The 1,069,437-nt window shown below is 34.9% G+C and overlaps 6 protein-coding genes, 3 long non-coding RNA genes, 1 other non-coding gene and 4 pseudogenes across 36 annotated transcripts; 6 read left to right on the forward strand and 8 right to left on the reverse strand.

The window, feature by feature from the left end:
• Positions 1-44,353: 44,353 nt before the first annotated feature.
• Positions 44,354-560,951, forward strand: Lrrc7 (leucine rich repeat containing 7). Of its 10 annotated transcripts, XM_040288837.2 has the most exons (28): positions 44,355-45,108; positions 140,917-141,014; positions 233,698-233,900; positions 262,965-263,082; positions 288,894-288,972; positions 301,511-301,600; positions 305,104-305,160; positions 371,463-371,526; positions 408,938-409,012; positions 414,655-414,799; positions 420,932-421,004; positions 436,255-436,384; positions 437,393-437,508; positions 441,773-441,842; positions 443,736-443,835; positions 445,691-445,815; positions 448,041-448,289; positions 453,196-453,396; positions 460,775-460,886; positions 461,103-461,283; positions 463,062-464,742; positions 468,587-468,727; positions 477,692-477,811; positions 499,342-499,563; positions 507,321-507,413; positions 525,073-525,147; positions 540,757-540,847; positions 542,936-560,951. In XM_040288837.2, coding segments are annotated over exons 1-28 (4,716 nt in total). In that variant the 5' UTR covers positions 44,355-45,106; the 3' UTR covers positions 542,941-560,951. The 10 variants fall into 10 exon arrangements, with proteins under 10 accessions (XP_021586750.2, XP_040144771.1, XP_021586751.1 ...); XM_021731075.3 differs by lacking the exon at positions 542,936-560,951 and having other exon boundaries at positions 44,354-45,108; positions 525,090-525,147; XM_021731076.3 differs by lacking the exon at positions 542,936-560,951 and having other exon boundaries at positions 540,757-541,871.
• Positions 533,099-534,217, reverse strand: LOC144368086 (transcription factor BTF3-like; annotated as a pseudogene).
• Positions 560,952-561,045: 94 nt separating the features above from the next.
• Positions 561,046-621,624, reverse strand: Lrrc40 (leucine rich repeat containing 40). 6 transcript variants are annotated; one of them, XM_040288846.2, is made up of 16 exons: positions 620,803-620,932; positions 616,158-616,176; positions 615,301-615,482; positions 614,177-614,250; positions 611,069-611,198; positions 607,555-607,678; positions 605,166-605,308; positions 603,323-603,495; positions 599,299-599,386; positions 599,136-599,181; positions 576,630-576,735; positions 571,493-571,600; positions 568,940-569,050; positions 566,849-566,926; positions 564,705-564,890; positions 561,046-562,697 (listed from the first exon to the last, which is right to left on the reverse strand). In XM_040288846.2, the coding sequence occupies exons 2-16, from the start codon at positions 616,165-616,167 to the stop codon at positions 562,592-562,594; spliced, it is 1,665 nt and encodes a 554-aa protein (XP_040144780.1). In that variant the 5' UTR covers positions 616,168-616,176; positions 620,803-620,932; the 3' UTR covers positions 561,046-562,591. The 6 variants fall into 6 exon arrangements, with proteins under 6 accessions (XP_040144780.1, XP_005332407.1, XP_040144781.1 ...); XM_005332350.5 differs by lacking the exon at positions 616,158-616,176 and having other exon boundaries at positions 620,803-621,624; XM_040288847.2 differs by lacking the exon at positions 616,158-616,176 and having other exon boundaries at positions 615,301-615,415; positions 620,803-620,942.
• On the forward strand, positions 621,041-656,502 carry Srsf11 (serine and arginine rich splicing factor 11). Of its 8 annotated transcripts, XM_078026493.1 has the most exons (14): positions 621,111-621,194; positions 625,097-625,210; positions 630,840-631,058; positions 635,984-636,117; positions 639,851-639,960; positions 641,609-641,701; positions 642,503-642,552; positions 644,339-644,466; positions 645,980-646,061; positions 650,031-650,162; positions 651,706-651,795; positions 654,408-654,524; positions 654,882-655,020; positions 655,126-656,502. In XM_078026493.1, exons 3-14 carry the CDS (start codon positions 630,862-630,864, stop codon positions 655,321-655,323), a joined length of 1,470 nt encoding a protein of 489 aa, XP_077882619.1. In that variant the 5' UTR covers positions 621,111-621,194; positions 625,097-625,210; positions 630,840-630,861; the 3' UTR covers positions 655,324-656,502. The 8 variants fall into 8 exon arrangements, with proteins under 8 accessions (XP_013217000.1, XP_013217001.1, XP_077882619.1 ...); XM_013361546.4 differs by lacking the exon at positions 625,097-625,210 and having other exon boundaries at positions 621,041-621,194; XM_013361547.4 differs by lacking the exon at positions 625,097-625,210 and having other exon boundaries at positions 621,088-621,194; positions 630,837-631,058.
• Positions 622,897-622,968, reverse strand: Trnaa-agc (transfer RNA alanine (anticodon AGC)). Its single transcript has one exon. It is a non-coding gene; the product is annotated as a tRNA-Ala (tRNA).
• A 3,154-nt stretch (positions 656,503-659,656) lies between the features above and the next one.
• Positions 659,657-736,961, reverse strand: Ankrd13c (ankyrin repeat domain 13C). 4 transcript variants are annotated; one of them, XM_040288849.2, is made up of 14 exons: positions 735,947-736,961; positions 714,456-714,497; positions 706,041-706,145; positions 705,147-705,232; positions 693,704-693,749; positions 691,057-691,123; positions 689,704-689,848; positions 685,507-685,638; positions 682,314-682,475; positions 677,593-677,672; positions 674,717-674,815; positions 671,768-671,868; positions 670,326-670,359; positions 659,657-662,537 (listed from the first exon to the last, which is right to left on the reverse strand). In XM_040288849.2, exons 1-14 carry the CDS (start codon positions 736,386-736,388, stop codon positions 662,480-662,482), a joined length of 1,599 nt encoding a protein of 532 aa, XP_040144783.1. In that variant the 5' UTR covers positions 736,389-736,961; the 3' UTR covers positions 659,657-662,479. The 4 variants fall into 4 exon arrangements, with proteins under 4 accessions (XP_040144783.1, XP_005332403.1, XP_077882618.1 ...); XM_005332346.5 differs by lacking the exon at positions 670,326-670,359 and having other exon boundaries at positions 735,947-736,953; XM_078026492.1 differs by lacking the exons at positions 670,326-670,359; positions 735,947-736,961 and adding an exon at positions 719,471-719,533.
• Positions 736,962-765,336: 28,375 nt separating this feature from the next.
• On the reverse strand, positions 765,337-766,401 carry LOC101958976 (septin-7 pseudogene; annotated as a pseudogene).
• A 205-nt stretch (positions 766,402-766,606) lies between these two features.
• Positions 766,607-794,698, forward strand: LOC101958695 (oligosaccharyltransferase complex subunit OSTC pseudogene; annotated as a pseudogene).
• An 8,844-nt stretch (positions 794,699-803,542) lies between these two features.
• Positions 803,543-827,795, forward strand: Cth (cystathionine gamma-lyase). Its single transcript, XM_005332343.5, has 12 exons — positions 803,543-803,710; positions 806,954-807,035; positions 808,958-809,053; positions 811,876-811,985; positions 814,551-814,682; positions 817,848-817,905; positions 818,273-818,350; positions 819,834-819,986; positions 821,185-821,306; positions 823,148-823,200; positions 826,801-826,939; positions 827,217-827,795. The coding sequence occupies exons 1-12, from the start codon at positions 803,543-803,545 to the stop codon at positions 827,241-827,243; spliced, it is 1,218 nt and encodes a 405-aa protein (XP_005332400.1). The 3' UTR covers positions 827,244-827,795.
• Positions 803,608-843,021, reverse strand: LOC144368087 (uncharacterized). Of its 2 annotated transcripts, none has more exons than XR_013427859.1 (4): positions 842,879-843,021; positions 822,585-826,533; positions 821,750-821,857; positions 803,608-803,746 (listed from the first exon to the last, which is right to left on the reverse strand). It is a non-coding gene; the product is annotated as an uncharacterized LOC144368087 (long non-coding RNA). The 2 variants fall into 2 exon arrangements; XR_013427860.1 differs by lacking the exon at positions 803,608-803,746 and adding an exon at positions 817,918-818,015.
• On the forward strand, positions 841,508-842,064 carry LOC144368088 (uncharacterized). The gene is made up of 2 exons (XR_013427861.1): positions 841,508-841,845; positions 842,002-842,064. It is a non-coding gene; the product is annotated as an uncharacterized LOC144368088 (long non-coding RNA).
• A 16,738-nt stretch (positions 843,022-859,759) lies between the features above and the next one.
• LOC144367721 (uncharacterized) lies at positions 859,760-931,272 on the reverse strand. 2 transcript variants are annotated; one of them, XR_013427245.1, is made up of 3 exons: positions 930,926-931,272; positions 861,061-861,170; positions 859,760-860,143 (listed from the first exon to the last, which is right to left on the reverse strand). It is a non-coding gene; the product is annotated as an uncharacterized LOC144367721 (long non-coding RNA). The 2 variants fall into 2 exon arrangements; XR_013427246.1 differs by lacking the exon at positions 930,926-931,272 and adding an exon at positions 864,460-864,626.
• Positions 931,273-988,650: 57,378 nt separating this feature from the next.
• Positions 988,651-989,240, forward strand: LOC101970672 (SS18-like protein 2 pseudogene; annotated as a pseudogene).
• Positions 989,241-1,059,226: 69,986 nt separating this feature from the next.
• Positions 1,059,227-1,061,260, reverse strand: LOC101958416 (tripartite motif-containing protein 44). Its single transcript, XM_040288862.2, has one exon. It carries the CDS (start codon positions 1,061,224-1,061,226, stop codon positions 1,060,057-1,060,059), a length of 1,170 nt encoding a protein of 389 aa, XP_040144796.2. The 5' UTR covers positions 1,061,227-1,061,260; the 3' UTR covers positions 1,059,227-1,060,056.
• Positions 1,061,261-1,069,437: the final 8,177 nt, after the last annotated feature.

Here is a 1,069,437-nt window from a genome sequence, read left to right on the forward strand (position 1 = left end):
CAGCAATAATAAAGTCTATTTTATTCTGCTGTCCTTCCTTTCCCTGCTTCCTCTCCCCTCCCCTCCCATCATTTCTCTCTACCCAATCTAATGTGACACACTTTTTTTTCTTTTTCCTCACTTCGTCATACATGTAATCTGTATAACAATGAGGGTCTCCTTCCATCTTCCCCATCTTCCGTGCAATTCCCCTTCTCCCTCCCTTTCCCTCCCACCTCTCTTCCCTATCTAGGGGTAATCTTCTTCTCATGCTCTTCCTCCCTACCCCATTTTGGTCACCCCCCCCCTTATATCAGAGAAGACATTCGGCATTTGGTTTTTAGGGATTGGCTAACTTCAAGGAATTTGTTTCTTATTTATGTAAAAAGTATGTGTTCAATGACCTTGAAGCATGACATCATCAGGGTTCCATCGATTGCTCTTCCATGAGTGAAATAAGATAGCATCAAAGCTACTAGAAAAGGCAAAGGGGAAGTGGTAGGCACCCTTCCCAATGGGGATAGGACTTGAAAATTACTCTTGTCATTTGTGTTTACATTCTATTTGTCCAAAATGTAGTCATGTGACCAGCTTTGCTGCTGGTGGAGATTTGGAAGAATAATGTTTACTAAAATTGTTCTCCACCTAGCTAATATTTTTATCATTTTGGAAGAAGGGAGAGAAATATTCAGGAAGATTGGCAGTCTATAACCACACATCCTAAAAAGAAAATATTTGTAATTCCAATAAACCAAATATGTCAACCTTAACCCATAAAAGCTCCACTGATACATAAACTTCAATTCCATTAGCCTTTAAAGAACCACATTAACCTTGGGCTAGTGGTGAGCCCACTTGTCATTATATCTAGCTTTAGATATTGTATGGGGCACTATCTGACTTGTTGGATTACTGGACTAATAGATGATAGCCTAAGTTCTTTGAATTAAGTAGGTATTCTACATCCAAACAACAAACACTTCATAGGTTACCTGTCAAATTTCAAATTATATTGAATAAAATTTTTATTACTATATTCCCCATCACCTTCCTGGATTTTTATATTACCATTTATAAGGGTCATTTCTATTTCAAATTTGATGGATATGCATAGTATATGAAGCAATCTATATTTATGTTCCCAGGGAAGGCCAGAATTTGACTCAACACATCTAGAAACCGCTGCTGTCAACATGCAGTTGTACACATCATGAATACATTATTGCTGCTGCAGCATCTGCAATGCATTTGGCACAAACTACTGCAGACCTTCAGCAGACTGCAGCAAATGGCAAATATATGCTGCTCTCTGCTCCAAAGGGAGAAGGCATATATTTTGTGAAAGTACAGACTGAATGTGTGTCCACAGCAGCAACACAGAAACCGTGTTTTTTTCAACAATTGTTATTTCCTATAAAAGGAAAGTTGATTTTAATAATTCTCCATATATACTTTTTGTAAGAATGCATTATCTTTTATTATCAATGATCTCAAATTGTAGATTCTGAATGACCTTAAATGTTTATCTGGATTTATTATAATAGTATGTTAGTGATCAAAATCCAAAAGTTGTTATCTAAAATACTACAAATGCAAATCTAAAATAATTTCCAGATTATTAAATGATGTAAAGAATTGGAATTTTCTATTTATTTTCTATGTAATAACAAATAGTCTAATAGTTCAAAAAATAATAGAATGAGTAAAGTCAGCACATGAATAATTGGATAAGTTTTATTATTTTTTAGAAACAAAAGTTTTAAAATTAAAGTTGAACATCATAAAAATTATCATAGTAGAAACACTCCCAATTTAGAGAGTTCCCTAGCCAACTTATTTTGAAAAAATAATTTAAAACTATAATTAAAGTAATCAGAGAGATAAAGCATTGCAATGATAAAAGATAATCCTTTAAAAATAGATCTGAGAAGAATGAGTGCTTAAAATAAAAATGTAACAAACAAAATTAAAATATTTCAAAAAATAAGTGGAAAATACACCATCTAGGAAAAGATTAAAAAGACAAAGATTTTAAATAGGAAGTAAAAGGTAGAAAATTAAATAGTCAATGTAGAAGGTCATATATTTGACTAATAGAAGTTTCCTGGGGAAATTAGGGAAAAAGAAGAAATGTGTTATCAAATACTGAATATTAACTCTAGAAAACATTGAGTTCCTTAATAAGAAAAAAAATTGAAGAAAATCTTAGAAGATGGGAAGATCTCCCATGCTCTTGGATAGGCAAAATTAATGTTATCAAAATAGTCATACTACCAAAATGCTGTACAGATTCAGTGTGATTCCAATTAAAATCCCAATGTCATTCCTTATAGAAATAGAAAAAGCAATCATGAAATTCAATTGGAATAGCCAAAGCAATCCTTAGCAAGAAGAGTGAAGCAGGAAGCTTCACAATACCAGACCACAATACCAGGAAACTTTTAAACTATACTACAAAGCTATAGTAACAAAAGATCGCATGGTATTGGCACCAAAATAGACATGTAGATAGATGGTACAGAATAGAAGACACAGAGACAAACCCACATAAATATAGCTATCTCATGCTTTAAAAAGCGCCAAAAACAGTGGAGAAAAGATTCCCTCTTCAACAAATGGTTCTGGGAGAATTGGAAATCCATATGCAGCAAAATGAAAATAAACCTCTCTCTCTCACCATGCACAAAACTCAAAGTGGATCAAGGACCTAGGAATTAGATAACAGACCTTTGCCTAATAGAGGAAAAGGTAGGTCCAGATCTTTATCAAGTCACATTAGGCCCTAACTTCCTTAACAAGACTCCTAAAGTGCAAGAAATAAAATCAAGAATTAATAAATGGGATGGACTCAAATTAAAAAAGCTTCTTCTCAACAAAAGAAGCAATCAATGAAGTAAACAGAGAGCTTACATTTCAGGAGCAAATTTTTGCTATATGCACGTCAGATAGAGCACTAATCTCCAGGATATATAAAGAACTCAAATAACAGCAAAAAACATCAAACAACCCAATCAATAAGAGGGCTAAGGAGCTGAACAGACTCTTCTCAGAAGGAGATACACACTCAATCAACAAATATTTGAAAAAATGTTCAACATCTCTAGTAATTATAGAAAAGCAAATCAAAACTAAGATTTCATCTCATGTCAGTCAAAATGGCAGCTATCAAGAATACAGACAGCAATATATGTTGGTGAGGATATGGGGAAAAGGCACACTCATATATTGCTAGTGGGACTGCAAATTGGTGCAACAATTCTGGAAAGCAGTATGGAGATTCCTTAGAAAATTTGGAATGAAACTACCATTTGACCTAGCTATTCCACTGCTCAGTCTATACCCAAAGGACTTAAAATCATCATACTATAGTAATGCAGCCACATCAATGTTCATGGTAGCCCAATTCACAATATCCAAACTGTGGAAGCAACTTAGATGCCCTTCAATAGATGATGGATAAAGAAACTGTGGTACATATACATAATGGAGTATTACACAGCATTAAGAGAATAAAATTTTGGCATTTGCAGGTAAATGGATAGAGTTGGAGAATATCATGCTAAGTGAAGTAAGCCAATCCCAAAAAAACAAAGGCCAAATGTTCTCTCTGATAAGTGGATGCTGATCCATAATACGGAGGGGAGAGGCATAGGAAAAATGGAGGAACTTTGGGAAAAGGGGTAGGAAGGAAGGGAGGGTGCATGGGGGCAGAAAAAATGGTGGAATGAAATGGATATCATTACCCTAGGTAAATGTATGACTGCACATATGGTGTGACACTAAATTGTATATAGCCGTAAAAATGTAAAGTTGTGCTGCAACTGTGTATAATGAATCAAAATACATTTTGCTGTCATATACACCTAATTAAAATAAATAAATATTTTTTAAAAAATATTTTACCCAACTTTTCCAAGATGTATGTCTCCATATTGATAAAACTCACCAAAGATTGAGCACACCAAATAAAAATGATATATACTAAGGCAGCATTATAAAATTCAGAACATTGTGGATACCAAGAAGATCAAATAGTCTGAGAGGAAGAAAAAGAAGAAATACCGAGAAATTAAACCTTTCAAGAATAATTCCAGGGCTCACTAACAATCATCAATGTCTTACACATACTAAGAGAGAAGGCATTCCAACTTAAAATGCTCTCAATCCACTGGGTGGGTTACACTTGCATCAGGTAAACACTGATACATGTTATGTACTGCCAAATGCCAATGTCTCGGCTTGGCACAAGATCACGAGCCACCACACAGCTTTGTAGTTCAAACAGCAATTCTTTATTCCCGATCTCACACCAGCCTCCACACAGGCTCAGGGGGAATTTTTTCCATCTCCCGCACAATTCACGTCCTAAAATACTTTCTCTCCATGAGAACTCAGCGGGAACTCAGGCAGCAGGCACGCCCTACTCCCAGCAGCAATAATCTTCAACCTCCAACTTCCCTAAAACTCCTATTGTCTTAAACCAGGCTCGCCCTAAACCCAAGGACTGGGATACTTCCTCAAACCTGCAGGATACACCCTAATCCTGGATCCACCCTGGTCATTGAGCAGGGTCACCTTTCTCAAACACACATGCAAGGTCACAACAAATTTCCAAGGCAAGTCCATTTGACATGGGGTATGCTGGCAAGGATTTCGATGAGTCATTCCTACTTGGCAATGGCCCTCAGCAATGTACCATCAACTTTCTTTGGTGAAGAATAAATGTGCTTCTGCATAAAAAAAGAAGAAGAAAGAAAGAAGGAAGGAAGGAAGGGAGGGAGGGAAGGAGGGAAAGGAGAGAGAGAAAGAGAATCTCTCTAGACAACAATGAAAAGCAAAGTGGATTTCCAAAATGAAGATGAAAGAAGTCCTTGATGACAGCTGTTTACCATATTCTTCAAGTCATTCAAATTGGAGGGGAGAAAGTTGCATGAAGAGATAATGAGGAAGGGGATTGATAAATATAAACATAGAAATGACAGGTCATCTACTGTTTGGCAATACTTGAAAATAAAAGGACAAGGTATCGGGAAGGCTTGTTTGAATGTTTAGAAAAAATAGCAACCAGTACATGTCACATTGAACAAATAAATTGAGATAATTATTAGCTCTATGTAAAATTAAGAGTTCTTTAAGAAAGGAAATATTCAGAGTATACTACTTGCATAATCCTGCTAATGTAAGTACTACTGATTTTCCCAAAATTATGATACAATTAAATGGGGAAGATGAGAAAGTAGTTGTTAGCTCATTAAAACTCTTAACTATTATAACAAAAAAAGTTTAATACATTCTTTCAGAATTAATCAATCAATATTGAGCAAAATATACATACTATTGAGAAGTATGGATATGAATAACAGAAGCAGATGAAAAAAAATTAGAAAGTAGCTGCCTCAGCGGCCTCAAAGAAACATGACTGAAACATGAAAAGCAGGTGCTGAACAGTTATCTTTCAATATTAGGGTAACTATTTTATTATATTGGCTGGATCAGTAATGGGTGAGTAGGAAACAAACTGAGGCCTCTGCTGGTCTGTCAGATATTATCTTCAGTGTTGTTGTTGATGGTGGTGCTGTTGTTGTTGTTGTTTCTTTGTCTCTTGTGGATGAGGGCGCTTTTGTAGGGTTTTCAGAAATCTCATTTGAAGTCTCCCTCATTGGATTTGGTGTACTTTGGGCAGTAATGGCTCTATACTGGCTGCCTGTCCTCTTAGAATGATATCCTTAGTTTCAGAGTCCAATGGTAACACTTTCAGTCTTTCAAACATAGTATTTGAACTTGGCTTCTGGCCATGTTGACACCTTATGGATCCACAGAAGTCATGGGAAAGTCCCACTTTGCTGACCGCCAACTGGAAATGCAGCTTCCCTTCACCCTTAATTCTTCCAGACAGGTCCCTTGAAAATCTAAGATATGTGCAAGTTACCAGAGTGAGCCTGTCAAGACTCGTCTCCAATGTTGAGATGAGAGGGAGGCATCCTTCCTGCACTCTATGGAGATCTCATATAACAAACAACAATATTCTCTTCCTTCTCTGCAGATTCCTGTCTTATTGCCGGATGTGGGTGATCCTTAGAGTTTCATAATTGATGTGTAGTCCCTAGATAACTTCAGGATGAGGCTGATCATCAGAAAGACCAGGTGATTCGAAGGCTGGTGCTTTTGAAACAGATTTTTGTCAACAACAAAAAAACCAAGCCATTTTTAAAATAAACACACAGCCAGATCTATCATGGAGGCAACCTCTGAGTATTCCTTGCACAATGGTTGTTTGTATCAATGCTGTTAAATATAAAGGTGAATTATTTCCCATGGTGCTGTGCAACTTCTCTATGACTATTAGCCCTAGATTACAGAACCACTAAAACCAACATCAATAACTCAATATTTAATCATTTAACAGATATTTACTGAATGCTCTTGAATTTATTAAATACAAGATGCTCTACAATACAAAGAAATAAAACAATGCATGAATTTATGACTATAAATCCTTCCTTCCTTTGTACCAATATTAAGTTCAGAATCCTGAATTAAATAGCTAATGTATCAGAGATCAAATGTATCAAAAATTAAAACCTGCAGAAAATAAAAGGTCTTTACAGAAAAGTTACAAATAAAAATCATAGTAAAATGTTGACCTAACTTTTAAAAGAAATACAACAGATTCTCATATAAAAATAATCAGTCATCTTTTTTTTTAAAATGTCTCAGAATATTATTTTATTAGCAAGGATAAAGAATGGATTAGCAAGTAAAGGTTAGGTATGCAGATCCTCTAACAAGGAGAAAGAGGGTGGCCTAGTCCAGCCAGCTCATTGACTAGACCACCCAGGATGAGCTTCCTGGGTCACCATTGTACAGTCTAGCTCCTTGCATCCCAGAACTATTGCAAAATACTGTTTTAGCAATGTCTTGGTGGAAAATGTCAGCAAGCAGTTCTAATTTTACTGCTAGGAATGCCCTCCTACCAATATACCTTCGCTTATCCTTCTCACATTTTCCTTGCTCCACACTTAACAATGTCTAAATTGGGTACATACAGCCTTCATATAATTTACTTTCTCATTTGTTCTCTTTTTTTCTTCTGTGTTGCTTGAATAAAAAGATTAATTTTAACATCAGAAAGTCATTTGTAGATATTCAACACAATCTTCCATTTATAGTTTCTGTCTTTTCCTAGTTTATTACTTCAAATAATGTAAATAAATATAAGCATCAGCATCTTCCTACAGAGAAAAGTGAGGGACAGTATGTCAGGTCGACCGCCGGCTTTCTTCCAGCTTCTCACTTAACTGCCTCTTAACCTATGAGGCAGATGCTCGGTGCTCTGCCTGTGTTCCTTTGCACCTGGTGCCTGTTTTCTATGTACTGTTTCTGGTGTACCCACAGGTCTTTGCTCACAGGTTGGCCTCTGACTTCTGGAAATGCCACAGTCAAAGAAGGCCATCAATGCCTCCTCCATCCACAAGTCCTAGTTCTACGGTTCAGCCCCTTGCTGTGGTGAACAGGAGGTCAAACTCCTGCTCTCCTGTCCCTGCTAGAATGGTCAACCATGATTCCTACACTTAGAGTTTTCCAGTGAGTTGAACCAAAGTTTCTTTTTGTGGTACTTTGTCCTCTTACTTAGTTTTCTTCCTTTACTGGTCTCACTTCCTAAATTCCCTAGCAGTCTCTATTAGTTTCTTAGGATTGCCATAACAAAGAACTACAAACTGGTTGGCTTAAACAACAGAAATGTCTTACAGTTCTGGAGGCCAGAAGTCCAAGATGGCTACAAGGTTGCTTATTTCTGTTTGCTGTGTGGGAGAGACTCTCTTCCATAATTTCTGCTAGTTTCTTGTACTTTGGTAGCCGTCTTTGATGTTCCTTGACTCTCATTAATATCACTTTGCTCTTGGCCTTTGTATTCTCATGGCATGTTTCCTGTGCTCATATCTGTTTCCAAATTTCTTCTTTATTCATAAAGATACCAGACATTTTGGATCAGAATCAGATAATAAAAGGGATGCATTAGCTTATATAAGTAAAAAATTTAAGATTCTAATCCAATATGGCTTCATTTTCATTAATTACATCTGTAATAACCTTATTTCCAAATAAGGTACTGGGTTATTTCAAAATTGGGGGTGATAAGGGTGAGCACAATTCAATTCATACCAGTTTTTCCTAATAATCCTTGTCCAAAATGACATAAATCCTTGCCTGAAAGTCAGCTTCACCAAGCCCATCTGTCCACTAAATATTTAATTACTGTCTCAGCTACAATGCACGCAGCTATAAAGAAATGATAGTTTAACTTAAACTGGTTTAAATAATAAAAGGAATATATTAGTTTATGTAAATAAAAATTCAAGCCAGTTGTGGTGGTACACACTTGTAATCTCAGCTGCTTGGGAAGATTAGACAGATGGAAAGTTTGAGGCCAGGTTGGGCAATTTAGCAAGACCCGGTCCCGAAATAAAATTAAAAGAGGCAAGGAGTAGCTCAGTGGTAGAACACTCATCTGGCAAGTACAAGGCCCTGGGTTCAGTTCCAAGTATTGAAAAAAAAATTAAAAAGAGATCATATCTCCAACATGAGTTCATTCATGGATTTATGAGTCACTCAACAAGTTTTATGGAGTGCTACGTGCAAAGAAATGTACTCTGCTTTCAAGATATAGCAGCAAGGCAAATATAAACATTCCTGGAACATTCAATTAAGAGAAGACAAAAAAAAGTAAACACAATAAGTTAAATAAGTATGAATTACATGACAAAAAAGGGTCATGCTATGAAGGAATCAGTATAACTTGTATGTGTATGTTTGAGGATGGGAGTAGTTGCTTATAATAGTAGTTTGGTCTTGATAGACCTCACTGTAACATTTGAATAAAGACAGGGACACAATGAGGGAATGATTCATGAGAATATCTGGGGGAAGAGCATTCCAAGAAGAGGCAGTACATAGTGAGAAGAACCAGGATGTAAGTTTGTGTGAAATGCTAAAGAGGAGAAAGGAGGCCTAAGAAGAGTAAGGGAGACAGAAGGTGAAGATAAATGGTAAAAAGAGGAAATGGTGTTCAGAACACAGAAACTCGTAGGCTATAGTAAGAGCTTTGGATTTTACTATGGGCATGGGGAGCTATTGGGTGATCAGAAAGCTCTTAGTGGAAAGATCTTACTCTTCCACAAGTTAGTCTGCTGCTGTGCTGAGAATAGACTGGATGGGAACAAAGATGTTCCCATCTTATACAGATCTTATATTTTTATATTCTTATATTTTTGCTTTGCAAGAAGCCAGGCATGAGATGATGGTGACTTGGACTAGGACACAGTAATATATGTGCACATTGGTCAGATTCTGAAAGTCTTTCAAAGACAGAGGCAGAGGACTTGCTGGGAGAGCGTTATTATTATTTTAAGACTGAATGTCTTCAAAAGAACGCAGCTCATTTTACTTTGACTTCCTCAATTTTAATTATTCATGCAGTATCTGCTTCATCAAACTTATTTTTTATAGTAGAAAAGCAACTATTTAATCTTACTTGATAACATCTAAGAGGCAAAGAGGGCTTTGCAACAGGAAACAGGGTTTCCCTAATTTCCCCAACACAAATGTTGCTGATGGGAACAGCCCAAATCACTGAACTAGCATGGTGAGTACAAAATGTGGGAAGAAGTAAAATAAATACCACTAGCAAATCAAACATAATATCTACTGAAAATTTGAGAATATAGCCTAAGAACTGTTTTCAATATATAGACCCATGGCTTCCTTAGTAAATATAATCAAGTAAGAGGAAACCATCACAATACAATCTGTTAAAATCCTTTAAAATAGAAAAAAAACTATAAATATCACAGTGAATAAGCAAGGTCTATTTACCTAGGTTCATCAATGAGATCTGTGAGTCTCTCTCCAAAGAATTTCCAAAACTCCAATTATAAATGTATTTTGGTTTGCTGGACACAGACTCACATTCTTTCATTGGAAGAATGAAAAAAGAAGACAAAAGTCTTAAGTGATCTAATAATTTGATAGCAATTTTACTATTCATACTTAGATGACTAGTCAATACGTCAGAGAATGCTGATTTGGTAAATCTTCTTTCCTAATTATGCTTTTTTTGTAGTAGTAATCTTTGGTCTTACTAAACATTCAAGTTTGAGTGACCTGAAGTACTGATAGTATCTTTGCTTTAAGATGTTGACCACCATGATTGACAAACCTAGAAAACGATAAGAGCCTATATCATTCAGAATCACAATACACACTTTCAATTTTTGCCTATAAGAGATGTAAGGTATGATACCATTTGACACTGATCACGGGGTCAAGGATAACACTTTTACAAACAAAATAGGTCAGCAAGAGACAAGCATAATAAAAGTTCCAATCAAAGTTTTATGTGACATGTGAGTTTTCAGAAATAAACAACCAAATACCTAGGGAAACTCTATTTTTATGCATAGGGCCGATGAAGAATAGAGATCTGTATAAGAATGCAACTGGACAGAGGATGTGATCTATTGCAAGATTAGAGTGTGGAGTTCATGGTTTGTTCAGGTTCTTCTCTTTGTACAGCATTTCATCCTCTGGGGTATGGAGTATGACCCCTCTTCAATGAAGGTTTTGAACAGAGAAGAGAGAAGACAGACAGTGATCTTTCCAGGTTGAATGGCTTGCTTTGGAGGAGAGTAGTTTTACTTTCTATGACTGTCTTCAAGGGAGAAGGGGCTAGAGACAGGCAGGCAGGGGAAAGACATTTTGCTTCTGAGGCCTCCCAGTCTCCTTTGGTTAAACATACTCAGTGTTCCAAAGCACCATATTTTGGGGCATCATTTTCTGAGCCTGAACAAGACCAAGATCTTAATATCCATCTGTGAACAGCATCATTTGGTTTGACTAAGTCCTACCTTAATTATCTTGTACCTCTTAGAAACCTAAATAATTCAATATACATTTTTCTACTCCAATTTATCAGATGTTTTAAGCCATCTTGAAGACTCTGTTGCCTAAGAGACTACAGTGGTAAGAAATAATAATAACCACCAGCCACAAGAATCACATTAGATGACTCATTTGCTCTCTAACTATGTATCAGGCCTGCTTTTGAGATGTTTAGGTATGTGATTCATTTTATTCTCACCATCATATTATGATCCCCATCTGATAGCTGGACCTGAGGTATAAAAAGGTTAAGAAATTACCCCAAAATTGAAGCTAAATAGTCTTAGAAAGAGATAATAATTCTAACTGCTATGCCAGTGGGAAACTTTCTATTTTACTATTTATTTATTCAACTTGTTTATTCCAGAAGAGTTGTTATTCAAAGAAGTCAATATTGTGGTGTCTCTGATTCCAAATCAGTGTTAAAAAAAAATTACCTAAGCCAGAATGCCAGATCTCCTTTCCAAAATATTTTAATGCCAGTTTTGTTTTGTTGTTGTTGTTGTTGTTTAATGTTTTGTTTTTGTTCTAGGGATTAACTCCAGGAAGGCTTAATCACTGAGCCACATCCACAGCCCTTTTTGTATTTTATCTAGAGACAGAGTTCTCTGACTGCTGGTATTACAGGAGTTTGCCACCATGCCCAGCCTTATTGTGAGCTTTGTATTGTTGACTTGATCAATTTTCCCACATAACGCAGCCACATTACAAAAATTTTTAAAAATTTTAAATAAATCAAATTTGTTGTATAAATAGATACAACTTAATATAGTCAAGTACAGAATGATTAAATCCCAGTGGTAATCAATCTTCTAAACTTCCTGGTTTAACAATAAATAAAATAAATATTTTCTTGTATTAAATTTTATTACCACTTATATTTCAATATGTTGGGAAGAATCTTAGCATATTTGAAAAAGTAGCATTTTATTCTTGGCTTTGAATTTAGTGTTTATATTCATAAAGAGAAAACTGATAAAATATCTGAAAAGGTATTCCTGCAGTTTAATTATGCATTTAGTTAAAACATGGTTATATTTAAAAATATAAAGGCATCTGAATTTATACATTAAAACATTTAATATAGGACTGGGGTTCTAGCTCAGTTGTAGAGCACTTGCTTAGTACATGTGAGGTACTGGGTTTGATCCTTAGTACCATATTAAAAATAAAATAAAGGTATTGGTTCATCTACTATAAAATATTTTAAAAACAATATATATATATATATTCTCATTTACATGTACATACACATCTATTATACATGGTTTACGTATATATACACATAAATACACATCCTATATATACATACAATGCATTATATACACACATATGTGCATCTATACATAGATAGTATATGTGCATATGTGCACAGACACACATGCACACATACGCACACTATTTCAGATAATGTGTTAATATATTATCACAACAAATAGTCTTCCCTATGTCTGCCAAATAACTATAGGCTAAATTTCCACAGGCAAAGTTTAGAGTATTGGCTAAAAATATAAATTGGCTAAAAATATAAATAAAGTAGCTTCATTTATATTCTAAAAATAAATAATATAAAACAAATATATGGTTTGCATCCCAATTATGGTTCCCTGCTTTTAGTTAAGTCAATTTAAAGCAAAAAGTAAGTTTGGCTTCTTGACACAGAGCACAAAAGCACCACAAGTTGCTTTTCTTGTTCTCCTATGTAGCTCTTGTGAATGCAGTTGCTTGTTGTCTGTCATGTATTCAATTTAACCCAAACTTTCTGGTCTCATTTTAGGTCTCAGAACAGGTAAAAAAGACACAGCACAAGATGCTGACTGAATCTCTTGCTTTTCTTTGACAATGGCTTTGATATTTTATAATATTCATTGAGGGTACTAAGTCAAACTTTCAATACTCAGAATAACACTCAAGTTATCTAGTTAGTCTCACGTTAGTTTAGATGCAGTGTTTTGAAGGAAAGAATCCTGAATTTGGAATTAATATCTTGAATAATCATCCTGCTAGTATCTGTGGATGGTGGGTATTTCATTTAATCTCAACTTTGGTTTTCTTTTTTCTATAAAAAAAGGATAATGTTTATCAAATGGTGTTGTTATGAAGTCACCAGTAAGTTAAAAATGTATGATCTTCTTAGTAAATGAATATTGTAAATGAATATAGATTTCTCTTTTAAAAGCTAGATCTGTACCTCTTTAAACTGTCCATCAATGAAACCAAAAGTGTTGTTAATTGATCATTTATTATATGTTTAAAAAAAAGATTCCCTACATCATGGCAGACTGTATTATCAGAGAAAACTTTCCTGCTTAAACATATAAAAATATTTGAAGATGTATAGCAATTTAAAAATAGATCCCCTCAAAGAGATGAAAAACCCCAACCTCAGGTGACAGAAAAGAAGTAACTAAATGCCACTGCAGTAAGGATGTCAGTTGATGTTGAGGGAATTAGGGAGCATCTGTATTTCAGATCCTCAGCTCACTTAGATCCAAGGCCTCATTTCCTGCTTCCTATTATTTTTTGAAATCACAAACTGTAACCCATAGGGACTATGTCTTCCCCAGTGGCTCAGAGTCCATATAAGTAGTGTCACTGGTGACCTCCAAGCCAAACGAAACCAGGTAAGACAGGAGCTTTCATTCTTCTCATTTTAAAGCAGGAATAAGATCTTCCATAGGATCAAGCTTTGAGGTAGAAAAGTTGGTCCCCAATCAGTAAAATTCTTGGGGCTCCAAAATCAAAACCTTGCATTATGTAAAGTTTTAAAATCTAGGAATCATGGGATACTCACTGGGAAGAAAAAACAAACAAACAAACAAAGAACTTTCTGGGGTGGTGGGAGAGGAAAAAAAAACTAATAAATCACTACCAAGTAAGGAAACAATTCATCATGAGGGAAGTTGGCAGAAAATATAAACAAAAGAATTTGCAACTCAAGAACCTGAGATAAGAAAAACCTGCCAAAGACAAAACATTCCTGTTTGTCACTAACTACAGTAACTAAGATTTATTTTGTGCATACTATATCTCCTACTGTTCTACCTGTGCATTACATTCTTTAATTTTCACAAGAAAATATACAACAGAATTCAATTTAAAAGAGAAGACAGGTCTCCAATAGAGAATAATCTTTAAATGAACAGCAACAGTATCAACAGTCAGAAAAATACTGGAATATCTTTCTTAAAATGCTGCAGAACACTTGTCAATCAAAAATTCTAAATCCAAATAAATCATGGATAAGAGTAAACAAACACATTTAGACAAAACCCAAAAGAGTTTTCCATACAAAATCCTTTTAGAAATAGCCACTGAAGTCTATGCTATGGATACATTTAAATTCAGAAGAAAAGAACTGTGATGTAAGAAATAATAATATGCCTAGTAATTGGTATTGGCGAATATAAATAAGCATTGATTGTATAAAACAATAATAATGATGATGACTAATTTGAGGGTATAAAATCAAGTTGGAACTAAAATATTGGACATCAGTATGGAAGATAGGGAGAGGAATTTAAATGTGTTAAGATCTTTGTAGTTTTTGGACGAGGCCAGAAATATGGATTAAGAATCAACTTCATTAAATCAGGTATTCACCAAAAGCATAAATATGCAATACATAAACACCAGAGAGAAGAGAGGAAAATAAAATGGTTATGAACACAACTTGAGTAATTCAATAAAAAGTAAGAAAGGAGAGAGAAAAAGAAGTACAAGAATGGTAAAAAGAAAACAAAAGTCATGTATATCTAAAGAGAACAAAAAAATAAAAGGAAACCAAAGTAAGTGTTCAATGTAAGTCAAAACATATCAGTAATTTCAATAAATATAATTGTAACCAAGTTATTCATCAAAAGAGAATCTCAGACAAGTGCAGTGTAGCACACCTGTAATCCCAGCAGCTTGAGAGGCTGAGGCAGGAGAATGGCAAATTCAAAGCCATCCTCATCAGTTTAGCAAGGTACTGCACAACTTTAGGAGACTCTGTCTCAAAATAAAATATAAAAAGGGCTGGACTCATAAGGCTCAGTGGCTAAGCGCCCCTGGGTTCAATCCTTGGTATATTCCCTCCCCAACCAAAAAGAGCCTCAGACTGCATAAAAATATTAAAATCCAATTTTATGCTATTTAAAATGGACATCTACTACTTTTTCAGATGTACACTAAACATGGAAAGATAGACAAAGGTTGGAAATAAAAGGAGAAAAAAATTATATACCAGTAAAACACAAATAGAAAGATGCTGAGGGTTTGTTAATATCAGATCAAACTAACTTAATGGCAAAACATTATTTGGGACAAAGATGTCTAAATAATGATAGCATTCCTGATGAAGATATTATAATTCTAAATGTATACACATTGAATGACACCCTCAAATACACCAAGTATAAGTTGATAAAAATTACAAAAGCTTATGATTAATTAATATAGTAAATTGTAAGATATATCTCCATAATTGATGGATTGAGCAAACAAAAATTAGTGAGGAAATAGATTTATACTACATAATCATTAAATAAAATATTGAACTCATCAACTAGACAATCCATCTTACAGAACATGCTCAAAATTTGATCACTTACTAAATTACAAAGAAAATTTTAATAAAGTTGAAAAAAATTGTAAATTTTATGACCTCTGGCCATTAAGTTCATGAGTCAATAACAAAACACTCCCCAATTACTATGTGATTTAAAACAAACAAAAAATACTTCTAAAATATGTAATTGAAATATCTCAAAACACAATGCAAATTGTACAACGTTGAGGGTATGCCAGAAAAACACTAAGAATCAAAACTTCTAAGATATCTTTGAGAAATCAATGGCATTAATTTTTTTAAAAATTAAATATGAATGAGCTAAGAGGTTAATTCATAAAGATAGAAAAAGAAAAAAGGAAATAGAAATAATGAGAGAAAGGTAATGAAGATATAAGCAAAAATAGACTTAAAAACAAGAATCATATAATCATCTAAATAAGTGCAGAAAAAGCATTTGACAAAATGTAGCACCCCTTCAAGTTGAAAACACTGGAAAAACTAGGGATAGTAGGAACATACCTCAACATTGTAAAAGTTATATATGCTAAACTCAAGGCCAATATCATTCTAAATGGAGAAAAATTAAAGCATTCCCTCCAAGAACTGGAACAAGACAAGAATTTCCTCTTTCACCACTGTTGTTCAATATGGTCCTTGGAACTTTAGCCAAGAAGAAAGAAATTAAAGGGATATGAGTAGGAGAAGAAGAACTCAAACTATCCCTATTTGCCAATGACATGATTCTATATTTAGAAGATTCAAAAAAATCCATCAGAAAACTTTTAGAACTAATAAATGAATTCAGCAAAGTAGCTGGATATAAAATCAACACCCATAAATCAAATGTATACATCCATGATAAATCCACTGAAAGAGAAATTAGGAAAACTACCCATTTACAATAGCCTCAAACAAAATAAAACACTTTGAATTCAATCTAACAAAAGAGGTAAAAGAGGCCTAAGGTTGTGGGCCAGCCCTAGAGTACTCGCCTAGCATGTGCAAGGGCCTGGGTTCAATCCTCAGCATCACATAAGAATAAATAAAATAGGGATATTGTATTCAAATACAACTAAAAATAAATATTTTAAAAAATAGAGGTGAAAGACCTCTACAATGAAAACTACAGAACACTAAAGAAAGAAATTGAAGAAGACCTTAGAAGATGGAAAGACTTCCCATGCTCTTGGATAGGCAGAATTAATATTGTCAAACTAGCCATACTACCAAAAACATACAGATTAAATGCAATTCCTATTAAAATCCCAAAGTGGGGAAAGAAGGATTAAAATAGAACATAAAATAAAGTTATCAATAGAAGCAAAAGCTGGATCTTTAGAAACACCAATGAAATAAGAAAGTTTATTTAAAAATAAAACATGAGGGTTGTGGAGAGTAAGACAGAATTATTAATATTTGGAATCAACATGTATCTGTAAACTGAGGTCTGATAAATGCTCTAATAATAGTATTACTATAAAAAAATAATATTTTCTAGAATACACCTTCCCCAAACACATACATTGCTTGCTCCCTATCTACATTTGGCCTTTCCTCAAATGTGCCTCTCAGGTGATTGATACAGTTATTTGGGTGGAATTCCAATTCATGTTTCCAATATCAGCACTTGATCACCTTGTATACTTAACTAGTCCTTTGGTTACTTCCTCTATAAAACGTTTCACACATTTTTTTTTGTCAAATCCTTTGTCCTACTGTTTTAATCAGCCTGTGAGCTACTGTTACCAAACGACCTAAGAGGAACAGTTTTAAGAAGGAAAAGTTTATTTGGGGCTTACAGTTTCAGAGGTCTCAGTCCATGGATGGTCGACTCCAATCCTCAGAGCCCAAGGTGAAGCAGAACAATATGGCAGAAGAGTGTGGTGGTGGAAAGCAGGTCTGGACATGGCCACCAAAAGCAGAGAGAAAAGCCTCACCACAGACAAAATATATACCTAAAGCTGACCCCCAATGACCCACCTCCTCTAGCTGCACCCTACCTGCCTATAGTCACCACTCAGTTAATCTCCATCAGGGCATTATTGCACTGATTAGGTTAAAGCTCCCACAACCCAATCATTTTACCTCTAATCCTGCTTGCATTTTCTCACACATGAGCTTTTGGGGAACACCACATATCTAAATCATAACAACTAGTTACTACTCTATTAACAAAAATTTAAGCTAATCTGGCATGAATCCCTCATCTCTTCTCTCCACCAGAAACATTTAGACAATTAGGCACATGCATATTTCCTTCCCACCTGCCTCAGTGGCAGAGGTGATGATCATCCTAGGGTAGACCTTCTTTTGTAACCTTTATCTGACTCACCTTCATGGCCTTTGGGACCTGGCTCCGTTCTCCTTTCTCCTATGTCTTCAACAGTTTCTGTATGTAACCCATTTCCCTCAGGGTGAACTTGTTCATGTCTCACCACTGCTATTGTTTGAATGTGTCCCTCAAAGTTTATGCATTAGAACCATAATCCCCGATACAATAGTGTTGAGAGGTGTGGACTTGTACATGTGATTGGGTCATTCATGCCCTCATGAAGGGACTGTTGCTGTTATCCCATGGATGGGTTTCTGACAAAAGGATGGGAGGGTATTTTCAGCAACCTGCCCCAACTCTTGGCTCCCGTCAAGCACTTTTTCTCTCCCTCTCCCTTTCTCTCCCCCTCACCACCCCCCCCACTTCCTTTGCTTAACCTTTGACATAGGATGACACAGCAAGAAAGCTCTTGTCTAATGTGGAATCCTCTACCTTAAACTTCCCAGTCTCCAGAGTTATAAGAAATGAATCTGTCTTCTTTATAAATTACCCAGGCACTGAATTATTTCACTCATCTCTCAAAGAGCTGATCCTTAGAAATAAGTAGTGGTGCTTACGGCTTCTGTTTTCTTACCTCCCATTTATTTCTCATTCCTCTGTAATCTCCTAAAACAAAAACTTCCTAACATCTCCAGGAAATTTTCCATTGACCATTTAGGGGTGCATCTCAAGTATTCTTCTTTTTGAACTTTTGTCTAGCTTCTTATGTATTTATTCCTTTTCGAAAGTCTCCAGTGTTTCTCCCTAATTTTTTTGAAAGTCTCTTAAAATACTCTTCTTGTTAAATTGTTCCTGTGAATAAGTTTAAGAAGAAAATATGTATGGCAGAGCTCTTTCAGATTCTCACCCCTACATTATTACATTAAGTGTGTAAGAGTGCATTTTTTTCATTTTTGTATTTTTTTTTTTTTTTTTTTTTTGGTACCAGGGATTGAACTCAGGAGCAGTTGGCCACTGAGCCACATTCTCTGCCCTGTTTTATATTTTTTATTTAGAGACAGGGTCTCACTATGTTGCTTAATGCCTCACTTTTGCTTAGTCTGGCTTTGAACTTGTGATCTTCCTGCCTCAGTCTCCACATTCTTTTTGTACCAAGGATTGCGCCCAGGGGCACTTAACCACTGAGCTACATCCCCAGTCCTGCCCCACTTTTTATCAGTGAAGCCTATTTGTTTATGCTCTGCTCTACAATTTTTTTTTCTTGGTAGTTTATTTTCATAGCTTCTGAATTAGTAAGGTTTCTCCAGAAAACACAGTCAAAAGGAGATCAATAGGTATATATTGACAGATAAAGAAATGGAATTCTATCTAGTATAGATTTACAGTGTGAACCAGGAAACTTAACACCAAGGGGTGGCAACAATATGAAAAAAATTCTGAATGCAGTTTCTTCTGCTGAACTCCTTTTGCTTAAGGAGGCAGGTCTTCAAGTTCTATTTCAACTGATTGGATGAGGTCCACCTACAAAAATGGAGGGTAATCTACTCGCGCAAAGTGGACTGATTTAAATGTTAATATTGTCCCCAAACAGTTTCCCACCTCTCTCTCTGTCTTTTCCTATTTAATGTCCTTCATAGGTTATTTTCCCCTGTCAAATCCCATTTCCCACAGGATCCGTTTTTGTTCTAGTGCTTTTTTCTCTATGGTCTTTGAGTACTGTCCTCCAGTCCCACAATCTTTATTGTCATTTATACACTCATGATATAAATCCATCCCACCTGTAATATCACCTTCAAGGTTCTGGTGCATACATTTAAATTCTAGCAGCACCAATTCACCTGATGTCTCATAGAGACGTTCAACAACATCTATGCTAAACTCTACAACCCTTCCTTTTCTCACAATCTCTTCCCCACAATAAATCCTATCTAAATACTCCTAAATCACCCTACTTAATTCCACCATACCACCTAGTTCACTCCTTGGTCTGGGTGGTCTAACCTCAGCATTTTGAATTCTCTTTTGTTGTTGTTGTTGTGCTGGAGATTGAACCCAGGGCCTTATGCATGTGAGGCAAGCACTCTACCAATTGAGCTATATCCCCAGCTCTAGTATTTTAAATTCTTTATCACTTAGCTGAGCACTCAAAACCCTGAGTGATCCAAAATTACCCACATTTTCCTGTGCTTAACATCACCTTTTGAGACCTTGAGTTACCTACGGCTCGTGTCTCTGTGTCTTATTTCAGTGTTCTTTCTTGACCCAGGACACTGTCCCATCCCATGTTTATTCATTAGGCTAACCTTTTTTCAATTCTGGATGTTGTTGCTTAAACCTGCAGACAAAACTAGGTGCCATTCACGCTCCAAATATTCCCTGTGCTATTCAATCAGAGCACTTATGACCCTGGAAGGCAGTTAGTGGTTCAAAAGTCTATTCCCCAGCCTGGAATGATTCTAGAGTAATTATACAACTTTTTAGTCCTTGTACCTAATACAGAGCCAAGAAGAGAAGAAGGATACAAAGTTAAAGAAAAAAAAAAAGCCCTACACTTAATGTATAAATCAAAATTGGCTGACTTTACCATGTTTCTATAGAGGAATAATTCTCAGATTGTTCTGCAGATCTCTGAGAGTCCTTTATAAAAAAAAACCACAAGACAAAAGCCATTTTCATCATAACACCAAGCCATTATTTGCTTTATTTACTACTTTGAAATTTCCATTGATCACGCAAAAACAAGAATCAAGGAATTAGCACCACACTGTACTGTTATAATTCACCACATATTCTCATTCAAAAATAACAACAGAATTTCAATTTCACTTAACTATATTCCTGATTTTAAGAATTGAAGTTTATCTTTAAAAATCTCAACCTTTTTTTTTTAATCACCCTGTGTGACATCATTGGGAATGATTCCAAAACATTTCTACTGCATAGCAGCAACAACAAAAAAGTATTTGTATCAAGAAAAGCACATGTGTCCTTGTTTAAGTTGCAATCTAAAATAACGACTTTGTTTTTTTCCCACAAAACATCATTTTAATGTGAAAGTCTGACAGATATGCAATGATCATTCATACTTGGATATCTGGCACACATTTCTCCAAAAATGAATAAAGTGAACCCAACACCTCAAAGACAATAACTGACAGTATTGTTGCCAATGATAAAATCTGAGCTTTCCAGTGAAAGACTAAAATTTTGGAAAACTTATGTCTGCTATTATTAGCTTGACAGCTTCCTAATACTTAAAGACCTCTCTGATGAGAGCAGTGGCAATATTAATGAATATGATTTTTATTACATAATAAAATATGCCAACATTTGGAGGATGTGCATAAATAAATAAGCCAATGTATTTAGATAAACATGCAGGATGGTACAGACTCATGATGGATAGAAGACCCTTTAAAAATACACAAGAGAGGGGCTGGGCATGTGGCTCAAGCGGTAGTGTGCTTGCCTGGCATGCGTGTGGCCTGGGTTCGATCCTCAGCACCACATACAAACAAAGATGTTGTGTCCGCCAATAACTAAAAAATAAATATTAAAAATTCTCTCTCTATATCTTTTAAAAAAAATACACAAGAGAGCAGTAGATTTGGTTGTAAGTAAATCTGAAAAATTCACTGTGTGGTTTGATTCTATATTGCATATGTCTTTTATAAATCTACTATTTGTCAAGATTTAGTGTAGTGTCAATAATATAGAAAATTATCTGAAGATATTCCTCCTTTTGATATATATATATGTTCTTCATCTATTTTAATCATAGAGCATATAGCACCAATATGGCAGATATAATAACCTAGCTATTTTCCATTACATCAAGAAATTTACAGAAATATAAAAAATGCTTCTCTTCTTACTGAATTTTTAAATTTTAAATAAATATTTTAATAAAAATATTCTATTTATTTTAACATGTAATGGGCTAATTAATGTTATTTGAAAATGAACTAATGTACATTTTTAAAAATTGTTGAGCTTTAATTCCTGTCATGGTTAATATAGAACTACTTTATAAAAGCCCTTTATAGTCCTCAGCAATTTTTAAGATTGTAAAATAGCCCTGAGACCAAAATGTTTGCTAGTTACTGCTTTCATGATATTTACCTCAAGTCACAAATAATGAACATAGAATTATTTTAAAGAATACTTTTGTTTCCTGAGCTTGTGAATCAATTTAAATGTTTATTTACAAATACACTTCGAGTAATTTATTCTGTATTCCTGAATGATCAATTAGACCAACAGTTAGAGAGGGGCATGGAATTTATAAAGACCAACATCCAAATCCCAGCTCCATCTCTTAGACACATGGGGAACAAAGGAGGAGGCAGAACCTGAATGCATTTTAGGAATGTCAGAGTAAATTAATGTTCCCAATTTTTAGTTGCCTACAAGAGGATCTAACTTCCCTGCATCGGTGACATCATTATTTGCTTAACCCAGTGAAATGTAAGCAAAAGTGATAAATGCCAATTCTGAGAGTAGTTTTCATTGACATCATGAAGCTTGGACATGTCCTTTTCCCTCTCCTACGAAGGAACACTCCAAACTCCCACATAGAGCTACTCCTTCAACCTGGACTCTAGACTGAAGAAGATATGGGACAAAGCTGTGTGGACAAGGTGACATGAGTAATACATAAAGCATTGTTTTGTAGGAGAAGTGTAACCGAGCAATATCCGAGCAATATCCTGTCACCAACAGTGTCCACCAAAATATCCACAATTGATATAAAATGATAATCAAGTATTACAATGAATAAAAAATCTTATTATCTTATGTCAATACAGTAAGCTCTTGGTGAATAAGAAATGCAGTTGGCTTTTTTCTTTAGTATCTTCATTCATCTACTTCTTTCTTCCTATCAGAACCTCACTTCTATTTAGTTGTAATAGCCTTTTCCATGCAGCTCATGTGGTTTAGGAGAAAGGTCTCTTGTGTCTGTGACAGTCTTTATTGTTCTAAGAATCCAGTTCCTTCTTTAGAATTGGCCTAAGAATATACAAGTGTCATAATTCAGGCTGCTATAAGCAAGTGTAATAGATTGGATAACTTATAAACCAAAATGTATTTCTCACAGTTCAGAAGGCTGGAAGTCTGAGATTGTACCTCTACATGGTAGAAAGAAGGTGAGAGAGCTCTCTGGAGTTCCTTTTAGAGTGACCAATCTCAGTAATGAGGAGCTTACCCTCATGACCTAATTGTCTTCCAAGGGCACCACCTCCTAATATCATCACTTTGAGGATTAAAATTTTAACATATGATCGAGGGAATCAAAAACATTTGGTCTGTTTCAACGAGTCACCAATTCTGACCAATAAGAACTAGAGAAAAGTTTGGTTGAAACTCCTAGAAAATTGTTCTTAACATTTAAAATAGAATCAAAATGTCTTTCTGTCACATCATATGTCTATATATGAACAAGAGAAAATATACTTGCTATTACAATCTGAGCACTAGAGGTATAGGGGTTATAGAAATGTGTAATCTACATGAGTAGGAATATAGAAAGGACCTGGGTCTTTGACAACACTATAGACATATTGGGTTAATGAAACATCTATCCATCTGGAGTTAATATTATTTGAGCCAATGACTTTTCTTAGTGTTAAACTAATTTGGGTCATATTTTCTGACGTGTATAGGAAAAAATATTCTAAGTACCACAAGACAGTTTTTTTAATCATCAAATTTCCCACTAAGTATAATTTTACAGATTTTTGACCCTTACCTATTGCTTTCTTGCTATAGGGAATAATTTGCAGGGAAACTGATGTTAATGTGATTCCATTTGTCTAGAATGCCCTTCCCACACAATTGGCTGATTGATTCAAGCCTCAGGTAAGGACTTTTAAAACTTTGGCTTATATATTTCATGGCAATAAGAATTTATGGTGCTGCACTAACAGACAAGCTGTTTAACTACAGTTGCTAGTGCTTTAACAAATGCATCTTTATCTTTCCAACACCGATTCAGAACCATATTTGAGAGTAATATTATCCTTCACCAAGTATTACATTAATGGCTATCCAAGCCATTGGATGTTATTCTTTTATTCAAAATAAATACTGTTGATGATTTTATATCATATTCACTGTCTGATCAGAATAAAATATCAACAGGTGAAAATATAAACATAACACACATTTCATTTCTTTTCAACTAGACTCACAAAAACTCTTCAGGAATCAGTGGAATGTTTCTGACATGAGATAAGAGAATGCATAACTAAAGGTGACTTAAAAAGGTTTTCTTTTCCCCCTATGGTAAGTAAGTGAATAGAGGTAGGTGGTCCCAGGATTGTTTAGATGGTCAGTGATTATCTTGGCTCCTTTCCATGGTCTGAGTAGTACTGTCACAGTTCCAGTTTACCCCCTCCATTTATACGACTGTGTCCCTCATGTATTTCTCTTCCCTTTGTATCAGAAAGCAATATATTGTACCAGAAAAATCACAGCAAGCTATTCTCATCCTATGACAAAAACAAACCAAGCATTGGCCAAGTGTTGTGGTATCATTCAGATAGGCTAACCATCCTTTCTTTATTGTACTGATACTCAATAGCTGAATAAAATTGAGGTTTTGTCAATAAGAATTAGGTAATGCCTGAATATGGAAGCCAACATCTGCCCTTACCATCTCCTATATATTTAATCTGCTTCCTATATATTTAATCTCTTCCCTCTAAAATGCAATCCAACATTTACCACCATAGACTGTCAGCAATGTTTTCATTCACAGAAGACAATTATGTTGTCACAGTCAAACAGACAGGAAGGACTGGTATAGATGTCAGTGTCTACACATCAGCCACCCATGTTGGACAGAAAAAGGTTCCTAATCCAATATATTCAACACTTGCTGATTTAATAAATAGCATATAGGTCTTAAAAGATGAGAATGTTAGGGGCTAGGGATATAGCTCAGTTGGTAGAGTGCATGCCTCAAATGCATGGGGCCCTGTGTTCAATCCCCAGCAACACACACACACACACACACACACACACACACATACACACACACACAAGAAAGATTAATGTTTTAGCATAAAATATTTATAATTTCAAAATGAAAGGCAGTTTTAATGAAAAGTAATATAGCTATAAACACATAACATATTGACAGATAGTGGATAGACTTTTATATTTTAATACCTGACTGGACCAGCACTGGCTTCATCCCACCTGTGTGAGTTAAGTATATTTTCTGAAAAAAACATTGAGTTACTAAGGAGTAAAATTTTAAAAAGACACAATAAATTCACTAGAAGAAGTCATCCTTCAATCATTTTAATTTTCACTTCTGGTTACCAATTAGAATCACCCAACTTTGGTCATCCTATCTTTCTAAATAATTTTTTCTTTTAGCTCCTTATCTTATCTTGCTCTTATAAATTAATTTACTTGTATATTTGGTTTGCTGGCACTTGTGGAATATGAATTCCATCGCTCTCCCATTTCACATTACTATTACTCTGGGTTTTTTTCTATAATTAAAAAAAAAATGTTCTAATTAGTTATTCCTCTGGTTTCCAAGCTATTAAAACATGTCCTCTTTAGAGAAAAGAGGAACTTTTATCTTAATTATCCTATTTATTTGATTTACTTTGTGAATTTCTCTTGGTTCTAAAAATGGGCATCTTTGCCACATTTAGTAGAGGATACCTTTCTAAAAGTTTGTTTGTTTTTTTAACTTGTAATGATAGTTTTATAATCAGGCACATCCTTTTTTTTTTATTCACTGTCATGTGGGTATCTCCTTTATAGAACACTTCATAGCACAAGAATGAATAAATCATGGCTTGATGTCTTATCTGTTTTTCCTACTTGCCTGGAACCTGCAGTGAGGCATGATCAGAACATCTCAGTTCATCATCATCTCCCTGTACAAAGAACAGTCTCTTAAAGATTATCAGAGCCCAGTCAGTTTATATTGAAGACATAAGTGAGTTAATTCATAACTCTATTAAGCTTAAATTTTATTCTCCACTAATCAGTTGTTGATTTATACTAAAGTAACAGATACCTATTAAGCAAAGATTGAATGAGCACATGCCACATGCCAGTAGATGGAGAGAGGATACAGCTTGTGATCCTGAGAACCTCATAGGATAGTGAAATTTATTTGATTACATTGGAAAATAAAATTCTAATTTTAAAAACTGGCAAGGAGGGTACCTAGCACGACTAATGATTCGATTGTGCCACTTCTGAAGGAGTTTTCTTTGAATATTTTAAACAAATTTAAACATAATGAAATTGCTTTAAGTCAAAGCTACATAATACTTTCCTGTGAGGATGTCAGACAGGATTAAGAAAGCAGGAGGGAAATGTTTGAAAGAAGAAAGAGTCATACAAAGGGTGATTAGGGCCATTCATGAAGTCAAGTGCTCATGGACTAGAAACTGGACCATCAAAATCACATGTACATGTCAACCATAAAAATAACCATTATAGTTACATAGGTAGTATTTCTTTCTGCTCAAGTAGTGGGACCCATAAGTACTCTTAAGAGATATTTTTAACTTGGAATGTACTATTTTTTTATGTTCTCCAATTATCCTACCCATGCTTCAAGTGCCATCTCTCCTAAGAAGTCTTCAGTTATTTCTCTAGCTAAAAACAATCCTAACTCCACTGCAAAATTGTTCAGAAGAAAAAAGAACAAGTGAATATCAGCACACTTTCTGAACTGTAAATATTTAAACAACAATTAATTCATTCATCCTTTAATTCAACAAATGTTTATGAATCTTCTGCCATTTGCCATCTTTCATCCAGGAAGTGGACATACATTAGTTAAGCAAGAAGAGAAATCTCTTATGAGATTACTTAAAAATAGGAAAAACCTGCCTGTACAGGTGGGGCACACCTGTAATCCCAGCCACTCAGGAGGCTGAGGCAGGAAAATCACAAGTTCAAGGCTTGCCTCAGCAATTTGTAGAGGACTGAAGCAACTTGAAAAGACCCTGTCTCAAATTAAAAATAAAAAAAAAAATCTAGAGATGTATTTCAGTGGTAAATGTCCCTGTGCTCAATCCCCAGCAGCAAAAATAAATAAATGAATAAATAAGAAATAAAGTAAGAATAAAACTACCACCACCACCAAACACACAAAAAGCAAAAGAAACATGAGAAATGTGAACTATGTTCCCAGTTAAGTGCTTTGGAGAGTATATTAAACAGATGAGTATGATATGAAGTTTCTGTGTGTGGTTAAAATTTATATTTGGTGACTGCAATACCTCTCATTGAAAAAGTTATCTTTCATTACCAATTTGTAAGTAAGAAGATGAGATCTGTGGAAACCTGGCAAATCACCAAATCAGTCAGCGGAAAAAGAAAATACAAAATTCCCTGAAAAGAAATTGTGTTTGAACTGTTAGAGGAAGAATAAGGAGCAAGTGATTGAAGGGTCGAAAGTAGAGAATGAGGTCGAGAGACCATGGGAGAGCAGCTGTGTACATCATATACACTTGAGGACTTATTTATCAAACATATCAATCAGATAGTAGCAATTAGTGTTTGTAGTTAATAGTAAGTAAATATTTCCCTATTTGAACCATCAAAGTAACTTTAATGATATTTTCTTAATGGTCTTTATGCTCCTTTTCCTGTCATTCATTGCATTGACTCTTGATAAGGATTAACTATTACTCATTATTTGTACCTTATAACAGTACACTGGATAATTTGCTGCCCTTTTCACGGAATTCATCTTTATTGGTGCTTGCTTTATTGAAAAATGGTCACCAACCTGGCTCTACCTTTACATCAGCCAAAGCAGAATTTGGTAGTTTTATGAGTTTTGCTTAGCCATAATCTGAACACCTGTTAATCAGGGTAGATGCATACTTCTTCACATTTTGTTTGGGCACATCAGTGTTCTATAGAACTTCCCCAGATGATACATGCTCCTTCTGTAAGTCAACAACAACAACAAAAAATTCAACTATTACCATGTGCCATGCATTGTGGGAATGCCCTGGTTAATATGATAGACATTTTCTCTGTCCACATAATGCTCACACTCTAGTAGGGAAGAAAGCATTTCCAGTTGAAATGCTTCCTATGTGAAAGTGATTCTTCTTGCTTCTAGACTAACATTTAAATATGAGGTCATGGTTTAAAAGAAAAACTACTATTTATATGGCAAGTCCACATGAAAAAATTTTATACGTACTACTTTATTTAATATTCATAAATCCAGAGATGTAAGCATCATTTATATTTTACAGATGAAGACACTAAAGCACTTAAAATTTTTTAAAAACCTAGATCTGCCTACCTTCAATACCATATTTTTTATCTCACAGACATTGTGTTCCCAATTGGTTGCTTCTTTAGTTTATCACCTATAGTTTTATAGGCATTAATTAATTTCAGATAGCAAAATGTGACAAGTGTGGGTAAATTTCAGATAGCAAAATATGACAAGTGTGGCTGGGCATACCCATTTCCTCATAATGCCTGAAGACCATAAATTCTGATTACATTCAAGGAACTAGGTGTCATTTGATGTGATATTGAAAATGAGCATGTAAGTGACTGTAGTTAGGGTAATGGAGAGTATAAGCAGGACATGGGACCACTTGAAGAAAAGGCACTGAGTTTTAAGGATAATACTTAATTATTCTAAATAGCTATTATTTCCAGCTGCTTGTATACCCCTTCATAAACATTTGCTCAATTTTAGGAATGAACTAATTTTAAGAGTGTAGTCTAGGATATCATGTTATAAGTTAACAACATCTTTTCTGAAAATTCCAACAGACACAGTTTGCTCCTCTGTCCACTCCAGTAGAGAAACTGCCAAAAACTTCAAAGACATGAATCCATGTCAGTTTTAAGAGAATATTAATGATTTCTCTAACTGGCATTTTGTCCCCAGTACAACAATCATAATCTAGTCTCCACTGATCAGTTTAAGTGTAGGGGTAGGCTATATACTTTGTTTTCTTTGTAACATATAGTCATGTTCTGATGTGAGTATTCTCTACAGGTTCATGTGTGCATATTCTTAGCAGTTTGAAGATATCTGCAGCCTTATGAGTTGCATAAGAAACTGCTGCTTGGCTTATTTGACAGAGGATGAATCTCAACGTAAGTTGGCAAGGATTTAGAAATAGCTCCTTCTTTATGAAAAATTTCCTGACCACTCCTGAACATACCAAATACTTTCTGCCCATCTATTCATTCAGGACTAGTCATATTCTGCCATAAATACCAATTTCTCATATGTATATCCCAAATGTAAATTGGTTACTCTCACAGGCTGATTTTTAAAACTCAGAAGCTGGTATGCATTATTCTGAGCTTTCTTTGCTTGCAATACAAAGTCTAAACACAATCAGCATTTTCTCAATTTAATATCTTTTGCAGAAATTTGAGTCACAGGGAAGAATCACATTTTAAAATTTGACTCTCATAATTTATGTGATTTTCTAACCACAGAAGTCATCTCCTTCTATGGGATCTTTCCTATAATTTTGCATTAAGTTTTACCAGTATCCTAGCCTGAACCTTTTACTTTGATTTTTTTTCAAGTAATTGTCAAGAACTACCATTGCATACTCTATTATGCAGAATAATGTGTCAGTATCACCTTCTACTCTCACTTCTCATACCCTTGCCCATTCCAGTGCTCTGGAAAAAAATAACAATAAATAATTCAGGTACCATAATGATCTCATTCTAGAAAATAATAAAAAAGAGTTAAAAGTACTTTTCATGGTATATCTATTTCATTTGCCTTACTGATTTGAACATAGTTTGAGGTATTACACTATGCTCATCTATGTTATTCCTAATTCTTTACCCTTGATAAATACTGTAGCATGTGCTAATTGGTGGATTATGTTAGAATAGCTCATCTGTGAAAGCAAATTAGTAAAATGAAGATTACCTTTTCTCTGACACTTCAAGAAAGGATTGTATTTTATGTTACTTGATGGAATTTTTCAAAAACATCTATGTGAACTCACTAATCTTCAAGTTCTTGGAAGCCAGAGGCTTGGTTTAATCTCATCTGTGTTATGTTTTGGATGTGAGTTTTCTCCCAGAAACTTCTTTTAATTCAGAAATAGTCAGAGGTGAAATGATTAGATCATGATAGCTATATACTAACCAGTTCATCCTAGTTGGAATGGTCTGACTGGGTGGTGGAGCATGACTGATGGAGGTGGGTTGCTGGGTGCTTGCTGTGGAAGGGTTGCTCTTCCTGTGACCCTTCCCACATTTCTCACTACCTCTCTCTGCTTCCTGACCCTACCAGGAGCTGAGGAGATTTCCTCTTCTGTACCATTCCCCTACCCCCTTGATAAGCCTCAGCTTCAGCCCAGAGCAATGGAGTTGGCCTTCTATGGACTGAGACCTCTGAAACCATAAGCCTTTAATAAAGTTTTCCTCCTCTAAGTTGTTCTTGTCAGGTGTGTTGGGCATAGTGATGCAAAAGCTAACTAAAACAATCTGCATTGTGAAAGGTAATGGGACTTGAGAAATAAGAATTGATGGGAAAGCCAGGCATGGTAACTCAAGTTTATAATCCCAGTGCCTCGAAAGGCTGAGGCAGGAGGATTGCAAGTTCAAAGTCAGCTTCAGCAAGTAAGCAAGACCCTAAGCAACTCAGTGAAACCCTGTCTCTAAATAAACTGAAAAAAATAATAATAATGGATGAGGTTTATTAAAGATAAATTAAAAATAAGCAAACATATACATGTTATGTTATAAGAAAAGTAGGAAAAGGATGGGAAAATGGAAATAGCAAGGGAACACACCCATGCTCTGCCCTTCTTGAAAAGTCATCTATATTGCACTTTGATTTACTTTGCTTGAGAGAGAAGTTATTCAAGTTTGAGGAAAAAAAAAAACCTTTGAGCTTTGGTGATAACATCATAGGGAGGAGGGATTGGAGGTAGAAATAATAGACATCTTCCTGGAAAAAAAGCAAATTCAAAATGAAGTCTTCCTTCTGGAGGCAAAGAATTTCTCAGCATCAGAGTGGGAGAAAGGCACCATTTATTTAAACCACTGAAATTACTGAATATTAACAGCATCATGTGGCAGGATATGTTTTACATTCATGCTGTTCTCACATTCTCAGATGCCAAGCGAGTCAGACAGGGTGTCATAATATTGTAATCTATATTCTTCAGTACACTGAAGTATTTTGTACAAAGTAAGTGTTCACTAAATCGGTTGAACTTAATTTTATACAATTAGCCATATATTCCTAGAAGTAGAATTTGAAAACAGAACTTTTTAAAGTTTAAGTTTTGTAATCATTTTATAGACATCAGCCAACAACCTATAATTTCAAAAAAATGGAGATATTAATAAGCATAGGAGAAAACAATGGTGAAATATAAATAAAAAGTAATTTTTTACTTTAATAATTTTAGCATAGATAATGAATACAAAGACATATGAACATATATTATATGTATACAAGCAGGCAATACAATCTAAAATTAAGGAGCTTTTTAATGTTATAACTCTTCTACTTTTATAAAGTTTTGATTCATTCCCAGGGAAGTGAAATAATCTCCTTAGATTTAATGTTAACATAATCATGGAAATCTTAAATTAACTAGGTGTGTACTTTAGAGAAACAGACTATATCTAGATATATTTGTATATATGATACATAAAAGGTTAAATACCAATGGTAAAATCTTCCTAATCTTTTTATATATGTACTTAATATTATAAAAATACCCTGCTACACTTTAGAAAATAATGTCTGCATCCTGATCCACTTAGAATCTATTTTATATAATGAAAATAAAATAACTTCCACTGGCTTAATACAGAAAACAAATTACATTCATAATGATTTTCATATTACCTATTCACTATCAAGACTACTAGATTCTTATTTATTTTACAATGCCTTGTTGTACAGAGAGAAACTACTGTAGAGAAACAAACATTTTCATTTTTTTATTTGAAATCAAATATCAAGCTTAACACAGAATGACAGACAGTGAACTGTATTTAATTTTCTTTTCTTATGCAGGAGCAAATACACTAATTCAAGTTCAGAGATACTGGTCTACGGCATTTTCAAGCAATGAAACTAAGGAAGAAGTGTTATTGAGTTAAAGATTACACAATGTGAACTGTCAGTGTCTGATGGGAAGAATAAGGTTATCAAAAACCCTTTGGCTATATCTATGTAATGCCAAATTTTTGTTTGAACACTGAAACATTCCTTTAACTCAACTGGGTGAAGGTTAGTTCATTGATGTGGTTTAAATCCTGGAGGATATCGGAGATTCTCAGATCTGTGACCTTTTCTTGGGAGAAATGAGGGGAAAGCTGGGTGTTGTGATAGTGGGGATATGTAATGAATTGAGAAAACTTCAACACCTTTTCCTTATACTCCTAAAGCCTCATGGGATTTAACAAAAAACTGACTTTCTATGGGGAAGATTTTGATATCTATATTGATACCTCACTTTCAGTTGTTGTTTTTTTTGCCACAGAAAACATGTTGGAACAATATAATTTTTTCATTTATAGATAAGAAGAATCCTCTGCATTTCAAACTTTCATTATGATAGACATGGAGATTAAATAAATAAATGTGTTTAGCTCTTCTATTGGGACAAGAATTCTGATACATAATTGGTGAGAATTTGAATTAGTTCAATATTTTGGGAAGGGGAATTACCTTCTAACAAGTTTTTGTAAAAATATAGTATTCATATATATGCAAAAAATCTTAATATTTCTTTGTTTCTGCTTCTTCACTTCTTTGTCTTTGTTTTCATATTTTTGTTATGCTAGTGATTAGACAAGGGTCCCCACAAATGCTCAGCAAGTGCTCTACCACTGAACAATATCCCAACCCCACAAATAATATTTCTAAAACATGTTATAAATGTTTTACATAAGACATTTACATGTACACATTCATGAACAAGAATATGCAAATTTGTTGAAATAATGAAAATTTTAGAATCCACTTATTAGCTGCTAGTAAAAAACAGATTACCTAAATTATGGTACATTCATCCAGTGGGATTCTCTGAAACCTATTAAAAAATGGGATGTCACTATATTAGTATTAAAAGAAAAGGATATGAAAGTTATAAGGAAGTATATATAATAAGAATACATTTTGAGAAGATAAAATTAACAACATATCTGTTTATTGCTATATGCTGAGAAAAATTCACAAGAATACACTGTATTAATAACTGTGGTTATTTGAAGAGAAGGAATTACATAGAGCTTTCATATTTTTACCTTATAAAATTTTGCACTGCTTTGGGTTTTAACAATAAGCATCTCAAATTTCCTTTTATACCATCATCAGTCTAAAAAGAACTAAATTATCTTGCTTTTCTACCTTTTGTTTCTCAAATTTAAACTCTTAATTGCTAGATGAATCTTGGAAACACCTTTCATGATTCAAATTGTTTGTGCATACTGCTAACACAGTCTGAAAGATTTTATTTAAATAATATTATTAATAGTATTGATTAGTGTACCTCATAAGACAAAGCAACACCAATTGTGTTGATCATTTAAATGATGGAGATAACTGGTATTTTTAGAAGATTTTTGCTTTCACTGTTGCTGAAAATATATTAGGGCTATAATGAATAATAATTAAAATATGTCTTTGTTTCACTTAGAAGCTATTAGTAAAGTTGCATACTTAACTTTGTAGCTACATCATGGTGACAAGGCTCATTTCTACTGCCACCTCTTATAGTTTCATGCTCAACAGAAAGGAAATATATAAAATTTTATTAAGGGTAACATGAATATTTGAACATCAAAAAAAGAAATCATCTAAAAAATTACAATGTAAACAGATAAGTTAGTCCACTTTCAAAATATGGCAGGCTTAATATCATAAAAATACTTATAGGATAAAACAACTAGAAATGCTGGTTAAAAATAGCAAACTACTCTTCCCATGCTCTTCCTCCCTACCCCACTATGAGTCACTCCCACCTTATATCAGAGAAAATATTTGGCATTTGTTTTTCTTTGGGGGTGGGGGATTGGCTAACTTCACTTAGCATAAGATTAATTCTAGATAGGGAAGAGGGTTGGGAGGGAAAGGGAGAGGGAAGGGGATTAGTAAGGATGGTGGGATGTGATGGTCATCATTATACAAAGTACACGTATGAAGACTTGAATTGGGTGTCAACATACCTTATATACAAACAGAGATATGAAAAATTGTGGTATATATGTGTATTAAGAATTGCAATGCAAAAAAGTACATGTATAATGGTATTAATTGGCATGAACATATTTTATATACAGAGATAACAAAAATTGTGCTCTATATGTGTAATAAGAATTGTGAAGCATTTCACTGTTGTTGTGTATTAAAAAAATAATAATAAAATTTAAAAATAGCAAACTATGAGTGTGTCTTTTCCCCCACATTCTCACCAACACTTATTGTTGTTTTTGTGCTTAATAGCTGCCACTCTGACTGGAGTGAGATGAAATCTTAGAAAGTTTTGATTTTCATTTCTCTAATTGCTAAAGATGTTGAACATTTTTTCATATATTTGTTGATTGATTGTACATCCTCTTCTGAGAAGTATCTCTTTAGTTCCTTGGCCCATTTATTGATTGGGTTACTTGATTTTGGGTGTTTAGCTTTTTGAGTTCTTTACATATCCTAGAGTATCTATCTGATACTATATACCTAGTGCTCTATCTGATGTGCAAGTGGTAAAGATTTGTTCCTAAGATGGAGGCTATCTATTCACCTCACTGATTGTTTCTTTTGCTGAGAAGAAGCTTTTTAGTTTGAATCCATCTTATTTATTAATTCTGGTGGGACTGAAAAATAGTGCAGTCAATATGGAAAGCAATGGAGATTCCTTAGAAATTGGAATGGAACTACCTTTTGACCCAGCTATCCCACTCCTTGGTGTATACCCAAAGAACTTAAAAACAGCATACTACAGGGACACAACCACATCAATGTTTATTGCAGTACAATTCACAATAGCCAAACTGTGTAATTAACCTAAAAATGTGGCATATATACACAAAGGAATATTAATCAGCAATAAAAGGGAATAAAATCATGGCATTTGCAGATAAATATATGGAGTTGTAGAATATAATGCTGAGTGAAATTAGCCAATCCCAAAAAACAAAATGTTTTCTCTGATATAAGGAGGCTGATTCATAGTGGGGTTGGCAGGGGGAGCATGGGAGGATCAGATAAACTCTAGATAGGGCAAAGGGGTGGGAGGAAAAGGGAGGTAGCATGGGGGTAGGAAAGACGGTTGAATGAGATGGACATCAATACCCTAAGTACATATATGAACACACGAATGATGTGAATATACTTCATATACAATCAGAAATATGAAAAATTGTGCTCTATATATGTAATATAACTATAATGCAGTCTGCTGTCATATATAACAAATTAGAATAAAAATAAATAGCAAACTACCTCTGTTTTTATTGTTTCATGGACAGAAAATTGTTGAGGGAAGGACTCTTTGGAGGCCAAAATTAAGAGAAATTGGGAAACATAAGATAAAGAACATTAAACAACTCAAAGCATTTAAAATTCTCATAAAGGAATTTCTAGTTTCAGTCATCTGGAATGTATCTACTAACAGTCAGCTGGATAGTTCACTAGACCTTCAGCCTAAGAAAGGTGGGAGTTAAATAAAACCTCTACTTAAAGGTGACACCCCTGAAGGGTTTCATTTCCACAACATGGTTATTTTGAAAACACCTACCTACTGAAAAAGAGGGGTTATAAGTTGCATTGTCTGCATCAACTTTGGCTCTGGATGGGGAAGAAAGTCTTTTCTATAAGGATTAATAATCATAGGCATGCCCTTTTCAGCATTTGGAGTTTATTTATGTGATCTGGGAAATAAACAGCTAAAAACTAAAATGATTTAAGTAAGTAGCTCCCTGGAGCTCCTGAAAGAAACAAATACAAATTATTTCTGGAGAGAAACAATCAAGGTTTCACATAATTTCCACAGGTAAAGGTCAATGGAGAATAAACTCACAATACAAAAAAAAAAAAAGAGTACACCATCATGAACAAAATTCAGAAAAAAATAAAATAGCCCCTCAAATTAGACAAGAATATCAGATATTGAAATTGTTACAGCATAGAATATGAAGTAGTGAATTAAAAATATGAACAAGAAACATGATGCTTGCAGAAACTATCAGAACATTTTAATATATAACTAAATAGAACTTCGTGAAATTATAAATGTAATTAGTGTATTAAATACGCAATGATGTGATAAATATATCATAGTTAAGAGAGAATTAGTAAACTGGATGATAAAGACCACAAATTTGCATAGATACAGAAATAGACAAAGAGAAAAATATGGAAGAGATGGTAGCAGATATAGAAGATAAAATAAAGAGACAATATAGAGAATGAGGGGTATTGAAGACAATATATAAAAAGGATGAATACTTTTCAAATCAATTTTAAATCCCTAGTGTCATGAAAAGAAAGAAATAAAATTTAAAAATACAATATTAGGAAATAAAATGAAAGGAAATACCATATCTGAACACATATTATTCAAAGAAGGGGAAAGAAAATGGCTCATCAGTCACCAGAATGGTGGAATGATTGGCTACAAAGAAATGGCAATTATGCTGAGTATAGATATTGCAACTTCAACAATGTACAACAAAACTCTGGGGAAAATATCTTCAAAGCACTGTCAACTATCCATGGTGAATCATACCCCACCTAACTATTAGTCACAAATAATATTAAGAAAGATATATTCATCTAACCTAACATTTTGGACTTTGCATGTTTTTTGGGTGTGTATGGTGGGGGGCAGTAACCAGGAATTGAACTTGGGGCAGTTGACCATGGAGCCATATCCCCAACGCTATTTCATTTTATTTAGAGATAGGGTCTTATTGAGTTGCTTAGTTCCTCACCTTTGCTGAGGCTGGCTTTGAACTCCTGATCCTCCTGTCTCAGCCTCCTGAGCTGCTGGGATTCCAGGTGAGTGCCACCATACCTGACTGGAATTTGTGATTTTTATAGTTGTCTATTATATCAGTTGCAAACTATTGACAAGAAAATGTAACAAGTAAAATATTGTCCTGAATCCAAGTAGTTTTCTAGTTTCATACTACCATACACTGCTTTTCTTGAAGATAGAACTAAATGGTTTTCAAAAAATTGTATAATAATAAGTAGTATAACTTTATTGTTAATAATCAATAGCATCAAGTCTCCATCTTGAACCTTGAGTAGATTGTATGCTAAATACTTCCATCAAAAATATACTGAAATATTCTGCTGGAATATGTATACCAAAAGGCATTTATTTGCCTCTTAATTAGGCATAATACTGAGACCTAACCAAACAATGTTGAGTCCTGACTATATATGATACTTAAATTATCCTATTCCATACTGCTTTTATTAAAAATATATAGTTTAATGGATCATAACGTTTTTGAATTATTATATTTGCCATCACTGCTGGACTATTTTCTCTCTGGCAGATAGATTGACAAGATATGTGCAGAGTGGGGGAAAAAAGAAAAAAATTATAAAATAGTATTGTTAGAGTTATCACACCTTAGTATATTTTGTCAAAATCAAATTATGATTTAATTTACTCATATTTACCTCCATCATTTAGACTTACATAATAAGCAAAATAGGGTCTTTCTATATCTATTTCCCCATCACTAAATGGAAAGGCATTTTTCTCCTAGGAAGTCTCTTTCTGGAACAGAGCATATTCTAGCCATTGTAACTGAAGTCCCAGGAGTTGAGTTATGAGATAAAACAATGATAAGTGGGCTGTTGTAACACCACAGAAAGGCACCACTTTAGCAGTGATTTCAAAAAGTAGAAATATTAGAATTTAATTGTTGCCAATGCTTTCAGTTATGCATTTGGAGGTATGGCAAGCACAAAGGAAAAAAAATAACATAATGATCATAAAAGTAGAGATCTAACCACATTAACAGACTGACAAATTTCTACAGTAACTCTTTTGTAGACCTAAAGACAATTTTATAAGTTGATCCCAATTGTAAAGATGTTTAGGTTTAAGATCATTTATAAAATAATATTTATAATAATGTATTTGTTATTTTTCTACTATTTATGATGTTACCAATATTCGATTTTAGAAAGATCTTCCAAGAAATATCAGAAAAAATATTTTAATGTTTTTGTCATTTTGTGTGATAGATGACACTCCATTCATGAGTATTTTCTTGACCTAACTTCTAAGGAAAAATAATTGGTGCATCCATAGATTATTGGTTTATCACAGAAATGATTTAGTATCCATAATACACAGATTCTTTGATTAAGGGTTTGTGTCATCTAAGGGAAGGTGAATGCTGTATGTGCTCTGAATTGTTTGTACATGTAGTCTGAACTCTGGTTAGGTGTGCACTGTGATTCATGTATTTGTAGACCACTGGATGTTTTCAGTAATTTATAGCTATCATTTAAAAAAGATTTCTAGGAAAAAAATCAACTATATTTCAATATTTCAATAATTAATTATTTCAATAATTCCTAATTCTTCAAGTTAATAATAATGAGCTGTATTAACATTTAAGAACATAAGATAATGCAATTGTGGGAGGGGGTGGGTACTGGGGATTGAACCACTAAGCCACATCCCCTCCACTATTTTGTATTTGATTTAGAGAAAGGGTCTCACTGAATTGCTTAGCACCTCACTTTTGCTGAGGCTGGCTTTGGACTAGTGATCCTCCTGCCTCAGCCTCCCAAACTGCTGGGATTACAGGCATGACACTGTGCCCAGTGGATAATGCAATTTTAGAATTTGAAAAACTTTAGGTTAGTTTCAAAATGTTAATTTTAGAATGAAGAAATGTATTTAAAAATGTTATATGGTTATGAAAATATCTAGAGATGGCAACAATATTCTCAGAAAATATTTACACTGTAATATGTTGATGAACTTATCTACATTGTTTTCCTTAAAAATGTTTTATTCTTCTTGGCTGCCCTTTTTGCTCAGATTTTATCTAAGATCAGATTTCTGTTAGAGGACTAGCATGATAAATGTCGTCTGAAGTTCTTATGAGAGCAAAGTGCCAATTTGATATAGCACTACACAGCACACAGACTTGGGAGTTCACGATCTGTTTTAAAGAGATCTGTGGGGTGAGAAATATTAAGCAAGCAATCTGTACCACACTTAAGAATTAATAATACAAAAAGAAAGGATGGAGAAAAGCCAAAGACATTTTGAAGAACAAGATGAGAGCCCTTGTGCTCCCTACATATCAATATTGATTATAAAGTTACAGTATTTCAGACAGTTTTCAGTTTGGACAGGACAGAGGAACAAATGAAAACAAATTAACAGCTCAAAAATAGACCAACAAACTAATATATTATAGACTATTCTGTAGTACAGTAGCAGCCTTGGGGATGGGGGAATTAAGCCGTACCTCACACCATACAAAGAATCAAAGTCTGGAAGGAACAAAATATACTATTATAAAGTTTTTAGAACAAAACACAAAAAGATATTCAAAACCTTCATGTAATAAAGCTTTCCTGAAAGTAGATAGCACATAATGGAAAGAATTAATAAATTTGACAATATTAAATTAAAGCTTCTTTTCATAAAAATATACACATATTGAGGAAAAAAAACAAAAGATGAGATGTAACTGACAAAACAATTAGAATCCAGAATCAATGAACACATGCACACACATAGAGTGTTGGTCAACTTTGTTGTCACTGTGACCAGAACACCTGACAAGAATAACTTAAAGAAGGAAAAGTTTATCTTTGGTTCACCATTTCCAAGGCTCAATCCATTGTTAGCCAACTCTGTTGCTCTGGGCCTGTGGTGAGGCAGAACATCGCGGCAGAGGAAAGATTCTTGGCAAAAGGCACTGGAGAAGGAGAAGGAGGGAGGGAAGGAGAGAGGAAAGGAGAAAAAGAGAGAAAAGAGCACTGATAAAAAGCCAGAGACAAATATAATACTCAAGTGCATGCCTCCAGTGATCTACTTCCTCCGGCCATGTGCACCTGCCTATAGTTACCACTAGTAGCCCATTCAAACTATTAATCCAGCAAATGAATTAATCTACTGATGAGGATCAGCTTTCTTAATGCAACCATTTCACCTTGGAACATTCCTGCATAGAATATCATGTTTCTAACACACAAGATTTTGGGGGGACACTTCATACAAAATCATATTATATAAACACACATAAACAGACACAGATCAAGAAAAAGCAATTGAAAATGAGTGAAATATACAAATAAACAATTCATATTGGAAATGTAGATGGCAAACCCCACTAGAATGTGCTCAATCTCACAAGTAAGCAGTAAAATATGAATCTAAACTATGATAAAGCACTATTTTATATCCCATAGGCTGGATAACATGAAAATGTCTGATAATACCAAGCATTGCCAGAAGATGGATAAAAAAAAACACTTTTCAAAATTTAAATTTATTCTTAACTAGTATATACAAACATATGGTTATGAAAGTGCATATGATGCTTCAATACATGTATTCATCATGTAATTTTCAAATCAAGGTAAATACATAATCTCCTCAAATATGTATCACCTTCTTTACAATGAAAAATTTCAAAATCTTTGCTTCTAGTTTTTTGGAACACACAGCATATTATCTTATCATTATCTATAGCCACCTTACTGTTCAAGAGCACACCAGAACTCCTTCTGTGTATCTAACTATAGCAATAACCTTTCACCATCCACTTTCCAGACTCTGGTAATCACCATTCTACTCTCAACTTCCATGAGATCAAGCAAAAAACAAACAAACAAACAAAAAATGCTCAGAGATGCTACTATGAATGCAAATTCTTGAAGAACAATTTAATATTGTATATATTATATTTTACAACCCAGAAATCCACTCGTAGGTGGTATATAAACTCAAAAAACTCTTTTATAAATACATAGAGATATAAACAAACATGTTCATAACAACATTACTTATAATAGCAAAAATTATCACAGAATATAAATATCATAAATTCCCACAATTACCTATATGGCAGAGGAAAAAAAATCAGTGAACAAGAAAGTCATATCAAGATGAATCATTCTTAAACACATAATGCTGATTTTTTAAAAATTAAAAACAAGTTATAAAAGGATACATATTATATTATTTATGTAAGGGTTCAGTATGCAAAACAGTACAAAAATATTATTAGTGGCAAAAATGCACAAAATTTATGAATGTACAATTAATAAAATACTCAGGAATGAGGTTGTAAGGCAGAGGAGAGATAGTGGACCTAGACTGGAGGCTCCAATCATATACATAATGCATAATGTTCTCCTTAAGGTAGATGGTGGGTACATCAGTTAACATTGTGTTTTTTTATATACCTAAATTATTCAAATTATTTTTTTAAATAAAAAAACAAAAAACTAAAGGAATTAAAATCTATAATAAAGAAGCACTCTCTTAAGCTAGGACAGATGGTTAATCAGATCAGTTTTCACAGTAAAGGCCATCTAATAAATCTTAATGACCTACTACCATTTCCTATTCAAAACTTCTTCGATGCTTTTCAAATGCTAACAGCACAGCACTCTGCTTGCCTTTATGGTACCCCACTGTTATTGATATTATCATACTAGACTCTATCAGCTCTGAGTTCTTCAGAAATGTATCTCCATGCCTCAAAATTGACCAGTTTACTATTATCCCCATTACTAATATCTTCTGGAGCCAATCTCATTAAGACATTAATTCTTAAAGCTGAGTATTATCCTCTCTGCATATAGTTCTATTTTAATTAAACATTTGCCAAAGAGTACATCTTTTAAGACAAAGGACATTTCATGCATCTAAATAAAAATATTGGGAAAATATTTGGTACCTTTTGTTTAATATCAATTACCATGTATTTTATTTTCAAATAAGCTTAGTCTTGTTTATCCTGTAAACAGAATGTCATTTCAAAGATTTTAATAGCATGGGTCAAGAACTTGATTAACAACTTATAGACTTTGATAGCCTTAATATCTAAACATTTATGGATGCCATCTGATCAGCTAGTCTGTTAAAACTACCTTGATTTTATTTTTAAAGTTGTGGCTGTTGGACTTTTCTGTGAACAACATCAGAGGACATTTAGATTTCATCTTTCTCCAATGCAGTCATCTGCATTGATGTTGGGCAACTTGGAGTTTAAAGACAGTATCTACATTTGCATTTCAATAGTTTCATAATTCCATGAAACCACAGAAATCTCTTCAATATGCTTCATTGTTTAAATAGTGAAGGTGGCAAATTTTCTTCAAGATCCATGAATCTTAGGGAAAACAATTGGGCCATGGCATTCAAAGCCTCTTCTAAAGAGGATGTCTTCTTTTATTGTTTAATACAAAATTCATGTTTCATGTTAAAAAATCTTTTGTCCATTTGAATTTTTATGGCACAATATTGAAATCACTAAATAAGCGAGAAAGGAGGACGTGTGGCTTAAATATATTATAGCAGCACCATCAACTTTCAATTTGGGGTCCCCCAAATACCGCTTTTGTCCTCATTGAAAAGGAAAAAAAAAAACTTGTTTTCACTCAGGGAAACAATTTCACTCAAGACACCGAATGTCACTTCATCAGTAGGTAGGTGGCCTCTTTGCAAGGACCTGCAGTTACCCATAATTGGCTGTGATTTTATATAAAAGAGCTTCTGTGAAATATTTTGGTATGAGAGAATCCTGGAGTTAAAATAAGGAAATTCTGAGTTCAGGAACAGGGCAGCTTTTTGAGATGAGCCTTTATGCCTTCTTTTAAGTGTGGATCTACAGAAAGATGTTTAGGAATGAAATATCATGGATGACAGTATTGTGTAAATTGCATTCAAGAGAATTGGAAGCCTATGAAGGATTGCTTTCATAGGATTCTTGTATCAAATTATTTTTCAGTAGATTTTTCGATGGATATCTAAATTTTTTCATATCATCCCATTTGGCTGAGACATTGAGATGTGGCAAGATGTTCACAAGGACAAAACTGTGTGAAAAATCAGAGCTCAACAAAGGTTAATTTAAAAACAGTTGTTCTTTTGACATGTTTTTCCCCATTTATTTGCCATTTTCAGAAGCTGTTTCATGGTGTTTTGTAGCACTTTAAAAAAAATGATCAGGCTTTACAAAAATATTCTCACTACTTTTCCTTTCTACATGCAAATTATACCAAACACTGGGAAGCCTTCTTTAAAAGTCAGCCCACCTTTCCAGTCAAGATAAAGTGGACAATAATCCTTCCCCTTGGTTCTCTGCAGATTAGGTTTCAGCCTCCCAAGGCTTTTCCTAGACAATCCCCAGGAGTCAGGAAAAAATGATATTTAACCTTGAAGATTTTAGTATTCCAAATCTAATACAAGCAAGTGCTTTTTCTTTTTGGTAAACTGTAAGCTTACATACATCTCAACATGGCATTTAAATGCCACACACAGTCTAACTGTATTAGCGATTAGGGGAGGGAAGGGAAGAGTCTTCCTCTTCTATAATGAAGAAACAAATAAGCAAACAAACCTAGAGGCTATATCCCACAAAAGAATGATTCCAGGACAATAAATCTATGTTAAAAGATTACATCAGATGTGTCTAGAGAATACAAGTCTACATATAGCACTAGCTTCTATATTTTTTTTAACATATTGCTGCTTATGAGAGTTTAAAGGGAAGTGAGAGAGAACAAAGTGTGTGTGTGTGTGTGTGTGTGTGTGTGTGTGTGTGTGTGTGTGTGTGTTCGTTCATTCCTGTGTGTATCAGGGCAGGAGGAGGGGCGGTGACTAGATGAAGGGAAAGTTGGGAAACCCTTCTGTTTTTGCGCACTCCCAGAGCAGCCACCCAGCCCCAGAATGAGAAGGGGACATGAGAGCTGGCACAAGGGTCTCTGCCATGACTGATATGAAGCGACTGGACCCACAAGGAAAGACTTTTCTCCTTGGCAGCCAACAACCTGCAGCAGGCAAGGCGGGCGGGGGAGGAAACCCCGAGGAGGCGCTCCCGGCCGCCTCTTTGCTGAGATAGCAGGAGCAGCAGCCTGCGGAGCCACGAGCGCAGCGTCACTGAGCTGGTGCGGGTGCAGGGGCGCGCAGGCAGGCGCACAGGCAGGGAGCCTCTTCTGCCACCCAGTCGCAGGCGCTGCAGGACAACCGTGCCGCCAGAGCGCCCGGGGCCGTTCCGCAAGCGCGAGAAGCCTGCGGCTGCGCTGCCCAGCGCGGTGCCTCGTGCCACCTGCCTCGCGCGCCGCGGGCGACTGGAGGAACCCAGAGAGCTCGGCCTGCTGTCCCGTTTTCGAAAAGCAGCCTGTGGCGGCGGAACCGGGAGGAGAGCATTTCAATTTTCTACGGGACTGAGATTTTTTTTTCCTCCTCACAATTTGGGGGGGAGTACTAGTAGAGGTCAGAGGGGCAAGAGCGGATCTAGAAAAGCTGCCGAGGGCTGTGAACATGGGCACCCTCTCCTATCATTGGAAAATCTCCTTGACATTTTTCACACTTTGAAGCAGCTGCAGCTGGTGTCGTCGGAAAAGGGGGTGGGAAAAAAAAAGAGAGGGGGCGGGGAGAGCAGGGAGACACTGGCAAGAGCCAAGAGCAGCGCCTCCTCGCCTGCCAATCCTGGCACCTGTGCGCCGAGCCACTGCACCGAGGAGGACCCCACTCCCGGCGAACCCCAGGCTTGAAGCCACGGACTCCCAGCCCTTGCACAGGGGTTTCTCGTCGGCGGGACCTGCAGCCTCCCACTCCGGCCACCGCCGCCGCCTGCGTCCGCCGAAGCACACTGCACCTCTGAGTAGCCCGCTGCGCCCCAGCCCCCGGGGATCCTCGTCCAGCGGAGGCGCCGCGGCGGGCAGCGGGTGTTACAGAGTTGGGTCCCTTTCCTGCTCTTCTCTTCTCCGCCCAGGATTTATTGTCTGTGGAGCTTTCTGGGGGCGGGGAGGGAGCTGCGCCTCCTCCACCACCGCCGCTGCTGCTGCTGCGGTCGCTAGCGCGGCGCGCAGGGCAGGCGGAGGCCAGGGAGTGGACGCGCTCGTGCCTCCCCCGCCGGCGCTCTGGGCTTCCCCTCAGCGGCTCCCCGCGGGAACCTCACCAGCGGTCCACCTGAAGGGCATCAGCATCATGGTCTAACGTGGCACCTGCCTGGAATCCCCTCTTTCTCCTCCTCTTCCTCCTCCTTCTCTCCTCCTCCTCCTCCGAGGACTCTCGCCCCTACTCTACTGCGGACCCTCGAACACTTTAAGGAATAACCCTTAGCAGCTGCACGGCTCACGCTCTCCAGAACCTCATGGGCAGTTTCTCCCGCCGGCGATGTGAGTAGAGCACTCTCGCATGGTAGCCAAGGGGGCTGCGGGTATGTGTGTGTGTGTGCCGGGGGTGGGGGTGGCGGATCGCTGCTTGTGGCCGCACCGACCCTGACCACGCACGGTGTGGGACCCCAGTGACCGGCCGGGGGTGGGCACGTGAGGGCGGGAGTCTTGGGCGCTCGCTGGGAGCTGCTCCTGAGGTGGCTCCGCGGAGGCGGCAGTGCTGTGGTAGGTGCCTGGCATTTGGAAATGGGATGCTAGCTGGGCGAGTGCACCGAACACTGTGTGGCTTGGGCTGGCGAGAGACCCTAAAGGGTTACATACTGCGAAAAGGGAAGGTAAAGAGCAAGTGTTGGGCTCGAGTGCTGGGACCGTTGGTCCAGCTGAGGTTAGGCTTTGCTCCTCTTTATTATCTTGGGTATCTCCAGTCAGCCTTTCCCGGAGGTGTGTGAGGGATCAAGCGTGTGTTTGAAACACACACAAACACACACACACACACACACACACACACACACACACTTGTGGCAGGTCGCACTCGTTCCTTTATCTTGGAGGGTGTTGTATTACTGACTTGATAGCTAATTGTTTGAAAAATGCTTTTAGGAGATCTTTATGTCATTGAGGATTGCAGGGGTGGGGCTTGGTGGGGGGGATAAAGGAGATGAAGGAGCATGAAAGACTGGAGGACTGAAAGAAGTGGGGGAGCAATGGGGTAAAAGCTTTCCTTAGGAGTCAGGGAAAATGATGCCTCCCTCTCCCTATTCCAGACAACTCCTACCCGCACATCTCCTTTGTGTTCCACCGAAGCTGGTGATCCCGCACTATTCCTAATTCATTACTGGGCCCCTTCGCATCCTCCTCTCCCAGTCATTAAGGATGCAGGACGCGTTTCTGATCCTATGTGGAAAGAGGGAGGAAAGCCCATTAGTATTAGGGTAATCATGGCACCCTGGCTCACCGGACCGTGAGACTGGCTACCGGAGGTCTCTAGTCTGTTTTTAGAGTCAAGAACCAGGAGGTGGGTGGGCATGAGATTGTACATATTGCCTTTAAAAATAGTGTGACTTCATAATAACGGAGATGGCTGCAAAATAGCTTCATTACACTACTTCTCTACCATCAGGGCGGAATAAAAGAACCTCCTCAGTCCTCTTCCTCTTTTCCCTCGCTATCTCCTCCCCATCAAGTCACAAAGCAAGCGGGTTGGGCGAGAGGGCTCAGCACGAGGCAGAGAAGGGAAGGGGTCACTTTCACAACTCCTGGGAATCAGCTACAGATAGGAACCATCTGCGACTCCCACGTTCCTTTCGAAGTTCTCCTTCAAAAGGAATTAGAAAAAGCGGGAGGGGGTGGGTGGGAATCAGTGAGACACGGGTTCCGCCACCTGCTCTTTTCCATTACTTTCCCAATACACTTACATCGAATTTACCTGCAGTGGTAATTGGGTCAGCAGGTAAAGATGTGTTACCTGTAAATGTTGAAATATGGCTTTCCCGATGGAAGACAAGCAATTTGTATTTGAGCATATTTTAACCTGGGCAATATTTCCAAGCACAAAAGAGATTTTATAGCGTGGGCGAGCAGAGTGCATTCCACCGAAAGCAGGACACGTGATCCCTCCAACCCGAGAGATACAGTATTAGGAACTCGCTTTTCTTTGTTCCAGGCTGAGCCTATGAAATGCTCAGCATCTCGGTTGCTGAAGTCCTCATATAAAAGAAAAAATAATAATAACAGCAACAGCAACAATAAGTTGACCTTAGGCGAAAATAGAGCGGAAAGGAGTTCAGGTGGATGGTTGCCCGTGAAGGGCTTGGATCCTCTGAAATTTTATTTCTGCCTATCCTTCATCCCCACCCCTGGTCCCAGCCGGCCCCCTCATTCAAAATGAGGCATTCCCTGTGGGAGACGCTGTGGAAAAGTTCTCCAGCCCCTGCACACGTGGGTTCTACAGCGCCTCAGAACCTGCTGCCATTCGCAACAGATTCTGCCACCTCCCCAATCCAAGTGTCACGCCTCAATTCAGGCATCCTTAAGCTGACTTCCCGGACTCTAAGGGAACCACTGGGAGATCTTTTTTGCTAAAGACTGTGGAGCAATCATGTCCATGCTGCTTGGAAACCACTGATCAAACAGGAAAGAATGAGAAAGTAGAGATGCTGAAAAGATTTTATTTTTTCCTTAAAAGTGAAAGAATTGAAGCACACATGCAATGGGGGTGTGTTTAGCAACATCAGCGTTCGGGTTCCCGAGGTGTCTATGGCTTGTGGGATGTCCTGAAAACTGAAAATTTATTAATTTAATGGAGGTAGAACCTGTTCCCCCACCCAGCATTTAACAAGGGTTATGTGACTTAGAAATTTCTTATTTTGACTCCATGCATTATAAGCCATCTTAACGGGCTAAAGTTTTTTTAAAACGTGGGATATTTCTGTCCTGTGCTGCATTGCATCATGCTAATATGTCATGGCTGAAAAAGCGTAGTCAATTTCCATAACATAATGAAGTGAAAGTTCTTTATACATTTTTTTAAAAAATTTGACTGTCCAAGAAAAGATGTGTACTTACCATGGCAACGCTTGCATTCTACATCACTGGTGCCTGCACATATGCAGCTTCAGAATTAGAAACAACTTCATGAAGAAACAAACCTGGTCCAATTACAGTAGCCATGTTTTATTCAGAATTTTATCACAGCTTTGGACTGGAATTTAAATTTTTCTTAATTGAAATCTCATTCCACTTTATTTTTTAAGCCTTTAATTTTCTAATTCACTTATAAAGAACAGAACATACACTTTAAGTATCTTTGTGCATCTGTATTTTTCTTTGCTTTGGATTTTAAAATATTGTGAAGATTATTAATTAGTATTATGAAATTTTATTCCTTAGACTCTACATAGTGTTAATTCCCAAGGTATTTCTTACATTTCTCTTATTTTCTAATAAGTAATACAGGATAAAATTCTAGGTGAAAACCCACTCTTATCAATTATAACTTAAAATGTCTATTTTTAAGAATATGTCTGTTTTTTAAATGTTAGATTTTAATTGATGTATCAAAATTATAACTTTTGATACTGCAATTTTATTTTCTGAATGATTGTGGCCTCAACATAACAATGAATCACACATTCTATGAATTGTAACTTTATTCCATGCCCGTATTAACAAGTCAAAGAGTAACCAACTATTCATAAATCACCATCTGGATTATTTCTGGATTCTTTTGTATTTTCTTCTTCACATAAATTATTTCATAATTTTTTGGAAAATTATTCCTTTTGAAGCTATATGGTGTTCATTGAACACAGCAATCATAATAAGCAACCCATCAATAAAAAACATAGAGTATTTTCTTCTCTTCAGTAATGATGACAGCTTTGTAGAGTATCATCCATATTCTCTTTGGATGAGTCATATAAATTTGCAACATAACTTTGGGAACTATTAATTTTAAACTTGTGACACCGAATAGACATTTAGTTTGTGACAAGTCTTTTGACTATTAAGTAATTCCTATCTCTGGAAAGATGTGTTGGAAATGATTCTAGTGAGAGCATTGAAGTTTTTACTTTCAATATCTTCAATGTAGGGGACACATTAGTCTTCAATAGGAGATTCTAAAGTACCAATATTAAAAAGTGGTATTTTAATATTAAAATAGCAATATCAACCTATAGTGTAATGATTATATTCTATTTTGAGGAAGCACACAAGTAGAAGGAGGTTCATGGATGGAATTCCTAAATGGACTTTTATATAAATGTTTATTATAATAAATATCCATAATCAATGACCCCACATTGACAGATTATCAACCAAAGTGCATTGTTTCCACTAGGGTTCACACTGTGTTGTAAATTCTGTGGATTTTGACAAATGCATGATAACATGTATCCTTCATTTTAATATCATATGTAATAGTTTTACTTCCCTAAAAATATCCATTCATCCTTTCTTGCCTAAAACTCTGGTAAACAACAACTCTTTACTGTCTCCATATGTTTTCCTTTTCCAAAATGTTGCATAGTTGGAATCACACAATATATCACATCTTTGGCTTGGCAATATTTGCACACATCTTAAAACATTGAATTGTGAATTTTTTATAAAAACTCAAAATTAAAAATGATACTACAAATCAATAATATATGGAAGATGGTGACCACAAATCAATGATCTTTCTCCTTCATAAAGTTTTAACCATTTTCTGTAAATAGTTATGAATCATTGGGAATACACACACACACACACACACACACACACACATATATATTGTTTTTTTTAAAGAAATGACTGTAGGGAATTACTCTGAAACAGTTAAAAGAAGGGTAAGAAAATCTTAGTTACTTCCAAAAGTAACATAATCAACCTTTTAAATCTGCACAATAGAGGTTGTAATAATTGCTAGATAATTGTAGCACATATCAAATAATAAGACAGAGTGGGTTGGGTACTTTAGAAGAGTACAGCATAAACTTTTAAATATAAATTAGTTTTTCTACAGTACTATTGTGTATGTGTGTGTATGTGTGCAGTTGTATGTAGTGATGGCATAGTATATATTTTTTAAAATGCCATTTATAATCAAATATATCTATTTTCTCTCTTGAAAGTAAGTAAATATTTTCAGGAATTCCTAAACGTCACTTCACATCATGCTTCTCTTAAAATAAATAGTGCCTGAACTGAACTCATAGTAACAGCTACTAGTTACTGAACATGTTTTATGCATCAAGTGCTTTCCTTCAAAATAATCCTGTAAGAAATATTATTCATAACGTTTCAATTATTAGAAAATATAGGCTTAATGATAGCATAGTTGGAAAGTGATGGCCTAAGACTTAAACCTGGATTTGGCTCTTCAATCTTTACCCCCATACCATGTTCTCTCCTTCAGGGGCATAGATTGAAGTTTGTAAAATAACCAAAATTTGTTGTAAAATAGAACATTTTACTGATGTATAAAGAACAAATAAGATTTTTATATAGCTTTTCAAAATGATCTACAGATTTGGCAATGGTCACTATATTACTTTTTAATATAAGAGATATTTTTACTTGTTTTCCTGGCATAATTATTTCATGACAGAAACATTTACTAGCCTATTAGAATTTGACATAAAAGTACATTAAGACAGTTTTTAATAAAGCACATTTTGAGTCAATAGCTGTCATCTACCCTCTGAAACTGTGATATAGTTGAAAAATAAGTCTCTAGAGAAGTGTCAGATGTGCTATTTAAATTATTAATCATAATAGAAAAATAATGTTTGTCACTCAGACACATGGAAAACTTAATAATATTAAAAGCCCAAAGGATTTTCTATCCACATTTTCATGCATTGCTCCTTGCTTTGTTAAGCTATTTAAAGTCTCTATAAAAATTATAGTTCACTTTAATACATATGCAATATAGATAGTTATCAGACATGAAATATTAAAATTTATGTTAGACATGACATGATCTGTTTAAGTATTTTAATAATAAAGTAGATGTTTACATTGCTTAAAGAATTAATTTACTGATTTCTTAAAGCTAGCATTTCTTCAGTTGTACTAGGGTGTTTCTCTATATCAAGTTCAGTAGGTCAAAAGCATATTTAAAACTAGAAGGGTTACACTATTTCCAAGGTAGTATCATAATAATATTGTAAAATAAGGGAAATGTAGAAGGCATGGTGTGTGTGTGTGAGTGTGCATGTGTGTGTGTGTGTTCATTCAGATGGAGAAAATTAGGTTTTGTGGTGCTCAAGAAGTAGTATGAGAACAAGCAAGAAGCTATAACTTATCATAGAAAACATACTGATAGTATAAGTACTCTCACTTCTTTATGAGATTTTCATAGTAAGAAGAACCTAGTACTGTGAAAAACAGTAAGTCCAACCTAACAGAAGAAATATGGCATAAACAGTTGGAAGACAGTTATTAGATTATTATTATTCACTGAGAAAAAATATAGGATTTTATGCTATTATATTGGAAGAGATAGAGATACTTTTATGTAGTGGTGAAATATTTTATAGAAGTGTGGCTGCATTACTAAGTTAGATCACGGAAGGAAAATCAAGAAATGAACCTTACTAAAATAATGCCTAAGTGTTATAAAGACATTTGTACTAAAAAGGTGAGCAATGTACACGTATATGTCAGCTGAATTTAAAGAATTAATATGATATAGGTGGTGTAACAAATAATTAAAAAGTGCAAAGTAATTAGACTTTTTGAGTAGTCATGGCTTATATGTTCTGCATTCACCATTATAGTTATCACCACCAGTGGTCTCCTAAAAATCATGAAGAATGGATTACATGTTAACAAGAACCCTCATATCATTGTATATTTATTGTCTAGTGGTATTCTGAGTTAATGTAAATTAGGACATGAAAGTTTTCTTCTTTATTTCTAGCGTGATTAATTTCTTAATCACAATTGTAAAAGCTATTGTAATTAAATCAAATACCTAGTTAAACTTTGAGTGATTCTTAAATATTAGCAGTGTCCTTAGGGTAATACCATATTGTCGAACAGGTATAATGTGCATATACACATATAGCTGTAATTGTTTCTATTTTACAACACATACACACAAAGCTGTAATATCATGGTTTTACGTGTTCACAACTTGGGAGCTAGAAAGGACTTGAAAGTGTCTCATTTTCTGAAAAAGCTAAGTTTGATTTACCAATTGAAAATGCAGAACTACTGGTGGGAGAAATCAGCAATGGAACCATATCTCTTAGCTCCCAAACTATGCCAGTAAAATCACACCCTTGGAAATATTGGAGCCCTTTCTCTCTGAGCAAAGAGGAGGAGGGAAATGATCCTTAATCCAATAGATACAGTTAATGTAGCCAGCCAGTATAATGACACCATCTAAAACACATTTCTTATTTACTTAATTTCAGCCTAAATTTTTCCCTGTTTTTGTTTGTCTTTAGTATTTTGGACAATTGCCTTATTGTTCTACTTTGATTTAACTCTTCAGGCAGACTGCAGTGTTATAAATTTAACATCCATTAAGTATTCCATTATCAAAAAGATGCCTTTATTTAAGAAATATGGAATTCATTTTCACTGATATTGAAGTATTCTAAATTTGGATACTAAACCTTTTCTTAATGAGAATTAAAATGTTCTCTTAAATTATTAATTTCTATGATAATTCCAGCTAAATGAATATTAGATGATGGAAAAATGTTTGATTCATTTTAACTAAATGAATTATCTTCTAAATCCACTAATTTCATTAAAGGCCAATCGATGAGTTAAATCTAGACCAGCAATGATTTAAAATGATGTTAGTCCTTTCTATGAAATATTTCATTAAATATGGATTAGGAAAATATTTTAATCAGGAAGATAAAATATGATATAGTCTCTTTTAAACAGACCCATTTCTGTGAATTTTTTTCACTCTCTGTAAAAGGTGTTTTATGTTTGTTTTCTTTTTTTTATGTTTTTGATAGTTTTGGTTCCCCTAAGCTTTGCTTTTCCAGACAAAATAAAACATGTTACTGGAATTCAAAAGTTACATTTCAAAGGGCCCCCTTTTAAACAAAAACTACTTCTTCCAGATATCTGTTTAATTTGTGCTATAGCTTAGCTCTTCTCTGAGAAGTCAAATTTGATATAAACGTTTCTTACTTAATGTTTTCTATAATGCTAAAATTATCACTCCACATATTCTAGAAGCTTTGGTTACTCTGAAACTTAGGGAAAGAAGTTTTTCAACCCACTGACAAAACATTAGCAACAGTTACAAATAATTTTTGAAATTATGAAATTCAGTCTCTTAAAATAGATGCATTTTCATTATAAACAGTGAAATACAGACATATTTACAAAGGTGTTAATTAAACGAACTATACCTGTAGAGTCCCATTTAATAACCCTTTTAAGACAAATTAAAACATCTTAGTACAAATAATGTTTAAAATTGAAGAAACGCCATGATGACTAAACTAGTGCATCACATATCAGCACATTATCCACGCTTTTCATTTGTAGAGTGGTTCTTACTCACGCTGCCTTTCACTGTTCTGTTCTAAGACTCGTGGGTGTGACGGAACGGAACACACTTCTGCATCTGTGATATAATCCCACACACCATTTTACATGACAAAATCTGAATGTCCCAAGACCATGTGTTAACCAGTAAGACATCAACTTCTACCAGCTCAGATTTTGAATCACCCCCAAAATGATACCTGTTTCATCTTTCAGAATATCTTAATTCATGCAGTGGGATATTATTTAGATATATAACATCAGGAAAAGGGGAATTTTATGTTTGTTTGCTTGGTAGTTTTTCTGGCCCTGACATATCTGTTTGTTTCCTGCAGACAAAAAGCATTCCACAGGAACTCAAACATAGTAGATCCCAAATTGGGTTGTAAGCCAAGGGGGTTGGTGCACAGGAGATAAACTTTCCTATTTCGATACAGGAAGAAACTACTAGAACTGATAGATTTTATTTTTCATATAAATCCATAAAACTGATAAGCTTTATTAAAAGTTACTATAGGAATTAATAAAAATCCCATTCCATATTTACATAAGGTACATGATCATTTGTGAAAATATATCAGTTATTTATGAAAACATAGTATATAGGAAGAAAATAGATACTGAGAATACATTTACCTTAAAGTACAACGTGCTGGTGAGTAAAAAGGTTAGAGCAAGTTTTATATTAAAAGTCTTCAAAGGTTGTACTTTTTATTCAATTCCTTAGCTCCAAGAACTTTTTGCTTCTCACCTTAAACATATTCTCTGACATGGATCAAAGACCTTTGTCATCTGTAGCCATCAGCAAGGCATATATCTTCTCTATTGTTTATCGATTAGTGTAAATTTAGCCCCAAAGATATGGGGAACTAGTGACTGCTGACCTAATAATGTCAGTCTCTTCATCTGTTTCCTGTTGCTATAAAAGAATTCCAGAGATGAGATAATTTAGAGAGTAAAGATTTATTCACCTCCTGTTCCTGAAGGTTTGGAGGTCCCAGGTCTAGAGGCCATATCTGGAAGAGGGCCTTCTTGCTGGTAGGGCCCCTGTGGAGCCCTGAAGAGCTGCAAGTAATGAACATGAGGAGACTGATGCATTCAAGAAACAGAGCCAAACTGGATTTTATACCAGTCCTACTCTTAAATTACCTGTGAATCTCTTAATCCATGAATAGGCTCTGTTCTCATAATCTATAACCCAGGGCCTCACACATATTTGGCAAGTACTTTACTACTTTACATCCCCAGCCCTCTAATCATCTCCTAGAGGTCCCACCTGGTACCATCTCTCTACCACCTCTCAGTGAGGATTAAATTTCAACTTGAGTTTTCATTTTCATGAGGATAGCCCCATTAAAATAGATAGCCCCAAACCTCAAGAGTACATCTCTTCTTTGCATGTGTAAAATTGTTCATAACTTGTAGAAAGCAATATGTTATTTATCTTGTTCCTCCTTTTCCTAGAAAAACTTCTTTGAATAATAATATGTGAAAATAGATTTAAAAATACAGAAAAAAGGAACATATATTTGGGTTCTGGGAAAATGAATGCTTTCTAATTCTAAATATTACTTAATGGTTTTAATATAATTGTTTAATATTTATAAAATTATATATTTTCAGTATAAAAATAGAACATTTTAATGAGAGTTAAGAATTATAGTTCCATGAGCCAGCATTATAAAAAGTCATATAATGGCTGTTATAATTTACATCAAAAAAGAAGGCAACAAAAAGCCCTAGGATGTGACTTAAAGAGTTTTGCATACTCCCCTCCTGGGTGAAAGTGAAGTGAGAAATTTATCTGTAAGTTGAATAATGATTACTGTTACCTCATAAAGTCTTTTTAGAGTGATTCATTGAATAAAACACATATTGAGTGGAACATGGAGTCGCACACTTATAATCCCAGAAACTCTGGAGGCTAAGGCAGGAGGATCCCAAGTTCAAGGTCAGCCTCAGCAATTTAGCAAGACCCTATCTCAATAAATAGATGAAAGGGCTAGGGGTGTGGCTCACTGGTTAAGAGGCTTGGGTTCAATGTCTAGTACAAAAAAAGTAATAAACAAATAAAATAAAATTTGAATATGTAATAATTTAATGAAACTTACGAATTGCCTGACAGCATTCTTTATCTCTTTTTAAAAATGATCACACCTTTAAATTGTGTGATTTGTGTGATCACATAAAGATCACTTTAATTTTTTTTCCAGGATGCTTCAATATATGGCCCATTTATTCCTAGAATTGTTATTTAAATAACTGCTTGTTTTAATGGCTGTCCCCTAAGCTAACATGTACATAGGGACTCACTTGAGTTTTCATCTTTTTAAAATTAGCTCACATCCTACTGCAGAAAAAAAATTACATGTTGTGTGAATTAGTGATTGACTAAATCAATGGTTTCACTTGTACTTCTAAATGTTTGTGTGTGAATCTTGCACCCTTTAGTGCATTTCCCCTCAATTTCTTCTTCTTCTCCCATTTTTGAGAATATTATAGAATTTTACTTCCTAGCCCCTTGTTGAAGTTAACTAAGAATTGCCACGTGACTCACTTTGGCTAATGCAATAGAACAAAAAATGAGGTGTATCTCTTCTGTATGTATGCTTCGGGACACTGTTCTCCCTTTTCCTGAGGTAGCAATTGTAGAAGCCTATCACCATGGAGCCTCCATCCACCTGGTCCTGTATAGCTACATAAATCGAGTTTTCCCTGTGCCTATGCATTCAGCACATAGTTTGAACCAGAAATGAGTGTTACCCTGTTAGGATATGGGAGTTATTTCTTACTGGAGAATAATGTAGCCTTTCTTTCCTCTTAATTTGAGATACAAAGTGAAATCGTAGTGAAGGTAGAATCCTGATGTATAGTTTATGGTGTCACGAGTACAGAAATGCTCTATGAGAATGCCTCTAATTTAGTCCTTAATGTAAATGTATTATATTTTCTGATTGATTAGAGTTATAGGAATTAACACAGTAATTATTTAAAATATATAAAGATCAGTTTCTTTGAGAAAATTTTGAGGTTCTCAGTTTGTAATTTTGTGCACAAGTATATTTGATATACCAGAAGTCTAATTGTGCTACAGTTGTTCTTGTACAATTCAGTAATGGTTTCTCTGACTTGTTACAAATCAGAGAAACCAGGGTGACAAATATTCTCTTATTCTGTACACTTTAGGAAAATTTTTATAATAAATAATTGAGCTAGGATTTTGGTTGTGGAAATGGAAACAGATAGATGGAACTGAGATATGCTTTGTAGGATCTATTAGACTTCTCATTCGTGAACTGGTAGCGGAGAGGGTTAGTGAGAAAAAGTGCAATGTCAAGGATTATTCCAAGATTTCTGGCATGAGAAACAGTATACATATAGGTACAGTATGTAGACTAAAGAATCGTGGAGAAGGAACTAATTTATTCCAGTACATTCAGAACATTGATACTAACATGAAGAAAACTGGAGAAGAATCAGGTATTAATTAATAAAAATACATACTTACACCTATATAAAATTACTGGAAATATAGTGAATACTTTTGTGGAGGAAATAACTAAAGCTTCTTCTTAAGAAAAATGTTTTCAAATAAATTATAATTGGATTTTCAATAGAGTGACACACTTTATATTGCTATCTTGGTTTTTTTAAAATTATTTTTTGGCATGAAGGGAAAGCATGAATGCATACCCATTCCCTCTGAATGATAATTTTCTCCCTCCCTCCCTCCCTCCCTCCCTTCCTTCCTTCCTTCCTTCCTTCCTTTCTCTGCCACCCATCCCCACCCAGCCTTTTCTTTTTGGTACTAGGGATTACACCCAGGGCACCTTGCCACTAAACTACATCCCTAGCCCTTTTTGTTTTGAGACAGAGTTTCACAAAATTGCTTAGGGTCTCCCCTAGTTGCTGAGGCTGGCTTTGAACTTAAAGATCCTCTCCCCTCAGCTTCCCAAGCTGCTGGGATTACAGGCCTGGGTCACCACACCCAGCTTCCATCTTTTTCTATTATACTTTGTAGTTTGGAAAGAACAGTTTGCTCCTGATCCTTTTATACTTGTTTTCCTAAGATATGCACAAGACCTTCTGCTCACAGTATATTTTGTATCCATTCAAAGTATATTGGCCAAAGCAAGTCACATCATCAAGTGTGGCTTAATGGTTAAATACCCCATGCTTGCATAAAGGCTCAGTGATGTCATCAGGAACTGTGACTCATTTCAGATCTTCATCTATTTCTCGGGTAGCGGTTTCAGCGTTTATATGTTGATAGATAGTTTTTACATCCTAACATAACTACCTCTAACTAGACTAGCACCAAAGGACATAGCAGTAGTGAACTATGTGTAGTTGTAGAGTTCCCTAGGCCTCCTCCTTGGCTTTTTTTTTTTTTTAATCCTGGCCAATACACAAATTTGTTTAATGCAGTTCTACTTGTGAATATGTAAGGGCTTTTTTTTTTCTTCCACAATTGAGTTGAAATGCATTTTACACATTTCTCAAATAAAATGACTTTTGCTATGTCCTACTATTTCTCTAGGTTGTGGAGCATCTGGAAAATAAGACATTTGTTTTGAAATTAGCTTAATAGCAATTCAGTTTTAATTTGGGGAACAGAAATTCATATCTTTTTGAATATTGACATTTAAATATAAAATAAAATTTTATTATCAAAATCTGGAGGATTTTTAGAGTGATTTAGATTTTAACAAGTGGACGTACCTTGGAATTTTTGAGATACCTATCAATTCAAAAAAGCTTGAAATTCCTTTAAATGTTCAAAGCTTTATTTTTGTTTAGTTCTAGTGCATCTAAAACTTTGGGGTTATAATTGTTATTTATTTTGTGAACTATACATTCAGAAATAAATAAAATTGTTTTGCTTTATTATTACATGGAATCTTTAAAGTCATCGGTATATTAATTAAATTCTTTAGAAGTACATAGATTAGACCATTCATATTTCTACTTCCTTGGTGTTCTTTTGAAACCAATAGGACTCCTACTTTGAAGGATGACACAATAACCTCTGGAATAATGGTTTTCAAATATTATGATTGTGTAATCAAGTGAGAAACTACAAAGGACTAACATATAAAACAAAGATAAGTAAAACTGCTGTGTTTAAAATGACTGTGTTTTATGATCAAGAATTATAATGGCAAAGTATAATTATTTCACAATTTATTACTTTAACAGAAAAATAAATCCAGTTGGGGAAATTATATAAAATAAAGGCATTATTGTTATTTTAACTATGGATTGCCAACAAACTCATGGTTGAGCAAAGTCATTCAAACTGTCTTGTGTGTACAAACACAGTTACTTTGCATTAGCTCTCTCTCTTTTTTTAAATAAAAAGTGATATTATTCACATAGACACTCTCAGAAAGGGTCATTTTATCACATGAAGTATCAGTGCACATGCAAGACCTCTCCAATACAGAAAGTGTTTCTAACTGCCAACTGTCTTTTAATGAATATCTTTATTAACAAAATAAAATATGAAGAAAACAAAACTCCATTGCTCTTTTATCCCATAAGACTAAAATATGTGAAAGTATTTTGAGGGTCTTCTGTTTTTATATGACATGAAATTATTATTTTTTGTTGTCTTATCTGTATTACCCTCTTGACATCGGCTATACTGGTTTTTTGAATTTTCAAATACCTGTCAAAATTATACTTTACTGGTTCTATGGTTTAATTAAATGCAGAATTGAATTGTAGTCAGATCAAAGATATGGGTTTTTAGAACAAAGACTATAGAGTAGAAGAAGGAAAACTGATGGGGGGAATATGGGACGGAAAGAGGAAGTACTGTGAACTGAAGTGGGGCAAATTATATTCCATGCATGTATGTTTATATCAAAAATGAACCCCACTATCGTATTAACTGTAATGTATTAAGACAAAGATAATAAAAACATAAATAAATAAGTTTAATTTTTTTCCATTTCTTTCTAGCTGGGGTGACCATAAAAAAGTTATTTTAACTTTCCATATCATAATTCACTCATATTTGAAGTGAACTTAATAATGGCCATCCCACATACATGCTGTGATGATTAAATAATTTAATAAATAAAAGCAATCTAATATCTTAGTGATACTTTGGACATGCTGTTTGAGTCACATTTCCCTTCCCATCCAAAACAGTTTACTACTTTGCTGCTTCTTTGGAGATAAAGATCAAAATTCATCATTTTTCCCTGCAAGGCCCTCCAGCCAGCTATAACATTCTAGCTTTGCCTCCTACTTGTCCCAAAACACTGGTTTTCTTGAAAAGGCCTTATTTTGTACAACCTCAGGATCTTTACACAGTTTATTCTGGTTAACTGCTTTCTTTACCTGGTAAATTCCTATTTTATCCATTTGAACTCAGTGATAAATTCTGGGAGGAACCTCTGCTATCATTTTCTCTTTTGGCTCTGCACATACAGCAAAATGACACACGAAGATTTCCATATGTGTGAATTGGACTGTGCACTGCTATACTGATCCACAGATGAATCTTTCTGATTATTTAAAATGCTTATCTCAAATATTAAAAAAACTGCTTGAAATGAATTTATATAGAAATGGAATAATAGAAAAAAGGTGTATTTATTGGGAGCGTACTATCATTTTAAAAATTCATCTAGGTATAGTGTACATTTGTTTCATAATCCAATCCTTACAAAATTTTTCAAAAAATATGATTTTTAGGAAAAGAATTAAAATATGCTATCCTTGAATGTCTTTGATCTAAGTCAAGGAGAAAAATGATGCGAGTCAATATATCAACCAAAAATGTACCTTTCTCTTTTGTGGAAAAGCCAGAGCATGATAAGAAAATTTTATTATATCAGGAAAATTCCATGTCATAAAATATTGTAATCTTTTTATTAAGTATATCTTTACCATGAATGTAGATCAGGTTAGATGAAGTTTAAAACACTTCAAAAGATGATATATAGTAGATAGCCAGCACATGGTGTAATATATTTATAAACTGAGTCACTATTATGAAAATAGTTTCCATCACATATGAACGTAATCTATAATGCCGATAGGCATTTGTACCCTAAACTCAAAAATAGAAGCTTTGAAAGAGCCGGCATGTCAAGAATAAGTTGTGGAGTATCGCAGTAAACATTTCTTGGAAGTACAATATGTGATAAAACACTTGCAGCCAGTTAAATGAGGGCCAGTGACCTTGTCAGAATGACACAGCCAGCCACCAGAGAGATCAGAAGGAACTACATAAACTATTATGAAGAAATATATCCTTCTAAGAATTTTAATTAGCAAATGTTCCATTGTTTATCTTAAACATTTTACAAGATAATGCCTTTGGTTCCTTTGTACCACAGATGAATATGAACTACTAAGTATCTTTGCTTACAGAAATCATTCTCAGAATGGAAGGACTATAGATTCTCCCTCAAATCTGTAAATAATGGAGGTTTATGGTAGACTTAAATCTACTATTGTTAAATAGTGGAGGTACTAAGAACTGGTCTGACACTCAGCCAGCTCTTCTATTTCCAGTTACATTAGAGGATAAATCAAAATTCTGTAATAGAATTCATTTAAATTCCTGTCAGTTAAAAATTTTGACATATTTAAAAGGTTTTTCTTTCTCCCTTCTGTATATGTAATAACTTCAATATTACTATAGTTGGTCTTTCTGATTTTAGTTCCCTCATCCATCTGTCAAATTAATGTTAGTGAAATCTTAATTTTCAGAATTAATTTTTCTTTTCAGAAATCTCAAATAGTTCTCTTCATTTATTAAAAAACAATATAAATTTCATATATGATGCTCACAAGCCTTCAAACTCCACTTGTGACTTCTCAAACTCTTCTCTGCTGCTTCCTTAAGCAAATGTTGCATTCCATTAAAACTGAGTTGAGTTCTCCAAAGAGACCATAGATATTCCCCCAAAGAGATGGTATGTGACAGTGGCCAGGACCCTGAGTGTGAAGTCCCTCAGATTTCTATTCTATCTGAGAGCTGGAAGTTTTGAATCCAAAGCTTCCCCCACTCTCCTCTACTCTTTGACTTCCTCTCTCTACAAGAGGAGAGACTGCAGTAATAACTACTGATTGCTTTGTTTGTTTGTTTTGGTACTGAGGAGTTAACGTGGGGGCTCTGGGTTACATCTACTATTCTACATCCCTAATCCCTCCCCCATTGTTTGAGATAGGGTCTTGTTAAATTGCTTAGGGCCTCACTGAGGTTAGTTAGCCTTAACCTTGCAATCCTCCTGCCTCACCCTCCCAGAGTTCCCTGGGATGACAGGTGTGCACTGTCACACCTGCTCTCTAGGATTGTTTTGAAGTCTAAATGGGATAATAAATATATACAGAATAACAGGTAAAGAGCCTAATACTACTAGTTGACCAACTCAAACTGCTTTTTGAGTTTCTGCTACCCCTAAAAGTTATCAGTAAATTCCCTAAGACTACAGTGAAATATATGTCCTATTGATTACAAAACCAAATGTGAAGGGAGACAGCGCGGGATTTGTGGTCAGGAACAAGGCCCTCAGCTTTGTCTGGGACTGGAGCAGGCGCTTGCTCTGTCTGCCTTTCCCCAGCTGTGGACTGTGGACAAGTTGGTCTCTGTAAGCCTTGGGTTTGGGATCTGTAAAATATACAAAGTAATTCTGTTCTGATTGGGCGTTCAGGAAGGAGGTTCAATGAGATAATGCAAACTGTTTATTTAAAATAATTCCAGTAACCCTTGATAAAAGTTATTTGTTTTTCTTGTAAGTGAAAAAAAAATGATTAGTTCCATTGATACTATATAGGTGCTTTTTAATTGAACTATTGATATAAAAAGGGCATTTTTACCTAACTTTATTCTTGACATTTTGGATGTTGTTTAAGGCATAACACTTGTTCTTTATTTATCTAAAATGCAGTCTTTTGTCAATTACTAAACAACAAAATCTAAGCTCCTAAGAAATTTCAATTACTGGTAAGCCTTGGTTTTCTGTTTTCTCAAGTCTGAGAAATCAAATAGAATCCAAGTGACTCTAATAATTCCTAGCATGTTTAGACTCTTTAAATGGTGTCTTTTGTAGAAGGCATCATTTTCTTTGACATAGTTACCTGAAGAAATATACTATACATATTTGCATATCTAGGTGTCTGTTGTCCCCTGGCAGTATTTTTAATTAGTGGTGATATATGGTATAAGATCATAGAGTGTTTTACTGATAAAAAAAAATGTCTACACTTTAAATCTTTCTACTTTGATGATTTTTACATTACTTATTCATTCAAACTTAAATTCTCCTACTTTTTTCCTATTTGTATATGTTTTTCTTAGCCTTTTATGATTGCTAATTCTTAAATAGTTTTCAGATTCCTTTTCCTTCGTTGTATTCTCTTTCGAATTCTGCAGCCATATGCCAAAACCTATGTCCATTTCTATTAGTTTCGATACCTAATGTCCAGCCTTTAAAATTCCAAGAAAAACCTTTTTCTCCACAAGTGTTTGGTTTTCCAACTATTGTGTCAGATAAAGATGTTAAACACTCTATTTTGAAATTCAAGGCTGAGGAAGGACTTTTCTGTTCTCAGCTATGTGCCTCTTCTCCCTTTGCAGTGAAGGGTACTGTCTCCACAGTTGTAAGAGATACAGGGAGAATAGGAAGAAAATGTAATTAACTAGTCTCAATGTAACTAATATGACCATTTGCAAGTTATGCATTCCACAGTTTCTTTAAATAATCTACTAATTATATTCCCCAAACCATAGATAACAAATTTGAATTGTTCAATGTGTTCTGTGTCCCTAACTATATTACAAATTCAAGACAAGTTTTGTGTTCAAGTTTCCTCACTTATAGACTGAAGCTAATAATATCTAACTCATGGAGCGATTGTGAATGTTAAAAAGTGCTTACATAAATAGAAAAAGCAACAAATTCATAGTATGTTGTAGAGTGCTCAATAGATTCCTACTCTTTCTCTTATGTTATTATGGTATATTCCTCCAAGCACTTAAGAGAGTTATTTAGCAACCAGAAGTAGCAAAACCTAATAATATTAACAATAAATATTCCTATTTATTGGCCAGCTGTGATAGACTTTTGTAACCTTTGCATAGCTCCAGGCTAAAGAAGCTGTATTGTATTAAAAAATTATCAGCAACCATGGGAATTGAAAAGCTTTTTAAGAAATCACCTTCATGACAAGAGGTAAGGTAATATATAATAGACTGTAATGTCACATTGAAGATAGCTTTTCATGTCTTTGTGGCCTTTAAGAGATAGTTGTCTATGATAACTAGGAGGTATTGTCAATGCTAACTTGGTACGTCCAACTAATCCTGACAATGCCATTCATGAACTACTTGCATGTTGATATTGAGTGGTTAAACTATTAGATTGTGAGCAGTATTGGCCTCTTCATTAGTCCAGGCTTAAAACCAAATATCAACTCTGGACATAAAAAATACATACAGGATAAGATCTTTATAGAAATATAGGCTAAGTTATATTAATCTTACTGAGATAGAAGGCTTAAAAGAGAATAAATATGACAACATTTTAAAAATAGAAGATTCTACAACATATCATAGAGAGCTATTACTAATGTTATTGTCGCTATCACTGCATTGAGAAATGGAGGTTAGGAACTAAACTATTTTGCTAAAGTATAAGGAACTTAAGTCATACATAAATTGAAGTTTAATTTTCAGTAAATGATTAATTTAAAAAAAATAAAATTTAAAATTTTATCAAAGTAGTAGGATATAATGATTGTTGATTCTGGCTAACTCTGGGTAACATACCAGAAGAAGATGATGTGCCCAGTCAGCGATGGTTCATTGGCTTTATCCCTTCAAACTTTCCGGGGATTTCCTCAAAATGAACAGGCATAAACAAAACCAGTGATAATCAGTGCTGAAGATGAGATGTGCAATTACTATGGTAGAGTGTCCACTTTATATACATTGTAGTTCCATTAGTTCACATCAACATCTAAGGTTATGAGAAAATCTTATATTGGCACCTCATAAAAAGTGTAGAGGATAAGAAGCTATTTGGCACAAGAGGAGTTTCTTCATAGATGTCAAGAGGAAAAATCTCTCTGCCCAGCAAACATAAATCATACATACTTTGAAGCGAGGCCATATGATCCTTAAATAATCTCCCTATGGAAAAGTGTAATGAAAACAATAGCTTCCATGATGGATTTACTCTAAGAGCATTTATAAATCTGATCTTTAGTATTTTGACAACTCCCTGCGATTTCATGGTTTTTTCATAACCCATATCACCAAGATAAATATTTTTATTTTTCTATATTACTTGGAAATTCACCAGAAATCAAATTGGATTCAGGATTGATGATCAGGTGAATAGTTACCTCCCCATTTCTTCATCCAGCTTGAATCAGATGAAGCAAGGACTGGACATTTTTCTCTCTTATTATAAAGGCATTAGCAAGTTTATCACATCAGTCTATGCAATATCTCTTTTAGGCTGTTCTACCATCTCACCTCAGTGGTACATAAACTTTCCCCCCTTCTCTCTAATCTCCTTTTTGCTTTTATTTCCTCTTTTATTTTCTTCTTGTCTTGTAAACACTTATTCAAAACTTCATTGACCTAATCATGCCCCCTATGGGAAAGTACTGTGTCTTGTGCTAGGGGTGGACTTAACTCCTCTCTTCATTTTATCATTTAGTGTCATCTCCAGAGGGAGAAAAGCAGAACTACAGGGTGTCTAGGTTAACTTCTCTACAGTATGGCTCATCTCTCCCCACCCCCACTTCACACCACAATGTCAGCACAGGCCCCCCAGATCTCTTCAGTCTGTAAAAAGGAGCAGATGTTTCAATCTAGTGAAAGTTTTAAATGAAATTAAATCATTACATAAAATCTGCTTATTCAACGAACATAAGAATATCGCCTGAAAGGGAGCAAAAATGAAAAATTCAGAGAGATTGTATTATAATTCAAAGAGATTAGTTTATCTCAAACAAAAGAATGTAAAGAAGAGAGCAAAAATTTTTGTTTCTTTTTTTGTTCAAAAAAAGCTGACGTTTTGGAAACACTTGAGCATTTTCATAACTTGTGAGTTTCAAGTCATTACGTTATAAGTACCAAGCTAGCCAAAGACCATTGTAAATTTCCTGTCTAGATCTAGAGCAAACACTGCTTTATGTACAAGACTAAATTTATGGCAGTTTTTTTCCTTACCAAGACTTTGGCTAAAGTGTAGTAGAGCATTTTAAGAGGCCATGAGGAAATTTAAGAATTTATCTTAGAAATAAAATTGCAAAGTATCTTACTTTTAGATTTAATAAAAGCAGCTAATACTTTCATGTATCAAGTGTACTTGGATAAATGTCTGACATGTACTGAGCTTCACAACATGGGAAGGAGAAAGGAAATTTTGTATTCCCCAATCACAAATAATTGGGGAAGATGAGTGGTTTTCCCAAGGTCTTAAGAGGCAGTGCTAAAAACTAAGCCTGGAGGTTCTGTGATTTAAATGCTACCTTTTGATGCCTCACAGTGATTCCAGCTTTTTCTTTTTTACACAAACATTTTTTAAAAACATAAAATGCAAGTTTATTTCTCAGTAACTATAAGAGTTCAAACATAGCTGATCCTAGACATATATATATATGATTAATTTGTTATTTATCTCCATGCATAGGTTTTTCAAAAAATCAATTTAAAAAAACAAATTTGTTGTTTTATAGTGTGTATCATAAAAGACAGGGTGAATAATGAAGCATAAAAACGAGCATTTGGTAATTTGGATTATTTGGTGATTTGCATTATTTAGAAATTTGATTATTCTTAGTATTTAGTTTATGGATATATAAAGAATCATATTCTATTTTAAGAAAATTAAAATGAAGTAAATTCATGAAACATAATAGAATCTTAGTGGTTTTAATATATGATATTTGGAAAGCTAACACGTTTTATATTATTTTACTTTTGGAATTGATTCACACCTGGTTAATGGAATATTTCAGATTTATCTTAAGCAATACTAGATATTTAATAAAATTTTTTTATTCTTTTAAAATGCACTAATAGTATGAGATGTCCACAAGAGGCTTGCGCATGTGAAATATACTCTAAGATATTTTTCTTCTGAACCATGATATTCACTTTTTAAAATGCCCTTTCTTCATACAACCAAATTGTGACAAAGTCTAAGAAATATTTTAAAGCTTATAAAAACAGCATTTTCACTTCTTTTGCCTCCTCCTTTTATTTATCTTTTAGGTGTACACATTCAAGGTTGAAGTCAGGGACTGGAATGACATTGATGCTTTCTGATTTAAACATTACTTGGTAATCCCAGCATTCAGATCATAGGCCTTGTAGTCACAGGAACCTAACCTTTGAGTTTGAATCCATGTTCTGTTATTTCTCATCTGTGGAAATAGAAATTGGAAATCTCTTATAGCCATGAACTCACCCTAAGTCCCTTAATACAACCTATTCCCAGGCAATATATCCAGTTTCTTTGTCACTTAATAGCTTGGTGGCCTTGGCAAATTTTCTTAAGCTTTTGCAGCTTAATTTTTTCCTTCCAAATTAAGGATAACAATGCTTAATGTTGAGGATTGTGATGACTAAATGAAATAAACTACGAAGCATCCAGTATAGTAAACTTAATTAGTAGGAGCTATAAAAATGTATAGTTCTTTTATCTGTATTACGTTCTCTGAAATTCCTGTACTCTGTAACCATTCAGATTATAGACACATTTCCTTAATATCATGCTGATGATAATAATAGTAATAATAATATCTAAGCTACATAATTATGTGCATAGTTCTTTATCTCCTGGTTGAATAGCTTCCTTGAAATAATTTATTGTAAGTAAAATAAAGAAGAAGTTATACGGCTTTTTATATATACTATCAATTTATTTTCCAAAAGGATTATAATAATTGTGGGTGTTTATAGTTTTATTTGGCACATGCTCCCAGAATGTAAACAATCACATGGATGTCTCATACTTTCTTCAAAGTGCCCCTTCCTGGAAGGCTCTGCTCTAATGCTAACAAGTCTGTTAAAACTCCTAACTATTCTGAAACATTTTTGGAATTACTTTTATATTGTGTTTCTTGGGGCTGCATATTGAGTCCCTTCTTCCTTCCCTACCTATATCGGCCATTGCTAAACTCTATCCATACCGACCCCGGGGCTCACCCCTGCTTTTCTCATCATATAATTAGTGCCCTAGTCCAGATCCTCATCATATTTGACTTGAAATAATCCAATAGCATCTTACCTGGTCTTTCTGCCACCCATATTTCACCTCTCCAGGTAACAATTTTCATGACAACAAGTATCTTTCTAAAACCTGGATCTGGTCAAATCCTGCATTTAATCCATGTATATGCCACTTCTCTTCTTAGTGACTTGAATGCTCATTTGCCTGGCTGAATTTTGCTCCTTGTGGACGAGGCATTAACTAACTACCTACCTTAAAGAATGGGATGGGGTATTTCATCAGTCCTTTTTATTACCAGCATACACAGAAGGTGATAATATCGTATCTAAAGAGTGTTAAAAATGATCATAGTCACTTGTTTTGAATGTCCCAGAGCTACTTTAAATATTTCAGAAAGATTGATTCAATTAAACCTCACAGCTGCCCTTATAAGATAGACATGATCATCCTGTCCACTTTTCAAATGAACAAAGTAAGACACAAGGTTAAGTAATTGGCCAAGGTCTATGGCTACTAACTAATAGGGCTGGGATTTTAAGCCTTGAACATCTGAACCATTTCTGAGCCAACAGCTGCCTGGTGACTCATATATTTTTCATTAGTAATCAGTCTGCTGACACCACTGACTTTCCAATGTTATTTTCCCTACCTTGACTTTCCTCTCTGACCCTGTGATGGAACACTACCCACCATGTAGAAAGTTCAACCTGTAACTTATTTCATAGCACATTAGATAAGGTGCAAAGATGTATCACATCACTCATTTCAGCAATCAATTCTGGCTAATGGCACTTTGATAATATTATTGTGTAATATGGAATCTGAATAGATATCCCATTATTTGCCTCTTTTGAAAATATTTAACTGCAATTAAAGCATATAAGTCTCCACTATATTTTGTTTAACTTCCTCAGCTTTTATACTAAAGGACATATTTTTAAAATCTATATTAAATAAAATATGCATTAAGTAATTGCCTACTTTTAAGCTATTAAATTGTCTCACATAGAGTAGACTGTGTGATTTGATGTGAAAATCTAATTACCTTTTACGTGAACCCTTTATATAATTATCCTTAATCACACACAAATGGACAATGATACTTAAGAATTTACATCTATAGGAGAAGGACTGTCTGGGTACTTTAAAGCACAAGACTTTTTCCATTTTCTGTTCTCAGGGAATCCCTCAATAGTAAAAGCACTTAATTTGTTCCAAGCATTATTCTAACGACTTTATTAAGTTTGCCTCCATTGCTCTTCACAGCAACACCAGTGTTAGTATCATTTATGGATTAAAAGTTAAAAAGGCAGAAAGGTTAGGTGGCATGTTCAAGGCCACACAGCATAGTAAGTGATGAAGCCAGAATAAATACCCTGGAAATCTGGCTCCAGAGTCCTTATTGTTAACCACCAGGCAACAGCTGTCCCATGTAATGTCCTGAGCCTGAATTCTTAAAGTCAAATACTTAACTCTTCATAAATGATAATTGAAGCACAAACTGGTACATAACAAGATGCATTAAATTTTGCAGGGGAACAAACCCAGCTGATGTAACCAATAGTATCCATTGAAGTGTCTTAGAAAGAGCAAGTGTTTTATAACTAAAAGGTAGTTATACATTTTCAGCTTTAATTGGAGCAAATGTTTTTCTTTCATCTTAAGTGAACAGGAAATCATTCATTTGGAAATGTGGTAAATTTGTCACTAGGTATAGCTAAAGACTGGACCATTTATGTACTCATTTGGAAATAAAATTTAACTCTTTAAAATTTTTATTGGTGTATTATAATTATATATAATAGTGGGATTCATTATACCATATTCGTACATGTACATACCATAATTTGCTCAAATCTCTATTTTGAGAATAGGAGTGAATGGCAGATGATTTCAAATGAATTTCCACCAGTCTACCTGCAGATGTATTTTGCTTCATTATGGAGTGAGTGTGCAGTGATAATATGAGCAGTATTCCTTCTTTCCTCTTTTGCTGGTGTAAGGGTTGCACAGTCTGCACATAGCTTGTTGCAGTATTCTGATGTCGGTAACTTGGTATGTTGGTGAGGCAGACAGAGAATGATTAGCTTCAGAAATTAATTTAAATTTCCATTGACTGTCTTATAAAACTGAAAGCCAATAAATATCTCTGTTCTAAATTTCCATTTTCTAATATCTTTTATTACAATAGTGTTTAGGTGAATGATAAAAATAAAAGACTGTTTGTGCTTTTAAGATAGTTCCTTCTGGATTTATTTTCCAATTTTAAAAATAGCTTCTGTGTCTATATTGATTGAGATGCAATGCAGAGAAAACAGTAGAAGACAGAAGTTGGGCAGGTCCAGGTATTAATCTTACCCTATCACTTATTAGGGAAGCTTGGATGGGTCATTTAATCTTGCCGAGTCTCAGGTTTTTTATCCATAGAACAGGAATATCTCCCAGAAAAAAACGTTGCCTGAATTAGAGGCAATATGTGTAAATAACATAATATATTGCCCCAAACAAAGTAAAAAAATCAATAAATCTACTGTTATTTACTATCTTTCCCACCTCTTCTAACCTTTCTTCCCTGCCACCAGATTCCATAAATAAAAATTTTTCCATTAAATGAGAGTGGTCTCACTAGCTATAATTTGAGTAATATATCTTCTAGATTTAATTTGAATTCAAGCATCAAGCACAGTGTGTCCAGCATCTGGGAAAATGTTTGAGTCATAATAAATGTTCAATAAATTGCTGTTGACTGAAAATATTTATTGATTTGAAGTCTTAAAGTGGCTAGGTTTCAGAATGAGTGCAAGAGAAGGTGCGAAGTAAACATATCAAAAACAACCTAGACTGATTTACTTTTTTCTTATAATGCCCTTTTTCCTTAATTCCAAAATAGACTACCAGGATAGTAATTCAAAAAACTAACCTCATGCCATGCAATAGCAGCACTTTCTTGATATTTCTAACCTTTGCAAATACTTTTGTGACCCAATAATCTCATTTAAATCGTGGTCATAGAAAACAGGGAGAAAGAAAATAAAGCAAGAAGGGTTCGACCAATCCCCTCTCCAAATTAATACATAATCAGTAGACAATTTCTAAAATAGATTGTTCCCCACTCCAAATGGAAATTTTATAAGAGACTAATTGATTCCTGAAATGTCATGACACATGACTAAACTGGTCAGGGTCACTCCAAGTGAATTTTGGCGGACTAAATAAAGATACAAACACGGAAAGTACCTTTTCTTTGGGTTCAGTGACTACTGCTCAGTCACAGCTCCCACAAGGGGGCCAAGGCAGGTAAGAAAGAGAAGGAGCTTGCCTACAACCTGGGTTTTATTGGGGAGAAGCCATTCAAATAAGGCAAGAGGTCAAGTTTCAGGGGGGTTGAGTCTAGCTTCCTGATGGCTTGCTGTCCACAGAGCAGATTGACTGACATCTTGGAAGGTCAAGCCCATCTCATGTGCTGATCAAAGGAAAAACAAGCAAAAGGGACACAAAGGTGCCCAGCCCATGACAGAACAGCATCATCTGTCCAGTCCGCATTGTGGGCTCAAAATGCTCACAGCTCACACAGCCCATGGTTGGCTTGCCACACTGAAACAAAATTCTGTTAATGGCTCATCTGAATAAACGTGAAACTATGGTGACTTGTTTGCATGCATGAAAGTTGTGTTTAGTCGGTTACGTGAATTATAGTTTTTCAATGAATCGTGAACTTTTTTTCTCTCTACTGTAGAATGATAGGTTACTAAGCTTCATTTCCCTGTGATCCTGAGACTAAATTTTCAGGAATATAGGCTAAGGTAAAATAACAAAGAATATGTGTTGATCTGGTATAAACAAACTGAAACGTGATGGCATATTTATGGGCTGCTAATCTTTGCAAAGACCTTATGAATTGCAAGTTAGCATACGGTGAGGGCATGAGGGCAAAGTCATGATCATATTCAGCAGTTATGAGATGTTATATCCTCACATTAGAACATTTTTCCTAAGAATTTTTCAAAAGACAGGTTTACATCTTTGAGGACAGGCTATACTTCTCCAGGGAGAAGTCTTATCTCCATCAAAAAAATTGATCTTTCTCCAGCAGACTCTGTGTATAATGATATTTAATGTGGTAGAAAAAATTACCAATAATATACTTCATAATTAGAAAATACCTTCCACCTATATGCATAGCTACCCTGTGAGGAGATGTGATTCCTCCTATATATTAAATGTAGAAAATAGAAGCCCAGAGGAGCAAACCAATGAGTTAAGAGTCAATGAGGAAATGTACCAAGAATTAGGAAATGGCCGAGCTTGAGCTGAAATTAAGTATTTTGCCTTTATTGTATGTACCTTTTAAGTATATCATGAAGTGTGTATGGCAGGATTCTCAGTAAAACATAACCAATATTATATAACAGAATATATATATATATATATATATATATATATATATATATATATATATATATATATATAGAGAGAGAGAGAGAGAGAGAGAGAGAGAGAGAGAGAGAGATTCTATATATATACTTTTCCTCTGAGAAGAGAGTACATATATCTGTGTGTGTGTGTATGTAGGAAAGAGATATTAATGATTTGCAATTTTACATGATTTTGTAGCTTTGGCAAATTTAAAATCTGATGTGTTAGAATAGCAGGCTGGAGACTCAGGGAAGAGTTACAGATTGAATCTTAAAGCATCCTGCTGGCTAAATTTCTCCTTGCTAGAAAGAAGTCAAACTTTTTCTTTTAAGGCATTCAACTGATTGGTTGAGAACCACCCACATAATGGATGGTAATCTGCTTTACTCAAAATCTATTGATTTAAGCATTAATCTTATCCCTTCCCCCCAAAATCCCACATTCTCATTTTAATGTTTGAAAAAAATATATATGTATATATATACATATGTGTGTGTGTGTGTGTGTGTGTGTGTATATATATATATATATATATATATATATATATATATATATATATACTCCTAATGCAGCCAGCTGACACATTTACCATACACATTCCACAGTGTTTCCATTCCAAAATGTACCAAGAGATATTGCATGCAATTAGTTAAATCAAGGATACCATTAGCAAAGACTAGGATCTAACATTCTTCAGATTTCATGTTCCAAGTGTTTCTGTTGAACATTATTAACTCTGTTCCCAATGAAGGTGGTTACTCAGTTTTATGTCCACATGATTCAGACTATTTCAGGTCACCATGGAATTAATGTTCTTACCTGACCTAGCAAGGCAAATGAAGCATAATAATTAACTCAATGTGCCTGAAACTCTAGTCTCTAAAACAAAAAAAAGAAAAAAGAAAAATAGCATAGGGTGCTCATTTCCTACATCCAACCGTGGTATACCATATAGGGATGAAGTAGACTTACCTTAGTTTTACAGTGAAGCATCAAAGGAGAGGTAGATAACAGGCCTAGGAACACGCAATTAGAATTTAGTTGGGGTTTATTCCCATTTCTCTTAGATTACGTATTCTTTTCATTTTACTCATTTTATTGCATGTGGCAAAAATTCTTGTGCACTCACAAAGAAACAGACTGGCAGCTTTCATGGACATTTCTCAATTTGCAGTTCTTTTCTCTGCCCTCCCGGAAAAGTGTGGAAAAAGCACGAATCTGTTTTCAGCTCCAGTGTAAGTTGTGATTGGCCTAACCCAATTCTGACCTTTCCAATCTCTTTGTCAATGATTGGTTTAGACCCAGTTTTGAGACATGATAAGGAGGTCTGTAAAAAGCAAAATTCAATGCAAAGAAAACAATCAAATGCTCCCTTTGATAGAATGGGAAGATGGAAGCTCCCAAGTTTGATGTAACATTTTGAGATAAACTAATTAGATTAAACCTAGAGCCACCCTGGCTTTAGACTTCATCTTAGAACAGGAAAAAAAAACATTATTCTTTATTTCTTATTAATTATTTTATTTTAAAATGTATTTAGATTCATGGAAAAATCACAAAGATAATATAGGGAATTCCCATCCCCACATCTACTTTATTATCTTGCATTGGTCTCATACCATTGTCTTAATTAAGAAACTGGTATTGCATATATTCTTCAATTAAGACTTTCTTAGTTTTTACCTAAAATTGATTTCTAAGTCATTGATATCCATTATTAATTTTAAACATTTATTCTGTGATATTTTATTAGTTTCCCAGGGCTGTCATAACTAGTTCCCACAAGTTGAGTTTCCTCAAATGAGAGAAATTTATTCTCTGAGTGTCTGGAGATTAGACATTTGGAGTCAAGGTGTTAGCAGGTTGATTCATGTTGGTGGCTCTCCAACATGATAGTTCATTTGCTCCATGCCTCTCTCTTAGCTTTTGGTGGCTCAGGCAGTCCTTCACAATCTTTACCTTACTCATGCATCATTCCAGTCTGTAACTCTGTCTTCACATGGCGTTCCCCCTCTAAGTCTCTGTCTCTTCTCTCTTTTTCAGTTCTCTTATGTGGAAACCCATGATTAGATTCAGGACCCTTTCTAACGCCAGTATGATCTCATCTCAAGATCAAAAAATCCTATTTCCAAATAAGATCATATGCAGAGCTATTAGGTGAGGAGTCAGGCATCCTTGGTCACTGTTCAATACAGTACAGATCTATAGCTCAAGTCACAGAATTCAGAGACTGCATCAATAAATTTTTTTTTGCAAAACTGGGCACATTAATAGTAATCATACTTTATAGTGTTTTTATTGCATAAAAAGGTGATTTGTGCATTTACTATAATTCAAATTAATTATGTTTCATTACTAAAAATAGCCTTCTGCTAGTTGTTTTCCACATAACTTCTGCTTGAGTACATCTTAATTTTGAAGACTAATGGGAATATTAACTTTTAAAAATAAAAGTAGAAATTTCTGTTTTATTTCTTGTTTTTTTGGATGCTGGAGGCTGAATGTTTGGAATTCTATAGCTAAAAAAAAATAAATTCTTGTTTTGCTAATAGCTCTTTAATAACTCTTCAAATGTCCTACCTTCTTTTCATTTGAATTTACCATGTGTTTGTTGGAACACCGGTGTGCAGATGACAGGCAGGTGTCACAACCCATTCCCTGTAGCAGCCTTGTTTGTGCTGTTCTGTACTTCAGTTTTTAATACCTTTGTGTTACTAAAAATTAATGAAATTCTTCATCCCCAAACGTTTGGTTAGAAAATTTTCAAAGTGAGTCATATTTTAAATCCATGAACAGTGTAAAACATTCAAATGTCAGTTTTATAAATTACTTTTTTGCCTTTTGAAGCTGTTGAATATTTTAAAAGGTTTCTTCCAGCCCATCTTCACCCCACTTTATACCTGGGGAAATAAACTATATAGTGAATTGTGTATTGGGGACTTTTTAAAAAGGCAAGTCATAACTTTCATGTTGCTGTTTCTGGGACTTAACATACATGGACATATTTTTTTAAAATTCAAAATCTGAACCCTCAAACTCAAAATTTTGAAGTCTACTCATTTAATTTTATTTTGATTTTATTTGTTCTGGTCATTCTATCCCACAGAGGTAAATACCACCATTTTACATTTGGTCTTCAAAACAAAATAATTTCTCATTTTAAATAAGTGTCAATAAGAATAATATGATGTTCTGTGAAGGTCCTTTAAAATAATTTACAGTTTATAATATCCTCAACTAATACTCTCCTTTGGTGAGAGACAGATGAGTTATAGAAGTCCTCTGTTAAGATTCAAAATGTGGAACTAGAAAAACATTAAGTCATTAATGCCTTAACTTGATTTAATGATTTGTTTTATTGGATTAGCTCTAGCAGAGAGCAGGACCCCAAGAGAATAACATGAGTGATAGGTTTTGTTTTGAAGAAGGAGTACAATGTTTTGGCATCACTGTCTATTATTTAATGGGTTTTGCTTTCATTATTTATAAGTAGTTCTAAATATACCAACATATTTTATCAGTCCCCTGGGTTGGCTTGTGTTAGTTCATATCTCATAGTATGTGTCAGGGTGACTTGAAGGAACTTTCTGCCACATTAGCACTTGTAAGATAAGAATATAAACTTAAAAGTAGAGTTTCTCTATTTACTGCTAATGATATTAGACAAAATACAAAAAAATACTTCATGATATATTAAAACATACTAAAACAAGCCATTCAGCAAATGTGTGATAACAATCTGTTTTTCATGCATGAGACCCCATTGAACATGAGAGTGATTGACAGGTTGGCTAGGTAGGCAGGTGCCTTCTCAGTTTAGTGAGGTTGATTTCCCCAACTGAACTGTAAAATTCTGTGGAAAATGTTCAATGTATCCAACAAAGCTGTTAGAAGTTGCTTTGTGCAAAGCATTTGACTACATGCCATAGAGGATGCCAAAATTAATAGATGTTATTCGTTCTTTGGAAGTAGTTAAGTTTATTACAGGGCATATAATAGTAATAATCACAATTGAGGTGATAAGTACTATATAACTGTAGTTTTGATTAGATGGAGACAACTACTAGGTCTGGTACTAGTAGTTGTCTGCATCTAATTTTCTAGGAGCATATTTCCTAGAAAAGGAAGAATTGATTTGGATCTTAAAAGATGAAAGTATTTCAAATCATGCTAAGTCAATCTAAGCCAATCCCAAAAAAACTAAGGTCAAATGTTTTCTCTAATATGTGGATGCTGATTCACAATAAGGGAGTGGAACACTAGAGAAGAATAGAGCTACCTCAGATTAGGTTGAGGGAATTGAAGGGAAGGAAGGGGAGGGAACATGGGGATAGGAAGGATAGTAGAATGAAACAGACATTATTACTTTATGTACATATGTGACTGCATGATCAATGTGATTCTACAACATGTACACTCAGAAAAATGGAAAATTATATCTCATCTATGTATATCAAAGTGCATAAATGCATTCTATTATCATGTATAACTAATTAAAACAATTTTAAAAATTAAAAACAAACAAAACACTGAATGATATTCTCCATATGATACACCCCTGAGGACCTATGTCACTCATGCTAATTTGATTGTACTCTGTCTTTTGCCATTACTATGCAAGATACAAATGAAAAAAAGAAAAAAGAAAAGTATTTCAGTAGATCAAGATGAGGTAAAAATATGGTGTAAAACACACATGCACACACACATCAAGCTGTATTTAATTATTTAGAATGAAATCTATTTTGATGAAAATGTAGGGTTTTAATGAGAATTATGGCCGAAAAACAAATGTGCCACATATAGGGAGTGATTCTAAAGGCCAAGAGTTAGGGAATATTTTCTAAAACATACTTTGCATACAACCAGAGATATGAAAAATTGTGCTGTATATGTGTTATAAGAATTGAAATGCATTCTGCTATCATTTTTTTTAAATCAATAAAAAAGAATAAAGCAATAAGATTTAAAAAATATATATCATTCCAAAATAAAAAAAACCCTTTAAGTCAAACATAAAGTTATGTTATCTTGTTAAGAATTTTATTGCTTTTACAGTGTATAAAATATAATTTCTTTTAAAAAATTTAAAGGGGTCAAGAAGGAGGGGTGAAGGGAGAGCATGGGGAAGTACTGGGGAATGAAATCTACTAAATTATACTATGTCTATATGTGAATATACCACAGTGAATTTATATACACACACACACACAAACACACACTAATGCACGCACACACACATATAGAGAGAGTTATAATGAATTAATTAAAATGACAATCAGATCAGAAAGGGAAAGAGGAGAGGGAAAGGGAAGGTACTGGGGAATGAGATGGATCAAATTATTTTAAGTGTATGTATGAATATGGAACAACAAATTCCACTATTGTATATAATTCTAAAGCACCAATAAAATACTACACACACACACACACACAGAGAGAGAGAGAGAGAGAGAGAGAGAGAGAGAGAGAGAGAGAGATCTCAGTTTCTTATCTGAACCAATTCTCTCATTGATTGATGAAAAATTGTTTACAAAGCAAGTACTGACATATGTAACTAATTAAACTATCAATAACTAATGTCCTTAGCATTCATATATTTAAAATCTAAGATCTTTTCTCCTGACTAAGGAGCTACCTGAAAGTCCATGGTACTAAAATTTGTGGTTTCCTGAGGCATCACCTTGAACAATGCACTTGCACAGCTAGTTCAGAGCTAATTATTTAACTAGACCCTGAGCCTAAAAATAATCAGTTCTTTGATGATCTCATACACATTTTATCTCATAAATGCAACAGTGTTTTAAGTGATTCACACGAAACTTAAGATATATCCTTCTCTAAATTTTAAGCATTTACTTTATGTAAATATGATAAATTTTTAAAATCTCCATCAATCTTCAAAAGATCATTCACTTTCCTTCTCCCAATTAAAAATAATAACAGAAGCTGATTAAAAATTAGTATTGAATTTCAATAAATTGGTATAATATACATTTTTACTGCAACAAAAGTTTTTAAACAGTGTAAGAAATTATATTATAGTGCTCAAGTCTAGCTATTTATATTCAGATCTCCTAAATTTACTAAAGGTTTTAGATAAAGCATCATATTTTATGTGTATAAGTATAATGAAATGTCCATGATCTATAGAGTCCATGGCACTTTGACCCACTGCGTACTGTCTTAAGGTTCTCTCTTGAAGCTATAATATGAGGAAGTAGAATAGGTAGAGGACGAATTTCAACAATACCTAACAAGAGTGTTACTTAGAAATAACAAGCATTCGTTCTATTTGGAATGATTCTTTCTCCTGGAGAGCTAGCTTCCTGAAGAGGAACATATATTTACTCCTCAAAAATAAGTCTTTAGGGTTGGATTTCATTTCACAGGGACATATTTCCTGGTTTTGAAGTTTCCTCTCTTTGAAATGAAATGTCAGCAAATAACTGACTTGAGGGTAGTAATATTTTTTCTTAGGGGAGGAGATAGATTAGGATGAATTTCAACAACATCCGATAGAAGCATGGTATTTGATTAGTACTTTTTTATGATTTTCTTGTATTGTTTGAAAATAGGAGATTTCAAGAAACACACATTTTAAAGAACCTTCTTTTCAATTAAAGTGAGTTTGGTTTCCTTATCGTTCATGCTTGCCATGCACCTACACTTAGGTTGTCAGGGTTGAGCTTTATTGAAGGATTTATCTTGGGCTTTTCCCCCTTGCAATTTTTCATTTTGCAAATCTAAAACTGACATTATGTTGTTGTTCAGAAAATTTCTCAAAAGTATACAAGTGTTGGTGATTATTTGGTATCACAAAACTTCAAAGGACTTATTATTTACCAATTTTTACCAACTGTTTAGCTCCTTTTCCCTTTTATTCATTTCTTTAAGTTTTCAAGACTTATCGAAAGGATTTTGAAGACACCATTTCTTGGCCATCTTCTGCTTTTGACACCACTTCTACTTTAGCCCTTTTAATATTACAAGCCTCCACAGGCTATAGGCATGGCCTTGAGCCCCTAAGACTATGAAATCACCTCTGACTTTTGCAACTCCATTTTCCACCACACTAGCCTATTGGCTGGTTGGGAGGCAGTCATAGTATATGATCATGCTGCCAGCTGGTGCAGGCACAACCTAGCTCAGCTCAGCTCATCATGGTCCCATAATAGCCTAAAATTACTTAATATCACAAGCCAGGCATCTTGGCATCCTCAATTTCTAACATCATTTTTGCAATAAATTCAGTAAATATTTGTTAAGTGCTTAAAATAAGATGAACATTCTACTGGGTGTTGGAGATAAAGAAGTGAGTAAGACACCAAAGAGCTGTACCCTCAGAGATCATCTGTCTTACCAAATATTCTACCTAAGTGGTTTTAAAGTAAGAACAACTATCTCCTGTTAGTTATCCTATATGTTTAACTTTATGTAGCAAAAGGTAATCAAGTTCATGTAATCTAATGTAATGTGATTTTATAAAATTGGTGTTTTTCCATAAGAAAAATGTCCACAAAGTGAGAAATTTAAAGGTTGAGCAAGTGCAGACCAAAAGCATTAGACTTTAGTTTTGATTGGAAAGAATTAGTCCGTAAAAGCAAAGAGGAAGAAGAATAGAGGAGGAACATTGACTTCACAATTTCACCTGATCTAAACTTGCCTTGTTTATTACAAAGTTTTTAGTAACTTGTACATTCAACCAGATAGTATGATATTTTATCTTCTGATTTTTTAAATTAACTCACTTTTATGTGTTCATAAAGGTGATTAATTAGATACAACAACAGTAGGAAATGACTCAGTATGTTAATTTTTATGCTCTTCCAATCTCTACTGGTTAAAGGTTTTGTTACATAAAATCCAAAGAATGAATAAATTTATTAGTCTGTTTTAATTTTTTACATATTTACATAGAGGGAGAAAGTGAAAAAGGCTGAAACTGTAAAGAAGGGGAAAATTAACAGTGATCCTACTACCCAGAAATAAACACTGATAACACTGAAATCTAAAAAATCTTAATATTTGTGTATGCTATTATAATTACCATTTTACAGATGAAGAAATTGATACTTCAATGGATTAAGTAACCTGTACAATAGAACTCAGCTTAAAAATGACAGATGTTTGAACCTGACTCCTTAACTACATGGCCTTGATTTATCTCCTTCCTTCCCCCCCCTCTCTTTCTCCCTATTTCTGCCCCCCACCCCTGCAATGGGGACCCGTACAACAAGGGCACTTTAACACCAAGCTACAGCTGTAGTCCTTTTTATGTTTTATTGTGAGATAACATCTCACTAGGTTGCTAAGGCTGGCCTCCAATTTGTAATGCTCCTGCCTGTGTCTTTCAAGTTGTTGGGATTATAGACATGTGCTATTATTCCTGGCTTCTTTTAATTGATTTAAATAATAATTTTTATAATTATAATTTCTAATGGGTGATACACACACATATCTTCTTTTGGAAATTAAGGTGCTTATTACACATTATACAGTGAGCCAATAAATATTGGACATTCTTGTTTACTATTTACATAGAATAGTGCCTAGAAATGAGATGACAAATACAACTGGCAATTTATGAACTGCATTGCGGAATTATTTTTCACACATACAAGCAGAAAAAAATGTTAAAATGGACCTAAAATATTCCCATCAGCCAGCTTCAGCAATAATCACTCTTCTACTACTCTTTTTTTTAATTTATGCTAATATTCCTTGTTTACTGTAATACTGTTTTTAAAATTTCAATAATTTATCATTTCACCCATTAGTGTTTCAGATAGGACCTGAACTGTGTGATAATTTCTTTTTCCTTTCCTGTGATATCTTTATTGAAGAACTAGGATCATTTTCCCCCCAAATTTTCCAGGGTCTCGCTTTATTCCTTTGTAGTATTGTTTAACTGATTCCTTTACCCTCTTTTGGTTCTATAAACTGATGGGTAGATCTAAAGGCACAATGAGATTCACATTCAGCTTTGTGCAGCAAGAGTATGTTATCAATGGTGCTGTGTGCTATATTAGGAGGTGTATAATTTTAGTTTGTCCCACTTTCAGTGATGATAAGATTGGTCATTGGATTCAGGCAAGTGTCCATTAGCGTTTACCTCCCTCTACTCTCCCTTTCTCTCCCAGTCTGGTTAAATTATCACTCAAAAGTTTCAAAAATATTAATAAAAACATTGAACTAAAAAAAGGTATTAACATGTTTTGAGAATAAAGATACCATGCTATCTTATCTTTTGTTTGGAAATAAATTTAACAAATATTTATTTATATTTACCATAATAAATATTTTGTTTATGCTTGTTCTTTATCTTTTCATCATAAAATTAAATTCTTTTCATCATAAAATTAAATTCTTCCTAAGTGTTTTTAATAGGGACACAATCTTTTTTCTATAATTGACTTAATAACCAAATATAATTTTTAAATATTTTAAATTAATAATTTTTTTGAAATCAAGGACTGTTGACATTTGAGCCTGAGATACTTGACAGATAAAATTTTATTTCTTAAGTATTTGGTGTAGAAAATTATGTTTTTCTTTAGTTTTGTGAGATATTTTTCCTGGGTTTTCTTTTGCCTTTTGCCTCATTTACCTGATTTGGGATTTATGATAGTTTTTAATTATATGAGATAAAATGTGTCAGAACAGTCTATTCTTATAGTTTCGTTCTGTAAAGTTGCTCCCTCAAACACTGAATTTGAGAATACTAAATCATTGCTCTAAAGGGAAATAGAAGGTTAGGTTCTTATAAGCCTCTGGTCACAAAATTCTCATTAACTGATCAATACGTAATCTTGTTTTATGTATTTTTTCTGTTTAAAGGCACTTTAGTCAATATATTTTGTTGGTTCGTTAACACCGAACGCATGGCCAGCAGCCCTGTGACTCGCCTGAACCAAGCTCACCCAACATATTTCCCCATTGGCAACTTGCAGTCTTCTTGGACTCAGGAACACTAGACAGTGCTTCAGCACTACCCATGGGGGCCACTTTACACAGCAAAATCACCAACAAAAGCACAAGTGAAAATATGGCACTGGAGACCACAGAAAGGACATTCCTTTACAGTGTGAGAAATCTTAGCCAGCCTCAGCTGGAAGTGCACGCATGTGTCCACAATGGCCATGCAAATGCTATAGATTTTGCTTAGGGATGCAAAAAATTTTAAGTAGGAAACTTCATAAATTTTTGATCTGTGAGTAATGAGAATAGACTGTCTTTTCTTTTGTGATGTTTCCTTCATTTTTCTTTATCAACCCCATTTGATGTCTTCACATAATTCCTATGTTGCTCTAACGTCATTAACTTATATTAATTAAAAATAAATAACTTTATTTTAGGGAACAGAATTAAATAAAATACAAAAACTAGAATTTTCTGCAATCAAATAATATATTACCATTTTTTCAGAATTTAAGTTTTAAAGCTGCTCATCAAATTTAAAAAATATCACTCTTCTTCCAATCAATATAAATAGTTGTATTTCATATAATTCTATGTTTCATTTTGCTGGAATCAATAACCAAATACCTGTAAAATATTTGAATCTTGGTAGATTAAGTTTTTGTGAAGTTTAGGAATTAGATGCTTGGACATTCTGCTATATGGTTTAATTATTAGAATGTGGGCACAGCCTGGCTTGAACATAAAAACCAGTATAAAATATGCTTAACAGAAAGATGGGGTTTATTCTGCTACTCTTGTAACTGATGTAGAAACTTCCTTTCTACTTAAAGCAATAACCATAATGGTGAAGAAAACTGTCAGGAATATTTGAGTGTTGGTTTAAGGCAGCTTCTTTAAGTTAGTTTGTGTTGTATGCCATATAATGTATAATTTTCCTAAAACATTTCTCATATTTTAACTTAATTTTGTAAGTTAAACATAAACACATAGTGTCTTTTGCAACTTTATATTGAAGATATTATTATCTCTGCAATGCAAATGAGGAGACTAAGGTTCAGATGCTTAAATAACTTAATAAATCAACTAACTTGCCCAAGGTCACATAGCAGATAAGTACTAAAACCAAGGCTTGTCTTTCTACTCCTCACATGATAACTCTAGCTACATTAAACAATGTTTAGTTCTCCAACAGGGCATATTCTTTTTTACCTTTTCACCTTTCCATTTGCTAATTCAGTGAGCATGCTCAATCTTCACTTAATGAACTTCCACTCATGGTCTTAGCCAGCTCAGGCTGTATAGCAGATATACCATAGACTGGGTGGCTTAACCTGCAAGCATTTCTCTGAACTGCTTACAGTTCAGAGAGGCTGGGAACTCTGATCAAGGTACCAGCCAATTTGGTGTCTGTTGAGGATCTATTTCCTGATTTGCAGATTGCCATCTTCTCTTTTTATCCTCATTTATCAGAGGTGAGAAAGAAAGAAAACTCTCTCAGGGCTCATCTTATAAAGACACCAATTCCTTACACAAGGATTTCACACTCATGACCTAATTACCATCATATTGGTCCTTAGGATTTCAATGAATGAATTTTAGGGGGACGCATGTTCACCATAGTACTCTATCTCCAGAGTTCACCTCATGGATCACCTTCTTGTCTGCATGCGGTATCTCTCAAATGCAATTGGTGAAGACCCATTGTATCCTTCTGGTAATTTACCACAGTATGTCATTTTTTATTCTTTTTCTTGTATCTCCAATTGATAAAGTACAGGAGAGTATGCTTTATTCACTGCTGTTTTCTCAGCTCTTACTGTCTGGCATGCAGTGAGAATATTTTATTAGAAATAGTTGATGCTTAAGTGACCATGTATTTCTAAATGTTGGGCAAAACAACATGTTCGTGGATTTGTTAAATGAAAGAACTGTGACAACTTCTGTTAGATTGAATGAAACCATTATTACCAACCAATATTATTCTGAAAATATATCTTAATGTCATTTTGTTACACTTGCAGCATAGATAGCAGAAAAATATATTTACAAGAAGGAGGAATAATGAAAGGCACTTTTTATTAAAGACCTGGAAAATAGGAAAAGAACTAATTAAAAAAGAAACATAAGAATATTCATCTAACACATAATTGTGAGAACACAGTGATTGTCATTCATAAAATCTCCAAAATTTGAAAACATTCATCTACTCAATTTTTACAAATATGTTCACTTTTTATTTTGTATTAATTAAAATATATACATAAATACATCATATACTTACAAAAAATATGTATTGGAAAATTTCAACATGTGCACTTATTAATCACCTTTGTGCATGATAAGTATATGCATGAGGTAGCACAAGACACCAATATAAAAATGAAACTGACAGACACAGATCCTCTTCTCAAACTTTATTGTAAAGACAAGCACCAGGAAGCATAATAATAAACCCCTCCTTATGACAATTTCTAAATCCTATGCCATTGTCAATTTATTTCAATCAATGTTAAATACAATGGAATACAACCCTGAAATATGTGAAAACCATGTATCTCTCTTTTCTAAGCCACCAAAATGGAATGCAAGTCAGCTGGGGAATGTGTTCATTTTTACCTATTAGCACTATAGGCAGATAAAACCCTCATTTGTCCTGGCCTCTGTGGCATGTTGATATCACTGACCAAACACCAATTTGGATTGTGTTCTTTTATGCAGGAAGGAACAGGAGCAATTTAAAAATCACCCTTAGGCGGCTTTTATTGTCTTCATTCATGTTCCCTTTCTTGGCACTGATTACTTATCTTGGCTCTTCTGTCTCCTTGAGGGAGACAGAAATTTAACAACTTGTGTGATCTTATTTGTAAAATTCAACTAATCTACCAATGCAGCAATGTGTGGAATTGCTAATAACACCAGGAAACTCTAATTACTTGACTGACTAGAAGCAATTTGCCATGAATTTGGAGGCTAGATATGGGTTATCTAAAGTCTCCCATTCTGACATGTACATATCTCTACAACCCATCCCTCTGGGCCTGGTGGAACTAGCTGAGGCATATTGAACTTTGTATTGTATTTACAAGAGCCTGGGATAATTTTCCTCTCTTTTTCCCAACTTTGAGCCAAATATGCTTCATATAATAATCATAGTAAATATAAATATGCTCAATTAAACATCCATATGATCACTCTTCCTGCCTTAAAATCATTGTTAAATTTTATAACTATCAACCCCCTTATGCACACTTTGTAGCAAACCTCTTCTCCCTTGCTACTTGCCTCTGGAGGGCTGCAAATTCATTTCTAATTTTCCCTGCTTCCCTTGCAGCTGAGGTCAGCCTTGTGACAACAGTTCTAGTCTGTGACACTTTAGAGGAAGACTGCTGGGGAGTTCTTGGGTGTTTTTCACTTTCCTAGTAAAATAAATGTAGATTGCTGATTGGTTCCTTCTCTTTTCATGTCAAGGGAATGCTTCAGTAGCCATCGTAAGCATAATAACAGAAAATATTGACATTATTGAGCTACCCTCTCAATGCCAATATCTTCCTACTTTCAGAATTCTAATAACATGAGAAATATAAATCTTCTAAAAATTAAACCTCTGCAAGTAGTATTGTTTTAATCAAAATACATTATGGAAACAAGATGAAAGAGTATATACATATTCATGCAATTTTATCTATAAATATATACACATATAATCATTAATGAAGTAAGAAAATCGAGGGAGGGAGGGAGGGTCCAATATTCAATTGTATAAAAATTCAGTTTCTTTTTATTTTGAGGTTGATGAAAATCACTACTTAAACACAACTAGTATAATTGCAAAATACTTTTTAAAGAATACCTTTATTCTGTTCATAACTAACCACGCACTGATTTGAGAAAATCCCCAATGATCAGGAAGCAATCACTTCCTAACATCTTAACATGCCTTACTAAACTCCCCCCACCACAGAACAGACAAGAATCTTACCTCCCCAGGGGCTGGTCAGAGGATGAGACTTAATCACCAATTATGTGTTACCCAGATTCCTATTAATGAAACTCTTAATTGACTTTAATGAAAAAAGACAAGGCAAATTTTAAATATGATTATCACAGGATTCAATAAATATTTTCAAGTTCCACAAAGACAGTGATGTGTTCACATTGACAGATATTACAAAAAAATGTATAATTCTTAATGCCTGCCTTTAATAAGCTTACAATACATATTGCATTTATTTAAAAGAAACTTCTGAGTTGGATTTATAGTGCAACAAATAAAATTTAACATCAATTTTAGATACATGGAAAAATTTTAATTAGTAAAATCCAGATCCTTCGGTTATTATAAACAAATATGCCTAAATTTTGTACTTACATTACAAAATAATCAACAGGCATATTATTCTTGATTAAAATAAAAATCTGAGGTAGTATTAAACTGCTTATAAACATCTAATGGTATTCTCATGATCAAACATACAATAAAACAAAAATACTCCATAAAATGGAATATAAGTCTTATGTGAATTGGCTCTCTCAGTCAGCTCAGCAATTTTTTATTTAAAGTGACCTTTATTATAATATAGAAAGCTTAATGGAAAAAGTCTTTTCAAAGGCTTGATGACTTGGTACATTGTTAAACTCAATGATCAAGGAAAATAATAATCCATAACTCAGAAAGTCCAATTGAAAATAATTTTCCCTTAAAGTATACTTCATTGCTAATGAGTGACCAAGCTCACTTTGGCTTCTACCTTAAAGATAACATGGTCAAAAATGTCAGCTTTGTCAGGACTTCAGAGAAATCAGATGGCCTATATTTCAAACGAAAAAGGATACAGCCAACATGGCAAGGGACAGGCCAGAGAAGTGGCTATGAGAGCAACTTAAGACTCATTCCATGATGAACTATTTCTGTACACCCAAACTTCCATGTTTAGAATATATTGTTGGAAAGTAAGAGAAACATGTGTTCCTGAGGAAATTGTCCCTAATATTAAATGTCTAGACCATATTTAAATGTTGGAAGTCAAGGTTATTGTCTTTTTTTTCCCTTTTTTTTTTTTTTTTTTTTTTTTTAGTTCTGGGGATCAACCCCAGGCCCTCAATCATGCATATGCTCTACTACTGAGCTATACCTGCAGCCCTCATTGTCTTTCAAGAATAACTTAAGTTCTGTGTTGTATCGTGTTTTTCATCTTAAATCTATTTTTTCCAAGAAACATGACTAAAAAAATTCAATTTCTACTCAGTAACATGACTAGAAATTAGTGGTCAGCTTATTTGTTAAAATCTCTCTTTTTAATATACATTTTACTCTCATCTATGATGACCAAATGAAGGTGCTAGTTATGGTGAAATATAAATGGTAGCAGGTAAAGTTTGTTATTTTGAGGTTGATGAAAATCACTACAAGTAGGGAATTCAGCCCCAAAAAAGTCAAATGCAAATGAGTCAGCAGAAGCACTCCAATCAGTTATAGGAGAGGAGGGACCAAGTCTGATTTGCTTGCCATGGTATCACTCTCACCTACTACAATGCCTGACACATGACAGTTTCTCATTTAATAGTTATGGAATCTCCCATTTAAAAACCAGTTCAAAATCACCTTAGGAATGTTATTTATAAGAATAACATTAATAACAAGAATATGGAGCATGTTGCAAAAATATTCGTGAACTGAAGGTTGTTACATACTTAGCATAAAAATAATCAGAACTATTCTGAGACCTTGTGAGAGCTTAAGTCTAGTGGAAGAAATAATTTTGTCTGCAGGCCTTAGCATCATATGGTCATCAGTTAATGCAAGCATGAGCAGCATCTGTTACAGCCCAGTGTAACATCATGCATCTGTTTCACTCTTCTTCCCCCATACTCCTTCTCCAGAAAGGTAATCCCAGACTTGAATAATAACCAGTCCCCTTCATGGGTCCCAGACGTGGTTCTTCCTGCAATAGCAGCTGAGAACTAAAAGGAAATGTAATCCAGAACGTCATACATGATAATAATATTCAGTGGTGGAACATAATCCAGAAGACCCTAATGGGACTCTCTTTTAGATAAAGAATGCAAGATATTGCATGTACAATTATGAAATCTGACTAGGTACACTATGAAGATCCCTACTGTGTTGGTGGTGGTAGTTGGGAGAGTATTCCCTAATTAAACTCCACACATATCTCTGAGCTCTTCCTTTCCCATTACCTTCCATGGCCACTTCTGATATGAGCCATGTGGGTGTCCCTTCCTTGGAGGCTGCTCTGTATTCACAGCCTGTGTCTAGTACATGCAGTTATTGGGACCAGTGGGTTGCTTGAGTACCAAACACGTTTAGGCTCCTAGTTTCTTCGGCCATACAATTTTCTTGAAAACTTAGTAAAATATTGGATTGTTTGGTTTCAGTAAGTTCTGTGTCAGTTTACTCAAAGTTCTTTCTTCTAAATGCTGGTTCTTCTCTACTTAATGGTTGCAATATGGAGGCCATCAGATGTGGTTGGAGAGGCTATGTGTATCCTTAATCAGATCTTTTCTATAAAGGTTAAGTGTTAGTAGACCTTTGCCTCTCAGAGATATTTTGGGGGGTCTTATTGTTATTTGGAGCCTAGAAGTAGTTGTCTTTAATGTTTCTTCAAGGTTTCAAGTTTATAGACTCATCCCTACTATTTCTGCCAGTAAACCTGCCAATTTCTGTTTGAACTTCTTTCTTTCTTATACTATTTGTCAAAAACAACAATAGAATTTGACATACATGGGCTTGTTGCTTCTTTTTCATCAATTCCCCTAGAGTTATAGGCTACCTTCTATGTAATCGCTGGTGATAATTTCAAATAGTTGAAAATGCAGAGTAGTGCATTCCAACCTCTCAGCTCTGTCTTCCTATCATTTATTTGCCACACTCATTAGTAGTAACTTAGTGCCCCATATTTTAGTTTTAGTGCCCAATGTTTTTACTGTGTTGCAGTAGTTTTAAACTTCAGAGTATGAATTCATGTGTCCAGAGAGGTTTAATGCAATAATAAATAGCCTCAACAGTGAGTGGCTTAACAGTAAAAGTTTACTTTTGCTCATGTCACAATCCATTGTAGATCTGTGCTAGGTTGGAGGAGTTGGTTTGTGTGCAACTTCTGCTCTGATTCTTCAAAGACCCATATGCCATTCATCTGTGAATCTACTTCTAGATTAGCTGTTTTCAAACTATGGTCCATGGAATTTTGGGGAGGAGGTAGCTTACAAGGTCAAAAGTATTTTCATAATTACATTTGAACATCATGTGTTTTCTTCTGTATGTGGGTATTTTTTACTAACGGTTCTACTAATGGTTTAAAAATAGTAAAACTACTGTTGTCTTTAGCAGAAATCAAAGCAGTGGTATTGAAGCAAAATAGCATTCAGAACACCACCAGTTTCTCTTAAGTATATCCTTTGTGAAGGGCTAATAATTATTAATTTTAATAGATAAATTTTAATTAATTATTAAAGAGTTCAAACCTCTTTCATGTTCTGCAAGAAAGAAAAATGGGAGCTAGGGATAAAGTACTTCTGCTGCACACCAAAGTACAAAATAGTCAACTCATGGACAAGACTTTGTGCTGTTTATTTTCAAGCTGAACTCTTCCTCTTACTCTCTCCCCTCTAGAACACTATTTTTGCTCAAAAGAACAGACTTTGAACTTAAGGATTTGGCATAAATGCTCCTGACAGCTAACTGAGTGAGAGCCAATTATAGCAAGAACAACTTACTGTATCTGTGGCAAATCGTAAAATTTGAGGTTTCAGGGAACAATTAAAATTTTGGAAAAGCTTATTTGCCACTATGAGCTTGAAAGAGTTTTCTGATGAGATTGTTGTTGATATTGTATAATGAAATAGATCAATATTTGGAAAATATGTAAAACTTGGTAAACGAATACTTTCCAAATGACCACTATATCACATTACAAATAAGTACTGATAAATAGTCCACTCAAAATGTAAGATGAAGACATAGATTTTAATATATCAGAATATGAACAACTTATTGATATGGTTTAAAGTGCAGGTGATAGTAGTTTATCCCTGAAGTAGCACATATCAGCCACACTTTATACTCCAGTAGCAGAGTTTCACTCAGAAAGAAGACGAGAATAGTATGGAATGCTGATAGTCTTTGAAACATAACTGAATCTTAGCCATAAGTCTTCTGTGACTGTAATTGGAAAGTTATAGATAGTATCCCTCCCTTATAGGAAATTGCTCTCATCTTCTCATCTTCTCCTGTTCATTTATTTATGTTAGCCAATCTTGTAAATATGTGTCCTTCTTCTCTGAAATTATCATTTGTTGAAGTCTTAACTATGAATTTGCCTTGAAATGATGCTTTACATGTATAGAGCACAATTTTTCATATCTCTCGTTGCATACAAAGTATATTCACACCAACTCGTGTCTTCATACATGTTCTTTAGATAATAATTCTCATCACATTCCACTATCATTTCTAACCTCATGCCCCCTCCCTTCCCTTCCCATCCCTCTGCTCTATCTAGAGTTTGTCTATTCCTCCCATGGTCCCCCTCCCTATCCCACTATGAGTCAGCCTCCTTATATCAGGGAAAACATTCAGTATTTATTTTTTGGGGGATTGGCTAACTTCACTTAGCATTATCTTTTCCAACACCATCCATTTACCTGCAAATGCTATGATTTTATTCTCTTTTATTCCTGGGTAATATTCCATTGTGTATATATATGCCACATTTTTTAATCCATTCATCTATTGAAGGTCATCTAGGTTGGTCTCACAGTTTAACTATTGTGAATTGTGCTGCTATAAACATTGATTTTCTATTAGATTCTATTAGTATTCATAGATTCTTGGCTCTAACTCAAGTTTGGAAACTTTTGGAATTTAACAAATCTTTAGAATTGAATTCATGTTATGTTCTTGACTCACACATATAGGGGATTTTTTTTCTTGCTAGAAAATTTCCTGGTTGAAATATCTTCGTTGTTTAATAATCACAAGCAGTCTCTTTCTTAGAATAAGGTGTTTATTTTTCTACTCTCAAAGTGATAGCTTGTAGATTGCTTTGTTAGGTTCTAGCATCTTTATTTGTAAAAATAGGTAGCAAGGTTTCCAGTTAGTCTAGCAGCAACTGTTATTTCAAATTCAGTCTCTGAGAGGGGGATATTTACTACCACCCTTCATTTAATTGCTGCCATTCTGTGTGTTGAAGATCTTATTACTGTCCTCTGTTGAAATTGAGATGCTGGTTAATCTGCCTGCTTTCATCTCTTCTTCCATTTGCTTCAGTCCAACTCTTCTTGCACGTTGCTTACTGATGGAAACAGTCGTTCAATGCCACTCCAGTGTCCATGAAATTAAGTAACATTTCTGAGTTGGAATTCGCTTCAAGGCCACTTTTTATGCCTTTGCATTTCTTTCCTTTCTGCCAGGTGCTTCTCCTGACTCTCACTGGACTGCACCCCTCTTCTTCTATCTTGAATTACACTCCTTTGCTTGTCTATTCTTTTTTTTTTTTTTTCCTTCAGTAACCTCCTCCTTACCACAGTCATGCCCTCCTAAATGCTTTTGGTTCTTCAGTGTCCCTCTGGATCAGGACCTATGCATGATGGTTTTCCACATTATTATATATGATCTTTTCCTTCTCTATACCTCAGGTTTTCTAATTTTGTATCTTTCTTAGAACCTCCAGTATATTTTATTTTATCTCATTTCCATTTGTGTACTTGTCCTACCCTGAAATTAGACTAGCAACATCCTTTTAACAAAAAAAATACTGCCTATTCATCTTCTGTCCCAATAATGACAATAACAGTTGTTTGTTATGTATGACCACAGGTCAATATTATATCTTCCTTCTCCATTTACTACTTATCCTATAATAAGTAGAACATTCTATAATATTGAACACCATTTAGAAAGCAAATGGCTTTCTAAGTCATTATTCTTTTGGTATTAGTTTGGGTACAGAAACTTTCTTGTCCATGCATGGTTCACAGTTTCATTATAATTATTCTCCAGATGATCATCTCTACAGGTGGATTGTCAATTAATTCTGTACAATTTCCTACATGTTGGTCTTGTCAGAAAGTTTGTGAAAAGACAAATATTCACCCTTTTCTAAGAACCTGAAGATAATTTAATATTTCAGTCCTGGAATTTCTGATATGGATTGTAGGATGACTCAGAATTATTATTGGACTTTATACATCAGTATCTAAAACTCCTAGGAAGTACTGGTTCTTGTTGAAACCTATGACCTGAGGTAATGCTGAGAATAAAGAGATTCTAGAGAGCTGTATGGAAACTCACCTCTAAGTGCAAGTGGCCAAAAGAAAATTAATGAAATTTTAAAAGGTTCAAGGTCTCAGGGGAAAGAAAACTGCTTTAATAATATGCTTTTCCAAGTTCAGGAGAGATCTTCACAATAATTCTCTATAGCACATCAGAGACTGTACTCCTATTGAATTTAGCAAGTGAAAACTAAAGAAGCTAAATATATCCAAGGATAAGAAATGTGCAGATCTATCCTAGGTAGCTTCTCACTGAGATGTCAGGCCAGTCCTGATCTCTGAGTAGCTCCTGATTCCTGCTTAGCCTCCTCTTGGCAGGAGCCAACTGTCTAATGCTAAGAGTTCCTGGGGCGTCTGTAAATCAGTTTCCAGGTCTGCTGCTACTTGGACCTTTGGGAAGGGAGGAAGAGTTTTAACCTTTACCTCAACTTTTCATTCTATTTGAGGATATGTTAGTTTTCTATACAATTGACAGTGGTCATAAGACATTCCTTCAAGGAAACCCTAGTACAACCACAAAGACATGTTTGTTGAAGTCCCCCAGAAGCACAGTTAAACTAAAACAAAATTCACTCAACTTAAATGAATGCCATTGGGATCATAGATTTTAAATGATGCCACATGACAAAAGACATATTTTCTGCTGTCCACAATGATTTTGAGATGGAGTGATAATTATCATATAATAATCAGAGCTGAGAAATAAACTAACATTTCTGTCTGGATTCTGAGTGTGTCAATTTGATATAAGAAGTTACAGGTTTATATGGCTAGATAGGACATTTAATTTCTCAGTTTACACCAACTACTTGGCAATATTGAAGTATGTCCCAAGAGCTAGGGCTTTATATTTGTGCAACTAAAAATCCTTAGAAGTGCTTTTTCCCCAAGAATGGGAAAATTGTGTTTAAATTTAAACTTCTGCTGTCCCTTAAGAATCAAGACTTAAAAAATTTAAAACTTTGCATCATCATTTAAAGCATACACAAAAACTACTGGTAAAAGTATGTTTTTTGACTGTGTTTTTTAAAAAGTTAAAAATAAAATGAAACTTCTTGAGTTTCTCTCTCCAGTCTCATTTTCTTCTTTTTCTCTATAGAAGCAAAGAATCTACAGTTATCTTATGGAAACACACACACACACACACACTATATATATATATATATATATATAAAATTTTCATCGTCACTGGAGTAACAAAATTAGCCTGTATGACTTTTTCAGCTCTTGTTAATTAAATGTTAGAAAGCAAGTTGTTTAAATTAATAATAGCCAAAATTTAAAAACACTTGTATATTTACCAAAGAAAAACTAAATTTTAAAATAATATTTTATTCAAAATGGAATACTTTTCAAGGTAACTATTCCATGAATCTGGTGTTTCTTATCCCTATGTGTTCTTTTAATTTTACTATGACTAATATATAATAATTTTTATTATTTCAAATGCGATGTGTATAGTATATGTGTATAATATTTATCATACATATCCTTCTACCACTTGCTGTTCCTGTCCAAGGTTTTACTTTTTTAGATTTATCTGTGTTCATACATGAGGTTTCTGACTTCTTTTTTTTAGCTATGAAAGGGAATTCCACTTTAAATAAAACATGATTTTAAAATCTATTTTTCTCTGGTAGATATACAAGTTGCTTTCATTTTTTGCTATCATTAATAATTTAAAATAACCTGCATTCCAATACTTAATCATTAAGCATTCAAAAAATCTTAACATAAAATGTCCTATAGGCTAATTTTCTAACTCTAGTGAGGATGAAATGTTTTTCACATATATTTTGATCTTTCTTTTCTAAAGTAGGTATTTTGATTCTTTTCCTATTTTTTTCATTGAAGTTTTAGTCTTTTATTAATTTTTAAATCTCATGTAATAAAGAAAAAATTCCTCATTAGTCATAAATTTTATTTTTTTCTGTTTAACAATAGATATTTAGTTTTATTAAATATACTGTTATACAACATGCAAAAATTATAGAGCTAAATGAATGATCACAAAGACAATATCCATATAATTCACATGTTGGTCAAGACTAAGCACTTTGTACATACTCTGTTCTCCACTTGTGATGTCACTTCCCCTTCTCTGTCTTTCTTCTCCCTAAAGACATTACCAATTTGAATTTTAATACCATTTTTAGGTTTTACCTGTTTTTTAACATCATGGCAGAGGACATACTTTTCTTTATCTTCCTTTTTTCATTCAGTACTATATTTATGATGTTAAGCTTATCCACAATCTTTTTTCTGTAGATTATATTTTACCTACCTCTACTTGTATAGAAGACCTTGGATTTGATAATGACTTTAAACAACATCTACAGCATGATCCATAAAAGAGATAAATGATAATCTAATCTTCATTAAAATTAAAATATTTTTATTGTTTGAGAGAAACCCACTGTTAAGAGAATGAGAAGACATACCACATCAGTTTGGAGAAAATATTTGAAAAAGACCTAATCTGATAAAGTACTGGTATCAAAAATATGCAAAGAACTTTTCAAGCTCAACAATAATAGAAAAATAATCTAATTTAAAAATGGGCAAAAAATCCACAGATACCTCATCAAATAAGATATACATATGGTAAATAAACATCTGAAAAGATGGTTTACAGCATATGTCAATAGTGAGTTGCAAATTAAAACAACAATGAGATGCCACTACACACTTACTAGAATGGCAAAAATTGAAAACATTGACAACACCAGTGGGGACAAGGATGTGGAGCAACAAGAATACTTCATTCATTGTTGGTGCGACTACAAATGATTCTATGAAAGACTGTGTGGCAAGTGTTACAAAACTAACCATGCACCTATAGCATGATCCAGCAAGTACAATCCTTAGTACTTATGTGTTGAAAACTTATGCCTGCAGAAAAACCTGCATCAGTGTTTACAGCAGCTTTATTTATAAATGCTAAAACTTGGAATGTCCTTCAGTAGGTGAATGCATAAATAAAGCATAGAACATTCAGTCAAAGGAACATTATTTCACAATGAAAGTAAATGAGATACCAAGTCATAAAAACACATGAAGAAAACTTAAATGAGTATTACTAAATGAAAGACGTCAGTGTAAAGAAGTCAGTAATTCCAACTGTCTGACATTTTGGAAAAGGTGAAACTTCAGAAACAATGAAAAGATAAGTAGGTGTGAGGGGTTGGAGGGAGGTAGATAGGAAAAGAACGTTTAAAGCAGTGAAATTACTCTTCATGATGCTATAATGGCAGATCCGTGTTGCTAGATATTTATCAAAACTCATATATTATAAAACAACACAAAGAATAAACCCTAAAGTAAACTATGGAATTTTGAGTGATAATGATGTGTCAATGTATGTTCATCATTTTTAATAAATGTACAGTTCTGACAGGGGATGTGAATGGTTGAGGAAGCTGTAAGTAGGTAGAGATAGGGATAAAAGGTAATTCCATGTATTTTCCATTCTATTTTGTTCTAAACCTGAAACTAGTCTAAAAAAATGAAATTGCTTTAAAAAATCTATTCATTCTTCTCAAAATATTGCAATAGCCAACAATTTTTTAGTTGAATAGAGATCCTGCTTGAAAGTGTAAATAAATAAATAACTGTAAATTATTGTTGACATGTTTATAGTATTCAGTAGTCAAAAAGCATATAATTCATACCTTGGATCTTGTTATCAAATGACATGATGACCTTTTGTATCTTACACCTGAGCATCTTCCTTTGCTACTTCCACATCTCTCAGCTCACTCACTCTGTTACTCATTCTTTAAACACATGGAGACTCTAGTCACGTGGTGAGTCTATATGTTTTCCCTCTACATTCTTTGTGGCATCTGCATTTTGATTTAGTTATAACCTCTTAGTATATCTCTCTGACCACTGTATCTCCAATATATACTCAGTTCCTTTATCTTACTCTTCTCAAACACTGACATGTGTGTTTTCTCTCTCTCTCTTTCTCTCTCTCTCCCCCTCTCCCTCCCCATTTCAACTGTAGATGAAATTAAAGAGCCTATAGATTGATACCATTAGTTAAGAGTCCTACATTTTACTATTAATCTCTTATTCCTATTTTATTCAGTAACAATTTCTTACCTTTTTTTTCAATTCCCCAATACCTTGCTTGACTCCAATGCCTCCAACTCTAAGCAGGCAAGATAGTTTTCTTCTTAAATTGTGGAGAATATAGACATTATCAGATATGAAGTTTATCAATTTCTTGTCACCAAATTTGTACTCATTCTGGCATGTGTACATGTCCTCCTCCTTCCCTCCTATATCCCACTACTTATGAAGGTAACTCACATGCTTGGCACTATCCTGACTTCTGCCTCCACCCACCATTATCCATACTTGCTCCATCTCTAACATCTCTCCCTTTATTTGTTCCTTCCTTCCTCATTCTCACTTCCACAAATTGCTCCCATTAAAAGCAAGCACCTTTCCTCCACTACTTTGGTTCTGTGCCTTACATCTACCATCTGTTTCTCTCCATCTGTCCACTGAAAACCTTTAAAGAATCATCACCATTACTACTGTTGGTTTGTTTTCAGTATTTTGCCATTCCAAACATCAATGATTAGCACATATTTATGTAGGGTTAACCTAAAGGATTGCTATTGGTGGGTTGTGGGATTTCAGTATTTATGAAGTTCATACAATGACAAAAGCCCCAGCTTCACACTTCTTGTTAAATGATACATGACTATACTTGCTACCTTACCGGAGATTGAACTCAGGGACATTCGATGACTGAGCCACATCCCCAGCTCTATTTTGTGTTTTATTTATAGACAGGATCTCTCTCAATGGAGTTACTTAGCACCTCACTTTTGCTAAGACTGGCTTTGAACTCACGATCCTCCTGTCTCAGCTGGATTATAGGCATGCATCACTGTGCCCAGCCTATTCTTATGTTCTTCATAACAACTGATTTGGATTAATCTAAAAGCTAAATACTGCACTGCATGGCTTCAGTATTCTTTAGTGATTACCAATATCAAATGACTTCTCAAATATTATCTGTTCCTTCTTTTATTAGTTGATTAGTTTATGTTAGTTGATTTATTTCTGCTGTTTGACCTGATGCCATATGCTATTCTTTTGCTCCTTGCTTTCTAATTACCTGTAAAATATTTATACTCCTTCAATATAAATTTCTTCACTGATAATGTTCCTTAGAGCTTTGCTGTAGGACGTCACCTCTGGGTTTGATGTTATTGTGATGCTTTGGGGATCAGGGTGCTATTAGATATCACCATGGCCAGGGCCTCAGGATGCGGCCTTCCTGACCTGCTAGTCATACTTCTCCCCCCAAACCTAAAACAGTTCTGCAGGAAAGATGGGGAAAGATGCCATTTTGTTATCAAAGCTGGGCTGGGTGTCAAGAAGCCCTCAATGCAGAGCCTCTTAAAATAGAAAATGGTGAGTAGTTTAGACCTCTGTTGCTACCTTCCCCTGAAGCCTCATCTCTATCTTTGGATCTTATTACACTCTAGCTCTCTGCTTGATAGAGAAACTCAGGCTCGTAATCAGCCTGCTCAGTGTGTTCACAGTCTATTTGCGATTCAGTAGCCAGAGTGTTCATCTTAATCTTCAATCTGATCATGTCTGTCTCCTACTCAAATGACTCCAAAGGCTCCTCCATTGACCCAAGGTTAAAATCCAAAACCCTTATCATGTCTTACAAGACTTTTTGATTGACCTGTTTCTAGTAGAGACTCTTTTTTCTTTCTTAATATTCTTCTTCTCCCTGTACCAGCCAGTTGAACTTTTAGATTATCTAAAAAAGTGTTTCCTCTAACCTTAGAGACTTTGTGCATGGTTCCCTCTGGTGAGAACCCCATATATTTTCTCCCAAGGCAAGTGGCCACTGTTAGGTGTGTCCATGACACCATTGCTCCTGTCCATCGCTCTGGCATCTATAATGTGCCTCCCTGGATACATTTTTGTGGCTCTCATACTAGACTTGGAGTTACGCCATACTGGAACACATTTTTGCTCACAGTACCACAATATCTGCAATGAATTTTATAATCTATAGATTGTTGGATTTATAATTAACTGAGTGTCAAGTATTCTTTTATACTATTTGAAATTTTTATATCACTCATTTTTTAAATTTTCATACTATTGATTGTTTTGTTATAGTTATATAAATCCTACCTTAATGATAGAAATATATATAAATATGTAAATCCTACCTTCTTGCTTTTCAAGAAGATATTTTTACAATATTTTTTCCTTTTATTTCAGTATTTTATGCTACTGTTTTACTTATCTTCATATTTCATTCTTTCCTCAGGGTGTTTCCCACCCCCCTTTGCTTATTTAATATTACTAGCTTATTGAGTGAGTAAGTGCCTCTCTGCCTATCCCAAACAGACCATAGATTTTACCCAAGCAACGACTATTTGTCTTGTTCAGCATCAGAATCTCAGTGACTAGAACAGTCACTCTGTCCATGGGGGTTAATGAATAAATACATAACCCCAAAAGGTATAATTTTGCTAAACAATTCCTAATTGCTATTTTAATTTTCTAGATGCCCTAAAAGTTAAATAGGGAATCTCTATAATTTCCAAATAATTCAAAGTGTTTTTCTCCTTTCTTTTTAAAAACTTTTATATAATTTTAATCCTAATTCAATAAAATCACAAATATGAAGCATTTACAATTTGTGCTTTTGAAAATTTGTTGGAGTTTTTTATGGGAGAGTATCTTATTGATGTTTTTTAATCTTTCCTGATTACTTTATAAAATTTCCATAATAAAACAAGTTTGATAATTATTAAATCTATAATAATATAGTATTCAGATCTCATTTCTTATTTAATTTTTGCTTTCTAGAAAATTTTAAAAATAAATCCAATCTCCCATTACTATTATCTTTGTTTTAATTTAATCACATTACTAACATCTCTATTATATATATCATATATTAAAACCCTGATATTTGTTGCATACAATTTACTTGTTATGGACTGACTATACTTTTGATCAAAATTAGACTACCGAGTCTCTCCATTTTAAATCTATGTGCTTTAAAATATGCTAAGTCCACAATATTTTAATGTTTGACTTCTTTTTTGTTCATATTTGCTGGTATATTTTGTCTCAACTTTATTTTTAATCTTTCTTGTCATGTTTTGTGTGATTCCCTTGTAAATAACTCATAGTTGGACTTTATTTTGTGACCCAGTCTGTGTTAGGGTTTAAGTCATTTATATTAGTGATATAAAAGTGAAAATTAAATAATAATTAACATGTGGGAGGCAATGACTGTGAGCCATGTACCATTCTAAATACTTTTAAATCTATTAAGATTAAATCCTGGGGCTGGGGATGTGGCTCAAGCGGTAGCGCGCTCGCCTGACATGCGTGCGGCCCGGGTTCGATCCTCAGCACCACATACCAACAAAGATGTTGTGTCCGCCAAGAACTAAAAAATAAATATTAAAAAAAATTCTCTCTCTCTCTCTCTTTCTCTCTCTCTCTCCTCTCTCACTCTCTCTTTAAAAAAAAAAGATTAAATCCTTATACTAGTCCAATGAGGTAAATAGTATTCCTATACTCATTTTACAGATAAAGAAATCAACATATGTAAAGACTATAAGTGATTTTCTAAAGTCACAGGGTAAAAAAATGGGAGAGCCACAAAGTATATAAGTAGCCTGACTGCAGAATCTCCTTTAACCAAGTTATAGTGTCATCTAGTTTTATGTTGATTTATAAAACTTTAACTAGCAAATTACATACACATTGTATGGTCTGCAAAATCTTTGAGCTAGTAATTTAAAGACATTGCGTATGTATGTGTGTAGCAAACATATCTATGTATATAAATATATATCATTGCAAATGTATGTATATGTATAAAATATAAACATATGCATATATTTTAAAAATCTGTGCTTCCATGTAGATCAATTGTTCTGTTATAGTTTCCATCTATGTTCTGAATCCTGAAAATACCTCTTAATTCTGGAAGAACCTTGCTATACATACCTAATTTGTATTTCTAGGGAAATTTGTACCTTTTTTTCTGAATGAGTAGTTAAGAGGAGGATTATTCTCATTAACAATTTTATTAGATGATTGTTCCTTTATATCTGTAAAATCCTAATTACCCTTTCTCTGTCAGCTTTCAGCTGCACACCCAAATTCTTGTGACTTCCCTTCTAAGGATATTTGGAAATGGCGCAGTGTAGCCACTGGCATCTAAGCCTCTGAGAACATGGCAAGTTGTGATATTTAAGTTTAAAGATGAGTACAGGAGGCCAGTGTTTCTAACAGTATAGGCAAACTCAGCTCCAGGTTGTAACAAGTATAAGAGAAAAATCTAACAAGAGGAAAATAGGAATGGAAAGCACAGTGCCTGGCATTCAAGTATTACTTTAGGGTTTGCTTTAAGCTTGGTGGATGAGATTAATCTTTAATACTAAAAGACTAAATGGAAAAGAATGATATTGAGATAATCTTAGCACTATCTATTATGGCATTAATTATTCTGCTATCTTGAATCAAAGGGTAAAATGGTCATTCTAAGAATCTAAAATTGATAAATAAGAGATAAAATTTAAAAAGCAGAAATCAGAGTGTAACAGCATAAATGTTATTGGTAAACAGGCAAGGCAAATTTGTAGTTTTGATAAAAAGGTATTTTGACTTAATTTTTCATTACTTTTCCATTCAATATGCTTATTTAATGAAAACTAATTGGAATTTTTTGGTCATATTTTAATATAATCTTTTTTCATATCTCAAGTCTAGATTTTTGAAAAATAATAATTAGAACAATGAAGTAATGTTTGTTCATAGAAAATAACCAAAGGTTGATGGGTGGAGTTATAGCTCAGTGGTAGAGTACTTGCCTAACACATGTGAGAAACAGGGTTTGATTCTCAGCACCACATAAAAATGAATAAAAAAGGCATTGTGTTTATTTTTATATATACAAAAGAAGACAACCAAGTTTGAGAGTATGTACATATAAAATAGTAATATGCATCTAGTACTGAAGAAACTAATGTAATTAAATGTAAATTGCATTAAGGCACATATGATATGTTACCCATATTTATTTTAAAAACAATATGTCAATATTAACCAGATAAATTTTATAGTTAGAAAGTAGAAGGAAGTTGGGCTGGGATTGTGGCTCAGTGGTAGAACACTCACCTAGCATACACAGGGCCCTGGGTTTGATTCTCAGCACCATGTAACAATAAATGAATGGAATAAAGGTATTATGTCCAACTACAACAACAACAACAACATATATTATATGTATGTATGTATATATATATAAAAGTAGAAGGAAGAAAGACTGTGGTTATCTAAGGACCTTTTGCAATCTTTTATCATTTGCTTTCTTCTTGTAATGTTTGGAGTTCCAGTGGAAAGTTATATACAAATATTGATAGCAGATAGATTTATTTTGTTTTGGGCTATAAAAGGAATGCTTTTAATGTTCAACATTAAGCATGACTTTGCTGAAGACATTGGGTAAATAGATACTTTTCCTAGGTTAAATAAATTTTGGTATTCCTAGTTTGTTAACAAATGAAAACCTCAGAGTTGAAATTTATTGAAAATATTTCTGCACATATTGAAGTGGTTATATGGTGTTTCGCTTTTTATATATTCATCAAGGCAATTACAATAATAGTCTAAAGTTAAACCAACCATGCATTCCTGGAATAAACTTATACTGCTTATAAAAGATATAAATATTTATATTTGGCTGGATTTAATTTGCTAATGTTTTATTCATGATTTGCAGCTTTGTCTGTGAATGAAATTAGACTCTCATTTTCTTCTTTCATATTGTCCTTGTCTTGCTCTTTGATGTAAAGGTTACAGAGATTTCCATTAACTGAGGAAACATTCTCCCTTCCCACCCTTCCCCTCTCATTTTCCACTCCCCCCTCCTCTCTCACCTCCTTTCTTCCCAGTTTCTCTCCCTCTCTCACCTTTCTCTAGAATTTTTCATATCACATGGATGGTCTGAAAACTCTAGGCTTATTGAGGGGCTTTTAGTGGTGTGTTTTTGATTGATTTTTTTTTTTTTTACTAGAAGTAGATTTTAAACAACTAAATCTATGTCTTTATTGGTTCTAAATTATTTCAAGTTATCTAATTATTCTTGGGGTCAGATTCAATTGTTTTGTTTTCCATTAAAAAATGCCATTTTATTTAAATTTTCAAATTTAAAACAAAAATATTTTCCATGGTATTGGGACTATTTCTAATTAAAGAACTGAATATTATGGAGTCTGGCAGAAAAGTAGCAATATATGACTGATAAGGGATTTGATTTCTTATCACAGTTCTGTTATTAAATAAATATGGAGCCTTAAGCAACGTGTTTTATCCTATTAATTTTGGAAGATTTTCTAAGTCTTTGTGAAAATTAAAAAAGACGATTTTTAAAATATCAAATATCTCTCAGTATAGTATACAATAAAGTACCTCTCAGACTCATGTTATTAAATACATGTTAGTTTTCTATTTCTTCTCTTTATATGACCATTCATAGGTATCTATTCTGTAAATTATCTTTAATGACTTATTTTCCTTGTAATCTATGTTCTTATAACTAAAAAATATTCTGCCATATGTCTTTTTTCTCATGTGTTTTATAGTTGGGTACATAGAATAAATTTCATATTTTCCTAAATATATATTTTTTTAATTTTAAAATTTTTATTATAAATGACAAAGAAGGAATGTTTTTAATGATAAGCCAAAAGACTCATGGATGAAGCAAGGCTCAATTTCTTAAGTGAAGAAAAAGAAAATACCACCTTGTCAGCTGCAGGGGTACATGCCAGTAATCCCAGCTGCTTGGGAAGCAGAAGCAGGAAGATAACAAGTTCAATGACAGCCTCAGCAACTTAGCAGGACCTTATCTCAAAATAAAAGGGGTTACAGATGTATTTCAGTGGTAAAGCAACCCTGGGTCCAATCAGTATCATGAAAAACAAAGAAAAAACAAAATATCCCCTGGAGAGAATCTCAGTAGCATTTGAGAATAGGAAAGTCAAAGGAAGAGTTTTTAGAGTTTAAGAACATAATCTGAGATTTTTTTGTTTAGGCAGATTTTATAAGGAAAGAAATATTTGGGATTGGTAATCACAATAGAGTTAAGGCTTGAGATGAAATCTATTAATCTCCAAACATAATTTTTTATTGGTTTATAGAATTGTGTTTCTGTTTCAGAAGCAAATATTTTATAGAATGATGGCCAAAGTTTATTTTGCATGTTCTGGATATTAGCATAATGATGGGAAAGTGTGTACTATCTCCACATTGCTAAATTTAGGTACAAGAAAGTAATGTGGCTCCCATTAGTTTTTAACAAAGTATCAAGAAATTACATTCATTTTAGTTCTTAATTTCATTCATTTGAACATTTCTAATCCTAAAACTAAATATGGAGATTTATGGTTTGAGAATAATTGATCCTGATTTGAACTCCTATTTGATGTATTGTGTTCATCAAATAGGATCATTTCAACGTTTATTTGATCCCAGTAAGAATTATAATCAGTTTATAATCTACTTCCAGAAACAAAAATCACTTATAGAGTTATTGGATACTGTTCTTGGTATATAGAAAGCAAGCATATTTGTAAAAAGTGTATTCTCTTAAACACTGATGTTTTAATTTATAACTAATTAATTTAGGAGAACAAAGTATCTTTTGGTTGTTCTCTCTTTTTTCAAAGAATGCTACATTTCTTGAAAGACGTAGATGTTGGGTGGGTTGTACATACCTGTAATCCCAGTGGCTCAGGAGGGTGAGGCAGGAGGATCATGAACTCAAAGCTAGCCTCAGCAACTTAATGAGGCCCTAAACAATTCAGGGAGACCCTGTCTCCAAATAAAATACAAAAAGGGGTGGTAGTGTAGCTCATTGTTTAAGTGTCCCCGAATTTAATCCCCAGTACCAAATAAAGAAGGTAGCTATAATTTTTAGTTAATTAAAATTTGGGGAATGAATCACAAACCAGGTTCTACTATCTTTTCATTTCTAAATGAAAGAGCAAAGATAATTTAGGTTTAAAATGAGATACTAATAGTTTTATCATTCCGTGTTGAGAATTAAATTTGGAAAAGAAAAAGCTAATGAAGATTATTAGTGAAGTAAAATACTAGCATAAGCCATAATATCTAAAAAGTAGTTGTAGGCAATATTTTGCGAGTACATAGCAATAAATAATCATTACTAGAAATCATTCTTTTTCAAAAATAAGAGGCTCATTTTGTAAATGATTCAGGATTTGAAAAAGTTTACAGAGTCAAAAATATTTTTGGTGCAAACAGAAGATTCTTTTACCTGGATAGAAAGCTTGAAATTTATTCCATTATATCTCCCCTATAATGAGTTTTGGTAAACTTTCTTTCACTAGGAATGAATCCACTAACATTGGGATAATACTGTCAAAAGTTGTTAAAGATATCCATATATTTCTTCTAATTCATTATCCATAAAAACTAAAAACCTAGACAGGTTATCTATTTGAAACCTATTTTGTATATAGTATATCTTCAAGGACATCTTTATTATTTTTTCATTAATTTTTAATTAACCTTAAAATACTTTTATATGTGCATGTTGAAACAGATGCAAATATATATGTTGTTAATAATTCACATATGCTCCATAAACGTTTATGTATTGGAAACTTAATTCCCAAGTTCATATGTTAATAGCATTTGAAGGTAAGACCTTTGGGAGGTAATAGGATCAATGAGGTCAGGAGAGTAGGGCCCTCAATTAATGGAATTAATGGCTTTATAATTAAAGGAAAAGAGGAAAAGAGACCCAGGTTAGCATGCTGGTTACATCTCACCAGGGAATACCCCCTGGCCTATTTTGATGCAGTAAGAAGGCCCTCAGGAGATGCTGAGCAGATGCCAATATCATTCTCTTTAATGCCATAGTTGGTAGCATAGTAACATTAAAAGATTTCATGACACTAAATAATTTTAAATGGTTCCTAATATTATTCTTCATGTAGCTGAATATACTTTTGTGGTTTTTGTAATTTTAAAGCCTCCAAATGGAAGCAATGCTAATTTATAGTGCCTGTTATGAGCAAAAGAATTTTGCAAAGTTTAAATATCAAATATTAAACCAAAATTTTATTTTAATAAAATATTATGCTTACACTATTTTTACATAGGAAATGAATCAAATACTAAATGTAGAGTTGCTTTACATCTTAAATTAAATCATCTTACTCATCCAAAATATACAGAATCTTATTTGAAATTGTTTTACTATAAATCAATTATTATATTTAAATACCAAAAAGTTATGATTAATTTACCTCTGAAAGTCTTCCTGGAAAAGCAAAAGATCAGGACAGGAATGTAGGGAAAGGGAAATATAAAAGGATTTTACCTTCAGGGCTGGGGTTGGCTCAGTGATGGAGCCCTGGCCTGGTACACGCAAGGTTCTGTATTTGATCCTTAGCACCACAGAAACATAAATAAATAAAGTAAAGGTATTGTGTCTGACTATAACTAAAAAACATGTTTTAAAAAAGAATGTTATCTTCAAAAAAAAATAAAGACATCTGCTACATTTTTTTTTTTAGGGAGACAAGACAGAATATCTATTCATGAAGATGTTTTCTCTTTTTATTATTTTCATCTCTTATTTTTTTTCTTCCAAAACAAGCACTTTTGTTAATGTCCAATTTCCTCAGAGTAGTCACAATAACTTCAGATTTTCACTGATGACATTATCTAGTTTGAAGGATATGTACATAGATTACAACCTGTACAAAACATTTTCATGTGGAGGTCCAAGACTGAATACTCCATGAGAAATGAAAGTGGTCATTGTATTAGTATGCTGGAGAGATTCAGAATCAAGTATATATAGAGAGAGAGTTGTAAAAGAAGATCTATTGTGGGAATTGGCTGATACTGTTATGGAGGCGAACAAGTCCTATTCAATGCCATTTGTAAACTTTAGAATCAGGAGTGTTGATGGTTGTAATCCATCCATTCTGAGTTTGAAAACCTGAGTACTGTGAGAGCTGATGGTATTCTTATTTCAAGGTCAACAACCTGAGAACCATAGAAGGAGCCACTTGGATAAGTCCCAGAGTTTAAAAGCCTGAGGCTTTGGTGTCCAAAGACAGGAGAAGATGAATGTTCACTTGAAGAAGAAAGAAAGAGAGAGAATTCTTCTCTTTGTGTCTTTTGTTCTTTCTATTCAGGTCCTCAATGGATTAGATGATGCCCACCAGCATTGGGGAGGATGGAGCTTCTTTACTTAGTCTATTGATTCAAGTGCTTCTCTTTAGAAAACACATCCACAGACATACTCATAAATACGGCCTCACCAGCTATCTGGGCATCACACAGCCTATTCAAGTGAACACATAGAATTAACTATCACAATCAGTAATAAGAGTGTTTGCACATATGTACCTCTCCATAGGTTGGTCACAGATGAGCCAGTACCAACACCAGTTGGACCAATAAACTCCTAAAATCCTGGCATATAAAAACAACTAAAATAATTCTCAAGAAAACAGAGTAAGAATAAGGGAAGTTTTTGTAAGTTTTTATTTTTTTAAGTTTTTGTACATTTTATAAAGGTGAGCCAAATTAAAGTTATTATGAAAATTGCAAGTCTGAAAAACACCTCTGAATTCATCAGATATTGGATTCTAGAAAGGATTTAGAAGGGACTTTTTAAACCTGTGCCCATTTTATCAATTGACCTTCTTTTTTAGAGTAACGTGGATATTGAAAAGGATGAATAAATAAATCAACATTTTTACTTACTAGTTTTTCACTGAAGATAACTGTTTTTAAATCTGATCATATAATCAAAGGATTCCTAGACCAAAAGAAGCCATTTAGAAGCTTATTGAAGATAAATCAGAGCTCAAGCCCAGTGAAGAACCTATCTCATTATTGAAATTAGAGAGAATCCTGAATGCAAGCCCTAAGAAAATACAAGGAGGGCCACTTGTCAAAAGTCTTGAGTCTCAGCTGTGAGGATATCTTGACTAGATCTCAGACTTACAGAAAGTGTCTACTGTCAACTTCCCAAAGGAACAGCTGAAAAACTTATTAGTCAAAGAAAGCTAAGTGTATTTAGTGAAGTAACAGAGAAAACCATCTAGTCAGAGTCTTAGTAGTGTAGAATAAGGAGGGTGAGGGAATATTTTAAGAGTTTTGGAGTCTGGGCTCAGTGATTTTAAGGTGGGTTTTGTAAGATAAAAAAACTAGTTGGGTTGGTTCATAGTATACACTATTATAACTTTATAATTGTTGAACACAGCAAGGCAAGTGTCTCCCCCACCCCCCAAAAAGTATTTATTGAAATCTAGAAGTTATTCAGTATCTTTTACAATGTCACCAATGATACTGTATTACAAAAACCTTCCTTTTCTCCACTCTCTTGTCACTCTGATTTACATGTTGAAGGTATATTCAAATGTCTGGTATTCTCTGAATATTCTTTAATTTTCAAAAGCAGGACACAGAAGTTCTGTGTTCCAAGAAGCACCATCCTAAAAATGGGGTTTGTTAAAATTTATTGGTCAGTGAAAGCAAGTGTCTTGAACTAGTTTTTTATAAGTAAGCAAACTTTTGCTACATAAGTTTTTTTCATTTCCTATTAAGTTTGAGTGAAATGTTTAAATTTTATATAATTCACAGTCTCATCTTCTAAAACCAACTATTTCCTAGAGAAATAACATTGATTTTGGTATGAGTGCCCCTAGCATTGTTAATCACAGAGATAAACACTTATATTGCTTTCCATTGTTAGCATTAGTGTTGCATAAATACCTTAGAAAACAAATTGGTAAAACAAGGATTTATTGTAGCCTTAATTTGAATCTAATGATTTTGAAATTATCTGTGCCATTTCTTCCTTCTATTAGCAAGAATTACTATCACATAAATTACATGCTTTTTAGAAGAAAAAAAATATGTCCTGTAAGTTCAGCATAGTGTGAAAGTATTACTTAAAACATTTTATTATTTTGAAAAATTCATATTTTAAATGGCAAGTCTCAGCCTAGATCCAAGAACTGGTGTACTGGATGATGATATGGTGCCATTTGAGGTAGGTCACATTGGATTACTTTTGTTAATGGATGTAATAAAAATGCACTGGCTATTTTTCATGCTTGGTGGTTTAGCAGTCTGCCATGAATAGTTATGCTGTACCAACCTCTTGGGTTAACCGTTTATCTCTTCCTCCACTTAAGAATGAGCCCTTGGAAGTTTTTAAAACTTCCTTTGGGTGTTAATTCTTGAATAATTCTTAAATGGTGAGATTCCAATTCAGTTAAGGATTTGAGAATAATACCATATTAAATTAGACCTCTAGATAAAAAGGCTATATATTTTATTATAATTCCTATATGAGAAAAAGTAAATCTGATTTATAAGGAATACAATGTGTACCTTGGTTCATTATATGTATTAAAAATATCAACAAGCCAAATAACTAAGAGAATTGGTAACGTATATTAACATAATTTGAGCATAACTTTCTCAGTTATGTTTAGAAATAACATATAATAATAAATGGCACAGATTAAATTTGTCATGGGAGGATTCAACGCCTTTTTGCCATTTCCAACTTGAGCACTAATTATTTTATTATTTCAGCTTTTGTACTTTAACTTGCTTATCCGTTAAATAATTAAAACAGGTTTGCTAAAAATTATATAGAATAGGATTATAAATCCCTGTGAAATGCCTCATAAAACAATGATAATTCAGCTATTTTTCTTTTCCTCAATAGATTACATAATTCTTTGTTTATAAACATATACACTATTTTCACTATTTTCTACTATATGAGAGTGAGAACTGAAATTGTCTACGTATTTCTATATCAGCTTCTTACACCTTTTCATGGTTTTAATCCTAATCTTGCTTTAAAATGAATTATTCTACTTGTCATATCTCAATGGAATTCATACACTAATTTTATTTTTTCCATTAATTGAAGAATCACACTCTCTCTTTTCTGTCCCTTAACAATATTTTGGGCAGCTTCCACAACTTTCTGGTCACTTTTTAATATTTAAAATTTCAGTCTAGTTTAAAACTTCAGTCAATATCCCTCTTTCCCTTTTACTAGGACCAGCCAGGCCAACTCAATAGGTAAGGGGAATGATCCACGTTTTGTTCCTCCTCCTATTCTTAAATGACTTCTCCTCCTATGAATTAGGTCATGGAAGACAGATAAAAATGAGCAAGGGCCTCTTAGTGATCTGGCTCCAATCAAAGTACTGGGTTGAGAGTTACTACATCTTATCTTCTTGCAGTACCCTGTAGGGGGAGGGTGTTCATTTGCTGGCTTTCTTTGGGGGCATAGGTGTAATTACTACAGAGGAACCTGAAGGAAGGGTCTTTCACTCCTTTATTCTTTAATAACAGAAATTCCTTTTTAGCCCATTCTTCTCTAGCCTCCCTCAGTTATTTCCCTAAAGGAATAGCCCACATCCACTTGCATTGCAGATCCTGTTTCCCCAGTGTTGAGTAATGTCTCCTATGATTGATTAGTCATAGGAAAATCTTGTTCCTTTCTAAGTCACATGGTGGATACAGCTAAACTACACCAATCCTTCTCTCTGTTTTACCATCACTCTCAAATTCTTTGCTATTATTACTCAAGATGAGAAATTAATGTCAGATTGGTATAAGCAATTGATAGAAATCCTAAGATTATGTAATTATTATGAGGTATCCCTTTACTTTTTTATTTGATTTGAGAGGGAGATAAAGTAACCCCTCTGCTAGACTATGGAGTGTCTTCTCTGATTATATCAAAATCAAATCAGAAATTTAAAAATAACCCAGAAAACCCCTTAGTGTTTTAAAATTAAACAACACATTTTGAAGAAATCTCATGCAAAAATTATAGAATATTCCAAATTGAATAAAAATGAAGATATGTCAAAATCTGTGGGATGCATCTAAAGCAATGCTTAGAATAAAATATCTTATTGTTTCATTGTTTCATATAGGCCACCTTGGAATATATTTTATGTGTAGTTGTGCATGCATGCAGTTTGCATTATGGATAATGTTCTATCCTTTTGGTTTCAATTTTCTTGTAGTTTTAGTTGAAAACTATGTCTCTTGTAAATAGAGAAAAATGGACCTTGCGTTCTTTAACCAAACAAGTTAACTACAGAAGTCTATTAAATATTAAAAGAAGAAATAATATCAATATTAAGCAGACTCTTTAAAAAATACCGAGGACAAAGTACCAACTAATCCTGATACCAAAACCTTATACTGTAAGAAAAGAAAATTAGAGACCAGTGTCTTTCTAGGGAACAGACAGAAAAAAAAAACAACAAAATATTAGCAAATTGAAGATAGCAATATGATTTATAAAGGAAAATATATTATGGATAAGTGAAGTTTATCTGAGGATCAATATTGAAAAATCAGCCAGTTTAATTCACCATATCAGCACAATAAAGGAGAAAAATCATATGATCATTATAATAGAGGCAGAAAAAGCATTTGACAAAATTTAATAAACTTTAAATAAATATCCTTAACAAATCCAGAATACAAAAGTACTTCCTTCAAAAAAGGAATCTGCAAACATCCACAGATAACATTATGCTTAATATGTAATTGAATGCATTCTCCTAATATACGGAATAAGACCAGAATATCTACTTCTGTAATTCCTAAAAGTTTAATATACACAAATTAATTGCATTTCTGTATAATAGCAGCAAACATTTCCAGAGTGAATTTTTTAAAAGTTGCATTTAATATAAAATTAGATGTAAAAGGCGAACCTAGTAAAAGGTGAAACTTCACAACATAGAGGCTCAGTCTTCAGTTCTGGAAAATTGCCTTGTGTTTCCATGGCTCCTCCATTTTTTGTGTTCTTTTAGGAATTTCAGTTTGTGAAGACATTTGACCTAAATTGATAACACTAATTATTAATTTCTCTAATTTTTCAACTTTCTGAAAATTTTCTTTACATTTTTATCATTGTTCACATTTTACATATCAGGCAAATGGGACACAGATAATATAAATAGTTGCCCAGAATCACTGAGCTAATCAGTGTTTGAACTGCTAACAGCAGGCAGCCTGATTCCAGAGCACATAATCTTAGACCCTTCACAATTCTGCCCCTTTTAGAAAACTCTTTTGTAATGAACAATTTAATGGTTAGTGAATACATGTCTTACAAAAAAGAGAAACCACTAGAAGATATTACTACACATTCAGAGTACTACAAGAAAAACAAAGATAATTTTATAGAAACGATACTATAAGAGTTTCTGATTTTGTTTTAGAACTATGATAAATCTTTATATCAAATTGATTTTTTCCAGTGAACGTTTCAAATAAAATTTAATGGAATTTTTTTTCTTGTCCCAAGTTCCAAAATCCTCAAGGTCAGAAGCTATGTTAATATTAAATTTTAGTTCTCAGAGTGGACATTTTATAATAGTTTGTTAGAAATGCCTCATCACTGACCTTCTAAAATGTTCAAAGTCATATTAGCTATATAGATGATTAAAAAGATGTACACAGGGACCAATTGGACAGCATGTATATAATTAGGCTTTTTTAAGCATAAAATATGGATAATACATATCATATGTTTTAAATTTCACTTTGGTAACTATAACAATAATGTAGAATGGCTATTAAAGTGCTAGAGCATCATATATTTATTTTACTTTATTTTTTCATCTGCTAAAAGGTGTTTGAGAAAAGATACGAAGATCTCATGAATATTTTTGCATAGATTTCCACTTATAAGCCATCACTTTACATTTTTCTTCCATCTTTTAAGAGCAAAGCAATAAAATAAGTATAAATAAGCAAACCCATTGATTTCAAAACATTACAATGTATGTGTTGCATACATCACACTTATAATAGCACTAATATAAAAAGGGTGCTAGGCAAAGTTAAATGTTGAGTTCCAGTTTGATTTTTTTTTGAGCATACCACAAATTAGCTATGAAGAGAGAAAAAAAGATGGAAAAATGAGACAGAAAACAAATGAATATATTCTGTAAACAGGTATTCTATTGGCTGTTGATGTCATCTGTTACAAAGAGAAAAACTGCTATAGCTAAAGAAGGAAATATTGACCTTTGGGCCTTCCTATTCAATGCAATTTTGGTGCAGTCCTGGCTCCCCCTTTATCTAGTCTCCAGCTCTGAAAATTCTGTGTTAATTTCCCAACAGTGATGTGAAACCTCGCTACTATAGTGCTCATTAATCATGGCTGCATACATTTGTGGGTGCACTTTTAAATGATTTGACACTTTCTTGGTAAGTCTGAACAGGACTTAGTAATCTCTAATTTTATTTTTGAGAAGAGTCTTGCTAAGTTGCCCATCCTGGCCTCAAATTTACAATCCTCCTGCCTCAGCCTCCTAAGTAGTGTGATGACAGGTATGCACCACCCCACCCAGCTAAGAATCTCTATTCTTAAGTTGCTCCAGTCATTGAAATTGAGAACTGTGGGTGTTACTTTTAGAGGAAGCCAGAATTAAAGTCCACATTTCAGAGCCTGTTTAATCTAAAAATCTGAGGAAGAAGAAAGAAAGGTCATAGTAGATAACAGAATTTTAAAATATATGTACCTCCCAGTAGGGCATTATAAACATAGGTCAAAAGACACCTGTTAAAAATATCAGAAAATCTTACCTTACAAATTTTTCAGTCTTCTACCTATTCCAGGTATTAGAGGGACAGAGTCTAGGAATAAGAGAAAAATTCTACGTCACTGTAGCAGAAGTATTTTGTGGAAATGAGTCTGTACCCAGGTGAACAGCAATTGGGCCAGGAGTCAACCACACACTTTGTCTGAAATCCAGCACTAGGTAAGGGTGAAGGGGATACTTTAGAAAGTAAGAGAGAAATTGTTATCTTGAATAGTCAGTGAAGAAGAAGAACTCTAAAAATGACTTATATGAAAACTCTCAAATATTGGATGAAAAGTTATGGCTGTAAGAATAGAAGTAGAAAGCTCTAGGTTGGGATAGGGTTGAGATGAAAAGACAATAGACTGTTATTTCAGCATTTTATTTTATTTTTTAAAATTTTTTTACTTGTTTTAATTAGTTACACATGACAGTACAATGACAGATTTTATTTTATTTATTTTTCCTGGAATCTATGAGATTTTTTTTTATTAGAAGCTTACATTTTTATTTACTTCTGGAAAAATCTCTGTCAATTCTTCAAATGCTACTTCAAACTTATTATCTCCTTCTCACAATCCGATTATATGTATTCTAGGTGGTGTGATTTTTCAAGACAAACTTTCCTGTTCTTTTCTCTTAAGCCATTTTTATTGAAACTTTCTACTTACGTTTTATTTCATTAACTATATACTCAACTTCTATTTGCTTCTTTTCCAAATTCACCTGACCTAGCTAGTCAGCTAGATGTAATTCAGATATGCACACATAAAATTCAATGCTTCTCTGAATAGATTTCTATAAATACAAATGACATTTCCTTTAATCTGAATTTTTAAAAAAAGTTTACAACACCATCCTTGTTTCAGATTTATTTCAAGGAAATGTAATGATTCAATTAAAAAGAAAATGTATGGGTTAGATATGTTTTCCAACATAGGGCTGGGCCCCCTATGGAAATGGCATGTCTCCAATACCAATCCTGACCCTGCCTTCACCTTGTTCAAAGGCCCAGCCAAGCTGCCTGGAGGTGCCTCCGGTGGGGCAGGAGTGCAGCAGCTGTCCACTAGGCAGAAAGACATGATAATGTTCACTCTTTCCAGCTCCAGGTGTCTTTGACCATGAAAGAAAAACAACCTTTGTGTAAAAAGACAGTATTTAAACACACACACACACACACACACACACAAATTCCTCTTTTTCTGTTTCATTACTAGTTATGTTATATTGTCCAAGCTATTTTACCTCTCTGTGACTCAGTTTACTCATGTGTACAATGGAAATAATAATAGTAACTGCTGTATCTCATAAAATGCCTAAAATGGTACCTAGTATGTGACAAATCCTCCAAAATCGCTAGTGGTAGTTTTTCTTTAATTTTGAAAGAAAAATTATAAGGTTTTCTCTTGGAAGTTAGGAAAAAGATGCATCTTTGCTGAACCAAGATTCTAAGCCGGACTTCAGAGTCATGGAAGAAAGGGAGTGAGTGTTGGAATGGTTGATAGGCCTCAGATTTTAAAGATCTGTGTATGACACATAAAATATGCTTAAGTAACTAGAATATGAGAGGCTATAAAGGTTCTTAAAGAGTTACTGTACATATATAGTCAGATGCATCTTTTATTATTTTTTAGGAAAAAAAATGATGCTAGCTCTATATAAAGGGATTGGAAGGCATTTGTAAGGAAGAGTAGAAGGAATTTAGAAAGCTTTAATAGCCATTCAGGATAGCTATTAACAAGGACACTACTGGTCCATAAACCATCATTGTGCTGCTTGAAAAAGACCCCTTCCTTCACGCAGATGTAGCTACCTGCAAAGGGATGTAGTTTGAAGAAGGGATTCCTAAATCAAGCATTCTTAGGCAGATAACAAACTGCCTCTGCCTTCTGCAGGCAGCCTTAGACTTTGCTGAGAGCTTGACTAAGGCTAGGAAGCATGGCTTAAATAATAAGATAAATTTCAACAGAAAATTCTTCACAGGATAATCCTTGGACTTAATGACGGTCACATGAGGATCAATCTCACTCCTCAAGGAGATTTAACAGATATGAGTAATGACATACAAGTATGAAATGAAAGATTTCAAGATGCACATTTTCTAAAATAAATATTAATTTAATATTTTTCCACCCTGTCTGCTAATGAAACTCAAGGACATAGCATAACAACATTATTTTTATTTTGTGATCTTTTTTTCTTTAAGTAAATTCATTCACGGCAACTTACTATTAATTTTATTTCTTTCCCATAAAAAGAGCAAATTTATATTTTAAAATGCTTTGGAGCATTCTTAAAAAGATTTCTCATATAAAAATAAGCATTTCACATTTGTTAAGAGAGTGATACAATGTTTCATACATCTAGAAAATATTTGTAGGTCTTCTGTGAAAGGTTTAATTTTTTGATACATGTTCCATTAAGATTTTTTATAATCAGAAAATTTTAATTCTTTCTTTTTAAATGCACTCTGAGGGCTTCAAGTTTTCAGATATTCTGGTAGAATTTGGGAGCACACTGCAGCATCATTAGTTTGGCACTGTTGATAGCTTACCTAATTTAATGGGTATATCCCAGCACATTTTTCACTTGATTATAGCTACTCTGATAGGAATGCTATCCTCATATATAAAGTTACAGCAGTAGTGACAAGCATAGATGTCAATTCCAAAATTATGGACTGAGGCCTCCAGCTAAATCATCCCCTGAGACAGCTTGGCATGCCTGGATTCATGAAAATAAGTGATGAATGTCAACTCTTTCTAATTAGGTGACAAACTAGAGGAACCATCTGAATATAACTAACTTTTGGCATAAACTTAGAGATAAAAATAATGGTAACTTTTAAATATTGTATTCATTTTATTCACATACTTTCATATGTGCATACCTATATAAAGAAACAGAATATTTTAAAAAGTTGGCTTTTGAGGCAAGTTTAACCTAATTTTCAATTCAACTTATGATAGCTGATGGCAGGGGGCGAGGGATCTCATTACATTTGAAAGAAAGGCTACCATAACCTAAGAGTTGAGACCAAAATTATGCATCCTTTTTGGACATAATGGAACTTTGAAAATCCAATTTCATCTTCCAATACAAAGATATATTTTATTTGCCTTGCTTTATCTACCAAAGTTAATAAAAAGCATTTGGAGATAAATTAGCTGAATAATTTATTTTAAAGTCAAAAGCATTGCTGGGGGAATTGATGTTAGGAAGATGGCAAAATAGGAAGCCCAAGTCCACAGAAACACAAATTTAGTAATAATGTATGGAACAAAATACCATTATGAGAATTCCAGAATTCAATTAAAAAGTTAGGGCATCCCAGATAAGCACAAAGCAGAAAATACAGGCATTTAAACAGGAAAGAAGAGCCATTTCACATCACTTGCATGAACTCATCTCTCAAGCCAACATATCTCAGCACCAGAAGATATGCACTCTTGTGCATCACTTCTTTGTCAACAGAAAGAGAAAAGTAAAACTCTCATCCAAATTTGCAGTTCTTTGGAAGACTGCCCAAGGGACTGCTTTCTGTCTTGCTTCATTCAAAGTGGTAGAGCTGGCATACTGTGGGTGCCTGGGACTCAAGGAACTGAGAACAAGGAGGTGGGGTGTGTGGCTTGCGATAGCCAGAATGTGTTGACGTGAACAGAAGGTGTACAACTTGAAGCCTTTTCCTCAAGAGGGAGAGAGGGAGAGAAGTGGAGAGGAGATCCTATGTTCCAGTTCTTTGGAGGACTACTCAAGGAACTGGTGTTTGGCTTTCCTGATATAAGGCACTGATTAGGAGTCAGTCTACTTTGTATGCCTACTGACCACTGATCTTTGAATCAAAGGAAAAAAGAGAAGTTTACTGTTGTAGAACCAGAGAATTTTTTGTTCTGCAGGGTCACCACCTGAAGAAATTATGAGTTCCTAAAAAAAATTGGCAAGCTATTCACATTGAGAAAGCACATACCCAAGCCTAGAGAAAATGCATTCCCCCTAAAAAAAAAAAAAAAAAAATCTCAGAATCCCTTAGAATCTCTAGCATATTTGTGAGGGTTAGCTTATTAGGAAGCAGTCTGTAAAGAATGATAGAGGTGACTAGTTTTTCAAATGCATAGATCCGAACACAAAGTTGTGAAGTACATGAAGAAATTTATTAACAGCCCAAAGAGAAGAACAAAATGAATCTCCAGATACTGATCTTTGATAAATGGAGGTATATGAATTACCTGGCAAAGACCCTAAAAGAAACATTATAAAAATGTCCTGTGCATCCAAGAAAATTTTGTATGTACAAGAACATATATAAGCCAAGAGATAGGAGATATAAAAATAACAGAGATTTGAACTGAAGAATAAAATAACTGAGAAATTCAGCAAGGAGGATCAGTAATAAACGTTATTAAACTAAAGAAGAAAATCAGAGAATTCTAAAGACAGGCCATTTCAAAATATACTATCAGTGAGACAAAAAGTAGGTGAAAATTTAATGAAGACTAGAGGATTTATGGAACACCATCAACTGGACAATATATGCATCATGTTCTAGAAGAAAGAGAGAAAGGAACAAAAAGTCAGTTTAAAAAAAATAATGACCTAAAATCCCAAATCTGGGAAGAAAATGGAAATCAGGTTTATTAACTCAGATAATAAGCTCCATATAGGATGAATTCGAAGGGAAATCAGCATTGAGATGCATTATGATACACTTGCCAAAGTTGAAGACAGACTTTTGAAAGAAATAAGAGAATAGACACTTGTCATGTACCAGGAGGCCTCCACAAAATAATCAGTAGATTTCTTAGCAAAAACTTTTTGGACCGTAAGATGATGGAATGTTATATCCAAAGTGCTGCAAAGGGGAAAAAAAGCTGCTAACCAAGCATAATGTAACCAAGAAAAACAACAAATGCTTTAAAAATCAAGTCGAAAAGGAAAACATTCCCAAATGAAAATAAGTTGAGGGAGTTCATCATCACTACACCTGCCTTCTAAGAAATGTTAATAAGATTTTTTCAAATTGAAAAGCTACTGAACAGCATCATAAATAACATACAAGAACTAATAAGTATAACTAAAGATATGGTAATGAACACAAAATATAGCAATCTGTAAATTGTGACATCAAAAGCAAAGTGTGGAGGAGGGATAAGTGTAAAATGTATTACTATACTGTTGAAGTTAAGTTGCTATGAATTTTAAATGGATAGGTATAATTATAAAATATTGTATGTCAGCCCCCATGATGACCATAAAACAATACCTATTGAAGTACACAAAAGAAAATGAGAAGGAATCAAAGCATATTCTTACAAAATAAATATAAATAAAAATATAAAGAAATAAACCACAAAGAAGACAGAAAAGGAAGGAATAAAGGGACTAACATGTTATAAGACAAACATCAGACAATTTAATAAATGACAATATTAATTCCTTTCCTATCAATAATTACTTTACATGTAAATGAATTTAAACCAAAACACCTAGTATCTGAATTTATTTTCTTCAAAAGATAGCACCCCATGACATGTATAAGAGAATCACTTCAAATTGTAGGACACACATAAGCTGAAAGTGAACGGATGGAAAAAGATATTTCATAAAATTGATAACCAAATAAGAGTATGGATGGCCATTCATAGTTTAGACAAAATAGATTTTACTTTAAATTTTTCAAAAGAGACAAATATAAGATAGATACTTTCCCAAGAAGATATAACAATTATAAGTAAATATGCAACTAATATCAGAGGACGTAATTATGCAAACCAATCCTTAACAAAGCTCTGGAGAGAAACATATAGTAATACAATAAATGAAGGAGATCTCAATGTCCAACTCTCAACAATATATAAAGAAAATATATAAAGAAAAACAAAGAAGTTGAACAATGGTATAGATCCAATGGTCCTAACAGATATGTAGAGATCATTACACCCAATAGCAGAATACATATTCTTCTCAAGTGTACAGAGGTCATTCTTTAGGATAGATTGTATGTTTAGTCACTTATGGGTTCTATGTTTTATTACATTGGTCTATATGTCTGCTTTATGCCAGTACTATAATGTTCTATTACTACAGCTTGTGTTTTGTAAAGTAGGAGATGTCCAGTTTTTTCATGAGATTATTTTGGCTATTTTGGGATCTTTTATGTAGAAAACCCTCAGAGTTTCCACACAAGCAAGGAAAACTGTTAGAATTAATAAATGAATTCAGCAAAGTTGCAAGATACAAAATCAACATATGAGTCAGTTGCAACTCTATGCAATGAACAATCAAAAGTAAATTAAGAAAATAATCCATTTACAATTGAATAAAATACTTAGGTGTAATCTTAAGCAAAGATATGTACAATGAAAACTGAAAAACATTTCTGAAAGAATTCAAAGAAAACACAAATAAATAGAAATACTCTTATGTTTATAGACTGGAAGACAATATTGTTAAGATCTATACTAAAAGTTCTAAAAATTCTGTGCAATCTCTACAAAAGTCCCAATGGTATGTATTGGACATACTTTTTTAAAAAATTAGTTCTCATGGTTGTGTTTTTTACACAATAAAAAAGCTTTGTGGAAAAATTATACATATTTTACTAAGATCCTTATATTTGTGTTAGAAATGGTCAAAAGATCAAAATACAAAAAACAACTTCAGAAACAATAATAAAAATGTGAATATTTCAAATTCATGCCATTGGTTTAATGCACTGTTTTTTAATTGCATCTTCTTTTTCATCTTCCAAAATTGGAATTGTAACAACTTATGATAGCTCTCATTGAAGTTGGCAGTCTTATCACACTGATCATGTGCCAAACAGTCTTTAGAGGTATCTCTATATCAATTACCTTATGTGATAATGGTAAGCTGAAGAAGTTACCTTTCTCAGTATAGACAATGTACTTTTTCAATTTAAAAAAATTATTTTTGAACCTTTGCTCAGTTTATGTCTTTTGTGCATTACAGGTTCATTTTTACAAAGATGATAACTCCTCTTGGCCTATAAGGAAAGTCAAACATATTATCCTTCTACAAAAAAAGTGAAGGAAAAGTTAAGACCAGTTAATAGTGAATGTGGCAACTTGCCTGACATATATTCACCATTAATGAATGATAAATTGTTTTAATAACAAATTGGCTATACTTCTCAGAAATAAAATTAATTTTTAAAAATTCATTTTAATGATGAAATATCAAAATCACTCAAACCAGTTGTGTTAGCCAATATTTAAAATAGATTGGCTATGATTTAGGAACCCTGTTGCCATTCATCATAATGGATGTTTTCTTCTAAGATGGTACAGTATTCTATATCTCATAGCTAATTGGTGTCATCTAGCCAGTAAGCAAATTAATCCCTAGAGCAAGTCAGGCACTTCAAGAAAGCTGTGAATTGGTTCAGATTTCTCTGATAAATTACTACTTTACAAATATTTAATGGAGTTAAATAAAGAAATTCATGGATCTTACATGTATGCTTAGATATAGTTACTATCAAGATATTTGTATAGGTAAGGGATTACATTCATGGACAAAGAGAAAATACAATAAATCACCCCAAACTGTTTCAAAAATTAGTCTGTTTTAGTTTTCTGTTCTTATCTCCACTACATCTAGTAACAGAGTGCTGAGGCAACTCAGACTCTACTGCAGGCTCCAACTTCTCACAATGTTCTGCCCAGCTATTTGGCTTTTGTTGCAGTATTGCTGGTCTGTTGAGTTTACCAACTTTACCACCATATCCACGTTAAATATACACACAAAAGGAATATGCAAAATGAGGAGATACAGAGAAGCCAATAGAGACTGTCCCATGGCTTTTGCAGAAAACCCTGGTGATTTTCAGCTTATAGCCTTGACTGGGTTACATTGCTACTCCTAGATTCACAAAAAGTTGTGAGATAGGTGTTTGCCATTTAATCACATTATTCCCTAGAACAAAGTTGAAACTTTTAGTAAAGAAGAGGAAAATGGACACAAGGCAGCTGGCATTGTCTTCAAAAACATTTTGGTGCTTGACTATACAGATTTAATGCAATTCTGAGCAAAATTCCAATGACATTCCTCATAGAAATAGAAAAATCAATCATGAAATTCATCTGGAAAAATAAGAGACCCAGAATAGCTAAAGCAATCCTTATCAGGAGGAGTAAAGCAGGTGGCATCCCTATACCAGACCTTAAACTATATTGCAATGCAATAGTAATAAAAACAGCATGGTATTGACACCAGAACAGTCTGGTAGATCAATGGTACAGAATAGAGGACACAGAGACTAACCTAGAAAACTACAGTTATCTTGTATTTGACAAAGATGCCAAGAACATGAATTGGAGAAAAGATAGTGTCTTCAACAAATGGTGCTGGGAAAACTGGAAATCCATATACAACAAAATGGGATTAAACCCCTCTCTCTCACCATGCATGAAAATCAACTCAAAATGGATCAAGGACTTAGGAATAAAACCAGAGATCCTGAATCTAATAGAAGAAAAAGTAGGCCCTAATCTCCATCATGTGGGGTTAGGCACCAGCTTCCTTAATAAGACTCCTGTGGCACAAGAATTAAAATTAAGAATCAATAAATGGGATGGACTCAAAGTAAAAAGTTTCTTCTATCAAAAGAAACAATCTGTGTGGTGAATAGGAAGCCTACATCTTGGGAGCAAATCTTTACCCCTCACACATCAGATAGAGTACTAATATCTAGAATATATAAAGAACTCAAGAAGCTAAACACCAAAAAAAAAAAAAAAAAACAAATAACCCAATCAATAAATGGGCCAAGGACCTGAACAGACACTTCTCAGAAAATGATATACAGTCAACAAATATATGAAAAATTGTTTATCATCTGTAGCAATTAGAGAAATGTAAATCAAAACTACTCTAAGATTTCATCTCATTCCAGTCAGAATGGCAGCTATTATGCATACAAACAACAATAAGTGTTGGTGAGGATATAAAAAAAAAGGTACAGTCATACACTGCTGGTGGGACTGCAAATTGGTGCAGCCAATATGGAAAGCAGTATGGAGATTTCTTGGAAAATTGAGAATGGAACCACCATTTGACCCAGCTATCCCTTTTTTCGATCTATATCCAAAGGACTTAAAAACAGCATACGATAGGGACAGAGCCACATCAATGTTTATAGCAGCACAATTCACAAATAGCTATCTGGAACCAACCTGGCTGCCCTTAAATAGATGAATGAATTAAAAAATGTGGCATATATACACAATGGAATATTACTCAGCAATAAAAGAGAATAAAATCATGGCATATACAGGTAAATGGAGTTGGAGAAGATAATGCCAAGTGAAGTTAGCCAATCCCCCCAAAAATGAATGCCAATATTTTCCCTGGTATAAGGAGGCTGATTCATAGTGGATAGTTAGAGGAAGCATGGGAGGAGTAGATGAACTCTAGATAGGGTAGAGGGGTTGGAGGGGAAGGAAGGGGGCATGGGATTATTAATGATGGAGGTATGTGAGGATCATTACTATCCAAAGTACAGGTATGAAGACATGAATTGGTGTGAATATACTTTGTATGCAACCAGAGATATGAAAAATTGTGTTCTATATGTGTAATAAAAATTGTAATACATTCTGCTGTCATATATAAATTTAAAAAATAATTTTGGTGCTTGAATAAAAATGTTTTGGCACTTATTTGTATATTACCGGTAATTGACAAAGGAAGGATATTTTCATTCTTCATTTTATAAACTAAAGATAACTTGTGATTGTAACCCACAGAGTGCAAATTATTTGAAATATAATTTGTACCTACTGTTAGTGCTTTCTGTAAGTAAAATCATTAAATCATTAGTGTATGGACCAATATTATAAATAAGAATATCCTGATTTAATGTTAAAGACTTGAAAGCCCCACATGTGCTTTAATTTCACTATCTATTCTTTAATTAGAATAGATATTGAAATTAATGCTTACAATTTACATTGATTTTCAGATCAGGAGCCCTTTGAACAGCCTAAATTCTCGATTATACCTATAGATGTCTTACATGTGAATGAGAATACCTGTTAGTAAGAGAGCATGTAAACCAATATACTACCATGGAGCTTCCTACTTGTAAAAGTAATAATAAGTGATTATTTCATTTAGGTTAGATACATATAGAAAGAGGAGGCAAATGGGCCAGTGAGTGTACTTTTTTAGAGTAGAAAGAAAATCAAGAATTTGAAGCACTCAGTACAAAAATAATAAAAATGAAAATGTCTTTTACTATTCTTATCAAGTTTTGAAATATAATCTATAGACATTACCCCAAGAATTGTTGAAAAATTGATTTCTTAAATTTACAAGATGTTATATTAACACTCAAGTTGACTTACTGGCTTATGTAATAATAATAAGCTAGGTAATAATATGAACAAAATTTTGATGTTTCAAGAAGGGGAACAAGGTCTGATGAGTTATCCCGCAAATAGAAATTGTTAAATGACATTTGCTATATGAGTTTACAGAACAAAGGCAGATGAAGGCTGTTTGAATCAACACAGTTTGTTCAGTTTGCATATGTGGGTGATAACTGTTTCTTCTTGACTAGCATTTATATTTCCAAGTAACTTTATTTCTGAAATACATACAAACTTACACTTAGAAGTTTAACCATCAAGTTTCATGTTATCAAAGTTTTGTCAGCAATTGTTTATTTGACTTCACTAAGTTTTTTTATTATTTAAATTAAATTTATTTTAACCAATATATAAAAACTTAAGAACTGAACATATTAATGGGGTAATATGCTATTTGGATAAATTTATATATTGTATAATGCTTAAATCAGGTTAAACATATCTGTCTCCTCAAATGTTTGTCATTTCTCTATGATGAAAGCATTCAAATTCCTTTCTTCTTTTGAAATTTGTAGTGCATGGTTTGCTACAGTAACCCTACTGTGCAATAGCACACCAGAGTGTCTCACTACTATCTAGCTGTAACATAGTACCATTAATCAACCTTCCCCCATCTTCCCTCCCCACTCCTCTGCCCAGCCTCTGGCAACCACCATTCTGCTCTCAACTTCCATGAAATCAACTTTCTTAGATTCCGCATATGAATGAGATCATGTAGTACTTGTCTTTTTTTGCCTGGATTAATTAATTTAAAAATCTCTGCTTCTATTCATGTTGCCACAAATAATAAGATTGCATCCACTTTTACAGCCAAATAGTGTTCTGTTGTGTTAATGTATCGAATTTGTTTTATCCATATGTTAGTTGATGGACAGGCACTTAGGTTGTTTCCATTTCTTGGCTATTGTGAATAATACTGCAGTGAAAGTTGGGGTGCAGATTTCTGTTTGACGTATTGATTCATTGGCTTTGTTTATGTTCCTGGTAGTGGAATTGCTGGATCTTGTAGTACCTATTTTTAATTTTGAGGGGAATCTTCATAGTTTTTTAAAATAATGGCTCTACTCTACTGATTTATATTCCCACCAACAGAATATAAGTGTTCCCTTTTTGCCACATCCTTGCAGTACTTGTTATCTTTAGTCTTTTTGATAATAGCTATTCTTACTAGGGTGAAGTATCTCATTATAGTTTTGATTTACATTTTCCTGAAGTTAGTTATGTTGAATGATTTTTCATATTCCTTTTTGGCCTTTTTGGCCATTTGTATGCTAAGGCCTGTCTACTTAGGTTTATTGACTATTTTTAAATCAGATTATCATTTAAGTGACTTTGATTGACTTTGAGGCTACACTGGTGATTGTGGCTCAGTTTCTACTCCCAAGGAGTTGGTAGTGGTCTGCTGAATATCAAAGATAATTCATAGTAACCAGGATCTCCAATTCCTGAGGCCAGCATTCACACTGCATTCTAAGTGAAAGATGCTTCCCATGTTGTTATAAAGAGAAGTCTTGGGCTGGAGATGTAGCTCACTTGGTAGAGTGTTTGCTTCACATGCACAAGACCCTGGGTTTAATTCCCAGCACTACACACACACAGAAAAAAAAAGTCTCTGGTTTAACGAAGTTTACATCACAATATTTCCTTTTCAAACATGATTAGAAAATGAGATTTTTCTCAAGGAGAAAAATGTTAACTCATAATGTTTTTAGGACTAAAAATATATAAGTATTATATAAGTAAATAAATTGTAGTTATTAAATAAGTTTTTTCCAATTCAGTTGATTAACAGTATGGATTCTGGAGCCAGGTGGCCTGAATTCAAATTTAGTCTCTGTCACTTTCTTGGTGTGAGTGACTAGAAGGAAGGTACGTCTTCTTTTGTAAAATGCTGACCTCATTAACCTTCACAGGGTTATTGTGAGAAGTTAATGAAATATTTAATTCATGTAATCATACATTTTGAATAAATTTTGGATAATAGCTGATTCACTAAGGCTGGTTTATTGGGACTCATGCTCCATTTTATTGAGTAGTTTTTGATGGACATTTTCAAAACATTTTTATACATTTTCCTTGCTTTTTAAATAAAATAAATTATTTAAAAATTTTATTTTTTTATTTTTAAGTATCCTCATTATAAACCTTAATATTATACTACAGTAAAATTAGCTCACATTTAATTAGAGCTTACTGATCATTAACTATTCTTGTAAGCATTTTGCATGTATAAATTCATAATTCTCATAACAAAGTTTGATATTCTGAGATTTAGAGATTTTGGTTTTGTTTTCTTATTGGCTTCCTTGCATAGTCAGTGGTGATTCAGAATTAGTTTCTCAATAAATGAATAGAATATAAGCAACATTAATACATTTAGTATTTTGCAATTGACACGCCTAAGCTCACAGTACCATTTGACATTAGTATCTCTCAATTTTTTAAGACTTTGTTACTCTCAGTAGAAAGGGCATTTATATTATGACCTAAAGAGTTACCTTGTTCCCACCACAACTGTAGCTATTTGATTTAACTTCTAATTGAATCATTACATGTGATACTTGAAAACATTGTGATCAGCTAATGCAATAATTTTTAAAAAAATCATGTCTGTCAAAAATCTTTTAAGATCAATCTAAAATTTCCAATGTAATAAAGAAACTGAGAGTTAAGATATTATTTTAAAACAGGATTGTATTTAAAAAATCTTGACATAAACCCACACCCGAGTCGGCCTGTCTCACACCTCAATCCAAAGTGACAGACGAAAGCCCAGAAAACAGTACTTCCTCTTGTCAGTAATCAGACCACAAAACCTCATTTAACAAAATAATTAACCTTTAGCACAAAAGCCTAATTGAGACACAATCTGTTTTATGTTTTTGCTACAGCTGTCATTTAAAAAAGTACCATGAATTGGATAGCTTAAACAAAGAAATTTATTTTCTCCCAGTTCTGGTTGCTGGAAGTCCAAGATCAAGGTTCTGTTTGTTTGGTTTCTCCTGAAGCCTCCCTCCTTGGCATGCATGTAGCTTCTCTTTGTGGCCTCATGGGGTCTTTTCTCTGTGTATACATGCCCCCTGATCTGTGTCCAGATTTTCTCTTTATAAATATACTAATCAGATTGGATTACAGCACACCATAACAGCCTTGTTTTTTTATTATTTATTTTTAAAAAATGACAGTGGAATGCATTACAATTCTTATTACACATATATACCATGATTTTTCATATCTCTGTATATCAGCCTTGTTTTTTTATATATGTAATTTTTTCTTTATTTTAAAATTTTAATTTATTATACATGACAGAAGAATTCATTACAATTCATATTAGACATATAGAACACAATTCTTCATATCTCTGGTTGTACACAAAGTAGAGTCGCACCATTCTGGACTTCATACACGTACATAGGGTAATGATGCCTTGTTTTTATTGTGTATTTAAAAGTCCTACCTCAAAACATTTCATTCCAAAGTCACATTCTGAAGTGCTAGGGGTCAAGGCTCCCATATTGGAATGTAGGGAGGGCACAATTTACCTTATAGCCCAATCTAGATTGGATCACTTTTCTTTAAAGCTCCTGATTACTAGATATGAGACTTTAGTTAAAATGAACCAAATAAGTAGTAAGAGGAACTGTCATGTTTAGTAATAGGTAATGATTTTCTGATCAAGAACCTGCTTATTATTTTAACAAACGTAGAAAGCAACTTATTTAAGTATAAGATTTTAAAAAATCTTTGTTTAGTGATGAGAGATATTTTAGATTAGGCCACTAAACTGATATGTAATTTCTTATTTATTTGTCTGTTTATATAACTTTATACTTTACAAATGCCTATTTACATAATGATGACAGTGTAGTAGCAGATGTGATTCTAGGCCAAAGGCTAATAAATCATACATTTCCCATTCAATGCTAGCAAAGTAAGTTCTGGTTGATTATATTTAGAGTCTTCTAAGTAAAATAATATTGCTAAAAATATGATAAAAGAAAGTATACACAAGAAACAAGGGTTGTTTTATTCATGATCATTTTTGTCTTCTGACTTTTCTATTGGAATTAAGCAGGATTTTAAAGGAAAATAATGTTTTCTGTTTTTCTTCTATATTTTCAGATAGACTCTTGTTGGAAGCATTCATGATATATATTGTTTTAGAAATTCGGTTATCAGTTTTCTTTGGTGCATATTGCAGTGTTTATTATTATAGCGCCACCAGGCAAATATTCCTCAATTCATTTTGTGAAATATCTGATTGAGTCATAAATGTTCAATTATATGCACTTATATGTACAACTGGGCTTTTGTTCATTCAGTATCCACTCAGCTGCTATTTTCAGAAGGATTAATGTGCCAGAAATAGTGCTAAGCACTACCCCTTGTTGTTTTATTATTTTTTACATAATTTCCCTAAGCAAACTCCAATTTATCTTGTCCACATTGGGCAGTAATTCCAGTTTTAACGAGTAGTTTTTCCCCAAGATTATGTTAATTTCATGGTCCTCAAAAATTGGGATTTCACAGACCAATGATATGCCTTTTAAACTAAGATATACTTTTATTAAAGCAGTAATAATAAATTTACTATCTATTATCAAAACCATTTTATGAGAAGGAACATCTTAATAGCAAAAAAGATGCCTTAATGAAACACATGGTAAGTTGCTTATTATTCTCATTTCCCAAGTGAAAATTTTGTAATCAAACTTTGGGAGTCACTTATCTATAAAACAGAAAAGGGAAAGAGAAACCATAAATAATGAGAATACCAATTTGAAATCCATATATAGAATAGCTCCTTTCTTCTAAACATGTCAATACTTTTGTAATTAAAATCTCAGAATAGATTGTTGTGAATATTTGAAAGAATGACATTTAGTTCATTTAATAAATATAGATAAGTAGAAAAAAATCTTTTAAAAAATTGTCAGATCATCTACTCATGGCTTTAATATTCCAACAAGGCTCTTCAAGTCATTTAACAAAATGTATAACATAAACATTTCCCTAAACATTAAAAAGTAGACTCTCAAAAGGGTTGTTCTGTTGCACAGAAACTTCAGATCCTAAAGGTTGATCAATGTTGATAAATGCCTATGATTTTAATGATAGTAGAGTTATTCAGTTATACTGACAAGCACCAAAAATTACTACATGATCCTTTTCTATGTCTTAATTATTTTAAAAAGTAGATGAAAGAGGGAAGGAAAAGAAGAGAAGGAAAAAGAAAGGAAAAGACAAGATTTTAATATTCAACTAGAAGCAAAATCACAATGATTCATTATGTGTAGAAACCCACAGTCAGTTATAAACCCCAAACTTGATCCTTCAGCATGTGTGTGTGTGTGTGTACATGTGTGTGTGTGTGCACCCGCGTGCACATGTGCACTGGGGTGAACACACACCCATGTGTGCTTCTGGTTACTGACCTAAATTCACACTGACCTAATTTCCTCACGAGCGTTTCTTTATTACTAATGGTGATAAATATTCTTGAGATATGATTACTCTATGATTAATCTGAAAGACTGAAAGCATAATAATATTTAAAGTATAATGACTAATCCAGAATATTGTAATTATATGAGACAACAATTTACTGGAAGCTTAATAGAACTGTCTTATGAATAGATGATTTTATGTAAAGAATTACCAGTGCTTCTAGATATTTCTTATGCAAAGGATTCTTTCAGGATGACATAAGTAATCATATAAAGACTATTAGAGGGTTATCTATGTTGTTCAATTTGAAAGTACTGTGAAGACCCCCCAAAGGCCTTTATCTAAGTGCTGTGGTTCTGACCACCACGAGTAAAATGTGTGCTATGTTTTCCTTCTGATGTATCTTGTATGTATAAAATATTGTAAGGGACAACATTGAATTAATTCACCAGAAATGTTATTATCTTACCTAAGTCTGCAGAGAATGTTGACAGGATAAAGGACGTGATGAAAATTAACAGAAGGAGACTGGAGGGCTCATGTAGACAGATTTTCTTCCTATTTAAAAAGTTTGTCTTTTAAATAGTCATGCTGAAATAATCAGGTTTGCCATGTTATCTTTCAGACTGTTACTTTTCAGGGCCTTCACCAGAGTCACAGGCTTATTTATCTCCTTGCTTCCTCATAGAACATTTCTGCCAAGTGAAATAAATTATTTTGATTTATTAATATTAGAGAATTACAGAAATCTCTTACTTTAAAATCTATATGCTTCTTTATTGATTCTTCCCAATGTTGCCTCATGGCAGCTATTTTTCAACTCATCACTATTATACTAATGGTATGGGCACTTAATGGCTTTTACTTGAGCCTCAAGTACTAATATAAATGCTTAGCAATATTATTCTAATATAATACAAAAAAGTCAGGGCTAATAGAGGTCTTATAGTGTAGATATTTTAGAATCAGTAAAATGTGAATCCTGTCTTCTCTGCTTCCTCTCTATGCCATTCCAGGCAACTCATGTGTTTAGCATTTCTAAGGCTAGTTTATGATATTTTTAAAATAATGGCAGTATCTTAAATAATTTCTATTAGCTTCTGTTGCTTTCTTCCAAAATATATTATCATGAATTTGTTTAAAAATATGTGGTTTTTATTATTGTCAGCATGAAACACTAAATGCTCTAAATATCCTAAATACCCTACTGTCTCATGAAAACAACTTAAAAATGGATAAAATATAAATTAAATTTCTTTAAATGTGTTACTACACTGGCTAGAAAATGAAAAAGTAGCCAAAACTTAAATCAGCATAAACCCCCTAGAAGGTGGATAAGAATTGAAGATAGAGTTTATCCTAAGGGTATTTGATAAATCCTTGGGACTGGTAACTCATATTTTAGTGACTGCAAGTCATCCCTCAGTCAGGAAATGAAGATTAGACATTCTTTGAAGCAAAATACAACCCAATGAGGGCCTCAAAGAATCCTTAAAAATAAACATCCAAGAAGATCTTATATTAAAACCACAAAATACACAAAGAAGCCAGAAATCATAAGAAACCTATTGCTGTATATCAGAGTCAGCAGAAAAGAGAATCTGAAGAATCATATCACAAATTTTTTAGATACTGGAATTTTCTAAAATGCATATGTTTCAAGAAATATGGACGGAAATGTGAGAGAAAAGGACAGGATTCTATAAAACTAATAAGGTTGATTTGCCAAAAGAGGATAGACAGAATTAAAGAAGCCAACCAGGCATGATGTCACATCTGGAATTACAAGAGCAGGGCTAGGGAACTTTGACCCTGCATGTTAAAGGGAACCTAGAAAAGGAGAGTTCACAGTACACTGAGAGAGTTATCTCTGCAGTATAGAAAAGGAGCCATCAGTGTTGGAAATAGCACATTCAACTAGCTATGGGGTACAACCATTCACATTTAATTCTCCATCTACCAAAGGCAACTTTCAATAAGAGATGTGACATGTGGACATTTTTAGATGAACAACAATTGAGATGGTTTAAAAATTGCCTGAAATTTAAATTGCCTTTAAAGAAAAAATTAAAGGGTGATGTTCAAAATTAAGGTAAGTGATCAAAAATAGAAGATACAATAAAAAACATTAAGCAAATATTAAATATATGGATATATCAAGACACAAAAATCATTACTTATGAAGTACAAACCATAAAAATTAGAATGAAAAAGGAAAAAAAATTATACTTCCGAAGAAGAAAGGTAAAAGAGAAAATCTATGAAAGTAGAAAGCATAAAATAAGATAGTAGACATAAATCCAAACTATTATTAATAAACCTGACAAAGGAAATTACATTCTGCTTAAATCTGAGTGTTTTATTTAAATGCTGGATTTAAAATATCCATCAATACTTTCTTTCCAAGAGAAGTAGCTCAAATACGAGAAACATAGTAACCATGCCAAAGTATGGAAAATTGTATTGTAGGCAATTCTAGAGATACTGAAATTGTATCATAGACATAATTTAAAGCAAACAGTAAGAAAACTTTTATTTATTAAGACATTAGAACTTATATATGTTAAACAATAAAGTATCAAATTATATAAAACAAAGCATGACAGAACCATAGGAAAAATGGACAAATTCACCATTGTATTGGTGAAAGTATTCGAATTTCTTTCTCTACTTAATGGAAGCAAAATCAGCAATACTTGGACTAATATACATTGTTTTTAAAGCACATGTGGAGTTTTACAGTCAGTAAACAAGGAATTCTCCAAAAACGAAGATGAAACTGATGTGGGGATGTAGCTCAGTTGGTGGGGTGCTTGCCTCACATGCACAAGGCCCTGGGTTCGATCCCCAGCACCACAAAAAGAAAAAAGTAAGTTAATAATGACTGGGGTAAGAAAAATAGAGCTTGTCAAGGAAGACCAAGATGGAGTGGGATTGGGAGAGCTGCTGTTAGTGTCGGATCAATTGTAGTTGTCAGGAAAGGTGTGATTAAAAGAGAAACCCTGAATGAAGACCCCAACCTGGTGTACGAATTCCAGAAAGAGGTCACTACCAGAGAAAAAGTCTGCATCTGGAGTACTTGTGTTTGTTCAAGTTCAACCAATAGAACATGCACAGTGTGTGAACACATATGACAGGTGAAAGAAGGATATGGGGGGAGGTTGCAGGCACACACTCAGGGTTCCATTGACCACTTTAACCACCTTAAGGACTTTGGTCTTCTCTCTGAGTAACATGAGAAGTCCTCAGAGTGCTAGGAGCAGTATAGTGACACAGTATGACTCACAGTGTGAAAGAACCCTCTGACTGCTGAATTGAAAATAGACATAGGGAGGAGAACTGTATCAGACAGGCTGTCCATGTGCTGTAGCATTCCTTTAATGGATAATGTATTTACATACCCTCCAATTAAGCCAAAAGAAATTAATCAAACGGAAAGGAAAGCAATCTCCTGTGGCCATGTTAGGGGAAGGAACTGGAATGAAATGCCAGGTGCAGATTTTTAAATTGGCGTGCATCTGGTGAAGTGTTATTTTCTAGTGGCCTGACAAATTTTTAGGAAAAGCAAAAAGATGTTTTTAATGTTCCTTGAACTAGTGTACAATTATTTAATATCCTTCTGAGCAGTCCAGGCTGTTAGGATACTCATTCCATTTCAAATAGGAACTTGATTGAGTTTTTCCCAGAAACTGATCTTCTACGTACCTGAGTCATTTTGATTCTTCTTTCTCTACTAAAAGTTTCACCTTCTCATCTTAGTATAAAATACTAAGAGTTGTGCTTTAAAAAAAATCATAGACATTATGATTGTGTTCATGGTGTCTTCTTTTTTCTCATCAATGAGTCACAGCCATCAGAGAGTATTCACTTGACTAATTCTAACAGTTCATTTATTTTTAAAAAATGCTATATATTGCTCTGAGCGGTCAGCATCATATGTAACCATTCTAGAGAATTTACGAGAACCTTGTGCCAGCACTCAAAAAGCTCTTAGTGTAGTCAGTGACTGAGAACCACTGCCTTGTGGGCCAAAAGACAGCTCAGAGATACTTCATGTATGGGATATAAAAGGAGAGCAGGATGCAGGCAGAATTCCAGGGAAGCATTTGTTTGCATCTCAGAATTATGAACTAGGAAGCCATCATATTCTACCTTATAATATAAATTTAGATATTTATGCATATTTTGAAAAGGTTGACATTTTTTTCTTATTCACCAACTTTGCCTATTTCCCTTTGAGAAAGGAATTCATGCTTTTCTTACAAAATCATTACATTCCTTTCACATACATTTTTTCTCTGTGTTAAATAGAGACTCTACATGATAGTAGTTTCTTCTCAGAGACATAAGACCCAGGTGAAGTTGGAATTATATGGACATAATTAGAACAGCTGTGCTTAGGTGGGAAGGTCAGCAAGGATCAGAAAATCTGAGCTCAAGTCTGGCTTTGCTATGGACTTTAACTTCTTCCCAAGAGAAGAAGTGCACAGGGTCTTTATTTTTTCCATCTACAACTACAAATTGTAGTTGTAGATGGAAAGAATGCCTTTATTTCATTTGTTTATTCATTTTTCTTATATGGTGCTGAGGATCAAATCTAGTGCCTCACGTATGCTAGGCAAGCACTCTACCACTGAGCCCCAGCCCCAGCCCCAGCATAGGGTCTTTATGAGAATAAATAATATATCTAAAGATGTTTTATAACTGTAGACACATTAGCATTCATAAGGCATACATGTATTTCTAACACCATTAATTCAATAATTTGCTCAATCATTTAAAATAAGCAAGTAATCTTCTTCAGTGTTCAAGGAACTATGTTATGTTCTATACAATAATACTACTTGGGCAATAATACCCCAATCTAGTGTAAGATGTGTGTAGGTCCCTGTAATAGGATAGAGACTTACAGGAAGTTGGGAAATTGGGATGAAATTGTAGAAGGCTTTTCAAAGGGAGCTAGGATTCATGATCTGAGGGCCACAGTTTTCTCATTTCATAAGTATCAAACAATGAAAAGAATGATGACCAGATTATATTAATTTCTACATGGAAGGTGATCATATTGTGTTTCTATATCTTACCTTATTCCAATACCAATTTTTTAAATAAATGGCTTTAACATGTCATTAAATTTTCAAAATGGTGAATAGTTTGTATACAGTCTTTAGAAATATTATTATAGAGTAGCGTTAATCTTCTTAACATAAAATACTTTATACTTTTATGAAAACATGTAATTTTCTATATTTTAATATCAGTTTTATTTTATGTAACTAAGTTGACTCAGTACTGGGTCTTCTCATATTTTTTAATTTTTTGGTACCAGGCATTGAATCCAGGGACATATGACCACAGAGCCACATCCCCAGCCTTATTTTGTATTTTCTTTAGAGACAGAGTCTCACTAAGTTTCTTAATGCCCTGCTTTTTCTGAGGCTGGCTCTGAACTTTTGATTTTCCTACCTCAGCCTCCTGAGCCTCTGGGGTTACAGATATGCACCGCTGTGTCCAAGAAGTTCTGACTATTTTTTAATTGTTTTTCCTCATTGTCAGCTCCATTCTTGTTCTTGGAAGTAAAATAAATACTTGAGTGTTTTGGATGTAATGAGTTATATCTTATTTTGCTTCATTATATTTTTGCCATTCTTTGAAAAGCTCATTCATTTTTATAGACAAATATTTCTATGAATCTATTCAGTTAATTTATATAGTTTTAAGAAATTTATTTTCTAAATATCTGAGTTTAGTGAACTAATTGGTTTGTTTTTGTTGTTGTTTTGTGATGTAGGTAGTGAACATATTATGGAATCTTGCAAGTAAGCCAGTTGTTTCTTAAGTATCTTCACTAAGGGAAGTATACTCCTCCTTTTTCTTACCAGATCTGCTAATATGATTCCTTCATAAAGGTAGCAGATTTCTAGAGTGCTATTACTGTGCAATAAGTAAAATCATCCCAAAATCTTTCTTTAAAAAAATAGGAGTAAGGAAAATCAATGTAAGGCCAGATCTTGTGAATAGTGTTCTTTCTGAGTTAGTGAGGAGCTTTACTTTTTCCACATTGCTATACACATTAATTTCATAAGTTTTTTCCTGAAACCATTGTTTACTACAATATCTAAAAAGGAAACTATATAGCTTCCACATTCCTGTTTTGATTTGTCATTTACAAATGGTAGAAGCAATATTTTTGAGTTCATGTGATACCCATCTATTTTGAATTGTTTCTCTGAAAATAATAAAATGGACAAATGTAACATTGTGCTTGCTCTTTTCCAAAATTTGTGACATGGCAATGTAAAAACAAGTTTCTCCTCTCTAAACTACTGCTGACCCTTGTTCCATTGGTAAATGATTGTTACCTTTCACCTCAGACATCCTGATTTGTTTCCAACTCTGACAGCACTTCACCTATCTCCCTGTTCTGTAGGGCATTTCACGCTTTCTAAGCAGGTTAGTGTGGTGCGAGAGTGTGGTTTCTTTTCTCAATAATCTTGCTGTTTAACTTCAGTTTGTCCTTATTAAGGATCAACTCAACATATTTGGCTGAGATAATTGGGTATTGATTATTTTTGCTCTGTCATTTGCAGTTCAAATTGGATCCTTATGAACACTTGAGACTCTTCTCAGTGACTGTTTGTATGCTTAATATGCATGCTTTCAGCACAGCCCTGGTCTGAGGTTTGGCCCACTGTGTTTCAGGCTCAACTTTCCTTAAAGAATCCCATTAGCTCACTGATACAATAAAGCATTTTTCGCTGCTTCTTCAACTCTTTCCTCCTTTTTCTTGAGTTCAAAGCCAAATGAGGGATTCTGGAACTCTGGGGATGTGACTTGATTTCAGTGCTTTGTGAGAATGGATGTTCATAGCATGCTGCCCTTTAATTTTTCTCCTTGTCTGGGCAAGACACAACAGATCACTGTTATTGTTCAAATAATCATTAAGCAATCTTATGCTTCCTTTTTTTAATATGGATGCTTAGGTTCATATTTAATGCCTTTTAAAATTTTATTCTAGCTTTTATTTCTGTTGAGTTTTAAGATCTACATAAGCAAATGTTTTTATATATATCTATATACACACATATATGTATATTTATATATACATATATATATATTCTTTTTTTCACCAGTTATATGCTTGGTAGGGGCTTCTACACATGCTGTGCTCTCTAATGCTGTAGTCACAGTGCTTGTTGAAAATTGAAGTAAATTGAGATTCAGTAAGGCTGTAAAAACTCTAAGTTTCAGTTTCTTAGTCATTCTAACCACATTTCACATGCCCAATAGCTGCATATGGCTAGCATGGGTATTGAACAGCACAGATACTAAACATTTCATCATCACAGAAAACTCTGTTGCCTTTCCTACATAATAGTTAATAACTCTAGAGTCAGATATATTGGATTTAAATCCTGACTTGTACACACTCCCTATATGATCCCAAGCAAATCACCTACCATCTCTGAGACTTGGATTAATTAGAGATAAAATTATGATGACATAGAAAATCATGGGCTGGGGTTGTGGCTCAGCGGTAGGGTGCTTGCCTCGCACGTGCGAGGCCCTGGATTCGATCCTTGGCACCACATAAAAATAAATAAATAAAATAAAAGGCATTGTGTACAACTACAACTAAAAAATAAATAGTTGAAAAAAAAAGAAAATGTATTACATAAAGAACCTAACATGGAATGAAAGGTGTTTTTTAAAACTTCTTCCTAATAGTTTTATTTTCTTAACCCCACTCCCTCATCCTCCATTGAATTAGTCATTCCCTATTTTCCTCTTTCATCTGGTATAAATCCCTTTCAAACAGATCTTTATTCACCAGCCACAAACCCATCCCAATCCACCATTCCAGATCAATCCTAACTTGCTTTCTGATCTGTCAGAATCTGTTAATCATTTCACTATTGATATTATCAGCCTTGTAAATGAACAGTCTCTAGGTTTCTCTGGTTGACCACCAGGCAACCTGTCAAGGCTTTGATTGTATCTTTTTCATTCCTCCTTTCATTTTTTTTATGTGCCTGTTGTAACTGCAGACCCTCTCCAGGCTCTTACTCCACCTCTGTATCAGTGGAGAACTTTATCATCTCAGTGAATCTGTTGAACTTGCCTCCTCTACATATCTAAGTGTGTATTTTCTATTTTCAAGGGATCCTAAATGCCAGTGTCTGGACAAGTATAAGACCAGATACTTTAAGAGGACCTGATTAATGTAAAAAAAAAAATACATCAATCAAGTCTTGGCTTTAGCTGACCGAATTAAAATCTTTAGTTCTGGGAATGGGGCATTGGGATTTGCTTAAAGCTTCTCGGGTGATTGTGAGACTTAAACTAAATTGGGGTAACACTATCTAGAGGGTTATGGACACCTTGTTCATAACCTCTGAATGTTATTTCATGCTGTTATTTAGTCTCAGTGGTGGACATGTAGGCTGTACTTTTCAGAGCTCCTCAATAAATTGTCAGAGCATTTGTCTTGCCTGTGGTCATCACACTTAATCTCTCCTTGCTGGAACTATTAACACACCCCCACTGGTGGCTTGCCAAGCTAGAGAGCAGCAGAACAGCTCCTTTGCATTGTCCTGGCTGTGCTCCAGATTTCATTCATGGTCATCTTGGTTGACCATTTAATGCTAACCATAGATCATGTATGATACTGGTCGAAGAGTTCAGGCAGCCAGGAGGGCAATCTCAAGAAAATGGAAGTCACATAGTTATATAGCAGTTTGCAGAAAAAAAGGTGTGTGTGTGTGTGTGTGTGTGTGTGTGTGTGTGTGTGTGTGTGTGTTGGTTACTGGGTATTGAATCTAGGAGTTCTTTACCATTAAGCTATAACCTAGGTCTTTTTATTTTTTGAGACAGGATCTTGCTATTCCTGAGGGTATCACTAAATTGTGAGGCTGGCCTTGAATTTGCAATCCTCCTGAGTTGCTGAGATTACAGATGTCCAACACCATGCCAGCTTTGTCAAACTTTTAAATGGATTCATTCCCTGTCCAGTGGGAACAGCATTTAGCATTCTAAAGAACAAAAGGATTTTTAATGTTTTATAATTTTTTCATCTACTAGTATGTAATATACATAAAAGGGAATTTCTTCACCCCACTTATCTTTTTGACAGTTCTTGAAAGCTCAAAATGTCATTGATAGACATGAACAAATCAGTGGTAATAACAGAACAATTAAAACTCAATATGTAATCAGTGGATTAACATATAAGCAAGTAGGGGCATAGTATTAATTTTATATACTACATCTTATATGAAAAGCACTTATATATAATATGTATTAAATATTAATGTGCTTAAGAATTTTATATAATGAAATATAAATTACAAAATAGAATCTCAAGAATTCAGTCTCCTAATGAAACTATAATATATACCCATGGATTCATGGAAATAATGGAATAAAAAGCAGTTAGAAAATAAAAATCAGAAAAGATAGGTTAAGTCTTAGTTGAGCTTCTCACATCCTGTGTGTGGCAATGAGTGTCACTGAGCATTTCTGAGCTCTATTTTCTCTATCTTTAAGAATACTGTTCAAAGTATTAAATAAAATAAATTGTAAATGTTAACATATTATAAATATTTTCATTTTTCTTATAAAGGTGAGATGTCACTATAAATTTTGAAATATATTCTAAAAGTTTTGAGAATGATAGGATATGTAGCACTTTAGTTAATCTATAGGAATAAAAGCCCACTTTTTGTCCATCTAAATATTTTTATCAGTAATCCCTTAAGTCTTACAGATAAAAATGAAACACTATTTTTTCATCTCTGAAAACTGGCAATTCATATACATGGATGTTTCATGTTTCTGTACAATACCTAGAACATTTGTTAGTTTTTTTTAACACACTGGACATGTAAAATGTTACTACATTATTTCATAATTACTTTTGTTGAATCTGACTAATCACAGCTACATGAGCTCTTGTATTATGACTGCCACAATGCAAGGCATTTTACTTGTGCAAATACATCTACTCCTCACACCTACAAGGCTGCTAAAGTTATCCTCAATTTACTGATGAGAAAATAAAAGCACAAAGTATGTAAGTTTTCTTAAAATCATCCTTTAAGAGGCAGAGTGGAAGTTGAGCCTGGGGATTCCAGAGGTAAGCTCTTCACATTTCCTCCATGCTGCATTGCTAACCTGGAATAATCTCCAGGATATCCACTTGTGGGTGTTTCCAGCAGGCCTCCTCTGGGCACTGATCCCTGGGAGGCTGAGTGGGGAATTTTGGATGTTAACAGGAACCATGTAGGTGAAAATCTCCCAGTCTTTGGGAATACTTTCTAATCTCAGCCATAGCTACATGGTAATAAAATCAGTTTTGTTTTCACATATTAGATAGTCAGAGATATAAAATAAAAAATAATAGCCCTATCAAGAGAACGGTTTACATATATTTCCAAGTGGGTAAGTTGTCTCTCCCTACCAGAGTATAATCATGGCAAATAAATTCATGTTTAAAATTACACCACAATTTTATGTAGACATTTGCATGTGAAGGTTATATATGATGTATTTTACAATTTTGAGGTTGGAAATACTAGTGAATAATTACAAGTTCGCTTAAATTGTTATTAGATCATCATGGAAATTCATGTATTTGCTGAAACATATAATCAAAATTGTTCACTGAATTAATTCAAGAGTCAGAAACTAGAAAATTTGAGATAATTTAGTTGGCATAACTAATCTTCATGATGAAACTGCAGAGGAGATAAGTAGATATATCCATACTTACATACACATATATATATATACATGTGTACATATGTACATACATACATACATAAGGAATTTGTGTCTTCAAATTCTCACTTGGTTTCCTGTTTTTGTATTATCCTAATCTCAAGGGAAATAACTCTTTTTCTCACTTGAAATGAGCTTCAAGGGAAACTAATATTCAAGGTATTATATATTATAGTTTCTTATACTTTACAAAGTCATAGGCATATTAGCATGCACAAACACAGCAGCACAGTGGATTGATTTCATTTCTTTTATTTTGAAGAGTGTTTTTAAGTGCCAATTATAGCTTCCCCAAAATACAGTGTTATGTTACGATTCTAATACAAAAGGCTATTTCATATTTCACACTATTTTAAATATCACTTTTATAATATCATCATTTCCTAATTTCCACTCTGAACATCAGAAACAAAGTCTTCTGTACAAGTACCCCTAGGAGACCCTCTATCATAATATGCATAATAACCATAGTTTTGCAATGGCATACATTCTATGAAACAGGATAGTTATCAAAACACATGATATCCTGATTTAGAATAATTATATAGATATTAAGAAGCCATAATTATATTTTCAAAATGTAAATAAATACCTTGAAATTTTTTTATGGATGTTAAAATCCTGAGTATAGAGGTATTTTATGTTTTATAAATAAATGGAGGGCACATTAAAGGTGCAAAACTATAAACTTTATTGAAAACAGAAAATGCTAACCACAAAGTGCGTGCTCTTAAAGATGCTCACCACAGTTGCATTCGATAAATTTGTCCTTTTTGATCCTCAGCACCATGCTAAGAACTGAGAAGTATAGTTTATCCATTTTTCATCTTTAAGAAGTCAATTATTATAATTAGAAATCTCTTCAGTTTCATTTATTAGCATGGAAAGAAAGCAACAATTCTTCTCTTGAAAATTGGTGTTTGAAAAGTCAGTGAAATATATTCTCTTTCTAAAAGATAACCTTACTTATAAATATGTTTACTTCAACTATTTACTTATTTGTTAATAGGTTATCTTACGTTGGGTTGGGCTGCTATAACAAATTTTCATAGATCATGTGGCATAAATAATAGACATGTTTTTACGAGCAGTTTTGAGGCTGGGGATGTCATAATTAAAGAGTGTGTAGACGTATTTTCTTATGAAGGTCCTCATTTAGGCTGGTAGATGATGGCATCCTTCTTGCCATGTCTTCCTGTGGTAGAAACAGCTTATGCCCTAGTTTTTATCTCTTATCTTATGTGGACCTAATCCCATCATGAGCAGCTACCCTCATGACCTCCTCTAATCTGATTACCTTCCAAAAGGCCCACCTCCAAATACCATGGGAGTTGGGGCTTCAATAAATCCACAAACATTCTGTCCATAACAGTCTCTAATTGGAAAACATGCATGAGTTTTGTCCACATGGTGTTTTTAATTTTTTTTTTAATTGAAATACCTGGAAAACTCGTGTACTCTCCATTAGTTCCTCTCATTTCCTACCATCATATTATTTGTCAGATACTCTTAGTGATGTTATCAAGTTTCTGTAAGTACTTGAATTTGTGACTGTTTATACCATTTAAATTGCCAGGATTTATCTAGATTTTGCTATTAAAATACACTTTGAATTTTCTCTTACAGGATGGAGAATCTAATAAGGGGAAGAAATCCCCCACAATATCAGAGAAGTCCTTGTAAAGAGGTTCGTGCAGCACTTCGGAAGAGGCCTGAAGAGGAGTGTAAGTATGTTTAATAGGATTAACTGTGTTCTAGATAGATCTTGGTGAGTAGAACAGTGAAATTAAAGGTTTACCTTTAAATGTTTAGACAAGTAGGAGAGGTATTCAATAAATATTTGTTGAATGGAGTTGCTTTTTAAAAACAAATAGCCATGTCCTACCTGAACACAAGCATTGAGATCTTTTTCTGTTTGTTTTTTTCTTGAATATGTCTCTGTACTTTAAGATACTCGACTGATCTTTGGATTCCCTGTTCAGATGAAAGTAGAAAAGGCTACACAATCTACCAAATCTTTCTTAGACACACATATCATGCATATTAATGGTTTTAAGAAACTTAGAAATAAGGAAACTTTTAGAATGTGCTTAAAATAAACATTTTCCAGTGTCCATTTGACCACAGTTTTTGAAACTGAAAACTCTGAAAACCATTGTATTACTAAAGAATAAATACCCAAGGGTAAACACAAATCCCTCTGTCAAATGGAAACATTTGATTTAATCAAATTTAAGAAAAAAAACTTTAAATGACAAAAAAATTATCTGCACTTTGCCTTAATACAGGAACTTGCATTTCTTAAGGATAATGATGATTTAGTAGGTTCACTGAAGTATACAGTATAATAAACTTTTAAGATTAAATTGGGATTTTAAATTAGTTTAAAGTACACTACTGTGGGCAAAGACTGAATATATTAAAGTTGAGCATACACTTCTCAAGGATGTATTTTTTTGTTTGTTTTGTTTTATTAGAAAGTCAATAAATAACCTTATTGAGGTGACATCTATGTCATTCAATGTAGCATTGATTTTCTTTTAATTTGCAGATTTATATCTTTTACACTATACATGATGTCCAATTAAAATTAAAATTTGAAAGTGAGGGTAGAGTTCGTGGCATTTGTAACATGAAAATTCTTGTACCAAAGTATTACTTCTTTTTATTGGAGGTATTCAATAAGCAAATGCCATAAATCATAGGAAAACTTTGGAGTGTCTTCTTAGTCCCTGGTATAGTTCTACAAACTTCATTTTAAAAACTTAGAAGGAATTTTTGTGGATATCCCTAAAATTCTCATTGTGTTGATTCTCATAGTGTTGTTATTTAAAATGAACATAGTGATGTTTCAGGGATCTTATAGTAAGTTATGGAGGCAAATAGTTGGCCAACTGTGGGTTTTCATGAAATCCAACATGATATCTATTTCTGTAAATAAAATTTTATTGAAACACTGCCATCATCTACTTACTTAGGCATATATAGAATATTTTCACACTACAAAGAAAAATTTGAGTAGTTGTAACCAAGACCATTTGGTCCACAACCAAAAATGATTATCTGGTTCTTTATAGAAGACTGTTGAACCCTGGTTTTAAAAATAGTTTTTTTGAATTGTGGTATCCAGAATAGCAGCAGTTGCATCATCTGGGGGACTCAATATGCATATTCAATAGAAATGTATATTCTAGGGTTGCAACCCATACCTACTGAATGAAAAACTCTTAAGAGCAGGGCTTAGTAATCTGTGGAAGAAGTCCTGTGGCAGATCATGATGCAAACTCAAATTTAAAAACTGCAAGCCTAAGTAAAGTGATTCTAATGTAAGGAACATACATGAAGTTACCTACTATGTAATTAAAAAGGTAAGTAGTCTGTTGCCTATGTTATAAATTTTCAATGGAAATGAAAAATCTGTACAATTTTATTCTCTTCAGAGATATCATCATCCCTTGATAGTGTTGTTAGTATTATGAGTAGTATTTCTTGTTCTTTCATAGAGCATATTAATTCCTGAAGGAAAAAGCCACCATCTTTTTTGTAATAGAAGTAGCAAATCATGGTAGTTGAGACTATTACCTTTACAGACACACAAAAGTATTTATTCACTAGTGTGACACTTAATATAACCATCTTCTGGACCCTGAATATTATGTTTTTAAATCTAAGACTTTTAAATCAGTTCACTTATCTAAAAAAATAAGCATAATGATGGAGACTACCTTATAGAATTGTTTTGAGAATTAATAAATTCTACCTTATAGGCTTGTTTTGAGATAGTTGTGTTAAGTACTGGATACAGAACCTGAGACATAACAAGTTTTATTTTTTTTTCCTTCTCTGTCTCTCTTTGCTTGTTATTATTATCTTTCATCAAACTAATCTTTCCATTAAGGATTATAGGGCATGATTTTGATAGAGAAATATAAATCCACAAAAAATTGTCACCCTATTTATTTTTTAAAAAGTATGACAAGGTACAGGTTGTAAACAAATGCCATAAATCCAGCTTTCTTGCGGCTGTGTTAGATTGTAATCAATATTTGGTGGTAATTTATCTAACACATGATGGAGTTATTTCCCTGTGATTCTACAGATTCAATGTAGGATTTTACACAAGGCTTTTAGTTTAACTCCCAAGGAAAACCACTGCCTTGGAAAATTATAGAAAGTCAAATGGCAGTGACTTCCTTTTGCTAAGAATCTAAAGAGTTTGTGGAACTGTGATCAGTTTATAGGATTCCTGAGATTGAAGGGAGCCCTTTCTCATTTAGAGAGGTTTCATGCAGGAAGGTTTTTCTAAAGAGCATAGTTCATACTGTTTTCTTTTTATTTTGAACTCATTCACAATATTTTTAATCTTAAAATAAACATTTTATTTTCTAAGATTAGCTATATCAACAGCAAATATAGCTCTTAGATGTTTATTTAATGTTAATTTCATCCAGTTATGGTGTATCTGGCATAGCCAAGTAAACTTCCAGTAAAAATAAATCAATTCTTGTGGAAAAAAAAAACTGAATTTTAAGCATGCTTGAGTTATTTCCTATTAAAAAACAAAATAAAAAAAATTTCCCTCAACCTTATTCAGCTAAAGTCATACATTATTGTTCTATTCCCAGGCAAATCTCCCAAAAGAGCTGTCTATACACGCTCCATTTACTTAGTTTCCACTCATTCCATCAAACAGGTCCAATCTGGCTCCTACTCTGTCACTCTACTGAAACAGCTTTCATTCAGATCACCAATAATCTCTTTATGTTGCTGTAATGGTTTTCTATTATTATGTAACAAATTACATTAAGCTTTAGTGGATTTAAAAAAACAACAACAACATTTATTATCTCACAGTTTCTTTGGGTTAGGAGTCCAGGCACAGATCTCTGCTTCAGGATCTTACCAGGTTGGAGTCTCATCAGAAGCTCAGTTGGGAAAGAATCCATTTCTAATTGCACTCAAGCTGTTAGCAGAGTGTATTTCTTGGTAGTTGGATGACTAACTCTCCCCTCCTTATGCTGTAAGGTTGCTGTAAGTTCTAGAGACCTTCCATAGTTCCTTGTTGATGGACATTCTAAATATGGCTGCTTTCTCTCTCTTCCACTCCCCCTTCCCTTCCTCCTTCCTTCTCTCTCTCTCTCTCTCTCTCTCTCTCTCTCTCTCTCTCTCTCTCTCTCTCTCTCTCTCTCTCTGTTCTTGGGAAGAAATTCTTGACCTTCTTTTAAGTGCTTTTACCTGATTCATCCAGAACCACTCAAGATAACCTCAATTCTGATGAATTAAAAATCAACTGATTTGGGACCACAGTTACACCATTGCCTTTACCATATCGCCATTTCTGTTGGCTAGTAAAAAGTCCCAGTTTCTGTCTACATACAAGGAGCAGGGATTCTACATGGCTAAAACAAGGTGGAATGATGATCATGAGGCCATCTTGGCATTCTGCTTACCATTTTCTGAATTCTTCAAGCAGGAATTATACTTTTGATACATTCCTCCTTAAAAGTGACATGGTGTGAATGTTTCTACCCCTCCAAAATACATATGTTGAGGCCTAATTACCAAAGTGATGTTATTTATTAGGAGTGGGACTTGGAGATATAAGTAGATCATTAGGGCAGCCCTTTCATGAGTAAAATTGGCATCCTTACAAAAGCAGCCCCAGAGAGCTTCCTCATACCTTCCACCATTTGCATAAACACCTACAAGTCACCACCTATGAACCATGAATTGGCCTTTACCAAGACACCAAATCAGACACAACCTTGATCTTGGACTTTCCAGCTTTTAGAAGGTGAGAAATAAATTCTCATCGTGTGTAAGCTACCTGGTTCATAGTGTTTTGTCATAGCAACCTGAATAAACTGAGACAGAGCTCCTCTAAGGCCTTGGCTACCATAACACAGTGCTCTCCTAGTTTTCCTCTGATCTCTCTGGTAACTCTTTTCCATACTAAACCTATTCTTTTTAATTATTACATATTAGAATTTCTAAAGGCAAGTTGAAGTATTCTTCTTTTCAAATATACTGCCTCCACGACAACCTCATAACACTTGTCAGTTCTTCCTGTAATTAGAGGACTCACAGAATGATCTCTCCACCCTAGACCTCTCTCTATTCAGTCAGATGTGTACTTAACACATCCTCTTGGACATTCCAGAGTGCCTCTAATTGAACAAATCCTAAAAAAAAAATCCATGATATCATCCTTAAAACCCTAAGTTCTTCCAGTATTTTTTTGTATAAATGTCAGGTGCTAGGTTTAGGTACTAATCACATAGGTTTAAAGTATATAAATCTAGGAATCATCTTTCATCCTCATCTTCTCACTTTTCCTCTTCACTCTAATTTCAAGGCCTCTCAGTTTTACCTCCTCAGTATACTTTGAATCTGTTTACAAATGAACTCTGCAAAGATTCTAAGGTTCTACCAAATACTCTCATAAGAAACATTCCTGAATACAGTGATAGTAGATTTTCATCTTAAAATGGCCCCCATGGCTTTCCATTTGTCACTCAAAAAGACAAAAAAGCTTTTCTGCAATTCATAAGGCCTTGCAGAGTCCTGCAACTACTGGCCCTGGTTCAAATTCATCTCACACTTAATTCCTTCTCCTTCTTCTCCAATCCCACTGGCCAGATTATTTTAGTCCTTGAACATAATCAGTGATAGAAGAGAATTTTTTCAACTGGTGTAGACTCAGAGAACAACAACAGAAAATTATCCTGGAAAAGAAGAGGATGCCTTTGGAAAAAAATAAATGTGAAATATTCAAATTCTCTAGAGAATTGAAAAATTTCAGTGATCACAGGAAGATAAGTGTTCTGTGAAGTAACTTCAAAATAAGCAATATGGGGAAAACAGCAACTTTTTTAAAGGAAAAGGAAAAACTAAAAGGAATATCAATGAGGAAAGAAATTATATTTTAATTATACTTTCATGTTTCATGAAACATGAAAAGCAGAATTAAAATTTTCATGGGAGTCAAACAATAAGAATTAACATTGTGATAATATCAGGAATTTGAAAAGGAAATATTGGAACTATTTCATGAATACAGAGGAAAGATGAACAACAATAATGAAGGGAATGACATGTATGGAAAAATAGAGGTGGAAATCCAACCTAAGATTTTAGGTTTTCCTAAGAAAGAAATTAAAACAACTCAAAAAAAAATATTACTAAAGACTTCCTTAAATTTACTTTCTAAGTTATTAAAACATCTGCCTACATCTAAAAATGTCTGATTCTGTACCATACTAAATCAGCTCCATGAGATCCATACCCAGGTACACCCAAACATTTTAAAGTCACACTGCCAGTTCTTCAGGAAGTAAAAGCACTGTCATATTCACCTTAATGAAGTAATTAATTAGTTAAGAAATAATTAATTAATTTCAAAGATGAAAATATTCCACAAGAATCTGCTAGCCAAAGGAAGAAGGAAAGAGAAAAGGAAAGAAGAGAGGAGGAAGGGAGAGATGGAAGGTCAATCAAAGTGCAGATTCTGGAACAGATGGCAAATACTCACCTTTCCCTGCTGCTCTACTCTAAATGGAACTAAATACCCTGGAAATTATTCAACAGACCATGGTAAAAAGGACTTTGAAAGCTTGAAAGAGGAAAGCAGACTGGCCAAGACTTGTGGACTTGAAGAAAAGAGTACAATGGTTTTCTTTTTTTCTTTAAAATATATATTTATATATATTTCCCTGGACTGGGTACCAGAGGGACCTGCAACCTGGCATTTGTGAATAGGCATAAAGAGGAGAATTTGTGTAAAGTAAGAGAAGTCTGCTGACTCAGCCCAAAGGCATAGATCAGGGGAAGAACAGATCCCGAATGGAGAGACCCAGCCTCTTTTCTGTAATCCTGGTTGGCAGACAGTTGGATTCACCTGTAGCAGCAGAGCAGAAAGTTCCAAGGACATGTCAGCCTTGTTGTCCCTGGAAGACAGACCTTCCAATGTTACTGGTGGCAGCAGGGAAGCCTTGCATCTACTGACCTACCACCCAATCGCATAAGAAGATCCAGGTCCTGTGGCTTCTGTGCCTTCACTGAAGATTTCTCAGTAACATCTAGGAGCCCAGGAAAACACTTTCAGCCTTGGCTAATGACACCAGTAAGATTTGAGCAGAACTCGCCACAGGGCTAGAAGAAAGAAGATTGGCAGGGGATTAAGTGTAAGGGATCGCAAAACTGTCATTGGAACTAAAAGCCCCCAATATAGTCTAGGACCAATAAGCTAAATCACAACAGGGTAAATGCCTGCTAAGATTTCAATAGAAGATTTCAGTAGGATATAATCACAAGCAAAACTATAATCTGAGAAAAGACAATCACCTGACCCCAGTGTGGAGATGAATTGAATGTTGGAACTATCTGACAAGGAAATTGAAGCAATCATCATAAAAATACTTCAACAGACAATTATATAATCTCTTAAATCAAGTGAAAAAAATATCAAAAAAAGATACTGTATAAAGAACTAAATGAAATCTTCAGTAGTTTGATTTGCATTTCTCTAACTGCTAGAGATGTTGAACATTTATTCATATATTTTTTGACCATTCATATTTCTTCTATTGTGAAGCACCTATTCAGCTTCTTAGCCCATTTATTAATTGGGTTATTTGGGGGTTTTGTTGCAATTTTTGAGTTCTTTATATATCCTGGAGATTAATGCTCTATCTGAGGAGCAGGTGGTAAAGATTTTCTCCTATTCTGTGGACTCTCTCTTCACATTATTAGTTGTTTCCTTTGTTGTGAAGAAGCTTTTTAGTTTGATTCCATCTTATTTATCGATTCTTGATTTTATTTTTTATACTGTAAGAGTCTTGTTAAGAAAGTTAATTCCTAAGTAAACATGGTGAAAATTTGGGCCTACTTTTTCTTCTTTTGGGTACAGGGTCTCTGTTCTAGTGCCTAAGTCTTTGATCCACTTTGAGTTGAGTTTACGGCAGGATGAGAGATAGTGGTTTAATTTCATTTTCCTACATATGGATTTCCAGTTTTCCCATCACCATTTGTTGGAAAGGCTATCTTTTCTCAACGTATGTTTTTGGGGCCTTTGTCTAGTGTAAGATAATTGTATTTATGTGGGTTTTTCTCTGTTTCTTCTATTCTATACCATTTGTCTACATGTTTGTTTTGATGCCAATACATATTGTTTTTGTTATTATGGCTCTTTAATATAGTTTAAGTTCTGGTATTGTGATGCCTCCTGCTTCACTCTTCTAGCAAAGGATTGCTTTGGCTATTCTGGTTCTCTTATTTTTCCAAATGAATTTCATGACTGCTTTTTCTAGTTCCATGAAGAGCGTCATTGGAATTTTTCATAGGAATTGCATTTAATCTATACAATGTTTTTGGCAGTATGGCCATTTTAACAATATTAATACTGCATCTAATAGCATGGGAGAGCTTTCCATCTTTAAAGGTTCTCTTTAATTTCTTTATTTAGTGTTCTGTAGTTTTCATGGTAGAAATCTTTTATCTCTTTTGTTACATATTATAAAAAATACAAGCAATGATAAAATGTTGGCAAGGATGTGGGGGAAAAGGTGCACTCATAGATTGCCTGTGGGATTGTAAACTGTGCAACCACTACAAAAAACAGTATGGAGATTCCTCAGGAAACTTGGAATGGAGCCACTATTTGACCCAGCTATCCCACTCCTCAGTTTATACCCAAAGGATTTAAAATCAGCATGCTACAGTGATGCAGCCCCATCAATGATTATAGCAGTTCAACTTACAATGGCTAAACTATGGAACCAACCTAGGTGTCCTTCAACAGATGAATTGATGTAGAAAATGTGGTATCTCTACACAATGGAATATTACTCAGCCTTAAAGAATAATGAAATAATGGCATTTGCCAGTAAATGGTTGGAGCTGGAGAATATTATGCTAAGCGAAATAGGCCAATCCCAAAAAACCAAAAGCAGAATGTTTTCTCTGATATGTGAATGTTAATTCACAATGGCACAGGGTGCTAAGGAAGCTAGAGAAGAATAGAAGTACTTTGAATTTGGCAGAGGGGAGTGAAGAGAGGAAAGTAGGTAGGGGGATAGGAAAGATAGTAGAATGAATGGGATATTATTACCCTGTTACAGTGGCCCAGTACCACTGTAATACATGACTACATGAATGGTGTAATTCTATATCATGTACAACCAGAAGAATAAAAATTTATACTCCATTTATGTATGATGTGTCAAAATGCTGTCATGTATAACTGTCATGTGTAGCTTATTAGAATACTTTTAAAAAAAAATAACCAAATGAAAATTATATAATTGAAAAAAAACAATTATAAAATAAATATCTTGTTCAATGGACTCAATTGTAGAGTAAAAATGACAGGATAAAATAAGCAAATATAAAAATAGATTAACAGAACTCACTTTATCTGAAAAACAAAGCAAATATAGACTAAATAAAAATGAACACAGCCTCAAGAATTTGTGGAAAAATAACAAAATATTATTTATTTCATCAGAACTACAAGAGAAGAGGAAGAATCAGAGACTGAAAAAAATTTGAAAAAATGTTTACAAATCTTCTCAAATTAGCAAAAGACATAAATATAGATATTCAATAAGGCAGGTGATCTCCAAAGATGGTAACTCCACCAAAAATATTCCCACAAAGACATAATTAAACTTCTGAGAACGCTAATTTAAATAACAGTGGATTTTTAAAAAATCTGAAACACAGAGGATAAAAAAATTTAAATACCTTTAAAGTATTACAAGAAACATCAGCTCTTAATCCTATATCCAACTAACTCATCCTTCCACAATGAAAGAAAAATAAAGTCAGACTCAGAAGAAGGAAAGAAGAGCAATAGAATAGATAAAAGTAGAAGATGGTAGAATGAGAGGGACATCATTACCTAGGTACATGTAAGATTGCACATATGGTGCAATGCTATATTGTGTACAACCAGAGAAATGAAAAGTCGTGCTGAAATTGTGTACAATGAATCAAAATGCATTCTTCTGTCATATATAATTATAATTAATTAATTAATTTTTAAAAAGAAATAAGTGTGACAGACTCTACCTAATTTTTCATGGTTGGAGCAAAAAATAGTAATACTATTGGATGTAATACATGCTCTAAGTGGAGGAAATAATTAAGACAATTATGATGAACAAGTAGGAAGGGTAATGGATCTTAAAATAAGTAAGGTTTCTCTACTTTATCTGAAGTGATACAATACTGATACCAGGCTACTGTGATAAGTCACATATGAAAAATAGAACAATCAATAAGTAGACTAGTCAAGATAATCTACTCCAAAACATTATTCTACAACATGTATACTCCGAAAAATGAGCAATTATATCCCATCTATGTATGATATATCAAAGTGCATAAATGCATTCTACTGTCATGTATAACTAATTAAAACAAATTTAAAAAGTAATAAAACATTTTAAAAAATATAAATAAATCAAAATTGCACTATAGAAATTCTAGTAACCTAAATGGAGACAAAAAAAAAAAAAGACAAGACACAAAAGAATGAAAACTTGATGGAACAAATAGAAAATAAATAATAAAATATCAGACTTAAGTACTAACACTTCAATAATTACATTAAGTGTAAATGGTTAAATATCAGTTAAAGGCTAGTCAGATTGGGTTAACAAATAAGATTCTGTTTATAAAGTTCTGTTTATAAAAGATGCCCTTTTGATGCAAAGACACAGAAAGGTTAAGCATCAAATGACAGGGAAAGATATACTGTGCTAACGTTATTTTAATGAAAGCTAGAGTGACTATATGAATATCAGGAAAAAGTAAGTTTAAAGCAAAACAGATTACAAAGAATAAATAATATAATTTCAGAATGACAAAGGAAATAGCTCATCATGAGAATATATGCCCTCAATTTTGTGAATTTTTACTTGAGTAGATTTTCTTTCATTGATTTTGCTCCACGTTTTTTTCACTTAATTAATTTTTACTGAGTTCAATTTATTTTTCAATAGACATTCTTAGTGATGTAATTGTAGTTGTGCATGGATTAGAAAAAGTCTAAACCTATGCTCATATGGAAAAACTATTTGTGAAAATACAATTTTTCCTCAGAATTAACTTACTTCAGTATTACGGAAACTAAAAATACACAAAGTCTGTCCATTATGCTTCTTAACAAAAATTTATTGAAGTTTTTATTTCTTATAAAATTTAAGTTCCTAATAGCATAATTCCAGCCTCATGCCAGGTATTATACTTTTCCTTAATGTAATATATTTAACATTGTTAAGAGATAGCAACTATTTTTTTAGATAACTGAATGTTGCCTTTTTAAATGTCAAAATATACTAATATTAATCAGTTTGTTAAAGATCATTATGATCAGTCATGTTACCACCTTCAGATAAGAAGCCACTGAACATGATTTAAACTGTTCTTGATGGCTGGAGGATGGTTTTATAAACTTTCAATATCTTAATGTGATAATAGAATTGTCTGTGTGCGCTTCCCTCTAATTCTAGTTGCCTATTGCTATTGTGGCTGAGACCATTCTTGCTTTTTTTAAAAATAACTTTTTGTTCTATTTATTTTTCTGTGGTGCTGAGGATGGAACCCAGTGCTGCATGTGTGCTAGGCAAGTGCTCTACCGCTGAGCCACAACTCCAGCCCCGATTCCTGCTTTTTAATAATCCCTTCTTTTGACTCTGTTTTTCATTTTAGTTTGTCCTTCGAACAGATGAGAACTTTGATACACAATCCTTATTAAGAATTACACATTAAATAAGTATCCATGAATCAGTGATTGAAAATCAATCAATCCTCAGATGCTTTATGGAAACCAGAGTAAAATCAGGAGGAAATGTTAATGCAATGTAAGCAGGAGGTCCATTAGTCAAATGGATCCTGGAGCTATCCTTCTTCTGGTTGACTTCATCTCAAGTCTCTGCTGGATACCTGGATTCCTGCATTACCAGGACCTTATTTTTAGTCTATGTCCCAATGACACCTATGATGTTGATGACATTGTGCTACTATGGTCCAAGGACTAGGCAGTGGTGGGTAGAAAAAGACCATATACCTGCCTAGAAAATCTGATGGGTCACATAACTGGAAGTTCAGAAATAAGGTAGGCTTAGGAGTTCACTATTCTCTGTGTGTGAACTTTATCCTCAGGCTGATAACATGGTACTCTGCAGTACCTCAGACATGAACACCACAATGTGTAAAGGAAGAAATTCTGTCTCCTCCTGGGCTTCTCTTTATGCTAAAAAATCTCCCAGGAAGTGTCTGGAAAATATTCCCTTCCCCATTATTTTATTGGTTTAAATGGTTACATGCACATTCCAGTACTAATGCTTTCACCAGTAAAATGCTGTGTACTCATTAGCTTACCCAGTAGTACTGGACTGCCTTCAAAAGCTGATCTTATATTAAAGGTAATTTCAAATTACATATTTTCCATTTGGCTTAGCAAGAATAATGGAATAGCTAAGTTTAACCAACACTATATCACATGCTATTGCTTGTACTATGTATTCATCTCTGCATACTCAATTATCCCAAAACATCTTAGGGTTTTGCATGGGGATAAGGGAAGAGGAAAGAGCTACTTTATTCCTACTGTTCTGTGCTATTTGCCTATATTATTTGGTGTCCTCTCCAGGGTTTGTCTTCTGCTAAATTATCATTTTTTAAAACATAAAATACCATACATACAAAGAAATGCATGTAACACACATGATTATAAGATTATAAATTTGTATTTATGTGCTGTGATCTCAGAGACGTGAAACTGAAGATTTCTAGCCAATTTTGCTTATCTCTTTTGTCAAGTGTATCCTTTCCAGATAAGCCTATATATTATTCACATCTTAGGTTCTTCTTTAAGATGACATTTTCTTAAGTTCTACAGCAAAGTTAAAAGAAACTCATTAGAAACAAGCAGTCAATGATTTCTTATTTTCTCACAAAATCTTATTAAATATTTTGGTTCCTATTAATATTTTAAATTATACAGTCTTATAACAACCAATTAAAAATAGAAGTTGTATTCATTTGAATTTTTATCTGCACACTCACAATTAATACATTTAATTGTCTACTTAGTATATCCTAAAATAAAAATAAGATTCAAGGGAGATTAGATCAAATTAGATTCAGAGTGTGAATATTCTAGAACCTTAAGAAAATTGAAAGCAAGCTAGTTGAAACCTTGCATCAAGTTGAAGTCTTTTAAATATGTTTCAATGGTCCTACCATTTAAGGTAATAATAAAAATTCAAGCAAATAATTGACCCAAAGTATATATTTTTTTCCCTTTTCAATGTTTTATTCACTCAAATTACTCAATACAATTTCACTCTATAGTTTCTTAATCAAGAAAATGACAATCCTTAATTCTGGGCACTGAAATAGACATAATCAATCCACAGCAAATAATTCTAGATTAATTCTAACCACTGCAAACACACTTACGCATGACAGGCTCATGACAGACATAAGGCAATATGATCATCTCAAATACTCTGATAGGAACTTGAAAATCCCAGCAACTTGGCTGACATTCTTGAGTTAAAATCGTTTCTAATTATCGAGTGCTAAAGAATTTTTTAAAAGTTTTCTCTGCTTAACTAACAAAGGTACAGAGAACTCAACTCATGGTTCTGCCATTCAAGTGCCATTGGTATCAGTGATGTAACTAACTTATAAAGTCTGATCCAAAGTATATCTTAAGATCTTAGCTTTGGTCCAATGTCCTTAGTTATTTTTGCAGCAAACTCCTCTTAAGATGTGACATGAGGTGCAATCAGCATTTATTCTCCTGTCACTTCTGGCCCTCCTAGTCATTCATTTGTGTAGTAGGTGGAGCTCTCACGGGACTTTTAAAATGCAAATACCTCTGGGGAGTAACTCCAGCCAAGTCATAAAATTCTTCAACATGAACATCTTTTCAGATCAGTGGCCTCAACAGCTGGAAGATATCAAAGAGCAAGAGATCGTTGGATGTCTGGAAAGAGTAGGGAAAAGCCAAAAAAACTGATAGAGTTGTGAGAGATTTGAAAAGCAAATTTCATTGACTCTACATTTTTGCCAAAGGCAGATTTTGCTATTCAGTGAAAGACTTTTTCAAATAAAATTTCAGACCTTTTTCACATCCTGCTTCTCATTTTAGTCTTGCCTTGTTCTTCTTTATGTCTTCTTTATGAAAGCATCCCTGATGTTCCTTCTCCTTAGTAGAGGATAGAATCTCCCTCCTGTCTGTTCCTGAATCACTTTGGACAGGACAGGTGGTTAATGTAGTACTTTCTGGAGTGTATTTCATCCTGTTATTTGCATGTCTATTTCCCCCTCCATCAGATTGTAAATTGCCCAAGAGGAGGCAAACACATTTTATTCATGTATCATTAGCAATAAGCATAATATTTGCTATATGATCATTATTCTTATAAAAGTTTACCCCACCCCCCCAAAAAAAGAAAAAGAAAAGAAATTCTAAAAGATAAGACTTAATTCATGAAACTTTAATTATAGTTGAAAGGATACTTGGAAATTAAAGTTACCCAAAAGATAATTTCCATATTTCAGAATAATTCTGGAACCAATTGAGATATTGGCTGAATGTCGGGCAGTTAGGGGGCAACCATTGTTTTATTATTTATAAAGATTAGATTGGAGGACATAGTTGAGATGTTTAGCAACAAAAAATTTCTTCATAATATACTCCAAAAATAGTTATTTTTATCTACCAAATATGGCAGCGCAGTAAACCCATAGGTCTCTTGTGAGGAATTCCCTTTGCAAAACCAACAACATTGAGGAACAAAATTATGTAGTGTGTCTTTTCTGAAGCAGCTGAATCCCCAAGAAGGATGGAGAAAAAGACTGGGATATACAGGCCTAATATTCATTCAAAAGTTATCCATCAAGAAAATCACTACACTTCCTAGGAAGAGATAGAAATGAGATAAAAAGGCTCATATCAGAAATGTGTCAGTCAACTTTCTATTATTAGAACAAATGCATGAGATAAATTAAATTATAAAGAGTTGTTTGGGCTAACAGTTTTAGAAGTTTCAGTCCATGACCAATTGACTCCATTTCTTTGGGCCTGTGGAGAGAAAAGCACATCATGATAGAAGCATATGGCAAATCAATACTGTTCACTTCATGGATAAGAAGTGAAAAATAGGAAGAGGAAGAGAATGAAGCCCCACAATTCTCTTTGAAAACATGTCACCAGTGACCTAGAGCCTCCCAGTGGGCCTCATCTCTTAAAATCCCTACTACCTCCCAAGGGTATCACTTTGGGGAATAAGTCTTTGATACATGGGCCTAGGGACACTTAACTTCTAAAGTCTATCCAAGTGTCAGGGAAATAAACCCCTGCACAAAAGAAATAGGTGAATGCATAAAAAATATTCTATTTCCAATGTTCTCTATAAGTTTTGTGTCTTAAGCCATTGAGCCCTTAGGCAACCAGCGGGGCACTTATTAGTGTAGACCCTTCCCAAATATCAATTCCTACTTTTTGGTGGGTCCTTCTGGGATCATTTGGGACAGAAAGGAACAGGGGTATATACTTAACTTTAAGACCACTCTGAATCAAAGTCTTGACACTTCATTTCATGATCTATTCTCTCAAATTAGGTCCTATGTGCCTCTCCCTGTTCTGGGTGCTTATGATATGGTGTGATGGTTAATTTTATGCATCAACTTGACTGGGCCACAGGATGTTCAGATAGCTAATTAAACATAATTTCTCTATGTGTCTATGAGGATGTTTCCAGAAGATATTAGCATTTGAATTGGTAGAAAAGCAAAGCAGATGGCCCACCCCAATATGGGTGGGCACCATCCAATCCTTGGGGGCTTGAAAAGAACAAAAATGTTCAATTCAGAAGCTTTCAGAGGAAAGCTGAATTGACTCTCTGCAGATAGCTTGAACTGGGTTGTCAGTCTTCTCCTGCCCTTGGTGCTCTTGATTCTCAGACCTGTAAATGTGAATTGCAATCCTGACTCTCCTGTCCTCAAACTACACCACTGCCTTTCCAGAGTCTCCAGTTCGCAGAGAGCAGGTCTTGGAACTTTTTAACCTCCATAATTGTGTGAAACAATTTATTTTATCTATCTACTTATTTATTTATTTTTTAGTTGTAGTTGGACAAAATACCTTTATTTTATTTATTTATTTTTATGTGGTTTTGAGGATTGAACCCAAGGCTTCGCATGTGATAAGCAAGCCCTCTACCGCTGAGCCACAATCACAGCCCCTGTGAAATAATTTCATATAATAAATCTCTCTCTCTTTCTCTCTTTCCCTCTCCCTCCCTCCCTCCCTCCCTCCCTCTTTCTCTCTCTCTCTCTCTCTCTCTCTCTCTCTCTCTCTCTCTCTCTCTCTCTCTCTCTCTCGTGTGTGTGTGTGTGTGTGTGTGTGTGTGTGTGTGTGTGTGTGTTGAGCAAATTAACACAAGGGTACTTAGTCACTAAGCCACATCCCCAGCCCTTTTTCATTTTCATTTTGAAACAGGGTCTCGCTAACTTAGGTCTTGATAAGTTGCTGAGGCTGGCTTTGAGCTTGTGATCTTCCTGCCTTAGCCTCCCTAGCTACTTGTGTTTACAGGACTGCACCACCACCCCAGTGGAATGAGCAAAAATTTTAAGTGCTAGAATTGTAGAAACTTCCTTGTAATGTAACTATGTTCTAGTTGGGGAAAAGCAGACATTAAACAAAATAATTAAGTTATGATACATTCCATATCCCATTATGATCCGTGAGAAAATAGTTCATGCTATAGAAAATTTGTAACAAAGTTTAAGAATTTAAAAGTTAGTGTAACAAAGCAGGGAGAAGAGGACAGGCTTGGTACAGAAGAAGACATATGGACAAGGGGGTAAAGGAGCTAACTGCATCAGTCTACTAATCATCTAGAATCCATGACATATGCATTTAAATTCAACTGGGAGAACTCTGCCATCCATCCAAAGGTTAATTCTGGCATAATGCATTTATGATGTTTGGAAGAATAGTCACCAAAAATTCCGTTTCCTCTTTCACAGAAGTATTAAAACACTTTTTGTTTTTTTTCACAAAGTTAAGAAACTTGACATACTGCGCACCCAGGTTGTCTGAGGTTGTTTGAAGTACCATTCTTTCCCATATTGTATTTTCACATCTTTAAAATGTGAGTGTGAGTTTGCCCAGAAATTCTGGTAAGCAGATATCTGGCCCTGAGACCCTGCTGTGTTGCCAAGGGCATGGCTGTGGAACTGGATAGGCCTCTGCAATGTCTGTCATCCTTGTCTGTTTCATCTGGAGAACTGACCTCAGCATGTCCCTGACCTAAAACAGCTGTCTTTACTTCAGAAACATGTAGGGGCCTTATGAGAATGAGTGTCTGCTCTTTCAAGAGACCTCTTTCCTCAGTAAAGTGGAATTTCTTCCTGCTACATCTTTTGCACAGAAATGAAATAAGCATATAGCACTTAATCTCTCTTTATTGTTCTGCTGCTTTTAGGGTAGGGTTGCCATTTAAAATACAAGATGCTTGGTTAAAATTACAATTTAGATAGGCCACAAATAATTTTAATATAATATATCCCATGAAATATTTAGTGTACATTTATGCTAAAAAAATACTCATTGCTTATCTGAAAACCTCAAATTTTCCTGGGTGTCCATATTAGGGTTCTCAAGAGAAAAAGAACCAATATGATCTGTGTATATATAAAGAGAGATTTATTTGAGGGACTTGGCTTGTATGCAGGCTAGATTGTCAGACTGAAGATCTAGGAAGGAGCCTGTGTTGTAGTTCAAGTCCAAAGGGTGTCTGCTACCAGAATTCCTTCTTTCTAGGGAGAGCTCAGTCTTTTTCTGTTAATTCCTTCTGCTGACTAAGCCCACCCACATTCATGGAGGACAATCTGTTTTATTCAAAGTTCACAAATATAGAAGTTAATCTAATCCAAAAGCACCTCAACGAAATATCCAGAATAAAGGTTGACAAAATATCTGGGCACTGTGACCCAGCCCACATGCCACATAAAATTAATCATCACAGGTGACTTTTATTTTTATTTCCTAAATCTGACCACCCTATTTCAGGAATTAGGAACTGACTATAATTTAAATTGTTCCCAACAGTTGATCTCCTTCTTTCTTTAACAATGTTAAACTGGTATTACTTACTAGTATTTTGTTTTTAGTTGTCCACTACATTTTTTAGCATCATTTCCCTAAATTTTTTCTGAGGAGGTCCAAAATGAGAGATACAAAAATCAATATTCCTAGTCTTCTGAAAGCTTCCCCTGTTAGAACAAATCAAAACCATCACCCTTCATGGATTGTATAATACCATTCAGAAGGAAGTTTCCCAGGCAGTCAGCATTAAGCCCAAACCTGGATTTGAGCTCTTATTGTTCTTCCTGCCTTCCCTTATTAGATGCCTCCCCTACTATGTCTTGTCTTGCTGGATCTTCTCTAATTCCACAAATTTCTAGAATGTTCCCTTAGAGCAAGGCAATACCTGTACCTAAAAGAATAAATTTACTACTTTGAAATTCACCTAAGAATGCTTTCAATATTTTTGTTGCTATTTCTTCTTCCTTTTATTATGTCCAAATTTTCTGGGCACATAGTCTATTGTCCTTGTTTTTCAAGCCCTAGATCTGCAGGTGCTGGACTTTGTATTTTTAAAAGGCTATACTCTCATTGGGTTCCCCGATCCTAACCCTTTGGGTTCATTCCCAACACTCTGGATTATTCTGAAATTCTGTATCTCAACCTCAGTTAGGTTTCTTTCATCTCTGCATTTTCTTCTTTTCCATGTTCCTTTTTAAAACAGGTCTGATCCTCATCTATCCATTTATTTTTGTGTCTGTTTTTCCTATGTTTCAAGATACTATTCCCTATTTCATAGCTATCTAATCTATGCCATAATATCTTGATGTTTCTCCCAAGGAAATCTCTTTCCCTCCAAAGTAAGCAGATAAATTTGCTTTTCTTTTCTTTTTTTAATTTTGCACTGCTTCTGTTCCAAGAATAAAATCAAAGCATGCCTCATTTCACACCACTCCAGTTCCTTCTGGATATCCTGCGGTAGCTCCGTTCTTAAAAGTCAAGTGCTCCCTATACAGGCTTTAGTGTTCCTCTTCCTAACCCTTAGGTATGCAATTATTTTCATAAGTTATTTTCTTTTTCAATTCAGTCTAGTAGACGGCAGATTCTTTTCATAGTAATGGCTCAGCATTACTTTTCATATGTTTATTAATCAAGTTCACCATTTTTCTGTGGGAAAATCCACAGCGAAAATTCTCTAAATCTTAGGCCATGAAGAATGCTGCATGATTTTACAGTCCAGAGCTCAACACTGACCAGCATCTGCTAAGGCCAGCATGGGTAGTATACTGAGAATAAAACTGTCCTTTCCGCACACACACAAAAAATAATCATTTGCTGATTGAAATACTGTTATGAAACTGTTATGAAATACAAGAAACTCCAAAGTCAGAATCCTGCATGGCCTTCTTTCTAAAGTTAAAAACTCACGTGTCCTGGTCCCATCAAAAACTTTTCAGGTATCCATTGAGTCACCAAAATCTACTTTTTGCTACTTGTGTTTATTATTTTTTAAAAAAAATTAATAAAAACCAGTGGAAAATATGGCTTAAGTACATGGCTACAATGATCTTCCAAAGAATTAGAAAATCTAGCCTTAGTCAGTGGGGTCTACTCCTATAAAATTGAGACCTTGGTGAACAAAATCAAATGTCACCAGGTAGGTTTCTCAAGGGAAGGGACGGAGCTTCATCTATGCTCACTTCTTCAGAACCTGCCATTCAAATAACTCCTCCCATATCTGTGGAAAAGAGAGAATTGGAGCAAAAGTAAATGCCTCCTCATGAAAACTTAGAAGTCAGTAGGAAAGATGTTCTCCAACAACATTCTCATGGCAATTATAACTACCTCTAGGCTGTGGCAGAAGTTCCTGTGGACTGACTTCCATGAAGTGACTGCAAGTAATACTTGGGATACCTGTTCCACGATGAAAGGCCAACCCAGATATAAAACTCACATACATTTGATACACCATAACTCCATGAATATTGTCCTATTCTAGCTTAATTTACTCTTTAACCCTGGGTACATTTTTATGCCAATATCAATCTTCCAGTACCTAAAAAAAATGACATCTTTCCAAAATACTTGATCCAGGATGTCTTCCAAATCAAGCTCCAGCAAGAAAAGACTCATCCAAAGCTATGATTCACTAAATGAACAAGCCTCCTATAACTGGATAATCCCATGTAACTCTGCTTTTATTATTTCTGCTTCCTATAAGCACCCAGAAAACTGAACAAAATTTCTACTACCCTTTTTTATCTCTACAACTAGACTCATTATATTTGACTTTTATTGTAAACAGCCCTTAATTGAGATGATGAATAACCATATTTCATGGCACAATAGAGATACACCTATATTTTCATCTCCCTCTGTGGATTTAAAAGGGGGATAATTTTCCCCTGCTCTGATGTTATGGGCCCACCAGTAATAGACATCACAGTGATTGCTTTAATTCACAAAACATAGTCTTGATTTTATAATTAGACTATCTCATTTCAAATTATTCACCAATGATTCAGTTCTTTTTTTCAAAGTCTTTTTCAAAGACTTTCTATCCTTCACTCCATATCCCACCTGCAATGGTTTCCTGGTCAGACTGCACTAGGTGTGGTCAGCATCTTTACACTCCCACTCCATGCACCTTCCCTCTGTCTTCCCAGCTAATGTTGCAGAGCCCCGCCTATTGAAGAAGGAGCTAAAGAAACCTAGAGGAGTCAGAGAAGCGCTTAACTTGGCTGGATTTTGCCCTCTGAGAGATAATTCAAGGCAATTTTTGTTAGCTTCTGTCATGGTTTTTCTTAGAACAGTCCCTTCACTAGCAGAAATTTTCTCTTGACTTCTGTAGATACATCTCTTTTCTGGATGCCCTTGTACCTTCTTTGGCAGTATCTAGGAATTCAGCATTTGCCTCCAGGTTCCTGAACATGAGGTTCACTTGCCCTCCAACTGGCTTCACTGAAAAGGACCAAAGTTTACCTCCCAAGAATTTTCTCTTTTGTGTGGGCTACTTCTGATAGACAAGAACGCTCACACTTACAAAAACCAGGCATGCAGACAGATTCAGATGCATGCAGGTAGCCTCCTCTAACTTGCTGAACATACTGCATTAGCCCTCTAAGCATTGAAAAGCACCAGTTTTCTGTGATTTCAACAGCAGGTAATAGATTTCAAGGTCTATGAGGAATCCCATGAAGCCTCCTTCCCCAAGGATGAAGAGATAAGAGAGAGGCATCATTGATCATGTCTGGGTGGAAAGGGTACTCATGCTATGGTAAAGCTTCTACAAAGAAATCCCTCCATACTACTTGGCTCCCTTTGAAATTTCTCATCTTAGAAGATCCAACGGGTGCAGGATCTGAATTCAACTACATCATAAGACAGTCTGGAGTAGTTCAGAACATAGATCTTAGAGCCAAGTTGTCTGCAACTGCATGACAGCTTTACTACTTACTAGCTGTGAGACTCAGGCAAGTTGCTTAATCTCCCTGTGTCTCAGTCTACTCATTGGATAGAATCATAAGGATTAAATGAGTAAATACATGTAAATCATTCAAAACAATTCCTGGCATACAGGAAATCTATGTTTGAAGTATTATTCCTTTGTAAATTCTTTATATATTGATCTCACTTTGGAAAATCACATCTATGGTATCTTGCTGCCTTTTCTGAAACTTGTACTTGGATATCCTCCTATGTTGTGAGTTCATCCAGATCTTATGACCTAGCAGAACCCACATATTCATGCCCATTCCCCACAGCACCGGACTGGAAGCAAGAGCAATCCAGCAAGGCCATAAAACACATCCACAAGGTTGGCTTCACTACTTCACAACATGGCAAGGCAAGGACGTTAAAATTAGAACATAGGGGCTTACCAACATGTCTAGCTACCACACTCAAGTCAAGGGTAGAAAGAAATAAAAGAGGAAAAGAGGGGCAGGAACCTGAGAAATTCCAGGGAACTCAGTTGAAATTCATGGTTATTCCTTCTCACATAACACCATTACTCTTACTCAGTTTTAAAGATTTGAAATCAGTGTCTCTCCATTTTGAGTTTTATGTCTCAGCAAAGAGACAATTTGATCAGCCTAAGAGTGGAGTCATGTTGCCCTGTATATCAGCGAATCAAGATGCATGTCAAACAATTCCCTAGGAGTTGTAACTTGGGGCCTATGACTATTGTGTCCTTTTGTGGCATGCTTTCTGTTGTTTATCTCTGGCATCCTTGAATTTGCTGCATCCCTAGCTGCAAAACCATAGTGATTTGCAGTAGGCTCAAAATGTTTTTTACTAGTTCTAGATAAAACTGTACTTGTGGTTTAAAACAATGGATGAAAAGTATGGTACATACCAAGCTTCAAGAAACTTCTCTAAATTGTCAAATCAGATTCTGCATACGTGGAACTAAGAAGTGCATTTGAAGATTAATGTATTAGTTAGTAGATCAATGCATTTCAAATATTTCAAGTCTATCAAAGGGAATAAATGTAACCTCACCCCTTCCCAGAGCAGAAATATTGCTAACCGAATGGTTATCTCACTAATACTAAGCCCAGAGCCTGGCACATGGAAATGCTTGGTAAATACTTGTTCATTTACATAATTGATTAATTAACAAACAGAAGACATCTCTCTTTAAAAATATGCATACTTCCATTTTTTTGTTCTAGGTCCCATAGTAAATGGAAAGGAAAGCTATTAAATTGATAGCATTTTAAAGCTAATTATATATTTATGAATTCATGTCCCTTGGCATTTACTGATGGACCATTAACAATTAAAATTCTAATCCACATGAAGCTGTTTTTTAAATCTAGAATATGTAAGTGTCCTATGAATTAAAAGTCTTGAAAACAAGAAATGCATTCTGGCCTATTTAGCAGATTCTCTGGCTTTTATTAAATTAACTTAACTATTTAATCAGAGCATGGTGGTAGAAAGAGTTGATTTAGTTTCAAATTACTACACAGAAAATATTTGTACTTAGGGACTTCAAAATGGTATATCCAGTATTGTACAGGCCAAAACAAAGATTCCATTGTAATGTTTTACCTGTTTGAACTGATTTTTGTATCCATACAGTTTAAAGCTCAGAGAGTCTTTGCATTAATAATTTCTAAATTATATTTATAAATACTTCTAAATTATATTTATAAATTCATTTACATATTTTCAAAAACTAGGCATTCTGTTTTGTTCTGTTGTGAACATAAACATCTTGGAGTCAAGAACAGAGCCGTATACTTCCCTTTAAATTTAAGAAGCAAAAGTGTATGTGATGTTTTGAGCCATTTGGCTTTATGTCCAAAGAGTAAATAATGTTACCTATCTGCTCAAGGGTCATGACGCTCTATGTTTAATCAGGAACATATTTTCACCTGTTACATTTGATGTGTCACATGCCTATCAGTTTACTGTCAATCAAGAAAGAACTCATCAGAAAGTGCATCAGTTCTCACTGCTCTCTTTTGGAGCCAAGCACTGCAGATGACAGTAAACATGACAGGTTTTGTGATCAGCAACATTTTTCTGGCACCTTGTTATTAATAATACTTTGGCTAGAGAGTATTTCCAGGGATAATCCATGGTGGAACAATCATTCCTGCATCATTGGCCATAAAATTATTTTAAAGCTTTTTCTAAGGCTTTCTCTCTCTCCCTCTCCCTCTCCCTCTCCCTCCCTCCCTCCCTCCCTCCCTCCCTCTCTCTTTTTTTTTTTTCTTTTGGCCACATTTTTAACTAAGCCTGTATAAAATTAATTGAGAAGGAGAAAGAAACATTAAAGCTGACTCTTTAATTCTTAACACAGAGGCTATTTACTAACATTTAGGAACCACAATGTGATGAAGAATACAGTAAAGAATGAATATGCCAAAGATGTAAGCCTAAAAGAAAAATATGAAGGACAGAAAAGTGATTTTTGATTGAATATACAATAATGCTTGGGACTTTGTCACTGAGATGACATATGATATGTGAAATGCAGACAGCATCCTAGGCATAGTATTATATATATATTTAATAGCCATGATCACTGTGTGTTTAAAAGAAATCAATAGCAGTCAGGACAGGGTGAGTGGTTTTATGACTAGTCATTATCCAGATGTGTTTTCCTCTCTTAGTATCAATGCAATGTTTATTACTTAGGCATAATTTATATTTTTAGTGTTACTTATCATCTATGCCATCATTAAGCAAAGTTCATGAAGTGGCTTGTTCCCTGATTCCCTGACCTATCTGCCTAGAGTTCATTGGTTAATTAATTACTCATTGTCTTTTAGTTCTTATAAGATCCTAAAACACTCAAGAAAAAGCAGTAAAAATTTTATATTGATTTTTACATCAAAACACATTTCACTTTTACCTTGCCCTTTTTTATTTTATCTTGAAAAACCTTACCAAAATAAATTTCTCCTGAAACTTTAAAAAAAATTTTAACTGTTTAAACACTTATACTTTTATTTAATTGTTTAATGCTTCAAGACAAAGACAAATCCTGTTTTACTTTCTTTCATACAATAGGTACTGTATTTTTATATTGAAATTTAAAAATCTTGGCATATTAGATAATATGTTAGACTTTCTAGATTTTATTTCTTCTCCTATCAAAATTTTATTTCCTATATCTTTATTCCAAATTATAGGAATTGAGGAAAGCTTTTTTCTAAAAAAAATATTTTAACCCCATACTATTATTATTTAGTTTGTTCAAGAACAGCATAACTCTAGAGCCCTTTATGATTTACAGCTAGGTACTTGTCTTCATATCGATTCTGAAACACAGATTTCTGATCTATAAGAATTCTTCAACAGATTATATAATGTTGCTTCCAATACACAAACTTCTGCAATTATATGTTTGCATGTGTGTAATGTATAGCGTATATATGATATACACATTTATTTATTAACTTCATTTTGACCTTTGTTCTTTCTTTAACATAAGATACCTATTAGTAAAAGACTCAAAGTAAAATTATGGGTAGAGAATTATAAATTAAACTTAATTTTTATTTTATGTAAGTTTTTTTACATCTTTTCAGAACTCAAGGAAAACCAGAAGGATTAGTCAATGCCCTTGTTTATAGGTAGTCTAGGTTACAAGGAATAGAAACTACCAGGTTAAATACCTTTGAGAATGTTGTACTAGAATTGATGTTCCCTTATAATACATAGGAAACATGTAATCTGTATTTTCTCCTCATTGTTTCTCTTCGAGGAATCAAAAAGATATGTTCATGTATGTTAATTCATAAGAAGCATATTAATTTTATAATAAAGTCCTTTACTTTACTTTTTATGATTATATTTTTTATTTAAACCTAGTTTATAACTACCTTTTATTATGTTCCCTCAAAATCTTCTTTGAAGAGATAAAGAAAAGGAAATTATGTTATAAAATATAAATAAAGAAAAAGAAATTATATTCTACAATGATAATAAAATAAATTACCTATTTTTACATACATTTATATTCTTTTCATTATCTCAGTAAGCTGTTACTGAGCACTTACTATGTGCACATTTTTTATTAGCATTCCATGTAGACTAAATATCTATTGACCTTGAGGACAAATCCATCCAGTTGGGGTGAAAAACAAGTTTTTATTCTTTTAAAATCAATCAGTGAATGCTTTTCTTCCAATATAGGAATATCTATAGTAGTTAAGACTTTATTTATACTTGATTATTTAAAAAACTTTCATAAATAAAAAACTATTTACTTTTAATTGGCAAATGAGAGAGAATATGTTTTGGTAAGCCTTTGAAACCATTTTGTGATTTATAGAATTACTAAATTAAATTACTAAATTATACCATTTGAGCCTCCATTTTCTCATTTACAAAATGGAAATTATACTACTATTTACTGTAACTTCTTTTGAGAGTGGGTACTAGGGATTGAACCAAGGGGTGCTTAAACACTGAGAAACATTTCCAGTCCTTTTTATTTTTCATTTTGATACAGGATCTTGCAAAGTTGCTTAGAGTCTTCCTCAGTTGCTGAGGCTGACTTTGAACTTAACAATCCTCCTGCCTCAGCCACCTGAGATGCTGGGATAACAGGTATACACCACCATGCCCAGCTATTTACTGAAACTTTTGCCATGAGATTTTAATGTTTCAGAATAGCTGTTGTGCATAGAAAAGACCTTATGACTATTGTGAATTTTCAATTGATTTTCATTTTATGAAAATTGAAATTTTTGGTCACGTACTTTTCCCTCAGTACATGAGAAATGCATGTACGGAAATACCTTATTAATTTTTGCAATTGATATGTGTTAATCATTTTTAAGTAAAAAATTTAAAAAGTTAAGTCAAATGTGTAACATCATTCTAATTTTTAAAATATTTTTTCTTAAAATTGAACATAGAAAATTATTCAGTTTATAAATCTGTTAAGTTTAATCACTTCAAACTTTATTATTTATAGTTTTTGTTACATTTTAAAAATATCTTCATTTTCTTTTAAAATATAGTTTTTATTTTCTTAATTTAGTATATTAAATCCTGATGTAGCAAGAAAAAACTCCCCAAATATAATCAATTGTATGTAGGTATAAATGTAGTAAATGTCAAAATCTCTTAAACACTACACTATTATTGTTAACCAACTAAAATAAAAATTCTGCTGCACAATTCAACTAAAAATTACAATTCAGTACTTTCTTTCTCATTTCATTCAGAAATCTCCCCTCATGACCAACGTGTCCTATGTATAGATAGAGAATGATGCTGTTGTGTCCTCAGTTACTCCCAGTGTTCCATTATTCTGGCCTCAGAATCTCACTGTCATTCACATCTAGCCCTCTGCTCCAGAAATTATATTTACATTCATGCAGGCTTTTACCTTGGGCTTTTTAGGAACCAAATCATGCTGCTTTCTCACATAAAACTAATTGCTAACCATAAGCAACCTGCAAGTCATTTTCCACATATGGCTTTAAGCAACATTTCATTTGTCCCTTAATGTACTTGTTCACTAATTTTTCTTAAAGATGCAAGACTAATCTCACTAGCCAGATTATAGAAGGATTTGAAAGTCAGGCAGAGGACTTTAGATTTAATGATGTAGGAAATAGGAAATAATTGAATTTTCTGAGGCAGGAAATAGGAAAACAGCATGGTGTCGTTATTATAGGAAAGAGTATAGGATTTTTTTGTCAGACCATCCTGGATTGGAATCCTGCCACCACCAAATGTGGCCTTATGATTCTCATCCATTGATGACGATCACACTGCCCACTTCATGGGAAATCTCATTCATTCATTGGTTCCACAAGAATCAGGTTCCTGCTGTGTATTAGTTATTGCTGAACAAAACAAACTCAGTTCTGGATCTCATTATTCTCACGGTCTAAGGACATATTCAGAAATTAGGCAAGAAAAGAAGCAAATTAATCGAGAACCATTGTGGTAAGGGCTCAGAAGGAAAGGAATAAGCAATAGAGAGTGATGGTGTGTAACTTAAACTGAGTGGTCAGGGAATTCACTGTCTAAAATAGTGACAATTAACAAGGAATAAATGAGAGAAAGAATTTATAGTTGAGGATTCTCCCGTGTTCCTTGGCCTTTAGGATTTCAATGACCATGGCGTCCACCTATGGAATCCTAGACACTGTTTCAGCCTGCATTCAGCGCAGCCTGGAAGGACAGAGACAGAAGAGTCAATGCCCCCAGGGACAGCCTTCAGTCATTGTCAGAGAGGAACAGGAGAATAAACAGCACACCTTCCTTGCCCCTCTGGTGGGTCACTCTGAGGCATAGTCCACACTGTTTCCTAGAGTCCCCTGAGTTCCCCAGAGGGATGTTTTTGTTTCATTATATTCCGATTGCTGACTTCTTTTCCTTCTCCATTTCTTTACTTTTCTATTGGTGTTTGTGAGTCCCTTTCACAGAAATTATATAATTTCTTTTTTTTAAATTTTTTAAATTTTTTTATTGGTTGTTCACAACATTACAAAGCTCTTGACATATCATATTTCATACATTAGATTGTAGTGGGTTATGAACTCCCAATTTTACCCCAAATGCAGATTGCAGAATCACATCTGTTACACATCCACATTTTTACATAATGCCCCATTAGTAATTGTTGTATTCTGCTACCTTTCCTATCCCCTACTATCCCCCTTCCCCTTCCCTCACATCTTCTCTCTCCACCTCATCTACTATAATTTATTTCTCTCCTTGTTTATTTTCCCATTCCCCTCACAACCTCTTATATGTAATTTTGTATAGCAATGAGGGTCTCCCTTCATTTCCATGCAATTTCCCTTTTCTCTCCCTTTCCCTCCCATCTCATGTCTCTGTTTAATGTTAATCTTTTCTTTCTGCTCTTCCTCCATGCTCTGTTCTTAGTTGCTCTCATTATATCAAAGAAGACATTTGGTATTTGTTTTTTAGGGATTGGCTAACTTCACTAAGCGTAATCTGCTCTAGTGCCATACATTTCCCTGCAAATTCCATGATTTTGTCATTTTTTTAGTGCTGATAATACTCCATGGTGTATAAATGCCACATTTTTTTTTATCCATTCATCTATTGAAGGGCATCTGGGTTGGTTCCACAGTCTAGCTATTTTGAATTGTGCTGCTATGAACATCGATGTGGCAGTATCCCTGTAGCATGCTCTTTTAAGGTCTTCAGGGAATAGTCGGAGAAGGGCAATAGCAGGGTCAAATAGTGGTTCCATTCCCAGCTTTCCCAGGAATCTCCATACTGCTTTCCAAATTGGCCGCACCAATTTGTAGTCCCACCAGCAATGTACAAGTGTACCCTTTCTCCACATCCTCGCCAGCACTTGTTGTTGTTTGACTTCATAGTGGCTGCCAATCTTACTGGAGTGAGATGGTATCTTAGGGTGGTTTTGATTTGCATTTCTCTGACTGCTAGAGATGGTGAGCATTTAGAAATTATATAATTTCTAAACATGGTCTCAGAGTCTGCTTCTGGGGAAAACCAATCTGAGAAATATACCACCCTAATTACATAGGATAATGTCAAGAATAAAAATACACACTCAGAAAATGCTAGTTGTTCTTTTCCTCACACTTGTCCACCTCCCACGGCACCTGCACCTTGCTAGTCAAATATGTATGATAGAAATGTTTTAGAAAGTCCTACCTAGACTACGTTATGGTCTTGGGGGGTAGATATGTTAGTCATAGAGACCTAGGGAAAAAAGAACTATTGCTGTACAACGGATGACATTCAATAAAGATCCAGACAGATCAAAGTAAGATGCTGGTGGAATTCAGTTATAAAATGGTCAGTTTGTGACTCTTTCGTATCCCTCACTACACATTTTAGACTCTTCTGGACCATACAGTTCTAGGAAGTGGTATAAGAGGGAACTGATGCAATAAAAAGATATCCCTGGTTAAGAGAAATTTCACACATGATTAGATCAATAAAGTAGGCAGAGATATCAGCAAAGTGTTCTCTGAATTTAGGAATTGTCCTCTTATCTGTCACGCCATGTAGCAAGCAGTAGGTACCAGCTGGCAATGTGGAACGGCCCCTGATCTTCACCAGCACCCTCAGAGCCACTATTTATACACATAATGCATAACATTAAATAAAAATGCGCTTTTGATGTAAGTGCAGTTTTAGGTCAAGTATTCCTGTCCTCTCTTAGAACTCATTACCCACCTCTAAGCTAGCATTTAACAGAAAATCTAGTCTCTCTTGGCGCTTGGAAATTTTAAAAATTGATCATCTAGCAGAGCCTACAAGGTCTTTCTCTCTGATCTCTTCTTGGGCCAGCCTCCTTCCTAATCATTAGGTTTAGGCATGTTGACTATCATTTAATTCCTCACAATATGCTATACTATTTTTATTTCTTTTTTATTCTAATTAGTTGTTATACATGACAAAGAATGCATTTTGACACATTGTACACAAATGGAGCATAAATTCTCATTCCCCTGGCTCTACATAGTGCTGAGTCACACCAGTAATGTAATCATACATGTATATAGGTAATAATGTCTGTCTCATTCTACTGTCCTTCCCATCCCTACCATCCCATCCCTCTCCTCACTCCCCTTGTCACAATCCAAAGTTTCTTCATTCTTCCTACCCACCCACCCTGACTGTGGATCAGCATATACTTATCAGAGGAAACATTTGGCCCTTGGGTTTTGGGGATTGGCTTATTTCACTTAGCATGATATGTGGTAGTTCCATCCATTTACCTGAAAATGCCATAATTTCATACTTCTTTAAGGCTGAGTAATATTCCATTGTATATATGAACTATATTTTCTTTATCCATTCATTTGTTGAAGGACACCTAGGTTGGTTTCATATTTTAGCTAGTGTGAATTGAGCTGCTATAAACATTGATGTGGCTGCATCATTGTAGGATGATGATTTAAGTTCTTTGGGTATAAAATGAGGAGTAGGATAGCTGGGTCAAATGGTGGTTCCATTCAAAGTTTTCTGAGGAATCTCCATACTACTTTCCAGAGTGGTTGCACCAATTTGCATTCCCGCCAGCAAAGTATGAGTGTACCCGCACCCCCCCATCTTTGCCAACACTTATTATTAGTTATATTCTTGATAATTGCCATCCTAACTGGAGTGAGATGTTTTGAATGTTGCTCCCTCCCCACAAAAGAATTCTTATCAGATGGCTAGGTATCTGCTGAAATGTCACCTTCACAATGAGATTTTCCCTGACTACTGTCTCTGAAAAGATGTATCAACTTTTGCTTCAATAATGCTACGTAACAATAAAACAAATTCCAGTGGTATGCAATAATGCATATTTGTTTAGAACAAATGTTGTGGTTTGGTTGAGAGTCTGCTGATCTATACAGGGTACTAGACTGGGGACTCTGCTAGATTCATTTAGGCTTGTTCACATCTGGATGTCACTTGGAAGCCAACTCATCTAAGGAGCCTCTACTGATAAGACTTGCTAGCTCCATAGGTCTCTTTGTCTTCTTCTTGAACTAGTGGGCTAAACCTCAACATATTCATTTCATACCCCTTAATATGGTAGAGGTGTAATACATAGGCCTTTTGAGACTCAAAATGGCCTACCATTACTTCCACCTATTCTATTTGCCAAAGTAGTAACAACATTAAGCCCAACATTGTACTATGTTCCTTGCATGGAAATATGGTGGGAGGGCAGAAATGAATATTTCTAAAAAATAATCCTCTCTTACAATTTGCTTCCTCTGTAATTCCAGTGCAGAAAACTCAGTTTCTTTCCCTAAAAGCAATTTTGCTTCCTATAATCATTTGTTTAGAATCTGTTTGGCTCATGACAATTTTGTTAAACCAGAAGGAATAGACTATGCTTCGGTAACACATTAAACCCTAAATTTGGGCCAGAAAACCTTATTTCTCCCTCATGTCACAGTTCAATTCAGATTAAAAGAACTTCCTCCACTGAAGTTATGTCATCTAGGTCTTTTCAGTCTACCAAAGAAAGAGAAGACAAAAAGATCTGAGATGAGTTTTCCAGGTTCAGCCTTAGAAAATGGTCTCTATTACATTCACCCACCATTGGCTAAACATTCAATCATTTGGCCCTAGTATAGCTGTAATGGGAGATGGGGGTGCAGAGAAATTCAGTCATATATATATATACAAGACTGCCAAGATTATAAGGTCTTTGTTGCAATCACCATAGTGCCCGACAAATGGAAATTCTTCATTTGTTGAATGAATGAATGACATCTGACTCCACAGCCAGTTTTCTCATCTATGAGAAGATGCTGATCTAACAGAATCTTTATGAAGAATAGAGGAGTAATCTGTATGATAGGAAATCATTTTATAGAAAAGATATACTGTCTAGGGGCCTCTTAGATTATTCATTTCTATTTCAAAAATGTATAAGAAATACTGTTATTGCATATGTGTTATAGTTCATAATAATAATGAGGAAAAAATTGGTGATTCATGCAACTATGCATGGATTTATGAAGCAAGACTTCTAAGTTTCATTTCTTAAGATAGTGATAGGGACAAACTAGAAAAAGTCAAAACAAGAGACCTGAAACGGAGAAAAGCCAAGGGGTAGCCCCATCTGGCCCAGTCTTCCCTGCAGCGTTAGGGCTCCCTGCTCTTGCCCTCAGCACTCTGGCCAAGCAGCTCTATAGTGGTCTATTCCTTCCCCTTTCCTGTATAGTTTCAGGGACTTAGAAAGGAGAGTGTATATGAAGGCAAAGATGAAAGCCTGACAGAGATTTTGTCGACAGCTTTTGCCAGGTATTTTCTCATTTTTAACTGAGTTTAAGACAAAACTATCTCCATGGAAGAAACTTATGGAATCTTAGCTTAATGACTGAAATTTAACTAAAATTTAATAACAAGTGTAAAATGATTGGGGCACCCATGGCACTGATGTCACTGAATTAGAAGCTTCCCTGAACCTCCAGATTGTGCTAGATGCCCTTCTTTTTAGATCCCACAATACAAAATGAATACCTGCTTCAGTCTTATCAGATTAATTTAAATCTGTTCTGGATCACTGCCTGCCCCTCAATGATAAACCCTTCTGTGGGGCATGTTTATATTGGTTCCCAGAGCCCACATGGACTGGAACCCAGAAGGCCTTGGTCTAATATTGGGAATTCTGTTTCCCCTCTAGTTTCTGGAAAAATTTCATGTCTGTCTTTAAAGATGTTCTGCTTCAAGGACCTCTGTTGCACCCAGATTTCATGAGTCCAGTGTTGAGTGCATGGGCTCCTGCTCGGAAAAGCCCTCCAACTCTCAGTATTATAAGTTGAACACCAGCAAGATATGACAAGTGCTAATGAATTTCTAAAGATACTGAAAACCTGCAAAATATAGTAGATTCTCAATTGTTGAGAATGGATGTAATATATTCTTCCTAAATTAACAAACTGACTATGGCTATTTAATTTTTTCCAAGCCTCTAATTCAATCTAAATATTTTCTCTATCATAATTCTTGCTTTTGATAATTCTTATCAAATTTATTTGATATGCCATGCCTGTACTTCATTAGCTCTTAGGATATCACTGGCTTCAATAGTCAGTGACTATTAGTAATCATGTCACAGAAGCACTAAGAGAACCTTAACCATGAGACTAAGTTCAAGTTCTTAGCCAAGTCAGTATCTGTTTCAAAGCATTCTTGACATTTTCAGTCCCCTGAATTTTTCATTTATGCAGCATTGGAAAACCTAAACCTAAAATTTCTATGTTATTAAGTATAGCCACCATTACCCCTCTCCACTTGAAAGGTGAATTTTAATGAATGTTTAAACATTTGCATTAAATAATTGTATTTAAATATAATTGAAATGTGTAGCTAGAATCATAATGCTTGACACCCAAATCTGTCCTATTTACTGTGCAATCATACCTTGAGTGCCGTAGTGACATGTGTTAAATATTGCCGTCTACAGAGCCACACACGGTGATTAGAAGCATAACTGAACAAGGTCCCTTGCCCCTGGGAAACCATGTTTTAAGTAGGAGCTTATACCCAACGGTCTTTTAACATGTTACTTTCTCGACTTCTGAGTAGCTTGTCCGGGAAGTAGGTCAAACAGGGGGCAAGTGCAGCTTGGGTCACAGAAAGATACAGAAAATGCAGAGGGCAACAATAAGGAAAGTGTGCTGCTGAGATTTAGAATCACCCCCCCCCAGTGTGCAGGGGGTGGGTTTCTTTCCTGTCGTCATTTACATATGGCTGAGGCCAGGTTTTATTTGTAGAATGTTGAGTAAAAAACTGGAAAGCAGAAATGACACAAAATGGGAGTTATAGCCTAAAGCAAGAAACCTTTTAAAAGGCTTTCAAACAATACTTCCCTAAATAAGCTCTCTCCCTAACTCTTTTAAAACAGACTTCCACCTGGAGACCCAGGCACTTAGCCAAGTGTGCCCTGGACCAACCTGGACAGAGAGAGCACTTTAAATAAAACCACTAAAGAATCAACCAAATGAAAAACACCCCACTTTAATGTTTAAATTTTCAGGCATTTTATTTGATTTAGAGGAAGGGAACCATTCAGGATGCTGTGCTGGCCTCTGTCCTAACCAAAAATGTTTTCTATTTTTTTTTTTTTTAACTTTAACGTTAATCACGTTAGCCATTGCCAAGCCCAATCCCAGTGATCTGCAGGACACAAAGCAAACCTACTCATCCTTAACATAATATAATATCAGCATCTACTGTTCTAAATTCAGATGTGTGTTCATTTCAATATATTAAATGGTGATTCTGCCTGAATGTACAGGGGCAATATTTATTTTCAACAAAATGGCAACAAGACTATAAGAAACAAGAATGTGAGAATTTATTTTAACCATATCACTTTCTTGGGTACTGGAATAATGTGTAGATTTAGTGGTACTTGTTATAATAAAACAAAGTAATAACAAATAATCTTTCTCCTAAAGAGGAAGTTTAGCTTGTGAGAACTTATTTCATGTAGCTGGTGTGGTGGTAAGTGCTTGTAATCATAGCTCTTAAGGGCCTGAGACAAGAGGATGCCAATTCGAGGCTAGCCTATGCAATAGAGCAAGATCCTTTCTCTAAATGAAAAACAAAAAGCACTTTGTATGTATTCAGTGGTACAGTGCTTTCCTAGCTTGCTTAAGGACCTAGAATCCCCTGTAATGCAAAAAAAAAAAAAAAAAAAACCACTTAATGTTCATTATTTAAAAAAAACTATGAAAGACTTAAATTCTACTATTAACTTCCATTTTACAAAAAAGGAAATTAAAATAGCTTATTGCTATTTTTGAATTTGTAGAACTAAGCTCTGTTAAATGGTATGTAATCAAACTGTAGAGTGACCGTTTCATTAATTTCAGCTATGTTCCTGATCATTATGGCTAACTCTTTGTTATTTAAATTGTACACAGTTAGACTCTGCATGGGATCTGACATGAAACTGATCAAAAGGCTTTTGAATAATGGGGAATAAACAGAATGGTTAAACATTATTTCAGCCTCTTACCCCAAAGAAGGATCACCAGCACAAGTAATAATAATAGCTGACTGCTTATTGTGTCTCAGATATTGTTGTTAGAGTTTGCTTGTAATGTTGCTAATTTCTGGAACTTTTCCTGGCTCCTATTATCAGCTCCAATGCTAAGCTCAGGCAACAAACATCCTCAAACCAAATATTTCCTTTTAGAATTTACAGAAAGAAGAATATGCAAAGTAATGTGTTACGTGGAAGGGCCACAGCCTTCCACCAGTTCACCTTGTTTCTTGACTCTATTAGATTCTGTCACTGTTACCAAATACCTCAGATAATCAATTGTTGGGGAGGAAAGGTTTATTTTGGCTCATAATTTCAGAAGTTTCAGTCCACAGTTGCTTTCTCTGTTGTCCTTGGGCCTATGGCAAAGCAGAGAAGGTCATGATGAGCTCATATGTGTGGTGGGAAGCTACTTACCCTCATAGCTCCTAGGAAGCAAAGAGGGAGGGAGGGAGGGAGGGAGGGAGAGAGAGAGAGAGAGAGAGAGAGAGAGAGAGAGAGAGAGAAAGAGAGAAGGTGGGACTCCAATATCCCCTTCAGGGGCACACCCCCCAATAACCCAACTTCTTTCCTACAGGCCCCCCTGCCTAACGGTTCCACTACCTCCCAATAGTGCCCTGGGCTAGACACCAAGCCTTTAACACACTTAACCTTTGGAGGACATTTCAGATCCAAACTGTAACACTGACCTGCCCTGTCCCCATCAGAAGATTTTCCTTCTGGCTCTCTGGACACACTCAGCTGTGTTGAATCTCTGCTGCTACACCAACAGAACAGACACACTGAGGAACTGTCCCAGTAAAACCTCTCCCTCTAAAAGGAATTCTCTTAACAATAGAATTTTCCCTATCTTAATACACAAGTGAATTAATGCAAAAAAAAAAAAACCAGTCTGCAATAGATTATGCTGAATTTTATAGACATACAAAGATAAATCATGGAAAAAAGCAGTCTGTAAGCTACAGTTTAGTTGTTTGATGTGAAGAAACACAAGTAACTATTATCTGTGATAAAGTGTTATGAGAGAGAAAGCGTAATGGAAATTGAAAAGAGAGAGCTTACATGCATTTGAGAAGAATCTAGAAAGGCTTCCTGGAAAAGGAAATTTTTATCTGGACTTTGAAGGAGTGGTAAGGCAAGACTTGTGGATATCAGTTGAAGGGCAGTCCTAGTGGATGGAGTGGTGTGAGCCACAAAGATTAAGTGAGGAGGAACACAACCAGGGTGTTAGCCTGCTGGCCCATAGTGTATAGAAAAACTGCCCAGTGTAAAGATGGAGCCAGAGAATTAGTTTGTAATTTGAGTGACATGATAAGGAATGTAGATTTTTTTTCTTGTGTAAACAGCATCAAGACTAAAAGGACTTTAAGTCCCATTAAAACCTTAATTTTTCTCTTTTATTGTGGTTGTTAGTTACTTAAATTCATTTTTTAACTGATACGTTCTCTCTCCCTTTAATAATGTATTTGTAATAAGAAAATTACTTCAGACTAATCATAGCATTTGCCAAGCTTTATTTATTCTAAGATTGTGCATTTCAAACAAATAAATAATTGCATCAATTAAATAACATAACCTTCTACATTTTAACTGCAATTTATATGTTGCCACTATAGTTTTTATTTTCTAAAATGTCCTTTGGGATTCTCCTTTCAAGAAAGGCTTTTTATTATCACAGTTCTGCCAGATGCAAATGACTTTATTAAAGCAGATCTTGAATATTTCGTCTTTTTACTCCCCTTTATAATGTTTTTTTATTTCTTATATTTGAAGTGCTGAGGTCTGAACCCAGGAACTTGTACGTGCTAGGCAAGTACTCTACCAATGAACTGAACACCTAACCCAGTTTTAAATTTTTTCTGATTGAAACATTGCACTAAATAATGAGCATAATAAATCTTCCTTGATAACTCCTGAAGCGCCCTAGGCCCAGCCTGACTCTGTACATGAACTAGGAACCTCTATGCTCTTCTGTAGGTTCCCCACACTTCCAACTTACACATTTAATAATCATATAGTGTTTTGGATTTATAGAGATGTAAAGACTTTACATTGAGTATTTAAATGCATATTTTTAAGGTGTATTTTTTTCTTTATTTCCCATAACAACCATGGGGTAGTAAATATGTTCAATTTCAATATAAAATTAATATGTCTAGGGGCTGGGGTTGTGGCTCAGTGGTAGAGCACTCACCTAACACGTGTGAGGCCCAGAGTTCTATCCTCAGCACCACATAAAAAATAAATAAATAGATAGGTAGGTAAATAAATAAATAAAGGTTTTGTGTCCAAATACAACTAAAAAATAAAAAAAATATAAAAATGTGTCTATTTACATTAATCTCGTGGAAATCACTTTTATAAAATAAATGTGATTATCACCAATGCCTATGGGTATTTTGGGTTCAGGGTTTTGTTCGTTTGTTTAACATATTTTTATTGAGACATAATTGTTATATGTCTTCTTAGGGCACATTATGGCAACTCAATACCATGTGTAATAATAAAATTAGGGTAATAAGCATTTTCATCTCCAAACATTGTTTTTATGTTCTGGGGATGTCATATGCAAGTCATTTTTAACTATATCAGAGATTATTTAATAGTTCCCCTACTGTGCTATGGAAAACAGAACCAATTCCTCCTGTGTTTTGGTGCCCTTTATTGAACTTCCCTTCATTCACCCACCCCCTTGCCCTTTCTAGTCTGTAGTGGCCTCTATCCCATTCCATTCTTTTATGAGATTAACTTCTTAGTTTCCACAAATTGGTAAGAATGTGTGGTGTTTATCTTTCTGGGTCGGGCTTATTTTTCTTAACATAACGTCCTTCAGTTCCATCCATGTTGCTGCAAGTGACAGGACTTCATTCTTTATGGCTGATTAATATTCCATTGTGCATATATACCACATTTTCCTTATCATTCACCCACTGATGGGCATCTAGGTCGATTCATTATTTTAGCTCACACTCTGAGTGGTGCTGCAATAAACATGGGAGGGCAAGTATCTTTTTGGTATAAGGATTTCATCTCTTTGGGACAGATACTCTGTAATCACTGGATCGTACATTTGTTCTATTTTTAGTTTTTGAGGACTCCCTATACTGTTTCCCACAAAGGCTCTGCTAGTTTACATTCCCACTGACAGAGTAAGAGTTTGTCTTCTTCTGAATCCTTGCCAGCATTTATTTTTTTCCTTTTAATGATATTCATACTAGCTGAGGTGACATATCTTGTTGTGGTTATGATTTGCAGTTCCCTGCTGATTAGTGAGATTAGCACTATTTTCATATGCTTGTTGGTCACTTGTATGTCTTTTTTGAGAAATGTCTATTCAGTTATTTCAATTAGAATACATCAAATACATTGAACTATGACCACGTGCTTAAGCAATAACTGACAGTGTCGGAGCGGTTTGCTTTAATAATCTTTGGGAATTACCAAATCGGCATGCAAGGTACTATATTGAGAATACAAAACGATTCAAGTGGGATCATTAGAGGAGAAGGTAACGCTGACTTGTAAGAATCTAAACTATGAAATAATTTCAAAGAAATTATGTTATAATTTTCAAAATGACGAAAGTTTATTTCACATTTAATATTTAGTTTTGGGGAAGGAAACTGGCAAGAAGGCATATCACCAGCCTAAGCATTTTCCTTGTGGGTATTCAAGTGTTGCTTTAAGAAAGAAAGTTAGATAACAGTATCATTCTCTTCTTACACACTGGAGTTATACACCCACAGCTCAAATGTTTAAAGTGGTAGTGTTTGTAGAATTACTCTGATAGGTTGTATAACCTGCTAAACTAGAAAAACACATCATTAAGCTTTTCACATTCCATTCTGCTTATTATGTTCATTTAGATGCATTTGCTAATAATTTATAAGTGCAGTTTATTAAAATTTTTTAAATTTTCTTTTTTTTTTTTAAAGGAGCCCGCTACATGAAAAAAATGCAAGTCAAAGTGGTCACAACCTAGAAGTCTGCAGAGACAGGAATAACTAGCAAGTAGATACTATGTTATTTTATTATGTTAAGTATATAGAGAATTTAGTAGTATTCTGGGGATTTTACTCTATAATGACCAATCTTATAATTTAAAATTTATACTTAGCAGTATTTGTGTTAATTTATATCACATCACAAAAATAATTAGGAAAAATGCTGGTAATTCTGGATTTTAGGAAACTCATTTTCTGTCAGTAATATTGAAATTATTTTTTGGTCATAAATATGAGTTTAAATATTGTATCCTCTCTCAGGTTTTATTTTTAGAGCCCTGGTTCAACACTTTTTCTTTCATAAAAAGAGTAAATGAATCTACCCATCTTATGACATATTTAACCACCATGTTAATGTGTTAATTCTTCTCACAAACCATAATAAAAATTATTTTATAATCATGCTTTGAAGAAACAGAGTGAAACTACATTAGCTTTTGAAGGTTATGTTTCAGTGTTTTGAGGTGATATTAAATGAAATCCATTCACAAAGGAAATTTCCATTTATCAACACACCCTGACATTTTCAAAAAATAAAATTGGAGTTTAATAATAAAACCATGCAAGATTCCAATGAATGGATTAAAAATGGACTTAAGAATGTGGGAAGGGTGGATAAGATTGTTTGAATGGCAAGAAGAATCTTTGAAAATCTCATTGCTCCATATTAAAGGGATCTGAGTTGATTCTTTCTCCTCAACTGTATCAGGAAGATTGTAATCAAATGAGAAAATGCTCAAGATAAAAGGACTTTAGAAAGTATTTACATAAAACATTTCAAATATTTCACCCAAGAAACTAAGTTTGCAATTAGAAACTGATTTTGCATGCTAAAATTATATTCACATACCTATATTCAAACATGCAAATATATTTGCACTTTCTTCAGAATAAAACTTAATGCAGTTAGTTCTTAATTTAACAAGTCTCTTCCCAGTAGTAATCATGATTATATTTGCAAACAAAAGTGTATGAGTTCATATTAGTATTCACAACAAAAATAATTTGGAAATTGTTCATAAATATTTTTATATTTAAAATCTTTTGGTCATAGATATTTTTGCTATAGCAATCGGAAAATATGTAAAATTGTGTTTCAATTGCTTAACAGTACTGCTTTCTAAACAATTACATCAGCCAACAGAACTAACTTTCTTTTTAATGTCTTTTGAAGGCTTTATGAATGAGAAGTCATGGTTGATAAATACCTCATATATAAACTGTATCAAATATTTATACAACTGGAAGCACACATTTTATATACACAATACTGTGAAATAACTAACTCATTAGATATGAAAAATACTTTTATAATGTAAAATATTAGTCAGTGCATTTGGCTTATAAATGTAGACTTTAACCTTGGATTATAGTAAGGCAATACCTGGTTACATTATGAGGGAGTGGAAAGAAAGTACATCCAAAATTCAAAGACTTTTCAGACAGTTTAGTTGGGCTATTTTTATATTGAAGGAGAGAAAATTGTGAAAACATGTTTAGAGATACCTTGGTTATCATTGACATCAGTTTTACCCAGGAGGAAATCAAGATGTCCATTATTTAGAGGGAATTTAGGAACTTTCCAGCAGAATTGTAAAAAAGGAAAAATATATCTCCTAGCAGTATGAGATTAGACTGTTGGGAGGGAATATGATAGTGAAAGACTAGGATTTTCATACTTGCTGTAATGCAGGTGGGAAATTTTAGAAGTTCAAATTAAAATGGTGGCAGTAGAGATAGAGAAGACCTTGATTTGAAAGAAATATCTTCTTTACCAGATTCCTTTGGGACTTAATTTGGATGGGTAAATAGTGATTCCAATATTTTAGATCTGAGACCTTAAAATAAGAGCACTTCGCTTCCAGTAGAGGATGTTAAAATGGTAACTTAGGAAGGTTAAATGCACATGCATTTAGCCTAGCAAAAAGAAGGATGATTATGGGATGGTACAGAAAAAAACAAAACTGGAGCTCTAGTAGTGGGAGACATAGGGCTGATGTATCTGGATACAAATGATGGTTGAAGCTACCAGGATTTAATCAAGGAAATCACCTAAACAAAGTGAATGGCGACTATTACCTCAGGTAGAATTCTGAGGTTCATCAATATTCAATCATCAAAGGTCTATTTGAAGGAAGAGGAATCAACCATAGAAACTGAGCAGTAGTCCAGAATAATAGGAAAATTGGCTTCCAATCTTTCTTTAGTTGTTACAAGAAATCAAAGAAGCAGTAAGATTCTAGAGGTCAACAGTGTTAGTGCTGAAAATTTCAGCAAGGGTTGGGAAGGAAAATATTTTCTGAGAAAGAAAATATCTTTTGAACATTGCAGTTGGTAACTGGGACCCCAATGGAGTCACCCAACTTTGAATGCTAGATGATTTTATAAGTCCTTTTCAATATAGTGCCTTCATTTGTTATCTCCTTTCGACATCAATTCTAATGATAGAGTTGTATTTTTCAGATTTATCTATGGATAGTTTTATTTTTAATCATATTTACTTATCCTCAGAATATCCTTATTTTAAATACTATAAGATTTTCCATAATTTGAACAGCTAATTCAGTCTGATATTTGAATTAAGGAAATCTAATTGTTGGCTATTCTTTGCAAATATACATGACCTATTATTCCATTTATTAATCTCATAAGTGATTTCCCATGTTAGATTGACAAATATACTAGGGCCTCACAAACAATAATTTCAAGCATTGCTTGGCACATAATAGAGATACTTGTAAGCAATGATTAGGTGAAAGAATGAGTCAGTATATTCTTCCACTTGGATTATTCCTACATTTTTTAAGCACTATTACATTGTCTTTGCTGAAGTACAGAATTATTTGACTGTTTTGAATCCTTAAATAAATATCTCTAAGAGGAAAATGAGATTATTAAACACTTTTATGTGAGACATTGCATGTGATTCTCATTAGCCCTATTTTTATCTTTCCCTAGCACTGTAGACTTAATTTTCATAGTTTTTAATCAGGGCATAATTGACACCAAATCATTTTAGACTTTTACCAAGGGATTACTCTTAAATATTTGCATTGCTTTTTTTCTTTTTTTGTCCACAATAAAAATAGATTCATTATTTTATTTTAGGTTACATAAACTGTGCTCACTGTAAAAATATCAAACAGTACAGAGATATATGATAAATAACATAAAAATCAATTGAAAAGCCACCCAAATGATAACCACAATTAATATTTACATTACTTAGGGACTGTCATTATGAAATATCCCTTTGTATCTATATTAATGCTTTTTTGCATTAAAATCTCCTCTCTGGTTTTAGGACAAATATTACCTGCTTTCTTTCCATTGATATTTTCATAATTTTTGTTTTTTGCATCCTCCTTTAACTTTTTTCTTCTTATAATTAGTCTCTTAAAAATATCACATAGTAGACTTTAAAATAATTTAGCTTGATAATATTGTTCTTTACTTGAAATATATAGTCCATTTTCATATATAGTTAATTGCTGATATAGTTGGGTTTATGGCTGATTATTTTTTCTTTAACCCGTCTGCCTGTATTCCTTTTTGTATCTTTTATGCTTCCTGATAGATTTGGATTAATTAGGTACTTTTTGTTTTCTTTTTTTCCTCTATTAACTTACTAGATACATACTCTTTTACTGTTCTTGGAGTGCCTTAGAAATTTTAACACTCATCCTTGACTTATTAGAATCTGACCTAAACAGTTACTTTTAGCAATTCTCTGATATTGCTAGAACCTTGGGAAACTTTAGATCTTTCGATTGCTATTATTATTGTGATATATTTTTTCTAGAGATATCTTAAGCCTTGCTCAATACATTTCTGTGATTATTTTTATAGTCTATATTCCTTTAAATTTACCTGCATATTTATCTTTTCCATTATCCTTTGTTTCTTCCTGCATATCTGTTAATTATATTTATTTCTGAGACTATTTTGTTTTCTAAAAATTTTTTATTTGTTTTTTTTAGTTATACATGGCAGTAAAAAATATTTTGACATAATATGCATATATGGAATATAACTTCCTATTCTTGTGATTGTGCATAATGTGGAGTTATATGAGTCGTGAATTCATATATGAGCATAGGAAAGTTATGTCCAGTTCATTCTGCTGTCTTTTCTATTCCCACCCCCCTCCCTTCCCTTCAGTTCCCTTTGCCTAATCCAATGAATTTTTATTCTTCCCTCACCCACCCCTTATTGTGTGTTAGCATCTGCATATTGGAGAAAACATTCATTCAGCCCTTGGGTTTTGAAATTGGCTTATTTCACTTAGCATGATAGTCTCCAGTTCCATCCATTTACTAGCAAATGCCATAATTTCATTTTTCTTCAGGACTGAGTAATGTTGTGTATATATACCACATGTTCTTTATCCATTCATCTGTGAGAATATATATTTTTTTTTGTCTAAAGAAAATGTCTTTAGTATTTCTTTTGGTGCCCGTGTGCCAAATGTAAATTTTCTGTTTTCTCTCCGAAAATGTTTTATCATCTTTTGTAAACTTCATTTTTACTTTTTATAGAATTTGAGCACTTTTCTTTTTCTGTGCTAAGGATCAAACACAAAGCCTCGCTCAGGTTAGCAAGCATCCTACCACTGAGCCACACTCCAGCCCCCAGAATGTCACTTTTTTGGGGGGAGGAATATACTCAGAAGTGGAAATGCTGACATTCAATCATCCTATTTTTAGTTTTTGGTAACCTCCATACTGTTTTTTTTCTTTCTTTGGTAACTATGTTTATTATCTTGATTATGGAAATTGTTTTACAGGTGCATTTATATGTCAGATGACTGCATTTGCACCATTTTACATTGCCACCAATGGTACACAGGACTTCCAGTTTTTCCAGTGTTCTCACCAACACTTGTAATTCTCTGGTTTGGGATTATATTTTTGTTGTTATTATTGTTTTTTTTGTAGTAGCCATCCCAATAAATACAATACACTATTCTTGAATGACACACATTGTACAAAATTTTATTTCCCCCAGGTGATAATGTCTAGGCAAATGAAGTAGCAAAGGTATTCGATAAACCTTTCAAGCACTGAGATTTTGTAGAGCTTGGGTACCCAAGCTAGCCTCTGGTTGTTTCCTGCTGCTGAACTGTAGCATTCAAGGACTTTCAGTGAAAATTCAAAGAGAATCCCCTGTGACTCTCTGTTCATAAGGCAGAGCATTCTGCACTACTTTTCAGATATGTTAGCAAAAATTCTAGTTTTCTGTGTCATGAAGCAGCAAAGTACAGCCAAAGGCTCAAAGTGAGACCAGCTGTGGGTGGAGGTTTCTTGGTTCTCCAGTTTTCTCCCCAGGCTCATGAGACTACCTAAAGCTCTTCTTAGTTATCTTTTTTCTCATTGTGGCCTTCCAGAAGACTGAACTAAATTCCCTCAGATTCTATTTTCTTATGTATAATTAGCAAATGTCTCCAGAAAAGGGAGATGTCTTCTAGCTCACCTCTTTCGCTCTCCCCACTCCAGAAACTTGACCCAACTAGCCCTGTAACTTCCTTGATTCTCTGATGCATTAAAGTAGAACAATGTTTAAATTTATCCAGTTATTCAGTGGCCCTTCGAAGAAGCATGAGTGCTACAGAAACTACTTTTTCATGTATTGTTTTTGTAATTACATAATGGCAAAATTTCTGAGTATGTATACAAGAATACATGTGTCTTATTAAATGTGCTGTTTTTATTGAGGCTATTTTTGCTTTTGTTTCTTTAATCCATTCTCCTACTCCTTCCCTGCCAATGGTCACTCTAATTTATATGTGTAAATTTATTTAAATTTAATTTAAATTTAAATTATCGTCTTTATTTTTCTACTTAATAAATCATAAAAATCAACATTGGAAAATATTTGGGCAATAAATTATGAAGTTAAACACATACTTAACTATACAGCTCTGCAATCCCATTCCTAGATAATTTACCCAAAGCACATGAGAGCATAGGTCTACCACAAAGACCTGGACACAAATTTTAGAGTAGCTTTATTCCTAATCACCAAAACCTGGAAATAACCAATATATATATTAACAAGTGAATGGATAAACAAACTACGTACATCCATATTTAGAACACTGTTCAGTAATAAAAAGAACTAACTTCTGGCACATATTTAAAAAAGGATAAATAGACAAATCTTGAAAGTATTACATCAAGTAAAAGAATCCAGATTCAAAAATCCATATACTGAGCTGGGGATGTGGCTCAAGTGGTAATGTGCTTGCCTGGAATGTGTGGGACGCTGGGTTTGATCCTCAGTACCACATAAAAAATAAAAAATAAAGATGTTGTGTCCACCAAAAACTAAAAAATAAATATTAAAAAAAATCTCTCTCTCTCTCTCTCTCTCTCTCTCTCTCTCTCTCTCTCTCTCTCTCTCTCTCTTTCTTCTCTCTCTCTCTTTTAAAAAAAGCCATATACTGAATTTACATTATATTCTGTAACATATAAAAACACAGGTACTAGCTGGGCATGGTGGTACATGCTATAATCCCAGCAGCTCAGGAGGCTGAGGCAGGAGGATTACAAATTCAAAGCCAATCTCAGCAACAGCATGGTGCTAAGTAACTCAGTGAGACCCTGTCTTTAAAATAAAATATGCAAATAGGGCTGGGAATGTGGCTCATTGGTTGAGTGCCCCTGAGTTTAATCCCTGGTACCTGCTCCCCCCAAAAAAACTTAGTTATTGAAATCAGATTAGAAGTTAACACGGTCTGTCTTAGAGGAAAATGATTGACCACAAGAAAGTATAAGGAGTCTTTTTAAGATAATCATAATATTCTGTATCTTGAATGAGGTAGTCAATATCCAATTATATAAGTTTCTAAAAAATCATCTAACTATAAACCTAAAAAAACACTCATTAAAAATATAGAAAAAATACCAGTATAAAAACTGATCAAGAACTCAGGGAAACCTTTTTCTTTCAGCTAGTACAAACTGATGTGTTCTTTCTTTACTTGTTTTGTTTTTAATCTAAGAATTTACATTCATGGCAAAAACTGGGCAGAAAATAGAGAATGACTACCTGATGTCACATGTGAGCTTCCTAACTATGAACAACCCACACAACAGTATTACATTTGTGGCAATGATGAACCCCCCTTGACACATGATGAACCTTCCTTGACACATGATTATCACCCACAGTCCATAGTTTACATTGGAATTTGCTCTTGCTGTTGTATATTCCATGGGTCTTGATAGTATGTGATGATATGCCCACTACTGCAGTTATATGCAGAATAGTTTCACTGATGCTGCATAAGTAACCACTTATCTCTCCCTGTCTTCATAGTTTTGCCTTTTCCAAAATGTCATATAGTTGATACTTCACAATACATAGCCTCTTTGGATTGGCTTCTTTCATTTAGTAATAATTTCATGCCATGTATTTATTACTCATTTCATTTTTAGAACTAAATAATATGCCATTGCATGAATGTGCCATAGTCTAATTAGTCATTTTTAAATTTTTTTTCTAGTTGTAGATGGACACAATATCTTTGTTTATTTTTATATGGTGCTGAGGATTGAACCCAGTGCCTCACACATGCAAGGCAGGCGCTCTACCACTAGCTGCAGCCCCAGCCCCTATTTAGTCATTCTTAATGTAATCTTTTTAATGGCTGCATTAGACTCTATATCTGGATAACCTTTATTAAAGAATACACTACTTAAGGACAATTTACTGTTACTATATTTTGCCATCTAAAACAATGTTATATGAGCTAACTTGAATATATATCTTTATTTTCTGTTGTTTCCAAAAGGATATAAACCCAGATGGAGACAGGTACATTTAAAAAAAAATGTTTTATTGTGCTAAAATATACACAAAATAAAATACACCATTTTAAACGTTTTTAAGGGTGTAGTTCAGTGACATGAAGTATATTTGCATTGTTGCTAAAAGATCATTTTTTAATGTTAATGTAAAGTAGCTTGTGTAGTTTAAAAATCTAAATCTTCTAAATGATATCAACTGACAAGAGAGTGTTCCAGCCCTATCCTCAACAGTCTCCCTCTTGAGGGAGATGTGTTATATTATGAGTTCCCCTGATAAAGCTTTCTAGAAACAATTTTCACATGTGTAATAATATATACACATACATATACTTTTCTCCTTTTCCATAGAAATCATAGCATATTTAGACATTGTTTAACCCCTAACTTTTCTACTTAATACAATACATTGAACCTTCCTTCATAACTATTCATGAAGTACTACTTATTTTATAAAATTCTACCGCTCCTTGGTAATATATTGTGTGGATTTATATTGCTTCCAGCCTTTGGCTAACACAAATGGTACTGCTCTAAATGACCATATACGAGATTGTTTTGCATCTATACATGTGTACCACAGGAGAAATGGAATTGCCATGTACAATGGTAAACCATTTTGTAATTTGGGTAAATTTTACAAAATTGCCCTGTGTAGAGCTTTTTATGTTTTTACCATTATCCATAATGTGGCAAAAGTGACTTTCTAAACTTAATGCATGCATGTTGCACTTAAAAGTGTTGTTTCATTTTTCCACAGTATTGTGTATTACTATCCTTTCCCCACACTGAAACCCTGAAGTAGTTTTCTCATTTTTCTCACTTGCTGGATATAAAATAGTAGCACATGATTACTTCAAGTTACATTTTCCCAACTATGAGAGAAATGCAGCGTTGTTTCTTTCATTCAAATAAGTGTGTGTGTGTGTGTGTGTATACACACACATATATATTTACACACACACATATATATGATATGTTCTTTTGCAAGATTTGCATTTGTATCTTTTACCTGTTGTGTTGACTTTTCTTATTACCTTGTAACTACTCTTTGGATATGATATAGACCAGCTTATTTCTTTCAAAAGGATTACAAATGTTTTCTTCAACTAAAATTTGATTTTGTTTATGTTAGTTTTTGCCAGTTTATATGAGGCAAAATAAATCTTTTGTTTTCATAGCAGAATTAACTCTTTCATTTTTGCTCTAATCCTCCCATGTGTAATTTAAATACATATTTAATTACCTGAATATACTTGGGTTGTTTTATGAATTATAATGAAAATAGGTTCTATCATCCTAAATTACTTAATTATTTTCATCTTAATTCACCTATGATTATAGAAAAGTAGCTTTTTAAATTAAGGAACATTTTATCTTTAATATGGAATGCAAAGATGACTTCATACTTTTATATACAATTTTTCTGAAAATGTTATTTCTTACATGGGAGATGTCAATAAACACAGTACAACTTCATTTGCTATTTAGCAGATTAAATATGAAAGTAACTGTAAATGCCAAAAATAACAGAGGAATGCAGTTGAATTTTATCTTTCTGAAACTAATTAGTTATTGGAGATCCTCTGAGTTATTTGTTACTTTCATCCATGTATTACTGAAAAGTTTCCACAAATTATTGGGAGGAATATTCAGAAATTAAACCTTCAGTTTTTATTATTATTAAGCTCATTATTTTTATTGGGTTTTTTTGCCTTTATACATGTACTTTGTTGTCTTTTTTTCCTTACAATTCTTAATACACATACATACCACAATTTTTATATCTCTGTTTGTATATAAAGTATGTTGACACCCAATTCAAGTCTTCATACATGTACTTTGTTTAATGATGTCCTCTACCACGCGGCCTGCGCAGTAGTTTCATTAATGAGGTTCTAGGCATAAAGTTAGTTAGAAGAGATCGAAATAAAAACACAAGACTCAATTACCTTATTTCTATTGCTAGGTCCGAGACGGCTCCCCTCTGGTTCCCTCCTCCAACCGCCCAGCAGGGCAGCAGGAATTACTCAGGGCTAGCAGGAGAGAGAGAGCGAGCACGCCGGGGATCAGCCTTTTATTGGGGAACAAGAGATTCAGGGGAGAATTCCATCCAATGAAGGTTGAGGGGGGGCTGCACTTCAAGGTCAGGGTCAGTGATTGGGTCCCCGGGGTCAGTGGTCAGGCACACCCCGACACGGATGGGCTCTCTCATCAGGAAAGGGCATTCGACTTTTGCCAAAGTGCCTCAGACCCTTAACGGGAGGCACCTGATCACGTGTTAGAATGGCTTCCCACAATGTCCATCACTTTCCACCATCCTTGCTAATCCCCTACCCCCTCCCTTTCCCTCCCACCCCTCTTCCCTATCTAGAATTCATCTATTCCTCCCATGCTCTCCCTCCCTTCCCAACTATGAGTCAACCTCCTTAAAGAGAAAACATTCAGCATTTGTTTTTTGGGGGGATTGGCTGACTTCACTTAGCATTATCTTTGGACTCATATTATTTTTAGAGAACCTTATTCTTTATAAGCTACAGCATTAGAAAATACCTTAGGTTATTCAGGCTTCTATAACATAATGGCTTTAAGTAATAGAAGTGACTAAGCAATAGAGTTTTATTTCTTATAGTTCTGGAGGTTGAGAGGTCTAAGAGCATGATAAACCAGCAGATTGATCATCTACTGAGGACCCCCTTCCTGGTAGTGGATATTTTCTCACTGCAGTTTCACATGGTGTAGAGGTGAGGGCATCTCTGAGGTCCCTTTAATAAGGGCACAAATTCCATTTGTGAGGGCTCTGCCCTCATAACTTAATCACCTCCCCAAGATACCACCTCCTGAAACCTCACCTTGAGATCAGGATTTTGACATGTAAATTTGGAGGGGAATTTGTCCTTTGCAGATAGACATTAAAAGTAGAAAGATATGTGACATGGAAGCCATAGGGCCTAGTGATTTGAAATGCCTGTTCTGAAGTTGGATTATCTAGTTTAAAATACAATGCCACTTATGACTGTTTCAAATTAAACATGTTACTCAACCTTTCATTGCTTCTGTTTCCTCATCTGTAAAGATGAGGAGAACACAGGTTGAATAGCACACATCTGAAATGAGTACCCCACAACTAAAATGAATACCACACATGTGAAATTTTTGGAGCCAAATATGTTTCTTTCAAATGTTGGGTTTTTTTTCATATTTCGAAATATTTGCTTATACCAAGTGAGATACCTTGTGTGTGGGACATACATTTATATACATAATATATAATATGAATATGACAATATTCATAATAATATAAATGAATATAAAATTAATCATATTCATTTATGATTCATTTATGTCTTATACATATACCTTGAAGTTAATTTAAAACAATAATTTTAGTGCACCTTGTGTTTTGACTGCAACATAATGCATGAGGTCATTTGGAATTTTCCACTTTGGAAGCCATGTCCATACTAAAAAATTTTGAATTTCAGGGGTTTTTTTCAGATTATGTATGTTTACTCTGTAATTTTATTTATTTCATAAACTGTCTAATTTGTGGCAATAATGCATCAAACGAAAATGACAAAACCAAAGTCTTCATAGATGAGGTATTTTGAGCAATATGAAATTTGAAAGTCATAGCAGTCTCTGAAATGGATTGAAATAAGCAGAAACACATATTGTATCAACTAGGACACTAAACAATATTTATAAAACTATAAATGCTCCTCAACTTATCATATAAACCAATAAACCCAAAGTAACTTGAAATATATATGTTTAAAAGCATTTAGTACACCTGATCTACCAAACATCATAGCTTAGCAACAGAGCAGATGGTTGGAGAATTGGTGGTTTATCCTATGGTCTTATGACTAACTGAAAAGTACAGTTGGCTCCTGCTGTCCAGCATCACGAACTGTATCATACTGCATATCTCAAGTCCAGGGAATGATACAAATTCAAAATTTAAAGAATGGTTTCCACTAATTGTATATCACTTTTACACCGTTACAGAGTTGAAAAATGGTGAGTCAAACCACTGTAAGTTAGGGATCATCAATGTTTGAGAATCAAGAAACATAAATTAAAATGGTCAAATATATTTTAAAAGAAAGTATATTGAGAACATAAATTATAAACCTATTATAACCGATTTTTTTGAAAAATGTTCTCATGCATAGTTTGTAAAGGAAAATAAAGAATTGTAAAATTATACAAAAGGCTAATTTATGCTTTTTTATTCTAGTATTTCTATTTTTCAACCCATGTTCATTGAGCATTTACCATATGCCAGACACCTTTCTGAGTTCTGGGGAGGTAACAGAAAATAAAAGAGATGAAATCCAAATTGTTATGAAAACTTGTGTGTTGTATAAGGGAATGACAGTTTAGGGCTGTAATTTTGAAAGACAAATTCTAAAAACCATGTAAGAAATAGTTTGAAATAGGGAAAAATGGGAAATAGAAAAATCATTCAGGTGGCTGGTCTTCTTTTAGGATGATAAGCCACAGGCACTTATACTTAAGGTGGCAGAGAAACCTACAAGAATTTTTTTTTTTTGTGATTACTAAATTTTTGTGGAAAAATATCACATCTCTGTATTATGGCAACTTGCTGCTTTAAAATAAATCCTCTTGAACTGTTACTACAAATCATTATCTATGTATTTCTTTAGATTATGTGTTTAGTTTTCTTAAAAATGTGTTAAACTTATACTGTATTAAAAACATAAGTACTTGTGTTTGACAGAGAAAAATTTAAAATAATATAATTCATGAGCAATGATTTAAAATTGAATACCAGTTCTGATAAGACTGGAGGTGTCATTATATGGGCATAAATTCAAAGTCCAAAGAATTAAACTGATGACGAGATTGTCAAGATTCTTCAGATTCTTTGGAGGTACCCAAATGTCAGTGTACAACTTAGGTGCTTAAATGTTATGAATGCTGTGAGTGAGAGAGGAAATAAAGGTTTAGAAATCAGAAGTGAGATACCAAGCAGCCAGTGCAGAAGAGGAAAGCAAGGAGGCTGACTCTCAAGGCCTCCGTGAGCAAAGAGTGTGACCACCAGCAGCTGTACACTATAGGATCCTGGCCAGACCTACTTTGCTGTGGGGAAGTCTTCAGGAGCCAACAATCTGACTCCTGCTCCCTGAGATGCTCCTATGCCAAGCAAACAAGTTCTTCATGCTACTATATCTTTATGATTGTACTTCTCAGTTATCTGTGCTGGACAAAGAACCTGACCCTACCCTATGATCCAGAGGGCACTTTTCTTAACTGAAATTCAGAAACTGCATTTTGTTTAACTATAGCAGGAACCACAAAACTAGAGAGGGAAGGAAGGGCTGAGGACAGAAGAATTGACATTTACTTAATTACTTCTACGTCGTCCAAGTCCATTTATTTATATGCATGTTTTCTTACTACACTCTCATGATATCTCTGTAAGAAAGACAAGAAACTAAGTTGCAGAGAGGTTAGTCGGGGGCTTTTCCATGGTGACCACAGTTTCCAGAGGGGAAATCAGTGTTACCATCTATTTCTATAAGACTGGAGAAACCACTTTGTTTCTACTGTATTGCCAGGGGGAAAAAGTTTGCTTGAGAGAAATTGAATGGAGAGAACATCATCAAATTTTATCACTGTAATAAAATCCTACAGAGTCGTAAGTTTATGAGATAGGAATAAAAAACTTAGTACGCCAACAATGAAATGACGACAATAGCAGCATTGATGCCCTTGAACGTGGCACATCTGGCTATAGTGTTAGGGGTATGTTGGTGGGGACCACAGTGGGAAGTAGGAAGACTCACTAGCAGTGTATCCAGGGTACAGCTCCATTGGATTCCTGAATGTACTACAGAGATCTATGATGAAGATGTGGATTCATGAATTTTATGATGAAAATGGGAACTAAAGCCAAGGGTATAAGTGAAATTACCCAAGAAGAAGTACAAAAACAAGGTAAGAAGAGAATTGAGAGTAAAACTTAGGTTAAAATTTAAAAAATAGAGTTTAGAGAAGTAGTTAGAGGACAAAGCAAAACTGAGTCCACAGAAACAAAAAAAAACGGAACGGAACGGGTACTAATCATTTATGGAATCTAGTAATTATCATATTTGGGGAAACCATGGAAGAATGTCATTACCTTGTAGGTTAAGGAAGCAAGTGGTTTTTGTGCTAGGTTCTTTGGAAACAGTCTCTGAAGTGAAGATTTGTATGTAGGAGGATCATTGAGTAGCACTGGGTAGAGAGAAAAACTGAGTAGGCAGCAGAGAAGACTCAGTAGAGCTTGAGCATAACACTGGAGCTGGGGAAGCCTTTGAGAATGTGCCAAGACGAGGCAGGGCAGCTGGGCCTCTTCATCGGCATGTCAGTCACTGTAGGGTATATCCTGAGTCAGGTAAGTCCTTCCTTAGAGGGCAGTACCCAGAGAGGGGTGCAGCAGGGAGCCATTAGTGGGTAGCCTGCCAACAGCTTCAGGGAAAATGAATCATTCCATTCTGCAAGGGGATCCAGCCAGGCTGGTGAGTACCACACAGTATCCTGAGAGCATGGGAAAAATGAATGTGAAAGCCAGGCAACTATTTTATATACTTTGCTGGAAGGGAGTTTTATTTAGCATTGCAGTCACTCATCCACTCTTCCAATCTCTTCCCCACTACCATCTTGCCAGCCCAACTGCTTGACTGACATTTTCTTTTTAGATACTTCTTTACTTATTTATCCTTCCCTTTAGTAGCTGTCTTTTCTTTCATTGCTCTCCCTGAATTGTCACTCTTAGTTTATGTGTACCTAAGGAACTGTGTAAAGTCGAGGTGGGTTCCTCAGGCCAGCTCTGTTAACAAGCGTTTTCAGAAGGAAGCCTTCCTGTGAAAACTTGAAATTTAAGAACCTAGAAATTACAAGCCAAGATTTGCTGCATCACTTCAAGCCTCTGAAAGCATTGAAGAATCTTTTTTTTTTTATATATTTTATGCAGGGTTTTATAATTCCTTAGAAGATGTTATTAAGTGAACAGGCTGTAATTATAAATATGAAATCTTAACCATGTTCTCACATTCAAGAATATAGGAAAAGGTTAAATAAAAGCTATTGATCATTTTGGCAATTATTAATTTATGGCAGCTGTGAGAGTGGGATGCTTTAAAAATATAGTTCCCAGGAGAGGTTCCACTTACATCATCTTGTCAACCATTTCTGTCACCCTGCATTTTTATGTTCCCTATAGTTTCTTAATACAATACCACCTATCTCTGTCAGTCACCTGGGATGTGTATTAACTGGCAGTTTTTTTACCTTTTTCATAACATATAGGACCATGGCTTTATTTCTCTTTTAAAATTATCAATACAATAGTTTAATATTAAAGATATATTGGTGATAGGCTCTTTCAAAACCATGAAATTCTATAATAAATCCACATTTAATCAAAAACAAACCCTAGTCCCCCCCCAAAAAAAAAAATCCAAAAGCATGTAACAGCTTTATTGAAATCTAAGTAGAAATTGTTTGAAAAAGGCAGATTTGTTCTTGTGCTCTTGCTTTGAAAATACCATATAAACACCAAAAAAAGAAAAAGAAAAGAAAAAAAAAGTCATTCCCATCTGTCAGATTGCCTGGAGAATGCATTTAACAAGGAATGAAGTTACATTAAAGGCCATAAAATATGCAACAAGGGAAGAAAGAATAAAGCCATCCTGCAGTTCATTGACTTCACCTACTGTGCTGGAATTCCTGTGAACAAGACAGATTGGGTAGTTATTGTTACATCAAAATATCTGCCACCATAGAGAGTAAGAATGGGAAAAGAATACTGGACTACATATTCCAGCTCCTTCCATGATCATTAACCAAGGAAATGTGAAAATTAATCACATTTCCTTTCATTTTAAAGGAGCATGTCCACTTTTCCCAACAGGAAAAAAAAAACAAAAACTTTTTTAAAGTCAAGGGACCTGCAAGTCCATTAATATTATTAACAATTTGGCAGTGAAAGAAGAGAACCTTGACTTAAAATTTTGCAGCATTGCTCAAAGGAAAAGGAACAAATTGCTTAAGGGAGTGTTTATACACTGGATAATGGCAATTGTATAAACTCACTATTGTTTTATCAAAATGTCAAATCCACACAAAAAAAAATAAAGCTCATTTAAAGGACGCTAACAGAAAATAAGCTGCTCTTAGCCCTTGGTTAAAAAAAAAAAAAAAGACATATTTAGACACTCCTTTCAAAGGCAGCTGGCAGCTTTTTGCTTGAATTGTACTTTTGAAAGGTGTTCACTTTGCTATCAAATAACAAATTGGAAAAACATTATCTGGCACAAAATGTTCAATGTTAAACTTATTCAAAGTGGTCTCCATCTGTGAATGTTAGCAAATCTATCCAAGAATTCTCTATTGATGCATTTTGAAGACAGGAGAATAACATCAGATGTTTTGAGCAGTTCATAAGCACTTAGGGACTAGGAACAACACTACGAAACGATCTTGCTTATTACTGGGAAAAGGTAATTTGGTATTTCTAAGTATAACATGAAAATGTCCTCTCTACTAACCTTAAGTTTTCTGAGGTTAAAGGAGAATAATAGCATATTTATTGCTAACTATTAGAAACACTAGACAAATTAATTGCTTGATTTCTTTTATCCCAACTGTGGAACGATTGTTTGAACCATTTAACGCCTAGAAAATATAATAAACTAGAAAAATAATCTTTCAATTAAAATTGTTTTATGAGTTGCAAAACTAATTTCAATTTAATGATAATAACAATCAGATAATTTTTAAAATACTGACTTTCTTTTGAAAGGTCTAGAGCATAACAACCAAAAAAAAAAAAAAACCAAACAAACAAACAAAATAGTTAAGTAGTTTTTTTAAAGAAACCAAACATTTAACACTATAGTAAATAAACAGATTTTTAATTTTTTTTTACATTTTTAAAAAATTAGGCCAACAAATGTAGATAGCTAATTATCCTAAGGAAGATAGATGCATATAAGTATGTCTAAAATATGACTCACTGAGAAATCCTGAAAGGTTTGACAATTTAGTAAAAAGTACTTCTGAAAGCATAGAAATAAAGAATGTAGATATCTTGCCCAAATTTAGGAACAGCAACAATTTTAAGATCTATATGTGAATATTTTGTTGTGAAGGAATGAAATGAACAGTTTCATATCGATAGAGACCATAATCTAGAAAAAAAATTAGATTTAAGTGAATATATTAATGGAATTACTTCCTGAATAAAAGATAGAGAAATTTCAGTGCCCAATAATATTTAATATATATTTACAATATTTTAATATATATTTACAATATTTTACAATATATATTTATATTATTTTAACTATAACTTCTGAAAAATGAGTGAAAGTTGGCCCATCTCCTTTTTATAAACAAAAACATGTTAGTTTTCTTGAACAAAAATTTAGATGTGAGTGAAGACTGAATTGCAATCAGCATGCTCCTTTGAGATGTATGTTTGCTAAAATATACTTCTACAGAATAAACCACTTTAAGAGCTTAGATATAAAACATTTTTATGGTTAATCGACATCCCACACATTCCTGAAAAAGTGGAAATTAGTGGCTGAGGAATTTCACAGTCAAATGTGAAAGGGATAACTAACTCCTAGGAGATTCCAGTGTATGAAGAAATCCAGGTTTGTTTTATAGAAAAGATAATTTAATGAATGACACGTGGAACCTGTGTTTTCTTATCTATTTAAGATGGTATACTATTAGATAATCATAAAAGTGTGTACTGATGTGTTCTATTATGGGGATGTCTTTTTAAAAAAGTGATTTGACTTGGGTCATGTGGTTACTTAAAGGAAAATGGGGGCTAGAATTCAGGTCTTCTGACTCTTAATCCAAAACACTTTAATAGAATTCTGGCAGGATTCCTGATGATACTTGATGTTCCCTGTTAGACATGCAATTAAGCTTATAATTGGTCCTTGTTCCACTTCTCTGTGAACATAACTTTCTTCAGATTCTATGAAATGGCACATTATTCACTCAGGGAAAGAGAGTGTAAAATTAAGTCAGTGAAGTAATTTTATTTAAGTTATCCAGAAAACAAGAATAATAACATGACTTGATTATTTCTTATTTTCAGCTCATGTTTCCTTGTTTGCATTAATTGAGTACCTGATTCATCTTTGTTAGGTACAAGTGACTCCCAATTTATTTTTTATGTTATTCTTGAAGAATCAGAAAATTTTCTGTAAATTGGCACCTCCAATGACTGAAATGCCATCATACGGTGCGTGTCCATGGTCATAGAAAATGTTAATGTATCTATAAGCCATTAAGAAAAACTCCTATTAAAATTTTAGGTACCTCTATCTAACTTATGCACATGTACACAAATGAGAAGAGATGATTCTAAATATACAATTTATTCAGCATTTTAGATTTTAATAATGTATGGCAATAAATTTTTCTCATTAAATATAATCAGTTTTGAATTTAAAAATAGTAATGTGAGTTTGACTTAAATATTATCTCTGATGAATGAGAGCCAAATGAACCAGAGTAGAATTAATATAATCAATATAACCAATGTGAATATTTTTAAAGCTTTACTTTATAATTTACTTTTTAAATTTTAATTTTAAACATCTTTATTCTGTATATTTAAGGTATATAATATAATGCTATAATATATATTATATAAAATGTTATATATATATGTGTATGTATATACATATATATGTGTATATACATACACACACACATATATATATATAATAGAATTGTTATTAAGTAAAACAAATTAACATATTCATCATCTCACATAGCTACCCATTATTCTTCCCTATGGGAAAAAAGCTGTAATATCTTCATTTAACAAAATTCCTAAAAACAATGTATTGTTATTAACTATAATACTCATAGGTTAGATTTTTAAATTTGTTTATTCTACGTATCTGCTTTCCAGTGTCCTTTGACCTACCTCTTTCCATTCCCCACCCTTTCACCCCTGGTTTTAACCAGTTTTCTTTACTATGTCCATGTATTTGAGTTCTTACATTCCATATATAAATGAGATTATGTGATACTCTTCCTTCTTTTTCTGGTTTATTTTAGTTATCATATGCCTTCCAGGTCCACCCATGTTGTGGCAAAGGGCAGAATCTCATTCTTTTATAGGGCTAGATAATATCTGTGTGAAAACTCAATATATATGGATTAAAACAATATGTATGAATTGGAATATATGAATGAACACAATATGCATGAATTGAAAACACAATAACATATAGATTTTACTTACAGATAATCTCTGTAAATATGAAAGCCAAATGAACCAGAGTAGGATTAATATAGCTAATATAAATATCTTTTTTAAAAGTTTGCTTTATAATGAATTTATATATATATATATATAAACATATGTGTGTGTGTATATATATATGTAAAATCTATGTAAAAATACATCTTTATATACCCATAGATATACTATGCAATGCATATCTACATACATATGTCACAATTTATTTATCTGTCAATGGACACTTGTGGTGTTTCCATATATTGACTAACATAGTGCTACAGTGAACATAGGGGTGTAGACATCTCTTCAACATACAGATTTCAATTTCTTTGGACACAGACCCAGATTATTAGGACATATCATATTTTCAATTTCTTTCACTACCTTTGTACTGTTTTCCATTATGATTGTGCCAATCCACATTCTAACCAATAGTGTATTAGGGCTCCGCTTTTCTCCATTCCCTTGCCAACATTTGTCATACTTTGGGGTTTTGAAGGTAGCCATCCAATAGACATTTGAGATGATATCTAACAGTGGTTTTGATTGGCATTTCCCAGATGATTACTGATGTCAAGCACCTTTTCCTCTACCTGTTGGCCATTTTTAATCTTCTTTCAAGAAATGCTCATTCAGGTCCTTTGCCCATTTTTAGTTATATTATCTGTTTTTCTGTTCTTTAGTTGTAAAAGTTTTTATAAATTTTTAGTTAGCTCATTATCACATTCAGTTTGCAATTAATTTGTTCCACATCATAGGCTGCCTTTTCATTCTGTTGATTATTTCCTTATCTGTGTGAAAGTTTTCCTTGTGATATAGGATTATTTATTTATTTTTGTTTTTATAACTAGAGTTTTTGGTGTGATATCCAAAAAATCATTACCACAGCCAGTGTGAGGTAGGCTTTCCCCTACATTCTCTTCTAGGCAGTTCATGATTTTATGTCCTTAGCTATTTTACCCATTTTGAATTGATCTTTGTTCATGGTATAAAAAAAGGGTCCAATTTCATTGTTTTGCATGTGGAAACCCAGTTTTCCAGATTTTATTTATTGAAGAGACTATCCAATCCCTGTAGGGTCTTCTTGGTATTCTTGTTGAAGACTCTTTGACCATACATGATTGAATTTTCTTCTAGAATCTTCTTTTTTTAATTTATTTTTTACATACATGACAATAGTGGAATGCATTACACTCATTATTACCCATTTACAGCACAAGTTTTCATAACTCTTTATATAAAGTATGTTCACACCAAATTATGCCATTGTACATGTACTCTTTTTTGTATTACAATTCTTAATACACATATATACCTCAATTTTTCATATCTCTGTATGTAAGGTATGTTGACACCAATTTCAAATCTTCATACATATATTTTGTATAATGATGACCATCACATTCCTCCATCCTTGCTATTCCCCTTTCCCTCCAACCCCACTTCCCCATCTAGAAATAATCTTCCTCCCATGCTCTCCCTCCCTACCCCACTCTGAGTCACCCGCCTTATATCAGCGAAAACATTCAGCATTTGTTTTTTGGGGGATTGTTAACTTCACTTAGAATAATCTTCTTCCATTGGTCTCTGTGTCTGTTTTCATTCAAGAACCACATTGTTTTAGCACTTTGTGATATGATTTTAAATAGGTAATTGTGATGTTTATAATTTTGTTTTAATTTTCAGTATTGTTTTGAGAATTTGGTTTTTATTTGGTTCCTTATTTGGTTTTTGTTTTTTTCTTATTTTATATGAATTTTATTATTATTTTTATTTCTGTAAAGAATGTCACTGGCATTTGATAGAGATTGTTTTAAACCTGATGTTGCTTTGGATAGTATGGACATCTTAACAATATTCTTCCTGTCTATTAACATAGAATACCTTGTATATATCTTCAATTTCATTCATCAGTGGTTTATTTTATTCAGTGTACAAATCTTCTACCTCTTTGAGTTTATTCATAGGTGTATCCTTTCTTTTGATGATATTGTGAGATTGTTTCCTTGGTTTCTTTTTTAGCTAAGTTATTAATTGTGTATAGAAATGCTACTACTGATTTTTGTATGTTGCTTTTATATCCTGTGATGTAATTGAATTTTTTAATTATTTCTAAGAGTTCTTTTGTGGAATCATTGGGGTTTCTACATATAGAATCATATCATTTGCAAATTCAGTTAGTTTTAGTTATTCCTTTCTGATTTGCAAACATCATATTTCTTTTTCTTGTCTGATGACTCTATCTGGTACTTCCGATATGATGATACCAGAAGTAGCATCCTTGTACCAGATCTTTACTGGAAAGACTTTGATTATGGCATTTGTTGGTGTTACTTTTACTAGGTTGAGGAACTTTTCTTCTATACCTGAATTGTGAAGAGTTTTTATAAGGAAATGATACTGAATTTGGTCAAATTCTTTTTTTTAATTAATTGAGTTGGGTGTTTGTATGATTTTCATTTTTCATTGATTGATTTGATTATGTTAAAACAATATGTTAAAACAGTCTTGCACATCAAAGATAATTTTCACTTGATCATTGTGTAGGATCAATTTCATGGGTTATTGAATTTGGTGTACTAATATTTTATAGAGGATTTTTTTGCATCAGTGTTCTTCAGAGACTCTAGCCTGAAGTTTCCTTTTCTATAAACTCCAGCTTAGATATCAAGGTGATATACTTTAGAAGTATTCCTTCCAGCTTTGTTTTTTTAGAAGAGTTTAAGATAATAATTCTTCTTTGAGTATTTGGTTGAATTCATCTGTGAAGTTTTCTGATGAAGTTTTCTTTGCTAGGATCTATTCAAGCTTTCTTTTTCTTCCCAATTCAATCTTAATAGGTAATTTTTCTAACAATGTATCCACTTCCCCTAGGTTATCCAATTAGTTGGCATGTAATAGTTCATAATAGCCCTTCATGATCATTTCTATTTCTGAGGTATCTGTTGTAATTTAGTCACTTTATCTTTGATTTTATATGAGTCTAGCTGGGGTCAATTTTGTTTATTTTTTTCATGGAATCAACTCTTGGTTTTTTTGATTTTTTTCCTAAGGTTTTTCTGTTTTCTATTTGATTTATTTCTGTTCTGATCTTTATTATTCCCTTAGTCCTGCTAACTTTGATTTTAGTCTGTTTTTTTTCTAACTCCTTGGCTCTTTGTTTGGGATCATTATTCTTTATTTAGAATTGGCATTTATTGCTATAAATTTTCATCTTAGAACTTTTTCCCTATGTTTAGTAAGTTTTGATTTATTGCATTTACGTTGTCATTTATTTCAAGATCTTTTTAAATTTAGCTTTTGATTTCTTCTTTCATCCTTTGGTTGTTCAGGAACATTGTTTAATTTCTACATATGTGTGAATTTTCCAACATTCCTCCTCTTTTATATTTTTGGTTTTATACTTCAGTAGTAAGAAACAGTGCTAGCTATGATTTTATTATTCTTGAATTTGTTGAGACTTGTTCCATGACCCATGGAGAATGTTTGGCATGCACTAATAAATGTATATATTCTCTGATATTGGATATAAAGTTCTGTATGTCTGTTAGGTTCGTTTGGTCTAAAATGCTGTTCAAGTGCAGTATTACTGATATTCTGTTTTATTGTATTGTCAATTGTTGCAAGTAGGGTAGGTAGTGAAGTCTGCTGGTATTACTGGATGCTATCTATGCTTTCTTCATGTCAACTAATGTTTTTTTTTTTTAGAGAGAGAGAGGAGAGAGAGAGAGAGAGAGAGAGAGAGAGAGAATTTTTTAATATTTATTTATTTTAGTTATTGGCGGACATAACATCTTTGTATGTGGTGCTGAGGATCAAACCCCGGCCGCACACATGCCAGGCGAGCGTGCTACCACTTGAGCCACATCCCCAGCCCCATGTCAATTAATGTTTGTTTTATGCATTTAGGAACTATCATGTTGGATATATGTATATAACTGTTATATCTTCTTGATGGGGTGACCTCTTCATCATTGAATAATGACTATCTTTGTCTCATGCAAGTTTCTGACTTGATGTCTATTCCATGTGATATGAGCATAGCCACCCCAGCCACCCTTTGGATTCTTTGCATGGAACAACTTCTTCCTTTCCTTTACTTTCAGCCCATGTACATCCATAAAGCTACAGTGAAGTTCTTATACTCAACATATAGTCAGATTTTGTTATTATCAATTCAATTTCTTTTTACTGTAAAGTCTAATCCATTCATATTGGGGCTATTATTGATGACAAGGAACTTACTGCTACCCTTTGTTTTTTGTTTTCTCATTGATGGGTTGTTCATTTGTTCCTTTCTTCCTATTTTATTGTTTACCTCTGTGGCTTGATGGGTTTTCTATAGTACTAAGCTGTAATTTCTTTATTTTCTCATTTGTGTATCTACTATAAATTTTTTAACTTCGTGGTAACTGTGGAAAATGAGAATTATTAGAGTTATCATAGTTATCTTAATTATTATAGTTATTTTAGACTATAACAACCTAACTTTGGTCTCATAAAAGTGCTTATAGCACTTTTTCTGAGTCTATTGAGATGATCATATGATTCTTATCTTTAAGTCTATTGATGTGATTAATTGATTTTCGTACGTTGAACCAAACTTGCATCTCTGGGATGAATCCCACTTGATCGTGGTGCATGATCTTTTTGATATGTTTTTACATTTGATTTGTCAGAATTTTATTGAGAATTTTTACATCTATGTTCATTAGAGATATTGGTCTGAGTTTTCTTTTCTCTTTTCTTTTTTTTTTTGATGTGTCTTTACCTGGTTTTGGAATCAGGCTGATATTGGCCTTATAGAATGAGTTTGGAAGTGCTGCCTCTTTTTCTATTTCCTGAAATAAATTGAAGATCTCGGCTGAGTAACCATCCAGTCCTGAGCTTTTATTGTTGGTAGACTTCTGATGGAGTCTTCTATTTTGTCACTTGAAATTGATCTGTTTAAATTGTGTATATCATCGTGATTCAATTTGGGCAAATTATGTGACTCTAGAAATTTGTTGATGCCTTTGATATTTTCTATTTTATTGAAGTACAGTTTTCAAAATAATTTGAATTATCTTCTATATTTTTGTAGTGTCTGTTGTGATATTTCCTTTTTCATCCCATATGTTAGTAATTTGAGTTTTCTCTCTTTTTCTCTTTGTTAGCCTAGGTGCCCTTTAATATATAAATGGGTAAAAATGGCATATATTCACAATGGAATATTACTCAGCAATAAAAGAGAATAAAATAATGGCATTTGCAGATAAATGGATAGTTAGAGAAGATAATGATAAGTGAAGTTAGCCAATCCCCCAAAACCAAATTCCAATTGTTTTCCCTGATATAAGGAGGCTGATTCATAGTGGGGTATGGAGGTGGAGCATAGGAGGCATAGACGAACTCTAGATAGGGCTGAGGGGTGGGAGGGGAAGGGAGGGAAGCGTGGGATTAGAAATGATGGTGAAATGTGGTGGACATTATTATCCAAAGTACAAGTATGAAGTCACAAATTGGTGTGAATATACTTTGTATACAGTCAGAGATATGAAATTTTGTGCTCTGTATGTGTAATAAGAATTGTAATGCATTCTGCTGTCATATATAAATTTAAAAATAATTTTTAAAATGTGCTTATAGCACTTAACCTCCTCTCTGAAATTTGCACTTTTGTTACCATACTACACATCTTTTTTATTATATTTTCCTTAAAAATTTGTAGCTATAATTATTTTTGAACATTTTATTTTAAATCTTTGTACTAGAAATTTGAAAGATTTACATACCACCTTTACAATAATGGAATATTTAAAATTCAACTGTGAATTTACCTCTTTGAGTGAATTTTGGATTTTTATATTTTCATGTTGTCATTATAGTAATAATAATTCTTTCATTCTCTATTGAAGTACCCCCTAAGAATTTCCTCTAAAGCTTAACTAGTGGTTATAGATCTCCTCAGTTTTATTTGTCTATAAAAGACCAGTTCTTCTAAATTTCTGAAGGATTGCTGGATATAGTATTCTTAACTTGAAGGGTTTTTTTCTTTCAGAATTTTGAATATGTTGTCCCATTTTTTCCTATATTGAGAAATTTGCTAATAGTCTAGTGGAGATTCCCTCATATGTGACTTGACAGTTTTCTTTTGATACTTCTAGAATTCTTTCTTTGACTTTTTACAGTTTGATTATAATGTACCTCAGAGAAGACCTCTTTGGTTGAATCAATTTGATAAAATTTGATCTTCCCAGATCTGGATATCCCTCTCTCTCCCAGAACTTGGGACATTTCAGCAATGATTTTTGTTAAATAAGCTTTCTGTAGCTTTTCTTTATCTCTTCTCCCTCTGAAACTTCCTTAATGTGAAAAAGTTCACTTTTTGATGTTTCACATCCTATAGACTTTCTTCACTTATTTTCATTCTCTTTTTCTACCCCCTCCTCCATTATGTTATCTCAAAGTTTTCAAGTTCAGAAATCCTTTCTTCTGGTTAAGAGTGGTGTTTTGTTTTGTTGGTGGTGTGGTGGTGGTGGTGGTAGTGGTACCAAGGATTGAATCCAGGGGCACTCTACTGCCAAACTATATTTTCTTCATTTCTTTTTAAAATTTTTATTTATTTATTTATTTTGGTTTTTTGAGACAGGCTCTCACTAAGTTGCCAAGGCAGGCATCAAACTTGTGATACTCCTGCCTCAGCCTAGCAAGTCACTGGAAATACAGAGACATGTGTCACCATTCTTGGTTCTTGCTGAATTTTCTTAAGATCATTATTTTGAATAGGTATTATTTGGGTAATTAATAGAGAATTTACTGTATTCCTTGTATGTGGCCATATATTTTTCTGTTCCTGTGTTGATATTTGCATATCTGGTACAACAATTGAGTTGCCTTTTTCAAGTTTATACAATAGTTTTTATAGGGAAATATTTTAATCTTCATATGAGTCTGAGGGCATCACTTGGATAGGGTACATTGGCTTGGGGACAAGTGTGTATGAAAATGTGGTCTCCATGCAACTTCCTTGGCTTGAATTCTTATCAGTAATGCCTATATTTCTTTAATGGCTTAGGCTATAATAATTTTTGGAGGTGCAGGTGGCAAGGTAGATTGTTAGAGTTTTAATGAAAAGACTCCACCAGTTCTCATTTTTCCTACAGTGATGAGATTTAGCTGAGAGGATCTATACTGGTGTTAGATCTGACCCAGATTATAGGCAGCTACAAAAGTATTGTATTCTAGTTGTTTAAGTTGGTCTTTTCACTGACCTGACCAAAAGACCTGATAAGAACAATTTTGGAGGAGGAGAAGTTTATTTGGTGGTTCACAGAAGGCCGACTCCTTTGCTCTAGGCTGAAGATGTAGCAGAACATCATGGTAGAAGAGTGTGGCAAAGGAAAACAGCTCAGGAAATAATACCAGGAAGCAGAGAAAGAGCTCCACTCACCAAGAAAAAAAAAATATATACCCCAAAGGCATGTCCCAGTGATCCATCTCCTCCAGCCACAACCCATCTGCCTATAGTTACCACCCAGTTAGTCCCTATCAGGGAATTAATGCACTGATTAAATTAAGATTCTCAGAACTTAATCATTTCATCTTCAATTTTTTTTCTTTGTTTCTCTCTTTCTTTCTCTCTCTTTCTCTCTTTCCTTCCTTCCCTCCCTCCTTCCTTCCTTCCTTCCTTCTGATGTGCATACAAAGCAAGCACTCTATCAACTGAGCTGTATCCCCAACCCACCTCCAACTTTTCTTGCATTGTCTCACACTTGAGTTTTGAGGGGACACCTAATCTCTAAACCATAGCAGTAGGGTACAGGTGCTTAGAGTGACTTTGAATTACCCTGGGTCCTGTGGTGTGAGTGTGGGTTTATCCTCTTAGTTATGGGTAAAAGTGAGCTGAGAACTGTGACTCTGAAATATGTCCTTATAGCTTTGGCCAAGGGAGTTCATGTAATTTTGAACCTGGGACTCAGGATGCAGCACTGACATGGTTCTAGGGGTGAAGAGATGTTTCAGAGCCTCAGGCTCTGAAAATCAGGACAAAACTACAATTTCAGTTTCAGAACCAAGAATACACAGTGGTAATTTGGGTACCAGGAGAGGAGAAACAATGTAGTAGTAGCTCTGAACCCTATAGCAATAGGAATCAACAATCAATAGGGTCTATGAGACTGGAAGCACTGACAACCAGGACCCAGCAAATGGGAGTACAGCTGTGGCTTGAGCTCTAGGGTGCAAGAAGTAGTGCAACATTGGTTTCACTAACAGAGAGATAATACCTTGCAACCGCTCTGGCTCCATGGAGAGCTGATCCAGATACAGAGAGGGAAAAGCTGTTTCCCCAGTGTGCCAGGCACTATGTGTGCTTGAGCATCTGGATCACAGCAGAACCTAGGCACCAAAGATTTTTCCCTGGAATTGTGTTACTGGATTGGTTGATGCCAAGAGGGTGTGTTTGTTTCACCTCAGGTTTGGATTTCCTACTGGGCAATACTTCTTGCTCCTTGGGGACAGTGTATACACTTGGTCTTGGACACCAGCGTCATGGCCATTCCATTGATCTTTAGACTCCAAGTAGCTGGGAGGAGAGCACAGCAGCAGCCTTACCAGGATGGGGAAGAGGAAGTGCATCCAAGGAAGTTTGTTCCAAGAGCATAGGAAACTGTAGTGGCTCAGTCAGGGAATGGTGCACTATCATGTGTGAGGTATGACACAATCATGGTGGCTACTGACCCTTGGAGAAGGATCCACTTTAATTGTGGCTCCAACTTCAAGATGTCACAGAGTAGTAGCAGCTTGAATCCTTGGGGAGGGACACAATGTGGATTCTTTTTCTAGAATAATGCAATCACGTGAACTCTAGGCTACTTTCTAACTTAGGTTCAGGGCCTGTGAGGACTGCAGGATTCTGTAGCAGCAAATACCACAGGTGTCCATGGTAAGAAGTACTGGTTCTGAGCTGGTCCCAACTGGGGATATGGGTGGTACAGGCAGAGTACTCCTTCCCTTCTCAGGTAGCCAGCCTGAAAGTCTGTGTTACACAGTGTTTCCACAGCTCCCTTGCTTACTCCTGGGTTCTCCTTTAGACATTCTAGTAGAAATTTTGTTAGTTTTGGTTCCTTTTGCTTATATCTTGATAACAAAAGTGTTAGGCACATCTAGCAGGATATCTTTGCTGACATTCTGAACATCTTACAATTGTTCATCTACAACATATTTTTAATGCCAATCCCGAATGACTTTTTTATACACATTTAATTCTGGATAAATTTTTAAGGTAGAAATAAATGTTCAAGTAATATTTATAAATAACAGTTTTGAACTCTTCCTCTTTCTTTGCATCTTATTCCTATTAGTAATTTGATATACTTGAAAGTTTCATTCCAATATGAATTATACTGTGGAAAAATTATAATTTTTTAAAGTTCTGTGGATAAACCGTCACATTTATCTAATGGCAACATATAAAGAAACATCATGACAGCAATAAATTTTTTTCTAAATTTTCAGAAATTTCCATATCTATAAGAAATTTTAAAAATAGAGAAGGGAGTGGTCACGTATCTCTTCCCTAAGATTCATCTGTTGTGAACAGTTACCACGTTAGCTTTCTCTCACTAAACTCTAGGCAGTAAATTCTGAAATATTTAAAGTATTTCACTCTATAACCCCTAAAATAAGAACAGTACTGTTTGTCTGTAACCATACCACCAAATTAGCCCTAAGAAAGAAAATTTACATTACTTCCATATCATTCAATAGGTAGTCCATGTTTAAGTTTCCCCAATGGTCCACCAAATGCATTTTATTTATTTCTTATTTTTTGAAAAGCTGATTTTCACAAATACTTCATCACTGTGAATTCCCTCTCAAAGTAACAAAACATCTGAGATGTGGAAATTTTTATCTGGAGAGCTCCAGAAATTTTGGATTATTTTAATACAAATTTCTATTCTTGCGATAAGAAAGGAATGTGTGCAGTGCATAAAGACAAATTTTATAGCGAAACTGACATCTGGATCTGGATTCATTTATAACCTTGGTACCTAGTTTTCCCATCTCTATTTAAGGTACAAAGGTATTGCTCTTTTTCTTGTAAAGTTCACACTAAGCCCTCATCTTATTAATACAGCCTTTGTAATTGTTATCGCTGTCATTGTTATCTTTACTTTGCCTTTGATAGTATCAGTCTTTGAATTTAAGGCAATAAAGATATATATAAAGGTTCCTAAGAAAATATGCATTTTTTGTTCGATAGGGAAGTTAAAGGTGACCTCTGTATATTGGCCCCTACGTTGTTTTTCACAGCACACTGGGTCTTCTAGCTTGAAGCTTGTAAATGCCAGACTCAAATTCTTACACATCCAATTGCTTTAAATTTAACACTTACACATATATTTTAGCCTTGTGCAGCCTTCTTACTTCACATGCTCCACAAAACTTTACCCAACATCTGATAGCCAGCCATAAGCCATAAGGCAACAAACAAACAAATAAACAAACAAAAACCCAAAGGGCTGTTACTCTTGGGAACTTTTTAATCCTGGAGGCCCCCCCTCCCCCCCAGCCCCCCTCCCCCCCACCCAGCTCCCCCTCCCCCCCACACACACATACACACACATACACACACATACACACACCTTGCTGAGGGGGCTGAGAAACATCACTTGGACATATAAGCCTCCTCTCCAATTGCCCTCACCCAGATTTCCTTTCCCTAGTCCCTTCCTGGGTGAGTGATATAGTCCCATGCCTCTCTCCCTAGAAGGTTCCCAGAACTGTTGCAAACCTGTCCAAGTGCCACCTCATACACCATGTCAGGCAACACTGCCACCTTGTGGTCATGGCTTTTCCTTAGTTAGCCCCCAAATTCTGAATTATAGATTTATATGGAAATTTGGGGTTAAAGACTTAAGAAGTTGAAAATGTTTTAATAAATATTAAGCCTAGAATTTTACTATTTTGCTTTTTTAAAAGAAGATAGAAGGGGAAGGGGGACTTTGTTCTATATTTACTTCACAACCTCACAGTAGGGGATTTGATTGTTAGCTTTAGTTTTTTACATGCCCAGCAGAATGTCTCTTTGGAAAAAACTGCCTTATTTCATTTCAGAGGGTGACATATCATGTTTGGGATTACTGGGAACTATTTCGGAAACCAGATGAGAACCAAACTGCTTAAGGAGGGCCATCCATATCTCAATGAGACCACAGAAAAAAAGAAAATGTTATGAATTTGAATAAAGAATGATTCATGATTAAGTGCTGTTTAGAAGGGAAGATTACTATTTTATTAGCAGCTAACCAGGATGATAGTGCTAGTAAATGATCCCTGATTTTCTTTATTTTTCTTTTTTTTTTGTAATGGGGGTTAAATACCCCAGCAGCACTCCCCCCACCCTTTTTAAATTTATTCTAATCAGTTATACATGACAGCAGAATTCATATGTACAATTCAATTCATTGTACATAAATGGAACACAATTTTCCACTTCTCTGGTTATATATGAAGTAGGATCACACCATTCGTACAATCATGCATGTACCTAGGGTAATGATGTCTGTCTCATTCCACCATCTTTCCTACCCCATGTCCCCTCAGCTCCACTCTCTGCCCTTTGCCCAATCTGAAGTTCCTCCACTGATCCTATGTCCTAGCCACTGATTATGGATTAGCATCTATTTATCAGAGAAAACATTTGGCCTTTGGTTTTTTGGAATTGTCTTATTTGCTTAGCATGATATTCTCCAACTCCATCCATTTACCTGAACATGCCATAATTTTATTCTCTTTTAATGCTGAGTAATATTCCATTGTGTATAGATACCACAGTGTCTTTATCCATTCATGTACTGAAGGGCATCTAGGTTGGTCCCACAGTTTGGCTATTGTGAATTGTGCTGCTATAAACATTGATGTGGCTGCGTCACTATACTGTGCTATTTTTAAGTCCTTTGGGTATAGACCAAGGAATGGGATATCTGGGTCAAATGGTGGTTCTGTTCCAAGTTTTTTTAAGGAATCTCCATAATTCTTCCCAGATTGGTTGCACCAATTTGCAGTCCCACCAGCAATGCATGCGTGTGCCTTCCCCCACATCCTCACCAACACTTATTGTTGCTTGTATTTTTGACAACTGCCATTCTGACTGGAGTGAAATGAAATCTTAGAATCGTTTTGATTTGCATTTTTCTACTTACTAGAGATGTTGAACATTTTTTCATATATTTGTTGATCACTTGTATATCTTCTTCTGAGAAGTGACTGTTTAGTTCCTTAGCCCATTTATTGATTGAGTTGTTTGATTTTGGGGTGTGTGTGTGTGTGTGTGTGTGTGTGTGTGTGTGTGTTTTGGAGTTCTTTATATATCCTGGAGATTAGTGCTCTATGTGATGTGGGTGTGGTAAAAATTACTCCCCTTCTGTATTCTCTCTCTTGACATCACTGATTTCTTTGCTGAGAAGAAGCTTTTAGTTTGAATCCATACCATTTATTGATTCTTGATTTTATTTCTGTGCTTTAGGAATTTTTTTTAAGGAATTCAGGGTCTAATCTGACATGATGAAGATTTGGACCTATATTTTCTTCTATTAGGTGTAGGGAGCACTCCCCACCACTGTTTTTGAGATAAGGTTTCATTAAGTTGCCAAGGCTGGCCTTGAACTTGCAATCCTCCTGCCTTAGCTCCTAAAATTTATGAGATTACAAGCATAATCCACGACTAATCTAATTTCTTAAACTATGAGTTTGCCTCTCATTTTTTTCTGCTTTACCTGTTCTAGACCTGGTACTAATCTGCATTTGAGTATTTTATAGGATCTCTGATAATGATAAAAAGCCATTTAATTTTTTTTCTGTAAGCTTTTTTCTTATATTGTTTTTGTCTTATAAAATTGAAACCAGGAACTCATTTTCAAAATTGTATATATGTGTCCTTTTATGACACAAAATGTTGCTTGGAATGATTAAATATTACTGCTCCGAGACAGAGATGGGGAAGCTACTTTTATTCAAAAAGGAAAACAAAACAAAACAAAAAAACGCTGATGGGTTTGTTAGTTGTAAAGGCAAGTTCCCTGGGGGGTAATTTACGTGAGAGAAATAAGATACAGAAGAAGCTAAACTGCTTTAGGTAATAAACTATCAGGAATTACAAATTTGAGTCTTGGCAGCTTGAGAAGACAAAGACATAAGTGGACCCTGGAGACTCAGAAAAAATGTAGATAGGCAGGAAGAAGTTCTCGAAGGACCTTAATAGCTTGGAAACAAAGAGAACCTAGAAAAAAGATGGCCAGGTGAGAAATCCCTTAGAGAGGAAAATCAGACTGTAATTATGCCCAAAATAGCAGTTTTTAGGTTACTGGGTACAATACAAAATTCCTATATTGAACAATAAAAAGGGTTTGGGAGACTTGACTAAAAGCATGATAGCAGTAGCTGGTCACCATGGTAACCAGAGGTGAAATGATGCTGATGGGAAAGAACACAGTTAAGATTAGGTTGGGCTTATGTATAAAGGCCATACAGAAAGAAAATCAAGTTGCTCTTTCCTCTATATTCTTTTCTGACTTGGAAAGATAGAGAGATAGACACTAGGGCTAGGGAATATTGCAATATAGCTTTTGCTGGTCTTGTTGAGGGCTGGCAGAAGACAGACTAAGATAAGAGTAAACAAAATAAATAAGTCAGTATTAGTCATAGAAGGGGACAGCCATGGGGCTTTCAGCAGGTCTACTGTAAACCCAGGAGTATAGAGGAAATGCTTCCCACCACCAAAGATTAGAATGGCCGGGGGCCATTTTTCTACTACCAAGCCAGTTTAGCAGCCACGGGACGATTTAAACCATACAGTTTCAGAATGGATACATCAACAAAGAGTACAAAATCATAGTGGAATTGGGGAACACATTTTTAGAAAGTTAATTTATTTTGACTTTATGTTCACTTTTTTCGATTGTTCCAAATAGTATTTACATTTATATTACCAAAGAAGAAATGGGCTATCCGCTGCTTTCATTTCATGAAAAGATAGCTACTGAAGGCACAAAATTATATTTTGCCAAAAACAAGTTTAAATCATGTCTAACAGTAACTATAAATCTGAATTTTCAAGATGTCAACCCCTAGAGAAGACACTGACTGCTGATTTCTGCTATTAAACAAAGAGTTATCATTAGGCGAACTGAGTTTACATGACAAGTTTACAGAAAAAGAAAGACCCTTAACATATGTGAGTCAGAATGTGGTTTTATAACTACCCAGTGTTTACAGAGTTAAGCAGCATCAGAAAGAGACCTCTGATTCAAAGAGCAATCAAATGAGGAAAATAAACAGGAGATGAGAGGTGAGAAAATCTTCGGTATGGCTAATCCATCTATGGTGCCTACACAGATCAAGGATCGTTACATCAGTCGGCTAAGGATCCTGCTATGGCTTGAGTGTGGTTTGTGACAGTGCTGAGTAATGGTGGGGTCATTAAGAGATGAATTAGATCCTTAAGAAGAATTAACGCCTTTCTCTCTTGGAAGGGAACATTGACTATAGCGGTACTAGATTAGTTACTGAGACAGTAGATTGTTTTCAAGAGAATTCATCTTTTTCAGCTCACCCTCTTACTTCCTCTTTTACCATGTGACCTCTCTTTCACACATGGTTGCTTGCTGTTTGGCTTTTACTCCACATATGGAGCAGCATGAGGTTTTCATCAGAAACCAAACAGATGCCAGGGTAGGCTCTTGGATTTCTAGAATCATGTGCTAAAATAAGCTTCTTTTCTTTATGAATTATCCAATCTCAGGTATTCTGTTATAGTAACAGAAAAACAGACTAAAAGAGCTGTTGTTACAAAAGACCATAGACTAGGTGGCTTAATCAACAGAAATTTATGTTCTAATAGTTCTGGAGGCTAATAGTTCAATATCAAAGTACCTTGGTTTCTCCTTAGGGCTCTTTCTATAACTAGTAGACAACTTCTTTCTCACCATGTTCTTTTCTGTATGTGTACACACCTGGTGTCCTTTCTCCTTCTTATAAGGACACCGATCCTCTCTAATTGGGGCCCCACACTTGTGGCCTCATTACTCTGAATCACCTCTATAAAGCCCCTGTATTCTTTTTTTTTTTTTCTATTTTTTTTTTTTAGAGAGGAAGGAGAGAGGGAGAGAGAGAGAGAGAGAGAGAGAGAGAGAGAGAGAGAGAGAGAGAGAGAGAATTTTTAATATTTATTTTTTAGTTCTCGGCGGACACAACATCTTTGTTGGTATGTGGTGCTGAGGATCGAACCCGGGCCGCACACATGCCAGGCGAGCGCGCTACCGCTTGAGCCACATCCCCAGCCCCAAGCCCCTGTATTCAAACATGATCATATTGGGAGGACGTGACTCAGTCCAAAACAGTGGCCAATACCCAAATCAGGGCAGACTAGTTGTATTCATTAATAAATTTACACAAGAAATATATATTAAATATCTAATATGTGCCAGACATCACAGTAGGCACTGGAGAAGCTTCAGTGACAAAAGGCAGACCTAGATGTCCTTGTACAGGTTAATGAGGAAGGAAGTCACTTAAACAATACTACCTTAGAAAGTGGTGAGTTCACTGAGCTATGGAGAAACACGTAGCAGAGGCTCTCAATCTAGTCTTTCCAGATAAAACACCAAATTCCCAGGGATGTTTGGATTTCAAATAATCAACAGATAATTATTTAATAGAGACTTATTCCCACTCTTGCATGAGGACCTATTTTGACTACTCATCGTCTATCTGAAATTTAAAATTTGCTGGGCATTCTGGGGTTTTGTGTGAGTTTTTGTGTTGTTTGGTTGGTTTCAGAATCTGGTTACTCTAAATCAAATCCACAAGAATGAGGAAAGCCTCACAGAGGAGTTAATGTGTAACCTAAGGCCTGAAGGAGTAAGGACAGGAAACATATAGGAAATCAAGAGAAAATTTTAAAAGAATCATGAACAAAGAGAGGCTGGAGACTTCCATGAAGGTAGGGACCACCAAATGCAGTGTAGATGGGAACCAGTGGTGAGAAGCAGACATTTGACAATGAATGGCCAGGGACATGCAGAGCCCCAACATGCATGAGGGTGAGATGGAAGAAATCACCAGCTCCTATTCTTAAATCTCCTATACCTGCAAGGGATCAGTATGGGGGCAAGCTAACAGAGATTTATCAACCCTACCCACGTCTCACACACTGTAACCCTAATTTAGACATTTGTTTACTTGAGTTTTTATCAAGATCACCTTTCTCTACCTCCTTTCTGTTCAAACTTCTTTAGGAGCATCCTCATTGATTTCCCAAACTTCTTCAAACTGTTCTGCACAAAGCAGGAAGGTACAAATGCAAATCTGATCATCTCCTCCGCACCTCCACTTAGACTCCTCAGGAAATTTCGTGATGAACTTTCATCTAGTTTAAGCCAATATAAATTATTCAGAAAGCAGTACTACTAATAATAAAGCCAATGGAGTTTTGAACATAATTTTCAAAGAGCAAGATATTTAAAAGCTATACATGTTTATGCAAATTATACAACATAAAACTCAGAAAACTGCCTAAAATCCTTACAAATTTTAAATTGAATGAAGCAGAACTATGTATATGAAACAGTTTGAATCTTAAGTATTACTTTTGGTAAATATCTGAACAATTACAGTAAAATAAAAATTTTCTATAAAAAAACTAACCATCAAATAATGAAGGCATTGATTTGCATCAAAATTAGGATTAGAATGAAGGTTTCCTAATGTCTTAATATGGTATGCTTATAACTATATTGCTTTATGAAGTTATATATAGCTAACATAGAATATTTTCAGTGAAGATTTCCAAACCAGTTTAGTTTTAGTTTTAGAGGCAGAATTTTTTGTATGAACCAAAATAATTTTATATAATCTTATATAATTTATTTTGAGTTTGTTAAATGTCTTCAGACATTTGTTAAATGTCTTCATGGTCATCAGAAGATATTTATATATGTGTGTGCATGTGTATAAATATTGTGAGATATCTCAGCAACCAATTTTGAATAATTTGGGGGAAATTAAACTAATTTATTTAACAATGTTTAACACATTCTGTACTAGCATGGTCAACCATTGTCAGATTAAAGCAAGAAAAATAGAATGACTGTTATTTCACATAGATATAGCATAGATTTTCATTCTTTTAAGACTTCCTGACTCAATAAATACTCTTGTCAAGTATTTTGTTAATTATACTGTACAAATGACAAAGAATGTTTTAAATGTTTCTGTTCATTTTTCTGAAACAGGAAAGCATTTGAGAGCCATAGATAGTGGTATAAGAAGGCATTTTATTGCTAAAGAAAGTTAGTGACTGGTCATACTTTTTATAACTTGCCAAGATGTTGTTTAGAACATAAATGTTACCATGGAAGACATTTTCTGGAAAAGATGATTCATCATTTATATATCACCCATATGTAATGCCTAGTAGTGCATGAAATATTTGGACTTTTCTTTCTGATGAAACATTTCAGAAATAGTAGAATCATTGACTTGCTGGAGAAGGGTACTGTCAAAGTAAGGAATTCTAGAACTTTCTGTTTTGGTAAGGCATGAACAGATTGGCTCCAATCAATCCTCAGAACTTTGACAATTTACCACCATGAATGCTAGAAAGTGCTCTGAGAGTGAAAGAAGAGAATAACTTACATCCTGAGGAAGTTGGAAAAGATTTGCAGAGGGAGTGACATGTGAGCTGTCTTGAAGATGGATGATTAAGATGTCTCCAATTTCAGAAACAAGTGAAGATCATTCCTGGCAGAGAAGGACATTTGCAAAAGTGTGGAAGGATATGAAGACATTGTGGCTGTATGTTAGTGGGAAGAAGGTGACAGCATTTGTGGGGTAGGCTATGAGGACAACAATTAGTTATTTAAGAAACCAAGCAAGAGGCAACATTTCAGCATTGTTAAAAGGAGAAGGAGCCACCTTTAAAAACCCGAAATGCTTAATGTAAGAAGGTATAGAGATTAAATTAAATAGTGTATTTACTTATATCAAAATATCCTTCCCTTCCCCTGCCTGCTTCGATATCACATGCTCTTAACTTGAACACACACGTTACACACACGCTTGCACACAAACACATGCATGTATAATGCATATAAACTGATGTAATGATTTCTACTATTCTTAAACACTAAGCAGATGGTTCAGGAGAATGATAAAATTATTTTGCTTTTCTCCTTCAGATTAGAATTGGCTCTCGGTTCAGAGCCAGTCTAGGAAGATAGTTGTTGCCCCTAATGAGAAACCAGGTGCATTTTGTCTCCACTGATGTTCATTTTTGTACCTCATTTGTTTTCCATATATCTTGAAAATGAGAAATAGAAAGAAGATTTGTTCTGACAGCATTCATATGTTAATCTCACTGTAATTGCTAGAGGTGGTTTGAGTTTTAACCAGGTTCATGCTCAAAAGTAAAACGTTGAATTTATATTGCTAAAAGAATGATTTGTCTGTGACATCCTGTGTCAATAAGAAACATAAATATTCTTGAGATAAGGCTTAGTGCAAAATTTCAAGGTCACTCAAGGAAAATGCTACCAAAAGACATTTTCACTTGAAAAGAGTACATTAGAGACAATGGAGAACAAAATCTTACAGATCTTTTTCTCCCCATTTATTCATGCTATTATAAATACATGTCCCTGAAAACATACAACCAAATGAGAAATTACATAACAAATGTACATCCTCCTCATACAAAGATGTAACAGTTACTTAATTATTTCATGGTTCTCTTATAATAAACCCATTAACTACAAAACCATGGCCAATAAAATCATTGTCTGATTTTTCATATACTATCCTGAAATAATACCCAGAAATAAGCTTAATTACCAACATGAGATTGTTATAACAGAGAAATGAGAACACTATGAGACTGGCAGACCTCATCTAGGAAGGGATAAGGGAATTCCCAGAAATATGTTTCATGGTAGTGACTGGTAAAAATTAAAGTGCTTCTTATTTGTAATCCACTGAGCTTAAACCATTCAATAAACCGATTTTATAAGTATAAATTGAAGAAGGAACTAATAAAGATTTAAAACAGTTTAATTGCACTTTGCTTCATCAAACTGACAAAGATTAAAAATGATAATACCTGCTGACAATGTTATGGAGAAACGGGTTTACATATATGACACCTTGGGGACTATCAGTTGGTAAAAATAATTGGGTAATTCTGCAATATTTATCAAGAGTAAAATGTTCAAATCCTTTTTACTTCATAAATGCACAAAGATTTTGTATTTGAGATTGTTTATCAAGGAATTAATTAAAGTTTGGAGGAAAATATAAATTAGATAAACTCCTAGGATAGGAATGATTGGTCAAAGACATGTCAAATCAGAAATATGTTTCAAGGAATGTTTAACGATATGAGAGAAAGTTCATAGGATAATGCTAAATGAAAAAGCATGACACAGAACAATGTATTTCATCTCAGTAATACATGTGGGGGGTGTGTGTGTGTGTGTGCGTGTGTGTGTGTGTGGCGTTTAGACTGCAACCTCAAGTAAAAGATAGGAAATATTCTATGAAGAGCTTTATTTATGGATGTTTAGGAGTATAATGAATTTTATTTCTTATTTATACTTTTCTGTATTTTCCAAATTCTTAATAGTAAGTATATATTACTTCTCTATTCTGAACAAAATAGCAAATGGATTTTTAAATAGAAAAATTATGATTAAGCAGAATTATGTGTCCAAAATGTCTTAATAGTTCTTTTCTCATTACTTCTATTTCTTGTCTCTGTGAGAGTGATAATGTTCATTTGTAAATCTTACCAGATACAGTTCACATGATCTTGTGGTTAATAGTGCAGTTTCTAAGGTAATATAATTTCTATTTTTATCCTTTCTCAAAAATTCTTCATTCTGTTTATTTCTACTGTCAGTTTAGGATGTCCATACTAACTCTCTTTTTCCTTCTTCTAAACCAGATATTCCCATTTATTTCCATATGATCAGGTTTATTATATCAAATTTCAAGACAATTGTGAAATTTTTGTTTAATATTTTAATTAACTTTTTTACATTCAAGTAGTTTATTATAGTCACTTCGTGGCTGCTTAAGGACACTGGGATTTATTTCTTTTCCTGAATGTGTATTTCCAAGAATGAGTGGACAGTCTATCAGTTTTCTTCTTTGTCGTACATGTTATTCAAAGTATCTGGTTTACATTCTTGCTGGGCATGTTTTATTTACATTTGAAATGTTTTTAAACCATCTTCAATAGCTTGGTGAATTTAAGGCCAAACAACATTTCTGTTGTTCATGTATTTATTTATTCATTAATCAGTACACATAGTAATGTCACTGAGAACATCTCATATGGCTGCCATGCAATCTGTCTTGTTAGGAGCACAAATAAATGATAGTGTCCATAGTCTAAGGAGGAGCTCATGTTACCTTAAGAAATTGACAAGGAAATATCTACAATAAGCTGGTGCCAGAGCTGGGCTCTAGGTTCTATGATGTCAGAGACAAGACTCCTCATCTTCTATTGGAAGCTGAAGAAGAGGGTTCTGTTGGTTTTCTAGGGATGCCTTAATAAAATATCAGAATCTGGGTGCCTTAAGCAACAGAAATTCTTTATCTCAGTTCTGGAGGTCTGGGGTCTAAAATCTAGGTGTTATCTCTTGGTTCTTTTGAGGGCTGTGAGGGAAGGATCTGCTTCAGACCTAGGTAGCTTGTAGACAGCTGCCTTCTCCCTGTGTCTCCCCACACCATCCTCTCTGGGTATGCATCTGTTTGTTTGTTTGTTTGTTTGTTTTTACACCTGGCATTCTTTTTATAAGGATACTAGTGTTATTGGAGTAGCATCTTATCCTACGTCAGCATGATCTCCATCTTAACTAATTACATCTACAATAACCCTGTAACAGAGGTTGGAACTTCAACACATGAATTTTGGAAGCACTATCCCATCCATGACATGGATAGACAGGAGGACATTTTTGTATAAGGCTAATCCTTGATAAGGAAGAGAAATTCAGGAGAAATGAGCAGTCAGGAGAGTTCAGGAGAAGATACAGGAAATATAAAAATGCAAAGGCAAGAGAAGTGGAGTGCTTGAGTGTGCGTGGTCCAGGAGAGACTGAAGGCTCAGCCCAGGCCTGTATTCCTTCTCAGAAGTGCTGGATGGATAGAGAAGGCAGCACAAGTCTAGTAAAGAATTTTATACAGATTCAGATTTGAATTCTAGAAATGCTTCCTCTGATGACAGGGTGATTTTCATGAAGCACGTTTTCTTCTACCAGCAGGACCCTGTTACTTGAGCATGCTCTTTTCATTCTAAGAACTCACCTACCTTTTTTTTTTTTTTTTTTTGAGTCTTTTCCAATGCTTTTTGAAAAACTGTGTCCCCAATTTTATTCTCCTAATTATCTTAAATTGTGTTGTTTTTATTGTCTTCCAAATAATTTAATTCAGTGACAAGTTCATTTCAGTAAAAAAATGAACAAACTCCAATAGTGGCATTTGTTACTTACAAAATGAACTGGGATATGTATTTAAATATTCATAATATTGTAAATTACTGTTTGAAATTATATTTTTGATCCCATATCATAGCATTAACAACAAAAAAAGAACTCTGAATCCTAACAAAATCATTTAGTTTTAAAATGCACCTGGGATTCTGGCATTTAAGCTTTTGTGAACCTAGCCTTTAACAATTGTTAAATCTGTACGTGTATTCTCACATGCCTTAACTTCTTTTGCAGAAAGCTTCTTAAATTAATTCTTACTTTAGCTCTTCTTTCAGCCTGAGGGTGACTTCAAGCAGACTTGTATGTTTCATGACTCTTAAAATCTTTCCAATTATAAAGTAACTGCCTGGATTTATACCCAAAGCAACTTAGTTGATTAAAAGATTATCACTACAAACCCTGTTTATTTTGTTGAATCTCAAATTGGCACATTTGCTCTATCCTGAAGGCACAAGTGCAACTGTCATCAGCATTAATTAAAATATTAATAAACACAGACAATATCAGAAGTTTCCTGTAGTTATGATTGAAGAACGAGCGTATAGCAGCACGAGATGGTATTTAAAATGCTTTTTTAAAGTTGTTTACATCAGATTGAAAAAATTAGGCCTTTCATCTTGTCTAGTGAAGGGCACCATATTGACATTGTGTCACAGCACTAAAGACAAGGAATTGCTGAGATGAGATGGTTCATCATGTGGAAAATGCTGTCTTACTCATGCCTAATAAAGCTCCCTCTCAAATCTTTCATAAAAATTACTATTAACCTTCCGTATACCCAAGTTTTCATTAAAGTTTTTAATTAAAATGTATTTAAATATAACTGTACACATTTCTGACTTCTCAATAGATCCTACTGAATTATTGGTCTTTTCTTGATAATGCACTCATATTAAGAACATAAGTCAACATTTGTACTACAGTATAAAAATTACTCAAGAGATATTAAGGCATAAGAGCATCCTCTGAGAAATTAATTCAAGAATCAAACAAGTGATTAGACTGAGGTTTCTCTCAAAAATTTTATCAATTACACAGCCTCTATCTGACCATTCTGCTTCATTTTTTTATTCTGTGTCTCTATAAAAGTAAGTGTTCGAATATTATTCCAGAAATATTACTTTGGATTATCACCTTAGAAAATTAGATCTTTGAATCTATCCTTAGTGCTTAGAAATTTGTTTCTTCATATTGCTTTTGGCTGAGGTTTACAACTTGCTTGGAAGCCAAGTCTTCCAAGAATCGTAAAAAAGCAAGTTATTATTGAATTAGAACTTTGCTTTGAACATTGGCTAGTTTTAATCTCATATTGAAATTTGCTTTGTACTGTCCTTACAGCCCTATTTGCATATTTAGACAAATAAGTAGACAAATAACTCCAAGATAGTAATTCCATGACTTTGTGGAGGGATGACAAAACTACTCAAATTCAGAATAAGCATCCCTAATCCAAAAATCTGAAATCTGAAATGCTCTGAAATTCAAAACGTTTTGAATACAGTTATGATGTGACAAGTGGAGAATTTCACACCTGACCTCACATGATGGATTGCAATAAAAAGCAAAGATTGTAACTGTGTACTAGAAATAAGGTATGAAATTAGCTACAGGCTTTGTGTATAAGGTGTATATAAAAAAGAAGAATTTCATATTTAGACTTTGGTCCCATAAAACACTTTTTGTTCCGATCATTTTATCCCAAATGACCTATAGTATTATTTACCTAATATGGTGCACTAAGAGATTTTTAGTAAACTTTTTTATACCATAACTTCATACAAATCTCCTCTCAAGGGATTGTTTTCATATTGATTATGTTAAAGTTCTTTAGAATAGTTACTTTTAAGATGACAATAACAATAGTGAAGCAGGAAAGAAACGTTATTTATTTATAGTCTGGAACAATTAGAGAAGAATTTTTTAAAATAATTTAAATTACAATAAATGCTACAAACTCAATCCCTGGATTTTGTTTGAAAGCCCATTCTAAGAGTAGAAGGCAATGACCAAATAAATTAAAGAATAAACCAGAATATTCTATTTATCATGTAGGTAGTTCTTACTTACAGACTTCTATAACATCAGCTACTGTGTTGTTTTAAAACATATCAGCAAATTATAGTAAACAGCAAATAAAATCATGCAGCATGGTTTAAAAAAACATAATGATTTTTACTATACCCCAGTAGGACTGGTAGAGATGAGCAAAATGGCTAAAGGCTATTCAGTGTTGGGAGTGCTGGAAACTAGAGCATAGAATTGGAAAAGTACATCTGTGGAAGTACTGGGTAAAAAAAAAAAATGAAAAGTTAAGTTGAAGGGAACTTGAATGTTAAAGAATCTTGTAAACTAGGCTTCCCTAAAATGTGTGGTTTGGAATACCACTTCCTAAATACAGTGATAAACTTCAAATCTTTTTGATTTAAAATATTTTTTTCTTTTGGTTGGTGGTAGTGGTGCTTGGGGGTGGAACCCAGGGCCTCATGTATGCCAGGCATATGCTTTAGCACTGAGCTACATCCCCCTAGCCCAAATATTTTTAATTTTTAAAAATATGTTTCGGATATGCTGAAAGATAAGCATAGTATTTTTTTAAACAAAAAGACCTCTGCCTTTGCCCATTTGTACAGCTATAACAAAATGCCATAGATTGTGTAATTTATAAACAATAGAAGCAATAGAAATCTTTTAGACCTGAAGAATAGACCTGTATTTTAGGAGGTTAATCAATATGTTAATTAATATATAAAACCAAACATATTAATCTTTAAATATTTGATTTTTACTTTATTTAAGTATTGTGAATGTATGTGTCAATATATAAAATGGTAAAATACTAATATTTTATAAAAATCATCATAATTTACATAATATTATATTCAGTATTTATTTTCCTTACCCTGCTATAAATTCACAAAAGTGAGGCACTCTTTTGCTCATTGGTAAGCGCTTTTTCTTTTTGGTGTTTCCAGCATATATGCCAGAATCTAGCACATAGTAAACATTTAATAAGTAATTGATGAATAGATAACTCCTAGATAGAAAATTAAGAGAATTAAAGCACAGTTAACCAAAATAAGAAGGAAAGATTGTGCCTGGTACAGAGTAGAAACCAAGTAAATATTTCCAGCTTCCACTTTAGGTAAATTGGAAATATTTAAATTTGGCAACATAAAAATGAAATTAGAAATAACAGTTTAGGGGTTGGGGTTGTGGCTCAGCGGTAGAGAGCTCACCTAGTGTGTGTGAGGCCCTGGGTTCGATCTTCAGCATCACATACATAAATAAATAAATTAATTCAATAAAGGTATTGTGTCCAACTACACCTAAAAAATAAATATTTTAAAAAATAATGGTTTATATTAGAAACTATTTATGGAAAAAGACTCTTTGAGAACAAATAGATGAAAATTCCTGAGAAGACTATGTAAGAGAGTCCAGGATTGATGTTCTTAACATCAAGAAACTCCTTTAAAGCAGCACTTAAAAATAAATATTCAGTAGGCGCCCTCTGGATACCAAGCACTCAGCTTTCCTTCTTGATTTCTTGTTTTGATTGCTGATATGATAATATCAGCATTACAGACCACAAGGAGGTTTGCTCCATAACAGTCCCTGATTCTGAGGAAGACAAGCTGGTTTAATTTTATTGATAGGCAAATCAGATCACATCCAGCAAGTATAGGCTCTCAGGTATAATGATGATAAGATGAAAACAAACCCATGAAACCTGACTAGTTTTGAGATGGCATCATTTCAATAGTCAGACAAACAAAACAAAACTCAAAAAACAAGCAAGCCTCCAATGTTCCACTCGGGGTCCAGAACCCATCATGTGTGATGTCTTGATAGGGGCTTTCAGAGATATACTTGAAGTTAGGTAATGTTTTTAATGAGGTGTCTTAAAGTAGGACATGTAGAGAGAGCTTGGCAGACTTCCATATCCCTGTGGCACACTTAGTGAGGCAAAAGGTTTCTCAATGAATAAATTAGAAACATTTGTCTTTTGAAAAATGCAAGGCTGCACCAGCTAATGAGGACAGCTAAAATATTTGTCACAAGGAATCTTGGAAAGACTGAACTTTCCCTTGCCCCTTTATCTTTCCAGGTATGGAATATTAGGCAAAGATAACAGACAGACTTGGGTTTCAAATTTTAGAGAATGAAAATGTATTGAAAGTCAGCTGTTTTGATACATATATTTTTATTGTTTTGAGTCAGCTCCCGACTCAAATTCTCAAGTGACTGAAATTCTCTTTGGTTTAAATTATCAACAGGGAAGGATTTGAAGAATATAGCAAGAGGAGTCTTCCTGCTACTTCACTTAGATTAGGCCCCCCTGGCAAGCCCTGCTATTCAAATGCATTTGACTCCATGAAGGAGTATTGAAAGGGAACTGTTTATTATAGACTGTGGTTGTGAACAAAGAAAATCCCCTTTAGGAATTCAATTGGGATTGAAAAACAATATGATTCAAGATAAAAGGGAATCCATACAGTGTCATGAGAATTCAGAAAAAGATGCTGTTACCTTTGATTTCAGGGAATATACTAGAATCGCCTCAACAAAAAGAAATGAATACCAATTTTCCTCATTTTTTCTTATTTGTTTGTTTGTTTGTTTGTTTATTTATATCCAGGGATTGAACCCAGGGGTGCATAACCACTGAGTCTTAACCCTAACCTTTTTTAAAAAATATTTTTAGTTGTAGATGGGCACAATACCTTTATTTTATCTATTTATTTTTTTGTGGTGCTGAGGATCGAACCCAGTGCCTCACACATGCCAGGCAAGTGCTCTACCACTGAGCCCCAGCCCACCCTAGCCCTTTTATTTATTTATCTATCTATCTATCTATCTATCTATTTATTCATTTATTTTGAGACACTGTTTCACTAAATTGGTAAGGGCCTTACTAAATTGCTGAGACTTCCCTTGAACTTGCAATCCTCCTGCCTTAGCCTCCAAAGTCACTGGATCAGAGGCCTGTGCAACTGCAACCAGCTCACTGTTTTCAATCTCTTTAAACACTGAGAATCTAAGAATCTTCTTTTAGTTGTGTGCAGACACATAGTAACACTGGAAATCAGATTGCTCCTGAGACAAAGTCTGAACACGGTATGAAACTGTCTATGATGTACACCGGGCAATGGAGAAACAAACCTGTGTTCCTGTGTGTCATATATAAACATATCTGTGCTTTCCTCTGCATTGTACTAGAGTCAGTTCCTAAATCATTTTCTCCATTCTACCTCACTGTATTGTTACCTCTGTATACCCCCCAAAATTCTTTAAAACTGATTGCTGAATAAAAGAACAATTTACTTCCCTTCCTGCTACTTCCTCATTCTGCTTTGCACCTTTATTCTTTGTATAAGTCACCTGTCAAATGTGTGCTTGTGAGTGCACTTCTGGGTGAGATAGAACTGCTGATAAATTCACATCTTTTTAAGTGCTCAAATGCTGAGCTATACACACTGCTCTCAGGATGATGTAGAGTCTGCTAGTGAAAACACACAGTGATTTGGCGGGTAAGAAGATGCGAGATTCAAGCCTGATTCTACTAATTATTCTGTAGAGCCTTATGCACATCAAAAGTCACTAATTCTTGGTTATCACTAAAATGTGAAAAATAATATATGAACTGATTATTTCTCATGAAATAAAAACTAAGATAATAGATTATAAATTTGTTTGGAATTTTGCAAGGACTGTATGAATAAAAGTAATTAGAATGTTCTTGAGTTCTCATATCCATTTACTTATATAACTAATATTTTCAAGTGTCTTGAAATACTAGACAAGTCACCAAAAACGAACATGCTGAATAAGCTATATATGAAATATATATATATATATATATAATATTCACCTAGTGAATAATATTGGTTTCAAGTAAACAATTAAAATCAAATGAACCACATATATAGTTGTATAACATGTTGGGTAGAAGGTAGGGAGAAGCTGTTCTTCCTACTTAATATAAATTAAAATAAAAAAGCAAATGGAAATGTACCCTTATGTCCACTGCAGAGGTAGGCATAATTCTGAAGGGCCTGTTAGAAGATAGATTATGTAATTTAGGAATGCAAAAGAAGACAGAGATGCAAAGAATATGAAAATAGAAGTTCAGAGGATTAGATAAAAAGGGAATGAAGGGAAGGGAGGGTGGATAGGAAAGACAGTGGAAAGAATCTGACATAACTTTCCTGTGTACAAGAGTGAATCCCACTATCATGTACATCCACAAGACTGGGGCCCTAATTAGAATAAGATATAGTCCATGCATTTATAATTTTATCAAAATGGACTCTACTGTCCTGTATAACTAAAAAGAACCAATAATTTAAAAATTCAAACAAACAAATAAAAAGGGAGAAGAGTGGTACCTGACCAGGGGCAGGGCAAGGTGCTGGGTAAGAGTGTGGAAGGCAGGAGTCAGACAATAGGGCCATCACACCCTTGGTAGGCCATAATAAATAATTTGGACTTTGCCTTGAGATCAGAGAGGAGTTATTGAAGTGTTTGGAGCAAGAGGGTTACACAATTATATTTGTGTTTTTGAAAGATCTCTGCACTATAGAAAGAGGACAATAGAAAGGTAGTCACAGATATATTCGCAAAATATGTTCAGTTTGAACTAGGTACATGGGCATTTGAAATGAGGAAAAATGGACTTGATTCATGAAATGTTCAAGTTGGTTAATAATCAGGACTTTGTGATTGTTAAATGCCAGAAGTGAGGAAACTGGAAAAGTCAAATATAATGCCCCATTTTCTGTCTTGAGAAGCTAGGTGAATATACAGCCATTTGCTGAGGTCGGAAGCACAGCAGGGGGAAGTTTGGGTAGAACAGTAATTGCTTACACTTAGTCAGTGCTTAAACCTTAAGCTATAATTCTGAATTCTCTGTATCTAATCTATTATTTTGTCAATGAAGAAGCCGATACAAGTAAAATGATGTGCCCAGGTTCCCTCGGCCAATGAGTTTGCGGCAGAATCCAAGCTCTTGACACTAATTGTGTGCTAGCCACCCCGTAAGAGCATCACTTCAAAATTGAGCATGTTATGTTTGCAATGTTCTTAAAACATAAAGCTGAAATGATGAGGGAAATAAATCTTGAGTTACAGACAAAATTTTATAGCCGTCCACTTACCACTTGACTTATGTTATATTAAATGAAGGGAGAGTTGGGAAAGGTGAACACGATTGTAAAAGTAAAGAAGGTACAATTAGAAGGGCAATGGGCAGAAGGGAAGCCAACACTATAAATCTCTGACTTGAGAAAGTGACACCTCCTAAAGATTGGAATGGAGGATCCAAAGTGGGAATATTGACTCTAGAAGGGTATGATGTTGCAGGAGACCAAGGGATAGAGGAGTTTCCAAAAGAAAGTTGTAGGTCCCTGCCCAGAACAGAACACTTACTAATAGGTCAACCAAGATGGGAGTAAAAAAATGAGAGAGATTAAAAGGAAACTTGCCTTTAAACGTGGAAGTTGCTCTCCTACTTTCCTGATTTATCTATTCTTACAATCAAGACCCCACTAAACTAAAAGGAATTTAAAAATACACATATGTACACTCTTAAATATAGAAATAGAAAGCACCAGCAGAAGAGAGACTTCAACCTATTTTTGGAAGATGGGGAAAGATGTATTTTATGTACATCCACAATGCAAAGTACATGATTAACCACATTATGAAGTATTCACAAAGGGAGAGGGATTGATTTGCCTCACCCACCTCCTTAGAATACTGGAGACACCAGATAGCAGGCAAGAAACTAAAGAGACTTTGTGTTGAAAATTGGAAATTCACTAAAAAAATCTCTATATAAAGTAACATAGCTCCAGACAGAAAACCAAACTATTCTTCTCCAGAATATTCTTTGGCTTGCAGACTTATCATCTTGTAGTGTAACCCGTCATGCATATAAAGCTTCCAATTAACTTTATAGAGCATCACAGTTTAATACTAGAGGAGAGCAGGGGGAATCATCAGATACTTGTGTAAGACCTCTGTGATGAGAGATGAGACCCAAAGAAACAACCAGAAACTGGAACTCAGAACAATTCAGAGAGAAGGAGGGAAAGGAAAAAAAAAAGAAGAAGAAAAAAAAAGTCCATAGTTAGTGTCTTCTGGAAGAAATGAAGAAGATGTGGCCCCTAAAACACAAATAGACAACTATGAAAAAAAAGGAACATTCAAGAAAATAGGGGGAATAGGGTTAGAAATGATGGTGGAATGTGATGGACACTATTATTCAAAGTACTTGTATGAAGACACAAACTGATGTGAATATACTTTGTATACAACCAGAGATATGAAAAATTGTGCTCTACATGTATAATAAGAATCGTAATGCATTCCTCTGTCATATATAACTAAAAAATAATAAAAAAAGAAACAACATATGACTCTTGCCAAGTAAAATATGCTTTTGGATAAAAGGTAAATTAGTATATATGAATTTAGAAGATAAAATTGAGAAAATTTCCCAGAAAGTACAATAAAAAGACAAAGACATGGAAATTATGAGAAAAACAAATTTTAGGCTGAGTCTAATAGTTCTCTCATTTAACTAATAGCAATTATAGAAGAGAATTTTTGATAAACAGTAAGAAATTATGAATTAAATAATAACAGAACAAATGTGAATTAAATAATTATTAATTAAATAATAACACAATTGCAGTAAGTGCTTTCGGTGTGAAAGAGCCTTTTAAGTAATGAGGACAATAGATTTAAAAAACAAAAACAAGAAAACCACGCCAAACCTCCTTGTCAGAAATTCTCAACACTGAGGATGGAATAAAATTCCAAAAATTCCTGGTAGAAGGGAAATTGGGTGTGAAACAGGATTTTGAATCAAATGGAACTGAGTTTTCTTAGAAGCTAGAAAACATAATAAAAATTGCCTTCAAATTAGTGAAGAAGTATTTCCGACCCAAAAGTCTATATCCAGCTAACCTTTCAATCATTCTCTGATAAAATAAAGCTATTTTCAATGGAGCAAGGCCTCAAAAATGTGCCTACTATAAATCCTTTCTCAGCAAGTAAATGGATGTTGTATTCTGCCAAACTGAAGGAATAAATCTGAGAAGAAAAAGATACGAATCCAGAAAATAGAAGGCAGAACACAGGGAAAAAGTGCAAGATTCAAGGAATGATAATGAAGAGAATGTTTGGGTGACAGCTGTATATATAGTCTGGAAAAGCAACCACTCCAGACAGGAGTAGGAAGACTTGGGGTTCCCAAAGGATTGGTAGGAGTTGGGGATGGTTATTACATGTGTTTGGCTGTATCGCGGGGAGAGACTCAGGAAACTGAATTAGAAAAATGTACATAGAAGAACCAAGCAAGAAAACAATAAAGCACTTTTTAAACTCTAAGGAATGAAAAAGATACCCAAGAAATATAATGTGGTCTAATTACACTGGTATATAACTAAGTAGGTACTATTAATTTAAAACATAATTGTTATACATGTATTTTGCTTGGGTAGAAAGAAGTATATCAGAATTTACTTGAAGAAAGGTAGAATCTCCCTACCTTGTGATATGAGAAACCTGTAATTTAAAAATCAAGAATTAGCACTTACAGTCAAGTTATTTAGAAATTTATAGGGGGTGGGAGCCCTAAAACATTGAAAGTTATTTTGTGTGGATAGAGAACATAAATTGGGAATGAATGGAATTTTAATGGAGACATATTTTGTGCATGAGATGACAAAGTCATCAATGAATGAAAAGGAGTGTTCAAGAAATTGATAAATAAATGGTATATGAAAGAGTAGACAGATGTTACTATAAAGAAGCTGTCAAAGGAACGGGTTTTACAGGATGAGAGAAGACCAATAGTTTTTAGAGGGCAGGGTGGAGAGTAATCCATCCTTCTAACTCAGCAGTGGATTAGTGTGTGGCGTGATAAAATCATCATGCTCTACTTTTAAAGGCTGTAAGATTGAATGTTGACCCTAGGGAAAACCAAGTTATAGTTGAGTCAACAAGGAGAGGGAGGGGAAGTATTCCTTGAGAGGGTTGAGGCTCAGTGAAGATGTAGCTGATGATGTAAAGGAAACTCTGAGTTCAGAGGAAAGAGACAGAAGAGTTGGGATAGGGGGAATAGTTCAGCACATTGTGGGGAGAGAAGATGACTATAAGAGCTTACATTCTGGGACGAAAGTGAAAGTAGGCTAAGTGAATTAAGTTTCAAAAGGTTTGGTGGACCCTGGGCATTGACCCAATGGTTCAGGGGCAGGTCTGGGTACTCTTTATTCCACTTGGTTTGTGTTTTAAAAAATATACAGCGACAGCAACAAATAAATCTCGAGAAAAGTTTGTTATTTGCATGTACAATTATGCCAAAATGAAACCTGTTATTCTGTATAATTAAAATACACTGAAGAAAAAAAAAGCCAATGGTGCAGCACAAAAGATGGAATGAGGCTTTGAACAACAAAAAGCATGAATGGTTGATTTGTCAGTCAGCTCTAAGTCACATAGGTAGACAAGGTGTGCTCCCTGGGTCTGTTCTAGGGCATCACTGCTGGGGACAGAGAGAATGGCTAGCACTCACTCAAATTGAAAAAAATTAAAAACCTAGGAATCTTCTAAAATAGATTCCTCTGCTCCACTTCTCCCTGCCTCTACCACCCTTCTATTCCACCACAAGTCTGTGGGTTTGATTTCTTAATTACCTTCCCAAAAATCACTTCTCCTCATTCTCATAACTAAAATCGTCTAATCTATCATCACTTACCTTTACAAAATAAAAACTCCAAAATACATCTACTAGGTATCTAACAGATCTCATATAATTATTAAGGCACCATTAGGATGTCTTATATGTGCTAGACTCCAAGTAGGGACATGAAGGCATCAAACAAGGCCAGATAAAATAATAATTACAAAATCTTGTGATTTAGACTCTTAAAATATAAACTATATTTTCATGGGATTCCCCTCCCAATGCCAGATAAAATAATAATTACAAAATCTTGTGATTTAGACTCTTAAAATATAAACTATATTTTCATGGGATTCCCCTCCCCCCAAATGCCCACTGCTTTTCTTTTTTCTTTTTCCTTATTTTGGTCTAACTTCCATTGTTTGAAAGAAAACATTTGACCCTTGACTTCTTGGGTCTGGCTTATTTCATTTAGCATGTCCTATATAAACTGCAAAGTATTATACAATTACAAGCTATGTATCAACAAATGCCATAATTGTATTCTTCTTTGTGGATAAGTAGAACTCCATTGTGTGTATATATCACATTTTCGTAATTCTTTCATCTGTTTACAGGTACTTGGGCTGGTCCTATAACTTGGCTATTGTGAATTTCCCTGCTATAACCATCAATGTGGCTGTACCCCTATCATGTGTTGATTTTAGATCTTTTGAATATATACCAAGAAGTGGGACAGCTGGGTAGAATGGTGGTTTCAATCCTAGTTTTTTTGAGGAATCTCTATAATGCTTTCCAGAGTGGTGGTACAACTTTACAGTGCCATCAACACTGTATGAGTAGACCTTTTTCTCCCATGTCTTTGCCAACGTTTAGTATTTGTATTCCTGATATTTGCAGTTTTTACTGGTGTGAGATGAAAGCTCAATATAGTTTTGATTTGGATTTCCCTGATAGCTAGAGATATGGAACATTTTTTAATATATTTATTTGGTCATTTTTATGTCTTCTTTTGAAAACTGTTTGCTTAGTTGTTTTGTCCATTTATTAATTGGGTTATTTGGTTTTTGGTGTTTTGTATTTTGATATATTCTGGATAACTAGTCCCCTATCTGAGCAGTGGTTGGCAAAGATCTTCTAGTCTGTAGTCTCTTTCTTCATGCTCTTAATGGTTTTCTTTGCTGAGCAGAAACTTTTACATTTGATGCTGTCCTACTTATTGATTCTTATGCTTTAGGAGAAATCAGTGGAGCAGAGAAAGGGAATTGAGAAAGAGGGAGGAGGGATAGAGAATCAATCTGACCAAAGTTTTCTATGCACATATATGAATACACCATATTAAATTTCACCTTCATGTATATCCATAATGAACTAATTTTTAAAAAAAATATAAATAAATAAAAGAAAGATCAGTAGAGTAGAGGAAAGGGAAGGGGAGAGGGAGAAAAGGAGGGAAAGAGGAAATACTGGGGAGTAAAACAGCAAATTATATTCTGTGTTTATATGATTATGTCAAAATGAACCTCAGGATTATATATAATTATTACAAACTAATTTAAAAAATAAAAATGTAAAGTACATATAAAATTAACAATAAAAATATAAAATATTAAAAGTGTAAAATCTCGAAGTGTAGGAGTTTCAGGCAAATTAATGAAAAATTCATCTTTTATATGTTTTTAGTAAACTTTCTATAATCACCATGTGTAAACAGCCATCTATAAGTGCTCACCCATAAACCTGTTCCCACATTATCTTTTCACTAATGTCAGAAGTTAAAGAGGAATAAGGATGACTTTGAACTGAATCTTCTATAGCTTTTAAGTATACTCTACCTGGTTGCCTCAAAATTTGACTTTAGCTAAGCAATTTCAAAAGCAAAATGCTATATAGTTTTTATTTCATATTTATAAGATCTCACTAATTTCTAGTTCAGCGTTAAATTTATTTTCTAATTAAAAATAAATTTGTATTCTAATTAAAAATAAATTTACAAATTGAATGCAAATTTCAGATTAATGTTCATTCAATGCTGATTCTATAGTTGGCCAAGTGCTGTGTACTGTGAATTGAAAAATAAGTAAGACAAGATCTCCTTAAAGACACCATCTACTCCATGGAGAAACGGCATGCACAGTCAGGAGCTATGTGCCTATTCTTCCTGGGGACACAATCACAGAGATCACGATCTTTGAGTTAGAATGAGAAGTCTCAAGAAAATTATCAGTAGCTGATGTGATCCTGAGAGTCCCAGATACATTAATTTATTCACCAGCACATTCATTTGTTTATTCTACAGTCCTTAGTGAATGTCAACTATATGTCAGGCACTGTGACAAACACAAAGATGAACCGAACAGTCCCAGCCCTTAAGAGCTTAAAGTCTAGAAGAAAATGACCTGAAAAGCAATAGAGTAAATATTGAAGGATCCATGACACAAGTCTGTGCCAAATTCATGGCATTTGGCCATGGTAATCTAGAGGAATAGGAAAAGGACATGCCCAAGATGTCACATGAATGTGTACCACGATTGCAGGCTCTTTTCTCCCACTCAAATCACAGGATTCCTAAAGACAGGCTAACATTCTGAAGTAAATAAGGAGTTCCATGTCTAATCTGTAATCTAATTGATCACATACTGCACAAAAACAAACTGTTCAACTCATCACGTATTTCCAATGTCTAGTTTATTCAGTAAAAACCTGTTCACAGATGGAATAAATCTGTGGATCAAAAAAGAAGACCCTGGGTGAAACTTGAATGTTTTTGTAGAAATGAGAGAAGTGTCTTTTCCAATTTCAGAGATTTCTTTTCTCATTTTTTTTTGTAGTAAATTGCATGTGCATGTCCTATATAAAATGTAAAGTATAATTACAAAATACGTGCCCAAAAGAGTCCTAAATAAGCTCTAAGAAAGCCCTTGAAAAGCAGTTGATTAAGCAGTTTGTTTATTTTTTCTGTTTCTTTCTAGTGCAGTGCCTGGAGATGACCACCAAACGGAAAATCATCGGCCGTCTGGTGCCGTGCCGATGTTTCCGAGGTGAAGAAGAAATCATCTCAGTTTTAGATTACTCCCACTGCAGCCTTCAGCAGGTGCCAAAGGAGGTCTTTAACTTTGAGCGGACATTAGAGGAGCTTTATCTAGATGCCAATCAAATTGAAGAGCTACCCAAGGTAATTTTTGACAACATAAAACATAGATTGTAAATGAGAATTTCATAATTTTGAAGGATTTAGCATAATGACAGTGTTAACTGTAGCGTTCTGTCTGGGTAATTAACAAATGTTGGGGACTGATTTAATTTCCCCCCATATTCTTGTTACATTTTAATACCACTCTGTGTAATTTCAGGTGATGAATTAATAATAAACTGAACTACACAAAAGTCATCATTTTATGGGTCACACCTTCTTATTTCAAAGTGCTCTTTAAAATACAGATCAAAGGGTTGAGATCAACGGCTTGTTTAGAAAAGAAACTACATATTCTATTCTAGAACTGAAAATTGGTATGTTTACATTAAAGCAATGTTGTTTTAAAACCTTGAGCTATATTTTTAAGTCTGAGAAAGGTTTCTCTTTCTCTCTCTTCCCCACCACTCCCCATACACACACACACACACACACACACACACAGAGCACTGTCATGAACAAATGTGTTTTTGTTTCTGGATTTTAAATATTTGATTTTTAAAAATAACACTGAATTTATGTAGCATATAGCTGGTAAAAATAGTTGCTAAAAATTTTGGCTATCAAACTTTGCCTACATACACACCTCCATTATGACACAGTGCTATGTGAAGAAAACCAGGCCTCCCATTACCCTATTCTCTCCATAATGGAGAATAAGAAATTAACTAAGAGCAACCAAAGCCACAGCAGAGAGGTAAAATGGGTGGATCCTAACAACTGCCTAAATAAATCACTTAGATTAAGTAGCCAACATGGCATTTACCTGTGAAGGACTTATGCAGCAGACAGGACAAAAAATGCCATGTTACATTTCTATTGCTTATGCTTTAAAAAAAACACACACACACATGAAGTAATTTAATAATCAGATTTTTTTTTCACCTGAGAAACTCAAATTTCATTCATTATCAAAATCTGAGAGTTCGGGGCTGGGGCTGGGGCTTTGTGGTAGAGCATTTGCCTAGCACAAATGAGGCAGTGGATTCAATCCTCAGCACCACATTAAAAAAAAAAAAAAGTGAACTAATAAAATAAAGTTTAAAAAAAAACCCTGAAAATTCAATGTGCTGATCAAGACAAATGATGAGTAATTGTTTTCAATTATAATTATGAATTATGTTGTTTACATAATGCTTTAAAATTAGGTATTATTTAATGTGTACTTCAAAAATAATATCTCTCACTTTTGACAACCTAAGTTTATAGTGTCATCTTGGATCTTTCCAAGTTTATAGTGTCAAGCCTAAAAGAGCTGTCAGCCACACAGATTAATTCACCAGGATTGCATGTCAAGTAGAGGCTGGTCTGAAATGGGCTGTCTCTTCCAGTAGAATAGGGAGTCCTGGGGTGGGGAAAATCAACTCACTAAACCTCATCTCCCTGTGCACACTCACACATGGTGACCTTCACATAATGGATTCACAATCAATGCATTTTCACTGAATGGTAGAACAATGCGGAGAACTTTCTTTATAGAGTACTGTAGGACTTGATTAGCAAAATCATATAAGTTTTAACAAATCACACATGTAGTCTTTTGTTCTAATTTAGAAAAATAAGAGCACATATTTTTTTTTAGGTCAGACCAATCTAGGATTGCCCAATAAAGCAGAGATTATCCAGTTATATTTGAATTTTGGATTAAAAATAGGTAATTTTATACCTCACTTATGTCTCATATATTGCATGGGATAAATTTATAGAAAAAATAATTTATTTATATGAAATTCAGATTTAAGGAGGTATCCTGTATTTTTATTTGCTAAATCTGGCAACCCTAGGGCAATCTTGATTTATCTTAAAATCTTTGACTAGATCCATGAAACAGGTTTTGTAAGGTAAATAATAAAGCATGGTTAATTAATCAGGCAATTATTTGCTTAATATCTACTCTATTACATATACTTGAAGCATTGGGGAGTGGCGATTCTAAATTTCAATCCCTGCTCCTGAGGATTAAACAACCTAATTACAGAGAAGAACTGAAGCATTAAATTCACGTGCTCAGTAATGTATAATCAAAGTGAAAGCTAAATACTGAGGTAGAGCTTATGTAGGGAAGAGTTCCATTCTTGGAGAGGTAAGGGAAGAACTTGACCAAAACCACACATACAAAAATTAAGATGATGAGTGTATGTTGATGAGTGATGAGCATTTGGAGAGAGAAGAGGGAGGACTCAGACAGCCAAAGGTCTTCAGAGGCACACAGCATTGTTTTTCTTAATGCATTAATAAAATAATGCCATCGGAGAGTCTTGCACATCATGTAGCTCACTAGGAGTAAGTAGGCTTGGAAGATAAATCTTAAGATATTTTGTCTGTTTGGTTGGTTAAAACAATGAAATAGCAATAAATAAAAATAATGTAGCTACAAGAATAGTTATATATATTTCCCAAAATATTAGAATTAAGGAGAAATTATTAATTCTCCTATACTTGGTGTGCTTTTTATATTTCTCACATAATCTCTTAAGGTTTCTGTTAGATCCTAAATTCATCTCTGTTGCTTTCATAAAAAGTCCTATAAATTAGATTCTTCGACAGCATCTGATATATTGAGGTATAATCATAATTATACATGGATATATTTATGCATTATTAGAAATATAGGAAATTAAAGAACAAAAACAAAAGAAATGATGCATCAGTTAAACCTCTTTAAATGTTCCAAGTAATAGAAAACTCAATCCAAACTGACTTTGGAAAGAAATAGGTTTGATTAGCTCACATAAATAGAAGGTCCATCTTAGGACAGGATCCAGAATTGATTTGTTTCTGTTCACCCTCCTATGAGATTACCTTTCCTCGGAAGGTGGCTTCTCTCTTGTCAGAATAGTTGCACCAGTTCTTGAGTTCCCTCTTTCAGGGCCCAGAAAGAGAAATATCTGGTTCTGAAATTCTCTGAGAGGGACAAGAAAGTATCTCCCCCAAAATTCCTCAACTAACTTGCCCTTGGATTTCATTGGCCCCAGTGGTATTACAAGTTTACTGCTGGTCAGTTCCTTTGCCATTTGATGACAGACTGCACTGGGATGTCAAGAAAAGTTGGCATTGCCCACATTGGATTGGATAAGGATGGCTACCTCTGTGGAGGTGTGTGACTCCAGGCAGCAACACAATAGGGAGGACTGCTGGGGAGAGTGCCACAGTACACACCACCAACAAACCAGTAGAATGATGGTTTTAGGAGGAAAAGGTACTCTTACTTGGTGGCTATGCAGAGAGCACTAAAGACTCTTGGAAGAGTGTTGAGCTCTTTGAGAATTTAAGTCCTCAAATTTGGATTGACTTTGTATTTCTGTGTGCCATCTTCTTTTATTGCATTCTATTTATTCCTCTGATCTTTTCTATTTATTTCTCTGATCACCATTGTGATTTCATGTTTGTTGAGTAATAAAGTTGTGATAATATAGTATGGTAAAGGTTGCCTTTTATAAATGTTTTTATCCTTTACTTTCTGATACTTTATAGAGAAAATATTCTATCTAGTCATGTATCTGTAATATAAGCTGTTATACAACAGAGAGAGAACAAAAAGTCAAGGTTAAAGGCATTAGCAAAGATATATCAAGAGTATGTCAGAATAGATACAAAAATAGCTTTGAAAGAACAGGAAGTATTTTGATTAGGAATAGTTCTATCTGTTGCTTAATTTTGTCTAATAAAAAGTAAAAATGCAAAATTGCATGCCTTTCCCTCAGAGGCAGACACCTACACACTTTTTAATTTAATATTGCTTTGCTTGTTATTTTGAATCAGGAGCTTAAAATTATAGACAGTGCAATAGACTGCAACTCATGTGTATTACATTGGAAGTGGTGTGGGCAACAAATATGAGAAAAGAAATATGGAGAAATTTTTTGAAATTGACAAACTTTTTAAAAGAGAATATGAATAATATTGGAATATATATATATATATGTATATATATCCAAAATTATATTATGTGGGGAGAGAACTTGGTAAATTAAGTCAATTTCACCATATCTAAAAGAAAATGGACCTAAATTTGAAGCACCATACTTCCTAAGTTTTCTCCATTAGAACATATACAATTGATCCCAGAAATATCTTAGAGATTTATTAGAGTTTTGAACCCAGATAAACCTGGGATTGGATTTTATCATTGCCATTGGTTGGGAAGGTTTTTATTTTCTAAAAGCCTCAGTTTCTTCCTTAGCAAAATTGGAAAAATAGGATTATCTCTTGTGGAATGACAGATGAAAGAAATGAAAGAAGGAAGGAGGAAAGGAAGGAAGGGATGGGATGAAAAGAAAGAAAAATATAGGTAAAAGACAGCCAAAAAGAAGGGAATAAAGATTGGTGAATAATAGACATGTACATAGGTGAAAGAATAAGGCAGGACGAGTGGAAAATAAAAAGGAAGAAAAGAGGGAGGGAGGGAAGGACTGGAATTTCTCTCCAGGGATGAGATAATACATGTGGAATACCAGGAAATAGAAAGTTTTTCAATAACTGGTATTTATTATTCTCCTATCACAGGAAAAATAAGATCTCCATGGTCATTACCCTCAGTCAAGCAAAAGTTATATTTTGTAACATCTCAGGATAGTTCTAGGTATTGACTATCCAACAAAACATGTGGTGTGACCTCATCTTTCTACAAAAACTCCAAAGACCGATTCTAGGAAAACAATTCCATAGGTGATGGTTGTGTATTTGTTTTGTAACCCAAAACAACTATGTAGCATATCTGTGATGACACTACAGCTTCCTCATAGGATTTCCCTGACTCACAGTATCACAATATTGCATCATGATTGAGCAAATGCAACCTCAAAGATTATCTAATTCAGCCCTCAATTATTACTAATAGGTAAGTCAAGACTGTAAAAGTTAAATGACTCCCCTTGGCATATCAAAGTCCCATCAAAAAATTCTCACCAAAAGTCTTTGTATTAGTTAGGAGAGGAGAGGTTATGTCATAGTAACAACAAATCAAAATTTTGGTGGATAACTTAACAGTCTTGCTTTGTGTTGGCAGGGACCACTGCTCTTTAGGATCCCATAGTTAAAAACTAGTTGAATTTTCAACCCCGTGCAAAAATGCTGACTTATTATCTGTTTTTCAAGTCATGGAACCTCTTCAAAAATATTTATTTGAATGGAAGAAATCATTAATTTAAGGGTAGACAGTTGTATCGTTGGGAAGTTGTTGTGTTTAGAAAGTTCTGCAGTATATCTGTGATGTTTTCTTCTCTCCATCCATTTATCCATCCATCCAACACTTAGCTAGTAGCTCAGGTAGATGCAAAGATCATTTAAGGCATGCCTTCCCTGCACAAGGAAATATGTGTCCAGAAGCAGTAACTTGATTCTTCAAGGGCATAAAAGGAATTCCTGACTTTGCCGTGCGTTTCTTGTTTCCAAGACAAATTTTCAAGTTTCTTGGACCATTTTTTAAGACCATGCTTTATAGACTCTTAATCATCTTGATTTTTTTTCCTCTGGACATAATTCTAGTTCTGCCTGTTTTTAGATACTGATTTATTGAATAAAAAACTGAAACAATGTACCCAAATCTCAATGAACAAGATGTAGTATAATTCAGAAGAAAGGTCAGAGTTAGACACAGATGTTTAAGGTTCATTCTCCTAGACTTGACAGTGAAAACCAGAGGACAAAACACAATCAAGAGAAAGGAAGAGCAATTTTCAGAGAAACAAATATTAAACATTAAAAGCAAAGGGGTAGTACAAACATACCACTGGCCCTTGCCTAAGAATTACTTGTAGTTCCCTTGAAGTCATAGCAACTCTGTACATAGAGGTAAAGTTTGGAAATGTTATTATGCTGATGCAGCCAAAGAATACATAGGTAAGAGGAATGTAGCATCTAAATTGATTTGGATCTGTTTCTATGGCTTATAAAAACCTGTTTGCTCAATGAACATTAGAAAAGGAGATAGCAAATTACTATGTTGTGCTTTCAAAATTAATTCTGCATATTTCCTACCTTCCCAGATATTTGAGATTTAAGGTCTTGACCATTGCACATTTAAGCTTCAGATCAACTGTTTTCTATATCAGAGGGGGTAAGGTTTCACTTCTGTCAGAGTGCTATGAAAACCTTCAGAATGCGCACATAACTAGTGAGACATAGGGAAGTCACACAGATATTTTAAAATAATTAGCAGGAGAATCAAACAAATATTAATTTGAATATTAAGCTCTGTATCTCTTAAAAACTGCTAATTTTCTCTCCAGGCACATTGATGGTATCTTTAAAATGCTTTACCCAGCGTTACCGAAATCAGTTAATCCCAAGTGTCTGAATTTCAAAATCCAGAAAAATGTGGAAGATGTCACTTTCCTTCTTTTACTAAGGAAATATTTTTCAGCTCTCGTGTGTGATTTTCATTATTTTAGTTTAAAAACAATACTTCAACTGTCCGGTATGGAAAACACTCACAAGCACAAAATAAATTATATCCTTTCACAAGAAAAGAGGCAGTAAACTTACTGGTTTTTTTTAAACAGGAGTTTTAATGAGATATAATTTACATACCATCAAATACATCTTTAAAAAGTTCGGTGATTCTATTATATTCATTGAACTACACAATCGTCATCACTGTGTAATTCTAGAATATTTTTATCATCCCCTCAAAAACCCCAATTACCTCTTAGCAGTCACTTCATGCTCCTGCTTCTCTTAGCCTTTGCCAACTTCTTCCCCCAGGAATTTACATATTTTTAGGCATTTTATATAAACAGAATCATAAAGTCTGGGGTTTTTTGTGAGTGCTTCTTCACTGATTATCTTTTCAAAGTTCTATATTGTATCAGGACTTTATTACTTTTGATTGCCAAATAATAATCATTTATGTGGACATAACATATAGCCACTTTTTTAAATAAAATATATACTTTTTGAAATGCATAAAGATTACAAAATTTTACTTCTTTCCTAACACACATGTGCAACTTTTTTCATAATACTGCCTATCACTTTAGGACTACGTAGCTATAATACACAAAGTTGAGCTCCAGAATCCAATTTACTGCAGCATTTTGCTTTAATTAAGGAATTGTTGAAATTCAATTTCATAAGTATATAGGAAAAAATGAAAGTAAAATTTTAACACCATTAGCAACATTGAATTAACATTCAATATAGAATATTGTCAGTAAAGTGAGATGCAAGAAAAAAATAAGCCTTCATATCTACAGTTGCTTCTGTTAAGAAGAAAAGAGACTCTGGGAAGCCAGGTCCAGGGAGGGTTGCTGGCAAAGAGTTGCATGAGGCTTGTAGCTCCCTGTTGGTCACTGTGTGCAGCTGTGTAGCTGAAGCACTGATCATCCAACACTCAGAAGTCAGGGATTTATCCTAAAGGGATGTTTTAAACTGGTGAAAATTTTGTCATGGCCCGATTGTAGTCACTGACCCAGGAAATGAAAGAAATCACTAACTCTTCAGAAAATAAATGAACAAGAGTGAATCTGAATTATGGCAGCAGGCAATGGGTGAAATACAGCTCCCAGGTAATGACCAACAAGTAGTTGTGACAGCTGGGTTGGAGTTGTTCAGGCTGAGCCTTATGCTCAGGTCAACCAAGGTTTCTTCTTAGAGACTGTCAGTGGTTTTTCTACTGCGGGGCTTGCTTACCCTACAGCTAGTTCCTTCATATGTCTGCTTAGACACCACCTGAGAATATTTTCCCTTTTATTTTACACAAAAATAACAATACCCACCACCACCATGGATTTGCTTCCAACAAAGTTTCAGACTTGGGTGTCCCTAGGAGATGCCTAGTATAATTAGACTGTGTTAACCTGTGTTAAGACACTGCCAAAACACTTTGCATTAATATAAAACATTAGCATAAGAAGCTTCCTCTCATGTGCTGTTATTTTACCAAGAGTCAGATCTTTGACAGGGATTAGAAGTGAGGAAGTAAAGGAAAAGTTGGACTGTATCTACATTCACATAAATCACAAAAAAGATAACTTTCATTGAAAACAATTTTTCTAAAAAAATTTGCTGCCTATCCTGAGCAATGGGAAAAGAAAGGATAGTTTTTGTGGCTCTTTCATAGTCCAGGACTTTATATCATACACTCTTCCCATTTTCTTCTTTCTCTCAGATTCCATGTACCTTATTCATATAAAAAGAAAGAACATTCTAGGAAAATGTGCCACATGATATTTTCTCAAATACAGAAATGTGCTCTCTGACACTAGAGGCAATCAAAGGAAGAGTGTCATGAAATGTATGGGAGTGGAGGGGGAAATAGTCCCCTAAAATTCTTCCACATTGAATGTTCTATGATTCCTTGGTTTTAGCTTCTTTTAAAAATCCAAGAGGAAAAAAAAAAAAAGAACAATAGAAGGAAATGCTGTGACAAGCACCACAGTGACAATAATTACTGGTTACAGAAGTACTATAGTACGATGTAAAGATTTCTATAAGAAAGGACCTCAGCTTAACAAAACAGTCTGCCACTAATTAGTCATGTGGCTCTGGACAGGTCTTCTCCTTGAAGCCTTAGCTCTATCATCAGCAGAAGATGTTAATAAATTTGTTCCTGCCTCTCCTTGGATTGTGGTGAGAGCTAAATGATATACTGAATGATATACAATGGGGAACACTTTAAAAGTCCTAGACTGCTGCTCAGAATTTGTAGCACGGTGACAATTTGAACCCTACACTGTGGCTGTTGTGAGGATGGCAACCTCCATAGCCCCCCACTTACCTGTGACATTTGTTCAGATTCAAATTTCATCTGTAGCCACAAATAATACTCAGTGAGAGAGGCCCTAAGAGGAAGATCAAGGTTCTCATGGGATTAGGGGAATAGTTGTTAGAGAAGCAAACAAAGAAACAAACAAAAGAAGAGGAGTCCACCAATATTCTACATATCACATATATTCTCTTTTTTTGTTTGTTTGTTTTGGTTCTTCTTTTCATTTAGTAATATTTGCTGCTTAAGTTATTTGCCTAAGTCCATCTTTTGATTATATCTTTAAATGAGTTTATTTGAAATTAAAGACACTGGTTTATTTTATGAGAAATCTAATGAGATCAAAGGATTCACGGAAGAAAGTTCGGGGGTGACTAATTTTGAGATGCTAATTCATAGTTATGATTTTAGTTCATCAAAACTTGAATGATCATTGATCATTTTATTTTTTCCTACCACTGAAAGGAAATCTTTTGGAAGTGAAAAAAGCTACTCATATCCCTATAGTTGCTGATTAAACAATTGTCATGATTGAGAAATACAAAATAGATTGCTCTATTAAATATGACCTAAATTTACAAATGTAGAGCATAAAAAAACTGCTACTTGATCAATAAAGTTGCCTCATTGTATAATTTCATGTTAACAATTATTCTTTTAAGTATCTGGCTTCCATTAACATGGAATGGTTCACAACTTTGGCATTTAGCTCCAATTTAGCTCCACATATGATCTCTGGAGGCCTCTCCTTAGATCCTGGGTTTAAATAAAAGTGAAAAATGACCTTTTTCAATTCTTTCAAATCTAGGGGACATTATTCTGTCTTCCAGTGCTCAAAGTGTAGAATTCATCTGATTATGTGCAACCACATCCAGAATAAAACTGTTTCAGATATATGTGTAAGTGATACATTAATAATAAAAATTTGACTTTGTTTTTAATTCCTTCCCTGGAGCATCATTTTCCAGTACGTTCTTTTAAGGTAATTATTTTGGCTTTTAAATGAACAGGAATTTTTTCAATAAACATATATTGTAAAAGGACTCTCTTGAGTCCTATGGAAGAATGATATGAAGGACAGATTAGCAAAAACATTGTTTTATGTGGAAAGTGTTGGGTTTTTTAAATTCAGATTTCTGAATTTAAAAATCTCATTGAAATCTGATTAACACAACCTACTAGCTGATTTTTATTACCTTTTTTTAATGGTAGAAGATTCCCCAGACATTGGATGCAATATATCAGTTGATTTGTTCATTCATTCAGCAAACATTTCTTGGATTCTGGTTATATGTAAACAGCACTCTAGGTGCCAGCAACACATTATTGAGCAAGACCAGCATGTTCCTATTCTTATAGAATCTACTTAACTTCAAAAGAAGAATGCAAATAAATAGTTTCAAAGGAAAATTTTAGGTAATATCAAATGCTATTTGATGAAAATAGAGGAATTGCTGGGAGGCTTCTTTAGGCTGAAAGAACAGTAAATGTGTCTCTAAGGAGAGACTTTATGCTGTGTCCTGAATTACAGGATGGGGTAACCCATGCAAGAACTAAGAAAGACCATTCTAGGCAGAGGGGACTGTCTATATAGGAATGAGTGTGGCTCACACAAAGAAATGAAAGGAAGCAAGCATGTATAGAGTAAGGAGTGGTGGTATTTGACAGCAGGAGAGGTCGATGGGAGAGGTAGTGGGCCATCATATGAGTTCAGCTGAGCTACAGAAAGTCTTAAAATGTTCTTCTAAGTGGCATTGAAGAACTCAGGCAAAACAATAATATGAAATTATTTTTTTAATTTATTTTTTATTCTACCTTGTTATATATGACAGCAGAATGCATTACAATTCATATTACACATATAGAGTACACTTTTTCATATCTCTGGTTGTATAAAAAGTATATTCACACCATCTGTGTCTTCCTACATGTACTTAGGGTAATGATGTCCATCTCATTCTACTGTCTTTTCTACGCCCCTACCCCTTTCTTTCCCCTCCAACCCCTCTGCTCTATTAGAGTTTATCTAATCCTCCCATGCTCTCCCTTCCAACCCCACTATGAATCAGCCTCATTATATCAGAGAAAACATTTGGCATTTGGTTTTTTGGGATTGGCTAACTTCACTTAGCATTATATTCTCCAACTCCATCCATTTACCTGAAAATGCCATGATCTTATTCTCTTTTATTTAATATTCCATTGTGTATATATGCCACATTTTCTTTATACATTCCTCTATGGAAAGGCATCTAGGTTGGTTCCACAGTTTAGCTCTTGTGAATTGTGCTTCTATAAATATTGATGTGGCTCTGTTCCAATAGTATGCTGTTTTAAAGTCCTTTGGGTATAAACCAAGGAGTAGGATAGCTGGGTCAAATGATGATTCTATTCCCAGTTTTCCAAGGACTCTCCATACTGCTTTCCATAATGGCTGCACCAATTTGCAGTCCCACCAACAATGTGAGTGTGATTTTTTTCCCCACATCTTTGCCAAAACTTTTTGTTGTTTGTATTCTTAATAGCTGTCATTCTGACTGGAATGACATAAAATCTTAGAGTAGTTTTGACTTGCATTTCTCTAAGTGCTAGAGATCAATAATTGTTTCACATATTTGTTTCACATATTTGTTGATTGTATATTCTCTTCTGAGAAGTGTCTGTTCAGTTCCTTGTCCCATTTATTAATTGGGTTATTGAGGTTTTTTGTTTGTTTGTTTGTTTGTTTGTTTGGTGTTTAGCCTTTTGCATTCTTAGAAATAGAAAATGCAGTCATGAAATTCATCTGGAAAAATAAAAGGCCCAGAATAACTAAAGCAATCCTTAGCAAGAAGAGTAAAGCAGGTGGCATCACTATACCAGAACTTAAACTATACCAAAGAGCAATAGTAACAAAAATAGCATGGTATTAGAACCAAAATCGACTGGTAGACCAATGGTACACATGGAATAGAGGACACAGAGGCTAACCCACATAATTACAGTTATCTTATATTAGACAAAGCTGCCAAAATGTACATTGGGGGAAAGGTAGCCTCTTCAGCAAATGGTGTTATGGAAACTGGAAATCTATATGCAACAAAATGAAATTAAACCCCTCTCTCACCATGCACAAAACTCAACTAGAAGTGGATCAAGTACCTAGGAATTAAACCATAGACCCTGTGTCTAATAGAAGAAAAAGTAGACCCAAATCTTCATCATGTCAGATTAGCCATGTTTTTACTTTATCTTCTGGAAAGTAACATTTGAATAGACTTGTGGAAAAACAGAATCAAGGATAAGATTTTCATCCTTGAGAACTGGGAGAATTATACTATTAAATATTGAAAGGGACTGTTGTGTAAAGAAATATAACAAATTCTATTTTAGATGCAAAATATGAGATAATCAATCCAGCATTTTCACGAAGTTTGCAAACCACAGTGAGAAATCTAGGTCTGAACATCACTGTGTGGAGAATAGCAATACAAATCTAATCCATTCAGAGATCAGAAACATGTAGCCAGTCCTTGTTTTGTTACAGGTCATGCACCTTCCGTGAAACAGGCAGTGCAGAGATCCTGTTCTTCCAGTTCCTGTGATCAGGCCAGAAAGGTTTCAGATATGTAACTCAGGAAAACAGGCATGACTTTGTTAAAAGGGATAGGAAAGGGGAAAGGGGGATACTCTCAAGGGAGAGAGTGGGTCCTCTCAGAGAGAAAGACAGCATGTCCTTCCTCCCTCCTGTTTTATTGGGAGTCCCAGGGAAGTTTCCAGAGAGCACCACCCAGGGCTAACTCTTGACTTTGACTAACAGTAAAGGAACTGCATGAGCCACCTCTGAGAAAGGATGGTGTGCTGCTCACAGAATTAGAGATTTTAAAGAAATTGAGTCCCCTCTGCGTTTTCCTCAATTTCTTATCCCCTTAATTTATTATCCTTTGAATAGCCTCTGCCAAGTTTCCTTTGTGAGGGTCTTGATGTTTGGGCTGTCAGGATGGTGGGGGTTGTGACATGGTTTTCAGTGAAAAGGGAGGGTTCTGGAGACTTGGTTACAAGAGATAAAATTTTAAGGCCAGGGAAGATTTTGACACAGACGCCCACATCAGCCAGTGCGTGTCTGTCAGATAAGGCTCCCTGTGGTTTTAATAGCTCTTCATTGTTTTTTTCTCTCACTCATTTATTAACAGTTTGACCATACAAAATCTTTTGAAATGAGTTAGTAGCCAATTTATAAAGTTTTATCTTTTGCAGGTTTCATGATTTCCCTTATAAAAACTTAAAAGATCTAGTGAGAAACATATTTCCAATTGTTAACAACATTAGCTATAACAGCAATGCTGGGCTTTTAGATGAAGCAAATCCATTTTGTCACTTATCTGACCTAGGCCAGCTCCCATGTTGAAATTGCCTGCTTAGATCCTGTAGAAAATTGAATTTTACAATCTAATATGGATACATGTTAATTTTTCATTAAAAATTGAGCATCTTCTATGTGCAGGGTAGTTTGCTAGTCAATGGGGAAAATAGCAATTGAACAGATGGGAGTACTCTTTAGCATGAAGAAACAGATGGTTGCAATCAAGTATGTTGTCTGTTATGATGGATGGAGAAACAATGGTGTTTTGGAAACACTCAATGGAGCATCCTTCTTGAGGAATGTCATTGAAACTAAAACTTAACAAGGATTAAGAGTTCACCACAAGAGGAAGGAGCAGAATTTCTAGGGTATGAGTGAACCATATTTAAGGAACTGAAAAATCTTCATTATTACTTAAATATATAATGCAAGCAAGAGAATGGGAGAAATGAGGCTGGAGGAGTTATGAGGATTTTGCTAAACTAGGGAGTTTGAACTTTATCCCCAATCTTTGCTAAAAGGGAGTTTGAATTTTATCCCCAAATCTGTAGAAGTCCATTTAAAGCTTTATCTGGGTAACATTAATATCAAATATGTATTTTTAAAAGATAGTTCTAGTTGCACTAAGAATAGATTGTGAACAGGGAAACCCAAAGGCAGAGAGAACAGGTACACTGTGCTTGAGGGAATCTGTGAGAGCTAATGACAACCTGGCCCAGAGTAATGACCTTGAAGATGAAACAAGGACACAGATTGGAGAGGTGTTTGGGAAACAAAATTTATTGAATTTTGTTATCTGTTTGATGTCTTGATGTCAGGCTAAGGAACAAAATAGGGCCCAGATGATTCCCAAGTTTCTTCAAGAGGATGTGAAAGTAAGTTAAAAGGAGGAAGACATAAATCCAGGTGTGCATCACATTGAGGGAGCAATCTCCCCAGAAAGGAGTTGGCTATACAGGACACAGGAGTAAGTTTCTCTAGAATAAACTGTATACTTAGCAATTTATTTGATATGCTTTAGATTTGGAAATAGAATTGACAGGCATTTGACAGAGCTATTTGAGCACTTGGGGAAAATTAAAGTAAATATATAGAAAACTACATTAAAAATGAAAGTAGCTCAGTGGCAGAGTGCTTGCCTGGCATGTGTGAGGCCTTGGGTTCGACCCCAGAATCACACACACACACACAAAAAAACAAAACAAAACAAAACAAAACTTTCATGAATGAAAACAAGATCCACATTATACATTATTAGTGATTGACTGCAGTTTAACCAAAAAAATTGTAAGTATATGGGGAAGATGAGGAGAAAGAGTGATGATGGTTGGATGGTGATCCAATTTTTCAGTTTTCATGATATGAAATAAATAAACAATGTCTGAAATTGACTTAAAAACTATAACTTCACATACATTCTTTGGAAATAAAGAAGAAATTATAAGAAGTGACAACTAAAATAGTTGAAAAAAAGTACTGCTGGAAGAGGGATTATATGAGACAAATATGAAGATAAAATATTGACATAATGCTTTATAAAAATAAATAAATAATAATATATAAATGAAAATAAAAAAGAGAATTGGACTAGAAAAGAAAAATACCTAAGATTAACCCTTTGGTAGATCTGAACAAATCTGACCATATTATGACACTTCCTTGGAAAATGACCCATGAGATACTGATCAAAGTAAATGTTCAATGCTCAAGAAAAACATAAATGATCATTTAAGCAAATTAAATGACATAAAAAGTCAAAATGTATCTTCATCAAGGTGTGTCAATTTCTGCTTCTTGATTTTTTTTTTTGCTGTTTCTTGGACTAGTTTTCTGATAATTACATGTTCTAATGTTGTTCATTTTGGGACTCAGTTCTTTGTATGTGGCTTGTCAGCTTGTTAGACTCTAGTGAAATGATTCTCTATCAATTCCCTAAAGGCTGATTTCATTCTAGAAGTAATTCCAAATTGCTGCCTGAAGTAGGTCCCAATCTTGATCAAAGAGTCAGGCCATTCTCTGCTTTTTTACTGAAACATAACATCATTTCACAATGCTTATGAGTCTGACCTTGCATAGAACTCATCAATTGTCCTAGGTAAAATTCATCATGTGAACATTTGCTTCCAAAATTTAGTAGAGCTGTAAGAGGCCATAAGTCAGGATCTACTAGGAGAAGTATGTGCTGTATGTTTTTAAAATGTCCATTAACTTCAAAATTTCTCAAAAAGAAACATGAATATGTTGTGGAACCAAATGCAAAATTTATCTGAATTGTGAAGATTCAAAAAATGTTCAATCTATTCTATTTTTAGAAGTACTGTGGTAGAAACTTTTATGAGGTCTTGGACTAGACTTCAGAGGTAGTAGTTGCTCAGGTGTGAAGAAATTATGGAAAGAAAAAAAGCAAAAGATATGAATATATAAACTGACATTTCTTGCTTACAAGAAATTTTATTACAAGTATTATTTAATTTCAAAGTTCAGCTCCAAATTTCCAAAAAAGCCTTTAATTATAGAGACAGAGAGCTGCTGGAAGCTAAATGTTTGGTGTCTGGAAAGTGCTGAAGCCTTGGATTCAGGCAGTCTTGAACTTAAATTCCAGCTTGGAAAAGGTTCCAGCATCAGGCTCTGCCCTGGGTAAAATGGAGAAGACAGCTTCTACCTTGCAGTGTTGTTTCACCCGCCTATACTTTTTGTCTACTGACGACCTTGTGGCAGTTCTTACTGTTTGAAATTAAATAACATGATGTTTGTGAGGATGGGGCAAAATGTAAACCTTTAACCAATGGCAGTGATTATCATGAGCTGCAACATCACAAAGAGCACCGAAAAGTTGTCCTTTTCTCTATAAATTGAGAAGTGAGAGTCCCAAATTCCAGAAAGTTAATTATCTTTATTTCTGCATTAACAGTGCTACCTAATGAGAGAAAGTCTTTTGCATGCACTTATTCTTCCAAAATTTATGTGAAAATTAAATTTTAATAAATTCCTAGAGATATTTATCCTTTCTATGCAAAGAGGCAATTTCTTGTCTCCATAATGAAACTCAAAACAGCACTGAGTCAAGTCTTGACCAGTCAGATATTAGAGGAAACACCTTTATTCTCCCTTTAGAATGATTGTACTGCTTCTTGTGTTTCTGGTAACAAAGTGGCTTTGTATTTGAGTTTTCATTTGGGGATATGTGCATGATATTTGTGGCTCAGAGCATGAAGTTTTCTGTTTTCCTCAAATTTTTAAATAGTTGAACTAAAGATTTTTTCTCCCTTCTTTAGAGATGGCAATACAGGCTTTTGTTTTTTTAATTTTTAATTTTTTAATTTTTTATTTTTATTTTATTTTTTATTGGTTGTCCAGAACATCACATAGCTCTTGGCATATCATATTTCATACTTTAGATTCAAGTGGGTTATGAACTCCCATTTTTACCCCATATACAGATTGCAGAATCACATCGGTTACACATCCACATTTTTACATAATGCCATATTAGTAACTGTTGTATTCTGCTGCCTTTCCTATCCTCTACCTCCCCCCTCCCCTCCCCTCCCATCTTCTCTCCCTATCCTATCTGCTGTAATTTCTCTCCCTTTTTTTTCCTTTCCCCTCACAAGCTCTTATATGTAATTTTGTATAACAATGAGGGTCTCCTTCCATTTAGTTACATAGAATTTCATTCCCCTACTTTCAATGGAGTCTTTTTTGTGTTTCAGTGGTCTCTAACAGGAACATAGCTTCTTTTTTGTTGTTGCAATTAAACTCATCAACATTAATAATGGCTGCTTCTGTCATCACCAGTGAAGCACTGCCTACAGAGAAATTCTGTCTCTGAGATGTGGAGCAGGGCTGAGGCCAACAGGGCCCAGGCCTGGAGAACCATGATAGACAGAAGTCAGAACTCTATTTAGAAAAAATTATTCATAGAAATGGAGAGAGAGAAGTTCTTAGGAGGGAGTGATAGCATTGTCCATGGAATAGGAAGGTCAAGTAAGACAAGAACTGGTAGGTCAGGCACTAAAGTTTCATCGGAAGACAGTGGAAAGCTCTTGATCTTCCAGGTTTTCTCTGGGTCAACCCATTCAGCCATTCTCATGCCCTCAGCAGTACACCGAAGACTCAAATCTCACATGCCAGCTCCACTCTCTCTCTCTCTCTCATCTTCTCCATGCTTTGAATATACTTGAATTTTCAGTCAACAAGTGTAATGTCCCCTTTGACTCCTGTCTTCAATCCTATTTTCCTGTACTCAGCTGGTAACTATCTCTTCAATCTTATGAGCAGGACCCTCATCTTTTACTCTTCCTGCTTGTTCACTTTTCACAGCAACTTCTTAGTCTCACCTCTCCACTCTCCCTTGAGATTTCATCAGTTTTCCTCATTATCTCTTGGAAGATCAATGGAACAGTCTCATTGACAGTTTTTAAAGCAGACTTTCTCCTTGTTTTATTCTTCACATAGCCAACAATGATACAATGCCAATGTAAATATGACCAGGCAACTGTCTAAGCCTGAAATGTTGCTGAAACATAGAACTCCTTCTTGCCTCCGGGCTCCTGCTGTTCCCTCTGCTGTATGCCATTTTGTAATTCATCTCAACTGTCCCTTCCTCCCTTAGCCTTCATACTTCACTCATCAGCACAGTTATTTAACTCTCCTTGTGCCGCTATATGACTATGTGTACAATTCTGCCATTGTACTTACCAAACCTATGGCAATTTTTCACTTAATACATATTTATTGGGTGCTTCTTCTATTCCAGGGAAACAAAGATGAAGAAGAAAAACATCTATGCCATGTGTCTTCCTCCCCTAGTAGAACATGGGAGTGGGTCTATTTATACTTTGTTTCATCAGGAACTTACACAGACTAAAGTTATGTTATCACTACATATTTGTTGCTTAAATATTAGAATATGATTTTTGTCAAAGTGGATTATAGACATATATACACTAGAATATATGAAAACACAGTGAGGTACAACTAACCCTGCTTTGCAGGGAAGGCTGTCTAGCAGAAGTGCATTGCCAGATAGAAAACTAGAACACAAACTAATTGGATTTTTAAGTGAGAAATTGACCTTTAGGGGAAAAAAATGGAATTTTATCGATAACATAGTTAAGGATGGAGTCAAATTTCAAATCTAAATTTGTGTGATTCCAAAGCTTACATCTATCCCTTATTTCCACCAATGGAGAAGAGACTGGTTACAACACTAGCATCTTCTCCCTGCTTCATGAACATTCACAGGGCTAGTCAGCAAAGTTGGACCTTTAGTTACTAACAACTGATTAGGTCCCAGAAAGATCTTTTTAAAAGCAAAGTCAGCTTGCACTAAAATGAAAGTCGAGAGCAAATGCCATTCAGCCCAGTTGTTCACACACCAAGCACACTGATGACTCCTTATAGATTTTAAAGCCAATATTTTATTAAATGTCGAATAACCACAAATTTTGCCAATTAGTAGTTAGTAAAAATGTAACCAAAAGAAAAATCCCTAAGTCATACCTGTACATGCACATGTACACATATCTCTTAAATTTAATAGATATATCAGAAATCCACCCAAATTGCCTAGAAACAATGAAGGTGGATCAAAATTTAGAACAACTAAAGGTGTGCATTTTCATTTAGCTTTTCCTTTTTGCTGTTTCTTTCTGAATGTAATTATTATCTTGCTACTATCAAATAATAAAATATATGGAAAATAAACAATATTTTTATTTTAAATTTTTAAATGCAAATGATTTCTGAATAGTAAACGAATGACAATGTATTATATGGTACATTTTCAAACTCATGTCTTTATTCCAATAAACCAGATATAGTGCTTTTCTTCTAAGACAATGAGAAATGCTTAAAAAAAAAAAAACACTTGTTTTTCCAAAAGGGAAAATATGATTCAACTACATCTTTGTACAAATTGTTGCTGAAAAGATCTATATTTCTAAAACAATAACAGGGATATTTACTGTGTTCTATGATAAAATGCCCATGTATTTATCATACTTGCCATCTTTCTATAAGAAATCAAAGAATTCTTCTCTGCATCACATTCAGGATTGCTAAAAGGCACAAAGAAGAACCATAATTTTTCCCTTTTCCTATAGCTGAGCCTTCTTTGATGCTACCAGCACTTGTCCAGCCCTACACCTGCCACACCAGCCTTACACCACCACTCTTACTAAGACTCTAACGTCTTGTCTGACCACAAAATCCTAACTTGCTGACTGTCCATATACTACTGGCACCCATCCTTAATTTGTCCTAACTGTATCTCCCTCGTCACACCTACTGTTAATGTCTTACCTAACACATTTATTATTTTTCATCTCTTTTTCTCCCCCAATCTCCCACCTGCCTATTTTGGTCACAGGTGCCAATTGTTTCTCAAAAACAAAAATATGAACAAGTTCTTTCCTTGCATTTGAGTATTTAAGGGATGGATGTTAATGTGAAAGACTGGTGTAAAATAGCTTGGGAAGGCACACAAATCCATACATTGGAATTTTCTAGATTAAGGGCAAAGTCTAGGGATGTTCCTTTTGGTATAAAATGTACTTTTTAAATTACTTTCTCTGTTATAGTATGTATTCTATTTACAATCTATAAAACTGTTATTTTTTTTCCTGCATTTATAACCACTAGTTGACTATATACTCCAGGAATGGAATTTTTAAAATTTCATCTTTAAGTCCTGTCATTGTGCCTTCCCCTGAGGATATATGTTCAAGAGGTACTGAGCAGAAGCAGTTTAAGAGAAAGGGAAATGGGAAGGAAAGAAGAGAGTAAGAAAGAAAAGAAAGAAGGAGGAAGGAGATAGGCTAAGAGAGAAGGAGAGAGGAAAGGAAGATGGCAATATATTATACGCTACATTTTCAAACCAATAGCTGTTATTCCAATAAATCAGATATATTCTTTTCCTTCTAAGACAATGAGAAATGCTTTTAAAAAAGAAAGAAAAAAAAAGAAGGAAGAAAATAAAGAAATTAGAAGTTCACAGTTTCAATAAGTACATGTATAAAACCATTTTTTACTTCAATATTTCCAGGAGTTGGCTCTTTTTTAAAGAGAGCTATTAAGGTTTGTTAACTAAAGAATTTTAAAACATTTTATTGTAATGTGCACAAAAAATCTTTTTCTTTGAGACAGCTTTCAATGAACTTGGAAATGCTATCGCCTGAACATTTTAAAAGAGAACTGCTCAGAAAACCAGCCATTCAGTGATGCCAACTCATTAGACAATTAGTTCTTTTCCCTGGTAAAATCCACATGAGCCAACATATGGCATCAACAATTATTGAATATTTATGATTTTATGTGAACCATTTCAGGAAAAGATTTCATCTTTTGAAAATTCAGACAGGGCTGAGGATGGTGCTCAGGGGTCGAGAGCTTGCCTCGTATGCTGGAGGCCCTGGATTTCATTCCCAGCACCACAAAATGATAATGATGATGATAATGATGATAAAAATTTACAAATAAATTCTATGTTTGTACTTGAAATTGAAAAATAAACAGTTTATTCACCATCACCCCCGGAACTGCACTTTCCCATAGAGCCACTCATATTCATGACATTTATAGTGTCCTTAATTTCCCAAGCCTGAGTGTAAAGATAATAATAAAATGCTAAACCAAATTATAGTAGTTTGCATTTCTATAGCCTTGTGGGTTTAGCAAAGTGCTCTAACATATACTCACATTTACTCTCTTTTTAAGTCCTAGCTGTCAATAGTCACTGACTTGGAATCTTCTTCCCTAACCCTCCTAAGATGCTATGATGGCTTGCTGCTTCTCCCTGTCTTGGCCACTGTCTCCTCCCAACTGTTATCACTTATCTCTTTCCTTTATCAAAAAAAACCAGATCTGATACTGAAGAAATGTGAAAATATGGAAGTGGCTTTGTACCCAGACAGATTTGAATTTGAATGTTGGCTCTGGCCCTTGCTGGTTCTATCACCTTATAAATGCTGAGTTTTCAAAATAGGAATAATAATGCTTTCTTCGAAATGTTGTAAGAATTAGAGATGGAATATTGTACAGTGTAGTTTAATGACCAGCCCTATGTAATAGACACTCAAGAAATTGTTGCTACCTTGCTATTTTGGCATTCCCTTGCACAGCAACATCCATGGAAGAGCATCTGTTTACCAAGAAGGTACAAGGTGCTGAATGTCTAAGCTTGGAGAAGAGGTAGACAGGGTGTGGGATAGGATGGGGAGGAAAAGAGCCAGAGCTGGAGACCTGACACTGGCAAAGGCACAGCAGAGCAGAGCAGGTGTGGAAACCTTACAGATATGGTCTTGCAGGATGGCGGGAGGTAGGGAGGATGTTTGAGGAAGGGTCAGTTGCAAGAGGAAATGCAATGAAGAAATTGGAAAGGTAAAGGGCCTTGAAAGCCAAACTAAGGAATTTTTTTTTCTGAAGAGAACAGAGAGCTGTTGAATAATTATGAGCAGAGAATGGACCTAAGTACATTTTCTTTTCTAGAAGTTTATGTCGTGACCTCTGATCTCAAGAATTGTTAACCTTGTCCACAGATCCCCAAGTCTGGGTTTCATTGAGGTGATTTACAAGCTCCCTAAAATTACATGCAAATATGTATATGTGCTTTGTGTGTGTAAACATGTGTGTGTGTGTGTGTGTGTCTTCCTACACATTTTTCTGGAGAGAATAGTTGTAAGATTTACCAGAAAAATTATTTTAATTGACCACCAAATATTTCCTTCAGGATAAACCCAGTCGATTATGACTTTTCACATTCTGAATAACATCTTTTCATTCTCATCACAGGTTTAGAATATAGCTACTTGCATATTTTTGTCATTTCTAATTGAAAGGTCTCTATGCTTTTCCTCCTCCAGTAGCTTCCCCTCCTCCAGTAGCTTCCCCTCCTCCTCTTCCTGCTTTCTGTTCAGGGAACTACCCCTCTCTCAGAAGCTGGTTGAATTCTTCCTTCTTGAACATTTTCTCATATTTCTTCCCTATTCTTCTCCAGCACAAACACAGGCCACAGTCACAGCAATCTGGTGACCCAGCTAGAATAGGAGAGAATAGACGAACAGACCAGTGGGCTAGAAATAGAAGATCCAGAAACTGACCCACATTTATGTGGAAATCAGACATACAACAAACTTGCTTTGCAAATCAGTGGGAAAATGATGGATTGTTTTAAAAGGGTGCTGGAACAACTGGTCATCTGTAAGGAGGGAAAAGAATGGATTACTTCAAATCATTCACAAAAATGAATTCCAGATGGGTCAAATTAAAGCAATGAAGCTTTTAGAAGAAAAGAAGTTGGATATCTGGGCAAATTAAAACTGAAAGATAAATTTGACTATCATAAAAGTCACCATCAAAAGATACCGTAAAAAATTTGAAAAACTAGCCATATATTGAAAGAACTTTCAAAGAATTAGTATCCAGACTATGTGATGAACTCTCAAATTAATGAAACAAGGAAGGATGATCAACTTTATTAGTAATTGGGCAAAATGTGTTACATTTTATATACCACAGAGAGATTAGAAAAAATATGAAATAATATTTGAATATCAAATTTTAAAAATGCTATGGAGAGATAGAATTCTCATCCTTATGGGTGAAAATTTAAACAATTATGGACACTTGAGAAAGCAATTTTCATTACTTGATGAATTTGAACATGTATCTAACTACTCAGGGAAGCTTTTGGATGTGTGCACTAGCAACTGTATGTAAAACTATTCCAGGCAGCAAGTCAGAGAAAAAACTGGAAACAACCCCCAAAATACCTATGAACACTACAGTGTGTAAAGAAGTTGTGTTATAAGATGAATAAAGTAGTAAAAAGTGTTATAAGATAAATAAAGTAGTAAAAAGTGAATGAATGTTATTTACATCAATGTGGAATAATACAATTGAATAAATTGTATAATAAATCACATACAATTGAATAAAAAAGAAAAGTTGTAGAAGAGAGCATATATCATCATTCCATCCATACAAAGATAAATCCAAACAAATCTGGGAAGTCTATATTTTGGGGATTACTAGACCTCTGGTAAAAGTATGGAGAAAAGTGAGGGGATATGTAAAATAAAAATTCAAAATACTCAAAATTGGATTGCCTCTCCATGGGATGACAAAAAGGAGACAGAGAGGTATTAATAGGAGAATCATATGAATGGATAAATAGGAGTCTTTGTTTTATTAACAGGATTTTAAGAGAATATTCTTGTTATATACACTCTTGTGTATGCACATTTCACTAGAAAAACGTAAAAAAGGCCAAAACAATCATAAGATATAAACAATGACCCAAAAGGATTTCATTCCTGTCCTTGGACCAAGAACGTTCTTGGCTTGCTTCAGTTTTTCTGCAGCTGTTTCAGTCCCCCTGCCCCTCCTCTTCACAAACTGTTACGATGGGCTCTTTTATGACCTCCTCCTTTCTGATTCTTTAGCCTTATTCTGTTGGCCATCTTCTGCCTTCGTCAGCTGAATGCTTACTTCATTCATTTTCAGCTTCTTATCTTTTCTAATATAAGTATTGCAGGCTACAGGTTTGTCATCAGTTATTCTTCCTATATTCTGTCAATTTTAATATTAATATTCACTATTTATTTGTACTTTGTAATTTTCTTTGTCATTTATTCTTTGGTGTATGAATTGTTAAATTTTAGTTTTTAAATATTTGTCAATATATTAAATGCTTAAAAGTTAACTTCTGCATAAAAATATATGATTCAGTTGCATTTTTGACCAATATGTGTTCTTTTTTTAAATGGTTTTATTCCTTTTTTATGGATCTGTATTTATTTATTTGTTTATATGTGGTACTGAGAATCGAAATCAGGGCCTCACACATGCTAGGCAAGCCCTCTTCCACTGAGCCACAGCCTCAACCCCCAATGTATGTTCTTTTTGATATTAAGCCTGTGAAGTTTATTGAGACTTCTTTACATCTAGTACACAGTCAACTGCAAATTTTCCATTTTTAAAAAAGTATTCTATAGCAGCTGAGTCACTGTTCTATATGAGTGTATTAGAATAATCTCATTAAGTTTTGATGTGCCACTGAAAATAGCATATAGCTTGATTATTTTTAGTTTTAATCCACTTTGCTGAAAGCCTATTAATTAACTGGAGAGATTAACCCATACTTACTGATGGCAATTATTGATATATTTGTATTAATTTATCTCACTATTATTTTTCATTTTTATCCATTTCTTTCTGAGTCTTACATTTTTCTATTATATTTATTAAAAATCTTTTTTTCTCCTTATCTCATTCCATTTATCTTGCCTCTTCCAACAAGGAAATCATAACTTTATTTCTATTTTTTTTAGTTGTCATTCTATGAATTTTAACATACTCTTTGTTTGGGGTTTTTTGTTTGTTTGTTTGTTTTGGTACTAGGGATTGAACTCAGGAGCACTTGGCCACTGAGCCACGTCCCCAGCTCTGTTTTGTATTTTATTTAAAGACAGGGTTTCACTGAGTTGCTTAATGCCTCACTTTTGCTGAGGCTGGCTTTGAACTCTCAATCCTACTGCTCAGCTTTTAGAGTCTTTGGGATTACAGGCATGCACCATTGTGCAGGCTTTAACATACTTCTTTAACTTGATTCACATATATGAGTGAATAAATACCCTCCTCCCCCAAAATAGGAAAAATCAGAGAAATGTTTTTAATCTAATTATCTTTCTTCTGAAAAATGTATATTTGTGTTTCAGAATTTTAGTTCTACATTGAATTTTTTTAATCCAATAATTAGCTATTTTATTGTTGTCTTATATAGCCAATATTTGTTTAGATTTAACCACACGTTTTCCTTTTTTCATGTTTTTAAATTTTATTGACATTTATTCTGTCAGACCTTTCATCTGGGATCATTTCCTTCTCACTAAAAGGCATCTTTTGGCAGCTTTAGTACAAGTTTCATGGTGGTAAACTCAGTTTGTCTTTCTGAAATGTTGATTTTTGCTCTTTTTATTAAAAAAAAAAGATACCTGTAAATATAAGATTCTTGACTCTCAGTAATTTAGAGATAGCATCTAATGAATTTCTGCTTTAATTGGTGTTGAGAAATAAGCTCTGAGTTTTAAAAATTTTTCTAAATCTATTTTTTAATTGACACATAATATTTGTAATGTGTATGGGGTATTATAAGATTATTCAATTAGAATATATAATGATCAAATCAGGGTAATTAGCATTTTCATCTCCTTTAACATTATCATTATTATGTGTTGGGAAGCTTTGAATTCTTCTTTTCTACTTATTTTGAAATATGTCACTAATTGACTATAATTACCTATTGTGCTATATAGAACACTGAATTTTTCATTTTATGCTCTATAATTTTAATATCTGTTTTGTTTATAGGCCTGATTCTTTGTCTTCCTGTAACATCTCACTCAATGCAATTATTTCATTATACATTTAACAATTTTTTAATGATCTTATGTTTATTGGAACTTTGGGAAATAAAGGCTTAAATTGAAAATTCATACCTTGAGAGGAGATTTATGTTTGTTTCTATATGGCATGTGGAGGCATACTAATATATAACAGATATTCAGTAAATATATTTTAAATGCATGTAGATGTTGTAGGCTCAGCACATTCGCTCTAAGATCTAAGTCTCCTCATGCTATTTAGTAAATATCTGAAACAAGTTTGTGTTACATATTCTTTGAATTGGAATTGTCTTCATATACACCAAGTATAAAATTGTCTCCTCTTTATCCTTCACCTGGCTAACTTAACATTGACTTGGGAGATCTCTGTTTTTTATTGCTTTTCGGGGAATACTTCCGAAAGTCAGCTCAAGTACCATCATTAACACAAATTGTGCTGATAGCCTACCTGTGTGATTCCATTTACTCCAGTGTAGTTTTTCACAGTGTATTTAGATTTATGTCTGAATATGAAAGCAGAAAGAACCTGGGCTCAGCTGCTTGGTCTTAATTACTTTTGTTCCTTGCACTTTGCCTAATTTCTAAATGGTTTTTTATGAATCAATGAATGAATAAATAAATGAGTGAATGAATGAATGAAATAATACCTTTTAGAATATAAATTTTCAGCCCCCAATATTTTTATTTTCAACTTTGGGGATTTTCTCTTTTGTCTTAGTTATCACACACATAAACACACACACACACACACACACACACACACACACACACAAATCTGTTTGTGCCTCAGGTCTAAATGTCTAACTCAGAATCAGCAATTTAAACTGATAGCTTCTCAAACCAATGTCTTCGATTAAATTGTTTCCTTTAGTCAAAGAGAAAGAGCACGTTAACATTTAAATGTTTTAAGACTCAAAATACTTTTATTGTTTTTAAAATGTGAGATATCACTAGCAAAGGAAAACCATTATCATTAGTTGCTCAATTAGCTATTAATTATATTTGTTATATTCTACTATACTGAAGAATGGCAGCTATTTCAGAATCATTCTTCATTTGCATTCAAAGCTTGAATATTGAAAAAGCCATTAAATTAGCATCTTAATTTCTTTACCAGTTTGTTGACACCATGACTCATATTAAGAATTTCACTCATATTAAGAAGCTTTATGAAACGTGGACTCTGCTGAGATTGTTTACCTCTCTGAAGCTTCCCATTCAAGGAAACTGTCTGTGTCAGCTAGAATTTAGCACTTTTCTCATTTTCCCTTCAGTTATCTGTGCATACTCTCAAAAACATTTATTCAGCACATACTTTCTGGGCTAGTCACCTTGGTATACGGAAGGGAAGTAGGTGTATACCAAGATGAATCAGGCATGACCCTCCTGCCTCAAAAACTTCTTTATCAAGTAAGAAGTAGAAGTAGATTACTATAAAGGTGTCCCACTGTATCTGTGGATATAAATGTCATTAATTTCTAACAATTATCAAGTTTTACTATGGGCCAACCACGGTATTACATATTACATTTCATCATATCTAAGTCTATTGATTATAGGATGCATCATTTTTATGGTAATATGCATCATTTTTTTTCTTAAGAAAGAAAAAGGTACTCCTTAAAAATAACTTACTTTTAATCATAAAAATCATTCCAAATATCAGAGATGTTAGGATGGGGAAATACAGGACTTAGAATTTATTAAAATATATTAATTCATTTAATCTTCTCAATAACTCTTCATGTTAAGTAATTTATTATTCCCATTGTATAAGCAAGGAAAATGGTGGTTTCAGAAATGTTATGTAACTTGCACAGGATTTCACAGATAATAAACAGATAAGCCAAAACTGAAAACATACTGATGAGATACCAGATGTGATCCTTTTTAACTTCTATACCAAATATGTCTTGGATTCTTTCTGTTATAACATGTTCAGGAATTTCCACATCATTTGTTCCTGATGTGACTCGTCATTTAAAATTAAAGATCCCTGGGACTTCTGCTAATCTTTAAGAGCATTTGAGAATTTAGTTGTGATAATGGAACAATTTTAAAAACAAGCTATGTTTTGGAAAGCATTAAACTAAAGAAAAGACTAAACATTGCTTAAAATGGTTAGCATACTCAGACTAAAGAATGGTTAGTACATCTCACTAAATCAGTGATGAGGTAATTAATTTTTTAAGTGCATGAATATATAACTAACCATATTACAGGTAGGTGAAGACGTAACAATTCTAACAAAATGGTAAAGACTGTAACTAAATTTGAATTAACTTTTACTATGTATGTAGATGTCTCTTTTCCTATTTCTTTAGAAGGAAAATTAGTACTTAGTGGAAACTGTCCATCAAAGTACCCATTAAAATTTTCTTTTTGAGGTTTTATAAAAAGAATCAACAACATTTCTTTCTTTACAAGATATTGAAAATTAATTCTAACTTTACATGAAATGTTGCAGATAATCTCTGTAAAGAGCCGAAAATGAAACTTCATATTTCATCTTTTGTAACAAGTACAATCTACTTTTGAAAAAACTAATGAGTTAAAAAATAGCAACCATGTGCTACATTATTTTTCCCCATAAATAATGAATTACATGTAGGAGCAAGTGGTAGTTAAATATACTGTGGGCCAATTGCATAGTCATGGATACCAAAGACGTCATCTGTGGAAACGCAGCAAAACAGAAGTGTCGAACAAAAAAGATCTCCTTAAGATAATTCTTCCAGAAATGAATAAAAATTCTGTCCCAGCTGTTCATATCTTGTAGTCATCAAAATGAGTTGGACAAAGCTAAAAAACTGAATTTATTATTTTCAAAAATATAGTACCATAAATACCTACATTAAAATATTCAGATCACCAGTGTACTTGATAAAATTGCCAACATTTTTCTACCTCCTTCCCAGACCTGCTATATTAGTACCTATTTGAGCAGAGCCTGAGAATCCACATTTTAAACAAGCACTTCCATCTACTAGTGATTATAGCTGAATTTGAAAACCATTTCTTTAGCACCTGGCTCTTCCCCACCTACTACTTTGGTCTGATACAAAATATGAACTAACCACCAGTGGTTTTTTCTTTTCACAGAATATCAGAAGTTAAATGTTTCATTTACTAGGTATTTATGAAGCAGTGTAGGGGGATACCAAAGACATATAAATAACTGTTCAACCTGATGAAATGGAAGTAATGCTTTATGAAATGTAACATGATTGCACAAAAAGAGAATTGAGGTAATCCTCGTAGCTGCAGGAATAGAAATAGATGCCAGAAGTTATTTCCAAAGAAAAGAAATAAGTAGGATTCAGCAGCAAATTGAATGTAAATGGCAAACAGAAGGGGAAAGAATAGAATACTTGGGGTTTTGCATCTGGATAGCAGAAAATAACGAGGCACGAACACAGACACAGAACATGAAACCACTGTGAAAACAAGAACAAGAGAAAGTGAAGTTTTTATAGCTGGCTTTCTTTCTACTGCATTGATAAAAATCATGCCTTGAATTTTGCTACTAAGTTTATGTATGATGGACTTGACCAAATTGTGATCTAATAAATGATTATTTTCTATTTCAGCAATTGTTCAACTGTCAAGCTCTACGAAAACTAAGTATTCCTGATAATGACCTTTCAAGTCTGCCAACCTCAATTGCTAGTTTAGTTAATCTTAAAGAACTCGACATCAGTAAAAATGGTAAGATTCTCATCTCCAAATATCTTGATTTTTATTGAAAATGTGATTTTTGTTGTAAATAATACAAAATAACTTTTTCTTTGGTTTTGTTAAAACTATAAGTTAATTTTTTTGAAAAATTAAATTTTAAATTATAATGCAAAGACAGAGAGCCTCTCTCTTGTTTTACCAATGTGTCTGAATTACTCAGACCTTTTCCCTCTGAATTCAGACATGTGATGTCTCATTGAGAATATTCTTCTGCCACTTTACTACTTCTTCCCTTCATTCTCAGAATATTTCCAATAGTTTTCAAATATTACCTACTTAAAAAAGCCTACTTTCTACCCTACATGAAATCATACTCTCAGTTTCTCTTACTGGGCCCCTATCTTTAATCTCCTCACAATATTGTATAATTGGCTCATTTACTATGCTAATTGTCTATCACCTTCTGACCTCGACTGTAAACTTCATCATGTAGTGGGAGGTACTTTTCTCTTTTGTTGTACAACATGTAGCACAAACAGAGATGTTCCCAGTAAATAACCAGGGCTTAATAGTATTTGTTGTATATTTGACCAAACTTGTATACCTGGTGTTTTTGATGATAATGATGCTCATGTTGATATTCATGTTAATGATATTTACTGTATTCATGGAAGGGAAGTTTGATCTTCAGAAAGCCTTCTGCAACTTTATTAATTTATCATTTATCTCCAAATGACTTCAGCTCTCCTTTTTATGAGAATAAAGCAATGATCAGTCACAGGGGTTATATCTAGGCATTATGAAGATATGAAATATGACCTGTTCAGCGCTAACTTTGCCAGTGAAACTTTGTGCTTGTGTGCACTTGAACAAGTAGTGCTGAGGGTATTTCAGTCAGTATGCTTGGTGCCAAGGGCTAGGCATGAACAAAACAGGTCGCTGCCCTCAGGAAGCTTATGTTCTAGTAAGAGACTTAGACATTGAACAAGTGATTATGGATTATTAAATAAGCAGGTGTGTGTAAAGATATATTTAATGTAAGGACATGAATATGAAAAGGATGTAATATATTCCATGTGGTTAAGGATGGTTCCATATCACTATAACCAAGCTCAGACAGCATCAACAATAGTTAGGAAAAACTGACTTGATAGTCTAGGTAAATTAGAATCTGTTTTGTTAAAAAGACCACCAGAAAAAAAAAATTTCCTAGTCACATGAAATATGATATCCCTGAGGAATCTGATGCTGTACAGAGCTCCATGATAGTATCGCAGTGGCCTTGTCCCTCTTTATTCTGCCAGGAGCACTCCTCCAAAGATATCTGCATTGCACATTCTTCTAACATTGTCAGGCTTTTGCTTAAATGTACTCTCCATGGTCAAGCCTTCCCTGACCAACCTGTTTAAAGTAAGATGCAGCTGTTATTATCCACTAAAAGCACACCCATCCCCCTTCATTGGTTATATTTATTTTTCCCACCTGAGAAACTGATGCCTCGTGTATTTAAAATATTTGCATATCGTGTGGACTCACCTTAGTAGAATTAAAAATTCAGTGATAATCCAATTCTTGCTATGTATTCCACTATATTCCCAGTGCCTAAAAGAGTATGTAACACATGTAGGAGCTCAGTAAATTTGTATTGAAAGAATTAATGAAGGAATGGTTGAGAATCATCAAGAAGTTTTCACTGTCATTTGTGAGGGGGGAGAGATCAGATTGACACACGTAAGTAATCAGTGATATCATACAATGCTATCCAAAGAAGTACTTAATCACATAGCACAAATTGCAATTATACATTCTTAGAGAATGAAATATTAATTAAAACTGCTAGAAAAGAATTCAAGTATAAGATATAGCTTATAGATTTCCCTGCAACAGGATTGCATCTAAATAGAAAATATCATTTTGTGTGAAAGTGGTAATAAGAGTATAAACAAAGGATACAAATATCTTTCTACACCAACTGAACTCACCACTTAGAGATTTTTTTTCAGGAAGATAATCATAGGACTATATGCATGTATATAGAGAGAACAGCAATTAGACTTTCACCAATTGAAAGATGACCTCACATCTACTATTATTCTGTGTGTGTGTGTGTGTGTGTGTGTGTGTGTAGTGTTGGGATCAAACCCAGTGCCTCATATGTAAGAGGCAAGCACTCTGCTGCTGAGCTATAACCCTAGCTCCTACTATTATTCTTTTAAGAATAGATATATTTGTCTCTTCTTTTAAGAATAGATTTACTTTACTTAGATTTAAGAATAGTTCACATATGTGTATGGACTGGTATTTCTGCACTTTCATGACAATTGCTACTACCTATAAATTTATATATATTCATACTTAAAGTCCACTTCCAGATTATGATTTCTAAAAAATATCATATGGCCAAATACCACATCCCTCAGTCTTAACGCAGAATTAGCCAGATTATTCAAGCAAATAAAAAGCTATCTGATTTTTAAAAAGAATGAGAAAAATATGTCACCAAAGATAAACATAATACTCTTGAGAAATTGGCATTTTTTATTTTTTAATTTGTTTTCATTAGTTATACATGACAGTAGAATGCATTTTGACATATCATACATAAATGGAATATAACTTCTTATTTTGGGGTTGTACATGATGTAGTTACACATGTAATCATCATGTGCACATAGAGTGATGATTTCCAATACATTCTACTATCATTCCTACCCCCAGACCTCCTCCCCTTCTTTCCCTCCCCTCTGTATAACCAAAGTACCTCTGTTTGTCCTTCTTACCTTAGTGTTAATTAGCATCCACATATCAGAGAAAACATTTGGCCTTTGGTTCTTTGAATTGGCTTATTTCACTCAGCACAATATTCTCCATTTCTATCCATTTACTAGCAAATGACATAATTTCATTCTTCTTTAAGGCCAAGTAATATTCCATTGTGTTTATATACCACATTTTCTTAATCCACTCATGAAGGCCACCTAGGTTGGTTCCAAAGCCTGACTATTGTGAATTGAGCTGCTATAAATTTTGATGTAGCTGTGTCACTATGCCGATTTCTAGACCATTGGGTATAAATCAAGGAGTGGGATGACTGAATAAAATGAGGTTCAATTCCAGGTTTTCTGAGGAAATCTCCATACTGCTTTACATAGTGGTTGCACCAATTTGCAGTCCCAAGAGCAATGTATGAGTGTACCTTTTCCCCCAAAGCCTTACCAACATTTATTTTTGCTCATATTTATGGTTGCCATTCTGATTGCAGTAAGATAAAATCTCAGTGCAGTTTTGATTTGCATTTCTCTAATTGCTAGAGATGTTGAACATTTTTTATATTTGTTGATTTTGATTATATTTTTCTTTTGTGAGGTGTTTGTTCAGTTACTTGGCCCATTTCTTGATTGTGTTATTTGTTTTTTGGTATTAATTTTTTTCAGTCCTTTATATATCCTGGAGATTAATCCTCTGTCTGAGATGTATGTGGTAAAGATATTCTTCATTCTGTAGGCTCTCTCTTCTCATTATTGATTGTTTCTTTTGCTGTGAAAAAGCTGTTTAGTTTGATTCTATCCCATTGATTCTTTTTTTTAAAATAGTGCTGGGGATTGAACCCAGAGGTTTATGCATTTGAGGCAAGCACTCTACCAACTGAGCTATATCCCCAACCCCAATTTATTGATTCTTGATTTTGCATCTTGCACTTTAGAAGTCTTATTAAGGAGGGGCTGGGGATGTGGCTCGATCGGTAATGCGCTCACCTGGCATGCGTGCTGGTTCGATCCTCAGCACCACATACAAACAAAGATGTTGTGTCTGCCAATAACTAAAAAATAAATATTAAAAAATCTCTCTCTCTCTCTCTCTCTCTCTCTCTCTCTCTCTCTCTCTCTCTCTCTCTCTCTCTCTCTCTCTTTAAAAAAAAAAAGTCTTATTAAGGAAATCAATTCCTAAGCCAGACATGGTGGAAATTTGGGCCTCCTTTTTCTTCTATTAGGAGTAGGTTCTCTGTTCTAGTGTCTAAGTCCTTGATTCACTTTGAGTTGATTTTTAGGTAGTGTGAGAGAGAGGGGTTTAATTTCATTTTGCTACATATGAATTTTCAGTTTTCCTAGCACCATTTGTTAAAGAGGCTATGTTTTCTCCAATGGATGTTTTGGGGGTCTTTGTTCAGTATGAGAAAACTTATTTATGTGGGTTTGTCTCTGTGTCTTCAATTCTGTACCACTGGTCTACATATCTGTTTTGGTACCAATACCATGCCATTTTTTGTTATTATTACTGTTTACTATAGTTTAAGTTCTGGTATTGTGATGCCTCCCACTTCAATTTTCTTGCTAAAAATTGGTTTGAATATTCTGGGTCTCTTATTTTTCCAAATGAATTTCATGATTGCTTCTATTTCTATGAAGAATGTCATTGGAATTTTAATAGGAATTGCATTAAATCTATATAATGCTTTTGGTAGTATGGCCATTTTGAGAATGTTAATCCTGCCTATCCAGGAGCATTGGAGATCTTTCCATCTTTAAAAGTCTTCTTTAATTTCTTTCTTTAGTGTTCTGTAGTTTTTATTGTAGAGGGTTTTTGTTAAATTTGATTCCCCCCATTGTTTTTGAGGCTATTGTGAACAGGGTAGTTTTTCTCTTTCAGTAGAATCATCATTGATGTATAGAAACACATTTGATTTATGGGTGTTAATTTTATAGCCTGCTACTTTGCTGAATTCATTTATTCTAGAATTTTTCTAATGGAATTTTTTTGATCTTCTAAATATAGAATCATGTCCTCTGCCAATAGTGATAGTTTGAGTTCTTCTTTTCCTATTTGTATCTCTTTAATTTCTTTCTTCTGTCTAATTACACTGGCTAGAGTTTCAAGGACATTATTGAATAAAATTGGTGAAAGAAGGCAGCCTTGTGTTGTTCCAGGTTTTAGAGGAAATGATTTCAATTTTCCTCCATTTAGAATGATGTTGCCCTTGGGTTTAGCATAGATAGCCTTTGCAATGTTGAGGGATGTTCCTACTATCCCTAGTTTTACTAGTTTCTGAACATAAAGGGGTACTGTGTTTTGTCAAATGCTTTCTCTGCATCTGTTAAGATGATCATATGATTCTTGTCTTAAAACCTACTGATGTGATGCATTTTGTTTATTGATTTCTGTAAATTCAACCCACCTTGCATCCTGGGAAGAACCCCACTTTATCGTATGTTTTTCATATGTTTCTACATGTGATTTTCCATAATTTTATCCAGAATTTTTACATCTGTGTTCATCAGGGATATTGGTCTGAAGTTGTATTTCCTTGATGTTTCTTTGTTTGGTTTTGGTATCAGGGTGATACTAGCTTCATAGAAAGAGTTTGGGAGAACTCCCTCCTTTCCATTTCATGGTAAAATTTGAGAAGTACTATTGTTAATTCTTCTTTGAAGTTCTTGTAGAACTTGGCTGAAAATTCATCTGATCCTGGGCTTTTCTTTGTTGGTAGGTTTTTGATAGTATCCTCTATTTCATTATTTGAGATTGATCTGTTTAAATTGATTATGTCCTCCTGATTCCATTTGGATAGTTCATATGTCTCTAGAAATTTGTCAGTGTCTTCAATATTTTCTGTTTTATTGGAGTATAAATTTTCTAAATAATTTCTGATTATCTTCTTATTTCAGTAGTATCTATCTTGATATTTCTGTTTTTATCACAAATTTTAGTAATTTGAATTTTTTATCTCCTTGTCTTTGTTAACATGGCTAAGGGTTTATCACTTTAATTTATTTTTTCAAAGAACCAACTTTTTGTTTGGTTATTTTTTAAAATTTCTTTGCTTCAATTTCATTGATTTTAGCTCTGATTTTAATTATTACCTCTCTTCTACTGCTTTTGGTTGTTGATTTTTTTCTAGGACTTTTGTTTGTCTTTTTCCAGGACTTTGAGATATAATTTTAGGTCATTATTTGTTGACTTTCTATTCTTTTAATTAATGAGCTCAATGCAGTGAACTTTCCTCTTAGCACTGCCTTCATAGTGTCCCAGAGATCTTGATATATTGTATCCCTATTCTCATTTACCTCTAAGTATTTTTTGATTTTATCCCTGATTTCTTGTACTATCCATTCATCATTCAATAGTGTATTATTTAGTCTCCAGGTGTTAGAGTAGCTTCTACTTTTTATTCTATCATTGATTTCTAATTACATTCTTTTATGATCTGATAGAGTGCAGCGTATTATCTATAATTTTTTGTATTTGCTAAGAGTTGCTTTGTGGCATAATATATAGTCTATTTTAGAGAAGGATCCATGTGCTGTTTAGAAAAAAGTGTATTCATTCATTGATGGATGAAATATTTTATATATGTCTGTTAAGTCTAAATTATTTATTGTATTATTTAGTTCTATAGTTTCTTTGTTTAGTTTCTGTTTAGAGGATCTATACAGTAGTGAGAGAGGTGTGTTAAAGTCACCTAGTATTATTGTGTTTTGGTCTATTTGAGTCCTGAAATTGAGAAGAGTTTGTCTGATGTATATAGGTGCCTCATTTGGGGGAGCATAAATATTTATGATTGTTACATCTTGCTGATATATAATTCCCTTAAGCAGTATGAAATATCCTTCATTGACCCTTCTCATTAACTTAGGCTTGAAGGCCACTTTATCTGTTATGAGGATAGAATTGCCTTCTTGTTTACATGATCCAAGTGAGTCATATGCTTTTTCCCATCCTTTTGTCTTCAGTCAATGGATGTCTTTGCCTATGAGGTGAGTCTCTTGGAGACAGCATATTGCTGGGTATTGTTTTTTAATCCAATCTGACAGTCTGTGTCTTTTGATTGATGAGTTTAGACCATTAACATTCAAGGTTATTATTGAGATATGATTTGTATTCCCAGTCATTTTGGTTTATTTTGAGTTTTTAATTTGTATTACTTTCTCCTTTGATTGACTATTCCTTTAGTGTAGTTCCTCCCTTTGCTGGTTTCTACGTTTTTTCTTTTCATCTGCATGTAATATTTTGTTCAGAATATTCTGTAATACAGGCTTTCTAGTTGCAAATTATTTTAACTTTTTAAAATAATTTGCCTAGCATATAAGGTTTTTATTTCATCTTCAAATCTGACGCTTAATTCTGCTGGATATAGAATTCTTGGTTGGCATCCATTTTCATTAAAAGCTTGGTAGATGTTATACCAGAACCTCTTAGCTTTGAGGGTCTAGTTTGAGAAATCAGCAAAGATCCATATTGGTTTCCCCCTATATGTAATCTGATATTTTTCTCTTGAATCCTTTAAAATTCTATATTTATTTGGTATGCTAGGCATTTTCATTATAGTGTGATTTGATATGAGTCTGTTGTAATTTTGTGCACTTGGGGTCCTGTAAGCCTCTTGTATTTGATTTTCCATTTCATTTTTTAGATTAGGGAGATTTTCTGATACTATTTCATTGAAAAGATTATGCATTCCTTTGGTTCGTATCTCCACACCTTCATCTATCCTGATAAATCTTAAATTTGATCTTTTCATGTTATCTCATAATTCCTGGAAGTTCTGTTCATGGTTTCTTAACATCTTCTCTCTGTGGCCAACTCTATTTTCAAGATTATATATTTTGTCTTCGTTGCCTGAGGTTCTGTCTTCCAAGTGGTCTAGTTTGTTGGTGATGCTTTTCATTGAATTTTTAATTTGGTTTATTGTCTTCTTCATTTCGAGGATTTCTGTTTGATTTTTTTTTAGAATCTTTATCTCTTTATTGAATTCATCTTTTACTATTTACATTTGCTCTTTTACATTATCCTTTTTTATTTTTTAGTTGTAGAAGGACACAATACCTTTGTTTTATTTTTGTGTGGTGCTGAGCTGAGGATCTAATCCAGTGCCTTCTACCTGCAAGGCAAGCACTCTACCACTGAGCTACAACCCCAGACCCATCATCCTTTACTTTGTAGATCAGTTTAACTATATACATTCTAAACTCCTTCTCTGTCATTTCTTCCACTGTGATGTGCTGGATTCTATTATTGGAGTATCTTGATTTGCTTGGGGTTATTTGTTCCCTTGATTTTTCATGTTGTTTGTATGTCTACCCATGTAACAATATGGATCTGAAGCAGTAGAGTTTCTATACCCTTGGACTCATAGTGTTCCTGAAGGTTTCCAGTACCTTACTGTTTAGTGGGAGATGAATAATAACAACAATCAATGCAAACGATTTATAACATTAAACCAAATAGTTTCTGCTGTGACACTTACAATGTTAATTATCACAATAAACAGAAATGGTACGATCAGTTACTCTAATCAAAACAGCAAGTTTGTCAAATGGCTTACAATTTCAAATGGTGGACAGGGTGAGAACAAAAGTGATATAGGAGAGAAGACAGAAGTAAAATATTAAAGGAAGAGTGAAAGAAAGAACCGTAGAGGTTGACTATTAGCAGAAGAAAAGAGAGAATCAAGGGAAACACGTAGGAGAAAAATAGTCACAAAGTAAATATTTTTGAAAAATTAAAAATAAAATACAAAGCAAAACTAAAATATACCAATCAAACATCCTAGTTCACAAAAAAACAAAAACAACTAATCCACATAAAATAACTGGCTTCAAAAATGCTAGATGAGAAAGAAAACTATGAAACTGTATAAATGTCCATGTGCCATCAAAATCACAATTCAACAGAGAAAAATAATTTAAAAAAGAAAAGAAAAAAAATCTTGATGAAAAGTTAAAGAATTCTTTCTGTTGGAGTTCAAAAGATTCAGCTTCTCTTCTCAGCAGTTGTAGGTAGAGTCTTCTGGAGTGTGATGTTCCACTCCCTGGCTTGCTGGAGTGAGAGAGGTAACCTGATTAAGGACTTAGTCTTAGGTGAGCTCCAGGCTCTTCTCTGAATTGCCAGTTGGTCTGGAGATTTTAAATCAGTGCATCTCCAGGGCCCAGTATTCGTTGGTCCACACTGGAACCCCAGGGATCTCCCCTGGGTTCCACCTGTATAGGGGAATTGTATTGGTAGGGGAGCCAATTCTTAGTCCCCTATGTCACCTGCAGAACTCACATTTTCTGGTCTCTGCTTCAGTCTCCAAACAATCTCTCCCACCCCTTCCCTTCTGAGTTCCCAAGCAGATGTGTCTCTCCCAGCAGGTCCTTCAAGCAGTCAGATGAGAGGGGGAGAAGTCAAGCTAAGTGAGTTTCCTCAACCAGTTGTCCCCTATGTAAACCTCTCTCCACGTTTGATTTTTCTTCTGGTCACTTAAGCACACTCTGTGTGGTACAGAGTGTGTTTCCTGGGCCTATATCTCGAGCCATACTCAGGTCTGCCAGGAATTGGCTTTCTCAGCTGCAGACCCCTGGGCTTCAGCTGCTAAATGTTTCCTTCCTTGGTCCTGGGAACACCACCTGGAGAGATGGTGGCCTCTTCCCTGCACACAGATATTGTGTAGCCTGTCTCAGGTTTGTTGGGTAATGTCCTTGGACTCTAAATGCTCTGGACCCAGACACATCTCCCCAAAGTGCAGGTTTCTTTACTTCCCTTTTCCCTCCATTATGCTCATGGAGGGACCTCTCTGGCTGGAGATTCAGGCCCAGCTGTGGCAGTAGCTGTGCCACTGGTGATTTTTTTTTCCTTATTTTATTATATCCAACCTCCTGTGTCTCCAGGCTGCTTAGAATGTCCAGTTTCAAGCTCCAGTAAAGTCCCCTCCCTTTTTGTTTTGTTCACTCATCTTGAGGAGAAGCTGCCTGTCTACTCTCTCAGTTTTATGCCGTGGAGCAGCCTCTATTCCTCCATCTTGGATCTCCTGAAATGTGGCATTTTTTGAGAGCATATAATATTTCTTGATGGCCCTTTTATAGCAAAAAAAAATTTTTTTTTTATTTCCAGCAAGCGAACTGAACATTATACTTCTCTACCTACAAAGTAGTCTATGAGCATCCTTAGAAGTCCTTGAAACTATCATTTAGTGGCTTTTAGCTTTGCTTATAGTTAACTATGTGCTGGGAATCAAAAACTCAGGCCAGAGATGGTGAACCATCTGCAGCACTGATACCATACTGAAGGCTTGATGAGTATGATGATTTATCAAGCATTGCTGGAAATTACACATATGGTACAAAACTTTTCATATCAGCCCTTTCAGAAAATCATAACAAAAAAAGCTGTTGCTGAATTCTGTGGGAGACCCAGACAGTAACTTAAGGAGCATTATATCTCCTTTGGAAGTCTGTCAAGTGAAGGAAGAACAGAGCAGGAAATAAAGGCAGCATCAGCATCACCATTGACAAGGTTGCAAAAACCCTGGTGGGAAAGAGGCAGAGGCAAGAGAAATCAGCAGTACTGGTATTTAATGACAGGACGTAGGATGTTTGAGATGGAAGCTCACACATGTATTATCAAACCAAGTACAAATTTGCCTGAAATGTGCTTGAATTAGATGAGTGACCCCTTAATAAATTAATTCACTCAGAGGCTGAGGTTAAATCTGATCTTGGTTTTCCACTTGGCTTCCAATCTTTACTTTTCACATCCAATTCTTCTGCCTGTCATCCTGATTCACTATTTTTCTCTCAAAAATACTAGTTTGTATTAAAATCTTTATGTAAGTGGGCAATTGTGTGCAGAAAGCTATCTGCACAATTTTTCTGAATAGCTTCTATCTACCTCTGTAACCATATCTCCAACTTGCCCTCTCCTTTCCATTTCAGCCTCAGGCAATGCCAAATGGTCATTCCCAAAGACCTCAGTTCACTCCTGTGACACAGGATCTGTACTGTTTCCTCTGCCCAGAATACTCCTTCCTCCCCAGTGTTATATCCCATCATTCAGAGACCTCTCTGCCTTTAAAAAAAAACTTTAGATGTCAATTATTCCGAGAAACTTTCCTGACCCTGTACATAAAGAAATACATTGTTCTTTCCCCCTGTGATATCTTTTTACTTTCTGTGTGCTTTTGTTTTAAACTTATTTCACTTCTTAATTTAGTTTCTATGCATCTTATGAATACACAACCAGTGTAACTCCATATCATGCACAACCACAAAAATGGGAAGATATACTGCATGTATGTATGATGTGTCAAAATACATTGTACTGTCATGTATAACTAAAATAAGAAATAAAAAATATAAAAACTTAAAATCAGAGACTCTCTTATTCATTTCTCTGTTCAGAGCAGTATCACAATATACAGTGCACAAGATAGGTGCACAATAACTGTTTGGCCAGTAAGTAGCATTGTATGGAAGCATTCTTTTTAAAAATTATGGTTTTTATGTTATATTACATTAGAGACTCCCACATAACATAGGGTCACATCTAGAACACTGGGAATCTATACTCAGTTGTAGAAAAGACAGAAATAAAACTACAGTAAGTAATGAGTCACCACTAAAATCTGCTCTACCTGCCATGTTGTAATATGTTAAATATCCTTGTTCTTTGGCATAATGACTACTTCATGTCTAGCTTTGGCTTGATCCATTAAGCTTTTGACTATATGGCCTAGTACATGCTGGGCATAGCTATATATATTCCACAAACACACTGAACATAGTGTATTTTAAACCAAACTTACCACCCACTCAAATTCTCTTTTCCTACATTTTCCAGTTCACTTTTAATGTGACTGTGGCCCACACAGGCACTCAATGCAAAAATCCATTCTCCTCTCCAACTTCTATATCCATTCTGTCACCAACTCCTGCCAAATTGGCCACCTGAATATATAGCACATGGCAAGTCCGCTCTCCTCTTACTATCCCTATTGCTACAGTCTTAATTTAGTTACCATTGGGTTTCCAAGACTAATTAAATTGACTCCTAATTGATTGCCTTATCTCCAGCATTGCCACCACCATCTTCAAACTCATCCTCTACAAGAAAGTTTTAGTACTCTTTGTAAGTTGCTAAGACATTGCTTTCCAATTTAGATACTTCAGAAGATCTAGGGCAGAATGTAGACTCCCTAACACAGAATTGAGAATCCCCACACTCCCAGGGCTTTCATTCCAAATGTCCATCCCACCAAGGATGAGCTGTTCTTTTGAAATTCATTGTCTGGACACAGAAAAGCTTCTTCAAATATTTCACTGTTTCAGTGCTTCTTTTACTATATTTGTATTATTTCCTCTGCCTAATTCACCTTTCACACCTCTTTTACCCTGTTTCAATCTTAGTCTATTCAATATTCAATTCAAGGGTCATTATTCCTATGAGGTCTCTGAACTCCTAAATTAAGCCAAGGGTCCAGCCTCTTTACTTTGTATATTCATTCTCACATATATTTTATTAAAAACACTTGATACTTAGATATATTAAAATATTTATATGGTTATAATTTTTAAACACTCAAATATTTTAAGCATGAAGAAACTAAGAGAGACACCAATGTTAATGTGACTGTGGCCCACATGTGCCTAACATGGAGATTAAAAATGTAAACATTTATTATAGATATCATACCCCTTTCTAAAATAGAAAAAAAATTACAGAGACATGTAAATGCTTATCCTCATCCCTTCCCACTTTCTTTCTCTCAGAATTAATGTACTTAAAGTTTGAGTGAAGTACTAACATATTGTGTAGATTATCTACAAATTTTTCATTCCATATCGTGTTTCTGAAATTCATCTTTGGTAATTGATGTGATCTGATCTACTTGCACCCACAAAAGTACCACAGTTCCCACCCCATAAGATGGACCTACAAGGTAATTTGATAATTTAGATTTCCCTAGTTACTAAGTTGGCATTTTAAGCTTTTTTTTTTTTTTAAATTGGCCAGTCTAGTGATCTCTACAGGTTATCTTTTTTGTTTCATATTTTTATTTTGGATTGTTTGTTTTTTAGGTTCTTTGTGATTTGAAAGATTTATATACTGTTAACACAAGTTCTTTGTTGGTTATATGTGCTACAAATATCATCTCCCAATTTTTTGAGATGTCATTTGTCATAAAATAATTCCAAATTTAATGTAATAAAATTTATCATTCGAACCTTTATAGTCTATATTTTATAACACATTGAAGTAATTCTTCCTTGCTTTAATATCACAAGATACTTTTCTATAGTTTCTTCTCAAACTAATGGATTGTTTCTTTACATTTAGACATTTAATTCATTTACACTTCATTTTGTGTTATTTATAATTAAAAATTCTTTTTTTCTCTTCGCTTTTTGTATTAATAGATGATTACTTGTGCCAGCAACATTTACAAAGTCCCTTTGCTTACTGATTTAGAGTTTGTTTCATTTTTATACCTAATTAGGTATAAAAAATCTTTCCCCAAATCTCTTCTGTTCCATCAACATATTAGCCTATTCCTGTGCTATTGCCACATTGTTCCAATCACTGTAATTTAATATTAAGTTATAATATCTGAACTTACAAGTTCTGTTTTTACTCTTTTTTTAAATTTTCAAATGTTTTTTTTTTTTTTTTGTTATTCTTGGGTCTGAATTCTCCCATAGGAATTTTAGTTTCAACTTTTCAAGCTATGCAATCTAGTGGGAATTTTATAAAATTGTCTTAGATTTAAAGATTAATTGGAATGAGCTTATAGCTTTCTGATGTGAATATTATAATCCATGAACATGCTATTTCTCTTTATATAGGTCTTATTTTTGTTTCAATGGAGTATTGTGATTTTTTTCAAGAAGATATTACATGTATTTTGTTAATATTTATTTCCAAATATTTTAGGTCATTACTTTTATAAGTTGTATCCCTTTTTTAAAAAATACTTTTTTTCTAATTTTGGTTGATACGCTTTAGAAACTACTAATTTTGACATCTTTATCTTACATTCAACTAGCTGCTGAATATAGTTTTAATATAGACCTAGCAGATTTTTAAATTTTTTATATGTATATCATGTCATCTATATGTAAAAAATTGTATTTCACTATAAGTTGTTATTTCTTTATATCTTCTTGTGTCACTTTTTCATAAATTATAACTTAACTAGGAGATAATCCATTTTATCACCCAGATTTTCTCTTATACTTTTTATAAATCTACACCATATCTGTGACTGTTCTCCTTCTTTGCCTTCCTGTTTTAGTCAGCTTCTTCATCACTGTGACCAAAAGACCTGACAAGAACACTGTAGAGGAGAAAAAAAAATTCTTTGGGGTTTCAATCAATAAATGTCCTGAAACTCCATTGCTATAGGTCCAAGGTGAGGCAGAACATCATGGTGGAAAGGTGTGGCAGAGACATGTGACATGTGTCAGAGACAGCTCAGAACATGTGATCAGGGAGTAGAGAGAGCTTCCCTCATCAGAAGCAAAATATATACTTCAATGGCATGTCCTCAGTGACCTACCCCTCCAGTCACACCCGATTTACCTACAGTTATCACCCAGTTAATTCATATCAGTAGAGGAATGCACTGATTAGTTTCATAACCCAATTATTCCAGCTGTAAATTTCTTGCATTTTCTCACACATGAGCTTTGGGGGAATACCTCATATCTAAACCATTACACTAACATTGTTTGTTTCATATTTTATTATATTAACTTTGCCATATTTTTTTCTAGTTTTTAAATCTTTCAAATAATACTCTTTTGGCTCATTAGTCTTTTATTTTCCAAGTTTATCATTTTTTACTTCCAACAGCAGTTATTTTTGCTATTCCCCTTCATCTACTATCTTACTACTTGTTCAATTGATTTTAGTTTTCTAACACATTTGGGGCTTTTTTTAACAATAATAATATTTTTATTGAAATATACTACCAACTATATGGTCCAGGAAATATTGATTTAGTATTTTTCTTCACCTTTCACATTATGACAAAGTAAATTGTTGGTTTTTAAAATTTTTTTACTTATAATAAAAATACATGTTTTCTATCATTGGGTATAGATAGGATAGAGACCTACTAATATTATATCTTATTTTCTATTTTAAGTTTCTCAAGATAAATACCATATGCTCATAATTTTTATGTACTTGTAATTTGAAAGGATGGGGAGAAGGTGATCAGTGGATACTAATTACAGTTAGATAGGCACAAGAAGATCTAGTGTGTACAGTAGAATGACCATCGATGACAAACTGGTGTATATTTCAAAAGTTAGAAAAAAAGATTTTAAATGTTTTTATCATGAAGAAATAATAAATGTTTGAGATTGGTGTGTTGAACCTAATATAAACATTATACAATGTATAGGTATATTGAAGATTATGTTTATGTTACCCCAGAAATATGTACCATCTTTATCTGAATTTAAAATTTTTAATTTTTTTACATCATTCTGGACACAAATCATAGCAAAATATGTCATATAGCAGTATCTTTTTTAAATGAATAGAATCAATACAATTTAACTTTTCCATATTTATTTGGGTTCATTATAAGTTGTGATATTAACCTTTTTTTTTCTTTTTTATGTGCAAGGGCTTGCCTCTACACAAAATAGAAGTGGTAAATTTACAGTTAAATCTTAAATTTTAAGTTTTAAAAAAAATAACCCAATACTTGGAACATTTACCTTCTTGGAATATTTAAAATACTAAATTAGTGGAAAGAAAATGAATTAAAAAGTGAGGTTCAACTTTTTGTGCTCAATAATGATCCTATTCTTTCCTCTTAAAAATAAATATACTAACCTGAACTTCCCTAAAGACGTTCAGTCAATTTTACTGAGATTTGGTTCTATGTTTATCTAACTAGAGATAAATAAATATCCGTGCTGCATATAAATCACTCTTCCCTTCTTAATTCTTTTTGTTCCCTTATAATATGCAGTAATGCAAGGGTAATAGCATGACTTTCCATTCCAATGAATTTTTTATCTGTTATGCAATAGAAAAATTGAAATCGTATGTGCATCAAAGATGAATACATTTCATGATATTGTGATCTCTGAATAAAAAGTCTATGCCTGTTTGTAGAGCTGATACATGGTCATAATGGAATAAATTATTTTATATGGTAAAGCAAGATAATGAATGATAAGGCTTAATTAGGCAGTGATTCCATTTCAAGTTTGATTGTTGATTTATCATAGCTTCATAGAGACCATGACACTATAACTTAAGTACTTTAATGAAAATGAATTAATTTGAAAGCTCTTCCTAATTCTGCAGCAATTACTTGATTCTTCTCTCATCTTCTAAAACTTATTTTGATACATGAATGCATTTGAACAGCATCACAGTGGGCAAAATCACTATTGTTAGTTTTAATGAAAAGCAATTAGAGTTGAAGGCATTATTATGTTTTATTGCCTTGCTAATTATTCTATCCCTTTCCCCAAATGCTTCCAAAAAAATGAAGATAAATCATATCCTCTATTTGCAAGGAAGAGAGGGGCTTTTTCTCTTTCAAATACATTTGATAAATCAGAAATGTGCCACAAGTTAAATGATAAACATCTTTAAACATTTGAGTATATTAAGAGAAGAATAGAGATTCTGCTATTGTATATGTTTATATTGTTAGGGGACTCTATTTTAGGATGCCTTGTATGGGTTGCTGGGGAAATGTTTACCATGCATTTGTTCTCATGTGCCATGGATGTGCTCTTTGGTGTTCGACAAAACATTACACCATTTACTTAGAGTAAAGCTTATTATTTTGCCCCACGAAATGCCTCACTTTCAACACACTGTCAGTGTGTTATTTATCTGGAAATCACTACCATTTCCTTCACTTTAAGAATACTTTCCCTTTCAACAGAATCTACTTCTGCCCATGATTATAGTATTAAAATAAACTGGGGATTGACTCTCTGTTTCAATTAAAGAACTTCATGACAACAAAAACCAGGTCTCTCTCCTGCTACCTTATCAGCCTGATGCCAGGACCTTTTAACTCATCTAATACCTTCATCAGGAAATGAAACCAACGAATCATGTTTTACATGTGTGGCCAGCACTTACTCCATGGGAGACAAGTTGCAGTCCAATCCTGTGATTAAATAAAGGAAGAAAGGAACTGCCCTGTCCTCTCCCACCTCTGAAGTCTACCTCAGGCTCTTTGTCACCTCGACTGATCAATTTCCCGGGGTCACAGCAGACCCTTTTCTGAACTAAGTGATTTCTGTGTTTTCTGTGTCCCAGTACAGTCTAAAACCATTATAAGAGAACAAAATTGAATTGGTAATGAGACATTGGGTCTTCCCTGCACCATTCCTTGCTTCTTCCCATCTTAAACACTTTACAAAGAAGAACTGAACCTTACCTTCTACGTTCTCAGTAGCCTCTATCAGAATGCAGGTGTAGTGAATGCTCAATAAAGTAGTCAATTGGTAATGAAGGAAAGAATTCATTGGTCAAATGTGAAGCAATATTAAATAGTCCATTTCACATAATAGTGATTCAAAATGTTTGTTGTTGAAGCAGACAGAGAAGAAGAAAGAGAGAATAAAGTGTCACTTTAATTAACTCATTTAGACTAAGTCAAATTCACTCCTGTGTGAACTCACTTTTGGTCAAGATCATAAACACTTCTCAAATTTTTCCCCAGATATGTTCCTAAGACAGAGTCAGTTATGTGGCTGTCTCTAAAAAAATTATTGATGATTTGCCAGCAGTTGATTTTTTGATATATAATGCCACTAAAATAAGCAGAGTCTATCAGGAAATCTTTTTTCTTGCTGAGATTGCTACTGAGTTCCTGGCTCCCTTCCCTTGAGTGGACAGAAGTAAATCAAACCACTTTTCTTGTTTTCTCCATTTTTTTCTTTTTCAGAGCTGAATGACATAGTGTCTCTCCCAAAGTCATGTACGTAATAATTATATGATTTTTCATTCCTACTATATAGTAAATTGCCCCTCTGAATCTCCTTCCTGTGAGTACTTCTTAGCTAACTTACTATTGCATCATTTGTCAAGTATCTTTGGTAAAGAGGAGTTTATAAACAAAGTAATTTAAAAATAAAATCACATTTATCCTTTTATATTCAAACTTTTGATTTTGTTTAATCATTCTGAACAGAAATTATAGCAAAATATTTTATATAGCATTATCTTCTTTAAATGAATGTAATCAATACAAGTTAACATTTCCATATTTATTTGGGTTCATCATAGTTCATGATATTGACCTTTTTTGTTGTTCTTTTTGTATGTGCAAGAGCTTGCCTCTGCACAAAAAAGGAATAGTAGATGTGAAGAGTTCTGGTATCAACTTTGTTGTTTTTCCTATCACCTCCTCTATGAGACCATCTGTTTTAATTTCTTCATGTTGACACCTTATTTTGAGTAGACTCTTTATTTGCTCCTTCTAATAACTAATGGTTGAATTGTATATAAAGAACACAAAAACTATGACTAAAACTCAAGTGCTTCTTGTCATTATAGCAGATTCAGAAATAAATATGTTTATTTCCTGAACATAACACTCAAAAGTTCCAGGAAGTTGATGCTATATTAAATTTGACCAAGAAAATTAGAGAACAAATGCAGCTTATAAGGTCTCTTTAAAGATGCTACATGGTCAGTCCCGAAATGCATTAAACTCTTGAGTTCCAGAAAATTGAGGTTATTTTAATTTGACCTAAGAGTAAGTATGGAACAAATGTAATATAGATTGTTCTGCTTTAGTGCTGCATTGCCATCTTTGAGTAGCTAAAAATTATATTCCACAGTGATTTATTTTAAATCTTAGATTTGATGGACATAGCTTAGCATAGGCAAAAATATGAAAGTATTTCAAACAAATTTGTTCTGATTTCAAATCTTTTCTAGCCTCTAAGCCTCAGTTTATTTATTATTTAAATGAGGATAATAAACCACCCCACAAAATTCTAGTAAGAATGAAATACACTACTTACAACATTTTCCCAATAAACTTCATTTTTTCTGCTTCTAAATCTAATCCAATTCATTAGATATACAAATAACCTGCCTGCCTTCTCAAATTGAAAAACACCATTACAAAAGTTGATATCACAATTAAAATATCAAATGAAAAATTTCCAATCCTATAAATGTTTTCCTTACTTTATTTTATATAAGATATATTACATTAGGGGGGTTTTGTTTTGTTTTGTCTTGTTTGTACCAGGGATTGAACCCAGGGGCCCTCAACCACTAACTTTACATGGTTCAAATTTGGTTGTTAATCATCAGATTAATTCCTGTGGACCCCCTTGATATCTTTGCTGCTCTTTCATGTCAACAGACATTGCTCTAAGTGACATCGACTCTCTACTTGTTGCCAAGTGGAGCTGAAGAGTCAACTGCAGTAATTGGTATTCCACTGAATTCATGATCACAAATCTGAGGTGCAGCCTTAATGACACCCAATAATCATTTTGTATTCCTTCTCCCTCATGACTTCTCTGTCTCAGACTTCCATACATCCATCCTCTCTCATCTTTACGGCTATTTCCATAGCCTCTCACTATCGTATCTACTCAACTACTAGCATCTGTACCCATCTTCCTGATTTCTGCCTGTTGGTGCAGGTGAATTATTCCTGTTTCCCTTTAAAGCCAATCTCTCCAAATAACAATGTTTTATTCCTGCCTAAGTATATAACTCCAGCAATTCTCCCCAACCTTGTTTTACATTATGTATATTTTTCTCTCTACTTGATTTTTCTGATCAGCATGCATGTATGCTGCTATTTCTTTCACCCTAAGAAAGCAAAAACAGCAAACAAACAAACAAAAACACTCTTGGCTGCTCTTGCCCTGACAGTCTCCCATGCCCTTGCAGCAAAGGCAGTAGTGTTTTCTGTATACTCTATTTGCAATTATTCTCCTCCCATCCTCTCAAACTTAGAATTACTCCAATTTTAAAGCCTAATTAATCCATCAAAAACCATCCAAAGTCACAATGACCTGATTACTAAGTCCAGTGGTAACTATGGAGTATCCTCTCATGTGACTTGTCAGCATCATTTGAAATTGTTGATTAGTTTTCCCCACTTCAATCATTTTCTTTATTTGAATTCTATTACTCAGTATTCTCTTATTTTACCTTGCATCTCATGGATTGCTCTTGTCCAGTCTTTTTTGTTTATCCCTCCTCTTGTTCCCATCCTCATTGTGCAACGCCTCATGGTTCAATGCTTGGTTTTCCTCTCTTCACCTTGTACACTCACATCATGCTGCTGATAATTTTGTCTCATGGTTTAAATACTAGGAATCTCCAAAGTCTTAATTTATAGCCTACACCTCTCTCTTAAATGCTAAGTTTATATCCAAATATCTACCTAAATTATCTTATTAGAAGTCTCACAGAAAAACTGAATTCTCTCTTCTCTCCAAAATCTAGTCCACATATCATTTTTCCCATTTAAGTTAAAGGCAAAACTCCATCATGTAAGTTGCTCAGGACAAAAAAAAAAAATTGGAGTCATCCTTGATTCCTGTTTTTCTTATATCTCATGTTCATTTCATGAGAAAAACCTATTGGTCTTGTATTCAAACTATATCCAGATTCTAGGCAGCAGTTCGTGGCTCAGCACAGAGCACTTGCCTAGCATGTGTGAGGCACTGGGTACGATCCTTAGCACCACATAAAAATAAATAAAAGCATTGTGTTGCTGTACAACTAAAATAATATTCATTTAAAAACTATATCCATATTCCATTCCCTTTTTACTCTCTTCTCTTCTGCAACTTAGATAAAAACCACCATCAACTCTAATGTCAAGTCTAACAATTTTAATAGGAGTAGCATAATGGAGTAAAAGGAATTAAAGATATGGTAGTAAAATGGGTTAAATTCTACTAAAGCCCATTTTCATGTATAAACACCAATTTGATATTTAAATAATTACAGAATTTAAATAGAAATTTAAATAATTAATTGTTCTGAACATTTGGTTCAACTGTTGTAGAATTAAAATGTTATTTCCTAATATGTCTTCTTTACACAATTATTAGAAGAATTAGATGATTTTGTCCAGTGGCATAGGAAAGTATAAATAATCTTACCTATTATTTATTGAGCATTTACCAGATAGGATACTAAATGCTTTACATTCATATCAACAGATCCTCAGAGCAACCCTTTGAATTAAATGAGAAGTAAGTGAATTATACTCAGATACTGTAGTGTCTGCTCAAGAAAGTATGGATAATAAGTGACAAGCCTGGGATTCAGTCATCCCTTTCCAACCTGTATTTTTAACTACTAGCTATAGTACTTTTCCGTGTTTGGGCTAAACGATAAGGTAAAGACATGCTCTAAGATATTTCTTGAACTTCAGGCACCATGTAGTACAAATGGTCAACTGCCCCTGGAAACCTGTTTTTCCAAATGTGTTTCCACTTTCATAAGCAAATTCAGACAGTTATGAAAACCTCAGCAAAAATACTTCCGGGCATAAACTCCATCTGCTCCACAGATAAAGCTCATAGCATATTCTTTCTCTCTTGCCGCATCATTTTATCTGAATCTAATAATTATCTTGTTTATTGCTTAGCTTTTTATCTCTGTTTCATCAGTTCAATGTAGGACTCTCCCCACACTGGGTATATTTCCTGCCAACATATCTAAATGCATTGGTAGCTCTACACTTACATATTATTGGGGAAGTCTCCAGGAGTTTTCTGGCCTGAGTTCATCTGGACTGCTTGCTCTCCAGGACTGCTGCAGTCAGTTGCCTTAAGCTATTTCACTGTCATTCTGGGGATTCCCTTTATCTTACTTGTCAGTGGGACACTGGGTTCCTAGTTACCATGTTTCTTGCTTTACAGCATCATTTTGGTGTCAAATAACTCTATGAAACTTCTTTAAAAGTGGTGTATACAAAAAAAAATTATTGAAAATGTGGACATCTAACATTTGACAAGAGGTAAAGATACTGTATTTTTAAATCTAGAAATTTATTACATTTCACCAGACAGCTTACTTTCACCTTTATTAAGTTTGAAGATTTGTTGTCTTTTCTATCTAGTATATCTGAGTGCTTTGGTGTGTGTGTGTGTGTGTGTGTGTGTGTGTGTGTGTGTGTGTGTGTGTGTGTGCGCTTTATATACCCTCTAACCCACATGTGTAGGAAGAGCAACGCCACTTCTTGAAGTTTCACCATGTTCTCGGGGATTGTCATTCATTTGGCAGGGCTCCCAACTTGTAGCACTCCCTCAGGGTCTCCAAAATAGCCAGGGTTGGCACCCAGAAGATTTTTCAATTTATATGAACTTATTCTGAAAGTACAGAAAAAAAATGTGCATGTGTGTGCTTATTTTTAATGTACTCTGGAGATTCTATAACAAAATATTACAAACCATGTGACATATAAACAAGATCAAGGCTCTGGCAGAATCTGTCTTCTGGGAGTTCATTCTTGTGGGCAACATGTGGTGTGAATCACCAGTGCCCTTAAAGAGAAGGCAGAAAGTTCCTCGTCCTTCTCACTGTGTCCCTACACGGTAGAAGGGTCAGAGCTCTCTGGAGCCTTTTCTCTGAGACACTAATCCCGTTCATCAGAGCTCAACCTCTGTGACTCAAAAACCCCACCTTTAGCACCGTGGGTCACAATTTCAACACATGAATTTGGGGGGAGCAGAAGTATCCAGACCATAGTGGACACAATCTGATATCTTTCCAACCAGTGAATATATATTCTTTAAAATTCATTTTATGCCAAGAATGTGGTGGCACATGCCTGTAATCTCAGCAGCTCCAGAAGCTAACACAGGAGGATCATGAGTTCAAAGCCAGGCTCAGCAAAAGTGAGGCACTAAGCAATTCAGTGAGTCCTTGTCTCTAAATAAAATACAAAATAAGCCTGGGGATGAGGCTCAGTGGTCAAGTGCCACTGAGTTCAATCCCTGGTACCCCCGCCAAATTTGTTTTATGTGATGCATGATTTTACAGGAATTTATTATCTTTATAATTTAGTAGGAAGCCTGATATGTCTCTCAAAACGAGTTTAAAACATTTTTGGCAATGTCCTTCTTTTAAAGTTGGCATTTGACTTTGTTTAATCAGAGCTTACAACTCACTCTTATTAGTTACTTTTTTAAATTAATTAATATTTTCTTTTTATTCTAATGCATTACAATTCATATTACACATATAGAGCACAATTTTTCATATCTCTGGTTGTATATAAAGTATATTCACACTATGCATGTCTTCATACTTGTACTCAGAGTAATGATATCCATCTCATTCCACCATCTTTTTTACCCCTTCCCTTCCCACCCTTTTGCCCTATTAGTTACTTTTTAAAAAAATTTTAAACTCTGCTTTTTTTTGAGTTTACAATACAGTCTGAATAACTGTAGTCAGCACAGTACACATTAGATGTCTTGAACTTACTCATAACTGAAAGCTTTTATCCTTTGACCAATATCTTTTTCATCCCCCTCACCCAGAGCCTGATAACCACCATTCTACTTTCTGTTTCTATGAGTTCAACTTTTCAAGATTTCCCCTATATAAGATATGGTGTAATGATTGTCTTTCTGTGTCCAAGTTATTTCACTTAGAATAATGTCCTCCACCTTGTTGCAAATGGCAAGATTTCTTTTTTTTAAGATCAAATAATGTTTTCTTGCATATGTATATATCAATATCACAATTTATTTATCCATTCATCCAATGAGCACCTATGTTATTTCCATACCTTGAGGTTTTGTGAATAATGCTGCAATGAATAGAAGAGTGCTGAAATAGCCAAGAGTCCAGGTGCCTCTTCAAGGTCATGGTTTCATTTTCTTTGGATACATACTGCAAATCCAGTAGCTTTACAGGTGTGGCACAAAGATGGCACGTGTTTTATAATGATATATTTTAATACATACACACACATGCACATGCACATACACATAATTTTTTCCACATTTTTATTGGTACATTATACATAATGGTGGTATTTATTGTTACATACTCATACATACACACAATATTAACAATATAATTTGGTCAGTATCCCTCCTCAGTATTTTCCTTTTACTTCCCCTCCTCCCTCGCTCTGGTCCCTTTCTCCTGTTGTTCTTCTCGGTCTTCTATCTTCTATTTTCATGAAATCCCCCACACTTTTCCATTTTCCCTTCTAGCTCTCAAATATAAGAGAAAATATACAACCCTTGACCTACTAAATTTGACTTATTTTGCTTAACATAATATTTGCAATTTCCATTAATTATCCTGAAAATGAAACAATTTTATTTTTCTTTATGCCTGGGTAAAACTCCATTGTATACACATGCACTTTTGATGCATAAAACACACATTTGTACACTAAAAGAGTGCTTTTAAGGTGAAGCAGGAGGCATCACAATACCAGACCTTAATTATACAGCAGAGCCATAGTAACAAAAATGGCATGGTATTGGTACCAAAACAAAACAGAGACCAATGGCAGAGAATAGAAGACACAGAAGACTCAGAGTTTACAACAGAGACCACAAAGCCCCAAATCCTTCTCTCTGAACTCTGAACCGAAAAAGTTTGCCAACCCATGATCTAGAGCTCCCAAAGGGCCATAATAATACTTGGTTGTCATTTTAATGTCCACTTCATGAAGGAAGCTTTAAGGGTTGCAGTATCCGAAAAAAAGGAGAATCAAATTTTCTTATTAAATCATACACACTGGAGTTCCCAAATCTTCTTGAGTTCTTAATTGGAAGCCAATATATTTCGGCAATAATTTAAGGCCAGTATAATTTCTTATGAAATTTCACATAACAAGAAACGGGTTGAGAACATCCCATCTCCTTCTTTAAACCTTTTCTTTACAATGAATAAATTACTTGTCTTAGATTTGGCTATCCTCCTGCTGCTTCGCTGGGCCTCAAGGTTATGTGGACATGGTGATCTAGATTCACAATATCTAGACAGGTGGAATCTTTTCTTTCTTGTGTATCCATTAGCAAAATGTTCTACTATATATTGCCACATGATATTCCTTATCCTTCTGCAAAACACGAAGTACCAAGCAAGGCTATTCTTTATGGAAACTTTTATGTCCTTAAAGATAATTCCAAAAACTGAGAGAAAGTAGTGATGCAGGCATATAGGAACAATTTTATAGAGTTGTTTTTCCTCCTAATTTTTGCAGGAACTACTACATTTGATTCATTTGTATCAATGGATGGAAATGTCCCTGCATCTTTTAGTCCTTCGATTTTCACACTATGGAATAGATTTGTGACTTACTGATTTTTAGTTTTGTAGGAGAAACTGTGTTTTTCTATCATATATCTAGTGACAAATGAGCATTTCTCCAAGGGTAGCTACCTCAAATATTACAGGGAAGACCCAAGGAAGGACAGCTGTCTTTTCACACTTTGAGGCAGAGCCAGAGCAATGCTCTATGCAACAAACACACACACACACACACACACAAGCACACACACAATTTTATGCAATTTATTAGAGCCCTATATTAGTTTGGGAATGTGTATTATTTTTGTGATGTGTCTTTAACTACTCTTCACATGTATGTGTCCATTCTTCCCAATTTATAAAATGATTCCTGGAAAGAAAGATTTTATCTTCAATTTTGTTTAATATTTATTGATTTTTCTCTTTCCCTATTAGGGCATTGTACTAGCTAAATAATTTAAAGTATTTTTATTTTATTTCTTTAGGTTAATAAAGAGCCAAGATCTATCTCTTGTCAAATATAATCATCCTCACTTTTACCAACTATTGCTATAACAAAGTATTATTTGATATTAAACCTTGTTGAATTATAATTACCAACTATTGCTATAACAAAGTATTATTTGAGATTCAACCTTTGTTACAAAAATATATGTTTACATGTGCATGCCATGTGACATTATCAGGCTATCATTCCTACTAAATTTTTATCCAAAATGGCATTTAGACTGTATGTTGACTTATAGTTTTAATTAGTTAACATTGGGACTATACTTTGCTGGAACATTCTCATGTACTTTTGGGTTTGTTTGTTTGTTTTCACCTTTCAGGTGTACAAGAATTCCCAGAAAATATAAAGTGCTGTAAGTGTTTAACAATTATTGAAGCCAGTGTCAATCCCATTTCTAAGTGAGTATAAATTATTTAATTTCATTTGCATTTATGTTCTTCTTGGATGATAATATACTAAAATAATGAAATTTATAATAATAACCGAATAATTGAATCATAAATGTAGCTTTGATATAGCCTTTAATAAAATGATGGGAAACACATAACCAAGTCAGAATAGTTCTACAAAAGATGATTTAAAACATTGCTGAATAGGAATGGTGCCAACTGGCACAGGATATCATTGTTTTGAAGCAAACTGTGTCATCATTTTTCCGGAGCTCTCAAACTACATTCCATGGATGATCGTCAAAACTAATAAACACTTATTAGTTCTTTTCATAGTAGGAAATTAGTATTAAGGATCTTATGGAAATTCAAGAGAGTTCAAGACTTTAAAATATTGATAAATAGATTAAGAAATCTGTACAGATAAAAAAATTAAATATGGCTATAAATTGGAAGTATTTGTATATGAGGGATTACAGAAATGGCAAAGAGAACAACCTATGAAGATAGCAGAATAGAAGGTACAAGTGATAAGGATGTTAGGATCAGAGAAGAAGGGTTTTGTGACTTAAGATCTACTAAGGAATTCTATGGAAAAATAAGATTTTGAGATGACCATGACTTGAGAGTGTGATGTAGTGATAGAGGTCTATGGGATCCAGTAAAGAAATTGTGATGGGAATGGCTTGGATAAGTCATGAGACTGAATGGAAAAGCATGAGGTGGAAATAGAACCTAGAAGGCTATTCACAGTTGTAGTACTGTTTGGGATAGATTAAAACAAATCTGTGGTATTGGGATGCAGGTAATAAACTTTCCAAGAAAGAAGGTGTTAATTATACCAAACTGACTTTGGGATTTGAGCAAAATCTCTCAGCTCTTTGTCTTCATTAAGCTGGGGAGGCTGGGAAAAAGCTCACTGGGAAGGCATTTAATGAACGGGGGTATTGTCTATAAGAAGACAAAGAAGTTAATCAAAAAGAAAGAAGCAGAAGAGAAATTTCATACCAGCGTGGTTGAGGAGAGGGACCTGTCATTTCCTATGGATCATGGTGTAAGACTGCACATGAGACCAGGGATGAGGCAGAAGTTTAGAAGGAGGTCTTTATGCAAGTGGTTTATGAAATAATTTGAGTCCCTTTGTAGAAAGTGTGGAACATCAAACAATAAAATGTGTTTGAACGTTATAGTGTTTCTATCTCAAAAATAGAATATGGAGAGAGAAAACCCAAAACAAAACCCAAAATTCTTTGAGCAAATATGATTTTTTCCAACATGTCCACAAAAATAGATGTCACTACAAACACCTTAACCTGAGTCACATGATCCAGCAGAGATGACAGATTGTTTTGTTTTGATTTTTTTCCTAATTCTTTAGTTCTGATAGTTTCTATAATTTAGGAACTATCGTAGTTCTTTGGTGGTAGAAGCCAGGTGATAAATTGTATCTTTTTTTAAAAAAAAAATACTCTTTTTTTTAAAGATGTTGATGGACCTTTATTTTATTTATTTATTTATTTATATGTGGTGCTGAGAATTGAACCCAGTGGCTCGCACATGCTAGGCAAGTGCTCTGCCACTGAGCCACAGCCCCAGACCCTAAATTATATCTTTACAAAGTTTAAAGACGGTAGTTTTATGGAATGTTTCTGAATTACATTCACATATTGAACTTTTAAAAGATGAAAGACACAACCTGTTTCATTTTTAAAAAGAAGTTTAACGCTCTAAACATTAAGCAGTTTGGGAATTCATAAAATATGACTCGAGAAAAGTAAACTTAAGCAGTATATTAATTCTCAAAATCAAGTTTTTAAAGATATAAGATGCATAAGTAGGTTCATCCACTTTTGGTGTATGAGTCAATGAATTTTAATAAATGTACATAGTCACGTAGCCGTCACCAGAACTAGATACAGATGATTTTCAACATCCCAAAAAGTTCCCTAAACCCAATCATACCCTGTAATCTGATTAATATCCCCATAGTTTTACCTTTCCAAAATGTCGTATAAATGATATATATCAGATACTTTGGTGTCTTATTTCTTTTACTTAATATATGATTAGGAGATTTGACTATAGTGTTTCAATATCAATACTTAATTCCTCTTTATTGGTAGGTAGTATTTCATTGTATGGATAGAACATGATTTGTGTATCTATCTGTTGTCAGCCATCTAGGTTGTTTCCACTTTTGGACTACTATGAATACTGCTTATATAAATTAAGTACAGGTGTATGTATGAGTGAGTTTTCTTTTGTATTACATAAATATCTGGGTAATATAGTAACTGTGTGTTTAACCTTATGAGAAAACTTCAAAATTGCTTTCCCAAAGAGCTATTAAATTGAGCATTCCCAACAGCAATGTATTAGAGTTTCAGTTATTGTTTGTCTGTGTCCCCATTTGGTGCTATAAGTTTTAATTTTTTTAATTTTAGCCAAACTAGTTAATGTGTTATCTCATTACGGTTTTAATTTACATTTTTAAGGCATAATTAGTATCTTGCCTTGTACTTATTTTAAAAATATATTGCTTCTCTTTTAATGATTCCAAATTTTTGTTGACACATTTTTATTACTGAATTAAAAAATTGATAACATATTTTAAATACAAGGCCTTTAGCAGATAAGATATCTGTTAGTGAATATTTGCTCCAATTCTATATCTTATCTCTTTGTCTTCTGAATAGTGTCCTTTAAAGAGAAGTTTTGATTTTGATGAAATCCTATTTAATAATATTTTATGATCTGTGCTCTGTTTTCCTAAGAGCTCTTTGCTAAATTCATAGTTATAAAAATTTTGCCTGCACTTTCTTCTGGAACTTTTTATAGCTTAGGTTTTAGATTTTACATTTAAGTCTGTGTTCATTTAAAGTTGACTTTTGGAGATATGTGAGGTTTAAGCGCTGTGGTTCACTTCTTTGCACATAGATACCTAGTTGTTCAATACCATTTGTTGGAAACATTATCTTTTCATTATAGAATTACCCTAAGTACCTTTATTGAAAATCAATTGATACATGTTTTGGCCCATAGCTGTATTTTCTACTATGTTACATTAATCTATATACTTGTTCTTACCCTACTTCAATGCTGTCTTAGCTTTATAGTAAATCCCAAAATCAGGGAATAAGAATCCTTCTTTTACCTTTATTCTTCTTCATCAAAATTGTTTGGACTATTTTATGACCATCACTCTATACAAATTTTGCAATGAGCTTGCCAATTTCTTCAGAGATATAAAATCCTGCTGGCATTTTTATAGTCATTGCCTTGAACCTGTAGCTTAATTTGACTCACATTGGTGTCTTTAAAATATTTAGCATTATCTCTGAGCATAGTATAACTACATACTTTTGGAGGGGGGGTAATTCTTTTTTCAAGGCTTTATGGGTTTCAATATATAAATATTGCACCTTTTATTTATTTTCCTGAACATTTCATGTCATTTGTGCTATTGTAGATTATTTTATTTATAACTCCAATTGTTTATTACTATTATGTATAAATAATTGATTTATATATATCCACCTCATATCCTTCAACTTTAGTCCTAGTGGATTGTTTCTGCAGATTTGAGGGAGATTTTCTATGTAAGCAATAATGTCATCTGTGAATAAAATAGTTTTATTTTATTATTTTTCATCTATCTGTATGCCATTTATTTTTCTTGCCTTATTATCTTGGCTAGGTCCTCCTTTACACATTGAATACAAGAAGTGAGAACAGAAATCACTGATTTGCTTTCAGTCTTAGTGAGGTAGACTTTCGCTATTATGTGTTATTTATTACCTTTTGGCATTTACCAGTCTGTGACCACTACTTGGTTTTAAAGCCACTCCACATTATTAGGAATTAGTAACAGCAGAACCCCATTCCAAGTAGCAAAATCGGTGTTCATTTCCTAATGCTATGTAAGAAATCACCACAAATTTAGCAGCTTAAAACAACATGTACTCATTATCTCTCAATTTCAGTGGTTCGAGTGGTTCAGGAATCTAGGCATGGGTTCCCTGCTTCATGATTTCACCAGACTGTAATCAAGGTATGAGTTGAGCTGTATTCTCAACAAGAGACTTGCTGGAGAACAATGCAAGTCAGAATCCAACTTACTTTGTTGACAAGTTCATTTCCCCATTTTTATAAAGCTGTACATCCTAGCTTTACCCTAGTTGTCAGCTAGAGGCTACTCTTGGGACCTGAAGGCTGTATATAGTTCCCTGCCACATAATCCTTTCCACAGGCAGCTCACAGCAGGAAGTTTGCTTCTTTAAGGACAACAATTGAGTAAGAGTGAGTGTTCTGGTAAGATTGAGTCTTCTAATATAACATAGTCATGGTAGTGTACAATTTGCCACATTCTGTTGATTAGTAGCAAATCATAGGTCCTACCAACAATCAAATGGGTATGCTTCAAAGGCATGAACATCAGGAGGTGAGGATCAAGGGGGCCACCAGAGAAAGTATTCATCACACCTTTTATATCTGTTTTGCTGACAGTTTTTTTTTATCATCAATGGTTGCTGAATATTTTCAGTCACCTTTTTGACATCTATTGACATAATCATATGGTTTTTCTCCACTTGTCTGATCATAAGATGATTGGCATTGATTTTTTTTTTTTTACATCAACCTGACTTTACATTGCAGGGATACACTCCACTTGGTCAAGAAGTATTATTCATTTTTCTGTATCAATTGCTGTAATATTTGTTGATGGTCTTTCCGTCTATATTCATGAGGCATATTCTTCTGAAGTTCCTTTTCTTGTAATTTCTTTGCCTGGTTTTGCCTATCAGGGTAAAACTTCATAAAATGAATTGGAAAATGTTCTGTTCTATTTTCCATAAGAAATTGTATAGAATTCGGTATTTTTCCTTATTAAATATTGGCAGATTTTGTCAGTGCAGCCATTCAGGCCTGCAGTTTTCATTATAAGAATGTTTTTTATTGCAAATTGAATTTTTATAATAACTGTATGGTACTTCAGACTACCTGTTTCTTTTTAAGTGACCTTTACTACTTTGTGTTTTGAGAGAAATTGCATACTTCATGTAAGTTTAAAAAAAAATTGTCATATTATTTTTCTCCCTGAAGAAGAATTTTATTTTATTTATTTTTATTTATATATGATAGTGGAATGCATTACAATTCTTATTACACATATAGAGCACAATTTTTCATATCTCTGATTATATACAAAGTATATTCACACCAATTTGTCTCTTCATACCTGTACTTTGGATAATAATGATCATCACATTCCACTATCATTTCTAACCCCATGCCCCCTACTTTCCCCTCCAACCTCTCTGCCCTATCTAGAGTTCTTCATTGTCATTATTTTTCGTAACATTTTTTTATTGGGCCTTTGATATCTGTGAATTATCTAGTGATTCCCTTTCATTCCTGGTAGTATGTCTTCTTTCAAGTTTTGTTTGCTCACACTGACTAGAGATTTATCAATTGTACTGATCTATTTTAAAAAGTATATTTGGTTCTATTGAAATTTATGTATTGTTTTTCTGTTATTTCCTTTGCCCTAAAATATTTATGAAGTAGCAACTCATGGAAATTCTGGAATATAAAAACTATAGGTCTGAGTGTAACTATTTCAGTTTTAATTTTAGATGTAAACCTCTTAAGTCACTGGAGAATATCATCACAATTAAAACTTAAAGTAACTATTAAATAAGAAAAGCAAAGGCTGTTATTAATGGGAACCTACAGTATCTCGGGTTCTTATACACAATAATTTCTTTTAATTTTTGCAATAGCTACATTATATAGATAAATATTATTACTAACTTTTTACTGAAGGGAATGCATGAAGCTAGTATTTAAATTCCTAGTTTCTCCTCAATATATTCTACCATATCTGAACATTTTTATTTGGTATAAATTTAAAGGTGTACTTAGAAATTTTGAAATATTCATGATGTTCAACAAGGAGGAAATTATTATAAATTTGGTACATCTGCTGGGAGAATATGAAGGTTATATGTAGGAGAGCATTTTTCACTACCCACCCACATCAACTCCCTTCACTCTTCTTGAACAACTATAATACTAACTTCTTAGCTTTCAACAGCATCCTAGTTTGAGTTATGAATTATGTAGTCCCTGTTTAGACAGTGAAATTAAAAGATGAATTATAAATAAAAATAATGATATACGTTTGCAGTAATGTTAAAACACTAAGAAATTTGAAATACATGAAATGGTAATCATGGTCATGAGAAGGTGGTGGATATGAGTAATATTTGGTTTTCTGAATGTTCTATTCATTTTATAATTTTAAGCCTGGAATGAAAATATTTAGAGTAAAATGACTTTCTATTTAGAGTAGAAACTTTAACATTGGTTTCTTAATCCCAATATATTAAAAAAAATCAATTTCATGTGGCTTAACTATTGTATTAGACATCAGACACCTGAAATGTTTTCACTTCTAAAGAAAATGCAACAGGAAGATATAAATGTTGAAACAAGGGTGTCTGCAGCCAATATTAATGTGCTTATCTCAGTAATGAAAATAAGCACTTATAAACATTTTTAAAATAGCTGGGTTAGGTGATGATCATCTGTAATCCCAGCTACTCTACTCTGGAGGCTGAGGCAGGAGGATGGCAAGTTGGAGGCCAGGCTGGACAATTTAATGAGAGCCTGACTCAAAATTGAAACAACTGGGCATGTAGCGCACAGGTAGAGCACTTGCCTAACATGAAAAAGGCTCTGGATTTCACTAAAAAAGGAAAAAAGGGGGGGGCATTAAAAGAGTACTCTAGTTAATATGAAAAGATTAGAATAAAAACAATGCTAAGGAAAAGTAGTATAATTCTCTTATTTCCTGATTCTTACTGTGGGACAGGTAACCATTTAATTATTGGAGAAAATCTGAAGAATGGATATTATCATTTCACAAATAAAGAAACTAAGCTTTACAAAGTTAAGTAATATGCAAAAGTCACATATATAATAATTGAAAGAACTGTAATTCAAACCAGGTCTTGGAGCATTAACTGCTTAACTGCTAAACTGTATGAGTATCTATTTCTCCTTTCTTTTTTATAGATTGAATATATTATTTTAAGTTTAGGGAATTAATAACAATAAAGTGTTTACTTAGTAGAGAAAATTATCAATTTATGAAATACATTCTTTGGAATTTTTAACAAATCAGTCAAATGTTGAAAACCATCAAATCATTTTGGGGTAGTAAAATCATTTCATTATTGACAGCTCCTTACTTAGTATAAAATATTGTATTTCCTTTATAGTCTGGAAGAGATTAAAGGGGATAAAGGGAAACATGACTGCCATCTTTATCAAGTGTACCTAGCTTGCTAGGAAATACCTTCTTCCTCATAATTCCCCAGACATTCCTCTGAAAAAGATGATATTGTTAAGTGGGGCCCCTGTCCCAATTAGACACTACAAAATTGTAGCATAAAGTTAATAAAGAAAGTTGAATATCTGCTTAAGCAAACTTATTAACTCTATTTATCAATAATATTTAATCTATTTTTATTGCCAATTATTTTCCAAATACAACATTAGATGTTTAGAACATTCTTTATCTTTAAATAATGTATAATTTATCCTTCCTAGAAATGGAAAATTCCCAATACTAGCATAAAGCATCATTGGTATAAGCCCTGTACTACATCTGTAGACAGAATTCTCCTATAAGTAAAAAAAGCATTAATTTTGAATCTCAGCACAGAGTAACCATCAAAATGAATTAAATTTAAAAAATACAGATGCTACTAAATAAGGCAATATGTGTGTACGTATATCCTTAAGTTTACATTTTTAAAGAAGGAAAGTTCAATATAGAATATCAGCACATATGTACTATAACCAGGCTGAAAAAAACATTATTTTGTATTCTGGTGTTTCATGTAATTTATTTTTGGTAGTCTAATTTTGCAGTTTTAACCTGAAAAACTTGTGGTCAATTTTTAAGCTCTAAAAGAATGTTTTGTATAAAAATCCAGATTTTTTTTGAGGCATTAAACATTGTCAAAGTAACAGCATTAAAGAAATAGATTTTGATCAAATAAATGATACAATACCATTTTGTGCATATATAGAAAGAATAGTGGATTGAGAAAAGCCAGGTAGTTCTGTCTCTATAACTATAAAATTAGTATTTTTAAATCGTTTTTACTAATTAGTAGTGACATTTTTAAAGTCAATTTTCAGATTAATATTTTTCACTTTCTACTTTTACATATATTTCATTGAACTGTTTTTGAAAAGTCATAAGTAAGTCCTTTCTCTGAATGACTCTAGGAAATAAGATAATTGGATAGTAAATGTCAATTAAAATCTGTGTTAGCTGTCTCAGCGACTCAGGAGACTGAAGCAGAAGGATTAAGACTAGCCTCAGCTAGTTGGTAGAGCTCTAAGCAATTTAATGAGACCCTGTCTCAAAATAAAAAATAAAAAGGACTGGGGATGTGGTTCAGTGGTTAAGCACCCATGGGTTCAATCCCCAGTACCAAAAAAAAAAAAGATCTGTGCCATTATCATAAAAACTATCATACTATTAGAGCTCTGGTATTATTGCAACAAAGGAAAACACAGAGAAAAATAATTATTTACCACAGATTCTTTTTTCGTGCCATAGGATCAAATTCAGAACTTTGAGTTGAGAATTCAAGGTCCTCTAAATCCTATCCCCTATCCATGATCTCAAAACTTAACCCCCACCCCCAATACTGTCATGAACAAAGTGTTCAATTTAGAACTCATCTTTCTGTCACCCATCTCAAATATCTTCTTACCTCTGCATTATAACACCCCCACACACACTTTTCCTCTGCCTCCTGTTTCTTTCTCTTATGCTTTCATGAATCCTTTCTCTCTCGAAGAGCAAATTTATGGAAACATTCTCTATGAAGCCATATTTAAATAAGACAACTTCAATATACAAAACAGAATAAGACGTTTGCAGCAAAAATAACCAATATAACATTGGTGTCCTGAAAATGTATTAGTAATTGTTAAAAGAGAGGATAAGAATATTAGTTATGTTTAATATGTATTCCCTGAAGCAGATGTATAGAAATGAATGCAGGCTGTATAAACAGGAGGCAGTATATTCAGGAGATGACCTTTGGAATTGCCTGTTGAGGGTGTCATTAGTCTGTTTACTAGTGTAGGTCCCTGAGTTTTGATCTCTTGGAACAGTGCAAATCTCCCATGGAGTTGTCAAACACAGGGAGTGGGGGAGCCCAGTTATTATTGCTTTAATCAGTAGCTGCTATCTGCTTCTGAGGGGTTTTGATTCTCTGGGATTGTGAATGAGCAGAGCAGATTCCAATAGCTGAAGACCAGCAGGGGACAAGGGGCTAGTAGTCAGTGTGCGCTACAGTGAAAAGCCTGGGAGAGTGGGTGGGGCACCAGTAGAAAAAAAAATGGACAAAACAAATAAACATGTTTTTCACAGAAAACATAAATTGCTCGTAAAATAGTGAGACAAGATGTGGTGAATTAATCAGGGAAATAGTTATTGTTTTACATTTACAAAATTGACAAAGGAAAGGGTTAAGAAGGACATGGGGAGGAGAAGTTCTTGTTCAATAATGGTTGTGTTAGAAATAGATGAAACTGCTTTGAAAAAAATCTGGCTATCTATAATGAGATTAAATATTTTCTGTGACCCAGTGATGTCACTCTTGGGGATGTAACGTGGATAAACCTCTTCTAAAGGTACACTAGAATATATGTTCAACAGTATTCACAGAAGTTAGTGTTTGTAATCACAAAGCAAAATTAGAAACAAGTGTAATGTTCATTAGAAGGAGAGAATAGTAAATAAATTGTGGCATATAAATATAATGGCATAGTATGCTATGATGGCCATTTACATTAAAATGGATGAATTTGAAAAAAAAACTAATGCTGATTTTAAATGTCTCTAGAAATGTACACAGTATGACTTGATTTATGTAATGTGAAGGAAAAAACATGCAAAACCACACAATGTTTCTTTTTTACATAATAAAATAGTTGTATAGTAAAGTTCTTAAAAAGCAAAATAATTAACATCATTTGGGAATTTGTGGAGCAAATCAGAAGATGTAATCAAGGAGTAGTACTCAGAGGGTATCCCCCCCACACACACACTTCTTTTATTGGTGCATTATAGTTGCACATACAGATGTGATTTGTTGTTATATATTAATACATACACAAAATATAGCAATATAATTTGGACCATATCACCCCTAGAGCTGTCCGCCTCCCTCTGTACCTCTCACCCTGGATTTCTTTTCTCTACTGATCTCTCTTTGATTTTCATGAGATTCACCTTTCTATTCCTTTTCCTCTCTAGCTTTCACATGTGAGAGAAAACACAACTCTTGACCTTCTGAATTTGACATATTTCATTTAACATGATGATCTCTAGTTTCATTAATTTTCTTGCAAATTACATAATGTTTTTTTAATGGCTAAATGAAATTCCATTCTGTATATATACCACATTTTTGTTAACCATTTATCCACTGATGAACATCGTAGCTACTTCCATAGTTTGGCTATTGTGAAATATGCTGCTATAAACAATGAGTGTGCCTATATCACTGATATCTTTAATTCTTTAGTTCTTCAGAATAAATGCCAGGGAGTGGTATAGCTGGGTCATATGTTACTGCCATGCTTAGCCTTTTGAGGAGCTTCTATATTGATTTTCATAGTGGTTGTACTAATTTAGTCCCATCTACAGTGTAAAAGTATTCTTTTTCTCCACATCCTCTCCAGCATTTATGGTTATTTGTATTCTTGATGACTGACATTCTGACTTGAATGAGAAGAAATCTCAGGGTAGTTTCGATTTGCATTTCCCTAATTGCTAATAATGTTGAACATTTTTTTCATGTATTTGTTGGCCATTTTTAGTTCTTCTTTAAGAAGTACCTGTTTAATTCATTTGTCCACTCATTAATTTGGTTATTTGATTTTGGTGTGTTAAGTTTTTTGAGTCTTTTTTTTTTTTTGGTATTGGGATATTAATCCTCTGTCAGAAGAGTAGCTAGCAAAGATTTTCTCCCATTCTGTAGGTTCTCTCTTCACATTCCTAATTGTCACCTTTTCTTGCAGAAGCTTTTTAATTTGATGCCATCCCATTTATTCACTCTTTGTATTATTTCCTGAGCTTTAAGGGTCTTATTGAGGAAGTCATTGCCTGCTCCTTTTGTGCTGCAGTGTTGAAACCCAGAGTATCTCTATTTTTCATTCTAATATATACATGCATATGTTCAGTTATGTATAGAAAATGTTTCATAACAAAGATTGAGCCGAAGAAGGGAAATCATGAAATGAAACTCAGATACAATGTCCCAGGAGTAGGAGAATCAGGAAAACTGTTGTGCTAGGAAGCAAATAAGGCGAGAGCAGTCAACGATGGCAACTATTGCTAGGCTGTGTGGGGTACAGAACAAAATGAAGCTAATGGAATTGGGACTTAAGAGGTCATTGGAGCCTTTGATGAGGGACAGGTTTAGTAATAGAGTTGGGGTACATGCCAAGAAACAATGATTTGAGGAGTAGTAAAAAGCAATGAACACCAGCAGCTCTTTAAACAATTTTGGAAGAAAATCTAAGGAAGGAGATAGGTAATAATTTGAGCAGAAGGCAAATTTGAATGCTATTTAGATGTATTTTATGAAAGAACATAATCTGGACTAAACTGCAGATATATATTAAAATTGCTTAAATAGAAATTTACTTACAGGAAACTATTCAATATTGTTCCAAAAAAAAACAAATTCTGGAGAGTCTTTAATCTTTTCTAGTGAAGAAGATATAATGTTTTAAATAATTACCTCATTTTGTTTCTAAAATTTCCCCCAAAAAATATTTTATTAATTTCGAATGCCTCTTATACCCTCTGTGGTTCTTGTTTAATTGCCTTTCAATGTTCTTTCTCCTTTTTAACAAACACGAATTAGATTAAACTGAATCATAATATGTAAGCACGTTGGGCCTACATTAAAGAAATTGTTAGTAAAGCTGTTGGCTTATTCCTTCTTTTTTCAGACAGGGTAACTTTCTTCATCTTGGTAACAAATTTTAGACAAATTTTGATGATTAAATGAAATCATCAAATATATTCCATATTCTTGCCTGACTATATACATGAATGTTCTATTGAGAAAGTAATGCTAATCTTAAAATTGAAAAGAAAACATGACATACAATTTGAGAGTTCCATAAAAATATATATATATGTCTTGACTGGCATGCATGAAGTTAGGCCAGCTGTAGGAGATGCTGTCACTAACTTTAGCAGTGACATAAATCTCAGTATAGGAGAGCAGCATGGAAGTGGGTGAATGCCATTTATTTTAATAACAGACAAAATTTTCAAGCTGTAACAACATGCTCAATAAATTCTTCCATTACTGTGATACCAAAGGAGAGTTGGAAAATGTATTATATATCTATTTTTTCTTTTCAAAGATATATATTTTTGCTCTGTTTCTATAGCAACACTGATGCAGTGACTAAAACTTTAACTCCCTTTTAGACTCCCTGATGGCTTCACTCAGCTTCTAAACCTGACCCAGCTCTACCTGAATGACGCCTTTCTTGAGTTTCTTCCAGCCAATTTTGGAAGGTAAGACTAAGAAATATGAATTATGCAATTTTATTTCATATTCAGTAAGTGCTTTGTGAGCTCCAGCAGATGAGGTTTCAAAAGTGACAGTTGTGATTAAAGATAGAGCTCATTATTATACAATAAATAAGACTTAATTAATGAAACTTTCTGAAAAAATAAAATTAGGTCTTCACATAGCATTAATAATCAAATAAATTCTAGATACATTAGGGAGTTAAAAATAAAGTCAGAAATTATCTGGGAAAAACAATGCAGATGAATATTTATCACTCTTGAGTTATGAAATACTTTTATAGGTACAGAAGTAAAGGAAAATATCATAAGTGGGATAGATAGATTTGACCAATTACTTTTAAAATAAAATAAACCAGAAAGCCAAAATTTAAGGAGAATAATGAAGTAGGAAAGTATTTTCATTATATATTTTTAAAATTATTTATTCCTTAATATATAAATAATTCTTACAAGTGAATATGAAGAGAAAGTTCTTGAGGGAAAATGGATAATTGCCAGGCACAAGCCATTTATAATAAACATACAAATGACAATTGAACATATGAAAAATGCTTATTTTCACAATTAATAAATATAATACAAATTAAAATGAACCTAAAAGGTCTTTGTGTCCTAGTATATTGCAAAAACTTTCTTGAGTATGAGGAGAGAAATAACCTCACGCTTTGCTCATGGAACTGGGAGACTGTTATACTTCATGTGGGGCAGCAGGCTTTAAAAGCGTTGAAAATATTTACAACAATTGCCTTTGTAATTCATTTCTAGAAGTCTCTTATACCACCATCAGATATCACACTAGGATTTACAGACAAGTATATTTATCATTACTGACAAAATGAAAACAGGGGATCACACATCTGTCTGAGATTGGCTAGATATATTATAGTTTATCCCAATGATAATACTATGTAACAATTAGTAATCTCACTTTAGGAAAACATTTTTCAAAAATCCTTACAATAAATCTAGGAGTGTATTATAACAAAAATATATAAACTAATTTTCTACTGTGAATATGCATGAAATAAGGGGCTGGTTACTCTGAAGTGCAAATTTGGGTAACTTAAATTTTCATTTACATATTTTTAAAAATATTTTCCAGGTGCTCTGCAATGAATTTTTATGTAAAAGATATATCTTAAGAGTCAAAACATTTTAATTTCACTGTCAACTGAATTTTTCCAAATAATTACCTTTGAAATTGTTCAAACAATAGGTCAAGCATAATTGAATATGTTGACAGAAGCAGGTTGTTGGCCTTAAGATCTCAGTGTAATGATGAAGTCACTCAACCTGCAGCCTCCGTTCACATACAGAGAGCACAGGAGCGATTCCCAGACTCCTTCACTTTTGTGAATCACAATATTACAACAGCTGCAAGCACCATGTACTTGGGCAGGGTTTAAAACTCACAGATTTTTTTAAAAAGCATTTGCCTGGCTTCTAAGTGTGAATTGGAACATCACCATCTATCCATATAAACTAGAATTGCCTTTCTGGTACTGATCACAACACTACAATATGCTTTTGAATTCCCAAATCATAAAATATTTAATTATCACCCTAAGACAATTTTTCTCTGGAATATTTGTCAGCTCTCTTTTGTCCTAAAGTGAGGACAAGATATAGGTGAACAGAAAATACAATACTCATACCCAAACTAGAATTAGGATTTAAGTTTTGGATAAATTGTGTGTCAGAATATACTATTTCATTATTATAATCTAAAGTTTTTAAAAATCATCTGAGTATGGGGCTGGAGTTGTGGCTAAGTGGTAGAGCACTTGTCTAGCATATGTAAGGCACTGGGTTCAAGCCTCAGCACCACAAATAAATAAATGAATAAAATAAAAGTCCATCAACATCTAAAAAAATTAAAAATAAATAAAATTATCTGAGTAGTTTAACAAAAGGAAGCTTAAGTTCCCTTTTAAAACCTAATATTCTGCACTCCTAAAAGCCAAAATTAGTCCCATAATATCATCATACTAGTGTAATTGTCTAAAAGATTTGAAGTACATAAATGTGTAAGAAACATTTTTATTGGTGATATACCCATTATCTGACAAACTGCATTACTGTATTCCATTTTGAGATTGATTTGTGCAATTAAAATTAAATTAGAAACTTAATAGGAGGCAAGACAAACAGGGAAAGGAAAAGAGACCTAGAGGACTACCTAAAAGCATAATAAATACAGGTTGATATCTGTGAAATAGTTCAAATAATGAAATATTCCTAGAGTAGAAAGAATTAAGAGAATTCAATTAATACCTGTTTCAAAGTAACCCCATCGAGTACCCTTTAAGCTCAATATGGACATGAATAGTAATAGTGTGTTCCAGACTGCAGACCTTAACAAGCAAGATGCATTCCTAATCACAACCATCACCCCAGCAACAGGAGCTATGAACACCTCTCAGCCTCTTCACATGATTTCTCCAACCCCAGCATTGTCTTAGGGGTTGACAACACAGATTTTGAAATGAATCCCCCTCTGGAAATGTTAAAACGTGTACCTTAGCATCAGTAAAATATGGTATGCTATAGCATTTTCTCATCTTTCCATTGTGTAATTAATGAAATATGCAATTATTAATATTTTTAAAACCTCTACTAGGAATTATGCTTCGCATGTATTATATCATTTAATGTTTTAAACCCCATGAATTTGGGCTGGGGATGTGGCTCAAGCGGTAGTGCGCTTGCCTGGCATGCATGCGGCCCGGGTTCGATCCTCAGCACCACATACAAAGATGTTGTGTCCGCCAAAAACTAAAAAAAAATAAATAAATATTTAAAAATTCTCTCTCTCTCTCTCTCTCTCTCTGTCTCTCTCTGTGTCTCTCTCTCTCTCTCTCTCTCTCTCTCTCTCTCTCTCTCTCTCTCTCTCTCAAATAAATAAATAAATAAATAAACCCCATGAATTTGATACTATTATCACACTGAACTCAGAAGGCGTTAATTAATTTGCAATGTCACAGAGGCGGAATATGAAACACTGTAACTTTGCTCAGATCTGTTTTACTGTAAAATCCAAGTTGTTGGTTTGTTTGTTTTGTTTTGTTTTGTTTTTGCTTATTATTTCTGATCTATGTCATTTTCTTTTCAAGTCCATTTATGGTCTCTTGGGGAAATGAATTGTATTCCAGTGAATACAGCACCTAGTATTTAGTATGTATTCAAATCTCTCTTCAATGCATGAGATTAAATATAACACTCAGTATGTTTTTATAAAACATTAGAAATTTAGAACACTGGGATTCAAAGATATCTTTGAAATATCTTTACTTTTAGAAAAGTGATTTGACATTGACCACTGTTGATGTGATCTTATTCATCATCAATTTGCATATCTCTTCAAAATCTGGAACCATAGTAAAAAATATTTCAACATAGCTATTTGCAAAATAATAATAATAATTGATGTTCCATTATAGTAACTTTTTATTCTAAAAGAGTAAAAATGTATTTTTTTTCTATAGGCTTGTCAAATTGCGAATCTTGGAGCTAAGAGAAAATCACTTGAAAACTCTACCAAAGTAAGTTATTGTGTATTTTCTAAATTTTGAATTGTGATTTGGGGCTACAAGGGAAAATAGCTACTTGATTTTATTTAGGTTGTTTTACCATTATTCTACAAATTCTTCCTTGTCTGCTTTTTTCTTCCTTTCCTTGGTAAGAAGGAGAAAGTATGAATATTTTTATTCTTCCTGTATAGTACTACTATATAGATTTGTATTAAATTAGAATGTATAGTGTCTTATAAAATGGTATCATTACAAGTAAAGATGGGAAGAGTCCATTTAAGGTTCTCATGGCAAAAAAAAAAAACACTAGCCAAAAAATTATTGCACTAAAACCTATGAAACTGTCATTTTTATATCTGAAAAATGACAGTTTCACAGGGTTTAATTTAAAAGAATGCTTACTTCTGCAAGTTAATTTATGAGTTGTGATATTTTTCAGTTTTTAAATCAAGACTATGCCAGAAATTTTTAGAAAAAAAGTTGAAAAATTCTTAAGAAATCTAAAGTGTTTTAGCAAAAATGAAAAAGTTATATATTCTTGAAATTTTTTCCTTTTTACTAGTGTATTTAAAATTTGTTTTATGTAACTATACAGGATATTAAAGTGAGAACTAGTATCCAGTATCTAACACAGTGTTTGATTTAATAAAATGCATTGTTTTACCTTGCTCTCCTTTATTCATGTCTAACAATAGAATTTTGTGTTGTCATAATTATTTTTGAAAATCAAAAATTATTTATGATAAATAAATATGACATATGTTATGATTAAAATAGGTACTATATTGCTATTATTACCTTCTTTTAGAATTACAGAAAAATCTTAAGAATAGTGATAGATTTTCTTTTCAACGGAACTTAGACACATTCCTCTGCTGAACCAAAACTTAATCTTATTTTTTCCCCTAAGCAAACTATACTGAATTTCATTGTTTCTAAAAATCAATATTTCAATAACGCATCTTCAAGTTCAAAGCATGATATGATTTATGAAAATTTAGTTCTTGCAAAATAGTCACTTAATTATGATAACTTTTGAAAATGATATGGAATTCATTTAAATATATATGTAGAGGATGCATCTGTGCATTCCTCCATAAGAAGAAGGCACAGAGAGGAGGAAACTGCTCTGTATCTCAATATCTGGCACTTTTGAGTAATACAATTTTCTAAGGCAGAGCATCATGCCTGGGTCTAACTCAAGACACTTTACCCAGGTTGGAAGATATGTTAGTTTTGCATTATTGTGACAGATGCCTGAGATAAACAACCTAAATGGAGGAAATTTAAAGTGGAAACATGGCTGAGTGGAAGCTAAACCAAAATGAAGGAACATTTGTTCTTTTCAACTAAATGTATACATTTAGTTGAAGGATAAAATACTGAGTATGGAGGAGAGTCTACATTGCTCTCAAGAAAAGGCCTTGATTTCAAATATAAAATAAACCAGGCATAAGTTGTAAGATATTTTTAATATTTTTAAAAATATCCTTCATTGGTCTTTGTGTAAGAATATCTCAGGGTCAAGGAATCTGGGAGAGGCTGGATATAGGTAATACTGTCTCACAATCTTACAGTCCAGCTGTGATTCTGCCATCTAATTTGCTTCAAATCTCACTCAAGCATTGTTTGGCACATGTGTTTTTCAGTTATCATAGGGTAGAGGCTTTAGTTCTGGGCTCTGCCCATGGACTTTTCTATAGGGCTATTCTCAGTTTGGGATCTTGTTTCTCCCAGAGCAGATGACAACAGAAAGAGATCCAAGACAGAGCCTTGGTCCTTTTACAGTCTGATCTCAGAAGTGACTTCTGCCATATGTTGTTTGTCCAGAGATTAGATCTGGCATAGTGTGCATAATTGCATGAATGTGAATTCCTGGAGGTGGGATTGGTTGGGGCCATTGTAGAAGTTCCTACCATGTCTGGTGCTTATGTCTCTGGTCTGGAAATTCAATTTGGGCAGTACACCAGATATATCAGATACACAAAGAGGGCTCACAAGTCAAGTTTGTGATGAATTTTCATCTTAGCACAGTATTTCCGCTTTACCAGAAATCTTCAGTTGTGCTGTTGTTCCTCCTGAAAAAAACAAACAAACAAAAAAATTTGTTCCCATTATAAAGCCTTTACAATGGTTGCTTCTCTATCTAGAGTTCTCTTCATGGTAGGTCTTCCTTAGGATTCATGTTTTTCTTTAGAGGTTGCCTCCTCAGAGGCCTTTCCCAATCATGTCATATAAAATTGTGTCCTCAGTCTTTATACCATTTCACTATTCCTTTTGATTTTCTTCACAATATTTATTATTCTCTGAATTATGCTGACTCTTTGTTTATTTGGAGATTACCTCCTCAGAAAACTATCAGCTCCATTAAAAAGAGACTTATTTTCTGTGTTGTCACTGCTGATTCTGCAGTGCTGGGAACATTGTAGGCACTCAGTAAACTGAGCAAAATGCTGATGAATTGATTTACAATGAAAATGTTCGTGTGACCTGGATAGTTTGTGTCACTTGATTATTTTACCCTTTGGAAAATTGTATGGGAAACGGAATATATCAAATAAATCTTTGGTGAATATAATGAAATCAGGTAAGGACAAGTGATTGGAGGGTCTCAATGGTCCATAGCTGACATTTGAATTTTAAATCACCTAATCCTCCTCCTCCTCCTTTTCCTCCTCTTCCTCCTCCTTTTCCTCCTCCTCCTCCTTCCCCATGTCCTCCTCCTCCTCCTCCTCCTCCTCCTTCTTCTTCTTTCTCTCTCTCTCTCTCTCTCTCTCTCTCTCTCTCTCTCTCTCTCTCTCTCTCTCTTTCTCTTCCAATTTAGACAATATTTAATTCATGATAAGGGAAGAAAATAACTTGAAATTAATAAAACAATATTTATAATGTTAAAGGAAATCCAAAAGCATTGTAACATATTTACTTGCTTATTTATTAGAATGAGACACATTAAGTCAAGAGTGAAAAGCTAATGATTTTTAACAATAAATTTCCACAAAATTAACAAAAAAGCATATAAATGGTTAGTAATGGTGGTAGAGTTATCTTTAAATAAAACCATTCCACATTTGTGAGAAGAATTTTTCTATTATCTTGAAGTTCAAATAGGGCTATAACTATTTATTAAGGCTATAACTAACTTTGTTTCAACTCACACTAACATGTATTATGTAAATGCACATGTTAGAGTTGTGAAAATATGAAGTCATATGAAGAAAGAGATACAAAGATTAGGTTAATATTATTGTTCATATTTTCCCACCTGTAATGTACCAAGGAGTGAAGCATATTTCAGTCTGCCATTATAAAACACTAAGAGGAATGTTTAAAATATTCTCCAGAAAGGTTACTTGGCCCATATCAGTAAATGGAGTAAAGCCCGATGAACATATCTAAAATGGAAAAAAAAATTCAATGACTTTGATGGATAAGAAACATTTGTGGTTATAGAAAAGACAATACAAAGTGGAGAGAGAAGTCAGAGGCAATGGCAACCTCTTTAGGGTCAAGGACCATTATGAGAATCTAAAATAAAGCTATAGACTCTGAAAAAATGTTAATTTTGAAATTCCATTCTCTTTCCAATATTTTCATGGTCCATTGTTAACTTTCATATTTATATCTTCACGTAGAAGTAAAACATTTGCATTTTTTATAAAAGGGATCATTTTAACATTCTATTACTAATATAGTTACTCAAGAAGAGAAGATTTTGTTGAGCAAATTTTCCTTTGGGTTGTTAATAGGATTATATTTTATTATTGTCTATTGAAATCTTGAACTTTCCTTAGTAATAAATAATTTAAAGAAAATTTGAAGAAATTGTCTTTTGAGTTGTTAATAGGACTAAATTTTATTATCAATGAAGTTCTGGCGTTTCCTTAGTAAAAAATCACTATGGAATAATTTAAGGGACATTTTCCCAAGTACAATCATAAATGATACTTTGAAACTACTAAACAATGTAGATATCTACTAAATGATGTGTTTTTTATTTATATGATTTCATTTCTTGGGCATCGTTTCTTTTATTAAGTGACATTCCCCCTGAAAATAGATTCAGAAACTTTCCAGTTTGTGAACACCTAGGAATCCTTGGCCAGCTGACAGAACTTTGGTGGGTCTGAGGATTAGACAGAGGCAATGTCTTACTGTTAACTTCCTGATTTGAATGGTTGTATTTTGGATGCATAGGAGAATGTGTTTATTTTTAGGAAACACACATTGCGATATTGGAAAATGATGTGGTACCAGCTTAATGATTTATTCTCAAAGTCATTCTTCAAAGAATAACTTCTATAATATTTTGAACTTTTGTGTAATTTTATAATTTCTAACAAAATTTTTTATCTATTATTAGTTATCATTATCAATATAATTAAGTAAAGTTCATAAATTAATATGGATTATGAACTGGACAGATATGACTCATTTTCTGCTCTCACTTCAGTGTCGTAGGAATGAATTTATCTTATTTGGCATTATAGTACTATTTTTAGTTATTTCAATGAAATACATCAATAGATTCCTTACTGCTATTGTAACAAAAATTTCATTGTCAAGCATAGCTCACTGAATGACTTTTCAATGTTGCTATTCCCTCTGATTTTATAATTCTGTATTGTAACTGTAATGTATAATATGTGTTTTTATAATAATATTACCTTGTGCTTTTACCAATGTGTATCAAGTTACAGGTCATGGTATTTTTGCTGAACTGATAGCACTATCCCATTCTGGGATGTGTTTATCAAACTGACAATACAACAACCTAACTAATCAAGGGTGACCATATTAGTACTCTCTGGATTTATAGAATTGTACATGGAATTAGTTATTTTCACCATACCTTCTAACTTGATGCTTTATTTTCATTTCAAGGAAATGAGCAATATTATGACATCTGCATTTAAAAGTATAATGCTTTATAATGATGTAATTATTAGAATCTCTTCTAAACTATCAAATTATACTTTCCATAGAGTCACAAAAGGAAAGATTATGAGCTGTCTTTCCTGTGAGCTAATTATACTTCTTTTTAACCTTCTACTTTCATCATAAAATTGAGAACATTATGGTTAGCCCAGATACAAGTCCAGTGAGGGGCGGAGGGCACAAAAGCCAAATAACACTGTGATAACAAATCGCTCTTTTCAGAGTCTTTAATCAATAGCTTCTTTGATCCCGGATGATTACATTTACCAAAAGATGAAAACTGCTGCCTGTTGTAATAGTGAGGTTGAAAGCTACGGCTTCTGTTTCATGAGATCTCAAGGCTTTGGCTCTCAAAGAACAATTAGCCTGTACTCTTGGTCCTTTCTCATCAGAGAAGAGCCATAATGTCCTTGAGCCGGTATATGATTTTCTGCCAAACCTGGATTTGTACTCAGGCCCTTGTGACTGACTTTTTGAGCTATTTACCTTCTCTGAACCCCCGTGATCTTATTTTAAGTGTACTGTGTGTCATTAACTGTTTGAAGTTGCAAAATATATTTTGGGTAATAGTTGATGAAAATATCTTGTTATCATTTAGAGCCAGGAAAAATTTTAAACAAAATAGCTATATACTGGCACTTTGAAAATTTGTGTGTGTTCAAAAACTGGCATGAATTGTATATTTTTATTTTACTTCTTAAAAGTATCTTTATCATAAGCAGGGTGGTAATTTTTTAGGATTTTTTTCCTAATAAAAATCTTAATAGTATATGACACTGTTTTCTTATTTTTCTAGTAGTATTTAATGAGAATCACACAGATAATTGTCTCTAATCCTCAATAAAGTATATAAAAAGTTTAACTATATTTAATAATTAAATCTTAAAGATTTGTGCTTTCATTTTACAATTGGTAATTCCTTTGGGTAAGTTGAACCTAGATAGTACAGACATTGTAAAACTGAACAGCAACATTCAAGCAGCATCAGGAAGGGCCTATAACCAATATTTGTGTCTTCATGTACTTTTACAAACTTATTCATTACATATTTTCACATTCAAACAACCTAAGGTGAATGATTGCCCCTTTATAACCTCTGTATAAACTCACCATCTTTACTAAAGGCTCATTTTGAACATCATACGAATGCTGACTTTTGTCTCATTGTCTCAGGCCAGAAAAATATACAAAGTACCTAGTTCACAGATCTGCTCCTGAAGTCTCAGGTGCTACCTCTGTGCTGATGAATTGCCAACACTTACATCCAGCCTGAGCTTTCAACCCCAATTCCATTTCCACATTCCAATAGCCAAGTCTCAATTGGAACATGCACCATTTGTCAAAACCTAAATCCTCCTTGTCCCTGTCCTCTGCCCACCACCCCACTACAAAACAAAGCCAAACCTCTGGGACTCTTCCTACATTTATCCCAATGACAGCATCATTCAGCTTACCACAGAAATAAGAGATAGCAATCCATTTTTTCTTTCCTACTACCAGCTAGTCTCTCACCCTTAAGTCAAATCTGAGTTCTCTTTCCTTCTCACTGGTATCACCCTACTTGAGTTTCCTATTAATACTTGTCTTTGCCTTGGACAATTCTTCCTCCCTCTGGCCTCTCATTAGAATCCATCCTCCTTTTTGCTGTCAGAGCTCCCTTACTAAAACATACCATGAAACAGGTCAATTTAAAATTCATAATGACTGCTCAAGGTATTCAAAAAACTGACACATGAAGACCCATCTTTGGTTCGAAGTCAACAATTCTTGCTTTATTATCTTTCAATATTTTCACCATCCCACAGGGTCTCTGCCACATCCAGTACACAATGCAGCTTTGTATCTCTCAGCATCTTTCTCAGGAACTTCCCTTTATTGTCTGAAAAACCCTAAATCATCCTATGATTTTCCCATCACTTTTGTCATGAAATTAACCACAAGTTCTATATTTTGGTTGGTAGTTTGGAAATTATGCTAGAATTTGTTCAGGGCAAAGTTTCCACTGAAATTTTTATCTGATTATAGTCTTATTCAGAAATCTAATAAGCTTAATTCTGTGATTTTTTTGTCTTGAATATATTATCTAAGGCTCTAATTCCATCATCCAACTGCCAAGTTAGCAATTGCTGCATGATGTACCCTCCCTTCCTAGTTACAGATTTTGAGTCTCCCATCTGAGTTACAGGCTCAGCAACAGTGGACACTCCCTAGGTATCAGTGTATTGATTTTCACTTGGGCCCTTCTGTAATTAGAAGCAGGAAAAAAAAAACCTGAATTTAGCAAACATATGTTATTATAGCATTTTTTGAGATTTCCCTACCACCCAAGCTTTGATTTTTATTTTTAAAAAGCACTCTTCATGAATATACAACAAACAACTACCTATCATTGGTATTTGGTTCAATAAGAAATGCTGAAAGAGGTGAAATGTATCCAACTCTACATAGATTTTCCACTTCTTTTCTCCGTTTTCCTCTCTACTCAAGTCAGGGTTATTTCAGGTCCTTCAGTATGCAAAACACATCTTTAAAAAGCTTGATTTTCTGCTGAACAGATGCAAGGGGAATATTTCTAAATTGCTATAGTTCTTCACAGTTTCTGTGACATTTAAGATCCAATGCCTGAGCAATATTTAAAATAAAAATTCACCTAAGATATTAATTTCATGATTTTAATTTCTTTGTATGCATATTTTATATTTCCTTTTGTTAACATGAGATTTTAACTTATTCTTTTATGGCTTTTCAACACTGTGATTTCTTACCTGTCAAATCACTTCTCCACTATGTTTAGTTTTACATCATTTATACTCAAAAGGACCCAGAACCTTCACCTAACTACATTGTAATTCTATTACTTTCTCTTTAAATTTAAACTTTATTCATAAATTTAATAGGACTTCTCTTCATATTTACTACATAATAGTGATCTTTCCTAGTTATAAAATAAATGCTCTATAATTTTATGAGAAAAATTAGAAATAAAATTAATCCGATTTAAAGGCTATGACTGTTATCAAGCATTAGCTGTTTAACGTTCAATCTGAAAAGATGGCATAGAATATATTATGCTATGTGGGTTGGTTAAAAAGTAAGAATTGCACTCTCCATTGAGGAAATGTTCATGGGGATTTTAGATAAATGAATTATTTTGTGTTTTACTTACATTAAAATGTTATTGAGGCTATTTATTGACTCCTCCAGCTATAATGAAACATTTCTAAATTAAACATATCTCTAAAAGCAAAAATTTCATTTTGCTTAAATGTTTCATGCAATTTCCAAAAGAAAACCAAATAGCATTTCTCATATTACAGATAATCATAAAAGGACATCTCTTACATTATTACATTCATTTAAATGGATAAAGATTTTAAATATACAAAATCATTTTATAAAATGTCTGATACCCAAAAGGTCTATTTAAGAGAGAATATAAAATGAAAAATCTCTAATTTTCCATTGCTCATACAATAACATCTAAAACAGTAAACCCGACATTCAAGACCCTTATAATTTGACTCTTTGCCTTCCCTCCTGCCATTTCCCACTGAATTTTCTGAAAATGTTTTTTTTTTAATTTTTGTACCTCTTTACACACACTAAAAATATCTTTCTTCATAAAATGAACAGTTCAATTAAAAATAGGCTTAATTGATCATGTGCGTTACACACTATTCTAGGTGCTAGAGAATATAGCAGTGGATCATGTAGATATACTCTCTATTCTTCAATGACTTCCAAAAACAAAGGAAGGATACAGACAATATAACATAGACAGATAAGCAAGTGATTTAAGTAACTGCTATAAAGTGAGCAGGATAATATACAGAGTTTGGGTTTTTGAGGGCTGAGGAGGAGATTGGTGGATGTTTTTGCTTCTGATTTGACTAGGCTGGTCAGGGAAGACATGCATGAAGAGATAGAGCTTGAATCTAGACTTAAAAATGATAAAGATGAAGTTCTAGAGAAAGAACAAAATCAACAACCAAAAAGAATTTCTGGAGTCAAGCACTTATGATGCTTTAGACGACACGAGCTAGATGTATCTTCAGAAAAACTAAAGTAGTTGGTATATGGTGAGCATAGGATGAAAGAATATAAGATGAGGTAGGAGAGGCAAGAGGAGCAATTATAAAGTACCTGGTGAGCCACATCTGAAAATGGGGATTGCATTCTGACTGCAATGGGAAGCCACTAAGGCCTTCAGCAAGGAAGAACTATGATTTGATCTAAACAGTACAAAAAATCAGGATAGCTGCTCTCAGGAGAAGGGACTTTTAGGTGAGCAAAATTGAAAGAGAGACACCAATTAGGAGATGATTGCAACTTAAGATTAAAATGATGGTCACTTTGTCTAGTGTTGGAGTTGTGGAGATAGTAAGAGAGAAGATTTGAGAGCAAGCCATTTTGGAGTTGGAGCCTTGCCAATGGACATCATTCTGATGGAAGAAAAAAGAATAATAGGAATCTTGGAGCATTCCCAAATATTGAGTTTGACTAATTAGATGGATGGTGACACAATTTCCTAATGTAGAGAAAATTTGAAGAGGAGCAGATGGAGGGGAATCAGAAATTTGAGGTGAGATTGGCAATGGAAAGTCTGAGATGCCTATTAAACAATCAAGTGTAGGCAGTTGAACACATAAATTATCTGCTCAGGAGGATGGGAAAATAAATGTAAAACTCATCAAGGTATAGATGATATTTAAAATTATGATACACACACTGAATTTACCAAGAGAGAGAGTACAAATAGAAAAAAGAGGAGGACCTAGAATTAAGCCTAGACCACTTTAATACTTACAGTTTAAGTATAGAAGACGATTCTATAATAGATCTTGAGAGTGAGCAATCAGAGACTTAACCAAAAAAAAAAAAAAAAGACAAATGGAAGTAGTGCCACACAGGTCTAGAAAAAAAATGCAAGATAAAGGAGTCAGTTGTACCAAATTTACTGAAAAGTCAAGTAAGATGAGCAAAGAAAAGTGAGTTTTGATACTAACAAGATATAGATCATCTATTAGAGCTTGATAACAGCTATTTCAGTAGTGCATTATGTGTAGACTCATTTCGCTGGCTGGGGAGAGAATATGGATTAGCAAAAGGAAACAAGCACAGACAATTTCCTCAAGTTTAGCTGTAGAATGCAATGGTGAAAAGGTGTCAGCAACTGGACAGAGACAGTGTTGTAGAAATAATTTTCAAAGATGGATTATAGTAAAGCATACTTGGCATGCTAATAGGTATGACCCTATAGAAAGAGGAATTAATGATTCAGGAGAGAAGGAAAATAATTACAAGAATAAATGCTTGATGAGGTGAGGGAATGGAACGTAGAGCGCAAGTGGAGGAAGAGGCCAGGTATCCTCAAACAGAAATATTGGCATCCTGGGAGTGGAAAGATAAAGATATTCTTAACTAATTGCCCAGATTTTTCTACAAAGCCTGAAAAAGAGTCATTGCCTGCCAGTGAATAGAAATATTAGAAATTTAAAGACTGTGAGAGAAAGTATGAAGCAAGCTCTCTTCTAAGTGGAGAATGTGAAGCTACTAGGATGGTATTACAAAACCATCAGGCAGTGTTGACTGTCCACTTGAGATTGAAGGTTACTGAAGGAAATCCAGTCAGGAGAGTTTGGCAGTCTTCAAGAAAGTCAGATATTTTACAAATGTAGAAGCAACCTGCTGTGTTTTGCCAGATGAGCCAGAGATGGGAGCAAGGGTTAATCAAACAGGTTGTTTGCAGGACAGTGATTGGGATTCAGGACTACAAAAACTAAGATGGGAGACAGAGGAATCTGAGGATATGGAAGCATCAAAAAGAAATGCTTTGTTTGCCCTTCTCTCTCTTTCGATCTACCCTGAATCTTTAAAGTGCAATTCAAATGTCACTCTCTATATAATATGAAGTGCTTTCCTGACACTTCAGGCACAGTTAATTATTATTTACTCTTTGTCCCATAACGTCTTGCACATTTTTCTATGAAAGCATTTATCGCCCTATGAATTTGTGGTCTATGCGTGTATCCCCAAAAAGACAGTAAACTTTTAAAGGGAAAAACTCTTATTCATTTATCTTCATATTGGTAGCAAAGTGAGGCCCAAGGAGGGTGCTCTAAGAACTCTTGCTAAATGAAGTTAGGCAGTGTTCTGTGAAAGAAATACTTCAGTGCCTAGAACAATGCCACACACTTGATGGACACCTGGTAAATACTTGCTGGATATCATAAGAAGTTAAGTTCTGTGATATGTTTCACTAAATAATCTGTCCACTATGGCTGGCTATTGATTATTGACAAATTAACACATCAAGCTCAGTGTACGTCGTTTATCTGTCTTCCCATTTCACTTGCAGACCTTCAGCCATCCACAAGCCTTGGAGAGACTACACTACACATTCAAATTGTTACTGGTTTCTTTTGTTTACAAAAGATGTTGGCAATGCAATCGTGTGGCTTAAACTAGCCTTCTACATGGGCTTTGCTTATTAAAGTTAGTTAATTGATTATATAATCAATTTTAATTTAAAAAATGAATATCAACCCTGGATATGTTCTTAGATTATGTTTCCTTATAAAAAAAAAATCTATTATAGTTTATTTTAGATAGAATGAATTTCCATAACATTATGTAAAATGAAAATGTGTTCTAAAGAAGGAAATGATAAAGAAGGCACACTGCATTGTGAAGCAATATGGCCTCTTCTAAATTGCCAAATGTTATTGCTTGGGAAGCAAACCATTTAGAGCATTCTGTATCAGAATATCCATAATGCAACTGCAACTTGCTATTGACATCTTTTACCAAAGTTTCTAAAGCAGTTTAAATGCATACTTCTTGGAAATGTTTACAGAATCTTCAAGTTATCCCTAATACCCAAATGTAACTATCCCCCTGAAAAGACAGATATGGTAGAAAGGAACAAACAATTAATAATGATAAACACTTTACTCCACTGTTGTATAATACAAGAAGCCATTATTTGATTTATAATATAAAATTGTAAAATAAGCCATAATTTAATGAAATTTCACTGCTTTACTAGTAAGACATTAAACACCTTTAGTTTCTTTACTTTTTGGATATAATTCTGCCAGAAAAAAAAAATTGCATTTAAAAAAAGTTGGGGGTGGGGGGCTGGGATAGTGGCTCAGTGATAGAGTGCTTGCCTAGGATGTGTGAGGCACTAGGTTCAATTCTCAGCACTGCATATAAATAAATAAAATAAAGGTCCATTGACAACTAAAAAATATATATATATATTTAAAAAAATGTTTGGGGGCTGTCATAGAAGAAACAGTTTTTATGATTTTTGATTGGTACTTTTTAGTCATATCCCCCATTCCCTTCCCTCTGTTCTAGTGATTTGGGGCACTGTTTGCTTATATATTTTGTAACTGGTGTCTTGTGCTTATACATAATGGTGAGATTCACTGAGATACATTAATATGTGTCCACGGGGAAAATTAGGTCAGATTCATTCCACTCTTCTTCCCTTATCCTGGGCCTAATCTCTCACTCTTAACCCCCTTTCTTTTATTCCACTGATCTTGAAGAAACATGGTGAAAAAGAATAATCTAAGATAAAGGTAGAACTGAAATCATGCAAACTCTGGGAAAACATGAATGGAAAATATGAACTTAATTGTTTATAGTAGTGCATAGCTATTTACTTGTATAATAGCAATGAGAAACCCAAAATTCTTCCTAGTCGTGGTAAAAATTTAGTAATGTTATAGTATTTTTAATTTTTAATCAAACATGATGAGTAACATTCAAGATGCAAAATTTACCTCCTAAAATCTAGTAGACATTCCATTCATAAGATTTTGGATAGGTGATATAAAATCCCATTAAATTCAGATTATGGCCCAGTGCAGTGGCACACTCTTAAAATTCTAGCAGCTCAGGAGGCTGAGACAGGAGGATGGTGAGTTCAAAGCCAGCCTCAGCAAAGTGAGTCACTGAGCAACTCAGTGAGACACTGTCTCTAAATAAAATACAAAATAGGGCTCGAGGTGTGGCTCAGTGGTTGAATGCCCCTGAGTTCAATCCCCAGTCCAAAAAAAAAATTGCAGATTATGTTTATTATTCCCATTCTTACCCCCAAAAAAACAAATACTAAATATCAAATCAGCGTAGTTCTGCCTTAAATTTGTTTTGTTTTTAAGTTGAGATGCTCGTATATGATTGAAACAAGGATAACTAACCTCCCTAAATTTTCTCCTATTGTTTTCTGTTACATTTTTCCTTTTGTAACTTCAAACAGAAATGCACGCTGATTTTTCCCTCTGGTATTACTGAACAGGATGATGAAACAGGAATATGAATTTTTTTGGTGTATCACAAACTATTTTTAAACCAATTTTCTAGAAGTGACTTGATGCAATAGGAATCTAGATATCTTTATAATTTTATTTTATTTTTTTTTATTGATTGTTCAAAACATTACAGAGCTCAAGACATATCATCTTTCATACATTCGACTCAATTGGGTTTTGAACTCCCCAAATACATAATACAGACTCACTTCTGTTACATACTCACATTTTTACATAATGGCATATTAGTGACTGTTGTATTCTGCTACCTTTCCTATCCCCTACTATCCCCCATCTTTATAATTTTATACAAAATGAAGTTATTACTTGAAAGCTATATAATAAAAAATAAGTTTTGCTTTGGGGAAAAAAACAGCTGTTAGATGCACTGCTCCAACAGCTTAATAGCAAAATAAAAAAAAAAGTAGTCTACTAAGATCTAATAAAAGTTTCCAAAATATACTAGCATTTTAGAAAATCACAAATTGTACCATTAACAAAATAAAATCTAGATTCTTTTTCTTCAGCTCAACATGCAGGTCCTTGCCTATAGCAGAAACATCGTGGCTCAGTGGAGGGGGTATGGGTTTTCATTGGAGTGAACATGATTTTAAGTCTCCTTCATCTCTTATTACACTCATGCCTCAGAGCAAGTCATTAGTCTTGCTAAACTTCATTTAATGTAATATTTATATATTACATCCAATAGTGCCTTGTGCATGGTTGATGCGTGATAGATGGGATTGTTATGTTTGTCCCAAAAGGGGAAGAAAAGATGACAAGAGAAACTTTTCAGAGGGAGTTAAATACTATAATAGTTCTCATTCAACACAAACAAGTTCAGAGACAAGTGCCACCCAGGTTTACCACTATAACCATGCTAGATGTCTCTGTTGATGTTCTCTTCTCTCTTTTCTCTCTCATCCTTTGAGTTGGAAGTTTTGGTAGGGCCTCAGGGTTCAAAGTTTACCAATTCTGTCCTGCTTTGCCTGCCTTACTTCAAATGGCAATTACACAGTAGAATCCATGTAACAACTGCCTCAGAGGCCAGAGCTCTGATGGTAGAATCACCCTTCTTGCCCACAACCACAAATCATACACATTTGCACTAAATGTTCACAGCACAAGTATCATTTTGAATTTATAAGTTATCTGACTCTAGTTCTCAAGGAATTGTTTGTTAAGTCCTAATTATCTTAGTAGCCTACTCAATGCCTAGCATATCTCTAGAAACAGCAAAGTTCATTATATGATAGCATGAGTCAATTTAAAGGTAGATATAACTATCATAAATATATATATATATGTGTGTGTGTGTGTGTGTGTATGTATATATATATACACACACACACCCTATATGTGTAAGTATATAAAACAAATATTGACAGATTTGAAACGAGAAATTGACAACAATCAAATAATGTATAATGTTTACTCAGTCCCAAGTAACTATTGAAAAAAAAATGAGTTCCATTCTTTAAAAACAGAAGTAAGCTCCATTGCTCGCCCAACATCCAAAATATTTGCCTGTTGATCCAAAACCAAATCCACTGCTTTATATACAACCCATGCACTAAAAAAAAGTATTTGAATGGAAAGTTTTTAATATTTCCAGCAGCTAAAATGAAAACACATGTAAAGACTTGTTAGTTTGTGACAATTAGCATGTGCACTGTGTGATTTCTGATGTTTATTCAATAGTGCATCACCTACCTATATAGTAGATTATCATATATGCAATGTCAAAACTGTAATTATATTCAGTTATGATCCTTAACTCCAATATGCTATTGATAAATAGCTAATTTGAATATTTTATCTTCCCTTGTCAATTAGTAAAGGTCTTTATTACAAGTTGAGCCAAGAATTTTTATTCTCTTTTATTTTGTTCTTGTGGAAATTAGGGTTAATAGGCTCTGATGTTTCTTAAGTTTCTTTCTTTGGACAAGTGTAAATTAATCACTTTGGGGGAAGTTTTCTTAGCTAAATGATAAAAATTTAAAAGTCAACCTTTCTCTAAATGCAATGCTTTTGTTAAGAGATAACAAAATGATGCCAGGCGTGGTGGCACACATCTATAATCCCAGAGGCTCAGGAGGCTGAGACAGGAGGATGGTGAGTTCAAAGCCAGCCTCAGCAAAAGTGAGGCACTAAGCAATTCAGTGAAACCTTGTCTCTAATAAAAAATAGGGAAGGGGATGTGGGTCAATGGCCAAGTGCCCCTGAGGTTAATTCCCAGAACACCCCCATCAAAAAAAAAAAAAAAAAAAGGACCTAAAAGAGCTAACAAAGTTGAGAATGGATTTAGGAAATCAAAATAGTAGAACAAAGTTTCTTTAAACTGACAAATAAAAATAGTTCATTTAGACCCATTTTAAAACCAACAAAATACTTTTCTGGAGAACCTACTCAATTTATATTTCAGTAATATCTGTAAATATTTTGAGAAATTATATTAATCTTCCTTTATTAATAAGTTAAATTGAACTAATTTATACTGATTATATTCATTTCTAGTATAGCCAACCAGTGAGCTCAATTCTGTAGTTTCCAGTAGTTTCCACAAGCAACAAAATTTAACTGACCATTCTACTTCTCTTTTATTTTTCTTTCTTTATGCATATAGAGATTTAAGGTTTTTCTTTTTTTCTCCTTTTTTAATTGTTTTTTAAACTTTAGAAAATATACTAGGTGAAGTACATTATTTGTTGTTGGATTTTATTTGGCAAAAGTCAGCTTTCATATTGTTGTATGGGTTATTTTTATTCCACATTGGCTATAGAATCTCTTTATGTCATCATTTTATAGTTTTCTACTTGCCAGACATTGAAATAAAGTACTTTGTGTTTTTTAAATCAAACTTTAATTCCCATGGTATCACTATATTGTAGGTACCATTATCAGTTCCCATTTTATAAGGATGGAAATAGGACTTCAGCAGGTTGAGAAACTTGCCCAGTATCTCTTTTTATTTGCAATGCTAAGCATTGAACCCAAGCCTTCACACAACTAGGCAAGCACTGTAGCTACATCCCCAGCCCCAATATTACACAATTCTTAAAACTAGATTAGGGATTTAAAGACAGATCTGTCTGGCTTATAATCTGAGTATTAATAACTGACAATAATATTTATATTCTTTGTTAACCATATAATCATACTATGACCTCTTAGCAAATCTGAGCCCTGGTATACAACTAAAATAAATAAGGATTAATTTGTAAGACGGTTGAAAATAAAATAAATAGATGAATATCAATAGTTTTTTCCATTCTAGAAAAATAATCACTGATAAAAGAACCTAATATAAATATTTTATTCCATTAGAGTGACAAACACTAAGTAATATTTAGAAATATATTTAAGAAGGAGGACAAAATGCTTATTAACAACTATTAATTCTTGATGAAGGATATAAAATAAAGTCTGGAAAAAATGAAAAGACATCATCTTATATAAAATTTAGTGTTCTAAAAGTGTTTTCTTTTTCCTTTTTACTCATTAAGGAATTTCATTTAACTTATTCATTTAACTCAACTCCCCTTAGGATTCCAAAGGCTTTTCATTGGGTAAAATAATCTTAATTATAATATGGCAGAAAAAAATGAATGTTCAATACAGACAAGAATTTATAACTGAAACTATTAATGACAGAAAACTTGCCTTGTCAATTATCAGAACATATAAGTCTGTGTTTTTATTAAATAAATATTGCCATAAAATAAAAACTGCGTGAAACAAAATTAAAATTCAAATGTGGATCTTAGCATTCAGAAAAATTTAAAATGAGATTGACATTTTTAAATCAGTGATAAAAGGTGAATTATTTAACAAATGAATTTGTACAATTCGTGATCCATTTAAATAAAATGGAATGAGATGGGCGTATGCCATATACAAAAGCAATTATCAAGTGTATAACTTATAACAAGGTTTACTGTAGTATTGTTTGGAGTGATTGGTGGGGAAAGACTTAGAAAAATACATTAATAGAATGAAGGCTGTATAAATAATGGTACAGAGATATAAGAAAACTATATAATCATTTCTACAAGTTATTTTCAAAGGAGAGAAAACAGACTCAAAAAAGGTGTGTATTGTAATTTAATTTTGTAAAACAAATAATTCCACAACTTCCTGTATTTGTGTGTATTTGTATGTGATTATAAAGCCATCCAAAAATATGGTAGGATATTTACTCGGTATGTATTAGAGTCACATGGGGCTGAGGTCAGGGAGAGAAACATGTTAATGATTAGAGGGGAAGGAGGAAGAGACACACAAAAGTCCCTAAAATTTTTAAAAATTATAACAATACTATAAAGGCATATATGACGAGTCACATTTATAGATTTATAAAAACTATATGTTAATGTTATATATACACAGAGCTTTTTTTTGCAGGGGAGGGGCTGCCGGGGATTGGACTCAGGGGCACTCCACCAATGAGCCACATCCCTAGCCCTATTTTGTATTTTATTAGAGACAGAGTCTCACTGAGTTGCTTATTGCCTCAATAAATTGCTGAGGCTGGCCTTGAACTCAGGATCATCTTGCCTCAGCCTCCTAAGCCGCTTGGATTACAGGCATGAGCTATCATGCCTGGACATTACACAGAGCATTTTTAAATAGAAAAGTTAAAAAGAACTTCTTTTTAATTACTTCAATTGCTGTCAACAATTTATGAATTTTTGCATTATAATCCACTGTTGAATACCCATCTTCAAATAGTGTTGACATTTTTTCTGGATAATATCCATAGATGATGCCTTTAGATAAATTCAGTAAATGGCATTCTTAATGTTCACTGGGCACAAGTTACTATGACCTTGTGTCAACATGTCAATTTAGAAAATTGAGAGTGTCGGTTAGCATCTGTCTGTAGTAACTGGAGAACTGCAGAAACTTTTTAATGGACTTTGACTCCTAAAATGTAACAGGTTCAATCTACATTTTGAATTCTGAAGGACATGACAAGCAATTCAACAGGTTCAATTTGTGGAAATCACATGAAAAAAGGAGGAACATAGCAAACAGTTCTGATAAAAGCTGACTAAAGTATATCCAAAGAGAACATTAAGAACAAAGATATCTGCTAGGGAATGAAATGTTAAACTAGTGCCATAGAACTAAAACAGGCTGGATGCAGCTGTCAATAAAAACTTCTAGCAAGTACAACTATGACAGAAGAGCTAATAGAGAGGCTAAATTCTAGGCCAGAGGCCCTTGGCTTTATTTGGGTGGTGGAACTAAAAATCATGGGTGCTCTTGCAGCCAGAGACAAGTGCATATGTCATACCTAACCTCGATAAATTGTTTGCTACAGTCTACCTTTCTGGTACCTTTTGAAAGTTTTCTGAAAAGCATGGCAGTTTTATCAGGACAAATTCCTTGTAGTTGAACCTTCTCTGGTGAAATAATATTTCACTGTGAAATAGGTGTGTATGTCCATGGCAGGGCAATCTTCAGTATGTCTGTACACAAAGGACACTTTCTACTATGGATATTCATTATTCAGCATGATGCCTTTCAGAATTAACCACAAAAGTATACTTGGTAAAGAAGTGTGATTGTCATCCTTCTCATCTATGGCATAGGGAACCAAAGCAGTACTGGAAAAAAAATTGTGACAAACCATATATCTTTTCACTAGACATTCAATTCTAGGTTGGACATGGAAAAATAATAGTATGTTCTTATTTATCTGGAGAAAAGCAGTGGGTGAGACTCCAAAAGAATCAAACTTCTTTCACTAGAAGTGAAATTATTAGCCAGGTATGGTGGCACACACCTGTAATCCCAGCCACTCAGGAGGCTGAAGCAGGAGGACTGTAAGCTGAAAGCCAGCCTCAGCAATTTAGTGAAGCCACAAGCAGCTCAGAGAGACCTTGTCTCTAAATAAAATACAAAAACAAAAAAGAGCTGGTACTGTTGCTCAATGGTTAAATTTCCCTGAGTTCAATCCCAGGTACCCCCCCCCAAAAAAGTGAAATTTTTATAAAAGAAAATTAGAAATTGATCAGTATTTTTTGAGATCATTATATTTTTGAGGGGTGTAGTAGAATTCAGATTTTCTGATTTCTGCCTGGAAATAATTAGAAGTGCTACAGCCTACTGGTAGTTAACTAATTTGTCATGTCACCTTTAATGACCAATAAACAATAGAAATGTCCAAATTCGCAGAAAATCTGAATCATAAGAATTGAGTCTACCTGCCCTGAGTAGCAGCAGATGTTTAGAAGACCAAGAAAATGTCAACTGAAGATATTAGCAGTTGAAAAATTTTCACCTGGAGAAGAGTGTTGTAACCATCCTTTAGAGTTGTGGACCAGACCTTGTCTGTTCTTAGAAAGAGTCCATCCAGAGGCGAGGTATTCTCTCTGTATTTCAATGCACCACAGGTACCTTAAAGTCAACAGTTCCAGCATTGAACTCATCGTTTACGTCACTATCTGTACTTCTTCCAGTTTTCCCAAGCTCAGCTAATAGAAACAGCATTTTCTAGATCCTGTGAATCATCTTAGGCCTATTTCTTCCTCCCACATCCAATCAGTCAACAAGTTCTGTCAAATCTGTCTAATTTGCTTATTCATTTCCTTCTGTCTGGAACTCTCTGCCTCCGGACGTTGGCTCCTTTTTTTTTTTTTATCATCCAAATCTCAAATCAAATGTCACCACAAAAGTTCTCTGATGGCCCTCCAATATAAGTAGCAACTCCTACCCCAGAAACATTCCAAAGACCCTATTTTAATGTCTGTGTAGCACTGATTACTACCACAAATTCTCTCATTTGTTCTTGTCTCTCCCCTTTCTAAATGTCTCTTTGAGAAAAAGGAATCTTGCCCATCTTGTTCATCACTATACCCTCACTGCCTAATACACAGCCCAATGCATAGCATACATGAATATGAATGTACCTTTTAAATTCATTGTTATACCATTCACTCAACAAATGCTTATTAGCCACCTCGGTGCCATGAGTTGTAATGATGTGAAAAAAAAATCCTTTCTTTGTCTTCATTAAACTGATATTTAATCAGAGAGACAGCCATTCATCGAATAATTACATAAATAAATGTCAAATTACAACTATGAGTAATCTCTCTCACATCTGTTTTTTTCTTTTATCTCCATTATAATTGCTTCAGTTCAGATTATCACTATCTCCTGCCTCAGCTATTAAAATCACCGATTTCTCTGTCTCCACACTTGCCACCCTCATTTTGTTTTTCTAAAGGTAAAATATAAATCCTATGTCACTTTCTACCATATAGTCCTTAGTCATTTCAATAACACTCAAGAAAAAAATCTCTACACCCCTTAACACAATGGCTGTTCATGACCTGCCTCTCATCTGTCTCTCTTTGCTCTTCTTACCCTCTATGCTCCAGTCCTCTTAAATTATACTCACAGGCCTGGGCTTGTGTATGTGTATTTCCTTCTGCCTGTTACATATTTCCCTGATCTTTGATTAACTTATTTGCTTACCCCCCCCCCTTATTGACTCAGAGGAGATAAGCTCCTGCAGAAGGCTCCTGTGAGCCCAGACAGGATCTGCTGTCCCTCTTCCATACTCTTAACAACAACAACAAAAAAGCTATCTCATTGTGCTATAATTAGTCACATGCTCGTTTCCCTTGCAGACCTATGAGTTCCTTCATGGAAAAATATCTTTCACATTTGCATCTGCATTGACTAGAGTAGTAGCAAGTTTATGGAGAAAAAAATGGAATAGAGTTGGATAGATAAATAAATGAATTTTCTTGACAAAATTAAAATAAAAGTTTACAATGATATTCATCAATACAGTTTCAAACATATACTACTGAAAATGTGTATAAAAAGCATACTGATGGGGCTGTGGTTGTAGCTCAGTGGTAGAGTGCTTTCCTAGCATGTGTGAGGTCCTGAGTTCAATTCTTAGCACCACATAAAAATAAATAAACAAAATAAAGGTATTGTGTCCATCTACAACAACAAAAAAAAAATTAAAGAAAAAAAGCCTATTGGCCAGGTCATGATAAAGCTAGTGAAGCATATTTGGAATCTTCCAAACACTGCAGTAGTCAATGCTAAAAAATCGGATCACTAAATATATTGTTTGCTGATGTTAAGAAAAGAACAAGAAATATCCATAGTCCTGTGTATGAAGTATCAAAAATTAAGCAACATAGCAATTACATCGTCAGATAACAAAACAATTTGAAATACTCCTACCACTGATAAAATGCTGCTTAACACAGAGGATGTTTTCACATCCTCTGGACTTGAGTGAGCAACTTTGAAACTGAAGAAGAAAAAGTGTGATTATGATCTTTTTGTCACTGGATGCAAGAAATTACTGGTAGATAGAGGCAATATCACATTGAAGATGAAAGAAACTTGAATATCTATACTAATAACTTAAACAATTGTACAGGCTAGGTCTTTCTATGGTAACAGGAATATATGGCAACCATTGCCATCCTAGCAAAGTTGACAGTTATTTCTAAGGAAGAGGAATGTAAGGGCAGAAAAATAAATTGGCTCTCGAAAAATCTCAACATCCCTTTCCAATCAGAAAGTTTTTTCGTGCCACTAACCATCAGGAACAGATTGAGTATATTACAAAAGTATGAAAATAAGGTGGCTGTAATTACTTCACCTGAGCACCTCCTAATAAAAGGAAACGACTTCCACCCCACCCTCCACAAACTACAGGAAAGCCCTTCCCTCTGAAAGGAGTAACTGAACACCATTGCCGGTATTTACCAACCAGCTATGATCCGGATGGCAGCTTCAGCTGACCATTTGCATCCGTGTATTCAATATTCAGCAAGTATTCATTAAATATCTACTAGTTTCAGACACTAGGCAACACAAGACACAATTGTTGGGACAAGGACAAATAACTGAGGCTATTCAATAGAAAGGAGCCAAAGGCAACATTTAGGAGTCAATATCAATAGACATCAGATCCCTACAGTCAAAGAACTGAGGCCCTTAAGAACACTGAAGTAAGTGAACCATTGAAGGAAATTCCTTATATAGAGATGACAAAGCAGGACAGAGCAACTGAACAAAATACCAGTTCCCTCAGGAGTAAGTGGGCAGTCAGCCTGTGACCAGGATGACTTCAGATTCACCAGTAGTAATGGGTGACTATAGAACTTCTAGATGTTACCACCAAATGGAAAAGAGCATTCTGTGGTAGAAGGAAAGTTTGAAATCCAAGAGCTGTGTCAGAAGGTACCCCATCTAATTTTCAATAGTGGATCGATTTGCAATTAGCAAGATGGCACATTGTCAGATGCCAAAAGAATGAAACTGAAGATACATTAAACAAGATGTTTTAGCGTTAGGTGCATTATTATTTTTAATTCTAAAATGTTGTAATGAAAGGTCCAAGAGGAAAAGTTAGCTAATGACAAAGAGTGGTTGTGTTTGTCTAATTTTTAGTCACTAGGTCTGAAAAGAAGAAGAGAATTGATGGCAGGAGAAGAGAAAAAGTGGAATCATCTCCCTGCTTTCTGTGTTCCAAGTCTAATGGGTTCTTTGTGGGAGCTGTAGTTTTACAAGGAGATAAGGCTGCTATGCCAGGGATGAGAAAGCTATAAGGTCTGCAAGTGGAACATAAAACTGGAGAGTAAGTGACAACCCCAAAATGGGCGACCTACAACAGCAGGTTTAAATATAGAAAACTATATCCTTCTATTTTGCCAGAATGAACATACAAAATTTTCAGAGTTTAGGATCTGATAGTACCTAGACTAAGACATGGACCTTATGATTCCAAGGGTTTGTATCTCTTTCTATTTGTAGAGCTTCTTACTATAATCATGCCCTAAGAGAATACATGTATAATCACATGTCCCAGAAAATGAAAACATCAGAAAATTCTATAAAATCATATCAGTAACTAGGGCTCATAATGATGTTGTTCAAAACAAAGTTTCTTTTCAATTAGTTTCAAAATTAATTTGTTAGCATGGAGCATCAATTCTATATTAGTGTTCCTTTGGTAATTATTGCTTACCGTCAAGTTTCCATTAAGTTCCCCTGTTTGAAATAATGAATATGTACCGCTATTGATTATGGCTTGTGATTTCATGAGTTATTCTTAGAGTAATATATTTAGCATTGTATTTTTTGTTTTCCCAACATTTCTTAATCAACTAAACTTCAAAAAGTATATATATATATATATAAGTTCATAATAGGAACAGTATGTTACATTTTTCAGACTCCTTGGAACACTGATATAAATAACCAAATACCAAAGACTTGAGTACAGAGAACTTTACAACAAAATATTTCTTGTAATTCTGGTTAGGTTTTTATTGCAAGTTCCTTACACTTTAGTCTCCTCTCTCTTTTATTATTCTTTCTACCTTGAACATACTGTGAAACTTCTACCAACATAGATGTTTAGGCACTTTATCATTTTTAGCTTTTATAGCTTGTTCTTCTCAGTTTTCACTCTGGGGATGGAATCAGAAACATAGACACATAAGTCACAATCACAATATAGTTTTCTGAGAAGAATGGATATAAAATCAGAAAATCAAACTGATTCCCTCAGAGGGTAACAAGAAAGACCAAATGACATATACACATGAAATACCTAGCACAGAGCCATGCCAAAGGAATTTGGCTTTGAAAGATCCAAAAACATTAAGCTACAGAATGAAAAAAAAATCAGATAAAGGAATAATTATGAAGCACATCTGATGAAGATGGAATCTAGAAGTCTAAAGACAGAGTAATGGATTTATAACCATTTCAATCGCCATGAAATCGTGAGAATCACTTTAAACCAATGGCAGTTGAATGAAGAAGACACAAGATATACTTAGGAGATAGAGTCAAATACTTCAGTGAATGACTGAATTGGAACCGGAAAAGACTGCAGAAAAAGGAAAATCAAGGATGACTCATGGATTGCTGGGTTGCAAGACTTGGCACTTGGTGCTTGAGTGAATTACTATGCTATAAAGAGATACAGAGAAAGGTGTGAGAAAAGTGGGAAGGACGGGAAGATGCTTAGGAGAAATAATGTGGTTAGATGCCAACTAGTTAAGTCTGAGTGAAATACCTGAATGAAAAGGTCTAAGAGATATACAGGTCCAGAGACCAGAGAGGTCTAGAATTAGGTGCATTATTAAGGCCAGGGCAATGGATGACAAATTCAGAATTTCTAGTTCTAAAAGAATAATTATATTTATTGAAGTTAGCCCAACATGGTACAATTTATTATGAGTCCATTAAAATGATTTTTAGTAATAGAAAAAATACTCAAAGAATCAAATCAAATCAAATAAACAGAATGCAAAATTGTTTGTACAATAAAATCTCAATTGTGTAAACAAAATAGGCCTCAAAATCTGGAAAGAAAATTATTAAACTGTTAAACACTCGTGTTAGAGTTTAAAATTTATGGTGATTTCCTCCTCTTTTTATTTGGCTTTACTTTACAGGCTTTCTATGTGCATTACTCAAAAAGAAATCAGTTTGGTAAGGATGGTTTCTTGGAAATGAAATTATTTTAATTGAATGGAAAGAACTAGGTAGAAAGCAGTCAGGTGAGGACAGTCGTATTAGAGGCACACAGGTAAGGAACGTAATGTCTGCAAGGAACTGTGACTAGTTAAGAATTGTTGTCATATATAGCATGAGTCAGAGAATGGTCAGAGAGGTAGCTGGCAAGGAAGACATGGTTGCTCCATAGAAGTCTGTTGTATTAAGATTGTCCCTCATATTCTGGGAAGCTAGTGAATAAATACACAATAGGTGTTCTCTAACAAATGAATGGACAAAGAAAGTGAAAAAATGTGGTGTATATATACAATGAAGTATTACTCAGTCATAAAGAAGAATGATTTGTGGTATTTTCTGGTAAATGGATGGAACTGGAGACTATCATGCTAACTGAAATGAGTCAGTCACAAAAAACCAAAAGTTTAATGTTTCCTCTGTCATGAAGATAATCCAAAATAAGAGGGGTTGGAGAAAGAGAGAAAAGGGAAAAAGGGAGAGGGAAATTCATCAAAATAGAGGAAATATCAGTAGCATAGATAAAAAGGATTGAAGAGGGGGGACAGAAAAGGGGAAGAATAGTGGAAGTTTCAAATGCACATATATGGATATAGCACAGTGAATCCCAACATCAAGTACATCCACAAGACACTAATTTCAAAAGAAAACTATAAATTTTCAGAAATATCAGTAGAGTAGTTGGAGGGGAGTAGGGGAAGGGAGTAAGCTTGGGGACTGAATTTAAAGCAAATGATATTCCATGCTCTTGTGATTATGTCAAAATGTATCCTAATGTTATACATAATTAAAAAGAATCAATAAAAATAAAGAAACACACAGGCAATGTTTTCTTTTGTTGGGGTTGCTATAATGAAGTGCCATAGACTGGCTTCCTTAAACAATAGAATTTTATTTTCTTATAATGCTGAAGTCTAAAAATCCAAGATCAAGGTACCAGCAGAGCGGGTTTCTTCTGAAGCCCTCTTCTGGGTTTGTAAGTGGCTGTCTTTTCCCTATGTCTTTACATGACCTTCCCTTTGTGCATCTATATTCTAATTTCCCCTTTTGATAAGTATACAAAACATATTGCATTAAGGTCTGCCCTGGTGACCTTATTTCAAGATAATGACTTCTTTGAAAATGAAATATTCAAATAGAGTCACATTTTGAGCTACTGGAGATTAAGGCTTCAATGTATCAATTTTGAAGGGACACAACTCAGTTAACAATAGGGAATTATGTGGTTACATTTCCTTTGATAATCCTATAGAGTATGAATTTGAGGAATAAGAGACAGATTAACAGATTATTATAATAATACAGGTAAAAATTGGGTTATTGTATAAAACAATGTTACCAGAAATGGAAACAAAGGAACCTATTACTGACACATTTAGCAAATGAAATTGGCATAAGCATAAGGCTACTTAGATGTTAAAAAGGAAAGTGAGGTGTCTAAGTCTCCAGATTTCTAGTTTGGATGACACAGTGGGTGGTGAGACCATAAATCAATATTTGAAAAATAATAACTTGAAATAAGGAACTGGTTTTGAGGCAAAATGATGAATTCAATTTGAGAAAATCCAATTAAAATTACCTAGAATGCAGTTAGATACAGGAATCTAAACTTCGAAGAGAGATGATAGTCATGGAAGTTTAGGTTCAGCCTTATTAGTGTGTATGCCTTTTGAAACTATAGGGTAGATGCTCGTGTACTGAGTAATGAGAGTAAAAGACATGGAAGGCTGGGCAAAGAAGGAACCTCTGAAGGAGTCAATATTGTATGAAGCAAAGCAAGAGAGTAACTTGTCCCAGAAACTAAAGAGAGTAAAAGATGTAGGGAAAGATCAATAATGAAATAGAGCCAAGAGATCACAAAGATAATGACTGAGAATTGTAAGTTGGATTTGGAATTTGAAGAAATTTTTAGACATTAATACTCATCCTTGAGCTTTTATGCGCTTGGCGATGTGTGAAGTGTGTCATGTATTTATTTCATTGTGAGCATCAGTAACATAGACGGAGGAAAGTATCATTGTTTCATTTTGTCCTTTAGGAAGACTATTGTTCAAGATAGTCAAATACCTGGCCCAAGTTCAGATGGAGAACATCAGACATGGAAATCAGTCCTAGAATTCTTTCTGTGTCACCAAAGAAACTGAGATATGAGAAGGGGATTGGACATCAGAAAGTAGTGGGCTGATCAGTAAATGGTTAGTGAGGAAGTAAGGGTGCCCTTTTCAGAAGAAGAGAAAGGAAGACAGAGACCAACTCATCTAGTTCCCTTTCATTTCCCCCATTGTTTTGTACATTGCCTGTACATAGTAAATGCTAAAAATTTTTTAGTTCAATGAACAATATATAAATGTTAACTTGTGCTCACTATTAGGTATGTATATAAGAAGTGGAAGAGGAGGTAGTAGAGGTGTAGATTCCCCTTAGTCGCAGATAGAGAAGATGAGGCTGAAGGAAGAAGCTTCCTAGAAGAGGTTGATAGAGCCTGGGATCAGGTACACAAGTAGGAACTACCTTGAATAAAGGAAGAAACACTTCTTTTAGGTTGGAAAAAAAGAATGAGGTATAGAAATAGATGTGTACACTTAGTGAGTTATTGCATTACCTAACAATCCTTCTCATATTAAAGTCCTTCAGGAAGGAACATTTTGCCATCCCCACATTTACTTGAAAGTTTTATTAAGTTTATACATGAAATTCCCTATACATAGATTACCCTCTTTTCATTATATAGTAATTTCTTATAAATTACTATAGTAATTTATATAATACTATAAATTAATATCTAAATGACAGGTTACCTTGGAATAATTTCTTGAATTCACCAGGTTCTATGACTCCCATCTATTTACACCTCTTATTTATACTCACTCCCTGTTTTAAAGAGAATTGGAGGTCATCAATAAACATACTCCCATTTATTTATTAGACTCCTTTGAAATTTCGTAGCACATCAACAAAATATTTCTAAATGTTATAATATTTTAGAGAAAAAGGCGTTTCCAATGTTGGTTAGCTTGCACACAATTGTATTTGCTTAGTTCAGCTTTTTATATCTAAAATATTTAAGTTTTCTTACTGGTTAGCTAAGACTACTCTGGTATTTGATTGCATTTTTAATAAAAGGATATTGTTAATTCATTGAGTATCAATAATCTCATACTTCAAATGCTGCATAAATTGGAAATTTATTTGTATACAATATATTTAAAGAACAAAATGTCGCTTGCCTATGAAGATTTACCTAATGATCACCTTGATGTTTAAAGAAAATGTTTTTTACTTGTGCCCTATCTTCAAAGTCAAATTATTCTGTAATACTTTAAAGCTTTCAGCTGGTGTTGAATTTTTGCTGGTTCAATAGTGGGATGAGAATATTGACTGCTATATTACTTTTCTGTCAGATAATTTTGTTCTTGAATAATCTATATGACCTATGAGAAGGGCAAATAATAAGGCAGAGAGATGTGAGACAAAACACTAAAATGTTATTGTTTTGAGTTTGGCAGCTATCTAATTGTATATTTCAAAATTATCCAAGGAAAATGCACAAAATACATAATTATGTACAATTTGAGCTTGGGCTTGAGCTATGTAGTTTTAGTCTGTCTCATTTATAAAATGTAGTCAGGTTATTTAAAATATAAAAAGTTAATATCCTTAGTAATATTTTGTACATATTATTATTTTTCATAAATCATCAAAATAAGAATGTTAACATAATAAAAATACATTGGGAGAGTTAAAATAATCATGTGAAATAGTTATCTCATTTAAATGACTTTTAAGTGTTTATTTAATATTATGTCCAAAAATAAATAAATAAATCAAACTTTGATCAAAGTCTAGGATACAAAGTATCTTCACAAAGATTCTGTTTATGTATTGCCTCAATTAAACAATCAGATAGGTAATTTTGTTCAGTCTATATGCAATCCCAGTGTATTTATTGTATATGTAGAGTTTTTCAACTTCTAGAGCACTGACCCAGTTCTTATAATGTAATTATTTATCATGTGATTTGGAAGACTATACTTCTTGCCTTTTAATGTGAAAATGATTTAAGATTAATATACACGAATCTCAGTTGTATGCAAAAATACTGTAATGAAATATTATATTTTCACTTTTTAATCGAAAATCATCTTAAACAGAACAAAGAGAAATTTCTAAAGCAACCAAGGTATTCAATCATCATTTACTATTATATATAGCCATAATTGCATTTATCTGAATAATCATAATTTGCTTTGTGTTTTGGTATTTGAGCATATTCACTTTTTAAATTATTATTCATCAGTAAAACTGTGGCACTTAATTTGAATAAAATGTACATCAAAAATTGTGAACAAAATATGTATGTCATTCATTGAAACATATGATTGGTGGCTTTTCTGGGAGTAAAATGGAGAGAAAATTAGAGATTAGAGGAATAGTATGATTAATTGATTCAGAGTGACTCCTGCTGAAAAATGATGTTCAATAAGAATCTGTCATAATTTGTGATCGTTTGTCACAATACAGTACGTCAAATATAATGGATTCAGAAGCACAAGCAGTAAAAGTGACTGTATAAAATGTGAGGCTTTTTAAATGAAAAAGATGGTTTCCAAACTGATTGGGTTCTAAATAGCCATGGTATATTAATCTGAAGTATTGTGAGTATTTCCAGGGATGGTAAATGTTAGTAAAATATTTAATATATACACTTATTAGTTGTACTCAAACCTTTTTTTTTTTTTTTGATACCAGAAATTGAACCCAGGGGTACTTAACCACTGAGCCACATCTCCAACCCTTTTTATTTTTATTTTTTGAGACAAGGTCTTACAAAGTGGCTTTGTGCCTTACTAAGTTTCTGAAGCTGACTTTGAATTTACAATCCTCCTACCTCAGCCTCCTGAGCCACTAGAATCAGAGGTATATAGCACCACAGTGGGCCTAAAAATTTTTAAAGATCAAATTATAGTGGCTGGTGTTGTGGCTCAAGCGGTAGAGTGCTCATCTTGCACATGTGAGGCATGGGGTTCAATCCTCAGCACCACATAAAAATAAAATAAAGATATTGTATCCACCTAAAAATAAAAAGAAAAATCAGATTATACACATTTTTATTAAAGCATGAAGAAGCCCAGCAAAAGTTGCTGCTTAAATGTTCAATGGGAAATAAATGGGAAGCATGTTTCTTTTTACAACCCAAAACATTTTTCCAGTCAAAATTCATTTCAGGTGGTAAAATGTATCCTTCTATATTATGTTCACTTACATATATTTTCCTCACTGGTATCTTTCAGTGATGTTTTCTTACATAAGAGGTTTTTTTTTTAACAGTGTAAGAGATTAAACTCTTGATAGGAATATCACAGAATTTTCCAAGAAAACTATAGGGGAAATTCATACATTTTGTCACGTCCAGAGAGCAAAAGTTTACCATTTAAACCCATGGTAAAATATCAGTGAGTCAGGTCTATTCCAATTCTGCATTAAACATTATGCATCAATAATGCTTGTAATTGTAAAATGAAGTTCATTTAAATGAGTAGAAATATTTTTGGAAGATTAAGCAAGTTATTTTCAGGAGAATGGCTGAAAAACTTGATGAACATCAATGAAAGTTTTGCTTGCTCCTTTATGGAAGTACGCATATTTTATTGTCATCTGGCCCGATTCTACTCTGAGTTTGATTTTCCATTTCTATTTTATCTCATATTTTTCCTAATCCTAGAACTGTACCATTTTACAAAAATCTTGTTTAAAACCTATTTGTGTGGAATTGCATTAAAGCCAAGTAAACTTTCTACCTCCCTATACTGTAAACCAATTGGTAATTATTTTTAGTCACCTTCTGCGTTAGGAGTTCCATCTTTTGGGCATTGAAATTGATTTTTCTCATCTTAGCATCTGAAGATCCAGAGTGTGCCCCTTGCCCAATCGCCTGAGACTATACAGTGACACCTACAACAGAGGATGTGGAGGCAGCAGCTTTTCGGGCACCAGAAATGGCAGCATCAGGAGCATCAGCACGAATAGACTTTGTAGAGGTAGTTCTCCCAAACTACACGGTGAAACCAAACATTTTTGGTGCGCCACCTGCTGGTGGGGCTGCCGTTTAACTGCCTGGTGTATACAAAATGTTTGGTCTTTGTTAAAATTGAACAATGACATTCCTGACTAGGATAGAGAGATCTGATTTTTTTTTTTCTCACATGTGTTCAGTTGCCATAACTTTCAATGAACATGAACTTTTATTAGGCTCAGGAAAACATTAAGACCCATGTTTTATCAAATTTATTTTACTATTTGTTATGCAAAATTGCTGTTGCATATAATTTTGTACAAATATTTTTAAACTTAGATTACAATAAGCCATCATTATTCAATAACAAAAGATAATTTCTCTAGTCCATGAAATTCTTTTGATACTGAATATATTTGTCCAGTTTTTCTCCATGAGGAAGTTCTATTGTGAACTTATTCTGTAAAATGAAAGATTATTCCCAGATGGCCCCAAGTCAAAATATGAAATGCTGGTGATTGATTTATTTTTATATAATCCTTTATATAATTTAATGTTAAATGGTTATTTTACCACTGTAAAAATATTTTTAGTTAATTTACCACATTGGCTTTATTTGTACAGTTCATTGACTTTCATTTGCATGCAAAATGAGTCTGAAAAGATGCTTTTGCAAAATGAATAACAATCAACATAATGGGTACATTTACTTTGAACATTTTAAACATATGACTAAGAAGCAGGATAATATTTCTTACAAACGTTAAACAGTTCAATGCCTTGAAGCATCATCGTCTTGCCTAATGCAGTGCAGCATAACCCTCTTTCACCCTGTTCTATTCTGGAACTAAGCAAAATATTTTTTTAAATTATGATAATTTTATTGGAGATATTTCTTGATTCAATACAATTTGAGGGATCTTCTTATAAAACCAACATGAACAGAATACCATTGAGAGTAATAGCTTGTCCTGTATTTTTAAAATATTTCAAAAAATATTTTACAGTTATTTCTTTTACTTTCTAGGAAAAAATAAAGTATGACACTTTATACAAAACCTATGCTATGGAACCAAAGTGTATTGTGCTGATTATTTCTATTCTGCCTTATATATATTTTAATTATGTGAAACATATAAAATATGAGGTAATTTCCTAGAATGCAAATAGCACTTTGTATGAAACACGTATGAAAGTCCATGTTGATATTTTTGTTAAAATTATGTAAATGCTGATTTTTCCAGAATTTCTTGTGAAGATCTGTGTAAAAATGTATAAATCTACTTAATTGTGTTTTGATAACACTGTTTTAGCCATATTTAGCACATGCTGACTTCTATCATCTTTACACATATTGCGTATCTCTCAAACAGTATTCTGAAAGATATATTGCTATTCTAAGAACACAAAATATAAGTCTCTGATATTCCTTTAAAATAAATTTTATTATCATAGTGCAGTTAGTTTATTATAATAGTGCAGTTAAAAAAATAAAACAATATTTAAACAATGTGTTCTTAAGAAATCTCAGTGTCCTTCAAATACCACCAATACCTAACTTTCAAAAATTTAGTTTGGATAGTTTTGAAACATTTGACCTGAAAATAGCTTTAAAGGTGAAAGAAATATTGCTGTTCTGCCTCTAAGATGTTCCAAGTAAAAAACTGAACTTTTCATTGTTAAAGCTTAAAAAATCTTATAAAGTTGCAATTAAAGTTTGCAGTAGTGTATAGACTGTTGGATAATTATTTTGCTGGCATAACCTCAGTGCAGTAAGCCACGTTACCTTCTGGTCTTATGAGAATGTATGATAATCAAAAGTTTGAAAGCATGTATGTGTAAGATAAAAGAAACTTTTCTTAATGAAAATAAATTAACAAGTAATGCAAATAACTGTTGTCAAAGCTGAAATGGTTTAAAATTGCATCCACAGAAGTGATTATGCAAAGAAATTGTTAAAATATCACCGAACGTAATACTTGATTCATATTTGCCTACTGTTCATACCATATGTCACTGTTAATGTGCCAACAAGCATAAATGATTTTAAATTCATTTGTTTACATTAATCTAATCTTTCATTCATAGAGAAGTTTCATGTGCTAACAACAAATTGTTAAATGTGTTTATTTTATAACGTTACATTTTTAACTTCTAGATTAGTTTTTAATCAACTAGGTAAAATGGTAAGAGGATGAAAGATATTTATATGCATTTGTTGTTATTGAACAAGTAATTTTTACTGAACTAGTTTTTAGAAATATATTCTATTAATTCATGAGTATTGGGATAGCCATATTAAACCAGAATTTGGCTAAATATACTTAATAAGGAAAAATAACAACAAAAATATACCCTTAAGAGGAAGGCAATAAAATATGCAGTTATCTGTTCTCTAGGATACCAAGTACAAAAAGCCCTTTCCCCTCTCATAAAATCAAACCAGCTCCTGGACACTTGGGACATGATGTGAACAACACGGAATTGCCCTTCAACACCTTATTGACATATTGTGAACAGAAGTCCATTTTATGTCTCTTAGAAGTGCCTCAAAGAATAGAATAGAAGACAGATTCCCTTGTTTCTCAATAGCTACGGTTCCTAGAAGTTTGTTAAGAATTTCTTACTTATGAGGCTGGGATTGTGGCTCAGTGGTAGAGCACTTGCCTAGCACATATGAGGCACTGAGTTCAACCCTTAGCACCACATAAAAATAAATAAATATAGACAGGTAGATAGATAGATATAGATATATAATAAACAAATAAAGTTATTTAAAAAGTTTTAAAAAAGAATTTCTTACATATTTTCTCCCATCAAACTTGCATATCAAACTTTCCCAATTAAGGTGTCTGCCACTTCACATTTATTTTAAATCAAGTCAACTCTGCCGCAGCAAAACTATCAAATCTAAACATTGCCTCTAAAATTATGATTAATCTACAAATTTTAGTAAAAAATAATAATAAAAGAAGCCATATTCAGTGTAGTCTATTTTATTTTATTTTATATCACTTGTTTCTGCCACTAGCAATCAATACAAGTTGGATAAAGACTGATAGGTTTTTGGTATAAAAATGAAATAATACTAAAAGTGATGGCCTCTGGATGCTCAGTTAGGTATAGTAAAAATAAAAGGTTTGAAACAGAAGGGATTGGAACAGCTTGAGGGTTTGGAAACTACATAGTTTCTCAAGTTCTCCTTGAGATAAAACTCTTCTGTCAAACCAGTAATCCCCCTCCATATAAGCCATTTATTTTGATTTCAGCTGCATTTAACACAACTGTGTGTGGACACAACATCTGAAATTCAAATTCTTCTGCTCAGGCAAATTTTGGAGAGAATGCAAACATATTCAAACAAGTTAAATAAACTCTTCTTAGACCTGATTCTGTGTTAAGCAGGGTGATTAATCCTGGAGACACCAAATGCAAGGAGCCCCTGCTGTTTAGGTAGCTCAGAGTCTGGTGAGGAATACAGACAATTGCATCAGCATAGGCTGGACAGCCTGGTGCACAGGACTACAGAAATACCACAGATGCACAGAAATAGCACATAGAAGTACTTACTTCTCAGATAAGACCATAAAGTCCAGGTGAGAACTACAAAAGAGGTGAAGTCTAAAGGGTCTTTCAAATAATAAACTGGAATTTAAAAATGTACAGGAGAACAAGTGTTGTCATAGAGGGTACGTGTTTTGAGGATAAAATAGTAGGCATGAGGAGGGATTAGCCATGACAGAGAGGAGAGGTCAAGAGGGATTCATATGCATGGTTGAACTTTATTTTGTGGACAGTAGTGCATTTTTAATGAAAGAATTTTCAGAGAAGAACAAGTCAGATCTGTGAGTGATGGAATAAAAATTGCTAAGAATTCATAAGAACTCTCTGTGCTAAGAAAGCAAAGAACAAAGCCAATCTTAATTTCTTTTGTTAAGAAAAAAACGATTTATTGAAATGTAAAACATATAACCCAAAACATACCCATTTTAATTGTACAATTCAATATATTTTGGTAAATTTATAGAATTGTACAGTTATCACCACAATCCAATTTGGGACATTTTCATTAGCCTCCTTCCAAATTCCTCCTGCTCATTCAGAGTCAATTTCCATGCCTATCATCTCTACTACCCCAGCCCCAGGCAACCCCTAATCTGTTTTCTGTCTCTTTAAACTTGTCTTTTCGGCACATTTCATATAAATGGAATTGCATGTACTTTTTGGTATCTGGCTTCTTTCACTTAGCATAATGTTGTAGAGGTTTCTGCCAGATTGTTATTAGATGAACAAAACAGAAGTGTTTCACTCCCAAAAGACACCATGAACATGGAGAAAAGAAAATATGTGATAAGGATGTCATGTGAGCCTTCCAGAGAAGCAGAGGATACAAGGTATGGAGGGACCAAGTTAGGAAAGATGGCAGCGAAGAGAGTTGAGTTGGAGTAGAAGAACCAGCCCAGTGGGCTTCCTGAGGAAACTGGAAATGAGAGAACATGCATATCAGGGGCACGTACTGTGAACTCTAACCAGCACTGAGGAAAGAGGTAATGGAGGATAGAAGATGGGGTAATGACAGGTATGAGGAGAGTTCTTGGGATAGGAGAGTAAGCTTTCCCTAGGAATATTGGTGTGCTATAGGGTATGGGGGGAAATATCAATAAGTGCTAAAACCAAGAACCCCTAAATGTGGAAAAAAAATCTTAGAGGAAAATTGCCCATTAGGGTCTATGGTTCTTTAAATATCCTTTACAACAATAATATAGGAGCAGCTGCCTGAAAAATAGTTACTTTAATCTCGCCAAACAAGGGAGAATTTTGTGACAACAGGGATGAAGTAAAGTACATAGAGTTGCAGAAACATTTTTGGCAGTGAAATCCAAGGGGTTTCATCAGAGTGTAGTTCATCTTGGCATTTATAGGGCAAAGGTTGGTAAAATCAAACTTCTTCCAGGTTATTCCTTAAATCAGTGCTCATTCTGCACTTTTATGATTTGATTTGAAAAGGATTTCCTGGACAATAGACATAGCCATGTTCGAATGTAACTAATAACAAATTGTGAAGCCAAATCAAAGCATCTTGCATTAATATCTGTTTGTAATTGACCATAAATCTGCTTCCCTTTATTAGTTTGACTAAGGTCCAATCCATATGTCAATCTATCAAGGCTTCTCTGGTTCCCCGACCCTAGTCACTCTACTACATATGAATATTGGACTTTGGATGTAATGTTACTAAAAGGTCACTATGTCATGGGTCTGCTTCCTTGAGTTCTTGGAAGGCAGAATTGTCTTATTCATCATCCTACAGTGGCTAGAAAAGTGCCTGGTCCAAAAGTTACATTTGTTAAATGGATAGAGCAGATGTAATAATCAGAGGAAATACTATTCCTGCTGAGTATTTTAGTACTATTACATGTAATAAAAAACAACACAACTGAAATGTCTAAAGGTATTCTCTGTACCTATTCATAAAATTGCAAAACTGTCACAAGACTCATTTTCCTCAAAACTCACAGGGATCATGGCATGGTGGCATGCATCTGTAGTTCCAGCACTCTGGAAGGCTGAGGCAGGAGTAGCTTGAGCCCAGCAGTTCCATACCGGCCTGTGTAACACATAAAGACCCCAGCTACAAACAAAACAAAAACTGCCAATGAGACCAACACTTTGTGTGCTAATTTCAATTGGGCAACTACAGTTTAAGTAGCCTTTATTTGAAAAGTTTAGGAGAAGAATTTAAGATTTTGAAGTTTTGTGGATTTTGGAGTATTTTTAAATACATAATGAGATATCTTGAGGATGGAGCTGAAGATAATTTTAATCAGTATTTTTATTGGCCCTGAGTTTTGACCAAGACCTGCACATGAGGTCAGATGTGGAAATTTTTACTTTTATATGATATAAGTGTTCCAAAAATTTTGGATTCTAGAGCAATTTGGATTTGGAATTTGGGGTTTTTGAAATAGGAATGTTCAACCTGAAAAAGATTTCTGAGTTTGAAACTGTTAGCATCATCATACAATACACACACACACACACACATATATGTATATATGCTTGTATGTGTGTGTGTTTCCATTTGAATTATTATGACACCAAAAACTTAGGCAAAAAAAAGCAAAAATAAACAGATGGGACATATCTAAGTGAAAAGATTCCATATAGCAAAGAAAACATTAACAAAATGAAAAGACAATTTTTATATTGTGAGAAAATATTTGCCATCTGTTAAGTCTGAGAAGGGTCAATATGCAAAACACATAAAGAAATTAAAAAACTCAATAGCGAATCAACCCAATGTGAAAGATAAGCAAAAGACCTTATAGGCATTTTTCCAAGGAATACATATAATAGTCAATAGGTATATGAAAGTTTTCAATATCACTAATCATTAAGCGAATACAGATCGAAACCACAATGAGATAGCATCTCATACCTGTTAGGACACAATTATCAGAACAAAAACAGATAAAAAGTATTGAGGATGGTATTTAGAAAATATAAATTTGTGGCAATGTTAATGGATAAAGCCATTAGGGAAAATAATATGGAGATTTCTCAAAACATTAATAATAAAACTACTGGGGCTAGGGTTGTAGCTCAATGGTAAAGTACTTGCCTTGCATGGGAGAGGCATTGGGTTCGATCCTTAGCACCATGTAAAAATAAATAAATAAAGGTATCATGTTCCTCTACAACTAAAAAATAATTTTAAAAAATAAATAAATAATGAAACTACTATTGATCCAGTAGTTCCTTTTCAGAATATATACAGTAACCAAAATATAAAAGCAAACTTGTAGTCAACTGATAAAGAAATTATGAGATATATATACATACACACACATGCATACACATATATATGCACATATACATGCATATATCTCACTTACATATAATGGAATAATATTTGAACTTAAAGAAGGAGTCCTGTCATTTGCGACAGCTTGAAATGCATGGATTATATTTTGTTAAGTGAATTAAATCAGACACAAAATGAAAAATGCTGCATGATCTCAAAGAAGGTCAATTATATAGAAACAGAGAGTAAGGTGGCATTAGCAGGGGCTAGGGGATGGTGCATAAGGAATAATGTAGGTCAGAGTGTACAAACTCATGTTTATAAGATGGATATTTTCTAAAAACCTAAATAGGATGGTGACTATATTAATAATGTATGGTATTCTAAAATATTCTAAGAAAGTCAACCTGAATTATTATCACCATAGGAATAAAAATGTGAAATATGATATATCAAGAACTATGTAATGTTTTGAACAACCAACAATAAAAAAAAAGAACGTATCTGTATGAGGTGATAGATTAGTTAATTAGCTTCATTATGGTAACCTTTGCACAATGTGTGCATGTATCAAAACACCAAGTTGTACATATTGAGTATATACAACTTTTTCTTGTCAAATATACCTCAATAAAGTTGAAAATTTTTTAAATGTAAAGTAAAAGAGGACATGAATAACAAGGACAGGGTGTTCAAGGCAAGAGTCAAAAACTCAAATGACAGAATTTAAATGTGGGTGCAACATCTCACAAATAAAGCAAACCATGAATTTAAGCTCTTCAAATCCCTAATGTACTGTGGTAGGCCTGAAGGTGTACAAAGCTGTATGCATTGCAACTCTAACTTGGCTTTGACCTCTCACTAAACCATGACTGAAACAAAATTTACTTGGACTTTAAATAGTCTCTTATTCTTTAACAATGAAGGGAACTAATGTTTATTTGGTGGGTGCCAGGCTCTGTACACACATGCATTATTTCATAAAACCTTGTAGCTACTGTGTAAAGTACATATTGTCACATTTGAGAAAAACTGAGTCTCAGAGAAATTAAATGATTTACCCAAGATCGCTCTAGTAGAAAGCAGCAGAAACTGTGCTCAACCCACTTTTCTCTCCAATACTGCATAATATATCAACTCAATTGCTTTTTCTAACAATTATAGTTTTGCCTAAGTTCCGTTTAAGAAATTTCTAATTACTTCTGATGATATCAGTCATTTGATTTACCCTGAAGTCACTTGATTAGAAATAAGACTGTATTAATGATCCTTAAAGATTATAGATATTTATCACTCATGACAAGATTTGCTTATTCTCTTAAGGTGTTTTTTAATACTTAAAGTACTGGAGATTGAAGTGGAGCAAACTATGTTATGTGCATTTATAGATATATCAAAAATTAATCCCATTATGTATAACTATAGTGCCCTACTAAATATTTATAAAATACATCATGGTATGTATTGGGTTTTGGAATCACAGATTAACCAGTCAATCCTCATAATGAAAATTGAGAAGGTCACTGAGTTTCATAATTATGAGCATCAATTATTTGCAATAATATAATGCTGCCTTGATTTACGATTCACTGTCTTTCCAGTTTTATTTTCCAACCTCTTAAAATCAAAGTGATTTCCTTGTATTTTTTAAGATTTGAACTTGAAAAAATAACAATACTTCATTCAGCTAATATGCATTAAACACTTTGAAGCCCAGCAAAGAATGCTTTCAAAAGTGTTTTGGAGTTTTTTGATCTTCATATTAAACTGATAAGGAAGCTATAAACATATTTCCTATTAAGCAAATAAGAACTTTAATATTATTCATTAAAATAAAAATCATATCCTTAGTGCATGGGCAGTGCATTTATTTTTACATAAGCTTATGCTATTATTGATGTATATTAATCCTATATTTTTTTCTTGAGGACATGTTTCAAATTGTAATTCTCAATATAAGTAGATGCTTTGCAGAAGGATTTCATACCAACTAGTAAAATTTTTAAATATAAATTATTTTACTTAGTAATTTTGCATAAATATTGTTAAGCAGATTAGGATACTTCTATACAGTAACTATTAAAGTACTTTCAGTATTCGTTGAGATAAGTAGATAAGCTACATAGCTTCTAATATCAAGGCATTTGGTATTCTAAGAGATTTTTAAATTTACTTTTTAATACAAAATTCTCATTCTTGAAGTACAAACATTCTTTTCAGTCCTTTCAATGAGCTCTTGCTTTCATAGAAGAGAGAGTCTAGGCCAAGGGAAGTCATGTGCAAAAGCAGAGAGATGAATGAGAAATTGATGAATTATGCAAAATACCAAGAGGATCGTTTGTGTGGAATGTACTGGCTAGTGAATGTCAAGAAATGAAGTTTGGGAAGTATAATAGAACCTATTCAAGTATGATTTTATATGCCAGTAGAATAGGTCAATAAGCAGAAATAAAACCTTGTACAGTGGTGGGTGCACACCTGTAATCCCAGCTTCTCTGGAGGATCACTTGAGAAAGGAAGTTTAAGTCCAGCTTGGGTAACATAATTTTTAAAAAAAATTAAAAATAAATAGAAATAAGCTTCATTAAGTTGATTTTGCAAAAGTTATTCCCTGTTCAGTCTTACTTCTAAAGGTAATAGAGTTGCTGTTATTGAGTTCTGAATTCTTTATATACATTAACTCATATAGTCCTCACAGTAGACATTTATACTATTTGAAGTAGATATTTATATTATTATCCCTGTTTTATAAACGAAGAAACTAAAACAAGAAATAACTTGGACAAGGTCAGAAAGCTGTTAAGATTTGAACCCAAACAGCCTCACTCTGAAGCCTTATTCTTGATTGCAGTAGTACAGCTAAAGAAAGCCCATTCCAGCTAAATTAAAGTTTTAAGGATATTTGATGATATAGTTAGAGGTTTGCATGTAAATTTAATAAATCAGCCACAGGACAAATACGCCATGGTTCCTGAAATAGGCAGAGGTATGGAAGTAAACAACAGAACTCTGGTTACCAGGGAAAGATGCAGAGTATAAAGAGTATAAAGTTAGTTATGTAAAGTAATTAAGTTCCAAGGTCTGCCATACACCATAATTTTATATATATATATATATATATAATTATTTTTGTAGTTGTATATGAATAGCATGCCTTTATTTTATTTGTTTATTTTTTATATAGTGTTAAGGATTGAACCCAGTGCCTCACGCATGCTAGGCAAACATTGCGTTGAGCTACAGCCCCAGTCCCATAATTTATGTAATTTATAATAAAACATAGCATATTTAAGTTAATGGGATAGCTGTCATATTGAGTATTCTTACAATAAATAAATACACAAAAATACCTCCAAAGGGACACAAGAAAATTTTGGAGGTGATAGATGTTTTCTTTTAACATGTTTTTTAAATTTTTTCTTTTTAAATATATAGGAAAGTAGAGTATATTTTGACATATCATACATACATGGAGTACAAGTTATTCTAATTAGGATCTCAGTCTTGTGGATGTACATGATGTGGAGTTTCACTGCTGGTGTATTCATATATGAACATAGGAAATTTGTTTCCAATTCATTCTACCATTTTCCCTGTTCCTGTTCCTGCTCCCTTCCCTTCATTCTCCTTTGTCTGGTCCAATAAACTTCTATTCTTCCCTCCCACCAATGTTTATTGTATGTGAGCATCCACATATCAGAATGTTCTGCTTTTCGTCTGGGGGGATTAGCTTATTTTACTTAGCATTATAGTCACCAGTTCCATCCATTTACTAGCAAATGCTACAATTTCATCCTTTTGTATGGCTAAGAAATATTCCATTGTATATATGTACCACATTTTCTTAATCCATTTATCTTCTAAAGGCATCTAGGTTCCATAGATTAGCTGTTGTGAATTGAGTGCCAAAAACATTGATGTGGCTGCGTCAGTGTAGTATGCTGATTTCAAATCCTTGGGGTATATACCAAGGATTAGGATAACTGGGTCAAATGGTAGTTACACTCCAGGTTGCCTGAGGAGTCTCCATACTGCTTTCCACAGTGGTTGCACCAATTTGCAGTCCCACCAGCAATGTGTGATTGAATCTTTCCCCCAACATCCTCGCCAACATTATCGTTACTTGTATTCTTGATAATTGCCATTCTGACTAGAGGTGAAATCTTGGTATGGTTTTAATTTGTTTTTTCCTAATTGCTAGAGCTGTTGAACTTTTTTTATATATATTTATTGACCATTTGTATTTCTTCTTCTGTGAAGTGCCTGTTCATTTCCTTTACCCACTTATTGATTGGGTTATTTGTTTTTGTTTTTGTTTTTGGTTTTGGTTTTGGTTTTGGTTTTTTGAGTTCTTTGTATATCCTGGAGATTAATGCTCTGAGGTATAGGTGGTAAAGATTTTCTCCCATTATGTGGGCTCTCTCTTCACCTTCTTGTTTCCTTTGCTGTGTAGAAGCTTTTTAGTTTGATACCATTCCACTTATTGATTCCTGATTTTACTTCTTACGCTTCAGTAGTCTTATTGAGGAAGTTGGTTCCTTAGCCACCATGATGGAAAGTTAGGTCTACACTTTTCTTCTAGTAGGCACAGGGTCTCTGGTCTAATGCCTAGGTCATTGATCCACTTTGCCTTGAGTTTTGTGCAGGGTGAGAGATAGGGGATCAATTTCATTCTGCTACATATGAATTCCCAGTTTTACCAGCACTCTTTGCTGAAGAGGCTACCTTTTCTCCAATGTATGTTTATGGTGCTTTTGTCTACTATGAGATAACTGTATTTATGTGGGTTTGTATCTGTGTCTTCTATTCTGTTCCACTGATCTTCATGTATGTTTTAGTACCAATATCATGCCGTTTTGTTACTATTTCTGTCTAGTATAATCTAAGGTCTGGTATTGTGATGCCTCCTGCTTCACATTTCTTACTAAGGATTGCCTTGGCTATTCTGGGCCTCTTGTTTTTCCAAATGAATTTCATGACTACTTTTTTTATTTCTATAAAGAACATAGTTGGAATTTTAATGGGAATTGCATTAAATTTGTAGAGTGCTTTTGGTAGTATGACCATTTTGACAATTAATTTTGCCTATCCAAAAACATGGGAGATATTTCTATCTTCTAAAATTTTCTTCAATTTTTTTCTCTAGTGTTCTGTAGTTTTCATTGTGGAGGTCTTTTGCCTCTTTGTTTAGATTGATTCCCAAGTATTTTTTGAGGCCATTGAGAATGGGATGGTGGATATGTTTATTACATAAGTGAATACATATGAGCAATCTCAGCAAATTATATACAGTATTTTATACAGTTTTGGTTACACTAGTTAATCCTAAATAAATCTGAAAAAGTATATAATTTATTAAGTTTTGAAACATATGCACACAGTGAAAGCACCACAATCAAAATAATGAACTAATCCATCATCCCCAAAGTGTCCTACTAACATTGGTCACCACATCACCTCTACAGACACAAACCATTCTATTTTCTGTGACTATAGGTCAGTTTGAATTTGTTAGAATTTAATGTAAGTATAATCATACATTATATCTTCTATTATGTCTGCTTTCATTCATTAGGCAAAATTATTTTGAGATTTATCCGTGCTATAATGTTAACTGATTTTTTTATTGAATATTATTCCATTGTATAAATATACCAAGGTTGTTTACTCTTTCACCTTTTGATGGATATTTGGGTTACATTCTTCCAGGGTTAAGCTTTTATAAATAGACTGCTATAAAAATTGTACTTCTAGTTCTTTGTATGAATGTTGAGGGAAAGATATCAGGCATAAGCAACATGTATGTTTTCATTTGTATAGAGTCTAACATGAGGAAAAATTATCCTATGCTACCAGAATTTATGACAACAACTATCCTCTGGGATGCAGTGTAGTGACTAGACAGTGCCAGAGGGGGTTGCTTTGGGACTCTGACAATATTTTGTTTCTGGATCTTGATGTTGAGTACATAGATAACCATAGATTGATAATATATGAAAATTCAATAAGCATTATTTTTCTGATTTATATTCTCTTATTGTTATCTTATACACTGATTAAAAATTAAAAGGGTGGCTAATGAACCGGTTGGGATTCATCTAGATGGTTTCCTATACATGGTCTGCCTGGCATGTGGCTTCCTGTTTCATGGCCCTACTTCCTTTCGGTTACCTCTTTCCATAGTAGCCTCACTCTTTTGATATTGTTACCTTTCTACTCTTTACAGCAATTGCCTGTTTTGCCATATGTAGTTCTTATTACCATGACAATATAAACATTCTGAAAAAAATATATTATCTACTCTATGCCCACTCTGTGACAATGCTTGGTACATAGTACATATTCAATGGATTCCTGTTTGATTGATATGAAACCTTCTTGATGTTTGCTTACACATGTGATCCAAGGTAACCCCCAGGATCTTTCATAATTTTATTTCAATTAAAGCCTTTTGTTCTTCTGTTGTCTATAAACTATTGATTAGGTTGTGTGATATTTGAATTTTTTTTCTTCCTATAATTTTTTAGCTTTTTTTTTAGTATTCACTTTTCAAAATAATAATAGCATATTATTGAGTATTTGCTATGTGCTCTATTTAAGATGCACAGCCCCAAAATGCCCTCATTCTTTTTACAAACAGGGAAGTTTAAGTACAGAGATGTTGAGTATCTTGCCCGAGATCATGTGGCTAGTAAGTGACAGAACTCAAGTGTGATCCCAGACAGTCTGACTCCAGAATGCATGCTTATATCCAGTAGCCTTCTGTGTTTTTACATGTTATATTTGTTGTCCTGTTTCCTCCCTTCCTTTGGAACTGTGATAAATTGTTAGCTTTTCAGAGTGGCTTTCTTTGAACATTTTATATAAAATAGCAGCCCTCTCCATAGTCTCTATCATTCTCATCCTTTATTTTCTAGCAGCTACCACCATTTTATATATTGAATTTACCAGGTTTTCTCCTTCTTATACATCCTTCCCCACTAGAATGGTGGCAGAAACTATTTATTTTACTTTTGTCTGTCTTCCTATTTCTTATAATAAGACCTAGTATATGGTCAATTTTTAATAAATATTTGTTAAACGAATGAATGAATGCTTCACAGAATCAACACATACACTATGGCATGTGATACCACAATGATGGCAAAGGACTTAAAATCTTTAAATTCCTTTTAGCAGAATCATTTTCTGCATAAAATAGAGACCAAAAAGAGCCAGACCTAGTGGCTCATAATCTATAATCCCAGTTAGGCTCAAGTGGGAGGATCACAATTTTGGTCAGCCTCAGCAAATTAGCGAGGTCCTCAGCAACTGAGTGAGCCCCTGTCTCAAAATAAAAATATAAAAAGTACTGGGGATGTAGCTCAGTGGTAAAACAATGCTAGGTTCAACCTTCAGTACCAAAAATAAACAAATAAACAATAGAGACCAAAAAGAAGTCTATTAGGCAGAAGCATGAATACCAATGCACATTCCATGTAGCACAACTGAACCTGCCCTGATCATTTTAACTCAAGAGCATTTCTGAACATTCCTTGAAGGTTCGGTATGATATGGATTTTAATTCTGGAGGAAATTTACTCTGACAAAGGGGAGCCTAAAGAGCATTCTTATATTTCTGGCATTGTATAACTTTCCTTTTAGAAACCTCTGTATGGCTGCTTCGTGGAGAGTAGATATAAAGGGCACAATGGAATATAAGGTAACCCATTAGCAAAGCCATGGCAGTCGTACGTGGGAGCAATAACTGAAGTTCTGAAGTAGAGCTGTGAAGATGCTCTAAGATATGAGTTTCAGGGAGAGAAGCATTCATAGGGCTTCATCATGGAGAAAGGAATAACTCACAGGTTTCTGTTTTAAGCAATATCAGCAGCAGAGGAAGGAAATAGAGAAGGTCATGGAAGATGACTAATTTTGTTTTCAACATGATAAATTGGAAGTACATGTGGCGGATTTAAGGACAGCTATTTTATAAATAATAAGAAATTTAGACCTGAAACTTGAAAGACCATCTGTGGCTGCAGAGTCATCCAATACATGAAGTTGCATAGGATGTTTATGTCAAACATTATTCCAGTATCAGTGAGTTCAAGATAATCACCCAGCGTCCAATCCTGTATGATTTAAGTTGAGAAAGACTAATGAGAGGACACTGATGAATAAAAGAATTGACTGCAAGACAACCAGTAACAGAAACCAAGCAAAGGCAGCTTAAAAAGCATAGTGTTGTGGAATACCGTTGTTGCCTCCACCAAACACCAATGCCTCAGTTAGCACTGGAACCCTGCCAGCACTGGTCATCAGTGAAAAAAAGATCTGTTCTTGGACCAGACACCAGCAGTCTCTTGCTGTCACTACTGCTGCTACTGTTGCTTGAGCCATGATCAATTCCACATGGACAGTAGCTGCTGGGCAGGGCATCCTTAAAGAGTAAGGAGCATCTTTCTGCTGGTATAACGGGGTACCAATTCAAAGACTCCAGAGAGGCTTGAAAGTCAAGTATCTCTGCTTTTTAAAAGGTAGAAGTTAATACTCACCAGGGAAAGGCCACTAGATACACCTATTCACTCATATCAGGTATATTAATCACTATTGCCAGAGGGATTGTGTGCCATGGAGAACTATGGAACATCTCAATAAGAGGGGGTTAGGAGATATTTTCATAAATGATTTGGGGGAAAGAGTTCAGAAAAGGAATTATCTATTTACGATTGGGATTCTCTGAAATTATTGCATTTTTTTCTATTGGATATATCTGTATTTTTATCTATATGATAAAAGGAATAGAAAGGAACTGAAGCTATCATTAGAAATGAAGCAGTATCTCTCAGAGGCATAAACTCTGTTTTTATGTCTGTTCAGGTATATTTTATGCAGTTGTCTTATTTTTTTTGTTTATTTCTTTAGTTTTGTTTTTGTTTTCATTGTGGTCACAAAGAATCCTCAACCAGAGTTCTGTTTCATGGAATTGCTTGTGACCAGCAGGGAAACACCATAGTCTAGGTAGTAGCACCCAGCTGTCAGCTATCAGGGCTGCTTTTACCTTTCTTGGGAGGAAAGCTGTGCCTCCTACCAAGCCTCAAAAGTCACTGTGTCCTCATGGGGCTCTTCTGCCTTCACCAGCAAAAAGATCCTCACCAGATGCTGGAACCTTGATCTTAAACTTCCTGCTTCCAGAAATGTGGGATATAAATTTCTTTTTTGTTTATGCTACCCAATCCCTGGTAGTCTGTTATAGAAGAACAGACTAAGACAGTTATGTTCCAATAAAATGTTATTTATGAACACTTAACTTAAATCTGATATCATTTTCATATATCATAAAATGGTACTCTTCTTTTGATATTTTCCTCACTATTTAAAAATGTCAAAACCATTCCTAACTTGAAGGCTGAGTGAAAAAAGACAGTGGGCCACATTCAGCCTATGAGCTATCAGATACAGACCCCTGCTTTAGTAAGAAACATTATTGATATGAATCTGTCACTCACCTGACTGGGATGGACAAAGGAGAACTGATGGTTTGGGTTGATGCAGAACATATCATGTGGCCTTAAAAATTATCATAATCATGCTTCCCTTTAGTTTAGAGTCCTATATTAAAACTCAGAGTCTATGTCTATTTTAACAGCTTTTAAATTAGGAAATAGTGACAGACTTCACCTACTACTTCATTTTTCTGCATTAATGTTCTAAGGTAAGATATATATATATATTTCTTTTCTTTCTTTCTTTCTTTTTTTTTTTTTGTTGTTGTTGGTTCTGGGGATTAAACCCAGGGCCTCACCCATAATAGGGAAGTGCTTTACCACTGAACTACATCCGCATTACATAGATTTTTTTTTTCAGGTGAAACTAAACTTTTATTTTTCTTTGCTAATACAAATTCTATTTTGAATTTAAATATAATAGCTGATTACATATTATTATGTTTATGACATGGATAAATACATATAAATGTGCACACATAGACATAAGCATGTTTTGCTTGTTGAATATATTCTTTTTGTCCACATATGCATATATATGTGTATTGATTTTGCCATATAACTTAGATTTTATATATATTAAAAAGTAAATCTTTCTGGGTACAATGACACATGCCTGTAATCCCAGCAGTTCAGGAGGCTGAGACAGGAGGATCATGAGTTCAAAGCCAGCCTCAGCAAAAAGTGAGGTGCTGAGCAACTCAGTGAGACCTTGACCCCAATAAAATACAAAAAAAAAAAAATAGGACTGGGGATGTGGCTTCAGTGATCAGGTACCCCTGAGTTCAATCCCCTAGTGTCAAGAAAAAAAAGTAAATCTTTATGAGTATATATCCTTCCTAAGCTATATCTTTATTTTTTATTTTATTTTTGATGTTTTTATTAATGCATTATAGTTATGTATAATATTGGGGGTCATCCTGACATAATCACACATAAATGGAATATAATTTGCTGTACTTACATCCCATTATTTCCTCTCTCCTTCTTCTCTTCTCTTTCCCTGTTCCCATTTCTCTACTGCTTTTCCTTTTATTTATTTGTACTTCTTAAAATTAGTGATTGATTTTATATATATATATGAAGTCTCTGTGGTATACTCATATATGTACCTAGCATAATTTAATCAATTTGATCTCACTATTTCTTCCTTTTCCCTTTCCTCTTTCCTCCGTACTGTCCCCTTCCTGTATTCCACAGATCTCCCTTCTATTTTCATGGAATCACACCCCCCTCATTTTTCCCCCTCATTTTGGTCTAGCTTCGATATATGAGAGAAAATATTTAACCCTGGATTTTCTGAGTCTGGCTTATTTCATGTAGCATTATGTTCCTCAGTTCCATTTGTTTATCAGCATATACCATAGTTTCATTCATCATGGTTGAAATAAATTCCATTGTATATATGTACCTCATTGTCTTAATCTGTTTATCTGTTGATAGGTACCTGTGCAGGTTCCAATACTTGGTCATTGTGAATTGCACTGCTATAAACATTGATGTGCCTGTATCATTATATTTTTCTTCTTTTAGTTCTTTGGGATAAAAACCAAGGAGTGGTATAGCCAGGTTATATGGTTGTTCCATTTCTAGCTTTTTGGGGAATCACCATACTGACTTCCAAAGTGTTTGTACTAACTTGGAGTCCCATGTATAATGTACAAGTGTACTTTTCCCCCCATGTCCTGGCCAGTATTTTTCATTATTTGTATTCTTGATGATTGTCATTCTAACTGGAATGAGATGAAATCTCATTGCTAGGATAGCTGAACTTTTTTGGGTAGTGGTAAGTGTCAGGGATTGAACTCAGTGGCACTCGACCACTGACCTATATCGCCAGCCCTTTTTGTACTTAAAGACAGTCTCACTGAGTTGCTTAGCGGCTTACTTTTTGCTAAGGCTGGATTTGAACTCCTGATTCTCCTGTCTTAGCTTCCTGAGCCACTGGAATTACAGGCATGTGACACTGCGCCCAGCTGAACTTTCTTTTTTTATATATTTGTTGGTCATTTGTAAAGAACCATTTAGGTTTTTTAATATTTCTTTTTTTTCTTTTTTTTTCTCTTTGGTCCTTTTATTAATTGGGTTACTTGGATTTTTGCTGTTAAGTCTTTTGAGTTCATATATATATTCTGGATATTATTCCCCTTTCAAAAGGAGCAGCTGGCAAAGATATTCTCCCTATATGTAAGCTCTCTCTTCACAATTACTTCCTTTGCTGTGCAGAAGCTTTGTAATTTCATACCATCGCCGTTTTTGATTCTTGATTTTATTTCTTGCACTTTTCTTGTTAAGGAAGTTGGTGTCTGAGTACATATGATGGAGTATTAAAATGTTATTTTTTCTAGAAGTTGCAAAGTTTCTGTCTAATTTCTAGGTGTTTGATCCACTTTGAGTTAACTTTTGTGCAGGGTGAGATATAGGGATATAGTTTCATTCCTCTATATATGGATAACCAGTTTTATAGGCAGAACCTGTTAAAAAGACTATTCTTTTTCCTGTCAAGTATCAGATAACTATATCTATGTGATTTTGTCTCTGTGTCTTCTATTCTATTGGTCTTCATATCTGTTTTGATGACAAGACCATGCTATTTTGTTTGTAAATGTCATTATCTATTGGTCAACTTCACATGAGAACCTTCATTGGTTGCATACAAACCAAGAGCCTTGGTTTTGTTTTCTTTATTTTCTGGAAGGAGAGGGGTGCTCCAGGAATTGAAGTTGGGGTCTTGACCACTGAGCCACATGCCAGCCTTATTTTATATTTTATTTAGAGACAGGGTCTCATTGAGTTGCTTAGTGACTCACCATTGCTGAGGCTGACATTGAACTTGTCTGTCTCCGCCTCCAGAGCTGCTGGGATTACAGGCGTGTGCCACTGTACCCAGCTTCTTTTGGTTTTGAAATATAAAAATTGACTTTTTTGATAATATATAATATTCTTCCAAGAAACCAACTCATAATCAATATTTTCTTCAACAAATCCTCATAAAAATGCAATTATTCTCCATTTTTATTTTTCAATCTAAGAAGATCTCTGAAATGTATTTAATAGAGCTATATTTAATTTCTGGACCTCCAAAACTAAATTTACCAGAGAATGGCCCCCATAGGAGAGAAGCTCATTTAGGATTGTGTAAGTGGCTCAATAAGGCTGTAGATCTTACTATGTATAGGGGTTTTATAGGCAATAAAACCAGAAAAGTAAGTTGTCCTCAAATTATAAGGTACTTTGGAGGCAGTGTTGAGAAACTTGGACCTTTTCCTGAAAAAACTTGATATCTGAGCCCAGAAATGACATGATCAAATGATTTGGAGGATTACCTGATAAAAATGATATACAGATTGCAAAGAGCTGAAAGCAGAGGCAGGAAGATGAGTGATGAGACTACTAAAAATGCCTGGGTTATCACAGTCCAGGAGGTAAGAAGGGTTAAACAGATGGAATTTAAAGTGAGCACACATTCAAGAGATACAAGGAAGGTAGGATAAATAGCAGTTTGTAACTGACTTATTGAGAGTATGATAGAGCAAACAAATGTTTAGAATTGCTTCTAGGTTTTCTATTATTTGAGGTGCTAGGAGAATTTTGTCAATGTTCATCAAAATAGAGACAGAGAAGAGGAAAGTTATTTTTCCTACCATTGCTGCATTTTGATACTCAGCCCTTCTTTGCTGAGAAGGGAATTGGGCTTTGTCTTCTAATTTGGCCCCATAGGTGATCTCCATCCCCCAGAGCAAGACTCTGCTCACAGTGTGGAGGTTCAGTTTGGTTTGACTCTGGAAACATGAGCTATTGTAGCATGACAGGGGAATAATTTTCAAAACCATCTTTCTCCAAGAGTGAATTGCTCTTGAGAAAGAATGCTTTATCTCTTTCATGGCATTATTGTTAAGAAAACAGAATTCCTCTAATACTCTCCATGTTGCATTGAATTTTACTGAAAAAATATTCTGCTACTTCTAGAATGTACCAGATATTTTAACATCGAGGTGAGATGCTAATGTTAATATCATTTTCTTTGCTTGCAATTTCCTTTCTTCTTTCTGCATCTGATAAACTCTTTATGTCTTAAACCCTAATTCTAATATCTTCTACAAAGTCTTTTCTAGGTCAGACTCTGAATTACAAGTCCTCATAGATCTCTGGCTTCTAGTGGGTTGGATAAATCCCAATCCAACAAATTAATATATTAATTGCATAACTATTTAATTTCTAAATTCCCTAATAGAATTCAGGCTCCATCAAGGCAAAGGCTGTGCCCTTTTGTTAATCCTTGAGTTGCCATCCCACTCAAAATAAATCCTCATAGTAATCATTGTTTTTATTAATGGGAAGCTTTTATAAAGATTCTGCTAGATTGTGAGGTGCCAGCAGACCATGACCATATCTTAGTTCCAATCCTTAGCCTAGTTCCGAGCATCTAATGTGTGCTCAAATGATGTTTGTTAGATAAATGAAAAACTAGTTATTTGGCCAATGAATTTAAAAGGCTTAATTTATGAGAATTTATGAAGTGAAATATCGGTGTAATGAAAAATAAAACAGTCCAGATGATCGACTTGTTTTGTCCATGGTGATAATGATTTCAGGAGTCAGACCTTGGGCAATTGGCCAAGCGTTTTGTCATATTGAAAAAGTTAATTTTTCCTCAATTAAATTCTGTTTTGCAGGAACATATTTTTTCTTAAAAAGCCATGGCTGATCTTATGACTATCTTAAAGCAAGATTTACTTTTCATAAATATAATTACCTATAAGAAATAATGCAATTGACTTCATTGTCTTTTCCAGTTGTATGACTAAATTGAGTTTTCATTATAAGCACATTTCACAATGGTCTCATTTCAAGTGGCTTTCTAACCCATTGTTATTTTTATTGTACAGACCATTATTTCTAATGGCTATCCTATTACACTCTATTTCACAACTTCTAAGTTTTGATTGTTATAATCATTTTAGTGTGATATTTTTTGCTACATTATATTCATAGGAAAAAATTAGTCCTGATTAAGGCAATTTGAAAATTTTTCTAATTAAAATTTATATAAATTGTCTAATATGTGTATAATTGTCTAAAATTTGTGTAATTGTCTAAAATTTGTGTAAGTTTGTATAAATTGCCATTATAAATTATCTTATGCTGCTTAAAGCACACATCATTACAATTATTAGATAAAATCTAATTCCAATGTATCAATAGATACTATTAACAAGCATACCAGTAATAAAAGTTTTAACACTCAAAGGGCAAAGGAAGACTCTAAGGGATATCTTCCTTGACATAAGACTAATGGTGTTGAGCTGAAAATACTAATTGCATCTGATACAAATTTCATTTTAAGGAAAAACAACTTAGAGAAAAATAATTGAAATAATTTTCTTTGAAGATATAACAAATAGAAAACAGTATGGATCAAAAATTATTAACATCATTATTTCTGAAACTATGAAGTAATAAAAAGCAAAAGAAAGCAGCCATGTGTATAAACATGACTTTTGAAAAACAGAAAGATACAATGTTAGGAAAAAAACCACAAAAATCCACAGAATACTTTATGAAAGTGAGATTATCAAAATAAGAAACTAGGAAAGTCAAATGTGGGAAGGAAAAGCAAACATCACTCTGAATTCTAAATGATTTGTGGAAAAGCTTTTTATTTTTTAACCTAACTTTAACTTCAACATGAAAAATATAAATTCATTGCTATATATTTTCTAGTTATTTTTAAATTATTTCATATACTGTTTTCCATGATCTCCAAAACATTTTTGTACTTCAGTAGTAAGTTATTTATTTATTTGTTAATTTAGTTAAACTCTCCCTATGTATTTGATTTTTATATTATCAATTTTTTTCTAATCAACAATAAAAATGTTTAAATTATTTATTGTTTAATATGTACTAAAATTCAAAATATAAAGGAGGGTTTTGCTTGTTTTTAATGTGTGTTATATCACCTTTAAGGACCTCTGTTCAGTGAACTGTTTTGTTTTAGCTCTGTCTCCAACAATGTGACACTCTTACAGGTACTAATTGCAAATGTATCAGGAGACATGTTTTTTTTTATTATTATTGAGAGAATACTTCATTAGTTTTTGTAATTAAACCCACGTAGATAAGACCTTACATATTTAATACAGTGTGTTACCCCTGTACAAACGGAAAAAAAATAAGTTTAATGTTTCTAGACCAATATGGCTATTAATATCTGTACAATGCCAACTCAACACGGTAAACTGGGATACTTTTCCAAAGTTGACAGCACAGCTAAAGTTTCCACACACACACACACACACATTTATTTATTTATTTTTATAAAAAGACCAGTATGTTCTGCATCAGCAGCAGCAACAGCGTTTCAAGGTTCTGCAGTCATCTGAACAGAATCATAGATACACCCAGCACACTCCATTTAAAAAGGGTGGGGAAGGAGACATGTTTTTGACTATAAATAACATAATTCTGAGCCATAGTAGGTATTAGCAGGTTATAATAATACGGATATTTTTTACCACAACAAAGTTTCAAGGAAAACAATACCAAAGTCAGTTCAGTAGCTTAATCATTTAATGATTTAAGTTGAAATTTAAGCTGAAAACCTTGGGCTTTTTCTATTTCTGTACCACTATCCCCAGAACATTAGCTGTCATCCTTGGACTTGTTACCTTGTGGTTGCAGTGTCTGCCACAACTCCAGACATCATGTTCTCATCCATACACCAAAAAAAAAAAAAAAAAAAAAAAAAACGGAAGAAAGGGGAAGAGCGGGGGGAATATTTTTTTTTTTTATGTTTCTGAAATCAGGGAGAGAAGATCTTTCTCAGACTCTCCCCCAGAAGATTCCTCTTCCTGTCACAGTGCCCAGAACTGAGTCACGTGTGCATTTCCCAGTTACAAAGGCTATCTGGCCAGTGAAGATCTGGCATTTCCAGTCCGAGGCAAATAGGTTCTGTTGGCAGGGAAGGGGGAAAGACCACCATGCCTCCCTTGGAACATTATTTCCAAAGGCCTTTATCCTCTCAAGTTCAAATTCTCTGAGATGTTAATCACAGATTTTGTCTATATTATTCATTATAATTATGGTATCATCAGTGTAAGGTCAAATCTATAAAAGAGTACACTAATATTAATATTCAGAATATTCAATATAACAAGTTTTACATTTCTCTATGGTGTACAGTCAGGAAACAATAATCCTAATACACCCATTTGTGTGGGTGTGCATGCATGCACATACACATGTGTGTATTAAAGGAGTCCCTTCGGAAAGGAATTTCTTGTTGTTCTTGTTATCCCTTTCCCTGTTATCTATCAAGTCCTAAAAGAGACACAAATTCTGCTTAAGTATTTTTTTCAGTAGCTTTCAAAATCTTTTCATGGGCCTATAATGTAGATTGCCGTATGTTCTAGTCACAATGAGCATATTCATAGTTGATTATGTTTCTCATAACCTTTTGATTGGACTGCTACAGAGAGCAAGTTAGGCACTCTATTTCCTGCAGTGTAGACCTCCACAGAGATAATTGCCAAATTTCCTGATTACATGCCATCTTTTCCCCCACAAAGAGCTCTACAGTCCTTTCAGATATCATTACATCTTTAGTGTATTTTCATGAATTAATAATTTTTGGTCAGTGGTAAAATTCAAGCACAGAATAAATGAATAATTAGTTCTGTTTATAAACCCAAGAAGACTTTAGAGACAGTATCGGCAATTTAATTAGATGCTTTATTAAAAGAAGTAGTGCAGAATTTGTCATATAAAGCGTTGCTGTTTTTAAAGTACAATTTGACAATTTAATCTTTCTATTTTATTCAACAAGTATACCTTACCAAATAAATTGGAAGTATTCTTGAGTGGTCACTTGTGAGTTTCTTTTTACAGAAATCTCTTTTTTCCTCATATTGTGCATTAAACTTGATATGTGAAATTAAAGGAAAGAAAACTTTTCCAATAAGACATCACAAAATTAGTCTAAACTTTCAAAATAATGAATATTTAAATGAAAAAAAAAGCTAAGGAAATGTTCAAAATATGTGACAACTTGATGCAAATTTTGTATTTCAAATATTTGTTCAAATAATTTAAATACTCCACAGAGGAATATCTTAAGAGATAAGGATTAACAAACTTGTCTGAAAAATTAGTTCTTCACAATATTCTTCAATAAAATAGTTAGTGTTTTAATTTGTCACATATCTTCTGGGAGGATACCAGAAGCTCATATGTTTTTCTCAGGGGAAAGTTGAATTAAAATAATGACGAATACATAAAAATCATAATTGTGACATTTCTTCAAGATGTAGTAATAATCAGGAGAAAAAATTTACATAAAACATTTGATTAAGAAAATTACATTTTATTCACTATCAAAAACTAAATTTAGGGGCTGGGGTTGTAGTTCAGTGGTTGAGTACTTACCTAGAACATTTGAGGCCCTGGGTTCAATCCTCAGCACCATATAAAGATAAATAAATAAGATAAAGGTATTGTGTCCATCTACAACTAAAAAATATTTTTTAAAAACTAAATTTATTTTTATTCATGATTTGTTATAGTATATTACATGTCTTCATAATAAGGTATGCCAATAGTTGCATCTTTGAAGTATGTCAATTCCTGGGCTTTCTACTCATTAGCACCTATGCTGTTAAAAATAATACTTAAAATATGGGGTTTATTTAAAGAGACAAATTATTAACAAGGGGAGAAAATTGGCAGGCCTAAATTACAAAATACAGATGTCCACTACACATGGTACAGACTAAGCAAAGTGTAAAAAAAAAAAAAAAAAAATTCTTTTCCTAGGTTTCACTAAAAGAGAAATTTAAAAGTTTTCCTGTCCTTGTGCCATGAACATCCCTTAATTGGAGAAAGTGTCTGAGCATATTTGAAAGACAAGTTAAAAGCAGAAATGCATAAGCCTATGCCAAAAATTTACAGAATCCTGCAAGTCAGCAAACCCAAGTTACTGCACTGGGAATTTAATAGTCCTGACGACCGTATGTGGCTTCAGAGGTAATTGTACATTTGAATAGATAAAACCTCTGAATCTGATATAAAGAAAATCATAGATTGTACAATTTTATGAAAGTGACAGATGCATCAAGATATACTGCATTATTTTCCATCACCCAGAATGTTTGCAATTGGATAAATGCTATAAAGAAATAACATGATAAGTACTTAATTTTAATAAATACAACCAGAATGACTGCATTGAAAGCAAGTATCTCTGGATGCTAGTAACATGTACTCTAATAAATGGAAGACTTCAAACAATAATAATAAATATTCTTAGTCCTTAATTTATTTGTCATATATTTGATCACGGGTTTGAAAACTTCAATATTCTTAGTGGCGGGGCTTATAGCCTACACCTATACATCATCCAGATATAAGATTTCAAAAACTGGTGTAGATTAGGGGTTGGGACACTACAGCTTCTCATCAAAATCTGTATGCCCATTTTTATAAATTAAGCTTTATTGGAATACAGTCATGTCATTTGTTAACATATCATCTTTTGCACTAGTATGGCACAATTGAGCAGCCTCAATGGACTGTGGAGTCTGAACCATTTCTTACCTGGCCTTTTACAGAAAATATTTCCTAACTTCTAACATAGACAATAGTGTATCATAGAACACATACTTTTCATTAAAATATTTGTTTAAATAACAGCCAACATAAACAAAGCAGGCCAGATTCAGATGCCTGCTCATTGATGGAAAAGAGATGAAAATCCTGGGTTAGCCCTGTCACTGATTTTTTATATGACATTGAATAAGTCACCAATTCTCCAGTAAGAAGTGATTATTTCCCTTTACTAAGGTCGAAGTGCATAAACCAAATGACAAAACCACATGGCCTTTCAGGGAACCAAAGCCCAAACCAATCATGAATGTAAGAACCTGAAGTGAACATTGGGAGCTCAGGTGCAGAGCTGAACAAGTCAGAATGTTGAGCAGACAAACCAGGATAACCTAATCAAAGTTGAATATCCAAAATAGCATACTTACATATACATGGGCGTGTGTTTTCAGGGAGCATATAGGTCTCTAATCTCCTGGACTGAGATGGACAAGAATGCAGTTTCATCATGTGACCCAAATACCTACAAAAACTTCTAACAAAGCATGTTCTTACTCTAAGAAATGTCCTGCAGGAAAGAAAACAAAATGTTCTTTCATCACAAAAACACCAGATAGCCTAAGCTCTGTTAGAGTATCACAATAAACATTTGTAGATTTTATTTGAAAAGATTTATTTATTTTATTCATTTGAAAAGATTTATTTGTAGATTTTATCTGAAAAGTCCTGCCAATAAGACATCTAACTTTATTTTTACAACAAGCTTTGCTGGCCATCTAAGATTTTTTAAAACTCATGCAACACGTATGAATCCTTGGGAAAACTTTAGGAAACAGTAACCTAGACAATTTCTGAATTAGATCTCTGACAGATTTCCCAAAATATTTTAACAGCTAACTTTTATAGAGCACTTACCATGTGCTCACTTACCTCAAATTTTCCTCATTGGAATAACTCTATGACATAGGGATTCTTATTATCATACTCATTACAGCTGGGGAAACCAGGGCAAAGATATTATTTAGCTTATTCAAAGTCAAATAGGTGGTAAATTGTGGAATTAGGATTTTGGACCCACATTCTTGATTGGATTCAGGAATATCAGATTCTGGATAGTCTGAATCCAGAATGCTTGGACTTAGCTACTTTTCACATACAATTGTGTTGCTGTATTTCAGATATCCAGAGAAGTGAAAAAAATTTGCTTAATGATTTCACTCAATATACCTGTTGAGCTGAAATTTTTCAAACCTATTATTGGAAATAAATACAAATTTTAGGTATCCAGGGACTGATGAACTTCAGTTTTATCTGCCATTATCTATCATTCATATTCTACCATAAGTTCACTGATGTATGTTCATTACAGTACTTGTTAAAACAGGCTATCAGGACATCTCTTTAACAAATGCTAATTAATTTTAGATGCTCAATAGAAATTGAGTAGTTCATCTTTGTAAATATTTCTGGAATTTAAACTTCTCACTCGTAAAGCATCACTGATTTGTACCTGTTTGAATACCTTCATTTAGCAGACTTGATTTAGGAGGCATTTGTGCTATAAAAAAAAATTGGCAAGTTACTTGCTCTTGTGGAGTTTAAATTTAGCAGATGGAGGAAAACAATTAGTGAACAAGTAAATAAAAAATAAAAAACAATTTCCAGTGGTAAGTGTTAAGAGAAAATAAAACCAGGTAATATATAAAAAGTGAATGAAGGGAGGATGCATCATTTAGAATGGTGGGAGAATGATTAATCTGAGGAGGATTAATGAGCTGAGATAAGGAAAGGAACTGGCTATGGATTTACAGGAATAACATCACAGGCCAGAGAAACAGTAATTATTAAAGCAACAATCAGTAATTTTACACATTTCCAAAATCATTACATGTATAACTACATATTGTTAAATATTATATATTATTACATATAGTCATATAATTACATATATTCATTATCCATCATTCAGTACTATCACATGGTTGGTAAATATCATTTAACATAATATGTGTCACTGGAACTTCTTAAGGCTTTTCAGAAGACTAGAATTGGAACCAGAATATGATCCTGGTTTATCACTTCTTGGTATTTGTGCTAAACAACTAAAATTAGCATACTTTAATCACACATGCATACCATACCCATGTTTACAGCATCACAATTCACAACAATCATATTATGGGACGAGCCTACATGTCCATGAATGAATGAATGTCCAAAGAAAATTTGGGAAAATGGGTGGATCTTGAGGGCCTTATGTTAAGTAAAATAAGCCGGACTTAGAGAGTCAAGGTTCCTATGCTTTTCCTCATACATGGAAGCTAGAGAGGGAAAAGGAAAAGAAAGATCATCAGCTCATAGAAATTGAAGGGATGTCAGTAAAATAGAGAAAAGGGCCCAGGGAGAAGTAGGAATGGAGAGAAAGAGGAAATACTGGGGGATAATTCTAATTATATCATGTGCATGAACAAATATGTAACCAGAAAATCCCACCATTATATATTAATATAATACACCAATTATAATGGAAGAAAAAAAAGGACTTCTCCCTTAAGATAATTAAATGACCATATAAATGAATCTAAATAATCAACAAGGTAATTAATACAGACAGATAAAAATCAAATTGTCAACAGTAGTAATGGAGAATATGCCTTGAACTTGTGACCAAGTTCTAATATTTGCTCCCTGACCTATAATGGCACTCATGTCTTCAAAGTCAAGCATTTGTGAAGTGAAATCAGGCCAAGTGGGCTTCCCATGAGGACAGAGAGAAAGGTTCCAGATCTGCATGTGCTTACTTTAAATGAAAAAGGAGTAGAGCTGAGTGTGATCTATGAATGAAGTAGGCTGGCTTGACCAGCTTATGGACATGCCTTGTGGGAACTCAATGACTTAGGAGAGTACCGAGGTAGAAAAATGGAGATAAGATGCTCGCTCTCCACAAATGCATAATGGGAGCGGACATTACACAGTGTCTGGAGGCATTTGTTGTTACAGCTGTGGGGTGCCACTAATATCTAGAGAGTAGAGGACCTACATGCTGCTGTACACCCTACAATGCAAAAGATAGTCCTCTACAACAGACCCTTACCTAAGTGTCAATCATGCCAAGGTTGAGAAGCACTACATTTCAGAAGTTTCCTTTCTAGCCTTAAATGTTGGACATTACAAACACAAATGGGAATTTTTAGTTTTTTTTCTCTTTGAACCAAAATCTTTCCCTTCCTTTGAAGATATCTACATTACATATATTATTACCTTAAATTGCAGTATCAGAAAAAAATATTATATATCAACTGCACATATACTCTTTTTGTATTTTCATTATTTCTTTGCAAGTGCACAAATATATGATTCTCCAAAACCCAGCAAAAATGTTACCTCTTCTTGAAATTTTTCCTAATAACTGAATTGTGAGTTGTTTCCTCTTCTGAGTTCCTATGGCAATATATACATACTCTTATCCTAACACTTATCACCCCATGAAGTAATTGTTCATTTAAAGGTAATGCCCATTTAGAAAATAAGCCCTTTACAGTAGAGGTTGTGTATGATGTGCTGAACATCCTACAGCATATATGGCACCCCCCTATAGCAAAGAATTAGCTAGCTCAAAATGTCAATAATGCCAATATTGAAAAACTCTGCATCTCAGAAATCTTTGTTACTCCAGTGCCCACACACTGCCTGCCATAAAGAAACACAAACTAGGTAAATGAATGAATACTAACAAAGAACAGTACTAACATAAAATACCATGGTTCTATTTTATTCTCCCTGACATTCTCACTTGTTTGTATTCTTATAAAATTATACACTTATTGCCTAAGTCCATCTAAAAGGAAAATTCAGGGACAATCTGACAGGATGATTATAGTTAGTAACTAGCACATGAACAAGAGAACCAACAGGCTATGGACTATCTAAGATCTAAAAATCTTGTGTGTAAGTGAAAACAGTTTTAAAAATGCAAAATATAGAAATATTATTGAATGGAATACTTTTAAAAACAAATAAGAATCTAATAATCTTAAAGATATAATTAATGGTTTTGGAAAGACAACTTCAGAAATGGGAGAATATGGTATTGGAGATTTAGCTTAGTAACAGGATGCTTGCGTAGCATGGGCGAGGTCTTGGGTTTAATTCTCAGCACCAGAAGAAAAAAAAAAAACAAGAGTATAGAATATAATGATAGAATGAAACTTGTAATAGCAATTAAAACTTGATGTAAGTGAGGATTATACAAGCAAAATGAAATAAATATAAAATAGAATAAAAGATATTTTAATATAATAATTTAAGCTTCAAGAAACAATTGAGAAAACTTCATGGGAAATCTGCCACTACACTCTCCTTCTGCCCTGGGGCCCCGGAACAAGCAAATTGTAAAGATGGTAAGAATCTGTGTCATAGATTTAAAATATAGTTTCCATGGATGATGTTTTGAACCAAATTTTTCAAAGACAATAGCCCAACACAAGGATAAGAAAATAAAAAGGCTTACAGGTAGCATAGAGGCTACCTCTTCTCCCTGTAGAAGAAATCAAATTTAAACTATACCAATAGAAGCCTAATAAATAATTGTTTCTTTAATACACTGTCTTCATCAGACCACATTTAGAGAGGAATTTTCAATTTGAGTGATACCTGGCCCTCAGAGATAGGAAATGTTTCAGGCTTTTGGTTCACACAGTCTGTCTCAACCAATTCTGTTATTATAGTACAAAAGCAGCCATAGATTCTATGTTAACAAATAGAGATGGCTATGTTCCAATAAAGCTTTATTTATAAAAACAGAAGTGACATATTTGGGTCTGGTCCTGTTTTGGAAAATAAATATTGACAAATTTTAGTTGGGGTCTGGAAATTTCTATCATACAAGAGATAATTTAAGACATCAATAATATTTATACTAGGAAAAAAAACAAATTCTATAACTAATAAAATTTGCTTCAAGACACTCAGGTACAAGATACCACTCTTTTTTTTATTTGTTCTAATTAGTTGTACATGACAGTAGAGTGCCTTTTGACACCTTGTACACAAATGGAGCACAATTTCTCATCCCTCTGGCTGTACATGGTGCAGAGTCACTCCAGTAATGTAATCATACATGTGTATAGGGTAATAATGTCTACTTCATTCTACCATCCTTCCCAACCCCATATCCCCACCCCTTCCCTCAATCCCCTCTACACAATCCAAAGTTCCTTCATTCTTCTCTATCCCCCACCCCCACTATGGATCAGCATCTACTTATCAGAGAAAACATTCAGCCTTTGGTTTTTTGGGATTGATTTATTTCACTTAGCATGATGTTCTCTAGTTCCATCCATTTCAAATGCCATAATTTCACTTTTATTTAAGGCTAAGTAATATTCTATTGTGTATATATACCACATTTTCTTTATCCATTCATCTGTTGTAGGGCATCTAGATTGGTTCCATAGTTTAGCTATTGTAAATTGAGCTGCTCTAAACATTGATGTGGCTGTGTCACTGTAGTATGCTGATTTTAAGTCCTTTGCGTATAAACTGAGGAACCATTCCTTTCTTAACTTAATAAAATTAATTTTGTCTTGGTCTTCAATCACAAAGGCTGGTAACAAAAATCTATTCTCAGCTTGATATTATGTTCTCCTTGGACAACAAGATTAAATTCAGAAAATTGTGGAAGGGCTTGTCTTTAGATCATTGGTGTTCTCACTAGAATACTTGTTGCCTAAGAATACTTGGGTAAGTCAAACAAAGTGACTTTACTGCTCCTGTGACAATTTGTCACTCACATGCCAATGTGACCCCTTGAACACCGTGGCTCCCAAGATTTTGGTGCCCATTGTTTTTGTTTGTTGCGCATATATTTCCAGAGAAAAGTTTGAGAGAATCTGCCACTCCACAGTATTCCCAGAATCAGAAAAAAAATCTAAGGATCTCTTCATGAGACCCAGGTGTCACATAATCCCATTAATCAGAAGCACCTGTTCATTGGTGTTGATTTGGTAAGAGGTGAAGCAGATGCTTAACTTACAAAGTAGGGCAAGATTTCACAGCCTTCTTTGTACTGCTGGTGGTCCCACCAAGCCCTTCTAGGCATCCCAAAACATATTTTAAGGTCTGGATGGAGAAAAGAGGCATGTATTTATGAAAAACCAACATTTCAAGAAAATGTGTGGTGAATTCCAAGTAAATCATGGAAAAGAAAGAAAACTGTGAGATTAAAAAAAAGACCACAGATAAGAAGGGTCACCTTTTTATTTCTCAAAACTTTATTTTCATTCAAGACTTTTACCCTTCCCCCTTCACTGTTCCATAATAAGTGTTTCATATTATATTAAATATAATATTTAAAATATAATTCATTGCATCCAACCAGTCTCCACATTAAATGTATTCCATTCCAATATTCCCATACTGCTACTCAATCTAGAAACTATCTTTAATATCTTCCTCTTTTTTTTTGTACCAGAGTTTGAATGCAAGGGTGCTCAATCACTGAACCATATCCCCAACCCTTTTTTAAATTTTATTTATTTAAAGACAGGGTCTCGCTTAGTTGCTGAGGCTGACTTTGAACTTGTAATCCTCCTTCCTCAGCAACCCAAGTCTCTGGAATTACAGGCATGTGCCACTGCACCTGGCTCTTCCTCTTTTTAATGTCCTACATTTAGTCATCATAATGACTCAAGTCATGTCTTTCTCCAAAGTATCTCTCATATCTGTTAGCATGTTAACCATTTTTACATTGCCTATTTCCCGTTTCAGTTTTCTCCCACATGAACTTATATGGCCTCATTGCTCATACATCCTCTGACATTTCCCACATCATTCCAAGATGCCAAAGTGAGCTTTCTGAAACACAAATAGGATACCTCTTCCCTACCTGAATATTAAAGGCTTTTATTTCCTTCAAAGTAAAACTCAAACTCTTTGGCTTGACATATAAAATGACCTCATGATCTGGCCTTTGCTGACATCTCTTTTTTTATTTCTTACTACTTTCTGATTATTTCTTGCTGATTTTTATTTCTTATTATATTTACCAGCCCATAGTTTTTTTGGATGGGCCATCATCTCTTTCAAGTCCTTCAATGATATTTTACCCTGAAATGACCATGTCTCCTGACTCCCGTGGAACTTGATCAACTACTCCAATATGAAGCCTCATTAAAGCCTACTATTTCCTTCTCCCATAAGGCAGAAAATGTACCTCTCCTAGTGTTCCTAGCAACCTAAGAGCCTTATTAGCCTCTTCATAATAGGAACAATGCCTTAGACATTGCAAAGTAATTTAAAAATCATCATATTTATACTATCAAATATGTAATATTGAGAGATTAATAGGTAAAGGCATGTGAAATAGAAAAAAAATAGTAAAAGATTTACACTTGGAAAACTGATCTCAAAATCTATACTAATCTCCATGTTCAGTCAGGTGGTCAGTTCTCTCATCCATCAGAAACTTGTCATTTTTTGTTACTTCATCCACTTCCAAGTGTTTTCATTATTTGGCTTCAAAGACTTCACACTCTTCTAATACTTGTTCTATGACCCCAGTTTCTTCTCAGTCTTCTTTGTTGACAAATCCTCGTGTCCTCTTAAACCTATCATCTTCCCATCTACACTCATTACCTTGGTGATCTCATATTTTCAAGACTTTATATTGCCATCCATGTGCTACCAAGATCAATTTATCTATCTCTTCTGGACTCCTCCCTGAACTGCAGACTTGTTTGACATCTCTAACTGACTGCACAACAGAAATTTCTAATTTAAATTTTCAAAACTGAACCTCCAACCTCAAGTAGTCACAACCTGAGTTCACCTGATCTCCATCAGTCAATTGCATCTCCATTCTTACAGTTGTTCAACCATGACATGCTTTTAATCACCTTGACCCTTCTTTATGTCAATTCACATGGTCAATCCATCAGCAACATGGCTCCAATCTTACCCATATCCAGAATCCAACCACTTCTCAGCATGTCCACTGCGACCACCCTGGCTCAACTCACCATCACCTTTCAGTTGGCTTACTACATTAACCTCTTATTTGATTCTGTTTCTACTTTGGTTTTCCTCAGTCTATTTACAAGCCTGCAATTACAAATATCCTTTTAAAACAAATCACTTCTTTCATCCAAACCTTTGAGTGACTCTCCATCTTATTCAGAATCAAAGCCAAATCTCAGGAATGAACTTCAAAACTGCATGATCTAAATAGAAGTGTTACATGCTAATGATTTTTCAAAATGTTTTCACATTTAAAATGTGATTAATTTTCTCTATTATAAATGTCTACAGTACAAAAATAAAAGCAAATATTTCAAGTTTTTAAAAAACTGCATAATCCAACTCCCCAGTACATCATCTCCTTATTCTCCCTTGCCTACTCTTGTTCAGTCAAACTGGTCTCTAGGATACCTTCTAGAAAGCAGCATGTCTCTGCTTTAGAATTTTCCTATTAGCATGCTTCTTCATTTCCTTTAAGCCTTGACTCAAATTTCATCATCTTGATAAAGCCTTACCTGATTACCCTATTAAAAATAAAATCCCATATGAATTCTCCCTATTCATATCTTCCACTTGTTTTTTTTAAAGTACTTATAACCACCTAATGTAATATTATAGTTTACTTAATTATTTTGTTTACTGACATTCTTCTCCTACCAGATATAAAGTCCTTAGGGCAGGAATTTTTACCCATTTGTTCACTGCTATACCCCAGTTGGACATAATCTCCAAGTAAGAGTTGCCAAGTGAAGAAACAAGTCACACATATTTAGCACTTCTGAGTGCCTGACAGTGATTGGATTGCAGTAGTATTTCACTTAATGTTCATCCACTTTAAAAACTAAGAAATTAAAATTTCGAGTATTTGATTCTATGCTGCTTCATGCGTTTCTGTATAGGTAGGACTTATGACAGCTTTCTGGGTGCTTGAGGAGATAAAATCTTTCAGGAAAATGCCCTCTTTTTTATGTTGTATTTTTACTTGAGATTGGTTTGAGAAATGAAGAATGAATATGGAGGAGTATGCCAAGGATCCCAACCTTTGACACAAACTCTTGCCCAACGTTTTATAATTATTCAGAGCTGTTGCAGCATGAAGTCAATATTTTTAGGAGCCAACACATACAATTTGTCTGCAATGGAAACTCACTTAAAAGAATTGAAAGTGACAAGACTGATGATAAAATTGTGTCACATTGTAGAGTTTGTTTTATGATGCTTTGCTAAGATTGAGTTCATCCATTAGTTCTTCAAATTTTGGTGATTCTTAAAAAAACATAGACATTGGGTCCCCACCATATACTTCCTGCTGGCATAGATATTTAACAAACTTCCCAGGCTTTTATTAAGTGTCATCCCTGCACTTAAATCATACAGTGGGCATTTGGGAACTAATGCTGTAGATCGTGATAAACTGCTAAAAGTTTTCAGCTGGAATTTTGCATACATTCTGTATATTTGCAACTTATATCTGGTTGAAGAATACTGCATTTTTATGTACTATACAACTAGGTAAATCTGACAAAAGAATGGCTGGAATGTTTTTCAGAATAATGTGTCATATGCTGCCTCACAACAGTATTTTTCTCTATCTGTTATAGGTCAATGCACAAACTGGCCCAGTTGGAAAGACTTGACTTGGGCAATAATGAATTCAGTGAGCTGGTAAGCAAATGCATTTTCTAAACTTGATAAATACACTCCAGGAGATTATTTCTTTTTCACTGTCTTTGTAACCCCAGGTATTAAAACATTGAGTGCACATTTGCATTTGCTAAATTTATAAAATAAAATATGAGAGTTAAAGTGATTGTATAGTAAGCCACAAGTAACTATATATTAGGTTACACCAAAATATTATTGGGGTTGAAACAGAAGCATATTATTAGTTTTGAACAACAACTGGGTGGCAGGCACCAGTTTAAGTGTTTTACATATATTACCCCATTTAATCCTGATTTGACATGTTGCCATTTTTAACTTTATGGAAATGAGCTCAAGATGGTCACTGACATATATAGCTATTATATGGCTGAACAGAGATTAAATTGAGACTTGATCATACCTGAAGTTCAAACCTGAAACATTTTTTTCCCTTAGAGGTTGCTTGGTAGCATGACATGAGAAATGGAAGTCACCAAGGACATGGTATTTCCAATTGCACTGAAATGTCTTAAAACCTCACCGCCAGCAAGATTGCTTACTCCTTTCAAGCTTCATTTTCTTTAAAATATATGTGCAGTTCAATATCTCAAGTACAAATTAGAAGAAAGCACAAATAGTTCTTTGTAATTCTTCCTCTTGAATATTTTCAAATCTCAAAAATTAAAATTATCTAAAATGTATCTGTTGTTTTTAGTCATATATGATAATGGGGTGTATTTTGAGTATTATACATACATGGGGTACAACCCATTAAAGTTTTGATCTTGAACATGATATGGAGTTACACTGGTTGTGTATTCATATATACGCATAGGAAAGTTATATCCAGTTCATTCTACTGTCTTTCCTATACACATTGCCCCTCCCTTCCCTTTCATCTCCCTAATCCAATGAACTTCTATACTTCCCCTTCTTACCCTCCCTTGTTATGGGTTAGCATCTGCATATCAGAGAGAACATTTGACCCTTGATTTGGGGAGGACTGACTTATTTCACTTAGTATGATAGTCTCTAGTTCCATCCATTTACTAGCAAATGCCATAATTTCATCCTTCTTTATGGCTGAATAATATACCATTGTGTATATATACCACATTTGCTTTATCCATTCATCTGTTGGAGGCTACCTACATTGATTCCAAATCCTGGCTACTGTGAATAGAGCTGCTATAAACATTGATGTGGCTGCATCACTGTGTTATGCTGATTTTAAGTCCTTCGGGTATAAGCGAGGAGTAGGATAACTGGATCAAATGGTGGTTCCATTCCAAGTTTTCTGAGGCATCTCCATACTGCTTTCCACAGTGGTTGCACCAATTTACAGTCTCACTAGCAGTGTATGAGTGAACCTCTTTCCCCACATCCTCGCCAACATTTATTATTAAGTAATAATTGCCATTAATAATTATTAAGTAGGGCAGGGGATGTGGCTCAAGCGGTAGCGTGCTTGCCTGGCATGCGTGCGGCCTGAGTTCGATCCTCAGCACCACATACAAATAAAAGATGTTATGTCTGCCGAAAACTAAGAAAAATAAATATTAAAAAAATTCTCTCTCTCTCACTCTCTCTTTAAAAAAATAATTATTATTAAGTAATAATTATTATTGATAATTGCCATTCTGACTCTAATTGCTAGTGATATTGAACATTTTTTCACATATTTGTTGACCCATCATATTTCTTCTTCTGTGAAATGCCTGTTCAGTTCCTTTGCCCATTGGTTGATTGGGTTATTTGATGTGTTTTTGTTTTTTGTGTTTTTTTTTTTTTTTGGTGTTAAGCTTTTTGAGTGGAACATCACATTTCTAATATAATTCACTCTCTTAATAATCATATGTGTGGAACTGGCCATTGTTTCTCTGATGATAACAACCTGTAATGAGAAAATAAGAGATTTTTTTTTTCTTGCAAGAAACAGTGTCATGCAAAGAAGGGCTCAGATTCCATTCTAAAGTTAGATGTGAACAACTCAAGAGACTATCAACAGGTGATTCATTGAATATGACCTGGAAAAGAGACAACGTGGAGAAAAGATGACTACAACTTAAAAACTTTGAGAGCCATTGAGAATGGAAGTTAATTGAGAAAGAATATAAATATTCTAAGTAAGGTTTAAAGTAAAAAGATCTACTTATGGATACTTTTGTTATAACAAAAACCTATAATAACAGGAATTATCTTATGTTTCTAACAACAGTGATTACCACAAGATAGTAGATAAAGTTCTAGGAACATAACAGCTACTTAAAGATATTTTTTGATTAACTCTTTATTGGATTGTTTTACTCGATATGAAATTAATAAATGTCCATTTAAGAAAATTTAGAAAGTTAAAATTGTAAAAACAATAGTAAAAGTCAGCCATGATCCCATACCCATATATAACCATTATAAATATTTTTTTGGTATATTTTCTCCCTGCCCCTATTTCTTATCATGAAGTCAAATGAGTATTATTTGGGGTCAGGTCAAATGTGAGACTCTTTATTGGCTGTCAGGGGCCAAAAGCCTTGTGGTAGGTATAGTTTCCAATAGATGTATGCAATGAATTAAAAGTCCACTATTGATCCTGAACTGGTAGAGGAAATAATGGAGACTTTACAAGCAAATCGCTATGAGTGAAAAACATACAAGAAATTGGAACAAATTGACAGCAGAGCATGGGAGACAAAGGGATCAGTGTTACCCAGAGATGAAGCAAGGCCACTCTGACCATCCTTCTAATACAGCTCCAGCCCCCAGCTCCCATCTCCCAGCCTCCTGACCTGCCTCTCCCCTCCCTCCCTGCACTGTAAAGGCAAGGGTTAATATGTAAAAAAAAAAATGTCATTTTGAGCCATCAACAACTCTGCTAAGGGAATCTTCATCAAGAGTCAGTCGTAAGAAGCAAAGTAAGCTTCTCTGCAAGCCAGAAAGACAGAAGAGGAGACTAATAGCAGATTGGGATGTGACCTGCACATGTTTTAGAGTCATTCAAGCAGTCAAGTGGGCAAGAGTGTAGTGGGCAATGGGCCACAAGAAAGGGAGAGAGGGATTACAGTGATCACTAGAGAAGCATCTCCCCTTATTTGGGAATGTTCCTTGTCTCCACTCCTCTACCCCTTACCAAGGGACTCCTGAAACAGAATTGATTGAGAAGGATCCTAGGAAAGTCCTGATCTCCTGATCCTGTGCTATTCAAGCAGGAAGAAGGTCAGACGAATATGATTTGAAATTTCACTATCAATATGGCATAACTTCTACTGGTTATCTGTGTCTACATAGATATTTCTGAGTACCAAATTGCAATCATAGCGTGCATTGTTATTGAACTCAGATAGATTCCCTACAGGCACTCCAATTCACAAGCTTTCTTTGTAGCTAAATTAGGAAGACTGTCAAACAATAGCTACAAAATAGTGAATTAAAAATCTGAATTTAAGAGAAAAAAAATCAGAATCTTGATATTTTATTATATCACATTTTATGCATACAAAATAATATGCATAACAAATGTTTAAGTTACAGAGCATAATAAAATGAACCCTGTGAAGCCACCACCCTATTCATATGAATCAGAATATTGCCCATCCTGTGCAGCCAACTCTATGCTTTTCCCCAGGCCCATCATTCTGTTTTTATCCCAAGAGGTAATTACAATTTCAAATTTCTAAAAATATTCTCTTGCTTTATCTCCAGTGGTAACTATAGTCCTGAATTTTGTGTAACATTCTCTTGCTACATTTACCCCTTTGTTTGTATTCCTAAGTGTTATACTATTGTACTTTTCTTTTTCCTGTTTCTATAAATGTGACCATACCACAACTATTTACCCCTCCTTGTCTTCCTGGAAAGTCCCTTTGTCTACTTGTTATTACAGTGTTGTTATGTGTACTGTCATGAGAATTAATCTAAAGCACAGGTTTAGAAGTGGCATTTCTTCATTATTAGTTATCAATATATTCATCTTTAAAAATAATGCTTTTGTGTTTTTTTTTTCAAAATAGTTGCACTCATTTACCAGGGACATGGAAGAATTATCATACATCATACACTTGATATTATTGGGCTCTTTATTTTTGTCAATGTAACGGCTGCAAAATGGCATCTCCTTCTGGGCTTCATTTGCATATCCCCAATTTCTAATGAGACATGATTTTTCTGTCTGTTATTGGCAGTTTGTGTAGCCTCTTCCATCAAATGCCTGTATATGTAGTTTTGCCCATTTTTCTTTTAAAAATATTTTTATTAGTTATTGATGGACCTTTATTAATTTATTTGTTTGTTTGTGGTGCTGAGAATCGAACCCAGGGCCTCACACATGCTAGGCAAGCACTCTACCACTGAGCCCCAGCCCCAGCCCCTTTGCCCACTTTTCTATTGGTTATCTTTCTTTCTTTCTTTTTTTTTTTTTTTGGCTGATAGAGACTTTATACTCTCATAAAAGAGCATGTATTCCACCCATATTATAGATACTAATCCTTTATTGGTTAAAAGTACTATAGATATCTCATCTCAGCCTCTGGAGGGTCTTTTTGATTTCTACATCCTCTATTTTCATGAACAGGAGTCATTGATTACAACACAATGAAGTGTACAATTTGTGTGTGTCTATCATATTTTGTGTCTTGCTTAAGAAATGATTTTCCCCCAAAATCAGAAATATTTTTGTGTGTTTTTTTGTAATAAAAATTTTGAAGATTTCATTTTTTACAGCAAGTATTTTTCCATGTGGGTTTAAATTTTACATTCTGCCTCCTATTTTTGCTAAACAAATTCTGTTTTCCAAGTGACATTTATTAAATAGTTCTTTCTTTCCACATAAATATGGCTGTCACCTCTTAATAAAATATGACTTTTTTTGTCTTCATTAGTCAGTTTACTTACTGTCTGAGTACCAAAACCATAAATTAGTACAAAAAATCCATTTTGTTATCTGATAATACAAGTTTTAGAAGTGGCATTTCTAAATGAACCTTCATATGAGTTTTAGAATTAGTCTTAAGTCTCTCAAAAAGAAAGATAAAATGTTAGCATTTGACTATAATGCAAATTTTTATTGGATTGACAATAGAAAACTGAAATTTTATGGTGCTGAATCTTTTCATGCATCAACATGATATATATCAATTTATTGGTCCATTGTTATATCTTTTTGCTAAGTTTTATGACTTTCTTCAAAAAGATGTCTTGTATATTTTTAGTTTATGGCTTACCTTTTGTTGTAGTTATAAATGTACTTTTTCAAAAACTAGCTTCCAACTATTTGTTGCAAGTACACAGCAATCCATTTGATTTTTGGTTTTTGATATGAATCTAGCCTTTGGCAAAACTCACTTAATAATATGAATAATTTTATTCATATTATTAAGTGAAATTCTTAGGAATTTCTATGTAGCTAATCCAATGGTCTATGAAAAATCACCATTTGCTTTCTTGCTCCTCAATTTTTAAACCCTTTCTCTGTATTTTATTAAGATAACACTTTCTCTTATTTTTACTTATTTATTTTTTAAGAACAATTTTTCTGTTGCAATCAGTTAATGGCATGGATTTCATAGAAAGGATTTCTGATGTTAAACTACTTTTCCATTTCTAAAATAAATAGAAAATTATCTTTATAGGACCACAATCATGACCTTCTATCTAAACTTTCATCTGAGCTGGTAATAAGTTTTCTGAGACTTGATAATTTATAAGCCATGAAAATCTGTTTCTTTAACTCTGGGGTCTGGAAGCCCAAGGTGCAGATGTGGCATCTGAGAGGCTCATCTCCCTCCTTCTTTGTTTCTGTGTCTTGACTGATGGAAGGCAGAGGGGCAAGGGAGGCAAACTCCCTCCCCAACCTTTTTTATAAGGTTATTAATCTACCCAGAAGAGCAGAGTCCTTGTGGCTTAATCACTTCCCCAAGAGCACACTTTAATACCACCACAATGAAAATTAAATTTTAACATGAATTTTGGAGACAATACTTAGTAAAACCCTCTCATAAATTGTTCAGTTCAACCCTGCTTGGGATTTTTTTAAAGATTTGTGCCCATGAATGAAATTCGTGTACATTATTCTTGCACACTTTATCTCTAGCTTCTTCTTAGTCACCAATTTTGGGAAATTATCAGATTTTATCTGTTCAAATAATTGCGTTTTATGTTTGTTCTCACCACTGCTGGAATTCGAATTAACTATGAGTATCATGTCATAAGCATTTAAGAAACACTAGCTACCTTTGTTCATTATTTTATACATTTTTCATGAAAGTATGATCAGCTAATGAGTGATTTTTAAATATTTATTTCATTTCCTTAAAGAGAATCTTTCTGCCTCTCTGCATAAAATTATCCAGTAGTCATTATCCAGAATTTGAGAATACACAGGTAAGATCATCGTGAGAGTAATTTCAACATTTCTGAACTATTTATTATGCCATTTACTAATACATCTAAATTATAGGTCACTGAAGTTCAGATTAAAGAACAAAGCATGATTTTTAAAAACAAAGTGCCTAAGTGATAGCAGCAAAAATATGTCAAGAAAGTGAAAAATATTCTATGTGTAAAAAGGAAAACAGCAGTTCATAACCCACTTGAATCTAATGTATGAAATATGATATGTCAAGAGCTTTGTAATGTTTTGAACATCCAATTAAAAAAATAAAATAAAATAAAATAATAAAAAGGAAAACAGCATTCAATTTTTTAAACACAATGCAGAGATCGACTAGACTTATAAATGCAGAGAATTCATCAGGAAATGAATAGCATAATTTTAACTCACTTTCAAGACAGTGTGACAGGCAGCCTTTAAAAACATTTTATAAATTCAGTCATCCATGGATACTTTAGAAGATTTGTATTTTATATAACTTCTTTATAAAAAAAGCTTTAAAATATTCTAGAATCAATCACCATTTAAATATTTAATAAGGCTACAGATTACAATAGGAAGAATTTTTAGTCTCAATATTCAGCTAGGATTTGTTTTTTTTTTAACATTTATTCTTTAGTTGTAGTTGGACACAATATCTTTATTTATTTATTTTTATGTGGTGTTGGGGATCGAACCCAGGGTCTCGCCTGTACTAGGCGAGCGCTCTACCACTGAGCCACAACCCCAGCCCAGAATTTGGTTTCCAAAATGTTTTTTCTCACTTGGTTTTATAAAGACAAGTGAAAATTTCAAAGAAATAAATTAAACAGTAATTCTTTAATTTTTATTATTAGTTGTTCAAAACATTACATAGTTCTTGACATATCATATTTCATACATTTGATTCAAGTGGGTTATGAACTCCCATTTTTACCCCGTATACAGATTGCAGAATCACATCCGTTACACATCCACGTTTTTACATACTGCCATACTAGTGTCTGTTGTATTCTGTTGCCTTTCCTATCCTCTACTATCCCCCCTCCCCTCCCCTCCCATCTTCTCTCTCTACCCCATCTACTGTAATTCATTTCTCTCCCTTGTTTTTTTTTCCCTTTCCCCTCACTTCCTCTTATATGCAATTTTGTATAACAATCTTGAAATGGAGATACTCCAAATGATCTAACTGAAAAGAAATGACAGTGGTTATATAGATAATCTGTTCAGGCTCCATAAGGAAAAGAAATGTGTTTTCATAGAAATTTAACATACTTGACTACTTATGCTAGAGTTTTAACTTGTAATTGAAATTGATTAGCATTAAATTAACCTAACTTTATTAAAAGCATAGCAGTGAATTATCTCACCTACCTAGTTTGCCCCAGGTGTGCTCATCTTAACTAACTAAGATGCAAATATGGATGAGGCAAGCATTATTTGCATATCTAGTAGTTTCCTTTATTAGTAATTAGTAATAGTTTTGGAAAACCTGCTCCCCAAATTTTTTCAATTATTCTTCAATTAAAGTTTATTTTTAAAAAAACACATAAAATAGAATTTGCCATTATATAACTGGTTACTCTATTTTCAAGGAAAATATTTGAAACAACCTAATTTACTAACTCCTTTATTTTCCTGAATTTGTAAAACAACCAAGGCCACAGATTGTATATATGTCTCAGACATTTTCAGAAATTTTTACTTCAGTGAACTTTTCCATCACCATGATCAAAATGCACAGCAAGAACAACTTAAAAGACGAAAAGTTTATTTGGAACTCATAGTGTCAGAGGTCTCAGTCCATAGACAGCTGACTCCATTGCTCTGGGCCCAAATGAGACAACATAACATGAGGAGAGGACCCAGGGAAGGAAAACTGCTCCACTCTGCTCATTGAAGGGTCAGAAAGCAGAAAGAGAGGAAGGAGGAAAAACCACAGGAGAGATTCACTCTTCCAGGGCATGCCCCCAGTGACCTACTTCCTTCAGCCACACTCCACATGCCTGCAGTTACTCTCCAGATATTCCATTTGAACTCAGATGGGCTGATTAGGTTACAACTCTCATAATCTAATCATTTTACTTCTTACTACTCCTGCATTAATGTGAGCTTTAAAGGGATGCTCGTGTTCAAACCATACCAGTTATTAATATATCAAGAGAAACTTGAGAACTGAAACTTATTTCTAAAGTTATTGCAGATGCATCGATTTCTGGATTAGTCAGGGGTCTGTCAAAGGATAGAAACTATATGAATTGCTTCCCAAAGAAAGTTTATTTTAAAGAATGATTCATGGTGTACCAAAGAACGGAAAGGACAAAAAAAGAGAGATAACAAAATATCACAGAGGTAATAGCTCTGTGAAGCAGCTAATGCCTCTAGGGTGGGAACGAAGGAAGAAGGTGATTAAAGAATTATGAGAACATGAAACTGGGGCTGTCACGAGGAGCGTCCACCAGCTGTGCTCCTATCCCAGAGAGGGCATGAGGAGGCTAATTCTAGATGTGTAGAAAACTACGGACTGGAAACAACTGCTGTTGCTGATGTTCAGTGTCACTACAGGGTGAAGACGTGTGGCCTGTGAGATGCTAAGAGGATCAGAAAGTGAATAGAAAGAGAAAGTCCTTCCTCTCTCCAGTCTCCAGTCTCTCTCTAATATGTCCTATTGTCAGAGCCCAACATGGAGACACCTGTTAAAAAAGAAATGTGTTTCACCCCAGAATTACAACATACAGTGTTGAAGAGTGAACTTACATCTGAAAGGCAACAGTTTAATAACCAGAAAATGAGTATTGTATCCTAAAAATAATAGATAAATGTTTATTTTCCTGATTCAATTTTGGCATTATTTTCTCCATAAAAATTTCTATGCACCTAGTAAAATCCCAGCTCCTGATAGGCTCTTGGTAAATGTTTTTGAGAAAATAAATGAATGAATCATTTTATTTTAAAAGGGAACAGTTCAGTCAGTTTTAATCATCAAAATCATGCCATTATAAGTAGAATTTTTTAATTCAAACTAAATGGTAATAGAGTAAAGGAAAATACTTTATCTGAAAAGCAATCATTCCACAATAAGTTGTCTTTTGAGGAATCAATCTCATTTCACTTTGAGATATACTTCCAAATTGGTTTCTTGATGAATCTTTGAAATGCAAAAATTGGAATTGTGACCAATACAATCATCACACATACATACATAAATTTATATCCCCATAACTCTGGAATTTGAAAAGAATCCTTGATGAATCATTCAATTAAAACACATTTTCTGGCTGAAAACAATTGCAGAGATATTTCTTTCAGAGGAGGACCAAATGGAGGTCACCACTTGCTCCAAAGCAGCGCCTGTTGACCTAGGAATTTAACAAGTCCCTGCTGTCACACAAGGAAAAAACTGCATCTTCTTGTTTTCCAACTTTCCCTTTCCTACCAATAAAATAAATTATCTTTACATCTATTTTCCAAAGAAGTAATTTTTCCCTCATTGCAATACCATACCTTATTTCAATACCATGACTGGTCACTATGAAGGAAATTAATTAGCTCCATTTATGTTTCTGCAAATGGATTTTTCTGAGAATGATATATTATCTCTATATATTCGAGGTCTCTAGTGTGCCCATCAACAGTTTATGCAATCGTGGAATAAACCCAAAAGAACATTCTTCTATTATGAATAACAGCTGTGAATTACTAAAAAAAAAACTAATAACAAAATTGTATTTAAAGTAAATCAGATTCAAACTTAAATCTCCCTCATTTATATGCTAAAATGTAGTATGGATGTGTTATCTAAAATTAATAGCAAAAGCTACTTGATTTCAGATTTCACAATAAACTAAAACTAAAAGAAAGCAAAACTGCTAAAGAGAAATAGCAAAATAAAAGGTAATGGGGAGTGGGTTTAATTAGTTAGGATGGGCAGGGAAGCCTCCTTTAAAAGTGACATTTTAATAAAAACCTAGATTAGATGAGGAAGTGACATGTAGATGTGCAGGTAGAAGATTATTCTCTGCAGAAGGAAAAGCAAGCACATCTCCAGAGAGGGAGCAGCAGGAAGACTCGAAGGCACAGTAGACTAAGGGAGAGGACAGTAAATGAGTTAATTTGTGGACAGGAAGACTCTGTAAGATATTTTAAGGATTTAAGCTTCTTGAGTAAAATTGGAAGCTCTTTGGAAGGTTTTAAATAAGTAGATCCTTGATCTGACTTTCATTACATATGTCATATTATGACACATAGGTGAGGTCATGTCACATTCAATAATTACATTATATTACCGGGATCATTTTGACTGCTGGGTTGAAAGTAAATAGAAAAAGGTTTCAGGGAAGAAGGGTGTCAAGTTGGAGTCAGGGAAGCCAGTAGGAAGGTATTGCAATAATCTAGGCAAAAACAGTAGTGTCTTGGGGAGGAGTAGGAATCATAGAGAGGATAAGGAGCTGATTTCTTGGTAAATTTTAAAGATATAGCCAGAAGATCCAGTGAGATCTGAACTTTATAAATATAAAGTATACCCTCTTTCAGAAAGCAATCAGAACTATTATTTGGGAATACAAAATTAGGAATAAAAGTGAGTGTTCATTCAGAATGAAAAAAGAAACTCAAAAAAAAGAACAAAAACAAAATATAATTTCAAAAGATGACAAGTGACACAACCATCACAAAATCCAGGCACTTAACATGATAGTACACGTATAATGCTTTCTCCTACATTTTGGTTTCATATTCTTTGACAACCTTTGCACATGACAAATATTTTGTAATATAATTTTCTGTAGAAATAAAAACAATCCAGTCTGTCCTCCAACATCATCTTCGTTATTCATAGTTTGGAAATTCAGCTGTATGATTTTTCACTGATACACCTTGTAAAATTTTAGGATTGCTGTCAGATTTGGGGTAACCTCCATATGTTTCATGCCTTGTTTCTCCTCCATCTATATACATCTGGTGTCAGGAACCAGACTTGAACATGTCCTCTGTCCCCACACCTTCATGCAATAGTCAGCTAGGCTCACTACTGTAGCAATAGGAGTCTTTCCAGAAACCACTTCTAAGTCAAATAACTAGCACCAAGTTAAATATGTGCAAAAATTATTTACAAACCACATAAATATATTCCACCAAATCTGTTTTAAAGGTCTTTCCATGCAACTTCCTTTCAGCCAGTACCCCAAAGTGCCTGTGGCCATTTTATCACATGCGACGTTAGAGAAATTGCAACAAGAGGGAGTCAGGATGGAAATTATAATTAAACTTCTTACTTTTATGCAGCATTTCAGGCCTAAACATATTCCTGTTACTTTCCAATTACTGAATTGTCACAAATTACCATGAATTTAGTGAATTAAAAGCAATACAGAATTACTATCTTAGCATTCTAGAAGTCCTAAAATCAAGGTGTCATTAGGGCTTTACTCCTTCCACAGGATGTGAGGGAAAACCCATTTCCTCTCTTTGCCAAGCTTCTGGGGCAACCTGTGTTCCTTAGCTCGTGGTCCCTCCTTGCATCACTTTTTCTCTGCCGCTGTCATCACATCTTTCCTACCTTTGCTGACCCTCCTGTCTCTAATAAGCACCTTTGTGATTAAATTGGGTCCCTTCATATAATACAAGATAATTTCTCCATCTCAATATCCTTAAAATAATTGCAACCTGTCATACTTATTTTCTGTGTAAGATAATATATTCATATGTTCTGGGGATTAAAATATGGGCATCTTTGGTAAGCCATTATTCAGTCTTCAATAATGCCTGAGAGAATTGAAACCCTAAGTCCATACAAAACCTTTCCCACAACTGTATATAACAACGTTATTGAAAACAGGCAAACAGTGGAAACGATCCAAATGTCCACAGATGGATAAATGGATGAACATAATGTGATGTGACATCAGTAAAATGGGATAGTGTTCAGCAACAAAAATGAAGGACTGGCATGAGCTGCAACATGCACAAACCCTGAAAGCATTATCCTAACTGAAAGAAGCCAGAAACAGAAGGCCATGTATTATATGATACAGAAGGCCATTTATCCAAAAATCCAGAGGTGGACAAATCCACAGTGACAGGACAAAGATTGGTGCTTGCTGCGAGATGAAGGGAGAAGAGGACAGGGAAAAGGAGTATGGATTTTGTGGAAAATGAAAGTATAGTGGAATTAGATACTGGTAATGATTGATAACTATGTGGACAGCTAAAAACAGAGTTACGTTATGTAAGGATGAAGTTTATGGTATGTGAATTATATTTTAATTTTTTAAATCTTAAAATCTTACAGAAGTGTGCCAAGTAACATGCTGGTCAACAACAGACAATATATATGTTAGTGTTCCCATAAGATTATAATAGAGCTAAAAAATTTCCACTACCTAGTATTTTTACTGTACCTTTTCTGTGTTTGGATACAGATATACTTACTGTTGTGTCACAACTGCCTACTGTGTTCAATATAATAACACACTGCATAGATGCATATCTTAGGAGCAATGAATCATATAACCTAAGTGTGTACTCAGCATCCCATTTATTTTAGTGTAAGTACATGCTATGATATTCACACGATCACCAGTGACTTGCCTCAAAACATACCTCTTTTGTTAAGAAATGCGTGATTGCACTTACTTTTGTAAATTTTACAAAAACATATGGCCATTTGAATGCTTTGCCAGGCTACCTCCCAGAATTTGCAAAGCTGTTCATGTAAATAAGGAGCCTTAAATCTTAAGCTTCAGGAATTTCAAGGTAAACCTGCTTCTAGGTAGAAGCAACAGGATTTGTGGGCAGATGGGATATCAGAAATGAAAAGGAGAGTAGTTAAGGATGACTTCAAGAATTGACACCCATGCAATCAAAAGATAAAATTTCTAGTTCTAATAAACTGTAACAGATTAACTTTGTTCCATGTTTATGTTTGTTATCATGATAAAAGAAAAACACACACATAGCATGAGATCTACCCTATTTCCATATGTACATTACAGAATTGTTAAGAAGAAGCACAACATTTTTCAGTAGATCTCTAGAATTTTTCATCTTACATGATTGAAACTTAATATTCATTGAACAGCGACTCCCCACTTTCCTTTCCCCCAGACCCTGGAATCAACACTCCATTTTCTCCTACTATAGATTTCACTCCTTTAGATACATCTTATAAGTGGAAACGTGCAGTATTCACTTTTCCATGAATGATTTTCTTCACTTACTAAAATGTCCCTGGGGATCACTCATGTTTTTTTGCATATGATAATATTTCCTTCCTTCTTAAGGACAATTAATATTCACTATAGGTATAAACCACTCATTTGTTGATCCATTCATCTGTCAATGAACATGTAGGATGTTTATCCTTTCATCCAACAATTCACATTTAGGTTGCTTCCACGTTTTAGCTATTGTGAATAATGCTACAGCCAACATGAAAGGACAAATATATTTTTGAGATCCTAATTTCAGTTATTTTGGAAAAATACTCAAAGTACAATGTATGAATCATGTGATAGTTTTATTTTTAGTTTCTGTGAAATTTTCATACTGTTTTCTATAGAAGCTGTACTATTTTACACTCACCAACAATGCACAGTAGTTCTGATTTCTCCTCATCCTCATCAAAACTTGTTTTGTTTGATAATGGCTGTTCTAAGAGTTGAGAGAATACAGCTCATTGTGATTTTGATTTGAATTTCCCTGATTATTAATGATATTAAGCATCTTTTCATATATTTGTTGGCCACTTCTATGTTTTCTTTGGAAAATTGTTCAAGTCCTTTACCTATTTTTTTAAATAAGAAAAAGGTTTTGAATAATATTAATAGCTAAATAAAGTTTAACATAAAAGTTGAAAAAATGAAAGATGAATCATTCACCTTCACAGAAGAATTTTAAATGTTTCTAAAGTTCTGAAAAAGATATAATAACACATTAATATTTGTTACATCCAATTATGTTGGTAATAGTAGGTTTTTGTTTGAAGCATTTTTATTTATTCATTATAATAACAAATAATAATGGTACATATCTATAGGCTACAATGTGTTATTTTCATATAGTATAAATTATAGAGTGATTAAATCAAACTAATTTACATACTCATAACTTCACATGCTTATTCTTTGTTTTGGTGAGAACATTTAAAATTATACTCTTAGCAGTTTTCAAAAATACAATGCATTATTATCAACTTTGTTACCAGGCTACACAAGAAATCACCAGAACTTATTCCTCCCATCTAATTGAAATGCTGTACTCATGAACCAGCATCTTCCCATTCCTATGCCTTGCCACCTGCAGTCCCTAATAATTACCATTCTAATCTCTGTGTCTGTGTTGGACTTTTTAAGATTCCTCATATAAGTGTAAGTGCCTTTGAGGTATTTTTTAGTGTCTTTTTTGTTTCAACTTAAAGCACTCCCTTCAGCATGTCTTGTAAAGCCTATCTAGTAGGGTTAACTCCCCCAGCTGAGCCACTCAAGCAGTTCTATTTCCTTTAGTGGATTTTCCCCTTCCCTGAACATATACACAGGGTGCTATCTATTGGCTATGGTTAATGAGGAGGTGTCTATATAAAAAAGCACATGTCATTTGAAGTCTTCAGAAAAGTGGGTGACAATACAGGGCCCTTCTTTAAATAACAAATCTGTAATTCACAGTTGTCTATCCATGATTGGATAATGACTGATGTGCCCCACTGTATTATGAATTCCTCTGGTTGAGTTTCATAATCTACACAGATCTCCTCAACCCACCATTCCCTTGATCCAATGGGCCTAAAGTTATACTGGCCAAAACAAGTTGTGGATGAAGAATTCCTGGTGAAGTCAAGTATGTCTGTATTGATTGTGCTGACCTGAAGTTAGCTGGAACACCACCTTCTTCCTTATCTGACCCTACCATTCATGTTAGAAGCTAGTGAGAGCAGATCTTTAATGAGCAGTCTCATTTAGTGAGAGATCTCTATGTACTTAGCCCTGAATGTCTAGTAATCCTTCAGTTGCTCTTTCTGGACAAACTATACTCTATTTGCTCCCAGTCTCTTCTGTTCCAAGTGTGGAAATTCTCTTTGTTTAAATTTTCAAAGTGATTATATTGCTCTTTAGTTACAAAGTAGTTGTCGCACAGAAAAATAAACAGGAAACAGATCATGTGCATGTACAAATACATAATATTTAATCCCACCATTATGTATAATGCTCCAATAAAAAATGTGAAAAAAATATTACAAGAGAAAATTTCCCCTACTAGTCTCCCAGAACCAGTCCCCAGAGGTAAGCACGATTTAATGTCTATCATGTCACTTATTTTTCTATGCATTACAAATGTGCACATGCATTGCATTATTTTGCACATAAGGATATATATAAACAATGTAGATTTTTTTATACTTTAAAAAATATATGTATGGTTTTCTACTGTAGCCATTCCCTTGTTTATTTGGTCTATAACCTACCTATTGGTTGACATCTATGTTGTTCCCGATATTTTGGAGTTTTAATAATGCAGTGATCAACCTATTTTTAACATATAGGTGCAAATGTTTGCAACTAATGGACTCAGAGTAGACTTAGTTGATTATTGGATATGACATATACGTATTTTATTTTATTAGATACTGTGAATTTTTCCTCCCCAAAATAGTACTAATCTTCACAAACTTTTGGAGCTCATTAGAGAAACTAAGCAATTCTGATTTCCCAGAGGGACCCCTCTTGGTTTGCTCTAAGTCACAGGTGACTAACACTGAACTTTTTTAAAAAATCTAATTAAATGTACTTTGTTTCTTCTGCAAAATTCTCAAAGTTTATGACTTCTTTTGATTTTATCCTTTCCTGTTCACTAGAAGCAACAATTTTCCCTTTCATTAATTTTGTTCTGGTTTTGTTTTGTCATTTCAGTAGAATTTTGGGAGAGATGGAAAATAAACTCCTTTGACATCTGAGTTAATTTGCTGTTTATTCATTCACTGTACATTCACCCTATGTTTATGCAGAATTGAAGATACAAAGATTAATTAAACACCAATTTGGCTTTTAGAAATTTCTAATAAGAGAAATTTCTAATGCAAATGAGATTGCCACAATTAACAGACAGGTAGGAAGGCAGGTAGATAATAGAATAGGAGTACTGAAGTATGGTATTTGAGGGGAAACAGGATCAGCCTAAAGAAAAATAAATAGGAGAGAGAGATCAGCTCATGCAGCTTACAAAAAATGAAAGAGAAGAATAGGCGTGGAGAACCTGAGGTGACTAAATAGGCTACAGAACAGATCATTTCATAGAATAAAGGCAGGCAAAATTAGACAAAGAAAGTTAAGTTAGGGTACCAGAGCCTTTGAACACCATGCTAAGGATTTAGTATCCACCCCATGTATGACTGACAGTCTCAAAAGTCACAAATAATCTAGTGAATCATACATTTTAGATTTTGCTCTGATATGAAGGATAAATGAGTCACTTGATAACTTTTGTTTTTTTAATTTAATATCTTTATTGATAACTTATTAAGTGTCTGAAACTGTGATAGGAGATAAACTAAAAAGAGTGATAATTGAAAATTTTTTATACTAATTAAGGAAAATACAGCTAGAACTAAGGTAGAAATGGAGAAAAGGAAGTAGAAAAGTATAAATAAGGGGAATTAGATAAAAGGGAGAGAATTGGATATGTTGTTTTTTTTGTTTCTAATTCAGATTATTTGGTATTGTTGTGATTGAAATAAGATTATATATTTATATATAGCAATAACAAAATGATTTTATATATAATTTTTATGTGTGTGTGTGTATATACATACACACACACACACACACTGAATAATTGAACCAAAATACTGTTATTATGTAAGTTCCACAAGATCAGGGAATCTGTTCCCCTTATTCTACAGTGTATCCCAGAACTCAGAACATTGCTAAACCTATGGTAGGTTTTCAGGAAATATTTTTTTCTTCTCTGAATATATTTATTACATGTATTAAACCTATGAATTTATAATAAGAGTGGATTAGAGATCATGATTTTTCTTCATGTAAACTCTAGAAGCCCTCTTCAATAGCCTCATTGTTGAATTTGTATAACCGCTTCTTCAACTCTAAAAAATAAAAAACTTCTTCCTAAGATTTATAGCTCGCAGAAGATTACAGCAATCAGTCATCGTATCTTAAATGTTCAGTTGATTTTGCAGGGTGGTTGCAATTTTTTCCATTCCAGGTGCACATTTTTATATTATGTTAATAAGATAGAAACCCAAATTTAAGAAAATATTTACAGTTAATGTAGAGACAACAAAAAAGAAGCGTGCATTTGCAGTAAGGTTCCCAAGGGACTAGAATAGCATTACTCATGTTCAGACACCTCCAGCATCTTCACAGCATGGCCTCTGATTGTCAATAGTGATGATTTTCTCATATGCTTAAATGATGTCAACAGAGCAGAGAAAACTCCAGTGGTGCATAGTCCTCCTGCATGATACCCGAGGCCTCTTTTTGTGAACAAAAACAGTCTGGATCATTCAACAGAAAATTTTTGAAATCTTTCCATTTGCCAGGATTTTTCTGCAATATAAGTGACTTATAAAGAAGTATGAAGTATGCCCCTGCCTTCAAAAAATGTATGTTTGTTAAAGAGACAAGCCACAAAATGTAGTATGAAGTGTCAAATGAGTTGTTTAAGGAATAATTGCTATGTTGAAGTGTAGTACCCATTTGCCCCATTTACTTACCTAAAGGTTTCCCTGAACCCATGACCATAAGGAAAATCATCTTTCTCATTCTCTCCACTGAGCAGAATTTAATTGCCTGCTGTCCTCCACATGTGCAGAATATCTTCTTGCTTCTGTAACCCCCTCTTATACTAATTCTTCCTTCCAGTAAGCTCCTGTTTTCACTCACCCTCAACTTTGTACCATAATTTGTATATCTTTCCCTTTCCTCAAGACCAGCACAAATGCAGCACTTTCTCAAAAATTCTTGATTTTATTAACTAGAAACAATCTCTTCCCATACTCTAAACTCCTCTATTTAGAGATCTTAGCATATGCATTACTTTTTTGCTTTATGTCATAGTTGTCCTAGTAGGGGCATGATCACAGCACACGCCCTTCCCTCTCCTTCCACTACTGATAAGGTGAATATTTTATCTATAGGGATCCTAAGCCATAGGAACCCAGTGAGGCTAACTTGTGATTTTAGTTCATCTAGTAGTATTGACTCTTTCCTTCTAGCTCCATCCCTGAAACCATTTCACCAACCTATTCCATTTTTTAACATGAAATAATTATAACATATTTAATTTGTATTGTATCAACTAAGATGTGAGCTCCTTGAGGTCAGGAAATCTGTGCATTAAGTAATCCTATGACTAAGCAATGTCTGTTAAAGAGATATCCTCAGATTACCATCCATACTTGTATTTATTTTCTGGACTACTATTTTTGAAATCCTGATTCAGTAGGTTCTGTATGGAGCCTGGGAACCTGCATTTAGCCAAACTCCCCAGGTGATTTTTATCCATGGTAAATTGAAAATGCTAGCCAGTTAATAAATATTTATCAAATAAATGCTTTATTTGTTCTCTTAAACTATAAGCACCATACGGGAAGGCATATGACAACATAATCTTCATGTTTCCTCCTTTGTGTATATTTATGGCCTAGTCATATGAATACAGTAGTTTCTCAAACACTGTAGAATTGGTGCATGTTAATGGCATGATTTATGACCAAGGTAATAAGGAAAGCTTTTCCCAAGGCATAGAATTTTCTGGACCTTGAAAAATGAGCTGGAGTTGGATGGAAGTTGGGCATTATAGTCAGAGAGTGACATTATCAAAGAAAAAGAGTTGAGGAAATACAAGCATCTCAGAGTTGATGGTTTGATTAGTTCAATAAGAGCCAAAAGTTCTGTGGCAGAGGAATGAGAGATGAGGCTGCCTCCCCATTGTATAAAATAAATGTTTGCTATCAGAACTCTAATTTTCATTTTAATTTAATAAGAGGAAAAATAAGTGGTTTTGATATGACTAATGATCAACAAGGGATTCGTGGTACTGCCTTGGCTAGCATCCACCTCCATGGCACATGTAGAAAGACAAGATTTAGTACAGAATTAACCTGCCCAAGCATCTGTTCAGAACTCCATATGAAAAAGAAAAAAATAGACCAAAGCATATGCTACAAATTGAAGTCTGGACAATTTTTTTTCATATCATGTTGGTAAGAATTCACATTTTTAGCCAAAACTCTTATTGGCTTGCTCATGTGAACTTGAATATGAAATAAGTAAAATAATAATTTTTTTTAAAGTTAATTTTTAAAAGCTTTCTGTTTACACATAAATAAAAGATTAAATTCTTCAAAAATAATAAGTTATATTCATAATAAAGTATATTCCTTTGGTCTCATGACAAAGCCAGCATTAGCTTATATATCTCTAATTAATTCATGCATATATTTACTCACTCACCAGCCAGATAAATAGTTATTGGCAAAATGTTTATGGCAAATCTTTACATACATGATACAAACTAAAGAAATATTCTTACATGGAAAAGGGGTTGATATGAAAATTAACATCAACAAGTTATCACTCATTCTGTCATTTCATAGCCCTTGGAATGAAAATAGTTACATGACCATGCTTGCTCTCTTGTGTTGCCCACACTGAGCATAGTGCTTCATATATAATGAGCGCTCAATAGGTATTCGTTGAATAAATATATTTGTTGATCACTATTTCAGGTTCTCAGGATGCAAAAGTAAAGTGGTAGCAGAAATAACTCTTCCTTCACTGACTCACCATCTTGTGAGGGAGACAAAAAATTAACTAGTGCACTCAGAAATGTAGAATTTCAGTCATTACAGGTGTTAAAAAACTTCTGGTGGAGTCTGGCATAGCATCCAAGATTCTCCTGAAGAAGTGATGTTGCAATCTAAAGGATGAAGAGACATTAACCAGGCAGAGAGAAGGAGGAAGAGTTCAGCAGGCAGGAGAGGAGGCAGGAGGAGCATCAGGAGTACACAGTGGCTGCATATATTAATGAAGAACTATGTAGGCAGGGTGAGCATCTGGGAAATCAGTTTTAGAGAGTTCCAGGGCTAAAATATTAGTCGATATTGTTTAGTTAAGGAATATCTCATTTGAAATTGATGAAAAAGAAATTGGTTTGATATAACTGGTATGTTTGCAATTGACATTTTGGTTTCAGTTACAACTTTAAAACTCATTGCTCATCTGTAATATGAGAAAAATTTGCCTGATAAAATGTCAGATCTTTTTCAGTGACAAGCAAAACAATTGAGCATGTAATTTCAAATTATCTAACCTTGATCCCTGTGCCAATAAATATTATAATTTTACTAACTTACACAGCATCAATTAGCCCTCAAATGGAGGTTAATAAAAGAATCAACACAGTATCATTCGAATAATTTGGGTGTGCTGATGTAGAACTATATTGACAAATTAATATACCCTGGCAAACAGTTCAATCAATTATTATGGAAAACTAATAAATAAATAAATAAATATATATATATATAATTGGTGTAGATCACATGATAAAATTCATACAGTGAAAAAGAAAGCTGAGGCTTTTAAAGAGCAATTATGAAATGCGGAAACAATAGCATGTTTAAAACATAACCAAAGAAACAATTGGCTTTCACAGAGTACTGGGTCAGGTAGACTAATATTATTGCCCTTAATTCTTTTACTTTTTCCTTTGGCATGTGTACTGTTCTAATTTTTACAATATTTAGCTCGGGCATATGTATATATACACACTAACTACTAACCTATATATACACGTTGTCTGATATCATATTATAATGATCTTTAGTTTTTCTGCTCCCATGTGCATATATTACCCACAAGACAGTGCTAGGAATGAGGTTGGTGCTTGCCAAATATTTGTTAAATTTTCAGAAGTGGCTAATTAGAATATTTCCAATAAATATTATAAATTTAAATACTAATAATGAGAAATATCATAAGTTCTTAGGTTTAGTTTATCATTATTATTATTTGAATAATCAGGTTTAGGGATAGATGGTACAGAATGCTATAAATTTTCTCTTACCAGCTTATTTTGTTTATGAATGATATGGAAAGCAAAACAATAAATATTCAGCAATACTCACACTAGTTGTATTCTAATCTGCTCTTTGACAAAAAATGCATACAATGACAGAAACAATTACAATACACAGTGAAAATAGAAGATGTTTTCAAAAGTAATGAAACTCACTGTAATATACTCAGGAATAACAGAATATGACAAATACGAAAACTTAATAACTCAAGTTCCACTTCACCCATAAAACTCTGCATTTAAAAATATTTACATTCCTCAAAATACAATTTGCAGCCCATTATGTATAATGTGCACCATCTTATTGATCTACCTTGCATTGCTAGGCAGGGAGGTTAAGGAGGGGAAGGAGAAATATTTCTCTTTCTCTAATGGGGAAAATAAAGCACAATTGATGACACTAATCTTTTTATTTTTCATTTAACAAATATATGAAGCATTCACTGTGTATCCACTAGGCAAAATAGAGAGCTAGTCTTGACTCAGTTTTAACATTTCCAATCTACCAAAAATTGAAGACAGGATTCCTTTGGAACCCAAATATGAATAGGTTTTTATCATGACTTTGTTCTTGCCTGCCTCTGATGGTTATTTCTGCCATGAAACACATAGCCAAATGGCTTTTACCTGGAAAAATTAACAATTTTAACATAGGTTCATACTTTCATTCAATAGGTTTAAGATACTGACAGTAGATTTTTTTGCCTTCTCAGTTACTGACTTTCAGGCAGAAAAGATAATGTATGCATACTGGTTTCTCAATGGATGAAATGCTTACTAATTAGCAGATTGACAACATAATTTCTCTGTTATTTTTCTGTTTAGGTAATTGGACATTATACAGTTTAATAGAGAATAAATTACCTTATATATCACATATTGATTACTGACTTTAAAATAATCCAAATTTTGAATACAGTTGAACTCACTCAGACCAGCAACAGTCTTGTATGATTCAGAAGGTATGCCAGTTTTGCAGTACATCTTTATGACCTTCAAGGACCATTGCCAATATTTTTTGCAGCAGGCACACTGCTAAATGCCAGGGATTCAGAGAAGCAGGTTTTTCTCCAGAAGCTCACAATAGTGAGTGTACAACTAACAGCTAAAAGAGATTCAAGGTTATTGGTTTGCCAATAAAAATAATAACTTTGATTTGTTTTTCTCTCCGTGAAATCTCTAAATTGGAAAAGATATTTATCTGATCAAGAAGAAACAAAACAGCTTCAGATGTTTGCAGAGGTTAACTCATGGGAATGTGTAACAAAATGTGGTGCATATAAAAGTTTATGTTTATATTTTTAACATTGCAAATGTTAAGAGAGAGGAAATAGGTAACCCATGGAAACTGTATCATTTACCTTAATTATAGTTTACATAAATGAACAAGCAATATATCATTTAAGACTCTAGAATAAAAAGTTCCATTGACAACTACAAATTTTCTATCTTGAAGATACTTTCAATCATAACATTTTTTAGTCAATTGGGTTTTAGTGTACATTTTGCATTTACACATTTAAAATTGTTTTTTTCCAACTTTTTTACTCTCGACTCTTTATTGTCTGACTTCAATAACTAAGTACTAAATATGAATTATTTAGCTATATTTTAGGAATCCCAGCTACAATATGGAGGTCATAAAGATTTAACAAGAGCAGTTGTCAGTGCCGCATCAAAGCCAGTTGAAAAGTGAATGGGAGATGAGCAAACAGAGGCAAATTATTTCTGCAGTGTTTCTGTGAAGAAGAACATTTAATAAATGGGGAAATAGTTGTAAAGGGATGTATAGTCGACAAAAATATTATTTCCTTTTATGTTGTGACAAGCTGAGGCAATTTGTATGCTGCTGGAGATGAACAGTGGTGACAGAGATTGAGAGTGTGTGGAAAGGAAGTAACTCCAAGCCTTAAGACCCTCTAAACAAGAAATCTAGAGCTCAAATGGACAGGAAAGGAACATAAAATTGAGGAGGGCCAGAAATTGTGAAAGATAAGCACAATAGTGTTTGGAAAACTCATAAATAGATCATACTAACTGGCACTGGGGAGCATGCCTGTAACACAGCAGTAGTTCCATGGCTGAGGCAGGAAGATTGCAAGTTTAAAGCCTGCCTCAGCAAAATAGCAAAGCCCTGAGCAATGTAGAGAGACCCTGTCTCAAATTTTTAAAAAAATTAAAAATGGACTGGGAATTTGGATCAGAGATCAAGTGCCCCGGGTTCAATCCCTGATACAAATGTGTGTGTGTGTGTGTGTGTGTGTGTGTGTGTGTGTGTGATGTTATATATAAGTTGGGGACATATCACAATGTCCCAAACTTAACTTGAACTAAGCCACATCCCAATGTGCCATATTATACCTGAGGAAGTATGATTAAGGGAAAGTCTATGGAGCAAAGGACAACAATCTTTAAAATAGATTCCTTTACAATTTTTTCTAACCATGTATGTGGGGAGTCTGGAGCTCAAGCTTCATTACCTTTGGAGTAAATCTACTTTTGACTGTCTATTTCAGCGAATGACAGGGTAGGTTATGAGCCGGAGTAAAAGGAGGATACTCTTGACAAGGCTGAAGAACTATGAAGTAATCTCTAGAGAGTAAAAAGGCAATTTCTTGAGGAAAAAAATAAAGTTGCATGCAGTATTTAGTTCTCACTTAAGGCATTTGTCATGAATTTGAAGTGAGACCAGTCAGCCAACTTGCAATTTTCATCAACAAATCTTGGGGCACTTGCAGAAAAGACAGCAAGTTGCCTTCAACCAATGTTAAGTTCAGCTGACAGTGATAAAAGAGTCTGTTAAATTGTGTGTGTGTGTGTGTGTGTGTGTGTGTGTGTGTGCGCGCGCACGCATAAGAAACTATTCATAATACTAAACTCTTTATAATGAATCTCAGTTTAGGAAGCAAGCAAAGATAGGTGAATAAAGACATGCTAGATTCAGCATATCGGTGATGTGTCATCTCTTATAATTCTTAAAAGAGTTCTAGGATACTGGAATAAATCAATCAAAACTATAGGAGGTGGTGATCAGTCGGGGGCATATTTTTTTATTTTTTAATTTGTTCTAATTAGTTATACATGACAGTAAAATGAATTTTGACACATTGTACACAAATGGAGCACAACTTCTCCCTCCTCTGGCTGAATATGGTACAGAGTCACACAGGTAGTGAACTCATACACATATATAGGGTAATAAAGTTATCTTATTCCACCATCCTTCTCATCCCTGCACCCCCTCCACTCCCCTCACTCCCCTCTGCACAATCCAAAGTTCCTTTATTTTCCCCCCACCCCATTATGGATTAATATCCTCTTATCAGAGAAAACATTTGGCCTTTGGTTTTTTGGGTTTGGCTTATTTCGCTTAGCATGATATTTTTCCAGCTCCGTCCATTTACTGCAAATTCCATATTTTTATTCTTCTTTAAGGCTGAATAATATTCCATTGTATATATGTACCATATCTTCTTTATATATTCATCTTTTGAAAGGCATCTAGGTTGGCTCCATAGTTTACCTATTGTGAATTGAGCTACTATAAATATTGATATCATATAGGGGCATATTTGAAAATGAGGTTTCAAAAGTGATACTGATCATTTTGACTACAAAGTTCAAGTGTTATCTTTTGAGTGAGTTGCTGAAAAGACTGATTATGAACATATATTGTTCATAATCAGTCTTTTTTTTCAACTAAATTTTTTTCAATTTAGATGGAAGTTTTGTAGCATTAGCAAGCATGAGTTACTGTGGAAGGAATTGGAAACACAGAGGTGTATGAGATCCAGTTTTCCACTTCCAGAAGTTCAATTTAATGTGCAGTTAGCTACAGTAGGGACACCAACACAGAAGGAAGGTACCTAACTGGATCAGGGCTTAGGTGAATGGGCTTAGTGAGTGACATTGGGGAAACTGGATTGCAAGATGTAGCACGTGAAGCCTTGAAAAACTGCAAAGGGTTGAGTTTTCCTTGGGCTAATGAATATAGTGAAGAAAGAGGCCATAAAGTAAGCAAAGGTCACAAGAGAGTCATTTTATATAAGTAAAGGGAATTTGGATTTTGCATTCTCTGGGAAATCGAAAGACAATTTTTCAAGCAAGAGTGATCTTACTGGTCTTCTGGCTGCAGTGTAGATGGAGGATGGAGAAAGGAAATGGCTGCAATCCCCCCCCCCTTTTTTTTTAAGAAAATAAGACCAGGGCTGGGGTTGTGGCTCAGTGGTAGAGCGCATACTTACCATGTGTAAGGCACTGGGTTCGATCCTCAGCACCACATAAATAAATAAATAAATAAACAAAATAAAGTTATCATATCCATCTACAACTAAAAAAAAAAAAATTTAAAGAAGAAAATAAGACCAGTTAGAATTATGAGATGGGAATGCATTTGTTACACAGTTATCATTCTTAAAATTTAGATTCAGACAAGTTCACCCAAAGTTTGAAATCTAAGTCAAGGGCAGTACATTCATTCAAGTGGCGATCACGAAACCAGAATTACTGTCTTTGTCCCATTATCAACATTTTATAGGACCCAGCCCAGAAAACATGGATGACCAGACGTCACTCCCAGAGGATTTATCTATTTTGTTTACAACTGTTCCTCCAGTCTAGTGCCTGATAAGCACTCAATATAAACACTACTTGAACAAAATTGCTGAAGGAATTAAATTCAGTCTTTAGAATCTGATCACTTGCTATGAAGGCCTGTCATTCTATGGCCCCTTGCCTAAGAAAAATCATACTATATGTGGATCACTGACCATTTTTCTCCCAGAATATCCCTATTCTTTTGTGCTTTACTCATCATGTCTGACAAAACTTTAATATCAGGGTCTTGCTTTTCTCATGTATTTAGCTGTATGACTATGGACACATTTTTTTCAGCCAAAATCTCTGTGACATGGGGATAAAGCAAACACTCATGGAGCACTGAGCAGTGTTATGGTTTAGATATGATTTGAGTGTGTCCCCCAAAGGTTCATAGGTTGGAAGCTTGGTCCCCAATGTGGCAGTGTTGAGAGATGGTGGAACCTGTGAGAGGTGGGGCCTCGTGGGAGACAATGATGTCATTAGGGATATCACCTTCGGAAGAGAATGAGGGAATTCTCAGGACCAAAGTAGGTCTTGCAAGAATGCATTGTTATAAGGGAAGAGGCCCTGGATCCTTCCTTCAATACCCTTTTTTTCTGCAGCTGGTTTCCTTTCTGCTTCTCTGCCATACTGTGACACAGCCAGAGAGACTCTGCCAGGTTGCCAGCACCATGCTGCTTGAACCCTCCAGCCACCAGAATCATGGGCCAAATAAACCTATTTACTTTACAAAGTACCTAGCCTCAGGTATTTTTTAAAACAGAAATGGACTCGTTCAAGCAATAATACTTGGAACCACGCACTGTTATAAGAACTCTAAATATTTTAACAGAGTTAATTCTCATCATCCCACCACATAGGTAATGCTACTGTCATCCACCTATGACAGAGGATGAACCTGAGCCAAGATTTTACCACAAGTAAGTAACAAAGCCTGGATCTGAACCTAGTCTCTGAAACCATGATCTTAAACATTATGCCCACTGCCAGTCCAATGATGTCACCTCCCTCACTAGCTAGTTATAAAGAATCCATGACAATAATCTACATAAAACTAGATAGAAAAGTGCCTTACCGTGGTAAGTGCTCAATAGAAGCTAGCTCTTGTCATTGCTATTATTTTACTATAGGAAATTAGATTATTCCATTTGGAACATAGCTAATGGAGAAAACGTCCTTGTTCATAGGGGTGCTTATTTGTATCTACCTTCCTGTGACTTCCTTGATTATTTCCAGTTCTGAACTTGGGATGAAGACAGGACAAAACCAATGCCTCTTTCTTACAACCGTAAGATGTCCAGAGACAAGTGTCTTTGGCATCTACTCTTCCATCCTCCAATCTAGACTTTCTGAGTCACTTCAGCATTTCTCCAGTGGCATGATGTCCACGTCATCTGAGTAGATCTGCTTTGTGGAGGACACCTGTACACCTGGGAACAAGACACTGTATTCCATACATGGGCTGATGGCCACCTACAGAACAGGACACTGAGAGGGAAAAAAAAAAAGTTTAGGATAGCTATTGCTCAGTCTGAACGCTATTCCCAGAGACCATTATAGGGTCTTCCTTGTATAGAGGAGGTGATATTAACTTATAAACAAATGAATTAACTTATAAACAAATGAATTAATTAATACTGACCTTACTTTTTACTTAAATTCCCAATTTTGTTCACATGTACTTTATTTATTTATTTATTCATTATTCATTTATTTGGGGGTACTGTGGATTGAACCCAGGGCCACTATACCGCTGAACTATATCCCCAGCCCTTTATATTTTTTTATTTTGCGATTAGTTCTTACAAAGTTGCTGAGGCTGGCCTTGAACTTGCCATCCTCTTATCTCAGCCTCTCAAGTCACTGGGATTACAGGAATATGTTACCATACCTGACTTACGTACTTCTCTTTTGGATTCTATTCTTCTATGGTTCATTTGGGGATATATGGCAGGTCTTACATTAGCCTTTCTTAAACTTCATTTTTTAAGAGCTAACCAGTCTTTTTGGATAATTTTGTGTATTAATTTTGTCATTGTATATGTTGTCTCTCCTTTTCCACATTATATCATCAAATCATAGATTTTTTTTCCTTCTATTTCATCAATATACTCATCTGAGTATTTAAGGGGAATATATTATGCCCAAATTTATATTAAAATAGTCATAAGAGCTTGTGACTGAAAGTGTTTTAATTATAAGTCAATTACATTTTCTCAGCAGTGAATTTCATTATTAATTGTTACTATGAATATCTATTTATCTGTTCAACAATGACTGAAATATAAAGCATCTTTTTCCAAAATACTGCCTAAAAGGGACAAATTTTAAAAAATAAAATAAAATTTTAAATTTTATGAACATTTAGTAAGATCAACTTCTGAATAAAACTGAGAAACATAAAACTAATGTGAGCTGGAAATAGGCCCAGACCCTGAGGAACTAACCTTTTCATCTCCAAAGAAATTAACTAAAGAAGTTAAACAATCTCAAGGCTTGTAATACATTACAATTGAGAGAATGATAAGTAGGCTTTTCATCAAGAGCTGAATTTTTTAGTCATCCTATTTTGTGTATTAGAAAAAATATCAACCATGGACTCTGAAATTCATGAATAAAAGATTTCCCAGTTGTGAGCGCTAAAGGGCTAGTAATAAACCCAGGGTATTATTAAATAAGAGACTTAAATAAGAAGGGAAGAAAATTTCTTAAACCTAGTTCATGCTTCCTCAGTGAATTGCAAGCCCTAAATGTTATTCAACAAAGTTGGAAAAAAGCAAAAAGAAATTTAAAATAATTCCTTTAGGTATCAATGATATCAATACTTAGAAAAAATGAAATAACCGGGCCATCTTAATGAAATATCATAATTAAGTCACTTCACTAAAAAATATATTTGTTAAATTTGCATTGGCTATTTCACATATGTTAATTTGAGAAAATGCTTTCAAATTCATTTATCTGAATTTCAAATCAGGTTTCTTTCTTCCAAAATTCTGTTTCCTTTGCATAGTCTCTGAAATAATAAATTTTTGTTATTACAGTATCTACCACATAATCTCATACAATTTTAAGATACCAAGAGTTCCCTTCTTATTTCACTGATTTTACTTTGAAAAACTTACATTAATAGCAGATGTTATGTTTTTCATAATTAGAATTTCTTTTAACCTCATTAGGAGAAATGATGTTATAGGATATAAACACTTGTGATCAAACTATATTATCCAAATTAGTGGAATAAAAGTAATACATATAGTCAAATTAGCAGAAAAGCCTAAAATTGCATATCGGTAACAATACTTATTGAAATGGTACAATCATGAAAAATATTTTATATTTGTATTAATATTAATGAAACCATTTTATTAATTCATTTTGACTGATCATAATAAAATCACTTTTCTCTTATACTATAGTTTAGAATGTGGCCAACTTTTTAATTATTATTCTTCAGTGAACATTTTTTCTATATTAAGATTTTTCAATATTTCAGAACTTTTTGGTAGCAAAAAGTTGGTAGTTGCTTAGAAGCAGATATGAACGTTTTCAAGGCATGAGATTCACATTCGAAAACATTCTCCAAGAAAACTGCACCAATTTATAACTCCCCAAACAGTTTATGATAATCTTTATCTGATCTCACCATATCCAGCATTGAATATACCAAGTCACTCTTGGGTTAAATCACCCTTTTTTAATAGAAATGATTGACTTTGTGATGAAATTAAGTAGCAAGAAAAAGGGTAATTTATGTGTTATGTTAGACCTAAGCCATTTAGTTGAGTTCCAAGATCCACTTTAAAATTGTCTATTGATCATGAAATTATATCCTACTCATGTTGTAGTATTTGTTTTCTTTTTAGCAAGACTGTCTATTGATCTGCTAACTATGTTTTGTCTCTTTTAGTATTAGGAAGTTTCTGTAATTTCCTCTGTAGTACATTTTATTATAATATCTGGTACTACAAAAATCTTTTATTTAGAAATCCAACCTATGCCTTACTCTCTTTCTTGGGCATTTGTGATCACTGGCTCCCTTCATTAATTTGGAGTTTCAGTTTTAAGCTCCAGTGTGATGTCATCTGTAGAACCAGAAGACCTGAGTAACAATCCCAGCTGCGGTTATGCAACCATCATCAAGTCGTTCTCATTTTCCTCAGGAAATGATTATCAGATTCTTCATGTAAAAAGTAGAGCTATTGCTCCCTTATGGAATGAGATATTTTGAAATAAAGGAGGAATGTAGGTTAACATCAATTATTCCTTTCCAGCTAGTCATAGATACCTTGGATCTCCAGTGGAAGCCAGTGGTAAAATTTTCAGAAGTATGATTGGGCAGCTTTGTCTACCACTCTGCCCCACGCATGCGAAAGAGTAAGTTATGCAGTGTATAAGGGGTTGTTCAAATCCTTGGAGGCCGTGCAAGACCTTATGTTCCTACAGCACCTCTCCTGCCCTCATACCAAGACTTCATACTTGGGACCTAGCCCATATTCCTCAGGGTTACAACTTGGATGTTGCAATTTCCTGGAATTACCATAGAAATCCTAAACCCCTAAATTCTGACCATTTATTCTAATTTCTTATCTTGTCAGTTTTCTTTTTCATCCCTCTCTGACCTACCTAAAGGAAATCTGAAGTCTTTTGTTTATTTTCTCTAAACTCTAAGTCTCCTTATGCCTCAAGAAGAAAGTCCTAATAACTATCATTGATAGAATTCTTTTGATTGCCCTTGTTTCCCCTCAAACCATTCCAATATATACCTTTTCCCCCACTATTCTATCACACAAACCTTTTCTCCCCTCTTGATCAATGGGTTACCTTGATCCCTACTGCAGCACTAAAATTTAAGAACTTCAGATATGCTTTCCCTCAACTTCTAACCCTCCCTCCGCCACACACGCCAACCTACAGCCATGCCACTTCTGTGTTCTGTGCTATTGCTTCTATTTAAAGTAGTCCCCTTCTTGAACTATCAAACCTTTTCCCCTCTTGGAATTTACTTTATTACTTTCATTCTCTTTTATCTGTCATTCATAGGTGCCCTCTCTCCCTATCTACCTCTATCTCTATCTCTATCTTTCTCCTTTCTTTCTACCAGCCTTCTTTACCCTTGACCTCTCAGGTTCTTTGTAGACCCTCAACTTTTCTTTTCTCATCCAAACTTTAAAAAGAAGAAAAATTTTAAAAAAATTAATAAATGGGCTGACATCTAACTAAAAAGCTTCTTCACAGCAAAGAAAATACTCAAGAGCGTGAAGAGAGATCCTACAAAATGGGTGAAAATTTTTGCCACCTGCACCTCAGATAGGGCATTATTTTTCAGGATATACAAAGAAGTCAAACAACTTAACACCAATAAAACAAATAACCTAATCAATTAATGGGCAAAGGAAGTAAACAGACACTTTTCAAAAAAGAAATACAAATGGTCAACAAATATATGGAAAAAAAGTTCGTCGTATTTTGCAATTAGAGAAATGCAAATTAAAACTACACTAAGACTCCATTTCACTCCAGTCAGAATGGCAATTAACAAGAATACAAGTAACATAAATATTGATAAGGATGTGAAGAAAAGGAAATATTCATACATTGTTATTGGGACTACAAATTGGTACAACCACTGTGGAAAACAATATGGAGATTTCTCAAAAACTCAGGAATGGAATCACCATTTGACCCAGTTACCCACTTTTTGGAATATATCCAAAGAAATCAGCACATTACAGTGATGCAGCCACATCAGTGTTTATACAGCACAATTCACAATAGCTAAACTATGGAGCCAACATAGGTGCCCTTAGATAAAGAAATAGATAAAGAAAGTGTGGTATATACATAGAAAATGGAGCACTACTCTGGCATAAAGAATGACTTTGTGATATTTTTTGGTAAATGGATAGATCTGGAGACTATCATGCTAAATGAAATAAGCCAATCCCCAAAAAACAAAGGTCAAATATTCTCTCTAGTAAGTGGATGCTAACACACAACAAACAGAGAGGAGGATAACAATAGATAGTCATTGGATTAAACAAAGGGGAAGGAAGGGGGATTAGGAAAAGGAAAGATACTAGAATGAATCAGACATAACTTTCTTATGCTCATATATGAATACATCACAGTGAATCTCACCATTGTGCACATCCAAAAAACTGGGGTCCTAATTAGAATAAGATGTACCTCCATACTTATATAATTATATCAAAATGGATCCTATTGCCATGTATAACTAAAAAGAACCACAATTTTTTTAAAAAAATCACACAGTAAAAAAATAGAATATTCTACCTGTATTATTCCCATTTATTTTCATCTTATTTATCTTAAACACTCTGTAACATAGTTAGCACTTGAAATGACTATTACCAAGACTACCAATGGCCTGCCTGCTGTTTCCAAAACAGCAATCTTATTTTGACCATACTTTCCTATCCCACGAATGATACTTTTGTTCAATTCCTTATTCCTCATATAGCTCTAGTCAGTGGACTCCAGTAACCCCAAACTCTCCTGAACTCCATTTCTTCTTGGCTTCTCCAAATAGGTTACTCCTTTTATCAGCATTCAGGGCTTAGTGTTAGCCAAAGCACCTTCCTCTGTTAACTGTACTTCTGCCTCCCTTCACATTCCCCATCTGCATGGCTTTAGACTTCCACAAAATACCTAGTCTTATCTCCAACAAAACCAATTCCCTGAGCTTCAGATTTAATAACCAGCTGATTCCTGGACATCTCCACCTATGTATCATGATCAAGGGCTGGGATTGTGGCTCAATAATAGAACACTTGCCTAGCACGTGTGAGGCTCTGGGTTCAATCCTCAGCACCACATAAAAATAAATAAATAAAATAAAGGTATTGTGTCCAACTACAACTAAAAAATAAATATTAAGAAAAGTTAATCTGATCAAAACTGAGTTAAGTCTCTGTCATGTATCCGCTTTTGCCTGGATGTTCTGAAGAGACATGCATGACTCCCTCACCTCACCCTGCATCCAGTCACCAAGTTCTACCATTTTTATATTCTAAATGATTCTTTTTTTTTCGTTCTTTAAAAATCTTTAATAAATATGGAAATTGAGAGGAGAATTTAAAAACTTTATAACATTTAGAGATTTGATAGTAATTTTATATCTGTTGAATACAATAATTTAAAATGAGAGGCCTTATGCTTTGTATACTTTTAAGGGTTTTTTCCTAATATTAAATCATTTCGTTAAGTTTTAAAGCAGTTTTAGGTTTACGGGTAAATTATGAAGTAGTATAGAGAATTTCCATATACCCCCACCCAGTTTCCCTTATTATTAACATTTTATATTACCACAGTACATTTGTTATAATTAATGAACCAATATTGATACATTATTATTAATGGAGTCCATCCTTTATCCCGATTTTGTGTTTAGTCAGATTTTTGTCTCTGTGACCGAAATACATGACAAGAACAACTTAGAGTAGGAGAAGTTTGGGGGCTCACAGATTCCAAGGTTTTGTCCATGGTCTGCAGACTCCATTGCTTTGGTCCTGAGGTGGGGGCAGAACATCATGGCAGAAGGGCCTGCAGGAGGAAAGGTGCTCAGTTCATGGCAGCCAGGAAGCAAAGCAGGGGGAGCAGCCAGGGGGATCCGATATAATCCCCTAGGGCACACTCCCAGCAATCCACCTCCTAGCCACACTCCACCTACCGACAGTTACCAACCAGTACAGTTCATCTTTCAAATTATTAATCCATGAGATGGATTAATCCATATTAGGTGACTGCCCTCATAATCTAACCACTCCACCCCTGACCATTCCTGCATGGACACAGGAGTTTTTGTGGGACACCTCTTATCCAAACCATAGCAGATATCCTTAGTGTTTATCCAATGCCATCCTTCTGTTCCAGAATCCCATTCAGAACTTCATATCACGTTAGTTTTCATGCCTTAGGCTCCTCTTGGCAGTGGTGGTTTCTCAGGCTGTCCTCATTTTTGAAGGTCTTGACAGTGTTGAGGATTCCTTAATCCAACTTCTCTCTATTCCTTAATATCTCTTTCATTACCAATCTTAATCTGTTTTCATGTCTAAATTTTTTTCTTTTTTGTATCAATTTAGAGTTTTATTTATATTAGATATCTATAAATAAAAATACCACTCTATCAAAATCACTTCCTATTAAAATTTTTCTAGTGATTCTCCTTCCCCCAAGCAATAAACTCCTATCTTCTTTTTAAAAAAAAACGAGATCTTTGTAAATCCTTGTTTTCCTTTGCTGCCTCACTTCATACTACTCACTCTGACTCAAAGTTACGTAAATCAAACTGCCTATCCTTCTATTCACACATCATGTTATTTCTCACCACTGTGCTTCTGACTAAAATGTGCTTCCTTTCCTCCCTTCTTTACTGGCCAACTCCTCATCTCAGCTCTGTGAATTCTCCCTCAGAGAATTCCTGAAGCAGATAGATTCCCTTCCTTTATGTTCCCATAATATGATATATTTACTCTTTGAGTGTTTGCTTTATAACTAGAATGTGCGTTTCTTAAAGTCAGAGGCTACTCTATACATATGACTCTAGTGTAATGCCTAGCACTTAGAAGATGTTTAATAAGTACTTAGTTAAGGGATGGATCGATTATAAAAGTGCTACACATATCATTCCCTTTTTTGTATAGTATCATTGTGTGGCAGAGATAGTAGTGTTCTCCAAACATTCCATAAACTCTTCCTATACTCTTTAACCTTCCTTGCCCTTAGACTGGGGCCATGAAAGTATTTCTAGACAATGGGATATAAGTATACATGATCTATGGCAAACCCAGTCCAATATCTTTAAAAGCAGTGATAAGTTTTCTTCACTCTCTCTCTCCCTGCTTTGGCTCTTTGGGAAGTCTTGAGATGGTGGTTGGTGGTATCATAAGTATGTGAGGAATAAACCCATGCTGAACATGTAGTAGAAGTAGAAAGTAAGCCTGTTGTATTAAGTCACTGAGATTTCATGATGTATTTATTAAGGATTTATTCAGCATTATCTTGTCTACCCCAAATAATGCTTATTATTACAAATTTTTGCATTAACCTCTGTCTTATTGTATACAGGTAAGAATGTTGAACCTTATCCAGTAAGAACTTTCTCTTCATCTTAAATCTGTGTAATGCCTAGGCTTAGGAAAAACTGAGACACATAACTCATGTTTTCTAGAGTTGCCTATCTGTTGCTAGCCAGCCCTCTGCCTCAAAGCCTTTGCATGTCAAAAGCTCCTAAAGTGATTTATGTGTTCCATCCTTGCCCAGCCTAACATATAGGTGGGGTAGTTCATTGGCTGCTACTTATAAGTGAAAGTAGGAATATCTTCTTACACAAAAAATATTCACTATACTTACTGACATAAATCTGATTCTACAGTAGAATGCCATGTCTCTAAATTTATACTTTTATCCCTATTATGAAGGAAACTTTTCCCAGGAATCTACCATATTCCATTGTAATCCCAAACTAAAGGGATCAGAGACTACCTTCAAAATGGATCTGAAGCCCTTCTAGTAGTCAAGGGTGTGTGTGTGTAACCTTCACTGAACTACAATTTCCAATTGATAAAATTCTATGCTTTTCCATGAATATTCCATAAAATGCACTGACTTCCTACTTAGGTTCCAAATTGTATTGAACCATATTTATATTATATCCTTTCAATAAGCAATAATTATTTCAGATAAAAGAAACAGAAAACCTAGTTTCAAGTTTGACTTAGTTCAAAGATAATAGGGTGTCACCAAGGATCCACCTTTTAGCTCTAGTTTCTTTGAAAAGACTCCATCCTTAGGTAGGTTCTCCCATTACCTCATAGCTAGAGCTGCACCTTTCCAGTTCAAATCTAGCAGGGAAGAGAGTCTTTCCTTGAGAAGTCCCAAAGGTTCATTGCCTTCTGTGGTTTTGAATGGGTCAAATTCCATCTCTGAATCAGTCCTTAGGGTCAGGGAAATACAGTACACTAACTAGTTCAGGCCTTCGTCATCCCATAGAGTAGTAAAAAAGAATCTACTTCAAAGGAGGTGTATAATCTAAGAGTGGAAAAGGTGATGATTTCTGGGAAAAAGTTCAGTAAAGGCCACACCCAGAGGAGAAATGATGCTGGCAGCAATAGCAGCTGCTCTCCTTCTATATAGTCTACAGTCCAGGAGGCAGAATTTAGAGAGAGCTTCTCACTAGGGAATGTGTGTCTATGCACTGTGTGTTACAGCTTGATCATATTCTCATTCCTTCTCTGTACTTCTCTAAGGTGTTCTTTCACCCACTGCCTTGAGTTTTAGTTCTCTAGAATCATTTGTCTAAATATGCTTCATTTAGACAAAGAGATCGAGATGGAGTCAAAATGGCAATAATTAGAATACAGACAACAATATTGTGTTGGTGAAGATATGGGGGGAAAGGCACACTCATACATTGCTGGTGGGACTGAAAATTGGTGCAGCTAATCTGGAAAGCAGTATGGACATTCCTTAGAAAACTTGGAATGGAACTACCATCTGACCCAGCTATCCCACTCCTTGATCTATACCCAAAGAACTTAAAATCAGCATACCACAGCCATGCAGCCACATCAGTGTTTATAGGAGCTCAATTCACAAAACCTAAACTGTGGAAACAACCTAGATGCGCTTCAATAGATGAATGGATAAAGAAACTGTGGGATATATACACAGTGGAATATTACTCAGCATTAAAAGAGAATAAAATTATGGTATCTACAGGTAAATGGATGGAGTTGGAGAATATCATGCTAAGTGAAGTAAGCCAATCCCAAAAAATCAAAGACTGAATGTTCTCTCTGATAAGTGGCTGCTGATCCATAATGGGGGGGACATGGGAAAAATGGAGGAACTTTGATGGGGCAAAGTGAAAGGGGATGGGGAGGGGCATGGGGGCAGAAAGGTGGTGGAATGAGATGGACATCATTACCCTAGGTACTTGTATGACAGCACATATGGTGCAACGCTACATCATGTACAACCATAGAAATGCAAAGTTGTGCTGCAATTATGTGCAATGAATCAAAATGCATTCTGCTGTCATATATACCTAATTAAAATAAATTTTAAAAAGAAACTTATCAAGTGATTAGAGTATAATTGATGACACAAACAATAATAGGAAGATATTATGGAAATAGACTAATGTGTCGGAATAATAGATTTTAATTTTCATTAGTGTTATTCTTACCTTAAGAACTGTCAGTTTTGTTAGAGATCTATTAAACTTAGAGATTCTGAGAGGATTAACACAGATTCCTAACTAAAAACTCAAGATCCAAGGAACAGTATTTAATATATATGACAAGAAAAGACTCATTTTGTTTTCTTCCTTTCTCTCTGCCTCTCTCCCAGCCTGAAGTTCTGGATCAAATACAAAATTTAAGGGAGTTATGGATGGATAATAATGCATTACAAGTACTACCTGGGGTATGTAAGTTTTATTATGCCATGTTGTTTAACATTTATGTTACACATTTGTTGCATTTGATAGTAACCAATCCTAAATCTTAAGTCTCAGTGTTTACATTTCAAAATAAAATAACACTTGCTAGAAGTATTCAGTCATCAAGTGTTTTCACTGATTTGTCCTCCAGTGTTTCAAATGTCTCTGTGAGTGTTACAGGTATGCAAAATGTATTAAAATTTTTTTCTTGGGTATTTTTCATCTCTTTTCATAGTCACTATTTTTTAAAAGCTGAGCATTCATCATTATTTTTGAAAAGAGGAATACTATATATAATACCACATTTTATTTTACAAAATTAGCCTATTCTTACAGGTAATTAGAGAATGGTTTCTGTTCGTATTGTTAGAGCTTTTCACAGATGAAAATCTCTTTCTTAATTCAGGCAACGTCCAAGAGATCCCACTTAAACTTTTGAAAATGGCAACAATCATATGGCATTAAAAACAAAAGTTGAACAGTCATTTTTTTTCCCCTTGATTAAAGGGCAGTCCCATGGGACTTCCTAAGTATTAGGCTTACCTCTCAACTAGTGGAGTGTGACTTTTCTTGCTTTCTCAATTTAGTGAAAGAATAGCTTTCCAAAGAACACTTCCCCTCACCACCCACAGCACGTGCACTTGAATAAGTATATGCACACATGCACACACGAGCAGAGCAAGCACAAGTCCCCTGTGGTTGACCAACCCTGAACACCTAGCACTGGACTGAGAACCAGAGCAGCTGGGTGTGTAATAATTCTTCAGTCAACACAAAATAGATGTGTGTTCCAAAAGCCAATTTTGCTCCTTTTTGTGTGTATATTGACAAAAATTTTTAAATTAATTTTACATGCAACAAGAACAAGAAGCTTATTCTCTGTTTAAATAAGCATGAGACCACAGAAAGAAAAACATTTGGAAAGAGTAGAGAAAATGTTTTCTTCCCCTAGCAAAAGTATATACGTCTATCAACATGGCCAGAAAACAGAAAATCCACAGTTTTTTCTTTCCATAATTTTAGTTACCCACAGTCAACTGCAGTTCAAAAAAATAAAACCAGAAGTAAGCAATACATAAGTTTTAACTAACTTTTATTATAATATATTGTTTTAATTGTTCTATTTTATCATTAGTTGTCATCACTTACTTTACTGTTTATTTTTAATTATTTATTCATCATCATTATCATTATTGTTTATGTTTATTCATTTGTTATATACTTATTATTTATTTATTCATTGTTTAATCTCTTACTGTTCCCAATTGATAAACTAAATTTTACCATAGTATTTTACATAAATTTTACCATATATTCATGGGCAAAACAGTATATTTAGGTTTCAATCACTGAATGTCTTGGAATTTATCCCCCACAAATAAGAAGGGACTGCTATGTATGTGCAAATCCTGGAGAAATATGGGTAAGACGCTACTAATTTCCTGTGCAGAGGTTGAGGAAACAATGCATGTCTAGTTGGAAGTTCACACCCACTTCTCCAACATGTTTATTCAAAAACACATAGCATGTGCCATGAGCTAGACATTTTCATGATATTTTACAAATATGGATTCATTGAATCCTCCTAACAACCTGGTAATGTAGATTCTTACCATCTTTATTTTATAAATAAGGAAACTGAAATACAGGAAGGGCAAGTAACTAGCTCAATATCATTCGACCAGTAAATGATGGACTTGTGACTCAACCCAGCTCAAGAGGCTTCTGCTCTATATGGAACCAATAGAAGTTACAAATGAGAATTAAACTCATCATACTTATCATGATGAATAGTTTCCAAAACCCAGCTGTGCAAATCAACTCGCACCCCAAATTCCCTAATGTATTATTTAAATGGAAAGGCAACGATGAGATCTATAAAACATAGAATACTACCTAACATGTCTTTTTTCAGTTTTTCATATGGTCTGCTAGCTTTAAGTAGATTCCTTGCTTTACTTATTATGCTTGAATTTGACCTTTTGTTTTACCTTCTATGGGAATATCCCATACCTCCCTACCATAAATAGCCATCGCTTTCCAAATGTTGGTACTTGAAAAAGACTGTTTCTCTATTACCTGCAAGCACTTGACTTTGAAAAGCAGAACGCAGCCTGCAACTTATATTTACATAACAGAATGATTAATTATAAATATTTAGTATCATGGACGCGAAAAAGTACATTCACTTTTTGCTTAATTCATAATGCCTTGAGTTAATACATATTTGGAAGTATGGACTTATTTATTTGTCTATTTATTTATTTATCATCATTGTTATTTATCTTACTGTTTATTTATTATTTATTTATTTATTGTTTGATTATTCATTTTTAATCTCTTACTGTTTATAATTGATAAACTAAATTTTATCAAAGCTATGTATTTATGGACAAAACAGTATATGTAGGTTTCGATCATAACTCTGGTCTCAGGCACCCACAGTTATGATTTTTCTACTCAGTTTTTCATAAATCAAAGAGGCAACTAGATAATACTCAAATTTTTTTCTTCTATGTGGCAATATCTTATGACCATCATTTTAAGGTTAATTAACCAAAATATGACTAAACAATGTATTGAATCTATATTTATTTTCAAACTCTAGTATCTTCTTCAACCTATGGTTTCCACTCTTTCCCTTTTCTGTCCAGTGCTCGCCTACAAACCCTTCGACACCCAAAGACATACGATCAACACCCTCAAGGACTCTGAGACATTATTCTCAAAGCCCTTTTCACCAGGCTTTAAATGCTTTTGTAAGGTCTTTGAAAGTGCAGGTTGAGAAAGACTCAGAAGTAAACACCAAAGCATTCCTTTTCTTCCAAAAAGAATGTTCAGAAAGTACACTGAAAAAAAAATATTGACTTGTGCTTGAGATAATGAGATAGCAATGAAAGAAACTTCAAGGATGAAAGAAATGTTTTTATGATAAAGGAACAAAAAAGGAAAAACACACATACGCATACAACATCCTTTTATTGCTTAATAAAAGGCAAGAGTGGGTTAAGGGAACATAATGATTTCTTGGGGTGCAAAATCATTTGTGACAGTTTTTTTCTAAGTGACGTATTTCTCAGTCATGGAAAAAACTCAACCCTTTGGTCTGACTCTCTAAGTACTCTCTTTCCATGACCACTTAGGGAGATGAGGAAGGGGACTGGAGATATGTATTGGGTTAATTAGGGACATGGTAGTCAGGAACTGCTGGTGTAATGGAGTGGTCTTTGCAGTTTGTAAGCTGATAAAGTGACAAAAGTAGGCTGATTGTGATTCAGTAGGTATGGAGTGGGCACAAGATTGTACTTTTTTGACAAGATCCCAAGTGAGGTCAGTGCTGCTGGTCTGCAATACACAATTTGACTCACAAGAATATTAATTAGTAAGACAATAAAAATGTATTTAAAATATATATATATGTAAAATATTTAGTACAGTGTCAGACGTGTGCTTGTGTGTACATATGTTTGCTTATCTATACTCTGTCAAATAAGTAGAGATGATATAGTAAAGTGTATGTGGGTAGATCACATAGATGAACTATTATGCTTCTGAAATGTGTAGGACACTTATTTGCAAAATATACCCTAAAGTAAAGAAAAATAAAGACTTTCATCCTGCTCTCACTCCTATAGTCCATGTCTGAGCTAAGTGATTATGCTTTGTTCATTGTCCATGGTATGAGTGATTTCTTCCATCCCCAGCAATCAGTTAGCAACCCAGTCATTCCACTTCTAAATTTTACTTGAGCCCATCCTTCTTCATCCTCACTCCTATTTCCTTAAGAACTAAACTACTAAACAACTAAGCTGCTTTTATACAGTAGTCTTTCCATATCTGCTGGAGATTGGTTCCAGGATAGCCCTTACCCTGGGATACCTAAATCCACAAATGTTCAAATCTCTTATATAAAATAGTATAATATTTTCATATTACCTATTCCTTTCATATAGTTTAAACCATCTAAATTATTTTTAATGCCTGATGCAATACAAATGCTAGGTAAATACTGTACTGTTTAAAGACTAATGACAAGGAAAAACCCAGTACATCTGTAGTACAGATGCAATGTTTCTGAATATTTTGACTCATGGCTGCTTGTGGATATTGTAGGCTGACAGCATAGTACTTCCAATGGCTCCTAACTACAGTCACATATGTGCCTTTGTGAAGGTTTCCTGAAGTTATTTTTTTCAAGCATTAATCCAATGATGTAGTTCCTCATCTCACAAGTTTTTGAATAGCTTTCCTGCCTGTAAGACAGAGTTCTCATCCCCACATGACATGCAATGTCTTTTACCAGCTGGCTCCCTCTATAAGCCCAACTTTATCACAAATTCCAGTCACTTTGAATTTCTCACTCTTTCTCAAGCAGGCAATGCTTTCTCACACTTCTCTGTGCATGTACATGCTGTTCTCTCTCCTAGGATTCTTCTTTCTTGACAAGCAGTGTCTGCCAGACAATTTGCAACCCTTCCCCTGTTCTTTTGTAGCATTCTCTACGTGCTTTGTATTGTATCTATCACAGGGTATTATATTTATGAATTTATCCAAATGTTTCTTTCACTACTATGAACTCCTCAAGGATGGAGAATTTGTCTTCATCCTGACAAGTTTGTCCCCATACCTAACTGTCTGACTCATGATTTTCTCCGGTGTAAAGCATAGGTTCATAGTAGATCCTCAAAAGCAACTGCCAAATCAACAAAATATTGAATCTGATTAGTAGAATAAAGTCAAAAATCACAATTTTAAATATCCCTCATGCATTTTAAATTTTAAGGATCATTATATCAACACCATTTCAGTGGCAACATTAGTTATATTGTTCAGAAATAAGTTTGAGATTATTGCTGTTTTAACAATTGCATTGATGTATATTATGTGTTTTAACTGTTTCATTGAGATATAATTCCATATCTTACACAATTTAGTTGTTTTTAGCATGCTCACATGATTATCAAACATCAGCACATTGAATTTTAGAATATTTTCATCACTCCTGAAAGAAACTGATTCCATCAGAAGTCATTCCCATACCACCTCCACCCAATCCCTAATAACCCTACTCCACTTTCTGTCTCTTGTTTGTTGTAATTATTTAATATAAATGGAATCGTTATAATATGTGTTCTCTGTGATAGGTACCTTTTGAGGTTCAACCACTCTGTAGCATGTATCAATACTTCACTTATTGTTAGTGCCAAAAAAATTCCATTTTATGGATAAACCACATTTTGTTTATCCATTCATCATTTCATGTACAATTTGATTGTCACTCCTTTAGGCCATTGTGCCTAATGCATCCGTGAGCATTTTTGTAAGGTTTTGTATGTACATTCATGTTTTTGTTCTCAGGTATATATGTAGAGATTGTGGGTCATATGAAAATTCAATGTTTAACATTTTGAGAAACTGTCAAACTGTTTTTTCCAAGTGGATACAACATTTTCCATTCCTATTTAAAATGTATGGGGGTTGATTACAATATTTCTGTATCTTTGCCAACACCTATTATTGTTGTGGTTGATTTTAAAATTAGTTTTGCCAGAGTATGGTTTTGACAATTTTAAAATGTTTTGTGAAAGTTTCTCAACTAACCCTGAGTTTATGCAATGTCATCAAGTCTATAGGGAAGTTAAAGATGTTGGTATACCTGGATATGTCAAAAAACAGAATAGAAACCGTTGACATGGATATTTCTGGATGTGAAGCCCTTGAGGACCTCTTATTATCATCGAATATGTTGCAACAGTTACCTGACTCAATAGGTGAGAATATAATATTTTCTCATGAATATTTATGTCAAATGTACACTTTTCTTTTTTTGACAGTACAGTTTGTTTACTGATGTAGGCAATATACTGTTAGCCTGATATTAATAAATTAACAAATTCACCATACAGGAGTATAAAATAGCATTTTACAAATATCTCAGAATGTGAACTCTAGTTGTCCAATTCAAGGAGTCTTTCCTATTTAAAAATGAACCTACAGAATTGGCATGCTTCAAAACTTGGAAAATCTCCTAAGCTGTAAAATTTTATAAGAAGTAAATATTATAAATTTAGAGTAATTTGATAATTATGGATAATTATCCTTATATCACTATAGTTTTACAGTAGCTTCTATACACAGGGTGTGGCTATGTTATACTTTTATGCCTTTGGAACACTGTTGTAATATAGAAATAGCAAAAATATATAGATATAAAATGTTTTCTTGTTCTAAAAAAGGGTACAGTGTCTTTAGTATATTGTTAAGGTTATTAGGGGCAGATGGTTTGTCCATAAGAATATAGAAACACTCAATCCTTTTTTGTTTATAAATTTTTGTGTGGGTAGAGTTATGAAAGACTAATTTGAATAATGAGTAAACCTTTTGTATAAATATCTTGCAGTTGTTATTTATGAGAATGAGGGAGGTAACCATCAAATTACTTAATTCTGGATCTAACTTCTTTGGAATAGATGTGTCATATGTGCTGGAATTTAATAATGCTTCTAAAAGTAGTCCCAGCTTAAGTAGGGACTTGAAGGCATTTCCCCACATTTTTCTTCAGCATCTTATTACTAATTTCATTCGCACCTTTCCTTCAGGCTGATGGAAACATTTGTTATAGCACAATCCTAGTCTAGCTTTTCCTTTTATTCTTTCTATATTTGCTGACTTTTTGATTTACATATCACATATTTTAAAACAGTGTTTCTCCAACTTGTCTGATCATTAAAAAGTTAACTGAGGGGTTCATTAAACCCTTTCCCATTTCCATTTCCAGTCTCTCCAGCTTTAAAATTCTGGTTCAGAAAGTCTGTCATAGGCCGTCTGATCTATGTTTTTATTAAAGATCCTGGATGAAACTTGTGATCAGATATGTCTCGGAAATACTGGTTTTTGTTGTTACAGTTAGGAGGTATAATGGTTGAGAAGAGCAACCTTTGGTCAAGATGACTGAATGACATGGAGTATCACTTTAAACCCCTGCTATACTATCACTATTCTGCCCCACTTCAAATACATAGGAACTTATTTTTGCTCTTTACTGCCTCTTAAGTGCTGAGAATTGTGCTGATATAAGGTATGTCTTTCTTAAATAATTAGTAAAGAAAAGAACTGATCCATGCTAAAGAAGAACAAATGCCTGCCCAAGCCTGATATAAAAAAAAAAAAAAATGCAGGGCTGGGGATGTGGCTCAAGCGGTAGCACGCTCCCCTGGCATGCATGCGGCCCCGGTTAGATCCTCAGCACCACATACAAACAAAGATGTTGTGTCTGCCAAAAACTAAAAAATAAATATTAAAAAATTCCCTCTCTCTCTCTCTCTCTCTCTCTCTCTCTCTCTCTCTTAAAAAAAAATGCAGTGATGACCCAAGGAAATAGATGGGTTAATCTCAATGTATCTACTTAAATAGAAATGGAATCTATAACTTCTTAACCAGCAGAGGAGGGACAAAGGGAGAAAAGAAATATTCACACAGAAAAAGAAAGAAGAATAACTTTTTTAAAAATCATGGAAAACATAAAATTGAAATCAGATTTTTTTATCTTAAACCTCAACAAATATAATGAATTAAGCTTGTTTTAAAAATCAATATTTCATACAATATGTATTTCAGTTCAACTATATTCTGATTATGAGAACCATCTAAAACAAAACACACAAAATTTGATTTTAAGACAGTGGTAGAAAATGAAACATTATTAACATGATATGATTATTTGCTCCCTTTAAGAAAGCAGACTAGGAATCCGGCTTTCTGAGCTGAGAAAAGCAGCTTGTATGAGTAATGAAGAATATTTGGCTAGACACTGGGCTGGGATAAAGCAGATGAAGGCAGGCACGTGGTATGACAGTTGACGCCTTCAGTTCATATCTGAATGGGTCTTGTGATTCCATTACAGAAACTTGCCCCTCAAACTGTCTTTGGACCCTATTGAAACTGCAGGGGAAGTTGTACTTGAACATCTGCAGCATTGCCACAGTACCTGATTATAGATGTAGAAAGGCTGATTTTCCTCAGAGAATTCCCTTCTTAGCCAAGAGAAATATCTGGACGGGACACTGAGTGTTCTGTTCTGTGGCTCTAGAATAATTCATAGATGCAAATTGCATCTTGTCTTGCTTATTTGGGTAGAAATCATCTACTGAACTACCAACATTTAAAAGAATAAAAGATAAGAATTTTCATAATATAAAGAAATAACACAGAAAATAAAATCTTTCCTTCTAGCAGGCCTGTGTCCTTCTGCAGCTGTGGGATGTTTGAATAGAATGACAGACAACAAGCCCAGTATGCTTAATCCCCTTTCTTGTACTGGATCCAGGGAAAATGAAGAGTACTTTTTTCCTCTTCTAGGTAGAGAGTTTCAATAATCAGCTTCTTTGGATAATAGAGAAACTGAATAAAGGAGAACATAATTTTTCACTTTTCAAAATAATTTATCTTAGTCACTTAGCAATTAAGGCTTTGTAACTCAGATTATCTGGTTCAAATTCTAGTATTTCTTCCTCACTAGCTGTGCGACCTTAGACAAGTTACATAATTTCTCTGTGTGTCAGTTTCATAATCTATTAAGTGAGAGTAGTGGTACAACTTGAATAATGATATTATTTTGAGGAAAGAATTAATTAATATATGTAAGTTTGGTCAGAACAGTCCTTGTCATAGTAAGTACCTATCAATTTCAGCTACTATAATAACATAATAATTATTATCATCTTAGATTTTAAGAGTGCATAAATATTTGCTTTCAACTTTCTATAACGTGTATAAATGCCAAGTGAATATAAACTGTTTTAATAACAAATCATATAAAGGTTGAATACATCAATACTATTTATATATTTATATATAAGAGTAGCTAAAATTGCAGTGATAGTCCACCTTTTCATCCAGAAGTTCATAACTGGAATATAAGATAAAGGGATAATTGAGGGAGGTTTCAAGTACAGAGAGGAATAGGATAAAATAACTTTAATTCGCATGGAGTAGAAGAAAGTACAAGAAGATATAATATGAAAGTGAAATACAATACACTGACAAGTTATATGGCACCTATGTATGATATATCAAAATGCATAAATGCATTCTACTGTCATGTATAATTAATTAAAACAAATTTTAAAATCAAAAAAAAAAAAAAAGAAAATGAAATACAGGAATAATCTGGCAGAAAAATACATGAGCAATGAGTGAGACTGGTGCCCATGATCAGATTCCCAGGGAAGTTCTAGAATCAGTCCAACAGTGTGTCCCTGTGGATGGCCCAGGAGTGTTAAAGCCACATCACAAATAAGAGAGGTTCCTATAAATCTAGAGAGGTGGAACTAAGCGGGGAGGTCCAACTTGCTTCAAATTGTAAATCTGCAGAAGCTTCTGGTCAGAGCCCTTACTCCAATCTTCAGAAAAATCGGTTGCACCAACATTTGGCCTTAGTCCCTGACCTGCCTCAGAGTTTGTCACCATGACTCTAGATCAGTTGGCTGCGGGATCTTCTTAAAGAGCTTAGTGACCTAATTATGTGGCCTTTGTTTGGCCTTATATAACCCATCCCGTAGCCTCTGATGACCCATCCAGTGATGTCAAGACTGTGGCCCTCCTCTAGCATCACTCATAGGCAGGAGCAATAATCTATCTGATCAGGGTTACCAACTCATAAAAATTTAACTGTAATTCATAGTCCCATGTTTACTTTCCACAACTGATAAAAGAGCTCAGGTGTTCTCTTATATTTACAAAGTTGGTATTTTATCATATGCACTAGGAGAAGCTGAATGATTCAATCACCTTTTGAACATAAATGAATACAGCAGTGGGGTGTTCAAACTTCAGAGATAAATTACCACCATATGAATTGTCCTCTTTCCCAGGTGCAGTTGCTTTCGAGTTGATGTTATTAAGCTCCAAATTCTGTGGATATTTTCTCACAGTAGACTGATAGTGGTAACATTTCTCTCTCTCCAGGGAGAGAAAGTCTCTGCTTCTGAAGAAAATGTAATTTAGTATACTGAAATTTAAAGTGAAACACAGCTTTATTTCAGTTATATGACTTACTCTTGCCTTTAAAGAATCCTCAAAAAACTTGAGAGGGGATAGATATGACCTAAAAGCATGTTCACAAACTATAGTTCTTCAAGATATTCTATATGTGGGCTGGAGAAATAGCTCAGTTGGTAGAGTACTTGCCTTGCATGTACAAAGGCTCTGGGTTCAATCCCCAGCAACACCAAAAAAAAAAAAAAAAAAAAAACATATTCTAACCACACACATACACACACACACACACACACACTCTACAATAACTTTGGAAAGTCATGTTGTTGAATGAGCATATCAAGAGCTCTTTTCCTCCTTAAACAAAGCCATATGATTTTGTTTAATTTAGCATTTCTCAAAATATATTTGACCATGGAACTTAATGTAGTTCAGAACAAAGTATCTTCCGGACACAGTAATCTATTGTATATAGGTGTAGCTCCAATTTAAAACAAAACCTGGGGCTGGGGATGTGGCTCAAGCGGTAGCGCGCTTGCCTAGCATGCATGCAACCTGGGTTCAATCCTCAGCACCACATATAAACAAAGATGTTGTGTCTGCCGAAAACTAAAAAAATAAATAAATATTTTAAAAATTCTCTCTCTCTCTCTCACTCTCTCTCTCTCTCTTTTAAAAAAAACAGAGTTGGAGAATATCATGCTAAGCAAAATAAGCCAATCTCAAAAACCCAGGGCCGAATGTTTTCTCTGATAAGTGGATGCTAATCCATAATGCAGGGGAGGGGCATGGAATGAATAGAGGAACTTTTGATGGGGCAAAGAGGAAGGAGGGGGAGGAGGCATGAAGGTAGGAAAGATGGTGGAGACATGGACATCATTACCCTCGATACATGTATGATTACACAAATGGTGTGACTTTTTTCAGAGAAGTGAAAAATTCTGCTGCCTTTATGTACAATGAATCAAAGAGCTTTCTGCTGTCATGTATAACTGATTAGAACTAATTTTAAAAAGCACTTATAAAAGTATATTTAAAAGTATATTTAAAAGTATATTTGAAATTGAGATGTGTGTAAAATTATAAATTAGGATATAATATTTTAAATATTAAACCAAAAATTAAAATGATATTAAATAGATTTCTAGTTGTTTTATTATTATTATGTAACTTAATTTAACAAAACAGGATTAGAAATGTGGCATTATTATCTATGTTTATTCTTGTTTTGTGCATGATTATATGTAGACTAAGACATTATTAAACTCAGCAAGTCTGGAGACCTTAAATCAGAGAGTGAAAGATAAATAGTTGTAACTTCAGTTCCTGGCTGGTTCTGTTGGCATATTAAAATAATGAGATTTGAGTTTAAAAATGCTCCAAGTCCAGGATTTATGATATCAAGCAGAATATGAAGTCATATGGTATCATTTTCCAAGTCCTTCATTGTGAGCACTGCATTGCAGTGCCTTAGTATGCATTCATGGGTTATTAGGCTTTATTCAGACGTGTGTTCAATCTGCATCATAACATGGATGTTAGTTATTAGTATTTATTAGTAAATTAAATATTAAATAATAGCAGGCTTGAAACATTTCAACTTATCCATTTGATGAAGAATAGGATGGGGAAATGTAGTAGTGGTATCTGTATCAATACAATGTATATAGAGCTTTCGGTTTTGTTTACTGCATCAATGTTCTTGAACTCCTATAAGTGAATTTTTCAAAAGACATTCAAAAGTATACAACAAACAAATACTGTATCAATTTATGGTTTTATAGAAGCAGAATGCAGCCAGTTAGCATGCCAATCATTTATCACAAGTGATTCCTTTGATTTCTTTTATGTGACATTTCCTGTCATAAATACGCTGATGTATTAATAAACCTTATTCTCTGTTTTAGGACTGTTGAAAAAACTGACTACTCTAAAAGTAGATGACAATCAACTTACAATGCTGCCCAATACAATCGGAAAGTAAGTGCCAATGTTTCATACCAGTCAGCCTGTCTAAAGCCAGAAATGAAAGGATATATTGACTTTTCTGCTACAAACATTTTCTACTATAGATACCAATAATCTTATTCCTATTTCAATTTCTTCTGGATTAATTTTATTTAATATATATATATCTTAATTTAATTTTATATTTGAACATTGCATTGGCATTCATCTATGTAATATCATGAGAAACGTTCAGCCATAAATCTTTCACAGCAAAACAATTAACCAGACCTTCAATTATACTCTTAATGGTATTTTCCAGCTAGAATTTATTTGCTATTTTCAAATGACTAGCAGTTGTAAACTCACTTGGGTATTTCTTGCAAAATTAGATCAATTTTTCTAAGGTGCTACAGTATATATATGTTGCCATTATACTGTTTTTAATATTTGATATGTATCAAAGCATATAGTGTTTTTATAAGCAAAAAGAGAAGCATCTGCTTAGCTAACAATTTTTAAAACTTCAAGATGAAAATCCAACATTGTCTTTTAAGGATAAAATGTGGTCCATTTATTTTATAGAAATTCATTTCTAACTTTCTATTGCTGTTAACATTTGGTTCACAATTCTTTAAGAAATATTTATGCTCAATGCTTCACTGAAATGCTTTTCTCTGTGAAATGAGGAATCTCAGGAGAAGAAGCTTTTATCCTGAGATTACTAAGGCAATGTTATCAGGATCTTGTCCCATATCTCATTGTGAAGAATTATATAAATTCTTTATTAAACAAATTTGAATATACTAGGCAAGAAAAAGCCTCACTTTTTAAAAACAGCTTTTTTGTATATGATTGATAGCCAACTGTAAATATTCAATTCTCTAATTTGACAAGTTTTGACATAGTTATAAAATCTTAGATCCATCCCTACCATAACCAAAGATAGCAAGAATGTCCCTCACCGCTCCCCTCCCCTGTTCCTAGCAAGGGCACTGGAAACCATGGATCTGAAAAACTTCACTTTTAAAAAGTAGAATAGTTTAGCAAAATTCAAATTCAAATGTTCAGACTTTGGAAAGTAGAAAAAGTCTCAACCATTCCTGATATTGTAATACCACACCATACAATATGATTCTGTCTATAGTTTTTCTTTCATTTTTTCTAGTGCAAAGAAAACATTATTTATGGGGGAGGGGAGGTACTCAAAGGTAATTATCCTTATAAGACTGATGTTTTTCAAAAATTCTTCCTAATTATACTCTCTTAGATACTACTCTTTCATCATTGAGTCAATGCTCAGTGGAAACTGAATTCAACCTCATCTATTCCTGCTAAGGTCATGATGGATGTTTTGCCATTTGTGTTCACATTTCTTACATAGACCAAGTACCACAATGAAGAGGTTTATAACCTAAAAATCAGCAAAGAAAAGTTGTTTTTTCGGTAGGAAGTGGAACCTTGACTGGGTCTTCCTAAGAACTAACTTTTGTCAAGAGATGTTCAGCCAGACTGTGGCCCTCTTTACAACCTCCCAGAGACAAACAGCTTTTTCTGGAGTCCCACAGGTCTTAGCCCATGACTGACATTGTAGATATGTCTTTTGAGCTCCTATCACACATGAGTATGAATTCCTGCCTCTGCCCTTCACCGGCTACACCTCATGCCAGACTAGTTTTGGGAACAGGCAATCTACAGCTCTGTCTCTTTCCTGCAGCCACATAGGTTGCCATAGCCTGGCTCTGCACACACTCTAAGCCAGTCTTATGTCACCACTAATATCTTGTCTTTGACCCTTGCAGTCCTCTTGGTAGTTGACTTAGAAACTTGGAGAAAGCTGAATTGTTCAACTAGTCATTTGATATAAGCTTTAATACCACTAAGTTCAAAAGGAACAGATTTAGAGACCTCACTTGGCTGTCAGCAGCTTTCAATTACTTGAACACAAGGCAATTCAGAAAATCAGGGTGAGTGGCTGGAAATTAGAGCATCTATCTGTGCTGAGAAGGCAGAACAGTGAACCTTCATATTGAAAGCAACTCGTTCTAATTAAACTCTCAAATGTCACAAAGCAAAAAAAAAAAAAACAAAACAAAACATACTTATGTTGGATAAAAGAAGCAATATTTAAAAGAGCTGGAATCTGTCCAGCATTGAAAGACCAAAAGAACTTAATGGAGTTTCATAGGGGTTGAGGGAGGCATAGTGCTTTGCTAGACCTAATCAATATTAGACAGCCTCTTAATGGAACTTTCATGAAAGCCACTGAAACACTGGTTGCATAGACATAAGGATCCACTTGAAGTCCATGGGTACTAGTGGTTGAGTAAAATCCCTGTCCTTCCGACTGCCAGTTTCAGGCATCACCCGCAACAGGATTGACAATAGGGAAACTAACATAATGAGAGATGTGGAAATCTAATTCCCAGTAGAAAAGGGGAGGATACCTATGGTGTACATCTTGAAGAAATAGTTTCTGAAAAGCACCTAAAGTGGAGATATAACTAGAGGATCGAGAAATCCGAGCCCATGGGCCCAGGCCTTCTAAGATGCAGTCCAAAACCAGTTCTAGAACTTGCTGATACACTATGCTTTCCTCACTGGAGGCCCCAGGAACCCAGAAAGTCACCACCATCTGCCACCACCCATTGAAGTGTTCTTATTCTTTACCCCTATGGTAGTTTCAGAATATGGTAATACTTCAGTTCCTATACTATTTGCCTTCACAGAACACAAACATATAGGTTCTGTTGTTTAGGTCTTTAATGATTACTGGAGAAACATAACTAGACTATAACCAAAAATAATAATGTTTTGAAATTAAGAATTTTTATTATAAAATATATAAGCACCATTTGCATAGACCTGGTAATAGTAGTAGCATGACATCTACCATTCACTAATCCCATCCCTCCCATTCACTAGGGTTCAGCCACACTGGCCCTTCTGCACCTTCAAGAAGCCAGACTCCTTCCTGCCTCATGGCTTTCTTTTTGTCATTACCTCTATCTGAATATTTTTTCCCTGCTCTTCATAAAGCTGACTGCTTCACAACTTCTACTCTAAACTTCAGTGAACATTAGCTGTCTTCTTTGAAAGGCAGATTCTAGTCCAGTAGGTCTGAGATCAGAGAGCTTGAAGTTGTGTATATGTCAAAGATGTCTCAGTGATGTTGATGCTTCAGGTTCAGGGACAACACTTTGACTAGGAAGACTCTAGTTTCCCGTAATGTCCACTACCACATTTTCTCTGTCCCTGTGCCTGTTTTGTTTACTTTGGGCACTTTTCCCAATTTATAACTGCTTATTTTAAAGATCATATTATTCTGCCTGACAAATGCAATTAAGATAGCTTATGTATCCCAGATCCAAAATTGTGTAGGTTTCTAAAAATATGAACATTAGACCCCAGTTCACTTTGGGTTTCAATTTCTATATTCTTCTGTGTTAATCAGTGTTGTTCCGTAGTACTCTAAGAATATCAAGCAGTAAGGATGACTTTAATGGACAACATTTTTATTTAGAACTCTTATGCTTCTACCTTTCACTAAATGCCTTGTTCAGAATGGAAATGGGAAAATTATGCAAATAAATATGGATACTGTTATTCCCATATTTAGTTTTATTTTCCTAAAGATTGATAATTTTTTTTAAAGTATAAATGTGAGTCAGTTACAGTGACACAAGCCTGTAATTCTAGCTGCTTAGGAGGCGGAGGTAGGAAGATTGCAAGTTCAAGGCCAGCCTTGGCAACTTAGTGAGACCTGTTCAAAATAAAAGGGAACAGGAATATAGCTCAGTGGTGAAGTGCCCTTTGGTTCAAGTCCCAATACCAATAAATAAATAACAAAGTTAGGAAAAGATTTATCAAAGATAACTGGTACTATTTAATTCAAACATTGATTACTAATTTAGAGGAATAAACAATCTCATCATAAAAGTTCATTTTTAAAGAGATTTTTAATACCATTATATGGAGAAATTTGCAGAAGAATGGAGGAATAAAAAAACAGTATTAAATCAAAGCAATGGTAGGTATAAGGGGAATAAAATAATGTCACTCTTCTCGTTAAATTTTTTGTTTGTGAAAATACAGTCACTTTGCATTCTGTTACTTACATTAACATGTAATGGATTTATTATTTAAGAAGAAATTAATACATAACTATTTTTAATTCCTATTTTAATTTAGAATATAAGAAACTCAATAGATACAACCTATAAAAACAAAAATTCCTTGGGGTTATCTATGATTATTTTTAAGAGTGTGAAAGGGTCATAAAACCGAAAGTTTGAGCATTTTCATTCTATACACAACACAGTTTGGATAGTAAAGTGGTAATGGTCACTGTCTAACTTATGTTCTCACTTGAGTAGTCATCTACACAGAAATGTTTTAGATTTGCATGTATGGGAAAAAATACACTATTTTTCTAAAGTTTTATGATGTGCCTTAATAAACAATCTGTACTTTATTTAAAAGTGGTAATACAGTGACTTTGTTCACCTTAGGAAATTCAGAATTGCTAGATCAGAGGTTTCATTCAAAGGTTAGAGATGAAATTTGATTATTTACATAAATGTTCTGTAAATGGTCAAGTAATCTATATTTTATTATGAAACATTTCACCTACAACTCTTGGCACGGAAACCCTAGAAACAATATGACCAGCTGCCGTGACCAAATATATTCATCTTCTGTACATGGAGTAGTTCAATATTTTAGACTTACATTTGATCATTTTTAATAGTACAACTATAAGCTGCCAGATTTCATTTTTCAACGTTTTTCACGGTTGAAATTGATCCCATGACTTTTGTGCCAAATGATTTATAAAAACCAGTTATTTTTGTTGTTGAACCTTAGTATATGCCTAGAAATTTCAACAGCACTGAGAATTGAATGTCAAATAAGAATAATAATAAACAACGTTTTATGCTCACAGTGCTCCAGATGCCATGTTTGGTGATTTACAGGTGCTGTTTTTAATTCAAGACCCCCATTAACACAATTGGTATCAACAGATACAGACACTGAGGCTGATGGAAGCTACCAGATTTCAATGTTGTGTCTCTCAAGTGTATGTGATAGCCAAGTCACACCTTCTGTAAATGACTCCCCATGTTTGGTGAATTTATGGGCTCTGGGGGTGCTCCAGGGTTTGTCACACTCAAAGAAACATACACAGAGTCTGTTCTTTCTTAGTTGTATAATCTTGGATAAAAGCAATAAAAACTCAGAACTCAAAATGGGTATTTTTATAAAGTCATTCTTTCACAGAGTTTGGCCACAGAGGCTGCTGGACTAGGCATCAGGACATTTAAGGACCTATGCAAACAGAAAAAAAGTTCTATCTTCAGTTTGGGCTCTCAGGTGTGAAGGGATTTAGATCATTAATAGCCATTACATTAAAAAAAAGTTTCATAGACAAATAACCTTGGGATATTCTGTATCCAAGTTAGAGCAACATTGCTAACTTGGGGTTTTCTTTTCCAGTCGTTGTTTCAGTCTCTGGTTTACCTTTGTATCATCATCTAACTTTTTGATTATTTTGCATGTCATGCCAATTACAGCTGGTAGCATTCCTTGAACAGTTCTCATCTCCTGCATGGCCCCTGGGCTTCTTGGCACAGAGGAATGTTTATAAGCCCTGAAACTTGACTCAGGTTTCAGTCCTGGCTTCTCTACCCATTAGAGAATTCACTGTTGGCAAGTCACCCCCACATCAAAGAGCCACAGTTTCCTTATTTATAAAATGGAAATAATAATGTTTCTCAGAGGTTACCATGAGACTTAGTGCTAGAGAGCCTTCAATAAATTTTAACAATTGTTATTGATAGTAATAACCAAACAGATAATTATATATAAATATCGTAGCTCACATTCATCATGGGAGGTTGTTAATAAAGTATGAGTGAAATGTCTAGTTCTTTAAAAGAAAAACATTCTGTACTTATTTGCAAATGTGATAATGATAGTGTGCTAGTCTGGGATATTATAACAAAATACAGTAGATTGGATAACTTGAAAAACAGAAATTTGTTTCTCAGTGTAGGGGAGCCCAAGGTACCAGTAAAGTGAGTGGCCGTCTGAGCCTCTCTGGACTTGTATTAGCTGCTATGCTCCTATATGCTCACATGACCTTTTTGTACATGGAGAAAAAGAAGAACAAGCTCTCTGGTGTCTCTTCCCATCATGAGGCCCCTACTCTCATGACTTTAATACCAATTACTTCTCAAAGGGTTCCATTTGCAAATACCATAAAATTGGGGATCAAAACTTTAATATATGAATTTTGGAAGGAAACATTCAGTCCATAACATACATATTTTAAACCTATAATATCTACTCTCAGGAAATGAGGTGTTTGAAATTGCTTCCTGCTTTTTGGCAGAATCCTCAAGAATAAACTGTTAGAAGCATGAAACAGTCATGCATCATTTTTTGCTGGAGATACTTTCTGAGAAATGCATCATTAGGCAATTTTGTCATTGTGCAAACTTTATAGCATGTACTTATACAAACAGAAGATGTATGAAGCTGCTGCTGGCATAATATGCCCCACTATTTTATAGTAAACTTATTTTATATAAAGAGAAGTACTCTAAAACAATGAGAAAAATCATAATATAGTAAATACATAAATCAGTAACATAGGTTATTATCATTACCAAATATTATATACTTTGCATAATTGTATTGTTATACTTTCTTGTGTGTTTTGGGGATGGGGGGGGTGGATACTAGAGATTGAACACAGAGGTGCTTTACCACTGAAGTACATCCCCAGTTCTTTTTATTTTTATTTTTTATTTTAAGGCAGGGTCTCACCAACTTACTCAGGGCCTCACTAAGTTGCTGAGGCTGGCTGGAACTTTTGATCCTTCTGTCTCAGCCTCATGAGCCTCTGATATTACAGGTGTGCACCACTGAACCTGGCTATGTGCTATACTTTTACACTACTGGCAGCCTGGTAGCTTTGTTTACACCAGCATCCCATAAACACTGGAGTTATGCATTGAGCTACCACATTACAATGTCGTTAGGCAAGAGGAACTTTTTGGTTTCATTATACTATTATGGAAACACTGTCCTATATACCCTCCATTATTACCAAACTGTAGTTATGTGGTATGCTTGACTTTGTAAAGTCAGAGGACTTAGTGAGAGAAATTTAAAACACAAGCAATAAATTTTAATGTATTTCCCAAACTGAATAGAAGTATCCTCACTTACAAAGTCACTGAGAAAAGGCCCCTCTCTCGCCAAAATGAACAAATAGAATTTCATTGATAATTATAAGATTTCAACTGAAGTACAAAACCAGTAATGACAAAAGAAAATGTTCTCCACTGACCACTCCCTCACTCCTTGCCCCAACATTTTAGAGTTATGGCTATTTATGAGTGATGTCCAAACTACAATTATGGCTACTTATGAGAAACATATATTAATGTTTCTACAGTTTGGGTTGATTAAGAAACTTTTTAATGTACTAACTTGAAACAAAGAATTTTTTAAAAAATCATCTGGCAATGAGTGAAGCTATTTTCTACTCATAGGTAAAGTTTTATCCACTAAAAATCTGTTTTAAATAGTATTCTGATTTCACTGACACTTTGCTCCTATAATCTAAAATAAACTTTTGCAAATTTTCTTTTCATTCAATCCAGTTAACTTTCTAAAAAGTTCAAATGAAAGCAGAGTTTTCTAGTTGTTCAGGATGGATGAGGAAATTGGGTCTAATGAAATGTATATTGTTTATATATACTTTTTTATGAGAGTAACTGCTCAAAATCAGCAAACATTTCAGAAGTTGAATGTCTACATTATTATATTTTTTACAGATTCTGATTTTATGGAATTCAACTTAGGCTGAGAGTTTGTACTAAAACTGAGTGAGTTTTGCTAAATGGACAGTATGGAAAAGAATTAGTCTGATTAAAATTCATTAATTTTCTCTCATTGTTTATAAGCAGCCCAAGCACCTCATCTAATGTTAATAAGAAAAATTAGGATGGACTCTAGCTCTTAGTTCTGAGTCTAAACTAAATGAAATTGATTTATGACCCCTGAAAGTAAGAATAATGGCAAAAGTTAGCTAGCATTCACTCTGTGCTCATCCTAAGTGATTTACATATATTAATCCCTTCATATATTTTTAGGTCTTTTAACACAAGGTTAAGTGCTGTTTTCACTCTCTTTATCCAGTGATAAAACTGAAGTATAAAGTAATTAATTAACTTAACTAGAATCTTCCCAATAATACATTTTAGAATCTAAACTCTTATCCTAGCCTCCAGTGTATGTGGTGCCTTTGTCAAAGACAGATGACTGTATCTACCTATCTTGATCTGTATCTCTCTTTGCCTTACATTCTATTTCACTGTTCTGGTTGTCATTGTCTGTTTTTACACCAGTCCCATGATGTTTTTGTTACTCTATGATTTAAAATCAGGTATTATGATGCCTCTAGAATTGCTCTGTTTGCTAAAATTGTTTGGGGTATTCTGGTTCCCTGCGAATTTGGGGACTGTTTTTCTAGTTCAGGGACGAATGTCCTTGAAATCTTGATGGGGACTGCATTGAATCTGTAGAACACTGAAGGAAAAAACTGAAGATGATGCTAGAAGATTGGAAAGACCTCCCATGTTCCTGTAGGTAGAGGCAAAATATTAATCTTTCTTCAGTTTTCTATAATTTTCATTGTAAGAGGTCTTTCCTCTCCTTGGATAGATTTATTCATTGGTTTTTGTTGTTGTTATTGTTGAGGCTATTGTAAATGGAACTGTTTTCCTGATTTTCTTCTTTAGCAGATCAGTGCATAGAAAAGTTATTGATTTTTCTATGTTAACATTTGCTGAATTTGCATATTAGCCATAGAAAACTTCTGGGTGATTTTTTTGGATCTTCTAAGTATAGAATAATATCTACAAACAATGATAATTTGACTTCTTCCTTTATTATTTGTATCTGTTTTATTTCCTTTTCTCGCCTGATTTTTCTGGTTAAAATTTCAAGTATTATATTGAACCATAGTGATGAGAGTGGACATCCTTGTCTTGTTCCTAATTTTACAGGAGATGCTTCCAGTTTTTCCCCATTCACTATGGTGTTGGCTTTATATTTGTCAATATGTAACCTTTATGATGTTGAGATAATTTTCTTTTTTTTCATTAATGGGTGCTGGATTTTTTTAAAGTTTTTTTCTCTATGATAATATGATTTTTGTTTTTAATTCTAGTTATATGATGAATTACACTTGTTGATTTGCATATATTGAATCATCTCTAACCCTAAAACTAACTTTATTATGATGTATAATCTTATTAATGTGTTCTTGAATACAGTTTGTTAATATTTTTAAGGATTTTTGCATCTATGTTCATTGAGGATAATGGTCTGTTAGGAAACACCACTTTAAAGTGCTTTATACTTCCTTTGGACTTATTTTTACTTTCAATGTGTACTAGTCAAGATATAAAGCTTCTAAAATAATCTTTGGTTTCTTTTTACTTCATTATTATAAATGACAATATTAATCTGCATAAATGTGTTAGCTGTTTTCATACAAGATCCTGTATTAAAACACCTTTAATTATTTTTAGGAAGATAGCTATTAATGAACTCAGCTGAAATCATAGGTCATGAGTATGAATCTTTGGTATTTGAGAGATCATTGATAAATGTGTATTTTGCACATACTAGTTCTTCTTTGTAACCCAATGTTTTAGGCTCTAAAACTCATTGTATGATAAATGTGTTGTCTTTTTAATACAGAAAGTCCTTTCTTTGTATACTAGTATGAAACTATGTTGGAATAAAAATTTTTTCCTACAGTACTGTCAACACACAACACAGAACACTTCTGGTCACTGAACTATATGGGGTTTTCCTTGCATCAAGTAATTTCCCAATTTCCTGTGGACAACAACTGAATGTCTACAGTTTAACTCAATTCTATTCACATGTTTGAAGTTAGAATCAGAACCCACAGGGTAAAGTTTAGGTTCTTCAAGACTGCCTCCCACTTAGACATCAGTCACAAGTCCAGATCTGGGGGATTTCTGATTGATCATCTATAAATTGGGGGTTCCTATGACTCCCTCTTCAGGTCCAATCTTTAGGTTTAATGGCTCACAGAAATCAGGGAAACAAGGTAACCAGTGTATGATAAAGGATAATGCAAAGAGTAGAGATAAGAAAACACATGCAAAGGTACATGGGAAAAGAACATGGAACTTCTGTGTACTCTTCAAGAGCACCACCTTCCTGGAACCCCCTACCTCATGCAATCAGCAACTCACAAGTTCTCTGAACCTCCGTCTTTTGGGGTCCTTATAGAAGCTTTATATATGAGTGTGGTGATTATACATCACTGACCTTTCGTGATCAGCTCAACCTCAGCCTCTCTCCTCTTCCCAGTTGTCAGGGTGTGGGACTGACACTTCAAACTTCTAATGACATGATTGGTTTCCTTGGCAAGCAGCTCCCATCCTGAAGCTCTGTAAGAGCCCCTAATCTCAAGTCATCTCATTAGTATACAGAAAAGCACTTATTACTTTGAAGATTCCAAGGATTTTAAGAGGTCTGTACCAAGAACATATTGAATATCAAATACATATTCCTTATAAATAAATAAATCACAATAAGTTGAGGCATTGAGGTGATCATAAAAATTATTGTGTAATCTGCTGTGCAAAATGGTTTTAACCAATGTGAAAAATTATGATCATTTTCACAAAAAGTCTTTAAACCTTTTATCATACCCTTACACGCTCATACTGTCCATTATAAATATAGGGGATTTGAAAAATAATAAAACTAATATTTGTTCAGTATACTATATTTTTAAATACTAGGAACACTGAGATGTAATATTTGTTTTGTTTTGTAAAACACCAAATTTAGCTTGAGCATCACCTGCCTTCTTTCCATAATATAAGTTATGATACAAGGTGAACATCAGTGGATTGTTATAGTCCTTTTCAAGTTTGGATAAGTTTTTTTTGTTTGTTTGTTTGTTTTTGGTACTGGGGATTGAACCCAGGGACACTTAACTACTGAGCCATATTGTCAGCTTTTTTTTTTTTTTTGTATTTTATTTAGAGACACAGTCTCACTGAGTTGCTTAGGGCTTTGCTAAATTGCTGAGACTGGCTTTGAACTTATGATCCTCCTGAGTCAGCCTCTCGAGTCGCTGGGATTATAGGCCTCTGTCACCTCACCTGGCAGCTTCCAGATTTTTATGCTTTGTGCTTCCAGTGTTGTGAAATGTCTGTGAGAGTCCCTTCTGCATGATATGTACTGCTAGGTCACTTACTCTGAAACCTCTTCTTCTTACAACCACTTTCCTCACTCATGTGGGTAAGCGTGCCTTCGCTAAGTTCCCCTGGCAGCTTATCTGGGATTCCCTAACAGGAGCAGTGTCAACAGCCCCACAGTCACCTGTGGCTTCTCTAACACCATTTATACTCTGTTGAAATCCTGCTAAGTTTATTTGCACAGTGTGGTGAAAATTTCTGCCATGCCACACACATATTACTTGCTGTTACTTCCTACCACGAGGCTCAAATATTTTTATTTTTATGTTTCATATCATATTTCATCCAGAACTCAGGCAATGAAATTGTATAATCGCCAGTTGTGGCATGAATGGCCTATACCAAAGTCTGTGTAAGATAATGGGCTTTAAAAGTTTAAATAACTGCATGGTCCATTGGCTGGATTAGTGAAGTTGTCCTTTGTGATAAGTAGAAAATTTTCATATTTTCACATAAATCTCCAAGAGAATTAGAGCAACCAAGAGCTGTATCCAACAGTAACAGTGTTTTAACAGTTAAATTATTTTGCCTATACTATCTGTCTACTGCTGGAAGACAGACAACATATTTTGCTGTTGATATGTGAGCCTAATAACAGATACATGATTTGCTGTCTGTGAACATAGTAACAGATGTGCATGGCCCATCACAACTTTGAAGACAGTGATGTAACTGTTCGTTGATCATGATGTTCATCTATTATTCACATTTACATTGTGATTTGTGAACCGAAGAAAGCTTGATACTTTATAGAGTCACTACATTTAAAATACCAAGTAACTGAAATTTAAACCATGTCATTGGGGAACAAGTGTTTTTTTAATGAACTATGACAACTGAAACTCCTGCATACTGTCACTGAGCAAAATTGAGGACTGCCTTACTGTGGCTTAAGACCAATTTCAAAATATGTTTGTATAAAAGAAAGAAAACACAAGAATCCTCATTTTGTTATTTTTAAAATATCTTGTTTGAATTCACCCTTTGAATGTACAATTGAAATTTTTATTATAAAAATGCCCCGTCACTTTCATCACCACTTGCTGAATACAGGAGTCCAAGCTATTCATAGAAACCCCTTCTATGTAATTTTACAAGAATTATTAAGTGCATTAGATGTATAAGACATGATGTTAGGGTTTTTAATAAATAGATATTCTCTTACTGAGTTTTCCACATATGTTGATTCCTGCCCCCACAAATACACATACACACAGAGTCAAACAGCATGCCCACCTGGCACCTCAGGAACATGACCACCCCCTATGGGGTGGGGTGTCTCAGTGGATTTAAAAACAAGTTTGATTGGGTTCACTAATAATAAAAGAAAAAAATTACTTTGGTTTTTTTTTGACTAATACTATGCTATGTGCTTTATTGATAATATTTCATGAACTATTCAAAGCAACTACACGAGGCAGGAATTATTAGTATCCACATTGCAAATATGAAGAGAAACTGAGACTTAAAAGTTATATGACTTATCTATGTATAAGGAAAAAATTTCACTTGAGCTATTAGTCAAAGTTGAATGCCACCTTTTGCCATAGCTGGTTCTAACCAGTTGAATTTCAAATGATCATGAACTTTGAGTGACCCTGGACAGAGTCAGACTGAACCTAAATGTATTGGATGTTTTCTTGACCCACAGACAGTAGGTCTCTATTTGCCTAACATACACAGTCCTGTGAGTCCATTTCATACTTTTCATAATGCAAGTTTTCCATCCTTGGTGAACATAATCATGCTGTCACCCAATCAGACTCTCACAAACCCCTACTTTTTTACTGACTTTCCTCCTCAGAGCACCACTTACTGGATTTTCTTCCCTATGTGTACCTTTACCTGGCAGGTAAATAAAAGCAGCTTTGTTTTCTGAGCTATAGTGGTCTTTCTTTTATTTGTTGACACCCAGTATCATACATCCAGTAATTGACAGGGCTAGGGCCTAAATCCACCGGACTCACTTCAGCTCCTATGCTTGATTTTCATGTTAATTTCTTAAATAAATGATGAGAGCAAACTGTATTCAAGTTAGCTATTTCCAATATATAAAAAAGAAAGCTGATTCTATAACCTTACTCAAACTGACTTCATTTTTCCCTTTACAATGGCAGGTTCCTCCTCCTGGGGATTCCTCCCTGCTACAATAATGGCAAAAGTATGAATGCTAATACCAATGTAATAATATTAACAACACCAATGGCAATTTAAATATAGCTAGTGATTTTTCTCTTCCAAGATCTCTTTGTTTCCCACATGTTGCTAAAATACAGTGAAGTTTTTTTTTGTTTCCTTGTAATAACATCACTCCTATGATTCCATTTACTTATTTATTTATTTATTCTAATCAGTTATTCATGACAGCAGAATGCTCTTTGATTCATTGTACACAAACAGAGCACAATTTTTCACTTCTCTGGTTGTACACAAAGTAGGGTCACATCATTCATGCAATCATATATGTACCTAGGGTAATGATGTCCATCTCATCTTTCCTATTCTCATGCCCCCTCTCCTCCTCTCCCTTCCCTTTGACCAATCAAAAGTTTCTCCACTCACCAGTGCCCCCCACCCCAGTATGAATTAGCATCCACTTATCAGAGAGAACATTCGGCCTTTAGTTTTTGGGGATTGACTTACTTTGCTTAGCATGATATTCTCTAATTCCATCCATTTATCAGCAAATACCATAATTTTATTCTCTTTTATTGCTGAGTAATATTCCATTGTGTATATATATGCCACAGTTTCTTTCTTTGCCTAACATACACAGTCTTGTGAATCCATTCATCTATTGAAAGGCATCTAGGTTGCTTCCACAGTTTGGCTACTGTGAATTGTGCTGCTGTAAACATTGTTGTGGCTGCATCACTGTAGTATGCTACTTATAAGTCCTTTGGGTTATAGACCAAGGAGTCGGATAGCTGGGTCAGATGGTGATTTTGTTCCAAATTTTCCAAGGAATCTCCACATTGCTTTCCAGATTGGTTACACCAGTTTGCAGTCCCACCAGCAATGTATGAGTGTGCCTTTTCCCCCACATCCTAATCAAAACTATTCTAAGATTTTATTTCACTCCTATGATTCCTTTCTGTGGCTCTAGGATACAGCATTTAAGTATAGAGTGGTAGGGATTGTGGCAAACAGGAGACCCACCAAAGGACTGTGCCCATTTGAAGACAGTAGTTATAATTCTATATCCATTGCTTCTCAGGGAAGAATATAGGCCCAGTATTACCAAATTTGCAAGGAGCACCAAAAATCTGGATCAATAGTGTATATTTACTACTTTTTAATAATTCTAGGCAAAGCAAACAAAGCATGTCTACAGGCAGGGTAATGTAGCAGAGCCATGTTATCTGATTTCAGTCCCAGATTTGCCAATTTGTATGGCTTTTAGAAAGTTTCTTAGCCTATTTAAGCCTCAATTTTCTTATTTATAAAATGAGCTTTAAAATAGAGGGGTTCCCCCCCCCCAAAAAAGAGAGAGATTAGTAGGTCTTTCTATCTCTAAAATGCTTGATAAAATACAATCACATTAGTGTTTTTGTTTTTACTGCTTTTCCCCATTCATCCTCTCTTCATTGGACCTCCCACCACACTCTTCTACCTACTCAGTGCTGTTTCAGGGACTCATTCCAAGATACACATTCTGAACTTCTGGCTAAAAATGACACCTAAGTTATAAACAAACACAAAAATAAAAATTCTTCCATAATTTCCAATGGCTCAGCTGAATGACAAATTCAGAAGTGGAAAAAATTAACCTTATTTATTTTACCAAATCAAAACACTCATTTAATGATATAGAACCATTCAACTAAACTGATTAAAATTAATGAATTGATGTAATATTTTGTAATCCTTGATGAACTACTTTTGTTTGGTGATTGGATATGTGGTTTTGCAAAAAAAAAATTTGCCGGAATGACTAACTACTGTGTTCAACTTTTCAGTTTATCTTTACTAGAAGAATTCGACTGTAGCTGTAATGAACTGGAGTCTCTACCATCTACTATTGGCTACCTTCACAGTCTCCGAACATTAGCAGTTGATGAAAATTTCCTTCCAGAATTACCCAGAGAAGTGGGTTTTCCATAAATTAATTTTTAATGAATATGTTTTTAAATGAAATATTTACAAATGAAATAGCAGAGTAGGTTCATGAGTTGAGCAAATGTGTATAGGAATTATCTATGTAATCATTCTGTTTTAAATGACAAATATTCTTACATTTAAACCAGAAAAATGCATTTGACTTAAATATCGCTTACAAAGAATAAAATAATTATAATAAACATTATATGATAATTATAATAAATATTAAAATAAGTATAATAAATATAAGTTAATGCAAGGAATACAATTTTAAACAATTTATGTATTTTGCTTTTAAGAACAATAGAAGTAACATTTTTGGATAATGACATTTCCATTTCTAAAGTAAAAGGGTTTTCATTGCTATAAATATTTGTAAGGTTTCCAATTACATACTAATATCATGTTAACGTCCAGATTCACAAAGAGATTCTGTTAATTATTAACCTCTAAACAGACTTTCATTTACTAATGTCAAAAAAGAATGTGAAGCATATTTTCAATTTAACATTTTATACTAAATAGTTCCATATGATGGAAAATAATCACTATATCATTATTTTAAAGCCAAAAGTTATGAATAAAAGTGATAAATAACATTGTAATGTGAAATAAAATTAGCTTTGCCAAAGAACTGTCAATAATATTTCATTTTTTGAATATGTATGCTCTGCTATTAAAAACATAGAGATTATTACTTACTTAGAAAAAACAATCTGATTCATAAAAACAATAGTGTTGACAGATATTTTAATAGTAAGATTTTTAATAAAATGCTTCCTTGTTAATATTTAAAATAATGAGGTATATATTGCCTTAATATCTAAATATGTATATAAATATTTTTAAAAGATTATAAAAAGGATAGTACACATATTAAGAGAAAGTTTAAAGTGAGAGAAATCAATGAGTTAATTGGTTTAGTAAATTAGAAAAATTAATATAACAACAGCTCTACATTGTTACTCTTCACCTATTTTCTTTTGTTACCAATAGATTGGAAGCTGTAAGAATGTCACAGTTATGTCTCTACGCTCCAATAAGCTGGAATTTCTTCCTGAAGAAATTGGACAGATGCAGAAACTGAGAGTTTTAAATTTGAGTGATAACAGGTATTTAACCATCACATACTAGTTATTTACTAAAAGCAAATTGTAGGTTTTTTTGTCTATAATTTGGAAAGCATTTTCTGTATCTTGTGAGGTATATGGAATGCAAATATGTGTGCTTTGTGTAGACAATAGCAGGACTAAATTATTTTTAAAACAACTATTTCTAAGTTTTGTTATATGATTATATCAGAATCACATATTATATGTTAAAATTACATAAAACCTATACACCAAGTGTAACCAAAAGCAGAAAGCATAGTAATACAAAAAACATGAAAAAATAATTGTAATAAATAACTGCAAATCCATTTTTTAAATATATGCATATAGCTGGCTGCAGTAGTGCAGGCCTGTAATCCCAGCAGCTTGAGAGAGTGAGACAGGAGGATCATGAGTTCAAAGCGAGACTCAGCAAAAGCCAGAGGTTAAGCAACTCAGTGAGACTCTGTCTCTAAATAAAATACAAAATAGGGCTGAGGATATTGCTCAGTGTACAAGTGCCCCTGAATTCAATCATCCCTGGTTCCATAAAATATATGCATATATTTGTTCCATAAAATTGTTCCATAAAATATATGCATATATATATATGCCGCAGCCCAGCTGGCTGGGCAAAATAACAACTTGTATAGATTGATACAGCAGGAGTGGGAGCCATTTATTGTAGTACAGGAGGCTTTTATATATACATTCCACACAGCTTATCTTACTTAACATAAACTAGATACAGCAGTCAACCAATAAGGAATCTCCACACTTAATGGCTCGCTGGCGTTACTTCACAAACCACTCCCTCTGCAAAATGCCAGGCGCCATCTTGACTTGTTTACAGACTCTAACATATATATATATATATATATATATATATATATATATATCTCCAATACATTGGGCAATGTGTATATTTCACCTCTACCAAAGTGCTGGTAAAAACATTGCTTGTAAACTCATACTCCAAAGGCATAAGGTTTGTACATTATAGTTAGGAAATCCAAATGACCACTCAGTCATGTTCAAAACAGAATGAACAACAAAAAAAAAAAGGATAAGCCTCTTCTTGTGACAACAATATTATGTTGATGGATGGGTAAGAAGAAAAACTGAAGCTACGGTTCCTCTTTGTTCCTACCTTCTCTGTGAAAACAATTACATTCCAATAGGAAAGGATAAAGGTAGATATTAACCAGAAATAACTATTAAATTGATAAAGTGATTAGGAATAGGATAAATACTCTATATTCTCAGTAAATTCAATCAGACAATGATGGTACAAGGAACTAAGAGAGTGAAACTGTCCAAGGTGAGCCTTTGTGAAATCATGAGGAAAATTTATGAAAGTTTCAGGATAAGCATTAAAGTTATTTTTTTTTCTTTTTACTTTGCTTAAGAAAAAAGTAATGTGAATTTTCAAAATTTATTCTCTTAATAACTAAACAATATTCCCAACTAAGAGAATAAAACATTTTACTTTAAAAGATTTGGAATTTTATTTATAAATTAAGCTAAGAAGAGGCACCAAAGCTTTGTGCATCTAAAGGAAGTAATATCCTTAAAATGCTATTTCCTCTCTGAGTTACCAGACTGGAAATGAAGAGAATGCCTTAAATGTTGTGTCTGAATTTCTGCAAGACACTTATTGAAACCTCTAATTGCATTCTAATGAATTAGATTAGGAAATACGGACATGAAAATATCATAGGAAGGTAGATTCCTATTAGATTCAATTATAGTCCCCACCAGAAGCATTATTGTCAATCGGGAGAGAGGGTTATTGTGCTGAGTTTTAGAAGTCTCTCCTAAATTTTTGCTCTGCTCAATTTTTTTCATTAATACTCTGTATGATTATATAACAAATCTGCTTACCAAATATCACAAATGCCCACAACCAGAAGGATTATTAATGGATATAGCAGACTCAAGTGCCTAGTATGAACCAGATATACTGCTAGTTACTAGGGCAAAACAGGAATAGACTGAGGAGCTTACAACATCAGGAATTAAAATACTTCATCAAGCCAAAAATAGTTGATTAATGTATCCCCTAGTACAAAAAATGGAACATAAAATGGAGCCAAATTAATACTTTCAATTAATGAGTCAATTAATGAATCAGAGGAAAAATCAATATTCAGTCAAAGCTGAGGCCAAAGTTCAACATCACCATCAGAGAATGAACTGCTTGGAGAGAAGCTTAAGTAAGAAATGTTATCCAAAAGTAATGATGACTGCAGTTCTGTATTTACAATATAACAGATTTTTTAAAGTTTGACATTTTAATTAGGAACAGTGATTCTTCCACCCTGTCAACTACAAACTTGCTCCTTGGTCAAAGTACTGCATATTTATCATACAAAATTAGAGGCTCACCTTCTACAGAAGCCTCTGAAATAGCAAGGAAAAATGAGGTTCCCTTGTTCATCTCTAACAGTTTTTTTTTCATATTCTACATTTATCACTGGATTCAGGATGATTTATCATGTATATTGTTGTACAGGATGTACATGTTGGACATGTTTTCCCCTCATGTAATTTGGATGCAGGAGAATTGACATCCACTTTAAATTTATCCTCATATTATGTGAAAAAACATTCTCTTTATAAGAGTTACTTCACAATTTCTGCTGTGAGTGAACTTAAATAACTACAAATTAGAAACAGCTTTCATGGGTAATTTGGTTGAAAGTTAAAGTTGTAATTCTATGAGAAAAAAAAATGTGATACAATTTAATATCTACTGTCTCTTCAAATTTATTAAATTATTTGAAAGTACTTAATTGCTTTTGCAATACAATTAACTCTTTAATTACTGTAAATTTTCCTCTTCCCTTATTGAAATACGTTTATCAATTTGTTGATAGAATTTCAATGTTAAAGACTTAAGGAAATTTTCTTTCCAAGTTAAGCATTTTCTAACATGTTCCTCTATGATCCAAAGTGATAACGCAGTAAATCTCATTGGCATGCTACTTAGTACCACTCACTTTGCTGACTAGCAATGACAATAACCTTTGTAATCACATTGTGTTGACCATGTACATGCACAATTTCAAGGATTTAAGGCAGTATATTGAAGTAGGCATTTAGCCTTCCAAAGGCTGAAGCCAAAGTTAAATATGTAGCATTCACTAAATATAAAAGCTGAAGCCAAACTTCACACAAAGTTAAATATATAATTTTGATTTAATATCAAGGCTGAGGCCAAACTTTACGAGTCTCAAAAAATGTGATTTTTTAAAGATTCCTTCTTTGTGCATTATAGTTATAGACAATATTGGGGTTCATTTTGACATAATCATATAAGCATAGAATATAAATTTGCTCCACTTCAGATTCCTTTTTTGAATATCTTCTATACAATACACCAGGAGTAGAAGAACAAAAGGACACATTCCCTGGAGGTCAGCATAACTTTGGGAGCTGTAAACTTATTTAGTAGTAAGATGGACAGGTCCCCTGGCCCTCACAGAATCTATGGTTTTGTGGGGAAAACCGTAAACAATAAATAAATAATTACAAAAATCAAATTTAATTAAATACTTCAGTGTGTTCTATGAAGGAAAATGCCTAGTGCTGGAAAACTGGATTAAGAAAAGTAGTTTAAATGAAGAGTCAAGGAAAAAACTCTTTGAAAAAATGACATTTAAACTGAGAACTAGAAGACTTGTGGGATTTAATCACATGAAGTATGGTAGAATTGTATGGTAGATGAAGTATTGGTCAAATCTTATTTTTTTTTTGGTTGAACCTTATAATAGGCTGATAGAGGGCCAGTGTGCTGATGCAACTATCAGGAAATGAGCAGCTGGAACAACTACTGGAGGGATGATGGATCCCAGATTGTTTAAGTCTGACAGTGCATGTCAACAATTTTTTAATTTTATCTTGATACAATGGGAAGCTTTTGCAGGGTTAAAAATACATTCACTTTTAGAGGATTATTGAGACTGCTCAGTGGAATGGTGAAAGGATTGAAGGAAAAAATGGAATCAACCACATTATAATATTTTATTTATTTACTTGTTCATTCTTTTTAGACATACATGTCAACAGAGTGTGTTTTGACAGTGGAGTGTATTACACATACATGGAGTATAACTTATCCTAACTAGGATCCCATTCCTGTGTTTGAACATGATATGGAGTTACACATAGGAAAATGATGTCTAATTCATTCTACTGTCACAATATAGTATGTGAAAAAATTCTTCTTAGATATGACTCATCCATCTTCACCTATGCTATTAGAATTTTCTTATTTTTACAGATTGAAGAATTTACCATTCTCATTTACCAAACTTAAAGAGCTTGCAGCTTTGTGGCTTTCTGACAATCAGGTAAAAACTTTTATTACCTGATTTATTTTATTTGTGAACATGAATTACAATTGAAACTTTGAATTACTCTTTCCCACTGATATCTTTGACCGTTAATACAAAATATTCTTTATCCCCTGAAAAGATTTTTCTAAAGGTAGCAGTACAAACATTGCCATAGACTATACTACCATCTCTATATTTTAAATACTTATGTTTAATATCTACTTCATTGTCAGAGATCTAAACATAAAAAGATCATTTTTATAGCTTCTTAACTCCTGGTGGTACACATATGTCCTTAGAGAATGTATTTTAATTATATCTCTGTGCATAAAGAATAAGAAACCATTACCACAATCCCCACAAGAGGGATTTCTTATCTTCTATGTTCTCTTTTCTTCTTATGCTTTTAATTATAATCAATTTAATTTTAAAACTTTATTCAAGAAACTTGCTAGTATCTTTCAGCAACTATTGTCAGTATTTTCTGTGAAAATGTTTTATTATTAATTTTTATATTCATGAAAATAGATTATAATTGAATCAGTAATTGAGTATTATGAATAATTTTATTAATTGGAAAATACCAAGAAACAACTGGAGACAACTGATTTGCCAACTAAAGAAATAATATTGACATAGTTTATCCCTCTTTTTCTTTGTGTTTCTACAATTTTGAAACAGTCATGCCCAAATACAAATGATTAAATGAAAGCAAGCCATCTTGTATTTAATTTATCAATTTTTTTCCTGAGCATAAAAGAATATCTACTGACAAATGGATGTTCATAATCCTAGATATTACATGAAAAATTAAAAATATCTTCTACAAAATGTAAAATGTAAATGTAAGAATAATGTTTGCATTTCTACAGTCACTACAGCACTTGTTTTCATCGATTGAGTAAAAAATTAGATTGTCTTTCAAATTCAGGTCTTATCAATAAACTATAGATTTTTTTACATGGTCAATATAACATAAATAAATCCTCTCTGGAGTCAATATGAACTATGCTAATGAAACAGTCTATTTTGCAGTCTCATATTGCAAATAAACATCACTTAATATCATGATTTATTATTGTTGTGTGAGAAGGAACAAAACAGTGACTGCATCATTTAACTTTTATTTTGAACACTGATTTAATGTATTGCCGACAGTTTCATGAGAAAAGCTGGTATATCAGATCCCCTTTATGCTTCACTCCTATTAATAATTATCACAGGATAAGCAGATTTTCAATATATTAATAATATGAACATTTTCAATATATTTCTGATACATAATATGTGAGATCTGAAAGCCATTCATAAATAGTTATTTTTAAAATAAAATTAATGATAGAAAACAAACTGTGACCATAAATATATCTTGATACATCAGACACATGTATAGTTGCTTATTTATGTGTGGACCTTTTCTTTTGGGTTGCAAAAGTATTTCTTAATGCTTAATAAATGAATGTTTATGTTTTAATCTAACTAAATGCATAGATGATCTTGCATAGGATGAACTTTATAGCAAATTCCATTTCTTTCCAGGGCAACTGTCTATGAAAATGAATAGGCATGTAGGACTACACTAAAAACTTACTAAAGTTGAAACAGTTTAACACATTTTGGTCTCATCAGCATTAAAACTGACATTTCTTAGCTGAATAGGTTTTGGTAAGTTTTATAAAAATGTATACTACTGAAGAAGAAAACTTCATTACAAAAATGTTAGAATTTGAAAATATTTCTCGGCAATAGTCTTATTTATGGTATACTTTATTTCCATTTTTCACTCACTTTTCTTTCAATTTTCATTCATCTTAGTGAGGCCAGACTATTGACCATTATCTTATATAAAATAAATATTATTCAGATTTTCAACGTTTTTCATCTAATTTATGTGTTTTCTGCTTCCAGTCCAAAGCTCTTATCCCTTTACAAACGGAAGCCCATCCAGAAACAAAGCAAAGAGTATTGACTAACTATATGTTTCCCCAGCAACCTCGTGGTGATGAAGGTAAAAATTGTCCATAGAAATGTGTTCTACATTTATAATGATGGATTAAAAAGACTATTTTCATTCTGATCTCTGGCCAGGAGGATTAGCATATGAGCAAGCTAATAAAGATAATTATAAAAGGCAAATATATCATTTGGAAGTTTAAGCATGAGTCTCTACACTATAGTATTTTAAGATTCCAAATACTAAACTCTTCCTCTTTATATCTTACATGAAAATAATGTTGGCATGTAGACACCACTTCTCTTGGCAACAAGACACAGGGCTAGTTAACCAAAGTGGTATCCAACAATTGCAATGAGCTGAGAGCTATCAGAACCTAAGGAAAGTTCAAAGGGCTGATTCATTTCCAGTGTTCACTTACTGCATGAACACAGTTTAAACATTTACTTCAGTGATCTTAAGCACCCAGAATGTCATGTTATTAGTTAACCATGGAGAGAAAACTGAAAAATAATGATCATTGTTTTTCTTTTTCCAGTTTAGTTTTCCCCCAAAAAAGTCAGTAATTATGAAATACCATTTTTAAAAAACTTAAATCTTTCTCAATAATTAAATTTCACATTTTTCATAAAAATTCTTAAATTTTTACTATTTGAAATCTAGCACATGCTGGTATGAACATTTTCTATAGTCATAGAGTAACAGTGATTCTTGTAGGAGTAAACCCTCTTTACTTTAGCCATGGATTCAATCCACTCAATCCACCTGAAAGAGAACAACATGTAAAATAAACCGTTTGCTCATGTATTTCTTATTTTGAGAGAAAATTATCACAAAAGGCTTTAGTGTTTTGACTTTCAAATCTAAGTGAATTTGCCTCCTTGGTTTATTATTTTGGGTTCTATTATTTTTGTTTCTTTTGAGGAAAGAAAGTTGCTAATTGTAAAGTTTTCTTGAAATTCAATCAAGTGACCTTTTGGTTTGTCAGACAGCAGAGTAATAAATGAATCTTTAGAATCTCTTACAACAAAAAAATACAAGATAAAAGCTATCCTTTGGTAAAGAATGTAGCCTAAGCTGAGTAATTTAATTGAATTTTCTTGTGAAGAAATATTACTATTAGCCAATATTCTGATGTGAATTAAAGATTTATAAACCATGTTTCCTGTAAATTTGAGACATTTTAAACTAACTGAAACCTTAGTGTTAAAGACTAAATTTTCTACTTGTTCTCTACCTCAAAAACATTGGCCCTTCCCAAACACACCAAAGAACAAAGTTGCAATCATGGGCACTGTATTGCAAAATCGTTCTTATGTTGAATCTTTCATTGAAAAATAACATCCTGATGAGCGTTTAGTGGGTGTGGATAGGAGCTGTGTAATCACATCTATATGGAATAAAATCCTGAGTTCATCACAGAGAAGCTGCATGACTTAAAGCAAGCATCTTAAAACTCAAGTGTAGTTTCATCATTAAGAGAATAAGAATGTATTAGAACTACTGTTACACTCCTGTGAGGATAAAAGAGATTGTGTAGAGTGTTTTATCCAGGACTCTGTCTTATTATCTTATTACTGCTGTCCTCTGGGGAGTCCATTCTCTATATTAGACAACTTCCCAATGTCCTTGAGTAATTAATGTATACTTAAGTAATCAATCTATACTTGAGTTAGATGTTAAAAGACCATGTGACAAATATCAAGGAAATTTTACTCCTTTTTTCTCTTTCTTTCCTCCTGTCTTTTCCCTTCCTCAAATTCCTTCTCTCTCTAGCTTTCTTCTTTCCTGTAATTATTTTTGCATTCATTTGTAGTTGTCACCCGTTTTTTTTTTGCATAGTAATTAAACTCTATTAATAGCACTCTATTTTGAAAAAACGCAATAATACTTTGGAATCTAACTGTAGATTTCCAGTCAGACAGTGACAGCTTTAACCCTACACTGTGGGAAGAGCAGAGACAACAACGCATGACCGTTGCCTTTGAATTTGAAGAAAAGAAAGAAGACGATGAAAACGCTGGGAAAGTTAAGGTGAACCTTTTAGCTTTTGTTTCTCTCTTCTCCATCTTTCAGTTTTTCCATTGTGATTATTAAGATAGACTGTAGGATAAATTGAGTGACCTCTGCTGGAAGGTCAGATGCATCTTCAAGTCCCATGGCGGTCCCTTTCATTAGAGCAGCCTGATAGTTTGGAAGCACTAATGTGCTTCAGAAGAAGACTGATGTCCTAGTTCTGACTGAGGAAGTTTGATACGCCACCCAAGCCATCTTACAGAACAGTAAGGCAGGAGAGATTCAAGCTGAAAGTTTTTAAAAAAAGAAGTCCAAGTGATGGACTTCCACTAAGCACTCTTATTTCTTCTGACACACTGCAATGATTTTCTTTTCATCACTGAGCAAGGCATTGTGCAGACTATATGAGCATAAAATTCACATTTATGAAAGGACTACTTGATTAGCATGCTACAGGGACATTAAATCTCCTAAAGTTTCTGTCCCAGGTATGTTTGAGAAAAATTTGTCAATTTTATTTAAGTTTTAAATTAACATTTTAATTTAACATTTTAAATTAAATGTTAAATTAATTAAATTTAACATTTTAAAGGAGATGAGTATCTAATGACAAGTGATGTTTCTATGGAAAATAACTTCAAAAATTTTTTCCTACTTCAAAGCATATTTTTTAAAAAATCCATATTGGGACTAATCTAAATCATGTAATGTGGTTGAATTTTAAAATCTGTGTTTTTCCATTATTTAGAATTTTAACCAGAGCTGTGAAGATATTGGTGTTATGCTTTGGGATCTCCAAAATGATGAGCTAAATAAATATCTTTTCTTTACAAAGTAAAATAAATAAATAAGACTTTAAATGTCATCAGAATTTATTTATATTTTATTAACACCTGATTTTCATGTTATTCTCATGGCAACATCTTGAATCTCTCATTAATTTTTAAATATTATTTAAATATTTTTCCATCATGAATACTAACAGCTCTCATTCTTAGTGTCTAATTACCTAAGTAATTGTATATGCATCCTATTAATAAATCCAAATTGTGTGACGTGTTTTCTGTCCACTCCTTCCCATATTTTCTAAGCATTATTTATTTAGCTATTATTTATAGAACCTTATAAGAATTACAAAAGTAACTAAGTGTTTACCAACAAGGCATACCTATAGTATTATGGAGAAACCAAGATGGATTTCCAATCCAAAATGATATTTTTTGTTAAAGATTTGTGTTTTAAAAAATGTTTCTTTCTGGGTGGTTGGTTAGTACCATCTAACAACCAATGAAACATTTTTTTTAACTTGTAAATTCCTAGAAAAAAATATGCTAACATAAAAAACAAGAAACCAACCAAACTCTGGAACATTCAGTTCCTCTTTTAAGGATTTCATGTTAAATCTAGAACTAATGGATGATGCATTCTATATTGGACCCCTTATTCATGTTTGTATTTCATTGAATTGTCAAAAACTACATGCTTCTTCTTAAAACTCTATATCCAGAGGATTCAAGGAAAAAAAAGTGCATTTAATATACTCTGGTATATGTCTCAATGAAAACATAAAATATAGTAAATGCAAGCAATTATTTAGAAGCCCTGTTTGTGTGTTACCTGATTAGATTTGTTTATAATCAGAGTAGGTTCATTATACTTTAGAATGGTTTATCCTTATGTTTATTTACGTATGATTGATTCATATTTTGGTAAAACAATGTTTTCCCAAAATCTCTAACTACTTGACTTTGACTAATTTGAATATCTCCAATGCCACCGGCTATTGGACAAATTAGAGCACAAACAAACTTCTAAATAAATCATCATGGAAATATGATGAATGGATATATTTAAATCTGACACTAAATTAATTACACTTTTCTGGTTCATTACATGTATACTAAATTTAGCACCATTTTACCTTTAATTTTCTTGAAATGTGAAAAGGAACCATTGACCTATGCCATCAACTTAAAAATGGACTAGAGTATAATGCCCTACTTGGAGTGTATATAGTGTAGTATGAATGCTTTATTGTGTGAAGAAACGGTGACCATGTAGCTTCATATGATCCTGGTACTGTTTTATTTCATGAATTTAAAACTCATTTTAATGATAGTCATTTTAAATGCATTACCCAGAGTTAAATTTAAAAAAAAAATCAAAAGTAGAAAATGATAAAGTAAAAGTATTGCTACAGTGCTCCTCTTTCTCCCAGAAAATGGAGATTCCTTCTCCCACAGGATCTCTCCTGCCAAGCCCCCTGGGAAAGGGGCCAGCGTGGGATTACTCTCCAACCTGCCAGACTGTCTGGCGATTGCTGCACACCATGGGCCAGGTGTGATCAGCAGATCCAAGATATGCCCGTCCCCCAGAATGACCCACAGCTGGCATGGGGTTGTATAAGTGGCCTCCAGCAGGAAAGGAGCATGTGTACTCCATTGCCAGTTGCAGCACAATCTACCACTCTTCCCTCTCTAAGTGGCAGACAGGTAGGCCTAGGTTTTTGGGATAGGAGAATTCCCCCATGTAGAGGCAACCTTGGAACAGTGGTTTATGGGGTATGTTCTGCATGATTTTGGGAAAAGAAATGTTGATCACATAGGACTTTCAAATTGCCAATGTTTGATCCCTATTTAAGTGTTTGCTTATTGACATTGGCATTGGGGTGGGAAGAGGACTGAGTCAGAGGGGAGGGAACACCAACATGAGGTGCCTATTGGTGGGGTATCTGGCATGGTTTTGAGTTGGGTGTTCATTTTTATTTACAATTTTTATTTTAAAAGACTCTTTAAAGTGTGGGAATACCAATAGTTGGGCGGAATGTTGATAACACTATCAATGCAATATAAATTGTCCTCCCTACATATGCGCATTTTTATAATGTCAATTCTAGGGAAAGTTAAATAGCCAAAACTTGATTCCTAAAATAGCAGGAGTGTAAACTGAGATTTGCTGAGAGTGTACTTTAAGCACAAAGATAGACATTTGTTGAAAAGCATCAATTTCCTATAATTTTGAAGACTCAGATGATATGAATTCCTGTAAGAGAAGACTGGGTGATGGGATGTGGCATATATTAGTGGGATGGGTATATAAGAGATTAATGGGCAGAAAACATGTCTTAATGAGATATGAAAGAACACTGCATTTCCCATCCACATGTAATGGACTAGATTCTTATTCTGTGTCTTATATTCTTTCTACAATATAAGACAAGCTAAGAATGCATTTTCCTGACTAAAATGGTATGTTTCCTTTCTTTGTAAAATATTCTGATTAATTCCTAGAATAAGATGATATTTATATTAGTGATCAAAGCACTATTGTTTCTCTTACTGGAATTTACAATCTCAAATCAAATTATAATTTGATCATTATATGAAATATATTATATTATCTAAGTATAATATAATATATGAGAAACAGTTCTTTATAAATTCAGTGTCCAAGTTATTAATTATTTCTTCATTGCTATATTTTTGAGGTCTCCAACATCTTGCAGCTGCTATTTGCATTTACTGCACTTTATTTAGATTTGAGAAGCACAGAATGCTGTGAAACATTTCTATTTTCCAAAATGAAAATAAAATAATATTTTAGTAAAAATATTGCATTTAATAGAATGTATATTTTACATGAGCAAATACTTTATAGTGAGTGATAAATTTAATATTTTATAAGATACAATTAATAGATTTTCCCACCTATCTATATAAGAAATAAAATTATTTCTTTTTCATGCTTTATTAGAATAAGGAAATATTTCTAGCCTATATATTTAGAAATATACAGAAACTGCTTTTTTGGTGGGGGAGGAGTACCAGGGATTGAACTCAGAGGCACTTGATCACTGAGCCACATCCCCAGCCCTATTTTGTGTTTTATTTAAAGACAGTGTCTCACTGAGTTGCTTATCGACTTGCTAAATTGCTGAGACTGGCTTTGAACTCACAATCCTCCTGCCTCTACCTCCCAAGCCTCTGGGATTACAGGTGTGCGCCACCACACTCAGCCCAGAAATTGCTTTTATATTTGAGAATTACTGAACTACTAATATGGCCATGTTTATTCACTTCTGAAGTACCGCATGCAGTTGGAAAGTGAAAAAGCAAAGCAGTCCATAACAAAGCATAAATAAGTTTGTAGAGCTTGAAAATGGAATAGAATTATAAAATATAGGTTCATTTTTAAGAGAAATTAGGAAGTAGTTACTTAGCCTCCATTTAAAAAAAAAGAAATTATCTTGTTATTTAATTCAGTAAAATTCACTGTTTAGACTTATAGTATTTCTTATACAAGGTTATACAATTATATGCTGCACCTATTCTCATGAATATCTCTGGTCAGCATAAAGAGTGCATTAGAAAAACTGAGTTTGACTATAACCTTTGACAGGTTACTTATATTGTCCAAGCCCCAGCTTTCTTCCTATATAGTGGGAACAGCTGCACTAATAAATTTCAAAATTTAAATGAGATAAAATTATTAATGATTCATTCTATAACTGATAAATAAGAATTTATTATTTAAGATATAAATAATTCAGAATTATACCTATAGAATTAACTATGAATACTATTTTGTATTATATCAATAATTAATTAGAAATTAAATATCCCTATAAAACATTTAGCCTAGTGACAGGCACATGACAGATGCCGAATAAATGGTAACTGTTGCTACATGCAATATAAAAAAAGATTGAGACATTTACATTTATTATGGTTATATATGTAGTATAGAATCTAGATTACTAAAGGAATCATATTTTTAAAATACTTAGTAGTATCTGTTATTAGAAATAATGTTTAATCTCTGCAAAACTTATACACTTCCAAGGAATTGCCATATTTATCTCATTTTAGCTCTAAGTTAACCCAAATATGTGGAAAAGCTATTATCATCCCCAATTCACATGATTTGAGAAACAAAATGATTAGCAGCTGATAGCTAATTGGTATTAAATGTGTGGCTTAAGTTATGCCTTCTGACTCTAGGTCCAGTAAGTTCTGCTAGTAAACAGGCAAGAAATTTATTTTCTAGGAAAAACAAATCCAAGTTTTATGAGACTTCATCCATAACTTGAGAACAGGCTTCTTTAAGGAAAAAAAAAAGTATTTAAAATGACCATGCAAATACATAAATAGGGCCACTTGCAAAGTTTCAGAAGAGACATCTAAAAGTGATTGGCCCCAGAGCTTAAGCTTCATTAACTTCATGGTAAATCTGTTTTTATATTCAAATATTTTCATGGAAATAAAATGCCCATCCATATTCAGGTGATCTGACCAAACTATCACATTAACTTGCTTATAAATTAACCAAAAATTATTAGCAGCATGGCCCTTAGTACATAGTCATCTAATTGTGTCATGTGGGACATAGCATGTATAAAAACTAAATTACATTATTCAATGAAGTATTTAATTCAATTAAGGAAGAACATCCCACATTTCTTTTACCTTTGATTCAATTTATGTGTAATTTTAGTGTTGAGAATTTTTTTAAGTTGCATAGAATTTTAATTTAATGCCCTACTTTAGAATATTTTTCATTCATATACCACTGGTTATTAAAAATAAAAAGATATTCTTAATTGGCATGATAGTCATACCATTCTACAATTTACTTTTCTTTTAGAAAATGTAGTTTTTTGACTTTTAGCCCTTTGATGTCTAGTACTTTTAAACAAGTTCAACAATGTAATTTAAAAATTAGATTTAATTCATAATTCACATTCCTTATACTAATCCAAACAGCAGATCCATGAATGCATGCATTCCAATGCACTTTGTCTAGCATGAATATCATTGTTTTTGTGTTTTTTTTAAGAATGCATTACAAATTAATTACCCCAGGGTGTATTAATATTATATTCTAACAACTTATAGTTTTTTTCTCTAAAGTTTAACTTTGTCTTGCGTTATTATGACTGTATTTCTATATATTATTAATTTCATTCTTATTTATTTGGGAGTGTACAAGATTAAACTACACTTAAACACTCCAGCAAAATTAACTGATTTTTCATCTGCTTTCCTAAAATGTATTGGACAAGTAATTTCATATTTTTAACATTGAAAGGCATGTCAGCAATCATCTAATGAATTCCAATCCCAGCATTTGATTAGGAAAATGAGCCACAAGGAAGACAAAATACTATGAAGAATAACACAGTTGGTGGATTCGCTAAAACTGCAGATGAGCAAAAGTGTTTGAATTCCTATTCATAATCCTCAGATCTGTGCCACCATCATAGCTCCTACATTCCATGGGTGACTTGGGTGAGGGGGCTCTCCCTCCTTCTCCTTTTCCTTCTATGTCCCACTCTGTCCTCTGCCTTCAGCTTCTCTTCCACCTCCTCTCCTCCCACCCCAACCCTCACACAGGCACTTTCCACAGACACATAACTCACCACGATCACATAAACCATTTCATTTTGCAAAGTTGATTCTACTCAGATTCTAAAGGCATGATTGTTGAATAAGCCAGGCCAAGTAAATCTCCCTGGTGTTTCTTCTCCACTCCCTCTCAATGAAAAATAGAAAACTTCCATTTATTCTATTTTTAAATACCTTATAATAAGTACTCTTATTGTAGGATATGAAATAATTTATCATTAAGAATAGTCATTAATTTGTGTTCCTGAAGGTCAGGTTGATACCCAAAATGTATTAAAAATGGAAATAAATATACAGATAAACATAAGTCAGAATTTACATACTTACTTAAAATAATTTAGAAAATAGTCTTAAGTTTTTAATTTCTCTTCATTGTAAGAAGCATGTTACTTTTTTGTTGTTGTTAAAAACTAAATTTGAAAGCCAAAGCATGTTTTCCTTAAGGATTAACAAGAATTACTATCCTACCTTTTGATGTAACATGCTAATTATATATTTGGGCGAATGCATATCTGGCCAGAAGATATTGTCAGCTCCCCATTTTTGGACACACAACTCTACTTGTAAATCTTTTGGGGTCTCTTTCCATTGCCTGCATTGATACTCCAAAGATGTCACTTAATGTAATTATTATTATTTATAGATAATTAATATAGAGAACAGTCTCTAAAGTATGATAGTAGCTGGTAATAACTTGATTAAATTTTTTCAGAGATTACCAAGCACTTAACTGCTATCCTAGTCATGTAGGTAGGTCTAAAGATAGGATATGATCCAAAAACTGTTTATCATCTAGAAGGGTAAGAAGGAGTGGGGAAGTCCCATGAGATTGAATGTGAGAAGAACACTATATGTTCTATGCTGGAGCATTTTCTCAAGCAGCTCAACACTCACTGTATTGCATTTGGTTATACTACTGCACATAAAATGGAGTAGCTTTGTGAGCATGCTTGCTGAAATTATTTTTGTTAAATTTCTTTTTATAAACTTCTAGGTTGAAATAAACCTAAAACGATATCCAACTCCTTACCCAGAGGATTTAAAGAATATGGTAAAATCTGTTCAAAATCTGGTGGGTAAGCCAAGCCATGGAGTACGTGTTGAGAATTCAAATCCAACTGCTAACACGGAGCAAACTGTGAAAGAAAAATTTGAACACAAGTGGCCGGTAGCCCCAAAGGAGATTACAGTGGAGGTATTTGAAGGTTATTGGTAATTGCCAGTGTGGTTTGAAATTTTTTGAATTCTAAGTAATTTGGTTTCTTTTTTAAACGGAATAGATAGATCTTCCTTGATAAGTTCAATAAGTGCATTTTTTCCCAAAAATACAATGTTTATTCTTTTAAATTATGAGGGTTGTAATTAATAAATCACAGATAAATGATGCCCTCATGCCCTAATATCATTACTACAACTCCAAATATTCCAATACACAGAATGAACAGTTTGCCACCCAGTATAGCCTAGCCAAGGAATGCATTATATCATTGATGTTATTTTGGCTACCCCAATCTTATATAGTCATTAGGAAAAACTAACTGAAGATTTTTCATTCAGTAAATCTTAATAAAATTCCTAATACATTTTAGAGCAAATGTTTTAAAATATTTTTGGTTTGGGTTACAACCTTTTCAGAAAACATTGCTATTAACAACAAAAAGGGGAGATAAGTGAAACCTAGGCTTATGGAATCTGGCCATGTGAAGCTTAATTCCTATATTTTCGAATGAGTTGGAAATTCATCCTTATTGATTTTTGTGGTCTGAAAAGAATTCAACTACATTTATATCACTTCTACTATCTCATCAACTCTTCAGCTAATTTAGTTTTTCATCTTTTTATCTTCATTAGACACATAATTAGAATGATAAGTCTGGAAATTCATATTCTCAAAAATCTAGATTGATGAAACTCTTTTACAAATCTGCATTTCAAAGCATCAATTTATTGCATTTATTAAACACCAACTGCATATGTAGCACTGTGCTAATCACTGAGAGAAAAAAAAAGAAATGTAAAATGTGCCCATAGTTCCCAAACAATTAAGTCCAGCTAGATAAACTTAACACACATAAATGATAAGAGAACATATTATATAAAGTATGATCACATGATTGGTTGTATGGTGGAGAATATAATGCTCTAAGTTAGGGCTGAATGCATATTAAAGATTGGGTTTTACAGTGAAAAAGAGAGGTAAAGGGAAGATATTGAGCAAAAATAACTATAATATGCACATCTGACAGCAGAGGTAACAGTCTTCCTTGGAAGAGGGGAATATAGCTGGAAATCTAAAGGAGAAAATGTCTTAAGTATTTGTTTGCATTGATTTTTTCTTATAAGTATCATTGTATTTTCTTTTTTCCAAAATATTACACGTTATAGCAAAGCAAGAGACTTTTCTTTCACCTCTAAGATATTACAATATATAATGTGAAGAAGTCAATATTTAGCAAGTGCACATTAAATATGCACATGTATGTTGTGTATTTAAATCTTATGTAGTCACAGCCTAATATCAAGGTAACTATGTAGTCATGAAACCTGTAAACTGAGTAAATTTACAACAACAATAAGAAGCTCCTAAAATTGCTTGATTTGGGATTAACGTGATACAGAGAAGAGATAATTCCAAAATTAAATGTTTCCTCTCCAAACTCACTTCCATTCCTGTATTCTCGATCTTTATCTCAGCTGGCACCATTATCTATGAGTTCTTTGAAGTTAGAAATTTGAGAAGTGTCCTGATTTCTTTTTCCTTCTTTGTCTCCACTCCTTGTCCCAAATAATTTGCCAAAGCCTATACATTTCACCTGAATAGATCCCTTTAAGTCCTCACCTCTGTTCTGCAGTCTGGTAATTTATAACCTATTTACAAAACCATCAGTTTCTTGGATTACCTTGTTCCCACCTCCTCGTTGCCTTGCCAGTGGTCTTTCAAAAGAAAAAAGAGTAAAGAGTAGAGGTAGGCAGAACCAGAAGCAAACACAGAAAGAAATAGACAAGGTATATTGATAACAAATGCAGTTGAGTAGAGGGACAAATAAATCAATATTTATTCCTCTTTTTTATTTGGCAACTCTATGCCAAGAGTTTTAACATGTGTTATGCTAGACAAAGAGCCAGGAGAGCCTAAAGAATAAGGAGAGCAGGTAGACATATAGGTTGCCTGTCCTCCCAGTTATTCTTTACAAAATGCCTCTGGAGATTGCATTTAAATTCTCCCCAGCTCTCTATATGGCTAGCCCTCCTCTACTTTCAAGTTTCAGCTTAAAGTTCCCCTGAACAGGAAGCCTTCCCTGATAACCCTGGTCAGTTAGACTCTCTGATTTTCCTCTATCACATTACCCTATTTATTTGCATTAAACAGAATGAAATGTTTATGATTATTTTGCTTATTGAATTCAGACTGAATTTCATGAGGACAGGGACCACGTCTGTCTTGTGCATCTACTATACAGAAGATCCTTGACTTGTGATGGTTCAACTTAGGATCTTTCAACTGCATGATGGTGCAAAAGCAATATGCATTCAGCAGAAACCAAACTTTGAATTTTTACTTTTCATTTTTACCTGTGCTAGCATTGTGTGCTATGATATTCTCTTGTAACACTGAGAAGCAGCAGCAAGACACAGCTTTCAGTCAGCCACAAGATTGTAAGTGTAAAAACTTACACTCTACAGGGTACTGTGTTGTTAAGCTATCATGTTTGGCAGGTCAGTTTTAAATGCACTGTGACTTAATGATATTTTCAACTTATTGGGATACAAACCCAGCATTCGTTGAGGAGTATGTAAATTTCCAGTATCTAGCACAGTAGTGCCTAGTACAGTATAGGAACACAATAAATTAATGATTGGTATTGTCATATACTATCACAAATTTGTTAACATGTCTGTCTGTCCAACCACTTTGAGTTAGTTACTAATGTCAAAGACAGTTTCTGATGTTTTTCCTGAATTAATTATTTGTTGATTGTTGGCTGCCTTACCTATTCATCATCTGTGTGTTAAGTACACTGTTGGTATATGAATGTCCATAGCATTTCAGTAATCTTGTTACAGAGACCCTAAACCAAAAAAAAAAAAAAAACCACATAGTGGCTGGGGTTGTGGCTTAGTGGTGGAGTGCTTGCCTAGCATGTGGGAGGCACTGAGTTCAATCCTCAGCCAAAAATAAATAAATAAACACATAATGGTTCCACTTAAGTAGTTATACAACTTAATGGATACTTATGCCTTCCTTAGTAGTGGAAAATTGAAAAATAATGTACATAAACTGAGTAAAAAGATATTTTTATCTCACTCTTAGGTAGGCAAAACCAAAATGTTATTGAAATGCATGCACCCATTAGACATTACCTACTTTCTCAAACATGGGAAATAGATTGGACACCATGACTAATTTCTGTTTCACAATGATTTGCAAGCAGCACATACATTTTGATCACCGAACCCATCCAAAATCCATCTTCACAAGGATTGTCATCAAAGAGACTGTGCAATCTCATGTTGAAACTGAGAGCTGCTTGAGCTGGCAGTTTGCACTGTGTGACTGATGTCAAATATTGCTTTGTTTCCCTCAGACATCTAATATAATCCACGATATCCCAGTTAATTAGCAGTGGCACCCTTGGATGCCTCAGAACACAGTTTGGAAACCAAAGAGTAGGGACTTTTAAGTCTAGCAGACATGAATTGAAATCCTGGATTGACCTTGCTACTGATTATATGACCTTGACAAGTCAAATCATTAAAAACTTCCTGAGCCTTGGTTTCTTCATCTTTAAAAAATACAGATAATAAAATCACCCTTTTAGATATTTTGCAGAGATGAAATCAGATGATACTATGCATTTATGCACAACTCCAAGCATAGTTCTTGACACAGAGAAAGGCTACAGTAAATGATAATTCCCATTCCTCAAGAGAATAATGTGCCAATCTTTGCCCCATATGCTGTTAATCCTCTGCAGGTCCCTACCTGACACCTGTTCACCAAGTCTACCATAATCAAATATGTTCTGAAATTTTCCCTTTGTTAGGACACTCAGTCCAATTTTCTTCTATAGAGCAACCTTATCTTTCTCCCAAAAGTAGAAAATAGTCAACTACCCTTGAAATTTTTCTTAAATTGCCTTTATTAATACTATACCTGGACTCTCAAAAGCTCAGAAAGGAACTTTTTTCCCTTTGATATCTGCCTTCAACCATTTTCTCTATGGCAGTAATAGACAAAATTTGAACAGTGGATAGGCAGTGCAATAAAAAATGAAATTTTACCTTTTCATTCCTCTCCATTTCTATCTTCTCACCAGAAGGAAATATGGTTCAATGTCCTTATAATGAAACTCCTGATAAATCTGACTGCTTACCAATAACTTCCAAGTAACCCCAAAACATCATTCAGCTTCTCCAAAAAGCACTTGATTTCCCTAGCCTCTATAAAAGAATTTCAAGAGGCAAATGCAAAGACTCATTCCTTTTATTGGACAGTTAACTTTGGTCTCTAAAACCCATTTGATAAATGAGCTTTTCTTAGGATAGACAATATGGTGAACACAATATCCTATAGAACACCATGAAGTTGGACAGATCCAGTTTAAATCCTGGCTTTATCACTTCTTAATGTTGCAACTTGGAATTATAACTCTACCTTTCTGTGCCTGCATTTGCTTTTCTGTAAAACAAAGATAATGAAAAATATTTTTAAATAACACATAATTAAAAACAAGGTTGTCTTTTAAAGAAATTGAGAGATAAATTTTATACTTATATAATTATATCTATAATACAAATATAAAAGCACAGTTGCAGATATATAATCTATGCTCCATCACTAATGGAACATCACTGTCATCATCATCATCATCATCACCACCACCACCACCACCACACCCACTTTGTTCATACAAATAAGAACATTTTCCTGGATTAGCAACTTTTATCAATCTTGCTTCAGCAGTGTCATCCTCTCACATGGAGAGTCAGAAAACTCTAAAGAAGAGATGCAAGTTCACCACTAGTTGATAATCATACTATTTTCCTGGCCACTAAGATTCATCTTGCTTCACAGCAGAAATTCTTGAGCAGGGTCAGAAAAGTATACCTGAGTCAGACCATACCTACCATGCAGAATTCTGGTCATGATTTTGGGATACAAGTTTGAAAGTTTATCTATACAAACAAGATGAGTTGAGTATTGAATGTATAGGACATAAGAATGAGAAAGTTAAACCCTTAGTTATGCTAATGTTTTGTGCTTATACAACTATTTGGTATGCTTTTTGTGTCTTTATTTTATTTATTTACATATTTTTGATTGAAACAAAATTCCTATGCTTGTATTAGGTATCATAAAAATATTTACTTTTTAAGTCATTATTTCACTCAAATAAGTTACCTTTACATTCATAAACTTGTTATTTCTAGATAGAAATCAGCACCAGTTCCTAATATCTAGTACCTTCATATTGCTGATGAATTGAATAAGGTCCAGAGAAGTACACTAACTTGCCCTAGATAACCTGATTAATAAATGGTAAAATAGGAATAAGATGGAAATATGACACCTTGTACCTGAAATTTTTTGACAAATCAACATATTTTTATGCCTTTCATGGTGCTGTTTCTCAGGCACCTTCTTCTTATAAATTGCTCTGTAGGTATATAAAGATGTTTATTCTTTATTGTGACACCTTCAAACTTTATCAAAAAGACTGGACTGACTCTAGGAAATGTTAGTTGTTTTGTTTACATGTCAGTAAAATCCCTGTAATAGAGTGCTTCCCTCTGTGGTTTGATTAGGCTAATAAAAGCAGGGTATAAAAGAAAAAAAATATTTTATGCTGATTTTATGAGATTATTTTCAAAATCCATAAAAATATAGGTTTCTCTCTTAAGCCCCAGTATTTTCATCAACCCCACTCTATTTTCTATCTCTCTTCTAATTTGACTCTTCTTTTTAAGTCTTTAATGTTCCCGTGCCAGGAGGTAACACTGTAGGGGAAGATCTCTGGCCTGGAAGCCAGAGGAATCATGCTCCAATGCTGGGTCTTTGTCTATTGTATGTGTAGGCCTGAGTTTGTTCTCAGAATCTGCTACAAGACAATGAAAGGGTAACTAAATGGTCTTTCTGTCTTCTATTGCAATATTCCTTTTTAAAAATTAACACGTTAGATATACCCTGTTTTTTTACAGGCAAATATTTCCATACAAACAAATAAACAAAATTTAAATGACAGAACTTAAGCATTAAAGAAATGGATTTGTATTGCTGCAAAACCCAAAGACCTAAGCCTGTCTCTGTGGAGTCCTTGGCAATAGATGAAAGTCATAATAAGAGTCTCTGGCTGTTCATTAAAACAACCAATTATTTATTGGAAAGATTTTTTTAATTTCTAATATTTTTGTCCTCAAATATATTCTTACTCTGATTAAATAAAATGTTTCTAAGGTTGTAAATGTTCCAAAATAATAAGATATTAAGAATATGAAACAACCAAAAAATTTTGAACTTGAATTAACATTAATTTTAAGCAAAGTATACATAAAGATAGCTGCCATGCATAGATTTTTATCAGTACTTATTTATGGTATTTTCACATCTAGAAGAAAGTAAGCATTTGGCATTCTGCCTTGCCTAATGCTTTCACTACCTGGTTAAGTGGGAATAAAAATTTGAATTACTGGCTGGGGTTGTGGCTCCATGGTAGAGCGCTTGCCTCACATGTGTAAAGCACTCAGTTCAATCCACAGCACCACATAAAAACAAATAAATTAAATAAAGGTATTATGTCCATCTTTCCATCTACAACTAAAAAATATTTTTTAAAGTCTGAATTACTGAAGTTTAAAATTTGTGAAGTTTTTTACGTGTTCATTTGTCATTACAAAATTATGTTCTTGTCCATTGAACTGCATTACACTCAATTAATGGATATAGAATGAAGAGTTAGCAGACCACATTGGTCACCAGAAAACTAGAAAACTTAGAAAGAAGGCATAGCAGGACAAGAGCAGTGGAGGAGATACTCACCCAAGAAACAGTAGCAATTAAGAGGGAGAGTGGCAGAAAAAGTAGGTTATATAGGACCCTAGGGCACATTCATATGGCAAGGGATGACCAAAAAAAATCCTGTTGGTCAATGATATCCCTTTCCCTTAGAACTCTTAGAGCATTCATCTGTTAGATGTCTTACATGTGTATATATCATATATATGTATGGATCTTACTACTCATGTAGACCTTAAAATTCAGTACAGTGTTAAAATGAGTTGTATCTCATCTCCCCAGGTAGATTGCAAACTCTCAGAGGGCCACATTTTGTCTTTCTTTGGAAACTCTACAGTTCTTTGCACAGTGCCAGCCATAAAAACAGCAGTCAAACTGACGAATAAAAGAGTACTCAACTCAGAGATACATAATGGTTCATTTTTTCCCAATGCCCCATAGTCAATTAAATTCTAGAGTCACATTTTTTTTTTATCTGAGCCAAATAAAGCTATTGCCATCTTGGTTAACCATTGTTTCAATGTTTACTTTCCTTGTCCTGTATTATTATATCTCTCAGGATTCTTTTGTTCATCCAGCTAATGAAATGAGGATTGGGGAGCTTCACCCTTCATTAGCTGAGACCCCTCTGTACCCACCCAAACTTGTTCTGCTAGGGAAGGACAAAAAAGGTAACATCATGAAGCTGATGTGGAAAATATGCGACAAATGCATGTGCATGATGAATCACCAGTTGTACATTGTGATATGCCATAGTCTATTAAAATTACTTTATAAATACATGTTCTAACATTAATCAGTATAGAATTTGTTTTTCCTACTTACTTTTCTGTGTTTGTGTTTGTCAATGTTCGTAGCATTATAACATGTTTCCCTTTAAATTTCAGAATCAACTGATGAGTCTGAAGTTGACAAAACTCACTGTCTGAATAACAGTGTTTCCTCAGGCACTTACTCAGACTACTCGCCTTCCCAGGCTTCCTCAGGATCCTCTAACACCCGGGTTAAAGTGGGGTCCTTGCAGACAACAGCTAAAGATGCAGTTCATAATTCTTTGTGGGGTAACAGGTGTGTTGAGAATTCCCACTTTTCTGTTCCCAATCGCTTATTTCCAGCAACTTTTTTTTTTAAATGGAATCTTCATAATTTTGGAATTGTATTCAACACATGAGTGGTATAGAAGACAGAATGGGGCAGGTAAGCAAATGTAGTTCACCTGGGATCTTCCAAGAGCAAATGAATCCATCTTACAGGGTGAGACTGCTGATTAAGTGGGTGAGGGTAGGAGATTAACATGATGACATGGTAGAACTAGAAAACTTAATAGTCAAAAATTGTGTTTGGCCAACACATGTTTATGAAGCATGTGGACAATTCGCCATCCAAAATGATGTTATGCGCTAAGATAAGATGCATGTGAAGCACTATGTGCCTGGCACAGAGTAAATATTTCATCAGTTTCCATCGTTGACATCATCATCACCGTCACCATCATCATTTATCATCACCTGAAGTTAGGATGCGTGTAAAAGTACTTAAGCTCTGCAAAATGACTCCCACTCTTTATTACTCCCATTTTATAGATGAAAGAAACAAAGCCACACTGCATAATAAAATGACTCAGTGAAGTAGTATTTGCCTTCTAATTGCTCAGTTTTATAATTTATGGCTACAGTTTTATACTAAAAGTAACAAAAGTTGTCATATGATCTAGGTAGTCAAAACCTTTACTCCTATTTTACTGCTAATGTGCTCCCTCTTCTCAATGCCTTCTTTAGTAATTCATCAATGATTATTTCTCTTCATCAATGACCATGATTAAAAAATCTTAACTCTAAGTGTTTATGTGAGCTTATATTAATCAAAGTAGTTTTAGAACATGCTTTCTAAATGCAAATTTTTTCCAGTTAAGAGAAGCCCACAAAATCTTTTCCTTTATTAATAAAATATGCATTATTTAGCCAAGCCCAGCAACAGCAAGGTGCTAAGCAACTCAGTGAGACTCTAAATAAAATACAAAATAGGGCAGGGGATGTGGCTCAGTGTTCAAGTGGTCACGTGCCCCTCAGTTCAATCCCCAGTAAAATATTGATTTTATATATAATTCGATATTATTGGTGTGCAAATGGTTTTAAATAAAGTCAGAAAGAGGAACATATACTAAAGATATACTAGAGACACTCACTGTTATAAATTTGCCAGTGACACAAAGTCATACTTCACATTCTAAAAAGAGATACCTGAATGTGCTTGATACTTCAACAATAGTATTAGCATCTTCAAGACCTGGCCTTATTTGAAGACATTTTGAATCCATCAGTTATATCAATAATTGTTAAGAAAAGTATTCTCAACCAATATATTAGAAATGGACTGAATCAGAATTTCCAGGAATAAATACTGGGGATCAGATGATTATATTTATCAATCAGGTTTGAGGGCCATCACTGAAGACAATCATGCCATCCATTCATTCCTTCAACAAATACATGTTTAACGCCTACTATGTGCCAAGCCCTTTTCTTAGCCTGAAGAGAAAAAGATCTCTGCCCTCATGAGTTTGCATTCTAGCAGAGAACATGAGATGATATACAATAAATTTCAAAGGTAAGTAAATTTTAAAATGTAGTGGAAGGTAATTATTACTAGAAAGAAGTGAAAGAAGAGGGTAAAGGAGTGGATTTCGGAGACACAGAGGACATGAAATAATACTATCTTAATCCTAAATCAGATCAGGATGAATGATCAGCTCAACAGACATGGTGGCCCACTTTCAGTGCTTGTTCATCTTAACAGAAACCAACTCTTCCTTTTTTTCATATTTCTTCTTCCCTTTGTGTTTACAGGATTGCGCAATCTTTCCCACAGCCTCTGGATGCAAAGCCATTGCTCAGCCAGCGAGAGGCTGTTCCCCCAGGGAACCTACCACAGAGACCCGACCGCCTGCCAATGAGCGATGCTTTCACTGACAACTGGACTGATGGATCCCATTACGACAACACAGGGTTTGTTTCTGAGGAAACCGCAGCTGAGAATGCCAACAATAATCCTCTCTTGAGTTCCAAGTCTAGAAGCACATCTTCTCACGGACGCAGGCCTTTAATCAGGCAGGATAGGATTGTTGGTGTTCCCCTGGAACTTGAGCAGTCTACACACAGACACACGCCAGAAACAGAAGTGCCTCCTACCAATCCTTGGCAGAATTGGACCAGAACCCCTAGTCCATTTGAAGACAGGACCGCTTTTCCTTCCAAATTAGAGACAACCCCCACTACCAGCCCTTTGCCTGAAAGGAAAGACCATCTGAAAGAATCTACTGAAATACCCAGTCCTTTTTCTCCAGGAGTACCATGGGAGTATCATGATTCCAACCCCAACAGGAGTCTTGGTAATGTCTTTTCTCAAATCCACTGCCGCCCAGATTCTTCTAAAGGTGTTATTTCAATTAGCAAAAGCACAGAGAGGCTTTCCCCCCTAATGAAAGATATAAAGTCCAATAAATTCAAAAAGTCACAAAGTATCGATGAGATTGACATTGGCACATACAAGGTTTATAACATACCATTAGAAAACTATGCTTCTGGAAGTGATCACTTAGGAAGCCACGAACGACCCGATAAACTGTTGGGACCAGAGCATGGCATGTCCAGTATGTCTCGAAGCCAGTCGGTCCCAATGCTGGATGACGAGATGCTCACCTATGGAAGCAGTAAAGGGCCACAACAGCAAAAAGCTTCTATGACAAAAAAAGTCTACCAGTTTGACCAAAGCTTCAATCCTCAAGGAGCAGTGGAAGTCAAAGCGGACAAGAGGATACCACCCCCTTTTCAGCACAATTCGGAGTACGTGCCACCGTCCACCAAAAACATGGCCAAGGATTTGGTTAGTCCTAGAGCTTACCGAGGATACCCACCCATGGAGCAAATGTTCTCCTTTTCTCAGCCGTCCGTTAATGAGGATGCTGTGGTGAATGCCCAGTTTGCAAGCCAAGGAGCCAGGGCAGGCTTCTTGAGGAGAGCTGACTCCCTGGCAAGCTCCACAGAAATGGCCATGTTTAGAAGGGTCAGTGAACCTCACGAGCTGCCACCAAGTGATAGGTATGGCAGGCCTCCTTACAGGGGAGGGCTAGATCGCCAAAGCAGCGTGACAGTGACTGAGTCCCAGTTCCTGAAGAGGAATGGCAGGTATGAAGACGAACATCCTTCCTATCAAGAAGTGAAAGCTCAGGCGGGAAGTTTTCCAGTTAAAAACCTAACCCAGAGGAGGCCATTGTCTGCGAGAAGCTACAGTACAGAGAGTTACGGGGCCTCCCAAACCAGGCCAGTTTCAGCTAGGCCAACTATGGCAGCTCTTTTGGAAAAAATACCGTCTGACTATAACTTGGGTAACTATGGTGACAAGCCATCAGATAACAGTGATATAAAGACGAGGCCCACCCCTGTGAAGGGAGAGGAGAGCTGTGGTAAAATGCCTGCAGACTGGAGACAACAGCTGCTTAGACATATAGAAGCTAGAAGGTTAGACAGGGTATGTTTGGCATTTCTCTGTAAGAATATCCCCCCTGCCTTTAGTTTTACTTTTTTTTTTTTCTTTTTTGGCATTTCTAAGCACATGTAGTGAAGCATGAAATACATGAATGGAGAGATGATCAGCACTTATTTGTCTTTCTATTGTGGGGGGAAATGATCCTAATAGTTTTTCATGGGTATTGCTTAATGCTTTCTGAGAGTCCATAACCTGCAAGTGAATTATTTATCAAATCTAGCCTAACTATTGTTAGTAAGAAAGAATTTGACTCTATCATATGGGATGGTGTTTCCAATTGTTTTCTAGCCATTAAGGCAAGGCAAAAATGCCTCTCCTAGGACACAAAACTGCTCTCTGGTGACCTAAAGAGTATGGTTTTTATTGAATCTATAAAAAGTGAGTATTTCACCCTTTTCTTCACAGACTCACTTATGTTAAACTCGGGCATAATCTGTTTATAAAATTTGCACATAGTTACTGCTATGGGACTACTAAACTTATTACTTCTAATGAGCAATAATCTTCCCAGCAAGAAAAAGAAAAAAAGAAAATAAGCAGAGATTAAATGCCCTCCTACACACTATTTTATTTAATAAAAATTCTGCCATTTAGAATATTGGTTTTTATACAGAAGAAAATATATAAATTCCAATTTTACTACTGACAACAAAAACAGATGATGTCTTTATATAAAGACTATAGACATACAAATTAGTATGTATATTGCAAAAAAAGAAAGAAAATCAATGCTAATTCAGTTAAAAATTGAGTCAGAATAGTATGGAATGCACAGCCCAGTGATTGGGAGAGTTTAAAAAAAAGTTATAAAGCCTTTAATTGTTTTGTTGTTGTTGTTGCCTGTTCAAATCTAAGAGAAATCTGGTACTTCACTTTCTAAAACTATTATCAACCTACTGTCATCATTCAGTAGGCCTCGTGGCTTTGGTGTAGAAGGCTTTGTGTGCTCTGCAGTGACACTAGAACATTGAAGATTTGTGTGTGTGTGTGAAATTGGGGCCTTTTGTTCTCATTTTCTAAGTTCAAATGCTCTATGTAAACTGGGGATCTGGGTAACAAGATGCTATTGGAATGTTTCACTTAGTAGTTTTATTATTTTAGTTTGTGTCCTGCAAAAAACACAGGTCACTGCATTTATTATGTATTTCTTTAGTAATAAATTTTATGTTTTCAGGTTTATTCCTTTTAAATAATTACACTATTGTAGGTCGTGTCTACATGACAAGAAAACAATTTTTTAGAGGAAGAGTAAACTAATAAATGTGGGCATGGGTATTAGTTTCTCAGTGTGGAAATTGGTTCTACCTTGCAAAATATTTCATCAGAATGTCTGTTTCAAATAGGTTGCTCAGTCCCATTGAAGGGAGCCTCATCAAAGCCGCATGACTGGCTGTCAGTGGGAGACACCTGGTCGGTTGTCACCATGCCTTACCTCAAGTTATGCCCTCCATGTAGACAGATAACTTGGAGGGCGAAAATATTTGGGGCCAAATAATACAGTACAGTTTGGGAACTCTGGCCTCGTGTAGACACGACCATACGTAACAGGGTAAGATGAACTAGTCAAGAAAGGTTATTAGAAGATTTGTGCAGCATATGTACAATGACTGGTAATTTGAGGCAGCAGAAGAGTGAGTGGAAAGAAAGCATGAAAACAAAAAGATAAATTTCTAAGCATTTGGTACCATCAGGTTTTTTGTTTACTGTTATCCCAGATACATGGTTTCTCTCCTTTGATTCAATAACCAAAAACTAGATGGCTCCTCTAGATGGAGCAAGAACATGGGGGGACCCTGGGTGTACAGGAATGAGGAGGGGGATCGAATCAGGTAACTAAAAGTGTATCCATGTGTACTTTCTCTATTTTCTCTTATCACAATGACACCTCCCTTTTTAATTAGTCTCCATATACCCTCTGTTTGTTTGTAATTCCTTGGACCTATCTTTCCCAGAGCAACTTCAACATATATTCAGTAGTTTCTCATTTAATTCCAAGAAGTTAATTTCCTTAGGATATTGCTTTAAGTCTTCAGATCCTAGAAGCTCTTCCTTTTTTGTTTTCTCCAAGTAGCGTTTCTTTCCCCCTTTCAATTGAGCTTCTGAGCAGTTCAGGTTATGAATTACTTAAAACTCCCTAGCTACTCAACAAGATGAACTCAGGCACCAAAGCACGGACTTACTGCATAAAACTGGTTTTGACACAGCTGTGCTGCTTAATATTCTGCCCAGAGTCTGACTGCACCAGACATGATATGCTTCTTTCCCAGTGAAACTTAGTTGAAACATTTGAATCCCTGAAACTAAATAGCTACGCTAGAAACTATAAGATATTTGTGAGTCCGCATACATGACAACTGCCTAGAGGCTGGGTATGGAATAAGGTTAATAGTCCAAATAATATTGGCAAAAGATCTCAGTGCTGACCTTAGAGATGCAGCTCCAAGTGCTACCCTAGATAAAAGATGCTTACGTTCCCCTTCACTTTAACCACAAAGCTCGCACTTCTACTGCAGATTTCCACTGTGACAGAAAATTTAAAGCATGAACCCATATGTCCTACTCTTCTACAGGAGCTGAAAGAGCACTAGACTGAGTGATCTAAACTCTAAGGAATCATCCAAGTGCCAGATCAAAATGTTTAGTGTCTTTTTCACTTTGAGTGTGGTGACTGTGAAAAATCTCTGTATGAAATAATCATGAATTCATAACAAGTATGTGTAGACAAGCACCTCATCAGGAGTATAAGAATCTTTCAGTATAGCTCAATGAAATGTTGATGCTAATAATCATTACTTTGCAAATAATGCTCTCAGAATAGAATAGCTACCTGCTCATAATGCTCAATAATTTTCAGTTAAGAAAAATTGTTACTCAGTTAACTTCTATGGATAATTTTTTTTCCAAAATAAGAGAATTAAAGAAACCAAATGCTGTCAATTATTAGATTTCTGTTTTAGGCTATAGATTTGATAACAAGGCATCTAAAATGTTTTAATTTTTCGAGGAAGTTCTATAGAAAAAAATTATTAATTATTTAGAATAATTTTAGATGCATCTGTTGAAGAGTAGCTAAGATGTAAATAAGTATTTAGATTCATTTGACAAGTAACATTAATCACACATTATAATTACTTCAATATAATTATGCAATTATCTTGTTTAAAAGGTAATTATTTAGAAAAATACAATATATGGTTCTACATCCAACTTATTTGATTGGTATAAATGAATTAATAAGTGGATTCAATCAAGTCAATAGTCAGAATTAATGATTTTTTTGGACCAGATGTTTTTTCTGAGTTGCTATATTTTGTCTATAGACTTGAACAATAATGAAGAAAGATCTTGGCTTTAACATTGCAATGCTTTAGTTTAAGGCAGATTTAGGAGATAATATTTGTCTTTCATATGTGATGATCTCACAATGTGAAAGAGACCATGAGATTTGTAGCCAATAAAATGTGGTTACTATCCGTTTGAATTTTCAAAATTAATGCACTACCACAGGATGGACAATATTTATCCAAAGTCACTACTATCATGGTATCTAAGAGACAGATTTTATGCCTTTGAGTTAGCAGCAAGTGCAAGGCAGAATGTATCTTCTTTGCTTTTTGTCCTTTCTGTAGTTTTGGATGGTACTCATTATGTGCATAACTAACACTGTTGACTGTATGCTTTTTGTCTGATCAAGTGCATGTTTTTAAAAGAAAGTTACTGTTTGCCCGCTTAAAGTTAAATGTTATAAATTTAAACATGTTCATGTAATAATCAGTTTGTTGAGCATGTGTTCACATCCTGTCACATGATTATTTCCTCTACTCAGAATGCTGCTTACAAACACAACACAGTTAACCTTGGCATGCTGCCCTATGGAGGTATTTCAGCAATGCATGCAGGCAGAAGCATGACTTTAAACTTGCAGACTAAGTCTAAATTTGATCATCAAGAACTACCTCTTCAGAAAGTAAGTATGGACTGCCCTACATGTGTCAGCATACCAAAGCCAATTAATATTGTTTGTTCACTTAATGTATTTAGGCTGTACATACAACCCTGTTCATTAGACTCTTGTGAGTCCAAAAAGCACAAGGGTAAATAATGTAGAGCCTAAATTCTCAACTGCTAAATGTATATTTGTAGCTAGACTGATTATTGGGTTCCTGCTTTTGGGATTGAGCTTTGCTTTTTGGATTGAGCAGGTACATGGCTTTTTGTGTTGCTTTAAGGCTCATTTTTTCCTTATTCCTCATTTTTTTCTATTCTTCTTTGTTTTTCTTTTTTTGTATTTATATATTTATTTTTAATTTTTTAAATATATCCTTACCTTCTCTTGATGATGCATTCTGAGAACAGAACTGGAAATTATTATTGGATTTCAGGTGATTTCTTTGGAAAAGTTGTATACCCCAAAATTAAAATGGAAATTAAGTGCTTGATGCTTCTAAACACTTTTTCAGCCCATTTTTTGGGAAATACAACACAGAAATAAAAGAAGAAAAGCAAGTTTGGGGCTAAATTAGCAATCAGTGCCCTTCCTAGGTTAATGGAAAAGTATCAAGTTCACCCCTTTTTAAATGGAAAGGCAAGCACATTTGAAAGTAATGTGCTATTAAGAGAAAACATTTTCGTTGCCAAAGAAACATTTCTGCAAAATTGAGAATGTCCATTTTACCTATTTAAATTGATTAATGTTTTATCTCTTACATTTCAATGCAACTGAGTCATTTTCATAAAATACATCATTATAGCTATATATTAATATAGTAATTAACCTAGTAAGTTTTTGTGGGAAAAAAATAAGTACAAAATAGGGATAACGGAGTGATAGCAGATTCCAAACATATTTCTTTCCTAATAAAATTAATGAAAATTTGGAACAAATTTTTTTCTCAGAAAAATGAGGGTCATATGTTCTCAAATTCATGTTTCAATGTCAAATTAGTCTTTAATAAAATTCCCTAACTCTTGATGGTTTGATTCCCACTGTGAATGGAGTAACAAAATCAAAAGGACACTTATATCCATAGCTTTTTCTTCACTCAACATCTTTTGGAGAAAAACACCCTAACTACATTGAGAACTTTTGAATATCAGTTTTCCAGACCTCAGTCTCCGGTAGCACATCCAGTGGTGTGCTGATAACTTTCTCTTGAGGGAGCAATGTTCTGATTTGTGATGTTTGCTAATGTCCACAATATAAATACTCCTAGTATGACCAATTTCAAAGTACCACCTTAATGTCACTGAACCCCAAAATGGGGTACATATGGCTGGCTCTCACAAACCAGCACAAGTTGGCTCCAGCACACCATCAACATGGCCATCTTCAGTTGAGTTCCCACTTTAATGAACCCTGTTCCTCGTGTCCTCTCAGATATCCACAGCAACCATCATCTTTCCTAACCAAACCAATTTTAAAAAGGCCTTCAAACTTTTCTGCACTAAGGAATAGATATCACAACTTACATGGCCAACTTTCCTACGGGGACTGGGGATTAAATAGAAAGCAAATCTTTAAACTAAAATAATGAAATTTCAAAATCCATTGAGCTTATTAAAGAGATCTCACTATGAAGAAAGCTATTATCTGAACCATCTGAAATTATGCTAAATGGAAGCTCCCTAATTTTGCCTAATTTGGAGCCCTATTTACTTTCCAGATATGAACTAGTTACATCTATGTTGCTGTATTAACTTTATGATATGGCTTGGAGTACCCTAGAGAATGGGTTCATTATCACTATAGCTCTAAAATATTCTATAACAGAAATAATACAGAATGGCATTTAGGAACTGTTTAAAATCATCCTTACTTGGGTATAGAGATAACCTACAGGAATTCTCTATGTAAACCACATTAAATTGCAATTCAGAACAATTCAAATATTGAAACACTTTAGAATAAATTACTATTTAATACTTTATTTCCTGAACACAAAAAAAAAGTTAATGAGAAAGAAGAAGAGGAAGAGATGGTAGGGGATGAAAAAGGAAAGAAGGGAAAGTACTTCATTACTCCAAAAAGATTTTATGATTCAAAAATTATCAGTGTAAGGCCTTTAAGCTTTAAGCACTTAGGCATCTTCTCACCCCATCACCAATGTAGGAACCTTATGAGGCCTGGGTGTTTATGAGTGTCTCAAATTGCTCCCAGACTCTGTTTCCTCCCATGAATTCCCATCTAAGTATCTGTCTGTTCACCTCTGCCCAGTTATTTCTTCTTTGCAGAGCTTTCATTTGAAATTTGTTTGGTTTGTTTTGGCAAACCTTTAGTGTCAACCTTCCTTAAAAATACATTCTCTCAGATTATCCATCCCTGGCTATGCTGGCCATTGCTAACTGGTCCCATGATGGATGCACCATTTTCCTGAATCTTTCTTGGCAGGAGAGGAGGCTGACAAGAATAATTTTCCTTTGATTTATAAATGCATAAAAATTTACTATAACAAAATTTTGTCTTGCTACTTAATATAATAAAAATTAGTGTCTTGGGCATTTAAGATTGCTTTTCAGCCCCTATATGCTCATTAGCCATAAGAATTGCACTAACGTGTAGTGCAACATCTATTTATAAATATGTCCAGTAAATAAAATTGACAAAACTGTTCATTCCTTGGTTGGGAAATTCTGGGCCAGTCTCTATTATTCATAAAATTTCTGAATGATAACCCTGACTGACTTCAGTTAGATATTGTAGCAAATTACTCTAATATGTCCTAGAAAGAATTAATGAAGTTTCCTAACTAATCTAAGTTCACATTTGCCACTATTAAAAGTTAGTATAGGAAATGGAGGTGCAATGTACACTAATATGGGTCGTGCCCTGCTAAGGGAACACAGGGCTGTCTCTTGCAACCAGGAGGAAAGAGCACCTGTCTGAATTTCTTCTACTGCACAGACACTGTCCTTAAATTGTGCTAAACTAATTAAGGATAGAACTATTTCCGAATGAAGATCAAATAATTCTGACACTTGATGAAGCACTTACATAGAAAATATTTATGAGATGGAAAGGAAAGACACTCCCAGATTTTGCTATATATTTTGACTCTTTCTAAAATTTTCATACTTATTACTTGCCAGGTCAAGTATTGTACATTTTTCATAGGCCTCAAGTATTGTATATTTTTATAGTATAGGCCTCCTATACTATAAGCAGTAAATTACATCTTCTGTAACATTTTCATGGAATCATTTAAAATATTTTTAGAATGTCAACAAATACAGCAAAATCCATTTACTGAATTAATTTCCTTTAATATTTTCAGTTGTTGATATATATGACCATTCTCAAGAATATTTAATAGTACTTATGAACATTTGACAAATAAATCAGCTACTTTAAATTATAAAATAATCAGTATTTTTATTTGTTCATTCATTCATTCATTCATTCGTTTCTTTCTTCATTTATCATTTATTTACTGCCTTTCCAAAAAGCACTTAAGGCAACTTTCTATGATGTGATTAATGTTTCCATGTGCTTCTTTGGATGTGTTCTATTGTAATTGAGCTCAGTTACTGTCTTGAAATTTTATGTCATCAGAGACAAAGACAACATTGTAAAAAAAATGTCAGTTCAATCTACCATTTTTATTATCTAGATTCATGCTAGAATAAATAAATATTTCCATTGGGAGAAAACTAAAGATTAGGAATTACTGGGCATCTGCTGCTTATCAAGTGGCATGAGGTATTTTAAATATGTTATTTTTTTCTCATGACTCAATAAAAACCCTCACAGGACATAAATATCTCCATACATGAGGAAACTGAGGATCTTATCACAAAATATCTCAGCTGCATTTTTATTGTTTCACTGTTGAAGTCTTTGTACCTAGCATCATAATAGACAGAATTTAAATCTGGTCCTGACTGGTACCCAGATTCAAGCTCTTTCTACAATACGATGATTCTTTCTCAAATGTTTGGAAAACCTGACATTTTCATAGAACATGAGTCATAATAGTTGATAAACCTCCTTTGTATGCATTATTATCTCACATCATCTTCAATAAAATCTAGAGAAGTAAGTATTATAGAATGTAAAAAGAATATACAAGTAGAATATTTTAACTAGTGACCTTAGTCATTACCCATGTGCCACAAGTATATGCTGTCTTAGTTGACTGCGCCTAATGAATGCTAGTAGTTACCAATGCTTTTCAGACCCTCTTGCATTTCCTGAGCATTCAGTGTCACCAAGAAATATTCTTGGTAGCAGCGAAAGGCTAAAGATTATGGACTCAAGAAAATCACACGTTAATCATGTAGGCTACTGTAGCCCCAGAGACAATCAGCTGGGGAAGAAATCATTTGCCTTTCCTAATTCCCTGTTTGCTAGGTATCTGGCCGCCAATGTAAACAGTATGATCTCTTCTCCATCAAAGAAATAGATAATTTTATCTTATTTTTAATTCCTATTATCAGAACAGACCATAGAATCTACTACTTCTTGACTTATAGAATGAGGCACTAATAATATAAATGAATTATAATTTCAGGGAAGGGGAGGCTGAAGTCATGGAAATGTATGTATTAAATATTTCTTTTATTGAATTTTGCCTGGGAGAAAATGGCCCCATCTGTTTTATTAATTGATAAATTAATTGATACTTCTCTTGCCAGCTTTTGCGTTAGAGAAATCTAGAGAGCAATGTTTGCACCTAAACTATTTTTAAATTCTAATGTCCTTTCTTACTGGATCTATGCAAATGACTTAGGATCAGATAGTACCAACATTTGGTATGCATTTATTCACCCTAATGCCAAGGGTTACTTATCTAATGCCATTTTTTTCCCACTGCTGAAAGCAAAGCAAGATTTATGCTGCACCTGGGGCAAGTCAGCCCTATATTCTCGATTGATTGTGTTGCATTTATTATTGGCTACCTATCCCTCAAGAAAGATTCTCTTACCTTTCTAATTATGAAAAAAGCCTTCAGCCTGTAAATCCACATAAATCCGCATAGACAGCAGCTAAAATTAACAAAATAATGTTAGTACTTATACAGATGCTTCATTGCCATTATAATGAAGTGCTGGTTTAAAAATCACTTGGGCATTGCATTACCACCTTCAGATTAAACCCTATAAAATCATAATCATTTAGAAACTAGTTCAGCATATATTTGCCTTTGTAAGACCTATTTTGTCAAAAGGCATGCTGAAGAAAAAATATATGTGTGTGTATACACACACACACACACACACACACACACATATAATTTCACTTGAAGTACTTTGGAGCAAATTGTTTTTAACACATTTTTTTTTAATCTGTGATAATGCCTTTGTGAACTGTGTGCCAATTCCTAAACAAAATAGATCCTTGGGACATATCCTCTGGATATGTCCTTTGCAAAGTGCCAAATTCTAACATAACGCTCATAAAATTTTTAGCAAAATGCCAATAAGTATAATTTCACAAGAATATTGTGCACCCATCTATTAGCAGACAAGAGCAAAGGCGCTGGATCAGCTAAGCTGACCTAATCACAGATGTAAATGCTATTCATATATATCCTTACACACCTATACCTACAGACAGACATGCATTTGTCCGACATATACATGCTTTAAATATACTCACATATGTACATATAAACACATATTCATGCATATTTTTTTCAGCAAAATTAGAAATCACTTCTTTTTATAGATACTTGTGGTCATTTATAATAATCAAAGTCATAAAAGTTAAATCTAGAAATGTCCGCACTAAACTTGGGGCTAATATCTGTCCAGCAAGACTTCCATAGAACATTATTGTACTTCTTACTACAAACAAAATTTTTGCTTTTTCACTAAATCATACTAGCCTATTATTTATTGCTATTTTTTTAAAATTTCTTTTAGTTGGAGATGGACATCATATCCCTTTATTTTACTCATTTTTTTATAAAGTGGTGCTGAGGATCGAACCCAGTGCCTCACACATGCTAGGCAAGCACTGAGCCACAACCGCAGCCCCTTCTCTATTTTGAAATATTAAAAACATACAGAATTTAGAAACTTAGGAAATTGTGCATTGTGATGAGTTTCCATGTCTTTTATCTCTATTTGGTTATATATGATGAGAGAAATAAGAGTCATCTTCACTCTTTAAAGTATTTAAAGAAAATACCAAAAATGTCATATGAGAAATGAATAGCTAAACCTCAGTCTGATTATTTTCTTTGGAATAATAATTTTCAACAGTGATAGCATCTATTTTTTTTCTACATTTCAGTTGTTCCTTTTCATTTTTATAGAATTTTAACAGTTCAGTAACTAAATTTATATACAATAGGTGCTCCTTTAGAAAAGAATGTGAATGTGCTATATAATTCACTTTTCAGTCCCTACCGCCACCACCCAACATCAATAAATTGTTTTTATGATCTTTGTATTTCTGTATACTTAAATCACAACTAGGATATCTCATTTAAGAAAACAAAAATGGCAGATAATTCTTGAAATTAATCATGGAAATTGCTTTCAGGAGATTCTTTTAATTTTGCTATCTAGTCAAAGGATCATTTTATGTGTCTGCATGTTTATGTTCCTTCTGTCCCCTGTAATATAGGAGAATTGGTGTGATTGTTAATTGTCCTTTTTAAAAAGAGAGACTAATTTTTCCTCTAGTGAGAAGCCTAGACCATGATGATGTTAGGATTTTGATAAAATGGATTTAGTCATTTTATTCAATGCCAAAAAGAATGTTGTGATTCTCAATTGCTCTCTGACGGTGACTAAGTGTCATGCCTGGGCCAGTGAATCAAATGTAGTAGAGGAAACAGATGAAGATGGGAATGATACAGAGAGCAAAAAAGGAAACCTGTATTGAATTCTGGCCTTTTCTCAAAAACCTGTACTGCAGAGATCTGGTCCAGAGGAACATGCTTATTATGCCCTGTCACTAGCAAAGAACGCAACCCAGAAAAGACATGGGACCTAAAGAATAATAAATAAAATACTAGTCAGTACTGCTTAACCTGCATAACTATGTTTGCATAATTTAGTATTTTGATTTTCCATATTTAATATTCAGAAAATATGAGTATGGGCATACATAAACAAATTTACCTAGAGAAGATAAATATTAGAAAACTCATGCTTGAAAAAGACAGGCAAGCACTGGATAGCTGTCTGGTTATTTTCAGGTAATGTATTCTTTGTGTTATGTACATTTGATTTTTCAAACACAAATAAATTTATCCCTAACTAACAACTCAAGACCTTAAATTCAGAAACATTTTTCTTTCTTCACACTTTCTAATTAGCTTGTGAAAAAAAAGAGTTTACATGGCCAAAGCAAAAGAAGACAATTGAGTTGTCTCTTTACTTTTCATTATATTCAATTGAGTCTCACAATAAAATCCCATTTAAAATATTTCCAAGCAATGCTTTCTAAAAAGTGCATGTGGTCAGAATACAGATAGGTTAGTTACATAATTGTGTTCTAAAGGAGGACAAATGAAGACCATTCTGTATAAAAAGATGAAGCCTGGCAAGCAGTCCATGGTGGCATATTATAAAGAAAATGACCCAGTCTCCTTTCAGGGTGTTGGAGGACAAGTCCTCAGACAAAATACACTGTACATACAATTTTTTTTTTGGACTAGGAATTGAACGCAGGGACACTTTACCACTGAGTTATATCTCCAGCCCTTTTTATTTTTTATTTTGAGACAGGGTCTTACTAAGTTACTCAGGTTCATCACAAAGTTGCTGAGGTTGTCCTTGAACTTGCAACCCTCCTGCCTCAGCTTTCCAAGTGACTGGGATTATAGGTGTGCACCATAGCCCTGGTCCATACATACATTCTTCAACCAGGCTTTATTAGTAGGGATCCTTCAGCACATGTACAAAGAATAGCATACCATGTCAGTCTCATAAGTATTCCCTAGGCAACCAAACAGTTCTTTTGTATCCTAAAGGTTAGGGGAGGAAAAGACCTTATCCCTCCCCCCAAACAATATTATACACACACACATACAAACTTTGTATATGTCACCGTGTATCTTTCCAATAGAGGCTATCTTTCTCGTGGTATGTGATGACTAGCTATTACTCAGACTAGAATATTGAGTTCTCTCAAAATTTCTAGTATTAGTAACAATAAAGATAGGTATATTATTATTTGTTAAAAGTAATAAGCCAGAAATCAGTTTAAAAAGTAAAAATGTTATGAAGCTTAAATTATAACATGATTTATCTAAATAAATAAATTTGGTATCATAAACAATCAGGATTTATTTATACTGAGATTCTAATAACATAATATTTTTGATGTTGTTTTAGCCTTTCCCTCAATCTACCTACTAATAATGGCTTAGTACCATAAATCTTGTGCTATGCCAGTGTTAATACTATTTTGTATTAGTAAAATGCATATTCTCCCAAAAATTATTACAGCCTTATAAAAATTATTTTAGGTTATGGTTTGGAATATTGGAAGTTCCATACTATGGATTATATGGTTTCTATTTATATTCTAAATGGTAAGATCATATTAAAGAGACAAATTCAGCAAGCTTTAAAGGTTGTGGTTTTTAACAATGGATTAATTTTATTCTGATTATTTTTTATTTAGGTACTGTAAATAATCTAAACTTTTCTTTAAAATTCAGTAAATAGCTCTAAGATTGTTATTTTACTTGTATTTCCAAAAAGCTGTTGGTTTAGAATTCTTACTCAGTAAATAGTATATAATAATATTTCAGTAAATAGCTCTAAGATTGTTATTTTATTTGTATTTCCAAAAAGCTGTTGGTTTAGAATTCTTACTCAGTAAATAGTATATAATAATATTTCCAGTTAGGATATATGTTTTTTTTACAATCAAACAAAATTAATTTTACCATAATTATTAGGGACTCTTTTCAGAAAACTATGGTAAACTTCTATTACATCACTAAAGAATGCCATACCATTTTCGCAATAGACCCCGTCCCAGCAAAGCAACATTTTAGACAATGGACAAGAGGATGTATCTCCTAGTGGCCAATGGAATCCTTATCCACTTGGGAGGCGGGATGTACCTCCGGACACCATTACTAAAAAGGTAACCAATTTCAAATTGATGACACAAATCATGAACCTTGCACATCCATTGTAATCTGTAATCCATATCTTGTGTCTTAACATCATTTCTAACTTTGTGATAACTTTAGGCTAAATATTATTCTACTACAGGGAGTCTGGTTAACCATAAGTGCACTGAAATAAAATAATGAACACTGCCAAGTGTTCAGAGTTGGTAATGAATGTTTATAAAAATACTGTCACTACTCGACAGATACTACCACTCCTAAGAGTAGGCTGACACTCTTTTAGTGCAAGTACAGAAAAATGTGTAACGTAGACTTCTGTCTCTTAGCTTCAGCAGTGTGTTGTAGCCAATTTGCATAGAATGAAATTTGATCAGAAAAAAAAATTGATTCATTTCTAAAGTCATAACAATTCACTCAATAAACATTTGTTGAGCAAGAATAGGACCACTAATATATGCTAAACACTTGCTGGATGCTAGAGAAACAAAAATGAATAGGATATAGTTTCTTACCTCAAGAAACTTAATCTAATGAAGTATATCAAGTGATAAGTAGGTACTTATAATACCACATAATAGGTCATCATAACAGGAGTGGGGAGAAAGCCATAACCCAGTGGGAGATATTTTCAATGTATGTGAGAGACAAGGGATTTGCATTCCATAATGTATTTTTTAAAACTCTGATTGAGCAATAAAAAGACATATAACACATTTTAGTTGGTAAAATACAACGCAAACCAATAAACATTGAAACAAAACTGATCCCTTTTATCAATCCAGGAAATGCACAAGAGATGCCATTTCATATTAACTAGGCTTGCAATAACTAAGAAATCTGAAAAACACTTGTTGTTTGCAAACATATGAGTAAAGAAAACTCTTACATTTCTTGTGGAAATATAAAGTACAATCACTTTGGTAACAAATTACATTGTGAAGCTGAACATGCACATTCCCTGCATTTAAGCAATTCTCAAAACGTATTGAACTAGAAAAAACTCTCATACATGTCATTCAAGGGCAAACTCAAATGTGTATCAGCAGTAAACTATGCAAATAAATTGTATTATTCACATAAAGAAATATTTCACAGCAATAAAAATTAGTAAACTATTATTACAATAATGTATATAGACTTTACAAGCTAATTCTAATGGAAAAAAATGTTTTGGAAGATGTCAGATACCAAGAATATCATATTTATAAGTCTCAGAAACAAATAAAACTAAAAAGCACTGTTTAGTCATAAGTGCATGAGTCATCAAATTATTTTTATAAGGATGTGGTAAATATAATATTTAGAATTATGCTTAACTCTAAAGGAAGGTATGGGATAAGTTCAGGGAAGATGCTGATACTGTTGTTGGTACTCTTCTGCTTCTTCAGTCCAATAGTGGTTCTTACATTCTAATTTTTAAGCTTAGGAGTGTTCATTTTATAAATGTATTTCATAACTTACATACGCATTACGTGATTGTATATATTATTTGTAACATAGGCGATTTTTTTTCTTGAGGACTATTTCAATAACTTTTAAAGATATATTAAGTATCATTCTACTTTATCCAAAGTAGTTGGTAATGCCATTGATTAGCAGGCACTATGCATGTTATTCATTTGCCTTCTGGATAATAAGCAGCATTGCAGGTAAATAGAGTAGGATGTGATAAGTGCTGTGAAGAGAGGATACAGGAAAGGGCTCCTGCTTAGGGAGGGCACAAAAGGAAAGTGAAAACAGAAGACTGATGTCAAATAAGTCTGGAAAAAGCAAAAGCCAGATTATATTGGGCTTTCTCTCATAGATAATGGCAAGGGGAATATCAAAGTGTTCTTAACAGGAAAAGAACATGATCAAATTTTCATTTAAAGAACATTTTGATAGCTTTTCAGAGACTGACGTGGAGAGGAAGAAAACTGGAAGGAATAGAATCAACTAAGAAATTTCTCTAGAAATCCAGAGGAGAATAGATGGAAACAATGGGTTAATGGAGAAAATGAATCGATCCAGTACAGTCTTAAAGGGTGGTGCCAAAAGCATCTGGTGATTGACTGGACACAGGGAACAGAGATAGATAAAATCTCTGAAGCTGATATTCAGGTTTCTAATTTGGTCAAGTTAGTGATGATGTTCCATTCACTAAGGTGGGAGATACAGAAAGAGTATAGGTGGAAGTATGAGCAAGGGAGGGAAACTTAGATTGAAATATGTTGATCTGAACTATCTTTAGGGCATTCAACTGGGAATGCAAAGTGGATATGTGACTATATTTATCTAAAGTTCAACAATCTTAGCTGAAGATTCACATTTAAGAATCACCAAAATATGTCATAATTCAGCCATGAGTGAGACAGAAGGATGATGTATAACTTCACAGGGCACAAGTAATTAAGAGATGAATAATAGAGAGAAAGAAAAATCAACAATTTTATCCAGTATAATGATTTCTACTACAAGTTATAGAAAATTCAAGGAAAATGGCCTTGAACTTGAAGGAAATATTAGTTACATACAAAGTAGTGAAGATCCAAGATAAGCCTCAAATTAAATCTTTCATTCTGTATTATTAAAGACTTAGGGTGTTTTCCCTGGTTTCCACTCAGCCATTTACACTCTTTAGTCTAAAACTGGTTCCTCTCTTCATGGTAAGGTGATTTCCAATGACAATTGGTCATAGAAGCTGCTTCTTTCAAATCCTTGAGAGAGAAACAAGCTTTCAGTTACTGTCTCTTATAAACAAAACCATTCTTCTTCAAATCTCTCCTCTTCACACTTCTCACTGATCCAAAATAGTCAAGGCCTTCCCATACAAGCAAGAGGAATGGAACTCTGTGTTTGGCTTTGATTAATCAGTTGGAGTAGAATAGATGGGGTTCTCAGCTCCAATGACCACTAAAAAAAAGTATGCAAGGAAGAATAAGGAAAAGTGGAGCCTAATGGGGGAAACATGTTTTAAGGAGAGAGTAGTCAATAGTGCCAAGAAACACCAAGCAAGATAAATATGCCTAAAGGCTCCTTGAATTTAGAAATGTAGAAAACTCAAGAAAGAAGTTTCCATTTGAAAGGAAGGAGTGTGTTGCAGTGGGATTTAGAAGGACTAAAAAGGAACTCAGAATGAATATTTATGATGGCAGACATATGAATGTATTTAAAGACTGACAATAAGAAGCTAGTCTTGAAGGGGAAGTTGGAAAAATCAGACAGGAAAGGAAGGAAATCAGCTTTTTTATGAGGCAAGCAGGAAAAAGGTACATGGTCAGATATTGAGGGGGTATTCATCAGAGTCAACATTCTGTTGCCTGAACAAAGGAAGGAGTCATATTCACTTACATCTTTGCAGAGGAGAGCTATCATTTTGCTTTATAAGGAAAAGTGGTATTCATTTGTCACTCTGAATGGAACCAACAGGTATTTGCATTATCCATCCATCCATCCATTTTATATGAAGTCTGCTTTCAAAGTCCATACTAATGTTTAATCATATCATCATTGCAAATCATAATCATTTGTTTGCCTCAGTATTTGCTTTAAAAACCCTTTGTAATCCTGTGATTGATTAAACATCTGTGAGCTCATCACCTTATTAATGGATGAAATAATTGTTTATCTAGAAACTGTACTATACTTTATCCTTCTTGTCAAATGTTAAATAATGTAATATGTCTTTAATATTTTTATCACATCTTTAATGCACAAAGTTATTTGTATCTTCCTGCTTTCATGATAAATGCTTCTGATTATCCCATATTATTACAATTCTGCCAAAAATAGGAGGTCTTAGAATTCTTCAATAGATAGGTCTACCAATTACCTTACCTTATTTAAAATTCTTTAAATATTCATTTTTACTTTTGTGTTATGTATTAGTTAAATATGTTAATAGTCATGAGTCTTAACCTAAAGAAATGAAGATGGTAACATTAGCCTAGGTTGTCAAATTTTCTCAAATAAGTGTAATGTTGCATTAGTATTCATTTGGTTTATATTTTACTGTAATATAATTAATATATATAGTAAATGTTTTTAAAAGTTAAATATTACTTTTGCAATTGTCAAGAAGTGAGTAGTCATTGGACCAGACTATTCACTTGAGAATAAAAAGCTAGAAATTGAACTATATGTAAATAGGGAATCAAAGGAGAATGAGTGATGAAAATTCTTAGGCATTCCAGTCTATTTCTCAAAGCCTCTGCAGAAGACTTAAAACAAAAATCTCATCTTTGTGTGTAAGTCATCAGAAATTTGATAGAAAATCAGTTTTATAAAAAGACCTTGATTGAACTATAGCTCTCTGCTGTGGCTATCATAACTCCTTAGTAACTAATGTTGATAACACTCATGGCCATTCCTAGCAGTACTCCAAACACTCTAAAGGAAAAAATGAGGGCACCCTCCACAATGTAGATCCCAAGATTCAGACACATAAAATAACTAGGCAAAAACGCTCATCTCTCAGCAAGAATTTCACTCCTGTATTTACTCTCACTGTCTTGTGTACCTGAGAGTAGCTGAGCAATGTACAAAAGGTTTTATTTAAGTCATGTCTTGTGTTTTTAATGGTATAATAGCAAGTGACCATTTGTAAATTCCCTCTTGTATGTCAGTTACCAAAAAATCTCAACTTCTGATGTCCATCAACTTAAAAAGAAGAATATGTCAGCCTTATGTAACACTCCCCCCAACCCACCAAATTCCAGGAAGTACTACTACAGGAGCACTTTAAGAAAAGCTATGAAAAACTTTTGCAATGGCTGCAGGTAATCGCAGTTTCAGGAGAAGCACTTGAATTTTAGAATCCTAACTGTCACTTCTGTCCTTCCTCCAGTGTGTTGGATTATGCTGCAGTCACTATGGTAATACTAGGTACTATATATTAAATCTTTGTATCAAGCATTGTGCTAAACACTTTAATTTATTTCCTAATCTAATCCTCTCAACAACCCTATGAGATAAGCATTACTGTTTTATGTATTTTATAAATTAAGTCACATAAACTCTATGACTACATATTACTCTCATATATTAACAGAAAATAATATGATGGCCACAGAGTAAAAGAACAATACAAAATATATGTTATTTTAAAATCAAATATTATACTCGCATTTGATTGAATTCTCCATAGGCATGACAAAACTTTTTGCCCTAATTCTAAATGACACATTCTTTTAAAGTATTAGGAGTCTTACACAGGTTGAATACCCCTGCAGAGATTTAAAGTTGAAGGATACTACCTGTAAGGATATAATAAAATGTTGAGGCAGGAAAACTCAGCAGTAAAAAGGTTAAAATGACATATTTAAACAAATGAAACTTCAAATACTTCCCTTCTGAAACAGGTAGCCATGACACTTTGAAGCCTAGTGATGTGGAATCTAAAAATTCTTCAATATGTAAGACAAGACACTTAAAGGTCTCTTTTAGTGTTGGTGAGTCTTCTCTCCTTGATTGTCCTTTCCCAAGTGTTCTAGGTTAAGTGCATAACAGCTTGACAGTTGGGGAAGTACAAATGAATACCAAGGGTATCAGAATGCACACAGATGAAGAGAAAGGTATAAAAATTTTGCTAATTTAGTCTGAACTCACAAAATTACCCCTCATGATGAAGTTGCTGTGATTTTCTCAACCTCAATGTCAGTTCAGCCCATTAAGGGCTTTGGAATGACTAGGGTTGTCATCTTTGAGACATGCCCAGGAATTTAAAGAATTTATCAGGAGCAACTAGAAGAAATGATATGGGGTGTGTGTGTGTGTGTGTGTGTGTGTGTGTGTGTGTGTGTGTGTTTTCATGTTTTTAATATACTTCCCTTCCACCACCCAACCCCCAAAGCTATTATTGTTGTTCCTTTTCTGAAGCTATATAAAGTATTTTGAAAAGATTTTTCATTAAATTTCATTAATAATATTCATTCTCTATTTTAATTTTGGCATTTGTCAGAGTTTTAAATATAATATATTTAAATGTTTCTATATAAATGTAGAAGAGTAAGATCTAAAATATCTTTTGAAAATCATAAACTGCTTTGCTATTGTACATCTGGCCAAACTATCATTTTAAAACAATTGGATCAGCTAGGCACAGTGGCACACACCTGTAATTTCAGCAACTTGGGAGGGTGAGGCAGGAGGATCACAAGTTGAGGCCAGTCTAGGCAACTTAGTGAAACCCTGTCTCAAAATAAAAATAAAAAGGGGCTGAGGGTATAGTTCAGTGGTAGAACACCCTGGGTTGAAGCCTCAGTACCACAAAAAATAAAAATAAATAAAGCAACTGGATCAAATTTCTACTGAGATTGGTTTTTCATTGATTTTTTTTATGTAATAGAAATCAGTCTACTGTAGAACTTTTCAGAGGATCAGAAAAGAACTGATGTCATTTTTAAATAAGTAGATATTTAAAAGTACAATATAAGAAAAATCACATTAACCTATACATTTAGGAATTTAAATAACAACATTTTATTATTTCATAATATGTAATCATTAAATTAGTGTTATTAAAGAATAACTTTCTTAAAACTTGTTTCCACCAAAAATAAATACTGTTATCAGTTAATTGTATATGTGGAACTGGAATAAAAGTAACAATAATTCTTGGTTTTTACAATTTAACTGAGACCCAGCCCAGAGCTCTGGAGATCACTTATGCTAAGGAGTGAGGAGGAGCTTAGCTTATTCATAGACAAATAGAGGAAAATCTGGTATATATAAGAAACAGATGAGAACTCAATTATTGGAGACAGTAGGAGTAATATAAAGTAGATCTTAAGGCTCTCAGAAAGCAAGTAAAGATATGGAAGAGGCCAATATGAAAATCAACCAGGTCAACCTTGTATATAAAAGACAAAAGAAATGGAAACGTTTCTTTTTTAAAGTATTTTATTATTTTTTTAGGTGGACACAATATCTTTATTTCATTTTTTTAAATGTGGTGCTAGAATCGAACCCAGTGCCTCACGCATGCTAGGCAAGCGAGCTACCACTTGAGCCACATCCCCAGCCCCAGAAATGGAAATGTTTCTTATCTCCATCAACATCAAAATAAAAAATATCTGTTCATAGATGGAGCAAAATTGAAATTGAAAAATGATTCTAAAATCTGACTGTCAATGCTATAACTAAGCATTCCTTTTATAGAAGCAAATATGTCAGATAGGGTAGGTGTTTGCTTATGTTTAATATTCCCCCCCCCCCCAAAAAATACATTGTTAACAGTGAAGAACTTCCCAGGAGTAAATCTTTATTCTTCTCCATCAGGCCACAAACAAATGAAAAGGATCTTCTCTGTCACTATGAATAATGCCAGCCTCAATCCTGGCTTTCTCGTTTTCTTTCTCAAATCTCATTTTTCTCCAGCAAATATTTCACTAATCATAATAAATTTTATTTCTTGGTTACTACGCAGTACAGCAAAACAGATCCAAATTCCTTAAACCTTAAACCAAATTGTGATTCCTTACTTAGAGTCATTTTAAACTCTTAAGCATTTTTCTAAGCTTTAGGAAAAGAGATCTTTGAGTTGGTAGGTTGAGATTATCCTTGCTTACCCCATACTCTTCCCCTCATTCTACTTGCAAGGTGTCACCTAGGATTTGGTCCTGAGCACTATAAAGACTGCACAGATACCCATGATTATAACATTCTATTATAGGACCGTTGAGGAAAGGTGGCTTCAACAAGATACAGTGATCAGATGTTTTTGTTGTCAGTGAGCTCTGCAAAACAAGAAATGAGTCAGTGAAAGGGAAAGTTGATGAAATCATACAATTGCAGATTTTTTAAAAATTAAGAATATTCAGCCCAATCATTGAGCCACTGAAGAAATATTCTTATACAAATATTTGCAGTTTTTCCTCTTGACCAAAACCTGCTTTTGTACGGGGACATAGAAGAAAAGTGGAACACTGAGAATGTGTCAAATGTGTCAAATGTATCCAAATACAAAGGAATTTTTTCATCCCTAATGAGACTCTGAATGTTCTTCTCTACTACTTTCTTTGGAGTTTTTGGTCTCTAGAAATAACCTAGAACTGACTGTGCTACTAGTAAGTACTCCATTTCATCCTCTTATTGAAAAGAACCTTTTAAAGGATATTTCCAGTAATACCAGTTGCCTGGCAGACTTTCAGATCCACTCTCAACAAACTCTTCAGACTAGGAGAGTTAAGAGTAGCAGCGATTGGTAAGTGCAAATTATCTTATGTGACTTTTGTGATTAGAGATCAGTTATTGTTAGGTACATGAAACAATTAAAACATTGTTAGAGGAATCTCAAAGAGGAAGTTCTTTGGGATTTCTTTTTTTGTTTTTTTATTTTTATGTGGTGTTGAGGATCCAACTCAGTGCCTCGAATGTGCTAGGCTAGCGCTCTACCACTGGGCCACAATCACAACCCCTCTCAAAGACTTCTGATACTTTTATTATCGATAAATTAGTGACATATTAAGAGACCCACTAATTTCCCCACCTAATAAATCTGTGTCTCTATACCTACCAAACTTGCCTCAGCATGATTTTTATGGTAGTATTATTAATTACTCCTCTGGAACACTATAAAAGACCTTGTGGAGGTTTTACAAATTTTAATATGCAGAACAACCCAAAGAACAATTACAAAAACATCCAAAGTCTCAAATCAAGTTACACTCATTTTACGTAATCAGTAAGAGAACTCTTAATCAGATAAACTAAATAGACTCTTTTAAACTATAACTTAATTGATTGGATAATCATGTTATCTTTTCAGAAAATCAGCACAGTCATGCATTTTTCTGTATTAGAGGAAGAAAAATGAATATATCCAATTAAATTCACTTTTCTCCATAACTGCAAATCATTAATAAAAGATAGAGGGGGCATATATAGAGAGACTTGCTTGTTAAACAAGAATTATTTGCCAAAGCAATATTATATGGCTTTCCCAGAACTGGGAAGAAAAAAAAAAGAGAGAACATGGCCTGGAGAAAGTCAAAAATTCTCTGAATATAAGACCCTTGGGAGCAGCTCCATAACTTATTAATAGCTGAATCAGGAAGAAGGGTTTGAAGAAATCAATGAAATAATTTTCTCTATTTAATGATCCATTTCAAATATATATTTTGTTAATCTGAAAAGTTAAGATGATGTATTTCTAATCAATTCATTTTAGTATTATCTAATTCATAGCTATATGAAGACTTTCTGTTATGTAATTAGATTTATTCTCAAAAGTAATATGGATAGGAGGTTGTGGAAATGTGAATGGAAAATTCTCTTAAAACAAAAGTGACAGCTAAGTAAAACATTGCTTAGTTTCACAGTCACTGCTGTATTCGATTTTTCTTACTTGATGCAGCTTTATTCTTTAACTCACAAAGTGCATCCCTTTATCTCCTAATACCAGAGAAACAATGCAGCTGTCTCTAGTGTTGAAGGACATCACTGTCACAAAATCAGGGATTGTTCTCATCCAGACTGACTCTAAATTATTCCTTTAATAAAAGTGAAAGCCAAAAAAATGTCTATCAAATAGCTATTAAGTCCGAGGTAGAAAATAAACTTGTCACAGATTAAAGCAATAGAAAGAGTGGTAGTTACTTAGTCCATCAGTATTTGACATAGGTGTTCCTTTAAATAAATGACTATTCTTCTTCAGAAAATTAAGATAACTCAATAACATTTATATTGTCTTTGTTTTGAAAGAAATTTGAAAGAAAAAACAAATTTAATCCAAAGCCATAAAAATATCCATGATTGAAGATGTAATTTGAAGACCTAGATAATATGACGACTAGTGGATGATCAAGGATTGTTGCCCAGCAAATATCCTCAAGTCGCTAAGATTGCAGTTCTTACCACTTAAGTCTTTTTCTGATTTGCTCCACTAAATGGAGATTTATAAGGTTTCTATGGTTCTTAGAAATCTTAAGAGTGAAAGCAATTACTGGCAAATATTTCTTTACCGTTAAAATCTTCCTCTTCCTCTTACTGTATTTTGGGAGTGTTTTCCACTGTCCTCACAAAGCACTGCAGGTTGAAATTTGTAGGCTTAGATCTAATTACCATCATCCTGCAGTCATGGACGCTTCATTGTTTCTTCATTTCAGTTAATATCTTCTACTTCCATAACTGTTTTGTAGGTTGGGATTTAAACATAGATGAGATTCAATAAGTTAGAGAAGACTGCTGTCACGGCAGTCAGCTGCCATCCTAAGGCACACATCCTGACATGAAAAAGCCCTGTTGCCCCACATTTTATCTGTATTTAGTATCTAACTCTAAAAGGTCAAGATCAGCAAATATTTCAAATGCGCCAAAAGAGTGCAGTGCAGAGCTGCAGAGCTCCCTTCAGTGTATTTATTCAATTTTGCCTTCTAACACCTAAATGGAAGGACATAGATTTTGGCATCAAACTGGCCTAGCTAAACACAAATTTTAAAAGAAGAAGAAAAAAATCTCCTTAATACTACAGTTGTCATAATAATAATTTATAAAACTCTACAGTACATTGTAGATGGTTCACTAAGGTGCTTAACATAGAAATTCTCATGTCATCTTCACAATCTCAAGGGGCATAGAATTGAGGAACACAGAATCAGAACCCAGCATGTCTGAGTTAACAGCCTGCTCTTAAACACTATATTGTAGTAATAGTATATTGTATCCATTCGCTCCACCCAACATCAATTTTTAAAAAATCGAACTATTGTACATGATAGCATAGCTTTATTGTGATATTAAATAATCTTCAATGACCCATGTAGGCACAACTTGTTATTGTTTTTTCTCTTCCAAGTTCAGAAGAGAGGAGAAAAACCTAGTACCAGTCATATATTTAGAAAGATTTTTTTTAAAAAGAGAGAGATAGACAGAGACAGAGAGAGAATTTTTTAAATATTTATTTTTTAGTTTTCGGCGGACACAACATCTTTGTATGTGGTGCTGAGGATCGAATCCTGGGTCGCACGCATGCCAGGCGAGCGTGCTACCACTTGAGCCACATCCCCAGCCCCTAGAAAGAATTTTTGAGTCTTCTTCCTCTTGCTTTTCTTGTCCTTACACAAATCAGAACATTTAGAGATTCTGAAATACATCAATTTCCCAAATGTGAATTTTTTTAATCTTTACAAGTTCTTTAACTACCTTTATGACTCTCAGAATGAATAGAATCAGCTGCACGAAGAATGGTAAACAGTACCCAGAGATCTTTCCATCATATTGAATTTAGTTCAATTTGTTAGTATGCACTCTGAATAAATTTGCACATCAAAATTCTTCATTATATCATCTATGATTCCTGTTACTCCTCCTGTTTGAAACTCTCTTCAAAAATTACCTGAGGGGCTGGTGCTATGACTCAGCAGTAGTGCACTCGCCTGGCATGTGTGAGGCACTGGGTTCAGTTCTCAGCACTACATATAAATAAATAAAGCTCTGTCAACAACTGAAAAAAAAAGAATTTTAATTACCTGAGAAATTTTGAGTCCTGTCACCCAAAATATCACTTGTAGAATTGATAAAACTTCACTGAGAATTAAGATAAATCCAGAAACATGATAATTAGACTAATATGTAAAAACTAAAGTATGCACTAATTTGCAATAAAAAATTATCTCACCTTTTTCTTACCAAGATCTTGCCCTTTTTTTGCCTTTTAAGCAAAGTTCAGGAGAAAATGTCAACTTTAACTTTTATTTAACTAGCAAACATATTAATCTTTTTCCCATCTAGGAGGAAAGGACGATAATCCTTGCATACCTCATAGAGTAGTTCTGCAAATTAACTAAGACCATGATGTAAAATACTTAACACAGTGCCTATCATATACATGTTAAATTAATGGTAACTATTTACAATATTTATATTTGGATAAAATTTGTGTTAATTGTGAAAAAGCTAACTTTCTTTTTTAATTTAAATTAAATATATTTTAACTGATTAATGAAATTATACATATCAGTAGAGTACCATGTGATCTTTCAATATATGCATACATTGTGTAATGTTTTACTCTGGTTGAATATATCTGTCTCCCCAAACATATTTCACTTCTTTAAAATCCTTTCTTCTAGCTTTTGAAATGTGCAATTCATTATTATTATCTATAGTCATGCAATTGTGCACTAGTACACTGAAATGTTTACTCCTACCTCACTATAACTTAGCACCTTTTGGTTAGCTGCCCCTCCCCTCTAATTTACATTTAGCTTTGTCTTTTGAATAGGTTGTTAGTGAGACCAAGGTCATGATTTAGCATCTTTTGAATTAGTAATCCTGGATGCAGAATAGTTTCTTCATCTGGAGAGTTATCATGAAAACTTATAGGGAAAACCATGAAGATGAATCACAACAACCTAGAATATCAGCCATAATCCTAGTGAAGAGTAAGTAAATTCAGGGATTGATGGATTTTCAGAAGTTAGAACGTGCAGAAGTTTGTTGACAAATCTTTAACTGCAGAAACATGGGTACTTGCGTGAGATTTGCTGATTGGTTGATTCTCAGGAGCAGTTTCTAAAGCAAATTGTAAGTGATTGATTATATTAGGTTTAAAACTGATTTTTTTTCCGCTAGTTGTTTGTTTCTATGCTCAAAGAAAAATCATACCTTTACTCAGCAGATAACTTTTTATTCTCATTGCATTATTATTTGCTACATGCCAAGCAATACCTAATAGGCTCAATATATCATAATATCTGTAGTCCTCACAATATTCTATTAGGCCCTTATTATTATTATCTACAGTTTTCATGTGATAAGCTTAATAACTTTGCTTAGGATTGCATAACTAAAAAATAACTGAGCAAGGAATGAATCACAGGTTCATCCAACTCCAAATATTGTGGCTATCTATACTGCTTGTATTATTCTTTTAAAACTAACTTCTGGCATTTCTATAACTACCTTCATTTCTATAATTTTGCTATTTCAAGAATGCTATTTAAATGAAATCGCATAATACATAACTTTTAGGTTATATTGAAAGTTTTTATGTGAATTTAAATTCCTAGAACTTCTTAAGTTCCTGGGGCGGGGGGTGCCCTGGAACACAGTTAGTGGATCATATGGTACTTGTATGTTAGTTTTGGGGGAATTATTAAACACTTTTACAGAGTGACTCCACCATTCAACATTTCCACTAGCAAATGTGGAAGTGATCCAGTTTCTCCCCAACATCTCCAGCATTTGGTGTTATCACTGTTTTGCTTCAGTCTTTCTAATAAATGTGTAGTAACATCTCACCACTATTTTAAATTAAATTTCCATTATAGCTAATGATGTTGAGCACCTTTTAATATGCTAATTTGTCTCTGTCTATATATTCTCTTTAATGAAATAGCTCTTTATATGTTCTGCCCGTGTTCTAAGTATATTGTTTACCTTTTTATTGTTGGGTTTAAGAGTTTGTTATATATTCTAAATACTATCCTTTGTCATATGTGTTGTTTGCAGATATTTTCAGCACTTCGGTGGCTTGTCTTTTCAATTTCTTAACATTTAAGTCTGTGTTTTATTTGAGTTAATTTTTATATGTGGTATGAGAAAGACATGGGCTCATTTATTTTGACTATGGATGTCCAACTGGACCAGTATCCTTTGTTGTAAATAGTCTTTCCTCCTTTCCTCTGTTTGAATTGCTTTTGCAACTTTATAATCATTTGGACACATTGTTTGGGTCTATTTGTGGATTTTCTATTTGATTCCATTGGTTTATGTGATGCTTCTTATGCAAATACCACAGTCTTGATTATTATTGGAACTACAATAAACTTGAAATCACATTGATTCTTCCCACTTTACACTTCTTTTTCAAAATTGTTTGATCATTCTCCTTTCATGTCTTTCTAAATGTCAGAATAAAATGTGTTTCATAGGAATTCACTAAACCAGTATATCAATTTGGAGAAAAACTTTTCAAGTCTTTGAATCTCTAAATATGGTATACTCTCCATTTATTAAAAGCTTCTTGATTGTCTTCATCAGCATTGTATATTTGCAGCCTGTAAGTCCTATACAAGTTTTGCCTAATATTTATTCCTAAGTACTTTACATTTTTGAGTGATTGTACATGGTATTACATTTTAAATTTCGGTCTCCATTTATTCATTGCTAGCATGCATTAATCCACTTGACTTTTGAATGTTTATCTGTGTCCTGCAACCTTGCTAATCTCACTTGTAAAATTCTAGATTTTTTGTTAATTCTTTTAAATTTTTTTTCTGTAGAAAAGCATGTCATCTACAAATAAGGATGGTTTATTTTTTCTTTTTCAAACTGTATTGCCTTTTTTTTCTTTTGTCTTATTTCAGACAAACTTCTAGCATTAAATAAGAACTTGTGCATTGAGTAAGAATGGTGAGAGTAGACATTTATACCTTTTTCCTGATCTTAGTTCTAAAGTGCTTAGTTTTTCACCATTAAGTATGTTAGCTGCAAGTTTTTGTAGATGTATTTGTTAAATACAGGAATCTCCCCTTGATTCAGGAGTAGTTTCTGATCCAGTCTGCCAACATCTATCTCTTGCTTTGTATATCTGACCCTTTAAATTTAAAGGAAGAATTGATACATTAAGATTTAGTTCCTCTTTCTCTGAGTGTTTTTAACCATAAATGAATGTTGAATCTTTCCAACATTTTTTTTCTGTTTCCATTAATGTGATTTTTCTTTTATAGCCCATTAGTATAGTACATTACATTGATTAATCTTCAAGCTCTCTATCACTTGAATAAACATTACTTGGTCATGATGTATAATTCTTTTTATATATTGCTGAATTCTGTTTACCAATATTTTGTTAACATTTTCTTGAATCTATATTTATGAGTAATACCGGTCTCTGATTTTCTTTTCTTCCCTCCCTCCCTTCCTTCTGCTTTTCCTTCACCTCCTCCTTCTCCCTCTTTTGTTCTTCTGGGTTATACTACTTTCATAAAAATAAAATTGGAATAGATTCTCTCCTCTTCTGTTTTCTTGAAGAGAGTGTGTAGAATTGGTATTTTTAGTTAAATGTTTGATATAATTCTCCAGTGAAATGATCTAGTCTCAGAGACTTCTTTTCTGGGAATTTTTAAATTACAAATTTCATTTCTTGGTAATTTTAGGATTATTTATTTTATATTGGGTGAGTTGTAGTAGTTTGTGTTTTTCAAGGAAGTAGCTCATTTCATATGAATTGTCAAGTGTATGTGCGTACAGTTGTTTGTAGTTGTATCTTATTATAATGTCTTTGTTGGCTACAGTAATGTTCCCTGCTCCATTTTTTATTTTGGTACTTGGTCTTTTTTTTTTTTTGTATGTTGTACTTTTATTTGTATAGCATTCAGTGTATTACTTTATTTCCCTAAAGATTTCCTCTTGGAACTATGGATTATTTACAAGTGTGTGGTTTAGTTTCCAAGTGTTTGGAGAGTTTTCTTTTATCTTTCTGTTACTGACTTATAGCTTTATTTCATTGTGCTTGGGGAACACATTTTGTATGATTTCTGAATTATATTAAATTTGTTGTGATTCAGGATATGGTCTAACTTTATAAACATGTATGGAAACTTGAGGAAAATATGCTCTATAAGTAATAATTGGATATGGTTGGCTGATGATATTGTTGAATTCTTCTGTTATTATATTCTTGATGAATTTTAGTTTAGCTTTCAATCACTTGTTCAGAGAAGGGTATTGAATTTTTAACTCTAATTTGGATTCATCTTTCCATTCAATAAATTTTGCTCCATGTATTTATAGCTTTATTGTTTCGTGGATACAATTTAGAATTACTATGCCTTCTTGATGAACTGACCCTTTATTCGTGACATAAAATTCTTCTCTGACTCTGGTGATATATTTTTGTTCTGAAATTTACTTTATATGGTACCACTATAGTAACTTCTTTTTTCCATTTATTAATATTTGCATAACATAATCTCTTGGATCCTTTTTACTTTCTGCCTATCTCATTATATGTGAACTGACTCCTTGAAGTCCACATATGGATGCAATGTTTAATCCAGTATGCCCACATCTATCTCTAGTTTGTATATCTGACCCTTTAAATTTAAAGGAAGAATTGATTCCTTAAAGTTGAAGTCTCAATTTAATTTTTTATTTCTGGTTCTGCTTGTTTTGGTTTTCTGTTTCTTTTTCCTACTACTTGTGAGTTATTTGAACATTTTTTTAATTCCATTTTTATTTATCTATAGTATCCTTAGTATATCTCTTTATATACCTTTTGTAGTGATTGCTTCTGGTGAAATATACATATATAAAACTTTCAAAAATCTACTAGTGTCATTCACCAGTTCAAGTGAAATACAGAAATCCAGCTTTCTTCTATGTCTTTTCATCCTGTTCACCATATAATAGAATTACTTTAAATATTTCTTCTATATACATACAGAGCTACATCAGGTAATACCAGAATTAGTGCCATATTTTTTACTTCAGTCATGAAGCATAATGTTGAACATTCAAGAAGGGAAGGAAAGCTCAATGTGTCTGCCCATATATTTGCTTACCATGTTCTTCCTTCCTAATGTCACTAAATTTCTCCTCTTACTATTTCCTCTCATTTGGACGTTATATTAGGAGAGTTCTGGTAGCAATAAATTGTCCTTGTTGTCCTTCATTCGTGAAAGTCTTGATTTCTCTTCCACTGTTGAAGAATATTACCACAGTTACAGGATCTGGGGCTAACAGATTTTTCCTTCTAACACTTGAAAATCATTATGCCACTTTCTTCTGTCATCCATGTTTTTGATGAGATTATCCACTATTGTTCATAAGGTTTTTCCTCTCTAGCTATGTTGTCATTTCTCCCTGGTTGCTTTAAGTATATTTTTACTTGTATTTAGTTTTTAGAATTTTAATTATGATTCGTCTATGCTTGGATTCTTTGGGTTTATCCTATGGGAGTTGCTGCTTCTTGAAATTTCCATTTGTTTCTACTTTAAGTCTTCTATTTCTTTGCTGAGACTTACATTTTTTTCCTGATGAATTCTACTTTTCCATTTGTTTATATGTCAGTGTATTTAGACATTGAAACCTTTTCTTGATGACTTCCTTAAAATCAGATACTTGCAACATCTTTGTCCTCTCCATGTTGGCAATGACTGATTATCTTTTTTTTTTTTTCATTTGGTTTGAGATCTTCCTGACTCTTGGTGTGTTCAGTCATTTTCAACTGAAACCTGGACATTTTCACATTATGTTATTTCAGCCTCCTGTTTTAGCTGGTTTTCTCTGATACTATTTCAGCTGAGGAAGGGTAGGGTGCTGACTTGTTATTGAGTGGAGATGGAAGTCTGGTTTTCCCACTCAGCCTTCGTTGACACCTGAGGCAAAAGCTCCTCAGTATTGATAAGTGGGGATTGGTTTCAATTGCCCACATAATTTCCACTGATACATTATCACTGGGTAATGTTGAATGTCCTGACTTGTTATTAGGCCTTTTCTCACACTACTCACTGAGAATTCACAAGCTGCCTTATTGCTTTGGGGTGAGCATGGAAGTCCAAGTACCTCTTGTGGTCTCCACTGACACCATTGGAGGAGAGGCTTTTACTAGTCACTGGGGATGAATGCTGTGGCACCTTGTTCAGATTTCCCTAATACCACTTTGGTGGGGATTTTGGTTTGCTTTGTTGCACTCTAATGAGGGTAGAATTTGAGGCTACCCACTTGGCCTTTGCTGACATTGTTGAAGTTGGGCTGTAGTTTTTTTCTATGGTGTTGAGCAACAATATAGAAGGTAGTATCTAAAGCATCTGTTAGGCTACCTCTTTCCTGATCCTTTGGCTAGAGAGAGCAGGTTTGTGCTTGTTTGGTTGGTTGATTGGTTACCCACTTCTTCTGTATATATAACCCAAGGAGACACCATCATATTGTACTTGGTCCCTAGGTCCCTTGCTGGCTTCCTTCTTCCATTTTCCAGTCTTTTTATGTGTGTCTATATATAATGTTTAAGTATCTTTGTTAGATATAACACAGCAAACAGGGAGGAAATGCATCTGTTCTATCCACATGGAAGCAGAAGTCCTACTGACTTGCTTTAAAACTTAGCCTGCATTTTAAAAATAAAAGGGAAGGTATACTGTAGAATACTTGGTATGAATAAAGAGTGATGACTGGGTTTTTGTTTGTTTGTTTGGTTGGTTGGTTGGTTGGTTTGGTTGGTTTTTGTTTTTGCTTTACAAAATGACTTAGACTGACTTGTTTAAATGAGTCTGATTCCTTGAAATTAGTTACTTAGTTATGTTTTGGAGATGATTCTAGTTTGTTGACCTTGCTTCTAAATATTCCTGGGACTCTTTTGGAGTCAATTTTGGAAACTGAATCATGTTCTTTTGAACATTCTCAGTGACATATATTGTCACCCTTGGAGGCTGTTTAATTTTCGGAAGCAAGCTCTCGTGGTTCCGGAGCCAAGATGGGTAGTAAAACAAATGACCAAATTGGGTAATATGCTACACTTCTTAGTCTAACACTCTTCCAAAAGAACAGTGTGAACCAAGGCATTTTTATGGTGACAGAGTCAATGCTTTCATATCATAAAAAAACCTCCCAAACACTTATTTTCCATAATAAGCCTTATTAACTTATGTCAGATGAATTTCACATGAAGTTGATTGAATTTGATACCACCTGGTATCAAATCAACATTTCTTAAGTTTTGAAATAAATCCTTCTTTGGGTCTAATGGATACTGGAGTTTTTCCCTGTAAACTTTGATAGTTTGTTTTGAGGACAACTTGAAAATACCTCACTGTATCACTGTTCTCCTCAAATACATGTTATCTTGTCCAATCCACCCTGGAAAATCCCAAACAAATGCCAAATCTTCTTTTTTCCCTGTTATAATTCAAAATGTATAGCACAGTCTTTACAGAAACCCTTGTGTTCCAATTCCTCTTTGGGGTGAGTCAGTATTCACCCTCTGCTTGAACAAATCCAGCCTCTGACATTTTCTGTTTTCATTAGTCCCTTGTACTTCATTGTAAATGTCCTTTTTACCTTTCTTAAGTCTTTGTGCAAAAAAAAAAAAAAAATCCTCTTCTTTGCAACCTCTCTGTTCCCTAATTGATCCCCCTAGATATTTATGTCCTTTATGTTTGTTCGACTATACAAATTTTAGTACTAATTCTTTGCTTGGTAGAGCAATAATTCCTCATCCCCATTTTTACAGTCTATAGCCCAGAAGAGTGAAAGAAATTCTGTTGCAAAAAAAAAAAAAATCACTTAACAGTATGTTCCTTTCATACTTCTTGTTTTGCCAAGCCATCTGAGAACATTTGCTTTGTTACTTCACAGGACCAGAAAGATCACTAAATACAAAAGCACAATCCTATCTGATGAACTGTACAGCTTGAAATCACATGCACAGCATCCAAAAGAGCTAATAGACCTAATTCACCTCCTTTGGCAAATTCAAGAGCTGCTGAAAAAGTTGTATATATTCTCCCTCCACAACTAGAACTTGTTTCCTTTCATGGTTCCTTTTGAGTTCACAGTTCAACTATGAGGTGAGGGTGCCAACTTGGAGGGAAAGGGTTGCAGTATGACAGTGTTTAAGAGTATAACTCTCATAGTCATACAGCCTTCACATGCTGGTCCTTCCAGTTTACTAGTTGTATAATTACTTGGATAAGTTTTTTAACCTCTCCTGACCTTGGTTTCCTTCTCAGTATAAATGAATAATAATTCCTTTGTAATGCTGTTGTGAATATTACAAGAGGTAATATATTTAAGATATTTTAGCACACTGTTTTGTACCAAGTGTTTGGATGCAAGCTATTATTTATTAAATGCAGTTACTGTGCCAGTCATTAAAAACACTAAATATGATATGATATTTTTCCTTCATTCAAAATTTGCATTGTCCTGAGTTCACATCAGAAGAAAAACAAACAGAAAAATAGTGTGTATTGCAGTTCTGTAATATGAAAAATTAGATTTTCATCCTTGAGTAGACCATTACCAGATTAATCAGAAAAGTAGCAGTCAAGTAGTCATTATTGATTTTCTTGTTTGGATTATTTGTCAAGGAACCAAAGCTATGTTCTTGTTTCCTTCTAAGTTTGTCATGGTGCAAAAATCTTTGCTTATCAATGTGATCACTTTAAGTCTCATTTCTAGTCCTCCTTCCATCCAGTGATTCAAGTACTGACTGAGACCCATGAATTATACCAGTGGGGGTGAGAAGTAGGTGTCAATCACAGACTGCTCAGTACCCAGTCAGCCTCAGTGAACAGCCTCCACTCCCAACTCCTCTAACTGCAGATTATTTTTTTAACTATATAACTGTGAGTTCATTCAGAACAAAGCAGATCAAAATCTGATACTGGGTTTGACATGGGTACCTGTCCTACCGAACGAGAGAACATTGTAATAAGGAAAAACTTGACCAGAAAATTGTTTGCCCTGAAAAGTCTGCAACATGTCCTTTCATGAAAGTTTCTGAGAATTGAGAAATAGACATTTGTCTTTTATGAGGTTATCTGAATTGTATTTATGTGGTTATTGTGCTTTAATCACTGCATAAGTGTGTCAGACCATGTTGGACTGAAAATTGTTTTCACATTGTTCTCGAATAGACTAAAATTCTTTTTTGCAACTTTTCCTCCAGTTTCTCATGACTGAAATATCTTAATGTCTCTGCATGTAGAAATTATAATACCAAGACAGCTGTTGTACATCTAAAATATAACCAACTATGTGTTTATTTTGCTCTATGTACTGTCAAATAATGATTTTGAATATTTTTTTGAAATGACTTCTTGAACTTCCTTCTTTAAACAATTTTCCATTCTCACTGTAATGTCTTCACTTTTTTATGTTAATCGTTAAGAACTTAAAAATAGTAAAAGAAATGTATAGAGTTCATTTTGAAGACTGTTCCAGATCTTGTGCCTCCACAGTCTACAAACACAGGAATTTAGCACATGATTAATTTTAATGTAGCATAGAGATTCCAAAAACTAAACTCTTCATTTAACAATGTAGAAAAATTAATGCCATTGGTTATTCTTACCTAAACAAGCTCGTTATGCACCTGTGTCATAAAACTTAACAATTCAATTCTTTTGCATCAGAATCAGGAAACAGGAAAAGGATGAAATTTGTAAACATAATGATACAAATGGAATCGTTTGTATGATCAATCATTTGACACAAATGGAATTTGTATCATTTTCCTCCTGATGTCATGTATTGGACATTTACGTTATTTTTTAAGTCAAATAGCCAACATAGAGCTCTGCTTTATGTTTAGTGACTTCTTTTACTACTTGAGATTTTTCAGACTGAATTTTGTTCCCTTACAAAAGGGGTTAAAATGATCTTTGGCAAACCACCAGATGACTACAAATACATTTAACTCGACCTTGCTCCAATATTAACATTTTCACAAACCACAGTAGACAGACCCTTGCTGTTTCTTCATTATCCTTTCCAGCTGTGGCTGAAAGCCCAAATGATTCCACTTTACCCGAGAGGTATTCTGAACGTGTTTCCTACTTTAATCACATCCTTTCAGCACCAGGAGGCTTTGCCTGACAGATTATCTTCTCCACAGGCAGGCAGCCACATCCAGACTTTGATGGGGTCCCAAAGCCTGCAGCATCGCAGCCGGGAGCAGCAGCCATATGAAGGAAATATAAACAAAGTGACCATCCAGCAATTTCAGTCACCATTGCCTATTCAGATCCCCTCTTCACAGGCCACTCGGGGACCTCAGCCTGGACGGTGCTTAATTCAAACTAAAGGGCAAAGGAGTATGGATGGCTATCCAGAGCAGGTGAGAAGAATTGTTTTTTTCCTTTTCTTTTTAAATTATTGTTGAATTTTCAGGGAAATATGAAAAGTCCATGGTTTGCTTGCCCTTATTAATGTGGTTCAGGATACATAACGTCATCATCTTGAATGGGATGGAATACTCTTTGTAGGCATTTTATTGATTTTCAGTGGTTAAGTACTGTAACACATAGGAATTTATGGTTAGTAAAATGCCCTTTCAACATCACATAGGAAAAAGAATGGGTAAAAATTGTTTTATCTTGTCTCACACCCAATTCCAGTTTAGCTCTACAGCTTTGGAATATTATAGAGAACCTTAGTGGATGAGGTGTGTAGACCAAGGCCTCTGGGGTAATAGTGTAAAATGTTAGTTATTATTAGTTATTTGTTAGTTATTAATCCTCCTCGTTTGTAGGTAAACACTTTCTAGAAGTTCAGGTTGTTGAACAGCATAGAGATAAAGCTTTGCTATAAGAACATTATAAAGAATATCTAGAAGAGAAATACTGCTGAAATGCTCCAAAAACTACTGATCAATGCCATGGAGCAAAAACTTTGCGGCTCTTCTGACCTATCTAAAATTGGGATATGCTTTTCCCATAGTAGAATCTGCTTTTCTTCCTCAGCACCAGAAAACATAATCTTATCTATTGAATTATATTAAGCTTAGAAAGAAAGACATTAAGACCTTAAGACTCTCTTAAAATTAATTTCTCTTATTTCATTTTTCACATAATTAGGCAAAGCTCCCATTGACTGTACTAACCCCTTAATATGGTTTTAAAAGGTTTATTCCTCACTCAAACTTTACATTTCACCCCACCATCTTTTCTAAACCTATCAGTCAAGATTACCTTCATTTCCAGTTTTTTCTTTATATTAAGGGCTACTTATCATTTGGATCCCACTTTCTTTAAACATTGCCTCTATTTCTTAATACTGAAACATGTATTATCGTTCTCAGAATCACAGACTTTTTTTTTTCCAAGATAATTATCTTCCTCTCCTTTCTTGAGCTAAGTCAAGAGCTGGATTTCACATATAATAGCCACATAGATGTTTATCATCAGCTAATGATGTGAGGTTTTTAATTCTCCAGAGATTCTAAAAATTTAATTTTTAGCATCTATGCTTTACCAAAGGCATCCTTTGGAACCATGCTTTACCAAAGGCATCCTAGAAAGTTAAAAAAAAATCATATCTATTATCCCATAAATATTATAACCTCAACCCAGTTCTCTGATTTAGTTACTTTTTTATTTTTGGTAGTTGTATATGGACAGCATGCCTTAATTTTGTTTATTTTTATTTTTTTATACCTTTGTTTTATTGATATGTGGTGCTGAGGATTGAACCCAGTGCCCTGCACGTGCTAGGCAAGCACTCTACCGCTGAGCCCCAGCCCCAGCCCCTATTTTGTTTATTTTTATAAGGTGCATTGCCTCACACATTGCCTCCTGCTCTGTGTGACCTGTAATTGTGTACATGCAACTGTGTACAACTTAGAAAATCCATTTATAGAATTTATGGTATTGAGGTGCAAATTATTTGTGTCAAACTGAATTATGAATCTAGAGCTGCAATGTTTTTTGTTTTCTTTTGTGTGTGTGTGTGGTATTACTGTGATAACTGGAGAATAAAAATCTATGGGAAATCTTTACAAATAGCAATACTTTACAATGGGCAATATGAGATATGGAGATTCATTTGAAGTCATTTGAGGAAATAACATATTAAAATCATTTAATACACATTTTCTAACTATCTTAATTAAGTTAATGTATTATATTTCATTTAAAATCTGTATTTTATTAGTGTGTATTAATTGTGAATATTAATGGAGTTCCATGTAATGTTTCAAGGCATGCATAGAGTGATGATCAAGCAGAGCCTCTCTTTGTTTCCTCACCCCACTCCAGCTTCTCAACTCCTAGTAATCAATTTCTATATTCAAATCAGCTTTTTTTTTTACTTCCACATATTAGTGCATGCAGTACTTGTTTTTCTGTGGCTGGCTTATTTTACTTAACACAGTGTCCTCCATTTCCATCCATTTTGCTGCAAATCACAGGGTTTCATTTTTCTTTAGGACTGAATAATATTCCATGTGTATACAAACCACTTCTCTTTACCCATTTATCTGCTGATGGGCACCTAGGTTGATTCCTTAACTATTGTGAGTAGTTCTGCAATAAACATGGGAGTGCAGGTTTCTCTTCGATATGCTCATTTCATTTCCTTTGAATTTATACCCCAAAGTGGGACAGCTGTATTATGTGGTAGATGTATTTTAGTTTTTAAGGAACCTCCATACTGTTCTCCATATATTATACTAAAAGACATATCCACCCTACATTATAGGGCAGTTCTTTTCCCTCCACATCCTAACATTTGTTATTATTTTTTTAATAACAGTCATTCTAACCAGGATGAGATGACAACTCACTGTAGTTTTGAAAAAACCCTGTAATTTAATAAAAGAAATCTTTCCAAGTTTTTCTTTTTATATCACTTAAAATGATGTGAACTATCAAATACCTGTCCCTGCCCTTGTTCCTACCAGACCCACTTCTTTCCAGAGTTCTCCATACCATTAATGATTCTTCTATTGACCATTTTGCTATGACCCAAAATCCTTGATTCCCCTTTCTTATGACCCACGTCCATTTCAAAGCAATTCCATCCAAATGTATCCTGAATCCACCCTTCTCATCACCTGTACCACCACCTCAGTTGGCTATTACCTAACCTCTAACTACTGCCAAAACCTCCTAATTGCTTTCTTTTCTTCCAGTTTACTACTCTTTTATTTATTCTCCACTGTCAGTTATTTTTTCAAAATATGAACCATATCATATCACTCTTCTGCTTAAAACCCTCCACTGGATTCCCAAATTTCTGAATAAATTTCAAATCCTTATATTACAGTGTCCCTACAGATCTGACCTCTGCCTACCCCTTCCTTGGGTCTTTCCTTAGCTGTTCTCTGTCCTACCGATCTTATTTTTTAACAGCTTTATTGATAGAATTTACATACCCTAAAGTTCACCTGTTCAATATATACCAGTAATTTAATTTTTGTCTTATTTATGCAGTTTGGCAACCATCATTGCAAACTAATTTTATAATGTTATCAGCGTTCTAAAAAGGATCCTTGCACTCACTAGCACTTTCAATATTCCTTCCCTCTAGCCTAGCCATCCACTCATCTACTTTGTCTCTGAATAGAATTGTCCCATTCTGGACAATTAATATAAATGAGATCATGCAATATGTGGTTTTTTTTTGTGTGTGTGTGTGACTTGTTTGTTTCTCTCACTGCACATGATGTACTCATTGTAGCTTGTATCAATCCTTCATTGCTTACCATGGCCAAATAATATTCCATTGTATAGATATACCATATTTTGCTTATATATTTATCAGTTGATGGACATTTGGGTTGTTTCTATTTTTCACTTTTTATGAATAATGCTGCTATGATCATTCATGTACAGATTTGTATGTTCTCATGTTTCTTGGATAGATAAATATGAGTGAAATTTCCAGGTCATATGGAAATTATATTTATCATTCTGAGGAACAGCTAAATTTCTAAAGTAGCTACAACATACATTGCCAGTAGCGATAAATGACTGTTCCAGTTTCTCTACATGCCTACCAATACTTGAGACTTTTATTATAGGCATCCTATGAAATAGTATCTCATTGTGATTTTGATTTACATTTCCATGATGACTAGAATTTCACACAGTGTAAAATATTTAGGTTCGAGTTGTTTTACTTCCCAAGAACATTTTAAAACAAGTGTATTGTTTCTTTAAAAAAAAGTAATAGGAAAGAAAGTTCTTCTTTGATATTTGCAACTAAGCAAGGCTCTCCTATATATTTTTTTAACCACCTGAGACATTTGATTGCAAGGACTCAACTCAATAAGACTTATGCCAAAAGAGAATGTTTTGACTCATGCAAATTGAAACTGCAAGGATAGGCAGGTCTCAGAGAAGATAATACAGGCTCACTGGAACTCTGGACTTCTGTTTCCATGGGTTGGTTCCTGTGTCAAAAAGACTTTCTCCTCATGCTTGAAAGATAGCTGTAAGAGTTTCAAATCTCTTACAAAAACTAGCAAGTTTCAAAACTAGCAAGAAATAGCAAGATTTCTTTCCTGGAAATCTTAATAGGCTTCTCATTCCTCCTTTGTGATTGGGTTACTTGCCCATCCTGTAAACAATCACATTTTTTACTTTGTTTTAGGTCTAGATAACATGACTCATCCAAAGCATACAGGCTGAGAATATGGGAGTGAATGGTTCTTCAAACAGATTAAGGTAGACCAATGAATGGATCTTAGTTAGCAAAAACAAGTACACAGTAAAAGTTTATAATACATACAGCTGAGAAAGAGAATGGCCACTAGGAAATCAATTTATCATAGTATCACCAGATATTTTTCTGTAATATTTCCCTAATCCTGAATTATACCTCCCAAAACACATGCATGTGTTTGTGCGTTTGCTCGCGTGCGAGCGTGCGCACGCACGCGCGCGCGCGCACACACACACACACACACACACAGACACACATTTCCTTTATTCTTGCTGTGAGGTTTTAGATCATCGTGGGACCAAGTCAGAGCACTGGTTTCTACATAGATTATGACCTCACCAGGCCTTACTATGACACAATAATCCATTTTATCATGAAGGTCTCCATAAAATAAGACCCAGTATTTTAATTAAAGTAAGATTAACACAGACCAGAAGTTTCAAGTGAAAGGAAGTAATAGAAAGAAATGCTAAAGGAAGAAAATGCACCCTTGATTGCTTAACCAAAAATTTCATTCTCTGTTGTCAGAAGAAAATTGAAATATTGATTGTCACTAAATAAGCTATTTATTAAACTCCTAGACTTGACCTTTTGCTAGAATGTTCCTGTCCTCTTTGCAAATCCTCTTTGATTTCAGACTGCTTCTTGGCTGGGAGGTATTCTCTCTCTTAACATTTTATGGCCTCTCTGGGCCTTGGCAGACAGGTGGAACTCCTTATATGTGAGATGAATACTCTTCCTGACATGCTTTATGAGACCCAGTAGTCACAGCACAACCTATTAGCCATACCTTAGCATGCCCAAGAGTAGTCTAGCTTCAGATAAGAATTTATGTTTGTCATATTTATAAAACCACAGTGTCATCTTTATTATTTCTATTATTAAAAAATATATTGAGACAGTTCTTCAAATACTTGGCACATATGAAATTTGTTTTCCTCAGATTTTTAGTGCCTTCAAGATTTACAATAATATAAAATAGATATAGTCACAAAAAAATGACTGGAAAAAACTCTCAGCAATTTCTGTGTAAATGAAATCTGTTGCATTTGTTTCTTTTCGGGTTTTAGAGTGGCCTGGGGAAAGCAAGGAGAACATATACCTTCCCATGTTGTGCAACATGAGATTTTCACATGAGAAAGATATAAACCAAATTTTAAATAATTTAATTAGAAATACATAGATGGGCAGACACAAAATAAAAATGTTTTAAGCATATTGGTTGCTTTCTTCTCATTTTCCAATTAACAAACAATAAGAAGAAAGGTAAACTAATATATTGAATGAAGCTAAAATATGTCAGCTAAATCAAGCTATTATATGTTCATAAGCATAGACTGTGAGCCATATAAACATAACCTATTATAAATTGTCGTTGCTACTATTCTATGATTAATAGTTTTAACAAATCTAGTACAATTGAAAGAAAAGTTGTAATTAACTGTATCTTTACACAGAAAAGATGAGCCATTGAGAGGCTGAGGCAGCATCATTGCAAGTTCAAGGACAGCCTGGGCAACTTAAGGAGACGATGTTTCAAAATTAAAAAAAAAAAATGTACTCAGGATGTAGCTCAGTAGTACAGCACTTCTAGATTCAATCCTCAGTGCTGTAAAAAAAAAAAAAAAAAAAAAAAGATACGAAAGATTACTTTTAGTAATCGCTTTTACCCATACTTTAGAAATTTCACTAATGACTATGACTCTACCATAAAAAATCACATTGGTATAAATGACTTTTTGCTTTTGCGTTGCAAGTGAACTATGTAATAAACATTATATTTACTATTATGAACTATGACAATGAATTACAGATGGTCACATTAAGGAGACAAGCCAAATGAATCTAGTTTCCAGTGACTCATGATATGTGCTAATTAAGTCAGGAATAGGATTTATGTTTACCTTGAAGTGCCTAAGAGGTAGGGATTAAAAGATACCTTGAAAATAAAAACACAGAATGTTTTGGGCATTTGCATTAAACTAATTACTAGGCTAAGCAAGAATGTCAGGAGAAAACATTAAGCTTCTTAAGAAAGCAAATATTTCCAATCATCTTTAAGAATGTTTCCAGTATATGTTTATATAAATACAAAATATATGCTAATGTGTTTCTTTTTATTTTTTCTTAATTATTAATCCTTTGCCTGCAAACCTCTGTAACACTTGATTCACCTTATTCCAGTACTTATTCTGTACTTAAAATGTATAAAAGTTTTTTTTTTCTTTATGTAACCAAGCCTCTTGGTCCCAAGGCTTTCAATCATCTGGGATCATTCTGTCCCACTTTATATGCAGAGCTAGCATTTTTACCACAGCTCACATATGTTCCCAGTTCAGGATCACCAGGAATTCTCTAGGTTATCCCTGGCGCTGATTGCCTTTCTACTGAATTCTTGATCTGGTCTGTATTGACTTTAATGATTGATAACATTTTTACTATAGCCTTACTCCAAGGCAATTCTACTCCTAATGCCATTATTCCCCTTGGTACTATAAAACACAAGGCTCCAGTGTTTAACAGGCTTGTACAGATGATTTGGGGTGTGGGGCAGGTGAATAACATAACACAGAATGTTAGAATACTTGCCCTCAGAGTCCTGAACACCTATTTTAACATTCCCTGTCATAATCAATATCTCCATATTCTTTCTCAAAAAGATATTTATTTTTTAGTTTTAGGTGGACACAACATCTTTATTTTATTTTTTATGTGGTGCTAAGGATGTAACCCAGTGCCCCACGCATGCTAGGCAAGCACTGTACCACTTCAGCCACAACCCAGCCCAATATCTCCATATTCTTGACCTCTTTCTTTGACTTCTTCACAATGTCTACTTTCTTCCAAGGTTCTTAACTCCTACTCCAGAAGCTGCTGCCGAGTCTGAAACTATTTACTGAGCACCTCATTCCTCCCATTTCACCTTCACTCCAGCTATGGCCTGTTTCTCTAAAACCCTAATATTCCTGAATAATATAATAATCTATTAAGGAGAAGAACTATACTACCTTACTAGAAAGCAGGAGTACCTTATCCTCACTCTGCATTTGAGAGCTTTCTTCCAATTATCCCTGCCATTCATTCTAATTAACTAAATACATGTGCATTTATGATAGGTTGCTAAAATAATGCATGATCTCTTAAATGTTTATAAGACTTTTGATTTTTAAAACCTATTAATCAAAATTCATTTATACAGATGGTAATAAATAAGTGCATAAAGATGTCTACTTACCTAGCTAATTTTAAGTTATTTTCATCATAACTGTTATATAAACACCCAACAAATTTTTTCAGTTTACACAGGTCAATATAGATGATCCTAAGAACTTGGTGCAATATGAATATTTTCTACTTGGATGAAGTTATTTGAAAACGTTTAGCTTTGATAACTATTTGATTACTCTTTTTTAACCTTTTTTTACATAGTTTTGTGTGAGAATAGAAAAGAATCCTGGCCTTGGATTTAGTATCAGTGGTGGAATTAGTGGACAAGGAAATCCATTCAAACCTTCTGACAAGGTAAGAATGAATTTTTCTGAAAAAATACAAGTATATACTTAGAAAAATTACATAATTATAAGTTTATAAGATTATTGTACAAAATATGTTCTTCTGATTCTATGATAAATGAAACTGCTATATAGATGGGAAGGAAAATTGCTTTCCATGTATAAAGGAAAGAAGTTCATATTAAGAAGATTAAATTTCTTATTGACAATTTTAATTTAAGAATACTGTCCTCTACTGTGATAATGAAGGTTGGAAAAAGATTTTAAGTGTTTTTACTGTGCTTTAATAAGCTAGCTGCAAAGTCAGAAAGTTTTTCAGTACATGGAAAAAAAGAATCCATTCTAATACTTGACAAATAAAAAGGATAAGAAAAATACATATTTAAGCTTTCTATTTGAAAGGAGAGGGATTTTGGTGTTTGTTGGCTTTTCCTTCATATTGTATTATTTATGGAAATAAAAGCTATGTAGGTAATTCCTAAAAATTTGTTTCCAAATGTTAGCTTGTAAATCACTTTATTATTTAGGAAAATGCTTTCTCACAGTAACAGGATGATTACATAATGATTCAGTGCCAGGCCAAGCTGACTGACATCTCTTCAGCTCTTCAGGCTTGTAAAGAATTTCATTAGTAAAATTGTAGAACTGAAAAACACGGAAAATAACATTTTAAATGAGAAAACTAGAATTAGCATTCACAGAAGCGCCGGATACTCCACTCACTCTTAACCCTGCTTGTCACCCATGGGAGAAAGGCACACTCCTACCCAGCTCTAATCTCAACCATTGCCTAGACATCCAACATGCTCCCCACACCCACTGTGGCCTGTGTAATCCCAGTGTAGACTTTCTGACTCCTAAATTAAAAGTGTTTACCCTGAGCTATATAACCTGCCATCCATGTTTAGTACTCTTGGCTCTGAATTGATTAGTGATTATAATTTGATGATAATTAAGATGATGTGACTTTTGACCCCATCAAATTTAACCACATTAAGTGACATCATAAAACTTTAAGATGATAAAGTAAGCTAGAAATTACATTTGAACATATTTCTACAGGCTCTTAACTTACCTGTGAGTTACCTGGTCCAGCCTCTTTCAACTCACCATTACTATAAAAGCAATTCACAGATCAATTTCTGATCATGAAACCTGATTCTAAAAACAAAAACAAAAACAAAGAAAACCTCTTAGATGCCTCCATTCCAGAGATATCTGAAGCCTGAAACAGGACCTTTAATCCATATTTTCCCAGACATCTTATTTCTTATACTCTTCCTGCCTTTCTTCCTTCCCTGCCCGGAGAGGAAGGACAGACGAACTTAGACCAAAAGGAGTATTTGATTCCACTATTATATGTATTAGGAGGAAGGGACTAGAAAAAAAAATTCCAGTGACCTTTGGAGATGGACATGCCTTTGGCCACCAATTAGAGCAACAATTCACATTTAAGGATATGTATGAGGCAGCCCTATGTAATTAGGAGAACATCTACTACATCTGCTACACATTTATGTCCACTTTGAACTATGTGGAGGATAACCATTGGTTTAGTATAATTAAAATATTCAGTGGTTTAGTTGTACAATTTAATTGTAGTAAGTTATTAGTAAATCTTAAGACAAAAAGCATGAGTTTGAAATTGTCAGAAACATATGATGATATGCTTAAAAACCCCAAATCATTATGTCTTATTCATCTTAATTTTTCTTTTCGTCTATGATTTTACATCCCTTCCATAAATTCTTTCAATGAAAAGTTAACAAACTGATCATTCTTAAGATAGTTAAAATTAAAGGACATACTTTCCTCTTCTTTCTCACCAGGAATAACTCTTTTCACTGTATGTTTAGAAATACAGAATAATATTTTAAAGTTAAGAATGAACATATTACTTAATAATAAAATGTCAGAATACTGTTGCAATTCTTCTGTTTTCAACAGAGCGGGACTAGATCTGAGATGTTCAAATCATTGCCTATAATTCTTCCACTGTGAAGAATACAAACACTTTATAACTATTCATTTTATTTCTCATTTCTAACTTTTTTTTTTGTACTGGAGATTGAACACAGGGGTGCTCAACCATTGAACTGCATAGCCAGTCCTTTTTCTTTTTTATGTCTTATTTTCTTTTTTATTTTGAGTCCTTTTTTTGCTAAGTTTCTCAGGGTGGCCTGGAATTTGTAGTCCTTCTTCTTCAGTCTCCCTATTCCCTGAGATTACAGGCACTTGTCACTGGGCCTAGCTGTCATTGGTAACTTGTATGATTCTAGTGAGACTGAACTTTGTCTGTGATCTTATAATTTGCTCTTCTGTTTAAATATAACAGAAAGCTTGAATTGTATAATGTTTCCATTGAAAGATTTCCACTCAAAAGCATTTTTATTTGGCTGGCTGATTACACTCTAAAACACTTTATAATCTGAAAAGTGAATCTCTATTGTTGCAAAATTGAGAGTCTAGAATTTCCAAAACTACACAAATCTCATTACTGCTCAATTCATTGGCCAAACATATGGTAGATAGCTGGTTAACAAAGTGCAGAGGCTATAAAGACATTGGCTCTGAAAATGTATGCAAGAATTTAGTTTATTCATAAGGAAATGGATTAATCTCTTGGAAAATCCAGTTGCATTTCTTTAGTTCCAGTGCCCCATTCTTATTGTGGTTACATAAAATTTAGAGTTAAATCCAGAGCCTATATCTACCCCCAAAATACCAACCAGTAAAAAAATAAATAAATGAGCTAAAACATTCCTCTCTCCAATATTGAAAACAGATTTTTTTTTTTCATTAGTTGTCCAATTTACAGCACGAGGTGAGAAGAAACAAATTATACAGATGTCTAACTTCAGTAGCTACTACCTGAGTCTGAGTAGAAGCTCTATAAGGAACCTAGTTACACAAAAGTTTAAGCTGCAATATGGCACATACTCTTCCAATAAACAAATAGTAGATTAGCAATTCTCAGAAGCTCAGAAGTATTATTTACTTAATGTTCATGAGTGTTTAAATGCTTTACCTCTCAAAATTTTAAATATCGAAGAACATCTGAATATCTTAGAGGCATTGAGGGCTTTCTATAATAAAGTTATCAATAAAAAATTTATTTTGTTCTCTTCGTTATTGCTGATGGGAACCACTGTTTCATCCACATACCAAGGATCAGTGTGAAACAGCATCCAGACTGATCACATCCACACAGGGAAAACTTGAATGGTCATCCCACGAGGCTGAAAGGAGACTAGGTCAAAAGTGAGCTTTGTCTGGGCTAAGTGGTGCATGCCTATAACCCAAGTGGCTCAGTAGGCTGAGGCAGATTTCAAGTTCAAAGCCACCCTCAGCAACTTAGCAAAACCCTGTCTCAAATAAAACATAAAAAGGGCTGGGGATGCAGTTAAGCACCCCTAGGTTCAATCCCTAGTACCAAAAAAAAAAAAACAAAAAACAAAAACAGTGAGCTCTTTTGTTCATTCTAGAAGAAGTTCTAATCTAAATTCTGGGTTACTATAAGATTAATGCAAAACAAAAACAAAACAAACGAACCAAAAAATCCACTTGAGATAGCCAAAAAATTAACTGAGGCTTTAGGAAGGATTCAGGATTAAACCACATATGCCACACTATTTTTTACCAGACTTCAAGAATAGAGAACAGCATCTGGTAGCAAACTTAACTCCCTTCTAAGACCAAAGGCAGTCCTAACCAAATATGGTCTCCCTGGGTTCAAAGAATAGAGTACAATTAGCCCTGCCATTGATACAGTCAGAACAATATTTAGTAGTTGAAAAAAAAACCACTTTACTCATCATGGAGTTCATTATTTTGGAGCCCATCTACCATTGTAAACTGCTTTCACATACTAGGAAGAGAAAGTAGTAGAGCAATGGAAATGGCCATGGGTGATGCATCCCTTCCTCTCCCCATGTCATGGGTAGAAGCCAAAGTCTGGTTTATTACAGTACAGAAACATTGCTATTAGGGTAGCAAGATGTGACTGAGAGATGAAAGAGTTTGATTCAACAAATCTGATAACAAAGCAATAAAAATAATAACCTTTTATTACCTATAATGTGCTGGGCACTGTATTAGGCTCCTTATATGCATAAACTTATGTAATCTTCATAACAACTTCTGTTAGTTGAGTAGTAGTAGTATTCTTTATTTTACTGAGTTCCCAGAGGGGTTAATTAACTTGTCCAAGGTCATTTAGCTGCTCTGCGGCAGACAAGATTTGAAACCAAATTGATCTGACTCCAAATCCTTTTCTCTTAATAAGCACTATAAAACATGCCTCTATCTGCAAATGCCACTTAGCAGAGGAGCCACATGACAAATTTATACCCTGTAGAGTTGAAACTAATATGATATTCTAATATTGAAAGTATTACAGAGCCCTCTAATTAGTCATAGTCTACATATTTGCTTCAACAAGTCCTTGGAAGTCAGCATGTATTCTCTATTGAACCTAGATAATTAGGAGCATACTGTACAGGGTGGATTGCTAAGCAATTATATAACTTGTAGACTAAGGTATCCTTGCAGTGGTGATTCTGCCAGTAGAGAAAGCTACAATATTCTTTATATTTAAACATTCATAACATAATAATTCATGGCTATAAAATTCAAGGGATTTACCAGTATAATTTCCACAGGATGTTATTAGAAAGAAGAAACTAGATTAATAGTTGACTGGTACCATGCTTTTGGTAGTATTTCATAAAGTAACCCAGGCCTCTTTGAATGGAAGGACTTGTAATGATGTATCAAGACTCATTGTTCAGGGACTAATATCCTTTCTTGCTCCATTTGAGCAAAGAAGGAGTAAGTACCTGAATTTTAAAGTCATTAAAGAAGATTCACAGCCCCTTTTTCTTATGTACTATAACAGTATTTCACTAAATAGCCCCATAAATAATTATCTAGACATAGGATCACAGTGAACATTGTATTATGGGTCTGGCCTGCCCTCAAAGGACTGGAAAACAGGACATAAACATGCCAGAGCTTTGGAGAAAAAGAGTTACTTCTTCTCCTCAGCCTATCATAAACACCTAAGCTCAGGAGGTGTCAGAGAACTCACCCATGTTTCTACCAGCTTGGGCAATCTGAATGTAGTCATAGAAGTGATAGGAGGAAAAATTCATGTTCTTAAAATGCTTTAATTTGGTACAGGCAAAATTTTAATCCATAGGAAGAATACTGGAAGCATGAAAATATAAAATGTAATGACCAATAGATTCCAAATAAATGGTCTAGAATTTTATAATTCTTATAACTTAATTACATCAATTTTAAATTATCACCTCCAGATCTCCAAGCATCTGCATCAAGATTTTAATTTCTTTAACTCCACCCTTGGGGAAAAAAAGGAACTTTCCTTTGGTGTGGATATGAGTATTATATCAAATAGAATTTTTTATATGATTAATATTAAGAAGAGAAGGATAATCTGACATGCAGAATAAAAGCATTTATTTGAAACCTTTACTCAGAGATCTCAATACTCAGAGATATATATGGCATTGGCAAGTTCGGAAATGTACAAGAATAGCTTTCCAGTTTTGCTCAGCCTCATGGCATTGAGTGATTCATAAACAAAGGGCTACAAAAGCTCTTGACTTAGGAAAAAGGTACATGCTATATGTCTATCTGTCAGATTTTCTTCACAGATATTAAAAAACAAGGATAGCAAACACATTTGTCTAGAACTCTTCATTGCCTGTGATTTTAGTTACCAAATTGATATTAAACTATAAAAAGCACATTTCCTTCATTTTATACAACTGGTAGGCAAATATGACTTGTTTTCTATATTTCTAAATTTGTATTATAAGTAACATAATTTATAAATTTTCCATCCTTATTTCTGCTTTGAGTGATTATGCAATGCAATGTAATTTGTAGAACCTATGAATTATGTGAAAATACCATTCAGGAATAAGAGCATATTGTTGATAGACTATATTTTGGACTAAGTTTGAGAAGCAGTTGAAATAGATCTGATGATTTAAATAAACCTGGACTTATTAAGAGTCAATTTTAAGTATAAATTATGTTCTGGTACAACAGATTATTTCAGCTGCCTCTTAGTCATACTGCAGTTTGAGATTTAGAGAGCCACTTGGTTTTTTAAGGACATTATAAGTGAGATAGCAAGGCTTTTTAAATAAAAATATTGGAAGAAAGATCCTAAATCTATTTATAAATGTAGTCTTTATGATTTTCTACTAGAATAAATGTAGTCTATAATCTTCTATTAATAGAATTCCCTCAGCCATAACAATTATAGAATTTTTGAAAAGCACAGTAGACTAGCTGCAATGGTACACACCTATAATCCCAGAAGCTCAGGAGGCTGAGGCAGGAAGATCACAAGCTCAAAGCCAGCCTCAGCAACTTAGCAAGGTCCTAAGCAGCTTAGCCAAACCCTATCTCATAATCAAAATAAAAATGGCTTTGGATGTGGCTCAGTGGTTAATCTCCCCTGGGTTCAATCCCAGGTACCAAAAAAAATTTTTTAAATAAAGGCATAGTAAAATGCTTTAGCCGATTAGAAAATGTCAGTGACTAGATATTATAATATAAAGAAGACATGGATTTCAGCTTTAAAATCTAATAATCAAATATCTTTCTACATAGACATAATTCTTTAGGAAAATATCACCAAAGCATACATGTGAAAAAATAAGGTAATTAAAAAGTACCCATTTAAATAAGAACTTTGATTGTGACTTTTAAATTCAACAATACACTTAGAAAATCATAAAAATTGAGAATTTTATCACTGTGTGATATAGCCTAACAACGAGTAAAATCTCTCTTTTTTTTCAATAAAATTAAAGCCCAAATCACACAGCTAGCTATAGTAGTTGTTAGAGTTATATATTATTTATATTCTGTCTGCTGTTTCACATTAGCTATTTAGCCTGGAATCTGATAAGCAAAGGGAAAAATGGAACAGGAAAGGATTTAGAGACTTTATTTTTAAATTTGTTTCTATTCTTCGGAAAATGTCAAGCATTTCCAATCAAAATATGAAAGCTCTTAACATTAGTGCAAAAGTAATATGTAATTACTGAAAAGAATTGACAGGTCCACCAATGGAAATTAATTACTGAGAGTCAATTAGGTTATTGAGAAGGGTGTGTCAGATCTTTCACATTCCTTTTACAAAGTTACTGCATGTTTAAAAGTGGTATTCCAAGGACTTTTGTCTACTTTCTTGTTTGAATAGGTTATAAACAACTAGAATTCCTGGAAATATTATAAAGCCAAAATTGCTAGAAATAAATAAATAAAAAGTAGTATATGTCAGGTCTCTGTCTATAGTATCATCATTTAACAATGTTTTTTTTCAAAAAACATTTAGACACATATATATGTATATATATAAGCAAAGAAAATTATATATATAATATATATAATATCATAAAATTTTCTGAAAATCTACTCCCATAATTGTTCTAGGCTGGAAGTGGAGGGCATTTCATCTCCTGATCCCAGCTTCCAAATAATCACTAACAAGCAAAATAAAAAAACAAGAAGATATTATGGAACTGTAATTGTGATAGTTTGTATTTATCTTAAGTCACTTTTCCTAGATGATGAGCCTGAGATTGGGATTTTGTGCAAGTTCTTTTTTTTAATTGAAGATTTATTTTCAGATGAAAGCTATAAGAGCAGGGTTAGAGACTAAGCAAATACATATATTAACAGAAGCCTGATTCTACATCAATGGTACCTACAGGGTTGTCTCACCCTAAGAAGAGAAATCGTCTTTAATACTCTAGTATCAGCCAGTCCTTGGCTGTAGGCCTCCCCAAAGAGGCGGTAACTTGCCAAGCATTTCCCAGGAAAGGAGGCTGCAGGCTGAGAGGATTTCAAGGAAAATGTCCAATCCTGAGCAGCACCTGCAGCTTGAGGACACAAGTCTGATACAGGAAATCTGGCAGATCACCAAGAGTGTCCATTACTGCATTATGAAAATGGGTTTCTTTCATGTTTCAAACTAAAAGTGCTTTAGTACCAGAGATTCTGATGTACTCCAATCCATAAGAATTACTGTTCCAAAGTGCAGTGCTTTCAACCATGGCATCAGAAGAATTTCCAGCAGCTGAAACTTGAGTACAGATTCTGAAATTGGCTATGTCAGATTTTTTGCAGTGAGACTGATTTAAATATGCTTTAAAACCCTATGATTATTCTAATTCAATGTTTTTCTTAGGAAAAAAACTGCATTCTACAAATAAAGCACTAGTTCATTTAAGAATAAGTAATTATAATTGAGTCAAATCTGTATTTCTTTGTAGTTAAAGAAAGTGATTTGTAAAACTAGGTATTGATCAGAAGGATCAAGGAAATTTGGAGTGAATGTCTTAAGATGTAAAAATAGAGTCAGACAACAAGAGACAGATATTAAGGAAAGGGAATCTATGACAAATAAAAAAAGAAACCCAGGTAACTACGCATCACTTTTATTGTGCCATTTTTCCTCTTTGGGTTTGTGAAGAAATTGTGAGAACTCAATGAATTTATTCTTATATCCTATAAATTCAAAATTACACTGTCCCTAAAGATTCTTTGGATGAGTCGGGGAAAGCCACAAACAGATGAGAATAGATATCCAGGAAAGGCTGACAATGAGTTAGCCTAAAGTCCCAGAACTAAGCTAGAAAGTTAGATTAATAGGTCACAATTTAGAGTGAGTTATTTTTAAATTTCATATACATATATAAATTTTATATTTATGTATATAAATATAAAATACATAAATATAAAATTTATATTTATAAAATATTAAATTCAAAATTAAATTAAGCAGTTATAATGGTTTAGGATTACTATATAAGGTATCAAATTATATATGTGCATATATTTAGTTGCCTATTATATTTACAATGTAATTAATATAGTCTTTTTTAAAATTTATCTATTTATTCTAATATGTTATACATTACAGCAGAATGCATTTCAATTGATAGTGCACATACAGAGCACAATTTTTCATGTCTCTGGTTGTGCATAGAGTAGAGTCACAGCATTTGTGAACTAGTTCTATTTTCTTAAGCATAATAGATGACAAACTGTTTCCTATATTTGAAACCTTGTTGATTAAACCTCATTATCCTGCACAAACCATATTCCCATAATAAAGGATTATATTTTAACACCCAGGGACATTCATTAGTAGGAAGTAAGCAACCTTTTTTAGTATTGAACTTAAACATCAAAGTGATTAAAGAAAATTCACATCCTACTTTTTGTTTATTTGCCTCTTTGTTTACTGAAGTGTCTGTTTATGTATAGAGGGAAATCATACGTTCCCTCTGTTCCCTACTTCAAGAATGTTTCCACCTTGACTTAGAATGACTAATTTAGAGGAATACCTAGACTTGGGAAATTTTACTTGTTCCTTTACTGTAAGAAAGACTGATATGTTTGGTTTTGTATGAATTGCACACACCAGTTGGGGTAGATTCAGTTCCCTGAAGGTGTCCACCTCTGAACCATAATAAGTAGTCAAAGAACAAAGAGTGAATCAAGAACTAATTGTACTTAAGATCCTTCTGCTGGTCCTTCCTTCTGGTGTGAGCTGCTTCCCTTTCGTTCATCATCCTAGGCAGCCTCAGATCTTTTACCCTGCACAACACAACTATCCTCCATAAATATATTCTCAGTCCCAGATGCATAAACTACAATAACCTTTTTTATTTAACCTATACATTTCAAAAATTTATACAAGTATCAATTGGAAATATTGTACTATAACATTTCAAATAATATAGAAATATAAAGACTAAAAGTGGAAAATGAACTTACTTTTTCACTCTACTCCACACTGCCAATGTATAGCCACTTTCAATCAACATGTCAGGAATTCATGACTCTACTGTCTTCTGGTCATTTGCTCTAGACATTTTGGCCTTCTGATTTCACTGCCACATCTAAGAAATACCTCTAGCACAGTCTGACTATACAACAAAGTGTTAGTTATTAAGAAAAACATTATTAAACCTTTAAGAATCATAGTTTGATTGAAGATAGCTTACAACAAGACACTCTCACTTCAAAAACCTTATTTGAGCTTACGTCACAAAAAAAAAGTTTAACTGAATTCATCAATTTGCAATTCATGATTTTGAAATACAAAGACAGTGTCAAAAAATTACACAATTGAAAGGACTTTGAGGGAGCCTGCAGGGATGATAATCAGAAACCTGAATACCAATACTATTTTAGGAATAGCTACGAAGGAGAATACAGAACCACCTAGAGTAACCTCCTCCTGTTTTTAATAGTTTCTACTATTTTATGCTTTTTGCAATGCTGTGAAGGAAAGCCATTAGGGGATCTAGAAGAATGGGTAAACTGTATGAAGCTCAGCAATCCAAATATCTACCACCAGTTGAGGTCTCATATTTAAAAACAAGCTTTAAAAGACTTATAAAATAAATGAAAAAAGTCTTTCTTTTTCTTTATAAATTCAGAAATCTGGAATGATAATAAGTGGGAGAATATGATCATTGACTTTTAAAAGAAAATATGACAAGTAAAAGAAAATTATTTTTAAGCTCAAAATTTTCATCAAGAAATAAGCAGGATGAAAATGTCCTTTGAATCATAATAGATAGACATCCAGAGATGTTTAATTGCTAGAGAATCATGAGAATACTGGAGCAATTAATGAAATGTAAAATATAATTATAACATAACCAAAACCAAACACAATTTTAGTTATTACATTCCAGTTTCAAGAAAAGAACTGTCCATAATGACCAGTATCAAACTATTAAAAAAATTATAATGCTCAATCTATCATTTCTAAAAGGAATCTCATAGAAAAGGCAATGAGTTGCTTATGTTTTAGATACTGTAAATAAGTCAAAAGAACTATATTTTATGTACATATAAAATACTAAACAAACTTTTAGAATGATCTAAAAAATCAAACAATATGTGTTTCTTCTGCTAGGATATTATGTTTTATAATATTGCCACTAAAATATTTGTAATCTCATAGTCAATTTCTCTGGGTTTCACTAGTCTCCTGATTGCTCCAATGCATTAATAATTTTTAACAAGTACAAGCAAGTGGTTTCTATTTTATTGTTTACTCTATTAAAAAGTAGTGAAATTGATTTTGAAATTCCTTTAAACATCTGCACAAGATTTTTACAAAACCTCTAGATGACTTTAATCAGTTATAGAATTTTAATTTACATCTAACTCTAATTTCCTAGGTTTCTAAAGCAATTCTCCTTTTTGTCCTTCTCATGGGTTTTCCATTTCATTGTTTTGGAGTTAAAGCTCAGTCATACCTTGAAGCACCATGTTCAGCTGTTAGTGACTCTCTTTCTTTCTCTTTTCTTCCTTTCCTGACTTTCCCCAAAGAACATGGGATAAATCTCATCTCTTGTTACATAGAAATTTCTCAGTTGCTAAGGTAGCAAATTGTTCAAAACCTAAAATGTACACATAGCAATTAACCTTAAAATATTTCATTATCATACTTCTGATTCATAAAGAAAAACACTATTGATATTACCTTGTCTTTTATAATATTGATAATACCTTGTCATCTTCGAATAATTGTAGAGACTAAGTAAACACAGTCTATTATGTATGTTTAATGTTGCTTCTTCAAGACACAATAGAGCTACATATTAATGTTGCCCACTTAAGGAAAAGAAAACTAATATTTGCTACTATGGGAGAAAAACAGTAGTCCCTTAAAAGCTGTTAAATCTATGGCTCTGTTTGCTATTTTCTTGAGTTAGTTTTTCCTCTAGAAACTCTCATTGAACTTTCCATAATTACAAGACATCATGAAATTCTATATTCTAGTATATTTAATGTGTTCTGAATTATAATTGTAATAGTGTATAATTTTTACTTGAGGTATGGCCTACCTAGAAGCCAATTTCTTAGCATCAGCTAGAGCTAAGATTTTTTTTCTAGAATTTTAAAGAAAATCATGTTTCACAAATTGAAGTTGCAGTTCCCTTAAGACAAGTTCTATTTTGGAGTCTACACTTAGAAGAGCTGAGACTGTCATAGTCATTCACCTTCATCATTAAAAAAAAAAAAAAAACACACAAAAAGCTCTTTTCTCCTCTAAAGTTAGAATGTTAAGTACTGGTCTTGTAGTCTAACTTTCTGAATCCTTGGTTTATGTCTGGAGGTGTAGAAGGTAGGTAACTAGTAAGATAAGGTCAGATCTGAACACTGTGAGAAATCTCCTAAATTCATCCCTTCTCAAAAGTACTTGTGAAAAGCAAAACTTTCTATACAGCCATGAGGGGTACTTTTGGACGTCTCATCTATGACATAGGTAAAGACTGGTTTTTAAGTGGGGCAGAATATGAGATGGCAACAGGTCATGCCCATATGGCGCATCAAGGTCTGTGTCTCACACACATCCAGATGTTGATGTCTGAGGAAAGCATAGATGTCCCTTCTTTTGAAAGGACTTTAAAGCATCTATGATGTTGCTCTGTCATGAGATAATCTCCAGAGGTGGTACTTAGGGAAGCTACTGGGCTGAAGCCATTAAGAAACCTGAAAGTTATTAATGAGAGGAGAGAAAAACACTCAAATATAAGCCATAAACTATGAACTAGGGTACATACTAGCACCCACTACTATAAGGAGCTGATGCTTCTCTGTTGGAGTTAACAGTTATTAAGAACTACTAGAAAACCCTGCAGATAGGACCCATAGACACTACTGAGTAAATGATAATTGGAGCCATTATCACTGTGAGCCACCACAAGAAATACTACAAATGAGGAGGGAGGGGCTTTCCAATCCTCTTCCTGTCTCCTTCCAAAATAAGAGATGTTAATCCCCTTACCTACTGGGAATTCTAGAGAAATATGACAAATGACAAGTGTTGGTCTTTCAATAAATTCTAGAAGTGTAATTTTCTAGTATAGTTGAAGACAGTTGCATAAAAGAACTGGGATTATAGTTCAGCTTTCATACTTTTAATAATTATAGTAACATTTGAACTCTATACTGAATACCATCTACTGTTCTAAGTAGACTGCATGTATTCACTCACTTAATGCAACTATTATGTACCATTATTTTATCTGTTTTACTAATGAAAAGTTATGTATACAAACTTTAACTTGCTCAAGTTCATCTATTTGTAAATATTAAACTCAGTTAACTCTGGAGCTTAACTACTAATTGCTTGCACAATAGAGTAGACAGAAAAAAAAAATGAGCTTGTGAGTATGTTATATTACATAGGAAGGGTGACATGAGGAGACTATCCTGGATTATCCAGATGCCTCCAGTATAATCACATGGGTCCTTAAAAGGAGACTTTTTTCCAGATGCAGATGGAAAGAGATATGACAACGGAAAAATGGTCAGAGAGATACACAATTTCTGCCTTAGAAAATAGAAGAAGGGGACTAGGAGCCAAGGAATGTGAACATTCCCAGAAGATAAGGAAGGCTGGGAAATGGATTTTTTCCCAGGAGATTTCAAAAAAGAATGCAGCCTTGCCAATATTTTTGTTGAGACCCATTGAGAACTGTTTTGGAAGTCTAGCCAACAGAACTCTAAGATGATACATTTTTGATGTTTTAAGCCACTAAGTTCGTGATAATTTGTTCCAGCAGCAATAGAAAACTAATATTTATTGCCTCATTGAAAAAATATACTTACTGACGTTTTACTTTTACTAAGGTTTTTCTCTGCCTTGGGCAAGATGATTTTACTATAATTTTAGATAATAGATTATTTCAGTAGTTTTGCATATATTACTTGATAGTTTGACCTACATTTAGCACTCTACCAAAGTTTACAAGAAGCTGAACATATTCTAGATGTTGCTAACAGAAAGTTGATAAGATGCAACTCTTTGGACCTTTGATGCATATAAGATGCTTCCTATTATTTAGAAAATTAGGAGACTGATTTTCACCAAACAGTAGAAAGTTATTGTTCTAATTTTCAGAATACAGAGTCTGATGAGTCCCCACAAAATTCTGTCACTGATGCCAAAGTTTTCTTTGAAGTCTCAGAATGAAATGAGTTGTTGAAAGGGTGACACATTATCACAATGAGCTTTTTCAAAGCAAAGTCAAAGTTTTCATATTTCTCATCAATATTCATCATACCAGAGACTGCAAAATGGGCTCAGATTAATTGGTCTCTTTCATTTATATACCTGAATACAATGAAACATTAGTGCACTGGCCTTTGGATGCAGTCTTTTGGGAAACATTCCACCTCCACAATAAGGAATGCCACAGACCATTATCAAATGTAGCACTCAGTGCTGTTTCCTCTAACATGGCAATATGCTGGCAGAAAGGATATATATATATATATATAGAAAAAGCTATACCAATGGGCAGAAGCAGTTTCCTAGTTGATGAAATTTATTGATCGAAAAGAAATAATAAAGTTTTAGAAAAAAGTACAGGCTTTTGGAAGACTCAGGCTATCATAAAAGTAAACTTCAAGGCCAGTCATCAGAACAGCAGTTGAATATCACAAAACCATGTGATGGGTGAAATTAAACCTGCTGCAGACACCACATTCGTAACCTCTACACATTCAGCTTGTAGAGTGTTGCTAGTTGCTCTCAGCATTGCAAATGTGATGGCCATAATTCAGCTCCTATGGTCAGGATTCATACAAACCTTATTAAACTGTTCCTGTGCACTGAGCTGAAGAAAAGCCATCAGAATTAATCAAGTAGCACAGACTTTGACTGCAAGGATCAAATAAGGTCAAAACAGCTTCTCCCCCAGTATCAAGAGATGTGGTGTCTCATTTTTGGCAATAGTATCATTCTGCTAATGGTACAGAGACCCCAACAGTAAAAAATGGAATCTCTGGGGAACTGATTATATCTACAGTCTCCTGGATTAATGGAGTGTGGTAGCTGTGTGCCCAATGTGGCAAAAGACCTAGTAGGGTTTTATTTGTTGTCACAACCAGTGCCATGCAGTGGTGGCTTAAACATTGTTCTTTATTAGCGATCCTTTTTCAAACAACTGGTTTTCTCTTTTCTTCTAAATTGACCATTTTACAACTAAATTGGCCAAAGATCACTCTTAATAATGCCACCATTAACCTAAAGTTTCATTTGTTTTTACGGTGTCCTTAACACACTATAAGTAATACATAATCATTGAAAAAATAAAATCAATGTCCTATTACCAGTATAATCACTGTTAATGCTTAGGAATTATCTTTCCAGATATTTTCCTACACAAATATTAACAGATTTCATATTAACAGATTTCAGCAAAAATGGTGTCATACCACACAGCCTTATATAAGCCACCTGTTCACCAAGCATTCACCTATTTCTCTATCAGCCATGTGGACTTCATTCTGTTTTACAGATTTACCATAATTGCTTTAATCAATTCCCTGTTTTTAGACATTTAGCTATAGTTTATAATTTTTGTTATTACAATGATACTATAGTGAACATATTAGTACAGGTATGTTGCATATTTTTTCAGTTATTTTCTTAAGATAAGTTCTAGAAATCTAATTAATTGATTAAAACTTATGAAGTTTTTTTAGTGATTTGGGTGCCTGTAATTTCCTCCTTAAAGAAGAAGGAAAATTTTAAGTTAGAAAGCAAAAAATCATTCAAAGACTTTAAGCTAATTAGTTTTTAAAGATCTGAAATACTATATTAAAACATGAATAATAGTGGTTTAATTTGGGTTTGTTAAATCATTTACACACACACACGTGAATGCACACATAACATGCAAACACACATGCATACACACAGAGTTTTGTGTTTCAGTGAGGTCATTAAATTTATAAACCAGCAAATGACATGATTTTCTAAATAAAAGGCAAAGATGTCGAAATTTTATCTTCTGTTTTTGTTAATAATTCTTAGGAATTTTTAAAAATTAATAATAGTTGGATTGAGATCTGATTCACATACCATAAAATTCACCCTTTTAAAGTATGTGGTTAAGTAGTTTTGTATATATGAAGAGTTGTACAACCTTCATCACTAATTTCAGATTATTTTTATGACTTTCAAAAAGAAACTCTGGGTTGGGATTTAGCTTAGTTGAAGAATATTTGCCTAGCCTGCATGGGTAGGACCTGGGTAGGATCCCCAATATTGCAAAGGAAGGAAAAAAGAAAACTCTGTATGTATTAACAGTTGCTCCCCACCAACCACTCCCCAGCCCCTGGCAAACACTAATCTACTTTCTGTTTCTATGCATTTACCTATTCTTTTTGTTGTTCTTCTTCTTCATTTTAAGCTATATATGACAGTAGAGTGCATTTTTATACACTATACATACATGAAGTGTAACTTACTCTAATTAGGATTATTTATATTCTGTGGTTGTACATGTTGTGGAGTTTCTGGTGATGTATTCATATATGAACGTAGGAATGCCCAGTTCATTCTACTGTCTTTCATTAGCCTATTCTTGCCATTTTATTTAGCATATTTTTTTTGCATGGATTAGTACTTCATTCCATTTTATCACCAAACAATATCCCCGTGTATGGATATACCACTTTATGTATTCATCAGTTTATTCTTTGTCAGTTAAAATCTTGTCGTCATCATCATGCTTATAACCCTTTGGTAACTCTTGTAACTGATAAAAACGACTATGTAAGGTCATTTTGATCTGGTCCTGACCTACCTTTGGGCCTGATTTTCTGCCACATTTCTAACCCCATCCACCCCACTCTTCCACCACCAATCCAGGCATCACTACTTATATTTACTCACTTCTCTGTGTGCTATGGCCTCTATCTGCCATATCCTTCCCATCTTCATCTGTGTGTCTGCCTTCTACTTCTCCTTTATGATCTAGCTGTCAGATATCCATCTCCTTTTCTGGGAAGCCCCTACACACCAGGTACAAGCTGGGTACAACATCTCTTATACCTCCATCCTAACACTTATCACACTATTTAGTAATTGTTAGTTTTCTTGACTTCTCTTCCACTAGATTGTGAGCTCACTGAAGTACAGAAATTATATTCTATATATCTCCGTATCATTAGCAATCAAAGCTCATAAGTGTTTGCTTTATGTCCATGATAAATAAAATTAACTTGACTTTTTATAAACTGATCAATTTGAGGATCTTATAACTATGTAGATAAAAAATTTATTTAGAATGTATGTTGGATTTTTTTATGCTTAATTCTTGTGTATATTCTATGTGAAAATTCTCAGTAAAATAGACAGTAATTAACTCATTAAAATAAACGAATATGTATCTACAGTTCTAGTAGGGCCTTTAAAGTAAATATTGAATTTAAAACCTATCAAGTGGGTAACATTTTTAATATAGAATGACTTGACACAAATTCAGAATTTATTTAAAAATTGTTCAATAACATTTCAAATGATTTAAGAAAGAATTTTTATGAATACATCATGAGATAAATGTATATAATTGTACTTTGAAAACAAGATGAGTTTTTTCTGCTTTTGTTTTTGTAAGTTGACATGTAACTTTTCTTAAAATTGGCTTGGAGAGTTACTTAAAGTAATACAATAATCTTTAAAGCTTGCATGTATAAACTGTTTTTTAAATCTGTTTTATCTGTTTTCTATATGAAAATGTGTTCAAATGGGCCTAGTTGGTAATGGAATCCTAACCTATGTTACTTCTGACTTATAGGGTATCTTTGTTACTAGGGTTCAGCCTGATGGGCCAGCCTCCAACCTTTTACAGCCTGGTGATAAGATTCTTCAGGTAAGACAGATAAAAGCAATGCATGCAAATGCTGACACTGAAACAAACATGTAACCATGTTATTAAGTTAAATGACTTGAATTAAATGATTGAAAATAAATCCTCACATTTTAAAAATTTTCCTTTATTATTTTGAAGTTGAGAAACAAGTCAAAAACAATTTGATCTGATAGAATCCTATGTCCCTAGCATCTAACATATTATATGGCACATAGTAGTGTTTTGCCTATTTTAATTGAGTTGAATGGAATTACATGATAATATAAGAAGATTTTATATGTGTGTGCATACAGGTACACACATATGAACCTATGCATAGTTATTAAGTATAAGTGAGAGTGATTGAGTGCCCATTTAGGGTATCCATGTGACTTTAGATAAGGGAGAAAGGCAGGTCCATATTTAATTTCTCAACAGGATGCTTATTACTCGTTGAATACTGTGGAACACATGATTGTGTTTGTCTATTCCCCTGCACAGGTGAACATGAAATTAGCTAGAGATAAGGCAACTTTTTAAAATATACTGTCCAATGGAAAGACTTTGTTTAACTTAAATCGCTGCATTTCAGTTAAGGGTCACTCCAGTAATCAGTTAATAAATGCTCAACATAACACTATCCATTTTGCTTTCATTGTCCTCCTCTCTGAATTCATTTACCATGTAAGAGGTGCTTAATCATTTCCTACGTTAAAGGGAAAGACTATTAAGTATTGTCAGTGTATTTATGATTCGTGTTTTGAGTCCCAAAATTTCCCACTGTATAAACAAATGCAACTACCTGAAATTGCTGTTTAGCAATTTTTTAAAAATTGAAATGATTCAGCATAATATATTGAAGGTTTAGATAAACTGAGAAGACAGGCCATGTAGGAAAGGAATTTTCATCAGTTCAAAACACAAAAGAATGTAAGACACCCCCTCAAAACAACTCTAAAGAGATTTTCTTTCTCCTATTTAAGAAAATCCTTAAAAAGTAGAAATCATATGTAGCCCAATACATGTATAACAAGATTTCTTTAAAATTTTATCCTCAAAATATTTTTTCATTTATTTTTTATTTGTTCTTTCCAGATATACATGACAGTAAAATGTGTTTTGATATATTATACATACATCAAATATAATTTATTCTCATTTGGATCCCATTCTTTTGGTTGTACATGATATGAAGTTTCACTGGTCATGTATGAACATAGGAAAGTTACATCGGATTCATTCTGCTGTTTTTCATATTCCCATCCCTCCTCCCTTCCCTTCATTCCTCTTTGTCTAATCCAATAAACTTCTATTCTCCCCACACACAACCCTGACTTATTGAGTGTTAGCATCCACTTATCAGAGACAACATCAGTCTTTGGTTTTTTGGGACTGCTTATTTCACTTAGCATGATAGTCTCCAGTTCCATCCATTTACTAGCAAATATCATAAAGTCATTCTTCTTTATGGCTGAGTAATATCCCATTGTGTATACATGCCACATTTTCTTTATCCATTCATCTGTTGAAGGGCACCTAGTTTGATTCCATTGCTTTGCTATTGTGAATTGAGCTGATCTAAACTTTGATGTTGTTGTGTCACTGTAGTATGCTGATTTGAACACTTTGAGAAGAGTAGGATAACTGGTCAAATCGTGGTTCGGTTCCATTCCAAGTTTTCTGAGGTGCTTTCCAGAGTAGTTGCACCAATTTGCAGTCTCACCAGCAATGTATGAGTGTACTTTTCATCCATATGCTCTCTAACATTTATTGTTACTTGTATTTTTGATAATTGCCATTCTGACTGGAGTGAGATGGAATCTCAGTGTGGTCTTAATTTGCATTTCTCTAATTGCTAGTGATGTTGAATATTTTTTCATACACACATATAAATTCTTCATATATTACCATATAATTCCATTTCATATTGACCAATGAACTAATAAGATCATGACCAGCTACTCAAACTTTCAAAACTAATAGTTCTTTGAAAAGACAAAGGGCTGTCCCAAGCTGAGGCAATATTGCTATGAAGCACTGATCAGCCTGGCTGGGTTCAATCCAGGCAGACAGAAGATGGCAGTTTATCTTTTGATAATTGAAACAAAGGGCTAGGGCTGTAGCTCAGTGGTAGAGCACTTGTCTTGTACATGGGAGGCCCTGGGTTGGATTCCCAGCACCACATAAAAACAAATAAAAATAAAGATATTGTGTCCATCTACAAATATATATATATATATATATATGAAAAATGTTGAAACAAAAAAAGATAGAAAATAATCTAAAGCCTTTTTTCACCACTTTAACATAAAGATCTCTGGTTTTGATAGCCTAACTAGTCTTGCAATCCTAATTATTTTACATTCTATCTATGGGCCTCAGATTTGTTATGTGAAAAATAAACTATAGTTTGTAATATATCTGAGGTCCCTCTCAGTTCAGAAACTCACTCGTTTGATAATTTTATAAACTGTTGTGAAAGGCAGCCAAGAGTGACCTAACAACATGACTCCCTAACACTTCGTAAATGCTCATTAGCAAAGGAAATGGCAAGGGGTTTTCTCTACTGAATTTCAAAGCAACTCAGATCTCTGACCTGTCAGAATGAGGATGTTGGACTGAGAAGCATCCTACATACAATCTAAGACACGTTATGGAGTTTTCTTCACCCATGACAGACACAGCAAAAGATTTTTCTCTTATACTTAGGTTCAGAAAAGAAATATAAACATAAGCATCATAACAAAATTATATTCTGCAAGTGGGAAAATAAATGTCTACTTGGAGAGTATTAGAATACTCTTCTCTGGTCGTAAAATTCTAGAAGGCTTGCTTCTACGTGGGGACAAGAGGGTTCAGTATTTCTAATCTCTCAGAGGCACAGAGAAACAGCAAAGTGCACCAAGGAATGGATTCCTAAAGCAAGAAGCAGAAAGGAATGATCAGCTCAATTAGTTAAAAGCCAAGAACACCGTGAAACAGCTGCACCTGGATGCCCCCTTTCTCCAAAATGACAATCGATGATGTAACATTTGAATCTTGCTATAAAATTCATTTATATCTGGTAGAATAAAATCAAAGTCTGTTTTCAAGAAAAGGAAAAAAATCCACATAGACCTTAATCAAATAAATTACTGTATTTACAGTTTCATTCATACTATTTTAACACCAAAAATAGCCAATTATGCTCTACGAAAGAAATAAGAACAACTAATTCTGAACTGGAATTGTTGCCTGTATCGGAGCCCAGGGCACAAGCTAAATTTTTGACTCCATAATACTATTGGCTCTTAGTTTGAAGAATGATGGGGAGGGTTGAGGCTGGGGCTCAGTGGTAGTGCACATGCCTGGCTTGTGTGAAGCACTGGGTTTGATTCTCAGCACCGCATAAAAATAAAGGTCTATCAACAACTAAAAATATATTTTTAAAAAAAGAATAATAGGAGAAAATGGGTTATGAGTTAAAAGAGTTATCTGTTACTTACGAGATTAGTATTATGTGTTGTCACTAGAGCCAATTTATTTATAAAGCTGAGTGACAATGAAAACCCTGAAAAAGCAAGATGAAAGGAAGTAAAACAAAGATGGAGAGCCCAAAGGGATGACAGTTACTGTGTCTGGTATAACCCAATAGCAAAGAACAAAAGAGACATAAGATAATAAAAGAGGTACCTTTCCCAAATCCCAAACCCCAAATTTATTAAATAATACTTTTTTCATTCTTTTTACTCACCCCTCTTACTCTGCTATGATATTATTAGCATGTTATTTGAATTATATGATGTGTTCATTAAGTGATGATGTTAATTAAAACATATTCACATGATTTTCCTGTCATTTTACGATTCATTTTCCCAGCAAAGACACCCTATAATTAATGAGTTTATTCAAGTGATTTACAGTGCTACTTGGCTTTAAGACAGTGTGGCATGTGGGAAGAATGCAGAGATAAGAGAACTGACCCTTCACAACCTCCCCTTCTGTAAAGCTGAGTTGTATGACTGAGAGAAAGAAAGGAAAAAGAAGAGCACATGGATCACAAAAGAATGTTATTCGATTGAACCATGTGAATTTGCCAATATGCAAACATTATTGAAATGGCCATTTTGTTACTTTAACATCATAGTCTCTTCTAATGTTTTTTTCCAGTTAAAAATTTCAGTCTATTTCATTCAAATTAAACTTATATCTTAAAATACACCTCAATATAGGAGATTTATTAATTGTTATTACTCTGTGGAAATGATTAATATATTATACTTGATTGTCAATAATGTGATTCATAGTGATATACCTGATATACCTAAAGATCACTTGTAAGTATGTCATGTTCTATTATTAAAGGTAGCTGCCCCTATCCCTTTTAATGACCAGCTCTCTGCCCCAAACACATGCCTAACTTTGGTAGAAGAAGAGAAATGAAATAATTTATAGAGAATTAGCTAATGACATCTATATTTTACCAATTACAAAAACAGATTTCTTCCAATATGAGCCATAAAAATATGCTCCCAATTGAAAATAATTTTATAGTCTCTTCTACATTATCATTTTAAGGGTTTGGGAATCAGTAAGCAAAATATCTGCCTGATCTGTGACTATATTTCTAACATACCAAAAATGAAATAATCAATGTGTTAACAATTCAGACAAACCAGGTATCCCTCCCCCACCCCCACCTGCCCTGTCTTAAATACCTAGGCCTTACAATTCTTAAAGACAATTCATCTGGGCATGGTGACACATGCCTGTAATGCCAGCAGCTCAGGAGGCTGAGGCAGGAGGATCACAAGTTCAAAGCCAGCTTCTGAAATTAACAAGGTCCTAAGCAACTTAGCAAGACCATGTCCCAAAGTAAAAATACACAAATAAATAAAAAGTGCTGGGGATGTGGCACAGTGGTTAAGTCCCTCTGGGTTCAATTTCTGGTACAAAAAAAAAGTTTAAAAAAACAATAAATAAATAAATCAACAAATAAACTTATGAACAAATACTTAGACTTTTGACTTTTAGAGTTATAATTATTGTGCTTTTTACTGGTTTCTAAAATTATTTGTTAGTGATTTTTTTTTTCAACTCAGAGTGCCATATCTTGTTCAAAATCTTGGAGCTTGATGCCCAAGAGGCTGATTGTATCACTGCTCTCTTCCATAATCTCAGAGAATCCCACTGTATATCCTGATAAGTGTTTTATAAAGGAATCCCATTAGAGGACTTATAAAAGATAAGAGGGAAGTCATGTACCCTCAAAGGAGCTCCTCTCTAAGGGCACAAGACATATGTATGCAGATCTATTAGAAAAACAGTGAAGTATTTGATTTTGTGATATAACTAATAAACGTGAAGTATTAAGAAAATGAAATGATTAATATAGGAAGGTATTTCTTAGGATGCAAAAGGCAGCCACTCAAAACCAAAATAAAAGCCAAGATGGTTGGCCTGCTCAATTCACCTCACCCATTGAGCCAGTTGGTGAGTGGGAGGCGGAACACAAATCACAGAGCTCCCTGGTATGGAGGGAACAGAGAAAAACAAGTTTCTGCCTCTGGGCTTAACAAAGGAATGAGCTGGAGGAAGCCTGAAGGCCAGACTGGCCCTGGGCACTCAGGAGAGGGTAAAAGACTCACTCCAGAAAGAGTATGGAGCACAGAAGAGAGAATACCAGGCAGAAAGACCCCACGGTCACAGGTTAGAGTCGTGAAGAAAGGAAGCCTTGGAACTTAAGAATGTTTCTCATGGAGTTGGAGAATTCAAACAGGGAGGAGTTGGAGTGAGGGCGGTGATGGGGGTAGAGGAGATGGCAAGATACAGCTGCCAGCCTCAGAATATGAGAAGTAAGTTCAGACTGAAGTCTAAATGAAATGTCTGTGGATGGCCAGGTCTGTTGCACACAGTTACATCTGAATATAGCCACTGAATCAAACAAACTTTCCTTGTCTGAATGAAAGGTCTATGGCTCTGTGTCTGTTAATAAGCAGAAGGTGTGATCAGGCACTGACAGCATTCTTTTAGGCAAAGTTCATTCATTCAATAGCCCCATCTGTGAAAAACAAACATGTAAACTGGACATCAAATTGCTTCTGAGGACCCCTAGTTATTGTGACTCAGCCCGTGGCTTTCTCCCATAGTGTCAGTGTTCATAGTTATCACCATGACTCTCCAAGAAAGGGTTAGAGTATATCCATTTTTCTGAATTTTAAAAAATTACTCCAAAAAAAACCCTGCAAGAATAGAGAGAAATATTTTTTATGGTTAAAATGAAGTGTTGTGCCCTTAAAGAAATAAACTGAGAGTATTTAAGAATCCCCCTAAAGGTTTTCCAACAATACTAAATAAGTTAGGTATTTCTATAGTTTATTTGGTGGTTGAAAATCAAAATTCCGGTGTTCTTGGGGAAAAGGGATAATAGTCATGTAACTCGGAGTGTTCAGAAAAATTATTGTATATGATGATATAATACTTGGGAGAATAAGATTTCTTTTAAAAAATTACAGTTTTGAGCCAGGTGCCGTGGTACATACCTATAATCCCAGTGGCTGGGGAGGCTGAGGCACAAGTTCAAAGACAGCCTCAACAGACTCAAGATGCTAGGCAACTTATGAGATCCTGTCTCTAAATAAAATACATAATAGGGCTGGGGATGTGGCACAGTGGCCAAGTGCCCCTGAGTTCAATCCCCAGTACCCCTAAAAAGTTAAAATTAAAATTGAAAAATACAGGTTGATTATAAGACAACTAAAAATAGGTGGCACATGCCAATAATCCCAGTGGCTCCAGAGACTAAATCAGGAGATCATGAGTTCAAAGACAGCCTCAGCAAAAGCAAGGTGATAAGCAATTCAGTGAGATCCTATCTCTAAATAAAATACAAAATAGGGCTGGGGATGTGGCTTAGTGGTCAAGTGCCCCTGAGTTCAATCCCCTATACTCAAAAAAGAAAAAAAAAAACAGGTTTTTAAAAAAATGTGTGATAAACTCTGTATATACATACCAGAGTTTCACTATGTATTATTATTATTTGTTTAGTTTTGTTCATAATATTTAAAGTTGTACCACAGATATCTATTTCAAAAATTGAGAAAATACTTTTTGAAAATAAAAAAAAATAGTATTTTAAGTATTAAGTAAAATTTGAAAACAAATAAAGACAAGTCAAGCCCATTAGGCTGTTCTAACCTCCATAGCTGGCTAATGTGAAATATAATGATAATTAAGAATCCTTACTCTGCCATCTAACTCAAACAACCTTGCAAGGTGTCTGTTGTTGACAGATGTTAAATAACTTATTGAGCTCATTCCATTATACCATACTGATTCTCTAGAGCAAATTTTACTGATTGATTTGTTTATTTGCTTATTTGGAAAATATCCATCAAATACCCACTCTGTAAAAAATATTGTGCCAAGTGGTATAAACAACACAACAGAGAAGGTAACTATATTGCTGCTTTTACACGGTCTAATCTAGGAAGCTGATGCACCCAAATTATGTAGAGCAGAAAATGGAGGAAGACAAGAAAGAGTCAAATGTTAAACATTTAATAAAATGAACCCAGCCCAATTGGTCCTGTTTTATTTTATTTCACTTTTTTGCACTGCTGGGGGTTAAACCCAGAGTCTCACATATGCTAGGCAGATGCTATAACATTGAGCTATATCACAGGTTCCTAGTTGCCTTTTAAGAGCAAGCTATCCAGCAAAACAGAAACCAGCCTGACTCCAAAGAGCACCCTGAAAGTGAGGGGTTGATTTTCAGGTTATTCTTTTCATGGTAAAAGGAAGAGAGTGTAGCTTCTTGGAAATTGCCTTGTAAATCAAAGTAGGAAATTAATTTGCCAGAGACACATGTGACTTCTTTGACAAGAAAACAGGCATTCTCAGATCAGAGCAGATAAGTAAGTTTCATCAGAAACACTATTTATTAGCAGTTCTTCACCCAAGTTTCTACACAAATAATTCCCAGAGTCTTCAGTTAAGTCTACTCTACTTTTTTTTTTCCTGAACTTTATTAACCTTTGTTTCAAACTTTATTCCCAATCTTCTTCAGCTTAATTAGCTTCAAAAATAAATTGTGTACAAGCAAAAATTGAAAAGAGCTTCAGTGTCCAAGGGGCTTGCTCTTAAAAACAGTAGAGATCTAGACTTTTATCAGATGCATAAACAAAACAATTTTAAAAAGCAGTCATAATATAAAATAGCAGTAACTTCTTCAAGTTTATTGTCTTCAGAAGTTGATCAGTTCAGTTTGCCTCATTCTTAGAAGGCTCATCACAATTCTCCATAAGATCTGGAACTTTGCCAGGCACTGTGGCACACGCCTATAATCCCAGCGACTGGGGAGGGTGAGGCAGGAGGATCGAGAGTTCAAAGCCAGCCTCAGCACAAGTGAGGTGCTAAGCAATTCAGTGAGACCCTGTCCTCTAACTAAAATACAAAATATGGCTTGGGATGTGGCCCAATGGCTGAATGCTCCTGAATGCAATCCCTGGTATATCCCCATCCCCCAAAAAAGTTCCCAAGTCCCTAAAAAAATTTTTCAAAAAAAATGAAATTTTTTTCATCATCATCATCTTCTCCAGTAACAAGTGGTGCTTTTCCATCCACAGATTCTTGGGCAGAGCTTCAGCCAATCTCCTTAAACTAGTCAGACTGTCTGCACCAAGCTGGTTTAAGATGCTGGGTAGCATTTCTGTCAGTTGCTTTGTCTCAGCATGTCCTGTAATAGTGAAAGTGTTTGCTGCCAGAGATACCTTGACTTTAAGGTTGTTAAAGTGGATCACTGTTCCTTGGTTTGTAAACATTTTCACCTCTTCAACACCAGAGATATTGTTTATCCCTAACTTCTTTAAGGAGAACTAAAGAATGACCCATCACATTCTTTCTGTGAGAAGTTTCTTTCCCACCAATATGCACTTGTGCCTGCAGTTTGGCGAGTTTTTCTTGGTTTATGATAGTTTCTTTCATCTTGTCAGAGCAGAAATGGACTGCACCGGGGACTAGGATTGGCGCTCAAGGGGTCTCAGGCAGACCAGTTTGGTGTATACCAAGTCTACTCTATCTTGCCATGTCTCTTTTAAGCCTGAATTCAGATATTCAAGCTGTAGTACATGTGTCCACTTTGTTATGTTTTGTAAAAATTTGTTTTTCTACCAAAAAAAAATCAAGACTTCAAATTTTCTCACATTTACAAAGAGTAATGTAAATTTTTTATGAGAACTATCTGAGAAGTAAAAATCTATAGTTCAGATTTTTGATAGAAAGTTTTATAAATGACTTGGCATAGAGTCAACGTGTATTGATTATGCAGTATGTTCTATCTTAAATATATTCCAATATTTAATGAGAGTATTCATTCTATCACCTGAAAATTCTAAAATGGGAATTAACTCCAGGTTGTCATGAGAAGCACAGTTATAAATATCTAAGATTCCTACTGTGTCTCATAATAGCTGGCTGTCAAGATTGAATAGCATGAAGTCTTACCCTTATAGCTATAGTTCAATAGCTTTATTTTTTAGTTTTCCCTCATCCCAAGAACTGCAAGCATTCAAAGTATATATGTAATATACAAAATATATGTGTACTGGTCCTTTAAATGTCTGTCCTTTGAGGATGAGTTTAAATCAATCAAAAATCCCATGCCCCGGTCTCTAATCTGATTTTCCTTTTGTAGTCTAAAATGATTTGTCTTGTCCTTGCTGTTGGATAATCCCATCAGAATGGGGGCGAGTCTTTTCCAAGCCTAGTTTTTAAATTTAGATCTTTGGCTTTGGCTAAGAATATAACAGAATTCCTGTGAGAATTACAGCCTCATCTGGAAAGTTTCTGCAGTATAACCATCCATAATTTATCCATTTAACAAAACATTTACCAGAAGGAAATTGGAGATAAATCCAGAAAGGAACAAGAGGAAGAAATCCAGAAACTAAGTGTGTTTTACAGTAAATTGACAAGCTATAATTGTGAAGCTGGAATTGCAAATAATGTTTTCCATTAACCCTCAGATTTTTTACATCTAAATCATGAAAAAGGGAAAGTAGAAATATTTTGTGGCACAGAAGATGTCAAATAGATGTGAAATAGGAGGGATATCTTTTGGAAGCAAAGTAAAGATTACAATAAAATGTTCCTTTATACTTTCAAATCATCTAAGGCTAGAAAACCCATTAATTACACATTCTTGAAACATAACGTTTTCAGAATATCTTTTCATTTCCTAGATTGTTTTCTCATTAACTTCATTGAAACTTAATAAGCCAGTCATTTGTTTCTCATTTTTCACGAGAATGCAATTTCCTCAAGATTGCACACATTTTATTTGAATCTGATAGTGTGCTTATATAAAGCATATATGTATCCAAATGAGGCAACATTTTAAATTTTCATTAAGCTAGAATTTATTCTTCATATTATCTTTTGCATTTAAATTGTGCATATATTCAAAATTCTATATGTGTAAATATATCATATGCATTTATTTTTCAAAGCATCATTGAATTTATACTCTGCAATTGATATTGTATAGTACTAGCCTTTATTTCCTCAGCCTCTTCTATTCATACACACAAACCATCCACAAAAAAAATTCCTCTAGTTAAAAGATTGAGATTCATGCCAGTTCCATGGCACATATCTATAATTCCAGCTACTCAGGAGGCTAAAGCAAGAGGATTTCAAGTTCAAGATCAACCTGAGCAACTTAATGAGACGTAGTGTCAAAATAAAATAATTTTAAAAACTGGGATGTACCTCAATGGTAGGTCATCCTGGGTTCAATCCACAGAAATGAAAAAAATATTTTTTTCTTAATTTTATTTGGAAAATCCCTACAAATACAGTAACATGATTCTTTGATTCCTGTCTGAACTATTCAAGACATAAACCAGATAGCCATTTTCATAGTAACAAATATAAGTTCTTTTTGCTTTTTTGTCCTACAGATGAAAGAAGAAGATTCTCTAGAGCTAAGGTTCTGTCATCTCTTCCACTCAAACCCTTTTTCCAGGCTCTTCTGTCATTGCTGTCCCTGGTAACAGGCATAACACAATGCCGCTTATCAAGAAATAGTTAAATTACTACTAAAAAGTGAATTTATTGGCTGGGGTTGGTATTGGCTTAGTGGTAGAGTGTTTGCCCAGCATGTGCAGTGGGTTTGATCCTCAGCACCACGTGTAAATAAATGAATAAAATAAAGGTCCATCAACAACTAAAAAAAAAAAAGCATTAAAAAACAGTGAATTTATTTAACAAATCTACAATAAGAATTGCAATCTTGCAACATCCAAAGAAACAAATTGTACCAAGATCCAGAGAGTTGACAACTGTGTCATAATTCCCACCTAGCCACCTGCTGTTATCTTGAATGTTTCCTGTGATCACTCTGATCCTAACATTTGCATCTATCAAAAAATTAGGGTTTTATCTAAGCAAAAAAAAAAAGAAAGAAAAATATAGTTCTTCTGATATTTTTAACTTCTGTTCTTATGGCTTAATGAAAGTCTTATTTTTTTAAACTCTAGGTAGTGTTAGTGTAGTAACATTAATAGTATTAGCTTTTCTTGATTGCTTATCATGTGCCAGGCCCCATCCTAAGCGCTTGACATATATTAACTCGTTTGATCTTTTGTAAACTTTCTAAACTAAAACTCAGAGTCTTTCTGGTATTTTGGAGCCATTCCCAGACAGTCCCTGGTTGTATTCTTTTAAACAGGCCTCTTGAGGTTCACCAACCCTCTAATTTTAAATCAAAACATGTCTGGGGACTGGAATTACAGAGAGCACCCTAGTGTTCGTTTGACTGGGGATCTAATTCACCAACATGCTTCTTGCCTTCTGGGTGGTCGGCTCTATTTATGTGTTTTGGGGGCTCTGACTCTAGTTTGTATGTAGTAAGTGCAAAAGCCAAAAGCTGGTGTTTTCAAGCTGTTCTCAGAGCTAATTTATGAAGGGATCTGTTGTCCCTGAGTCAGCCTGGATTGTGGTTCTCAACATCGTAAAGTTTGGTTTATCAGAACCAGAGCCGGAGTTGAGCCCAGAATTAATTCAGCTTTTCTCTGCTTATTTGTCTGTGCTGTGAAAAATTGTGCTAACTGGTGGCACTAGAAAATGTTTGGTTCTCTTGGATTTTCTATTCCTCTATGAGCATCCTACTTGGTCCCTCTTCAGGATGACCCTTCCCAGGTCTCCTCATGCTTGGGTCTCTTAGGAACTCAGGGTTTCCTGGCCTCTGGGCTCAGTGTGTGGATATCATGAGGGTTTTCTCTGCTCTTTAATTTGTTTCTCAGGCTAAAGCCAGCTTCTGCCACCCTCTGATAGGAAGTAACAGGCCCTGTCCCCTTTTCTACCTCACTTCAAGCAGATTTACATAGATATCCCCAAAATTAGCAGCAAACACTGTCTTCTATTTCTGCTCTACATTTCCAAAACTTGAACTCCATCCTGTTCCTGCAGTTGGATTTTTCTGGTAAATCTCAGTGTTCCATGTGGGATCAGCCTGCTATAAAACCTCACCTCTGGTGTTACTGGGACCACTCTGACCTGCTTCCTGGACTCCACTCTCCTGTTTCCAAATGGATGATCAGTAGTTCCCTTGTCTCTATTGCCAGAAAACTCCACTTGTCCTCTTATCCTCGTTTCTCCAAGGTTTCTATTTTCAGTTACTAGCATCACAGTTTGATTCTTAATTGTTTCTTACACCCTTGTCTAATCAGGAGCAAAATTGTAGATTCTTCTTATTAGAAGTTTTCTTCTTTCTCATCTGTTCTCTCACAAGTTTTTTGGCATTGCCCCAGCAGACATTCAGACTTGGTTCTTGACGTTCAGAAAAGAAAGCTCCCATATGGCCACCACAACCCAATTAAGCCAGAGATGAAACTACAAGGAGAGATTCAGCATTTTCTGTAGCTTTCAATTCAGGGCTAAAGGTTATCTCTATCAGTCTTTTTGAAATAAGTGAAATTACACCTGATAAGAATCAGTATGAGGATAGTAGCTTTGCAACCACAATAAAGCACAGAATTCCAGGAGAAGATGGAGCCACAATGCTGAAGGAGGAAATGTTGAACATTTTATCATGGCAAGTGAATTGTCAGTTCAGATCACATGAAATGACCATGCTCTGATTATTTTGGTGAATGATTGGGAGAAATAATAAGAAGGAATAAAAATTAGAGCATAAAAGTATGAAGTCCTAACCCACTCCCTGAGCTATGTGGCTTCAGACAAGTGGCTTAGTGTCTACGGTAGTCCTTTTATTTAAAAAGGCATCTTGTATATTATTTTCATTTGTGCCTATGGCTTGCTTCCCCTGCTGGACAGCCACCCTTTACCTAGGAACCTCCATGTTCATCTGTTCCTGAGTTTCTGCCCAGAGTCTACTGTAATATCTTGGACAGTCAGCACACAACAGACACTTTTTGTTGAAAAAATAATCATACTCAAAGTGGACCAAATTTCTTTGAAGATCTTTCAATAAAGGAATAGTTCAAAATTAGATGGGCATGGTGGCACACACCTGTAATCCCAGGGGCTTGAGAGGTTGAGACAGGAGAATCACGAGTTCAAGGCCAGCCTCAGCAATGGTGAGGTGCTAAGCAACTCAGTGAGACCCTGTCTCTAAATTAAAAAAAAAAAAATAGAGCTGGGATATGACTCAGTGGTCAAGTGCCCCTGGGTTCACTCCCCCATACTAAAAAAAGAATGGTTCACAATTAATAACTATGATTAATTGGCTAAGTTTTGCACCACTCATGCCCTTAATGCTAATACTATTGTCTATTTTTAGCATTGATATTATATCAGGTCTAAGACTGAGGCAAATACCATGGCTTCCAAATCCTAGCAAATTCCTTATCTCTGAAACTCTGAAATATTTAAATTTCAAGCAATTCTCTGAAAACTCTCAGTGGGCTTTTAATTCATTGCTGGGGCTGCAGGTAGAGGAATCAGAGCCTTCACAAGTGTATTATTAAGTTTTAACATACAAGAACTTCATTAGTAAAGTTAAAGTTTAATTTCACAATTAAGTATACATTTGGGGAAAATTAAAGACACTAAGTTAGTGTACCCGTTACAACTATACTTTAGTCTGATTTTTTTTCAAAATGAACAAACTATATTATATATAACTATAATGCTTTAATAAAAATTAGTTTAATATATATGTGTATATATTTCATGCAAGTTTGCTATTTTTCTGATGTCAGAAACAGGATAAGAGTAGAAAGAAGAATGTACCATTAGCTCTGTTTTCTATTCACTGTTACCATCTAACCACAAATAATATGAAATGAAACTTCATTCTGATTTTTATATAATTTAAATCAAGAAATTTGAACTGTGTAACATACCCCAAATTCTACTCAGTTACTATCTCATGCCACTGGAAACAGCTAATGCCCACTTCATTAACATTTTCATTAAATTATTAAACAATGCCTAGGGTTTTGCTAATGCAAAACAATTTATGCTATATGGATTTCCAAGGGTTTACATTTTGTTTCCTAGTATTTTCCTTACTGTTTAGACATAATGTAGTTTAAAACATGCAAATTTTAGAACCTTCTTTATCACATCATTGTCTAGTCAATTTTAAAAACTACTGAAAAAGTATTATGTATCAGATGATTTTCCTCTAAATTATGAAGACTATACAGTTTGCTGGAGATGTAATGCTATTTGAAATTTTAAAAACTAAAGGCAGGGGCTGGGGATGTGACTCAAGCGGTAGTGTGTTCTCCTGGCATTTGCGGGGCTCTGGGTTCGATCCTCAGCACCACATAAAAATTTTAAAAAGTAAAGATGTTATATCCACCGAAAACTAAAAAAGAAATATTAAAAAATTATCTCTCTCTCTCAAAAAAAACTAAACTAAAGGCAGTGAAACATTTAAGTGATTGGTTATTTGTAATACTAATCATGTTTTAAAAAGCATAAAAAGAGTAAGTAAAATAACAAAGGCACCATATGCCTAAAATAAGTGTCAGTCCACTGAAGATTGAAAAAGTCAACCAATAGGCAATGGCCATGTGGATACTCCCAATCCATCTCAACTAGGATACTCTGTAAACAATTCTAGAACAACAGCCAGACTGAACTACTGTACCACAAACCTGTTTTTCACTAATATATCTTCCTTCCTTCCTTCCTTCCTTCCATCCTTCCTTCCTTCCTTCCTTCCTTTCTTACCAGGGATTGAACTCAGGGGCATTTAACCACTGAGCCACATCCCATGCCCATTTTTTTGTATTTTATTTAGAGACAGGGTTTCACTGAGTTGCTTAGCACCTCACTTTTGCTGAGGCTGGATTTGAACTCGTGATCCTACTGTCTCAGCCTCCCAAACCACTGGGATTACAGATGTGCACCACCACACTGGACAGCAACGTATCTTTATGATCAACACAGTGGCAAAAACATACTAGATTGGATAAATACTAGTGGAATTAATAAATTGGATTAAGTCTGGATAAATTGGATAAAGTTACTTCCATAGATGCTATTTCACTGTGAATTTTAAAACTGGTATCTTTTTGTTGCTCAGTGCTCCCTTGGATCATATGATTAGAAACAATGATACAATGATAAGCAAGTATTTTGCATTGATTGTCTTGTTTTATTTTGCATTTGCAGGCAAATGGACACAGTTTTGTACATATGGAACATGAAAAGGCTGTATTACTACTGAAGAGTTTCCAGAACACAGTAGACCTAGTTATTCAACGTGAGCTTACTGTCTAAATATTTTCTATAAATAGTGAAGATATGTCTAGCCAGACCTAATGTTCAAAAAGAAATTTATACATAGAAACAAATTTTGCCAATTGCTGGACCAATGGCAAACATTAGTGCCAAATGTATAATACTATATGTTAGCACTGATCATCCTTAAAAATGTTAACTCTACAAATATGATGTTCATGTGGTTATGTATTAGTTCTAACTGTCAGCCTCTGGCTGTGCATTGGTGCAGTTTTGTTTTTCTTTTTGTTTTTTTTAATCAAATAAGTTTCTTCTCAAAGTGGATTTCATATAATTTCAGAGCACGGAAGCACACACAGCTCTTTATGAATTCTGCTCTCCATCAGAAACACTGCCTCAAAGTTGTATATGCCTTTATATAGAAAATACGAACATAAAGAATTATAATTCCCATAAAATATTTCTAGCACAAGGTATATGTTGGCATATATACAAAAAGAATATAGAGAAAAACAATATTTTCATAAACTAAACATCTCGGATTGAGAAAGAAATATATCTTAAAATAAGACTTTACTATATTGAATCTTTTTCAATAAAAATTCATGATAATGCCTTATGAAAGTAACTGTACATATGGTATAAAGTGTTTATATTTGGTTCCATATTCATTTACTAAATTCTCATAACACAGAGTGAAATATTTCATAAATTCTCCATTTATCACTGGGACCTGAATAAAAATAGGAAAAACTAATTTGTTCAATGCCTTTAGATAACGACAATAAATGCAGAGTTAAAAAACAAACTAAAGGTCATTGTAGATAAGTCTTTTTCACCAAAAATTTAAGCAGTGAATGATGGGTGGCAGGAAAAGTATTGATTTCTTTCTTTCCAGTTTATGTTGATTATAAACTGTAGCCCCTGTGATTTCTTTACTTGTAAATGTGGAATTTATTTGTGTGCTGCTTTATTTTAATTTGCTACTTTTAAATCATTTAAAATGAGTTTGGGGAATTGATAAAATTTATCATTAAGAAAGACTTGTTAGAGGGGGGCTGGGGATGTGGCTCAAGTGGTAGCGCGCTCGCCTAGCATGCGTGCGGCCCGGGTTCGATCCCCAGCAGCACCACATACCAACAATGATGTTGTGTCCGCCGAGAATTAAGAAAAAATAAATAAATGTTAAAATTCAAAAAAAAAAAAAAAAAAAAAAAAAAAAAAAAAAAAAAAAAAAAAAAAAGACTTGTTAGAAAGTTAATGTTGGGTGATTTTAAAACTTTGGCATTAAATATGAAACTTCAAATATAATTTCTCAGAGCTGTAGTCTACCTGTATTAATTTTAATGCTGTTTTGTGGACAGAAATAGATAAAATACTTTTTTCCCCAAAGAATGTATTAAGGTATATTAAATTATGAATATGCTCTCTAGAGAGTGATATAAGCATAGTTAATATAGAATTATTTACTTTTACATTGGAACTGTTTTCCTCTATAAGATCAAAAGTCATCTTATAATCCTTTATAATATTTATTTTTGTTAATTATTAATTTGATTAAAATATGAATTTGAAAATTTAGAATAATTTCCAAGAATTGGTTATATGTGTTCTCTCTCATATTTCTACATAGCTCTTTATAGATATATAATGAATTTACTTCATATGCTATCGATTCAAGTATTCTATTGGGATTTTACAATAGAATCACATATTGATGTCATGAGAGCTCTGAGAATAATATTTGTAAGTTAACTGTTTTATGGGGACACTGAAAATATTGTATTTTTGTAGGGTCTATTAAAATGAGTGTCACTTATTAGAAGTGCAGTGGTATTTTTTGGCGTAGAACTTGTCACTTGATGGCAAATGATAGTTAATTTTATAGATGGTGCACTAATTTTGATGTTGCTTTATGTCAGGTGACATGATTCCAAAATTTTATAGGGTTTGACAATTAGCTGATTCAATGATTGGCTTATTTGGTATATTTCCCAGAAGTAACTTTGAATGCATTTTAAAATATTGAGTTTTCGATGAGAAAATTCTTTCAGAGCCTGATTCTATTTGTTAAAACTCATGCCACAACCACTGTATCCAAATACTGTAGGATGATCATCATTCGTCAAGATCAAGATCCCCCTCTGGCCACCCCAGGATCACTTACAGGAAAACAAACTCAGGAGTGTAGTTTTGTGTCAAGGAAACATCTCAAATTGTTCCAACAGTGCTGTTTAATCTTTAGTGGGAGAGGCAGGAGGAGAGCCCAGTGTGGGACTTCCCCAAGTCTTTTTCTTACATTAGGTTTCAACATCAATCCCAAGGCATCAGGAGATACTTCTGAGACACTCAGCTGAGAGGATCAAGATCCTAGTAAACACCTGTGCCACTCCTGATGTGACAACATTATCTTAGGCCAATGCTTTAATACTTCCTGTTCCACAGTTCAGAAATGAGGAAAAGAGAAAAGGGACCCCCTGACCAACTGGAAAAGAAATCTGATGCCAGAACACCTCATTGTCAGTTGTACTACCATGCTGCATGCAGAGAACAGGCAGGTAATAATGAAAAGGGGATTTTTTTTTAGTTGACTGAATAATCACATAAGGAAAAAAACATCCAATTAATCAATTGATAGGGAACCAAAACCAATAAGTCATTGATTTTTAAGTATCAACTTCTTTTTAATAACTGGCTTGCTGCCTGAAACTTAGAATCTAATTTGGGTTAACAACAATAAAAGTCAAGGGTGTGCCTTTAAAAAAAGAAAAATCAACAACAAAAAGGAGTGGAATTCATAATGGCCCTTCTTGATTTTTTTTTTACTGATGTTTTTTTGCTGAGGAAGCTGTTTCTATGTGACAGATCAGTAAGATGTAATGGAGGGAACTGAAAAAGATTAGAGGTGGAAAGAACAAATGGTGAAAATTATTAGCAGAATTGTCACAGAGTTTGCAAGACAAAAGGCATTGGTAGATGATTTTTAAAATAGTACGTTGTCATAAAAGCTTTCTTAGGATAATTCCAGCCCTCTAGATAACACAAGTTGCCTAAACACACAATTTCAAAATGGTTAGTGTATTATGACAAAGAATACCCAAAGTCAGTATGACACACAAGTATTTGCATTGTGCTAATTTGTTGCTATTTGAAGCCCATGGAAAATATGTATCCCAGTGACTTGGAAATGTAATATATAGAGATCAAACTATCTGTATTGTTTCTGCACCTTACCTTGGATTACCACCATCAAGATGGAAAACAGCTTTGAAGAGGGGGTGACAAGCTAATATTGATCTGTTTTTAATCTTAAAGGTGATTGTACACATATTACTACTATAATTGTTTATTTTAAGATAGGACTAAAATACCTTTTATTGTGTGAGGTAAAGTAAGAAAAGATTCAGAGACAAGAAAATGTTGAATTTAGATTTATGTATTCAAACATTACATGAAAAATATCTGAATTTGCCATAATGTTTGGATAAAAAAAAAACAGAAAAACTTTACTTTTAATCATAAAATTTATTTAATATCTCTACCACGATTTAGATCTTTGAAAAATGCAGTGTACTTACCAATTTGTCTTTCCAGTGACTTTTAATGATATCCTTGATCAATTTCTGCTCCTGGTTGGCACACAAATCAAGAATACCTATTCTGATAAATATACTCTTATCAAGAGACAAGGATACAATATTACCAGATAAAAATCCACATTGTTATAAAAAGTTGTCAGTTCAGTCAGACAACACATTTGACCAAATAGCAGGTTAATTGAAATGCTAGATGAGCAAAAAGTAAAAAGTTGTGCAGATAGTGAAATCCAATAAGTTAAAAGGGTGGGTCTTTATCTAGCATAGGAAAAGCAGGGCTGAGTTCCCAGTAGAGTGTCTCTCACAGAAATGCTGACTTTCTGAGCTTAATAAAATGTTCAAAAACTTGAGTTAGTGATGTGCCCTCTCTTATGATTGTAGCTACCTGATCAACTGGGAACTGGGGAGAAAGTTCCAGACTCAAGATCACACATACATAAACTTTTTTCCATTAGTAACACAAGTACTTCCGATGAATAAAAGCATCTCGCTTTGGCTCAGAAGTTTTCCCCATCACCCAACAAGACTATAACCCAAAAATTCATTATAGAAAGAAAATAGAATGTGGAACCAGGCATGGTGGCATAGGCCTATAATCTCAGTGACTCAGGAGGCTGAAGCAGGAGAATTGCAAATTCAAGTTCAGCCTAAGGAACTTAGCAAAACCCTGTCTCAAAATAAAAAAATAAAAAGGTCTGGAGATGTAGCTCAGTGGTAGAATGCCCCTGGGTTCAATCCCTAGTACCTCAAAGAAAAAAAAAAGTAGAATGTGGCTGTGGAAAAATGGATGTATACTATGGAAATCATGTGGGTTAATATTATAGGAGACCCAGCTCTCCCATGCATCCTTTTAAACTCCATTTTGACCTGAACTACTCAGAGTGGGTATTTTCCAAGACACCCCACTGTACAAAACTAAGGCAGGTGCAATCGAGTTTTCCAGTTATATCCTGAAACATCTAGGGGCATTTCTGTTTCTAGATGCAAAACTGACCTCTCTTCATTGCTGCTGTTGCCACTGTAGATCCATCCCTCCAACCCCATGCTGCTCAAAGGAAGTGGTGTGCTGTTCTCTTGCTGAAGCAAGCATAAGTGGCCCCTGTAGAGCTCCAGCTGTTCAGAGACCCTTGAGCATCAGCTGACAGCTTCAGCTCCCAGTTTGGAAGGAATTGTCTTAGGTGATCATGGAACCTGGAGAAGTGACAGTAACCAAGGCCCAAAGGTGGGGCACTTACTGAGTCACTGACAACCACATTGCAAAGCTTACAGGCAAGGGTGAGGGTGGGCACTGCCTTAATAGAACTGTTCCCATTTTTATTATTTAGTTTTTCATTTATCTTTTTTTAAATGTTGGAGTTTGCCATATTAAGAGACTTTCTCTGAGCTTTCTAAAATAAAATTCATAAACTTATTCTATGTTGAGAGCCCCAGAAGGTCTGTCCTGTGACCACTGCCTTCAAGCAGGCACTCAGGGAGCAAGAGACCAGAAATGAACTACTCAGAAACAGTAAGTGAACAACATTCATTTAGCTGGCGGCTTGTCATTGCCCCAGGCCTCTCTCCTCACCTTTCACTCCATCTGCAGAGAATGGTTTGGAAAGTTTCCTGTAAGGGTTGAGAGTACAAGAAATTCTACTCAGAAAATTCAGAAAGTTCTGATACAATGAGGGGCAGAGGTTCACTCCAAGTTTTTATTAAACATCCTGCAGTGAAAACAGAGGACTGTTGAATTCCCCCGGCTTTTAACAGTGTGATTATCTTAAACTGCCCTGGTAGAAGCCAAAATAAGGAGAAATAACTGAGAGAAGGAAAATCACTTACTTGTTCCAACTTGAGAGGTATTTCTTCAGTTGGCCAGGTTTCCTGGGTTACATTCTGTGCAGGACTCCAGCTTGCGGTCTGTGTAACAACATAGTGACAAGCAAGGTAAGAAATTGGCCTGGATAGCAGGCATGCACAGGGGTTAAAGGTGTCTACAGCTGCATCGATTTCTCCCCAAGCTGTCTGCAAAATGTTCCCTTTTTTGGCCTAATTTTGTTCACAGCAGCAACCGAAAGTCTAGAAGGTTGTAAACCTGAACAGCATTTATATAGAAAGTATTAAAATCCCTTGATTCCTATTAGTATAGCATTAGAACCAGGCCTGACCCAAAGAAAAGTCATGAGTCAAGTTTTCAAAAGTGAATTTATTTTTTTAATTCAAAAGTGAGATTTTTTAAAGCAGGCACAATTTCCATTTCTCCTTAAAAAAAAAAAAGAAAAAAAGAAAAGAAGAAGAAGAAGAAGAAGAAGGCAGCTGTTTTTATTCTTTAAGGTTAATCTAATTTTTGATGGGTGTTGGGATTGGTGCTAAGAAGAAAACTTAAGTGACTCTTCCAAAATTTCCCTAGCTTTAAAAGTATTTTTCATTAGTGTTGTACAAGAGTGTTGCTTGTGATGATTTTTTTTCCTCCCTTAAAGTTAAAAGATGAGTTAGCCTAACAGATAGCCAGGCATCTCTACACCTAGAGTTAAGTATCTGGTACAGGGACTTTTATTTTCATCAGCAACTTGTGTATTTTCTCCATGGGAAAACATTTTAGTGTAACTGAATCTCAGAAGCTTGAGGTGTGTCTTTCATAAATTGGAAACATTTGGAGACTTCATAGACGCAGATAACAAAAACATTAAATGCAATGATTATCAATATTATAAGTATCTGTTGAGCATCAACTACCTATCAGGCACCACAAGGAAGATCATGTAGTCTCCTCATCCCAGGAACCTCACAAAATTCCAGACAGTACGTGACAATGCAGTGAGATCCTTTGTCCTTTGCCCTTAACTCATCTGTTGGCAAAGGAATTGGCACCTGTATCTAGTCAAATCTGAACGCAGTTGCTCCATGTGTAGCTGCCAGTAGGGCTCCCTACTGTGTCCTACTGCCTCTGGGAAGCCACCGTGAATGTTTGCAGGACTTAGGGAAACTGCATAGATGGGATGTGGCCAGTGTGAATACCTTGTTGGACAAGGTAAATAGAAACCAGAATCCCTTTAGCATCTTGAAGAGAGGCCATAATTTTGTCAGTTTGTAAGCCCTAAAGAGGAAAGGGAACACAATGAGGAATGGTGCTCCTCAAACTGGCCCAGCGCCAATTGGGTCTGTGTGCCCTTTACATGATGGGAGGAGATGTGAGTCAATGCTTGGACAGACTGAGGTGTTGACTGAAAACATTCTTATATGTGCAATGCCTCTTGTGACCACTGCTTCCTGTAGGCAGACTCTCAACACAGTGGTCTAATGTTAGCATGAGCAGCTCAAGAATGCAGTGGGTTGAACCTTCATTCAGCTGGCTGCCTTTGAACTTAGGAGTTCACTTGGAGTTGTGAAAGAAAAATAAGGATAGAGTAGTTTGGAAGAAGGAATCCCCATCCCCTTTTAGCTCTAAAATTTAACTGCTGCCTCATGCTGCCTGACATAGAAAAGAAAATTCTCATTGCAAGATTTCTACCCAATCCCATGAAAATACTATTTGTATGAGGTTGGATCACACCTATCCATGTATCATAGATACCTATTCTTCCAAGAAAAGTTTGATCCTAGAATCTGAGTTATTTTTCCCTCATGCTATGTGTACTTAGTGTTTTAGACACAGAGATCCTTCCCCTTCCCTGTGCTTTTGCAGCTTCTGTCCCCACAAGTTTCTCTACAGGAAAGCTTCCTGTCCTCGTTCCCTTTCTAATTTATCAAAGTCATATGCAGACTTCAGATCCAGCTTCAACAGCACTCCAAACATTAAGCCTTCCCTAGTCTTACTGGAAAGAATTATGCATTATGATACTTTGTTTATTTTGTAGTATCTTCACATTCTGCCTGAAATGACAGCTATTTTGGTATTTGTTTTTTCTCTCCTGTCAACTGTAACCTCCTTGAGAGAGGATCAGACAATGTTTAACAGAGGCCTTCTGGGGAGAACTTTAGGAGGACACCTTTGCTTCTGCTAACCCTACATCCTAATGCTTGTCTTAGTGTCAGAAACAGTAGATGCTCAATATATATTTGTGCACTGTTTAAATGGATGACAGGCCTCACCCATAAATGCATTTAATAAATATTGAATTAAACAGGAAACTGATGTTCAATTTTCATCACCTTAAACCATGAACCTTGTATCTTCTCAGTTCATTCACCATTCCTAGTTTTGAAAACAAAAACAAACAAACAAAAAAAAAACTCTTTTAACCTGATCTTCCTTCTCTCCTTGGCATTTCTTCTAAAAACTCTTAGGTCTTTTGTGATATATCAGAAATTATTTTTAATTTCCCTCTTATGTGTTCTAAGCACCTAACCCTGTCTAAAACATTTAAGAAGTGGCTTGTGTTCACTAAATTGGAGCATATCGTATCTATTCTTTGAATTTGTTTCATTTCTCTTCTGGGAAGAATTCATGCATATAGTTGTCAGAAATATCTTAGAGGATGAATGCATGAGGCTGAACTCAGAAGGCCATGATTTTGGCATTTTAGAGATAATCAAACCCAGTTCCCTCATTTTACCAAGAGTCCCCAAGGCCCTGAAGACTATTAAACTAAGGAGGTTAAGTCTGGTTTTGCACCCTTTTTAACCATTCTTTGTACATTGCCACTGGTATATTACTTTGACTAAGCGATTTTCACAAGTTGGAGGTGGGGAGAAGAGTATATGGAGTTGTGAAAGAAAAATAGGGGTAGGGTAGTTTGGAAGAAGGAATCCCTATTCCCTTTTAGCTCTGAAATTTAACTGCTTCCTCATGCTGCCTGTTACAGAGTAAAGAAGAGTAAAAAATTGTCTCTGCATAGGCCTTTGGCCACAGCTGAGCATGACAGTGTCTACACCCTGCATTTTAGCATCATTTCATGGATGGATCCCACCTCCTGTATCCCTATAGTGAAAATGTGATAAGTTCCAGGTAAATTTCTCAGGCGACTGCAAAAACTACAGAATTGCTGTGATTAGACCTGGGGGTTGCAGACTGGGTGGATCCATCCTAGTGGTAGAGCATTGCTTGGCATGCCTGAGGCCCTGGGTTGAATCCCCAGCACCATTCCACCTTCCCCTCAAATTGGTATGATTGACTATTCAGATAGACCATACACACACACACACCCCCCAAAAAAAACAAGATCATATTGATTAAACCATCTCCCCCCAATTTTTATAAGGATCATAATTTGGCCTGTTGATCACAAAGGAGAATGAGAACATGTTTAAGTTGTCATGAACAGTGGCTTTGTTAGATTTTTTCCTTCACAGGACAAAAAGTGGAATTCAGCCCCTTAAAAGAAAAATTGTGTCTTAGTACAATGAGCCCCAAGTTGGTGAGTTCCTAACTCCTAACCATGGTCACTTTATTGCTCATAAAAACCTGATTTCCTTGCAAACAAAACATTGCTGTCTTAGCTTCTTTCAAAAATATGTCCCATGTTTTTCTCTTTGTGCTTCATAGTAAATTGATTCCAGAACTGAGTATTCCCATACATCAAATCTTTGTTGTCTATTATTTTGCTTATAGAACTAATACTAATTACTGTCATCCTGCCTCTGCTTTTCACGTGCCTTTTTATAAGGAGAACTTGCTAGCTCTCTGTTTTGGCTAATTATCTTCTTTTCATGAAATTTTTGGATTTAGAAAGATCTAGAGGTCATAAGTCTCTCTTAGAGGAAACTTCCATCATTGTCTTCTTTGACAGTCTGCTGCCTCAGACTATCCAAGGTCTTACTGTTTGGTCTGATAGGCCAGTGTCAGTATATTTGCATGAGAAAGGAATGCCAAGTCTGCTTGAACAAAAATGATATGAAAAATGAAATGGAAAAATGAAATATTAATTGAAAGAATGATGCTATCTTAGGATAGTAACGGGGAAAGAGTAGTAGAGAAGAGTAAGAGTACTTTAGTATTTTAAGTAAAAGAATTTTTGAATAGTAACTAAGAGTAAGAGCAGATGAGGACTGGGTAGGGGAAATTAAATTATTACAGGAGCAAGAATGAGCAAAGGCAAAGAGAGATAGAAGATTGGTAAAGAAGAATGAAAGAAACAGAATGAAAGAAATCAGATTCCAGCATCTCCTTTGGTCTCTTGACATTGGTACCCCTACTTCATACATCCCTGGATTCCCTTCCTCTCTCTCACCCTCTCCTTTCTTCTGGCTGAAAGAGTGATGCTTCAGCTCTTCCAGGTGTCAATTCAACACAAAAAAATAATTCATCTATTATAAATATATTTAGTTTAATTGCTATGCATTTCTAGGAGCTGTTTTTGCAATGTATTGGTAACTTTTCTAGTCATGCATCTTCTCAGAACAAGTAAAATCACTACAACTTATCTCATTAAAAGTTGTCAGAGTTGAGCTGGGGATATAGCTCAGTTGGTAGAGTGCCTGTCTCACATGCACAAGGCCCTGGGTTCAATCCCCAGCACCAAAAAAAAAAAAAAAAAAAAAAAGGAAACAAAGTCTAATATCAGACAATATTGATATATGTAAAATTTTGTGGAGAAATGAAATATATTATTGTCTTGTCCTAAGACTGACTGAAAAGGATCTTGAGAGGTTCTGACTCCTTTGTCTCCCTCCCTTCAGGAAAGAGTTAATGCTATTTATATAAATTCCTCCAGGGGCTACAAAGTCTGATAAAATTGATAAAGCAACAAATCATGTATTTCAATCCAATAAAACCCTCAGTTTAAATTACTGAGTTCAAACCTTCATAAACTACACCCACATACATATAATCAGACACATCCACATACTTTTTAAGGAACTTATCTCTGCAGTGAAAAAGATCCACCACTAGATGGCGGCATTATATGTTGATTTTATTACCTGCGCCTTGGCATTTCAACTCCCTTGTAGATGGTTGGACTAATGCAAACACCCCTTTTCATACTCTTTTGAGAGAATTAATTTGAAACTATACTGTAAACATGAGAAAAATAAAAGAGCTTTGAGTTTATTTTAAGTGGTTTCAGTGATATTTGACTAAATCGCTATAGTGGCATCAAACACCCAGGACATCAACTCTGTTCTCTCTCTAAGCTTTAGATGAGTGTGTGTTTTAAGGTTTCATGTTTCTTAATGGTTCAATTTAATTATCACATTCATACATTTAATAGGTCTCCAACTTGCTTTTGCTTCTCCAAGTCTTTGTGTTGATTGCCCATTATTTAATCCACACTTCCTACAGGTATGCTAAGTCCAAATATGTGGGAATATATTTGCTATAAATTGCTTAAAATTTAAATGAGCCCTACAAAAACTAAACATCAAGAACTAAGCTTACCTAGAATAACCTTTATATAATTCTAAAACTAATCCATCTGAATATGTGTGTATCTGTTTAGCTTTATTTTCAGCAGGCATCTGGTGGTAACGAGGCATCTGCTATAAACTGATAATTTTTCATTATATCTATCTGCACAAGGAATGAGAATAATATTATAATCAGATTTTAAAATTATGAACTGAATAAGCAATGTATTTCAAAAAGTATCTCAAGGCAAAAACCAGATTCCAGGGATAGCTTACAGTATCCCCAAGCCGCTCTTCTTTTGGCTACATTGACTGGATGTCACAGGCACAGAGCCTTGGCAGCCTGGGTGACACATATCCTCAGGCTATTTTGGTTCTTAGGTATTTGGAATTTCAGGGCCTCTGATGGCTGGATCATTGTTAAAGAAGCTAAATGCTTCTGCTTACTTCTTCTAAGCTAATTATATCTTCACTCTTCCAGTTCACTAGCACCCGTGGCTGGGCTTCTCCTCTGTTAATCCCATCAAAACCCTACTTATTTGTGCATATATAGTATTTTTCTGCCAACCACTTAATATTTTTTTTCTTCCAACTGAAAACAAAAGCAGAAGGAATACAAGATGTTCCTCCCTGAAGTTTTATGTAAAATTCAATACCCGGGCATTTTCCTCCAAAGGAAATTGTTTCTTCTAGCCACATGATCACCAGCTCAGCTACTAGGCTCTTTCTTAGCAAATTGGACTCAACTTTCTCAGGTGAGTGGTGTTTATAACTTTGTTACCTTGAACCAACCACCTTGGGATATGCTTCCTCTCTTTTCAGAATCTCCTGAACAAATTTAACTTATACACAATATTGCTGCAGATCTTAGAGCAATTATAGCAGGTGTCTGTCATGGGTCTGTTCTTTTGAACACAGCATTTGGCATTTTTTATTTGTTTTATTTTCTATTTCATTGTCAGGCTTCCATAAGCTTTTGATAGATTTAGTCAGAGAACTAAATATGAGAATGAAAATTAGGAAGAATTTTACTGAGAATGATGAGAAAACTCCTTGTAAAGTTTCTAGGTACTCCAATAGTTCTTTGTGCTTTTCTGCTGGTATTATACTACCTCTATATTTTTGGTATCAGATATTACCTACAGTATTTTTTCCCCTTGGTCATATATGGTTAGTTTTTTGTGCCTGGGAGCAGTGCTTCCTACCCAATGGCTAGCATAGTTCCCTCTTGTGCTGATAATGATCCCCTTGGAGCCTGAGAGCTTATGACTTATTGCTTTCACTTTCCTACACATCTGTGCTCCATAATGCTGCACAAACATTGTCATTTCTCTTTGTTCCATGATGTGAAGAGGTCAGAAGCTTTGCTTTTAGGCAGAACAAACAGGAACATCGCTGAGGTTGGGTTAGGTAGGGCCTTCAGCAGCTGTGGTGAAGCTATCAAATACATTAAACCCTTTAAAACCTTTCCTGTCCCAAGGTGCTGACTGTCCAGTTGTGTCACTTCCCTTAGGGATAAGTGAATGATCGCCATAAGCAAGACTTAACTTTATTGGTGTTCAATAAGCCAGAATTCCCTAAAAGAAAGATGTTAGGTTGTGGGCAAGTCTCATTCTCCAAACTGGATTTCTCCTGTGTTATCATTATGTAAACTGTTTCTAACTTGTAACACATTTCTTTACTGGCTGTTCTTTGGTTTATTTCAAACCAGCTATCTCTGATAGCAAATTTGGAACATAATTCTTCAGCCAAACTTTTGGGATCATTTGCCTTGGCAATATTTTTGTACTTGATAGGATTTCAAGGTCTCCTTATGATCAAAGCATATTTCTCTAGGAGGCCAGCACTCTGGTATATTCTTTATAAACCCACAGACACAGTTAATGACATTGCAGATCTATGTGGTCATTTCCCAGAGGAGTTCAAACTTGAGAAAATCTCTCTCTCCTCCCCCTGATTCTCTTTGTACACACACACACACACAAACACATACCTCTCTCTCTCTCTCAATATCAAATCTCTCCCCTTTTCTCATTTCTGCATATTTCCTAAAAATCATAGTTGCTATCTATGTAACCTAGGGCTCTAGATCATAAGAAACTACTCAAAGGTAAGGGACTATTTCTTTTTTCCCTTTTTTACTTTCCATGAATATTCCCAACATGCTCACCTACACCTTATATTATTTGTGTTTTGAAAATTCCCCAGACCTGCTGGTGTGAACAGATGTAGCTTAGGGAGGTGGCATTTCTGGGGATTGAACCCAGGGCCTTGGGCATGCTTAGCCTGCAGGTGCTCTGCCACTGAGCACCCACAGGTCCTAGAGAGGTGTTTAAATGGTTCTCAGCTAAGGCAGACTCTGGACCATCTTAGGTTTGTCTTTAGTATTTATTCTCCTTAAAAAAAAAAATCAGTGATTTTAAAAGCATATATTTTTCTTGCTGTCCAGTTTAATCAACAAATGTTAATGAGAAAAGGATTATGTTCAAAGTCAACTATGAGAACAATAAACTATAAATACCAATAAACCATTATCTCTTCTTCAAGATACACAGTCTAGTGGTAAGACAGACATATGAAAAGTCTAATAAATATAAGAAGAAAATAGGGAGCACAGAACAATGTATTGTCATTTTCTCTCACAGTCTAATAAAATGGCAAATGTTTCTGTTTGGCTTTACTGTGGATAAGAAACATTTTTCTGTTCCCAGGTTTTGTCTATGTACACACACACACACACACACACACACACAATTTTTTTCCTCAAACAGGACAAGTCTCAGATGACAGTGGAGACATAAAGAACTGCAGTCTCATCTGGAATAAATCCTACAGGGGAGGAGTAGTCATAGACCAGCAAAGCTTTAGCTTTCCACTTGCCTTTGACTTTGTCCATCCAGTGGGATGCCCTGTAGGGGTCAAAGTCAGAGGACGTGCAGGAATCACCGGCAGCTCCTCTTCCCTGGAGTAAGGACACTGAAGACCCAGTATGTAACTCAAGGTTTGATAACAAAGGCTAATGTTCAGATGGCAGGGATTAATTTGAGAAAAGGAAAGAATAGAAGTTAACCTTTGGTGTCTCTTGATGTCTTTGCTTTAAAAGAATCATTTGTGTGTTAAACACCAAATTAAAATTGTATGGACTTTTGATAGACTTGCATATCATAAACACTTATCATGTACCTAAATATAAAAAAAATAACACTTCTTACTGTTAGCAAACACATGAGGTGGAGACTTTGTATTAAAGTACAGAATGGGAACTATAGAAACTTGAACAACACCTAAGATAAAATTTTCTAGTGAATAAAGTACAGAGCACCTGGAACAAGGTAGACACAGATCACGTCTGATGCCTGTCACTTAGGTGAATGGCTGAAATGGCCACATGGCCCACTACACCAGATCTTCTTGGTAACTCTGTGTATGTGATATAGCAGAGAATCACTTCAATGACCTCAGAGAAAAAGCATAATTCAAATTATTTTAAAAAATTGAAGCAGCAGAATTTTAATTCTTAGTAACTTATAGGGTTTGTAGAATGAATAGATGTGCTAAAATTATTAAATACTTTCCCTGGAGAAGTTCAAGTTTGTCCAAGGTATTATCTGTTAGTGAGAGGATCAGTGGACAGCCACAACAAAAACTGCTCAGTCTTTAATTCAGTCCTGATCGGCTAGGCTTCCTCCAGGTATCAGCTGGCTGATTTTAGACCATAGGGAGCTGGGCAGTGTTGCATCCCAACAACTAGGGAGGCTAAAGCAGGAGGATCACAAGTTTAAGGCCAGCCTGAGCAACGTAATAAGGCCCAAAGCAATCTAGCGAGACCCTATCTTGAAGTAAAAAAAGGACTGGGGGTCAGCTCAGTGGTAGAATACCCCGGGTTCAATCCCCTGTACTACAAAAACAAAGAGACCATATAGATATGAAAAGCAGACATCTCTCTATCCTATCACAAATTCAAAAGAATAGCCACTTATGAAGAACCCCTTGTGTTTCACTATCCTATCTCAGGAAGAGATCTGTTTACCTGTCCTTTATAAAAAAAACAAGGCTTCATGTAGCAATCAAGATTGGTCTTGCATCAGGTTATTTCTACCTGCCCAAAAAAAAAAAAAAAAAAAAAATCCACAAGTTTGGAAGTCTCCAATCCTGAAAATTATTGGAATATTGATATAAGAAATTTGCTTAGCATACGCAAGACCACTATGCAACACTGCCCAGCTCCCATCTGTTTAGAGTCCTACACATATTATCAAGTTTGCCTCCAAACTATAAGTGTTAGAAAATTCAGACACTTTATTGGATTTCAGAATTCTGTTAAGTACTCTTGGAAGGAAAGAAACTAATGGGCTTTTGACATTTCAAGAAGTCACTGTTGAGATTATTAAAGGCTTCAGTAAGGAACTCTAACAAATAGATCAGGAAGTCATTAGTAAGAAAACATTTCTAGTGAAATCTGCCCAGTGTATTTCTTGCAGAAAAGCCTACTTTACTCAAACCATTTGCCATTAGATGTACCCTAAAGATAATTACCCAATACTGGTTTGTCTCCTGCTTCCTGAACTCCTGAGCACCGTAGTAAGGCCCTAAGCAATGCAGCCCTATCCATTGTCCAGGTGAGTGTTATGTTTCTAGTTTTTTAAAATTTTTCCTTCATGTTTGAGGGAAGAGGAAGACTTCAGGTAAAGGGTGTCACTAATACTAGCTCTCAAGGAAGGGTCAAGTCATCCATCGACAGTGTGACCTTTCCTTGTCTCCTCAGAAAAAACTACATTTCAATGTAGGCTATGTCTAAAGCAATAGGAATAAGGCATTAAATAAAGAATTTTAGCAGATAGCCTTTTGGAAGTTTGGTGGAAGAGGGTGCAGTCTCCTCGGAGCCTCAGCAAATACAACATGCAAGTAGTTCTAGGATAAGGCTAAAACTCTAAATCCCTGTAAAGATTTTCCTGGACAGTCTGGTTTGATCAGTTTACCATGAGGTCCAGAATGACAAAGAGGGAACAAAGGGAGGACTCCTATCAAGTGAAATAATCATTCCTTAAAAAGAAATTAAGTTCTTGGTTACTTATGACAGTTGCCTTGTTGGGGAGGGGAGCTATATATTTGTAAATTATATATTTTTGTTGTTGTACTTTGTTTCTGAGTACTTGGAATTATGCTTCAGCAATAAAATATTAGGTGTGCAATAATCTTGTCAGCTAGTGTGTGCTAGGATTAGAGTTGTTACAGAAGGCTGCTTTTGTTTATCAAGTCTTCCCAAAGGACATATATGATCATACACTTAATTTAACATTTGGGCTTAAGAGCTTAACCTTATCAGGGATGGAACTGTATTTTACAAAGTTCCCTTTATAGGCAACATGAATATTCCTTTCTCCTGGCATTCCGTACATCTGCTCCTAGGAACAGCAACCAGCCAAGTCATTTTGTCCATTTTTGTTGAACTGGATACATGAGGAACACCCTGTTTCTTTAAATCCCAAATGCTCAATTGTAGAAACCAACTCCCTATCAATTTTTTCCACGTTTAATCCTTCATGTCCCATCATATATTCATTTTCCTGCATTGGTTCCCATGGCAACAAGTCTGTTGGCAAAGAAAGTGTGACTCTGCTTTTCGCCTTCTGCACAATGCAAAATCCTTCTCAGGCAACTGTCGGTAATCAGGCAGGAGACTACAGTTCCCTTGCTAATGCCAAAAATCTCCTCCCCTCCTGTGTGCATTTCCCATCCTATCCCTAAACCAGGCTCACTGGCCCAGAAGAAAAGATAGCATACACAAGCATTGCCCAGAATTCCTTCAACTACTGATACAAATATTCAGATCTCCCATTGAACCACAGATGCGAGGATTTAACCTTTTTATTCAGATGGCTTTCTTCTCCAAAAGTGTCAGTGATTAATGCATAATTAATGACAAACCACTGGGGTCAACATGGAAAAGCAAGTTTCACTCATTTTTCTATAAGAATATCCTCAATATGCATCTGACATATAGCCCAGGGAATAAGTTATATCCTGAACTGAGCCTTGAATCAGTATCAAATGACAGGACAGTGGGGACATTTAAGTATTTTCTCCTAGGATTAGTTAAATGGCACCAGATGGGAGATCAAGAAATTATTCCAGAGTCTTGAGCTACTGGAGAGAGAAATAACAAAGATGTAGGTAAGGAAAGAGGACACTGTAACTGGTGGCTTCATGTGAGCAAGGGAGCTTCAGTTGGGATAATTCAGTGTTCAAGTATGAAAAAGGTAAGAAACTTAAGGAAATGGAGGATGGAGATAGAGAAGAGAATGGGAGCCTGAAAAGAATAATAACTTCATTCAGACTTTGGCTCAACTCCATCTATAAAATATTTTTGCTAGTAATGTTTCTCTTAATAGATTATGTTTTAAACTTTAGAATTCCATCATTGCTTGGCACTAGTAACCCCAAACTCCTATGTCCTCAACATTTACAAAAAAACAGGAAGTTTGTCAGAAATTGAATAAGATTTATTTAAATGTGTGTATAGATTTTTTTTCCCTAAAGTTGATCAATTCAGGGGAATGAAAATATATGTTAGAAATAAAAAAATGTAGTTATCTCAGTTATAGTTATGGAAATTAGCAATGTAAATGATCCCCTTTTGCCGAGTCTTATAAAATGTGATACTTAAGCACAGTGAGTTTTAAAGTTAGCTGCATATATTGTACAAAGCTATTTTTGGCTCTTTATAGGTTATTTTCCTACATTAAGAAAAGTTTTCTTATAATAAAAACTTGTTGTGACTCAGGTTTTGTGTCTATGCATAGACACGTATACATAGGAGGGTTTTTCTTTGCTCATTTGTTTTGCACAGCTGAAGTAATGAGGTTAAATAATGCCTAAGTATGCAGGTCAGTTGACCTTTAAGAGAGCCGGATTAAGGAAAGCATTTGACAAATGGACAAAAAAAATCACATTGTATTTCCTGTATCTCTCTATCCCTCTTGCACTGTCCTAGCTCTCTACTGAAGAATCTCTCATTTAGTCAGGAAATCCAAGATGAAACTCTCAGGCAGAAAGAATATAAAGCAGTTCCCATACTTGCTAGAAAAGTTAATTTATTTTCAGAATGTACTATTGAAATAAGTTATTTTCAATACTGGTCTTTCCACCCAAGAAGACTCTTACTGGTCTTGAATGTGGGAAAGGCATCTGATTCAGGTCAGAAACAATGTTTTCTGTTGTTTTGCTCGTAAGAATTTAGTTTTAGCTTTGATGACACCTAGTGTCAATGGAATGCAATAAATCTTTAATACTTCTGCTCGATGATGATTAGGCATTTCTCTTTAACAGTTTTCCTCCTGTAAAATGCAAAGCCTTATTATTTTGTTTGGAATGAAGAGAAAGATAATTGAGAGATCAACCTCATATATTTTGATTGAGGAACCAATAAAGTTTCTCTTTGTATACATTGTATAGAAGGGACTAAAGGAAGCTTAGGGATGGTAACATTGTCTACATGAGGAGGAGGAATTTTTTCCCCAAGTTCAATATAGAAAATCAGAGGTAAATCTACAGAATTCTGCTCAAAGATTATCACAAATGATCTTGTAAAAGTTTACTGCAAGATTACTGTAGATTATTGCGTATATAGTGTTATTTTTTCCATTTTACCACCACCCAAGGGCACCCCTCACCGAACTGGATATATGTAAATCATAATATGAACCATGGTCTCATTCTATTCAGAGAAGAAATATTAAATTAACAGAAGTGATTCTGAAGGATAACAGTGGTAAGTTTTCAAATGATTTGTTAATAAGTAAAAAAGGTACTCTATATATTGTTTTGAGGTTAAGTATAAAATTCTTTATTTTTTGAACTATAATTAATTTCTTTTGACCTCTGTTATTTTGGGGCATAATGCTTTTATTATTCTATAAAGTTCTAATTTCAGTTATATAAATTAATATTTTCATATGTGCCAAATACAAACACAAATTTTTCATTTGAGGTCATATTAATCAGTTAGTGAAATATTTCACTCTCTTGTAAGTTTAAGAAAAATTCCTAGGCAGTGATTCAACTTTGAGTCATTATTTTAGTAAAATGAAGACAGTCTCTAGAGTCATATTCTTTTATAATATCTGACTTCACTACCATATGTGCAGCACAACAGTGACATCTTAAGGCCAAGTAACCAGAGTTCCTTTAGTCAGAGAAAGAACTTGAATTGGGATCTGATTTCAAAGAAATTCCATTATGTTAACAAGTAGTTTTCAAGTTTACAATATGCAATTAGTAGATAAAGTGCTTCTTATGACTTCTTTTGCAGTCTTTGTGAACATTTTAATGTGCATTAGTAAACGCTGACATTTTACATAGACATACTGTATATTAATGCATGCATTTCACTGCATCATTTACTGATACTCCCCTTGTAAAGCTTTTATGGAAGAACCAACAGGCCACAGCAGTATAGCAAAAGAGGCTTAATCTTTATAAATTGGGGCCTTTTCTGTCTCTTTGCTAGCCTAGGTGGCTGTATACAAATTCGGGTGGGAGGGGGCAGGAAACACCTCTTAACATTTAAGATTTTCTACTTGGGTATATGCTAGTCAACTCCAAACAAATTGCTTACTTTAATAAAGAAAGTTTTAACATTTTATAAAAAAAATCAAATCATGACATGTTTAATTGAAATGGCTGTATTGTAATTAATATTTTGAGATAATTGTGATTTTGAGCTTAAAATTATATATAAAAATTGTCATTTTTGTATGTGTTAAAAGGACTATTGTATCATGATTAACAGTACTTTTTAGTTGGACAACATTGATGTAAATAAAACTGAATGAGAACATATTTACTACTTTATTAACATAGATTGTGAATGTACTTAATGGTTTTTTTTTGCAGTATGAGACCATAACAACCTTGAAAACCGCTTCATTTTCCGTGCAAAGAAGTCCTATGAATCTATATTTTAAATTTACTGAATCAGTGAAATGACTTTGTAGGTTAATTTGCAAATGCAAGCTGTATTCTCCAGTTTTACTTTATGTATTGACACTAATTGGTAAAGGTGTACAATGTGATTAGAATGCATTTTGAAGATGCTTTCTGTACAGATATAAAATACAGGGACTAAAATAATGCTGTGCAGTGTATAGCAGAGCCATTTTTCGGCTTTGGTGTACTCAACTTTTTCAGTATTTAAAAAAAGTGTTTTGAATAACATAAAAGTCTCTTTATTGTATAAATAATAAAATGTCACCTTATTGTAAAGTGTCTTTTGTTTACTATCAAAGCAGACTTCTTAGCGACAGAGTTGTGACATGAAAAGGGCATGTTTTAAAAGAAACAAAAACAAACACTGTAATCAATATTTGAAAAATGTAATTTTTATTATGAACATGTATTTATCTTTATTAGCAATGATTTTTCATTATGTAAGCATGCCTCAATCATCTAAAAGTTACCTATCTACATATCTATAGATAAACATGCTATTGAATTGGATACTTAATAGAATTATATGGTGTCACAATGACTGATCAACTTAATTCTGATAATTTTGGTGTAAACAAAAATGTTTATTTTTAATTTTTATTAAATTGAGTTTATCTATATCAAATTCCCTTTTAGAAAATGACTGTGACTGTAAATTTAATCTTATCAAGACAAAGTAAATTTTAAAATTAAAGTGCTGAAAATAAAAAGATGCACAAGTCAGATTAAAACATACCCAAGTATATTAAGTATTCAAATACCTGCTAAATAAGTGTTTAAAACAAAGTTCATTCCTTTTTTCTTCCCTCCTGCCCTTCTTTCTTTTTGTGTATGTCTGGTACTGTGGCTTGATCCCAGGACCTCACACATGCTAGACAAGCACTGAGCTACATCCTCAGCGCCCTTTATTACATTTTGGAAACAGGGTCTCACTACGTTGCTGAGGCTGGCCTTGAACTGGTGATCCTCTTGTCTCAGACTCCTGCATAGCTGAGATTACAGGCATGTGTTACTATACCACATTAGCTTTAAGATTTCTATATGGTATATGTTGTTTTCTGTTGCTGCTACCAATAGAATTAATAAAATCTTCATTTTTTTACCCCCTTAAGGGACAAAAGGTGATTAAATGCTTACACTCCCCAGGGGGAAAATATACAGATCCAATCTTTAATTCTCCTAAATCTAAAAGTACTAGGTTATCATACGAAAACAATACTAAGGCATCACTTTTAAAAATGCCAAATTTTAAAGTCAAAATTGTGAAAGTAGTTATAATACACTTTCATTATTTTCTCCAATAATCATATCTTGAGTGTTATTTTTGAGAAATTAACAAATCTGATAAAATGATTTCATAAAATAGGAGGAAAAGATAATGAAGTCTTTTTTTTAACTCACAAAAAAGTATTAAATAAATTTCATTTTGGTTTTACATCTAATAAAAAAGTAGAAATTAAATACTCATATTCAAGTCAACTGGTTATATTGTATGGATTACAAAAAGAAATGAGGAAAAAAGAAACCCAATTCTACAAAAATGCTTTGTTATTATAAAAATATTAAATCATCTTACATAAAAATTCACTTTCAAAGAAAGTGCTTACAAATTTTAAGGGAATGAATGTGGGATAAATGTAGGATAAATCCTGTGGAAAACATTCAGACAAAATGTATGAACACTCCATAAGTGTATGTGGTTAATATCGTTATAAATGTATACAACACTTTAGAAAAAATGTTGAATAGTTATCAATGGAAAATATTTATTGGCAGTGATAATAGCCCAGGCCAATTATACCAATGGCTAGGTGGTAACTGAGAAACTAGAAGATCAGTTATAGCAATCACCTTTAGGATGATACTAAAACAAAATGTAATATTCTTCTAAGATTTAACATGATGACTGGGATCATTTAAGTAGGAATCCGGTCCCTCAAATACTCCAATATAGCAGCTGTTCCTTTCATTAATATAGTGGCTCGAGGAACACGGAATGGATTTCCATCTAGTAGTAAAGTTCTAAAAAAGAGAGATTGAGAATTTCAACATTTTCTATTATTGAGATGTTTTAATGGAAATAAATTTTTATTTGCAATTCTATAAATAAAATGTGTATTTTTCATATTTGTCCCTTTTCAAAACTGAACATTTAAATAGTTGGAATTACAACTAAAATAATAACCCAAACAATACAAGTTGAACAACTATTATGTAAAAGATAATATACATTCCTTGTATATAAGATCAATATTTTTAGGATATGAACATTCATTTAACAGATAAGGAAACACAAATTTACAGAGGCAAGAGAGACTTGAGACTGAATTAGATTTAGACAAGTATTAGGATGAGCAAACTGTCAAATACCCTTGCCAAGGACTATAATGTAATCAATGTATTATGTCCTCCTCGCCCTGTAAAACATTAACATATATCTGACCTCTCCCACCCTTGAGCAGGCATACATTTATGTGTGGAAATAAGGCTCAATATAGATTAAAGGGCTTGTTCTTCCGTTTCTTTACATAATTAATAAAATATCCTTAATTAGAAGAGACGTAATTTGTAATTCTTTAGAATTCATGTAAATAAAAGTCAAGACAGTTTATCTAAATTATATCTCAAAATATTTATGTTTTTTTAAAAGATATATTTGAATTTATAGAAAAAGGAGTTGATTATAGTTGAACCTCATTACTCACAGATTTCATATTTGCCAATCTGCCTACTCATTAAAATTTGTTTTTAACCCCCAAATCAATATGTCTGACACTTCCAAGATTATTCATGGAGCAGGAGAAAATTTGAGTCACCAGACTGGTATGACCCCATTGAAGTCATACAAGGTGAAGTTCTGCCTTCTTGTTTCAGCTCTTACACTGTAAACAAATGTCATTTCTGTGGTCCATTTGGTGCCACATTTTTCAAATTTTTGTACTTTTTTGTTGGTGATTCCACTGTTAAAAATGGCTCCCAAGTATAGTGCTGAAGTGCTGTCTGATTTTCTTTAAGCACAAATGTGCCTTCGGAGAAAACACAATTGTGGAGTAAGCTATAGTCAGGCATAATTTATAATGCTGTGGGCCATGAATTCAAAGCTAATGAATCAATACACTGAAACACACACAAACCAAGGTTATGTACTGATGGATGTATGAAAATATTATGACCAGACTTTTGCAAGTCTTACACTGTATTTCCCCTAGAAACAATAGTTCAATATTCACTAATTCAGTTCATAGTAACTTTATAGAACACGACTACAGCAAATAATGAGAATCAACTATACTCATCTCCTATAACTTACTACTATGAGGAACCAGAGCAGACGCCAGTACTGCCCCAGTGAAGTGAAATATACCAATTACCATGCAGTTTTTACTAATTAAAATATTTCTAACATATTCTGCTTAATTAATTGGCTTTTTATTAACATCTCAAATTCCTTTTATATACATGTAACCCGCGATATGTTCTAAGTTCGGGAATATCTCTTTCCTAAAGAAAGATAAATTAGAATAGAGAGAGTAATTCTGCTTGGAGAATATGGATAGTATTCAATAGATGAGAACTGGCATGGTGGTGCATGCCTGTAATCCCATCATCTCAGAATTTTGAGGCTAGAGGATCCTGAGTTCAAAGTTAGCCTCTGCAACTTAGCAAGGCTCTAAGCAACTTAGCCAGACCCTGTCTCAAAATAAAATATACAAAGGGATGTGGCAGACGTTAGGCACCCCAGGTTTAATTTCTGGTACCCTCCCCCCCAAAAAAAAACTCCCAAAGAAATAGATGAGAAAAATACTACTAGATACAAATAGCATGTTTATACATATATAAGAAAACATACATATAAAAACAAGAAAAATATTTGATAAATTTCAAAAACAGAATTGGGATTCTGAGTCTTGTTAATTATTATTTTTAACAGGACATTGTTACTTCACTTCCTAAAACATTATCTGAACAACAACAAATCACTTCAACAAATAAATTGAATAAATGGAAAAATTCAATAGAACAGTGTACCTTAAGTTCACACAATTACCAAGCTCTGGTGGAATTTGTAGAAGGTCATTATTCTGAAGGTCCAATGTGCTAAGATTTTCCATCATCTTCATTTTCAGAGCATCCAAAGATCCAACCTGATTGTTACTAATCAGAATTGTTTCAAGCGTTGAGATATGATAGAGAACTTCAGGTAGCATTTTGAATCTATTAATAAACATGAACAGAACACCTAAATATACTAGAATCAGAGGCCAAAATCCTTAAAATAGATGATCTTAAGTTTTATACCAGGAAATAATATTTCCATTAGTGTATTTTACAATATATTTGGTTGTGTCCTAAATTAAAACTTTCCAGAAAATAAAGAAAATGGACTAACTCCGGAAACCTTGAAATACATATTAATTGGACAGACTATATTGATTGTATAAAATCAAACAAAACTTCAGAATAAATTCTTTTATGTCTTTCTGTTCATTCAGGGGAAAAGGAAATCTTCCTCAGATTTTCTATTTAATATATTCATGCAGGTATTTGTCCTTAGTTCATATTAACTTATGAGTTGCTGCCAATATATTATGAAAAATTTGAGATTTATATTTTGCTTTGACTGAAGCTTCCACAATGAATACATTACAGATTCTTAAAAAAGATGACAAATTAGCATAGATACTGACATCCTTATCTATGCCAATCCTGAGAATGCCACAAAAACAGAAAGGCTAATAGTTCTCAGAGTAATTACTCACAATTAACAAAATCATGGAGGTCCCCTTTAGGGATACAGGCAGTCCCAGTTTCAGTATGAGGTAAACTGTAACCTGAACTAGCTAAGAAAAGGAAGGGCTGATAGAGAACTTTTTATCTGTGCTTTTTTCATTTCACCATACTGTCCTTCCTTCCTTCCTTCGTTGTTTGGGTACAAAAGAAGTGATAGTGATGGGGAAACTCAAGAAAACTCTGGAGTCCCACTGTCACTAAGAGTCAATAACCAAGACTACAATTCAACTGAAAGCTCAAGAGACAGCTCAACAGATACAGCTCAATCTAGAAGTAAAAATTAGGTGAGATCTGAGCTGTGCATATATTTTTAAATAATGACAATAATGGTATACACTATATATGACAAAACACAAATAGTGAAAGAATAAAAATTAAAATAAGTATATCTTTTAACATTACTATGCATTACCTTCTTCATCTATACATAAGGAAAAATAATAGTACTAAAATATGTAAGTTTGTTCTAAGGATGAAATAAATATATTTGAAAACCTTAGATTATCTGGGTTACAATAAATCTTTTAGTAGTTTTATTAAATTGCGGTTAGAATCAATTTTTATCATATTAAACAATATGCCACAGGTGCTAACAGCCCCACTTTTGGAGCAAAACCACCCAGACTAAAATCCCAGCTTTATAACTTGATTTTTGTACAGAGGGTTAATTCATGTATTTAGCACAGCACCAGCAGATAAATTGCTCCTAATAAATATTAGTTATTCCGAATTATCTGCAGAATCATGATAGTATTTGTAGAAAAAAAAAATCTGTTTCACTTAGCTTAAAAAGCTCTTACGGGACTAGTTATTGTTCAAATGCCCAACTTTGTCTGTCTGTGCTATACCACTAGCTCCTCAATTTACAGAGCAAGGCATATTGAATTTTTTGAAGTTTCTCAAACATACCATGTTTATATATGTTTGGGCCTACTACATGCTATTTGCTCTAACTAGGATCTTCTCCCCAAGTGCCTGGCAAATGTCTATTTAAGCCTCGGTTTTCAATGCTACCTCTTCTACCTTCAGTGAATCTCAGTGGACCTTTTCCTATGCACTGTGTTTCCATTATTGCAATTACGATTATTCACCATAAATTATTTATTACAATTATTTATTTGTATATTTGTCTTTCTACTAAGCTACAGGTTTCTACAAATTGTAAAATGGAACAAAAAATCTGCTAGACATCAATTGTGAGAATTCTAAGAAAGCAACATTGCTCTCAATTCTAAATAAAACAAAATGAAATAAAACCTGGATATTGAAATAAAGTAAAAATATGGGTTGTTTTTGTTATTTCATTTTTAAATTGTTTTCTCTAGTAAGAAAGATCAATATATTTTCCATTGAATGGCTGTTAGAATTATCTGTTCTCTTACCTATTAAAGGAAAGATTGATCGTTTGTAGTCTTATCAACAATTTCATTTCTTCAGGCAAAGAAGTTAAAAAATTGTTCCTAAATTAGAAATCAAAATAGATTAAAATAAAAATTTTTATGAGTTTAATTTATAATTAAAATTTTGAGCAGAAAAGAGTACACATATCAGTTTGTCAGTCCTAATCTGATCTCATTAATGCTGAATTCTGAGAATTCTGAGTCAACTGGTTCAAGCATTTGGTTAGTGTATCCAATCTAAATAATACCAATATGCAACCTAATGATAATGAAAACAACTTTTTAATAATACTCAACAAGATAAACATTGTAAACTAATCTCTTAACTCTATCAAATTGAGTTCAGCAATACTTGTCATGGTCTAGTCATGTTTATAATTCCGCATAAAACAAATATTCTCTCAGTGTTAATATGAATATGTATATCTTGTAAACAGACATGACATTTTACTCCAAGAAGAACTGAAACATTACAAGAAAAAATAAAACATGTTAAAGAGATTTTATAGGTTTGGAAACCTGGATCTTTCTACTCGAGGTATTAAGTTCATTTCTATTCTAAGTATAAAATTTCAATTTGTACAGTGAATATTTTGATTTTTAGGTGTTGTAATGAAACATGGCAATAAACAGAATCTTATTCATTATGGAAGGATCTGAGAACAATGCTAGAAGATTAACAAGAAGGCAGAGACAGAATAACTACTAATAGAAAACATTCGTTAGAGAATATTTCCCAACTAGGTGCCTATTAAAACCAAGTAATTTTCTCTAACCTACTTCTTTAGGTTTAATAGTCAAGACTTTATATTCCATAAATGTACAATTATGTTAAAATGAACCCCTAATATTATATGTAACTAAAAGAAACTAATAAAAAGTCAAGCCAAATGTGTAATAAGAATCTTACTTTCTGTGGTACAACCTATGTCCTTTTTTTCTTTATATTTTTCTCCAACTATATTCTATATTAAGTTGTGTTGAATAACCCATCGCTGATTACTATCCTTTTCCTAGACAATGTTATAGTTATTGCTATCAGACATGAAAGTCAAATTTGGTCACTTAATTAGAAATTCCAGGTACAGATACAGACAGGCCCATTTATACAAACAGAAGATTGAGCCAAAAATAGACAGATAGCAGCAATGAAGAGATGGATTCATTTCCTCAGCTGCATTATTACTGAACTAAAATATGATTTTTATAGTTTTCCTATTATAATTGTTATCCCCATATAGAAGCAGTTCCACATCTAATTGGAACAGAATGTTAGTACATTTACTTGAATTACATAAGTAAAAATACATCTGTACAAGAACAAAGCCTAAAAAAGATATATAACTTGTTGTTATTTGAAAACTGAGCAAAGCAGGAATAGTTAGTCTTTAAATAAATGATAGCACATCTAGAAATAATATAAAGGCATGGAAAAGTCTAAGCAAAAAGATATAGATTACCAAAAAAAAAAAAATTAGATTCTAAGCAAATAACTAACTATTGAGACATCTAATGGTATCCTTAAAGAACTGTCATACTTTTGATCTCCATCACTTCAAGTTGGACACACTTAAATGTCCTATTACTTCCATAAAGCCTAAAGCAGTTTCTTTTTGTTGTCAAGTATTTTCTTTTTTTTAAACTTTATTTAACAAACTATTGTGAAACCAAGTAGTTTCCTTAAAGAGAAGCTTTGCAAACTGCTGTGCCAGCACAGGGTTGTGCCAACTTTATGCTATCTACTTGCAGGAAATAAACAATACAAAGGAAATATTTTCCATATTACAAATATTTTGTGTTATTTGTAATTTTGCTTAGGTAGGAGTCTAAAGAATGTGCTATTATTTTTAACATTTTAAATAATTTTGTTTTATCACAACTTATAAAGTGCTTACGAATGCTAACTGATTAAAATGTTTCTTTAATACTTAATTTTAGATTTCCATTAGAGTATTGCTAATAAAGACCAGTTTCCATACTTACCTATGAAAACATGACATAAAAGGCAAGTTAGGCAAAACTTAGAGACAAGTTATAATTTTGAAAAAGTCAAACAACAATAGCAATAAATACCTTAGATCTAAAAATGTCAATTTCTGAAGCATACATAACTCCAAGGATATAAAGGAAAACTTATTAAAACTGAGATTGACATCAGAAACCATTTCCTTCAGTTCTATAATCCTGAAACAAAAATAGTTGTTAAAAAATGTTAGCATTGAATTCACTCTTAGGACTTCAAAACAAAGCAGAACATAACAGAAAAAAATCCTATATTATTTCTAATTATGACTTTCTATATTTTATTTTTTCACAAAAAAATTAGTTTAAGTTATGTAGCTAATAAAAATTTAAAAAATTAGATAGCTATTACTATCCTTTGTCTAAGAATTTCTATTTGATCCTAAGTCTATGTTGAAGTTTAATTTTAAAATATACTCACTTCAGCATTTAAAACAAGTGTGGTACAAATGGGAAAAAGCAGGTCTAGGAAATTTTTATACTTATTCTGTTAATGACCTGAATCCATGAAATAAATTGTTGAACATATATATTTTATTTTTTGAGGTACTTGGAGTTAAATTCAAGGTCTCATACATGCTGAGTGACTTCTCTCCTACTGGGCTATTTTCTCAGTCTATCTCAAAATATTTTAAAAATATCATGATATTAACTTTTTTATAGTATCCATTATTTAAATTGTCATTAATTTAATGACGATTATAGGAAAATGAAATGAATTTGTAGGTTTGGCAAGTAACACCACTAAGCAGCTTAGGTTAAAGACTTAAAGAGGAAATATTAAGCATTTCTAAGTAAGTATAAGCAAGCTTAATAGTTTTAATTACACCATGATTGCTAAGAAACAAAAATTAAACTGTAACAAATCATTTTTAGTCTATCACATTAGCAAAGAAGAATAATAAATGTGAAATGCTGTGCAGATGATGGAATATAAGAGTTTTGATGTATAACTGACAAAACATTTTCAAAAAAGTTATTAGATATATACATTATAGGTCAGATTCTTTGACTTGGTATTTTTTCTGGAAATTTGGCCTAAAGAAAAAATGATTTATTGCTGTAATTAACCATATGCTATATAGGTAAATTAGATTTTTAAAGGGTTGTTTACAACATAGGTAAACAAATATGCATGTATAATTACAGATGGGAACTACATGAAATAAAGTATCTTTAAGTCAACAGAACGTATCAGTGATAGGACTATAACTGATATGTCCCTTCATTTGGTCCAAAAATCTTATGAATATAATTTGTTTTTATAGTCAGAAAATATGGTAAAATGTATGAATTATAAATTAAAAATGTAAGAAAGAGAGGAATTGGTTTAGAAATTCTCTAAAACAAAGTATGTTTTTATTATCTTTCTTCTTTGACTTTCTAAGTTGCTAAAAAAGTGGCACAATAGCTGTGGGAACACAATAACATGTTTTGCACAAGAACCAAATTTGTGGAATAAAATGAGAAAGTAATAAGTTAATGTCTTAAATTTATCTTTCTTCCCAATTTACTTGTTTGATCCTAGTCCCCCCAAAACAAACTTATCATATCTGCAAACAAATCTAAATGTTCAACTATCCTATCAAATATCCTCTCAGGCCTTTAAACAAGGAAAAACCAGAAGATGGGCCAGATCTCCCTTTGCAATAAATGTTCTTAAAGTTGTCACCCTTGAGGACCTGTATTTCTTGAACTATGTATTGTAAACAGAATCAATTTTATGCTTTGACTTCCTTTTTAAAAATTTTAAACATGAAAAAATTTGGGGACAGTCGGACAAAAGCCATTCTATTTTCTCAATATATTGTCCTCATCATTTTTCCCCCCTTTTAATATGTAAGTGCTTACAAGGCCAGGTTAAACATGATATCTGGATTTTTTTCTTTAATTTAATTTTTATAAACAAATATTATTATTATTCCCACTTCATAGGTGAGAAAACTAAGAGTAGCTATGTGACTTGATCAAAACCACACTTAGAAGATCTAGGATACAGAATAAACAATGACTCTGTTGCTCAAGTTCCTTATTACTATATTCAGTCTCACTAGATTATTTGTCAATTTTTTCTGAGTATATTGTTTCCTGCTAGGTAACAAACATTTTAAAAAATTCAACAATATACTAATTTCCTTTCATATCCCAAGATGTACTAAATATTTAGTACAAACTATAAGGCTAAATAGTACAAACCATAAGGCAACTGAGTTCTAATAATTGTAAGTGAAGAACTCTTTCAGAGAATAAATTATTAACAGGGTTCAATTTTGCTTTTTTTTTAATCACTAGGAAATTTCAGTGGCTTGGCAATTCATTAAGGTCCAAAATGAAATTTTTATAAATCCACACAAACCTGGCATTCTGTCGTCTCTTAACAATTTTCCTCTAATATTTCATTATATAGGAAAATTAATAACTTTCACACCTACTTTCCAAGTTTACAATGTAAAGGAAAGAGAAACAAAGTTTTAAAAATCCTCTTTACCTCCCAGAACAACTAAAAGTATCATAAACATTTTGCTATTTTCCTCTAATATTAGTATAATATTTTCCTCTAATGAGTCATGACTTAATAGAAACTGCATCATGAATAGTTCTTACCTTTTTGGAATTTCACATAGTTGATTCTTACTGAAGTTAACAGAAGTGATGATGTTGTTTTTTACTGCATCAAACACTTCATCAGGAATGAAAGGCGCTTGCTTATCACTAAATGAAAAATGGTATAAAAATGAAATATTCTTAGCAAGTCAGAAATATATAATTGTTATTCTTCATTTTTAAAGGTTTTCAAATATTTTATAAAAATTTCCAAGGTAAGCTGGGTATGGTGGCACACACCTATAACCCTAGTGGCTCAGGAGGCTTAGGCAGGAGGACTGCAAGTTCAAAGCCAGCCTCAGCAACAGTGGCATTAAAGCAACTCAGTGAGACCCTGTCTCTAAATAAAATACAAAAAATAAGGCTGGGGATATGACTCAGTGGTCGAGATCCCCTGAGTTCAATCTCTGGTACCCCCCGCCCCTGGCAAAAAAAATTTCCAAGGTAGTGATTATGAAGTTTTGTAAAGAATGGCAAAAAAATTTACCAGCTCACTGTTTAGAATTGAGACAGTGAACTGTGTTACAACACATTGTGCCACACTTTCTGTACACTCGCATACTAAAATATGAACAAAAACAAAGAAATACTTTCAGAGTCTAGGAAAACTAGAAACCATATAGCAAATGGACATGTTTACCTCTGACTAAGAAATCCATAATTTTAAAAGTTAGTTGTTGCCCCTTTTCTTAAAAAACTTGTATGAGGGGGTTATCTGCCAACTTTCTTTGGGTACTACAAAATATCACTTTTAAAAGTTCAACATTATACTAAATTAGTTTCAGGTCAATCACCTAGACAAATTTCTCTCTCCTGGTATGTGACTAGGTAGATAGAATACTGGACTGAGACAAACTATTCCCGATTCTACCAATAATGAGTTTGCAATTTACCTTCCCTGAAGCTTAGTACTTTAAAATCAGAATCTGACGAGCTAGTTATTATTATTTTTTTAACCACTATTAATGCTTAACACAATGTCATTCACTTCAAGGAAACTTACATGGAATGACAAATGAATGACTGACTATAAGGACTATAAGGACAAGAGAATGTATTACATGGAACTGAGTAAGAAAGCCATCATATTACAGATAGGAAAAATGACAAACAAAATTCCAGTTATTATGCCTCCCACTTCTGCTTTAGTGCTCCATTTTCTGTTGTACAGATATAGCATTTTCATCTTTTTAATTATAAATGCTCGAATCATAGATAAATGATTTATGCCAATCAAAGTTGAAAGAGTCACACTATTTTTAGAATTTAGTTGAATGCATTTATACTTGCTTGGATATTTTTTAGTTGTCAGTGGATCTTTCACTTTATTTATTTATTTATTTACTTATTTGCAGTGCTGAGGATCAAACCCAGGGCCTCACACATGCCAGGCAAGTGCTCTACCATTGAGCCACAACTCCAGCCCCCCATTATTTTATATTTTAAAAAGAATACTTGATTTAAATTAAAGTACTGAGAAAAACAAGTTACAATAAAAAGTTATAATCCAAGCAACCTAAGACATACCTGTTTTTTCATGCTTTTGTAGTATCTATGCCCTTAAAAAGTAGAAAAGGTTATCCTACTTATTCTAAATACTACCTTATAAATCATAAAGTACACAACATAGAATTTGGTACTTAATAGATTTCAAGAACATGTACTGAAGAGATTACATTATGTGGAAGATATGCTAAGGTACAATGCTATATAAAAGGAATACAAATGTAGATATAGAGGAATACTGCCTATGTTAGTATGACAAAAGAAACTTGGCTTAGAGCAGTTAATTTCTACATACATCAAAGAGTGGCAAACAAGACATGAGAACAAGTGAATGAAAAACAATGGGAAATGGAGACTGTATCCTGAATCCTGAGAATAATGCTTTTATTAACACATTAAGGATAAGTGGCCAGACGCTGATGATGGTTGTATTCTTTTTTTTTTTTTTTAATTGTACTGGGAATTAAGTAAGAGGCACTCAACCACTGAGTCACATCCCCAGCCCTATTTTGTATTTTTTATTTAGAGACAGGGTCTCACTGAGTTGATTGGAGCCTCACTTTCGCTGAAGCTGGCTTTGAACTTGGCAATCCTCCTGCCTCAGCCCCTTGAGCCGCTGGGATTACCTGCATGAGCCACTGTGCCCAGCCCAGTTGTGTTGATTCTTGAATAAATCTAGTGACCTATCTGACTTGAGTCTGTATTCTTTTGTTTTCCTTGCAGTACCCATACCTGAACCAATCACCAGAAACTCTTGACTGTATTTCTTATTTTTATAAGGTATCATCTTTCCCTAAATTAATATACTTCCATTAAATTTTTAGGTTTTTAATCTCAATTTATATACTAACATTGTAATGGCTTCAGTTTTAATATATCTGCTATAGGAGCATCTTGTAACTATGTCATGTTATTAACTAATATTTGGTTAAATTAATCTCTCAAGCTTTGCCTGTTTTTCAGGTTCTTCATTAACTAAATGATAAATATCTCTTATTTAACTAACACAGATTTACCCTTCAATACCCTCTGGATCAATACTTTCTGATATTGATTACTGATTCAAAGAACTTTATTACCAATAATAAGTCTCTTTTATATCATTTTACATTTAATATTATTTTTATAATTATATCTTAATTATTTTATATTCAATATTAAAATATTATTAATATAGCTTAAGTATAATAAACACAAATCACTTAAAGGATGGGCAGTTAAGTTCATTATACTTTCAATGTGCATTTATTTCATCACTCTTTTTGCAGTTGCAAAATTATTCTGGGTACTCTGATCAATTTTTATTCACCAATTGTTCCTTTTCTGAAGATTCTGTCTTGAAAGTTTTCTGTGTGTTTTGTAATGTCTTTTAAAAATGAATTAAACCAAAATCTCCACCAAATGACTGCTAGAGCTAATAAACAAATTTGGTAAAGTAGCATATTACAAAGTAAACATACCAAAATCAATAGCTTTCCTATAATACCAACAATGAATCTGCCGAGAAAGAAATCAGAAAAACAATTCACTCATAATAGCATCAAAATAATAAATAAAGAAAGAAAACATCTAGAAATAAATCTAACCAAGAAGGCAAAAGAGCTCCACAATGGAAACTACAGAACACTGAAGAAAGAAATTGAAGACCCCAGAAGATGGAAAGACCTCCCATATTCATGACTGGCAGAATTAATGTTCTTAAAATGTACATATTACCAAAAGATGTATATAGATTCAATGCAGTCCCCATCGAAATATCAATGACTTTCTTCACAAAACTAGAAAAAAGTCCTAAAATTCATTTGGAAGAATAAAACACCAACCAAAGCAATTTTAAGCCAAAAAATCAATGCTATAAGCATCACAACATCTGACTTCAAATTATATTAGAGAGTCATAATAATAAAAACTGCATGGAACTGGCATAAAAACAAGACACACAGACCAATGATACAGAATAGAATACACAGAGACAAATCCACATGTCAGCAAACATCTGATCCTTGACAAAGGTGCCAAAAAGATATATTGGAGAAAAGACAGCCTTTTTAACAAATGATGCTGGGAAAACTGGTTTTTCACACGTGGAAGAATGAAACTATACCCTTATTTCTCATCCTGCACAAAGATAAACTCAAAATGAATCAAAGAGCTAGGAATTACACCAGAAACTATGCAACTCCTAAAAGAAAATGTAGGGTCAACACTACAGCACATAGGCACAAGTAACAACTTTCTTAACAGGACCTCTAAAGCTCAGGAAATAATGCCAAGAGTTAATAAATGTGATGTCACCAAATTAAAAAGCTTCTGAACAACAAAGAAAAATATTAGGAATATGAAGAGGGAACTTACAGAATAGGAGAAAATCTTTGCTACTACTTCTGTTGTTGTTGTTGTTTCGGTAGTAGGGATTGAACTCGGGGGCACTTGACCACTGAGCCACATCCCCTCCCCTACTTTGTATTTAGAGACAGGGTCTTACTGAGCTGCTTAGTGCCTCGAATTTGTTGAGGCTGGCTTTGAACTTACAATCCTCCTACTTCAGCCTCCCCAGCCACTGGGATTACAGGTGTGTACCACCGCACCTGTTAGCTATTCTTCTGACAAAGAATTAATATCTAGAATATATAGAGAACTCAAAAAACTTAACACCAAAATCAAATAACCCAATTAATAAATAGGCAAACTAATTAAATACGCATAAAAATGGCCAACAGAGAGATGGAAAAAATGTCTAACGTCATTAGCAATTAGGGAAATGCAAATCAAAACTATAGTGAGATTTCATCTCACAACAGCCAGAATGGTAGTCATCAAGAATACAAATAATAGGGGCTGGGGCTGCAGCTCAGTGGTAGTGAACTTGCCTTGCACTGGGAGGCACCACATAAAAATAAAAAGATATTGTGTCCATATACAACTAAAAAAATATTTTTTAAAAAGAATACAAATAAATACTAGACAGAATGTGAAGAAAAAGGGACATTTCTACACTGTTGGTGGCATTGTAAATTAATGCAACTACTATGGAAATCAGTATGGAAGCTCCTTAAAAGACTAGGCATGGAAGCATCATAAGATTCAGCTATACCACTCCTTGATATTTATCTTAAAAGAATTAAAGTACTATAGTGACACATGAATGCCCATGTTTATAACAGCACAATTCGTAATAGCCAAATTATGGAAAAAGCCTAGGTATCCATCAATGAATGAATGGATAAAGAAAATGTGGTTTATTTACACAATGGAATTTTTTTCAGCCATAAAGAAAAATAAAGTTATGTCATTTGTAGGAAAATATATGGAACTAGAGAACATTATGTTAAGTGAAATAAGCCAAACTCAGCTGGTCAAGGGTCATGTTTTCTCTTGTATGTAGAAGCTAGAGAGGACAAAGGAAAAGAAAGAGAGGGTGGGAATTTCATGAAAATCAAAGGGAGATCAGTAAAGGAAAGGAGGTGGGGAGGGAGGGAGGAAGGGAGAAGTGTTGGGGAGCGACACTGGCCAAATAATTCTGATATATTATGTGCATGTATGAATATGCAACAAGGAATCCCTCTGTTATATACAGTTATAATGCATGAATTTAAAAAAATTAGAAAAAGGGAAAAAATGAATTACATACCTATAGTCTAATATTTTTAATGCGACGATAGCATGCATATTAACTCTGGATTCACTTGGCAGTGTCATGGCAGTCTCAGTAACAGAGTCTTGACTAGGCCCATCATCTGGCAAAAGAAAAGGCATATAAAACCAATATTTATATTACAGTCATTTTCAAAAATCTTAATAATATATAGAAATAGTATGCATGACTTCTAGATATTATTAGAGTGCATTTAGTCACATGCTTCATTCCCATTAACTCAAATCTCCATCAAGAACATACTAGTTAAAATACATAAAAGTACATAAAATACATAAGAATATACCTAGCTTCAGTTTAGAATACAATAAAGCTAATTATTCTTAATCACTTAAAATCCAACAAATTCTGTAGTCAAACTCTTGGATATTTTATCAGTTAAAATCTTAAAATATAATACTTTATTTGCAATACATATTTTCCTAACATATATGTCTGATCACATATTCACACATCATCAACCACTTCACGAAATTCCAGAGACTGTTTTAACACTGTCATCATATGGTATTTAAAAAAAAAAAAAAAAAAAAAACCAATATCATTTAAAAGAAATGACTTTGTGGGTTTTTTGATTGTTTGGGATTCTTTTGTTTTGCAAAAGAACAATCTAGAATGAAGTGAATTAAAGTACTTATTTTTAACAATGTGAAAAAAAACGAAATAGTCCCAGAATTCATTAATGTTAAGCATAAGACAATCCAAAGGAAAACTTGAGAATTTTAATCTCACTGATATTGCTTTAGCCCAGTAGGCATTCAATAAACATTTGTTGAATATTACTAAGTGTGTTTCTCTCACACTGAGTTTATCAGTTATTCATTAATAAAAAACAATTAAAATATATGTACACTTTTTGTGAATTAAAAAAAATCCAGGTATAGTAGTGCATACCTGTTATACCAATGACCTTGGAAGGCTGAGGCAAAAAGATTACAAGTTCAAAGCTAGCCTTAGAAACTTAGCTTCAGTCCTAATCAACTTAGTGAGACTGTCTCAAAATAAAATAAAAAAGACCGGGAATGTGGCTCAGTAGAAGGACCTGGGTATTGATATTTATCTGAAAGAATTAAAGTCAATCCCCTGGGTTCAATCCCTAGTACCAAAATAACAATACTAGTACTAGTAGTAGTAATAAACAAATACCCGCTTTGAAAAAAAAAAATTTATCACGCAAATACAACATGAACAAATGGCAGAATATCAAACAGAAATAAAAGACATGAACGTAAATATAAGTATCAAGTGAGTACTTTCGTATTTAGAAATTTCCCAGAAGTATGGTTATATTACTATATAATACTTTTCCAAAATTACATAAGCAGAGAGGCAATGATAAAGTAGTGGCAAAACTCAGCATTATTATTATTTTTTTTTCTAAAGAGAGAGAGAGAGAGAGAGAGAAAGAGAGAGAGAATTTTTAATATTTATTTTTTAGTTCTCAGCGGACACAACATCTTTGTTGGTATGTGGTGCTGAGGATCGAACCCGGGTCGCACGCATGCCAGGCGAGCGCGCTACCACTTGAGCCACATCCCCAGCCCTCAGCATTATTTTTTAAAATATATTTTTTTAGTTGTCTATGGACATGATACTTTTATTTATTTATTTTTATGTGGTGCTGGGGATTGAACCCAGTGCCTCATGTATACTAGGCAAGTACATACATATTTTAAAAATAGGGACTGCAGTTCTGGCTCTGGTAAAGCAAACACTTTAGGCAAGTGTTTTACCAGAGCCAGAACCCCAGTGCCTATTTTTAAAATATGTATGTACATTACCATGATTATATATTATGATATTCTTGATTTCTAAAGAGGTGCTTTTAATAATCACCATCATAAAGAACTAAAGAGAATGGCTATTGTATATGGAAAGGAGATTGGTGAAAAGGTAAATTTACTTTCTTTATATATGCTCATATATTGGTTAATTTTTTTTCACATGTACATTTACTACCTTTAAAAAAATTTTTTTTTAGTTGTTGATGAACCTTTATTTCATTTATTTGTTTTTACATGTGGTACTGAGAATTGAACCCAGTACCTCACACATACTAGGCAAGCACTCTACCACTGAGCCACAAGCCCAGTCCATTTACTGCCTTTAATTTTAAAAACCCTAAATAATAATTTTAAAAACTTCAAATTTAAAAAGCCCACTAAATGCCAAATAGAATGAATAAAAATACAATCACATTGAAGTATATGATCATAAAATTTCAGAACAATGGCAACAAAGAAAAGATCCTACAAGTTTTCCAGGGAGAAAAAAAAAACAATTGTTCAACTGACCGATAGGAACACAGCCAAATAAGAAGATAATCACATACAGAAAAAAAGAGAGAAATTATTTTAAGAAATTCTTAAATTTATTTATTTGGTGATTTAGGAGGGCATGGTGGGTGACTTAGCTGAATGAGCAACACCCAATCAAGACATCTTCAGAGCTTCAATTTACCCCTTAAAAGCAAACATTCTTCAGCCTTGCCAGTAGCTTTGCAAGGGATCAGAAAACCTGACAGATCCCACCATCTCTGGGAAATAGAAGCAAAGGGTTGTACTTCACTTGCTTATTTATTTCTTCCTTCTGTAGCATTATCTAGCACATCTTAATTGGTAGATACTACTATGGAAAGCATTAAGACAGAAGATAAACTGTGTAGTGGACAAAATATATAGAAAAATCACAAAATGGCATGGGTGAATACAATGTCAGAAGTATGCTGAAGGGTTATTTTTGTGGAAGTAGTGTGTTGTGGAGTGATTGATAGGAAGTCTTATATAATTTGAGTGCCAGGTAAACCCTCCAGGAGGATAGTCATCTCAGTAGGGAATCAAAATCTCAGATTCTTTTCAATAATAGGATTTAAAGAATTAACCTTTTTAATGTCTCCATTTCAATTTTAGATTGTTTTAAAGTTTAGCTTTATTATTCTCTATTCAAATGAAAAGAACTAAATGAATGTTTATTTTCTGAGGCAGGAAGGCTAGGGGTTGGGAAGGAGGAACAAACCTCAGGGAAACTAGTAATTATACTAGGCAAGCCTCTAGACTATAACCTCCATGGACAGATTGGATGGCTACAGAAAAGAAAAACAGGCCGAATTCTCAGGGAACATGTGCAGCTAGCTTGCCCAGAGTGCATCCAAGAGGGGCTGAGGAATGAAATGTCATAAGAGTGAGCACCAGAATAGCAATATCAGCCTGCAAAATTTCAGGCTCCACCCAAAGGTACTGAATTAAAAAATGTAAGCCTGAGGGTTCAAAATCTGTGTTTTACCAGACCCACCAGGTGATTCCAATGGACACTTAAGTTTGAAAACCCATCTTAACCTATTTCTTTAGTCAACTTTAGAAACTACATTCACTTAACAACTCACTTTTACCACACAAAAGGTGAACATAAATCAATAATGCATACCTAACAACAATCCTGATTTGAACTCTAATTAGAACATATATTTATTTACCGCAGAAACTGTTACTATGCTCTCTGCTGTGGCAGTCATTGTATTAGGGGTTGGGAATGTAAAAATAAAGGCATTGCCTGGTAGACCATGGCCAGATCTGCTGTATATAGTCTACCACCCTAAGCCAAATAGCTGGATGGTAATTGCTCGCACTTTAGTACTATAAAATTGCAAAGAAATTGAAAATGATGCCAAACTATAATTTTTATCAAAGTTATGGAATGTTTTCTATGGCTTTATTAATAAATTGCTACAAACTTACTGGTTTTTGTTTGGTTTTGCTGTACTAGTTATCAAACTCAGGGATTCACGCATTCTAGACAAGGATTTATTACTTATTAACATTCTCAGCCCAAGGTAGTGGTTTAAAACACACAAACTTATGATCTTGTAGTTTTCTAGTTCAGAAACATGGATTTCAATGGGCTAAAATCAAGGTTTTGGTAGGTCTGTATTACTTTTCCTCAGGAAGAATCTGTTTCCACTCCTTTCCAACTTCTAGAAGCCACACATATTCCTTTCTTCCTCTCTCTTTAAAACCAAGAACAGTATATTCTTCTTGTATCCTATAGCTGAACTTGTCCTTTGAATTCCACACCAATTTTTAAGAATCCTTATGACTATACTTGGGTCAACCCCTTTCATTCATGAAAATATTCTTATTTTAAAGTTAACCAATTGGGAATCTTAACTGCTCTCTTCCATGTATGATAACACATTCCTAGGTTGCAGGGATTAGAATAGATAAGATTGAGAGGTTAACATTCTGTCTACCACCTGTAGCATAGAAAGATGATCCAGGTAACATAGTAAGAAATTAAACTTAGAACACAGAATCAGAAGATAGAGCTTGAGCAAAGGCAGTTTTTATAATCAAATAATGTAATTAAGCTTGTGTATTAGGATGACATAATTGGAGTAACCATCTGTCTTAGTCCACTTATAGTACTATAATAAAATATTATACACTGGGTAATTTATAAACAGTAAAGATTTATTTCTGACAGTTCTGAAGGCTGAGAAGTCCAAGATTACATTTAGTGTCTGGTGAAGGCTTTGTCTCATCTCTTCACAAGGCAGAGGGATGAGAGAATGCTCCCCCTTCAACCTTGAACTCCTTTATAACAGTGCCAATCCCATGAGGGTAGGGCCATGATGGCTCAATCACCTCCTAAGGTCCACAACTTTTAATACTGTAGTATTGGGGATTAAGTTAACCAAAGCAGCACCCATTTGGGACCTTTAGCAACTTGGTAGAATCTCACAATGGTCAGACAGTATCACAGCCACAAATAGAACACATCTCTCACATAAACTGGACAAACTTTAGAAACTACACTCACTTAAGAACTCTAGCTGAAAATGACTTCATAAGGTTCTTTGTTTAAAAATATATCCTATGAGCCTTTAACTAACTAGTACAAGATCTGAAAATGAGATTGTTAAAAACTCAGTCCCTAGGAAGATATTTTATAAACAATGAAAACAAAATTTTATAGCCCATTTGATATTTACCCAGGCTATTGATTTTTACCTGGAGAACAATTAACAAGTAAACAGAGGTCAGATTTATCTGAAATTCTGTTTAAAAAAGCCACCTCAAAGTAAAAATTTCACACATGCCACCTCATGAAATTCTGATCCTTAAAAACCAATCATTCAAGAAGGTATTATATTCATTTTATAGATAGAGATCTGTGGGTTAAATTAACAAAACATCAGTTAAAATCTACACATAATAATAAAAATGGCCTTCTGTGAAGAATGGCTTAAGTCCTTTGGATTTAGCAAAAGATTAATTTTTTTAAAGGGGGGGAGAGAAAATTTTAATATTTATTATTTATTTATTTATTTTTAGTTTTTGGCGGACATAACATCTTTGTTTGTATGTGATGCTGAGGATCGAACCTGGGCCACACGCATGCCAGGCGAGCACGCTACCGCTTGAGCCACATCCGCAGCCCAGCAAAAGATTAATTTTTAAGAGTATAATTCCAATTTTAGAGTTATATTTGTAGGGAAACAAGGACTTGAAATTAACTCTTTGCTGAGAAGGATAAAAACAGTCATTGCAAAAAGTATATGTAAATCCTACATGAATTACTGGGCTTCTGCTAGACACTGAGGAGAATATAAATTAATTACCAACAAAACCAAATATATTTTCAGAGAATAAAATTTCTCTTTCATATAGTGAAGTCTGAGGAATCTGTAGAATGCTACTATACTTGAAGCTTCACAGACAAGTACCTTTTAGTAACTTCCAAAATTCTAAGATTACTTTAAATGGAACTGATGAACCCAGCCTAATTCCACCTTAAGATTGGGAACCATCTCGTCACAAAGTCATGAAAAGTCAATTTCTGTTTTACTATAAATTACTGTGATTTCTAAACTTGTTTGGAATTCCTGCCCATGCCTTGAACTCACCTATGCCTGGTTTTCCCTGACCAAATGACAACCCTCTCTAAAACCTTAGTGGTGCCTCATAAATTCTGGCTCCCCTTGACCAGATAACAACCCTCTCTAAAACCTCAGTGGCGCTTCATAAATTCTGATGTTGAGATCTAAATTTATTCCTTACCTTGAAATGTTAAGCCATGTAGATCTTTAACCTACTATCTACCTTTGTATTATGCTTGTCAAAATCCTGTTATCTGTAAATTCTCAAGACAACCCCCTTTGCAACTTTTTGTGCTATAAAACTGCTCCTAGAGAGCTGGGGTCCTGTTCTCTAGCCCAGGATTTTTGGGAGAGACAGTCCTGGCTAGAATTACAAGCTTGCTTTAATTTGATTTAAAATTGGAGTTGGTGGTCTTTTGAGTCATGGTTTAACAATAACTTCATAGTTCTGGATTGTTCTATATCCTCAAAGTAAAGAATTTCCACTATTAAGTCCCCTCATTTCAGCCCAAAGTTTCTACCTCATTCAACCCCCAAATCCCTCAAATGGAATTACTAATACTGTCTTCAATTTTCACCAATTCAATTTCTACTTCTAAAACTGAGAATAATTAAGGAGCAAAGGAGAAAAGCTAAGCTAAAAGATGGGGGTGTGGGAGTAAAAATGAAGAGGTTCAGCCTTTTTCTCAAAGCACTCCAGGAAATTTAGATGCAATTAAATCTAATTTTACTTTGTTATTTAAAAGGTTTGGAACCTATTATCCCCAAATTCTGAATCAATTGGGTTAACATCTGGCCTGGGCTCTCTATTTTTTATAATTTCCATAGGTGATTCATATGTGCCTCTAGAGAGATGTAAGTTTCCTGTCACTGCAACTAAATACCTGAGACCAATAACTTGTAAGGAGGAAAGGTTTATTTTGACTCAAGATTTCAGTCCACAATTGCTTGACCCTCTTTGGGTCTGTGGTGATATAGGACATTACTGCAAGAGTATGTGTCAGAGAAAGCCTAGTCATCTCATGAAGGCGAGGAAGTAAAGAGAGAGAAGAGGGGGATTGAGATCCCAATATCCCCTTCTAATGCATTCCTCAAAAGGCATAATTTCTTCCAGCCAATGTCTACCTCTTGAAGTTTTCACCACCTTCCAATAGCACCAGAGGCTGGTGATTGCCTTTAACATATAGTTGATGGGAAATATTTCAGATCCACACTAAATATCTTTTTACTAAGAAAATGATTATTGCTTTTAAAAAATAAAGTTATGTTTTGATAAGAAATCAATTTTGGCACTTGTATATATATAAAGTTAAAGTCTTATTTAAAATAAACATTTCAACTCTCACTATTTGACAGTCTCTTTAATTCATACATAAATATTTGTTCTTCATATATTATAATTAAAAAATCCTACTGAACATATCTTTTCAAAAACTCAAGTTAACTATCCTGAAGTCCAAAATAATAATGCCATGTTTTAAGTATGTATTCCTATAAAAACACAAAGAAAAATCAAAGAGATTAGAATGGAGCCCTGGAAACTACAAATGGATTCCCAGGAGTTATTAAGATGTGATTGGACAACTAGGGAAAGAAGAAGAGTGGTAAAATGTCAATAAAATGGCCAGTCAGAGGCAATAAGAGCAAAAACCTGAAAGGTTATAAAGTAAATAACTTTCAGGCTTTGAATATTTGTACATTTTTTTTCTATTTTTTAAAGCAGTTTTACTAGTTTTTTTTCCTACTTCTGAATGTTTTAAGGAAATAATGTTATACTTTCCATGATATGAAATTTGGTTGGTTTTACTTTCATGTATTGCCTTTTTAAAATAAAATTTTCCCTATACCAAATTAAAAAAAAAATTACAGAGGAGAAAGTAAAAGGAACAAACAAAATAACACAAAGGACTAAAAGATGAAAAGGCCATGAAAAACTGAAGTGAACATAAAGTCCTGTAAAAGATTCTACTGGGCTATGGTTTGGACCTGGAATAACCCCCTAAAACCTCATGTTAAAGATTCAGTATCCAATGCAATAATATCCAGAGGTAGGGCTTCGGGTGGCTTCAGGGTATCAGGGTAGTGATTGGATCATGAGGACTCTGAACACATCAGTGGATTAATCCATTTAATAAACTGATAATCTGAATGTACTCCAGAGAGAAACTGTAGGCTGGTGAGGTATGATTAGAGGAAATGGGTCACTGGGACCATGCCCCTGGGGATATATCTTTTCCCTGACCCATTCTCCCCATCTTCCTAGCTGCCATAAACCTAGCAGTTTTCCTCTGCCACATTCTTCTGAAGCCAGAATTAGACAGGCAGTCAGCATAGTTAGATAAATCAAGTCAGGGCAGATCAAGGAGGCCACTTTTGAGTGAGACCTGGGAAGTTGGAGACTGTCAAATGAGAGATTGAAGTGTTAATTCCTTCAGAGCCCTTTCTCCGCTATTATCAAGAAGCTCCCCCTGCTCCAACCTGTTGCTATGGTCACCTGTCCCAGGAATTGCCCCTCCCCACAGGGAGCTATAAAGTTGTTAATTAATGTGTCCTTGGCAGCTCCATTGTGTCCTTCCCCCTTCAACCCACCTGTTTCCCACCTCAAGGCCATCCCACTGAGCATTTCCTAGGCCTAGTCAGGTAGGCGGGAAGGAGAAAGATAAGGGGAAAGAGAGTAGGAAAACAAAGAAAGCCTAGGACGTATAAAAATGGCAGAATACCTTGCTTTTGGGGATACTAGAATACCAGCTATGGCCCCTTCTCCCTCCAGGGAGAAGTCTATGTTACCCCTTTTTAAATAAACCCTGTTTTATATGCTTGCCTCAGTGTGCTTCTCTAACGTTCAAATTTCAACAACAGTAGCACTTATGCCATGTTTCTGCCTTGGAGCCAGCCAATCACAGTGTGTTATTAGTTTTCCAAAATACCTGATAAGAACAACTTAGAGGGATTGGGGATATAGCTCAGTTGGTAGAGTGTTTGCCTTGCATGTACCAGAGCCCTGGGTTCAATCCCAAGCAACACACACACACACACACACACACACACACACACACACACCACCTAGAATAGAAAAAGTTCATTTTCACTCATGGTTTCAGAGGATTCAGTCCATTGTAGGCAGGCTCCATTGCTGGGCCTGAGGTAAAGAAGAATATCATGGACAAAGGCACAGTGGAGGAGATCAGGAGGCAGAAAGAGAAAAGCAGAAAGGATCATAGGGAAAATGAAGCCTTCTAGAGCTTGCCCCAGTAACCCCTCCCCCAGCCACACCCCAGTTGCTCAGTTACCACCTGGTTAGCCCATTCTATCTAGGATAGACTAATTAGATTATAGCTCTCACAATCCAATCATTTCTGAATATTGTAAGAGCTTTTGGGGAACACCTCATACTCAAGCCCTAACATGTGGACAGAAAACTCTGAAACCATAAGCCAAAATAAATCTTTCCTTCTCTAAGTCATTTTTCTCAGTTATTTGTCATAGCAACTTAAAACAGACTAACACATACTGACATTTGACCAATAGGCTTTAAATTATTGCTGACTGTGGAAGATTGCTAGTTTCCTCCAATTTTTGTTGTTCTGTATAGAATCCAGATAGAAAATGCATTTCCCAGGGATCAACTTACGTCAAGACAACATAAGGAGTTCTGCTAACCTGCTCCTCAGAAAAACTGGTGTAAATATAAAATAGCAACAAAAATAACCACATAAAGCCTCTGGAAATGATCCTAAGAGTAAACATCAAAAACAAAAACAAAACAAAAACAAAACCAAAAAAACCTCTGTTCAATAAAACCTATTAAGATTCAGTGAGATGATTTTGTGTGATATTTGAACCAAGAATGTTTTCTACCTCCCCTCTCTCAGTCTATAGAGGCAGAAACAAAGTGCCAGATGGTAGTAGCTAAGAACAAAAGACTCCCTTTAACCCTAGCTTCCAGCCAGAGAGGTTTCTATCTGTAAACAACACTAAGATTTCTTATCCTGCCCTGCCCCCCCCTCCTGCAGCCAAGGTTAAAATCAAGTTGAAAAGGGTCCAAAAAGTGAGGGCTCCCTTCTTCCACTCAACTCCTACTCATTGATATGAAGGCTCTAACTTAGGTTTGGTACATTAAAAATAATGGGGCACCAACTGTCCTTCCTCTGGCATGGGAGCTGATAGTTCAAAGCAGAGAGAAGCAAATCAACCATAGGCAAACGGAGATGACATCTGGTTACAGCCACTCACTCTACTGAGTGCTCAGCTCCTAGAGATATCTTTTACAGAAATATTGCACTGGTCCCCCTACCCAGTTCCAGGGAATTTGCCTGGGGGAGAAAGGGCCATAAGGCAGATAGCTCCTAATCTCTTCCCCAGGGTACAGACTTCTGGAACAAGCATGAGGGCTCTCAAAAACAATAGAGTATGCAGGTGCACTGGCACAAGCCTGTCCCAAACACTTGGGAGGCTGGGGCAGGATGATCAAAGTTCAAGACCAGGCTGGGGATGTAGCTCAATGGTAGAGAACCCCTGGATTCAAGCCCCAGTATTACAAAACAAACAAACAATGGAAGGTTTTTTGTTTGTTTGTTTGTAAGAAGGAAAAAAGATGTATGCACCTACTAAAGCTATAACCTAGAATGTGGGTGAATTAGCTCACAACAGAGAACCAAGTAATAAGGTAACTATAGGAAAATGGAGTGGCTATGTCATACTGTATTGCTAAACTATGATGTTTGGTAGATGTATGAAATTCATTTTCAACTTATACTATTTTTAGTATACAATGGCTTTATCAAGAAGTAAACCCATCATAAATTCTTGAGTATCTGTACAAGTATTACACAAAATAGACTTTAACAAAACACATTATAACAAAAATTAAACAAACTATCAATAAACAAATGAGTCAGAAAGACATTAAAAGAGAATTCAGAAAAGCTGACAAATAGAAATAACACAATATATTAAAACTTAAGAGTTTCAACTAAAGCCATGCTTAGAGGGAAATTTATAGCTGTAAATGCCTAGATTAAGAATGAAGAAAAATTTCAAATTAATAACCTAACTTCCTAGTTGAAGAAACTGGAAAAAGGAGAGCATACTAAATAATTAGAGTAGACATTAAAGAAACAAAGAACAAAAAAATAATAAGAGAAATCAATGAAATTGATATCTGGTTCTTTTGAAAAATTTAACAAAATTGACACTGTTGCTTTACAAAAAGGATAAATTATGAATAATTGTAAGCAACAAATCAGGTGACCTAGATAAAATGGATAAACTTCTGGAAAAATTAGAACTGCTTCAATAAGAAATAATCTGTATATAACAAGCAGAGATTGAATTAGTACTCAAAAAAACTACCTACAAAGAAAATTCTAGGCTTAGTGGTTTCACTACTAAATTCTACCAAATATACAAACAAATATTTAAAGAATTAATACCAACACTTTTCTAATAACAAAAGAAGAGGGAATATGTCCTATTTTATAAGGACAATATTACCCTGATACCTAAACCAGACAAAAATTTCTCAAGAAAAGATTAAAAACTCTTAATGCACACGGACATAAAAATCCTTAACAATATTTTAGCACACTAAATCCAGCAACATATAAAAAGGATTATGTACCACAACGAAGTGGGATTTATTCTATGAATGCAAAATTCACTTGCCTTTCCAAAATCAATTAATACTAACAGAATTCAAAGAAACTCTCATGATCATCTCAATAGATGCAATAAAACATTTGACAAAACCCTTTATTTCATAAAGAAAACACTCAAAAAATGAGAACTAGAATGGAACTTCCTCAACATGATAAAGGGCATCTACAAAAAGCTTAGACTTAACAAGATACTTCATATTAAAGTACATGGAATGCATGATCTATGAAGAACTGGTCTTCAACATTTTGACACTGAATTTGCTGGCACCTTTATATTTTTTACTGTATTCAAACAGTAAATAATATATTTCTATTATTTGTAAATTACCCAGTCTAAGAAACTTTATTATTGTAGCTTGAACCAAGTAAGATGACTTATATCCAGGCTGGGGATGTGAGAGGATGTGGCTCACCAGTAGAGTGCTTGCCTAGCATACACAAGGCCCTGAGTTTATAAGAGGGTCCATTTTACCTCTTAAATATAGCCCTCTTTGTTCTGAGGTTTATTTTTTTTCTTTATTTTTTTAAAAATTTGAAATCTTGCAGACTGTGTTTCCTGCATGATTTATTACATTAGAACTCAATCACCTTGGGTTGGGGATGTGGTAGCACGCTTACCTAGCATGTGTGAGGCACTGGGTGCGATTCTCAGCACCACATAAAAATGAAATAAAGATATTGTGTCCATCTAAAACTAAAAAATATTAAAAAAAAGAACTCAATCACCTTAAGATATATAGAACCCCACCCCCACGTCAACTATTTCAAAACTAAATGATGCACTTATAAATATCTCCGACGTGAAGAAAGAAAGCACAAGAAAAGTAAATAAAAAGTGCTTTGAACTAAATGATAATAAAAGCTTAAAATAGAAGACCAAGCCCAGATGGCCCACACTAGCCCACATTGGACCCAGGCTCATAGTAGGCCCGGGTCCACTGCTCCAACGCAGGGCAGACCCCCACTAGAGACTTACTCTGGCACAGGACCACAGCCTTCAGACCAGTGGACTACTGCGGGAGCCACGACCCAGCCCAGACTGCCCACACCAGCTGGCAAAGGACCCAGGCTGTGAGCCTCCTCCAACCAGCACACTTCCCCCAAGAGTCAGGCCCCGCCCAGATCTGTCCACAAAAACTTGCGCAGGACCCAGGTCCAGGGTAGATATGAGTTTGCATACCCCCGCTAGTTGGGAGCCTAAGCCTAACCCACTTCTATCTTGGGACACTGCAGTCATTGCCATAGCCTTCCCCACACAGCAGCCCCTAACTTTTTGACGACATGGCCTAGAAGCAGCTGTATCTCAGAGCAGACATCCCAATGGGAGTATGAGGCCCACTCTTGCAGCTCCATCTCTGAAAGGCATTGCTTCCACCTTGGGGCACCTTAACTATTATCTCGAATTACCTCTGCTATTGCCGCCCACCAATCTTAGATATAGTAGCATACACTGAGGGACACTGGCAGGGTCTGAAAGCCCAATATCAAGGTGAGGTACAGACAATCTGCACGGATACTACAAGAATACAGGGAAGAAACTGTAATATCTCAGATCTACACTGCAAGAAAGGAAGACACATAAACAACATGAAAAAACAAGGGAGGAAAGTACCCCAAACAAACCAGGATACTGTAACAACAGAACCTGTGGGAGACCAACCTCGCACTTGACTGAGTTAATTCCCCTGCCAGGCAATGTGGCATCAGGCATCCATGCTGCTAGACTACCCCACTCTTCTAGGGTTTGAGTGACTGTGTCTTTCTGCCCAGAATGTCTTGCCCCATGGGTAAAGCTATGCTCACTTGTTCCTTTGTAATATAATCCCTTGTCCCGTTTAGGATAAAATGTTCCATGGAAGTGCCTTATGTATGTCCCCTTCCTAGATGTCAGTCAACCTGCTGACAGTGGATATCATAAAGATAGACTCAATCCCCTGAAACCTGAACCCTTGACTCATTTGAATAGCTTCTCTTCCTGTGGACCCTTAAGGTCAGAGGAGCCATCATAGCGACCCCAAAGAAAAAGGTGTTTGTGTCTCTTGTGTGGTTATTTTGTGCAGCCCAGTGAGCCCAGTTTACCTAGAGTGACCCCTGAGCCTTTTAGTTGTGAGAACAGAAACCTGGCAAGAACCCATGGACAACAAAGTTGATGAAATGTCAGGAGGAGTTCATAAGGTTCATAATTACAAAGATCTGTGAATTAAAGAATGACCTAAATGAGCAAATATAGGCAAAAATTGATCACGCCAACAAAGAGATAAGAGAGCAAATATAGGTAGCAAAAGATTACTTCATTAGAGAGTTACAGACTCTGAAAAAAAAAGTCAGAAATCCTTGAAATGAAGGATACAATAAATCAAATAAAAAACTCATTAGAAAGCATAACCAACAGACTAGATCACTTGGAAGAAAGAATGTCAGATAATGAAGACAAAGTATACAATCCGGAAAATAAAGTTGATCACACAGTGAAGATAGTAAGAAACCATGAACACAACATTCGAGAGTTATGGAACAGCATCAAAAGACCAAATCTAAGAGTTATTGGAATAGAGGAAGGCACAGAGTTTCAAACGAAAGGAATGTACAATCTCTTCAATGAGACAGTATCAGAAAATTTCCCAAGCATGAAGAATAAATTGGAAAACCAAATATATGAGGCTTACAGGACACCAAATGTAAAAAATTACAACAGATCTACACCAAGGCACATTATAATGAAAATGCCTAGCATACAGAATAAGGATAGAATCTTAAAAGTTGCAAGAGAGAGAGGAATCAGATCACATATAGGGGGAGACTAATTCATATCTCAGCAGATTCTTCAACCCAGACCCTTGTTGAGAGCCACAGCCAAAGGGGCCCCAGCAAACTTCCAGCTGCCAGCTGATGATTGGCTCACAGTGGCCCCAACAACATCTAGCTGATTGGCTCCTCTGCGATGATGTTCATTGGGCTGTTTCCCTGCCCTTTTAGACCACGGAGCTGCTCATTGGGGGACTTTTTTGGCTCTGCCCACGCGACCCAGCCAATTGTCCTCAAGAGCAGGAAGATATTGGGAGGTGGTGAGGCTTGTGTGGGGAGAGGCTTGTGGGAAGCCGGTGGTGGCAGTTGGGCTCTGAGGGTTTTTTCCTGAGGAGCTGTTTTGTTTGGCGTTTGTAGTTCTAAAAATAAAGTTAGTTTCTTTTGACAAGTGGCTCCTGAATTGTGCTCAGCCAGACTGCAGCAGACCCTCAAAGCTAGGAGATGATGGAACAACATATTCCAAGCTCTGAAAGAAAATGGATGCCAACCAAGAATCTTATATCCAGCAAAACTAAGTTTTAGATTTATGATGAAATAAAAACCTTCCATGATAAACAAAAGTTAAAAGAATTTACAACTAGAAAACCTGTACTACAGAACATCCTCAGCAAAATATTCCAAAAAGAGGAAATGAAAAACAATGGTGAAAATCAGCAGAGAGGTATTATACTAAAGGAAAATCTAATCAGAGGAGAAACCAAGTCAGTCACATTAAACCAAAAAAAAAAAAAAAAATGGCTGGGAATACAAATTATCTCTCAATAATAACCCCGAATGTTAATGGCCTAAACTTAACAATCAACAGGCATAGACTAGCAGATTGGATTAAAAAAAGAAAGAAAAAAGAACCAAACTACATACTCATAGAAAAAAACATGCACAGACTGAAGGTGAAGGGTTGGGAAAAATCATACCACTCACATGGACTGTGAAAACAAGCCAGGGATTTCTATCCTCATATCAAATAAAGCACACTATAAAGTCAATCAAAAAGGATAAAGGACACTACATACTGCTCAAGGGAACTATACACCTATAAGACTTAACAATTATAAATATATATATGCCCCAAACAATGGAGCATCTACGTTCATCAAACAAATTCTTCTCAAATTCAAGAGTCAAACAGACCACAACACAATAATTTTTGGTGTCTTTAACACCCCTCTTTCATCACTAAATAGATCTTCCATACAAAAGCTGAACAAAGAAACTATAGAACTCAATAATACAATCAATAACTTAGACTTAACTGACATATATAGAATTTTTCATCCTTCAACAAGAGAATACACTTTCTTCTCAGTAGCACAAGGATCCTTCTCTAAAACAGACCATATACTATGCCACAAAGCAACTCTTAGCAGATATAAAAAAGTAGAGATACGGGGCTGGGGATGTGGCTCAAGCGGTAGCACGCTTGCCCGGCATGCGTGTGGCCCGGATTCTATCCTCAGCACCGCATACCAACAAAGATGTTGTGTCTGCCGAGAACTAAAAAAATAAATATTAAAAAAAAATTCTCTCTATCTCTCTCTTTCCTCTCTCACTCTCTCTTTAAAAAAAAAAAAGTAGAGATACTACCCTGCATTCTTTCAAATCATAATGGAATAAAATTAGAAATCAATGATAAAATAAGAAATAAAATCCACTCCAACACCTGGAGACTAAATAATATGCTACTGCATGAACAATGGGTTACAAAAGACATCAAGGAGGAGATTAAAAAGTTTTTAGAGGTGAATGAGAACATAGATACAACATATCAAAATCTCTGGGACACTATGAAAGCAGTTCTAAGAGGAAAGTTCATTGCATGGAGTTCATTCCTTCAAAGAATAAAAGGTTAACAATAAATGACTCAACATTACATCTCAAAGCCCCAGAAAAAGACGAACAAATCAACACCAAAAGCAGAAGACAGGAAATAATTAAAATCAGAGCAGAAATCAATGAAATTGAAACAACAACAACAACAAAATTGAAAAAATTGACAGAAAAAAAGTTGGTTCTTTTGAAAAATAAATGAAATTGACAGACCCTTAGCCATGCTAACGAAGAGAAGGCGAGAAAACTCAAATTACTAACATAAATGATGAAAAGGAAATGTCATGACAGACACTACAGAAGATAATCAGAAATTATTTTGAAAACTTGTACTCCAATAAAATAGAAAATATCGAAGGCATCGTCAAATTTCTAGAGTAATAATTTGCTCAAATTGAATCAGGAGATACACAATTTAAACAGATCAATTTCAAGTGACGAAATAGAAGACGCCATCAAAAGTCTACCAACCAAGAAAAGCCCAGGAACAGATGGATACATAGCCGAGTTCTACAACACATTTAAAGAACTAATACCAATACTCTTCAAATTATTTTAGGAAATAGAAAAAGAGGCAGCACTTCCAAACTCATTCTTTGAGCTCAATATCACCTTGATTCCAAAACCAGGCAAAGACGCATCAAAAAAAAGGAAAACTTCAGACCAATTTCTCTAATGAATATAGATGCAAAAATTCTCAATAAAATTCTGGCAAATCGAATACAAAAACATATCAAAAAGACCATGCATCACAATCAAGTGGGATTCATCCCAGGGATGCAAGGTTGGTTCAACATACAGAAATCAATAAACATAATTCATCACATCAATAGACTTAAAAATAAGAATCATGTGATCATCTCAATAGACGCAGAAAAAGCATTTGACAAAATACAGCACCCCTTTATGTTCAAAACAGTAGAAAAATCAGGGATAAGAGGAACATATCTCAACATCATAAAGGCTACCTATGCTAAGCCCCAGGCCAACATCATTCTAAATGGAGAAAAATTGAAGGCATTCCCTCTAAGAATTGGCACAAGACAGGGATGCCCTCTTTCACCATTTCTATTTAACATAGTTCTTGAAACTCTGACCAGAGCAATTAGACAGATGAAAGAAATTATGAATATAGATGCAAAAATTTTCAATAAAATTCTGGCAAGGACATAGGAAAAGAAGAACTAAAATTGGCACTATTTGCTGATGATATAATTCTATACCAGAAGACCCTAAAAGTTCCACCAGGAAAATTTTAGAAATAGTAAATGAACTCAGCAAAGTAGGAGGATATAAAATCAACACCCACAAATCAAAGGCATTTCTGTAGATCAGTGACAAATTCTCATGGAAATAAGAAAACCTACCCCATTAACAATAGCCTCAAAAAAAAAAAAATTGGGAATCAATGAAAGAGGTGAAAGATCTTTATAATGAAATTACGGAACCCTAAAGAAAGAAATAAAAGGAGATCTTAGAAGATGGAAAGATCTGCCTTGCTCTTGGATAGGCAGAATTAATATTAGCAAAATGACCAGTAGAGCACTCACCTAGCATGTGTGAGGCCCTGGGTTCAAACCCCAGAACCACATAAAAATAAATAAAGATAAAGGTATTATGTTCAACTACAACTAAAAAATAAATATTAAAAAAAAATGACCATACTTCCAAAAGTACGATACAGATTCAATGCAATTCTAATCAAAATCCCAATGACATTCCTCATAGAAATAGAAAAAGCAATCATGAAATTCATCTGGAAATATAGGAGATCTAGAATAGCTTAAGAAATACTAATCCTTAGGAAGAAGAGTGGAGCAAGTGGCATCACTGTATACAGAGCTTAAACTATATACTACAGAGCAATAGTAACAAAAACAGCATGGTATTGGCACCAAAACAGACTGGTAGACTAATGGTACAGAAGAGAAGACACAGAGACTAACCCACAAAATTACAGTTATCTTATATTAGACAAAGGTGCCAAAAACATACATTGGAGAAAAGACAGCCTCTTCAATCAATGGTGCTGGGAAAACTGGAAATCCATATGCAACCAAATGAAATTAAACCTCCTATTTCTCACTATGCACAAAACTCAACTCAAAATGGATCAAGGACTTAGGAATAAAACCAGAGACCTTGCATCTAATAGAAGAAAAAGTAGGCCCTAATCTCCATCATGTGGGATTAGGCCTCAACGTCCTTAATAAGACTTCTTTGGTGTAAGAATTAAAACCAAGCATCAATAAATAGGATGGATTCAAACTAAAAAGTTTCTTCTTAGCGAAAGAAACAATCTGTGAGGTGAATAGAGAGTCTACATCTTGGGAGAAAACTTTTACTCCTCAACATCAGATAGAACACTAACCTCTATGGTATATAAAGACTCAGAAAGTTAAACACCAAAAAAAAAACAACCCAATCAATAAATGGGCTAAGGACATGAACAGATACTCCTCAAATAATGATATATAATCAATCAACAAATATATGAAAAAATGTTCATCACTGCTAGCAATCAGAGAAATACAAATCAAAACCACTCTTAAGATTTCACCTCACTCCAGTCATAATGGCAGCTATTATAAAGACAAACAACAATAAGCTTTGGCAAGGATGTGGGGGAAAAGGTACACTCATATACTGCTGGTGGGACTGCAAACTAGTGCAGCCAATATGGAAAGCAGTATGGAGATTTCTTTAAAAATTGGGAATGGAACCACCATTTGACCCAGCTATCCCACTCCTTGGTGTATACCCAAAGGACTTAAAAACAGCATACTATAGGGACACTGTCACATCAATGTTTATAGCAGCACAATTCACAATAGCTAAACTGTGGAACCTAGATGCCCTTCAGTAGATAAAATGATTAAAAAAAAAAGTGGCACATATACACAATAGAATATTGTTCAGCAATAAAAGAGAAAAAATCATGGCATTTGCAGGTAAATGGATGGAGTTAGAGAAGATAATAATAAGTAAAGTTAGCCAATCCCAAATAACTAAATGCCAAATGTTTTCTTTGATATGAAGCTGATTCATAGTGGGATAAGAAGGAGGAGCATGGGAGGAAAAGGTGAACTCTAGATAGGGCAGAGGTGAATGGAGGGGGCATGGGGTTAGAAATGATGGTGGAACATGATGATCATTATTATCCAAAGTACACATATGAAGACATAAATTGGTGTGAATATACTTTGTATACAACCACAGATATGAAAAATTGTGCTCTATATGTGTAATGAGAATTGTAATGCATTCCACTGTCATATATCAATAATAAAAAAATTATAGAAAAAAAAGCTTAAAATATCAGGATCTCTGGGATGAAACGGTACTCAGATAAACATTTATAACTTAAAGTACTTGTATCATAAAGAGGCTAGAATAGGGCTAGGGTTGTGGCTCAGCAGTAGAGTGCTCCCCTAGCACATGCGAGGCCCTGGGTTTGACCCTGAGCACAACATAAAAAAAAATAAATAAAATAAAGGTATTGTGTCCAACTACAACTGAAAAAAAATTTTTTTAAAAAGCTAGAATAACAATGAAATTATTTTCAAATAAAGTAGTAGTAAGGAAAAAGTAAGAGTAGGAAAAGAAATATATATAATAGAGATAGTACAGCTAAAATTTAATAAAATCAAAGAAGTCTAATAAAAAAAAAAAAGCAAGAACACAAATGGAAATGGAAAGGAAGCTATCAAAATAACCCTAAAGATGCTACAAATATATTAAGGTAATATTACAATTATATGCCAACATGTGAGAGCTTATATAATATAGTCTGTATTAGAGAAAGATAAGTGTGTTGCTGATAAGAAAGTGTATTCAGTCATTGATAGATGAAACATTCTATGTCTGTTAAGTCTAAATTATTGATTATAGTATTTCATTCTAATGTTTCTTCATTTAGGTTTTTTGGTTTTTTTGTTTTGTTTTTTTGTGGTGCTGGGGATTGAACCCAGGGCCTTGTGTTCATGAGGCAAGCACTCTACCAACTGAGCTATATCCCCAACTCTCTGTTTAGTTTTTGTCTGGAGGATCCATTCAGCAGTGAGAGAGGTGTGTTAAAGTAAAGTCACCCAGTATTATTGTGTTGGGGTCTATTTGATTCTTGAAGTTGAGGAGGGTTTGTCTGATGTATGTAGATGTTCCATTGTTTGAGGAATAGATATTTATGATTGTTATGTCATGTTGATGTACAATTCTCTTAAGCAAATGTGCAATGTTGCTCTGATGCTTTTTTTTTTTTTTTTTGATAAGGCTGAGGATTGAACCCAGGGCCTTAAGCATGCCAGGTAAACACATTATATCCCCAGCCCTATTATTAAAGGGACAAGTTCTTCTCTCCCCTCTTCTCCCCTTCTCTAACAAGATTAGGGAGACAGTGTTATCTTTTCTTCCCCAACACACCCACCACAGGAAGGAGATATCTGCCAGAGGATCTAAGAAGTGAATTTCAACATACCTACAGGGCACACCTGGAATCATAGGATTTAAATAGCTTCTTTAAAAGCCTTGTTTTCCCTGATGGGCAGAATCACAGCCTCAGGGACAGGAGTCCCCTGTGTTTCTCCTTTGCTAGCAAAGCAATAAAACTTCTTTTCCTTTTTTTCAAAACCATGTCCTCTATATTAAATTGGCATTAATTAGCACTGGGGAAACAGGATAAGCTTTTGGTTACAGGTTCAATCCCAGCACAAAAAAAAAAAAAAAAAGAGAGAGAATTTATTTCCAACTTCAAAATTTTTGTTGCCATTTTCTTTTTTCCCAGTTCTTCCTACCTTTCAGATAAATACATTAACAAAATTTTCCATCACCAATTTCTTTTGTGATGTTTCTAGAGAAAATAAAATTGCATGCATGGATTTCCTTACTGACCTTTGGATAAAGGTTACTAAGCAGAAAGGTTGATACACAAATGTAATCTACATTAGATTCACCCAGACTTTTTGTATCCATAAAAATTTGATTATTTTGACATGACCTCTAACTGATCATATGTCAGAATAATCCATATTTTCTGGAGGAAAAAGCCTATCTAGAGAAGAAAGGAAATGGTTTCATTGATAGGCAATAAGATTTTTAGAAAATTATTTTAATACTTTATCTGACAATGAAGGTACAAAATAGAAATCATTGCCAGGTGTGGTGGCACAAGCCTGTAAATCCAAGTAGCTCAGAGGCCGAGGCAGGAGGATTGGAAGTTTAAAAGCCAGCCGCAACAATTTACCAAGGCCCTAAGCAATTTAGTAAGACCCTGTCTCAAAATAAATCAATTAAAAAAGGGCTGGGGATGTGGCTCAGTGGCTAAGCACCCCTGAGTTCAATCCCTGGTACAAAAAAAAAAAAATTTTGCTGAAGAATGAACTTACTCATTTAACATAGGTTAACTGAGAACACAGAACCATGCAAGACTATGCATAAAAAACAGAGCTGTAAACTAAATTAATAGCTATTTCACTTGGCCACTAAGTTTTGGAGAAACTGTTGTTACACAGCAATACACTAGTACAACTAATTATGTTCTTTTTTGGGGAGTTGGTGGGTACCAGGGATTGAATTTAGGGACACTCGATCATTGAGTTATATCCGCAGCCCTATTTTGTAATTTTTTTAAGAGACAGGGTCTGACTGAGTTGCTTAGTGCCTCGATAAATTGCTGAGGCTGGCTTAGAACTCTTGATCCTCCTGCCTCAGCCTCCCAAGCCACTGGGATTACAGACATGTGCCACTGTGCCCAACCCTAATTTTGTTCTTTTTGCTATGATGACAGATATGAAGTAAAAAACTGGGATATATCACATTTTTAGTGAAATACTAAAAATTTAATAGATTACTAAAAATAAATTTACAGTACTATTTTAATTTTTGATGCATGTTCATATGACACCATACCTAATAATATTTTTTCTTCATTTTGGTCAGAATTTAGCAAAACTGCATGGATAGTAGGTACTCAACCACCTATTAAAGTATTTACAAGTTAGTGGAACCTATGTGTTATATCCTAAAAGTAAAGTCATACTCATTTCTCAAAGTTAAAGCACTAGGTACTTACTGAAGATTTGTTATGATATATTATAATTGATAGATTTTAAGTTAAAGAGATTAAAGATTGAACATTACTGTTACGAGTTTCAGTTTTTATAATCTTAGCATTATTATGGCTATGTGGATACAGAACAGAGCCACAACTTCCAGGAACTATTCCTTCTAAATACTCATATTGAGTACATTGAAATTTATGTACCAATACTTTACCACCTTTCATATAATTCTCTAAAGAATAGAAGAAAATAGAAAAAGTACCTTTGATCTTACTCCGTAGATATTTTAGAACTTCTTGAGTTCCTTTCTGAAAGGGCAGAGAAAAAAACATGCATTCACCAAGAATACTTTGCAGTTTTACAGATCAACATATATACATTTACAATTCAATTGAAAGATAAAGAGCTGAATTTTAAATAGTTACATTTATAATTTCTCTCCGAATGGTTCTCAAAGGATTTCCTTCTAGTGCCAGGAATTTCAAATGTAGGTTTCCCAATGAACAGGGCAGGCTACAAAAGATTAAATTGATTTCAGAGAAAATGTTAAATATAAATCTAGACCAACCAAATAGTTAACTATAAATTAACAGCATATGACAAACAATATAATATAATAGTCTCAAAAAATGCCTACATAGGCCTAAAATGTTTTCCCTCAGATAAATGGTAAACATAAAAGAAAAACCAGACATATCTTCAAAGTTGTCATGATAAAATTGCTAAAAAAGAATGTTAGATACAAAATATTTGCTAACTTATATCTAGTGCTAAAAAGAAAATGTTAAAAATATATATTTTAATGAATCAGCAATTCAATCAGTCTCATTAATAATGTTTTAATTTTGTGCTTCAATGAAGCAAATAAAATTATTTCTAAATGAAAAAAAATGACAAATAAAAAGAACAAAATACATACCCAATTAGGTTTTCATTCAATAAGGACAGTCATTTTTATCTTTGGTACATAAAAAAGATAACCCATTTATACACATATACACTCTCAATAAAATTTATTGTTTCTACAAAATACCTCGAATTGGCAGGCATAGTGACAAAGTTCTTGCTCTGAAGTTCTCAATTGAACAAAGGAAAAAAACACATATAAAAGTGCACAAAATATAACAAATAATACATATGTTATATTGCTGGTGAGAATACATGTAATATAACTACTTTAAAAATGGTGTCTTTTAAAATTGAAGATATATCCACCATACAAGTAAGCAATTCTACTCCCTACATTTACCAAGCCCCCCAAATAAAAATAATAATGTCCACACAAAATCTTACACACGAATGTTCACAATAGCAAAAAAATTGAAGAACACCCAAATGTTCATCAACTAACTAGTAGAGATGACTAAATTGTGATATATCTACATAAAAGAATATTCAGCAAAAATGAATGAACTATATGAACACAACTACATGAGTGAATCACAAAAACTTTATGCTACATGAAAGAAGCCAAACACAAAAACTGTATACTGCATAAAGCCATTTATATGATTTTCTACAAAAGGCAAAGAGAGTACATAGTAGTTACTAGTTAGCAGTATGGAAACAGAATTGATGGCAAAAGGCGGAAAATTCTTGGGAAGACAAAAGTTTTCTAATATGACTGTGACAATGGTTACACAACTGTACACATTTGCCAAAAGTCATCAAATTATATGCTTTTATTATATGTAAGTCACATATCAAAAAATAACATTATATAAATAAATATATAATAAGAAAAACACTAAATAAGTAAAGTTGCTATGAAAATAGAAACAAGGATAAAGGAGTAGAAGGGAGTAACAACACCTGGATTTGGGCTTAAAATAAATGGGATTCCCTTAGGCATTAAGGCAGGAAAAGGGCATTTTAGGATAAAGAAACAAAAGGAAGGGGTCGTGGATGTATTGTTTGATATAGTCAGAAAGCAGGATACCTAGAACAGCGAAAGAAAGAAGCAACCAAAAGTAGTTTCAGCTTCAGACACCCTTGATTGTTTTACCAGAAATTTTGGACTTTCTCTTTCAATTACTGGTTTGAAGACAAGATGTACCAAAATCTTCCCAGGAATTATTTTTTAAACAAAATAAAACAAAACAAACCGTAGGGTGTCATTGTAAGAGATTCTAATTCATTGGTACCTCAAAATCTGTATTATTTTTCCCCTTAATGCCTTTTAAATGATTCAAATACTCAGTCGTATTTGAGAAAACAGTGCTATGGCAATGGAAAACTATCAAAGCTTCTCAAGAAGATGAATGATTAGATATTTTTATTTTATAGAAACTATTCTAGTAACAGTGTTAGGAACCAGTATTTTAGTTAGAAGGAAATTTGAAGGGGTGGAAAATGACAAGAATTATTAGTATCTCAGAACTATATGCTTTGAGGGAAGGAAAAAAAACTCTAAAAATATACTAAAATATGATTATGTTGTAGGCCCTTTATCTCCAGAGCTCTAGAGAAAGAGGAAAATATGTGAATATATTTTCTGATATCAGAAAAATTGAAATACATTTTCTGACATTAAAAATATTTGTACCAACCATTTAGTTTTTGTTAAACATCTGCTTCCTACTGCTCTTATGCAGTAGACTAAATAAAACCACCAAGGAGAAAATTTTACATGTTAATATTTGTAAGAAGCAATAGATTCTTTTATTCATGACTGGAAAGATAAACACTTTTATAGATATTCAGGTCACTGCTTAATTCTATCATATATGTATGAAAAGGTGATCATTATCCAAAAGTTCAAATCAATGGTCTAAATATGCCATAAGTACATTGTGAAAGAAATGTTACTTTTAAAAATATTTATTAAAATATACACATAAAAGAAAATCTGCCTTGCCTAATTTTTTCTTCTTTTGTGAATAGTACTCCATATTTCTGGCATTCAAACTTAAAACAGTTGATATATGATCTGAGTCTGTATACATAAAATAATTCCAATTCTAAATATGATGTTTTATGACATTTTATGATTCTTTGCTCACTACTCTGCTTCTCTCCATGTCCAACATAATCAGTCAGCTGCTAAATACAATTTATTCTAATTCACCACACATATGCCTTTTTCTTTTCATTCCCATTGCTTTCAAAATTTAGTTCCTCATTACATAAATCTATACAACTCTCAATACAAGCCATTGACTAAAATGTGTTCCTTAGTGATAATTACTAAACTAACAGCTTTTAGATTTCCTACCTATAAAACCACTCCTATTCAATGTATTATTGTTATTTGCTGAGAGCCATTGCCAAGTAGGAATGACACATAGCATGACCCAGGTCATTTGCAGTGACACTGCATGTAAGGTGACCTTGCTCAAGGACCAGGGCGGATCTGGGTTTAGGGCAGATCAGGGTTTATGGTGCTCCTTGGGTTCAGGGCGGTTCCAGATTTAAGGTGTATCCGGGTGCCTGGAGGCACCAGCTCCTGGAGTTCCCCTTGAGTTCTCGTGGGATTCAGAGCCCAATGGAGAGTGTGGATTTTGCCCAGAACCTGTGTGTAGAGTGCTGGTGACAGTTCGAGAATAAAGAGTTGCTGTTTGAATCTACAAGGTGTGAGTGGCTCATGATTTTGTGCCCAGCCAGACTGCGGCAGTTATTGTTTTAATATTATACTCAAATTAGCCTTGTACATAGTCTTTCTATAGCACTTAAAATGAAAACTGTTTCTTCAAAGGTCTCTTCCATGTGGCTCAACTTAGTTTTCAAGCTCAAAATTTTTACAAGTTCCCTATGTGCACCTTATTTAGAATTCCCAAAGTTTTGTTTGTGCTGTTTCCTCTTGCCAAATGTATCATCCTCATTACCTTACACTTGAACCTGAAACTTCTATTGTATAAAGACCCGGTATAACTAAGATGAGGTGGAATTCTGAAAGTGAGTATGTTCTTACATTTTGTGTTCTAGGCAATTAACTTCCTCTTAGTGAACTGTAAATCCTTTAACCCCCCAAAGTGCTTTATATTCCTCTAATGGCTTTACATTCATTTAACAGATCCAAGAAACATTTATAAAGCACCTTCTATATGCCAAAGGCACTGATCTAAGAGTTGGACATAGTACAGTGAAAAAAAACATAAAAATCCAGCCTGGGAGCTGTGTTGGCCAAATAATATTGTTATATTATGTGCTTGTATGAATACATAACAAGTCCCGCCATTATGTACAACAAAAAAATGTGGACCAAAAATCCAGTTTCCTTAGATTTTAGTTCTAGTGAATTACAGTAACTTGTTTCTACTTCTATAAATATATCAAGCCAGCTGCCAAGGACGAAATCTAGTTAATCTTTCTTTGTAGATAATATCTGCTCAATAAATATTTAGTGAATTCAAGATTTACAAAAGGATCTCATGTATTTATAAATATTTTAATTAATAAATTATGACTAAATACAAATATAACTTCTATTAATTTGATCTATTAACTTACCTACTAATGTCATTGTTGCTTAAGTCAAGCCTTTCCAAAGACTGTAGTAGTGTAATTTCATCTGGAACAGATTTTAACTTGTTATCCCTCAGGTCTAGCACGAGGATGGAATTCAGATGCTTAAGATGTTCTGCTCCTAACATTTCAATTTGGTTTTCACCTACATGCAATTCCTAAAAAAACAAAGATCAGCCATACACGTTCCTTATTCAATTTTATATTAGATAATGAAAATAAAATTGTGGGTACTCTTAATTTGAAATCATGGAAATATACATTAGAAAAAATACAACTTTCTTATTACTAAGGTACATTTTTAATTACATTTAAGCTATCTTACATATAAAGAAAAAAGGCAAAGAAGAATATCTTCAAAAAGGTTCTGGCAATAGAAAAATAATCAAAGATGAATCCTGCAGAAACATCAAGTTTACAAAACCAAAGTAGAGAAATGATTTACTAGCTACATTTATAATATTAATAAAAGCATAAGTCTAAAAAGCATGATGAAAAATTAGTTTCAAAACAAATCAGTACCAATCAAAAAATTTATATTTTAGTGAGTTCATGTAATGTTACCATTAATGATAATTATACACATTGGTATCCCATTAACAGAATTTATAATTATCAGTTGGAAAATTAGCTAATTTAATTAAATGAAAACTTTTCCATTATCATTTTTTTAGATCACTATTATCTTTCTATTTAGAAACTCTTTTAACACTAAAAGTAGATATAAAGAAAAGTAAATCATGACAAATTTTAAACAGAATTAAAATGCTGTATTCTTTCTTTTTCTTTTTTTGGTACTGGGGATTGAACTCAGGAGCACTCAACCACTGAGCCGCATCCCCAGTCCTAGTTTGCATTCTATTTAGAGACAGGGTCCTCACCGAGTTGCTCATTGTCTCACTTTTGCTGAGCCTGGCTTTGAACTTGCAATCTTCCTGCTAAGATGCCGGATTACAGGCATGTGCCACTGCGCCTGGCTATAATGCTATATTCTTTTTTTTTAATAATATTTTTTAATTGTAGATGGACACAATATATTTATATATTTATTTTTATGTGGTGCTGAGGATCAAACCCTTGCTTCATGCATGCAAGGCAAATGCTCTACTACTGAGCCACAACCCCAGCCCAACTCATTATTCTTTTTTTTTTTGTGGTGCTGGGAATTGAAACCAGGGCCTTGTGCATGCGAGGCAAGCACTCTACCAACTGAGCTATATGTATCCCCAGCCTTCTAATGCTATACTTTTTTTTTTAATATTTAATTTTTAGTTGTGGTTGGACACAATACCTTTTTTTTTTTATTATTTATTTTTATGTGGTGCTGAGGATTGACCAGGGCCTTGCACATACTAGGCAAGCACTCTACCACTGAGCCACAACCCCAGCCCTCAGTGTTATATTCTTAAAGCCAAAATAAAGTAATTTTAAACAGATTGCATAAATGTGAGAGAAGCCAACTTATAGCATTAAGTAAATATTTCGTACTAGTATTTCAGGTCTCCCATAGGATAGTTCCAACATACCATGTTACCCTCATTATATAGTATTTCTCCAGTTATGAACTACTAATCAGGTGAAAGGACCAAATACCTATTTTTAAAAATTATTTTGTTTTAAAAATCTGTTACTAACAGTATCATTAAAGTTAGTAGTCACATTAAAATTCTAAAAAATACACACACACACACACACACACACACACACACACACACACACCATTACTTATAACACACATGACCAAAAGATTAGGTCCTTTAAAAAAAATTCATTTTCATAAGCAACTTTTAGAAAATATACAGTTACTTAGTAATATACTAAATAGTACCTTCAATAGTCTACATGAAGGAAATTCTGGTAGAAAACGCAATTTATTCCTCCGTAAATAAAGCAATTCTAGCGATTCCATGCCAGCCAATTCAGGAGGTATAGTTTCCAAGAGATTTGAATTACAATCCAAATGCTTTAATCCTGCAATATATATTCAGTGAAAATAAAATGTTTAAAAAGAAAAAAAATTGGTGTATGATTATATAGAATTTCAAAGAATGGGTAATAAATCTCTGCAAGTACTTATGAACATATGCTAATGTATACTGGGGCAATAATCAAGAATACTCAAATATTCTTGAACTAAATAAATGTAAACTAAGTTTCTCTTTACATTTAATTAAAATTAAGACCTAATGATGTTAAAATTAGTATTTAATAATAATGCTTGTTATCTTTGTAGTGCAGTTAAAAAACAAGTTCTCCAGTACTCTATTGATTTAAAATATATAAATCATATACAATTATTATTGCATATATTATATACTCTTAAAAAGAAAAGGCTATAATTAAAGACATTTAACATATATGCACATTGACTGAATGAATGGACATCAAGTAACTGGCTAATAGTGTCTTAGAGTTACTGGGATTTTAGGTAAGTAGATTTTCTGCTAAAAAGACTTGGATTTTTATGTACTCCTTTCCATTCTTCCATTCATCCCTACTGCTTGCTACTCCTTCCCACTCCCATCTTCTTTTCTATTTTTTTAAAAATTATATGCTTCTCCTAACACCTCTGCTAACATTTCTGACAAGAATATTTACTACAGCTCAAAAGAATATCTTTTTTAAAAAAATATTTTTCTTTAGTTGTACATAGACACAATTACTTTGTTTAACTTATTTATTTTTATCTGCTGAAGATCGAACCCAGTGCCACACTCATGCTAGGGGAGCACTCTACCACTGAGTAACAACCACAGTCCATCAAAAGAATATCTTTACTTGCAGGATCTCTCTTTCAGCTCCTGGATCCTCCTTTCTTAAAGGCAATCAGAAAAACAAAATTGGAAAAGAAGTAAAGGTTTTCTTTTCTTAAGATTCAATAGGCATGGGCTGGAGTTGTAGTTCAGTGGTAGAGCGTTTGCTAGCATGCATGAGGCACTGGATTCAATCCTCAGCACCACATAAAAAATAAATAAATAAAAGATATTGTGTTCATCTATAACTAAAAAAATTTAAAAAAAAAAGATTCAATAGGCATACTCCATATTAGATTCTTCCACTTACTAGGGTCAACATCTATTCTCCTACCTCTCCAACAGACTGCAGTATGCATTCACAACTTATTTTCCTGCAGTTTGAGCCTGTTGGTTTTTAAATAATTCAAGGCTATATCGATATGTTGCCTTAGATTGCATATTTTCAAGTATATGAAGATGCTAACTGGTTTCAAAAGCAAATGAAACAGTACTACTTTCAACTAATAAAATTTATATATTATTTAACTAGAATAGTGAGAAAAGAATGTTGCTGTCTGATCCACTCAAATACAATAAATTTTTAAAATAAAAATTTGTTTTAAAGAATAATTTTTAGAAATGTTTGCATCTAGGAGCACTAACTGAAAGAATACAAGCAGTGGGGATAAAGCAAGAGGATTTCAGACCTGCTTTTAAAATTTACAACATAATTTCTTCATCAAGGTTTATCAATCTTTAAACTGTAAAAAAAAAAAATTACCTGATTTAACTTACAGAACTGTAAATTAAATTATGTGATGTCAAAATAATTTGAACAAAAGCATTGTAAAATTTCATGACACCATACAAATGAAGATATTATTCTTAGAATCCATTTATTTATAGTTAAATAACAATTAAATGTCCTATAAATATACAGGGTATATATTTATATAACTATATAGCTATATTAACTAACTATATATTTATATCTAGTTATAACTATATATTATTTATGTAGTTACATATATATAGTTATATATAACTATATATAATATATGTAATATATAATATACATATATTATATAACTATATATAATATATTATATATAGTTATATATAACTATATATAATATATTATATATAGTTATATATAACTATAAACTGCATAAAGACTATAATTATAATTAAAACTATATGAAGAGATAGCATAGCTGAACAAATGAAGAGATAGCATAGCTGAAAATCTTCATCAATTTCTCAATTACTTTTTAATATGCCTAAATATCTTTTGATGTTAATTCTTTAGAAATTTGTCAGATAATAATGGTCTGGAGAAAATGTGACTAAGTATTGCTTGCATTTACTATCATAAAATTATTATTTACTTCTCTATAATTATGTTACAAATTATTTTTCCAAAGGCAAGTTACATCAACTTCAAACTTATGTAGTTTTTTAAATATTTTAAAAATGATTTACTTTTCATTTTGCTTATTTCCGCTGGCAAACTCTTCAGTTGGTTACTGGAAAGATTGAGTCGTATCAGACTAGACAGAGAAGAAAAACTAACAGGAACAGTTGAAAGACGATTGCTTGAAAGATCCTTTAAAAGAAAGAATGAATGAATAAGTGAGAAAACAGGAGAGTATATAAATAGCCCTAAATGGAGTTTCAGAAATTGGGGGAAATGCAAGAAAAAAGACTACTTTAGAGGTGACTGATTTTGTAACTTTAACACAATTTCCCAGATTATCATTCACTTCAATGTTTTCAAATATCTATAGACCCACAATGTATTCATCAAGATAGCAGATAGAAATTAGAATGAATTCTTTTTTCTTTCTTCTTTCCACATATTTTTATTAGTGTATTATAGTTGTACATAATTATGGAATTTGTTGTTATATATTTACACGTGCACAAAATAAAACAATGTAATTTGGTGAATATCTATCCCTAGCACTTTTCCCTAGAATAAATTCTTACTTTAAAAATATTTTACATAAAGGTTACTATTAAAACTAAGGCACAGTATATCATGTTATGTTTGCAATGCATAAATATATTTTGTCCTTCTATTGAATGAATTAGGTACATTATTGGTAACCCATAATAACAAATGAAAGACATCTTTGCAAGATAGAAAAGTTCCTGAAAGAAAGAAAAACAAAGTGGAAAAAGTGGTCATTTCAATTTCTGACAAAAAATATATTCTCTTGGTTCTGCTGACTTTGGAAGTTTACATTGGCCAAGATTAGAAGTCTTTTACTTTTGATGCATTCGAGCTAGCTTAATTTATCTCTATACTTCAATGTTTCTTTAAATTTTGAAGTTTCTCTTTTTTCTTTAAATGAGAGAACTATTTTTTAAAAAATCCTTTAAAAAACAATGTTATAAATCAGTAGTTCTTGTAACACTTGAATTAAGTGTAAAATGTTCCATTTTCTATCAGCAAAATGTTAAGTAGGGTCAATTGTAAGAATGAAAAGAAAAAAATGACTTAAAATAGCTATGAAGATTTTCAATAAGTCAAATATTAAACAACTGTATTCTGTAACTGAATAAATTGAGATAGAAAACAGTAAAAAGCTGAATCAGCTCATTTTTACAAAAATTTACTAATATAACACTATAATAATCTACAACATATAACCATATATTCTACAACTCTAATTCTCAAATAAAAATCAAGGAATTGCTTGATAATAAATAAATATTATATATTATTGAAAGTTTCAGAAATTAAATGGAATGGGATTAGTATTAGAACCTGGAACAAAAAGATAAGAGTAGTTAAAAAAAAAAAAAAACTAGAGAAATAATGAATTAAAATCTATAGTTAGAATTATGCCAATATGAATTTCTGAGTTTTTACAAATGTTTTATAAGTATACAAATGTTAACATTAGGAAAAGCTGGGTAAAAGGCATATATTTACAACTATAATAAATCTAACACTTTTCTAAAATGAAAAATTTTAAAAATAATTGCTAACAAATTAATTCAGAAATTCTCAAAACATTTTTGGGGGGGAGTACCAGGGATTGAAATCAGGCGCACTTGACCACTGAGCCACATCCCCAGCCCTATTTTATATTTTATTTAGAGACAAGGTCTCACGAGTTGCTTAGCACCTCGATACTGCTGATGCTGGCTTTGAACTCACAATCCTCCTGCCTCAGCCTCCCTAGCCAATGGGATTACAGGTGTGTGCCACCAAGCCCAATGATTCTCAAAGCATTTTAAAAAACCCCAATCATTCTAATAAAAATCCTTCTAAATTCTAAATGGAATTACTAATAAAATTAAGTATTTAATTACTGTAGCAAGATATAAAACATAAGTATGGCCATATATAAACTAATCCATATTTATGCCAAGTTATTCCTTTCCTTCTAAATTCTACAACGTATTACTGATAAAATATTAAATTATTATAGTTGGTAAAGGTATAAAACATAAGTATACTATACATACACTAATCCATATTTATGCCAGTATTACTTCAACAAATATTTATTTAGTGCCATTGGGCTAAGCAGTTTTTATAAAGTTAAATTAGTAATTTAAATGGTCACAGGTATTTCTCATTTTAATCTGTTTTAATATGTTGTTTTACGTATTTATGATTTATTTGACACTAAATCCTTAAGAACACAATTATCAAAGGAAAATTTCATTATGCAAATGACTGAAAACCCATAAAGTAGAACTGGGAAACTTCATTTATTATAAAGTTTCTTGCCAGCTTTTAACTCTAATGTATGTTTTTTAAATATCAACTACTTTTAATATTTATAAAATTTAAAAAAATTTATAAGAAAATCTGATAGTTTCCTTCTTTCATTCATTTTATCTACATATGCCTTTTTATTCTGTAACCTAATTTCCAATCTGACCAGACTGAACAACAACAAAACGTTGAAAGAGTAGCTTGGACATGTATATATTTTTTTTCAAACACTAGAGCAATTGAGGAGATTATCAAGGAGGTGGTACTTACAGAATAAATAAAAGTAAAAGGATTAATTTTTACTTTAGTGAGAAAGTTTAAGGTTAACATGACACAAATGAACTGTTGAAAACATGTAAAAGGGAAAAGAACCAAAATGCAATATGAAATAACTAATTAGAATACATAATATATATGAGAACCTCTCATTTGATGTGACTAAATTCTTTAAGATGGAATACTTCACAGTAGAGTCTTATTCCTTTGGTGGTAAACTGCAGAAAAAGGGATGCACTTTCACAGTTTGTTAATGTATTAAGGGATAGAACTATTTAGCTTGCCATATGTAAAACACGAAGCAAAGATCTTATTGTTTTTATTATTAATAATATGATTAAAATACTATTTATTTTGCTTTATCATTATCTCTATTAAGGATATGTAAAACATAAAATAAAAGTTTTAGTAGGAAATATGGCCATTTTGGAAAATAGAGAAGAAAAAGGCATGTTTGAAGGGATTATCTAGATACTCACAGGGCTGGGCCACAGGTAATGTAAAGAACAAAAACAGTATGGGGGGGTTTGAGGTTGTGGCTTAGTGGTACAGCACTAGCCTAGTACGTGTGAGGCACTGGTTTCGATCCTCAGCACCATATAAAAGTAAATAAATAAAGGTATTGTGTCCATCTACAATAAAAATACATTAAAGCAACAACAAAAAAAGCAGTATAGGGATAGAAGAAAATTGATATATGCTAAAGACAACTTCCTTCTAAGCTATAAAAGTCTCTGAATAGTCACCTTCTTTGCTTTTTTCCAAACTCTAGTCCTGAGTTATAACTTGAAGTTGATTTAATAACATAGGAAAAACAAGTTTACAATTATTGATTTAGCAATTTAATTGAAATACAAAATTTCTGATAATCTAATCATAAAATCAACCATCCAGGTCCCACAATTTCAATCATATCACATTTCTCAGTCTGATGAAAAAATCCCACCAGCCACAATAGTACAAAATTAGAAAATCACAACTTACTAAATCTTCTAAATTGGAAAGTTGTTCAAATCCCTCTGGTATGTAAGTTAGTTCATTATGCTGGAGGTACAGGCCTTTCAGGTTTTTTAGATTTGTAATTTCTTCAGGGAGCATTTTCAGTTTGTTATGGCTATTGATTGATAAATAAATGCTGAATAATTTAGTAAACAACGCAATAGATATTTATCAAAGACATTCTTGCTAATCAACTACGTGAACCTGTTAGAAAAATAAGATATGGTTATTAATTTTAAGTACTTATCAAAATTCACTTTCCAAAAATATATACTCATTAAAATAACAGTAATCTAAAGTAACCAAATTAGAATCTTAAAGAAATAAAGTTTCTAAATAAACATATAATCAGTGAACTTCTAATTTCTTGCTTATAATCAACTTAATTTTACATGTATCATGAAAGGACTTATTGTACTCTTAATTGCCTAGCGTGTGTGAGGCACTAGGTTATTGTACTCTTACTTTTGTACTTATTGTAACTTTTTATACTGTATCTGACTTGTGTACATTTACCCACACCCTACAGAAGAGTTATATTTTATATGGAGGTAAGGTTGTAAACATAGCATTCAAGACAAAAATATCTAGTTCTGTTTGAGGGCCTGACATGTCAATTCCAGTCTGAACTTTTCAGTTGTACCCTTCTCTAGAGACACTCAGTTTACTGATTTAGGAGAAGTCCCACATCACTGAGGATGATATGCTCCCTGGTTATTAAGAGAGAAATGAAGAGATTCCCAAATTTATCACAACTTCATTATTCACTTATGAATTCTACTCTACTATCATGACATAGTTACTTCATGCACTAAAAGGGGGAAATAGAAATATGAGGGGCTGTATAATAACCCTAAATTACATTAAAAAAAAAAAAAACTAACTACAACAAAAAAGCCAAAACAAGCCATTCGTTCTTGTTTTCTAAAATAAGAACGAGTAAGACTATTAAAAGTTGGTTATTATTCTAGGTTATGTAGCTGAAGTCTGGGTATATTTGATAAAGATTGAGATGGGAAAAGATATAATTCTAGCTATATATTTCCTCCATCTTGAAATTCATATGCTTAACGTTTTAGAATCTAAAGCTGACCGTCCCCCCCCCATGCTTAATACTCCTCACTCTTGTCCTTGCAGGCTCTGTCTATACTTTTGACTTATAAGAGGAAGATCCTCTGATGCATATCTAAACAATTAGCACCTTTTCAAGTGTAGATAGTGTTTTGTTGTTGTTGTTGTTGTTGCTGATAGACCTTTATTTGTTTATATGTGGTGCTGAGAATCGAACCCAGTGCCTCACACATGCCAGGCAAGTGGTTACCACTGATCCACAGCCCATCAGGTGTAGATAGTTTTTCTGATTTATGGTAATTTCAAGTTTTTCACTGAATGAGGACTGTTATTTTAGGGACTGTTTTTCTCAAACCAGTTACCTTACCACTAGAAAACAGAACTGACTATACTGTGTTAAATAGATCTATAACCATATCTGTTTTATAACCAGTTTCTTTTCCTAAATGAAATCTCCCCTAAGTTCTTTCTCTTAATCTATGTGTATATAACATAGACAGGGCAAAGATATTCTTTCTTATAAATCTGGGTGTTAATTGGGAGGGAGCATTTAGAGCCTCAGCCACCTAGCATCCTATCTGCCAATGACAGTACCAGAAATATGCATGGAACACAAGGGGTCCTTGGAAAAGTTTAAAAATTTCTAATATTAAAAACCCTGAGGGCTGGGGATTTAGCTTAGTGGTAGAGAACTTGCCTAGCATGTGTGAGGCATGTGCGAGTTTGATCTCAGGCACCACACACACAAAAAAACAACCACAAAATTCTTCAGCATTAATAAAGGAATTGATTAATAACTCTTCTTTATTGTCTAGATACTTTCTAGAATATAGAGGTAATTTGTTGGAGGACGTGTATGAATTACGGGCTTGTTTGAGCCATAACAAGGCAGGGAGGTTGCTTTCCTTGGAACTCCTAAGTGAAATTCCCTATTAGATAATTCCAGATTATGCTGATACCCTGCCTTAGCTAATAGCCCTAGGTTCAAAAGCAGCTGCCCCTGAGGTACAGGAGGTGGGCCTAACCTACTAACATCCAGAGGAATTGTTTCTACTATCTTCTTTCTGTTTCCTCAGGAAGTTCTTTACTCGGAATCCCACTGGTGTTCCCATTCATTTAAATGACTTCATTTTGGGGAGTTAGACCCAGTCTCCATCAAAGTTGGTCCCAATTGAATTCTGCTCTTTTACTTATTTTCACGTTTTGTCTTATTTCTTAAATTACTCATACCTTTAATATTTCTAATTTGACTCACTGCCCTAACTTGGGGAAACTGAGTAAACTTCATATGGGTCATGATAGTAATTTAAAACTTGATATGACCTGAATCTTTCTATATTATCTCATAAACATAAAACAAACACTTTTTTTTTTTTGGTAATGGGGACTGAATCCAGGGCTTTGTCCATCCTAGGTAAGCAGTCAAAAACATTTATTTTAAATCAACTGGCCTTAAATTCATAAAACCAGAAAACATGTAGGGAATTCTAAAACCAAACACAAAGACAAATGCTCTGCTGAGAGTAGAGGGGCCAGTCTATAGTCCTAGCTACATGGGGTTAAGTCAGGAGAATTGCTTGAGCATAGCTGTTCAGGGACCACCTGGGAAATGTAGCAAAACCCATCTTTTTAAAAAGGACAACTAATTAAGAATTAAAAGTTAAGGGCTGGGTCTGTGGCTCAGAGGCAGAGCGCTTGACTAGCATGCATGAGGCACTTGGTTCGATCCTCAGCACCACAAAATAAAATAAAGGCATTGTGTCCACCTATAAATAAAAAATAAATATTAAAAAAAGAAATTAAAATTCTTATTCAACTATTTTCTAAGATAACACCAAGTTTTTTTTGGTTTTTTGGTGCTGGGTACTGAACCCAGGGCCTCATGGATGTTACCCACAGGTTCTACCTCAGAGCTATGCCCCAGCCTCATGATATTTTCTAATGTTAGAAAATAATTTTAAAGAATACTAAATCTATACCATTATAATTGCAACATTAGAAATAAATAAGCTTAAATTTTACCTGACATTAAGCTTCTGAAGATTTTCAAGTTCTCTTAGAGCAGAAGGAAGTGATGTTAGCTGATTATCATGTATCTAAAATTATTAAAAGGAAATCAGTATTCTTATAATTAACAACACATGATCTTGGTTTTATACAAAATTATTCACTGATAATCCCTGTTCTTCTAATTCAATGACATGACACCTATTTGTAATTTGTTCTGAGTATAGAAGAGGAAAAGAGGTTTAAAACTGACCCAACTACTGCTTAGAAATCATGAAGTAATAAGTTATTGATTTTAAATATTACCAAAATAAAACAAAAAAGCTTCACCTCATCGAGTGGAGTTTTAATGTCATGTACAGGTGAAGATATTATTTACGTCAACATATACAAAAATTTCATAAGAGAGAGAAGAACTTTTCTCATGTTCTCACAGAAACATACTGTTTTTAAGGGAGAAAGTATCTTGGAGTAGGCCAATTCAATCATTTCACAAATAAACACACACACAAAAAAAACTTCTCTAGAAATTTCACTATTTTCATTCAATCTTTTTCACACATGAATTAGAGGATTTTTGATGTTGCTATGTAAACCAGAAGTTTATATACTCTGAAATAACTATTAATGCTCCAATTTACCATGACATAGTGACTAGAGACTAAAAACTGAATGCCTTAATAAAAATCACAAAAATTTGAGTTTAATAGTTTAAGTCAGTGAGATTGAAAGTGAATTACAAAAAAACCCTTAAATACTACACTTGTTTTAATGTCTAGAGTAATAGTGATGATAAAACATAGCAATAAGAAAAAAGATGAGTAGAAGCAACAATTAAATACTGATGTACGTGTTAACACAGAGAATTCTAATAATTAAAAATAGTAGTATCTTTTCTCATTGATACATATGGAAACTAAAGCACAAATAGGAAACCTCAAAGTCACTGGCTGTTAACTTGGAAAGTCAGAATTAAAAACTGATGTTTTACTCCCTTAACCATTATGCAGTGCATGACATAATAATATTATTTTCCCTTTGACTGTATCAACTTAACATGAAGAGTTTTCTGCTTATCAAAGCCTAACTTTAGCTTTGGAGTCTCTTCAACCAACAACACATAATTATATTCAACTTACATCAAGAACAGTCAGTGCAGGTAAGAGTCTAAGGTCATCTGTCAGTGACTGAAGTTTATTGTTTGATATGATTAGTTTGGTCAAATCTGTCTGTTCCCACCATCGTTCAGCAGAACTGAAGGAAAGATTCTGATTAGCTTCTTCAGGGATATCCACGTTTATTCTCCAAACACACTGAGGCACTATTTCCACCACCACCATAAAAAAAAAAGATATTAGATATTAAATTTTGGTAATAACCATTCAATTTATCCACTAAAAAACAATTTCAGAAACAAATATTTTCCAATAAGTCAAATAGCAATAAATTACAGCTACACCAAAAGCTGATTTCATTCAAAAACAGACTAGTATGTACTTTATACATTAGATCTCACTTTTAATTTTATTCATTTACACACTAGGTATACTCTGTATAACACTTTTTGACAAATATATAAAATATACTCTACTATCATGCTAACAAAGTTACAGAAAAGGCTTGGAAATCAGCATTTGTATTTACAAATTATTAATTGTATTTATAATATCAAAACTTTTGTAACAGAAGTGTATACTGAGTTTCAGAAAGGTCTAGTAGTACTTGTAGTAATAAATAATAGCTAACGAAAATATCAGGCAATCTTCTAACAAACCAATGCATTTAAACCTTGTAACAGGGTTGGGGGTGTAGTTTACTGGTAAGGCATTACCTGTCATCACACATAAATTAACTATCGAGTTCCTTGTCTCATAATCCAAACTCCCTTGGATTTCAGTAAAAAAATTGAATGTTCTCTTTCAACTTCTGAGGCATTTTTTCTTGTTTTCATTAAGAAATGTATAAGATTTGCTTTTTTTGTTGACAGCATACTCACCTGGAAGCATTTTTTTCCCCTGAAATGAAAATGGTCAGTTTTTATTAGTTATTTAGAATATCCCAATGAGTTACATTACGCAAGCAGTAGCTAAAACTCAGATTCAGTCTAAATAGTAATGCAGAGCATGGTTTATAAGAATTTAAGATGGTTACTGAAAGCCTAAAGAAATGGTTTATTTTATACTTTTTATCTGTTCTAACTGTATACTTAATAAAATAAATCATTATTACCCTAAAACAGTATGGTTTTTGAAGCTTAGGATCACTAGACCTAGTTACTTAATTGTACAAGTGAAAACTAATCCTCTGTTCTCTTCAAGGTAAGGAAGAAAAGCCTTACAACAATATTTCCCTTTCAAATAATATGGTTTCCAAAGTAAATTGCTTTGTTTAATAAATTATCTGCCTACCAATTTTCCTTTCAGTTCAAGTAGTTTCCATTAGAATTTGCACATTCTTTTTTCTCAAACTGTGGCACATTTTCATTTTCCTTAGTGTTAGATGAAACACTTAAAAACATTTCTACACTATTGTTCTGCCATGATTATGCAACCAGAAAGCAACAATCCATATTTTCTTTATCACTCTGTCCTCATTTTATCTAGCTCAGTGAAAAAAAGAGCTGCACTATTTACATTGAAACAAAGAGATGATATATTCTGCTGCTGTTCATAAAAACAGCTGTCACCAGGGATATTTTTACTGTTTCTGTAGTTCACCCTTTGTAGAATGTCTCATAATTTAAGTCATATCTGTATCTAGCTTTTTTAGATTGCCTTTTCTCCTCTTATATCTCCCCCTAAGAAATATGGTTCTCGAGATCCTCTGATAACTTGATAGCTCATTTCTTTTTATTGTCAAATAATATTCCATCATATGGATGTACCATTTTGTTTATACACTCACCTTCTGAAAGATATTTCGGTTGCTTCAATTTGGAGCAATTAAGAATAAATCAGCTATAAGTATTCATGTTCAGGGGATGTAAGTGTTCAACTCAATTTACGTAAAAACTTAGAAGCATGATCACTGGATCATATAAGACTATGTTTAGCCTTATAAGAAATTGTCGAACTGTCTTCCAAAGTGACACTACCATTTATCTTTCCACAAGCAAATGAATGAAAGCTCCTTTTGCTCCATACCAGCATTTGGTATTATCAGGTTTTTGGATTTTAGTCATGTTACTAGATGTGTTATGTTATATGCTGTTTCCTAGTGATGAATAAAGTTGAATATATATTTATAAGCACATCTGCCATATATATATCTTCTTTGGTTAGGGGTCTTTTCAGAACTTTGGCCCATTTTTAAACTGGGTTGTTACTTTTCTTCATGTGGAACATATTTGTCTTCTTATGTCACTTGTTTCTGCTACCTAATTGATGGGTCCATGAGTAAGTAATATAAAAGTAGCCAATAGCCTGTTGGTTATGGTTTTTAGAGTGTTCTGGAAAGAAGTTTCAGTAACGTTTTTTGACATAACCAAAACAATTGTAGATGGTGATTTTTTTTTCCAATAAACTTTTCCCTTGATCCAGTCTGTACACTGCTATACTTTTAATAAATATTTTTAAAAGTCTTCTCATGCTGGGCCTGGTGGCACACACCTATAATCCCAGCAGCTGCAGAGGCTGAGGCAGAAGGATTGCAAGTTTGAAGCTAGCCTCAGCAATTTATCTAGATGTCTCAAAATAAAAAATACAGGGGCTGGGGCTCAGCAGTAGCATACTTGCCTGGCATGTGTGAAGTACTGGGTTCAATTCTCAGCACCACATAAATAAAATAAAGGTCTATCAATAACTAAAAAAAAAAAAAAAGGAGAAGGGGTTGATGGTATGCCTTAGTGGTTAAGCACCCCTAAATTCTCATTGGCAGTACAAAAAAAAGTCTTCTCGTTATCTTTATTTGTGCCTCCAAATATTATTACTTTGAATTATGAATTATATTCAAAAGATATTTTGAAACATGTCTTCTTTCAGATTGCTTTCCACATATATACAAGATATTTCATATAACATGTGAAAGTGTTATGTATGATATGTGAAGGTATACAAATATGCATTTAAATAGTATGTTACTTATCAACTATTTATGTTTCTTCCAGATATTGTGCTAGGTACTAAATAAATGAAATAAAAATTAATGATACCTTCACATAATTCCTTTTCTCATAAGCCTTTTCACATAAGCTTCATTATTATTTATTGGGGGAAGGTAGGTAAGGAATAAATGTGTACAGCACAAGGGATTTTTGTGGCAGTGAAACTATTCCTCATGACAGTATAATGGTAAACACATGATATGAACTTGTCAAAACCCATAAAATGATACAACACTAACAATGAATCCTAATGTAAATAAATAAACTTCAGTTAATAATAGTGTTGTTATTATTGGCTCATCAATTATTAAAAATGTACCTGATGTAATGCAAGATGTTATTAAAAGAGAAAAATGTAAGTGGTGAGGGGGAGGAGGTAAATGAGAACACAATGTACAATATGCTCAATTTTCTATAAACCTAAAATAGTTATCAAAGAATGTACAAGTGTAACTGGGGAAAAGGCAACACTTTGTTATTATTGTTGTTAAAGAACAATAATAACAAAGTGTTATCTCTTTTCAGCAAAAGAGATAGGAAACCACAAAGTAGACGGTTGGGGACAAGATTATGAAAATCTTTTGAATGTTATGCTAAGAACATTATATTGCATCTTGTGAGCTATGAAATGTTATTAAAATGTTTTGTGAGATATGGTAAAATCTGTGTTGGGAAGGTAACTCTTGTAATGACACTAAGAGAGTGAGGTTTAAAGTGAGAAACCCAGGATAACAGGCCATACCATAACAGAAATGCTCAATTTTATTTTATGTAGCAGGCATTTTACCTATGTTACTTATATAAACCTTAGTAAGTCTTATTATTTAATTATAAGTGAAAAACTAAGGAACATCTCCATGTTATATGAGCTAAGAAATGGAGAAAATGAGGGTTATCCCCAAAAGGAATACAAATAGTACAGAATGATAGTGATTTGAATATCAAAGTTTAGAGTGATAAGACATGAAACTGAAGTCTAAAGCCAGTTAGGGAAAGATCTTCTATATTATGGTAACAGAAATCCCTTTTTCATACATAAGCTACAAATACCACAAGCCTTTCCTATTTATACCTTCTTCATCCTATGAAATATTATATATTCACTCACTGAACACAACAGTTACTGTGTCAGGTTCAGTACAACTTAAACAGTCCTGATCCATATCGGCATGAACCTAAGAGTCCAAATTTTCTACCTAAAAGTTTAACACACTAAATCACATGGATCTAGTCAATAAACACATTCCAAAACATCACTTAGCACTGGAGAATATTCACTCATTTACTTATCGTGGCCACAAATAGATCCTACAATACAGCAAACACTATTTTGGGAGCTAGGGATACAACAATGAACAAAAGAAAGCTACCTGACCTTGAGGAAGTAACAGTCTAACTAATGGGCAAGGTAAGCAATAATTAAATTATATAAGTCCTTATAGTGATTCTATTTAAAAAATTAAACAGGTGAGACAACAGTGTGTTACCAGTGGTAATTATGATGGTTTGGAAGGGCCTCTTGGAATTGAGCTCTGAGCAAAAACCCTAAAGGAAGCAAGAGAGTCAAAAAAGAAAATGTTCGACTTTGGAAAAAGCAAATATATATGGGAAAAGGAGGCAAGGGAGGGAGAGGGACAGTGACTGGGTTGGGTGGGGAGAAAAAAGCTTATCTGTAGTTTCAAAGTGTTTATGCCCCATCTATAAAAATTCTTATAAATAAAGCAAGGATTTTATGCCATATACCCTTTCATTTATTCAGTAAAGTATTTGTTTGCCTGGTTTACATTATTCACGGCACAATAAGTTAATATTCATTAGAAGGAAAATGGAAGGTTTTAATTGCAGTGTAAAAAGCTGAATGTAAGTAGAGGAAAACATTACAGGAAGAATGCTTTATTTCTCCACTTCTCCCTCATTGCTCCCTTACCCCCACGCACAGGCCACTCCAAAAGCATCTGGCCTTTCATTGTTTTACCCAGATTACTGTTTCTTTGTCTTTATCAGGTTTTTCAGAGTGGCCTCAAATTCATGGACTTTGTGTGGCGTTTATTCCAATCCTCAATTTAGAAAACCTGCTCATCATTCCTGGTCATTAGGACTCTACCCAAGTTCATAAAGAAGAGGTCTCGCATTCACTCAAGGCTCACAAAGGAGTAGATAAAATACAGAATTTTAGCGTCGGTAATTTTCCTTAGAGAACAAATTGAGAAAAAGAAAGTAAGAGTCAAAGAAAATGTTTTCCCAATATCTGATAGGTAGTTTACTCTACCATTACGTTGCCTATTCCTTTTTATGCGGGAGTCCCTGAAAGCGTCCGCTTTAAATTTTGTCCATAGTCCCAGAAGGGTACCTCCAACAGATGCTGGAGCCAGAGAAGTAAGGAAACTGGGAGGCCACGTCAGTCGAAATGTTAAGAGTGCCTGGATTACCGCACAGGGATCCTGGCTAAGAGGCAAAGCCAAGCTCGAGGAAAGGAGGTTGCCTTGAGCTAGGGCTTTCTGCCTGCACGGCACAAACTGGTAGCACCTTTGAGTCTTACCTTCACTGAGGTTCCTACCCGACAAGTTTAACTGTCCGCTCCTCCTCGCCGCCTTTAACAGCCCCTGGGGCACAGAAGTAGTGCAGTCTCTCCCCTCAGCTCTGAAACCCGCTCGCGGATCCCGCCCGGGTACCCGTTGCAGGCGCGACATGTTCAAATCCTGGATCTGCAAGCGGCAGCCCCACCCATGACGCTTAAATGTGGCGCCGCCACACCACCCCGCCCCTTCCGTAAACGCGCGCTCTGTGCGCGGAGTTCGTGGCTTCGCGCTGGGCCTTTCGCTCCGTGCGGCGCGGCGCAGATGTCGTCACCGCCAGCTCCCGGGGCTGGAGGACAGAGCAGCCCCTTCAGTTGCCGGTGCCGGCCTAGCGTCCTGGAATTACTTCGCTCTAGTAAGTGCGTTCAGCGGGCTTAAGAGGGGCTTTCGGGTTTATTGTTTGCTCCGGTTACTGCGACTCCAGCCTTCTGTATGCTTCCACCGTGGCGAGGGGGTTGGGAAAGGATAACCCTCTCTTCTCCCCTCTTCTAGTCTGAACGTGGGCCTTAACTAAAACTTGAGACCTGGGCGCGGTCTGCAGCCTCTCTGGACCCCAGCCTGTCTGTCGCTGGGGGTAGTGGCACCAGACCTCCGTCGTAAGGAGTAAAAGAGAATTCCTGGTCTTGGAGCCTGTACTCTTGATTCCTGGAGTTAGTGCATCACTCCCGTTGTTGTGTTGAAACAGCCCAACGTTGGAGGGAATGTGAAATCAAAGGATTGGCAACCTAGAAAAAGAGAGTAAAAAAAGTTTAAAATGTAAAAAATGTCCTGCCTACCAGACAATTGTAGGAGACAAGTGGACGGTAAAGGAGACAAGTGTGGTACAAGCTTTAGTGAATCACAAACAGCCCTGACTTTGAAGCCCCGGAAGTGAAAGTTCCAATCCCACCTGCTTACTGTTGCTGGCCAGCGAGCCCAGGATCCCTCTGGATGGCCGGATGTGTCCCCCACATAAGAAATAGACAAAAGATGGAAAAGGGAAGAATGAACGTTAGGCAGTTTGATCAAACCCGGGAGAAGCAGCAAGATTCCTTCTCTCCCTTCATCCCATAAAAGCAGTTATAATTTATAGGAACAAATGCAGCTGATACCTAGATGTAGAATTAATTGGCCGGAAGAGGAGGCAAAGGGGACAAGAGGCATCAAGTAAACAAGCAGATTTAGTGTTAGACCTGAGTGGGCAATCTTCTTTCCTGCTCGCCATCATCTTTAGAGTCTGTATGTGGGACTGGTGTGTGTGTGTTGGGGACGAGGGCGGGGATATCTCAGCCCTTTAGCTTCCTTTCTCAGTAGGAAGGATTTTGTTCCCATCAATGTCAAGTTCAGTCAGTTTCATTTCATACCGTGTAACTAAAGCAGTTTTACTCGACAGCTTTTGAAAGTCATTCTTTTCATTACTTTAGGAATAACAATTTCTAACTTATAAGCTTTTGGAAATAATTTGATGAAAGCAATAGTTTAAATCCCTTGGTTGAGGGAAGGGACTTGGGTTCAGAATAAAATATAGAAAGTTTGTCCAGTAAATCCGTGTTTCCTGGAAAGTTAGTTTATGTCTGAAAGGTACAGTTCATTAAGTCATTCAACAAGTGTTTATTAAGAACTCACCCTGTATAGTACTCTTCTGGGTGCTAGACTTTTTCTTCTCCAGAGTGATTTTGTCTTAAAAGCAGATATTCTCCTAACCTCCAGGGAATCTACTGTGGATCTGAAGTGTTAATTGAACAGTAAAATGACGTCTCTTGACAAAATATGCATTATGCAGTTTTACCTGAATCCAGGTTCATGTCCTTTTTGCATGTAAGATTTGGTTTTAAACACCCTATTTATTTTTTTCTTCCTATTCAGTATAGTGACCAGTTTTACAGATAAAGAAATAGAGGCTAAATGAAGTTAGGAATCTTGCCTAAGATCATAAATTTCTATAAGGAGCGTGGCCAGGCAGTTAAACCTGGATCTTTCTCCAACCATGAGTTGCCTAGTGGCTTTTCATAATTTCCAATTTGCTTTTATTATGGAATCATTTTAAGGAATACTTCAGTTGTATTTTGTTGTTGTTTTTGCGGTGCTGGGGATTGAACCCAGAGCCTTGTGCGTGCTAGGCAAGTGCTCTACCACTGAGCTACATCCCTAACCAACTTCAATTGCTTTAAAACAAATTTGAGAACAAACTTTTTTCTGTTTTCTAGGAGGTAACGCTCTACCTTAAGATAATAAATTGCTGCAAAATTTTGTAGTACCTATTCCTCTACCTACAACAGATTCTTGCTTAGTTTTGCTCTTAAATATAGCTAGGTGTACTTGTTTGATTCATTGTGATTCTACTGGAATCTACTGAATTCTAATCATTATTGATGTTTAATGACATCATGTTGAAACATTGTTTCATTTTGAATAAAAGAGGCATATCCTATTTAATGACAAAATAATTCTGAAAAACTCAAGTGGCCATATACTTGTAAACGTCAACAGATGTAACTGACATACATAAAAATTTTACTAGCATATAGCTGTAATAAAAATGGAGATTGAGGAAGTAAAAATTATTACCTCATGCAATTGGGAAAATTATATGTCTGTCTCAAATTGATGGATACTGAAAGCTAATCCACTTGGATTAAATTTCTTCTTCTTTTTTTTAAAGTCTTTCTTTTATTTATTTTTATGTGGTGCTAAGGATTGAACCCAGTGCCTCGCACATGCTAGGCAAGCACTCTACCACTGAGCCACAACCCCAGCCCCTGGATTAAACTTCTTTATGAAAGTAGTTACGATATTATATGGTTATATTAGTGGGAATTAGGTCTTTATATTAGTTGTATTACTTAAAAGTGCATTAAAAACAAAAGTTCTAACCGTTTTCAACACAGGTATGAAAGTGAAATTGTTAGCTTTTTAAAAAATGGTACATTATTAAAATAATATGAAAAGGTTATCTCCTGAGTCAGACTGGCTACTGTTGTACACCTACTTTAGTAGCAGAATTATCTAGCTACAATTTATTATGTTCATTTTATTTAAGTACTGAAAGTTTTACTTTTTAAGCTTCTTTGCTAACTGAAAACAGAAACTAAAAACCAAAAATGTTAAGCACAACAATCATATGACCCAAAGAACTCTATTCTGTTTTGTAATGAAAAATAAGACTTTATCAAATTAAGATATAGTAGCTATCTTACATTAAAATTTAATAAGGTATTTTCAGATGTGGTTGTATTGGGGAAAATTATATGTCTATCTCAAATTGATGTAAAACATTGCTATGTATTAGATTTATTTTTTCAAAGTTGAAAGGTACAATTGATAAGATGGATTTACTGAAACAAATCTAAAATTTCTACTAAGGGAAGATGAGGTTAAATTGTGTAGGTTTTCTAAGCACAATTGTTTAAAAACTATAATCAAGAGCAAAGCAAGTCTGCTTTGCAAACATTTCTCTGAAGTTTCTTTTCATGTAAAATAACAGATTTTGCCTGTTTGAAGCAGTATTACATTTATCTTTCAAAATATTAGCTATGAGAACTTGTTATCTTATGTAAAAGTTATTGAGAAAACATTTTAGTTCATGTTACAGATACCAATTTGTAATTTCATATTTGTTTTTCCTTTAGGTGTTTAAGTTCCAACTTTGGAAAATAGTGAAAAAAAAGTTTCTTTGAAGGCATTACATATTTTTCATTTTTATTAGTAGTTTTTCAAATGTGACTTTGAATTGAATTCTATTATTATTAAGAAGTGAGTGAGATAATTATTTTTCTTAGTGGAGAAAGTGCATTTTCTTTATGATTATACAATTATGTATTCTTTGTATTTTCCCACTGCTTTTCTTCATGCTTTTGAATCATGAAGCAAGTTTCCTGCTCTAAGAGATTTAATATTTGATTCTAATATTTGATCTTAGATTCCTCTCTACTTTTGATATAAAAGAATTCTAGTTTACTGCTTTAGGAAAATAAAAAGCCTTTTATAACATGTTAGTGTTTTGGAGACACTAGTAAAATAGATGTATCCTAAATACTTTTAGTTTTTGTTATTGTTGTTTATTTTCTTTCTACTGAAGAAAAATGAAAAAGATGGTGGATAAACCATTCTTGCAAATGCCAGTTAAGATAAGTTGCTATGGTGTTGAGATTTGTTTACTAGTTATTGTAAAAGTCATCTGAAAATGGTTCTTATTATTCCTTGTAATTATTTTTTTTTTTAAAGAGAGTGAGAGAGGAGAGAGAGAGAGAGAATTTTTTTTTTTTATTTATTTTTCAGTTCTCGGCGGACACAACATCTTTGTTGGTATGTGGTACTGAGGATCGAACCCGGGCCGCACGCATGCCAGGCGAGCGCGCTACCGCTTGAGCCACATCCCCAGCCCAATTCCTTGTAATTATTATTTTTAACCTTTGATAGCTATTACAGTATTCCTACTCTTTTTTTTAAGATTAATATGTTGCACAACTTTAAAAATTGGTTTTAATATTATGATGGGTATTACAAATGAGGGAGCTTTGAATTAGTAAAGTAATTCAGAGGTAAAATTTGGACACCACAACCTTATAGATCATCCTCACAGTACTGTTCTATTTTTGTATTAGCATATACAAAATCTATTTTATTTTTTTTCCTGAGGTGCTAAGGATCAAACATAGGGCCTCCCACTTGCTTAACAAGCACTCTACTACCACTTAGTTATATCGCTAGTCTGAAATCTACTGTTTTAAAGTTTAGCTATCAGTCCCTGGAAACAATTTTATTCAAGTTTAATTCAGTTTGCCACTTATGTACTTTTAAATGAGAGTAAAAATTTATAAGTGGTAAATATTGTTCCACATGAGCAAAGCTCCCCTATATTTCTAATAAGACTTCATAATATGGTCTTTGAGGCTTCATCCTTATTCTTATCTTGTTATGGTTTGGATATGAACTGTTCCCCTAAAGCTCCTATATTAACACAAGCATATTCACAAGTGAAATATTAGAATGTGCAATTTGTGAACCAGTGTTTCTTCACCATGCCCTTCAGCCATGCTGTTCTGCCACTTTTGGGGCCCAGAGAAATGGACTTGGCCAACCACAGACTAACCCTATGGAACTTTGAGACAAAAGAAACTTTCCTTCCTCTAAGTTGTTCTTGCCGGGTATTTTGGTCACAGTGATGAAAAAGCTAATACATACTTAATGTCTACTATGCAGATATATGAGCCCAACCTTGCTGTTTATCATTCTAGAAATACTTATTTTTTGCTTAACACAAAGCATATTTATCATTAGTATGGTTATGTCTATATTCCTGTCGTAAGGTGCTGACCTTTTTGCTTTTCTTTTTAAACTCATTGCCTAGAAATGTTACCTCTCCACCATCTCTTCTGTCTCTCAAAATAATTGCTTAATAAATGTCTCCAAGTGGTTTAGACTTCAACATGAGCTAACTGTGGCTTGAAATTAACAGCAGTTCATAGTTTCAAGGGAATGGGATGGCTACTGGGTGAAAAGCCTAATTGCCTTTAAAAATTACTTATGCTTTATCATTTATTTTTTAGTTCAGATTATTTCAGGTACTTAGTAATATTTTGCTTTGTTGGTAGTTTTTAATTCGTACTTTGGTCATTTGCATGTCTGTTCTGATCCATGCCACAGTACATTTAATATTATTCAAGGAAATGTGCAGGTGTTTGTATTGTTTGGAAGTATGAATATTACTGTTACTCAAAAAATGTGGAAAAGTTAAGTGAAGCCTTCCTAAAAAGAATTTTCTGTAGAAACGTTTGCAATTTATTAAGAAAGGGAAGATTTTGTTTAGCCATCATCTGCCTATGCATGCAATTGGTAATGTGCTGCTTTGGAGTCAAAATGATTATGAAAATGTGAAACCTATATATATTGTTGTCATGTTTGTGTTGCAACAGCCACTTAAGGGAGAGAGTGCATTATTACAATTCACATCTTTGCTATCACTTAGCATCTTATATAGTATTTTCATATCAATTTAATTTTGATAGTAATGCTGTTTAATAAGTGTTGCTGTTGGGTATTACTGTTGTATTTATCCGCTGAAAAGTTGAAGAAATTGTAGAGTTTGAAATTGACTTTCCTGTAAGTTTATGTTACATGCCTGTGTGCTGGGCATTCTGCTTCATCCCTATAGCATTTATAATCTTAAAGCCAAACTTAAAGCTATATGTATCATTGGTCTCTATTTTTTATATAAAGGTAAGGGAGATCATGTGGTTAATTAGTAGTAGTACTTATTATGATAGTTCAGAACATGGATAGGGAGTGGAATGGGAATTGGGTGGGTAAAATAGAGGACTGCTTTTTTTTAACCTTCATATAGTTTACATTTTTAATATTTGACACATTACTTTACAATTTTTAACATGTTTTGTTAAAATATGAAATCTAAAGTAAGAAACTACGCTTTGTAAATTGGTTCTTCCTATTCATATTTTTCATGTGAATTATGAAGTTAGAATAGCCCAAGGTACTAGCTTAAAAAAAGAATGATGGTATAAAATGGAGCCCATTTGAAGACAGCCATTCATTTTTCAAAATAAGAAGTTTTAGTTGGATAATTGAGAACTCAAAACTAATCTTTATTCCGTCCCATTTCACAAGTTTAATTTTTTTCTAGAGTTATTATGATAAGCAGTAGTAGGAAACAACACAGAATAGTGGAAATAATAGGCTTTGAAGTGAGATACCTGGTTGGTTGTTTGGTTTTTAAATACCTGCCTGCCCCTTTGTTACTTGTTTTATATATTAAGCCAGTTGCTTATTCCCATAACTCAGATAAGGAAATGGAAGTACAAAGTAATGAGCCAGAAGTCACAGTTATTTTAATTGGTAGTGGAAACCCATTAGTTTGACCCTAGGGCCTGTGTTAGTAATCACTCTGGCACCTTTTAAGTGTTATAAGGATTAAAGGCCATTTAAAAAGCATTCAGTCTTATTACTAAGTTGAGTACACTTTCATTTTTTTTCAGTTTTGTAAGTGTTTAAAATTAATTTTCTTTCATGAAGAGAATGTTAATTTTACAGCATAGAAAAAAGAAGTTAAAGGTCAAATGATGCAAATGTCTAATTCCTTGATTAAGAAAAGCTAATATGAAAAAGCTAGAAACTATTTAACAATACATATAATTCTATTGAATGCCCCCCAGTGGATTTTTTTTGATTGTGAAACATTCCCTCAAATAGCCTTTGCTCAATTGAAATTCCAAAAGAATCTTATATAACTTAAAAATTGTACTGAGTAATCAGTGTTCCCAGCTAAATGTTTCTGTTGACTCTATTCAATCCAAAAAGGAAAACTAATCTGTACAGAAAAATCAACTGTGATTTTTTTCCCCCAAGCTCTAATTATAGCTGAGAATACTGTGCATAAGAATGTTGGAAATGGTGTCTTTTTAAAAGAAAAAAATTTTTTTCAGTTGTAGATGGACTCGATACATTTATCTTATTTATTTATTTATTTATTTGTTTATTTATGCAATTCTGAGAATGGAACCCAGTGCCTCACATATATTAGGCAAGCCCTCCACCACTGAGCCTCAACCCCAGCCCCTGGAAGCAGTATCTTAATGGTTAGACGACTACTACTTTTTTCCTCTGTTAATCATGAAAACAAGGCTGTGACAAATTACCACATACAGATTTTTGCTTATAATTTTCAAGGTGTTCTATCATTTTTTAAACATATAGACAGAATCACTGCTATTGGAAGACAGTATAAACAATGTAAAAGGTGTATTTGGAAATGAACTTAGGTAGGCTTTTTGTTGTGTATTTGTCCATGTCCATCTGCCCACCTGTTAGTCTCCTAGTACTAACTTATTAGCTTCTCCATTTAGTTGGAGAAAGAAGAAAAAGAAACATGGAATTTACAATTTTTATTTTAAAACAAGTAATGTTTATAGAATTACCTAAATTTATAGAATTAGAACTAGAACAGAAATATAATTGTGTAATTTATAAGTTAGGGATAGAATATAAAGTAGATCTACAGATGAGTTTTTCAGATTCACAAATTTATAGAAGTAGTAATTTATTTCCAGGGTTTTCCTATTGATCTGAATAGTTATAGGGGAAAACAAATTTATATCCCTCACTTTGAGATTTTTTTACCTCAACTAAATTTCCCCTTAAAGCTCACAGTTATTATTTTTGTCTTCATTCACCCAGCCTTTTCTGCATGCACATCCTATATATACCTTAGTAATGAGCTACCTGCCTGACAAGACTGAGCACATTATTTGAAGCACTTGTAAAGTTTTTAGCACATGATTGTGTTCAGTAAGTTTTTTATCACATGCTGTCTTTGGTCCAGTATAATGTTGTTGGTCCCTAGGCACCAAGGTGCGCGCCTGTAGTTCCAATTACTTGGAAGGCTGAGGCAGAAGTATCAGTTGAGCCCAGGGGTTTGGTGCCAGCCTAGGCAACATATCAAGACCTGTCACTTTGATAAGGAGGGTGATGAACAGGGAGATCAGGAACACTAAAGTTAATATTTGCCTTCCCTGTTCTCAAAAAGTATTTGTTAAGGGGAAGACAACTAATTTTGATAAAAAGGCCTTTTGCTTGTGCAAGATTTGCAGAATTGTGTGGATAGGCACGATATCACCATCTTTTCCATTAGTGTAAACAAAAGTTAGTAACAAAAAAAACAAGTGACCTGCATTATGTAACTGGGAAAATGGTATCCATCAAGTAGAGTGATTGTATATAGATGTATTACATGAAGAACTTAGATCTAAATGCACAAGATCTTTCACAAGCTTGAGACTGGAAAGAACTAAAACTGTTCTTTGTAGTATTAGTACCATAAGAGGATTGGTATTATTTTGAAGATTTGCCTAAGCATTCATTATTCTCTGGTATTCTTAGGCATCTTTTTGGCATTCTATCAATCAGTTTAAATTTTCTTATCAATGTAGTAGTGTAGTGGTGGTTCCCTACCTACAAGCAGTATTGTGGAGAACTTTTTAAGTCATATTTCAAAAGCTTATCAGAAAACACGTACTTTTCCATAGTATGACTTTGGGGTGGGGGACATTTTGATTAGAAATAGCATTAACTGTTAATAAAAATTATAACATTTGACATTCAAATGTAACTAGAAGTTTTCCCTAATCTACTCCCAAAGATGAGTTAAGTGATCCTGCCTTGTGCATACTTATTTCACTATGACAAGATCTTTTTGTAATTCTCCCTTTGAAATATAAAGTGGAAAGCAGTGGTCGACAGAGCAATGATATTTGAAAGTTTCAAACTTTTAATTTATTTCCTCTTATCTGGAATACTCTTCCCCAGAAATTCAAATGGCTAGATACCAGTGATTCAAAGTAGTTGTTTATTAAATCCTACAAGGATCTTTAAAATTATTATTCAGTTGATCATATGTTTAATATTACAGAAATTTGTAGTAAATATTCCAGGAAATTTGAAAGTGGTGAGAGGAAAAACTTGGTAGCTAGGATGGAAATATTAGTAACTCAAAAAATTTGTAGATGATAGCCTATAAAAAAAGAAATATCGTGGGCGCTGTTGAATAACAATAGTTGATAAAACGCAGTTTTTTGGAAGTAAGTGAATGCTTTCGAAGAAGAAGGGGGGAAAAAAGCCTTCTGAAAAACAAGGAGCTAAAGAGGGAATACGCTCTCCGTCAGACCGCGCTCCCTCTTGCGTTTCTCCAGCGGCGGGCAGGGCCTGCTGCGTCTGCGCGGGGAGGAGCTGACGATGACGCACCCGTGCGCCGCACAGCATTGTGGGGAGCTGGGGTCCGCGAGGGTGGTGGTTGGAGGCGAGGTGGGGGCGGTCGTTTGTTTTCTCGTGGTCTCGAACTCGCGCGCTCTCTTCCCCTCCTCCCGGCGTGCAGCGGGGAGGAGAAACGGCGGCGGCGGCGGCAGCAACAGCAGTGGCTGTAGCATCGGATACCCCTCTTTCCTTTCTCGTGAACCGGTTCCTCTTCCCTTTCCCTCTCACTGTTTGTTGTGTGTTTGATGTGTTAAAGCAGGAGCGAGAACTCGAGCAGCGCCATGAGCAACACTACCGTCGTCCCCAGCACTGCGGGCCCGGGCCCCAGCGGCGGGCCGGGTGGCGGAGGTGGCGGCGGAGGCGGTGGCACCGAGGTAATCCAGGTGACTAATGTCTCCCCGAGCGCTAGCTCTGAGCAGATGCGGACTCTCTTCGGTTTCCTAGGCAAGATCGACGAACTGCGCCTCTTCCCGCCGGAGTGAGTATCGTCCACCATCACCGTTTTTGCTAACGCCGCCCCATCCTGGGCCTAAGCAACACCATTTCCGTAGGCCCTGTGGCTGTTTTCCCTGCCAGGCTACGTTAGTTGGTGGCGGTGGTTGCATTTATAGACGAAAAGATGCGTTTTAGGCCTACAAAAAAATGTAGAGAGCAGAGAAGACTTTTAGTGATTAGGAGACACTGGCTTTTAATTTTAGGATTTTTTTTTTCTTTTCTCTTAAATTGTGCCAACGTGGTCGTTTGCTTTGGGATAAAGCAAGACAATCTGTCTTTTGTCATTTCGCGTATAGGTTAAATTCATTTTTTTAAAAAGGCAAGGTGTGTTTTTTTTTCTCTGCAGTCTTTGGAATAAAAGTAACAAAACTATTCAGGCTAGCTTTAATTTAGTGTTAAAATTTGTAGGCCGCTATTTATTGCTAAGTATTGCTTTTAAGTGATTCTGACCCAGGGAATATGACAGGACAGATGATTAATTCAGTGAGCCTGAATACTTGATTTATATATGTATCTACACATATACACACACACACACACACAATGGATTATGAAGAGTCCTAGTGTTTTTCTTTTTTTAATGTACAGATTTTAGATGTTTCTCATTTGTCTTGAGAAGGAATTTTATAGAATGTCGGCATTTTGATTTAGAGTGTAATGACTTCTTTTTTGTCCTTTTTAAAAGTTATGAAGAAAAAGTATTGTAGCAAACACTTGAAAAACAATTGTGTGCTCTTTGTAAATGCTTATTAGATGAAAGTGAAAAATGTTATTGGGAGTTTTATGATGTCACTTAAATTCTAAACCGAAATTGAGATCCTCAAGAAATCTCTTGTGGTTGGTGTAATAAATCATTGATTTTTATACACTTCTGCTCAATATAATAATAAAATCAAATCATAATGAAGTATTTAAGTATTATCACATTTCGTGACTTTCTGTTTTCCAAAGACTGTTCAAATTGGTGTGTTCTTGATTTTTAAGTAAAATATACATGTGGAGAAAGGATTCAGTTATTGCCTCAGATGTGCTGTGGAGTTTTGGACACACATGTTATTTTGAACAGAAACTTCTTTTGTAATAGACAAATTCATAACATGAGCTGTAGAAAGGGATGTTTTGCTGATACTCAGCTTTTTCATAATGTATCATTAAGTTGTTTGTAACATTAATAGTAAAATGACAAGAAATAAGTGCTATGTTTGAATATTTTATTACTGGGGTAATAAAATAATTTGAGATGCTCAGTTTGCTACATAATTCCTTCCACTTCCACAAGTTACTAAGAATTTCATATAATTGCTAACTTTAAAGTGCTTTTTTGTTCTCTGAGGATACACCCTTATGGTGCATTTATAAAAAGTAAAAGAAGTTTTGAGCATTTTACTGGTTCATTTTTACTTAATGAGTGGGCAGTATCTTAGAGGAAACCATGATGGACAAGAATCTGCCTTTTTCCTTTGTAATCCGGTGAATGGTTAGCTGCTGGGCAATTGTTCATCCAGTCGTGTGACCTGGGGTGCTGTCCATTTGGAGGATTCTTTTCCCTGTATTAGAAGATAAATGTTGATACAATAATGCTCTTTGGCTCTCTACTTTATGTTCCCACATACAATCATTTTCTTCTGAAAATATAGTGACTGTTATATAACTTAGTGGGCCTCTAGATTTGAGCAATCCTATTGATGGTTAATTTTTATCTATTTAATGTTGAGTTTTATTTGTTCCTTTATTACTTTTTCTCAATAGCTAGTCTGATCTGAAAAGTTGGTAATACTTGATGATTTATCAGTAGTTTGCCAGGATTAATGTGCTTTAGGCTCCTAGTGGTACAGATTGGCTCATCACTCCATAAATATTTTCTTAACACGGAAAAAGATTGAATGGCTCTAATGTGAATACGTCTTCACCTGTTTTTGTGTGTTTGTTTGTGTGTGTCATTTGGATATATTTGTTTTTAATTTTCCCCAAGAAGGCGTTCATATCTGCCAAGAATTCTTTTCTTGACATAAGCGCTTCCATTTGTTTCTCAATAGTCACTTTAATCAGAGAAGCTTTCCTTGACCACTGTATCTAAAAATATGGCTGCTCTGTATCTTCTCTGTACTACTTAGCACTGCTTGGGTTTTTTTCTGTTGCCCCTGTCACCAATTGACAGGTAAGTTCGGCCTTCTCCCTGTCATTAGAATGAGGTTCTTGAGTTCATCAACATTATCTGCAAAGCATTTTTTAAGTACATATACCATATACACTTAGTGAAATGCTTCAGTTTTAAATGTCTATTTTGGGGAAATTTTTCTGGGATTATATCATGTATTTGATAGATTACTGGAGAAGGTGTCCAGCTTGGTTTTGCTATTGGATTTGTCTGTTATTTCAATTCCTTAAAGCCAAAAACTACTGGCCTGTGATTTTACATAGAAAAATGTTGTCTATCTTCACAGGACAGGAAAACAGCCCTGCAACTATTTGAAAGCATCTATCATTGTCTCCTACATTTGTTTTCTTAAACTGTCATGTTGACTAGTTATTGAAACATATTGGAAATTCATTGTTTGTCTACTGTAAGATGCTTTCAGAATTTTTCTTACCTTATTCATTACAAACCCAGAAGGTGTATTTGACCTTATTTTCAAATAGTGAACTGAAATTCTCATAGGTTGTTTTGTCTGCCCAAGCTATCAGTGTCAGAACTAGCATTTGAACTCTTTTAATATGTGACTTTTCCACTACCATTGGATCAGGGATTTGTTGGTTTAGTGAAGCAATTTGTGAGTTGTGGTATTATTTAAGTAGATACTAAATGTTTAGTTTTAGTGGGATTTCACAGTGGAGAATACAACTGGAGTGCTTATTAGTTAATGATCCTAGTGAAGCATGTCAGTTATACAGTAACATCCACTGTAGCACTGAATATATTTTAAAAGAATTCGAATTTGAACAAATGTTTTTAATGCAACAATTTGCTGTGTATTTCTTTATATATTATAGGTCAGTAGAATTAAGTTTTAGGTGAATGTCATCTTTCTTACATATGCTTCTTTGGGGGGGGCTTTGGAGATACTTTGCTCTATAAGCTCAAAATTCTACAATCAGAAATGGTTGGCACAGTGTTAAGGTAAGAGTTTAAAGCCTGGGATTGGTGGCCTAAACCAGAGGTTCTCCAACTTAAGTGGCTGTGAATATGTACTTGGGATTTGTTAAGAATCAGGACTCTTATAAAAGGAATTCACTAATTCAGTAAGCTTTAGATGAATATCAGGATTTTGAATTTTATGTATGCATCCTAGAAGATTATGAAATGGCCCTCAGAGGACACTTTAGAATAACTTGAGGGCTGGGAATGTAGCTCAATGGGAGAGTACCTTGCCTGGTACTCATGAAGCCCTGGGCTGGATCCCAAGCACCCGTAATCAATACTATCAGCTTTTAAGGTGGAAGACAAAAACATCATACAAGATTTTTCCAAACAGTCTTCTCATTTGTCCCTGTGTTATCTAGACTTGCACAAAATTCCAGAGTACAAAAGATTGCCCAGTAAATGGAAATAAACTGAACAAATAGGCAGTTCTGAAGAAACTATTCATTACATGTTCTTTAACAGTGTTATTTTTTTATCATTGTATTTGTTTTTTCTTTTAATCAGGTAACAATAGTGGTAAAGAATTGGTAGAGAGTGCTTGCTGTGTGCATGTGCACATATGCTAGACGAGCACTCTACTGCTGTCTACTGCTTATACATCCAGCCCTTTTTTTTTTTTTTACTTTGGGACAGAGTCTCATTAAGTTGCCCACGCTAGCCTCAAACTCATGATCCTCCTGAGTCCATGGGATTACAGGTGTGTGCCAGCCACCTCACCAAGTTTGTTTGGTTTTTTGTTTGTTTGTTTGTTTGTTTTGAGATTTAAGGAAATGACTGCTGGGTAAGAAAAACCTTATTTCAGACATCAAGTAAGAGTTCAGTGCTTTTTCCTCTAGAAATCTTCATTTAATTAAAGGAGAATTGAGAACCTGGATTTTTTTTCCCCCCACAGATGCTTTTAATGTGTTAACAAGGACAATTTGATTGTTACTGCCTTTGGGCATTGGTTTTTAAATAACTTGATGTAGGATTGAAAACCCTGCCTTTTTTTTAATCTTTTCCTTTTACAGGGAATGTTATGACGGAAATTGGAACCCTTTTTTTTTTTTAAGCCTACTCTTGCATTGGCCACTTTTTTTTCTTTTATCTGAGGAAGCAGCTTGCTGAGGAAAGAAGCTTTTCACCTGGTGAAGTAATACAGGGGTGAACAGGTGCCTAAAACTTTAAGCACCCCTTGTGTGCTTAAAATTTTTCTTTGAAAGTGCTCCAACCTAAAAAAGACCCAGTTGTTGAAAGTGCCTAGGAGTCATAGCTATCGGTCAAAAACATCAATTTATGGAAGCAGTTCATTATGCAGGTCAAGAAAACTCAGATATACCTCTTAATGATAGTCTTTTATTTTTGAAGTGGAGAAATTAGCAGAAAGAAAGGTTTCTAAACCAAAACTAAACAAATAGTTGGTATGAGAGCTGGTATGTGGACCATTGTAGAGCATTTGCCTAGTCCTTGGTTCAGTCCTCAGCACCACAACATTGATATTATGAAAAGCATGTTGATATTTTTATGATCTCACTTTGAGATTAAGAAAACTCTTTCTAACCTGATACATTGTTGATTTAAATAGGGATTAATAAGTATTTATCTACAGTGCAACTTTCTACATTAGTGTACAATACATTGTTTTTCTTTTGGATTGGTTAAAAGAAATGTATGTGCAATTACATGGTTTTTTCTGATTATTTTACTTGGGGTATAGGCATTGGTTTGCAAACAACCTTTGTGTCTATGCTGATAATCTTTTTGTTTGTTTTTTGTTTATTTTTTAGTGATTCACCTTTGCCAGTCTCATCTCGTGTCTGCTTTGTTAAGTTCCATGATCCAGACTCAGCAGTTGTGGCACAGCATCTGACAAATACTGTATTCGTTGACAGAGCTTTGATAGTCGTACCATATGCAGAAGGTTTGTGCTTTGTTTTAACTACCTGTGTGGGCATCCTAAGATGACCATCTACCTCAGTATAGTTGTAGAATGAGCACTAGTAGCATGTTACAATCTAAGCAATTAACATTTTGAAACCCTTGTTATACTGCAGTACATAATTCTTACTTGCAGTTTTTTAATTCTAATTATTAGAAATCAGATATTTTTAAAAGAATCTTATCTTTTGCTTTCACATTCATTGAAATCACTCCTAATTGTAACTCTCTGAGATACATCTACTTGGTTAATGTTAGATTTTATGAAAAAGTCCCAAAGGTAAATGGCTAACTCCATGTACACTTTAAAAAAAGAAAGAAAAAGTCCTTCAAGTGCATGTTGTTTTTGTTTTAAATAAGTGACTAGGTTAGTCTTATTTCCTTGAACTGATAACTTGTGCAAAAACAAACCAAAAAAAAAAAAAAATCCCACGTTGAATTCCAGTATACCAAGGGTTTTAATGATACTGGTTTTTGTGAAAGTTCAAGATTTCCTATAGCTTAGGTGCCAGATGGGCACTGGGTATTTTGTTTTTATGCCAGATTTTCTTGTTCATTCTTGTTATATTTTCTAGAATATCTCTAAATAATAAATTCTTCTCTCTGTTATTTGTGTGTGTGATTTTTGTAGTGGAGAAGGCAAATGCAAAACCCTTCCAGATGACTGAAAAACAGTGGGTCCTCTGCAGCTACAGGGGATTCTAGACATTAACTAAAGGCCAGCAAGCACTCAAGTCCCCCAAGTGTTTTCCTGGTGTAATCATTTGTTAACTACATTTTCTCTCTTTTTACATTTTAGGCTGTTAATTTGACAGAAAAATATGAGCAGGTTTTTTGGATCTAAAAAAGCCACTGTGACAAGACAACACTATTTTAATGCCATTTTGTAAAAATTTCTAAGGCATATTTTATAATTAGTTTGTTCCCAGTGTACTGCTACTTGATTTGCTTTTTGGTAACTATAAATTTTGATCAAAGAAATCACATGATAAAATTAATGGATTTTAAGTTAATAATTTAATTTACTGACCAGGATTTACTTGCTTTCCCCTTTGTTTAATAAACTGGTCAGTGGAAGCAGAATCTTGTTATTGTTGATTTTAGATGCTATTGGATCTTTGAATACAAATGTGAACATTTACACCATACCTTGTAAAAGTTGTGAAATGTCTAAATTTGGAGAAATTGCCTCTGGTTTTCTAAAGAAATTAAGTTATATTCAGAGATGGGTTAAGGCATGCTATTTAATAAGTACATTTATCTCCATAATATTAAATTGTATGGGCTCAATTTTAAGGTTCTTAAAAATAGATAATTTTTGAGTTAGTATGTTTTGGTTAAGCATTTCTTTTATGTCACTTGTGCCTATTATAGGATAAGACTAAATCACCAACAGAAAATTGTTACAGAGTTTACAATTCAGGATGAGTAGAATATATATAGGTCTTGAAAACAAGGGTCAAACCATGTGAGTAATATGCAAAATGTTTGAGTTAGCCATTAAATTTAAAGAATGCTTATTGGCAAAGTGTTACAGTTCCCAATCCTGGAACATAATACAGTATATCATATAACTGACTTTCATAAATATTTTTAGGTCCCAGTAATTTTTTAGATCTGGTTTTGAAAGTGAGGTTGGGGAATACATAAGAGAATTACAGAAGTATTTAGTTCTGAAATCTATTTTTGCTATATTTAATTATGGTATGATATGCTGTATTCATGTTATCTCCACTAAGTAATTTGATGTATTCAATTCCTTTGTCACCATTCACTCTGGTTTTAGCTCTTACACTTTGGTGTTGGCTCTTGGTCAGTTGTTTTAGAACAATAGACAAAAAGTCTACGGTAAGGAACAGTCTTAATTGATAAAACATATAGCCAGTTTGGAAGGAACTCTTTAAAGTAATGGATATGGGGGTTATTTAGGTTCCTTTGGTTAATGTTTGTTTCTTTTGTCTGTTTCTTTTTCTTTCATTTCTACACATTCATGCAGTATTTCATGGTTCTATCAAAGCAGCAGTAAAAAAAATACTCTTGACGCATGAAAATTAACTGGTGAGGGGCCTCATTGCTATTTTTAAATTGTAGTTTTATTTTTAAATAGTTTTTTTTTTCTTAATCAGAGGATCAGATGCATGACTTTTTTTTTTTTTAATGGATGCAGATCTTCTATCAGGTGTCTCACAATAAATTCAAGAGGATTTTAGTTGGCCAGAAATGTTGCAAATGCACTAATTTGACTAAGATGTTGATACTTAATATATCCTCTTGAGACATAATTTTGCATGCAAAATTATCCCTTAATCTTTGTAGGTTTGTTAATATTAATGCATAAATGCCCTATATCTAAATGATCTTCTCCCCCTTCCCCTCCATAACTCTTGGTATCTAAATTGATGACAGCTCTGACACAAGCAAGATAACAGTGCTGTGTAGTATACATTTGTTTATATTATCGGCACTTCTCAGTATAGGTGGAAGGAACCATTACCTTTATTTAACAGTGGTTTTTCTTTTTTGTTGTTGTGTTTTACAGTTCTTTTCCCTGGTTCAGCCTGAACTATATACCAGGCCCTGCTGAAAATACCACCCAACAGTTTTCTTCTGCAGCTTATCCAGTTTCTCTTAAGTGCCCTGTACATATTGTATGTTTTATGATGAGATGCAGTTTCTTAATATGTATTACAGAAATACTACTGGTATTTGCAAATATGTAGTTTAATTGTATTATTGAACTCTCATTTTGGGGGCTTGGGCACATTAACAGATTAATCCATCTGTATAGGGCTTTTGCTGTTGGATAGAATTTAAATTGTCTACATAAATATTTGTCTTAGGACCCTTAGATTTCATCTGAATACACAGATTAGGCTTTAAAAACAGACACACATGTCATTTGGGGCATAAGAAGTTTGGCTCAGTTAGCTTTTGAACTGACACTCAGTAGCATTTTTTTGGTATGGTTAGCATGGCACATATTGGAACATAAAGCATTTTACTGTACAGGTAAGGAATGTGCCATGTTGTTTTACCTATTCTCTCTCACTACCACCCCCCAACCCCCCCCACACACACACATTCCGTGTGTATTCAGAAACATCCATATTCATTTTCATGAGTCAGCAAAAGCCCTACGCTTGATTCCAACAGAATATTTCCTTTACATACTTTTCTTCTCTTAATTTTTACAAAATTTGTATGGTAGGTGTAAAAAAAATCATAGTAACTGTACCATATTATTAACCCCTAAATCAAACTTTTTTTGTCTTGTGTATCTTGATTTTTCTGTGTGCTTTATAGTGAAGCAGCCGACACGAGTCGTTGTTCATAAAACAGCTTTTGAAAGTTGAGAGCACACCCCTGGAGAACCGACTGTGCTTGCTTACGTTTGGTTCATGACTTAAAAATCGAGTACAGGTGATGAAATCTTGGCAGTGTTAACAAAAAAGTAGTGTGTATTGTGCTATTTTTTTTTTACTCTAGAAACTTAACCATTTGTAGACAAAAGGAAACAAATTTTCACACATTGAAGTTTCATTCTGACATAAAATTAATGATAAATAATCATATAGAGATCAAGCTTTATATTTTAGCGAACAATAAGTACTTTCAACAAACTCAGGTGGTGTATCAGGGAGACATTTTCTGGGTGTTTTTGTGTGTTTTCTGTTTTACAAAAAAATGTGTTCTCATGCAAGGATATTTCTCTGCAGGAGTTATTCCTGATGAGACTAAGGCTTTGTCTCTGTTGGCACCAGCAAATGCAGTGGCAGGTCTTCTGCCTGGTGGTGGACTTCTGCCTACACCTAACCCACTTACCCAGGTACTTGATCTCTTGAATTCTGAAAAGATGGAAAGAAACCCAGAACTGTGGATAAAATATATTTTACTTTTTAAGTGCTCTCAGTATTCTAGCACATAGAGCAATATCATTTAAAGGATTGTAGTATAATCAAATACACAGAGACATTCTCCAAAAGAACATCCTAAAAATTATAAAATATGTTTTATACGTATCTCAAAACAACCTATTAGTAATTGTGGCAGGGATGGGGTGATCTTCCTCAGTATTAACACTTGAGAACATGCCATTACAAATTTGTTCATTTGATCCAGGAAGGAAAATAAAGCTGAAGTTCAAATTGCTTAAATGAAGCTTTCAATTGCCCTTTGATTTTTTTTTTTTTTTTTTTTTTTTTTTTTTTTTTTTTTTTTTTTTTTGCTGTTATTGTGGGGTTGGGATTAAGAAGGTGGCTTGAAAATGAAATTGAAATCTGGATTGGGATGTTTGCTTTGAGGAAAGTAACGTTGATTAGAATAATGATTCTAACTGGTAATGCTTTAAGAAACATATTAAGAACTAACAGGCACTCTGAATTTATTTTACTTTTTGTAGTGCTGGAAATTGAATTCAGAACTTCATGCATAATGGGGAAATGCTCTACCACTGAGCTGCATCCCCAGCCAGAAAGGCATTGAAATGTCTATATTTTAACTACTCCAAGAGATTATACAGGGCTTTTAAAAATAATAGTGAATGATGTGCCTCAACTAGAAATTTATAAAAATATCCTATCATGTCATCTTTCCTGTATAAATAATTGGTTCTGTTAACTGTAGAATATGGGATCATGGAAAAGATCAGTATCTCCTGGATTTTAGATATAAATTTGATTAGTACTTAGCTTCTTGGCTTTGGTTTTGCAGTTTTGTTTGTTTGTCTTGCCTATGGGACGATAAATGGGTAATTTCTTTGTCTTTTGGTGTATAAAATTTTATGTAATAATTATTAGTATTAACAAAGCATTTCACCTGTACTTAGTAAATACTTAAATTACAGAGTTGGATGATTTGTATTGACCAGATAGTATATGAAACTAGATGAACTTTAAGCACAGTTCTTGTGGAGAAAGACTGCTTCTAAAGTTTCAGAATTTTACAAGATTTTTGTCCGTTTAAATTACGGGCTAATTGGAATTAGGCAGGAAATAGAACCACATAGTAATTTGAACAGGGAAAATTTAATATAAAATAATAATAACTATTAGGGAAGCAGTAGGGGAAATCTAATGACAGGAATCATAGTATGAGAAACACTGCTGAGGCAGAAAGAATACAAGGAAGAAGCATATTTAGACCACAGGACTTAGACTCCTGTACAGATTTAGATGTCTGAAAGGGTAGTGATTTTCCTGGATTCCCGTAGAACAAACCAGGAAGCTATTCAAGGAGACGGCACTAAACTATATGGGAGGTAAAGGCCACTGAGTATCCCACATGACACTGTACGAATAATCAGACACAAGAATTACTTCCTCAGTATCCTTCCAGCATTCTTAATAGGGCAGTCAGTCATTCAAGGAGAAATGAGTGGTGTCTCAAGTAGCACAAAATACAGCACTTAAAGTAAGTGCTAACCATTGGTATAAGGAACAAAAAAGCCTTAATGAACAAAACTTGAATATTTACAGATTGGCGCCGTTCCATTGGCTGCTTTGGGAGCTCCTACTCTTGATCCTGCCCTTGCTGCACTTGGGCTTCCTGGAGCAAACTTGAACTCTCAGGTACAACTTCTTATTCTATTTTTTGGCCTACTTTTCTAAAAAGTTTGTTTTATTAACTGTTCATTTGCATTTCACAAGCAGGGGTTTAAAGTAGAAAATAGATGTGTAGGTAGTTAACACAAAAATCAGTATGTCATGCAGTCAGTAACTGGGACATGCTTTTTTTTGGTACCAGGATTTGAACTCAGGGACACTGAACCATTGAGCCACAACCCCAGCTCTATTTTGTATTTGAACTCATGATCCTCCTCTCAGCCTCCCAAGCCTCTGGGATTACAGGTGTGCGCCACCACGCCCAGCTGATTGGGACATACTTTCATAAGTTATTTTCCTCTTGCAAATTTTTGGGTTTTGTTTCGGTTTGATGTGTTTTATTTTTTCATTGAAATTTAGCTTTTTTTAAAAAAAATTCTTGTTTTGTAGCAATCTTTTAAAACTAAGAAGTTGGAGTTTTATTACGTGTATATTTAAAATGTTCATTTCCCTCTTAAAACAATCAAGAAGTAGTTCTGTAAAATCTAAATTGTTAGCTTTCACTCTTCATATAACTTGTTAAAGCTGTTCTATTCAGTACAGTAGCCATTAAAAAATACACTGCCACCTGTCTTTATTTTTTTAATGTGGATTATAAAAAAATTAATGTGTAGCTTGTGTTTTATTCTGTTTGTTAGCATCATGCATAGAGCATGTTACTTTTTATGGGTTTGACAGAATTGCCCCAGTGCATTTCAGTGTACTGAGAAAATAAATAGCATCATTATTTGTTGCATGTATTCTTTACTAATTTTTTGTTTTTTGCAGTCTCTTGCCGCAGATCAGTTGCTGAAGCTTATGAGCACTGTTGATCCCAAGTAAGGGTTTTGTTTGTTTCCATTGATGATAGTGTGTGTGAATGTCTAGTGTATCATTATTTTTGATAGTACATGTTCTTAAGGCATATGTTACATATTGTTTTCTAGAAATGAAGGAAATCTAGAAGTAAACCCACATATTAAGGGTCTTATTTTAGTGTAATGTCTGTCTTTCATAATAAATGTAAATGGCTTATACTAGGATAATAACATAAAAAAGTATCCTAGAGTCAAACACCGTGGTGCACATCTGTAATCCCAGCCACTCAGGAAGATAAGGCAGAAGGAACGTTTGAGGCCAGCCTCAGCAACTTAACCAGACCCTGCATCAAAAAGGATCAGGGCCATAGCTCAGTGGTAAAGTGCTGCTAAGTTTAATCCCCAGTAATCCTTCCACCTCCCCCTACTTAAAGTACGTGAGTCCCTTCATGGCACTTATGCTGTGGTCGGGAGGAAGGGCATTGATATTTTATTATAATAAAGCATGTGCATTCAACTAGGGAAAGGACAGAGATGTTTAGTTTAGGGAACTTACTATAAAGGGAAAACTTAGTTTGAAGATCAAAGGCTATCCCTGCGGATAGTAGGACTTAAAGAAGCAAAGCTGAAGGGAAAACTATCCCAAAGCAAAGTCATGCAAGTTGCATAATCAATAGCTCACACATTCTTTGGGGATTTTGATAAATGCTGTTCAAGCTATATAAATGAAATTGTTTCTTCCTAATTTGGTAAAACTCATTACCAGTAAGTGGAAGAATATGGTGGAAGGGAAGACAGAATCTTAGTGAGTGACCTTTTTTCAGATAGTTAAAATTCAAACGGGGCCAGATGCAGTGGCAAACTCATGTATCTCAGCGGCTTAGGAGGCTGAGGCAGGAGGAACATGAGTTCAAAGCCAACCTCAGCAACACAGCAAGGCCCTAAGTAACTCAGTGAGACCCTTACTGTAAATAAACTATGGAAAAGGGCTGAGGATGTGGTTAAGTGCCCCTGGGCTCAATCCCCCGAACCACTGCCCCCCTCCCAATTCAAACATGTACCCACCATCCAACTTAAAATGTCACCAATACATTGAAGTTCTTTCTGTATCTATTTTATATGACATTTCCCACCATTTCCTCAAATCTACTGTATTAATTTGGTGTCTGTAATTTTTTTTAACATATATGAACCACTAAGGACCATCTTTAGATCTTTAGCCTTCCCTTGATTTTTTTTTTTTGGTGTGTGTGTGTAACTGGAAATTGACAGGGGCTCTCAATAACTGAGTTACATAACCAGCCCTTGTTAAATTTTATTTTGAGACAGGCTCTCACTGAGTTAACAGAGGCTGGTTTTGAATTTGTGATGTGTCTTACCCTCCTAAGCCACTGGGATTATAGGCATGCACCGCTGCACTTGGCTCCATTCAGAATGTCATGTGTAACTTTGATGGGCCATTGTCCATTGCCTCAGTTTCTCCCCATTTGTAAACTTAAAAAAGTTAAAGCCCAACAAAGAGATTGTAGAATTCTTTTAAAAAGTTTTTGATGTTCAGCAAGAATAAAAAGGTATTTTACTATTCCAGAATTCCAGATCTGTATGAATCATTAAAATAGAGATGTCTATTATAAATATTCAAAACCGTGCTGCTATATATCATTTATTAAGGTTATGGAATCCCCCCACCCTTTATTTCAAGGAATAGTTTACTGAAATTATGTTACATGAAACTAAAGTATACTACTTATAAGTGTAGGGTTGAATTTTAAAATATTTCTATCCTTGGTTCTTCTTTGTGTTTTAGGTTGAATCATGTAGCTGCTGGTCTGGTTTCACCAAATCTGAAATCAGATACCTCTAGTAAAGAAATAGAGGAAGCTATGAAAAGAGTACGTGAAGCACAGTCCTTGATTTCTGCTGCTATAGAACCAGGTAAAATATTTTTATGCAATTTTTTTGGAAATTAAACTAATATTCTTGACAAATGATGATGGCCTGCATGTAAAAATGTGTTGAATAATACTCTAGTTTGTTTTTGTTTTTGTGTTTTTTTGATGTTTGCAAATTCTGATAAATAAAAGATCATGTAATGGAGTGCCACCCAGGCATATTTGGAAATATCTGGAGAAATTTCTGGTTGTCACACTGGTACCCAGCTGCATTTAGTAAGTAGAGATTGAAATGTCGCTAGACCTACTACAGTAAACAGGAGTCCCACATACTACAACAATGAACCATTCCAAAATGTCAGCAGTGCCTAGGATTAAGTAATACCTGGTATGATATTTTGGTTGTTATTAATCATTTTTATTTGTCTAGGTTGGTATAGCCTAATCAGAAGAGCCCATGAAATGCTTCTATCTTTGTTTGAAGAAAAATCATTTGTCTTATTCTTTATAGATTCTTTTTTTTTAGTTCTGAATGGACCTCTATTTTATTTATTTATATGTAGTACTGAGAATCGAACACAGTGCCTCACACATGCTAGGCAAATGATCTGCCATTGAGCCACAGCCCAGGCTTCTAGATTATCTTTTAATCAATTAAATTTTCAGTAAGTAGCCAAGGCCACAAGGAAAGCAGTAGAAGCTTTGGATACACAGATGGTTTTGTGTAACTCAGAACATTTGGCACTTGTCCTCTAAACTGCTTTTAGTTGAAAACTCATGAGTAAAAAATAAAAAAAAAAAATATTTTTTTCTAAGATTTTTGGGAATTTATTGATTGGATCCTGTTAATTGAGGGTCCTAAATGTGAAAGAGGAACTTATTGTCACTTTAATGATAATCCACATATGAAAACTTCAATGCTTTTATTTTGCTCTTTAAAGTAAGCTAGGCAAAATGGCACACACCTTTAATCTGGTGACTCAGAAGGATCACAATTTCAAGGCCAGCTTAGCAAGACCCTGTTTCAGAGTTTAAAGAATAAAAGGAGTGGGGATGTGGCTCACTGGTAGAGTGCTCCTGGGTTCCGTACTCAGTTTTGCCCCCCAGAAAAGAAAAACACATGAAAATTAAAGCAAACATTAATCTGACTGATTATAGCTGTATTTATGAAGAAATCTCAAAAAGGAAAAAAGGACTCAAACCTTCTAAAGAACAAATCAGAAATCGCCTATGAATGTGAAAGATAACCCTTTTTATTGATTTGTAGAAAATACCTTCACAGCCTTTTAATTGTGGCAAGTAAGATAGTAAAGGGAACTGTTAGCTGAGAATCAGAAATCTAATAATAAAGATCCATCGAAAGCCTAAATTATTTGTGTCACTTCCGCAAGCTTCAGCAGTGGATTATGAAATGATCACTTGTGACATAAGTATATACGTAAAATTAAAGTAATAAGAAAATTCTTTGAATAACTCTTGAATGGGAGTAATTTTTCTGTTAGATTATTTCTAAATATTGGTTCCTTTTTTTTTTTTTTAATTTAAAAAAAATCCAGATAAGAAAGAAGAAAAAAGAAGGCATTCAAGATCAAGATCACGTTCTAGGAGGAGGAGGACTCCCTCATCTTCTAGACACAGGTTAGATTGCTTTTTGAAGTCAGTTATATCTTTTACAGAGATAGTTTCTGTATTTCTGAATTTGATGTTTGCGGACTAGTTCCTGGTTAAAGTATATTTTGGTAACCATTGCTGTTAACAGTATATGAATGAGTTCTCACACATAAAGTGAGGAAAGATATGAATTAAATCTATGGCTCATACTATTAAACTCAAAAATCTGTGGGTGGTCTTATGAATTACTGGATAAACCAGTTGATAGTATCATTCTCTCACTTATCTAGAGTAATACTAAATTTGTTCTTTTTTCCATATGACTTCCCTCTATAAGTATATTAGGTCTCTACAGTCCAGTTTTCAGAATCCTTTACACTTATAAACAACTGGAGACAGTGGTTTTGTTTTTACTGCTTTGCAAATCTGTAATGTTTACCTTAAAAGAAGACAATTAATAAGTGCCAAAATTTGACAGGTGATAGTTTCTATAAAGGTAATTGCCATATGGAACTGAAACCCATAATAATGAACTTTTTATAAAATTCTTTTAACTTAATAGTTATCTCTCAGACTTTGAATAGAACTTTTTCGCAAGCTTAATCTTTACAAGAAGGCAAAGGCAGCTAATTCAACTCAGTCATACAAGTCCTTCTTGATACACCATTGTACTTTAATCAGCATCAGTAGTGATTATGCATACTTTAAATATTACTCAAGAATTAATACTACTACTGCTTTAGCAGTAAAGAACTAGATGTAATAAAATTAATAATTTTTACTGTTTCATCAAATCATTCTTATTAGAAGCAGCATTATCTTTCTTTTACGTTTATACAGAAGTGCCAATGATTGGTACAGTACATTTGCCATTACTTTGATTTGTGACAAGAAAATGCCAGTACCTTTCCTTATGCTGTTGCATCATTAGTGCAAATATCAAGACAATGAAAAAATTTACTACTATTTTGAAAATAATTTTGACTATGTGGACCCCAAAAAAAGGGTTTCATAAATTATGCTTTCTGAAACATTGCATTTGATGACTTACCACCAACCATTTCAGCCATTCTTTATTTTACCTAAACTCCCTGTTCAAGTTACCTTAATTATATTCTAGTCTAAGCCCTGGCAGGGTAGTACTTAAAATTGTGATATTCAAAATAAATAAAAAATAATAAAATTGTGATATTCCAATTGTTGATTATTTCAGCTAATTTTCAGATTTAGTACCACTTGGTTCTTCTTCTGAAACCCAGTTCATACCATGTCTATATTTAGTATCTTCATGGATTATTTTAGAAGTGTTCTGTGTGATGTCTTCTATTCCCTGTCACCCAACTTCTCCCTGACCATCTCATTCTTAGAGATGGTAATGAGAAACTTCCACTGCATTAATGATAAAGAAGACCACAGAATAGCTTTCAGTTTATTTCCGAGTCAGTGTGACATATCTTTCCACACATTGTCATTTTCTACTTCAGAACAGTTATGAAACTACTTGCCTTACCAATGTTTTCTTTATGCCTTCATGTGTTGGCTCATCATGTTCCTTCTTCTCTAATAATACTGTTTCTTATATCTTCACTTCCCTTTGAGGAACTACTTCTTTCTGAAAGATATGGCTTAAATTCTACTGTTTATGTGAAGTGTTAGTACTACTCAACTATCTTAAATCTTCCAAGACAATGCTCTCTCATAGTCTGATCTCTAATACAATATATCTTTTACTGGGATTGCCATAATTTTTTTTCTAAATCATATTCTTAAAATTGAGAGTCTATATCTTTTCCTTCTCCTTTCTCATTCTTTCTCAGTTAAGAACTCTAGCAGCTTTATTCCTATGTACTAAATACTATGACTCTCAAATTTTAATAATGATGTACTTTTGCTACTGAAAAACAGTATTGAAACATTTCTCTGAATTCAGCTGCTTATAATATAACATAATTATTGTGAGTACAGTATCTTAGTCTTTTTTGTTTTTGTTTTGTTTCATTTTGTTTCTTGAGACAGAGTGTTACTTGTGCCCAGGCTGGCTTCAGACTCCGGGGATCAAGTGATCCTCCTGATGCCTGGACTCTAGGTGTGTGCCACCATGCCTAATATATCTTAAGAATTTTAATTATTGTGACTTTCAGTAAGCCTCTTTGTTTACACATTTGGTATACTTATCTCTAAATTTCCTGATAACTTAAATAAGTACAGTAAAAGTGTCTCTTGCAATATGTTGGCCTTGAAAAGTAATTGTTTTAGGCTCTAGTGATTTGATAGATTGTTGCAGTACCTCTGTTTCTTAGATTTTTCAAAATTTATTAAATCTATGTTTAGAAAGTTGAAAAAATGCTCTTGTAGTATTCAGTATTGCTTTCTGTGTACATTATAGGTAGGAAAAAAGGCATAACTTGGTTATTAAAAATGTTTTACACATTTTCTTAAAGCTAGAATGTTAAGATGAGATGTACTTAATTCTAACAACATTGATTTTTTGTTTTCCAGAATTTTTAAATCTTTTTAGAATAAAATGGTAATTCTGATGTTTCATAAGCTAACTATTTCCCTCACAGTTGTTCTTAATACCTTAAGTCAGTTACTGTAGTAGTTGACTAGGGGTACGCTAGTGAATAAATGTGACATATTTCCCCTGTTCTTCTGGAGGTTACAGAAAAGTAGATAAACATTTAAAAATTTCTTGGGATATGGAGGTATTATTATAAGAGATTCAAGGATGGCTGCAAATAAGTGTTACAAATAGAAGTTAATTGTGAGTTTAATAAGGTGGTACTAATGTTTTTTTCTTAATATTTTGTTTTACTTGTAGTTGGACAAAATACCTTTATTTTACTTTTATGTGGTGCTGAAGATCGAACCTAGTGCCCTGCATGTGCTAGGCAAGCACTCTACCACTGAATCACAACCCCAGCTCCACCTAATGGGTTTTAAGGCAGTTTGTTCAGGGAATTAATTAAAATCAAAGCTATATTAATACATCAGTAAAGGAAAATCAACTATTCTCTGAAGTAGCTGCTATTTTATTTCTTTGACTCTTGAAGAACCAGTTATCAAGGAGGTTAGATAGTACTCTTAAGAGGTGTGGCAAAGACTTTGAATACTGACCCTTTGTATTTCTAAAATATGTTTCACAGAAAGCTTGGTTGCTAAATGTTAAATGATCAAGACTAAACAAAGGACTACAACTTCTTTTTAATTATTCTTAACATAGAGGTATTAACATAGTAGTAAAGAATTGGTGACAACATCTGAAGATTAAATAAGCTTAAAGAGAATATGCTGGAAGAAAAGCCAAGGGGCATACAGAAACATTGGTCAAATGATAGCAAAGAGAAGATCATGTGGAGACCGTGATATGTTGAGGGGGGAAAAAAGAGCAAAAGATACAGTTAGTGAGTTGAATATGTAAGGCCTAGATTGCGTAAGAGTTTTTTTAAATTGTGAATTAAAGAATTGAAATATATTTCAGAAATGACTGCAACCCACTAAGTAGTCTTCATTTATAAAAAGGGATTATAATGGTACATACTTTATACAGTTACTATGAAGCCTATTTCTAAATCATATAGAAAGCCTAATATAAGTATTTGATAATAGATAAATATTGTTTTATCTGGAATTTTGGAGGAAAAATTAAAATGCCATGTACTTGTTTAAAATAATGTCAGAGAATTTGTTTTTCCTTCATTCTCTAGTAGTGCTTCTAACCTTTGAGTTGTAGGTACAGTGGGAATAGGAAGACTGGTCTGAAATGTTGAGCAGAACATTGAAAGATGGGGAATTGAAGTGTTAAAAGGTATCCAAGATGTTTATAGGTTGAATAATGACAGCAACTGGTAAGGGAAGATTATCCCCACTTAATTCACAGTCCATATGTCTGAGGCTGATTGAAGTATTAAGTATTAAGTATTCACTATTAATTCACAATTAAGTATTCACTAGTCTTTTTACAATATACATGTATTGCTTCTATTACATTATTAGGCGATCAAGAAGCAGGTCAAGGAGGCGATCACATTCTAAGTCAAGGAGTAGACGACGATCCAAAAGTCCAAGACGGAGAAGATCTCATTCCAGAGAAAGAGGTAGAAGGTCAAGAAGCACATCAAAAACCAGGTATTACTGATTATTAACATTGGGTAAAAATGCATGTTTTTGCGTTCCTAGGACTCCAAGTACTGTGCTACTTGGAACAAAAAGAGGCAAGGGTACAGGTAGATAGAGCTACACAGGGGAAGAATATACTGGAGACTTGAGGAGGCTAACATTTATTTTCTTGTCTCCCATAAACTAGAACTTCAGCCCATAGGTGTGAATGCCTCTAAAATTTCTTTTTTCTTTTCTCTTTTTTTTCCCTAGGTAAAATTTCTTAGCAGTAAAAATTCTTAGCTGTCCCTTTTACTTCATTTTCTTCTTTCCACTACTGCAAAAGATTTAGTGTTGCCTGCCATTCCTTGTGGTATGCCAAAGATTAAGATAGACAGTTATGCTTCATTTCTCTTTATATGTCTCATTATTCAGTGACTTAGAAACATGTATTATGGATCAATATGTGCCAGACATTGAACTGTACTACAAAAAGTCTCTTATCCCATGATTTGAGACCAGTACAGAGTTAAACTAAAGATTCATAAGGAAAAGAAAGAACATCTTAGTGTTCATTTCCATTTACATATACTTTCAAGAACTAAGCTTTCATAAAGATCTGAACCTTTTTAAAAAATTAGCCTGTCTAGTTTTGAGTTACACATAACCATATTGATTTTCATTCTATAGTGGCATGAGAGCTTTATCATTTGAAAAGTATATCGATTTTCATTGTTTTTTCCCTTGGTTATTTATCTTTGGTAAGCATATAACTTGACAGTGGGAATAGAGGAGATAGGAATACTGGGTATTCAACTCATAATGGGATTATGTCGCTAAATGGATTATATGTTAATCTAGTCAAATAAGACTGCATATTGGAACAATTATCTTACGCAGAATTGGGCATTTTTTCCTCAAGAGTTTTCTGTGTATTAGAGTAATAATTGGAGAAAGACTGTGATGGTTGCCATGTACATTGGAAGAAGATTGAGAAGTGACTAGAATATTACATTCTGAAACATTTAACTTGACTTTGTTAGGACCGCGGCATCAGATTGAAGCCAGCTTTAGCAATTTATTGACCAACTTAATGAGAGCCTGTCTTAAGAAGGGATAGGGCTGGGGTTATAGCTCTGTGGTAAAGCCCCCCCTTGGGTTCAATACCTAGTTGACCACCTCACCCATACACAAAAGGTACTAACCATGCAAAACATGACTGTAATTTGAAATATGTAATTTGAAATAGAGGTACATGATCAATTTGTGGAAAGCATACCCTGAAACATTTTAGGAAATTAATAATTGTCACTTAAGAATTAGGTGATAGCCAGTTGGATGAAAAGAAGATCAATGCTAGAGCAAGATAACCAGAGAAGGAATGGGATGAAATAGAGAATATATAGTGAAAAGATTATCATACAACAGCAAACGGGGGATACTTTGATCCCTAATAGTTGAGGATAGGATGTTTTTAAGAATGTAGTTAGATTTGATTGTACTTTTGTTTTCATTTGTAATACTGTATATATTGGAGTCTTAATTATACATTCTTATTATGTTTATTTATTAGAGATAAAAAAAAGGAAGACAAAGAAAAGAAACGTTCCAAAACACCACCAAAAAGTTACAGCACAGCCAGACGTTCGAGAAGTGCAAGCAGGTAAGGTGGCATCCTGAATTCTTTGCATATTTTTACTTTAAGGTTATCAGAAGGCTGTGAATGTAAAATATGCTTCAGAACATTAATACTCCAGTGTTACAAAAGGAACACTTTACCAAAATTCAATGTTTTTAAAGGCAATTTGTGAAGAACAATCTGAAGTTTATCATCTTGTAGCATAAAGTGTATTTAAAAATAATGTGGAATTTAGCCATGTCAGTGCCTGTCTTTTTTTTTTTTTTTAAGGTCTAGATGAACACAATACTTTTGTTTAATTCATTTTTATATAGCACTGAGGATCGAACCCAGTGCCTCACACATACCAAGCAAGCGCTTCACCTCTGAGCTACAACCCCAGCCCCAGTGTTTCTATTTTAATGTGAAATTTTAATCCCTAAAGCGTATCAAATTGTTACATTAAATTAGTTTTATTAAGAGTTACATTTGCTGTATCCACATATTAGTACTCAAGAATATTTCCTTTTTATATTGTGGCATTGATAAATTAAGGGAAGACAGTGGAAGTTCTGATTTGTATCATTTTTAGATTTTAAAAGTCTATTTTTTAAATTGTCATAATGAAAATTAAAAGTGTCACAAACTTTTCCCCACATAAAATGTATTTCATGCTTAACTTGGATTTTTGTGATCTTAATAAGGACTGGCCATACTTAATATTGTTTCTTTCAGATATTATTTATGCTTTACTTCAGTGTTTGATACCTTATGTCATATTCTTAAAAACTCAAAAGTGGATGAAAGACTTAAAGAGCCAGAGCCAAAACTGTAAAACTTAAAACAGAAGTAAATTTCAATGACCTTGATTGACAGTGGTTTTCTACATGAAGACACCAAGGGAACAAGCACAATAGAAGAAAAATTACAAAAGAAAAACACCAGAATCGCAAATTTTAAACTCTCAAGGAAGTTAAAGTCTGCTCATGGAGTGCAAGAAAATATTTTTAATGTATAGACCTGATAAGGAATTTATATCTAGAACATATAAAAAATTCTTAGAGCTTAGCAATAGAAAGGCAGATAACCCAAGTAAAAACTAGTCAAAGGATCTATGTAGGTGCTTCTCCAAAGAAGTATGCAAATATAGTTCATAAGTACATGAATAATCTTAAACATTTTAGCCACCAAGGAAAGGAAGTCAGTCACAATGAAATACTATTTCACACCCACAAGGATTGTTGTGATCAAAAAGATAAATCAATGTTAGTGAGGAATTAGAAAAAATTGGCAATAGCTCTGGGGAAAACAGGCTGGCACTTTCTTAAAAAGTTAGAACAGAGGTTTTTAACCCTGCAGTTTTACTACTACAGATTTTTTTTTAAAAATGCACTCATGTAAATGCTTGTAAAAAAAAAAATTTATAGCATTATTCATGATAGCCAAAAAGTCAGTGCAGATGTCCACTAACAAACAAGTAGATAAACAGATGTTCTAATACAGTAGATTATTTGGCATTAAATAAAAATAATATGGATGAACATTGAAAACAGGCCAGAAGCCAGTCATAGAAGTCATGTGAATGGTTCTATTTATATGAAAAGTCTAAACTAGGCAGATATTAGAGATCAAAACTTGGTAAAGGGAATGGGATTTCTGTGGATCTGAATGAGAATGTTCTTGCAAAGTACGCTTACAGAAGAAAGAAAAGGAAACAAGGTTTAAGTACCAAAAGGAATACAATATCATCAAGTCTGAGGGACAGGTGGCAAAAAGCCATAGGAGATGGGAAGTATAGCATATGTTTTCTTGCCTTAAAAACCAAAGAGGGACTGGAGCTGTAGCTCAGAAGCAGAACTTGTACTTAGCATACACAAGGCCCTGGGTTCAGTCCTCAGCACCAAAAATAATAGAAAATTAATTAAAAAAAAAAAAAGACTTTTACCTATTGGTTATATACCTTATCTCTTGAGTAGACCATTCTAAGTTAAAATTGTTTTGTTTTTATTAAATACTTACTTTGCAGCAATACCTCAATATATTGAGGGGCACAAAAATACAAAACATTTCTTCCACATAAAGAATTTGTAGTATCAATTACACAGAAGAGTAGCAAGAAGTGTAACATTCATATTCTTGACAAACTTAGTAAATATTCGATGAATAAATGTTGATTGCTTTGCACATGGTCATCTTTCACCCAATAACTTAAGAATTCAGGAGCTTTTTTTTAAAGCCACAATAAAAAGTAGGTGAAAACCGTCCTAAAAATAATTGTTTAAAGCAGAGTTGGTGGGGCAGATTTTGCTGGGATGTAGGGAGTCTATATAACTAATACTTGGCAACTCTACTTTTCTGGATTTCATCTAATGATTTAGAAGCTTAATTTTTGTGTATTAATGACTGCCTTCCCAAAACATTATTGAATTATCCTAAATCTGTTCTAGCCACCAAAGATTTGAATCTAAAACTGAATTTCCTCCATAATAGGTTGAATTTTTCTTGCTTGCATTAGAACTTTTGTTAATTAGTTCTTTCTCAAACCTAAGAGTGTTTCTGCTCAAAACAGTTTTGTGAAACAGGTCTTACATTATTAGAATCATGTTATAGAAGTTCCCAGTGGAGCTAATTAGATCGCACTGTATTTTAAAGTCTAGTTTGCACGTTTGTGTTTCTAGAGAGAGACGACGAAGAAGAAGCAGGAGTGGAACAAGATCTCCTAAAAAGCCTAGGTCTCCTAAAAGAAAATTATCTCGCTCACCATCCCCTAGGAGGTAAAAATGTTAATTGTTTTGATCTGGCCTTTATGATTTTCAGAAGTTCTAAAGATTTTTAAATTGTCTTTGTTTTTTATAACCTATGTATTTTTTTCCTTTTGGGGTATTGAAAGTGTTTGAGAAGGTATCTTATATTCTCTTTATATTCTTGAGTCTTAATCAGATCTTCCCATCTTCTTGCCTGTGGTATCTGTGTACAAATTGATGACTTTATTGTCCAGTTTTGAAATTGGATCTTCGCTGTCCTCTTTTTATCTTGTGGAATTAAAACTTATTGCTCATATTCAAGGGTGAAACTTCTTGTGAGGTTCCTTTAAAGGATCTTTTTTGAGCACATTTTAACTGTCATTTTAGACATAAAAAGGAGAAGAAGAAAGATAAAGACAAAGAAAGAAGCAGAGATGAACGGGAGCGATCAACAAGCAAAAAGAAAAAGAGTAAAGATAAGGAGAAGGACCGGGAAAGAAAATCAGAGAGTGATAAAGATGTAAAAGTATGTATACAAACTGATTTAGTTTGGAATTTGGAGTGGTGTTTATGCTTTCAAGAAATTCTTTTTCTTTGAAGAAACTTACTTTTATTATTCTCCTTGGCAAAGCAGGTTACACGGGATTACGATGAAGAGGAACAGGGGTATGACAGCGAGAAAGAGAAAAAAGAGGAGAAGAAACCAACAGAAACAGGTTCCCCTAAAACAAAAGAATGTTCTGTAGAAAAAGGAACCGGTGATTCACTAAGAGAATCCAAAGTGAATGGGGACGATCATCATGAAGAAGACATGGATATGAGTGACTGAGTACTGCCTCTGTGGGAGTCCAACTGTATACATGCATCAGTGTCATTCCTTTGTGTGATTTATTAATGCTGTATTTGTTCATCTCAATCCTAGATGTATACAGCTGAGTTATAAATGGTTATAAAGCTCCTGATATTGATATTAGTTATTTACATCAAAAAGCTTTTAGAAAATGGTACTTGGGTAACCAGCTCTTGTCGTGGTGAAATCTGATTGAGTAACCAAGCAGTTTTACTATTCTGGTGCTGCTTCATAACAAAAGTGAAAAGCTGCATGCATCTACAGCAGGCATGGATTGTTTATGTTGTATGATCTCCTTTATTACGTAAGTTCACTTATAGTATTTCTAGAATTTGATTCATTGCCGTAATAGAGCCATGTAGGGAATGCACTGATTGCATGTTATTGTGGCAAGAATATCCTAAATGTCATTAAAATCCTCCAACATGATGGATCTACTTATGGTCTTGTTTGTTGACATGACAAATTAACATTCTTAGAGTTACATCTGGAAATGAGCATTTGAAATAGATAATCCTATAAGCCTTGTGGCTCAATTTTTGTGGCTTTTGTTTAACTTTTGAAAGGTTATATATGCACTAACCTTTTTTGATGGCTAATTAGGCTTTAATTACAGAAACAACATTTCAAATAAAACTGTCTTTGGCGGTGAGTAAATAGCAACATTTTGAAGTAGAGTTGTGTACTTTTTCATGGGTATTTGGGAATTTTTTTCCTAACGTAATTTATTCCATATCTACATCAGTGAAAGTTATCCGCCTATCCTGAGTCCATCTGTAAAAGAAAGTTGTATCTTGTCCTGATTTTCAATTTTTCTTTTTGTTTTAAGCTCACTTATGGAAAAAGGGGTAGTGCATTTTAAATTGACCTTCGATGCTTTTAAAATAAGATAGATCTACTTGATAATGTACTTTTATTTGATCTCAAGTTGTACAAAACCAAGAAATTTTGTGTTACTATTACTATAGTAGTAATCTTAATGCACACAGTGATTCCATGTTATATGCAAAGTAGTTAGGCAACTGTTTTCTTAGTTACAGGAGTTTCAGGCTTCACTTTTGTGCAGTAAAAACAAAAGTAGGCTACAGTCTGTGCCATGTTGATGTACAGTTTCTGAAATTGTTTTACAAGACTTTGATAATAAAACCCTTAAACTTATGTTCATGTTCCTGTAAAACTGTATTTGTATTTATTTACATTATTGAATGTAAGACATTTACCTCATTCATTTTACCAATTCTTTCTCTTTCTATCCACATTTAAATACAGTAACAAAATGAAATCCATCACCTTATGCTGGTATTTGCCATCAGAATTGTCAAATAATTGAATTTCTATCTAAAACAGTCTTGATATAACTTTCTCATATTTTGGATATGGGAATGGGGTTGGATTACACCATGAACTTTAGGATAAACAAATGATCCACTTATAATCTAGTAAATTTATATTTTCAGTGAAATAATGTTTGCCTTTTCTGAAATAATATAGAAACTGTCAATGATATGTATGCTGTACAGTACTAAATAGTATATTTATTCGTTTATGAAATTAGGAGTGTTTGGCTAGGATTAAAGAAAGTTGAGACTTGGAGTTGTAGTTTTATCCAAGTTTTCAGTAAAATTGATTTTTTAAAAAAAACTGTTCTAAAAGTTGAAATGCCATATAGAAAAGCAGCATTTTTATAGTTTGTAGTAACTTTTTAAGATTTTATCAGAAATTTGTTTATGGCAAGTATAAGAAATTAGTACTAGAAATGGTCCAAATAATCACTGATTTTTTTTTTTTTTAGTGCAAATGACATTTTAAATTTAGAAAAAATGTCTAGTAAAGGTTGACCCATGTGATGTGACCATTTTTTATAAGTCAAAAAAACTATACTGGCAGTTTTATGGGGTAAAAAATATTCAAAATCTGTCTCCCCCAATTGTACTCTCTGGATGCAAATATATTCTTTTCTAAAGGGATTTAAAAATGGGGATTTTAAAATAGTGCCACTGACTTAAGATGCTGCAGTGAAGGAAGTTATATTTAGGATATTTTTCAGTAAACATATTCTGCACAAAGGTAGTGTTATACTGGGACACATCATTTTAACAGATGAGGTAACCAGTTGAAATAAAGTGAACACTGCCTCCACACCAAGTTTTGTTCTGTATTTGGTAGTAAAATGATCTAAAAATAAAAGTGGTTTTGTTAGAAAAAAAATGTGTTCTTATTTATTTGCTTAAATTCTGTAGGTAATTAGAGTAGTGTCTGTAGGAGGAGACTTGAAAAGATTAACAGTCTAGTCAAGGGTTTTCCTTATGTGGCCAGCCTGGAGAGAACTGTTGACCTGTGCACATTAGTTGGTTGGGGGGGAATTGTATCGATAATCAATATCAATCAACAGTAGATGCTGTTTATGGTTTTTGAAAAACTATTAATTTAGGCCAGGCACAGTGTAATCTCAGGAGGACCACAGATTCAAGGCCAGCCTGGGCAAATTAGACCCTATCTTAAGTCTATTAAAAATAAAGGGGACTCAGGATGTAGCTCAGGGTAGTTCATTCCCCAGTACTAAAAATGTTATTTAGGTGGTAACGTTAAAGCAAAAACACTAACAGAGGGGACATATATATGTATTGAGCAAGCTGTGTTACCCTTCTATATTTCCATTATGATGTTAACCATTAAAGATAGAAATGTAAACAGTAAAGGAAAAAGCCAGTACTGTAACAGTAAAAACTAATTTTTAACCTTGGAGCTGCGTCTTACAACTCAGGTTCGCACAGTATTATCAGTAAATCTAGTACTGAATTGGGTAACAGATAAAGATCCATACTGTTTGAAGATTGATGCTCTGGTTTTTTAAACTAGAATTGAGGTTTCTGTCTTTGGTCTCAAAAACTTAAGCATCTCATCCTTAGTTCTAAATCAAGTCCATATTTTGGGTTATAGTTGAATGTGGGTGTAATGGAATTGCTATTGCTACTGGAACTTTGTTTTATAAACATCCAGAATTCATTCATTCATTCATTCATTACTAAGAAGAGTGTTAGCATAGCAGAAGTAATATTTTCCTAAATGTTGTTCTTCATACTGATTAATTTTGTATCTGATAAGTGGATTTAGACATTATTAGCAAAGTAATTTAGTCCCTGTGGGAATATTATTAATATTCTCATTGTATAGTATTAGATATTTAGCATTTACAGAACTGAAAATTTGTAAAGGACTTCTTTTGGTTTGTGTTTTGCAGTACTGAGGATCAAACCCAAGACCTCCGGCATGTTAGGCAAGTACTATATCACTAACTACGTCCCCTGCCACTGACAGAACATTTTTCAATGACTATTTAATAAAGTCTTTATTAAAAAAAATACTGACATCATTTTCAAAATCTGAAGCTCATTGCTGTAGTGCACTATCACTAAAATTGGTATGATGCTTCTTGTAAAAGCTAGCTAGAAGCTGGAGCACATACCTGTAATCCCAGCAATTAAGGAGGCTGAGACAAGAGAATGCAGTTTGAGGCCAGTCTCAGCAACAGCAAGATCCTGTCTCAGAGGACAGGATTTAGTCAATGGTAAAGTGCCCCTGGGTTCAGTTCCCAGTACCTAAAAAAAAAGCTAAAGTGATTGGTACATAAGAAATTGAAGGTCTAGGATCACGGAATGTTTCAAGTGTTTACTGTTAAGTTATTCTAAACTATACTCGATTAGAATTTAATGTTCAATTATTTTAAACTGTAGTCAAAGAAGCAAAACTAGTTTTTTGTTATTTTGTGTTTTAACAGGGATGGACCTTGATTGTGTGAGACGATTAAGCAGTCTCAGTAAGGCTTTTGTCTTTGCACCTGATGCTGCAGTTTAAAGTCCACAGGCAGCTGGAAAGTGAAGATTTGTGATTGTAAGAATAAGTTGGAGCTAACCACAAGCACAAACTAAAACCTACAAGGATGGACTGAAACTAGTTAAGTCTTGTTACTTTGTCCTGCAGAAGGCTAGAATTCTTCACCGTAGAGGTCATAAGCACATACAACTGGTTCAAAATTCTGAAGAGCTGAAGTAGAATCCATGAGGAGCAGATCAACCACAATATGTATGAAAATATAGCAACTTTGGTAAGGATGTATTTTGTTCATTTTAGAAAACAGCAAAGGCATACTGTATCCACTATTAATCAGAGATATTTCACCCTAAGCATAGGCTATTTTAAAGACTAGTATACAAGCAAGCCTTTGAATTTACCTGAAAATTCTTTCTCCCAAGTTTTTACAAGCACATTGCTTGCCAAAAAAAAAAAAAAAATGAGGAAAAGGAAGCATCCCTTAATTGTTTACAGACAATATTTATTCCAACCCTTTCATGGCCTCAAAAATGAAACAGTATATTCAGGATATTCATCTGATCTGATACTTAATGAAAACTGGAGAGCTAAACATCATTATTCACCTTCCGCCAAGATGTGAATAATGAGCTGTATGTGCATAACAATGTGAAAACCCACTAATAAGTGTAAATGAAGCTTAATACCAATCTGAGCAAAAGGAAACTGGTTTTTCAGCTTCTGTCAGCTGAGAGACATGTCAATTTCCAAAGCATCATTATGTACTTAAAACCCACAACAATCAGGGAAATCAGCTTTATGTTTCCCTTTTATGAATTTTGAGAATTCTACAAAGGGCATATTGTCTCATTAGAATAATTTTTTAAGGAAATTCTAAATACCACTTAGTGGCAGCAGTATCAGCCATGTCTAAATGTTTATTTGACTGTTTTATGCCCCCAACTCAGTTTATCTAAGTTTTTAAAATCACAAGCAGAAGACAATTTTATAAACCCACATTATAAAATCTTGATTTTTGTGTGAAATTATCAAAATATATGGTGCTGTGATCTATTTTAAAATAGCATACAGCTTCATTCATTAACTGCATTAAGGAGTACATTTTGAAAATCTAATATTGTGAAAAGTTTATTTGCATTATTCTTTTTTCCACCATCATAATAGATATTGACATTTGTTTGTTCTTCACGATCAGAAGACATTTTGGAATGGACAACTTGTTTCTACTATTTCTTAAAGAAAAAGTATTAAATACAAAATCCAAGTGCAAAAGTTTTCAGTAGTCTTCCCACCTCCAGTGTACCCCAGCATAACTGTCACAGCTGTTAGGAAATTGATAAATCCCAAGCTGCAATTTACCATGTCATTTACCATGTCTTTTCTCCTCTCCAATTAGTCTGCACTTATGCAAAAATCTGCAGTATATTCCTGAAAGTATACCAGATTCCTACAAAGTGAGGGAGCCTAAGAGCAACAGTAGTCACTGCCATTTAGAGTCTTAAACCCCATAATAACCAAAGACGGGATATTTCAATCACTTGGTGTACAGCCATTCCCTAAATGTAAGTGATCAACTTCTTTTCAGCAAAGCTAGCTCTCCGGTTACCAATTCTTTTCTCAAAATTCAACAGACCCACATACGATAGTGTTTAGGTCTTTGAATTTTTAACTATGAATGTTTTTCTGCATTATAAAATGTATTTATTAAAAGGTCAATTGGTATGTATGGAAGATGCAATTTTAAAGATGTTTATCATAAAAAATTTTCTTATGGTTGATAACTTTGGATTTTTAGATCAATCATCTCTTCAATAAAGGTCTCTAAACTCATTTCAAATTACCTAAAATTCTGGAAGAAGTTTTAACTACTGGACACTAAAAAACTTGACAGATGCATTCTTGACAAATTCATCAGGACAAACTTTTTTTTAAAAATTAGCTAAGCTCTTTAATACAACATGATACTTTATGACTGTTATACATTAGTCTCCCTAATTTATTTTCATTTTTGGACCTTCAAACCATCTTGGAATAAATACAAGAAATCTTAAGTCAAAAAATGAGTAATGCATGATTTTAACATTTTGGAGATAATTAAAATCAAATATTTTCCTGTGATCAAAAAAAAATAAACAATAGGTATTGTCAATCTTCCATATGCTTCTGGACTTTAGCTTGTAACAAATATATTCTGTTAGCATATAAAATGTTTTTACCTTACTTTGAAAGCATTATATATGTAGGGCTGTCCAAAATATGTGGGTCGTCTTTTAAAATTGACACCAATGATCCACATTCCACTAAAAACAAACAAAATCATCAGACTTATATGTACTTATTAGGAAGCAAGTTTAAAAATTTGGAATTTGTTTAAAGTGCTGAGATTTAGAAGAGGACTATCTATAAGCATGCTAACCGTACCTTATCATGAACATAACAAGGACTCTTAAACTTAAGTTTGGGGGGAAAAAAATAGAAGTTCTATGAAAAGAAGATTAGTAACAAACATTTTCCATTGAAGAAAGAATTCAGGTAAAAACAAATAGCACCACAATGAATTGCACTAAGGTGCTAAAGGAGGTACCATATTCCCTGCAGAGTGAACGCTCCCTCTGAAATGTATTGCAACATATAAATGCAATTGTTTTGTTTAATGGTTACCATTTGGTTCATTCATCTACAGAAAATTGCATTCCTTCTAGTTCATTATACTGAACAAACATTCAATTTACTGAACTATACATAATGTTACATAGTTTACATTTTATGAAAACAAAGCTTGAAGGAATATTTATAAATGTCACCTTGAATATAAGATGACAAGTTTTAAAGGGCTTCAACATCTCTTAAGACATTTAATTTATGTTAATGGTCCAGGAGTGTTTTAGATATAGATATATAGATATATTTATATGCATATATATTTCAACAAGTGTAAAAAGTTTTAAAAACAAATCACAGCACTCATAGCTGCTTTACATACGAAGGTCTTAGGGTTAAGGTGTCAAACTATTACACTTATAATAAGTATATTTTTAAAAAGACTGAAAATGGCACATCAGGAAACTTGCTAAAATTCATATTAGAGGCCCATTTCTTTATCATTACTGATGTGTCAATTCAATGTGTAATTCCCTTTTCTTTGTCCCTTCATTTGTCCCTTCTATTTGGATTGACCTCTGGGGTATCTCATTGTTTTTCCTTGGTTAGATGGCATATTTTCCATGTCAGTTAAAGGTCAGGAAAGCGGCTTGGATCTTCCTTGTAGTCATCAGGTATAGTAAAGATGGAGCCATCAAATTCATCATATCGAAACTCTTGAAAAGTCACAGTGGCTGTGATCGTGGGAAACACAGGTATATCTGTGGAGAGAATAATCAATGATGACAAGTCTATACTTTATAAATTGGACAAACCTAAATATATGTCTAATTCTGAGCATGTGTGTTTGGGGGAATGGTTGGGATAATAATGATGAAGAGAACGACACTGAGATTTGAGAATTTTAAGATCCCATTTCTTCCCAATCTTAAGAACATAATGCCAGACTCCACAAATCTTTTCTTGAGGTAGAGAAATACCTTTCTACTTTGTGCATTCTGACATCTTTTCTTCAGATATAGAACATTTGTTATGTTCACTTCTTGAGCTTATTTATTTTCATTCTTACTAACTTAAGTGAAATACATTATTCACTTTTTGTTTTAACATACTGAGAACAAACATTCTATCACTTAAATATGTGAGCAAAATGTTTCATCAAAGCTGGAGTAATAACATACCACACAGCCTGACTTATAAATACAATATATTTCTGGCTGAAATTAACAGTGAAATCTAACATTAATAATGGGCAAACACAAGCTTACTTAGGGAGACCCTATCTATCCCAAAGGGTTGGAATTATAGCTCAATAGTAGAGCACCAATGAATTCAATCCTTTGTAACAAAAATAATAATTTAAAATTTTAAAAATATGGACAAGTACATTGTTAACGTCTATAATCCCAGTTACTGGGAAGGTTGGAGCAGGAGGATTACAAGTTTGAGGCCAGCATTGGCTATTAGGGAGACCGTATCCCAAAATTTACATTTCCCAAAATTTACAAAGGGTTGGAGTTATAGCTCAATGGTAGAGCACCAATGAATTCAATCCCTGGTAGCAAAAATAATAATTTAAAATTTTTTAAATATGGACAAATACACTAACTGACTTCTTAGTTTTATTCCTAATTACCAGAAACAGTAAAAATCATTAAAAAATGGGTTTTGATTCTGACAAATCATTTTACTATGAACTTAAAGAGATTTCATCTGTAATACCTGAAACTCCCTTAAAATTCTGAAATAAGTCTATACATGCTAATTCAAGCATCTGGTTAAAGACACATGAGTTAAAAAAAAAAAGTTTTCCTCTGGTACTTGGATTGGTACCAATGAGCTACATCTTCAACCCTTTTTATTTTTTATTTTGAGACAGGTCTCACTAAGCTACCCAGTTTGGGCCTCAAATTTGTATTCTCCTGCCTCACTCTCAACTCACTCAGATTACAGGTGTGCACCACAACACCTGGCAAAAGACATATAATAAATTAACTTCTACTGATATAAACCTAGTATTTTTTCTTTGCAGAAATATTCTCATGTTAAAAAAAAACTTGGACAAATAAAAATCAGTATGAGAAGAACTACGAATTTCCAGTTATTTCTGGGGAAAAAATTACTTGTGCCTACCATGTACAGATGCTGTTTTAATACATGGATCAACAAACTGAAGCTCAATGCCTGGGTTATTTTTGTAAGGTTTGTGAGCTTAATAGGATTCACATTGTTAAATTATGGGGGGGGGGAATATTCCTTGAACTGAAAATTACATGAAAGTCAAATTCAATGTTCACAAATACTGGGACACAATAGACAAATTCATTTACATATTGTCTCCAGCTGCTTTCTTTCTCTTTAACAAAAGACTTAAGTATGTGACAGAAGCCATATGGGCAGCAAAGCCAAAGTATTTATCATCTTTCAAACAAAGTATTGCTGACCCCCCTTCTCCCCCTGCCCTCCCTGGTTCCAGGCATTGGATATATATCAGTAAACAAGAAACAAAAGCCATGCATTATGGAAATTATACTCTGGTTGGAATAATCAAATAGGTAAAAATTAAGTGTGATAATTATCTACTGAAAATATTAAGCCTGGTGGGAGAACAGTGTCCCAGTGTAAGAATGGTTGTATAAGGTGATCAAAGGAAAACCTCAGTGAAAGGATCTTTCAGCAAAAAACAGATCAGAACAAACCATGCAGTTGCCAAGAGGATGAAAATTCCAAACAGAAGGAACAATAAGTTTTTAAAAAGCCCTAAAAGAAAAGTGTGTGGTTCTGGGAACAGCAGAGGTGGCTGATGTAGTTGCAGCCAACTGAATGAGGGTAGGGGAGAAATAAGTAGTCAAATTAGATGAGGTTTGCCAGACCAAGTTAAAGCCTTTGCTTTTACTCTGGATGAAATAAAAAGCAAATGGAGATTATGACCAGACTAGTAGTGTACAGTACGTTTTAGTAGATATGGTGAGAATATAAAGTGACAGGAGTAAAAGGAGAGATAGCCAGAGAGACAGGAAGAAATCCAAGATAGTACTCTACCCAAGAAGTAAGAGGAAATTTGAATCACTCTCTCAGTCATTTACTGAGACACTAATTCCAAAAAAGTCAAATCTAAGAACAGATTTAGATAAAAACTAAATTTAACAATGTGAATATCAATAATAAACAGAGAGTAGAAGAGATAAATCTGCAATGAAGTAAGGAAGTGACCTTCTTTTTAAGATCATTACAGGTTTATATGCAACTGTAACTAATAATACAGAAAGACCCCAAGTACCCTTAATCCAAAGGTAACATCTAACAAAAATACATTATGAAAAACTGGACACTGACAGGCAATACAGTAAAAGATGTTTAATATTTCCATCACCACATATTGGTCTCAAGTTAGATGTTTTTATGTTTCCTTTTTATAATCACATTCACTTTCCTCATGCCCCATGCTTTCCTTAATCCCTGACAACCACTAAACTTAATTTCTTCTTTTTTGGTACCTAGGATTGAACGCAGGGGCGCTCAACAACTGAGGCACATCCCCAGTCCTTTTTAATATTTTACTTAGAGACAGGGTCTCATTGAGTTGCTTAGCACCTCGCCATTGCTGAGGCTGGCTTTGAACTCGTGATCCTTCCTGCCTCAGCCTCCCGAGAAGCTGGGATTACAGGTGTGAGCCACTGCACAGTTTAAATTCCTCATTTCAATAAGATTTTTCACTTCAAACACTTTTTAAATAAATGGGATTATACAGTATAAGACCTATTGAGTTGTTTCATGTATTAACAGTACATTCTTTTTCTTTCTGAATAGTATTCCTTGGTATAATGAGCCATAGACATTTATAATTTTAATTTTTGGCTATTACAGATATAGCTGACATGAAATAAACATTTATGTACAGGTTTTTGTGTGAACATAATCACTTTTCTGGTAAATGTGTAAGAGTAAAACTGCTTGATTATTGTATACAGTAGTTGCAAGAGTTTTTACGAAACAGACAAAATATTTTTCAGAGTGGCTATACATACCATTTTTACATTATCATCAGTAATGTAAGAGTGACCCTGTTTCTCCACACCCTGACTCACAATGTCTGGTGTTGTTATAGTATCTTATTTTAGCCATTCTCTTAGCTGTAAGTGATATATTACCCCAGTTTTAAAATGCATATCCCAAAGACTAATGATAACCAATATTTTTCATGTGCTTATCCTCTATGTATCTTCTTTGGTAAACTGTTTCTTCTCTTCATGTCTTTTGCCCTTTTCTAATTGGCTTGTTTTGTTACTGATGAGTTTTCAGAGTTCTTGACATTCTAGATATTAATGTTTTAAAAATATTTTCTCCCACTCTGTAACCTGTTTTCTTCCTCCTACACTTTTCTGGGGAAAAAATTAACTTTTGGTAAAGTCTGATTCATTGATTATTCCTTTTATGAATCATGCTTTTAAAAAAATTAATAACTCTGCCTAAATACAGATTCCTAATAATGTGTTGTTTATTTCCTAGAAGTTTTACGTTTTTTATAGCTACAATTATTTTAGGACCAATTATCCATTTCAACTTTTGCCTAAAACAAAAGACTTAGTCACAGGTTCTTTTTTGGGGAGGGGGGGGGTTGGATATCCAGTTACTCTCCAGCATTATTTGTAGTTATTTGTAGGAAAGACTAGCTTTCCTCCTTTGAACTGCTTTTCAAAATCAGTTGGCTACATTTTATAAGGATTCCTTATTCTGCTATGTTGATCTATATGCATATCCCTCAGCTGACTTCATATGTATTGATCAACATAGTATGGTTTTGAACTATCCGTATGGTTTTGAACTATCCTCTCAGAAAAGATACTGAGTCACAGCTCTCAGTAACTCACAATGTGATATTGTTTGGAGATAAGGATCTTTGCAGAGGTAACTGTCTTAAGACTCATTAGGATGGCTTCTAATCCTTACAAAAAAGGGGAAATTAGAAAACATGCAGAGAACACTAAGTGAACATGAAGGCAGAAAATGGAATGCTTCCAAAGGACAGGGAAAACCATCATAAGACTGGGAAGAGGAGGTATGGAATAGAAACTTCATCATAGCCTTCAGAAGGAACCAACCTTGTTGACACCATGATCTTAGATTTTTAGCATCCAGAAAACTGTACAACACCAAAATTATTTTTGTTGAAGGCAGTTTGTGGTGGTTTGTTATGGCAGTCTTAGTAAAATTAATACAGCTATTCTAGTTCAAAGCTCTGACTTTCCATGTAAACTTTAGAAATAAGCTTGCTTATATTATTTCCTGTTTTTAAGTGATTATAATTGGTATTTAACTTATAATTTTGAGGTCTGTATGTTTGTTAATATGTAGAAATATGATTGACATTTTATGTTTAACCTGTATCCTATAACCCCAATAAACTTACAGCTGCTGGGTTTTTTATAGAATCTTTATAAGTTGTTCTACCTATAGAATCATGTAATTTGTTATTAGGGAAAGTTTTATTTCTTATTTTCTACTGTAAATGCCTTTTATTTACTTTCTTTCCCTAATACAATTATTTGCTTTTTATTTCTTCAAGGTCTGTAGTGCTATACCATTTCATTCCTTTTGTGAGGAATTTGGTTTTTCTTTTTTTTTTCTTTTTTCTTTTTTTTTTTAAAGAGAGAGAGAGCAAATTTTAATATTTATTTTTCAGTTATTGGCAGACACAACATCTTTGTTTGTATGTGGTGCTGAGGATCGAACCCAGGCCGCACGCATGCTAGGCGAGCGCGCTACCACTTGAGCCACATCCCCAGCCCAGGAATTTGGTTTTTCTTATCAGTCTTTCTATAAGTCTATCAATTATTTGTTTTCAAATAATGAGCACTTTGCTTCACTAATTTTTCTGTTTTCTCTGATTTCTACTCTTTATTATTTCCTTCCTCTGCTTGCTTTGGATTTATTTTGCTCTTTTCTTTTAAGTTATTGAAATAGACAAATAATTTTCAGTCTTCCTTTCCCCCCACCCCTGCTTTTGGGTACTGGGATTGAACCCTGGGACGCTCTACCATTGAGCTACATTCCCAGCCCTTTTTATTTTTTATTTTGAGACAGGGTCTCACTAAGTTCTTTAGGGTATCCCTATGTTGCTGATGCTGGCTTTGAACATAAAAAGATCCTCCTAACTCAGCCTCCCAAACTGCTGGGATTGCAAGTGCATGCCACTGCATCCGCCTCCTCTTTCTTCTTCTTCTTCTTTTTTTTTTGCTTGTTTTAAATTTTCTTTGCTTGAGCCTCCTCTTTCTTAATATGTGGATTTAGTGCTCTAACATTTCCCCCTCAGCACTGCTTTATCTATGTTCCACAATTTTACCACATTTAATTTCATTTTCATTCAAGCTCAATGCACTGTTATATTTCCCCTGAAATTTTTCCTTTAACATATAGATTACTTAAAAGACCATTTTTGAGTTTCCAACTGTTTGGAGATTCTCCTTTTTTCTGTTATTAGTTTCAAGGTCAATTCCATTATGTTCAGAATGGACTATGTATGACTCTTCTTTCATATTTTTTACTCAGGTTTCCTTTATGCATCACATAGCCTACCCTAGTATATGCTCCATGAGCACTTCAAACTAATATGAATTCTGGTGATGTTAACTGGAATGTTCCATAAATGTCTTCCTCCTGGGATGATCCTTTTATCACTATATAATGTCCTTCTCTGTGTCTGGTAATTTCCTTTGCTTTGAAATCTACTCTATTTAATTTTAATATAACCAGCTCTGATTTCCTTTGAATAGTGTTTGCATGATACATCTTTTCCCATCCTTTCACTTTTAAGCTTCCTTTAACATTACATTTTAAGTCTCTTGAAGATAGTCTTAATAGGTCTTAATTTTTGTTTTGTTTTTAGAGACAGAGTCTCACTTCATTGCCCGGGTGGGCCTTAAACTCCTGGGCTCAAGTCATCCTTCTCCTTCAGCTTCCTAAGAAGCTAGGATTACAAGCACAATGCCACTGTCCATTGCTCTGGATTCTTGGGATCTTTTATTCCCTTATTTTTTCTGGTGGTGCAGAGATTTATGCATGTTAGGCAAGCACTCTATCACTTAACTATACCCCCAAGTCCCTGGGTCATGTTTTTTGGGGGGTGGTACTAAGGATTGAACTCATGGGCACTCAAATCACTGAGCCATATCCCCAGCCCTATTTTGTATTTTATTTATAGACAAGGTCCCACTGAGTTGCTAGGCGCCTAGTCACTGCTGAGGCTGGCTTTGAACTTTCAATCTTCCTGTCTTGGCCTCCTGAGCCGCTGGGCATAGGTCACGTCCTACTTTAATGTGCATTCTTTTTTTTTTTTTTAATAGTTTCATTGATTTTTTTAAAACACTTATTTTATTTATTTGTATGTGGTGCTGAGAATCGAACCCAGGGTCTTGCACATGCAAGGCGAGTGCTCTACCACTGAGCCACAACCTCAGCCCCATCAAGTCCTACATTAGCAATTACTGTCTTTTAAATTCTCCTTAGACCACTTATTTTTAATAGTATATTAATATGTTCAGACTTAAGTTTGTCATTTTATTTTGTTTTCTGTTTATTCTGGTTTGTTTGTTTCTTTTTCTTGCCTTCCTTAAGGTACTTGACAATTATCTCTAGTGTTTTTCAGTTTCTCTCTTCATAAACCATCTTTAGTGATTGCTCTCGATTTGTATTACACACATTTAATTTATCATAGTTTCCTAGTGTCATCATTTTACCCCTTTCAAGTGAAGTAGAGAATCCTTTCCTCATTTATGTTCCTTTACCTTCTTCCATTTAGAATTTAATTGTAAATAGGAAGTAATAATACAGAGATAAAAGTAGACATCCAAACAGCTTAGCTATGGAAAGTAAGAATTAAAGCAAGAGCTGAGTAAAGTGAAGTTACAAAAAACTTTTTTAAGTTGGGTGGTTGAACTTTATAAGATTGAAAGAATTGACAGGAAAAAAGAAGTAAAAAACTAACAGGAAAAAGATGGTAGAAAGCAGGCTATGAGGTAAAGCAGAAATATGAACAACAGCACACTAAAAAAACTGGAAGAACAGATACATAGCACAAATGAAAAGATTATTTAAACTATGAAGAAGAACATCATTTTCACTGAGATAGATAGGAAAGATGGAGGAAAAGACAGGGGGACTGAGAACAGTAAGGAGAGGTCTCTTCTTATAGTCTTTTTTTCTAAAACAGGAAATAAGTCTTCTGTTTGGAATTATAAAAAGTAAGAGGGGGAAAATGAAGATTTGATTAAAAAAAAAAAGTTCAAATTTAGCCCTAAAGCAAAACAAAAAAAACAGCAAATATAAGAAAAGATCACTCATAACCAATATATAAAGTTTTGACTAATTTTGAAAACAACAATTTTAAAATTTTCTCACAATTGTAGTTTTTATCCTAAAAATAGAGCCAGAAATGGGGTTAAACAAGGAATGGGGTTAAACAAGGCTGGTTCAAGAGAAGGTCAAACAAACAAAATAAATAAATCCCTATAACTTTTTTAAAGTATAACAGCAAAAGATTATATATATACCTTGTTAAGACTGTGGATCTATGACAGACAATGCCTGAAAAAAAGTATTGCAAAGTTTTTTCCTTCTCATACAATCAAAGTCATTATTTTGCATAAAAATCTACATTGCATTATCAAGTTTGATTTAGGTTTGGAACTTATAATTAAATGTGAATGCAGGAATAGCTTCTTGGAATTTCCTTTTATTTAACCCCTGTCCTTTGTCCTTGTTTGTCACTGTTAATAGAGAGGAATCCTTTCTGGCCATGGAAAAGAGAAATGGAGTTTCAAGCTTCTGTAGAAATGCTCAGCCATCCCTTATTCAAAACTAGAAAATATAGCCTTTAGCTTTAGCTTTCAAAATCTTATCACTGATTCCTCCAAATCAGATACTGGGTTGCCAGTGCTTTTTTAATGCAAAGGACAACTGGCATAGCATTGTGAAAATCATTTTAAATTTAATTTTAATCCAAAAATATGGCTTATGTCTAAGTCTGGAAAGTTGAAATGGATAGATTTAATTTTTAGCAATGAAAACATTATCTCTGAGAGTAAAGCATTTTGAGTAATTATTATGGGATTTTTGAAAACATGGAATGAATGGGGTTGTGGCTCAGTGGTAGAGTGCCTAGCACATACGTGAGGCACTGGGCTCAATCCTCAGCATCACATAAAAAAATAGATAAAGGTATTGTGTCTATTTACAATCAAAAATTTAAAAAAAAAAACATGGAATGAAACAAGATCAAATATATCTGAGAAATTAAATAAAGACCCCATTTACTATCTAATTTTTCTCTCCCACTACAAGATATGCAAGGACAAGAACTTTTGCTTTCTCCTATCCCTGAAAGAGTATCTGTCACATAGCAAAGATTCATTAAATATTGGGTGGCTGGCTAGATGACTGGATGGCATTAAAGACTCTACCTGAAGCTTAATGTTACTTCTAGGCTTAAATTCCTAAAATGATTTAAAATGGTCTTTGTTCCATTTTCTAAGTTAGAAAAATAAAAAATGTTTAAAAAAAATGTTTCCTTTTTCTAAAGATCATTGCTTAAGATACAATTAACTTTAAACATTAGGATTGAAAAATAAAATGTGTGATTCCTTCTTTTTTGAATGATTGCTCTCTCCAAAAACATTGTTAATAAGCAAAACCTTAAGAAGTATGATGAAAATTTGGACTAACCTTCAGTCTCTCTATTTCACATTATTACTCTATATCATTAGTTATTCACTTCTTGTATGAAACATCTCTTATATTTCATTTGAATCACATAGAATTAGAACTCCCATAAGGCACTTTATATGCATGATTAATAGATTAATGTATCTAAGAAAAACTATAAAAATGTAAGCAACTAATAAATGTGCTTTCTTTTAAAACATACTTCTTATTAAATTTAAATAACTCCATATTTCAAATAGACACTAAAATTACATCCAAATTTTTTTCTTACCTAATTTTACAGGAAAGCCTGGAGGAAGCTTCATCTGAACAAATTCTCTAAGCTTGTTAAAGTGCTTGAAGGGAGCTATTACTTCTAAAACATTCAATAATCTGAAAAATAGAAGAAGAAAAAATATTTCATTGTTCAAAATATTATTTATGTTGCTCTTTTGTTGCATTTAACTACATACTTCAAACTAAGTAATACTGACTTTCAGATCTTAGGAATGAGGAAATCACACACTTTCTGCATCCTGGATTTTTAATTTTCTTTTTACTGTGCAAATTTTAAGACTTTTGTTTCTCCAGCCATAGTTTTCATACTTGTTTGATATTAGGTCCTTATTTAAATGGATTACAGACTTATTGTTTCCCTGTTGAAGTCTACAGAATTACCGACTTCTTTAATAAGTGTCTGTCAATTATGTGTGGATGGCTCTTGTGTGCTTACTATTCTTTCAGTTCTTGCCTATTTGATAAATAGTGTTTTTGTCTTTAAAGGGAAATTTCACTCATATGTTTCAGATTATCTATCTTTTCCCTCTGACTTACAATTTCACACCTCTTAGAATTCTGTATCTCACTACTCACTATATTACAATTTCTCCTTTCATTTTCTGGTTAAATGGATTTCTTTCTGGTATTTTGGGGGGTGGGGCAGGGCAGTACTGGGGATAAAATTCATTCTACTTTTGAGTACATGCCCAATCCTTTCTTTCTTCCTTTTTTTTTTTTTTTTTTTTGTTGTTGTTTTTGCTGGAGATTGAATCCAGGGCCTTGTGCGTGTGAGGCAAGCACTCTACCAACTGAATCATCTCCCCAGCCCGCTTTTTTTTATTTTATTTTGAGACAGGGTCTCACTGGCCTCGAACTTGTGATCCTCCTGCCTCAGACTCCCAAGTCACTGGGATTATAGGCATGTGCCACTCTGCCCATCTTGGGATTTCATTTTCAAGTTGTAGTATTTTTCTTTCAACAAAGGCCTATAGCTGCTATACTCCTTAAATTTTTTTGTGTCCGAGAATATCTTCAATTGCATTGTATATAAGTGACAGCTAGACATACTATCAGATTACACTATGCTTTTTTTAATAAATGACAAAAATTTGGGGGTGGAGAGATAAGACCAGGCTGACTTTACCCATTTTCTGTCTTGAGCCTCTCAATTACTTTATTAACAATTGAAGTTCAATAGTTTAATCGGATAATTTTTGTTATTGATGATTCATATATTACAGATTCAGTTCTTTGTTACAGAGAAATATTCTTCTATAATATTTTGAATATTATTTCAGCTACATTTTGAAGATTTTCTATTTAAAGGGAACACCAATGATTCTTATGTTGAATCATCTTTGTCCTCCATATCTACTGTTTTCTTTAACTCCTTTCGTGTGTTCTTACATTCATTGTAACCTCTCAAAATTTCAGTCACCTCTACTCTTTTATTGTTGTTTCTAATGTGTTTATTGGTAATAGTGTTGTTTCATGCTCAATCAATATCTCTTTAGCTTTACAATCTCCTTTTCATTTCATTCTATTCTTTCACCTCATCTTAGAGTGGTCTAGTATGTTGATTTAATGTCTTTTATATGTTTTTCCATAGTATTTACAGAAAATTTTCTTTGGTCCCTTTACCTGTGTTTAATTTCGGAATGATTTTGTTGTATGGCTTTTGAAAGTAGTATTCCTATTTTACTTTTTTTCAGGAATAGTGGTTATAACTGACATATCTTATCTCAGTAAGAAACCCAATTTCTTCACAAAACATTTCTGAAATTTGGATAGTTTCTAAAATTGATGTCATCAGAAAATTAGCTACACTTTCTTCTTCAATAGTTCATAGACTATAAAACTGATATATCATGGAGTCACTGGGTCCTAGATATAATGTATTATGGCCAACTTGTACATGTGGTTAATTCCTTCTCACATTTTTCTAAAGTTTACATATAGGACAAAAATCAGGGAGTATGCTCTATATACAGACTGTTGAAAAATATGGGTCCTACTAAGTTCTCAAAGAAAAAAATTTTTCATATATTAAGCCAGGTTTTTTGTTTTGTTTTTTGCTTTTTGATGTGTTGGATCAGACTGGAAGACAAGAAACGAGGAAGAAAAATAGCCATTCCACTTACTAAAGCTTAAAGTAACAATTCCGTCAAGAGTGGGCTGTAGGGCTTGGGGTTATGGCTCAGTGGTAGCACACTTTCCTGGTATGTGTGAGGCACTGGGTTCGATTCTCAGCACCACATATAAATAAATAAAGGTCTATCAATAACTTTAAAAATTTTTTTTTTAAAAATGGACCTGTAACTACTCACATCCCATTTCTCCAAATTAGATTTTTTTTTTTAAGAAGCATCTGGTGAGTACAGATTTAAGGATATATTCAAACAAAATGAAATATTTATAATAGTGACAAACTTAAAACAAAATGTCTACACAAAGGAAAATGATAAAAATAAATGGCAGTAAAACAATACTATGAAAATACTAAGAAAGAAGGAAAAAGAATAAGACGACAAAAATGTGATTAAGAACCCAATGCACTCACTTTAAAAGAAATAAAGGAACTCATAGAACAAAATAGTGGACAATTTCCCATTTTAATAAAAAAAACGCAAAACATAAGTCTGAACAAAAAAACACTAGTTATTAACTATAAATATGGTAAAAGAATTACCATTTTTTGGTCTATAAACATATCCTTTTAAACTTATTCATGTATTACTTTAATAACTTTTTTAAACTATTCAATAATTTGTCTGGAGAAAATAATAAAAATATTAATACTTTGTCACCAAAAAATTTCTAAAGGTTTACACATATCAAAGCAATGGCTATTTGCTTTTACATTTCAAAGACCTCAAACTCAACAATCAAATGCAAATATTATTACAGCCTTTAGGGTTTAACAGCTCTCTTTATAAACATGTATAATTAATAACAAACTTACGACTCAATCCCTAAGGGAAATTCCTGGCTCATGGCTATGGTGGCTTTAAAGGTTTTCTTACTCTCTTTGCACACCAGCTCTCTACCCAGATGCGGAGCTCTAAAATAGGAGGTTACAGGGAGAGAAAAAGAAAATATTAGGAAACTTATTCCAAATGTTTGGAATTCACTATTAATTCAATTTTTCTTACTGTCTACAGAAATAATATAATGCTAAAAGAGAATAAGATGTATAAGAAATGGGATAAGGGTAACAAAAAGAAAACAGCAAAGACTAAAAGTTCAGAAAAAACTAGACCTCAATTGCAAATTGAATATAACTGAAAAAACTAGACCTCAATTGCAAATTGAATATAACTGAATTTTAATAATCACTATTTTATGGAAGACAACCGCTAGAAAAACAATTTTTAAAAGTATTATTGCATAACTTTAAAATCCCTTACTCAATTCAGTTTACTGTCTACTACAGTCTCAGCCTTTATGAATAAGAAGTCTTAAGAAGAATAAAGAATGTAACAGAAGTGAGTCTGTATTATGTATTTGGGGAGTTCAAAACCCAATTGAGTCGAATGTATGAAAGATGATATGTCTTGAGCTCTGTAATGTTTTGAACAACCAATTAAAAAAAAAAAAAAAGAAGAAGAATAAAGAATCTATAGTTGGGCTGGGGATGTGGCTCAAGCGGTAGCGCGCTCGCCTGGCATTCGTGCAGCACGGGTTCGATCCTCAGCACTACATACCAACAAAAATGTTGTGTCCGCCGAGAACTAAAAAATAAATATTAAAAAAATTCTCTCTCTCCTCTCTCACTCTAAAAAAAAAAAAAAAGAAGAAGAATCTATAGTAAACACTGTCAAAAGACAAAAGTATACCAACTTTAGTTTAAAGATCTAATTTGCCTCCTTGGACCCCACATGCAAGCATGAGCACTCCAATGAGCCTAAAATAGAATTTGGAAGACCACTACCCACCCACTCTAATCCCAAGAAGATACAGATGCTGGCTGCTGGCCCCAGTATATCTGGACTCTTTTTGATGTGATAAGGAGGCTCCAGGAACTCCAAAGGAGGCAAAATCTGTGAAACTCCTTTTAGCCGCAGATTCAGAAACTACTGCCTTTTGTCCTAATGCACCCCTTCCTGTGGAACACAGACTAACAATCTATGTAGGTATATTTCACACCTTTTGTCTCACTAAACTATACTTGCCTCCTCTCAAATTCTGTTAATTTTTAGGAGTTTCAAAATTGGAACTTTTGAAACAAGTTTCTTCCATCTCCCTTCAAAACTGGCTTTGAATAAAATTATTTTCCCACCAATTGGACCAAATATTCATGGAACAGAGAGTATTTCGCCTAACATCTTCCTCCACTGGTGGAATCTTGTGCAGTTTGGTAACAAGCTGAGCAGAGTTTGGTTTTATAGACACAAATGTGCAAAAGAAAGCAAGACAAAAGGTAGATTGATAGTTTCAAAGCTATCTTCCTTACAGGGTTTAAACAGCGGGGACTTTCCTATTTTACATTAACTCAGGTTGCGGGGACTTTCCTATTTTACATTAACTCAGGTTGCCTGGAATTTCCTCAGTTATTTTTTCAAAGTTCAGTTTGATTAGGTGACATATACTTTTGAGTTTGTGTGATCTTCTGGAGCCTACTGTGAGAGGCTAGTTCAAACTAATGGCTCCTCATAAAATATGTTAAACACTATAGACTATTCAGACAGAAACATTATGGAGAAGATAGGAAGCCTTTTAATAAGAATGTCAAAATGATGATGGCTTGTAAGCATGGAGGTAGGTGACACTTTCTTTATCCATTCATCACTCTTTCAATACATAAATACATACTGAATACAAGTTAGGTTAACTAATATACTAAGTACTAGTAATATAATAGAAAACAAAGTTTTTTTGTTTTGTTTTGGGTTTTTTGGCAGTACTGGGGAGTTAATCCAGGGGTGCTCTATCTACCACAGTGCTACATACTCAGTCCTTTTTATTTTCATTTTTATTTATTTATTTTAGGGGAAATATCACACACAGACATACATACATATATATTTTTTTTTAAGGGATTAAATCCAGGGTGCTTAACCACATGCTCAGTCCTTTATATTTATTTTTAATTTTGAGACAAGATTTCAGTAGGTTGCTCACAGTCTCGCTAAATTGCTGAGGCTGGCTTCGAACCTTCCATCCTCATGCCTCAGCTTCCCTAGCCATTGGGATTAAAGCAGTGCATCATCACACCCCACTTTCAGTTTTCATTTGGAGACAGGGTCTTACTAAGTTGCCCAGGTGGGTCTTGACTCACCTATGAATTGCCTCAATCTATGAATTGCTGGGATTGCAGGCATGCACTACTCTTGCCTCAATCTATGAATTGCTGGGATTGCAGGCATGCACTACAATACCCAGCAGTAAAGGTCTAGTATAAGTTGAAGCAAAAAGGTAATAACAGAAGATAAGTTTGGAAAGGCAAACAGGACACAAATAATGAATTATACACCATGCTAAAGAATCAGGGCAATGACTAAACACAAAAGTTCATCATACAAAGGAAAATTTCAAATAAGAAACAACATTGTGCAGTTCCCTATATATATTTCCTTAAAACAAATACTACAGTTTTTTTGGGGGTGGGTGGGCAGTGGGGGATGCATAAATTGGCAGGAGGAATGTAGAAAGAAGGCTCTACAATCTAGAGTATACATGGTTCAGTATATTCTTCCTCATGATTTTCTAAGTTAAACACTGCTTCAAACAATATATTAATAATTATCTCTCTAAAATAAATTTTTATACCTAGTCACACATTCTGTTTTTACAAATTATTCTTTCTAAAAACCAAAGAAAACATAAAAATCCACCTACTTTCCATTTTCAGCAGATATATATTCTTCCCATGTAATAGTGTTCTGAGGAGGAGGGGTAAGGGACTGTCTTCGAACAGGCTGCCAAAATATAAAAGAGAAATAAAGAGAAGGGGAGGAAGCTGGGTGAAAAAAGAAAAATGTTAAATGTTTAAAATATAAAATTAAAACATATAGTAAACTGGGTGCTAGGGTTAGAGAGCACCTGTTAGCATACCAGAGGCCCTGGATTCTATCCCAGCACTGGAATAAAACACACACACACACACACACACACACACACAGAGTATTATTTAAAATCACCAATCTCCTTAATTTCTTCAATATAATACTTAAAGAGGTTCCTTCCAAGACCAAGTCAGTACCCTGGTGATTCAAGGTCTAATAGAAATATTACTAATATTTTTCTAATGAATACTAGTATCAAAGTAATAATACCATTCACTCAACGATTCAATCATCTAAAATGTTTCTGTGGCTCAGTGGTAGAACACAAGTTTAATTTATTTAAACATCAATTTCCCTTCAGGGCACAGTGGCACATGCCTGTAAAATCTCAGCAATTCAGGAGGCTGAGACAGGAAGATAATGCCTAGCCTCAGCAACTAAGAAAGATCTTGCATCTTTGGGAATGTACTTCTGTGGTAAAGTGTGCTAAGGTTCAATAACCAACACACACACACAAAAAAAAAACTGGAAAACAAATAATCCAATTAGAAAATGGGCAAAAGAAAGGAACACTTTGTCACTGAAAAAACATATACGGTGGAAAATAAGCACATCAAAAGAAGAATATTCAATATCCCTAGGCATTAGGAAAATACAATTACAATCACAATGAGGTAGCACTGTACACTGTCAGAATGGGTGATACCAAAAAAATATATATATACATACACACACACACACACACACACACACACACACACATACACAAAGCAAGCAAGGATCTGGAAATACTGGATGATTCATAAACTGCTGATGAAAACAGACCAGAAAACATTTTGGCAGTTTTCTTATAAAACTAAATTACCATATGACACAGCAACTTCACTCTTAGGCATTTACCCCAAAGAAATAGAGAATTATATTCACACAAAAACCTACACGTAAAATCAGCATACTACAGTAATGCAGCCACATCAATATTTACGGCAGCTCAATTCACAGTAGTTATGGAACCAATTAAGTGCCCTTCAACAGAAAAATGGATAAAGAAAATATGGTATATACACCTTGCACTATTACTCAGTCAAAAAGAAGAATGAAATTATAGTATTTGCCATAAAGGATAAATCTGGAGACAATAATGCTAAGTGAAAAAAAGTTAATCCCGAAGAACCAAAGGCTGACTGTTCTCTCTGATAAGTGGATGCTAACATACAATAAAGGGTGGGAGAAGGGAAGAATGGAAGTTCACTGGATTAGACAAAGGGAATGAAGAGAAGGGAGGAGGGATGGAAATATGAAAGACAGTAGAATGAATTGGACATAACTTTCCCATGTTCATATATAAATACACAACTAGTTTATTTATATCATGTATATCATGTATTTATATCATGTACAACCACAAGAATGGGAAATTACACTTCACATATGTATAGTTATGTCAAAATACATTTTACTGTCATGTATAACTAAAAAAAACAACAAATGAAAAATGAAAAAAACTACATGTGAATATTTATAGCAGCTTAATTCATAATAGCCAAAAAATTGAAAACAGCCCAGATATTCAACAGCTGAATGGTTAAATAAACTGTGGTACTCATTGCTGAGTACCATCCTAGTCAAAAACTCACCAAATGTTTCATCTTTTGTAGAAATTGACAGATTGAATTTAAATATGCATAAAGAACTACAACTGGGCACTGGTAGCACAGGCCTATAATCTCAGTGACTTTGGAAGGCTGAGACAGAAAATTCCAGGTTAGCACCTGCAACTCAGTGAGACTGTGTCTCAAAATAAAATTTAAGAAGGGCTGGGGATGTAGCTCTGAAGTAGAACAAGTACCATGCTACTCAGCAATGACAACAACAAACTATTGATACAACTTGGATAAATTACCAGGGAATTATATTAAGTGGAAGGCAAAGGCAATTTCAAAAGGTTACCTATTAGGATATGATTCCATTTACAGAACATCCTTAAATTAACAACCTTAAAAAAAGGAGGAACAGATTAGTGGTTGACAGGAGTAAGGGACAGTGAGAGGAAAAGTGAGCAGGAGGTATGACTATAAAAAGAGGAATATGAGGGATCCTGTAGTAATAGAAATATTCTATGTCTTGACTATGAATTCCAACATCCTGGTTGAAATCTTATACTACTATTTTGCTAGATGTTACCATTAGAGGAAACTGGGTGGAGCATACACAAATCTCTATATTACTTCTTATACTTATATGTACAATTATCTTAAAATACAAAGCTTGGTTACTAGGCCACAAAACTGACCAAATTTTATTGCTCTATTATGTATATGTATAAATATGTAAGGATTTCCACTTTCATGAATAATTATAACACACCAATAAAAACAAAAATAATGTAATCTAAACAAAAACCAAACACAAAGCAAAAGCTTGGGACTGGGCATGTAATGGCACAGACTTGCCTGGCATGCATAAGGCCCTAGGTTAGCACTAGGACCACCAAAAACAATAACAACAACAAAAAAAAGTACAATGTTTAATTTTTTAAAAATTAAAAAAATCCAAACAAGCTTTTGTGTAGCAATTGATTTATCTATAGATTCAACACTAACCTAGCCAAAAGCTCACCAAATGTTTCATCTTTTGTAGAAATTGACAGACTGAATTTAAATGCGCATAAAGCACTACAGCTGGGCACTAGTAGCACAGGCCTTTAATCTCAGTGACTTTGGAAGGCTGAGACAGAAATTTCCAGGTTAGCACCTGCAACTCAGTGAGACTGTGTCTCAAAATAAAATTTAAAAAGGACTGGGGATGTAGCTATGAAGTAGAACAATTCTGATTTAATCCCTGTACTACACAAGCACACACCAAAAAAAAAAAAAAAAACCCAAAAAGTTCATGGTGCTATGGAACTGTTTAATTTCTGATTAGCAGTTTGAAATTTAGTTGATACAAATCATAATAAGGGCTGGGCATGCAGGGGTAAAGGTAAAGCATTTAGGCTTAGGCGAAACATGTGCCCAGTGATTCAATCCACAGCACTGCTACACAAATAAATAAATAAGCATAAATGAGACCATCAGAAACAACTGGTAAATGACCTATTAATTGCGCTTCCGTAATAATCTTGTTGCATATAATCATCCCAAAATGGTTTGTTGCCAATATTAAACAAAAGTAGCAATAATTACAACAAAATTTATTTATTAGAAGAACTCCTCATGAAATTTAAGCCACAAATTTGAAGAGTCATGGTCTTTTCTGTCTGGTCAACAATGGGAGAGGGTGGTAGCTTTGTCAAAGACTATTCCCTCTATTTATCTTTATTTCTATCTCCTGAGCATATATGCATTGCCTACTAATCAAGAGATCAATAAATGAATGAAAAGAGGCTCTAATTCAAGGCAAGAAGAAAAATGAGGAGCAAAAGCAGGATCTGGCAGGAAGGAGAAAGATTCACACTAAACTGGCATCATCACAACTTTAACTTAAACACTCTATATATAGAACTCAAACTAAAGTTGACTCACTCACTACATGAACCTACTAAACATTAAAATATTTTCCTGGCATATACATACAGTATTAGCTGGAACTTGGCATACTATTCTGGAAAATTTGTCCATCTGTAACAATACCATAGGAGAAGAACTAAATATTCAAGGAATTCAAGTCTTCTTGTAATATCTTTTAATCCTCTTATGAGTGTGACTCCATTTACACTACAACCTAACATTCATGCATAGAAATGTTAACACAACACATACAACCTTGAAACTATTGTTTCATAAAGTAATAATGTCTTATCATGTATGATGAGGTCTGACTTTTTTCTATCACTTCTTAGTCACTGATTTTTAAAAAAAGTCAGAATGGTCCACTAAATAAATATCATAACATTAGTAAAGGAGTCCCTATCCTGCAGTTTTAAGAACAGTACTATTTAAATGTAATTAAATATTAATACTTGGGGAATCTTGAGTGTCTCTAAGAATTTTTTTGTAATATTCTATAATTACTTGTAAATCTAATATTTTCAAAATAAAAAAATTTCAGAATCCATCCAATTCTTCTTATTAGGCTATAAGATGATCAGTTACTATATTTCATGTATCTTTTTATTTCCTAATTTTCCCTCCCCTTTCTTTACCGTCACATGACTGTATATACATGCTTTCAATAAACAGATGCTGAATAAAATTTGTGAGATAGTATAGGCTACTGATGACTTCATAAAGTGGATGGCAGATTTGGGTGAATCAGAAGACTATATGTAAGGGAAAATGGAATAAAATTTAACACTGAGTTTAATGCTTACAAAATGATTTTATCTTCTTATTAAAGAATCAAGGACCAAGTACAGACTCAGGAAAACACCAAAGGTCACCTTCTTTCCTTTTCTTTTTCATGCTAATAACATAAAAAAATGAAGACTCACAAAAAAATAAAAGGTAATACATAATGAACAAAACCTGTGAGTATATTTACGTAAATGCAAGGAATGAAGTCTATCCCCTCTCTCCTTAGAAAACTACAAATTAGAAGTAGTAAAAATTATACCTCAAAATTCTGTTCCATTATGTTTCCACCTTTGCTCAAACTCTCCATGATGGCCTTATTTCGAAGGATATCCTCTTCACTGAGATGTTCTCTTCTTTTCCTTGATTCTAAAACAAGTCCATTCACCAGATAAAAGTCTGCCAAAAAGTTTCCTACTCTTTCCTAAAACAAAATCAAATATTCCAAAATAATAAAACTTAAAATAAATTTGTCTTATATTCAAAGTTTCACATATTATACATATTTTTCCATATGTACAATTTGTAGGTGAAAATGAATATTCCTTTAGTATAAATTATACTATTAAATTAAAAATGTTTTAAATTATGCATTTCTATTTTATAAAGGAAAATTTTAAATGTACAAAGATATGTAGTACTTAATCTGCAAATGAGTTAAATCTAAACAAAAATATCACATAATATTTCTTTATAATCTACTCCCAAGTAGCACAAAGCTATATGAAAAACTATCAAGCCAACAATTAAATATCATAAGTAACAAGGAGGGGTCAGGGATAATACTGTTCCCATTTTATAGATAGAAAAAAAAGTGGAATTAAAATAAATAGTTTAATTCACATAGGAATCTAGTACAATTAGAATTAATGATCTATTCAAATTTTCTATTGTCTAACAGAATCAAACGTCATGTTATAGCAGCTGACTGCTTTCAAAAAATAACAGAATAGCTTTGTTTATAAATATAATGTTTAAATTATAACCGGGGATAGGGAAACTCAAGTGACATTAAAGACAAGTAAGGAAGGGTTATTTCAATGAAGCCTTCCTAATCCTTTTAATATTAACTTCACCTTTTTTATTAACCTTTAATATTAACCTTTTTTCAAACCAGAGTTAGTTAGAGCTTGAAATAGCTTATTTTGGGAAGAAAAAAAAAAACCAATAACTTATTAAAAACAAGCTTCCCATTTCTACCTACATGCAAATCAAATAATCTTCACCTTGCTGTTGTTTTCTGATTTCCAAAGCTATGTGCTTAAGTGTTGTTTCCAGGTCTACCTTGCTTCAATGGCTCCTTACCAGCCATTATAAAGCAAAGCACTTTTCACCAGTTTCTACCTACAAAATGGGAACCATAAGGATTACTGACTCCCTCCTTACCTGTCAAAGATTAAAGAAGATCACCTAGACGCTGTTCAAGAGCTTTGAGCTGCTTAGCAGTAATACTAGATGAATAGCAGTTTCAATTTTTATCTTCTCTTGAAGTGATCCATCTAATTCTGTCCAGAAGAACAGAGTATAAATAAGACTTCAAACCAACAAATGGATTGCAATGTAGGATCTCACAGCCTGGAATCCTATATTGCCATTTGTTGCCAAATAGAAAGGAAATTGATGAGCCTAAAGCTCAGTTAGAATTATATCTGTGATTGGGTAGTAATTACCTAGTGTTTTTTTTTAAATATATTTTTAGTTGTAGATATACACAATACCTTTATTATATTTGTTTATTTTTATGTGGTACTGGGAATCAAACACAGTGCCTCATGCATGCTAGGCAAGCGCTCTACCACTGAGCCACAACCCCAGCCCTAATTACCTGTTTTTGAAGCCATATAAAAGTATTTATTTATTAAATGTAAATTATATCAATAAAAATTTTAATGTAGCCATTTCATATCTGTTGCCCATAACTGACAATGCAAAGTTCATGTAAAAGAATAGTGACACATCATTCATAACAGCAGAAAACTGGATGGAAATACATGTCCAAAAATATAACTGGATAAACAAGTCACATTATATCCATATTATAAATACTATGCAGTTGCTAAAAAGAATGAAGTAGTACTACCTGTAAAAATAAGGCTTTTCTCACATTCTAAAGAGTGAAAAAATCCAGTTGCAAAACTAAATAAATATTAATGACACTTTATATGAAACCTAACATCTAAATAAAAGGCTACATACTACTATGGGTACATATTAATGTGTGAAAACAAAAAAAGGTTAGGGTATATACAGATAACCTTCAGTAAAAGGTTTAGGGATTATGGGGAGTCGTCAAGGGAGAATTTTCAACTATATGCCAAGTTGTATGGTGGTTAATTTTATGATAATTTGGCTAGGGTAAGGTGCCCAGGTGCCAGCCAGTCAAAATATTATGAAAGTATTTTATAGGTGTAATTAACACTAAATAACTGAAGGTCTTAAGGGCAAAGACAGAGGTTTCCAGAAGAAAATGCAATTCTGCTATAAAATTGAAACTTAGAAACTTTGAGTTTTCAGTCTTAGATTTTTGACTCAACTACAACATCAACTCTTACCTTAATTTCTAGCCTGCTGGACTGCTGCTGTACACATTTCAGACTGGCTGCCAGCTTCCACAATCAAATGATCCAATTCCTTAAAATAAATCAATTTTTTCCTCTTTCTCTCTTCCTTCTCTCTCTCTTTCTGTTCCTCCTCTCTATTCCTGCCTTCTACCCTTTCTATCTACTGCTAATTTTGCTTCTCAAAAAATCCTAACTAATACAGGTTATTTTTATGTTTCTCCAATGTAAACACATTCATTTCTACTATAATAAAAAAAATATAATTTTTAGAAAACAATTAATCTTGGTCTTCTCCTGTTGTAGTTATTATCCTTGAATAAAAATTTATAAATATATTTCATAATATATTTTTGAACAGTTTTATATAACCTCTTGCTGACATATGCAATGAAAATTATGGAAAGAAATTTACAATTCACTGATGTAAAAACTTCTACTAAGATTTAATTTAGTGGCAATGTTGTAGAAACATAATTTACTCTGAGTTTAGAAAGAATTTGTTTTTGAAAAACAAATACTGAATAAATGATTTAGAAGTCTAAAAGTGCAGAGCTAAACAGATTCAGAAAAAATGAACTCTAGTGTATCCCTACTGTGGCCTCTCTATGGAATAAGAATTTGAAATAAAATGGAATTTTGTAAAAACTAAGCAGTTATCAACAAGAATTCTCCTTAACATAGAATTCAAATGAGTTAAACTTTCTCTCTTGGCTTCTCCAAGAATACATTCCAACTCCAAAATCCCAACATTTTAATTACCTGTCTGAATTCAAAGAAGAGAGAATAAAATACTTGAAGACAATTCAGTAAGCTACTTCTTTCTGCACTGTGATCACAATTTTGGCAACATCAAATACCAACTTTTAAAGTTTAAAAATCTAGATTTGCACATACTGTTTTATCTTCCCGAAAAAGCCATCCAGTTTGGGCACGAGTGAAAGAAATTGATTTGGTTGATAAAGTTGCAGAGTAAATATCGCTGCTCATTAAAATGTCAACCTCTTCTTCTGTTTCCATCTCTGATTCCTAGGGTATTGGTAAAAATTAAATATAAGAATCTAAGTTTATCTAAAGGTTATTAGTGGTACATATGAAAATATCAACACTTACAATGTTACAGATGATAAGGATAGCTTCTAAAAAATATAAAGTTAATATTATTCTAAAAACAATTAGATGTTCAAATTTCATATAAATCTTATCTAAGAAGAATTATGAATTTTTAAAAGATATTCTCATGAAATACATATTCTTACATTGTTAGAGATATGAAATAGAAACAATACAATATTACCCATTTCAGAACTATCTAGATCTGTAGGACAATTTTAAAAGATTACCTTAAGAATTAAAAGACATGAGATAAAATAAAATGCACATATAAAAGATTTCCTTGAAATATAGATGAACCTAGCTTTGGTCAAATATTGTTAATTTGAAAAGTTATCACTGTTATCTGAGTCTTTTAAAAAGTTCTAAGAGAAAGGAAAAGAAAAAAAAAATCTTTTTTCTACTTCTCTCTTTTTGGGCCGCAATATTAGGAATTAAACCCAGGGTTGCTCTGCCACTGAGCTACGCCCCCAGACTTTAACTTATCTTTTCAGAATTAAATCCATATATAATAACACAGCAGTATGTTTTAGACAGCTTTTTTATTACTGTGACCTATTTATTTTTTTTATTTTGAGACAGGCTCTCACTAAGATTACTAAGGCTGGTCTCAAACTTAAGATCTTCCTGACTCAGGCTCCAAAGTCTTTGGGATTACAGGTATATTCCACCATACCCAGCTTTTTCTGTATTTCTTACAGAAAAGAAAGGAATCCATTAATATCAGTCCATGATTTCTAAACTTAAAAAGCGGCCCTTCTTCAGGTTTTATTCTCCATATATTCTCTAGTGCTGGTATTATAAATTAAGCAACAATTATATTTTAGATTAAGAAAGAAATCAAAGAAAGCTTTGTGCCTTTATACTTGGTTCAGGAACAGAAGAATAAGTGATCAAGTACAGAAGAGTAAGAGTGAATATAAGATGAGATTCTATTTCCTAACAGGCCAAGAGACACTTTTAACATTAGGTAAAAACTAGGGTGGCATTTAGGGAATGAGAACTGTCCACAGGGTTAACAATGGCTCTTAGAAGTTCTATTTCTCAACCACCTAATTTTTACATAGATAAGATCCCTTTCTGAATTTTTGAGTCTACAGAACTAAGACAATATCATTTTCTCCAACCTTACAGATAATGGAGCAAAAATCTTGATATCATATCACTAAGTATAACAGCTAAAAGCATATTGCTGGGTAACACAAACTGTTTCTGAACAGTTTTCTAAAGAAAAGCTTTGGATAAAATACATTGAAAAGAACTGTCAAACCATTATACTTCAAATAGATTACTAATTAAATAGAATTTTATATATCAGCTTGGCAACTAACACTACAAAGCACATTGTTATATACAAATTTTACTGTATTTTCAAGTAAACCTTTGGAACAGAATTCTTCTATAAATCAGAGATATCCTAACTACATCATTGAAAAATACCTCCTTTATGGGGCTGGGGTTGTGGCTCAGTGGTAAAATGCCTGCCTAGCACGTGTGAGGCACAGGGTTCGATTCTCCGCACCGCATATAAACAAATAAACTAAAAGTCCATTGACAACTAAAAAAAAAAAAAAAATTAAAAAAAGAAAAATACCTGCTTTTAACTACATTCCTTCAAAATTAATGACGAATTATTATTTATGTATGCACATTAGCATAAACAGAGAGTACAGTACTCCCTCAGCAGCCACAAGGAATTCAATACAGGACCCAGTTTGTATAAAAACAGCATAATTGCATATAATCTATGCATATCCTCCCATCTTTATGTGTTAACACCTGAAACAAATGCAATGTAAATATTTGTTTTGCCATATTGTTTAGGGAATAATGACAAGAAAATAAAGTCTGTACATCAATATCTAAAAGATAAGCAGAGAAAAAGAAGTGGGTAAAGAAAAAATCAGGAAAAATTGGAAAATAGCAACAAGTGGCCAAGAAAATCCAAAGAAAACAAAAATTCCAAAAACCAAAAGCAAATACTTCCAAGAAATTTAATAAAGAGAGAGTTCTAACAAGTACAATGGTTTTAGCAACAGGCTCAAGATGCACATTCTTTAAAATCCCAAGCCTATTTCCTTTTCCAAATGTTCCAGTCCTATCAATGATTCTGCTATCATCCATTCTTCAAGCCAGCTTCACTACACTCAGCCATGTTTCCTCTTATTAATTTACTACACTTGTTATTAGAAATTTCTACAATGGCCATATTAAAAATAGATGTCATAATTTAACTATTCATTGGGCTGGGGATGTGGCTCAAGTGGTAGTGCGCTCGCCTGGCATGCGTGCGGCCCAGGTTCGATCCTCAGCACCACAAACAAACAAAGATGTTGTGTCCACGGAAAACTAAAAAATAAATATTAAAGAAAAAAAAAATTTAACTATTCACTATACTATACTAGTATCTCATCACCTCTCCAATGAATAACTCTAAAATATTCACAAATAATTTCCCTGCCTTTTCCAATTCATCTTGCATGTTAGTTGTGTTAATTTTTTGAGCTCTCATTTAAATGCCATAAGCCTTAATTTTCTTACCTGTAAAATGGAGATACTAACTTATTTGGCAGGTTATGTAAGAAGTTTATGAGGAAAACTGTTAAACATTTGTAATCCTTGAACACTGTCAATTAGCACTTAATATATGGTAGTAATTGATATACACTATTAATGATAATACTATTCATAGCAATGTCTAGCCTTTTATTAGGTCCTTCATAAATATTTGAGGAAGATGAAAAGTAAAATACCCAAGAACAATGCACATGAATTACTTTTTGATTAAAATACCTTAAGAATCTGTGACATTCTCTTGTCAATTGCAGCAGACCCTAAATTATCTGTCTTTTTAAGGCCTTTTTCATTTCATAGGAGAAACCTTCCCTGAAAACAATCTTTCTGTTTCTCTGACTTTACTCATTCTATTTCTCCTATAAGAAATACCCTTTTTTCTTCTCCTTTCATTCTAAATCTTGATTGCATAATGTCAGTTGGGAACCTATTTATTTCAGTAGTACACATACCCCAAAGTAATTAAGATCTTGTAAGTAGATACAGCAATATGAAGGTCTAAACTATGAGATACTGAAGAATGAGCCACAAATGAAAAAATAAGACAAAATAAAAACACCAGTGATGCCCTCCCAACCACCCCTCAAAAAAACAATGTTGACTTAAAATCAATGACCTAGATCCTGGAAAAGCTTTTTTAGAACATAGAAGGAAAAGGGAATAAAAAATAAAGATGATGCATATCGTTTGTAAACATTGGTTGTGAAGCAATACCAACATAAAAAGATGATATACCAGAGGGTATGATAATGCTCAAGGGGAATAGAGAAAGAAAAGGTTAGCCAAAGAATGCAGAAACACCAAGAGAGGGTCCATACTAAGGAGATAAAGAAACTCAGAAACATTAGAAGAAATCAAAGTGATACATAGTAAAACAGCAAAAAGCCAGGCATGGTAGCACATGCCTATAATCCCAGCAGCTTGAGAGGCTGAGGCAGGAGGATGGAGAGTTCAAGCCAAGCTCTGCAAAAGTGAGGCACTAAGCAACTCAGTGAGTCCCTGTCTCCATAAAATACAAAATGGGGTTGGGGGATGTGGCTCAGTGTCAAGGACCCCTGAGATCAATACCCTATACCCCTACCTATACCACAAAAAAAAAAAAAAAAAAAAAGGGAAAAAAAACAGCAGAGGTTCAACAAATGAAAACTACAAATAAGAACTAGAAGAAATCGAAATTCATTGATTGAGGAGATAATCAGTGAATTCTGAGCAAAGAGACTTAATGGATTGGTCAAAATGTAGACCAGATTGTGGGGAGGAAAAAAAAAGGCTAGTTGTAAGGAAATGGAACTTTTGAGAATAAAACAACTCAATTATATCTTATACTTTTAAAGCATTTACAATGGACACTTGGCTAAATACATTTTTTTAACCATTTAGAAAAATATTGATGAGACAACAGCTCACCTCATGGTGTATTCGCTGATAAACTTTCTGTTCATTGTCTAATACAACAAAAGATTCAGAGGGTGCCGCATCCCCATTGAAAATGAAGCTTAAATCCCCTCGTTGGCACTTCATGTCAGTAAAATCTATGAGAGTTGTATCAAGCCTGTGAAAGATACAGGTAGGTGAGAAACTGACAAATAAAACTTCATTAATAATTACACAAGTTTTATGTCTTCTAAACTCAAACTAAGATTCTAATATATTTCAATCTAAACCTATAAGCAAGTTAAATGTAAAATATTTTAGTTTTAAAAACCATTTAAATACATATTCCATTTTATCTACATTTTACTTTTCTGAATACATACTTCATTAACTCATCAAGAAAAAAAGTGTTTCCCTACTACTGAAATATTTTCCTTTGTTTTCTACCATTTCCTTTGTTACAGCTCCTCAAAAAGTTACTTCCACAGGGAAAAACAGTAAAGGAAAAGAGACCAAACATTCTTTAATCCCTTTAAAATGTTACTATCTCAGCGGCGTATTTAAGATGGGTAGAGCAAAATATATGGACTACATTCCTAGATTTAGAAGGACCCTTTTGATCTACACCCATTTTATGCTTAATCATCTGATACTAAACCTTACTTCATCCTTCAACTTTGATCAATCCTTTAACCTACTATAAATCTCTTAACCTACTACCAGATTCAGACTATCAATCTCTTTCCCAGACCACATCTCCACAGCCTGAAAAATATATGGATTGGGCTGAGGATGTGGCTCAAGTGGTAGCGTGCTCGCTTGGCATGCGCAGGGTGCTGGGTTCGATCCTCAGCACCACATAAAAAATAAAATAAAGATGTTGTGTTCACCAAAAACTAAAAAATAAATATTAAAAAATTCTCTCTCTCTCTGTTTAAAAAGAAAAGTATACGGATCAACAAAACAAAAACTTGACATCTCTGAGCTTTCTCATCTAGAAAGAAGTTTATATGAAATGATTCCTTCAAAGTATTTAGTCTAGGTATAGACCCCTAAAACACCCAAATTAATAATCTGGAGATCTGTAGATAAACAAAATTTTATTATTTATATATATATGTGTGTGTGTGTGTGTGTGCTGGATTCATGTTTGTCTACTGGATAGTTTGTTGTTGAATAAAACTAGTTGCTAAAGCAACTATCTTGATTAAAGTCAAGATTTTTGTCTGTAATAGGTCTCAAATGAATAAAATTAATTAAACATATTATAGCATCTTATTTATTTTTAAGTTATTAAGCACATGTAAGCTAGGATTACACGAGGAAAAGTTTCCTCCAAATCTCAATTTTCTTTTACTCAAGGAAAAAAAAATCATATCACCTTACCTGATATTAATACCTTGTTTATATATTTTACATGCGTCAGAAGGCAGAATTCGGGAAAGTAAAGGCACTATATTTAAAAAAACAAAAGGAAAAAAGTAAATTCTGAGACATTTATAAACTTTACAATTAAAAGAAGACTAATATAAACATTTCACTAATTCACCAAATTATAATCATTTCCTTTAAAATGGCATTTTCCGATTAATAATGAATGTAATACACAAAGCATCAAGTGGCTACTACTTAATTGTAATTTCTGTATTATTTACTGTGTCCTTACCTCTCCCACAAACATACAAGAATAGCAGAGTCCATATAAGGTAACTCTTAAATACATACTGAATGGTATTATAGATGAGTAAACAATACACTATGGTAACTAAACCACCCAAATAGTTAAAACAAAGGGATCTGGATCCTAAATGATCTTTTAAATATAACTTGTAAATATAGCAGAAAAGTGATGTGTATAGACACATCATGGAAGCAAGATAGCTGAATATAAGTTTGAATCCCAAACATGTGCCTTGGTTATTTATTCACTGTACAAAATTCGACTATAAAGTGGAATTCATAGTATTTACCTATAGCTTTCTATACTACAATATTGTTTTCTATAACTCATATTTTATCACAAGCTATTCTGACTTTTTTATTATTTACTGGCTATTTGGGGGGAAATAAAAGCTATTATCCTACTTAAATCTGCATCACAGGCTATAAAAAACTACTATGTCAAAATGATGAAAGAAAATGTGAAGCACAAAATTCTTGAAATTCAAACAATAACACATGTATATGCACATATAAGTTTATGTATACTTGTATGTGTTTATAAGCAATAGGTAGTTACTATTATCTACATGTTTAAAAGAAGAAGAAATTGAAGCTCAGGAAACACATATGATATCATGCCAAGCTAAATACTTAGAAAACAGTACTGACTCCAGTTCAAACCTCAGGCTGGAATAGTTCATTTGTCTTCAAACTTGAGATTAAATCCTGGACTAGTTTCTCCAAAAAGTGAATGTAAATAACAAGAGAAAAAGTAAGTATGCTCTACTGTCTCAAAATTAAATTTACCCAGATCTCAATACTGCTTAGCTCTCCCTATTTCTGGTTTCCCTTATACATACATACACCCATACACACACACACACACACACACACACACACACACACACACACACACGGTTTTGATAAAGGGAAGAAACATTCTCAAAGTCTAAAAAAGGCTTAAACATCAAATCTAATAACAGATTACCCCCTGGTTTTTTTTAATGTAAAGCTAAATAGATACCAAAGGGTTAAGTTTTTAGAATTACATATGATATCTTAATTATCAGATACAGTTTTGACGTTCAACAACTAAAATCCTTTTTCTTTAGTGTTGTCTTCTTTTTTTGTTGGTACTGAGAATTGAACACAGGGTGCCCTACCACTGATATACACCCCCAGGTCTTGCTGGTTGCTTAAGGCCTCACTAAATTATTGAGGCTGGTTACAAACTTGCAATCCTCCTGTCTTAGTCACCTGAGGAGCTGAGCCACCACACCCAACTTAAAATCCTTTTCAGCAATGAAACAGATGTGCTGACTTTCATATGTCAAAATCAAGTTCTCAAAGATGATATACTTTTTACAAGTACCTCAGTGGTTATGTCATAAATTTGACTATGCAAAATTTATAATATATTTTAATAACTAAATAAAAATATAAAGCAGGGGTGATTACATGTATTTATATTTCAATTTTTAACAATTTTGTTCAGCAACTGACAATTTTAGAATTCAAACAACTAACATCATGAAGATAATCAGTCAAGGAGCCAACATATTCAAGAGACAACTCAGTTTAGGATCACTGGCAAGACTTGAATCTCTACAGATGAGAAAATTCAGTCTAACTTGGAGATCTTCAAATTTATGGCTGTATTTACTTTTTCATGAACAGGACACAGTAGCATACACTATAAACTCAGATACTCTTAACAGGAGGATTCCAAGTTTGAGGCTAACCTTTGCAACTTAACAAGATTCTATCTCAAATAAAAAGTAATAAATGGGCTGAAGTGTAGCTCTGTAATAAAGTGTCACTGGATTGAATCCCCAGTATTGTAAAAATAATAATAAAAATAAATATACATATACACAGACATTATATAACATACAAAATTATATAAAATGGAATATACCTCATATATTTGTCACTATATGGTTTATTTCTATGATTATTTGGGAGATAAGTATCACTGAGCATTCAAATAATTTTACAATATAAAAGTTAATTCAGATGCTTTTAAAAATATAATAAGCTTATTAAATCCAAATCTTCATGGACTACATTTTTTAAAATTCCTTGCATTAAATTAAAATTCTTTACATTAAATTACTCAAATTTTTAACCCTATCTTTTATTTTAAAAAAATGTTTAAGTAAAATTTCAACCTTAAAAACAATTATGAAAGCTGCTGATCACATTGGTTTAATTATTGCCACAGAGCTTTTAATTATTATTTTCAATGTCATGAAAAATAATTTCCATCAGAACAAGTATCAAAATTGTTGTGATAACATTTCTATAATAATTTTTTTCACTTGTATCTCTGCACAAATAAATATTGTACAATAAAGCAACATACTCTTACCCCAGCTTTGAAAATCCCAGTGAAGTTCTAGATAAAAGTCACCTAGCTGCAAAATGAAATATGAATAATTAACAAATGTACTGTAGTTAACAGTTCTTATACCTGCTTAATATTTTGCTTTAATCTATGACCATTATAAATCTATTTGAATAGAAAATAATAAAAAATCAATTTAAAAAGTTTAAGAACAAAAAAATCAAAACATGATTATTACTTAAAGCATAATAGCACCCATTACTCAATTACAAAGGAAAATGTATACTACTATACATAAGAATATGTTATCACATTTAAATTTGTATGATTATATACTTATCAGCACAACCAAAATAATAATAGGCATTATCATTAAAATAACTAACTTTATTTTTTTTAATTTTCTAGAAACAGCTTTATTGAAAGATAATTGATAAACAAAGAACTGTTCATACTTAATGTGTATAGTTTTCTGAGTTTGGAGATATGCTAAAACCCATTATACCATTATCAAAATAAAAGTAACAAATATATCTATCTTCAGGGAATAAAAACCCTTAACATGAACAAGTTCTACCCCCTTCCTAAATTTTTAAGTGCACATTTTAAACTGTACATTGTATAGCAGAAAAATATTTTGTTATATATCTATGTCATATTTTCTTTATCCATTTGTGTAGCAATGAAGACTGGGTTGCTTCTACATCTTAGCCATTATAAATAATCCTTTGTATAATTTAAAAGGAATCAACATTAAATATTAGATTCTGTTCTTGAGTCTAAAATTTGGATTCACTCACTGGCTTTTCCTTGGTTTGTAGTCAGTTGTCAGTGTCTATATTATGTCACATATCCTGTACCTAGCACAGTATCTGGAACATGACAGACACTCAATGCATATTGAAGGAATGAAGGTAAAAATTGACAAGTAATTTTCAGATCAATTTTCAGGCTTGGAGAAAATTTGAGCAGGCGTCAACCATCCATTCCCATCACTATCTCTTACATTACCTTATAATTGCTTTATAGCACTTTCCCCTATCTAAAATTATTTCATCTGTTTGCTTATTTTTTTTTTTGTCTGTGCTTTTGTTTTTTAAAAATACGGTATTGGAGGAAAAGGACCAAATCAGGGTTTTTTTTTAAATTGTGATATTTCCCAATGCTTAGAACAATGTCCAGCATCTAGTAATAACTCAATAAGGATTTGTTAAATGAATCCTTTTCCTGGTCCCAGAAGCCTGGAGAGAGCAATCCATAGGAAGCAGCTTAGAAGTGAAGAGCTCAGCTTCTTCTGATCCCTCCTTTTCTCTCCATCGCCTTCCCTGACTGGATCCTGGAGTGCTTCACATGATCTGTCCTTGAATGTCCAGTTTTCCCATCTCAGCAGCTGGTGCTGGTCCCCAGTGTCCTTGCTCTCTGGCTTCCACCTCTGTTCCCGATGATGTGGCTGGGAATTGTTGCCTTTGACATGCTGCCACCTCTGCTCCCATTGGCACTGTTGTGGCAGTGGTTCCCTGCCCCGTCCTGTGCTGCTGCTTTGAGCTGTCAGTCCTTTCCCACACCACACAGCTTGCACACATGGAAATGGAGCCCTGACACACCCATGTGGGGCACAGCCTCTGGGTTGAATAGTTTACCTCCGACCTGCCTCTGACATGCTCCCTAGCTCATTCCTCATCTTCCTGCCATCTGTCTCCTTGTCCTGTTTTCCCACTTAAGCTCCTACAAAGGCCTCCAGTTTTGACCTTTGGCTTCTCTCCTGGACCATAGTTGATCGTCTCTCTCTGGCTGCAATATGATCAGCTGGCCTAGGCTAAGTGGCCTAGGCCTTCCAGCCTGCACCACTGTTTTACCCCTCCAGTGGGTAGTTGTGTGTGCCAGCCCCTCCTCACCACCTCTTCTCTAGGCTTTTCTTTTAATTCTCTTGGTCACTATAGTGCTTGTCCTTTCCTCCCTATTTCATGCTGATTTTGTGATGTCACTGTTACCCCTTGATTTCTGGGGACAGCACCAGATTGGATGTGGGAAATAGCTTTAAGCTGTTTCTTATGCAATGATCATCATGATATATGTCATTTATCATGCACTTTCCATGCACCAAGCACAGTGAAAAACACTTCATGTGATCTTGTCTGATGATCTTTAAACTTCTTTTAAGCTATGTATCAGTGAACTGACTCCAAGTTCATACCACTAGAAATTGGCAGTTAGAATTTAAGTGTGGGCCTGTCTGACCCCAGCCCTCATGGAATCACTACACTGCACTGTCTTTCTATACCATGCCTTTGTTTCTACACCTTTTTGGCAGCCCTTGTACTTTCCTTGGAGTCTGAGGTTCTTGAATTCAAATCTCTACTCTGGAACCCTGACTATATAATCTTGGATGAATTACTTCTTTCCTAGTCCAAGATGTGACATGGGATAGTTAAGGTTGAGATTGTCCTTTTTACCTAGCTGAATCTTAGCTCTGTCGAGACACAGTCTCTCCTCCGTAGTTCATAAGGGTGATAACAACCATGACCTTGGTAGGCTACTATGCCAATCTCTATCTCTGTTCCTCCTCCTCCTCTCCTCTAGCTACTATATTGAGTACTTGCTATGCATTTCTCACTGTGCCTGGCAACTTTACATACATTACTTTTATTTAATTTTTACAACCTTATTATATAGATATTATATAGATTAACTTTTACAACCTTATTATATAGAAAAACTAAATTGTTGAAGTTCATCAGCTGACAAGTGGCCTCCTTAGGATTTGAATACACATCTTCCTAATTCTGAAGCCTGCTCTCCTCCCCCTGACATGTTTTAATTTACTTAGTGGGCTGACAGAATTGCTTCCACCCCACTCTTTGCTATAATTGATTTCCCATGAGCACACTATCAGTACAATAGAAAGGCAACTTGCAATGTAGTTAAGAATTTAAGAGAAATTTAAATTATAATGATCTTTAAAAATTTGAAGACCGTACTGGTCAAGCTTTGGGAAGGCTGTGGTGCAGGCAAGATGTGTTTTATGTTACTGTGCATAAGGTCAGACACCAAAAGGGGTAGGAAGAAGGAAACTGTTTTCTGGATTTCTGTGTAACTCCCAGGCTAAGTGCACTACTCCATTATAGATATGGCACAGTGCTCTCTCTTCTGATTGCTCTACACACAGCAGCTTCACGTTGCACTATGTAAAGGTGAGACATTATTCTAGGTGAATCACACTGAATATTCAAATCTCTATTAAATCATTTTAGAGTATAGGAAGTGATGACCGAGCTGACATTTGTGAAACCTCGAGAGTCATCTAAAATGATGTTGGGGGTAAGAAAGGTACTGTGACATTGCATGTAAGTTTTTTGCAGCTCTAAACAAGGACCTGTGTGTGCTGCCATGTATCGCAGAGGACTAGGCCCAGGTGCTCACATATGCCTCTGGAATACCTGCTTCCTCTACAAGAGGATTGAAGTATTTTTTGTTAGTTTGTTTGTGTTGGTGTTTTTGTTTTGTTTCTTTGTTCCTTTTTTGTAATTTTTATTGTTGGTTGTTCAAAACATTACATAGTTCTTGATATATTATATTTCACACTTTGATTCAAGTGGGTTATGAACTCCCATTTTTACCCCGTATACAGATTGCAGAATCATATCGTTACACATCCATTGATTTACATATTGCCATACTAGTGTCTGTTGTATTCTGCTGCCTTTCCTATCCGATACTATTCCCCCCTCCCCTCCCCTCCCCTCTCCTCTCCTCCTCTCCCCTCCCCTCCCCTCCTCTCTTCTCTCTCTACCCCCTCTACTGTACTTCATTTCTCCCCCTTGTATTTTTTTTCCCTTTCCCCTCACTTCCTCTTCTATGTAATTTTGTATACCCCTGAGGGTCTCCTTCCATTTCCATGCAATTTCCCTTCTCTCTCCCTTTCCCTCCCACCTCTCATCCCTGTTTAATGTTAATCTTCTTCTCATGCTCTTCGTCCCTACTCTGTTCTTAGTTACTCTCCTTATATCAAAGAAGACATTTGGCATTTGATTTTTAGGGATTGGCTAGCTTCACGTAGCATAATCTGCTCTAATACCATCCACTTCCCTGCAAATTCTATGATTTTGTCATTTCTTAATGCAGAGTAATACTCCATTGTGTATAAATGCCACATTGTTTTTATCCATTTGTCTATTGAAGGGCATCGATGTTGGTTCCACACTCTTGCTATTGTGAATTGTGCTGCTATGAACATCGATGTAACGGTGTCCCTGTAGTATGCTCTTTTTAGGCCTTTAGGGAACAGACCGAGAAGGGGAATAGCTGGGTCAAATGGTGGTTCCATTCCCAGCTTTGTAAGAAATCTCCATACTGCTTTCCAAACTGGCCGAACAAATTTGCAGTCCCACCAGCAATGTACAAGTGTACCCCTTTCCCCACATCTCACCAGCACTTCTTGTTGTTGGACTTCCTAATGGCTGCCAATCTTACTGGAGTGAGATGGTATCTTAGGGTGGTTTTGATTTGCATTTCTCTGACTGCTAGCGATGTTGAGCATTTTTTCATGTACTTATTGATTGATTGTATGTCCTCCTCTGAGAAGTGTCTGTTCAGGTCCTTGGCCCATTTGTTGATTGGGTTATTTGTTGTCTTTTTGTCTAATTTTTTTGAGTTCCTTATATACTCTGGATATTAGGGCTCTATCTGAAGTGTGAGGAGTAAAGATTTGTTCCCAGGATGTAGGCTCCCTATTTACCTCTTATTGTTTCTTTTGCTGAGAAAAAACTTTTCAGTTTGAGTAAGTCCCATTTGTTGATTCTAGTTATTAACTCTTGTGCTATGGGTGTACTATGGAGGAATTTGGAGCCCGACCCCACAATATGTAGATCATAGCCAACTTTTTCTTCTATCAGACGCCATGTCTCTGATTTCATATCAAGCTCCTTGATCCATTTTGAGTTAACTTTTGTGCATAGTGAGAGAAAGGGATTCCATTTCATTTTGTTGCATATGGATTTCCAGTTTTCCCAGCACCATTTGTTGAAGATGCTATCCTTCCTCCATTGCATACTTTTAGACCCTTTATCAAATATAAGACAGTTGTAGTTTTGTGGATTGGTTTCTGTGTCCTCTATTCTATACCATTGGTCCACCTGCCTGTTTTGGTACCCGTACCATGCTGTTTTTGTTATTATTGCTCTGTAGTATAGTTTCAAGTCTGGTATCGCTATACCACCTGATTCACACTTCCTACTTAGCATTGTTTTTGCTATTCTGGGTCTTTTATTTTTCCATATGAATTTCATGATTGCTTTCTCTATTTCCACAAGAAATGCCATTGGAATTTTGATTGGCATTGCATTAAACCTATAGAGAACTTTTGGTAATATCGCCATTTTGATGATGTTAGTTCTGCCTATCTATGAACAGGGTATATTTTTCCATCTTCTAAGATCTTCTTCTATTTCTCTCTTTAGGGTTCTGTAGTTTTCATTGAATAAGTCTTTCACCTCTTTTGTTAGGTTGGTTCCCAAGTATTTTATTTTTTTTTTTGAGGATATTGTGAATGGAGTGGTTGTCCTCATTTCCATTTCAGAGGATTTGTCGCTGATATACAGGAATGCCTTTGATTTATGGGTGTTGATTTTATATCCTGCCACTTTGCTGAATTCATTTATTAGCTCTAATAGTTTCTTTGTAGATGCTTTTGGGTCTGCGAGGTATAGGATCATGTCATCTGCAAATAGTGATAATTTAAGTTCTTCTTTTCCTATTTTTATGCCTTTGATTTCTTTCATCTAATTGCTCTGGCCAGTGTTTCGAGAACTATGTTGAACAGAAGTGGTGAGAGAGGGTATCCCTGTCTTGTTCCAGATTTTAGAGGAAATGCCTTCAATTTTTCTCCATTCAGAATGATGCTAGCCTGAGGCTTACCATAGATTGCTTTTACAATGTTGAGGTATGTTCCTGTTATCCCTAGTTTTCTAGAGTTTTGAACATAAAGGGATGCTTTACTTTGTCGAATGCTTTTTCCGCATCTATCGAGATGATCATTTGGTTCTTATTTTGAAGTCTATTGATGTGGTGAATAACATTTATTGATTTCCATATATTGATCCAGCCTTGCATCCCAGGGATGAATCCTACTTGATCATGGTGCACAATTTTTTGATATGTTTTTGAATCCGATTCGCCAGAATTTTATTGAGGATTTTTGCATCTAGGTTCATTAGAGATATAGGTCAGTAGTTTTCTTTCTTTAAGTGTCTTTGTCTGGTTTAGGAATCAACGTGATGTTGGCCTCGTAGAATGAATTTGGAAGTTCTCCCTCTTTTTCTATTTCCTGAAATAGCTTGAAAAGTATTGGTATTAGTTCCTCTTTAAAGGTTTTGTAAAACTCTGCTGTATACTCATCCGGTCCTGGGCTTTTCTTAGTTGGTAGTCTTTTGATGGTTTCTTCTATTTCCTCAATTGATATTGGTCTGTTTAGGTTGTCTATATCCTCCTGACTCAATCTGGGCAGATCATATGACTTAAGAAATTTATCGATGCCTTCACTAAATTCTATTTTATTGGAGTATAAGGATTCAAAATAATTTCTGATTATCTTCTGTATTTCTGAAGTGTCTGTTGTGATATTGCCTTTTTCATCCCGTATGTTAGTAATATGAGTTCTCTCTTTTTCTCTTCGTTAGCATGGCTAAGGGTCTGTCGATTTTATTTATTTTTTCAAAGAACCAACTTTTAGTTTTGTCAATTTTTTCAATTGTTTCTTTTGTTTCGATTTCATTAACTACAGCTCTGATTTTAATTATTTCTTGCCTTCTACTTCTTTTGCTGTTGTTTAGCTCTTCTTTTTCTAGGATTTTGAGATGAAATATCAGATCATTTATTTGTTGGTTTTTTTCTTTTTTTAAGGAATGAACTCCAAGCAATGAATTTTCCTCTTAGAACTGCTTTCAATGTGTCCCATAGGTTCTGATATGTTGTGTCTGTGTTTTCATTTAACTCTAAGAATTTTTTAATTTCCTCCTTAATGTCTTCTATAACCCATTGATCATTCAGTAACCTATTGTTCATTCTCCAAGTGATGCATGATTTTTCCTTCTTTCTTTTATCGTTGATTTTCAGTTTCATTCCATTATGATCAGATAAGATGCATGGTATTATCTCTACTCCTTTATATTGTCTAAGAGTTGCCCTGTGACATAATATATGATCTATTTTTGAGAAGGATCCATGTGCTGCTGAGAAAAAAGTGTAAGTGCTTGATGTTGGGTGGTATATTCTATATATGTCAATTAAGTCTAGGTTATTAATTATTTTATTGAGTTCTATAGTTTCCTTATTCAACTTTTGTTTGGAAGATCTGTCCAGTGGTGAGGGAGGTGTGTTGAAGTCTCCCATAATCATTGTATGGTGGTCTATTAGACTCTTGAACTTGAGAAGAGTTTGCTTGATGAACATAGCTGCACCATTGTTTAGGGCATATATATTTATGATTGTTATGTCTTGTTGGTGTATGGTTCCCTTGAGCAGTATGTAGTGTCCCTCTATATCCCTTTTGATTAACTTTGGCTTGAAATCTATTTTATTTGATATGAGTATGGACACTCCTGCTTGTTTCCGAAGTCCATATGAGTGATATGATTTTTCCCAACCTTTCACCTTCAGTCTATGTATGTCTTTTCCTATCAAATGCGTCTCCTGTAGGCAGTATATTGTTGGGTCTTGTTTTGTGATCCATTCTACTAGCCTGTGTCTCTTAATTGGTGAGTTTAAGCCATTAATATTTAGGGTTATTATTGAGATATGGGTTGTTCTTCCAGCCATATTTGTTTATTTATGTTACTAAACATGGTTTGTTTTCCTCTTTGATTATTTTCCCCCCTTTACTGTCCTACCTCCCACTGTTGGTTTTCATTGTTATTTTCCATTTCCTCTTCCTGTAATGTTTTGCCGAGGATGTTTTAAAGAGATGGTTTTCTAGCTGCAAATTCTTTTAATTTTTTTTTTTAATTTTTTTTAAGAGAGAGGGAGAGAGAGAGAGAGAAGAGAGAGAGAGAGAGAGAGAGAGAGAGAGAGAGAGAGAGAGAGAGAGAACCCCAATATTTTATTTTTTAGTTATCGGAGGACACAACATCTTTCTTTGTATGTGGTGCTGAGGATCGAACCCGGGCCGCACGCATGCCAGGCGAGCGCGCTACCACCTGAGCCACAGTCCCAGCCCTCTTTTAATTTTTGTTTATCGTGGAAAGTTTTAATTTCATCTTCCATCCTGAAGCTTAATTTCGCTGGATACACGATTCTTGGTTGGAACCCATTTTCTTTCAGTGTTTGAAATATGTTATTCCAGGATCTTCTAGCTTTCAGAGTCTGTGTTGAAAGATCAGCTGTTATTCTGATTGGTTTACCCCTAAATGTAATCTGCTTCCTTTCTCTTGTAGCTTTTAAAATTCTCTCCTTATTCTGTATGTTGGGCATCTTCATTATAATGTGTCTAGGTGTGGATCTCTTATGATTTTGCACATTCGGCGTCCTGTAGGCTTCTTAGGATTTGAGATTCTGTCTCATTCTTCAAGTCTGGGGAAGTTTTCTCGTATTATTTCACTGAATAGACTGTTTATTCCTTTGGTATGGAGCTCTGTGCCTTCCTGTATCCCAATGACTCTTAAATTTGGTCTTTTGATATTGTCCCATAATTCTTGGATGTTCTGCTCATGGTTTCTTAGCAGACTTGTTGAGCTGTCTATGTTCTTTTCCAGTTGAAATACTTTGTCTTCATTGTCTGATGTTCTCTCTTCTAAGTGATCTACTCTGCTAGTAGTATTCTCAATTGAGTTTTTAAGTTGGTTTATTGCTTCCTGCATTTCTAGGATTTCTGTTTGTTTTTTATAACCTCTATCTCCCTGTATAGTTGATCTTTTGCTTCTTGGATTTGTTTATGTAATTCATTGTCAAAGTGATCTTTCATTGTCTGATTTTGCTGTATAATGTCTTCCTTGAGACTCCAGATCATCTGAAGCATGTATATCCTGAATTCTTTATCTGACATTCCATCTGCTGCAGCTATTACCTCTTCTAAAGTTGAGATGACCTGCATTGCTTGTGGTCCTTTCTTTCCCTGTCTTTTCATATTGCTCGCATTTCTTTCTGCTTGGTGAAACTGTTGTGTTATTGAATTTTCCCCCTATATATTTATATTGCTCTTTTATAGTTGAAAAGTCTCCCTTGCAGGGGCGGGCGGCGGCTGTGCTCCTCTTCCAATTGGGGTGATCTGTCTACAATGCTGACGGGCCGCTGGGCCTGTTCTGCTGGTCAGTCGCAGGTCTGCCTACCTTGCAGGCACGGGTGGCGGCTCTGCTCTGCCCCTACTCCAATTGGGGTGACGTGACTACCACGCTGGCGGGTCGCTGGCCCTGTTCTGGGTGTGGGCAGTGGCTCTGCTATGCCCCTACTCCAATTGGGGTGACATGTCTACCATGCCGGCAGGCCACTGGACCTGTTCCGCCGGTAGGTCGCAGGTCTGCATACCTTGCGGGCGCGGGCTGCGGCTCTGCTCTGCCCCTACTCCAATTGGGGTGACGTGACTACCACGCCGGCGGGTCGCTGGGACTCAAAATAACTAACTTTAAAAGTAACTATCAAAATGATTATGTGTACTGTCTCATGATGGTCTAAAATAATGTCCATTACAACTGAAAAGATTTTTATATGAAGTGATAGATTTAGTAAATATGAAAATGTTAATCATATGAGACCTGTGGAGAAAACTTTTATTTTTCAAACTAAAAGCTAGACGGCAAAGAGACTATAATTATTAAGGAAACTATTAAAATCAAATATTCTCTAAAAATTTAAACAGTATGAATATAAGTAAAGTAGTGCAAATATAGCAACACTGGCAAGTTAGACCTCCGTATTTCAAACAATGAAAGAAGTTTATCTAATATTAGATATTATTGCAACCTAAATACATTTTTCCTGACTCTTTCTATAACTCTTCAGATCTCAAAAAAAAAAAGAAAAAAATTAGCATCGCGTAAGAGAAGATAAGCCATTATCACATCATCATCAAAACATAATTATTACTTAAAGCATAATAGCACACATTATCTTTCCCCCACAGTTCTGTCAGACATCAAAAATACAAAGGAACTTCTCAGACTATACCCAAAAGACCTAAAAACAGCATACTACAGGGACACAGCCACATCAATGTTTATAGCAGCACAATTCACAATAGGTAGACTGTGGAACCAACCTAAATGCCCTTCAATGGATGAATGGATAAAAAAAAAAAATGTGGCATTTATACACAATGGAATATTACTCAGCACTAAAAAATAAGAAGATCATGGCATCTGCAGGGCAATGGATGGCATTAGAGCAGATTATGCTAAGTGAAGTTAGCCAATCCCTAAAAAACAAATGCCGAATGTCTTCTCTGATATGGGGGGGGGGGGTGACTCAAAATGGAGTAGGGAGGAAGAGCATGAGAAGACTACCACCAAATAGGAAAGAGACATGGGAAGGAAAGGGAGGGAGAAGGGGAATTGCACTAAAGATGGAAGGAGACTCTCATCGTTATACAGAATACATGTATGATGATATGAGGGGGAAAAAAAAGAAGTGTGTCACATTAGATTGGGTAGAGAGAAGTGATGGAAGGGGAGGGGAGGGGAAAGGACAGCAGAATAAAATAGACATTACTCTTGCTATATATATATATATATATATATATATATATATATATATATGACTGTATGACCAATATGATTCTGCAACCTGTACACTCAGAAAAATGAGAAATTATACCCCATATGATTCAAATGTATGCTATGTCAAGATCATTGTACTGTCATGTGTAACTAATTAAAACAAGTTAAAAAAATAGAAAGGAAGAAGCGCTGAGGTTGTAACTTAAGAGGTTGAGCACTTGCCTCATATGCGTGAGGCACTGAGTTTGATCCTCAACACTACATAAAATGAATAAATAAAACAAAGATATTTTTTAAAAAATACAAAGGAAGAGAACAAAAACAGAAAACAAATTTCTCTCGTCTGTGCCAGCACAATCAACTCTAACCACTCTGAGACAGGATGGACAAAATTTTATTGTTACATAAATAAAACACAAACTGCTCCTTTTAGCAGCATCATATTCAGCTATTATAGAATCTTCTAATCCAAAGCACAAAGGAAAATTATTGTCATTAATTATGATGCATCTCCTTTTGGCTTACTTATCTAATTTACTAAAAAGTAATAAATCTTTATTTTCTTAATTCAAAGAAAGTAGGTGCTTCTTAGATTACACTTATAATCACAATATTTTGTTATTCCAATTACTGCTTAATTTGAACATGCTTCTTACCCTTTATTAATCTTTAACCAGTAGTAAAAATTTAGAATTTATTAAAAATGCTTAAAAATCACACTCTCAATTACTCTTTAGGTGCAAAATCCGCAAAGAAATATAGCTTACCTCTTTCAGGGCTTTTAATAATCGAGGTCGTTTTTCTTCAACACTTTCCCTGGATTGCTGCTTAAGCTTTCTTAAAAGAGCTGTAACTAAAGTTGAAATGGGGAAAAAAAAATTAAAGTAATTTTTGCCAGGCTACAAAATACAACTGGCTTATTTTACATACTGATTTTTCTAACCAGTTTAGAGTGAAGAGAAACTCTATGGGCTCCTGGGTTTCTTACCCACTGTGAGGTTTTTTGTGACTTTCAAGGATTCTTTTATTCAGAATAACAACACTGGGGATTGAACCAACAGGCACTCTAACACTGAAATATATGCCCAGATGTTTTTATTTTATTTTTGAGACAGGGTCTCACTAAGTTCCCCAGGTTGGCCTCGAACTTGTGACCCTCCAGTCTCAGTCTCCCAAACTCCTGGTATTACAGGTGGGTGCCACCAGGCCCATCTATAAACCGATATACTTTTAAATATGGTTCCTCAATTCTTTGTGTATAGTTTTTTTTTAGAGAAAGAGAGCGGGAGGAGAGGGGGAGAGAGAGAGAGAGAGAGAGAGAGAGAGAGAGAGAGAGAGAGAGAGAGAGAGAGAGAGAATTTTTTTAATATTTATTTTTTAGTTTTCGGCAGACACAACATCTTTGTTTGTATGTGGTGCTGAGGATCGAACCCGGGCCGCACACATGCCAGGCGAGCGCGCTACCACTTGAGCCACATCCCCAGCCCTTTGTATAGTTTTCAATGTTCAAGTTCCTAAGTCATGAATAATTCACATATAATGTTACAGATTTAACTTCAAGGTTTGTAGTATGGAAAAATAACACTAAATGAAAAATATCTCAAATTCGTCACTTTGTATTTTTGGAATATTTATCAACAACAGTAATTCATATTGCTTACTCATCTGTCTATCTCCATAGCTGATGGCTTCTGCCAGAGGGCTCCATCCCTGAGCATTTTTCACCTTTACTGGAGCATTGTGAGCCAAAAGTAAATGGGCACATTCTGCAATAAAAGAATGGTAATAATCAAACATCATGTAATTTTAAAGATAAATAAAAAATAAGTCAAATCAATACGAATAAATCTGTAAAATACTATACTTTATAAAATTAAATAATTTTTAAAAATCCTATGTATCTAAATCAGATAATTTCAAATCTCCAGATTCAAAAGCACCATTCTACTACCTAAAAATAAATTGGATTGCTCTACAAAGCAAGTATTATGTTTCCTAATAATTTTTTCCCGGAGTATTTTGAGAATGTTTCCATCCTCTAAAATATAAACTACAAACCTCAAGAATAAAGTACAAAAGTACAACCAAGTATCTACTACTGTATAAGACCAAAGAGAGGATTTGTACATCTATAATGTCAAATGCAAAGCTCGTTATTTCAAGGGGGGAAAAAAAGCTCTCTTGAAAAAAATGTAATCAGTAACATTTCCATAAAGCCTTATTTTTCAAGTTTTATAAATATTTTAGTTTGGAAAAAAACACCCGAAAAAGGGCAAAATGTTACATGATCATAAGGACAAATGTGGAAAGTTCTCTAAGTAATCAAAAGAAGTCTAAGCATAGATCTTTACAAAAGCTGGAAAAAAATTAAAAATTAAAGTGTATTAACAGGCAAAAAAAAAAAAAAAACATTTAAAACTGAGACTCATAGTAAATTTAGGTAGTATAGCCATACTCATTCATTGAATCAAGTGCCTACTATATGGCCATCTTTAATTACAAGGTTCTAGATATAAACAATGAAGAAGGAAAACAAGGTTTTGCTATCAGAAAGCTTATATCCTATGTCAGAAAATAAGTAAATTTAAGAAGAAAAAGAAAAAGAATATAAGATAAAAAATGCTTCAAAGGAAATAAAAACATTATGATAGTGTGGTATAGGAGGGCAAAAGGTGAATTTCAGAAGAATGGCACTCCATTAGCACTATTCCTAGTAATAGAAATAACACCTATACTAACAAGAAACTTCATTAGAATAAAATAAAATAAATACAGAACTTTCAGAGGTGTTTTTTAAGTAAAATATACATATAAGAATGTTTACTTGTTTATTTTAATATTTATAGTAGTAAATATACTGAAAACAAAAATTTCCATTGTGGGATAATAATAAACCTATGTTGCAGTTATAATACTAGAGTAATATGCAGTAATTTTTAAAGAATCAAGTCATATCAAAAGAACAGAGGAGACTGCTTGAATGGTGAGTTACTGGTCAAATTTGAGAAACTGAGAACCAAAAACAATACTAACTACTAACTATTTAGAGTACATTGAAAGAAAAATAAACTGACAAAAAAAATAAAAGGTGATGAATTTTTCTTTACACAATAATGTAATGCCAGCTTAATAAATGGTAAAAGTGGAAAATTAATATATTAGAGCACCCAGTATAATAACTAATTTAGAAAAGAATCTCAATGAATTCTAAAGCAACTAAGTAAGAAATTATGTGCTGCAAAATAAGATATTCACATGGTATTAAAGTATCACCCCAAGACTATTTAATAATTACAATAAGAAAAATGCTCTTTTCTAGTGGATGTATCTAGAGATCTCTATGAAACAAGTGGGCAAATTTAGTAGCATTAATAGTGAGAATAATCTAACACTATGTGTGTCCTAATGTGACACAATATAAAGTGGATTACATACCTGTGAAGTATTCTTTGCAGAAACATTTAATCTACACATGCCCCCAAAAGCTAATTTTCAATTTATAGAAAAGGCAGACACAAGTTAAATAACACTACAAGATAATCAGACAAATTCAAGATTAAGAACACTCTACAAGTCTACTGTATAAGACTTTTCAAAATGTTAGTCACAAAAGGGAGAAAAACAATGAATGATAGCAATGAATGAGCCTCAGTGGGTCTTATTTCAATATAAAACATCTATAAAAGTCGTTCTGGTAACAACTGGAGAAATTTGAATACATATTGGCTATGAGATATTATAACAATATTATTAATTTTCTTCCATGTAATAGTAATAACATGATTATGAAAAGAATGTCCTTATTCCATATGCTAACATATGTAGGGATAAAATGAGATGATATCCACACTTAATTTTCAAACAGATAAATAATATATGAAACCCAAAGAAAGATACATCAAATATGATATAATATTGATGATTACTGAGACAATTAAAGAGTATTTCACTATTCATTGTGATAATCTTTCAATTTTTTGCATTTAAGATTTTTCATAATAAAATGTTGAAAGAGAAAAATGACATAAAAAATGGTTTTTAAAAAATCAAAAAGAAATGAATTAAAACTATCCCAACAGAATTAAAGGATTTTTACAATGTATTACTAAATGATACAACTTACCTACTAAATATAAGGGCATTTTATAATCCCATTTTACTAAAATAAACAAAAATTACACACCTTGTGTGTTCAAACACGTATGCATTAACCACATACAACAGTAAGCATGGCCAACAACAACAAAAAAAAGTGAAAGAATATATAACAAGTTTTAACATGGGTTATCATTTTAATTGGGAGAAGGGTAGGTTAGTGAGGAAAAAGAATGATGAAGAGTCAAACTAAAAAGAATTTTAAAAAATAAAAATAAAAGGGCCCCCCCACAACAGACCTACTACTGGGTTTTATTTAGTCATGTGTATATGTATTATAGAAAAAGATAAGGTTCATGTATTTATGACATATCAAAATACAATCTATTGTCATATATATCTAAAAATATCAAAAAAAGACAAGGGACTGCAAACATGGAAGATATCCATGGATTTGTAGGGACAGCTCATAACAGAACTGAGTAAAAAAAAAATTACAATAAGTTTCTAATGTAGTGATTCTTTCTCAGTGAATGTAAACTAAACCCCTTTGTTATAAATAAGGAGTGTAGGGTGTGAAGGATACCCTCAGGCCATAAATGTTAATTACCCTGGAAAAAGAAGATGCTCTTATATAATTTTGTACTGTATTATTTCAATTATTTCAATATGTGTGTTAATAACCAAACAATTATTAGCAAAATATTTTTAATTTAAAAATATTAAAAAGCAGGTTACACAACAATAATTAAAGCAACCTCCCAGTTGTATAAACAAAGGTATAGGATTAGTGTAAGATTTATATATTATGCTAGACATGTCAACTATGTTTTCTAATATGCCACAGAACCTGTAGAAGCAGTGCCCTCCACTCACCAGCCATAAACAATTGAGGGGCAACTAATGAAATCAGATAATCATAGATATGCCAATTACCTATAAAATATTCTTACAGATTTTTTTTAAAAAATTGGATAAAACAGGTAGTTAGCAACTAACTGGGCTTAAGAAATGCATACTGCCAGAAAGAATCCAGGATTTGAGGAATATAGACAAACTGAAATTACTAATGATAGAAATCACACAGAAACAAGCAAGAGCTATAAGGATGATAAAATATACAAAGAATAGATAGATGGAATAGAATAGTTGGAAACATAACAGAAGATCTAGAGAGATCCTCATGAAAGTGAGAAGCTATTCTACTTCTAGACATTTAAAAAAAATTAAAACTATACAAAAGTCTGAGAATGAATTAAAAGTTGAAGCAATGGGTTTAAAGAAACATTTTCTAATGTTTCTAACCCAATGGATGAGAATTTAAGATTTGTTTTTGATTTCATCTCCTAAAGATTTCTGAAATCCTCCATAATAAAATATGATGTTGGGGCTAGGGTTGTGGCTCAGGGAGCGCTTGCCTTGAACATGTGAGGCACTGGGTTCAATCCTCAGCACCACATGAAAATAAATAAACAATAAAGATACTGTGTCCATCTACAACTAAAAAAAAAAAAAAAATTTAATGTGTGATTTTTTCATTTCCGCCCAAATCCATAGCTCAAAAACCTCCCAGGCAATATAGCCAACTTTAGTCAATGGACCTAGAAATTTGATTCTAACCAAAAGGATAAGAATTAAAGACTGGTTTTCAATTTTTATCTCCTAAAGATTTCTGAAATCTTCCTTAATTAAATATGTTCTTTATTTCCACTCAAATTCATAATTTAGAAACCTCCCAGACAACACAGCCAACTTTAAAGACCCAGAAATTTTAAAAAATCAGACTTCCATGGTGAAAAAATAAGGTTATTCAGTATATCAAAGTGAACAAGAAAAGGGGAGTACATAAAAATGTAAAAACCCTAATGTATCTCTCTCTCCTTTCCTCAATCAACAAATAATTATCTAAATGGTTGGGGGGCTATATTTACAAATAAGTATATAAACAAAAAGTGATATCTCAAAAGGAGAAGATAAAAGAATAAGAGTGTTAAAAAAAATAAGAGTGTCATAAACTAAAAATGGTATACTATAAAAGAACTAAGAAAGTAGATATTTTAGCCTCTATTACACACTCCAATCTCATTCTTGTAGAACCCAATATCCAAAACATAAAAAGGCAATAAAGATAAAGACACAAAGGGAAGGAGGGGTGGCTGGGGGGGCAGGAAGGGGTTGGGGCTCAGTGGTAGCACACTTTCCTGGCATGTGTGAGGTACTAGGTTCGGTTCTCAGTACCGCATATAAATAAATAAAATAAAAGTCTATCAACAACTAAAAAAAAAAGCACAAAGGGGCACACAACTGAAAAAATGTAAATGGATCTGTATATTATTTGTGGTGCCTACCCTACATGAAAAAGACTCAGAAAGAATAAATACTAACATTATTTGTACAACCTGAATCATCTAACCAAGTGCTTCCTAAAATACATCCCATAGAATGTTAGTCTTCTCCAGATGCTGAAAAAGAACAAACATGAAATAACTAGGAAACAATGACTAGTATAACTAATACTTGCTCCAACTTGGAACTTCACAATGACTATTGACCTATTAGCATATCAAAATTATAACAAGTTCTACCATAAAGAAAACTTAACTTTTAACTCTTTTTTTTTTTTTTTTTTTGGTACTAGGGATTGAACCCAGAGGCACTTAACCACTGAGCCACATCTCCAACCCTTTTTATTATCATTTTTTTTAAAATAAGAGTCTTGATCCTCCTGCCTCAGCCTCCCAACCCACTGGATTTATAGGCATGCACCCCCATATCCAGCAAAAAATGCTAAACTTTTATTAGCCTGATATTTTTCAAATCAAGCTGACCTGGAAACTCTTTTCCTCTAATTGCCTAGTAATATCCCAAGAAACTAACGTTTAATGAAATGCATTGTAGAGAAGGTTAACATACATATACACCTATGATAAAGCATAACAGTACATACATCTAAAAGTAGAAAAACTATACCAGGGATGGTAGATAAGTTTCATTTCACATTCTAAAACAGCATCTGAACTGGCAAGCTGCATGCAAGCCAACCCAAAGCTAAATTCTAATATTGACATAGACTATATACTTTTTTTTTAAAGAGAGAGAGAGAGCGGGGGGGGGGAGAATTTTTTAATGTTTATTTTTTAGTTTTCGGTGGACACAACATCTTTATTTTATTTTTATGTGATGCTGAGGATCGAACCCAGTGCCCGGCACATGCCAGGCAAGCGCATTACCGCTTGAGCCACATCCCCAGCCCAACTATATACTTTTTCAGCGGTTCTGAGTGAAACAAGGGCAATGCAGTATACCATAAATAAAGGTTCAACATTCCAAGCTGAAATCAAAATTCTACTACTTTATTCTATACAAGTTGCTTAATTTCTTAGGGCTAATATTTGTCCCCTGGAAAATAAGGCAACATGGGATATGGTTGTGTAAGGGTTGTTAATATGTACAAAGTACTAGAAAAAAGTATCTGGCATATTATAAATAACAAATATACTTTAGTTATTTTCTTAAGTTTTGATCCAATGTTCTTCCAAAAAAAAGTATAAGTTTTCTTTTCTTTTTTTAGAATTTAACCTTTTTTTTTTTTTTCTTAAATGTGCTGCTGAGGATCAAACCCAGTGTGAGGCAAGTTCTCTACTATAGAGCTACAACCCCAGCCTACCATAAGTTTTTAATTGATCAAATTTAGTCAACTACATCTGATGTATTTTCAGCAAGGTAGCTATATTAAAGATGTCTATCATGGCCTGCTTTGCCCATTTTCCTATTAAACACACTATCCTGATTTCCTCTCCTACCCCATCTCTCACTCCAAGTGAGCCTACCCAAAGCTAAATTCACAGAATATCTATCTCAAAGCCAGATAATTCATGAGTTTGCCAGCATCAATTTCTTAATAGCTTGGCTTGAGATGAACTCGACCAGCAAATTCTTTGCTCAAAAATTTGGAAACCTAAGAAACCTAACAAGTTGGTGGTAAATATTGAACCTAAAAAGTCATTAAAACTTAGGATCCAGGGTCTGGGGATGTGGCTTAAGCGGTAGCACGCTTGCCTGGCATGCTTTCGGCCCGGGTTCGATCCTCAGCACCACATACAAACAAAGATGTTGTGTCCGCCGAAAACTAAAAAAAAATAAATATTAAAATTCTCTCTCTCTCTCTCTTAAAAAAAAAAAAAAAACTTAGGATCCAAGGAAAGAAAGATATAAGATATGTAAAGACAGCAGATATACCATGAGAGACAGATGATAAATAGGGAAATGAGCAGATAGGAGAATGGCTGATCCCCAAAACATCTTGGTTCTTTATCTTGCTGAGACCTGGATGGTCCCCATTTCTTGAGTTTCTATAATATATAGCATCTTATTATTATCTCTTTACTGAGAAGTTATAACTGAATCTGTAACTCATAAAAAAAGTCATATTGAAGTTAAATATTTAAATCACCAATTAATATAGAATTAAAATCAAAATTAAATAATCCTACAGATCTTATGATTCACTTAAACATGTGATGAGCTTAAAAACCAAACTAACAACAACAACAACAAAAAAACCAAACTAACAGACTGAGGATATAGCTAGTGGTAAAGCACTTGCCAAGAATCATGCATAAGATGGCCCTGGGTTCAATCCCCAGTGTGTGTGTGTGTGTGTGTGTGTGTGTGTGTGTGTGTGTGTGTGTCTCACAAACACACACACACACACACACAAACACACACACAAACTAACAAAAGAACTTTAATTTTCAATTTAAAAAAAACAGGTTCTAATAACAACCCTTAGGTCAGTAGGCATTGGTCAAATGTTTATACAGTTACATTACACCATATGACAATAAGAGATATTCATAACGATACTTCTAAATAATTAAAAGGAAAAATGTTAAAAGAAATTCATTAGTCGGTTTAAAAATACAGAAAAAAATTTCCCCTAGTACTGGGGATTGAACCCAGGAGCACTCTACCAATAAGCTACACCCCAGTCCCTGTTTAAAAATTTTAGATAGGGTCTTGCTAAGCTGCCTAGGCGAGCCTGAAACTAAAGATCCTCATGCCTCAGACTCACAAATTGCTGGGGTTATACCATGTCCCACCATGCCCAGATGCAAGAGTGTATTTTTAATAATATTTTCATCAAATATTTAAAGTTTTTAAATCTAGCATTCAGAAAATTGCCAATCGGCTATTTAGAATCCTCACTTTCCAAAATAACTGGGAATCCAGGTAATGGAAATGGCATTGCGTATAGGAATAATATACAGAAGTAGATTTTTTAAGTCATCTGCCTACAAAGTATTTTTTTAACTAAAAAACAAACATGTCTCAAGTTTTTACAATTATCTAACATAAAGAAGAATCAACTTCTAGAGTTTAGATATATAAAATATTTCATATTAATGTTTTTATAATATATTAATTTTTATTATCTTAAATATGAATTTTCAAAATATTTACTATTACATTTAATATTTCATATTATATAAATTAATACTTATACTAATTATAAATTACTATTAGTTTTTACTTAGTACTTTTATTAGGTATTTTAAGACATTAAAAGTTTTACAATATTTAATAAACCTTAATATTTGGAAATAGGAGTCTTCTAAAATTATAAATACCTGCTTGATAAAGTAACTCAGGGAAAGAAAGTTTTATTTGTTTTTTTGTTTTTTTTCAGAGTTGAGGATTTAACCTGGGGTTTTGCACATGCTAAGCAAGCACTCTGTCACTGAGCCACATCCCCAGCAGAAAGAAAGATTTAAGTGACATGAAGGTTAGTACAAGACTTCTCTTTTTAAAAAGGACTATAAAAAGTGGAAAAAAAATATTAACTTTAATATGTTAAATCCTAAGCTCAAATACAAGAAAATCAAGTTAATTTTTTAAAAACTCAAGTGACAAAACTGAAAATTTTAAACTGCCTTCACAAGTGAAGAAAGTTAAACATAAAAAGAAAAATATTTACTAACCTTTATTTCCTAACATCACAGCAAGATGTAAAGGAGTGTTTCCTAAAATTAAAAAATAAATAAATAAATTAGAAGGTGTAACAACATAAGAAATTTCAATTAAAGTGATTTCAGCATCTTCAGAACAAAAATAAACCATCTGCAAAATACTGCTTAAATGGCACATTCAAAGTCAGAGAATGCCATAGTTTCTAAGCACCCTGCTCTACCTCGCCAAAAGGGGTACCTTTGAAATCTTTCAATCTTTCCAAATAGATGTCAGATTCTTTTTGCTGCTAATTTATCATGCTTTCTTTATTCTTTGGAAACAATTTAAATATCTACTCATTCTTGGGGATAGAAATCTTCAGACACAAACCCAGTCCTCAAATTGTTCAGAACACTACTATTAAGAAACTAATATGGTAATAAATAATAGCTATTATTTACCAGAATAGATGGAGGTATAGCATGACAAAGGAACGTAGGACAGAGCTCCTAACTTTCCCTATGCAGAACACTAAATATAGAAGGATGGACCACACTAAAATAAGTCTTAAAGAATGAATTAGAATGTGTAGGTGAGCAAAAGTAACATTAACTAGCATTACAGTCTAAAACAAAATAATAATCTCCAAATCACAAACAAATGCAAGAACAGTTTTAAGAACAGTAAACAATGAAATTAGATGAGCAAAAGACAAAGCCTTGAAAGCTATGCTATACCCTATAGTTGGTATTATAAAATGACTGATTTAATTTTAAAATGATATGCCAAACAACACTACATAAAAAGCTCTTGATTTTATAAAAGAAAACAAACCAATAGTAATAACTGAAAATAAAATTATTGAATTAAATTTATGTATATGAATTTTCAGATATTAGCAATTTTATAGAAGTCATATCATCAAGAATTCTGCCCAATAAAATAAGCTAAACATTTAAAGGGACCATACACAGGATGAAATAGACAATTACTTTTTCTAGGTAACATGCATGTGATTGATTGACACCAATATCTTAGCTTGATTAAACTTACCAAAATGATTAACACACACACCTTAGCTCCATAAAGGTAGAATGAAATGGGAACTGTTGGCAGAGTCAACAAGATACCATTTCAAGTGAAATTTAGAAAACAACACAAATGAATTTACTAAATTTAAATTCTAAGTTTTTTTATATAAACAAACATGGAAATTACATGAATTACAGTAAATCTCTTAATCTTAATTCTTAGGAATAAACAAATTAAAATTAGATTCAGGAATATAATTCACTTCATGTTTTTTAGATATAAATTCAAATGTCCATTAGTGACTAGGCAAAAGATATCTTCTGCTTTTTCAGGATTTGACTCCCAAGCCAAGTATTCACACCTCAGAATTCTTCCTAGCCGAGATATGAAAACCACCATAACACATACTGTTAATAATCATACATTGAAAAATGTTTCCAGAAAGGAAGTTTTATTCATGATTTTACTTACGCAATGAGTCTTAATAGTTGCTTAATTATTTGTGTAAGCTGCATTTAAAAAAAAAAATTGGTCCTCACAAATTTTAGGCTCTTCTAGTGAGCTTTGGGTATCTCCTCAAAATAACATGTCATAATGTTAACAAAATTTACATGAGTAAGAATAAATGTTCAGAACATTGAGTAAGAGTAAAAAGGACAAGGCAAATAAAAAAGTATTCCTGGATTTACAAAAGTACTGTTGATTACTAGCTTAATATAGAATATTCAATAAAGAAAAGACTCATTGCAGATACTTTTTTTTAAAGAGAGAGAGAGAGAGAAAGAGAGAAAGAAAGAGAGAGAGAGAGAGAGAGAGAGAGAGAGAGAGAGAGAGAGAGAGAGAGAATTTTTTAATATTTATTTTTTAGTTTTTGGCGGACACAACATCTTTGTTTGAATGTTGTGCTGAGGATCAAACCTGGGCACCACGCATGCCAGGCAAGCACGCTACAGCTTGAGCCACATCCCCAGCCCAAATTGCAGATACTTTTAAAAACAAAGTTAGCAAAACTGATTTCCTTGTCTTCCATGTTGATACCAAATATGTATCTCCTCAAAAAACTAAAGAAACTCCATATCTATAATTTTTTAAATCTCCTCCCCAAGAAAATTATAAGGTTAGGAACTTTTGATGGGAATTTTTTGTATCAGGAACTCAGTAAAGCACAATTTTTCTACTACTAACATGTTCCATTCAATGAAAATGCTTATGAACAATTTTAAATATAGTCATCCATTCATAATAGATCGGAGTTCATCTGTGGGTCAGCTTAATAACTATTATTTGCCTTCAGGGCCTTCAGCATAATGCACAATAAGAAAAATAATCAACATGAGTATCAATTTCCCATGTGAGTCATCTTGAATAAGTTCCTCTTCCTCCTTTTCAAAATATTGAACTTCCTAAATTTGCATTTACATCTGTGACTATCTACCAAGAATAAAAAATAATCATAAAAAATAAACAATACTGTCGATTTAGTGCCAGAAACAAAAGCTTGCCAACTATGCCAAAAAATCAAAGCCTTTACATAGAATCATTCATTATTTCAACAACATATTAGGCATTGTTATTCACAGTTACAATTAATGGAGTCCTTCTGGGGCTGTTTCTTTTATTGTTTCTTCCTGATTCTCTTGCATATTGTCCAGTTTCTTCATAATGCTGGTCATCTTTAATTATATGCTATATATGGTACTGAATTAACTCTGTTAAAAATCTTGAAGCCTAAGAAACAAATCCTTCAGAGAATTTCATTTGCTTCTGACATGAGTCTAAGTGTACTGGAATTTAGGATCACCTAGTCCAGGAACTGACATATTTTTCTGGGCCTCAGAAATGACTCAAGGCTATAATTTAGTCTGCACCAGAACTTACATATTTTCAGTTCACATTTATTCCTAAGGTGCAGTTCTTTAAGTTCCATATGCTCTTTAAGTTCTCAAGCCAAAGAACAGTATCTTTATGAGATATCCCTTATCTGGTAAGCCCTAACCTCCATTTTTGTGTCCTCTTAACTTGGCAAGGCTGTCAAAAGTGCAGTTCAGCCTCTTAACCACATCTTTTGGATTGCAAAGGACACTAAAGCAAAATAACCTAAAATGCTAGGCTCACATTCTTGGGTTCTCATTTTCTGCCAGCTGTTGGCCCTGTTTCTACCTTGTCAGCTCTCCATGACCTTCAAGTACAATATTTAATTCCTATTTGCTTCTAAAGAGGACGGGTACCAATTATCTAGCCTAACATTACTAGAAACAGAAATCTGTTTTGGTTTGTAATATTTTTGCTTCTGGTCTTTAATACTGTTAAAAGATAATAATTTATAAGCATTAATGATTATGCCTTCAATCAAATTATAATTACTCTCTTAGCAACTTTTTAAGTCATTTTTGCCTCAAATTCAATGTTATCAGAAATTAATACTTTTCTTTACCAGAATAAAATTTTCATTTTTTTTTATCAATCCCCTTCAGGTAAGTCTGTGAAAGTACTTTACCTCCCTTTTCCCAATAGTGTTGTACTTATTATTTTCTGGTCCCATACATTTTATTTCTGTACTTCTCTCTGTTAGTGTCAAATTGCATACTCAAATACATGAACCAGAGGGGGTATATGAATCAAATCAAAATAGTCCAGTAAGTGGCCAGAAAATTGTTTCAGGGAATGGCACAACACCCACCTGGATTAAGATGACTTTCTGCATCTCCCCCACCTCCATTTATTTGCAGGTAAAAACTGGGAGGGCACTTAAGCTAGAGGGAAAAACTCTCTTGCCATTACAATCGGGGTATACTGATATTTGGGTATGGGGCTGCATATACTCTACCCCACAGGATCAGTGTATTTTAAACAGGAGCAAGAAATTATTTTCTAAATCTTTCTCCTATTTCTGCCAGCATTCTCAGTAGTATCTTTAGAAATAATGTCTTTTCTCTTATAATGAATTTTTTTGTTTAATATTTATTTTTTAGTTGTAGTTGGACACAATACCTTGATTTTATTGATTTATATGTGGTGCTGAGGATCGAACCCAGGGCCCCACATGTGCCACGCAAGGACTATACCACTGAGCCACAACTCCAGCCCTAATGAATATTTTTTTTCTGAGTGGTTCCTGAGTGGACATTTATTTATTTTCTGTTCAACCATCCTGGAATGCAGATTCATCCTAGACTAGTAAGGGAAAAAGACAAGTAGATTTCCCCCAGTTTCCTCTCAACTGATTCAAGAAAATGAACAGCAGAAACACCCTCTGTACTCTAAATTTGATATCAATAGTACTTTCCTCTGAGGCTTTAATACTCTTTACAAAACAAACAGCTGAGACAAGGAGAACTTGCTGCACAGAAATCAAAGAAAAGAGAATGATACAAAACTTATATTCTAAAAACTACAATACACTGTTGAAAGAAATTAAATAATACCTAAATATAAGGAAAAACATCCAAGTTCAGAATAAGATTAAATATCGTTAATGACAACGCTATCCAAAGAGGTCTAGAAAGTTAAAGGAATCTCCGTGAAAATCCCCATACCTTTTTTTATAGAAATTGACATAATGATCCTAAATTTGTATGATAATTCAAGGAACCCAGAATATCCAAAATGATCTTGAAAAAGAACAAAGTTGGAAGATTTGCCTTTTACATTTCAAAACCTGTACAAAACCATAATAATCAATATAGTACACACTGGCATTAAGGAGATATACGTATTAATGAATCAATCACATTACACACAAAGTTAATTGAAAAGTTATAAAACCAAATATAAGCTCAGAAAAGAAGGAAGTAAATCTTTGTGAGCCTGATTTCTCAGCTACTACACCAAAAGCACAACAATAAAAGAAAAATACACTTCATCATACTTAAAATGTTTTATGCTGCAAAGAACGCCATGAAGAAGGTGGAAAGACAATCAATAGACTGGAAGAAAATATTCCGAAATCATCAATTTGATAAGGGTACCCAGGATATATAAAGAACTCTTATAGGCCAGATGGGGTGGTGCTTGCCTGTAATCCCAGCTGCTTGGAAGGATGAGGCAGGAGGATCACAGGTTCAAGCCAGCCTCAGCAACTTAGCAAGGTCCACAGCAACTCTAAGTAAAATACAAAAAAGGGCTGGTGATATGTCTCAATGTCTGAGTGACCCTGGGTCAATCCCCAGTACCAAAAAAAAAAAAAAAAACCCTTAGAAGTCAAGGGTGAAAAAGTCAGCCCAAATTAAATATGGGAAATTATCTGGATAGCTATTTCTCTGAAGAACAAATACAAATTAGCTAATAAACACATGAAAATAAGTACAAGCCATCAACCATTAGGAAAATACTCATCAAAACCACTAAGAACGCTTCTCAATAGTAACAAGTTGCCAATAAGTATGTGGAAAAATGCTCAATATCTTTAGCCATCAGGGAAATCCAGAACAAAACTACATTGAGATTCCATCTCAACCAAGTCATTAAGGCCATTATCAAAAAGCAAAAATAACAAATGCTGTGAGAATGTGGAAAAACTGGAACTCTTATACACTGCTGGTTGAAATGTAAACTAATACAACCACTATGTTAAACAGTTTGGAGGTTCCTTAAAAAACTAGAAATAAAACTACTATATGATCCAGCTATACTACTCCTAACCCTAACCCTAACCCAAAGAAAATGAAATCATCATATAAAATAAATACCTGCATGTCTTTACTGTGATAATAATCACAATAATCAAGTTATGAAATCAGCTGAGATGCCTATCAAGAGATGAATTGATAGGCTGGGATTATGGCTCAGCGGTAGAGCGCTTGCCTAGGTCACCTGAGACCCAGGTTCGATTCTCAGCACCACATAAAAATAAAAAGGCATTGTGTTGTGTCCATCTACAAAAAAGATACATTTTCTCTCCCTCTCTCTCTTAAAAAAAGAGAGAGAGATGAATCGATAATAAAATGACATATATGGATAATGGGATATTATTTAGTTGTAAAGAATGAAAGCATGTTGGGGCTGGGGATGTGGCTCAAGCGGTAGCGTGCTCGCCTGGCATGCGTGCAGCCCGGGTTAGATCCTCAGCACCACATACAAAGAAAGATGTTGTGTCCGCCGAAAACTAAAAAAATAAAAAAATAAATAAAAATTCTCTCTCTCTCAAAAAAGAATGAAAGCATGTGATTTGTAGGAAAACACATGAAACTGGAGGTCATCATGTTAAGCAAACCAACCAGACACAAAAAGACAAGTATAGCATGTTTTATCTCATCGGTGGAAACTAAAATAAATAAGTAAATAAATAAATAAATAGCCTAAAGTAGAAGAAGGACTGACTATAAGGGAAGGGAGAGGGGATCAGAGGGAGAATGTAGGAGGAAGAGTGGATATGATTAAAGCATGTTGTATGCATGAATGGAATATCACAATGAAACTATTAATATTTAGATTTTTTTTAAAGAGAGAGAGAGAGAATTTTAATATTTATTTTTTAGTTTTCGGCGGACACAACATCTTTGTTTGTATGTGGTGCTGAGGATCGAACCCGGGCTGCACGCAGGCCAGGCGAGCTCGCTACCATTTGAGCCACATCCACAGCCCCTAATATTTAGAATTTTAAAAAACCATAAGACACTACTTTTTTACTATGACAGCTATAATCAATCAAAAGGCTGGTAAAGGGAAGAATTTGGATCTCATACATTTCTACGGGGAAAGTAAAAAAGGACAGCCACTTTGGAAGACAGTTTGCAATTCCTCAAAAGGTCAAACATGGATTTACCATGTGACCCAGCAGTATGTATATGTCCAAGAGAACAAAAATATGTATGCACAAAATCTTGGGTACAGGTGTTTATAGCAGCATTATTCTTAATAGCCAAAGGGTAGGAAAAAATGTCCATTTACTCATGGATATATAAATAAAAAGGAGTATATTCATTCCAAGGAATATTATGTAGCAATAAAAAGAAAAATTAATGACACATGCTCTATGGATAAACCTTGACAATACCGTGCTTAAGTAAAAGATGCCAGTTAACAAAGTCTGCATATCATGGAATTCTATTTATACGGCATGTCCAGAATAGGCAAATCTATAAAGCAGTTTAGTGGCTATATAGGGCTGAAAAATGTGCATAATTGGGGATTGCTAGCTAAAGGTTAGAGTTTCTTTAGGGGATGATGAAAATGTTTCCAAATTGATTATGGTTACAGTTACAAAACTATGAATATACTAAAAACAACTGAATACTTTAAATGGGTCAATTTTATGGTATATGAATTATATCTCAATAAAGCTGCTTAAAAATAAATTAAAAATAAGGAAAGTAGAGAGTAAGTGAGGTTGTTAGAACTGCATGCAGTAAAAATTTAGGGTCCTGACAATTTGAAAAGCAACCATACTTTAGAAAGGCCCCCCCCCACTTTTTATTTTTTTGGTACTAGGGGTTGATCTCAGAGGTACTCAGTCACTGAGTCACATCCCCAGCCCTATTTTGTATTTTATTTAGAAACAGGATCTCACTGCTTAGCACCTTGCCATTCCTGAGGCTGGCTTTGAACTTGTGATCCTCCTGTCTAACTTTCGTAGTCGCTGGGATTACAAGTGTGCGCCACTGCACCCAGCTAGAAAGGCCTTTTAACTAGCCCTCTTATTTTGCCTTAATGGTCATCACCCAGGTTAGTGCAGCTTTGGACTCAAGTAAGCTTTTCTGGCCACTTTTTTCTTTGGTATGTTAGTTTCTCTATTTGAAAATAAGGTACCAGAGATAGCTTTAGTGGGTACTAAGGATACCAATAAATAAAAGCAAAAAGAAGTAGCTTGTATTCAGACAAATATTTGTTCCTGTCATGTATTTTCCATGTTAGGAACTTTCTCATCCTCTCAAGGTCAGCAATAATATACATAAAGCTTTATTGGAACATATCCACGTTCTAATCACTTATGAATTGTTCATGGCTGCTCACAGGAAACCATATGACCTAAAAATATTTACTGTTTTGTCCTTTAGTTAAATGTTTCCAGACCCTGTTCTAATCAGGAGGATTTCACTTCTTAGTCTTGCTTCCATGACACAACACCTATCACTCATCAGTTTGTTTGTATAGTTTGTATATATAACCACATTACATTGCTATTAAGAAAAAGTTATCACATAATCTAGTACCTGATTCTACAGTCATTATTTTACAATGCAGAATCAGGACAGGGGTTCTTAAAGGGTCCTGTTATTTCTCTTCCATCTTACCCAGAAGTAACATCCATTCATTGTCACTCAATAAATACTGCCTGAGCATTATATGTACTAAGCATAGTGTCAGACACTGGAAATTCAACCATTAAACTCATATTCAAAAAGGAGAAAAATTATGAGACAAAATAGAGTATAATAAGCATTAAGAAAACTAACAAAAGGTTAAAGCTAAACATTAAAGGCAGACATACTTTTTGATATTTTAGTCTGGGGAAAAAAATCTTTCTCAAGAGATGCTTTAAATAAAATCTCAAGAGATGCTTTAAATAAAAGATGAAGAAAAGCTAAGAGCAGGCATGGGGGCACATACTGCAATCCCAGCTACTCAGGAGGATGAGGGGGGAGGATATCAAGTTTGAGGCCTGCCTGGACAACAAGCTTCTTTTGGTTTTTTGGTTTTTATTTTTTGTTCGGTGATGGTGCTGGGGTTGAACCCAAGGCCTTGTGCACGAAAGGCAAGCACTCTACCAACTGAGCTATATCCCCAGCAGACATTTATCATAAAACCTATCACAAAATAAAATAAAAAGGCTGAGGGAGGGTGTAGTTCAGTGATAGAATGCTTGCCTAGCATGTGTGAGATCCTAGGTGTGATCCCTAACTCAGAAAGGAAAGCAACAGGAGCTAAGAAATCACAGAATGAGAAGAAAAGTACTGCAGACAGGCCAGAAATAACCTTGCATTCAAAGAAATCAAAGAAAGAGAGTATGGTCAGAACACAGAAAAAAGGAAGAAATTTGTACAAAATCAAATTGTAGAAGCAAGGTCCTCATAATGTAGGGTTCTTTATAGCAAGAAACATCAACTTAACTTTTTAAGTGAATATAGTATTAAGAAACCTTGGGCAGGGAAGTGTCATGATGCAAATTTTACATTTTACGATTACTCCTGTAGGGCTGGGGATACATAGCTAATTCAGTTGGTAGAGTGCTTGCCTTACATGCACAAGATCCTGGGTTCAATCCCCAGCACCACTAAAAAAAAAAAAAGATTACTCCTGTAACCACAGAGAATGGATAGGAGAGAGACATAAGGCATAAGTCTAATGCATTCCTGGAAAAAGATAATAAAAATTGGTTGGTCCCAAAGTGGTAGCAGTTAAGACACAGGCATACTGATTCAAAATTATGTGCCAATTAGATGTGTATAAAGACAAGAAATTAGAATGAATACCAATGACTGAGGCTTGAATAATGGATAGCTACTGATATAATTTAGAAGACTGGGTGGCCGTGTAGAAGGGAAGAGGACAGGATAACTCCATTTTGGACAAGTTAATTTTAAATATCTCAAGTAGATAGATATGAATACAAAATCTGGAACTCAAAGGAAAAGTCTAGGCTGGAGATAATAAATTTGGCAGTAAATGAAGAGAAATATTTAAAGTCAAATATAAACTTTTGAATATCTCTTTTTGCTCTAAAAGTATAAGAGGTAATAATAGTTATCTTTCTTCACTTCTCTACATTCAGAGGAAAAATGAAATATCATGCTTTATATGGTAAATGAATAGAAGGAACTGTAATAATTACTCCAGCCAAGAAGAGAAAGTGAATGGACATACACAGGGATGGAAGAGAAAAAAGCATCCATTGGAAGTCTTAGAACATACCTTCCCCAAGCACCATTCCTTTGCCCATATGGGAAACTACTGTATCTTTTTAGAGGTCTATAACATGTGAGTGTAATCTGTAATTTAAAAAATTAAATTAAAGGACAGCCTACCAGAATCTAGAAAGAGCACCAAGAAATTCAGATGTTCATTCTCCTAGATTATTACTTTGTTTTCTTAAACCCTCTAGAAAAATACGGGGGGGGAGGGGGGAGGCAAAAGCAACAGTACCAATTGAAGTTGTGAATGAAACTTTTTACAAGTCCAAATTATGAATCACATTATCAAGAGTTAAAAACCAGAAAAGACTTTAGAGTCCAACAATATAATACTTCTCACTTTACAAATAAGATTATCAGCAGAAATATCTACTATATAGATGACAAATACCATGCTGTCAATATTTTAAATGATAAAATAATAATCATTATTAACATTTTCATCACCTAAACTGAACTTATTATCAAACATGTCAGGAAACAGCTCATATGTTTAAGTTATGCCAGACATGGTGGCACATGCCTATTAACTCCAGTGACCTGGGAAACTAATGCAAGAGGATCTCAAGTTCAAGGCTGGCCTAGGCAATTCAGCAAGACCCTGTCTCAAAATTTTTAAAAAAGGTGGTGGTGATCGGGGGCGGGGGGTGTTGGTCAGTGGTAGAGCACTTCGAGGTTCAACCTACAATACTACAAAAAAAGAAAAAGAAAAATTAAAGTCATTAACCTCTATCTGCTATCCTCCTTGGCTTTCTGTCCTCAACCTAAGGCTCAAGCTAATTTTCAGTTTTCTACATCTTTGGCCTGCTGTTTTAGCTAATGTGTTATAAAAGAGATACTAAAAACATATTTACTATTAACTTTTCATAATTTTTAAATCTGGAAGAAAATGGTTTATTTCAAACTTGGTAAATAAATTAAATTTTATTTTATCAAATAAGTGAAAAGAATTTCAGTAACATTAAAACCACTTTAGTTTTAAAATATGCAAATAACCAACTGAATAACTAGAATTTTTTTTCTTTTTTTAAAGAGAGAGTGAGAGAGGAGGGAGGGAGGGAGGGAGGGAGGGAGGGAGAGGGAGAGAGAGAGAGAGAGAGAGAGAGAGAGAGAGAATTTTTAATATATATTTTTTAGTTCTCGGCAGACACAACATCTTTGTATGTGGTGCTGAGGATTGAACCCGGGCCGCACGCATACCAGGCGAGCGCACTACGGCTTGAGCCACACCCCAAGCCCCCTGAATAACTAGAATTTAACAGGCATATACTAAATGTGCCAGGCCCTATGCTATATACTTCAAACATCTTCATCTCATTTAATTCATTCAAAAACCCTCTGAGAAAAATATTATTCGTATTTCACAGGTAAGAATAATAGAGTTAATGCATTATTTCCCGAAATTGCCTATCTAAAAACTGAAGAGGTCATGACTTTAAAAATCTGTATACTTTTTAATATACTAACAGTTTTCAAGCTTTGGCCTCAGGACTCCTTTATAATTCCTAAGAATTATTAAAGATCCCAAAAACTTATCTATGAATATATCTATTTATATTTATCACAATAGAAATTAAAATTTTAAACTTTTACTTAAATGCTACAATAAAACCTTATGAATTAATATAAAATTGTTTTCTCATCATAGTTAGAATAGCTATTATCAAAAAGACAAAAAAAAAATGCTGGCAAATTGCAGAAAGGGGATTTCTTATACACTGTTGCTAGAAATGTACATCACTACAGCCATTATGGAAAACAGTATGAAGTTTCCTCAAAAAAATCTTAAACAGAAATACCATATAACCCAGCAATATCACTACCTGGTACATATCCAAAGGCAATGAAATCACTTATCCAAGTGATATCTGCATACCCATGCTTATTACAGAGTTCTTTATAACAGTGAAGATATGAATTCAAATAAGATGTTCATTGACAGATGGATTTCTAAAAACTGGTATATATTCACAGTGTAGTATTATTTGGCCATTTAAAAGGATGAAATCTTGTCATTTGCTATAAAATGGACAGAACTAGAGGACATTATGTTAAAGGAAATAAGACAACAGGAAGACAATGCTACATGCTTTCATTCATTTGTGGGAGTTAAAAAAGTTGTTTATGTAGAAACAGAGACCATTAGAGAGGCCACCAGAATCTAAAAGAGGAAAGGGAAGGTTAGAGAATGGATAATGGGTACCAAAACATAGCTGGGTACCAGAGAAGTAGTTTTGATGGTATATGCCACAATAATGCAATTTCAGTCCATGAGATTAGTTACACATTTCAAAGTAACTAAAAGGAAGAGTTTGAGGTTTCCCAATATGTGACACTGACAATATTTAATTAGTTACACATTTCAAAGTAACTAAAGGGGAAGAGTTTGAGGGTTCCCAGTATGTGACAATGACCATATTTGAGAATACAGACATTCTTTCCCTGATGTAATCATTATAATGGTACACATATATCAAATTTTACAATAATGTGCCCTCCAAATATAGACAAATGCTATATGTCAAAGGAAAAGAAAAAACTATTTCTAAACAGGAATAGGGCCTCAAAAAATTAACTGCAGGGGCTGGGTTGTGGCTCAGTGGTACAGCGCTCACCTAGCACATGAGAGGCACTGTGTTCAATCCTCAGCACCCCATAAAAATAAAAATTATTTTAAAAATAAAATTAACTGTATTGTTCAAAACAAATGTCTGACAAAAACAGTACTATTTTAAATTCTTTAAAAATATAAATATATTTCTTTAATGTCTGACTTAATGGAAACTAACTAGATTTTTTAAAAATCTAATTCTGCATTTATTCAAGTATTAAATGCTTTTTTCCATAGCATGAGCAAGATCCTGAGTTTGATCCCCAGCACCATCAAAAACAGAACAGAACAGAACAGAACAAAACAACGCTATTTTGGTTAGAAGTATAAGAGACTCACAGTTGAAAAAACTAACAGTATTTTAATAGCCTTTTCAAAGTTCAGGGTATTCTTTCACACTATACAAAAGTAGTATTAAGTAGTCACTTCTTAAGGTAGTTGCAATATGAAATCTAAAATCATATCAATTAGTTGTCTGTACTATATTAACACTGAAATACTCTGGTCTCTTGCACTTTGAGGGAATCTTTTATGACAAATGATTTTATAACATCATGCACTAAGTTACATTGGAGAAATATTGGTTGATGAAGTTATGCAGATGTTCTAAATATTGACACATTTTGCTATATTGTATTTTAAAATTTATATTTAATATTACTTTCAATCTGACAAAAACAGTCTTTTTACATATTGGGAACCTGTCAAGCTTACAGTGACAGAGATAAGTTCTCTAAATTCTAATTTTCATTTGAAAATTTCATTTTTTTCCCTTAAAGTCATAAGCTTACTTCATTCATTTTCCAGATAACATCTGCCAAATCTCAATTGCAATAATCAGTTTGTCTGTAAGTCATTTTTCAAGTAAAAATGGCATTTCATGAAAAAATGGCTAATTCAGCTTACAACTCAGTTTTACAAGTGTTTTTCCCTTACTTGCCCTTCAGTATACAGAAAACATCCTTCACAATCCCTATTATGTTACCAAGAATGCTAAAAAGGATGTACTCAATGATACTTTTGCTTTTGTACCATCAGTGAATATATCAACACAAAGAGACAAGCAATAACTTGGCATCATTATAAAGTTTTGATTTTGTATAGTCCCTAATACAGAGCAAGAAATTACAAGTAACCAACCTAGCTTCAGGTTTTACAAATCTCACCCAAACAAACATAACAGAGAATTTCTGTATTAATTTCTAATTAATTGTTCAAATCTAACCCAAACAAACATAACAGAGAATTTCTGTATTAATTCTTTTTTTTTTTAAGAGAGAGTGAGAGAGGAGAGAGAGAGAGAGAGAGAATTTTTAATATTTATTTTTTTAGTTCTCGGCGGACACAACATCTTTGTTGGTATGTGGTGCTGAGGATCGAACCCGGGCCGCACGCATGCCAGGCGAGCGCGCTACCGCTTGAGCCACATCCCCAGCCCCTCTGTATTAATTCTTAAAAATGGCATACTAAAACTAAAACTAACACATAATATTATATCCAATCTGTCATTAACTCCTACCAGCTCTAATTTCTTATCACTTCCACAATTACCCCCACTTAACTACAATAGTTTGTTACTGATCCTTGCTCTTCCCACCCCCTCATTCTGCTTCATAAAGCAGATAGTGAGCCTTTGAGCCTTTTAAAATGAGATTGTTACTCCGTAGCTCAAAACATCTAACTGCATCCAGTGGTGCCAGTATAAAAGCAAATCCTTAATAATTGTCTACAAAAAGCCTACATGCTTACACCCCCAGCAACCTAACTCCTATTCATCCCTTTTTGCTCACTTTGTTCCAAACACACTGGCTGACTTATTCCTTGAAACTGACCTTTACAATCACTATTTTCTACTTGAAACTGCTATGCCAGATAATGTTTCCTAATTTTCTTTAGGTAACTGCTTAAAATTCTTATTGGTATCTTCCCTAAACGTAACCTCAATGAAATAATTACTACGTCCCTTTTGCCTGTATTGCCAGCATTCTCTGCTCTCCTCACTCTAATTTTACTCTGTAATACCTCTTATTAACAGTTATACCATATGTGTACTGGTTTGTTCATTCTCCAGCTCTCCCATTAGAATGAAGATCTATAGAAGCAGCTGACAAACACTATTTATCACATACTAGGAGCCCACTATATATCTGCTGAATGAATGAACGAACGAATGAATGAACCAACAAAAGAAAGAAAAACAATTCAAAACAAAAAGGGCAGTGTCAGAAACTGTTTTCACTCTACAAAACATACTTTGCCCTAGGACAACACAGGTCTCCTCCTGATTATGAAAACAACCAAAGGATATATATGCATAAAAGAGAAACACACAGTACAGACAGCTTTATAGAATAATTCAGTACTAAGAAAAATAAAGCCTGCTTTAACTGCTTGCCAGATATCTGCAGCCAAGAAACCAAATGTACTAAACTGAGCTACACCAATAGTAGACTAAAGGTGACGTATAAGTGAGTCAGACAATGGTAACCCTTTAACAGATAGACAGGCAGTATGAATTCAAGCATCAGATTAAAACTTCAATTGAAAGCCTATCTAAATCTTAAAAACAAAAGTTCCTTGTGTTGTAGGGTAATTATAACCAAAGGTAAAAGTAAGACACTAATATCAGTTCTCATTACTATCGTATGAGCCTTCAGATTTAAAATATTTTCAAGTCCATTCTTCCACTGGAGATTTTAATGCCCTTAGAGGGAGATGATATTATACTTACTTTTTTCCAGAGGTTAACTAATAAATAAATAGCACAATGTTGTAAAAACCAGTTTGTAGAGAAACGGGGATCTGATTCCAAATGGAAATGACAGTCTAGTTTTGCAGATCATCTTTAGGATTTCAACAAGAATAACAGGCTCTAGAACAGGTAGAATTCAGTTAAATCACAAGAGTAAACCCTTACATACCCTGATAACTAATACCATCTATAATCTTCAAACAATTAGAAAAAAAAGACTTTTTCCCCTTTTTTTAGCCCCCATTTTACATATTTCAATTTTGTTCTAAAATGGGTTTCTCATTTCTCCCTCAAGGAAATGTTTGCCAAGCCCCCACCCAATTCTCTAGGAATTGTATTTGTTTTCTAGACTCCAAGCATCCTAACAAACAGTAAACTCTTAATTAAAGTAGAGTTCTGTGACTTAAGATGGCATTGACTTGGGGGCAGCCATACTACCTAGAACTCAATTCTCCAATGAGTTCCCCAAAATTCTCTTGTGTCATTGAGTATGCCCAAGACCTAACATTGCCAATAAATGCCGATTTCCACTGAATATTTTTGCCAAAACTGGAAGGTTACAACTCTTATTAGGACAAGAAAGGGGAAAAGAGGATCATCTCTCCCTTTGTGGAGATAGCTCTGCAGATGTGGTCACACCACAATATTGTAAAGTGGTGGGTCAAGTTTACAGCGTCACTGGTAATACCATCAGGAAACAGAACCACTTAAGACAAGAATAGTCCTATTTTGTTGGAGATGCACATGAGATAAAGGAGAATGGTCATGTTCATCTAGTTATGAAGAACAACTGAATCAAATTTTATTTACAACCAAGTCACCCTCAAACCCAGTGAAGATAAGTAATACAATTGAATGGATTTTCTTGGGATTTAAACATCACATTTTTATAAAGAAAAACAAGGTCTATATTTAAAAAAATAAAGTTTTGAAAGACTACAAAACATGAAGAGAACAAATATAGAACTACTAATATTCTTTTAAATATATGCCATCACTTTAATCCTATCCTGGCTAAAACTGTTTACCAGTAACTTAGTTCAGGATTTGTCATGTTTATTTACAGATGCCACTTCTCAAGAGACCTTTCATGATTATACATTATTCTTTTCACCCATCATGAAGATTTTATTGGCAAAAACAATGCAGAAAATATAATATCAAAAGGAAGATAAGGAATGTATACAGAATAAATCAAAATAAACATTTTACACGGTCACCAGATTCTTCCTCAATTCTCAAATGCATATTTTTAATCTTTCAGAAATTGAAATTTTCAAATCCCTGTCTAAAGAAATCTGCCTGCTGCCAGGCAAAGATGTTTTTAACCATTTCACTGTCACTTCACTGAGTAAGGAACAGAAATTCAAGTGAAATTTGAAATTCCTAATCATTGTGTTTTTTTAATAGCTTCAAGATATTACAACTAAGTAAAAATGAAAATTAACTATTTAGAGAAGATGGCTTGTTACATGCCACATAATGTAATTAAAGGCAGGTGAAATTGCCAAATCTCTCAAAATAGATCAGAAATGGTTTCCTTCTTAGAAAGGCTGATTTGAGCAATTCATATACCCAGGACTTTCTCATCACTGGCAACTGAATGATTCTGAAGCTTCTGACTAGAATCCAACAGAATCCGCTTAACTTCTCAAGGATATTTAACTCAGAGGAAAAAATCAAAATTAAAAGTTCAACAAACAGGGAGTCTTCTGTATGTTTCATATCATTCTCAATTTAAAGGTAGTAAATAAGTAAAATCATTATTGTTTAAAATAAAAATAAACGGCCTGTTCCTATAATACTGTGCCAAACTACCAAGGGCAAAAGTGACTCAGAAAAATCCTAACACTCAATGTGAAAAAAGGCTTAGATATAATCTTTAATTTTATACTAAAGAAAAATGTGGCATATAACTAAAGATATAATAAAGATACAACATTTAAATTTTATGTATTTTTAATGTAGTATCTTTTCCCCACTCCCCCCTCAAAAAAAATCAAATAAATCATAAGTCACAATCTTTTGGCATATCTAAACACAATATATACATGATGCTACAGTCATGGTATTTAACTTATATTTCAAAACACATGTTTGAGTCCCGAATATAGTATTTCTGAAAATAACTGATGGTTCAGAAAATACAACTCCTATTCAACCAACACTTTATCACAGATGAAAAAACAACATACAAAAAAAGTTTATCTTGGGCTGGGGATGTGGCTCAAACAGTAGCGCGCTCGCCTGGCATGCGTGTGGCCTGGGTTCGATCCTCAGCACCACATACAAACAAAGATGTTGTGTCCGCCGAAAACTAACTAAATAAATAAATATTTTAAAAAAAAAGTTTATCTGATCAGAGGTCAGTAAAACTGAAAATGGCTAAAAAATAGAATTCAACAAGCTCTCTAATAAAGGAACCGATTAAAACTAACAACACATAATTTAATAAATGTAAAGTCCTGCATTGAGGGTAAAAAAAAAATAAATTCAAGAAGCAATATTACAACAAAAAAAGGAATAGCTCACTTGAGAAAAAGCAATATTAAAAATTATCATACTTGAGGGCTGGGGCTGGGGCTCAGCGGTAGCACACTTGCCTGGCATGTGTGAGGCACTGGGTTAGATTCTCAGCACCACATAAAAATAAATAAAGGTCTATCAACAACTAAAAAAAATATATTTAAAAAAATTATCATACTCTAGCCAGGCGCAGCGGTGCACACCTGTAATCTTAGCAGCTCTGGAGGCTGAGGCAGGAGGATCCTGAGTTCAAAGCCAGCTTCAGCAATGGCAAGGTGCTAAGCAGCAGCTCAGTGAGACCCTGTCTCTAAATAAGATACAAAAGAGGGCTGGGGATGTGGCTCAGTGATTGAATGCCCCTGAGTTCAATCCCCCGTACCAGAAAAAAAAAAATCATACTCTTAAACTGCATAAATAAGTGTGTCTTGCTTTGGAACAATAAATATAGTCTCCTTGTTTCCTTTGGTTAGGGGCCCACTATAGCTCTAGCACTAAGGTTTCTTCCAGGCACCATCTAGAAAGGGAAGAATTAATAAATTTGAGTTTTACTAAAGGAGAATGAGTAAGACTTTCTTTTACTTAGCACACATATATCATATACTGTGCTTCAGGGACCACTTTAAAGACTTTATAGATTAAGTCACATGAGGAATGAATGCACAAATTAGGAATGTTTATCTGAAAAAAAGGATATATGATAGCTCCTGTCAAGTATCTATGGGTCTATCACGTGGATAGATGAAGTAGCCCACTTATTTTTACCATTCTGTGAACAAGAAATAACAAGAGATTTGAGTTCTACAGAAAAACCCTGAGAGCAAAACCTGTCTGTGAAGTTTAATTTTAAGTGCTAAGTGGGAAAACATATATTAAAGAACTTTGTCTGCTATGAAACAAAACGTACACATTATTAGAATTAACTTCCTTGTAAAAGAGTAGATCTCAATCAAGAGAAATATTTACAAAGAAACTAATCATGGGCTTAGGAGTATCAATTATTGTTAATTTGAAACTGCAATTCATACTAAGTATGTGACTTTATTAAGTCTCCTTGTCTCTCTGGCTTCACTTTTCTCACCTTTAAAATGAGGAGAAAAGTATCCCCTTCTCAAGGCTGTTGTGAGGATTAAATGTGACATTGTATGTAAACATTTAGCATGGTGCTGACACAATAAATTGCATATGTAATAGTGATCATCATCATCGTCATCATGAATATCTTCAGAGAATATAAACTATATGATACATGGTATAATTGGATGGCCCTGCTATGCACCTGCCTGAGTATATCTTTCTGCAATGTACCTATCATGTTACAGCAATCCAAATATAATATGGAATTTGATTGGGTAATTTAAAAGATATTTTTCTCTTATAATTTGAAAGGAAAAAACATCCTTAAAATCTAAATAAAGAATTCTGATTAGTAAAATATCAAGAATACAAGTAATAATGCAATAATATAACAGGGAAATTATGAAATTACAAGAAAAATTTAAAAGACTAAAGCAGCAGCAGCACATTAAATAGAAGCTACTCTTCCCAGAAATTAAAAGAAATATATATGGGCGAGGAGGCCCAATTACACTTTTCACAAGTACATGAACAACTAGTTACATTCATCAGAAATATCAAAATAAAGGTAGTTTCATTTAAAAAGTGAATTTCAGTAGAGTAAGAACAAGAGTTTAAGGATACACAGAATACTAATTACTTTGAATGGAATTTGAGCTTTAACAAATGTACTCCTAAATGTTGGATTAAACAATACGAAAGCCCAACTACCTAGCAATTAGGTAAATTCAGAACCTTCTAATATTCATAATCCATGTCTTCTTGTAAATGGAGTTAACTCAATAGGAACCTCTAATCTGCTTTCAGAGATATTTCAAGATAGTAAAATTTTAAAGGCAGTGACCCAAATCTGAAAAACTTCCTAATGAATGACTAATAAATTAAAAGTACAACTCTTTCCCAAAATGTTAGAATATAATTCTTTCCAGCAAACATTATGCTTATTATAGTACTAACATGATGAAATAAATAAAATGTAGAAATAAAAAACTAGGGTAGCTTTAAGGTACTTTTGGGGGAAATCTGACTTCTCATAAATGATAGATAGTGAAATTACAATTACAATGCAAGTTCCAAAAACAAATGTTGTTAGAGAGCTATAAAATCAATAGGAAACTTATTTCCTTTTTTAATTTGAATTTTTGTCTTAATTTTAAGTAAGGAGCCCAGAATCCAGTGGAATTAAGGGAGCTTATTTCACAGTTAGATAATTCATTAATGTAATTTTGTGTCATTTTTAGCACAGAGCTGAGTGTATTCTAACAAAATGTATACAATAATTGTCATGTTAAAAGCAGAACTATCAACAATATTTACTAACTGCTCAATTTAAAATGACATTTATTAAAAATTAAAACAGTATGAGCATTCACATTATTGCTTTTGCTGATGCACAAGGCCCTGGGTTCAAATCCTCTACCAAGAAAATAAACAAATTTACTGATGCTCAAATATCAATTCAATCACGTTACTCTTTAGAGAAACAAAAATTTCATCTGACAAAATAAGGCAAAAGGTAGAAAGACAGTTCTTCAATAACAAATATACTATTCCTGCCTGCACAGTGGCACCCGCCTGTAATCCCAAAGGCTCCAGAGGCTGAGGCAGGAGGATCACGAGTTCAAACCCAGTCTCAATAAAAGCAAGGTGCTAAGCAATTTAGTGAGACCCTGTCTCTAAATAAAATACAAAATGGAACTGGAGATGTGGCTCAATGGTCGAGTGGCCCTGAGTTCAATCCCCGGAAACCACTCCCTCCCGACGAAAACACACACACACACACATACACACACACACACACACACACACACACACACACACAATTACTTTCTCATATAGGCTATGATGAAATTACTATGAATATTATTCCCAGTCACAGTCAAATGAGACGTTGCTAATAGCAATTATATACATAAAACTGACAATAGAAAACTACTGAGAAATCACTTTAATTGTTCTAGGGGGAAAAAAGGCAACAAATTTCTAATGTGTGACGTTCAGAAAAAATCGTCCTAAGTTTCTTGAGAGCAAACCAAAACCAAAACTAAAAAAGAAAACACCAGACTGCCCAATGACAGTTGAAATTACAAAATCACAACCAGATGCAGTCAAGTTGGGATCTGAATCTGAGTATGAAAAAAGGTGGGCAATTTATATGTCCAAAATTAAACCTTGCGGGGATGGGGGCTGGAGTTGTAACTCAGGGGTAGAGTGCTTGCCTCATACGTGTGAGACATTGAGTTCGATTCCCAGCACCACATCTAAATAAGCAAGTAAAATAAAGGTCCATCAACAACTAAAAAAAATTAAATTAAACCTTGGGTTGGAAAGGACAGAAAGCAAAAAAAAAAAAAACAATTTCATAAACAAAGAAAGGAGGCCAGGTTAGATAAGGAGAAACCTAAGGATCAGTTTATGCCTGTCTCAAATATATACAAAACAACTTCTCACGATAAACTCCAAAGTGGGCAAGGAAACATTCTTTTTGCACCCATAGGAACCAACCTCCTTACCACTAGTATGCTAAATCATGAATCCGACATGATTTACTGGTATTTGGCCCCTGCACGATAGGTACAGGAAAGAAGGGTCGGCTGGAAGGGAGCCTAGAATTCCAGAGACCTGGGGACCAGAGACCCAACGCGGAAAGAAAGGTGGAGAGGGGCTAGCACTTCTCACCGTGATTATCTTTCTGCCCGATATTGTGTGTTCGGATGAGAGAGGAGAGTCTCCTCACATCCCCCTTGAAGACGCACTCGTGCACCGGATAGTGCGCTGGGCAGCTGCTTCCATCCGCGACGACTGCAATAGGATTGGTGGCGGCTACGAGAGCCGGGGACTGAGAAATGGTAGTCACGGAATTGTGCAGCGGCAGGACCGGGGCACCAGGGGGATTGGAGGAAGCCGGAGCTGCCTTCAACTGCAGCCGGTGGTGATGGTTACTGAAGATCTTATGACAGGCTTTGCCGCCCTTGCCGCTGCTGCCAGTGCCAATCCTGCCTCCGGTAAAGGTGCCGCCGAGAGCAGCTGCCGCTTCCTCATCTCCGGGCTCCAGCAGGTCCCCCTCTTCTTTGCTGGGCTTGTGGTCCCTCCGCAATGAACGGATCTTCTCCCCGGTCATCACCGCCGCCAGGGGCAGGGAGTAGATCCGGCAGGCTCACCGCGGGCGACGGAGCGGGCGCTGCGGCGGCACGAGGTGATTAGAGCGGCGGCCAGGAGCGTCCAGCGCAGCATGAACTCCCAGAGCACCTTCGAGCCCGGGGCAAACGCATCTCCTGGAAGAAAAGCCGGCTCTCGCCTAGGCACCAAGAGACGCACGCAAGCTCGCTAAAGGGAGCCACAACTCTGGTGCCCACGACACCAGGATTCCAGTCCCCGCCGCCGCAGCTGCAGCAGCCACCGCAGCCGCCGCCACTGCCTCACACCAAAAACCAGGGCACCGCCATCTTCCCTTTGCTTGTCTCGCGAGAACTCCCCCGGGAACGAAAGGGAGGAAACACCGCGATAAGTGTGCTGCCCCCGCGCGCTCTCTCTCTCTCCCTCTCTCTTTCTCTCTCTCTCGCACCTCCGGAGTCCCAGTCTCTCTCGCCCGCAGCGTGCCGCCGCCCTCAGCTGGAGTCTGGAGCTGGAAGACACAAACTTAGCCGTCCTACTGGCCGCGCTTCTTGTGGGCGGTCTGAAACCTTAGCCAGCATTGGAGGTGTTTGCTGCACGTTATACACAATGATTAAACCCTCAGACCTCTGAGCCTCCCTCAGAGTGCAGAATGACGCCATTGCACACAGGATGTGATGTCACTGAGATGCCACAGGACATCCATTCAATAAACAAGTACTAAGCACCTACATGATGCCATGCGCGAGCTAATAGATTTATAAAACGCCTCCCCAAACTACAAAAAGCACTTAGAGGAGGAAAGACAGTTAAATATAATGTTTAATAGTGCAACGAATGAAGCAGGTGTGGGGAACTGGGTTACACCAAAAAGGAGAGGGCAGATTTTAGTATTGGGATGTCACAAAAGTCATCTTAGATGAACTTAAGGAGAGGCCTCTCAAATATTTGTTAGATGAATTAATTTGGGGCAAATACCGGAGTTACTGTAGTGGATGCTCATAAATGTCAAATAATTGTGCAAGTAGAATATCATAGGATTAGTTCATGTCCAATCTCAATATTGTCAAATTCTAAAGAAAGGTAAATCTAACAACCATAAATCTTTGACAAAGTCACCCAAACTGGTGGAGGGTGGGGTTTACAGAAACATTCTAAAGATCTTTACCCATTTCTCTTTCCAAAGTCCTATTTACTTTTTGACAGCTGTGTCTCTCAAATCTCTTCTTTCTTTATTCCTACCCCTATCATCTCCTTCTCTGGGAAAACAAACAGGGCTGCTGAATGTAGCTCAGTAGTACAGCAGTGCTTTGCTAGTATGCGTGAGGATATGGGTTCATTCCGAAGGGGAGAGAGTTGCAAAAACTTGTGGGTCTCTTCATCCTTCCCTGTAACTCAGGTTTTCACCTTTAGTCTGTTTCTGCTTCCAAATATTTTCAAATCAGTCTTTCTCCCTTTCTTTCTGTCTCTCCCACACACTTTTTTTTTTTTTTTTTTGGTGTGTATGTTGTGGGGGAGCCACTTTCGTTCAAATATTACCCATTCAGACCTCAAAGGAGCCTCCTTAGAGAGCAAGAGAGACTGATAATATACATACAATAATATTTAGTGCTTTCACAATAGCCAATATTTATTTTTAACTCTAATCCAGGCAATACACTTGATATTTATATACTGTTATGTCCTTGTGATAAGCATGATCATCTTCTCTTGGAAAAAAACTTGCTCAATACCTAAATGCTAGAATGTGGCACAATTTTAGGACTAAAGAGATAAGAAAGGCTACTCCATGTAGGCCTTTGTATGTTGCCTTGAAAGTTTAGATTTTAAGCTGAGCATAGTGGCTCTCATACTTGTAATCCAATAGGCCCAGGACCCTGAGGTAGGAGGATCACAAGTTCAAAGCCAGCCTCAGCAATTTAGCAAGACTGTAAGCAACCTTGCCAGATCCTGTCTCAAAATTAAAAAATAAAAAGGGCTCAGTGGCTTAGTGTTTAAATGCTCTTGGGTTCAATTCCTGGTACAAAAAAAAAATTATATTTTATCCTTTAAAAAAATGGATAGTCTTTTAGAAATTTTAAACAGAGAAAGAGCAAGAGGAGATTTGTTTTTAGAAAAGTCACTCATACTTAAGAAAAGTATATATAAAGAATAGATTGCAAGCTGGGGATATAGCTCAGTTGTAGAGCACTTGCCTCACATGCACAAGGCCATGGATTCAATCCCCAGCACCCCCCAAAAAAAATTGCAAGGGGCTACACTAAAGACAAGGAAACTAACAAGCTATGCATGAACCTAACAGTAGTAATAATAAGTGTTAATATATGCATGTAGGGGCTGGGGATGTGGCTCGCCTGGCATGTGTGTGGCCCGGGGTTCGATCTAAGCACCACATACAAACAAAGATGTTGTGTCCACTGATAACTAAAAAATAAATATTAAAGTTCATTCTCTCTCTCTCTCTCTCTCTCTCTCTCTCTCTCTCTCTCTCTCTTTAAAAAAACTCATTACTTTTAAAAATATATATATGCATGCAGAAGTTTGGTAGAATATTATATATCACATGTAGTAAACAATGGTTATCTCCTGGAGATGGGACTGCTAAATCATATTCCCTGGATTGAATTCCTTTGTACAAAGGAAAAGTATTACTTTATATTAATAGGAAAAATAAATTAATTTTTAAAAGAAGTGTGCAGTTGCTGAGTGTGGTGGCTCATGCCAGTAATCCCAGTGACTTGGAAGGCTGAGGCAGGAGGATCTCAAGTTCAAAGACAGCTTCAGCAATTTAGTGAGGCCCTAAGCAACTCAGTGAGACCCTGTCTCTAAATAAAATACAAAACAGGGCTGGGAATATGGCTCAGTGGTTGAGTGCCCCTGAGTTTAATCCCAGTAACCCCCCCCCAAAAAAATAGTGTTCAATAATTCAGGTGAGAGAGGATGAGTGCATGAAACAAAATAATAAGAATGAGGCTGCAGAAGTTTTAAGAGTTAAAAAAATTTTTTTTTCAATCTTGGCATACTGAGTCAAAATTCTTACTGCTTATCCAAAGGAAATTAGATGGTATACATCTTGGAAATTCAGCAATGAATCTTAGGAGATAGAGAACTGAGTTCAGACCAAATACAGGAGTTACCAATATACAGTAATTGATGCCCCAGGGTGGCTGAGTTCCCTGAAGGAGAGAGTGTATAGTGAAAAATTAAGAGGAACCAATATAGGAAAAAAAAAACTTAAAAATACAAACACTTAAAGGATCTGCATACAAACAGTGCTACCTCTTGTTATCAAAACCTACTATTATAAAAAAACCCAGAATATTCTACCATTTATCTGTGAAGCATCTTACCACTGGATTCACAATTTAAAAGTACTTTATTAATGGCTGCCATCCCTGGATGAATGTGAAAACTCCTAACTATCCACCCAGTGAAACCAAACACTTTAGACATAAAAAGTGTTCAGCTCTTACATTTAAGGGCTCATTATATAATAGTGAAAAAGTGACATAGAAATATAAAATTACATTATGAAAAATATATTATTGAGATTATATGAGATCCCAATAGAAACTGGGTACAGTGGTCCATGCCTATAAACCCAGCAATTTGGAAGACTCAGACAGGAAGATCATGAGTTTAAAGACAGCCTCAGCAAAATCAAGGTGCTAGGCAACTCAGCAAGACCCTGTCTCTAAATAAAATACAAAATAGGGCTGGGGATGTGCCTCAGTGGTCAAGTACCCCTGAGTACAATCCCCAGAAATCCCTCCCCCAAAAATCCCCAATAGGATATGGAATAGTTATTAATTCTATCTGGAAGCAATATAAATCAGATGATCAGGAAATCTTTCTGAAGGCAGCAATGTCTGAATTGGATTTTAAACAATATGTATGAATTGGGCAAGGCAAAAAAAAAAAAACTATTTGATTTAATCCTTGCTATGAGTTACCCACTAACCCTATATTACAGAGTAGGAAAATAAGGTACAAGAAGGGATCACTCAGCTAATGAGTATAGTTAACGAGAATGGAATGTATAAATATAGCATAATATTTGAGAATCATTGGAGCAAATTAGATGACAGCAAAAACAGTGGTAAATGAGAATAGAAAGGAAAGTTGGGGTAAGATCACAAAGAGCAATGTAGGAAACTTCAGCTATCTATACTAAGTAAATGGAGAGTTTATAAAGATTTTCAAACACAGTAAAGACAGTATCACATTTAATCGCCATAATGTGCAATCAACCCTTCTTGTACCCATATTCCATAGGTTTTGTCAAACTTTCTAATTTCACCTCCTACTACAATTTCAAATTCACTCTTCAATCAACCAAAGTAATCTTCTAACTTCCTTAACCTCTCACGTCTCCATACTTCTACATGTTATTCTATATGTCCAGAATTCAGTTCCATTTTACACAACTAGGTAACTCCTTCAGTCTGTCAAAAATTAGTTCAAATGTTCTACTTTTCTCTCGAGGGTTTTTGTTTTGTGTTTTTACCCAACATAGAAGTCAGGCCCAGGAATTTACTTTGAACTAAACTACTAAATAAAATTTAGCATGTGCTTTTATTTTGAACATAGGCCACAAACCTCAACAGTATAAGCATTAGCAATATCTGTGACTTTGTAACCAAAAGAAACCACCTAAATCTTCATACTCCATTATACTTGGAATATCAAAATATCACTTATAATTATTAATTTCTAAAATTATGTTATTACCCTGTTAGATCTTCTTTTTTAATGAAATAATAAAGATGTAAATATATTGAATCAAAAGCTTAATACTTGATAGCAATTTCAATACACTAAATTTCCTTGGTAATCCCAAGATTATGCATTCAGAAATACTATTCTGTAAATAGATCGCTAGAGTTCACCACACCACCAAAGAGGTCCATGGCACAAAATCAAAAGTTGGAAGCCCTTCTTAGAGGTCTTTCTGCCCTTCCCTCCTTTTCTTCTATCCAATAATCCAAAATTCTAAATTAGGTATTCCCTCCTTTTTCCTTCTTTTTTTTTTTTAACTTTTGATTTCCCATTATAACTTCTATATGCGTCCTTGGTACCTTTGACTGCCTCCTCAACTAGTCCTTTGAGGTCTCTGGGTACTGAAGGATTTATCACTGCAATATGCACAGTGTCTTACAGATACTGAATGCTTGCTATTAACAATAAACAGTTGTTGCATTAACCAATCAATTAAAACATAAATGCGAAAGTATCTACAACCTACCAAGACATCTATAAACTCAGTGATGAGATACTAAATAAATAATCCCAATCTTAAATTGACAATTGCTTTCCTGGATTCTTATGCAAAGCTCAAGAGTGGGTATAATATTTAGGATCAATTATAAATTTTTCATTCATAATTAAAAGCAAATTCAACTGAAACTGGCTTAAAGGGATGTATTCACATAATAGAGAAGTGCGGAGACGAGTCTTCCAAGAGCAGTCTGCCACCTCCAAATCCCACATCAGTTTCTTGATCACTCAGGCACTCTGTGTTTGGAGCGCCCTCCTCAGGCCAGTTTCCCTCGAGGACCCAAGATGGCAGCCAGCGGTAACAGGGACCCTTCCTCCTGCAGGGTCCTGAAGTCCGCGACCACAGAAATTTTACAGTCGCGACAACCTTGTCCACTTGTGGCATCCTACGGAACGATGATTGGCTCAGGTTTAGGATACGTAAACAAATCCCTGAGGAAGAGATGATGACCCTGATTCGGTTTGGCCAATCAGAACTCAACTCTGAGAAAGAGGTGGGGCCAAACCCTAACCGCTGAACTATTTCATTACAGTGTTTTCAGTGGGATGGATGCTAGGAAGACAAAGGCAAGAACAGTCTGTATACAAAAGTATTGCTGTCGTGGCCCGTTAGAAATAAGTCACAGGATCAGTCTTGAAGCAGGACATGGGTCTTTATTCTCCATGTGACAGAAGGGCACCAATCAAGTTGCCTCTGCAACCTTCCACCAGGATTGAGGATAAGGACAGGCTTATAAAGCTACCCCCAAAAAAAAAGGAGGAGGAGGAGGGAAGGGGAGGGGGCAGAAGAGGAGAAGGAGGGGGAGGGGAAGGGGGAGGAGATGAGGAGGAGGGGGAGGGGAGGGGGAGGAGAGGAGGGGAGGAGGAGGAGGAAGGGGGGAGGAGGAGGAAGGGGGAGGAGGAGGAAGGGGGAGGAGGAGGAAGGGGGAGGAGAAGGAGAAGAAGGAAAGAAAGAGGAGGAGGAGGAGGAACTGATACCTCCAATTACCTTTGATGAGTTCTGCTTCCTCAAATATTGAAGTATAATATCAGAGAAGCACAAGGCAAGCTTAGAAAGCAAGAAATTTTTTATTCAAAGAATAGTAATACAGACTTCTCCTGGGAGAAAGAAGGGAACCCAAAGTCACATACATAGGATGAGGAAGTCCTGTCCCTTTTATACACCTAAATTTTCTTTGCTCTCCTGCACCCTTCTCCCTTATCTTGTTCCTTTCCCCCCATCCTTCATGCATGATTAGGAGATGCCCTTGAGGTGACTACAAGGTGAGCAGGTGGGCTGGAAGGGCCAAGGTGGAGTGCTGGGCAGGAAGGGAGCTGCAGCCCAGGAGGCATTAATTATCAGCTTCCTGTCTGCTCAGGAGTTGTTTCATTAACAACCTTTCGGGAGGGTTAGTATAGGCAGGTAATCTTGGTCATCAAAGGGCTGGGAGACATGACCATTCCAATCTCCCAGTGGTGGTCTCCAACTTCCTGGACCAGAATCTGCCTTCATTTTCTCAATCCAGTCTGATCACCTATCTACACTAACTGCCTGTCTTTAATTCTTACTTCATCAACCCCACCCCCTTCTAATTTTAGGGACTCCTTTCCACTGTAAGGAAATGGGACAACAGCTCTGGCTGCTTCAAACTGACAGAGGTGGTGGGGCAAGCAGTTTGAAGTTCCCTTTTAGAAATCAGGTTGGTAGAAGGGTTTTCAGTAAAAGTCTGGTTGAGAAGCGATAGGCTAGAGGATCATATGAGAGATGGGAAGTCTATAAGAGAAACAAGAAATTATGATACTGAAATAAGATTAATACAACAATAAATGCTGAAGCATATGAACACACTGATGAGTATGATGATGACCACAGATTTAACAATGTTTTCCAACAGGAGGTAACCAAAGAACCAAAAACTAAGAATTTGTCCCCATGACAAGGTTGGCAAGGACATGGCCTCTATCTTGGAATGCAAATCTTTAAGGATGTTAGTCACATTGCCACAAACAGGGATATAAACACAGCATTCAAGTGCCACCTTGGGCTGCAGTGAGGCCATCTAAAGGCATCCTGATTTGTAAGATGCCTTCCTCATGAGTGTTACTTCTGTGTTAAGGAGAAATAGTTTCCTCAATGTCACGGAGGGCAGTTTGAGTACAATTGTTTAGGGTCTTCATGTGCCACATTACATTTTCTAAACCAATTTGTGGAATAAAAAACAAGCTAGATGATAATACCAACAAAAAACAGTTTGTCCCCATCTATGTTTGAGATTGGGGAGATTTGCTGGCTGTTCTTTACTTGGGGTCCATCTGCCTTGCATCCATGTGTACTCGGTAGTACATCTTCCTATCCAACCTGGGGGAAGCCAGGGCCATAAGTTAATTTCCTACATCCATTGAGTCCCATTGGGTGTTGGCCAGCTAATTTCAGGTGTAGAGATCTAATTAGTCCCTAACCAATCACTGGCCTATAAAATCACAATTGTTGGCATAGTGAGTCTTGGGTCCATCCTAATTCTCGAGTAACATTAGGCCATTTGAAATATGGTATGGTTACGTTGTTCCTAATAGATTGGGGCTTTTTGGTTTAGATGCCCAATGGTGGGTATAAGGAACAAATCTTCATCCTAAATCTGATAGTAACCATCCTTATACCTTTGACATGTTGGTGGTGATAGTGGAAAGCAAGAAGTGAATGGGCCTATATGTGGCTTAACAGTTGTAGAGGTCTGAAGGTTGGTCTGCTTTAAAGTGAAAGTTTTCCTATGATCTGGTTGTGATAAAGTTTCAGTTATAGGCCATAATTTAACACCGTAATGAATAGCAGTCTGAAAAGAGCGTTTCTCCTCCTTTTGTTCTAACATTAAGAACTGTAAATTTATCCAGTCACTTCCCTGTAAGGGGGATACCCACCAAGGTAGCCCAGAAATGCTGGAAAGGGGTAATAGTACACATATGCAACAGTTATCTTTTTGTAACCTAGTGGCATACTGTTGGCTCAATTTCAGTGGATCTGTCTACAATAATAAAGAAAGAGAGGAAAAAATGTTTATATATCACCATTGTCTCTGTGGAAGAGATATTTCAGGTTTTCTATTGGAGTGCAGGAGTATTGTTCCTCAATTCCTGGGGAGGAGAAATTTATTTGGAATTGATTCAGGATGGCAGGTTTTAACCTAAGAGTGGTGGATCCAGTTTTCCTGTCCCAGCACTTTCACTGCAGAGGGGGTAGATAAGATTACAGGAAAATGTCCTTTACAAATATGGTATAAATTTAATCATAACTAGGTCCCCAGGCTCATAAAAAGGTGGAGCAGTGATTGGCTCAGATATGGGATATGTACACATTTCAGCTTGAAACTTGGCCAGTGAATATGAGCCACTAAATCTGCAGTTTCCTGACCTTTAAGAATATAATTCTTTGGGAATGGTTTCCTATATAAGAGCTCTAATGGGCTAAGCCCTAGTGTTTTGGGGTTGTTCTTGACTCTGAGTAGGATCAGGAGAAGCACCTTAAGCCATGGGCAGTGGACTTCTTTTTTTTTTTTTTTAATTCATTATTTTTTTTATTGTTGGTCGTTCAAAACATTACATAGTTCTTAATATATCATATTTCACAGTTTGATTCAAGCGGGTTATGAACTCCCAACTTTACCCCGTATACAGATTGCTGTATCACATCAGTTACCCTTCCATTGATTTACATATTGCCGTTCTAGTGTCTGATGTATTCTGCTGCCTATCCTATTCTCTACTATCCCCCCTCCCCTCCCCTCCCCTCCCCTCCCCTCCACTTTTCTTTCTCTACCCCCTCTACTGTAAATCATTTCTTCCACTTGTATTATCTTGTTTTACCCCTCCTTTCCTCTTATATGTAATTTTGTATAACCCTGAGGATCACCTTCCATTTCCATGCGATTTCCCTTCTCACTCCCTTTCCCTCCCACCTCTCATCCCTGTTTAATGTTAATCTTCTTCTCGAACTCTTCGTCCCTACCCTGTCCTTGGTTACTCCCCTTATATCAAAGGAGTCATTTGGCATTTGTTTTTTAAAGATTAGCTAGCTTCACTTAGCATAATCTGCTCTAATGCCATCCATTTCCCTCCAAATTCTATGATTTTGTCATTTCTTAATGCAGAGTAATACTCCATTGTGTATAAATGCCACATTTTTTTTATCCATTCATCTATTGAAGGGCATCTAGGTTGGTTCCACAATCTTGCTATCGTGAATTGTGCTGCTATGAACATCGATGTAGCAGTGTCCCTGTAGCATGCTCTTATTAGGTCTTTAGGGAATAAACCGAGAAGGGGAATAGCTGGGTCAAATGGTGGTTCCATTCCCAGCTTTGCAAGAAATCTCCATACTGCTTTCCAAATTGGCTGCACTAATTTGCAGTCCCACCAACAATGAACAAGTGTACCCTTTTCCCTGCATCCTCTCCAGCACTTGTTGTTTTTGGACTTCATGATGGCTGCCAATCTTACTGGAGTGAGATGGTATCTTAGGGTGGTTTTGATTTGCATTTCTCTGACTGCTAGCGATGGTGAGCATTTTTTTTCATGTACTTATTGATTGATTGTATGTCCTCCTCTGAGAAGTGTCTGTTCAGGTCCTTGGCCCATTTATTGATTGGGTTATTTGTTATCTTATTGTCTAATTTTTTGAGTTCTTTGTATACTCTGGATATTAGGGCTCTATCTGAAGTGTGTGGAGTAAAGATTTGTTCCCAGGATGTAAGCTCCCTGTTTATCTCTCTTATTGTTTCTTTTGCTGAGAAAAAACTTTTTAGTTTGAGTAAGTCCCATTTGTTGATTCTAGTTGTTAACTCTTGTGCTATGGGTGTCCTATTGAGGAAGGTAGTGGACTTCTTGAGTGAGTCTTCTCAATGCCTCTTTACGATATCATAAGATTTTTCTACCCTTCCTGAAGACTGGAGTCCGTGGTGGTATTTTGTGCCTAGGACTTTGGATATTCCCTAGTGACAGCTGCCTTGAAAACTGCTCCATTGTCACTCGGGAGGATGTGAGACATTCCAAATAGGGGAATTATTTCATGTAATAAGTCTTTGACTACTTCTGATTGGGAGGGATAGGTCTCAGTCCACTCAATAAAGGTTTCTACCGGGGCTGGGGATGTGGCTCAAGCGGTAGCGCGCTCGCCTAGCGTGCATGTGGCCCGGGTTCGATCCTCAGCACCACATACAAACGAAGATGTTGTGTCCGCCCAGAACTAAGAAAAAATAAATAAATATTAAAATTCTCTCTCTCTCTATCCCCCTCTTTATTTCACTCTCTCTTTAAAAAAAATAAAAATAAAAATAAAGGTTTCTACCATAACCAATGAATATCACAACTACCACTCTTATGCATATGAATCAAATCAAATTGCCAGTCCTCCCCAAAAAACTGTCCTGTCTTTTGTAAACCTGGGGGCTTTTTGGCAGAGTTAAGCAAGTTATTTCTCTGACATGTCTTACAAGCTTTGACAATTTGGTGGATTGTGTTAGATATGGAAAATGACAAACCCCAAAATAATGTGGCCTGGGAAGAGGGATTGAGGAAGGATATACTGATAACATTGATCCATTCCCAATACATTCTTCTCCATTGATGAAACAAACCGTGGGGAGGAGATATCTATCAAGAATGACAGTGTCCGGGAGGAGGCCAAAACATTGATTCTTTCCCCAAAATAAACCCTTCCCAGATACTGATTGCTGACTCCAGATTCTTCATCTGGTCTAGTAAAAACAAATCTCAAATTCCTTTTTCTCAAATTCAACCCAGGGCCTTGTGCATGCGAGGCAAGCACTCTACCAACTGAGCTATACCCTCAGCCCCAAATCCCAAATTCCTGAGTGCCCAAACTGACACACTCTGTAATTAAGTCACCCCTCAGTGTAACCTATATAAGCACAGACTCCTGCTATGGCCAGTGGTTCATTTTCCACCAGGAAAATTGGGTCCATCGAGGTGTAATTCTATTGCTGAATAAAGGCTCTGAGGACTTGTGAAGTTTGTACCCTGCTCTGTCCTTTTGTGCTAACAGATTGTCTTTGAAATGTTTCTTCCCTCAAATATCTCTTGAGTTTATTTTAGAGTGTTTTTTCTCCTAAATGGAAAGATTGGTATGGGGTGTGTAATATCTTCCATTGCAAGAGTTAGCAGGTAAGTAGAGTTTGTTATCTTCATCTGAATCCACCCAGAATGTAAGAGAATACCTCCTCTAGATAAGGCCTGGTGTGTCTCCTTCTGGGTGTATTTAGGTCTTATCTCTGGGGGAGGGCCTGTCCATACTCACAGGGTTAAGTTGTTGTTTGCTGCAAAGGCCACTCAGAAACCTCTTTGGCATGTTACTCTGATCCTCTATTGCCTTCTGCTATGTCATCTATTCCCTTTTGCTGCCCCTAACAGTAGATTACTGCTACCTCTTTGGGGAAATAAACAGCTTCTAACAGTTTTTTTTTTAGATTTGCTCATAGATATTTATGGACATTCTCCCTGTTGTTTGAAATCCTCTCTCTTTCCAAATCTCTGTATGTGCATGCAGGATTAGGTAAGAATTTAGAGTCAGTGTAAATGTTAATTCTCTATTGTTTCCCTAGCTCCAGTGCTCTCATTAGGGCTATCAATTCTACAAGCTGTGTGCTTGCACCAGAGGACAAAGATTGTCCCTCTAAGGTATCAAGTAAAGTGACCACAGCTTATCCAGCCTTGTGTTCTCCTTGTTCCATAAAGAAACTCCCTTCTGTGAAGATGGTGAGGTCTGGATTAGACATTGGAAGGCTCTGAAATTCTCCTCAAACTAAGAAATTTCCAGCTAGGTCTTGTGGGCAGTCACGTTCAGGATTCCCCTCCAACATTTCTAGGAGGAAAAGTAGCTGTGTTTAAATTAGAGCAAGTCCTTACTTGAGTTACAGGTCCTTCTAGAAGTAAAGTCTGGTATTTTAGAAGGTGACTGTCAGAGAGTCATAGTCCCCCTTTTGTATTTAAAATCCCCTAGAGATCACTGCGGGTGCAGACAATAAGATCTCTTCCCATGGGTGATTTTGACTGTCTCAGGGACCAGCAGGGACTACTGCTTCAACCTCCTGCAAACAGTGGGGCCAGCCTTGAGACACTGTCAAGCTCCTTACTGAGAGTGGGTCCACTCTTGTGTGTGATCACTCCCAGGGCTATTCCCTGTCAAGATCCTACTGGCTGTTGAGTGGGTCCACTCTTTTGTGTGATCACTCCCAGGGCTATTCCTGGTTAAATTTTTATTCAATAGGTTAACTGAGGGTTAACCTATTGAACAACAGGTTGAATTTTTGTTCAATAGGTTAACTGAGGGCAAGGGCTTGAAGTAAGTTCCCTTTTAATGCCTTAAAGGCTTTAATATTTTCTGGTTCCCATATCAGGGCAGTTGTTTCTTGGTGTAGAGTTTATTGAATGAGGCTCTAAAGAGGCTTAACTCATTCCGCATACCCAGGAATTCAAAGCCTGCAGTTTCCAGTTATCCCTAAGAAGCCTCTAAGTTGCCTTACTGTCAGCGGTAGAGGATATAGTCTTTCCTGTCCTAGCTTGTGGGTTCCTTGAGACAGCTCTAATCCTAAATATTGAAGCTGTTGTTGGCATAACTGAGCTTTCTTCTTTGAGATGTTATATCCAGTTTAAGAAGTTTAGGAGTTCTGTGGTGGCCTTTTGACATTCTTCCTGGGTGGTGGCACATGAAAGAATGTCATATACTGGAGAATAATTACAGATGTTTTATCTCCGAATTCTGCTAAGTCCTTAGCTAAGATTTGTCTGAACAAGTGAGGGCTATCTCTAAATCCTTGAGGCAACACTCTCCAGGTTAATTGAAATCCACTATCTGGTTGCTCAAAGGCAAATAGATATTGTGATTGAGAGTCTAGAGGTGTACAGAAAAAGACATATTTTAAATCTAACATGGTAAACCAAGCAGCAGCAGCTGGAATCGCAGATAACAGAGTATATGGATTAGGAACTACAAGGTGGAAGTAAATAGCTACTTCATTAATTATTTAAAGATTCTGGACTAGTTGCCATTCCCCATTTGGCTTTTGAACTTCTAAAATGGGTGTATTGCCTGGGCTGTTACAGGACACTAAATGTTTCTGCCGTTTGAGGTTCTGAATGAATTTTTTTTAAAAATATTTTTAGTTGTAGATGGACACAATACCGTTATTTTTATTTATTTATTTATTTATTTTTTAGTTTTTGTTTCTTTGTTTTGTTTTGTTTTTTATGTGGTACTGGGGATCGAACCCAGGGCCTCATGCATGCTAAGCAAGCACTCTACCACTGAGTCACAACCCTACCCTCCACCCCCCAAATGATCTTTAATAAGCCTTTATTGCCTCTGGACATAGGGGGTATTATCTCTTATGTGAAAAGAGAGAGGGATCCTTTAAGATTATTTAAATTGGGACTGTACTTTTCACCCATCCAATTTTCCCTTCAGTGGCTCATACTTTAGGGTTTATATCACATTCTAATAGAGGTCGACAGTGGGTCCTAGTGGTCCCAACTTCCTCGTGATGGAAGCCTGAAGTTTTGAAAGTAAATTTCTCCCCATAAAAGGGGTAGGGCACTCTAGGGTCATCGGAAATGTATGAGAAAACATCATCCCATCCCACTCACAACTCAGTGGGGGAGTAAACTTTCCGGTAATAGGCCATCCAGATACCCCTTGCACCATTATAGTATTAAAGGAAAGAGGTCTAAGATAAGAGGTAAGTACAGAAAAACTGGCGCCAGTGACTAAGAGAAGCTGACCTCTTGTCTCCCTATGGAGAAGCATATCCTGGACTCATGCATGGTGACAGGAGTTATGTGAGCCAGTAAAATCAACCCTGGGCCCCATCAGGCCTATGTGGAGGAATCTGGCCTATGCACTTGAGGACAGTCACTACTCCACTGATTGCCTTGACATTTAGGGCAGGGCCCCAGAGGTGGCTATTTGGCTTGTGGGCATTCCTGTTTGAAAAGTCTCTCTCTTTTCCACAATGGAAACAAGTCCCTTTGTGGCTCAAGGCACATTTCATTTCCTCTTTTCTCACCTAGGAAGCTTACTCCTTTTAGGACCAAAGCCAGCACATTAGTCTTTTTTCTGTCTTTATTCTTTCTTTCCTTCTTTTCTTCTTGGTCTCTATTATAAAAAATGGAAGTTGAAAGCCAGAGGATATCATCTAAGGATTGATCAGGGCCATATGCCAATGTTTGCAATTTCCAATGACTATCGGGTGCTGACTGAATGTTAAATTTCTTCTTTAAAATAGGAAGCCTGGGGCTGGGGATGTGGCTCAAGCAGTAGCATGCTCACCCGGCATGCGTGCGGCCCAGGTTCGATCCTCAGCACCACACACAAACAAAGATGTTGTGTCCGCTGAAAACTAAAAAAATAAATATTAAATAAAAATTCTCTCTCTCTCTCTCATAAAAAAAAAAAAATAGGAAGCCTGCTGTGGATTCAGGATCCACGGTGGTGTGTTTTCTCATTGCCTCCCTGAATTTCTCCTTGACATTAGTAGGACATTCCCAAAGACCTTGTATAATCTGAGATACCTTGGAATAGTTAATGGGCTTTTGCTTGATTCTCTTGAAGGCCTCAAGGATTAACATCTGGAATTGTCTAATTTTCAAGGCATCTTGCTCATCATTCAGATCTCAGTCAAGATTGTTTCTGAGAACTGCCTGTCCTCCAGATAGATAATCAGGTTTGCTTCTAGTTTGGGCTCCTGGGCCATGTGCAAATTGTTCAGCTGCTTTTAGGGTGGCCTCCTCATTAAAGGTTAAAGTTTGTTTAAATAATAGCATAATATCTTTCCAGGTGAGGTCAAACACCTGGCATGAGTTCTGAAATACCTCAATATATTTATCTGCATCCTCTGAAAATCTCCCCAAATCAACCTTTATCTATTTTAAGTCTTGGAGGGAGAAAGAGTTATGTACTTTAACTGGTCCAAATTCTCCCCATGGCATCTCCTGGAGGGATAGTATATTTGATCTCTCTTTGGGGACAGATGAAGGAGGGCCAAGGTTTGAAGAACAGGAGGGCTGCTGATGAACAGTAGCAGGGGATGGAGGTGGGGGCGGGGCTTGAAATCCTTTCTCTCAGTAGGTGATTCCTTAAGGTCTTCATCTTTTGTGGTAGTGACTACAGTTGATTCTAATTTACATTGTTGGCATATTTTGGGTTTCTCTATTAGGCAAAGAAAGCCTGAACATAGGAAACTTCAGTCCATTTTCTTTCCCTTTTGCAAAATCTATCAAGCTGTAAAATGGTATTATTTCCCTCTGGTGGCCAGGATTGTCCATCAGGAAGTTTGTATTGAGGTCAGGCCTGGCAGCAGAAAAACATTAGGCACTTTTTCTTGAGTGTCTGTGGGCCAAACTGATTTCAGTTTTTCAGTATGCAAGCTACTGGTGAACCAAGCAATACTGTGGGGAGTGAAGCTCCCATCTGAGTGAGGACAAACATAAACAAAAACAGAACTCAGGTGCACACACCAGAGAAAACTGTTCATGTTACCAGGGATGTCACCTAATTTTAGCTTCAATATGGTCCAGAAAACCTGCATCTCTCCACCCAATTTTGCCCAATTTATTTCTGGTTTCCATTGGCAAAGTGTTAGGAGTCCCAGTTTACCCTGTGTTAGAAACCCAGGAGAATTCAGATTTAAGAATGTTACTCATCTTTTCCCATCACTTTAAATTCCTAATTATGAAAAACCCATGATGAAAGAAAAAAAAATTACACATTTCTTTGCTTATATCTCTGCCCTGTGGACTAAAGATATCTCTGGAGGGTAAGGGGACATCTAGTGGTTCTAAGGCACATAATGCTCTTTTCCCAAAGGGGTTCTTGAAAGGGATTCACACACACACACACACACACAAAAAAAAAAAAAAAAAAAAAAAAACCTCCCTCTGTCATAAGAAAGCAGGGAGTTGAAATTCCAAACCTCAGTTCTTGTGTTTTGCCAAAAGAAGATTTAAAGTCAGACACCAAAATTCATGCAAGCAAACTTATTAGAAGTAAAAATTTGTTGAGAGTCACAGTTTAGTCAGAATGAGGCCTGTCATTTTGCTAGAGGGAATGGTTGAAAGGTGACCCTACTCAGGGGAATAGGGCGGCTCCAGGATGAGGGCGGATCCTGGCGCCTGCTACTCTGGAGTTCCCACTGAGATCTAAACAATTTAAAAGAAAAGTGGACCCCATGATGAAACAGGTGAAAACATAGCATCTACTTGAAAATTACATCTTTAAGGATTTTAGTTACATTGTCAGACTGGTCAGGAATGTAAATACAACATTTAGTCTGGAAAATGGCACAAATGCCACCCTGAGCTATAGTGAAAACAACCAAAGGCATCAGTTTTCTAATGGGTAATATGAATTGTAATGCATTCTGCTGTCATATAGAACAAATTAGAATAAAAAATTTAAAAAGGAAGAAGAAAGAAAAATAACCCTTTCAGCATCGTAGAGAGTTTTGGGGTATAATTTGTTAGTGCTTCCATGTGTCAAATTCTGTTCTATAGACTAATCGGAGGAATAAATATCAGAGTTATACAATCACACCAGTGAAAAACAGATTTAGGAAAATTCTTAGGTCTCAAATTGACTTAGAACAAACTTGTGACTCTGACAGTGTCTTTTGTTATACTTATTAGACATTAATGCATAAGAACAATTTTTTAATCACCTTCCAGTTTTACTTACTTTTAGGAGACTAAAACAAATTTACATGTTAAGTTACATTTTAAAAAAGTCTCTCTCTTTTTTTCTGTTTTTTTTTTTTTTTTTAATGTCCAATTGTGGGTGTGTTTTGGTTATATTTTCCTGCCAGGTGTTTAAGACCAATTTGGTCAAAAATTGATTTTTCTGATTTGCTGTTAAGTGTCAGCTGAGATGTGTCAGGAATTATTCTTAGGAACTTATGAGAAGCCTTCTGGCTCTTTAAGCTTTCCTCTACCAGTTGTGCCTTCTGCCAGGATGGTCAAGGCCTTGCCAACCATATGTGGCTTCCCTTGGAAGCATTAGAGACATATCCTTTTCCAAAGACCCTCCTTTTTGCAGAATGTGAACAAGTTGACCTCCTGCTTTCCAGGGTCTCCACGATACCCCTGATTGAGAGGTCAGGGAACTCCCCAGACTTGCAGGACATTTAGAGAAGTTCTATTATTCCCCAAGTCCCAGCTGACCTTAGAGGGCAACAGTCAAAATATTGGCTGAGTTTTCCTCGGCCCTTTTACTTCCTTCACTTTGGTCTCCAAGTTTAGATTTTAAGCATCCAGCAGGCCAGTTCCACCATTCTTGAAATGGGAGTGACATGCTAGTATCAGTACTAGAAGTCAGCTTGTTATTCTATCTTTCCTGTAGGGGATAACTAATTGTCTTAAATTAACTCAGATTGTTCTGTTAAAAGTAGTACTTGTGTGAAATACTAACAGGCAATAGTTGTAAATTTTTACAAGTAAAAGACAAAATGAAGTCAACAAAAGTAATAACATATTCAGACTGTATAATAACTTTGAACTAAGAAACATAATCTCTCTAATAGCACTAAGGTATATGTGATATCTAATTAGCCCCTAAAAGACCCATTAATTTGTGAGCTCAATTAATTGTAAAATTCTTTACAGGTTTTGTTTTTTTGAAAACTCTCTTACAATTTTAAATACCTTTTATAATTTACCAAAATTATCATGTAATTTTGGATTATGACCCTTTTTAATTTTAGGATTATAGTTAACTTTACAACAAAAATTTATCCTTTGAACACAACTTTAAGTGATCTTAAGTCTCTCTACTTTGAAATTATCTTAACATGGAATAAGGTGAGAGGCAGAGTCCTAATTTTCATGAGGCAGGGCTCTTGGAAAATCTTTGGTAAATTGTTCTATTTCTGAAACTGATCCCTGCCTCTTTCTTAAACATCATTTTACAAAGTTTACACATATTGTTTCCTGAAACTATATGAGTGTTAGCTAGCATAATATAGCATTACATCTGAAAATGAATCAAACAAAAGTTAAGGGAGCTTTTAACACTCTCTTTGTGGAAAAAGTGGCAAATTGCTTTCATGTTTTACAATATTATATTAACCTTTAAACAGATCAGGCTCTCATTATCTTTTAAAAATACGTTTAACTTTTTAAACCACAGGGTAAAAAGTAACATGAAATTTTACATATCTCTTATTGATAACAGGTCCAGTAACAGAAGATTCAATGATATAAATTAATCCCCAATTAAATTCGTTATTTTTAAACGTCTAAAATTACCATTACTGACAACTCTAGTTTGGAGAACACCCGCTTGATAAAATGCTCTTTTAAACCTCATACTTTAAAGACTTGTGTACCTGGAAGATAAAAATGTATTTACGGGCTGGGAATGTGGCTCAAGCGGTAGCACGCTCGCCTGGCATGCGGCCTGGGTTTGATCCTCAGCACCACATACAAACAAAGATGTTGTGTCCACCAATAACTAAAAAATAAATATTAAAAAAAATTCTCAAAAAAAATAATAAAAATATATTTAGTATTTAAATAAGTCAGTAATTGCATCATAATTACATTGATGTTTATATTAACTGAGTTTAGCATTTAAAGGAAAATTTGGATGCTGTAATGTAGTGCAATACTCTAGAATAATAATTGTTGTTCAACCAGAGTTGTACAAACCCTAATTTCTTAAGACCATTTACAAGAAGAAAAAATGTAACAGACACAAGAGATTATCTTTGATAGATAAGAGCAAGTGTGTATCTTAAGAAATCCTTGTTATGTTAACACATTACATTAAAATATGGCTTATAGCAGTACATTAATATTTGACCTTGGGGGAAAAGCTTGAATAGCTTTAACTGATTGTGCTACTTACATAGAACCAAATTAGTTACACACAAACTTTTTGAAATTTACCCTTCACTTACATATACGCTCTTGATCATTTACTCAGACCCTCTTATTCTCTTACCTAGATGTATTACCACCCAAAGACTTTTTTACCCAGATATATTTTCTTTATCCTTTCACTAAATATATTTTCATACCTAAAACCTTCTCATGTCTCTTTCCTAGCTGTTGATCTCTCTCTTTCATTTTTTTTTTAATTTACTCAAAATCCACCCATATGACATTTCCTGCTTAGGACTCTATAAAGGAGAATGTCTCTTTCTTTTTCTAGTGTGTTTGTGAGTTAACCCTTAAATAGCTGGCCACTGAATAAAATCAGCAGGAAGGAAAACAAAGGGCAATAAACTTCAGTTAGACAAAACAAGACTGATTCAGGAGAGATGAGTTCATCATTTTAAAAAAACAATTTGAGATCAGAAAAAGATAAAAAATTTTAAAATGACACAGCCTTAACTACACATAGAGCAACTTTATCAGGCCAGTGTGCACTTTTGGATCAGATTACAGTCAGCCCAGATCCATTTTTCTTTCCTGTGCATTTCTGGAGAGAAGAGAAAAGCTTTTAGGGAGGAATCATTGAAAGAGCAGAATCCCAAAGTATGAGAACAGAGAAAACAGTCTTGTATATTCCATAACAGCTTGGATTTAAAGCAACACTTCTTTTCTCCAGTCTCAAATCAGTTTGGCCACTTGTTTATGTAGCTTCCATTCCGGATCAGGATATCAAACAGGCAGCTAAAGAGCAAAAAAAGCTGCCATTTTGATCATAAGAATCAAAAAGCTATGTATAGAGCACTTTTGACCATTATTTTCCTAGTCCCCTGGAAATATATATATATATATATATATAATTTTTTTTTGTTTCCTCTTCCATGAGTGATAAAGTCAGACTCTGTAAATATCTCAGGTGTCCGTGATGTCCAAAAAAGAGATGGATGTATGAAGACATCTCTCTCACATGCGCCATTCTAAACCCAGAACCAGGAGGCATCCTTGTCTTGGTTCCTGAGAACTTGGTGTGGCATGCCTCTCCAAATTCCGCAACTCGTGGCTTATGTACTGAACCCACTGTCACTCAAGCTTGTAATCTAATTTAAGAAACATCTTTAATAATTTGGGGAAGTAACCCTTAATCCTTTTACATAGCATTTTAAAAGTAGCTTAAGCTGGATGTTGAAAAGTGGAGGGGCGAGGCTGGTGATGTGGCTCAAGCGGTAGCGCACTAGCCTGGCATGCGTGCGGCCGGGTTCGATCCTGCGCAGAAACAAAGTTTTATTTTAAAAAGGCCGACAGTGACCCGTGTGCATCCCGCTAGCAAGCCGGTCCACACACATGTGTGTGTCTACCGGAACCGGCCCCCCCCACCTCCCCCGGAAATTCCCTCCTACTCTCCTTCCCCAACCAATGGGAACTCTCCGGGAGTCCCATAGCAGGCTAGGTGAACAGCAGGAGTCCAATTTCCATATGAATGTAAATCTTAACATAATCATATCATCTCAATGGCTAGCTGGCAGTCACCTAAAACAAAGGTGCCATGTATCATAATACTTTTGCTGTGGCTCCTAGCAGATCCTCCTTCTGTACTCTTTGCCAATCAGATGTTCAACTCCTTCTTCATGTCAGGCAGTGGAGTTTTTTAACTTAGTTGGTCCTCTCCAGAACTGTCATGGTGGCCATCCTACTTAGGAGGGCTTCATTTATAAGTCAGTCCCATGTTAATGTGGGCACTGGGGTCAACAGCTGCTCAGAAGTTACCTTAGTGTACTTGAGCAACTAAAGGAACCTTCCTTCCCAGTAAATGGAGACACCTTTAGCCATAATTCCTAGCTTCATGTCAATATCAATGAACCCCATCAAGAGTTAGTCCCATCAATCATTTTCACTTGACATATTTCTCAGTTCGCTCCTTTTGCTTCTGTTTATTTTCTACAAATTAACTACCACCCTTTGCTTTCTTGTCTACTTCGGAAGTAGTTTAAAGAAGGAACCTAGAGTAATTTAAAGAACACTGGTGACCTTGCCTGCATTTTACTGATCATTGCTAGCTACTATCTAACACCTCTTGTAGCTTAAAGAAAACATATTAAGCACATCTAAGCACAGAAACAGTAATGGGGAGAGTCTAAACAGACTAGTGAAGCCCTACTATATGAACAACAGGAACCTAGACATTTTCTTACTAATCATCCCATGTTCTTCTCTATGCCCTAGAGTCTGAACCACTAGTGTCTAGTTGGTGAGGGAGAGGGAGCATCCACAAGGGAATGGATGTGGGGGAGTGTTGCACAGCCCACATGGAGGTGTCATTGGCTCTTTCCCTCAGTTCTGGTTACTGAATAATTACCCTAGAACCCCTTACGGAGGTTAGTAGCAGGATCCAGAGAAGGAAAAGTTGGGGCTCACCTTAGAGTAGCCCAGGCAAGAACTCCCTAGTTTTTCCAACTCATTTATCCACCTCCACACATCCAAGGTAGACTGAGACTAGGAACGCTGTATACTTACCCCAGTTGCTCTTCAGGCCTGGACAGAAAAGTAGGAAGCAGCTTTTACAGGACCCAATATGTCCTTCTGCATAGAACAGATGATTGGGAATTTCCTTGGCTGAAAACCCTTTCACCTGTGTCTTACAGAATGGCCGCTGCATTAACCACATTTATGTAGCAGATGGGTACCCATTATTGCCCTCCAGAGTGAAAGAAACAGAAAGATGCACCTCAAAGTGTGTGTAAAGGTATAGTAGAGCTTATCCCATTGTAGACCTTGTGGAACCTCCAAATATGATACCAGGGGTTAACTTTGACAAGTTCTACTTCCTTGAATATTGAAGTATAACATCAGAGAAGCACCAAGGCAAGCTTAGAAAACAAGAAATTTTATTCAAAGAATAGTAATACAGACTTCTCCTGGAAGAAAGAAGGGGACCCAAAATCACATCCATGGGATGAGGAAGTCCTGTCCCTTTTATACACCTAAATTTCCTTTGCTCTCCTGCACCCTTCTTCCTTAACTTGTTCTTTTCCCCCCATATTGCATACATGACTGTGAGATGCCCTTGAGGTGGCCACAAGGTAAGCAAGTGGGCTGGAAGGGCCAAGGTGGAGTGCTGGGCAGGAAGGGAGCAGCAGCCCCAGGAGTTGCTCCATTAACATCCTTTTGGCAGGGGTAGTATAGGCAGGTAATTTTGGTCATCAAAGGGCACTGGAGACATGACCATTCCAATCTCCCAGGGGTGGTCTCCAACTTCCTGGACCCGAATCAGCCTTCATTTTCTCAGTCGGGTCTGTTCACCTGACTACACTGACTGCCTGTCTTTAATTCTTGCTTCAGAACCATAATCATAAGATACATTTCATAAAAGTGGAAATTTACCAGGTTGCATTAAAACAGTCATATTCTCAGAAATCACATTCTCAGTAAAAAGGAAGAAGAGATATGTCTTTATATGTGGACACTGTCCAACCAGGAACTTGTGGTCAGGAGGCAAGGAGGTTGATATGGTCACCATATAGGAGTGGGGACCAATTTCACATAAGGTCAAGTATCTGAACAAAATGGGGTCAGTCTGGTCAGGAGTTTTAAAATCACCCCATAACATTATACCCAGGCACTTCATAGTGGGATTTTACTCAGAAACACAAAAAGAACTTGCTAGTTATTGCAGTGTTTGGGGTAAAGACAATAAAAAATATGATTATCAATTGCTTCTATATGTAATGAGTGAATAACTAAATGGGTAAGCATTTATTTCTGATTTATATGTTAACAACATAGAATTCAATCCAACAACTTAAGTATACAATTCAACTCATGAATTTACTAGATAAGACTCCGTGGCTGTACAGATTACCACTCCTTAAATTTCCTCCTGGTGTTGTTTAAATCCAAATTATACTCAACTTGTGTTGGAAAGCACAACTACCCTCTGATAAGTAACTGTCTTTTTTAAAATTTTCTAAAATTTAGGTTATTTCCTTTTTTGAATTGGTGCATTATAGTTGTACATAATGGTGGTTGTTACATATTTGTACATGTACACAGTGTTACAATATAATTTGACCAATAACATTCCCTTATATTGCCCCAGTTTTCCATCTCTTCTCCCTCTCTGTGATACTTTTCTTCTACTCTACTGATCTTCCTTCATGCTGCATATTAGGCAAACACTCTACAACTGAGCTACACCTCCAGCCCTTCCCTTTGATTTTTATGAGTTCCCCCACCTCCCAACTTTCTTTACCTTTTTCCTCTCAAGCTTCCATATATGAGAGAAAATATATGATCCTTAACATTCAGCGTCTGGTTTATTTAACTTAACACAATGATTTCAAGTTCCTTCCAAGTTTTACATTGATTTTTATGTACATATGTGCACACATGTTTTATTTGTGTGCTGTGTCTACATGTGTACTCTTGTCTATCACATGGTTGTAAAATTGATATGAGTGCTCATGAATACATTTTTAAAAATTGGATCACTTGACACAAAATGATTAGAGATAAAAAATAAAGATGTCTTTTTATTGATTGATTGATTTTTTAAAAAAATAAATGACAGGAGACTGCATTACAATTCTTATTATACATATACAGCACGATTTTTCATATTTATAGTTGTATATAAAGTATGTTGACACCAATTCGTGTCTTCATACACTTACTTTGGATAATGATATCTATCACATTCCACCATCCTTGCTAACCCCCTCCCCCTCTCTTTCCTTCCCACCCCTATCTATCCTCCCATGCTCCCCCTCCTGACCCCACTATGAATCAGTCTCCTTATATCAGAGAAAACATTCGGCATTTGTTCTTTTGGGATTGGCTAACTTCACTTAGCATTATCTTCTCCAACGCCATCCATTTACCTGCAAATTCCATGATTTTATTCTCTTTTATCGATGAGTAAAATTTCATTGTGTATATATGCCACATTTTTAAAAAATTCATTCATCTACTGAAGGACCTCTAGGTTGCTCCACAGTTTAGCTATTGTGAGTTGTGCTGCTATAAACATTGATATGGCTGTGTTTCTGTAGTATATGAAGATGTCTTTAAAATCACTAACCTATATATTTTCCCCCCTTAGGTGATCAGCCAATGTTTTACATGTAATGTCCTCTGCTTCTTATAGGATTTTTCTTCAACAGAAAAGATGGCTTAAAATGTTAACCAGACTTGGTTTTCGTGGGTAACCTAAGTTTAAAATGTGCAAGTCAGATTTAATATAAATGGGATAAATATTGATAAATGTGTTTCAATAAATTGTCAAGTCACTGGGAAGATAGTTTGAGATTATTTTATTTCTGGTCTTCACTAAAAGCAAGATGATTAAGGGTTGAAATTCTACTTTCATGTATTATTCTACATGCAAGGAAAAAAAAACAAGCTAGTTTCAGTTAAAAAAAAAAAAACTAAAGAAAACCTAGTATTTCATCTTCTTAAATTGGAAAAATTTGCCTAAATGGAAAAATTTCATATGGGTGTTATTTGTGTAAATTAAATAAAAAAGAGGTCAACAGCTAGGAAAGAGACATGAGAAAGTTTTAGGTATGAAAATATATTTAGTAAAAGGATAAAGAAAATATTTCTGGATAAAAAGTCTTTGGGTGGTAAAGTTGTAATACATCTAGTTAAGAGATAAGAGGGTCTGAGTCAAGGATCAAGAGCATATATATATAAGTGAAGGGTAAATTTCAAAAAGTTTATGTGTAACTAATTTGGTCCTAGTAGCACAATCAGTTAAAGCCATTCAACCTTTTCCCCCTAAGGTCAAATATTAATGTACTGCTATAAGCCATATTTTAATGTAATGTGTTAATATAACAAGGATTTCTTAAGATACACACTTGCTCTTATCAAAGATAATCTCTTGTGTCTGTTACATTTTTTCTTTGTAGTAACTGGTCTTAAGAAATTAGGGTTTGCAGACTTCAAATTATACTACAGAGCAATAGTAACAAAAACAGCGTGGTACTGGTACCAGAACAGGCGGGTGGACCAATGGTACAGAATAGAGGACACAGTAACCAATCCACAAAACTACAACTATCTTATATTTGATAAAGGAGCTAAAAGCATGCAATGGAGGAAGGATAGCATCTTCAACAAATGGTGCTGCGAAAACTGGAAATCCATTTGCATCAAAATGAAACTGAATCCCTTTCTCTCACCATGCACAAAAGTTAACTCAAAATGGATCAAGGAGCTTGATATTAAATCAGAGACACGGCGTCTGATAGAAGAAAAAGTTGGCTATGATCTATGTACTGTGGGGTCGGGTTCCAAATTCCTCAATAGGACACCCATAGCACAAGAGTTAACAACTAGAATCAACAAATGGGACTTACTCAAACTAAAAAGTTTTTTCTCAGCAAAAGAAACAATAAGAGAGATAAACAGGGAGCCTACATCCTGGGAACAAATCTTTACTCCACACACTTCAGATAGAGCCCTAATATCCAGAGTATACAAAGAACTCAAAAAATTAGACAATAAGATAACAAATAACCCAATCAACAAATGGGCCAAGGACCTGAACAGACACTTCTCAGAGGAGGACATACAATCAATCAATAAGTACATGAAAAAATGCTCACCATCTCTAGCAGTCAGAGAAATGCAAATCAAAACCACCCTAAGATACCATCTCACTCCAGTAAGATTGGCAGCCATCATGAAGTCCAACAACAACAAGTGCTGGAGAGGATGCAAGGAAAAGGGTACACTTATTCATTGTTGGTGGGACTGCAAATTGGTGCAGCCAATTTGGAAAGCAGTATGGAGATTTCTTGCAAAGCTGGGAATGGAACCACCATTTGACCCAGCTATTCCCCTTCTCGGTCTATTCCCTAAAGACCTAATAAGAGCATGCTACAGGGACACTGCTACATCGATGTTCATAGCAGCACAATTCACGATAGCAAGATTGTGGAACCAACCTAGATGCCCTTCAATAGATGAATGGATTAAAAAATGTGGCATTTATACACAATGGAGTATTACTCTGCATTAAGAAATGACAAAATCATAGAATTTGGAGGGAAATGGATGGCATTAGAGCAGATTATGCTAAGTGAAGCTAGCCAATCCTTAAAAAACAAATGCCAAATGACTTCTTTGATATAAGGGTAGTAACTAAGACAGAGTAGGGAGGAAGAGCAGGAGAAGAAGATTAACATTAAACAGGGATGAGAGGTGGGAGGGAAAGGGAGAGAGAAGGGAAATTGCAGGGAAAGGGAAGGTGATCCACAGGGTTATATAAAATTACATACAAGAGGAAGTGAGGGGTAAGGGAAAAATAATACAAGTGGAATAAATGTTTTACAGTAGAGGTGGTCGAGAGAGAAGAGGGGAGGGGAGGGGAGGGGAGGGGGGATAGTAGAGGACAGGATAGAGAGCAGAATTCATCAGACACTAGAATGGCAATGTGTAAATCAATGGAAATGTAACTGATGTAACTGATGTGATTCAGCAATCTGTATACGGGGTAAAAAATGGAAGTTCATAACCCTTTTGAATCAAATTGTGAAATGATATATCAAGAAAGATGTAATGTTTTGAACAACCAACAATAAAAAAAAAGAAAAAAGAAATTAGGGTTTGTACAACTCTGGTTGAACAACAACTATTATTATTTTTTTTATTGTTGGTGGTTCAAAACATTACATAGTTCTTAATACATCATATTTCACAGTTTGATTCAAGCGGGTTATGAACTCCCAACTTTACCCCGTATACAGATTGCTGTATCCCATCAGTTACCCTTCCATTAATTGACATATTGCCTTTCTAGCAACAACTATTATTTTAGAATATTGCACTACATTACAGCATCCAAAGTTTTCTTTAAATGCTAAACTTGGTTAATATAAAACATCAATGTAATTATGATGCAATTACTGACTTATTTAAATACTGAATATATTTTTTTTCTTCCAGGTACACAGTCTTTAAAGTATGAGGTTTAAAAGAGCATTTTATCAAGCGGGTGTTCTCCAAACTAGAGTTGTCAGTAATGGTAACTTTAGACGTTTAAAAATAACAAATTTGGGATTCCACCTCTTGGGTCCCCTCCTTCCTCCAGGGAGAAGTCTTTTATTTTCTGCTGTCCTTTAATAAAGCTTCTACTTTCCACTCTAAAAAAAAAAAAAATAACAAATTTAATTGGGGATTAATTTATATCATTGAATCTTCTGTTACTGGACCTGATATCAATAAGAGATATGTAAAATTTCATGTTACTTTTTACCCTGTGGTTTAAAAAGTTAAACATATTTTTAAAAGATAATGAGAGCCTGATCTGTTTAAAGGTTAATATTGTGAAACATGAAAGCAATTTGCCACTTTTTCCACAAAGAGAGCTTAAAAGCTCCCTTAACTTTTGTTTGATTCATTTTCAGATGTAATGCTATATTATGCTAGCTAATACTCATATAGCCTCAGGAAACAATATGTGTAAACTTTGTAAAATGATATTTAAGAAAGAGGCAGGGATCATCTTGAGAAATAGAACAATTTACCAAAGATTTTCCAAGAGCCCCGCCTCATGTTAATTAGGACTCTGCCTCTCATCTTATTCCATATTAAAATAATTTCAAAGTAGATAGACTTTAGCTCATTTAAAGTTGAGTTCAAAGGATACATTTTTGTTGTAAAGTAAACTGTGATCCCCAAATAAATTAAGGACATAATACAAAATTACATATGATTTTGGTAAATTATAAAAGGTATTTAAGATAGTAAGAGAGTTTTTTGTTGTTGTTGCTGTTTTTTTACATGATAATATTGTTTATTTTGTGAATTTTTTACAATACATCAAAAAGTACAGAAATGCATTATATGGATACAGCTAGATGCAGAATGGTGACTTTTTTTTTTCTTTAAGAGGCCATGATGCCCATTTCTAATAAAATAAAGAGACTGCATATAGGTAGAAACAAGTTGGTCATTAGCTTCACAATTTGCCTAGAAATGATCTATAAATGCATTTCCCCCTGCTACTTACCATGAAATATTAAAAGGGAGTTAAAGGAAAGTTTCCTTGTTGATCCTACCATATGAAAGACACTATATTCTATTTTTAGCAGAGCAAATATATGGAAAATAACTAAATTAAATGTTATTACAAAAATGAAGCAGTAATGAGATTCTGGCTAAAGAGGGCACTAAATGAAAATAATACATATTTGAAGAATCCAGAACAAATAAAAAAGAGGGTGTTATAAAAAAGCTCTAGGTGCACTGTAAGCATATAGAGTTTTTTTTCCCATGTGTATTTTTAAACAATGAAAGTGTCAAAAAATCGGGTCAACTGTGTTAGACTAAATTACATTATTGTATAGGCTGCACTGAATGGAATCTTTATAATTATCATAGAGAAGCATAGTTAGCATCATATTATGTCAATTTATCCTCCATGAAAACCTTCCAGAGTCCTTTTATTCTGGAATATCCTGTAAACAATCAAACTATCAGAATATGATTGTACAACAGTAAAATGTTCTCTTGCATTAAATTGAAGACATCTTTTTAATAAAATTTTTTTTAAATGTAGAAAGGTACTTAAGGCTGTTACTTTTTAAGTATACAACATCCTAGACAATTCAAGGCATCTTAATCTCCATCAAGAACAACAATAAAACAAATTTTTGTCATGCTGTTAAATCCATCATTATGGATAAAACTGGTGCAAATTGGTTAAACAGATCCAACAAACACTGATGTCCAAGCTGGCATGTTGGCAACTAATAGGTAACTGGTGGTCAATAGAGAATTTCCTCCTCCCCCTCCTCCTCCCCCCCTCCTCCTCCCCCCCCCTCCTCCTCCTCTTCCTTTCCCCAAGGTCTTCCAAGAATTCTGTTGTCTAAAATACGTTGTTGAGCTTCCCAGTTTTCTTTGTCCTCCTCAAACTGATGACATTTTTCTTCTAATTCCTTATGCTGGGCTTCTAAATTCTTTTTCATTTGCTCATGGCATCGCTGCAGCTCAGCTTCAGAGTCCTTCAATTTTTTTTTAACTTTTTCTTTGACCTTCATTTCAAACACCTGCTCCATCTTCATTTCCATCTTCTTCATCTTGGCTACATGCGCTCTCCTTTCTTCTTCCATTTGTGCCAGAGGGCTCTTTGTAAGCTGCCCTTTATTCTTATTGTTATGAACTCCATTGTAAGTCACAGCTGCTAGTTTTCTGCTTCTGTAGTTCTCATACTGTACATTATTAGTAACATCTTTCAAGTCCTGCATGTGTGTTCTTATCAACATATTTCTTAGAATTATAAAATCACAATGTTCACCATTTTTAAGGTCAGCCACACCCTGACCCTTGCCATTAACTTCAATGATAGTATTACTACCTACCACAGCAAGAGGTAAATGGTCCTTTATCTTTTTAACCAGCTTATTTTCTTCTTCATTTTCTGTTTCTGGAAATTCATATATTTTAATTTTATGTTCTTGAATTTCTTTCATTATCTGTTTTTGAAACTGTTGGCATTCCTCCAGTGTGAGTGTGTCTGCATTGGCAATAAGTGGGATGATATTCACTTTTTCATGCAAATGCTTCATAAACTCAATGTCCAATGGTTTAAGTCCATGTCCTGAAGGAGCAACGAAGTATAAACAACACTGCACTCTGTTATCAGGCATCTGACATCTGTTCACTCGAGATTCTGCATTTAGGTAATCCTCAAATTTACTATCAATGTAGTCAATAACGGGCTGCCAGCAATTACGATTATACACTGCATCTCCAAATCCTAGGGTATCAACTATTGTGAGCAGCAACTGAACACCACCTTCTTTGATTGGATTGTTCCTCCTGCACAGTCTTTTTTATTCTATGGGAAGGATCTGGATACTCTGGAGAGTACTCTGTGAGGAATAATGAGTTGATTCATGTTGATTTTCCCAGTCCAGATTCACCTACTACCATAAGTGTGAATTCAAACCCTCTCTTCACTGATTTTCTATAAACTTGATTTGGGAGATTGGCAAATCCCACGTAGCCTTAGGGTTTTTTGGATGAGCTTACTCCATGGATGTGGATAGTCGGGTCTCTTTATCTTCTTCAACAGTGCCTCTAAGGCTTACTGCATTACGATTTTCTGTGAAAATTTGGAGAGGAGTGGTCAGTGGGGTACAAGGGTGGGGTCTTGCTCAGATTCTGTAAGAGAGTTTTTTAAAAAAATAAAACTTGTAAAGAATTTCACAATTAATTGAGTTCACAAATTAATGGGTCTTTTAGGGGCTAATTAGATATCACATATACCTTAGTGCTATTAGAGATTATGTTTCTTGGTTCAAAGTTATTATACAGTCTGAATATGTTATTACTCTTGTTGACTTCATTTTGTCTTTTCCTTATAAAAATTTACAACTGTTGCCTGTTAGTATTTCACACAAGTACTACTTTTAACAGAACAACCTGATTTAATTTAAGACAATTAGTTATATCCTACAGGAAAGATAGAATAACAAGCTGACTTCTAGTACTGATAGTAGCATATCACTCCCATTTCAAGAATGGTGGAACTGGCCTGCTGGATGCTTAAAATCCAAACTTGGAGACCAAAGTGAAGGAAGTAAAAGGGCCGAGGAAAACTCAGCCAATATTTTGACTGTTGCCCTCTAAGGTCAGCTGGAACTTGGGGAATAATGGAACTTCTCTAAATGTCCTGCAAGTCTGGGGAGTTCCCTGACCTCTCAATCAGGGAACTGGTCATGAAGGTAAACACAACATTTAGTCTGGAAAATGGCTCAATTGCCACCCTGATCTATAGTGAAAACATGATTGGAGACCCTGGAAAGCAGGAGGTCAACCTGTTCACATTCTGTAAAAAGGAGGGTCATTGGAAAAGGATATGACCTTCCAAGGGAAGCCACATATGGTTGGCAAGGCCTTGACTTGGTAGAGGAAAGCTTAAGGAGCTAGAAGGCTTCTCACAAGTTCCTAAGAATAATTCCGGACACATCTCAGCTGACACTTAACAGCAAATCAAAAGATCAATTTTTGACCAAATTGGTCTTAAACACCTGACAGGAAAATATAACCAAAACACAGCCACAAAGAGAGAGAATTTTTAAAAATGTAACTTAACATGTAAATTTGTTTTAGTCTCCCAAAAGTAAGTAAAACTGGAAGGTGATTAAAAAATTGTTCTTATGCATTAATGTCTAAGAAGTATAACAAAAGACACTGTCAGAGTCACAAGTTTGTTCTGAGTCAATTTGAGACCTAAGAATTTTCCTAAATCTGTTTTTCACTGGTTTGATTGTATAACTCTGATATTTATTCCTCCGATTAGTCTATAGAACAGAATTTGACACATGGAAGCACTAACAAATTACACCCCAAAACTCTCTACGATGCTGAAAGGGTTATTTTTCTTTCTTCTTCCTTTTTAAATTTTTTATTCTAATTTGTTCTATATGACAGCAGAATGCATTACAATTCATATTACCCATTAGAAAACTGATGCCTTTGGTTGTTTTCACTATAGCTCAGGGTGGCATTTGTGCCATTTTCCAGACTAAATGTTGTGTTTACATTCCTGACCAGTCTGACAATGTAACTAAAATCTTTAAAGATGTAATTTTCAAGTAGATGCTATGTTTTCACCTGTTTCATCATGGGGTCCACTTTTCTTTTTAAATTGTATATATATATATATATATATATATATATATATATATATATATATATAATATTTTTAGTTGCAGGTGAACACACACTATCTTTATTTATTTTTATGTGGTGTTGAGGATTGAACACAGCAATTGAACTCATGCATGCAAGGCAAGCACTTTACCACTGAGCTACAGTCTCAGCCCCATGGGGTCCACTTTGGAGATCATGGTTTTCTGACATTTTCTGGTGGAAGAAACTGCTGATATCTATAGTCATTATCATACCATTGGTGAATTTTGATCTTGCTATGTTTATTGTTGTATCAGTCTTTCTCCAATACTTATGTCTTCTTGGTTTGTTCATATGACATCTGCCTCCCAGATGGCTTTACAATCTGTTTCTACTAAGCCAGAGAATTACCATGGCCCCTTGGGTAGATCTTACTCATAGTCTGAAGCATTTCACTGACAAATTGGAGCAAACATTGGAAATACCTCCTCTATAGTTCTATGCCCCTAATCAGCAGGAAATAGCTATTGATTTGATTTCATCCTTCATCTTTGGATGATTCAGGGTCTCCAGTCTTGGGGTGGGGGGAATGTTAGTAGCAGTGAAATGCAGGAAAGGTCACAAGTGTTCTTTAAATTACTTTAGGATTCTTCTTTAAATTTCTTCTATAGTAAACAAGAAAGCAAAGTTTGGTAGTTAATTTGTAGAAAATAAACAGAAGAAAAAGGAGCTAATTGGGAAATATGTAAAAAATAAAGAATCAATGGGCTAACCTTGATAAGGTCCATTGATGTTGACATGAAGTTAAGAATTATGGCTAAAGGTGTCTCCTTTATGTGGGAAGGAAGATTCCTTTAGTAGCTTGGGTGCACTAAGGTAACTTCTGACCAGCTATTAACCGCAGTGCCCACATTAACATGGACTTTTAGATGAAGCCCCCTAAATAGGATGGCCACCATGAGTTCTGGAGAGGACCAACTAAGGTGAAAAACTCCTCTGCCTGACATGAAGGAATAGTTGAACACCTGATTGGCAAAGAGTACAGAGGTACTCCAGTTCTCCTATTAAACATTAACCAGTAATAAAGTTGAGGAGGGTCAGCATTGTCTTCTTTGTCAGTCTTTGCCTAAAGATGACCCACACTCTTTCCTCAGAGTGCTTTTTTCTTAAGCCTCACTTTTCATTAAGTTAATTTTCACTTCTAATAAACTTCTCTTGCATGACTTTTTGTGAGTGACTTTAAATCTTCTTTTGTTAAAACACAAGAACCTAGGTTTGGAGTTTCAGCTTCCTGCCTTTCTGTGATAGCAGTACTGCACAAAACAATAAAATCTCACTGGTTTTATTTCATAAATGCATCAGAACTGTAATTAAGTTTGGTGGTTACTAATTTGACTCAATTCTCTTTGTAGCACATACTGTCTGTCTTTAATATGACTATAAGTGCAAGTTTAGTCTACACTTTTTTTTTCTCCTTCTCTTAAGGTTTACATTTGTACTTTGACAATCATCCTAGACCAAGAATATTATTTTGTACACTCTATGAGCCAGGCCTAGGATAATTGTTTGGTTAGATAGGCAAAACAGATTCCTAATGAGGTAATCCTCTTAAAAATCTCCTGACAACCCTCACAACAATTCCCAGACATACGAGTTTACAAACCACATAAAGCAACACTTCATAGGTTTTATTTCCATCTCTCTACATCTCATTTTTTTTATCTTTCCACTAAATCTGTATACATATTTTTTTTCAGAGGCAATGCTGGGCTCTTGCCTTTTACTATTTCTGTCCACTGTTATCAGTGATTTAGTCTTATTTCTCTTAAGGAATCAGAAAAAAAAATCTGAGAAGCAGGAGTTGTCAAGGAAACCAAAGCCAATAGCTCTGGAAGTTCCTGAAGGAAGCCATTTCTCTGAGACAGATAAAACACACAGTCTGATTTGAGAGGATAGCAAGAAAAGATGCCAGAAGATTCCAGGTCAATGAGATGAAAAGGAAAAGATAAAATGCAGTATTTATAAGTGAAACTATTTTTAGATCACTAACAAAGGCTTGGAGCAAGAGATTTAAAACAAGAATAAATTTCTTTTGCTTTCCAGAAAATGAACAGATAAGGAACAACAATTTGGTATATAAAAAATTAGAAGGTATAAATAAATAAGGGTCAGGACATGTGCTTATTGGCTCTTTGGCTCTGTTTTTCAAAATTTATTTTTAATTTTAATTTGTTATATATGACAGCAGAATGCATTACAATTCATACAACACACATAGAGCCCAGTTTTTCATATCTGTGGTTGTACACAAAGTAGAGTCACACCATTCATGTCTTCATACATGTACTTAGGGTAATGATGTCCACCTCATTCCAGTGTCTTTCCTACCCCCATTCCCCTTCCCTTTCCCTCTCTCCCCTTTGCCCTATCTAGAGTTCATCAAATCCTCCCACTCACCTCCCCAACCCCATTATGAATCAGCATTCTTAAATCAGAGAAAAAAATTCAGCATTTGGTTTTTGGGGATTGGTTAACTTCATTTAGTATTATATTCTCTAACTCTATCCATTTACCTGCAAATGCCATGATTTTATTCTCTTTTAACGTTTAATAATATTCCATTGTGTATATATCCCACGTTTTCTTTATGTGTTCATCTACCAGGGGCATCTAGGTTGCTTCCATATTTTAGCTATAGTGAATTGTGCTGCTTTAAACATTAATATGGTTGTGTCCCTGTAGTATGCTGTTTTAAAGTCCTTTGGATATAGACGGAGGAGTGGAATAGTTGGGTCAAATGATGGTTACATTCCCAGTTTTCCAAGGATTTTCCATACTGCTTTTATAACGGCTGCACCAATTTGCAGACCCACCAGCAATGTATGAGTGTGCCTTTTCCCCCACAACCTTGCCAACACTTACTGTTGTTTGTGTTCTTAATAGCTGCCATTCTGAATGGAGTGAGATGATATCTTAGAGTAGTTTTGATTTGCATTTCTCTAATTACTAGAGATGTTGAACATTTTTTCATATATTTGTTGATTGATTAGATATCATCTTCTGAGAATTGTCTGTTGAGTTCCTTGGCCCATTTATTGATTGAGTTATTTGGGGTTTTTTTGGTGTTAATATTTTTTAATTCTTTATATATCCTAGAGATTAGTGCTGTATCTGATGTGTGTGTGGTAAATATTTGCTCCCTAAATGTAAGCTCTCTATTCACCTCACTGATTGTTTCTTTTGCTGAGAAGAATCTAAACTAGGGATAACAGGAATCTATCTCAACATTGTAAAAGCTATCTATGTTAAGCTCCAGGCCAACATCATTCTAAATGGATAAAAGTTGAAAGCATTTCCTCTAAAATTGGAACAAGACAGGGACACCCTCTTTCACCACTTTTATTTAACATAGTTCTTGAAATACTGGCAGAGCAATTAGACAGATTAAAGAAATTAAAGGGATACTGATAGGAAAAAAAGAACTCAAGTTAGCGCTATTTGCTGATGAAATGATTCTATACCTAGAAGACCCACAAAATTCCACCGGAAAACTTCTAGAGCTAGTAAATGAATTCAGCAAAGTAGCAGGATATAAAATCACCATCCATAAATCAAAGGCATTTCTGTATTTCAGTGACAAATCCTCTGAAAGGGAAATGAGGAAAACTACCCCATTTACAGTAGCCTCAAAAAAAAAAATACTTGGGAATCAACAAAAGAAGTGAAAGATCTCTACAACAAAAACTACAGAATGCTAAAGAAAGAAATTAAAGAAGACCTTAGAAGATGTTCTTGGCGAGGCAGAATTAATATTGTCAAAATGACCATACTACCAAAAGTACTATACAGATTTAATGCAATTCCAGTCAAAATCCCAATGACATTCCGCATAGAAATAGAAAAAGCAGTCATGAAATTCATCTGGAAAAATAAGAGACCCAGCATAGCTAAAGCAATCCTTAGCAAGAAGAGTGAACAGATGGCATCACTAGACCAGACCTTAAACTATGCTACAGAGCAATAGTAAAAAAAATAGCATAGTATTAGCACCAAATAGACTTGTAAACCATTGGTACAGAACAGAAGACACAGAGACTAACTCACACAATTATTTAATATTATATTAAATAATGGTGCCAAAAACATATACTGGAGAAAAGATAGCTTCTTAAGAAATGGTGCTGGGAAAACTGGAAATCATATGCAACAAAATGAAATTAAAACCCTATCTCTCACCACGCATAAAACTCAACTCAAAGTGGATCAAGGACCTTGGAATTAAATCAGAGACACTGAGCCTAATAGAAGAAAAAGTAGGCCCAAATCTTCATCATGTCCGATTAGCTCCCGACTTCTTTAAGAAGACTCCTATAGCTCAAGAATTAAAACCAAGAATCAATAAATGGGATGGATTCAAACTAAAAAACTTCTTCTCAGCCAAAGAAACAATCAGTGAGGTGAATAGAGAGCCTACATTTTGGATCTGTTTTATTAAATTAGTTTATTGCCCAGAATCTATCTAATTACATTCTGCTATTGAGTAGGTTAAATATTCTTTAAGAATACCCAACTCATCATGTCCAAAGTGAAACTCATCTTCATTAGCAATTTCATTGACCAAAACTATACTTCACTTTCACTGTCCCAAATTCTTTCCTTTCCCTCAACCCCACATTCGACCAGATACCAAGTCCTGACCTTTCTACCTCCCATACAGCTCTAAAATGAAATAATTTTTATGTTTTTCCCATTGGCCATTCTTGGGTTCAGACTACTATTGTTTGAAACTTCTTGCAAAGTGTCTCTGGCTTTTATTCCTAACTGTGCCTAAATACACAGAACCATGTATCTACTCACTCCTGGCTTTGCCAGAGTTTGTCAAACAAAATTACAGGACACCCAGTAAAAACTGAATTTCAGATAATCAATAAACATTTTTTATTATAAGCACATCTCAAATATTGCATGAATTTTTGCTATATTTGCAAGTTACGTGACCTCAACATTTCATATTTTTCTAAGCTTCTTCAAAGAACCATTTCATAACACATATGTTTTCTGAGTAACCATTTTGCAATTAAAAATTTTTTATTGGGGACATTTCAGTTATACAATTTAGCATTCATTCTAAAGGGGTTTTTTTGTTGTCTATCTGAATTTCAAATTTAATTAGTATCTTATATTTAATCTGATAAGCTTCCTCACCTCTCAACCATTTGTTTTGTCATTTAGAATTACATATGTAGAGTACTAAGCCAAACATGTAGAAATAAATATACTAAACTCAAGATACTGGTTTCAATAAAATATGAAGTAGAAAAATACTATCATTTAGGGATACATAAAAAAATTCAACCATATGCATGTTTGTATCATATATAGATTTATTTATTTTTTTGTCTGGGGTTTTTTCCTTTTTTCAAAGAGTCCTTACAGTTTATTTCTTAAGCTCAGTATTATGTATACAGACTTTTTTGATATTACTATACTTTTTGTATGTCAAAATATTTATAATAAATATATTTTTTTTAAAAATTAAATAGCTTTCTAAGTAAAACCCAAAGAACCTAACATGGATTACAAACACCTTCAAGGTTTCACTGACCCTGCTTACCTCTCTAATCTTGCCATTTTGAGTTTATACATTATGGTCTGGTCATACTGAGTCAGCATTTTTCCTCAAAAAGCTTCTTAAGACTTTGCCCATGTCACTTCCTCTCTTCTGAAATCAGTTCTGCCCTCTTCTTCTTGTCATTGAGAGAAGTTTTAGAAAACCTCTCTGGAATCTTATTGATGTCTAGATTAAATTCCTTTGTGTTCTTCCAGAACATTCATCACTTTCACCATCATTTTAAACTCAGTTGCATATTGTAATCTTAACTTAATTCTTTGTATCTTGCATTACAAGATAAACTCCCAAGCTTAGAGACTGTATCTTATTTATTTTAATAAACTTGGACCCTGCCCAATGTCTTGCACTAATGAGCCTTAATAAATATATACTGTAGGGTTTAATTAACTAATGATGGGCTGGCTTATTTGACATTCTTGAGGCAGGCTGCAAATTACTTCTAATGTGAACCCTGTTTTATAATCAGTATTTAGATAAAACTATAAAGTCTTACCATCTCATAGTGTGTTAGAAATCATAACTTGGAATACAGTTCTTATCTGTCATTCATATTACAAGTTTATTTTCAACATCATCTATTATCTAAACCATGTCTTCCTTTTGTTATTTCCAATTAGCACATCATAAATCTTCATCAGCTTATATAAACATTCTGAAGATATATGGTAAATTTCTAAAAATTTCTTTTTATACTCATATATTCAAACATAATAAATACATAGGTATTATATATTGATACTACTTGCATTTGTGAAATCTAATAAAAATTTCATTAATATCTATATATTCTTCTTAGCTTTTTCCCTTCATTTCCCTTGGAGTCCATATGCTGTTAACTGATGATTATAATTTACTAACACTCCTAACCCTGTATGTAAAATCCAACAATTCATTTTACTTTAATAAAACAATACAACTTTACTTTATTATGGGTTTACTGTCTCCTATTTATCAGTTTTCTGAAAATCATTATTAAATTAACCAATGCTCTTCCTTCAAGAATAACTAATTTTAAGATATTCTTTGAGTCCTTGCCTTTCAGCATTTCCTCATTCTCCTTTGTATAAAAGAAGGTGGCAACTTGGAAAGAGTTGAGTCTAGAGCAATTGGCACAGGGAAAACAGGTTAATGAAACAGAGATTTGCTTCTTTGCTCTAACTGTACTCTGTTCACTTTCACTTCTCAAACTTACTAATTGCAACTCTCAATTGATTCCAAGTCTCACAGTTTACATTTACAGCTTCCAAATAATATCATCTGGGTAATTTTGAGGTAATATCAAGGAAAGAAAAATAATCAAGTGATTATTTAAATATTGAAGACCTCCTATTGCTAAAATCTAAACCTAATGTGGTCCCTTGACTGTTATGAAATGTGGCACAAGGAATACAAAAAGTTATTGTCTGGCAAATACTGGTTGACAGGCAAAATCTTATATGATGGCATTTATTACAATGGATTCTTCATGGTCCATGAGCTCACACGGTCCTCAGTTTGTAACAAGTAAATAAATCTAATTTTCTCAGCACACTAACAATGGTTATATTTTTCAGGGTAGACTTGAGATAGGCAAGGATAAAAGACTAACATATCAGAATTCCAACCTAAAATTAATGGTTGAGTGGACTAGAATTACTCATCAGTACATCCCTGTAGACCAACTAAATACAAAGCCAAGCTAGCAGAAGGCAGCTTAGTGAGCATGCAGTGAGAATAAGAAGAGTCAGTTATTTGATTCTAATGTTTAATGACATGGTGCCTTGAGAGTCTGACATGCCCTGTTCCACAGGAGCAAAATTTCTGTCTATGAGGCAGATGGAGATTCCGAGACTAGGGGAGCACCAGACCCCTCCTCACCAACATCCTGTGGGGATGGTTAGCGCTAACTCAGACCTCTGCGACTTCTTTTTTTTGCATTCCTGGATGAACAACATATTTATCTGCTCTCCACTTTGTTCTTCAGATATATTAGGCATTGAGCATGATTGCTGCCAAGTTTGCCCAAGCAAGCCATTACATGTCCTGAAATGAGTTTGTACATCTCTGCTCTATGTGATCATTTCAAATTTTATTTTTCAAGTAACTCTGTTGATTTTTGTTATATTTTGGAAAGGCATCTTACTGTGGTACCTAAAAACTGAAATACATAAAATTAAAAGCAAAATATTTTTAATATTTTATGTCAGGAAATAGGAATTGGGATAGATGTTAACACATATAATCTATGAATTCAAGTATTTATTATTCATTTCAAAACTACTCTTTATGAATACACATGTCTACACACACACACACACACACACACACACACAATTTCTGACAATTACTCTTAGTTCTTAGAGAGTTGTTAAATAACCATAGATAGCAGAAGCAGAAAGTAAAGAAAGGGAAGGAATAGGAAAGGAGAAGAAACTTGATCATGTCGATTAATTTTAAACAAAACATATTACAGCATGCAGTCAGCTTTGTTTTGTTGAATCAGTCTCCAATTTTTAAATCTCATCATTTTTTTAAGCTTCATACTGTAGGCACTTTCTACTATTTTGTGTTCCTAAATTTTTATAAAGCCCTAGATACTGTATATGGTTTTTTTATAGTCTATTATTTATTGTACAAAGATTTTTTTCATTTTGAATATAGTTTGAATTTAATGCTATGACTATCAATCATGTATTGTTTTTGCTGTACCTATAAATCCTCTTTATTTTTATTTTTTGTGGTGCTAGGGATTGAACCTAGGGCCTTTTGCATGTGAGGCAAGCACTCTACTAACTGAGCTAAATCCCCAGCCCCCTATATATTTTTAAATGTCTAACTGACATTACTTCAGTACTCCTTATTTTCTAAGATTCTTCACAGAAGCATTTTTATCAAGAACATAGGCTTTCTGAATGACCATTTTGGATTGAGACTTTTGCTTGGAAATATTTCAAATACAATTACAATAGTCTTTTTAATCACTTGAATACATTATTCCTTAAGCACTTGGAATAACAAATTATATTTCTTACATTATTAACAAGACATTTAAAAATGTACAGCAATCATTAGAGTGAAATTATTTGCCATTAACTTATAGTAATTCTAATTTATTATGCCTTGTGGCTATTGAAAGAAACAAAGATTTATAGGCATGAACATGGTTAGCCAGTCACAAAATCAATCAATGGCACTATGTTTGGAGCACTTCAAAGGAGGAACTGATTTTATTATTTTAGATATTGAAAAATTGCAAGATTGACATTTAGAATAACAGCCATACATCAATTACATGCTATATAACAACTATCATTCCATTCTCTTCACCTATAATGAATCTCTGATAGAATTTCTCAAACCATCTGTGGTAAAAGACCAATTTTGTTCTATTTTCAATCTGTTGCAAATTTCTGGGAAAATGAAAATTTTGTGTGTCATATAAAATTGTATAGGTTGAATAACATTATTCTGTTGAATTTCTATGAAAGCTTCTAAGTGCTTAACCTTTATTTCTGACCAGAAATAAATAAGCACTAATAAGTACTCATAAGTACTGATATACAGACCACACTTTGAGTAGCACTGTCCTAAAAATGAGAATTACTATTTCCACTTTTTGTTGGGAAACAAAACAAAACAAAACAAAATAAAATTGAGACTTGGATCAATAAAGTAACTTGCTTGGATTCATTCAGATAGTCAATAATAAGACCAAATTTCTATACAGGATTAATTCCAAATTGTGAAATTTTAAATAAGTATGATATAATATTCATTTTGATTTAAATAATATTCTAAAATTGTACTGTCCAATGTAGAAGCGACTAGCAACATTTTGCTATTTAAATTTATATTAATTTAAATCATATAAGATTAATTTTATTTAGTCAGCTCTTTAGTTGTACAGTGACATTTCAAGTATTGAAAGTCACATGTGGCTAGTAGCTACCATATTGAAGAGGACAGATAAAGAACATGTGCATCTTCACACAAAGTGCCACTGAACTGTGCTGCTCCAAAATATCAATAATTCCTCTTAGAAGTCATTTATAAGTTAATATTAAACACTTTCAGGTCAACTGCCTAGCACTCAATGACACTCCTCCTTAAGAAACTGCCCTCTTGTCTCAGTGCCACAAAACAAGGCAAATTTTCCTTCTCTGACTGCTCCCACCTTATGAGCCATTGCTGATTGGACCAGCTGTGAACAACTCACTAAAGCCAAGCCAGATAAAGGTTCACACTAATCTTAAAGTGACTTATATGGGTGAAAAAAAATCAATACTCATAGTTTGCTAATCCAAATTATTTTCCAAGAGAAAAAGAAATACTAATTAAAGCCTGTAAAGAGAAATTTGACCTAGACTCCAACTAAACACCCAGCTCCATTTTAAACAACTATAGTCAAGAGGCAAGTCTGAGTTATAACAATGTGGCAGCTAGTAGCACTCTGTGGGCTGGAGAAGGGTTTTTGCCAAGGAAGAAGGCACAGTTGTAAATTTTATATCTCTAGCTTACATTGGGTGTGCACTTACTGGCTACTAAAATGTTTAAAGGTATTTGGCATGCATGATTCCATCCAAAGGTCCAAATAACCTTTTGAATGTATCAATTTTACAAATGAGCTAATTAAGGCAAATGAGACCTACATAGTGTTAGGACATAGTTAAAAGCCTTGGCGGTTGCTCGAACATTCTGCTACAGGAATAGTAGTCTACAACACAATAAAGTATTGAGTGGAAAAAATCAACAGGAATTTATAGCCTCACAAACAACTACTATTTTTCATTTTTGTATTAAAAATGATGAAGCAGTAATGACAGTATAGCACTTTTGCCAACCCTTGAAAGTCATGTTGACCCTAGTTGCCCAGATTTTTTCCCCTAATGTTATTTTAAGGAAAAAAAATCATAGATGGTGACTGAGTCTAAGTCTCAGACGAGAAAAAAATTATATCTATATATGTTTACCTATTTATCTACTTGTTATTAGAAAGGACAGATCATTTTAAGAATGTATATTACAGTGTTTAAGGAACAAAGGAATCATCTTAAAGGGATTTCCAACACACTAAGTTGTTTCAATTTCATTATTATTGTTAATATATAAAACCCACAAATTCGGTAACAACACCGAAACAAAAAAGGAAGTTCAATATACTATGTGCAAAACGTTACTTTGAATATAAAAGGATGGGCTGGGGATGTGGCTCAAGCGGTAGCGTGCTCACCTGGCATGCGTGCGGCCCAGGTTCGATCCTCAGCACCACATACCAACAGAGATGTTGTGTCTGCCGAGAACTAAAAAATAAATATTAAAAATTCTCTCTCTCTCTCTCTCTCTCTCTATCCTCTCTCACTCTCTCTTTAAAAAAAATATATAAAAGGATGAATATGACAGAACATATTTGATTAGTTTTAATATACATTGAAGACATTAATATACAGGTATATTCTCTTTATTCTATTAATATATATGTCTGTTTATAAAATACAGATATGATATTTTTTCTATATGTATAAGCAATTGTCATGATTCAGATATGAGGTGTTACCCCAAAGCTCCTGTGTTAATGCAGGAACATTCAGAGGTAAAGTGATTAGATTATGAAAGCTGTAACCTACTCAGTCCATCTTCGTTTAAATGGATTGACTTGACTGGTAACTCTAGGCAGGTGTTGGGGTAAGGGCCTGGAGGAGGTGTGTTATTAGGGGTGTGTACTAGAAGGGTTCACCTTCCCTGTGGTCCCTTCTTCCTTTCACTCTGCTTCCTGACCCTGTCATGACTTGAGCAGCTTTACACCACAGGGCTCTTCCCCATGACGTCCTGCCTCACCTTGGGCTCAGAGCAATGGAGTTGGCCATCTGTGGACTAAGACCTCTGAAACTGTGAACCCCAAATAAATTTTTCCTTAAGTTTTTCTTGTCAGGTATCTTGGTCACAGCAATGAAAAGCTAACCAAAACTGCAATATGTTGCATATATAGAGTACTATAAATGAGCCAAATGCTCCCAGAAAAAGTTGATACTAAGACTGAATCAAATGGGTGATTGGCTGGACACACACATCTGTAATCCCAGCGGCTCAGGAGGCTGAGACAGGAAGTTCAAAGCCAGCCTCAGCAGCATCGAGGTGCTAAGCAGCTCAATGAGACCCTGACTCTAAATAAAATACAAAACAGGACTGGGATGTGGTTGAGTGCCCCTGAGTTCAATTCCCAGTACACCCCCCCACACACCAAAATGGGCTGATCAACCCCATGTGTAATATATGATAACCGAGCACAAAGTAGATCCAATAATTGATCAGCGCTAGTGGCCATAAATAAAACAATCAATTTAAAGAAGATTTATCTATGTGTTCTAAAATAGTTAAATAATGGACTATTCCAAATGTAAGAATTTACTAAAAATTGATCTCTCGTCTTCTCATAGATAAAAACATTTAGAACACCTTTAAATGGCCCTCATCAATTAATTAAAAATGAGATTCTGATATGACTTAAAAGATTTCCAAAATCCATGTCAGAACAGATCCAATATATCACAATGGCCTCATCTCAAAGAACTAGGTGGTTTTATGGTTATGAACAGGGACATGGGCGACAGTATTATCAGGACAAGAATAATTTGCTTCTAGCAAGTTATTTGATATTTCTGCAACTGAGTTTCCTTACCTATAAAATGAGAGTTATGATAGTTTCCATCACATGGTTATTGTTTTGGTTTGGGTTTAAAACAAAAGCAATATCTTACCTACTGTTGCCAGAATGTAATCATTGGATGGCAAACCACCAGTCCTAAAATAGTGCCAAGTATAAACTGGAGGGTAAATATATTTTTTAAGCTGTTGATATGCCCTTCCGTGGATTATCCTTTCAGGGAGGTCTTTCTCCATCTTGCATTATCTTTCTAAGGAATCAGCTCTTCCTACCCTCCTAACCCTCCCTATTTTCCATCTTCTTTTCCTCCAAAATAAAAGCATACTGAGGGACCTTGGAGTACTTAACAGTAATTCTTTATTGTACTTTATAATAATTCTTTATTGCTGTTAACCTTATCCTAAACACAGTGGTTTATAATTGCAGAAAACAAAATGACAGTAACTACTGAAAGAAATGAAACAGAAAGACTGGATAGTAGCAATCCTTGGCATACATCATAGAACCCTAAAAAATAGATATGGAACCTTCCTTAATAAGATAATCTTTTTGTTCCTTTTAAAATGCGTATTACTTATTTAGTTCTTGACAACTTTGTGCCCACTGGACTTGAATTGTGGATTCTGTGCTAACTACACATACAAGTTTTAACTAGGAGTAAAACCTCCTGTCATTTTTCATTGCCTGCCAATGATTTGTCTTTTATCCCACTGATACCTTTGAGAATGTTGGATGTTGCCAGGATCTGCCTCCTAAAATACTTGCTCCCAAGATGTAGGCTCTCTATTTACCTCACTGATTGTTTCTTTTTCGAGAAGAAACTTTTTAGTTTGAGTCCATCCCATTTATATATTCTTGGTTTTAATTCTTGTGCTATAGGAGTTTTATTAAGGAACTTGGGGCCTAATCCCACATGATGGAGATTAGGGCCTAATCTCTAGGGTATATAAAGAACTCAAAAAGCTAAGCACACACACACACACACACACAAAAACAACAACAACAACAACAACAAAAAAAAAAACCCAATCAATAAATGGGCCAAGGACCTGAACAGACACTTCTCAGAAGAGGATATATACTCAATTAACAAATATATGAAAAAATGTTCATCATCTCTAGCAATTAGAAAAATGCAAATCAAAACTACTCTAAGATATCATCTCACTCCAGTCAGAATGGCAGCTATTATGTAGACAAACAACAATAAGTGTTGCAAGGATGTGGGGGAAAAGGTACTCTCATACACTGCTGGTAGGACCGCAAATTGGTACAGCCAATATGGAAAGCAGTATGGAGATTCTTTGGAAAACTAGGAATGAAACCACCATTTGACCCAGCTATCCCTCTCCTGGGTCTATCCCCAAAGGCTTTAAAAACAGCATACTATAGGGACACAGCCACATCAATGTTTATAGCAGCATAATTCCCAATAGCTAAACCATGGAGCCAACCTAGATGCCCTTCAGTAGATGAATGGATGAAAAAATGTGGCATATATACACAATGGAATATTACTCAGCAATAAAAGAGAATAAAATCATGACATTTGCAGGTAAATGGACGGCATTGGAGAAGATAATGTAAGTGAAGTTGGCCAATCCCCAAAAATCAAACGTCAAATGTTTTCTCTGATATAAGATGACTGACTCATAGTGTGGAAGAGAGGAGGAGCATGGGAGAAATAGATGAACTCTAGATAGAGCAGAGGAGTGGGAGGGGAAGAGACAGGGCAGGGGGTTAGCAATGATGGGGGAATGTGATGGACCTCATTATCCAAAGTACATGTATGAAGAGATGAATTGGTGTGAACATACTTTATATGCAAACAGAGATATGAAAGGTTGTGCTCTATATGTGTAACAAGAATTGTAATGCATTCTGCTGTCATGTATTTAAAAAATAAAATCAATTTAAAAAAATACTTATTCCCCTCAACTAGGTTTTTTAAGGTAGAACTTTCATGTAAGATCAAAATCTCATTTTCCTTTTGTTTCTGCAGCCTGCCTTCATCCAAGTCTTAGTTATGAACATTTTTATTCCTATGTCTTTTATAGGTCTTGTGAGTTATTCCTGTTTTCTAGTAGCATTTATTGAGGTCTCACCATGGACTTTGCATATTTCTTCCTTACAACAACTCTATGAGTTAGACAACATGATTAGCCGCATTTCCAGTTGAGTTTGGCTCCATAAAATTAAAAAATCATTTAAAGGTCAAAATGATATAAATAGTAGAACCAGAGTTGGAACCAGATAGTCTGGGTTCAGAGCATGTGCTTATCATTGTTTCCACACCACAAGATACAGTTTGCTCTGCTATAGCATGTGTTTATCTAACACTAGTTAGTGAATACACATTGGCATAGGAATCCTATAAGTATAATTTGAAAGTTGGGTTAGTCTATAGGAAATTCTTCATAGACAGGGCAAGTGGATGCAGTGAAAGAAATAAACTACGAAAGGAAGACAAAAACATATCCCTAGCTTGGTTGCTACACAGGCAGGAACTCTTTCAGTTATGTTTGGAGAAATGTAAAAATGAGCATGGGCGTGGTTCCATAGCTCCTTTCCAGAGATATGCATGCCCAGCCTTGCTGTGCTCTCAGCTAGCAGAGCTCAATATCTTCTCTGTCCACATTTACAGAAACCCTATAGCTCAGAGTTCTTCCATCTACATTGTTGTCACATCTGCATGCCAGCATTTCACTCTGCTTTTTTGCATTTTTACTATCTTTTTTTTGGCAAATTATGTGTATTTATTTATTTTTTTTATTGTTGGTTGTTCAAAACATTACATAGTTCTTGATTTATCATATTTCACACTTTGATTCACTATCTTCTAAATCAGTATTCAGACATATTAAGCTACCTTTCTGGACTTTCTAAAATTCCTCTAGAGGTATCAATTATTATTTTTTTATAGCACTTTGACCATAGATTCACATGGGTTTGAGTGGTCTGAACCATCCCCCACTTTTTTTCAGTAAACTGGGGATTGAACCCAGGGTCCTCTGCATGCTAGGCAAGCACTCTATCACTCAGCTATGCCCTAGTCTATTTTGTTACTCTGTGATTTGTAAATAGTGAGGGTTTTCACAGGCATATGTTATGCATGAGGTTATAGTATCAAACAAAACATCTTGAATTAATTATCAACACAAAGTTATTATTATCCTAACCTTAGCATTTTCATCATTATAGACAAACATTTTTTTATGGCCAAGGCATTAGACTAATTAGAATAAAAACTAATACAAAAGTTAATGCCCCCCCCCAAGTTTTTTTTTTCGCCAATGTACATATTTTATCTTTCCTAAGAAAGATAAAATATGTACATTGAAAAGACAAATACCATTGTTCATTAAAGATAGTCAAAGTGAAAGCTATGAAAATTTCATGGTACATTTATGATACTGTAGAAAGGATGTTAATCATATAATTAGACAATTTGCATTTGAATAGACTCTATCCCTTGACCCTGAGGAAATGCCTATACTTCATGAATTCTAGTTTTCTTGGTTTTAAAATAGAAAGAACTATACCTATCTTACAAGACTGTATAAGAATCAAATGAAAACTGTCAAAGTGGCAGACACTGAATTTATTAACTTCTTTCTTTCCTTTAAGTAGTGCATAAACATCATTCAGGTGTCTCAGCATTTGTTTCTAATAGCTAGAAATAAATCAAGTGGTCCCTTATTTTGTAGTAATTAAAAAAATATTTTTAAAACCTCTGCCTCCAAAGGTCAACAATGAAGTCACTGGAGGTAAGGTAGAGTTTCTCATCACTGAGAAGTCAAAATTGTGTCCTCCAGATTTAGTTTCATTCTTGTTTTTTTTTTATAGCAACTTTATAAAGATATAATTCACATACTATATAATTCATCAAATTTCACTGTATATCCAACCTCCTTTTTTACATTCACAGAACTGTAAAACACCACAATGAATCAGAACATTTTTTGTGACACCCCAAAAGAAACTGCACCCATTTCCCTCCTAAAAAAGAAGCTAGAAAACTGGGAAGAACCCCTGAAAGTCTTACCATTCCTTCAGCTTCTTCAAGAAAGAAGTTAATAAATTCAGCAGTCCAAGGTTCTGCTACTTTTTGAAAGTGTGGCTCTGTTGTTTCAGAATGATTTGGATAGCTAGGTAGGGAACAGATGGAAACAAATCGATGGTCTTGTACCACCCACCAATGTGCTGGAGGTGACGAGAAGGGCAAATATGGAGCAGGTTCTGGAGCTCTGTTTCTATTGTAGAGAGAGGCCAATGATCAGTGACTCAATGTGCAACCAGAAAGGAATGTGGTGAATAGCTACCCCATCGAAAAATGAAATTGGCTGACTCCTAACCCAAACAAGTAGGAACCAACACTAAGCAACTAGCCCCTCATCACATAGCTTTGGGCTCCCACCCTGGACACTCTGATTTTCTATACCCTCTTTAGTGTCCTAATTTATATGTTCCTCTTTTTTATGCTAAAATCCCTGCATTAGTTGTCTGCTGAAGTGTTATAAAATAATAAACATGCATATCTCACAGTTTCTGTGGGTCAGGAATTTGGGAACAGTTTAGCTGGGTGACTGTGGTTCAGGGTTTTCATGTCCTAACAGTCAAGTTGTTGGCTGGGGTTGCAACCATCTGAATGCTTGACTGGGCTGAAGGATTTTTTGCCAGAGTGGCTCATTCCATGTCTGGGAAATTAGTGCTAATTGTTGGCTGTAGGCTTCAGTTCCTTATAGACTTCTACAAAGGACTCAGGAGTATCCTCACAATGTGGCAGCTGGCTTCTCCTGGAGTGACAGAATCAAGAAAGAGAACAAGGAAAAAAGGGGGCTTCCTCTTTGAGAATGAAATAGGTCATATCTCTGGTGGCCCAGTCTCCAAAGTCACACACCCTCATCCTATTCATTAGAAAGCACTAAATCTTCTGGGTTCAGAGGTGCAAGCCTGTAATCTCAACTACCTGGAAATCTGAGGCAGGAGAATCACAAGTTTGAGGTTAGCCTGGGCAATTTAGCCAGACTCTCTCAAAATAAAGGGCAGGGGATATATCTCAGTGATAGAGCTCTACCTCAGTGATAGCTTCACCACTGAGCTATATCCCAGTACACAAAGACAGAAGGGAAAAAAAAAAAAAGGGCACTGATCCATTCCACACTAAAAGAGATGGGAATTAGGCTACAAATCTTGAAGAGAGAAATATGAAATAATTTTAAAATGTATTTTAAACTATTGTTCTCTTGCTTCTTCTCACCTACTTTCTTTTGATGTCTTCATTGAAGACAGAAAGAAGATGGAAAATGTTTACTTTCTACATATATATATATATATATATACTTCAGATAAGAATGTTTTCTTTCAGGTTTTTTATTTTTTCTATAGATTTTGGAGGCAAATCAATTATTGTGGGTCTGGACACACTTATTTACTTATTGGTCGTATAAATTCAAGCAAGCTATTTAGCTGCCCTGAACCTCAGCTACCCTGTCTATAAAATGGGATAATGGTAATACTAGAGGGTTAGTGAAAGCATAATATAATGCCATATACATAAAAAGTGTTCAAAAATTGAAAGTATAACACAAGGACTAGGGATGTAGTTCAGTGGATGAAAGAGTGCTTGCCTAGTATATGCAAGGGTCTGGGATCAATCCCCAGCACTGCAAAGGAGGGACATGAGGAGAAGCAGAGGGAGAGAAAATTCTACATAAATAGCTAGGTTGTAAAAATTGTTGGTGCTACTATCAGCACCTGAAAGTATCATGTATACATTTATTAGTATAGAACATCAGGCCATTTTTTCCAAATCGACATAAAATTTTTTCAAGTTGGGCTGGGGTTGTGGCTCAGCGGTAGAGCACTCACCTCACACACGTGAGACCCTGGGTTTGATCCTCAGCACCACATAAAAATAAATAAACAAAATAAAGATATTGTGTCCATGTATAACTAAAAAAATTCAAAAAAAATTTTTCAAATAAATTAGCATTCGTCTATACTAATTCATTTGAAAGGAATGAGTTCTGCAATGAACTAAATTATTCCTCCACTAAAAAATGTGAAATGCGCATTGTATTTTTACCCTAGAAAATGTTGAGAAAAAATAAGTTTAACTTTTTGTCATTCACACATAGTATCTTTCATTTGAAGTGAATGAACCAGAAACAGCCAGTTTGAATAAATGGATGATTTTGAATAAATTTCCTTCTAACTGGTGACTTTATCTTTAGACTAAAATTAATGAACACTTGGAATTGTTTATGAACTCAAAACTTAGTATGCTTTAATTTTATAGCTTGAAAAAAATTCTTTTTCTTTCTTTCTTTCCCTCCCTTCCTTCCTTCCTTCCTTCCTTCCTTCCTTCCTTCCTTCCTTCCTTCCTTCCTTCCTTCTTTCTTTCTTTCTTTCTTTCTTTCTTTCTTTCTTTCTTTTTTTCTTTCTATACTGGGGATTGAATCCAGGGGAACTTTACCACTGTGCTACATTCCCCAGTCTTTTTTTTTTAACTTTATATTTTTCAGATTGAGACAGGATTGCCAAGCATGCTTCTAAGACTGAGGCTTAGAAGCTGAGGCTGAACTGGAACTCGCAATTCTTCTGCCTCAGCTTCCCAAGTCACTGGGTTTAAAGGCTTGTGCTGCCATGGCTTGTGAGAGACAAAATTCTTAAGAAATAGACTTAAAGATGACATTATCCTTGAAAATTATTGCATCAGTTAGTACAATCACTTTGGAAAGCAGTGAGGGGATTGTTCAAAAGACCAGGAATGAAACCACCATAAGACTCACCTATTCTATTCCTTGGTATTTATTCAAAAGAATTAAAATCAGCATACTATGTGACACAGCCTCATCAGTGTTTGCACAGTAGCCAAATTATGGAACCAGCTTGGTGCCCATCAATAGATGCACGGATAAAGAAAACGTGGTGTACATACACAATGGAGTTTTACTCAGACACAAAGGAGAATGAAATGATGGCATTTACTGGTAAATGGATGGAAATAGAGAACATCATGCTAAGTTAAATAAGCCAGACTCAGAAAGTCAAGGATGGAATGTTTTCTCTCATACGCAGAAGCTAGAGCAAAATAAGGAAAAATTTGGAGGGAATTCCATGAAAATAATAGGGAGATCAGCAGAGTAGAGAAAGGGAATAGAGAGGGAGGGAAGAGGGACAGGAAAAAAGGAGGAACTATGGAGTGAAACTGGCCAAGTTATGCTATGTACATATATAAATATACCAGTGAATTTCACCCTTATGTATATATCTACAATGAATAATTTTAAATTTTTACAATTTTAAAAGAGGATAAATAGTAGGAAGACAGTAGAGTAAAGGGAACAGGGGAAAGGAGGTGGGAAGGGAAAGAGGAAACCCTTGGGAATGAAATGGAGCAAATTATGTTTCATGCATGCATGATTAGGTTAAAATGAACTCCACTAGTGTGTATAACTATAGTGCACTAATGAAAACATCAAAAAAGAAAAACATTCATCAAAAACATTTAAAAATATACAATATAACATTGTATAAATGCAATTGTGTGAAAATATTTGGTCATTTTTTTTTTGATACTAGGGATTGAACATTTTACCACTGAGTCACATGGCCAACCCTTTATATTTTGAGATAGTGCCTCACTAAGTTGCTTAGGGCCTTGCTAAATTGATGAGGCTGGCCTAAGCATTATGATCCTCCTATCTCAGCCCGGGATTACAGGTGTATGATGCCATGCCCAGCCTGGTCAGCCTTTTAAAAAAATTTACTTTTGGTTGGCTTCTCCCCTTTTTTTCTGTCTCTTTTTTTTGTGATGCTTGGAATTGAACCCAGGGCCTTGTGAATGGGGAGAAAACACCCTATCAACTGAGCTATATCTCCAACTACTCCTCTTTCTCTTAATGTATATCAGCAGTAGTTGTCTTTCCTACCAATCTATTATAATAGTAATAATAATATTAATAACAACAACAAATTAATAAATAACCTATATTGAGACTCATATGTGCTGACACCATTTACTTTATGGATATTAACTCCTTCATTTATCCCAACAATCCCATGAAGTCCACATCCCCATTTTACAGATAAGAAAATTAAGATACAAGTTAAGTAACTTATCTAAAGTAACCTAGTAGATCATGTTTGGATCTATTAAGTTTGACTCTAAATTAAGATCCTCTTATTTTATTATGACTATCTTGATTTTTCTCCAGAATGCTGATTCTATTTATCAGATATACATATACATACAAAGATTTTATGTCTATTTTTATGAATATGGGATATTACTTTTATTATACATACATGTACCTTTAGTTGCTTTTCTCATACAACAATACTTTCAAGAAATTTTAAAAGGGGCTGGGGATGTGGCTCAAGCGGTAGCGCGCTCGCCTGGCATGCGTGCGGCCCGGGTTCAATCCTCAGCACCACATACCAACAAAGATGTTGTGTCCGCCGAGAACTAAAAAATAAATATTAAAAATTCTCTAAAAAAAAAAAAAGAAAGAAAAAAGAAATTTTAAAAGTCCATTGTTATACCTCTAATCCTCTAATCCATTCATTTTCTTGATCACAATATTCCATTCTTTAGACATATCTTTTTTTTCTTTCTCTTTAAATGTATATATTTCTTATTTTTTTAATTGACAATAGAATGTATTTTTGACATATTGTGCACAAATGAAGCATAGCTCCTCATTCCTCTGGCTGTACATGGTACAGAGTCACTCCAGTAGTGTAATCATATATGTATATAGGGTAATTATTCTGTTTCATTCTACCATCTTTCAAATCCCCATAGCTCCACTCACTCCTCTCTACATAAACCAAAGTCCCTTCATTCTTCCCTAACCCCTGCCCCACTGTGGATAAGCATTCACTTATCAGAGAAAACATTTGGCTTTTGTTTTTTTGGGATTGGTTTATTTCACTTAGCATGATATTCTCTAGTTTCATCCATTTACCTGCAAATGCCTTAATTTCACTCTTCTTTAAGGCTGAGTAATTTTCCATTGTGAATCTATACCACATTTTCTTTATTCATTCATCTGTTGAAGGGCATCTAGGTTGGTTTCATAGTTTAGCTATTGTGAATTGAGCTGCTATAAACATTGATGTGGCTGTGTCTCTAGTAGTATGCTGATTTTAAGTCCTTTGGGTTAAACCTAACAGTGGGATAGCTGGGTCAAATTGTGGTTTCATTCCAAGTTTTCTGGGACTCTCCATAGTGCTTTCCAGAGTGGTTGCACCAATTTTCAGTCCCACAAGCAATGTATGAGTCTGCCTTTTTCTCCACATCCTCACCAACACTTATTATTGCTTGTATTCTTAATAATTGCCATTCTGACTGGAGTGAGAAAAATCTTAGAGTAGTTTTGATTTACATTTCTCTAATTGCTAGAGATGATGAACATTTTTTCATGTTTGTTTATCTATTGTGCTTCTTCTGCAAAGTGTCTGTTCAGAATCTTAGCCCATTTATTGATTGCATTATTTGTTTTTGTGGAGTTAAGTTTTTTTGCTTTGTATATTCTGAAGATTAGTACTCTATCTGAGGTGCGTGTGGTAAAGATTTTTTCCCATTCTGTAGACTCTCTTATCATGTTATTGATTGTTCCCTTTGTGAGAAGAAGCTTTTCCCATTTATTGATGCTTGATTTTACTTCTTGCATTTTAGGAGTCTTGTTAAGGAAGTCAGGTCCTAAGCCGATGTGATGAAGATTTGGACCTCCTTTTTCTTCTATTAGGCACAGGGTCTCTGTTCCAGTATCTAAATTCGTTCCACTTTGAGTTGATTTTTGTGCAGGGTGAGAGATAGAGATTTAATCTCATTTTGCTACATATGGATTTCCAGTTTTCCCAGAACCATTTGTTGAATAGGCTATCTTTTCTCTAATGTATGCTTTTGGTACCTTTGTCTAGGATGAGATAACTGTATTTATATGAGTTTGTCTCTGTGTCTTCTAATTTGTACCATGGGTCTACATAGCCCACCCAGCAGTTGTTCTTTTTTCTGGCCTATGGAGTCTCAGATGTGCATGTAAATCTTAGTTTTCAGTCCTTTGGCTCATAAGGGAATGATTAATGCAGATTTCTAGAGCTCTTCCTCTGGATAACTTCTTTGTTGCTACAATTCTGATTCAGCTTTCTGATCACTGTCTTCTCAGCTAAATGATACCAACTTCTTTGCTTAGAATTCCTCTTCTTGCACTCTTCTCTGGAAAGCTCCTCCAGAGAGCCAGGCTAACAGTAAAGCCTTACTTTTTCCCCCCCTCTTTCTCCCTTCTTTCTCTAAAGTGTCATAGCTCTGCTTTGTCTGTTGTCTGAAAATAGTTCTGTCCAGTTTTCTACTTGTTTATGTAGGAGAGAAGGTAAGGTACCATTTACTCTGTCACTACTAGAAGTTCTCTTCTTTGAAAATGTATTTCCAATTTAATAGCATAAACTTTTTTCAAGTCCTTTTGGAAGTATGTGGAAGCATGTTAGAAAAAAAAATGATGTCAGTTCTTAGTGGGTCTCCTTTGTGTATTTCCTCCTGAGGAGCAGAGTTACTTTCTCTAGAACAAAGTTTTCAAGAGAACGTTCTTTGATGATGGAAATACTAATTCTCTGGGTTGTCTGAAACAGCAGCCATTGCCCACATGTGGCTCTTGAGCTGTGAAATATAGCTAATGCAGCTGAGGAATTGGATTTTAAATTTTACTCCATAATAATTAATTTAAATGTAAACAACCCATATATCAATAGTGTCTATCCATCACAAGGATAGAAAATTATTTTAATGTTTCATAATGGCAACAATCAAAAATACAAGTAACAATGAATCTTGGTGAGGATGGGTAGGAAAAGCTACACTCATTCATTTCTGGTGGGACTGCAAATTGGTGCCAACACTCTGGAAATCACTATGGAGATTCCTCAGAAAACTTGGGAGTGGAAACAGTGTTTGACCCAGCTATCCCACTCCATGGTATGTATCCAAAGGACTGGAAATCAACATAGCTACAGTAACACAACCACATCAATGTTCATAGCAGTTCAATTCACAGTAGCTAAGCTATGGAACTAACCTAGGTGCTCTTCAACAAATGAATGGATCAAGAAAATGTGGTATATAAACAATATTACTCAGCCAGAAAAAAGAATGAAATTATGGTATTTGCCAGAAAATGGATGGATCTAGAGACTATTATGCAAAGCAAAATAAGCCAATTCCCCAAACTCAAATGTCAAATGTTCTTTCTGATATATGGGTACTATCACACAATAAGGATGGGTGGGGGGACATTAGAAGTTCAGTTGATTAGACAAAGGGGAATGAAGGCAAGGGAGGGGGACAGGAACAGGAAAGACCGTGGAATGATTCTGACATAACTTTCCTATGTACATATATGAATATGCCACAGTGAATCTCTACATCATCTACAACCACAAGACTGGGATCCTAATTAGAATAAGATGTACTTATATATTTGTATAAATAAGCCAAATTATACTCTATTGTCATGTATAACTATAGAGAACAAAAAAAGAAAAAAGAAAAAAATTATTTTTATGTTTCAGAGCCAGGTTGTTACCCCAAGGCTCTCTGTTATCTGCTGTAGCTGAATATGTCCTTTGGTTTTCTAGTTCTGAACTTTTCTCTAAACCTTTTAAATAAAATACTGTCCCTTTTCTTCTATATCTATTAAAATACTAACTAATCCTGAAACCAAGGATTTGTGACTTTCTTTCCCTTTTTTTTTTAATGGTACTGGGAATTAAACCTAGGGTTATTTTACCACTAAGTTAACCCCAATCTTTTTAGTGTTTTATTTTGAGACAGGGTATTGCTAAGTTGCTGTTGTTGGCTTGGAACTTGTGATCCTCCTGCCTCAGATTCCTGAGTCACTGGGATTATAGGTGTGCACCACTGCACACCTCTCAGGATTTGACTCATATATTGAAATGACTGCTCAGTCCAATGAATTGAGGATGGACTGACTGTAGTGGGTGGGGGTGAAGGGAGGCCTGTTGGCTGTTCCAGTAATGACCTGGGAGAAACAGTGGATATACTTTTCTCTCTGCAGGTTTAAATGAAGGCACCAAGCACATCAATTAGGTAATCAGACAATGAATAAGAATTCTTTTTAAAAGGTCTCTGTGTGATAAAGTTTTCTAATTTTCCACTCTTCTATAAGCTCCTTAAGTTTGGAAACTAGGTTTGTCTTTTTTTTTTTTTTTCTGAGATGTTGTTCATGCTGACCTTGAATTCTTGGGCTCAAAATCCTGCCTCAGCTTCCTGAGTAGCCAGGAGGACAGATATGCCACCCTACCTCCAAGGGTCTTGTCTTTTTTATAGGTTTGTATCTATAGATGTACCCAACACCTAGAATAGTGTCTGGAATAAAATTAGTATTCAATAAATACACTTGCAATGAATGATTGAGTAATTTTATCCACCCTAATGCTAGTCACCCTAATTTTGTGACTCAAAATTTGATTAAGGTTTTGTTCATAAGTGAATGTTTGGTAAAAGACAAGGAAATGGACATAGAATTTCTGCTTATGAATGAAATATCTCAAGGAATGTATCTAGTCCAAAAAAAGGTTAAAGAGGTTTTTTACTAAATAAGTAATTATAAGTGGGGGAATGTGATTTCAGACTGGTTATAATAAAAATTATTCTACTAAGAACTGAACAATGTTCAGATATATAAAGTGATCCAATGATCTTTAAAATTGAAAAATTAGTTTTATTGATAATTAAATAAGGTATTCATATGTTATATTCAATTCATTCTACTGTCTTTCCTATTCCCAACCCCTCCTCTTCCCTTCATTTTCCCTTTGTCTAATCCAATTAATCCAATGCACTTCTATTCTTCCATTTCACACCCCCACCTCATCTTATGGTGTGTTAGCATACACTTATCAGAGAGAACATCTGGCCTTTGGTTTGAGGAATTGTCTTATTTCACTTAAGCATGACAGTCTCCAAATCCATCCATTTACTGGCAGGTGTCATAAAGTCATTCTTTTTTATGGCTGAGTAATATTTCATCATATATATGAAACATTTTCTTGATCCATTTATTTGTTGAATGGCACCTAGGTTAGTACCATAGCTTATCTACTGTGAATTGAGCTTCTATGAACACTGATGTGGTTGTGTCACTGTAGTGTGCTGATTTCAAGTCCTTTGGATATATACCAAGGAGTGGGATAGCTGGGTCAAACACTATTTCCATTCCAAGTTTTCTGAGGAATCTCCATAGTGCTTTCTAGAGTGGTTACACCAATCTGCAGTCCCACCAGCAATGTATGAATGTACCTTTTTTTCCCATATCCCCACCAACATTACTTATTACTTGTATTCTTGATAATTACAATTCTGACTGGAGTGAGATGAAATTTCAGTGTAGTTTAATTTTCCTTTCTCTAGTTGCTAGAGAAGTTGAATATTTTTTCAGATATTTGTTGACCATTCATATTTCTTCTGCTGTGAAATGCCTGTTCATTTTCTTTGCCCATTTATTGATTGGATTATTGGTGCTTTTTTTTTGTGTGTGTGTGTGTATGTGTGTGTGTGTATTAAGTCTTTTTGAGCTCTTTAAATATTCTGGACAGAGTTGATGGGGAGGGCGGGCCTGTTTTATGGGTGGCTCATGGGGCTGCAGGCCTGAGAGCTGCCCCGGCCGCCACCAACCTGGAGACTTTCTACTGGGTCTGTTCTTAGTGCTTGAATGTCCCAACCTGAAGCTGAAGAAGCCGCCCTGGGTGCACATGCCGTCAGCCATGACGGTGTACGCTCTGGTGGTGGTGTCTTATTTCCTCATCACCGGGGGAATACTTTATGATGTTATTGTTGAACCTCCGAGTGTTGGCTCTATGACTGATGAACATGGGCATCAGAGGCCAGTAGCTTTCTTGGCCTACAGAGTAAATGGACAATATATCATGGAAGGACTTGCACCCAGCTTCCTGTTTACAATGGGGGGGGCGGTTTAGATTTCATAATCCTGGACCGATCCAATGCACCAAATATTCCAAAACTCAATAGATTTCTTCTTCTATTCATTGGATTCGTCTGTGTCATACTGAGCTTTTTCATGGCTAGAGTATTCATGAGAATGAAACTGCCGGGCTATCTGATGGGTTAGAGTGCCTTTTGAGAAGAAATCAGTGGATTCTGGATTTGCTCATGTTGATGAAGTTTTAAAGGCTGTACCTGGGGCTGGGGATGTGGCTCAAGCGGTAGCGCGTTTGCCTCGCATGCGTGCGGCCTGGGTTCCATCCTCACCACCACATACCAACAAAGATGTTGTGTCCGCCGAGAACTGAAAAATAAATATTAAAAAAATTCTCTCTCTCTCTCTCTCTCTCTCTCTCTCTCTCTCTCTCTTTAAAAAAAAGAAAAAAGGCTGTACCAGTCTTCTACTATGAAATGTGGAAAAGAATAAAAAGCAGCAGTAGAAGAAGTATCAAGTGAAAACATAGGAAGTAAATGAAAGCTTGGACTAGAATTTCTTGGTATCAGAGACAAGTTTATCACAGTATTTTTTTTCCTACTGACCTGTCCAACGATGTTAAGTGTCATTTTCTTAGTTTTTCATTTCCTAAATATACTGTTCTTCTAAAATTATAATATTGAATAAAATGATTATTTTTTACAAACCCCTTTAACATTTTTTGGAGATATTTCTGATTTTCAGAAATTAATGTGAAATCAGGAAGCAAGATCTCTGAGAACTCTTGAGAACTGAGAACTCTGGACTGCTGATCCGCTTCACTGATGGTGCTTTGCCTTTAAACAGTGTGTGTGATGGTACGTTATTTCACATATGTATGCAAGACTGTTTCCTGAACAGTAAGATGTATGAAAGGAGCAGAAATAAATAATTTTTCTAATTAACACCCTTTAAAAAAATATTCTGGACATTAATGCTCTATCAGGTGTAAGTGGTAAAGATTTTCTCCCTTCTGAAAGATATATCTTCAAGCTCCTTATTGTTTCTTTTGCTGTGAAGAAGCTTTTTAGTTTGAATCCATCCCATTCATTGATTCTTGATTTTCCTTCTTGCACTTTAGAAGTCTTGTTGAGGAAGTCAGTCACTAAGCTGACATGATGGAAAGTTAGGCCTACATTTCCTTCTAGTAGGTGCGGGGTCTCTGATCTAATGCGTAGGTCCTTGATCCAACTTTGAGTTGGAGTTTGAGGAGGGTGAGAGATAACATATGGATTTCCAGTTTTCCCAGCACTATTTGTTGAAGAGGCTATCTTTTCTCCAAAGTATGTTTATGTGCCTTTGTCTAGTATGAGTTAACTGTATTTATGTGGGTTTGTGTCTGTGTCTTCTATTCTGTTCCATTGGTCTTCATGTCTGTTTTGGTGCCAATACCATGCTCTTTTTGTTGCTATAGCTCTGTAGTATAGTTTAAGGTCTGGTATTGTGTTGTCTACTGCTTTGCTTTTCTCTTAGCTTGACTTTTCTACTTTCCTATTTTCCCCTGATTCTCAAAGAGTATTCCTATATTTTCATATTCATTTCTTCCTGTGGTCAGATTTATGGTTAAGAAAAATAACAACCAGCGGCTTCAAAGGATCTATAGATATATTAAGAGATTTGCTATAATCGTCTCATTTATAATTCATTGAAGAATAAGATTTTCTTATTTTAAAAATGTTAGTTTTATTTAAAGACAGAAATTCAGTTAATGATATGGCAATACTGATGTTTCTATTTATTTTTCAGAGTTTTTGAGGAAAAAGACTAAGTCTTCATACTCTCTTGATTGCATAACATTTGTTCAGTCAGTTAGCAGATAATTATTGAGCATTTTCTATATGTCAGATTAAAAATGAGGTGTTAATAACACTAAGATAAAATTTTGCTTCCTTCTGCCAGGAACACATAACTTAGCAAAAGACATTTAAAAAAGGAATTTAACACAGTAAAAGTGATGAAGCCCATATCTGTGGGAGGGAAACCAGCTATTGGGATAGTGGTTTTAGATCAATTTTGCCAGAAAAGTAGGACTTAAGTTGAAGTGTAGAGATCCAGATAAATGGCTCATCCAGAGGAAAGGAGAAAGGGATTCCAAGATGACAATATGTATGAAGAATAATCATCATGAAAGGGTATTGGTATAGTCACATGCCAATGAACAGAGCATGATGTGACTGGAGAAGGGTAGGGAAGGGCATGATCATGGAGGGTTTTGGGTTTTAGGCAAAAGAATTGTGAACTTCACCTTAGGCAAATTCCTGAAGAGTTTTAAACCAGAATGAATCACAATTAGTTTGTACTTTATTCAAAGTGATTTCTGGTAGCAGAATCGTGGCAATGAAGAACTAGAGAAGACTAAAGAACTTGAGCCAAGGAAAACCATTATGCTTGCAAAAAAATTGAAATAGAGGAATTATTTGTGGATGAATGAATGCTGAAGAATTATGTTTAATGATGTTGGCAATCTTTTTTTTTTTTTTTTAAACCGGGGAATGAACCTAGGGTTGGTTAATCTCTGAGCCACATCCCCAGTACTTTTTATTTTGAGACAGGGTCTTGCTAAGTTGCTTAGGGTCTCACTAAGTTGTTGAGGATGGCTTTGAGCTTGTGATCCTCTTGTCTCAGCCTCCTGAGTCTCTGAGGGCAGCTCCCTTCATTCCTTCTGTCATGCTTCTCAACTAGGGTTGACTCTACAGTTGGAAATATGTGGAGATGTGTCACTAGCCACTAGGGAGGCCAGATAGTTCCAAAGCATGGGACATCACACCTCAAAAATATTTTCTTTATGATGTAAGAGTGTTGGCCAGACCAGAACTTTTCAATGCCTGCATTACTTACTCATTAGTAGATGAGCAAGGTTTCTGCTCATCTGGTTAGTTAAAGCAAACATCATCTCATATCTTATCTCTGTGCCAGTTTATGAGTATAAAAAAACTCAGTTTATGAGTAGTCCAAAAATGTTGTCTATTTTCTCCATTAAATTTCATTGCTTCTGTGTAGTGTACTGTTCAGAAACTGAAAATATCAGCATCTTGAGGCAAAATATCAAAAGTGGACCTCTGCCCTAAGTGCTTCCCACTAAGTCTATTGACTCCATACCCTTTACCTGACCTGCTATAAACTTTCTAAAGACTATTTTTGAGAACTGACAAGTATGATTGCTTTGCACAATTTCTAGGAGAGGAAACTGAGACTTACAGAGGTCAGGTAAATTACCCTCCCAAGGTTACAGATAGCAGATGCTATAGATGAATTTCAAACCCAAACATTCTGACTCCAAAACTCAGCTGCTTAACTGTTACACAAAAAATTCCTAAGTCAGTACTTTGTTGTTTTCAAGTTATATTTGGCTTCTTTTACATCATTGTGGAATACATTCCAATTATTTGGGGATTACTTTTTTTGGGGGGCAGGTATCAGAGGCGCTTAACCTCTGAGTCACATCTCCAGCCCTATTTTGTATTTTATTTAGAGACAGGGTCTCGCTGAGTTGCTTAGTGCCTCGCTTTTACTGAGGCTGGCTTTGAATTCATGGTCCTCCTGCCTCAGCCTCCTGAGCCATTGGGATTATAGGTGTGCACCACTGCACCTGGCCTTGGGGATTACTTTTTTTATCCCAAATGTCTGAAAGTCTGTGTTCAATCCTAACCTAGGTATTCTACTCTATATGTTATAATGAACATTGTTGCTGAAAGCTCTGTCTTTGTCCCTGATGCCAACTCAATAATGAGAACATGATTTTGAGAAAAAGGAAAAAGAAGGTTTATTGCTTTGCTAGCAAAAGAGAAACACAGGAGACTCCTGTCCCAAAGGCTGTAATTCTTCCCTTCAGCGGGAACAGGGGGCTTTTAAAGGGGTGATTCAAAAGCTACATTCCACATGTTCTCTGTTGGAGTTGTAATTTACTTGTTAGTTTGGGAGACAATTATTTCTGAGATCTTCTGGTACCATCTTCAAAAGTCTGGATTACTTCATTCCTATAGTGGGTTAGTGAAGGCATTCTTGTACCCACTGTCTGACAGGGTCACAGAGCGGGGGATGCTGTGGCAGGGCCACACCATCTGGAAACTGAAACCATGGGGAATGTTAAAGTGTTTTGTTTATGATACTCATGATATGAATAACAGGGCATATGTCAATCAATAATAAAAGTACATATTGCCTGAGATTGCAAGAGAATTCCCAGAATGAGACTAGAATACAATTAAGACATGCCCCAAGATGAAGAATAATCATCACGAAAGGGTATGGATACAAACAATAGTGCTATTCCTCAAGAAATTCATTCGAAAAAGATCACAAATCGAGGTTCCTGAGAAAAGCTTAGCAATGTACACTAAGCTCCCCCTCTCCATTCTAAAGCCACAACCTGTGCAACATACATTCCTGGCCACTAACAGACCCTCCTTTGCCTTACACAGGAATTCATATTGAGAATGGGAAACACATAGTTAATGACAAATGGGTAGAGGTGCAAAGTCTGCTCTTTGGTTAAAGATTACAAAGACATAAGAATTGGTGTGCTTTGACCAAGGATAAAGGCAACTCTTCAAGAAAGCAGTTAAATAGGTCATGTGAAAAAAAGGAAATTACCTTGGAAATTAAAAACAAAATAATGTAAAATTAATATAGATATATTTTAGGGGCACTTCAGAGTAGTAGGCTTTTAAGTAATCGACTTTCAGTACTTTAAGTGTGTTTTACTGGGATTTTAGTTTAGAAGTAAAAAATCTTACCAATAATCATATGCATGCTTTAAAGTTAAAGGTTAATGAAATAATAATAGGTGTGCTTTAAAGTTAAAAAGTTAAAAATAGGTCAGGAAACATGTAGTTAGAGTTACGTAGCCTAGCACCTAGTGATTCAGGTAAAAACGTAAAAGCTTAATCATGATTGGCAAAGGTTACAGGAAAATGTTTTAAACAATGTAGTCAAATCTTAGGTAATCAATACGTGTCAGAAAAGACTGTAACTCTTGAAAATTATGTAAATCAAAGAAGTTTTGGGCTTGGAGGCTATTCATTAACTACGGAGGAAAAAACACCTGTAAAAAAGGTATTAAAAATAAAGGCCCCTCTATGGGCAGCAGATTTTTCTGGAAGCTGCTCTTAACTTGCAACCTGTCTTCTACTGTCTTCTTCTTTTGCTGAAGCCACTCCTCCTCCAGGGCCCCTGGATCCCAGCTAGGGCTGGACCCTGGCAGTGGGTATGTGTATTCAGGTATAGATAAATTTGCTTAAATGGGGAAGAAAGGTAATCTTGTTTCCCCTGAGATTAGGCAGGAGCAAGGATAGAGGAAGAGAAAGAAACATGTCCATTTAAAAAATAAATTGTAGTGGCAGAAAAGCAAGGGCTATATTTAAGCATAAAGTGGACCAATTTTTCAACATCACTTATCTTTTTTGCGTCTATTATTAAAATAAAGCAAGTGTGCTAGTTTGCTTTCTGGTCTTTCAAAATGAAATTTAATAGTTTGATTAAAATAATTCTTGGGGCTGGAGTTGTGGCTCAGTGGTAGAGCACTCCCCTAGCACAGCAAGGCACTGGATTCAATCCTCAACACCACATAAAAATAAATAAATAAATAAAATGAAGGTATTGTGTCCAACTACAACTAAAAAAAATTTTTTTAAATTATTGAACTTTTATTCTCAATGGATACCATTTACAATTATGTTCTATCAAAATCATATTCAGTTTGTTTTTGTTGTTATTTTAAAAAACAGTTTACACTGGTGGGAGGGAAAGGGAGGGGGCAGGGGATTATCAAGGATGGTGGAATGTGATAGACATCGTTATACAAAGTACATGTATGAAGACTTGAATTGGGTGTCAACATACTTTATATACAAACAGAGATATAAAAAATTGTGGTATATATGTGTATTAAGAATTGTAATGCAAAACAAAAACAAAGTATATGTATAAAGGCATAAATTGGTGTGAACATACTATATATACAGAGATATGAAAAATTGTGCTCTATATGTGTAATACGAATTATAATGCATTCCACTGCTGTCGTGTATTAAAAAAATAAAATCAATAAAAGATAAAAAAATAGTGTTGTGATATGTCTAAGATCTGCTGTAGTATGGAATGTGTTTATCCATCTAAATAAGTATTCTGGGAACCTTTTAGTTTAAAGTAGCTCCTTAAATATGTGGTTTGAATCATGTTGCTTCATCCTTGCCCTTTTAGCATATTAATGTCTAATTCAAATAAAACATGATGCAATCTCCAAAAAAAGAAAAATAGTTTACACTGACAACTAAAGGTGAAAGTGATAAGAGCTCTTTGGATGTCTCAGCCCATGTAGCAATCTAAAAATCCCCAAATGAAGAACTTGTATTGCAATGTCATCTTCTTCTTCCTCCTTCCCAAAATTCTCTTCATCATTCTCATCAATTTCAGTGGCAAAAGCCTAAGGAAGAGCAAAATATTTGTCCTTTGAGCTAAAACAAAACAGATCAAATGGCTATATTTATGTTTGATAACACTAATGATAAGCCGGGTGCAGTGTGCACACCTGAATCCCAGAAGCTCAGGAGGCTGAGGCAGGGGGATTACAAGTTTGAGGCCAACCTCAGCAACTTAGCAAGGCCCTAAGCAACTTAGTAAAATCTTGTCTGAAAATAAAAATTAAAACGGGCTGAGGATGTGGCTCAGTGGCTAAGCACCTCTGGATTCAATCCTTGGTACCAAAAACCAAAACAATCCAATAATAATAATGATGATATTATTATATGAATATTATAATACTCATATAATAATATCATCATTATTATATTATATCAACTATAATATTATATGAACATCTCTCCCAGGCCCATACTTTGCCGTTGTTGCCATTCAGTATCTTTATCCATAGCCTGATTTTAATGGGAGCAATAGAAGTCTCTGTGCACATACACAAAAAGTATGATGCTATTTTCATAGAGCTTAAGATGATTTTATTATAAAGGTAATAATGTGCTCTTTTAATAAAAGGATTACACAGTAAAAAAATTCTGTTTTAAAAATGAGAAGTCCTCCATTTAATGTGAAATATCTGCCTTTGAGAGGAATTAATTCTCAAGAGGAATTAATAGTTTTTCAGTGTTATGATAATATTGTTATGTGTTTTTCAAGCTAAATTTACATGAAAAAGCAGTACACAGCCCAAACTATATAACATTTGCTGTATTTAAAGGGGTTATCATTTGAAAAGTTTTTCCTAAATAAATTGCTTAATTGCTTAAACTTTTTTACAAAACATTTTTACAATTTTATTTTTTTAAATAAAGTTACAATAGAGAAAAAGTACTATCTAAAGAAAAATAAATAAATAAAAAGAGGTTGGAGTGTGACTCCATTTAAAAACAAACCAAAAACCAAAAAACCAAAACACAAATACAACAACAGTTACACTAAATAAAGTTACACTAAATAAAGTTACACTAAATAAAATAAATAAAGTTACACTAAATAAAATGTCCACATTTGTGCAACTTAGGGAGGTAAAACTGGGATTGTTTTAGACCCTCCTGTAACATATCATATCATATAAAATATATCCAAAAATAGTTATATATAACTTTTGAAATACATTGCAGTTGGTAACATTATATTTTTAAAAGAAAAATATTAATTAAATATGTATCACTATCCATTAGTATTTTGGAGTCCGTTTAATTTTCCCCCAATCTTAAAAATTGAGGTAGTCCTCAAAAGTCATACACCCTTAGTTCTGCCCCTCTAATGATTAATGGGTAATTGTCCCTGAAGCTAATTTGAAAAGCAAGTTGACTCATTCCTGCTCTTCACATCTTTCTTTCAAACTGTAAATTTTTAATAGTTGTTTATTCTTTATTCTTTTCTTTCTTAATTAGTCTGATAAAGTTTCAGTTCTTCAGCTAATAATTTGCGGGAACATAAATATTCCTAAATTCACTAGTCGCAGAAAAAAAGTTGCAATAGAAGTAGATCGAGACTGTATTGTTTGGAGAAATGAGGAAATTTTTGTATGTTTTTAAGGACTGATCTTGGTGAGAGTCTGGCTCTGGATGCAGGTGAGCAGTAAATTCTGACACCAGATTGCTTCCTTTTTTTTTTTTCTACTAGGGTGTGGCTGTTAACTTGTGTAACAAGGAAAGCATTTTGTGTAAAGATTTGAGGTGTTAGTGCATTTCTCAGAAAGCTATATTATCTTTTTCATCAGTGGGAGTTTCTCTGAGCCTTTCAACAGAAAATAATGATGTTTGAAAAGCTCAAGGTTGAGTAAATTTGAGAGGGCTGTCAGAGTTCCATTTAATCACCCTCATTACAGTAATTTCCCTACTACCTAAATATTTGACCCTCCTGTTTTAGTCACGGTAAGCTGGGAGTCTTAAGAATGAGAATGAGAATGAGAATGAGATTCTTGAATGAGAATCCAAGTTGCAAATGTGACGACCTGGGTCATTGTTTTCTTAACTAATCTTCACGTTATCACTTGGGTCTTTCGACACTATCCTCAGGACAAAGGGTGGGGGTGTCAGGGGCACAGGGTTTAGCAAGAGTAGGCTATTTGTGTGACCTGTTTACAGGTTACTAGGTTTCAACACCAAGTTAGTCTTTCTTCGTGTCTTGGGCAAAACTCCGGCCCGAGGTCACACAAACTGCGGGTGGCTCCCAGGAGACAGCATGGCAGCTTCCCCAGCGCCGGCATTCAGGAATGTCACCTGCAGCCTGCAGGACCCAACACCGCGTGCTCCCACAGACTCGCTACACCTCACTTTTTGCAGCCGGAGGGCAGTGGAGGAGACGCTCTAGGCGACGCCTCTGCTTCCAGCCAATGAGGAGCAGGGATTGCGTCGGGGCTTACGCTCATTAGTCGGTGCTGGCTCCGCCCTTAGGTGATCGCGTACTAATAAAGTCTCCCGTCCAGGCAGAGCTCGGCTATTGTGCACCGGGGTTTGGCTCAGCCAGCGTGCTTTAGCTCTTGGTCGCTTTTACTTCTTCTGTTTCTCTCCCGTCCCAACGTTCAGTTTCCTAGTCAAATATTTCTCACTGCCCCCACGCTCTCTCCTTTGCAGTTCAGCATGCAGAAAAAAGACGCCTCCTCACTCGGTTTCCTACCTAGCTTCCAGCATTTCGCCACGCAGGCCATCCATGCCGGACAGGAACCGGAGCAATGGAATTTCCAGGATGTGGTGCCTCCCATCTCACTCTCCACTACGTTCAAGCAGAAGGCACCCGGCCAGCACTCGGTGAGCTGGGCTTGTCTGGGGGCGGTACAGGCAGAGCTGGGCGGCAAAAAAGAAAAAAAAAAAAAAAAGAAAAGAAAAAAGAGACCGATTATAAATTAAAAGTGTTTCTATTCTGCAATCCTTGCAGTAAGCTTTGTGTTAGTTGGTCCAGTGATCACAATTCTTTTGATAAGCAGGACTGGAAGGAGCAGTTTGTCCAACTTGCCATGTAGGTTTGGATAGAAATTCTTGTAATTTTGGCAAATTTTCATTTCGAATATGAGGTTTGAGTAAACTTCAGCAGCAAAAATTTTAAAGACACGGTAAGAAGTCAGCTTTAAAAATTTAAGGATCTGGCCAGACCCGAGGCATAGAGGCAGGAGGATGGCAAGTTAGAGGCTAGCTCCAGCAAGTTAGCAAGACTCTGTCTCAAAAAAAAACAATATAAAGGGCTGGGGATGTAGCTCAGTGGCAGGGCACCTCTGGGGTCAATTCCCAGTTCTGCCAAAAAAAAAAAAAAAAAAAAAATTAAGGGGGTCTAAGAAATCATGTAGAATTAAGAATACTCCTAGAAGCTGTATTCAGCTAATAGTTATTATGTACTATGTGCCAAATTCATACTTATATTATGTGTATTACATATAGTGAAATTTCTAATCCTAACAACAACCCCAGTCCAAATTAATTCCCATTTTTCTGAGATTTAGGGATGATGAGCAATGAGCACAAACTCATAAGTGGTAGAGCTGGGATTCTGAGTTGCTCTGGAATCCCTCTTAGGTGCTGGGCTACCTGTGCTATTCTCTAACAATACTAGTAACAATTTACTTAATTGCATCATTTAAACAGTATGGCTTAGTGATTAAGAGCACAAGTCATATAGTCAAAGGACATAGGTTTGTATTCTGACATCACTTCTTCTGAGCTGGGTAACCTTGATCAAGGAAGTTATTTAACCTATTCACTCAGACTGATCCTGTATAAATGGAGATAATAATAGTACCTACACATAAATTGTTAATGTTTGTGAAGCTGTGTACTACACAATAATTACTCAGTAGTAGTATTTTGGTTCACATATTTGCATTTACATTTTTTTTTTCAATCACAACAACCAGGTCAGAGGGCTGGATGGACATTGTATACATTTTATAGGAAAGGAACTAACACAAACTCATACATAAATGGCTTATAAACCTGTTAGAGAGCACCCTTTCCTAATTGCATAGCTTATTTACTTTTAGTGACATACTAGATTTAGTGTCTTGTGGTATTTAGAAGTTGCTGAAGTTCAGAAGAAATTAATACACTTTGAAGGTCCCAAGCCTGGATTATACTTTGAAAACCATTTTCATGTATTACATTAGTCAAGAAAAGGTCTTAAAGAGTTGCTTTGTGAGATAGAGTACTAAAGGCACTTAAAATGGTTTAGGATACTAAAAACAATTATATATTGATCAAAATGTGTATACAACTTCTCTTCCTAAATGTGGTTTGTTCCTTGTATAGGTTTACCAAATGAGTGACTGCTCAAGCTTTGGAACCTAGTATAAAAGCTAATCATTCAGATATATTAATAATTAAATATTCTTAGAAAACAAAGAGGGATGGTTAAATCCCTAAGATTGCTTCATATCTTTAAAACAGGTAAGAGCACTAAAGGGAATTTGAAGAGCAGAATGAGAAGCATCTGATTCTTTAGTTACATTTGAAAAGCCATTAAATAGGTGAGGCTGTTTGCCCCTAGAATACGCCTCTTTCCCCTTACAAAGGTAAATATTTGAAAATTAATGAAAGTGTGGGGATCTTTTTTTTTTTTTTTTTTTTTTCCTGTCTGATAGGTACAGCTTCAGGTAATGGGAGAGATGTGATGACATCTTGGAGCCCTACAAAATATATATCTGTTTGGTTTATCAAAAACAAGAAAACAGGGGCTGGGGATATAGCTCAGTTGGTAGAGTGCTTGCCTTGCATGCACAAGGCCCTGGGTTCAATCCCCAGCACCATATACAAACAAACTTAAAGAAAAAAAACACAAGAAAAAAAAAAACAGTAAAACTTTAAAAAATGGTTATTGCTAATACGAGAACTCCAAAATCAGAAACAAAGGTGTGAAGAGTGGTAGTTTTTTGTTATGTGTTTTCTGAACTGGGTGAAAAAAAGAAAAAAACATAGGTTTCTTAATTAAATTCTATGTTCAAATTTTAGGTTTGAATTCTGGTTTTGATGCTCCTGAGTTCTTATAATATTTGATTTCACTTTCCTCAAAGTAAGTCCTGAGGATTAAATAAAATGACTGGATGAAGATGAATTCTGTGGTACCATATGTGTAAAAGGAGTATTATGCAAATTTTTAACAATGTATTATGTGGAGGTGCTTTGCTAACTCCTATTTTTGGAGTTATTCTTGTAGAGTCGAGATCTGAACTCTGAGCACTTATAGGATCTGTTTATACTTCTTGTTTAATGATAACTTGAACTTGTTTCAGATTTATCTATCTACCTATCTATCTATCTATCTATCTATCTTGTTATTTATTGTCATACTAGGAATTAAACCCAGGGCCCCTCACATGCTAGGCAAATGCTCTACCACTGAGCTACATCCCCAGCTCTTTTTATTTTATTTTGAGACAGGGACTTGCTAAGTTCTTCAGGCTGGCCTCAAAATTGTGATCCTCTGCCTCAGCCTCCTTAGTAGCTGGGATTATAGGCATGTACCACTGTGCCTGGTTCATTGCTTATTTCTTAGGTAATGTAATACAGTTTAGAATTAGGTTTACTTTGTTAACTCATGGAATTCTTTTTCTTCATGTCTTCAGATTAATGCATAAGGTGAGTCGAACATAATAATATTAGTAATATTACAAACTGCCCCCCCCATTTCCACTTACCATGGTTAACATGTGCAAGGAAATATGCAGTGGACACATATCTCATTTTAGTCTCATAGCAATTTTATGCACTAAGTATCCCATGCCCTTCCCCCATTTAGACTGAATCTTGGAAATGTTATTTACTTACTGACAGACACCCAGCTAATGAGTGGCAGATGCCTAATTCTAACCTAGTCTGATCATCTTTAGATCTTCATACCCATCATGCCATGACACTGTTATACTTCTGTCCAATGTCAAGACATATCATAACTAAATAATAGAAAGTCATAATGGTAGGGTGAACCCATGGTTGTGGAGCTATCTCCATTAGACCCCAATAATAAACTTAAAGCTCTTTGAATTAATTCCTATTTCTTTTCTTCAGGGTTTTGAATACAGCCGTTCTGGAAATCCCACAAGGAATTGCTTGGAAAAAGCAGTGGCAGCCCTGGATGGGGCCAAGTACAGTAAGTGACTTGCATTTCACAGCAGTCTAGAATCCTTTAAAAATGTGTCAGAAAAATCACAGAGACACAGAATGTAGAACTGGAAGGAAACAAAGATTTGCATGTTCAAAACTCTTGTCAGAGACATTGAATTTTTTGTCTGCGTGTCTCAGTTGATCTAATATGCATATGTATAACCATTGGGTAGTAATAAATATGTAAAGAAGCAAAATGCCAGCAGTTATTGGTTAGTATTCATGTGAACAACATTCTTCATCTGAAGAGTCAGTATACATAGATAAAAATTAAATATAACTCTACCTATGAAAAGAGAAACTTTCTTATATTTTGGTTCATTCATCTGACAACTTGTGTCTGAGAGTAGCACCAAGGTTCATTTGCAATGGTCAATAACTTTTGATATTATGCTCTCAGAGACTTGGAATTCCCTCCCTGAGATTTTTTTTTTTTTCCCCATGAGGGGAGTGGATTACTCTTAAATTATCTTTGTAGTTTTCATATAAATTATAATTAAAAAAGAACAGAATAGCAAATAGAAAATATGTGTCTTATGTATTTCTCATCATTAAATTTATCATACACAGCTATGTGAGTTTTATTAAAATATTTTCTGAATTGCATATTCATAAATTAATGAATGAACTGGGCTTGGTGGTGCATATGTGTAATCCCAGTGGCTCGAGAGTCTGAGGCAGGAAGATCATGAGTTCAAAACCAGCTTCAGCAAAACTAAGGTGCTAAGCAACAAAAAAGGGCTGGGGATATGGTTCAGTGGTTGAGTACCCCTGAGTTCAAACCCTTGTACTCCCCCCCGAAAAAAAAATCTAAAACACTATTTAATTGACTATAAGCCTTCTTTTCTTTTTCTTTTTTTCTTTTTGGCACCAGGGATTAAACCCAGAGGCTCTTAAACACTGAGCAACATCCCTAGCACTTTTAAAATATTATATTTGGAGACAGGGTCTTGCCAACTTGCTGAAGTTAGCTTTGAACTTGAGATCCTCCTGCCTCAATCCTCTTGCCTCAGCCTCCTGAGCTGCTGGGATTATACTCATGTATCCACTGCACTCGGCCATCTCAGATTTCTGTAAGAAATTATTTCCTTCAAGGCTGGGCACAGTGGCACACCCCTGTAATCCCAGTGGCTCAGGAAGCTGGGGCAGGAGGATTGCAAGTTCAAAGGGTCTCTACAAAAGCAAGGTTTTACAAAGTGAGACCTTGCCTCTAAATAAAATACAAAATAGGGCTGGGGATATGGCTCTGTGGTCGAGTGCCCCTGAGTTCAATCCCTGCTACAAAAAAAAAAAAAAAAGAATTATTTTCTTCAAATGCTTCTTAGAAATGTTTTAATTAATATAGAATTGATGTAAGACAAAAGTATCTCACCATATATATATTATATATATATACACAATATATAATTGATATATTATTATAAATATATAAATTCCAAGTGCTTCTAAATATTTGAATGTGACTCCTATAATATTATTACCATATTACCTATAATATATCTATATATAATTTATGTATAAGTTGAATATAATTTATCCATTTGTATATAGATATGTGTAATTTAAATTTTATTATTATTTTTTGCAGTTGTAGATAGACAGAATGCCTTTATTTTATTTGTTTATTTTTATATGGTGCTGAGGATTGAACCCATGCTAGACAAGAACTCTGCACCTGAACTACAGCCCCAGCCCAATATATATGTAATTTTAAAGATATTTTGTTCTTGAAATAGGAAGGGGGATTTGTTATGGCATTAATCAGGGGACCTCTGGTGATTCAACAGTGGTGGCTGGCCTTCTATCAGAAGAAAAAGGGACATAGAATAATGCAAGTAAATACTGTAGATTTTTTTTTTAACCTGTAGTCTGCGTTGTCAGCTTACACAAACTTGATTTTTATTTAAGGTTTGGCCTTTGCTTCGGGTTTAGCAGCCACTATGACTATTACTCATCTTTTAAAAGCAGGAGACCAAATTATTTGCATGGATGATGTGTATGGAGGTAGGTAATCCATCTCATATAGTGTCAGCTAATAATGACATTATTTATTAATATAACAATATAATTTATTAAAATATGTGATATAATAATATAAGAGAGATTGTCTAATAAAAGTTATACTGAAGCTGCTATAATGAGGATGTATGATTTCATCAACATTCAGACATATTCTGTTTTAGATATAATAGTTTTTTTCCCCACTTTTTTATTGGTGCATTATAGTGATACATATTGATATGATTTGTTGTTACATTTTTACATTGTTGTAAAAATGCTGTTATATTGTTATAATACACAATATAACAATAGAATTTGGCCAGTATCACTCCCCCAGCGTTTCTCCCTTCCTTCCCCACCTCCTACCCCCTCATCCCTTTTCTCTGATGATCTATCTCCCTTTGATTTTTAGGAGGTCCACCTCCACCTTCCTTTTCGCTTTTTCTCTTTCATTTTTGCACATGAGAGAAAACATATAACCCTTGGCTTCTGAGTTTGACTTGTTTCGCTTAACATGATGACCTGTAGTTCCATCCATATTCCTGCAAATGCCATAATTTTATTTTTTATTGATGGTTTAAGAAAACTCATTGTGTATGTACATATATTTTCTTTATCTATTCATTTGTTGATGAGCACCAAGCTGGCTCCATAACTTGGCTATTGTGAGTTGCACTGTTATAAACATTGATGTGGCTGTATCATGTTGATATGCTGATTTTAGTTCTTTTGGGTAAATACCAAGGAGTGGGATCACTGGGTCATATGGTGGTTGCATGTCTTGAGGAACTTCCATACTGATTTCTATAGTGGTTATTCTAATTTATAGTCCCACCAACAGCATGAAAGTGTTCCTTTTTCTTCACATCCTCTCCAGCATTTTTTATTATTTACATTCTTGATGACTGCCATCCTGACTGGTGTGAGATGAAATCTTAGTGTAGTTTTGATTTGCATTTCCTTAATTGCTAATGATGTTGAAGATTTTTTCATGTATTTGTTGGCCATTTGTATTTCTTCTTTTGAAGTGTCTTTTAAATTATTTGTACATTTATTAATCAGGTTATTTGATTTTTTTTTGTTGTTGTAAAGGTTTTCTAATTTTTTATATATTCTAGATATTAATCCTCTTGCAGAAAAATAGCTAGCAGAGATTTTCTCTCATTCTGTGTGTTCTCTCTTCATATTCCTAATTGTTTCCTTTGCTGTGCAGAAGATACAGTTTCTAGAGAGAATGTTCTAGCATTATTTAATTTTTTTTTTTACCTGCAATGAAAGTGAACTATAACCCAGGTCATTTCAAAGAGTTCAACTCTACCCACCCTCTTCCCCTTTTATTTTCTTTTGGCTTTAGGGAATCTTTTGAAAAATTTGTTGAAAGATAGGGACCTCTTTTTTTTTTTTTTTTTTTTTAATGTCTTTAAAACTACACCCAGTGTTTAGCATTTTACCTTTGCAGGGGGCGGGGGTGGGGGGGTGGGGTGGGGGGTGGGGGTGAGGGTGTCTCACAGATTAGGACACCTTGAAGCCCATGCTTAGAATGGGCCAATTCCCAAGGGCTTACATGTTGACTATTCAAATGATGCTGGGTGGGAGGAGAAGACAGTTTTGTTCTTACATTTAAGCAAGACTGATTTTCTTTCTTTCTTTCTTCCTTCCTTCCTTCCTTCTTTCTTTCTTTCGATTGAACGCAGGGTCTTGTACATGTGAGTCAAGCACTCTACCAACTGAGCTATATACTCAGCCCTCAAGACTGATTTCTGTGTTAAAAACAGTAGCAAAGAATTTTATAAATGTGCAAACAATTCCAAATGCTTCTAAATATTTGAAGATGTCTTCTGGAATATGATTATCATTATCTCTATCTCCTAGCTGAACTAAAAATTTAAGTTTTTAAAGTAAGGGACTTTGAAGTAAGGGACTTGCCCTGAGTAATCATTTTATCTTTCAGAAATTTGCATAGTGCTTTGTATTTTAATTTGGGTCCTTATAATAGTATATTGAACTGATATTTCTTTGGTTACTATTATAGTGCATTACAAACAGGTAATAAAGTATAGTGCATGGCAAACAGGTACAAAATCCTTAAATTTTTAATAATTTTTTACATTCTCTTTCAGATTTCTAGGGTCATAACACAAAAATGCAGTTTATCATTGATTTTTTTTTTGGTTGACTATTAATAATAGCACATTTTCTTTAAATTTTGCATATGTAAAAAAATCAAACCCAGAACAGTGTTTATAAAATAAATTATTCTAAGCTGAATGATTTTTCTTATACTACAAAAAGCTAGTAGTTTGTCTTAAATTTTTAAAAAATTTATCTGTTAAATGTTAAAGCTTTTAGAATCACATAACAAAAACATTGGGAAAGTATAAAGAATAGTAACTAGTTACTTCCTATTACTAAAGTGTAACCAGATTGAAAATGTATTTTGAACATTTTATTGACCTTGGTTCATTTCTTTTAGATTTGAGTACTAAGAAGAAATTGTACAAAATATATTGATGGATATTGATGGTTCAGGGGTAAAATCACTTAATGTTTGAAGAGTAGAGATTGGATATTTTGAGGAACGTTTTCTGCTTCATGCCCTTTGTTATAGGTATCAAGTATATTTTATCTGACTCTGGAACCTCCAAAGTCCAAACTTAATATTCGGTGCTATATTGGATAGCCAAAATGCTTACCTAACATATCTTTTAGTTGCATTTTTGTTGGTGATTAAAGGATCTTTAAATTTTTCAAGTGATTATACCTGTAAGAAATGAAATTCCTTTATATAATGCTCTTTCAATTTTTCTGATTCTCTCCTGCCTCAGGTACAAACAGGTACTTCAGGCAGGTGGCTCCTAAATTTGGATTAAAGCTTTCTTTTGTTGATTGTTCCAAAACCAAATTGCTAGAGGCAGCAATTACACCAGAAACCAAGGTAATTTAGCTAGTTTTCAGTTTTTAAATTTTTTTTTTTTTAATTGTCAATGGACCTTTATTTTGCTTATTTATATGTGGTACTGAGAATGGAACCCAGTGCTTCACACATGCTAGGCAAGTGCTCTACCACTGAGCTACAACCTCTGCCCATAGTTTTCAGTTTTGTCTGCTTTCTCTGTGATGTCCTGTTTTCATCATTTCAGTTTATTAGAGAATATAATTTAAATCTGAATTAAAAGTTTTTTCAAACTAGGTCCTTTATTTCAAAATTTTTTCTTTGAAAGTAAAACTAGTATATTTGTATGGTGAATTAAAAATTTTATTAGAAGGGGGCTGGGGATATAACTCAACTGGTAGAGTGCTTGCCTCACATGTACAAGGCCCTGGGTTCATTCCCCAGGACCACAAAAAAAAAAAAAAAAAAAAAAAATATATATATATATATATATATATATATATATATATATATATTGACAAAATCAGCATAGACTGGCATCTCCCAGGCACTATAGCATAATGATTAGGAATTCATACACAAATTCTAGAGTGGAATTCTAATTCTGATTCTCTATCATAATTGGTATATTATTTAGGAAGATTATTTATCAAAATCTCTTTCTTCATTTGAAAAATGAAGATAATTGTATCTGCTTTATAGCAAGGTAGTTGTGAAAATTAAATGAGATAATGCAATGCTTGGTATAGTACCTGGATATGTGGTAATTACTAAAGTTTTTCTTTGTATGAGCTGGGGAAGTAACACAGTGATAGAAGCCTAGCATGTATGAGGCCCTGAGTTCCATTTTCAGCACTGCAAAAATAAAAATAAAAAAAATGCAAACCCATGCAGTTCTTAAGCTAGTATTGGTAACAAGTATTCAGAGAGATTGGATTATAAGAAAAGGAGCTTGTCAAACCACAAACCTTTAAGCACAGTGATTTTTCAGGGCTCTAAAGGATACTTTCTGCAAATAATAGAAGTAGAGAATGGATCACAAGCAATCTTTAGCCTCCATCCTGGGAAGCTTGTGTGCTACCGGAAGGTGTTTTGTGCCTGAATGAATGGCAGATGTGATATTCTTTCTTGGGACCTCATTTATATTCTGTGTGAATAAAAGAAGGACCAGTGTCCTTTATTTATAAGTCAGTCTTTTCTAGCATTTTACTAAGGATTAAAAGGTTAGAATTGGACCCAAGATTATGTGGCAGTTGATGATAAAAAATGAAAATCTTTTTCATACAAATAATTTCTTTATCATTTAGCTTAGGAGTTTATCTTGGTAATCAAGGCTTTTTTTTTTTTTAAAGGAACTTTTTTTTTTATCTTGTTGGAGAGAAAAGACACTTATTTAAATAGCTGGTGGAGTCTAAGAGAGGAAAGCAAATTATGAGTTATTCAGTTTCGTTTACTATATATAAATAAAGGTTTTTTACTGACTTGAATTAATATGTTTTCCCTTCTGAAATATCAGACTTGTCATTTGAAGTAGAATTTTAAAGTCCATATAAAACCTACTTTATATATTTATTTACTTAGTTTTCATTTTTTAGTTTTGTTTTTTAATTATCTGTAGGAATAAAAAATTCTTACCCAGAAACCATTTTTATAGGTATTTAAATAAATGAAGATTTTTTTAATAGAATATGCATTAATTTACCTTACATTTTCTGTAGTGGAGTTTCAGAGTAGAAAATCTATTTAACCAGACCTCTACCCTATTGAACTATCAAATGTCTATAATGTGCCTGAATTATGGTAGGTTTTAGGATACCCAGATAAATGTATTGCCTCCTTCTTAAGTGAGCTGTGACCGGATTATCTGTTGTTCCTGTCACTTTTGTCCTTTAGTCTAAAGCCCATGCTGTTCCTCCAGTCTTAGGCACTTATTTTGTATAGTTTCTAGTGTGTATGGCATTATTTAAGTATTAGGGATATTTTTGGCATTGTAGGCATAATTCTTGTTAATGAAAATTCTAGGATTTATATATATATTTTTTTTACTTTTGCACTAGTAGGAATTGAACCCATGGCCTTGAGCATGTTAGGCAAGCACTGAGCTATATCCCCAGCCTTTTTTAAATTTTATTTTGGGATAAGGTCTTTCTGTGTTGGCCAGGTTGGTCTCGAACTTGAGATCTTCCTGCCTCAGTCTTCTAAGTACTTGGGATTACAGGCCACTATGCTTGGCTCTAGAATGTATTCTTACTGAATCTGTTATTTGTCATTGAGAACCAAATTTCTAGACACTCAACTATGTCTTTGGAATAATCCTACTTCTTATGGAAAATGATTATCATAATTAACTTTAGTGCTTTTTTCTGCTTAGATATATATTATCTCATTTGATCTTTTCACAAATTCTATATAAGATTAAGGTACAGGGTAAGTTTACTTAGCTCTGGCCTTTCAAGAATTGTAGGAGAAGCTGATTCAGATTTGAGCCTTCCAACTTCATTGTCCATGTGTTTCCATTATCTAATATAGACTCCTCAATTGTTATATGAGATGTATGTTTGGGTAGTATATTTTTACAAACTATTGTTATTTACCAAATTATTTTAGATGGTTTGGATTGAAACTCCCACAAACCCTAACTTGAAGCTGATTGACATTGAAGCCTGCGCACATACTGTCCATAAGTATGGAAACATTATTTTGGTTGTGGATAACACTTTCATGTCGGCATATTTCCAGGTAAATGAAAGTCAGTGTTTTGGGCCTGATGAGCAGATCACACTGATATCTGTAGTTAGCAAAGGAAGGGAGAGTTGGCATTAAAATCATTATTAAATTTATGAAATCTAATTGCAATTGTTGATTAGGCAAAGAATTAAATTTGGATCTTTTCTACCATTAGTTAATATCATTTCAAACTTTGTATTATACCTGTGTTTTTAAAGAATTATCTCAATTAGAGCTTTCTGAGTCTCTTAGGATGGGTAAACTCTTTGTTTTTTGCAATGTTGGGGAATGAACCAGGGCCTCCTACATGGTAGGCAATAGCTCTATCACTGAGCTATGTTCCCAACTCAGGATGTGTAAATAAAAAGAAAAGCTATACTCAATGACTTCTCAGTATGTCACATTTCTCCCTCTTCTTTCTTTCTTGTGTTTCTTCCCTCAGCATCATATAGACTATGCCTAGACCTGTGTATCTTTAATTTACTTGTGTTAGAAATTTCTACTTCATCTGTTTTACATTTTACGTTTTATAGTGTTCCTGTCTTAGTCTATTTGGGCTGTTATAACAAAATACTGTACTGGATGACCTATAAACAGAAATTTATTTATCATAGTTCTGGAGGCCAGGAAGTCCAAGAGCAAGGCACCAGCACATTCAGTGTGTGGTGAGGGCCCACTTTCTTCTGTATCCCCACAGGGTAAAAGAACCCAGGTGGCTCTCTGGGGCCTACCTCATGAAGACACTAATTCCGTTCATAAATGGTGTGGCTTTAGAACGAATCACCTTCCAAAGCCCCCTTCCCCATCACATTGGTGATTAGGTTTCAACATCATACTTTTGTGGGGTCACAAACATTCAGACCATAGCAGCTCCTTTTAAATTATCTTTTTTTCCTGCTAATCCCTTTTCATTTATCTTTCTCTCAGTACAATCCTTCATACATCCTCCATTCCTTTCCCTTTTTTCTGTCCTCCTTCTGCCCAGGTTCTTTCTTTTCTATTTTGTTATTTTTAATGGATCATCTTGGGGTCTCTCTGCTGACAACTTGCCTGCCTTCTCCCCGTGTGTTCTCCTTCCCTTTCCTGTGAGTACCTATTTTCTGTCCTTGTAAAGAGTGACGTTTTCCTTGTTCTCTTCCAGCTTGTGCCTTATGGTACTTAGACAGCTGTTTATAAGTTTCCAGTGTTAATGACATTTCCCACTGATTCTTTTGGTCCCCACAATTGACTTGGACTGCTACCTCCATGTGACTGGCTAGCTGCCTAAGCAATTTGCATAAACCTGTTCTTCATTGTATTTTATATATATATATATGTATGTATATTTAGTTGTAGTTGGACACAATATCTTTATTTTATTTATGTATTTTTATGTAGTGCTGAGGATTGAACCCAGCACCTTGCACGTGCTAGGAGAGTACTCTTCTGCTGAGCCACAACTCCAGCCCCAATTCATTGTTTTATTTGAAGTCGCTACCATGTTTTATTTTTCTTTCCTGAAACATATATTTGGCTGCATTGCATTCAGATAGATTCATGGGTCTTCTACCTTTGGTTCCTAATAAATCTCTTGGCATCATCTGTCACAAGTGATTTTCAGTCTTGCATTAGTTTATCCCAACACATGTGCCTTCTACATTAGACAAGTTAATACACTCTGGGATTATTTTAGCTAAGTCACAGCATGTCCTGTGTATTCTCAAAGAAATTGCATGAATTTTTTAGCCTGACCCTGCCCAAGTTACTCATGAGACCTAGCCCTCTTTCTCCTATGACTAATCACCAAAATAAGTCCAATTTTTCTACCTTTCTGAAGGCCACATCACATTCTTCATGCTAAGGATTGGCCTTTGCTTCATTGCACTTTGGATTCATTGTAGAATTTTTCAGAAATTGCACCATCCTGAGGTAGCCACACACACTGGTTCCAAAAAGCAAATCTCTTTTTGAAAAGGTCCTCTTCCTGTCTTACCTTCACAAAAACTGAATATGTTCCTTTCTTCTTTGCTTTTTGTCTTTTGGATACTCTAAGTTTCAAATAAAGCAAAATGAACGTATCGATATGAAGTTTCAGAATAGCACCTCTGGAGTGAGTCCTGGCTCTATTATCTTATCTGAATGATCAATCTTTTTTTCTTAGTCCCTTTTCCTCATAAGTTCAATGAAAACCATAAAGATACTGATTTTATTAAGTTAGGTAAAGTATTTTGTAGAATATTTCACTGGGTTATATAAAGTATTTATCTTGTGACATTGATATTAGGCATTTGTTTTTATTTTTTTCTTCTTTGTTGGCCATAATGATCATAGAATGTTAGAACTGGAAGACAACTTAACATCATCTCTGATCTCTTTGCTCTACAGATGAGCAAACTCAAGTACAGAATGCTTTGAATGATACCCTGCATTCTTTTTTTGAATCACTTTAAATGAAAACATCCCACATCTACCCATAATGAAACCTCCCAAACATTAAACAACTCTAATGAGGTCAAAACACATTCATACTCTTTTATGTTAAAGAAAATGTACATGGAAAGATGTTGATAATGCATTATTTATTAGTAAGTCAAAAATAATTTTAATGATAAAAAAATGCATTTTAAGATTACCTGATTAATTTGCATCTGGATTAGCCAAAAGAAAATTCAAACAAATTTCTTTATAAAGTGACTTTCTCTTTGGTAAAACTGCTATAATAAAAGAATAATTAGGAGTCAAGATCATGACAAAGCAAGTGTCAATAACCTCAGCATATCTCATAAGGTTATAATGGTTAAAAATCTAACTAGATTAGTTTATATTTACTTGACATAAACATATTTTATGTGTTTGTCAATGTCTCTACTATAAGTGATAAATTTAAGGGTCAGTCAGCAACTGCTATGAAGAAACAGGCTGACCTGGGTCTATCTGCTATTAGCAGGAAACTTGTGCCTTCAGGTTCCATTTTATGTGTATTTGGTGTGAATGAGTCAAAGGCAAAATAATAGCATAGATCCTGGAAATTTTAAGGTGTACATATTTTTGCAAAGTTAGTATTGATTAGAATTCTCATTCTGGGATTAACAATTGTAATATAGAAAATATATTCAAATAATTGTAAATAGACAATATATTCAAATGGTTTCTCATTTAAAATAAAAATTTAAAAACCCAAACTTCTGTTTCTTTCAGCGGCCTTTGGCTCTGGGAGCTGATATTTGTATGTATTCTGCAACAAAATACATGAATGGTAAGATAAGCATTTCACATTTGCTTGTTTATTTTCATTAGCAAATGAAAATAGCATAGGGCTGTTGGTCTCTGTTTTTTTCCACTCTATGTAGGCTTTATCTGTGACTTCTGTAGAAAGAAAAAAAAAAAGTGTTGCTTGGATATAGGATTTATACAGACAAAATTATGTTTGTGATTCATGAGGAAAGGATTAAGATTTACTATATAAGATTATGCTTTTATCCTGTTTGCAGCTTGAAAAGAAATACTTTGTTTTTATTTTAAAGGACAAAACCTTGAGAGTTTTTTCGAGGGAAGGTTACATTTTGGAAATTATAAAAAAAATAGACATAAATTTTTATATAAAAGTTTTGGTTTTGTTTTAGGCCACAGTGATGTTGTAATGGGCATAGTGTCTGTTAATTCTGAAGACATCCATGATAGACTTCGTTTCTTGCAAAATGGTAAGTGTTAAAAAGCCTAAGCTGGGTACAGTAGTGCATGCCTGTAATTCCTGAGACTTGGGAGGCTGAGGCAGGAGGATCGTGAGTTCAAACCCAGCCTCAGCAACTTAACAAGGCTGGAAGCAACTCAGTGAGACCCTGTCTCTAATAAAGTACAAAAAAGGGTTGGGGATATGGCTTGAGGTTGAGCATCCCTGGTTTTTTTTTTTTTTTTTTTGATACCAAAAAAAAAAAAGAAAACCTGGATTTTCTTGTAAGCTATCAGTGACTACATTTGATGTATGTTTACATTTCCATGAAATATTGTGAAACATTTAGAAAGAAAAATTCTGATTGTTACAGGAAAGAAGAAAAAAATGGGTTTATAAAAATACTATAATTATAGCATACTATGTATAGTATGTATAACATGATACAGAAAATGAATTTTGTTATTTTCATATCCATGTTAATTTTAATCATAATTTGTTAAAGCCCAAGTAAATTTTAGTTTCAAGAGTTAATGGATTTTGGGCTGGGGATGTGGCTCAAGCGGTAGCGCGCTTGCCTGGCATGTGTGCGGCCCAGGTTCGATCCTCAGCACCACATACCAACAAAGATGTTGTGTCCGCCGAGAACTAAAAAATAAATATTAACATTCTCTCTCTCTCTCTCTCTCTCTCTCTCTCTTTAAAAAAAAAAAAAAAGAGTTAATGGATTTTATTTTCTTAAACAAAGCAAAACAAAATATTTGAAATGTTGGCTTTTATGTTCTATGCCTTTTATATATATGGAATGAATGGTTAATTTTAAATAGTATTCATGTATACGCTCACATTTTTCAATAGAAAGGTCTAAACCCCAATTCCTGTTGAATAGTATTTAGTTATCTCAAGTATGAATGAGGTTTAACCATGTTAGTTTGAGAGATACAGACATAATTAAGAATAAAAATGCCCTTTTAAGAAATAGGCAAAAGGGGCACTGAAGAGAGAAGCCAAGATATTACTTGATAAATGGCCATTTATTTGTAAAATGTAGGAATGAGGTGTGTAATCTGTAGACATGTGATATTATAGGCTGTTTTACATGAAGCCTAAAGAGGATATTGGTAGAATGTTCAGTAAAAATTACAATTGAACTATTTTTTCTATATGTTGTAATAATCTTTCAAAGCAATGTAAGGGTAAACAATGTATAGTAAGTATGTCATGTCATTAAAATCACAGGAATTTTTCTTTATATTTTAAAAAGTTTATATTATTGTGGTTTTACTTAATTTATAGGACATTTATTTCCCCTCTCATTATAAAGCACCTTTCCCTAAGTATATTTTATGTTTCATTGTCATGATTCTCAATTTAACATTGTAGTTTTCTGCCTAAAAACACAAACATTGAACTTCATAGCTAACTTCTCAGATTCACTATAATGAAAAGTAGGAAAAGAGAATTTTCTGGGCCGTACCCTACTTTCATGCTAATCCAAGATGTGTTCATTTTAGCTCTTGGAGCTGTTCCATCTCCTATGGACTGTTACCTCTGCATTCGAGGCCTGAAGACTCTACAAATCCGAATGGAGAAGCATTTCAAAAATGGAATGGCTGTTGCCCAATTCCTAGAATCTAATCCCCTAATAGAAAAAGTTATTTATCCTGGTATGTGAATCTGGTTCCTAAGCAGATATGTTTATGCCAGAACTAGTATCCTGTTTATGTAATAATTGTTTGTAAGTTAGTGCATGTGTATATTTTTATGTTGTTTGTTTATTATTGAGTGCTGCTGTGTCAGGCTCTGTGGTGGGTCTGATAGGGAATAGACAGACTTGACGTCTGGCCATGAGTTACCTATACTCTAGTGATGCTTGGGCATTAAGAAATTAGTCTTACAGACTAGATGGTTCTGCTATGGTCTTTAGCTTTTAGGGCTTGTGTGTAACTATTCCAAGATCACAATATTGTACTTTTTTCATTGATTTATTCATAAACTTGACAGTATAGTCTTTAGCACTAGCTCAGCTTAGCTTTCATCTGATAGAGGTTTGTTCCATTCAGTCTTGATGCTTATGCACCACAATTCCCCTGAGATTTTCTTACTTCTTTTTCTGAATTCTTTCACCCTTTCTAGAAAAGCTCATGTAGAATTGTCACAATGTCATCTTTGAATTTATTTTACCAGATTTTAAACTATGCTATTGTTAAATAAATAGTTTTTGTAAGATATTTTTGAGGCATCTAGCAATGTAGTCATGGGTATACAGGACAATTCAGATTTTGTCCCCAAGGACAGATAATCCAAGGTAGAAATATATATGTGAGATTAAATGTCCCCTCTGTACTTTTGTAAAGAGCTGTTGACTGTGTACATCTTGAATTCAGAGAGGGAGAAGAATTTTGCCCTGAAAAATGGGTAGCATTTACTAAAAGGGCTTGGACAAGGTATTTCAGATTCAGTTGACAAATTATTTTAAATTACCAACCATGATCCACAATTTGTGCTAAGAAATGGGATCCAATTATTAAAAAAGAAATGGATTTGCCTTCATGGAGCTAATCTGGTGGATAAGACAGATATTAATCAAGAAATTACAGAAGGATATAATTAAATAGGGAAGTCCAGTTTAAAGTGATAGGAGTGCTGGTGTAGAGAGGGCTGGTGTGACTAGAGCATGGATAGGGCAGAAAGATGTATGTCAGTGCAAAGCTGGAAAGGTGGATGTGGGCCAGAACAGTAGTCAGATGTGAATATGGCATTAATGCTTACTTGCAGATTACTAAATTGTCAGTGAAAAATTTTTTCCCTTTGAAATTATGTTTGACTCTAAAATAAGACTTTTATCATACCTTGTGATTACAGGTTTGCCCTCCCACCCACAGCATGAGTTGGCAAAGCGCCAATGCACAGGTTGCTCAGGGATGATCACCTTTTTTATTAAGGGCACTCTTCAACATGCTGAGACTTTCCTTAAGAACCTAAAGGTAAAGTTTCAAAGTAGGTTTTTAAATGGGGAGGTAAAATCTCCTTACAGTAGGTCTTTATCTTTTACTTTAGGTTTTGAAGCTGTAGGTCACACCCACAAGCCTCTTTATCACAAAATGCATAGGGTTGAAAATGATGTAGACAATCTAGTTCATAGCATCTGGATATATTCATTTCCTTGACTCTGCACACCCTGTCATTAATTCTAGAGGGATAGAGTATTCCTATGCATTGGTTTACAAATGTATTTAAAGGTGAACCCTTCTTCAAATGAAATACTCTGTGACAATTGCACAAAGGCTGTTATGAAGTCCCCCTTACAAATGGCCTGCACCTCCCAGGCTGGGGGGAAGAGGATGCCTAAGGTGAGGGAAGAGAAGGATTTTGTCTAACTTTCACAAAGGCAGGAGTCTCTCAGGAGCCATGAATGCACTGTGCTTACCTTGACCTCATGGAATAATGGACTTTGATGGTTTAATGCCACAGAGTTATTGAGCAGATTGTAGCCAGATTAATCAAAGCTCTGCAGATGTCTCAAATCTGTCCATCTCTAAAATTAGAAGATAATTTGAATTTAATAGTTAAGAAAGTAAAAATATTTGTAAAATGAAGCCAGGTTTATTGATTCTCACTTTGGTACCAGTTGTTCAGGAGGCTGAAGTGGGAGAATCATTGGAGCTCACAAGTTTGAGACTAGCCTGGGCAATGTACCAAAAACTCCATCTCCAAAAAAGGAAAAAAATTGTAAAACTCTATGAAACTTTGACACTTAGTTCATTTTGTGTTGCTAAAACAAAATACTTGAAGCTGGATATAAAGAAAAGAGGTTAATTTAGTTAATAGTCATGAAGGCTGAAAGTACAAATCAGATGGCCCCATGGATTTGGCCTCGGGTGAGGGCTTAGTGGCAGATAATATTGTGTGTGGGAGTGAGAGATCACATTGCCAGGTGGGAAGCAAAAAGTCATTCAGGGATCAGGCTTGCTCCTTTTTAAAAAAAAAAAAATAAATAAATAAAAATATTTTTATTTATTTTTTATGTGGTGCTGAAGATCCAACCCAGGGCCTGGTGTATGCTAGGCAAGCTCTCCTGCACCACTACCACCACCACCACCACCACCACCACCACCACCACCACCACCACCACCACCACCACCACCACCACCACCGAGCCATGCCCCAGCCCCCAGGCTTGCTCTTAAAGTAATTTGCTCTTACATGAACCAACTCAGACAACTATCTGAGTTAGCAGTGCCCTCAGTGACCTCATACCTTACCTCTTAAAGGTCCCACTGACACGCTGAGGACCATGCTTCCAATGAATTAAACTCTGGGGAAAAAAACCACACCAGGGACCAAGCCTCCAATATATATAAACCTTTGGGAACAAACCATGCACAAACATAAATATGAGTTTTTCCCCTACTCCAATAGGGAGTTAAATGAATATATTCATTTAATAAGTGATACATATTAACAAGTGTGCATACCTTGGCAGGCTTTTAGAGATTTTTATTTAAAGGGTAGTCTCAGAGCTGGATCCAAATGTAATCATTCTGAAGTTTTAGAGCTCATGTTAAATTAATATAATATAGGAAATTCACTTTAGTCAGCTTTTAATGTCTTAGAATTTAAATATAATATATCTAATTTGTGAAGTCATTGTTATAGACTTTATTTTCATTTATTTCTCTAAGTTTCTTACCCAATATGTATTTTATTCATAATCACTGCCATTCCCCATCCTCTTTATACTAGGTCCATTTCATTAAAAACGTTAACTATTAGATTTTAGTATTTTTATTTTGAAAGATCTAAATATATATTTGTTTTTTTAAAGTTATTTACTCTGGCTGAAAGCTTGGGAGGATACGAAAGTCTTGTTGAGCTTCCGTAAGTATATTTTTTATTTTTCTCAGTAACTAATTTAATTTTAGTGTTTGACACTTGGTTTACCTATGTTGCCCAGGCTGATCTTAAACTTCTGAACTCAAGTGATCCTCCCATCTCAGTCTGGGATTATAGGCATGTGCCACTGAGATCAGCTCTCAGTATTTAAAATTTAAATCAGCTTTCATGGTTGTCTGGAAATGGAGTTTGACAAAATCAGGGATAAAATTAAAGATATTTAATAGTAAGAATTGTATAGCACTCACCAATCAGAATGAACTGTACCTTGGTCAGGATGCAAAATCTCATGATAGGCAACTTATCAGTGAGCTATGTATGTCCTCCCAAATATTGCTTCCTTCACTGTTTTTCCTGAAGGAGATTCCAACAGTCATTTTATCCAAGGATTGTTGATCTCTAAGGGAGAGCCACCTGTTTTAACCCCACCTGCCTTGGAAGGGAGTTTGGGAACTTTGCCCTGGAAAAGCTGTTATCAAGGCTCCTTGGGAGATAAAATGTGTTTCTGTTGAAACTCCTCCACACCCTTGTTTGTCAGAGAAGAGCCCTGCTAGATATTGCCAAATCTGTTTCTTTTCTTCTCTCTGTAGGGTAAACCTTTAATGGTTCCATGTAGTCTGTAGGATATATATAAATTCTGACCTGATAGTCCAGGTCTGTCACCATCTGAGCAAATAAAAAAAAAAAATCATCTATTTTTATCAAAGTACCTGAGGAAATTAGAGTAGGAAGTAGATTAAGACATTGCAGTGCAACAGCTTAGGAAACAAAGACCCACTAAGTTTAGCTAATTTCCTCAAATGTCACATAGGAATATGTTGACAACTTCACTCTTGAGGCTTTGCATCAAAAATAGTGAAGGGAAGTAGAAGGAGTCTACATCTGGATTTAAGATTTGTTTTCACCAGGTACTTAACCATTAAGCGTCTTCTTTTTTTTTTTTTTTTTTTTTCATCTGTGAAATAATTAAAATACTTAAGTAAGGGGTTAATAATTAAAGCATTGATTCTTATTTATTGATTACCTGTCCCAGCAAGCATTTCTAAGCTATATTTTACCTTTATTATATATTGCTGTGACCTTATGTTGTAATTATTACAAGGGTAAGTCAAATTACCAAGCAATTTTCAGCTGTTCTCAATGCACGTGGTTGGTTTTTGTGTTTTAATATTTATACACATTTGTGGGATAACTGTGCCTGGAAGCATTATGTACTTATATATATTGAGAAATGTCAGGGATTACCAACATTTAGACATATTTCCTGCCTTCTTGTGGTAGTTCACTGTTGGAGGAATAGTTAAAAAAAAATCTCAAAATTAAAAAATGAAAATGCTCAAATAACGATTTGAAATAATTCAGTTAACCCAACTTTAAGAAGATGCCTGCTAGAAAGTCTGGATGCACAAGAGGGCACACTCCACACATAAAATTAGTGTATTTTTCACAGTAATAAAATGTGTATTACTTTAAGGCTCCCTTCTTAAAAATAGATGTTTCCTGATTTATTTAGGGATTCGGTTTAAAGTTGCTTGGCCCACAGACACTGCAGCTTAGGCCACAACTGCATGCCAGTGGACAAGTGAATTTAGGTCAGGGCTTGTCTGTTCTACCAACCCATTCTGTGCCTCCCCACACTGCTGAGACTAGAGCAGCATTGCAATCAGGAATTCAGGAAGAGGAGCCACAGTGTGCTGGGTTGGTCTCCCAGCCTAGCAACACTTTTTTTTTTTTTTTTAAATATATTTTTTTAAAGAGAGAGTGAGGGGGAAAGAGAGAGAGAGAGAGAATTTTTTAATATTTATTTTTTAGTTTTCGGCGGACACAACATCTTTGTTTGTATGTGGTGCTGAGGATTGAACCCAGGCCGCACGCATGCCAGGCGAGCGCACTACCACTTGAGCCACATCCCCAGCCCCCCCCTTTTTTTTTTAAATTTATCCTAGCAACACTATTAACTGTGGGGCCTTAGAAAAGTTATGCTTCCTCTCTAAATCTCAATTTCCTAGTTCCTAGGGTTGCTATGAGAACATAGGGGGGAAAAAATCCCTAAGCTAGTTGTCTTAGTTCATATAAGTACCCAATAAACATTAATGATTAATGAGTTCTTTTTATTAGGCATCTACTACATTCCAGGTACTTATAGATATTCTGTCACTTATTGTCTGAGATAGAGCTTTAAAATAGGTGTTATATTCAGGTTTTATCCATTTTTTTTAAACAAAAAATGACTTACCATGCATACCCACCTCATGGTAAACACACAGTAGGTGCTACTATTATTATTTCAGATAAAGAAATAAGTGGTGAATACAGGTAACTTTTACAGGGTCAAGCCAGTGTATGGAGAGGATAATATTCATACCCATGTTTACTGGTCTCTGTGACCTAAGTTCTTATTTCCATACCTGCATTTCCTTCTAAGGAATTAAGAACCTGCCAGGGCAGAACATTTTAAGGATGATGCTTGTGTGTACAAAGCTTGTTAGAGTGAACTTCATTTACTCACAAGTATTTGTTTCCATGGGTCTGAACTGAGATAGGAGAAAGCAACCTACACACAGATTTTGCTGGTGGTGTTTAAGCAAGGGAAGAGTATCAGTGGCAACATTTGTACTGGGGCCAAATAAGACTCTAAGTCTCTCCTCTCCTCCATGGTACCTAATCCACAAGGATTTCTCCCTCCTGAACTCCAGCAATCCTTTTGTCTATACTTGTTTGGTGTTCTTGGTAGGTTATTTTGTTTTGTGAATTATCATAGTCTTTATCTCTTGCTTTATTATTTCAGATAAAGAAAATAACTCATTGTTCTTGGTTTTCAATTCTTCCTACAGTGCTTGACACATAATAGATGCTTTATTGTACCCATATTGATAATGATGATGAGTTTCTAGTTAGTTTAAATATTCTTCAGGTCCTCTATGTCCTGGGTTGCCTGTTGGAATTCCTGATGCTCAATGATTGCCTTTCCCTGATCTGTGTCAGAAGGGCCAGTTCCAGATTGATCCATTGATTGATCTGGAGGAATTAATTCTTGTAGGCTCTTGGTCCAGGTGGCCTCTTAAAAGTAGCAGGTTGGATATGGGGTATGGGACTAGTGGTCAAAACCTCATTCAGGCAGTGTTCAAATCTGCATGCTGTAGGCTAGCATCTCCCTCCTGCATGGGTGTGCTTAACTAGTACTTCTTTCAGCGTCTATTTTGCCTGTAGCTTACCAATGGTATAAGTAGGATTTAGAAATCTCGATTTTCACTTGATAATTTTTCTTCTTTTCCTCCTCCTCTTCTTCCCCTTCCTCCTCCTCCTCCTTTTCTTTGCCTGTGGAAAGTTATGAGGGTATAAAAAATATGATGTTTGGAGCAGAAAAAAAAATTGAAGGTAATTGCAATATATAAGACAGAAACATGGGTACTCTCACTTCTCCCGGGTGCACTATGCCAGGAGTTCTGAGTCTTTTTTCCACCTTCCTTTTAAAATAAAATTCTTGCTTGCTTGTTTTAAAAGAAAGAGAAAAAAAAAAAGACAGAAATGTACTTCCACTGATACAATATAGTGATCAAAAATTTTTCTCATGTCTTCTTCCAGGGCAATCATGACCCATGCATCAGTGCCTAAGAGTGACAGGGATATCCTTGGAATTAGTGACACACTGATTCGACTCTCTGTGGGCTTAGAGGATGAAAAAGACCTGCTAGAAGATCTAGATCAAGCTTTGAAGGCAGCAGTAAGTTTTACTAGAAAGAGAGAGAGAGAGAGTCTGTGTGTGTGTGTGTGTGTTTGTGTGTGTTTGTTTAATCTTGGAGCAGTGGTCACTGTCTTTACCAAGAATGGGTTCACAGAATTCTAAATATTTTCTCTTCCTATAATACACAGGGTGGATAAATGTGGGGAAAACTCAAAGTGCCGATTTAAAGGGTGATAGTATTCAGAAGAGATTTCTCATGGAGAAGTCTTTGCTATAGGTTTAATAATGTATTTTTCTTGTGCACTGTTTAATATAGCACCCTTCAAGTGGAAATTGCGACTAACATTCCAGAACTACATTTAGAAGCTGCTTGCTGAGAAGATCAAATCCTTTGAGTAATTGAACAGACCATTAATGTGCCTTTGCAGAACGTTTAAATGAAAATTTAAGGTACTGGATGATCTTTCACTGTAACCTTTTAGGGAATCTTCCTTGTTAAAAGCAGTTTTCTATACATCTTACTGTAACTAACAGGTCAATTCTGTTCATATTTTGTTAATATTGCTATACATATGCCTCTGAAGGAAGTGAGATTTGTGGGGCTTTGGGGGATCATGTTCTTCTTTTCATAGCCTAAGATTTATTTTGATCATGTTTACAATATAATGGTAATTCACTTTTGATGTTTTATGAAGAAATTATTAAATGAATGTTCTTAAATCGAGCAAGATTTTTTTTTGCATATTGTTGAAAAGAGCATTCTAAGCAATGGTTTACATTTAATTGCCATAGCCAAAAATTAAATACTTGAAAAGTCTACTGTGAAATCTATTGATTTAAGGTTGTACTTATTACTCTTTATTTTTTTAAAAATAAATCTAATTATCAAATCCCATTGTGATATTCCTGTGTTGTGTGATATCAATCTGTATTCCAGGGTCATTTTAATCCTTAATGACTGCTCTTAAAGGAACTCTTACATTAATTTTTATAAACTTAATAGAATAAATATCATTTATTCTGTAATAATTAAATTCTGTACATAAAAGTGGCAGCTTAAAGGCCACTGTTATACTTTTTTATATTTTAATATGAAATAGTAAATTTATTGAACCAAAGAAATGTATGTTTTAAAACAATATCTTACAATTAAGTGCAGAGTCAACAAGTTATTGTCAATAGGCCACAAGTCAAACAATTAGATTAAATTTTTAAAAATTGTTTTTATGCTGAAGGCTTTCATTTCTCTCACCATTTGTTTCAGTTGGAGAAAGGGTATCATAGAACCTGATGAATAGTAATAATGCTGGGTAGGAGGAGAATACATAAGAACACACATTCTCCCGTATTGTCGACAGACATTCTGAATTACTGTGTTTATACAGCTTGGAAATTCTGTCTTTAAAGGCAGCAGGAATTTGAGGCAGATCATATCTTACTGTGGTTTCTGGCTCACCTGATTCCTGCCACCTTAGGAGTAAGGACTGTGGAAATAAACAAAGACCTCCCAATGAGAAAAACCAAAGGCATTTTTCTTCAGAGCTTGTAATAAACAGGAAGTCTGTCATGTCACTTGTGTTTTGGTAGAAACTCAAAGGCAGGCAGAAGTGTGAAGGTGCAAAAGAGGAAAGCTTGGCAGTGCAAAAGAGGCAGTGCTTCAGGTGTGTGCTGCTAGGAGTGGAAGCTGGAGGGGGCTAACTAGAAGCAAGCATCACTGTGATTAGCTAGGGGTGCATTTTTAACTTTCTCTCGTTGATCTTAAACTGGACATAGGGACAACCATTAGAGAAACTATCAATTATCAGTTAAGTCCTGGACATTTGGGTCTGTTAATTCAATTATTACTTAGCCTACTGGATTATAGCTAGAGATAGCAATCCGGTTTACCCCAGACTGACTTTCTGGATTGTTTATTGTAGATAATGTGTTAATGTGTTTGATTCCCTGGGCAGGTGGGCCACAGTTCCATTTGACACATATGGTTTAGCCATTGTCTGCATATTCAGTGTCTCAGGGGTCCTGGGAGTACCGAGTAACTACTACTGTGTTAGGGGTTTTCTAGGGTAACAGAACCAACAGCGGGTGGGGTGTGTCTCATGGGATCCTGAGGGCTGGAAAATCTGGATCCCATGAGTGAGAGAGTGAGATTAATACCACACCAAGCCTGTGGGTACTATCAAAAGTAGGCACACAGCATCATGTAAAGTAAAACAAGCTTATTTATTTTTCTTGTATCTGAGAGCTTATTCATAACTGACTTCCAGCTACTTTCAATTTACACGATAAAAGAAACAATTTACAATGTACAATGCCCTGGGTTCAATCATTTTTATTAACCAAGTGATATGGCACAATCACAGAAGCACACAGAACCTTTTCTCTGAAGAAGATAAATTATACTTATCCCTTCTTATTCAGTGGTATAAACTTAATTGAATAAATATCACAGTGTCCTTCGACAGTGTCCTTCAACATTTTTTTTTTCAGTGAATTCTGTTATGGGTAGGGTGGATAAAATGACCCATTATTTTAGAATTTTGTGCTAAAGACTACTTGCAGATGTTAGGGGTAAATAAGAAAGTAACAATGAGATCTGAGTTTTTTTTTTTTTTTTTAATTAGGACATCCCTTTTAAAATATTTTTTTAGTTGTCAATGGACCTTTATTTTACTTAGTTATATGTGGTGCTGAGAATCGAACCCAGTGCTTCACACATGCCAGGCAAGCATTCTACCACTGAGCTACACCCCCAGCCCACAGGACATTGGTTTTTGACTAATCTTAAATGACCTGATTCATCTGAGTAGACAGGAAACAGCATAAAACTACAAATTTATTTTGCACAAGATGAAATCTCCAATATTTTTTTGAAGTGAAAATTATATCATCACTTAATTACTCAGGGGCACCTGAAGACATTTTCAGAGAAAAAAATAAAGTTTACAATACATTTTAGAAAAACACAAAAGAGCCAGTGTGGTGGTGCATACCTGTAATTCCAGCAATTTGAGAGACTAGGGTAGAAGGATCACAAGTTCAAAGCCAGCCAAGGCAATTTAGGGGGACTGTCTCAAAATAAAAAACAAAATAAAAAGGGCTGGGATATAGCTCAGAGGTAAAGTACTTCCAGGTTCAATTCTTAGTACCAAAATAAAATAAGAAAGAAAGAAAAACACAGAAGAAAATACAAATAATAAATCTCTCAGGATGACAATATGGAAAGAAATAGCAAAGGGTGGTTAATATGATTAAACCGAAAGTTATCAAGTACAAACAAAAAATTATTATTTAACACAAGGAAAGTTCCCCTAGGAATTATTCACAGGCAAGTAATAAAAAAGAATAAATTTCCACAAAAAGGGAACCCTGGTTTCATTTGCTTTATGATGCAACTACAAACTTACTAAGAAAGATAGATATTAAAAATAAATTGCTTTTGAGAAATTGAGGATTATTTGAAGAAAAGTTTGTTGTGTTTTTTTCTTCTTAAATAAACAAAATAAAATCAAATTCGATGTCGACTTATTTCTCACTAAATTTTATATTTGTTCCAGTGAGCACTATCAGATTTTGTGGACATTCCTGGTCTTTTGACCTCTAACAACATTTGTAGTGTCTCTCTGGGGATTAGAGACTTAACTATTTTTATATTACTTTTTGTCTCAGCTTTTTCAATTAGAAAAATAAATCAGACCTGATTTTTTTTTTTGCATTTATTAGCTCAATTGTTTTCACGCCTACCACTGAATAAGAAGGGATAAGTATAATTAATCTTCTTCAGAGAAAAGGTTCAGTGTGCTTCTGTGATTGTGCCATATACTTGGTTAATTAAAATGAATGAACCCAGGGGCATTGTACCACTGAGCTACATCCCTGCCCTTTATATATATATATGTAATTTTTTTTTACATGTTTTTGAAATAGGGTCTCTCTAAATTGCTGAGGCTAGCCATGATCTTGCATCTTCCTGCTTCAGCCTCCAGATTATAGGCATAGGATTCAGCTGGGATCACAGGCATACACCATTACACAGGGCAAATCATGTATTTTATTCAAATGCTTTATTTTATTTTGAGTAGAAGAGTAAAGCAAAGTATTAGCCTTGGCCTACTCCTCCTCCAGGCACTCTCTGAAATAAATGCCCTGCAGATTTGGAAACAAAAGGGCTGCCTTTATAGTTCGGTATTATTCAATCATTAGTTATGAACTGAAGATGGGAAGGGACAGGGAAGTGGAGATGGGAGGGATGGGTAACTTCTGTGGAGTAGCTCTAGTCAGCTGAGGGCAAATCTTTGGGAAAGGGAAGCAGGTCCCCTGATCTGGCAGAGGTCCCAATTAGCATGCTAAGGGCCTCATCCATTTATATCCAGCAATTGCCAAGCTAGCCTAAAAAAATAATGATGGCTGTAATGTTGTAGTTATTGATCTGTAATGAAATTCCCTTCCTTCCTTCCTCTCTCTTTTCTTTCCTTAATACTATTTTTCTTTATTGCAAAAGTGACTTTTTTTTTCCCCTAGAGAATTTAGGGAGTTAGAGGGAAAAGAAGGTCTTTTTACAGGCTTCCATTATATAAAAGTAGAAATCAGACGGAGTTCAAAGCCCAGCTCAGGAGCTTAGCAGCCTTTGACCTTGGTTTCAGTAGCTTAAACTAAGCTTCAATATCCTGCCTCAGGTAAAATGAGGGTGCGAATAATATTTGCTTCATAAAGTTGGTGCTCAGTAGTGTTATCTGTCCCTATGGCTTAGCAATAACCATTGTCAACATTTGTTCATGTGCCTTCTAGTCCTTTCTCTAAATTATGTAGATGAATATTGAAATCATGGCAAATAAAGCTGTTCATCCCACTCTTGTGGTTTAGATTTAGAACACTGCTGTTGTTGGTAACAGACTGGTTATTGATTAATTACCCTGATGGGAGAGAAGGTGGTTCTCCTTTTAGCTTAGCTGTAACCAACTGGTATAAGGGTTTTTTTTTTTCAATTTGAATTTTTGGATTAAAAAAATTAATAAAGGAATTGCCCAGTCCATATGTGTAGTATCACAAGCAATAATGAAGCATTTTAAAAAGGTAAGACTACTTTGAAAGTTTACTTAACTCCAAATAGCAGTAACGATCATTATAACATTATGAAAATATTTGAAATTGTGTTGTTACAAAAGGGGAATTGCTGTTCAGATTTTTTTTCTTTTCATCTTGATGTATTTTTTAACTTGGATTTTTTTTTTTTTTTGTGATACTGAGGATTGAATCCAGGGGTGCTTAACAACTGAGCTGTATCTCCAGCCTTTATTTTAAAAAATATTTTATTTAGAGACAGGGTCTCATTGAGTTGCTAAGTGCCTTGCTAAGTTTCTGAGGCTGAGTTTTGAACTCTGGATCTTCCTGCCTCAACCTGCCGAGCTACTGGGATTACAGGTATTTGCCACCCTGCTAGCCTGGAATATTTTTCAAAAAACAAAATTATTGCCAGGTATTCTCTTGTGTTTTTGATTCTCAAAACCCAAATAGCCTTTGTGAAAGGTAAAACAACTGAAGTTGAGAAGAGTATTTTTTTTTTTTTTTTAGTTTTTAAAGTGAGGTTTAATATATTTATAGTGAGGTTCTTCAGTGTACAGCTTAAAGGATGTTGATACATGTGTATACATGGACTCACCATCCTGATATACAACATCTCAGTGCCCAGAAGACCCAGCCCCTCAGGTACATCCCGACTGTCTGTTACCAACAACAGCAGTGTTCTAAATCTAAACCACAAGAGTGGGATGTTTTGCTCACAAATTCTGAGGGCTGTTCTCAGCTTCCAGAAGCCTCCATGTTCCTTGGCTCCTGCCTCCTTCATCCATCTTTAAGCCCAATGACTTGAGTTTTTCTCAAAATTTGTATTTCTCTTCCTCCTTTGTCTTTCAGACCCCAACGGGAAACATTTTCCAGTTTTAAGGATTCATATGCCCACTTGGATAATCAAAAATTACTTTCAGTCTCAAGATCCTTCACCTTAATTACATCTGCAAAGTGCCTTTTGCCATGTAATATAATGTATTCATAGGTTCTGAGGATTAGGCTGTGGATATATTTGGGTGGGGTCACTATTCAGCCTTGTTGGACCTGTTTTAGTCAGTTTTATCATCAATGTGACTAAAAAATCTGACAAGAACAATTTTAGAGGAAAACAAATTTATTTGGGGCTCATGTTTTCAGAGGTCTCAGTCCACAGATGGCCAACTCCATAGCTCTAGGAGAGTGAGGCAGAACATCATAATGAAACGGCATGGCAGAGGAAGACAGCTCAGGTCATGACAATCAGGAAGCAGAGAGGGAGCTCTGCCTACCAGGGGCAAAAAAGAAACCCCAAAGCCATGCTCCCAATGTCCTACTTCCTCCAGCCACACCCTAGCTGCTTATGGTTCCACTCAATTAATCTATATCCCTGAATTAATCCACTGATTACATTCGGGTTTTTATAATCTAGTCATTTCACGTCTGAAAATTCTTGCATGGTTTCACAGATGAGGTTTTGGAGGACACATAATATCTAAACCATAAAGGTACTTCCCAGTTTTAGCATGTTATTATTTTATGAGAACTAATGTTGAACAAAAGTAAGACAGTGGAAATTCAGAGAGGCATTGACTTGTTTTCTATGCTTGGAAAACAAGTTTTACATTAGCCCATGCCTATAGGAAAAAAATTCTTTGAGCAAAAGGGTGGGTCATGATGTAAAACAGCCCCCACTGTTTCTACATACTTGAAGATCTCCCTCTCTCTGAAAGTATTCTACAAATCTAGATATAGCTGGGAGAGGGTAGGGGTGGCTGGTTCAGTGCTAGATCTGCAGGTTCTTCTGGAGGGGTTCACAACCTGTCTGGTCTTTTCTCCAAATTGCAGAATCAAGCTGATTATGTTTTAGATGGATTACCCCTCACCATAGTTGAGGTAATGACCTACAACTGTTTCCTCTAGGGAACTGGAGTAATGTATTTTTCCTATTTCTATGTTTTCCAAAAGTCTTATTGTATCCATCTTACTAATTTACTTATTGGTAAATCTTTCAGCATATCTTCTCTATTCCCCAGAGCAGAAAATCACAATGCAAAGGATACAGATGTTGTTAGGAGGTTGATCACTAGGGACTTTTGGCAATTAATATATCACAGTAGCCAAGAATGTTGTCTTGGGTGTTCCCTGCACCACGCACACCTTCCATTTGAATCTTTCAGGTGCTGTCTCTGGCCAAGGTAGAGTTTCTTCAGATACACTGAGGAGCAGTAATTATAGACCTTTCCAACAGAGACAGACTTAGAAGATAATTTACTAACAGGAGACTAGTATATGATTAATATGTAATTTAAGTTTGGTTAGTGAAAATATTTGTATTCAGAATCATCAAAATGACTCAAGTACAAGTCTTCCTACCTTCACTTCATCAGTGGAGAAAACCACTACTATGAAAAAAGACCACTAAGTATGTCTTGTTTTATAAACTTCAATCAATTGTGAATCCATTTTGCATTACTTTAAATAAACATTTAAGCTAACAAAACATACATGATTGGTTAAGTTCGTCACTTCTGCTTTCAAATGACGCCCTGGTTACTTTCAGATGGAACTAGCAGCTTTCAGTTTTTATTTTTTATCCCCCAGGAAAACTCATACAGTATATTTTTCAGTGCTTTGTTGGTGTCATTGTTGGCCTCTCTTCCTTCCAGTTCCTTTGACAGCTTCTTGCCTGATGTTTTTCAGCCTGTGCTCTTCTAAGCTTTATAGAAATACATAAATTTTGCTGTTTGATTTACTTGACTTCATTCACCAACATCATCTAAAATGCTATGATTAATGCTGAGACCACATCCACATTAAAAAAAAAAAAAAAAGCCAAAGGGGTGAATTTTATGTCAAATGCAGTAAATAAAACAGAAGAGATTTATAATATGTAAAATTGTGAATTTATGAGTTAGTGTGTTGGGGCACCTATGCTGATGTTTATTAATATTTCTGTTGTTGAAGATGAGCTTTCCTCCCTCAGAGTACAAATTCTTCTTTCGTTGATTAGACTCCAAGGGAAGAGATCATCTGCTGTTTATGACATGAATGTCTGCTGCCACTCCAAGGAAAGTCATATGTGCCTTTATATTATTTCCATTTGCTTTTAACAGGATGCACTTTATAATCAAGATTCTCACATAACAGATGGCACATTATAATCAAAAGGGATTCTTGAAATTTATATTTTAACATTTGTTCTTTTAAGACACTTCACACTGAAGAAATGTACTATTGCCTTAAAGAAAATGTGGATTATATTTTGTTTCACAGCCAAAAATTAATGATATGAGAACCAAGTGGTGGTTTGTTACACAATAGTATGGTTGTAGCATAGTTGAGTTTGCATAGATCAGTATTTTTTTGGGGGGGGGGTACCAGGGATTGAACTCAGGGGCACTCAATCACTGAGCCACATCCCCAGGCTTATTTTGTATTTTATTTAGAGACATGGTCTGAGTTGCTTAGTGCCTCATCATTGCTGAGGCTGGCTTTGAACTCACAATCCTCCTGCCTCAGCCTCCCTAGCCACTGGGATTACAGGCTTGTGCCACCCTGCCTGGCACAGATCAGTATTTTATGAGTTCATTTATGCTATGTGATAAAACATCAGGATTGACTTGCTCCTATGAGTTCCTTATATGAGAGTCCTATTTTAGTGATCTGAGAATGAGGGCTGCCTATTAATTTAAGTTATATTTACGTGAGCTCTTAGATCACCATGCGTATGTGCTTACACCAAAGATGTAGCTCTTTGGAAAGACTTCAATTGAAGATATTCCTCTTCCTGCCTCATAGGCTGAATCAAGAAGTTGTTTCTGGTACTAGAAATGATTTTTCTCTCTGGTCCATACCCAGCCGACTCAAGGGCTGAAGGGGATTGTAAGATCTGTGAAAAGTTTGTGTGTGATATTCTGCAATTTGGAGAGAATTACTTTTAATAGAGAAGTGCTTTGAAGCTGTGGAGTGAAATATACAGCATCATGAAGCACCCATATGAAAGGGTTCTTTTCTTCAAGATGTCTGGGCCCACAGAGGCGATGTTCACCTCTGATCATTGGTCTCTCTTCTCCTTGGAAACAAATTGTGAGATTCTGTGGCATGTTCAACACACATCTCTTTCCTAGGCTGCCAGAGTTCATGGAATTATAAACATCTGCTTTTACCTACACCTAACTGTTCTTTTGTGTCTTCATTCAGACATAAGATCTGCAAAAATGAAAAACTTTTTAGAAAACCAGCACAGTTCTATCTATCCCCTGAGAGCACTGAGGGGCAAATTGAATTTAGGATACTGACATGAAGCATGTGATTGCTGAAAAAACGAGGAGAATGAGCAGAAAGCAGGGGGTAGATGCTCTCCTCGACTTGGTAAGAATCAGCAAATGAAGGAGCCTTACAATTTGGGGGTTTTTGGGATGCAAAATTTGACCCTTGGAAGTTAAAGGTTCTAGGGGGATGCAGGGACATAAATAAAAGTCTTAAAGAGACAAAAAAGTCCTGGCTTAAATTTGGACTATATCTTATTTGAAAACAATACCTGATCTTCTGATGGGAAGAAATTGGTTTAAAAAATGACAACTCCATTAAGGAACATATTCCTAACTACCTTGCTGCCGGAAAGGCAATCTGAATGTCACAGGCTTGGAACCAGTCATGTCTATAACACGCTTGGATCCAGTCACTGATACGGTGATTGAAGTTTGGGTTCTGGGCACCAGTTTAAAGTTTTATCAGTCTACTTTTCCCAGTTCCTCTGGTCCATTCTGCCATCTCTCCTTTCTACTTTCTTCTGCAAATTATTTGTTATACCAGATATTGACCTTCAACTAGAAAGCATTTTATTGTTTTCAGATTGTTTTAGAGCTATTATTTTTTTTTAAAAAAAATTTACAATCAAATATTTATTGTTATACAATTATTTTTTAATCTAAAAATACCCCCTCTTTTAGAATTTTTCCTTAGGTAAATGAAATTATTTTATCTTTAAAATGTTGAGATTGACATTCTTTCTTCTGTCATTCCCTCAAAATGTTTCTACTATCCCTTTCTCAATCTCCTCCTGTTTTTGGTTTTCTCTGGTTTCCAATTAACATTTAAAAGTACATTTAAATGAACACTAACCAAAGGGTCCAAGGTTAAGGAACACATGAGAAAAGAAGGAGGAGAGTGAAGACAAGAAGGGAAAGGAGAACAGGGGGTGTTGCAGTTCTAAGCTCATTTCTACAGGTGTCTGTCACTTTGGGATCTCAACTTAAATTACATGGCATTTACTAAGGGGACTAAATCATGGAAAAACAAGGATTCTAACGTCTTTGAATCACAGAACATTGCTGTAATCTGTACATTAAAAAGACATATTGGGCTGGGGATGTTGCTCAAGTGTTAGCGCTCGCCTGGCATGCGTGCGGCCCAGGTTCAATCCTCAGCACCACATACCAACAAAGATGTTGTGTCTGCCGAGAACTAAAAAAAAATAAATATTAAAATTCTCTCTCTCTCTCTCTCTCTCTCTCTCTCTCTCTCTCTCTTTAAAAAAAATAAATAAACATATATGACTTAAAAAAAAAGACATATTATTCTTGCCTCTATAATGAGACAATATACTTTTCTTTTTAATTTTCTGTTATTGATTAGTATTCTGGTACCTGCTTGGTGCTCAATATATAGTGTGTGTCCCCCAATATAACATTACCCAAATCAAGACAGTTTTGAAACTAAAATGAATGCTATTGATAACTATGCAAATTGAAACATTGAGTCCTTTTATTTATATTTGCTAAATGGAAATATTAAACAGGCTTTCTTAACTTTTATACCTTTTCTAATCTCAGAAATCTTCCTACTGATGCATGAACTCATTTTCTTTTTAAAATTTATTTTTTTTGGTACTGAGATTGTGCTTTCTAAAACCACATTAAATGTCTCATAATTTATTCTCTTCCAATTCCTCTAATTAGTTTAATAATAGATTTAGGTGATGTTTCTACCTGCCCAAACTCTTGACGATGGACTTTTTCAAAAAGATATTTTAGCCAAGATATTTCTAATTAGACTCAAATTCCTGATATTGGCTTTTAAGTCATCAGTCTGTGTTATCAATAGGTTTAAAAATTGAGCTAGGAGAAAATAGTTCCTGATTATTGATGTCTGTTTGTATTCTGGGTACCTTCCTCCACATCTCTATCACAAAATAGTGCACTCTTTTTCAAAATCTGTTTTGTGAAATATTAGGTCTTTGGGTGTATTATTTAATATTATGTGGGAAAAAAAAGCTTTTCTGGATGAAGTTCATTTGATAAACTATGTTAAACAACTGTTAAACTATGGTCTCTTTACTGTAGCAATTCTCCATCTTTAATAAACAAGTGTACACAATTGCTGTGAGAAGTTTATGGTAAGCATTTTCAAACAATGGAACTTATTCCCTATCTTCTTTTTTAACTTCCTTTATCATAAAGCCAAAAGAGTAACAACCATTCTTAATTTTGTTTTTATCCCAATTGTCTAAATAATAAACTGTGAAAAAATATGAATTAGTGTTATATATTTCCTTTCAGGATGGAAATAGGCTTCATTACATGAGAATTCTACAAAACAAGCTGAATACCCAGATTGCAGCCACATAGCAGGTGGCTTTCAAGACTTTGGTGTCTCCAACTAACGACTTAATAAAGATAATACAATTAGTTGTTGAGAGTAAATAAGCCCAGATTTTGTAACAAGAATTATTTAGCTCACATACTTACATGTAACAGATGCCAATCATTTGAAAAGATTCATAGTGATTTCAGAAATAACTCCCAATTTTCCTAAGTCTCATAACACCATACCTATTGTAACACTGAATTATTTTCCAATTTGCTCCTATCTTTATTTAGTTCTGTATATCCCACAGAATATTATCTATCACCTTCCTCTTTTAGGGCTCAAGACCAATATTAAATTCTGCAGTAATTCAAAAGGACCATCCTTAAATATCAAACCCTTCTTAAATATTCTTTTAGAAAGGGGTATGCTTCCTTCTAACATGGCTGCTTACTACTTATTTGCATTAATATATGAAAATGTCTCACTGATGCACTGTGTTAATGAAGGTATGTTTTTAATATGCTTTGGTAGAATTCTGCTTGGACTCTGAATTGAATATAGACCCTCCTGCCCCTACACAGATGTCTGAGATTTTAAATATCCCTTGTTAGGAAGGGATTCTTTAGTGCTATCATTAAATTGATTTAATAAATCTGTAATGAAATATTCAGAAATGCTGTGCCTGTATTAAGCACAGAAAGACTAAAGATAAATGACACATTTTGGGTCTAATGTTGTGAAACTATATGTATGTGTTGCCTTTGTTTTACGGATAGAGTTGCCAGATCACTTAAGAAAAAAGAAAAAAGGTCAAGTTTATATACTAAATTAGAAAGTACATGGTGGAGACTTTAATCTTACAACTCTATGTTATAGTTTAAATTTTACATTAGATGATTTCTCATAGTGTTAAAATTATATCAATAGAAAATAGTATACTAAGAAGGGATAGCCATAGAATTGAGGAGGAAGATGCGGGAGAAAGGTGAGAGACTGGGGAACAACGAAAAACAATATATTAAGAAAAAGCACATTTATCTGAGCAGCATTTATTCCCAGTGTACATCAATTTTAAGTGTTAAATTAATCACTTAAAAACCGTGAACTGGAGGGCTGGGGACATAGCTCAGTTGGTAGTGTGCTTGCCTTGCATGCACAAGGCCCTGGGTTCAATCCCCAGCACCACACACATACACACAAAATAATAATAATAAAAACTGGGTGTTGGGCAATCCCCTTGACAGATATGGAAGCCTACTCTTTGAAGATTAGATAAGTTGCCCAAGGCCATATGCCTTGTAAGTGGAAAGGCCTCCAGAACTGGCTCTATGGCAGCCTTGTTCCATACTCCCCCCAGGCCATTGTCTTTAGCTATTTGTGAAGATATTGTTTCACAGAACATGTGTAACCATGTGACACAAGAAAGTCCAAGCAGAAGGACTTCTAGGGTCCATCAGAAGTACACTTGAAGGACTTAAACACATCTGGGAGTAGAGGAAGGATGACAGGGAGAAAGACTCACTGAGGTGAGAATTGAATGGTGAGATTTCCCAGTGAACCCAGTGATGCGTGCAGAGCTGGGGAACATGCAAAGGCAGCTCACTAGGCGAGGCTTAATGTTCTGTAATCTGTGTATTACTCAGAGTTTGGTTGGCAAAGTTGGAGCTCAGAGTATGTGTGGGAGCAAGAGAAAAAGTAAACTGGTACATCTAAGCTGCCTGAATCCTGACAGGCTGATCTTGAGGAAATATCATATCAGGGTAGGAATTTATGTGTTTAGAACTGCATGTCTTCCTAGGCTCTCTTGGAAACTCTCCATTTTTACATTTTCTGTTGTCAGATTTTATTAATTTGTCACATTTTTAGAGATTTGTAAATAAACCTTTTTGTACCTCACTTTTAAAATTGTTAGCTGAAGCATCTTGAATATAATTATCAGTAATGTTTTGAAACATGATTTTTCTTTGGGTTGGACATATTTCTTTTAAATTAAATTTACTTGTTGAATAAGCAGTATGTGCACACGGTAGAACATTCATCAGGTAACAATGAAAATGCTACTGAAAGTAATTCTTCCTAGCTACACAGTCTCCCAAAGAAGGCCATAGCCATTATTAACAAATTCTTGAGTATCTTTCAGAGATGATGTTATTGTACCCATTAAGTGTGTGTGTGTGTGTGTGTGTGTGTGTGTGTGTGTGTGTGTGAGAGAGAGAGAGAGAGAGAGAGAGAGAGAGAGAGAGAGAGAGAGAGAGAGAGAGATCTTTATTTTAAAAAACTGAATTATAGGGAGGCTGAGGCAGGAGGATCTTAAGTTCAAAGCCAGCCTCAGCAACTTAGCAAGGCTCTAAGCAACTTAGCAAGACCCTGTCTCTAAATAAAAAATTTAAAAAGGGCTAAGGATGTGGTTCAGTGGTTAAGCACCTCTGGGTTCAATCCCTGACACCAATAAAACAAAAAACTAAATTATAACTCAAAGTCCTAGGCAACAAAGATGGCTGGTGGTCTCTTAAAATTCTTTTTTCCCATTTCTTCTGTGTTAGCTAGAATCCTGATTTTTGATAGCTACACGATTGCCTATATAATAGACAATATTTCCAGCTTCCCTTAAAACTCGATGTGATCAAGGGATGAAGTTCTGGTCAATGAATATGAGTGACAGTGATGTGCAGCCTCTAGTTCCTACCCTGGTAAGGCAGATGCTCTCTCCCTCTTTGCCTTCCCTTTCCAGTCCTTTTGACTGAAACGAGTGAGCCTTCCTAGTTGATGTTGCAAAGAAAGAGTCAGAGGCTGGGTATTTCATACTTGAAGTCCCTGTAATAACTCTAGGTTACTTATTTCTGGGCTACTATGTGAGGAAAACAAATTAATATTAACCTTGTTAAGGTTTTGTTATATAACAGAACTGGTAGCCTAACAGTAATATAACAATCTCTATGCACTGCTTTTTTCCACTTAGTATAAAGTAGAGATTTCATTACATACAAAATTGTCAAGTGCTTTATAGAATTTAATTTTATGGTATATCATAATTGTTTGTCTAGTTGGAGAACTTTTAGGTTATTGCTAAACTTTGTTTAGAGTGTTGTAATTTATATCTTGTTCCAAACATTTTGCATAAGTGTAGAAATATTTGTAGCATATATTTTTAGAGGTAGAATTTATGGGATATTTTTAAGTTTGAGAGATAGTGTTTAATTATCTTCTTTGGATGTTGTTAATTTGTACTCCCACCAGCAAGAAATGAAAGAGATTTTTTTCCTCAACGCTTGCCAGCACAGTGAATTATTAAGTTTTTTGATCTTTGCCTGGTAGGTGAAAAAAATATATGTATATTATGCTCTTCATTTGCATTTAGTACAAATATATATATATATATATATATATATATATATATATATTTTTTTTTTTTTTTAAAGAGAGAGTGAGAAGGAGGGAGAGAGAGAATTTTAATATTTATTTTTCAGTATTTGGCTGACAACATCTTTGTATGTGGTGCTGAGGATCGAACCCGGCCGCACGCATGCCAGGTGAGCGCGCTACCACTTGAGCCACATCCCCAGCCCACAAATATATATTTCAGGGTCATTTATATTTCCTTTTCTACCAACATTCTGCCTTTTCTTGCCCAATTTGCTAATGGCTACAAAATGGCTTGGCAAAAGTTTTCTATTCTTCTTCTATATTTAGACTTGACAGTAAAAAGAAGTATAGATTTATAGATTCAGATAATTTTTTCCAGTATTGGGGAGCTATATCCCTAGTCCTTTTTATTTTGAGATAGGGGCTCATTAAGTTGGCCAGGCTGGCCTTGCACTTGTTATCCTCCTCCCTAGTAGCCAGAATTACAGGTGTGCAATTAAGCTCAGGTAGAAAGAAGTAATTTTTTTTTTTTTGGTGGGGGTGGGAGGAGTACCAGGGATTGAACCCAGGGTGCTTAATCACTAAGCCACATCTCCAGCCCTTTTTTAAAATTTTATTTTTTTTTAAATTTTGAGACAGGGTCTCACTGTTGTGCTGTTGAGGTTTTTAGCCCAGAGATAAATACCTCAACATGATGAAAATTTGGAATTTCATTATGGAAGTTATAGATATTTGTCTTCTTAAAAGGTAGATCTGGCAATTTCCCTCTGAGTATCTATTTGAGCTACTGACTCTTAAGCCAGATGAAGAAGGAATGAATAGGATTCATTAGTCTTCCATTTCATTGCCCAAAGCTCATTGACAAGAAATACACACATAACATCTCTAGGGCAGAGTAAATTAAACTCAGTTTTTGAGCCAAGGATAAGGTAGAGAATATAATTCACATCTCAGTAAATTGAATTAACCAGCTGGACCTACCTGCCACATGCTTCCTCAATCAGATCTGTATAATGTATCTAGTTACCCTGAGGGAAGGAGCAAGAATTCTGTTCAATGATTCACCATTTGCACCAACATTAGTATACCCAGATACACCCTGTGCCTTTGGATTGGGTAACCAAGGGCACTGATTACATTGGAAGTTTTTGCATGAAACAAAGTTCCTTGTCAGTTACTGGTAAGGTTTTTCAAAAGGCAGAAAATAATACATTCTCTTTTTTCCTTCCTTTCATCCTTCGTTCCTTCCTTCCTTCATTCCTTTTTTTGAGGTACTGGGGATTGAACCAAGGATGACCCACAACTACAACTGACCTACATCCCCAGCCTGTTTTCTTTTTAAATTTTGAGATAATATCCAAGTTTCCCAGACTGGATTTGAACTTGTGATCCTCCTGCCTCTGTCTCATGAGTTACTGGCATTATAGGCATATACCACTGTGCCAGGCTTAGTATATCCTTCTCAGAGGAATGCTTCTTGATTTGAACACAAACAATGGCTGCTTACATAAATGCTAAATTTATTGAAATAGCTTGTGAAAGAAAACAGGCAAATATTAAAAATAATGATATAGTTAACATTTTACCTGTATGGGGCTAAGGCCTTTTTTTTAAAAAATTTATTCACTCAATAAATATTTATTAGATTCTTACTCTATACAAGGCATTATTCCAGTTGCTATAAATAAAACAGAAAGTAAAACAAACAAAATTCCTTATCTGTATAAACTTAGCAGGAGTAGAATGGGGTCATGTGGAAACCATGGGATGTTCCCTCAGCCTTCCTGCTAAGAGAGCATAATCGAGCCCCTGTTTCTTGTTCCTGTCGTCCTTCCCTGCTGCAGTCTAGCTGGGCACAAAATAACCGAGCCACCACAAAGCCTTGTAGATTCAAACAGCAACTCTTTATTCTTGAACTCTCACTGACACTCTACACGCACGTTCTGGGAAAATTACACTCCCTTCATCCGGCTCTGCGTACCAATTCTCTCAGAACCCCGTGAGAACTCAACGGGGAACTTCAAGAGCGGGTGCCTGAGGCAGCAGGATACGCCCTAATCCTGGATCCGCCCTATTCCCAGCAGGATCCACCCTAAACCTGGAGCCACCCTAATCCAGCAGGATCCACCCTAAACCCTGAGCAGGGTCATCTTTCAACCAAAAATGCCATGCATCATTCCTACTTGGCTATGGCTCTCAGCACTTCCCTTTTTCTTTTTCCTCAAATATTTGTACAATCCTTACTATCACCAGGATCTCTGAGAGTAAGGCTACTGTAATATGCAAGTAATTCCTGCATTATAGAAATGCCTTAATTTGAGGATGAAGACAGTTAAATGAATAATTCTAGTACCCAATATTTAGATCCACATCACAGATGGGAATGATATAATACAAAAGCCCTCAAGAGGAAGTGATTAATTATGTTTGAGAGATTTAGGGAATAATACTAAACAGAATTTTGAACAGTTTGGAAAATTTGTAGGGAGAAAAGGAAAGATTGAATGTTACTTTCTCAAAAAGAAAACTCCCTTTTTTTTTTTTTTGGTACTGGGGATTGAACCCAGGAGCACTCAACACCTGAGCCACATCCCCAGCCCTATTTTGTATTTTATTTAGAGACAGGGTCTCACTGAGGTTGCTTAGCACCTCACTGTTGCTGAGGCTGACTTTTGTAAGGGTCCGGCGAAAAGTCGGAGGAAGAGACCACCAAGAGACTGACTCATGCAATTGCAGAAGGGGATTTATTGAGGATCCAATTCAGCACGCTGAGGCTCTAGGCTCACTCAATAAGCTAGAGCAGCCCAGAGCCCAGAGCAGAGGCTAAGCAGTGCTTAAGTACACTTTTTGGGGAGGGCGGGGGGGCTTTGCATACATCAGAACAAATCAGCATGAGGCGAGAGAAAATTGAACAACAACTCTCATACATGATTAGCACATTCATTGGCGGGAACAGGTCGGGTGGGGGTGATTGGTCACTCCTAAGCGGGTACACATTCAAACTGATTGGTTTGGGCCCTGTATGCTTACGTGACAAACTGCACAGGGCCCTAGGCTAAATGGCCAGTAGGGCCGCTGTCTTAACTGTCTCAGGAATTTCAGGTTCTGGGTGTAGCAGAGGAACTTAACAATACTTGGTCTTTCACTTTTTAATTCAGGCTTTGCAGCTTAGAAACTTTACAATGCCAGGTCTTTCACTTTTTAATTCAGGCTTTGCAGCTTAGAAACTTTACCCTTTCACTTTGAACTCTGGATTCTCCTGCCTCAGCCTCCTGAGTCACTGGTGTTATAGGTGTGTGCCACCACACCCAGCTTCAAAAAGAAAACTTCAAGCTCAGAAGTTTAAGACACAGTGATTGGACATCTCTATGTGCCAGAATCTATGTTGAAGTAGAGACTTAAAAACAAATTATGATTTAATGAAGAATTTATTTTTTTCCATGCCAAGGATTGAACCCAGAGGCATTTAACCACTGAGCCACATCCTCAGCCCTTTTTTAAATTTTTATTTTGAGACAGGGTCTTGCTAAGTTTCTTAGGGTGTTGCTAAGTTTCTGAGGGCTGGCTTTGAACTTAAGATCCTCCTGCCTTAGCCTTCCAAGCTGCTGGGATTATAAACGTGTGACACTGCACCTGGCTAAATGAAGAAATTAAAAAAAATTTTTTGTGTATGATAGTGCTATTATGATGTTTCTAAAAAGTGAGTCCGTAGAGATCCATTGTGTGTGTGTGTGTGTGTGTGTGTGTGTGTGTGTGTGTGTGTGTGTGTAGTGCTGGGGTCTATCTAATCCAGGACTTTACACATGCTAGGCAAGTACTCTACCACTGAGCTATATCCACAGACCCTAAATATATGAAGATACATTTGTATGAGAGTTAAGATTTAAAAGAAAATATAGGTGGAGGGAAGAAGGCGGTGAGAAGTAGATGGCCAAATTGGCCATAAGCTGATGCTTGTTGAAGTTGGGTGGAGTACCAGGGACTCTTTTCCATAATAAACAGTGAAAACAATATCAAACTTGTTTCCTGTATTTGAGAACCTCATAGTCTCTTGGGAAATATTTTTAGCACTTTAGACCCAGTTCATAATTCACTATGAAAGGATGCATAACATTACAGAATCAAAGAATACTTCTTCAAAATAAATATTAACCCTAGCTGCTTCTACTATGTAGGGGGTGTGATGTAATCCACGTCAATGAGAAAATTGTTTCTATACAGCTCTCTTACCCTGGGGAGGAGAGGAGAAAATTTACATTCAGACAAGTTTACTCCTGTTTATCAGAATATATGGACAAGTCGTTGGATATATAAAGGGAATACCAGAGGCATACTTTGGAATGCCAGTATTCAGAAGGAGGAAGGGAGGGAGAAATGGCATTAGAGAGACAGAGGAGCATTGAGTGATTGTTGAGAGCCACAGTTTAGTCAGAATGACGCCTGGCATTTTTGCCAGAGGGAATGGTTGAAAGGTGACCCTGCTCTAGGATTGGGGGCTCCAGAATTAGGGTGGATCCTGCTGGGAACAGGGCGGATCCTGCTGCCTCGGGCGCCCACTACTTTGGAGTTCCTGTTGAGTTCTCCAGGGGTTCTGAGAGAATTGGCACGCGGAGCCTGGTGGAGGTGGTGTGTTCCTGGGAAGTGTATGTAGAGGGCCGGTGAGAGTTCGGGAATAAAGGTTGCTGTTTGAACCTACAAGGCTTTGTGGCAGCTTGGTTATTTTGTGCCCAGACAGACTGCCGCAAGTGATATTATGGATACTTCTATAAAGTTGGTGACAATAATATTGAAATGTTTGCGTGTGTTACTATTATGTACCCTCATCCATTGCCTCCAAACATGCACAAATGGCTGCCACATAAATTGGCTTCTTTGCTTTTTCTTTTCCTTTTTTCCTTTTTGCAGAAAACAAAGAAATATGCTTGATGCTCACATGATAAAACAACACAGTCATAGGAGGTAAGATTGAAGGACTCTTTGTAAGGGGGGTCCGGTGGAGCGTCGGAGGGAGAGACCACACAAGAGACTTACTCCATGCAAATGGCAAAAGGGGATTTATTGGGGATCCATTCCAGCGTGCTGGGGCTCCGTGCTCACTCAAGAAGGGAGAGCAGCCTGGAGGCCAGAGCAAAGGTCAAGCAGAGCTTAAGTACACTTTTTGGAGAGGGCGGTGGGCTTTGCATACATCAGAACAAATCATCATGAGGCGCGGGAAAATTGAACAACAACTCTGAGACGTGATTGGCACATTCATTGGCGGGAACAGGTCGGGCGGGGGTGATTGGTCATTTGTCAGCGGGTTACACATTCAAACTGATTGGTTCGGGCCCTGTGACAACTGCACAGGGCCCTAGGCTAAATGGCCAGTAGGGCGTTGTTTTAACTATCTCAGGAATCTGGGTATAACTGAGGAACTTAATAATACCTAATCTTTTACATTCAAGCTTTCCAGCTTAGAAACTTTACCCTTTCATCTTGGAGCAAGAACTCAGGAGCATTAGTGACGTGAGAGAATTAACCCAAGAAATGCACAGAAATCCTGGAAGGAAGAGGTCCAGGCTGGATATGCAGGCGTGTGGTTAAAATTGGAATTGGCTGGGTCAGAAAAGGATAATGAAACTAATATATTTAAATCACCAATGCTTCATTGGAAATAGTTTTATCTTGTGCTTTATTCTGTAAAGTGATGAGTAAAGATCTGGGGCAAATCCAGGTCCCAAATGACCATAAGAAGAAGAAGAACTTCAGAAAGGGGTATGGATATTTCTGACAGGAAGATAGAAAATGCTTAAGAGTAGGTGATGAAAGAGGGAACTTCTTGAAAGTAGGATACACCTTGCAGCCTTGGCCTTCATTTTATCTTATTAGAAAAACACAAACTATTGACTCTGAGTGCCTAGCAAGGACCTCTGCAGAAAATTGCAGTTACCATCTAGTCGAGATATTTACTTTCAATGCCTGTTTGCTTTGAAGTCTGCTTTAGGTAAAATGAAATCAATATGAAATCCCTCCAGGAATTTTGACCCTTATCCAACTACTTCAATGTTTAAAATTGTGTAATTTAGCTTTGTGCATCTGTGTTTATTGAACTGGTTCTTAGGCCAAAATTGTGGAGGTCGATAAAATTTCTGAATATATTCAACTCAGCAATCTTATCATTAAAGAAAAAAAAATTTTATAGACCCAAATTTGGCAGCCACATGAGGGTTTGAATGAAATTAGTACATCATAGTAAATAGGCCTGAGCTATTGAGTGAGGTGAAAAGTCAGCTTCTATCCAAGTGATTTTTATCAGATCTGGTGTACCCAAGAGCTACCACCTGACCCCCTAACATATATCATATCCAAGTATTAAACTTTGTTTCTCTGAAAGTAATGTCAAAAATACGGATTCTAAAAATTAGAGCTGTCTCCTGTCTTGTGACATTTACTGTTCTGAATAATAGCAGCAAGTACTCAAGAAAAAGGTCATGTCAGCAGAGGCCACATGGGGACTTGGGTGAGGCTGAATGGTATTTGCAGCACCCTTTTAAATGTAGCAATGATTTAGGGTGACTTTGATATGTTTTAAATTGTATTTAATCCATGTGGGACTATCTCTTTCAGTATTATGTTTGAATAAAATTGATTGTTGCAAAGGATCAGAGCACTATAACCCCTGGTCCACAGTCTTTGTGAATATGGTTACATTTTTAAAAGCATGTTTTTAATGTTTTAGAAATCCATACTAAGATTTTTACCGATAAATTTATGTAGCATATATGATTTTATCAGAACACAGCTGTATACTGTACTTTGGATCTTATACATCCCTCACCAAAGGCCCCTGTTTTAAAAGCTTGACCCCAGGGTGGTGCTATTGGGAGAGGGTGGAACCTTTAAGAGGTGGGGCCTAGTGGGAGATGCCTAGGTCATTGTAGCCATTCCCTTGAATGGGATTGTGGGACTCTGGTCCCTTCCTCTCCCTCTTTTTGCTTCTTGACCATGAGGTAAGTAGTTTTGCTTCTCCACACATTCCTGCTATGATGTGCTGCCTTACCATAGGCCAAAGCAATGGTCCAACTGATCATAGAGAGAAACCTCCAAAACTGTGAGCCAAAATAAAATTTTTGTCTTTATAAGTTGATTGTCTCAGATATTTTGTCACAGTAACAAAAAACTAACACCATACTTGATTGTTTATGTTTTATCTATACACAAGTTTTGTGTTATAATAACAGAATTCAGTAATCATGACAGATTCCAAATTGCCTGTGCCTGGAAGCCCTAAAATAGTTAGTATTTTGTTGTTGGTAAGTTTGCCCATATGTGGGTAAGGTCCTGACTGGATTCACTTACATGTTCAAGGAACAAGTTTCATATATGTTCCAGAAAATATGAGATATTCTTTGGTGTCATCTTAATGTTACATTGTCACTCTGACTTGTACTTACAACAATATGTATATTGCTACATACTGATTTCCAACACTCACTCAGCTCTCTGATCTGTCCTACAGGTATCATAATAGCAGAATGCATCTTAAGGGTAGAGTATAAAAGTATATTATAATAAAAAAAATTGCTAGATAGCTGGGAAGCCTTCATAATATGTTAGTATATTGTCACAGCTGCAAATTATTTGGCTAGACTGCATTAACTATTATATATATATATATATATATATATATATATATATAAATATAATCTTGCTTATTTATTTGACTTTTCCTTCTCATTCATTCTCTCTTTATCTTGTAATTGTAAGGGTCCCGCGAAAGGTCAGAGGAAGAGACCACAAGAGACCAGCTTCATGCAATGAGCAGGAGGGAGTTTATTGAAGAGGATCCTAATTCAGAGCGCTGAGGCCCAAGGCTCACTCAGGAAGGGAGAGCAGCCCAGAGCCCAGAGCAGAGATCAAGCAGAGCTTAAGTACACTTTTTGGGGAGGGCGGGGGTGAGGGGGGTAGTGGGGTGGGGCTTTGCATACATCAGAACAAATCATCATGAGGCACGGGAAAATTGAACAACAACTCTGAGGCATGATTAGCACATTCATTGGTGGCAACAGGTCAGGCGGGGGTGATTGGTCACTCCTAAGCGGGTACACATTTAAACTGATTGGTTTGGGCCCTGTGACAAACTGCACAGGGCCCTAGGCTAAATGGCCAGTAGGGCGTTGTCTTAACTATCTCAGGAATTTCAGGTTCTGGGTGTAGCAGAGGAACTTTGCGATGCCCGGGTCTTTTACATTTTAATTTTGCAGTTTAGAATCAGCTTAGAAATTTTACCCTTACAGTAATAGTGCCTTGATTTACTTTGGGAAACATTTTTATAAATGCATATTGATGCACGTGAAATAGTTGAATTTTGTCATGTTTTCAGACTAGAACTAATAGGATTTGCTGATGAATTAGATAGGGTTGGAGGAAAAGAGAGGGTGAAGAAAGATTCTGAAGAGTTTGGTTTAATCAGCTGAAAAAAGTTTCTAACATCATTTAACACAATACATATTTGTTGTTATTCATTATCTTCTGGAATTGTGACTTGTGTTTTGAAATCCAGAGCTTTCTCTTTATTCCTAGCAATTATAAACATACCTAGAGTATAAGATACTTTCAATAGGTAATCTGTTTAATGAATAAATGTGTGAGTATTTCTGTGGCAAAGATTTCACTGATTTAGAATTAAATATAATTAAAGAAAATGTATTATATAAAGTCAATTTTGATATTTTTGCAACTACCTTCAAAAACCAATTTGCCAACTTCAATTCTATTAACCATATTAGAATGTCAGGACTGCAAATGAACAAAGACTGTGTTAGGCTTAATATTGACCTCCTCCCAAATATATACATATTCTAATGCCTGAAAAATCTGACTAAGGAAAACAAATTTGAGGGGCTGGGGATATAGCTCAGTTGGTAGAGTGCTTGCTTCACATGCACAAGGCCGTGGGTTCAATCCCCAGCACCACAAAAACAAACAAACAAATAAAAAAATTGAAGTTGTGATTAGGGTTATGGACCTTGAGATAGAGAGACGTGGTGTTCAGAGAGGGAGGTGACAACAGAAGACCAAAAGGTAAAAAAGATAAGATTTGCTGGCTTTGAATATAGAAAATGTGGTCCATAAGCCAAGGAACGCAGGAGGCATCTAGACAGCAAATGAGGCAAGGAAACAGATTCTCCTCTAGAGTGTCCACAGAGATTGCAATACCTTCATTTTAGTCTAGTGAGACCATATTAGATTTCTATAGTACTAAAAGATAATGTCTTGATCAGTTTTGTCATAAGAAAATACCTAAACCTGGTAACTTATAAAGTATAGAAGTTTCTGTGGCTCATGATTCTGATGGCTGGAGGGTCCAAATTACAGGGTACTGACATCCTAGCTAGGCCCCTGGTCTGCAAGATGGAACAGAAGCAGAAAAGTGAATGACCTTACACAGAAGGGGTTAGCATGTAAAGTGACCTTGCTTTATAACAACCTGCTCTAGTGAGAATTCACTCCTGCAAGGCCAGCATTAATCCATTCATGAGGGTGGTGCCACTGTGACTTAATTACCTTCCAGTAGATCTCACACCTTAAAGGTTTCACCTCTTCAGTATTGCCACACTGGGCACCAAGCCTCCAGAACATGAACTTTTGGGGGAACAAACCATAGCAGATAATAAATTTGTGTTGTTTAAGTTTTTTAAACTAAAGCACTAAAGCCCTAATAGTTTTTTCAGCAGTGATGCAAAAGGGATATGAGCAACACTTTGACAGGCAGATGAGGGTTTGTGGGAATGGTGATATACCTGATAAAAAGGTAAGTGTTATGGGGCTGGGGATGTGGCTCAAGCGGTAGCATGGTCGCCTGGCATGTGTGCGGCCCGGGTTCGATCCTCAACACCACATACCAACAAAGATGTTGTGTCCGCCGAGAACTAAAAAATAAATATTAAAAATTCTCTCTCTCTATCTCTCTCTCTCCTCTCTCACTCTCTCTTTAAAAAAAAAAAAGGTAAGTTATGATTTAGATATGAGGTGTCCTCTAAAACCTCCTGTGGGAGACAATGCAAGGATTTTTCAGAGGTGAATCAATTTGATTTTTATCAGTTGTAACACAATCAGCGAATCAATCCACTGATAATGATTAATGGGAGGTAATTGTATGCAGATAGGTGTGGCAGGAAGAGGTGGGTCACTGGGGCATTCCTTTGGGGTTTATATTTTGTCCTTGTTGCCTTGCCCTGAGCTGCTTTCCTCCCTTCTGTCATGAAGTGGGCTCACAGCAGTGGAATCGGCCACCTATGACTGAGACCCCTGAAACCCTGAGCATCAAATAAACTTTTCCTCCTCTAAAATTTCTCTTGTCAGGGCTTTTGGTCACAGTGGTGAAAAATTTGACTGAAACAATAAGAGTGAGCAAAAACGGAGACAAGACAGGCCAGTCATGGTGGTGTATGCCTGTAATCTCAGCAGCTAGGGAGGCTGAGGCAGGGGGATCAGAAGTTCAAAGCCAGCCTCAGCAACAGTGAGGTGCTAAGCAACTCAGTGAGAGCCTGTCTCTAAATAAAATACAAAGTAGGGCTGGGGATGTGGCTCAGTGGTAGAGTGCCCCTGAGTTCAATTCCTGGTACACCTCCTGCCCAAAGGAGACAGACAGAAATTAAGGGCAAATAGGTAAGGGCCACATGTAGAGCACATAGAATATTAGTAACAACTGTGGAATGGCAGTTGAAGGCCTCAGAGTGAAGATCTTGAATGCCAGGCTAAGTGTTACAGTTTATGCAATGAAGAAGTTTTACTCATTAAAGATTTTAGAGTTGGAGAACAATAATAAGACTGGAGAAAATTTTAATATTAACTAGAAAATGGTGTTTAAGAGGACTGGAAGGGTCCTGGGTGCAAGAGCTTCTGATCTTGTGGAGCTAGGCATACTAACTTCTTGGTACATGATTTAATCAGCTTTTTCACTACTATGACAAAAGATCTGACAAAAGCAAGGCAACCAGGAAGCAGAGAGAGCTTTGCTCACCAAAGACAAAATAAAAACTCCAAAAAGCAGTGACCCATCTCTTCCAGCCACTCTCCACATGACTACAGTTACTGCCCAGTGCATCCGTATCAGTGGATTAATACAGGATTGGGTTACAGCTCTCATAACCCACTCATTTCACATCTAAACTTTCTTGCATTTTCTCACACATGAGCTTTAGGGGGACACCTAATATCTAAACCATAAGAGGATGTACATGAGTTTTTGCTCACCTTCCTGTAAGCTTCTGGGGGTTCCATTGTCCAGAAGCTCTCCTAATTCTATCCTTTTAGCCTCTTTATAGAGAGACTTCATTGCATAACTTCATTGCTTGACTGAAGCATGGACAACCATGTAGGAATGTGAGTGGACAAGAAGAGTATGATCTAATGATAGTAGCCAGACTGAGCAGGGAAAATCCAGCAAAGCCTGTCTGTTCAGATTCTTCTTGGCTTCTCTGTGTAGCATTCTTTCTTCTGGGTATAGGGCAGGATTCCTTCTGAAATGAGGGTCTTATGATCAGACAAGGTAGCTGAAGAATTTCTTTATGGCCAATTCTAAGACAGAAAGGTAGGGAAAAATTAGAGGTTCTATCCCCCACTTTAATTAAGGAAGAGCAATTCTTGTTTCTATGGCCTGCCCTGGGGAAGGTTTTCATATATATATATATTTTTTTTTCATTTACTGAAAAAATCATGTATATATTCACTGGAAAAAATCATATGTATATATGATTTTTTCCAGTGAATATATACATGAATATATACACACACATATATATATATGGGGGGATGCAGCTATGATGATATATATATATATAGCTGCTTTTCCCCCAAACTCTCCCAGCTCAAATGTTACCTGTAAGTACTAATATTAAACCTTCTCAATACTTTTCTCCCCCTCTCCTATCCTTCCTTCTTCCTTTCCTTCTCTCTCTCCTTCTCTCCCTTACTTCCTCTATGTTCCTTTTTCTTTTATCAACATTTATTGAATACTTTTGTGACTTGTTACCTGAAACTGAAGTAGGCTCTAGCAGAGGGGTACCATACTTTTGTAAGGGTCTGGCGAAGTGTCGGAGAAAGAGACCACCAAGAGATCACTCATGCAATTGGCAGAAGGGGATTTATTGATTCAGCATGTTAAGGCTCCATGCCCACTCAGGAAAGGAGAGCAGCCCAGAGCCCCGGGCAGGGGTTGAGCAGTGCTTAAGTATACTTTTTGGGGAGGGCGAGGGCTTTGCATACATCACAGTTTCTTTTAACAAATCACCATACACTGCGGGAAAATCAAACAATAATTCTTAGACTTGATTAGTACATTCATTGGCGGGAACAGGCTGGGCAGGGGTGATTGGTCACTTCTAAGCGGGATACACATTCAAACTGATTGGTTTGGGCCTTGAATGCCTACCTGCCGGGCTACACAGGGTCCTAAGTTATTAAACAACCAAATGGCCAGTAGGGCATTGTCTTAACTGCCTCAGGAATTTAACCCAGGCTTTGCAGTTTAGAAGCAGGTTTACAATGCCTGGTCCTTTACATTTTAACTCAGGCTTTGCAGCTTAGAAACTTTACCCTTTCACTTTATATTAGCAGGGAAGTCATCTCCACTCTGATCCATTTGCCTTACAGAGGTAGGTGGAGGAAAGATGGTGGCCCACTGGTAAGAAGAGCATAATGTATGAATGAGCGTTGGGACATGAAAGAGGGGGACTTAGGGGAAAACTTCGGAGGCCCTGAAACAGAGGATGACTTACAACCACTGAGCAGGGGTGCTAGAGAGAGAAAGCCAACAGGAGGTTATAGCCCAAGTTGGTAATTTCAAGCTGAGGGAATATTTTTTAAAAATAAATAAGACTAATATTCAATTTTAAATCATTAATGTTGCATTGGTATAAAGAGCCTCCAGTAAATCTTCTATATAAGAAATGCCTTTTTTTTTCCTGGTACTGGGATTGAACCCAGGGTCACTCTATCACTGACTATATTCCCAGCCTTTTAAATTTTTCATTTTGGGGCTGGGGATGTGGCTCAAGCGGTAGTGCACTTGCCTGGCATGCGTGTGGCCTGGGTTCGATCCTCAGCACCACATATAAACAAAGATGTTGTGTCTGCTGAAAACTAAAAAATGGGTCTTAAAAAATTCTCTCCCCCCCCCTCTCTCTTTAAAAAAATTTTTTTTTTCATTTTGTAACAGGGTCCCTTAAAGTATCTGAGGCTAATCTTGACCTTGCCATCCTCCTACCTCTAGAGTCACTGGGAATACAGGTGTGCATCACAGTATCAGGCTTAGAAATGCTTTCAAGAAGAAATCAAGGACAAGTGGCTGAATTCCACCTGTGGGTTAGTGTGGGAGCAGAAAGAAAGGAAGAATCTTAGAAGGTGGATTGAGATTTTCTTGGCATTAGAAACTGGAAAGACAAGTGACTGTGAGAATGGTAAGTCTTGGGAAACACAGAGATCCTAGGAAAGACATGGCAAAGAGATTGAATTGTCATCAGTGTTAGAATAAAACAAAAAACAAACAAACAAACAAACAAAAAACAGGGATACCATCGGAGAGAATATAGTTGTCTTAGTACTACCTTAAGGCGGATTACTTCATCTTTTGATTTACTTCATGTTCTGGGAAGTATCAAGTGTCACAACCCAGACACCTGGGAAAAGGAAGTCTCTAGAGAGGGGTGGGCAGTGTTAGATTACAGGAGAAAAGAAGGAAAAGTGCAGAGGTTTTATAGGCAGGACAGGAGTCCACGGGCCACAGGTTACTCCTTGTGTCACACTGACATGCCAAGGAATTGAGTGTAATATCTGATTTCCTGCAGGAAATTTAACATTTCTACTTATAAAATTCTTTGTTTTATATATTAATTTGCTTTTAAATAAAATAAAATGTATGATATACCTTCAAGGATGATGATGATGATGATGATGATGATGATGATGATGATGATGATGATATTTATTTTTTGTGGTGCTGGGGATTGAACCCAGGTCTTTGTAAATGCTAAGCACTATACCACTGAGCCAGATCCTCAGCCCAGGACTTTAATTCTTGATGAACTACTTTAATATATAAACTAGGTAATTTATCTCTGTGTACCTGGATTTAAGCTAGTTCTTGAGTTTAAACTATAGAAGGTGAATAAAATTATCTGGAAATTCTGAGCCCATTCCCTGGGTGATCTTGCCAGTAAGAAATAGAGTTCACTAACAATCAAATAAGATTCTAATTATCAGTAGGTTGCAGTTAATTGACAAGTACATTTTGACCAAGGAATAGTATGGGGAGTTAGTTTCTATCAAAATAATTTTCATGTAGTCATTCTCTAATCCCTATGCTCTTCTGGTATTAAATCCCAGAATTCTAAAAATCAATATCAAGGGTCCAGATGTATTTATAATAATTTATATTTCAAATAAGCAGGAACAGTGTGCCAGGAACATGGCTCCTAATGATATTAGACAAGTTGATTGAGATACTAAAGGAGGGACACTAGAGGTAATTGACTATAAAGCTTCAGTTGCCTAATCTTTGGAGCTAGATCAGTACACCTGGTTTGAATGTAGACCACAGATTGGTGCCTTCTCCTGCTTTGTAATATTTGTTGATTTGAATCATAGTATAAGAGCTCAGGGAAAATGGCCCTATTAGTAGAGCCTCCAGACAGAATTAGGTTATGTCTCTATTTAGAACAATAGTTCTAAATATCTTTTAAGTTTACAGAACATTGCTGAATGCTGGAGTTTTTGTGACATATGTTATAGAATTAATTTTCCTCTCTTTGCAATTTATTATTCTTCCTTTTTAATTGTTTTAATTCTGCATCACTATTTGATGAAAAATATTTATTTCCCTTATCTGGCTAGGTACATTCAAGAGGCAAAGTACTTTGTGTCTCAACAAATAACTGATGATGTTTTGGTTTCAGTTTGGGATTAACCTGTGCCTTCTTTATTCTTGTGAATTGGATATTGCCTACGTCATTTTCATGATATAATAGGTCTATTTAGCCCAAAGTTTTGGCAGATAGATATTGTTCTAATACAGAGATTTTTTTCAGTTGTAGTTAAAGTGGGGCTTAAATATTAAACAAAACAACATATCTAAGGCTTTATGCTCCTTTGGTGTGTACTGGCACTTTTTTTGGGGGGGGGTACTGGGGATTGAACCCAGGGGCACTTAACCACTGAGCCATATCCTCAGCCCTTTCTTTAATATTTTATTTAGAGACAGGGTCTCACCAAGTTACTTAAGGCCTCCCTAAATTGCTGAGGCTGACTTTGAACTCATGATCCTACTGCCTCAGCTTCGAGAGCGGCTGGGATTACAGGCGTGTGCCACCATGCTGGGCTGTACTGGCACTTTTTTTTTTCTGGCACGTTTATAATCACTTATTTACTGGGTATTCATTGTCCAAATCATATGTATTAATTCTAGACACTTGGAATGATAAATAAAATGCTATTTCTCATCTTCAAAAGATTTCATTATATCATAAAAGAGAAAAGAAAGTTAGCCAATTAGTGTGATATAAAGGATGGTAAATAAGTCACAGGGGTTCATGGGAGAGTAAGTTCCTTCTTGGCTTGAGTCAGGAAGGTTGTGAGGTCCCTATCAGAGTTGGAGAGCTTGAGTACCTCACCTCCATAGGGGTACCCCACTTTTGGCCAGATGCTCTCATCTAGGGCAGGGCCGGCTCAATTGTACTCTGCAGTCTTGGCTTGGGATGAAGTAACTGTGGCTTTATAAAAACAGCAGTTTTGAGCTGAGAAAATGGACTAATAAAAAATATCCTCTCATTTAGTGGTATGCTGCAGTCTGACTGGCTGGGCAAAATAGCTGGGGAGTGACGAGGAACTTGTGTAGATTGATACAGCAGGAGTGGGAGCCGTTTCTTGTAGGAACAGGAGGGGTATATATACATTCCACACAGCTTATCTTAATTAACATAAACTAGATACAGCAGTCAACCAATAAGGAATCTCCACACTTATTGGCTCGCTGGCATTACTTCACAAACCACTCCCTCTGGCAAAATGCCAGGCGCCATCCAGACTTGTTTACAGACCCTAACAGTGGTATATTTATGATAGGGGAGATTATAACTTCAAGTACAGAAGAAAGGTTATTGAAATGTTGGAAATTTTGAAAATGCTCTAAAAACAGAAAGTTTGTTGAGTAAGGAAAAATTATTTTTTTATTTTGTAAAAAAATAAGAGACCAAGTTGCAGGGAAGTAGGATTAGCTACATCTGGTTTATAGAAACAGCACTGCAGTCAAATTTCCAGTTGAAATACATCACAGCCTCCAGTGCAAAAAGGGACCTTTTCTAGCATTTATATGAGAGACTTTAAGAGGTTTTCTGATTAAATTAGCAAATTTCGAGGGCCCACATGTTAATTAGGACAGAAATCTTAGATGAATTAAATTAGCACAAAGAGGAATTTGTTATAATAAAAATGAAATGTGTAATAGAATCCATGAATAGAAAAGCAGGTGCTTTTCAGGAATAAGTCAAAGGAGGAGCTTAAGTATTCCAAATTATCTTGTCATTTCTCATCTTTGCTCACCTCCATATATCTATCTTATTTTCCTTTCTCTCTTTCTAGGTCCTTTGTCTTTGGTTCTCTAATCTAAATAACAATAAATATTTCCCCTTTTCCCCAACATGTCCTAAGATTTTCTTATTACTGCTTCAGCCACTGGAGAGAAATTAGTTTTTATTCTCAGCTTCTGTTCCTCAAATTACAGGAAAAGGATGAATTGGTTCGGCTGGAGTCAGGTACCCACCTTTGTGTAAATGACCAGAGCTAAAGGGAAATGCAATGGTGGGCCAGTAATGTTCAATTGACTATTGGATAGGAGGGGGAGAGGGATGCCAATCTCTTGTACTGGTGGAGCTCTGTGGTGTAAATACTCTCACCATGACTAATTTGCAGTTTAGAAGGTGATACCCCCGCTTGTGGTGTTGGAAGAGGAACTAACAATCAGCTTTCATCAGATAATATAAAGCAGCACCCAGAATGGCTGTTCCCATAGCAACCATGTGGATGAGAGAACATTTCTTATGAAAACAGGTGACGATGGTCAAACAAATCAGTGCATCTAACTCAGCCTACATTATACAATAAATACTGCCTTCCCCCTGAAAGGGTAAAGTTTCTAAGCTGGAAAGCTTGAATGTAAAAGATTAGGTATTAAGTTCCTCTGTTACACCCAGAACCTGGAATTCCTGAGATAGTTAAAACAACGCCCTACTGGCCATTTAGCCTAGGGCCCTGTGCAGTTTGTCACAGGGCCCGAACTAATCAGTTTGAATGTGTAACCCGCTTACGAATGACCAATCACCCCTGCCCGAGCTGTTCCCGCCAATGAATTTGCCAATCACATCTCAGAGTTGTTGTTCAATTTCCCCGCGCCTCATGATGATTTGTTCTGATGTATGCAAAGCCCACCGCCCTCTCCAAAAAGTGTACTTAAGCTCTGCTTGACCTTTGCTCTGGGCTCTGGGCTGCTCTCCCTCCTTGAGTGAGCACAGAGTCCCAGCGCGCTGGAATGGATCCCCAATAAATCCCCTTTTGCCAATTGCATGGAGTAAGTCTCTTGTGTGGTCTCTCCCTCCGATGATCCGCTGGACTCCCCTTACACCCCCCACTAAACACATGCGCCTTTATACTCAATTTTTTAAAGGTAAAGAATTAGCAAAATGAAATAAAATCAGAGAGTTTATGGCAAGACAGTCATATCTGCATAAAATGTGGGAAAATTTCCTGTTTTCTTAGATATAAAATTCAAAGCAAACATGTCAAACTGAAGACAAAAACTTAGATATGTTGATATAAATATTTTAACTATTTAAAAAAAACTTTTTATTTTGAAATAATTAAAGACTCAAGGGAAGTTGCAAAATAATTTAGTTTCACAAACCTTTCTTCTCCCAGCTTTCACAATGCTATGGTTTGAATGCTCCAGTCCGCTCCAAAACTAATATTGAAACTTGATCCCCAACGCAATAGTATTAAGGAGAATGACCTTTAGGAGGTGATTGAATCATGAAGGCATAGCCCCTAATGAATGGGATTAGGTGCCTTTGTAAAAGGGCTCAAGGTTGAAGGGAGAGTTCTCTTGCCTTTCTGTCTTCTGCCATGTGAGGACAGTAAGATGACTGGAAGTAGAGAGAGCAGCCATTACCAGACATCAAACTTATTGATGCCTTTTGGACTTCCCAGGCTTCAGAGCTGTGAAAAATAAATTTTTATTCTTTATAAATTATCCAGTTTATAGTATTTTGTTACCCATAGGACTATAATACGTGTTAACATCTTATCAGGTAGCACAGTATTAAAACCAGAAAATCGACATTGTAGTATATTATTGTTGATTAGATTACAACTTTATATAGCAATAACCAATTTTAACCTTCATTTTTTTCTGTGTGCATATGTGCACCTGTGTGTGTGAGCTCTTTGGAATTTATTCCCATGTACAGATTCATGTAACCAGTACCACAAACAAGATACAGAAAATTCCATCACTGTAGAAGAACTCCACCATGCTGCTTCCTTGTGTTAACTCTCCTCATCTATATTCGTGTCCCTTAGCAACCACTGATCTGTTTCTCATCATTATAGTTTTGTTATGTTTAGAATATTGTGTAAATGGAGTCATAAAGAATTTATTTTTTCCATTCAGAATAATGCCCTTGAGGATTTTTTAGATTGCTATATGAGTCAGTAGTTCATTCTTTCTAATTGTTGAGAAGTACTCCATTATATGGGTGTGTCAGTTTGTTTAACCATTCACCCTTTGAAGGGTATTTAGGTTGCCAGCATTTTCTATTACAGATAAAGGTTTTTGAACATTCATACATTGTTTTTATTATGTAAACATAAATTTTCAACTCTAACTTTAGTTTTAAGATCCAGATTATTGGGTTGGGATTGTGGCTCAGCGATAAAGTGCTTGCCTAGCAAGTACGGGGCCCTGGGTTCAACCCTCAGCACCACATAAAAAACTAACTAACTAACTAACTAACTAACTAACTAACTAACTAAATAAATAAATAAATAAAGGTGTTGTGTACAATTACAACTAAAAAATAAATATTAAAAAAAATCCAGGGCTGGGGATGTGGCTCAAGCGGTAGCGCGCTCACCTGGCATGTGTGCAGCCCGGGTTCCATCCTCAGCACCACATACAAACAAGTATGTTGTGTCCGCCGAAAGCTAAAAAATAGATATTGAAGTTCTCTCTCTCTCTCTCTCTCTAAACAAAACAAAAAACAAAAAAATCCAGATTATTATAAATTCATTCCTTTCAAAATTTTCTTACAAAACTTCTAACACCAAATGTGTGTGTGTGTGTGTGTGTGTGTGTGTGTGTGTGTGTTTATTCACAACAACCAATTCTCCAACTCTCTGGACACCTGTTGGGTATCTAACAATTCAATTTTGACACAATCTACATGGAATTAGCATCAAATCCCACAAATTTAAGGCTCAGTCCCACCATATTGGCCCCACACAAGAGGCCAAACACAAGTCCAGAGCTATTCATACTCTTGACTGATGTTGGAGCTTCCAATGATTCCCTCCTAAGGTTTGCTAATCTTCTAGAATGGATCACAAAATTCAAAAGACATCTTTTGTCTTAACACTGAATATACCTAACCTACTGAATATTATATTCCAGCCTAGCCCACATTAAACACACTCAGGATCCTTACATTAGCCTACAGTTGGGCAAAATCATCTAACATCAAACCTATTTTATAATCAAGTGTTGAATGTCTCATGTAATTCATTGAACATTGTTTTTGAGGATGAAAAACTGAATTATCGTATGGGTGTGCTTTTAGAACACTGTAATATCAAAGAGTCATCTACCATCATAAATCAGGCCCGTCTGCATAGACACAATTGATTAAAACAATGACTTTTGGCAATGAGCTCAATCTCCTGTCTTTCTCCCCTCTCTGCATGAGGAGAGAAGTGGATGAATTTTCCAAGCTTCTAATCAAGGTTTTATCTTTCTGTCAACCAGCTCCCATCCTGAAGCTATTTAGGGCCTGCCAAGAGTTGCCTCATTAGAACACAAGATGCTCCCATCATCCTTACCACTCATGAAATTCTAGGGTTTTAGGAGCTCTGAGCCAGAAATCAGGACAAAGCCCAATTATGTTTCTATGGTACCACAGTACTGCACAGATTCTATTTTTTGAAGTGTCAAATACTTTTGACAGAATTGCAGTTGGTACCTTGAATCATTGCATCTATATAATCTACTAAAGAATATATTACTGGATGTGTGAGGCACTGTTCTGTATGATTTAGGCTGTTTTAGTCAATACTGTGTACTTTATGCCTCATCTTTTATCAATGATAAAAGTGATAAAAAAAGAGGCTCCTGGTGACATTTCAATTTCCTTAAAATCTATGAGAAGTAAATTGAAATAGTGCCTGCACAAGGTCTTTCATAAGCGGATAACTGATTTTCAAATTCCTGTAGGGATGCTGGTATAAACCTGCACCATTTGAAGGTGATAGAAATTATTGATATATTTCATGTAGACAGTATCACATCCTTAGGTTACATTGAGATGGGAAACTGCCCAAGCACAAGGAGTTCTTTACCTTATTCTAAACCAATCCTCACACAGGTAACAGTAGGAATAAATGGCTCAATTCTGAAGATTGCAAGAGAGTAAATAAATTGAATAGAGGAGGGGCAGTTTTCAGAGGTTAACCAGTTAATTCTCAGATTTTCATACCAACAAAACACATTATCTGAATTTATTATATTGGTTGCACTGAAGTTGGCTTTAATGTCATTTGATCACTGACCTCGGAATGTGAGATGGTTTGGAGGAAGAAAATGGATTTGTCTTTCCCTCTGTTTCATTGGCTGAGTTTCAAATCAGAGAGGCCATGACCGGGAGGGTTCCCGCTATTGTCAAATTAGGAATGGATGAAAAATTCTTCATACAGACATTTCCAAAATAAAATATTTTTACAATTACCAAATAAAAACTTCATAAATAATAAAACTATCTTCGGTACTATTACAGAAAACTTATTAATGCATTGCAGTTTAAAGTAATGTTTCACAAGGAGGCAAACCTAGCATAAATCTCAGCCATGCCACTTGTGAGCTGTTTGACTTTAGCCAAGGGGGCTTTTCTTCTTTGTGTTTTTGATTTTTTTGTCTTTGGTAAATGGTGATTATCATATTGACTATGTAAACTTGTGGAAAATAAAGTATGAAAGTTTGTATAAAACGCTTGGCAACATCTGAAATAAACACTCCCAAACAGAACTTATTGTTCACAAAAATATGTCCCCCATTGTGACTCATGTAGTGTTCAGTTCAACCACCTCTGGAATAGTACAGAAATTACCCAGAAAGAATGTCAACTGAGTTGATAGATAATCCTGGATTTAGTTTGGTAAGTTTACCTCAGGTTATTTCAAACAACAAAAAGGACAGACGTTTTGGTTAAACTGTTGGAAACAGGAGGAGAAAGTTAAGAAGGAAAATAAAAGACGTTGGTTCATCCAGATCCACTTAGGTATAAACCAGTTAAGTAGAGGGAGAGGCAGAAACAGCACCTGTATTGTCCATCTCTTCAGGTAAACATTCATACAGTATTGGCTACGTGTCCTCTTAAGTAAGATCTTGGTTTTCTTGCACATTTAGCCATCTTTGGTTGGCTAAAGATTCTGAAGGGCTCAGTGTTCTATTTTTTACACTTTATCCAAAGCAAAGTATTAGTCTTTACTTTGAGTGTTAAATGTCAATAGAGAGTGTTGCCTATGACTTTCTGAAAAAAAATTTAAAAGCCAGGTTTCAGGAATGTATATCCATTGGTTTACATTTTGAACAAGAAGCCCAAATCCGCAGTTTATCCTGTTCCCCCCTGATAGAAAGTTAGCTTTTTGTGTCAGCTGTTTTCAGGCTGTGGCTGTCTGCTTTTTTTTGCATGTGGCCCAGTCCAAATAAGTTTTTTTTTTTTCTTCTCTCCTTTTTTCCCCCCTGAGCTCCAAAAGGAATATTTGTTGTTGAAGAGTTCTTTTGACCTGATCGATGACAGCAGTCCTAATTCCAAGTTTCAATGAATAATTTACTCTTTGGATATTTACTCCAAGATTTTGGCTGTTTTGATATTAGCTTTTCTGACCCACGTAGGAGTTCCATGAAGCTGTTCTTCCCACTATCTCTGCTTTTGAGATAGCACCGCTTACCCAACTCTAGGGCCTGGTCAACTGTGGGACGTCATGTAAGCAAAAGACAGTTTTCCCTGTCACTCAGGGACCAAAGTCCACCCCTGCCCCCATGGGAACAGTGCCTTAGTTCCCTCCAAGCAGCAGGATTCAGGGAAATGAAATGATATTTAAATCTGCCTGTTTAAGCCTCTTAGCAAGACATGATTGAAACCAAATAAGGAGTTTTATTTTATACAGTTTTACTCTTTGTGGGTTCATACCAGACAAACTGTTGGGAAGAACTTGATAAAGGGACGCTTTACATAAATAGAAGCAGAGTCCCAATCACTCACATTCGTCATTCTCTTCTTTCCCCAGCTCCGTTCTGGTTCTTCTCTCACGTTGTCAGGCTGCCTGGAAGACAGCACAGAACGGCAGAACTCTGGGCTGTGTTCCAGCGCAAGGGACTTTCCTGGGTCATTTTCACACATTTTTATATACTGAAAGCAGGGATTTTTTTTTTTTTTTTTTTGGCTAAGCAAGAAGACTGGTAACTGTCTTATCTTCTTTTATTATCCCTTCAGACAGCCTCAGAATTTTTCATCTGACAAAACATTGATGGAGTCGTTGATAATATATTCTCTTCAAAGTTAGATATCTGGTCAGTTTTTTTTTTTTTTAAATGATGTATCCTTTGACATGCCAAAAATTATTCCTTCAAAATTCCTCATTTTCTATACATTTTCCTAAAAATAGCTAGGATCCACAAGTCCAATATTGAATAACTTGTTGAAGTCCAAAGGAAGAGCATCTGTATTTTACCATATGAATCTGCCAGCAAGTGATGATTAATACATTTGGAATGATAATTAGTATGCCTGACCTTTCAGTGCTATTGAAATTTTGAAGAACTGTAGCAACTCTGTGAGTGTTTTACACTGTTTCATATTATAAAAATACATGTCACTTAAGATACAAATTAGTATTATAAGGTATTAAGGATAGAAACTTCGGATAACACTCATATATTTTTAAAGAGCCTTTTATCACATTTTAGAAAATAGGAAGCAATCAAATAACCTGTTGCTTGTGCAAGATCTGAGTGTTTCTGGTTATTTTATCATTCCAGTAAGCTTGTCTGCTCTTACTCAGTTCCATCCTATATTAACTAGTATTTTTTTGTAATATACTTCAAAAGTAATCGGATTACATTTCTCCTAAGAAAAAAGAATGAACATTGAAGGATGAAATGGTTAGGACCTCTACTGCTTTTCCAATGGAAATCTAACTTGTTTGGGATTACTGGGGTGAAGCTAATCCACTTTATCCTTTCTTGGATTCAGATATAAATGCTGGATTGGTAAGAAATACAAACTTAAGCAAAGACAGCAAGCCATTCTCCAGCTAGAGGATGGTGGAAGGTGGAACTTAGGGTGAATGTAACCAGATAACACAACATGGGGTTAGTTGTCCTGGGCAGAAGTGAAGGCCAGAGCAGCAGACAAGGCAAACTTTGGGGAAATGGAAGGCAAGGTTATAGAAAGGGGCTACTTATATGAAATGCAGTCTGAAAGACAGTGAAGACCATAGGTGCAAGTTCTGGCAGAAATGTGCTCTAAGTACAGATAGACTAGGGAATGACCAACATGGCGATGATGGATGAGGAAGGACATAAATGGACATAAACATAAGTTTGACCTGACAGAATGAAGAACTCAACTGTCCTTTGGCTTCTTTTTTTCTTTTCACTCCCCATATCCAGTTCCTCAGTAAAAACCTTCAAAACATGTCCTTAGTCTATTTACATCTCTCCATTGCTGCAGCTGTCACACTGGTCACACTAGTCCTTTCTCCTCCTAACAGCTGGTAGAGTCTTAGAAATGTCAGATAACGTCATTCATCTGCTTAAAACTCTCTGAAGTTTTCTCATGGTACTTAGGAATAAAATCCAAACTCACAACTTTGGCTTCATGGCCTTAATGATTTGTTGTCACTTGGGTACTTCTCCAACTCCTTCCCCTCTCACTCACTGCGCTCTAGCTGAGATGGAATTGTTTTTATTCAATATACATGCCAAACTCATTCCTGCCTTGGGCAGTTTCTCTTTGCTGTGCTTTTCCCAGAACCTCTTCTCCGGTTCCCCCATGGTTGGTTCCTTCTTGGCATTAGATCTGGGCAACTCCTCAGTGTTCCGGAAGGTAGTGCCTTCTCTGTTGGCTGCTTCTGAGAAGCTGAGGAGCGTATCCAAGTAAAAGATAGGATCATCTCCTGAAATTGATGTACTAATAATAGCCTTTGTTGTGTGCTGGGAATCACTCTTCAGGGTTTTCATTTTCTGGCTTTAATTGTTCCGCTCATGTCTCCATTTATCACTGGAAGCCCTTTATTTTGACCCCAATATTTGCCCCAATAGCCAATGTGAGAAATATGATTGTGACATAGAAATAATGCTGGACTCCTATAAATGCCAATCATGATGCCTGAGTCTATGAGAATTTATGTAGTATTTGATTAGTCATGATTTTCTATTTTATAAGCACTGTACTAAACCCATTGTCTCTACTGTCTTAATTGATTCTCACACCCCTATGAGAATAAAGTATTATTATTATCCTCATTTTACAAAAGAGAAAACACTAAGCTCACACACTAGAAATTTGAACTCTAGAACAGTGCTGTCCAAAAGAAACTTTCAGACTATTTTAAGGTCTTTTACAAATCAAACCAAGGACAAATTTGTTCCATCTATAAAGAGGTGTTTGAATTTCTGAAGTTAGCAATTCCATCCATGTCTCTGAATGGATATGGTTTTTCCAAGTCAGGATCAGTTGCATACTACCTTTTGGCTACAAACACCTATGGTTGGGGCTGGGGATGTGGCTCAAGCGGTAGTGCGCTCACCTGGCATGCGCAGGGCGCTGGGTTCAATCCTCAGCACCACATAAAAATAAAATAAAGATGTGTGTCCACCGAAAACTAAAAAAATAAATATTAAAAAATTATTTCTCTCTGTCTCTCTAAAAAAAAAAAAACAACCAAAAAACAAAAAACAAAAACCACCACCACCACCACCACCAACAAAACCCTATGGTTGTAGGTAGAAAACCCTTTCTATTAATAACTTAATTTGAAGAAATTCTCATGATAGGTCAGACTGCCCCAGCATCCCTATCAGGCTATGGGAATCAAGTGCATCTTTATCCATAAGATAGAAGACCATTCAGACTTGTTGGTACATACAAAAATGATGATAAAATAATTTTCGGTAACTAGTGATTAACTAGATAAACCAGGCAAACTGGCTTGGTGTACCTTGCTTTGTGTTCTGTAACTGAATACCACAGATTGGGTAGTTTTATGTGGCTCATATTTTTGAAGGTTGGGAAGCCCAAGGGCATAGCACTGGCATCTGGTGAGGGCTTTCTTCCTGCATCACAGCACGGCTGATAGCATCTCATGGTGAGTCAGAGCAAGCTTGCTAGCTTTCTAGACTCTTCCTTTTCTTATAAAATCACTAACACAAGCGTGGGGGTCCCACCCTCATGATCTCATCTAATCCTTTTTCCTCTCAAAGGCCCCATCTCCAAACACCATTAACAAATGAACTTTGGAATTAAATTTCCAACACATGAATTCTGGGTGGCACACCAAGTGATAGTAGTTTATACACCCTTCCCAGATTAACACACTATCAGTTTCATTAGTTAAACCTGACTAAGTAGGTCCCTACAGCTTTTCATGAATGACTGGAACTTAAAAGTGTGATATAAAAAATATTCTCCTTTGACATTGTAGCTTCTCCTTTCTTCCTAATGTCAAATTTACTACTCTTTCCATTCTCACTTAAATATACACTATTTCCTTCTTCTAACCTTTACTAAAGTTTTATTTTATATTAAGGTCAAATAATTGAAAACATCTTGAAGAACCTGCTTTCTCAGCACTTTTATCTAAGTGGAAATTAATAAATTACACTAATGATATGGAATTATAAAAATATGAAAAGAGAAAATGAGTCCCAGTATCTTCCTATCACTTTAATTAGACAGTCATGTATTCTTCCCAACTTGCCATGCTCATGATCCACATGGAAGATACAAGGCAATGGGAAAATATTTTGTCGCTAGAATTTGTGGTATACTCTTTTTCCTGGAACCTGAATCTGCTACCCAGGATTATCTTTCCAAAATTGCTTGAGAAGAAGCATAGTCTTCTCACACATTCATGGGCCATAGTGGTTTCTTGAGTCTGCATTAGTTGGGCAATCAAGAACCATGCAGTCCAGGATTTGGAATAAATAAAGTGCATTACTTTTTTTAATATCTTGTTTTCTCCTTACTTAAAGTGATAAAAATAACCCTAATTCTTTCATTCAGTATATACTGTATACCTATTTCTATATGCCATATATTTTACTGTGTGCTATTGAAATTATGTGCCACAACTCTTCTCTTTAAAAAGGGTACAATTAATCTAAAGTAGTGTGGTAAGTGCCATGAGAAAGGTATGTGGAGCACAAGGAAAGGTCCTTGATTCAGTTAGGAACAGAAGGACTTTTGGTAAGGCTTTGTTGAGGTGATAAAAAGTGAACTGATTCTTCAAGGATGAGTAAAAGTTAGACACACAGGAAAATTTTGAAGACAAATCTGGAGGAAATATCTGCAAAGAAGAAAAAAAATCCCTGATGATCAATAAAATATTGATTTTAATAATTGGTGGTAATAAAATTTCCTTAAAACTCAAAGAATCATTATTATTACTCTCTGTTGGACACTTGAAATATTGATTTTCAAGAAACAAACTTAATTTTTTACTTCATTTTATCAGGTCTGTTGCAAGGGGAAAAATATCATTAAAGCAATAGGGTTGGCTACTTTTATTAGACACTAGAATAAAAGAATTGTGTTGGATTTTTGTTGGATTTTGAAGTTAGTATCAGACTTCCCACTGGGCAAAGTAAAAATAGATGCAACTTATGACAGAGCAGTGAATAATCACAAGCTATTATTCAACTCTTTACTAATAAAGCCATACAAATTGAATGAGTCATGAAAATATAATCATCTGTCTTGCAGTGTCTTGAGGAGGTTCCACAGGAAGCCAAGGCACTTGCTCTATTAATGGTCTATCCCAAAGGAAAGAGATGAGTAGTGATTATAAACAGAGCAGAAAGTGCCACCTAGTGGTCTTTAAGGGAAAATTCAAAGTATCTTTGGTAAAGTGAAGAGTTGGAATATTTTGTTGTTTTCTAAGGTTTTATGCCACACTTAATTTTTTTGAGCTGCAAAGTATTCACATAGTGACTATCACAACACAGTGTAATTTCAGACTGTACTTTTCAGGTTCATGCAGGCGGAGACACACTCAAATGACTTGAGATGATGAGAACTAGTGGAAAGGATTCATATCTAAGAAAGGAGATACCAGAAATTGAAGTATGGCCAAAGAGCCAGGCCTTATTGATAACTGGAAAAATTTCTTCTTGTTCAAAATTCTGGTGTGTCTAGTGATCTAAGGTCATTTTGTTCGTTGTGTTAGAGGCCTGGGTCCTTGTGTCCAGCCGTCCACCATTATCACAGCATTAGCAGTTGGCTATCTACAGTCAGGGCAAGAGGCCCAAGATTTATTCCCTGGAGAAATTAAACAGTCCTGTAAAAAAGATCTCCCTGTGTAATATACTCACTACCGTCAAGGCAACCTAAAGGTAAAAACTGCCAGGTTTTGCCCTACCTATGTGTTTTCAAGCTTTTGGAGAGGTTTATTAAAACTGATTTTTCCATCTCACACTCAGTGTTTCTTATGCATTAAACCTGGGCAAATGAGGGCAGAAAGTTTGCATTTCTAAAAAGTTGCCAAACGACACTGGAGATGCTAGTTGGGGAAATCAATACTTGAGAAACTCAATCAGCCTTTAAGGGTTTCTTTCTTAAACAGGAACAGGCAAGAAAGGATTACTATATGCTTGGGGATCTGAGTCCTTCAAAAGAGGAAAGAAGGGCTGGGTATGTGGCTCAAGTGGTAGCGCGCTCACCTGGCATGCAAGCAGCCCGGATTCGATCCTCAGCATCACATACAAACAAAGATGTTGTGTCCACTGAAAACTAAAAAATAAATAATAAAATTCTCTCTCTCTCTCTCTTAAAAAAAAAACAACAAAAGAGGAAAGAAAATAAAGGAAAGATATATTGCAGGAAAGAGAAGGGAATTAAAAAGAGGTCTTAAAATATTTCACTCATTCATTCATACATATAACAAATACGTGTCAAGAGGAAAAATATGTGCAAGAAGTTGTTCTAGGAGACACTAGAATACGGCGGTGATGAGTCTTCAGAAGTTTAAGGGAAAATGACTTTCCACTAATTAATCTACACTCAGTTTGCCCGAGAAGGAAAGGGGTAGGTCAAATATATCTTTAGGTGGCAAAAGTGTGTCTTTCTCTCATGACTCTAGTGTTTAATGAAGATTCATGAGAATTTATACCAGAGAAATGAAGAAGTAGATGAATAGACAAACGGACCCAGAAGGACAGTCTGAGAAAGTCCTTAGGGTACTTCTCACACAGTAAGTCTGAGAAACAGCCTGGCTTACAGCAGGAAGACAGATGACTCCAGGAGGGAGGTCTCTGGAAAAACAGGCTTCTCTGAGCATCTGGTCCTAGTATTCTGTGAAAAAAGTATTATAAAAAATACACTGTATGAAGAAAAGAAAAGCAATGATAAACTCCAGGAAATCTGGGCAGGAAAGGAAATATAATCATTGTAAAGTTTTTGGCTCCACAAATTCCTGAAAATGTAAACAGAAATTAAAGATTTTAACAAAACCTTATTAGAACAGTGTTGGGAGGAAAATGGAAAATAGGTGAAAGATGGTGAAAGATATCTAAATATCCATGCACTGTACTAGAAAATAAATAAAATTTAAAATAGCTCTATAAAACATAGCAGCCTAGAAATATCCCTTCAAGGGTTGATGAGAACTACAAAGATACATAAGGAAATCAACAAGTGTTTCCCTGTAGAGAGTGAGACAGACAGTTGGGGAGAGATTAGACAGAAGACAATTGCTTTTCTTTATGAACCTTTGATGTCATTTATTTTAACACCGTATTTATATATTACTTTGGCAAAAACAATTTGTTTTAGAAAAAAAGCATTTGTAGGTGGAATTAATAAATTTTACTTTAGGATTCTTTTTGTATTAAGAAAATCTGCCTTCCTTTTTATCTCTGTTAATGGAAAGTGGAGAGTTCTTTTGTTCAGAAAAGGAGATCGACGTTTATGAATTTAGTGTAATTATCTTTTCTTTAATCAGAGTGGACTTAAGAAAAATAAGGTCAGGAAAAAAAATACTGAGGCCTATTATAACCTTGCTATAATATGCCTGCCTCCCCATAGTCTAGAATTTGATGCTACATGGCCTCGCTAAGGCTTTGCCTAACTTTTAAAAATTCAACAAATACTTATTACTTGCTATCATAAAGCTAATCAAATTTATTATTAAAATGTTATTCTAGGGCCTGGGGTTGTGGCTTAATGGTAGAGTGCTCACCTAGCATGTGCAAGGCACTGGGTTCGATCCTCAGCACCACATAAAAATAAATAAAATAAAGGTATTATGGGCTGGGGATGTGGCTCAAGCGGTAGTGCACTCTCCTGGCATGCGTGTGGCCCGGGTTCGATCCTTAGCACCACATACCAACAAAGATGTTGTGTCCGCCGAGAACTAAAAAATAAATATTAAAAAATTCTCTCTCTTTCTCTCTCTCATTCTCTCTTAAAAAAAAACTTTTTTAAAAATAAAGGTATTATGTCCAACTACAACTAAAAAATTACTTTAAAAAAAGTGTTATTCTATCTATGTTCTCAGTTGGGACATGGGATCCCGAGGAGCTGATGTCCTTGGGATGGAATCATTTCAGTGTCTTTGAGCAAGAGAAGGCTGGTTTCTTAGGAGGGAACTGCTGTATTCCTGGCAAGGAAAGCACAGAGGTGTAGGCATTTAAGTTCTTAGATTCAGCTGAATCCACTCACATTTTTCATTACAGTTCTGAAAGGCAGTGGTTTCAACCTAGATTTCAGTTCTGCGACTCAAAGGATGTCAATGGAACTAAACATCCCAAATGTGTATCTACTTAGTGAACTGCTTGGAAAAAGGCATATTAACTAGGTCCTCAAGGAAAGCAGCTTACTGAGCCACAGAACGAGAACATTTTCAAATACAACATTTGCTTTTCCCTGTAGAATTGTTCTTTGAGAAGCAGTTGGCAGTCAGTGTTATGTCCCTTATAACTGTAAAGACCACCTGTTCCTTGGTCTGCTTAGATTTGGCCCAAATTAAGCATCTTTTCTTCTGGGAGATCATTATCATTTCTTCCTTCTTGTCCTAATTTTATCTAGTATCTGCCTCTATTATTGCAGGTAATACCAATTGCAGGCATAAATTCATTAAAACGAGATTATAAATTTTTTTTTTAATGATATAGGGAATGGCATAGCATTATGGCTAAGCATGAGACCTCTAGACACAGATGCTTGGTTTTTTATTGCCTGGCTCTTCTACTTGCTAGCCATGCAAACTGTGGGCAAGTAGTACTGTTGAGGGCCTATATTTCCTTATCTGTAAATAATGAAAATAATGCTAGCTCCCTATAATGTTTGTCGTGAGGATTAAATGTATGAATAGATTTACAATACTTAATAAATGTTAGCCATTATTATTTGCATAAGTCTACAATCAAATAATTTAAATGTTGTATATTTGAAAAGTCAATCTCACTGTAGAATATTTGTGGAGGTAACAATTTTAGGGTCGGTTTGCATTTATAATACGACTTCTGCAAACAGTGGTATTTCATTTTCTGAAAATCCTGGAATATCTGGTAAAATGAGTTGCAAGTCACTTTTAAAGTTCTTCACATCTGGATAATATCTCTTTTATTATAAACATCTAACCAATTATACATAGTAAAATACTTTTCCTGGCATCAAAATTAGCAACTATTTTTTCTCTACTTCCTAAGAATAGCTTAGTTGAGAATTTTAACTTCATTATCTAGCCAATTTATTGAAATGATGGTTTTGCCCTGCTTTCCTCCATTTTATTCCTTAGTTGTTTGAACTGATATTTTTTTTTCTGTTTATTGTTAGATGTTTTGCTTTTTAAAATTTATGTAGGCAGTTCATCATTTCATAGGGTTTGGTTCTAACTATCCAATCAGTATGCATCTTGCCAGGCTCTAGAGATAGTAAGATAAATAAGACTCTGTTACCAAGATGCTCTTAGCATATATATTAGAAATATTTCATATTGGAGTATGAAACATGGCATAAGCCCAATAGTGTAAGGCATAAGAACATTTATCAAAGCTAAAGATTGCCGTTAAGTCTTTGTGCCTTTGTAAAATAAGAAAAATAACAGTACCAAAATCAATAGAATTGCTTTAAGGTGGTGTTTACCAATCTTGGTTGATAATGAAAACCACAGGAAGCATGTAAGAAATGCAGATTCCTATGCATCTCCCTGGCACAGTGCATCAGGATCCTGATTCAGTAGATTAGGGGAAGGGCCTGAGATTCTATGTTTTCAATGAGCACTGTGGGGGATTTTTAAAATCATCCAATGTTTCGGAAACCTTGTTCTAAGGCAGTAGTTCTCCAAGTTATTTCTTGGGTTTCATTCTAACAACTGAATCAAAAACTCGGGGTATAGCAATCTGTAATTTTAAAAACTCTCCAGGTGATTTCAATGTGCACTATTGCTTAAGAACCATAGCTAGATGTCTTAAATTAGATAATCTGTTTGGTTTAAGTTAGGTAAGTTTAGTTGGTACCTATCCAAGGTGATTCTATGATTATTAATAACACAGAGAAGGATCAAGTCAGCCTATCACCTTCTAAAATAATGAGTACATAAGTTTTCTAGTTTTCAGGCATTTGTACATTTGTTTTCAGTGTTGCTTTACAAGTGCACCAGGGAAGAAATTTGGCTAAAATTAACTAAGAGCTTAGGTTTGAGATTTCCATAAAAATTCCTTGTAGACGAGGTCTGCGACAGATAATATGGCAGATTTATTTATTCTTTTTTTGATTAGTCAAACACATACTTAATGGGCGCTAAAGTATACATGAGCACATTTGAGAAGTAGTTTCTATCATGATGAGGTGAGAAACATGTATGTGATGTCTGACCTGGGCTAAATAGTTTAGTTTTTTATTTTTTTTTCCTGCTCTACAACAAAAAATAGACATCAAACTCTGTTGATTCTACCTCAGTAACATTTTCCTTCCATTTCTCTTCACCTGCATCAGGCCCTTGTCTCTCAGCCTCTTCAGACCTTCCTGCTGTAAGAGTTTTCCTTCCTTCACAGCTGTTATGTGTTTATAATAGAAAGATACTGTCCAGCTGTCTTAGCACTCACTCAGGACCGATCTTCTAAAAGGTAAATCTTACCATGTCACTTCCCTTTATATAGTCCTCAAGGGCTTCTCATTATGATAAAGTATAAACTTCATTATTTTCTCTGTATAATCTCAGTCCTTTGTCACAGTCTCTTGTCAGGCTGTAGGCCTGGTCTCGCTTGGGCTGGTGGGCCAGTTAAATATGTAGTCGCCAGAGGCCATGACAGTGAGATCATAGGCCTTCTATAACAAGGGATGTATAAACTGGAGGGTAGTGTATGACAAAGAGAATATAGAAACCAGGGACAGTTTGAATAAGCACTGCTAGGAAATATATTTTGATATGAGGTGATTATTCCATTTTTAACATAGTCTTTACTGGGATAGTGAGAGCAGAAGTAACCCCAATGGTTTTGGGGGATGAAGACTGGCAGGAAATAGTGACAGATTTGAGGCAAGGAGAAGGTTGGGTTCAGGGCAGGATGCCAGGTTTGGGACATCTGGGTTCATGTGCAAGAAAACTGGGCCCTGAACCAGAAGGAAAATCTGCTCCTCGGTTAAGCAAGTTAGGTAGGGCTCAGCCATCTGGGCAAACTATAGAATGCAAAAGTAATCCCAGAGCAGACACTATTGGATTGCACCTTATGGTTCTCCTATTTTGACCCCAAAGGACGAACACATGGAAAAGCTAGGCTGTGTGTTATAAGATGGAATGAAATTATATGTTTCAAGTAAATAATACAGATAATGTCATTAAATAAGAAGGGATCATCAAGTATAGATTGCTAAAGACTATCTTACGTGGGTGATGGTTTTGTTGAAAAAGCTATGTAAGAATGTAAGAGACTTGAGAAACAAATAGTATTTATATAATGTAATGTATAGTAGAGTTATAGCTAAAATATATTGAATGCTTATTATGTGCAAGTCATTAGTGAAACATGATGTTGAAGCCAGAATGAGATAGGCAGTCAGTATAGACAGGTAAATCGAGTCAGGTGGGATCAAGGAGGTCAATTTTGAGTGAGTCTGGAAGTTGGAGACTGTCCCCTGAGGGACTGAAATGTTAACTTCTTCAGAGCCCTTCCTCCACCCTCATCAAGAACTTGCTCCAGCTCCAACCTGTTGCTAAGGTCACCTGTCCCAGGAATTGCCCATCTCTACAGGGAACTATAGAGTTGTTATCAATGTGTCCAGGGCTGCAACATCCTGCCCTTCCCCCTTCAGCCCACCTGTTTCCCAGCTTTTGGCCATCTCACCAAGCATTCCTGGGCCTAGTCACTTAAGCAGGAAAGACATAAGGGGGAAAAGGCAGGAGAACAAAGGAAGCCTAGGACATATAAAAAGGGCAGAACAACAATAATAAATAAATAAATAAATAAATAAAGGGCAGAACACCTCACTTTTGGGGTACCGGGATACCAGCTATGGCCCCCTTCTCCCTCGTGGGAGAAATCTATGTTACCCCTTTTTAAATAAACCCTGCTTTATATGCTTGCCTCGGCATGCTTCTCTAATGGTTCAAATTTCAACATGGTAACTGGCGGTATCAACGTTTCTTAATTTTCACAATGGCCTGTATTTTACAGGAATTTTGAGGAAACTGAGGGTCAGGAAGATTAAGTTACTGGCTAAAGCTCACAAACCTTCTGAGTAGTAAAATAGGGTGATGTTGGTAAAGATGGCGCCCGGAGTGCTTCTCTTCCGGGAGCTCAGATCCATGATGCACTGAAAGGTTTGCGGACCATCATATCCAATCCCTGTGAATGGCTCGAACTTTAAATGGCACACCTCTAATCCCTGAAGTGTCACAAACTCAACTCTAGGCCACTGAAGAAGTAACAGCCCACTCGCCTTGCTCCTCCTTATCCTGTGTTAAGCCCATAAATATCAATACCCTGTTCCTGTTCGTTCTCTTACTCTTACTCTCTCTTACTCTCCCCCCTCTCCCCCTCTCACCCCTCTCCCCCCTCTCCCCTCTCTCCCCTCTCCCCTCTCACCCTCCCCCCTCTCCCTCCTCTCCCCTCACTCCCCTCTCCCCCCTTCCCCCTCTCCCCCCTCTCCCCTCACTCCCCTCTCCCCCCTTCCCCCTCTCCCCTTTCCCCTCGCCCCTCTCCTCCTCCCCTCCCCCCTCTCCCCCTTCTCTCCCCTCTCCCCCTCCCCTTCTCTCCCCTCTCCCCTCTCTCCCCTCTCTCCCCTCCTCTCCTCCTCCCTCTCCCCGTCCTCCCTCTCTCTCCCCCCTCCTCCCCCTCTCTCCCCCCTCTCCTCTCTCTCTCCCCCCTCTCCTCTCTCTCTCCCCCCCTCTCCTCTCTCTCTCCCCCCTCTCCTCTCTCTCTCTCTCTCCCCTCTCCTCTCTCTCTCTCTCTCCCCCCTCTCCTCTCTCTCTCCCCCCTCTCCTCTCTCTCTCTCTCTCCCCTCTCCTCTCTCTCTCTCCCCCCTCTCCTCTCTCTCTCCCCCTCTCCCTCTCTCTCTCCTCTCCTCTCTCTCTCTCTCTCCCCCCTCTCCTCTCTCTCTCTCTCTCCCCCCCTCCTCTCTCTCTCCCCCCTCTCCTCTCTCTCTCCCCCTCTCCCCTCTCTCTCCCCCTCTCCCCTCTCTCTCCCCCTCTCCCCCTCTCTCTCCTCTCTCTCCTCTCTCTCTCTCTCCCCTCTCTCCCCTCTCTCTCCCTCTCTCTCCTCCCTTCTCTTCTGTGACTGGCCACTAGGTCCTGCTAATAAAATCTCAAACAGGTAAACGGTTGTTTTGGCTTGTTGAGTTTACGGAGCTTTTCCATCATCCTTTATAGGTTCAATCTAATATTAGAGTGGCAATAGAAACAGCTTTCATGAAAGTAACAAGGTGCTCGATCTTCATGAATTGCATATAATCTCACAATTTTGGATGGAAAAGTGATTGATGGGATGTGGCTCAAGCGGTAATGCTCTTGCCTGGCATGCGTGAGGCGCTGGGTTCAATCCTCAGCACCACATAAAAATAAAATAAAGATGTTGTGTCCACCGAAAACTGAAAAATAAGTATTAAAAAATTCTCTCTCAAAAAAAAAGTGATTGAAATAAATATAGCAGTTGTGTAATTCTTCCTACTTAAAAGGAATGCCTTTGAGTGGCACATTAGAGATTGAAACACAGCCTGGTTAGATGCTCATTCCCTTAATCCTTCCTAGAAATTTGGAGGATGTCCATGAAGCCAGAATTAGACAGGCAGTCAGTGTAGATAGGTAAATTGAGTCAGGTTGGATCTAGGAAACCAATTTTGAGTGAGTCTGGGAAGTTGGAGAAAGTCCCCAGAGGGAACTTGTCAAAAACCCTCTCCCTCCCCCAATCTGTTGCCAAGATAAACTCTGCCTGGAATATCCCCTCCCTATAGGGAGCTATAAGGTTGTTAGCTGTCCTTGGCTACTCCATCCTGCCCTTCCCCCTTCAGCCCACCTGTTTCCCCGCTTTTGGCCCTCCCATCGAGCATTCCTGGGCCTAGTCATGTAGGGTAAGATATGCAGGAAGGAGAAATGTTAGGGGGAAAAGGCAGGAGAAAAAGCCTCCTTTTTTGGGATACCAGGATACCAGCTAAGGCCCCCTTCTCCCTCCAGGTAGAAGTCTATGTTACCCTTTTTAAATAAACCCTGCTTTATATGCTTGCCTCTGCAGGCTTCTCTAATGTTCAAACTTCAACATGTGGGGAAGCAGGACTTATCACATCATATTAACTCATTAGAAAATGGAATGTGGAAAATGGGCTTTCCCTGGTATCTTGAAGACTGGGAATGAAGAAATATCTGTCACTCCAAATTGAACACCATTTTCTTTTATACCTTTTTTTCCACATTACTAATATTAGTATGATTAATGTATATGTTATGAGTTAATTAACCTGATTAAAATCCTTGCTACATTGTGTACATTAATCATAGGAATCTTTTAGTTAGTGGAATAGTGAAGATTTATTTCTAATTCAAGCACAGAACTTTCTGTTTTTTCCATAACCCAGTAACTTTTTTGGAACTCCACAATGACACTGGATCTTTGAATTTTTTTTTTATCTGTATGAAACAAATGAAAAGATTTTGGGATGGAACAGAATTATTAAACAATATTTAAAAATAGAGATGTTCATACATCTTGAGTGCCAGGAAGAGCCTTCTATAGAAATGATATTTTTTTTCAGTATTTAGTAATGAAAGTTATTAATGCATTAATGGTAAGACATTTCTGGTTTTCCGTGGATGTTTTCTAGTTGTGCACAAATGTTGGCAACTTAGTACTAAGTTTTGACAATTGTTTAAGTATGTAATGTTAAATTTACGTTTAAAAAAGCTGGTAAACTGGGTGTTTATCATTTGCTTAAAAAAAAGAAAATAAATGTGAATGTGTTCCGTGCACTTTTTTACTGAAAAAAACAAAAACAGAGATAAGTATCTAAAATTCACTGTAGTTTGATTTTTTTCTTATCACCACATCTTCTTTTGTGACCCCAATTAATACAGTGATTGACTTTCATTCTGTGAGTACGCTTGTCCTCCTCTATGACTTACCCATTTGTGTGTATTTGAATAATGTTGTGGTGGCACCCCCTATTCCACGGAAAATCTTGACAGAGCTTGTCTGGAAATCTTCACCATAATTGATTCTAGGAAAAGAGTCTCTACAAAAGAGTTCAATGTAGTAAACTTACTATTTTCCTGTTGCCCTATTTTTTACTTGGCCACTGGCCTGGAATAAATCACTCCAGGTGCTGAATGCCTTTTTACTTGTTTTTCACAAACATTTATCGAGCATAGTAGTTTGTAAAGGTGTGTTTGCAAATGCAAAATGTGGTAACAGAAAGACAAATTCTTTAACAAGACCTCTGCTCTTGAGTTGGAGCTTCACAGAGATGTCTACATCTCTAAGATGAGAAGTTACCAATTGGGCTCCATGGTAACAGCTGGCACGGGGAGGAAAAAAAGGGGAGAAGAAGGTCTCCCCTTCTCAGGTGTTGCCCTTGAAGCGTTAATTTGCCCAAAGCAGTGAAAGAAAAAGCTGCTCTTATGTGATCTTCTTCAGATTGTGAACTTCTGAGTCCCTCCCCTTACATGCTCCGTATTGAGTTCTGAAATTACCTGAACTCGGGTTCAGGGGATAAATTGATTACAGTGAAAGCTGTGCCCTCTGAACCTGGCTGCAGCCAAATAAAACTATTTCTTGCTATCTTCGGTGCCCTGCCTTGTCTGTCTCCTACAGTAATGTTTTTTTTTGGGGGGGTGGGGGTGGGGGGGAGAGGGTTGACACTATTGTTTTTCAAAGTAGAATTTCCAGAAAGGTTCTATGGGTGAAAGCATGCCTCAAGCTGTTTTTGATTCTTCCTCTTGCTGTGCTTGTTGCTGTGAACTTTGGATTATGTCTGTCTTCTAGAAGACTATTTACTACGTCTATCCACTAGGACTTAGCAACTCTGTAGGTTTTACTTTAGAATCCAGCACTCAATGTTTATTTTTCTAATAATGGCCGTATTCTCCCAGGAATCAAGATTCAAAATTTTTGGACCTATAACTCTTTTTCTCCTACATGTAATCCTTAGAACTCCCCAAATTTATCTCTGTAATGTTTTGTACATTTTTTCCCCACTGCCATGGTCCCATTTTTGATTTTATTAGTCATTTCTATTATATTTTCAATTCATCTACTCTTCTCTTGATCCTATCCTTTCCTGTTGGGTTAATTTTCCTAAGTAAAGGCATGTTTTCTGTTTGCTCGAAAGCCCTGTGCTGGATATTTTCCTGTTTCCCTTTCAGGTCTGCTCTCTGTCTTTCTCTGATCTGTTCTGTGCCTGGGGAGGAGACTCTGATTTAATTTCATCCTTCACTTTCTTACCTTCGGACTCCTGGCCTTTTGGCTTCCAGCTGGCTACAGCCAGTCGAGGGCGCTAGTGGGACATTGGAAGGGGTAAGTAGAGAGGGATTGAATACGCATTCCCTTGGTTCTCTCCCGGCTCGGCTATGGGCTGGCTGTGCTCCTCTACAAAAGGCGTTACTTCAGGTCAGGTTCCACTTTCCTGCAGCTCTAGCTTCCCTCTGAAGGTTCCAGTGGTGTCTCCTCCCTTCTCCTACTTCAAGACTTGAGGTGGTATCCCTACCTAGTGTTGCTGGGGCAGGACGTGGCTCAGCACCCCTGGCTGGTGTCTTTCACTCTGCCCACGCTTTGTAAGTAGTCTTTTTACCAGTCTATTCGTCCCATTTGAATGTGCTCTTTGCTTAGACCCTGGTTGGCATAAACCTTCAATACCTTTCCATTACCTACTAAAATGAGTATTGACTCCACAGCCCCCAGTTGAACACTACATTTCAAGCTATTTTTCGACTTCATACTTACATTGACCCTTTTGCTCCAGTCATATTGCTCTATTCATAATTCTTTGAATAGAAATGAAAGTATACATTGTGCTTCCCTTGCTTTGGAATATCCTATCGCTCTAATGTCATCTGTCAAAGTCTTGACATTTTTTTTTTCACATTTAATTTCAGATTGTGCCCCTCTTTCATGACACTTATTGAGCTCCCAGTCAAATATGTTATCCTTCTTTAACGATTCATCTTTCAGTTAACAATTCTACATTCCCTTGTCTTATTAATGTACTTGCTGTGTCTTCTATAATATAAGGTCTTTGGTTTCAGGGGCTGTTACATCTGATGTACTTACTGCACGGTCAGTGTTGAATAAGCATGTAGTAAGTCTGAGCAAATCACAGTGGCTAAAATAAAAGATTCAGATTATATTAATGTAGGGTCAATGGTTGAAATCAGATAGATTATTTCAAAATTTCAGGCATTATATTATGGTAATGATTGACATGGAGGTAAATGATAAAGAAAAACCAGAAGTATCTTATTCATCATTCATTTCTTTAAATAATATTTGTGAAATGTCTACTGTATATCATGTATTTTCCTACACATTTCAAAGTACCTCCATTTGATGTTCAGCAACATAGTATTAGTTAATTTTTAAAATTAGTAGAATAATAGAGAAATTAGAATTTATGATCAGTTATTCAACTGGAAAAGTTTTAGATTTTTGGGGGGTGATTTTCAAATAAGTGTGACTTAATTCTAACAGTTACAGGATTTAATAATTTTCTCATTATGCATAGTATGCCACCAATTCCAGCATAGCTGAGGATTTTCCTTTATCCTTAGACATATGTCATAATTTATAAGAAGACCATTTAGACTTAATTTTGCTTGGACACGGGCTGGGGATGTGGCTCAAATGGTAGCGCGCTCGCCTGGCACACGCGGGGCGCTGGGTTCCATCCTCAGCACCACATAAAAATAAAATAAAGATGTTGTGTCCACCGAAAAACTGAAAAATAAATATTAAAAAATTAAAAAAAAATTTTGCTTGGACACTTCATAAAGGCAGAGGACTCAACTGTTAGATAAAAAATGCCACAGGGAATATAAATGATGGCATTTTAATTTGCCATCATTCGTACATTATAAATTGTGAATTCTTTTGTTTATCTGCTTGTTAAACAAAAACTTACTCATGGGGCATGGAGGTTCTTTTCCAGTGAACAAGAGGATAAAATTAGTTGATTAAAACTTTCTTTTTAGATAATTTTTCTTCTGTTATATAATTTTTCAAAAGTATTTTTTTCAGTGTCGTCCTTCTGTGAGAATACCCTTCCCTTACCCACTTTCAAAAAAAGGCAAATCAGAAAAGGTTAGACTGAATAGAACTGCTGTAAAAATAAACAAAACAAAACAAAACAAAACAAAAAAACTTTATTGCAGGGGAAGTTAATTTCATGATCTTCTGTGGCATGAATAGATTGTCTCTATTGAATGTTAGTTTATGGAATTATAAACACTATTATTATTATCATTATTTTAAATGATCATACAACATGGAAGTAATCAAGGAGTAAAAAGTTGAAGGGGATATAAAGTATTACAGATGAATATTCCAGATGAATCTCTAAGATTCTTAATCTTTCCACCAGGACTTAGAAAATTCAGAACAAATAAAACTTGAAATCAAAAATCAACAAACAAAAACTCAGAGAAGCTTCTTCAAGCATTTTTTCTTATGTAAAGGAGAACAGAAGTTCAGTACTTGCTTTTAGTCCTTCTGGTTTCCTATAAAGGATGTTAATGAGAGCTCCTGACCTGTGAGTCCTGGGGAGGAAGAAGGACCCTGAGTTCCAGAGGACAGAGAAGTGGTTGATCTTAGCCTTGGATGTTGGGTGCCTCAACCAATTACTTGGCTTAAAACGGTAACAAGGCTAATGTCTGCCTGCTTCTGTCGGAATCTTTCTTCATGGGATTCCTTCTGTGTTTGTGTTAAGAGTACGTCTTGGGGCTGGGGATGTGGCTCAACTGGTAGCGCGCTCGCCTGGCATGCGTGCGGCCCTGGTGCGATCCTCAGCACCACATACAAACAAAGATGTTGTGTCCACCGAAAACTAAAATAAATAAATATTAAAAAATTCTCTCTAAAAAAAAAAGGAGTACATCTTTTAATTTGAGAAGTAGGTTTAAATATAGATGAATTTGATAAGTAAAATTAAGACAGTAGAACTTCACCATCATTGAATCAGAATGTTTTATTTCATTTTTAATTTTTATTTCTTTTTCTAACAAAATTTGATAATTTGATTTACCCTCATTGTTTGTATATCTGATAGCAGGAATGAAGTGGGACTTAGTTATGTGACAAGAAGAAGCTTAATTATACAGTCAGTTTTTTTTTTTTTGTCTTTAGGACAGACAAGCTCAAGTTGATTGTTCTCACAAAACTATCATTCTTTTTACTTGAAAGAAAACAGTGTCTACATGTAAGTTTACCATATTGTGCTGTGCACAGAGTATTGAATAGAGTATTGAAATGCTGTTATAGATGAAGAATTTGGAGGTTTTGTTTTTTTCTTTTTTCTTCTTTTTTTTTTTTTTGGTTCCGGGGATTAAACCCAGGGTTGCTTAATCATTGAGCCATATCACCAGCCACTCATCTTTTTTTCAATATATTTTATTTAGAGACAGGGTCTTGCTGAGTGCTTACGGTCTCATTAAGTTGCTGAGGCTGACTTTGACCTTGCTATCCTTCTGTCTCAGCCTTCCAAGCCACTGGGATTACAAGTGTGGGCCATTGCACCTGGAAAATTTGGAGCTTTTGATATTCAATAAAAACTATTTGATTTCTAGGGGGCACTTTTTAAAAATCAGGTGTCTTACTGATACTGCTGGTAGAGAGAAGGTGGTGGAAACCTACCTACAACATGGAATGATTTGACAATGTACCTAAATACCGTGTGAGAAATTTATAAAATTTGGAGGAGGGGACATCCAACAGGGATGTTATCTGGCTTTCAGGTTTGATTCTTTAATTCCACCTTTATGTCATGGATCCCCAGGCTCCTCATATTGCATTCCTCGTGGTGATAGTCATCTTTTCAATGTGTGCAACCTGAATAATGAAAGCTGAAATAATGAATCCTGATGCTGAAATCTCTGTTGTGTCCTTACAAAAAAATAGAAGGAATTAAATTCCAAGAGCAAAAAAATGGTCCATACTAGTCCCTAGAGTCCCAGATTAGGAAGGAAAGTTCTCATAAATTCTAATTCCCTTAAACTGCCTCAAAGATTTGTCTCCGTGATTTGTTTTAATATCCTTTAAAACCAAAATAAAATAGTCACAGAGAGAAGGAAGAGAGGCTCTCCAAGGAGCAATGGAGAAATATATAACTGTTGCAACAATTTTAAAACCCTTTGAAATCTTCACAATAGTTGCTAAAGTGTTGAGTCACTCATTCACAATGAAATTCCTTTGCCATAAATCTTGTGAGATAAAGCAAAAAGACTAAAAATGAATTTTAAAGCTGGTTATACAGGATGAAAGTGGTGTCTATTTTGTAATATACCAAGTGCAAAAGCCAGCCTGAGAAAATATTGTGAATTCAGATAAAATGTCCAATTTGTGGGCTGGGGATGTGGCTCAGGTGGTAGCGCGCTCGCCTGGCATGCATGCGGGCTGGGTTCTATCCTCAGCACCACATACCAACAAGGATGTTGTGTCTGCCGAGAACTAAAAAATAAATATTGAAAATTCTCTCTCTCTCTCTCTCTCTCTCTCTCTCTCTCTCCCCTCTCTCACTCTCTCTTAAAAAAAAATAAAATGTCAAATTTGTTCTAGGCAATATGGTATGTATTCAGGGGACATAAACTAATGACTTTTTTTTTTTGGTCCTCAAAGAGATTTCAGTTCAGTGATGACAATGGAAGTGGGGTGGGGTGATGGTCATGGTGGAAGAGGGTAGACATCTATTTGTCAGATGGTGAGTCCAGTATGTAGTAGTTAAATTAAATCCAGTATGTGAAAAAAAAGTGCCCATCAATTTTTTCATTCATTCATTCGTGTTAACTGAGTACTTACTGTATGTAGCAGTAGATTGGAGGGGCGGGTGGAGAGTTCTGAAACAGAACCCCTCTTGAAATTAAAAAACTCCAAATTATTTAACCTGAGGGACACCCTCTAGCCCTTACAGGTGCCAGGGAACCTCAGAGCGTGACATATTTTGGATTAGCACAGCCTAACTAATTGACACCTGTGTATATCCTATCCTTTGTCCTACTGGGCCTCCTCTCCGATGATAAAAGCTTTCTGTGTCCCTTAGGCCCAAGGAAGATGGAAATTTGAGAAAAGGAAAGGATATCCTCTATCTTTCTCAGAGCTAGCTTTGAGTAAAACCTGTTTTTGCTCACCAACTTACCTCCTGAGTTTTAATGGAGCCAGACAAGTGATAAAGTCTTTCCTTCCTTGTCATAGTGTCACTTGTCCACCTTCCCCTGGAGGGCTCTGTGGAGAAGAAAGAAACAAGAACACCCCTGAGGACTGTAGGGGCTGAGGTTTGAACAAGTGTGAAGGGAAATATTGGCAGCCACGAGAAACAAGCCTGGGATGACTGGAGGGGTCAGAGCATAGAGACTGTTGGACAGATGGACATGGGACTTCAGGTCCTGTGGCAGGTTGATCCTGTGACACATAGACACCTATGTTCCCCTTCTTCCACACACCTGTCCCATTTACCCATGATGTTCTCTGTGTGCTACCAAATGTCATGCCTCCAGACTCCATTCTTCCCTGAAAACACACATACACATGAAGATTATTGCCTTTTTTTCTTTCTTTTTTAAAATTTCTTTCTTACATACATGACAATAGTGGAGTGCATTACATTCATAGTTATCCATTCACAGCACATTTTTTTTGTAACTCTGTAACAAAGTATATTCATACCAAATTGTGCCATTATACATGAGCTCGAATTTTTTTTCATACAATTCTTAATACACCTTTATACTTTTTTTTTTCTTAAGGAGAGAGAGAGAGAGAGAGATTGAGAGAGAGAGAGAGAGAGAGAGAGAGAGAGAGAGAGAGAGAGAGAGAGAGATTTTTTTCTTTTTTGTAGATAGACTCAACACAATGCCTTTTTATTTTTTTTTTTTTATGTGGTGCTGAGGATCGGAACCAGGTCCTGCTCGTGCTAGATGAACGCTCTTCCGCTGAGCCACAATCCCAGCCCACCTTTATAACATTTTAATGAATGAAAGTCCCTATCCTGGGTATAAAAGAGAGGATTTGGAAGCCAACTAAGTTGGGAGATGATTAAAGTCTCCTTTTTTGGCATAGGAGGTGATATTATTGGAGACCAAGGCCAAAGAGTGAGAGAAGCCACTGCTGTTGCTCTGTCTAGGAGTTAAGGACTAGGCACACCCTGATGACAGGAATTCAGATGGTTGACTCACAAGTTACTTAGAAACCAATAAAAGTCCAAATTACCACAAAAGTGCTCACGTATCTGTAGATGCAGTAAACTTGAACTTTGGTATCTTTATAGGAATGACTTAAATAATCTATTAGATTCCTTTAGCTACGTTAAAATTTTATATAAGCAATAAAAAGAAGGTTTGATCCATTGAAATAACTTTAGGTGAATGTGCTTATTTGGAAGCCAGTTCTGTGAAGAAATTCTTAGGAAATAAAGAATGAGGTATTATTCAAATCTTTCCTTCCCATGGGAAGGAAATATCTGATAAATTGAGCCTTTCAGAAGCTGAATCAGAATAGCACAGGGAAGAGAAAGTAGGACATCAATTGGTTAAGCCAGAGCAGGAAAAGGGGAGTCAGATCCCAATTCAAGTCCAAGGTTCTGGTTCCTCTTTTGTAGGAGAGCTCCCAGCCTCTCAATGGGTAAGGGGATTAGATTAGAGTTATGGAAACCTGTCTTGATAAACCTGCAAAATATTAAAGTAGAACTTTCAGATTCTGGACAATCTAGGGCTTTGTTTTGGATTTCTATGTTGAGCTCAATGATTGCTTTACTGATAAAGTTCTGATAAAATTACTACAAGATGAAATCAGAGTCTGAGAAGGCAGACCACTTTTGCTTGGAAGGTCCTAAAATAGTTGATTGTGATGAGCGTGGTATTGATTGAAAGAAAGGAAAAAAGTTACAGGTGAACTGTAACGAGAACGATTACTAAATAAGTATAAGAGTGGCTCATTTTTGTTGTTTATAACTTTAATCTACTGATAGCATCTGGGAATGAAGAGTTACTCTATGAAGGTTCAGAATTCACATTAACATTAGATTTTTGTCCTTTTTTTCATTGCAATGTAATAATTGTAGATATTTGTAGGGTACAGTGTGATAATTTGATACTCATGTACAACGTGTAAAGATCAAATCAGGGAAAAACATTTCCATCTTGTAAAAAATTTACCATTACATTTTTGTGTTGGGAAGTTTCCAATTCGGTATCAGATTTTGATTTTTTCTACTGGGCATTTGTAGAAAATAGTTTTATGTATTGTGCATTACTTTCTTTACTGGAGAAACTATGGATGTGATATTAATTATTTTTTTTTTTTAATTTTTCAGTACTGGTGCTTGAACCCAGGTCCTCATGCCTATGAGGCAAGGACTCTACCACTGAATTGTATTATATCCCCAGCCATTGTGATGATAATTTTAAAGAAAGTGAAGGAAGGAGAAAAGTAGAAAAAGGAAAAAGTTGGACAATGTTGAAGTTGAACCCAATTGTAATTTTTGTCTTATCTTTCATACATTTCTAGAAAGAAGCTGACTGACCTACTGAATGCATGCAGCGATTAAGAAGCAAAATTTTCTAATGAATTTGAACACATTGTTTTTTTTTATTTTATTTTTTAATATTTATTTTTCAGTTATCGGTGGACACAACATCTTTGCTTGTATGTGGTGCTGAGGATGGAACCCCGGCCGCACGCATGCCAGGCGAGCGCGCTACCGCTTGAGCCATATCCCCAGCCCAAATTTGGACACATTGTAATGGATGTGTCAGGGCCCCAGGCCCACTGGGTAGGAGATTCAGTAATTATTCTAGAAAGTTCTTACTGACAATGTTTATAAATAACTAGTTTTCCAGTGACTTTCATTTTTCCTTTTAAATATTTGCTTAGCTTATAACTTAAAGAATACAATAAATAATAATAAAGTATTATAGCACTTTCCACATGTTTGGGTTCTAAGCATCTCAGTGATCTTTCCAGGTCCTGCATTAGAGAGGGCCTAACAAAGGCCACAAGGGGTCAAGGGGGCGGGTTGGTGGGGCATATACGGGACAATAGAGAAGACAATAAAGTGATATAATGATGTGGTTTAAAGGCACTTGGAAAATTTCGCAATACTTATACAAAAGGGTTTATTTTTCTCTTTCTTTGGAAGGAGAACATATTTATATATATAGTTTCTAACCACTGAAGTCTGCTTTATGTGAAAACAGCTTCAGATCTGAGAAGGGCCAAGGAGAGTAAGCTTATTTTTTTCCTTACATTTTTGCATTCTATATTTTTTTTCTTTTTATTTCTCCTGTGAGTGGGGTGGAAAGGAGGGGATGCACTAGCTTGCATGTTAACTTGAGGGCACATCTTCACATGTATTTAAATCTTATTTGTATGTACTTTGGCTTATATTGCTCACTTCTTAAATGTCTGAAGCTATGTTTGTGATTAAGGTCGGGTAACAGTCCAGAGAGAAGTGATATCTATTAGTCATTCCTAGGGGCCTTGGTAAAAGAAACTGCATTTTCTTGCCTATAGTTATGGAAGATAAGGAATTGTTTTTATAGTTGCAGGCTGAATTTTTCAGTTAAAGACTCAATGGATTGTAGCAAAAAGGGGTAGGTTTTGTTAATTTTTAAAAATTTCTCAACAAGTGCTGGCAAGTGTGGAGTGGAAAGCATAAATTTTCAATTTTATACTATAAGGTCTTGTATTTATCATTAACATTCTCTTTTCTTGGCTCCACTCTTTACTTTGTATTAACAGCCCTGGCTCTGAGGTAGTTCATTTCTTGATTGACATTCGGGATGTCAAAGTTTATCATACCAGGTCTCTATCAGCAGCATACTAGCAACTACATCAGTTCTGTGACCAGTAGAGCCCTTTAATAGACATTTGCAACATAATGCAGTCTTATCAATTTGACCAGAAGAGTTAGAATATTCTATCAAAGTTGTGAAACATGAATCTGGCAAAAACAAACTGTATATTTTCTTGAGGGCTGGAGAAAGGAGATTTGGGAAGAGAGTTAATTAAATGAAGTTCTCTGAGGACCCCTGGGTGCTCTCTATAGGAGTAGGGATAGAATTTCATAAAAGTATGAACATCATCCGTCACCTGTCTAGAACCACACAAAGAAGCCTTATCACAGTATCTGGAGTCCCCATAACAAGGGCAGAGGGTCTAATGGAGCTCTGATGACCCTGGAGTGACATGGAAGAGCTTCTAATTTTCCCCGTGTTTTTGATGATGGCACAGCTTTTATGAGGTGGTTGGGGGAGAGAGATGGAGAATGTCTCCTGAGATCATATCTTCACTAGATGGCAGCAGAGCATCAGGCCCAAGATTGAAAGAAGGAATAACTAACTGCCTGCCTTTCACTCCCAAGTTCACACTTTCCACCAGTGCTCCTTTCCTTGACCCTTCTTCAGGAACTTAAATGCTATCCCGAGAGAAAGGCAGCAAATGACCATCTTAGTCTTATTTCTGTTGCTATAAGAGAATGCCCAAGACTGGGTAATTTATAAAGAAAAGAGGTTTATTTTGGCTCACTCTTCTGGAGACTGGGAAGTCCAAGATTAGATGGCCACTTCTGATGAAGGATTCATATTGTTTCAACTCATGGCAGAAAGAGAAAGAACAAGTTGGAGCCTGTGAAAGAGGCAATATATGGGAGGTAGCCTTGCTGTATTACAACCCTCTCTTGAAGAAACTAACCCAGTCCTGTGAGAAAGGTTTTAGTCTACTTATGAGGCCCCTGCCCCCAAGGACCCAAACACCTCGCCCTAAGCTCCAACTTCCAACCCTGTTTCCTTGAAAAATTAAGTTTCCTTCATGTGAACTTTTTGGGGACATACTTGAACAATTGCATTGACAGTTTAATCTGGGACGAATGAGTTTACTCTTCAAGTTGTAAAATAAATACAGCCTGCAGTACCATCTACTCTTAGAATTGCGAAAGGCCTAATCTCTTTTTTTTTTTTAAATTTTAATATTTATTTTTCAGTTTTCAGTGGACACAACATCTTTGTTGGTATGTGGTGCTGAGGATCAAACCCAGGCCGCACGCATGCCAGGCCAGCGCACTACCGCTTGAGCCACATCCCCAGCCCAAGGCCTAATCTCTTAATACGTTTGGTCCACATCACTCATGGCAGTTATATAGTTTCTGTTCTTAAAACTATTTTAGAAATTGATTTTAGTCATGGTTATAGCCTTGGATGGATATTCTGAAATGGCTCTGAATTTTCTAGGATTTTTCCATTGAACATGATTAGATTGATGGGCAGCCATAACTTCATTTCCATTTGTAAGGAGGACACTTGTTGTCTGTGGCATGCAGTGGCAAAATGGTTACTTAATTTGGTCACTTGTGGACACCTGATATTTACTGCCTAAGCATACAAGGCAAAGTTTCCTTTTTGAGTAGGTATTGACAGATTCAGGTCTTTTTTATTTATTTATTACATATATGACAATGGTGGAATGCATTACACTCATTATTACCCATTTACAGCACAAGTTTTTGTAATCCTGTATATAAAGTATGTTCACACCAAATTATGCCATTAAACATGTACTCTTTTTTTTTGCATTACAATTATTAATATACATATATACCACAATTTTTCATATCTCTATATGTATATAAGATTCAGTTCTTTTATTCAGAATTTAGGTGGGATATATAAAATCCCGATCTCAAAATAAATAAATAAATAAATAATTCTGAGATCCTGGTTTGCTTATTCTCTAAGTTCTCCAGCTTATTTAGAAGCAGCCAACTCACCACTTTATTATCCTTATATTAGGGTGAGCTTTAGCTTGTTCTTGACTAAGGGGGTTCCTTAAATGTTGAAACCATGGGAGTTCTATGTGGACTGGGATGATTTGGTTACTACTTATATTCACTGAAGTGTTCCATGACTACATTTACTTAATTTCTGAAATCAGTGCCTTCAAGAACTTGGAAAATGCAGGGATTGTGATTTCCAACACACCTATACTTAGTTCACCTCTTTGGCCTGTTCAGAAAACAGCCAGAGCTTGAAGAATAAAAACAGATTATTGCAAATTTAGTGTGATAACAACTCCAGTTATAGACATTTTTCATGGTGAGAGTATGTTGCTGCAGAGAGAACATCTTCTGGTCCTTGTCATGTGATGACTGATCTAGTGAATACTTTTTCTCTATACTGGTTTTTTTTTTTTTTTTTGGTGGTGCTGGAGATTGAACCCAGGGCCTTGTGAATGTAAGGCAAGCACTCTACCAACTGAGCTTTCTCCCCAACCCTTCTCTATACTTATTAATAAAGATAATCAAAACCAATTTGCTTTGAGTTAGCACCTTTAATATCCTACCTCAACTGCTTTAATCAATTCTCTAGTTTTTATTTTAATCAATATTTGAATCAAAAAACCTGTTTCTGTGAAGAGATAGATGGTAAAATTTTGCCTCTATTGACCTCATACAGGTCTCCTTGTTATCTTCCTCTTCCTCTCACCTCCTTTTTTTTCTTCTTCCGAATCTATTTAGCTCTGTAAAACCCATTCTTAGCTCCCAGGTTATTAAAAAACAGGTTTCCAGACAGATTTTATCAACCCTTCTAGCTGACAAGTAAGGGAAGCAGCTAACATAATCTTCAATTTAAGGATAACTGTGATCTTTTGGAGGGTTAGCTTGCCTGAGGTCACACAGATAGTCAATGTATTAACTTAGGTTTTTAAATTTCCTGTAAGACTCCTCCAAACCTTTCACTCTTTCCATTACTCTGATTCTGTCTCCAACTTTCTCCTTTATGCTGATGGTTTTATGTTATTTTCACAAATGAGGAGTGATCCTAGGTAACAATATAACTTGTTGGCCAATTACTGTTAGAATATATCGCCATCGATTTCACTAAAATTAAAATCATTCCATCTGACTTGACATTTCCCATTATTTTATTAACAAATTTAACAAAATTTTATTGAAAATCTACCAGGTCTCAGCACTGTATTAGGATCTGGAGTTGTTTATAGAACCGATTTGTTCTGGGAGCTACAGAGATGACTATCCTGCAGAGAAAATAGACTTTAAACAAATAATTGAATGATGGAAGGCAGAAAAGTTGTGATAATTGCTTCAAGGGAGAAGTTAGGTTGCTATGGATTATGAATGTTTCTCCTAAGGTACCAGTCAATTTACACAGTCAGTGGTGGGTAATTAGGTGGAGGGTATAAACATGGAGATGAGAAGAGAGGTTGGATTAAGGAAGAGTTTTGGCCATGTGATTTACTGAATTATCTTCCCAATATCTATTCCACCCAGAAGTTCTCAGGTTTTTATTAGTCAAGGCTCATAAATTTAAAAAGGATAATTTAATATAATGATTGAAGCCTTTGCTAGGTGATTTTCTAACATACATGAAAGAGCTCATTAGGGGACAAAATTTACCAAATGTACCAGTTTCCAGAGCTCCTCCCAGAGATTTTGGTTAAGAAAGGGCCCAAGAAGGTGTGTTTCTGTTGAGCTTTTCATATAATTTTGAGTAGGCAATCATTGATCTACATTTATATAAATAACTGCTCAAGAAGGCAAAGTTGTCTTTGTTTCTCAGTCTCCCAAGACGGAATGTAATAGCTACCCTGTTCTTATGGACGGTAGACCCACTTCCTTAACAAGGAATCTTGGTCTTCATTCTTATATTATCAGCTATTATGCACCATGTGCCTCCTGTCCCTTATTCTGACCTTCCAAGGTATGCCTGGGTTTTCTTGTTGTATTTTCTTGCCTTGATTTGTGTTGTTTTTCCTTTCTAGTCATGAGTCCTGTTGAATGCTGGTTCCATCAGGATTATTACCAGAGCAGTGATAGGACAAAGCTGAATTTATTCTTATAAATCACTGCCTTGATGATGTCCTAGCATCTCAAAGGGAGTAACACAAAGTCAGGATATGTTTGGGCATTTTGAAGTCCAGGTTAATCCTACTCTTTCAATAGGAGGGCTTGATTAGAATTGGGCTAGGATATGGTATAATAGTTTAATGTTGGTAGATTTTTGAAGTGATGGGTTCAAAGAGTCTGAAGATGTATTTACTTATTTTTATTGAAGAGTTGATGGTCTTACATGAAATTCTTGGAATGAACAGAAAAGTCATTTTGAACGTCTATCTTCCTGAGCAAGAATTTTCAAGAATAGTAAAGTTATATTAATGTCAGCAGTGGAATAGTGAAGTCATGTGAAGGTAGATGATAAGTTGTGTGGGTGAAGATGGTTTTGGCTCTTACTTTTTTGAATAAATATGATTTAACTTGATATATTCTGTAATTTAACTAGACTATATTAGTTATTCTGTGTCCTTTTCCACTTAAACCATTTAATCTATAGTCTTAAGAAGCTGTTACTATTTTCTCCATCTCTACTTCATGAGAGTCATTATATATATAGTGGAGATATCACTCAGTGGTGGGGTGTTCACTTAGCAAAATTAGGCACAAAGCCCTGGGTTTGATCCCTAATATATATATATATATATATATTTTTTTTAAATATATATTTATATATATATTTTAACATATTTTAAGATTCTTTTTTCTTAATATGAGAATCATACTAATATCCATTGGAATGAGAAATTTGCAAAATGCAGCCCACATTCCATAACTGATTCCTTCATTTAACAAATAGTGGTTACTGTGCATTTGCTAGATTTTATTCTATGTTAACTAGGCAGATATAGTTTCTGTTATCATTAGCATCTGAATTTATTGCATTGTCCACAGTTAACTGTGCACATTTTCTATATCATGGTGTTTAGGTAAGCAAAGTGCTCTGATTTATTCATGGGCATCATTATTTTTTCACATATTGGAGGCATTCATATACTATGTTTTATCCCTAATGGAGGAGGCTGACTCCTGGAAATTCCTGTATCTACCACACAGGCCTGTGACATAGACATCACTAATCATATGTAACAGGGTGAGACTTTAATGTGAAAATGAGAGAGGTGGATAGGGGTTTAGCTCAGAGCTTGTCTTATTTTCTGGTGTTATTGACATTTTTTTTAAAGAATTTTTTAATATTTTATTTTTCAGTTTTCAGCAGACACAACATCTTTATTTTATTTTTATTTGGTGCAGAGGATCGAACCCAGTGCCTCGAGCATGCCAGATGAGCGAGTTATCCCTTGAGCCACATCCTCAGCCCGTGTTATTGACATTTTGACTTTCTTTGCTGGCCAGAGAAACAGAGAATCACAGAATGTGTGGTTTAAATGACATAAATCTCTTGTCTCATAGAGGCCGGATATTGTTTTCTCTGAGGGCTGTAGGAGATAGATCAAGCCAAAAACATGGCCACCTTCCCTCTGGTAATTTACATCATTTCATCTAAATGTGTATCTCTTTGTTCAAATTTCCCCTGTGGATACCAGTTATATTACATTAGAGCCCAGTTCCTCCTCATAACCTTGCTTTAACTTTATTACCTCTGTCAAGATTCTATATCTAAAGAATTCTGAGATACAGGGGAATTTAATATATGAATTTTGGTGGAACACAATTCAATCCATGACAAGCCCCTTCTGGCCTTCCCCATGACAGAAGAGGAATAATCAACTCTAACTCCCTCTAGCATTCTCCTCTCACCTACAGTGGGCACCGAGAAGTTCACATGAAAGTTGTTGCCTAGGGCTACAGTGTCACTCAAAGGCAGACCTAATCATAGGACTGGAGAATGCTCCCCCTCCACCCAAACCTAATCACCATATCAGGAGAACTCCTATGCAATAACTGTGACTAAAAGAACCACACATCTCAAACCTCATCTAAGAAGTCTCTAGAGGAACCCAAAGACAAAAGAGGAAAAAAAACCCAAGTATACCAGAATTTTTTTTTTTAGCTTTTGGAACCTATAGCTATAGCAAGTAATCAACACAGTGTAATCTTTAGCTAGACAAACATAACACTAAAGGTGTATTTATGCTGGTTCCTTTCACCTAGTACATTATATCCATCTTTCAACAAAAAATGCAAGTCATACTAAAAAATGTGGTTTGAAGAGACAGAGCAAGCATCAGAACCAGACTTATATGTTGCAGTGGTTTGAGAATTATCAGAGCAGGAATTTAAAATGACCATGATTCATATGTTAAGGATACTAATGGAAAAACTGGACAAAATGCAAGAACAGATGGGTAATACAAGCAGAGAAATAGACACTCAAGAAAAAAAATCAAAAGGAAATGCTGAAAATGAAAAACCATTGTAATAAAAAGGAAGAACATCTTCAATGGGCTCATGGATAGATGAGACATGGCCAAAGAATTAGTGACTCTGAGGAAATGTCAATAGTAACGTCCAAAACTGAAATGCAAAGAGAAAAAAATGAATGAAAGATAGAAAATAATTCAAGCATGAGGAACAAATACATAAAGTATAAAATACCCATAATGCAAACAACAAGCATATTTTGGAGACATGGCATGTTCTGTTCCAGACCTTTACAGTAAATGAATGTTACAATAAAGTAAGTCACGCAAAGTTTTTGGTTTCTCAGTGCATAAGGCTATATTACCCTATAGTCTAGTAAGTGTGCAATAGCATTATGTCTAAAAAAGCAACATGCATATCTTAATCAAAAATACTTCATTGCCAAAAAAAAATTTACTAACAATCATCTGAGACATTAGTGAGTTGTAATCCTTTTGCTGGTAGAGGGTCTGGCCTCGATGTTGATGGCTGCTGATGGATCATGGTGGTGGTTTCTGAAAGTTGGAATGACTGTGGCAACTTATCAAAATAAGACAACAGTGAAGTTTGCCACATCAACTCACTCTTCCTTTCATGAAAGATTTCTTTGTAGCATGTGGTGCCATTTGATAGCATTTTGGAAGAAGCAGAACATCTGTCAAAATTAGAGTGAATCCTCTCAACCCCTGCTGCTTTATCACCTAAGTTTATATAATATAATGTGTCTTTTGTTGTCATTTTGTCAATGTCCACACATCTTAACCACGAGTAGATTCCATCTCAAGAAACCACTTTCTTTGTTCACCTATAAGGGGCAGCTCCTTGGCCTCATCATGAAATGGCAGTAGTTCAGTCATATCTTCAGACTCTACTCCAATTGTAGTTTTCTTGCCATTGCCACCACACCTGTAGTTACTTCCTCTGATGAAGTCCTGGAGTTACCAAAATCATCCTTGAGGGACTGAATCAACTTCTTCCAAATTTTTGATGGTGTTAGATATTTCGAGCTCCTCACATGGATCATGAATGCCATATAGAATGGTAAGTCTTTCCAGAAGGAAAATATATATCTTACATATCATACATACATGGAACATAACTTCCTGTTCTTGTGGTTGTACATGATGTGAAGTTATGCTGGTCATGTACTCATGTATGAACATAGGAAAGTTATATCCAATTCATTCCACTGTCTTTCCCACTTCCACCCCCTTGTCTTCCCCCCACTTACTCCTGTCCAATCTGGTGAACCTCCACTCCTTCCTCTACCCATCCTTGTCTATTGTGAGTCAGCATCCACATATCAGAGAGAACACTTGGCCTTTGTTTTTTTTTTTTTTTTTGGCGGGGGGGTTGGCTTATTTCACTTAGCATGTTAGCCTCCAGTTCCATCCATTTTCCAACAAATGCTATAATTTCATTTTTCTTTATAGCTGAGTAATATTGCACTGTGTATATGTACCACATTTTCTTTATCCATTCATCTATTGAAGGTCATCCAGGTTGGTTCCATAGTTTAGCCATTATAAATTGAGCTGCTATGAGCATTGATGTGGCTTTGTCAGTATAGTATCCTTTGAGTATAAACCAAGAATGGGATGAGTGGGTCAAATGGTGGTTCCATTCAAAGTTTTCCTAGGAATCTCCATACTGCTTGCCATAGTAGTTGCATCAATTTGCAGTCCCACTGGCAATTTATAAGTGTACCCTTTCCCCACATCCTCTCCAATGTTTATTGTTACTTGTATTCTTGATAATTGCCATTCTGACTAGAATGAGATGAAATTGCGTTTCTCTAACTGCTAGTGATATTGAACATTTTAAAAATATATTTGTTGACCATTCATATTTCTTCTTCTGTGAAGTCTGTTCAGTTCCTTAGCCCATTTATTGATTGTTTTTTTTTCTGTTACTGAGTTTTTGGAAATTAATGCTCCGTCTGAGGTACAGATGGCAAAGATTTTCTTCCATTCTGTAGGCTTCCTCTTCATGTTATTGTTGTTTCCTTTACTCTGAAGAAGCTTTTTAATTTGATCCCATTTAATAATTCTTGATTTTACTTCATATGCTTTCAAATCTTGTTGAGGAAATTGGTTCCTGAACTGATATGAGGGAGAGTTGGTCTCCTTTTTCTTCTGGTAGGTACAGGGTCTGTGGTCTAATGTCTAGGTCCTTGATCCACTTGGAGTTGAGTTTTATGCAGGGTGAGAGATAGGGGTCTAATTTCATTTTGCTTTTCTTTTTTAAATTTTTTTTTTACCATACGATTTATTTTTATTTATTTTTTTAGTCACACATGACAGCAGAATGTATTTTGACATATAATACATATATATTTTTTAAGGCTTGAAAGTCAAGATTATTCCTTGATTCGTGGGCTAAAGAATGGATGCTTTGTTAGCAGGCATGAAAACAACATTAATATTGATCAGAGCACTTGAGGGGCCAGGTATATGAGCAGTAATATTTTGAAGGATTTTTTTTCTTCTGAGCAGTAGCTATCAAGAGTGGGATTAAAATATTTAGTAAATTATGTTGTTAGCAGGTATACTGTCATCCAGACTTTGTTCTTCCATTTACAGAGCACAGGCAGAGTAGATTTAGTATTATTTTTAAGGCCCTAGAATTTTTGAAATGTTAAAAGAGCATTGGCTTCAACTTAAAGTCACCAGTTGCATTAGTTTCTCAAGAAAATTAGTCATGTTCTTTGAAGAACATCCCAGATTGATGTGAAATCTCTAGCTATGAAAGTCCTAGATGAGACTTCTAATATAAGGCTATTTCATCTGAAGTGAAAATTCATTATTTAGAGTAGCCACCTTGTTCGATTATCTTAGCTAGATCTTCTGGATAACTTGCTGCATTTTCTATGTCAGCATTTGCTGCTTTACCTTGTACTTTTATGTTATGTTGATGGTTTCTTTCCTTAATCCTCATGAACTGACATTTGCTTTTTACTTTCCTTCTGCACTTTATCACCTTTCTCAGACTTCCTAGAGTTTGATTGAGGGCCCTGCTCTGGATTAGGTTTTGGTTTAAAGGAATGCTTTGGCTGGTCTGACACATCCAGACCTTTGAAGCTTTCTCCATATCACCAATAAGGCTTTTTTTTATTATTTGTATGTCCCCTGGAATAGCACTTATAATTTCCTTTAAGAACTTTTCCTTTGCATTTACAACTTGGTGTTTGATGCAAGAGGCCCAGATTGTAGCCGACCTCAGCTTTCAGCATGCTTTTCCCACTAACTCTTTCATTTCCAGTTTTTGGTTCAAAGTGAGAGATACGTGATTCTCCTTTTCACTTGCACATTTTGGGGGTCATTAAGGGGTTATTCATTGCCTAATTTGAATATTGTTGTTTCTCAGGGAATAGAGAGACCAAAGAAAGGGATAAAGATCAGGTAATGGCAGGACAATGGAGGAGTCAGAATGCACACAATATTTATTGATTCAGTTTGGCAACCTCTATGGGAATGGTGGTGTCCCTCAAATTATGACAAATAATCACAATAAATAAATACAAAATCACTGATCACAGATCACCGTAACAGACAGAAAAATAATTAAATGGTTGAAATATTGTAATAATTGCCAATATGTGACACAAATACAATAAGTGAGCACCTGCTGGTGGAAAAATGGCACTGGTAGACTTGTTCAATGCATGATTGCCCCAAACTTTTAATTTGTAAAAAAACATATTGACTGCAAAGTGCAATAAGACAAAGTGCAAAAAGCACGAGGCATGTCTGTATCAGAAGAGGGAAGAAAGATGCAGAAGAAATATTTGAAACAATAATGACTGGGAATTTTCCAAAATTAGTGATAGACATTTAACCTTAGATCCAGGAAGCTCAGAGAACACAAAACAGAATAAATCCCTAAAACTGAGGCATGTAAAATTCAAACTGCAAAAAGTCAAATACAGAAAAAGTCTTGCAATAAATCAGGGGAAAAAATTCCTATCTTACCTCTAGACGAACAAGGATAAGGATTACTTTGGACTGTTCTTCAGATAATGTGCAAACAAGAAAACAGCTAAGCGAAATATTTAAAGTTTTGTAAGAATGAAATAAAACCCAAACCCACCAACTTAGGATGTTGTACACAATGAAACTATCCTTCAAAAATGATGAAGAAATAAAAGACAAACTGAGGAAATTTGCTGCCAGTAGATCTGTTTTGTAAGAAAGGCTAAAAGACATTTTTTTTTTTCAGAAAGGAGAAAAATTATATAGGTCAGAAACTTTGATCTAATAAATAAAGAAGAGGCATTAGAGAAGAAATAAATGAAGGTGAAATAAAATTTTTATTTATATTATTCTGATTTGATCTAATGGATAACATTTTGTTTAAAATGGCAATAAAATGTGTTCAGTGATTATAGCTTATGAATAAGTAAGATGAATGACAACAATGTAAAGAACAGCAATAAAGAATTAGGAATAATGTTAAAAGTTATTTATGTTATTTGGAAAAGGATTTATTTTAGTCATAAATGTATATTGGGAACTTAATATATATAATTATATATATTTATATATATTAACTTAATATATATTAAAAATAAAAACCACATAGTCGGTGTGCTAAGAGGAAAGATGGAACCACATAAAATGCTCAGTTAAAACCAGACAAGACAGTAAGAGTTGAAGACAAAAACGAATAAAACAAAGAAAAAACAATAACAACAACCACACAAAAAACAAAACCACTCAGGAGCATGATAGAAAATAGTGTGACATTTTGTCTACAAGACAGCCCAGCTATAAGTTGTATACAAGAAACCTACATTAAATATAAAGGCACAGATAGATTAAAAGTAAAGGGGTGGAGAAAAATAAACTCTACTAACATGAATCAAAATGTTATCTGTAGGTAGAGCAGCCCCCTTGTGGTCCTGAGGGTGACGGCCACTTTCTAAGGTTGGTAGGAGTTGGAGTCCTGGATGACTTCTTTATGACTATAGTTCTGGGTTTTAGGTCTACAGATTTCTTATTATGTTATAAAAATAATCCTTTATGTGGGTAAACCATAAGCAATGTCTAGTGGAAAGTATAATAAACATTATAAACAATTCTCTTATAGAAATTTTACATAATTTGTTTAGTTCTCATAATGATATTTTTAACCTGAGGAAATCCAGAATCAGAAATAAGTAATTAACCTAAAGTTTTGCAGCTAGTATGCTGTATAGAGGGATTTAGTTATGAAACCTGGCCTTTGACCCCCTCCCTCCCCCACTCCCCCAATATATTCATCATTATTACAATGGGGTTAGCATTATTTTTTTTTGTTTCATCAACATGTTTTCACTAGAAGTGCTTCACCAATTGAGAATAATCTTTTTCTTTAAAATATATTGTTTTAGTTGTAATTGGACACAATATCTTTATTTTATATTTATGTGGTGCTGAAGATTAAACCCAGGACCTTGCACATACTAGGCAAGCATTCTACTGCTGAGCCACAACTCCAGCCCCAAGAATAATCTTAACATAATATTCAGCAAATGATAATATTTTCCCAGCAGCTTGGGAGACTGAGGCAGGAGGGTTGAAAGTTCAAATTCAGCTTTAGCAACTTGACAAGGCCCTGAGTAACCTAATGAGATCCGGTCTCAAAATAAAATATAAAGAAAGGCAGTGGATGTGGCTTCATAGGTAAGTGCCCTTAGGTTCAAACCCTGGCACCAAAACCAAAAAAACCCAAGAATATTTGTTTTTACTTATAATTGGTATTTTTTTTAAAGTAAGAGAACACACAATTGTTTTCCCCAAAAGCTGGAGTCAAGAATAAGGCAAGGTATATTGACTTGACCTTTTTACATAGTTTTCTGTGTAGAACTTTAGTTCAAATCAAATTATAAAGCAAGGAAAATAAAATTCTGGCTTAAAAAAATCTTTTCTTTCTTTCCTTTGTAAAACTGGTTACCAAGATGTTATGATGCTAAGCATAAGAAATGCACAATTGGGAAAAAGAGTTGGGGAGATTAGATTAGACAGGAGGGATGTGCACTTACTCAAGGAGAAACATCTTGAAGGCTAATAAAGAAGAAAGATATCAAGGCTATATTTATGCACTGTGTCGGGGAGGATAAATCTAAAGGGTTTTCAACTATGAAGATATCTTGTACAAGTTTCTGGAAAGTTTTATACACAGCATAATGCTCTTTTGCCAACCATCTCAGTTTTAAACTCTGAAAATCATGTTGGAGTTGAGGGAAATACCTGTTTCTGCTTCATTTCCACTTTACTTGTCAGCTTACTCTGTTATTTGCAGCACTATCTCTGAAATAAAAGGCTTTAAGAGAGGCTAAACTCAGTTTTCTTTTTCCTCTCCAAATAGAAAATGTTGGCAATCAGAATTCAAAAGCCCCAAACAAAATGTTATAATTGGTCTATGTGAATATTGTTTCGAGAGAGCTCCTTTATAAAGTTGATGCCCATAGTAAAGAACTTAAAACTGCAGTCATTCTTCTGATAAATTGTTCTCACTGGAATACTGTAACACAATTTCTTGTCAGTCAGCACCACATAAAAAAATAAAAGGCATTGTGTTGAGTCCATCTACACCTAAAACAAATATTATAAAAAAGGATAATCAGAGTGCATCAATTCAACAAGCAATTGATTGAGCATAAATAAGGGCCTGGCCTCTATGAGACTAAGAAAATTTTATTAGTCACAGTTCCAAACCTCAAAGAGCATCAAAGTCCATTGGAAAGGTCAGAGAGAGGTGACAGATTAGAGAATAAAAAAGGTGTTATTGGTTTGGTGGTGAAAGCTGTAGAGGTCTTTTGGGTTTATCAGTGGGGAGGTATCAATTAATGTTGAAGGCCCTGAGACCTGTGTGTGCAATCCGGGATAAATCTTAAGGTAATAAATATTGAAGCAGAGTTTTGTATACAAGGCTGGTGTTGATAAAAATTTGTGTTGGGCAATTTTCTTCTTTGTCTTCCAACATAACCTGTGCCTGGAATTGATGACTAATTTCTATTGGGTGCCCTTGATATCATGTAACTTTCTCCATGGTCACCTTGAGTTCTTTTGGATAGCTAAATAAGCAAGCTTTTTAGCATGCCTTAATTTTAGTAGAATCTTTTTTTTTTTAGTAGATTTTAATGGAATCTTTTTTTTTTTAATCTAACTTTTGGAATTTCTGCTTTTGATTATTTTAAAAACTGCTTAAACTTTTCTGGAAGAAAAAGCTGTATGTAAGATTGCAGACTTATCTAGCTTTCAATTTCATTTAACATTCTTGCTTTGAAAATACTTTGGGACAAAAATTGACCCCTTAAGGTAAAATTTTGAAAAGAATGCAGAGAGATTCAGAAAATACACATTATCTTAAAGTTCTCTAGGATCTGAATAATATGATACAGGTTTTAATTTTACATGTGAAATTTGGACTCTTTAAAGTCAAATCTCTTTAATTTTCTTGCTTATATAGGAGAAATTCATATCAAGTTGAAATTCCAATTCCCCTGTGTCTTCAAGGTAATGATGGTCAGAGGAGGGTAGGGTAAAGTGGAAAGTTTCCATTATTTATATGATTTCCAGTTGTTTAGCTAGAGGTGGTTAAAAAAAATCCCTTTGCTGTGGAAATAATGTCAGGTGGACTGCATCATGATTGCAAATCTTCCTGTAGTTCTGTGAGTCCATAAATAACAAGAGTGGATTATTCAGGAGACTCTAGCCAAGAATATAAAAGAAGACTTGGTTTTTCCTTCTTAAAAATGATAAATCACAGTAAACACATTCTTAAAATTATATTGATTTAGGAATGTACTTCTGGTGAGAACCTATTTTAGGTCACAAACAGTGCACAAAGAGAAAGAAGAAAGCTTGCCTTGCTTTTCATAAAAAAGTTTATTTTATATCCCCATTTTTTTTCTCCTGGCGAAGATTAAATCTTAGTCATTTCAGTCATTTCGTGAGTATTTACCTTTCTGTATGTTTCCCTCAGTTGTGTCTAAGTTCCAGAAAGCTTATGGGGCATATAACAAGGAGCAGCCCATATCTTTCTTGCAAGACATACTGAAATGCAAAAGATCATGTATGATTTCTCCAATGATCATTGGCTCTTAGAGAAGTTTGCCTGATAGCAAAATCCCTTGGATCACCAAGAAAGAGTTTGAAATCTATTGGTTTGTCCATTTCCACTTCAAATATAGTTTGAACTTTTAAGTCTAGGGATATGGTAAATCACAATATTGATAATGCAATGACTAGTATGTGGATATTTATGTGACAAATATAACTGGAGTAGTAGGTGATATTGATTTAACAAGCCATTTCTGTCCAGAACTTGCCCCTGCCCGGGCTCACCCCTCAGCACTCTTTTCATACCTGCTACATTCTATGGATATTGCCTAATGGCCATTCTCATTAATTAAAGATAAGGTTTAAGAATATTTATTAGGATGAATATTATCTGTTTTGAAATACTTTAATGTTAATTATTGAGACCAAATAACAGGAAGGGTGGTTGTATTACATCTTCATTGTGCTAAAGTGGATTTCTTTGTTTAACTTCAGTTTTCACATATTTGGAGGACTGTTTCTAGAATAAACACATGAGCCAAATAAATGAAAAGCAGAGGGAAAAAATGTAGTCAATTTTAAATGGAAAATTAGCTGAACTTTTTTATTTCTGTGGGGATGCTTCATCTCATGAAGATAAATTCAGACTAATAAATCTGGGGAAAATTCTTCTTCATAAAAGGAGATTTTTCTAATTCCTCTTTGATTCTTGTTAAAAAAGAATGGTCTTTGATATCTGTAGTCTTATTGCTGAAGATGGAACAAATTCAAGCATGCTGGTTATAATTTTAATCATAAAACTAATAGCCATTCCATTTAAACTACTTATCATCTGAGTGATAAAGACTGTATTTTAAAAATAATTAAAAGACTGTGGGGTTCTTTTGTCTATTACTATAAATGGTATCTCTAGGGAAATTCACTAATAGATATACTTTATAGCTTTGTTCCCAGCCTAGCAGGACATAGGCTGGGTGTTCAATGGTACCTGATAAATCATAAGTCCCATTTGCTTCAGCAATACTATAAAGGAAGAACTTAGACAAGCTATCCTAGCCCCTACCACATGAAGTGCTGGTGGTATAGCCTTTCATAGACTCTAGTAGCATATATAGGATGGATTTTCTTTGCTGCATATAGTTTTGCAAAGTACGCTCCTAATTGACTGAAGATGTCACGTGGATTCTGTGCAAGGATTTATGTAGTCTTCAGAGTGCTTTTGTCTTTATTACAAAAGAGCTGGATACTTTGGCTTCAATTGAGCAATACTGTGGTCATAAGTCTGGAGGCCTCTTGGGAAAGCAGCCTGTACCCATCCTATTATAACTCCTCTAAGGAACCAGCCTGAGTGATTTTATCTGCTTATATCACTCCATATGCCTCTGAGGAGATCCTTTAGGATCCTTGCCAAAGGACCAGTAGTTTATTGAGTTTCATTGTAATAACAACAATCAATTTACTCTATTGATTCAGAGACAGGATAATTTTTGCAGTTACTCATTTATGGCCTTTTATTTCTCAATTTTGAGCCTTTCCCTTTCTCCCTTTTAAGCGAATGCCAGATTTTCTTGCTTTGTTGTCTTAGAGCAAAGTACATGGGAAGGCGAAGCGGGGAACATAAATAACCTTTGGCTTTTGTTCAAAGGTTTTAATTTATTGAAAAGAATTGGTTTGAGGGTAGAAGCAAGTGGGTATGAGGGCATCAGGGAGCAAAGAATTTTCCTCCAGACCAGGAGTTTATCTGGGCTTGTAGGAGAAGAGCCCTAGACCCCTGTGCAGCATCCAGAGGGAAATGATTGCAAAGCGTAAGTAGGGAAATGGTCCAGCTTCAGCCAAGATTCCTATGCTCACAGTGAGTGATGAATGTAGCAAGCTGATAGACTTCAAGAGTTGGCTCTGAGCTTGAATCATGAGGAAGGCAGCGGCTATTATGATGATCTGGGACCTGACAACCTGAATCAGCTTTCAGTTCACAAAATAAGTCTTCTGAATAGTAGTGTGTGATGTTGGATGGGAAACAGAGCCCTGTCAATAACTAGGATGGTATTCCTTATAGCCCAGTAGCTAGGAAGTTCAGAAGTGAAATTAATTTTGGAGAAATTAAGTACACTTGATTGTGAATAAAAAATCTACTTGATAAAATTGCTTATTGATTGATGAGGGAATTTTACCAAAATGATTAGGATGATTGTCAGTTAGCAGGTATTTTTATTCATTCACTCATTCATGTATTGATTCAACAAACATTAACTGAGTTTCTGTTATGTGACAAACTGTTCAAGGATCTAGCAATTTAGCAGTGAACAGGACTTTTCCTTGGTAAAGAATAGAGATATTATAATGCATAAATAATTTTAAGTGTGAGAGACTTAAAAATTACAGTCACAACTCAAGAATAAAGAAATGGAACTTTACTTTCTTATATGTGAACTTAACTTTGTGTCTGGAATCTCCTTTTCTGCAGATGGAGGGAAATTTTCAGTCTTGTCACTTGCAAGTAACTCAATCACTCCTAGTATAAAATAGAGAATTTTGGCTAATTATTTAATTAGTACAAGAATTTATATCAGATTAAAGTTTACATTTATGTCAAGATGGTTTTCTTCTCATAAGAACTTTTCTCTTTATTTCCCAGGGATGGCACCTGCTTTCATCAGAAACTTTCATGCAAGTGACATCATAGCACCAATGAAAGATGCCTGGTCCACATGCTGTCCCTTATCCTGGAAGACCTCCCCTGAGATGTCTTCCTTGGTCTTAGCTTTTCAGCCCACTGCAATTTCTGATGATGTAATGTGTTCCAGCTACTAGTGGTGTATAACATGCCACCTTAAATTTAGTAAAATGGCACTTTATTATTCACATTGATTTCATGGATTAAGAATTTGGACAGGGTACAACAGGGATGATATCACTATTTCATGATGTATAGGACCTCTGAGAAGATACTTTGTTAAGTAGTAACTTGAAAGCTAGGGTCTGAAGTCACAGAAAGTCTTTCTCATTCTCTTTCATGGTGAAATGATTTACCTCAATGAAGTGATTTATCTTAGCTGAACACTTTTGTTTCTTCTTGTGGGACTACTTGATTCTCATCACAGCATGGTGACTAGTGCACACATTTTGCTTTCTACATAATTGTAGGTGACAATATTTTATGACTCTATCTAATAAGGACTCTCCTAGGACTAATAAGTGAGTTTAACAAGATAGCATGATGCAAGATAAACATAGAAATCAATTATATTTCTATATACTAACACTGAGCACATGGACACCAAAATTACCATCTATAATAATACCAAAAATTAAATAATAATGAGTAAACCTAACAGACATGTACAGGAATTATATGCTAAAAGTTATACAATGCTAATGAAAGAAATAAAAGTGTACCTAAAATATGGAGACACATATTATGTTCATGGATTGGAAGACTCAACATAGTAAGAATGTCATTTTTTTCCCCAAATTGATATAGGTGTTTAACACAATACCTGTCAACATCCCAGCAAAAATTTTTAGATATAGACAATGTTATTTTAAGATTTATGTAAAAGGCAAATGAATAGCTAAAAAGAATTTTGATAAAGAATACAGTGAGAGGAATTGGTTCATCAAATTTCAAGACCATATAGGTAAGGTAATCGAGAATGTGTGATATTGGGAGAAGGACAGACATGTATATCAATGCAACAGAAAAGGAACCCAGAAATATATCCAATTAATTTTTGACAAAGGTTATAGCTAGACGACAGGAACTTAATAAAGGCTGTGGTGATGGCAATGTAGATGGGATATGTATTATGTAGACTATATTGATGCCAATATGCTGATTATGATACTGAGCTACAGTTGTGCAAGTTATTATGATTGAAGAAACTAGGTAGAGGCACCCTTCTGTATTATTTCTTACAATTGCATGTAAATGTGTATTTATGTAAAAATAAAAAAGTTTAATTAAAAAATCAGCTACAATTTCTTATCATCAAAGTTCTATTTCCCTGGAACCACAGCCTACACAAAAAATAGTATTGGTTGGGGTTCAATAAAAGAAGTAAAGTCATCATCTATAAATTTTATAGTATAAAGGGTTTGTTATAGGAATCCTATAATGTACAAGGTTATTTAATATATATATATAATATTGTATAAAACACTTTAGAAGATCCTTACACAATTATGGGAAGTGTTGGGGAAATAAAATTCCAGGATGTGGAGTTGCTGGGTCAGAAAACAAGTTACTAATCAATCTTTCAGAAGCAGTGCCGATTATACACAAGTTTTATTTTGCAGATGAAGAAGAACTATCAAGAGGGAATTCTTGGAGAAGTCTAGGAAAAGCTCCTTCCTTCTTGTAGCTATCCCCATGTTTCAATTGGATATTAAGTGTCTGGAGTTAGCCTTGCAGCTGCTAGTGGTCATTATGTTTAGTTGGGGAAAAGAGCTGGACATGGAATAAAGGACAGAAAGGACTTACTGGTATCCACTGGGCACCTCCATCTCTCCCCATCTGATTTTCAAAAGACTTTTCAAATATAATAGTCACTGCTTCATTTTCAACTCTCAAATCTCATGCAAGTTCCTCTTTTGGTCAATTCTGACTCAGAACCCTGTAGAACAGGAGATTCTGGGAAACACAATTTCTGGCTTCAAGTATTAATAATAATAACAGCTAAGATTTGTTTACAGATTTCTTACATTGTGCTAGGCCCTGTTTCATGTGTGCTAATTGCATTATTATATTTATCTTTAAAATCCCTGGTAGGCACTATATTTCTTCCTATTTTTCATATAAGAAAATAGAATGAAATATAGAATGGCTAAATAAGGAAAGGCACAGGGCTTATGTGCAGTCAGGTGCAAAACCCAAATTGTCTAGAACCAGAGTTTGTTTTTATCTCTTTCTGATAATGCTTACCTAACATTTTCTGAGGCCCGACATAATCTCTGTCCATTTTGTTGAGAAGTTGTTTAAAATCGATTTCAATTACATGAAATAACTTTGAATCTTTCCAGCAAGCTTCCCCCAGCCCAGTCACCCTTTTAGCCAATCTTATTTGAGGTGGCTGGGTTTCTGTTAATTGAAATCTGGAAAGCATTAAGTATTAGCAAAAAGGCTTTCTTGTGCTTTGACTCTGTGTGTGTTTTATCAAGCAAAGGAAAAGCTGTGTCCCTGGGCTGAGGAAATCTCAATGGTGGCAACTAGCATTGGATATTCACTTTTGTGTACAAGTTTATGAAGATGATTACACATTCTCTAGTGCCCCTATGTTGTTGGGAAGAAAGGCAATGTGGAAAGTAGTCTCCATTAGATATGGAAGGATTGTTGGTAGGGAGGGAGAAGGCTAACTGATAAATAGATAACAAGGTCTGACGTCCCAGTTTTCTGGTTTGAATAGAATCTGTGTGTCTGAGTTGGTGGGAAGTTGTGGGAAAAAACCCAGCTGCTTTTGTACCTACTTTCCTAGTTAGGAGAGCTCTGTTTGAGAGATCAAAATGCTCATGGTTTAATAGATTAATTTTTTAATGCAATGTTACTTAAAACAAAATTTCTCCCCGACTTTTGTCCACCCTTTCTGTCTTCAGAGGTCTTTCAATTTTCATTCAGTTAATTTCTTATTGAGATTTTAAAATATTTTTTATTGGAAAATAATTTACAGACAGAAAATTGCATATATCAATTGTAAATTACTATAACCATTATGGAATTCAACATGGAAGTTCCTCAAAAGACTAGGCATGAAACCATGTATGACCTAGCTAAACCACTCCTCAGTAGTTATCCTAAAGAATTAAAGTAAGCATACTATAGCAATATAGACATATACATGTTTATAGCAGCACAATTCACACAATAGCCAAACTATGGAACCAGCCTATGTGTCCATCAACAGATGCATGGATTACGAAAATGTGGTTTATATAACCAACTGAATTTTATTCAACCATGAAGAAGAAGGAAATTATGTCATTTGTAGAAAAATGAGTGGAATTTGAGAACACTATTAAGTGAAACAAATCAAACTCAGAAATTCAAGGGTAATATGTCTTTTCTCATATGCAGAAGTTACAGAGGAAAAAGGAAAAGAAAGGTCTGTGTGTGGAAATCCTGTGAAAATTAAAGAGAAATCAGTAGAGTAGAGGTAAGGGATCAGGGGGAGGGAGGAGGAAAAGGGAAGGGGAAATACTGATGAATGATATTGATCAAGTCATGTAGTTTGTGTGCTTACATGAATATGTAACAATGAATCCTACCAAAATGTAATTATAATGTACCAATAAAAATATGGAAACAAACAAATTGTACATGCCATAAGTGAAGCATAAATAATCAGTGAGTTTTCAGAGATTAAACACACTCATAAGTTAGCATTTAGATCAAGGAATAGACTTCTAGTATGTGTAAAGTCTTTTTTTGTTTCTTCTTAGTTATTATCCAAGAAGTCTGTATTAGATTTTATCAATATCAATTAGTTTCTCATTTTTTCAGCTTTATCTGAAAGTAAGCTTATATTATGTTCTTTGAGTTTGGATTCTCTTGCTCAATACTATACTTGTAACTTTTATTCCTATTGTTGTGTGTGATCATGGATTGCTTATTCTTCCTTTATGTAAATATATCACAGTTTATTCATTCTCCCATTCTTTTTTCAAAAAAATATTTATTTTTTTTTAGTGGTAGTTGGACAAAATACCTTTATTTTACTTATTTATTTTTATGTGGTGCCGAGGATTGAACCCAGGGCCTTGCAAGTGCTAGGCGAGTGCTCTACCCCTCATTCTGGCATTTGAATTGTTTCCAATGTTTGGCTATCATGAACAATGCTACTATGAACATCTTTTTGTAAATAAAGCTTGATTTTATTTTTGCTATATAATCAGAATTGTAATTGTTGAGTCATAGGACTTGCATATGCTCAACTTTTTAAGTGCCACCAAATATTTTTCCAATGTGGTTGTACCACTTATATGACTGTTAAGAGTGTGTAAGAGCTCCAATCACTCCACATCCTTTCCAATACTTGATATTTTAGCTCAAGGGGATCTTGAAGGAAAGCCGGGAAATGAATTACAAACAAATATTATCCAGTTGCTATATAAACCAGAGGCTTTACCCAGCAGTTTTGGCCAAGGTTTGTTCCACTCTTGCTCTTTCATCTGTTCTTTTTTTTTTTTTGATGAATAGTTTTTGTCTGCCTTTGAAGAAATGGCAAAAAAGTTTGGGTCTGCATTGTGTTTAGAAAATTTTTAAACAAAAGACAAGATGTGTAAATCTCTACCATTGTATGTGTAAGAGTCACCTGGACCTTTTCTTAATATATAGGGCCAACTTTTAATTCAAGTGTCCTGAATCAGGATGTCTGAGGAAGGAATCCAGCCATCTGTATTTTCAAATCAATTGTAGGGTGATTCTAATGCACACCAAAGTTTGACAACCAATGAATGAGGCCACTGACTACTCAACAAAAATTGGGCTAAATGCCTTTGTTTTATTTAGATAAATAATTTAGTCTTCTTATTTAGACTTGGATTTTTCCCAAGGAAATAACAGGGCTGGTAATGTTGAGAACAGAAAAACATCATCAAGCACCCTTGTCATTGTTTGGATATGAGGTGTTCCCCATGAATGGAGCAGTGCTCTTCCACCATGTCCACCATGTCTTTCTGCCATGATGTTCTGTCTCACTTTGGGCCTAGAGCAATGGAGTTGACCCACCATAAATTAAACCTCTGAAACTGTGAGCTAAAATAAACTTTTCCTCTTCTAAGTTGTTCTTTTCAGATATTTTAGTCACAGTGATGAAAAGCTAATACACATGTGATTAGTCTACACTGAATAGAAATGAGAAATCTCTCCTAGCTCATAGTGAGGCCTCTCTGTTCTATTTGATCCCGTATCTTTCATGGAACTTCTCAGTTGACTGGTACACCTTTTTTGAACCCCTTTGTATTTTAATGCTCCACTCAATCTGTTCACCTTCTTTTTCTTGGAATAATTTTATATAGAACAACTTGGAACTTAAGTAATTTCTTCAAGAAACTTAAAGTCTCCCTGACTGGCTCCTCTAAGAACTCTCTCTTCCCATCACCTCTGTCCCTCCTTCCTCCTTTTTCACCATCATCTTTCCTTCAGCTCCCGTGACATTTCTGCCTTCATGTGCCACCTCCCTCACCAGCCTGTGCATCCTTCACAGACTTCTTGCTTCATACTCTTTTATCACTTGAACTTCAGGTTCCTGACTCCTTCCAAACTCTTAAGGGACTCAGGGATCCCCCAAAGCAACATGAGGCTGAAAAGAAAAGAAGAAAAAAAAGAGAAAAAAATATACTTGGAAATAGACTGAATATTATATCCACTTAGATGGGCTTTGGGGACATCCAAATTGCTTTCCTGAAGCCTCCTCAATAACTCACCTAAAGTGTGTCCATAACCTTCATAATATTATAAGATTAAAGCAAATGGGAGAATCTTAAAAACTTCTCCCCAGCTAAAAAGCCTTGGCACTTAATAAATAGGTAACCTCAACTTATTCTATTTTTGTCTGAAGCACAATTCAGATAAAATATGAAGTAATGATAAGTGAGTGTTTTATATTATGGTGTTGCCTGAGTCATGACAGATGGAAGCTATAAGAGCTTTGCTCTCGGGTCTGTCTACAGGCTTATGTGTGTATGTTGTACAAGTTTGATTCATACAATATCACCAAATTACTTATAAAATTCTTTGAAGGAGTTTTATTCAAGTTGGCTTAGAGATAATGAATGCTATATGTAGTTTGCATAAGTTAAATATAATATTCTTACAATTCCCAAAAAATGTAGAAACGAATCTAGATGCTTTTATTTATTTATTTATTTTTTAGAGAGAGAAAGAGAGAGAGAGAGAATTTTTAAAAAATATTTATTTATTTATTTTTAGTTTTTGGTGGACACAACATCTTTGTTTGTATGTGGCGCTGAGGATCGAACCCAGGCCGCACGCATGCCAGGCAAGCGTGCTACCGCTTGAGCCACATCCCCAGCCCAATCCAGATGCTTTTAAAGTTTATGTGACTTGGACAAATCTTTGGTAAATAACATTATAATGTTATTAGTTATTAGTTTAATAAAAAATACCTTCTTCTACATTATCAACATTAAACATGAGCATACAGTTTTATTCTACTTGGATTCATTAGTTGGAAAAAATAATATTTTATCTATTGGATTTCTAAGAGTATAAATTCAATCTAAAAACAAATGTGTAAGTAAAAATGAAATGTTCGATATCTACTATTTCATGCTGAGCATAGCAGTAAAACAAAAAAAACATATAGTTAACTTTTTGCACATGCTGTGAAAATAGCTAAGAGGGAAATAACTTGAGATAATGGTTAGCTTTGCTTTATGCCAAAGTATGCCTGTCTGAAAACAAAGTTTGTAAAATCTTACAGTTATGTAAGTTAAATTAATTAATAAATATTCATTAAATATCTGAGTTTTCCTAAATAAGATAAACCACTGTTTCACTTCACTAGTTTCCCAGGTTCCACTGACTTTTTCACTTCTTTACTTGATCTGGCTGTCTGCTGAACAAAAGAATCACTTAATTCTGCAAGCTCCATTCATGGTAAATGAAGGTCAGTGTGTACGATTTCTTACTTTTTTTGGGGGGGGGCAGGGGGTGGCTGGTACTGAGGATTGAACTCAGATGCACTCGACCACTGAGCCACATCTCCAGCCCTATTTTGTATTTCATTTAGAGACAGGGTCTCACTGAGTTGCTAGCACTTTGCTGTTACTAAGGCTGGCTTTGAACTCCCAATCCTCCCGCCTAAGCCTCCCAAGACACTGGGATTACAGGTGTGCACCACCATGCCTGGCTCATTTCTTACTTTTTTTAAACTTATTTTATCATAAGTTTTCTGTTTAGGGTATTTTTAGTTACACAAGTACCACTGTGTTACAATTGCCAATAGTGTTCAGTACCATAAAATGCTATGCAGTTTTGTAGCCTCAGAGCAACAGACTCTACCATATAGCCTACATGTGCAGTAGGCTGGACCATCTGGGTTTATGTAAGTACACTCTGATATTTGCCCAATGACAGAATTGCCTGGATGCATTTTCTCAGAATGTATTCCCATTAAGCAACATGAGTGTATGACATTCCATTCAAAGCCTTGGTAATATGACCAGTGTTTCTAATTATGTCCCGTGAAAAGTAGAAGAGATTTTTCTCAAATTTATGCAAATAACTCTATTGCCATGAAAATAAGACTCCCCTGTAAGAGTTTCTGAATTCTGAAGGAATCCGGGAGAAAATACAAAAGTTTTTGGTTCTGGTAAAAATTTAAACATTCAAGTTTTTTGAGTTACAGATAGCTTAAGAGAAAAGGGAAAAGGATTCTTGAAACTCAGAAAAGAGAAAAATAATCAGCAGTGTTCCAAAACAGAACCCACAATCATCAAAAAGAGCTGTTACTTGACTGATCCCTGTGTCTTCTATCATAACAAAGTAAATGAAGCTGAAGACCTCTAGACCAAGATCTTTGATCTTGATTCCTTCTACTTTTCTTTGGGCTGTATGTTCAGCTATCTGAAGAACTGCTTGAAGATGATGGTATATCATGTACCTTTTTTCTCTTGCTTTTGCTTTCATCTTCAGTATCTGAAGACCAGCATTCCATTTCTACCAGCTGGGTCCAGACCTTTGGGCTCACATTTCCTGCTGATCTTGAAGAACCTGTAGACGTTCTTGGAAGTTATTCTGGTTGAGTTACTGAGTGAGTGCTGAGTAAAGGTGAAGGCCTAGGATGTGACTGTGCACTACTTTAAGACTTTATAAACACCATATGCTGAAGCTGCACTAAAAATTTTTATTCCTTCAATAATAAATTAAATTTAGCTTACTATACTTTTGTACTTTATAAACTTTTGACTCTTTTATAATAACACAGCTTAAAGCATAAACATACTGTACAGCTGAACAAAAATATTTTCTTTCTTTTTATTCATATGCTATAAGCTCTTTTTTCTATTTTTATACTATTGTTTTGTTTTACTTTTTAAAAATCTTTTTTTTTTTTGTTAAAAATCAAGACCAAATCCACTCACTAGCCTACACCTATGCAAGATCAAGATCAACAATTTCTGTGTTGTACATCTCCATGTCTTGTCCCACTGCAAGGTGTTTAGGTGCAATAATAGGCATGGTGTTGTCATCTCTGTGACAACAATGTCTTCTTCTGGAATAGCTCCCTAGAGAACTTCCTGGGGCTGTTTGTCAGTTAACTTTTTTTTTTTTTTAAATAAGTAGGAGTAAGTATAAAATAAAGGAAAAAAAGAGAGAGAGAAAGGGAGAGAGATAAATATATAAACCAGTAATGCAGTCATTTACTATAGTCTTATGTACTATAGATAACTCTATGTGCTATACTTTTATACAACTGGCAGGACAGTAGATTCATTTACATTTAACATCATCACCTGGATGTGTGATGATGTTAAAATAGCCAACATGTCTCTAAGGGTTAGAATTTTTCCAACTCCTTTATGATGTGGGACCTCAATTGTATATGTGGTCCACTGTATTTTGTAATTGTATATGAATGTAGTTATGTGGCACATGACTATGTTTGAGAATGTGCATAGAATCTGATTTAAGAAGCTATGGTTGACTTTGTAGATCCAATGTTTACAAAGCATGGCTTGATACTTGGCTTATAAACTTCTCTGCTTTACAAGTAAATAAGGAAGCTCATTTCCTGGCAGGTCCAGGAATCTCAGGATATCTTGTAGACCTTGAGGAGAGAATTCACCCAAATCTATAGGTACTAAGGGTGAAGTGTAGTGATGAGTTCTTGTCTTGGCTCTGTGGCCTTTAAAGGCTCTTAAAAGTCTAATCTGAGATTTTTATTTTAAAGGTTTAGCAAAGCAACCTTAAAAAGGCTTATATGGCCAATTAACATTATTACTGCACTTAGGTAAAGGCTGAATGTAATGAACTCAGATTATTTGGTTAAGGATAACTATAACCTTGCATTCATTATTTTTTACTACAAAAGGATTGGTGAGATTGTAGATAGAAAGTTTGTTTCAGTGGAAAACAATAGTGTACTCTTGTGGGTTCTCAGTTTTGGTTTCTTCCAATACCTGGGTTAGCTCTCCAAACTTTTTATGCTCCCAATTTTTCTCTCATCCTATAATCTGGCATCATTAAGAATAAGAGTTATACTTTCCCAAAACTTTGCATTCTGAAGCTGGGCCAATTGATAATAAGCTTCAAAGAAATCACTATGATAGATCATGTATGGGCAGATGTTGTGTCAGGTGCCGTGTAGGCTACTTAGCAAACTCATGGAAATAGTGCATCACCAATACGTTCAAACTGCAAACCAGGAAATCGGCCAGATTGCCACTTCCATGCTCAAGGCCAGCGCCTACAAATCTCAAGTTGCTGACCTCTGGGTCCAGAAACTGGGTTTCCAACCACTAATCTTTTCTTTTCATAAACATTGCCCTCATTAAATGCTTGCCTGCCTGTTGTTCAGCAAATATTCTCTATTGACAAGTTTCAACATGCTTCAGTTGATATGTAATAAGCAACAGGCAACCAAACAAGAAAATGAACACATATTATTCAGAGAAAAGAAGAATGTCTCTTCTTTCTTTGAGCAAGAGGGGGGACTGACAAAGATTCTCTTTTTCATCAAACTGTCATCAGGCTCCACAGCACTGGCTTTTCAAGTAGGTCCTGACTTTTGGGCTTCCATGTTTGTCTTTACATTGTCCAATTTAACTGTCTGTTTAGCCAGAATCTTCCATCTTTGATATGGGAACACCTGCATATACGATTGGTTTCCTCATCCACCACCATCCTCCAGGTGATGTCTGACTGCCATTGCCTATCTTCAAAAGAGTTTTGACAGATAAATTTAGCCCAAGTTACCCCATGGCTCCTAATGTTTTCTCTGTAGTAATCTTCCATCAACTGACTCCCTCACCCAAGTTGTTCCTTGACTATAATTTCCTTGTTGATTTTGTAGTTGAGCCCAATCTTCCCAATCTTTCTCATATACTGCAAAACCTTGTTGCAGTGGCCCCTACACTTACTGTGATGGTCCCAAGTAAAGTCTACCTTTCCACGGTTTAACAAGTGTCAAGAATAATTTTTTATTTAACAGTACTATTTTGGTATCTAAGGGTACAATGAGACAGGATCTCTTTCATCACGGGGCTTATACTCTCATGGGTAAAGTAATTTATGGGTAAATGATAAGACAGGCATGCACAAAATGGCGGAGAGATTCTGGGGCATTAGTATTCAGAAGACTCCTAAAGGAGAGGTGCACACAGGAGGAGTCTTGAAGGATGAATAGGGTGAGTCAGCTGAGGATATATGGTAAATGAAACTGCATCAACAAGACATCGAGGTGTAAAACTGATGGTATTTGACCTTCAGTCATAGTTCTTCCCCAAATTTGGCTTATTTCCTTTTCCCAACCTCTTACTTCAAAGCCAGAGGAGACCATAATAGGAATGGTGAACTGTTCCCTTTCCTAAAATCCCAGGAGGAGCAAGCATATATACACAGTTTCCAAGTCAATGTCCTTCTAGGATGAGGTTTCAATGCAGGGAATCTACTAAAGCTAAGAAGTCAGTAACTCCGACTCATGTTTCTCTGATCTGCTTTCTTTCTGATTAGAAACTTTTGTTACATAGCCTCAACTCCAGGCAGTATCAGAACTACTGTGAAGCTTTAGACCTTTGGATCATCTCAATGATATTTAAAAACAAAGCTCCTTTTCTTGGAGTCTTAGGAGGTAGAAAATTTGAAGAATTTTTTTATAGTTTCTAATGGAGAAAATTACTATAGTTCTTTCTTGAATTCCAAGGAGATGTCCTTTCAAAGAAATACTAATATTATCTCTATTAAGTACTAATATTAAGGACTGCAGTCATCCATGGACACTACAATTTTTTCTTTTTTCTTTTGGAAACAGGTAGCCATTCTTTCAATAATATCTAATGCAGTGAGCTGATTGAGTGGCAACCTAGAAAGTTGGTCTCTTTTGCTGTGCCTCTTTACTTTGTTAAGCATTAAAGATACAAAAATACGTTGTAGGCTTTGTCAGGTCTCTGCTGAAGGCAAGATGCCCGTGTAATAGTTGTCTCCTTTCAAATTCTTGGTGGGGAGTGGACAGTGGGCTGGAGGATTTATATGATATCATTTAGAGTCCTTTGCACCGGGTGGATTCTCAACAAATGTTTATTAAATGATAAAAATGAAAGAAACTCTTTCAAGTAGGTGTGTGTGTGTGTGTGTGTGTGTGTGTGTGTGTGTGTGTGTGTGTATCTGATAATTTTTTAACTGGTCTTTCTGTTTCTGCCTTTGACCTCCTACAATTTATTCTTAACAAGCAGCCAGAGTGATCCTGTCAAGACAGAATTCAGATCATCTGAACATGTCTTTCCTTGGTTTAAATCCTTCTTGGCTTCCCATCTCACTCAAAGACAAACTCCTTTAACCATAAGGTGCTGCACCATCTAGCCTTTGTGACTTCTCTGATTTTATATCACATGTCCTTTGCTTAAGTCACTCCTTTCCTTTTGCATAATCTTTCTTGTTGTTTTTAATAAATGCCTGACAGAGTTCTTCTCCAGGGCTCTTGCTGGTTCATCTGTTTGGTATGTCCATCCCTTTCAATATATGAAGATTCCTTCTTTCTGTCCAGTCTTTGTTGAAAGCTGGCCTCCTCAGTGAGGCCTTCCCTGACCATCCCAGCTGCCTCTCTCCCAGCCCCACCCCTTCCCTATTCCTCTTACCAGCATGTAGCCTATTCATTTGGGTTAATCCTATTAATTGTCAGCTCTTCCCTAACACCTGTACCACTGCAAAAGAAGACAAATTACATAAACACAGTGGCATATTTTATTCACCATTTTTTTCTCCTTTGCTGGGAACATGCTTAGTATATAGTAGGACCTCAAGGGACCTGGACATGGACAAACCAGGAGTCTAGGGACCCTGATTCTGTTGGAAGGATATAAAATTAAAGAAGACAAATTGAATTATGAACCTATGGGTTCTTAAAAAGACACAATCGATTTTAATTTCTGAAATGTGGTATATAAGCCAACAAACTGTGGCGCTGTGTTGAAAGAGAGAGCTCACTACTTCTGAGAAGGATGGGTTTGATATTGTAATTAAGGCTAGCAAAAAGTCAGAAAAGGGAGCGAAAGGCACATGTTCAGCTTAACTATGGAAAGTGAAATTTGTTCTTAAAAGTTTTACTTGCTTTGAAATAAATGAAAACCTACGCATGTTTTAATTTAAGGTCTCATAAGTATAGTATGTGTTGGCAGTACTATGGGCTGATTTGAAGATTAAGTCAAGCTGACCTAATTCTGTTCAGACATCTTCACCCTGCACTCCTGCCCCACCCTCCTTTCTGCAAGAGCCACTCATGTAGAAGCTGACACCACTACCTATGTGTGCCCTGACCACAATGCTTGCAGATGCTAGCCTGTTAGTCTTTACAGCAGGTGCTAGTCCTAAGAACTTGGTGACAGTGTGCTTGTCCCTCCTGCCCCCTCTTTTTCCCTGTGTGGTTTTGGGGGTCTTGAAACGTGCTCTCCACCTGCGATAGCCATGGCTAAGCCTGCCCCTAATGCACAGCCTAGATTCTGGCTTATAATAAACAATACTCAAAGGGAAGTGCTGCTTTTCTCTCTGTGCTGAACAGCCTTCAGGTTTCTGAGAATAAATCTGCTTTTGGCTTTGTCCTTGTTGTGTCTGAGTGGTCAGTCCTGCCTGTGCTCAGTTTCCTTTCAGTATGCATAATATGTCATCCTGAAAGGATCAAGTTTGACAACCAAAGATGTGGATCAAATTTAAATTGAGTGTTTCTCAGCATAAAGGTTTTAAATATAGCAAAAAGTTTTTCATAAGTTGGATGTAGTCAAAGGAGTGGACTACTGGATCAAAGGATCTTAGTTTGAATTCTGACTTCCTGTCTGCCCATAAGCAAGTTATTTTATCTCTCTGAGCCTCAGCTTTTTCACGGCAATAAGATGATGACAATGAGGATTTTAATGATTAGGAGGATTATGCACATAGTGGGTACTCAACAAACAATAGCTATTACTAATATTGTTTTCTAATCTCCATGAGTTCTTTCCACACTGAAATTCTATATGTTTTTCCCTCTCAGAATATTTTCACCTCCTTCTCTCTTAAATTCTCTCTTACATAGACCATGTTTTATGATTACAAACGAGGAAGAGCTCTAAGTAGAAGTTAGATGTATGACTAGTTATGTCAGCAACAAATGCTTGGCATTCATTCTACTCAAACTAACATTTGAAATACATTCTCTAGGATTTACATAGGCAAGCATAAGAGATGTCTTTAAAAAAACCAACTCGATTAACCAACAACTAACTCATTCTGTGAGCTTGAAAAATGCATTTCTTCTCCAGTCATCATATTCTTATGATGGAATACATATAATATTGAGGCAAGTACACACTGAATCTACAAACAAACAAACAAAAAACCAATCAAACATTCCCAAGGCCTCAGTAAAATTCCTTTGCAGCTTAGATGCATGAATATCTAGTCTCAAAATTTGTTAATTTCATCATTTTATAATTCAGATATCTGGACAATGTTTGTTCAAAAGATTAAAACACTTAAAATCTTTTGTATGTTTCTTTTTCTACCTTTACCAGTTTTCACTGATCTTGGTCTATTAGGCTGCCTGTGTTAATCTGTAGATATATAACGAAGTAAAAAACTTAAGAATATTGTTCTTATTCATTAATAACTTTTTTATATCATAGATTTTATTTTATTTTTTAAGTTTTTAATTTTAAAAAAAGGTTTAAATTTTTTTATTTGTTCTTTTTAGTTATACATGACAGTAGTATACCATGGATTTTAGCTCATGCTACTCTGGGAATTTAAAAAAAATTCATAATATATGAATCACAATATATTAACAACATGAATAAAAATGTCCACAAGATATTAACGGTAGGTTCTTCACAATAAACCCACATTTGATGCCTTTATTCCTTCAAGAAATAGTAATGGAAAATTTACTACGTGCTGAGCACTGTTATAGGGGCTGAAATTCACTGTGAATAAGACTAAGTTCTATATTACATGCTTAAAAAATTATTCTACAAGTTTGAAGTTTTACATCTGTAAGGAGATGTAGAAGATGTAATGAAATGCACCAATTTCGTAACCAAATACATGTAGGCCAGAGAAAGCTTCAGTAACTTCCCTCAAGGTCGCCTGATTAATGTACGAACAGGAACTAGGATTTGTTTGCTAGTTCCTACTATAGTCATCAGTCCTTACTATAAATATTGAAGAAGATTACTCAACATCTTTGTCTATGTATCCTGGGATCTTTTGCCTTTCCTAGGGCATAACAAAAGGGCAAATTTCAGATGTTTATGTGTAGGGCAGCTTCACAAATTATCATTAGTTTTGTTCCACTTTTTATCCATCTGTCCTTAAATCTGTTTACTCAGTGTAGGCCAATTATCACAATAAAAAACACTTTGTGGATGAAGCCTGTGATGTGAAGAGCCATGCTGAGTCATACTGACTGGCTGCTAATAGGTCTTTAACACTGAGCTTAACTTATTACAGGATTCAGCCAGCCACCTCTTGTGAAATTGGTTACTTTTGAGACTTAGTAATTTATGTCACCATTAAACTCTCAGACTGTGAGATAGGCTTTCAGCCTGCAGAATGAGGCCATTTCAAGGTTAAGTTGATAAGGAGGTGGCTTTTAAGTCAAGGGAACTGGACTATCCTTCTGGAAAATGAATGTGAAAGAGAACTCTGGGAAACTTAATTTTAAATAATCTAACACATTAGTAATTAGATCTGGTACATTTTTTTTTCAGCCCTGCAAAAAACTGAGAAATGAATTTGGAAAAAGGAAGAAAACTGAATGACATGGCGCTTTAGCACTCCATTATAGAAAGCAAGTGAAAGCCAAGACATGGATATTTCACCATTTAATATAAGTTCATCGGTAAATATAAGGTGCTATAAAATTGATGTTTATGGACCTGAAGGTAGCCAATGTTTGTCTTGATTTTATTCAAGTTCATAAACTGAATCAAATGAGAGAAAGTTTTGCCTAGCACTGATCCCCAGATTTTCATTTTTTTTTTTCCTGACCTGGACCACTCTTTGTTGTACCCAAAGACCATATGCCGATGAAACTTCAGTGTAATGAGAGAACAAATCTAACCCCTGGAAGTTGCTTTTCAATGCTATATTAGAGAATGGACTTCCCTGGACTTTATTATCTTTTTCTTTAGGAGCAGGCACAGAAATCTCTTTCTGTGACTTTCTGGTTCAAAGCAGCTAACGGAGTGTATCAGTCAAAAGGCAAGTGTTTAGCCCTTGACCTTTAATGATGCAGAAAAGTACATTGGAGTTATTTGATATTGATTTTTAAGAATTTATTTTTCTTTCCTTAATTTAGTTTAGGAACAGTAAAATAAGAATGACTAGCACATAGCTATTTGGAAGACAGTTTACCCTTAACTGACCTCCCTCTTCAGGGCCACATTTCAGAGATGATGCTCATACTAGTACTCCAGAGACATCATGTTTATTTCCTTGTAGAGATTAAGAAGCAAAAAGATAATCACTATTGGAATGATGCCAAATAACACAGAAGCCTTCTTAGAATGATTTAGCATTTCTAAATGGTTTAATGTATCTTCACGAGGTTCCTTTTTTTTTAAATTGGATGAATTTTCTTTTGTGTGAATTTATCTAGTAATTTTTTTTTTTTGTTATCTTTCCATGTCTCTTTCTGTAAGCACTTGCAGTGGGAAAGGCTGGCTGTGGGACAGTAGATCATTCCATACAGACCCAAGTGGAGAAGCAGTCTATGTGAGCAGGGTTTCAAATTTGGTTTCATTTGTTGTATATATTTGGGCAAGTTACTTAACTTTTCTAAGCCTCATTTTTCCTCAGTTGTCTAATGGAAATGATAGTAAGTACTTTCCAGGGTTGTTCTGAGAATAACTTGTGATGGTAAATATAAAGTGCTCAGAATAATTTCTGGCAATAGCAAATCATAAATTAGCTAGATTTGTCCTTAAGGAAATTAAGTTTTGTCATAGTATTCCAGTTACTTTTGGTGACTAGTATGGGTCAAGCACTGTAGTTGGCTTCAGGATATGGTAGTGAAAAATATGGAAATAGAGCTCTTGGACTAGATGACCACAATGTGGAAGAATGAAGGAAGGGAGCTAAGAGTGGGGCTCTGAGTTTGAAAATTCCTGGGTGACTCACTCTCTTCTTATTCCAAGAAGAGCCCAGTGAATATGACTTTTATTTATCTCTTGGGTGATGTAATTATGTATGTTCAGGCTAAGATCGGTCTTGACCCATCCTTTCAATAGAATTATTATTGGACTTCCATGATACTTTGCAATCTAACTCATTGCCATAGAATTTCTATTTCCACTTGCATAAATGATACATCCATGCTTATTTGCCATTTGTAGGAAATCATTTTGTGGAAAGTTGTCACTGTTGTGATAATTTTCTTTGATGCCTAATGGAAACTTGAAATACAGAATAAAACTCATTTACAGAATGATGTTCACAAATTTAAATGATAATTGACAAGACTATGGTATTTATTTATGTATAAAACTAGACAAATCCATGACACCGAATTCTTGTCTTGAAGGTTTGACCTCATAGCCGAATCTGTGGTGGTGTGTTTTCTACTTTGATTTCCTTTTGATTCTACTGGCTACATTCCTGAGTCTCACATAGCTATTCTCTTGGGTTATTTTACTTATATATCTATCGCTATTCATAGGTTGCCAGCAACTGAGGTTATCTTACTTGCTTACTTGCTTCATTTATTTTCAACTGCTCCTCAAATTTTCCAGGAAAATAGAAGATAATTTTCTACTCCTTCTTAGATGCCTCTCCAATAAATGCAAAGACTCCTTACTATTGCCTAAGATTTTTCAAAATGTCAATAGATATTCCATAGGCATACTGCTTATTACAACAATTGTGTTATATTTGTACTATAGTTGCTTGGAACTTTTTTCTTTATTTTATTTTATTTTATCTTATCACTTGACTTTGAGCTTTCTAAGGTCAGGGATTGTGTTTAGTTCATTTTTATATCTCCTGTAATACTCGGCTCAGTGGCTGGATAATCAAGAGAACTTCAAAAAACCCCTGCTGAATTGGCAAATACTAACTTGACAGGCAGGGACCACAAGAGGAACTGGGATGTCATTGTTTGGCTAAAATACTAAACTAATAATTGTGAGATAAGCCAATCTAAAATGAATCTCATAGGACATGTACAAATTATTCAATAGTACTCAAGTTTGTCAAATACCACGTTGGGTTCCTTTAACCTAATAGAGTCTGATGTATGGCAAGGCCTCATCTGTTCAATGGGCTGCTCATCTAGAGACGATGTGAAGCAGAGTAGGTAGAGTCCAACTGGGTAAAGCCAGAAGGACTGGCACAGGTGGCACACCTGGTGGGGCAAATTTTACAGTAGATGGTAGTTTTTATCAAGAGTACTAATAGCAGGGGCTGGGGATGTGGCTCAAGCGGTAGCGTGCTGGCATGGCATGCGCGGGGCGCTGGGTTCGATCTCAGCATCACAAAAAAAATAAATAAATAAAGATGTTGGGTCCACCAAAAACTAAAAAATAAATATTAAAAAATTCTCTCTCTCTCTCTCTCTTAAAAAAAAAAGAGTACTAATAGCAAAGAAGTGATGTCCAGCACAAGCAGAGGCAATAAAGTTAACAGTGTCCTTCTTGAGCTAAGACCTATGCAGTGACCAAAGGTTTGATGACTTAACCTCTGTCTTTAACATCCCTGACTTTACCATCTTCAGTCTATTTGTTTGGCTTTTGCTTATTCTCTGGCTTTGTTTTAGTTGATAAAGCAATCTTGACTTGGATTCTGTGTTGGACAGAAAGTCCTGACTTTCACGCTCTCTCTTTTTTTAACTTGTTCTAATTCTGTATTGGACAGAAAGTCCTGACTTTCTCTCTCTTTTTAAACTTGTTCTAATTAGTTACACATGATAGTAGTATGAATTTTGATATATTATACATATATAAAGTATAACTTCTCATTCTTCTGGTTGTACATGATGTAGAATTACATTGGTCATGTAATCATATATGGGCACAGGATAGTAACGTCTGATTTATTCTACTATCTTCCTATTCCCTTTCCCCATTCCCTTCCCTTCCCTTCATTCCCCTTTGTTTAATCTAAAGTATTTCTATTCTTCCCTAATGCCCACTCCCTTATTGTGAATTAGCATACACATATTAGAAAAAAAAATTAGCCTTTGGTTTTTTTGGTATTGGCTTATTTTACTTAGCATGATATTCTCCAGTTCCATCCATTTACTGGCAAATGCCATAATTTTGTTCTTCTTTATAGATGAGTATACACACACACACACACACACACACACACATACACCACATTTTCTTTATCCATTCATTTATTGAAGGGCATCTAGGTTGGTTCCATAGTTTAGCTATTGTGAATTGAGCAGCTATAACCATTGATGTGGCTACATCACTGTAGTATGCTGATTTTAAGTCTTTTGTGTATAAATCTAGGAATGAGATGACTGGGTCAAATGATGGTTCCATTCTAAATTTTCTGAGGAAACGCCCTCCTGCTTTCTATAGTATATCATGAATAGAATTAATATTTCACTTTATTTTTTTAACTAACCACTTTTAAACTTTAAAAGTTAGCATACACACATAGTGAGGCAATCTTATCCTAGATTCACATCCTCATCTACTCTCTTTTCTCCTATTCTTTCCATCTCTTCCATCTTCCTTGTTCCTCCTCTATAGGTAACCCCTCTACCTTCCTTCCCCTCCCTCCCTCCCTTCCTCCCTTCTCCCTTCCTTCCTTCCTTTCTTCTTTCCTTCCTTCCTTCCTTTTTTTGGTGTCTCCTTCTAGGATCATCCCAGCCTGGCCTCATGGATGGATGATGCTCCAGCTGAGACATGTGAGGGAAGCTGTCTGTATTCTAGCTTTACCTTCAAATCACCCCTTGTTAAGAATTTCCTAGAAACAAGCTACCCTCTGTGCCCTGACAGAATGCCTCACCCACAGATTTCACAAACATAGAGAAATGGGTATCTTACACCTCTGATATGAGAGGGGTTTGTTTTATTGCAATAGTAATTGAATAGTAAATTTTAATATCTAATAAAGATATATCCTGATCATTCTTTTTTTTCCAGAAAATTTCTGACTTGCTATAACATTTTTATATATGTTTTAAAACATATTGTAGTCTCCCAAATCCCTTTTACCAACACAACACAACCACCAATACCCTACATACACATACATCACAAATACATATATATGTATATATATGTCACACATATGTGTGTGTGTGTGTGTATGTATATAAATGTACAGATATATGCATAAAATGCACATGCATACATATCTTGTTTTTGAACAGAAAATCTCAACATCAAAATCTTTAATTTTTAATGATTTAAATTTTAATGATTTAAAAATTTAAATTTTTAATTTTAATTTCCTAATGAAATTACACGCACAGATACACATATGGGTAGGGGTATTTATATATATTTATAATTTCTTAGGTTGACTTAAAATTATAGAATATTATGATGAGATTTGTTGTTCAAAAATGGGATATATATTCCTGTTTATTAAATATTTTAAAGTATTCCTTAGTACTAGGGGTATAGTTCAGTGGTAAAAACATGGTCTTAGCATACATGAGGCCCTGTAATGGATCCCTGGAACCAAATCCAACCAACAAACCAATCAAACAAACTAAAGAAGACTTAGTTAAAAATGCAAGTCAAAAAACCACTATTGAGAATGATATGGACATAACTCAAAAGAAAAAAAACCCACACAAATAAAAAACACTAAAAATAGATTTTCCATATATCTAGTTATTCCACTTCTGTGTAAATATCCCAAGGACATGAAATCAGCATACTGAAGAGATTTCTGCACACCAATGTTTATTGTGACATTATTCACAATACCTAAGATATGAAAACAGCCTAGGTACCCATCAACAGGGGAATGAATAAAGAAAATGTGGTGTAATATATATACACACAATGTGCTACTATTCAGCCATAAAGAAGAATGAAATCCTGTCATTTGCAATGTAACTGGAGGATATTATATTATATTATATGGAATAAACTGGACATAGAAAGACAAAAAGCATGTGTTCTTTATTAAACATTGAAACTAAAAAAAAAAAAAAAAGAGGAAATGACCTGAATGTAGAATAATGATTAATAAAGGTTGGAAAGGAGGATGTCCATGAGAGGGAACAACAGATTGGATCAGTACACTCCGTAAATATGTTAAAATACACACTGAGCCCAATTAAAATGTATAATTTATACATGTTAATAAAAATAAAATAATTATTAGAAAGTTTGCTTAGCAAAAATTTAAATTTTTCTTTTTCTTTTTTTGGAACTGGAGGGATTGAACACAGGGGCATTTAATGTCTAAACTACATCCCCATCCCTTTTTATTTTTTATTTTGAGACAAGGTCTCTTTAAGTTGCCGAGGCTGCCTTTGAACTTGCAATCCTCCTGCGTCAGCCTCCTGAACCACTGGGATTTCAGTCATGTTCCACTGTGCCTGTCTAATTTTTTCAAGTGTACAAATCCTCCAAAATATCTATTAAAGACATTCTTAAGCATTTGATCCTTTTTTTAAAAATAAACAAACAAACTTTTACTTTTTTCAAAGCAGTTTTAGATTCACAGCATAATTGTGTGGAAGGTACAGAACTTTCCCCTCATCCCTTGACTCTGCACATGCTTTGTCTCCCCCATATTAACTTTTCCCCAAGAGTGGTATGCGGTTACACTTCATGAATCTACACAGACACATCCTTATCACCCAGACTCCCTAGTAACTTTCGGGTTCATTTTGGGTGTTTTATGTTCTGTGGGCTTGAACAAATGTATGATGGTGGTGTTTTCATTTCAGTTTTTTCATCATTATTGTGAATTGAATATTTACTTCTATTGTATTTAGAATTAGTAGTCTCTTACATATTATAAAATATTGATCTTTATGCTATTGTTGTAGCATCTTTGTGAATTTTCTCACTAATTTTAATATTTTTTAGTTGAGTTTTTTGAGGTTTTTCAGGAATAAAATTATACTCTGAAGAAAATAGCAGTTTAGCTAATTCTTTTCCCCTTTTTTACAGCTGTTATTTCTCCTTGTACATTGTCCAGTGAATCTAGGTTCAATATTTAATTATAGATACAGTAGGGAATATTCTTATTTTATTCATTACTTTAATATGAAATCATTAAAGCTTCATCTTTAACTGTGATACTGACTTGATTTGAACTAAATATAATATGTGTGTGCTTGTTGGTTTCTCTCAATCTATCTAAAAAATGTTAAAATATGCTAGTTTCTTTTTTAATACTCAAAAATATGCTGACATTTTAAAAAATTTTTTTGAAATCTACATAAGTGGTTACATAATTTTTCTCATTAGATCTATTAATATCGTAAATTATATTAAAGGCTTTTTATATTCCTCCATTTATTTATCAATTTAATACATATTTACCTAAACTGCAAGGCACTGCTACTTTTGAAGGTATTGGGGATACTGAGGCATTTCAGTATCCTGAAGAGATCCTGTCTCAAAAAAAAAAAAAAGCATGTTAAAGAAGGCAATAACAGAGAACTTCCAAGAAGAGCTTGGAAAAAGTTAATCTGCTTTAGAAATTCCAAGAATTTGGGATTGCTATGACTTCTTACGAAAGAAATTTTACCTGGAATACATCTCAATTTTAGGACTTGATACAAAAATATACTTTAATATGAAACATTAGTCTTCCCTAGGGGGCTTTTTAAAATGCCATCTAAGACCAGACTTGGAGATGCTTTGAAGTCATGTGACTCTGAAGAGTTAACGTGGAAGAAAGAAGGCATTTACTATTTGCTCCTTGATACATGAACAGGTCATTAATTTTTTTCCTTTATTATGGCAATTCCTGGTCACAAATCTATATACAAACTACTTAGAAAAGATGAGACAAAATGTTTTTAAATGCACATACAATGATAGAAACAATCAGTTACAATAAAATAACAAATAGTGAACAAGGCTCTTAATCTGATAAAATAAGTCCAAAAGTCATAATTGAATCAATGATCTGAGCTTTATTTGTCAGAAGGTCACAGAGAACAAGGAAGAAAGCATGATGATAAGCAGGAGGCAAAGGGGGAGAGATATGGAAGAAGGCTTGAGGTATCTTTGATAATCATATGCTTTTAATAGTAACAGTAAAAATGTTCATTTACATAGTGAGCTTCTTTTTCTCTTTCAGAGGTCAAGGTTTTCTAACCAATGATAAGCAGGATGCTTACCTTTCTTTTCTTCCTTGTGACTTCTATTGAATACTCCTCTAGCACATGGACCTATCCCATCATTCCTGACGTTGATTTAGGCTTTGCATTTGCACCACCACTGATTTGCACTCCATTTGGTATATATGTGCCTCATGTCAATGAGAAACCAGAGATGAGCAGAGAAATATTACTCTTTATGCATCTGCGAGTCAAGCAAATTGATTTGTGCAGATACTTATCTATTCTCTTCTGAGGGATTAGTGAAGTTCCAAAAAGAAACTATACTATAGAAGCAAAATTGCTAAATTCCTGGACAATTGGAGTTATTCCTGGAGTATTAAAAGGCACCTAAAATCTTAGACCCTTCAAAAGGAGATCGTATAAGCAGTTTCCTACTTGAAATTAGATTTCTTCCTTTTGTCTGGGTGGGGTGAGGGGAGAGGAGCTAGTTCAATTCGATCGAAAATTCACACATTCTCTTGAGAATAACTGTATTTTAATGGGAATGTTATGCTCAGTTCCCCATGTGGCATTCCTATGTGTACTACACAATCTCGAATAAGAATATGCATCTTCAGTGTGATTCTTCTGCTCTCAGACTTCTGTGAGTGAGAGACGGTTGGAAGTAGTAGGAAAAATGGCCATGGAACCTCCTGTTTGAAGCATACTTTTCAATATTCTCACCAGGGAAGACTTTGAGAAACTTCTGCAGGGTTTAATTAGAAATTTATTAGAAAAAGTACATCTTCAAAGCTCAGAACACTAAAATTTTCAGGATCAGACCAGAAACATCAATACTGAGAAAGGAATTATATTGCCGTTTGGTAAGGACCTTGCCATGCTCTGGGAGTAGGTGAGCCTTATTTTTGTAAAGGTGCCTGGAACTTCTTTCCTGCCTCTGCCTGAAAAGCCAACCAGAATCTTGAATGATTCTGAACTTTCATGACAGTTACTTAGGCAACAATAACAACAGAACCCACCCACCCATAGCAGAATAAAGAAATATTTAGGGCCCCCCAGTAATTTCTTTGATAGTAACCAGGGGCACCGCTAATTTACTGTTTCTTGTCAATGGATAGTCATCAAACTTTATCTCAGACTACCATAAGTGGTTTCTGTTTTTCTAAAGAAATGTTTTTATAAGAAATTATATTTAAGCAAAATAAATCAGAAGAAGAACAGAGTTATAAAGCTTGGTGCTTCACATTGCCTTGATCATAAATCAATAAATTCCCTCCCAAAGTAGAGTTGGAATGAAATGGAAGAAAACACACCAATCATTTGATCTAACAATATAATTTTATTTATGAGGAAATTTGAAGGTAAGAAGGATAAAAGACTTAAGAGTTTTTATTTCCTTAGCACAACCGTATCTATAGGTTTTTGTGTTTTTTAGCACCACTTTAAAAATCAAAGTGTAGTAACTCTTAAGAGATCACTCAAACAAGGTGATGCCAAAACAGAGTTATGAAAGAGTAAAACTGAAAGAGAAGCATTTAGCACAAACACAGGTACCAAACATACAATTTCTTCTCCGATTCTGGAAATTTTGACCCATAAGTGGTAATTTTTTTTTAAATTAAAAAAATATTTTTAGTTGTAGATGGACACAATACCTTTACTTTGTTTATTTAATTTTTTTCATATAGTGCTGGGGATGGAACCCAGTGCCTCATGCATGCTAGGCAAGCACTCTACCGCTGAGCTACAACCTCAGCCCAGTGGTCACATTTTAATGGTCCTTCCTTAGAGGGTGATGAGGAGTGTTGTATAGGGTGGTGATACTGTGGGCGTGACAGCCTATAAACCAAACTGGTCTTTCCCACAGGAGTTCTCCCTTTGCACAGGGACATGTTTTTTTTTTTTTAATTTACATTTGAATTCTGTATACTTACTGAAGTTGGAGGACAGTTGTAAACCTGAGAAATTCTGTTAGAGCCAAAGTGATAAGGATCCTGATACTAAGCCAAGTACTTGGTAATCAGGATCCATTGCCCTCCAACATTCAAGTTTATTTGCATTCTGCTAATTTAATTTTGAGATTTGAAATACATTTTAGATAGGATTGAAACATGTAACTATGAGGCAAGAAAAGTGTAGAAGACCTACCTTTTGAAGGGGCCCTTTCTTGAGGGTGTTAACCTCAGGTTTCCCTCCTGTAGCTCCTGAATCCTGTTTTCTGTAACTTTGATGACCTTTGACATTCCAGGCAGTACTAGTCAGGATTCGTGTTCTGAAAAATCTTCTCATCGCTTAAACTGTAGGACTCCATGCAGAAAACTGAATTATGACCAGTAAGCTGTTGTACTTGCTGGTAGCCCTTGCTTCAGGTGGTAACATTGAAGAAGAGACACCACATAGGCCAGAGAATCTGTGAGCTTGGCAGTGATTACTGCCCACCTCTCAAGGGATATGGATGGTAAAATTGACATATTAAGGCAGCAAACATAACCTAACTGCTGGATCATCTTCCAATCTCCAGCTCCCCAAACAGTACACCTGATTATATTAGATTTGTTCTGGAATATTGTGTTCTTGTTTTAAACCGAAGAACTCATCAGCTAATTATTGTGTTCAAAATTTATGTTCTCTATGTGCCACAAAGTATGCTAAAAATCACTGAATGTAATGGAACAAAAATTAAAATAAAATCAAAAACTTAATTTTCAGGATATGTAGCCACTGTCTTACAAATGAGGACGAATTAATTAAGCATAAATGGTAACATTCTTGCTATGTGCCAGACACTGTTCTACATTGTGGGAGATGTATCTGCGGACAAGACAAATCTCTTAGCAGGAACATAACAATTGAGAAACCAGGTAGACATGAACAAGAAAATCATGAAACAGCATCATGAAGGCTATCAGAGGAAAAAGCAAAGGGAGTCTTGAAGGCTCATAGAAAGGATACCCAGTGCCAATGTTGGGGGTGAGGGCAGACTTTTTGGAGCAAGTAATGCAAGGTAAATTTTGAATAGGTTATTATCTATGACTTGAAAGTGGAGAGTTTTCCTTGCAACTAAATTTGAGCAGATGATCATAGGCAGCATTTATTTTTCAATTTGAAGTTTGGCTCTCCCTATCTCCTGAAGTAATTTGCTAAACATCTCTTCAGAAATATGTAATAACTCCAGTACTCCAATACTTCGCTATTTTTGTCTATCAAAATAGTCCAAAATATGAAACAATTTACAGTTTTGAACATCTTTATGAAAGCGTTAATTATAATGAATAAGGGAAACAGCAAATATTTAGCAGTAGGAGATACATTAATTAAGTTTTATTATTTCTAGACTGTTACTAGACATGTTGGTTATGAAAACTTCATGAAGAGGTTTTTCCTGCATATCATCAGAAGTAGAAATGGAGAAAAGGAAACCACAAAAAGGCGGAAAAGGAAAGACAAAGAGACTTAGGGAAGAACAAATTTTCTAAGCCACAATCAAACTGGGATTGCTCTGAACATTGAAGCTTTCTGTTTAATATTAAATAGTAGTTTTCAAAAATTATTTTTGGAAGAGGAAATGTATTTAATGAAAATAAGATATTACTTGGGCTCCCAATATATAAATCTCACAAATTATACTATATACAAAAAGTATTTTATTAATAAGAATTAATTTGACAAAAATCAAATTATTGACTCTTGGAATAAGCCAGTTAATGAGAACAACTAGAGAGCATTGATGGACTCAAATAACTTGAAACTGAATTTTATGGGTTATAGTTTCCATCTACTCTTATCCTTATCATCTGTTGGTTTTTCAGTTTGTTTTGACTGAGTACTATGAAGGAACCTTTTTTTTTCCTTTCCTAAATTAGAAATTTATGGTTATACAAAGTAGTTGAGTTCATCCGGACATACTCAAACATGTATAGAAATTGATTTTGGTTCATGATACCCCTTATCCTCCTCTCCCTTTTCCTTCCACCCCCATTTCTTCCTCTACTAGACTTCCTTTTACTCATCTATTAATTTTTGTCTGATTGGTTCCTTATGTAATCTGATCTTTCCTTCTCCTTTCCTTTATTTTACTCTAGCTTCTGCCTAAAAGAGAAAACATTCGTAGTTTGACTAATTTCACTTTAGCATGATATTCTCCATTTCCATCCATTTATCGACAAATACCATAATTTCATTCTTTTTTATGGCTGAGTAGAGCTCTATTGCACAATTTTGTTAATCCATAATCTAATGATGGGCATCTGGGCTGTGAAGCAACTCTATTATACTATTGAACAGTAGTGACAGGTTTGTAGAGCTTTCTAAGAGAAAACATATGCAATTCATAAAAAGAACAGTATAAAAGTTAATCAAGGACAAATTTCAAAGAAGGCTAAATAGTCCATAACGTTGGTGAGACTATCTGTATTATCATTATTACACAAAGGCAGGTTAGCTTGGCAGTTCTTATAAAATTGCATTTGCCAATATATTTGAAATTTGCTGAATCACACATTTGAGTAGGCCTTTAAAAACATATGCATATATTGTCCATATAATTGAAATCTAGGGAAATACACATACACACAAACACACACACATAGGTGTATATATATATATATATATATATATATATATATATATATATATATTTCTTAAAAGTCAAAATAGTTATATATAATACCTGATTCAAACTTTTATTTCTATAGGAATATAGGATGTGTTTGGCTTTTTCAGGAGTGATATTTATTATTTTGAAAGATGTGGATGAGTGTTAGGGGTTGAATTTGGAATATCACTAAATGGCTCAATGTATTGAAGGCTTGTTCCTCAATACAACAGTGTTCAGAGGTGGGGCCTTCAGGAGGTGATTGGGCTATAGACTCTAATCTCATGAGTGGATCAATCCATTGATTGATTCATGATTTGCTGGTATTACTGGGAGGTGGTGAAGCTGTAGAAGGTGGGGTCTAGTTGGTAGAAGTAGATGTTATAGTTAGCTTTTAATCACTGTGAAAAACCATACCTGACAAGAAAAATTTAGAGGAGAAAAAGTTTATTTTGAGTTCACAGGATTAGAAGTTTCAGTCCATGTTTGGCTGGTTCCAATTACTTTGGGCCTGAGATGAGGCAGAGCATCATGGCCTAAAGTCACAGTGGAGGAGGGCTACTCAGCTCATGGCAGCTGGGAAACAGAAAGACAGAGATGGGAAGAGGCTACAGGAAAGATGAACCCTTTTAGGGCATGCCACCAGTGATCCACCTCCTCCAGCCACACCCCAATGGCCTACAGTTACCACCCAGCTAGTCTGTTCAAACTAGGACAGATTGATCAGGTTGTAGCTCTCATATCCAATCATTTCACCTCTGAACATACCTGCATTAACACAGGGGATACCCCATATCCAGACTATAATAGTATGTTACTGGGTATGTGCCCTGGCAGAGTATACCTTGTTCCTGGACCCAGACTCTTATATTCTCACCCCCGACCTTTCCCTACTACTGTGAGGTGTGCAGCTCTGTCCCATGCACTGAGTCCTCCATGATGCTCTGCCTTGCCACAGGCCCACAGCAATGGGCCAGCCTGTCATGGGCCAAAACCTGGGAAACTGTGAGTCAAATATTTTTTCCTTTAAATTGTTTTGCCAGGTATTTTGTCACGGAGGTAAAAAGCTGACTAACACAATAAGTTATTCTGGATTCTGAAACTTTGAGGGAAAGTTTGAAAGAAGGGTATTCTAAAAAAAAATTGCAGTATTATTAGCCATTATGCTTGTTCCATGGATTTCTGTCCATGATACTTATAATAAATGTCAAATGAGAAAATAAATGCTTATATCAGAGAAAACATTCGGCATTTGGTTTTTTGGGATTGGCTAACTTCACTCAGCATTATCTTCTCTAATTCCATCCATTTTACTTGAAAATTCCATGATTTTATTCTATTTTATTGCTAAGTAATGTGATGGACAGTATTATCCAAAGTACATGTATGAAGACACGAATTGGTGTGAATATACTTTGTATACAACCAGAGATATGAAAAATTGTGTTCTCTATGTGTAATAAGATTTGTAATGCATTCTGCTGTCTTATATAAATAAAAAATTAATAATAATAAAAAGAAAACAAATGCTATAGGGATTCAGAGAGAGAGCAAAGTGATCTTGGGGAGAAGGGACACATAGATTTCAAAGAGTAGAAAGTACTAGAGTTGGGCTATAAAGATGAAGAAGAAAGGATTGTGAAGTGACCCTACACTGGAGGATGGTATATGAAAAGAAGGTCTAGGGTGGAGCAATTGAATAGGACTTACCTTCCTATAATAAACAACTACAGAACTGGACAGAATATATATAGCAATTGTTTTTAGGCATGGAACAACCTGCAGAGCAGGGTAGGCATCCTTGAAAATGGGAAAACATATGAAGGGGATCTTGACATTTATCCAGGTTTTCTGCCTTTCTAAATTGTGGCAAAAAGAAGTGGATCCTAAAAGCAATAATCTTACTGGACAGAGAAAACAGAAATCAGAGTTTGGAAATGCTGATGTGATTGAAATTTGTGGAGAATCCTAGAGGAAGGTCCTCTGTGTGGAGAACAGCTCTAGGAATCTTCTCAAGGGTCCCTTGACATTTGTCTGAATGCTAAGTTGCCCTCTCATAGAGTGGCTCATGAAGGTCTACAAAGAGAAACTACAGGTTTTTGTCTTGTTTTTATTTTAGGTCACAATTTCCTGTTCTTTGCATTTTAATGATATTTTGGTGGTGCTGGATGTTGAAAATGTTATTGCTATGGTCTGAATGAGCAACCTCTAGATTCTGGAAATTGAACAGTTCTGAAAGACATTGGTTTTCTAGCTAACCAGAACACCCCAAACATTTCAGTTGAAACTCCAGAAGTTCACACTTTGGAAGTATATTTATTCCAACACTATAAAAAGGGCTACTTTAGATCTGATATAAATGTAGCTCAAAACAAAGCTTCAACATGTTCAATTTGACTTGTCAGTAAATTAACTGCTTCCCAAAACCAGTCCAACACCCCATTAAAGTAAGAAAATACGACCTAGTTGCTCAGCAACATAACAGTTGTAGTCTGTTTAGGCTGCTATAATACAATATTGCAAACTGGGTGGTTTATAATAACAGAAGCTTGTTTCTCACAGTTTTGAAGGCTGAGAAGTCCAAGATCAAGGCACCAGTAGATCTGATGTCTAGTAAGGGGCTTGTTCCTGGTTCATAGAATAGTTTCTTCTATCTGTGCCCTCACATGGTACAAAGGACTAGCTAGTTCTATGTGGTCTTTTCTCTAAGGGCACTGATCTTAATCATGAGCACTTCACTTTTATGGTCTAATCACCTACCAATAGATCCACCTCCTACTACCATCCCCTTGGAAGCTATGATTTTTTTTTTGGGGGGGGGAACAAACATTCAGACCATAGCAATAACATTTGCAATGTTCAGCATTCATCAAAAGATCATTAATATTGCAACGAAGCGAGAAAACATGACCTACAATAAATAGAAAAATCAGTCAATAAAAACATAAAAAAGAGAAGATGGAATTATTAGATTAGGATTTAAAAACAGTTTGTATATGCATATATGTTAGAAACTCCTTGTATATAGTTATACATGAACATGACTAGAGGAGAAAGATGCAAAAAAGAACAAAATGATACTCACAGAACTAAAAATATAAAACCCCAAATGAAAAATTCTCTGGATGAACTTGACAGCTGCATAAAAACTACAGAAGAAATGATAAATGATCTTAAAATTATAACAATGGAAACTATCAAAGATGAAGGATGAAATGAACAAACAAAAAGACTGAAATAATATGGAAAAAAAAAGCCTTAGTGACCTGTGCACAGGGCAATTTTGACACATGTGCAACTTTGTCTGCCATATGAGCTTACCCTCAGCAGGGCCCTTACTTGGCTCAGAGTTCTGCTGTTTTTGAGTAAGGGTTTCTCGTTTTTGTTTTGCACTGGGCTCTGCAAATTATATCTGGTTCTGACTAGAGGAGAAAATATTAACAGTCTAACACTCACGTTATTGGAGTCATAGGAATGACAGGGTCATAATACAAAAAAATGTCTGGAGAAATAGTGGTACTAATTTCAAATTTCACAATATAGCCTGCTGGCCTGAGAAGCCAATTGGAACTAAATCATTAAAAAAAACTAAAGAAATCCATGCTAAATATAATAACAATCAAATTGCTGAAAATCAGTGATAAATAGAAAATTTAAAGCAGTCAGAGAAAATTAACACCGGGAACAAAGAAGACTCACCACAGATTTCTTATCAGAAATTATGCAAGTCAGAGAAATATTAAAGAAATATCTTTAGTGTTGGGAAAAAACATAAAACTATCAACTCAACATTTATATCCAGCAAAAACTTTTTTTCAAAAATAAACTAAAAAGAAAAAAAACCACATTCAGACATAAGTTCTTAGTAAGTTTGCCCACAATTTAGACTTAAACTACAAGATATACTAATATATGTATTAAACATATATGTGTGTATTAAACATAACATTTTCTATCTATTTACCTACCTACCTACCTATCTATCTTTCAAGACCTGAGCCCAGGGCATCCAATTCTTCTCTTCCCCTGCTTCACTCTTCTTAGACACTCCTATGGTGTCATCTCTTATGGCAGGAAAATTAATATGTTGAGCTTTTTTTGATCTACGTGTATTTTTGGTAGACTTTTGGGAAACTGACTGATCATCCATTAGTACTGTTTCTCCAGAGAATCTTGATCAATACAGGTGATATTTTCAGAAATCTATTACTTGTTTCAGAAAAGTGGCTCTGTGATCAATAAAACTGATGCGAAGAGGCATGGAAAGAGTTTGAACAAAATGAGTTCATTAAATTTGAAAGTGAAAAAAGTAATATTTTAAATGCAACCATATTAATTTACATGGTATATTATTAAAATAACATTTAAAAAATTATATAACTAAATCAAATACTTGTATTTGGGTTTAATATTTATATTCTTAGTATGCAGACACTCAGTCACACTCTTATTCCATTCCATACATTTATTGTGTATGCATTCTCATTTGAATATTGAAAGTTCACCTTATATACCTGAGTTGTCTTATGTTTATCACTGAGACTGACTTCAAAACTATTCCACTAATATTTTGGCATAAACTCAGCCCATTCTCACCTACAGCCGATCTTGGGAGTCCCTCCTTAAAGCCACTAAGCCCAGCTCTCCAAATTCTCTCCCTTTCCTTCTTTCACTCCTTAGACACTGTTAAGGCTTTGTCAAAGTGGTGTTATCCCTTAAGTTAGGAACTCTAATGTTTGGCTTTGCTCAACCTACATGTGTTTCTGTGGACCCTAGGAAGCCAACAGTTGACAGCACATGTTTACCTTTCATAATACTTAGCTGAAGCATCCTTCGTGACCCCGAAATGTACCTTCAATTCCTTGTCCACGTACAGTGTAAGCTGCTCCCCTGGGCCCCCATACCTCCCACACTCTACCAGGAGGCCTCCCTGCTGTTCATACTGTTTGTCTTTCCTCTTTGACAGGGAGACCCTATTGCCCAAAGCTTGGTCCTTGTCCCCATGCCGATCCAATAATGAGGACATGATTTTGAGAAGAAGGAAAAAGGTTTATTGCTTTACTAGCAAAGGAGAAACACAGGGGACTCCTGTCCCAAAGGTAGGGGACTTCTGCCCATCAGCAGGAACAGGAGACTTCCACTTGCCACCTGATGTATCCTTCATAAGTTTCCCACACTGGCCCTTCATATCTAGGCCTCTGAATCACAAACAGATTGTAATATTCCAGCTGAGACCAGTATCATGAGTTTTGTTTGTTTGTTTGTTTTATTTCTCCATGTCTTGCCTTGTATAAGAGAGCAAGAGGATTGAGGAACTTGGGAAGGCACAGGGTGCTGCTGGATGGGGCATGACAGTATGTTGCCTGGAGAAGCTGGGGGTAACCCAATGTCTCTCTGTGCCTATGGAGGGTCCATAAGGAGAAAGACAGACAGTAAAGGATGTGGGGGAATGAGAATGTCTTTCTACTTCTCAAATGTTCTGAGAATCAATGCTGCATCTACATTATGATCATAGAGCTTGCTTTCCTAATAAAAGTATCTAGTGTTTGTGGGAAAGTATAACAAGATGCTTCTCCTTGTCCCTATAGCCCCTATTGTCTTTTAAAAATGGGATCTGTACTTTCACTCCTTCCCACAGTTATTATCCCAATGTAGAAGGCAGAAAGAGGTGAAAGGTCTTTTCTCACTGGGACCTTTTAGCACTCATTTGTAGAGTTTATGGGAAAGAAGGTCCTCTTTTCAGTCTCTTCTGATGCATGTATTTCCATTTCCTGACCTTTCCAAAAAATGACTTTCAAAAGCAATAGTTGTTGGGAATGGGAAATAATATGGACAACTCAAAAACTTTTTTTTTTTAAACCAGATTCTGTTTCAAAATTGACCTCCTGCTCATCCTTCAAAAATACTCTCTCTTTTTTTTTGACAGGTTCCTCCGCCTAGGGAATTATGGCTGCCAGAATTTCTTGCAAAGTGGTGCGTAGAAAAGTCTGCTTTCTATCTCATTTCCTCCAAGATGTGTAAATATTTTAGTTCATATTTAAAAAAAATTAAAGTGCCTTCTCATCTCTGTCTACTTTTCATTCTCATTCTGAAAGTGTGAATCAGATAGAAAGGATAACTGTGGCTTAGATTAAGCGAAGTCAACAGAATAAATTTGAGCAACTTTCTAATTACAGCAAAACCTGGTGATGGAACCCAAATCTTGAAAAGTCTAGTTCTGATTATTCTTTTTTTTGGGGGGTGAGGGTTGTACTGGGGATTGAACTCAGGGGCGTGTGACCACTGAGCTACATCCCCAGCCCTATTTTGCATTTTATTTAGAGACAGGGTTTCACTGAGTTGCTTAGTGCCTCGCTTTTGCTGAGGCAAGCTTTGAACTCGTGATCTTCCTGCCTCAGTCTTCTGAGCTGCTGGGATTACAGGAGTGCCATCACCACACCTGGCTTGATTATTCTTTATTGCATGATTACATTACTGTATTGTGCAGGGATCCATTAACGTTCATCTTCCATTTTAAAAAGAAATTATTTATTAAGTGATACATGGAAACAAAAAATACATATTAATGAGGTTCCCTGCAATGTTTCAATGCATGTGAACAGTACATAATGTTTAAATTATGTTAAACATATCTATCTCTTCAAACATTATCATTTCTTTATGATGAAAACATTCAAAATGCTCTCTTCTAGCTTTTTGAAATGTACAGTACACACTTGTTATACGTAGTCACCCTAATGTGCAATAGCCACCAGACTTCCCTGCTTCCATGTAACTGTAACTTACTACCCATTCACAGACCTTTCTCCACCCTGCTCTCCCCATCCTCTGATAGTCACCATCTACTCATTTCTATGAGATCAACTCATCAATGTTTATCTACTGTCTTAAAAAAACACAAAACTTTATCCCATATATTTGACTTACCTAGGGAACCAAAAATACTGACATATATTTTTAAAAGTTTTCATATAATTTTGATTCATAACAAGTTTGGCCGCTATTTCTGGAATAGTCAACTGTCCATTTTTCCATGATGGATGCACAATTTACAGATTGTTCTAAATGCCCATATACTCTTCTCACTGTCATAAATCTTGAATTTTTTTTCTTTTCTTTCATTGAAAAGCCACTGTAACATGCTTCTTTTTTGGCTAATAGTAACAGAAGCCATTGGGTTTCAATGATTGACTCAGCACTACCAGTATAAAACATTTTTCTCTATTAATATTATTTAGAGGTGATAGGTAACATAGAATAGTGTTCTATGAAGGAAAATGCTATATTGATACTACATATTGTGTGTAGAATATTCAGGACATATTTAACCTGTCTCATTTACATGTTTTAGAACTGTCCAAAGGTTTTATGGAATAGAATCATAGAGTAGAAGTCACCTTAGACACGAGTCCAGATGCTAGCTCCTCTGAAATACTGTCCTTCCTTTTTCTGGAACCCTTAGTTTCCCTTCCTTTCTGGGTTCAGAGCACTTTTTTCACACCTTCCTTATGGAACTTACCATTAGTCTTGCAACCTGTTCACATCTCTAACACCTCCACAGAACTGTGAGCACCTACAAGGCAGGTAACACATGTTTTTCTTTTTATATTGTCTCTGGATCCAAGCTCAGTTCATTCTAACATTTATTTAACACATGCTAAATAATCCTTTTAGCAGGCCTCATGGTTGACTACCTAATATCTACTTCACTGCAAATGATCAGTATAAATCAGTCATAGTAACTCCATCCTCCCTTGACAGAGTCACAAACTGGCCTAAGTGTATGTGGGCCAATATGGAGAAGAAGCTTCCTTGTGGTTTCTGGAAAATAACTAGACTGGATATAAACAAGGAAGCATGTTGATTCAGCTTTTGTGGTCAAACTTTTTATGACTTTAAGAAAAAAGTGTATGTGTTTAGACAGATAAGGCCAACTGGAGGAGTGAGGAGGGAGAGGGAGCAGGAGCATTCCCTAATGACAGGCCAGAGTGAGTGAAAGCTGGGCAGCAAGGGGAACTTGAGCTTGAAGGTAATGAGGGAGCTACAACAGGTTCTGCAGGGAGGGAGTGAAGAGAGAGAAGCTGAGAGTGACAGACATGGCTCAGAGTAAGAGAAGAGGTCTGATAAGGCAGGTTAAGGTGTGTGCCTAATGTTTATTGAAAAAGAAAACGTTTGTTGAATGATGTAGTCTTCTTCTCTCACACTAATTTTAAGAATACTAAGAATCCAAAATGTTAGATAACTTACTAAAAGCTCACATATTGAATTCATAATGGAAGTGGGACTAGATTATGCAGTGGGTATGCAATCAAATGCTGATTTCTTTATGCTAGTTGCTCTAATTTAGAGGTTCTCCCTCTTGTCTATGTCAGAATTACAGGGGAGTTTTTTTTTTTAAACTATAGAGACCTCAGTTCATCCCCAGAAATTTTATTAAATTGGATTGGTATGAGGCCTGAGCATGAGTATATTTTAAAAACTTCCTAGGGATTCTAATAGGCAGCTGGGTTGAAAGATTTATTATTCAAATGTTTGTCCCTCCAAAACTCATGTTGAAACTTAATTGCTGTTGTGACAGCTAAGAAGTAGGGCTCGTAAGAGGTGATTAGGCCATGAGGTTTCTGCCCTCATGAACAGATAAGTGCCAGTATCATTGCAGAGCTTTTCTTATAAAAAGATAAGTTCAGCCTCGTTTTCCTTTCTTGCTCACCTTGTCTTTGTCCTTCTGCCACTAAATGACACAGTAAGAAGACTGATGCTGACCTCTCCAGAACTGTAAGTCAATAAATTAATGTTCGTTTTAAATTACCTAATATCAGTCATTCTGCTATAGCAGTACAAATGAACTAGGACAGATTCTTTGACTAAATTATAGGGCTTTCTTTCCTGTAATATCCAATATAGCTAATGCATATCCTTTGCTTTTATATTTTTGAAACTGAGAGAATTGTTGCTATGAATCTTGTGTTTTGCATTTTCCTGCAGTGCACTCTGCCTTAATGCAGTCATTAAAATGGAAGAGCCTTGATCTCTTGGAGTTAGGGAGCTAGAAGCCATTTCTCAGCTGTAGGTCATGGTGATAATGTATAATTCTATATAGCTCTCCAGGTAATTCTTCCAGATGTGTCTCCCCTGTGTCATCCCAAGTTGGGAACCACTGCTCTAGTGTACATAAAGAAGAAGAATTTGTTCTGAAATGGTGGCTGACTCAACATTTCTCTAAACCTGCCTCGTCCATCACTACTTCATTATGGAAGAAAGCCACTAGTTCAATACCAGTGCGGGAGGCTAAAGGATCAAATGCCTATGAAGATCATTTATCTTCACACAGAGTCACCAACCATGACTACAGAATGCATTTCTGACCTCCATCAGTCATCTTGCATTTGTGTCTCATCACAAGAAGAACTCAAAGATAATGGAATGCACATTGCCATCAGCTTCACCCCCTCGCTGTTATGTACCAAACTAGAATTCAAGATTGCTGTTTTATTTAACATAACTACCCAGGAAACATTGGTGCACGTATAAAATCTACTTGTCACTTTGGGAATAAACAAAACTGTTGTCTAGAAAACAAGGTCAGAGTTTTTAACCTACCTATCAATATAGGAACACTGGTTTTACATGAGACGCCCTGAAAATAGGAAAGCTTTTGATCCAAATACATGCTTAGTGTCATTTGAAAGTATTGTTCCTTTATACATCTTCCTTCCTCCTTTGATTTTCTCCCTCCCTCCTCTTCTTCCTTCCTTTGTTTTTTCCCATTTTAATTTTTTCTTTTCACTTTACAAAATAATGTTTTCATTTATACCATCCTTTTTGTCATGTTCCTATCTAGTTTTCAGAACTTTTCATCTTAAATATAACATTTTCCCTTTTCTGATACATAATTGTCCTGAGATTGTTCTTGTGCCATATTCAAAAGTCTTCTTAGCTACACAAGAACTAAAAACGATATTACATTATTCAGATTTCCTTGATTATTTTGTTTATTTGCTTGTCTTAATTTTGTCTTCACATTCATTAATCATTATTGCTACCACATCTCTTTTCTAGTAAGAATGGCTACCTTAGGATCCCATGGCCCTGAATTGATATGGTAAGTACCTTATTCCTGAGAAAAAGAACATAGTGAGGTTTTGTTCCCCTCCTGCTTATGAGATTCTACCTGTATTCCACCCATAAACATGAATGGCTCCCAGAGATTGAAAAATAAAGAAAATAAGAAGAGTCAAAGTTATAAAAATTGTACTTTATTTGAAAAATAACATGTCTAAAACACATATGGGAATAAAATATCTGTTACATGCACAGTTCTGTTTGGAGAAAATTTCAGAAGTCTAAATGTCAGGTCTCTGAGAGAATAGATGGAAGAGGAAGAGAAAAAGCTATGATTAAAACACATTTGTGATTAAAAAACACATTTGTGCCTGGAATTTGTTAACCCAATGTGATAAATGATGGATTTTCCCTTCTGACACCTTCCAGGTCAACCAATCCTTCTTTCAAAGACACTAAAACTCTGGCCTTTGCTCAAATATTCTCATTGATGGCAACATTTATGGACTTTTAGTTTTCTAAAATTCTTTTAAAGGTGATAAGAATAAATTTTTTTTGTTATAACTACATAGGATAAAAACAATGTGATGTTTTAAATTTGTCTCTGAGATAAACACAAAAATCCTTTTAAAAATTTTAAACAAACTTCCTGCTAATACAGAATTACAAGATATTTCTCCATCTTCAACATTCTTCAAACACAATACTGTGGCTACTTATACTTTTTGACAGGGAGAAGGGAAATCAACTTGCCTTTGCAAACTTCACCCTTTGTCCTGCTTATGGGATACTACCTATACTCCACCCATAAACATGGATGGCTCCCAGAGGTTAAAAAATAAAAAAATAAGAAGAGTCAAAGTTATAAAAATTGTAGTTTATCTGAAAAATAAACATATCTAAAACACATACAGGAATAAAATATCTACATGCACAGTTCTGTTTGGTGAAAATTTCAGAAGTCTAAAGTTAAGGCCTCTCATACATGCGAGACTCAGAACACTGATCTTCTTGTAGCCATCTCCCCATAACAGGTTCCTTCCTGAGGCACTGAAGGATCAGGGCTTTACTTCACACATTGGCACTGGGCTCTCTCACTCATGCTCTCTTATATCCTAAAGTGATATATTTTGTATGTCACATAACCAAAAGATGAAAATCATTCTCAGCTAATAGATGTGAAGGGAGCTACACTTAACATAAAGGCAAATGTAAACTGTACAGGTGAAATCATCTTAACCTTGGGATACCCATGATTCCAGAAGGCTGTTGCTTACGGAGAAGCCTAATAAGCCATGAATCTGATTTAATAAATTCAAATTCTTTGACATAGATAGGAATAGTGCTTTGTCCTTTTTTATTTTCCTTTTCTAAAACACTCAAAACTTTATTAGGTTGTTGTTACTATTTGATTTTTAGATATCTTTATAATTTTGGTATGGAAGTTTCCCTAAAAGCTCATGTATTGAAGAGTTGGTCCCCAGTGCAGTGAAATAAAATAATAAGAGAACTCTGAACATTGGTGGGGCTTTGGGGAAGTGATTGGATCATGAGGGCTCTGGTCTTATCAATGGGTTGATTTATAATCAAGTGGACTATTGGAAGGTCATGGAAACTGTTGGAGGTGGGGACTAGATGGTGGAAATTAGTCATTGGGGGCCTGACTTGAAGAGTTTCCCCAATCCCTCCCTGTTTCCTGGCTGCCAAGAGGTGAGCAGTTTTGCTCAGCCACCTCCTCCCTGCTGTGATGCTCTGCCTCACCACAGACCTAGAAACAATGGAACCAAAGGAATATGGACTGAAACTTTGGAAACTGTAAGCAAAAATAAGTCTTTCCTCCACTAAGTTAATTTTTTTTGTAATCCAGACTTAAAGATGACTATTGTTAAAATATTTGATAAAAACATAATTTAGAACTTTGTCAAGACATGACATGTTTCTCTTTTCTTAGCTTGCCCTAAAATAGATTTGAAGGGAAAAAAGGCAAGAAAAGTTTTTTTTTTTTACTGTCTTCTTTGTACTATCAGATAAAATATGAGAGGATCTTAATGTTCGAAAATTTTTTGACCCTCTGTGCTAAGCTTTCTATATTGAATGCCTAAGAATTCTTGGAATATCCAAAATGATGAAGCAGATAAACATGAATTGGTCTGCAACTCATTATTTGTTTTACTGAACAATGATTCAAAGGGATTGGGGGAACATTTAAATCTATTTTATAACTTTCTTGACATTTGAAATATGTAACTATTATTATATCTGTGTCAGGCACCAAATGCTAATTTTCCTTGTCTATATGTCCCTGTATGTCCTCCTTTTTCCTTTCGGTTATGATCGTTCCTTGTCAAGTTGGCACTGCTAAATACTGTATTTCTCAGGTTCTTTATCTATATATGGCCATGTGACCATGGGCGAATGGAACTGCTCTACAATAATCTTAAAGGAAGCACTTTCTTTTATCTCTCTTTTCCCATTTACATGGGCTGGAACACAGACAGGATCATGAAGAACCAACTGTGGCCATGCAAGTGAAAGAAAAACCCTACAAGGACATACAATAGTAAGAGAGAAGGAACCTGAATGATGAATGGCTTTGGAAGCAGAAGTCCCCATCTTAGATAAAAAGATTGATACTGCTGCTGCTACTGATATATCTTGGATTATCTATCAGTCTTCAGATTATTATGAGATAGAAGCACTTCATTTTTTTTTGCGTTTCTGTATTTTTTCTCTATTTCTCTTGTTGTAGCTTAGTAGTAACAAAACTAATGAATGTCATTACAATTTCTTTACTTCAATTGAGATCCAAGGGAGCAGATTTCTTCTCATGTACCTTCCTTACTCTAATAGAAACATTAAGATGGTGAGAAAGCACTGTTTGGGACATGGAATTTTTGTGAAATTTTTAGTATTATTTTTTCCCATACTTTACTTTGCTGGAATGAAAAAATGGAACTCTGACCCAGAGCTTGTAGCAATGTGCCCATGAAACCAACTTCTTCTATGCTATAAACACCCCAGAAAAAAAAGGAAGCCAGTCTGCTATAAATCAAACTTTTAGGAAGCTGGTATTGATCCAGGAAGAAAATATGTCTATGACAAGGGATCCAAGTTCCCCAAGACTGTATTAATAAATAAAAATGTCTCTAATTTTCATTCTCACTTTTAACTTAGGACAAAGCAGAGAACATCAAATATGCATGCCATTAGCCAGTCATGCCTGCGTCTAGTTATCCTGCCTTCAGCTTCTCTCCACAACAGTCTCTAATCAGGGCACGCCTGGCTCTTCTTTCTTCTTCTATACAGCTTTTCCATTCCTCTGCTTATCTTTAAGTCTTTGCCACAACACAAGTGACAGTGGTTTAGTCTTTTACAACAGTAAACTGAATACATAGCCTTCTTGTGTTCTCATTAAGTTGGTCTTTGTTTATTTCCAGAAAAGACTTACTAAATCATGTTCTAAAAACAATTTAAAAAAATTTAATCCAATTTCTTTCCCAGAGAGAGAAAATTTTGGAGGTCAAACTTACAACATCTCCCTGAAGAGATATTTTCTGAGGGTTTTCTGTGTGTTCTTGAAATGACTCCTGGAACTGTGGGATTCTTCTGATTTCTGATTTGATCACAGTTTAGCTTCCAGGTCATTATCAGCAATAATGAGAGTGAACTCTCTGGAATTATAATGGGAACCATTGGCTTCCAGGTCATATCTCCAGTGCTGCTGGCCAGGTCAATTTTCACTAAAAAATACGCTTAGGTGCTTCAAAGCTATGTCTCTGTATTCACTGACTATGTGTAACTACCATTAGGATAAGTGGTGATCTGGCATGGGTATAGCTAATTTGATCAATATAGACAGAAAATAGAAATTCAAGCCAAAATCAAAATATGCTTTGGCAGTCTGATCTGTTGGATTGGGCTTTCTATATAACTAGTGGCAGATAGACTTGAGATTTTTTTTTTGCTAGATTTATAGTATTAGCAGATGAAATTCTGTTATATTATAATTAAATTGCACTCATCTTAATTTTGATAGAATTAATTTTTATTGTGAAAAACATCATCACCATTACCACCACCACCACTACCACTATATATGTTTTACCGATTTATATGTAAGCCCAAAATAAGAAACTAATATGGGTAGATATTTTAGTATATTTATATTGAGATTGAAAAAAATGTTAATCCATAAACTAAGATTTATCTGGAAGGTTCCATTACATTTACTTGCTTTTTCTGATTTTAAAGGAAAATTATATATTTTATTCTCCTAAAGTCATTCAGACTAATTTTATAGATAGGATGAATTTCAAACAAAGTAAAGAAAATATTTGAGAGAGATGTCTAGAATCTCTAGTACAGGAAAAACATCTCAAATGCATTTGCTTCATTAATGAATCAAATTAAATTAAAAATTATGCAGAAATGGGGAGCATAAGGGAACTTCAATTTTCTGTTTAAATTTTGCTGTGAACCAAAAACTGCTTTAGAAAACAAAATTTGTTAATAAAAAACTGCAGAAATGGAAGGGCACACAACATTATTTATAAAGGAAAAACCCATCAGTTGATATTCTATGGAAGGAGAAATTTTATATTTCTCATGCACAAGAGAAGGGATGATTATAATTGAGCTTGAGATAATTTTAAACACTAAGAAATCCTTTTTTGTTGTAACTCAGGAAAGGAGAAAGCAGGCCCTGGGGAGCCAGATCAAGTGTGTTTTTATTGTGGGGACAGGATCTCTGCTGTAGTAGCCCCTGGGCCATCACGTGGCAGCAACAGGTGCTTAGATAAGTGCAAAAGCCAACAGTGTTCAGAGGGAAAGGTGTTCAAAGGTGTTCAAAGGTGTATTGTGTGTACCGCACAAATGGGAGGAGGATGCATTCTGCTTTCACTCTTTTTTTTTTTTTTTTTAAAGAGAGAGAGAGAGAGAGAGAGAGAGAGAGAGAGAGAGAGAGAGAGAGAGATTTTTAATATTTATTTTTTAGTTTCGGCGAACACAGCATCTTTGTTGGTATGTGGTGCTGAGGATCGAACCCAGGCTGCACGCATGCCAGGCGAGCGCGCTACTGCTTGAGCCACATCCTCAGCCCATACTTTCACTCTTTATTGCCTGAGGTTTCCACAGGTGACTTCCTGACACTCTGTGGGCAATAGCTTGGATTTAGAGACAACGCACCCTTGCCCTATTCCATTCACTCATTTATATTTATGTATGAGTTGTAGTTTGGAAAGAGGTTCTCAAACCAAAGCTTACTTTCCTTTTCATTTATTAAATTTCTTCTTTAAGTATCATTGTGAGATGTAAATGAGTTCACATTTTCAATTACTTGATAGTGTCCATGTCTTTCTGAAGACATTCAAATAAACACTGTAAACACTGAAGACTCAGGAAGAGCCAAGCTTGGTATTTAGCTCTCCAGTTTCTAAGATTGGCAGAGCTGTAATGATGGCTGACCTCTAGAAATGACCTCTTACTGTTAATTGGAGGTGGTCATTTGTTCTCCTTAGAAGTGGCAAATAATCCTTGAAGGGTTGATTTCCCATCTGTACTGTGTCCAAGTTAGTCAAGACTGCCATTGCATATAAATATTCTTTGGCTACGACTCCTGCTCACTAACCTTGCTTCATTGCTATGCAACTGATGGCCCCTATCATTTTCATAATGCCTGATAGAGTTCTCCAGTTCATCAAATACTTGATAGCTTAAAGGGTTTTTGTTATAGCCAGAGGCCAGGCAGGTCATTTCAAACTGCACCCACCCTTCAGCCAGATATTAAATTGCCTTACTTAAGATCATTGTAGATGGATGGAGGTAAATATTGCATGGATTTTGTGTGTCCTAAGAAAAGGTGATAAAGATGCTAATCAGGCATATATTAGAAGTGATTCTTGGAAGTTATTGTAGGGAGTTAGATTATATGCACTAAAGTACTATGATTTTTTTTTTCTGATAGTAAGGCAGAGTAGGAGTGCAACATTGAATAATGGAATTTCAAGTTCATAGCAATTCAATGTTTATAAGTCATTATTATTAGTGGAGGCTATTTGCTGTCCCTTCTTGCTGTGGGAAGGTAAAACCAAAGCTACTCCAGGATAAAGTAATAATGGTACTCAGAGATTGTCAACATTAGGGTAGAAGCAACACTTTCCTTGGAGACAAACTGCTGAATAGATGTGTAACATAGCAATATAAAGTGCAATGCAAGTTGTATTTATATCTAAGCTGTTTAACTTGCAATATGCACATTTTGAATTTTTGAAAAATATTTGTGGTAACATGTAATATTCTATTTGGCATGGTGGCACATGCCTGCAATTCTATCAATGACCTGGGAGGCTGAGGTGGGAGGATGGCAAGATCGAGGCCTATCTCAACAACTTAGTTGAGATTCCATCTCAAAATAAAAATGACAGGGAATGTAGCTCAGTGGTAGAGCACCCCTGGTTTCATTTTTCAGTACTTAAAAGAAATATACATCTGCTATCAAGGAAATCAGCAAATATCTTTATGTGGTCACACTTAAAAGGCATAGGATGGCAGGTCTAACACATGCAATAATTTGACATCAGGGCATTCCAATTGTGTTGGATGAAAAAAAAAAACTTCCTGGTAAAACAACTTAATGCTATAGTAAATCAGCTTTCTACTAAAAGGACATCTACAGACTTAAAATCAGCATGCTACAATGATGCAGCCACATCATTTATACACAGCTGTTAATAGAAGCTCAATTCACAATAGCTAAACTTTGGAACCAACCTAGATACTTACGTTCAACAGATGAATGGCTAAAGAAACTGTGGTATACATACGTAATGAAATATAACTCAGCCTTAAAGAAGAATGAAATTAAGGCATTTGCCAGTAAATGAAAGGAACTAGAGAATATTATGCTAAGTGCAATAAACCAATCTCAAAGAACCAAAGGTCAAGTGTTTTCGCTAATTCACAATGGGGAGGGGAAAGAATAGAGGTAATTTGGACTAGACAGAAAAAAAAGTGAAGGGAGGGGAGGTGGCATGGGTGTAGGAATGATAGTAGAATGAATTGGACATTATTACTCTGTTTACATATATAATTACATGACCTTTGTAACTCTGCATCATGTACAACCAGACAAATGAGAAGTTACACTCCATTTATGTATGTTGTGTCAAAATGCATTCTACTGTCATTTAGAAAACAAATTATAACAAATAAAAAAATATTTAAAAAAGACCTTTGTCAGGTCCTCCCTGTTACTTGGCATATGTGCGCCATTATTACCAAAGCAGCTGATAAAGACTTAGGGAAGAAGGAAAATTCTCATATGGTTCTTTAAGGATTCGGGTGGTGATTGAAAAGAAGAAAGAGGAAGTAAAAACTAAGGCTGGGATTAAAACAGAAAAATGCCTTCTATGAATGTTCTAAGGAATTGCCTCACAGATTCTCTCCATTAAACAAGGCTTCTAAGAATCTTAAAGGTGACATTTTATAGAATTTCACAGAGAACCCAAGGAATAATCTCAATAATGTTGGGGATATGATTTTTGTGTAATGAAGTATATTTATTGATCAGGGATCTCTGACGAAACAGAACCAATGTGATATATGCACATACAACCAATATTTCAGCTCAAACAGAGAGTGAATTCAACCTTCCTTCCTTCACTGTTTTTTGTTCTATTTAGGCCTTCAGTGAACTGGATGAGACCCACCACATCGGTTAGAACAATCTTCTATACTTAGTCTATCAGTTCAAATGCTAAACTTTTCCAGAAACACTTTCACAGACACATCCAGAAATAAGATTTAACAGCTAGCTGGGCATTCTATATGGCTCAGTCAAATTGACACATAAATTTAATTATTCCAGTAGATTATAAATCAATACACAATAAAACCACAAAAACTTTAATGGAATTGTATCAGCTTAGACTGAAGGAACAGAAGCATTACAAAATGAAAAGCACTTTGTCATTCTTAAGTTTCTCTATATAGGAACTTCTGTAGGCTGAGAAAACCATCCATTTAGCTGAAGATAAAGGCAACTTATTAAGATGGGGGGAGTGGGGAACCAAGCTGGGTGCAGTGGTAAAGGTATATTATTTTACTTGAAAGATAAAATGGAAGGATCACTTGAGCACATGGGGTCAAGACCAGCCTGGGCAACATAGTGAGATTCCCATCTCAAAAACAAAATAAAACATAAAAAAATCAACTAATGAACCAACCAATTAATTAACCAACAATACCATCACAACTTGTAGGGAAGAACTAAGACCCATGGGGGAAGCCCAGAGATCCAGAAAACCTGTTTCAGAAAGCAGCACAAGATACTGATCAGGAAAATGACAACATGTGTCTGGAGGGCTTTCAGAGTTGGTGTATACCAACAGCTACTGTGGACCTCTCATCCTCTCCCCCCACTTTTTTTTTTGTATGAGTAATTTACAATGGTTATTTTATTATGGCCCCATCTGTGTATGTCAGGTATGTGGGGGAATCATAGGACTTCAGATAGAGTGGAAGACTCCTAAACAAACAGAACCTGAAAAACTACAGCAAGTAGCTTCACTTGTACCTGGATCTGGATTAGATGGTAAGATTCTTGGTCATGGGGGCTGGGGCTATAGCACAGTTGGTAGAATGCTTGCCTCTAATGTACAAGGCCCTGGGTTCAATTCCCAGAAGCACATAGACACACAAAAACACAAAACCTTGATCCTGAGTCTGACCCCATAAGTGGGACTAAACTTTTGAGAGTTTTTTGAGAAGATAAGTTTGTGTTTCTTGTATGTGTGTGAGAGGGGTGGGTAAGGCATAAATTGTGACCAGAGAGTTAGCTATGGCATGTTTTATCTCTCCAAAATCACAAAATAAGATTTCTGGTCACAAATGTTCTTCTAGATATGTGCTACTCCTCCACCAATAAAAGGAGTATAATCCTTTCCCTTTAAATGCAGGAAGGCTTGTGAGTCATCACCTGTAAACAACATCATGTGGGAAATAAGGCTGCCAGACTTCCATGGCTAAGCCATAGAAGGCCATGCCTGGTTCATGAAAATGCTTTGTTTAGAGGCAGTAAGCTCTCCCATGAACAACTGTTCTGAGGGCAGTGTGTTATAAGGAAATTAAGGTTAGCCTATGCTAGAGACCATGTGGGGAAGCCCCGAGACCACATAAGAGAGAAGGGAGTCTGAGCATCCCTCCACTCTTTTAGACCTCTTCATTGTCTCAGCATTAGTCTCTTTTTAAACTGCAGCTTCATGAGAGATCCAAAGTCAGAAACTTCAATCTGAATCCTTGCTGTGCTGCAGAATGTGGGTGATTTACTATGTGGCAACAGATAACTGGAACCTGGACTATAATATTTGGGGAAATATATACTAGCAAAATACAGGCACCAATGTCAAAGAAAGAATGAAAAAGGAAAGCTTGCAATAAAGTCATGTGTGGTGCACACGATGGTTGTTTGGGTATCAGTTCTTATTACTCAGTCTCTTTGCCATACCAGCTATTAAATTTTTGGGGATATAATTTCTTTGCATTATGTGCAGTATGTTTATAGCAGTGTTGTTTTTAATAATGACTCCTTTCCTACTAAGAAATGAGAAAAATCAAATATCTATCAAAACAGGAAGAATTGAATATACATTTAATTCATATTATAGAATATTAGATTACTACTAAAAATAACCTTAGACCTACATGTTTTATCCTTCAGGGATATCTATCATTAATAGTTAAGAGACAAGAGAAAGCAATGAAAGTATAATGCATGTTTTATTAAATAAAAAAATGTATTCTGTGGTTTGAGCATGGAGTAGTGTGTAAGACTTTATACCACTGTTCATATAGCTAATTCTAGGAGGTAGGTTTGGAAGGAGGATATGGAAAAGATTATTATATTTTACATCTTTTATTGTCTTACTATGTATGTGTGTGTGTATGTATGTGTGTGTGTATATATATCTCAGAGCCCAGCTCATGTGAGACATGTAATTAATATTTGCTGATTTGGTTAATGAAGGAATATATTTATATATTAACTATACTTGTATTTTTCATATATGTTTCATATATATTTATTTCACATTAAAACATTAATTAATATCCAGTAGCTTTGTGTTCTTGATGACTAAATGTCTGGGAATCAAATATTCTAAGCTTAAAAATAAATATGCTTCCTTGATGACTTTGTTCACATTTTTAGAATGTGCTTATGAGAAAAGAGGGTGAGATCGTTGGGTAAAAAGTAGTGGGAAAGGAGAAAGCTGGGAAAGGAGGGGCGCAATGGAAAATGAAGAGGAATATGTACTTTTTTATGTGCTTTTTGTAAAAAAAACTATTTTCTAAATGAACTATGGTAATTTTTTTATTTGAAATGCTAGATGGGCACAGTTTGAAAAACTTATTAAAACCATATAAATGTTGGTATTACAGAAAGACACATTTTCTGGCTATAGAAATATATGTGAATTGAGATTTAGCTACCACATCTGACTTTGATTAGTTTGTTGTACAAATGGAATCAGACAGTTTTATTTGGGAATGACTCATTAGTCCTTCTTCCCTCTCTGTTAATGTTCTCTTAATTTAATAGTGGTGTTGTGTAATTGATCATATGGGTGTTATCCGGCAAATTTGAAGATGATACTTAGTGATGTGCCCTGGATACACAGACAACTATTTCCTGCCATTTGGGTGCTAAAAGGGTTTTCTAATTATCTTGGGTGGTATTGTGACTCATGTAGCTGCATGAGAACAGGAAAAAATATCAGTTTCAAGAGCCTGTCTAACTACCTGCTTTACACTTCGAGGTGTATGGGCTATGGACGACTATGATTTTAGATGAAATATCTCACCGCTCCTTCAGGACCCAGCAACATTTGCCCTTCCCTTTTTCTCCCACTAGTCTTTCCCACTGGTATCAACTCTGAAGTCTGTCTGGATTTGGTAATTTTCTTTCCTGGATTGTCATTTATCTCTAGTCACAAGACAACCTACCCACAGCAAATCTGTAAACTCCTTGCTGGTAAAGACGATTATTATTTTATTTTTACAATTAAAAATATTATTGGCCATTAATATTGATCATTCAATTTTTAACTTATTAAGGGAAGTTTAAATCTGAGAACCCCTACATGTTCCTCCATAAGGAGCAAAAGCATTCAAAGTAACTTTTGAAAGTTGGAATCATTAAAACAACGACCCTGCCCCTGTCAGTAACTGGTCTGAGTATTTTAAGGCTTCACAATTAATTTTAATTTGGGGGGTATCTTTTTATACCTCGTACTTTCCAAATTTTAACTAGGTGCCAAAAGCTTTAAATACATTATTCTGGATATGGTTTTACCTAAGCCTGTGTTCTTCAAACTTGGGTACCAATATTTCCTGGGAGAACTTAAATTTTCACCAGATACTTAAAAACTACAGAATAATTATGACATAAAATTTATTAACCAACGTGTTGATTAATCAAAAGGGGGAGGGAAGAAAAAAGGCTGTCTGCAGTGGTGTATACCGATAATCCCAGCAGCTTGGGAGACTGAGGCAAGAGGATTTTGATTTCAAAGCCAGCCTCAGCAACTTAGTGAGGCCCTAAGCAATTTAGCAAGAACATGTCTCTAAATAAAAAATATCAAAAAAAGGGTTGGGAATGTGGCTCAGGGATTATGCCCTCCTGGGTTCAGTCTCTGGTGCCCCCCAAAAGTTTAAGTTTACGCAAAAACCCATACTGAAAAGTTCAAGCAACTGAACAATGGATCAGTGGAAAATCAAACTGTGGTAACTGCTCATCATGAAACACTACTCAAAAAGAAAAAGAAAAAGAAAATCCAAACCAGTTGATTCCTGTAACAATATAGAAAAATTTCAAATGCTTTATGTTAAGTGAAATAAGCTAGACTCCAAAGGTTTCATGGTGTAGATGCCCAAAAATATGTCTTTATGGAAAAAGCAGATTATAAGTACAGAGAACAGATCAGTGGTTCCCAGGAATTGGGGTGGGAAAGGGGTTAATAATGAAGGAACAGCTTGAGGGTGATGGACCTGTCTGTGAATGGTCACGTTACAGTACTCAGAGAACATGCACCAAGAAGGGTGAATTTTACTTTATATTAAGTTAAAAGAATTAATTGCCAAGAAATTAATGCTAGTAGAATGCTATATGATTTGTGTTTTTGATACTTGTCACATATAATATTTTAACTAAGCATTTCATAAGCTTTTTATTCAATTATCTCATGCTGAAGAATTTTTCCTAATGAAATCTGAAAATCATTAAAAAATATGGAAAACCTATGGGCATGCAATGGAGATGTTTTCCAGTTTCTTGTTTTTGTACTTGGATTGAACCCAAGAGTGCTTAACCACGGAGCCACATCCTGAGCCCTTTTTATATCTTATTTAGAGACATTGCCTCACTAAGTTGCTAAGGCTGTCTTTGAAGTTGTGATCTTCCTGCCTCAGTCTCCTGAGCTGCAAGATTATAGGCATGCATCAGAATGGCAGCTGTTTTTTAGCTTCTTAATAGGTGAAATGATGATTTATTATTTTTATTTGCATTTCTCTTCTTGCTAGCAAAATTAAATATTTTTACTCCATTAATCAATTTTATGAGAAAGAATCAGATTAATATCCTTAATTGCTTGAAGAGTAGTGGATCTTCTGATTTTCTCTTCTCATTAAGCCATCCATTTCTGTTACGTGATTAGAAACAGCTTAGGATTTAGAAAAAAAAAGTTTCTATTGTTGTTGCTTAGGAAAACATCTGAAATTTTAAAATGTGGTTGCTAGGCAGGCCATTTAGTGTGATTTTGGTTTAAAAGTCTTTCAATACATGTCACAGTTGGGTTTGTCTCCAAATTTTTATTCCTTTAATCCAGATTGGACCCTTAAATTTCATATGTTTAATATCCAAATACAAGAAATAAAAACTCCAAGTTTTGTTCCTTTTTTTCCTTGGGAACTCAGAAGTTTTGAACTCAACCCAAACTTTTCATTCTTTTGAGCTCATTTAATTTTGGCAAAATGTGTCTTTTAGTTCATGAAGCTTTTAGACTCTCCATTAGATACTGCAAAACAATGTTTTGACAAATTAAAAATAGATGAATGCAAACCACAAATCGCTGTCTTAAATGGCCACATATTTTTTAAAAATCAATTGGGAAAAGTGCTCCTAAAAATGTGCTGAGGTGAGAAGATTGCATATTTGTGGGTGAGAAAACTATTCGTAACAAGAAAAGGGTAAAGATACAGTGGCTCCTTCTTCAGTGAGTATTTCTTGAGCATATCCCATGTATAGGCAATGTTCTAAGCACCGTGATTTACTTGTGAGCACAGTAGACAATAATCTATTCCCTCATGAACCTTATTCTTAACTTATTCAGAACTGAGAGCAGGTAGAGTTTACTTCATGGAGAAAGTAGAAGTGATCCAAGCACTACCTATACCAAATCCACTAGCCAGCATGCTTTGCAATGCATATCCTATTCTCTCCCTTTCTATTATTTTTCAGGAGCTGATGATGTGCCTATTTGAGATCAAGCTGACCCCTTGGGCACTGGACCCAATCCCCTCTTGCATATTATGATGTTTACTTCTATAATTATCTACTGTCATTCCTACATGGTCACTTTTTTTCCATTAGCATCAAAATATAACACAACATTTCTAATCTTAAATTTAAAAAGCATCTCAAGATGCCACATCTCCCTCTAGCTAAGATTCCATAGTTCCTCCTTTTATAGAAAGCTCCCTGAAGAGGTTGTTTATAGATGCTATCTTGACTTCTTTGCCTCACAATCTTGCTTGGAGTTATTCTGCTGAAACAACTCTTATTAAGTCTACCAAAGACCTCCATGTTACCAAAGTCAATATTCACATCGTGTCCTCATTTCAAGAGCACATCATAGAGTTTCTTTTTCCTTTTTGAAGTCCTAGCTTCAGCTAGCCTTGGTGTTATCCTATAGAAATCCTTCATGGACCACTATCACTCAGCTCCTTTGCTGTATTATCTTCCTCTTCTAGACTTTAATAGGTTGGAGGACCCAGGACTTAGATATAAGTCTTTTGTCTGCCTACCATTCACTCAGTTATCTCATCTCAAGATTTTTATAGCATCTATATGCTGATTATAGAAAATTATTTCTCCAGTCCAGAATTTCCCCTGGACTATGGATATCTCACAGATATCTTAGATTTAAAATTTCTAAAAGTGAACTTTTGATTTCTCACTCTCTTCCCTCCTATAATGTTTCCCATCCTACTAAATGGCATTTAATTTCTAATGTTGCTCAAAGATCTTGGAATCATCTCTTACTCATTTCTTCCTTTGATGCCCTAGTCTCAATCAATTAGCAAATGATGTCCCAAAGCTAACCACATCTCATATCCAAACTACTGTCATCTCATGATTGAACATCTGCATTGACTGGTTTCCATGCTAACCATTGTCTTGTTCTCCGGTGCTAACCACTCAATAGTTCCCCACAGTGTTTAGACTAAAAGCTAAGAGCTTTACTGTGACCTATAAATATCTTCACTATCTGTCTTCTTATTACCCCTCCAGCCTCATTTCCTCTCAATTATTTGCCTACATCTAGATTCCCAAGATTATACACACTCTTTCCACCTGAATGGATCACTCTTTCTCAGCTATTTTCCTGTAGTGTTCCATGTCCCATGGAAGCAATGTGTGTGATGTCTCCTACTTTATGATAAACATCTGTCCTGATGACACATCTTACTTCCTCATTTTCTTCATTTTACTCATTATTCACCAGTAATAAAGCTCTCCATGTAGAAAACAAGTCTATGAGGGAAGGTGCTGGTTTTATTTGGATCAATGCATATTATAAGGGCCTGGTACTTATAATATAAAATAATATTTATGAAACAATAGTGTTGCCAGATTAAGCAATAAAGTATATAGGATGTCTAATTAAATTTAAATTTCAGGGCTGAGGATGTGTCTCAAGTGGTAGCGTGTTTGCCTGGCATGCGTGTGGCCAGGGTTCGATCCTCAGCATACAAACAAAGATGTTGTGTCCGCTGAGAACTAAAAAATAAATATTAAAAATTTTCAAAAAACAAATTTAAATTTCAGATCAATAGCAAATAAAATTTTAGTAAAAATATGACCCTAATTTTGCCCAAATTTTGACAATCCTATGAATGAATGCAATATTTGCCTGAAATAACAGTAAACAATAAAATATGTGTTAAATCTTATCAGGTACCACTTTGGAAAAAAACCAGTTTTCTATAGAGTAGAAATGTTTGACATCTAACTAAACTTGAAAATAAACATCTCTGCCTTCATGCCTATATCATCAGATGCTAGAAAATAAGTCTATTTGGGGTTTATATATTTGATGTGTGCTACTGGTTTAACAGGAAGAATGTTAGTGGAGACATTTGTGGCTCTGCATGACTAACGTTTAAAAATATAATACTGGAGGGATTTAACCTAGGCAGAGCATATTTGTTTTGTAACTATCAGGGCCGAATTATTTTTAGGTGGAGATAATTAGCTAGCAATACACATATTGTTTAAAAATAATAATGTGGAAGAGAGACTAGACTGAGAGTTTGGAGTTGTGGGTTATGGCCCTAAATCATCCATTCAGTTATGTGAGTGATTTTGTACTTTGACCATCTTGGGCCTTCATTTCCTCATCAGTAAAGTAATGATGTTTGACTCTTTAATTTCAAAAATACTTCAAGGTCTCTTTGCCTTATATTGAAAATATAAATATCTTAGATAATAAAGAATCTGCTAAAATTAAGTATATTTTGCCATGGTTGGAAAACTGTGTGGGCCAGGTTCCTGGCAAGTATAAACTTAAACATCAGTTTGGCTATTTATGCTTAAAATTTTTCATTTTTTTTCTAGGAAAATGAGATATTTATTCCCACACTCAGCCAACATTTATTAAGATACTGCTCCAGTTAATGATGATGTTGGCATTAACTTTTGGAGAATCTAAGAGACTATCAGGTTATCTCTGCCCTTCAAGGAGCTCATAGTCTGATCCTTGTAAACAGACAGGCTAGGTGCATACCTAGTCAGAGTTGTCATAAAAGTAAGTACCAGGTAGCATGAAGCAGGAAAGAGAAAGAGACAACTGTCTTCCTTTTAGAGGAGGGGGAAGTGAGCAAAGAGGTGGATTTTCTTGAGAAAGTGTGTTTTGAAAGGAGGGTGCAGAAGTGGGATTGTAGAACATCCAGGGGACATGTCGCTATCTGTGTGTGCCTTTGTATAATTCTATTTATTTAGTGGTGTTTTCTAAACTGCTCGATGGAATTGGTATTTGTCTACTTTAGATACCTCATGTATTGGAATCAAGTAGTATTTGTCTTTTTCTGTCTGATTTCTAATATGTTCAAAGTTCACCATTGTTGTTGCATACAATAGGATTTCTTTTAAAAAGCCGAATGATATTCCACTGTATAAATATTCCATATTACATTATCCATACATCTGACTATAGACACTTAGGTTGAATATATTTCTCATAGATGAAAGAAACTCCAATAAACTTCATTTTTTGTTACTTGACATGTTAAGGGAGATAGTTAGTGCTCTTAACTGGATTGTTTGTTGTTACTTCTCAGCAGGGTACTTTATGATTGCACTGAGTGTCTACCATGCTGTTACTATGGTTACCTAAGGACTCTGAGTAATAAGCTATAATACATATGAAGTCACAATTTGCAACGGTGACTTAATGATCTTGAAAAAGAAGAATATAATGTGTTTTATTGTTTCATTTTATGGTCTTTGGTTTCAGTTTATATGTTAAAGCAAAACATTTTCTTTCAGAAAATTCAATAAATATTTACTGTGTTTACTATGGACTAGGTTGTCATTCAAAGTTCTGAGTTTTAACTGGCAAATAGGGTATATCTACCTTTATAACTTGGAAGACACAAATGACATGTTTTATTTGAAATGTAATCCTTCCTTAAAAAAATTCTAGAATTAAAAGTCATAAAATTATACTTAGAATCTTAAAGAATCAGCATCAAGCAGATGTCAAAGAAAAAGTTGGGGTTTTTAAACCAGATAGGTATAGGTTCAAATCCCAATTCTGTTATTTATTTGCTGTGTAAATAATCTATCTGAACCTCATATGCCTCATTGGTTAAATGAAATTGGATGAAATAATGTAGAGAAGACACCTGTTATTCAGTAGAAATCAGGAGGATTTATTTTTTCTGTGCATTTTCTTATTGGCACAAAGATAAAATGAGGGCATTTTAAAAAGTAGATGTGGACCTACTTGATTTTTATATATTCACTTATTTATTTTTTCAACAAACAATTTTGTTGGGTAACCCACTGAGACAGTTGAATGACTATACTACACAGAGATCTATTCAGGCAATGTGACTTGCATTAGGGCTGGCAAGCTCCTCAGAGTTAGGGAATTAATGTCATTGAATTCAGGCAAACAGGACTGAGTAGTCCCCTCCCACCAAACAGTGGGAGAAATTAGGGCAACTGACAAGACTGATCAAGAAAGTTTTTACATTATTAGAGGCTATGTTAAAGGGATAGTCTGAGTATGATCTTTTAACATTTAAAAAATATGTTGTGGTTTGGATATGAAGTGTCCCCCAAAGACTCTTGTGTTACTGCAAGAGGTGAAATGCTTAGACTTTCAGAACTGTGACCTAATCAGTGGATTAATCCATTTGATGGATTTAACAATGTCAGTGGAATCCTGGGTGGTAATTATGGGCAGGTAGGGTCTGGCTGGAGGAAGCGGGTCACCGGGGCTTGGCTTTGGGCATTGCATTGTGTCCCCTGGCTCCTCCTCATCTCTCTCTGTTTCCCTGTTGCCTTGAGGTAAGCAGTTCTTCTCCTAAATGCCCCTTCTGTCATTTTGCTAAGATTCACCTTAGGCCCAGAGCAATGGAGTCGGCCAGCCATGAATTGAATCTCTGAAATCATACACCCCAAATTCAACTTTTTTCTCCTCCAAGTTATTTTTGGCAGGTATTTTGGGCATAAAGATAAAAAGCTGACAACAACAAAATGCTAAAACAGCTGAGGGTGTAGCTTAGTGATTGAACATATGTGAATTTCTGGGTTTGATCCTTAGCATTGGAAAAAATACAAAAACTCCTTATAATAGTATTTATTTTTGGTAAAACATTCATGTTTTAAATTTTACTGCTGTAGAAAGGCAATAAATTGAAATCTGGGGTGGTAGACCTGAGTAACGTAAAGGTCTGACTGCTGTGAACTGTGGACATGTTTGTACATTTGTATGTGTATGGAAGCGGGGAGATTCCCCAGCTACTGCAAAGGATGGAGGTTTACCTTTTCCTTTTGCTACTGAGTAGAAGACAGGACCAACACTGGGAAGAGGATTCTCTGGGTATGAGGAAGTTTTGAAAAACAGCACTTGTGTCACCTGTGGGAGTGGGCAATTTCTTGTCATCTACTCATTCAGCATCTCAAAGAAGATATCTTTGAGCTGATTTACAGTTACAGCTTATTATCATGATAATTATTGTTCATGAGGTTAAAATAAGATGTTTCTTTTTAGTCCTGTTATTCTGTGGATCATGATAGATGTTGGGGGGAGAAACACTTCAAGAGCACTGACTCCTAGAGTGTGCTGGCGGAGGGTGAGATGAAGTAAATAGAATCCTTAATAAATAAATATGGTGAACTTGTGTAAGCTCCCAAATCAATGTCTGAACATGCTAACATGTGGCCATAAAAATGGCAATGGTCGCTTCTTGAGTTTATCAAAGTTCAATCAGTATAGTTTAAGGTCTGGTACTGTGATGCTTCCTGCTTCACTCTTCTTGGTAAGGATTACTCTAGCTATTCTAAGTTAATTTCATGATTGCTTTTTCTAGATCTGTGAAGAATGTCATTTGGATTTCGATAGGAATTGCATTAAATCTGTATTATACTTTTGGCAGTATGGCCATTTTGACAATTTTAATTCTGTCTATCTAGGAGCATGGGGCATCTTTCCATCTTCTAAGATTTTCTTCAATTTCTTTCTTTAGTGTTCTGTAGTTTTCATTGTAGAGATATTTCACTCCTTTTATTAGATCAGTTCCCAAGTATACTACAGAGCCATAGTAACAGACATAAAGACCAATGGTACAGAATAGAAGACACAAAGACAAACCCACATAATACAGCTGTTTCATACTAGACAAAGGCACCAAAAACATTCACTGGAGAAAGTATGGCCTATTCAACAAATGATGCTGGGAAAATTGGAAAGTCAGAGGTAACAAAATGAAATTAAATTCCTATCTTTCACCCTGCAGGAAACTCAAAGTGGATCAAAGACTTGGCCCTAGAACAGAGATCCTATGCCTAATAGAAGAAAACTTAGGCCCAGATGTTCACCATGTCTGCCTAGGATCTGACTTCCTTAATAAAACTCTTAAAGCACAAGCAGTAAAATAAGAAATCAATAAATGGAATACATTCAAACTAAAAAGTGTTTTCTCAGCAAAGGAAACAATCAATAATGTGAAGAAGAAGCCTACAGAATGGGAGAAGTTCTTTATTACATGCACACCAGATAGGGCATTAATCTCCAGGATATATAAAGAACTCAAAAAACTTAACACCAAAAAGAAGAAATAACCCAATCAATGAGTGTGCTAAGGAACTGAACAGAAACTTCACAGAAGAATAAATCAAATCTATTTACAAATATATGAAAAAATGTTCAACATCTTTGGCAATTAGAGAAATGCAAATCAAAACTACTCTAAGATTTCATCTACCCCAGTCAGAATGGCAATTTTCAAGAATACAAACAACAATAAATGTTGTCAAGGATGGGGAGGGGGAGGTATACTCATTCATTGCTTGTGGGAATACAAATTGGGGCAATAATTCTGAAAAGTGGTATGAAGATTCCTCAGAAAACTTGAAATAGAACTACTATTTGAACCAATTATCCCACTCCTCAGTATATACCGGAAGGAATTAAAATTAGCATACTATAGTGATGCAGTCATATCAATGTTTATAGCAGCTCAACTCACAATAGCTAAACTATGGAACCAACCTAGGTGCCCTTCAACAGATGAATGGATAAAGAAAATGTGATATATATATATATATTTATATATAGATATATTATATATTTATTATAAATATATTATATATATTTATGATGGAGTATATATATTATATATATATGATTTTCAGCCTTAAAAACAAGAATAAAATTGTAGCATTTGCTGGTAAATTGATGGAACTGGAGAATATCATGCTAAGTGAAATAAGACAATCCCTAAAAACCAAAGGCCAAATGTTTATCTGATATGTGGATGCTAATTTATAATAAGGGGGAGCTAGAAAAGAATAAATTTACTTTAGGTAGAGGGGAGTGAAGGGAGAGTAGGGTATATGGGGGTAGGAAAGATAGTGGAATGAATCAGACATTATTATCCTATGTACATATATAACTATGGGATTTTACATCATGTAAAACCAGAAGAATGAGAAATTATACTCCATCTATGTATGATGTATCAAGTGCATTCTACTATCAGGTATAACTGATTAGAACAAATAAAAGATTTTCAAAAAGTTCAGTAAGATAAAAGTTACTCCATGTCTTCTACTCTTTGGAAAAACATGAAAGTAGAGGCTTTATACCTTGGAAATACCAGGGCACTGTCATTTATTAAAGCAACTGTCAATGTTCTCAGTCTGAGACACAGAGTATATATAAACATAATTTTCTGGGGAACCTCTATTAACTGCCCATCCACAGCAGTGAAAGAGTTGGCTCTCAAGAGTAGGAAATTGAGGTAGGAAATTTCTGTCAGTCTTAGATGTACTAACATCTGGTTGCACTCGCCTTCAAAGAACATGTTTTTTGCTTTTGATTCTATCTTCAAAATTTTGTGCAATGGCTTTCCATTGACAGATTCCAAGTAGAGGACTCTGAGAACTAAAGTTCTAGAATGAACTAGAACAGTGAAAATACAGTCATGTAGTTGAGAAAACAATAATAGATCATCAACAATTATTAGGTATATATAAAAAACAAATATAAAATACTTTCTTGAATTAAAAAGTACAATTTTGAACTCATTAGATGAATTAAATCAGATTAGATACAGTAGAAGAGAGAAGAAACTACTCAGATTGTGGCACAGAAAGATTAGGAGATACAAAGTAAAGATGAGAATACACATGGAGGGTAGAATAAGAACATTTTAGCAGAATACAAATGTATATACTCAAAATGAATACTTTAGAAAAAGAATTGCTTTGAAAGCCAGGTACAGTAAAATCAGAAGATGAGAGAAGATGAGAGAAGGTGTAACAAGATATGATTAGAGTTAAGGATAAGCAGAATCTTAAGGTTCAGTTGGGTAGATAATCCATGTAAATGTTGAAGTTGCTGAGAATCAGAGATGGGAAAAAGGCTTAGAGGGGAAGAACAGGAAACACAGGCACAGACTGAGTAAGAGCACAGTGGTCTGCAATGTGGGCTTTAACCCAAGGCCTGAAGGTGACACAGAGAAAGGACATCATTTGATGGTCTGTTTCTGGTTCAAGGGGCCTAAGGAAGCCAAGATCCAAAACAGTGCCAGTTTGTTTGGTGTTCAAATGACACATTTCTGAATGGCTGACACAGTCTTGAAGGTCCACGCCTTAGGGGACTAAATCATGAGCATATCCATCCCCCATGCCAAGTATACTCACGGGGACCTAAGGTTTTAAGAAGTCAAGGAACCTTACGGAGTCACAGAAGACACAGGGAGGATTTGGGAAGGAGTGGGAAGGAGTGGCCCTTGGCAGAGTTGTTCCCCCGTGAGCCTGAGAACGGGCTAGATCCTTGTTGCTTAGCTTCCAGTGCTGCCTGGCAGTGTGTGGTGCAGAGAAATCCTGGTGTTCTGAGCAGCAACTGTGGCAAGGAATGCAAAAGGGGTTTTTCTGAGAGTAGCTTACTGGATAGAATTAAAAACCCACTGCCACAAGCTGTCCACTGTGGATATGTTTGGTTGCCAACTCTTTCCTCGAAGAGGGAAAACAGGGTCAAATACATTCTTTAATTTGAAAACACTTCAAGCTCTGACTATTTCTCAGTATAAAGTAGCTTAAAGGCTATTTGCTTTGGTTTGTTTTTCTCTGTCACATATATAAGCCAAATCTTTAGACATGGGAAAAATGACTTTTACCCACAAAGAATGTCAGTGTTAACTGCTGCAAGAAAAGTCTCAAAAAACCAAATTAATCCTGGGCTGGGTGTGAAATATCTTCTAGGAGTGGTGCCTTTATGTAATGGTCAACAAGAACCACTGTTCATGGAGGTTTCACATTTCTACATAGTTGTGAATAGATTTGGGATCTCAGTAATTTTGTTTTGAGAAAGAAGCAGAGCGTCTGAGATTGTCTACAGGATATTAGTAACATGTCTGTACCGCAGGCTTTGGTGTTACACAAATCTCTTCTTCCCTCAAAGAGATCCAAATTATATTGTTAAGAGTACAAAACAATTTTCCTAACTTCTTTTTTAAAAAATATTTTTTACAGTAGAGGGGCACAATATCTTTATTTTACTTTTATGTAGTGCTGAGGACCAAACCCAGTGCCTCACACTTGCTAAGCAAGTGCTCTATCTACTGAGCTACAACCCCAGCCCAATTCTTTAGACATGACTCTAAAATAACCTGTAGAGTGTCTGAAGAACATCGTCACCTCTTTGCCTTCTCTCTTCCTCATTCAATAAAAACAACTTTTTGCAAGTAGGACTGACTGTCCACAGATCTCATTTTAGAGTAACAAGCTGGTCCTTTTTGCTACTCTTTGTTGGCTAGATTTTCCATTTCCTGCACCAGGTTTCTGTGATGTCTTCTGTTGCAATAATGTCAAAAGAGATGGCTCTAACATGATGTGTTAGACATGATTACTGACAATGTCTCTTCCTAAAGTACACATCTTCAGTCTCCCCCGAGGTCATTCTGTCCTTGATCACCTACACAAGTTGCTGGGCCCAGTGAGCTTCCATCTTGTTCCCATATAGATCGCTGAGCATTTCACTATTTTTTATTGTACTTGTTTTCTTTAGGGTGTCAGTGAGTCCTGGATTGATCAATCTAAGGAGAATCTATGTGTCAGACATAATGGTATTTAAATTAAACCTTCCCTCCTATCTTGCTCATGTTTCTCTGAATCTAACTAGTGTGTTTGATACTCTCCTTTTTTCCTTAGGATAAATTCTTCCTCTGGAAATCTCTTGGTATTCTGTCTCAATTTAGCCAGTTTTTAAATTCAAGCACAGGCATGTGATACAGAAGAAGAAGGGGGAAAAAGAAAAGCCCAGGGAGGAGAGTAATCCTCAAAGAAAAGGTAGGAACAGATGAGCAGATTAATATAGACATTGCATAAGCACGCTTCCTTTAGGCTGGGGATGGAGTGGAAGAAGGACAAACCCCCATAAGCCACCAGTACTAAGCCTAATTTCAGAAATAATTTATTTTCCCTGCCCCCCAATTTAGAATTTATTAATCTGTATTAAACAAATAGAAGGATTGGGAAACTGGTTTTAAATGTTCCCTTTGTTAGTCATCAAGGCCCAAGCTGCCCCTATTAGCTCTCCCACTTTATGTTCTCCCTCTAGCCACCCTATCACTCTGCTCTAAGCACACTGGCCTATTTTATTTTTCTCAGGCCAAATGTGCTGTTTCCTCAAGACCTTTGCTCCTTTATTCCTCAAGGTCTCTGTTTAAACCGTGTCTCCTGAGGGAAATCTTTTCTGACCACAGTATCAGGTCAACGCCGCCTTATTCTCCAGCCCCCCTGATTCAATATAGTGAGTGGATGTCTGTCACTCACAATTTTCCCAAATACTTTGCCCATCCTCTCCCCATTTTAGTAGTTTTCCATACTGTGAATCCAATGTAAATGCTACTTTCTCTAATGAAGATTTTTTTTCTTAAAATGTCTAGTATCTTTAACCTCTCTTGACAGTGAGGACAGATGCTTCCAATTAGATGGAAGGCTGTGATTTAGAGACCTGCTGAAGGACAAACAGACTGCATCAGTTGTCTTAATGCAAGAGTCATCAGGAGCAGGAGCAGGGGCTTCCAGGCTGAGAGGAGCAAGGCAGCTCTCCTGACTGGCATAGGCAGCATGGTGGGGGCAAAGGTCAGTGGTAGCAACTGCAACAGGTGCACTTTCTTATTGGGCCAGCTTATAAGGTAGTTCTGGAGTTCATTTTTTTTTTCTGTGAGCTTTCTGATAGCCCTTACATCCCCTCCTGTAGAGACAACCAGTGGATTCCATTGTGGATTCCACTGTGTGCACTTAGGACTCTGACTGGTACAACATGCATTTATCTTTCCTCATGGCTCCCCATATAATAGATTCTTTGCTTATTATGTACTAGAGTACATCCATGATATCTAGAACTATTCTTGGTCCATAGTAAGTGCTCAATAAATGTGTGATGACTGGAAAAATGGATAAATGTGATAGGATCTCTTTTGTCCTGTAGATTAAAGTAATTGATATTCATTATTTTTGGATATCTAATATCCCAAATCTTCATAGCTTAAAAACTTTTTTTTCTTTTTCTTTTTTTAGGCACTGGGGTTTGAACCCAAGGCTGATTTACCACTGAACTATATCCCCAGATTTTTAAATTTTTTTATCATATACAGGATCTCACTAAGTGGCTGAGGGCTTGAGAGTGGCCTCAAACTTGTGATCCTCCTTCCTCAGCCTACTGAGTTGCTGGGATTATACATTCATTGTACCAGGCTCAAATTTTCATGGCTTAGAATAGCAAATATGAATAGTTTCACATAGTTAACTATAAATTCAGCATGTGGGGGCAGTTTAGTTGATGGATTTGGCTCAAGGTTTCTTATGAGATTGCTGTCAGAATCTAGGCAGGAACTATGGTCATCTGAAGGTTGGCCTGGGGCTGGAAGTTCTGATTCCAAGATGGTACACTCATATGGCTATTGGAAGGGGATCTCAGTTCCTTGCCATGTGAGCCTCTTTAAAGGTAGTTTCAGTGTCTTGTGGCATGGCTGCTGGCTTCTTCTTCTGAGCAAGTGATGAGAGACAGAAACAGCAGAGGCAGTCAAGAAAGATATATATAGAGACACAGACAGAAAATTACATGTACAGAGACGGGGGAAAGAGAGACAGAGACAGAGGGGCAGAGAGAGAATCAGAGAGAGTCAGCGAATACTAAATGTCTTTCATAACCTAGTCTCAGTCACATTCTACTCATTAGAACCACAAAGTACTTCCCACACCTAAGGGGAGGGAGGGCATCAGTCTCCATCTTTTGAAGAGATAAAAGTCAAATAATTTTTAGAAATATTTTATTTCTTAATTTTCTAAAAAAATTGTGGTGTTGGGAGATGGAACTCAGGGCCTCATTTATGCTAGGTAAGTACTCTACCACTGAGCCACATCTTCAGCCCTGGACATATTTTAAAACCTCCAGGAGTCTAAAGCATGTAGTATAAAAAGCTACACTTATTTCTCCTTTCTTTCTTTGGGCTACTATCAAAGGTCTCTTCACCCATTTTTCTTGATAATTGTACTTCAATATTATTTGGAGGTGCAATATGCCTAGTTGATATATCACATTTTCTGTCTAAATTTGGTGACCATGTAATAAAGTTCTGGGAGGCTGTAACTCTGTAAGATGTGTACATATACCACACTCTGCTTTTCCCTTCTTCCTTCTCTTTTGTATGTGAAAAGGATGACTGGCTCCCCAGTGGGCCTCCTGGACCACCGATAGTCTTGGGAATGAAATATGCAGAGAACAGAAATAGAATGAATGATGATGAAAGAACAACCAAACAAGCCCCCAAACGACCTCTTCTTTCTTGCTTTTTCTAGTATTACTTTGGTCCAAACTCATTCTGGTACACATGTCCTTGGGCAAGTGATTCCAATTGTCTTTTGTTTACTCTCTTCTTGGGAAATTGTTTGTTCTACTCCATAGTAACCGACTGGCAAAAGTTTATACTAAAGTCATTGGTCTTTAATTCTAGTCCAGATCTGCTTCTATCTTTCAAGTAGATAATGTGGATGCAGAAGGAAGTTTTCTAACCAATGAGGGAAAGGCAAGAATTACTAAAATATTCTTTAGCTCATTTGATACCAAGGATTTTTGGGTTGCAACATAGTTGCGAGAGACTCATGGATGCTTTGCTGATTTTTTATTTTAAGTTAGATGAACATCTGTGATCAGGAGAGAGATTGCTTATTTCATTTTCATTTGTCGGCTCTGTCCACTGAGCTCATCCACCCATTCTTTAGTTCAACTTCTTGTTCTTTATAACTCACTGAGACTTTCTGATATCCCTTATACTCAAACATATCTCTTTGAGTCCCTTCCAAACTTTAGACAAAACTACCTGCAATCACAACAGTATATTATCAAAACATCTATGTTTTATGCACCAGATATCTCATAGTTATTTTTCTAGCCCATGCAACCATCTGGAACAGTTGTACTATTATAATATTTTTTATTTTTTCAAAAAAAGGAAATCAAGCCCTGGAACCTCACTCAGGGTTACACAGTTCAAGAGAGTCTGAGCTTGGATCCAAACCAACCTTAGAATGGAGCTAGGGCCAGTGTTCTTTCCACTTTTCCTGTTCTTTATCCTCCACTGACATTTTGGTGGACACATTTAGTTATGGTAGGAAGTATAAATAGGGAAAGAAAATTACAATGTAATTGCCAAATTGGCTGACTCCACCATGCACAGTCCTGGGAATACATTTGTCTACAACATTTTTTCTTAATAAATTTCTTGAAACCAGATCAGCAAATCATTGCTAGTATGGGCCTTTGGCCAGGATATGGGGATCACTTTACTAAATGGAATCTTATGTCAAAATGGGATTTTCCCAAAGGGTTATGTATTTAGTGGAAACACTAAATAGATATTTAGAACTTGTCTATCTCCCTATCCATCTTCTCCCTCAGGTCCTTTCCAATGGGCAGTAGCATTATTGGAAGCCAGAGGAGTACAATATATAGTGAACACCAAAAAGAGCAGGAATGGGGAGTTTGGAAGAGAAAGATGTTAGGAGCATTGATATTTCCACTTAGCAAAATATAGTTGTTTCACTTAATTATAATTTAATTTAACCCTCACATACTGAATGGATTGGGTCTCATTAATCATATTGTATAAATGAGAAGCCATTGGTCAGAGAACTAAAGATCTACAGTCATAGATGTAGTACACAATCAAATTAGAATTTGAATTCTGAATGGTTTGATTCCCAAACTCATGTGCCTTGTAGAATTATCATTTATCTCTTCATAAATAGTAATGCTAATAGTACCCTGTTTTATTTTTATTTTTTCATGTGTCTTTCATTTACTCTCAAAATAATCCCATAAGGCAGATGTTAAGGTGAATTTTGTTTCACAGGAACCATGGTACCTCCATATTTAGCTAGATTATTGTACCCTCATGTTTGGTCAAACATTATTCTAGATGTTTCTATGAAAGCATGTTTTCAATGATATTAGCATTTAAATTTGTGGACTTTGAATAAACCAGATTAAACTTTGTAATGTGAGTAAACTTTATCCAATCAGTTGAAGGCCTTAATAGAAGACTGATCTCCCGGAAAGAAGGGGGGATTCTGACACAGGCTACCTTTGAGCTTGAACTACAACATTAGCTCTTTTCTGAGCCTCCAGCCTTTTAGTCTAACCTGTAGATTTTAGACAGGACAAGACTTTATAATTGCATGAGCCAGTTTCTTAAAATAAATCTATACACATCCTGTTGGTTCTGTTCCTCTGAAGAACGGTGATGAATACAGTAATTATCATTACCCTTTTTATAGATGAGTGAGCAGGTTCAGAAAGATTTAATAATTTTCCTTCTAAACTTGCAAAGTACTCAAGATCACACAGCTAATTGGAGGACCTGATAGTTAAAACCAGTTTCATTTGCCTTCAAATCTATGTTTATGCCTTTTTAGAAACTATTCTTTAAAAATTATACATAGTCAGTCAGGTGTGGTAGTGCATGCCACTTCCCAGTTACTCAGGAGAACTGAAGCAAGAAGATTGCAAATTCAAGGCCAGCCTCAGCTATTTAGTGAGACCCTGTCTGAAAATAAAAAAATAAAAAGGACTAGGGATGTTGCTCAATGGCAAAGCATCTCTGGGTTCAATCCCTAGCATTAAAAAAAAAATATTCAGACATAGTAAAGTTCTCTATTAGTTGCCTGTGACTGCTGTAATAAATTACAAATCTGGTGGCTTAAAACAACACAGATGTAGTCTCTCACAGTTCTGGAGATCAGAAATCCAGAAGTTTTACTCATCAAAAGTCAAGGCATTTTCAGGATTTCTTGAGACTCTGAAGGGAGAATTCAGTTCATTGCCCTTTTTAGCTTTTAGTAGCTCCTATTCCTGGGCTTGTGACTCCTGTCTCCACCTTTAAAACATGTTACTCCAGACTCTGCTTCCGTTGTCCACCTACCTTTCCCTCTTTTGTAGTCGAGGCTTCCTCTGCTCTCCTCTTCTGAGGACACTTGTGATTACATTTTAGGGCTCGCTTGGATAATCCAGGATTTTTCTACGAACTCAAGGGATCCTTAAATTAATCATGTGTTCACATTGCGTTATATATGGTGTATTAGTCAGCTTTTTTTTGTCACTGTGATTAAATGACCTGACAAGAACAATTAAGAAGGAAAAATTTATTTGGAGGCTTAGCATTTCAGAGATCTCAGTCCACTGACAGCTGGCTCCATTCCTCAGGGTTGGAGGTGAGGCAGATCATGGGGGTGGAAGAGTATGGCAGAAGGAAGGAGAGAAGGAGAGAGAGAGAGAGAGAAGAGAGAGAGAGAGAGAGAGAGAGAGAGAGAGAGAGAGAGAGATTCCACTTGCCAAATACAAAATATATATACCCCAAAGGCACGCCCCCAATGACCCACCTTCTCTAGTCATACCCTGTCTTCAGCTACCACTCAGTTAATCTCTATCAAAGGGTTAATTCACTGATTGGTTAACCCAATCATTTCATCTCTACACCTTCTTGCATCGCCTCACACATGAGCTTTTGGGGGACACATCACATCCAAACCATAACATCTGGTAACAACCACGGTTTCAGGGATGAAGACGTGAGCATTGATTCAGTCCACTATGCTCATTTTTGTCTTTTGTGTTTTGTTTTTTGAATACATCATTTAGCCTCACTACACAAATGTTTTTACTTTTTCCTTAGTTTCTTCTTTATCTTTCTAATTCTGTTGTGAAACAGATTCAAGCTTTAAGAAGGAGAGCTTTAAGAAGGAGTGATTTGGAACAAATATGGAACCAAAGACCTGGAATCGTTGAGCTAGAATTATATCTGCTTTCCAAAAGCTATGTCTGACCACCACAGACATCCTGAAAGCCTCTAAGGTAAACCTTCCTCCTCATGGAAGTTTTCTCAGATCTCTTTTATCAACTAGGCTGATTTGTGTAGAATATTTTTATTTGCTTCCCTTCTGTTTAGGAGAATGACCAAAATGTAGGTCTCAGGCAGGAGAGAAAGGAAAGGGGAACTCTAATCCTCAGGCTGTTTAATTAGTTCCCTGATGACTGAGAGCTGGCTGTAGATCCCAGAACTCATCTGTTGGAAAACTCAATTTTCTCCTGTGGGGCCTTATTTTCCCTCAGTCAAAGGCCTCTAGAGTCTCATTTGGTTAGGTCTCATGCTCCTAGAGCAAGATTCCTACTGTCAGCAGCTTTTTCTCTCAGTGTCAGCCTCCTTCAATGACTTTGAGACTCATGCCTCAGCCAGGCTGAACTGTATAGTGAAAGGAGAACTTGACACATCTGCATTTGAATCCCCCAATTCTCCACTTAATATGTGTGTTCTCCTACTTAATATGGCGCTTTAAGGATCTGTCAGCAGAATGCAGATGATGCTAATATCTTTTGCATGCAGAAGTTGACCAGATTAAATGCAAGCAGAGAATACATATTGCTATCAGTTACCTTCCTTTACATCTTCCTGTCAACCTTGAACCTTTTGATCTTTCATCACATCAACTAGAGTGGCAAGCGGTATGTTCAGAAGGAGGCTTGACAGTGTTGCTCTACTTTGCACAGACCATCCTAGGAATGCTAAAGATGGAGTGACAGGGCTTCAACAAAGTGTGTGTGACACTTCCCCAGAGCCATTCACCTCTCCTTTCCTAACAGAGCGTCATTTTGTGCTGACATCAGGTAGTACTGTGACCTTGCAGAGGAGGATGCCTGACTAGTCTAAGCCAATGTGAGTGTTACTGTCCTCTTTGTCTACAGTTAGTTCAAGGGTGACTGTGTGATTTATTTCTGGGGGAAAAGACATAGGGAATAAAAGGAAAGTTTTCTGAGGAAATTTGGGGAAGATTTTCCTTTCCTGATTGTTTTAATTGTCTTTAATTCATCTTGTTGGCAAGGGAGTGAGGCAGTCCCTGTCTAGGCATATAAGGATGGTTACATGACCCCTGCCACTGGACAGATGTGATTGATAGCACTTTATCAGTCATGGATACTTTCAGCCCAAGGGGAGGACAGCACATGCCACAGAAGGGCACATGGGGACTGTTTTTAGAAGAGAATGAACAGTCAGGAGCTGTGGGAGGCAGGCTTTGTAGTATGAGGGTATGGCTTCTGTGAGAGGATGGGATGGATTTGTTTGAATAATTCTACAGGTCAGGGCACAGAAACCAGCTTTTCAATGATATCTGGTCATCTTGATAAAGGAAGTCATTTGACTTGGGGACTTTATCTGTGATAGCAGAGTTGGAAGGAAACTTTTATGCCTTAGGATGCTTTCTCAGTTTTAGCAGATATCAAGCCAGCACACACTATTTGGCCTTTATTTTAGACTTTACACTATATTGGTAACAGAGGGAGAAAGAAAAAGAGAGACATAGAGAGAGAAAAAGAGGGAACAAATATTGGAAAATAGCCATAATTCTCTTTGAATATGTTGACCATTATCATGTATTAGTATGTGATTATAGTTAAAAGCATAACTTCACCTTTCGACCATGAAAGGAAATAGTGCAGACAGTCCAAGGATAGTGAAGAAAAAAAGTGAGACCAGCTTAGGTCCCTGATAGCTTCTTTGAAGCTGCTGAACTACCGCTGAAACTTTTTACCACTGGACTTCTGTATAATATCACAAACTCCTACTGCTGAGCCACTTCTGGCCCGTTATTTTGCCAACTTGTAGCTGAAACATCCTGGTGTAGAAGGCTCCAGGCTTCCTCTATTGCCAGTGGAAGAACCTCCCACAATTTGATATGCTTGATGTCTTTTCTGGCTGATACAGTCATTTTTGTGTGTTAAGCTATCTTTGTACTATAAAGGAGGTGCTGGAGTGAGGAACAGAGAGATCTACAGAGAAAACACCAATGTGGAGTTATTGAGCTCCTTAGCCTGCTGACCTGCCTCATGAGGAGAACCTTTCATTTTACTCTGAAGTAAAATTTCCATAAAATTCAAGCCACTTCTAATCCCTTTCTCAACCTTTAAAGTATAAATTTACCCGTAGGCTGCCTTGTGTGACCTGCAGGATGATAGAGTTGCCATGTATCTTCCTTTATCACTTATTTTTCAGTCTATGAAATGTCTACAGTCAATATAAAGAATCTGCCTTAGAAATATGACAAAATGAGTAAAAAATCAAATACGAAGCATGTTTTAGAATAGAGAATTTAGAATATAATTTTCTGATTCCTGTCTTCCTTGTACCTATCCTCTTTGCAAAAATAAACAATTAAAAGGGAATGATATTATGTTTTTTCTTTTGGAGAAAAATAGAACAATTTGACTAACATGATGCCACAAAGTGATATTACTTGCTTAAACATTAACTTGAATTGATACTAAGCTTTTAAGTGTTTCATACTGTCATTTTGAAAATTGTTTATACTAAAACTTATGTAATAAAATGTTTAAAGTCATTCTAATAAATTCTCAATAACACCTTAAGAAAATTGACAATATAACAGTGTAAAATATTAGAATACAATTTTCAAAATAATTCTATCTTTTTTTTTTAACTAAAGCAATGAAAATCGTTAGATTTTGGAGACTGACAAAATTTCATGAATTTACTTAATAGAAAAATGCTTGTACTTTGAAATGATAAAAATATTCAAACTTTGAGAAAAAAATATATTTATATATGCTTAAAATTGAGTGTTCTCTGTTGCCTTCAAAGCATTTCACTCACCTGGTAAAATAACCCCTCCTTGAATGTATAAGATTTCATTTTCCTTTCTATGCATGAAAGAATTCATAATGTAGAATGGCCTGTGAATGTGAGGAATGTGGGAAAGCTTGCATTTTCCCAGTCCCTTTGAAAGACACAAAAAAGATTTAGAAAGGTAAAAAACCCTTTGCAAGTAATAAATATTATAAAGGCTTCTGGTATTTCAGTTCTCTCCCTGTGTTACTCAGCCTTCATGTATTCTAACACATGACTGTGTTAGAATACATGAGAAATTCAATGTTTGGGAGGAAAGATGATCATGGGTTTCTGACCATAATTGGGTGGCTATGTTGGGTTGGTCTGAGGTGACTTACAACATCATGGTGGATGAACAGAGCATAGCGGCCCACATCATGGCAGCAGGAAAAGGATAAAGAGGGAGAGGAATGGGCTAGCAACCAGATACCTGATAGCTATTTTTGTTTAAGCTCACTGTTTTCATGTTGTTCAAGTACAATAGGTAACAATAAATTAGGTAGATGTAAAAAAGATATTCAACCTTTGATAGTAGGAGTCTCTTAGGCCAAGGAAGAACAACTTTCTCTAATTTTGCTAACTTTTACCTTCTCAGAGTTCTGAAAAGACCAGACCTTGAGGGATCTCTGAAAGCTACTTGCTACATTGCAGATCTGTGGACAGCCAGTGGCCATCTCCTCTTGACAATACTTGTGGAGAAATCCTAAGCATAGTTCTGAGCACTGTGAGTTCCTCTTCCTCACTATGTTTCTAGGTAGCAGGGTACAGTGAATGGGTGCTTCCTCATATGCCATGCTCAGGAGCTCTTATGTAATTCTTGGGTAACTGGAAATCTATTCATGATTTTGAGCTACAGAGTGATTATGATTCCAATAGCTTCATAGCAGGACTTCCTTGGTAAAGGAGAGTCGTTGGAGAGGAGATAAGACCAGAGGCACTGAAGAGGTAGTTGCATGGGCAGAAGGAAGGGAAAGAGAACTGAACTTAGCAGACACATCGCAGATGCAAATATATACAGGAATGTAATACGGAAAGACTCTTTAAATATATACACCAGAGGAGAGGGAAGTGAGATGGTGAAAGAACTAGAAGAAGCTAGTTATCAATTTGTATTGTTAAATGAATTGGCTCCAAGGTGCTTAGCATCTATGATTATAGAACACAGACCTAGAGCATGAGCCATAGTCTTATAGCATCTACTTTGGCTTCTCAAAAAAATATCATATGCTAAGCCTTTCTTTTTTTAGATTTCAGTTTTGATTTTTTTTTGGCTTTTGGTTTTCAGCTCTGTTTCAGACACTTGTGGTGTTGAGATAAATGATGTCCTAATTGTGTATTTCAGTGATGTATATACAATGAATAAAAAGTGAGTGGTATTGCTTTCTGTTGTAAACTCTCAAAGGTCAGGGATCAGGGTGGATTTTCTAGAGCTCATGTTGGGCGTTTAACAAATCTAAAAACGAACACTTTCCCACAGGAAAAATGTGACTGGTGAAGCATCCAACATAATATAAGGGACTGTTACTTTCAGAAAAAGCACCTTAAAAAACCCCTATACAGCCTATAAGGAAGCATGTTATAGCCTGAAAAACTAAAATATGAAAAAACATACTGTTCATTTTTTCTCAAAAATTAGTTATGAATATTGATTACTTATGAATACATTCTACATCACAAAAACACATCATAAATAAAAAAAATTACTATCTGGATTAGCTAAAGACATTACTATATGAGACACAGGGAAATATTGAGGGGGGATAAAACTATTTTGTTAAGTCAAAAAGTATATGCACTCCAAATACTAATTTCTGAAGTGGAAAATATTTAATTTTCATTAATTTGTTTTTATATTTCAGTGGTACTGGAATTGAACCAAGGCACTCCATTGAATTATATCCCAGTCCTTTTTATTTTTTATTTTGAGGCAGGGACTTGCTAAACTCCCAAGCTGGCCTCCAACTTGCAATCCTTCTCCCTCAGTTTCCTAAGTAGCTGAGGTTATATGCATGTACCACTGTGCCTGGTATAAAGAGACTTAATTTTTTGAAAACACTAATATCTTTACATCAGTAATTATAGTTATTATAAAAATGGAAAAATGTCTTCAATTTCCTAGTGAAATTCTTGATACTATAAAAAAATAAATTCGTATAGATTGGTAATTATGCCAGATGACATTTGGAGGTAAATGGGAAGAAAAAGATGCTGCTGCTAAATAGAATATTGACTGTACTTGTAAATTTCAGAGGCATTTACTTTGGCACATCTTCAGGATGAGATTTGACTAAAGAACATTATATATAAATAAAAAAGAATTCTCTAAGCCTCAATTTCTTTACTTGTAAAAACAGGCTGTAATTTATACTTACCTTTGAGATCAGCTAGCATTTGTGTATAAAAAGACTGCTAGTGTGTGTGGACACATGTTCAGTGGTAGTCCTTATGTTGCAATTACTGTTTAAAGACCAAGTGTAAGAATTAGAAACATCACTTTGATAATCTTATAGATGTTTGTTTTACCTGAATCACTGAAGTCTAAAGTGTTTCTCAAGGATTTCAAACATTGCAAAGGAACAGAATATTTTAGAATTCATGTAAAAGAACATTAGAATGCTACACTTGTCACTTGATTTCAATTATTAATAACAATTCCCATATAGCCTCAAATATCCAAACAAACATGTAAATCTGAGCAGTTCACCATGATCGGTATTAGATTATTTTATTTGTTAGGGTGAAATGAGACAAATGCCAATGTTTTAAGCTTGACTCCATGCATTTTTTTTTCATGGAATTTCATGTGCAAAAGTACAGTTGCCATGTATACAGGAAACAGAGTCAAAGCAAATGAACCATTAGAAACAAAAATGAGGAGGAAAATATTCAGAACATTTTTGCACTTATGGTCTATCCACATTGAGGTATATTCTCTAAATGGAATAAAGGTCTAATTGCCCAACGAACTGTCTGGAAAAATCTATTGATTGTTTCATAAACTTCTAAGATTTATGTTCCTGATGGAAATGCTTTTTCACAAGGATTAGATTTCTCTGACACCTATTTAAATTTATCGTATATTCTTATGTTGGTTCATGTCCAGTTACTTACTTAATAGTTTGTGGCTATCAGACTCATACATATGGATGTGCATATTGTAATGAATTTTACTCAGTCCTTAACACCATATATGATTAGGGAAATAAATTAGTGCTGAGGCTTTGTAAACACTATGAACTATAAATAACAAAAAAGTCCTTTTTATAAAAATGAAAACCAATACATCTTAAAAAGACAATAAATAGAAATGAACAAATTCATGATGCAGAGAGTTTTGAGAAACTGTTAAAATAGACCATAAGAGTATTCATTGGCAGTAAATGAGCTACTATTCAGTAATCCAATATGCACAAAAAAATCTCAGAATATTTCTATGTATGCTTAAAGTTGGAGAATAATTATTTTCATGTCTCTGAGAATTTTTGATGTGGAATAGTGCTTTCTAATCTAGGCAAGATATTATGAGATAATTCACAGCAATTCAGAAGAAAACAAGAACTATTTAGGTAGTCAAAGTAGATTTGTTTAAATGAAAGATTAGGAAAATGTTCAGCAAGAAAAAAGTGCTTCTACTGAAATTATCAATGTAGGGTTGGATGTACACAACCTGTGATAATAGGTAAACATTAAACGTCGAAGTTAGAAAACTGATTCCCCTTCAAATGAAAGTAATTTATCTTTGTTTATTGAAGTTTTATCTCATGTAGATCATTTTGCCCTCAATATGTAAAATCTGTGGTATTTTCATTTATGCTCAATTTTAAGGAATGCAGGCATTCCTTAAAAATATTATGTACTTTGGAAATTAGAACATGACCTTTGTTTCACATCTCTTAAGAAATAAAAAGGCTCATAATTGCATGCATGCAACTCAGAATATACAACAACTTGGATCAACTCTCTTACATCAAGTTGTATAAATAAAAAGAGATTGTGTTCTTCTAGAAACCAGGAAATAGAAAAAACAGGAAAATTGTTTTATTATCCAAAGCTGAAATTTGTTATGAGCCCGTGACTGGCAGGGACTGATTTCCAAAAGGGATTGCAAACAGGAGGAAGTTCCTCATTAGAAAGGGTATCCAAGTTGTTTTTTTTTTTTTAAGAGAGAGAGAGAGAGAGAGAGAGAGAGAGAGAGAGAGAGAATGTTTAAATATTTTTTTTTTTTTAGTTTTCAGTGGACACAACATCTTTATTTTACTTTTTATGTGGTGCTAAGGATCGAATCCAGCGCCCCGCGCATGCCAGGCAAGCATGCTATCGCTTGAGCCACATCCCCAACCCAATGTGTTTGTTTTTTATCACTGAACTTTCATCTGTAGTTTTTCCTTCACTTTCTTCTCCCACAGAGTTAGCATCTTTGTAAACAACAATGATGATTTGTATACTTTCTTTTTTCTTTTCTTTTTTTAGGATTAGAATACTTTCGCTTAGTTCAAGAATCATTCCTGTCCTGTTTGGTTTTAAATAAGTGTTGAAAGACTTTGAGATTCTCCTGTATTCTTAAAGGTTTAAATCCAGAGACATGAGATGAGGAACAAATAACATTTCTTTTCTTTTCTTTGGAAAGTAAATCCAGAGATTAATTTTGTTCCTTGGGTGATGTTGTATTTCCAAGACTCTTCCTGTTCCTTGTATGTTTGCTGAGTTCTTTCTGCATCTGAAGAAGCATCTACTTCTCTGTCTTTGTTTCAACATTTTTCCTTCACTCATCAGCCTGACTAGAGGTTCTGAGAGCCTGTCAAACACTTTCTGTAGATGTGCACATGCCAGTCTTCTTTCTCCCTCATGAGGGAGAAGTGTCCAGATTATGCATCTTCTCATTTCATAGAGCCATTTGGACTATGACCAACCTCCCACCTTTTCGCTCTTGTGCAGTAGACTCAGGTACTGAAAGAATGAGCACAGGCCCATTTCTCTTCCTTCTTTCTGAAGGAGATGCCCCAGGGTTGTGTACCTTCTCTTAATCCTGCAGACTGAATGCTGTCCATCTCTTTTCCTTGGGGAGTTCACCAGAATGCTAGGAGAATGGGTGCAAAATTAAAGCAATTCTCCCATTTTAAAGACCTTTTAATTTAAAGATGTCTTTAGTTAAAATTAAGTATACATCTATTTTTAGAAAAAAACAGGAGAGAGAATAGTATAAGGGTCTTAGAGAAACACATGCATCAATACACATCTACACATGAACATATTAAGTTGAATTAATATTTTTTTAAAAATTGACTTCAAATATTTCTAAATAAGTCACACAGACATTTTTGAGCTTTCTAGGCCTAATTTCTTTGTCTTGAGAGTAGTTGAAGATTCTAATATTCACATAACTATTTTCGTCTTGTTAAATTGAATTTTGTTTAGGAATATCTGAGAAATTCTTGCTTGTATACTGAGTGATAAGCCAATTATCAGGAAGTCTTGGCCCAGAGGTTGAAATCTCAAGGGTACAGAAAGCAAGTACTAAAAAATTAAATATGAATAACATTATGTCTGAGGTACCTTTTCCTGGAAGGGTGATAGTGCAAAATCTTTGTTATGAAATTATAAAACCTTTTGGTTCTTATAACTTAAGAGCCAAAATTCATTTTCTATTTGACATGCTCTATTTCTTAAGTGAAAATGTATTATATGCTATCTGAATTTGCACAACTGGAATTACAGGAGTCAAATTAGTTATTTTGCTACTTAGAAGTTGTGAAAATGCAACTTTACTAAGTTGATTTATAAACCAATATTTATAGAACATATACCATATAGACAAGTACGGGCATAGACATTGCAGTTAACAAAGCACAAAAAAATTCCTGCCCTTATGAATCTCTACTGTGAGGAGGGAGAGACAGATAATAATCAATGTAAATAGGTAAAATATAAGGCATGTTAAAGTAAAGAAAGACATGAGAGGAGGTAGCGGTCAGAGTGTGGTGGGTGCTAGATTGCAGATACACTGGGGGATGGTAAACGTGGCCGAGCTAGCACGGGTAAGCAGATTTCCCAAAGGTGATATTTGAATAAAGATTTGAAGAGGGTAATGGAATGAGTCAGGTGACTATTTGGAAGAAGAGCCTTTCAGGTAGAGGAGTGAGGGAAAGGTAGGAATGCCTATGGTGGAAACAGTCTGGCTAGGGAAGCAGGAGGAATGGGGGTGAATGAAAGGAATCAGAGGATCCAGTGAACTGGAGTCCACTGGATCACGTGAGATCTCTAGAAATGACATTGTAAGGAGTTCTGTCTCCACCCAAGAAATTATAGGAGAATTTTGAGCCAAGAAACTACAGGATGTACCTTTTAAAAAAGATTACTCTGGCTGCAATCTTTAGCTGAAGTCTCGTCTTCTAAAGTGCTCATTGTTATTACTGTTGGTAGGTTTCAGGGAAGCTGGCAGTGAGGAGTGGGATAGGGAGGATACAAATTCATCATCTCATGAACCACTATGGATTCTTTTGAGTTCATGGATATGAAAGTTAAGGTTCTGTTTCAGGTCATTGAAGAGTTAATCTGTACTAACTGAAGATATTGTCTCCATAAATCTTATGGGAAAATACCACACCAAGAAAAGGTAACAAGTCTTAGCTTTAAACTTGCCTATAATCTTTTTTTTTTGCACTTTACTAGTTATGCTACCTTGGTCAAATGATCTCACCTGTGGAAACAGAGACATATTGTCCATCTCATTCTAAGGACATTGTAAGGACACACACACACACACACACACACACACACACACACACAAACACGTGCACTCACATATACACAATTTGCATAGTCACTATAGTAATTGACACAAAAGAAGAAGGCAGTAGATATTAATATTGGTCCTTCTTTGTTGGTCTTTTGACAATAATCACTTTATACTATTTGGCTGAATTAGCAATTCTTGGATTTGTAATTACTAAACTATACAATTTCACTTATTGTTGATTTGAGTTATAAAGACAATTACCCTATGTGGTAGGCCTCTGTGGAAGGACAGCTTAAGCAAAAAAGCAAAAGCTGAGCAAATTTACTCTGAGTCATAAGTAGCATATAATAATAGCATATTATTATGTTCGTAGTAATAATAATATATGATAATGAGTGCAGGAATCCGAGGTTTGCTTTGGGCAGGGCAGTCAGGTCTTTCTGAGATGGCAACATTGTGCAAAGACTTTCTGGAGCTGAGTGAGGTAGGTGAATACCTAAGGGGAAGAGCAGTCTGGGAAGGGACACAAGTGGAGAGTCCTGAGCCGGGAGCTGGAAAAACAGGAGGGTGTCTGTGTGGCCTGAGTTGAAAGAACAATGTGAGGAGTTGAGGAAATGAAGTCAGCAATAGGTGCATGTTGGGGAGGGAATGATCATGCTGTGTCTCATAAGTCATCATAGGGAGATGGGAAGCCAAGGATGGGTTTGGACAGTGATATGATCTGGATTTGTTTGAACAGAGCCACATACGTTTCTGTAACAAAAATGAGTTATAATGGGCATCGAAGGACACAAGCTCAGAGATACATGTGGAGCTACTGCAGCAATCAAGGCAAGAACTGATGGTGGCCTGAATTATGGTTTGATGACTGGAGAAAAAGAAGAGTGATTTTAATATGAATGTATTTAAGAGAAGAATAGACTATGTTAGTGGATTGGGTTTGCGCTGTTAGAGAAAGAAAGGAATTGACTACAATGACTTAGTAGTTTTATCATCAGGAAAAATGGACTTTGACTAACGAAGAGTGTAGGAAGAGTAGGTTTCAGGTTTAAGAATTCAGTTTTGGAAATATTCAGTCCCACATATTCAAGTGGATATGTCAAGTGGACAGCTGGACAAATAAGACTGGAGGTCAGGAGAGAAGTCTGGTTTGAAGATATAAATTTGGGAGTCTTTAGGATAATGATGTCATATGAAGTTATAAGACTAAATGAAATCACAAGGTGCATGAGTAAGTAGAGAAGGTACCTAAGGACTGATCTTCAGGACAGTGAGTAGATGAGCAGGAACCAGCAGAGGAGCCTCAGAGGGATCAGATAGGAATGGAGAAGGAAACCTGGGCAGCATGTCCAGGAAGCTAAGGGAAGGTGGTGTTTCAAGGAGCAAAGGGGAAGCATAGAAACCTTCCACTTTGATTCTTTCTAGAAACCTTTATTTCTAATCTTTATTTCTCTAGCATTCATATGTTGCTAAAAATGTCACAGGAAAAGTTGTATGTGGGAGATATTATATATTCAGTTATGAAAATCCTCTGGGCTTTAGCGTCTAAGATGCTGGAACATCTTAAGGTAAGGTTCAAAAAATATGTTATATAGAATACTAGTTCCATCTTTTATAGAAAAAAAGAAAGAATTTCATGTTCAAATAAATTTCATAAAGCCAGGTTTTTTTTATTTAGAACTCCTTGTAACTTTAATATATTAGCATATTTTATGAATCTCTAAGAAAATATAGTTTGGATAATCTATTATGCATTATCTTTTAAATGTATCTGACAAAGTTCTTTTGATTATAAAGCATATTGAATTATATTTATAATTTATTTGTTTATAAAACATATAATTAATTATTCTGATTACATCTTTGTTTTCTTAAAATGGTATCCAGATATAGCTTTCCTTTGGCATTGTAGAGAATCTCGTTCCCGATGTTGGGCTTAAAACATTATGCTCACTGGGCATAATGTAATCCTGTAATCCCAGAGGCTGAGACAGGAAGCTCATGAGTTAAAAGCCAGCTTCAGCAAAAGTGAGGCTCTAAGCAACTCAGTGAGATCCTCTCTCTAAATAAAATAAAAAATAAGGCTGAGGATGTGGTTCAGTGGTTAAGTGCCCCTGAGTTCAACCCCCAGTATACCCCCAGACAAAAACAAACAAACAAGCAAACAAAAACCTTTATGCTCTTAGCTTTAACTGACGAATAGCTTAAGCATATAAGATAGTTTGCTGCCTTAAAGAGATAATTGCACTTGGGGAGTTGATTTCTTCATCGCTCAATGCATTGTTTACATAAACACTCATTAAAAGAGTCCTATCAGAGTGCAGACATGAAAAGTGCTTCTTGATTTCTCTCTGTGGTTCTGTAGTGGTCTACATATTCACTGAACATCTCTAAAACTCATGGAAAAGTGTCTAAAATATCTTATAAAAATCATGGATGAATTGATAAATAAGTTAATTCTCAAACCAGTGGCTGTGTGAAGATAAACAGATCTCCAAAGTTGACTTGTACCTCAAGAAGATTTGCGATATGGGGTAACTTGTACCTTATTTTACATGCCCTTATAAGGTACTGGGAACAAGAAAAAAAAAACTAGCACAGCTCACAGTGGGGTGTTTCACTAGTCAGTGTTCTTTGGAGAAATGGGACCTACAGGATATGTGGATAGGGATAAAAATAAGATAGATATGAAATATTATTTATACATAATAATATATATTAATTAATTAATTACATTTTATGTCTGCTATGGTATTTGTGTTGTTTAAAGGTCCCTATGGTCAAGGTCTGGTTTCCAGGGTGGTGGTATTGGTGATGCTATGGAACTTTGTGAGGTGGGCCTAGTGGGAGGTCCTTGGGTAACTGAGGGTCTGCCCTTGGAAAGCAGGTCCTGTAGCAGGGTTGGTATAAAAGCCTGAGTTTGGCCTCACCCTCTCCCTCTCTGCTCCTGGCTGGAGATGTAATCACTTACTTCCTCACATCCTTGCCACCTGCACCATGAGGTGATGTAGTCAAAGGCAGCTGTTGAGCTTGCACTAGGTTGTTTAGCCTTTCAGCTTTCAAAACTGTAAACTAAATGAACCTTTTTTTTAAATCAAATAGATGCCTCAGGTGTTTGTAATACCATGAAGCTGACTAATACAATGTCTTTGTCTATCTTGTTTATTTGTTTGTTTATGCTGGGAATATCTGCTCCATTATGTCATTTCAGTTGCTTCTTTTTTAAAAAAATTATTTGTTCTTTTTAGATAAACATGAAAGCAGAGTGCATTTTGACATATTATACATACATGGAGTATAACTTATTCTATTTAATCTCCCATTCTTGAGGTTGGACATGATTTGTAGTTTCACTGGTGGTGTATTCACATTTGAATACAGGAAAGTTATATCCAATTCAATCTACTGTCTTTCCTATTCCACTCCTTTCTCCCACTTTATTGCTTCTTTCCTAACCACTGAACTTCTATTTTCACCCCACCTCATTGTGTGTTAGCATCTGCATATCAGATAGAATATTTGGCACTGAGGGCATGAAGGCAACATTCGTCTGTTGGTTGAATGCATCTAGGTTGGTTCCATAGTTAGCTATTGTGAATTCAGCTGCTATAAACATTGATGTGACTGCATCACTGTAGTATTCAGTCCCTTAGGACTTAAAATCAGGAGGAGTGGGCTAATTGATTCAAATAGTGATTCCATTTCAAGTTTTCTGAGGAATCTCCATACTGCTTTTTAGAGTGGCTGTACCAATTGGCACCTTTCTCCCGCCACATCCTCACCAACATTTATTGTTACTTGTATTGTCTTTGTCTATCTATATCCACATAATTTGTCATGAAGAATTGGCTCACATGGTTTTGGAGGATGAAGAGTTTTATGGTCTTCCATTTATCAGCTGGACCCTGAGGAGAGACAGTGAGTTGGAAGGCCACAGAACCAGGAGAGTTGATGATAGTACCAGTTTAAATGCAGGAGAAGATCTTTGTTCCAACCTGAAAATGGTCAGACAGAGAGTGAATGTTCCCTACTCCATCTTTTGCTTTCTTTAGACCTTCAATGGATTTGGTGAAGCTCATTCACATTGGTGTGGGCCACCTGCTTTACTCAGTATATGGATCCAAATGTTGATATCATCCAGAAACACCTTCACAGACACATTGTAGAATGATGTCTAACCAAATATCTGGGCATCTCATGAACCAGTCAAGTTGACACGTAAAATGACCCACCATAGGAGCCTACATGGAAATCATACTTGTATCAAGCTGGGACCCCAAAGGTCTTTGCCCTAAATAACATGATGAAATAGAAATAACTAGGTAGTGGCAAAGCTAATCAATGTTCTCAAAATAGTTTTGAACTGAGAAGGAAACAGAACTGCTGAGAAATTGGAACTATGAGTTAGCCTTATCTGAATTTGTAATACAAAATCAAAATACCCTATTTGACTTCCAGGAAACTTCAAGCCCAAAACTAAATTATAAATTTGTAGTGTTCCAGCAGCTTGGCATAAATAAACGCCAATTTGCTTAGAAGGAACTACTCTTATCCAAGCTCTCAAAAAAAAAAAAATTTCACAAATAAATTCCAAAGAAAATGAGCAATTCAAAATAAAGAATAAATAAGCATAAAAGAAAGTACAGCTAACCCCAAGAAAAAAATAACAGGCCTTGGGAACAGGGAATAAAGAGACTTCCAATAAGGAAATTATTAGAAAAATACTTAAAATGATTATGTTTTAAAGAAAAAAGCATGGAAATATATAATGCTACCAAAAAATTATAATTACCATAGATACCAAGTAAAATCTCAAGAAATGCTTACATTACACATTTACTCTCTCTTACACACACCATTGAAATTATAAGCTCCTAATTTAACCCAGCATATTAGATACAGATAAAGAATTTGTGAATTACACAGTAGACTTGAAGCAGAAAAATGCAGCAGAATGAAACAGAGCACAGAAAAAAGTCAGTCAATCATTTATATTTTCCTAAATTGAACATTAATGGGGACATAATTCAAGAAACAGAAAATTTAAAACTTCAGATACCTACTTACATTCCTACATTTTTTCCCCCATAGAATTATTTATTGTAAAAGGATTGGAAAAAATATAGGAAGTCATCAAAAGAAAGGAAAAGAAAATCTTTAGTCCCACCATCCAGAGATAACTACTAATAATACTAGAGTTTAATCTTTTCATCTTTCTTCAGATTTGAAATTTATTTTCTATCTTGTATAGCTTTTCTAAATCACAGATGCTTAGTGAGGTTTTTCTCCCCTGTTCTATTTCAGTTTCAACATTTCATCTTTAACATTGTGTTAATTGATTTTAATGTTTTAGGGGAATAGGAAAATTAGGAATCCCAATGTCTATTGATAAGTAATATTGATATGAGTTTTAGCAACATACTCTGCTCATACATGCCTGAAACTTCTGCTTAGAAAACTAGTTCTTATTTTAGCATTGTCTCTTCTCCTTGAAATGCTAGTATTATTTTGAATTAATAACTGAGACAAGTGTTCCCTGATGAGTGGTCTGTAGGTAGCAAAGATGTACCAATCTGAGGGCACCCAGTGAAGAGATGGGTTAAGTGACAGGACAAGAGAGAGAAATGAGTACAGCATCAAGGGCATAGCTGGGGATGTTAGCAACAACTCCACCTACTTTTCTGTTTTCTGCTAGGACCAGGTTAGAGTATTTTCTTTTCTTTTTTTTTTTCTCCTGTATCTTTCTTTTCCTTTGGTTGAATTATTCCTCTGTGTCCTGCATCCTATATTCCTTCTGTTCTCCTTCCATCTAGTTTGAATGGTTCTTGGTAAAGCAGTTTGATGGACAGTGAAGAGAAAATTAGTTCAATGTGGGATAGAAACAGATGAAGTATTTTTACGCAGACAATTCAGATACAGAGATCAGAAATGTTGGTTGTACGCTTTAAAGGAATTACAGTTTGTTATGGGCCAGTGATAATGGGACCTAAAATGTACAATTTATGCAAAGAAGAAACAGAATGACTTGAACTCTATCCAGTGAGCTAATAGACAACAAATCTCTTTGTCACCCATTATTAATTTCACACAAACAATACAAGTTTTCTTATATATGGAAGACTTTTAAACATTATCAGAAATAGATGCAATGTTATAGATGCCATTTTAAAATTTATTTTGTGCCTTCGTCGCAGAGATAGCGTCTGTCTGGCCTCATGGTAGGCATCTTTTTCCGAGGTGGGGTGCCGACCTGGGCCCCCAGCGATGTCAGTGGCCTTTGTACCTGACTGGATGAGGGGCAAGACAGAAGTCAATCAAGAGACTATCCAGCAGCTCCTGGAGGAGAATGACCAGCTGATCTGCTGTATCGTGGAACAAGGGTGGAGCGAACGAGTGTGTCCAGAACCAGCATGTGTTACGTAGAAATCTCATTTATTTAGCTACCATCACAGACGCCAGCCCATCCAGTACTTCAAAAGTAATGGAATGATCTTTCAGTTGTAAGGAGTAATTGAATGTAATCCATCTCCTATAAAATGGAGACAGGATCTTTACCAACTCAACTGCTTAAAACATGAAACCTCTGGTTCTTTTTAAAATGTGAAGATGTGAAAAAAGCTACTAGTTTAACTATATTCTCAATGTAAATATTTATTTTAATAATTAATCAGATCCCCCAGAAAGTAGACTCCAGGTGTCCTCTTTCCTGAAATGGGAGTGTGTTTGGATAACAAAGACATCATGGGCATCTTCAAGACTACTCTTTAGTTTCAGCCTGAAGAGGAAACTGGGTAGGTGTTGGAGGTTCAGCAGGAATTGCTGAGACTGACTGAGCCTTTGCCAAATGATACAGTATCTGTGTGCTCCCATGCAGTTTGTAAATGTGTCCCCCTGACCCCTCTTCTCTTCTTGGGTTAATTTGGAATAAAGCTTGCTTTTCCACAAAAGAACAATATGAAGGTATAGATATTTCCATGTAAAGTGTTATAGTTGGTTCCCTCAAAAATTGTAAGGTCTTAATAACCATAAGGTATATAACAATACTACTGTTATATGTTGCCAACAAAATTAATGGTGATTTTTTAGTATTATCTAGTATCATCTGACAATAAAAGATGTGTAATTTTCTTTAAAAAATAAATAAAATAAAATTTATTTTGTATTGATGAATTTTGTGAATCTTCTTATATCATAAACCAAATGACATTTCTCTCAAACATACTTTGGGAAAGATATAATGGGACCATCTTGTGACTGGCATTTGTTTAGCCCCCTTGATAATATTTTAAAGTGAGTTATGTTTAAAACATAATCTAAAATTATATTCATCAAAATTATCTTACTCTCCTGCCTAGTATAGGCTTCTTAAGGGGAAGAGTTTTGCTTTTCTCAACTATCAGTCTGAGCAAAATGCCTTGTAAGTGGGAAATACTAAAAAATATGTATGTTAAATTTTCATAGATATACCATAAGAGACAAGAACTGTCATCTTACCAAAGAAGCTTATGAATATCTTTCTAACACTAATACATATCAAAAGAATCATAAACAACTAAACTATTATTATTCTGGATCCTATGTTTGCAGTACTTCTTCAGTAAGATTTATTATACTTTATGTATATGATGGGACAAGGAGAGGGCAATATTTTCTCACATAGAGTTTATATTTTAACTTCCTTCATGGAATTCAGAATTAAATATCCAAATCAGAATACCCCTCAAACAGAAGGTAGATCATTTTGCAGAAAAGTCCAAGAATCAGTTTTTCTGGGGCACCCTGGTGTTTTACTTTTGTTCTATTTCTGCACAATTACCAATAACTCTTATCAGAGTGACTTTATAGACAGCATAATGAGATTTTGTATTTTTCTGGCTGGTAATGATGAAATGATTGAATCCCAGCTTCAACTAACTCTTCACAAGAAAAGAGAAAAGTGACTTTTACAAGTAGTAATGGTTAAAATACAGACCTCTTAGAAAATGTGGGATGAAGAAACCTAATGCAATACAAAGTGATGTTTAGTATCTTCTGCCATGACAGAGACCCATAGGTCCTCTGGTTCAGACTTTGAAAACAGGGAGAAAGAACATTCATCTGGTAGCACTGAGGAGCTAGTACATGAGATTTGGTGGTTTGATGGAAGTTTACTGGTAGAGATGTGGGATACAGGTTTTTTCTAGGCTGCAAGAGAAGCAGAGAGAGAAAGCAAAGAATGGGTTTAGAGGGTTGAAGCATAGGGAATGCAAAAGTTTCAAGTGAACAAGAATAAAGGAAAGGGAAATTTGATGGGGAAGGCTTTGGAAACCAGGTCCACGAATCATCCACAATTTATTTTGTGATCATGGAGGATCACTAAAGGCACTGAGTTAAGTTGTGTTACAATCAAAGTGATATTCTAGGAAGATGAATCTGGCAGTGTTTTTCAAGGGTGAACTGGAGGATGGAAGTCCAGGCAGAAAACCACTGTGAAATACACACTGTATTTCACATTACTAATACACATTGTTACACTCAAAGAGTGTAGATAAGCCAGTAAAGTAAAATGGGATTGATGAGAAGTGTTGCCAAAAAAAACACCCACATGACTTAGCTGCTGATTGGCTGGAGGAGGAGGCCACTGGGAAGAATCAAGTTGATTTTCAGATACCTGGTTGGATGACTGAGAAACTATTGTAACCACTAAGATAAAAAAGAAAGTAAATGAGAGAAGTTGCTTAGGAGAGTGTGATACTTTCAGCTAGAACCCTGAAACTCATTGCAATAGGACACATCACCAGAGTTAGCATGTAGGTGAGTGGAGAGACAGTTGCCTTTAGGGGAGGGCTCAGAACTGTAGGTGTACGTTTAGGAAGACATCATCTGAGTAGAAAAGAGAGTTGATGCTGCCAGTAGTTGAAATCTTTTTGAAAGAGTCTACACAGAAAAAAATATATACAGAGAAGTAAGGAAACAACAACTATTAAGGGAAACATCTACATTTACAGGGTGCAAAGAGGGAAAAAAACTCAATAAAGCATTTGAGCAAAAACTGCTAAACAGAGAGAAGAACAATTTACAATCCAACTAAAATATATTGAGTGGAAAAAAAAAATTCTTTTCAGGCAGCTACCGATTAGAAAACAAGTTAGGCACTAGGAGCTTCTGTACTACAACAAATAAGACAGATCTTTCCTTGTATTCTCCTAGGTTTTAGCTCAATAGGAAAGAAAGTATAATTACAATCACAATTAAAGTGGAGTGTGAAATGTACTCTGTTTACTATTAGAACAAAGTGCCCTAACCTCTATATGCCTCAATATTATTATATGCAACATGGGAATAATAAAAATGCCTATCGTTCTAAATTATTGTAGAGGTAATATTGCAAGGCACATTGGAGTGCCAGGTATAGAAACCCCTCAGTAAATGTTAGCCCCTCTTTCTCTTTCTATTATTTTTTCTCATTTTATTATTGCTATAATAAGGGAAATAGAGGGCATATGTAAGGTGAGAGGGTGGTTTTGTAAGGCATCCCAAAGGATTAATGGTCAAGTGGGAATGCAAGCAAAGATGGCATGGGCATTGCTCTATTTATTAGAAGGAGAAGGAGAAGGAGAAAGAGAAGGAGAAGGAGAAAAGGAGAAGGAGAAGGAGAAGGAGAAGGAGAAGGAGAAGGAGAAGGAGAAGCAGCAGCATGGGAATGGCCCAAGCTTGAGAGAGGATGTGATATGCTCTCAAGCCAAAGAGGAAAATTCCCAGGGAGAAGTGCACACCTTCACCGAAACCCTCTAGTGGCTCTTACTTTAATGAATTGTGGACAGCTAATTTAAGGATGGTGAAGACAGAGGAAGACTTCTGGATTTATTGATTAAGAAATCATTGTGTTATGGGCTCAATTTTGCCCCATCCCAACCCCTAAATGTATATGTTGACTACTACTACCTAAGAGCAGTGGAAGCCTTTAGGGTAGTTCCTAATCCAATTTGACTGGTGTCCTTATAAGAAGAAGAAATGTGGACACACAAAAGGAAACACCAGGACTAGAGGGAGGTTTCCAAAGAAGCTAAATCTGCTAATACCTTGATCTTGGATTTCCAGTCTCCAGAACTGTGAGAAAATAAATCGCTATTCCTTAAGCCACTTTGTCTGTGGTAGTCTGCTGTGGTAGCGAATACACACTGTATTTCACATTACTAATACACATTGTTACACTCAAAGAGTAGATACAATGGGTTAATGATGAGCCAGTGGTGAGAAAATTAGAAGCAATTGGGAAAGTAATGGATTGAAATATATTTTTTTTTAGTTGTAGGTGGACACAATATCTTTATTTTATTTGTTTATTTTTATGTGGTGCTGAGGATCAAACCCAGTGCCTCACATGTGCCAGGCAAGCAATCTACCACTGTGCTACAACTTCAGCCCAAGTAATGGATTTTTAAAAGAATAATGTACCAAGTATTTACCCTGAGGGGATTTGATTACTTTGTATCTAGTTTCTTCAAAATGACTTTTAGAGTTATTCCTCTTTTATTATGTTTTAATTCATTTTTATAACAAATGAATTTACAAATGCACCTTGGGTACATGGATAAACTACTCTACCTGTCCTTGGTTGTTATAGCAGAATCTATCTTGTGACCACAGGGTGAACGAAGGGATTTAATTTTATGGTGATATTATCAGTAGTTTCAAACTTGGAAATGTCATAGTTTTCCTGTAGTCAGGATGGAAGGATTTCTATTTTGGGAGGTTTTGGCTGGAGGGAGGAGTGAAGAGACATGAAACCACTGTGGGGAGGCTTTGTTTCCTTCTAAGATACTATCTTTATTTAGAATCCCACTTTTAAATTGAAGAAGTAAGGCCAATTGCAGACACTTTGTACTAAGACTTAAAAATATTTAAGACTTTAGGTTTTACCAGAGACAACTACTTAACTTGATTCCATATCGTCCTGCAAAATCAAGCTTTCCTCACTTATGGCAGGCATATTTTTTTTTCCCCTGGTCTTGCCTGATGCTTCATCGTCATCATAATGATTTGGTCATGTTGTACCTATACCCAGAATGACATTCCCTCACTACTCCAAATAAATTCTACTTGCTTCTCAGTTCTATTCATCTTTTAAGATGTGAATCCTTCCTCCCTGAATGAAGTTTTCACTGTGTACTTTCATCAAAGGAGTCTGTTTCTCATAATTGTGAAATGTTCCCTTAGCATATTTCATTCTACTAGAATAGAATAAAAGCCATTAGCTTTGAACTTGAATAGACCTGGATTCAGATTTCAAATCTTTGATTTGATAGGCATTCAAGTTTGGGAATATTGGTTAATTTTTATGAGCCTTCATTATTTCCTTTGAAAAGGAAATTGGTAATAAGATTGAGTTAATGATTAAATAAGATGATGTATTTGAGGTGCCTAGCAAAGAGTTGATTTTCAGGAATATGTGCTCTCTTGGTTAGAAGAAAAAGAAATGTGCTCACATTAATTTATGGAAAAAAAGAGGTTATCAGAAAGACACAAGGATGTCTTAGAAGAATCCAAGAAAGATTGAACAACCAGGCTGCAGAGTCAGTGAGAGCTGAGATAGTTCCAGAGGCTGCTACTTTCCCACCTTGCCTCTCTATCCATGGCTTCACCTCTCTTCTCGGTACAGCTGCTCTGATAGTTCTCTCCCAGTCCACCTTCTGTGAGTCTAAGTCCACATCTCCAGTTAATGATAGAGACAAACTTATATTTGGGCCTGTTTAACTCCAGTGCTCATGTTCTATATATAAATTATATATAATTTGTAAATAAAATACTGGTTTAGGGAAATAGCATGGGTCTGCACTGGCCAATGTCTCACTATAATATTGTTTGTCTGATGACAGTATAGTTTGAAACAGATTTTTGATTGAAGAAGAATCTAAGTGGTTTGCTGGGCTAAAACACTATTGGTTCCATATCTGTCTCCGCTCTTCTCAGAATTTTTGGAAAAGAACACTGAAATGCACCTAAGATTGTATTTTTAAATAAATATTGGTCTAGGAAGTTTGTAGTGAACAAGAATATTTATCTTTCAAATAAGATAACAAAGCATGTAATAAAATCAACTTGCTTTGAGTACAATCTGATGAAAGCAGTAGGTCTGCAGATTGTGCCCCCAAACTGGTGTCATGGCTCTCAGGAGCAGTCTATGCTACACTGAGATTCCAAAGAGCCTCTTGTTCCCATTCTAAAGACAAGACATGCAGTTCATTATAAGCCAATTAAAACTTAAATGCTTTAAATCAAAGGTGTTAACACTCCTAAAATAGAGAATAAGTTTAAAATAAACTAAAATATAAAAGATCAAAAATAGAAGAATGTGGTTATTTAAACAAAACATGAAAAAATATTGAAATGGTAAATTCATACATGCAAGTATTACTCTGGGATATGCAGGGGCAACCCTAGAGTGCATCTGAAATGATATTCTCTTGACAGAACAGAGAAAAAAGCACTGCAAATTACAAATGCCTAGGCCAAGTCATTGAATATACTTGATTAGTACATTTGAAAAACCAAATAATTACAGAAAGAGTATCTTCCAGTCCTATATTCATAGTTTCTTCTTTTTTCCTCTTAACTTTGAATCCTTCTACCAGGAATGCAGCTATATACAAAAGTTCCCCCCCCCCCTGTGGAATTTCAAATCAGATCCCTTAGGATTATATGGAAATTCCAGATATTTTCTAGATGGTGCAGCAAAAATGGTAGGATTTTGCTGAAAGGATTTTTACAAAAATGTCTCACTCTGCTCTATTCTTCAGGGTAAGGAGAGGAGATAAAAGGGCCAGTCACTCAAAAACTCCTGTTTCCAGCATGGGAGAAAGAAGGCACATCCTCTCAGGCCTGGGTGGAGACAAAACAGTGCCTGGTAGATGTATTTTGAATGGGAGGAAAAGTGATGTTTAGGAACAGTGGAAGTTGGGTCAACATACAAAAATCAATAAATGTAATTCACCACATAAATAGACTTGAGGGCAAGAATCACATGATTATTTCTTTTTTTTTTTTTTTTTTTTTTATTGGTTGTTCACAACATTACAAAGCTCTTGACATATCATATTTTCATACATTAGATTGAAGTGGGTTATGAACTCCCAATTTTCCCCCAAATGCAGAATCACATCGGTTATACATCCACAGTTTTACATAATGCCCAATTAGTAATTGTTGTATTCTGCTACCTTTCCTATCCCGTACTATCCCCCCTCCCCTCCCCTCCCTTCTTCTCTCTCTACCCCATCTACTGTAATTCATTACTCTCCTTGTTTATTTTCCCATTCCGCTCATAACCTCTTATATGTAATTTTGTATAGCAATGAGGGTCTCCCTTCATTTCCATGCAATTTCCCTTTTCTCTCCCTTTCCCTCCCATCTCATGACTCTGTTAAATGTTAGTCTTTTCTTCCTGCTCTTCCTCCTTGCTCTGTTCATGGTTGCTCTCATTATATCAAAGAAGACATTTGGTATTTGTTTTTTAGGGATTGACTAGCTTCACTAAGCATAATCTGCTCTAGTGCCATCCATTTCCCTGCAAATTCTATGATTTTGTCATTTTTTATTGCTGCATAGTACTCCATTGTGTAAAGATGCCACATTTTTTTTATCCATTCATCTATTGAAGGGCATCTGGGTTGGTTCCACAGTCTAGCTATTGTGAATTGTGCTGCTATGAACATCGATATGGCAGCATCCCTGTAGCATGCTCTTTTAAGGTCTTCAGGAAATAGTCCGAGAAGGGCAATAGCAGGGTCAAATGGTGGTTCCATTCCCAGCTTTCCCAGGAATCTCCAAACTGCTTTCCAAATTGGCCGCACCAATTTGCAGTCCCACCAGCAATGTACAAGAGTACCCTTTTCTCCACATCCTCGCCAGCATTTGTTGTTGTTTGACTTCATAGTGGCTGCCAATCTTACTGGAGTGAGATGGTATCTTAGGGTGGTTTTGATTTGCATTTCTCTGACTGCTAGAGATGGTGAGCATTTTTTCATGTACTTGTTGATTGATTGTATGTCCTCCTCTGAGAAGTGTCTGTTCAGATCCTTGGCCCATTTGTTGATTGGGTTATTTGTTATCTTATTGTCTAATTTTTTGAGTTCTTTGTATACTCTGGATATTAGGGCTCTATCTGAAGTGTGAGGAGTAAAAATTTGTTCCCAGGATGTAGGTTCCCTATTTACCTCTCTTATTGTTTCTCTTGCTGAGAAAAAACTTTTTAGTTTAAGTAAGTCCCATTTGTTGATTCTTGTTATTAACTCTTGTGCTATGGGTGTTCTATTAAGGAATTTGGAGCCCGACCCCACAATATGTAGATCGGAGCCAACTTTTTCTTCTATCAGACGCAGAGTCTCTGATTTGATATCAAGCTCCTTGATCCATTTAGAGTTAACTTTTGTGCATGGCGAGAGGAAGGGATTCAGTTTCATTTTGTTGCATATGGATTTCCAGTTTTCCCAACACCATTTGTTGAAGATGCTATCCTTCCTCCATTGCATGCTTTTAGCCCCTTTATCAAATATAAGATAGTTGTAACTTTGTGGATTAGTCTCTGTGTCCTCTATTCTATACCATTGGTCCACTCGCCTGTTTTGGTACCAGTACCATGCTGTTTTTGTCACTATTGCTCTGTAATATAGTTTGAAATCTGGTATCGCTATACCGCCTGATTCACACTTCCTGCTTAAAATTGCTTTTGCTATTCTGGGTCTTTTATTTTTCCATATGAATTTCATGATTGCTTTATCTATTTCTACAAGAAATGCCATTGGGATTTTGATTGGCATTGCATTAAACCTATATAGAACTTTTGGTAATATCGCCATTTTGATAATGTTAGTTCTGCCTATCCATGAACAGGGTATATTTTTCCATCTTCTAAGATCTTCTTCTACTTCTCTTTTTAGGGTTCTGTAGTTTTCATTGTATAAATCTTTCACCTCTTTTGTTAGGTTGATTCCCAAGTATTTTATTTTTTTGGAGGATATTGTGAATGGGGTAGTTTTCCTCATTTCCGTTTCAGAGGTTTTGTCGCTGATATACAGAAATGCCTTTGATTTATGCGTGTTGATTTTATATCCTGCCACTTTGCTGAATTCATTTATTAGTTCTAGTAGTTTCTTTGTAGACCCTTTTGGGTCTTCTAAGTATAGAATCATGTCATCTGCAAATAGTGATAATTTAAGTTCTTCTTTTCCTATTTTTATGCCTTTAATTTCTTTCGTCTGTCTAATTGCTCTGGCCAGTGTTTCGAGAACTATATTGAATAGAAGTGGTGATAGAGGGCATCCCTGTCTTGTTCCAGATTTTAGAGGGAATGCCTTCAACTTTTGTCCATTCAGAATGATGCTAGCCTGAGGCTTAGCATAGATAGCTTTTACAATGTCAAGGTACGTTCCTGTTATCCCTAGTTTTTCAAGTGTTTTGAACATAAAGGGATGCTGTACTTTGTCGAATGCTTTCTCTGCGTCTATTGAGATGATCATATGGTTCTTATCTTTAAGTCTATTGATGTGGTGAATAACATTTATTGATTTCCGTATATTGAACCAGCCTTGCATACCAGGGATGAATCCTACTTGATCATGGTGCACAATTTTTTTGATGTGTTTTTGTATTCGATTCGCCAGAATTTTATTGAGGATTTTTGCATCTAGGTTCATTAGAGATATTGGTCTGTAGTTTTCTTTCTTTGAGGAGTCTTTGTCTGGTTTCGGAATCAGGGTGATGTTGGCCTCATAGAATGAATTTGGAAGAGCTCCCTCTTTTTCTATTTCCTGAAATAACTTGAAAAGTATTGGTATTAATTCTTCTTTAAAGGTTTTGTAAAACTCTGCTGTATACCCATCCGGTCCTGGGCTTTTCTTGGTAGGTAGTCTTTTGATGGCTTCTTCAATTTCATCTATTGATATTGGTCTGTTCAAATTGTGTGTATCCTCCTGACTCAGTCTGGGCAAATCATATGACTTAAGAAATTTATCGATGTCTTCACTATCTTCTATTTTATTGGAATATAGGTTTTCAAAATAATTTCTAATTGTCTTCTGTATTTCTGTAGCATCTGTTGTGATATTGCCTTTTTCATCCCGTATGTTAGTAATTTGAGTTCTCTCTCTTCTTCTCTTTGTTAGCATGGCTAAAGGTCTGTCGATCTTATTTATTTTTTCAAAGAACCAACTTTTAGTTTTGTTAATTTTTTCAATAGTTTCTTTTGTTTCAATTTCATTAATTTCCGCTCTGATTTTAATTATTTCTTGCCTTCTGCTACATTTGCTGTTGTTTTGCTCTTCCTTTTCTAGGGCTTTGAGATGAAGTGTGAGCTCATTTATTTGTTGGTTTTTTCTTTTTTTGAGGAATGACCACCAGGCGATGAATTTTCCTCTTAAAACTGCTTTCATTGTGTCCCATAGATTCCGATACGTTGTGTCTGTATTTTCATTTATCTCTAAGAATTTTTTGATTTCCTCCTTTATGTCTTCTGTAACCCATTGATCATTCAGTAACATATTGTTCATTTTCCATGCGATGTAGGATTTTTCCTTCCTTCTTTTATCATTGATTTCCAGTTTCATTCCATTATGATCAGATAAAATGCATGGTATTATCTCCACCGCTTTATATTTACTGAGGGTTGCCCTGTGGCATAATATATGGTCTATTTTTGAGAAGGATCCATGTGCTGCTGAGAAAAATGTATATCCATTTGATGATGGTTGATATATTCTATATATGTCAGTTAAGTCTAGGTTATTGATTGTGGTATTGAGTTCTATAGTTTCCTTGTTCAACTTTTGTTTGGAGGATCTGTCCAATGGTGAGAGAGGTGTGTTGAAGTCACCCATAATTATTGTGTTGTGGTCTATTTGATTCTTGAACTTGAGGAGAATTTGTTTTATGAATGTCGCAGCGCCATTATTTGGTGCATAAATATTGATAATTGTTATGTCTTGTTGGTGAATGGTTCCTTTTAACAGTATATAATGTCCTTCTTTATCCCTTTTGATTAACTTAGTCTTGAAGTCGATTTTATTTGATATGAGGATGGCCACCCCTGCTTGCTTACGAGGACCATGTGCATGGTATATTTTTTCCCATCCTTTCACCTTCAGCCTGTGTATGTCTTTTCCAATCAGATGTGTCTCCTGGAGGCAGCATATTGTTGGATTTGTTTTTTTAATCCATGATATCAGCCTATGTCGCTTTATTGGAGAGTTTAAGCCATTAACATTCAGAGTTACTATTGATATATGGTTTGTACTTCCATCCATGTTTGATTATTTATCGTTTTTTTTTTTAAAAAAAAAAAATTTAGTTTGTTTTTCCATGATTATTTTTCCCCCTCGCCCTCTGTCTTTACCGAGGCACTTCCCTCTGATGGTTTTGGTTATTGTTTTTCATTTCTTCCTCATGTAGTGTTTTGCTCAAAATGCTTTGCAATGCTGGTTTTCTGGCTGCAAATTCTTTTAACTTTTGTTTATCATGAAAAATTTTTATTTCGTTGTCATACCTGAAGCTTAATTTTGCTGGATACAGAATTCTTGGTTGGCATCCATTGTCTTTCAGTGTTTGAAATACATTGTTCCATGACCTTCTTGCTTTCAGTGTCTGTGATGAAAAATCCGTTGTTAACCTTATTGGTTTACCCCTGAATGTAATCTGTCTCCTTTCTCTTGTAGCTTTTAATATTTTCTCTTTGTTCTGTATATTGGATATCTTCATAACAATGTGTCTTGGCGTTGGTCTACTGTGATTTTGTGTGCTCGGTGTCCTGTATGCATCTTCAATTTGTATATCTGTTTCCTTTTTTATTTCTGGAAAGTTTTCTGTAATTATTTCATTCAGCAGGTTACTCATTCCCTTGGTTTGAATCTCTGTACCTTCTTCTATCCCGATGACTCGTAAGTTTGGCTTTTTTATGTTATCCCATAACTCTTGGATGTTTTTCTCGTGATTTTTTACCAGCCTTTCTGAGTTGGCTAGACTCTTTTCAAGATGAAATAATTTGTCTTCATTATCTGACGTTCTGGTTTCTACTTGCTCCACTCTGTTAGTGATACTCTCAATTGAGTTTTTAATTTGGTTTATAGTTTCCTTCATTTCCAAGATTATGTTTTGATTCTTTTTTATAATCTCTATCTCCTGATAAAGGTGCTTAACTTCTTCTTTTATCTGTTTGTGTAATACATTCTCAATGTGTTCTTTTGCTGCTTGAATTTGCTGTCTCGTATCCTCTTTAAGGTTCCATTCCATCTGTCTAAGGTGTTGCTTGAGTTCTTTATATGACCATTTTTCTGATGACTCTAGTTCCTCCTGAATATTTAGGCTGTCCTGCATTGTTTGTACTCCTTTTCTTCCTTGCTTTTTGAAGCTGCTCATGTTACTTCTTGTTCTGTTTGACTGCTGCGTTACTGTTTACTCCTATAAATTTATTTGATGCTTGGGAGGAAAGGTATTAGAAGGGAATGGAAAAAGTCACTAAAGAGAATGAGAGTAAGCAGGTAGAATTCAAGGAAGGGGGGATAAGATCATTGAAAAGAAATGAAAAGACAAAAGAAGAAAAAAAAATAGGAAATAAAAAAAGAAAAAAAATTTTTAAATAATAAAAAAAATTAAAATTGGAAGAAAAAAAATTTTTTAAAAAAATTGTAAAAAAAAAAAAAAAAATTAAAAAAAACAAGAAAGAAAAATGAAACTGAAAGAAAACCTCAAATCAAAATTAAAACAACAACAACAGCAACAACAATAACAGCAACAAAAACAACAACAACAACAAAAAAAAAACTAATAAATGCAGTCTTAGAGTTTGATTAACTTCTCTTCCAGTAGGTGGCGCTGTGACCACCAGGCCAAGTTTCTCCTATCAATACGCGGAAACCAATCACTGTGCAGCAGCTCCTCCTCCCAGACTGGGCAAGTCTCCAATCCTGGGTGCCTAGGGCGTCCTCTTGTGTCTAGTCACTTCCCCACTTTTCCTCTAGCCAGGCCCCTCTCACGGGTGCCGCTCACCACAATACTGGGTACACACCAGGTCTGCTGCTCCCGGGAGCCCTGTTGTCATGAATGACTGGGCACACTCTTCCAGTTTGCCATTCCCTCAGACCCTAAGTTTGTAGAGCTTGGGGCTGAGAATCCTCAGCGAAGTTTACTGCCCCTCCGGTAGCCACACCCCCGGTAGCTGGTACAAGAGACCTCAGCTGTCTGCACTGGTGGGAGCGGTAGTCCCGCGCCGGCGGGTCCCGCGCCACCTCTAATTCCCTCGGTCTGGCTACCGTGCTCACGGGAGAGCTGGGAGAGGCCCTTACAGGAGAGCTGAGATTGGCCCTTAAGGTTTCCCCGATGTGTGGAGAGGGAAGGCTAGCGAATTACACACCTGTAGCCGCAGGTTTCAATGAAGTTATCTCCTCCGCCGCAGTCTGATGACGTCAGTTCTCTGCCATGGTGGTATCTCTTGCAAATGGCGACAGTTCGTTTCCCTTTGCCGGGTGACCAATGCAACGGGTGGGTCCTTACTGTCTCTCCCAAGCCCAGTTTCACACCTGTGGCCACTACCTATGAAGGCTCGGTTGGCATTTACCTCCGTAGGATCAGAAGGGCTGACCGGTTGTTTCAGCCGGATGGATTAGTGCTGAGTCACAGCTGTTTGTCTGCGGGAAGCAGGCGAACGGGAGCTTGAATTCAGCCGATCCAGGTTCAGTGTCCACATGATTATTTCAAAAGATGCAGAAAAAGCATTTGACAAAATACAGCACCCATTTGTGTTTAAAACACTTGAAAAATGAGGGATAGAAGAAACTTACCTCAATATTGTAAAGGCTGTATATAACAAACCCAAGGCAAACATTATACCGAATGGAGAAAAACTGAAAACATTTTCTCTGAAAACAGGAACAAGACAAGGATGCTCACTCTCACCACTCCTATTTAATATAGTCCTTGAAACTCTAGCCAGAACACTTAGGTAAGAGAGGAAAATTAAAGGGATAGGAAAAGAAGAGCTCAAATTATTTCATTTTACTGTTGACATGATCCTGTATTTAGGAGACTCAAAAAACTCCACCAGAAGACTTCTAGAACTCATAAGGAATTCAGCAAAGTAGCAGGATTCAAGATCAACACTCATAAATCAATTGAGTACCTATACTCCAATGATGAATCTGCTGAAAGAGATATTAAGAAATCTATCCCATTCACAATAGAGACACACACACACACACACCACACACACACACACACACACACACACACACACACACATAAAAGACAACAATAATAACAAAGACCAAAAAACCCTTGGTAATCAATTTTACAAAAGAGGCGAAGGACCTCTATAGTAAAAACTATAGAACACCAAAGAAAGAAATTGAAGAAGACCTTAAACGATAGAAAGACAGATCTTCCATACTCTCAGAAGGACAGAATTAATATTGTCAAAATGGTTATATTACCAAAAGTGTTATGCAGATTCAACACAAAATTCCATCAAAATTCCAATGATGTTCTTCACAGAACTAGAAAAGCAGTTAGGAAATTCATTTGGAAAAATAAAAGACCCAGAATAACCAAAGCAACTCTTAGCAAGAAAAGTAAAGCAGGAGGCATCACAATACCAAGTTTTAAATTATACTACAGAGTTATAGTAACAAAGACAATATGGTACTGGCACCAAAACGTACATGAAGACAATGGAACTGAATAAAAGACACAGAGATAAAATGACATAAATACGGTTATTTCATACAAGACAAAGGCATCATAAACATACAATGGAGAAAAGATAGCCTCTTCAAAAAATGGTGCTTGGAAAACTGGAAATCAATAAGTAGTAGAATGAGATTGAACCCCTATCTCTCACCCTGCACAAAATTCACCTCAAAGTGGATCAAAGACCTTGGAATTAGTTCAAGTACTATAGTAATTTAGAATTTTTTACATATTTTATTTTTTACAATGGTATGAATTGATGCTATGATTTTTTTTTAGATGAGAAAATCGATGCACAAAGAAATGAAATATCTTGCCCAAGCATGTGCAGTTAGTAAGTAGCAGAGTAGGTATCCAAACCTGGGCAGCTTGCTCAGCACTACACATTCTGCTTTCATGCACTCTCATTTATCAACTTACCCTACTGGAAAACCAAAGGGATAATGTGTTTAATATTCTAAAATTTGAATTTTTACTTACTTAAAAATTAGAAAAATAATGCTTAGCTAACTACAGAGAATTATATAAGATTAAAAGTAAGACAATTTATTTTAAAACACTATTCTATAACTATTAACAGATTACTGTTAATAGTTATAGGAGATTTTTGGAGATTTTTTAATGCTCATGATACAGGTGTTTTCTGAAACAAAAATGGAATAGGAGGTAAATATTGTTTCACACCTTGCTTTCTATAAAACAATTCATGATATCAGTACATAAAAATTTATATATAGCTTATGTATATTTTAAAATACATTAAAATACATTGTTTACATATTAAAAGCAACTGCCTAATGTTCTATTTTATGTACATATAATGATTTATTTAACTATTCTTCACTGATGGTCATTTATTTTATTCCCCAATTTTTATGACTTCAACAACATAGTAATGAACTTCCCTGAATATGTGTCTTAGTGTACATGTGCATGGCTTTCTGTAGAACAGATCAGTAGAAGTGACATACTTTTTTTATTAATTTCTTTATTTTAATTAAGTATATATAACAGCAGAATGTATTTTGATTCATTGTACACAATTTCAGTACAACTTTTCATTTCTCTGGTTGTACTCGATGTAGCATTGCACCATATGTGCAGTCATACATGTACCTTTGGTAATGATTTTCATCTCATTTTACCATCTTTCCTGCCCCTATGCACCCTTCTCCCCTGCCCTCCCTTTTGCCCCATCAAAGTTTCTCCATTTTTCACATTCCTCCTCTCATTATGAATCAGCATCCACTTATCAGAGAGAACATTCAGCCTTTGGTTTGGGGGGATTGGCTTACTTCACTTAGTATGATATTCTCCAACTCTATCCATTTACCTGCAAATGCCATAATTTTATTCTCTTTTAATGCTGAGTAATATTCCATTGTGTATATATACCATAGTTTCTTTATCCATTCACCTATTGAAGGGCATCTAGGTTGCTTCCACAGTTTAGCTATTGTGAATTGAGCTGATATGAACATTGATGTGGCTGCGTTACTATGCTATAGTGATTTTAAGTCCTTTGGGTACAGACCGAGGAGTGGGATAGCTGGGTCAAATGATGGTTTCATTCCAAGTTTTCTAAGGAATCTCCATACTGCTTTCCAGAGTGGTTACACTAATTTTCAGTCCCACCAGCAATGTATGAGTTTACCTTTTTCCCCACATTCTCTCCAACATTTATTGTTGTCTGTATTCTTGATAACTGCCATTCCGACTGGCATGAGATGAAATCTTAGAGTAGTTTTGATTTGCATTTCTCTAGAGATGTTGAACATTTTTCATATATTTGTTGATCAAATGTATATCTTCTTCTGAGAAGTGTCTGTTCAGCTCCTTAGCCCATTTACTGATTGGGTTATTTTTTTGGTGTTAAGTTTTTTGAATTCTTTATATAACCTGGAGATTAGTGCTCTATCTCCTGTGTGTTTGGCAAAAATTTGCTCCCAAAATGCAGGCTCTCTCTTCATCTCATTGATTGTTTCTTTTGCTGAGAAGCATTTTAGTTTGAGTTCATCCCATTTATTAATTCTTGACTTTATTTCTTGCGCTTTTAGGAGACTTTTAGGAGTCTTGTTAAGGAAGGCCTAATCCAAAGTGATAAAGATTTGGGCATACTTTTTCCTCTATTAGGCACAGGATCTCTGGAATAATTCCTAGGTCCTTGATCCACTTTGAGTTGAGTTTTGTGCATGGTGAGAGATAGATCATTTTGCTGCATATGGATTTCCAGTTCTCCCAATACCATTTGTTGAAGAAGCTATCTTTTCTCCAATGCATGTTTTTGGTGCCTTTGTCTGGTATGAGATAACTGTAATTATGTGGGTTTGTCACTGTGTCTTCCATTCTGTACCATTGGTCTACATGTCTATTTTGGTGCCATGGGTAATGCTTATTTAAAGAATCATTCACATTAATTTGCTTTTTCCGAAATTGTCCTGCTGCATTCTAAAAATAAAGCTAAGAAGAACATATAAACTAAGAGCTTATTATGTATAAAAGAAGGAAGGAAGTAGAGGTGGGGGGAGGGAAGGGTAAGGAAAGCCCCTGGGGACTGAATGAGAACAAGATATATTTCTTGCTTTTATAATTATGTCAAAATTGATTCTACTGTTGTGTATAACTAAAAAGAAACAATAATAAATAAATAAAATCCCCTAAATAAAGAGGAAGCTTCAGAAGCCACAGAAAGGTTCAGTCTGGTCTTAAGAGGATGGTCCCCTCATGGCAGTGCCTCTCCCTTGCTTGAGGAAGGGTAAGAGAAGGCCCTTTTGTGAGCACAACCAGGAAGGTGAATGAGCTCTGGAGCAGCTTCTCACATGGAGCATTTCAAATCAATTTGGAAGCTGGATGGGGTGACACATGCCTGTAATCTCAATGTCCCAGGAGACTAAGATAAGAGGCTTCAAGTTCAAAGCCAGACTCCACAATGGTGAGGTGCTAAGCAACTCAGTGAAACTCTGTCTCTAAATAAAATGCAAAATAAGGCTGGGGATGTGGCTCAGTGGGCAGAGTGCCCCTGAATTCAATTCATAGTACAAAAAAACCAAAGCAAAACAAAACAAACAAACAAAACCCAAATAAACCCAAGTCAAATCAATTTGGAAAGAACCAGTGCTATTACAGATGATGTTTCCCTGCAGATAGATATTTCACAGTGTGCTACAATCTCATCATTCTTCCAGCAGAGAGGCAGATGTTGGGCTGGTGATCTACAATGTCCCTTTTCTGACTTTTATTGCAGTAAGTGAGTTTAAGGACAGTGACATTTTGTATAATTCTGTGTCAGGAAAATTTAGTGTAACACACTTAGTTCATCTTGCTTTGAAATAGCTTTCAACTATTTTAACCACATTAAAGAATGAAGACTTTTTTCTTTGGGTGAGGCTGCTACACAAATTCACAGTAGCTTAAAAGTACGTTCTATGCCTACCAAAGAGAAATTTATGTCAGAAGGGGAAAAATAAGGTCAGGGAGATTCCTATTTTTCTACCATTGAAAAAATAACACAGACATGCTTGAATGTTTTAAAAGGGAAATTTAATCAATATAATTTCCTGTTACTTGGAAGCTGCTTAACATGGTTATTTAAAAACAAAACAAAACACAGGGTATACATTCAAGATCTTATTACTAGTTTTAGGACACTGGGCAAATCACTTACCTGTTTTGTAAGGTAGGAATAGCTCCCCCACCCCTCACCTTTCCACGTAGGTTTGAAAATGAAACTGTGTTATCTAAAAGAGTGTGGAACATTTAATGTGGTATACAAAATTGCTAAAAATGTATGGCAGATGTCGTCAATCATCTATCCAATAATAATTTTCCTTTATTTTATTTAGATATTTTTTTTGTAAGAGCTGGTTCTTTGAGCTTAATCAGTCTTTCTAAAATATTTCCTTATTTCTTCAAGTCCTTAAATTTCACATAATATTCATAACATAATCTAAGGAAAATATTTGAATTGACTTTCCAAGAAAAATCTAAATAATACGATGCTCAGAGCAATAGTGAAGAAAGTCATTAACTGCAAAGAAGCAAAAAGAGTGTGAGAATGACTTTTGCCCTTGTCTAGGAGATTTATCATGAATATTTCCAATATGGATAAAGCCTTTATCTTAAGTCAGTCACTTATAATGGATTTTGCTTCTTCAGATTTTTTTTAAAACATTTGCTTAAATTTATTTTTTAACCAACACATACAAATATAAAAATTACACATACTAATGCGATACCACATGTATATTGATACATGCATATATTGTATAATGTTTAAATCATGATAAAAATTTTTGTCTCCTCAAATATTTATCATTTCTGTATGGTAAAAATATTCAAAATTTTTTTGTTTAGCTTTTGGAAATATAAAGTTTATCATCATTATCTATAGTCATCCTTCTGTGCAAGAGCACACCAGAACTTGTTAATCATATTTAACTATAACTTAGTGTCATTGATCAACCTTTCCTCATCCTTCCTTTCCTCCTGCTAGGGAATGAGGGCCCATCTCTGGTAGCCACTATTCCATTCTTAACTTCTTGTGAGTTCAACTCTTTTGTATTTCACATGTGAGTGAGATCATGTGCCAATGTCTCGGCTTGGCACTGAATCACAAGCCACCACAGCTTTGTAGGTTCAAACAGCAATTCTTTATTCCCGAACTCACACCGGCCTCTCCAAACACGTTCTGGTGCAATCTCCAATATGCCGCCGCCTCAAATCACCTACTCCACGAGAACTCAGCGGGAACTCAGGCAGCAGGCATGCCCTACTCCCAGCAGGAATAACCTTCAACCTGCAACTTCCCTAAACCCGGATTATTTTAAACCGGGAACGCCCTAAACCCAAATTGTCTTAAACCCAGATACTTCCTAAAACCTGCAGGATACACCCTAATCCTGGATCCACCCTGGTCATTGAGCAGGGTCACCTTTCTCAAACACACATGCAAGGTCACAGCAAATTTCCAAGGCAAGTCCATTTAACATGGGGTACGCTGGCAAGGATTTCGATGCGTCATTCCTACTTGGCAATGGCCCTCAGCAATCATGTGGTACTTTTCTTTCTGAGCCTTGCTTATTTCATTTGACATAATGACATCCAGTTCCACCAATGTTGTTGCAAATGATAGAACTTCATTTTTTTTTTTTTTTTGGCTGAAAAGTATTCCATTGTGTTATATGCCACTTTTTCTGTATTGCTTCATCAGTTGATATCAGTTTCTGGCTGCCTTTGAGCTTCTTGCTAAAAGAATTTCAAAGGTTCTCATCATTTGAAAAGATTGTACTTGTGGTTCTGTTAACTGTAGCTGGCTGGAAGCATTCTGGGTGATAAATAATTACTAGGTCAAAGTAATTCTATAACTTTGAAAGCCATATTCATTTATCTCTCAAAGCCATTTAGCAAAGACAAAATAAAGGTTTGAATTATTATGCAATAATTCAGATAATGTAGAGTACATCTAAATAATTCAGGTTTCAAAATCTTCCTTTTGAAACAACAGTCTGAATGGGGAAAGAAGTCAGGGCCCTAAGCTTCCTGAATTTAATTTTCCTTTAACTATGTAGATAAGCTGACAATATTATAAAAAATAAAGGCCTAAGTGAGAAGAAATTATAATTCTTTTTTCAAATTTGTTGCTATCATGAACAATGCACAGGGCGAGGGAAGGAAAATAAAATATGAAATGCATATGAATTAGTTTAAATAGTGATGAACTGAGGGAAACCTATTAGCCTTTCTTATAAAGTTTAGAATTTTCAAATATAAACAGTTTAATTTTATTACATTCTAATCTTTGGAGAAGCAAATTCTAAATATTTTAGGTATGATCTGGAGTATATAATTTATATTTCCAAGGTTATATATTGATTTCAAAGAGATACCTTTGTTTTGGCTCTTGTCAAGCTGTTGGGATTTGAACTTATAAAAGTTTTCATGAAAAAAAGATTAATAGATCTCTTACAGAAATTGATTTGAGCTACATAACCAAAGCTATTTGGCAGTTTTAGGTAGACTTTTAATAGTAGTTTAATCAAAGATAACATTTTCTAGAAGGTAAAGCATTTGATTTTATGCTATAATAATTAAATTATTTGTAATCTCAACTACAAGTTTCTAGTGATATGATTGGCCACTTTCCCAATATTTTACACTAACATTTCAAAAATAATTTATGCTGTCAGCGATGATTCTGAAATCTTTAAGACCATTCTGAATTGGAAAACTCAGAGTGGCTATTGAATGAAGTGTTATAAATATGTCAAAATATACTCTACTGTCATGTATATCTAAAAAGAACAACAACAATGATTTCTGGATTCAAGTTCCTACTGTTTTCACTTACTATGACACCTTAAATCATACAACCCCAGCCTTCATTTCTCATCTGTAAAATGGAAACAGGGGAAGGTGTATAACAGCATCTAACTTACAGGGTTTGGAGATCAAATGGAGTGAAAGTATTTATTTAAGGTACCTAGCAGGATGGTTGATCTATTAGAAATGCCCAACAAATTCAAATCACTGTTGACACAAACACACAAAAATCAACTCTCTTATATTTATGTAAAGCATTACATTTTCTAAATGCTATCATATTATCCCAATTTATTTTGAGCCAATGGGAATAAGAGAGAACAGATACTGACACCACCTTTTCTTTCTTTCTTTCTTTCTTTTCTTTTTTAACAGAAGATTAAAAAGAGCATGGCAGATGTGGTGGCTCATGCCTGTAATCCCAGCGGCACAGCAGGCTGAGGCAGGAGGATTGAGAATTCAAAGCCAGCCTCAGTAAAAGCGGGGTGCTAAGAAGCTCAATGAGACCCTGTCTCTAAATAAAGCACAAAATAGGGCTTAGGATGTGGCTCAGTGGCTGAGTGCCCCTGAATTCAATCACTGTTACCTACCCACCCCCCCCTCAAGTTGAGCAGACTGCTAATGAACCTGAGATTATTCACTCAATGTTCATAAATCAATACTCACTTAATAAATGAATATTTATTAAGTGCTTTTCATAGGTCAAGTACTGAATACTCATGATACAAATTAATAGAATAACCAAAACAAAAGTTCGGTTGTTTTTTGCTATTTGTAGCCAGTCCTCATGTTTTTGTCAATTTAAAATTTCTTACAGAATAACTTATTTCTCATTCTTTATTTGCAGCCATGGTAGTGCATATGACATCACAAAATCCAAGGCAATGAAACTCACTAGCTTGGAATCTGGAGACTTTTAGAACAGGATGTATTTAGGACAAAAAATATTTATTATTTGACTCTGATGACACTCTCCATTAGTCTATGTAAAGTACTCAGAGTGGCTTTAACTTGTACTTTGTGATTCCATAAGATAGATCACATTCCATAATAGATTTTTTTTTTTTTACTTAATTTAAACAATGTCAGATTTGCTATTTTTTTTTTTTTGGGCGGGTACTGGGGACTGAAATTGAGGGCACTTGACCACTGAGCCACATCCCCAGCTCTATTTTGTATTTTATTTAGAGACAGGGTCTCACTGAGTTGCTTAGCACCTTGCTTTTACTGAGGCAGGCTTTGAATTCACGACCCTCCTGCCTCAACCTCCTGAGCTGCTGGGATTACAGGTGGGCCACTGATTTGCTACTTTTAATCAAAGTTCTTCCTCTCTGAGAGAACTGATAGACCCTCTGAAAGTGTGACATAATTTATATTCAGAAGTCTTGGGATCTGTTTCTAGGAAAAAGCTTGTTATAATATAATACAGTATTCGATTGTATTCATTGTTTCTGCCAGAAAATTATACTTGCTTTTAACAGACAAGTCTTAATTTCATAATTTTTATTACCTCCTATCTAATTTTGATTTGTCCATGTTTTATAGTAGTACATTAGAAATTCTTCATGCTTTAATAGTCACTCTTCTGTTCCCATATATGTTCACGAAGAATGGAATTTAATCCTGCATTAAATCAAATCCACAGTGAGATAAAAAGCTTTGTAAGGGGATTTTCCTATGTTATGGTTTGGTTCTGAAATGTCCCCCAAAGTCTGTGTCTAACGTATGGTTCCCAGAGTGCAGCAAGGTTCAGAGGTGGGCTTTAAGGCGGTGATTGCATCATGAGGGCCTTGACCTCTTCAGTGGATTAATCTATTAGTCCATTGGTCGGTTTATAAAACACTTTGTTTTCCTAGTGGAAGATACTACAGGTCACATAATAATGGGGTTGGATGTACAATTCCACAAGGAGGGAGGGAGAATCGGAGACAATAATCTAGTCGTCACACCTCCATCTTCTCTCAGGGCACTCTAACACTTTCATCTTATTTATTACATGAATCCAAGGTAAGTTTAGAAAGAACAAAAGAAAGCAGAATCCTAGATAATACGAGGCTGTTTAAACTCAATTTATAAAAGAGAGGATGTGGATGATCATATTTTATTCAGGTCATCATTCATAGGAACTCTGTTCAACCTTAGAGAGAAATACTTTAAGTCTTAAATATATACACATAGCTTTTTATTAAATACTACATGGCAAGCATAGTCCAAGTTCTTTATGAATATTTTCTTTTAAAAATCCTTCTAAAATTCCTGTGAGGTTTATAGATTTAAAAAAACCCCCCAAATTTAGAAAGATTAAATAACTCTCTACAAATGTAAGGAAAGACTAATTGTTCTGTAGCCCTGACAAGACGTCATCAGTGGAGTTGTGTTTATCACCAGTCACTTGAACAACATCTGCATCAGTGAACACACTTCCACAAACCAGCTAATCAGGGCTGGCTCTTCATTTCTGAAAGCTGCCCAGTCAGGACTCACTCCAATAAACACATCTTCTAATTTCAACCCATCAACGGCAGTCTTGAGGGCCAGGAATCAGGCTTCTACAGTTAATGCAAACAAACCAGCTCCTGTGCCAGTGTCCTTGAACTGCATGCTTTCCATCGACCCCTCTGGTGGAGCTCTGCCTGACCCAAACCATCGCTGGGGTTGAAGAAAAAGATCTATTCAGCGTTGTCTTTCTATTTCAGATACTGTGTGATGGTCTCATTGTCCTTTGACAGTAACTCAACCAACTACGTAGCTGGAAAAATGCTAGAGCCACGTCGTGACAAACCCAGTTTCATCTGAGTTCTGAAGCTAAATGGAACCAGCATTTTCTCCTGCCATTCCTCAACCCATGGTGATTGCCATGGAGTCACTTTTCCCTTGCAAAGTCTACCCGTCAGCTCTTGGATAATTACTTAACTTTGCATATCTTTTCTCTCAGACTAACCTGCAGCATCTTGTGAATCTTATGTAATTTGACATTTTCAGGGGTAACTGATTCATCAACTTTTATTTGTTAATTAAAAAAAAAATGTGCAACAGAGAACTTCATGGATGCCAGACAACCAGGTAGTGATGAAATTGGGCCCTTTTAGCTGTCAAGGGCTGGCAGCCCATCTGGAAAGCAGGAAGTAGTGCAATGTGAAACCTGCTAGTACAACACAGGGGTCCAGTTCCCACATCTGACTTTAGCATTGTGGCCCTCACTCAGACACAGTCAGATGATGGATGTTTGTGTTTTAATTATTATTTAAAGCAAATAATTTTTTTCAGAGTTCAAGAAAAAATTCATCAGATTTGCTAAAACCCACCAAAAGTCAAGCATTGAATCAGACTACACTAACCTGAATATGAGCTATGTAGGAGGCCCAACCATAAATATGTAGTTTATCAAGTGGTAAAAATTATATTTAAAGCTGGGCATGATGGTGCTCATCTGTAATCCCAGCAACTCGGGAGGCTGAGGCAGGAGGATCACAAGTTCGAGACCAGTCTCAGTAACTTAGTGAGATCCTTAGCAACTTGGTGTTTACCTGTCTAAAAATAAAAAATAAAAAGGACTGGGACTATAGCTCAGTGGTAAAGTGACCTTGGGTCCAATCCTCAGTAATATCAACAACAACAAAAATTACATTTAAAACAGTATCGTTTTCTGCTTTATTGTCCTAAAAGTTTAGTTTAATTTTTCTTACCAAGTATAGTTAGGATTGTCTATTAACAGGGAATTAGATATTTCTAATAGTTGATGCAAAAGATTATAAAAATATGAAAAGTATTTTAGGATATTTGCAGGAGCTTGTTTATTAAATTAAAAAGTGATCCTCAATTCTTCTTTTATTGATTCTTATTTATTTTTGATAGAAAGCTTTTTTTTTCTGAATTATCTTCCACTCCTTTTCCTTAATACTCTACTGGTTTTTAAACATGATGTAATCACTAAAATGAAAGTTTTGTACACAGGAAAAAAATCTTTGGTTTATATAGAAAATGTCTGTGTTTTAGATACAGAGGCAATGTTTTCATTTAGTCTTGATTAATGACTGGGCAGTATCTTAGATTTCAGTACTTTTCTTGCTTTTCCAAAACAACTTTGATCTTTGCTGCTAACTTTCTTGGCTGAGCCAAGAATTAAGAGCCACTATGTAATGGTCATTTCTGCTGCATAGAGAACTAGATTCTCTCTTGCCTGCTAGGAGCTGCATTGATTTAAGGTGAGATGGTGCACAGTATCAGTTTAGTTATAGTGATCTGAACCAAAAGGACAGTAAGTGAACCTCAGAGGGTTTCAAACATTGTTGGAAAAGTGAGTGCTGTGAAGGGCATTGCTGACACTGCTTGCCTTGATTCCTATCTTCCCTATGGAATCTCAGTGGCTTCACTCTGTCCAGTCTTCCCACCTTCCCCATGGACATGAGTTGGAACATTGAGATTGTGGATAGGGCCACTCCCTGGTGCATCTCAAAGGTTTCTACCCTGACTTCTCTGCCAACCACCCTTAGGGTATATCCTGTGGAGACTGATGAAAAGGCAGTGATCCAAAGCCCCAGTGACATGTACCTCTGTGGAGCCAAACTACACTTCCTGTATTCGCTGCTCCTGAGCACCCTGCCCCATATCAGTCAGACTCTAGCGATTGAGAAAGGGACATTTTACTTGGAGTGGTTCCTAAGGAAATGTCTGTGTTCCCTTTGTTTGCATATTAAGGCTTCTTGAGCCTGTGGGGATTCTCCTCATTGTTATTTCTGTGCACATGTGTGCTCTGCAAGCTTCTTTGACTGCAAAAAGGGAGATTTATACCCACAGTCCTCTGAAGATTCCTTTGGCCCACAATGGGTGTAAACTCTTTTTCTAGGCTTTATACCTAGTGTTCTGCTGCTGCCAAGCATGGTCTCAGTACACACTCTCTGATAGAGAATCATGGCCATCAGCGGGAAATATAAATTTTAATACCATTCTACAGCTCAGCCTGTTCTGTAAAACGGAAGGGAATAGTTTGAGGTTCCTATGTGCAGTTTAAGGACTTCTCAGATCTTGTTTAAAAAAAAAACAAATTGTGCCAAAAATGTAAATTAGATTCAACCATGATCCTTCATTCTAAGGGAGGCCAAATTCTACCCTCTTAAAAGTTCATTAACTAATGGGGGGCTAAACACAGACAGATCAAGATTCATTACAAAAAAGGGACCCATGTTCTCCCAGGGATTATAAATCACACGGTAAGGGTGGATAATCCAGAGGCTTGCTTGCATCTTTTTCATGGCCATTCATGAAAAAGCAGAAGTTATGACCAGACCGTTAAGGCAGCAGTTACATCCAGAGGTCATGCATGGAAGGAGGGATGGAAACTGCTGGCTGCTAGAGGCCAATATTGGGGAAACATCCCCTACCAAAGAGACAGTTCCTCAGTGCTTTCTGTCCTTCTGTACTTTTCATTTTCACATGGTTCAGAGGGAGACTCCTCCTCAAAAGTACTGATGGGAAATGATGTCTTATAATTTGCTGTATTTAAATCTGCCTGATTACCAACCGGGGGAATAAAAAAATGGCCTCTGAAGGAAACAAACTATAGAATCACATCTGAAGAGATGGATTTTTCAAAAGAAAAATGGCATAATTTGGCGTGAACATACTTTATATACAGAGTTACAAAAAATTGTGCTGTAAATGGGTAATTATGAGTGTAATGCATTCCACTATTGTCATGTATGTAAAATAAATAAATAAATAAATAAATAAATAAATAAATAAATAAATAAATAAATAAATAAAATTATTAAAATGCTCTATGCATGAGGTTTTGCCTCTGGAGTTCAAAACAGCAGCTTCCCTTCCTTAGCTTCTGCAGGATCTTAGCTTCTGTAGCTCTCCAAGGCTGGCATTTAAAATGTAAATTTCAGAGGCTCACAGACTTAAGACTTAGGAGGGTTGCAGAGGACCAAAGAAGGGGAAAAGGTGTCACTTTAAATTCAAGCTGCTATGAGACTTACTTGGCTGGCTATCTTATCTGTTTTCACACTCTACCACCTGCTTTCTTAACAAGTTCCTCCCTAAATACTACAGCTCAGGGAGAGAAAATTAAGTGGTCTCATATATACAAGTGTTGTTCACCTTGAGAATCTTTACCTCAATATTTCAGCACTGTCACATTCTTAGATTATCTGAACTGACTCTAATCTGACCCAAGGGTACATGCTGATCTGATAAAGATATTCTTCATGTTCCTTTACTAGAGTAATTATGGTCATGCCATATTTTTTAGGACTCCTGTTTTTTTGAAATTCTCTATGTGAACATGTGGTTTTATGGTGAATGTGCCTAAATTAATATATTTTTATATGCCTAAATTAATATATTTTTCTGATCAGTCTTATTTTATCTAACTATAGCAGTTTTTATACTCTTTGTTCAGAGGGCAATCTTCAAGAGTTATCTCTCAAATACATTGGAAAAATCTCTTTTCACAAAAGAGAAGGACTTAGATAGGGTGATGTTGGGAATACATCTGATAGCTATTGAGGACAAGTGGCCCCTGAACCTTTGATTTCAGTTTCCACAAAGGCTCTTGGACTTAACATTTCCAACCAAACAGGGCTGCCATACATCTAAGTCATAATGTAAAAGTCTAAAAGGCTGTATTTTAATTTCTAACAAGTTAAATCTAATAGAGGCTTTAATAAACATCTGTATTGTTGCCTCCTACCTGTGGAGCTCTACCTACAAAAAGATACAAGATTTTTGTTTCCTGTATATTTTATATATGTGTGCATACCTGTGGATTGTATTGTTGTGTCTACATATGTGCCTGTGTCCATATATCATGTACATGGCATCAAAATTGACATAGATAAATGAGTGTTCATAGATTAAAATTTAAATGAGAAATAGATCCAAATACCTTTTCATTCATGTGACTTAAAAAAAGAGGTTCAATTTAAATTAAGCAAACAGATGAGACTAAAGATGTACTTAAAATTACTAACTCACAAGTTGTCTAGGTGGTCAGACAATTAACAGAATGTTGGTTTCTACAAATGCGTAAAATGTAGTATCCATTGTTCCTAAGACTGTTTTTTCATTAGGGAAGAGATGGCTAATTATATTTGTCTGATAGCTTGGGTTTTACAGTTAAAAATGAATAAATCAGATTTAACATCTGCTAGGGTTAATTTGAACTTTCGAATTGATTGGATTAAGAGATGGCAAGGATTAAGAGAATTATGGGTGTGTCAATGAGGGTGTGTCTAGGAATGATTGACATTTGGGATTATCAACTGAAATGGAGACCCTCCCTATGAGTGGGCAGCAGTGACCAATAGGATGATGGCTTGGATCAAATAAAAGTTGAAAGAACAAAGAAACAGCAGCAGAAACAAGCTTGATTTTCTTAAAAGCGTTCTTGATTGCTGCTGTGGTCATCTGAGGATATCAGACTCTTGCTTCTACATTCTTCCAAAGCAGACTTTGACGGTGATTCTCCAGAAGGCTTAGGTCTCAGACTAGGGTAGCACCATTGATCCCTCTTGTTCTGGGGTTTCAGCCTCTTGGACTATGCAGCTACTGTTTTTGTTTTGTTTGTTTGTTTGTTTTTTCAGCTATTAAGCATGCAGATAGCCATTATGGACAATATATTCAGCTTCTGGTCATGTAAGCCAACCTAATAAGTTAGCTTTTTATAATTATACTTCCTAATGATTCTGTTCCTCTAGAGAACCCGACTAATAAAATATCAATGGGATTAGTCATAAAATGTGTTTGTTAGAGAAGATATCTGATTAATTTGCAAGGTTAATGTGTTAAAGCATCAACTTCTAAATATAATATCAATTACTCTTGCTTTAAATTCCAAAAGCTAATATATGTAAACATTGTGTTTGCATAAATGGGTAAATGAAAATTTACTTTTTATTGCTTTGTTTCTGTGTTTTCACTAAAAACAAGATTATCAAGAGTTAAGATTCTGTCAGGTGTAATTTTATATACAAAGAGTGTAAGAGGTTTCAATAGAGTTTCAATTAAAGTGCTATAAAAACAAAGTATTTCATCTTATTAATTTGTCTAAATTCAGAAATTTCATAAGGATTTTTCAGAATGTGAATTTAAAAAGGGATCAACAGTTAAGAAAGAGATATAAGAAAGTTCTAGTTATGGAAAAATATTTTAGTATAAAAGTAGAAGGAAAAATAAATATTTCTGGATGAGAAAGTCTTTTGTGTGGTAAAGCAAAAAGTTGTAGCATGTCTAAGTAAGTTATAGAAAGTTTGTGGAGGATAAATTTCAAAAAGTTTGTGTCTAACTAAATTAGTTATATATAATTAGTACAATCAGTTAGTTAAGGCTTTTTCCTAAGGTCAAATATTAATGTACTGATATAAACCAAAGTTTAATTTCTATGGACTTGAAGTAACAAAAATTTCTTAAAACATTAACCTCCCCTTATCTGTCAAGATAATGTCTTCTGTTAAGTTTTATTCTTTTCAGAAACTAGTCTTAAAGGAATTAGGATTTGTACAACTCTGGTTAAACAACAACTATTATTTTAGAGTACTACATTCCAGATTCTAAATTTTTCTTAAAAGATAAACTTGGCTAATATAAGATCATTAGTGCAATTGTGGTGTTGTTACTGGCTTCTTTGTTTACTAGATATATTTATATCTTCCAAGTATGGAAGTCTTCAAAATATAAGGTTTAGAAGAGCATTTTACCAAGCTGGTATTCTTTAAACTTAAGTTTGAAGTAAAGATTTGAGATCATAAAAATTATGTTTGTTGGTTCATAGCTATCTATGAACTAAATGTTTATATTCTTGTTAATTTGATTTTTTATTTTCTTTGTAAACTTTATGACTATTGTCTGTTAGTGCCTTGAAAAATTACAACTTTTAATATAACAACCTGAGTTAATTTGACACAATAAGCCATCACCTATAGGATAAACAAGATGGAAGGCTGATTTCCAGTATTAATACTGACCCCAATTAAATAGAAGGGGTAAATAATTGTAAAATCGCAGACATTAAAGGTAAAACCTAGTGCTTTTCCTTTAAGACTGGTGAAATTGGCTTGCTGAATGTTTAAAACCCAAACTTGGAGGCTAAATTTAAGGAAGTAAAAAGGCCAAGGAAGAAAAAGAGCCGATATTTGGCTCTTGCTTTCTGAGTCAGCTTAAACCCAGGGAGCAAGGGGGCTTCACTGAGGGCTTTGCAACTCTGGACCACATGATCTCTCAAGAAGGGTGATCAATAAGACTCTGGAGAGCAGAAACCAACCAGTGTGCATGCTGCAAAGAGGAAGGTCATTGCAGAGGGAAATATCCCCAGTGCTTCCAAGGGAAGCCAAGTGGTCAACAAGACCCTGACCTATGTTGGCAAATGGTACTAGAGAATCTAAGAGGCTGCTCACAAGTTCCCAAGAGTGAACACTGAGGGAACTCAAATGACTCTTAACAGTAGATAGGATCATGGTCAATTTGACAAGCTTGGTCTTAAACACCAAACAAACAAGTTATAACCAAAGCACCTGGGCATTCAAAAATAAGACAATAATTCTTTTAATGTAACTTAAGATATACCCTCCTGTCAGCCTCACCAAGAGTAACACTGGAGGCTATAAAAGAGGGATTCTTAGACAGGAGTGCATGATAACTATTAAATAATCAAAAGCTTAGTCAATTTAAGGCCTACAAGTCTTTCTAACCTCATATATAGGCAGATTTAGAATCTGTGTTTGCTAGGATGATTATCTAGCTCTAAGTAACAAAAATAAAGGAATCTCTACCAAACACAGAGGTTATGCCAATAGAAAGTTATTTACAAAATCAGATGACATTAGATATCTTAACTACAACTTGTGTGGGCATCTATGACATTATGAAAATTAAATGTTGTTGATAACTCTGGCAATGTAACTAGTATGCTCAAAGATTTACATTCACAGATAGAGGCCATGTCCTCACTAGCTTTGTCATGGGAATAATGTCTTAGCTCTTGAACCTCCTGATAAAAAATTACTGGTTTCTATCATTATAATCATGATAGTCATTGACACGTTCCAGATGCAGCAACATTTGTTTTGTATTAATTTCATTCCAGTACTCATGTCTTCTTGTTTCTCTCATAGGGCACCTGCCTCTCAAATGACCTTACAACCTGTTGCTTCTGAATCAGGCTTTTACCATGGACACCTTGACCGACCCAGTTCCCAAAAGGGAAACCCAAACTGCTTGCCCCGTATTGCCCTCTCCCAGCCTGAAGCAGAGAGAGTAGTCCTCAACCATTTCCCCTTACAACAGTAAGGGTTCCCTGAATCAGAAGGAGCAGAAAATGAGACTGGGGCAAAGGACAGGCAACTAATTATGGAAGAAAAGGAAATGGGTAGAGAGAACTCCCCATCACCTAGTTCCTAACAACCTCTGGGGGAGGGGAAGGTTCACACTTTCCAGTACCCCCTGGCTGGCTCTTTTCCTGCCCTTTTGGTCACCATGTGGGCAGGATGGAGGGAGGGGGCATGAGAAGAAAGGAAACCTGACATAAAGGGAAAAGATACCCTCACTCCCTAGGGCACCAGTTCTGAACCTTCTCCTCTTTGGAGGACTCTCTTTCTCTGTTCTATCCTTTGAATAAAAATTTTTGCTCTTATTTCAGTGTTTCTTGGGTGTTCAATCTTCAACACCAGGGGAAAGGGAACCCAATCCTGATTTTCAAGACTGCTTGAACTATCATGGACTAAAACTTCACGTACAGGCAAGAATCTTGCTGCTAAAAATAGTTCATAAAGAACATCTACTGCATAAAGAATATTGTATTCTCAAGAAAGTTATATTTAGAATCAGAAAAACTGGTTTACCATTTTGGGATCCTCATCCATAAAATAGGAATAATCAAAACTGATTATTGATATAATATTTCTGAAAGGGCTCTGCACATAGTGCTATATAATTAATCATTGTGTGTTTATGAACATAACCTTTTGATTCCTTGCCTATTTTTTGTTGAACACTAACTCATCTGTTAGTATGTTGCTCATCTTTCTGTAAAAAATACTTAGGCATTGTGCTTCACAGCACTTGTTACATCCTTCAATTAAATGTTTATCATATATATAATAAAAACCAAGGCTGCACATTTCAGGCATGTCATAGGAAGGCAGTATTCAAGTACATGTGTGTTTGGGAGGACAGGCCTATATATAAATGGCCAAGTCAATGGTAAAAGCTGTGCTAATCAGCATTCATTGCTATAACAAATACCTGAGATGATCAACTTATAAAGAGAAAAGATTTGGCTTGGATCACAGTATGGGAAGTTTCAGTTCATGGTTGTTTGGTCCTCTTGCATCTTGGTGGGAGCCAGGGATAGAGGAGGCCTGTTTACCTCTTGGTGGCTGAGAAATAAAGAACAAACAGGAAAGAGATGGGGGTGGCAATATCTTCTTCAAGGGCACACCTACAATCATCTTCCCTCCCTCCCTCCCTCCTTCCCTCCCTCCCTTCCTCCCTCCCTCCCTTCCTTCCTTCTTTCCACTAGGCCCCACCTCCTAAAAGTTCCTCCACTAGGTCCCACATCCAAACAGGCTGGCTGCCAATCCTTGAACACACAGGCCTCTAGGGATGCTTCCAAACCATAGCAGAGACAATTGCATGTCCGTCCCCTTCTCCCCCACCCCTCCCCCACCCCTGCTTTGTAACCAAGTGTCTAATCCTCAAAATAAAACAGCATCTAGCACATTGAATACACTCAAATACTTTTTTTTCCCCCAAGCCTTTTAGTGCAGCATGCAAAGCCTTCTGTGACATGCCTGAAATGTGCAGCCTTGGTTCTTACTACTTTCTACCCCAGTACTCTTGCAGTAGAGATGCTGGATGTACTTCTATAATATGCCATGCACTTATGATCCCATTCCCACTTTTACAGTACGACTTTGTGATTGATTTACCTGATGACTGGTCTTTCCTCCCAAACACATATGTACTTGACTGACTCCTACCTGTCCTGCAACTAAGACTCCATTTTCTCCAGGCTTCCTCTTGTTAAGACTTAGTGTTAGGACCACTTCTTATGTGTTGCCATTTGTACTCCCTGCTATAACAGTAACTAATATTTCAGGCATTGTTCTAAGCCCTTCTCTATTCTAGCTCCTTTAATCCTTGCAATAACCTTATAAAGTAGAAACTATTATTATCTCCAGCTTGCAGATGAGACCCAGAGATTCAGAGAGGCTGAGTGACTTCTCCAAGTGGCAAATTGTGTTCTGGAATTCAAACCAGACGGTCTGGCTCCAAAGATTGTATTCTGAAGAACTTCCTATATGACTGCCTCCATTAAAAGGCATAATATCTTCATCACAGCACTCATTATTCATCATTGTGATTTTCTGTTTATTTTCTTTTGTCCTGCAGTGCAAGCCTAGAAAAAATCAAGTCCTCTATGCACTCAGTGCTGGGGACTTAAAAAGTAAGTAAAGCCTCAGAAAGCATTGTGTTCTTCTGGATTTCCAGACACAAATGAATTTCAAAATGAATCTTGAAAGAGGACTTGGGCTTGTGCAAAATAGCAGAGGCAGGGGAGACCAGTTTTTGTGAGCAGAGTGCTAACCAGGCTGACACCACTCTGAGTGATTAAATGCGATGAGAGGAGGTGGTTACAGCTCAGATGACAGCAAAGGGAAGGAGTTTGTATTGGAAAAGTTTGGGGACTGAATGCCATAGGAAGGTGGTGTTGTTATGTGACTTGTGAAGTGTAGGGGGGCATGTGGTAGCAGTGATTTGCATGCTCTGGGACTGTATATGCTGGCAAACAAGAAAGGGAAGTGAAGCAATTAACTGCTAACTTTTTTTTCAATGTGAGTGGACATATGGAAAATTCAGGCATGCACCTTCCTATTTTAGTTCTGGAATGGCCAGAGCACCTATGAATACCTAATTTCTCTCTCTCTCTCCAGGTTGAGGACCAAACCCAGGGTCTCACGCACACTAGGTAAGTGCTGTCCTTAGAGATACTTTTCCAGCCCAACCTGCACTTTCCCCTGTTTTCCTCCTGTGGTGCTGGAGAATGAACCTTGTCCAGGCTAGGAGAAGGGTCTGCCACAGAGCTGCGTCTCCAACCCTTACTAACAGTTTTTTAAAATTATTATTATATTGAGGAAAACATCATATTCACTCAGTGTTCCCTAAACATCAAATTCCTTCACAAACTAAAAAAATTTAACACATAAAAACATATAAATTATACATGTTGTTGTGGTATTGTGTAATGATTCAATATATGCATATATTATTTAATGTTTAAGTCAGTTTAAACATTAAATAATATATACATATATTTAAACATTAAGACATTAAAATCCTTTCTTCTAGCTTTTTTTTTTTAGATATATTCAGCATATGAATGTTATCTGTGGTCACCCTATTATGCAGCAGCACACTAAAGCTTCTTACTTCTATGTAGATTTAGCGTAGTACTCATTGGTGGACGCCCCTCCCCCTTTTCTCCCCAGACTCTGGTGACCACGATGCCACTTTCAACTTCTGTGAGATCAATTCTTCTATTCCACATTTGAGTTAGCTCGTGTGGTACTTTTCTATGTGCTTGGCTAATTTCATTTAGCATGATGATCTTCAGTTCTACTATGTTGTTGCAAATAAGGAATTTTCACTCTTTTTTGGATGGAAAGTATTTCCATTGTGTTATTTAGCACATTTTTAAAAAAATCTGTTCATTGGTCAATGGACACTCTCGTCCATCAACTTGGCAACTGCTCCACAAGTTCTTTTGTCACATCCATGTGCTTTCTATAATATTATGTACTTAACATTTTTATTTAAGTCAGTTGGTATCTTTTTTTTCTATATAAAAGAAATAGGTATTTATTTGTACTCTAATACATCTTTTTTTTAAAGAGAGAGAATTTTTTTCTTTTTTTTCTTTCCTTTTTTTTTATTGATTGTTCCAAACATTACAGAGCTCTTGATAAATCATCTTTCATACATTTGACTCCATTAGGTTTTGAACTCCCATTTCTACCCCAAATACAGATTGCAGAATCACATCTGTTACATACTCACATTTTTACCTAATGGCATATTAGTGACTGTTGTAATCTGCTATCTTTCCTATCCCCTACTATTCCCCCCTCCCCTCCCCTCCCACCTTCCCTCTCTGCCTCCTCTGCTGTTGTTCAATTCTCATCCTTTTATTCCCCCTCCCCTTGACCATCATAACCTCTTATACTTTTGTGTATCATTGAAGGTCTCCTACCATTTCCATATCCTTTCCCTTCTCTCTCCCTTTCTCTCCCCCCATTCGTCTTAGTTTACTGTTAGTCTTTTCCTCATGCTCTTCCTTCCTGTTCTGTTCTTAGTTGCTCTCTTTATATCAAAGAAGACATTTGGCATTTGTTTTTTAGGGCTTGGCTAGCTTCACTTAGCATAATCTGCTCTAATGCCATCCATTTCCCTGCAAATTCTATGATTTTGTCATTTCTTAGTGCTGCATAATACTCCATTGTATATAGATGCCACATTTTTTTTTATCCATTCATCTATTGAAGGGCATCTAGGTTGGTTCCACAGTCTAGCTATTGTGAATTGTGTCGCTATACTCATTGATGTGGCCATATCCCTATAGTGCGCTCTTTTAAGGTCCTCAGGGAATAGTCCGAGAAGGGCGATAGCTGGGTCAAATGGTGGATCCATTCCCAGCTTTCCCAGGAATCTCCATACTGCTTTCCAAATTGGCCTCACCATTTTGCAGTCCCACCAGCAGTGTACAAGTGTGCCCTTTTCCCCACATCCTCGCCAACACTTATTGTTGTTTGACTTCATAATGGCTGCCAATCTTACTGGAGTGAGATGGTATTTTAGGGTGGTTTTGATTTGCATTTCTCTGATTGCTAATGATGGTGAGCATTTTTTCATGTACTTGTTGATTGATTGTATGTCCTCCTCTGAGAAGTGTCTGTTCAGGTCCTTGGCCCATTGTTGATTGGATTATTTGTTATCTTATTGTTTAATTTTTTGAGTTCTTTGTACATTCTGGATATTAGAGCTCTATCTGATGTGTGGGGGGTAAAAATTTGTTCCCAGGATGTAGGTTCTCTATTTACCTCTTTTATTGTTTCTCTTGCTGAGAAAAAACTTTTTAGTTTAACTAAGTCCCATTTGTTGATTCTTGTTGTTAACTCTTGGGCTATGGGAGTCCTATTAAGGAATTTGGACCCCGACCCCACAATATGTAGATCGTAGCCAACTTTTTCTTCTATCAGACGCAGTGTCTCTGGTTTGATATCTAGCTCCTTGATCTATTTTGAGTTAACTTTTGTGGCTGGCGAGAGAAAGGGATTCAATTTCATTTTTTTGCATATGGATTTCCAGTTTTCCCAGCACCATTTGTTGAAGATGCTATCCTTCCTCCATTGCATGCTTTTAGCTCCTTTATCAAATATAAGATAGTTGTAACTTTGTGGATTAGTCTCTGTGTCCTCTATTCTGTACCATTGGTCCACCAGCCTGTTTTGGTACCAGTACCATGCTGTTTTTGTCACTATTGCTCTGTAATATAGTTTGAAATCTGGTATCGCTATACTGCCTGATTCACACTTCCTGCTTAGAATTGCTTTTGCTATTCTGGGTCTTTTGTTTTACCATATGAATTTCATGATTGCTTTATCTATTTCTACAAGAAATGCCGATGGGATTTTGATTGGCATCGCATTAAACCTGTAGAGAACTTTGGGTAATATCGCCATTTTGATGATGTTAGTTCTGCCTATCCATGAACAGGGTACATTTTTCCATCTTCTGAGATCTTCTTCTATCTCTCTCTTTAGGGTTCTGTGGTTTTCATTGTATAAATCTTTCACCTCTTTTGTTAGGTTGATTCCCAAGTATCTTATTTTCTTTGAGGATATTGTGAATGGAGTAGATTTTCTTATTTCGATTTCAGAGGTTTTCTTGCTGATATACAGGAATGCCTTTGATTTGTGCATGTTGATTTTATAACCTGCCACTTTGCTGAATTCATTTATTAACTCTAGCAGCTTCTTTGTAGACCCTTTTGGGTCTGTTAAGTATATTATCATGTCATCCGCAAATAGCGATAATTTAACTTCTTCTTTTCCAATTTTTATGCCTTTAATTTCTTTTGTCTGTCTAATTGCTCTGGCTAGTACTTCAAGAACTAAATTGAATAGAAGTGGTGATAGAGGGCACCCCTGTCTTGTTCCAGATTTTAGAGGGAATGCCTTCAGTTTTTCTCCATTTAGGATGATGCTAGCCTGAGGTTTAGCATATATAGCTTTTACAATGTTGAGGAAAGTTCCTGTTATCCCTAATTTTTCTAGTGTTTTGAACATAAAGGGATGCTGTACTTTGTCAAATGCTTTTTCTGCATCTATCGAGATGATCATATGGTTCTTGTCTTTAAGTCTATCGATGTGGTGAATAGCATTTATTGATTTCCGTATATTGAACCAGCCTTGCATCCCAGGGATGAATCCTACTTGGTCATGGTGCACAAGTTTTCTGATATGTTTTTGTATTCGATTCACCAGAATTTTATTGAGAATTTTTGCATCCAAGTTCATTAGAGATATTGGTCTGTAGTTTTCTTTCTTTGAAGTATCTTTGTCTGGTTTTGGGATCAGAGTGATGTTGGCCTCATAGAATGAATTTGGAAGAGCTCCTTCTTTTTCTGTTTCTTGAAATAGCTTGAAAAGTATTGGTATTAATTCTTCTTTGAAGGTTTTGTAGAACTCCGCTGTATACCCATCCGGTCCAGGGCTTTTCTTGGTTGGTAGTCTTTTGATGGCTTCTTCAATTTCTTCCTTTGTTATTGGTCTGTTTAAATTTTGTGTGTCTTCCTGTCTCAATCTGGGCAAATCATATGCCTTAAGAAATTTGTCGATATCTCCACTATCTTCTATTTTATTGGAATATAGGGTTTCAAAATACTTTCTAATTATCTTCTGTATTTCTGTGGTGTCTGGTGTGATATTGCCTTTTTTATCCCGTATGTTAGTAATTTGAGTTCTCTCTCTTCTTCTTTTCGTTAGTATGGCTAAGGGCTTGTCTATCTTATTTATTTTTTCAAAGAACCAACTTTTAGTTTTATCTATTTTTTCAATTGTTGTTTTTGTTTCAATTTCATTGATTTCTGCTCTAATTTTAATTATTTCTTGTCTTCTACTACATTTGCTGTTGTTTTGCTCTTCCTTTTCTAGATTTTTGAGGCGTAGTGTGAGTTCATTTATTTGTTGGTTTTTCCTTTTTTTGAGGAAAGAACTCCAAGAAATGAATTTCCCTCTTAAAACTGCTTTCATTGTGTCCCATAGATTCCGGTATATTGTGTCTGTATTATCATTTGACTCTAAGAATTTTTTCATCTCCTCCTTTATGTCTTCTGTAACCCATTGATCATTCAATAACATATTGTTCATTTTCCATGTGGTGTAGGGTTTTTCCTTCTTTCTTCTATCATTGATTTCCAATTTCATTCCATTATGGTCAGATATGGTGCATGGTATTATCTCCACACCTTTATATTTACTAAGAGTTGCCTTATGGCATAATATATGGTCTATCTTTGAGTAGGATCCATGTGCTGCTGAGAAGAACGTGTATCCACTTGATGATGGTTGATATATTCTATATATGTCGGTTAAGTCTAGGTTGTTGATTGTGCTGTTGAGTTCTATAGTTTCTTTATTCAGTTTTTATCTAGAGGATCTGTCTAATGGCAAGAGCAGTGTGTTGAAGTCACCCATAATAATTGTGTTGTGGTCTATTTGACTCTTGAACTTGAGGAGGGTTTGTTTTATGAACGTTGCAGCTCCATTGTTCGGTGCATACACATTGATAATTGTTATGTCTTATTGGTGGATGGTTCCTTTTAACAGTATATAGTGCCCTTCTTTATCCTTCTTGATTAACTTAGGTTTGAAGTTGATTTTATTTGATGAGTATGGCCACTCCTGCTTGCTTCCAAGGGCCATGTGAGTGGTATGATTTTTCCCAACCTTTTACCTTCAGCCTGTGTATGTCTTTTCCTATCATCTGAGTCTCCTGAAGGCAGCATATTGTTGGATTTGTTTTTTTGATCCAGGTTACTAGCCTATGTCTCTTGATTGGTGAGTTTAGGCCATTAACATTTAAGGTTACAATTGAGATATGATTTGTACTTCCAGTCATGCTTCTTTATTTATTTATTTTAGTTTGGCTAATTTTACTTTTTGGTTATTTTCCTCCCCCTTTACTGAGATACTTCCTGCTATTGGTTTTGGGCACTATTTTTCAATTCCTCTTCTTGTAGTATTTTGCTCAAAATACTTTGCAGTGCTGGTTTTCTTGCTGCGAATTCTTTTAGCTTTTGTTTATCATGAAAGATTTTAATTTCGTTGTCAAATCTGAAGCTCAATTTTGCTGGATACAGTATTCTTGGTTGGAATCCATTATTTTTCAGTGTTTGAAATACATTGTTCCAGGATCTTCTCGCTTTCAAAGTCTGTGATGAGAAATCAGTCGTTAATCTAATTGGTTTACCCCTGAATGTAATCTGCCTCTTTTCTCTCATAGCTTTTAATATTCTCTCCTTGTCCTGTATGTTGGCCATCTTCATTATTATGTGTCTTGGAGTTGGTCTATTATGGTTTTGAATGTTTGGGGTCCTGTAGGCTTCCAGGATTTGGCAATCCATTCTATCTTTCATCTCTGGGAAGTTTTCTACAATTATTTCATTTAATATGCTGTCCATTCCTTTGGTTTGAATCTCTGTGCCTTCTTCTATCCCGATGACTCTCAAATTTGTTTTTTTTATGACGTCCCATATCTCTTGAATAGATTGCTCGTGGGTTTTAAGCATCTTTTCTGTGTTGACTATACTCTTTTCAAGTTGATAAACCTTGTCTTCATTATCTGATGTTCTGACTTCTACTTGATCAAGTCTATTTGTAATATTCTCGTTTGAATTTTTAATTTGGTTTATAGTTTCCTGCAATCTAGGATTATTGTTTGATTTTTTTTAATATCTCTATCTCCTGGTAGAGCTCGTTTTTTGCAATTTGAATTTGTTTGTTTAATTCATTTTCAAAATATACTTTTATTTCTTGGACTTGCTGTCTCACGTCTTCTCTAATATTCCTTTCCATTTGAGTTAGGTATGCCTTGAGTTCTTTCCCTATCCCTGCTTCTGATGTTTCTATGTCCTCCTGTAGAATTAAGTTGTCTTGCATTGTTTGTACTCCTTTTTTCCCTTGTTTTCTCATGTTGTCCACGTTACTTTCCAGCTCTTTTTGATTGTCGTGTTTCTGCTCTCATCTATAGCTTTGTTTTGGTTCTGTATTACTCTGATGTCTCTCCTTTGTGTTGTTAAACTATGCCTGCTAACTTGGATTCCGCTGGGAAGGAATTCCGATGTCCGAGCTCCAGTGACGACACTACTCTGCTGTGGTGGGCCCCAGGCTCCTTGCCGGGGTGTCTTAATGGGGGGTGTGACTGGACTATCTCTGTTTGCTTTCAGTTCCCTGTCGCGGTAGGCGGACGGTCTCCAGCCGCCCAGTATCACAGGCCGCTGGCGGGTGATCGGTCACCTGCGGGTGGCGTTCTCCTACCGCTCAGTTACGCAGGCAGTGGGTGAACTGTCGCCAGCGGGCCTGCGGTTTCCAGCCGCCCACTCACCAGGATCTTGCCTCTAGTCTCCTGGTTTCTCCTGCTAGTCTTGGTTTCTCCTGTTTTGTTGTTGCAATCTGTCGGAGGGTGGTGGTGGATACTTCAGCTTTCCAAGATGGTGGCCGCTGATTGCCTCGGTGGAGTGTCAGCTGTTTTGATGTTGTAATCTGTTTTGATGTTGCAATCTGTCGGAGATTGGCGGTGTATACTTCAGCTTTCCCAGATGGTGGCTGCTGACTGCCTCGGTGGAGTGTCCACTGTGGGGGATGGGACTGTACCGCTTCCTTCCCCTTCTGAAATCCCGTACTCAGCCCAAGGGTCAGTGTGGGCTTGGCTGGCGGGATTCCACCTAATGGCAGTCACTAATCTCCCTGCTTGATAATTAATCGCTTCTCTGCAGCACCACGCCTTCTGTAGCCGCAGGGCAGGTCGCGCTAATCAGTCGGCCTGGATCTCCGGGGTTCTGCTGTTGGCTATTGGGATCCCCGGCACTATCACTTTGATTTTTTCTGCTTGCCCCTCCCCTAGCGCTGGCTAGCCAGGTTTCCTTTTGGCTGCTGCTGGAAGGAGGGGTTGGAGGTCAGGTGTCTCTAGTTTCCCCCTAGCCTTTATGCAGGCTCACTCTGATACTCCTTCCCCTGGAAAGCCTAGGAGAGATTTTATGCGAATTCCCCGATGTCTGGGGGATGAGCTGAGTGACACACACCTGTTTTGATGTTGCAATCTGTCGGAGATTGGCGGTGTATACTTCAGCTTTCCCGGACGGTGGTTGCTGACTGCCTCGGTGAAGTGTCCGCTGTGGGGGATGGGACTGTACCGCTTCCTTCCCCTTCTGAAATCCCGTACTCAGCCCAAGGGTCAGTGTAGGCTTGGCTGGCGGGATTCCACCTAATGGCCGTCAGTTGGTATCTTGAAAAATGTACAAGTGTTTTTTTAAAGAAAAACTTATATAAATAGGAAAAGAAGACAAAAGTACTTAAGATCAATATACAGATCATAAATCATCTAAGTCATCTCACGTATTGTGAGTGATATACATACTATGGTTTGGAAAATATGGTATTATTTCATTTGTTTTATTAGTATTTTCATTATTTTATAGGTTAGGTAGGAAAAGCTAGAAAAAATTAAGCAGATGCTTATGGCCAAATCATTGCCTATTGAGCAGGGAGGGTGCCCAGGCTCAGCTCTTGTATGGTATTTGTTATGGCCCATGAGGAGGTGCCTGCCAAGAAGGGTACTGAAAGGAAGACTTAGAGAGGGATGTGCAGAGAGGTACTCCCGTGTGCCATGGAGTGATGTGCCTAGACAAGAGAGGCTTTAGGTTGCATAATGCCCTAGGTGACCCTCAGTGTGGAAGAGACCTGGGAGGACAGGCTGATACTGCAGTCTCTATCCTTTCATCTACCTATTCCTGGTCTTTTAGATTCAATCGCAACCTGAAGAAAAGGACTAAGAATCATTTTCAGTCTAGAAGGCTCTTGGAACCCTTGTGGTTATCCTATACTTTTAGACTTAGCCATTTTTTCCCCCTACTAACTGAAGGTGGTTCTGAGAGAGAAATTTGGGGGATTAGACCAGGGGTCCAAGCCTCTGGATGAGTCTTGGCCAATTCATGCTCCTCCAGCTTTTTCTCATGGTGTTTTGAGAATCCCATCTAGTGAGATCAAACTTCTCAACATGGAAGGGCACAAGAGATAAAGGTGGCTTCAATCTAGACTAGGGACATGGAAAGTCTGAGGGAGACCAAGTCTTTGGGAGAGTGCTAGTAACCACAGATTGAGGGAAAATTATATGGTATATTCCTTAGAATTAAACATTCTATATTTTATTAAGTATGAAGTATGTACTAAATGCATGCTTATTAGAAAATACAGCAGTATTCAAAATACTTTTCACAATGACAAATTATATACTGGATCAAACCTACCTTTTATAACTAACAATTGTTTAATATTGATGTTTTTATATAGTTCAACATAATACTTTGGTGCAAAGAATGAGTTCACTTCATGAACATCTGTCAATTCTGTAAAGAGGTGATGTTAAATTGATTAAGGTATGTATATTTTCCTAGGTCTTAATTTCAGCCTTTTAATATTGAGATGGGAAAAAATTGTTGATTCCAAATAAAAAAAATTGATAATTTATGTTGGGAGAAGAATGATTACTTTTAACTATTTATGCAGTAAGAATATTTTAAAATATGGGAACAGAAAAAAATTGCCTACAGTTTTTTGTAGGTGATTTAAAAAATTTTTATGTTTGGGCTGGGGATGTGGCTCAAGCGGTAATGCACTCGCCTGGCCTGCATGGGGCTCTGGGTTCGATCCTCAGCATCACATAAAAATTAAAAAAAAAATAAAGATGTTGTGTCCATCGAAAACTGAAAAATAAATATTAAAAAAATTCTCTCTCTCTCTCTTAAAAAAAATTTTGTGGTCATTTAGGTCACATGCAGTTGTAAGAAATAACATAGAGAGACCCATGTACACATCACCACTTACTCATAATGCCAATACAGTATAATATTACATTTTGGACATTGGCATTGATGTAGCCAAGTACACAACATTTCTCTCACCACAAAGTTCCCACAATTGTCCTTATACGATCATACCTATATATCTAATTCTTTCATCAAGGAATGGCTATTCCTTAGCCTCCAGCACCCACTGATCTCTTCTTCATCTTGATAGTTTTCTTCCTTTGCATAATGTTATACAAATGAAATCATAAAGTATTTGTATAACATTTTGGGATTGGCTTTTCCCACTCAGCATAATTCTCTAGAGATTCACCCAGGTTATTGCATATATCAATAGTTAATTCCTTTTTATTATCCACTAATATTCCATGGTATATTTTATTTAACCATTTACTGAACTGAAGGACAGCTGGGTTGTTTAAAAATTTTGGTTATTATAAATAAAGCTGCTACAAACATGTGTATGCAGATTTTTTGTGTGAACATAAGACTCAGTTTCTCTGGGATGAATGAATGCTAAAGAGTGCAATTCCTGAGTTGTATAGGTAATTGCATGTTTGGGTTAAGAAACTGCCAAACTGTACATTTTATATTCCCACTAGTAAAGTATGAGTAATTCATTTTTTCCTGAATCCTTACCAAAACATTTTCATCACAAATTTTTTATTTTAGCTGTTTTAATAGGTTTACAGAAAGGTTTCTTTGTGGTTTTAATTTGCATTTCCCTAATAGTTAATGATTTTGAGAATCTTTTCATAGGTTCTCTTGCTGTCTGCATATTCTCTTCAGTGAATTGTCTCAACCAATCTTTTGTTCTCATTTTATAATTGGATTTTTTATTGTTGTGTTTGCAGAGTTCTTTATATTTTTCTAGAAACTAGTCCTTTGTGAGATGTGTGGATTGCAAATATCTCCTCTTCATATACAGCTTGTCTTTTCATTCTAGCAGAGTCTTTTGTGGAATAATTTTTAATTCTGATGAAATAAAATTTATTGGTTTTCCTTTTATGTGTCATGCTTTTGGTATCAAGTCTAAGAAATCTCTAACTAGCTTTAGATTCTCCTATTTTTCTAAGCTTTTTATAACTTTACACCTTACATTTAAGTCAATAGTCCATTTGGATTGCTTGTATAATGTGTGAGACACATGTTGACACATACAATGTATGATTGCTCAAACACCATCTGTTGAAAGGCTGTCTTTCCTCAGTTGTATTAAATTGCTTTTGCTCCTTTGCAGAAATCCATTGTACATATTTCTGTAGGTCTATGTCTGGATTTTCTCTTCTGTTACATTGACCCACAGGCTTATTTATCCCTCACCAATATTCAAAGTCTTAATTATATATTTCTTGAACTTGATATTCACAACTTCTCTTTTCTCTTTTCTTTTTCTGGGATTTGTTAGAAGTTTGCCAGTTTAATTGATCTTGCCCAAGGCCATTTTTATTTCATTGATTTTCTCTATTATTTTTCCACTTTCAGCTTACTTGATGTTTTGCTCTTATTTTGTTATATCCTTCCTCCTGCTTGTTTTAGGTTCATTTAATCTTTGTTCTTTGCTTCTTGAGGAGGAAGAAAATTATTTTTGAGGCTTTCTCTCTTTTCTAATGTTTACATTAAATTATGCGTATTATTCTGCTAGCAAATCTTTAGCTGTGTCTCAAAAATTTTAACATATCGCATTTTCATTTTCTTTGAGAATTCCCATTTGGCATATGGATTATTTAGGCATGAGTTATTTAGCTTACTTTTTTCTTTTTTGTGTGTGATTTCTCTATCATCATTTTTGTTGACTTCAGACCTCATATAAAACAGTGGTCCCATAAGATTACATCACCTACTGATTACATCACCTAACCATTTTAGTTTGTCTAAATATACTCCATAATGTTCATACAATGATGCAACTGCCTAATGAAGCATTTCTTAGAGCATAACCCTGTGGTTAAATGATGTATGACTGTGCTGTGCTTCTCAGATCTACAATTTCCATTTGATTCTACCCATCTCATTTATTTTATGAGATTTCTATACTTCCACTTGTTTTGAGTGGGTTCTTAATTGCTCACTAATAATCTTTATCATACTACTTTAAAGCCTTCACTCTTACTGGATGCAATTGGCATCCAATGATTGTCTTTTCTCATTTAGTTTGAGATCTTCCTGTTTCTTAGTATGACAGGGGATATTTTATTAGAAACAGAATGTTTTGTGTTATGCTATGAGGCTCTAGAGTGTGTTTAAACCTTCAGTTTTCCCTGGCTTTCTCTGCATTGTTCCAGCAGGGGAATGGGGAAACAGGGGGTGCCACATCATTAGTATCACACAAAGGCTCTCCACCTGGCCCCCAGTTATACCTCATTAGTGCGAAGGGGGGTTGGGAGTTCTGGCTCCTTCTGTGGTCCCTGACACTGAGGGAGGGGTCATGCTGATTCCTGCAACAGATAAAATTCTTAAATTCCTTGATGATCTTTTTTGGTACCATTTCTGTAGGTGTGTTGAAACTTTTGCTTATAGCTAAGTGGGAAGGGATCTCTAGGCTCCCTTCACTCTCGGGGTTGGTATGAGTGTGAATGGGGCCCTAGGTTTTCTGTGGTATTTGGTTGGAGTAGAACAGTCACTGTCTAAAAGTTTTCTGCCTTGCTTGTCTGCCCATCCTATAGTTGGAAAGGGTCAAGTTTTTTCTAAATGGTTTTGTGTTACCCATTGGCATTTTCAGGTTGCAGTTTTCTTCATGAGGGAAAAAAGTAAAGAAGGTGATGCTTTACTCCTTTCATAGATTGTTACAGTTTGGATCTAAAACTGTTCTGCCAAAGAGCTTGTGTGTTTGGCAATGCAGGATTGTTCAGTGGTGAAAAGATTGGATTATGAGAGTTGTAACCTCATCAATGGGTTAATCCATTTGATGGATTATAATATGAATGAACAACTTGGTGGCAACTGTAGGTAGGGGGTTTGTGGCTGGAGGAAGTAGGTCAATAGGGTGTGACCTTAGACTCTATCTGTCCTTGGCTCCTTTCTCTCTTCCCTCTGCTTCTTGACTTCCATGAGTGGAAAAGCCTTCCTTTACCACGCCCCTCAGCCATGATGTTCTGCCTTAATGATCTGAGACTGCTGAAACCATGAACCCAAAATAAATCTCACTTCTTCTTAGTTGCTCCTGTCAGGTATTTTGGCCACAGAAATGAAAAGCTGCCTAACACAGATACATTACCTGGATATTTAGTTTGTCTTCATTGTTTACATACCTAATCAAACTAGGAGAATACAAAGTAGACCTCAGTGATTCTGACACCTATTAATTTCTACACTTTTATAAGCTTAAGTTTTATTGAATTGTGTGTCTGATGAATTACTGAGGTTATCTTCAGCTCAGTGAGTTATTTTATGAAGGAACTGCCTCAACTTCTCTGAGACAGAGTTGAGTTTCACAATTCCAGCTGGAGGTCATGTTCTGAACTTGATATTGCAAAAGCTGTGATGCAGCGATTTTGCAGCTAGGTAATTTCTATGTAATAACAATCAGCATTTTAAATGCAATTGACAGAGACAACATTTGATGTTTTGAAAAATGGAAGAAAGGCTTTTTCTACCTCTGTAGGTCACAGTAAATTGGTGCTTGATTATAAGGCTGTAAGGCACAATAATCATGCTAATCCTAGGGGTTATTGAATTTGTTTATGGAGCCCCGATGAATTTATCAAAAGGATCCTGGAAATAGCAGCATCAAATTAAATGTATGAATCAAAAAGGTCAAGATCAAAGAATAACAAAATTTCTTAAAATTTGCTAGTAAAAAAAATTATTTTGGGAAACTCCAACAAATGGCAAATAACTCTTAGCAGCAAATGGCCAATATTATGTAACTGCCAGAAACAATTATCTGTAGGCCATATCCAATCAAATAATCTCCAGAGTCCCATCTATGAGAATCAAAGGCATGCTTTATTAACTGTGACACTTTGAACATAAAAAAATAGCCCCAGAAATAGAATAACACAAGAAGTATTATTATTTTCTGCTTTCCTACAGAACTAACAGCCATGGTATAATACCACTACTACTTGGAAAATGTACTTTTCTTCTCTCATCAGATTTTCTGGGCAGATTATTGAAGTATGAAGGTGACCTGGGATTGCACGAAAAGCTTGCTCTAATAGTGATATTCTCAGATACAGTAGTGTTGAAGACAGTCTCTCCTTAAGACTCTGTGGTCCAGGTTGCAAACAGAAAAGTACATTGTTTTTTCTACTTGATACCTTACTTACACACCTCATCTTTAAGACCCTCATCTTTCTATTCTCTGTCCATTTACTATCTAGTGATACATGTATTCTTCTGTTGACCAACTCACATACTTATCCATCTATCTGACCATCCATTTATCCATGCATACGTGTGTCTATGTATCCATCCATCTTCCTTTCCTGTTATACTTTTCTCTAGTTAGAGAAAAATAGATAATTAGGGAGAGGAAGAAAAGCAAAGAGATAAAAATGTAAAATCCAAAGTCAGAAAGAGAAAGAAGGAAGGCAGGAAAGAAGAAAAGGAGGGAGAGAGGGAAGGAGGGAGGGAGAGAGGGAGGAGGGAGGAAGGACAGCACAATTAAATGAAAGAAATGTGATATCTGGATTCAAACGATTTTTTTTTTCAGTTCCATCACTTCCTAGATGTTTGGCTTGTGACAGGTTCAGGTTCCCTGACATTTCTAAATTTCACTTTTTATATTTTTTAAGGAATTGGTATCATATCTTTACTTACCTCAAAGGATCAGTGTTAAAGTGTCAGCAAGTAGTGAATATAAAAGGATTCTATAATTATGGATTATAAAACAAATTTTAAAGTTTTTATTACAAGTATATATATATATATAATTGTAGTTAAATATGACACAGTTATTTGGAGTTTCTCAATTTTGTAAGTGTGTATACTCTTTTTAGAATTCCTTCCAATATTTGTGTGGTTTTATCTTTTAAAATTTAAATCTCTATTGTACTTAGAATTTATCTTTGGGTATCAAGAACGATCACAAGGATCTCTAGTTACTCTAATATCACTTACTGAAAAGTCCACATCTTTTCCACATATTTGAGAGGTTGCCTTTAACATATACTAAACTTTCATATGAAATTGGTTCTATTTTGGATTTTAAATTTTTCTACCTATCTATTCATATGCAAGTAGCATGCTGTTTCATTATAAATTCTTCATATATTTTATTAGATGATTCTTTACAATATTTTGTCTTAAAAAGACTCTTCTTTGACTTGACCACAGTCTTCTGTTCTTGCTGAGGGAGATAGGTTTTTCACACTCTCAGGAGTGTAAGGCCAGCAGAGCTTCCTTTGCTTCATGGGAAGCTTCCCTCTTATTATTGGGAAGCACTCAGCTACAAGTGCTGTGACCTGCCTTCTCTGTTTTCTTCCCCATTTTTAATGGATCTTTTCTTTCATTAGGTCCTCTTGTTTCTGTCCTGCTCAGTTCACATTCCACTCCCAGCAGATTTATCTAGTGACTGGTTTTTGTCCCGGAAGGAAACAAGTTTTCATAGGGTACAAACTGACTTGCACCATCTGGCTCTTGCTGTACATTTACACTCATAAATTGTAGCCTAGGAAACTAGCCGAGTTTGGGTACTGTTTTAAGAACAGTCCTCTGAGCTTTCCAGAATGGCCACTTCACATTTAAGTCCTTGAGCAATGTAATTTCGGAGTCCTGTAGCTCTTCTTTTACCTGTTCGCTGCTTCCTTTCTCACTGTTGCCAAGGTTATGATTGACTGTTCTAGTTAGTTTGACCTTAGTTCCTCAAATGCAAGGGTTCATGGAAATATCTTGTTTGAATTTGTAGATTTTGTTAGCATATTTTGTTATCACAGTCACTCTACCTGTTTTGTAGGGAAATATGGAAAGTCAAACTAAGCAGCATCCCGGTGATGTTCTTGAAGCTCTCACTTAATTTTCTTATGATAATTTTAAAGGTTTGTCTTCCTGCATATAGTTAGTTATTCCACCTGGCTTTTATTTTCTTGGGGGACATTTGGTAATGCTTTCACTTTATTTTTTCTTTCATGACACCTTCTCCACCTATCTGCATCTTTTCCTCTACTGAATTATAATACATTTCTCAAATTTCCACTTGGTTCTATTTTGGGATCTCTTTTGTATATTTCTATCCCTATACCAAAATGATTCTGCTTTAATTATCATAGTAATTATATTTCTTGATCTGGATTTTACAAATCTTCTTTTACCTCCTCACTGCTCTTTGTCTTTTTGTTCAGGAATTCCCTGTCTGTTGTCTTTCTTGCACTGTGTGCATTTTATCAGCAGCTTGTTATTTATTTATTTATTTTCCCCCATGGTACTGAGGATCAAAACCAGGACTTTGCACATGCTATGCAAGCACTTTATCATGGAGCTATATATCTGTAATCCGTAAAGTGCTAATTTTGCTAAAAATATTATTGTGATTTTCAAACACTTAACTTTTTAACATATCAGTCTTTCTTACCTATGCATGTACAATACTACTGTATATTTATGTTGACTTTTTAAAAAAATTTTTAGTTGTAGATGGACACAATATCTTTATTTTTATTTATCTGTTTTTATGTGGTGCTGAGGATTAAACCCAGGGCCTCACATGTACAAGGCAAGCACTCTACCACTGCACTACAATCCTAGCCCAAATGTTGACTTTTATTACACTGCAGAAAAGTTTGATCATCTTCTCCAGTAATGCGTTACAGATATTTTCTTAGATTTAATTCAATTCAGATGTAATTTAATTCATTTAGTATAATTTAATTCATTCAGATATAAATGGTACCCTTATCTTGCTGTTGTTATAAAGGAATGGGCTTGATATAGTTTACAGTAACATGATAATTGTATTATATTTTTGGAATTTCTTTTCTTAGGCACTCCTTAATTACCTAAAGTTTTATCATGTATAGGAATCAACTTGATTGAAGGACTTTTCACCATTATAGCATTTTGCATCATGTTTTATTTTATTTTAGTATGTCAATGTAATGAGCATGATGGATTTTTTTTTGCCCAATATTAAATATGTCTAGCATTACTGGACTAGATGCCCCTTGCTTGTCATATATACTATGACTTATTTGTGATATAACATAAATTCAGAGATAAGGTTTTTGGCACTTGGCCCCTGACTTTCACAAATGTTTCCAAACAGGTAGAACAAAGCTCTTGTCTTCTTGGAGGAACAGTGATATAGACAGAAGGCAAGGAAAAATGGAATATTACCAATCAGGCCTCTTTTGGGAAACAGAGAAGTGAAAGTATCATTAGAGCCTAATTTTATCACTGCTGCTGTCAGAAAAATCACTGCTAGCCACTAAAAGCATAGTGTATATTTTTTAAAGCATAGTATTAAACCATACCTAGGGCTGGATTGATCTATATTATGAAGCTGGACCCTAGAACTCCTAGACCACTAGTTCTGCAAGTTTAAACTAGTTATTTAATTAGTATTTTGATGATAAAATCCATGAATTTGTGACTTTTTTTTATGCACTTCTCCTATACATGGTTTGGCTAAGAGACCTTCACCAGGGTTCTGAAATTGAAATTGATTGAGTCTTGTAATTTGGGACCCGAGGAAATGGCAATTTTAGTTTATTTTGGACCTCAAGCTAAAGCATGAAACAATTTAAGCAATAACTGGAAGTGGGTCTTTCTAAAAATTTATTTAAGTGTTCACTCTTAGTCATTGGAAGTGAACCTCAGACAAAACTGGATTAGAGAGTGCTGTATTTTCTTCTGAGTCTATTATTTATAATTTACTCAGAATAGTAACCATAGAAATAGAGGAAAATGAGGTTAAGAGGCCTCAGGTAAGTGTCTAGAATTTTCAGGGTTAACGAGTGCTTCTATGGTAAATGACTTGACCCCAACTCACCTCTTCATTACAGACTGGTACTTTGTAAATGTAGTAAAAATCAAATTTTAGAAAAAATGACATAAAAAGCAAAATACATAACATAAACCCACTTTAATTATTAAATGTAACAGATAAAATTACTATTTCAAAGTGCTACAACAGTTTTTAATATTTATTCTTAATTTCTGTGCTTGACTTGAAGCAGTAAAACACTATCACCAGTCTTTGAACCACACTCGGAAGATCACTGGTCTGTAGATTTTTAGGTCTCTAGATAAGATCTCTGGCTGGCTGCAGTCACTCACTCACTTATTCGAATGACTAGAGATAATAGATGGGAAGACTACAATGTTTTGAGAAAAATCTTCATAAGAAGGGATGCTAAGCCTATTTACACACAGTCTGGGACTGCTGAACTTCCAAAACAAGCCCCTTGCCCCAGCCTCAAACTCACAGCAGAAAGCACATCTTTAATACACATCTCAGCTGTGGTCAAATAGTTAAGGAAAAACCTCCCAGAGTGTAAAGCCCAAGAAAAGTAGGGAAGACCAGATACTGCAGAGAGCAGTAAAAGAGGAATTTCTGTGCTAACATTAACTTCTATTTTGCCAGAATGTCTAAATGCTTTGTTAAACAAAGAAATTAATCAAGATGCCACTACCTATAGATATGAGTCATCAGTTTTCTTATTTTGCATAAGTGAGCATATTTGCAGAGATATGGAAGTATATTTGAATGGATAAAAACATGCACTTTAGTATCAGAAATCCTTGGATTATTATTCCATCTGTATCTTGGGCAAATTATGCTATCTAAAACTGACTTAACTCAGGAAAGTTATAATCTCTACATTATAGGATTATTGAGATAATTATAGTGTCTGGCACAAAGAAAGTGAATTATACTTATTTCAGAATATTATTGATTCAGAATATTATTAAATATTAGGTCAGTATTTATGATACTAACCTACCTTTCAGTCTTATCTCTTTTTACAACGTTTTGTCTATGCTTTTTTTTTTTTGCTCCAAGAAAACCATCTAAAATTATCTATGTTCTTTGTACAAATCCCTTCTATCTTTCACATTAATTTTATGTACATGAAAAATTATGAACTTCTTCAGTGCGTTGGAACCTCCAGATTGAAGAAACCATTTAAAAACTTGTTAATATATCTTAATAAGAAATGGTCCACGCCGAGAACTAAGAAAAAATAAATAAATGTTAAAATTCTCTCTCTCTCTCTCTCTGTTTCCCTCTCTCTCACTCTCTCTTTAAAAAAAAAAAAAAAAAAAAAGAAATGGTCCAATAACTGTCATATCTTGATGCCTGATTAGCAGTAGAATTTCTTTAGCTTTCCCTGACACATTTCTGAATACCATACTCATTTTCTTTTCACTTCACTTGAGTATTCTCCCTGTAGCACTATTTAATAATTAAAAATGTAAATTTCTAAATTTAAGAAAAAAACATTTTGTATAAAAATAATTAAATCTTAAGAGTTTATCAAATAAATTTAATGGCTTTTTATTTTTCAATTATATCCAGAAATTATGGATGAGAACAGTAAAAATTCTCAGTGCAAATGAAAGGTAGAATCAAATCTCTGGAAACATCACCTTAAGCAAGACTAATTCAAAATGTAACAAATTCATTAAAATGTTTATTCATATATTTAAAATAAACACAAGATTAAATTGTGCCTGTGGGATTTCATCTTTCAGGATTGGTGGTTTTATATGATTAGTCCTTTTCTGATTAAGGATATTTGGTTGCAAGGAACAGAAAACCACTTAAACTAGGTTAAATAAACATATAAGCCACCAGATACAAGTCAGATTTGTGCTTTATACTTTTCTTGGTGAAACAAATTAGATGTATATTAATTTTATTCACATTTTCTGAAAACCAGAGTTTAGTTACATTTTCTCTATTGTTTTTTATTTCCTATTTATTTATTTATTTTGGGTACTAGGAATTGAACCCAGAGCATCACACATGCTAGGCAAGTGCTATAGCATTGAGCTACATTCTCAGCCCTAGTTGTGCTCTTTAATATTACCTCCTGTTTAATTAAGATTTTTTTTTTACACTTTTACTGGCTTATTAGGAGGGAAGTGTACATCAATTAGTTGAGGACTTTCTAATTTTTAATATAAGATGTTAATGTTATAAAATATTTCCAATTAGAATTTTAGCCACATTCCATAAACTGTCATTATTGAGTTTTTGTTATTATCCACTTCAAAATATTTTCTGGTCTCATTTATCAATTATTCCTTGGCATGTGAATTTTTTTGAAGAATGAAATTTAATTTCCAAGTGTTTGTGAATTTTCCAGGTATTTTTCTATTGACTTTTAATTTAATTTAATTATGATCAGAGAGCATTTTTGTATGATTTAAATTCTTTTAAAATTTGTTGAGGTTTGTTTTATTTTCTAACTATGATCTGTGATGGCGAATATCCAGTGTGGACTTGGAAAGAACATGTTTTATGTTACATTTGAGTGGCTAAGTTCTATAAATGCCAATTAGGTCAGGCTGATTTTTTAGAGTTGTTCAGATGTTTTATATCCTTGCTGATTTTTCCATCTTCCTGTGTTATCAGTATTTAGAGAGGAGTGCTGATGTAGCCAATAGTAAACATATACTTGTCTATTTCTCCTTTCATTCAGTTATTTTTACACCACTAATTTGGAAGCTCTCCTTCTAGGTGCACGAACATTTAGGATTATAACGTCTTCTTAGTGACTTGGACCTTTGTCACTATGTGGTACCCCTCTTCATCTCTAGTAGTATTCTTTTTTGGAATTGTGCAGTAACAGATAATAATCTAATAACCCTAAATTCTTTTTGGTTAGTGTGTGTCTGCTGCTTCACTTAACATATTTTACTGGTAGCCTACTGATGATTTCATATTTGAAAGAGAGGTTTTTTATTTTTTTTTATTTTTATTTTTTTTAGACAGTGTGGCTATTTTGTGCTTAAACCAGGTATTCAGTCTCTAAGTATTGTCATGGTTTTATAAATAACTACTAGACTGTTAATTTTCAATCTCTTTGTTGTTCTAGTTTTCCCTTTTGTTTTGGACTGCATTTTAATTGAGTATTTTTATAATTACATTTTATCTCCATCTTTGTCCTATTACTTCTACTTTTCATTTTAATTTACTTTAATAGCTGTTCTTGGGTTTTTCAAGGGTTTAGTTTAATCAACATCTACCTTTGAGTGGTATTATTCCACTTTACATGTTGGGTAAAAACTTATGGTGAAATACAATATCTCTGGCCCATTATTTGTGTGATTGTTATCACACATTTTACTTTCACTAATGCTCTAAACACACAATGCATTATTTTTACTTTCACAATTATTATGATTTGCATATGAGGTATCCCCCCAAAACTCCCGTGTTAATGTAGCAAGGAAAAAACTAGATTATGAGAGCTATAATTTAGCCAATGGGTTAATCCACTTGATGGATTAAAATTTGAAAGAACTACTGTTACTGGCCGGTAACTCTAGGGAGTTGGCATGTGGCTGGAGGAAGTAGGTCACTGTGAGCACACTTTTGGGATTTATATCTTGTCCCCCCTGGCTCCTCCTTCTCTCTTTCCTGGCTATTACGGACTGAGCAGTTTTCCCCTCCATGCCTTTCCGCCATGATACTCTACATTGCCTGGGACCTAACTATTTCTGTTGGGTACTTTGGTCAGTCACAGCAATGAAAACTCCACTAACACAATAGTCAGTGATATTTAGTGAGATTAAAAAGGAAAATAATTATAAATGCATTTTATGTTTCTTTTAGCCATTTCCAGGAATACTCATTTTTTTTTGATACTTGTAGGTTTCTTTCTGTTATTCTATTCCTCTACCTTGAAGAATTTCCTTTTGCTTTCTTCAGATCTATTCTTAATGAAGAGTTTTTTGTTGCTGTTGTAGAAAGCCTTCATTTCTTCCTCACTTCTGAATGATATTTCCATTATTTATAGAGTTGACAGTTTTTTCTTTGAACACTTTAAAAATGTCACTGTATTTTCGTCTGGCATTCAAATTTTCTGGCAACAAGTTTGCTACGTATATTTTTCTTTTTGATTGACATATATGGAGCATAATTTATGGAGTATAATGTGATATTTATGGAGTATAATGTGATATTTCTATACATTTATACATCATGTAATTATCTTGGACAAGGGCATGACTTTCTAAATCCTCTATTTACACAGGCTTTTCTGTAATTTTAGCTTAACAGAATTTCTCCCCATTTTTCTCCTGGCTCTTGGGTGATCTATTTTATTTCTCCACTGTTATCTTTTGCCCCATACATCTTTGCATTGTTAGGCTGCCTTTCATGATTTTCAAGCAATGCCTGCTGCTTTTCTGGCCTGAGTTCTGAGGCAAAACAGCTGAGAGCCTTGGATCTGTCCCCCAGGTAAATTAGAACAGACCTATACAATAATTTGCAAACAAGGTCTCTTCTGCTCCCTCCAGAATGAGGAAACAAGGCCTTCACAACTTCAGGACTACCAGCAGAGAGGGGATGGGGCAAAGACAAGTAAAAACACTACAGAATTCTAGTGTTTCAAGTTGCTTTTTTCCTGATTGGACATTTGCTTCTTTGCAGCAAATTCAGGACTATTTTCTAGAGTTCTACAAAGTTGGTTCTGACAACTACTGCTTGCTTTGTGATGTTTGAGTAGCCTGAGGCTGCCTACTCTGCCATTTTGCTGACATCACTCTTCACTTTTTTGTAGTATAAATCCTAAATCAACATATCTGAGGAAAGACATTCTACTGAACAGTCAGGAGGTGTCCATGGGCTGCATGTGGGTCATCGTGCATGGAAACCTAGTGGACAGAGATATCTGGTGTCTGGGAATTACCTGTGGACATTTCCTCTGGTCCATTGCCCAGGGACAGTGTGAATCTCTATCCTACTTGGCTGTGGCCCACACAGCACCTGAGATGGGTGTGACCTGCCTAGATGTCAGTCAACCTGCTGACTGCAAGACATCATAGAGCCAGACTCTGCCCTCAAAACCCTCTCCCTGCCTTTGATGTATCCCCTTAAATAAACCACCAGAGACATTTTTCCTCTGTCTAGTTTCAGAACCCATGTGGACTACATCTATCAGGAGCTTCACTTTCTACTAACTACTAGGTAATAATGAGAAGAAGAACAGTTAGGCTGAAGTTTGTGTACTGGAGTGTTGAGGAAAAATATTGTATATTGGAAAGTTTTTTAAAAAACATATAGTTATGGAGTAAAGCTCGTTAAGCTGTGTTTTAGAATTAAATCTGGAAATATTGTACAGGAGAGATGGCAGGAGATAATATGAGTGACACAGAATTGTAACATTCCAAGCTATGGAACATTTTGTAAAAGAGTCATGGTGATTAAATATATATATATTTATATCTATCTATCTCAAGGCTTCAGAGGCATTCCAAGCAGAATACCAGATGCCTACAGCATGGACTATGGAAATTGAGGTATGAAACTTTAAAGATGATAAAGGAAAGTGAATGACTCTCTCTTTGAAATAAATTGTTTATTTATTACAAATATACATGAATACCTTATTCCAGGAACATTTGCTGTCATCATTCTATTAATATTTTATGACTTGAGTGAAAAGAAATAAGGGATCTTACACAAATAATTTTTTTCCCTGACAAATCCTATTGAATAAGAGTTTGGCAGATATAAAAAGTTAAATCACTACAGATGGAAATGCGGACTGTGTTGTTAAGACTGACTCACTTGTTGGCAGTTGCTCAAAAGAAAAGACAGAGAAATATGAAGGTTTACTTATGTTTTCTTCCCTTTGTACTATCTTGTTCACCCTTAGTCTTATTCCAGAGAGGCAGCATTGTAAGATTAATCATGTGTTTAGCAAAAAAAAAGCTTTCTTTGGCTTACTTAGCCCTGAAAAAAAATCATATTTTTTGCATTAAGCTTTTGATCTCAGATCAGTTAAACCCATGAAGTATGAGCTGGAAGTGCAGGAAACACATCCAGGAGAAATTCTGTTGGGATTATTATACTTTCTATCCTGGACATAGAGCAGATAAAAATGTTTCTCTAATTTAATACACGAGTAAGGGAAGTGAGGCATCTGCTGATGAAAGATGCTAGCATTTCCATTTAAGTGTCCTTTTAGGGCTTTTGGATGTACTTCATTTCTGCATCCTATCACATTTGAGAGTGCCCAGCTACCTCAATGATGGAATGATTGTTCTGATCCTATACAAGGATGATGCACTGGTTTAATAAAATATGGATGTGGAATACATCAGTAGCATAATGACAGTGAACTTGGTCTGTCATTTACTTACTGAGGGAAGGAGTATGTTGTATATATTTAGCACACACTAAATGCCAAGCACTTTAATGTGTGCATCCATGCATGCTTTTCTTATTTCAATCTTATAACAGTATTATTGTTATTGTTTTTACAGATGAAGAAATGTCCCCCATATCATATCAGGCCTGAAATTTGAATCCAGGTCTACATTTTTCTAAAACTTTATCTATTAACAAGAAGTGCTAAACATGTATCATGGATATTTGAGAGCATGGTCTTTAACAGTGACCTGTTGTGAATTTTGGGAAGAAGTACTTTTTGCTTGTGGGATAATGAAGCATGGACAGGACATCTCATCACAGAATGACAACCAAAGTTGTCAGGTCTTGTGGGAGGAGAAAGGAGTTGAGAAGATTTCCCAGTTGATATCATATTTCAACACATTAGGAAATGGTACCTGACAAAATGTGGATTAGAAATAAATACTAGTGGTGATGGTAGAGTTGAAATTCCATTCATGAAATCAGATGAAAGTGACCCTGATACAGTTTCATTTTAAAACTAAACTTTTATTTTTTTTTAATTAAGTTTAGTCACAGTTATTCAATACATTTATATTTGATATTTTATTTCCCTTCTTTCCTTCCTTTCTCCATTTTCTGTCTTCCCTTCTCGATTTTGAGAAGTTATGTCAGTATCAGAGACAAAGTCAAATCGAAGAGGACTACTACCCACAGGGATGGTCTAAAAAAAAAAAAATAGGGTCCTGTTGAAGTGGGAGATTTATTTAACCAAGGTGTCAGGGAAAACATTGCCAGAAGCAGAATCAAAATCAAAATCATGTTCAAGAGGGAAGAAAGCTTGAACCTGGGAAGATGATCTTAAGGGTTAATTCTGAAAACAGAAAATGAAAACAGTAGAGCTGTGTAGGATATCAAGAGTAGACAGTGTCAGTGGATAAGACAAAGCAAGTTGAAGTACTGAAAGTGAGAAAGTGCTGAAGTTTTAATTTTTAATTGGCATTTGATGTGCAGTGTAGATATTCAGAGTACTCTTAGTGTTGTATCAAATAGCATATTTATGAAAAGATTTCTCGTGGGTGAATTCTACCTATGACATCTTGGAACTTTTGTTACTGCTGTTTTAAACTTGAAAAATATTTGAGTTACAAACAAATAAAAATAAAATATCTTAATTATTTTTTTCCTGGAGAGAGTATATGCATGAACTAGAAAGTGTGAAGTCATAATTTTAAACCTTATCTTAGGAAAAAAACATGGTGTCTTAGTTCGCTTACCTTTAAAAATGAAGTCAAAGGGGGATGGGTTATTGTCAACTCTTAACTGAGGGATATATTATGGTTTGGATACAAGGTTTCCTCAAAATCTCCTTTGTTAATATGAATCAAGATGATTAGATTATGAGAACTGACGCCTAACCAGTGGCTTAATCCATTTGATAAATTAATCATTTGAATGGACTCACTGGGTGAGTGCTCTAGGCAGGTGGATTATGATTTGAGAGCATCATCAAAGTAGGTCACTGGGGTTGTGCCTTTGGGTTTATATCCCTCATGAACTTTCCCTCCTCTATCCCCCATTTCTCTCTTCCTCCTGGTTGTCATGAGTTGAACTTTCCTCCACTACCTCCTTCTAACACGATGTTCTGCCTCACCTTGAGCCCAGAGCAGTGGTGTCAGCCAATCATGGACTGAACCTCTGAATCTGTGAGCCTGGGTAATTTTTTTCTCTTCTAAGTTGTTCTTGTCAGATATTTTGGTTATAGCAATGAGAGGTTGACTAATATAGGGTTATAATTAAAGAAATGCATAGCACTGACATATCACTTCCTTAGCCATGGACCATCCTGTCCTCAGAATATAAATGGGAAAATGAGGTCAAGCTTATTGCAACTGGCTTCTTCTGTTCCATAAATAATCTCAGTTCAATTCAAACAGCAGAAATAACTTTGAATAAAAAGAGGCACATGACAGTATCAAATATCAATGTATGTAGGTGAACATAAATCTACCAACTTTTCCACAGTTTAGCTGTTGTGAATTGAGCTGCTATAAACATTGATGTGGCTGCGTTACTATAGAATGTTGATTTTAAGTCCTTTGGGTATAGACCGAGGAGTGGGATAGCTGGGTGTAATGGTGGTTCCATTCCAAGTTTTCTAAGGAATTTCCCATACTGCTTTCCAGGCTGGTTGCACCAATATTCAGTCCCACCATCAATGAATGAGTGTGCCTTTCCCCTCACATTTTTGCCAACATTTATTGTTGTCTATATTCTTAATAACTGCCATTCTGACTGGTGTGAGATGAAATCTTAGAGTAGTTTTGATTTACATTTCTGTAATTACTAGAGATGTTGAACATTTTTTCATATATTTGTTGATCGAATGTATATCTTCTTCTGAGAAGTGTCCTTAAATAGATGAATGGATACAGAAACTGTGGTATGTATACACAATGTAATATTACTCAGCATTAAAAGAGAATAAAATTATGACATTTGCAGGTAAATGAATGGAGTTGGAGAATATCATGCTAAGTGAGGTAAGCCAATCCCAAAAAAACAAAGTCTGAGTGTTCTCTATTATAAGTGGATACTGATCCATAATGAGGGAAACATGGGACAAAAGGAGAAGCTTTGATGGGGTAAAGAGGAGGGAAGGGAGGGGAGGGGGCACGGGGGCAGGAAAGATGGTGGAATGAGATGGACATCATTACCCTAGGTACATGTATGACTGCATGAATGGTGTGACTACATCGTGTACCACCAGAGAAATGAAAAGTTGTGCTCCATTTGTGTACAATGAATCAAAATGCATTCTGCTGTCATATATGCTTAATTAAAATATGTAAATCAACTAAATGAGTAAAATCTACCAACTTTGCATGGACAGATATAATTTTCTTATCTCTATCCCAGTGGAAAGTAATATTCTATCAATGATGGTTTACTGTGCTGAGGAAGAAACTGACTCATGGGTAAGAGCCATGATTCATTCCTGAGTTATAGCTCTTCCTGTAAGGTTAAAACATGAGCCAGTCTTGTTCACCATAAATTTATGCAGCAGCCACATTTACAACTGTAATAGTGGGGGGATGTGAAAGGGGAGTATCTTCAGAAAATATGATTTGAGTTGAAAACAATTCCCACTATGTATCTGAAGGAAAAGTGAAAAATAACCACAGAGACTAAAAGTAAAACTGTTTATAAATTTTAGATCACCAGTCCAGAAATGATGATTCATGGTTACACACATCCACATAATGTAAACAGATACATAGATTATTATCTGTGAAGTACCTAGTTTAGTCTAACAAACTGCAGAAATTTACAATAAGTATTTTTTAAAAGCACTGAGTTTTTTGTTTTTGATTTTCATTTGGTACATAAATAAGACAAATAGAATTCTAAATAGAATTGCTTCTTTAAAAGTAAGATCTGGAGATATATATATATATATATATATATATATATATATATATCTCACATTTCCAGATGTAATATATACACACACAATGAAATATTACTCAGCCATAAATAAAAATGAAAATATGGCAATGAAAATATGGCATTGGCTGGTAAATGGATGGAACTGGAGGCTCATGCTAAGTAAAATAAGCCAATCCCCCCAAACCAAAGCCAAATGTTCTGATATGCAGATGCTGACTCACTATAGAAGAGAGGGGTGGGAAAGTGGAAGTTTACCAGATTGGACAGAGGGAATGAGGGAAAGGGAGGAGGAGTGGGAATGGGAAAGACAGTAGGATGAATGGGACATAACTTTCCTATATTCCTATATGAATACATGACCAGTGTAACTTCACATCCTGTACAACCACAAGAATGGGAAGTTAAACTCCATGTATGTATAATATGTCAAAATACATTCTACCTTCATGTATAACTTAAAACAACAACAACAACAAAAAGTAAGATCTGGGAGCCATTTGTAGCTACTCTGGATCTCCATTGTAGTAGTAAGGGGATAGAAAGTCCAGTTCCAGATGTCCAGCCCCAGCAGTCGACCCAGCTATAAAAACAGAGTGAGCCTGTGCTGCTTCAAACTCTTCATCTAGGATGCTTCAGTGAGAGCATTTTATGGGGTAATCATTTTTCTTCTTTCTTAAGATTATTTATAATTTTTCACTTAGTCTATAAACCAGTATTTACATGTGTCTGTCACAAATGTTCAACCCTATTCCAAAACATATTAGAGAGAACCTGTGGAAAATATGTGTGTTGTGTGGGCACATAAAAGGACATTTTTTGGGGCTGGGGATGTAGCTTAAGCAGTAGCGCGCTTACCTGGCATGCATGCAGCCCGGGTTCCATCCTCAGCACCACATACAAAGATGTTGTGTCCGTTGAAAACTAAGAAATAAATATTAAAAAAAAATTCTCTCTCTCTCTCTCTCTCTCTCTCTCTCTCTATAAAAAAAAAAGTTGAGTTTTCAGTCCCCATCTCTTGGGGAATTGTAAAAATCCCTCTTCCATTCTTCCTCTTTACTGAGCCCACTGCCATATTTTTTTTTTTTTTGGTTCAGCTTTACAAGAAACTCTAGTTTGTATTTAACACAATGCAGAGTATTTGTGGAAACAAGAAAGAGAAACTTGCTACCTTATCTTTAATGTTAAGAAAATACAAAGATACGACAGTTGAGGTAGTTGTCAAAAGCAAATACCTTTGATACTTAGAACAGCATAACATTCGGAAAAATGACTTCTTAAAAATGTCAGTTTTCTTGTCTGTGAAACAAACAAAATAATAGCATCTACATCTTAACGTTCCTGTGAGGATTAAATGAAATAAAGTTCATGAAGCACTGTGTATGCTATCTTATTTAATTCTTAAACCATTCTAGGAAATGAAACTTTATTATTTCTCACTCTACAGATTTGCTAATTAAAATTTCTGTGTTCATGCTGTGTGATTATGGGCAAGATAAACACAGCTCTGTCTGGTGATAGAGCCTGAATTATCACTGCATGGGACTCATGCCTAGCAGCTCACTAGTTTCTAATGAGGAAGGATCTGAGTCACTTTCAGAACTCTGCTATGTATTCCATCCTTGTAACTGTGATATATGTAAACAGTTGTGCTCACTTGTGTCTACTTTTCATACTAAAGATTCAGTCATTTCAAATCCAACATTTAGTTATTATCTTAAAATCACAAATCTATAAATCTCAAGTGTTGCTTTAGTTTGAAGTTAACAGGCAAATCCCAAAGGATAGCTTCCATAAAGTTTTGGAGGCTTAGAGTAGAAAGACCAAGTCAGCAACTCATAGGAAGTGGATTTCCCTCACAGTGTTCTACAGGGGCACCTGAGGAAACTGTTGAGGATCCGCTAGAACAAAAAGAGAGAGCATTGACCCCGGCCCAGCAGCAAAGAATTCAAAGTTCCTTCCAAAAACATTTGTAGAGTATCTTCTATGATCGAGGCACTACAATAGGTGTTATAAGCAAATGACAGACCCATGTTAGACCACAAATACTGTTTTACCATGGGGAGGAAAGTGGCTTGTGACACATAACAGCAGATATTTTAAACTCAGAACTTGTATAAAGTTAAGAAAAGGCTATTATATATTTATTGTGTCAAATATTTTCCACTCTCAAGTTAAATTTTACCTACTTTACAGTCATTAATTTTATGGTAGGCCTTTCTGTTCTTTAAGCAGCTTCATTAAAAAAGGAATAAAAACTTTATATTTCCTTCTTTACAGAAGAACAGATTATTATGTAATCTGCTATTACATAATAATAATTATGTAATAATTATTAATTAATTAATGTATTATAAGATGCCTCAAACTAATGCCTGATGTAAATTATTTTAATCCTAGTTCAAACCTACAGAATCAGAATAATCTTCTATTTTACAAGGGAGGAAATTTTGACTCAAGAAAAGAAGAAAATAATAGACACAGATCCACAATTTAATGGAGGCATTTATGACTTCAAAGCTTATCCCTTTTTACTATAATATACAGCAGTTTTGAAATCTATCTACATTAGTCTGCTGCATTTAATGATGCAAAAACAGCCAATTATCCACTGTTTGATTTACATTCCTCCTCTATATTGTTCACAGAACAATATACAGATGTTAAGAATATACATTTTAATAATATACTTGGGAAAATGCAAAATTATCTATTCATATAAAAACTGCTGTTTCTGTCAATGGTGTACATCTATGAACACTGTTTAATTATCATTAACACTTTATAGGACCCAATAAAATGAAAACTCCTACTAGAGGCACAGAAAGTCACATAGTCATTCCTGTGTTAGTCAGTTTTTCAGTGCTGTGACCAAAATACTCAACAAAGACAAATAAGAAAAGGGAAAGTTTATGTGGGTTCACAGTTTTAGTGGTGGTAATCTCTTCACAGTGTCTGAGGTTTAATTCATGGCCAGCCGGCTCCATTGCTCTGGGCTGGAATTGAGGCTGAACATCATGGCTAAAATGTGTGGTGGAAGAAAGTTTCTCAGCTTATGGCTGCCAGGAAGCAGAAAGAATGTGGGGAAGGGGCCACATGGCAGACGAAGCCTTTTAGGGCATGCCCCCAGTAACCTACCATCCCTAGACACACCTCATGTGCCTACAGTTTCTACCTAATCTATCCATTTAATCATTTTACTTCTGAATGCTCATGCATTAACACAGACTTGGGGGAACACTCATATTCAAACCATAACATTCTGCTCTTAGTACCTAAAAGTTTGTGTCTAACACACAATGCAAAATGCATTTAGTTCATCTCCAACAGTCCCATAGTTTGAATAGTTCCAGCCTTGACAAAAGTCCAAGTCTGAGTTCTTTTTTAAAAAAATTAATTAATTAATTATTTGATTTTTTAATTAGTTACACATGACAGTACAATGATCTTGACATTTTGTACATTTGAACCAAATGGGGTAAAATTTCTCATTTTTCTGATTGTACAGGTTGCAGAATCACATTGGTCATATAGTCACGTATATACATACAGCAATAATAATGTCTATTTTATTCTGCTGCCCTTCCTATCACCCCTTCCCCTCCCCTCCCCTCCCATCACTTCTCTCGATCCAATCTAATGTGACACACTTTTTTTTTTTCTCCTCACAACATCATACATGTATGACTCAAGGCAAACTCTTGGCTGTGAGCCCTGTAAAAATCAAAATAAAATTACATAAATACAATGGCACAGAGCAAATAGTCCTATTCCAAAAAGGAAAAATAAGGCAGAGAAAGAATGGCTGAAACCATAACAAGAAAAAGAACACTGCTTGGCTAACAAGTACTACAGCCCTACATCTAGCATCTGGGGCACCTGGCAATGAGATATGCTCTTCAAAGGACTTGGGCAGTCCTACATCTTTGGCCTTGCCTGTTGCAGCACACATGGGCTCTCATGCTAGTTCTTTCTGTAGCCAGCAGCTTTCTGTGGCAGACAGTCCATATTACTGGCATATTTTTGTTTCTAGGTTCTCCATTCTGGTTTTGGCTTCACCTTCATAGCTTCACACACTGCCTTCTCAGGGACAGCTTATAGGGATTCTCACCATGCTATAATTTCCCTGACCTTTCAGGCCTTCCTTTGAAATCTCAGTAGAAGTCCCCGTGATCCCATAACTCCAGCATCTTGTATTCCAGCAGAACCAGCATCATATGCATAACACCAAGGTCTGAGTCAGCTCAAGCAGTAAGCCGAGTCCTTTTGGACCATGACTTCAGTGGCCTCTGAGTACTTGGGCGACTAAGCATGGTGAAACAAATTTTGGGGAAACAGCTTTCTAGGCATGTGGGCAGGGTGCCCCCAAGTTCTCTTACATGAGTTTTACTTCTACACCCTTGAGTCGTCAATGGGTGTGATCTTGATGATTCATGAGATATACAAAAGGTATATTTTCAATTATATCTGTGCAAAGTACTTAGCTTCTTTTTAGTAATGATAATCTCTTTAAGAATCACAACCTCCTCAGACCCAATTTTATGTGTGCTTCTTCTATGGCTAAACTCTGAGCTTTGGGGGGCTCCTCAAAGCTCTTGAGCTTTCCCAATCTTTCCTGCCTGCCCTTTGCTTCCAATTCTCACAACAAGACTGGCTAAAAACTTGTAGCAACACCCGTGCCACCATCTGAATGCTGTGTTCCCTTAAAATTTTCTCCACCAGATTAATTAATCCATCACCTTCAAATTTACATGAAATCTCAGCACATGGGAAAAAGTAGACATGGTCTGTGATAGATGGGAAACATACACACACATGTATGTGGATATATACATACATGCATACATGGTAAAGGGAGATTTCCCTTTGCCACATATTGAGAATACAAGACACAAACTCTCATTGAAGTTTAAGAAATTTGACAAACAACCATAAACACAAGACAAAATGTGATGGAAATCATATAAGAAACAAAGTTTTTAAAATTAATTTTTAAATGTGTAGATGACAGTGGAATTCATTTCAATTATATTACACATATAGAGCATAAATTTTTCATATCTCTATTACAAAGTATATTGTGTCTTCATACATGTATTTTGGATAATGATGTCCATCACATTCCACCATCATTTCTAACCCCATGCCCTCTCCCTTCCCCTCCTACCCATATCTAGAGTTCATCTATTTCTCCCATGTTCCTCCTCCCTACCCCATTATGAATCAGCCTCCTTATATCAGAGAAAACATTCAGCATTTGGTTTTTGGGGATTGGCTAACTTCACTTAGTATTATCTTCTTTAACTTCATTCATCTACTTCCAAATGCCATGATTTTATTCTCTTATTGCTGAGTAATATTTCATTGAAATCAAGAATCAATAAATGTGATGGGTTCAAACTAAAAAGTTTCTTCTCAGCAAAAGAAACAATCTGTGAGGTCAATAGAGAGCCTACATCTTGGGAGCAAATTTTTACCCCTCACACATCAGATAGAGCAATAATCTCTAGGGTATATAAAGGATTCAAAAAGCTAAACACCAAAAAGCCCCAATAACCCAATCAATAAATGGGCCAAGGACCTGAACAGACCTTTCTCAGAAGATTATATACAATCAATCAACAAATACATGGAAAAATGTTCATCATTGTTAGCAATTAGAGAAATACAAATCAAAACTAAGATACCATCTCACTCCAGTCAGAATGGCAGCTATTATGAATACAAACAACAGTAAGTGTTGGTGAGGATGTGGGGAAAAAGGTACACCCATACACTGCTGATGGGACTGCAAATTGGTGCATTCCATATGGAAAAGCAATATGGCGATTCCTTGGAAATTTGGGAATGGAACCACCATTTGACCCAGCTATCCTTCTCCTCAGTCTATATTCAAAGGACTTAAAAATAGCATACTATAGGGACTCAGCCACATCAATATTTATAGCAGCACAATTCACACTAGATAAACTGTGGAACCAACCTAGATGCCCTTCAGTAGATGAAGGAATAAAGAAACAAAGTTTTGATCATAAAGAGAAGTAGAAGTAAACTTCACATGATCATAAAGTCATGTGAAGATGAAGGCAGACATCAGTGATGCAACAGAAAGCAAGAAATGCCAAAGATGGTCAGCAAGCCACCAGGAGCTAGGAGAGGGGCATGGAGATTTTCCCTCACAGCCCTCATACCTGTGATTCCAGACTTTCCCAACACCTTGATTTCAGGCTTCTAATCTACAGAACTCTGAGATAATATATTTCTATTGTTCAAAAAAAGTTTAGCATTTTCTAGAAGAAATATTTGAAGCAACAAATTGAAAAGTCTATCTGCAAGTGGAAAAATTTTTTAAAAAATCACTGAGGATTATTATACTGTAATGGGAGAACAGCAATAACAATTAGAAAGATCTTCAAAAGAAGTTGGTAAATTCTGTTATGGTATTTTACCACACATACACACATACAAAACTTGAAAAATGATCAGAAAGGAAAGATAAAAGAGAGCTTGTAAATTTACTCTTATGGTGTAGCATCCCCATGTTGACTGCATCTTGTTGATTGGATGCCAGTTGCATGGTGGTAGGAAGCTCTTTTCTAGATGAGGAAAGCAAACATGGTGCTAATAAACTAGAGGAGGGCCAGGTGTGTGTGTGTGTGTGTGTGTGTGTGTGTGTGTACACAAAGAGGCTCTTTTTTTTTCATATTTAGTTGTTTCTTCTTTCCTGAGTATATTGGGTAGAGTAGAGCTTAAAAAAAAAAAAAATAAGAAGACCCACATGCTTCTCATTTAGGCATCAATATTATTGCTTAAATTTTTTTTTTGTAAATACTTTAAGGAGACAGATACATTATTATTTATGAACTGAATACACTTGAGCATCAGTGTAAAACTTTAATACTGAGGCATTACCAGGTTTGCTTTTGGTGTGCAAAATTAATTAGGATGAAGTAATTATAGAAAAAGTCAAATGTTTGCTTTCTTCAATAACATATTGGGACCAAAAAGATGAATGGTAATGACAAGCTCATAAGGCTTTTCTTTAAGATGACCACAAAGATTGCTGCTTCTATTTTTATTTTTTTATCCTTACTACATTTGGGTTTTATTGTTTATTTTGCTATTTCTAGTTCAGTGGAAAGTTTACCTCACGTCCAATAATTGGTTAAATATTTAATACTTTAGCTGGTCACGGTGGCGCACACCTGTAATCCCAGAGGCTTGGGAGGCTAAGGCAGGAGGAAAGTAAGTTCAAAGCCAGCCTCAGCAAAAGCAAAGCACTAAGCAACTCAGTGAGACTGTGTCTCTAAATAAAATACAAAATAGGACTGGGGATGTGGCTCACTGGTTGAGTGCCCCTGAGTTCAATCTCTGGTACCACCCCTGCCACAGCAAAAAAAAAAAAAAAAAAAAAAAGTTAATATTTTAGATATCAAAGTAAAGTTTACTGAGGAGGAATAGATTTCTTCTCTAATGATCTTTTTTTGAGGGGAATGGGAGATACATTTCAAAGTAAGTTTTAGTGAACTCTCTGCTCAGAGAGGAATGTGTGGGTATTTTCTTCTTAATGCAAAATCTTATCTCCTGATTATAACTTTAACAAATAAAGGTAGTGCATAATAAAAAAGTAAAACAAAACAAAACAAAAAAACAAGGCCAAGTCTGAGATCTGCAGTCACCAGTCAACCAGCCATATGGAGGCCAACAGGACTAAAGGTGCTGTCTGTAATTTGTGATGGGAACACTAATAATATATTTATAAATAATAGTAATGGAAGAATGAAGTTACTAAAAATAAGAGCTTAGTTTAGTGTGGCTTCCCCCCCCTCCCCCACTACGGGGAACCTAACCAAGTAGAATTCTACCACTGAGCCACATCACCAACCATTTTTATTTACTTATTACATTTTGAGACCCAGTCTCACTAGGTTGCTGAATTTGGCCTTTAACTTGCTATCCTCCTTCCTCAGTCTTGCAAGTTGCTAGGATTATGGGCAAGCACCACTGCACCTGGCATGTTTTTTTTTTTTTTTCTTTCTTTCCACTTCCAACCTTGAAAATATGCAAAGCAAAAGGGAGGTGGGGAGGGGTGAGAGGCGATAGAGGATTGAAATGGAATGTTAGCATTGGAATAGTGGGAAGAACAGAGGGGTTAGAATTAGAATACATCATAGTTTATTGCTGGGCACAGAGACGTTAGAGAAGGACACTTATTCTCTTTGTACATCATTTTCTTATCTGTGTTATATTAAAACAATATAACTGCATGAGAAGTGCCTTTGTAAACTGTCATGCAGTGTAAAAATGCCAGTTATCATTATTCACACTCCCAGAGAGAACTAGGTGACAAACTTCTGCCCTAAGAAAGGTGGGTTAGAAGCTTTGTCTTATCACAAACCCCCCCATCACTCAGCCATAGATGAACAACTGGGCCACTTTGGGATAAAGATTCACCAAAGCTTCCAAAGTGGAGAAATTTGTCACCAATGAAATGAACGATATACAGCAAGCCATGTTTCTTGGGGTCTTAGGTAAATGACTGAACAGATATTGACAGCATGACTACTTCCCAGAAAAAAAAACTGTCTACGAGATATTTTTGGACAATAGCTGAGAATGTTGGAAAAATTGCTTGAGTCCCTTCCTCTGTGTGCAGAACTCACACAGAGAGTGATGTAGGCCAGAAATTGAAAAATATTGCCAAATGTCCACACAGTGGAGGAAACACTCTCTTCTCCCCTTCTCTTTGAGCCCGTTTCCCACCCTCCTGCCACACATTGATTTATCAGAAGGCTCAGGATGCATACACTTGTTAGGATGCTCAACTTTCCTGATTTTGCCAACTTTATACCAAAGTGCTGATTTAAAATGCCATCTAATCTAGATATCTATAGTTAATGATACCAGGGAAGTTTTTAGACTCCTGAAATAATCTTTTTTTCTCCATACCATCTCTTTTCCCCTCTAAATTATAAACACCAAGAAGCTACAGACTATATGTATCATGTTAATCAAGATATCTCCCTTGCCTAAAACAGTGCCTGACATATCATAGATTTTAAAGAACCAAAGTTGTTCATAAGCAGATCAATGAAGAAGGTGGCAAAGGACTTAATTACTGGATTTGAAATCTGGCTCCACCCATTCCTTAAGAGATACTAAGCAAGGATTGCTTTTAAAATATAGCCTCCCTAATTCTCAGTATTATCTGAAATATGGGTAAAATAATTACATTTTTTAGGATCGCTAGTAGAATCAGATGAATTTCTTTTTTTTGTTTTGCAAAGCACTTTGGCACAGGACTGAACTTGATCCCCTTTCCCCCCATGTCAAACACTTCAAAATGATATATAAGGACTGTCAATATTCATTCTCACATTTTATTTCAAACATCATCTGTTGTTGACACGTGAAGCCATCTGTACCCAGTCTACTGTCCACATTAAGGTGATTTTACTTTCAACCTCGGTGTTAACTTGACTTTATTATCACAGAAATTCTTCCCAGAAAGATGAAGCTGCAAGTAACTATCATTTATTTCAGAACCTCCTGAGTTTGTCTTTAAAATCTATTTGTTCTCATTAAGTAAATAACCTCCTCTCAGAACAATAGATCTTGCAGCTGAGTTCATAAAATGATGGTTTACTCCTCAAAGACTCTTCCAAATCCTGCCCTTACTGTGTCCATTAGTCTTATTATATTATAAACTTGGTTCAGTACCAAGCAGATCACACCACTGAAAGTCATGGCATGCCTTAAAGTAGGTCCGACAGTCTTAAAAACAGTGTTTTTCAAATCCTCTTCTCTCCTGCAAGATGCAACTAGGATGATGTTGAGGTAGTAAGTGGCCTCTCTGGATGCAGTAAGTCTCTGCTTGATTTAATGGGATATTGTTCTGGTTTCTTAAGATAGTTTGCTGTTGACAGTCTCTGCTGACAAAATTATCCAGGTAAGTATAATGAATTACTTGTTATTTCCTGAAGATGTCATTTTTTAAAAAAAATTTCAGCTTTTAATCAGGTTTCTTTGATCGTCTTTTCTGCACTCCACCAGATCATTTCCTTTGCACCACCTCTTCATTGTTTTTTTTTCATTTCCACAGCACTGAATTATGAATCTGAAGTCCTGAATGACCTCATATGCTAAAAGTATCTGTCTTTTTTTTTTTTTTTTTTTTTTTTTAGCTTTTAACTCTTTCTCCAATTTCATTTTCAGGTCATCCATCCTAATTCACGGCATCACATTTTCACAAAGGTAGAACTGGACTATTGGAGACTGTGGACATGAGTCAGTAAAGCCCTACTTTGTCTTGTTTGTTTCATGCTTCAGAGTGAACAAAGTAGAGTTTTTGTTTGCAGGTAGGCAAAAACCCTCTAACTTCCTTTCATGATTAGTTCAGATCACTAATGAAGTATTACTGTTGACTTACACAACATTATAGGGGCTCGCTTTCCTGAGTAAGTTCAAAGCAGCCATTGAGGGGATACCTGAAGGGCCCTTCTTAGTTGCTCCTGGTTGATCAAAGAGGTTTCTTTGACTTATTGCAACAAGAGAATGAGAAGTACATAGTAAGCATAAAACTGGTCATTCCTTGGAGACATATGTGCCTGCTGTGGATCTAGAGGTATATCCTGTGGGAGTACATTTGTTGCTGGGCAGGCTTCAGAGAAGTCAGAAGCCGTTACATATACACAAGGGAAGGGGTTGTTTTCCACTCTGATGGCAAGCCTTCATGTGCTCTCTTATTCCCTGGCACTACTGGGTCCCCTTCCTAAGCACACCCTGCCCTTGGCTTAGCTGATTTGTTAGAGGTACCCAGTTGTTCCTTGGCCTGGGGCATCTGAGTCCTCGGCTTATCCATTCGGGACTGAAGGTCTGCCAGTATCTCAGTTAGATGATCTCTGTCCATTTCTTCCTGGATATCCACTAGATGAACAGCTTTATGCTCCTCATCAGCCAGCACTTGCTGAACTTTCTTAAATTCTTTTTGTATGAACTCCTTTATCTCTTTCTGAGTTACTTTAGGATCTGAACTCTTGAGCTTTAACTTTTCCACCAACTCTATAATGGCTGCCTTCACTCTAGTGGAGTCTTTGCTTATTAGTTCTTCAAAGGCTTCATCTAAGGTGTAAAGCTGGTGACCCTGCTGAGTCCCAAGGACACAGATGATGGGCCTGTCTTTCTGGGAGTAGGGGCTCAAATCAAGCCCTGGGTCTGCATACTTCCTCTTGGATGTTCTCTTTTCTTCCAGTGCTCTTTTTGGGTCGAATTTGCTTTCTGCCTTAGTTTCTCTTTCCGACACGCACCTTCCTTGGATGTCTTCTTCCATCATCTCGCTTTCTGGCTCACTGTCCTCCTCTTCACTCTCCTCACCGGTCTCGCTCCCTCCTTCCGAGTCACTGTCCTCCAAGGCGCTTTCTAGCTCCTGCCGCGGCGGCTCCACCTTGACCGTGATCTCTTCCTTCCCGGGCCTCTCCCCGCCGGCTCGCGAGGTCCTGGCCTGGAGGCCCTGCATGTTCTTGACCAGGTGGTGACTGGGGAACCTCCACTTGTGCTCGTCGGCGTGGCGGGTGCAGTAGTAGAAGCCGCATTCTCGGCACACTTCGTCGGCCCGCGGAGCCTGGTCGGGTTCGCACTGGTCACACGTGCCATCGTGCACCTCGTAGGCCGCGCACACTCTGGTGACCATGTGGGTGTTGTGATGTGGTCGAGGTCTCCGAGGCTCGCCGCTGCCCCTTGGCGAGGCCTCTTCGCTTCCCCTCCCCCGGCGCTGGGATCCGCGCCGCAGGAGTGGCCGCCTGGCTGGGGAGCGCGGCTCTGGGAAGCTGGACCTGGGGCTGAAGCAGCCCCCGCCGGGCAGCGAGCACTGCGCCTCCTGGTTGCTGGGTGTACTGGCGCCGAGCTCCGCTGGACTCCTGTTGATGTCATACTTTTTTAACATTCTGAATTCTAAGCTTTTTCACAATAAATTTCTCTCCCTCCTTCCCTCCTCTCTCCCTCCCTATCTTAGTATTATCTACTTTAACCTTTAACACTCAGACTAAATATTGCTTCTTTCACGAAATGTTTAACAAAACACGTTAACAGCCTGGATCACACACGTTTCTGTGTTTTGATGTTTAGAAGAAACTTGCTATAGAATCCTATTATTTTCTCATTGCCTGGCAATGCATTTTTCTTTTCCTAAGACAGTACACTCCTTGAAGGTAGGGACTGTGGCTTATCCATTTCATCATTAAGGTCTTAAATAGTGAAAAAAAAAATTTTTTTTAAGAACCTATACTAGTTGATGGATAATTATTTGCTAAATGATGAGTGAAAAACATTTAACTTAGCTATTTAAATGAAGACAACCGATTTAAAAAATATGAAATTAAGAAACGTCAGTAGGAAGCTGGGCCGCGGGCGCACACCTGTAATCCCAGTGGTTTGGGAGTCTGAGGCAGGAGGAAAGCGAGTTCAAAGCCAGTCTCAGCAAAAGCAAGGCACTAAGCAACTCAGTGAGACCCTGTCTCTAAATAAAATACAAAATAGGGCTGGGGATGTGGCTCAGTGGTTGAGTGCCCCTGAGTTCAATCCCTGCCCCCCCCCCAAAAAAAAAAAGAAAAGAAAAAGAAAAAGAAACTTCTGTAGGAAAGCATTTCAGTACATTGAAATGGTCGAAGATATTTTTGGACAAGACTAAAAACAGGAAACAAAGGCAAAAATTGACAAATGAGATTACATTTAAAAGCTTCTGCACAGCAATGAAAGCAATCAACAGGGTAAAGAGTCAACCTATAGAATGGGAGAAAATATTTGGAAAGTATGTATCTGATAAGGGATTGAGATACATAATGTATTTGGAACTCCAAAAACTCAATAGCATGTACACACACACACACACACACACACACACCCCTGATTTGATCACAGGAAGATATACAAATGGCTAAGAGATCTCTAAAAAAATTTCTCAAAGACAAAGATTATTAGATTAATGCAAATAAGGGAACCACAGTCAGATATCACCTCACCCCAGTAGGAATGGCTATTATCAAAAAGATTAAAGATAACAAGTGCTGGTAAGGATGTGGAAAAAAGGGAACACTTGCACAATGTTGGTGGGAATGTAAATTAGCATAGCCATTATGTAAAACAATATGGAGGTTCCTCAAAAAATTAAAAATAGACACCACATGATCCAATAATTGCACTCTTGGGAATATATTCAAAGGAAATTATATCAGTATGCTGAAGAGACATTCACACTCCCATGTTCACTTAGCACTAATTATAATAGCTAAGAAATGGAAATAACAGAAATGTTCATTATGGATGAATGGACAAAGGAGATGTTGTGCAGATACACAATGGAATACTATTCTACCATAAAAAGAATAAAAACCTGTCATTTGTGAAAACATGGATGGAATGGAAATAAAATGTTAAATGAAATAAGTGAGGCACAGAAAGACAAGTAGCACATGCTCTCATTCATATGTAGAATCTAAAAATGTTGATCTCATAAAGGTTGAAAGCAGAGTGGCAGTGACGAGAGGCAGGGGAGAAAAGGTGGCAGGAAGACATGGGCAAAAGTTGTCAACAGGTGCAAAGCTAGAGTGAGTGAGTGGCACGAAGTTCAGGTAGGCTATTGCATAATAGGTGACTATAGATAACAACAATATACTGTGAATTTTTAAAGAACGAGGAGAAAGGACTTTAAAAGTTTTCATCATAAAGAAGTGATAAATTTTTGAGAAGATAGATTTAATCTGATTTAAGCATTACACAATGTGTACATGTATAGAAACATTAGATCACCATATAATACAAGACTAATATGCACAGTGTTATGTTTTCATGTATTAACTAAAATGAATTTAATTTAAATGCCCTTTTTTGGAAGTACAGAGAATTGAACTCAGGGCTTTGCACATGCTAGGCAAGTGCCACACCACTGAGCCACATTCCCAACTTTAAATGCATCTAAAAAAATTTTTTATTGGGGCTGGAGATGTGGCTCAAGCGGTAGCGCGCTGGCCTGGCACTCGTGCCGCCAGGGTTCGATCCTCAGCACCACATACAAAGATGTTGTGTTCCCTGAAAACTGAAAAATAAATATTAAAAAATTCTCTCTCTCTCTTTAAAAAAATTTATTGCATGTTTTAAAAAATAAAAGATTAAATAAATATTTGTCAAGAAAACTTGGGCTTGTTCTCATAGTAGCTTCCTTTGTATTTTCTAATGTAGTTCTTTTAGTTTTAGGGAATGCTGAGAAATATTAACCTCTGAAGTACTAGCTCTCCAAGCCAGGTAAAGAGGCCCTGTTTGTGTGTCCATTCTCTTTTAAAAAGGTAATTTCTTATTTCCTTTCCATTTAACAATTACTGATGATGATTATGAATGTACAGCTGGCCCAGCCATACTACCAGTGTAGCCAATAGCTTTTTTTACCCCTTCAGGGAAATGGCATCAGTCTGTATATAAAGGTTGTCACTTTCATGATCTGAAATAAAGGTGGGCATTTTACATAGCCTAATCAGGGCTAAGAGAAGGACTAAGTTTTACAGTGGTGTGAAATTTATAACACTGTGTTGGCTGATAAAAATGATGCCTTACATAGTCATGTTTCTATTTAAGTATTATTTACCCCCTATGCACAGTATGTACTTTTTAAAAATAGCCACAATCAATCCAATACTTGAGCTATTACAGGCAAATTTATATTATAGCAGTATAATTTCATTTTGCTTCATCTAAACTGAAATCTAAAAGTTCTATAAAAGTTTGAGAGCTCATAGCCAACAGCTTTCCACAGGGGCTAAGTTAAGTTTTGCAGCAGTAAAGCATTTCTTAGATGTCAGTACACTGGCCATCAGAGAAAACATAGAGAAGAAAATTTAAGTACAATCTGGAGAGTACTAATGACAGTGAGCCTGCATCAATGTTCTAGAAGGGAAAGTAATCCATTATTGAAGAGTGCAAAATGTATGTATTGTTAGTTTTGGATCATTTTGGATCACTTGCAGGTATACTTATTTAATAAACATGTTTAATATTCAGCAGTTGAATATTTAATATTCAACTATTTTCATCACTTTTTCTTAGCTGATACCTAAAAATGAAAGAATATATTTTTTTTATATTTATAATACAAGCCAGTTAGCTATCTGAGTACTCTGTGTAACATTTGGCACATATCATCATCATCATAATAAGCATTATATCATAATGTGTCAAGTCCCAATGGTCCTTATTTATGTGCAGCTTAAATTCATCAAATTTTTCAGGACTACGGGTAGTAATTACACTAGTTCACAATAAGGGTATTTTACTTTTTGCCTTTAACATGCATGACCTTGTGATCCTTAAACATCTCTGTGACTTAGTTATGTACCCATTTTATAGAGAAGATGGAGGCTCAACCAGAAGTAACTTTCCATAGGTTGCATAGTAAGTGAATGATAGAACAGGAGCCAGAAGCCAGAACGTCTGTCTCCCAGAAATAGGCCCCTGTTCTATAATACACAGCTCCCTCTTAATATATTTAAAAATAATTACAGAAGAGATGTTACAGATCCTTCAGATGGAATCTGATCAATGTTCATTTTGAGGAAAATGAACAAATACAGCATTAATTTAAATTGCATTCTCCGTTTGAGGACAGTAATCATGAAAAGAAATTAAAACATTGAGTCTAAGATTGATTTTGCTGTCTTTGCTGCAACCACTGAAGCACCATGAAGTTTGTAGAAAGACTTTTTCCAGAGACCATTTTATCTTCCCTGTGTTAGAGCAATAAATAAATCTGAGTACTCAGTGCATTATTTATTATATTGGATTTGAACTCAGACCTTTTTCTGCAGATGTTTCTATACTTTGCAAATGGAGGACCAGGGCAAATACATGTCCATGAGTGCCATATCACCAGCTGATAACATGCATTTCTTGTTTTCAAGCAGTAGCATGTGCCAGACCCTATGCCAGACACATGTTTTACATATAATTTTAAAATTAATGTTCATATCAATTTCACACTCATTTTATGGGTATGAAAACAGGCACAGTGGAGTTAAGGAATGTGTACAAATTCACACAGGTGTTGAGTGACTGAGTCAGGATTAGAAACCAGGTCTTTTGGATTTCCAAGCTCCTTCTGCTCTATGACACTGCTTTCTTTCATCACATCTTGGAAATTTACAAGTACAAAGGATGTGATGGCAGACTCCTGATGGAGGGGAGAGAGAGAGAGAGAGAGAGAGAGAGAGAGAGAGAGAGAGAGAGAGAGAGAGAGAGAGAGAGAGAGAGAGAGAGAACAGAGCTTGGTAGGAAAAGGGAGTTATGGTATGTGGGAAATACATGTAGACAGCAATCAAGAAGATACGGCTTCAGGACCTATAGAGATGTCACATGACTATTCTACCATTTAACTTCTTTGTCAGTGGAATGTGGGGGTTGGGTTTGATCGATACTTTTCTAAACAGGTTCTATAAGTTCCAGAGGTTCAATGAGTGACCTGGTTTCTAGGAAGACACAACAAAAAGTGGAACTCATCTCTTTATAAAAGTCATGCATAAGTTAAAAAGCATTTTTACACTAAACTAAAACAGTTTTGCTGAGCATTGGTGTGTGCTATGAATTTACTGAGTGCACAGTGAGTTGTGTATGTAGTTATGGGAGAGAAAACACAGTCCTCATCTTTCACTCATGAATAACAGGGATGAGATCACTGTCTTAATGGGGGCAAAAAAGACTTCAAAGATTATACAATAATAAATACATAACTGCAAATTGTGGTAAGTGCTAGTATTAAAAGTTCAAGGTGGTCTGAGAAACTATAACTGATGATATAATTCAGATTATTGTGGAGATGGAAGTTTTCTCTGAGGGAGTGACATTTAAATCAAGAACTGAGAAAGGACCAGGAAATTAGCCAAGAAGAGTGAGAGACTATCCCAGGCAGGCAGGCAAAAATGAAATAATAATTTTTTAAATATTTATAATACAAGCCAGTTAGCTATCTGAAATTATATGAAAATTATATGAAAATCTTGGAGTTAGAAAGATCTTATCAGAAAAAGGTTTTGTACAAGACCCATGAATGTGCCCACCAGATTCACAAGGTCCCATCAACCCCTCTCCTCATTTGGTCTTGGAGTTTTCTAAACTGGTTGTCTTAAGCTCTCCTAGGGCCTTATCACAATTCAAAACAGCAAATTTTATGTGCTTAAAATGTCCATAGAAAAGTTTTTTCCCTTTCTATAGAAACTTTTCCAGACCATGGAAACATATGGAATCATTCTTATAAAATTTTAGAAAATTAGCAAAACCCTGATATCTAAATCTAAGCAAAAGCAAAACAAAACAATCAATCTTACTTTTGAGCAGAGATACAAAGTGACAAAATGAGATTTAAGCAAGCAGATTCTTAAAGTAGAAGAATAATTACATGAAGAACAAGTGGAACTTATTTCTAACATAAAAAATAGCATTATAAAATTTTATTAATATAGTGTACTTACAATAGCTCAAAGGGGAAAAGCCTGAGATCAGAAGCTGTGGCTGCAGCTGTGTACTGAGAGTGGGGTAGAGAGAGTTGCCTTGAGAGCCAGGTACATTTTTACCAGGAAGAACAAATTGTAAGAAAACTGTGTTTCTTGGAGACCAAAACAGCATCTTGAGAAAAGAAGCTTCCAAGAGGACTGGCTGGAGGCCATTAGCCTGTGATCACTGAAGCCCCAGGGGATTGAGGGAGATGAAGGAGCTTATAAGTGGCCAGCAGAAGGGGGGCCTTTCCTCTTTCTAGAGAGGTAGAGAAGAGAGCCCCAGTGGGCAGATCTGCAGAGAACCACTAACCACTAAAGAATTCTATGATGTAGAGCAGGTCCTCCTTGGTGATCAACCCCATCCAGGGGTCTCCAGTGCTGGACTGACATTGTGTCAGGTATCTATGACTGTGCTCTTCTTACCGCCTCAATCTCTGGGTAAGAAATGGCAGTCAGCAATATGGGAAGAGGGGTAAAACAAATTGGGGAGAATGGTAGCTGTCCATTCCTTTCCCAAATGTAGGTTTTCTAGATTAAATGTGGTGCTCCACTTAACTAAGCAGAGATTTTTCCTTCAATGAGTTTGGAAAAAAAAAAAATCTAGCACCATAGTAGAATTATGTAATTCTCAAGGACACCTGCACTCGTCAATACTGGAAAGTTAGAGAACATTTTATTAGGTAAAAATGACCCCCAAACTGATGGGACCTACCTGAGATTTCAGTCAGGGCTTGGGAAGATGAGGCCCATGACGCAAGTTTGACGGGGCCTCGTGAGAAAGAATAAAGTTGCTTACAGTCAACCAAATTCAGCTTGTTCATAAATAGACAATTTCTGGTATTATTTTTTCACAACAATTTCATTTCTCTCCCTAAATTTTAAAACTAACCCCACCTATCTGGATAATATACCATATACAAACATTCACTTTAAAACAGGAAAATTTGTGCCTAGAAATTAGTGTTAATTTCTAACCAGTTACCATGAAAAAGTATATTTTTACTCTCCTGAAGCTGCGTTGCTCAAAGCATTTCCATTTTTAAAAATATTTTAAATTGTAAAAATTGCCTTTATGTTAACAATGCTTTATTTTATTTTACCTTATAAATTAATTTTTAGTTCAAACTTCACATACTGAATTGGCATTATATTCTTATTTATAACTACAACCAATGTGAGTCATCAAACAAAAGGATTTCTAGAACACATTATCTTTACTTCTACCAGAAAAACACTGTTGGAGATACAATACTTGATGTATTATCATATAATGTTTTTCCAGAAATTTTATCCTAATCTATTGTGGTTTGGGATATGAGGTGTCTCCCAAAAGTTCTTGTTAGAAAATGCGAGAATGTCCAAAGGTAAAATGTTCAGATTATTATGAGAGCTGTAAACTAATCAGATTAATACATTTGATGAATAGATAAATTAAATTGATTAACTGGGTTGTAACTGGAGGCATATGGGACGTAACTGGAGGAAGTAAGTCACTGGTTATTATATCTGGTGTAATGGATTTCTCTCTCTCTCTCTCTCTCTTTCTCTCTCTCTCTCTCTCTCTCTCTCTCTCTCTCTCTCTCTCTCTCTCTCTCTCTCTCTCTCTCTCTCTGCTGCCTGGCTATCATGAGCTGAGCTATCATGAACTTTCCTCCACCATGCCCTTCCATCATGATAATCTTCTTCATCTTGGGCCAAGATGAACTTGGCTGAACATGGAATAAACTTCTGAAACCATGAGCCCCGATAAACTTTCCCTCCTCGAAGATATTCTTGTCAGCTACTTTAATTTTAGTGATGAAAAGTTTACTAAAACATGGTCTCAAATATCTATTCACATGTTTCTTTTCTTTCTTTTTATTTCTATGTTTGGTGTTTTGCCTTTTTATGTATACGTTTCTGCTCAAATAATGCATTTACTGTATGTAATTATGATTAATGACACTTTTTCAATGATCTTAAATAATCTTGTTCACAGCAACATTTAACCTCAGTCTTTTAAAGTTAATTTTGAAAGTTTACACATTCTTGTGATAGACATCATTATCCAAAGTACATGTATGAAGACATGAATTGGTGTGAACATACTTTATATACAGAGATACGAAAAATTGTGCTCTATATGTATAATAAGAATTGTAATGCATTCTGCTGTAAAGTATTTAAAAAATAAAATCAAATATTAAAAAAAGAAAGTTTACACATTATTAATAGAGACTATATTTACATGACTTAGAAACTAAAAGTCATATATTTGAAGTTATAAAGTCTTGCTCTCAATGTATCTCGCCATATCTCCCATTCCTCCCACCAAATTCATTCATATTTTTATTAGTTTCTTAAAACTAATTCACTTAGTTCCTCAGGAAAATTGGATCCAAGGTTTTGGGTCAAAAAGTTTCTGGAATTTGTGACCCATTTTAAGGAAAAGAAAACAAAATTTCAAATACAAACTTGGTGCTACTTGTAATTCAAATATTTAATTTATAAACAATTTATGAAAACATAACTATTTGACCTCAATGTAGCCCTTCTGGGGCTTTGAAATTCCTCTGATTCTAAAACTTTATTAGTTTCACAGTGAAGCTGACCTTTTGAATCTTTCCCGGTGTTTTGTTTTATAA

Source organism: Ictidomys tridecemlineatus, chromosome 11 (assembly GCF_052094955.1).
Source record: "Ictidomys tridecemlineatus isolate mIctTri1 chromosome 11, mIctTri1.hap1, whole genome shotgun sequence".
NCBI classification, from domain to species: domain Eukaryota; kingdom Metazoa; phylum Chordata; class Mammalia; order Rodentia; family Sciuridae; genus Ictidomys; species Ictidomys tridecemlineatus.

Coding starts and splice junctions, on each gene's coding strand:
- Lrrc40 (XM_005332350.5), bottom strand. CDS start 620,953: ATGTCGCGCCTGCAACGGGTACCCGGGCGGGATCCGCGAGCGGGTTTC. Junction 599,182..599,298: donor TTCGGAGAGAAATTATAAAT/GTAACTATTTAA, acceptor CTGCCCTTTCAG/AAAGGAACTCAAGAAGTTCT. Junction 566,927..568,939: donor TTGACATTTTTAGATCTAAG/GTATTTATTGCT, acceptor TTTCTAATTTAG/GAACAATTTTTTAACTTCTT.
- Lrrc7 (XM_021731076.3), top strand. Junction 414,800..420,931: donor ACAGTTACCTGACTCAATAG/GTGAGAATATAA, acceptor TCTCTGTTTTAG/GACTGTTGAAAAAACTGACT. Junction 507,414..525,072: donor CATTCAAACCTTCTGACAAG/GTAAGAATGAAT, acceptor TCTGACTTATAG/GGTATCTTTGTTACTAGGGT.
- Ankrd13c (XM_005332346.5), bottom strand. CDS start 736,388: ATGACCGGGGAGAAGATCCGTTCATTGCGGAGGGACCACAAGCCCAGC. Junction 714,498..735,946: donor CGGGCAGAAAGATAATCACG/GTGAGAAGTGCT, acceptor TTTTAATTTTAG/GAAACACTCCTTTACATCTT. Junction 674,816..677,592: donor ATATCTGCTGAAAATGGAAA/GTAGGTGGATTT, acceptor CTCCTATTTTAG/AGCTCCGCATCTGGGTAGAG.
- LOC101958416 (XM_040288862.2), bottom strand. CDS start 1,061,226: ATGTTAAAAAAGTATGACATCAACAGGAGTCCAGCGGAGCTCGGCGCC.
- Srsf11 (XM_013361546.4), top strand. CDS start 630,862: ATGAGCAACACTACCGTCGTCCCCAGCACTGCGGGCCCGGGCCCCAGC. Junction 651,796..654,407: donor CGTTCGAGAAGTGCAAGCAG/GTAAGGTGGCAT, acceptor TTTAAAGTCTAG/TTTGCACGTTTGTGTTTCTA. Junction 654,525..654,881: donor CGCTCACCATCCCCTAGGAG/GTAAAAATGTTA, acceptor CTGTCATTTTAG/ACATAAAAAGGAGAAGAAGA.
- Cth (XM_005332343.5), top strand. CDS start 803,543: ATGCAGAAAAAAGACGCCTCCTCACTCGGTTTCCTACCTAGCTTCCAG. Junction 818,351..819,833: donor ACTTCGTTTCTTGCAAAATG/GTAAGTGTTAAA, acceptor TGTTCATTTTAG/CTCTTGGAGCTGTTCCATCT. Junction 821,307..823,147: donor CTTTCCTTAAGAACCTAAAG/GTAAAGTTTCAA, acceptor GTTTTTTTAAAG/TTATTTACTCTGGCTGAAAG.